At 50.9% G+C, this 978,334-nt stretch overlaps 323 protein-coding genes across 323 annotated transcripts, besides 1 other annotated feature; 171 read left to right on the top strand and 152 right to left on the bottom strand.

Annotated features, from left to right (window-relative positions):
- Positions 1-1,793: 1,793 nt before the first annotated feature.
- Positions 1,794-4,079, bottom strand: CCOS01_14497 (uncharacterized protein; the record flags this gene model as incomplete). The annotated part of the gene is made up of 3 exons (XM_060462640.1): positions 1,794-3,448; positions 3,500-3,961; positions 4,037-4,079. 3 exons carry the CDS (start codon positions 4,077-4,079, stop codon positions 1,794-1,796), a joined length of 2,160 nt encoding a protein of 719 aa, XP_060307125.1.
- A 563-nt stretch (positions 4,080-4,642) lies between these two features.
- CCOS01_14496 (BTB/POZ domain-containing protein) lies at positions 4,643-6,687 on the top strand (the record flags this gene model as incomplete). Its single annotated transcript, XM_060462639.1, has 3 exons — positions 4,643-4,864; positions 4,921-4,969; positions 5,024-6,687. The coding sequence occupies 3 exons, from the start codon at positions 4,643-4,645 to the stop codon at positions 6,685-6,687; spliced, it is 1,935 nt and encodes a 644-aa protein (XP_060307124.1).
- Positions 6,688-7,082: 395 nt separating this feature from the next.
- CCOS01_14495 (uncharacterized protein) lies at positions 7,083-7,613 on the bottom strand (the record flags this gene model as incomplete). The annotated part of the gene is made up of 1 exon (XM_060462638.1): positions 7,083-7,613. One exon carries the CDS (start codon positions 7,611-7,613, stop codon positions 7,083-7,085), a length of 531 nt encoding a protein of 176 aa, XP_060307123.1.
- An 893-nt stretch (positions 7,614-8,506) lies between these two features.
- CCOS01_14494 (G-patch domain-containing protein) lies at positions 8,507-11,175 on the top strand (the record flags this gene model as incomplete). The annotated part of the gene is made up of 4 exons (XM_060462637.1): positions 8,507-9,043; positions 9,127-9,181; positions 9,236-9,511; positions 9,569-11,175. The coding sequence occupies 4 exons, from the start codon at positions 8,507-8,509 to the stop codon at positions 11,173-11,175; spliced, it is 2,475 nt and encodes an 824-aa protein (XP_060307122.1).
- Positions 11,176-11,475: 300 nt separating this feature from the next.
- CCOS01_14493 (choline/ethanolamine kinase) lies at positions 11,476-14,240 on the bottom strand (the record flags this gene model as incomplete). The annotated part of the gene is made up of 3 exons (XM_060462636.1): positions 11,476-12,288; positions 12,359-13,830; positions 14,144-14,240. The coding sequence occupies 3 exons, from the start codon at positions 14,238-14,240 to the stop codon at positions 11,476-11,478; spliced, it is 2,382 nt and encodes a 793-aa protein (XP_060307121.1).
- Positions 14,241-16,039: 1,799 nt separating this feature from the next.
- On the bottom strand, positions 16,040-17,676 carry CCOS01_14492 (HAD-superfamily subfamily IIA hydrolase; the record flags this gene model as incomplete). The annotated part of the gene is made up of 3 exons (XM_060462635.1): positions 16,040-16,835; positions 16,902-17,195; positions 17,324-17,676. Coding segments are annotated over 3 exons (1,443 nt in total), but the record flags the coding sequence as incomplete, so codon positions are not given.
- Positions 17,677-18,353: 677 nt separating this feature from the next.
- On the bottom strand, positions 18,354-19,351 carry CCOS01_14491 (SCO1/SenC; the record flags this gene model as incomplete). The annotated part of the gene is made up of 3 exons (XM_060462634.1): positions 18,354-18,788; positions 18,855-19,064; positions 19,139-19,351. 3 exons carry the CDS (start codon positions 19,349-19,351, stop codon positions 18,354-18,356), a joined length of 858 nt encoding a protein of 285 aa, XP_060307119.1.
- A 425-nt stretch (positions 19,352-19,776) lies between these two features.
- CCOS01_14490 (PHD-finger domain-containing protein) lies at positions 19,777-21,286 on the top strand (the record flags this gene model as incomplete). Its single annotated transcript, XM_060462633.1, has 2 exons — positions 19,777-20,656; positions 20,718-21,286. 2 exons carry the CDS (start codon positions 19,777-19,779, stop codon positions 21,284-21,286), a joined length of 1,449 nt encoding a protein of 482 aa, XP_060307118.1.
- Positions 21,287-22,627: 1,341 nt separating this feature from the next.
- CCOS01_14489 (eukaryotic aspartyl protease) lies at positions 22,628-24,214 on the top strand (the record flags this gene model as incomplete). The annotated part of the gene is made up of 2 exons (XM_060462632.1): positions 22,628-23,242; positions 23,303-24,214. 2 exons carry the CDS (start codon positions 22,628-22,630, stop codon positions 24,212-24,214), a joined length of 1,527 nt encoding a protein of 508 aa, XP_060307117.1.
- Positions 24,215-24,844: 630 nt separating this feature from the next.
- CCOS01_14488 (phosphoribosylaminoimidazole-succinocarboxamide synthase) lies at positions 24,845-25,994 on the top strand (the record flags this gene model as incomplete). The annotated part of the gene is made up of 3 exons (XM_060462631.1): positions 24,845-25,033; positions 25,194-25,353; positions 25,426-25,994. The coding sequence occupies 3 exons, from the start codon at positions 24,845-24,847 to the stop codon at positions 25,992-25,994; spliced, it is 918 nt and encodes a 305-aa protein (XP_060307116.1).
- Positions 25,995-26,249: 255 nt separating this feature from the next.
- CCOS01_14487 (ankyrin repeat domain-containing protein) lies at positions 26,250-28,884 on the bottom strand (the record flags this gene model as incomplete). The annotated part of the gene is made up of 5 exons (XM_060462630.1): positions 26,250-27,417; positions 27,482-27,552; positions 28,019-28,145; positions 28,237-28,392; positions 28,457-28,884. The coding sequence occupies 5 exons, from the start codon at positions 28,882-28,884 to the stop codon at positions 26,250-26,252; spliced, it is 1,950 nt and encodes a 649-aa protein (XP_060307115.1).
- Positions 28,885-29,227: 343 nt separating this feature from the next.
- CCOS01_14486 (uncharacterized protein) lies at positions 29,228-30,588 on the top strand (the record flags this gene model as incomplete). The annotated part of the gene is made up of 2 exons (XM_060462629.1): positions 29,228-29,931; positions 29,988-30,588. The coding sequence occupies 2 exons, from the start codon at positions 29,228-29,230 to the stop codon at positions 30,586-30,588; spliced, it is 1,305 nt and encodes a 434-aa protein (XP_060307114.1).
- Positions 30,589-30,871: 283 nt separating this feature from the next.
- On the bottom strand, positions 30,872-37,881 carry CCOS01_14485 (uncharacterized protein; the record flags this gene model as incomplete). The annotated part of the gene is made up of 2 exons (XM_060462628.1): positions 30,872-31,745; positions 31,847-37,881. 2 exons carry the CDS (start codon positions 37,879-37,881, stop codon positions 30,872-30,874), a joined length of 6,909 nt encoding a protein of 2,302 aa, XP_060307113.1.
- Positions 37,882-38,462: 581 nt separating this feature from the next.
- On the top strand, positions 38,463-39,952 carry CCOS01_14484 (uncharacterized protein; the record flags this gene model as incomplete). The annotated part of the gene is made up of 2 exons (XM_060462627.1): positions 38,463-38,820; positions 38,895-39,952. The coding sequence occupies 2 exons, from the start codon at positions 38,463-38,465 to the stop codon at positions 39,950-39,952; spliced, it is 1,416 nt and encodes a 471-aa protein (XP_060307112.1).
- A 1,845-nt stretch (positions 39,953-41,797) lies between these two features.
- Positions 41,798-46,044, top strand: CCOS01_14483 (uncharacterized protein; the record flags this gene model as incomplete). Its single annotated transcript, XM_060462626.1, has 3 exons — positions 41,798-42,064; positions 42,122-42,353; positions 42,485-46,044. The coding sequence occupies 3 exons, from the start codon at positions 41,798-41,800 to the stop codon at positions 46,042-46,044; spliced, it is 4,059 nt and encodes a 1,352-aa protein (XP_060307111.1).
- Positions 46,045-47,469: 1,425 nt separating this feature from the next.
- On the bottom strand, positions 47,470-49,727 carry CCOS01_14482 (uncharacterized protein; the record flags this gene model as incomplete). Its single annotated transcript, XM_060462625.1, has 3 exons — positions 47,470-48,230; positions 48,298-48,602; positions 48,766-49,727. 3 exons carry the CDS (start codon positions 49,725-49,727, stop codon positions 47,470-47,472), a joined length of 2,028 nt encoding a protein of 675 aa, XP_060307110.1.
- Positions 49,728-50,229: 502 nt separating this feature from the next.
- CCOS01_14481 (uncharacterized protein) lies at positions 50,230-52,221 on the bottom strand (the record flags this gene model as incomplete). The annotated part of the gene is made up of 3 exons (XM_060462624.1): positions 50,230-50,972; positions 51,042-51,310; positions 51,377-52,221. The coding sequence occupies 3 exons, from the start codon at positions 52,219-52,221 to the stop codon at positions 50,230-50,232; spliced, it is 1,857 nt and encodes a 618-aa protein (XP_060307109.1).
- Positions 52,222-54,958: 2,737 nt separating this feature from the next.
- Positions 54,959-59,694, bottom strand: CCOS01_14480 (uncharacterized protein; the record flags this gene model as incomplete). Its single annotated transcript, XM_060462623.1, has 6 exons — positions 54,959-57,346; positions 57,482-57,546; positions 57,880-57,920; positions 58,353-58,729; positions 58,855-58,982; positions 59,526-59,694. 6 exons carry the CDS (start codon positions 59,692-59,694, stop codon positions 54,959-54,961), a joined length of 3,168 nt encoding a protein of 1,055 aa, XP_060307108.1.
- Positions 59,695-64,136: 4,442 nt separating this feature from the next.
- CCOS01_14479 (uncharacterized protein) lies at positions 64,137-64,514 on the top strand (the record flags this gene model as incomplete). The annotated part of the gene is made up of 1 exon (XM_060462622.1): positions 64,137-64,514. The coding sequence occupies one exon, from the start codon at positions 64,137-64,139 to the stop codon at positions 64,512-64,514; it is 378 nt and encodes a 125-aa protein (XP_060307107.1).
- A 232-nt stretch (positions 64,515-64,746) lies between these two features.
- CCOS01_14478 (uncharacterized protein) lies at positions 64,747-66,159 on the top strand (the record flags this gene model as incomplete). Its single annotated transcript, XM_060462621.1, has 1 exon — positions 64,747-66,159. The coding sequence occupies one exon, from the start codon at positions 64,747-64,749 to the stop codon at positions 66,157-66,159; it is 1,413 nt and encodes a 470-aa protein (XP_060307106.1).
- A 1,976-nt stretch (positions 66,160-68,135) lies between these two features.
- On the bottom strand, positions 68,136-71,164 carry CCOS01_14477 (phosphoribosylaminoimidazole-succinocarboxamide synthase; the record flags this gene model as incomplete). Its single annotated transcript, XM_060462620.1, has 2 exons — positions 68,136-70,897; positions 71,116-71,164. The coding sequence occupies 2 exons, from the start codon at positions 71,162-71,164 to the stop codon at positions 68,136-68,138; spliced, it is 2,811 nt and encodes a 936-aa protein (XP_060307105.1).
- A 2,355-nt stretch (positions 71,165-73,519) lies between these two features.
- Positions 73,520-73,994, bottom strand: CCOS01_14476 (uncharacterized protein; the record flags this gene model as incomplete). Its single annotated transcript, XM_060462619.1, has 3 exons — positions 73,520-73,633; positions 73,725-73,875; positions 73,951-73,994. 3 exons carry the CDS (start codon positions 73,992-73,994, stop codon positions 73,520-73,522), a joined length of 309 nt encoding a protein of 102 aa, XP_060307104.1.
- A 1,787-nt stretch (positions 73,995-75,781) lies between these two features.
- CCOS01_14475 (uncharacterized protein) lies at positions 75,782-76,104 on the bottom strand (the record flags this gene model as incomplete). Its single annotated transcript, XM_060462618.1, has 3 exons — positions 75,782-75,832; positions 75,888-75,903; positions 75,977-76,104. 3 exons carry the CDS (start codon positions 76,102-76,104, stop codon positions 75,782-75,784), a joined length of 195 nt encoding a protein of 64 aa, XP_060307103.1.
- Positions 76,105-76,903: 799 nt separating this feature from the next.
- Positions 76,904-81,077, bottom strand: CCOS01_14474 (uncharacterized protein; the record flags this gene model as incomplete). The annotated part of the gene is made up of 4 exons (XM_060462617.1): positions 76,904-78,602; positions 78,820-79,051; positions 79,127-80,765; positions 80,826-81,077. 4 exons carry the CDS (start codon positions 81,075-81,077, stop codon positions 76,904-76,906), a joined length of 3,822 nt encoding a protein of 1,273 aa, XP_060307102.1.
- A 1,222-nt stretch (positions 81,078-82,299) lies between these two features.
- CCOS01_14473 (mucin-1) lies at positions 82,300-84,406 on the bottom strand (the record flags this gene model as incomplete). The annotated part of the gene is made up of 4 exons (XM_060462616.1): positions 82,300-83,126; positions 83,177-83,612; positions 83,729-83,997; positions 84,379-84,406. The coding sequence occupies 4 exons, from the start codon at positions 84,404-84,406 to the stop codon at positions 82,300-82,302; spliced, it is 1,560 nt and encodes a 519-aa protein (XP_060307101.1).
- Positions 84,407-86,781: 2,375 nt separating this feature from the next.
- CCOS01_14472 (uncharacterized protein) lies at positions 86,782-87,643 on the top strand (the record flags this gene model as incomplete). Its single annotated transcript, XM_060462615.1, has 2 exons — positions 86,782-86,954; positions 87,331-87,643. Coding segments are annotated over 2 exons (486 nt in total), but the record flags the coding sequence as incomplete, so codon positions are not given.
- A 2,031-nt stretch (positions 87,644-89,674) lies between these two features.
- On the top strand, positions 89,675-89,971 carry CCOS01_14471 (uncharacterized protein; the record flags this gene model as incomplete). Its single annotated transcript, XM_060462614.1, has 1 exon — positions 89,675-89,971. The coding sequence occupies one exon, from the start codon at positions 89,675-89,677 to the stop codon at positions 89,969-89,971; it is 297 nt and encodes a 98-aa protein (XP_060307099.1).
- Positions 89,972-91,177: 1,206 nt separating this feature from the next.
- On the bottom strand, positions 91,178-92,170 carry CCOS01_14470 (oxidoreductase; the record flags this gene model as incomplete). Its single annotated transcript, XM_060462613.1, has 4 exons — positions 91,178-91,245; positions 91,314-91,409; positions 91,486-91,870; positions 91,943-92,170. 4 exons carry the CDS (start codon positions 92,168-92,170, stop codon positions 91,178-91,180), a joined length of 777 nt encoding a protein of 258 aa, XP_060307098.1.
- A 989-nt stretch (positions 92,171-93,159) lies between these two features.
- Positions 93,160-95,093, top strand: CCOS01_14469 (RadP cytochrome P450 epoxidase; the record flags this gene model as incomplete). The annotated part of the gene is made up of 5 exons (XM_060462612.1): positions 93,160-93,216; positions 93,274-93,469; positions 93,561-94,543; positions 94,663-94,835; positions 94,931-95,093. 5 exons carry the CDS (start codon positions 93,160-93,162, stop codon positions 95,091-95,093), a joined length of 1,572 nt encoding a protein of 523 aa, XP_060307097.1.
- Positions 95,094-95,440: 347 nt separating this feature from the next.
- CCOS01_14468 (FAD/FMN-containing dehydrogenase) lies at positions 95,441-97,229 on the bottom strand (the record flags this gene model as incomplete). The annotated part of the gene is made up of 5 exons (XM_060462611.1): positions 95,441-95,530; positions 95,592-95,698; positions 95,784-96,390; positions 96,453-96,525; positions 96,580-97,229. 5 exons carry the CDS (start codon positions 97,227-97,229, stop codon positions 95,441-95,443), a joined length of 1,527 nt encoding a protein of 508 aa, XP_060307096.1.
- Positions 97,230-97,677: 448 nt separating this feature from the next.
- On the bottom strand, positions 97,678-98,436 carry CCOS01_14467 (uncharacterized protein; the record flags this gene model as incomplete). Its single annotated transcript, XM_060462610.1, has 1 exon — positions 97,678-98,436. One exon carries the CDS (start codon positions 98,434-98,436, stop codon positions 97,678-97,680), a length of 759 nt encoding a protein of 252 aa, XP_060307095.1.
- Positions 98,437-100,570: 2,134 nt separating this feature from the next.
- Positions 100,571-104,684, bottom strand: CCOS01_14465 (uncharacterized protein; the record flags this gene model as incomplete). The annotated part of the gene is made up of 2 exons (XM_060462608.1): positions 100,571-101,634; positions 101,687-104,684. 2 exons carry the CDS (start codon positions 104,682-104,684, stop codon positions 100,571-100,573), a joined length of 4,062 nt encoding a protein of 1,353 aa, XP_060307093.1.
- Positions 102,400-104,496, top strand: CCOS01_14466 (uncharacterized protein; the record flags this gene model as incomplete). Its single annotated transcript, XM_060462609.1, has 3 exons — positions 102,400-102,584; positions 102,659-102,851; positions 103,828-104,496. 3 exons carry the CDS (start codon positions 102,400-102,402, stop codon positions 104,494-104,496), a joined length of 1,047 nt encoding a protein of 348 aa, XP_060307094.1.
- Positions 104,685-107,564: 2,880 nt separating the features above from the next.
- Positions 107,565-111,019, bottom strand: CCOS01_14464 (TBC domain-containing protein; the record flags this gene model as incomplete). The annotated part of the gene is made up of 2 exons (XM_060462607.1): positions 107,565-110,501; positions 110,597-111,019. 2 exons carry the CDS (start codon positions 111,017-111,019, stop codon positions 107,565-107,567), a joined length of 3,360 nt encoding a protein of 1,119 aa, XP_060307092.1.
- A 1,937-nt stretch (positions 111,020-112,956) lies between these two features.
- On the bottom strand, positions 112,957-114,323 carry CCOS01_14463 (uncharacterized protein; the record flags this gene model as incomplete). Its single annotated transcript, XM_060462606.1, has 3 exons — positions 112,957-113,284; positions 113,354-113,987; positions 114,074-114,323. The coding sequence occupies 3 exons, from the start codon at positions 114,321-114,323 to the stop codon at positions 112,957-112,959; spliced, it is 1,212 nt and encodes a 403-aa protein (XP_060307091.1).
- Positions 114,324-114,730: 407 nt separating this feature from the next.
- On the bottom strand, positions 114,731-114,976 carry CCOS01_14462 (uncharacterized protein; the record flags this gene model as incomplete). The annotated part of the gene is made up of 1 exon (XM_060462605.1): positions 114,731-114,976. One exon carries the CDS (start codon positions 114,974-114,976, stop codon positions 114,731-114,733), a length of 246 nt encoding a protein of 81 aa, XP_060307090.1.
- A 319-nt stretch (positions 114,977-115,295) lies between these two features.
- CCOS01_14461 (uncharacterized protein) lies at positions 115,296-115,608 on the top strand (the record flags this gene model as incomplete). Its single annotated transcript, XM_060462604.1, has 3 exons — positions 115,296-115,364; positions 115,447-115,525; positions 115,583-115,608. 3 exons carry the CDS (start codon positions 115,296-115,298, stop codon positions 115,606-115,608), a joined length of 174 nt encoding a protein of 57 aa, XP_060307089.1.
- Positions 115,609-115,751: 143 nt separating this feature from the next.
- Positions 115,752-115,832: a sequence feature (Short protein (CCOS01_14460, KAK1513518.1) was converted to a misc_feature.).
- A 3,288-nt stretch (positions 115,833-119,120) lies between these two features.
- Positions 119,121-120,707, bottom strand: CCOS01_14459 (endonuclease/Exonuclease/phosphatase; the record flags this gene model as incomplete). The annotated part of the gene is made up of 2 exons (XM_060462603.1): positions 119,121-120,462; positions 120,526-120,707. 2 exons carry the CDS (start codon positions 120,705-120,707, stop codon positions 119,121-119,123), a joined length of 1,524 nt encoding a protein of 507 aa, XP_060307088.1.
- Positions 120,708-122,864: 2,157 nt separating this feature from the next.
- Positions 122,865-124,402, bottom strand: CCOS01_14458 (casein kinase I hhp1; the record flags this gene model as incomplete). Its single annotated transcript, XM_060462602.1, has 4 exons — positions 122,865-122,978; positions 123,088-123,617; positions 123,683-124,244; positions 124,391-124,402. 4 exons carry the CDS (start codon positions 124,400-124,402, stop codon positions 122,865-122,867), a joined length of 1,218 nt encoding a protein of 405 aa, XP_060307087.1.
- Positions 124,403-125,472: 1,070 nt separating this feature from the next.
- CCOS01_14457 (uncharacterized protein) lies at positions 125,473-126,116 on the top strand (the record flags this gene model as incomplete). Its single annotated transcript, XM_060462601.1, has 2 exons — positions 125,473-125,577; positions 125,703-126,116. The coding sequence occupies 2 exons, from the start codon at positions 125,473-125,475 to the stop codon at positions 126,114-126,116; spliced, it is 519 nt and encodes a 172-aa protein (XP_060307086.1).
- Positions 126,117-126,229: 113 nt separating this feature from the next.
- CCOS01_14456 (uncharacterized protein) lies at positions 126,230-126,541 on the top strand (the record flags this gene model as incomplete). The annotated part of the gene is made up of 1 exon (XM_060462600.1): positions 126,230-126,541. The coding sequence occupies one exon, from the start codon at positions 126,230-126,232 to the stop codon at positions 126,539-126,541; it is 312 nt and encodes a 103-aa protein (XP_060307085.1).
- A 378-nt stretch (positions 126,542-126,919) lies between these two features.
- On the top strand, positions 126,920-127,420 carry CCOS01_14455 (uncharacterized protein; the record flags this gene model as incomplete). Its single annotated transcript, XM_060462599.1, has 2 exons — positions 126,920-127,083; positions 127,216-127,420. 2 exons carry the CDS (start codon positions 126,920-126,922, stop codon positions 127,418-127,420), a joined length of 369 nt encoding a protein of 122 aa, XP_060307084.1.
- Positions 127,421-129,701: 2,281 nt separating this feature from the next.
- On the bottom strand, positions 129,702-130,426 carry CCOS01_14454 (uncharacterized protein; the record flags this gene model as incomplete). Its single annotated transcript, XM_060462598.1, has 3 exons — positions 129,702-129,920; positions 130,036-130,101; positions 130,367-130,426. Coding segments are annotated over 3 exons (345 nt in total), but the record flags the coding sequence as incomplete, so codon positions are not given.
- A 1,401-nt stretch (positions 130,427-131,827) lies between these two features.
- CCOS01_14453 (uncharacterized protein) lies at positions 131,828-134,062 on the bottom strand (the record flags this gene model as incomplete). The annotated part of the gene is made up of 1 exon (XM_060462597.1): positions 131,828-134,062. The coding sequence occupies one exon, from the start codon at positions 134,060-134,062 to the stop codon at positions 131,828-131,830; it is 2,235 nt and encodes a 744-aa protein (XP_060307082.1).
- A 2,857-nt stretch (positions 134,063-136,919) lies between these two features.
- On the bottom strand, positions 136,920-138,847 carry CCOS01_14452 (uncharacterized protein; the record flags this gene model as incomplete). The annotated part of the gene is made up of 3 exons (XM_060462596.1): positions 136,920-138,034; positions 138,116-138,235; positions 138,331-138,847. 3 exons carry the CDS (start codon positions 138,845-138,847, stop codon positions 136,920-136,922), a joined length of 1,752 nt encoding a protein of 583 aa, XP_060307081.1.
- A 1,750-nt stretch (positions 138,848-140,597) lies between these two features.
- On the bottom strand, positions 140,598-145,772 carry CCOS01_14451 (CNH domain-containing protein; the record flags this gene model as incomplete). The annotated part of the gene is made up of 3 exons (XM_060462595.1): positions 140,598-141,572; positions 141,624-142,289; positions 142,341-145,772. The coding sequence occupies 3 exons, from the start codon at positions 145,770-145,772 to the stop codon at positions 140,598-140,600; spliced, it is 5,073 nt and encodes a 1,690-aa protein (XP_060307080.1).
- Positions 145,773-150,693: 4,921 nt separating this feature from the next.
- CCOS01_14450 (superoxide dismutase) lies at positions 150,694-151,705 on the top strand (the record flags this gene model as incomplete). The annotated part of the gene is made up of 4 exons (XM_060462594.1): positions 150,694-150,706; positions 151,112-151,291; positions 151,379-151,627; positions 151,683-151,705. The coding sequence occupies 4 exons, from the start codon at positions 150,694-150,696 to the stop codon at positions 151,703-151,705; spliced, it is 465 nt and encodes a 154-aa protein (XP_060307079.1).
- A 1,300-nt stretch (positions 151,706-153,005) lies between these two features.
- CCOS01_14449 (tudor domain-containing protein) lies at positions 153,006-155,666 on the top strand (the record flags this gene model as incomplete). The annotated part of the gene is made up of 1 exon (XM_060462593.1): positions 153,006-155,666. One exon carries the CDS (start codon positions 153,006-153,008, stop codon positions 155,664-155,666), a length of 2,661 nt encoding a protein of 886 aa, XP_060307078.1.
- Positions 155,667-158,702: 3,036 nt separating this feature from the next.
- CCOS01_14448 (transaldolase) lies at positions 158,703-159,972 on the top strand (the record flags this gene model as incomplete). Its single annotated transcript, XM_060462592.1, has 4 exons — positions 158,703-158,772; positions 158,942-159,225; positions 159,285-159,668; positions 159,736-159,972. 4 exons carry the CDS (start codon positions 158,703-158,705, stop codon positions 159,970-159,972), a joined length of 975 nt encoding a protein of 324 aa, XP_060307077.1.
- Positions 159,973-160,674: 702 nt separating this feature from the next.
- On the bottom strand, positions 160,675-162,120 carry CCOS01_14447 (calcineurin-like phosphoesterase; the record flags this gene model as incomplete). The annotated part of the gene is made up of 1 exon (XM_060462591.1): positions 160,675-162,120. The coding sequence occupies one exon, from the start codon at positions 162,118-162,120 to the stop codon at positions 160,675-160,677; it is 1,446 nt and encodes a 481-aa protein (XP_060307076.1).
- Positions 162,121-165,286: 3,166 nt separating this feature from the next.
- On the top strand, positions 165,287-166,108 carry CCOS01_14446 (uncharacterized protein; the record flags this gene model as incomplete). Its single annotated transcript, XM_060462590.1, has 1 exon — positions 165,287-166,108. One exon carries the CDS (start codon positions 165,287-165,289, stop codon positions 166,106-166,108), a length of 822 nt encoding a protein of 273 aa, XP_060307075.1.
- A 1,434-nt stretch (positions 166,109-167,542) lies between these two features.
- On the top strand, positions 167,543-169,557 carry CCOS01_14445 (FAD binding domain-containing protein; the record flags this gene model as incomplete). The annotated part of the gene is made up of 5 exons (XM_060462589.1): positions 167,543-167,969; positions 168,042-168,466; positions 168,517-169,150; positions 169,209-169,330; positions 169,390-169,557. 5 exons carry the CDS (start codon positions 167,543-167,545, stop codon positions 169,555-169,557), a joined length of 1,776 nt encoding a protein of 591 aa, XP_060307074.1.
- A 165-nt stretch (positions 169,558-169,722) lies between these two features.
- CCOS01_14444 (beta-1,6-galactanase) lies at positions 169,723-171,263 on the bottom strand (the record flags this gene model as incomplete). Its single annotated transcript, XM_060462588.1, has 3 exons — positions 169,723-170,812; positions 170,888-170,978; positions 171,035-171,263. 3 exons carry the CDS (start codon positions 171,261-171,263, stop codon positions 169,723-169,725), a joined length of 1,410 nt encoding a protein of 469 aa, XP_060307073.1.
- A 282-nt stretch (positions 171,264-171,545) lies between these two features.
- CCOS01_14443 (uncharacterized protein) lies at positions 171,546-171,680 on the bottom strand (the record flags this gene model as incomplete). Its single annotated transcript, XM_060462587.1, has 1 exon — positions 171,546-171,680. One exon carries the CDS (start codon positions 171,678-171,680, stop codon positions 171,546-171,548), a length of 135 nt encoding a protein of 44 aa, XP_060307072.1.
- An 861-nt stretch (positions 171,681-172,541) lies between these two features.
- Positions 172,542-174,830, top strand: CCOS01_14442 (uncharacterized protein; the record flags this gene model as incomplete). Its single annotated transcript, XM_060462586.1, has 3 exons — positions 172,542-173,152; positions 173,204-174,582; positions 174,634-174,830. The coding sequence occupies 3 exons, from the start codon at positions 172,542-172,544 to the stop codon at positions 174,828-174,830; spliced, it is 2,187 nt and encodes a 728-aa protein (XP_060307071.1).
- A 232-nt stretch (positions 174,831-175,062) lies between these two features.
- CCOS01_14441 (uncharacterized protein) lies at positions 175,063-177,701 on the bottom strand (the record flags this gene model as incomplete). The annotated part of the gene is made up of 3 exons (XM_060462585.1): positions 175,063-175,249; positions 175,312-175,564; positions 175,625-177,701. The coding sequence occupies 3 exons, from the start codon at positions 177,699-177,701 to the stop codon at positions 175,063-175,065; spliced, it is 2,517 nt and encodes an 838-aa protein (XP_060307070.1).
- Positions 177,702-180,725: 3,024 nt separating this feature from the next.
- CCOS01_14440 (fasciclin domain-containing protein) lies at positions 180,726-184,191 on the top strand (the record flags this gene model as incomplete). Its single annotated transcript, XM_060462584.1, has 5 exons — positions 180,726-180,834; positions 180,901-181,675; positions 181,736-181,942; positions 182,287-182,297; positions 182,390-184,191. The coding sequence occupies 5 exons, from the start codon at positions 180,726-180,728 to the stop codon at positions 184,189-184,191; spliced, it is 2,904 nt and encodes a 967-aa protein (XP_060307069.1).
- A 1,076-nt stretch (positions 184,192-185,267) lies between these two features.
- On the top strand, positions 185,268-185,713 carry CCOS01_14439 (uncharacterized protein; the record flags this gene model as incomplete). Its single annotated transcript, XM_060462583.1, has 2 exons — positions 185,268-185,361; positions 185,526-185,713. The coding sequence occupies 2 exons, from the start codon at positions 185,268-185,270 to the stop codon at positions 185,711-185,713; spliced, it is 282 nt and encodes a 93-aa protein (XP_060307068.1).
- Positions 185,714-186,279: 566 nt separating this feature from the next.
- CCOS01_14438 (N-acetyl-gamma-glutamyl-phosphate reductase) lies at positions 186,280-189,032 on the bottom strand (the record flags this gene model as incomplete). The annotated part of the gene is made up of 2 exons (XM_060462582.1): positions 186,280-186,335; positions 186,401-189,032. 2 exons carry the CDS (start codon positions 189,030-189,032, stop codon positions 186,280-186,282), a joined length of 2,688 nt encoding a protein of 895 aa, XP_060307067.1.
- Positions 189,033-191,761: 2,729 nt separating this feature from the next.
- On the bottom strand, positions 191,762-192,769 carry CCOS01_14437 (synaptobrevin; the record flags this gene model as incomplete). The annotated part of the gene is made up of 3 exons (XM_060462581.1): positions 191,762-191,781; positions 191,901-192,132; positions 192,653-192,769. The coding sequence occupies 3 exons, from the start codon at positions 192,767-192,769 to the stop codon at positions 191,762-191,764; spliced, it is 369 nt and encodes a 122-aa protein (XP_060307066.1).
- Positions 192,770-194,691: 1,922 nt separating this feature from the next.
- Positions 194,692-195,057, top strand: CCOS01_14436 (uncharacterized protein; the record flags this gene model as incomplete). Its single annotated transcript, XM_060462580.1, has 1 exon — positions 194,692-195,057. One exon carries the CDS (start codon positions 194,692-194,694, stop codon positions 195,055-195,057), a length of 366 nt encoding a protein of 121 aa, XP_060307065.1.
- Positions 195,058-195,414: 357 nt separating this feature from the next.
- CCOS01_14435 (uncharacterized protein) lies at positions 195,415-195,771 on the top strand (the record flags this gene model as incomplete). The annotated part of the gene is made up of 1 exon (XM_060462579.1): positions 195,415-195,771. The coding sequence occupies one exon, from the start codon at positions 195,415-195,417 to the stop codon at positions 195,769-195,771; it is 357 nt and encodes a 118-aa protein (XP_060307064.1).
- A 1,853-nt stretch (positions 195,772-197,624) lies between these two features.
- On the top strand, positions 197,625-199,513 carry CCOS01_14434 (glycosyl hydrolase family 76; the record flags this gene model as incomplete). Its single annotated transcript, XM_060462578.1, has 2 exons — positions 197,625-197,898; positions 197,949-199,513. 2 exons carry the CDS (start codon positions 197,625-197,627, stop codon positions 199,511-199,513), a joined length of 1,839 nt encoding a protein of 612 aa, XP_060307063.1.
- A 1,925-nt stretch (positions 199,514-201,438) lies between these two features.
- On the top strand, positions 201,439-203,282 carry CCOS01_14433 (cytochrome P450; the record flags this gene model as incomplete). The annotated part of the gene is made up of 4 exons (XM_060462577.1): positions 201,439-202,130; positions 202,196-202,683; positions 202,761-202,977; positions 203,081-203,282. 4 exons carry the CDS (start codon positions 201,439-201,441, stop codon positions 203,280-203,282), a joined length of 1,599 nt encoding a protein of 532 aa, XP_060307062.1.
- A 2,704-nt stretch (positions 203,283-205,986) lies between these two features.
- CCOS01_14432 (uncharacterized protein) lies at positions 205,987-206,441 on the top strand (the record flags this gene model as incomplete). Its single annotated transcript, XM_060462576.1, has 2 exons — positions 205,987-206,332; positions 206,389-206,441. 2 exons carry the CDS (start codon positions 205,987-205,989, stop codon positions 206,439-206,441), a joined length of 399 nt encoding a protein of 132 aa, XP_060307061.1.
- Positions 206,442-206,939: 498 nt separating this feature from the next.
- Positions 206,940-208,363, bottom strand: CCOS01_14431 (uncharacterized protein; the record flags this gene model as incomplete). Its single annotated transcript, XM_060462575.1, has 4 exons — positions 206,940-207,070; positions 207,121-208,011; positions 208,137-208,209; positions 208,292-208,363. The coding sequence occupies 4 exons, from the start codon at positions 208,361-208,363 to the stop codon at positions 206,940-206,942; spliced, it is 1,167 nt and encodes a 388-aa protein (XP_060307060.1).
- Positions 208,364-208,379: 16 nt separating this feature from the next.
- On the bottom strand, positions 208,380-208,586 carry CCOS01_14430 (uncharacterized protein; the record flags this gene model as incomplete). The annotated part of the gene is made up of 1 exon (XM_060462574.1): positions 208,380-208,586. The coding sequence occupies one exon, from the start codon at positions 208,584-208,586 to the stop codon at positions 208,380-208,382; it is 207 nt and encodes a 68-aa protein (XP_060307059.1).
- A 666-nt stretch (positions 208,587-209,252) lies between these two features.
- Positions 209,253-211,045, top strand: CCOS01_14429 (PrBiP; the record flags this gene model as incomplete). The annotated part of the gene is made up of 4 exons (XM_060462573.1): positions 209,253-209,399; positions 209,467-209,539; positions 209,595-209,676; positions 209,731-211,045. The coding sequence occupies 4 exons, from the start codon at positions 209,253-209,255 to the stop codon at positions 211,043-211,045; spliced, it is 1,617 nt and encodes a 538-aa protein (XP_060307058.1).
- An 832-nt stretch (positions 211,046-211,877) lies between these two features.
- Positions 211,878-213,623, bottom strand: CCOS01_14428 (cytochrome P450; the record flags this gene model as incomplete). Its single annotated transcript, XM_060462572.1, has 4 exons — positions 211,878-212,197; positions 212,263-212,381; positions 212,441-213,198; positions 213,255-213,623. 4 exons carry the CDS (start codon positions 213,621-213,623, stop codon positions 211,878-211,880), a joined length of 1,566 nt encoding a protein of 521 aa, XP_060307057.1.
- Positions 213,624-214,307: 684 nt separating this feature from the next.
- CCOS01_14427 (fungal specific transcription factor domain-containing protein) lies at positions 214,308-216,954 on the bottom strand (the record flags this gene model as incomplete). The annotated part of the gene is made up of 4 exons (XM_060462571.1): positions 214,308-215,318; positions 215,393-215,551; positions 215,703-216,495; positions 216,818-216,954. 4 exons carry the CDS (start codon positions 216,952-216,954, stop codon positions 214,308-214,310), a joined length of 2,100 nt encoding a protein of 699 aa, XP_060307056.1.
- Positions 216,955-218,661: 1,707 nt separating this feature from the next.
- On the top strand, positions 218,662-218,955 carry CCOS01_14426 (polysaccharide deacetylase; the record flags this gene model as incomplete). Its single annotated transcript, XM_060462570.1, has 1 exon — positions 218,662-218,955. The coding sequence occupies one exon, from the start codon at positions 218,662-218,664 to the stop codon at positions 218,953-218,955; it is 294 nt and encodes a 97-aa protein (XP_060307055.1).
- A 262-nt stretch (positions 218,956-219,217) lies between these two features.
- On the top strand, positions 219,218-220,069 carry CCOS01_14425 (esterase/lipase; the record flags this gene model as incomplete). The annotated part of the gene is made up of 1 exon (XM_060462569.1): positions 219,218-220,069. The coding sequence occupies one exon, from the start codon at positions 219,218-219,220 to the stop codon at positions 220,067-220,069; it is 852 nt and encodes a 283-aa protein (XP_060307054.1).
- Positions 220,070-220,724: 655 nt separating this feature from the next.
- Positions 220,725-224,483, top strand: CCOS01_14424 (uncharacterized protein; the record flags this gene model as incomplete). The annotated part of the gene is made up of 2 exons (XM_060462568.1): positions 220,725-221,097; positions 221,155-224,483. The coding sequence occupies 2 exons, from the start codon at positions 220,725-220,727 to the stop codon at positions 224,481-224,483; spliced, it is 3,702 nt and encodes a 1,233-aa protein (XP_060307053.1).
- Positions 224,484-225,530: 1,047 nt separating this feature from the next.
- On the top strand, positions 225,531-226,611 carry CCOS01_14423 (uncharacterized protein; the record flags this gene model as incomplete). Its single annotated transcript, XM_060462567.1, has 4 exons — positions 225,531-225,680; positions 225,737-226,233; positions 226,285-226,352; positions 226,403-226,611. The coding sequence occupies 4 exons, from the start codon at positions 225,531-225,533 to the stop codon at positions 226,609-226,611; spliced, it is 924 nt and encodes a 307-aa protein (XP_060307052.1).
- An 814-nt stretch (positions 226,612-227,425) lies between these two features.
- CCOS01_14422 (uncharacterized protein) lies at positions 227,426-229,374 on the top strand (the record flags this gene model as incomplete). Its single annotated transcript, XM_060462566.1, has 3 exons — positions 227,426-227,446; positions 227,661-227,975; positions 228,052-229,374. 3 exons carry the CDS (start codon positions 227,426-227,428, stop codon positions 229,372-229,374), a joined length of 1,659 nt encoding a protein of 552 aa, XP_060307051.1.
- A 2,374-nt stretch (positions 229,375-231,748) lies between these two features.
- CCOS01_14421 (uncharacterized protein) lies at positions 231,749-232,270 on the top strand (the record flags this gene model as incomplete). The annotated part of the gene is made up of 3 exons (XM_060462565.1): positions 231,749-232,034; positions 232,085-232,152; positions 232,214-232,270. 3 exons carry the CDS (start codon positions 231,749-231,751, stop codon positions 232,268-232,270), a joined length of 411 nt encoding a protein of 136 aa, XP_060307050.1.
- A 1,015-nt stretch (positions 232,271-233,285) lies between these two features.
- CCOS01_14420 (uncharacterized protein) lies at positions 233,286-234,278 on the top strand (the record flags this gene model as incomplete). Its single annotated transcript, XM_060462564.1, has 1 exon — positions 233,286-234,278. The coding sequence occupies one exon, from the start codon at positions 233,286-233,288 to the stop codon at positions 234,276-234,278; it is 993 nt and encodes a 330-aa protein (XP_060307049.1).
- A 111-nt stretch (positions 234,279-234,389) lies between these two features.
- Positions 234,390-235,772, bottom strand: CCOS01_14419 (phosphotransferase; the record flags this gene model as incomplete). Its single annotated transcript, XM_060462563.1, has 1 exon — positions 234,390-235,772. One exon carries the CDS (start codon positions 235,770-235,772, stop codon positions 234,390-234,392), a length of 1,383 nt encoding a protein of 460 aa, XP_060307048.1.
- A 588-nt stretch (positions 235,773-236,360) lies between these two features.
- Positions 236,361-237,566, top strand: CCOS01_14418 (uncharacterized protein; the record flags this gene model as incomplete). The annotated part of the gene is made up of 1 exon (XM_060462562.1): positions 236,361-237,566. One exon carries the CDS (start codon positions 236,361-236,363, stop codon positions 237,564-237,566), a length of 1,206 nt encoding a protein of 401 aa, XP_060307047.1.
- Positions 237,567-238,292: 726 nt separating this feature from the next.
- Positions 238,293-240,204, bottom strand: CCOS01_14417 (uncharacterized protein; the record flags this gene model as incomplete). Its single annotated transcript, XM_060462561.1, has 7 exons — positions 238,293-238,419; positions 238,470-238,869; positions 238,929-239,376; positions 239,428-239,554; positions 239,612-239,734; positions 239,789-240,129; positions 240,181-240,204. The coding sequence occupies 7 exons, from the start codon at positions 240,202-240,204 to the stop codon at positions 238,293-238,295; spliced, it is 1,590 nt and encodes a 529-aa protein (XP_060307046.1).
- A 3,997-nt stretch (positions 240,205-244,201) lies between these two features.
- On the top strand, positions 244,202-245,077 carry CCOS01_14416 (uncharacterized protein; the record flags this gene model as incomplete). The annotated part of the gene is made up of 3 exons (XM_060462560.1): positions 244,202-244,460; positions 244,522-244,611; positions 244,686-245,077. The coding sequence occupies 3 exons, from the start codon at positions 244,202-244,204 to the stop codon at positions 245,075-245,077; spliced, it is 741 nt and encodes a 246-aa protein (XP_060307045.1).
- Positions 245,078-246,598: 1,521 nt separating this feature from the next.
- Positions 246,599-248,672, top strand: CCOS01_14415 (uncharacterized protein; the record flags this gene model as incomplete). Its single annotated transcript, XM_060462559.1, has 3 exons — positions 246,599-246,800; positions 246,860-247,301; positions 247,370-248,672. 3 exons carry the CDS (start codon positions 246,599-246,601, stop codon positions 248,670-248,672), a joined length of 1,947 nt encoding a protein of 648 aa, XP_060307044.1.
- Positions 248,673-251,827: 3,155 nt separating this feature from the next.
- Positions 251,828-252,798, top strand: CCOS01_14414 (uncharacterized protein; the record flags this gene model as incomplete). Its single annotated transcript, XM_060462558.1, has 2 exons — positions 251,828-252,558; positions 252,609-252,798. The coding sequence occupies 2 exons, from the start codon at positions 251,828-251,830 to the stop codon at positions 252,796-252,798; spliced, it is 921 nt and encodes a 306-aa protein (XP_060307043.1).
- A 2,500-nt stretch (positions 252,799-255,298) lies between these two features.
- On the top strand, positions 255,299-256,106 carry CCOS01_14413 (uncharacterized protein; the record flags this gene model as incomplete). Its single annotated transcript, XM_060462557.1, has 2 exons — positions 255,299-255,310; positions 255,615-256,106. 2 exons carry the CDS (start codon positions 255,299-255,301, stop codon positions 256,104-256,106), a joined length of 504 nt encoding a protein of 167 aa, XP_060307042.1.
- A 1,617-nt stretch (positions 256,107-257,723) lies between these two features.
- Positions 257,724-258,172, top strand: CCOS01_14412 (uncharacterized protein; the record flags this gene model as incomplete). The annotated part of the gene is made up of 2 exons (XM_060462556.1): positions 257,724-257,812; positions 257,866-258,172. The coding sequence occupies 2 exons, from the start codon at positions 257,724-257,726 to the stop codon at positions 258,170-258,172; spliced, it is 396 nt and encodes a 131-aa protein (XP_060307041.1).
- A 938-nt stretch (positions 258,173-259,110) lies between these two features.
- On the top strand, positions 259,111-259,897 carry CCOS01_14411 (uncharacterized protein; the record flags this gene model as incomplete). Its single annotated transcript, XM_060462555.1, has 2 exons — positions 259,111-259,229; positions 259,468-259,897. The coding sequence occupies 2 exons, from the start codon at positions 259,111-259,113 to the stop codon at positions 259,895-259,897; spliced, it is 549 nt and encodes a 182-aa protein (XP_060307040.1).
- A 976-nt stretch (positions 259,898-260,873) lies between these two features.
- Positions 260,874-261,339, top strand: CCOS01_14410 (uncharacterized protein; the record flags this gene model as incomplete). The annotated part of the gene is made up of 2 exons (XM_060462554.1): positions 260,874-261,067; positions 261,123-261,339. The coding sequence occupies 2 exons, from the start codon at positions 260,874-260,876 to the stop codon at positions 261,337-261,339; spliced, it is 411 nt and encodes a 136-aa protein (XP_060307039.1).
- Positions 261,340-261,886: 547 nt separating this feature from the next.
- CCOS01_14409 (AhpC/TSA family protein) lies at positions 261,887-262,633 on the bottom strand (the record flags this gene model as incomplete). The annotated part of the gene is made up of 2 exons (XM_060462553.1): positions 261,887-262,436; positions 262,524-262,633. The coding sequence occupies 2 exons, from the start codon at positions 262,631-262,633 to the stop codon at positions 261,887-261,889; spliced, it is 660 nt and encodes a 219-aa protein (XP_060307038.1).
- Positions 262,634-264,963: 2,330 nt separating this feature from the next.
- CCOS01_14408 (uncharacterized protein) lies at positions 264,964-266,153 on the bottom strand (the record flags this gene model as incomplete). The annotated part of the gene is made up of 4 exons (XM_060462552.1): positions 264,964-265,247; positions 265,353-265,432; positions 265,549-265,627; positions 266,063-266,153. The coding sequence occupies 4 exons, from the start codon at positions 266,151-266,153 to the stop codon at positions 264,964-264,966; spliced, it is 534 nt and encodes a 177-aa protein (XP_060307037.1).
- Positions 265,564-266,203, top strand: CCOS01_14407 (uncharacterized protein; the record flags this gene model as incomplete). The annotated part of the gene is made up of 2 exons (XM_060462551.1): positions 265,564-265,802; positions 265,858-266,203. 2 exons carry the CDS (start codon positions 265,564-265,566, stop codon positions 266,201-266,203), a joined length of 585 nt encoding a protein of 194 aa, XP_060307036.1.
- An 889-nt stretch (positions 266,204-267,092) lies between these two features.
- Positions 267,093-267,296, top strand: CCOS01_14406 (uncharacterized protein; the record flags this gene model as incomplete). The annotated part of the gene is made up of 1 exon (XM_060462550.1): positions 267,093-267,296. One exon carries the CDS (start codon positions 267,093-267,095, stop codon positions 267,294-267,296), a length of 204 nt encoding a protein of 67 aa, XP_060307035.1.
- Positions 267,297-268,217: 921 nt separating this feature from the next.
- CCOS01_14405 (RNA 3'-terminal phosphate cyclase) lies at positions 268,218-269,624 on the top strand (the record flags this gene model as incomplete). The annotated part of the gene is made up of 2 exons (XM_060462549.1): positions 268,218-268,413; positions 268,486-269,624. The coding sequence occupies 2 exons, from the start codon at positions 268,218-268,220 to the stop codon at positions 269,622-269,624; spliced, it is 1,335 nt and encodes a 444-aa protein (XP_060307034.1).
- A 143-nt stretch (positions 269,625-269,767) lies between these two features.
- Positions 269,768-271,411, bottom strand: CCOS01_14404 (leucine Rich Repeat family protein; the record flags this gene model as incomplete). Its single annotated transcript, XM_060462548.1, has 2 exons — positions 269,768-270,839; positions 270,891-271,411. 2 exons carry the CDS (start codon positions 271,409-271,411, stop codon positions 269,768-269,770), a joined length of 1,593 nt encoding a protein of 530 aa, XP_060307033.1.
- A 947-nt stretch (positions 271,412-272,358) lies between these two features.
- Positions 272,359-273,191, bottom strand: CCOS01_14403 (phosducin family protein; the record flags this gene model as incomplete). The annotated part of the gene is made up of 2 exons (XM_060462547.1): positions 272,359-273,076; positions 273,127-273,191. 2 exons carry the CDS (start codon positions 273,189-273,191, stop codon positions 272,359-272,361), a joined length of 783 nt encoding a protein of 260 aa, XP_060307032.1.
- A 717-nt stretch (positions 273,192-273,908) lies between these two features.
- On the top strand, positions 273,909-274,377 carry CCOS01_14402 (40S ribosomal protein S27; the record flags this gene model as incomplete). Its single annotated transcript, XM_060462546.1, has 3 exons — positions 273,909-273,944; positions 274,019-274,081; positions 274,195-274,377. The coding sequence occupies 3 exons, from the start codon at positions 273,909-273,911 to the stop codon at positions 274,375-274,377; spliced, it is 282 nt and encodes a 93-aa protein (XP_060307031.1).
- A 400-nt stretch (positions 274,378-274,777) lies between these two features.
- Positions 274,778-275,071, top strand: CCOS01_14401 (uncharacterized protein; the record flags this gene model as incomplete). The annotated part of the gene is made up of 1 exon (XM_060462545.1): positions 274,778-275,071. One exon carries the CDS (start codon positions 274,778-274,780, stop codon positions 275,069-275,071), a length of 294 nt encoding a protein of 97 aa, XP_060307030.1.
- A 1,528-nt stretch (positions 275,072-276,599) lies between these two features.
- Positions 276,600-277,376, top strand: CCOS01_14400 (ribonucleotide reductase inhibitor; the record flags this gene model as incomplete). Its single annotated transcript, XM_060462544.1, has 1 exon — positions 276,600-277,376. One exon carries the CDS (start codon positions 276,600-276,602, stop codon positions 277,374-277,376), a length of 777 nt encoding a protein of 258 aa, XP_060307029.1.
- A 449-nt stretch (positions 277,377-277,825) lies between these two features.
- CCOS01_14399 (V-SNARE) lies at positions 277,826-279,526 on the bottom strand (the record flags this gene model as incomplete). Its single annotated transcript, XM_060462543.1, has 2 exons — positions 277,826-279,194; positions 279,294-279,526. 2 exons carry the CDS (start codon positions 279,524-279,526, stop codon positions 277,826-277,828), a joined length of 1,602 nt encoding a protein of 533 aa, XP_060307028.1.
- A 2,825-nt stretch (positions 279,527-282,351) lies between these two features.
- On the top strand, positions 282,352-282,820 carry CCOS01_14398 (RNA polymerase II transcription subunit 31 mediator; the record flags this gene model as incomplete). Its single annotated transcript, XM_060462542.1, has 2 exons — positions 282,352-282,441; positions 282,545-282,820. 2 exons carry the CDS (start codon positions 282,352-282,354, stop codon positions 282,818-282,820), a joined length of 366 nt encoding a protein of 121 aa, XP_060307027.1.
- A 502-nt stretch (positions 282,821-283,322) lies between these two features.
- On the bottom strand, positions 283,323-283,798 carry CCOS01_14397 (transcription factor S-II; the record flags this gene model as incomplete). The annotated part of the gene is made up of 3 exons (XM_060462541.1): positions 283,323-283,358; positions 283,419-283,705; positions 283,789-283,798. The coding sequence occupies 3 exons, from the start codon at positions 283,796-283,798 to the stop codon at positions 283,323-283,325; spliced, it is 333 nt and encodes a 110-aa protein (XP_060307026.1).
- A 1,206-nt stretch (positions 283,799-285,004) lies between these two features.
- On the top strand, positions 285,005-285,948 carry CCOS01_14396 (ankyrin repeat protein; the record flags this gene model as incomplete). The annotated part of the gene is made up of 3 exons (XM_060462540.1): positions 285,005-285,031; positions 285,114-285,285; positions 285,419-285,948. The coding sequence occupies 3 exons, from the start codon at positions 285,005-285,007 to the stop codon at positions 285,946-285,948; spliced, it is 729 nt and encodes a 242-aa protein (XP_060307025.1).
- A 1,138-nt stretch (positions 285,949-287,086) lies between these two features.
- CCOS01_14395 (thaumatin family protein) lies at positions 287,087-288,382 on the bottom strand (the record flags this gene model as incomplete). Its single annotated transcript, XM_060462539.1, has 2 exons — positions 287,087-287,884; positions 287,933-288,382. The coding sequence occupies 2 exons, from the start codon at positions 288,380-288,382 to the stop codon at positions 287,087-287,089; spliced, it is 1,248 nt and encodes a 415-aa protein (XP_060307024.1).
- A 1,945-nt stretch (positions 288,383-290,327) lies between these two features.
- Positions 290,328-292,801, bottom strand: CCOS01_14394 (uncharacterized protein; the record flags this gene model as incomplete). Its single annotated transcript, XM_060462538.1, has 4 exons — positions 290,328-290,527; positions 290,580-291,951; positions 292,039-292,143; positions 292,208-292,801. The coding sequence occupies 4 exons, from the start codon at positions 292,799-292,801 to the stop codon at positions 290,328-290,330; spliced, it is 2,271 nt and encodes a 756-aa protein (XP_060307023.1).
- A 2,162-nt stretch (positions 292,802-294,963) lies between these two features.
- CCOS01_14393 (uncharacterized protein) lies at positions 294,964-295,869 on the top strand (the record flags this gene model as incomplete). The annotated part of the gene is made up of 2 exons (XM_060462537.1): positions 294,964-294,981; positions 295,528-295,869. The coding sequence occupies 2 exons, from the start codon at positions 294,964-294,966 to the stop codon at positions 295,867-295,869; spliced, it is 360 nt and encodes a 119-aa protein (XP_060307022.1).
- A 4,037-nt stretch (positions 295,870-299,906) lies between these two features.
- Positions 299,907-301,411, top strand: CCOS01_14392 (major facilitator superfamily transporter; the record flags this gene model as incomplete). The annotated part of the gene is made up of 3 exons (XM_060462536.1): positions 299,907-300,167; positions 300,222-301,266; positions 301,320-301,411. 3 exons carry the CDS (start codon positions 299,907-299,909, stop codon positions 301,409-301,411), a joined length of 1,398 nt encoding a protein of 465 aa, XP_060307021.1.
- Positions 301,412-306,603: 5,192 nt separating this feature from the next.
- CCOS01_14391 (hexokinase) lies at positions 306,604-308,603 on the top strand (the record flags this gene model as incomplete). Its single annotated transcript, XM_060462535.1, has 4 exons — positions 306,604-306,700; positions 306,854-306,933; positions 307,009-308,386; positions 308,503-308,603. 4 exons carry the CDS (start codon positions 306,604-306,606, stop codon positions 308,601-308,603), a joined length of 1,656 nt encoding a protein of 551 aa, XP_060307020.1.
- A 614-nt stretch (positions 308,604-309,217) lies between these two features.
- Positions 309,218-310,405, bottom strand: CCOS01_14390 (acetyltransferase; the record flags this gene model as incomplete). Its single annotated transcript, XM_060462534.1, has 1 exon — positions 309,218-310,405. The coding sequence occupies one exon, from the start codon at positions 310,403-310,405 to the stop codon at positions 309,218-309,220; it is 1,188 nt and encodes a 395-aa protein (XP_060307019.1).
- A 1,891-nt stretch (positions 310,406-312,296) lies between these two features.
- On the top strand, positions 312,297-314,380 carry CCOS01_14389 (transcriptional activator; the record flags this gene model as incomplete). Its single annotated transcript, XM_060462533.1, has 3 exons — positions 312,297-312,317; positions 312,975-313,124; positions 313,286-314,380. 3 exons carry the CDS (start codon positions 312,297-312,299, stop codon positions 314,378-314,380), a joined length of 1,266 nt encoding a protein of 421 aa, XP_060307018.1.
- Positions 314,381-314,398: 18 nt separating this feature from the next.
- On the top strand, positions 314,399-314,866 carry CCOS01_14388 (uncharacterized protein; the record flags this gene model as incomplete). Its single annotated transcript, XM_060462532.1, has 1 exon — positions 314,399-314,866. A coding segment is annotated over one exon (468 nt), but the record flags the coding sequence as incomplete, so codon positions are not given.
- A 585-nt stretch (positions 314,867-315,451) lies between these two features.
- Positions 315,452-316,034, bottom strand: CCOS01_14387 (cyclophilin type peptidyl-prolyl cis-trans isomerase/CLD; the record flags this gene model as incomplete). The annotated part of the gene is made up of 2 exons (XM_060462531.1): positions 315,452-315,907; positions 316,002-316,034. 2 exons carry the CDS (start codon positions 316,032-316,034, stop codon positions 315,452-315,454), a joined length of 489 nt encoding a protein of 162 aa, XP_060307016.1.
- Positions 316,035-317,321: 1,287 nt separating this feature from the next.
- CCOS01_14386 (signal peptide peptidase) lies at positions 317,322-319,129 on the top strand (the record flags this gene model as incomplete). Its single annotated transcript, XM_060462530.1, has 2 exons — positions 317,322-318,274; positions 318,340-319,129. 2 exons carry the CDS (start codon positions 317,322-317,324, stop codon positions 319,127-319,129), a joined length of 1,743 nt encoding a protein of 580 aa, XP_060307015.1.
- Positions 319,130-321,338: 2,209 nt separating this feature from the next.
- On the top strand, positions 321,339-322,841 carry CCOS01_14385 (O-methyltransferase; the record flags this gene model as incomplete). Its single annotated transcript, XM_060462529.1, has 4 exons — positions 321,339-321,521; positions 321,584-321,894; positions 321,971-322,428; positions 322,507-322,841. The coding sequence occupies 4 exons, from the start codon at positions 321,339-321,341 to the stop codon at positions 322,839-322,841; spliced, it is 1,287 nt and encodes a 428-aa protein (XP_060307014.1).
- A 1,368-nt stretch (positions 322,842-324,209) lies between these two features.
- Positions 324,210-326,158, bottom strand: CCOS01_14384 (amino acid permease; the record flags this gene model as incomplete). Its single annotated transcript, XM_060462528.1, has 4 exons — positions 324,210-325,020; positions 325,074-325,528; positions 325,585-325,880; positions 326,002-326,158. The coding sequence occupies 4 exons, from the start codon at positions 326,156-326,158 to the stop codon at positions 324,210-324,212; spliced, it is 1,719 nt and encodes a 572-aa protein (XP_060307013.1).
- A 971-nt stretch (positions 326,159-327,129) lies between these two features.
- CCOS01_14383 (uncharacterized protein) lies at positions 327,130-327,929 on the top strand (the record flags this gene model as incomplete). The annotated part of the gene is made up of 2 exons (XM_060462527.1): positions 327,130-327,168; positions 327,543-327,929. The coding sequence occupies 2 exons, from the start codon at positions 327,130-327,132 to the stop codon at positions 327,927-327,929; spliced, it is 426 nt and encodes a 141-aa protein (XP_060307012.1).
- A 2,356-nt stretch (positions 327,930-330,285) lies between these two features.
- Positions 330,286-330,624, bottom strand: CCOS01_14382 (uncharacterized protein; the record flags this gene model as incomplete). The annotated part of the gene is made up of 1 exon (XM_060462526.1): positions 330,286-330,624. One exon carries the CDS (start codon positions 330,622-330,624, stop codon positions 330,286-330,288), a length of 339 nt encoding a protein of 112 aa, XP_060307011.1.
- A 3,649-nt stretch (positions 330,625-334,273) lies between these two features.
- On the bottom strand, positions 334,274-334,933 carry CCOS01_14381 (uncharacterized protein; the record flags this gene model as incomplete). Its single annotated transcript, XM_060462525.1, has 1 exon — positions 334,274-334,933. The coding sequence occupies one exon, from the start codon at positions 334,931-334,933 to the stop codon at positions 334,274-334,276; it is 660 nt and encodes a 219-aa protein (XP_060307010.1).
- Positions 334,934-336,236: 1,303 nt separating this feature from the next.
- Positions 336,237-336,744, bottom strand: CCOS01_14380 (RbsD/FucU transporter; the record flags this gene model as incomplete). The annotated part of the gene is made up of 2 exons (XM_060462524.1): positions 336,237-336,523; positions 336,594-336,744. The coding sequence occupies 2 exons, from the start codon at positions 336,742-336,744 to the stop codon at positions 336,237-336,239; spliced, it is 438 nt and encodes a 145-aa protein (XP_060307009.1).
- Positions 336,745-337,416: 672 nt separating this feature from the next.
- Positions 337,417-341,830, bottom strand: CCOS01_14379 (ABC-2 type transporter; the record flags this gene model as incomplete). The annotated part of the gene is made up of 4 exons (XM_060462523.1): positions 337,417-339,945; positions 340,003-340,900; positions 340,991-341,096; positions 341,152-341,830. The coding sequence occupies 4 exons, from the start codon at positions 341,828-341,830 to the stop codon at positions 337,417-337,419; spliced, it is 4,212 nt and encodes a 1,403-aa protein (XP_060307008.1).
- Positions 341,831-343,121: 1,291 nt separating this feature from the next.
- Positions 343,122-345,483, top strand: CCOS01_14378 (fungal specific transcription factor; the record flags this gene model as incomplete). Its single annotated transcript, XM_060462522.1, has 5 exons — positions 343,122-343,160; positions 343,261-343,367; positions 343,519-344,302; positions 344,363-345,147; positions 345,228-345,483. 5 exons carry the CDS (start codon positions 343,122-343,124, stop codon positions 345,481-345,483), a joined length of 1,971 nt encoding a protein of 656 aa, XP_060307007.1.
- A 2,166-nt stretch (positions 345,484-347,649) lies between these two features.
- CCOS01_14377 (uncharacterized protein) lies at positions 347,650-348,483 on the top strand (the record flags this gene model as incomplete). The annotated part of the gene is made up of 1 exon (XM_060462521.1): positions 347,650-348,483. One exon carries the CDS (start codon positions 347,650-347,652, stop codon positions 348,481-348,483), a length of 834 nt encoding a protein of 277 aa, XP_060307006.1.
- A 147-nt stretch (positions 348,484-348,630) lies between these two features.
- CCOS01_14376 (uncharacterized protein) lies at positions 348,631-348,947 on the top strand (the record flags this gene model as incomplete). Its single annotated transcript, XM_060462520.1, has 2 exons — positions 348,631-348,657; positions 348,753-348,947. 2 exons carry the CDS (start codon positions 348,631-348,633, stop codon positions 348,945-348,947), a joined length of 222 nt encoding a protein of 73 aa, XP_060307005.1.
- Positions 348,948-350,804: 1,857 nt separating this feature from the next.
- On the bottom strand, positions 350,805-352,599 carry CCOS01_14375 (uncharacterized protein; the record flags this gene model as incomplete). Its single annotated transcript, XM_060462519.1, has 3 exons — positions 350,805-351,614; positions 351,670-351,780; positions 351,838-352,599. The coding sequence occupies 3 exons, from the start codon at positions 352,597-352,599 to the stop codon at positions 350,805-350,807; spliced, it is 1,683 nt and encodes a 560-aa protein (XP_060307004.1).
- A 3,228-nt stretch (positions 352,600-355,827) lies between these two features.
- Positions 355,828-357,942, bottom strand: CCOS01_14374 (major facilitator superfamily transporter; the record flags this gene model as incomplete). Its single annotated transcript, XM_060462518.1, has 5 exons — positions 355,828-356,343; positions 356,402-356,611; positions 356,669-356,767; positions 356,854-357,554; positions 357,756-357,942. 5 exons carry the CDS (start codon positions 357,940-357,942, stop codon positions 355,828-355,830), a joined length of 1,713 nt encoding a protein of 570 aa, XP_060307003.1.
- A 1,185-nt stretch (positions 357,943-359,127) lies between these two features.
- On the bottom strand, positions 359,128-360,980 carry CCOS01_14373 (uncharacterized protein; the record flags this gene model as incomplete). The annotated part of the gene is made up of 4 exons (XM_060462517.1): positions 359,128-359,212; positions 359,565-360,411; positions 360,472-360,720; positions 360,797-360,980. 4 exons carry the CDS (start codon positions 360,978-360,980, stop codon positions 359,128-359,130), a joined length of 1,365 nt encoding a protein of 454 aa, XP_060307002.1.
- Positions 360,981-366,623: 5,643 nt separating this feature from the next.
- On the top strand, positions 366,624-368,102 carry CCOS01_14372 (uncharacterized protein; the record flags this gene model as incomplete). Its single annotated transcript, XM_060462516.1, has 2 exons — positions 366,624-366,850; positions 366,938-368,102. The coding sequence occupies 2 exons, from the start codon at positions 366,624-366,626 to the stop codon at positions 368,100-368,102; spliced, it is 1,392 nt and encodes a 463-aa protein (XP_060307001.1).
- Positions 368,103-368,191: 89 nt separating this feature from the next.
- On the bottom strand, positions 368,192-370,207 carry CCOS01_14371 (GMC oxidoreductase; the record flags this gene model as incomplete). Its single annotated transcript, XM_060462515.1, has 4 exons — positions 368,192-369,011; positions 369,075-369,817; positions 369,880-370,066; positions 370,125-370,207. The coding sequence occupies 4 exons, from the start codon at positions 370,205-370,207 to the stop codon at positions 368,192-368,194; spliced, it is 1,833 nt and encodes a 610-aa protein (XP_060307000.1).
- Positions 370,208-371,128: 921 nt separating this feature from the next.
- On the bottom strand, positions 371,129-371,689 carry CCOS01_14370 (uncharacterized protein; the record flags this gene model as incomplete). Its single annotated transcript, XM_060462514.1, has 5 exons — positions 371,129-371,261; positions 371,315-371,405; positions 371,467-371,496; positions 371,552-371,578; positions 371,632-371,689. The coding sequence occupies 5 exons, from the start codon at positions 371,687-371,689 to the stop codon at positions 371,129-371,131; spliced, it is 339 nt and encodes a 112-aa protein (XP_060306999.1).
- A 1,635-nt stretch (positions 371,690-373,324) lies between these two features.
- Positions 373,325-375,621, top strand: CCOS01_14369 (FHA domain-containing protein; the record flags this gene model as incomplete). The annotated part of the gene is made up of 2 exons (XM_060462513.1): positions 373,325-374,431; positions 374,482-375,621. The coding sequence occupies 2 exons, from the start codon at positions 373,325-373,327 to the stop codon at positions 375,619-375,621; spliced, it is 2,247 nt and encodes a 748-aa protein (XP_060306998.1).
- Positions 375,622-376,948: 1,327 nt separating this feature from the next.
- Positions 376,949-377,539, top strand: CCOS01_14368 (uncharacterized protein; the record flags this gene model as incomplete). Its single annotated transcript, XM_060462512.1, has 2 exons — positions 376,949-376,970; positions 377,034-377,539. The coding sequence occupies 2 exons, from the start codon at positions 376,949-376,951 to the stop codon at positions 377,537-377,539; spliced, it is 528 nt and encodes a 175-aa protein (XP_060306997.1).
- Positions 377,540-378,688: 1,149 nt separating this feature from the next.
- CCOS01_14367 (ABC-2 type transporter) lies at positions 378,689-383,643 on the top strand (the record flags this gene model as incomplete). The annotated part of the gene is made up of 10 exons (XM_060462511.1): positions 378,689-379,265; positions 379,321-379,772; positions 379,841-379,937; positions 379,998-380,485; positions 380,572-381,167; positions 381,221-381,590; positions 381,642-382,212; positions 382,278-382,642; positions 382,712-382,898; positions 382,952-383,643. The coding sequence occupies 10 exons, from the start codon at positions 378,689-378,691 to the stop codon at positions 383,641-383,643; spliced, it is 4,395 nt and encodes a 1,464-aa protein (XP_060306996.1).
- Positions 383,644-384,446: 803 nt separating this feature from the next.
- Positions 384,447-387,034, top strand: CCOS01_14366 (uncharacterized protein; the record flags this gene model as incomplete). The annotated part of the gene is made up of 2 exons (XM_060462510.1): positions 384,447-386,750; positions 386,810-387,034. The coding sequence occupies 2 exons, from the start codon at positions 384,447-384,449 to the stop codon at positions 387,032-387,034; spliced, it is 2,529 nt and encodes an 842-aa protein (XP_060306995.1).
- Positions 387,035-387,504: 470 nt separating this feature from the next.
- Positions 387,505-388,407, top strand: CCOS01_14365 (shikimate-5-dehydrogenase; the record flags this gene model as incomplete). The annotated part of the gene is made up of 1 exon (XM_060462509.1): positions 387,505-388,407. One exon carries the CDS (start codon positions 387,505-387,507, stop codon positions 388,405-388,407), a length of 903 nt encoding a protein of 300 aa, XP_060306994.1.
- A 281-nt stretch (positions 388,408-388,688) lies between these two features.
- CCOS01_14364 (catabolic 3-dehydroquinase) lies at positions 388,689-389,464 on the bottom strand (the record flags this gene model as incomplete). Its single annotated transcript, XM_060462508.1, has 2 exons — positions 388,689-389,262; positions 389,337-389,464. The coding sequence occupies 2 exons, from the start codon at positions 389,462-389,464 to the stop codon at positions 388,689-388,691; spliced, it is 702 nt and encodes a 233-aa protein (XP_060306993.1).
- A 543-nt stretch (positions 389,465-390,007) lies between these two features.
- Positions 390,008-390,454, top strand: CCOS01_14363 (dehydroquinase class II; the record flags this gene model as incomplete). Its single annotated transcript, XM_060462507.1, has 1 exon — positions 390,008-390,454. One exon carries the CDS (start codon positions 390,008-390,010, stop codon positions 390,452-390,454), a length of 447 nt encoding a protein of 148 aa, XP_060306992.1.
- Positions 390,455-390,525: 71 nt separating this feature from the next.
- CCOS01_14362 (uncharacterized protein) lies at positions 390,526-391,725 on the bottom strand (the record flags this gene model as incomplete). The annotated part of the gene is made up of 3 exons (XM_060462506.1): positions 390,526-391,139; positions 391,203-391,441; positions 391,478-391,725. The coding sequence occupies 3 exons, from the start codon at positions 391,723-391,725 to the stop codon at positions 390,526-390,528; spliced, it is 1,101 nt and encodes a 366-aa protein (XP_060306991.1).
- A 2,110-nt stretch (positions 391,726-393,835) lies between these two features.
- CCOS01_14361 (uncharacterized protein) lies at positions 393,836-396,395 on the top strand (the record flags this gene model as incomplete). Its single annotated transcript, XM_060462505.1, has 6 exons — positions 393,836-394,945; positions 394,994-395,243; positions 395,300-395,476; positions 395,541-395,573; positions 395,624-395,827; positions 395,893-396,395. The coding sequence occupies 6 exons, from the start codon at positions 393,836-393,838 to the stop codon at positions 396,393-396,395; spliced, it is 2,277 nt and encodes a 758-aa protein (XP_060306990.1).
- Positions 396,396-397,207: 812 nt separating this feature from the next.
- On the top strand, positions 397,208-399,513 carry CCOS01_14360 (uncharacterized protein; the record flags this gene model as incomplete). Its single annotated transcript, XM_060462504.1, has 2 exons — positions 397,208-399,360; positions 399,420-399,513. The coding sequence occupies 2 exons, from the start codon at positions 397,208-397,210 to the stop codon at positions 399,511-399,513; spliced, it is 2,247 nt and encodes a 748-aa protein (XP_060306989.1).
- A 304-nt stretch (positions 399,514-399,817) lies between these two features.
- On the top strand, positions 399,818-400,840 carry CCOS01_14359 (uncharacterized protein; the record flags this gene model as incomplete). Its single annotated transcript, XM_060462503.1, has 1 exon — positions 399,818-400,840. One exon carries the CDS (start codon positions 399,818-399,820, stop codon positions 400,838-400,840), a length of 1,023 nt encoding a protein of 340 aa, XP_060306988.1.
- A 103-nt stretch (positions 400,841-400,943) lies between these two features.
- Positions 400,944-401,852, bottom strand: CCOS01_14358 (shikimate dehydrogenase; the record flags this gene model as incomplete). Its single annotated transcript, XM_060462502.1, has 1 exon — positions 400,944-401,852. One exon carries the CDS (start codon positions 401,850-401,852, stop codon positions 400,944-400,946), a length of 909 nt encoding a protein of 302 aa, XP_060306987.1.
- Positions 401,853-402,797: 945 nt separating this feature from the next.
- Positions 402,798-403,637, top strand: CCOS01_14357 (uncharacterized protein; the record flags this gene model as incomplete). The annotated part of the gene is made up of 2 exons (XM_060462501.1): positions 402,798-403,176; positions 403,237-403,637. The coding sequence occupies 2 exons, from the start codon at positions 402,798-402,800 to the stop codon at positions 403,635-403,637; spliced, it is 780 nt and encodes a 259-aa protein (XP_060306986.1).
- A 588-nt stretch (positions 403,638-404,225) lies between these two features.
- On the top strand, positions 404,226-405,472 carry CCOS01_14356 (uncharacterized protein; the record flags this gene model as incomplete). The annotated part of the gene is made up of 4 exons (XM_060462500.1): positions 404,226-404,283; positions 404,401-404,532; positions 404,574-404,697; positions 404,743-405,472. The coding sequence occupies 4 exons, from the start codon at positions 404,226-404,228 to the stop codon at positions 405,470-405,472; spliced, it is 1,044 nt and encodes a 347-aa protein (XP_060306985.1).
- Positions 405,473-405,713: 241 nt separating this feature from the next.
- Positions 405,714-407,884, bottom strand: CCOS01_14355 (multicopper oxidase; the record flags this gene model as incomplete). Its single annotated transcript, XM_060462499.1, has 4 exons — positions 405,714-406,062; positions 406,117-406,915; positions 407,168-407,724; positions 407,802-407,884. The coding sequence occupies 4 exons, from the start codon at positions 407,882-407,884 to the stop codon at positions 405,714-405,716; spliced, it is 1,788 nt and encodes a 595-aa protein (XP_060306984.1).
- A 2,642-nt stretch (positions 407,885-410,526) lies between these two features.
- Positions 410,527-411,956, bottom strand: CCOS01_14354 (uncharacterized protein; the record flags this gene model as incomplete). Its single annotated transcript, XM_060462498.1, has 4 exons — positions 410,527-410,575; positions 410,627-410,651; positions 410,804-411,471; positions 411,550-411,956. 4 exons carry the CDS (start codon positions 411,954-411,956, stop codon positions 410,527-410,529), a joined length of 1,149 nt encoding a protein of 382 aa, XP_060306983.1.
- Positions 411,957-413,343: 1,387 nt separating this feature from the next.
- CCOS01_14353 (uncharacterized protein) lies at positions 413,344-413,592 on the top strand (the record flags this gene model as incomplete). The annotated part of the gene is made up of 1 exon (XM_060462497.1): positions 413,344-413,592. One exon carries the CDS (start codon positions 413,344-413,346, stop codon positions 413,590-413,592), a length of 249 nt encoding a protein of 82 aa, XP_060306982.1.
- A 233-nt stretch (positions 413,593-413,825) lies between these two features.
- On the top strand, positions 413,826-414,478 carry CCOS01_14352 (uncharacterized protein; the record flags this gene model as incomplete). Its single annotated transcript, XM_060462496.1, has 2 exons — positions 413,826-414,148; positions 414,205-414,478. 2 exons carry the CDS (start codon positions 413,826-413,828, stop codon positions 414,476-414,478), a joined length of 597 nt encoding a protein of 198 aa, XP_060306981.1.
- Positions 414,479-415,138: 660 nt separating this feature from the next.
- CCOS01_14351 (uncharacterized protein) lies at positions 415,139-416,392 on the bottom strand (the record flags this gene model as incomplete). The annotated part of the gene is made up of 1 exon (XM_060462495.1): positions 415,139-416,392. One exon carries the CDS (start codon positions 416,390-416,392, stop codon positions 415,139-415,141), a length of 1,254 nt encoding a protein of 417 aa, XP_060306980.1.
- A 2,178-nt stretch (positions 416,393-418,570) lies between these two features.
- Positions 418,571-420,520, top strand: CCOS01_14350 (uncharacterized protein; the record flags this gene model as incomplete). The annotated part of the gene is made up of 3 exons (XM_060462494.1): positions 418,571-418,690; positions 418,745-418,823; positions 418,881-420,520. 3 exons carry the CDS (start codon positions 418,571-418,573, stop codon positions 420,518-420,520), a joined length of 1,839 nt encoding a protein of 612 aa, XP_060306979.1.
- Positions 420,521-422,167: 1,647 nt separating this feature from the next.
- CCOS01_14349 (uncharacterized protein) lies at positions 422,168-422,621 on the bottom strand (the record flags this gene model as incomplete). Its single annotated transcript, XM_060462493.1, has 2 exons — positions 422,168-422,269; positions 422,454-422,621. The coding sequence occupies 2 exons, from the start codon at positions 422,619-422,621 to the stop codon at positions 422,168-422,170; spliced, it is 270 nt and encodes an 89-aa protein (XP_060306978.1).
- A 1,109-nt stretch (positions 422,622-423,730) lies between these two features.
- Positions 423,731-425,342, bottom strand: CCOS01_14348 (uncharacterized protein; the record flags this gene model as incomplete). Its single annotated transcript, XM_060462492.1, has 4 exons — positions 423,731-424,191; positions 424,252-424,651; positions 424,710-425,144; positions 425,202-425,342. 4 exons carry the CDS (start codon positions 425,340-425,342, stop codon positions 423,731-423,733), a joined length of 1,437 nt encoding a protein of 478 aa, XP_060306977.1.
- A 2,058-nt stretch (positions 425,343-427,400) lies between these two features.
- On the bottom strand, positions 427,401-429,048 carry CCOS01_14347 (uncharacterized protein; the record flags this gene model as incomplete). Its single annotated transcript, XM_060462491.1, has 5 exons — positions 427,401-428,013; positions 428,070-428,545; positions 428,611-428,715; positions 428,766-428,785; positions 428,853-429,048. The coding sequence occupies 5 exons, from the start codon at positions 429,046-429,048 to the stop codon at positions 427,401-427,403; spliced, it is 1,410 nt and encodes a 469-aa protein (XP_060306976.1).
- Positions 429,049-431,865: 2,817 nt separating this feature from the next.
- On the bottom strand, positions 431,866-436,521 carry CCOS01_14346 (multidrug resistance protein CDR1; the record flags this gene model as incomplete). Its single annotated transcript, XM_060462490.1, has 10 exons — positions 431,866-431,958; positions 432,024-432,463; positions 432,524-433,498; positions 433,576-434,469; positions 434,524-435,029; positions 435,083-435,639; positions 435,696-435,943; positions 436,001-436,163; positions 436,216-436,260; positions 436,315-436,521. 10 exons carry the CDS (start codon positions 436,519-436,521, stop codon positions 431,866-431,868), a joined length of 4,128 nt encoding a protein of 1,375 aa, XP_060306975.1.
- Positions 436,522-437,019: 498 nt separating this feature from the next.
- CCOS01_14345 (C6 zinc finger domain-containing protein) lies at positions 437,020-439,239 on the top strand (the record flags this gene model as incomplete). The annotated part of the gene is made up of 4 exons (XM_060462489.1): positions 437,020-438,041; positions 438,111-438,409; positions 438,471-438,658; positions 438,715-439,239. The coding sequence occupies 4 exons, from the start codon at positions 437,020-437,022 to the stop codon at positions 439,237-439,239; spliced, it is 2,034 nt and encodes a 677-aa protein (XP_060306974.1).
- An 823-nt stretch (positions 439,240-440,062) lies between these two features.
- On the top strand, positions 440,063-442,967 carry CCOS01_14344 (uncharacterized protein; the record flags this gene model as incomplete). Its single annotated transcript, XM_060462488.1, has 5 exons — positions 440,063-440,961; positions 441,019-441,258; positions 441,324-441,925; positions 441,986-442,086; positions 442,521-442,967. 5 exons carry the CDS (start codon positions 440,063-440,065, stop codon positions 442,965-442,967), a joined length of 2,289 nt encoding a protein of 762 aa, XP_060306973.1.
- Positions 442,968-443,532: 565 nt separating this feature from the next.
- Positions 443,533-446,817, top strand: CCOS01_14343 (nicotinate-nucleotide diphosphorylase; the record flags this gene model as incomplete). Its single annotated transcript, XM_060462487.1, has 6 exons — positions 443,533-443,773; positions 444,045-444,504; positions 444,557-444,816; positions 444,879-445,348; positions 445,613-446,681; positions 446,741-446,817. The coding sequence occupies 6 exons, from the start codon at positions 443,533-443,535 to the stop codon at positions 446,815-446,817; spliced, it is 2,577 nt and encodes an 858-aa protein (XP_060306972.1).
- Positions 446,818-446,922: 105 nt separating this feature from the next.
- CCOS01_14342 (AMP-binding enzyme) lies at positions 446,923-449,129 on the bottom strand (the record flags this gene model as incomplete). Its single annotated transcript, XM_060462486.1, has 2 exons — positions 446,923-448,710; positions 448,956-449,129. 2 exons carry the CDS (start codon positions 449,127-449,129, stop codon positions 446,923-446,925), a joined length of 1,962 nt encoding a protein of 653 aa, XP_060306971.1.
- A 1,169-nt stretch (positions 449,130-450,298) lies between these two features.
- On the bottom strand, positions 450,299-451,486 carry CCOS01_14341 (glycosyltransferase sugar-binding region containing DXD domain-containing protein; the record flags this gene model as incomplete). Its single annotated transcript, XM_060462485.1, has 2 exons — positions 450,299-450,369; positions 450,424-451,486. The coding sequence occupies 2 exons, from the start codon at positions 451,484-451,486 to the stop codon at positions 450,299-450,301; spliced, it is 1,134 nt and encodes a 377-aa protein (XP_060306970.1).
- Positions 451,487-459,264: 7,778 nt separating this feature from the next.
- Positions 459,265-461,648, top strand: CCOS01_14340 (copper amine oxidase; the record flags this gene model as incomplete). Its single annotated transcript, XM_060462484.1, has 3 exons — positions 459,265-459,599; positions 459,662-461,281; positions 461,393-461,648. 3 exons carry the CDS (start codon positions 459,265-459,267, stop codon positions 461,646-461,648), a joined length of 2,211 nt encoding a protein of 736 aa, XP_060306969.1.
- Positions 461,649-463,454: 1,806 nt separating this feature from the next.
- Positions 463,455-463,917, top strand: CCOS01_14339 (uncharacterized protein; the record flags this gene model as incomplete). Its single annotated transcript, XM_060462483.1, has 3 exons — positions 463,455-463,486; positions 463,553-463,710; positions 463,811-463,917. The coding sequence occupies 3 exons, from the start codon at positions 463,455-463,457 to the stop codon at positions 463,915-463,917; spliced, it is 297 nt and encodes a 98-aa protein (XP_060306968.1).
- A 756-nt stretch (positions 463,918-464,673) lies between these two features.
- CCOS01_14338 (dynein light intermediate chain) lies at positions 464,674-466,613 on the bottom strand (the record flags this gene model as incomplete). The annotated part of the gene is made up of 5 exons (XM_060462482.1): positions 464,674-464,835; positions 464,892-465,568; positions 465,622-465,715; positions 465,772-466,154; positions 466,208-466,613. Coding segments are annotated over 5 exons (1,722 nt in total), but the record flags the coding sequence as incomplete, so codon positions are not given.
- Positions 466,614-467,208: 595 nt separating this feature from the next.
- On the top strand, positions 467,209-468,287 carry CCOS01_14337 (RNA recognition domain-containing protein; the record flags this gene model as incomplete). Its single annotated transcript, XM_060462481.1, has 2 exons — positions 467,209-467,264; positions 467,324-468,287. 2 exons carry the CDS (start codon positions 467,209-467,211, stop codon positions 468,285-468,287), a joined length of 1,020 nt encoding a protein of 339 aa, XP_060306966.1.
- Positions 468,288-468,447: 160 nt separating this feature from the next.
- On the bottom strand, positions 468,448-469,800 carry CCOS01_14336 (WD repeat domain-containing phosphoinositide-interacting protein 4; the record flags this gene model as incomplete). The annotated part of the gene is made up of 4 exons (XM_060462480.1): positions 468,448-469,374; positions 469,430-469,527; positions 469,585-469,623; positions 469,692-469,800. 4 exons carry the CDS (start codon positions 469,798-469,800, stop codon positions 468,448-468,450), a joined length of 1,173 nt encoding a protein of 390 aa, XP_060306965.1.
- A 1,732-nt stretch (positions 469,801-471,532) lies between these two features.
- On the top strand, positions 471,533-472,969 carry CCOS01_14335 (septin; the record flags this gene model as incomplete). The annotated part of the gene is made up of 6 exons (XM_060462479.1): positions 471,533-471,605; positions 471,686-471,802; positions 471,862-471,949; positions 472,008-472,145; positions 472,198-472,665; positions 472,723-472,969. 6 exons carry the CDS (start codon positions 471,533-471,535, stop codon positions 472,967-472,969), a joined length of 1,131 nt encoding a protein of 376 aa, XP_060306964.1.
- Positions 472,970-473,750: 781 nt separating this feature from the next.
- Positions 473,751-474,768, bottom strand: CCOS01_14334 (uncharacterized protein; the record flags this gene model as incomplete). Its single annotated transcript, XM_060462478.1, has 3 exons — positions 473,751-474,242; positions 474,302-474,475; positions 474,589-474,768. The coding sequence occupies 3 exons, from the start codon at positions 474,766-474,768 to the stop codon at positions 473,751-473,753; spliced, it is 846 nt and encodes a 281-aa protein (XP_060306963.1).
- A 4,176-nt stretch (positions 474,769-478,944) lies between these two features.
- On the top strand, positions 478,945-480,669 carry CCOS01_14333 (TLC domain-containing protein; the record flags this gene model as incomplete). The annotated part of the gene is made up of 4 exons (XM_060462477.1): positions 478,945-479,185; positions 479,354-479,667; positions 479,725-480,012; positions 480,064-480,669. The coding sequence occupies 4 exons, from the start codon at positions 478,945-478,947 to the stop codon at positions 480,667-480,669; spliced, it is 1,449 nt and encodes a 482-aa protein (XP_060306962.1).
- Positions 480,670-481,450: 781 nt separating this feature from the next.
- Positions 481,451-484,007, bottom strand: CCOS01_14332 (uncharacterized protein; the record flags this gene model as incomplete). Its single annotated transcript, XM_060462476.1, has 3 exons — positions 481,451-482,010; positions 482,071-483,681; positions 483,746-484,007. 3 exons carry the CDS (start codon positions 484,005-484,007, stop codon positions 481,451-481,453), a joined length of 2,433 nt encoding a protein of 810 aa, XP_060306961.1.
- Positions 484,008-485,541: 1,534 nt separating this feature from the next.
- On the bottom strand, positions 485,542-487,833 carry CCOS01_14331 (sodium symporter family protein; the record flags this gene model as incomplete). The annotated part of the gene is made up of 5 exons (XM_060462475.1): positions 485,542-485,854; positions 485,921-486,872; positions 486,929-487,221; positions 487,285-487,694; positions 487,756-487,833. 5 exons carry the CDS (start codon positions 487,831-487,833, stop codon positions 485,542-485,544), a joined length of 2,046 nt encoding a protein of 681 aa, XP_060306960.1.
- Positions 487,834-490,637: 2,804 nt separating this feature from the next.
- On the bottom strand, positions 490,638-490,823 carry CCOS01_14330 (uncharacterized protein; the record flags this gene model as incomplete). Its single annotated transcript, XM_060462474.1, has 1 exon — positions 490,638-490,823. One exon carries the CDS (start codon positions 490,821-490,823, stop codon positions 490,638-490,640), a length of 186 nt encoding a protein of 61 aa, XP_060306959.1.
- A 2,694-nt stretch (positions 490,824-493,517) lies between these two features.
- CCOS01_14329 (putative effector 14) lies at positions 493,518-494,558 on the bottom strand (the record flags this gene model as incomplete). The annotated part of the gene is made up of 3 exons (XM_060462473.1): positions 493,518-493,588; positions 493,643-493,947; positions 493,999-494,558. 3 exons carry the CDS (start codon positions 494,556-494,558, stop codon positions 493,518-493,520), a joined length of 936 nt encoding a protein of 311 aa, XP_060306958.1.
- Positions 494,559-497,022: 2,464 nt separating this feature from the next.
- CCOS01_14328 (uncharacterized protein) lies at positions 497,023-497,461 on the top strand (the record flags this gene model as incomplete). The annotated part of the gene is made up of 2 exons (XM_060462472.1): positions 497,023-497,250; positions 497,297-497,461. Coding segments are annotated over 2 exons (393 nt in total), but the record flags the coding sequence as incomplete, so codon positions are not given.
- Positions 497,462-504,311: 6,850 nt separating this feature from the next.
- Positions 504,312-505,225, bottom strand: CCOS01_14327 (CHCH domain-containing protein; the record flags this gene model as incomplete). Its single annotated transcript, XM_060462471.1, has 4 exons — positions 504,312-504,452; positions 504,565-504,697; positions 504,854-505,081; positions 505,206-505,225. The coding sequence occupies 4 exons, from the start codon at positions 505,223-505,225 to the stop codon at positions 504,312-504,314; spliced, it is 522 nt and encodes a 173-aa protein (XP_060306956.1).
- A 189-nt stretch (positions 505,226-505,414) lies between these two features.
- Positions 505,415-507,019, top strand: CCOS01_14326 (nucleoporin nup44; the record flags this gene model as incomplete). Its single annotated transcript, XM_060462470.1, has 4 exons — positions 505,415-505,533; positions 505,840-506,150; positions 506,215-506,861; positions 506,918-507,019. 4 exons carry the CDS (start codon positions 505,415-505,417, stop codon positions 507,017-507,019), a joined length of 1,179 nt encoding a protein of 392 aa, XP_060306955.1.
- Positions 507,020-507,478: 459 nt separating this feature from the next.
- Positions 507,479-507,776, bottom strand: CCOS01_14325 (uncharacterized protein; the record flags this gene model as incomplete). The annotated part of the gene is made up of 3 exons (XM_060462469.1): positions 507,479-507,516; positions 507,593-507,694; positions 507,764-507,776. 3 exons carry the CDS (start codon positions 507,774-507,776, stop codon positions 507,479-507,481), a joined length of 153 nt encoding a protein of 50 aa, XP_060306954.1.
- Positions 507,777-509,317: 1,541 nt separating this feature from the next.
- On the top strand, positions 509,318-512,554 carry CCOS01_14324 (glycine dehydrogenase; the record flags this gene model as incomplete). Its single annotated transcript, XM_060462468.1, has 2 exons — positions 509,318-512,438; positions 512,493-512,554. 2 exons carry the CDS (start codon positions 509,318-509,320, stop codon positions 512,552-512,554), a joined length of 3,183 nt encoding a protein of 1,060 aa, XP_060306953.1.
- Positions 512,555-513,566: 1,012 nt separating this feature from the next.
- On the top strand, positions 513,567-515,173 carry CCOS01_14323 (serine carboxypeptidase; the record flags this gene model as incomplete). The annotated part of the gene is made up of 2 exons (XM_060462467.1): positions 513,567-513,795; positions 513,855-515,173. 2 exons carry the CDS (start codon positions 513,567-513,569, stop codon positions 515,171-515,173), a joined length of 1,548 nt encoding a protein of 515 aa, XP_060306952.1.
- Positions 515,174-515,423: 250 nt separating this feature from the next.
- CCOS01_14322 (uncharacterized protein) lies at positions 515,424-521,464 on the top strand (the record flags this gene model as incomplete). Its single annotated transcript, XM_060462466.1, has 4 exons — positions 515,424-515,567; positions 515,630-515,760; positions 517,719-518,342; positions 518,395-521,464. 4 exons carry the CDS (start codon positions 515,424-515,426, stop codon positions 521,462-521,464), a joined length of 3,969 nt encoding a protein of 1,322 aa, XP_060306951.1.
- A 1,661-nt stretch (positions 521,465-523,125) lies between these two features.
- CCOS01_14321 (uncharacterized protein) lies at positions 523,126-524,232 on the top strand (the record flags this gene model as incomplete). Its single annotated transcript, XM_060462465.1, has 1 exon — positions 523,126-524,232. One exon carries the CDS (start codon positions 523,126-523,128, stop codon positions 524,230-524,232), a length of 1,107 nt encoding a protein of 368 aa, XP_060306950.1.
- A 984-nt stretch (positions 524,233-525,216) lies between these two features.
- CCOS01_14320 (ribosome biogenesis protein Sqt1) lies at positions 525,217-526,704 on the top strand (the record flags this gene model as incomplete). The annotated part of the gene is made up of 1 exon (XM_060462464.1): positions 525,217-526,704. The coding sequence occupies one exon, from the start codon at positions 525,217-525,219 to the stop codon at positions 526,702-526,704; it is 1,488 nt and encodes a 495-aa protein (XP_060306949.1).
- Positions 526,705-527,821: 1,117 nt separating this feature from the next.
- CCOS01_14319 (uncharacterized protein) lies at positions 527,822-528,110 on the bottom strand (the record flags this gene model as incomplete). The annotated part of the gene is made up of 2 exons (XM_060462463.1): positions 527,822-527,959; positions 528,030-528,110. 2 exons carry the CDS (start codon positions 528,108-528,110, stop codon positions 527,822-527,824), a joined length of 219 nt encoding a protein of 72 aa, XP_060306948.1.
- A 1,500-nt stretch (positions 528,111-529,610) lies between these two features.
- CCOS01_14318 (uncharacterized protein) lies at positions 529,611-530,375 on the bottom strand (the record flags this gene model as incomplete). The annotated part of the gene is made up of 1 exon (XM_060462462.1): positions 529,611-530,375. One exon carries the CDS (start codon positions 530,373-530,375, stop codon positions 529,611-529,613), a length of 765 nt encoding a protein of 254 aa, XP_060306947.1.
- A 1,179-nt stretch (positions 530,376-531,554) lies between these two features.
- CCOS01_14317 (uncharacterized protein) lies at positions 531,555-532,674 on the bottom strand (the record flags this gene model as incomplete). The annotated part of the gene is made up of 3 exons (XM_060462461.1): positions 531,555-532,124; positions 532,218-532,596; positions 532,652-532,674. The coding sequence occupies 3 exons, from the start codon at positions 532,672-532,674 to the stop codon at positions 531,555-531,557; spliced, it is 972 nt and encodes a 323-aa protein (XP_060306946.1).
- Positions 532,675-534,645: 1,971 nt separating this feature from the next.
- CCOS01_14316 (uncharacterized protein) lies at positions 534,646-537,010 on the top strand (the record flags this gene model as incomplete). Its single annotated transcript, XM_060462460.1, has 5 exons — positions 534,646-534,868; positions 534,930-535,037; positions 535,090-535,518; positions 535,590-535,801; positions 535,862-537,010. 5 exons carry the CDS (start codon positions 534,646-534,648, stop codon positions 537,008-537,010), a joined length of 2,121 nt encoding a protein of 706 aa, XP_060306945.1.
- Positions 537,011-537,466: 456 nt separating this feature from the next.
- On the bottom strand, positions 537,467-537,874 carry CCOS01_14315 (uncharacterized protein; the record flags this gene model as incomplete). The annotated part of the gene is made up of 1 exon (XM_060462459.1): positions 537,467-537,874. The coding sequence occupies one exon, from the start codon at positions 537,872-537,874 to the stop codon at positions 537,467-537,469; it is 408 nt and encodes a 135-aa protein (XP_060306944.1).
- A 1,852-nt stretch (positions 537,875-539,726) lies between these two features.
- On the top strand, positions 539,727-540,624 carry CCOS01_14314 (uncharacterized protein; the record flags this gene model as incomplete). Its single annotated transcript, XM_060462458.1, has 3 exons — positions 539,727-540,101; positions 540,164-540,308; positions 540,389-540,624. 3 exons carry the CDS (start codon positions 539,727-539,729, stop codon positions 540,622-540,624), a joined length of 756 nt encoding a protein of 251 aa, XP_060306943.1.
- Positions 540,625-541,789: 1,165 nt separating this feature from the next.
- On the top strand, positions 541,790-542,074 carry CCOS01_14313 (uncharacterized protein; the record flags this gene model as incomplete). Its single annotated transcript, XM_060462457.1, has 1 exon — positions 541,790-542,074. One exon carries the CDS (start codon positions 541,790-541,792, stop codon positions 542,072-542,074), a length of 285 nt encoding a protein of 94 aa, XP_060306942.1.
- Positions 542,075-543,791: 1,717 nt separating this feature from the next.
- On the top strand, positions 543,792-545,666 carry CCOS01_14312 (uncharacterized protein; the record flags this gene model as incomplete). The annotated part of the gene is made up of 1 exon (XM_060462456.1): positions 543,792-545,666. One exon carries the CDS (start codon positions 543,792-543,794, stop codon positions 545,664-545,666), a length of 1,875 nt encoding a protein of 624 aa, XP_060306941.1.
- Positions 545,667-546,214: 548 nt separating this feature from the next.
- On the bottom strand, positions 546,215-547,807 carry CCOS01_14311 (dipeptidase domain-containing protein; the record flags this gene model as incomplete). The annotated part of the gene is made up of 1 exon (XM_060462455.1): positions 546,215-547,807. One exon carries the CDS (start codon positions 547,805-547,807, stop codon positions 546,215-546,217), a length of 1,593 nt encoding a protein of 530 aa, XP_060306940.1.
- A 1,008-nt stretch (positions 547,808-548,815) lies between these two features.
- On the bottom strand, positions 548,816-550,476 carry CCOS01_14310 (uncharacterized protein; the record flags this gene model as incomplete). The annotated part of the gene is made up of 4 exons (XM_060462454.1): positions 548,816-549,439; positions 549,515-549,620; positions 549,675-550,020; positions 550,260-550,476. 4 exons carry the CDS (start codon positions 550,474-550,476, stop codon positions 548,816-548,818), a joined length of 1,293 nt encoding a protein of 430 aa, XP_060306939.1.
- Positions 550,477-552,576: 2,100 nt separating this feature from the next.
- CCOS01_14309 (uncharacterized protein) lies at positions 552,577-553,359 on the bottom strand (the record flags this gene model as incomplete). The annotated part of the gene is made up of 3 exons (XM_060462453.1): positions 552,577-552,690; positions 552,766-553,190; positions 553,254-553,359. 3 exons carry the CDS (start codon positions 553,357-553,359, stop codon positions 552,577-552,579), a joined length of 645 nt encoding a protein of 214 aa, XP_060306938.1.
- A 502-nt stretch (positions 553,360-553,861) lies between these two features.
- Positions 553,862-555,018, top strand: CCOS01_14308 (uncharacterized protein; the record flags this gene model as incomplete). Its single annotated transcript, XM_060462452.1, has 3 exons — positions 553,862-553,927; positions 554,031-554,216; positions 554,284-555,018. The coding sequence occupies 3 exons, from the start codon at positions 553,862-553,864 to the stop codon at positions 555,016-555,018; spliced, it is 987 nt and encodes a 328-aa protein (XP_060306937.1).
- Positions 555,019-555,421: 403 nt separating this feature from the next.
- On the bottom strand, positions 555,422-556,556 carry CCOS01_14307 (uncharacterized protein; the record flags this gene model as incomplete). The annotated part of the gene is made up of 2 exons (XM_060462451.1): positions 555,422-555,906; positions 555,980-556,556. 2 exons carry the CDS (start codon positions 556,554-556,556, stop codon positions 555,422-555,424), a joined length of 1,062 nt encoding a protein of 353 aa, XP_060306936.1.
- A 700-nt stretch (positions 556,557-557,256) lies between these two features.
- Positions 557,257-557,741, top strand: CCOS01_14306 (uncharacterized protein; the record flags this gene model as incomplete). The annotated part of the gene is made up of 2 exons (XM_060462450.1): positions 557,257-557,393; positions 557,558-557,741. 2 exons carry the CDS (start codon positions 557,257-557,259, stop codon positions 557,739-557,741), a joined length of 321 nt encoding a protein of 106 aa, XP_060306935.1.
- Positions 557,742-557,785: 44 nt separating this feature from the next.
- CCOS01_14305 (ATP synthase subunit J) lies at positions 557,786-558,200 on the top strand (the record flags this gene model as incomplete). The annotated part of the gene is made up of 4 exons (XM_060462449.1): positions 557,786-557,834; positions 557,897-557,926; positions 558,045-558,095; positions 558,151-558,200. 4 exons carry the CDS (start codon positions 557,786-557,788, stop codon positions 558,198-558,200), a joined length of 180 nt encoding a protein of 59 aa, XP_060306934.1.
- A 682-nt stretch (positions 558,201-558,882) lies between these two features.
- On the top strand, positions 558,883-559,939 carry CCOS01_14304 (serine hydrolase; the record flags this gene model as incomplete). The annotated part of the gene is made up of 2 exons (XM_060462448.1): positions 558,883-559,090; positions 559,221-559,939. 2 exons carry the CDS (start codon positions 558,883-558,885, stop codon positions 559,937-559,939), a joined length of 927 nt encoding a protein of 308 aa, XP_060306933.1.
- Positions 559,940-560,131: 192 nt separating this feature from the next.
- Positions 560,132-561,776, bottom strand: CCOS01_14303 (PCI domain-containing protein; the record flags this gene model as incomplete). Its single annotated transcript, XM_060462447.1, has 4 exons — positions 560,132-560,749; positions 560,805-561,524; positions 561,578-561,634; positions 561,693-561,776. 4 exons carry the CDS (start codon positions 561,774-561,776, stop codon positions 560,132-560,134), a joined length of 1,479 nt encoding a protein of 492 aa, XP_060306932.1.
- A 1,017-nt stretch (positions 561,777-562,793) lies between these two features.
- Positions 562,794-563,301, bottom strand: CCOS01_14302 (uncharacterized protein; the record flags this gene model as incomplete). Its single annotated transcript, XM_060462446.1, has 2 exons — positions 562,794-562,923; positions 562,982-563,301. 2 exons carry the CDS (start codon positions 563,299-563,301, stop codon positions 562,794-562,796), a joined length of 450 nt encoding a protein of 149 aa, XP_060306931.1.
- A 1,914-nt stretch (positions 563,302-565,215) lies between these two features.
- CCOS01_14301 (cellulosome enzyme) lies at positions 565,216-566,688 on the bottom strand (the record flags this gene model as incomplete). Its single annotated transcript, XM_060462445.1, has 5 exons — positions 565,216-566,005; positions 566,064-566,088; positions 566,136-566,210; positions 566,271-566,553; positions 566,629-566,688. The coding sequence occupies 5 exons, from the start codon at positions 566,686-566,688 to the stop codon at positions 565,216-565,218; spliced, it is 1,233 nt and encodes a 410-aa protein (XP_060306930.1).
- A 937-nt stretch (positions 566,689-567,625) lies between these two features.
- Positions 567,626-568,643, top strand: CCOS01_14300 (fungal cellulose binding domain-containing protein; the record flags this gene model as incomplete). The annotated part of the gene is made up of 3 exons (XM_060462444.1): positions 567,626-567,944; positions 568,019-568,234; positions 568,306-568,643. 3 exons carry the CDS (start codon positions 567,626-567,628, stop codon positions 568,641-568,643), a joined length of 873 nt encoding a protein of 290 aa, XP_060306929.1.
- A 1,308-nt stretch (positions 568,644-569,951) lies between these two features.
- On the top strand, positions 569,952-571,808 carry CCOS01_14299 (TNA1 is necessary for nicotinic acid import into the cell; the record flags this gene model as incomplete). Its single annotated transcript, XM_060462443.1, has 6 exons — positions 569,952-570,150; positions 570,220-570,336; positions 570,408-570,615; positions 570,675-570,807; positions 570,869-571,105; positions 571,215-571,808. The coding sequence occupies 6 exons, from the start codon at positions 569,952-569,954 to the stop codon at positions 571,806-571,808; spliced, it is 1,488 nt and encodes a 495-aa protein (XP_060306928.1).
- Positions 571,809-572,219: 411 nt separating this feature from the next.
- On the bottom strand, positions 572,220-573,679 carry CCOS01_14298 (glycolate oxidase; the record flags this gene model as incomplete). Its single annotated transcript, XM_060462442.1, has 2 exons — positions 572,220-573,538; positions 573,592-573,679. The coding sequence occupies 2 exons, from the start codon at positions 573,677-573,679 to the stop codon at positions 572,220-572,222; spliced, it is 1,407 nt and encodes a 468-aa protein (XP_060306927.1).
- Positions 573,680-574,813: 1,134 nt separating this feature from the next.
- CCOS01_14297 (ATP-dependent DNA helicase PIF1) lies at positions 574,814-577,608 on the top strand (the record flags this gene model as incomplete). The annotated part of the gene is made up of 8 exons (XM_060462441.1): positions 574,814-574,835; positions 574,899-575,258; positions 575,320-575,348; positions 575,406-575,716; positions 575,801-576,728; positions 576,790-576,909; positions 576,988-577,180; positions 577,253-577,608. The coding sequence occupies 8 exons, from the start codon at positions 574,814-574,816 to the stop codon at positions 577,606-577,608; spliced, it is 2,319 nt and encodes a 772-aa protein (XP_060306926.1).
- Positions 577,609-578,019: 411 nt separating this feature from the next.
- CCOS01_14296 (uncharacterized protein) lies at positions 578,020-579,094 on the bottom strand (the record flags this gene model as incomplete). The annotated part of the gene is made up of 3 exons (XM_060462440.1): positions 578,020-578,334; positions 578,400-578,989; positions 579,040-579,094. 3 exons carry the CDS (start codon positions 579,092-579,094, stop codon positions 578,020-578,022), a joined length of 960 nt encoding a protein of 319 aa, XP_060306925.1.
- A 630-nt stretch (positions 579,095-579,724) lies between these two features.
- Positions 579,725-580,654, bottom strand: CCOS01_14295 (uncharacterized protein; the record flags this gene model as incomplete). Its single annotated transcript, XM_060462439.1, has 1 exon — positions 579,725-580,654. The coding sequence occupies one exon, from the start codon at positions 580,652-580,654 to the stop codon at positions 579,725-579,727; it is 930 nt and encodes a 309-aa protein (XP_060306924.1).
- A 601-nt stretch (positions 580,655-581,255) lies between these two features.
- Positions 581,256-581,932, top strand: CCOS01_14294 (uncharacterized protein; the record flags this gene model as incomplete). Its single annotated transcript, XM_060462438.1, has 3 exons — positions 581,256-581,305; positions 581,370-581,781; positions 581,870-581,932. 3 exons carry the CDS (start codon positions 581,256-581,258, stop codon positions 581,930-581,932), a joined length of 525 nt encoding a protein of 174 aa, XP_060306923.1.
- A 395-nt stretch (positions 581,933-582,327) lies between these two features.
- On the top strand, positions 582,328-582,624 carry CCOS01_14293 (uncharacterized protein; the record flags this gene model as incomplete). The annotated part of the gene is made up of 1 exon (XM_060462437.1): positions 582,328-582,624. One exon carries the CDS (start codon positions 582,328-582,330, stop codon positions 582,622-582,624), a length of 297 nt encoding a protein of 98 aa, XP_060306922.1.
- Positions 582,625-582,752: 128 nt separating this feature from the next.
- On the bottom strand, positions 582,753-582,899 carry CCOS01_14292 (uncharacterized protein; the record flags this gene model as incomplete). The annotated part of the gene is made up of 1 exon (XM_060462436.1): positions 582,753-582,899. One exon carries the CDS (start codon positions 582,897-582,899, stop codon positions 582,753-582,755), a length of 147 nt encoding a protein of 48 aa, XP_060306921.1.
- A 2,077-nt stretch (positions 582,900-584,976) lies between these two features.
- On the top strand, positions 584,977-585,670 carry CCOS01_14291 (uncharacterized protein; the record flags this gene model as incomplete). Its single annotated transcript, XM_060462435.1, has 3 exons — positions 584,977-585,067; positions 585,240-585,314; positions 585,363-585,670. 3 exons carry the CDS (start codon positions 584,977-584,979, stop codon positions 585,668-585,670), a joined length of 474 nt encoding a protein of 157 aa, XP_060306920.1.
- Positions 585,671-586,322: 652 nt separating this feature from the next.
- On the top strand, positions 586,323-587,774 carry CCOS01_14290 (F-box domain-containing protein; the record flags this gene model as incomplete). The annotated part of the gene is made up of 1 exon (XM_060462434.1): positions 586,323-587,774. The coding sequence occupies one exon, from the start codon at positions 586,323-586,325 to the stop codon at positions 587,772-587,774; it is 1,452 nt and encodes a 483-aa protein (XP_060306919.1).
- A 1,009-nt stretch (positions 587,775-588,783) lies between these two features.
- On the top strand, positions 588,784-588,969 carry CCOS01_14289 (uncharacterized protein; the record flags this gene model as incomplete). Its single annotated transcript, XM_060462433.1, has 1 exon — positions 588,784-588,969. The coding sequence occupies one exon, from the start codon at positions 588,784-588,786 to the stop codon at positions 588,967-588,969; it is 186 nt and encodes a 61-aa protein (XP_060306918.1).
- Positions 588,970-590,314: 1,345 nt separating this feature from the next.
- Positions 590,315-592,188, bottom strand: CCOS01_14288 (uncharacterized protein; the record flags this gene model as incomplete). Its single annotated transcript, XM_060462432.1, has 5 exons — positions 590,315-590,485; positions 590,614-590,787; positions 590,867-590,926; positions 591,505-591,599; positions 592,128-592,188. 5 exons carry the CDS (start codon positions 592,186-592,188, stop codon positions 590,315-590,317), a joined length of 561 nt encoding a protein of 186 aa, XP_060306917.1.
- Positions 592,189-595,207: 3,019 nt separating this feature from the next.
- CCOS01_14287 (uncharacterized protein) lies at positions 595,208-595,525 on the top strand (the record flags this gene model as incomplete). The annotated part of the gene is made up of 1 exon (XM_060462431.1): positions 595,208-595,525. One exon carries the CDS (start codon positions 595,208-595,210, stop codon positions 595,523-595,525), a length of 318 nt encoding a protein of 105 aa, XP_060306916.1.
- A 755-nt stretch (positions 595,526-596,280) lies between these two features.
- On the bottom strand, positions 596,281-596,622 carry CCOS01_14286 (uncharacterized protein; the record flags this gene model as incomplete). Its single annotated transcript, XM_060462430.1, has 1 exon — positions 596,281-596,622. One exon carries the CDS (start codon positions 596,620-596,622, stop codon positions 596,281-596,283), a length of 342 nt encoding a protein of 113 aa, XP_060306915.1.
- A 540-nt stretch (positions 596,623-597,162) lies between these two features.
- CCOS01_14285 (lipoyl synthase) lies at positions 597,163-598,518 on the top strand (the record flags this gene model as incomplete). The annotated part of the gene is made up of 2 exons (XM_060462429.1): positions 597,163-598,123; positions 598,220-598,518. 2 exons carry the CDS (start codon positions 597,163-597,165, stop codon positions 598,516-598,518), a joined length of 1,260 nt encoding a protein of 419 aa, XP_060306914.1.
- A 2,895-nt stretch (positions 598,519-601,413) lies between these two features.
- CCOS01_14284 (glucan 1,3-beta-glucosidase) lies at positions 601,414-604,160 on the top strand (the record flags this gene model as incomplete). Its single annotated transcript, XM_060462428.1, has 6 exons — positions 601,414-601,685; positions 601,763-601,898; positions 602,021-602,314; positions 602,382-603,403; positions 603,464-603,689; positions 603,747-604,160. The coding sequence occupies 6 exons, from the start codon at positions 601,414-601,416 to the stop codon at positions 604,158-604,160; spliced, it is 2,364 nt and encodes a 787-aa protein (XP_060306913.1).
- Positions 604,161-604,969: 809 nt separating this feature from the next.
- CCOS01_14283 (uncharacterized protein) lies at positions 604,970-606,061 on the bottom strand (the record flags this gene model as incomplete). The annotated part of the gene is made up of 3 exons (XM_060462427.1): positions 604,970-605,831; positions 605,887-605,987; positions 606,038-606,061. 3 exons carry the CDS (start codon positions 606,059-606,061, stop codon positions 604,970-604,972), a joined length of 987 nt encoding a protein of 328 aa, XP_060306912.1.
- Positions 606,062-606,396: 335 nt separating this feature from the next.
- CCOS01_14282 (thioredoxin) lies at positions 606,397-607,173 on the top strand (the record flags this gene model as incomplete). The annotated part of the gene is made up of 3 exons (XM_060462426.1): positions 606,397-606,472; positions 606,536-606,954; positions 607,018-607,173. 3 exons carry the CDS (start codon positions 606,397-606,399, stop codon positions 607,171-607,173), a joined length of 651 nt encoding a protein of 216 aa, XP_060306911.1.
- Positions 607,174-607,830: 657 nt separating this feature from the next.
- On the top strand, positions 607,831-611,313 carry CCOS01_14281 (uncharacterized protein; the record flags this gene model as incomplete). Its single annotated transcript, XM_060462425.1, has 1 exon — positions 607,831-611,313. The coding sequence occupies one exon, from the start codon at positions 607,831-607,833 to the stop codon at positions 611,311-611,313; it is 3,483 nt and encodes a 1,160-aa protein (XP_060306910.1).
- Positions 611,314-612,030: 717 nt separating this feature from the next.
- Positions 612,031-614,526, top strand: CCOS01_14280 (uncharacterized protein; the record flags this gene model as incomplete). The annotated part of the gene is made up of 1 exon (XM_060462424.1): positions 612,031-614,526. One exon carries the CDS (start codon positions 612,031-612,033, stop codon positions 614,524-614,526), a length of 2,496 nt encoding a protein of 831 aa, XP_060306909.1.
- Positions 614,527-615,425: 899 nt separating this feature from the next.
- On the top strand, positions 615,426-617,099 carry CCOS01_14279 (uroporphyrin-III; the record flags this gene model as incomplete). The annotated part of the gene is made up of 1 exon (XM_060462423.1): positions 615,426-617,099. The coding sequence occupies one exon, from the start codon at positions 615,426-615,428 to the stop codon at positions 617,097-617,099; it is 1,674 nt and encodes a 557-aa protein (XP_060306908.1).
- A 351-nt stretch (positions 617,100-617,450) lies between these two features.
- On the bottom strand, positions 617,451-619,598 carry CCOS01_14278 (uncharacterized protein; the record flags this gene model as incomplete). The annotated part of the gene is made up of 3 exons (XM_060462422.1): positions 617,451-617,503; positions 617,570-617,752; positions 619,349-619,598. The coding sequence occupies 3 exons, from the start codon at positions 619,596-619,598 to the stop codon at positions 617,451-617,453; spliced, it is 486 nt and encodes a 161-aa protein (XP_060306907.1).
- Positions 619,599-620,851: 1,253 nt separating this feature from the next.
- On the top strand, positions 620,852-623,068 carry CCOS01_14277 (uncharacterized protein; the record flags this gene model as incomplete). Its single annotated transcript, XM_060462421.1, has 5 exons — positions 620,852-620,985; positions 621,105-621,605; positions 621,659-621,853; positions 621,926-622,194; positions 622,251-623,068. The coding sequence occupies 5 exons, from the start codon at positions 620,852-620,854 to the stop codon at positions 623,066-623,068; spliced, it is 1,917 nt and encodes a 638-aa protein (XP_060306906.1).
- Positions 623,069-623,660: 592 nt separating this feature from the next.
- Positions 623,661-625,299, top strand: CCOS01_14276 (uncharacterized protein; the record flags this gene model as incomplete). The annotated part of the gene is made up of 3 exons (XM_060462420.1): positions 623,661-624,102; positions 624,161-624,461; positions 624,522-625,299. 3 exons carry the CDS (start codon positions 623,661-623,663, stop codon positions 625,297-625,299), a joined length of 1,521 nt encoding a protein of 506 aa, XP_060306905.1.
- Positions 625,300-625,995: 696 nt separating this feature from the next.
- On the top strand, positions 625,996-626,230 carry CCOS01_14275 (uncharacterized protein; the record flags this gene model as incomplete). The annotated part of the gene is made up of 2 exons (XM_060462419.1): positions 625,996-626,027; positions 626,092-626,230. The coding sequence occupies 2 exons, from the start codon at positions 625,996-625,998 to the stop codon at positions 626,228-626,230; spliced, it is 171 nt and encodes a 56-aa protein (XP_060306904.1).
- Positions 626,231-626,471: 241 nt separating this feature from the next.
- CCOS01_14274 (uncharacterized protein) lies at positions 626,472-627,408 on the bottom strand (the record flags this gene model as incomplete). The annotated part of the gene is made up of 3 exons (XM_060462418.1): positions 626,472-626,583; positions 626,646-626,971; positions 627,049-627,408. 3 exons carry the CDS (start codon positions 627,406-627,408, stop codon positions 626,472-626,474), a joined length of 798 nt encoding a protein of 265 aa, XP_060306903.1.
- A 981-nt stretch (positions 627,409-628,389) lies between these two features.
- CCOS01_14273 (uncharacterized protein) lies at positions 628,390-629,852 on the bottom strand (the record flags this gene model as incomplete). The annotated part of the gene is made up of 3 exons (XM_060462417.1): positions 628,390-628,536; positions 628,627-628,794; positions 628,860-629,852. The coding sequence occupies 3 exons, from the start codon at positions 629,850-629,852 to the stop codon at positions 628,390-628,392; spliced, it is 1,308 nt and encodes a 435-aa protein (XP_060306902.1).
- Positions 629,853-631,100: 1,248 nt separating this feature from the next.
- CCOS01_14272 (aldehyde dehydrogenase 3H1) lies at positions 631,101-632,768 on the bottom strand (the record flags this gene model as incomplete). Its single annotated transcript, XM_060462416.1, has 2 exons — positions 631,101-631,510; positions 631,574-632,768. 2 exons carry the CDS (start codon positions 632,766-632,768, stop codon positions 631,101-631,103), a joined length of 1,605 nt encoding a protein of 534 aa, XP_060306901.1.
- An 893-nt stretch (positions 632,769-633,661) lies between these two features.
- CCOS01_14271 (major facilitator superfamily transporter) lies at positions 633,662-635,286 on the top strand (the record flags this gene model as incomplete). Its single annotated transcript, XM_060462415.1, has 4 exons — positions 633,662-633,819; positions 633,887-634,270; positions 634,328-635,079; positions 635,147-635,286. The coding sequence occupies 4 exons, from the start codon at positions 633,662-633,664 to the stop codon at positions 635,284-635,286; spliced, it is 1,434 nt and encodes a 477-aa protein (XP_060306900.1).
- Positions 635,287-635,495: 209 nt separating this feature from the next.
- On the bottom strand, positions 635,496-636,407 carry CCOS01_14270 (uncharacterized protein; the record flags this gene model as incomplete). Its single annotated transcript, XM_060462414.1, has 1 exon — positions 635,496-636,407. The coding sequence occupies one exon, from the start codon at positions 636,405-636,407 to the stop codon at positions 635,496-635,498; it is 912 nt and encodes a 303-aa protein (XP_060306899.1).
- Positions 636,408-638,703: 2,296 nt separating this feature from the next.
- Positions 638,704-639,438, top strand: CCOS01_14269 (glycosyl hydrolase family 11; the record flags this gene model as incomplete). Its single annotated transcript, XM_060462413.1, has 1 exon — positions 638,704-639,438. The coding sequence occupies one exon, from the start codon at positions 638,704-638,706 to the stop codon at positions 639,436-639,438; it is 735 nt and encodes a 244-aa protein (XP_060306898.1).
- Positions 639,439-639,779: 341 nt separating this feature from the next.
- On the bottom strand, positions 639,780-643,364 carry CCOS01_14268 (uncharacterized protein; the record flags this gene model as incomplete). The annotated part of the gene is made up of 7 exons (XM_060462412.1): positions 639,780-640,013; positions 640,072-640,401; positions 640,491-640,775; positions 640,845-640,982; positions 641,825-642,730; positions 642,763-643,178; positions 643,238-643,364. The coding sequence occupies 7 exons, from the start codon at positions 643,362-643,364 to the stop codon at positions 639,780-639,782; spliced, it is 2,436 nt and encodes an 811-aa protein (XP_060306897.1).
- Positions 643,365-645,400: 2,036 nt separating this feature from the next.
- Positions 645,401-648,011, top strand: CCOS01_14267 (uncharacterized protein; the record flags this gene model as incomplete). Its single annotated transcript, XM_060462411.1, has 5 exons — positions 645,401-645,644; positions 645,701-646,830; positions 646,911-646,995; positions 647,050-647,733; positions 647,803-648,011. The coding sequence occupies 5 exons, from the start codon at positions 645,401-645,403 to the stop codon at positions 648,009-648,011; spliced, it is 2,352 nt and encodes a 783-aa protein (XP_060306896.1).
- Positions 648,012-649,148: 1,137 nt separating this feature from the next.
- CCOS01_14266 (uncharacterized protein) lies at positions 649,149-649,364 on the top strand (the record flags this gene model as incomplete). The annotated part of the gene is made up of 1 exon (XM_060462410.1): positions 649,149-649,364. The coding sequence occupies one exon, from the start codon at positions 649,149-649,151 to the stop codon at positions 649,362-649,364; it is 216 nt and encodes a 71-aa protein (XP_060306895.1).
- Positions 649,365-649,608: 244 nt separating this feature from the next.
- CCOS01_14265 (developmentally Regulated MAPK Interacting protein) lies at positions 649,609-650,385 on the bottom strand (the record flags this gene model as incomplete). Its single annotated transcript, XM_060462409.1, has 2 exons — positions 649,609-649,964; positions 650,034-650,385. The coding sequence occupies 2 exons, from the start codon at positions 650,383-650,385 to the stop codon at positions 649,609-649,611; spliced, it is 708 nt and encodes a 235-aa protein (XP_060306894.1).
- Positions 650,386-654,285: 3,900 nt separating this feature from the next.
- CCOS01_14264 (methyltransferase domain-containing protein) lies at positions 654,286-655,446 on the bottom strand (the record flags this gene model as incomplete). Its single annotated transcript, XM_060462408.1, has 1 exon — positions 654,286-655,446. One exon carries the CDS (start codon positions 655,444-655,446, stop codon positions 654,286-654,288), a length of 1,161 nt encoding a protein of 386 aa, XP_060306893.1.
- A 552-nt stretch (positions 655,447-655,998) lies between these two features.
- On the top strand, positions 655,999-656,584 carry CCOS01_14263 (ribosomal protein S16; the record flags this gene model as incomplete). The annotated part of the gene is made up of 2 exons (XM_060462407.1): positions 655,999-656,075; positions 656,284-656,584. 2 exons carry the CDS (start codon positions 655,999-656,001, stop codon positions 656,582-656,584), a joined length of 378 nt encoding a protein of 125 aa, XP_060306892.1.
- Positions 656,585-657,338: 754 nt separating this feature from the next.
- On the bottom strand, positions 657,339-659,125 carry CCOS01_14262 (transmembrane amino acid transporter; the record flags this gene model as incomplete). The annotated part of the gene is made up of 5 exons (XM_060462406.1): positions 657,339-658,012; positions 658,065-658,224; positions 658,276-658,859; positions 658,938-659,014; positions 659,118-659,125. The coding sequence occupies 5 exons, from the start codon at positions 659,123-659,125 to the stop codon at positions 657,339-657,341; spliced, it is 1,503 nt and encodes a 500-aa protein (XP_060306891.1).
- Positions 659,126-661,694: 2,569 nt separating this feature from the next.
- CCOS01_14261 (nuclear distribution protein) lies at positions 661,695-662,391 on the top strand (the record flags this gene model as incomplete). Its single annotated transcript, XM_060462405.1, has 2 exons — positions 661,695-661,908; positions 661,988-662,391. The coding sequence occupies 2 exons, from the start codon at positions 661,695-661,697 to the stop codon at positions 662,389-662,391; spliced, it is 618 nt and encodes a 205-aa protein (XP_060306890.1).
- Positions 662,392-670,212: 7,821 nt separating this feature from the next.
- CCOS01_14260 (SH3 domain-containing protein) lies at positions 670,213-671,237 on the top strand (the record flags this gene model as incomplete). Its single annotated transcript, XM_060462404.1, has 3 exons — positions 670,213-670,308; positions 670,400-670,693; positions 670,746-671,237. The coding sequence occupies 3 exons, from the start codon at positions 670,213-670,215 to the stop codon at positions 671,235-671,237; spliced, it is 882 nt and encodes a 293-aa protein (XP_060306889.1).
- An 823-nt stretch (positions 671,238-672,060) lies between these two features.
- CCOS01_14259 (uncharacterized protein) lies at positions 672,061-672,600 on the bottom strand (the record flags this gene model as incomplete). Its single annotated transcript, XM_060462403.1, has 1 exon — positions 672,061-672,600. The coding sequence occupies one exon, from the start codon at positions 672,598-672,600 to the stop codon at positions 672,061-672,063; it is 540 nt and encodes a 179-aa protein (XP_060306888.1).
- A 2,711-nt stretch (positions 672,601-675,311) lies between these two features.
- Positions 675,312-675,719, top strand: CCOS01_14258 (uncharacterized protein; the record flags this gene model as incomplete). The annotated part of the gene is made up of 1 exon (XM_060462402.1): positions 675,312-675,719. One exon carries the CDS (start codon positions 675,312-675,314, stop codon positions 675,717-675,719), a length of 408 nt encoding a protein of 135 aa, XP_060306887.1.
- A 400-nt stretch (positions 675,720-676,119) lies between these two features.
- On the top strand, positions 676,120-677,123 carry CCOS01_14257 (uncharacterized protein; the record flags this gene model as incomplete). The annotated part of the gene is made up of 3 exons (XM_060462401.1): positions 676,120-676,355; positions 676,416-676,596; positions 676,662-677,123. The coding sequence occupies 3 exons, from the start codon at positions 676,120-676,122 to the stop codon at positions 677,121-677,123; spliced, it is 879 nt and encodes a 292-aa protein (XP_060306886.1).
- A 498-nt stretch (positions 677,124-677,621) lies between these two features.
- Positions 677,622-678,963, top strand: CCOS01_14256 (YjeF; the record flags this gene model as incomplete). Its single annotated transcript, XM_060462400.1, has 7 exons — positions 677,622-677,633; positions 677,690-677,798; positions 677,856-677,921; positions 677,987-678,081; positions 678,411-678,507; positions 678,570-678,798; positions 678,861-678,963. 7 exons carry the CDS (start codon positions 677,622-677,624, stop codon positions 678,961-678,963), a joined length of 711 nt encoding a protein of 236 aa, XP_060306885.1.
- A 294-nt stretch (positions 678,964-679,257) lies between these two features.
- Positions 679,258-680,031, bottom strand: CCOS01_14255 (uncharacterized protein; the record flags this gene model as incomplete). The annotated part of the gene is made up of 1 exon (XM_060462399.1): positions 679,258-680,031. A coding segment is annotated over one exon (774 nt), but the record flags the coding sequence as incomplete, so codon positions are not given.
- Positions 680,032-684,527: 4,496 nt separating this feature from the next.
- Positions 684,528-684,977, bottom strand: CCOS01_14254 (uncharacterized protein; the record flags this gene model as incomplete). The annotated part of the gene is made up of 1 exon (XM_060462398.1): positions 684,528-684,977. The coding sequence occupies one exon, from the start codon at positions 684,975-684,977 to the stop codon at positions 684,528-684,530; it is 450 nt and encodes a 149-aa protein (XP_060306883.1).
- Positions 684,978-687,929: 2,952 nt separating this feature from the next.
- Positions 687,930-688,332, bottom strand: CCOS01_14253 (uncharacterized protein; the record flags this gene model as incomplete). Its single annotated transcript, XM_060462397.1, has 3 exons — positions 687,930-688,052; positions 688,106-688,241; positions 688,298-688,332. 3 exons carry the CDS (start codon positions 688,330-688,332, stop codon positions 687,930-687,932), a joined length of 294 nt encoding a protein of 97 aa, XP_060306882.1.
- A 1,699-nt stretch (positions 688,333-690,031) lies between these two features.
- CCOS01_14252 (uncharacterized protein) lies at positions 690,032-690,765 on the top strand (the record flags this gene model as incomplete). The annotated part of the gene is made up of 5 exons (XM_060462396.1): positions 690,032-690,131; positions 690,182-690,247; positions 690,298-690,348; positions 690,402-690,563; positions 690,614-690,765. The coding sequence occupies 5 exons, from the start codon at positions 690,032-690,034 to the stop codon at positions 690,763-690,765; spliced, it is 531 nt and encodes a 176-aa protein (XP_060306881.1).
- A 947-nt stretch (positions 690,766-691,712) lies between these two features.
- Positions 691,713-692,525, top strand: CCOS01_14251 (uncharacterized protein; the record flags this gene model as incomplete). The annotated part of the gene is made up of 1 exon (XM_060462395.1): positions 691,713-692,525. One exon carries the CDS (start codon positions 691,713-691,715, stop codon positions 692,523-692,525), a length of 813 nt encoding a protein of 270 aa, XP_060306880.1.
- Positions 692,526-692,653: 128 nt separating this feature from the next.
- On the bottom strand, positions 692,654-698,750 carry CCOS01_14250 (ABC transporter; the record flags this gene model as incomplete). Its single annotated transcript, XM_060462394.1, has 13 exons — positions 692,654-693,454; positions 693,923-693,986; positions 694,041-695,121; positions 695,183-695,247; positions 695,315-695,365; positions 695,419-695,490; positions 695,549-695,672; positions 695,728-696,066; positions 696,129-696,291; positions 696,355-697,094; positions 697,148-697,381; positions 697,437-698,472; positions 698,532-698,750. 13 exons carry the CDS (start codon positions 698,748-698,750, stop codon positions 692,654-692,656), a joined length of 4,989 nt encoding a protein of 1,662 aa, XP_060306879.1.
- A 393-nt stretch (positions 698,751-699,143) lies between these two features.
- Positions 699,144-701,843, top strand: CCOS01_14249 (uncharacterized protein; the record flags this gene model as incomplete). Its single annotated transcript, XM_060462393.1, has 4 exons — positions 699,144-700,289; positions 700,346-700,743; positions 700,807-701,154; positions 701,336-701,843. The coding sequence occupies 4 exons, from the start codon at positions 699,144-699,146 to the stop codon at positions 701,841-701,843; spliced, it is 2,400 nt and encodes a 799-aa protein (XP_060306878.1).
- A 1,557-nt stretch (positions 701,844-703,400) lies between these two features.
- On the bottom strand, positions 703,401-705,143 carry CCOS01_14248 (uncharacterized protein; the record flags this gene model as incomplete). The annotated part of the gene is made up of 2 exons (XM_060462392.1): positions 703,401-704,594; positions 704,658-705,143. 2 exons carry the CDS (start codon positions 705,141-705,143, stop codon positions 703,401-703,403), a joined length of 1,680 nt encoding a protein of 559 aa, XP_060306877.1.
- A 5,139-nt stretch (positions 705,144-710,282) lies between these two features.
- Positions 710,283-710,663, bottom strand: CCOS01_14247 (uncharacterized protein; the record flags this gene model as incomplete). The annotated part of the gene is made up of 2 exons (XM_060462391.1): positions 710,283-710,401; positions 710,612-710,663. 2 exons carry the CDS (start codon positions 710,661-710,663, stop codon positions 710,283-710,285), a joined length of 171 nt encoding a protein of 56 aa, XP_060306876.1.
- A 3,398-nt stretch (positions 710,664-714,061) lies between these two features.
- Positions 714,062-715,272, top strand: CCOS01_14246 (uncharacterized protein; the record flags this gene model as incomplete). The annotated part of the gene is made up of 2 exons (XM_060462390.1): positions 714,062-714,288; positions 715,215-715,272. 2 exons carry the CDS (start codon positions 714,062-714,064, stop codon positions 715,270-715,272), a joined length of 285 nt encoding a protein of 94 aa, XP_060306875.1.
- Positions 715,273-715,730: 458 nt separating this feature from the next.
- On the top strand, positions 715,731-717,032 carry CCOS01_14245 (uncharacterized protein; the record flags this gene model as incomplete). The annotated part of the gene is made up of 5 exons (XM_060462389.1): positions 715,731-716,022; positions 716,078-716,349; positions 716,402-716,572; positions 716,627-716,782; positions 716,865-717,032. 5 exons carry the CDS (start codon positions 715,731-715,733, stop codon positions 717,030-717,032), a joined length of 1,059 nt encoding a protein of 352 aa, XP_060306874.1.
- Positions 717,033-719,113: 2,081 nt separating this feature from the next.
- On the top strand, positions 719,114-719,851 carry CCOS01_14244 (uncharacterized protein; the record flags this gene model as incomplete). The annotated part of the gene is made up of 1 exon (XM_060462388.1): positions 719,114-719,851. The coding sequence occupies one exon, from the start codon at positions 719,114-719,116 to the stop codon at positions 719,849-719,851; it is 738 nt and encodes a 245-aa protein (XP_060306873.1).
- Positions 719,852-729,198: 9,347 nt separating this feature from the next.
- On the bottom strand, positions 729,199-730,275 carry CCOS01_14243 (aldo-keto reductase; the record flags this gene model as incomplete). The annotated part of the gene is made up of 1 exon (XM_060462387.1): positions 729,199-730,275. The coding sequence occupies one exon, from the start codon at positions 730,273-730,275 to the stop codon at positions 729,199-729,201; it is 1,077 nt and encodes a 358-aa protein (XP_060306872.1).
- Positions 730,276-732,158: 1,883 nt separating this feature from the next.
- Positions 732,159-733,136, top strand: CCOS01_14242 (short-chain dehydrogenase; the record flags this gene model as incomplete). The annotated part of the gene is made up of 1 exon (XM_060462386.1): positions 732,159-733,136. The coding sequence occupies one exon, from the start codon at positions 732,159-732,161 to the stop codon at positions 733,134-733,136; it is 978 nt and encodes a 325-aa protein (XP_060306871.1).
- A 1,001-nt stretch (positions 733,137-734,137) lies between these two features.
- On the top strand, positions 734,138-735,085 carry CCOS01_14241 (alcohol dehydrogenase; the record flags this gene model as incomplete). Its single annotated transcript, XM_060462385.1, has 1 exon — positions 734,138-735,085. The coding sequence occupies one exon, from the start codon at positions 734,138-734,140 to the stop codon at positions 735,083-735,085; it is 948 nt and encodes a 315-aa protein (XP_060306870.1).
- Positions 735,086-735,832: 747 nt separating this feature from the next.
- CCOS01_14240 (major facilitator superfamily transporter) lies at positions 735,833-737,475 on the bottom strand (the record flags this gene model as incomplete). The annotated part of the gene is made up of 2 exons (XM_060462384.1): positions 735,833-736,286; positions 736,346-737,475. The coding sequence occupies 2 exons, from the start codon at positions 737,473-737,475 to the stop codon at positions 735,833-735,835; spliced, it is 1,584 nt and encodes a 527-aa protein (XP_060306869.1).
- Positions 737,476-741,174: 3,699 nt separating this feature from the next.
- CCOS01_14239 (glycosyl hydrolase family 88) lies at positions 741,175-742,302 on the top strand (the record flags this gene model as incomplete). The annotated part of the gene is made up of 1 exon (XM_060462383.1): positions 741,175-742,302. The coding sequence occupies one exon, from the start codon at positions 741,175-741,177 to the stop codon at positions 742,300-742,302; it is 1,128 nt and encodes a 375-aa protein (XP_060306868.1).
- A 2,721-nt stretch (positions 742,303-745,023) lies between these two features.
- On the top strand, positions 745,024-746,901 carry CCOS01_14238 (major facilitator superfamily transporter; the record flags this gene model as incomplete). The annotated part of the gene is made up of 2 exons (XM_060462382.1): positions 745,024-746,568; positions 746,623-746,901. 2 exons carry the CDS (start codon positions 745,024-745,026, stop codon positions 746,899-746,901), a joined length of 1,824 nt encoding a protein of 607 aa, XP_060306867.1.
- A 1,300-nt stretch (positions 746,902-748,201) lies between these two features.
- Positions 748,202-749,239, bottom strand: CCOS01_14237 (uncharacterized protein; the record flags this gene model as incomplete). The annotated part of the gene is made up of 3 exons (XM_060462381.1): positions 748,202-748,373; positions 748,450-748,763; positions 748,925-749,239. The coding sequence occupies 3 exons, from the start codon at positions 749,237-749,239 to the stop codon at positions 748,202-748,204; spliced, it is 801 nt and encodes a 266-aa protein (XP_060306866.1).
- Positions 749,240-753,662: 4,423 nt separating this feature from the next.
- On the bottom strand, positions 753,663-756,533 carry CCOS01_14236 (glycosyl hydrolase family 3 N terminal domain-containing protein; the record flags this gene model as incomplete). Its single annotated transcript, XM_060462380.1, has 1 exon — positions 753,663-756,533. One exon carries the CDS (start codon positions 756,531-756,533, stop codon positions 753,663-753,665), a length of 2,871 nt encoding a protein of 956 aa, XP_060306865.1.
- Positions 756,534-759,604: 3,071 nt separating this feature from the next.
- CCOS01_14235 (ABC transporter) lies at positions 759,605-762,966 on the top strand (the record flags this gene model as incomplete). The annotated part of the gene is made up of 2 exons (XM_060462379.1): positions 759,605-762,180; positions 762,234-762,966. The coding sequence occupies 2 exons, from the start codon at positions 759,605-759,607 to the stop codon at positions 762,964-762,966; spliced, it is 3,309 nt and encodes a 1,102-aa protein (XP_060306864.1).
- Positions 762,967-764,068: 1,102 nt separating this feature from the next.
- On the bottom strand, positions 764,069-766,858 carry CCOS01_14234 (uncharacterized protein; the record flags this gene model as incomplete). Its single annotated transcript, XM_060462378.1, has 2 exons — positions 764,069-764,257; positions 764,396-766,858. 2 exons carry the CDS (start codon positions 766,856-766,858, stop codon positions 764,069-764,071), a joined length of 2,652 nt encoding a protein of 883 aa, XP_060306863.1.
- Positions 766,859-777,604: 10,746 nt separating this feature from the next.
- On the bottom strand, positions 777,605-777,817 carry CCOS01_14233 (uncharacterized protein; the record flags this gene model as incomplete). The annotated part of the gene is made up of 1 exon (XM_060462377.1): positions 777,605-777,817. The coding sequence occupies one exon, from the start codon at positions 777,815-777,817 to the stop codon at positions 777,605-777,607; it is 213 nt and encodes a 70-aa protein (XP_060306862.1).
- Positions 777,818-778,296: 479 nt separating this feature from the next.
- Positions 778,297-779,833, bottom strand: CCOS01_14232 (beta-1,3-glucan-binding protein; the record flags this gene model as incomplete). Its single annotated transcript, XM_060462376.1, has 2 exons — positions 778,297-779,233; positions 779,289-779,833. The coding sequence occupies 2 exons, from the start codon at positions 779,831-779,833 to the stop codon at positions 778,297-778,299; spliced, it is 1,482 nt and encodes a 493-aa protein (XP_060306861.1).
- A 1,239-nt stretch (positions 779,834-781,072) lies between these two features.
- CCOS01_14231 (uncharacterized protein) lies at positions 781,073-781,993 on the top strand (the record flags this gene model as incomplete). Its single annotated transcript, XM_060462375.1, has 2 exons — positions 781,073-781,323; positions 781,777-781,993. The coding sequence occupies 2 exons, from the start codon at positions 781,073-781,075 to the stop codon at positions 781,991-781,993; spliced, it is 468 nt and encodes a 155-aa protein (XP_060306860.1).
- Positions 781,994-784,850: 2,857 nt separating this feature from the next.
- CCOS01_14230 (uncharacterized protein) lies at positions 784,851-785,333 on the bottom strand (the record flags this gene model as incomplete). Its single annotated transcript, XM_060462374.1, has 1 exon — positions 784,851-785,333. The coding sequence occupies one exon, from the start codon at positions 785,331-785,333 to the stop codon at positions 784,851-784,853; it is 483 nt and encodes a 160-aa protein (XP_060306859.1).
- Positions 785,334-786,266: 933 nt separating this feature from the next.
- Positions 786,267-787,638, bottom strand: CCOS01_14229 (fasciclin domain-containing protein; the record flags this gene model as incomplete). The annotated part of the gene is made up of 3 exons (XM_060462373.1): positions 786,267-787,265; positions 787,357-787,428; positions 787,498-787,638. 3 exons carry the CDS (start codon positions 787,636-787,638, stop codon positions 786,267-786,269), a joined length of 1,212 nt encoding a protein of 403 aa, XP_060306858.1.
- A 4,126-nt stretch (positions 787,639-791,764) lies between these two features.
- Positions 791,765-792,286, bottom strand: CCOS01_14228 (uncharacterized protein; the record flags this gene model as incomplete). Its single annotated transcript, XM_060462372.1, has 2 exons — positions 791,765-791,998; positions 792,092-792,286. The coding sequence occupies 2 exons, from the start codon at positions 792,284-792,286 to the stop codon at positions 791,765-791,767; spliced, it is 429 nt and encodes a 142-aa protein (XP_060306857.1).
- A 468-nt stretch (positions 792,287-792,754) lies between these two features.
- CCOS01_14227 (uncharacterized protein) lies at positions 792,755-792,952 on the top strand (the record flags this gene model as incomplete). The annotated part of the gene is made up of 1 exon (XM_060462371.1): positions 792,755-792,952. One exon carries the CDS (start codon positions 792,755-792,757, stop codon positions 792,950-792,952), a length of 198 nt encoding a protein of 65 aa, XP_060306856.1.
- A 2,860-nt stretch (positions 792,953-795,812) lies between these two features.
- CCOS01_14226 (RNA recognition domain-containing protein) lies at positions 795,813-797,103 on the bottom strand (the record flags this gene model as incomplete). Its single annotated transcript, XM_060462370.1, has 2 exons — positions 795,813-796,613; positions 796,687-797,103. 2 exons carry the CDS (start codon positions 797,101-797,103, stop codon positions 795,813-795,815), a joined length of 1,218 nt encoding a protein of 405 aa, XP_060306855.1.
- Positions 797,104-797,760: 657 nt separating this feature from the next.
- On the bottom strand, positions 797,761-799,588 carry CCOS01_14225 (membrane transporter; the record flags this gene model as incomplete). The annotated part of the gene is made up of 3 exons (XM_060462369.1): positions 797,761-797,824; positions 797,882-799,253; positions 799,321-799,588. The coding sequence occupies 3 exons, from the start codon at positions 799,586-799,588 to the stop codon at positions 797,761-797,763; spliced, it is 1,704 nt and encodes a 567-aa protein (XP_060306854.1).
- A 3,437-nt stretch (positions 799,589-803,025) lies between these two features.
- On the top strand, positions 803,026-803,571 carry CCOS01_14224 (uncharacterized protein; the record flags this gene model as incomplete). The annotated part of the gene is made up of 1 exon (XM_060462368.1): positions 803,026-803,571. The coding sequence occupies one exon, from the start codon at positions 803,026-803,028 to the stop codon at positions 803,569-803,571; it is 546 nt and encodes a 181-aa protein (XP_060306853.1).
- A 3,685-nt stretch (positions 803,572-807,256) lies between these two features.
- On the bottom strand, positions 807,257-807,520 carry CCOS01_14223 (uncharacterized protein; the record flags this gene model as incomplete). Its single annotated transcript, XM_060462367.1, has 2 exons — positions 807,257-807,383; positions 807,453-807,520. 2 exons carry the CDS (start codon positions 807,518-807,520, stop codon positions 807,257-807,259), a joined length of 195 nt encoding a protein of 64 aa, XP_060306852.1.
- Positions 807,521-809,587: 2,067 nt separating this feature from the next.
- CCOS01_14222 (uncharacterized protein) lies at positions 809,588-809,968 on the top strand (the record flags this gene model as incomplete). Its single annotated transcript, XM_060462366.1, has 1 exon — positions 809,588-809,968. One exon carries the CDS (start codon positions 809,588-809,590, stop codon positions 809,966-809,968), a length of 381 nt encoding a protein of 126 aa, XP_060306851.1.
- Positions 809,969-810,431: 463 nt separating this feature from the next.
- On the top strand, positions 810,432-812,462 carry CCOS01_14221 (uncharacterized protein; the record flags this gene model as incomplete). Its single annotated transcript, XM_060462365.1, has 2 exons — positions 810,432-812,018; positions 812,067-812,462. 2 exons carry the CDS (start codon positions 810,432-810,434, stop codon positions 812,460-812,462), a joined length of 1,983 nt encoding a protein of 660 aa, XP_060306850.1.
- Positions 812,463-813,797: 1,335 nt separating this feature from the next.
- CCOS01_14220 (SUR7 protein) lies at positions 813,798-814,689 on the bottom strand (the record flags this gene model as incomplete). The annotated part of the gene is made up of 3 exons (XM_060462364.1): positions 813,798-814,047; positions 814,108-814,594; positions 814,680-814,689. The coding sequence occupies 3 exons, from the start codon at positions 814,687-814,689 to the stop codon at positions 813,798-813,800; spliced, it is 747 nt and encodes a 248-aa protein (XP_060306849.1).
- Positions 814,690-820,753: 6,064 nt separating this feature from the next.
- On the bottom strand, positions 820,754-830,265 carry CCOS01_14219 (uncharacterized protein; the record flags this gene model as incomplete). Its single annotated transcript, XM_060462363.1, has 2 exons — positions 820,754-820,807; positions 830,098-830,265. 2 exons carry the CDS (start codon positions 830,263-830,265, stop codon positions 820,754-820,756), a joined length of 222 nt encoding a protein of 73 aa, XP_060306848.1.
- Positions 830,266-832,492: 2,227 nt separating this feature from the next.
- Positions 832,493-833,527, top strand: CCOS01_14218 (uncharacterized protein; the record flags this gene model as incomplete). The annotated part of the gene is made up of 1 exon (XM_060462362.1): positions 832,493-833,527. The coding sequence occupies one exon, from the start codon at positions 832,493-832,495 to the stop codon at positions 833,525-833,527; it is 1,035 nt and encodes a 344-aa protein (XP_060306847.1).
- Positions 833,528-835,447: 1,920 nt separating this feature from the next.
- CCOS01_14217 (peptidase C65 Otubain) lies at positions 835,448-839,280 on the bottom strand (the record flags this gene model as incomplete). Its single annotated transcript, XM_060462361.1, has 5 exons — positions 835,448-836,676; positions 836,906-836,969; positions 837,069-837,155; positions 837,433-837,877; positions 838,532-839,280. The coding sequence occupies 5 exons, from the start codon at positions 839,278-839,280 to the stop codon at positions 835,448-835,450; spliced, it is 2,574 nt and encodes an 857-aa protein (XP_060306846.1).
- Positions 839,281-844,101: 4,821 nt separating this feature from the next.
- On the top strand, positions 844,102-846,026 carry CCOS01_14216 (uncharacterized protein; the record flags this gene model as incomplete). The annotated part of the gene is made up of 2 exons (XM_060462360.1): positions 844,102-844,197; positions 845,925-846,026. The coding sequence occupies 2 exons, from the start codon at positions 844,102-844,104 to the stop codon at positions 846,024-846,026; spliced, it is 198 nt and encodes a 65-aa protein (XP_060306845.1).
- Positions 846,027-849,847: 3,821 nt separating this feature from the next.
- CCOS01_14215 (uncharacterized protein) lies at positions 849,848-850,326 on the bottom strand (the record flags this gene model as incomplete). Its single annotated transcript, XM_060462359.1, has 2 exons — positions 849,848-850,088; positions 850,253-850,326. The coding sequence occupies 2 exons, from the start codon at positions 850,324-850,326 to the stop codon at positions 849,848-849,850; spliced, it is 315 nt and encodes a 104-aa protein (XP_060306844.1).
- A 1,031-nt stretch (positions 850,327-851,357) lies between these two features.
- Positions 851,358-852,982, bottom strand: CCOS01_14214 (COP9 signalosome complex subunit 2; the record flags this gene model as incomplete). Its single annotated transcript, XM_060462358.1, has 3 exons — positions 851,358-852,575; positions 852,647-852,866; positions 852,939-852,982. The coding sequence occupies 3 exons, from the start codon at positions 852,980-852,982 to the stop codon at positions 851,358-851,360; spliced, it is 1,482 nt and encodes a 493-aa protein (XP_060306843.1).
- Positions 852,983-853,469: 487 nt separating this feature from the next.
- CCOS01_14213 (uncharacterized protein) lies at positions 853,470-854,762 on the top strand (the record flags this gene model as incomplete). Its single annotated transcript, XM_060462357.1, has 1 exon — positions 853,470-854,762. One exon carries the CDS (start codon positions 853,470-853,472, stop codon positions 854,760-854,762), a length of 1,293 nt encoding a protein of 430 aa, XP_060306842.1.
- A 58-nt stretch (positions 854,763-854,820) lies between these two features.
- Positions 854,821-855,516, bottom strand: CCOS01_14212 (uncharacterized protein; the record flags this gene model as incomplete). The annotated part of the gene is made up of 2 exons (XM_060462356.1): positions 854,821-855,019; positions 855,257-855,516. 2 exons carry the CDS (start codon positions 855,514-855,516, stop codon positions 854,821-854,823), a joined length of 459 nt encoding a protein of 152 aa, XP_060306841.1.
- Positions 855,517-855,981: 465 nt separating this feature from the next.
- On the bottom strand, positions 855,982-856,151 carry CCOS01_14211 (uncharacterized protein; the record flags this gene model as incomplete). Its single annotated transcript, XM_060462355.1, has 2 exons — positions 855,982-856,097; positions 856,139-856,151. The coding sequence occupies 2 exons, from the start codon at positions 856,149-856,151 to the stop codon at positions 855,982-855,984; spliced, it is 129 nt and encodes a 42-aa protein (XP_060306840.1).
- A 2,176-nt stretch (positions 856,152-858,327) lies between these two features.
- On the top strand, positions 858,328-859,267 carry CCOS01_14210 (GTP-binding protein RHO3; the record flags this gene model as incomplete). The annotated part of the gene is made up of 5 exons (XM_060462354.1): positions 858,328-858,377; positions 858,463-858,513; positions 858,606-858,655; positions 858,753-858,842; positions 858,897-859,267. 5 exons carry the CDS (start codon positions 858,328-858,330, stop codon positions 859,265-859,267), a joined length of 612 nt encoding a protein of 203 aa, XP_060306839.1.
- Positions 859,268-860,644: 1,377 nt separating this feature from the next.
- CCOS01_14209 (uncharacterized protein) lies at positions 860,645-861,262 on the bottom strand (the record flags this gene model as incomplete). The annotated part of the gene is made up of 1 exon (XM_060462353.1): positions 860,645-861,262. One exon carries the CDS (start codon positions 861,260-861,262, stop codon positions 860,645-860,647), a length of 618 nt encoding a protein of 205 aa, XP_060306838.1.
- A 2,169-nt stretch (positions 861,263-863,431) lies between these two features.
- CCOS01_14208 (uncharacterized protein) lies at positions 863,432-864,366 on the bottom strand (the record flags this gene model as incomplete). Its single annotated transcript, XM_060462352.1, has 2 exons — positions 863,432-864,087; positions 864,144-864,366. 2 exons carry the CDS (start codon positions 864,364-864,366, stop codon positions 863,432-863,434), a joined length of 879 nt encoding a protein of 292 aa, XP_060306837.1.
- Positions 864,367-866,110: 1,744 nt separating this feature from the next.
- Positions 866,111-866,449, bottom strand: CCOS01_14207 (uncharacterized protein; the record flags this gene model as incomplete). Its single annotated transcript, XM_060462351.1, has 1 exon — positions 866,111-866,449. The coding sequence occupies one exon, from the start codon at positions 866,447-866,449 to the stop codon at positions 866,111-866,113; it is 339 nt and encodes a 112-aa protein (XP_060306836.1).
- Positions 866,450-867,013: 564 nt separating this feature from the next.
- Positions 867,014-868,610, top strand: CCOS01_14206 (glycosyl hydrolase family 16; the record flags this gene model as incomplete). Its single annotated transcript, XM_060462350.1, has 2 exons — positions 867,014-867,819; positions 867,881-868,610. The coding sequence occupies 2 exons, from the start codon at positions 867,014-867,016 to the stop codon at positions 868,608-868,610; spliced, it is 1,536 nt and encodes a 511-aa protein (XP_060306835.1).
- Positions 868,611-871,358: 2,748 nt separating this feature from the next.
- On the top strand, positions 871,359-872,158 carry CCOS01_14205 (uncharacterized protein; the record flags this gene model as incomplete). The annotated part of the gene is made up of 3 exons (XM_060462349.1): positions 871,359-871,533; positions 871,595-871,975; positions 872,034-872,158. The coding sequence occupies 3 exons, from the start codon at positions 871,359-871,361 to the stop codon at positions 872,156-872,158; spliced, it is 681 nt and encodes a 226-aa protein (XP_060306834.1).
- Positions 872,159-873,103: 945 nt separating this feature from the next.
- Positions 873,104-874,738, top strand: CCOS01_14204 (uncharacterized protein; the record flags this gene model as incomplete). Its single annotated transcript, XM_060462348.1, has 3 exons — positions 873,104-873,772; positions 873,836-874,261; positions 874,298-874,738. The coding sequence occupies 3 exons, from the start codon at positions 873,104-873,106 to the stop codon at positions 874,736-874,738; spliced, it is 1,536 nt and encodes a 511-aa protein (XP_060306833.1).
- Positions 874,739-875,009: 271 nt separating this feature from the next.
- On the bottom strand, positions 875,010-876,179 carry CCOS01_14203 (L-arabinitol 4-dehydrogenase; the record flags this gene model as incomplete). Its single annotated transcript, XM_060462347.1, has 2 exons — positions 875,010-875,285; positions 875,352-876,179. The coding sequence occupies 2 exons, from the start codon at positions 876,177-876,179 to the stop codon at positions 875,010-875,012; spliced, it is 1,104 nt and encodes a 367-aa protein (XP_060306832.1).
- Positions 876,180-877,119: 940 nt separating this feature from the next.
- On the top strand, positions 877,120-877,692 carry CCOS01_14202 (uncharacterized protein; the record flags this gene model as incomplete). Its single annotated transcript, XM_060462346.1, has 1 exon — positions 877,120-877,692. One exon carries the CDS (start codon positions 877,120-877,122, stop codon positions 877,690-877,692), a length of 573 nt encoding a protein of 190 aa, XP_060306831.1.
- A 369-nt stretch (positions 877,693-878,061) lies between these two features.
- CCOS01_14201 (uncharacterized protein) lies at positions 878,062-880,334 on the bottom strand (the record flags this gene model as incomplete). Its single annotated transcript, XM_060462345.1, has 3 exons — positions 878,062-879,675; positions 879,727-879,843; positions 880,071-880,334. 3 exons carry the CDS (start codon positions 880,332-880,334, stop codon positions 878,062-878,064), a joined length of 1,995 nt encoding a protein of 664 aa, XP_060306830.1.
- An 814-nt stretch (positions 880,335-881,148) lies between these two features.
- On the bottom strand, positions 881,149-883,277 carry CCOS01_14200 (uncharacterized protein; the record flags this gene model as incomplete). Its single annotated transcript, XM_060462344.1, has 5 exons — positions 881,149-881,852; positions 881,905-882,551; positions 882,611-883,036; positions 883,100-883,189; positions 883,243-883,277. The coding sequence occupies 5 exons, from the start codon at positions 883,275-883,277 to the stop codon at positions 881,149-881,151; spliced, it is 1,902 nt and encodes a 633-aa protein (XP_060306829.1).
- A 1,584-nt stretch (positions 883,278-884,861) lies between these two features.
- CCOS01_14199 (aspartate aminotransferase) lies at positions 884,862-886,112 on the top strand (the record flags this gene model as incomplete). Its single annotated transcript, XM_060462343.1, has 2 exons — positions 884,862-885,347; positions 885,402-886,112. 2 exons carry the CDS (start codon positions 884,862-884,864, stop codon positions 886,110-886,112), a joined length of 1,197 nt encoding a protein of 398 aa, XP_060306828.1.
- A 163-nt stretch (positions 886,113-886,275) lies between these two features.
- Positions 886,276-888,563, bottom strand: CCOS01_14198 (carbamoyl-phosphate synthase subunit L; the record flags this gene model as incomplete). The annotated part of the gene is made up of 3 exons (XM_060462342.1): positions 886,276-886,338; positions 886,392-886,470; positions 886,537-888,563. 3 exons carry the CDS (start codon positions 888,561-888,563, stop codon positions 886,276-886,278), a joined length of 2,169 nt encoding a protein of 722 aa, XP_060306827.1.
- Positions 888,564-889,077: 514 nt separating this feature from the next.
- CCOS01_14197 (pyridoxamine 5'-phosphate oxidase) lies at positions 889,078-889,931 on the top strand (the record flags this gene model as incomplete). Its single annotated transcript, XM_060462341.1, has 3 exons — positions 889,078-889,188; positions 889,291-889,465; positions 889,525-889,931. 3 exons carry the CDS (start codon positions 889,078-889,080, stop codon positions 889,929-889,931), a joined length of 693 nt encoding a protein of 230 aa, XP_060306826.1.
- Positions 889,932-891,242: 1,311 nt separating this feature from the next.
- On the bottom strand, positions 891,243-892,489 carry CCOS01_14196 (methyltransferase; the record flags this gene model as incomplete). Its single annotated transcript, XM_060462340.1, has 3 exons — positions 891,243-891,273; positions 891,338-891,461; positions 891,526-892,489. 3 exons carry the CDS (start codon positions 892,487-892,489, stop codon positions 891,243-891,245), a joined length of 1,119 nt encoding a protein of 372 aa, XP_060306825.1.
- A 2,080-nt stretch (positions 892,490-894,569) lies between these two features.
- CCOS01_14195 (uncharacterized protein) lies at positions 894,570-894,794 on the top strand (the record flags this gene model as incomplete). The annotated part of the gene is made up of 1 exon (XM_060462339.1): positions 894,570-894,794. The coding sequence occupies one exon, from the start codon at positions 894,570-894,572 to the stop codon at positions 894,792-894,794; it is 225 nt and encodes a 74-aa protein (XP_060306824.1).
- A 1,336-nt stretch (positions 894,795-896,130) lies between these two features.
- Positions 896,131-897,780, bottom strand: CCOS01_14194 (glutamine synthetase; the record flags this gene model as incomplete). The annotated part of the gene is made up of 4 exons (XM_060462338.1): positions 896,131-896,161; positions 896,233-896,922; positions 896,976-897,276; positions 897,351-897,780. 4 exons carry the CDS (start codon positions 897,778-897,780, stop codon positions 896,131-896,133), a joined length of 1,452 nt encoding a protein of 483 aa, XP_060306823.1.
- Positions 897,781-899,883: 2,103 nt separating this feature from the next.
- Positions 899,884-900,021, top strand: CCOS01_14193 (uncharacterized protein; the record flags this gene model as incomplete). The annotated part of the gene is made up of 1 exon (XM_060462337.1): positions 899,884-900,021. The coding sequence occupies one exon, from the start codon at positions 899,884-899,886 to the stop codon at positions 900,019-900,021; it is 138 nt and encodes a 45-aa protein (XP_060306822.1).
- Positions 900,022-901,697: 1,676 nt separating this feature from the next.
- CCOS01_14192 (short-chain dehydrogenase) lies at positions 901,698-902,998 on the top strand (the record flags this gene model as incomplete). The annotated part of the gene is made up of 3 exons (XM_060462336.1): positions 901,698-901,768; positions 901,925-902,063; positions 902,345-902,998. 3 exons carry the CDS (start codon positions 901,698-901,700, stop codon positions 902,996-902,998), a joined length of 864 nt encoding a protein of 287 aa, XP_060306821.1.
- A 344-nt stretch (positions 902,999-903,342) lies between these two features.
- Positions 903,343-905,212, bottom strand: CCOS01_14191 (isocitrate lyase; the record flags this gene model as incomplete). The annotated part of the gene is made up of 2 exons (XM_060462335.1): positions 903,343-904,736; positions 904,801-905,212. The coding sequence occupies 2 exons, from the start codon at positions 905,210-905,212 to the stop codon at positions 903,343-903,345; spliced, it is 1,806 nt and encodes a 601-aa protein (XP_060306820.1).
- Positions 905,213-906,478: 1,266 nt separating this feature from the next.
- CCOS01_14190 (2-methylcitrate synthase) lies at positions 906,479-908,015 on the top strand (the record flags this gene model as incomplete). Its single annotated transcript, XM_060462334.1, has 3 exons — positions 906,479-906,526; positions 906,587-907,461; positions 907,520-908,015. The coding sequence occupies 3 exons, from the start codon at positions 906,479-906,481 to the stop codon at positions 908,013-908,015; spliced, it is 1,419 nt and encodes a 472-aa protein (XP_060306819.1).
- Positions 908,016-909,698: 1,683 nt separating this feature from the next.
- Positions 909,699-910,343, top strand: CCOS01_14189 (uncharacterized protein; the record flags this gene model as incomplete). Its single annotated transcript, XM_060462333.1, has 1 exon — positions 909,699-910,343. The coding sequence occupies one exon, from the start codon at positions 909,699-909,701 to the stop codon at positions 910,341-910,343; it is 645 nt and encodes a 214-aa protein (XP_060306818.1).
- A 3,347-nt stretch (positions 910,344-913,690) lies between these two features.
- CCOS01_14188 (sulfate permease) lies at positions 913,691-915,851 on the top strand (the record flags this gene model as incomplete). The annotated part of the gene is made up of 2 exons (XM_060462332.1): positions 913,691-914,956; positions 915,015-915,851. 2 exons carry the CDS (start codon positions 913,691-913,693, stop codon positions 915,849-915,851), a joined length of 2,103 nt encoding a protein of 700 aa, XP_060306817.1.
- A 402-nt stretch (positions 915,852-916,253) lies between these two features.
- Positions 916,254-918,475, bottom strand: CCOS01_14187 (uncharacterized protein; the record flags this gene model as incomplete). The annotated part of the gene is made up of 3 exons (XM_060462331.1): positions 916,254-917,505; positions 917,560-917,835; positions 917,889-918,475. Coding segments are annotated over 3 exons (2,115 nt in total), but the record flags the coding sequence as incomplete, so codon positions are not given.
- Positions 918,476-919,766: 1,291 nt separating this feature from the next.
- On the bottom strand, positions 919,767-920,884 carry CCOS01_14186 (metallo-beta-lactamase superfamily protein; the record flags this gene model as incomplete). Its single annotated transcript, XM_060462330.1, has 3 exons — positions 919,767-919,903; positions 919,957-920,241; positions 920,299-920,884. The coding sequence occupies 3 exons, from the start codon at positions 920,882-920,884 to the stop codon at positions 919,767-919,769; spliced, it is 1,008 nt and encodes a 335-aa protein (XP_060306815.1).
- Positions 920,885-921,709: 825 nt separating this feature from the next.
- CCOS01_14185 (Sulfide:quinone oxidoreductase/flavo-binding protein) lies at positions 921,710-923,068 on the top strand (the record flags this gene model as incomplete). Its single annotated transcript, XM_060462329.1, has 1 exon — positions 921,710-923,068. One exon carries the CDS (start codon positions 921,710-921,712, stop codon positions 923,066-923,068), a length of 1,359 nt encoding a protein of 452 aa, XP_060306814.1.
- Positions 923,069-924,008: 940 nt separating this feature from the next.
- On the top strand, positions 924,009-925,388 carry CCOS01_14184 (beta-xylosidase; the record flags this gene model as incomplete). The annotated part of the gene is made up of 1 exon (XM_060462328.1): positions 924,009-925,388. The coding sequence occupies one exon, from the start codon at positions 924,009-924,011 to the stop codon at positions 925,386-925,388; it is 1,380 nt and encodes a 459-aa protein (XP_060306813.1).
- A 617-nt stretch (positions 925,389-926,005) lies between these two features.
- CCOS01_14183 (uncharacterized protein) lies at positions 926,006-927,318 on the top strand (the record flags this gene model as incomplete). Its single annotated transcript, XM_060462327.1, has 7 exons — positions 926,006-926,056; positions 926,115-926,144; positions 926,201-926,291; positions 926,343-926,384; positions 926,439-926,631; positions 926,688-926,825; positions 926,895-927,318. The coding sequence occupies 7 exons, from the start codon at positions 926,006-926,008 to the stop codon at positions 927,316-927,318; spliced, it is 969 nt and encodes a 322-aa protein (XP_060306812.1).
- Positions 927,319-931,492: 4,174 nt separating this feature from the next.
- CCOS01_14182 (uncharacterized protein) lies at positions 931,493-932,731 on the bottom strand (the record flags this gene model as incomplete). The annotated part of the gene is made up of 4 exons (XM_060462326.1): positions 931,493-931,929; positions 931,988-932,362; positions 932,461-932,556; positions 932,704-932,731. The coding sequence occupies 4 exons, from the start codon at positions 932,729-932,731 to the stop codon at positions 931,493-931,495; spliced, it is 936 nt and encodes a 311-aa protein (XP_060306811.1).
- Positions 932,732-934,208: 1,477 nt separating this feature from the next.
- On the top strand, positions 934,209-935,716 carry CCOS01_14181 (uncharacterized protein; the record flags this gene model as incomplete). Its single annotated transcript, XM_060462325.1, has 4 exons — positions 934,209-934,731; positions 934,791-935,032; positions 935,155-935,173; positions 935,343-935,716. The coding sequence occupies 4 exons, from the start codon at positions 934,209-934,211 to the stop codon at positions 935,714-935,716; spliced, it is 1,158 nt and encodes a 385-aa protein (XP_060306810.1).
- A 308-nt stretch (positions 935,717-936,024) lies between these two features.
- CCOS01_14180 (oxidoreductase) lies at positions 936,025-938,090 on the bottom strand (the record flags this gene model as incomplete). Its single annotated transcript, XM_060462324.1, has 6 exons — positions 936,025-936,260; positions 936,326-936,858; positions 936,914-937,005; positions 937,082-937,283; positions 937,476-937,556; positions 938,002-938,090. 6 exons carry the CDS (start codon positions 938,088-938,090, stop codon positions 936,025-936,027), a joined length of 1,233 nt encoding a protein of 410 aa, XP_060306809.1.
- A 729-nt stretch (positions 938,091-938,819) lies between these two features.
- On the top strand, positions 938,820-939,746 carry CCOS01_14179 (NCS1 nucleoside transporter; the record flags this gene model as incomplete). Its single annotated transcript, XM_060462323.1, has 2 exons — positions 938,820-938,863; positions 938,933-939,746. 2 exons carry the CDS (start codon positions 938,820-938,822, stop codon positions 939,744-939,746), a joined length of 858 nt encoding a protein of 285 aa, XP_060306808.1.
- Positions 939,747-942,684: 2,938 nt separating this feature from the next.
- Positions 942,685-943,458, top strand: CCOS01_14178 (phosphoglycerate mutase family protein; the record flags this gene model as incomplete). Its single annotated transcript, XM_060462322.1, has 1 exon — positions 942,685-943,458. One exon carries the CDS (start codon positions 942,685-942,687, stop codon positions 943,456-943,458), a length of 774 nt encoding a protein of 257 aa, XP_060306807.1.
- Positions 943,459-944,344: 886 nt separating this feature from the next.
- On the top strand, positions 944,345-945,165 carry CCOS01_14177 (uncharacterized protein; the record flags this gene model as incomplete). The annotated part of the gene is made up of 2 exons (XM_060462321.1): positions 944,345-944,583; positions 944,658-945,165. The coding sequence occupies 2 exons, from the start codon at positions 944,345-944,347 to the stop codon at positions 945,163-945,165; spliced, it is 747 nt and encodes a 248-aa protein (XP_060306806.1).
- A 1,042-nt stretch (positions 945,166-946,207) lies between these two features.
- Positions 946,208-947,035, bottom strand: CCOS01_14176 (uncharacterized protein; the record flags this gene model as incomplete). The annotated part of the gene is made up of 1 exon (XM_060462320.1): positions 946,208-947,035. The coding sequence occupies one exon, from the start codon at positions 947,033-947,035 to the stop codon at positions 946,208-946,210; it is 828 nt and encodes a 275-aa protein (XP_060306805.1).
- Positions 947,036-947,739: 704 nt separating this feature from the next.
- Positions 947,740-948,235, bottom strand: CCOS01_14175 (uncharacterized protein; the record flags this gene model as incomplete). The annotated part of the gene is made up of 3 exons (XM_060462319.1): positions 947,740-947,942; positions 948,002-948,048; positions 948,111-948,235. 3 exons carry the CDS (start codon positions 948,233-948,235, stop codon positions 947,740-947,742), a joined length of 375 nt encoding a protein of 124 aa, XP_060306804.1.
- Positions 948,236-949,659: 1,424 nt separating this feature from the next.
- On the bottom strand, positions 949,660-950,830 carry CCOS01_14174 (uncharacterized protein; the record flags this gene model as incomplete). The annotated part of the gene is made up of 5 exons (XM_060462318.1): positions 949,660-949,844; positions 949,919-949,959; positions 950,204-950,252; positions 950,330-950,442; positions 950,544-950,830. The coding sequence occupies 5 exons, from the start codon at positions 950,828-950,830 to the stop codon at positions 949,660-949,662; spliced, it is 675 nt and encodes a 224-aa protein (XP_060306803.1).
- Between the last annotated feature and the right edge of the window lie 27,504 nt (positions 950,831-978,334).

Here is a 978,334-nt window from a genome sequence, read left to right as displayed (position 1 = left end):
CACTGGCCCCAACATCATGAGCTGATGAACGAACCATACACGGGTAGAATCCGGGTTCGGCTTGTGTCCCGATACCATGTTACCGTGAACAACCCCCCCCCCCCCGGAGCGCGTGGGCAAGTGGAGAGCACAAAGACACCGAGGGCAGAGGAGAGAGAGAGAGGGCATTCGGAAAAGCAAAAGCTCATATCTAGATCCAGAATACTCCCCTAAACCACCCGCAGAAGCAGCACTCAGAGCGATGACGGCGATGATATCGGCCATCAACAGCAGGGAGTACTCCCCTCCATATCCGTCCCGCCTGTCGTTGGAAAGAATGAGTCGGTGAAGCTAATGCAGCAAATGCCCGCAATCACGTACGTCGTCCATCATGTCTGTCTCAGCGCCATGATGACCGCGCATCGATGATCAGCAAACGTACTCAAGCGCGGCCCCCTCTGCCTCCTGTGCTCCTCTTAGGCTCCTCCCCCGTTTCCCTCCGTGCCTCCTCCCACACCCCGTCCCCCGTGGCCGCCGTGCCGCTCCCCTTCCCCCTCACATATCACATAACCCCTACTGATCCTCCTCACAGCGCATCGCCTAGCGTGGGATAGACACTCTGGCCAGCAAGAAGAACGCACGCTTATGCGGATGCGGACCGGTGTCCTCTGAGACATGCAGGCCGGTAAAGACCCGGCACTCGGGCAACACCCCCTTCAATCCCTCCCTCTATCGCATCACGGACGTCTCATTGAAACATCACAAAACTTCCTCTGTCATCGAAAGTGATGAGATCATCATAACGGCCGGTTTGGTAGGGCGGGTTCTTCGTTATCAAGTGAGTTGCAATAAACTCTGCGCTATTATCCAGGGGAGGGGGGAGGGGAGGTCTCAGGCTCTCAGAGACGGCATGCTTACCAAAGGCTTACAACGAACGTCGAAAAGCAAACATTGTTCAATATTTCTTGCTATTCCGCCGTTTGTTGTCTCGGGCTCTCGGTCTCGCTTAGAGAATCTACGGGGCGGCATATTATCGGCATATCATCGATTACGAGTCAAAGGAGACAACATGGCGTAAAGGTAGAATCTCGAAGCGATCTGGAATGTGAATTGTCTTGCGCGAAATATGACACGGCTGGCCGTTCTGGCCACGCCGCTCTGGTCAACCCCAGATGTCTTGAACTTCTTCCTGTGTGAAACGAGACTAAACCAGAACAGCATGCTTGAATGCCACGGGGACCATATACGGTTATAGTAAGTTATTCGTCAACGTGCCATTCATGTTGGCAACTATTGACACGCGGGTAACATCATATGCATGCGGTATCCAATACAACGAGATCAGTCATTCTATAGTTCACAACGTCATTGTACGAGAAGATCAAAACATAGTATGTGAAAAGATGAATATTTGTCTCGTCCGTGATAAAACTACACCTGCAAAGCCCTTATGCAACATGTACAGGTAACCAATAAAGCAATCTACCAAACGCCGTGGCAACGTCTGCATCGAAAATGAAACCCCAGCCGAGTCCGGCAACACCGTACCGTTCCAATCCAACACCTCCAAAATCCATCTTCATAAGTGTGAAAGTCAAGAGTCCCGTCTGATCATCACCGGGACTCAGGATTGCTGTGTATAGACACCCACAATTACCTCCATCGGAAGATATCCTTCAACTTTTTTCGGTGCCGCCAGAACAAAAGAGAGTGATAAATGAGCAACGACAATAACAACCAATGAATGACCCGTGTGCATGCTATGGTATCTTCGCCACCCAACGCTCTTGTATGCCAATTGAAAAGAAATGATCTTAGACTCTGGCCATGGGCTTACGTCTGATCAGGAACGGACTGGGCATCTCGTCCCGCTCGGGATCCCATACCGCGGCAGGCTCGCCGCCACTAGCCCGGCGGTCCGCGATACGATCCTTGAATGCCCTCTTAGGGCTCATGTTCTCGCCACCAGACATCACAGCGGAAAGAGGACGACCTCCTGCTCTGGCCTGCTGGAGTTCGACCAGCGTTCTGCCCTTGATGTTGTTCTTAGCCGCAACCTTACCGAGGGGCTCCTGATCCTTCTTGGTAGAGTTCTTGCGGGAAAGACCGCCGGGAGATTCGCTGCCGTTTGCAGCCGACAGGTTCGCTGCCGAAGGAATCTTACTCAATCGGCGGTTAGGCGACTGACAGCGCTCGCGGAGACCGCGGCTGAGGTCAGGGTTCGAGGCCATGTTGGGCAGCGAGGGCAGCGTCTTGTTCTGGTTCAAACCAGTTGCCGATCCTTGAGGCTTGACTCGAGTAATGGGAGCAGTCTTTTGAGACATCAAGACCGGACGGTTCTTGGACGTGAAAGGGTTGTGTTTCGACTTGATGTTGCGTGTTGGGGAGGGAACAATGTCCTCGTCGTCGGAGTCGATGCTGATGGTGTCACGAGGGACGTCCCACATGGGGTCGCCAGAAGAAGCGGCGTTGCCCGAGAATAGGTTTCCGCTGTTAAGCTTGGGCACCTGAGTTCCAGCATGTCGTCTAGGTGATAATGAAAGTGAAGCAATAGCGATAGGTGAGGGGGATGCCATCTCGATATCCATAGGGGTGCCTTGGCCGCCGACGAACATGGTTTGGGCTCTGCTGTAGGGGGTGCGAGTAGCCTTCTTGCTCGTGAAAGGACTGTCTGAAGAGATATCGGTGAGATCGGTACACGATGAGAGCTCGTCGTCTCCGCTACCGTTACCAACGGAAGATCTCGGGTAGTCTGACTTTGTTTGCGACGTTGCGAGGTCCAACGCGTGCATGGGCTCGGCAGCCAAGCTAATCGTCTTCTTCTGCAATTCGGCTTCGACACGAGACTGAACCTCGCTCTCGAATCGCTTTCGGAGGGCCTCAATTTCTGAGTTGATTTGCCGATCGATCTCGAGACGCGCCTTAACCTCCCACTCTCTTCGCAGCGAGCTGTCGACCTCTTGTCTGACGGAGGCCTTGTCAGCCTCAAAGGCGGCTGTTCTCTCTTTCAATTCCTTCTCGCGGCGAGCCAATGAATCCTCCTTCTTCTGAACGACCTTGTTGAGCTCAACAACTTCTCTCTCCTTTCTCATCAATCGCACAACAGGGAGATTGAGTAGTTGCGCAGTGTCCGGGCGGTGGTCGGGGTTGACTCTCAAGCAGTCCTTGATAGTGCCCATAAGCTCGCTGGAATAGCAGCTGGGAAGAGGCGAGACTTTGCCCTCCTTAATCTTCTGAACAAGCTGGAAATGCGATTTGGCGTTGAATGGGGGCTCGCGCGTGCAGAGCTCGTAGATGATGCAACCCAAAGACCAGATGTCCGACTTGAGTGTGTACTTCTCAGCGGCGCAGATTTCGGGCGACATGTAAAATGGTGTGCCGACATAGGTGGAGGCGAAGTCATGGGACTGAATCATCTTGGACAGGCCAAAGTCACCAAGCTTGACGGAGTTGTCCTCTCCAAGGAATACTGTTCTCAATTAGCACATGTCACATCGATTGATAGGGCGTTGAAACATACCATTCTCCGGCTTGAGATCGCGATGCAGAATGGTCATGGTTCCCGGGGGCGTCTTAGGCTTGGAAGCTGTGCTGAAGAGGCCCAGCACATTGCTGCCAACCTCGGGAGGGTCGATGCCATAATGGCATCTGTAGAGCGCAGTAACCAGCTGCGAGAAAATGCTCCACACGAATGACTCCTGTGCGCGCTGACCCTTGACAGCCAAATCTCTGATAACGCGACCGAGATCGCCATTACCACAGTACTCCATGTAGAGGTGAAGGTCTTGGGTTGATTTGAGGTGTTCGCGATGGTAGTAGCCGACGATATTTTGATGGCGGAGGGTTGAGAGGATGTGGAATTCGGCGTGGAGCTGCTCTCGCTCCTTTTGCGACATCTTGAGGTAGCTGATTTCCTTCCGACACATGACGAGGTTATCGGCCTTTCTTCGAACCTTTCGGATGATTCCAAAGGAACCATGGCCTGTTGGATTGTTTGATTAGTGAAGAGCCCTTTGGTCGGTTGCAACGTGAAAAGCTCGTGAATGGTAGTGCCTACCGATTTTCTCCAGCACCTCATACTTATCCGCCTCCAAAGACATCTTGGATGCAACACGCAATGAATTTGATTAAAGTGAATCTTTGTATGTATCCATAGAAGTTGAGAGGCAAAGAAAAGCGACGGTCGCGAACCTGCTATGTTAGTATCCGAGCTGTTGGTGGTGGTTGACCGGGAAAGGTGCACTGCAAGTCAAAGCTGTGAACTTGGTTGCATGGGACTAACAAGATCGAGCTCGGGTAAACAACTGGGGGCCGATGCCATGGCAACGACGCTAGTAACGGAGCTGAGATAATCCAGCTCCATGTCTCGAAGTGGGTCAATTTCGCGTATCTCTTATCGATAAGTTAGAACTTTAGCTCTGGAGGGGTTCAATGGTGGGGCACTGATGATGTACTGGAAGCCATCACGTAAGGAAGGTCCAAAGTGGCCCGTGCAGAGGCGACCTCATGGAGTTATCGGACTTCATTCTCACTGAGATCTTCAATGTCCCAGATGTGGAGGCGAACTTGAACTTGTCTCTTATTTGATGCATTTCTTTCATATAACCATTTGCTTAGACTTTTCAGGCTATAGAGATCCGTCCTGTTCGTTGAGTTCGTCATCATGGTTCTCCGAAAAGATGAATTAGAAGTACAGCTTAAAGAAGAGCATGAGTTGATCGCAAATGGCGTACTTAGAGAGGACAACCCCTTGGATCAGACGGCCGAGTTCGAGGCTTTCCTGCTGGCTTGCAGAAGAGGCGACCTGAAGACGTGTCAGGAGCTGATCTCGGCTGGCGTGAATATCAATGGCAAAGATCGTTTTGATTACACACCCTTGATTGTTGTGAGTAGGCAGTCCCCGTACCTTTGGCTGAGGTCTCACTGACAATAAGCATCAAGGCCAGTTTATGTGGGCATCTAGAACTCGTACAACTACTTCTTGAGTCCGGTGGGTTATACATATTGACGTACAGTGAGACGTATTAACTGATCAACTTAAAAGGTGCACTGGCCGAAAGGAACACGTTTCAGGGCGAACGATGCATTTACAACGCCCTCAATGATAGGATACGAAATCTCCTGCTAGAGTATGATTATTCCAAGTCTACAGACCCGCTCCAACCTTGGGCCGGACACATTACCAGCCTACTTTCCAAGAACGTTCCAAGGACAACCGACATCAGCCTCATTGCAGCAGCGCAGTCCTTCAACATGCACAAGTTCCTCCTAGCAGCACGGACTCCGTACTTCAGGAAGAAGCTCGATGGCGCACCCGATACCGCAACATGGAAGCTCCCGACCACCTACCCGCTCGAGTCTTTCCAAGTCGCCCTACGCTATCTGTACCTAGGAGAAGTACCCAAGGATGTGGTCAATGCTCGCAGTACCGTGACGGAAGAAGAGGTTCTCACTGGTGTTGATAAGCTCAGCAAACAGCTCGAGATCGAGCAACTATGGGAGGCAATCCTGGCGGGCAACGACCGGCGACTGTCGCGCCAGAGGTACGAGGACGAGGTGAAGCGCGCGCAGGCCCAGATTGATCGTTTCTACCGGGAGAAGGTCCTGGGCCACAAAATGATCGTGGAGACGAAGAGGGTCGGCGAAGTGAAATGGCGTCACGACAACTCCATCTTTGCCGATTGCCTCCTTTGCGCACACGAGCCGGAAAGCGACGAGATCGAGAATGATGCGGAGGATCCTGACAATGTTGTCCATGCTGTCGGCATTCCGCTCGGCCTTGCATCCAACGGCGATAAACCCAGGAAACGGCCTCGAAAGTCGGTGGTCTACCCCGTTCATAAGGCGATGCTCATCCGCAGCCCGTACTTCGAGACCATGTTCTCCAGCGAGTTCAGAGAGGCACAGGACTCGGAGAACCTACACGTCGTCACAGTGGACTGTATGCCCGAGGTCCTCGAAATTGTGCTTACGTTCTTGTACACTGAGAAGGTGGACTGCCCTCTGGATTTCGCGTTGGATTTGCTCTACACGGCCGACATTCTCTTCCTCGACAAGCTCAAGACGAAAGCAGCGCAAGCCATTAGTACCCTCGGAAGCGGCAGTAGCAACATCTGGGCTGATCGCACCCACAGACCCGATGGAGAGGATCACCGGGAAGAGGATATGGAGCCTATTAACATCTACGACGTCATCCACGCGGCGTGGGACCTGCGTGTCCAGCGCCTGGAAGAGTTTGCTGCTCGGTACCTGGCCAACCGCTTAGAGGACTACATTGATGAGGCCGAGTTTGCGGACCTGATCAAGGAAAGTGCAGAGAGACTCAAGAACCGTGAAGAGACAGACACCATTGAGTTGTTGGATGATATCCGATATTATCTGGGCGAGCGCTTCCGTTTGCGTTTTGAGGACGCTAATCTTGAGGAGATGATGGATGAAGAGGGAGAGATCAACCCCGAATTGGCAGAGGCCATCGCTGCACAGAGCGAACAGTTGAATGAGGAGATCTGTGAAAATGGTGCTACCCCACAGGAAACCGCCCCTGTTACTTCCGCTATTGAGCCTGTTGAGAATGGCGAAGATGGAGAGGGAGTCAAGACTCTTGGTGGAGAGGTGGCCGAAGACGAGTTCGCTTCAGATGCGATCAATTACCAGATCTTACTTGGAAAGATCGATACAATGCTGGATCATCTGAAGCTAGATGCATAGATGACTTGGCGCGCTTGGATACCGAGATACAGGCAAATTAAATGCCCATATTCTGTCACAAATATTAAAAGTGCTGATATGTCCAAAATGTTGAATCTATACTGTGAGACTTCAATGAGGGCGCCGTAAATGTCTTTCCCTGCTCATGACCCATGACCTAGGTGAGCCCCTTGAACGCCCAAGACGTGATAGTCTCCAATCGGCACGCGTCATGCTTGATCAAGTGACACAGCTTATTAGTTAACTTACCTACTGGCGAAAAGGATATCACGTCTGGATTTGCGAGCAGCTCATTCCGTGTGATGGTAAACTCCCTGGCACGGATGGAAGCAGCCTGCATCTTTCACAAATGTGATGCGCATTCTTACGAAAATGGTCATCAAATGTTTAAAAATTCATGTTTGAGTTGGACTAGAGCTTTCTAGATGGCTTCGATCCCCAACAGTCTCTTTCTGCCCAGCAATACCATCTCGATTCGCCCTCCACACGCCCTCTTCGCCATGGAACTCCTCCCGCTTCCATACCTCGACCTTGGCCTTGCACTCCTCCAACGCCTCCTCACCAGCCCTCCACGCAGCCTGTCTATGCGGTGACGACACCGCAATCAAGATGCTCTCCTCGCCGATGGGGACTGTTCCCAAACGGTGAATCATGGCGAAGCCTTTCAAGCTGTGCTTCTCGACGATGGCCTTGGCGATGGACATCATGGTGCGGAGGGCAAGCGGCGTGTAGGCGCTGTACTGCAGCTCTTTGACGGGTTTGTCGCCGAATGTGTCGCGTGTTGTGCCAGAGAAGAGGACGATGGCGCCGGCTTGTGGTGAGCGGACTCGGTTCATGATGGCTGAAGCGTCGAGGAGATGGTAGGTAAGGGCAACGTAGCAGGAGTCCTCGGAGACCTCCCACGGTCCTTGATCTTGGTTCTCCATGCCTATGGGATTTGCGAACAATAGAGGTGGAAAGATGTGTCTGCTCCTTCGAGTCGTGGTTGATGGCAGAAAGAAATGGTGGGGTTGAGGCCGTGTAAGTATCCAAGATGACGATGGGCTTTTTGAAGTTGAAGGATTTAGTTGAAGGATTTTGGTCAACGCCGCTCAACTCTCTGTTGGAGATCTAATGCAACAAACTTGAAATGATCAATAATTCTCTCTCAGTTGCCAACGATATGCTGATTACTTAAGAACCTTGGGTTGAAATTACCTCAAAAGATGACAATGATGAACGTGGGGAGGACGAAGTTGATGAGTACCCAGGTACAAGGTACAAGGATGGAGGAACGCGGACCAGGTCCATACCAACCTTATCGACGACCCCGCTTGACTAAGCAAGAGATAAGGTGCAATCCCATGAAACCTACCTAGGCAGCCGCAAGTCGACTTCGAATGGAAGTTGCCAGGGGGGTGAGCTTCTGCCGGCCCGAGCTTTGTTTGAACCATCCCTTCTTCATTCCCGACTTCGCCCAAGCCCATTACTGAGGCCCGTCGCCCTCTGTGTTCCACCAATACCTGGTTGAAGCATAAAGGCACGGTCTTGTCGTACGCCTCACGAGGGGACAGCACCGCGCCTTACTCCTTCCTTCCCTCCTCTTCTTCTTTCCGGACCAAGCAAAACTCGACCCAAATCACGCCCGAAGCAGCGCGCATAAAGATCGGACACACCCCTTCCTGCGATCCGCGATCATGTACGAGGACAACCATCGCGCGCGCGAGAGGGGACCGTACGAGCGACGAAGATCCCCTCTACGAGATCAACAACAGTATTCAGACAACGACGGCTTTCGAACGCGGCAGGGTAAAGAGACTAAGCTGAGCCTGCGGAGGACATGACCATCTGCAGTACATCTGGCTGGTTTGAGCTTCTGCTAACTTGCCCACGGGACGACGAGACTCTTCTAGGTCTCCCCCCAGGAATAACCTCGAGCTGTCCTACGACGACGACAGCTACGCCCCGGAGGATACCCGCCGTCGCGAGCGCGACTGGGATCGGGACCGGAATTGGGATCGTGAGACTGCAGAATACCGCGCAAGAGACCACGACCGTTACTACCATGGACCGCCGCGTGAGGCCCACGAGCCACGTCCTCGATCGGGAGATCAAGGCGGTGGTCGGGATGACTATATGGATCGCCGTGATGAAGACGCTGCGCTACTTCACCCACATGACGGCGACGACCGCGGATCACGTCGTTACGATCGAGATGGCCGGGGCTACTCTCGCCCTCACTACGACGATAGCACTCGCCGCGATGATGCCCGACGTGGTACTGACGAGGATCTTCGTCATTTTTCCGCCTCTCCAGGTGGCAGCCCAGATCGCCATCCTCGTCGCGATCGTTCTACATCGCCTCTTCGACAAGCTGGTACTCCGAGTGATACTGTAATCCTGGAAGGTTTACCATCCGATGTATCTCTCGAGACGGTGCGGGATTGTCTCTTTAAACAGTCCGATCTATCACAATATCCATCTGTCGATCTTCGCATCCCCTCAACTGGGCGAGGTAAGCCACCTATCCCCCAACCCTCTCACCTGCACTTGCTTACATCTTCGCCAGGCAAGCGTCGCGCTTTCGCGCAGTTCGAGAATGTCGAGCAGGCGGTCGAGTTTGTTAAAGCAAACTACCCTAAGCTTGTTATCAATTTCTTTAGCGGGGAGGTTGATGATAGCACGGATGGCATGACCCTGATTTACATCCATTACGCAAGGAACCGCGATGACGCTGAGCGGGAAAGTCGCGCTGGAACTGCCGCTAATTGGAGCTGTCCGACCTGTGACTTTTCAAACTATGCGACCAGAAGCCGTTGCAAGAACTGCGGCGGTCCGCCCACAGGTATGCACATTCAACGATCCTTCTTACGGAAGTGCGAGACCGTACTGACTCGGCCAGATCCGTCCCAATACCGATTTCTATTGACTGGCGAGAGCGATGCATCCGATACACCTTCTCAGATCTTGGTTTTCTTCCCTTTGGCGCCATCCGTCAACGAGGATGTGTTCTCGGCGGGAGCTGGAAAACTAGAGCTGGTGCAAAAGCAAGCAGCAGCAAGGAATTCCGGCGACGGGCCAAAGCTCAAGTCCACTGCCCCGACAGGCGATGCATCTGGCTACGGCGCAAGGCCGGGCTCTCTCCACCGCACATTCTTGATGCGTGATCAAGAGACGAACGAGTCATTCAACTTTGGATTCGCCGAGTTCTGGACAGTGGAAGATGCGATGGCGGCCATGAAGAAGTTTCAGATGATGCGCGAATTCACGATTGCCACGAAGCCTGTGACAGTTTCGACCATCCATCTGGGCGTCTTCGTGCCAGAACTCAGGGAAGTGACGCGATTTAACGAGCGTGTCTCGTTCAACCCGCTCTTCAACCCGGCTATTCGGGTCAAGTACTGGGAGCCCCACGTCTATCCCAGCCAGAGAGTGATCACCGAGGTTCCCCCTGGCGGCACCTCTGGAGACGGAGGCAAAGGGGATGCTGCCGACGAGGCGAAGAAGGGCAAGAAACGCAAGGCGGACGGGAATCTGCCCGCCTCTTCCACCAAAAAGTCGGTACCGATGGCTGGACAAATGGCGTTTTGGCAGAAACGGCATGTCGAAATACACGAGGGCAAGCGAGCCGCCGATGCAGTTGGTGAAAATGGTCAATCGGAAGAGCGCGCCCCTGTGAAGATCTCTCTATCTGGCGCGAACGCAATTTCTACCGGCCCTATCAAGATTTCTTTGACTGGGGCAAGCCTTCCGAAAGCCCCTGCTCCGACAGCATCGCCGAATGGGGCCCCTACTATTGAGCACTCTCAGACACCCGCGCCTCAGACGGGAACTGCGGCTCCAGACAAGACATCTACGCCGGAAGCATCAGTATCATACGTGGACCGCGAAAAGATCTGCTGTTTGATCTGCATGATGAAGTATAAATCTCTGGATGATCTAAGTACGCATGAAAAGTCAAGAAATCACAAGAACGCTACTGCAGATGAGGAGAAGGTCAAGGCAGCTAAGCCGCGACTAGCTGCCCGCGACAAGAGGATGGCAAAGCAAGCAGAAGAGCAGCCGGCGGCACCAGCGGCGGACGAGGAATCAGCACCGCAGTACCGCGACCGCGCCAAGGAGCGAAGAGAGGTGTTTAACCAACCCGCAAAACCAAAGGTACCCGTCCAAGGCGGTAATAAACCAGCGCGCAAAGACGATAAGACCGCCAATCCCCCGGCGGCGGCATCTAAGGAGAAGACACCTCCGCCGGCGCCTCCGAAATCCAAGGGCGCGGGGATGCTGGCCAAGATGGGCTGGAGCACGGGGCAGGGCTTGGGCGCCAACGGCGACGGCCGCACCGAGGTGATTGCTACGCACGCGTACCAGGAGGGTGTCGGCCTCGGCGCCGAGGGCGGGAACCTGGGCGACGCGGCGGAGCTCGCGCAGCGCAAGACGACGAACAGTTATGCCGAGTATGTGAATACGGTGCAGGATCGGGCTAGGGAGCGGTATAACAAGATGGGTTGAGGTGCTTTTTGGGTGATAACGGACAATGGAGATACTGCTTGTGGTGTTTACTACCGCGAGGAAGTAGAGATGGGAGGAGCAAGGCTGTCATAGAGTAGCTACTAGCACAACACGTGCAGCGCAAGAAACTTCTAGATGGCACACAAGAATACAACAATGCTCCACTACAACTAAACATTTCACATCACTAGACTTTTTTTGAGCTTTGAAATCTGGTACATTGTAAACGGTGTATGTGCAAAAGAAAGGCACCCAAAAAAAAAAAGTAGCCAGTCTCCGTCAAATGCTAGGTTACTACTTTCAGTAATCCACAATCTTGAGCCGGGACTGCACGTCCTCGGGCAACTCCTCCTTCTTCACGATCCCCATGAGCACACAATCGCCCAGGAAGAAGAACGCTCGCTCCTGCGCGTAGCCCAGGTAATCGTACTCGTCGCCCTCGTCCTCGGCCTCCGCGGCAGCCTGCACCTCAGCCTTGGCGTCCGCGTCGCCCGCGGCCGCGGCGGCCTCGTTCTGCGCCTGCTTCTCCTGCTGCTCGATTTCCTCCTGGGACTCGAACCCGGGGACTTTAGCCTGGATGACGCCCCACGCTACCCACTGCGCGCTGTTGATGCCGCGCCAGAGGCGGGTTTCCTCGTAGAGTTCCTTGATCTCGGCCTCGACGGCCTCCTCTGCGCGGCGCTCTTCTTCTTTCCAGTGGTTGGGCGGGACGCGGGCGTCGAGCATGAACTCGACGATGGAGGATGAGGAGCTGGTGGGGAGGAGGGCGGGCGTGCCGACGGCGCTGCTGCCGTCTGCGGCGCCGGCGGGGGTGAGGCGGGGGGTGGAGGCGCCGCCGTGGGTGTATTGGGGGCGGTGCTCGACGTAGGCTTTGAGGAAGCGGCGCTGTTCCTGGATGGTTGGGTAGACTGCCGTGTTGCAGAGGAAGGGGAGGGATTCGTGGTGGTAGTTGTAGGACCATTCTGTGAAGTGGTTTGCGAACTCGAGGCCTGGGACGTTGGCGGCGGCGTACTCGAAGTCGATTACGACGAGCTGCTTGTGCTCGTTTGCTGGCTTCAGGAGGGGGGACTTTTCGTCGTCGGGGCGCATGCGGAGGATGTTGCCGTATTGGGTCTGGAAGAGCGTGTTAGCTGGTGACTGACTTTGACATTTGGGGGTAAAAGATAGGGGCAAGTGCACTCACGTCGTTGTGGGCAAAAACGAGACGCTCGCGGATGGCGTGGCCCTTGTAGGCGCTGAGAGCCAACTCGCGATACTTGTCGTAAAGCTCCTTAAACTGCTTCCACTCCACACCACACACGTACCCGCGGTCGCGGAAGACGCAGTTGCCATTGCGTACGCCTTCGTCGAGGGCGCAAATCTTCTTCTCGACGTTGCCGAGCCAGGCATCCCAATTCTTGAGCACGGCAGGTCCCTCATCCTTTTCTCTGTCCAAGACGTCGATGCCAAAGTGGAGCTCCCGCATGCGCTTAGCAATCTGCTTGGAGGTATCGGGATCGCGCAGGTCGTTGGGGGTGAGGGTGATGGAGTTGAAGTACTCCTCGAAGCGGCCGTTGGTGAAGCACCCGAGGAGTCTCGGGCCAATCTTCTTTCGCGCCAGTCGCCGGAGCACGCTAAGTTCGTTCTCGCGGTCGATGAGGGCTTCGAGTCCGTAGATGCGCAAGAGGAGCTTTGGTGGGGGCTTCTTGCCGGGTACTTCCCCGAGGTCTTCGGGAGGAGAGACGACGTAGACGGCGTTGGTCAAGGCTCCGCTGAGACGTTGCACGATGACGCTGTTGCCACTGTCCAGAGGAACTCTTCTCCAACCCTTGATTCTCAGAGTATGGGCTAGACGCACAATCTCATTCTTGAACGTTTCCCAGGCCTTCTCCTTCTCGTCCGCCTGGCCACCAAGGGTCAGGTCGTCGGTACTCTTGCCACCACCACTGTAGCTGAGGGTCTTTGAGTTGTCGAGAATTGCGTCGCAGGTTGGTACTATGACATCCTCGCCGATGTAATCGGTGTCGGAGCTTGCCGTCCTGTGGAGCATGCTACGCGACAAGGACTTCTTGTGACGGAGGGAGGGGCGCCTGCCGACCTTGGGGCTCATTTGAGGCACCGAGCTGATTCCCATAGAAGCCATGCTGTCCTCTATGATCTTCTGCAGCCTATCGAAGGAAACGTCGCTGGAATCGGAGTCGATGGAGTCCGAGCGTGAGCGAGGAGCAGCGGGCTGGGCTGTCGGGTCTGCCGTCTCTGCCGCAGGAGATTGTTCCTTCTTGGTCTTTGACTGCGGTGAGCGGCGTCGGGGCGATGTCTTGCTCTTCCGGGCAGCCTTCTTCTTCTTCTCATGCTCTAACCAGTCGTTGAGCTGGGCAAGCAGCTTCTGACTCTCGTAGTGGGCCTTGTGGCCGTGGCGATGGTGGTGATGAGAGGCTTGAGCTGCGGCTGCGGCAGCAGCAGCAGCAGCAGCAGCGGTAGCATCGTCGGAAGACGGGCCAGGCGACGGCTCCATGACAGGGGAAGAGCGAGACGATGAGGAGCTGGTGAGGCCCATGCGACCTGTCAACCTCTTGGCCATGTTGGCGGCGTACTGTCTCTTGTGGTGATGATCGGAAGGCGGGGCAGGTGGAGGCGGGGCGACAGCGTCAGCCTCTGGCTCAGCGATTTGAACGACTGTGAGAAGGTTAGTACATCATGTGTCTTTTCTTACACGTCATAAGCCCAGCAACGATACCGGTCCATCAAGCCGTGTCTGCGATGAGCAGTAAAGTGTTCCTGGGTGACGCGGGGCAGGCACGCAGACATGGGCACAAGCATGAGCATTGAAACGAGTTACTATCGCGGCTCGACTGCCAGCCACATGTGTGCGACCCCTTATCCCCCCATCACTGTCGAGATGACACGATACCACTTGATGGGAGTGCCGAGCCTGCAGACCGTGGGTATGTTTAAAATGAGACGAAGCCAGACGTTTTTTTGAACTGACCTTTGGCGGTGTTGGACGCGCACTCTTCATCCGTCTTCATGGCTGATCGCAGGGGCTGCTGCTGTCCAGTGATCTGGGGCGACGAAGAGGATGACATCTTGGCAGGCAAGACAGAGGAAGAAGAGGCGGGCGCAACAGAGTTTATGAGAGAAGGGAGTCTCGCGCGCGCGCACAAAGTCGGGTAATGGTGCTAGGTTCGCGGCTATACGGATAGAGGAAATTTTGCTCGCGTGAGATGACAGGGGATTTGCAATGTGCGTCGGTGAAGAAAATCGAGGTTATCCTCCTTTGGGGAGGTGAGAGGTGACAGTTTGCGATTGCAGCTTAGGTTGGGTATGGGGGAGCCTGGAGGGGAGGGGCTCAGAGAATGGGAATCCCACGATAAGTACGGAGTCGGGTGCTAGAGGTTTCTTATCGGGCCCGGCGCAAAAAGACACGGAGCGGTTTATCGTGGGGCACGCAGGCGACACGGGTCACCTTCAGACCAGGTAGGTAAGGTACCTGGTAGTGTAAGATGGACCCCAACTGTGAGGGGTGACGGGGGGGCTGGCTGCAGGCTGGGTTAGGTTGGGTTCTCGAAGTGGTTCTGGAAGAGGAAGATTTACGAGAGGATGAGACGAGAATGGCAAGAGTTTGTGCGGGGAAACGATGCAAAGAAGAAGGGTGTTCAGATGAAGGGCCAAAGAATAGAAAAGAAAGACACAACAAAACACGTTGAGCGGTTGTTAGGCGAATTACAGCCACAGCAAAAGGGCAACTAGTCGTGTGGTGCGAGGTTCTGAGGAGGTTGCAGTTATGGGCCGTTGGTCGCTTTGGTTGACCGAGCCGTGGGGACGGGGACCACTGGGGAGAGCTCCAGGCAGTGGACCTCCAGCTGGAAGTGGTCAGGTGCACCCCTCGCCGTCATCCCTGCCCGCTTTACAAAAGTAAGTAGTGCGTATATACTGCGTAAAGGTAGGTACCTTATCATTGGTCCCAGGTTCCTTATAGCGCGCTTTAGACCGTACATTGTCCCGCAGTGCCGCAAATGCACCCGACGACAACCGCACAAATTTGGTATTCCGCCGACTTCCGCCCACCTCACATGTCAAGGTACCTTGTCTTGTCTTCAGGTAACTGCACAATTCCAGAGCAAGGGTTCTTCTTATCGTCGCACTAACACCAATTCGCTCCTCCATCACTTCACCACCAGCTAAAAAAAACTCGGGAAGGATTCTGTCACCGACATGACATCTCACGAGGCCACAGAAACATACTTTAGAGTACCTTAACCAACGTCAAGTTTGGCACCTTTAAGTCTCTGTCAGCCCGGTTCCATGGCAATGCCACGCAACCACGCAACCATCCCGAAAAGACAAGACTAAATGTGACGTCAGGGGGACCCTACTGTACCAGTCGGGAGCTCCCGACCCTTGCTTTCCATGGCATGGCGCGCGCGTCTTGCATGTGACGTACATGGCGACACACCAACAGTTCGCCCCCAAAATTGACAGCAGTTGACATCAATTGACAGCTTTGGGCGAAAATGGTATTTGGGTTCTTCTCCAATTACCATGCCGGTAATTGCCATGTGCCTCAATTGACCGTCCAATCTCCTTCTTTAAATGTACACGACGCTATATCGCTGGGACAGACCGTGTAGACGTCTAAATTGCAAAATCCTGCTTCAATACATGTACAGACCTTGGTACACGTACTTTTAGCACACACTGCACACACACACACTCTCTCTCTCTTTCTCTCTCTCTCGATTGAGCTCTGCCACACCTTGTATTACACGGTCCAGCTGGCTTTGTAGTTACACGCTCTGCCATTCACCGGTGGGCTACGACTATATTGCCTAAATACAACACACTACTTGAGAAGCTTCTAGTACCAACATGCTCCAACGCATGGCTAGATCTTGGCCGACCTTCCCTCCCTCTGCAACGCCCACTCAACCGCCGCCTTGACATCATCCACAATCATCTTGGGCTCATGCGTAGGCGCGCCCCTCTCCTGGCTCCAAACACCCGTCTTCACCAGCACAGAAGCCCACTCCGTCTCCTCGTTACTGTAATCATTCGCGCCCCGGATGTCGCTCTCCGGGTTATCCCCCACCATGTACACCGTCTTCAACGGCGCGGCATCTCCACCACCACCACTCTTACTCTTACCAAGCAGCGCCTTTCGATGGGCATCAAGAACCCGCTCTGCATACTGATACGTAGTCGCAAACGGCTTCCCAAACACAGTCCTCTTCAACTCCGCCTGCCCCGCCGTGACCTCCTTCCACACGCCCGCCACAGCCGCCTGGAATGCCCCCTGTCCGAACCGCGGCTGGTGGTACGTCGTCGACCAGAACAGGTCCGCATTCGAAAAGATGAGCGGGGGCTGCCCGTCTTGCTGCCACCCGCCGTTCGGCAGCGACGCGTCGCCGTTCTTGGGCGAGTACGTTCCCAGCAGACCGTTGCGCGACAAGAGCAGGTCGGTGATGATTTGGATGTCGAGAGCCCAGTCCCGCGGGTCGTTGAAGACGAACATTGCGTCGATTTTGAGCGCGTCCGCGTCTGCTACGGTGCCGTCGTGGATCGGTTTCGGTAGGGTCTCGTGGGAGTCTGCGTAGACCGACTTTTTGAGGAGTTCAAAGGGGAATACTTCGGGGTGGGCGTGGATGATGTCTGCAGGCGTCACCACGTTCTTGAAGCCGTACCTTGTTGGATTGTCAGTTGGTGTGAAGCTTAGAGAGCATGCGAACTCTCAAAGGTGATTGACTTACAGCTTGGCAATCTCTCTGCACTTCCTCGCATCGGCACCCGTCAGGAAGATGGTCTTGTCTCCCAGTCCCTCCGGCCCCTGCACCAGCTCTTGAAAGGGAGTGTGCGACTGGACAAAGTTGTCCACCGAGAGCTTGACCCCGAGCTTGTCGCTCAGGTCCTTCACCCGGACGGCCTCGGGCTTGCCTCCGCCGTTGGTCAGGAGGATGAACGGGATGTTGTTGTCGTTGAGATACTGCAGCGACTCGGCGGCCCCGGGAATGGGCTTGGCCACGTGCAACAGAACGCCATCGATGCTGCCCTCTCTCGTTAGTCACGTCTCTTACACAGTTCCTGGTGGAACATGGGTGATGGTTATGGCTTCCAGGACCTCATCGGGCCCCCCAATGAGCTACGCCTTCTCGCGCTGTTGGGTTTGACTCACTCAAAAGCAAATGCAAACGACGGGGCTTCGCCCGCCTCGAAAACCGGCTTCTTGCTACTGAACCACCGTTCCGAACCAAAAGTCTTGGTGGCGCCCGGTAATCTCGTCAAAGGCAGCGTAACCCTCCTCAGCCCGGAAAGTTCTCTCTCGTGACGCCCGATACCGGCAGCCGCGCACCTGAAAGGTGTCGGTGAAGTGGTGAGTGGCCTCGAGACGAGCCGACCGAGGCCCGTTGTCCTGACTGCCTGTCTCATGATGTGTAAAATGCAAGTCCCTTCAAAATCAATCTGGAATTCAAATATGCTGCATGACAGAACGTGAAAGGAAAAATGGGTGCTGTTTGAGTGTAAGAGTGATGATGAGTCGAGGTTGCCCGTGTGGTCGAGGTTGAGCCCGTGGGCACGGATAACGGATAACGGTCAACACTGACTGAGCTCTCCCCTGCAGGGGACCTACCCCTGCCATCCGTCCAATGCTCTCCGCTCGCTCGCTAATTTTAGCGGCTGAGTCGACCTCAGGTCTGCGGGGTGCGTCTTGAGCCCATCATTCAATGCAACGCCTTGAAACCGGCCGCCTCATTATTAGGTGAGGAAGCTACATTCTGATACCAAAGACCTATAATTCAGATAGATGCGTTCCTTCTCATAGTTCATGATTCATGTGTGTTAGTCGCCAAAGACAACAGTCTGGATTTCTGTAGATAGCATCAAAGCTACGAAGGCTCAGGAGGGAGTTTGATGATTCCGTACTAGGTACAAGAAATGTTTCCTTAAAATGCAATTACGGTGCACTCACTGCCATAACTACAGTCTCAAAGATACATCGACCTCCATTCGTTGAGAATCAAGGCTAAATTGAGGAAGGCTGCAATAATGTTCCATCGATTGCAAACATTCCAAGGCATTGCAGTGTGATTGAGTGGTCTTGGAGCAAAGATGGCTCAAAGGTCTATCCATATAACAGTTGATAGTACATATTACACAAGTTGGTACACCACGCACTTTCATCAATCTTCTCGCTTTCTCTCAACCTACTCCTCCTTCTTCCACCCTCCCTGCCAATCATTCATATGGTCCAGAATAATCTTGGCCGCCTGCGACGGCGAGTGCTGCCGCCCCAGCGCCTCAACAAAGTCGCCCTCGGGGTCCATCAGGTAAAAGTATATGCTGTGGTCCACCAAGTAGTCCTGGCCCGGCTTGACGTGCTGCGGCGTGCTGAAATAGACGCGGTACAGCTTGCACATGGCCTTGATCTCGTCGTAGGTGCCCGTCAGGCCGATGAATTTCGGGTGGAACTCGGACAGGTACTCCTTGACCACCTTGGGAGTGTCGCGCTCCGGGTCGCAGGTGATGAAGAGGGGCAGGACGGAGCCGGGGCGCTGCTTCTCGACGAGGTCGTACATCTGGGCCATCTTGTCGAGTTCGTCGGGGCAGATGTCGGGGCAGTGCGTGAAGCCGAAGTAGACCTGTGGCAGACATTGTCAGCTTTTTCTTGTTCTTCTTCCCTTGCGATATTGTACGGCTCCACGAACCAGTGCGTAGCGACCCTTCATATCCTCGCTGGTGAACTTGTTGCCGTTCTGGTCGGTCAACTCGAACTGTCCTCCCACCTTGGGCCGTCCCATGCCCTTAGTCGCCTCCGCAATGCGCTTGCGCTCCATGCGCTGCTTCTCGGCCTCAAAGTACCATGTCAGACCAACACCGGTTCCGACGAACAGCAGGCCTGCCTTCCACGAAAAGGGCTGGTTCAGACATCCAGTCAGCATGACCACTCTCAATGACAACGGCACCCAAGTACTCTAGATAGAGACCATACCCCTGCTCTGTATCTGCTCTTTGCCTCCTCTACGGTCTTGAACGTCTTCGTCCTCCTTTGCGCCGGGGAAGGTCTCGTCTGAAGCATGTTCGGCGCAGCGGTAGTCGGCCGGGTCTGCTTAGGAGACGTCGATTGGGAGATGCATCGTCGGCATTGTGTCGAAATTGTGGAGGAAAGAGACTTCCACAGAAGCCTCGTAGTGGCTTGCGACATGGTTGAGGTAATTGAAGATTTAATCAACGAGATGATGCAGGCCGACCGGGAAATCTGGGAGCCTTCGTCATTCGAAAATCGTAAGACTCCAAAAAAGCTCTCGGTGAGCTTGGGCCACCTGCCAAAATATTGTGGGTCGGAAGAACCATTGATGCGGTATTCCTTCCCTATCGTTCTGTTCACCGAAACAGACCGAGAGCTAGCCGATCTCACCGAGATAGCCGTGGGTCTTTTCTTAACGCTGGACCTTCCACTCTCACTCACTCTCATTCTGTAACTTCAATCTAGTGAACCTCAGCGCCGTGCATCACGTAACAAACGAAATTGTTTTTCCTTTTTCTTTTCACTAAAACTCACTCTTTGTTCTCACCCTGCGCTCTCAATATCTGTGTTCCACTTTCAGGTCGTCACTGCTGTAAAGATATATGCTGGAAGCCATGGATTCAGACATGGAGCCAAAGATCAAAGGCGGCGAGGATGGGGATCTCGAGATGGAAGACGCGCCCGGCCAAGTTTCCACCACATCTCAAACGGCACTTCAGAATACAGAAGAGGAGCAAACGGATTTCATTACGGCGCCGTCATCACAACCCAATTCTTCTCTCCCCCCTCCAACTAGAGAGGCTTTCTCTCCTTCCACCATTCTAGAAAGCACCGAGAAGCCATCAGAATCTCAAAAGATGGGACCGAAGAAGAAGGGAACCGCTGCAGTCAAGAAGGTGCCGAAAAGACCCAAGGGTGGTCCATCGAAATCAAGCAAGCCCAAGAAGCAGACTGACGCAACGTCCACGACATCATCCGCTAATCTACAAGATGACTTGGCAGGAGGTTCCGATGAAGAATCAGACAACGGACCGTATTGCATCTGCCGCGGTCCAGACGATCACCGGTTCATGATCTCTTGCGACATGTGCGACGACTGGTTCCACGGCGAGTGCATTGGCATGAGCAAGGAGGTTGGCGAGAACCTCATTGAGCGTTTCGTCTGCCCTAACTGCGCAGACGGCGACCAGAACGTCAGCCTCTTCAAGAAGACGTGCTCGTACAGGAACTGCATAAAGGCCGCGCGTCTCTATGATGGGCCGGAGAACAGCAGCGTCTTCTGCAGCGATGAGCATGCGCACATGTTTTGGGAGAAGAGCATCGCGGCCCTGCCGAAGAAGCACTCATCCAAGAACGGTACGCAGGACGGACTTACTCAGGAGGAGGTCATGGGTCTGTTGGCTAGCACGCTTGCCGGTGTCGACTCGGATGATGGCAGATGGAAGGTCCGAACCAAGCCGTTTGCTCCAAAGCATAACGGAGGTACGCAAATCAGTTCAACGGCTCAACTGGATTGCGCAATTAGACTAACTACTTCATGCAGCTGAAAGCCCTGAATCTAAGACTAAGAATCTTATACCAGCGTATCTCACCGAGGAGGAGAAGGAGATTCTTACAGTGTCAGCCGCGGAGCGAAAGAAGCTGGGCGAAGAGGTCCTCCTCTGCCAAAAGATGCTCCAGATCCTCGAGTGGTCCAACGACCGGCGAAAGGCCCTCATCGCCTCCAAGCAATTCGAAGACGCGGCATGCGGCTACGACTACCGCCTCGACCAGGTGGGCGTCGTGGGCCCCTTTGCCAACTGGCTCAAGTCGGATGAGGCCAAGGAGATCTACAAGGCGGGCAACCTCGACGTCGGCAGCCGGCTGAGCGGCGAGGACAAGAATCTTTGCGACAAGAAGCGTTGCAAGCCTCATCAGGGATGGTACTCAATCCACACTAGAGATGTGAAGTACCAGATGAAGCTCCTGGCTGTGGATGCGAACACGAGGCTGGATGCGGAGCGCCGCATCAAGGAGGCGGCGGCGGAACGGAAGCTGAGGAAGGAGGCGGAGCACAATACCGTGCAGCGTGTTTTGCCGGATGGGACTCTGGGCCCGCCCATAGCCACTTGAGATGGCTTTGGCTTCGATTCAAGATTTGAGATTTGTAATAAGGCGATGGCGAGGACAAGGCGTTTCCGGGGTCAAAAAGGCTTGAGATATTGCGATGCCCAGCCAGAATACCTAGGCTGTGTCTCGACACTGCGACAGGGAGGCAATGTAGTCCAGTCACTTTGGAGTGCTTTGGAGAGATGGCCGAAAGCCGTCTAAAATCACAATCACGACTTGGTACGATTCCCGGCATGGCGGTGATGAAGAATGGTATTAATCTGGGCCTTTACCCATCGGCATCAATATCATTCAACTTCCCACCTCTTTGCCGGTTACCATTTCCCCTTCAGTTGACAGGTTTATTCACCATGCAAAGCCAACGCAGCAAAGACATAATACCAAGAAATGAAGCATTCTGTGGAACCATAATGCTAGAAGCAAGGGATCAAACATCCTTCAAAGGATGTTCACCTCGTACAAATCGCCAGTGACTAAGCACCCCGGATACGCCAAGACGTCAATTCGGCCCGCGACTTGTCTCTGCTTGTCTTTGATCCTTCAACTTTCCCACACCAAATAATTTCTCACCCATTTTCCCATCTTCTCATTTGCCATACACACTCATTTTGGCATGCTCCCCGCGTCATACACTAAGCAAAGCAACCCACACCAAGAATGCGTCAAGAAATAACAAAGCCCCTGAATGTACGGATAGGGCATTCCACCAAGTGTCCATCATGATATTCCGCACCCAATGGCCCTCCATGGCCCCGTTTCCCTTGCCGCCAAGCACAGAGCCGAGGAACCCGTTCTGCCCGTCTGGGGTGTTCTGCTGTGCCTCTCTAACCATCTCGGGGCTGGCGTGACCAGACTATCAAACCCCAAATCTCCAAATCTCGTAAAAACAACGAGCTCTCAAGGTGGCGCGAGGTCTGCCTACCGGTATTATGCAGTCAGGCTAGCTCCAACGGCCCCAGATAGGTAGCCCTGCTGGGCGTGGCTCCAAAGAGTCTTGCCTTTCTTCCCCATTTTTGCGGCTGTACTAGAGGAGAGCTCCCGCTGTTGTCCCATTGACAGAAAAGGACGTGCGATCCCGTCGCCGTTTGGCATCTGACAGCTCCGGCCAGCGATACTCTGCTTTCTTCTTTTTCCTGTAGTCTCAACAGCCTTGTGTTGCTTACCGGCTCATGTCCCCGGTTTCTCGAATACCCGTCCAGACGTCTGCTAGGATAAGCTTCTCCGCATAAGAAGCAGTCTGCGGGGGTGGAGCAGACGTAAACAACAGGGACTCGATCTCCAACCACGGGCGTCCGTTTCTCGAGGGAGTCGATGCTTTGGGCCCCCCCTCCCCAGTCCACAGGGATGAAGCTATCCACGACGACCTTGGCCCTCGCGGCCCTGGCGTCGGAAGCCGTCTCGCAAAAGGTCATCTCAGCCAACTTCCACAAGATCCAGCTCCCCGTAGACCTGGTTCAAATCACCCGCCGCGACACCCTCACCCTCGCGGCGCTCAACAACATCACGGGCGGCGGGTACTACTCAGAAGTCGAGATCGGCACCCCGGGACAGAAGGCGCTGCTGCACGTCGACACGGGCAGCAGCGACACGTGGATCGTCGACAAGCAGGCCGACCTCTGCACGAGCACGAAGCTGCAGCGCCAGTACGAGACGGGGTGTACCGAGACATACAACTCGACGGCGAGCTCGACGTACAAGGTCGTCGGTCAGAACGGGTTTGATATCACGTACCTTGACGGCAAGAACATCAAGGGAGACTACATCTCGGATGTCGTCAGCATCAATGGGAAGACGGTCAAGGACCAGCAGCTTGGTCTGGCGATTCAGACGGTCAAGGGCACGGGGTTGATTGGTCTGGGGTTCTCACAGACTGTGGCGACGAAGCGCAAGTATCCTACCATTCTCGACAACATGGTTACGCAAGGTGTCATAGGCAGAAAAGCCTTCAGTATATGGCTGGTAAGGGAGGCGCTCTACAACTTTCAATCCTCCAGCATGTCCACTGACAGTGACGGGTAGAATGATCTTTCGTCGTCTGAGGGAACATTACTGTTCGGCGGCATTGACACGGAGAAATACATCGGCTCGCTCACCACGCTCCCGCTCGTCAACGACCACCACTCGGGTAACATGACAAGCTACAGCATATCCATGACCGGCGTCGAAATCGAAACACCAGACGGCAAGACGGTCAACATGGCCGGGGACAACTTCAACGCAGCAACCGTCCTCGACTCCGGGTCAACGGTATGCCTCCTCCCTGAGCAAATGGCAAAGTCTATCTGGGTTAAATACGACGTCGTCGATGCGGGTTACGGCTTCATCGACTGCAAGTGGCGAGGTCCCCAGGGCGAGGGGATCTTTTTCGACTTTGCTTTCGCCGGCGTCAAGATCCGCGTCCCGATGGAGGAGATGGTCCTGGATAACCTTGACCCGATCATGGACCAGCTCAAGGGCCTCACCCCGTTCGACAAGCCCTGCATGTTTGGTATCCAGAATAGCGCCACGTTCGACGTCAACAGCACAGAGTTTGCGCTGCTGGGCGACACGTTCCTGCGCAGTGCATACGTCGTCTACGACGAGGCGAACCACCAGGTCGGCATCGCACAGTCGAATCTCAACGCGACCCGGACCAATGTGATTGAGCTCCGGGCGGGCGAGACTGCCTTGCCGACGGCCACGGGTGTGGCGAGCCAAGCTAGTACGCCGGCGCCGACGTCGACGAGGGCGGGGACGGGGACGATGACGAGGACGGCGGCTGCTGGAATGGATACGTCGGTAGCGTCGGCAGGCGCTTCGACGCCGTCGTCGAGCGAGTCACCGAATGCCGCGTCACATCCTGGGCTGGTGGCCTCGGAAACGGACGGCTTTTTGGTAATGGTGCTCATGTCTGTCTTTGCTGTCGTTGGCGCGGCGCTGATGGCGGGTTAATTCTCATATGCATATACTTACTCATACTTTCTAAATGATAATGTAATTTGACGTCAAGGTACAGACGCTCTTCCTCGCGTCTGGCATGCCTCCAAAGCGTGGCCTATATTGCATTCACTGCATCTTCATTCGGTCTGTAGATTGTTTGAGAGAGAGAAGTATCTCAATTGAATCAATAATTGACCTGATGTATTCAGTCAATCGCAATTCAGACTGTCGTCTCAAACTGCGGAATGTCACTGCTTAAAGTTCGAACCCATCAATGGAGGGGGGGAACCGGTGGAGCGGCTGCACCCGAAGGGGAAATTTTTTTCACGCCGGTTTTTCGTCACCCGTGCCGAGCGGACGGTGCGCCGCGACCTTTTCAACCTTTTGAACGTCTCCCAACCTCATCCCGAACTCGGCTTCGAAAACCTGACTCATCCTCCGTCTTCTATTCACCAAGGTGCGCCAGATTACTGTTTACAAGGCTCTAACTCACGTTGCTCACATCTCCCGACTTTGGTTGACCTCTCCGTCCCTTGTCGCGCTATAACAACTCGACTGCCCCTCCATTGAACCCCTCCAAAGCCGACAATTTCAACCCCTCCACCCCACATTCACTCACCTCATTCACACGGCTCTCACACAATGGCGACTGCTAGCGTCACATCCGTCGACCTCACCGGCCTTAAGAAAATCGGCCAGGGCAAGGTTCGCGATGTCTTCGAGGTCGACGACAAGACGCTCCTCTTCGTCGCCTCCGACCGCGTCTCGGCTTTTGATGTCGTCATGAAGAACGGCATCCCTGACAAGGGCGCCATCCTCACCCACGCCTCTGTAAGGCTCATTCTCTCATTCCGCACCACTCACTCACTCACTCACCCACTCACTCACTCAAATCCTCTCACTCTTCACAACCCCTTCTCATTCTATATCCTCGAATATTAGATCATGTGAGAAGTCATCTTTACTAATGCGACTGCTCAACGGCACATAGGCCCACTGGTTCAAGGTTCTCACCGACCGAGTCCCGGGCCTCAAGACCCACTTCATCACCCTCGACCCCCCGGCCGGCCTGCCCGCCGCCGACGCCGCTCTCATCAAGAACCGCGCCATGCAGGTCCGCCGCCTCAAGGTCATTCCCCTCGAGGCCATCGGTATGTCTCAACCCCATGCTTCTCATACTAAACCTTCTCGTGATTGTAAATACTGACCGTAACCCCAACAAGTCCGCGGCTACCTCACCGGCTCCGCCTGGAATGAATACAAGTCAAAGGGCACCGTCCACGGCATCCCCGTCCCCGCCGGCATGCAACAATCCCAAGCCTTCGCCACGCCCCTCTACACCCCCTCCACAAAGGCAGAACAGGGCGAGCACGACGAGAACATCCACCCGGACGAGGCCGTCAAGCTCGTCGGAGCCAAGTACGCCAACCGCGTCGAGGAGCTCGCCCTCCAGCTCTACGCCGCGGCGCGCAACTACGCCGCCGAGCGCGGCATCATCCTCGCCGACACCAAGTTCGAGTTCGGCGTCGACCCGGACACGGACGAGGTCGTGCTCGTGGACGAGGTGCTCACGCCCGACAGCAGTCGGTACTGGCCTGCTGCTGGTTACGCTGTCGGCCGCGACCAGGAGAGCTTCGATAAGCAGTTTATTCGCAACTGGTTGATTGAGCAGGGGCTCAAGGGGAAGGAGGGTGTCGCGCTGCCGGAGGATGTGTGCAAGGCTACGGCGGAGAAGTATAAGGATGTGTTTGTCAAGTTGGTGGGGAAGAGCTTTGATGAGGTTGTTGCGTGAGGGGAGTGCTGAGGGGATGGACAGTCGTGTTTACTATCAGTCTTTTGCTATATTACAGTCTCTGGAATTGCTACCTAGAGTCAAAAAGAACTGGGAATGGCATAAGAATAGAAAAGAAGTTCTTTTGATGTGTGTGATCGTGAGGTAGTAACGCTCGCTCGATTGTCGGAAAAGCGTATAGTACAGAATGAACATCCCGAATGAGCTATAATACAACGTAATTGCAACCTTAAAGCGGCCGCCAGTAGTGAGAAATCACCAATTCCCTCCCGTCTTTTCTTCCAAACTTTTCTCAAGATCGTGCGCCGGGCATGAAGTGCGAATGGGGCTCGACGAGTTGCTCGAAATGTCCAACATCTCTTTGGCATCCTCAAAAACCAGAAGATCTGATGAGCTGTCCTCTTCAGACTCGATTCCATAATCCAAAGGAATCAGCAGGCCCGACTCCATGAGCTCATCAATGCTTCCATGGGCTTTGGCTTCCATCTTCAGCACCGATAGCAACTCATCAAAGGCTACGCTCAGCTCATCTGACGAGTCATTACGCCCATCAATGACTTCCTTATAGTGATCCAGAATATACGTTTTGTCAGGATAGCTTCGAAGATGCTCGGCTGCCGTTAAGAGAAGTATTGTTTCGACGTCGGCATATCTAGCGACTGTCTCCAAGAGGTTGGGTCCCTTCAGTCTTGGGCACTCGTTGTAGTCGAACCATCTCTCGAGAAGGAGTTTCAGAACGCTATGGTTGTTGTATTGAATTGCTGCAGTTAGGGGTGTTTGGCCAGCTTTCGAAGTCGCGTTGATGTCGGCTCCGTATTCCAGGAGAAGCATTGCATGAGCGGCGCTGTTTCCCCTCGCAACATGCAGGAGTGGTGTGACGCCATCCACACCGCTCGCTTCAATTTTTGCGTTAAAATCCAGTAAAGTCTTCATTAGGACCGGGTCAGGCGCGTTACGTGCGGCGCAATTGAGCGGTGTGCCGAATTTGACCGACGGTGGCAGTTCGGGATCCGGTAGTGCTCCGGCCTCCAGAAGAAGTCGAACACACACTGACTGGTTCTGATTAGCAGCGAGAGTGAGTGGCGTATTGAGTTTCTTGTCCATGTTATTGGGATCAGCACCCCAGCTGAGGAGTGTCACCACGGCTCGCTCGTCGCCTCTCGCTGCTGCCCACTGCAGTGCTGTCCGTCCTGTGCCGTCTGGAAAGTCTAATGACTTTGGGTCCTGCCGTATTTCCTCTTCTAAATCACCAATACAAAGGCCTAGGACAATCTTATGAATACGAGCAAAGTTTTGGCGTTCATTGAAATCACTACCCTCCGCAATGAGCCGAAGAATCTCAATGACTTCCTGTGAGATGTTGGCCCGGAGTATTATGTCTCCTGCCTTGTCGCTTGGGCAATCATCACTTGGTGCAATCGGCCTGTAAGTCAACATGTTTAGTACATCACAAGGTATTGCGAGAAATCGTCGAGTTGTTGGCATACTTATAGGTTGGATCTGCCCCTGCAGACATCAGAAACTTGCATGTCTCATACTGTTGCCCATACAGCGCCCACTAAATACTGTTAGCAACATGCCCTGAATTGACAAAGAGCCTGCTTCACTTACTCGGAGAAGAGAGTATCCTCGCGTTGAGCTAACATCACGAGGCGATGCTAGTCCCTGACCAAACAAACTCTTCAAGCCTTGTATATTTCCATCAAGCGCATAGCTCACACATTGCGATGAATCCGGTACGCGTCGCAAGGTGCTCAGTTGAAGGGAAGGGCCAACATTCGCTTCGTACGATAGATGTAGACGAATGATTTGAGACCAGCACACCCCCAATGGAAACCAATATTCAACATTGACCGCCGGTGTCTGCCCCTTAATACACGCTGCTGAGTCGCATTTGGTGCTCAGCAAAGGCAGCCCGCTGTAACCTAGCATCAGCTGGCCAACCATACGGTCCATGAATGACGGGGACTTTCTGAGCTTTGAGGAGTGGCAAGAGCAAAGACAGGTCGACTGACACGTTGTACGATTCTGGCGTAGACGAACTCCGACAGACGCAGACTTTTCTTGGATTCGCGCAGCCGAAGCTGGGCTGACGGCTCGGACGACACGTCTCCTCGCAGGCGGCGTCGATGCATTGTAAAGTCGGCCGACCTGAGTGACTTGTGAGGTATGTATGTCTGTTGCCTGGGCTTGAAGAAGTGCCTCAAGCTTGTTTAAATGCTCATCGACTTGGGAGTATGACCTGTTTAACGACTCCTTCATTGTGCCGTGATGTTCATTAAGCAGAGCTTGTATGAAATCGTCTTGCGCTTCCTTCTCGGGGTAAACTGAGTCCTTCGAGTGCGATATTTTCAAGCTGAGCTCTTCTAAACAGAGACGGACGTGCATCATATCTTGTCTGGTGAAAGTCAGCCACATGATCCCTTAGATATGGGTTCGATACGTTTCAAGAGCCGACTCACGAATTTGACGCGCCCAGGAGGACATTCAGACTTGATTTTACTTGCTTGATCTGCTCCTGAAGCGAGGACACGGTGCCTTGCTCTCTCCTCCACATTAGTACACGAGAAATAGCCTCTTTCTTCTTCGTTCCGGTTGCTAGAAGACGCTCGAGGATTGCTTTCAGGTCTACTAAGACATTATTCCCCCTAACCAAGAGGGGCAGCAGCGTCGATTCACCGTAGGCATCCTGCCCGGAGACCCTTCTCTCCTTGACAGCGATGGCAACTTGCTGTAACACAACATTGAAGTCTTGGATTTCGTTGCTCAGCGCATGCATGCGGCCGGGTAAAGAATCCCAGTCTTCCCGAATCCCAGCGAGGAGGTTGGCAACTTGCGCCGCTACGGTCGTTATCGCAATGATGCCTGCTGAAATCGACAAAGGATCCATTATGAAAGACTGGTGTTGCGTGGACCCTGTCGCACAGAAGCGGGGAAGTTTGGCAAGGTGAGGAATGACTTGTTTGCTTGAGGTGGCAAGACGACACCGAGCCGCGAGGCTGCAGGCTGGATGTGAACCAACAGAGGATAGCCATTGAGTGCTATCAGCTACAATGTGCAGATGAACACGTGATGCCTGCAAGGGTCTTTTAACGAGACATACCTTTACCCCGCGCTTAGCCATGTTCATCTCTCACCCAACGCGAACGAGGACGTGGTGTTTTTACCGTCCCAATTGAATAGAGTCAGCACAAGCGACCAGAGCAGCCATTCTAGTTTGGCCGGTTGCCAATATGGTGTCTCTTGATGGCCAACCGTCGCCAGGACTAACGAATACCTTTGGAACTCAAATGCGAGAGGAGTGCTTCACTTTCTCTGAGGGTTATCGACCACTTAATCATGGTTCATTTGGGACTTTCCCAAAAGAGGTTCGGGATTACCAAAGGCAATTGCAGGACGAGAGCGAAGCGCGGCCAGACACATTTATACGTTATACCTACCTCAAGCTTCTCAAAGAGAGCAAGATAGCTGTTGCATCGCTCCTAGGAGCGGATCCCGGCGAAGTTGTGCTTGTTCAGAACGCAACCACTGGAGTCAATACTGTGCTTCGCAACGTGGATTTTCAACCCAGCGATACAATCCTTCACTTCGGAACCATCTATGGTGCTTGCTCTAAGACGATTCAATCACTGTCAGAAGACCGTCCGCTCTCATCATACGCAATTGACATAACGTATCCAATCGACGATGATGAGATTCTGTGGCGGTTCCGAAGTGCAATTGACGAGGTCAAGAGTCAGGGAAAGACGCCGAGACTCGCTATGTTCGACACAGTTCTCACATTCCCCGGAGCCCGATTTCCTTTCGAAAGGCTAGTGGCGACCTGCAAAGAGCTTGGGATTTTGAGTTTCATCGATGGAGCTCATGGTGTCGGTCACATCGATCTGACTCACCTCGGTGATGTTAGTCCGGACTTCTTTATCAGCAACTGCTACAAGTAAGCCAAACTGCAACACCGCTTCGAAGAATATTGTAACGCTAACTTCGAGTTAGGTGGTTGATGGTCCCGAGGGGATGTGCCGTCCTATATGTCCCGTTCCGGAACCAACACATGATCTCCTCGACAGTGCCCACATCATGGGGCTACGAGATCAAAGAGGAGAGAGACAAGATGGATCATCGAGCCTATTTCTCCAGACTGTTTGACAAGATATCCACCACAGACAACACGCCTTACTGCTGTATACCCAAAGCACTCGACTTTCGGAATCGAGTCTGTGGTGGCGAAGCAAAGCTTCGCGAGTACTGCGAGGACCTTGCGCTTCGAGGCGGTGACAGAATGGCAAAGATTCTCGGCACAGAAGTCCTAGGCGCTTCTTCAGCATCATTTCGGCGGTGCTGCTTCGTCAATGTTCAGCTTCCTCTATCTCTAAAGGAACTCGACGTCGACGCATCATCAGGACTAGGCATCGCGAAATGGATGCAAGAACTAACGCCAGCTGAGTATGAGACTTACATCCCCATTAAGTTCTACGCAGGCGGCTTTTGGTGTAGGATCAGTGGTCAGGTGTACTTGACGGTGGAAGATTTCGAGTGGGCGGCAGAGACTTTGCTCCTAATCTGCAAGCGGGCAAAGGCCGGGGAGTGGAAATGAAGAATGAATGCAATTTTTTCACCATGGATGACTTGTGGCAGGATTACTGGGATTCGAGGAGATCCCGTGAGATTTTTCTGTCTCAGTAAATCATGACACTATGCTTCACAGATCTATGAATCCAGCCTAGTACTTATTCAGCTTTCGATAGAATATGATGATGTATGTCCAATGCTAGTGGAAGCGCATGGTTGAAACCAATAGTTGGTCATTCACCTCACTTATTGTACGTATAAACATGAACAATGAAAGATTTCTTACTACTTTAATAAGAAGCAACTATCTAGTCATGAAATATAAACTGGTCAACAAGCTGTGCTATGCCACCAACAGTCGCCAAAATGCTAACCCCCGCGGCGCCTAGGCCCGCCCGCCCAAGCGTGCCGAAACCTTTCGCCCAGGTTCCGACGGCGGCCGTAACCCCCCTGAACACCTGCGTGTTCTGAGCGACTGGCAAACCAGCCGAGAGGGCGCCGGTGAAAATGTCCATCACAAGGTCCAGCGAGGTCACCTCGTTGTGAGTGCCATATGCCCAATTATCAGCGGCGTTAGTAGCAAAGTTCTGACCGACGTTGGCGCTTGGGTTCAAGGTTAGACGGAGTGCGAATTGCTTCATGGCCAGAACGCTCGGGCTGGGACGTGCCGCGCCGCCGGTAGCCTCAGCCAGCGCCGACGTCTTCGCTCCCTGCGCTCCGTCTGATGCTGCCGTCGTCCCATAGTTGGTGTTGGTATTGGACCGCGCAACACGCGATGTTGATATCAACGGCTCGTCCGGGTCGACGAGATTTTCAGATCTACTCGTGAGACCGGCGGCTTCCTGCTCCTGTTCCACGATCATGTTGGCACTGGCGTTGGTGTCCTCGGCGACCTCGGGGCCTACGACGTCGCCAATGTCGGATACAGCGCTCCCAGCCGTCGGCCCCGCATCTGCCGCCGCCGTCTCGAGGGAACCCGCGGCCGCCTTGGTCATGAAGCCTGCGCCACTCCAATACGCGCCCAGTCCGCCCGTGATGGCGCCCGTTACGGCTCCCACGGCGCCTCCGATGGCTACCTCGACCGCCCAGCCCTTGAAGAAGGTCCCCGCGTCCGTGACGTTGCGGTGTTTCCACGCGTACGTGACCGACGCCATGCCGGCGCCCAACAGGAAGCCTGACGCACTAGAGGGTAAAGATTGATAAGTCAACGTTGTTCGGGGAAACGGCATAAGTCGTCAAGATCCAAATAAGTAAGAGAACAGAAAGGAAACGATGTTACTTACGCGCCTAACCCGATCGCAGCAAGGATTGGAAGATCCGCGCCCAACGTCACAACAGTAAGGACGATAAACGCCGCGATCAAGAGCACCCCGACCACGATCGCGACCCAGAACATCCACGAAAAATGCCCGGTTGGGTCCGTATGGTTGACTGGATCATTATTCTCGAAAGCCATACGGTTCATGCCGTCCGGGTACAGCGTCTGCCGCAGGGTGAGGATGGAATCCGGGGTGGTGAAGCGGCCTGTAACCGGGTCGTACATGCGCGCGCCAAAGTCCAGCAGCTCGCTCAAGTCGTCCATGACGGCTCCCTCAAACTCACGAGAGCTGCGCGAAGTCTTGCTCCCGGTTGACTTGATCACCTGCCCGTAGTCGTCGTAAGTGATTTGCCTGATCAGACGCCTGTCGAAGCCGTCAAAGACGTGCGTTATGCTCCCTTTGTGGTTCGTCATAGGCACTCGGAATTTTCGTGATTTTTGGTCCTCTATCGGAGGGGACCCAGACACGGATGGCATAATTTTGGTCCAGACTGTGACTGCTGTTTGATCGGGAAATTTGAAGTCCTTTTTGACGGTCTTCGAGCCGTCCTTGCTGAGAATCTCCTGGTACTCTGGGCCCGCATTGATCTCGATGGACCCGTCGGGGGCTTGTCGGACGACGGTGAATAGGCCGTGATCCGAGAACATGATTGATGAGCCCTCTGAGCTTGTCGCAGAGCTCATCTTGCCATTCTCGTCGTAGGTGTAGCTCATCTCGGGGCCGTCACCATTCTTGCGCGTCGTCAGACGACCGGCAGCGTCCGAAGTGGACCAGAAGACCGTTTTGCCATCCCGGGAGCCTTCGATTCGGGTGGAATCCTCGTCCGATGAGTAGCTCAGCAACATACCGTCCTTTTCTATCAAATCTCCCGACGAGCTGTACGAATATTTGCGGTTGACACCTTCGGCGCTGTGTGACGCGACCAGCCGCCGATCGATATAGTCGTACGCGATGGATGAGCCGCTGACACTCTCGTTAAGGCTGTTTACCTGGTCGAGCGCGTTATATACCAGGTTATGGTCGACCAGCCTCTTATCTTGACCCTGCTCCTGTCCTTCCAGTAAAGTCATTCTGGTTGGCAGGCCCAGCTTGTCAAACGCAACCTCATGGTGCCACCCGCCCTGAGCCAACTCGGAACCACGGATCGTCCAAGCTGTAGGTGTGCCCGACTCGCTGAATGCAATTGTAGATGCAGATATGTCCCAGCCGCTCTGCCCGCCGCCAACAGGAGGGGCCTGCATCTTCTTCTGGGCCAGCCTAAGTCCAGAGTAGGTTGAGTTCACCGTCGTTGAATCGGGCAGCGTCTGGGTCAGGATGCGGCCCAGACTGTCGTACGTCCACGCCGATTTGAGCACAACAGATTTGGAACCATCCCAAAAGGGCACATCACCCGTCAACTTGAGGGATTGGCCCGTTTTACGCGCCGCTTCGTCGTAGGTGTATTCGTACTCGAGCTTCCGCACCGCCCGCGACTTCCCGGCCGCGTCGACTGTGTCTGGACTGCACTCGATCGTAACGCCGGCGAGCAAGCCCTTCCCGGTGCCCGGCACATCGAAACGGAATCTCGTGGTCCGCATGACACCGCCCTTAAGGTCTTTGCCGACGATTTGGACCGTTCTTCCCATCGCGTCGTACGTTCGCTCCAGGGCCTCTCCAAGCACGTTGACCTCCCTAACGAGACGGCCGCTCCCGTCGTAGGAGCGTGTCAGACCCCTTGTTCTCTTAAGCGGGTTCTGATATGGGTCGTTGATCTCGACGACGCAGCCTAGAGAGTTATACTTGCGCTGTTCGACACGGCCGCCCGCATCGGTGAGCTCGACGAGCCGGCCCCGTCCATCATACTTCCATGTCTTGACCTGGCCGCTGCCGTTCCGTGACAGAACGATCTTGTCCTTGCCATCCACGCTGGCAAACTCCTGATAATCCGTCTCAATGATGGACCTGGTACTCACCGGCGAGGAAAACTCCCCGATCAGCGCGGCGGTGCTGAAGTGGGTCGTGCGAGTAGACCCGCCCCGGCCATAGACGGCGTCTATAGCCGTGAACCCGTCGCTGGGGTTACTTGCCGGCCGTACGAGCAGCACCGCTCTGCCTAGGGCATCGAACACGGAGAGTGTCGAGCGGGAGTTGTCGGGCGCGGTACTCCAGCCTGAGGGATCGGGCGCGTATAAGGTGCTCCTCACGACGGGATTGTTTCCCGTGTCGTACTCGAAGAACGCCCACGACCTGCTGGAGGCTACGCCGCCGCCGCCACTGCTTTCCGCGTCCAATTGCTCCGCGCTGCGGCGGTTGCGGCCCTTGCAGTCCACAAAGTGGGTGGCAGGTAACACCGGCATAGAAGACGGACCGGCGAACTTGGCCACGGACTTTGTGGGTGCCGGCTTCGAGGTCACCGGGTCAATATCGGTCGTGGCGTATGAAGTCTCTTGATTGCGACAGAGTCTTGAAGTCTCCAGTATCTTGCCGAAGTCTTGGCTCTTGACGCTCGTCCCGGCCGGTCCTCCGTCCCACTTGAAGTCGTCCGTGTCGGACTTGGTAGCGGTAATCGCCTTGGTCCGCTCCCGGCCCCACTCGTCCACGGTGGTGGTCTGGATGACGCCCTTCTCCGACATGTGAGCCGTCGCCACGCCGTACCTTGCGTCCCACGCATAAGCCGTCTTGAGGTCGACGCCTGTCCCCTTGAGCATGGTTCCGACGACGTACTGGGGGTAGAGGCCATCATATGTCATTATCGTCGACAGACCGGTAGTGCTGGTCTCGGCCAGCAAATTGCCAAAAGCATCATATCCGAGGGTGGACTCGACGAACTGCTGAGAGTCCGAGGACCACAATCGCTGTGTCGTGATGAATCCTTGGTCATTGTACACGAACTGAGTCAGGCTGAGATCTGAGGAGGAAGAGTACGTGCTGAAGTTATTGCTTCCCGCATTGGAGGTAACCTTGCTGGCAGCGGTAAGGCCTTGAACGCCCAACCGAGTGGTGGGAGCGTACTGGCTAAACTTCCACTGCTCTCCAAGCCGCGTCTTATTCTTGGTGGGCTCGCTGGTCTCATACGAGTACTCTACCGTCCTATCCCTCGACTCACCGTCATACCCAAACTCCGTCATCAAGAGGCGCTCCGCCACTTTGCCCAAATCATCAAAGTAAGTCCTTGCTCTCAATGTCTGTCTGACGACGTAGCAGGCGGGTCTGCCACTACGCTTAACCGCCTCGAAGTCGTTGGAGACGGACTTGAGCAGGATCAGTTCGTCCCCGGCCCACGTTGACTGGTGACTCTTTTCCAGCCCCTTGATACGTCGTTGGAGCGCTATTGGAGAGCTGCCGTACGTGTCGCGGGTCTTGACAAGCCCGCAGAGAGGCCACTCCTGGAAGTAAGTCGTGAGAGCACGCACGCCAGACACGGTCTCGGTGCGCGAGACTTTCTCAAAGCTGGACCAGCTTCTTCTCTTGACGTCAAAAGCACCGTTATGGTACTTGTACTCGTAGTTGGCAGAGTAAGGAAGCGGATTGACCCTGGCATCGTTGTCCTCGCGGACGCGTGTCACGAGGTAGGCCGGGATGGCGATACAGCGTACATTCTCATCGTCGTCTGCAGGACGGTACGTCTTGTAATCGACACCAGACTCGTATACCTCGGCCCGCGTGGCGGAGCCATATTCGATTGTGGACCGTAAACCGATCGGACTGGTCACGGTTTGGAGGTGGTCAGAGAGCTGGACGTTATTGTAGATGGGGCGGACGGCGGCGTGATTGTCGTATAGAGAGTACGCGAGCCATCCACAGCGCGACACCCCGTTCAGGTCGGTAGGCGTCAGGTGTAGTTGGTCTGCGGGATCGCCCAGCGAGGCGCCGCCGGTCTGGACGAGAGGCTGTGAGAGGGCTTGAAATGAGCCCAGCTGGCCGTTACTGTTACCGACGGCCAAGATACAATTCCAGGTCTTATTGTCGGCGTTCGGGTATGCGTACGCAATGCCACCAAAACGGGCACTGGAGGGGTTCACGGCAAAGACGCGGCCCAGGCCCATCGGCTTCGCCGAAGTAACGACAGAGGTCTGCTCGGCCTGCCGCGCAAAATTGCCGTTGGAGTCGTGGAGAAAAGTCGTTGTGGTCATGGTGAAGGTTGCAGTATCTCCGCCGCCACAGCTGGCAACGCGTGCGGTGCAGACAACGATATCCAGGCAGCCGTCGCCGTTGACGTCGCAGACGGCCGTCGAGCGCCGGACCTTGTCCTCGGGCACGTAAGTCAGGATGGGCTGGGAGCCCAGGAGACTGAAGGCTTGCCCTTCCGAATCGTGCTGCATAGAGCCCATGCTGATGACGTCTACCCATAAACATCGAGACCCAACACCGGCGGAACCTTCCATTACGTGGACGAGAGCTGGCGCGCAGGTCGTGTCGTTATGAAAGACAAAATGTTCGATAGTAAGCCCTCGCACCGGCCACGCAGGCGACTGGCGTGACGGGGGTATGGCGTTAGGCCGCGTTATCATGGCGGCCACATCATAAAAGGTGCGAAGGGAGTAGGTGCGAGCACCATGATCAGTTATCATTTGCAAGATATCTATCTGACCGTCACCAGTGGTATCGGCGAGCAAGAAGCGACTGCCGTGTTGCCAGGCAAAACCGGACGTGATGATGATGGGCTTGTCGAACCCTTGGCCGTTGGCGCGCAGGACGGCAAAGGATAGGGAATTCCTTTGGGGGTTCCTGTACGGGATGACGAGGTCCGAACGGCCGTCGTGGTTGAGATCGGCCACCAGGATATCGGGAATATTGTTAACGTCTGTCCAGGGCAACTGAACTGGAGCATGCCCAACGTCCATGCCGAGGTTCTTGTCGTGAGGCCACTGCAGTTTTGGGGGTGTATACGTCTGAGAGGACTGCTCTTGATGTGAAGGCATCGCGGCCAAGGTGCGCACTTGGAAGAGGCCGCTGGGACTAGGCAGCTCTAGACAGACGAGATCACTGTAGCCGCGACCTGTGGTATCAAGGGGCAGGATAGCGGCAGGGGCGGCGCCAGTACGCAGGGTGAAGGCGCCGGCCGGGTCCTGGGCGAAAGGCGATGTTCCGGCGGCCGAGTCATCGGCCGCGGTATATGTGAAGGTTGTCGGTGTGAGCGCATTGTTATTTGAGCCACGCTCCGTGATGGAGGCGAGAAGGGACTCGCCGCTGGCAGGAGACGACGTGTAGGTGAGATCAAAAGCCCTGGCCAGATCTGACTGTTGGGCGCTGTCAGGACTGCCAACACGAGCCTCGATGCGTTCGAGCCTGTAGCCAATGTTGCGCAGCTGACCATGGCGGACAACAACGGCACGATCTGGGCGGGTGTTGTAGAGGAAAGTCAACCAACAACGGCCCTTGTAGCCGTTGCGGGAGTTGCTGGTGTACTGGATGGTGTCGATATACGACACTTGTGTAGACGACGTCGACGACGATCCTTTCTCTGACGGCGGACGAGAGCCTCCAGCAGCCAGACCAGGAGACTGGGAATAGTGGTAGGTGACGGTGTTCCCATGGACGTCTGTAGTACTGCTGAGACGCCACTGACCGGGCAGCAGCCGACTGTCTGGCGTGGTGCCGTACTCTTTCGTGCGGCCATCAGTATCTAGGAGTTGGAAACCTCCAGATGCCAGAGATTTGATGACCTGGCCCGCGTCGACCTGGGTACAATAGCGCGCGTCTCCCGTGCCATAGGAGCCCTGGAAGCAGATGAGCTCTGCACCATCGACGGCTAGACGCCAGGGAACGGGCACCTCCTTGCTGGCAAGAAAGTCTGGGTGCTGACGGATCGCGCGAGATGGCGCAACTCTCTCGATGGAAGACAAGCCCGCAACCGCCCAGCGGAGGCCACAAGTGCCGGCAGCATCGCGGGTTTGCGAGTACTGCAGACTGAGCTTGGGAGTATTTCCCTGCCCGATACCAGAGGGGACGGTGATGGGGAAAGAATAGCTGGCGTGGCCATTGGCGTCAACGGCGAGAGCGCCTGAGGGTCTATCCATGAGTTTCCTGTAGAATTTACGAAAGAGTACCGTAATTCAGTCCGACGATGTGCGACTGCTAGCTTCGTCTCTTCGATTCTGCAATTCTGTAACAAAAGTAAGTGGTGTGTAGTAAGTGTTTGACAGAGAGATTTCCGACTTAGATACTTACATGACGGTTGGATGAATGAGTTAGTTGACAAACACACACAAAAGACGAATAAGAAACAATTAGTCTACCCCTTTGGACGTGAAGCTTTTCAGCTAAGCAGTGATGCGCCACAACTCCATCCCTGTCTTCAGCCGTCGGAGCTAGGTTTTCAGCTCACTCGTGACGTCTTCTAACTTTTGACAAAAACACTCCGTGAAATTCCAGCTGCCTTTCGTAGTGAAAAGCGCAGTATTGGTGAGAGGACACCTTTCTTTACCCCGTCAGCTCAGAGGCGAAGCCACTCTGCGATGCTCATAAAACTCCGTCTTAACCCGTTCAATATTGATTGCCAACCAGTGAGGTAGTCGTCAAAATAGTAGCACATGCCAAACCACACTCACCTACACACGCGCACACACAAGACTCTGATCTTAGTCCGCAACAATTCACCATGTCTAGCGACGAGGCCACGGAAGCGTTGCTGCTCTGCTACTTGGACGGGAACAGACTCATCTTTAGATATCTCCGTCGCAACGCAGGAGCGGAGAACAGCTCTAACTTCGCGACCATCAGCAAGCCGTACCCGCTCAACTTGAGCAATTCGCTATACAGCTTGATCCCGGGCTACCGGCCTTCGTGGCCCATGCCGGTCAACTACAATGACAATATAGAGATCAAGTCTACCGGCGCTCTGACCTGGCAGGACGGCCTCGCCCAGCTGCAAATGGTTGTCGTTGTCAGCCACGGCCAGCAGAGCAGCGATGCCTCGAACCCGCGATACAAGGCCTTTGTGCTGGAGCTCGCCCCGAGTCTGGACATCTGCTCCGCTGCGTGCCTGCCCGCGGGGACTGAGACGGGACCAGCTACTGACTGGGCCAACCAGCCCTGGTCCGCCGGCGTCAAGCAGGACGACTTCTCACACATGTCTGCAAGCATCCTGACGTCAACGGCCGGCTGTTCGCCACGGTCTCGCCCTTCTTCCAGCCCATCGAGCATAATCTGCTGGTTCCTGACGCCAACGACTCGTATCGCGAACTCGCTTATGACGAACGCAAATGGCCCAGGGCCGACGACCGCTTTGCCGCACTCTGCTGCCGCAAAGACTCCGGTGACCGTGACTTCTCCGTGCCTGCGCGGGGCGGGACCGCGTACTTGACCGGTTACCGCCCGTCCGCCGACTGGTTCGCCTCGCCGGTGTTGATTCCAAACGGACCACGAATAGACAACAGGGGCACAGGAAACGTCGGACCGCAGCAGCTCATCTACCTCGACAACTCGACTACCGTCTTTGCGCTATATACCCCGTTCCCAGATGACAATAGCGGCCAGAGCTCATCGAGAGTCATCACGCTCGGCTTCACCAGCGCCACCGCTATGGGCAGGCTCACCTCCACCTCGACGGACACGCGGTGGTCCCTCCTCAACATCACCTCGGGCAGCCACGGCTTCCGGGCGGCTTGTGCCGTCGCCGTCCAGCCACCCGACCCGTCCGCTCCGCCGCTCCTTTACATCTTCGCCGTCGATTCCAACGACAACAATCAGGGCCGGCTCTGGTACATGACGCTGCCCCTGTGCGGGTACGACTCCATGTACGGCCACCCGAAGCTAGAGCCGGGAACTACCACCATCGAGGTGGGCGATCAGGCCGCCAGCAACAGCCTGGAATGGGTAGACGACTTTTCTCGGCAGCCCATAAACGCCGAACCGACGAGGCCGCTCAAGGTCGTCCGCTACGGCAACTCTCTTGGTGTTTTCCACCAAGTCGGTGGTGAGATTCGATTGCTCAGACTCGACCTGCAAAAGGATGGCTCCCTCATCGATCCTGCCTTTCCCCAATTTAAACACATGTATCGTCAGTATACCAAAGTCACGTCTGAGAATTCGGCTATGCTGGTATCTGCTTGCGCCATGCCCCTAAAGTTTTGCAACCGCTTTGTTTAAGACCCCTGAATTCGCTCGGGTACGGGATATGTGAGGTGGAGAATTGCAGATAAGCAGTCGTTGATATCGTAAACATCATTGACTTCATGCCAAGGCAAGGTAGGCACCGTAAATCTAGACGATCATACGCAAGTGGATGGTCTGAGAAGAGAGAGCAGAGGATGAGAGTGAACAAAGAAACTGCAGTTCACTAGACCATTTGATTCGTCAATACTGTTATCTAGTTCCGGTTGAGAATGAAACAGGATTTTCTCTGCTGGAATTTACGCAGCTGGTCCCGTGACATTGCCCATACTTCCGCCGACCAAACCCCGCCTACCGTCGCTCTTACATCTCTTATGCTTCCAGAGTGTTTATTTTTGAAGCAATTGTGACGGTCCTGGCGGTCTCCTTGCTCTGATGATCTGTCTGTTCCACTTCTACTGAAGCCTTCTCTGTGAGATGAGGGCATGTAGCAGCGGAGGCCTGACAGGCTGTGCTACAGCGCGTCAGGAGGTGGTAAATCCATGCTGCGTGATCAGGCGTAGAGCTGTGAATTGCACTTCTGCCTGATCCTGGCATAGCTACTGATAGAGGCGGCTGAAGTTGAGTACCTAGGAGAAAACCAATCAATCATTCACGTATCATTCGAGGCTAGCGCTTACTCTTGCATGTCCATCTTGGAGATATCGGCGAATGATCCTAGAAGCTGCGGTCCGACCGCTCAGTCAGGTCTCATCAGTCGCTGGTAGGTATTCAGCAGGTCTAGGTAAATCAGCGCGGGGGATTGGTTGTCGCGGCGGCATGCAGTGGTTGTTGGTTTGTGGTTTGAGGCATCCAAACACGCCTTGATAGGTCCGAAGCTGAGCTGGAGTGCGAACCCTTGTCAAAACCGAAGCACCAATGTCTCCCAGCCACGGACGCCACCTAACAGGAGGTGTTACCCTCGAGAACAGTGCCAACGGAGGGGGAGAAATCTTTTCTTTTTTTTTCGCCCGCTTCCGCTCTTTCACCGGCTTCGTTTTCTGGTGCGAGGCCAGCAGCACCATGCCGACCGATCACAACCAGAACTTCAGGATACGAGGACTGCCCCGCGAATACGAGACCAGGGCTGACGTTCGTGTATTGGTCAAGGAAGTTCTTTCTCTCAAATCCAACGCAAGCGTCATTGTTCATTCACTTGCGATTTGTCCTGTCAAACGAGACAGTCGAGTCGCAACTCTCCGCTTCAATCCCCTCCCAGATTACTTCTCAGATCGCTCTAGGAATGAATGGGTAGTCAGCCTAACGAACGAGGATGACTCCGATTTCAAGGCACCACTCATTTTCGATACTCACTTCTCGGGCTTCACGCCTCTTCAACGTACCGTTGACGAGAGTTGTAATGTAGAGTGAGTTGACGACAATCTCACGGCGACTTACGCGACATTAACCCTTGATCCAGTGTGATTGCTATGTCTGGCCTCGGAGGGCACGCATTTGGTTCGTTTAAGGAGAGAGGAGGGCCTTTCATGTGGCTCCGAGATGCGCTTCCATTAGATGTTCCAAATGCAAGAATCTTAATATATGGGTACGACACTCGACTTGTACGGAGCAGCTCCTTCCAAAACTTGTCAGACCTGGGCAGAGCTCTCCAGATTGATTTGAGAAGTATTCAGGTTGTATATTGCGCCCGTAATCCGAGTTGCTTTATGAAGCTAATCTAGCACACAGGACCCAGGGCATTCTCATCCCATAGTGTTTATCGGGCACAGCCTGGGAGGTCTTGTTATCAAAGAGGTCAGCTCGATCCAAATGAACACCGAAGAAGGAATTCATCAGCTACTGACATCCTTGCTTTATCCATTGGTGCAGACTATAGTCAGGATGAAAGAAGAGATACACGAAGCGCATGCATCGATCCTAGATTCTATCTCTGGATTCATATTCTTTGGCGTTCCTCATCAAGGCTTGGCCATCGAGTCACTCGTTCTCTTGGTCAAGAATCAGCCGACCCGGAGTCTACTTGAGTCGCTCAACAGGAACTCAGCACTCCTCCAACGCCTGGACAAAGAATTCAACAACGTGATTAGTGCAAGGAGACCGTCAATTGTGTCCTTCTACGAAACGGAGAAGTCTCCCACGGCTGTAGAAGTAGGTTCATCTAGATTGGTTGGCCTCTAACAAAGTGCCTGCTTACGCTTAATTTAGGTAAATGGCAAGTGGGAGTTGTCTGGACCTAGCGAAGTCTTAGTTGATGTCTCTTCAGCGACATGCTACAGTAATCAACGCCATCCGATTGACCGCAACCACTCTGAGATGGTGAAATACAGCCACGGACACGACGTATTCTACAGGCGTGTCATCACCGTTACACGAGAAATAATGAGCACCAATACGCAGAGCAGAACCGATGCCAGAAGTCCCGAAACTGAAGTTGATGGTGGGTAATTAGATCCCAATATCTATCTAGACAATAAAATGACAGCTCTTGCAGCATCTATATTGCTTTCGGATGACAATAAGGGTATGGACCCCAAGGACAAACTGTAGCAAACAACTGACACAACTCAGAGTGTCTCAGGTCACTTTCCTTTCGAGAACAAGAGTACAGGTACAGCGATGTTTATTCCACAAAGAACACCTGTGGTTGGCTTCTCGAGGATCCGCAATACCAAGCTTGGTCGGATAGTGCGCGGGGCCTTTTCTGGATCAAAGGAAACCCTGGAACCGGCAAGTCAGTTCTCATGAAATTTGCAGTCACAAAGATGGATCGCAGAAGGTCCGGGGAACTCGTTGTGTCCTTCTTCATCCACGGCCGGGGAAACCCTTTGCAGAAGACTCCACTGGGTGTATTCCGGGCATTGCTTAACTCCATGCTCAAGTCCTTTCCACAATACCTCTCTCAACTCACCGAACGATTCAAAGATCGGCAGGCACGATTTGGGGCTTATGAAGAGAATCGATGGAATTGGACCGAAAGAGAACTTCAAGATTTCATGTCCGAGATTTTGACCAAGGGAACAAAAAAGCAACCTGTGGTAATCTTTGTCGATGCCCTTGATGAGTCTGGGGAAGATGATGCCACGAGCTTACTGAAGTATTTCAAAGCCCTCATGGACGATATTGAACGCGAAAAGGCACTGGTCAAAATATGCTTCTCTTCGAGACATTATCCTATCCTTGGATGCGAAACGATGTCAACAATCCATGTGGAGGAGAAAAATGACGAAGACATCAGGCTAGTCGTTCGAGAACGACTCAAAGAAATTCAACCGGTAGCAAAGCGGCAACAACTCGAGAATGAAATCTTGATGAAGGCTCACGGAGGGTTCCAATGGACAATATTGGTTGTTGCCGCGATACTGCATGGAAGTGCTATTGGAACTAGCGTCGAGAGTCTGCACAAAAGACTCACAACGATCCCGGAAGCTCTTGATGGGTTGTACGCTGGTATCTTGAGCGGCGTCGACCCTATCGAGCAGTACCAAATGACAAAACTGTTCCAATGGATTTTATTTGCTGCACGACCATTGTCTTCACACGAGCTCCGAGAAGCGTTTGCCGTCGATTATAAGGACAAGAATTGCACAACTATTTCGCAACTCAGACGCCACGACAACTGGACAGATACTGCGACTCAATTCGAGAGAATTGTCACACACATCTCCAAAGGCCTCGTAGAATTCCGAACTCGCGAGGTTTGGGAGCAACACGATCCTGATGGGGAGGACTGGGACCGGGAAGCTCAGTTCGTTCACCAGTCAGTTGCGGATTACGTGCTTGGAAAGTTTATCAAAACCACGCGCCACGATTGTTCTTTTCAATCTCCCATTGGGGTTGGTCACTTTGAGATATCGCGGTCTTGTCTCAGTTACTTGACTTTGAGAGAAGTCTTAGAAGGCGCTCAGCTACCTCGGCCTAAACTCTTCGCGAGATTCCCGCTGATACCATATACAGCACAGTTCTTGTTCCACCATATTCGGGAAGTTGAACGTGCAGGAATCCCTCAGGAAGATCTTCTTGCGCGTATTCACTGGGGTCGGCAATCTGAAATCTTGAATAATATCGCGAGCCTATGGAGAGTGATGGATCCTGACAACATTCACGCACCTAAGGGATGGCCCTTTGTTGGGGCACCATCCCTTCACGTTTTGGTGGGGTTCGGCTCAGAGAGCTGTTTGGACGCATTTCTTGTCAAAAATGATGCAGAGCTAGAAGTTAGGGATGCGGATGGGAACACACCACTACTACTGGCTCTCAGAGAGTGTCGCGAAGACATGGCCTTACTACTGCTGGATCGGTCCATCGAATGGCAGCTCCAAGAAGAGGCATCCAACATCAAGGTCGCTCAAGACAACGGCCGAGGGCACCCAAGGAATTATCTTTCCCACCTAGATTTGAAAAATCGTGATGGGGAAACGCCCTTAACTGTTGCCGCGACGATGAAGGCCGGTGAGGTAATCTTCAAGTTAATCGAAGCGGGCGCTGTTCTGGAACTCTTCGGGCATCCGTTCGAGCTCGTATCATATGCCATCCGCCACGGGGACAGAAAGCTTCTTTCAATACTATTGAAAAAGGGTGTTAAGCACGACGGAGCTATCTTTTCTGCGGTGAAGGACCTGCCTGAGAACGTCGATCTCGATGTTCTAGAAGTTTTGTCGGAACTCCTCAAGGCTGGTGGCAACACACGCAAATCTACGAACTTTGTTTGGACATCTGAGGATGAAGATGAATATGGATACGAGGATGAAGCGATGATTGTGGCGTCGCGAAGAGGTCAGACGGCAATCGTCAGCCTACTCTTGTCACATGGCGCTTCCGCGGAGGTACTGGACGATTCCGGGAATTTTCCATTGTTGGTCGCTGCACGTAATGGCCATAAGGAAACAGTGGAGGTTCTTCTTCACCACGCACCGCAAATGGTTGAAGTCTCGGACTCTAACGAGCAGACAGCCTTTGACGCAGCCGTTGTAGAGAGCCATTTTGAATGGGCATTGATGCTTCTGCCTCAAGAGAACAAAGCTGTCGCATCAGTCGAGGCATATAAGATGGCTGTCGAGGCGGGCGAAGTAGAATTAGTGGTAGCAATTCTACGCGCGGAAATAAAGCACGCAGACCCAGGCGATAAAGGCGATCGAAAGCATGAAACACCATTCTTTTGGGCTGCCCTGAAGGGGTATGAAACGGCAGTCGAACTACTTCTCCAGAATGGTGAGGTCAACGTCGATAGAAGAGACGGATATGGTCAATCGCCATTGTCATGGGCTGCACGGCAGGGGCATGAAGCCGTAGTCGCACTACTTCTGAGTACGAATCGGGTCGACGCCGATGGAAGAGACTATTACGGTCAATCGCCATTGTCATGGGCTGCCCGGCAAGGGCATGGAGCGGTAGTCTACCAACTTCTCCGTAGAGGTGGGGTCCGCGTCAATATGAGAGACGATGACGGTCAATCGCCATTGTCATGGGCTGCTCAAATGGGGCATGTAGCGGTAATGAAATTGCTTCTCGATGTGTTGGGGGTCAACGTCAATTTGATAGACTACTATGGCTATACACCACTCTTACTGGCTATTCGGCAGGGGCATGAGGCGGCGGTTAACTTACTCGTTGGTAGGGGTAGTGCCAACGTCACCTTAGAAGATGAACAAGGCCGAACGCCGCTCTTGTGGGCTACTCAGCATGGTAAAAAGGAGGTGGTCGAGTTGCTTCTCGACACGGGTAGGGTTGACGTCGATAAAAAAGATCGTTATGGCCAAACACCACTTTTCTGGGCTTCTCAGCATGGGCTTGAGGCGGTGGTCAAGCTCCTTGTGGACAAGGGTAAGGCCAGCGTTGATAGAAAAGATCAATGTGGTCGAACACCGCTCTTATTGGCCGCTCAGCATGGGCACGAGGCGGTGGTCAAGCTTCTTCTTGATACAGGTAAGGTCGATGTCGATGGGAGAGATCAACACGATCGGACACCACTCTCATGGGCTGCTGAGGAGGGGTACGATAGAGTAGTGAAGCTACTCATGGACACAGGCAAGGTTGACATCGATAGAAAATATCAATATGGTCGAACGCCACTCTCATGGGCTGCGCAGCGAGGGCAAGAGGCGGTTGTCTGGCGGCTCATGCACTCATAGAAACTTGCACACTTTGAATGATGTAGTTTCTTGGTTACATTTCCTCCTCCACGTCTTTGCTGAAAGATGAGATAGTCAACGTTGCTATGGCGACTAATTTCAATGCGGCACCTTGCCATTTCCCTAAACCAGCAGAAACCTCCTTTGGGAGGCTGCATCTCAGCATCCTTTCCGTAGCTTGAACTAGCTGTCGCTGACTACTTCTCGTGCGGCGGCCTAAGTGTGATGAACAGAGATGCACATTCCACTTTATCTGTCGAAAGGAAAGAAATGAAAGGTGCTTCAGAAGTTAGAGGATGATCCGCATCGAAGGTCGTACGTGTCCAGCAGCATCTGACAGGCGCGCATATCTGGAAAGATGGATTTTGAAGGTCTCTCTATACATACCCTCTGTCTCATCCCTTTTCGACGCCTTTTGCTTCAAGAAGCTTAGCAACCTACCCTCCCCGAAGACATGATGTTGGGCTCCTTATTACCAAAGTCAACGCGAAACCGGAGTAAACAGTCAATAATACCTGAGGATGAATGCACCTACATAAACTTCCATGACCAAGCTTGCAACATCGTGGAAAGGCATATGTGGGGAGTCGGCGCTGACTCACTCACCAAGCTCTTCAAGGCCGAATCTCATACTCAGTCGAAAATCATGACAATAGTATTTCCCGAAGTCCAGGTTCGTCCACAAGCATTGACTTCAAAGTACTGCATTTGTTTAAAGTTTCTTGACTCAAGATACACAGTACTTGCCTACTTTTTGGAGGGTTGCTCTAGGGGAAAGGCTGATGTGTACTAGACAGCGCCACCTTCAGTATCTTTGCCATTGGAAGCAGGGAAACAGCTTCAAAGGCGGACGTAAAAGCAACACTATCAAGAAAGTTTCAATGAATTGATGATGAGCAATCTTATTCCTTGGGCTTTTTCTCTAGTTTACTTCACCGAGGCCCAGTGGTAGCGTTCCCCACCACGATCGTGCCAAAGTGGACCACGATAGCTTCACCAAAAGATCAAAAACATACAACACCAGGTATTCGCTGGTCGTCACCGACCCAACTACTAATCCGGCCCTCATTGGCTTGTCTATGGGAGAGCGGACGGGATCCCGAATTTTCCAATGGGTATGGTCGTATGTGAAGGCATTGCGGGATCCTAGGGGCTGTGAAGGGCGAGAGATCACACTGCAAGGCTTAGGAGCTATCTCAACGTGTACTTTTCTCCAATTTCTTTCGTTTATAGTGTGTCATATAAAAGTTTATTTGAATCACTTCAACTAAGCACAGAAATCATCTACCAAGCACCGTCGTGAGGGAGGCTGGCCCAGGCGTGATGATGACTTGTCGAGGTCCTTGCCCTGACTTGTCTCGAAGTGCTGTCGTAGCCCAACTTCCCTTCGATTTTGCTGATGTTCAGGGCTTAGATCCTTGCCCATTACTCTCTAGCATTGATCATCCTGTTAGTGTCAGCCTCTGTATCCTTGTTGCTGATGTTGACGGCCTCTTCGCCCTTCTCATCTGCCACGGCCGCTTCTACTGACGCTAGTGTCAGAGAGTTCGATGCCGTGTGCTTTCTGACACCATTATAGACGCTGCTTCCTTCATTTAAGATATTGTCTGGGCATATAACGGCCATGTCCAGATATTCGTTGAATGAATAGCTGCATAATTGGTTGAGGCCTCCCTCGATACAGTTCGAATCAGCCTCTTGCCAAGGTGTCGACGAAGGAATCTGATCATCCAATAACGCCTGAGTGAAGTCGTATTCATCAAATGAGCCGAAAGTAGCGAAACATGAAGAAACGCCCGCGGTGTCATTGATTCCGTCTGTACCGGTCTCTAGTACCAGTGACGCGACAAGTGGGTCCTGGGGAATCGACGAAGTGAGGTCCTCAACGCACCTCGCGTCAGACGGGTTTTCCATAGTCGATGAGGATGTGGCTTTTTGAGATGCAGTACATGCGCCTCCTGGATGCTGCGGGCCGTGGCTTTCGTTCGTCCTGGCGATCTTCTTTTGAGCAAATGCCTTGAAGAGCCCTAGCACTGCACGCCTTTTGGCGCTGTCGAGGGAGACTTCAGCGATTTCCTCTAGTTTTGAGAAGAACTGCTCGCCCATGCCAGAGTCATTGTCTTGAGTGAAAAGCTCCTGAAGATCACTGTATCCTACAATGGTGTCATCGTACTGTATTCTGTAGACTATAGTAAGGGTCAGTAACTCTGATCAACCCTGGAAATGTCGGCAAGTGAACATGGACCGACGTACAAGGGTCTGGAATGACAGTGCAATCCGGAAACAGTATACGGTAGATATTCCTCCAATTCTCTTCCTCTGATCTATCGCCTCGTGCCCGCTTCCGACTTTTCAATTTCTTCAACTGGTCTTTGTTGAAACCTTCGATAGAGACATTCTTGACGAGTTTGCAGGGTTCCTCTAGCTGAGCATGCTCTGCCGAGTCAGCTTGATTCTCAAAGACTCTGCCGCAACGTAAGCAGTTGGGCTTTTGTTCATGGAGTCTGTATAGATGCTCTCTAAAGCCAGGACCACCGATCATTAGTCTCGGAGAGCTTCTAATTGCAGACTGAAACTTACTTCAGTCTGTGAGTGGAGGGGAAGTAGCGAGTGCACGACAGAGTTTCTCCGTAAACCGCCGGATTGAACTTGAGGTATGGACAAGCTAACTTAATTCCCTTGGAATGCGATGCTGTTGGTGTTCTGGTCGGGTCAGGATACGACAGCCCAGAGAAGCGAGTATCTCTGGATGCCCTCGGCGTCTGGTAAAGATCATCCCTCGTTCGTATGTGTTCCTTGCCAATCTCATCGAGTGATTCACGTGGCTTGATGTTGGCGTTGCTATCTCTTGAAAGCCCGGGCGATTTTGTGAGCTGACTCGACTCGTCCTGTGTAGAGCCCGTATTTCTCTCGGGCCCTCGGGGTTTGATTTGCGTTTCTTCTGCGCCTCGTTCGCGGCTGAGCATACCAATGATTCGATCCGGAATGGCAGAACTCTTGTCACGGCGAGACGTAGCCGTATTTTTGGGCCTGCCGTAAGGAACAGGCACGAACTTGGTTCCATCGTTGTTCGGAGAGAAGCCAGATCTCTCTCTGCTCAATGCATAATTCCTAGGCTGTTCCGGAATCACCGCGAATGTCTTGGACCTTTTCGATTCGCCGAGTGTCATTTGTTCAAGCTGTTCTGAAAGCGTGGCTGCGTTGTAGACTCCGAGATCATGTTGCTGATGGCTGTGCTTATTCGTTATAGAGACGGAAGCTTCCGTTTCAAGTTTGACTGAAGCATCGCATTCTCCTCTTGTTCCTCCTGATTCCCCACCTCCTCTCCATCCCTCATTCTCGTCATTTTCATCATCTTCATCATCTTCATCATCTTCATCATCTTCATCATCTTCATCATCTTCATCATCTTCATCATCTTCATCATCTTCATCATCTTCATCTTCTTCATCATCTTCATCTTCTTCATCATCTTCATCATCTCCAAGAATACACAAGACCCAACCCGTGCCGCTTGTCCAAATCAGGTCGTCGATAGACGGGATCAAGAGACCGAAATCGTAGCCCTCCTCAGCACCTGGCTCGACCGTCGGGCGGGATCTGACCCATGCCGATTCTTCCTCATCAACTGTGCAATGGTCGTCGGGGACGCATTCAGCAAGACTCTGAGTTGGAGTAGACATGTTGCCTGAACTGTATTCACGGGTTGATCAGGCTCGATAGCCCCTATAAAGATGACAAAGTTTGACACAACAACTAGATTGTATTCATAATAGATAGAATTGGTTTCGGGGCGTACAGGCTCTTATCCGGGACGCAGAATGCCAAAACGTTGTTTTGCGAAATTTCGCAAATCTCTTTCGCTGCACAAGGCATGCTCGATCATTGCTGCCCAATAGTTGGCTATCGCGGTGTCGAAGGCCGGGGAATGCTGTCCGCTAGTTGGACGAGATGCAGCAAGCAACGTCAGTTATGCATGTGCTTGATATGTACGTCTACGTCATGCCAATGCTGCCGGTCCATAGTAGTCACATACCTGTAATCTTTGCAATTCTCAAGAGACATGAATGCTTTGGGGGAATTGAGTCAGCTTTCTATCAAGAATTCTCACATATAGTTAGAAATCAAGTTTCAGGGGCAGCATGGACTCCTTGCCATCGATTGTTTGATGATTATTTAGCCTTCCTAAGATGTGTAGTCCTGGCCTACAACGTGTTGAACCCGCGCCGGAATAGTATCAACTCCATCACGAGCTTTCATAGGCTCGACCCCAAATGTCTTGTCTTGAGCTTGGGCGAGGCCTCCTGCGAAAGTAATGCTAGTACCCAGTAAGTCGTCCAACCACGAGTCTCCATTGTCATCGACAAATGCCGCATCCCAGACCGGCCAGCAAGCAACATCCGATTCCATGTCGACACGAACGGCTTGAGAATACAACGGCATGCTGCGGGGCTCAGTTGCTTCAGCCGACGGCAAGGAACTCAAAGCCATCACCGGATCGATCGGCGGAACTAGGGTTTGCGCTTCATGAGAAGCATACACCTCGTGTTGCTTCACTTCCAACTTCTCGTCCAGTTTGTCATCAGCATTCGTATGCTGTAGCCTCTCACTCGGAGGTCCAGCGGACCGCGCATTTCCGTAGGACTTTGAAGTCTGACTAGACTTTGAGGTGAGTGTAAATTCCTTGTCCTTGACGTCTCCCTCCTTGGACTGGCGGAGCATCTTGACGGCGAATCCCCTGAACACGTTCAAAAGCTTCCCCCGCTCCTGCTTAGTCAAATGCCCACCAACAGCTTCCTCCATCTTCAAGGACATCTCCTCTTCCACCAGTGATGGAAGATCCTTGGTGAAAATGCTTTCGGCATCGTCTTGCTCCTTTTCTTGGGCCTGGTCTACGGCGGTTTGATCGTTGACGGGCATCTTGTAGACTATAGCCAGTGTCAGCCACTTATTATACCACAACCACGAGCATTTCAGGGGGGTCTCGAAGGACTTACAAGGACCCGGTACATCTTTTTGATCAGGGAAGAGGATCTTGAAAATCTCCTCCCACTTATCCTCTTCCGTATCAACTCCCTTTCTACGCTTTTTACTTCTGAGAAGTTTCTCCTGAGCGGCATCAAATCCCTCAACATCGCCTTCGTCTTGAACAACTTTGCACAGAGACTGAGCTTGCAGGTGGTCTATGACTTCGAGTTCCGTTTTGAAGATACCACGGCAGCGTGGACAATTAGGTTTCTGCCTATGGGTCCTATGTAGGTGCTCCCTAACAACAAGCATGCTTCAGCCAGATCATCCTATAGCCAACATGTAGGGGATGAGGATCACTTACTTTAAACGGCTCGTGTTAGGAAACGCCGCCCCACGGCAGCCCCTTCTTTGGCTATACCTCAATGGATCGTGCTTGATATACGGGCAAGCCAGCAATGCGCGTTTAGCAGATTGTGTCAAAGAGCTGGCCTCATTCGTCGTTCCGATGGCCTCTCGATCTATCCAACTCTCTTGCGGTTTCCAGGTATCCGGAATCGAGGCCGCGAGTGACGTAGACTGTACGTCGGCCTCGGGGTAGGGGCGTACGTCGATGCTTTCGACTTTGGATTTTGTCGTTCCCGGCTCCGCTATGACGGCCTCATCCGGGGAGCTACTCGTCACCTTGGTATTAGATCCCGGATCTTCATGTGAAGTGCCAGGTACTGGAACAGAACTGTCTTGAAGGCCATTGCCTTGGCTGTCTTGAGAAGGACCCGAAGTTGAGGCCTGCTGTATGGGCTGTTGAGACAAGTTCGCTGCAGGCGTTGGAGGAGCCCCTCCGCCGCTACTACCACCAAATTCCCCCGAAACATGGCTTGAACCCCCGCGACGTACTGCTGAACTTTTATGGTGCGAATAGTGGTCATATCCCAACACTATGGAGTGGCTACGTCGAGGTACGCTATAACTGACATTCCGCAAAGTCGCGGCCAAAGTCGCGGCATACCGCTTCCGGTCCTCATAGGAATCAAACTCCTCAGTCACATCGGTGTAGGAACGGCTCGACTGGTGATGTAAGTCTTGGGGCAAATTATAAGTCGCGGTTGACTCGGACTGCTCGTCAATGCCTAGGTTCGAGAACTGTCGTGTCAAGGCCGCCGTAGGATTGAAGTCCAGCCCGCTGGCATTTATCTTGCGTCCCAACATGGGGAATTTTCGATAATGGTGCTGTGAATATTGTAGCTTCAACCAAAAGCAGATCCCAAAGCTTCTCGAGTCGAGTCCAAAGGCAGGGTGGCTTTGCTTAAATGGCACCAGCAGAATATCGCAACTTCGCAATTCCTACTCTACGCATTAGCCATACCAAGACAGTATCTCTGCTCACTGGGTACGTCATTGGTAGATGGAGACATGGTTGGGCGGTTACCTCATGTGACGTAGTTTCCGCACACTTGCTTGAGGCCAATCATAAAGCAACCTGGCTGGCTGGCTCAGCTCAACCCAGTCCCGGTCAGTAGTGGCCATTGAAAAAAGCAAACATACAATATCGGTAATGCCTGTAAAGTTGAGCGCGAACCTGGGATGTTGGACCTGACAACGGACCCAGAAGACTCTAGTCTAGACATTTGATGTTCTAATCTCAGTCCAATCCCGAAGGCAGAGCGATCCGACGACAGCGAACCAACAAACTCTATCTGTCTGAGCTCGGTCATGGCATGGACACAGATCTAAGGTGATTTGGTATTTTATAGATCTTATGACGAGAAAAGCGTAACCGATTAGATTGTCGCTCTCGCTGGGCACTCACACATAGCAGCGCGCCCTCCTTCGTCAAATGGAGACGAATGCGCCTGCACGTGCGGGTCAGGGCAAAAAGCCCATGGGTTACATCTCGAATGCAGCTCTGAGGAAATGAGGCGAGGGCCAGCCTGCCGCAGCCAGCAAAACATGGGAACTCACCAATCTCGCTCTCGAGAATGGAACAGTGTCTGACCCCGCAAAGAGCCTCAAACTCGTCCCTCCAGTTGTTTAATAGATGATGCACACGACAACGGCATTACATACCGGACAATGGGAGACATGGATCCAGGGCTCTGAGATTCATTGCTTACCCTCATTAAATGGAGCCGGAGTTGCTATAGTAAACCCACGGCGTGAGCCGGTCTGCAATGTCAACAGTCAGCTCGTTGGCTACCCAGCATTCGGAAATTTCTCATCCCCGTTCAGCATTAGTACTATATTCCATCCACAATACACCTCAAGAAGTACAACTAAGCAGTATTCATGCTGTAGTGACGACACGGGTGAAATAAAGCCCAAGACCCTGCAACTCGTCTACGTGCTCTGTATCCCACGTTCCGAATACAGAAAATTCCTCGGCCAGATGGGAGTTGGACAACTCTACAATCGAAACACTTAGATTGCTTAGTCTTTGCCATCAGTTTCGTGGTTTAAATACCTAGATATGAGCTACGAAGGTCTACGAATAATGGCGAAGATCTGCTCCAGCGCTCCAGCGAGGCGTAGGAACAAGCATGAACCGAGCTTCCGCATTCTATCCCTGACAATCTTTGCTGAGATTTGACTTATCAGACAGTTCACCAAGACGCAAAAGTATCGATATCTACCTGAAGAGTAAAAGCTCCAAAAAGAAGCATAATTGAACTTGGGCATGGGAGACTCGACACTTGGAACATCCAACTTTTCCCAACGTCAAGAAGGGCTCTGCCATCACAACCGAACACACTCCCAATCAAGGGATACCAGAGTTCGAGCGCGTAAATGTGCGTCTCGCCCGGTCATGAGCATGTGAGCTAACCCACAGCCTGATCTCAGGAATGCACATCATTCAAAAGCAGGCAAGGCGAGGCCTGAGTTTTCGCCCGGCATGCCCCGCCATCACCCCGCCACCGACCTTCACGCACCCAAAATTACATCTCATCCAGCGGTAGCCGGTCACGCAGCATCCAGCCAACTACCGGCACGTCACGATACTTTCGCATTACAGAACAAGTATCCTAGCTAAGTACGCGCATAGTACGTGGCCGCACGTACTCGATGCAAATGAATTATCTCCTACAAAAGTCTTTTCTACAAATACAGGGCTCCTCCTCCCCCGTTCCCTTGCCCCCAACGCCATGAGAGCTCTGCACCACACTTTGCTCATGCCTCCGTGTCGAATTCCACTTCTTCTTTCCTCTCAAGTCTGGAGCCTTTCGTGTGGAATCTTTGCCGCTGAGCGTGGCTGGGTGCGACTTCTGGTCTGACTGAGGACGAAACGGTTTATTCACTCGAAGAAGTCTTTGGGCGGAGAGTCGGGGAGAAAAAAAAATCATGATTGATTGCCGCCAAAACGGAGAAAAAAGAAGTATGCCATGCCATGCCATGCTGACCCTTTCATGCCCGACCGTCCGTCGCCGTGTCAAACCTCTCAAAATTGTTTCTTTTTTTTTGTCGCAAAGGTCTCCGAAAAAAGGTGTGATGCCAAACAGAAAAATTAGTCGTCAAGTCGCGCTTGAGAAACTCCAACAATGTCTAGACGGACAGTCCGTATCTGCCACAGGTGCGTTCTTCTAGTTCTGTGCCAACGATGAGGGACGAATCAGGCCATATTGCGAAACGCCCGTGAAGTCTGCCTGGCCGATAGGCTCCTATGACGCGTGAATCGTCAAAGTCGCCTCGAGGTCGTATGTTCGTGCAGAAGAATTATGTATGCTTGTTCAGTGCCACCATTGGCAAGGATGTAATGTGTGCTCGCAAGAGGCGATAGTCTTGCAAGAGTGAATTTAGTGCGAGAGAACGGGATGATACCGTGCCATTGAGTAGAGCGCAAGTGGTAAAACGGGCTCTGGCGCCCTTATTTTCTTCAGGGACGATGTGAGTCGCGTAAGCACTTCGAGGATCGAGGCTTTTTGAGAGCTTAGTGCTTTCGAGCCGGAGAATACTAGTGTCGGCCCACTTGACTGTTGCTGGCGCGGCTGCGCTCATCCTCTTCCATGACATCGCTCAGGCGGGTCGGATGATGATGCCTTGGGACAGTCTCCCAACCTGGAGCAGCATAGCCCGAGCCGGAATAGTCTTGGGCTGTTCCCTGCTGCTGTTCTCCAGCAGACGTGGTGGGGGTCTGCAGGTAACCGGCACTGGGAGGGTTCGTCGCTGGGGTTTCATACTCTTCTATACCTTCGTCAGAAACTGGGGAAGGTGGAGCAATGAAGGGAACCTTATTTCCCTGGGAATCGCGAACGAAGTGGCCTTGCGCATCGATAGTGTACTCACCTTCAGAGTATCCACCCTCGGAACCAGCACCCGTGTAGGTAACGCCTTCCTGACCTGGATCGCCGGATGGATAGAGGTTGCTGGACGTGGCGGGAATGGATTGACCACCAGGGGCTTGAGAATAATCGCCAGCGTAGCCGGCCTGCTGGCCGCCGTATTGCTCACGGGAGCTGCCATGGCGACTGGGAACACCCTGCGTCATCGGGACGACCTGGACGCCGCCGAGGATGGTAGGCTGACCGCTCTGCAGAGACTGGGTCCTTTCGCGTTCTTCATGTTCGCGGCGACCAAGCTCCTCCCAAGCGCGGCGGGCCTCTTCTTTGGAGATCTGGAGCTCCTTCTTCATCTCCCTGACGCGTTCATCGTTGGCGGAGTGCTGACGCTCCTTCTGGATAGCTGCCTGAACAGCATTCTCTCTAGCACGTCTCTCCTCGTCAAGGGCCGACTCTAACATGGCGTTGACCTCCTGAGCACGCTCCAGCTCAGCCCGGGTCTCGAAGAACCATCGCTGGAACTTGCGTTCAGAACTAGCGCGGAGGCGCTGCAACTCGACGACGGCGTGGAAAAGGTTGGCACCGGCCGCAGTAAGATCGGTGACCTGGCGAGAGAGCGCTTGGTTGACAGGATCACGCTCAATGTCCTGGTTGTTCTGTTCAAGTCGTCGAATCCAGAAGCTGGTGAGACCCTCCCAATGAGCCGATAAGGTTTCCCAACGCTCAAACGCGTGGGGAAATGAGTTTCTGGGTCTCGATCCCGTAGCGCCAGACTCCTGGGCTCCTTGAACAGAGGTGTTAGCAGGCTGTTGAGTGGTGCTGGCCTGAGGGGCTGTGCTGTAGGGTTGCTGGCCGGGCTGAGACGTCGACGCCGTTCGACCGTGTCGAGTCTGCGGCTGAGTCGTTGTGGGCTGGCGTGAACTTCCTCCCGGGTTGGTTCGGGTTTGTGGGGTATCGGTAGCTACGGGTCGCCGGTGAGAGGTGGGGTCCTGCTGGGGCACGTTGGCGGCGCCACCAGCTGTTCCTCCTCCGGCAGCGCCAGTAGCGGCGGTGGCAGCTCGGCGCTCCGCATTCCGTCTCTGCGTCTCCTCCAATAGGCGAGCTTCCTGCTCGGCTCGCTGTCTCTCCAACTGCATCTGTTCCTGTTCGGCTCTCTGACGGGCTGCCTCTCTAGCAGCGCGCTCCTGCATGATCATTCTAGGACCACGAATTCCAGAAGGCGAGCTGGTAGGGTTAGGGGCGCCAGTGGTGCGCTGGCGAGTGGAAGCCGAGGCATTACCGTTGGAAGCGGCAGTGCCGCCTCCGATCAGGTCAGCCATTGATGCGCCTTCTTCTATCTCGTCGGGCGTGAACAGGTTAGGTTGCCGAAGCGCCTCCTCAAGAGCGAAGAGGATGGCACTGCGAGTGTTTCTGGAAACGCGATGAGGTCGGTGAGACTCGCGTCGGGTATGAGAAGACGATGATGTTGGGTCTCGGAATAACAGAGCTTCGTCGGAGGACTCTTCGTCAAAGTCCTCGCTCAGATCCTGTGAGAGAACTCTTCGCGCACGTGAATTTCGTCGATCGAGGGGAGCGACGGTTCGAGGGTAATCGTAATTAAAAGTCGGGGCAGGCGCAAGTGCTGGCGTGGGCGCAGGCGCAGGCGCGGTCGCAACCTGTGGTTTGGGACTGAAACCTACTGATGCGGCCTCAATGTGGACCTGGCGGGCAGACTGCGGTGTAGGACTTGGGGTCGCAACGGATCGCGAAGTACGTCGAAGGGTGCGGTGGGAGAGTTGGGACGAAGCTGGAGTGGTTGGTCTCTCAGCGACTGGATCTGGGGTAATGTTTCGCGCTTGCCTCCGCTGCTGCTGGCGCTGCGCAGAAGGGGTCGTGATTTCGTGAATTTCGTGACGGTCGTTAGAAGGCGTGGGGGGAGTTTGGTCTGTCAACTTGACAATGTTGCCCAGGTCACTGCTCTGACCTGTTGGGGTAGACAAGTCGGAATTATCACCACCTTGGTGGTGATTCGGAACTGAGAAATGAGGTAGTGTGGGTGGTGTTGAGGAGGATCTGGGGGAACGCTGATCCAGCAAGAGTCAGCAAGTACCGAAAGGTAAGAACACGGAGGTGGTGTGGATTGTGCGAAAGTCGAGTTACATGGAAAACCGGGCAGGGAAAAAAATGGGTGAGGTTGGAGGGAACAGGGTACAACTTACTCGGTAGGGTGGTATCTTGATGATGGGGTCCTGATACCACACCCAAAAATATTGTCGAAGGCGGTCTGTATGAGCAAGTTGCTACTGCTCAGCAGAGACGAATTGAAGGCGGAGAAGTGAGGGTCCAGAGAAATGGAGTCCAAGAAAGAAGAGAAAGGTGCTAAGCCGGAGGTCTGAGGTGAAGAAATTCGAGAGGCTGGAGGTTGGAGCTTGGGTTGAGAAAAAGAGGGTGGCTAGGCGACAATGCGCTTTGGCAGCGTGGGCGGAATTGGACGGATAGATTGGAAGAAGCGTAATTCGAACGGATAAGAGTGAGACTGGAGCCACCTCACTGCTGCCAGTGGTCGAATTGAGCTGAGCGACCTCTTTGAAATGAATTTGTCGGGACTGCTACTGACTGCGTGCAGTGAAGATGTTGAAAATGGCGAAGATGGCGATGCTGAAGATGTGAGATTTTTGGTGGTCGAAGTGAGAGGAAGAAAGGCCGCAGTAGTTTGGAGTAAGGATAAGAGTGAGGTGTGAGGTGAGAGGTGAGAGAGAGAGTGTGTGTGAGAGAAGAGGTTGCGCCAGTTGGGAGGCCTGCTGATTGTGCGTGGGGGGGAAAAAGAAAGATGGCAAGAAAAAAAATCTTGTGAAATTGGCTTCTCTTTTTTCCCGTCGTGCAGAATGTTTGTTTTGTCGATGAGAAGGTGGATGAGGCGTGAGAAAAGCCAATCTCATGTGAAGGAAGGAGCGGCCAATTGGGCAGTGAGCGGTGGTGGTTGTGCCTTTCTTGCCCAGTTGCGCCTTCCTTTGATTTTCAGTGTCAACTCCAAGGCGAAGTGAGTGTGGAGAGCATCACGTAGGACACTCCAAAGGAAGGTACAAGAACCTGGGAGTGAGAAGGTGCAGCACCTTGGGCTGGAAGGGGGGACCAGGAGCTGAAGTTGAGGTACCTTGAACCTCAGGTTCTCCCACTTTCAGGTTGCTGCTCTTCGGCTTCCTCCTCTCTGCGAGGCGGTCCTTCTCCTCGATGCACTTGGATCCAATTGGATGCGACCTGCTTGCTGGAGGCTGGAAGTTGGTCGCGCCAGTTGGGTTGGGTTGCGACGACCAGGCCAGGTACACGACACGTCCACCAGCCAAACAAGCTCTTTTCTCAGTCTCAGTCTCGGACCGTTCAGACTTTCTGATTGATAGCAACACGAATTGTCTCGGGTTGCCCTGGTAGTAGTGCTCGTCCAATTCCATCCAATTCACCACATCCAGCTTCAGCTCAGTCAATGTTAGTGCTGCTGCGCGTACGTGACTGGGCTGATGGGAGTGAGAATTGTTTGGTGGCCGCTGTTGCTCCTGCTGCTACCTTGGGCCAACACGGACCTATGGCAGCTCACCAAGCAACACCTCCTCCATGCGACCTCTGTCAGGATGTGGGTGTCGAGGTCATTGACGGCTTGAGTGGGTGGGTGGTCGGTCCAAAGTCGAATGCGCACGATCAAGTTCGAGTTCGAGGTCAGGATGACTGATGATGCAAGTCGCGCAAGAGCAGGGCAGAAGGCAGGACGGAGACGGGGACGTGGGACACAAAACGGGATGGGACAGGTGACGGGTTTTAATTGTTTCGGCAGGGCACCGGCATCGTACCCAACACCCAACCCATCATCGCGTCAAATTACGAACCACGGCGGAGCTTCGCTTCTCACCCGGCGGACAAGGCAGGGTTCGAACCATCTCGACATGGAGCTGGGGGCACACTGGAGTCTGGACTCTGGACTCTGCACTGGACAGACAGCATCCGTACGTACAAACCTGAGCCCTGAGGTATTACATTACCTGACATTAAAAGGTAGTCCTGGTGTACGGATACGGATGCAGAGTGCCAACAACATCTCCCGCAGGTGGACAACATGGGCCAATTTCCTCTACTGGCGCGCCCCCAGCCAAGGTACAGCATCCGCCAATTCACGGCGTGCAGCCATATGCAGGCTTTTGCAGCTCTTTGCAGGTTGTTCCCCGTCGCGAGGTAACTGGTCTGACGCCTTGGCTCTGCCATCCAACGAGGTACATTGAGATGCGCGCGCCGTGTGGAGCGTTGAGCTGTCGTCTATTGCAGCGCCGGCGTGGAAGATGGCTGCAGCTTTCAGGATTGGGCCCTCGGGATGCCTTAACGGCGCCTTCCTAAGTCTGACCGGTGCATGGCACTCCCCGCTGAACATCATTGCCATTACGCGCATGGGATCGCGGGATGTGCAGCCTAGGCCGCCTGGTTATCGACGACCATGCGCGACCTGGTCCAGGGATATCCCGACTGCTCATTGAGATTATGGGAGACTTGGCCTACCCAAGGCCCCAAGGAGACTCTGCCGGCCACGAGCTGACATATCGGGCATTGGGTGCCAATTGGGACGGAGGGACGGGAGGATGGGCTAGAAGTGACAGTGTGCGACCAGGCGAAGGCGGCGCCGGCTGCGGCCACGACGGGAGATGAGAGACAAGAGATTGGAACTGCTCGCCTCACCCGTGTGGGATTGACCAGTGACCGATCAGCCGTGGCAGGGAAGCTCGGAGAGGCAGGGAAACTGCCTGCGGTGGCCGCGGTGCCGACGATTGAGATTGAGCCAGTGGGAGAAAATCAGGGGGCTGGGGACGTGTGGTGGGAGCGCACTGGGGATAAGCTGTGAGCTGTGAGCATGGGCAAGGAAGTGGGCGTAGGTTCGGCCGGAGAGGAGAGGAAACACCAATCAGCCCTAGTGTCAACCAATCTTGCGCATTCTGACCTCGGCCTGGACCTTGGTAGTGGCCATAAGACCGGCTTCGATGAGTGACGAGGAGATCCATGACATGTTCATGATCCAAGGGCACCTGTGCGCCGGCGGTGAGAATGAGCTACTTTCGAGAATGAGCGAGTGAGTGCGCTGTATGGTATGAGAGACGAAGAGTGAGCGTGAGCTTTAGGACTGAGAGTGAAAATGAGGTGTGGGTGAGTGTGTGTTGTCACTGCGCAGTGACGAAACCCACCCAGATTGCCAGTCGCCTGCCCTTTGGCCTCTCTCTCCTTCTTCAGCAGTCCCAACGGGATGGTATCTGCCCGGAGGTTCCCCGTCTAGGCCTCGGGGATCATCTGTATCCGTAAGGATCGTCTGCCTTTCGTAAGGTGATGTGGGACAGATTGTATAGCGAACGTCTGAGTAGGATATTGGATTCGAAACAATGTCTCTGGAAATTAGTGAGGGAAGCAAGCTATTGCAGGTACACAATTGCAAACGATCTAAAAGATCTTTGCTTTGCATATGTGCCTGGTCTGGAGAAACCAGCGGCCCTCTCCGTCGATGAATTGTCTAGACGATCGGGAACGCGGTAAGACCTGCATTGGCGCGAGGTTCGTTCATCCTTCTCTCGATGTTCTGTCGCCCAGCATCTGACACACGCAGTGCATTGGACAATGCGTTGAGATGGAATCAAGGAGGAAGGAGATGGTCTTGGACGAGCGTTGACACCCACCGAGCGTTGGAACTTTTCTTAAGCTTTGATAGCCAAGGCATCCCAGGAGAGTATTCGGATACCGCAGTAGGTACGGAGTATGTCAGTAGAAGTTCAACGTCCAAACTCCATGGAAGCTTGCTGCTTGAGTGCGGGATGTGCCTGCTCTTAACCCAAATCTTGGCATGATTAGGTAAGGTGCAGTCATCCAGGTCAACTTCAACCTGGAAGGGAAAGGCCTGGGCCCATGTGCCAGCGAAGAGGGAAAGAACAAGGGTGGCCCGTGCTAGAAAGGGAGCTCGGGGATCAAACTGGGAAACAACGGGTCGCTCCCGACGACTTCCCCCTGTTCCCTGATCTTGCAGGAGTGGCAGGACCCAATCAAACTACTCATTGGACCTTCCCCATGATTAAGCTCGCAATTGCCTCGTGGACCTGGAACCGAACGCTCCAAGCAGGTGCGGTGCAGCGGTACTTCCTTCCATTCATCGACGGTTGCAACTTCCTAGACCTGGGGGCCATTTTTCAATTCTTCTTTGACTCTTCATACCCGTCTGTCTGCAACGGTTTCTACGCCTTTGGGAATCAATATTCGCGCCCCCGAAACTTCAAGTCATTAACTGCTCAAATCCAACGTCGCCCATCTGATTTCTGCCCGTTGCTATCCATTCAATCCAAACCATTTCATCCGTACCTACGAATACCTTATCGACGACCAAGGGCCATCCTTTCTCGGCGTCTCTTTTCCAATCTGCCGGGCCCCTCAAGCAGCCTCCCTACTTCACTTACACTCTTGAAATCTCTAAAGCCAAGGATGCCTGCCTGATAGTATCTATCCGAACCCTCGACTCGTTCAAACGTAAAAATCAGCACCCGAGGAAAAAAAAAAAAAACTTGCGTCGATTTATTCCGTTGACATCCTTGCCCGGAGACAGCCGCCAATCAATCGTAACAAACCCAAGGGCAAGGGGACGCGCAACAGTCCGCCCCAGGGATGGCTCAAAGTCTGCACAAGCCACTGCGTTGGAACCTCACGATACCGGTAATCAACAGCCCTGAGAGCTGCTACCAGCATGTCTCGCGAGTCTGCAACCCAACATGATCGAGATCGAGATCTGACCCTTCTCCTTCCCCTGATTCACATCCCTTCTCAAGTATCCGCGAACAGGTTTGTCGACTCAGCCAGCGACCCTGTAAACTCGTGCGAGACAATGGACCCTTCAGGTACCATTACGAGATATCGCAGGGAGAAATTTTGAGCTTCAAAGTCGAGAGAACTTTTCGGACGATGCCCCGATGCGAGAAAGCACCACGCTATATCGAAGCGAACTCGAAAATTTGCACTTTGATCCGGCGTTGGTGGTTCGCAATTCGAAGCCATCAAGGAAAGCGGAAAAGTCGCTCACTCCTCTTCGGCCTCCCTTGCAGCATGTCTCTAACCATATCCTCATATCTCCGACCCGCACACAATCCTTCGGAACCACGGAGCATAGCAACATCCCTGGCCTGTGATGTTAGCTGACAGAATGAGATCGGTATGCTAGGGGCGATCGTCCCCTGTCGATCGTCCAGCTGCTCAGGCCCCTATCGGATTGCCAGGTCGAGAAAATCAAGAAGTCCCCATCTTGCATGGGAAACCTCTTTTCCAGGGTCACCACTTGTTCGCTGCCCTGAATCACTTGTCGCCCTTGGCTGCGGACGATCTCCCGCATCCTAACTTTCGGGGACCAAGACCACGCAAAAGACATGCTGCCTTCGTTGACGCTTGATTTTGCCCGTCCGTTTGCTTCCCGACCAGACCATTTATCGTCTTCAGGTGAACGTCGTTTGGAAGTCTGATATCAATTATTTTCTCAGGCCAACGCTGAAATGCGCCTTTGACGGCATGAGGCGTATGGCAGGCGGCATGACGTCTTCAATACAAATCGCTGAAACTCCCGCTGCGGTCAAGGCTTTCTTTCCCGTCTGCCACCATTCTGATCATTTGGACGACAGGAATCTCAGCTCGAATTGTCGTTAGACCGCAGGCCCGCCATCCGATCGATCGAGCCATACATCAGCCGGTTTGTCACACTGTGGCTGTTGTTGCTCTGGAACGCCGCATGCCTACTGCCCGTCGCAAACGGCAGTACCAAAACAAATGGCCCGCATACTAAGATTGTCACCAAACAAATAGAATCAGGGGAACGCGGTTTCCGTCATCCACGGCTGTGGCTATCAACGTCTTGTAAGCCCCCCCGCAGCTGAGTCGCTCCACGAAAGAGATGGCTGAAAAATGGGCTGCGCTGTCGTAGCAAAAGCTATCTCCACCAAGAGGCAGATCGAGATCGCATATGAGGCTGAGGATGAGCAACATCGAGATTCACCTGTTGCTCTGGTTGTCTGATTCTCCCCGGACGAAGACTACCAAGCTCACCAGCTTGTCAGCCAACAGAAGGAACCATTATAGCAAATTGTGTTCTGTGTCTCGTTTCTCGTCGGAAAATCTTCCCTGCGAGACCATACTACGAGACCTAGGCCCTCAAGCCTGGATTACATCAAGTTCTCGTGAGATCTTTTAGCTGGATTGCTTGCCCTTTTCTGGCGGTGTCTGTTGAATCGAAACAGAAGGTGGGTATTCTAGGCCGGCCCTCACAAGTTTGCTGCAGCAAACGCAGGCCGAGAAGGACCTCTAGGCTCATTGTGGCGCCATCGGTTCAGAGAGAAGTTGGTTGTCACCGTGGAAGCGAGACAACGAGGAGGTCGACACGTTCCAGAGGTCTGGTTCCCACACCAAATCTTTTCCCGCCTTGCTTTTTCACTAGGACCCTCTCGGCTACTAAGGTAGTCAAGCGATTGCCAGCTGCAGAAGTGCAGGACTAAGGTAGTCTTCCCCGTCGACCCTGTTTTCTAGCCAGAAGACGGACGCTGAGGAAGAAGCCTGTGGATGCAGGGACGTTGTTGAGGCTCTTCCGGTCGGCTTCCCCGCATGACGGTGCCCTTTTCCTTGCTTCTTCGTCCCCTGCGCAGATTTATTGACGCTGCAGAAAATCTTGTTTTCCCTTTCGGTATACTCGAGCAGGTGGCCGGAAAGAGTAATTTTGAAGATCTCTCGATCCAAGGAGGCCAAGCCGGCAGACTCCTCGCTTGTTGTAAACGACACACCAACGCGATGTTCCCAGAGCGCGTTCGCTGCTTTCCTGAGCAAAACCGAGTAATGCAGAGACCCAAAGTCAAACCCTTTCTGTCCATTATGCATTCCTTTCGAGACGGAAGTCGCCAGCAGGCAATCTACCATTCCTGCGAGAGCCGTCGAGGCCATGCAGCATCCGATACCCACCGACCCGTCCACAACACACCGGGCCACATTCGGTGTCTTGCCGGGACTCTGATTGGCCCCGGGCGCAACTGTCACCAAGTATGCATATCACACGAGGGAGGGCCCCTAGGCGAGGAATGTCTGAGAATTGCAGGGGATGGTCTGGTTGTCATAATCAGCCACCCGGGTGGACCAGAACTCAAGACGAGACCTCGAGTATGGAGAGACCAAGACAAGGTGCTGCATATTTGTGCTCCTGTTGTTGTCCGCCGTTGAGTGGAAGGCATATGATTCGTGCCGCCGGGCCAGCCGTGACAGAGGAGGCATTCATACAACTTGTCTGGGGCAGGGAGACAGGCTCCGCTTGGCTCCAGACGGCCCATGCATATATCGTTGCCTCGCCCTCATCCATGAGCCCTTCGGCCAGTATACCCATCGTGGCGTTATTATCCCCAGAGTTTCACGTCCAGCATAGATCAAGCCGGTGTTGCAGACGCTGACCGCAGCGATGTCTGGCGCTCATGAGGACATGATCGGTTACGCACAGGAGCTCGACATCACGGTAGCTTCTCGACCATCGTCTCGGCCGTCAAGCATGGAGCGGCAAACAAAACTTGCTCATCTTAAGCTCGTTTCCAAGTATTACGGATACGCCAACTTCTCATACCCTCGACCCGACGGCACTCCGACTCGCAATCCGTATAGAAGAGCCGGTCAAACGTATTCATCCGAAGACCTCACTCAAGATTACCACCATCACAGCCTTGCTTGCCCGGAAACACCAACCAAACGAGATCGTACTTCTATGGGCTCGCAAGGCTCCAACAGTTCAGCACCAAGTCTCATTGATGATCGGACCGATTCCGAAGTATCGCTCGACGACGACTACCAGTACCACGCTTCCGCATCTCAGCTTTGGGACACCTTCTGGCCGATTGATGAGGGAAAGACCCAGCAGACTCCAGAAAAGGCCAAGACCCAGTATCCTGCCTTGATCCCGTCACCACATATCCGCAGGGCGAAGAAGACGGGTTGCATCAACTACGACGCTTACCCCCTACCACCCCGACCTGTCGAGTATAACATCCAGGTTCAGCACTCACCATCTCCAACCCCTTCCACCACCGAGGACCCTGTGACCCAGCCCCAACCACCCGCGAGTATGCCAGCGTCACCGGTCCCCCATTCTGTTCAGGGCCCCGAGGACCCTGGGCCTCGGAGCCCTCCAGAACTTCGCCGGACCATTCGTGCCGTCCGGTCCTCTTACAGCCTCTTCCCTCGTACTCAGCCTCAAGCCCCGAGCTACCCTCCACCACCCCCACCTCACTTCTCTGCCCTCTCAACTCGACCGAGTATGGGCAATCTTCGCAAAGGACATCGTCCACCACCCATCCATCTTCATTCTATGCCCATGTCTACGGCTACGGCTACCGCCGCTCCACTGTATTCTCCCGCCACGGCGTCTCTGTTTTCTCCTCTCTCATCGCCTCTCTACTCTCCCCTACCTTCTGATTACACGAGACCTCATACCTCGCATGGAAATTATTACCCATGTACTGCCGACCTTACACATCCCCGTTCTGCCCCCTTGCCACCGCAGACGCCGACGATAGGAACATCGTCGGGTCTGGACACGCCCAAGTCTTTCTTCGACTTTGACTCGGACTCAGACTCTGATGAAGAAGAGCCCGAGCACACCATCTCTCGCTTCGTCAAGACGCTGCACAAGCGAACCGCCAGTGAGACTCGCAGGAGCGCCAAAGGGGCAGCCTACGCGGATGCACAGCTCCGCAAGATCCGCGCCGAGACTGAGGCCGAGAGGATTCGCGAGAACCAGATGATCTTTGAACGAAACAAGAGATCCGGTGCCGTCTTTGGACGCATGTTTGGACGCACGCATGCAAGGTCTCCAAACGCATAAAGACCATGTTGGTCATTTGCGCATCACGAGCATATGGCCTATTTACGACGAGGGGCGTCGGAACCAGCCGGCGCATTTGCATTTCAGCGCAGCGTTTGCATTTTACTCGCTCATCTTTCTTTTGTTTCGTTGTTTTACTTTGTTTCATGTTCGTTATGTTTGCTCCACGTTAACGCCTGAATGTGCTCATTATACTGCTATGTTTATCACTATCTCATGAAGAAGAATACGGTCTTGGAACACATGGAGTAAGAGGAGGATCTAGTCGGCAAGAGGAGGACAAACACAAGGTTGCGCAGACCACCTGGAAGTGGTTCGCGCGGGGATTTCCTGACAAGGGATGAGAATTCGTGTGGACCCCGGGGAAAAGAAGGTTTCCAAAGGGATGGGTTAGGTGAAGGGAGGAATCTGGATCAACGAGTCAGACGGATCAACGACGAACGACAAAATTATGGTGAGAGCGGGGTAGACTAGTTCTCGCAAGGGAACGCAATCTGATGTAACGGCCTTTGAGCTCGGAGATGACTCCGTCCCTCCTCTGGGGGGAGTATGAGCGTCGTCTGTCCACAGGTCTTGTCTGGCGACTTGACCAACCTAAGAAGAGTAAAACATCAACAATAACAACAAGATAGGATAATTGCCACAAGGTAGACTAACTATGAACGGGAAAGCTGAATGCTTCCTCAAAGTTCGAATTGTCTGTTCAAACAAAAACCAAAAATTCTTGAGTCTTTTCGCCGAGGAAACCTCACTCGCCACACTACAAACATTCGATGACGTAATATGACGATGGGAGCTACTCACTTGCCTTGCCTCTTCTGCGTCCCCTCCCTCTGGTCTTGCGCGAAAACCTGCGTAGGGATGGATATGGTTTCTGGAGTAGGAACTTTCTAGGTAGGCTACTGGGGTAACACACGACCGGAGGAGTTCCAGTCCATTCCCATCGCGAGAGTACTTGATCCTTTTTTTGCTGCGGCTTTTCGCTGCGAGCAGCCCACGTGAAAGGATCTAGACTTTTGAGTTGCTGGAGCAATGCGCGACGTTGATATGTAGAGGGAGGAGGTGGACGAAAAGCTTACGGGCGTTTGAGGTAGTTGGGTGGTTCACCAGTGGTTCGTGTAAGCCGGAGAGAGCCGAGAGGGTGGGGCGGAGGTAAGAAGGGGACGACGGGGAGAGCTCGCTTCGGGTTGGCGGGTGTTGGATCCGCAGGCGAGGAGGGCGAGAGATGCAACGAGGTATGGGGAACCCGCGAGGAGGTTAGACGAGGGAAGATGTCTTGGGGGAAAGGTTTGCTAGGCGAGTGTAGTTGGAAAAGGTTTGTTCCAGTCTCGGTAGAAGTCCAGAATCTTGAGGACTTTTAGGGTTTTTCCAGACCTGGATACGCGGTGCACGTCTGGAATTCGCGAGATTCGCAGGGACGCTTCCCACTGCTATACCTTGTTCTTCATGATTGCCATATTCTAACGCGATTGCTGGAAATTTCTAATACCAAACGGATCGAAAGACACGAACCCATATCGTTGGGCAAGATCATGGATGTTGGAGGTGATGATGATGATGGATAAGGTGAATTGGCATTAATGCATTTGATGCGTAAAAAGACATTCTATCGTGGATACCATGTAAATCGTTCCCGTACACTCATATCGTAAGACCCCTTCCCTTCTTTGCTCCATCGCTCTCTCTCTGACTGTCTGTCTCATTCGTCTTCATCTTGGAAACTTCGTGGATATGCCCAACCTGTAAAACGCCATGCCAATGCAATGAGAAGCCCCAGAAAATGTGACCCGTGAAAATGCCAGTAAACGCCGATACATGAGTGGAAAGAAATAGCAAACATTAGAAACCGAGGTATGAAATCAAGAGAACCAGACTTTTTTCACCCCCGATGGCTCGAAAGGAAGACAAGGTGCCCGAAAAAGACAAAATAATCGTCGGACCTGAGGTGGTCTGAGGGGTCCAAGAGGTTTCGGTCATCAAACCATCCCCATCATAGACCTCCTAGAAGAAGGCCTCACAAAAGGCCCCTTCTCCCCGGCGCCATCCCCCGTAAACCTCTTCAGCCGCCTCACCCCGAGCCTCCTCACATCGCGCCCGGCCTCCACGTACCCCAACACCCAAACGCTCTGACTCATCCCCGCCGCCGCAGCAGACGCGCCCCTCGCCGAGCTACCCGGTCCGGCACCGAGGTACACGCGCAGCTTCTCCGCCGAGCGGGGCGCGGCCTGGAACGCCGGGTCCGCGGCGCAGTCCTCGTTGGCGAGGAAGGAGAAGATTTCTGCGGGGCAGGTGACGGCGTGCGGGAGGCGGTAGCTGTTGCGGCCGAAGAGGAGGGAGACGAGGGCGGCGAGGTAGAGGACTAGCAGGGCGAGGATGACGGCGAAGACGGGGATGTTGGGGAACATGCGGACGCCGCCGCCGCCTCCGGCTTCCGAGGGGGATCGGGTGGCGGTGAGGGCCATGAAGAGGCCTCCTGCGAGGGCGGGGAGGAAGGCGAGGAGGAGGGAGAGGGCGGAGAGGGCTGCGACGCGGTAGTGTCCGTTGCGGAGGGCGTGGAGGGTGGATTGCAAGGGCAGACAAGCGGCGTAATCCGCGAGCACGGAGCGGGAGGCCGGCGCGCCGTCCGTGGCGGTGCTGAGGTCGGCCCAGGGCTGGAGGATACGGAATTGCTGCTCGAGGGTCTGGAAGGCGAGGAGGAGGACGAGGCCGAGGAAGCTGGGGACGAAGCTATACAAGAAGTTGGCGGCGGAGAAGGAGGAGGGCGCGGAGAGGGGCGCGGCGGGGACGCCTGGGCGGAAGCCGGCGACGAGAGACGTGCGATGGAGGAAGGAGACGACGAAGAGGGCCGTGAGGAGGATCGTGGAGGCGACGACGTAGAATAGGACTTGTGGGGTGCGGAGGCACCAGGGGAGTTTGTAGGTTTCTACGAGGCCGGAGCGGTGGGCTGAGCGGCCTGCTAGGAGGGTGGACGTGACGGAGCGGCGGTCGTGGTGGTCGTCGGCGGCGATGGCGGAGGAGGAGGAGGAGGATTCGTTCTTGACATCGTAGTGGAGGTCGGACGGGGTGTGGCCCTGGGAGTGTTCCGTCCCGAGGCCGTACCAGGGGGTCTCCTGGTGGTCGTCCGTCATCCAGTAGCCCAGGCGGTCGACGATGCGGTTGCGGAGCATGGAGCGGAGCTTCTTGCTCGTCGGGGCGACCTCTGCGCCGCGGTAGGCGTCGCGGGTGTTGCTTCGGGCGATCATGACGGAGAGGTCTGCGATGGAGCGCGGGTCCCACATGAGACCCGTCACGCGGTTGTGCCAGAAGAGGAGGATGATGACGACGGCGGCGAGGACGAGGATGTAGAGGGCCACGAGGGTCCAGACGACGCCCTGGACGGCGGTCCAGTACCAGACGTCGACGAGTATGACGGTGAAGGAGGCGCTGGCGAGGGGGATGGCAAAGGCGGAGAGCCAGAGGATGGCGAGGGCGATTTTGACGTGGGCGGGGCCGGCGAGCTGGGGGAAGAGGAAAGTTTTGGCGTAGAGGTTTTGGAAGAGGGCGTTGCGGCGGCGGATGGGCTCGTCGTCGGAGAGGGCGGCGAAGGGGAGGATGCGGAGGGTCGCTGCTGCGACGCACTGGGCGTAGATGAAGATGAGGGAGGCGAAGAGCTGGGGCAGGATGCGGAAGAGGAAGTATTTGCCGCTGTAGATTGTTTCGCCGTAGGTTAGGAGACCGGGTTGGATTGGTGAGTAGATGGCGGCGACCATGAGGCAGGCGATCATGGCGAGGCAGAGCGTCATGAGGGCGATGAGGGAGGGGAGACGCAGGATCGCGGGGACGAAGTTGAGGCGCGGATATATCGCGCGGTCCTCGTCAATGGTGTCGATCTTTGTCATGCCCGGGAAGACGGTCTCCCTCTCACTGATAGGGAGCCATTTTGGCGTGGTCTCGGTGGGGTTCATGCCGGCCGGGGTTTGGGCTTGGTTGTGCTGATATCTCGAGTCTGCCGAGTGTGGCGGCGACATGGAGATGATGCGAGTGCCGAGGGACATGGAAGGCCTCTCGGCGCCGGCGTTGGAATGCGGCCGGGACTGGCGGCGGACCGAGTCCCGGGTGTGGGTAGGGACGGGGACCATGGGGGAGAAGCCGGAGTCCGGGTCGCCGCTGATGAGGGGGCTCTGGAGGTCGTCCGGGAGGTATCCGGCAGCGCGGTAGTAGCCGGTGTTCTCGTTCGGAGAGGGAACGCTGGAAGGGGGGGAGAAGCCGCCGCTATGGCCGTGTTCCCTCGTCAGAGCCTCCAAGGCATAGCGGAGGTAAGGGGTGTCGTCGACGCCCGGGGTGACGGAGCCGTTGGCAGCGATGGTGAGCTCGTCGCGGAAGCCCTTGGCGCGGGCGCGGTTGGTGACCTCGTCGACGGCGAGCTGGGCCTCGTTGAAGTGAACGGCCGGCTGGGAGGTGTAAGGGTCCTGGCTCTGGGAGGAGAACATGCTGCCGATGACGACGGGGGCAGGGAAGTTGTTCTGCTCCGGGTGGTAAGGGTTTGAGTGAATTTGCTGCTGAGAGGGTGGTGAGGGAGCGTGGGGCACGAAAGACGGCGGCGGAGAAAGGGCTTCCTGGGGGCTGGAGTCTTCTTCTTCTCGTCCTATGCCGTGTGCATGATGGTGTCTCCTTGCGTGGTGAGGGCGAAGGGTGTTTGGTGTGGATGAGTGTTGTGATGGTGTCTCGGCAGACCAATATTGAGGAGGATATTGGCCGCCTACGATGAGGTTGTTAGTATGAATATGAAGTAAAAGAGGCGGGTGGGCAGGGTTGTCGTGAGTTGGAGGGGGTGGGAAGGATGAGGGCGTGAAAGAGTTGTAGATGAAGCTGACGATGATGAAGAAGAGGAAGAGGAAAGAAGGTGTGTGTGTGTGTGGATGGGTGGGTGAAGGAGTGGTAAAGGAGGTCAAGTTGCGATATAGGGTGTAGACATACGTTGATGTTGCACATAGGCGTCGTCGGGGTGAGCGTTATCAGGATACATGGCGGCTATGCCTTTGATCCTATTTCAAGGGTCGTCGTTGTTGTCGTGAGAACCTCTCTGCAGCTGATGCGGCGTGATGAAGCCTCCACTTGTTACCAGGCCAATTATCAGCAAGAGTGAAGGCGGAGATGTCTTCAATAGTCTGGCTGCATACGCATATCCGAACTGCAATAATGGTCAGGGAGGGGGGGGGGGATACACAAGAGAAGGAGAGAAGAGAGAGGGAAGGCTGAGCATCGTGGTTGGGAGTGTGTGTGGTGCGTGGTGTGGGTGGTGGTGAGGTTTTTGCTGTTTGTTGAAATCGCGTGGTTGGGAAAGCAAGAAAATCATGCATCATGGAGAGTTGTGACTGGTGGTTGCAGCTCGTCGTTGGTTGCGATGGTGTTGCAGGTCGGAGGTTGGGAGGGAACGGCGTTGCCCTCCCAGCCACCGAGAACCCCACCGAAAATCCCTGAAGCCCCGGGGGTCCCTGACGGGCGCTAGGCCCCGTAGCGCCCCGGATGCAGGAACCAGTGCCAGAATAGGAACAGGAGACACTTTTTGAACAAGGAAGACTGACCTTTTTGACGTTTGTCAGGAACAAGAAACAATGTCACTGTTTTACATAGAGAGAGAAGAGGAGGAGAAAGAAGAAAGAGAGAGAGAGAGAGAGAGAGAGAGAGAGAGAGAGAGCATATTACGAAGTAGGGGAAAACACGAAAAGTCTATCGCGTGGTTGCAGTTCGTCCCATGTTGCTTTTGTACACCTCACCTACTACGTAAGGTACCTACCAGCAGCACCTTAGGTACGGCACCTCAGGCGGTTTTCAGATGACAGGAGAGTACGTATCCTGCAGTACAGCTGTCCTGCATAAGGTACATCTCCCAACTTCCAGGTTGCATACCTCACGGATACTTAACAATTAGAATGTGCCCAACACACAACACCACCCATTCAAGAACCAGATCTTCTCTGGCTTGGGTTCGCACCTGTGCCTTGACAATGAGAGAGTGACACTTGTGACTTGGGGATACTGCGCAAGAACACCACAGACAGGGGACTCCACCCCGGCGGCAGCACGTCTCCGCATCCGCTGTCACCTATCCCGCCGACGAGGCAACGCCACCTCATGACAGGGGCTCATTTTGTGAGTGGCTGGGCTGCAGGGGAGCCCGGCCATTTGCTTACCTAACATCTCTCGACCGAGAGGTCTTCTCTTGGGTCTTGAGTCTTGAGTCCTTGAGGCTGCGGTTCTCACCGAATCATGAAACATGCTTCACGTCTCGAGCCAGAAATCAAGCATCTTCAAAGAATCTTCAAGTCCATGAGTGATCGTAGTAATCTTAGCATGCCATATCCCCAGACTCGGTGAGAGACAATGAGGCGGGTGTCCCAAGTGTTAGCTGCAGGAGGCGCCCGAGACTCAATCTTCACCGCCGGACGAGCTGTCAAACTCGAGGCGGCAGGTCTAGCGGTCTACTAGCAAACCGTCTTACGTCTTTGGTCTTCACTTTCACACGCAGCCACACTATCATCTTCTCCACTTGAACCACTTGTTGGTTCAAGATTCTTCGGGACTCGTATGCGAGCACTCGAAAGATCCAATCCCCCTGCCTTGCCTGCATCCCCCCCCCCCCCCCCAACGCTTCCCAGACGCCCGGTAACAAAGACAGTGGACGGCAAAAGGTCAACACAACACGAATACCTCGTCACAAACTCCAAAAATGAAAGGGACGAGACTCGAACTCGCGCGGGTTGCCCCACCAGGAAACAGATGTTAAGCTGACCTTAACCTGGCGCCATAACCAACTCGGCCACCCTTCCGTGTGGACCTGTTTGGTGAACAGGGGTGTTGTGACGAACCTCGCGCCAGAGCAGACCAAGATCGCCGCGCCATGTCCGTCGTCGTCCATCGAGCCCGTTTAGACTATCGCAAACCACATGGATAAGCATCACGATAGCATGCGGGACTCGCTGTGGCTGCAAAGCGTGGTGAATAGTGCGACAGTATCATATCAGCTTTTCGTTGTTCTCTTTCTTCCTTTTTGCTTTCTTCTTCCGAAAACGTTGCGGCCCTGGGCCTATCAATTGTACTGTAAAACACGACTCATCATCGTTCTCGTTTTCGTAATTAAGTTTTATTCTTAATATCTGCATCGTCATTTTAACTTCCCATCTCAGCCCGTGCCATCCACCTCAACCTTTAGCAAGGTAAGTAAGCTTAAAGACATGAAACCTTACATCTACAATATCATCAAAATTTCGCAGGAATAAAAAGATAATCGTTTATAAAATCATCACTTTGGTATATAAGCTGCTACAACAAATTCAACGCGAAAGGAAGCGGATCGCAAATCTTTCTATCCGGCCTTGACTCAGCAGGTAGAGCCACCCTTGCAGTGCTCCTCGCACTTGGCCCTCCACTCCTTGCCGCCGAGTCCCTCAAACGTCAGGAACTCGTTGCCGTTGTTGTACACGGCGTAGCATTTCTGCATGTCCACGCGGGTTAGTCACCGATAATTAACGATTGCAAAATGTGCAAGATGCCTGTGTATGAGAGGCAAAGGGGGATTAACGTACGCCGTCCTTGACTTGCGAAAAGACGGTATCCTCGTGGCCCTTGGGCTTGTTGAAGAAGACGCCGGCGCCGGAGTATCCGTTGCAGGCGGCCTGGAGGCAGGTGTCGTCGCCCGTGTTGCACTTACAGCCGACGTGGGTGTTGGCGGCGGCCCTGTTGTTTGCGTTGTGGTCAGTAAGATGCTCAGGACGCTCATAGGCCGGGGGAGGTGGAGGCGGTGGTGCTTACATGTAGGGCAGGACAACTGCCAGAACAAACTTGGTGAAGTGCATCTTGAAAGAGAGTGGATGGTTATGCTGTGAGAAACGAATGTAGAGGCTGTGGAGTGAGAGACAAAGGCGATGACGATTTCGAGCTCTATTCAACTGTCCAGACGAGAGACTTGAAAGCCCTTTATACAGAACACATTCCTTCTTCAACTTCACAGGTGGAACGACAACATGCCTGTGTTTCTCGAGTACGGATACACTAGTTCACCTACAATGATCTACTTAGATTACCTCAGTTTGAAGTCAAACTCTATGTCTAATTTCATACTCTGATCAAGCTCACGGACTCGCACAAATCGCCTCATTCATCAGTCGCAGTTCCACAATGTCACCCAGCGGTCGCGGTCTGGCTCTAGCCCTACCAATCTCAGAGGCTTAGACCATTCAAGCGTGGAGACAACTGACGGAAAATAATCCAAGGAGTCGTTTGATCTTGCGGTAGTTCATCCAGTGGAGCGACCTCTACGGCGTATCCGACGATCCGCAACCAAGTGCCTGAGTCGAGACGAGATTAGAATACATGTGGATGGAATCCGAGAAAAGTAGAGATTCTAATCTCTATCCGGTGCGGGAGGTTAGTAGAGTAAGGCAGAGCGACGAGATACGCACGACTCAGTGTCCCAGAAATCTCGAGCCCGTGAAGCGGACTACTCCGTATTGCTGGGAGCACCAAAGTCATCAACCCAGTATTCTCACCTCCTGTCCCGTCCGTGCCCGTTATCCGAACCCGACCGTACCCCGTGTTGGTAACGGAAAATCTCTCGGAGCCGGATGACTCCGTAGCGGCGATGCTCTTAGGACGTTTTACGGCCAACGCGCGGCGCCAACCGGTGATCCGATCGTTCACGTTATGCTTCAGCTGCCCAGCGATACCGGATGCGCAACCAAGTCTAGCATGCAAAAGAACAATCCGGTAGCGTATGTAACGACACAAGCTAAGGCGTATCCGTAGGGCGCAGCGAATTTCGCCAAGACCACGCTCAATCTATCTTACGTGAAACTTGGAGCCCGTTCTGGTCCTCAAACTTGGGGGGGGGCCACAACTTACACTCCCAAGCTGAAATCTCGAGTCTGTGAGCAGCGTGGTGCTCCGCGTCGCTGTCCTTTGAAGAAACCGAGGTGACATATCTTTGGGGGGGCATATATAAGGCGTTTCTCGCATCGTTGATTGATCGGACGTCCCCAACGAGACCGACTCATTGGAGGGTGGAGGCATTACCGTTGCAATTGCATCGACGGGCTCGACAGCCGGTACACTAAAGTACCTAGGTACCTGCCTTACATCACGTTGTTGCAACTGCACGGCAGCAGCGAACGGCTGGAATCCTCAGCGAACGGAGCGGCGAAGGGCTCCAAGCCGCACTAGCTACCTAGCCGATGTGCCGGAGGCGGCGGAAGCTGAAGGACAATGGGGGTGAGACGGGTGCGAGGTGGGGACTTTTTCGGAAAGCATTTTGCCGGGTGGCCATTCCGCTGTGGGGCCGTGCGGCCGGGGCTCGGGAGTGGCTAGGGATTTCCCCCGTGCTATTAGCCAGGGAGGCAAGCCACATCTAGGTCATTCCATCAAGAGAGCAAACAAACGTAGCCTTCTCGAGAGACTAACGTCACGCATTCATCGCTCCGAGACCGCCTTGGCAGACTTGCGTCTCAGCAGACAGCTTATGGATGGAGTTGGAAAGAATGTTCAAGGGTATGTTGCGATCACAAATCTATTCCACTTCATACTGCATTTCTATCTTGATACTCGGCGCCATCGCCACCATCCACCACCCGCCTATCCTGGATATCTTCTATGCTGGAATCGTCATGTATTGAGTGCCTGTATACCGACCAACGAGGCCCTATCACCGAGTCAGTCGTGATCAAACACCTCGGCCCTTTAGCCCCCCTACTCACAGCTTCTCCCACCCATCTGTGTCCGGGTTTCAATCTCCTCAGTCTAAGGGCGGCAGTACGAGCAACGAGCATGTGTGCACGCCACAAACGCATCGTTGGGCTTGTTGTTGAAGTCGCAGTACTCGTAGCACTCCATCAGGTTCTTGTCGGGGCAAACCTGTGCGCTGGCGAACGAGAGGCCGGCCACGAGGATGGATAGAACGGGTGCGAGCTTCATGTTGGGCGAGTACGGAGTATTCGTATACCGGGTCTTGAAAATAATAGAAGGGAGGGTTCACCTAGGAGAATGGAGTTGCCAAGAGTGTTTATGAAGGACTTTCTCCCCCCCCCCCCCTTCTTATAAGCGCAACTGTGCCTACAAGGTGTTGCGCTCCAACAGAAAAAAAAAAGTGATTGGGCTATGTAGGGTGTAGCAGCGGCAGTGCCGGTGTTGATGATTTCCCCGAGTCGGGGATGATGATGCTCGCAAGCCGACTCGGGAAATAACTACGCGTGGAGCAGAAACGATATTGATAACCTGAATTATGACACATGGACACACTATCAAACGTTATGATTGGGGAACAATCGCCAGTAGAACCTATGGTGGGCTGTCTAGCAAGAGACACGACTCAAGGCCCTAGTCTCTGGCACGGCTGTACGGATACGGCGTATACGGGTCACGGATAGCATGGAAATGAGCTTTCGTAGTACAAAGTCACAGACTACGAAGTAGTAGCGAAAGTGAAAGACCGTGCTTAGTCGCGAGAGTTCATTTCGTTCCTCTCAAGGTTCATGACTATAGTCTAGACTAAGGCGTCACCCCATCGTCCCAACTCCCACGTGCCCGCTGTCTTGTTTCTTTAAGATTGCCAAGACGACTTTTCTTTCGGAAATAACCCTCCTGAGGATGCTTGATTCGACGGTGGAGGAAACACACAAGAGTCCATGTCTCAACTCATCTGGGTACGGAGTGCAAGACAATAATTCATACGTTCCACTCTTAAATCTACGGACACGATACTACCAAGGATATCCTATAACTCTTCGCTCCAATCGCCCTCCTCTCCTAATTCAACAAACCGGGCCAGCCGCCTCTTGAGTTCCTCCACACCAATCCTCCTCGAAGACGAAGTCGACGACAATAACGGCGGCGCTGGCGGTGGCAAGAGCACCTCATCCACGATATGCACAACGCCATCCCTGACCGGCACATCTCTCGCTGATACCGCCGCCCCATTCACACCAACACCCCCCTTCACCACGCCCACCGGCCGTCCAGCGTCACCCGTGCGTCCCGCGCTGCGAGAAACCACCGCCTCGATCGTGACCCTCGCCCCGTCAAGCAGAGTCTGAACATCCCGTCGCACCCGCCCCGCCCCGTCGGCGTCCTCCCCGAGGCCCCTCCCCCCGTCGGTCTTCTTCTCCATCTCCTCCTCATCCATCTCCACGCCTTTGAAAAAGTCCGTATAAATCACCTCCGCAACAAAATGATACCTCACCAAAGCCTCGAGAAACTTGGCCCCCTCCCGCGAAGAAAAGAGGAAACCCATCGCTTCCTCGCCCAACGTGTCCCACGCCTCATTCGACGGCGCAAACACCGTGATCCCAGAGCCACCACGCAGGCGCCGCAAGACTTCCTCGCTCGCTCCGCTCCGCTTCATCGCCTTCGCAAAAACCCCCAGCGTATCCTCCGGTACCGCAGCACCGACGAGTATATCCCACCGCGGCGGCGGAATCAGAACCTCGTCTATAAAGTGGACGACAACAGCACCATCCCCGCTCTCCCTCGATTCGGAAGCGAGAACCCGGGCGTAAAAATTGATCTCAACACCCGATGGCCCCTCCGTGGTCCTCAGTCTCTGCCGTCGAAGCTCCCCGCCCCCACCTTTTTCGAGAACCGTTTCCGCCGTCCGCAGACCGCGAAGGTCTTGGTAAGTATACCGCCCCGGAAGAACGTGGTACTCGAGGATCTCGCCGAGTAGCTCCGCTCGGCTGAGTTCGAAAACGCCCTCGAGCTTCCGAAAGGCCGAGTCCGTGGGGACGAAGATCGTGAACTGCTCTTGTTCCAGCGTTTGCTCGTCGTTGTTGCTGAGAAGCATGTCGTGGACCTTGTCGTATGAGGTGAGGAGCGTCGTGAAGTACTCCGTTTGCATGCCGCTCTCTTTGATCAACGTCAAGAGATTCTCCCCTTTGTCTGCTTCTTCTTGACGCGATCTCGGATCTTCACTTGTTATTTGCTGTAGTACGACCGGCGCTGCGTGGCCGGTTTCGATGTCGTGGGCGTCGGTTGGATGTCCCATCACGCGTCTACCGGCCTGGGCCACGGCTCCAGCAGCTTGGTAGAACATGCCGCCAATGGCATTGACCACATCGCCGAGTGACGATGACTTGTCATAACTCCGTGCCCGCGTTGTCTCCCAACTCGACTCCCTCGAGCTCCCATCCTGGATTCTTACTATTGACGGCTCGGGCCTAGTCTCGGGTAAAGCAAAAGCCGAGACAGAAGCAGCCACAGCCGCGTATGGCAAGACACAACTCGCCTTCATATCCTCAATATCTTGGGTATCCGATATCAAAGCAGCCGCAGACGGCGACGACGGCGAAGAATCCACTGACGATGAGCGAACGTGACGTGTCAGCTTTTCAGAGAGATTTCGACGGAGAGAAGTAGAAGGGTTGAAACGGATTTGTATTCGACGCCCCATGGAGAAGTACTCGCTCCCGATCATAGCCCTATATAGGTAAAAGGTAATTATTGTGTAATTCTCCAACACAAAGAATGGGTCTGAGACATTCACGAACCGGACGGAGTGGGCGCTCCGCTGATGTAGGTTTCCTGTCATCGGATGGAGACATAGAGGTTCCCGTCCCCCCCTCCCCCTCCCCCGGTCCCGGGCGGGCAGCAGCATCGAGGCGGACCATCAGGGTCCGCATTTGCAGTTTGACTTACACCGCACCGTCGCGGCTCTGCATGCTGTTCCACTTCTTCCCGGTACATGTGATATTCAGATCCATTGTTGGCTTTGACTGGTTGAGAATGTAGACAAGTCGTGTCTTGGCGGTTGTGTAGGACAACAAGGTGTCGTCGCCCGAGTCCGAGAATACCGGGTCCAAGGGCATGATGTACCGTCCGCCGCGATGCATCCAGGAAGTGTGTCCCACGGCCATTTTGTTACCTCGTCCTTTTTTGACTCATCTCAGAGTATTGACATGGTGATGCCGTAAAAAGTTGTACAAAGGCAGGCGAGCTCACACACGCGGGCCCCCGAACCCGCCAACAACCCGAATCTCCCCAGCCTTCTTCCGTTCCACCGCCTCAAAGGCATCGACAACCCGCCCGCTCTTGACATCAACAACACCCCATCGCTGCTCTCTGCTCTTTCTCGAGGCCCTTCTTCTTCCTCCCACTTCCGCTTCCGTCCCGTGCTCCCAAACACCAATCTCGTCAAGAAGGACCTCCAAAGCCCACACAAATCTCACACCCCCTGTGCCATCATCTTCCCCTCCACCGCCACCCCCAGGCGCAGCAGTATACAACCTCTCAGCATCTTCCTTATCCCTAGGTATTTTCGTACACAGCAGGTGCAAATCGAGAAGCTGCGAAAACACAAGCCCAAAGGTGGGTTTATTCCGCCTCGACGCCGCCTGGTTCCCGCCGTAGCCGTAACCCGTGATATTCAGCGCAGGTGGGTTAAAGATGGATCGGAGCGTCGGGTCGACCGCCTTACCACCACTGCCAGTGCCATGTTCTCCTCCATTCGGTGGTGGCGGCGGCTGACCTCCCTGGGCATTCACGGGCTTGGACATCGTCGACTCTTTTGAAGAGCTCGTGCTGTTGAGGAGCATGATCAAGGGGCTAGTCTCCAGGTTTCTGGATAGATACCGCAGGTGGGAGGAGAGGCGTTGGAGCGAGTCATGCGCGGACTGACGGTCGCGGCGGGTGAAGAGGGCCGTCATGAGGCTGTGGAAGTGGGTGATGAGGATGATATCCGGCAAGGTTGGACCTTTCGAAACGTCGTCTTCTGGGGATCTGCTCTCGGGTGCTGCTACGGCTGGGGTGGCCTCGGGAATCTCCTTCTCTGGCGGCGGTGGTCTACTCTCAGTCTCCTCCTCGTGAAGCTCTTCTGTGACTTGTTCTGGCGTTCCTTCAACATTATCATTCAGGTCGTCCCCCTCTGCGCCTTCAGTAACTTCCTCTTCATCCGCTCCTCTCTTGGGAGAATCTGCAGCCATAAACGGCGTCGGGGACCGAATTGTTGAAGGCGGCGGTGACAGCGAAGAAGACGACGAAGATGGCAGCGAGATAGCGTCCTCATCGTCATCCTCGTCACTATCCGCGATCTCTGTTCTCGTAGATTTAATCGGCTGAGGCCGTGGCTTGAGTTCCGGCAACACAATCCTCTCGGGCTGTTGAGATACTTCTGGCTCAGGCGCAGCATGCTCTTGTCCCCTCGACGAATTCGCCGCATCCTCAGCAGGCGCTTCCGCACCGGCCGAGCCTTCCGCAACCCCTTCATTCCTCTTATCGTCTCCCGTATCATGCTTATCATCATCCTTCGACCGCTCCCTAGATGGTGCGCGAACCCCCGGGGAGGAGACCACGCGTGGCTCAGGACTCTCAGGCAGAATGTCTAAGTCGCCAAGAGCCTCCCACAAGCCCTCGAAATCAAACACCCTCGAGACAGAGACCCTCCCCAAACACCGCCTCAACCTCGTCGCCACATCCGCCTCAGCGGCGCCGCGGACCACGAGCTCCGTTCGAATGGCGTCCCTCAGCGGCGGGAGGATGGCCGCAGGAGGCTGCGTCGTGACAACCATCACCCTCGCCTCCTTGCCCCTCTCATCATTCTCGAGCTCCTTTCCGCAGAGTGTCTTGGCCAGGGCCTGCATCGAAATCTAATCATACAAAGTCAGTTCATTTCCCCTTTGACTCCCTCAATGCAGGATAAGACTCACCAAGATCCCCATCTGCTCACTCTCAGAACTAAGCCCAACAACACTCCCCCTCTCGAACCCGCCACAGAGGACCTCCTCATCGACCTCCTGGCTCCCGACCTGCACTCGACCCCTCGCCACCGCTGCATCTCTGCGCTTCGTCTCCCGACTGCAGAGGACGGCTGCGGAGACTGGCTCAAGGGGGAAATGCGAGCTCGCCTGCGAAGCGGGGAATATCATTTCATCGCCGCCGTCGTCATTGGCGCCTGCCATATTTGTATGCCTTCTTCTTCTTCCGGGGCTCACCGTGGCCCTAGCCGTTCTGGAACAAGACAAGTAACAAAATAAAAGGGTATCATTTCCGTGCCATTTCGACTTATTCTTTCGTCGACTCTGCTGCGTCTCTACTCTGAGATGGAATGATGGAAGCCGGCAAGAAGGTATCGTCAAGTCACATGATGGCAGCTGCCAACAGTTGCGCGGATTAAATTCCGACGAGAGTTCCAGGGGAAGGGAGGAGCTGTTGTAAATTCTCCGCTGGAAATCTCGATTCAAGTCTCGGCGCTTTCCAGGGCCAGCCAGACTGGCACTTTGGGTTGGGACAGGGCCTTATCAGCCACCTCAAGGCTCAATGACATCACCCCTGTGTCTTGCATGATTGTCACTTATGCAGCCCTTTCTCACTCCTTGCCTTCCACCTTACTCAACGCATCTCATCCGGACTTCGCCATACTAAAACCCTTGCTAGGGGGACACGGCAGCCTAGGTATTCATGCATTTTGTGCTTTTCTTGTCAATAAGCCGATCCCTTGTTCCAAAAATACCTTGCACATGTTGAGTATCCCATCATTGTCGCTACCTTATCACTGTTGAATGCACTGCAAATTAGCGCTGAGAAACGTCATGTGAGGCTCAATGTTCTCTATTTTCAATAAAGCTAATTCATAACAATCTGCCGACGGACTGTTGGATTGCCTGCTCTATGCCTTCCCTTTGTGTAAAGTGCCTCTGCCGGCCCTGGAATATTTGTAGCAAAAGAGGCAGAAAAGGAGGCTCGTTTCCTCCCAAAGAAATATGATTATTCACGAGAAAGGTATCACTTGTCGGGTGGTGTGAAAATCCAGACGCATATGCGCGACCGCTCCGCCCTGACAATCGTAGTTCTCGTCCTGATGGCTTCTCCAAGAGCCACCCAACCCAATTCGAGATCCCAACCGTATTGACTCCCTCCACAAATGATCCAGAATTCGATATTATCGGATCCGTAGCCCAATGTGTTTGCATTGTAACCAGATTGGTTCAAACAACTTCACGTCGTTCGTTCTTGGGGTGCATCGACTGCACCCTTTCTCTTTCTTGAAACTAATCGCCTCATAGTGAGGCGATTGATGAATGGCAAGGACTTTCTTTGCCGTATGCCTTCGCATTCGTCTTGTTGTGCCCTTTGTGTTGGCTCGGTGCTCTCGTATCCTGCTTCCTAAGTTCTGCGAAACCACTAGGCGGCAGTGCCAGGTGCAGGAGGCGGTGCCATGGCATCGGAAGCCTGGCGTCTGCGTCCACCCTTCAGACTCTTGACTCTGGCCATGAAGCCTCCAGAAGGCTTGCTGGGTCCGTCCTCGGTCGGTGACATCATGTCAGCTGTGGCACGACGCTCGAGGCCATTAGCAGAGCCTCGACGGGGCACTGGGGGAGGTACACCAGGCGAACGGGTACCGTTGTCGGCTCGCTTGACCGAGATTGTCTCGGGCTCCTTTCCATACTCAGAAAAGAAGGGGTTACGCTCGCCAGTGTACGAAATGCTGCTGGCGGGTCCATTGGTATCGGGCGATCGGCGGGAGGTGTATGCCCCCTCAGGATTAGTGATTCGACCAGAAGGACCATATTCGCGGGGCTCCCTCTTCATTCCACGAATGCGCTGGGCGATGGACTTGCTGCGGCCAAGGCCCTCGGAGGTTGACTGCTGGGCTTGCTCAGCCTGAGTCTTCTGGATGGCAGCTCGGGCAGCAGGAGTACCCTCCAGGAAGGTCGAGGCACCGAGTCCCATGGATTCCTCTCCGTAAACGATCGAACCGCGAGCTCGGGGGTCAAAGACAGCGGGATCATCCTTGCGCTCAAGTCTGGCAGCAGTTGCAAAGTCTGCCGATGCCTCGCCGTCGTTGTGGCCCATGAACACAGCATGATCCGGACGCTTGTTGAGGGGACCGGAGCCGCCAAGGGACATGTTGAGGGAGTCCTTGGCAAAGGCTTGCATCGGTGCACGTCGGCTGCCCTTGCGGTTACGGTGGGGGTTGGCTGCATCGAAAGGACCGTCGTGATGGAACACTACATGCCATTAGCCTGGAAATTTCCACTGAAAAAAATGCTTTACTCACATCCGGTGCCATAGATGCTGGTGGCATCCAATTGGTCGATGATATCGATTCTGCGACTGGGCTTCTTGGGGTCCTTATCCTTTCCTTCCCGGGCGCGGCGTTCTCTTTCCCGACGTCTGGCTTCCTTCGCCTTTCTCTCTTCGTCGGTCGGGGACTTCTCGATATCAATCAGTACGGACGACTCAGAGTTCCTGCGCGGTCGGCGTTCCTGAGGTCGGCGTTGGGGCGATCCAGGAGCTCCACCAGGTCGGGGAGGACCACCACTGCCCTGAAGGCGTCGCTGTCTCATCGCCTCCTCCTGAGATCTCGATGGACGGTGGCCGGGTGGCGGAGGACCGCGACGGGCTCCAGGCGGCACATTCTCGCGTCCTGGCACTCCAGGAGGGCGATTCGTCGGGGGTCGAGGTTGCTTCTGATCGTTAATGGTGAGACCATCCTGTCGGGCGGAAAGTCAGTAACCTGCGAACTCTCAATGGACGCGCGGCAAGAATTCAATTGGCGACCGAGGGATCGGTCCGGGTTCCATCAATTGATTCATCGGGGGCAACGTACAAACAGCTCCTCAGCGGTAGGCGATGCCTTGTTGTCCAGTGATGTCGACATGGTGCCTGCTCCGATCAAGTTCGGTTGACTACTCGAGTATGATGGATCGAGGAATGGGTTGCGCGAGACAGGTCGGGGAGGGTCGTCAAAAGGCGAAGCGGGAGAGGTGGTATTCGTAGTGCCGGAGAGTAGTGGGGAGGCAGCGCGGTTGCGAAAGGGGTTGTTGGATGAGAGATTAAGCGTCAAGCCAGCGCCAGCAGATTTGCTAGGTTGATGGCCTATTCCAAGGAAGTAAAGTTAGCACTCGATAAGAGGAAGGAGAGAGACAGAGAAAGACAGCGACGGCTCCGTGCATGCGAGTGACGGCGAGGGGGGGAGGGATATGAAACATGAGGGCGGTATACATGACACAGCAGGTTCAACAACTGGGTGGAGCGGGCGCGGTGCTTGCGTTTGCTTGGGCGGCAGTGCAATCCGTGAGAAAGGGCGGCTCTCTTCCCGTTGGACAGGGCAAAAGTCAAAGGGGGAGAAATCTGGGAAGATGGTGGCAGGCATTGAAAGGGGTGGGTGGGAAGAGGGATGAAGGTTGGGCAGGATAGGACATGCCGGCGCATATCCATCCCCTACATCCATATCAGAGTGTTTGATTCTTGGCTTACCTGGCTGTGCTGATTGTGCCTTTGACATTTTGGCTGTAATTTGTGAGGTATACCGTGTGGGATGGTGTGGTACCCGCGACGGGAGGGATGACCAGATGGGAGTATGGATAATGATGATGGACGGGCGCGTCGTATTGAAAGTCAAGGGATCGGCCTTTTCTTCCGCCAGAAAAAGGGGAGCTGTCCGACCGATTGAGGAGAGCAGCGAGCGTTGCTAGCAAGCTTGATTTTCGTTGGCTGTCAAATGGCCGTTCCTAGCGTCATGCCTCTCTGCAGGGACAAACAATAACGGGGGGAACGGGTTTTTGGAGGAGCCACCCGACAGTTCCTCGGCAGGTCACTGTGCGGTGCGGTGCGCGCGGTGTGTGTGGCAGCGTGCGGGCAAGCAATCTGCAGTACGTCCGAAGGCAGATGGGTGGTCGGGATCCGGAGTCGTAGGCGGGTGGGTGCGTGGGTTCAAAAGAAGAAAATAGGGGTGAGTTGTAATATCAAAGATCCTCGATTATAGTCGGCAATGCGCGTCTGGTTTGGCTTGTAGTGCAGCGCGGTGTCCTTTTCTCCTGCTTTGATCCGACGTCAGCTCGAAAAAAGCATCCCTTGGGCTTTGAGGGGATGAATTGGTTTGGGGGGGACGAATTGATTATCGGATAATGGATTGGGTCCAAATCATCCAATTCAGGGGGAGATTGCTGGTCTGCCGGGAAGCGAGTAGTTTGGCTAGGTGGCTAGGAATTTTTGGGTGGTAGAGTGGTGGATCTGGGGTCCACGCACCATCCACGACTTGCGAGGATGAAGGGGTTTGGCTGCTTGGGTTTGGAGACTTTGGACAGGATTGGGCGGGCACTCGACCAAAAGGCTGGATGATGCCGACGACTGGACGAACGCGCGACAACCGAGCCAAGTAGCTGTCTGAAGAGTGGGCCAGAAAAGGAAATGCAAGCTCACCTTCTCTCTTGGCCTGGGTCTGGCCTTTTTTGTTTCCTTTTCTTGCTCAGTCCACGTCCGTGTCAGAGGTACGGAACAACGTCGTCTCTCTCACAAGAGAGCGGTTTGACGAGTTAATAAGTCGATGCTCGGTATTTCAATCCGTGCGATCGCGATAACCCAAAAACGATCCGGGGACAGTGTCTAGATCAGTGATGATGTTTGACAGCTCGTACAGTCGCTAGCTGGTATTGCCGTGTGACACGGGCTCGGTGTGCCTGCAACACGGACCCGGGTTGACCCAACTTCTGGGTCGCTTTGATGCCTTGATAAGGATGCCCGTGTCTCTGCGAAGCGAGAGATGACGACAGAAAACAGAAGGTAGTGTAGTTTTGGCTGAATAGGGAGGTGATGGTGACACTGTTCCTAGTCGTGTTCGGATGCTTAGAGAATGCGGGTGATCTCTGAATATGAGATGCGAAGTCGGATGAGATGGTGAGTCGAGATGAAGGCAGATGGATGCGAGAACGGACGAGAAGTTGGAGCGAGAGACGAGAGATGCTGCTTGAGAGTTCGTTCAGCTCGAGAGTGTGTTGGCGAAAGAGAAAGAAAAACGAGGGACGGGTGCGAGGCAGTGGAAAGTCCCGTGAGGCAAGTAAGGCCAATGGTCCACTCGTCGAAGAGGGGGAGGAGCTGTGAGGCGGAAGAGGAAGGAGGTCCCGTTGAAGGAAAGAACAAAGGAAGGAAGGCGCAAGGCTTAAGTTCTGAGGCTTGGTGTGAAAGAGCAGGAGGCAGGAGGCACTCCACGAGTCGTTGAGCAGGGCAGGTGCACCTCAGGCAAAATATTTGTGTATCCGTCCGTAGCTTTTGAACGGGAAGGAAGGGAATAATCGAGTAGGAGGAAAGAAGGAAGCCACGGCCAAGGTAGGTAGGTACCTTTTAGCTAAGGAAGGTGAGGTGGGTGAGCTGAGGAGGGGCAGGCAAGAGCGATAGTTTATTAGTATTAGTCGACTCTGATACCTCTTTCCTTTTCGTCGTTTGGGGAAAGAGGGCACAAACAATGAGAATGGGAAAGAGTCAACTGGAGTAGAAACGAGAAAAAGTGAGAAAGAGAAGAAGAGGAGAACCAAGAGCAATTAGGAAACGGAAAGAAACAGAACGTGGACAATGCAGCAAGAAACATCCCAACGACCTAACGACGCCCTCCCGATCCCCGCGCATTCCACCCGTTCCGATCGCCTCCTCCTCTCTGTCTCTCTCTCTCTCTCTCCATTTCGACATCCATGGATGTCATCCCCATCACCCATCACCCTCATCTGCCAGCGGCACCTGAACTCGACCAGGTCCTGGTCCTGGTCTGGCACAGGCACATGAGCCACTCCATCTCAATCTAAGCCGCCCACACCACACCATCCGAACCTATCCGTATGAATAGCTTATTATCTTGTAAGCTTACCTTTTTTTTCTCTTTCTCTCAGGGACACCATACAAAGACGAGGGAACGCTGACGACGGCAGATACGGTTGGCTGGGAAGACGCCTCCTCCGACTTGGGGCCCTTCAGCCCGGGTCTGTGGCTGCATCGTGGGCGGTGAGCATCTTCATGCCTCTACCATTATGTCACCACTGTGTCCACTGGACTTTCATTACCAGGTGGATAAACACTTCCTGTTTCCTGATCCGTACTTCAGCCACTTCTATTACTACCTGTACCTTCATCACAACTTCTACTTCCAGCACCGGTCCTTCCAGTTGGCTCTTCGAGTACATCGCGTAGAGAATACGGATATACTCAAAGCATTATAGTGAGACTGTGACAAAGACAGCTGTGTCAAGCGAGGAGAGCAGTGGCAACATGAGAAAGGGGCTGACTATCTGTTGACTGGCGGATTATTTCTAACCCTCACTGAGAGCAACGCGCTTGTTCAAACAGAATACCTTACCTCGACCTCATGACCTTCACGGCCCTTCCTTGCCCTGTCGTGGCCTACAAGTATGAACGCTAACTATCTTCCATCATCTCCCGTAGGACACACGGCTCCCCAGCTGAACCGGGCTGCAACGGCGGGATTTTGTTTCTTCTCATTTCCATCTCGCCATTCCGACCCAGATGTAATAGATCCATCACCAAGCTTCCGACCAAATCATGGTGCAAATGGCCACCGCTGCTCTGCAAATCTGCCGCTCTACGCTCGAACAAGTATCGCGGCATGGGGTCTTTGGAAACACTAGCCATGACCAACGCGGGAGTGATGTTCCTCGGCCGACCGGGGTGCAGACGAGACGTGCCGACGACACACCCCAGGACCCCTAATAATCCTAATTATTTTAAACTAAGGTAATTCAACAAATTGCTCTACAGTTGAATGACAGGGTGCAATGCGCCTAGACTCGCCTCCGATGGAGTTCCGCAGAACATGCCGGCCACGAATAACTGAGAGATGAGCATCATCTGCATCTGCGACATGCACTCGTCCTCCAACAAACGATGAAGTGCGCGTGGGAACAAAACGGACGAGCCGGAACAGACAACAAGCCAAATTGTGTGGGTGCTGGAGCCATCTGGCCGACAATGCTTCGGTCGTTTCCCTCTCCACCGGGTTCACAGCCATCCAACTCATACCTTATGCACACATACCGGCTACTACCGACGGGCCTTCTTGGAGCTACGGACACCTTGACTTGGCCCTGTGTCTGTCAGGTACTTGTGGCATGTACCTGACATCAGCCAGGGTCAGACTTGTCTGTCCATCCTCCCGTGCGTGCTCCTCCACTCGGACTGTCGGCTTCTTGTTACGTGGTTCCTATCTCTTTTTCCTTTGACCAGAGAGCTCATAGATGCAATAAACAGAACCACCTTCTTCCCGACAAAGCCGTACGTCTGCCTGCGAACGTATGTCCTTGACGACAAAGTCCACAACCCGGCTATGACACCACCACTGAAATCTTCACCTGGGATCAAGATGAGGGATGGAGCTGTTCGTCCGCCCTGGCCCTGGTCTCTCTAGCAGCTGGACAAGACGGAATCACAAGGGTAGCACAGGGGCCTATTTTGTTGCAACCTGCCGCCCTTCCAAATTCGCTGGATTGCAACCTCGTGTTAGGGGCCCCTGGTCGTCTCAACCATGCCAAGGGAACATGGGGTACATCTGAGTACTTTGTTATCGAAGAAAGTTAATTCTTTCTAAGTTATAAGTATAAGAATATAATTTTAATAAAATAGTATAGTACTTACTTAGTACTTAAATTAAGATACTTTTTTAAACTTATTATAAAAAAAAATAACTATATTACTAACTACTTACTATCGAGGTTTATAAATAGTATTATAGTTTTAACTATAATAGCTTTACTTATAATAAATAAAAAATCTAATTATAAGTTCTTTAAAAGCCTTTAATTAAGAGCTATAAAAGCCTTTAAATTAAGTTAAAATACTTATTAAAATACTAATAACTAAACTAACTTTATAATAACGACTTTAATAAAAAACTTAGTAAATAATATTAGAATCTTTATTAATATTAAGTACGATTTACGAAGTATAGTAACGTAGCCATAAAGTATTATTAATATATTTTATATTAAAAAAGGTATTATTAATATTAATAAAATAGATAGGGCCGTATTAATATAGTACCTTAGCTTCTTTTTATAACTCGAGGATAATTATTTTAAATAAAATTAGAAATTTATTAAAAAGCTTTTTTAAATATTTTAATATATTTATTACTATTTTTATAATAATAAAACTCCTAGTATTTATATATAAGAATAAGTTATTTATTTTTAAATAGTAATATTAGTTTATTAATAAGCTATCGAAACTACGATTCTAGCGATCTTTTAATAAGGGAGAGGGTAGAATAGAGAAAAAAATAGGTAACTTATGAAAAAGGTTAAGGTTAAATAGTGTAGAATTTAAGGGTAGGGTAGTATCTATATATACTGTAGCAATCCTCTAGTAATGCCAAACGATGGAGTTAAACAGTGGCATGGGGTGCATCAATTTAAACGTCAGGGCAGCAGCCAGACTTCAGACTCCAGGAGTCCAGAGTGTCCGAATCTCGAAAGCTCTCTGCCACCAGCCTCGGCGCCGCGCCATTGACGCTGCTGACAGTGCCAGCCAGCCCAATTCTAAGTCTATTGCCGTTGCACACACTCGAGCCCGTCTCCCGCCTGACGCGTGACACTTCCAGCCCGTTGTTGGCTGGTCTCCCCGCAGGGCCCGGCCATCGAGGTGGCGCCCAATAGTCACTCGCCATCGGACAATTCACTTTGTCTTTCGATCTCAGCTGTCATCCGAGCGCCATAACCTCCCACTGCTCCAATGTATCGAGGGAAGCCTGGAGACTAAATGGTTACCCTCACGCATGGAGGCCGAACGGCGAAAACAGATCCGCATTGTTCAGATTGTGATAAGAGCACCGTCGTGTATCCGTACGGGGTACAGTGTGGTGTTTGCGAAAGTCGAGATCGACACGATCACTCACTCAGCAACCAGCGTACGGAGTAGAGGTGCTTGCCGTATTGCCTTGCCAAGCCTCGGGCTGGATAACCAAACGGGCAGATGGCGCTGCCCGAAGAGGGAGACGAAACGCCCTCCAATCTCAGCCTCGGACGATCTGATTCGATCAGCCCCCAAATCTGACTCTCCTGGCAAACCGTAACGAGTTCTACGCTTCTTCTAGCCACCTGGAAGCAGAAATATGGCAGACTGAAAACATCGACCGTATTCGCCCATGATGTTATCGCAAATATCCAGCAATACCGTTCTTCACTTGGAGTGAGCTTGAAACCTCGTTTGACGTTGACGTTTGCAGCCTGCGGCCTCCTTTTTCCCTTCTTGGTTTTTTGTTTTGCTTTTCTTCATCTCACCCACATTGCGTCTTGATCGGATCGGGGAGCCGCCTTCCACCGTCACGGTCCTCCTAACAAGACTCAAGTCTCAGGGAAAGCGTGACAGCATCATCCTGGATTCTCATCGCCAATCTGAAACGTAAGCGAGCCTTCCATAGGCGAGAGCATTGGAGCAAAATCTTTTTGATGGGGCTTGTTCATATGAGCAGACGATCATGGGGAATTTGATTAATATCTGCAAAGTACGGATACAACAGCACTACGGATATAGCTGCACCAGCCGCACCTGGGATAGTGACCCCACAAGAGAATGGGTGAGGTACGCATGGGTCCGGTCTGCGTAGTGCAAAAGCTCGATCTTCCAGAGATTGCTCTAGGCCCAGCGGGGGCCAGCGCGATTCTTACTTCTTCTTTCCGTCTGTCTCCATCACGGATGGGCTGTCAGCCTGCCACGAAAGGATGGCGATAGGCGACTCTCATTGGGTCTCCTATTCTTAATTTCTTAGAAGTCACAGACTCATCCTCAGAGTCACAACTGCGATCCCGGGCCAGGAGGCAGACTCGCTGGGTAAACCTCTTCCGCCACATTGACCTTCGGGAATTGCGGGGATACAATCAGGGCATTCGTTCGTCTCAACTGCGGCTTTCTTCACGGTGACCGCCTTCCGGTCTTAGCCCTTCAGCCCACTAATGCCCGCAGAGCCTGAGTCTGAGCCCAACTTTGCCAGAAAGCACTGGACGACACTGGAACAGACCTGCTCCCTGTACGGACATACACTATGTACATAGTAGACGGATATGCACGTCACGGTCCCTCGCAAAACCCGGATCCTCTTGCGCTCACTCAACCCGACTCAGCATCCATGAAGCCTGTTCAAATCCTACAGGAATCACCTTGTCTGCACGAGTAGGGACGAAGTCTGGACAACGGGTGTTCCGTGTCCAACGTCTCTTGCGCATTGGCGGACCACCGATGTGATCTCTCGCTTTGGTGAAAGAAGATACATTCCAAGCTATCACCAAGGGAGATGGAGCGGTGTTGAGAGCTCTTTGCCAAGAACCGGTTCAGCCGTACCGATGTCACCTATGAAGGCGTATGTCAGTTAAGAGGGTCCTGTCCACCAGCAGGTGTCACCGCTCATCGGTACTTACGCGGACCTCTCGGCGCCCAGTACTCGCCCGTCTTGGAAATATCGAGCTTTGTTGTCCATTTGATGAGACTCTCGGCGGCTTCGTCGGGGGTGACGGCTGCGACACTCAGACGTTAATGATCCTTATGAAACTCACCGGGCCGCCTACGCCCTCAATGATATGAAGTACTTACCACCGCCCTCGTCCCAGTACTTGTCGAATCCCACGCCTTTGGTCATCTCAGTACGCATGAAACCCGGGTGCACGATACTGATGATGACGCCCTTGTCCTTCAAATCGAGACTCAACAGCTTGCCCACCATGTTCACTGCGGCCTTGGATGCGTGGTGGGCATAGTTGCCGCCGCCCTCCTTCTCGTGTCGGAGGGTGATGCTCCCGGACTCGGACGAGACGAGCACAACCTTGGAGTCCTTCTGGAGAAGACCGGCGTGCGTGAGCGCGTGGACGATGAAGACCGGGGCGATGGAGCTCGTTGTGTACATGCGCTGCTCCTCGGCCCAGTTCGGACCCTTTTCGGTGCTGAAGTCCTCCGTCGCGAAGTAGCCTGCCGTGATGATCTACCTCCCCGCCAGCTATTCAACACACTCTCCGGCAGCAGCAGGACGGGTGCATAAGAGGGAGCCACTTACCACCGTCGAGAGCGGCTTCGAACCACCGAGCACACTGACTAGGGTCTTGCCGACATTCTCGTCCATCAAGTCGATACCTGGGAGCCACTTTACGGCATCGGGGAAGCCTTCGGGTCCTTCTTCGGAACGCGTGGTGCCGTAGACGGTGTTGCCCGCGTCAGCGGCATACTGTTTGACGAGGGACGCCCCGAGGCCTCGCGTGCCGCCAACGACTAACACAGGAGACATGATGGTCTGGCACTTGTAACCTGTTTATCTTTGGAACTCGTATCTGCTGGTATTTGTGTTCTATTTTCGTTTTATTCCGGGCTCACTCTCAAACACTGCTGGAATGCGGCACCCGTTGGGGGAACTAAATTGGAGGAGCTTCGAGGGAGTCGGTTGAGGAATGTAAAGGGAACGGTTGAAGTGGTGAGTAACCTAAGCTACTAGAGCTAACTTATCGTGACGTAGGTGTCGCAGCGTGATGGCGGCTGGCCCAATGAAGCATGGCGAGTCGCATCACTGTGAATGGCGGGGGAGGGGCCTGAAATCACGTCTTATCGATAAAGTTGGTGTGACCATCGTATTGCTGACTGATCCGTTGTCTCGACTCGACCATCGAACCTCTCTTTCGTGAGTTATTCACAGGTATCTTGGCAATTAGAAAGCCTCTACTGCTCAAATACACTCGAGACGAGAGTCAATTCTGTACATAAATTTGGGCCATTTGAAGTTCTGCTTCTGATGGCGGCAAAGCTGCGGCTTTGATAAATATATCATGACCAACCGTTGGCAACGCACGTGGAGAGCATTAGATCTATCAAAACAGATGTGAAAAGAATTGCCTGCGCCCGCTTCAATGTATAAACTTCCTCTGATCACGATTCAATCGGGCGAGGACAAGCGATTGAATGGATGGCAAGCTGTCAAAAAAAAAAAAAAAAAAAAAAAGTGCCGACAAACGTGTTCATGAAACCAATAACGCGGTTTAAGTTTCGAGTGAGATGCTACTACATACAACGTAGCTGTTTGTAGCATCCTGGCGCAGTGACGTTTGAGTTCACCTAATGAGGCAAACGGGTGGTGTTTGCCCCTTCAACCATCCCATCGAATTCGTATTCGTTTCAATGGGTTCTTAGATAATGACAGCTGTGAAGGTGCTCCAATGCTCGATAGCCTCATGGACTCCATTTCAGTAGCTGCAAGTCAACTGAGCCAAATCATATCTAGCAAACATGGCCCTCAATTACGGATCTATTGTGTTGTACATTGTTGAGATCACGATTACATATGTTTGCCTTTTGAACGCCCACGTTTAAGGAAGCTCTCACACTGACCAGGTGTTATAGTACTTTTTACTCGGCATCTACAATGTCTACTTCCACCCGCTTCGACACTACCCAGGACCATTCCTGTGGCGCTTCAGTCCGGTGCCGAAGAACATCTACCTCCTGACAGGCAGATACGCCGTCAAAGCTCGCGAAATCCACGAGACCTACTCTGGCGCCGTTCGCGTAGCTCCCAACGAGTTATCCTACATTCAACGTACAGTCACCGCACCTCACCTCATCTTTTCCTCCCCCTCCCGATGATTCACTCCGGATCAACAGTTCACAATACTAACACGCATAAACAGCACAAGCATGGAAAGACATCCTAGGCCGCCCGCTCAAATCCGAAATGGCAAAAGACATACGCTTCTTCGGCGGCGAGAATTTCGGCCGCGACAGCCTCGTTACGACGAGACCGCAAGACCACACCCGCCAGCGCCGCATCTTCACGCACGCCTTTTCCAACACGGCGCTCAAGGCGCAGGAGTCCTTGCTGGTGGACTACGCCGACCAGATGGTCGAGGCGATGGGCTCGCTCGCCCAGCGTGAGCGTCAGCGCCGGCGAGCGCACGACGGCGAGGGTGAGGATGAAGCATTCGGATCCGTCAACATTGTAGATTTGTACAACTTTGCCACATTCGATATCATGGCGGACCTGACCCTTGGCGAACCGCTTCTGCTTCTCAAGAGGGGCGATTACACGCCCTGGGTGCGCAACGTCTTTGCGGGTCTCAAGTTTGTCATCTACGGGCTCGTCTTCCTTGAGATTCCGGTCCTGGGACCGCTTGTTCAGGCGGTTACGTCTGCGCCGCTGAAGAAGAAGGCGCAGGAGCATACCGACTTTGCGGGCCAGCTCGTCGATCGGCGGTTGGGGGAGAGACAAGCGCATCCGAAGCCTGATATTTGGAGTTTTGTACTCAAGCACAACGACGGCGACAGCAGCGGCAATGATAGAACAAAGGGTATGGAGAAAGGTCTATCGAATAAGGAAATGCACGCCAACGCGGCCATGTTCATGGTCGCCGGGACGGAGACGTCGGGGACGGTGTTGTCCGGCACGACGTACTACCTGCTGCGGAACCCGCGGGTATACGATATTTTGACGAGGGAGATCCGGGCCGCGTTTGCGAGGACGGAGGATATTTGCGTCGACGGGCTTGTGCGGTTAGAGTATTTGACCGCGGTGCTGATGGAGGGGTTGAGGTTGTATAACCCCGGCGGGGCGGGGATGCCGAGGATCGTGCCGCGGGGAGGGGCGGAGGTTTGTGGGGAGTATATTCCGGAGGGCGTACGTTCTGGACCCTTGTTTCTTCCTTTATATCTTCCCCCGTTGCATAGTTACGTGATGAAGATAATGCTGCTTGGTGAGCTGGAAAGTTTAAGTGGAAGCTTACAGTGAGATGGCAGACTCTAGTATCCGTCAACCCCTACTCGGCCTTCACGAACCCGGAGAACTGGGCCCGGCCGAACGCGTTCGTCCCGGAGCGGTGGATCCATATGGATGCGCCGGAGTGGAAGGGTGACAAGAGGGACGTACACGAGCCGTTTTCGTATGGGCCGAGGAACTGTCTGGGCAAAAAGTGAGTTACCACCGACTACTAGCACCCTACTTTTGCCACTTGTGTATCTTGTCCTTCCGTTTGCTGACGAAGAACCTTTTTGTGCTTTGGTCTAGTCTTGCGTGGCTGGAGTTGCGTCTGCTGCTGGCTAAGACGCTGTGGCACTATGATCTGGCGCTCTGCCCCGGTATGGAGTCGTGGGTTGTGCAGAGGAATTATATCACGTGGGAGAAGGGGCCGCTGGTGGTGAAGCTGAAGCCTGTTCAGAGGGATGGATGAGAGATGTGCTGTTCTCATCGTGTAGGAGGTGACGGTAGAACACGGTATGGATTATCTTGTTTTATTTATCAAGGGTATACATTTACCAAAGCCTGAGTTGAAATATGAAAGATGCTTTCGAAAACCGATACATCATATGGCGATACACCAAGCGCCTAACGTCAAAAGTAAAAACTGTGACCAAAAAAGCACAGAGTCTGCTAGCGATGGAAACTCGTTATTTACATCATATATTTCGGTGAGATTCTGAGTCACAGATTCCCCCAATAATGTGTTATATTGCCTAATGAGAAAGTATGTACAATGAATGGAAAACTACCCCATCATGGTTCTGTAATTCTGTCGATTCAGTAAACTCCAATGGCTTCACCGACAACGCTCTTGAACATTCCGTTCGGGTCAAACTTCTCTCTGACGGCCTTGAAACGGGCAATGTGCTACAATCCCTTGTCAGCAAACCATCACTTCTACATCGAACGGCGTGGCACCAGAACTTACATCGGGGTCGATGTTCTTCGCGGCCTGGGCAAAGACCTCGCGGGTATTCTTGGTCCAGTGAGGGCGGCAGGGGAACTCGTCAATGAGGACCTTGGCCAAGTTGTGATCTAGCAACAAAGACAAGTCAGTTTATATCCCACCTTCATCGAGAAGCGGTGGTGCATTGAGCACCTCGCCGGGAAATTCACTCACAGAAAGGCTCGTTGAACCTGCTGTGGTCGCCAACAGTCGGTCTGAACGTCGGGAAATCAAGCATAATCACCCCCTTACTCCAATCCGCCCCGTCAGCAGTCCCATACGTAACCTGCCCCAGCAGATCAAAGTACGGCCTGCCAAACTTGATGTTAATCCCGCTCCGGTACGTCGACGTCATGACGATCAACTTCTTCGCCTCATCATCGAACAACGCCCTCACGCGCTTCAACATGGCATTCGCCTGCGTGATCGGGAACGCCAGCTCGAGCGTGTACCCCTGGACCCCGACCTCCCACAGCGGCCTCTGGTCCGGGTACAGCCCGCCGATGAGCACGTCGTAGTTCCAGCCGTAGACGGGCCACTCCTCGATGGGTTGGTTCGTCGTCTTTTCGCGGAAATTGGGCTTCGACCAGAGGCCGAAGAAGATTTCTTCGGCGAGCATGTTGGAGGTCGGGAGGTAGCGGCCGCTGTCGAGGAGGGTGCGGGCCGTAGTGCCCTCGAGGTCGGTGACGGAGAAGGTGTTTTGGAAGCCTTGCTGGTCCGAGGTGTTTGTGGGGACGACGTCGTAGTAGCGGTGGTGGAATTTGCGCTTGTAGGGCCACCACTGCGTGGGGTTATTAGTCCATGGGGGATTCCTTAGGGGAAGGGAGTGTGAAGTAAACGTACCCAGAAGTTTGCTGTTGCGTAAGGCGCAATCATGCCGTAGATGTCGCCGTCTAGAACCTCGCTTTCTTCGAGCCTTTTCTCTCATCGTTAGCTTAGTCAAGCTACACCAGCTTCATGACGAACTCACGTCTTCTGCTGAGCATAAACCTTGAAGTCGGGGTAGATCTTAAACTTCATCCGCACAATGACACCCAACAACCCAAGAGAAGTCGACGCAGCCAGCCACGTATCGTCATTATTGTCTCTCACAAGGTGCCTCAACTCCCCATTCCCATCAATAATATCCAACTCCAGCACGCCCGCCGCAACCATGGAATCCTCACGAATCGAGGACCGATGCGCTCCCATAGCAACACAACCCGCCAGCGTGATGTTCCAATTCACAAGCGTGTATCCCGCCGATGCGCCACGGGCATGGAGGTACTCGGCAAGCTGCAAGAACGTCACGCCGGCCTCGATGACTACGCTTCCGCCCTCGAGATCAAACTCGGAGATGCCGTTGACGTCCTCGGTGCGGATGATGACCGTGTTGGCGTCGTCGGAGCACATTGTGTCGTACCACATATGGCCCTTACCCGAGGCGCGGACCTTCTGGCCCGAGGCGATGGCGTCCTTGACGAGGGATTGGATGTCGGATACGCTGGTTGCGTTGTGGACTGCGGCAACGTCGTTGCAGGCGGGGAAGCCTGGGCCGTCAAAGGTGTTGTAGGGGGCTGCGGTGACGGCGGTCGATACGAGCAGCATCGCCAGGAGGGGGAGGGGGCGTAGAGACGGCATCGTCGTCAGGGGACCTTGATCGGCCCGTGTTGGAGGCAAGGAATAAGAGAGCACAAGCTTCTGGTACTTGGCAAGGGGTACGAGAGACTATGAACTTGCTCGTGAGATGGGATGAACCTGTCGTTTACTTATAACAACAACCTCTTCATCACTCTCTACACTGTTACATCTACATATGGAATGATAGACTGCACACCCAAACTCTCCATCAGAACAAATGCCGCGGACCTCGAACAAGCTTTCATGTGATGCCGGGAAAGAGTCACTTCTCTCAATGAAAAACCTGGTTCAACGGCAGGTCCAACGTCACCTAGGACACCCAGATCACCAGGCCAGGAACATAGAGTTGTATCGCAGTTACACCACATCGATGGGGAAGCTTCTCGCGTACCATATCAGGAAGTAGGAACATCAAAAGAAGGGAAGCCAAGACGGTGACAGATCCCGATCAGAGACATGGCCCGATATGTAATGTAACCCAATGGGCCCGTTGGGGTACCGGGAGGTAACAGCAGAGAACGCGGGGAAGGCTCGGAATAGCGACGGTAGAGACGGAGATCTTCATTTCTCCTCGTCTGCGCATGTCCGTGTGATGCGCAGGGAAGAGAGTGTGCGGGGTGACAGCGGCACAGCGGATGCGACGCCGCGAAGGGAGGGGACCTGCCAAGGGGAAGTTGAAGAGGAGGTGCTGGCCTTGGGCAAGGCCAGCGATCAAGTATTCTGTCATCATCGTCTGATAGACTAGTAGATCTGGAGTCAGCTTTGGCTTTTTATGCATATAGTCTGGCATCTGACGGCTAGTACAGTTGAGTAGTGATGTGCAAGGGGCAGGATGGAGGGTGTGGTTGGTGATTGGTGGGCTGACCGTCTCGTCCGGACGGACTGACCTGCTCGGAGCGGGGAAGTCGGATCGGAGAAGCGGGGCAGTCACCGGCCGAATCACTACCCGTGAGGCAAAACAAACTGGGCACCAAATGTACCACAGAGGCAATTCCCATTCTAGTACTGTATCTCGATACCAACTGGAAGGCTTGATTCCAGCATTCGAAGCCAACCTGGTAGCTATTTCGAGATTGGGGCAAGGAATAAGGCTGGCCCTCCCACTGATGTAGCTCTTACATGCAATTAAAAGCTTCATGAAGCGCAAAGGAATATAAATGACGCAGTAGAAACCCAAGAACAGCCAAGCAATAGATGAACCTAGCATGACGGTTCATTTATGGTCAGGTATACCCCAAGCCGCCTTAATGACATCTCTTCCCTCCTGCTTAAGGTCGCCATGGAGATATGAATGTTTACCTAAATCCATTCTATTGGGCCATTCCAAGACGAAATTGGTCGTCCTTTGACAGGCTAGGTGGACCATTTCTGCTGATGCATTCTTGTACAGAGCAAGGACACCAAACCTGGTGAAATAGTCAACGTTCACCGACATATAGTTAGATTCCACATCATAGACTTCACCATCTTTCTATACTCCTTTGTATCCTCAAAGTATAGTCAATAGAATACCCTGGCGCTAGCAAAGAACACAATATGCTTATAACCTTAACCTGTGAGCGAGTTCAAGCACCATCAATCCAGAAATCAAGGAGCATAACTTGAACGCCAGTGCGTGCTTCTCAGATTTCGCAAAGAAAGCCAATGTTGGTAAAGATTGTTCACATTTCGTCTCTAGCCTCGGCTTATATAGTAGGCATACTAAGTTCCGCCGCCGAAATTTACATTACAAAGAGGTACACTGACACACACTCCCACCTGCCCGAGGACGTCATCCTAGTAGACAACTTCGTCCTCACTATCTTGATATGTATATAAAGCCAGCAACTCCATTATTCCAGGATCAAGACCTAGGTAAACGCGTATCGATAATGTGACCGACGACGTGCACTACGCCTCGCCAGATTATCCCTTTGCCGTACTATTCGTCAAGGCCGCGTGGTTCCAGATTTGTCCTTTACTTACTTGCCCACATCGCAATACGATGTCAAGTACAACTATACGAATATCTTCTATCACCGGAATCTCCCAAAAGCAACCGCTTCGCAAAGACTAAAGTTCATAGAGGAGGCGGGAACACCCCACAACCAAATGAACAAACCCGCCACAGAAAGATCACAAATCCATTCGTCAGTGAGGGCGGTATGAGGGAGGAGCAAACAAACACCACCTTCTTTTACAAGAGAGAGCCTCTTCAAGACGGCAGGCAATGAAGCAACTTTTGAACTCAAATACTTTCTTCGCTTTGTATTGGAGTCCCGCGGTACGATGTGTTCCTACGTAAAGACTCACGACACTTGAACTTTACAAAATCGGCCACCTATTCATCCTTCTGCACTCCATTCTAGTTTCGGCGTAGGGATTTTGAATAGAATACTCCAAAACTAGCAATGAGCACTTCAATACAGAGAACAGAACGACCAGATTCTCTCTCCCAAAAGCCCTTATCTGACATATTCTGTGAGTGACCTTTCGCCCCCTCTATGACCAAGAACAAAGACACATTCAGTCCAAGAGGACATCAGATGAGATATGGCTGTTTTGCCAAACCAAAACTTCGCAGTTCAGATATGTTTATATACCTTCTTGTTCCAGCTGTGAGAAAAACGCTACCTACTTTCCCCAACAGGACATCAAGTCCTGCATGCTCGACCATGTACAGTTCTCAACAGAGTGGCATCTTCAGAAACATTGATACCTAAGAATCCAAACCACGCGCAGTGAACCACGCAACATCACATGCCGCACCCCTCTGATAATTGACGTACACCAGAACAACAACTGACGCGGCATTCCCTAAACTTTTACGACCGAACCATGGACCTCGGCAACCCAGAGGAAAATGGTTGATTTGGAGTACCTTCGTCGAGACATTTTCATGCCCCGTGGATTCGGATGGTGTCAATACGTTCCCGAGATGCAACACTGGCGGGGAACTCATCACCGTGGTGACAACATCTCAAAAACAAGATAATAGAACAAGGTATGACGCAGAGAACAGCCTTGTAGGAAATGAATACTAGAATGTACTCATTGGCTTATACGTGGCAGTTACACAAAGATTGGAAGTGGACAGCGGCATGATCAAATATTTGGGTCCTAAATCATCTATTCTCCTAAACCAAGTCCGACAAAAGAAGACAAAATAAACTACAAAACATCTCCTACATTACCCAGTGATACAGTTCGTACAAGTCGTAACTGTTCTCTTTCCCCCATGCTAGTTAGAAACAAATTTCACACAAATCCCATAAGCTGCGGGAGAACTCCCTAGTCTATATGTGAACCGTACATGTATCTTATGCCAATGACTTCGTGATTTGATGCTGGAAAAGTCACGCTCAGACGGTAGCCGTGGGCAAGGCAGGGAGCAGCGACGTCTGTCCGATGAACCAAGATCGGGTGACGACGTAGCAAACCTCGCCACCAGGCAGAGGAGCGCCAGCCGTGTACAGACCGGGGGGCAGAGTGAGGGTTCCTGCAATGTTGGGGCCAGTGCTGGTGGGAACCGGCGCACCAGTGATGGTGGTACCAGGCTCGGTGATGGTGTTGACGACGGTGACGGACGCGGTGGTACCGGCGCCGGTGCTGACGCTGATGCTGGTGACGGTGGAGACAACCGGTGGGGAGACGTCAAGACGGACGTAGACGGTAAGACGGACATCAGTCGGGATCTGGCGACGGGCCAGACGGACGGAAGAGGCGCGACCACCGCAGCGTTGGAGAGGGTTACCGGGGCAGATAGTGTTGCACTGGGCCTCGGGAACGAGGATGGTGAGAGTGTTGTCGATGATGTCACCACAATAGCAGTCGGTACCAAACAAACCAGCAAGTCTGGAGCTGGCGGGGCAGGCAGCGGTACACTTCTCGAGGGTCAACAACGGGTCAGACAATGCCAGAACAAAGGAGGGGAAGTTGCTGGACGAGGCGAAGCATCCCAAGAGAGAGAAGCCATCAACAGCGACAGGGTTGGGAGCAATGCTGGAGGTGGCTGCGGCAGCGGTGCTGTCGGTCGTCGCGCCGCCGGCAGGACCAGTGGTAGGGCTGACGATGGTAGATCCACCAGTGACAACGGTAGAACCTCCGGTAACGAAGGTAGAGCCGCCGGAAACGAACGTGGAGCTGCCCGAGACGATGGTAGAGCCACCAGAGACAACAGTTGAACCGCCAGTGACGAAGGTCGAGCCACCGCTGACAAAGGTAGAGCCACCGGCAGGAGCGGTAGTGGAACCAGCGGGCGTAGTCGTGCCGCTTCCAGAGCGGGTGGTGGTAAGGCTGGAGGAAGCGGTCGATCCAGGGTTGGCGGTAGTGGTAGAAGCACCGGCGGGAGTGGTTGTGGCAGAGTTGGTAGCGGCGGTGGAGGCGGGGAGGCTGGTAGTGCTACCGCTGGCCGTGCAGGAAGAACCTAGTAGAGAGTGTTAAAAGCAAGATCGTCAGGCGTGTGCGACTTGACTTACGAGGAGTAGCGCTCAGGGTGACCGGAGTACAGTTGGGCGGGACGGTGGTTCCGAAGGTAGCGTAAACTTGACCGCTGTTGTCCTGGCAGAAGCCGGCCTGTCCCCCAGAGAAGGCTGAGTTGGACCATACGAAGACGCCGTTGTTAAGGGTGAAAGTCGCGGTGATCGATCCGGTGCTGCCGGAGCGCAGAGCAATGAAAGGCGTGTTGGGGTTGACACTGAGGGCGACGCCATCAACAGTAAGGGTGCCAGAAGCGCCGATTCTGAATACAGCAGCCTGGTTGCAGTTGGTAGGGTTGGTCTGACCAGTGGTACCGACGTAGGTGGTTCCGCCGCTCTGGCGGTTCATGAGGTGCGCCATGATAGGGCCACGCTTCTTCATGGTAAGGGCAGTGGTGGAGTTCGAGAACGGTGCGCTAGTAGAGCTGCTGGTGGAAGCAGAGCTGGTAATGGACAAGCTGGTAGAAGTATCCGTAGTGCTAGCAGAGGTGGTTGATCCAGAGGAGCTGGAGCTGGACCCAGTAGAGGTAGATCCAGAAGAGGTGCTGCCCGAGGAGGAGCTGCCAGAAGAGCTGCTGCTAGAAGTACCAGAGGAGCTTGAGCCGGTGGAGCTGCTGCTGCCGCTGCTGCTACTGCTGCGAGTAGAAGAGCTTGAGGACGATGTGGCAGTGCTGGAAGAGCTTGAGGAGCTGGTAGGTGCTCTTCCGCCGACAATGGCGAGGATGAAGTCGGTCGCAGAAGCCGCGGCGGCGCTGGTGACAGAGCTGGAAGCAGAGTTGGACGCGGAGTTGGAGGCAGAGTTGGAGGCAGAGACCGTTCCAGAGGTCGTGCCGGAGACCGTACCAGTGGAAGTTCCGGAAGAGGCGGTGGAGCTGGCGCTGGCGACGGACGTTCCAGTGTTGGTAGGGACGAACTGGATGTTCGTGTCAGTGTTGACCACGGCAGAGGGAACGCTGGATGAGCTCAAAGTAGTCGAGGCAGCAGCAAGGGCAACCTGGCTGGCAGGTGTCACACTGAGGATCGTGGCGGGATCAACAGTACCAGCCTGGCGTCTGAGGGCGCTGCGACGACGGCTGCTCGCAGCGGCAGCGCATTGATCAGCAGGAATGAGAGGCAAAGTTCTGAGAACAGAACCGCAGAAGCATTGGCCTCTAATGACAGTAGTGTAGGGCAGGGACTGGGAAGCGCAAGCAACCGCGCAGGCAGGGGCGGTAGAAGCATCGGGAGGGTTGACAGTGTTCTCGAAGGGCGACTCTCCAGCGGGAACACCTCTGCATCCCTGTGACTGGACAACAAACCTCTCCGCGTTACCGCTCGTGTTGGGAATGTCAACGACAACAGCTTCGCCGGGCTGGATCTCGAGAGCCTTCGAGAAAGGCACCGGATCAGGGCTGAGGACAGCGATGGAAGACTGGCCAGGCTCAGCCGCAGATGTGGTTGGGGCAGCTGATGAAGCAGGGGCATCCGACGAGGAAGGAGCAGCAGTCGAGGACTGAGCAGGTGCCGAAGAACTGGCAGGCGCAGCGGAAGAGCTAGCAGCGGCAGCAGAGGACGAGCTGGCGGCGGCAGCAGATGAAGAGCTGGCGGCGGCAGCAGACGAAGAGCTAGCAGGGGCCGACGAAGAGCTAGCGGCAGCGGCAGAAGAGGAGCTGGCAGCAGCAACGGAGGACGAAGAGCTAGCGGCAGCGGCAGAAGAGGAGCTGGCAGCAGCAACGGAGGACGAAGAGCTGGCGGCAGCAACGGAGGAGGACGAGCTGGCGGCGGCAACGGAGGAGGACGAGCTGGCGGCGGCAACGGAGGAGGACGAGCTGGCGGCGGCAACGGATGAAGATGAGCTGGCGGCAGCCACGGAAGACGAAGAGCTGGCGACAGAGGCAACCGAGGAGGATGAGCTGGCAGCAGCAACGGAAGATGACGAGCTTGAAGCAGCAACGGAAGACGAAGAGCTGGCGGCAGCAGTGGTCGACGTGCTAGAACCAGCAGCAGTGGTAGAAGCGGAGCTCGAGGTGCCGGCAGCAGAGGTCGACAAAGACGACGACAAGCTGCTGGAAGAGCCGCTGGTGCTCAGCGTACCAGAGGCGGAGCTCGTTCCAGTCGAGGAAGAAGTTGCGGCAGTGGTGCTTGTCGAGGAGTGACTGGAGGTATCGCTCTGGGAGCTGCTCGAGCTGGAAGAAGCAGATGAGCCAGTGGAGGTGGTGCTTCCGCTGCTAGTAGGCGAGGTAGTCGTAGTCGACAAACTGCTGGAGCCGCTGGAGCTGCTGGAGCTGCTGGATGAGGATGTAGTAGTTGAGTTGGACGAGGCGCTAGCAGTGGAAGTGATGCTCGTGGTGGTCGAGTGGCTCGAGGTGCCAGTGCTGGAGCTGCTAGAGGACGAAGAGGTTGTCGACGTCGGGCTAGTAGTGGTTCCAGTGCTGCTGGAGCTGCTTGACGACGTTGTCGTGGTCGTGCCACTGCTAGTAGAAGACGTCGAAGTCGTAGAGGTCGACGTGGGGCTAGTAGTAGTGGTAGTCGTCGTCGAGGACGAAGACGAGGAGGAGGATGAAGACGACGAAGAGGAGGAAGTGGTAGTGGTAGTGGTAGTGGTGGTCAGGCTGGTAGAGGAGGAAGAGCTGGAAGAGGTAGATGTGGTTGAGGTGGTGGTGGTGGTGCTGGCGACTACGTTGAAGTGGATTTCACCATTCGTACCACCGCAGTTCTCAGTTGAAGTGCTATCACCAGGGCAGAGCGTGTTACAGTTGCTATCCGAGGTAGTTGCGACCGAAGGGGTGCCACCACAGCCACAGGTGAACACGTTGGCGGCCGACTCGTAGATACCGAACACGGTGTAACCCTGGCAGAAGGTGTTACACTTTTCCTGTGTCATCTGCGAGATGACCGAGGTCGTGGCGGTTTGCGTTCCTGGAGGGAAACAATTGCCGTTGGCGGGGGTGATCGCGGCGTGACCGACACCGGCCAGGGACAGCGCGGCCAAAACGGCCGCCTGCTTCATCCAACCCATCTTGTCCGGAGTCTTTGAAGGACGACTGAAAAACTATAGCGAGCCACAAAAGGCAAAAGTTGAGACTGGAGGTGGAGAGGGGGAGTATTAAGACGAAAGGGATGTCAGCCCCTCTAGAGAGTGACAGGCGCAAGCAAGAACCAAGCAACAAGAACGAATGACTGCCCAACTTGCCCCCGGAAGAAGAACCAGGTTGAGACGGACGAAAAGGAGAAGCGAGTGTGAGTCGAAGCGCGGTGGAGAGAAGGAGGAAAACCGATAATCTGGGAGGAGAATCTTGGCTGTATTTGAAAGCTTCTCGTCGTGAGGACCAAGAATGCTGTTCCTGTCGCCTCTTGCCCACTTCCATCGATATGAGCGGCATTGGATGTCCCACCTCCCTTCCCACCTTAGGGCTGCCGGGTGAGAGAGAGAGTGAGAGAGTGAGAGCATGGGCTCGTTCCCAGGAACCTGGAATGTTTGAAATGACGATTCTCAGGTCCAGCCGTATGCGATGCTTTTCCCCTGAACGCCAGTCATTCCTCTCATGCAATACGGGTCGACGTATGTGGGTGTCTGGCCTGGCTTGCCTCTTGGACGGCCGCCCCTCACACTCCTGAGTCGAAATGGAAGAGAGAGGCGAAAGGGCGAAGAGGCGTTGGCGAGCAATGGGACTCTGGAGCCAGGAAACCGGATGGTCTGGCGATGTCTCGCAAGAGCCGTGGCCACTTTTCACATTTCCATTCATCATTCTTCCCTCATGGCCGTAGCGGGGACTATCTCCTGCGGCTGAATTCGGACAATTTAACGGGGGCCGCTTGTTGCAATGCTGCGAAGCACGTTTTCGAGAACGGCGATGACCTCTCTTGGTGTAGTCTATTGCCCCCGCCCTGTTAGCAGAAATTGTCGTTGGTGTGGAAGCTAGGATGTGTGGGAGGACTAAGGGAATGCCGGCCGACCGCCATACTTTCCTCTACGTTCTTGTGCAACGGCGACAAGAAACACTGGAGCGCGAGACGAGAAGCTTGGCTGTGTAACGCGCGGAATGTAGAGGGGGAAACAAGCCGTCGTTGATCGAGGGACGGAGGAGGCATAGCGGTCTTTACGGTGGATGCGTTACGTGCCCACACAGTTTGCCGTGGGCCAACGGAGCAGATAACCCGTCGGTGAATGTATGTACGTATTTGTATGCCTATGTATAGTGTGAGCATAGCTATGCTTGCCTCGAGAAAAGAGAAACCAATGTCTCGTGAGAATATTGAGCAGAGAAGTCTTGCGAGGACAAGACCCTTCAGCACGGCATCCATATTCGACGATAGTGGTTGTCCCTGTGCAACCAACGGCTCCCAAGTCCCCGGGTCAAAAACACTTGTACGACAGGGCGTCAAGACAAGGGTTGTGACCGAAGATGGGGGGATATCCGTGGTCACACAAACATGTGGCCATGTCGTGCAGACTCAGAGCGGGTGAAGTGGAGGCCGGGACACGTGAAAAGAAACCTGCAAGACGCAAGCAGAGACGGCAGAAAAGAAGAGAACGGAACGGACGGGATACTCCGCCGGCATACCATGAGTCGAGGAATTCCAGACTCCTGGAAACTGGTTGTCCAAGGAAATGCAAGGCGTCGTGATATTGGAATGTGGAGTGACGGTGTTGGGTGGCGACGAGTTGAGGGATATGCGAGAGGCGCCGACAACTGGTGGCTCTTGGTGGGAGTTGAGAACTTGGAGCATTTTAGCCTCTTCCCGTTTAAGGCCAAGAGGGAAAGAAAGGGTCCAATGGCACCTTTTCGCCTTTGCAAGGAGCGGAAGGAATACATGCCTCGTCTTCTCCCTGCATAAGCCACGTTGCTTCGGCGTTGCTTCTTCCTCCTTGGTTGGAAACACCTTCTCCCTCGCCTTATCACTCTACCTACCTGAGATATTCAGACTAAGGTATCGTTAGCCTCTACACGCAAATGTCACCGCCAAGACATGATAACACTGACTTGACTGACCATCTTTCCCTTTCCCTCCTCTCCCCTCCTCTCCCCTCCATCCTGTGCCATCCAAGTTCCTAGGCTGAAAGTCAACTGCCGTCCATGCATGCTGTTCTTCCACGGGCTCGTTCACTCACATCGATGATGCATAAGAGCTCCATGTTGCCCACGCCCCTCAATGCCAAAGTTTGATTGCAAACGATCACAGACTTCAAGAGGAACTTGATACCGGGTATCCTAGTGCCTCTCCAGCCATGCAGATGGCGTTGCGGATCGTCGACTCTCATCTGCCGTTCTGGGAAACCTTTGTGCCACCCTCAATTCCGTGCCAGACCCTGTTGATGACCGCCAATTTCGAAACCGAGCAAGGGAGAAGGCGCCCGTTATTGTACTACGTATGCTACGACATCCAGACGTTTCAACTGATTCTGTCAGTATCAGTCAGCAACGGCTCACGGCGATAATCTCAGTCAATATGATGCTTTGCCAGGTCTGAAATGGGCGCCTGGCACAGGACGGATGCACTGGTACACCCAGGCCTCAATGGACAACATCCTGCTTGTCTTGAGTAACCATTTCTTCTAGCCCCAGAGGCAATACAATCCCAAACGTGAATCCCGTGATAAGACGTCGACAGGTATAGTCCTAATTCCCACAAATACCTTCTCCCACGAACTAGAGGGAAAGCATCGCCTATCCTTCCTCCTCGCTACAGAGCGATTTCGTGCCGCATCCGTCCTCCCCAATTTCGCAGCATTCCTCCCAAAGCTTCCTGATAACTGCCGCTCCTTGCGTGCCTCAAACCCGCCATGTGGGCTGTGGCCGTACCCACCTGCTTGCCGGGCGGAGCGAACCCTCAACGGATCACGCAAGCCGTGGTTCTTGCGTGCTTGCATGCTTGCGTACATGCGTAGAGACGTCGATCAGCCCTCAAATTCAACGACACCCTTGGCATTCGTCTCGCTCCGGTTTGTAGGCTCAATGTCCACGAGCTGTCCTTCCTTGCCGCTACCGTTGGCCCCAGCCTCGGCGTCTGCCCCGTCGAGAAGGTCACGGTCTTCGCTCCGTACACTCCGTCTCTCAATGTCCGCGCTTCCGCTGGCCGTGCCTTTCCTGATGCCGATTTCGACTCCAATGTCCGCATCGTCCTCTTCGTCTTCGACATCTCTTTGTTGCCCAGGCACGGCGTTCTTCTCCAGCTCCTTCTGAGCCTCCTCCATCCTCCGACGAACTTCTGCAGCCACACGCATTCCGTCCGTGACGATGTTGTCTAGTACACCGCGTAGACCACGGGTGGCCCCTTGAGCCGCAGGATTGAGAGCTGCGACGGGTGCACGTCCAAAGTTGAGACTGGAAAAGGTAGTAAGGGTTGATGTGGGTGTTGACACTGTTGGTAGACCCTCGATAAGGTGGAAAGAGGTCGGGAAAGATGACTCAAAGAATTGCTCAAGAAGTTCATCGGCGAGAACGACCATGCGGAACGTTGGCAGCGTCATGTGCAACGGGTTCGCAGGGTCCAAAGCAGCATTTGCCGCTTCTGACTGCGCCTTTGAGACACGTCGTTGTGACTGCCCTGCGGCAGGAGGCTTCTCTCCAGGAGGCGAGGATAGTGAGTCCGAGGACGACTTCTTTGCTTTGCTTGGGCTACCAGGAGGCGAATCCATGGCAAGTAGATCTTCTTCATCATCGTCGTCGCCGATGGCGAATGCCCCACTGTTCTCCGTAGATTTGGGCTCTTCCATTTCTTCTTCGTGGATTTTGTTGTTGGGGTGGTCGGGATCGGCATATTCGAAGCATCTTCTAATGAATGCGCTGACGCTGCCCAAGAACCTTTCGTTGGTTGAGATACCAGGCAGGCTTGGCTCACTGCCTTGGCCAGTCGGCGTGCTGAGCGTGAGCGTAGAGGCACTCGGGCTCAGTGTGCCCTCGAGTCCTCTTCTTGAGAGGAAGAGGAGCGCTTCGGAAATACGTAAGATGCCCTCACGGTCAACTTTACCATCGCCATCATCGTCGTAAAGCTCAAAGAAATACGTAATCGTTCCCATAATGTCCTTCTTGCCCTTGATCCTGGCGAAGCCCGACACTACATCAGCTAGTGTCAACACGCCGGCTCCGCTAACATCCCATTTTTTGAACAATTGCTGCATGAACTCGTGATCGGCAGGTTCTGGGCCCGACCCCCATGGGGAAAGGAGGCCGTTATTTTGACGACGGCTTGTGTAGGCATTTCTGTCCTTATCGGCGAATGTATCGCGGCGCGGCGTAGTGGGTGAGTCGGACATCGCCCACTTTGCCATGTTGGCGAGGAATTCTCTAAATGCATCGTAATCCATCAGACTGGTGCTAGCACCAAGGGCCACTCGCCCCTTTTCAACGTGTTCATCGCTGGGTTCAAACACATCTCGCGCTCTAGGCCGTGCGTTCTTTGCACGACGTTGTTTTTCCTGCTGAATAATGCTCTCTCGCTGTTGTCTCTCGTACAAGATTGTATAGAAGCGATCGTACAAGGCGCCCAGCTCCTCCGTGGCAAGGAGTTTGCTGTCGGGGCCCAAATTTCGGAGGGCTGTTCTCTTTGCGAAACTCTCAATGTTGCTCAGTACGGCATCCTTGTTCTTCAACCGCAGATCCGTAATACTGCTGTGGGTGATACCCGAGAATTCCTTGAATGCCACCACCATTAACTCTTGGAACTTGGTCACGGCGCGCAGCTTCGGGTTCTCCGACTTGGGGTGTGCCGACTCGTCGAGACGAGCAAAGTAACCCTTGAGGATGGAGATGAAGGCGCCGTCATCTGTGGCATCCAAAAGCTCCTCGCCGTTGATTCTCAAAATGGCGAGTCCTATTTGGAACAGAACTTTCGGTCCCTCGACGAAGAAGACGTCCAGAACTCGGAAGGCGAAAACCAAGGGCATCGAGTTGATGTATAGTGACAAGAACCAAGGCAGTGAAACGACTGAAAGTTGTACGTCGCTCTTTACCAGATGTTCCCACAAGATAGGCATGGTCTTCTCGACTAGTGACTCAAACACCTTTTGGTCCAACAAAGTTCCGTACATTGTCGTAGAGTAGTATCCTGGTACCAGCCTGTCGCACATGGACGACAGTAGGAAGAAGGCCTGCGTCTCCGACATGTAGATGAGCAATGCCGCTACTACAATGTTCATGGCCTGGCAGTATCCGACATCCGGGTTCACCCAGCTGTAAGCCGTAAGCACACGGCGGAGACGGCCGATGCCCTCTTCGCTCTGGAATCCAGGATACTCTGGCAAGCTTCGATTCAGATCCTTTTCGATCTCGTCAATAGCGAGGGACTCTTGGCCTTCGTACTTGGCTAGTGTTTCGGCGTACAGTGTCGGGTGCTCGAGTCGGAGGTAGATTGATCCAGACGTCAACTCCCAAGTCTCACCTCTCAATCGATTAGGCAAACCAACACGGATGAGCTTGTGGAAGGTCGGCTGACGGATGAGCGTCATGTTTCGCCCGTTGTCGCGCAAGTATTCGGCCCAGAGACGCATCTTGGCCCTGTCGCGGAGCTTCTTTGGGTCTCCAGGATAGCGGAAGAGCATGCCTAGGCCGGCGTCGGGCGGGCTCGCATTCTTTTTGTCGTCGGATCGGAGGAGGTACTCGGAGTAACACTCGCTGGTGACCTTTTTGTATTTGCCAACATTCCCAACGCCGGCCCTCAGTCCTTTTTTCAGGCCGTCGCAGAAGCGCTCGCAGCCCTGGCGGGTACCGGCAAGGTGTATCGTGATCCTTTGTTCCCTAACATCCTTCTTATCCTTGTCGGGGACGGCTTCCTTGTCCTTGTCCTTCTTCTCTTGCTGATTGATGCCATTCCATGTGGTAATCGCCAAGGCAAACTACGTGGTAGAGCAGCATGTCAGTTCATGGCCTTGCGGGGGATGGAGCACGGACTGTTGTCAATGTCACAACCCGGAGTTTGGAGCAACCTTACCTGGAATGTCTGGCTGTTCAACCTCTCCACCCTTCTGATGGCGCAGAGGGGAAAGGTGAAGCCATTTCCACTGGGGCCTCCGCCATGTGTTTGGCCGGTGAAGGCAGAGCTTGTTGAGGTGCTGGCGCCCTGGACGAAACTGGATGGGGTAGTGGAGAAGCACATGTAGCCTTCAGACAGGTGTAGCTTGCCAGCGTAGTGGTAGCCTCGATCGTGGTCCTTGCCTCCATAGGTGGCATTGGCGGGCGGGATGGTCAACTCGGCATTGATCTCGTACAGCGGCGTCTGGGTACTGGGTAGGCGGAACTGGTTCTGGAACAGCGATGACTTGGATGGGTTCTTGTCCGAGTTGGTCAGGTTCAGCCCTTGGGTCGGGTCGACCAACTGCTGTGCCTTCTGCACGAGACTGGATAGAGTGAACATCCTGATGCTGTTGCACTCAGCTGGTCATGTCGGGGAGTGGTATCGTAAGGGGAGCGCGAATCGAAGGGCTCGGCTTGGGCCGGATGGATACAGATTCGCGGGATGCGTAAGGCAAGGTCGGCTCTTGGTCGACGGCTTGCAGACTTGGAAGGGTGAGGGTGGTTCGAGCCTAAAACGAGGTGCTGGCTGCCGAAGGAGTGAAAGGAGCTTTGGCGTCACAGCAAATGAATGGATGGTTCTTGAAGCATCAGTACGCCTCGAGACTGAAATGCAGTTGTTCGATTCGGTGTTCGGAGAGAGAGTATGTGTGTGGGATTTCGTTGGATGATTTGATGGGGAGAGAAGCAGTAAGCAGCTGCGGGCCAAAGGTCGGGACTGGAGCTGAATGCAATACAGTGGATAGTTGGAGAGGTTTCCCGCCAAGGATTCCGTCTATGCCCAGAGGGTCACGGTACGTACCCACCCTACCTTTTCTGAGCCCGTCTGCCCTATCTGAACTGCTAGTGACCTGCAGCTGTGGCAGCCCACCTGCACCACTCACACCTTACCTCCCACCTCCCTAACGCTTCCCACCTGGGCGACTTTAGGTGCTCGTGAACGGCAGTCAGGCACCTTAGCAACCTACCTCACCTGGCAAGGTGAGAGGCTTGCTACCCCTAATCGGACTGCACGGGAGGCACCTCATAGTGGGCGGCGTGGGCGGTTCGCAGCCCGGCAGTCCCCTGCAGAGGGGTAACCCCTCTGCACCTTATTTGCAACCCGCCTGCGCCGACCATTCTTAGGTCATGGCACTCCACCTCTTCCGTCAGTCTCATTCTCATCTCACCCATTAAACTCACCCGGCTACTCCCTCTTTTCCCCCTTTACTCAGCGAGAGGTCACACACACCTATACACACTTTTGGTTTGCAACCCCTTGATCTGCCTTGCCTTTTCCGCCGTACGGATATGATGGCATTTATCCCACCTTGGACATTCCAGTCTGGTTGACCCTTCAGATCAAGTTGAGATGATGTCACTTCCTTCCCTATGGCCCTCACCAAGGCCTTCACTACAACAAAGAGCCTCATCAAACTGTCCGACACAAAACCCGATTGCTGGGCTATAACCAAAATGAGATACAGGTGAGATGAGTCTGGGAAAGGGAACGCATCGTCTGGCTCAGGTGACGTGAGATTGGCCCATCACCAGAGTGACAATCCACGAGCATGTGTCATGCCCAACTCGGCTAGCTCCCCAAGGAGCTGAGACACTCACCCATGCTGTCATTGGCCTTGCCAGGACTTTTGGTCGGTGCTCACGGGGGCGCTCTGACAACCTGGTCAGCCATCTCAGGTCGGGCAGCACGTTGCGATTTGCTCGTGTCTTTTGACTTGCTTCTTTCTGTGATGGCACGGCATCTCACTTGCATATGGGCACTGGGGCAACAGGAAGAGACAACAACCGCCGGTCATGACTGCGATGCCTCATATGGACACGAAAATCCTCTTCTATTCCTTGATCGGAGTATCTCCTACCTCCGAAAGACAAGGTTCCAGAGTTCCTGAATTGCCCCCGGTACAGGCTGGCTAATTCTCCAATCGTAATCTAACGCCTTCAAATACCCGAGTGAAATGGGGTGGGAAAAAAAAAATCAATACCCAGCGATGCCTACCTTATCCAGGGTTTGACCAGCAGAATTTCCCTCACACACATATTCCAGACCGAAGCCTAGCAGCTTCTTCCCCCCATGCCCAAGCTCTGCCTCTCTCGAGCGACACTGAATGGGCCGCTCATTCTCTTGATCCTCGCTACCAAGTCTCATGCAGTACAGTTACAGGTTGGAGTATCATAACAAAAAACATGAAAGAATTACGGAGACCAACTCCTCCGAGTAAAGAACAACTCCGAACGCATGATTCATACAATGATGGGTAGAAAAGATTGACAAAGCTTGCGTCAAAAGTCCTTAAAGTACTGGTCGTACTTCTGGACCATGTCCTCTGTGTATGGCTCCCTCTTGCCGTCGTCCTCGGGGTAAATGTCGAAGCATTGCGCATCGCCGGGGTATCGAATCGGTGGGATGATGGGGCCTCGCACTCGTCGGTGGTACATGTCGTCCCAGTTGACCCCTCGGAAGAAGGGGTGTTCTTTGACCTTGGCTGCTCCCCCGCTAACGTTGCCTAGTCGTCGGGATCGGTCTACTGTGCAGAAGGATCTGATCAGATCTTGAGCTTCGGCTGATACTGGCGGGTCATGAGGGAACATGACGGGCTTCTCGACAATCCTGCCAAGTTTGTTAGTGGCTACTGCAATGAGAAAGAGGGAGCCTGCCGACCGCTGCGGTGTAACTCACTGCTTGTAGATCTCGATTGGGTTCTGGTGCCAGAATGGCGGGTATCCGGTCAAGAACTCGTATATCAGAATGCCCAGCGCCCACCAGTCCACCGCCGTCGTGTGACCTTTGTTATGGATCACTTCCGGGGCGAGGTATTCGGGGGTGCCGCAGAGTGTGTAAGTCTCAATGGGCTGCCCTGAGCTATTGCTCAGCCTCTTTGCGAAGCCAAAGTCGACCAACTTGATATGGCCGTCGCCATCCAGGAGAAGGTTTTCGGGCTTGAGGTCACGATACGCGACACGGCCTTGTTGCTCGTGAAGGTACTCCAGTACTAGAACAATCTCTGCAGCGTAGAAGCGCGCCGTCTCCTCCTCGAAGCGCCGGAACTTGCGCAAGTAGCTGAAAAGCTCGCCGCCGGGGACGTAGTCTAGCAGCATGTACAAGTGATCGCGGTCGGCGAAGGAGGAAATAAGATTTGTGATGAAGGGGTGGCCGGCAACATCGCCGAGAATTAGACGTTCGTGACGGACGTGGTCGATCTGCTTCAGCTTGATGACCTCTGTTTTCCGCAATATCTTCAGCGCGAAAACGGTATCGCGCTCCTCTTCAGTCGCATTTGCCGGGCGCACAAGACACACCCGAGCAAACGTTCCTGCACGGTTAAGGTCCATGGTTAGCAAACGGTATTCCGAGACAAGGCAGGTGCAGCGAGACATGGGGGAAGGGGCGCAAACGAACCAGTTCCAAGCGTTCTTACAACGCGAAAGTCCTGAGGAGTCAACTTCCGGCTCGCAATAGGTCCGGCTCCAGCATCGGAATGTTGTTGCGCCTGAGCCTGAGCCTGAACCTGAGTGTGGCCATTACTGCTACTGCCTCCGCCCATCATCTTGGACAAGCCTCCGCCGACCTGGTTCGACAGGGGGTTCGCATGCGCAACGGTAGCCGCCATATTATGTATTTTTTTGTTGATGGCTGCTATTCCCGTCATATAGAGTAGGGGGTATTCGGTTCGGATCTGAAAAATTGTTTGGTATGGTTATTCGTTCAGCTTGACAGCACGTCGATCGTCACCATCACGGCCCGAAAAGGTGGTCGGGTCGAATAAGGCAGGTCAAGGTCGACCAGTCGTCGTGAGGTTGTTAGATGGGTGAAGAAGGAAGGAAATAGGTTGTATTTCGTTGCGCCCCGTGAGGTGAGTGGTCAATGGGAAGGAGTTGTGGTGGTGGAAAGGGGTTCGATTCGGATCGAGGCCTCGTCTGGTGCTGGGTCTAGGCCCAGGACTGGGGATGGATATGTGTGGTTCGGAGCTGTCGAACTGGAGCTGGCGGGAAGACACGCCGTACCGTTTCTTCCCCTGGGGCGACTGACCACTGCTGCTAGAAATGGATATCGAGGTCAAGTACCCGCGAGTGGTTCGTTCGCGACGTTTGATATGGGCGAGGGTAGGATATCGTTCCTCTCCCGGTCGTGCTCTGTGTCTGTATTGGGATCGGTAAGGTAAGGTATGTGGTGGGAGGAGAGCACGTCTTCCACTCTTTCTCGTTGGTGGTAACCTTTCAGGAAGAGGAAAACCTTCAGATGAAAGGGCCGTGGCAATGACGAAAGGCAGGCAGAATAGACAGCTACATACGGTAGGAGCATTTATGGGGCGGACCAGGAAGGAGGGAGGAGGGAGGGGCAGAGCGCGACTACTCCGTACTTGCTGCTTCAGAGCCCTCTGGCTATTTGCTGCTTCAAATGGCAGGGACCGCTAGGTTGTGATTGCCGGGATGGGACGTGGAACACCACGTTATGGGCAGGCAAGAGGCGTGGGTTCTTGGCTTCTTTGCTACCCGACAACACGGGGGTACCCTCCCACGCCGCCCACTTTCGCTCCTTCCCACTTTGCGACCGCGATACCTCGTGATACCTTGACCGCCCTCTACCATGCCTTGCACACCACAGCCCAATGTGAGGCAAGATGTATCCCGAGTACCTCCTTTTCTCACTCACCGCGTGGACAAGTACAGCGTACTTACTGAGGTGCGCAGTAAGGTGGAAGGCCGTGTGGATGTGGACTTGCATTGTGTGGATGGGTCGGTCGCTCCTTCAACCTGCACTTGTAACCTCACCAACAGCAGCACTTTGACATGTTTGCCGCCTTTCTCAATTTCTTACAGCCTGTCCAATCCCAATCCACGACTGTCATTCGTAAGTACACTCACTACCTACCTTGGGCACGTTCGCAACGCTTAGCCACCCGGCCAGATACTGCAGCAGAACGCAGTAGGTAGAGTCGATGGAGAAACAAGTCTCGACTATGCAGCTTTGCAGCGGGTGCGGCGTGTAATCCAGCGGAACCACCGACATGGTCTTGCCTCTTTGGGAGTAGCCTCCTGTCCACCCGGTGGAAATCCGGGGACTCACTCTTCTGCCCATGTCTCGACTCGGCCCGCCTCGGCCACACTCGCACTCCTCTTCTTCTTCGTCTTCTTCTTCCAGTCTTTCTCGACGCTGACAGTCGATTCCTCGCGTGGCCCCCCTACCAACACCTCGCTACGACCATTCCATTCCGTCTGGAACATCCGCCTGGGACCGTCAGCTACGGAGGCTGTCCGTCATCCCCACATGGCACCGCTTCAGCTCTGGGCTCTGGCACTCAGCTCGCATCACAGCAGTATTACGGGTTAATAATACTCGACCCCTTTCTTCATGACCCATTCGCCTCTTTCTGCAACATTCGTCAACAGCACCGACCAGCTATTTCGCTTTGTTCATCACACTGAAATCTGTCCCGCCAGTCTCACCCACCTACGGAAGTACTCTTCTGCCGTCTCCCTCCCATCCCCAGACGAAGAAAGCTCCGCCGCCCCCTGTTGACTGACCACCTGTACTTGGATTTGCTGATATCAGCCCAGATATCGCTTACACTCCTAAGCAGATGCTGATACGCTCTCAATCCGATGTCGTCCACGATCAGGCACCCTGACTCCCACATCCGAATAAATCTCCGAAGCCCTGGGACGCCCTGGGACTGTGGGTTTTTTCATCCTCTATTTTTCCAGGGGCCTTTCGAGACTTCGTACTTGTTAGATATAGAGCTTTCCGAGGCAACAAAAAAACGTCCATGTCCACCGCTCTAATCCAGAGCCCGAACCACAGCGGACAGTCTCCTAGATTCGTATTGGCCTGCCTCACCTTTGCCATATACCCTTCCGTCATTGATCGGTCTCCATTCTCCTGGTTCTTCCGTAGCGCCCACCTACGGCGTTCCGTCGGCCAAAAAACAAGCGGCGGCGATATCAAGCTCTGTCTCCCTCACCATACCACCGTGGCGTAGCAGATGTGGCTGCCACAGCCAAAGAAAGGTGGCTCTGACGCGGCCTCCGGACGTTTAAGAGCCGATGAAAAGACGGTAAAGGCAAAAAAAGGAGACATAACACTAACTGACAGAGACAGTCTTAGGCTACGGCTGATGGAGGCGTCGCTATTGAATAAACAACCGTTGGCGTTGCTGCTCCCCCGAGGCTTTCATCGCATCCAAGACATCCAGTTTCGCACAGGGCCGCCTCATGGTCAGTCAGATCTCGCCCAGGCCATGCGGAATCCGGTCCCGCGGGGAGGGAAAGGGCCTGATCAGTGATACACCTTGCATGCAAGCGACTCTTATCGGCGGCTATGACGCAACGTCTCGATCTCATCCCACCTCTCGCCCACACCTCAGCTCGCTCATTGACACTGACTTTTCCGAGCCAACAACCGTTACGATATGCTTTTCGGCTTCGCAATCCGAGCCGTTTCTACCACGGCCTGGCAAGTCGACCACGTGTTATCCGCGGTACGGGGAAGCATAGCCGCTCTGCCATACTCAGCACCACAATAACCTCTACTGGATCTTGATATCTCGTCATAGCCGAGCTTAAGAATTACACCATAAAATCAATCTCAGGAGAGTTTGTCCGACAACATGTCAAAATTGGCAATTCGACGGGCCACGAAACCTTGGTATGCCGGCAACCAGTCAATCAGAAACACATCACTGAGATCCTCACCGGCCTTTCGTCAGCGCCATGCGGCTTGGCCTGGGTCTTGCTTCCTTTACGTCCTTGACATGAGTCGCGCCCATGCCTGAGTGCGGCGAGGGCCCGACGGTTATGTCACTTCAGCCCCCAACAAACCGCTCTCTGCTCCTCTCAGTGAAAATTTCTCCCTGTTTTCCAGGTCGTCCGGCCGGCAGTGTCTGAAATAAGCACCAATTTCCAGCCCCGAGTACAGAGATGAAGATGTTCATTGTTGAGGTGGCTCGCGCCCCGTTCGCTTCCGAGGATCGCGGCGTTCGTCGCACGCCAGATCTCGATTGTCTACAGCAGTCTAGTGCGTTTCGAAAAGTCCTTTGACGTTCGGCGTAGGCGTAAGGCTGAAATGAGCTTCCCATCACGCTCGATTGGGGCCTTCGGTCTCAGAGTCCTGATCCGGCGATTTATCGGATCAACTAGCGCTTTACATGTCGCCCAGACGAACCTCATGTCTGCTGAGAAGCCTCGCCTGTTTTGGACTCTGCTCCGTGCGTAATACTCCCGGCTTTCAAGGTCTTTCTTCGGAGCCCAAGTGGATATTAAGCACAACTCTGAAAGCTCTTTGTGAGTTCAGGTGCACTCTGCCACGCCGTGGTTGTCTTGGCAGAGTTCCGGCCGGGCCGCCGAATGCGAGTGCAACGCCATACTGAATTACCGATTCACCAGACAGATATGCATCGTCAAAAACGTGTCACGAGTTACGAGATGCCAAGCCAAACCCCAAGTCTTGCCCGAGCCTCACAAGTAGGAATTCGACTCCAAGTAGTCTTGAACATAAGTCATTGTCACCCAGTCGATGTTATTTCTCCAACAGATACAGTTCTCAAATTCTTGATGGAGGGCTTCCGCGGAGACGCGCGGCTAAGAAAAGGTATCCGATCTAGCAAAACTCGAGAGCAACATTCATGCCTCCGGAGCTGTCCCTTTACATCTTCTACCACCGGGAAGTGACCATGAAATGAACAACCCGAGCCGGAACCCGGGACCCCTCTTCATTCCTTTTTGTCCTATTCCTGTCTCTCCTGTCCCTTCTCTGAAATCTAGACAAAAGAAACCCTCGTCTCGAGCTGCCTTTCAAACTAGTCTCGGGATAACCCTTGCAAGCCCCATCTCAAGTCCCGGTCTTCGACCCGCGTCCCGGTGGTCTGGGAAACACATACCCCATCTCCAACGCCACGACGCCGCTGACGAAAACGAGCACCTTTCCATTTTGTCGGAAACACTTTGACTCGCGCCCCGTGTCAGCCGGATATGCCATGGCATGGCCCGCTTACCTCCCTTGCTCCCCCTCGAGATCTGAAGGATGGTGTCGATAGATGGTTCATGCTTGGCTAAAGAAGCTGACTGTTCGTCGTGGTCTGATTGGCTTATGGTCTTGTTGACATGAGATATTGGACCAAGTCAATTGTGGCTGAGCCACCAAGATCGGATAGCAGACAAACATCGTTCAAGGATACTCATATACGAGAACCGAAAAATCTTGATCGGATCTATAGTTCAGTTCGAGTTCATGATGCGTTGTAACTAATGCTCCGCTCTAAAAACCAAAAACCCGCTCGCGGTTCCTTCAACCCCGCCCATCGCTGGGAGCCATCCCCGAATCCTTCGCGTTGAACGTGTACGTACATGAAGGTCCAAACGACAAACAAGGCCAGGGTATATCTTCAAGTCCCACTACGTCGCCTCCCTCTATGCTGCATTGCTGGCTCAAGCCTTCGGCTCAGCTCAGCTCAGCTCAGCCACCAGATACCTGCGCCCACAGCCAACAGTGTGGCTAGTATCATCGCCCCCTGCTTAGTAGACCACAGGAACATGCTCCAGCCAACAAGGACTTCCTTCCGTCTTGCTGCCGCACGTCGCTCCCAGGCCTCCGGGTCGATGGCTACCGGGAGAACGAGGCGGGGATCCACGGCATTGGACGTGGGGGCTTCCGTCGATGAGCGGACCAGCTCCTTCTCGGTGAGGAGGGGAACGGCAGCTCTCAGAAAAACGGCCCTGTGATCTGAGCTGCGGACTACGGGCATGGCGTCGTAGATCTTAACGTCGACCTTTTGAGGCTTGGTCTTGACCCACGAAGGGACGTCCAGGTACAAGATGCGATCCGTCCAACCAGGGTATCGGTGAGGTGCAAACACCCAAGGCACGTCCTCCACACCATCGACCTTCAGGCGGGTGTCATCTTGGGGCAGGACGTTGTATTTGTAGGTCGGAGGGAACTTGACTTCTGCCTCGCTCATGCCGTGCAACGTGCGCCCTGCCTGTCGTTCTCTCGTGAGCTGGTCCAAGGCGAAGAAGCGGGAGTAATGATGTTCGCTGTCGGGGTCGAGGCTGGGAAATGTCGCCATTGGCGGCGGGCTCGTTGTTGAGATGCGATAGTTGAGGTCGCCACCGACAAAAAGATGGGAGCTTGGCTTGAAGACGGATATCTCCTGTAGCCGTTCCTGAAGTGCGAGCGTTTGTGCTTGATGCTCGTCGTGCAACAAGTGCACTGCTTCATCTCTGGCACCCTCAGCCTGGCCCTCTCCATGTGTAGGAGTGGTTGGCTTATTCTTCTTCGGGTGCAGAATATCTTCCGGGTTCTCGAATGTCAGGCCACGCATGATGGTCGCCCAGTTGGCATTTCGCCTCGGCAGATTCCACTCCATTGCCGCAAGGTGCGTAGCTACGAAGGTGAGCTCCGTCTCCTTTTTCCCACCTTCGGTCGTCGTGCCCTCATACAAGACTCTGAGCGCCACAGCGCCCTTGTTGCCCATTTCTGCAGCGCCAAAGCCCACCTCCGCCTCTTGCACACGCAGGATCGACTCGGGGTTCCGCGCAAAGAGCATAATGGCCGTCATACCGATATTACGAGTCCGGATCAGGGTGTAAGGTCGCACAGGTGTAGGAGCGGTGGGCTTGACCAGTATCGTCTCATCGTCGGCTCCATCATGACTGTCGGCGTCCGAGGTGGGACTTTCGTTGGTGTATCTGGTCGCAGCGAGGTTCAGGGCTTCCTCGAAGCGCGTGAGGTACGGGCTGAGAAAGTAGCCGCCGATGAAAGAGTACGATAACGGCGCGAATTCTTGTAAGGAGCTGGTAGGAGGTAATCTGGTCAGCTTTGTTACACCCAAGGGGGCGGCAAAACGCTGCACTCACAAGACAACAACCTCTGGGAGGGGAGTCGCGCTCTGCTTGAAAGCTGTGTGGAGGTTTGACGCAAAGACGTGAGTGTCGATAAAGTTCTTGGCGCAATTGAACGTTAACATGAACAGGTCGAGCGTCGAGGGAGCCATCTTGTCGGCGGGTGCGGTGGAGTTGACGTCGACAAGGGTCGCCATCGAAGCTCTGTCGGAGGTAATAGCCGCCGATGACGATTATCGAGTTGGTGTGCTGGGATTACTCGGCTAGAGGTGGCCTACCTTGTTAGTCAGCTCTCTACCCCTCCTCTTTCCAAGAGCACAATAGGTATGACGAGCTGGGAAGTTCACGAGACAAAGTGATAAAACTGAGTGAATGTTGAGAGAGTATGAAGAAGAAGTCGAGTAGTAGATATAGGAGGAGACCATAGAGTTGGCAAGAGCGCACACGACTTCAGACCACTTGACATTGTCCCTTGTCCGTCCTCACCAAGATGGTTTGGCAGGATCGCCTGAGAAGTGTTGATTAGGTGGGTTGCAAGTGCGGTCAACACTCACTCAGCCACGCGCTAGCTGCCCGGTAGGCTGTAGCTGCCCAGTAGCTTTCAAATGGCATTGATCAGAACGAGACAAGCTCACGCCAACTGCCCCGCTCCCAAGCTTGATTCTTGCCAGAAACTCACAGAGAGAGAGAGTGACTGCCAAATGCCAAAGCCGACTTCATGTGCAAGCTACAAGATGATGATTATGAAGTTAAGGGGAGGGAATGAGGGATCCTTCAGGTTGGGGAACATCCCTGACACCCCTCGACGTCCCAACACTCGTCATGTACTCACCTAAGAGAGTCAGTCCAGTTCAGCTTTGCAGATGGCAAATGTTGGTGTAGGATGGGAAACTTTCATCGTGATGCACGACATTACTGAGTACGATAAGAATATGCCGCGATGATTCGAACATACCTATATATATGCGGATATACTTTGCACCTGACGACATCCATTTGGTACTGCTTCTCTCGTTTCATGCAGTCAGCTGGTCGACGTGCCCTGCGAAATGGAACCAAGCGAAGCCGCACCTGACCCGTTGAGCCAACCAGTCTCATGACTTGATATCTTTCTCACATCCAAGTCTACAAGTTTTCCGCAGTCACATCATGCAGATGAGTATGCCTCTTTACGCATCACAGTCAAGATCGTATCCCGAGAGAATACTAGTGCTGTGGCTGTTGTAGTGGACCTGCAGCATTTACACCGCCATATTCACAAATTGCAAGAGAAGAAAAGTCGCGCGACAATGTTAAATTGAGAAACTACCATGCGTATGTTGGTTGGTTCCGCTGCCCTTCGACATGCCTACAACTACCCGTGCTCTGCCTCCACCATATGCAAACTTGCCAGGCCGGTGAAAGCCCGCGGATGATGGAGGCGCAGTGTTGATAGTCCAAGCACCAGCGTTCTGAGGTCGACAATCCGCGTTGACTGCCAACGCAGACAAGTAGACGTTGTCAACATCCCAGAACTTTGCTAGACCGTCTCCTAGAGCCCATAATAGTTGCCAGAGACCAGGTTTGGCGACTAGTCACCTAGTTCCTAGTTTCCCCCACGTGCAATGTCGGAGCAACGAATTCCCAACCAACCGAACCGAACCAAAAGCCAAAGAAAAGATGCCGCACTCTTCCTCATTAATTTTGCAACCGTCATTCCCTTGCCGTTCCTTGTCTTTGCCGACTTAATGATCGTAGTCCTTGTCAGACAGTGTCGGCAGGCCTGATACTTCGCAAAAGTTTCTCTCTCGTGATCGACCCCTCACCTAACGACCTCCCCAGAAGCGGGCCTCGACGCGTGATTGACCAAGTGCGAAGCCTCGAATGAAAATCAACTCGTAATGCGCATAATCGGAAGGAAAAGTAAGAGGAAAAGAACAGAAGGAAAAAAGGAAAAGTCCGTCGGTGAACGCAGCTCCAACGCATCGACCAGGTGCAAGGTGCTAAACCGAGGCACTCAAGTTGGGGGTGGGGGAATGTCTCGCGGGGCGGCCCGACGACGGTGCCTCGCAAAGTTGAGGTACCGGAAGTGCCGTTCGAGTTCTTCCTACCATGGATATCGAACCATAGAGCTTCGGCAGCAAGGTCTACCGGGGCGTCTGTGAAATCGAGAGTCCTGTTATGAAGAATCGAGTCATTCGTGAAATCAACCCAAATATGTCGAAGAACGAAGTTGAGAATGCGTAAGGAGAATGCGACCAGTTCGCGTGGCAAGGCGTATCATCAAAGAGACCCTGCTGGTGAGCAGAACCCGTACCAATCGTGATGTCTGAGAGCCATGCCACGGAAGGGATGAAGCCAGTAAGCCGGTCTGGTCATACTCCAACGTGTTGGACAGAAAGCATGTGGTTACCGCCGTCGAGGATCACTTCGGCAGAAAGGAACTTGAACCATATGCTGGACTTGCGCCCTTCGTAGACGAGCGCAAACTAGATCATCGTCCACTAGGTCAGCATGCGTTTGTCAGCAACGGGTTCAACAGCCAGTGGTCGATGAGCTGCTTGGGCGATCAACTTACATCCTGTCACTTCCACCGACGGCACGGTTGGTATCTGGGGTGTTTACACCAGCACCAGATCCTCGTTCAATCACTTTGCGGCGCGAGCTGGGAAGGGCGTTAGGCTTATTAGCGCCAGGCTGAGGGGTCGGCTGACCAGCAGTAGCGGCGTTCGTGCGAGATGCCCGCGCCTTTTCATCCTCCTCCTGAGTGGCTCCTGCAGCCTGAGCAATTGCCTGAGCATTCTTCTGGTACTTGTAGACAGTCCAGTCGAAGACGTAGTCGTACTGGAAGCCCTCGCGGACGAAGAGATCACGGAAGATCTTGCGGAGGTAGCTGTAATCGGGCTTGTCGTCGAATCGGAGGGATCGGGTGTAGTTGAGGTAGATGGCGAATTCGTTGGGGAAGCCGCGGCAAAGGACCTCGGTCGGGGTGGTCATCTTCTTCTCCATGATGCGGTCGTATTTCTGCTTCTTGGTAGCGGCCTTAAGTCCCTGCCAGGGAAGGGATCCACGGCAGAAGTAGAGCATGACGTAGCCCAGGGACTCCATGTCGTCACGGCGAGATTGCTCTGCGAAGCTGTCAGTGGCCAGGAGGAAACGGAAAGGGGTTTGGGTGCGTGGAAAGATAACATACCGACACCCAAGTGGGTGTTGATGGAAGCATAACGGGCGGTTCCGGTAAGGTTCTTGTTCTCTCTGTAAGGGATGTGGAAGTGCGTCTTGGGGTCACGGTACTTCTTGGCCAAACCAAAGTCGATAACGTTGACCTGGTTGCCACGCTTACCAATACCCATGAGGAAGTTGTCGGGCTTGATATCACGGTGAATGAAAGACTTGGCGTGGATGTACTCGATGCGAGAAATCAGCTGATCAGCGAGAAGCAGCACGGTCTTGAGGGAAAATTTGCGGTTGCAGAAGTTGAAGAGATCCTCCAAACTGGGTCCGAGGAGGTCAAGGACCATGGCGTTGTAGTCGCACTCGGTACCGAACCAACGGACAAAGGGAATACCGACACCGCCGGCCAGGGACTTGTAGACTCTGGCCTCATACTCAAGCTGGGGGTGCTTGGCCTTGACGCTCTCGAGCTTGATGGCAATCTCCTCGCCGGAGATGATGTTGGTGCCGAGGTAAATATCACCGAAAGAACCAGAACCGATCTTGCGACCGATGCGGTACTTGTTACCGACACGAAGATCCTGCCAATTGTCGTTAGCCATGTGCAATGACAGTTGGAAGCAAGCGGCTCCATCGACAGATTGGGCCCTTTCAACAAGAGCATATATAGCTCCTGGCAAGACTGTGCCCAATGTCGAATAGAACCGACCGTCGACTATCCACTTACCATTGTGGTCATCTTGACTGATGTGCTGACTCTGCACCTTTCGGATGCAGATTTTGGTTGGTAGGTCGGGTGTCGATCGACGGGTCAGAGTTTTAATCGACAACGAAGCGATGGGCTGGGTAGAATCGAAGAATTAGTATTGATGCATGAGACAATAGAAGGCTTCGAACTGTGCCGTTGGAGCGATGGAGGTATGTGAGGACGTTGTGAGAACAGGAATAAGTGGGAAAGTTGAAGAGTGGATAGAGTTGGTCGAGGCCTTGGAAGAGAGGATTGAATGAGGCAAAGCTCGGATCCACCGCCAAAACCCACGGTCAGCCCGAGGCTAGGCTGGGCAAAACAGAGGAAGAGTGAACCCCAGACAGAGGGAGAGGGAGAGGGGTGAAGTCCGACAAGGCAACGATTGTCGACGGATTGAGGATCAAGGTAGTCGAAAATTGAGGGAATATAGCGAAAGAGGAAGAATAGGCTCACCTGTAGAGGGTTTGTACGTATGTGTTGTCGGGAGAGGTGGAAGGAGTCGTGTGTGTGTGAGATGGTTTGATGGTACCTATGTGACGAAAGAGGTGAACGGGGTCAGTATGGGCTCTTGAAAGTCAAGATGAGTAGAGGGGGGGGCGGATGGATTGATGGGGGCCGGGAGGGGGTAATTTGTAATTGATGCTGATGCTGATGGGAATGGAAAATGGATGCGTACCTTATCCTCAAATGCCAACGAAGCCGTGTCCAAAGTGAAGGGGACAGAGACGATGTGCTGTTCGGGCAAGAAGCCTTTGGCAATCAAGGGCTCGTGAAAGAGATCGTGGGGTGAAGAAAGGAAGAGTAAGGCAGGAAGGAGGAGGGTGAGAGAGGATGGGAAGAGGGTACCTTAATGGGATGGGAGCCCAAAAGTGGAGGCGACAAGGCAAAATGGAGAAAAGCACCACCTTCCTTCCCTCAGGCGCTCTTACCTATCTTACGGAGTACTTTAGGTACTTCTCATCTTCTCAAGGACTGGGCGACACGCGAAGGGCGAAGGAGGGCTGGCGGCGGGCAGCGGGCGGCGGACCACCTCACTGGGGCGGACAGGCGCTGGGTGCTAAATGGGACACGGAGACTGGACGGGGGAAATAGAACCAAGGAAGAAGGCACGAAGGAGACGAGGTATCCGTGGTACCTACCTTACTCTGTGGGCCGCAGTTGCGCAGGTAGGTGCCTTCCAAAGGTACCTTACCTACCTACCTTACTTACGGTAGGTACCTATGTTGGGTACCTTAGATGCTGAGCCTGAGAATCTAGGTAAGTACCCCCATTGTCGAAAATCCGGTGGCAGGTACATACCCTTGCACGCCAATTCTGCCGAGAGCCGCACGTACCCTCTCCGTGCTCGTTCCCTCCAGCCCAAGGTCCGAATACCTGCCTTCTACCTGCGTTCGGGTGGCCTTCCATCCCCTCTCCCACACGGCATTACATAAGGCATCTTCCATTAATTATGCTGGACGATACGGGCAGCAACCCGACACAGCAAGCCTTCTTTTTCGGTGCCAACTTGCTGGTTCGTAGTTACCCGTCCGGCCGTCCACCCGTCCTCAACCTGGCAAGTCTCTACCGGTATTCTGACCATACTACGGAGTACCCTGTCATCATCAAGAACGTCAGCTCCAACTTGGACTATCCGTGTTGTCTATTCAACCATTCATCAAATTCAACAATCGAGCTGTCCACCTGGCTTGACACCGCCTCATGAAGCATCTCTTTGCCTCAAGATTCGTATGCCGGCTCCAGTAACCAAACTGGTCTGTGGCCTCAGCCCGCCAGCGGCCAGCATCCTGAGCTCCCGTACTTCCGCGCTTGTCGCAGATGCCATGCCCTGGTCGCTTCAGCTCACATCACCTCACCTCTCACGTCACCCCAGATAAAGAAATACCGGCACAGAAAGCGAGCCAAGTACGACATCACAAAGGCACAGCTTTACCCAAATCCTCTTTACCAAGGCATACCGGCATACCGACACCAAGCTACATAGACCAAACACAGCCGCCGCGGCTCAACCACTACAATTGCGACACTCGTCACATCCTAACCGGTCAACCGAGCCCCGAGTACCGTACGCATAGGCTGATCTGTGGTCTGGCCAAGCACCAGCTCATCCTCATCTTGAGCCCATCTTGAAATTGGAACACCGCATTGGCCATGCAATTCAATGCAATGAACCTCTCTCCGCCGGGGTCACTGGACAACGACGGGGAAATACCTGGTCGAGACATGTAGGCCCCTCGCCAGCCCGACATGGAGTCCCACGGTCCACCCGCCCAACGTTCCACCGCTCCAAAGGGGGAAATTTCGAAGCCTGAAAACCGCTACCGCCGCCCCCAACCCTTCTCTCCAACACCCAAGAACCCTGTCTAGAATCACTACTTTCGGAAGACGAGCTTGCAGGCTTGCAGCAGTCTGGGTACTGACCCTACTCTGTACTTCCGAACTTCGTACGGAACGAACGCGAATTGAACACGCCCAAATTCTCAATGGGGGCCCTCTCAATGACACGGAATGATGCGAGAGGGGCGACACCATGACGGCGGCAAGGACCCTGAACCGACCACTCAACCCACCGTACAGATACTCTGTGAATTTTTCTTGAAAGGAAACCTGCCGATCTCCGACCTCAACGCTCTTTGCTATGGAGAGTCTGCCGCGGAACAGCTTTCAGAGCTGTAGGACATGTCTGGCACCGGTTCTTCTTCAGCATTCCCAAGTTAGGCAGGGCTATCGTCATCGCAATAATCCCCAGATGCACCATGTAACCAGGCGGCTTCCTTTGAGATAACATACCAAACTGCAATCAGCACCGACGCAAAGTATCACCTGCAGCCAACCAAGACCCATCTGTCGCCGGGCTACGGCTACGGATACACGCAGGGCGCGAACCACCACATCTTCAGGATCCTTGCCGGAACATCCCCCCTGAAGCGATGCTTTCAGCTTCCCACGACGGACCGCAACGAGCTAAGGTACGGAGTAGAGACATCGGGCGTGCGCCCTTACAAGTGAACCTTGTCAGATTTCTCCTCGATTGAGTCGACTCGTCTTGCCATTTGCGTGTCAGCATCAATCTGGATTTCACCAATCTGCAACTCAAAGGCCTTTGTCATGCCAATTTCAACGGTAGCCGGCATATAAGTCCTGGACCAATATCACAACCTCCTAATTCTACATTGCCGCATTTACCAGTAACCGCTACTAATCCCTCAGGTGACACTGCTCCCGCCAGAGTAGGATGCGCTAATCACCAACCGGCGAGAGCCTCACCGCTCTTAGTCCTCTCCCCCGCAACGAGACCACGACGCTCGAGCCCACCAGGAAAAATAACTCCAGACTGTCGGTCAGGAGACCAGTCATAAATCGGACGGTCGAGGGCACCAATGCTGCAAGATCGAGATGCCTATTTTCAGTATCCTACAGGGGCTAACCCCTCCAGCCTCAATTCGATATCATAATGCATAGGTGAAAATGGCCATACCTCAGAAGCAAGCAAGCACCTTTGGATGGCAAAATCATCGGGCTCGGAGGCATAGGTACGAGAGTCAGCACAGTACCACCTCCTTCGTCATGCAACAACAGCCTCTCGGGTGTCGCTGCTGACATCCGAGATATCAAGTTCCGATACCGAAAGGCCCCCTTGGCCATCTCCCCTTAAAACAGCAAAGGATCTCCCGCAAGAGGCAGTTACAAGGGAAGCTCTCCTCGGTCCCTCCACCCCTCGCCTACGATGCACAAAAGAGAATGAATGACCTGCAATGCAACCGCCCATCGTATCGTGAGCAGCATCTCATCTCTGGCGGTGCCGCCTTTCAGATGCGCCGTGCGCTAGAGGAGCGCTCTGTGGCGTTAGATGGGGCCAAACGCCATGGAAGCTATTCGACGTCGCCCACGTCACTCTTGTTCCAGGTCTTTCGGTCTGCCCCGAATAAGGAGCAAGTCAGACTTGAAAAATCTTGATTGCAGAGCAAATTGAGCAAACAAAATAGCATTTCAGGGCCTGATCAAGATTTTTTTGAGGGCCCAGTGTGGCAGCCAAAACCTGGATTTTACCCTCAGCGTGGCCGAAGCTCGCGACTCAGACGTCCGAACCGTCCGCTATTCAGCCAACTGTGTCCGAGTTGGGCACCAACCTTTGGACAGCGATCCCCAGTTCTAGTTGGCTCTCTCTCCGAGCAATTGGGCTGTATCCCCGACCCTACACTCCCTGCCTCCCGACGGTACTGCCCCGCGAGTGCTTGCCAATTGTCGGAAACTACGCATGGAGTGCACAGTTCAGGATGACTTATCCCATGATGGATGCTCACAGAGATGCCATGGCCATTCGGCAACGTTTAGAGCCGCCCTCTGCCAGCATGATTCTTTGATGGCCACTTGTCATTCACCACCACTTGTAACTGAGTCACGGTCTTGGGGTCGTAACAACACCAGCGCTTTGTTGGTCTTGAATGGGTGCAATGCTGCAATCGGCATTAACAAAATTGGGAGGCCGCGGAAAGGCATTTAAATGCCTCTTCCGAGTCTCCATATCTTATCGGCTGTCAGTTGTGAGTAAGCGTGCCTCAAACCCCGGAAGGCAGCTCCAGTGACTTGCATATCGACGTCCTAAATTAGAGACGTTCGAGAAGCGGCAAATGGTGGATAGAATTCTGGAAGCTCACCGCCGTTAGCGGCGCTATGGTGCGCCCTGGCTACATTTCGATACATTGGGCCGCACGTACGTCTCGAAACAGGAGACGGTCCATCACGCCGTCTCCGTAGTGTCAGCTCAGGAATGTCACTCGTTCCTCCACAAGCCAACGGGCGTTCCCTTCGCTTTGTCCTTTGGCTAGTTGGGACGACGGAGATGCCCAGGCTTACGAAATCTAGACTGGTCCCGGCCGAAAGACCAATGTTTTACGTCTTCAGAGAAGCTGTCATTCGGATTCCAACGTCAGCAGAGCTTCTAATTCCGGGGTTCGACGCCAGCCAAACGACAAAACAACTGGATTCTGCAAGAACAGAGCCCCCTAGTGTTTGGCATGTCAGTTCCATTGTTCAGCATGGGTTTGAGGCATGGATCGGCACCCGTTACCAGTCAACCGCCATTCAGAATCATAAAGGTCTGATCAAAACGGTTTGAATATGAGTTGTCGAGGCTAAGAGGCTGTTGCGTATTTGCATATTACTTGACCAACCATGAGCATACTGTTGCCGGTGCTTCCAAGACCCCCGCAGAGCCAAGCAATCGAGAGCTTACTGTGGAAGAACGCCCTTCAAGAATGAAGGCCGATGAGCTTCTGGCCAGTGCCGATCACTTTCGGGTTTCCCGCATCGGCCAATCCACCTGCAGCTTGGACGGCATCAATGGGCCCTCCGTCACATCACCGCCATTCGATCGTCTGGTCTGCCCGCCCCTTGGTTCGAATGGCTTTGAGAGGCGCTTGGCGCTGTCCTCACCGAGCATCTGCGAGTTGCCTGATCTTGCCTGCTTCCACCCATTCGACTTGAACCCTATGGTCACAAGATCTGTCTAACATGGTAAGGCAGGCTAAGTCGGAAGATTGATTCGCGAAAATGGAGTAAAGGAATACAAGCCATCACCGAAACGCATGGGTACTGAGGCGGTTGACGCGCGAACCACTCACGGCGGCACTCTGAACAAAGACAAGCGCTGAAGCGGCCTCCTGAAGCTGCCTTTGGAATTCCGGTGTCTACCACAGTGTGGTCCAGCCACATCCCATGTCCGATGAATGGGCCTCGAAACGCCGTCAGACCATTTCCCCCCAAGCTCCGGGCCGCAACATAAAGCCATGAACGCCTCTGCACACACTTCCGGATCACCGGGAAGATGGGGACAGCGTGAGCACGGCCGGGGGTCCTGGCCCGGTTTGGGCCGGCCAAGTGTGCCTTTTCAACGCCGAGGTTGCCTTTTGCTATCGCCGGCACCCTGGCTTTGCTCAACAGCCGGATACTTACTGTCGGCTCAGCGATAACCTCGGGACGCTTGTTTCGTTCCTTGACGCAGACATTATCTCCATCTCCGCACAGGTGACATTTGTCAGATGACTTTCTGGGCGTAGGGAAGGGGAAAAAATGAAGTTATTCATTTGCCAGATCATCTGCCGGAGACTCCTAAGATACTGACTCGGGTTGAGCCCACCTTACACGGATCATATCCGCACCCTCGGAACTTGAGATGAACTTTGCGGCATGCGGTGCACAGGAAGGAAAAGAGAGTTTTCATTTTGCCCTCATTTCCGTCGGGCAACGACTTGATGAGGGATTATGGCCTTGGCATAAGGTGCTCGGCGTTCACCTTATAGAGAGAGAACCATGCCCACCCCGAGTCCAACGTCGAACTTGAGTCTTTTTTTTTTCTGAGGCCGCTTCCTTGACTTCCGTAGGACCTCGGCCTCTGCCTGGGATGGCCCTACCTTCCCCATGGACCCTGCGTCTTGGGTACCGCGTGAACTCGGCGCGACTTACAAGCAAGGCACGAAAGTTTAAGATGCTATCGCTGATAAGAAGGGGTTATGTCATTCCGCAATGATCTTGGGTTTGTTGTCGATGACATCATGTCAGGGTCTTGAGCATCAATCCTCCTGATGGGCCTCCCGATTCCTGTTCGTCTGCGCTGGTCTATTACATGATTGTATCACCAAAGATGGTATTCTGATGGTTATAGATATTATAGTTTATATATCCAGTTCGGTTTCCCCCGAGGCAAATGGGGATAGCCATCGTCTATGTCGCACTGAATGGATCCCAGCAGATGCAAAGGGTTGGTTCAGTGATACATCAGATTTGCATTTCCTCGGCCGCCCACCGCCAGGCCAAAACCCAAAACGATATTCGCTTTGGACGCAACCTGTCGCGTCAGATCCTGAGTCGCGTGCGTGGCTTCCACTGAGCATCCCATCCTGGTGAGTTCGACGTCACTTCACGCAAGCGCGCGTCTCGCTCGGTCCAACGGCCCCGCGCCACCGGGGTAGAGTTTGTGTGTCTTAACACCAAGAAGCACCCAGCGGCTACAACTTCATCGTCGCCTCATGTCTATGAACAACTTGTCTTCAGCGAAGCGTCGCTCGTTCTCCCGTCGAATTAACAGAAATGTCTACGAGATGTGTTGCATCATGGACACATTTTGTTGATTGTGTTGTTTTCCATCATGGTGGTTCGGGGTGAAAATGGTTGTTCTAGCAGCTTGGTGGCAGTGAATGTCGCATATCCCATGTTCGCATGTGTTCACATATGTTCACACGGAGTCGGCACGTTGGGCAGCTCATCGCCCTACCCAGCTATATTCTTCTCGCAAGACCCCTCAGAACTTTCAAGATGGACGAGTGACCCCTTGGCTCTGTTGCGATGATTGAGAATGCGCGTATGTTGCTACACACTTGTTAGTCTCGTGGCCAACAAAGAAACACCCCAGGCAGGTTACACACGCTGAGAGGGAGCATAGCTCTGCTGCTGTGTGTAGTACTGCTGCTGCTGCTGCTGCGCCGGGTATCCCGTTGCTGTCTGCGGTCGGTTCGGATACTGATTATTCTGGTTTTGGTTCTGGTAGTTCTGGTTCTGATTGTGAAGGTTCTGATTTTGATTCTGAGGGTTCTGGTTCTGATACCAGTTGTAGGGCGGCCGGTAGTATTTATTGTCCTGAAGGTAGGGCGTGATGGTCTGGTCTACGAGCTCGGTCGTCTTGGTGAGAAGCTTCCGTGCCGTGGCACTGCTGAAGAGGCGCGATTCGGATTTCGGCGGCGGGGCCTGGTAGTTTGGCCGGGTCGGGGGAGGAGGTCCAGCATAGGGCGTGAGGGCGCCAAAGCCCGACTGCGGTGTACCCGGCATGGGCGGGGAGTTGCGAGGCGGGAGTGGCGGCGGTGTCTGCGTCGGCTGCGGTTGGAACTGTTGGCTACCGTTGACGTAGGTCGGCTGGGGGATAGGGGGCGGCATGTTGTAGCCCGTGAACTGCTGTTGGAGGGGAGCAGATTGGGGGCCAACACTGTTTGGAGACCAAGGATACTGCGTCGGCGGTGGGCTCAGGGGTAGTGGTACACCGGTTGGGTTCGGTGATAGGCCTTGGGGAGGTGGCGGTGGAGGGAGCCATTGTGACTGTGTGGGCGATGGTGAAGTGTTCGACAGGTTCATTTGAGACATTGCCTGGGTATATGAAGGTGGAGGAGAGGCGTAGGGTTGGGCCGGTGAGTGCTGAGAAGCCTGGGGGATTCCCTGTGATGTTGATGGTCTCGGTGCCGAGGCTACTGGGCTATGGACCGAAAGATTGGGCGAGGTGGCTTCTTGCTTGGCGTATGAGGGCTGCTGAGGGAAGTAGGAGCTCACGGGGAGAGTTGGCGGTAGAGCAGCCTGAACGAAGACGGGAGACACGGGGGCGGCTTGAGTGTGAGTTGGTTGAGGATGGGGTTGAGACTGCTGCAGCTGTTGCGGCTGTTGCGGTAGTACTGAGGCGCCCGTTGGGGCTGGTGAGAGTCGCGAGGGCGCGAAGGAAGGGGATACCGGTGGCGGGGAGCCAGCGGGACGAATGCCAAAGGGAAGCGTCGGCGGGGCCCCGGTTTGTGTTCCTGGCTGGTGCTGAGGGTGCGAGTCCGGCGTGGGAATAGACGGACCTTCGGCGGGGTACGGAAGCTGCGGTACACTGGCGGCCGGAGCGGCGGGGTTGGCCGGGCTTGGGGTCCGGGAGGGACGATGTTCTGCAGCCGGGGGCGGCGGCCGCGCGAGCTTGAGTGGTGCCGGTTTGAGCTGGGCCGTATCAGGGCTATCCTGCCTTGCCGGCACTGCTGCTGCAAGCTGTAAGGGCTTGGGCGTCACATCATCTACGGTACTATTCGAGGGTCGGCTCCCTTGACCACTAGACTCCTCGGTAGAACCGCTCTTGACGATGCGTAACGGCTTCACCGATAGCTTCTGTTCCTCCGGTGGGACCGATGAGACGTCATCTTTGCTCGGTGAGGGGGAGTCACTGTTGCGAGAGGGGAGATCATCCTCAAGAAAGAACCCCCATGGGTTTGCCTGGATGAGAGGTGGCTGTGGCGGCGGCGGCTGGGCCTTCTCTTCGTCCTTTGGTTGATCCGGGTCGTCTTGTTGAAGTACAGCTGTGGCCGTGGTAGGGGATGCTGGAGGCGGCGATGTTGATGGTGATGGTGCGGTAACGGAGGAGGCAGAGGCTATCCTGTGAGGTTTCCTATGGATCTGGTTTGTAGGCTTGACCGTGACTAAGTCGTCGGCGGGCATCTCGTAGGCAACGGGGCCATGTTGAGCTGTTCCGGCACTCGGCACCGGTGCGGATGTGGTAGCGTTGGGCGATGACGTCGATGGTGATGTCGGTCTCGGGACAGAGGCTGGGACTTCTAGCTCGGCGAGGAATTGCTGCTGGGCGGGGTACCGCTGCTGGTGTTGCTGCTGAGGGGTCTGCTTGCGCTGAGGCGGGTTTGGGGAAGTTGGCCTGGAGGCGTACTGAGGCTGTCGGGGAGGGTTGTAGTATTGCTGTTGCTGCGGTGGTTGGTATGGTTGGAATTGTTGTTGATATTGAGGTTGTGGTTGCGGTTGTGGTTGTTGGGCGTAGTATCGCTGCTGCGGCGGGTAAGGTGAGTGCGCACGCTGTTGCTCTTGCTGTTGTTGCTGATTCGGGGGAGGTCGTTTCCCTTGGCCGGTGCCCATTGTCGCGTCTGGACTTGGCCGGCGCTGCTGCTTCTGCAATCTCATCAAGACAAAGATTTCGATGATGCTGTTGCTGCCCCCTCCTGAGTTTCCCTCCTGCCACTGGTTCTCCTTTTCCCTTGCTTTCTTTCCCGGAGATGCTCGAGTGCTGGATTTGAAGGATCGAGTAAGTAAGTGGAAGAAAGTGAGAAAAGGAAGAACGAAGGATGGTTGGGAAGAAAGAGCCAAGGTTTATTTTTTAGCCTTACAGATTCACCTTGGACACACACTCACACAGCCGCAGCGCCCTCTACTCTTCTCGGCTTAGCTTCTGATGATGCTGGTGCTTGGGTGCTTGGGGTTTAAGCTGTGCAGCTGCGCTGTCATCGCTCGTGTGTGTGTGTGTGTGCAGCCTGGAGATCCTTCTTTGCGCCCCTCCAACCCCTTGGACCACTTCCCAAAACCCCGGTTCAATCGTACCCGTCACGAGCAATGTTAATTTATTGCTGCATCTTTTTCGGGTTCGGACATCAGCCACGGCCGGCCCACCGTTAACTATCCGGTGGGGGAGGAAACTTCGCTATCGCTTAGCTTACTCAAGGGTTTTCGTTCGTCTAGGTACATTACGCAGTATGGAAGATGGAGTATGTCAATTTCAACGGGTTCCCGATGGGCCGATGGAGTTTCAACAAAGAGACGTCAGGGATTTTACACGTAAATGGCAAATGAATATCAGAAAGAAAAAGTCCCCTAGCGCTGCCGTGTGAACCTAGAGCTGGAGCCTAGAACCAACACAGCATCCCCCGGTTGATCCTACTCTGGAGTCTTGGTCCTCTTGGACTCTCCGCCCCTGGTCTCATTCTTATTACCGTTGGAGCATGCATCTCTTATTCTGCTGCCTGTCCGACTGTCACTGTTCTGTACTCCGTAATGAACCCTTGCCCAGCCGCCAAGCTGATAATTGCAAAGAAGGATACGAATGCAGAAAGGGAATATTGAACAATAAAACCCCCAGCTGAACAGTGATCTCAGCATGGAGTGGTAGCCTGGGGGTGATGGGGCACAGAAAGCAAGGCAGGGCTTCTGACCTGCAGGGACGATCTTTCGTATCCAGGTTGTGATTGGTGATTTGTTTTCGCGGCTGTCGTCAAGGGGGGCTGAGCTGAATATCATATATTGATGGTTATGTTTTGCTGTGCAATTGATGATGACTGATGGTGGATGATCGAGGGGGGCTTATGACGGCTTAAGCTTTTACTAAGGCTGTGCTGGACCCTTGGGTTTTGCCTGCGGGTTGAGCCGCGTTTCCGTTCACATATGTCAATGCATGTCACCATCCACGCTTGGATAATGGCGGTTGGCAAAGTCGTCGTCTGCTCGTGTTCATGTGCTGGCGCTCTATAACACAAAGTAACCCATCTAATTAGCAGACATCCCAAGTGGATCCATACATGCCAGAGAAGAGGGCGAGGCATGCAAAATAGAGTACCGAGTATAAAAATATTCAATCCTCCCAACTCAGTTCTACGTTGACAGCAATGTAACTGTTGGTTGCCAACGGTGAGCTAACGGGTGGGGAGCTGCTTGTATTCAATCCGGTTGCGCCGAATCTCTGAGGGAACGGTAAGGATCCGAACAGTGAGGATCTGATGGTTGTCACTAGACGCGAGCTCGGAAGCTACACTCTGCGTCTAGGAACACTATCATCTGTTATTGTAGGGGGAAGACGGGGGGAATGAGCAGGCTCCGTGTTCTTAGTCGTCTCTGGATTGATCGGCGATGACGAACTGAATAGCGATGTAGTTTGGGCTGATTTGTATGCGTTGAACGGCGATGAGGTCTTGTCGAGAAAGACACGAAGCCCATGATTGACCATGTCCCCAATCTCTCTTCATCATCACCAGTGTATTCAGAACCTCTTGATAGGAATAAGTAAGAAGTGCTGGCGGGAGGGCAGCGCTAATTACTACGTAGGCAGGCTACTTTGACCAATCTTCTCAGAACAGCACATTCCTATAGTCCGTTGCACACAACGAAGATACGATTTGTCTTTGTCCCTGAATCCTGAGCAAGTCCAGCGGGGCTATTTTGTCCCGAATCCTGTGAGGAAGTATCACAAACCGCCAGCGCACACAAGACCGCTCAGAAGCCGGTGACCACCGATCGGGTTGCAAGATCGATGAAACTGCTCCACATCAACTGATCTCAAAATTAGTTGACCGGGGTGAGGCCTCGAAGCAGACCCATCGCAGAGCAGCCTTTTCAGAGGCTTTAGCGCGTAAAGTCGTAACTCAAATGCCTACGGCGTAAGAAGGTTACCTAGCCATCGAGGCAGCTACAAAGTCTTGTAGCTGTCAGATTCAGAGTAGCCATGTGCAAAGCGTGGGCTTCATGCCTTTTATCGCCACCGTTCCTTAACGCTTATAGTGCTAGGATTCTAAAAGTCTATGACAAGTTCGTCTTACCACGAGGTTGAGCATGAACCATAGACTTTCTCAAGGGAGGTAGGAATTGGGTACTCAATCTATCATTCTACACTTTAAAATAGAAGCAACATGCGGAAAACAGGTACTGGGATGCTATCGAGCCCTTACTAGTCCATACAAAGCTCGACTCTATTGGAAATCACCTCTTGACCGTGTGGCAAGTTGACCGGCCAGCCCCCAAAAACACTACATCAAAGATAACTTGTGATACTCAAATCACGAGAGGCTTGAGCTGTGTATACCATTTCAAACATTTACCTTGATATCCCGGGAGGTATTCTGCTGTGATATGCGGCTATGCCCACCAAAAATGCTTAGAAAACATATGTACAAAGGAATAACACAACCATAATATGCGTATCAATAACTCTTCCCAACTCCTCCAAACACTGCTAGTCAACCCTCTTCAAGCTCAACTTAAACGGCTTCGGCAACACACTCCCAACCCTCCCATCATCCCCATACGTAAACTCGAAATGATCAAGCCCCTTATAGTTATACGTCGTCCGATCCATCGACAACCACGACACGCACGACGCATTAGGGAAGAAGAACATGTCATCAATCGCATCCCGCTGCTCCGCCGTAAACGTATCAAACAACGCCCTCCACGCCGTGACATTCCCCTCCTCCAACCCCGTGGGATACAACCTCGCCGTCCGCGTCGTGACGGGCGGCAGATCTGTCAGGTTGACTCCCAGGAACACGTACCGGCTCAGATTCGGCACGACGTCGAACCCCTTCATGTACCAGTCCTCCAACAACAGCCCCCATCCGTCGTCCAACGAGATCGTCAGGCTGGAATTGCTCGCCTCGTCCGCATACGTCCCCGCGATCCGCGCCTTGGCCTCGTCCCGCGCCGCCTCGTCGAGGGCGCGGATCAGGGGGGGCAAAAACTCGTTCATCTTGAGCGTGTAGTACGAAAACGCGGCCGCGCTGACTTCCGGCCCGGCAACGAGGATCGACATGGTGATGCCGTGCTCCGGGGCCAGCGCCAGACCGGCGTGGTAGAGCATCAAGTCGCCGCCCTTGGTATACATCTCTACGAGCCTACCGTCCGCCGTGACGTTATCCGACAGAATCCCCTCCCACGGCGCGCCGACGAATTGGCCCGGTGCCGAGGTGAAGACGGACGGCTTGAGCCACCTCCGCGTCTTGGCCGGGCTGAGGAGGCGGTTCTGGAGGACGGCGTCGCCGAAGCGGAGCATGTCGGCCGTGGTGGAGAAGAGGCCGCCGGCCGGGTCCAGGGCGCCGAGGGTGAAGTTGAACCACTCGGTATCGTTGGCCGGGATGAACATTGTCTCGAGGTTCGTAGGGAGTTTACCGTAGGTAGTGTTTCCCATGCCCGCCGGTTCCAGGATAGACTTCAAGAGAACTTCCTCGAAGGGCTTGCCCGTGGCGCCTTCGACTGCCATGCCTACAAGAGTCGTGCCCAGGTTCGAGTAGACGGGTGTTTGGAAGGCTGGGTAGACGGGCGGTCGGCGGTTCTTCATGGCGTCTAGGAATTCTAACGCGTTGTGTTAGGCTCTTGAGGGGACCTCGTGTCCAGAAACTTGGGAACATCGTCGGGTATGGGATAGCCACTTACCCTCTCTGGTGCAACCCTGGCCGCCCAGGAACCCTCCGCACTTGGGCTTCTCCTCCTCAGACACGGGAGGCAAGCCGAGAGACTCCCAATCACCGGGATACGCCGCGCCATCCGTCTGCACTACACTCAAAGTTAGCCAACATGACCCTTCCCAAGGCCGGCAGAGAGGACAGAGAGAGAGAACAGCTCTCTCCCCTTCTCTCGAGTAGACCCACTATCAGCTCCAACACCAGCATAATGCACAGCAGCAGCCTCAACACTAACATCCCGCCAATCCACATACTCAACCTTACTCCTCCCCTCCGTCCCCTCCGCCAACTCGGGAATATACGTCGCCACACTCTCATCCCACCTCACCACATCATCCCTCTGCAGCGCCGCCAGCACGGGAAACACCTTACTCACGCTCGCGAGTCGGTACACCGTATCCCGATCCACCACCTGCGCGCCCTGCGCATCGCGGTCCCGCGGCGTGAAGTGAAAGTCCACCAAGGGCTCCGCGCCCGGCGCCTCAAAGGCCGAGCTGACGCCGATGGAGACGGCCGAGGCGTTGTAGGCCGCCGTCTCGGCTTCCAGGGCCGCGATGAAGGCTGCGACGGCGGCGCGGACGGACGGGTGTGTGCTTGGTGATTTTGCGGCGGGGAGGACGGCGCCGAAGGGGGGGCATTGGTATGGTGTTGCGGTTGCGAGGCCCGCTAGGGTTGTTGCGGCTAAGGGGAGTGAGGGGCGCATTGTAGAATGAGTGTTGGGTTGGTATGTATGCTTGGGATGGTAGGGCTGGTCTTCAAGTCGTGTTAGTTCAGTAGATACATCTCCGGTGTTACACCCAAGTCTTGTGTTCCTAGATAGATACTCACCACTCGTAAGAGATGAAGAATGGGAGTGATGCTTCACTCACTCACTTCGTTCCTACTTCGCGCTCACGGCTCAGGCTCTCCCTCTTCAATCGCGAATTCCAAGAGCATCCATCTTTATATACATACTTCCTAGAAACACGACTTCCCACCCTCCTCTGCGCCGCAGGGCAGCATAGAAAACCCAACACACGCGTTCTAGAAGTTCGCCTGCGTGTGTGTTCCCGACCTTCCGCACCGAGCATGGCGGGCACGGCCAACATAATCCTCCTCGTTTACCATGCACGTCGCCAACGGTTCGCACATAGCACTGCAGCAGGATCTGAACCCTTGGCCGCCGAACCCGGGCTTACCAGCCTTACTTCGACAAAATGGCCCCAAAACCCTACGGAACCCGGGCGTGGGAATGGAACGTCACTTGAACGCCAAGGCTGCTGCTCAGTGTCTCTCCTGACTCTTTGAGGATCTGTTTGCCCCCTCGGGTTCATTTTGACTGAAAAGTCCGTGGTGTCGTAGTGCACAAATGACACAGTATCTTGAAACGTATAAAGTCATAATATTAAAGAGACCTATTGTCTTCTCCAATTCAATGTCATCTTTCCCTCTAGCGGCAGATGTGCCGACTTTGTATGTAAACCTTCATGACCTGGATGAACCAGCCCAAGAACAACACCAAACAATTCATTCTCCATCCCTAACAGACAGACTTGTAGAAACAAGCACCAAGTCCAGCCTCCGAGCAAAGACAAAACCCAGCCGAGCTTCCCACGCACCAGGTTGACAGGTTCACCTTCCCGATAATCTCCCCCCTAACCTGCCCGCGACGCCCGATACTTATGCTGACGACTGACGTACTTATATGCCGCCAAGAAGTCATCCCCCGGCGGCTGCGCAGCCATGTACTTGCACCTACCCGTCTGGGTAAGTACCTAAGCCAAGGTAAGTGACAGGGCAGGTGATTGAAAATAAAAGCAAAAAAAGCGCGTACTTAGTTACTTGTCTCTCAAAGCCAAGTCTCAAAGGTTCTTTTGCTTGTTTATTCAAATGCTTCTGAGCATCTGTAGGTAGATCAATTGTGGTGGCGGGTAATTCCACGTTCGTGTTCACCAACTTGCGTTATCAAGCTTAGCATCCGGGGCAATTTGAGCTGCAAGGTCGAGTCAAGACATCATCACATCGACAAGTGACAGACAGACCACCGTGGAAATCGTCGAATTCCTCCTCTATGGGCATTACACACCCCGAGGCTATATCAGTTGGAAAAAAGGTTTCCCTACTTGAACATCAAACGAGAAAAGAGGAAGAGAGAAAAAAACACCCCGGCCGTGGCCTGGGAAGCAACATGATCCGCCTTGTCCACCGCCGCCATCCCTTTCCAATGCACGCAAAAACCCTCTCATGATTCTTGTTGACCCAAAACGCCTTGCGGTCCGCGCACAACATCATTTCCATATTCGTCCTTGCCAGTCAGGAATCAAATGGCTCTCTGAGCTACTTTTTCCATCCAAAGGTGTGAAATCTGCCAGAAGACATAGACCGCCAGCCCAATCATGGGACGTGTGAAGTATTCCTCTCATCAAATCATGGCATCCCGATGCAGCTCGTCTGATGTGAACCGGTCTATCGCTCTACTTCTCCATATGTCCGTTGTTGAGAAGCATCTCGAGAACGACCTGTACACCGTGTTGTTCTGGGTGACTCATTGAGATCTTGACCGTTCCCTTGGAGTCCTCTCCTGCTGGTGTCTGTCCGCCGAGCCAACTGTTCTGTGATGCAGAGGCATTGCCACCAGTCGGGCCTCTAACGCCAAAGTCGAGGCACCTAACGTCGCGACCGGCGATGATTTGTCTTAGGCGGCCGTTCTCGGCGTTACGCACCTCGACATAGTCTCCATTGAAGAGAAGAAGGTATTGGCCATACATTGTCGCGCTCGTAGCCTTCTTCTGCTTGCCCGAGTACTCCATAATCAAAGTGCGACTCACGTCGCCGTGCTTGTCTACGTAGACAGCACAGTCCTCGTACGCCAGCAAGAACTCTTGATCGTTCAACCTAAACATGCCTAGTGGTCTTTGATCCCGTATCCTGCTTGCAATATTCGCAATGGCGGGCTGCTTCAGGTCCGGGATAGACATTGTCTGCTTCTTGTCGAGGGTGAGCAACTCAAAACCCTTTGCCGTTGATACGGCAATGTAACTCTGGAAGAGATTAAGAGAGTAACATTCCGTCGGGAGATAGAATTCGTCGTAATCGCGGAAGGAGTCGGTGCTGCCTCCCAAGCCCTTGCGGCCACCAAAGATGCGAGGTCTCTTTTCTGATGCTTTTTGGAAAACGGGTTCGAGTACCTTGAAGGTGTTGTGCATGCCTTCCTTCCGCTTGAAGAAAACCAACATGCGCTCCTTCATGCGCGCTGTGGCAAAGAAAGCGACATCCTTTGCTAACCTTTGTGGCGCGCGGCGCGGGTTGTCGTGAGCAGGGGCAGGGAAGTTCGATACTGGGGCGATAACATCGAGGGGGTAAGCGATGAGAGAGCGATCCGCAATAACGAGACAGACGGAAAACTCCTCGAGGACAGCTATTTGTGTCACCCTATTTGTTTGCACACTCTGCAGGCTTATTAGCGATCAGCGATGCCAATTTTGGACTTTTCAACTTACCCTCATCCAGCCGCGGGGATTTGTGGCATCGGAGATGTACACGCCATAGTCTGTTCCGATGGCAACGATCGACTTGCCAAATGCGTTGAAGCCGCAAGCGCAGTTGACCTGGGCTCTGCACACGGGGGCCGGCCCTCTGCCTGGTCCATAGACTTCCTCAATTTCCCGAACAGCGCGGTCGAGAGGGGTGCCGCGGATGGGAACGCCTGGTTGCCTGCCGACAGCTGAAGCCGCATCATAAACGAACGCGCTGTCTGCCAGTACGCGAAGGCGGAATGGTTCGGCATTTTGAGAGAAGAGAGCTTTGGCGTGCCGTGTCTTGGCCTCGATGATCTTCTCGACCCATTCAGCGCGGCTCTGAGCTGATGTAGCATATAGTGTGTATGTCTCGTGGCCCAAGTGCTTGATCTTGAAAGGATAGAGGATCTTGCCCTCAGGATCATTGGACATTGTCGGTGTAAGTCTGGCTGCTGAAGTCGATCCAACCGAGGAGCTTGTTGCGACATGTTCCAGTCCCGGACGCTCAGTGCCGTTGGTAGCAATCCTATTCAACCTTGGGTCTGAACCTGCGCCGCCAGCGCGGGCCAGAGGAGCAGTGATGCCCTTTTGCTTCGAAATGGGGTCATCATTCATGCTGTCGAGGAATAGTAGAGGCATAGGAATGGGCTACAACTGTCAGCATCAATGTTTCCTTAATAATACAATAAAAAAACTCACCTCCTTTGACACGTCATATTTCTTCTCGCCTCTGACGTCTTTTGGACTCACAACCTTTGCTAGGATGAAGTAGTGATCAAATAGCAAGGCATGTGTGTCAACCCATCTGACGCCCTTGGAGCCCATTCTTTGCAGATCGCCCTGCTTGATAAGCTCCCTACCAAGATGGTCGAGGTTGAGGACGGAGTGGAATCCAGGCCTGAGGACGAGCATGGAGTTGAGCTCCATCATTTCGACCTTCTTTTGCATCTCGGCAACCTTCGTGTCACATTCCATCGTGACATTGCGGATTTCGGCGATCGCCCTGGCCAAGTTGGCCTTTTCCTCATCGTCCCGAAGTGTCTTCTTCTCAACCGTTTCTAGCAGCAAAGAGTATCTTTGCAAACGTGTAATGGGGGTCTTGAGGAAATGTTGCCATCCCAAACGTTCGGAGCGCTTGTGTCGCATGACCTGCTCGAGGAAATTGCGGAACAACAGATTTCGGTCAGACTCTTTCCGCACCATGTACTCTGCATACGGGAATTGTGACGCATAGTCGATGTAGATGTCCTTGGCCTTCCGGATCCATTCACGGAAGAGATCGGAGAATCCTGATACCCAGGGACCTTGCTCTTGTTGCCGGTATTTGAGCTGTGCCAGAAGATTGTCCTTGTTGACGAGCTGGACAGCGTCTGCCTTCCCAAAAACGACTTGAAGGAACTTATCGATCTTGTTGGGTGGGATAATGGGAGGCTGGGAGTTCCGTAGGTGGTCTCGGTATAGTACGCGCAGAACCTCGAGCTGGTTGACAAAGTACTCTTCACTGTTGACGATCTCGTGAAGGACGTGCTGACGCTCAATCTCCTTCTTCGGCTTTTCGGCGAGTTCGGCGTCTTGAATCTTATAGTGAACATTCCAATCTGCCGGCTTGACCTCGTCGAGGAGCATATCATCCAAGTTTGCCTTTCTGAGCGTCCTCATGCAATGATGCGAGTAGCAACGTCCAGGCTGGGAGTCGTCGTCGTGCAACTTGGGAGCATAGCAGCCATAGCCCGTCAATTGAGGAAGGACTCCGGATATTGTACCGCTTCCAAACTTGACCCACTCCTCCTCTGGGACAAGAACTCCAGCGTCCAGCATCAGCTGCGAGACGAGAGTACTGAGAAGCTCGGCATCGGCAACATTGATGGTTGGAACCTTTTCGGTGAACAGCTTGAGCAATGCCTCTTCGACAGTTTTCTGCTTCAAATCAGGTTCGCCATCGGCCATTTCGCGAATCCACGCAGCGATTCCACTGAGAGCCCAGGGTTCAGAGCACCTCCTGATATCGCCAGAAGTAAGCTTGGATGGCACAAACTTTCTCTTACGGCCGCTAGGTAGCGTAATCATGTCATATGTCATTGATGACGGAGTATTCGACTCGTAGCCATCATATGGTAGGCCTTGTTGTGCCGCAAGTTGTTGTTGCTGAGTCTGGTAGCGGGCCATCTTCCTCCTCTCCTCTGCAGCATCTGTTCGTGATCGAACAGGGGCTTGTACTTGAGGCGTGTGGCTGTGGCTCGATAGGGAAATAGATCGCTCTGGGAATGGAGAATTGAGTCCGGTAGAGCCTCCTCCATAGTAGTCTGAACCGCCATCGTGCAGTGTCCGCGAGTCGGTGCTGAGCGAGTGGGAGTGGTAGCTGCGAGTTGTCGGGTGAACTGAGAGTAAAGAGCTTGTATCGCTACCCGGACCTGGGGGAAGTGCCGGAAGCGGTCTGTTGGAAAGTCCTGGGTGGTAGTAGAGATCGGGATAGTCCTCCTTGTACGGCGACTCGCTGCCGCTCTGCTTCGAGTGCAGAGATACGTGTTCATCGCCATCATCGAAGCTTAGCCGGTGAGCGGATGGTGCCTGTAGACCGCCAGTGCCGCCGTAGTCGACTTCGGCATCTCGGAAAGCAGGAGCCCTTTCGTAGGCCTCGTGAGAAACATCGTAGTCGTTAGGGTTGGGCAGTGGCCTTGATCCGTCCTGACCTGGTGTTGGGACAACTTCGCTGCCGTACGCCAGATTGCCAGCATATCCACCAGCGAGCGCACCCAAGTCCATCCCGCCATAGTCGGTATCATCGCTCTGTTCTTCGGGTGGTGGTGGAAGAGGGTTCATGTTGACTGGCTCAGGGAAAGCAAATGGCACACTGCTGAATCTCTTGTCGTCCAGCTCCGCCTGCTGCATCGCCAACACCCCGGCAGTTCCCTCAGGGTCGTCATCATCGTCATCATAATCGAAAGTGGGAATTGGAGCCCTGTTGGCCGTCGGCGCGCTCGAGGTTGGTGCCATGCCGGCGGCAGCCAGATCCGAGTTATACCGCCGTAGTCCTTGAAGCTCGTCGTCAGAAAACTGTCCGTTGATGGGCATGGGGCGGTGCCGGCCGCCTAGCTCAGCCTCGATGTCTTGAAGTAGAGAGTCCTGTAGTTGAGCTTGGTCCTCGTCTGTGGGAGTGATGGCGCTCGGGTCCCAGGTGGGCTCTTCCATCGGCCGGCTGGGTAGAGGGGCATTGGTAGGGTGTCTTTGCAAGCCGGGGGAGTGCTGCTGTTGAATCTGCGGAGAAGGAATCGGGGATGCTGCCGAGTCAGACCTGCTGTAAAAGGAAGAGGGATCGGCGTAGTTTGGCCCGACGGGCATCGACGACTGGATCGGGTAGGGTGTCTGCGAGTTGTCCGAAGCGTAAGAAGCTGCCGAGCTGTGACCGTTTATCGGATAGGAGTTGTAGTTGTTGCCGTAGGACTGCGAAAAAGTCGAGTCGTAGGTTGGTGCGGGCGAAGTCGCGGATGGCGCGGAGGGGAAAGTGCCCTGGTATGAGGAGGTAGGCGAGTGGCCGAACCCCTGGGAGGACTGAGGAGCCGTCGGGGAACCGTAGCTTTGGCTGTAGTTGTTGTAGCCTGAGTATGTCGGTTGACGCTGGGGAGCTGTTGTGCTCGCATAGGCAGCCGGGTTATAGGCCGCCGGCTGGTAGCTAGGTTGTGTTGGAGATGTGTATGATGTCGGCGAAGCGGCGGATCCATATCGGCTCGGGGGACCGGGGTGATATGGGAGAGATGTCGATGCCGTCGATGGCGTCCGCGCAAAGGCCTGAGGATTGTAGCTGGAGTGCGAAGAGGTTGGAGGCGAGGAAGCTTGGTACTGGTGTTGGTAACCGGAAAGCGCATTGTTTGTCGAGCCGTAGCTGTGGCGGCCTCCAGAATGGCTTGACGTTGTCGGGCTTGTCAAAAAGAGTTCGTCTTCACCTCTCGAGGCGGACTGCTGATGGCCACGAGCTTGCGCCCGGCTCTGATCGAACATTGCGGCATCATCACCATTGTTGAAACTCGGCCGCCGCCCGAGGTAAGCCGACTGATCTTGCGACTGGTCGGGTGTGGGGTATTGTACTGGGGGGATATGGCCATAACGGCGCTGACCGTCGCCGCGGAAAGACATATCGATCGCGCAGAACGAGGACAACGTCGGCGTGACTAGGTGTGAAAATCTGTCCCTGGGGCAAGCTGCTGCGTCGTCGACCTAAGCAGAATGCCGGGTTGTGCTTGATTGCATCTGTCTGTAGCGAGCTCGATGGGACAGTTGGTCGCTATACGGTGCGGGTTCGTTGTTCGCGGGTTCGTCTATACATGCGCCAGAGAGAGTGTTGTTGTATGTTGAGCGATGCTGTCGGATGATGGTAAGTTGTACAGTTGTTTGTCCGGATGGTCGCGGGGTGAGCCTCGCGGGTGGTGCTGTTGTGCGGCGCAGGCGGGCCTGGTAGTAGGACTGACGTCTTTCGGGCTACCCTCTGGGCAGTGATGTGCGGCGACGTTAAGTTGGAGAAGGTCGTCGGGCTGATGTAGCCTAGGACTGACAGGCACAAGGCGACCGTCGCGCGGCAAACGGGGGCGTTGAACAGTCGAAAGGGCGTCAGGTTGTGAAAAGAGCGGTGCGACCTTGAAGACAAATACAAATGCCCAGCGAAAATAAGGGTCGGTTGCTGTCAGAAGGGCTCTCGGCCAGTTCACTGGGTTGGATGGCGAGGAAGAGGTGAAGCAGTGAAGCAACAAATAACACGGTGCGACACGGTGCGTCTGCCTGGCGGCGAGAGCGAAAACCAAGCCACAAGAACGGGGCTGGAGAGTCGTCACAGGAGTCCAGTCGCAAGGTCAGAATCGTCGGGGTTGGCCTGCGGCTGGCGGTGGTGCAGTGCAGGCAGGGCAGCGTAATCTTGCGAATCCTGAAGTGAATGTCCGAGGCTCTCTCCCAGGATAGTGCTGGTCCTTCTGAGGTCTTTGCTTCCTTTCTTTCCGTCTCTCGTAACCCCTCTCGCTGTGTCTGTCTTCGTAGACCAGGAAGTCGAGTCGCACGTAGTTCCGCGTTCGTCGTGTGTGCGCTTTTGCCGTCTCCCTCGATGTCTGACCCCGTGGGAGTATGCGGGGTGGGCGACCGTGTGGGAAATTTCCGTTGACGACCGGCCGACTGTACTCTTTTCCCAAGTCAGACGACGAGGAGCGATGATTTCGTGTCGGTCGCTTTCAAGTGTGAGGTATGCAGAAGAAGAGAGACAACATACATCACTCTCTGTGTTCGCTAATAATGAATTGAGGCCCAGGATCGGTAAAGGTCAGGTTAAAAGGGTAATAAGGTTCCTGGTGAGGAGTTATGGGTGCAGGTATGGGCGCGGCGCTGGGACCAAAATATGAGGCACCAACAGGAACAAACTGCCCAGAAAAGGAATTAAGCCAGGTACCTAGCAATCCGTCCGTCATGTGTTGCGAAAAGGGCCCAGGTGAAGAAGAAATTGAAGCTGGGCCGAGAGAGTCTTGGCTTGGCCGCACCACAATGAACTGGGACGGACAGGATGGGGAAGATGAGCGAGGACGTTGGACTGGATCAATTGGGTGGGAGAGGTACCTCCACTGCTAATCAGTGGTGGAAAGGTACTTTGTCCACGAGTAGCTTCCCACGAGCATCGAGGTGTGGGCTGGGCTGGGCTGCCGCTGACTTGGCTGATACGTCCAATTAAGGTACGAGTACGAATACCTTACTGTACGTACCGTACTTCTTTCCAGGGCTTCTTCTACCTACCTACCTATGCATCGCTCTTTCCCAAATATCTTGGAATGCACTGCACAGTGAGATACCTCTCTCTCAAACAGAGACGAAGGAAGGGACACTGGAGAAGGCGGCAGGACCGGGGATGAGAATTAAAGGTGAGGGCGACTCTCAGACACTGAGGACCGTGTGTTTAGTCGCCGTCTGATGTTCTCAGTCTAACTTCCCATCAGCTTTACTTTCGATCCGGTCCCAGATGAACACAATGGCCCAGTCTCAAAGTCAATGCTGAATTGGCTCAAGTACGTGTGATTTTCGACTGACCAAATATTACTCCGTATCCCGTACAGAGTACCAACAGGATGGACAAGCTGGAACAGCACTCGGGGGCTGCGAGCCAATGGCCGACGCTGATCTGTTTCGTTTCCTACCTTGCGACATTCACCCCTTCTTCACCACCGAATACCACCTTACCACCTCACCACCACTTTCTCGCCAGTTCAGGCTCGTTTCGCATTCTTTTGGCGTTTGCTATTGTTTTCACTGCTGACAACCTGCCTGACAGACGATGAGCACGGAGTACGGGGTGTTGGAGACACAAGGCTTCAGTAACTGATCACTCAGGTCTCTTATAGGTCCTCATATGATCCCAGTAGCGGCCCATCATGTCGGCTCCCCTACATTAACCACCTCCTTCTTTCAGTCTCGTATTTCGACTAACCGCACACTTGGGCTGCAGGACGGTTGGATGGCCCTGTCCAAAACCTGGCCGCACGGAAAATTCCTACAATTCGGGGTCCCTGCCGGGTGGATATTAATCTGCTAGCGAACCCCATTCTCGTATATTCTCCCACAACGTCCGACAGGGGGAAATGTGTTGCGCGGCCCGCGGGAGATCCAGCTTCATCAGTCGTCGTTTTGGAAACGAAAAAAAAAAAAGCAAATGCTGGTTATGCCCGACCTACCCGCAATGCTTTTTTATGTCTCCTCTCTCGATACACTTTTCTGTTCCCCATCACACAGAGATGCACTCGAACACATTTGGGGAGGGATATGCTATTTGGAAATCCGAAATTCGATCTGCTGAAACCCCCCTCGCCGACCCCAGACTGAGGTTTTGCTGGAGTTCCCTTGTGCCCAATACCATACTTCCGCAAGCATGGCAAGGTGAATGTCAACTATTACACACCACGTGTCCCACCGGGATCGCTGCCGTTGCTGCTAACCCGCGCGTCGCGTATCCTTGGCCTGCCTATCTCCTGGATGTCTCACTCAGTTGGCAGCCCCATCATAGTCGGAAACGAGATGCCACTTGGAGCAGTGTCTCTCTCAACAACTTTGCGTGCTCGTATCGTACGCCAGCCAGCCGTTCTGTAGTACAGCATGGCGAAGGAACCCCCATACAGCTGGGTTACTCGACTCATTACTACCAAGTACAAAAAGCGACCGTACTGTGTAAGCTCTGATCCGTAGGGCTGACTGCATCTGGAGAGCGCGGCGCCATGGGATTGGTCTCCGCAGCCGTCAGCATTCCCTAGCCGTCGAATTGCCTATCTTGACTGGTCGAATGGTTCAGACTTATGCAGGAGGCATGGCGGGCACCCCTTGTGCTTCAAGTTTGTTCCAGCTGGTCACTTTCGCCCGTCTTTGGGACTCTGGCTTCATTGCTCGACATATACGACTGCAGCTGGTTCCGAACCAGCCGGCACTGGCTGTTAGGCGGACGTCGCTTTGGGTAATAATACCTGATAGTAGAGCTCCAGCCATGTGCCGAGGTTGACCACAGGTTCCAGGGATGATGACAGTTGACATACCTATACGGACTCACTCGACGATGTTACAGACGTTCATAATCGCCTGCAACACCGGCGGAGCATCGTAGAGCAGATTGTGATTGATGATCATTCAGGTCTGTCAGATTTGAATGTTTCGTATTCGACAATTTTATGATCATCGCGGTGCAGTCATGATGTCAAAGAAGTTGTCCGCAAGAGATGCCTCGAAACGGACCCGCCAGCTATATGGCCAGAGCTCCATGCTAGCGTTGATGATAACATATAGCGCATGATGGATAATGGCTGAAGCTCTCGACGGCACCTAAACTCTATCGACCAAATCTGACTATAAGGTAGTGGCACGGTACCGAGTCGGCCATCAACAAAGACCAGTTTCTGGATACTCTCGGCTGCCTCCCGTATCATGACCAAGATGCCGTACTGTGGCTGATTACTTGCGAGTTACAGGCCGGGACCGAATGATGAAGAGGCTCCGATATCTACGGTATACCAAAGCCACTCCCGGCACTTTCGGACAATGAGGTGCGCTGTGTTGCTGACGGCGCCGCTGACTCTGCAGCAGCCATTCGCCGAGTTCCCCGCTGTTCAAGCCACGGTTGAAAGGGCTTTCTTGTGACATGTCAATCGTGGCGCTGGCGCGCGCTACCTATATCCAAGAGACGGCAGGCCGAGCATCGGCCTTCTTCCACCTCATTCTCGACGGCGTGTCCCAAGACGAAACTGGCAGGATCAAGAATACGGCAACAACTTCCATTGTTGATTGCCCGCAATCGCAGTACCTTTTCCTTCACCATTGCATTGCACCATTCGTTTATTTGTAAGCATCCCGGGGGACTGCGAGACAAGCAGCCAACCAGAAGCTCAACCCGAATCCACCTGGACCAAGATGACGGCGATGAGATAATGCTGGAGCGGGGCAGCAGCTTCCCCCACCATCCAAGCGCAAGCTGGGCGTGACAGCGTGTGTGGTGTTGGCCATTCACCGGGATTTGGACCACGGCATAATACCTGCTAGAATCGGAGAGGAGGGGTAAGGTAGATGCCGGACTTTAGGGGAAATTCCAGCGGGCGAGAAGACGAACAACCCTGCCGTGTTTGCTGCTTTCCAGCGGTTCTCTGACGGAAGACAGGGCGAGGCGAGGCGAGCTGCTGTACCTCGGAATTCCGAATTGTGCCTTTTCCTGCTACCTTAAGGTACCTTACGGAAATATCACGTCTCGTTCCTCATTGGGCGTCCGCAGAGTTCGTGCAAGCCGGCCGTCGGTGCCCGCCCCTTTCCATTCGCAGTGAGGGATCCATCTTGAGTGAGGTGTTGAGTCTGCGTGTGTGTCTCTTCTCTTCCCCAGTGTTCCCCCGTCTGAGCTGGCCCGTCTCAGAGACTCCATAAGGTACTTTCCCCTTCTTCCCCTCTTTGCACCTTGAACCTTCATCATTTCCCTTCTCCTCAACATCTGCTACGTGAACAACCACACCCGCAAAACAACAAAACCAATTCCAACCCAAAGTACCACAAAAAATCATTCAAAATGGTCAAGGCTGGTAAGTGTCACTCTTTATATACACGGGAACCAACCTTCCTCGTCGGCCTAGTGCAGAGCCGCAGAGCCGGGGATGGAGGGGTAACGCAGGCCGACCATCCAATTTTGCGCTGGATTGAGCGGGTTTTGGAACGACGTGGGAGAGAGCAAACACCCTGATGGCTCAGCGACGTGCCTACGACTGGGAACCAGCTTGTCGTTGGCCAATCTTCAAGCTCGATCGACTCCATCCTCGTGTTCCTTGCGCCGTCTGCTGTCGATCCGTTTGGTTCGAATTCAGATGGTTCCCGTCGTTCCCGTCGTGGAGAAAGCCAAGGGTAGAAAAGGCTGTCCTCGAAGGGGGGTAGGAAAGGGGGGGCGCTTTATCAAGATGAGGATGAAGCAGTTCGCTAACCTTGGTTCCCAGTCGCTGTCGTCCGTGGTGACTCCAAGGTCACCGGCTCCGTTGTCTTCGAGCAGGAGTCCGAGTCCGCTCCCACCACCATTACCTGGGACATCACCGGTAACGACGCCAACGCCAAGCGTGGCATGCACATCCACACCTTTGGTGACAACACCAACGGCTGCACCTCCGCCGGCCCTCACTGTAAGTATCCTTAGGAGACGAGTCTGAAGGAACGCCATCAGTTGGTGGGAAGCAAGGTAAACAAGAGCTGACCACGGAACGCTGCAGTCAACCCTCACAACAAGACTCACGGCGCCCCCGAGGACGCGAACCGCCACGTCGGTGACCTTGGCAACATCGAGACCGATGGCCAGGGTAACTCCAAGGGCACCGTCACCGACAAGCACGTCAAGCTGATCGGCCCCGAGAGCGTCATCGGCCGCACGGTCGTTGTCCACGGCGGCACCGACGACCTCGGCAAGGGTGACAACGAGGAGTCCCTCAAGACTGGCAACGCCGGCCCCCGTCCCGCCTGCGGTATGTAAAACTATCGCCTCCTAACGAAGAGGAAGAAACTAATGATCAATTGCAGGTGTCATTGGTATCTCCAACTAAGCTCTGTGCCCGGATAGCTACTGTCTTGGGACGGATTGCCATCTAAGGTGGGGGTTGTCAAGCTCTTGATATGCTTCATTTCACAATGCTCGCTGGCTGTATTGAAGGCAGCTGAAAATTGATAGTAGAAGCCTTCAACCGTAGTATGGCATCTACAAAAAGTAATACAAAAAAATCACCGTAAATTGCATCTCTGAATTGGCATGGTGAATAGCATCAAAACTGAAGCTAAATGCTGAATGTCCAGCGGGAGTTGCGGGGCTGGTCCTTGCACTGTGAGGGGTAGGATATGACGTGAACGCTGCCAATACTGGCATGATGGTGTCTTTTCCTTAGTAACAGTTGCAACAAGACATCACTCGGACACTTTGAATATCTCAGAGACCAGAAATTCTAAGCAACAATTCGAAGTAGTATAGAGACACTGAGAGTCATAGATACTCAGCAATTTGATTCTCATGAATCAATCGTTCAATGCTTGCTTATACAGGACTGAAAGTCAAGTGACGCATTGTTGTTGTCCAAGGGGGAAGCTGTCCTTAGCAACCAAAACCGCAAGTGCAGCACCTTACATAAGGTAGCTGTAACCCCGCTCTCGCTTAAGGGCTCCCGCCACTGCTACTGGCCACCGGCGAGCTGCTACCCCTGCCTCCGTGTGGACTGTGGTCCCTGAACTCCTTTCCCCACACTTGCTTGCTCGAGACCGGGCGAAATTGAGGCAAGCTGTCAAAAAGGCGGTACGACTGTCGAACGTTTGAATCGAACAATCGCCTTTCGCTACTACTCCTTTCCAACACAACTCTCCCCCTCCCTCTCTCCCCCGATAACCATCTCTACATCCTCTCTCTCCGTTTTCCTTACCAAACCCCTTCTCATTGACCGGTACGTTTTGCTGTTTTTCCCTTCTTCAAAATGGCCCCTGGTTATTTGGACATTGAGCTTTCCTCTGCAGGGAGGGCGGCAAGCTGATGCTTCTACCCGGGGGGAACTGCACCTATCCATGCGCTTCTCAGACAGCCTCACCTGAACACAATGGCTTTGTCTTTGATGTAATTGTGCACTGGCAGTCACAGTCATCTTGGAAAGCTTTATTGTGACTTCAATCGGAGCTGTCAATTGCAGTTCATGGTTCCTTTCCAATGCTTGGAGCTCATTGCTTCAGAATGTCTGAGACGCCATGCCGGCACGAGACACACAACGGTCACCGCAAATAGCTTGGGATGGGCAGCATGCTAACTATCCATGGATCTCTATAGTATATCTTCTCAATAGCATCCGGTCACTCCTTGATTCACCCATCATGTCGAAGCCCTTTTTCGCCAAGGTCAAGAGCGTGCTTAGCGGCGATACCCTCGTCTTGACCGCTCCCAACAACCCCAGAGCCGAAAAGACCTTTTCCCTCGCATACGTCACGGCTCCTCGCCTGAACAAGGAAGGCGATGAACCATTCGCTTTCCAGTCAAGAGAATACCTCAGAGAACTTGTCGTTGGTAAGCAGATCCAATGCACAGTAGCTTACACTGTACCTTCCGGTCGCGAGTTCGGCACTGCTCTGCTCTCCAAGGATGGCCCTTCTCTCCCCGATGAAGCTATCAAGGCCGGATGGCTCAAGGTCAGAGAAGAGGCTGGCCGCAAGGATGATGATGAGGCTACTACTCAGCGTCTCGACAACTTGCGCCAACTCGAGACCGAAGCCAAGAATGCCGGCAAGGGTCTCTGGTCTGGCACTGGCGGCAACATTCAAGTCCAGAATGACCTTGGCGGCCCTCAATTCATGAACGAATGGAAGGGAAAGACTGTCGACGGCATTGTCGAGCGTGTTCTGAGCGGTGACCGTCTTCTTGTGCGACTGCTCCTTTCGGATAAGAAGCACGTGCAGGTCATGACACTCCTTGCTGGAGTCCGTACGCCTACCACCGAGCGAACGATACAGTCTACCGGCCAGACTCAGGCTGCTGAAGAGTTTGGAAACGAGGCCAAGGCTTTTGTTGAGGAGAGACTGCTCCAGCGCCGCGTAAAGGTTGATATCGTTGGCGCCAGCGCTCAAGGACAGCTGGTGGCAGCCATCATCCACCCCAACGGCAACAAGAACATTGCCGAGTTCCTCCTTACCGAGGGTCTCGCCAGATGCAACGACTTCCACTCCACCATGCTCGGCGAGAAGATGGCCAGCCTCCGTGGTGCTGAGAAGACGGCCCAGGGCAAGAAGCTGCGCATCCACCAGCACCACGTTGCCAAGGCTGACGGCGCCTCCTCCGACATGATTGTCGCAAAGATTATCGGCGCAGACACCATCATTGTTCGCAACAAGGCTGGTGACAAGGAGCAGAGAGTCAACTTCAGCAGTATCCGCGGCCCTCGCACCAATGAGGCGTCAGAAGCCCCCTACAAGGAAGAGGCCAAGGAATTCCTGCGCAAGAAGATTATCGGCAAGCATGTCAAGATTAGCATCGACGGCTCCAAGCCTGCTACCGACGGCTACGAGGCTCGCGAGGTTGCCACAGTCACGGAGAAGGGCAAGAACGTTGGTCTCGAGCTGGTTGAGGCTGGTTACGCGACTGTCATCCGTCACCGCAAGGATGATACTGACCGCTCTCCAAACTACGACGAGCTCCTCGCTGCCCAGGAGAAGGCCAAGGAAGAGAAGAAGGGTATCTGGTCTGGCAAGGCTCCCAAGATTAAGCAATATGCCGATGCTTCCGAGTCTCTGCAAAAGGCCAAGATCCAGCTCGGCACTCTGTCGAGGCAAAAGAAGGTGCCCGCTATTGTTGATTTCGTCAAGTCTGGCTCTCGCTTCACCATCCTGATTCCCCGTGAGGGTGTCAAGCTGACGTTGGTATTGGGTGGCATCCGTGCTCCTCGTGCCCCCGGCCGTGGAGGCGACAACGGTGAGGAGTTTGGCCAGGAGGCTATTGACCTTGCCAGCCGCCGCTGCAACCAGCGTGACGTTGAGGTCGACATTTACGACATTGACAAGGTTGGAGGTTTCATCGGTGACTTGTACATCAACCGTGAGAACGTCGCCAAGTTGCTCGTCGAGGAGGGTCTGGCATCTGTGCACCGCTATTCTGCCGAGAAGTCTGGCAACGCCACCGAGCTGCTTGCGGCTGAGAAGAAGGCCAAGGAGGGCCGCAAGGGACTGTGGCACAGCTGGGACCCGTCTCAGGAGGAGGAAGAGGAGGCTGAGGCCGTCGAGACGACCAATGATACCCCCGAGGCGTACGAGAACAAGCCCAAGGATTACCGCGATGTTGTTATTACCAACATTGACGGCAACGGAAAGATCAAGATCCAGGAAATTGGCAAGGGCACTGCTGCTTTGACGACCCTCATGAACGACTTCAAGAAGTTCCACCTCAACTCGGCAAACAGCAAGCCTATCGGCGATGCGCCCAAAGCCGGTGACTTTGTCGCCGCCAAGTTCTCTGCCGACGGAGAGTGGTACAGAGGCCGCATTCGCTCCAACGATCGCGCAGCCAAGGTTGCTGAGGTTGTCTACATCGACTACGGTAACACGGAGAAGCAGCCCTGGTCCAAGCTGAGACCTTTGGATCAGCCTCAATTCACCACACAGAAGCTCAAGGCTCAGGCAATTGACGCCTCGCTTTCATTCCTTCAACTGCCCACTGCGCCCGAGTACTTCTCGGAATCCATCGGCTTCATTGCTGAGTTGACCGAGGGTAAGGAGTTGGTTGCCAGCTTCGACTTTGTCGACACCAAGGAGGGCGTTAGCTACATCACCCTCTTTGACTACAACGCGAGCGACAAGAAGCCGGGCCCGAACGACTCGATCAACAAGGAGATCGTCGCCAACGGTCAGGCCATGGTGCCCAAGAAGCTCAAGGCGTGGGAGCGCAGCGGCCAACACGCCGCTTACCTGAAGCACCTGAAGGAGGTTGAGGCCAAGGCTAAGGAGGAGCGCCTCGGCATGTGGGAGTACGGCGATATCACTGAGGACTAAATGCATTGGATGGGGCATTGGGAGGAACAGTTCTTGGGAGGGTGGCGGCGGTTTTAGGAAAACACAAAAGTCACTACATAATTCACAGTAGCCTTGCATGAATCAATAGACCATTTGAGGTCTTGCCGAATTGTACTTTTCTTGTCTCTCGCAAAGCGTAAGAATAAGGGAGGATGTCTCGTGATGCTGTTCAAAAAAGCGTGGAGTTGATATGTCGCGATGTTGGCAACAGCTTCCTCGGAATTACGTAATGGAGGGGTTCCAACTTCCCGGTGCCGTGGTGGGTTTTGGTCGGGATCGTCGGCCGGTCGGCTCAAAGAGTTCCAGGCCTTGTCTTTTGAGATTCTCCCAGGCGAGGAGAGGAGAGAGCACTGGGCGAGTCCCGAGTCCCGAGCGGGAAGAGGCACCCCAAGAAGGGCTCCGTTTTCTTTGAGGACGCTATGCCCGCCAATAGTGCGCTTAGAATGGAACCTCACGGGAAACTGGATGCGCTGGCTTGGCCGCTCTCCGCGAGATGGCGAGGGCGAGCCTAGCCGGTCGTCTGGCGAGGGATGGTGGGATGTGAAAGTAGGCGGTGGAAGGTCAGAGAATACCGGGGACCGGAGTTTCCTGATTCGAAGTGGGGGTCATCCTATGGGTTCAAGAGGGCGACTTCGGGGGAGAGTCCGGGCTGGCCGCTGGTTCATTGGTGGCTGGCGGCTTCGAGCTCGTCGGACATTGGCGCGGAAGTGAGGGAACTGGACGGCGGTAAAATACGATGCCTGGATCCCACGATAACGAGCTTTTGCCCATTGAAGTTTCCATTTCTCTCTAATGTACCCGTGGTCTCTCTCGCGACCGGGACTATTGACGAATTGAGAAGTCCTTGCTGGCATGGGGGTGCGCGGGAAGGGTCTGCACCACTGTCTGAGTATTGCGAGATAAAGCGGCCATGACAACCGAGGGGCAATTGAGGCGGCGGGCGGATCTGACGGATAAAGTCCAAGGGTGGTAAAAGTCTTGGAGGGACCAATGAAGAGCGATGGCGAGCACGTGGTGGAAGGCGAGAAGCACGATGGACTCTCGCAGAGTCGTAGACGGGAGGATGGGCTGAGTCACAATGCCAAGTGGCCTTTGGTTCTGCGCAATCTTGGGGGGTCAATTCTTTGGTTGAGACGAGGCCCAGGCCCAAGTCGTGTAGAAGAGCCTTCAAAACGATTACGGGCGGTATGCCTCTTTCATTGACGGTCCAAGAAAGGTACGGATAACTAGGTTGCGGCGATGGGTTATTTGGGCCGAAGGAGATGGCTCATATTTCCGACATGAAGACACGACGGCAATGGACGTCTCAGGCGGGCTAGCCAAGCGCCTGTAATTAGGTCGCATTCTTACTTACTAAAGTCCAGTGTTGATCAGAAGGTGCCGGAACGGACGGGGGGCCACCTACGGCGACGGCGGGATGGGAACGGCGATGGCGAACGGCGGCGTGTGACCCAGCAACTTTTGACATCGCCTAACACCGAAGAGATGATACATCCAATCCCGCCCATACGGTACTTTGAAGGCTCTGGATCTCGAGTCGGGCCTACAAAGACGATATCTCTACTCTTCCGGGTTCCTTCTGTTCGCCCCATATTGCAAGAACCCAGGCAAGCTACTTTATTCGCTTTTTTGACGCCTCAGCCGATGTCTTCCTTGGTTTTCGTCTATCAGGAACGACGGATTACTCTGGTAAATGGGGTTGGTTGTCCTGAGCGACTCGAAAATCCCATCCACGGATCGCGATTCGCGATTTTTCTCCGTTTTCTATGGGTACCATTACGTCGGATTCCCTCTTCTTAGGGCCTGTGCACGTACGAAGAAGCAGCAGCCTCGCAGTAAGCGGGTAAAACCAGAGTTCAAAAAGCGTGAGAGCGATTTTTTAGAAACCAGCCTTGGCTAGCATTGAGGATATCCGACAGGGACTTGCGACAGCCAAAAAGCGGAACCGCCGATGTGAAATGTCTTTGGGATCCAGCGAAAAGTGACATTCAACAATAGATAAAAAGGACAGCAAGCAGCATTATTCAAAACTGGCATCGAGTTCCACGGAAAACACTGGGGGTATGACGATGGTTCTGGGTCATGGAGGGGCGGACGGTGATGGGGGCTCCTTACCTGACGGATACCTCTATCGCTGGGTCGTGCCTGGTGGCTGCAAGCTGAAGCAGCAACTGCACCACCAGCACAGAGCACAGCACACCTCTGCACTCTGCAGCAGCCTTACTCACGGCCGTCTGCGAGGTGTGGGTCACCACGACGTAATAATACCCCGCCAAACGGTGGGCGGGGAGGGATAAAAAAAAAAAAAAAAGGACAGGCCGTGACGGTCACGGTGACGGTCAACTGCTGATGTAAGTAAGTCTAAGCACTCGAAGCAGAGGGCATCCAAAACGGTACAGAGTACAGAGTAGGGGCCGAGAGACGAACCAACAACCTGCCTCCTTAAGCAGTCTTAAAGAAGTCAAAAAATAATTTGATCGACGCTTTCAGAAGAAACTACATTGAATAGCCTTGGTAGTCAGTTGAAATGGCACAAGAAACATTGGGTCCATGTTCCGGAACGGCCAGGGCCCTTGATCATGGATACGGACGGGATTCTACAGCATCACAGCCATTCAATGTACCTGAGATACCTACCGTCAGCTTCTCCCATCTTCGGGGAAGGCGCGGCGGTTTTTGCTCATGTCATGTACCAAGGTCCAAAGGTACGAAGTACTCTCAGATACGTGACACTTTTAGACCCACACTACCTAGGGGGGGCGGCCACCGTCTGTCGTCCGGGCGTCTGAGGTGTGAGGTGTGAGAGGTGCGAGGATGAGGGACAAATTACCCCTCGCCCCGTCCCCCGGGGGAGGTACGGTACGGTACGGTACGCTTGTTCCTCAACAAAGATCTACTACTTCAACGACCTTGCATCCTCTCTTCTTCTTTTTCCCTCCTCTCCTTCTCTCCTCTCTTCCTCCTCAAGTCAATCTCCCACCAACAACCGCCACAATTCCTTCATCAAACATCACCATGTCTTCTTCTCTCGACCAGCTCAAGGCCACCGGCACCGTTGTCGTCAGCGACTCTGGTGACTTTGCCTGTCAGTCCACCCCGCCTTCTTCCTCCCCGCCATTCCCCCAAAATCTCTCAAAAACTTCCTGATCACCACTTTGCCACCACAACCTCGATCCATCACAGCCAACATGGTCAATGGATTGAGGCATGATACCAATATACAGAGGACGTTTGCTGACTCTACGACTATACAGCCATTGCCAAGTACAAGCCCCAGGATGCCACCACCAACCCTTCCCTCATCCTCGCTGCCTCCAAGAAGGCTGAGTACGCCAAGCTGATTGACGAGGCCGTTGCCTCCGCCAAGAAGCAGGGCGGCTCCGTCGACGAGCAGGTTGACAACGCCCTCGATGCCCTTCTCGTCGAGTTCGGCAAGGAGATTCTCAAGGTCGTTCCCGGCAAGGTCTCCACCGAGGTTGACGCCAGCCTCTCCTTCGACACCAAGGCCTCCGTCGACAAGGCCCTTCACATCATTGACGTACGTCTTGTATCCCGACGTTGGATAGTTTTGAGCAACTTTGCTAACATCCACCCCAGCTGTACAAGGCCCAGGGCATCTCCAAGGACCGCGTCCTGATCAAGATCGCCTCCACCTGGGAGGGTATCAAGGCCGCCGAGATCCTTCAGCGCGACCACGGCATCAACACCAACCTGACCCTGATGTTCTCCATCACCCAGGCCATCGCCGCCGCTGAGGCCGGTGCCTACCTCATCTCCCCCTTCGTCGGCCGTATCCTCGACTGGTACAAGGCCGCCCACAAGAAGGAGTACACCAAGGAGGAGGACCCCGGTGTCAAGTCCGTCGGCACCATCTTCAACTACTACAAGAAGTTCGGCTACAAGACCATTGTCATGGGTGCCTCCTTCCGCAACACTGGCGAGATCACCGAGCTTGCCGGCTGCGACTACCTCACCATCTCTGTACGTTTGCCTCCTCTTATTGTAACCTTGAATGGTCCAGAGAACCACTAACTAACACATTCACCAGCCCAACCTGCTCGAGGAGCTCCTTAACTCCGACGCCCCCGTCCCCAAGAAGCTTGACGCCGCCGCCGCCTCCAGCCTCAACCTTGAGAAGAAGTCCTACATCAGCAACGAGCCTCTCTTCCGCTTCGACTTCAACGAGGAGCAGATGGCCGTCGAGAAGCTCCGCGAGGGTATCTCCAAGTTCGCCGCTGATGCCGTTACTCTCAAGGACATCATCAAGCAGAAGGTCCAGGCATAAATTGCCTGTCCTGATGCGGAAGCGATGTAACAAAAAAAAAACAAAAAGCCACGTCCGCGGGCGAGACAACTTTCCCGTCGGGAGGAGGATATATCATGATGTGAGAATGACTTAATGAGAAGGAAAACAAACAATTCCACCCCATCACACACATAACACACACCCCAACAAACGGCGCGTCAAGTGATGGAAGAGGCGCTGAGTTGTGTGGAAGTCAACTTATTTTTTTTTTTCAGAGGGAGGCATAAAATCACAAAGATAGACTGCTTGGTAGCAAAAATCCGAGAAATTGGTCTCCCAATGTCCTGAGTTCAGAATGTGAATTTGTATTGCTCTAATGACTAAAACGCCTAGTGGGATGATGATGATGATGATGCTGTCCTTCATTACGGTAGTTGCTGCTGATCATGTCCCTATGCCTTGTGGGTGCAACTTATTTTGTACAATGAAACGTCTCTTGGTGGTGTGTCAGAGACGTTGGCGATGACTTCTAGGTATATCCATTTCCGTCGTTCCCCTCTCTTGAGATGGGGAAGTGTTGGGCAGCCAGCCCATACGCATGCAGATGCAATTGTTTCTCCTCACCTTCGTTTCTGGGTTGTCCGTCTTGGACATGCAGTTTGCTTGATGCACTTCTTTTTTCCCCTTTTCCTCTTCTTGTTGAGAGACGATACGTCTTCCTTGTTGAGGGGAAACGCGTCTCTATGACTCGGCCTCGTCCACCTCCTCGCTGCTCTTCTTGCCCTTCTTGCTCTTCTTGTGCTTCTTGTTCCTCTTCTTGTCCTTTCTCCCTTCGTCCTTGTTGCACTTTGTGCTCTTGACGGCATGCGTGACGCCGCCGTCGGCAGAAGCCTCGATGACGAGAGCGGTCAGCTCCCCGCCGTTGACGCAGCCCGAGTCGAGACCGAACGTAAACTTGTCAATCTGCAGACCGCGCTTCGAGTCGTGGCCGTAGGCGACGGCGGTGCGGGGTTCCTTCTCAGGCAGCGCCTTTTGGTGCGCGTTCCACGCTTTCGGCCAGCTGCTGGAGCCGTCGCGGCGGTCGGTGGGGATGGCGATCTTGCGGTCGTGGGGCTTGCGGCGGCGCTCGTGCTCGCGCTGGATCATGGTCTCGGTGACGCCGGGGGCGGCGGTGTGGGTCCTGCGGTAGTCTTCGAGGGCGCGGTGGGCTTCTTGCCGGCGGAGCTCCTCGCGCGGGTAGACGAGGCCGCGCATGTTCATGAGGGCCCAGGGGTCTTGGTGTTTGAGGGAGAGGCCTGGGACGAGGCCTGCGTGGACGACGACGAGGTTGCCGCCGATGGATTCCACGGCGCCGACGTCGAGGATTACGGGGAGGGTGGAGAGCCACTTCAGTTGCTTGCGGGTGAGGGAGCGGGCGGTGGCGCGTTCTTTGGAGTCGCCGTGGGGGAAGATTGAGGGTTCGAGGTCGTCTTGTTCGGTCTCTTCTAGGGAGGCTTCGTCTTCGTCTTCGTCCTCGCCGTCTTCTCCTTGGCCTTCGGCCTCGGGTGAGACGTTGTCGGTGGGAGGTTCTTCAGGCTTCTTGTCCTCCTCCTTGTTCTCCTCGGCCTTGGCTTGTCCTGCCTCCTCCTCTCGCTTGTTGACGGGATTACCGTGAGCGTCCGATTCGGTAACATAGGTCGTCTTCATGTTCTGATGCGCCAACAGCACGCGGTCCTCGTGGTTTCCGCGTACGGCGGAGGCGCCGAGGCGCATGGCCAGATCGAGAACACCGCGGGAGTCGGGGCCCTTGTTGATCATGTCGCCAGCAAAGACGAGGTGGTCGCCGCGGGACTTGTCAAAGCGCAGCTCCTCAAGCAGTCTGTCGAGTGAGACGCGCATGCCGTGGACATCGCCGACGACGATGAGCCTGCGGCTCGGGTTCTCGCGGGAGGGAAGATGACGCTCCGGGAGTGTGGCGATGTGGACGGAGAGGTCGGTGAAGCCTGGGCGAGCGGTCTCGCCGTAGGACATGGGCGCATCGGCTGGTGAGGGCTCGGATGCTGTCTTCGCGGCGGGCCGGCGACGGATGGCTGATGTGAGGTCTAGGGAGGCGAGGCGGGCTGCCGCGAGGAAGATTGTGGTGAGGATGAAGAAGGCGGCGACGCAGACCACACCACGCCGCGGGCGGGTTGGGGCTGGGAACGACATGGTGGTGACCTTCTTTCTCTGCGGATTCTGGTGTGTGCGTAGGTCTTGTTCCCTTTTTTGCCGTCAAGGTTTCCCGCTGCGCAATGTGTTGAGACGAGACGAACCAGCCTGCGTTTGATTTGCTGAACCCACGATGAGGTCTGAACCACCACTTATATGGGATTCTTGTCGTCTTTCGGAAATAGGGCGTCGAAGCGGGTTACCCTGGACCTTTGAAGATGAAGACCTCGTGGGTTTTGTATCCGTAATGGTGGCGGTTGGCGCCTTTCTGTACCCGTGCCGCGGTTATCGACCCAAGCTTAAACCGCCGCAAGCTTTCGTTTCGAGATTGGGTTTACGCGTGCGGGATGTGGCGCCGCTGGAATGGACGAATTGGAGACGGGACGAGACGGAATCGTTATTTTTGACGTATGCGGATGGTTTGACAGCGTCGAAGGTTTTTCCCAAGGTCGAAAAGTATGGGATTCTGGGGGGTAAGGGAGGCCGCGTGTACGGAAATAGGTTGTCGCTCTCTCTTTTTTTTCGAGTCGTTCTTATCGCATTGATGGAAAGGGGCCCGGCGCAGTCGTCGTCGTCGTCGTCGTCCGACAGGGGTGGCTGCGCATGCGTGGATCTTCAAGGAGAATTAGGGTCGTCGGAGATGTATTGCCTCCAAAGTCTTGTATCCTGGGTATCCGTAAGGGAAAAGATAGGAAAAAAGAGAATAGGAAGAAACAAACAATGAAGAAACCCCAACCAAAAGGAACAGGGTGACAAGGACACGAGGGAAAGAAAATACCAAGACGTCTGGGCGGAAACGAGGGGAGGAGGGTGGAAGGATGAATGGAGGATGCCGTGCAGATTTCGCCAAGAGAATATGGAAGAGAAATCCGAACACTGGTGACTGACCAGGCTTGCTAGGACCGGAGTTAGGCAGGCAGACTCACCTCAGGTCCTTGGGTCCTTCAAGGCTTAGGGGCCAAGATGGGCTGTTTGCGTCGCCAAGTCGAGTATTTTGGGTGCAGATTCGGTGTAATCCGCTGCCAATTTGGTGCAATTTGCCTGTCGACTTCTGGGAAAGTCGGCACGCGACGTGGCATGCGACCCCTGCAACCCCTGCAAGTTCCCGCTGGGCGCTTTCCCCGTCCCGTCAGCAGCGTCAGCACCCTGCACCTTGCTGATCTACACCCAAATTAACCCAACTCTCTCTTAAAACTGCGTATCCGTACTTACCTACATAGTATATACTGCCTGCACAACTGCACAGAAGCCATCACTGCTGCAGTCAGTCAGTCAGTCTGCAGTTGCCCAGTCCGTGGGCGAAGGATCAAAGTGGGCGGACTCGCTCCCGCTGTAATTGGCTCGGATTCGTAGGAAAAGACGACGGCGGGGCGGGGATGGGGCAGGTGGGCGGAAGCTCAGAATACTTCGTACATTGTACTTCAAGTTCCACGTTGCTCAAGGTCAATTCCTACCCTGGTGCCAACACTCTTCTCAACCTGGAGTTGCTTCTTCTCTACGGATAGACTCGAGGCTACTGTTTGGGAGGAATCCCCAGCTGATCTACAATCGCTACTGCTGACGATCGGCAGGGCTGAGTCTCCAGCCTTGAGTAACCTATTATCATCTACTGAGACACAGACCCTTCGCGCAACATTCTTCTCATTCTGCGCCCGAGTCCCACTCGACGGGACTGCCCGTATCACACATACAGCCATCCCCCACGGAACACCTACTTATTGCTCCAGGCACTGCCATTCTGTATCTTTTCTCAAGGCTCCCGGCGGCGCTCTAACACCAAGGCGCCAAGGTAGTACGTCACTGCGGCACAGCATCCCATCTCATAAGCTCCTCAACCAAACCGAATAACCAACCTCTCCACCCCTTGTCTGGTGCGATAGTTGCGGCCTCGGCGTACACCCTCTTTGGAAGGTCGACTTGCCGACTTATCCAGAAGACTTGGAGCTAGCTTGGTTGGCCTCCAATATGTCTTAGAAGAACGTTAAGAAAGAAGAAAGTTCGAACTGGGGGCGGCTTGATAGAGTTGAGCCCAGTTTAGCAGAAAGTCTGCCGTGCAGGGCTAGCAACGGCAGCTAAACTCCCTACGTTTAAGCTCATCCGGCAAATAATGTAGTTGCCAAACTTTCCACATCTTTGGAAAGCAACCGGTGATGCGCCGGCTTACTCTTTAGTTTAGAGAACTTGGAGAGCACTTGCCAACTCACTCTAGCCTTTGTTGGCTGCATCTGATGCGTAGGGGAGGCGTTCAAAAGTCTAGAACAAGTTTCTTCCGCGGCCGCAACGACTATACGACGCCATTGTCAGAGTTTAGTGGTGCTGAGTTGTCGGCCACAAAGCGCCACTTTCGTCACAGTCACAGGGTCAACATTAGCCAGGCCTGTCCACAAATGAGTGCGATTGGAGAAAAGAAACCCCCAGAGCGATTCCCCGTTGAGAGAAGACGTCAAAAATATGCTATTGCTCTAATTGGCAAAAGAATTTGACCAGCATGGGGGTCGAACCCACAATCTCCTGATTCCACGGTCTGTCGTAGTCAGACGCCTTGCCATTGGGCCAACCGGCCAGACAATTGAAAACATCTCAGATGTCCGTCTCGGAATCGGGAGCCGGAATGCGGCATAACTAGTCCGCGGGCCCTCCCGCCGCGTGAAGTTGTCGGCTTTGTGAGTCTCCTCCGGTCGAGTGCAAATCGACCTCGAAGTTAAGGTCAGGTTTTTCGGTTCCTGAACCTAAGCTTGTAGATGCGAAAGAGGTTGGTCGCTTCCTTTGACCAAACAAAACGGAAGATTGTGAACTTCGAAGGCGGCATAAACAATGCTTCTGGATATACAGCTATGTCTTCGAGAGGAGCTGTTTCAACAACGCAGTTAGTCTTTGACAACCCTTTATTGTTCCTTGTTAGCTAGCAAAGTCTTGGAATACGGTAATCTACAACACACTCTGTCTTGAGTCCAAGAGAATCTTATGGCTTCCTCAGGTCTACCTAGAGCTACCTGCCTGGGACCTCCTACTCATTGCCAATACCTTAAAAGAACCCGGTCTGGTCTAGAGGTCGTTCACCACGCAGACCTCTTGTGAGGAAAATAACACGGAACTTCGAACTTGGTTCAATTGATTTCTGACAGATGAGATATAGCCACAAATGCTTCATCGTTTTATAATCACCATGAAGCCGCTTCTGGCAACCCTCCGACAATCGCTCTCAGTAGGCACTTATATACAGAAGTCTGACACAAACACAAGGATGAAGACACTCACAATAGCAGTAATCGGCCCCAGAGGCTGTGGTAAGACAACATTTATCCGATCCCTATTCGAAAACGCGGGCGACTACGTAGCCGCCCAAGATGACGACATCAGCATACACACAGCCAACCTCGATGATCAGGACCTTCAAATGCATCTCATTGACACACCCTACCTCTCTCCCGAAAAGCGGCGTCTCCCAGACATGGAGACACTCAACTACATCAAGACCCGGCTCAAGTCCATGGACACACAGATAGACGGCGTCATCTACCTCCAGCGCATCATGGATCTGAGCAACGCTAACTACGCAGTTCGTAACCTGGACGCTTTTTTAAACGCCTTCAAGTCCCGTGGATTCCGGCACGTCGTCGTCGCTGCCACAAACTGGGATCGTGTTACGAGTGAGGCTGACAGCTCGGCGCTGGAGGGGTACTTCCACGATCATCTGGACCGCGAATCTTTGGTCACTTCACTGGGAGTACGGATCCAGCGAGCTAGGTTGAGCGACTCGTCGGACGCGAGTTGGGATCTTTTGGAAAGTATGAGGTATGTCGAGACGCCGGAGCCGTCTCCGCCGCCTTCACCACCGCCACCTACCCCGGCTTCACCATTACCTTCGTCTCCCGCCCCCGACGCCTCTTGGGTTCCTGGTGGTCACGATTGCGAAGGGCCGTCGTCTGCTACAACTAAAGACATCCGTAAGGATATGAAGTCGAGAAAGGGGTTGTTTTTGTACTGAAGGGAGATCCAGCAGCAGAACACCTCCAGCAAATCCTGACCGAGCTCGTGTCGGATGGCGAGGAAATTGGCGTAGGTCACCGAGTTGAAGGCGAGTTGCCTTGTGGTGACGAGCAGGTGGCGACAAAATCTGACTAGGTTGCACCGAGGCTCCGTTCGAGAGGTCTGTTGTTCAGGCGTCCCAAGATGCATCGTAATGTAAGTTACTCAAGTGGTCGTTAGTCAATGCTGCGGGACAGTATCATGCAAGATGAATTGTAAGCTTTGTGGTAGCTATAGGTGATACCTTGAGGCGTAAAAGATGTATCTCTCAAAGGTAGGTAGTCGCAGAAAAGCGACCATCGTGTAGCACTTTTGCACACGTTTTCTTACGATTATAGTCGTAAAAGGCGGCACTGGTATTATCATGTACTAGGCATCTAGTGGTACGCGGTCGATGAAGAGTCTTTAGACGAGCTTTGGGTGTGCGAAATTCGAGTTGCACAATATTCATAATGTCCTAACGCACCTTAACCATTGTACCAAAGAGGCGGCTGAGATCCTGGAGAGTTCCAACTGCCGACATTACTCAAGTCGCCCATAGTGTGTTTGTATGCAGTTTGTCGATGTTGGAACAACGATAGGCCCAATCAAGCTTGCCAAGGGCGTTTATCCTCCCAGAGTCTCTTATCCTTTAAGTACGTCACATAGTCCTTCATGTAACAAGACAAGATCCAGTCCTGGTTGTGTATTGCGGTGTGTGGCATAGTCCACCAAACAGTACCTACTCTTCGGTCGCTGACGTGATGTAGTATCTCTATTATATAGATTGTGAGACAAGATAGGCTGATGACTGATGAGGATACCTTGTGAGGCTCTTGTCTAGAATGAAACATGACTACAGAACACACGATGATGGCTCACCGCTCGCATATTTCGGATTGGCCAACGCCCGGCCAAGCCACAGCCGAGTCTGACATGCAACACACGGTAAACCGTTGACGAGATGCAGCGGCTAGATGAATCTCACCCTTCATCACGGTCTCACTAGCGCCCCGATACAACGTGGTTAGGATTTTGCTTGCCGTTCTGCAGGAGCTGAAAGATAACCGAGATGCAGTGGGATGCTTGATCCTCGCGAAAAGGATTTCTCGATTGGCAACATCATTGTCTGACATCTCGCAACCAACGAGAGTTCATCTCGGGCAACTGCCCTTTAGAGACGACGCCTCACGACGCCCCGTTGCAACCTCGTTGTCTCAACCCCTGTCAATTCCGTGCCGCTTCGGCAGACTTGTTTGCTGCACAAACATCGTCCACTCCAGGCTTCCTTCGACGATCGCGACACTTTATAAACTCACGATGCCTCGGCCTCCAAATCATGATTCTGTTCAGGTAAGACCGTAGCCCCGGAGCTTCAAATCCTAAGAGTCTCAGTCTCGTCACTTGAAAAACTATGTTGCCGCACATCGCAAGATATCTCTTCTTTGGGATCGCGTCCCACGAATCCCTCATCCCAGCCCGCGACTCCTCCTACACACCAACGTGCAAATCCTACCCGGGCACCGCTGACTGGCCTTCCACAGCAGAATGGGCCCGGCTCGGCGAGTCCCTCGGAGGCGGGCGACTTCTCCGCCCGTCTCCTCCGGGAGCTGTCTGCCATCCCGGACAGGACGCCTACAACGAGACCGCCTGCGCCGACGTCGAGGCCCGGTGGAATTCGTACGAGCTCCACGTTGGCGACCCCGTCTCCGTCGTCTGGAGCAACTTCGCTAATGACTCCTGCCTTCCTGACCCGGCTTATCTGTGCAGCGGTGACGGATACCCTGCGTACGTCGTGAATGCTACCACGCCGGAGCATGTCAAGATTGGTATCGATTTTGGTATGTTGCGTTTTGACATCTACTTCCGTCCCGTGTGTGCGCTTGGTCTGTGATTGTTGACTGGGGTCATAGCGAGGAAGAACAATGTGAGGCTCATTGTGAAAAGCACTGGGCATGATTACCTAGGTAGATCGATTGCCCCTGGCTCGCTCTCTATCTGGGTGCACCAATTGACGGGCATCGAGTATCATGCGGATGAGTTCAAGCTCGCAGGGAGCGATATCACTATACCAGGAAGTGCAGTAACTGCCGGAGGCGGCACCGAGATGTATGACCTCTACAAAGCCACTGCCGAACACGGTCAAGCCATTGTCGGCGGTACCGCTAAGACGGTGAGCGTCGGGGGGTATGCTACCGGAGGCGGCCACTCGCTGCTCGCGCCGCGTTTCGGTCTGGCGGCGGATAATGTCTTGCAGATGGAAGTCGTCACGCCCCTCGGCGAGATCTTGACTCTCAACGAGGCTCAGAACGCTGACCTGTTTTGGGCTATGCGCGGTGTAAATATCCCTCATTTTTGAGACCTTACCTTGAGTACTGACTTACATAGGGAGGAGGATCAACGTTTGGGGTTCTCACCTCAATCACCTTCGCAACACACCCGTCCCCCCCGATCACCCACACGGCATGGGCGATGCTCACCAAGCTCAGGTCACCCATCATTCCAGACCTGGCCGCCTACTTCCTCTCAAACGTCCCTTCCCTCGAGAAGGCGGGCCTCGCAGGCTACGCCCTGATCAATTCGCACATGCCGAACCCTGTCAGCTCCCCGGGCCTCCCGCCGAACGCGGCGGGCGTCATTGGCATATCCCTGATGCAGGATGACACGGACCGGGAAGAAGTTGACAGGATCTGGACGTCAATCAACCAGACCATCATGGAGCGCTGGCCCAATGTCACCTTTGCCAAGATTACCACCGAGTATCCGTCCTGGCTTGACTTTTATGATAAGAATTATGACATGAACAAGGGCGGTATCAACAAACTACTGGCTTCCCGTTTGCTGGATGAGGAGGCTTTGACGGAGGATTTGGAGGTTTTGGCTGGTGCAGTGAAGACGGCGACTGATAATGTGGGCGGCATGTATGCGTTTTTGGTATCCGGGAAGGGTGTGCACAACGCGAAGCCTAGGGGCGGAGGTGATGCGGTTCACCCGGCATGGAGGACTGCCTACATCCACGCGAGTAAGTCATATTCATTCGTCTAAGAGTAGTTCCTTGAGCTGACTCCTATTTCTCACAGTCACTGCCGTTGGATGGACTTCGTTCAATGAGACGTCCAAGAGTGAAGCCGAGAAGAGCATTTACGATTCGGTTGAAGGCTTCCGACAGTTAACGCCTGGTGGAGGATCCTACTTGAATGAGGTAAGCCAAGCATAACGTTCGAAACGAGTACGTTTGGGATTCTCATTAATGTGTCACAGGGTCTGTCATATGAGGAAGACTGGCAACATACGTTTTGGGGCACCAACTATGAGCGCCTTCTCAAGATCAAGAAGACCGTCGATCCAGACGACGTTTTCTGGTGCCAGCCCTGTGTCGGGAACGAGGGATGGAAGCAGAGGAGTGACGGGCAGCTTTGCAGAGTCTAGGCTGGTACACTGAGAGGCTGTGTTTGTCGAAACATTGTGGCTTCTGGGCTAGAAGTGAGACTGGATTATGTCACTCAAAGTAAACCATTCAATGGGTGTTGTGGAATGGCAATGAGATCACATTATAATTCAGATTAAAGTCTACTTGGACTCTAAAGTCGTGCCTCACGACTTTCTAGTCGGGTTCATAGCCTTCACCCAAGGCTTCCAGATATCCTCAATGGTCTCGGGAGAGTTCCAACCGTTCCACTCATAGTTGGTCAAACCCCAAGTATCGGGCACACCTTGCGCGCCGGAGCGCACACGGTAGCTACCGGCAAGACCCCAGACCATCCAGCTGACGTTGTGCTTGACGGTGTACTCCCTCAGACACACCTGAAGGGTATCGTTGCGAAGCGTATCGTCCTGGCCGTTGCCAAATTCCGAGAAGATGACAGGCGTCAACCGGCTCGCCTTGGGGCAGTCGTTCGTAACGTTGCAAGCCGCAGGCTTGTCAATACCCAACGCGTTGAAGCCGTTGCGGTAGAGACCCGCCTCGATGATGGGGCACGATCCCGTGTCGACATCCTCGCTCATCTTGTACAGGTGCAGCTCCCAGACGAGCTTGTCCGCCCAGGCGTGGCTGTCGAGATCAAACACCTTTGGCTCGCGGCGGGCGGCGTCGCGGATGGCGGTGCACTTGTAGCACGGCGCCGTGAGGTAGTTCTTGCCCGAGGTGAGGGCAGACAGGTCCTGGCCGTACTGCATGCCGCCCCAGAGGATGAGGACGTCCGGGTTGGCCTCGTGGATGGCGTCGGCGCCGGCGGAGAAGTTGCCGACGAGGGTGTCCCAGTTGTAGTACAGGTTCGTCACGTTCCACGACTCGCGGACCTCGTTGCGGAGGGAGAGGGAGACGATGTTGGGGTGGGACTTTGCCCAGTTGGCGACGTAGGAGAGGCCGCGGCGCCAGTGGGTGGTGTTGAAGTTGACGTCGTCGAACCAGGCGTTGCCGTCCGTATGGGAGCAGCACCACTGGGCCTTGCCGACGTGCACGTCGGGGGAGATGAAGATGCCGCGCTCGTAGGCGGCCTCGACGATGGCGGACCAGATTTCGAAGCGGGTCGTCTCGCGGGTCCAGGTCGGGTTGTTGCGGATGATTTCGTTGGTGACCTTTGTGCCGTTGACGAAGCCGAGGGCCGTGATCATGGCAACTTCGAGGGGGACGTCCTCGCCGGCGCGGTCGTAGATTTGGTCGACCATCTCGATGGCGTAGCCCCTAAGAAGAGTGTAAGCTGGTGTGTGTCCAAGGTTTGCGATGCATTACACGCGTGCAAAAATTAAGTGCACTTACATGCGGATGTAGTTGAATCCGACACTCTCGACATCGTCGAGAATTTGGTCAACCGAGGCCCATTCCAGACCCTCAGGAACCATGGTCTCTCCTTCATTGTTTGTTAGTCAGGTGCTCTTGTATGCCTGCCCTAGATGTTGGACGTACCACTCATCGGCCAGTTGACACCAGCCCAAGTCACAACCTCACCGCGGGCATTGACGATATCACGTCCGCGAGTGCTGAAGGGAGCGTAGGGCCATGAGTTGCTAGTCTGGTTGCCGGCCTGTCTCGGGACGGCCTTGTGAGAGCCATAACGAGTCGAGGCGGGAGTCTTCATGTACTGCGCGCATGTCGACGACACAAGCGCCGCAAAGGCGATGGCAAGACCCTTCATTGCGGAAATAGAGACTCGCGTAAAGACCTACGTGAGAGACAAAGCTGCAATGAGGAAGAAGAAGGTCACACTGGCGAAGAAGAGGAGGACGGCCTCTCTCTTAAAAGGACGTAACATCCATCGGAGATGCTGGCTGGGGCCATCTATGGATGGCCCGGAAGTTGGAACCATTGGGCAATGGCTTTGTTCGGCTCCGCATCCCCCGCACCGTTATTTTCCTCGTGTTTAATGAGCATCGTCATTCGACCCCGATTCGATCGTGGACCAACATCGGCTTCCACGCTACGTTTGGGTTGGTGCTGGGCGAAGGGGCGGTGGGCTTTTTACCGAAGCTATTTCAACCAAGGTTTGGGGCCGGTCAAGGCCAGGATTCCCCCCATGGAAATATCTTCCCCGAGGTGCTCCAGGTGACGGCATTGGGCCGCTTGAACTGGTGGAGTCTTGGAGAAAGCTCTAGGCATGGGTTTACCCCGCATTCAATCATGGGGGATGGTGGAGATGGGGAAGAAGCAAACAACTTAGATTCTTAGAAAACCTTGAGAAGAGACTTTATTTTGTTTTTGCCGGCAAACGGTAGCCCGGGGGCGGGGGATGCTGTTCGGAGCCGGGCCGAAAATGGTGGTCTGCCGAGACTAGATGATGTCGTCTGATCTCACAATTTCTGGGATACTAACTCACGTCGTTTTGGTATTAACCGCACATTAATATACTCAAAGACTCAATGACTGGCAACTAACCTTGTCCACTGCATCACTCCGTCCTGAAGATTGATAACTCGAAGCCCAAGAACAGCTACAAGAAGCACGCTCCTTCTTTGGTTTCACTTAAAAGCAGGCTGGCGCAGGACCTTCATTCGAGGTGATAGTCAAGCCGGAAAAGACCATCTGCGTGATGTTGCACAGCATGAACACGCGACACTAAACCGCAAAGGGAAACCGAGTGTTATCAGTGTCGACGAGGCAGCCATACAAAGCTGTTCTTGGGCTCAAGGTGACCATCCAAGTATGTTTTCCAGCTAACGCAGTCAGATGCTGGTAGTATTAATAGACGAAATGTGCGGCGAGGTACAGGTGAAGTCCATGGCCTCAAAAAGGTGCAGAGATCAGGCTGAGAGTTAGTCAGCGTGCTGTACGACCTCACTTGGGTAGTGACTTGGAAAAGATGGATATAAGGCTGGCTACCATCCCAAGACGTACGGCTGCCATGCCATACGGCCTGCCACGCTCTCTCATAGCTGCGAAACCTGCGTCACGTCACGGACTGGCTTAGAGAGGAACCATGCCATCGAGTCGCAGCTCGTCTCGGAACGACGCGATCGGCAGTCTTGACGTACCGCAACTACCCCCCATTGATCTTTCGCCCAACTCCTTCTACCTGCTCTCTTCTCCTTCGCAAGAAACAATCGCGCCACCCAGCCGTGCACCCACTCCCGAGCCAGAGCATGAACCAAGCGACCCGGCGCCTCGTTATAGTCTGATAGCAAACACAGAGTCTACCGGAGACGCCGAGCAATCTTTGCGGGATGCGAAACCAAGACTTAGTGCCGGGCGAGCTCGCCTGCTTCCATCTGGAGAGTACCACTGGGCTCTTGAACTTTCAGCAATCATTCTGAGTATAACATCGTTTGCCGCCATCCTTATTCTTCTTCCCCTCTATCAGAATAAGCCGTTATCATCTTGGAAGTTCTCCATATCGTTCAACACCGTCATTTCCACTCTCGGAGCAACTTCTCGTGCATCACTGGCATTTGCTATCAGCGCTTGTATCAGTCAGGGAAAATGGAACTGGTTCCGAAGACGAGATGAGAATGTCATGGTGTTTGACCGTTTCGAAGAAGCAAGTCGGGGTCCTTGGGGAAGCGTTCGCCTGCTATGGTGGACCAAGTTAACGTATGAAAGCCCTAGTGCTTAATCTCACAGCGTATAAGCTAATCCACTCAGGCATTGGATCGCTCTCGGAGCCCTCTCCGCTGTCTTACTGGTTGGCTTTGAACCGTTCCTACAAGCCGTCATCACCTTTTCGGGAGAAAATGTCAACTACGCAGATTCAAAAATGGCAAACGGCATCGGAAAGACCGATAGACTCGACGCAGGAGGATTCAGAGTCTTTTCGTGGGGCAATTGGGAATACAAAATGCCCGCGCCTTGGGGGTCCTTTCGGCAAACAGCCATGAAATCTGAGTGTGACTTTGGCGCAATGGCTGCAGTATGGGAAGGCCTCTCCAACCTAAGTTCGACCGAAAGTACAAAGGCGACTTTTGAGTGTCCTACTGGTAATTGCACCTGGAGTCCTTTTGGATCAGTAGCTGTCTGCAGCGCCTGCAACGACATATCACCTGCAATCGAAAAGTCTCGAGGACGAGCATGGTGGAAGGACGACATCGTCACCCTGCCGGACCGATTATTCTATCCTGAAATGGAGGATAAACATAACTACACCAGATTCGAAATACCATATCTAAACCTGAGTATATCGACCTTCGATGGGAACAAGTCAAAGGGAGAGCGCATTGATGAGGCAAGAGCAAGTGCCGAACTGACCGCACAATCAACTTACAACCCGGGACAAACGTTGACTTTTAGTCATCTTCAATCCCTGATATATTCCTTTTCTATAATGTCAGCCAGCGAGGAATTCCGCCTACGGAAGCAAAAATGGGAAAACAGTGCCGTAACTGCAACAGAATGCGCTCTCTACTTCTGTACCAAGATTTATCGGACAACAGTCGAGCAAAATGTGCTACAGGAAAGAGTACTCGGCTCTCAAGCCAATCGAAATTTGGACTCTTTTTTGTCAGATGGATCGATACGTAACGATATGAACTTGACGAAGGCTTTCAACACTTATATGAACCATTCACTGTTTGTTGGATACTTCGATGCGCCCCGCACAGACCTACAGCTTACCATTCCCCGTGCTGAATACCTCGCCGCTACAGGCCTCATCTTGGACGACGAATTGAGGTTCAATATCTCACACAACACTATTGGGAGCCTCATCGAATGGTTAGCAGTAAGAATAACAGGCCGCAACATGTCTGCAACGAGAACAATGACGCTCGACGAGGCAAAATTGCTTGTGTACCCCCGACCATTAGTTGACCGGGCGGCCAGTTCACCAACGGAAATAATTAGTAGTCTCGCAGCTTCGCAGGACATACCTAGGACGTTTGAGATGGTCGCCGCCAGCCTAACAAAATGGATACGAAACCGTTCGTTTCAAACCAACTCACATCGCGGAGTAACGAAGGAATGGGTAATCAAGATTAGAGTGAATTGGGCATTCTTGTCACTCCCCATGGGCGCGCTGATAGGCGGGTGTATGTTCTGCTTATTGTCGATGTGGGAAACGAAAAGGCTAAGCCTACCAGCATGGAGGGGAAGCTCGCTGGCGACGCTAGCCCACGGCCTCGATGTGGAGTCTAGGTCGTTCTTGAGAGAAGCGAGTGATGGTACTCGTATCGCTTCCCAGGCGCGAACTTTGGAGGTCAAGTTTGTCGATTCTGACGGCGGACCGGAGCTGGTTCGCGGGACCAAGACTGGCAGGCCTGTCCGTGATGCTACTTGATACGCCTAGGTAGAGGCACTGTCAATGGCGTGAGGGCTCAAATTCCGCCGGTAGAAATTGTCAGGACAAACGGCGCTTTCCTTCCATCTCTTCTAACACATCTAAGTAACACAAGTTGCACAGGTCTAGACAGTTTACTTATGCATACAGTCGATGCTACACTTTCATTCAAAAAAGATACATTGTGTATTCGCTCCAAATCATGCGTCGCTTCTAAATCAAAAGCTTGCTCTCACTTAGTCAAGCTCTTCTCCGGGTTCTTCTCATACCGGTTACACCACTTCCGCCACTCCTTCGCGGCCTTGTGCATCACAACCCTCAGATCCTCCTTGACATCATTAATCTCCCACGCCTCATCTTCCCAGTTCTTCTGGCCGCGGGTCATGGCGGGGGACCAGCCAATCGCCTCTAGGCATTCCCTGATTTTAAGTGTCAGCTTCATGAAGGTCCTCAGACAGGTGAGTCGGGGACAAGAACTTACACTTCAGTGGGCGAAGAGGTGTATCTGGGAAACAGTCTCGAGTCGACACGGTGACACTCGGCTTCCAGATATCGCGTCAACACGTCAATGCGGTTCGCCGGCTTGAAGCTCAGCTGGAGCTTGTCCTCCTTGGCCAGCTCGGCCTCTGACTTTTCCGGGTCGATGGACTCGGGCTTCTTGGACGTGGAGGCGATGCGCTTGGTGACGGAGCGCGCCGTCTTGGAGCCCTTGATGGTGAAGTAAGCCCACACAGCTGTGATGAGTCAGTAAGTAAGCCGCAATAGGCATGGATGTTTAAGTGAACAAGACTTACCGTTGACTTCAAAAAGCCCAGAAACGGCAATCATCACCAAGTCAATGGCCAGCGAAACAGGAAGCAGCCCAGTCGCGATGATGGCGTCGCGCTGCGCCTTGGACTTTGTCCGCAGCATGGAGTTGACGAATTCCTCCCTCATCGCCTCGGGCGTCATGTTCATCGACGGCGAGTAGACAAAGACAATCTCCTCGACGCCAACCGTCTTTTTCGTCTCGTGAGACGTATGGGCTGGGTCGTCTTCCATGAGCTCGTCTTGCTCGTCCTTGTCGGGCTGCTGCTGCTGCGACTTGAAGTAATCCTCTTCTTCCCTATCGCCTTTCTCCTCGGCCAACTTCTCGTTCCTCGTCCTCTCATCGAGATCCTTGTCCTCGGAGGACTTCTTCTCCTCATCGTGAAGGAGATTCTCCGCGTCGTCGTCCTTGACATCGGTGCTCTCACGCTTCTTCTCGTCAAGGCTCTTCTTTGTCTCTTTCTCATCCCCCGAAGCGCCCTTGTCCTTCTTGTCCTTCTTCATCCTCCCCTTCAACGAAAGCTTGCGCGATATCGCCGACGGCGGCCTCGCCGGAGGCGTAACGCGCGCCAGGTAATCCAAATTACTCGTGGTGGTGTACTGCATAGCCTTATCCACCCCGCGCGTACACTTTGCCTTGAATCCCGCCCAGCTGGTCGTCTTTGCGTCGCTCATCTTGGCCTGCCGCACCTCCGTCTGCCACTTGCGCTGCACCTTGTGAGCTACGCCCTCCTTCACGCCCTCAGGCGGCGCCTGAAGAGGCGGAGGTGGGGGCGTGTAGATGAGAAAGCGGGTAGGGATGGCATCAGAGGGCGCTTTGGAGCCCAGCCAGGGCTTGGGGAAGGGTACAAGGTAGGTGATGAGCTTGTGGGGGTCTCGGCTGTAGTGGATTGGGTTTGAAGGGTCGTCGTTGCCAAAGTCGGAGCCTTGGCGCTTTGGGGGCGGCATGATGCCTTCTATGGAGGGTGTTCTTGAGAACGGCGGCGGTTCCTGGCTCTGGGAGAGCAGTTCTGCCACGGCTTTGGGGTGAGGGCGAGCTGGTAAGGGGGGCGGGGGTCCGTTTTCTTCTTCTTCCTGGAGGCGCTCTGCGAGAGCGCGGTCCTGGTCTTCGGGCGATGAGAAGGGGTTGGAGGAGAGCGGCCCGTTGGTGCTCCAAGCCGGCTGGGTGTGTCGTTGTGGAAGGGGTGGTGACTGGCCTTCTTCCTCTTCCTGAAGTGCCAGGGCCATTGCGTAGTCACGATCTTCTTGCTCTTGGGCTGCCGGATCTCTACCGTAACCGCCGTGCTCTTGAGCATAAAAGTCGGGGACTTCTGACACTGGTCTTGGATTCGGGACCGGCGGCCGGTCTTCAAAATCCGGGAGCGCTTCTGCGACTTTGCCCTTGTCGATCGATGAACGGCGCTCGTTGGCGTTTGAGTGATCGGTGTTGTGATACAGTACCGCAGGCTCCGGATGCGTCTCAACGGCTTTGCCCTTGTCGAATGAAGAAGGGTACTCAGTTTGAGGGGAGTATGTTGCATCGTAATACCGTTCGGCCTCCGCAGTATCAACTGAGTCTGCATGAGAGAATCCCGTGTCGTGGTGTAATACAGCGGGCTCGGTCATGGGCGACACATGATAATCCTCGTCCACCTTGGTTTGAGTCGGCGAATCAAAAGTAGACGCCGTGTGGTGAGTCGAGACCTTGGACTCGTGAGGCGGTGTTGCTGGTCTATGAGTGCTTGGCGGATCGTAAATATTGTCTTCCTCCTCAACCTCCGGAAGCGCCCCGGCCGCTGCCGCCTGCCTCTCGGCATCCCTATCCCGCCAAGACAGATTCGAGCGCACGCTGTTTGAACGAAGGGTAGAGGGCGTGGCAGGAATGATGTTCACAGCCGGAACCCCGCTCCTCGGTTCGACGGGTGAGTCGTCTTGGGCGTTATCATACCATCGATGCTGAGGTTGCTGCTGTTGCTGCCGCCCAGACTGAGGCTGGCCTTGGCCCGATGGCGATGAGGAAAAGAAGAGCTCTTGCTCCGCAATGGAGCTCGTCGTGTGACGTTCCCTTTCCTGTGTGGTGTCCATCTTTGGTGAGAAGACGATGTTCTCTTTCTTGGCGATGCAGATGCAACGTGTTTCAGAGAAGATCTTTTCCAAGTTTTCGAGAATTCTTAGAGGTTCACACAAGCATGAAGAGAGAAGGAAGAGAGTTCTTTGGGTTCACTTAACAAAATAGGCGCGCATCACTGATCTGTCTCTGAACCTTAATATTGCGCCTCCCCATGAAGAAGGCGAACACACTTTCCAGTCTTTCAACGGCCGGGAAGGGAACGCGCAACACGAGCTGCGGCGTGGGCGAGGAAGGGGGCGGATGACGTGTTTTCAGATATTGAGGGTGTGGCGCAGTGCCATGGATTGTGGCACCGGCCCAGCAATTGGACTTTTGTTCCTAGGCATTCACGCATTCAAGGCGATGGATCATGGCTGATTAAACGAGCTTACCTTGAACGAACAAGGATCCAAGCAGCGGATAGTGTGGCTAGAGAGAAGGCGTTTCATAGCAGAGAGGGGGCGATGCGTTGTTCATTGTTTGTTGGGTAAGGCATAGTGATGTGATCCTGGCCTCACTTGGATCTCGGGGCGGCCTATTCTCAAAAGTTGAGAAACCGTCACGTGATGGTTTATCGGAATGAGCGACAGGCATTCCGTTTGAAGCTCATGTCGTTCGTGAAAACTCTCGAGAGATCTTGCCAGTCCAACCTTGGTGATGTCGTTCCCCGATAACCCGGAACTCCAAGTCCCGATGCTGCGTCTCTGTCGAGAATGAGTATATATAGCGACTTTGCTCACCAGAGAGCAGCCAAGGTCTTGGTGGGTTTCGAGTGGGTTGCGATACGACGGCTGGGCTAGGTGGAAACGCCGGCGAAGCCAGAAACTCCGTGGGGATGCGACGTGTATAAGCAAATAGTCCAATCGCTCAAGACATTGAAAGTTGCGATTGACCATGGTGAGGCCTCATCATGAAGGTTGAGAAGAATTGTTGTAAGAGAGACGTTGGGAATGGCCGGCGTCTACCGCAACACCACCTTTGCCTCCCGGGGGTGGGTTTTCAAGGTCTGTAAATAGACCGCTAGACCAAGACAATATGTTTGAATAGCCAAGGAAACCCGTAATTTCCCTCCGATATTCTCCGTGCCTATCATCGAATAGGTTTCGCAACTCTGGATGTCGTTCGGAGTCAACGACGCTGGCGGCCCTTAATGCTAGGCCCCGTCCCGTTGTCCGCCTTCCGCGTATAGTAAACACCAAATATAGCAGTTCATTTCATCAAGGCGAGAACTCGCCGTGTCAGCTAGTGCCTTATTACCTTCCGTACGAACACGCCATTCATCAAGCGACTGATTAACGGTGGCGGTCATGGTTTCGACATCGGCCGTGGCTGAAGACCGACGTTCAGCGCAGGAAACGGCCCAAACCAAAGAAAAGCCTCCAACTCAAGGCGACATCCAGCGTCTTGCGTGCGAAGGGACGATCCTTGCTGAGGCCCACGGAACGTGTTTAAGCTTTCTCGAAAGAGTTACCGACGCTGCCGTGATAGCCGTGCGCTCGGTCACCCGAAGTCCAGCATACCTCTTCTACGACGGGCAATAGATGGGATCGCTGCGGTGCATTGTGCTACAGCACGACGGGCAGGGAGCCTGTTCGGCCGCGGCAGTGTGGAATCTAAGACAAAAGAGTTGCAGGCGGTGCGGCGCGGTGCGATGCATGTCTGTCAGGGGAATTTCTGGGAATTGCACCAAGGAGATAGCTGAGTCATCCACGCTTTAGGTAAGCAAAAGGGCAGCACGGTGTTTTTGCACCAGGGAGCGCCCGACCGGGCCCACTCCGGCCATCTCCACCCGGGGCTTCGATCCGCGAATAACTTCAACCCCCAGCATCGTTTTCCATTTTGGAAACCTGTCAGTGCTTGTCTCAAGCACCTCAAGCTCCTCGACTCGCTCCGGTCTCTCCCGCTACGTTCCATCACAAGTGGCTCTCTTCTTACAGATTTAGATCATGAAGTTGCTGTTCTCCAAGTTCAGATAAACAGAACCTGTGGTCTTTGCCAACGCCGTCGGTCTGACTTGGCACTACCTTTATGAGGATCTCTAATAAGTCAGTGCTGCTCAACCTAATCTTTCTGCAACTGTCTCTGGACGGTAGCCTTCTCGAAGATGCGGCTCTATCGATAGCACGCCTCGCCCTTCCTGAAAATAACTTTCCCTCCGTCTGAGAAAAGGGCCCCCACTGCGCATGGATGCGTTTCCGCCTGTTGCTCTGAGGCATGTTTCACCGTCATCCCGCCGCTTCTACTCGTCGATCTCCCGCACAGCACCTTTCCCTTACCGCCGCACCGCTGTCCCAGAACCAATGAGAAGAAGAGAATCCACCACCACTTCCCGTCAACCTTTACGCAGCAGGCACCATAGAAGGGGGAAAAATGGATGGTCAGGATGTATTCAGACGTCTTTTGATTCGCCCACTACGTTTTGGCCCCTCTCTTCTCTCACGGCGCAAGAGCCTCTCTGTGTATCTCCTCTCCCATGTTTCCCTGGTATCGTGAAAGGTATGTAGTAAGGCTGATGGGTCCACCATGCTTCGGGACGGCCGCGCGCCGGGACATAAGTGTCAAGCTTGCTTCCCGCGGGTCCTCCCACGTCGAAAAGGCTCCACGCGTCCTTCACAGATAACGGGTCGTTACGAGGGCCTGGAAAGAAAGATGAAGTTGCATCAGGAGACAAAACACAACCGGGCCCAGAAGAGACCCACCTCCGGTGCTTATTTTGGTCGTCGTATTGCAATGCTCCATCCGTTGATGGCAGGCCGAAGGTTCTATCCTATGTGGTGGTAAACCGTCTGACCTTGGCAAAAAAGTGTCAAGACATGCCTCCCCCGCCTCTCGGACCCGGAAGGTTGGGTTGAGACTTGTCAGTATAAGTATTACTAGTCGGCTCGTTCCCGTAGATCGTCGTCCTGGCTTGAACCTAAAATTCCAAGTCTTCACTTTTCCTTTCTTTTCTTTAACATCACCGGGCTGGCTTCCCGTTTCGCTTCGCCCGCTCCCGCACAATGCAGCCGACGAGCTTCTTCACGCTCGCCTTTGCTGCACTGGCGGCAGCGGCTCCACCTCTTATGGATGTACTCAAGAGCAATAATGATACCTTGAGTACTCTGACCTGTATGTTCTTCCATAGGATAGGCCGTGTATGGGCAGAAGAGCGTGACTACTAACACCACCAAATAGCACTTCTGGCGATGGTTCCAGCACTGAACCAGACCCTCGTTAAAGCCAAGGACGTCACCATCCTCGCTCCCTCCAACGATGCCTTCGTCAAGATGATGCAGATGGACCCTACGTTTGCCCAGAAGGCGACCAACGCAACTTTCCTCGCCGATCTCCTAAGCTACCACGTCGTCAGCGGCAAGACCACGGCCACCATGTTTTTCGAACAGCCCAAGTTCGCCCAGACCCTCCTCGAGATGCCCACCGCCAACGTCACGGGTAATCAAAAGGTCGAGCTTGTCAGGAAGGGTGACCAGGGCAGGGTATTCAGCGGCTACAAGCAGATGAGCGTCATCACAAAAGCCGACGTCGCCTTCCAGAACGGCGTACTTCACATCATCGATACCGTCTTGACGTTCCCCGGATCCCCCGCCGACACGGCTATGAACACGGGCCTCACGAGCATGGCGGGCGCGTTGATAAAAGCTGGGTTGGTCGATGGTGTCAACTCTTTGCAGGCCGCGACTGTCTTTGCACCGACGAATGCTGCGTTCCAGGCTATTGGGGCTACGGTTGCGTCGATGGAACCTGCGGATCTTGCTAGGATCCTACAGTATCACGTTCTCATGAACCAGGTCCGGTTCACCACAGGAGTGGCAACCAAGATGGGATATAAGAGTCTGATGGGCGAGAAGGTTTCGCTGCGGAAGGAGGATACTACCGTCTTTGCCAACTCTGCCAAGGTTACTATCAAGGATATCATTACCAGCGACGGTGTTATGCACGTCATTGATAGGTAAGCATGTCTTGTTCCATTCCCAGCTCATAGCTTTCCAGGTTACTTACATACGAACAGTGTCCTCAACCCAGCATCACCCAAGTTGAGCCCAGGAACCTCAACGGCTGCCTTCCCCGGAGCAGTTCAAGCTGCCAATGCCCCCTTCACTGACGGTGTCAAGCCGACTGCGAATTTCACTCCGGCTGGGGCGAGTTCGAGAAGTTTTGATGCCTCGCTCAAGTTTGCTATGATGGGGTTCATGGGCTCTGTGGCTGTTGCGTACCTGTAAGTAGAGGCGACGTAGTGTCTCACAACAACTCTCATTCTTTGAAGCTCTGGTGAGCAGACATTATACTTGAGAAGAAGTGCCATCTTGTTTCTCACATAATTACATTTAATTGGAGTGGTATACTGCTATGGTTGATACTTTAACCGTCCGCGATGTTTCAGTCGACTTTGATGAGCATCCAGTGGCTTTGAGTGAGATGTCATGCATGAAAGAGGGTCGAATCTTGGTAGCGCTTTCCTGCTCCCCTGCATTGGATATGACTGCCCAATTGCAATGGTGAGCGTGAGATGGAAGGCACATTTGGTAGTGAGGTACTTTACGTCACCTCCACTTATGCCAGATTGATGCCCCGTAATGTGATTACAACTTCACCACATCTTCCGACTGCATATAAGCAGGAGATTTCTTTATTGGCACAACCTCGTCCCATGCTGAACCAGAAGAACCGCTCAATCATCCCATCGTTCTCATTTGCCCTCACGCACGCCTCCAAATGTGGCTCATCAACACGTCATCCCACAACCTTGAAGAGTTCATCGGCAGAGACATACCACCCTACGCAATCCTTTCGCACACATGGGGAAAGGATGAAGTGACATTCCAGGATATGAAGGATCCAAGGTTCTTAGTTCGGGAACAGACTATCAGGAAGGCCGGCTTCGTCAAGATCGCAAAAGCCTGCGGGCTAGCTCAACAACAAGAGCTGCAGTACGCGTGGGTCGACACGTGTTGTATCGACAAGTCAAGCAGTGCTGAGCTGACGGAGGCCATCAACTCAATGTTCAAGTGGTATCAGCGAGCAGCCATCTGTTATGCCTGGTTATCTGACCTGGACCCCTCCGCCGACATTGACAGCGACTTCGACGGTAGTGGAGACTTGGGTCAATGTCGCTGGTTCACGCGGGGCTGGACCCTCCAAGAACTCATCGCGCCCAAGGAAGTCGAATTCTACGACCGAGACTGGAACCTCGTCGGCTGCAAAAGTGGTCTTGTCGACCAGCTCCACGCTATAACAGCCATCGCCAAAGATGTCCTCGGCAACCGCCATCGCTCTTTGTTGCACACCTGCGTCGCCGAGAAGATGTCCTGGGCCGCAGGGCGGGAGACAACACGTGTCGAGGACGCCGCCTACTGTCTTATGGGCATATTCGGTATCAATATGCCTCTCTTTTACGGTGAAGAAGAGAAGGCATTTCAAAGACTCCAGAATGAGATTCTGCGCGAGAGCGACGATGTGACGATCTTTGCATGGGAGAGAGCCCGACATAGACCGCCGCCAGATCAGTGCTTCTTTGACAACGGCCGGAATTTCGGCGGCGTGCTCGCCGAATCCGCAGACGACTTTGCCGTTCACCGCCATCAAAGAAAGATCTATCCGCCGCCTATCAGGCGACCGACGCTTGAGTTGACGAAGAATTGCATCAAAATTTACACCGAGCTCGTCTGGGAAGAAGCGCCCGAAGTCAGCGGACGCCGTTATTACATACACTGTGGCTCTCGTGGCGAGAAACACGTTGCTATCCGCCTCGTTAAAGTTGTAGGCGGCTCCTTCATACGAGAGGCTCTGGATCAATGCGCCTCAACTTGCATTTTCCACATAGACGCCCAGCGCCGACGAGAGTTCAGCCTGCTCGTCAATACCTCGAGTTATCCAATTCGCCTACTCAGCCACGGCGGATGGGACCTGGTGAAAATGAAATTCCGTTGCCCCAAAAATATGAAGGTCGCAGAGGCCTGGCCATGGTCGAAGTGGCACGATGAGGAACTGGAATTCGTGGCGTACCCGACGCGTCTTTGCGGGTCTATCCTCTTTCACGTTTACCACGCAGTCCCCTCTACAAACCACGAGGCGATCCCCCGCGAAGACTACAGGACAGATATTGTCTTCATTTTCAACCCGCACGAGATTCACAGTGACATCCAGGAAGTGAAGGGAACCCTCCTTGAGAGATACGGTGAATTTCAGGCAAAAGTGGACCATATTCACTCTTTTCTGAATTCCGAGGAGCCTGATAATTTGGGCTTTAATGACCTTCTCACGCAAATTGGCTTACCCACGTCCAATAAGGTTGCATTCGACTTGGGAACGTCGAAGCGGTCTGCTGTACTGTCATTCACCTCGAAGAAGCTTACAGTTCCCGTGATAGGCTCGACCTCCCCAGCCTGGGAAATCACGTTCGAGATGAACGAGACTAAAAGATTCAGTGGATCAGTAAAGCACAAGAAGTGGCAAGCCGATTATTGATGTCTAATGGGAGGCTGAAAATTCGAGCTCAATAATACTGATAGATACTCAAGACATAGAAGACGTCTGGTATAGTATCGGCGTTGCATAACCATGCTCATCAGGATATACCTGAACAGATGCTTAAATCTCTGCATGGTACCGCGTTATCCATTACCATCTTCATTTCCCGCTATCCAAGGAGGTTCCTGAAGGGAGATATAATGGGTTTCGATTTCCGTAGGCAGTTGATCAAATTGGAAATCCAATCCTCCGAACGATACTGTGGGGCACCTTAGGACTCCACGGCTCTTATGGCGAGTTTCGATATTGAAATCAACTTCCTGGGGTGCCATGTAACACAATACGGGAGGGACTCAAGCATCACGGGAGGAGACGGGAAATTCTCTGAGGTCAAGGGATGTCTGCCTATGGACAGGTCTATTCTAGGTAGAGAGGCCAAGTTAAGTGCACTGAATAGTACTACTACGAGCTTCTAGCCCCTACCTTCATGGTGAAAATTTATATGTCACGGGCTCAGATAATAACGGCGCCCGAGCTACGAGTATTTAAATAGTGACATGGACCCCGAATGTGTACCCTTCTGGTGTTCTACAAGATGCAATGTGGTTTTGTGTTCTATCAGGTACATTGTTCTTGGCGATCTTGTTTGAGGAGAAGAAGAAGGCTGTTCTGTTGCCGGTTTTGTCTTTGGCCGTTGCGGTATCACCAGTTGGCAGTTATCTCACCAATACCTACCCCTCGCCATCCTCTTCCGAAGCGGATTGGGTGCTCATGAGTTCCCACTGGTTAACATGCGCAGAGAGCACGCGATCTATACTTTCGTCCCCCTCGGTAGGTCCGTCTGAAAGACTCAAGAAATTCTTGGCCTCGTCTTCAGAGAGTCCGCCAGTCTGCCGGCAAAGCCGGTACAAAACGGATGTTGATAAGTATTTGCCGGGGGTGGCCCAGAGAGTTACGCCTTTTCATCTTCTTCTGGTAATAGAGCCCAAATATTCATAACTGAATACACCAGGGATGAGTAGAGAACACCTATAGAACAGCGATGATATGCCATACCTCGTAAATTACCACCAATGTTGGATAAAATCGTCTTCGACATGGACGCAAAGCAGCAGCGGCACCTCAACTCGCTCGGAGCAGAGGTCCCTTGCACACCAGAAACGCACTGTACAAGGGCAGGCTGTGCGTTGCCTCATAGATCCTACCAACCTCACAAAAGGCAGGCTGTGCGTTGCCTCATAGATCCTACCAACCTCACAAAAGGCAGGCTTTACATCAAGATACCACCCCCCCCCCCCCTTCGCCCCTCGCCCTAGGTATACTCCATTCAGCCCCCTCCATCGTCATCTTCAAAGACGAGACGAGCGCGACGGAGACTTCATCGATACTCACTCTGGCGCCCGAGTACCTCGATGAGAGGGAGCGCGAAGGAAAACCTCTGGCGTGGGAGCCCGAGGCGCCACTTATGCACCCCATCGACATCTACGAGGTACGGCGGCTGTTATTGCTACAAGCCTGACGGGAAGCACGTTCGATCTTCTCTTCATAGCCAATCTTGTTTCTACATCACAAGATTGCGGCTCAAAGGGCTCCTTTTGTGTATACAATGAGTTAAATTGTAGTTCAACTTGAATCGTGACAAGAATAGCTAAGCTTGCCTGGCAAGCCTTGACAAACCTCAGCTCATCGACGTCACGATAATATTCAAGCAATGCTTTAAATCTGTATAATTACCTCTTTCTTAACTCGTAACCCGGTATATACATGCATACAACAACTCACGTCATGAAAGACGGTCCCCAACGGAACGATTGCCCCGCACCCCAGAGTCCCCTGAAGCAGGATGATAAAAAAGAAAAGAGTCAGAGTGCCCCTGATTGTGAGGTATCCAAAAAGGGGCTTGTAGGTAGAGAGGGAAAAGCAGACCACGCAGTTGAAAAACCAGAGGGAAACAGGATTTGAAAAAGAGAAGAAAAAAATTGGAAGATGCTTTTTGAACCGGTTATGACTCCAGATAAGTTTGAGTGTCCGCGCCGAGCCTTTGTGAATCTAATCCGCTCCTTGATCATTGGACGCCTGAGCCCCTTACATGGTGGGAATACCCTCGTACTCGGCGTAGCCGAGGGCGAGGTTCATGTTCTCTGTGGCAGAGTGTTAATATACTTGCTTCTTCCGAGGGGCCTAGATAGAGGTGGGGTTGACTTACGAAGACATTGAGTTGCCGCGCCCTTGAGCAGGTTGTCAATGGTAGCGCAAACGACGACGCGCTTGCCGCTGCTGTGGACAGCGAAACCACCAATCTCAACACCGTGCTTGTTCATAATGTTCTTGACCTGCGGTGAGTCGCCAATGACCTTGACGAGCTTCTCGCCGGCGTAGCGGTCCTGGTAGATCTGGCGGATGTCACGCGAGGTGATGGTCTTGTTGAGGGGGATGTGGATGGTGGCCTGGATACCACGGAACCAGGAGGCGACGTGCGGGGAGAAGGCGACGTCGGTGCCGAGCTTGGCGCTGATCTCGCGCTCGTGGATGTGGTCAGTCAAGCTGTAGGGCATGAGGTTGTCCTTGAGCAGGTTGACGTCGTTCTTGGGGGAGGGCTTGGTGCCGGCGCCTGAGTAGCCAGAAATGCCGAAGACGGAGGGGGAGCCGCCGAGGTGCTCGACGAGGGGCGCAATACCAAGCTGCGCAGCGGTGGCATAGCAACCGGGGTTGGAGATCTTGTCAGCCTTGTAGATCTCGGAGCGGCCGGTCAACTCGGGCAGACCGTAGGTCCAGGTGTTGTCGAAGCGGTAGTCGGCAGATAGGTCGACAATGACACTGCGGTGGTCGGCACCGCTCTTGCGGGCATCAGCGATGGCCTCAATGTAAGGCTTGCAGACACCGTTGGGGAGAGCCATGACCCAGCAGTCGATGGCGCCCTTCTTCTCGAGCTCGGTGACCTGGTCGGGGCTCAGGTTCTCGTAGGTGATCTCGCGCTTGGTGTAGCCCTCGAGCTTCTGGCCGGCGAGCTCACGGGACGAGACGTGTCTGAGGTCCATGTTGGGGTGCGCGTTGAGCATCTCAATAAGAGCCTGGCCGGTGTAACCACGGGCACCGATGAGAGCGACGCGGGAGGGGACGTCGTTGGAGGCGTTCTTCTTGCCCAGAGGGGGGTTGGGGTTGGTGGTGGTGTAGGTGGCGAAGGTGCGCTTGCCCGAGAGAGCAGCGGCAGCCGGAGCCCATGTCGGGCGGCGAGCCATCGTTGAGAAGCCACGGGCCTGGGCGGGGGTGGAAGACTGGTTGAGGTTGCGGCTCGAAGTCTGGGCGGCGCGACGGAGGCGGGCCTCAAGGTTGGAGTCGCCCAGCATGGCTCTACCATGGGCGTTGAACTCGTCGGTCAAGACGCCGAGCTCCTGGAGGTTGTCGATGCCGTACCAGAAGAGCTGGTTGCCCTTGCTGGAGAAGCTTCCGTCGGCCTTGTCGAAGAACCAGGTGAGGTTCTCGTCCTCCTCGCTGACGGTCCAGACGAGCTTGGGGTGGTCTTTCTTGATGGCGTGGAACACGTTCTCAGTGACGTTGCTCAACCATCCCTCCTTGGTGACGGTGAGGGTGGCCAGGGTCGGGTGGGATCGGTTCTCGTTGGGGGGCAGGACGATGGCGAGGCAGTTCAAGGGCTCGTCGTAGTAGGCCTTGAAGGGGGTGCCCTTGAGGAAGTCGATGTAACGGTCGACGGTGGCCTCGGCGTCCATGCCCTCGCGGTCGCGAATGAGGGTCTGCTTCAGCTTGGCGAGATCGGGGAACGATTCGATGCTGTCGGAAAAGGCGATCTTGTCGCCGCGGCGAATCAGGGTACCGGCGCCGGAGTCGGTGAACAACTCCTTCTGCAGGTCGCTGGGGTGGATGATGGCGACGCTGGAGCTGCGGGGCAGGGTCTCGAGAAGCTCCTTGATCTCCTTGATCTTGAGGCGAGTGCCGTAGCGGCACCAGGATTGAGACATGAGGTGGTCGTACTCCTCGTCGAGGTTGATGTGGGAGATCTTGTCGCCAGTCTCGCCGTTGAATAGACCGCCCTTCTCGGAGAGGTAGACAATCTTCAAGGGCTCCAGTGCGCGGGCCAGCTCAGCCGCAGCGACATCGGCGTTGACGTTGAGGATCTGACCCTCGGTGGTCTCGGCCATGGAGGTGAGGATAGGGACGTAGCCCTGGGAGATGGCGAGCTCAACGGGGGCCTTGTCGACGCTGCTGATCTTGCCGACGAGGTTCCACTTCTCCTTGTCGAGGTAGTCGGCGGTGAGGACGGTGGTCAGAGGGCGGGTGCGGACGCCGAGGCTCTCGAGCTTCTCGACGAGCTTCATGTTCTCCTGGAGGAAGAGCTTGCGGGCAACGGTCAAGGTCTTGCCGTCGGTGACGCGGATACCCTCCTCGAACTGGGGCTCAACACCAGCCTCCTCGAGGAGACGGTTCAGCTGGGGGCCCGCGCCATGGACAATGACGGGGTACAGGCCGACCTCGTAGAGGAAGGCAATGTTCTCGCAGAGGTCATCAATGTAGTCGGTGAGAATGGCACCGCCGACCTTGATCACGGCAAACTTCTGGGACGAGACGGAAGTGAAGTATGAGAGGTATTGCTGGCCCTCGCGGCGGCTGCCGATCTGACTCAGTGTGCGGATAATGATGGCGCGAGTACGGTCGCGGTTGGCCTGCTCGGACTGGGAGCTGGTGGAGGAGAGGGCGCGGATGGCATTGAGGCGCTGGAAGGGGTTGTTGACTCGGGTGGCGGCGATGTTCTGGCGACGAGCGACACGAGGCACGGCGCGGCGGGCGCCGGCCCGAAAAACGGCAGAGGTTGCGGAGAGCATCGCGACTATTTGGACTTTTGGTGGGAAAACAGGTCAGCCAGGTTGCGACGTCAACGAAGAAAGCAATTGAGAAGCAGAGATGTGTGTTGCGTGGTCTTCGCCCTCGTCATCTGCTCTTTCTGCCCGTGCTCTCTACTATCGGTATCGTATTCCCTCGTCCTCGGGGTCGTTGCGGTCGGCTTCCCGAGGAACGGCGGTCGAGCAATGTGGAGGCGGATGGACTCGACGAGAGGTATAGAAGGGGGAAGGAAGACGTTTGGGTACAATTCAAGGTGCGTGAGCTCCTTCACGGAGCATTGGAGGTCTGGGAAGGATAGAGAAGACTCACACACACACAAACACCTCACACAACAGACCCAGGCAGATTAGCTTCGAACTCGGTCTGACTGACTGACTCTCTCTCTGACTCTTCTAGCTGCCAGGAAGAGTGTCCAATTCCAGTTCAATTGAACAGCCCGGGAGGGTATAAGGGGTGATTGACGGGGGAACGGAAGAAAGTAGGAGAGAGCAAGAGAGTAAAGGAAGAAAGAGGGAGAGAAGGAAGAGCGTAGGTGTTGGGGAATCGGAGAGACGAGGCTTTTTACTTTTTGAGGCCTGCGAGACTGTGACTGGACGTTTTTGGTGGTGTGGTGGGCGGTGGTGCGGTGCGTGGGCAACAGAGCCGGTATGATGCAGTGGAGGTGTGGAGGAGGGGCAGGGGCACCGAGCACCCAGCAACTGTGCAGGGCCGCAGGCAGGAACCTGAGCGGGAAGCAATTGGCGGGTATTACCTTCCACCAGCCAAGGGAAAAAATCGACCGGTACCGCTCTCCGCTGCCATTGGCAGTCTGCATTGGCTCGCCGCCGGCCGCCCACACTTCGCATCCGCATCTGGGGCGCCATTTGACAGCTGGCAGCTCATCGGTGACATGCGATCGCGGCGATTTGGGAAGAGCTAGGTACCTTAGGTATGTGCCGTTCAAACAATTCTCTCTTCTTTCTCGATGCTACACTCTTCTCTTTCGTGCTTCCGCCTTTCCAAATACCATTCTACTAGAATGTCTCCTTCTTCCCAGTGTCGCGAAAACCTCGAGCAAGTCAAATCCCAACCAAGAACCACTCCCGCTGCACCACCCGTCACCACCACCCTCATCCACCCGTCGAACCTCAAAACGGGAAAAAGCGCCCCATCACGAGTGGACACCCCGGTTATTGGTCGGATCTGATAAGGAATCACCCCGGTACGTACAGATCACCAAATGCGTGTGCTGGGCCACCGGGATCTGCAGCAGCCATGCACTTTTTTCTTCTCTTCGCTGCACTGCACTGCACAACAAGCTAAAAGAGGCATTTCCGTAACCTAGAAAATGTTACTTGAAAATTTCAATTCTTCTTCTCGGCTAGGTGGAGTAATGGGGGAAGAGCGAGAGCGCCTGACACGAGCCGAGGCAGGCCAGACATCCCATCTCAATCGTTGAAGATGTTCCGGACGTTGCTTCCTGACTGACTGCTGTTTTTTTAACATCGTGACCGTGCATATGTAGCCCGGCAAATGTCTAGACCACACATGAAGAAAAGAACAAACTGGCAACCAACCAACACGCATCTAAAGTAAACCGTCCATCCTCCCAACAAGAATCCCAAAATGCAATGGCCAGCTTCGTCTCTCTCCGTACCCTCCCTCCCTCTATACTCTAGTCGTCCCTGAACCATGTGGAAACGACAGAAAAAAAGAGTGGACATCGAATGTCAACTCTAAACGCCTTCTCGGATCCGTACCACCGCTGGCCCAAATTCCGACGCAATCCCGGGGACCGGCGCAGAGATCGCCGAGCTTGAGATGAACCATTCAGGACCTGGACCTGCCATGCTGCCTTACCTTACCTTGGCTAATAATACGGATACCAACCGTGGGCTACTGCTACTTTATTTAGGATGGCCCACGGCAGTATGCAAGACTGACTGCCTGGCTGGTCCTCGTTTACCTGCTCTCATTCATCCACACACACACTTGTACGCACACCGCTTGAGATCGTGGCTCCGATAGTATACGTGGTAGACTCTTCTAGAGGGGGCTCGTCTACCGAGACTGGCAGTTTCAGAATCCCTCATGGTTCCATTCACTGGGCCCTGGAAGCTTGATTCCGATAACATCGTCACATTGAGCAAGTTTTGATCGGCATGGTTCGATATCTCGATTTCCTTCGATCAGCACGTAATGAGATGCAGGAAAACGGATCATCCAGCAGGCACCAATAATGAACCAGAACATTGTATTCACAGTCAAAATGTTCACGGAAAGTTCGGACACCGTTATGAAAGAGATCTCGCAGAGTTGCTGTGGAAAAAAAGACTCGTCACTTCATTCATATACAACAAGCGACCAGACTGGATATCAAAACCAGGGCCAGTGAGAATTCAAATTACGCAAACGCCTGCCATCCCTCATACATACATGCGGTTGATCCGCAGCCGGGCCGTTGCGACTGGCTAGCTTCCTCGGAGCGAATCCCGGAGCCGGCCAGAGCAGGCCTTTGCATGCAGACCGTTGAAGTAGATCGGAGTCCGTTTCGAACAACCTCCGCGCTTCCCAAGTCATTAACCCATAGAGGTTGGCTCTGTGTGCCGCCTCATCCCCTCGTCTCCCACGGTTGCTCGAAGCCTGCGAGATATCTGACAATTCATTTCCATATCATGAGGGCGAACCATGAGCCCAAGGGGCTAGTATAATGCAAAAAGTGTGGTATCTGTTACTTGCGAGTAGCAACAACTGAGGGGGTTACGTTAGCGCGTTGCGACGACTACAACATTGACAATGATTAGAGCCACAGAACAGAGACAGACGCCGCGATCCAAAGGAAAAGCGCTCGAGAAAAATGGGAGACATACCGGCTGGAATGACAATGATGAGAATGAGGATGATGATGCCGGCAATCAAGCACATGCGCATCTTGACGTCCTTCCACCACATCTGCTTGCGGACGCGGTTGGCGCCCCGACGGAAGCCCTGAGCTGACACAGCCAGGTTGTCGGTCTTATCTTGCAGAGCATCCAAACGCTCGCCTCTTTGGGAGACCTTGTTGATGTTCTCGCGCATCACGCCGACGGTGTCGTCGATTTGCTATAAATAGATCATTAGCACATGACTCTGATGATACGATTCCGAGTACGCAATAAGCGAAACAAATTTGCCCCTGATTGCAACGCCAGCGACGAACAATGAAAAATCGGAAAGCGATTGTGGTTCCTAGTGTTCAGATACTGTGCGGTCGCAGAGGCTCGTCAAGTTGCATCGTGGTCAATTCGCTGGGGATTTCCAGATTACTGTTATCGATTGCGTTGGCTAGGGGACACGGTGGGCATTCTGACAACCATCACCGACGCGATCGACGTTGTCAGGTATGACGACTGTTTATCTCCCGCTCAACGGCGTACGATATCGCTTGTCGTCGATATGCGGCCGACGAGCTGAAGAATTGATGCGATGCCCCAATCAGGCGTAGTTGGCGACAGCTTAGGTCGGGCGGGTAGCTCGGTCGGTCGTCGTCATCTGGCGTCGGGTAATCCGGGGCAAAAGGTCGAACCAACGAAAAAGAACCACCTCGCGATGAAAACATCAAGTAAAAAGCAGCGCAACTTACAGCTTGCAAGGCCTGGGTTCTCGCGTTGCCGCCAGCTCCTCCTTGCTGTTGCGTGCCGGCCGTGTTGGCAGCCTGGCCGCTGGGGATGTACGGGTCGTAGGGGGCGTCTTCGGGCATTGTCGCTGTGGTGACGGAGATGTGAGGAGGGTGAAGTTGGGGTTTGCCGGCGGAGCTCGAAGCTGCAGCTGATGGATAAAAGTCTTGCTTCGGGAAAGCGAGATTGAGGATTGAGTTGAACGAGGTTCCGGGTTTGTTGGAGGATGCAAATGGCAATCGGTCGCGGTTTGTTGATTGATGGTTGTAGAGTGTGTGAAGTGTGGTTGGGAAAGAGGAGAAAAGGTGGTTGGAGACTTGGAGGGTGTAGGCGGGCTGATGAGGTGGTTAAGTTCAGGTTCAGGTGATGAGACGCCTCCCGCTTGGAAAAAGAGGCGAGAGCCCAGCCGAAACAAGGTCCCCGTCTGAGGATTTGGGGGGGGATGCGCTGCTGTTTCTTGCCGGGGGGTGGCACGGGGGCACGGGGGGTTTCCAGGTTGGGGTGGTGAGGAAGACTCAAGACGGTCGGAAGGGGACGACGACGGCCACCTTGGGGGATGCTGGACCACTAATTTTAGTCGAGCTGGGAACGACCCAGCCACTGGAACAAACTAGCAGCAGGACCTCCCAAGGGTTGGAAGGGGCGCAAGAGGCGCGCGACAAGGCAATGAATCCGACCGATAGCAACAATAACCAGTTGATTCCAATGGTCCCTGGGTGAGATGGTGAGTTGCACGGCCGTCAGGACGGAGACGGGGCACCGGGGGGGTCAAGAAGAGGGATGGTGGAACGGTGGACGAGGGCCAATCAAAACGACCGTTTCGAGCAGGTCGGAGACGGACTGAGCGGTACGTATCCTTCGTCCGGTGCCTGGGGAACCTGGCGAAAAGTGGAAATGCGCAGTCAGTCACGAACGCAGTGCCAAGTGGCCCTCTCTTCTCTCTGTCTTTTTCCAACTCAAAAGTCTGCTGTTCTTTTTGGCTCTCTCCCTGCCTGCGGGTGCTCATAGACATGACAAAGGCCCAACAAAGGTTGTTCCCTGAATACGAGAGCAACTGGAAGCGTCTCCGGGCCAGCACTGCCATTCCCTCGTCAGCTCTTCCTTGAGAGGGGAGAGGACCACTAAGGAATCGCAGTCACGCAGACTCGTTCCAGGGACTATTCCCATGGAGACCTTTGCTCCGACCTTCCCAACTTGCTTTGCTACACTGCTGCTGAGAAGGCTGGGCATTAGATTGGCGTCAGCTTTCTGCGCAGCAAGGTGTTTTCTGGCGCCTCCCAAGTAGTCGGAGCCAGTGCCACGGACTCGCGGCTTCTGATGTAATCATCGGGGCGGTGCTGCAGGGTCGTCACGACTCACAGCCTGGACCCCGACGGAACTGAATTGCCCCGGAGCCATGACTTGCACCATGCCACCATCTCATCCGATCCCATCCTCAACCTCTAAATTTCCAGGTTGTCTCCTTGGCGGCACGTGAAAACCTGCCACGTGATACGCGTACTATCCCCGAATACGATGACAAACCCGCGTCCGAATATTACCCGTGTCATGTGGCTTGACCTTCGGCCAAGACCTTACGTAAGGCGAAATTGGTCTGTCTTGTGGCGCAGCATAGTGGCGTTGCATCACCCAGACCAGACCAGAATTTCTCCAATACCATCTTCTGCCTGCCCACAGCAGTAACCCAGAAACCGTAAACTCCAGCCGTTCGTCGACCATGGTAGATGATGGTTTCAATCTATCCAGGCCTAGCACCGCCAAGGTTGAAGAAAATGACAGTATAAAGACACATCGAACTGCCAAGCCAGCAGCACCCAAAGCAGAGATGCCTATATTGGCAATCGAATCCGTTCTTGTACACTGAGAGAAACGGGAATTTAACTCTAGGGAGGAACTTCACCGGCTGGACGTTGAGAACACCTGCCGCTACTCCAACATTCATCACGAGGACCAGAGACCCAGATGAAGCCGGAGACACCAACGCTGTAGCACCCGGTACATCGCCATGAGCGCAAAGAAGGCGACGATATACCCACATGTTGACTTGAGCCCGTACCGCTTCCGCACGTCCTGTGTCGCTATTGCAGGACCATCCCCCATAAAGCACGCTGCAAAGCTGATCTTACCGCTTGCGATATCTCGACGAACCCTGGACGGTCGCAACTTCGTTTCATCGGCCTACCGGTCGGGCTGGCACGTTACCATGAGCGTTCAACGAGACAACTGGCAAGTGTCTACGAGACCAGATGCGGTTGAACACATCATAATTTCAGGCTTGCTGCCGAGGAATGGACTTTGTAAGGGCAAATTGCGCTCTTCGCACTCAGCAATGCGGAATGATGAGACTCAATGCCAGCGAACCAGCCGGTGACAAAGCGGTCCACGTACCACGATGCTCCGCTGGCATGCTACTTTGCTGTTGCCTAGGCCAAATGGAAACGCATTCTTCAGTCTCGACGGCAATGTTTGGAGAGGGCTCAGAGTGCGAGCCTGGCTGCATTTACCATGCGATGGCTTACTCACGGCCAGGCCTACGAATGGATATTTGCATAAGATCGGCTCCGAGTTTGTGCCCCTACTAAGCGCGCCGGCGGCTGACCCGATGCACTGATGGAATGGAGCGACCAAGTGCTGAAGCTAAATCGTTCGCGGAAATGGGTTCATTCGCTCGAGCAGCCGCCAAGCTTCAGGTTTATCAATTTTAAAACGGCCTACAACGGCTGAGAACATGAGGACAAGGTCATCTAATAACGCGACGGCAAACGGTCGTCTGATGTCCTTCGATTGTCTGTCTGCCCTGAAAGCATCACATCGCTCCAAGCATACAACATCCGAACCTGGAGGAATCAAGACCCTATTCTCGGCAGTCAACCTGGAGGATTCTTGGCGTCGGCCTACGGCGATTCCCCCGCTCGCTACCAATTCTTACTTTGTAGCCCACCAGCAGGGAGGCGGCGGCCCGGACAGCTTTGGGCACTGTTTGGTACTGATTGGACCAAGTCTAAAGTCCGGGACCAGCGGCATATTGGCCCTGTCGCTTCCTAGCCACCCCCCAGAAGCTCTGCTGATCAACGACGTCAGCTAGCCCCGTTTTATTCATGTTATTCATCCAAGTTATTCAAGCGGAACTCCAACAAGTGGCATCATGCGGCATACCGTCGCCCAAAAGCAGAAGCAGATGGCTGCTTGCACCGCGCCGTCTTGCTGGGCAAGGTCGCAGCGCAAAACCAAGACACCAGAATAGGATACCATACACAGTACCGCGAAGACACTATGGTGTTCACAAAGTCAATTCGCTCAAGTGTCGTCCGACTTTGACCAGATGCAAAAGCTAATCCGATTATTAACAGCCACAATGTCTGATCAAAAGACGAACCAGTGGGTCGTTCGGCACTGAAAGCAGGCTTTAGGCCAGAGAGGAGACACAGAGACAAGAAACGCAGGCTGGGAAACATTGATGATTTAGTGATTCTCGCAACAAACCTTGGGTCGACAGCGGCACAGGGGGGGGGGGATCCAGAACCTACACTATGTAGGTAGCCCCAACAGTTCCCACCTGGGTTCCGGAAACGTCACTAAGTTACCTCACGCAGTGCGAGCTGGGGGATGCCAGCGACGGGTCAGCGATGTGCAGCACCAAGCTCATGGGATGGCAGGGGTTCGGACCACAGCCAGACGCGCTGTGGATGGGACGGTTGCACAAGCATCACAAGCATGTTGAACAAGCTTAGCTGCCAATGCTAACGCTAGAAACAGAAGCAAGGAGGATGGCCAAAGACCAAGGGCAAACTGGCAAATTGACTCTGGCACCAGGAAAGAAACAAAATACCTACCGGCAGGCTACCCAATGGCTGGGAGTCGCTGGACGGCATCAAACACACGAAACCACAACAAGCACACACGGCGGTGAGACATTGTTAGTTGTAAGACTGGGTCTCGTTCAGCTGGTTTCGCGATTGCTTGATTATCCAGTCTTACCAGTCCCGAAATGCACTCGGCTCTCATACCTCGGTGCCTGTCCTATTTGTTGTTCCCCAGTCCAACTTTAGCCAGAAACGAAGGCAAATCTCGCCTTTGCGGGATCCTCTTTGCAAAGTTCGTATTGCTTTTTGGGAGCTATTAGTGGACCTCCGCCGCTCCTTTACTTCCCTCGGTCTCTCGACTCGAACGGTTCCGTCTTTGCTGGTGTCTTCGACTGCTCCTGACCAAACTCGTATTTACTTGGGGCTAGAAGCTGCTTCTCCCCTCCCACCTTCGTTTTTCGGTTTGTCTCTCACGGACGACTAAGGCAGATGCAGACTTAAGAGACAGAAGAAGCAGCAGCAGTCAACCAGTAGTGGCAGCAGCAAGCGTGCGCACCTCCACCGTCATCGCTCCTACTCGATCCTCCCCGGTTACTTCGGTCTGGACGACGAGAGCCTGGATCCTGAACCTGGCAGACTGGGCTTGCCTGACCACCTCGGAAACTGACAAGGTGCTACTGCTTCTTTGAGGGGTGTAGTGTGTTCAACCTGCATGCACGTACATGCCAACACCAACATACAAGAACACGCACTTTCCCAGGCTTAAAGCAGTGTTGGTGCGCAAGTGTGTGTGGTGTGGACAGACCAGCCGCCATACGAATTCACCTTTCGTTTGTTGAAGAGGGGAAAAAACGCCAACCAACCTTGCCAGTTCTTAGCTCGCATCATCGGAGCTACTCCATTACCTCACGAACGTGGCCCGACTCCCATGCGCACCGTCTGCCCGGTTTATGCCAGCAAGTCTTGACATTGTGCAAGTTTTTGGCCGCTTTCTTATTCCGACCTTGCGGCATCCACTCGATCTCTATCTTGACACTTAATCGACGCTTCCCCCAGATTCCCAATCTTCAGTCCAACCTTTCATGCGGTCCGTTCATCGAAGCCAAGGATCCCTCCCACTGCAACCTACCGCATCATGATCGCAATGCGGGGCCGGCCATCATGGGCTTCTGTAAGCCGGCTTTTGCCGGCATTTTTACTGGCAACCGTCCAGTTCACCACGGCATACAATTTGGACACAAGTGATCAAGGTGAGCGCAAATGGCAATCTGATGACGATCTCGACTCACAAGTGGTATTCATAGCCGGTATTAAAACCATTGCGAGGTCAATGACCGAAGATCTCATGTCGTTCTACGACGGAGACAAACCTGGCAAGACCCCAGGTCTTCTCCCCGATCCATACTACTGTAAGTACACACCCGAATCCCTGCTCTGCTCTCGACTAACATCATGCCAGGGTGGGAGGCCGGCGCGATGATGGGCACCATGATCGATTACTGGTACTACACAGGTGACAGCACTTGGAACGACGTTGTCACTCAGGGTCTCCTCCACCAAGTTGGCAAATTCAACGATTACATGCCAGAGAATCAGACACGAACCGAAGGAAACGACGATCAAGGATTTTGGGGGCTCGCAGTCATGTCTGCCGCCGAGTATGGGTTCCCCAACCCCCCGGACGACAAGCCACAATGGCTTGCACTGGCACAGGCCGTATTTAACACCCAGGCCGCGCGGTGGGATCCTGACCATTGTGCAGGAGGTCTTCGATGGCAGATCTTTCAGTGGAATAACGGCTACGACTACAAGAACACCATTTCCCAAGCTTGCTTCTTCGCCCTTGCCGGACGCCTGGCTGTGTACACCGGCAACTCGTCGTACTCCGACTGGGCAGAGAAGACCTGGGATTGGATGGTTAACGTCAAGTTCATTTCCGACGACTACTATGTCTTCGACGGCGGTCACATTCAGTACAACTGCACCAACATCGTACCATATCAATGGACCTACAATGCTGGCGGCATGATCCTCGGCGCTGCTGCCATGTACAATCACACTGGCAGCGAGGTGTGGAAGAACCGACTCGACGGGCTGGTCAAGGGCGCAGATGTTTTCTTTGTTGGCGAGGAGAAGAACATCATGCAAGAGGTAGCATGCGAGACGGTTGAACTCTGCAACCTCGACCAGCAGTCCTTCAAGGCATACCTCAGCCGCTGGCTGGCGGCCATCACTAAATGGGCCCCGCACTTGACTGATGGCATCATGTCCAAGATCCGCGCTTCATCTATCGCGGCTGCATCGCAGTGCAAAGGCGGTACGAACGGACGCATGTGTGGGTTGAAGTGGACCGAAAACGGGACTTGGGACGGAATGCAGGGTGTCGGACAACAGATGGCCGCGCTTGAAATCACGCTTGGCAACCTCATCGAAACTTCTCATGCACCTCATACTGCAGACGTTGGCGGCACCTCTCAGGGCGATCCTGGAGCCGGAGGTAATGACATCGGTCGGACGATCCCCGCGGTCTCGACCTTGCCACCATTAGGCGGCGGCGATACGGCAGGTGCAGCAATCCTGACGATGGTTGTGCTTGGTCTTCTGATTGTGGGTGTCATTTTCATGATGCTGGATGAGACGTCCAAAAAGCCCATGAAGGAGCGGTTCTTCGATTTCCGTTCCGCGCTTCTTGGTGGCGGTGGCCTCGCTGCACTAAGCACCAGGCGAAAGAATGAAGAGATGAATGAGAAGGGCAAGGGAATCGATAATGATGCATCGAGCGACGGTGACAGTTCGCGTGAAAACGGAATACTGTCTCCCTTACCAACGAAAGGATACACAATGAGCAGCCACCAAGGCCTGCCACAACGAGGAAGTGTGCTCTCTCATATGAGCGGGACAACGGCAGTCACGGATCCGCCTCCAGGAATTCCCATGGTCCGAGAGAAGAGGCTGAGCAGGAAGAGCCGGAACCCAGCACTGCGCAACAGCATTGCGTCACAACGATCGGCTCGAATTGAGTAGACCCCGTCTCGTTTCACGGTCTGGGATCGGAGCAAATTGCATTCAACATCAAAGGCGTTAAATGGCGGGGAGAAACGGACTTCTGGAACATACTTGGATTTTACATATGCATTGGGTTGGCATCATCTGGCATTCATTGGAGAATAAAACCGAATAGTCATGGCCAGCTATTACGACACAGCAAGCTCTAGAAAATTGAGAGCTGGGAAACAGCCACGACGTTATGACGACCTGTACATAGATAGATGATGCCGATTGTAATTGAAGCCGCTATTGGCTACTCTCTCAACGAGAAACTCGAGTGAATAAATCTGTTAATCGGTGGCATAGCACGACGGACTGGAATCAAATGCATTCATTATTTCCCGGCTGACGGGGCCGGTACGGCGCCGCATCCAGCTCCGTCCGCCGAGTTGACGGGCGATTCTCGCGGCGAATCCTGTGGCGGAGCTCTCCACATAAGCTTGGCATCAAGGCGACATGCGCAGAGCTCCAGATGAGAATGAGTGAGGACAGAAGATAGAGTTTCCAAGCCTTCCGGCAGTTAATTTAAACCAAGGAAACGCCAGAACTTAGAAAAGGGGAATGCTTTTTGAACGAGGAAGTAAGATTTGAAGATACTACGCAGTCGGATGTGTTTCCTTGCGATCCTCGCATTTGACCTTCCGGCGAGCTTGTCACTTTGATGTCTGACAGCTCAACTTTGAACTCGCTTATTGGTAAGACTTACCCCCTTGTCAATGGTGAAACTTGCCATGGATGTGCAACTATTAAATATCCGTCCATACACTCGCACGCGGTTTTATATCTCCCCCGCTCCTAGAACATGGGAGCTCAGCCAATGGAGGGCTGGGTGTTTCCTGTTCACATGCCCGAACACGAGGGGGGGTAATGGGGCAAGGAAGGAGGGATGTGGGGTGGTGGTGGTGTTGTGTGTCTCGAGGACGTGGTTGTGTAACCATGCCAGATGACGATGGCGGCACAATTACGGTCTCTTTTTTGAGAGGTAATAGGCTATACTGAGGCATTTCTCATCCTTTAGAGGTGGTCTCTAAAGTCTTTCTCAGCGCTACTGAAGAGGAAGGAGCGAATTGGTGATCAGCCCTGTGCGGCCATTTTGTTTCGTCAGAAGTCACCAGAAGGTGAAGTTCGTCGCTCTCTCCGATGCTGTTTTTGCGGGGGGATTAACATGATTGTTACTTCAGTAGGCTATCTGTAATGGGCTTCAGAGGCGGTGGGATTGGAGGGGTCAAGAGCTAGCTCGGTGGCCGTAGCGTAGCGCTCCCGTGTTAAAGGTTCCTAGTGGTGCTAGTTGAGCCAAACTGCCGCTCTTGGAAGGAGGTGGCACCGGGGGGCACTAAGATATTATGTCGAGAGCTAGTTTAGGTCCAATTCCTAAAGATGGGTGATGAGGGGAAACCACCGGGGATATCCATACGTTACCTTCTACGAGATGGCGATGTTACATCATTCTGCGGACTTGCGTCTCCTCTCTGGACGCACGCACATGGGATGGGGCATGTCTCTGATGGAGACTTTGGTGTATAAGATATGCGACTCTGGCCAGCCTACGTGTGCCTAGGTAAGATTCTAAGGTTTGGTCATTTTAGGATTACTGATTACTTTATCTAGTGGACTACTCCGTACCGAAACCGAAATCCAAACAAACTGGGTCCGTTCTTTCATTTGGAAGAGGGAAACCCTGGGCGACATAGTAGTCGGAGACCTTTTCCGTCTGATGTTGTACCGGCTTTCTATCGGGCAAACCGGCACGGACTTTGGAAACGTGCGTGAGCTTTAACTGCGATTCAGTCCTACGCCAAAGGGTTGAGGGGTACCAGAGCTATAGATACAAGACCAGGACCTTCACCTCACCTCGCCATCTTGGAGTCGATTGAACGTTCTCACACCACATATCGAACACCATGGCGCGAGAATACCTATACGCAGCTTCATCAGCCGCCCTCGGGTCCTACATCCTCTGGACGCTGGCCGAGAAATACTTCACCTGGTCACACAGCTCTCACCTCACAGCAAACCACGCCCTCGCCAGCCCGCTCCTCGCAACGCTCTTCGCCCTCCCAGCCCTCATCTTATACAAGAAAGCATGGTACCTCTTCAGAATGAAGGCCCTCCGCTGCGCTCCCGCGCCCACGTACCCGCACAAGGACCCGATCCTCGGCACCGACTGGATCCGCGCCTCGCTCGCCCGGCAAAAGGAGCACAAGCTCCTTGAGTGGTGGCAGGACCTCTTTGGCGCGCTGGGGAATACGTGGTGGGTCAAGACGCCCGGCGGGTGGGTGCTCATGACGAGCGAGCCGGAGAATCTAAAGGCGATTCTGGCGACGTCGTTTGAGGCGTTTCCTATCATTGGGCCGAGAAGGGAGGCGGTGCTGCCGATTTTGGGGGAGGATGCGATTTTCTCGGCTAATGGGGAGGTGTGGCATGGTGCTAGGGCGATGATGAGGCCTAGTTTTGTGAGGAATCAGATTGCGGACTTGAACTGTTTTGAGAGGCATGTTGAGGATCTTATGGGGAATATTCCAAAGGATGGGGGTACGGTGGATTTGCAGGCGTTGTTGTACATGATGACGATGGACTCGGCAACTGATTTTATGTGAGTGCTCAGAAGAGAGTTACTTGGCGAGTGAAAAACAGAACATACTGACGATAGTTCTCCAGGTTCGGGCATTCCACCAACATGCTCACGACGCCGTCGCCAGAAGCCCGCGACTTCACCTCGACATTCGAATACATCACCACCCGCTCTGCCATCCGCTCCCGCCTCGGCCTGCTCACCTTCCTCGACAACGACAAGAAGTGGGATGAAGGCCTGAAGAAGATCCACGGCTTTTGCGACAACTACATTCGCAACATCAGGGAGGCCGACCCGGAAAAGAAGCAGGACCCCGAAAGGGGCTACGTGTTCCTCAACGAGATGATTGGGAAGCCCGGCATGACACCCGACTACATCCGCGCGCAGCTGCTCTCCATGATCCTCGCGGGGCGGGATACCACGGCGTCGACGCTGTCTGCGCTGTTCTGGATCCTGGCGAGGAGGGGGGATGTTGTGAGGAGGTTGAGGGGCGAGGTGGAGGCGTTGGAGGGGAGGAGGCCCACGTGGGAGGAGATGAAGGATATGAAGTACCTGAACAACGTGCTCAAGGAAAGTAAGTTATTCGCTGACTGTTTGAGAGGAGGGGACTTTTGGGAATAGAGTGCTGACGGTGCGATGCGTCTTGATCAGTCTTGAGATTGTACCCGACTGTTGCGAGCATGTCGCGCGGCACAGGACGGGATACGACGCTACCTGTAGGCGGAGGACCCGATGGGAAGTCGCCAATCTTCATTCCGAAAGGCACGGCTGTGCGGTGGTCTCTGTTCTGTCTTCACCGGAGGAAGGATCTGTACGGCGAGGACGCTGATGAATTCCGACCCGAGCGCTGGGAGGAGATGCGGCCGTCGTAAGTTTATGCCCCCTTCCGTTCCCTTTTGATCATATTCCTACCCTGGAACTCTGTCTTTTGATGAGAAGCCTTTGCTGACTGAATGAATTCAAACTCACAGGTGGGATTATCTCCCTTTCTCTGGCGGCCCGCGTATTTGCATTGGGCAGCAGTTCGCGCTGACGCAGATGAGTTATTTTGTGGTGAGGATCTTGCAGACTTTCAAAGACATTCAACCGAGGGATGAGAGGCCCATGTTGCAGACTGTGGGTATCACAACGAAGCTGCCCAACGACGTCTTGTTGAGCTTCACGCCGGCTTAGAATCCGCTGAAGATACGGAAGGTTGGTGTAGCTGGGAGGGCTGGACGTCATTGTAGAGGATGCTGCAGAGAAAGCTCTCTTCAATGAAGAAACTTGACGCGCCGATGGATTCATTTCTCAAAGTATCACGTCTGTATATGTTGCCCCGTTGCTGTGAGAGCTGTAACCAAACCGAGCCATTGTCGGAAATTGTTTCCTTGCACTTCCCTCTCAAGTATACTCGAAATTCTACTCACCTGTTCTTCAGATCCGACCCAACGTCTATCACCAAATCCCATTCTTATTGATTTCATTTTAATCATTTTGCTGTTTGAAAGTTGGTAGGTTTCGATTCGATTCTGAGTCGCTAAAAGGAAGAACACCACATTTACATCGACCATTGTGCGACTCCTCAACGTATCACCTTGAGCAACCACCCAAACGACTGCCAAGCGTGTCAACGCAGCCAGGCGGATTCCATCCACTCTGTTCAAGACGCCCACCTAGCCTGTCAAAGATCTTGCAGCACCAAAAGCTCCCGAAGAGCGACAGCGCGGCATGCAGGTATCCCGCCTGCATCCCACAACCCCGGCAATGCAGCCAAAGACTGGAAATGATGCGTCGCGCACTGCTTCGACCCCAGATACCACGAATACCACCAACCTGCACGATACACCCGCAGATTGGACGCACCGGTGACATGCTGGATCTCTCACGCACCATCTGCTTTCTCTCTTTTCTCCCTCATTCATCTCATGAGGAGCGATGAGCGGTGATCAGAGTTGCGTCGCATGGTGCAGATGAGGGAGGGGGGGGGGGATTTCGGTGGCACCATTGTGCATATTACATGTCTTCTGGAAGCGAGAAATTAATAAAAAAGAGTCTCACTTCGTCGTCTATCACCAGCACAATCGGTCTTAGGGAAAGGGAAAAAGTTCCATGCTAATGTTGGTCACGCCTTGGCGGGATGCGCGGTCGGCGAGTTTGCGGATGCAAGGGCTTGCGGCAACCGAAGCCATGTCTCAAGCCCACCGCCTTGGCCCCTGGTCCAGGAATAAGAAAACGTCGATGGCCAATCTCAATCTCATTGTCTGAACCGGTATTTCTCCCTCGAACCTTTTATTCTGGAGTCCATGAGGATTGAACCAAAGCTCCAGTTTCGTTCAACGAGTCATTAAAAAGGGCGACTTTTTGGTTCGCGTTAGACATTCACGGGAACCGACCGTGCCGACGTATTTGTGCAAGGGCTAAGTAGACCCGATTGTGTCTCGTTGCGTGACGGGCTAGAGGGAGATGACAAGCGGGAGTCAGCTTTCAAATTTGGGCTGTGACGGGGCCCCCGTTCTGGGAGAGGAGGATGAGAGGCCGGATTCTTGAGGTTCAACCCGTCTCGTGGCACCGGGAACGTCGATGCGTGTAGCCCACTCGACAGCTCTCACCCAGATCTCTTGCTCCAAGTTGGGGGATCACAGGATACAGAAAAGCTGATTCGATATTGCGCGTCCTGGTACCAAGGGTGAGCTACGTGTGTCTTCCGTCTGATGCTCACTGTTTCCTTTGGAAAGAGGTCTGTCTCGATTGGATTTGTGTCCAAGACTTTCAGAGCCATCGGTCAAAGTCGGTCGAAACTCGAAGACCTTTTGCTAGGTGCGTGGAGGAGCCCCTCATCCAAGACCGCCAGTTTCATCGTCCCGTTGGAGCAAGACAAGAGAAGTCAAGGCATTAGCATCTTCACTAGCAAACAAAAACAGACCGGGGGTCTACGGATATATGATGGAGAAGGAAAGGTGGAAAAGGCGCAACGGATGAGATCTAAGGTTAGTGTTGGATTGCGGGAAGGGAGGCGGACACCCATGCTCCAACATCTCTTACATGCCCCTTTGGGAAGCAAGCAAACCAACATATTTCTTCTTCCAACACGATCTGCATTTCTGTTTGTCACGTTTTCTCTACCAATGCTCTAGAGGGGAGAGGGAGTCGAGGAATAGACTAGAGCAATAGAGCCACAGCCAAGCACAGAAAGGGTACTTTCACTTGGTTAGCAGACAAACACCGCAATCTAGAGCCGCGCAAACGACTGACCGCCAAACCGGAGTGCCGTTTCGGCTAGCCGCAGAAGGATAGGTCCTCCATTCGGTGAGGTTTCCCCAAGCCGGTCCGTCGTTGGCGACAGAAGCAAAGATGAAGGGGTGAACCGCAGATGGATGAGACCAGACTCCCTCACCCCCCCTCCTACCGAGAAAGAGGGCGAGAATCTACGTGCGAGTTCCCGCGTAGGTAGAGCAAGAAAGCCGGGGTAGATGAGAGACATGGACGGACGGTCCAACTTAACAGGATCGTCCTCCACAAGGGATTGTAGTCTGCTACTTCTCTCTTGATTCTGCAATTCTCCTACTGTGGGACGAGGAAGAAGAGACGCTTTGTTTCCTCCCGGGACGATCTTTCATTCCTACAAGATTCCCGGATTCCTGGTCCTGCTTCACCAAACTCACGGATTACCCGTGTACGCAAAGAGCTCCAGGACGCCCGCCCGCCCTTGACATAGCTCCCATCTCGATCCATGATTACCTGTTCTCCCCCCCCCTTTCATCCCCCGGACCGCCATCGAACGCCTCTCCCGCAGCCAACGCTTCCTAGACTGGCCATCTGAGCGTCTCTGCCGTTCAAACGGGCAAAACACAAAACACCACACACACCTCCCTCCCTCGCCCTCTAGTCGCAAGCCATGTCTTTCTACGAAGGGGACAGCCGCACCGGTCCTCAACCAGCGCCGCCGCCCCGAGCCCTCACGGCCGGCGAGATCGGAGCCATCATCGGCACCGTCATAGTCTTCATTGGCGTCGTGGGCGCGCTGTTCTTCTACCGCACACACAAGGCCAAGAGGCGTCGTGCGGAGCACGGCGAGAGGGTTGACGACGATGACGACGACGAACACCGGCTGCACGACACGAGGCATCATAAAGGCGAAGACGGGATATTCCAAGGAGGAGGGAAAGTGGTGACGAAACCGCTCCCGGCGAGGAAAAAGACGTGGGACCCGTATGAAGGGGCGAAGACGGATGAGTCGGATGGTAAGTTGTTTCTCTTCCCGGCGGCTCAGGGTGTTTGTAGACTGACAGTTGTGAAGCCGAGAGAGGCGAGAGCCATGAAATGCGTACCCAGGAAAGGGTGCGATCATGAACTCTAGGAGGAGACACTCGTTGGACAACGCGCCGCTGTTTGGTGGTTTGGCTTTGAGTCTCGATTGAATTATTCCCTGGTCGACCGCAATATTCAGATCAAGGTGGGATGCCATCATTAATGGCTTTAGAGGCGACTGTAAGATGGATTAGAATCAGCATATCCTTGAAGCACATAGCGCCTATTTTGTTTTTAACGCGGACGAGGAAAGATGAGCGTGCTTCCCGACCTCTTCTCAACCCTGAAGTGGTGTGCTGGGTTTGCTGGATAGACATGTCAGTCTTTGGAGTTATCCAGGAGGAAGAGACTCAAAACATCAAACGGAACACGTCCATAAACTGAATTGAATTAAACGCCAAGTCCTATCCCAACAACCATAATTGACTGAGCAAAATTGGGCATTCTGACCCGCTTCGTGATCTTACCTAAACGCCAGAGATGCTTCTCGACCCAACCGATTCATATTCTACCGTAAACCAAAATCTGATGCATACGCTGCTACTGTTGACCAGGTTTGGGCATATAGCGGCTTCTAAACGCTTGGCTGATGCTAAATCTGCTCCCGATGCCGCCGTCTTGCATCTTACTCGCGAGGGCCTCCTCGAGAGCAGATTGTGTCACAGATGCGTCTAATGTCAATCAGCACTGCAAATCAACGATGAGTGATTCTATAGCTTACCATCCAAGTCACTGAAGCTGCTACCCATGCTTGGTGTACCGTCGCTTCCGTCTCGCGAGTACCCCTTTCTACTTGGACTCTTGCCAGACAGTTCAGCCGGACGCCGCGGTGAGAGTGGGCCAGCTGGTCGTCTTTCCCCTGTTGAAGGACCCTTGGATACCATGGCGGGCGAACTGGTCGACGAATCTGACGTCTCGGAGTGGTGAATCTTCTCCTTGCCTTTCGGGGTCCGTCGGGCATGTCGAGGGTCGCCCCGCAAAGTCGAACCCATATCTTGCGCTGATGTGTTGGACGATTGCGGCTTGTATTGGAGAAAAGCAGGCTCGGTGTCTTCGTCTTCGTCTTCGAGATCAGTCGGTCCGTCACGCTGCTGGAAGCGGGGTGGGCGACGGATGATGCGCGATTGCGCTGGACTGGACTCATCGTCCGAGGATGTGGGCGAGCTCAGCTCATCGGCCTCAGGCGAAGTCGGTTCGGGGCTCCTGGGAGTACTCTGAATAGGGAGCGATGACAGGCGACGTCGCTGATTGTCGTTGGATGGCCGCGAAGTGGCAGGCTTGCTCTGGCGGGTCGTAGAGCCGCCGCCCAGGTTGCGTGTTATCGTACCTGAAGAGGCATTTCGTGTGATGTTCGGCCGGAGAGAGCTCGTTATTGGCGTCGCTGGCGTACTCGTATCGGTCCGGGGGAGCGGCGAATCGCGTCGGATGGATAGCGCGGAGACAGTTCGTTGGTGAGTATATGGCTCGGCGCCAGGAACGGGGGATGGGGCAGAGGAGCCTTTGGCGGCAGCTGTGGCTTTTCGGACCTGGGCTCGAAGCTGCGCGGTATGCCGCTCGGTCAAGTAGGCTACTTGCTGAAGAAGGAAGTCGACGGTGACATCGAAATGTAAGGCTCTAGGGAACGAGTGAGCTCGATGGTGTGAATCCGGTTCCTTGGCAGGACTTACAGTTCATTCCCTACACACAAATCAGCGATGCTCAAAAGCTCAGAAGTTCAAAATGCTAGCCATAACTTACAGTCAATCTCCTGCTTAGTTGCGCCGGAGATGATATTCCATAGCACATCGTCCTTGGCGGAATCCCAGTTGACCTGCATCGTGGAGTCGCATTAGTGTCGGTCCCGCGGCTACAGGCACCCGGACGGCTATGGGCGGATGGACTCATGGACTCACCGGAGGGGGATCCGCGAAATCGCCCCGCAGAATGGGCAGTCTGACGAAGACCGTGTACGTGGGATCAGTCATTCCGATCGTGCGTTCGTCATGCTTGCTGGCTCAGCTCTGGGAATGGTGACAGCCTCGGGGGATAGCTTGGGAAGAGTGCGACTTGAAGGAGTGAAGATGACGGAAGAGGGCTGGCTCCCGTTGTCGTTGGGAGCCTTATCGGAGCTGCGGGAGCGATAAGAAGCCCGTAGTGGGGCGACTGATGACGGCTGGAGCCGGGTGGGCCAGGTGTGGCTTGGTACATGTGCTCTGCAAGCGTTTCGGGGAACGAGCAGGACGACTTTCGTCTCAGGTTCTCAGCATCGTCCCTTGTCTAACCACATGCACTCACACCAATCGCGACGAACCACGATCTTTGTAGCAAGGTGCTCCTTGCCAGGTAGAAAGAATACAATCCGTCGCATCGATACCTTCAAGAGAGCATCATCAAGAATTCTTTGCTGATAGCGCGGCATCTTGAACTTCAGGAGTAGTACTTCTTCGTCAGGAATTCAGGCCGCTCAAATCCTCAAGGAGAAGATGCCATCTCAAAATCTTTAGCCACAACCAGCAGGCGTCTCCCTAGAATGTGAGGTCAGGTCAAACTGGGATGCGACCTCGACTCCTAGCTTGAGCACCAAGAGACGTAGCCTACCGAAGTGAGCAATATGAGCTAGCGTGGGATCAATATTCTGGTCAGCTCACTAAGCACCCAGCTGCTGTCGCCAACAACAGGCCACGACAGCCGTACTTCCTGTACAAAAAGAACAGGTTTTCCGCCGCATGCTCAGTAAAAGCTGAGCTGGCCTCATGATCCTCCGAAAAGAAGGGCCAGGTCACCATCGCCTCCATTGCCGAAGGCGTTCGCGATACTTGAAAACTATGCATTCACGACACCCCGACACATGGCCGAAAATTGAAGCTGACCGAGATGCCGCCTTCCTCAGAAAGACACAGAGCCATAGGCTTTGGTCTACTCGGTGTTTTGATCTTGTCATTATCGCTAGCATGCTCTGGTGCATCTGCATTCGAGGTCAATGACTGGGAGGATGCGTGTAAGCCTGGCTTCATGTCTATCGTGAGTGTCTCCTCGGAACTCCAAAGCACTCATGAATGTTGTGATTGATACAAGTTTTGTTGTAAAGAGCCTCGGACCTTCGTATGCGAGCGTGGGCAAGATACAACGCGGTGCTAGGAGGATACCGCTTGATGGCCAGAGTAAGCTTATTATTGAATTTAGAAAGTTTAAGACTGATAGCAGACCGTATTTCAGGTTTCACGATCATGGGGTCGGATGAATTGGCACATCATGCACAAAGTGATCCAAGTCTTTCAAGTGCTCTATTCGATTCCAGGTTGGACCATGGTCTGCAGCACACTCTTCAATAGTGAGTGCTGACTTCTATCAGTGTTGTGGTTTGCGATGCCGCCGAACCCGAGTACTTCTTACATCAGATCATCAAGCACCCGATCCCTCACGTAAATTCAAGCAATCCTCACGAAGTTCACATTTTCAAAGACTCGGTAATCGAAGCCCTCTCGGAACTCAAAAAGGTGGCCGAAGCCTGGACACTTGGACCCATTGAACAGGCAGTTGTGACTGTACCGCAATATTTCACCAGGGAAGAACGCGATGCCATCACGGAGGCTGGGGATTCCATTGGAATAGAAGTCCTTCGCATCATGAACGCGCCTACCGCCGCTGCTATTGGACTCGGCATAGACAAGCTCGACGACGAATTCCACTTCATTGTGTATGACCTAGGAAGAGAAGCCTTCGAGGTATCTTTGTTCGAGGTTGATGCAGGTGTGTTTGAAGGTCTGGCCAGTGTCAGTGATCACCAGATTGGCAAAGAGGTGGGCGGATTGATGTATCAAAAGCAGCTGAGAGGGAGCTCGGTATTCGACGCAACTGAGATGGAGACACTCGAGAAGACACTACCCCTTCTGGGTCGGGTTATCGAAAGCGCGAATCTTTCTAACAACGACATTTCAAAAGTCCTTATCGTGGGAGGCTACACCGAACCGGCACAGTTGAGATCCATGGTAAAGGCCTTCTTCGGTACCGGAGCCTCTGCGATCTTCGATTACCCAGGAAGTCTCCGTTTGATACCAGACATGTGGGACTACGACGAAGTTGTCACGTTTGGCGCGGCTGTCTTTGCCGAGAATGTCTGTGGACACGGAAGATACGATGAACTAGTCGGTACGTTTGAGGTGAATCCACGATCTGTCCTTCTCGAGATCATCGGAGGCGAGGCGCATCGGGTGTTTCAACGGTACACAATACTCCCGAGTACTCGGGCCATGACCTTCACCACGACAGTGGACGGACAGACGAGGATCGTCATACCAGTCTTCCAGGGCGAGCTGCCAGATGCGAGTAAAAACGACGAAGTACTTGTTCTCAGGTTGGACTGCATCCCGCCAGCGCCTCGCGGAACTCAGACTATCCAAGTGGTTTTAGAGGCAGACGTTGACGTGGCGGACGATGCGTACAGGATCTTGCTCAAAGCGTCAGCGCATCTCGTAGGTGGAAGAGAGCAGTGTTCGTACAGCGCTTTCGGGGTTCTTCATGACTTTGGTGCAGTTGATGCACTCACTGGCGAAGAAATTGAGCTTGAAGCAGCGTATGTCTATGGAGGAGTCGAGCCCGGGCGGCCTGGTATCTGCATCAATCCTCAAAGCGGTATTGGCCATCACTACGTGGCGGCAGCTGAATAAATCTCAATAAGAGACAATTAAAAGTAGCTGGTTGACTGATTCCAGAATCTTTGAATCCTTTCCCGCTGATTTGACCTTCGAAGCCTATTGACAAGGTGCCTTGTTAAACCCCTGAGGGAACTTCATCACTAACACCAGCAAGTCAATTCGCTAGCATGATGAACTGCGGTGCGATTTCTTGGAGGAACTCGTAAGACAAGACATTGAGCAGCTCAATTCGGCCTCCAAACTCGATAAATATTTGACGACCATCGCTAACATTTCCATCGACCTCGAATACCAGACCTTTTCTGCTTTTAGACTATCCGCACCTCAAGTTCTCCACCATATCTCAGAGACAGGTCTTGCCCTGTAACGACTTCATGTAGGTGACCCACCGTCCCACAAGCCAAAGAGACAAATTTTCATCTTTTCATGCGAACCCCATCACGCTCACACACAACTCCGCTTCCTAGCCCGCGAGGTAAGGATCCAATTTTGAACATCTTCAGCATCAAACAATCCGATATGGTGTAGTGGCCAACATGATGCCCTCTCATGAGCTCCCGTGAGTGAGAGGTTAGGCATAGCCCCGAGTTCGATTCTCGGTTTCGGAAATTCAAAATATTTCTTTTACTTTTTGACTTATTGGTACATAAATGGGATGCTAGACTTTGGCCCAGCTTTCTTCCATCCTGTCAATCAATGCATGGCGCCGTCCCGAATCGTTATGCTGCAGTATTCATTCCATGGTGGACCGGTATTCCATTCTTGTCATTCATCCATCCTATACTCCCTCCGGCAGACTTGATCTCCCCCACATCTCAGATAGCGAATGCCAAATAACTCGAAATCAGTGCTCGACCTCAGTCTCCAGGGCGGCTCTCAGGGCTGACTCGTTGCGGGGGGTGAAGGTGACCTTGTAGGAGCCTGGGGTGATGATCAGGTTGGTCAAATCAGCAGCGCCGGTGATGGGATCGGTGTCGATCTTGTCCGTTGACGACAGCTCAAAGCTGGCCAGCATGCGGAGGAAGGTGATGTACAGTTCGCGATTAGCCAGCATGGTTCCGGCACACATGCGGTAGCCCATGCCGTAGGTGAACATGGGTGCTTCGGGGTTCTCCAGCCAGCGCTCGGGGCGGAAGACTTCGGGATCGTGCCAGAGATCGCCATCTGAGGAAGAGTTAGTTTGCTATTTTAGGAATTGTTTGTTTTCCTAAAAGGGAGTAGCGACTGACCCATGTTGCAAGCCCAAGAGTTCAAGAAGACTACGGTGCCCTTGGGAACCAGCTTGCCCTCGTACATGAACTCCTTGTTCGTGGCACGAGGCAGTGAGAGGCGAAGGACAGTGAAGAATCTGAGTAAGAGAGTTAGTCGACGTCACAGGTTGTCAAGAATGCCACATCTGAATCATACCTCAAGCATTCGCGAACCAAAGCGCGGAGGTAGGGAATAGTCTGGTCATCATGCGCATCACACAACGGGTTTCCATCATCATACGTCTTTCTGATCGCCTCAAAAGCCTTTTGCTGAATCTCGGGGTGCGTCGCCAAGAACCCAATACCCCAGGTCGATACTGCAGTAAACGTCTCGAAGCCGGCAGAAAGCATAGTGAGACTGATCGATGTCAACTCGACGTTGTTAAGCTTAGCCTCCTCATCGAGCATAACGTTGGCCTGGATGCACGGCTCATGCGTTCCGTTGCGAATCTTCTCCTCCAGGTCGCCGTTGAGCTTAGACAGGTACTTGTCGCGGCGGATTCTCATCTCCACGGCGTGGCGCTTCCCGGCCGAGAAGGGGTTGTATCGGAGGAGGGGGATGTAGTCCTGCATGTTGTCCGTGACGCTCCTCGTGCGGCTGATCTCGCCCTCGACCGTCGTGATTTCCTTGAACAGTCCGTCGTCGTGGCTAGGGAATCGCATGCCCCAGTTCAGCGTGACTGCCAGTGACAAGCTGAGTCTCTGGACGAGGGGAAGCGGGTCGACGGTGACTTTGCCTGCCTTGCCGTAGTTCAGAGCGTCCTTGAGGAAGTCTCTTGTCTCAAGGTCCAGGTGGGGGATGTAAGTCTCAATGGATGGGCGGTTGAGAGCGGATGCTGCACCCTTTCTCCTCCTCTTGAGAGACTCATTGTAGGGAGATGTGCCGATTGTGGTGCCAGCAGTGTTGGCAACGATCTAGAGCGCAAATGTTAGGGATCTCAGTTTCGATCTGATTAGACAATGGAACATACCTTGTGGAAAGTGTAGAGCTCCGGTCGTGAGGCAGTTGCTTGCGAGTTGTTTCCAAACATAACCTTGGCCGCAGCAGCAGTGTTCACAACTAAAACAGGGAGGTTGCCCAGCTGGACCTGATAAACGGCACCAAACTCCTTTGCCCAGTCCTTGTACACCTGCGAGGCATTACCGCCAAGCTGGTGCAGATTCCCTATAACGGGGAGTCCCTTTGGGCCATGCCAAGCGGGTAGACGAGCTTTCGATCTGACGACTTCGTTTGCGATGAAGTAAACCAATACCGCGACCCCCAGAAATTTAGCGAGGAACTCGGTCGGTCGGTGGGTTGCCTCGTGGACGAGGCCTTGTACGAGTTCTGCGACGAGCATGATGGGCAGGATGTACAGGGCGCAGACTGCAATTGCTGATTGAGGTCGTTGACTTTGTTGGTTCTGATGACAACGACAGACTAGACGAGCAAAATCATTTATAATGTAAGATAACTCATTGGGCGGAAATCTCACATCAGAATTCACAGTTCCCCGCGATTCGTCCTCTCCTTGGCCTGAGCCAAATCGCGGGGTCCCGAGACGATGGTTTGGTGTCGGAATAGCAGTTCCAAATTCCGCCCCCGCGTCCCGGTGTCGCGCGGAGGCCGCACAGGTCACACTATGACGTGGGGTTTGACGGAGTAGTTGGAGGTGGAGAGATGCGGGCATTGATCGGAATCATTGTCTGTAGTAAATATGGTGTTATGCCTTCCGCATAATTGGGGAAGGTTGTGAGTTGAGGGGCTTGAAGAGAGATGGTCGTGAATTAGCCTAGATCCTGAGCAGTCATCGCCAGCTTGAGGCTCTCGAGCTGATTCTCATGTCCTCCAGGCTCCTCAACAACAGAAAGACATGAAGCTTGCTCATTGGCCGCAGCGATCCCTCTGTTGGTTAACTCTTGCCAAGATCATGCATCGTAAAGAGGCCGAAATGTAGAAGAGTCGACAAATGCAGCAGCTTTCACGTAATCATGGTTCAAGAGGATGGCTAAGTATTGAACGATTCATGATACATCATGTCATTTCATAGCATATCTACAAATAAGTGTGACACATCCATGGAGGCGTTCATATCGTCCACAAGGAACGCATCTTCGGGACCTCTCTCTGGGTCGAGGCCGTCTCCGTCGGTACCCAAAACGGGTAAAGGAATCCCAAAGTCTCCCCCGCCATCTATCGAGTTGAAAAAGTCATTCAGCTCCTGCGCCATCTGAGCCTCGGTGAAAGGCTCACCCGAACCCGCTGGCCATGCATCAAGCTCTGGGCCGCGCAACCCATCATCGACACCTGTCGGCACGCTTCCAGGTGGAATGTCCATCCCTCCAGATGAGGTGGGTGGCGTGACCAGCGCGTTGCCCTGTTGCGTACTAGGCTCTCTAGCTTCCCTAGACTGAGGAGCATTCAATCCCAGCTTTCGCCACGCGAGCCGCAGGTCGCTTATTCTCCTCCAGAGTCGGCTTGAGACGTAGGATCTGGCGCTGAGACCCCTGATCAAGTCCAGTGCGGTGTGGAACTCATCGCGGACCGAAGCGCCATGTTCCGTTGGCGACAGCGCCACGACTAGGAAGATGACTCCGAGAGCGGAGACGAGGAAATGGTTGAAGCACATTTGTTGGTTCTGGTAGATGTCTGTTGATTTATTAAGAGAGTCGAGCATCTGTATGGTGTCCTTGGCTAGGTTGACGAGTGACTGGACCTTGGATTTGTTTGACTTGAGACTGGATGTTGAGTGGAGAAAAGGTTGAAGAAGAAGGATCTTCATCTGGTTGGCTCGCAGATGAAGCAAGACTTGTAGCCGTTGAAGACCTCTAGATGTCGTAGAATTCGTATTGGGACTGGCCGTCTGCTCATTCGAGGATAGCCTCAAGTCTTCTGGAAGGTCTTCATACCATTGGTCTATGCGGTACAACAGGTAGGAAATTTCGTCATCTCTGATGGCACCAGTTGCTCTTGCTGAGTTGTACGATGTCGCCCAAACCTTGTCGCCAATTCGGCTGTACTCTACCATGGCTCTGAGATACGGAACATCTTGGTCCTGTAGTTAAGAAGGTCAATAAATATCTCCCTCACAACTGTAGCAGCGTCGTGGCTGAGTGTTGTGCAACTCACAGGTTCTGGTAATTGCTGGTCAACATCGAAGTTATGCATCACGAAGGGCAGCCCTGCGCCAAAGCCCCAACGCCGGTCCAGTGTATAGACACACCAGAATAGCCGCATGGCCATCTTACGTTTCCCGGCATCCTTGAAGGTTTTGCTGATGGTTGCTGACTGATGAAGGCCCATTTCCAAACACCATCGGGCAACAATGCCGACAAGTCTCCAAGCTTGCAAATCATCACCAGTCATAAAGCTATAAACAGCCTGGAGGTCTATTATTAGTACTCTTGTACACTTCAACCCAATAAAAGGCGACACCTACGAGTAAGATGTAGAGCATAGTCGACTTGATGCTCGCCGATTCCCAGAGCTTATCGTGTGATGATTTCCTCACATCGAGGAATAGGGACCTGCCAAGTTGACTTGAGCCTCCAGCTTCTACAGTCAAGGCTGTAGATAGCACCATCTTAACCAAGCTTAGATCTTGAGGGTCGATAATTGTCGGCCCTGGGATTGCGGCAAAGGCAAACCCAAGGCGAGAACCGCTGTTCATGGCATGGTAAAGGCTTCGAACTCGTTCGATAAGCCACCCAATGTCGAGGAAGGGGTACTGAATGCCAATCTCTTCTTCATACACATTGCATAACCTTACAGCTTCCTCTTCGTTGATTAGCCACAAAGGATCTATTGACCCGACGTCTAACCCAAAGGCTGTTTGGATGGATGGTGAAGGTGGACGAGTTGGATTAACAGATCCGGGCATCCCGCCGGTCTCGTGATCGGCGGTGCCGATGCCCCGTGCCCGCAGATGTGTTCTTGCAAGACTGATGTTGAAGGTGTAACTGGCGGATGGTTGAGGCTCGTCTTGGCTAGTGGAGGATTCAACATCTACGACAATGGGGTCCGGTTGAAGTGCTGGGTCTACTACTTGATCATCCGGATTGCCCAATGGGACCGGGAGATCTTGGAGCACTGTTGGTGCAACCTCACAATGGAGAGGGCTTGACTGGGTTTCCGACGGCTGCTGGGACTGGTGCCGTCGTAACTGATCCAGGCCTCCTTGCAGAGAAGCCACTTGATCCCTTAGAGACTGGATAGCTTGTGCATCGGTATCACTAGGTACTAGGTTAGTCAACAAAATACCGTGTCCATCTCAAGCTGTATACTTACGCGCTATTCCCTCTATCTTTGCGTGGTTTCTTCGAGGCCGGGTATGCGCCTAAGGCTATTAGTCTTCCTCGCTCTACATCGGCAATGGGAGGAATAGATCAACCTACAGGTCAATGCCTGACGAGCGCAACGGAAACAAGGGCTCTTGCCATTGCACTTGCTCTTTCTTTTCCGGCACTCAAAGCTGCAAGGTTTTCGAAACGTAATCAGTATAGGCCAACTACAAACGTCTGCTTACGTCGGAATCCCGAAGATGGGTCTTCTTACCAGGCCTTGGAAATGTATTTCCCTCGAGTGGTCCGGGTCTTTGGGGCACTCGGAATTCCGCTCTTCTGAGAACCGGGGGATCCGGCTTGCGGGCCGTCGCCGCCGCCGACCGAGCTGGGAGATTCTGGAGAATCCATGTTCCAATTGAAAAGTAAAGAGTGATAGCACGTGATCTCCTTCCACTCTCTTCTCTTCTTCGTTCTTTTTTCTGGGACCTGCTTCTTTGAGCGAAGCAGTCGAATGATAATCGAACGATAAAAGAGGTCGAGAGAAAAAGGGCGGAATTTGAGAGGTAGGGTTTCCGGGGGGTTTTGAAGGATCTTGGCTGGACATTAACCCCCGCCACCCCGCAAACTTAAGCCGCTAGATCTCTGGGGTAGGTTGGCATTCAGTGGGGGTTGATCACTATCCGTCAAAGCCGGCGTCACACCCGAAATCCTTCCCGGGATGCGTTCGATATTTGACTAATTGGGAGTCTTTGATTGATCACTCGTTCTCCAACACTCCCTTCCCCAGGAATACAAGATGAAGTACTGAATCAGAAATTGTAGTCACTTCACTGGACGGCCGTATGGGGATGGAGATAAGAGCAGGAACCTACCTGACTCGGTTGCTAGCCGGACTAAGCTTGGAGGGGATAGATGGTCTTGAACTAAATATTTGCGGAATGGCGGCGTCCGCAGGGTTTCACATCACCACAACTCTTGCAACTTGAAAGTCGAAATAGAGCTCTCATCATAGGTCGATGTTCCTCGAGATACAATCTCACTGCGAATAACAGTTATAGATGATGTTTATCACTGGGAACATTACACATCCGATTAGAGGCATGTTTCGTGGGTAGATCGATCATGTAGCAACTGCCCGTTCCAACAAAGAGGGGAAGAGCTTGCAAGGATGTGCGCATGCAACTTTCTGTACCATATGTGACTGTTAGGATCTTTCCAAAATACTTGACCCCCTTCAAAACCATCGAGATCTGGAATTCTTCATAGGCGCGGATCGGAGGTTCTACTAATGATCGAATGCTATCGGCGTCCAAAATGCTTCTGTTTGAGGTGGGATGGCGGGGCTAGCGGCGGAATTTCCGGCGGTTCCTCACGCGCAGATCGGGGGCGGAACTCGGAAAGAGTTCCGCTATGACACTGATCGGCGTGTTTCACTTTTGATTTGTCTAGGAGAGATATCTCTCGTGGAGAACATAGGCGACACCATTCTCCAGTCTCATGCAACAAGGTATGGATGGAAAAATTGATATTTGAATGTGTGTAAATCTCAGCTGGTTTGCGCCCACGATTATATCGTACAAAGGGCGTAGAGAACATCGGTGCTGGCCATATCAAAGGTTCCGTTTCAAACTCCGAATGCCACCAACCGCAAATCCAAGTTGGCCCAGGCGTCTTGATCTTCTTTCTATAATATCTTCCTGATTGTAGCGATATCATATAATCGAGTTCTCCCTGGATCAAAATATTTTTCGTCAATATGCGTTCAATCGATGAGATTACATGCGTTGTCTGGGATCTTTCCCGGTTTGGCCCGGTTCTTCAGTAATTCGGTAGAACACCAGTAGTTGCACGGCGGGGGGAGGGGATGTTGAAACGGCTTTTCGGAGTACACGACACACTTATGCGAAGAATAAAGAATTCCTCAATATGATAAGCATGCTAACCGCAAATAAGCAAGTCAATACTGTGACGGCTTACCGACAAGCATTTATGGAAGACCAATACGGAGGGTACCCAGATTCTTATTGATTGGCTCATCATGACTGTGAGGCTTACTTCCCGGACACAGGTAAATCCTGGGCTAAGATCGATTACTCCTGGAACGCCACGACCTGGATGAACCCCCTCGGGGCGAGAACACTGAGTCCAGTCGAAACGCCATCCGACGGATATATTGACGACCTGCCCCCGACGATGTTCGCCAAGTTAGCACCTAGAAGCAACGGTCTTGTCAATGCGCGTGATGTCGAAGATATATGGCGGAATAATTTCATCGTGCTCATGATGAATTTGTCTTCCCATCTCATCTTACCCGGGTGTCTCTGGCGACCTTATGCTATTTTGTTGCACAGATATTGTTCAGCCCCGATCGATGCTTTGGCGGCTCCTCATTACTCACGACTTCTATAGACTGATTTGCTAGTAACACTTGGCATGGCGATGCTGCGTTCTCTGATGGTTCAGACTTGCGTTAAACTCGGTTGATCGGGGCAAAGCAAACCGAGCGCTTGTTCAAATACACGAGGATCCAATTCTCATTACAACTCGTGGACACATCACTCCATCTGTCAGACCAACTCTCCAGTCTCAAAACGCGGGGTCGACATTTTCACGTTAGTTTCTTTCATTCTGTCACGAGCTACATCGATTCGAAGTCGGATATTCTCACGAAATGAGTCTTTTGTCATCGTTTGCGGCGGACTCCGCATGGCCGCTGTGGGATAGCGAACCCATCGATGGGGCATTCGAACTCGACCTTTCACAAGGAACTATCGATCAAGGAGTTGTCAAAGCAGTTTCAAGACCATGGTTATTTGGATACAAACCAACAGCGAAGTCAAACGGACGCGCGGTGCTCATTCTGGGTGGTGGCGGCTACATCGAGCTCATGGTGGGCCGTGAAGGTGTCGCTGTCGCACGCTGGCTCGCTTCTCTCGGTTTCGAGGCCTTTGTACTTGTGCACCGATTCCCGACAGCAGAAACAGGACCCCAGGCCCCCGTCGACGATGCCAGACAGGCGTTGCGTCTGATCGAAGAGAAGGCGGCGCCAGCGAGGTTAGCATTGTGCGGTCTGTCCTCCGGCGGCCACCTTGCGTCCGCGCTGCTGGCCGAGTACCCGGCTTCATGGGCGTCTTCTTCCGGGGCACCGGTGCCGAAGCCGGAGTTCGCCATCATTGGATACGGACCTATCTCTACCAATGCCAAGGGGCACACCATTATTCCCAATAAGGCACCCCTCGAGCCGCCGGCGAAGCAGGAGCTTTACGATGTTGTCATCCCCGATCAGCAGATTTCGCGCCCGGCACCGCCAACCTTTATTGTGTATTCTGCCAGCGATCCCGTGGTGCCTGTGGTGAACGCATACCGGCTTGCGCAGGGGTTGCAAGCAGCGGAGGGGTCTGTCGAGCTCCACGTTTTTGCTGACGCGCCCCACGGCTTCGCTTTGGACACTGAAGGGTTGCCGGTCTCGAAATGGCCCTCAATGGCCGAGGAGTGGTTACGGCAGAGAGGATATCTGGCATAAATATTTGAGAAGTAGTAAATGTCAAATTCTACACTACATTTAGACTATTTACCTACTTGTTCTACATGAAGCTTGCAGAGGATCAAACCGCCTGATGAGACGAACATACGACAAACTCAATGGGCTCCTGCTGTAAATGAAGACCCCGGCCGCTATATCAAGTTGCATCAGGCACCCAATTAGCCCCCAACCGCCACATCAGCCATCGAAGGATCATGCAGTCATCTTTAAGCGCCCGTTTCGCGCCAAATATTTCGGACTGCCACCACAGAAACCAGGAGCTGAAGTCGAAATGTCGGAAACTAATGCAAGGCTCCCGGGGGTTGCCCCTACATTGACACACATAACACAAGGGTCTCTCAGTATTGAGGCGCTCATAGGCCCATCATCATATGGAGAAAGTAGCCCGCCCTGATAATTTTTGCCTGGAGGCTAAAGAAGCTTGGATAAAATATAGACACTTCGGTCACCCGACTGTAACAGGCGATTACCGAAAATCTGATCTTGCTTGCCTCAATCAGGCTCCGCCGCTCTTGACAGTATAATGTCACACCTTGAGCTTCGTTCAACTTGAGAAATAGAGAAACTTCTTGGAGAAGAACGCTTTCGCACCCGTTTATTTCATGGCAGCACCTTAAGCCCCACTACTCCCAACATGGCGCCTAGGTCGGAGTATTCGCGGTCTTCGACAAATACCCGTAGTCTGTTCGATGATGATTTTACGGAGAACAACAAGAACGCTTTCATCGTTGGAACGCATCCACTTCTTCAACGGGATGTAGAGCTTGATAGCTTCCTAGCGAAAAAATCCGTTAGCGGCGAGGACAGAAGCGCAGACGACACTACCAATCACACAGCAGCATGGTGTCCAACATGGCTTCGGTCAGGGACATTGTTGGCGTTCGCCGCTTTGTTCCTCCTCTTCGGCGTCTCTCTCATTGTCATGTTTCAATTCTCCCAGCAGAATAGTGGTCTGGTCACCACACGGCAGAGCCTCGTTTACCTCTGGCGATTTGGCCCAACAGCAAGTAAGCGAAAACTGTGAAGACTTTGTGTCAAGATAGGCTGACATTCAATAAACCAAGTCCTCACTCTGTTGTCTATTTTCTGGTCAAGAGTCGAGTTACAAGCCATTCGCTATATGCCTTGGATCGCTTACCGCGACAACCCATCGATGGGCAGAGACGGGTACTCTCTCGACTACACAGCAATGCTGTCGCCTTCGATTCTTTATCAATCCTTGCGGAGAAGACACTTCCTTGTCTTCATCATCGCTGTTGTGTCTCTTTTCATCAAGATCCAGATTATTCTTGCCCCTAGTTTGTACAGCCTGGTCAGCTTTCAGGCTAAACAACCCGTCGATGTTCGTGTGCTCGACTCGTTCAATATCAGTACTCCAGCGATGTCCAACAGAGAGACTAGTGCATACTACATTGCAAAGGCCCTGCAGAATCTCGAGATGAAGCTACCATTTGGGGTCACAAAGGAAGGGGCCTACCAGACGTTCTCGTTTCGTCAGGGCTCCGGGCGGGGAACAGAAACGGAACCGATTACAGTTACTGTCGATGGGTACTTTGCAGAGATGAAATGTCTGAAACTTAGTAAGTACTCGCATACGGACCTCAAGGAAACAGGCCCCGCCAGGAGCTATTACGCCTTCAACGCCAGTCTTTTGTTCGAGGGCTGTGATCAGTCTGTCCCAGTCACCACCGATCGAATGATGTGGATCAATTCCAGCCCGAACGAGACGACATTACAGAGCAGTTGGAATGTCAACAACCTCCTTAATGAGCCAAAGCCGTGCTCAAACCTTCCACAACAACACAACCAGTCTTTGTACTACGCAACTCGCATTGGACCGTCAGCAAAGAATACATCTCACCCTAATGTTCTTAATTTTGCGGCGATCTTGTGCTCCTCGACGGCCTGGACAACCCCAGTGGAGGTAGTTGACGATGGTGTGAGCCCGAATATGACGGTCATACCGGGCGGGTCCAGAAGAACAGTCAACGCGGACCTCTGGTCATTGTTGGGGAGCTCCATCCCTGAAACAGTTGGTCTATGGGCTGGCTCAGGGACCGGTACGATCTTTGGGCCGATCATTACAGGTTTCCAGTTCAACGGAAAGGGAACGAACAATGACACTGATCCATCACTATTCACTAATGATGTTCTGTACGACGCGGTCATGAACACGAGCAGTATCTTGGGCCCTTTGATCGGCCACTATCGTCTGCGAGAAGAAAGCGATTCCCAAACAACTGGAACAACAATCGCCACCATCGAAAGGCTGACAGTCAACCAGTGGGTCTCGCTGTCGATGACAGCGCTATTCTTCCTGCTTGCTGTTTTGACCGTAATCGCCCTGCTTCGCTACCGAAAGAGGATGTCAGTATGGCACAGAGACCCTGCTACAATTCTCGGAAGCATGCTTTTCTTCCGCGACAACATGGATCTGTCAAACAACATCATGGCTTCTCAGTCGCGTAGTCTCGACAATGAGTGGAGCTCTTGTGAATTCACTCCCTTGGTACTGAGGACATGGACACGTGTGCCGATCTCTGTCCTGGTTCTTGCTATCATCGGTGGGCTGTACTACACTTTAAGTGTATCGAAAACACAAGAAGGGCTTGCCTCTATAAATGCCGATGGTTACTTACATCTGCTGTGGACATCTGTTCCAGCACTGGTAATGCTTTGTGTTACTCTGTATGTCGGCTGCTGCGACTTCGCATATCGAGGTTTGGCAACACTTTCAAGCCTTTCTCTGCGACCGTGTAGCGCACGATTTCTCGATATGTCATACCTCGACATGATGGGTCTAAGGGCATTATACTGGTCGGTCCGAAAGTGTGTTTGGGCTGTCACCCTGTCACAGTTGCTTACCTTCCTCTGCGCATTTCTGACAACTCTTGCTTCGGTTATGTTCACCGTAGACCCAGTGCCTAGCTCTACGAACGTCCAGCTGCGGCAGACAACATGGTTTGGATCACGTCAGATGACGTTGAACAATGCCGGGTCCTTCGCAGCAACGCGAGACTCATTGAGCAGCCTTGTCCTGCGTAAGGGTGATGGAGCCTTGACATACCCACGGAACACCTACGATGATCTCGTTTTCCCGGTTCTTGACGGACTGCAAGGAACAGAGGTTTCTCCGAATGTTTCTATCCAGCTCAGCGTCCCGGCTGCCAAATTGGCCCCTACCTGCGTCCAGTTGCCCGCCAGCACCTACAACATCACATTCAGGAACTACACCGAGGAGGACAAGTTCTTCGAGGTCCTTATGGTCGAGTCGTTTGATTGTCCTAATGGAAATCGAGCGAAGCTTCTGGGAATCATCTCTATGAGCAGCGCTACGAACAGACTAGGCCGCTCATACTTTTCGGACATCCTTGAATCACCAGGAAACACGTATTCCATCAACGGCCTTTGTAAACTTGGCTTGAATATGAGCGCTCCTGATTACATATACTCCCCATTTCGATTTCAAACTTACGTTTGGGGAGAGTTCAACAAAGAAAGAAACGACCTTGACCATCTCTCCATCTGGAGATGTAACTACACGTGGGTCGAGACGAGTACCAAGGTCTCATTATCCATGGAGTCGGACGGCATATACATTCTCGACCCCGAAAAGCCGCCGGAACCCGATCTATCAACTACGAAATTCTGGGACCCTCCATTTGACGTTCCTCACTTCGATTATCAGTTCATCAACTTCCAAGCGGGTGACGCATTCCCCACTGTTAGCCTCAACGACCCGCTCGCTGGTTCAATGGAAAGGCAATTCACAGTCTTGATAGAGCCATACGGCCAACTACCACTGAGCGCATTGGGAGATGCTAGCCAGGAATCCAACGCTCTCGATGGCCTGAAACACAACTTGGGGTTCATTGGTGCCCAACTCGCCAACTTAGAGAATCGCTTTGGCGTCACTGAAAATTCCAGAAATCGCCCTCCACCTGCTAATGGTCTCCCATTGCTTGAAGCAATCATTGTAGACAGAAGCAGACGACGTTTAGTCCAGAACCCCACTATCACATATATCTTGATGGCGGTACTGGGCTTAGTGGCTCTTTGTAACATAATGGCAGTACTCTCCGCCGCTACGAGGCATCTTAGTGGAATCCCGCGGTTGTTCGATATGGAAGTGAAAGGGCTGGCGCCAGATGGTTTCCATAGCATGGCGTCCATGGTCAACCTGCTTCAGGGCTCAAATGCACCAAGTCACCTACCACAGAGTGTTCATTTACTGTCCAAGGGCGACCTCTACAGTCGTGTGGATGATTTGAGCTTCAGAATGGGCTGGTTTCAAAGAACCCAAGGTCAAACTAGGCATTTCACTGTTGGAGTACTGGGTGATGAAGAGTTCGTGTATTTGCACGAGGGTAAGGGCATCAGAGACACAATATGAAGGCTTTAGTTGGTTAAATGAAAACGGGCCAGAATTCTGAAAAGATCTTCGTCTGTCAGTAGCCAGTTTGCAGGCATGTAGGGAACTTCATCTTAGTACCTTGGAGGTTGACAAATCGTCATATTCAGCACCGTAATCCAGGGTATGTCGGTATCGCATTCTTCAAAGGCGCGGAAGGCTTACAAAAGAAAAGAGTGAAGACTTATTCGAGCTTTTAAGTATTCAGAATTTCAGACGGCCCCTGAAGAAAATATCATGGCATTATAAGAGCACGTCTCAGCAGTCCAGTCCTCCAGTCAACAGTGACTCGTGATATGATATGTTTTGAATTCTCCAAGGTCCTTAAGCAGATTGGGCCAATGTTTCTTGTGGTTGATTGTCGTCGCCTCCCATCACCGTGCCGTGCCTGTCACCGGCGATCAATGCGAACGGATCAACCCCTTCGGCAGCACGGCACCGGGTCACACATACTGCTGCTGTCTTCGGTATCGGGTTTTCGTATCTCAGCACTTTTTTCATCCCATCTTTACCCTGACTGCGGATGGATTACTCAGTTTGATCAGTTTCTAGTAGGGAACTGCTGCTGTCGGCCTCCCATCTAGCTTGTGTCAGCCTCGGTCGGACGTCAATTGAAAGCTTACTGGTTTCCCATTTCTACAGGTTTTGAAACACCACACGAAACCATGCGAGCCCCGACACTCTAATACGAATACTATTCAGCCCCAATTACATCCTCAAGTAGGGGACCTTCTGTGTGCCAGATCCTTGATCTGTGCTGCAGCGGTGATTTGTATTTGTCGGCGTGTCTTCATGTCAGAAACTGCAATCCCAAAGTATCCCGGTTGGATATTTGTCCCTTTACATCGTCGCGAATGCACCGACTTTACGATTACTTCTACAACTTTTACCCTTCACATCGGTAATATTACATCGGGAGTAATCCGGTCAGTTCTGGAAGCCAGATATTTCTGCGTGCTGGCCACAACACCGAACTCGTCAAGTCACTCGCGCCACTTATCACCGGAGCGTCTACTCACTACCGTCAAGATGGCGATCGCTGAACAGGGCATGGTCATGATCGTGGTGGGGGCGATATTGATGTTTCTTAACACCTTCTTCGTCGGTCTACGTCTGTATACTCGGATCTTCATCACGAAGCATGTCCGACCCAACGACTACCTACTACTTACAGCTCTGGTTCGTACCCCAATTCGCGGTGTATGCATTCGCTTTATCTAATTCTATGCTTGCAGGCCGCCTTTGCGGCTCTTTACGCTCTCTTGGTCCTAGGTGTTCAAGGTGGAATTGGCGGCAGCATTCTCCAGGCGACGCTCCCCGGAATCGCCAGTTCTCTCAAAGTACTCTTTTTCCTGGAAATCATTTACGTAGTACTCACCTCCGCGATGAAAGGAAGCATTGCTTTGACCTTCATTCGACTATCGCGCTCGAGGATCCTGACTTCTCTGTTTTGGGTATCGATTGGCCTGGACGTGGCCATCAGCCTTGCTTTCATCATCTACTTGTTGGTCCAGTGCCAGCCGATTGATTTCGCATGGAGATTACTGGATGCGAACGCAAAGGGGCACTGCCTGCCTCTCACGGGTCAGCTCTACATGGGATATGCGCTGTCTATCGTGACGGCGACCCTGGATGGTCTTTTGATGGTTTCGCCATGGATCATGATGAGAGGTCGCAGCCTGAACTCAAGACTGAAAATGTACATTTACGGCATCTTCGGCTTGGGAATCCTGTAAGTTCTATTTCAAGGTGATTGGAGGGCCTTTACTAATAGGAATACTAGCGCGACAATCGCAAACATCATCCGCCTCGTGGCACTGGTCAAACTCAAGGGGTCAAGCGACCAGCTCCGTATGTGTTGATAACTCCACTCTGGGTTCCGAATGCTAACAACAGTACAGTCGATGCTGCACCCGTATTCAACTGGTCCGCCATCGAGGTCAGCATTGGTATCATCATTGCCGGATTGATCGAACTCGGCCCGCTTGCCGCCAAGTATAATATCAAGGGTTTTGAATCCTACGCTGGCGACGACACTGTCATGCTCACAAAGCCAATTACTCACGAGTCGAGGGTAGACGACTACGAGATGGAAACAAGGAAAATGTAAATCGAAGCAACGCACATAGGATGTCGAAGGTCAAGAAAAGGGCTGGCAACCGAAAGTCATTGGGCCGTGTTCTCTGGCAGAATGCTCTTTGACTACCACGCCTAGAAACAGGATGCAGACCCAAACAAGACGGTCATTAGCTTCTCGATAATGATGAATGTTATCATGGTCTTAATAATGCAATAGTTCATAACCTTCCCGTCTCAAAGCGTGTGAGAGAGACATGCACTCTAGTCTGGTTGGACTTTTCCCCTCCCCAATAGCATTGCATTGGTCTAGAGAAATGAGACAGGGAACTCCGGTGTGGCCTGCTCTTGCAAGGCTCTCATTCAAGAATCTGTCTTGATACAATTACTTGGTCGATTCCTGTCTGGAGCTAGTAAAGCCGGAAAAGGTCGCCAACACACAAAAAATTAGAGTGCACAGTAATTCGTCACACGGTATGAAGACTATTAGGCATGCCATCACCCTTCTCAAATCCAGCTAAGACCGGAGGTTCCAGGCAGTCACTCTCAATTCTGTGAGACTATTGGCGAGACCAATGAGCGACGGATGCGGCGCGGAACAAGGCTGTGTCGTCTTACGATTGGGGGGCGGGGCGACTTGACAAGACTCACACCGGACACATTCCCAAAGTGGAATCCCTTCTCTTTTGGATGCATCGAGCCGGTAACTTCGTTCGTAGGAACACCAATAAGGAGTCTCTCCGCCACACCCAAATGTTCCTTCTCGTCACTTTTGTATCTCGTTGGTTTGGAGGTTTCTCAAAAGTTGACATGTATCAGCCCTACTGGGCTGGCTGACATTGCCCAAAATGGCGTCAAGATACATGGCTGTGAAATGGCCGTATGACCTTGAAAAGAGGCAACATCAAGACAGAAGGATTGGCCCCCAGAGCCAGCCCGCGCCGAGGATGGAAGATGGCGGACATTAATCTGCTCGATGGAAAACATATAAATTGAAGAGCATTCTCGCCTGGTAGTCAACTTACAGAGACACCGGGCATCGCAAATCAACCTATTCCTTCACTAAAACTTGTCTTTACCTAGACTGGCTATCAAACTCCTTGTCTCTTTGAAAAGATTGTGTTCAAAAGCCTTCAGGGGTTTCTCTTTGAAATGCGCAACTACGAAAAGTTCACGACAGAGAGTGATCTCGAATCGGCAAAAGACGAATGTCTTCTATACGAAGATGAAGTTCTGCCCATTCACTTCATAGATCAGGCGGCTATTATTCGTAAAATCGTTTTCAACTATACCTTTCGCTATGACAGCGTCCTCGACGCTAGAAAGCTTCACGAAAGTCTACTCCAACTTGTGTATACGCCTGGATGGCGTAAAATTGGCGGCCGTCTGCGAGCCAATGTAAGTCATGATGTTCATTCTGATATCAAGAACCCGTTTACTTGCCGGTACTGACTGCCATCGTGAAATCGTGCAGAGTGAAGAAAAACTCGAGATCCATGTACCACGCGTTTTCACCGAGACACGCCCTGCCGTGAGATTTTCCCACGTCGACCACCTCAACACCAACATCGACTCCCATCCCCTTGCTTCGAGGCTGCCCAAAGCAACAGGAAGTACACCATCTTTACAAGAAGGCAGTCCAGCCTTCAAGTCTTTCGCTGCGCCTGTTGATCTGCGAAAGAACACCAACCATTACTTGAGGAGTGATGAGCCCTTGCTATGTCTTCATGTCACATCTTTCGCAGACGCTACACTAGTAGGACTCACCTATCCACATTCGCTCGCCGATGCCATGGGTATATCAGAGCTGCTCAAAGCATGGTCCAATATCATAATGGGCAAAAGCTATCTGGTCAAGCCTCTTCAGGGCACTTATCGAGATGTGCTTGACAGCGCAGGAACAGACCACGATAAGGAAGTCTCGCAAAGAGAGTTCGCTTTAGAAAGTAAGCAAACTCGTGGCGTTGCTTTGGTGTCCTTCATTGCCAGATATGTATGGGATATCGCGACTCGCCGAACCGTGCAGGCTCGACACATCTATCTGCCCGCCAACTATCTGAGGCATCTGCGCCAAGGAGTCGAGCAAGAGTTGAAGGAAACACATGGTGGAGTGGTTCCCTTCGTCAGCGACGGGGATCTCATCACAGCTTGGGGTTCTCGCCTTGTCATGTCGTCACGACCATGGAAGAGGTGCAGTGCAGTGATATGCAACGTATTCGATATCCGCCGGCGTTTGGAGAATACGTTTGCGCCCGAGGGCCCGTACCTGCAAAACCTAATCCTTCCAGCAACGACTGTTCTATCCAGACAGGAGGCTGCCAACGCCACGACGGCACAGATTGCTCAACATCTGCGCCAAGCCATCGCAGAGCAGACCAGCGACATGCAGACCCGAAGTCTCCTGCGTCTCGCACGTAACTGGTTTGCAGCTCTAGGTACAATGCCCCTGTTTGCGCGGTGGGATTCCCGAGTGATTGCCTGCTCCAACTGGACCAAGGCAAAATTCTTGGATGCCGCCGATATCAGCTCTGCTGCCTCGGGCGACGTTGGCGAACACAAGCCCTGCACTGGGGTGGTGGGGAACTCTGCGGCGGATGCGGCGCAAGATCATGTCAGACCAGTCATGTTCTGGGGCACCACCATGAACACGGATGACAAAACTCGTGACGCTTTTATGATATATGGCAAGGACGAATCTGGAAATTACTGGGTTCAGGGGTTTTTGAGAAAGGAAAGCTGGGCCCTGATTGAGGAGGAATTTCGACGCTTCGGAAAGGATTCGAAGGAATCTATCTGACTTGGGGTACATCTTATCGGCGTCAGACTGAGCCACTGTAAGATACGAGCTGGCAAGGAAGTGTACTAATTAATCCCATGTTCCCACCCCTGCTCAAGTTTTGTTCCTCAAGTTTTGTTTCCAGCGGTTCCTAGGGCTGCATATGCAGGATGTGACTGACAGTTGGAAGAAACACCAACGACATGCTACTTCATCAAATTCAACCCGGGAAGAGGAAACTATGCGACGGAGTAGCATCGCAATTGGCCTGGCTGAAGATAAGAGGCGCCGCCAACAGTTGCATAACTGCACATGAGCGGCATAGCTACGGACGTAAACACGGCCGTAAGGCGGCGTCGACCTTCTAGGCTCCTATGAGCTCCTAGCCCCCACGCGCTGTTCCCATGACCGGGGAAGCAAGAAAAAAATTGAAATGCTCACGTTTCGGGAGGCAATTCGCCCACCGGAATTGGCATTTCCAAACTATCAGCAGGCCACCAGACGCCTCCGAAGTCCAAGGGGGCCACATGCAATCACCTTTGCCTGGCACTCTGGCAGCCTGTCTTTAGTAGGTCTGGTGTCCTGTATTAAACTCTGGCGGGTGGCTGAACTACCTCTTTCTCTAAGCGAATGACCTCCAATGAAACTCAGGAATTCGAGCCTCGCAAATACTTCGGTTCCCGTACTGTATACATCAAGAGCTCATGGCCCAACCGTTTCCACAAGTAGAGTCCCTCCGTGCTATCGATTGGAATAAGTATGACTCTTTCGTTGCTTCCGTTTACGGTTTTTGGCAGCGACTGGGGCAACTCCCTAATACGGCCTGGACACTCGACCTAGCCTATTGAGATGTAGAAAACTACGTCGTCAGAGTGACTTTTTCACTTCAACGACAAGTGAGGTAGACGATGATACCCGGCCAGACTTCAATTGGGTTATGGTAGAGTCAGATCAGTGGTCTCCCTACGATGTTCCAAGGGGCATGGCGCAGATCTTTGCCTTGTCCTGGTAAACGGTACTTGGATCATGCAGAATTCTGACTCTGCGCCGGCGAGGACTGGATCCGATACGCCGGTACTCAATAACACATTTTCCAAGATGCCCTGCGGTAACTGGGCATCCGTGCACATCCATTCCGACCAGACGTTGAAGAGTTGAGACAGTGAGATCGACAACTCTGGGAATGGGTGTCTCAACGCATTCGGCAGAGCTAATCCCCAGATCGCCAAGATCTGCCAAATCTTCAGGGATTCTGTGAACCCCAGCCTACTGTAAAAAGAAAGCTGCAGGCCGAATGCGTTATTCTTGAGTCTTAGTGCCGACAACTTTGACAACTATGGAAGTAATACCAAAAGTAGAATCTAACGACTAATACCGCATGGGGCACTCATAGCTCTCTAAACATCTATCACTTCTCATCGAACTCTAGATATGTCTCAATTGGTTTATACCCTCAGCTGAAAAAGAACGCTAGGACGTATTGCCGACATCATTTTTCGATTGAGATTCGGGTTATACAGTTGTAAGGATACACTACTTCGCTAAATGATGAGCAAGATGGCGGGTTGCAATAGACGAGATCCTCCCGACTGCCCGCCCCTTGCTGTTCGATATAGAGGTGCACTCAAAACGGAGCCTTCGCGGCTGCATGTAGATCTTTTTCTGAAGTCGTGCAAGGATGGAATCATGGATACACCTGCTTGGAATGAGAAGGAGAAGTTAACTCTTCCTTCAATCCCTGCGCTCTGACGCGCTTCTCAGAGCCGCAATAGATGGAGATCCAATTTGTATGGCTACCAAGGCGTGAATGTGGGATTAGTCGAATGGAAAACTGGTATACTCTGGTTATTATCCCTTGCCGTCTTCGATATGATGGTGGCATTGGGGAGTAAACGCCAGCACGTGGAATGAAGGCAAGGGACGTAAGATTGTTGTTGTGTGGAGTGCGCTTCAACGCACGGAATGATGCTGGGATTGAATAATCAGAATGAATAGAGCGACTGCTATGGATCAATGTAGATCATAGACAACTCCGTCTTTGAGATATTTCTGAGATGGCGAGGAATACTGTCTATGCAGGGGATGGCCTGGATGCCCTCATTCCTTGGGGTCTGAGGAAGACTAGTGAAGCGATTACTGACGATCTCAGAGTCTTCCGACTGGTCATGTGTGGAGATAGCATCTGTTGAACAAGTCTTCTCAAGACAGGATGAAATGTATAAAGAGCGTTGCTTGTCCGTCCTGACAAGACTTCTTTTCCCTTCATCATCACACTCAGCAAGCACATCCCATCTGATCATCTTCTCTTCACTCTTCAGCAATCCTCATCCATCTTAATCAGCATCATCTGCCACTTCCAAACTTCGACCTTCAAGTCTACCTCAATCTTTTCAAAATGCAGTTCTCCACCGCCGTCATCACCGCCATTGCCATGGCCCTCACCGTCACCGCCGCTCCTGGCACCGCTGCTCCGGTCAAGAGAACCCTCGACACGCTCACCTACGCTGATGCACAGAACGTCTGCGGCCAGAACCTCAGCGTCAGCTGCTGCAACCAGGTCAGCGCCGACACCAATGTCAACGACAACTCGGGATCCGGAATCCTCTCCGGCATTCTGGGTGGCGTCCTCGGCAACGGCGGCTTGAAGCTTCTTGATGGATGCTCCTCCCTTGGAGCTGGAAGTGAGATTCTCCGATACCAAGTGTCTCTCTCTAATGCTAACACTCAGTAGTCGCCAACGACCTCTTGAACAGCAAGTGCAAGCAGAGTGTTGCCTGCTGCAAGTCCGACGGCAACACCGTGAGTCCTCACCGAACTAATATGACGAATTGCAGACTTCAGCTGACTTTGATTTCTTCAGGCTTCCGGTCTCGTTGCTGTCCAGCTTCCTTGCATCCCCATCTCTGGCCTTTTGTAAGGAAATCCAGAGGTCTCCCTCTTCATATCAATGGTTGTTCAACTATTTGGAACTACGGGACTACTCGGCTGAAGGGCACGATGGAGGATTTGGGGTGGTGTATGAGTTCGAGGCAACAAGATGGATTCGATTCGCGATTAGGGTTCTACTCTGATAGATAGCTTTCAAAGGCTTTCAAATATACTTATTTGCTTTCAAACTTTTGCCCTAAGAACATTCAAGAAGAGTAGAATGAATTCTCGAGCAATAGTCCTAGATTCATGCCGGATGGATTATGGATCATGGATGTCAAGATGACGAGTTACAATTTTCATGGTCAATATGCCTACCCATATCTCAAGCAAACACGAGCGGATTTTTCTTTTCGGAAAGCAAAAGCATTACTGTGACGTACCAGGCTGATGTACCCACAGCCTAAATGTCCTATCTCGAGCTAAGATATCACTACCTCTGGGAGAAATGCTTACAGGGTATGTCGGAAATCACGGACATTTTGTCAAGCCGGATACCATGGCTCTAGACTACGCATCTATTCACTTGAGACAGGGCTGATATTAAACGGAAAATAAGAGAAGAACTAAGAGGTACGTCGGAGATTCATCGGAACGCTTCATTCCCTAGGTGGTGGTTGCCTGACTAATCGGGTTCGTCGGAATTCCGAAGAGTCCCGTACTTAAGCGACGAATGAATACAACCATATCCCTAACTCAAGCGACTTTTGAATTGTATCCGAAGCCCTATGTAGGCATTGCCACGAGGAAGCTCCCGCGAATATTGCGGGGTGCAGCGCGTGCGGAGGTCGGGACGAGCAAAAATCCCGTCGTTAAGGATAGTCGAGTCGATCTCTCAGGAGAGGAGCACGCCTATCTCCTAAGTCCCCGAAAGCGATCATCGTTGCTCTGTCTCGTGTTATAAGATGGACAGAGGACCACTTCTGATACTAATGGCAGAAGAGACAGTAAATGCTTCTGCGATACACCCGATATTCAAATCTTTTAACTACAACATTTACATCATGAACCCCTTGAACTCTCAAATCTCCCAAGACAGTTACCATTGGATCTCGAAAGCAATCGATAGTTTGGATCCCGAGACAGACTATGAGACCATATGGCGTCTGACATCAAGCTACCAGCTTTCTGACTTCGCCAACAACTTGATCTACACCCTTACCTTCCCCAACTTTGTCATTCCCCTACATGGAGCAGAAGTAGTGTGGCGCTCTGATGGCGGCAAAGTCGTCCATAAAGCCGTCGACAGAGTCGAGAAGACGGAGCACTACAATATGGCGTGGTGGTACTACGGTCCCAGTGATCAACGTTGCCGAGATGCCGTTGAGAGAATCAATCAGCTACACGCTGGGCTCGCGCGACAGTATCCTGGAAGATTTTCCCACAACGAGGACTACGTCTACACCCTGACCTTCAGCGCCGTCTTGATGCATCGCCTGAGGATACGGCTCGGTCTGTCAGGTTTCACGGAAAAGCAGCAGATTGCTGCTCACCACTTCTGGCGGGACATGGCTCCTCTCTTCAAAGTCGAAGGCAAAGGAACTGTGAAGGACTATCCAGGAGATTTTGATGGATGTATAGCTTTCTGCGAGGCGTATGAGAATACACCTCGAGAGCACAACGAGAAAGCTCGATACATCGGTTTATCCATCTTCAATCTCTTTGCTTACCGCTATTTCCCACCGGGCCTGCGATGGTTCGGCATGGCGTTCCCCCGAGCGCTTTCTCTGCCAACGACGCTGAGCGCTTTTCGCATCGAGCCGGCCAACCCCTTACTGGCAGCCATAATCATCTTCATCGTGAGAACAGTGTTCCTCGTCACGGAGATCTTGCTGCCCGATCCCAAAATCCCATTCTTCGAAAGATTGGAGACACTGCCAGAGATAGAGGCACAAAAGCGGAAAGAGGAGGTAAGGGCCTTGGACAAGTCCTATGAGCAATTCATCATGTCTCAGTTGAGCGGTCCAGGCTGTCCGTTTAGCGCAAAGATGAAATAGGTATCACAAGCTGGAAACTTGCTACCGAGTATCGGCCAGACAGAAACAATGTCTTGGGCATAATTCCTCAATGATCTATCATCTATCGAAATAATGAACATCTAAGTCGCTCTAAGTCCTAATTGTCTCCTTCTTGAGCCAATCTCGCCAACTCTGGTCGGCAAGAATATGTCTGACTCTAGCCTCGAGCCATTCTGTATTTCCCCAGAAGCCCCAAGATGCCTGGAAGCGGCACCAATCCACCAAGGCAGTCTCCCAGTGTCGCACGAACGTCTCCCAATCATAATTCTCGGGCCCCTTCCCTGTCGGCTTTTGGCTCAGGAGAGTACTTCGATACTGCTCCAGAATAGTCTTCTCACCCTTATCCATGGCTAGCTGATCCGGTATGTCTTCGTGCTGAGTGAGCATCTCAACGGGGACCGAACAGGTGAAAAGCTTAGCGAGATCGCAGCTGCCAATTCCGAGTCCCGCGTACTGGAAGTCGAAGAAAGCCACCTTGTCGCCAGATTGAGTCGTGAAGAGGTTTTCGGACTTGACGTCGCCGTGGATGTATGTCTCAAACGGCCTGCCAGATGGTGTGAGGAAGTCGGCAACTAGCTCGGCAATCGAAGAGGATGAACCCTCGACGGGGTCGCAGAATGCCGAAGACCATTCGGAATAGTCGTCTCTGCAAAGCGATCCGTATTCTTTCCATCTGGTAGCAAGGTATGTGTACCCTCCGTTCAGCCACATCTTGGGCTCCGTAACGCCATTACCAGCCTCCCTTCGTTTCGCCTCTTCAAGCGGGGGCAGCACAAATTGCCCAAGGTCATCCGGCAGCGACGCCCAAGAGCTGCTATGATACTTTGCCAGCCAGTCCAGCGCAGCATTCACCTGCTTGCGATTGAGGACCAATCTCTTTTCACCAGCCACGGGAAACTCTGGCCGCAGGTCCGTGATGATGGTGGCGGTGAGACCCTCAAGCTCTTCCTTGCGGGGCTTGCCCTCCATATCTAGAGTGGAAGCGAGGCACTTTGCGACAGCGACATCATCTGATAATCGCGGTGCAATCTCTTGGTAGAAGTATTGCTCCACCTCGTAGCTTAACATCTTGCGCAGGTGGCCCTCATCTGTTCCCTTGGCGCGTGGCGGTGAGATGAGTTTGATGATGAGGCGATATGTCCCATCTTCTTCTGAATGGACAGCTAGCGGCTTTTGATTCGAGTTGGCGACACCATTGGTGTTAGCAAGCTTTACAGTGAGGGCACAGATGTGGCCGTAGCCCGCCCAGAGAGTTTGAAGCTCAGTGAGGGAGACGAGCTCAAGGCCTAGCCATGAGAGCATGATTTCGGCGACATGACGAGGCTGCTTGAGAGAAGCCATGGCGATGGAGAATGTGGCTGCCGCGAATACCAATTGAGTGCTGCCAATGCTGATTCCCGTGAATGGCGCCTGAGCGATGAGATGAGTGAAGTTGGATGAGAGTTGATGAGGTTCAGTGAGCGCCACATCCATTTCGAGAACGTTTCTCAGGTGGGTCCCGATAACTTCGTCCAGTCTCAAGCTGCCATGGACTCAATAAGGAGTAAGAAAATTCGCAATAGCTGCGCGAGTTTGTGAATTCCGAAACTTGAAAAGCCGATTGGAAAACAGAACTTGAAAAGCAAAATTCAGAACTTGTCAGCGCAGCTGAAAGTAAGTTGTCAATCACCTAACATCTCATGCAAGTCCTGGCTCGGCGTTTATCAGCCCTACAAACTATGCTTGCGCAGCTGGCGCCACCTGGGGAGAGCAAGTGGGAGAAAATCCGAGCACAAACATGTCACTCATCGTCATTGTAAACTTGCTCACTCTCACGACCTCACCATTAGACTCCTACCGTTCACCGGCCAAGGTATCGGGGTAGAATAAAGCCAACAACACGTGGTTGGGGAGTTTGGGATAATCTCAGCGATCTGCCCTCAGGCCATCAAGGTGCCTTTTAGCCCCGCCGCAAGATAACCCTACTAAAGGCGGACTTCAAGACGCCGTCGTCAGCTCCCATATCAAGAGCATAAAGTTCTGTCTTCACGAATTCATTTCGCCTCTCATACTAAAAGAAACATGGGCCGAACGCAACCGTCCGTTGGGCAGCCACCGGCGGCCTTTCGGAAAGCCGCCCGAGCCAAGAAGGCCAAGGTCACCCTCAATCAGCTGATTCCATCACTCCTCCCTACGCACCCACGAGCCCGGCGCGGAATCGACTCAGCCGAGCTGATCATCGAGCCTAAGTCAGCGATTAAGGAGAATAGAACCCCCAAGGCAGAAGGCGCTGATGTTTCGGAAACCAACGGGCCATTTCACATCAGACTCCAAGTTGCCGACACTCTTACAGCCGCTCACGCCTTGGTGACTGAGAAGGCGGAATCGAATCGCCCGGTAGATCTAAGTAATAAAGAGACGCGGGTTGCAGTTCTCAACATGGCCTCACCTCTTACGCCGGGTGGTGGCTTCGTCAATGGTGCCGGTAGTCAGGAGGAGTCATTATGTATGCGGACTACGCTGCTGCCATCTCTCAAAGACGAGTACTACCGTCTGCCAGAGCTCGGTGCTATTTACACACCAGATGTACTGGTTTTCCGAGATGAAGATGCGGACGACGTGTTGGAGAAAAGAGACCGATGGTTCGTGGACTGCATCAGCGCCGCCATGTTGCGGAATCCAGAAATTGAGCGAGACGAGTACACTGGTTTCAGCCACTACGTTCAAGAAAAAGACAGACAGCTCATCCTGGAAAAGATGAAGATTGTGCTGCGGATATGCCAGCTCAAGGGCATCAAGAAGATTGTGCTCGGTGCTTGGGGATGTGGTGCCTACGGGAATCCAGTCGCCGAAGTGGCCAAGGCGTGGAAGAAAGCGCTACTACCGAGGAACGACGGAAAAGGGAAAAAGAAAGGGAACAAAGAGACATGGAGCGGGATCGAAGAAGTCGTCTTCGCGATCAAAGATACCGGCATGGCCGACGCCTTTCAAGAGGCTTTCGGGAAGGGCATTGAGAGAGACGTAGAAGCCGAGGCGGATGAATCCGATGAGGAGATTGATATCGCTCAAAAGAACAAGGAGGAGCTTCAAGCAAGGATTGCCGAGTTACAGCAGCGCATCGATGCCACACCAAACCCGCAAGTCAAGACGGGCCTCAACTCAATTCTTGCTGGGTTGATAAGCCAACTACCCGCTGATTCGGGAAAAGAAACTGACGAAGAAGAGGATGAAAGAGAGGGAACAGCGGACGACAGCGGCGATAGTGACCCAGGTTCAGACGAGGCATGAGTCTAGCCATGAATTATGATCTATTGATAACACTATTGGCCCCTGAAGATGTGCCCCAGCTCACCGTCGGATTGTGTTCCTCCAATTCAGAATCAAAACTGGCTACAAGAACGGTTAGAAAATGCCCCCATGTCAACGTCGGACAAAATAAGCCGAGGTGTTACTTGCCATAGCTTCGTAATACATGCGCGACTAGCTGTGATTCGTACAGCCTCGGTCAATAACTCCCCTGCTGGATGTTTTTGCCGGTATAGCCGATGAACCGATGAACTAATCCCGGCCGAGGCTATCATCATCAAGTGCAGGGCACATCGCCATCTGATGGTTGATGCAGTCATCTGTTATGGCCAGTGCGGTACTTTCGAACATTCCTCTCAGCTCTCGCCAGCTCTGTTATCATTAGCAGGACAGTTCAGCAAACCACGTAGTCTTTCTCAATACTGTCGGTGATAGGCAAAACGGGAACATCCAATACTACCCATTCTCCAGCGCATGGGGTTGTTCAAGGTTCCTAAGACTGAACCTGCACGACTTCTATAGCTCTTCCTTGAGTTGAATTAGGCGTCAACGTAATTACTTCGTGTTGGCGAGTGATTTCGAAGACACAACGTAACTAGAATCATGAAACTCTGCAATCGTCTCATTGCAACATGTCATTGAGTATGAACTACCTGAGCTTCTAGAGCCTAACTTAGGTCGTTGTCTATAACATAGATCCTTCATCTTCTACAAGTTGTGGACGGTGCTGTTCCTAGTCCACCTACGGAATGTCTTGCCATAGAAGTAAAATATCGTCCCGCAAGCACAGAAAAAGACGGTCAGCGCCATGTTAGTCATGAAAGCCGGTATGAACCTATTTGTGTCAGCATATGGCATCGGCCAAAAGAGAGAAGCTTAACTGACCCTGCCTGTATTGTCCAAGGGGTAATGAATTTACCCATGCCGTATCCCCACACGTTCTTGTTCACCGTGATAGCAACCATGAGAGGACCAGTCACTGGCTTGTAGCAGTCGATGGCGTAGGTGCTGGCGATACTGGGTAAAGCAGCAACCTGGATGCCTGCGCTGGCGTAACCGAGGACTACGATGATAGGCCAGGACCAGTGGTTCTGATATCCAATAGCGGTGATAATATTACCAAATATCATGATGATCACGAATGGAATCATAGCAGGGAGACGCATCTCAGGCTCGCGGATGCCGTTGTTTCGAGCAGTCGCGCGGGCGGATACCCAATCGCTGAAGGGGCCAGCGGTGACGAGTCCAATCAGCGCACCAACAAGAACTGCCAGATTGGTAAAGCCTACAAGAGTTAGTCTCATACAACAATTGTGGATGCGATTTCAGGTTTACGAGGCTTACCGATAGACTGCGAGCTCATATTGTAAGGGGGTGCTGCGAAGACTTGAGACTGCGTGAGGTTTAGAATGAGGAAGTTGCTACAACTCCAGCTCACAACAAACGACGCAAATACCACAATGGGGAATCCAAAAAGCTTCCAGGGAGTCCAGAGGTCGAACCAGATGGTCTTAAGGGGCGAAGAGTTGCGTTGGAACAGGTACCACTGCTGCTTAGAGGGGGTTCCCTTGCCAAGGTACGGGTCCATGTCCGCAGTCCGAGTGGGGTTCAATGTCTCGTCGGCAACTTCGATTGTGACAGCGTCTTGAGTTGGCTGAGAACGAATCCATCTTGTCTCTGGGAAGCCAAAGAAGGCGTAGACAATGGAGGCACCTGTCAGCGCAACGTTGAGCCACCAAAAGTTCTGCCATCCAACATGATCCGCCATCGGGCCCGCAATAACCGGCGCAATCTGAAAGGGTTAGCCAAGACTACCTCCCACAGCCGTTAAAGCTGGACCCACCATCAAAGATCCCATATAAACGACCCAGTATAGTGTATTCCAGCGGCCACGGTCGTGTAGGAAGTAAATATCGGCGATGACTTGCGGTTGCAGAGTCTCTGAGGGACCGGCGCCGATACCGTTGAGTCTAAAATGCAGTCAGCTTGCATTTCAATACTGGAGAATATGAAGAATCAAAACTTACACGCAAGCACCCATGAAAGAGCCGTATGTTGTGGCTTTCGCTCGAAGAACATGAGACGCAAGACAGACTAATTGAGAAACAATAAAGACTGGGCGTCGACCAAATGAGGACGAAATCGGAGCCCTTGCAAGGGTTAGCCATGGCTTTGAAAAGCTAAATATCCTTTTGTGGCCTTACCATATAAAATTGCTGAATCCAAGCAGCAGAATGGTCACTCCCGTAAACTGAATGACGTCTTCTAGGTTGCTGTTGTAGTCTCGAATAAGGTATGGAAACATGGACGCAAGAGACAATGGAGCAAAGCCTTGCGAGAAGGTCATTAGAGAGACCGCGCCCAATGTAGACCACTTCCATGATGCTTTCCAATTCAAAGGGTCGTGCGGGTCCTGGGATGGTTGAGGGACAAGAACCACCGTCGAGTGTTCGCTCTTGATGAGATGATGCTTCAACACATCGGCCATGACCTCAGTGCCAGGCACGACCTCGATGTGAAGCTCATGTTCAATCTCCTCGCGGGTCTCAAGGAACATGTTAGTGGAAATTCGTACATGAGACAATGCTGGACTTACTGTTTTTTCCGGATCTTTTGACATGGTTGCGATTTTTTTGGCTTGCGATTCTACGTCTCGGACAGTGATGCGATGAAAAACCACGGTGATGGATTGGAACAAACGTCGTAACATCGGGGCGCGGACGTGGGCAATAAATGTAGATACAGGCCTAGCCACATCGACCGATACAGTCGAATTACCGACGCGATCTGCGACATCAACCTGTCGACGGCACAACTACGCGTCTAGTGTTACCATGATCCTGGGTCGACCAACCTCAAACATTCGGCATGTCGTCGCGGCAGCTGCCTACGCTCAGATATCAAAAGCCGAACCACTAGGTTGAACTCTATGAGCTCTCCCCACGCGACGGCAGGGGGAAGAATGCGGGGAAATCTGGAGAGAGGCCTAGATGGGGCAAGGTGAACTTCAGCTCATCTGACAGGCTCTCATGAAATCTATCACCGGAGCTAAGGTCAAGCAGCCATCCCAGCATTACATGGGGTTGACCAATCACCCCGTCGCCGTTTTTGAGGAGGGTGTGCCGACAGCTTAGCATCAGTCCTATACATCCAAATCGGCACCATGTTGCCGGCATCAAGACAGGGGATGTCACCCCCAATCCTCCGACATTTTTTTGGAAGGAGCTTTATCATTCCGTGGGAAATACTTGCGCGCGGCTTGGCGATTCTTGCGGTATTGGTCCATACGCCTACCAACGCAGCAAGTCTGCGGGTTATGATCAAGCTTTGATAAGACCGCGGCCCCTCTCAACCTCACGAGGAAAAGTTGCCAATCACTGTTTCAATCCGAACCTACGTTGCACGGGAGTAAGCGCGTGGGGAAGAGCCCTTGCAAAACGGCTTGAACTTTGCCGAGAAATCTCCTCTTGACGATTCCAGGGTGAAGACCGTTCTCATTTGGTCTAGTCACTCCACGTGCCCAGACAAACATGGCCAAGCGAAGAATTCTAGTCCGTCGTCTCTGGGTGCCGACGCTAAGGTGCCGACAGAAATCGATGCACTGACACCATGGTCTTTTGGGAAGCCATTTACCTCCCCCAAGGGCAATTTAAGAGATATTTTGAAGTGCCGAAAGGAGTGCGTTGACTATTAGGCACGACAGAGAGCCTAGACCAGCGACGTGTTGCCCATTTTCTCTATTGGTTCAGGTGATCCGAAGGTGAAAGAAAGGCATGCTCAGACTGGGAAGAAAACGAGGGAGAATAATGACTCAGTATCTACCATTAGCCCGATTCATAACCCAGCGCTTTGTGGTCATGGAATCGTGCGAAAGCTTGTACTCAGAGAGCTTCGGAGCATTAAAGCTCGCTTCATTGAATGACTCACTCCATCTGCGTAAATCTCTCGGAAGACTCTCGGAAGTCTCAGTACATAGCTCAATGTCCCGGATACTCCTCACTCTACGGAATGCAAGTCGGTATGGAGGCCAAGTTCTAGCAACTAGGAGTACAAACGAAATCGCACCTTGTATCCTCGAATCTGATCGAGAATACCACCCCCTCACAGACGCCAGTCCATGGCCACAGTAGATCCCTCTATCCAATCGGAATTTAGAAACATCACGAAGTTCCATATGCAGGCGACGACGCTTCATTTAGCAGACATGTTGACGGGCCTAACCCGAGGAAGCGTCTTAGCCATGGGTGGCCACCCGTCTGCTTGGGATGCACTAGCCATCCCTCAGGGTTACTCGGCAGTCTTCTGGGAAGTATAACATGACCAGTCTGTCTCGTCCTACGTACTTCCACGCACCCTAATTATGAATGATGCCCCTGGATCCGTGCCCCTTGCCATCGACACCATTTAAGTGTCAATGGTCAGCTGACACTTTAGCACCCCCTAGCCGAGTCTTTTCCAGATTGACCATCGCGAAGACCATTTCGAAGGTTCATTTGTTCTCGCGTATTTGGTGGAGCAAGACTATTTCGGTGAATGATGGGGTCTTGAGTCGTCGCCGGCACTTGTATGTCGGACAGAGGGTTCCTCACTTGCTACAAGCAGATGGTCTGCAACAATGCCCATGAAGTACGGGTCAGCGCCATGGATTCTATAGTAGTATTTAACCTGTGAAGTTTTATATTTACTGCGGGATACTCGCATAACAGTTCTCAATAAACAAGATTTGCTCAAGCGTGGAGGTGGGTGGGCTGCGGCTGCCGTAAACACACCTCCTGTTCAGACCATGATGTTCGACCTCTGCTTTCCACACAATGCACGCACTTGAAGATTGGACATGTTCATTCTTCTTGCAGCCTATTCGGTGGTCATGTTCTTCTCAGGGGGTTAAGAAACCGACCATGAAATTCGATGAACCTAGAAGCTTGTCGCTAGCTGCGTACGTGGTCTGCGTGATGCAGGAATTCCAGATCAGTCAAATCCCCATTGGACAGGGCAGTTAAAGTGCCCTATCCTACTATGATCCATGTGGACCGCTTGAAAGAGGGACTTACATAATGAGAGCCAACTAGATTTACACGTTGATCGCTATAACTGTCCCTTAAACAAGCAACAACAACATGCATACTCTTTCATAAGTGATAAACAATTCCTGATCTATGTTGTAGGAGGGCCGAAGGAAGAGATTCTCCAGGGGTCCACGAATCAGATCCTTGATTCATCGTTATTTCACAGTTCTCATCTACGTTCGTGAGACTTGAGTTGCCTACAGCTTTCAACCAAGCTGGCCCGAGAAACATAAGTAGCCATCTTTTGCCCTTGTTATATGTTTGTAGATGGTTCTGTCCCGTCATCTTCGCAGACAACCGTGCAGTTTGAGTCGTAGATTACCTCTCCTTCTTACCTTGAGATGACGAAGAGAAATTTTCGCAATGACTTACTCCGGCCGCTCCAACAAAGCCTCTGTTCGAGACTGTCTCCAATCGAACTACTCTCAAATTTCAGTTGGAACACTCGTCGAAAATTAACCTCAAAATATCGAAGCAATGATTGAGACCAGATGTATTACTAATTTCTGCCAGCCGGCGTAACCCGAAACGCAGTGAAGAGAAGGTGGGAAGTTCGGAGGTACTTGGTGGCGAAGATGGCAATCGAAAGTCGCAACTGGCCTGATAAGATTGTCACATAGTTTTACCTTAGTTGCCGACAATGTCAATGTAGCTAGGTGCTGTCTGACAATCCCATTTGTAATATGAGCGGGCCTGCTTGATAGGTCCAACAAGCACATTGCACCTCAAGCTCGTACTGAGCATGGTTTCAATGGAAGCTTTCAGCTCACAAAAATTCCTTTGCTGCTGCAAATTCTGATCAACAGCGAAGCAGCTGCAGTCTCAGAATCCACGGACTAACACGATAATTCAGAACCAATATTGTGCCGCCTTTACTCAGCACGAGCCGCCCCCGGGCTCCGGGGTCCGAGCACGGAGAGTGGGACGGACAGTTAGCGGGTATTGGCCCAACTGGAAGCCCGATTATGGTGACTAAAGCGCCTTGAACCCCCAATTAAATCGGCAAAAGACGTCAAGACCGAGAACGAACTTTTAGGCCTCGCAGAATGACGCAGCTGCATGCAATTAGTAATGTAGAACCTATACTGAATCCTGTAGGGAAGTAGAACGGCAAACTGAACCCGCTTACATGACGAGGTTCTGTTACAAGAGTGACTAGGCAGTATGTGCACGTCGACTATCCAATGGTCAAGCATGCTAGTCAGCAAAGTGACTTCAACGGCCTGATACCACGTTTTAATTCCGGTACAGCTCCGACTTCAATTATCATGGCATTTCTAATTGCAGGAGAGTCGAAAATAGCTGTGCCCTTCTCCGCTCGGTGATGCTCGGGCTCAAGAATATCCGAGGGATCAAGCAATTCGCAGCCTGCAGCAAATCAGTTTTGTCAACAGGATTTATATATATATATACATCGCCAAAGGCTTACTTCACCTCTCAGAATACACTTCTCACAACACTATAACCATCAAGCAGCATTCACCAGCGACTCTCTGGGTCAATTTGTGCCGATCAAACAGAATCAAGCTCCTCTAAAGCTCAAACTTCACCATGACCGAAACAGTTCTTGTCTTCGGTGCGACGGGTAACATTGGCGTAGCAGTCATTATCGGCGCTCTGCGCGCCAAGCGCCATGTCATCGCTGTTGTGCGCAGTCAAGCTAGTGCCGAGAAGATGTTTAAGTACGTCGGCAGTCGCGACAACATCACCGTGGTTGAGGCCGATCTTACTTCTGAGGACTCTCTCCGAGGAGTCGTCGACCAAGTTAGGGCTGGCAAACTCCCTGCCTTCCAGCATGTTTGGGCCTCGCGTACGTTCTACAAAACTTCACAAGATTCATTCCACGTAGGCTAAAATGACGTTCATGACAGCTGGTGGACTCTACTGGGAGACCCCAATTTTGGAGATTGACCCAGCGGCTCTCCGCGAGGTTCTCAATGTCAACTTCGAGTCGTACTTCTGTGAGAAAACTCCAAAAACCATTTACAAGATCCGAAGTTTGACTGAAGACTCCGATTGCTAATCATTCACCTAGATGCCTATCGCGTGACAGTCCCATACTTGCTTGAGCAAGGGTTTGCTGGCAGCACTTGGACCTTATGTACGGGTGCTCAGGGCGACTATAGTTTCCGCGCTGCTCCCGCAGTGACGCAGGGTGCACTGTTTAGCTTCGCCATCGCTGCGTCTCGGGAGAATGAGAAGACGAACATCCGCTTTAACGAGGTTTACCTCGCCTACCGAGTTCAATTTGAAGTTGATGAGGAAACCAGAAAGGCTTGGGCTGGAGCTCACTTGACCACCTGTGACGAGTTTGCTCCGTTGTACCAGCAGCTTCTGGATAGAGAGGATATCAGGGGCAGCAGAGTCAAGGCCATTACTCCGAAGGATGTCCTGCAACTCTCCGTCGACAAAAGATACAAGGCCTGACCATGTAAGACAAAGGCTACAACTAGATTACAATGATGATAGGTTACGTGAGATATGCCTGAGAATCTCGATTTTCACATTCAGGGAAACCGAAGACTGAACTTTGCAGATTATGCATGACAGATAGAGCTCGATGATGGATTGAAACACTGACTGAATTGTGATGTATGCGAAGCATTTCTCGAGGCTTTCGTGTGAAACGTGAAGGATAAAATGCTCCAGATAAAATGATTGGCAAATTTGTGACTATTGCTGTGACTTCATATAGCTTAGCTGTAGCTGTATGCTCGTGAGTGCTTCCATAATTGATGGCCAAGGTAGGTGGCCGAGCGAATGACGCTTACTTGAGTACGACCTAACCGTGGGCCTAGTCCGAGCCCGGGCCGGACCCGACATTTCGGTTTCATAACTGGCACACAAGCCAACAATAACCGGAGTCTCAAAGAGATCACAAGACTTTAGTTATCAGTGCCCCACTATGTGATAGGTTCATCATCAAATCATACGCAGGCTGTTGAAGAGGTTCACTCTCCGCAAAACTGCCTTGACTAGATGGCCAATTGATGACATAACCGATGTGATCGAGTCTGACTCCAGCCGCAGAGCGAAACCCTCTAGCCCCTCGTCTTTTCGAAACACGGACGAAAGCGGCTGAGTGTGGCTTGGCTTCTCACACTCTCCATAACACTGCGATGTTGAGTCAGTCACGATAGCCGACGTACACATCGTCTGATCTTGGGATGGCAGTAAAGGCCAAGACAACGTTACTCAAAGTCTAATTTGCACGTCAAATGAACAAAAGAAGAATTCTGGGAGAGAAATACAAAAGATCCACAGGTTCGACCAGGCCTGCCTTGCGAAGGAGTGGTGACGGGTAAAGAAGCCAAGGCAATGTCCGTAGATGCAACGAAGAAGTTCAGACGAATCACGCTCTACATGGCACAATCCCAGACAAATTGGAAAGAACTTGCGGCTACTCAGCTGGCCGTGAGAGCCGTTCCGCCGTTCGCCACTGCGGTCTTGGGACGGGATGGCAAGGGAACCCGCGCATGAATCCCCATATTTAGCAGCAACCCACACCTCATGACACGCGCGCTCCTCGATTAAGTTGGTTAAACTTTTCGACAAAGCAGGTACTCCTTGTTCTAACAAAACTGGTTCTAACAATGACTGTAAAATAATGTTGATCTTCAATTTCCATTCATTTACTAGAAGCTGAAGCGCCTGAATAGATTGAGCAGATCCAGTCTAGCTTTGCGGCTCCTCCGGGCCATCTGACGAACGATAGTGACTATGAATCGGAAAGACCAGATACAAATACCAACGGGCGAATAACCGTAAGTTGGGAAGTTTTACTAGTTCTTTTTGAAGGCAACAATCGTTCGAAACCCACATTCGTTTAACACTATGTTACAGTCACTCACTCCTTTAACTCTACTGAGTTCACTGCTCTTGGCCTCTGGCCAGGGCGCTTTGGGTCATGGCCTTTCCGACCATGCCAGGCGATCAATCGAGCAAACAATGCACATTTCCAGTAAGAGGGCTTTGGATGGTTTCTATGTCATCGATCAGCAGGCTGGAAGTGAATGGGGCTGCACCGAGGAAAAGATCGCCGCGTTGGAGGGTGCCGTCAGAGATACGCAAGCATTGGCCTTCATGGCTTCAACTGTACTTGCCGAAAAGGACTCCGAGTTTTCTGATGCTTACATATTTTGGTTTGGTGGTAAGTTTCGACTTCTACATCTAACAGTGCCTAGAGGATGGTCTGACAGTCGAATACAGAGGACAACACCAAGGCCGCTACAAAGAATTCCATCAAGACTCTCAACTACGATCCTGTTCAAGATTTCCTCAAAGCCCCTGGTACACGCAACCGCGTCGATGATATGAGAATAGACAACCTCAGCCCTACCGGGCTTACGTACATGTGTGCTGCCGCAGATGATAGCATGTGCGCCGGTGGAATGGCTGCAGCAGCCCACCAGCACGGAGCCGGAGGGTTATCAGGCCACTCCATTGTGTTATGTGACCGGTTCTTCGGGGCTAACTCGCAACAAGATATGTTGCGGACTTGGAAAGATACGCGGAGACTTAGCGCATCTTCCGGCTTTTGGTTGTTGCACGAAGTCCAGCACTTAGGAGCTATCGTTAGTGATGGTCGACGATGCGTCGATGTCCCTGATCCTAATGAAACTGATGGCAGCGGCTGCTACGACGCCAACTGGTAAGTATCGATTATTATACGATATCTGGATATTCTTGCTGTCAAGAGCTTTGCTGATAAACCCAAAGCTGTTCGAGACTCAAAGGCGCCGATAAGATTAGAAACGCCCAAAATATGGCCTTCTTTGCATTGGAGGTCATGGCAGATCCCCAGAGCGGTGCAGCACCCGGGCAGTCATGTACCATTATGAAAAGAGATACGGGTAGCGTCTTGCTCGGAGGACCCGAAGATCTTATGGCGAGAGCAGACTACAGTCTAGATGCCAAGTATGAGGCGATGCTTCGTAGACAGGCTAAGGCATCGTCGACCTGGATCACGACACACCGAAACGGCACAAGCTCTCGAGTCCCGACGTCTCATTCGAGCAAAGTACCGGTGTTATCTTCAGAACGACCTACTAGATCGGCGTCGGCCTCACGCTCAAAGCCACCGGTGCCTCCTGCATCTTCGGGACCCCGATCCAGCAATCCAGCGCGGCCATCGTCGTCAGGACCTCGAGCCAGCAACCCGGTGCGGCCATCATCTTCGGCACCTCAGCCCAGCGAACCAGCACCACCGCCGTCCTCAGGGCCTCGATCTGGCTTCCAGGGACCTATCTTCACCACCAGGCCACCTATCCCAGCGAGCTCCTTTTCGGGTGCTTCATTCTCATACTCCTACTCCACAGCCCCGCCAACCACTGAGGAAGGTGGAGTTCCCATTATTCCCATTGTTCCAATTCCCATTCCCATCGCACCTGTTGCGCCAGTTCCTCCGATTGTGCCTCCGGTTGGTGGCGGTGGTGGCGGAAATGGCGGTGATAATGGTAACAACGGCGAAAACTCTAAGCCTGCAGAGTCAAATCCTCCAAAGACCTCAGAGCCTTCATCCCCGCCTACCTCTTTGCCACCTACGTCTTCATCAAAACCCTCGCCTACCTCGTCAACACCAGTCACCCGGTGTTCTTCTAGACCGCCGCTGTCAGTACCCACAGGAGGTGATGCATCACCAGACAGAGACGGGTTCCCTCAGGCAGTCTACGACGGTCTTGCCGCGGAAGCTCGTAGCACGAGCAGAGCGAGCAGTTCTAGCTCTACCTCCTCGCCACTCATGGTCATCACTGACGTGCCCGAGCCTGAGTCGACAGTTGAGGTAGTGCCGACTGCTACCCCTACTGTTGCTCCTGTCAACCCAGTTGCTTGCTATAACTTTGACATTAATGCCTATGGATACTGTTGTCCGGGCCCGGGTAACCCATGTGAGAAGGATATTGGAAAGTGCTACTTCAACGGAGAGGGCGTCTCTGGGGGTGCAAGTGGGATTGTACCAGACGGAGCCCGGTGCCCACCACCTCCTGGTGCTGAATATTGCAGAGGTCCCTGCGAAGAGTAGTTTCTCCAAGACAAGCGCCAGTAGCCATAGACTGTTGGGCGCGGTCTATGTGGAAGTCTCCCTCAGTCCACCTCTGACGTCGAACTGAACCCTAATTTTGCGCACCAATCGTTCTTTCAATTGTTTTGTTTTTATGTCGGTCATGCCCGAATATTCAGTCTTGACTTTCAGGTCTCCGTTGATCTAATATAACTAGTCCGTTGAATACCCCGCTATATAAAGGAGAGACTTGGTTCCAGGTACAAATGTGTGGCGTACGTCTTGGGAGTTACACATCGACTCGCTATCTTCCTTCCCGCATCTAGTTTTTAGTCTGTAGGTAGTGATCAATTGATGAAGTAGCTGTTGTGTTCTCGATGTTAACGATCAAGGATAATCTCAATAGGCACACGATCCTAAAGTCAATGTGATACAATGTCGGATCGAGAGGCTTCCTGCTTCCACAATAAAAACCACAGTGTCTTTATTATGTCAACTCGACTATCATCATCATTTAAGTCTCTTGGTAAATACATCAATCAAAGAGGCCAGTTCTCAGTGGGCCACATTATGCGTATCTCTTACGGAGGCGGCGTTAGCCTCTCTTCCATTCTGTTATTCGTCCTACTTCTTGTGGAATGGACCTAACAGGCTTCCCATGAGTGCTTTCTTGCTTTCAGAATTGATAGTATCATGGGAAAGCATCCGCTAATCCTTGAGCTAGAGGCATTATGCAAACAGTCATGTGGAAGTATAGAAGGCTTGAGTTGAAGTACGATAATCGGCTTGGGTAGTTAGAATGGAACGGGCCGTTGAGTGCGCCACATGAGTTGAGCAAGACTTAGACCGTGAGCCGCGTGTTAAGTGACAGATGTAGCAAAAGGTATGTTCTAGGAGTGCGTACTTGGCTTACTAAATAGGAGCCATGTCCTGCTAAGAAAAGAGGGGTTTACAAGTTAGCCTTAACACCAACACAGGTAATCTAGGTAGTTGTGTAAAAAGCTCCTACACGTATCTGGTATTCTTGTGTGGTCCAACCGTGCCTCTTCGCCTGGGTGCTTGCGCTAAGGTTTGAGACAGAGCATGCAAGGGCAGATGTATACGGTACGCTCCTAAGTCTCAACCGGGATTGAAAGATGGTCCCTTAGCATTTCATGCCGTCATAGTGACCTCTCGCAGTAAGACTACTGTGAGGGTGGCTTCCGTATCGTGGCTTTGCTTGAAAGCATGACCACTGTTGAGGTGCCACGTCAGCCATTTCTGTCCTGATATCTCATTTCTGTTGCCGTGCAGCTGGGTTTACCACGACGCTGTTCCAGCTGTTTTAAGTAGAGCACCTTTCAGTGCAATCTGGTGCTATATGTCTGGGTGATAACACTCAAACTACACGCTGTGCCGCCCTCCCGCCTTGGGCAACATCAGCCAGTACATTCTCTTCAAGACTTTCTCGGGGACGCCGGCTTGGCATTCCACCGACAGATTCGTTTCTATCGATTTTGGGATGAAATTCATCTCTTTTTCTGCGTCAGATCGACGATGATGCATCAGAGAAACGTGAGAAGGCATCGCTCGGTAAGCATTTTTCATCCCTCAGCCTAGCTGCATTGCAGATCACCACTGCCAGCGGCTGTTGAAGCGGCACAAAAGCAAAGTCCCGTACATGTATGTAACGTTATTCATTACCTTTCGACAGGATGTCCTTCTGACTATAATTAGTCCAAATGAAGTGATCGCGACAAGCGCTCATACCGCCGCCAGAAGAAATCGAGATTGACGATGTACTCAAGGCGGTGAAGTTTGCGATTTTGCTACTTATGCTTGGCCAGGCTACGATCCCACTTGTGAACACGAAGGCTCCGGCTTAAGAGCCTCGTGGGGGCTCTTGGGGGCTCGTGGGAGCTAGGCAAAAAGCCTCCCCCGGAAATCGTTTCCTCTACAAGCTGGGGTGGCTTGCCGAGGTGCACCACGGTCTTCGACCCTGGATATCGAGGCCTATTACCATCTGTCCACACTTCTGACTGATAACTAGGCAACACATGCTGTCTAAATCGGCTAGCTTGTTGTACTTTTCTCTACTCCAAGTTGATGGATAGGTTGTTTATGCGATATGTCGTCGATCTAGGTTGTTAGTCAGCCTTTGTTATGTTCTCATCAATTTCAGCAGCCAACATATTACCTGAGGATAATGAGCAGTAGTCGGATACCTACCTATATCCTGACGCCACGCTATGAGACCTGCTTTCAACTACGCAGTGACTGTTCCGTCATTCATTGGGCTGGGCCCCTTTTGGCACAGAATTGTTCTCTGTTTCTGTGCAGTGCGTAAGCGGTTAGGTGCAGCAAGTGACAAGTTCTCCAACTCAGGAGTGCCAATCTCGACGCGATAGAGGGGTTCGAAGTGCGGTTTGTTGAGGCATTTACCCCAATTTCTAGCCCAGTCGAGAATATCAAATGAAGGTCGGCACTTTCGCATTTTCGCCTTGAAGAAGTTTAGTCTTTTCATCAAAGTTGTGACAACGAATCGATAGAAGAACAGCCTTCCATGGCAAGGGACCTAGAGCGAGAGATGTTACTGATGCCTCTCCCATGATCAAGCCGCCCCTGACCTGGCCCTCTGCAAGTGCTCCAAGCAAGGGGTTTAGGCATGTTCTCACCCGCATGCTGTCCAAAACTGTGTCCGAGTTGAAATACTAGCGCCATAAGCCGCCATGGGTCGCCATGGTTCTGGGACGTCCTCATGATAAACCTGATCCGTCGAAATAAAGCGGCTTGGTCCTCGCCCGGTCTCGTACAGGCAACAAACTAAACTAAGTCTTCGATTACGCATCCTGCAGGCTGACATAGGTTTGTGCCAAAGTTGACTGGGTGCCGATTAGTGAATGATAGGTGGAGGAAGCTTGAAGAACTCACGACATTCGAGCCCGATGAGGCGGCTTGACTATGGAATGAGGCCCAACGGATCCAGTCTATGTATCGACCCTGTTATCGCTAAGGCAGTAGTATGCGACAGCCATCAAAGCGAGTCTAGGCTCATTCACAAGCCTGACATCTTATTTTAAGATGACCACAAACGCCCTACCATCAGTTCATGATGCTTCTTGGTTTCTCTCTGAGATACTCTCCAGTCATCCTCATCTCTTACCCCTCTTCCCGTTGTGTTTCATATAACCAATATCATGGACTTCCAACCCAAGAAACAATCTTCCAGGCGAGGTTCCGAGACCACCATTCCATCGCGGCACCGATCAAGTGTGCCCTCCCCTTACACCCAACCCCCACCACAGACGGCCTTCCCACAGACACATGCCGGATTTCCAATCAACGACTCATATCCATTGGCTCTGCCGCTCAATCAAGGAAATTCTGGGGAAGGCTTCCCGGCCTTTGTCACACCAAGCGCTGTCGAATACTCGGACTCTAATAGCTATCGCCATAATCATAACACAGTCACAACGGGGTACCCATACTCCAGCAGTGCCCCGGCAAACAGCATGATGTCCTACCCGCCCGTACTGTCGCAGGCAAATTCCGCCTATGCTGATCGCTCGTCATATGAGGTTCAGGCAACCTCGACACACCAGTCATTTTTGCCGCACCGCAGTCACCCGAATAGCCCTTTAACGTCTTATTCGGGGTTGACAGGTCATTCGTCCGCCGCGAGTTCTTACGGCTATCCCTATGCCGCCAGTTCTGCGACAACAACCCCTAGCGCAGCGAACACGCCTGTACAGCCCTTGTCGCCCACACTTATGGGAGTAGGGAGCTGGGATAATACCAGACAGCCCAGAGAAACCTATCAGCAACCAACTGTGGACCGAAGCAATCGGGAAGGACGTAGGGTTCACGTCACAGATTTCCCACCCAACCCCTCGCGATCTGAATCGATAGAGGTCCATCGATCCAGCAGGTAAGGGTCTCTTTCAGTGTCTGTCATTACGTGTCCTGATTGATTCCTAGTCCTCCGAGAGAGAGAGACATCCACATAAAGAGGCGCAGCGTTCGACCTTTGGCGTCGTGTAAAGATGACCAAAAGAGCACCAGCTCTCGGCCACGCAAAGACGACGACAAGGACGACAGAAGGAAACGGACACGGAACGAACAGAGACGAGAAGGTGGTTCGGACAGACGTGAGACGAAAACGTACTAGTTTGGCATGCAATTTCCAGAATTCTCTCTTCCTTGCTGGGTTTGCAGTCACTCTCAAGGGTTTCCTTTGCGCCCCTAGAGATTTCTTTGTATTCGTTGTGGTAAAAGTGGTGTTGAGATCCAATCAACTTCTGGTTAGGATAAAATTGTTTTCCCTTGCTGTGACTAGCACATGTATCAGGGGGTCCCAAAATGCAATTCTTCCAAGTTCTTTCTCGAAATCGTGGGAAGTTTGGAAATCTTTTTCCACTTCAATCCCTAGATGATATGACGCATCAACATTCGGCTCTAATCATGATTCCTGGCGCTTGGAGGCGAAAAGAAATGAAGCTGTCAGATATTAAGCGACTCCCGGCTAAGCACATGTGTGTCCAATAGGGCATCCTTTCCCAGTGAGGCTTCAAGGGCCCATGAGGCCGAAAGTGCTTGATTGGACTGAGGCTTGTGAAAAAGTGAGGCGGAGCAGCAAGATACGTCTTCTCCGCCGGGGTAGTTCGAATCGTCCCAACCAAAGATTCTTGCTTTTCTCTGCATAGCACTTCTTGTGTCATTGGCTCGGAACCTTGCCTTCTTACGATGAAGCTTTTTCATACCAGGACACGGAGGTGGGAGCCCAATCAGCGACCCGAACTTGGACTTCGTCTGCATCGCCACCCTTGCTCTTTACACCAAGCTAGTGGGCCTTTCTTCCAAAAGAGACCCTTGCTGCCGAGGCTTTCACCTTTCCACACAAATATGAACGAACTTGCTCCACCGTACAGCATTTGGCAGGTTTAAATCATGGAAAGCCAACTGGGATGAGTGGCGCGGACCGCCCGATGAAGCCACGTCCGGCCCAGTGGGAGCAAGGACACCGGGGTCCAGAGCTTTCCATACCTGACCCCTGGAGAGCATGTTAATAGAGTTTCTGGGGTCCTCTGTCTTTCGCTGGACTCGTCAATCATGTGATCAATAGAACTTGAGCAAAGCACTGCCAATCACTCCAACGTCGCCACAGGTGCGAGGCTGCAGACAGAACATGTCCAATAGTTCCCAGCCCATGCGCAACTTGAGAAGATGAAACCTAATTCAAAGACACTTTTACGGAATTTGCGACTTCTGCCTTTGGAAGAGATGAGATTGAGCCTGGTAATCTGTATCAACAAGCATTCGGGGGGCGAGCGGACGGAGCACGAGCCCCTATGAGCGTCGTTCATAGGAACCCTTGATCGTCAAAGCAGTAATCTGTACGGAGTACTTCGTAGCAGGACTTACCCGTGCCGTGAACACATGTCCTTCTTTGCTAAGGTTTTGCAGGGGAATTAGCCTCTGCGAAGTTTGCCAAACTCGGTCGAATTATCCGTACTTGCCCTTCACTGATTAGTCGTCCTGTCTTTACAAACATGATATCGACGATTGAAGCTTCCCTGTACCGATAAGTGGGGCACACCCATTTGGAAACCAGTCCACCTTCCTTGTCCTGGCACGGCCCTGGACGATGACCCAGATAATCAGTTGCTTACTTAGGTTTACGACTAGTAAAACTGTCGAGTTACGCCTAGTATAATAATACCTTGACCCCGGCGATAGATTTATTCAGTACTGGGTGGATTGGTTGTGGGATACATTAGGCTAAATAGGGAGCTACGAGCCAGGGGTTGTCCAGAGGCCGAAAGACCAGATGAACTACTATGTGCGAATGCCTCCATAGGATTTCAAATCAAGCTTTCTTTCCAGATTTCTCTACCTGTAATCGGATATTAAGCCAAGTCAAAAACCCCCGACGGCCGAATTGGCGGTGACACTCTCCGCGCCACTATGTACGGTCTTGCCGACGACTGTGGGTTACGGAAGTCGGCCTGTGCACGCATTATGATCATGAATCGTGAGTTTACTGCCTTGACTTCCGAATTAGGCATCAAGGCGCAGAGTCTCGAGCATGAGCCTTTCCTGTTAAGAATTAGTGGGTTGTCATCATGGCTAAGTACAGAGTTTTGGAAGTACTCGTCTCATATCTATCATCTGCTTGATCACCGCGGGCAGTTGGAGTTAATGTTATGACCGCCAGTTGGCAGCATGAGAGCACACATCAGGTGTGTTGCATGGGCTATCGAGCACCAGCTACGTCAACAGCTACGGAGGTGGCCTTTGCACGGTAGTCAGAGTCTCGAGCAGGCAGATTCTACCTAGCTCAATAGCTCTGCCCTACTACACTGGCTGGCGACGGGCTTTGCCAATGAATTCTGTCCCCTGTACTAGGTGCCAGTCGGCATGTTCACCTCGAAGACTAAGAGACAATAGCTTTAGTCTAGTTTCCAATAAGAATTTGGGAAAGTCGCCGGTGTATGTAAGAGTTGTATATCTTAGTTCAGAATTTAGGCTTAGCGCGTTCTCACAACATTCATCCTGAGTTCTAGAGCGCCGTCTAGGTAATCATTGAATAGGCCCCGCTGCACTGGGAATTGGCGGATCTAGTTTAGCCTCAGCTGGATTCGAACCAAGGTCGCGTGATCTTTGACTTCATGTACCATGTTGTAAGTCATGGAATTTGACCCATGGTTGTCAGGGGCTTGCACGGTGATTTCTATGTGTCCTATGACACGATTATGATATTTAAGACGTCTTTCTTCCAGGCCAATATTGATTTTTCCATTTTACATCAGGCACTTACAACTCATCAGTCTTTCTTTGACCATTACTTATTCAGTCACTCTCTACTCGTCCGTCATTTCATCACCGTTCAGAACCGCTCAACACAGCTTGAAGGGTAGATTGCCCCCTTAAATTCCTTGCCCTCAAGTTCTATTGCTCAAGGTAGCTAGACTAACGTTTGTATAGCAACCCTCACGTCAGACATTCAAGATGCGTTACACCACTGCTCTCATTGCTGCTCTGCAGGTCGCTAGCTTCGTCCAGGCCAGCCCTATTCTCTCTGACAGAGACGTCGCTGCGCCTGTCGATAGCCAGGCTCTCGACGTTCGCAATTCTGGAGACATCGCCAACCTCGACGCCGACAAGATCGTCGACCTCGAGGTCCGTGGCATCGAGAAGCGTGCCACCGATATCACTCTCTCTGCGGACACCGGCTACTATAAGCGTGTTGCCTACAAGGGCGCCGTCATCTTGCTTCACCTCTTCTACGACCTGGCTGTCAACCACGTCGTCTTCTACTGGACCATTGACGGCACGACCCCGGCTCCCGGCAGCATCCCTCTCGCCTTTGACGACCCTATCGGCGGTGGTTTCCCTCTGAGACAGTACACCCACGACACTCGCTACAACCTTGGAAGTGCTATGCGCCCTGGCGATGTAATCAAGGTCACCCCTTAGATGCCAGTGAAGTCAAAACATTAAGGTCACTTGAATATGACCATGCTCAAGCTCCTTCATCAAGGTCTCGATGGATGGATCAAATTTGGTAAAGCCTTGGGAAATTTTGATCAATTCAGTCACGTATTCTGAACAAGTCGGTTATCATTTAGACAGAGAAAGAGAGTAGCTTTCTATATATGGTCCATCATATATCACCAGCAATTTAACCTGAAATTGAAACACTATTACGTTGTATGTGCGAACGATGTGAATATTGGCGGCAACTAAGACATATCAGACAGCTTCCTTGAGAATACTGGAAGCATTGTTCTTCTTATTTCGCAAAATATCGGGGGCACATGTCCCTTATATCTTTCTATCGAGTGCTGTAACTGATTTTCTTACACCACGAGAGCTGAGTGTTTGTATTATCGGTCATTTTGGTTCGCAAAGTGACATCATTCTTCAATCTCTCGTGACTTTGTATCCTGGTCAGACTAGCGCATGGAGGTTTCGTTGAAAGTAGGTACTTAGTGACCGGAGGGTGTAGCCAACCTTTATGAGTATCTCAAGTTAGCGGCACCCCTCCTGGAGAGTCTTTCCTCACCGGTGCCCCAAAGTTCAATGCTCGCTGCTCTATCCAGGCATACCAGGGCGTAGGAGTTCGCCTCGTTTTTACCACACACAATGCCAATCCAAATGCCCAACAGATGTCTCCAGGCGGCCAGGCAGCCTTGCTTGATGCTGTGAGAAGCATGGTAGCGCCAGCCCAGGGAGGTGTTCGGATAGTAAAAGAAACTCGGTGAAGATTGTCAGACAGGTTGGCTGGAGGGACCGCCATGATGTGCTGGCAATGTGTAGGGCGCACAAATTCCTTCAGAAGCCTTAAAGGGGCTTAGGAGGAGGCAGGAGAATGGGGGCTTCCTATCTTGTGGACGACTCAGAGTCATGGCCGCACCTCCGAGTGACCTTGGTGTCTTACTATTTACAGCTCAGAGGGTAAGATTATAGGATTCCAGCACCCCGGGGGCGGTGAGTGCTTCCGTTGTATGTCTGTATCATCAGGAGTCATGAGAGAAGGGGTGTACTTCCACTTCATTCTCGTCCAATACAAGCCCCCCTATTCCAGGTTACCAAAACAAGGCAACTTTCGTATTCCTCAACATTGCCTCGTCCTTCTTACTTCCAGTCGGCATTAGCTCGATCACGTCTGCCTCATAGTGGTAGGTGAGCAGTCCTGTATTGGGGTGGCCGATGTGAACTTCCCATTTGAAGGCTTTTAACGTACTCAGTCGGGTCCCGCCCTGCCCTTCATGACTTCTTCCTTGGGGTCGAGAGACTTCCTGAGTAACATCCGAGCAGAAAGCGCAGAGTAACCGCACCATGCCTCTGAGCACTTGCACCACAAGCAGGGCCAATGAGGGCGGGAGCTCCACCCCTCAAGCATCAGGAGGACATGTGAGCCTTTCGGTCGGTGGGAGCAAGCTTGATTTCTTGAGAGTGAGAGGCCGCGTACATGATACAGTGGACTCTACAAAACCCTCTTCACACCCATTCATTTGAAGGTGGCTTTCTTCCTTGGACCCCAAGTCTCGCTCACCCACCATCAGGAAGCTTCGAAATCTAGCGGTGAAGATGGTGAGCCCTCATCATTCCACTCCAGCCTTGCAAGGCCATCCACTCAGCGCTGGTAGCTGTACCGGAGCCCAAGATGGATCGACAGCGTGGGTGTTGCCTACTTCTTTGTTTTGAATGTGCTTGTCTAAAACACTTCCAGATCATCTACGAATAACCTTGTGGATGGCCATTCAAGCCATGACAAGCATGGGTCTGCAGAAATGTGGCATCCTACGCCTTCACTCACTGACTTTGTGGATGCCGTGCAGAGTGCGCATAAGAGGCTTGCAGATCGAAGCACCTCTGGCAAGCAGGCCAGGATGGAAGGGAAAAGTGCGGCTGCAAGCGCGCTGAGCGCCATCCCGGGGTTGAATTCGCTTTTGCAACCTCTCAAGCCATCTGAGGGCACCAAATCTCATCAGTTCACTGGAGGACACAAGGGAGACTTCGCGAAAGGGGGTCGCTGATGCAGCACATCAAATCAGGCTGAGACCACCTAGGCAGGTAATTATTCCACCGGGCCCCAGCAAGCAGAGACATAACGCAAGCGAGCTCACATGGTTTGGCCTACGAACACATACTGACTTACAGCCACAGAGCATAGATAGTTTTGTGAAGATTCTGTTCAAGGTGCAAGCCGCAGTTCTATTGTTCATGGTCTTTGATGCCATCTACCTGTCTAAGTACTGAGTAGATGGAGCGGAGGCATCGGTTTTCAAGTGGGGGATACGTGGTTGCTGGAATGCAACGTGACTATGGATTCTTGGGGAGGCTCATAATGATGGATTGGTGTGGTGAGGACACCTTCTGTGGAAAGGCGAGACTCTGCGGCTGTAGACTCCTCTTCTGATAGATGCACCAGGCTCTGACTTGATAGTGTAACGATCAAAATCATTGAGATGCGATTTTCACTACCTGCCTAATTCGCTTCTCCATCGAAGAAACTCGCGCTGTACATCTTGGGTTGCCGCCACTTGACGAGCGGACTGACACGTCGCGGCATACTTTCAAGCTGTGGGCTGGATAATGAAGCCAGAATGAAGCTTGCATGCAGTGGTTTCTCGCTTGTTGGAAGCTCGGCAACACCACCACCGCACATAATGAGGGTTGCATCGACCGAGACAGGCCCCAATTTTCCCTGCCTCTGCAGTTCAGCTATGTACAAAAGGATATCGATAAATGTGATTGATCTGCTTTGCCTGCGTCTTGTCCACAATTCATTTCGGCACGCGAGAATTAGCAGCGGTCGGCCCGCTGCTCCCTTGATACACTGCGGCCCGTTTTCCATAGAAACAACATGGGATTCATACATCGCCGCCGAAGAGGAAAGTCGTAAAAGAACTTGCGACCCACGGACAAGAGCCACCCTCGTTTATCTTGTAACATCCTAGAGAAAAGAAATCCGATGGCATGGCACTGGGGCTTTCCGGGATCAATGATCAACTCTAAGGGCTGTCTTGACTTCAATCTCTTTGGCCATGTCACATCGTTCTACCGATCGAGAACGCCAGCCTGCCGACAGAGGTAAGGATCTCCGAAATCTTGCAGAGAGCTGAAGCACCTGTGGCGCTGGAACGCTGGGGTGAGCTAGATCGACAGCTCCCACACGAGCGGCTGTCGTTGAGAAACATGTCTCTACAATGCGGGGAATAACAACTTTCGCGAGAGCTGGATTATCGTTGCTCTGGCCCGAGGCTTGAGGAGAAGGTGAAGACGAACTTGACGAAGATTTGTCTTCCCTCCAAATGCACCGACATGTCAGGCGATTTGAGGTAATTGTCGGTCAGGCAAGACGGCTTAACTGTGCCGTCTGCTTGTCTGCTGTGCCTCCATCATCCACGGCCAAGTCTGATCCTTCTCCTGGTCATCTTGCCGATAACAGCACCGACCACTATTCTCACTTGATTATTCCCGGCGCAAAGAATGGTAGCCATATATGCCAACTTCGTTCCAAGACTTCTCAATCACAACTTTCTTGTTCGGAAGACTACCCAAAGGCGGGTTTACTAGCCGCCCGTTACAACATCAACAGGGAGTACACCTTCCGTAGGATGGGCGCCAACCCAGATCCCTCCACAGCCTGCCGCAAGATCATCTGTTTTGTATCCCAAAATCCAGGTTGTCGGCTGCAGAGCTTACTGAATCCTTGCTATCCTGAGATATTAGACCCCAACGGCCCCAGCTTGTCCTAGGTTATCTTTTCAGGTTCACCTTCGGCCTTCCCGACTCTCCATCCTCCCCAACGGCTCGGCATCGAGGGTATCACGACCTCAAGGGACTCGGTGGTTCTTTTGCAGTGAACCACCCCAGCAGTGGCCGTTATTCTTCTCCGAATCTGCTATACCCTCGAAAGCTCTAGCACCAACAACGAACACAGCTCTTCCATCTGCGGCACAGAACTCCGTTGAAGTTTTGGCTGTGGCTGTGGTCCTGCCTCCAGCGTCATAGCAGCGCAGGCAACCCGGCGGTCCACAAATGTCAGCGTACCGGTGAACACTCGTCTATCCTGGTGCAACAGAAAGACAGTCTCTCATCCAGCCGAGTGATTTGGTCAGGGGCTATGGTTTTCTTTGCAAGCGATACCATGTCGAAGAGTCGCAGCAGTCTGCCTCGGCAGTGCTGCGAGTGCACCTGAAAACGAAGCTGTTGATCGGCCCCTTGTTCCGGTATGCCCCCCGTCCCATGATTCTATGGTGCTCTTTTCTCTGCATTTTGGGCGAAGCTGACCTATCACCTAGTCTGTGATAGCCGCTCCTTATGACACATTCGATTCGAGAAAGCTTGACGACATTCTTCACCGACAGTGGGCCAGGGTTATCCCTAACTTCAAACGACACTATCCTCCATCCATGGCAACGGCCTTTGGCCTTGCTTTATCGATTCGATGTCAAAGCTCAGTACGAAGACCCACGTTCGTGAGGGCTTGAGATATTCTGGTCATGGATAGAGCAGGACGCCCAAGGTTGTCACGGTCCCACGAATTCAAATCGTGCTTGTTGTCACTGGCCGAACTATAAATATGACGAGGACGTATTGTCCGGCGACAAACGAATCGAGACTTCTCTCATCGTCACTTCAACGCAAAGATCTACGGCACTTATCACCAAGCTCCCGTCTTCAATACCTACACTTGTTGCTCTCTTTTGCTTCTTTATCTAGGAACCAACCATGTCAAACTTTATCCAACACGGCAAAGACGGCCGACTATATTACAGATCAAGCGATGGGAAATGGTATCCCTACACCAAATCATCCTACTCGGATACAACCCCGGCCTCAACCCAGCAATATCATCAAGGCCAATATGCCGAGCGACGCCCCAGCTATCATCAGTATGCGGACAACACGGCGGAAGCTGGAAGGTATGCAACATCGTCACCCTTCTTACATACGAGACTTACTCACGACTAATCGTAGCTTCTACGGAGAGTATGACGAAGACGACGTCCCTGCGGCCTCCTCGTCTACACAAGGTGGATCAACGGAAACTGCCAAATATGTCAAGAAGCAAGAGAAAGAACGAAGACACCGGGAGAAACTACGGGAAGGCGGTCGATCCGGTCGGAGTAAGCATAAGAGCAATACCAAGAAAAAGATCGACGAGACTCTCAAGCCATTCTACAATAGCAAGTAAGCGATGGACGTCAACATAGCAACGCGTTGCTAAAGCGTACAAGTGGATACGGCAATTTCTTCGCGTAATTCCGGTGGCTTTCTACTCTTTGGTATTCTCTTGTTCCTGTATAGTACCTTAAATGGGATCTCCTCATGTCTGTACAACTCTTTCATTCACACTAGTGCGTTTCACATACGCAGCATAGCATTGCTACCTTCTTTCTTTGTAACTCTAGTCAATCCAGTGTAAACCTTTGCACAGAGCACTGTTCTTGATTGAGACATATGTTCGTGGGATGTCACTGGTGGGTCCAGACCGACACACGGCCTCTTTTGACCCTGACCTGGAAGCACCTTAGCTCACATTAAATCTCCGACATGACATCACGTTAAACGGCAAATGTCGATCAGGAAACTTGGGATTGACACGCTGTAGGTTGATTGAACCCGCGTCATACTTTTTACATCTGGCTTAGCAGTTCTAGTGTTCTACAAGTCTAGTTCTACATCTATAGTCTATACACTCGTGCCCTTTTTCGTCACCCTTCCTCGACTTAGAAAGACACTTATTCGACTCTCGCTCTCTTCTGGCCATTGCCGTTGGTGTGGCCATTGGTGCCGTTGGTCTCGCCCTGAGCAGCGAAGTACTCCAGGCTGCCCTTAGGGTCGGCCTTCATGCCCTTGCTGCCGTTCATCCATCCGGCGGGGCAGACCTCACCGTGCTCGTCGGTGAATTGGAAAGCCTCAACAAGGCGGATAGTCTCCTCGACGTTGCGGCCGACGGGCAGGTCGTTGACAGTGATCTGGCGGAGGATACCCTTGGGGTCGATGATGAAGAGACCGCGAAGGGCGACGCCCTCCTCCTCGATCAGGACGCCGTAGTCGCGCGAGATCTTGTGAGACTTGTCGGCGACGAGGGGGAGCTGGAGGTCGGAGCCGAGGCCGCCCTGCTTGCGGGGCTTCTCGGTCCAGGCCAGGTGGGAGAAGTGGGAGTCGGTCGAGACGCCGAGGACGGTGGTGTTGATGGCGCTGAAACGGGGCAGCGCGTCGTTGTACTGGATGATCTCGGTCGGGCAGACGAAGGTGAAGTCAAGGGGGTAGAAGAGGAGGACGACCCTGGAGAAGATTAATGAGTTTAGCTCTAGGTTGTCTCATTTTCGGCGCGCCGTTTCGCTATGGCTAGTTCGGCAAGAATCCACATACCATTGCCCCAAGTAGTCAGACAGCTGGATGTCCTTGAACTCGCCGCCGGGGAAGACGGTGGTCGCCTTGAAGGCGGGAGCAGGGCGCTGAACGAAGGCAGTCGAAGACATCGTGACGGCAATAACGTGTATCTTTGCGTGATCGGAGGTGGAACGGAGAGGAAGAGAGCTAGCTATTGTGGATGAGATGATAACAGTGTCGGTAGCTTTGCGCCAGGAGGCGGAAATTTTCCTTATCTATGTTTCACTGATTTCAAGCTCCCGACTCAGATCCTGGACGCTGTGGATACCTTCTTTTGCCATTAGGTCCACAGATTGCTCCATGGTCTCATTTCGGCAATCTTCCATTTAACTGGTCATGGCGTGATGCGTTAAAGTGTGCTCACGCGTCGCGTTCTGGTTTTTAAACTTTCGCGCGATAAGGTAAGATAAGTGGGATCAAAGATAAGATCCTCCGATCACCGAGATCATGATCGTGATGGTTTTGAGCTTGTGTAACATTGACAGCTAATGGGCCTTTGGTTGCGTTATTGAAAACTATACCGCGTAGAGCCAACGAAACTTGAGTGGAACAGCACTCCAACAATAGAGATGGAGAAACCGCTTCCGTTGCGATTGACTGTCAATCTCATTTCCTCCCTAGCCAACGATGGCTTCGAATCAGAAGCTCAAGCAACTTCAGCGTCGACTTCGAACCCGAGTTGACAGTGCCTGCCTTCATTGACGCTGGTTTTTGTGAGGTTACTGCATGGCAATTCTGGCTGAGTCAGGTAGTAGGCTCATTTTTGTCGAGGTGAACCCAGACCTACAGGTCGGGAGCGCGTTACCCCAAATCTTGGAACCGAAAATGGAGCGTATCTCCAGAGGCCGAATTGAGCATATGGGCGCGCTCAGTCAGTACTTACCAAAGCTCAATGATTTCGTGTAGGCTCTATCATCCTGATTGCTTGAGACTGGAAAAGAATTGATGCCATAGCCTGTTGCTGATGTTTGCTGCTGCTGCTGCTGCTGCTGCTGCTGCTACTGATGATGAAGCATCATGGGCGCTTGCCCGACCAATGAGATTGCTCGGATCTTCTACCGCACAGTATGGCCATACCCAGCTCAAGGGCTGTGATCGCCTTGTCGAGTCTCTGCAAGAAATTCGGCAGCTGAACGCATTGATCTACGGTTACTCATCTGCGAACCCGTTCGCGCGGTGTGGGTTGACGAAATGTCGGTTCCCGTGGGCTGTGATACCAGTGGCTGTCTGGCTGTCTGCAAGGCAGTCTGGTTAGCTGCAGAAAAGCAATGTGTGTCGAGCCGGGGCAGCAACGGAGCATTCCTCACAAGAATGCCCACTTTCTGCCAGCGAACACCCAAGGCCGAATCACCCTTGACCGAATCTCACTGAAAAGCCTTGTAGAGATACGGAAGGTGATGTCTGCCGCGGGTTGACAGCATGGCCAAAGGTCCACCCCCTCATACCCATTGTGTCCATACCAGTCTTTCTCAGTATGACAACGCAGAATCTCGTATTCTGCTGCGGTGTGGCAGCGTGGCTGATGCTACGCCAGTGTGCAAGACTGACTGACTTAGAATGCAGGTGTCCCAAAAGGAGGGGGGCTTGCATCCCCATCCCATGCCGTAAGCATATGCAACGAAGTGTGGAGGGGGTCACTGGGCTCTCGCTAGGCGGTTATCCCATTCTCGGATTACCAGGCCTTGATGGGTCCAGGAGGAAATGCCCGTGTCGTCATCATCCAGCCTTGTGTTCCAAACCTCCATGCTTGAACTTCCACATGTTCTCATTAATTGTTGTTGAAGGTTGTCTTTTTCGGTTTTTTGGGACCCGTTGGTCGTAAACAATGGTCGAAGTCGACTGTCGAGGGATATTTCTGCAGGCTGGCGAGCTGCGGGCTTGCGGGCGTTTCGCGTAGGTATGTTCCAGTTTCGGTCAGCTGCCAACCTCATGAATTCCGACCCCGCCTTCTGTAAGATATACCTAGGTCATCCGAGCATGTTTGAGCATAAAGGAACACTATTTCCTTGCTCCATTGCGCAAACTATTCATCGTAATTTTGCCACCCCATTTTGTCGTTTGCGATTTGACTTTGTCGACTTCTTACGCTGCCGCATGCTCGCTCGACGGGGCTGTTCATCCCAGGCTGATTCTCAGGCTGACAATGGCCTAACCCCCAATGTTCCTCTCGCTCACTCTCGGGGAAGCCTTCCCAGTACGTGGGTTGGGGCTGTGTACGGCGTAGAATGTGCTATGATGCTGTCATCAGCATCTAGTTCTGAGGTGTCTTGGTGAAAGCAGCAAGCTTCACTGCAGTATCTCTGGGCGTACTCAGCCATGCCACAGCTCAGCCCCTTCTCAAAGGCACGGCCCTTTTCTTCCTCTCTTCTGTTTCTCTATCAAGAGCTTCGGGTGCTCTTTGATGGCAAGCTTTCGGTGCCTAAGGACTGACACCTCTCAACAGCGGCGGCGGTAAGGTGACAGCGTTGCCCCAAGCAAAGCTAGGCGTCTCCATTGGCCTCTGCGAACCAAGTGCGAACCATTCCTCCGTCTCCACTCCCAAGCCGCCGTTCCTCCTTTCCTCCATGGTAGCCACCGACGGCTTCTTGTTCATCATCGAAACTTTGAACGAGTCAGCTGAGCTTCCGGCGAGCCGATGTCCATTGGTGAAACGGCACCGCTGCTCAGGGGCCTCAGAGTCACTGCCCGGATTCTCAAAAACACCTGACAAGGGCCGCACGGATTCAGCGTAACGAAGAGTCCTAGCCCGGGTTGACGTCCAAAGAAGTGGATAATCAACCAGGGCTTAGCCAGTGGCTAGTGCGATACCTTTGACGATGTCACTGGGTGCGCCGCCGCCGCTGTTGCCTGGGGTCCTCAGTGGCTCTCTCTCCCAGACCAAGTCTTTACTGTATAAAGTAAGACGCCCTCTCTGTCAGAGTAACCTTCGACTGAGTCTCGAAGGACGATAACTCAACAACTTTATCAACACTTTCCCCAAGCAACCAGGCGCATCCAAACGCACCCAACCATCTTCAACATGAGCAGCCATAGATCTTCAGACTCCGGTCGGAAGTCATCGAGGAAGACCACGACGGCCCCGGCTTCATCGTCGTATGGTCAAGGCCAAGGATACGGAAGCACGCAGTACAACGACGGGCCGGCAACCACATCGCAACAATACAGCCATCGTCCCTCGTCGTCAACGTCGACACCGCAACCATACTACACCGACAGCTTGAGTCAGCCTTCATGGAACAGTTCGACAGGAAGTCAAGGGTATGTTGGTCCCAGCATTGACTTATCTCGGTGATTTGTCCTAACAAAAGAATAGTGGTATGTCCTACAATGATCCCAGGTCCACAGAGGTGGCTTCCAGTCGTCGCCAGGTCGCAAAATACGCTCAAGATCATCCGGGCACCACGCAGCTCCCTTCAGCGTATCGCACCGACTACCAAGCGGAGCTCGCCAACTTTGACCAGAGATACCAAGGCCAATCATCGACAGGGACACAGCCGTATTGTTCTACGTCCACATACGCTCCCACCCTTGATCTCGACTTCCCTCCAAGCCAAAGTCAAAGCCAAAGCCAAAGCCAAAGTAGAAGAGACGACAGACGCGGGAGTTCATCGGCCTCTGGAAGCAAGCATCATTCCTCTTCGTCTCGTCGTCATAAATAGAGCCAGCTCTGTGCCACAGTTGCCTAGGTACGCATCATCGTTTGACACATGTCCACATTTCTTCTGACTTCTCGTGCATCAGTAGTGCTTGTTACCAGCTACACTTGTAGCGGCTCACACAGACTCGTCTCAGTTGAACATGCCGATGGCCTTCTCTTGTGGACAATAGAGCGTTCCCTTTGTCATAGACTTTCCACCCTTCCGAGAACAGATATGGTCTGCGAGGGCCGCTGAGAAGCAAAACTAAAAAGAACACAAAGAGAAAAGAAAGAAGAAAGAATAGTTCGGCGCAGACTGTATTGGTTTTTGAGTGGCATCATAGATGCGAGGCCAAAGAGTAAGAGAGAGGAGTAATGGAAGGAAATGCCTCGATAGGTTTGACTTACGTTGATATTCGGGTTGTCAGGTCGTACCCTTGCTCTGCTATTCATCGACATCGTTTGCTTTGACTTGTGGTTTATAATGCAATAGAACTTGTATAACATACCCAACTTTACATTCCTGCAAAGCGTCTTGGACATAGTCCATATGTGAGGCGGGTCGGATCTTTATACTCTCATGACTCCATGGCATGTGGTCGAAAGAATGACTCAAACAAGCGGCGCTTTCTGCGGCTACATGCCACGTTAAAGTTTAAGACGTGTCGTTCCTGTTGTGCCGTGCTACTTCGAACATCACTGGTTGGTTGTAAGTGGGCTTGTCCTGAAGTATTGTTTCGCTGGACGGCTTCTCTGATCGAATCACAATGTGACTGAGCCTAGGCAGACAGCAAGGAGTTCATAACTTATAAACATGGCGGTCCGCCCTCTTCCAAATCATTCGTGTTTTTCGCCTCTGTCTCTTCAAGAATTTTCGCCTTCGCTCTTCGTTCTTCGGCTCGACGACTCGAATGGTCGACGTCGTCCTCGGCATGACTCGGAGGCGGCGGCATTGGGATGCGAGTGCCACAGCTGGTCTGAGGCTGCGCCCCGTGGCGGCGAACGGCTCCGAGGTCTCGGCCCTCACAGCGTCTCAGCTGCGCCCTATGACCGGCGCTGTCGGATGTTGGGTGACCCCTGAATGCAGTGCATTTTCTTCATCATCGCGGCGGTGATTGGTCCCTGTGTTCTGGAAGGACCCCTGTCTCTGCAGCAAAGATCTCCGTTGGGCGCAGCAATGCTGTGCTGAAAAGTCGCCTCATTGAGAGAGTATCGCGCGGTATATCTCCGGCATTCGTAGTCGAACATGGAAACATCAACAAGCCTCTTTCTGGAGGCCTCGAAGTGCAAGGGAAGAGGTGAGGTTGAATTGGTCTCCGGTAAGGTCAAAGCGGCGCCGGTTCTGGCGGGTCGCCGAAACTTAAACTTCCGGGTCTCCTGTTTGCGGCAGGTGCCAAATGCATCACACCACTAAGAAGGAGCAAACGGTAGGAAGGGGGAACAATGCACCAAACGGGCGGTTGGATAATGGAAGATGGCGAAAGAATAAATGTTAGATTGCATGGCACTGTGACAGAGAACAAGGAATTTGATCTGTTTTTGTACCTGGCCATGAACACGCAAGTGTTAGCTCACTTTTACGATGCCTTCGAGGCGCAGTTTGCAGACGAATGCAAAGTGATTCCTTTTCCAGCACACGAAGGATTTGGGTAACTGAGGATCAATTGACTGATGCCTAGTCACTTATCTGCAACGGATCTTTTGGTTGTAGTTAGCCGCTCGAGTAATACGAGGGACCTAACCATCGTTCGGCGTATGAGTCAAAATGGCATCCAAACTCAAAGCTGAATATGCCTTATTTACCCGGGTACTTCAACATTCCTTCCTAAAAGCTCATCGAAAACATCCCTTTTCAGCACGTAAAGCAGCCAATTCTTACCTGCGCCAGCGACTTGACTCTAAGTAAGACGGACGTTCCGCTAGGTCTCGGACTTGCACCCAATCATTAAGTACCTAGCACCGCTTACCCCCGTGAACCAAAGTTTCAAGTATCGCCGTTATACGACATACACAATCAATCCGAATCAGGAGAAACCATGTCCCGCAAGCCCATCGAAATCGACGGGCGGACCGGTGAAGGAGGTGGGCAATTGGTTCGCGTCGCCATAGCCCTCGCAGCAGTCACCACTCAGCCAGTACGCATCACGAACGTAAGAGGGAATCGTCCTTCCCGTGGCGGAGGTGGTAGTGGGAGGAGTAAGAAAGGCGACAACAGTAGCAGCAAAGGAGGCGGTGAGCACCCACGCGTTCACTTATACACAGCCCATCTCAACCAACACTGTAAACTAACAACAACGAACACAGGTCTCAAAGCCCAACACGTCACCGCAATCCGGTGGCTAGCAGAAGCAACAGACGCAGAGGTAGAAGGCCTCTCCGTAGGCAGCAGCACCCTAACCTTCATCCCCCGCCTCTCCCCCTCTGCTGCTCTCGTCAACAAGTCCCGCAAGATCAAGATCGTGGCGGATACGAGCGCGGCGAGCACGCTCCTGATTCTCCAGGCCATCCTCCCATTCCTTCTCTTCGCAGGCGGAGACGACGCTAAGCCCATCGAGCTCGAGATCCAGGGCGGGACGAATGTAGACTTCTCGCTTTCGTACGAGTACCTAGACCAAGTTCTCCTCCCACGCCTAGAATCTTCATTCGTAGGCGTACTCGTCGAGCGGAAACTCGTTACGCGCGGATGGAGCAAGGGACCGCAGAGCAGGGGCTCCATCGTGCTCACGATTCACCCTCTTAAGCCAGGCCAGCCGCTGCGTCAGCTATCTCCCATAACGAACCCATACGACGGTACCCCCTCCGAACGTCGCAAGGTAGTACACTCCATAGACGTCACAATGATCGTCCCTTCCTACCAGCAGGCCATTCTCCAAGAAACACTAGCAACGGAAATCGCCGGAGCTTTTCCCCACGCAGAGCTGGTGTACAAGCACGCTGAGGACTCGGGCAGCGACAAGCGGACGTATACCCTCCTGGTAGCCAAGGACGCCTCTGGGATGTTACGTTGGGGCTGCGACGAGTCCGCGTCTCCGAAGCAGAGCCGGCGTAGACAACTTGGGCATGAGCACGACGATTTCGCGTGGGCCATCAGCCGCACGGTCGTTTGCCGTCTACTTGGTGAACTATCGATACCGGGCTCGACGGTGGACAAGTTCTTACAGGATCAGCTTATCATCTTCCAGGCTTTGGCGGAAGGGACAACGTCGTTCCCACGTGCTGCTGCGCCGAGCAGCGGCAGTGATGACGACGTGGAGGTTGCGAGTCAAGACATGGCGCAGTTGGATCTAGGGGAGAGGATGAAGAAGGATAGGACAGATAAGCCATTCGGATATGGCAGCTTGCATGCTCAGACGGCGAGATGGGTGGCGTCAGAGATCTTGCCTTCGGTGGAATGGTATAACAAAGGGACGATATGCAAAGGGGTTGGAACGAGCTTCAGCTAAGAAAACTGGATATATCGAACAACGCAACCTGGAACCTGAACAGAAAGCTTCAAACACACACAAAATCAGTCTGCCTCCAACTCCGTGCCAATAACAAGCGCCATGTGAAAGATGATCCAAAACAATTTTTCATGTCCCAGCCCTCACTCTGCCTTGCTAGCAGGAGCGATCGTCCACTGTCCCTCCCTCAAACTAGCAGGGCCACATTTCCACGAGCATCCTCTCCTCAAGAACGGAACAGCCCCCTCGTTCTCCTCATCCAAATCCGTCCAGGGGCGAGCCTTGACGACGTGACCTTCTTGGGTTTGCCTGCTCTCGACAAGGCAAACCTGCCACCACTCCAGCCACTGCGTTGTGGGTGCCACAAAGGGCTTCTTACACGCGGAACAAGTAAGTCCGCCAACTTCACGCTGGTCGGCAGCACGCTCGAGTAGGGCTTGCAAGTGAGGCAGCGAATCAGGGATGTAGTCGGGCAGGTCGCCGAGGTCGGAGCTCTTGTAAGCACTTCGTAGTGCCAACTCCATCAGACTAGGAACGCGACTTCCCTTTGCACCCGGAACGCTTCTCCCAGCGGACTTTGAGTGGTAGGGTGCCGATGACGGTGGGGAGATGAGGGATGTGCTGTCTCCAGTGTCGTCCATCCGCTCCGTCTGCACGATCACTCCCTCCGGGTCAAGGCGGAACTCAGAGTGCGAGAAGCCCGAGCTATCGAGATAGTGGACTGGTGATCGCACGATAAACCTGCCCGCAACACCGTCAAAGCCGGGTCTCCATGCCTCGGTCAGTTCCGACCCCCCAGAAGCGTTGCTCTCAAGACTTTCCAAGTCAGCCAGCGCAGGCCGCTCAGCCGCCTGGAAGAAGTGGTTGCCCTGTAGAAGCAACTCTTCCAAGGCGGAGGGAGCTGCCATGAGATCCAGAAGCTCGGCCGGGAGGTATCTAAGCAAATTCTGGGCGAGGTTCAGGGTGCGAAGACTTCGCATCTTGCCAATCGCAGGGGGCAGCTCCCGTAGTCGGCATCCACGAAGCGAAAGCACTGTCAGGTGCTCCAGGTCGAATATGGCCCCCGGAAGCCGCTGCAGAGGGTTGCGGTACAGATACAGCTGCAAAGCGGGATCCTTCTGCTCAAACGGTACTCCTTCGGCAACAATGGGAATGCAGGAGAATTCGGACAGAGGGCGAATGGTAGCATCGGTAAGAGTCTTGAGTCCCATCATGCTGTTTACAGTCAGATCTACTGGGGTGCCTGCAGTTGGGTCGCACACTCACGATAGATCAATGTACTCGGTGCCAGAGTCCAAACATTGCTGTACCCTTTCCCGCGCTTCCAGTTCCTCGGCCGAGATGACGTTGCGCCGCCGAGCCATTACCCGGTCGAGCTGAGGTAGCTTCGACTGCGTCGGCAGATCGGGCATCATCACGCTCTCGTCGCCATCTGTGCTGTCGCTGCCCATCCAGACACCACTGTCCAGGTCGCGCTTCAAGGTTCGCTTGCCCCTCAGCGCTGGCCGCGGCTCCCCGGTTGCAGAATCGGAAGAGGCAGGCTGCTGGTGGAACCAAGAGCCTACATACTTCTTCTTCTTTCGCCGTCCCTCGACATAGTTGTCCAGACCTGGGTCGTCATCGCTGGAAAATACGGCAGGATCACTAGAGTTGGACCATGATGGCGGCGCGACAGAGTGGCTTTTAAAGTTGTACCTCCGCTTTCTCGGATTATTGCTAAAACTTTGGGTCTGGGCGTTCCATGAGATGGACGGCAACAAGCTGGGAAGACTGGGTTCGTCGGCCATGGCGAAGATTGAAAAGAAGATGTAAGAGAAACGAGTCTGAAATGTGTGCGAGGTCCAGCCGGCACCAAGAGATTGGGAAGCTCCCGTCCGAGGCCCGCCACCACGACCCTCGCCCGCGGGTGGGACAGCGCGTGTCGTGACGCAGGTGGGGGTTCGAACGCGTTCGGCCAGGGTCAAGTCCCACAGGGGTATTCCGCTCACACGATCTCCGAAGATAGCTCCGAACACCCTTGCACTGAGTTCCAGGAGCTGTCAAAGTGCAAGCTGGAAAGACCTCGGAGTTATCAACTTATTCAGTCTCTCGAAAAGCCATGAAAAAAGGTCATTGTTTACGTCTTGACGCGACCAACAGTTGCCTACTGGCCCTCCCGAAACTTAGAAGCCCTTGCCCAAAAGCGGCCTAGCCTTCTTTCCTTCCCCGGGAGTCGTGACACCCTGAACCCCACCCATGCACAGGCCAATCGATAGCCGTTATCTTCAGCCTTCAGGGTCTCCGCAGCGGTAACACGCGGGGCATCAGATGCACGAAATCCAGGAACCAAGATTAGCCCCTCGTCATACGATGACACTTTAGCACCAGCTGCACATGACACTCTCCCCCGTTGCGCATAGCTTTTCACTTTGGTCCGAAGGCTTCCTAGGTCGCATGGTGATCAAGTTTTATTCCTTGGTAACCGTCAGATTCCCCATTGACGTATGACCTGGTATCTCTATTGGACGAGTCCTCGTTCCGAAGAGCATAATATCTCATTGCGGGAGAAAGGTACAGAAGAGGCCTGCAAGTAACATGACTTCGTGAATGTGGAGGCACAGAACTCCGTGTTGAGTCAAGCTGCGCATGATGTAGGATCTGCGGATGAGAAAGGTGTCAATCCCGGTCCATCCATCTCAACCGGGGTATTGCCGCACATCATGACGCATTCACACTGACAACCCGAGGACATCTCTCAGTCCCAGTCGTCATCGTCGCTGTCGTGTCCTTTGGACTTTGACACATTTCCTTGTCGGATACCTTTGCCCATTGCCCTCTCCTCCTCTTCGTCTTCTGCTTGCCTCCGGCGCTTGGCCACGCGCATATCCGTCTCTGGTACAGCGCCAACCTCGACCAACAGGTTATCCAGCTGAAGCATGTTGATCTTGACGCCTCCCATCTGCACAAGTGTCACGACCTGCTTAGCAATGTCGCCATTCTTGTAGACCAAGATCGTCGGGCAGTTTCGTTCGGGGTAGTTCTCGATGGCCTTGTCCGCGCGCATTTCACAGAATTTGATCTCTCCGTATTCCTGCGCTGCCTGCTTCCAAAGCTCTGATAGCACTCGCGACTCGACGTTTGTGCCCAGTGATGACGTCAAATTGACAAAGACCGGGCCGTTGTTGGATGCTTCTGTGACCTCGCGCGAGTATTCGGGTTTTGAAATCGGGTAGACGGTGCCATGGAGGGCCTTCTTGGTAAGCTCGTTGAGCTCTTGCATTCTGCGCTGACGGTATTGTTCCAGGAATGCCTCATCTTCGTCATCCTCCAGCTCATCAAGCTCGTCGAGATCCTTGCCCTCAAGTCGATTCTCATGCGCTAACCTGCGACCTTCCGCGATGGCCTCTTCGATCATGGGAGTCGGGCTGGGAGGCTTCTCTGGGATGACGCCATGTTTCCGGAGAATGTCGTTCCTGGCAGCACGTGTCAGGAGTCGCCGAGTAGCTGTCGCGAGATAACATACCACTCGGTATCTGCATTGGGATCATCGATTGGGACTTGTATCCTCTGGTCCATCGGCGCTGCCATTGTGACGGTATTTTGTATGCGAGCAAGCGTAAGTGCAGTAAGGTACGTAGGTGAGAGTGTTTATGTGTCCAAGGCCAGAGGCTAAATGTTGGTGGATGCTACTGACACCTTAATGATATGGGCAGTGACTTCAGGCTGCAGGTTAATATCGCAGATGCCTAAGTACCCGACTGCCTGGAAAGAATGACATGGAACATGGAAGCGGCTCAAGGTGACCAGCGGCCAGGCCAGCGGTGACACCCCGCCCTCACCAAGCTGTTTGCGGGTGCACTTGCCTTAGGTAAGATGGCCGGGGCAGCAGGTTCGCAGCCAATCACAGGCGATAGTGAGGTGTAGGCGTCAAGTCCCGTGATCCAGCCCTCCTCGGCACACTGTCCTCCCCTAAAATTTTAATGTGGGTCCTCGGAGAGAGGATTTTTGGCGGACGGGTCCCCTCTCTGGCTCACAATTCCACCACCCCATCATCACCGTTCTTTTGCGAGTGCTACAATCTGCTCTCTCAACACCACCAGATTCCCGTCAAGCCCGACAGCACTCGCATCCGATAACCGATCAATCAATCCTCGATCAGATCAGTCAAGATGGTAAGGTCCTCCTGCTGCCATGGCATTTTATGCCTGGCATCACCCGTGTGATGTTGTCTTCTTCCACGACGAAACGAAACCCGAATAAACCGACCGCATTGGGAACACGCGAGTGGCGAAAAAAAAAAATATCATGGCAAGAGGAGGAAAAGATGGTTACGGCTGGGCTGTGGAGGAAGGACACGACGATTGCGCATGCGACATTTGATGAAGGAACCATCATGCTGATGGCTTCTCCCCCAGGTTCTCGCCGTTGATCTCCTCAACCCCTCCCCGGCCGCCGAGGCCCGCAAGCACAAGCTCAAGGTACGATACACCCACGATACCCTCACAACATCTTCACCTTACCTTACCTTACCCTACCCCTCCACACCACGAACATATGGTGACAGACATGATGATACTCACACATTGGACAGACCCTTGTGCCCGCGCCCCGCTCCTTCTTCATGGACGTCAAGTGCCCCGGTTGCTTCACCATCACCACCGTCTTCTCCCACGCCCAGACCGTCGTCATCTGCCAGGGATGCACCACCGTCCTCTGCCAGCCTACCGGTGGTAAGGCGAGACTCACTGAGGGCTGCTCTTTCCGCAGAAAGTAAACTGTTCGCCTCGACGGTTTTCTTTTAGCCCTTGGGTATTAACGACTTGGACGGTTCATCACTGGTGGGACATCTCGGATCTGCAAAAGCAAGCGACCTGGGCATGGGCGTATAGACAACCCTGGCACGGGCTCTTAGAGTCTGCTGTCTTCGAACAGAACATAATCAGACACCTTTGCGGATAGAAGATGGAGCTTCCAAAAAAATCTCTTGACCAAAAAACACAGGGGCGTTTGGGGTCTCCGGATATCCTTTGCATCACCAATCGACGCATCTTTTCCTCAGTTTTCTTCTCTTTCCTCGCGCGGCCGACAAAACAAGCAAACAAAAAGGCAACCAATCACTCACCACGCACACACTCCCTCATTCTCTGTCTCGTTCCGACGCCCGTCTCTTTTTGATGCGTTGCGTTTCTTCAGTCAGTACACGACAATGGGAGTTTTATGTCATCTCTCTGCATGGGGGGTGGACAGCTGGAAATGGCTTTCCGCATGAGCGTTTGGGTGGTCCACGGGATGACCTGGACGTGAGGACGTGGAACCGCTGGTTGATGATCGCTTCATACCCGGAGTGCAGTGAGTTGCGGAGGAATCAGCACTGCTTGCGAAATTCAATGGTTTCCACAAACGCCCCGGCCGGCCTCTTGATAATGTGTTTTTCTCGTGATCTTGTGGCGTGTCTTTGGATGTGGTGAAGTGACGTGCTCGCGTGTACCTTGACGGATCTGTGACGACCCCCACTGGCTGTCCACTTATTTTGAATGTTGAAGTTGCTAGTGAAGATGCATGGCCGTGTGAGGGCTGGCTCGTGTGTCTCGACCTTAAGATTTGTTTCACCTCACACCGGCCTCTCCGTGGCTCCCCAAATGGCTGGATCACCGAGTATATCTCAACTTTGCCTAAAACTGCTCTCCGCAGCCTAGTGCCAGTATCAGTGGCACACCACTAATTTTGAGAGCCTGATGCTGGGACTGATAAAGCCCAGGGATGCCTTGGCAGCTATCTCTCCATGGAACAGAACATCTGCCAAAGAAAACGTTGAAACTGTAAGGCCTCAAGAGGGTAGGTAAGGTTTGAGCCATGCTCTGAACAACGCTTTCGCTGTTGCACCGCTAGAGCTTCTCCTCACGGCCTGCATAGTGCCCTGTTTGTGTATTCAGTTGCCTCAATTAGACAATGGAGGCGCACATCAAGGCCGTTTCTAAGGATGATCGCCTATCAAATGCGTCACCTTGCTGCGATGGCATGCTAGATGACACGACCTTCATTACCACCGACGCTTGACCCACAAGGGCAAGAGAAAGTGAGAATAGAAGGATGCAACAATCGTAATGGGAAGCATTGTTCAAAATCTCATCATAATACAAAACATGGATGAGATAAAACTCCGCCTCCTTTGCCCTCTCGGCCGATTCTGAAGAGGCCGTGTCGCCCGTTGTCAAACGGACTCCCGTTCCTTGAGGCAAGAGGCGGCCCGTGGAGCAGCAGCAAACTTGAATAAGAGAAACCCGCCCCGACCAAGGAAGGGGGCAACGGGAATAATGGGAATGGAACGCAGGGGCGCCAATCATCCGCCGGTCAATGTCAGTTTCAGGGCACATGGTCCCCCACCAGCACAGCTAAAGTGTTTTTTAGTGATTTTAGTGGGCTCTGGCCGCGCGAGTCTCGCGAAAAAACACGCCCAGACGCGCTTTCTCTCGCCTAATCGCCCAGCTGCCGCGGATCGTCGGATGTCCCATGCGTTGTCCCTCCGTTTCTCTGCCACTCTGGGCTGCCCGTTTCTCGCAACCTTGGAAAACCGCCCGACCCAGCGGCCCAGGTCCTTCAGTATCCCCCACCACCACCCCTTCCTTCCCCCTTCTTCTCGTATCAACTTAATCTCCCATCATCTTCCCAACCACTTCTTTCTCCCCTCCTCCCCGCCCATCTCTCTTCTACGACATATCCTCTCTCGCTTCTGTACGTCATTTCTCGCTTGCGATCGTTTCTACGGTTACCACCTCCTACGCTTTTTCGGTCGACGAATTGAAACTCTCCACTCTACACCACCGAACTGCATCTCACGATACTTTTTTCTACGACGACCGGGAAGAAGTCAACGCTTGGACCACAGCCTCCACGACGGGCCACGCTTCTTCCTCAACGTCAATTTCGACCAGTCTTCTAAAGGCCGACTGTGTCAAATTCAGCTAGTTTCTCGACTTCCTCAATCTCATCACAACCATGTCGGCCCCGAGAACGAAACGTCTCTTCGCCGGCGCATCAAGCGACCCCTCCCAGCGCCAAATCACCTCCTTCTTCAGCGCCCGATCTGGCCCAGCTCCTCCCCCGGCCGGTCCTTCGCCCAACGTCCAAGAAACCATACCCTCGGACGTACAATCCAACCTCCTCTCCGTCGGCATGCGCGTCCGCAAGTCCGTGCCCGAGGGCTACAAGACGGGATCCTACAGCAGCTTCAAGCTGTGGACCGACGCCACGGACCGCCATACCCCCGTCGTCCGGTCAACCACCGCCACTTCTACCAACCGCCACCGCAGCGCCGCCTCTCAGCGTGAACTCCTGCCCTTCTGCGGCATCAACAAGGTCGGAGGCCTCTCCAGCCAGCCGGTCCACCACTCCAGCGACGAGGACGACTACGAACTTGACGACAGCAGCGTGCCTGGGCTGGACGATATGCCGGGCCTGTGCAGCTCCCAAGAGAGTGTGGAAAGCGTCGAGAGCACGGCCAGCGACGGACGGAGCAAGAAGCGCTTCTTCGCTCACGACGAGGAGAGCGACGAGCCGGTGCAGATGTGGGCGGATCGCGCGGCGTGGTTGGAGGGCGAGGTGAGCCCGCGGAGCCTGGCCCCGTCTGGGTGGGCCAACGCTCGTCCGCTGGCTGTCCCGAGGAAGAGCCGTCGTAGTTTGAAGACCAGGCTGGGGCAGGAGAACGTTGTCGTGGATGATTTCGAGGAAGCGGATTTCCTCGTTACGCCTGACACTGATATGAGCGATGCGTAAAGGAGGCTTCCTCCTTCTACGCGGATGTTCTGATGGAGATGGAGTTGTTTGTGCTATGATATTGTTTGAGTACCGAGATGGTACGGAGGCGGGCGCCTGGAGTTTTCTTTTAGGTCGCAGAGAATCACGGAGTGTGTTTCTGTTTCACTTGTACTCGGCAAGAGCTGCTTTGAGGACATTTGTTCAGTAGGGCGCGTGGAGGAACCGTGAGCAAGAGACGACAAATCTTGTTCGCGAGCGGTATGAATAGTCGAATTTGTATTACGCCTCTTCAGAGGCTAATGGTCTGCGCCATTGTGTTTTTATTGTATTGGTATCATAGGCTAGCACGTTACCCCTGAGCCCTCGCGAGCCAGCAAATTTGAGTCACCTTTTGATAGAAGTTCCCTCTAGAGCCCTTCTCTATCCGTTGTCCTCCTATCTTGCTCAAAGTTGATGTTTGAGTTTGCTTACATACCTGTAAAAGGATCTCTGAACTCAAGCAAATCGCGCTGCCCATAAAACTCACCGGCAACAGTCAGAATCATGTTAAGCGTAGCCCGCATGTTCATCCGCGCCCGCAGCTGGTCCGAAGCCTCACTATCGCCCTCACCGTCGTGGGCAGCCTCCTCCACGATGGGTTCTTCTGATGGTGCCTCGGATGGCGCATCCTCGACGGCCGCCGCAGTGTCTATCTGGGCGAGGAGTCGAGCGCGTGCTTCCTCGAGCGTTTCGGCCGGCGGCTGCTCGTCTTCCACAACCTCGCCTTCGTCTATCTCGCCGTCTTCGGAGACGTCCATTGGCTCCGACTTTTGGTCTTCGTCGATTTCTCCGTCCTCGACTTCGCCGTCGCCAACAGGGTCTTTGGGTATCGCAACATTCTCTTGATGCTTCAACCCTTCGGCCAGGACGCCGAACTTTCCATCCGACGTCTCCGACCCAGACGTCTCCCCGCTCCCCTCCCCATCCCTCTCATCAACCTCCATCTCCCCCAACGCCTCCTCATCATCAGAACTCTCATCAACAGCATCATTCACCCCCAAATCCATCCCCTCCCCCTCCAAAGCATCCCTCAACGCAGCCATATCCGCCAAGCTCTGCATCATCAGCACCGCCCGCCTCCCAAGATCCCTCACCCACCCGACCTCGACGTGGTTCATCTCCCCGCGCTCCGGTAACCGCGCAAGCAGAGCCCACAGCCACCGGCTCGTGCGCTCCCTCATCTCGCTCCCGCGCCGGAGGAACGCGCCGCCGCCCAGCAGCACGCGGAGGACGCGCAGCACGCCTTCTTTGTCCATGGAGGCGAGTTGTGCCGGGAGAGGGTCCGCGTCGCGGAGGCGGTTGGACCAGGTTTTGTAGGTTGCCGATTTGGGCGCGAAGGCGCCGACGCGGAAGTCGTGGGGGGAGCCTGGGTGCAGGGCGGCGACGGCGGAGGCGGGTGGCGTGGCGTGGAGGAGTCTGCGGAGGCGTTTGAAGCGGGTGAGGATGGCGGCGAAGTAGGCTTCGCGGACGGCGGACTCGGAGTCAGCGCCGGCGTCTGAGTATTGGTCTTCGGCGTCGTCGATACCTTCGTTGCCGGGCCACTCGCCTTCCTCTGCTTCGTCGTCGTCGTGGGTCGCGTGAGGTTTGCCCCAGTTGTCGGGTCGTGCTGTGTATGCGCCGTCGGCGTAGTATCCCCTAAAGTCGCCCTCGCCTGTGGTGTAGATGTCGCGATCACCTTCCTCCGCCTCGTAGGCATCGTCCACGTCGCCGTCATCGTACTGGAGCTCTTTCGGTAGTTGCGGGCCGATCGGGACCTTTGGTGCCACAAGGAGGTGCGGTATACCGTTTGCTTGTGTCCTAAAATACTCACCATATCAGCATCAACCCGCGCTACTTCAAAGACCAGTTCAGCACATGGGAAAGAAGATAGCCTAGTGAAAAGGGGGCATTTCTTACCTCACTGACTTGAGATACGCCATGGCATCTCCATCATCCTCAAAATCCAGCTCCGGATCCACCGGTACCGTCGTCGAGCCCGTGGCAGATGAGAAGACGTATTTCTGTCCCCACGTCGGATCGATGTGAGCATTTTGGTGGTCGCGCGCCTTGTTGTTCTTGTTGCGTTTGGACGCGGGCTGCTGCGCGCCTTCGTTGCCCTCGGAGGCTTCGTAGCTGCGTTTCGAGGCCATGCTTGTGGGTATCTTGGAGTTTTCTGCCGCTGGGCCCAGGAGGTGGTCTGGGAAGGGCAAAGAAAAAGTTGGCGATTCTTGTGCAGTGCTGGCGTTTGCAAGAGGTTGACGGTCCCGGTCGCGAAATTTCCCCCTGGTTGGAGCTTCTGCCTCCCGGCGCTGATCCCCAACTTTTCAGTGGAGAAATGTCTTTATTTTGTGGGGCTTCGTCGCCGGGCTAAAGCCGCCCGACTAGCTTCGGGACAATGAAGCTTTTTGGTATGTCTTGAGAGCAACAATCACTATTGTATGCCATGTGTTGACAAGCACCAGATTCCAGGACATAGTATGCTAGCTCCGCTTATGCATTGACGGTAGACTAGATCTGAGCATCAATAAGAAATGGATTCTGAGGTCTGAAGAGCAATTATTCCTACTTGAATACATATTTTTAATTTCACGTCATTAAGTGACACACTCGAAAAACAATAACAAGTTGGACACCTGCTTGCGAGGGTGAAGTCAATTAAGATAGTCCGCTCATTACCGTGCCAATAGCTATCATGTTCTTGTAGTTTTGATTTCGAAAAGGCAAGAGAAACAAAAATAGAAGGGTTCAACAAAAGGGCGTATATCTAGAATTAAAGCGAACAACCGCTCCTTTCAAGACCACCGTTGTCTGGGTCTATGGCATGCGACTCCCACCATATGTTATCCAAGCAGGTGTCATAACACACGTAAATTATCAGAGTTGAGGTAGTCAGTCTTGATTTCTCATGAGGTAGCCTGAATAATACCACACGCATATGAAATCGACGCTCAGCTTTAGGTTTCCCATTCAACCACACGGGTATCAACTGCCTCGCTCCTTCCCATCGCAACAGCTCTCCTTCCCTGGCCTGAAGTATCTACCTAACGTACTTAAGGGGTCTCCTCACCATTTCTGTCACCAGCACAGCAGCACCCGTCTAGGTCGGCGAGGTCAGGCCAAGCTGTGTGCGAGGTGGTCGAGTGGGTAAATAAAGGAATACTCCAATGAAGCTAGAGTCTGGGTTTACTGAGGGGCGCGCTGTTCGATTCCGGGCAGGGGAGCGAGTTATAACGTCAGTATTGCCTTTCCCTTTCTATCATTTTTGCAGAGTTTAAGCTTCTGTTCGTGAACTATTCCGTGTACTTAGGCACTGAGAGTGAGAGCAGTGGTGAGCCAGAGGAGGCTTCTTTTACTCACTTATTCGTCTATCCTCTCTGGAGGATCTAAGGCGGTCTTTCATGGTATAAGGTACAGTATGGTCTCAGCTTAGTTATCAAAGTGTCTTCATTCATCATAGAATTATTAGAACATCAGTAGCCTTGATCTCGCACAGTGGCATGCAGGTAACGCAACCCGTTATAGCTAGGCAGTCCGCGAACATGATAAGCTATGTAGGAAGACATACTTTGTGATTTGAGGGAGAGGGGTTCGCCTTTATTGGCTAGAGCGGTCTGGTCTAGCGAAATATCGGCGATGGGTATAGGCATAGACACTACCGAAGGTGCACGTCTCGTGGGATCTGATCGTATGAACTATGACTAGTTTTTCTTGAGAAAGGTGTTGCAGTCTCTACCTTCTAGAAGCCAGTCAAGTCCATACGGCTAGTTTGGATGTTTGATGCGTATCAGTGCTACTTTACTGACTGCATCAGTCAAAAGTGAGGACGCAAAGAAGTTGAACCGCCAAAGGGGCTATTCGGAGCATCCACCCGGAGATGTATTGATTCACAATATCTATTGCAATAAGGTAGCGGTCGTCAGGTTGACAGACCCGTGCATCGCTGATACAATCCTCTCATGAGCCTTGAATGTGAGCCAATGATACTCTAGCAATTCCGTTGCGTCGGTTCCCATGAGTTAAGCAAGCCGTAGGCTTATTGAATCCATGTTCAGGACGAGCTTTTGATATCCCTGTATGTTCACACTTGCTTTGCGTTTTTTCAAGTAAATTCATCATATAATATACTCCCGAAGCTTACGAGGAAGATTTTGAAGTCGAAAACCTTCCGTTCTCGCATTCTCGCTGGCCGAGTCCCCCTCTCGGCACCTCAACAACCATTGAGTTCCAATGGAACCCCGACACAAAGGTTCTCGATTGGTTCGATTTGACCATAGAGAAGACAGTGCAGATCTCCTTCGAGCTGCAGCAACGAGCTCGGATCCACGCTGATTATCTATCGGTGTGGATTCGTGTGACCATATGCCATAGCTTGGCTTCATGGACAGCCTATGTGATTCTCGGTGTTGCGAGGTATCTCAGGCCGCTCAGTGTTCAAGCAGCCCTCAAAGGTGAGGTTCCGCGAGAGAGGCCGGATAGGTCCAGGTCAACAGGACGGGTCACCACTGCGGACGTTTTCTCCCAGCCAGCGACGAATTCATTGTGTTCTTCGTAATAAGCTTCTTGTAAGTCAGCAGTGAGATGATCTACAGACTGCCAGGCCCCTTTCTTATTACCGCGACCCTCACCAAGAAATCTCCTTAGGGGCAGCATACCTTGGTGACCTGGAGAAACTATCAAGTAGCCTTACTTCTATTCCTACATTTGTAAATAAGCATGACTATCTTGCTCTGGAAAGTTTGGTCCAAGTCCTTTCTAAGCTTCGCTGCTAAAGGTTTGAGTTGACTTGAATGTATGTAAATCAAACCGGCAGCCCGCTCTGTCACTCCCAACCAGTCGTTGGAGGAGCTAGTGGACCCCTGTCCAAGCTCCAGATTCAGTCTCCACTTCAGTCCATGGACTCCAATCTACCTTGCATTAGATCCCCCGAACTTCACAATCGCATCCCTCCCAGGCACACACACCACCAGTTGCGACAATGGCGACAACAGTACCAGATCAACCGCCCCCTCCGCCCGACAATGAACCAGTCTACGGCGGCTATACGCGATTCGAAATCGAGCTCGAGGTATGCATTTACACGCTTCCTTCATCTCATCCCCCGTCGCAGGAATAGAAAGAGAATCGCACGACGATGAGCAAGTCTTACTAACCTCCTCGCGCGCGCGCAGTTCGTCCAATCACTCGCGAATCCCCTCTACCTAAACCACCTCGCGACCCAGAAACTCCTCACCCGCCCCGACTTCGTCGCCTACCTCGCCTACCTGCAGTACTGGACCCGCCCGCCGTACCTAAAGTACCTCATGTACCCCGGCCCGACGCTCAAGCACCTCGAGCTCCTGCAGCAGGAGCAGTTCCGGCAGGACGTCATCAGTCCCGATCTCGTGCAGAGGCTGATGGACGACGGGATGCGGGCTGCGGTCGACTGGCACCGGAGCGATGCGTGAGGCTTTGGACGAAATGCGCCTTCAGAGTTTGGGAGTGTCACATGGGCACGCCATTGGTAATCACGCGATTGGTTCCTGTTCTTTTCATGGATTGGGACGACAAGCCTTGGGTGTCTGCGAGATTTGCCGCGAGCATACGGCTAGCATCAGAGACCATGGGATCGAGGAGCCAAGGACCGTTCGCGATATGAGGCGAGCTGAGGCGGGGAGACGCGCGCGGGCCTGAAGCAGCATGACAGCAGACATATCACGAATTTAATGACCAAGATAGGGCAGGGTCATAGGGAAGCGTTAGTCATATGATCAAGCAAGTCGTAGACAAAGACTCGCTTTGCGGAAGCGATCCACTAGGGAAAGCAGCCTCTGAACAAGTTTCCAAAACATAGAAACGCAGCTGCAGCGCGTTGCGTATAGCAGGACCAAACAAGAACAAATCCACACATCGTCCCCAACGCCTCGCAATGCCCAGTGAAAAATCCCAAAGCCTCCCTCTCGTCCAGCATCAGTTTTCTCTCCATCTGTTTCCGCACGACATGCACTGCAAACACACACAGTCAGCAGTCCGCCCTATCACTAAGGGCCATCGACAACAGCATACCTTGTAGAACGTAGTCATAGGCTCATCAGCACTGCGAATCTGGACCTGGAAGAAGGCGGCCTCCTCGCCGTTGCAGCCGTCCTTGGGGCACTGTGCGCGCGCCTTGTCGGCATTGTCCCACTCGCCCGGCCCGCCAAAGACGTCCTCGCGCTCCTTGCGCTCAAAGTCGCGGCGGGAGTAGATCGGTTCGGTGATGGCGTGCTCAAAGGGGCAGGTTCGGCACTCGAGGCGGTTGCGCACGCCGGCGTAGGCGGAGACGGTGAGGATGTTGGCGCAGTTGGGGCAGACTGGGTTTTTGTTGTCTTGTTAGCGAAAAGCGCTTGATAGAAAGAGGAGGAGGGGTGGGGGCATGGGAGCTTTGGAGTCTTACAGAGCAACATCTTGGCGGTATGTGTGGTTTGCGATTAGGCAGCGGTCGTTTGTGCGAGCGATTGAATGGTCACGGAGGTTTGGTTTGCTGCTTGGTGATGTGCTCAGCTCACCGCGAAATCGCTGCTCGGTGTGATTGTCCTGGAAAATTCAGCGGGCCTCGAATGTGACGGTGGGGGACGAAGCCGCCATTCACCAGCCGGGGAACAGTCACCAGCGACCAGCGTCATGTAGGGGGGTTGAAAAACGGTACAGGAGTCCATCCCGCCGGAACCCGGCCGCAATAATGTTCCGTGCCCCTCCAAGAGGCACCCGTTCTCACCCCGCCTTACCCGTCCCGTCCGTCCACCTGAAGTGCAAATAGCGGGGTTGGCGGACTGTTTCCAGGATTGATGGCCCTTTGTTCGTTGTAAGCGCTGCAACAAGCTGCTGCTGAGGTTTACCTACCTTACTGGGCTACCTAGCAAGTAACTGGACGTATTCGGAGGGACAAGAAGTGACTTAGGCGCCTCTCACGGTACCCAAGGTGCTAAATTAGGCCCTCCTCTTCTGGATCAGGGGTTTGGCGATCACTGCCACCTCCTTGACACCACAAACCTGGAAACTGCCGCGTAGCCTCTCAGCCCCACGAGCCTTTACATAGGTACTGTGTAGAAAGGAAGTTTGGGTACCTACGTAGCTGCATCTCACCTCATCTGAAAGCCAAACGGAGCCCAAAGTTCAAGTGACGACTCGCAACATCTCCCTGAACCCAGATCTACCTCACAGCGCGATCGGACGTTGCGCGACTCACCTTCTTCCTCTTTCATCTACTGTGCAGTATTCTTCTCCCGCAACCTCATACATTCACCGCCCTGGACGAGCCCTTCGTACCTGGCCTATCGCCCCTCACCTTTCCCCCCCACGATAACGCACCTGGAGAAAAGAACGACCACCAGGGCACCACTACATACTTTTTACCCCTCACCGTCCTTTCTACCTCAACTCCTTCCCGCCGTGACCTCCGATCCACGAACCCCACCAAAAGCGACGTCTCCCCGACCCAGCACGGAAGGCCAATTCGAAACACCACCTTCCTTACCCAGCACAGCACAGCACGGCAACAGCAAACCCTCGTCATTTCCCCTTCGTCCCCGAGAACGCCTCCATCCCCACGATAGCCTCGTCGTGAACAAAACCGCACACCCACACCCACACACATACACAACTCCACAACCATGGCAGGGGATCACGAGGAGCACGAGGTTCGTTCGCCCACTTCTCCGCCACACCGAAGCATTTCCCTCGTAAGAAATGTAAAGTAAAGAGCTGACACGATACCTGCAGGGCGCCTCCGTCAAGGAACTCCTCATCGAGGCCGCGCGGCGCGACAACACTGAACTCTTCAACGACGTCATCGCCGGCATCAAAGACGAGAATGAGCTCTCCCGCATCCTGAACGAGACCACCACCGTCATGGGAAACCACCTCTACCACGAAGCTGCCTCCCGAGGGAACTGTATGTCTTGCCATCACGCACTTCATCTCGACACTCGAAACTTCCCTCAACACCGCCGACTTTCTTCCTCTCTCACACCATCCCCCTCATAACTAGTTAAAGGCAGAATGCTAATTCTAATACCCTCCCACAGACGACATAATCGACCTCCTCCTCGACCAACCAAACTTTGAATGCGACCCCATCAACCGCCAAGAAGGCGACACACCCCTCCACAGCGCCATCCGCTGGATCAACAACGAATCCCAAGCCAACCGCGAATTCGGCAATGCCCTCGTCGACATGATGCTCGAAGCCGGCTCCAGCCCACGCATCAAGAACAAGGGCGGCCTCACCCCCCTCCAGCTCGTCGACCCCCGCAACCCGGCCCTCCGCGAACTCATCCAGAAGCACGAGTACGCCTCGCTCAACGCGGGCGACTTCATCAACGTGGACTCTTCGTCCGCGGGCAAGAAGAGCAAGGGCGGTGCGAGTGGTGCGCCGCCGGCGTCGGCGCCCCCTGGTGCGCCTCCTGCGATTCCTAATTCTGCTGCGCCTCCTGTGCCTGCGGGGTACGCCCACGACGAGGAGAGTGACGATGATGCCGAGTTTAGTGGTAGTGATGACGAGGAGAGGGCCGAGTGGGATCGGAGACGGAGGGAGCGTGCCGCGCGCAAGGGCTGAAGTCTTATGGTTGTAAGGGCGTTTTGATGACCTCACGGTGAAAGGCAGAGAAGAGGGAGGACTTTGCAGATTTCGAGCACAAGTTGGTTGTCCTTTTTTTCGCCGGTACATCTGTTCCATGTCAACCCCTCGCCTCTTCCCAACAACCCCTTCGCATTAGATGGCGGGGGGTAAGAAGAGGCGAGGGTCAAGACACGTACAAAAACAATACGGCAGTACGGAGTATGGAGAGAGAGACGAGAAGGAAAGAGGCGATGTAGGAAGGAAAGAGAAAGAAAAGAATTTCACAACTGTTAGACTTTTTTTCCAGTGTCACGATTCATGGGTCAAGGTGTTTTTTTTTGGGGGGGGCTTTCATCTCACGAGAAAGACAGAAAACAGAAAACACGTCACAAGTACCATGGGGTGGAGAGGTGGAACGAGATGGGGATAGACAAACAGAGTCAAGAACATTAAGCCGAGTTTTTTTCGAGGTACATTATTGCAATCCAAATTTCCCAGTAGTTGTCAAGTCAAGGTGTTCCCGTTCAGGCGTAGAGCATGATGGATTTATGCCTACTTTTGATCTATCTAAGCAAAAAGTCCTTCTGAGCTGAGAGCATACCTGATAACGATATATGCACAAACTACCCCGACTCCGAGGCGGCGCATCTCGTCTCCGTCGGTTCCCTTCCGAAAGGTTAAAACTCTCCGCTTGTCGCACACAACTACCGGTGACTGAGCTTGTAAGTAAGCTTCGGTAAACGTTTGTTTCCTCAATGATTAGAAACCTGGTTACGATCTTGTAGTCCTCATTCGGAATGCATAGGTTGACGGCTGCTCCTCATGGTCACCCAATTCATGAAAAGCACAGTCTCTAAAGAGGATGAAGTGTGTTGTAATTATCATGGGTATAAGTCTTCTAGGTACTCGAAAGGAAGGTTGTGGTTGTAGTGTCTTCTGGCTCACACTGTTGAAGCCTCTGTATCATCGTCTTGCGCCATGCGTCTATCGTCCATGCCTCGTACAATCATTCCAGGGTATCCCAATGCCAAAAAAGCCCCAAGCTTGCAAAGAAGCACGGCAGATTGCGTGGGTCCAGCCCCGTCGTGCTTATTCCAGAGAAAGCAAAAAAACAAAGCAAACAACCCCAAGGCATCTACCAACCCAATAGCATGGCAGCGGTTGTAGCCGCCGCACAGATGGCCCACAGAGACGACGAAGCCAGGCCTGGAGCAGCGTTCTTTTCGCTCTCAGACTCTATGTAGGATTGATTCTTAACCAGGTCCAGGTTCTTCTGGCTCAGGAACCCGGCGCTCGCGAGCTCGAACAGCTGCGGCCCCATGGTCCGGAGAATGTTAGTGCTCCTTCCAGCGGGGCAGAAGACAACCTCCCAGCCGCCGCCTGATGGGATGATGAAGGTCGATGTTTGGTCGTCAAAGGCGAAGCTGTATGCGTCGGGGCACAGGGCCTTGGCGTGTCTGGAGTACAAACCTGGCTTGCACTTATTGGGGTCATGCCATTTGCCTATACAGCAGTCGTGATCCGAGTTCGTGGCCGCGCATTGGCTCTTGCACGGGCTGAAGGTCGGACGCTGAATATTGTCATCGGGATAGGGATAGACACCGTCGCCGGGCTTGTCTGGCGGGTTGGAAAGCAGTGGCCATGGGCACCAGTCCTTGGAACTCTCGTTGGACTCAGTCGGTTCCCAAGGAACAGGGTATGTGCTGTTGGTGTAGACGGTGCCGCTTGCCGCGCGTTGTGACAGGAAGCCTGTCGTTGCGATGCAGGCACAGTTGGTCAGATTTGGCGGGATATAAGTGGTGTTCTCGGCGGGGATGTAGTTGATGCCCACAGGGATGTTGTAGCCATCGACCAGGGAGATATCGTAAAACGTTTGGCGTCCAGAGACACCGCCGGCCAAGTTGAACTCGGCGAGAGTTGCGGGAACAGCACCCTAGGTTGATTAGCCATCGTCTGTCGCGTTCGAGAGGGCGAGACTTACGCTGAATTCACAGTCAAGCTTTCCAAAGCAATCACCCGTCTCGCAGCCTGCCGACTCTCCATTGACGGTACAATTGGTTCTCCCCCAAGCGCGGCCTTGCCAAGTTGGCCCAACCCACATGTCTCGACTGTCACCCGAGGTAAGCTCGAAACCACCGATTCCAGGACCGACGCCATGCTGCGTTGTGATGCCGGGCCAGATCGTGTCAGGACATGAGTTGGTGACCTTCAAGGGGATTCTCCCATTCCAGTCCTCGGGTGGGCCTCGTCTGGCGGGGTTGTACCGCTTGTTCAGTTGAAGGTAGTCGGTCTTGTAGTTGGGGTGATAGCTTGGGAACACGATTGCGTTGGCTGCTGGTAGCTGCGAGGATATGGCCAGCGCGAAGAAGAGGCTCTGGCTTGTCCTCGAAGGTCGCTTGTCGCCTCTTCTCGAAGACGACGAAGGTCTCATGGTTTCGTAGGCCGGCCTTCTCTGACAAGTCTTTGGTATAGCCCAAGAGAAATAGCAAAACCGAGAGTGATGACAAGTCGTGTAATTCGTCGACTTAAAAGGGTCCAATGTAATTTTACGCTGGGATGCTGTGACAATTCATGATTCAGAAGGATCCAAGCTTCCGCGGTACTCGAACGACGATCTGGAGGTAGATATAATGACCGCCAGCACCCAACGATGTTGAGCAATCAGACGCCCACCAATAGACTGCGACGGACCTGCGCCGAGTGACGTACGGGAGCGTCGACGTGAGAGCGAATGAGCAAAAGCAAGGGGCGGCGGGATATGCCCAGAGGTGAGATCGGCCTGGCTGATCCAGGGGCCAATTCCTGATTATCCCTGCACGCGCGATGTAGCGTCAGAGTTCGACCAGGTGGGAGACGCAGGTTGGTTGGACGGGCACGGAAGGGTGGAACAGGAACTGGGTTCGTAGGGCAGGGAAAGGAAAAGTAGGTTATTTTCTTTCGCGCTTAATAGACAAGCGTTATCTGGCACTAATGATGCAGAAAGGGACCGTCGTCAAGTTTTGTAGGAGGGTACGACGTAGAGGTTTTCGTGGCATACGATAGCCTCGAGTGACCCGAGGTTGATGAGATGTCAAAGTTCAAGAAGAGAGAAGAACACACCATCGCATAATGACATTACCTCCTGAACTACAGTACTTTACTTGCTGTAATCACCGCATACTTACCTTACCAACTGAGGGGGCATTGGCCCGTCCCATTTACCTGCTGCCACTGTCGGTTGTCGAAAGGTGCAAGATGCAGGGCCCGACCTTGGGTCGAACTTCCCAGCGGTTCATGTTCAGACGATGACGCAGGAGCAACTGGCTGCCCGGTTTCCCGCTGGCACTGACCAGGGTTGATCTGGTCTACTTCGGCTCGGTAATGACCAGGGCCTTCCTTGCTTGGCTCTTGCTCCCCCGCGCCGTTGACCAACTGGGCCAGTGGACGGAGCCTTCTCCAGTCTCCACACATTGAAGTTGCTGTGGCTGAGTCAGAGCATGTTATGACCGGTCAGCCTCTCAAGTAGTCTCTCGCTGTTCTCCCCTCAAAAATACATCAGGTCAGTCGCTGTCTTATCTTTCGGCATAGCCCCCACAACGTTGCTCTTAGCCATCATGAACTTGGTCATGAACCTTCGTCAAAATAGAGGACTTGGTCCCTCACAAGTAAGGATACAGGATTGGGGTGTGTTTTGATCCCGGAAACCGCTAGCCGGCATCCATGATCCTCCACTCCACGTGGCGCTCCCAGCTCGCAAAACACAATTCTTGGCAAGTCTTGTTCTGGTCGGCCAAACACAATTTGCTTAAGAGCTGGTTAGATATATACCTACCTATAGCAAGTTCCCATGTATTCCGCAATTACAGCCAAAAAAATGCAGAAGCTCAGATCCCTTCCCCCTTACGGAAGACCTTCAAAATCCAATAACTAAACCGGCTCAGGTCCAACGGTGTGTGAGTGTGAACCTTAGGGTCTGGGCAGTTGGAATGAAGGGTGATGGCTTCATCAGGCTTGGATACGACCTTTCCCCGGACTTGGGTGGATCTCCCTACAACCCCGTCAGGAAACTGTAGTCTTTTGAAAAAAATCTTGATTTCTCCCAAGCGGGGAGTGTCGTGCGTCTACAACACTTGACAATAGGCCATAATCCTTCCGCGTCATAAAAACCTCCAAAATCCAATCCTCGTCTTCCAGTCATCTGTTCTGGGAGGTCTCTTCGTGATATGTACTCTCGGCCATTATCAGCCTCGGGGCTGTCCTTCTGGGCCCCATCACCTTTTCGAGGTATCATCCGAGTGTATGGAAACGAAATGCCCAATGCAAGCAAGCAAACATTATCAGTCTCTCGCTCTCCCCCCTCTCCCCCTCTCTCTCCCCTCTTTCTTCCGACACCGTCTTTACCTGAAGCGCGCTCTGCAGCGGCCCATGACCTCGCCTTGGCACACCAGCTCTGCGCTGAATTCGGATCCGTCGAGCGTCAGGTAAATGTCAAAGTAGACACGGTAAAATGTGCCCTGTGGTGTGTCCATTCTCTCAAAGTCCTTCTCTAGGTTCTTCCGCGACAGGTCCGAAGTCAGGGTGACAACTTCCTTGATGCCTGTGTCCGAGATTAGCAATGGTCAATTGTGAAAATCCATTATTGAACTTACGAGGATCCTTAGTATACTCAGGGCAAACATCATCATCGCAGGCGTACAGAATGTCCTCGTACATGAGCGTCGCACCTGGTGCAACTTGACGGAAGAACGAGACCTTGACAGGCTCGCCAATCTTGACCTTTTGACCCTTTTGCACAAAGATTTGACGGGTGAACTTGCAGCGGTCCTTGCCATCGAGGGATGGCACACGGTAGGCCTCGGGATGGTATCCTTCCTTAAAGGGCTGCAAGGTGGCCATGAGGTAGTGACGACGGGCAACACGGTGTGTGACGACGCGCTCGGTGATGCCGGCAGTAACAGCACCCTTGACGATAGCGGCCACGGAGTCCATGGGACGGACGACCTTGGACTGGAACTGGGGAGGAACGTGGAGCTTGATCTGCTGGAAGAGGTACTCGGAGGCACCGAATCCACCAACAACGAGAATGTTTTGCAACGTCCGGTTCTGGGCCTGGATGGCAATGATCTGGTTTCTGACGAGTTCGAGAATGCGGTTAACAACGGGCTCGAAGCACTGCAGAATCTCCTCGTTGGTGAACGTCATGTAGCCCTCCTCGATGCCGGCCTCGGGGAACTCGGCCTCGATACCAACGTCGACAGCCCACTTCTGGCCGTTGTTGCGGAAATCGGCCTTGATACGGTTCTCAAAGTCCATGATGCACTTGGCGTACACGCGGCCGGCCGTCTTGGATCCGTCGGGCAGCTTCATCTTGCGAATCTTGGTGCGGAGGATGTTGCTGAAGTTGCGATTCAGCGCTGTTGAACCGCAAGAATCACCAGATCCTGCCGTGCACTCGGCAACGGTGAAGGGGTTCTCCTCCTCGACTTCGTACGCGATCAAATCGACAGTACCACCGCCACAATCGACAATCAGCACGGCGTCGTGGACCTTGAGGTTCAAGAGTCCCGTCTTGGAACAGAAAATAGCAGCAGCTTCGGGCTCGGAAACTAGCGTCAGCCGGTTGTCGTTTTCGTCTCTCAGGAAACCGGCCTGGATAGCAGCAGCTCTGGTGGCGGCCTTTCCTGCATCGTTCCAAATGGCAGGGACGGTGAGATAGTAACGAATGTTCCGCTCCTCACGGTTGAATACTTCACCGAGAGTCTTTTGCAGAGCCGAGCGCATAGCCTGGCGGAGCTTGAAAAGATAGTCGGCCGCAACATCGATTTCGGACTTTCCAGGAGGCAGAGGAGGCAAGTTGATGGGGTCGATATATGTGTTGCCGGACAGCATGAGCTGCAGCTTGAACCACTCGACCTTTTGCACGCCGGGCTTTGGGTATCCAGTAGGGGCGAGGGCGTCGGCGATGTCGGGACCCCAGCCAACAACCTTCTGGTACTGATCGTAGTAGAGAACCGTGGGGATCTAGAGAGACAAAAGAGCGTCAGCAAAGTACAAGAGCAAAACGCATCACGCTTTGTCTATGTCTGGGGACCCCTAAGTTCTTCCTACCTTTTGCTTCGTGTATGAACCAGCGCCAGGCCATTCTGTTATAATGTCTTCCTTGGCTTCGTTGTTTGTCGCAAAAGCAAACGCCACACCGGAGAAAGTCGTACCCTGTGGGTCATGTCAGCAACGCGGCATATGACAAACATTGTCTTGATCCCAAGAGTCCACGTACGAAATCGATACCGACAATCAGCTGAGCCTTACTCCTGCTGTTGCCTTCCACCTCGGCCGCGCTGCCGCCTCGCTGGTACTGTGCCATGGGCCCACCTTGAGGAGGACCCGGGGGAGGATAGCCACCGCCGCCGCCGCCGCCGCCGTACTGAGGAGGACCGCCCATGGGGTGTCCCTGACCGCCGATGGGAGGAAGCTGAGGGGGGTAACCGGCGACGGGAGCACCAGTGTTGATGGGAGGAGGACCGCCAACCATCTGCGAAGGCGGGGTGCGAGCCGGACCTTGACCCGTCATGGGGCTGGTGCGACCCATGGGAGGAGGACCGCCTTGAGGAAAGTTGGCCGAGTAGCTCGGAGGCCGGTTACCGGCGCCTGGGTGTTGATTCATGGGAGCGATTGAAGCGGAAGAGGTCGAGGCAATGGAGCCTGGGCGGACGGGAATCTGTTGCGGTATTTGAGGGGCACCGGAGGGGTGACCACCCTGAGGAGGAGGGGTCGGGCTTGGGGTTTGGTTCGGATCGGGTGTCTGGATACTAGCAGTTGACTTGCGTTTGCCGAAACCAAAGCCTTTCAGGCGGGAGTTGGAAAAGCTCATATGGGATTACTGAGTCGGGGAGGAGAAGAGGGAGAAAAGCGAGGGCCCAAGGTGGGCAGGACCAGCAGAGGGTATATCGATTTGGGTTGCAGGGCGTCGGCAGCCGTGCGGGTGCGGGTGCGTGGTGCGGTGCAGCAGAGCAGAGCAGAGCAGAGCAGCAGAGAGGAGCGGTGGTGGTGGTGGTAGTGGTGGTGGTGGTGGTGGTGCTCTTGGTCGTACTCGAGTAATAATCGGCGGGATGATGGATTGGATGGCCTGGGCTTAGACTTTTAGGACTTGTTGCTGCGGCTGCTGGGCTTGGGCTTGGACTTTTGGGCTGGGGTGTCGGGGTTGGGGGGAGTGAAGAGGAGGAGGGGGAGGGGGTGGGTGGTGATTTTTTGGTAGTAGGCAGTGGTGGTCCGTCCCGGTCAACTTTCAAGTCAGACGCAGGTCAAGTCACGGTTCTTAGGTCAGCAGAGAAAAAGTCAAGAACCCTTTTTAGGACTTGGCTAAGAACCTTTTTCTGCAGGTCTGGGAAAGGGACCAGAAATCCTAGGACTCTTTCTCTCTCACACACACACAGCTGCTGGGCCTGCTGGGTCTGCTGCTGCTGCTGCTTGCTGCAACGGGGCTCAGAGCTTGACAGGACGAGAACGAAGACGAAAGACGGGAAGGCGAAGGGGGAGAAAAAAAAAGAAGTGGGAAGGAGTGAGAAAATAGAATGCGGTGCTTGCTGGGAATGGGGGGGTGGAGGGGGTGGAGCGTGCAGCGTGGGCCGTCCTTCGTGGACCGTGGACCACCGTGGGCGCTTGAATGAATCCGCCGTTTCTGGGATGATGCGGGTTGAGGTGTGCCGTACCTACTCCGTACAGAGCGGTGCAACGGAAGGAGCAGCAGCAACAGTAAGGTAGGTATTCGTAATGTAGTATAGCAGAGGGCACACGGCAATGGGCAGAGAGAAAGAAAGCGAAGGGGATTGATTGTGAGAGAGCGTGTGGGAGAGTGCGGGACCAGGTGAAGAGAGACTGCGTATGAGTGAATGCGAGCAGATGTGAGAGGATTCAACAAGGTAAGGTAAGGTAAGTTCTGATGGACGACGGGGATGGTGAATTGGGTTGGTGGATTAAGATGGGAGCTCTTCTGTCTCTTTCTTTTGGCCAAGACGACGACAAGCAACAGGAGCAGGAGGACTTGCAATTGTGAGGCACCCGGGAAAGCAACAAAATGTACGGATACAGGTGAATGGATACTTACGGATAGGTACCTTTTCAGCCCTTCGCTCGCTTACTCTGCCTTGGTGAGAAAGGAAAGCTGTCTGGCGTAGATGAGACCTTGATGTAGCTCAGGTGCGGGACGGTAAGCATGCGTTGCTTGCTGACGGTGTATTGAGGAAGACGAAAACAAGGGTGCAAAGTGCTGCAGTGAAAGACGATGAGTTGAAAATGTCGAAGAAGGTGAGATTCGGAAGTCGGAAACGGTGACGATGAGCTGTGGATGAAGCAAGCAGGCAGGAAGGCGGGCTAGGCATGCAGAGGAGGGCGACGAGGGAAAGCGACCATGGGCGGTACGAGACGCTTCCTTCCTTCGTCGCTAGGTACCTAGGTAGAGACAACCTGGAGGAGAAAGAGGCTCACGCAAAGGTGGGCTGGGCGGCTGGACGCGGGGTCGGGTGTCCAGGTATGGAATCCGTAAGAGCAACACGAGCAGAAGGTAGCACACACTGGTGCACTAAGGTAAGGTAAGGTAAGGTAAACAAGATGAAGCCACCATGAGAGGGAGAGAAGCCATAGCCTGCTGCTGTTCGTTGTGCTAGGTATTCAGCTTCTCTCTGGTCAAGGAATCAAGACTGATAGGCCAACCTGTTGAGGAGTACATTGTTTTGGTCTTATTCAAGGGTACTCGAGTATGGTCTTGGATATCCTGCCTGCCCATCTATCCGTACGGATACAAAAAGCTAGCTGTTTCTTAGTCCTTCTGCTGGCCAAATTGAATTGTCTCGTCTCGTTTCGTTCTGTTTTACGGTCTCGCTTTGCTTCAAAGGACCACCCCGTTTGCCCTCGCCCTCGCCCTCGCCCTCACACTTTCCTTGGTCCCAGCCCATGTTCCAACGAGTGCTTGCTTGCTTGCTTGCTTGCTTGCTTGCTTGCTTGCTGCCCTGTGCCCCCCGTTTTGGCGCATCCAACATGGAAGGAAACCTTGAGGTGAGGTGCGAAAGGAAGTCCTGTGCGATGACTGTCAACTGTGTACCTGGAGTGGGGAACCCTTCCGACCACACATGTCACTCTCTGCTGCCATCAACTGCGAAAGTGACATCGACCGGGATCCTCAGCCAGACGGTGGTCCGGCGATGCTATTGCTAAGGTACCCACGAATACTCCCGCCAGCCAGCTGATGGCACTAAAACGAGCTGCGGGTGCGCTAGGTGGAGGAACCCCCCCTCGGGTCGCTTTCTGGGCAGTGTAAGGCTGAGAGGGCGCCCAATGGCCCCAAATGCTGCCTCTGGATTGGACTGCGCCGGTTCAGACTGGCTGCAGAGCACTGGAGCCCCATGTGTACTTCCTAAGAGCTCACCTCGCAAGTGTGCAAGGAACACACAAAGTACCGAGTTGGGCTCTGTGTGTACCTCCAACGTATCCATCCATGTACGACGAACATGTATTGCAGGACTTTCCCACCTCCAAGTGGTACAGAACACACACTACTTGCATCTCAGCACACAAAGCATCGTGCGATACCTGGCTGAATAGGATACCTTCCTTGGAGTGCTTGACTGGCCCAGCTTTCGTCTCGTCTGCGGCCAGATCAGATCACCGACGGGTTTCGTCCCGTCTTCCGTCGCCGTTGTCAACGTCTGGGACCCGGGCGGAGGAGGGGGCCGTAGCCATCTACACGAGGCCTCTCGAGACTGGTTTCTCGCTGGTGTCCGTGTCAGAGACTCAAAGAACCCCAAAACATTGGACGACGTCTGTCGGGGTTTTTTGTCTGCCCATCCCCACCCCCGTAGAATGACAAGACATGACAAGGTTGACGGCGAAGCTCCAGCTGGATATCAATGTCTCAACCCCGGGCGGATACTTGCTGTACCTTGATGATGAAGGACGCAAGCGATCACACTGAAACGGCCCGTGGGAAGACCTGGCATCAAGGACAGTCAGTCGACCGCAATCTTGGTGCCTGCAAAGGAATAAACAATGAATTACCTTAGCCCTGCTGTTCCCGTTAGAGGTGTCTGACAGCTGACACGCTCTGACGAGCCAGCGCCAGCTGTTAGGGCAGGGAACATGCTGATGTGACTTTCGTGGAGAAAACTGGGGACGGGATTCCCGATGCGTGGTTGCGAATCTGCTAGGCGTTGGGAAATGGGACAACTAAGACAGGGTATGGACTTAATCGTCGGTCTGCGACGATACCTCGCTGCGGGGAGTTGGGACCCAGAAATCCGGCAACATCTATTCATGTTTGGCTGAGTCCTTTTGCAGGAACTCCAGGGCTTCAGGTGTCAACCATCGGATGTCTGTGGCCAAAGTCAGTCAAGGACTTTATGGAAGCGTCATGGGGCACAGCTCGCCTTATCTGTATCTGTATAGGAACACGAGCACTATCAACGCCCAATGATCATAGTGCCATGGAACCTATGACGAGCAATGAGGGATTGTGTCTCTGGATACTGGCTCTTCGAACCCTGAGAATTATTGAGGGGCCTAGTAGAAACTAGAGAAGCAGACGAGCAAGGCGTCTCAGGGCCAGGATTCAATGGAAGGGATGAGTCTGACTGGACCTACATACCTACCTAGTGGTAGGACTTTTGACGTAGGACTTTGGGAATTGAGTGTACTCCGTACGGGTACTCCATACGCAGCACCAAGTACCTCGAGGTACATGATGTACCCTTGACGCCGGGGAGGCATCCGCACCTGCAGCTCGCCGTCTGTAAGACCTTGTCTGGCCGGTAGCTTTTCCTTCGGGCTGGGTCATGACAACTCGGGAATCGGAGGCATCAGTTAAGAGATCGAAAAGTGCTGCCATTTTCTTTGCCAGTCTACTTCCCTTTCCTTGGTGAATCTGGCCCAGAAGCGCTCGAAGGTAAGGTACGTCGGATCAATCGCGAACCCACGGCTCTTTCCTTTGTCCTGGTAATCGTATCTGGGGAGGAACGTGGGGGTGGGTGGTGGAACTGTAACTAGGGGAAGCCTTAAGGTAGCCTACGGAAACCTACCTCGTAGATAGGCAAGCATCTCGCGTTTCCCCTCTCTTTCCTGGTCCTTCTTTCTCTTGTGGCTAAGGTACCCCGCCAGGTCAAGGAAGCAAGAAGTAAGGTAGGTAGGCACGTACGGTAAGGTAAGAAGGGACCTTGGGTTCGTCAGCACTTGAGAAGCTTGGGTTCCTGCCAATTTCCCTCCCGCCTTGCCAAATGGCAGGAAGTAAGAACATCGAAAGGCACCTTCCGTTACTAAGATAAGATAGATAGTCATTGCCATCCAAAGTCTTCCCTTGCCCTCGCCCTCCTTGTCCCTTTACACAGTATGTTCCTCACGGAAGCGCTCAAGATGTATGGCTGCACAGTGAACTGGGCTTTCAGTTTCCAACGAGACATTCGTGTTCGAATTCTCTAGATACGTCAGCATTCCGCTTAGCGCTCGACCTTACAGAATATTGATGCAGATGCAAGAGGCCTCACCCCTTCTTCGCTCTCGCTGCCAAAGAAGCAAAAAGCCTTGCTCACGTCAATCTTTTCCCGTCTCGAGAGCACCAGCTGGGAGACCGACCGATGCCACAGCTGTACCTGCAATCCCATCCTCGTACGACTACCTGCGAGATACATCAAGACTTGAACCCGAGGACGCCATCTGCAGACAGTTGGGTGAGGGAGACCTCTCGTTCCGAGCCATGCCTCGTACCCTACTAACCCTACGCGAGATAATCTTGTTCCCACAATATCTCACTGAATGGAAACCAGCCGTCGCGAGGCGTAGCACAGCAGCCATGCTAAGCCCCGTGGTCGTGCAATAGGCCAGACAGGGAGCACCCCTACTTGCCGCCGTCCTCTGATCCAACTCAGCAAGCTCAGCCGCACAGCTATTCAGGTTTAGCAGCTTTTCCCAAGCCGGCGCCGAAGCTTCCCTTCTATCCAGTGCGCCAGTCTTACTTTTGCCAGTCTTCAAGCCCCCATCACTTGGTGCGTGAACTCTCAAGAGCACCCTCAAAGTTTGATGCCGTTGGAGCATACAATCCTTGGGTACCTACTCGGGGCCAGGGGATGGCGCCCATGGCCCTAGGCCCCCAGCCTCCCACTGATCTGATGGTTGGAAGGACTTTGCCAGGTTTGCTATTACGGCACACCGATACCCATCCCGGCACGCCGTCGCTCCGGTCGGGCTGTCAATGTCCCGGATCCTAGTCGCTGGCACCCTTCCGTTGCGTCGTGTTTGTTCGTGCTGTGGACAAATGTTACGAGGGTCCCACGCGTCCTGGACACCGCCAAACTCACCTCCGCCTTGCCCACTGCGACCTAAGCTTCTCGAATCCGCGTAATTCCAATGGAAGCACTGCCCCCCAGCCCCGTCCGTTCGGTGGGCCTACGTTCCTCGGAGCAGCTTGGAGGCTCCGGACTGGCTACGGCCAGGTCCGAGTAACTTCTACCAGGAACATGGAAGAATGTGGACTGCATCTGCCGCGTGGACAGTCCCCAGTATCGCTGTCGCCGTGACGCCGTGGGCCGGGATATGTCCACGTGTCCGGAAGGGCGCCGTAGGGGTCCTTCGGGGCTCCGGCCGTTGCCCCCGAACGCATTGGGCCCGCGTCCAATCGCTCCCTACCCGCTTCTGGTAATCTGGAGACCTGTCGATTGAAACCGAGCCGTTATGGCCGGCAGCATCCTGACATACCGGCGGCCGGGTATCGGTGCGACGAGACATACCTTACATCAGACATGGTTTGGTGAAATACGCACTTAACTTCGACGCCGATTCACGGCGATTTGCGTGCATCCCTTGAGGATCTTTCTTTCTTTCATTTCATCCAATGCAATGTGCGGTCTCCCATACTTGCCATTGAGCTGAGGGGTGGTGAAATTGCCCTACATGCTTTCAACCAGCTCTATGTAAGTGCGGGGGGCATTCGAGGGAGGCTTTGCTCGCAAGTCTGCGTGCCGCTTCTCTCCCTTCCTGTCCCTTTTCTAGGCTTTGATACGCGAGACAACACGCCGTCTTCTTACGTGCCAATCGAAAGGAATGTGCAGGTACGATCCAAGTACATAGTACAATAGTCAAGTATCCTTCGATCAGTTCATGGTGAACAGCTGAGTGTGGCTAGTGTCCGCCACCAACACTTCCTTTCTCATTTCAAGCTTGGGCCGAGAGCTGGGTGCCAAGCTGGAAGCTACGGACGACGTCTCATTGGTCACAACTTTCTCCCTCCCGTCCGTACGCAGTACACGCTGGATCTGTCTCCGCTGGTTTGGAACAGCCGCGGTGGCAGCAACATTTGGGTTAAACTCAGGATACCAAGCCAGCCAAACTCTATCAGGAAGGGGAATTAGGGGACCGGCAGATTGCACGCAGAAAATGGCAGTCGCGGCCGGTACAACTGTAGGGGCCGCGTTACAGATTCAATAGCGCAGCCAAGCCACTGAATCAGCATGGCGTCCCATGTTGACGAACCTGTCCTCTTTTTCATCCGTTTCCAGACAGGGAAGCCTACCTAAGGTAAGCCGTCGCAGCTGCTTGCCGATTGATGTTTGGCAAGTGCAATTGGCATAACGCAGGTCCGCAGGTACCGTGCCGATGGGAGAGAAGGAACCAAAGAAAGAAGCGACTGCCCCTTGCCATTCTTGTTACAATGTGATAGTCTTCCCTCGACATCGATTCTGGGCCTCTGTCTCTTCCATCATTTCAGTACGCTCCAGCTTCCTCCAATAAATGCCAAGCTGAGGCGCCACCGACCAAAGGGCAGCTGAGACACCACGAATGTCAGGATATCCCAAGATACGCGACGCCTACTGATACTTGGCTCGTGGAATGCTGGTCTGCCGCGTCGACAGCCTTATTATACCGATCCAACGTCCCACAAGCTCTACAAACAAGACTTTACCTTTCTACACAACTTGGAAAGTCACACTTGCGGCAAAATGGCTTTCTACCAGATAAATCTGGCCGTTTTTGCGGCGGGAAACGGGTATCTGCTCTATCAGCAGTACAAGCGCCAGGAACAAGAAGTCATCGAGGAGCTGAAGCAGGAGGCTGCCGACTCGGAGGAGGGTTCCGACGGAGGAGATGTCGAGCATCAGCAACTGCTCTCTTCGCCCGTCGAATCTCAAAATGCAGTCCGCCAATTCCAGCTGGACTTCTTCCCGGTCTACGCCCTGGCAATGGCAGCGGATTGGCTCCAGGTAATGCGCCGTGCGACTACTATCATGGAATCAATCAGACTAACATAGGGACAGGGCCCCCATATCTATGCCATCTACAGATACGAGAAGAACATCCCCGAGAGGGTCGTGGCTGCTCTTTACGCTGCAGGCTTCGTGTCTGGCGCCATTTCCGCGTCCTTTGCCGGCGAGCTGGCAGATCGATACGGCCGCCGCCTTGCCTGCCTTACGTACTGCGCTACCTACATCCTCACCTGCCTGACGATGCTTACCGACAACCTCTTCATCCTATTTCTCGGCCGATTCGCCGGCGGTGTTTCGACGACACTTCTGTACAGTGTGTTCGAGGCCTGGCTGATTACGGAATACAACCAGCGTGGTCTTTCGCGGACGAACCTCAAACTAGGCTCCATCTTTGGCAACATGACCACCATCAGCTCCATCGTTGCAATCCTGTCTGGCGTCGTTGGTGACATCTTGGTCAACTCGCTGGGTGGCCGCGTCTGGCCTTTCATGGCAAGTGTGGTCTGCTCCGGGGCGGCCATGTGGTTGATCTTGAAGGGGTGGAGCGAGAACTACGGAACAAAGCAGCATGGCCCGGCAACAACATCACTCGCCGAGGTCAAGAGCGGCATCCAGATGATTCTGGCCGATATGCGAATCCTGTCATTAGGCCTGACGTCGACCTTCTTCGAGGGAGCCATGTACCTCTTTGTGTTCTTCTGGTCTGCTGCGCTGAAGAGCGCGCGAACCAAGGCTGGCTCAGACGAGGAACTGCCTTTCGGGCTCATCTTCTCCAGCTTCATGTGCGCTATGATGGCTGGATCTTCCTTCTTCTCGCTCTACACAAAAACACACTCCAAGGAGACGACATCGCTTATCCTTATGCTGGTCGTGCTTGTGGTGAGCTGCTGTCTGTCCGGAGCAGTCGTGCTGGACAATGAGAAACTGTTGTTTTGGGCGCTGTGCATGGTTGAGGCCAGCATTGGAGCCTACTTCCCAAGCATGTCCTTCCTGAAGAGTCAGGTTGTCGAGGACGGGGTGCGTGGTCGCGTGTACAGTCTACTGAGGCTACCTCTCAACGTGTTTGTTGTCGTGGCGCATAGCTTGGATGAAGAGGGTAAGTTCCTAGGAGAAGTCCAAGTATTGGAATCGTTGCTAACGAAGAAACAGGAGATGGACATCGAAACGCCGTCTTTATGACTTGCGCTGCTCTTCTTATGATGTCCTTCTTCATTGTCAAGAGAAACTTTGCCCAGGCCTAATTATAGATGGACGAGGATCAGTGGCACAGTGTCTATCTCCGAACGAAGTGAGGTTGAGTGAAAGGAATGGAGTGGGGAGTTTGGCAAGCAAAGAAGCATTACGATATCAATGGTATCGATGGTCCAGTGGGTAGAGAGCACCATTGAGGAAAGTTGATGATACGTGGATGGGATTACTGCTACATACAGCATGACACATACCTAGTGGAATGGAAATTTCTGGAAGTTAACAAAAGAAAAAGACCAAGTGTCCTATCATGTCGCTCAAGTACGAGGCTCCCCCAGCTGGAGATGATATTGAGTGCCGGGTATTTTGTGGCAGCCGCCAACCAAATGCTGGGGAGCGACGTCGTGGGGGAGATACCTTCCGTGCTCCCATCGTTGTTGCCAGTTGGAGGCAGGGGCCTGGTGGTCACGCTGGGGGTTCCGTTTCATCAGCTCCCCAACTTCCTTCCTTTTTTGGGAGAGCCGTTCCTGCCATACTCCCAAATACTCAAGTGTATGGAAGGTTCGTAACTTCGCCCACGGTCCATGGCACATCGTGTGCTTTGTTTCTGGCCTTCCGTGTTTCCCAGCCTTTTCCCTCTTTTCAACCTCCTGTTGTCCAAGAAGTCAGGTTGTCGGCACTGGCCAATCTCAAGGCGGCCAAGCGCCATCTATCTTCCCCTTCCGTAACCGGCTCTCATTCGCAGCAAGGCCACTGAAAGATCCTCTCCTCTCCAACGATCCAGAGTCTACTTTAGACAAGCACCCTGGCCCTGCAGCTCACACCGCACAGTTGGGCGGGACCCTGCAACGGTTCGATAGCGATCTGAGTGGTCAACCCAAATCTCAAATCCGGCGCACCCCCTCCTCCAATCCAATCCCAGGAGTGTTTCTTATGCGACAGAAGCGCTCGAGAAGGAGAACCCGCCTCGGCTGACGAGAAAGAGAGACGAGGGAAGAGAGACAGAAACAGAGAGGAGGGGACCAAGGGAAGACGGATCGACTTGCGCGCCAACCTCCTCTTTGCTCTTTGCCTTCTCGTCTCGTCTTGCCTTGACCTGAACTTGACCTGTCGCCTCTTCGCTCGACTGTTTTGTTTCCTCCTGAAACCACCAATTTCTGAAGAAGCGGCCGTCCTATCTCGCCTTCAGTTTGTTCCACGTCAACCATAAGTAGTCCGATGGCGACCGCCCATTGTGCGACAGTCTACGCTAGCAAATCAGAGTAGCGCTCGATCTTCACACTCTGATCAGAATTACACACTGTCCGCACCACCACCACGGCGGACAGCTGCTGCCAATCATCATTGCCAAGACGAAAACCGGGAAGCTCTGGCCATAACTGTAGGAAGCATCTTTGGACGCCTCGTTATCAAGATCGGTTCTGCACTTTGACGTGCCCCCCGATCTGTAAGAGGGCTAGACCACTGCATCTGGAGCAACTGCGTCACCTCACGCTACGGCGTCTCTGCCGACTTCCTTCGAACAGGACCAGCCAGGAAAGCCAATTCGTTGCAGTCGCATGACATACGACTGCAGGCACTAGCTGGGGAAGCAACAGCAGAAAAAGAAGACAGAGACCGAGCGACATTCGTTTTGGCACACGGAGTGCTAAAGAAGAGGCAGCCGCAAGCCGAGGAGCCCAGTTTATTAATACCAAGTCAAGCCACCAACGCTCTGAATCGAACACCACCAAGACGCACCAGGGAATCTCCCGACCGACTCAGATTTGAGACCCCCAAAGATCCGGGAACCCAGACCCAGCATCCAGGACCCAGCAGCCTAGAACCGAGGGACCCTGATCATCGGTCTGACGTGACGAGCGCACGACTATCACGAGCAATTGAACGAGACAAAGCGTTTACGATTTACTTTCGAGGCCAGAAAGGACTCTAGATTCTTGCCCTCTCCGCCTTTTTCCTTTTCTCCAGTACGGAGTACTCTTCTTCACCTCATAATTCCACAATTATCATCTTTTGATTTTATTCCCCGCTAGCCCCCCCGCCGCCTGGCGCAACCCACGAATCCACGACAAAACGATACACGAGGACATCAGAATTTGGCGCAAACCCTGCAGAGGTCTTCCCACCTTTTGCGAGAGTCCAGTCCAGGTACACCCGGGATCCCCATATATGACCTCATTGGGGCGCAAGGCCTGGGTCTCCTTCGTCTATCCGCAGCGTCACACCCGGGAAACTAATTACAGACGGGCCGTTTAAACGTGTTCTGTCTCCTCCAAAGGGCCGAGAGGGAGAAATTCGGCGCCAAAGGTCACCACTGGCACCACCTCTCGCGGCTCGCCGCTGTTATTCCGTAACCCAAACGCCGCGCGCCATTACTGCGCTGCGTTTCGCAGGTTGCACTTGCACGCACCAAGGTCAATCCGGTCACTTCATCGGAGCTAGATCCCGTCCCGGGCTACCTCACTTTAGTCTGGGACTCCCGTATAGGAGCGCTCAAATCGGTACTTTATCTCAGCAAGACGCTGGTGTTTTCGCAGTGAGGTGCAGCAACGCGCCCACAGCGAGAATCCGAGCGTTTTCAAGTCAATCACCGGCACACTGTCGGCCTACGTCCGGGGTGGAGGCGCCGATTGGCGCGCGGGTGCTCTTGGTATCGATTATCAAGACCTCCAAGACCAGCAACAGCAGTCAAGGTCAACGACTGGGGGAGGTGATATTACCAACCAGAAAGTCTTATCGAATATAGCTGCATCAGACGAGGCATTTGACGACGACACGCAGAGTATGAGCCAGTACGGGGTGGCGTTGAGGCAAGCTGGCAGTATCAATGGCGGCAACGTCGAAACTATCGACAACGAGACAAACAAAAGCGACGGTCACGTCAAGGGCCACGGACCAAGACACCGGAGAAGGAGGAGCAGCTTCCTGGTCTCCCATGGGGTCTCCTCATTTTGGTACGGCCTTTGCTCGGTGGTGTTTTTAGCACTCGTCCTAGTAAGTACCTCTGCAGCAGTGCAGATTCTCCTTCGTTGTATCCGTCGTTTCCCATCAGACAAACCTATCACACACTTCACACTACCTGACCCTGGATCCCCATATCCCAAACCACTGCCCTGAACTCACACATATTCTCTCAAAAGACTCAACGTCCCTGCCCCCTTGTTTTCTGCCGGGCGACGGCGTGGTGTAGTTGCATGCGCTCATTTTCCATGGGTTCAATTTTTCGTCTTGTGTTTGATCAAAGTCTCTCCATTTCCGGCATGTTCGGTGGCCCGCCCGGGTGTGGACAATTGTGGATGGAAACGGGAGCTTCTTCGGCGTAGAAGTGGGCCACCATGGGACGGGGGGTGATAGTGTCGCCTGTCAGAGTCCTGCGAGTGCAGTGGGTGGTGAGCCGCCGCCAGCGTCAGTCTCGCGCGTGGTGGCCTGGCCGCCTGGGTGCCTTGGGTATGGATATGGTTGTTGTCCGAATACCTTATCCCATGTCCCAAACTTGGGGGAAAATTTCCCCTGGGGCATATGCGGACTTCCACGGGGGCCCAGGTTTTGGGGAATCTGCTTGATGGGGAGCAGGAGACATGGGGTGGCAGCATGCAGACGACTTGAGCCGGGAGAAGCGCCGGAGACTCTCCTTGAGTGAATCTTCACCATGGATGGTCAAGCGGTTGGCTACCTTACCTGCCTTGATGTTTCGCACAGCTGCAGCAGACCAGGCCAGAACGAATAGCAGTGGGCAGGGAACTCGGTGAGGGAGAAACGGGCGAGAAAATCGAGCGAGCGACATGAGAGATGAGAGGCAATCGATGATCGGGACCTCGCCGGAACCCAATTGGGGCCAACGGCGGGGCCGAAGTTGAAGCCACGATCCAATGGCAAGCGGCCAGAGCTGCTTTCGGCTCCCGAGCTTTTGCCAGCAGGGCCATGGGCCAAGGCCAAGGAACGGAACACTTGACCGGACTCTGCCGCCGCCTTCGTACCTCGTCGTCATGCCAAACTATAGGCAGTCTGGGTGGTCTCTCTCGCTGAATTACGCTACTGGACCTACTTTGTACGGATACACACGGGCGCACGATTCCCCGCAGTACCTAGTCGACGCCCCCCCAGGGCAGAGCTGGTTCCAAGGATCAGGTTCCAGTTCCAGTTCCAGCTTTCCGCGGCGACGCATCTCGCCTCACATCACGCAGCTGTAGCCGTCCATTCACCATGCTGGGTCGTGCTGCAGAAGACCCTATTCTCGTCGCGCAGCTTGGTCCTCCGTCCGGCCCAACATCTGGAAAGGGAGAACAAAAAAGGTCTCGAGACTTGCAGAACTTGAAGGCCTGGATGTGACCCAATGGCATTTGCATCCCACATGCAGACCTGGGGCATCATCAACTGAGAGTTAGTCAACGACGACTCCAGTGGCAGGGTCTTGGTCATCGTCCCTGTTCCGTATCCTTGGCCTCGGCTTCGCTATTCTGGGCGACCTCTGTCATGATGGCCAATTGCCAAAATGTCGTGGACTTGTGTTACCCAAGGTGGAAGACAAGAGTCTTGGAGGCTTGGAGCTGGAGGAAAATCGTGTCTACGGATTGTAGCACGAGACGGACCACCTCGGTCACCCCACCACGACATTACCTCACTGCTTTCTGGTGGTGTTGAGTGCTGGCAAGGTACCTTGGCGAGTACCTACCTTACGGTCCTTACTTTGCATGCCTGTCGCCCTGCTCCATGGGACCAGCAACCATCAGCTCCACACCTGCTCCCCATGCTCCATGTTCGCTCCCATGCCAATTGAACCCCATCCCCCGTCCATTCCACTGCGATTTCGTCACATACATCATCCTCAGAGCTCCCCCAAAAACTTCCTCACCTTCGCTCTGTCTGACCTTCTTCTCCCATTGTCACACACCTTCCTCACCCTCCTACCTTACCTGGCTTTGCCTTGTTCGAATTCTCAAGTTCAAACTCTTTCTCCTCATATCTTTTCCCTCTCTTAACTGGAGAATCACTTCATCTTCCTCTTACAACGAAGATTGCCTTGGACTAATTTGTACCAAAACAGCTCACGCAGCTCTTCCTCCGAGACACCAAGCTCCTTCCGCCGCACCTCCAACTGCAGCTTCGCTCCTACTCATTCCCCTCTCACAACTTCTTCTACCCGCCTCCTCCCTTCTATTCTCCTTCGGCACAAATCTTCCAGGAGCCCGTCTGCGAAAATCCAGCGCCTTTTCCAACCACGCCGCCAATCTCCATACCTCTCACAATGGCGCTCGAAGCAGAGACAAAACGCGTCGTCGACCAGTTCGAGCTGTCCGATGCATACCTCAACCGTGCCGTCAGCGAATTCCTTGGCCAAATGCGTAAGTTTGCCCATTCTCCCTTCGCTCTCTGCAGGTATTCACCTGCGGGAACTGTCGTTGTCACGGCCAAGTATTTGCGCCGGAAAAAAAAACAGTCTTGCACGGCAATACTCAACAGTCGAGAAAAGTGAGCTGATTTTTGGCAATTCACAGAAACTGGCCTGGAAAAGGATGGATCTAGCATGAGCCAGATCCCGACCTACGTCACTGGCGTGCCCAATGGTACTGAAAAGGTAAATTGTGCAGCAACGAAGCTTTGCATTCGCAAACCCACTTTGCGGGAGTGCACTCACTGACACTTGTTACAGGGCCTGTACCTCGCTGTCGACCTCGGCGGCACCAACTTCCGCGTGTGCTCCGTCCAGCTCAACGGTGACACTACCTTCAATCTCACATACAGCAAGGTCGCGATCCCCAAGGAGCTCATGGTCGCCAAGACCGCCGAGGAACTCTTCTCCTTCCTCGCCAAGCAGATTGAGCTCTTCCTTCGCGAACACCACGCCGAGCACTTTGAGCAGCACATTCGCCGCCGTCAAACCTACAGCGCCCCCGAGGGCTACCGCGACGAGCACGTCTTCCGCCTGGGCTTCACCTTCAGCTTCCCCGTTCAGCAGCTTGGCATTAACAAGGGCAACCTGATCCGGTGGACCAAGGGCTTCGATATTCCCGATGCCGTCGGCAAGGATGTCTGTGCTCTGCTGCAGGTCGAGATCGACAAGCTGCACCTCCCCGTCCGCGTTGCTGCTCTCGTCAACGACACCGTCGGAACCCTGATGGCGAGATCCTACACCTCTACCGGCAAGTCCGGCTCCATCTTGGGTGCCATTTTCGGCACTGGCACCAACGGCGCCTACCTCGAGAAGCTGTCCAACATCAAGAAGCCCATTGTCGGCGAGTTCGAGGCTGCTACCGGCGAGATGGTTGTGAACACTGAGTGGGGTTCCTTCGACAACCAGCTCAACGTATTGCCCAACACCCCTTGGGATGATGCTCTGGACAAGGCCAGTGTCAACCCCGGCATCCAGATGTTTGAGAAGCGTGTCTCTGGCATGTTCTTGGGCGAGATTGTCCGTCTGACCATCCTTGACATGCTCAAGGACGAGAAGCTTTCCCTGTTTAAGGACCAGAACTCTAGCTTCAACGACTGGAAGTCAACAACAAGCATCGGTGCTCAGTCCGGCATGTTCAAGCAGTGGGGCCTGGACAGCTCCATCATGTCCGTTGCCGCTGCCGACAACACCCCCGAGCTGTCAACCCTGAGACAGCAGCTGGAGTCCGAGATGCTGGTGTACAGCCCTTCGCTCGAGGACGCCCAGGCCTTCAAGGCCGTCGCCGGCTCCGTCGGCCGTCGCGCAGCTCGCCTGTCAGCTGTCGCCATTGGCGCCATTGTTCTCCAGTCCGGCAAGCTTGACGACGAGACGGAGGAGGTCATTGATGTTGGTGTCGACGGCAGCTTGGTTGAGCACTACCCCTTCTTCAGGGACATGATCTACGAGGCCCTGCGCTCCATTGAGAGCATCGGCCCCAAGGGTGCTGACAAGATCCGCATTGGCATCGCTAAGGACGGAAGTGGAGTTGGCGCCGCCCTCATTGCCCTTGTGGCAGCTGGCATGGAGAAGGAGGGCGACGTCTTGACCGAGTTCAGACAGAATGTCAAGAGGGAACTTGACTCTATCCCTGAACAACGTAAGTTGCTAGTCACTGGAGTCGCCGAGACAAAGGGCGATCTCGACCGTGATGAACTTCCCGCTGCGATGCATTGCGAGACTGTCGGCTAATCACATTTTGTGCGTGCGTTATAGGCGAAGAGGTGTCAACAACCAACACGGCATTGATCATCGGAGGCATCGTTGGTGTTGCAGCCATTGCGGCCGTCTGGTGGTCCCGGTATAACCGTCAATGATGAATGAAGTATAAGAAAGATGAATGAATGGGCGACATTGAGGAATGGGAAAGGGTGGAAGGAAGGGTGGGTAAATCAAACCCCACCAGTCATTTGGGACAACAGACGAGAAGAGAAGGAGATGTAATTCTCACTCTTTCATTGTCTGTGTTCCCATCCGTGTGAGCATCTTTTCTTTTCAGCATTGGGGATTTGATCATTTTCTTCATGATTCCACACACACAAAGGGGGGAAATACCGGAGTTGGGCCTGAGCAAAACAGGAAAACCTTGCTTGCGTTGGGAAAGGTTTTTGTTCAAAACGCATTACCTGTTTAAATATTTGTCTTGTTTTTAATTTTTCTCTAAAAACGAAAGTTCAAAACGTCTATAGCAGGCTAGCCTCTAAATTTTGGGGGCGAATCTTTTCTAGTATTTTGTGTCTTTCCCCTTTCGCATCTTGTGATTTAGATGGTGAATGCCATGGAGTCGACCAGTGCTCGGGACAGTTCGGGGTTTAGGATGAAGCCGATCCTGCTTGTCCTGAGTACTCCCATTTGTACGTGACTGTCATTCTTCATCCTGCCGCCATCTGATTGTCTTGGCAAGATTCAATTCCACACGCCCCTCTTGCGCCTAGCCCTGAAAAGCGGCAGCCGGGTAGGATCTATCCTTCTTCTTCCTCACTGTCGAGCTGCTGCGGGAACTCGCGCCCGAGCCGCCGCTGCTCTTGGGAGGCGCGAGCTTGGCCGATGCCATTTCGTCGGGAAGATCGTTCCACTCTGTCGCCGCGCGACGGTTCTGGAAGGATGTGCCCGAGATTGTCCTCGACAACGGTGGAGGAGGGGGCCCGCCGGCACCATTGCTTCCATTCATGGGTGGCAGGTTCGCGACGACGGCGGTGGGACCTGGGATCGGCGGTGGTGCCGTGGCTCTGTCAGAGGATAAGGACTGTTGCTGCCCGCCGATGGAAAGAGGACCGACGGCGCGGCGGACGATCCAGGCTGAGTCCGGTCGGAGCTTGATATAGTACCCCTGCAGTGGCTCACCGTATCGCTCGAAGCCGCGGGCGGCGTACCAGCGCATGCCCTCCTCGTTGTCGGTCCAGACGTGGGCGTAGATGTGGCGGAGGTTGACGTCGGGGGAAGAGTTTGCGGCCGCGGCGACGAGATGGTCTACCACGGCGGTGGCCAGGCCATGGGAGCGGTATGGGGAGAGGAGGGCGAGAGACTGGATGTAGAGGGCGTGTTCGAGGCGGGTCGGGGTCGGGGTCGCGGACGGAAAGGGGGAGGGCTCGATGCGGGCTACGACGCCGCCGACGACGATTTCCTGAGAGAAGTTTGTGGTGGGTTGGTCGCGCCAGGTGACGACGCGGGAGAAGGGGCCCGTAAGGGCTGCGGCGTAAAAGGTTTCTGGATACGCTACTGGAAGGAGGAGGGAGTTTATGCGGCGGAGAGGTTGGAGGTCTTGGTCTGAGACGGGGCGGATCGAGGCGCTTGGGTGGAGCGGTGTCGAGGCCGGAGGTTGTGATGTTTGCGGTGTCGTTGCTGGAGGTGAAGTTGTCGATGGTGTTGTCGTTGTTGTCACCGTCGTCACTGAGGATTTGGGAGGAGGAGGTGGTGGTGCTGCTGTTGTTGTTGACGATGGTGGGGGTTTGGTCGTGGGAGGAGGGGCAGCTGCTGTTCCATTCGATGACGGCGCGGGGGCGTACTTTGACGCTGGGGGAGGCGGAGCGTAGGTGGGTTGCTGGCGGGGTTGGAAGAAGGATTTGATGGAGGACTGGGTCGGTGGTTGCTTCATTGTCGTGGTCTGGGGGAGAGACATGCTGTGTGTTGGGCGGAAGATCGTTCGTTTGCTTAACTTGTGAAGGAGGGAAATGTATTCATAGGTGAGTTGTCGAGACTGGAGGGAGGATTGCGCGAAAGAAAATGTGGAGCAGCAGGGTAGCAAGGTAGATTGAGCACTCGAGCTGGAGGGATGATACTCTGTCAAATAATTCCCGAGTAGACAGAACTCCAGTTGCGCGTGCGCTTAGGCGTGGGCATTTACACGCGTGCGGTACTTGAAGAGTCTGGTTTGGGATCTGGTGATGTCTCGTTTCTAATAATCCGGTGACGATGAATGCAGGGAAAGGGGGAAAGGGGAGTTAGGCGAGAGGTCTAGGAAGTCACTGTCTCTGAATGGTTGCGACTTTTTTTTTCGGCTTGCAGGGCAGGTAGACGGTTCCTTGCAGCGAGACGGAAGGTGGTGCAAGTCGTGACTCGGTTTAGGTTTGGTGGCTCCTTCTCCCTGGGCTGTCTCTGGAAGGAGACAGGTACTCCGTACTTCGCACACCCTCAGAGGCTCAAACGGACAGATGTGTTCGGTCAGCCCCGATGTCAACTACTGTGTAAGAGTCTAAGAGATGCGGTCAGACGCGGCTCTGGAGGCTCCGGCGGGAGAGCGACGGCTCCACCGGCTCGTCCCTTGAGTAATTGCAGGGAGATGAATATCAGAGATGGTGTTGTGCTAAAGATATCCTGTATTACATGCACCCCGTATTCCGTACTTGTATAAAGAGACCACGAGACCAATTGGAGGAGCACCGGAGATTGGTAGTGCCAAAAACTACTGCATGAACTTCAGAGACTGATGGATGGTTAGACTCTCTGAACGAATCATGGAACAATAGCGAACCCCTAGCAAACCGTTGTCTTGACTCGACAGTGACGATGTCTGCAGCGTACTTACCAGGGTGTTCTCTTGGATGGAGAGAGTGTGTCGGCGAGGGTAGAAAAAAAAAGAGCACGGATACAAGACAGTAGAGAGCTCGGGGGGAAAGAAAAACGTCTGATCAACTATGAACACAATACCTAGTAGGCGAATCGATCTCTTCTACAGGAACTAGGTAGTGGTTGCTCGCGAGTTAACCTATCTTGAGAGTACGAGGTGGCTGGCATAACCATAGCCGCTCACCATATGCGCAGTTTGTCTTGTTACCGCTATCAATGGCTCTGTCGTTGCCTCCCTTACTGCTTTTTTGCAAGTCGCCTGAGATTGTCCTCGGAGTATTACAATCAAGGTATCCCGGAGAGAAGTTCATAATGATAGTAGTAGTTGACCGGTATTTAGCCCCTTGGACCCCTGTGCACCTTGGCTATGGTACCTAGGCGAAAAGGGGACTAAAGTCAGGCACATGCATGCGCCGATGGGGACACTGTATCCGCTCCGTAGTTTCCATGACGGGATCCTTGGATGGGATGGGATGACAACAAAGCCAGTCTCCCTGTTCTGCGAGTGTGTTTGGCAGCGTGGATGTAACTGAAAGTGCATTGGTGCATAGGGTTATCATTTCGTTGCTATCTGCAAAGAATCCGGGTGCCGTGTTGGATCGGGGGGTGGAAGAGTCTGGGGAAAGTTGTCACCGCTCGATGATTTCTCTTTGGATTTTTGTCTTGATTCAAGAAGGATGCTTACATCATGCTACAACGGAAGCCATCCAATTGAAGATATGACACCTTGGACTTTATTATCTGTTGCATTTACTATACCTTATTTAAGGTAATCATTGTGAGGAAGGTGCTGGGTTGTAGGTTGCCCGATGGGTTCCTGCTTCATTTGCAAATGGTTGTGAACTTGTGAGTGAGGCGGCCCGCAGATCGACATTGACACTTTTGGGAAGTTGCTTCCGGGCTTCCTACCAAAGTCGCTCTTTCCCGCAATTCCCTTGACAAAGATGCCTGAGCAATCTGCTAAGGTAATCCGGAAAAACCACCCAATTCGCATTCTCTCCTTCTCCAATCCCCCATCAACCACCTTACCTCATCTTACACCGGGCTTCGAGAGGATCTTACCTTGCTCACCTAACCCCGAGCAATTTTCTCCCTACCTATCATCTCACCCGGTAAACCAATTACCTTACTTGCTCCGCCAGTCAACCAACACCGACGTTGGCCGCGACCATCGGATTCTCTCGCCTCGCACCTTCAAACCCCCCCCGTCCTATCCAGATTCGGCATAGGGCCTCTCGCGTGGTACGACAAAGGGAAAGTCGACCCCCTAGCTCATCGGAGACAACCTACCTACACTTTGACCGCAAATCCTTGTGTCCGTTGCTTGTTCGCCATCGCTGTTGCACCCTTACCTATTACTTCAGCAAAGCAAGGTTCCGAAACTTTTTTTCCTCTAACCCTTCCCTGGTGGCGGCGTCGGTCGGTCGTCCCTTTGCATTTGCTCAGCTTGACCTCATCCCCCCCTGCACTGCACCTGCTGCTACTACAACTTGCTCAGTGCTCACTGCTGCGGCTGCTGAACCACCCGCTCCTCGACCGGCCGTGTGGCACCTTATTTTAGTTACCCGTCAACCCGATTCAGATTCCACAAACCACATTTCTTCCTGCACACGACCACAAAGCTATCCGCCCTCCGAGGCTGCGATCACGACGGCATCTTACTCCCTTCAGCCTCTGTGCGCCGTTCCGTCGGCCTCGCCGAGATGGCTTCCAATACAGGAAAGGCTGGAGTGATTGTCGCTCCCGACGACGCTGGCAATATGGACAAGCTTGTAAGTCTTCTTCCATCCCCTGCCCTCCCCTTCCTTCCCCGGTCTCACTCAAATCATCGCGGCCATTTGATTCTACGAATCGCTGCGGCTGGGCTGGGCGACTGTTCGCCATGGCTGATGACTTGAAATGATGCTGACCATGGTCTGTTATTGGGCAACAGGCACACGCTGTCCTCGACGATCTCATGTACAACATTGTACATGACCTGCTACTCAAAGTCCACCGCGACGAGAAAATGGCGAGAGCGTCTACCGCTGCCATTCGTGTCGAGAAGCTGGCTTCCGATGCATCAGAGAGCTCTACCCCCGACTCGAAGCCAGACGTGCGAATAGAGACCGACGCTGCGATATACGAAGACGGCAAGGTTCTGCTCAAGGGCAACCCCCTCAAGACCACATCCGAGATCCTGTGCCCCAGATGCCACCTGCCTCGCCTGCTCTATCCGACCGATGGCAAAGGCGCGCGAAAGCCCGATCCAAGCGTCATCTACTGCAAGAAGCACCCCTACATTGACAAGCCCGGCTACGACATTTACGGGCAGACCTGGGTTCAGCCTGGTCCCGGCCGTGGTAAGAAGAAGAAGGATATGAAGCCCGATCCGAATATCGAGTCAGCCGGTCCCGGAGAAGCGCGACCAGCCAACGTGCTTTCATTTCCCTCCGCCACCTGCAGCAAGTGCAAACGATGCATTCTTGTCACCCGTCTCAACAACCACATGGGCTCTTGCATTGGAAATAGCGGACGCAATGCCAGTCGCGCTGCGGCGGCAAAGATCTCAAATGGCAGCAATGGCGCTAGCCAGCACGACGGAACACCCCCATCAAGCCAAAAGGCAACACCGGCGCCTGCATCGCGGGCCTCGAGCCCTAAGAAGCGCGACAGCGAGGAGGTGGCGGCACCTGAAGACGAGGACGAATCGGGAGACAGCCATAAGAAGAAGAAGTTGAAGTCAACACCCTTGATGACAAAAAAGGTCATCCTCAAAACAAAAGGTCCCAAGAAGGAAAAGGTGAAGACGAACTCACTTTTGAGTCGTGAGGCAAAGGCAGACGACGGCGACAACTCTACCGTTGAAGTTGCGCCAAAGAAGGAAAAGAAGGAGGCCAAGGGCATTAGTCCGGCCAAGAAACTGAAGCTCGGTGCCGCCAAGCCGCCCTTGTCCTCGCCGTTATCCAAGAATGGCCGGAACGGAAAAGAGAAGGACGAAGACGCAGAATCAGAATCGTCTGGCACATTGTCGTCGCCGCCACACTAGAAGCCTGGCAGCACGACGAGCGGCACAACGGGCGGCAAAACGACCAGCGCAACGAGCAGCACAAAGACCAGCTCAAAAACCAGCGTCAAAAGGACGGCCGGCTGTGGTCTTAGGAGACCAAGCGAGTTGTTGGCTATGAAGCGCACATCGGCGCCTTCGTCAGTCAAACGCTCACCTCCACAGTCGAAGCCGCAGCCGCAGCCAACTCGACAGCGACTGGCGTCTGTCTCTAGCACACCTTCCGCTCAAAGCAACTCTTCCGGTCGTTCTGCCGCAAAACCGAACTCGCCAGGATCTTCTCAAGACACGGTTCGATCCACGGGACGGCTTTCGCAGTCCAAGACCACTGGAAGTCGAACGCCTCCAACTGAAGGCAAAAAGCCCGCCAAAAGTCATTCTACCGTTCAGGCCCAGCCGCCAGCCCGAGGTAAAAAGAGAGCCTCGGATGAGCATGAGAAACAGGCCAACAAACGGCGTCGCTCTTAATATCGCTCCTTTGTATCCATTACCACATTTTTTCTCCTTCAGTGTCCCGGCCGGCGTCAAATATCAGCCGGGATGGGGCATACGTTAGTTCTTTGGCCCGCATTCTACAACAAAAGAATAGGGTCGTGGGACTGGCCGCAGAGCCAGGTTCCTGGCCGTTTTCTTGTTTTCTTTCTGTACTCATCAAAAAATCTGAAGCCCTGGTCGACGAGAAGATCGACATTCGATACACGATACTCAACAATGCATGGTCAGGGAGTCAGTCGGGGAAGGTCTTCTAGGGATGAGGAGGTTTCCTCCCTCCATACTCGTGTGCATCGCCTGGCGAGGCGGATGGCGGCGTTTAGATATTGCGGCTACATTTTATAGGCATTGTGACAAATGATATTGATTCCCCCCATTGAGTGTGAAGTTTGTGATTTATCATACTCCGTTTGATTTATGACCACGTGAAAGATGTAGACGACATGGATTGGATATAACTTTTTCCCAAGGTACGGTCTGCTCGACCAAACGCCAAACTCCGTGTAGATGCTGACAATACGGCCCCTCTAGGCAGGCAGACCTTTACCACCACCTCGTTGACTATTCGTCGCCGCCCTCTTCAACGACAGAAGCCTTGATAATCTTGACCTCCTCAAGCGGCCGATCCTCGGGCCCCGTCTTGACGAGCCCCATCCTCTTGACGACGCTCAACCCGCTCTTGACCCGTCCAAAGATCGTATGTTTCCCATCGAGCCAAGGGGTCGGGGCAAGGGTGATGAAGAACTGGGAGCCGTTCGTGTCGGGCCCCGCGTTTGCCATGGAGAGGACCCCCGCGCCGGTGTGTTTTAAGCCTGCGTGGATCTCGTCTGCGAACTTTTCGCCGTAGATTGAGGTGCCGCCGCGGCCTGTGCCCGTCGGGTCGCCGGCTTGGATCATGAAGTTTGGGATGATGCGATGGATTACGGTGCTGTTGTAGTAGCCTCTCTTTGCGAGGGTTGCGAAGTTTGTGCAGGTTTTGGGGGCGTGGGCGGTGTAGAGTTCTAGGATTATTGTGCCCTGTTGGAGGAGAAGTGGTTAGCTTGGGGGTTTGGGAGGTTGTCGCATTGGATTGATGTCTACATCATGGGGTGTAGAGGATGTTTGGACGTACCATTGAGGTCTCGAGGGAGACGTTGGTAGTCATTTTGAGGGATTGGCAGCTGTGCTTGCTGCGCGAATTGTCGTGGCCTGTGGTGCTGCTGGCGGTGGTGGAGGGGGTTCACGGATAATTATTTTGGGCGAGGCTGGCGATGCGATGCGATTGAGGTTTTGCGGTCGCACGTCAGTCAGGTCCAGTCGCGGATCGCGCCCGATTGCGGATTGCGCTTTTCCATGGCGGCTGGCCAGGGGGGAGCTTCAGCCACTTCTGGGGTGAAGGTGCGCCACTGGAAGCTGGAGGTCTCTAAGGCAGTTCGAGGGAGGTAGGTACTCAAGCCGAAAAAAAATGAGCAGTCTGTGGCATTATGTAGGACCACCAAATCCGAACTCGCAACCTTTGCAGGCCCCAAATACGCGTTATTACTTTCTCCACTAGGTCATGTACACTTCAGACGCTGCTGATGTCTGTAATTCAATGATATTTGCCTTATAGATCTAAGGGGTTGAGTGTTTGTGGTGTATTCGTAGATGTTTATTCAATGTTGCACATTCGTGCAGGTACTTTAAGGTGCCAATGGTTTACAGCGCTGAGGTGGGGGGGTCATGGCAGCTGAAGCCTCTCTTCCCCGCATGCCTTGCCTGGAGCTGAGCATAGCTTAGGTACCTACCTCACTTCTCACTTGTCAAACCACCTACCGTACCAATCTGGACCAGCGCAGGGCGAACCTCCTGCAGCAACGCTCGCGCCGCACGGATATCGATACCGCCTTTCAAGAGTTTGGACACGGGCAAGGTGCGACTTGTCTCTCGAAGAAGATAAACCAAACGGCGAATCTATTTTTTCTTAGGACGTCCGGAGTCTCTTTCCGTCTCAACCAAGGACACTTCCCACTTGCCTGCCTATCCCGTCACTCGAAGCAAAATCTGGCCAGGGCGGAGACCGATTTACAGAATTGACTTCTTACTTTTTTCTTATTAGGCAGGGCAGGAAACACCGTGTCGTCTTTCATCCGACCCATCTCCAAAAACAGGTGGCTTCAACTTCTGCATTCGCTAATTGGTAAGAATCAGAATACTCTTGGCGAGGTTAGTATTTCTTCTAACGTTTATCCAGAATTTAAACGCCAGTGGTCCTTTCCGAGGGCATAAATCAATTACGGGCATCTGGCTTTTCTGTTTGCCACTCTCAACGACCATCGTCTCATTCATTCACATTCTGCTTCCGCCTCTTTCATCCTGACAACTATCACGAGCTTCACTTGCCTTGGACGATTGTTTTATCCTAGCACCCGGGAACGACAGCGAGCCTGACACCAACAGCGACAGCGACGACATGGCTTCACCGGTCCCCAGCCCCATCAACCCGCCGCTTGATGAGCTTGCCCAGAACCTCACCGGCAACCTCACTGGCAACTCGACAGCTGGAAACGCCACCGCTGCCGCTGTGGAATGGGGGTTCACCCAGTATGCTAGCTTCTTGACGATGGAGGCCAAGCTCATCTTCAGCGCCCTAGCCATCATTTACATTGGCGCCCACGGCTCACTCCGCCGCCCACCTTCTGCCGCTCCTCAGAAGCGCAATGATGGAAAAGAACGCAAGGAGGACGAGCCTATAACGGAGGGTCTCATGCCTACCGACGCCATTCTCTTCCCGATCCTGGCCGGCACCATGCTCATCGGCCTCTACTACCTCATCCAATGGCTCCAGGACCCCGCCATCCTCAACAAGATTCTCCGAGTTTACATGTCCGTCATGGGTGTCGCCAGTTTGACGACTCTGATCGCACACTCACTGCGGGTTACCACCGGATTCGTCTTCCCCAACTACTTCCGCCATGATGGCTCACTCTACAACGTCAACGACGACGATGAGGCTTTCATCAAGGTCACAGGCGACGGGGTTGACCAAAACAACGCACAGGTTCTCCAGAAGAGCAACCCGCTGCCTTTTGGTTTGCGCAGCATTGTGCACCTCAACAGCATCAAGACCAACAGGGTTCTATGGGACTTGCGCCACGTCTTGACGGATGAGTGGACGGTGAAGGCGAAGTTGCACGGCCTCCTTCGCGAGAAGTTCCATATGACTATCCTCCACGTCGTTGGTCTTAACTTGGCTATCGCCACCGTCGTGGCCTACTTCATGTCTGGCTCGCCATTGCTGTCCAACTTCATGGGCTACGGATTCTGCTACGGCTCATTCCTCATGATGTCCCCGACGACGTTTGCAACGGGAAGTTTGGTGCTGATCGGACTCTTCTTCTACGACATAATCATGGTCTTCTACACGTAAGTTGCATCTCAGTCACAGTTGCCAGTGATATTTGAGCCCACATCATCTAACAATCCACCAGCCCCTACATGATCACCGTCGCCACCAAGCTCGATGTGCCCATCAAGCTCCAGTTTCAGTCCGCCGCTAGGTCCAGCATTCTCGGACTCGGAGACATTGTCGTCCCGGGCATTGTCATGTGTCTCGCCCTCCGCTTCGACATGTGGCTTCACTACCAGCGCCAGATCAAGTATTTCCCGACCGATCTCAAGTCCGACCAGCACGACGCGACCTCCGGCGACGTGGTCACCGTGAGCCAAACCCAGCACGTTGCGCAAAAGGCCCCGTACCTCGACATCACCAACTGTTGGGGCGACTGGTTCTGGTCCGCCCCTTCGTGGCTGGGTCTCTTCAAGGCTGCAACGCAGACAGCGCCGCCGACCGTGCGCGGATCGACTTTCAGCAAGACTTACTTTTACGCCTCCCTGGTCGGCTACGCTATCGGCATGGTGACTACACTAGTCATGTTGGTCGTCTTCAAGCACGGCCAACCTGCGCTGCTGTACCTCGTCCCTGGCGTTCTCAGCTCCCTCTGGTTGACTGGTCTCGTCCGTGGCGAGCTCAAGGAGATGTGGATGTACACCGAGGACGGGAGCCTCGACACCCGCGACGTTGTCGTCGAGCTTGATGGTGACGGCAATGTCGTGAAGGAGCTGAAGAACGACGAGGACGAGAAGAAAAAGAAGAAGGACGAGGAAGACAAGACTGCGGAGGAGAAGAAGGCTATTGAGAAGCGGGATGCCGAGAAGACTGAGTATAGCATAGTCTCCTTCTCCGTCACTGCTCCGCTTAGAAAGCCGAAGACGCAGTGATCTGAGACGGGGGTGGCAGGATACGGCGCTTGACGAAGGGAAGGAAAGATGGGTGCATCTAGCTTGTGCATTAGGCGGCGTTGAGGTATAGATTCCATCATCCCCATCCAGATAGCGGACATTGATAGCTTAATACATCAACACTGCCTGAGCAAAATGGAATGTTTGTCTCCCACGGAGTACCCACAATGAAATATGTCTGCCTCCTTCCACAGAATCTGTCGTGAATGTCAGGAAGTGACACAATGACATCCATGTGACTGTAAGGCAGGTGCTGGCTAGGCCGTTTCTTCACATACCTTCCCATACCTTCCGCGAGAACCCTTTATACCCCCCCTCAAGTCCATTCCCGTCACCAGCCAGCGGGCGCCCCCTCGGGGGTCAGGTCAAAACTGGCTGAGTGGTGGAGTGGTTGAAGTCCACGAACAGCCTAATCGGTGAAGGCTTAGAGGTCCCGTGTTCGAGTCGACGAAAAATTCCCAGCATGTGCGCCAGAGATGTAGCCCCCGCCACCGGGGGGGTGAACTCTTTTGTCTTTTGAGTCTCTGTTTATCATGGATATACCAACGCTCAATCTTCTCGGAATGGCCGTTGCTCATATCTTTTCCAGAATTACGGTTGTTCTCGATAAAGGACACGGTTGCCTTCTGCCGCTTCCCTGGGCAATGACGACCGATTTTATGCAGGCTCATATCTCCTCCCAGAACGGTGGCAGCGAACTTCCAGACAGATAGAAAAGCAGCACCACCCGTGATGAGGAAGATTGTCCTGAACGATCCCCATGAACTATTCACGGGACGTAGGCGATGATGAGATGAATGAGATGACGGCATGTCTAGACTACCAAACGAAGTTCAAAGAAAGAACGTTTTGCGTAGTCTGGGTGATATATTTCTCGGCTTCGATCGGGGCCCGCAAGGAGTCCCACAGCGGCTTCTGATATACACCATTCCTATGCGGTTAGTAACCGTCACTTTATCACTCGGGAACTTAGACCCGTTAGCTACGCATATCTTTATTCATTCTAGAGTTCAACTTGCGGAGCGGACGACGTAAGACTCAGCTAGATGAACTCCAGACGCGTTCGCTATCGGCGCGGGGAACCATACCCCCAGCCTATAAGTCCGTCGAAGGCAGGAGACTCCCAGCTAACCATTGAACTGAATAACTTGTAGAAGTAAAAAGAAGAAAAGGAGATGTTTTCATATTGATTGCAGGCTCTCGGCTTATGGGAAGGGATCACTGTACATGTCAATTAATCTCAAACCACACTACTATCTTGCGCATAAAACAGGAAGATCCATAGGACTGAAGTCATCATCATATTGTTCCTCAAACAGGAAAGAAGTCTTGTTGCATATCAGGAGTATATGTGGCGATCTGATGTTGTGTGTAACCTAAAACGGCCATGCAACATCTCGTCTCTTTCTACACATCCTACCATGAGGGTACGAATCCACGCAGAGTGGGAACGAAGCTCAAGGTATTTCATATAGGGCCGCTCTTCTGCCTATGTTAGTTGCGTCACCCGGCAGCTTCAATGGTCACAACTTGCTTCCAAATTTGTTGATATGTTTGCCCGAGTCTCCGCCTCTCTCTCGTCCCATATATCGGGCCTTGTCAATGTCATATGCTACTAGTCGGAGACCCCGAGCGCTGGCGTCAATCACAGTAGCTTATGTACGAAGACCACACCACCTTTTTCTTCTCCAGATCCAATCCAGAGTCTGTCACCATTCAATTTAACATTCCAGCGAATCAAATACGACTAAATAACGTCTCCTCATACGTTGAGTTTGAAACAAGCTCAAGCTCCGGGGATGTTTGACTTTCTTGAGCAATGTTGGTGTTAAACTCCGATCCCGCTCCAATTACCCCCGCTCGTCATTCAGGCTTACGAGGAGTATATGGATATTGGTGATACCATCGCAGATCATGGCACATGATTCTTACAAATCATGTCTCTGTGTTCGGCGGGGACTTAGGATCGGTGCAACGTCTTTACTTCTTCTTCTAATAAAGAGCTTGCTGCCCTTAGCAGTTTCATTCTCTTCTTTGGAGCATTAAATCCATGATTGGAGCTTCACCAGAAGTCTCTAAGCTTTATACTTCCTGCTTCAAGTCGACGTCTTAGCTATCTCGAGGAAAAGGCCAAAGCGACCAATTTGAAAATTGACGCGAAAACAGGGTAGTTTAACAGACAGTCAGCATGTCATCGACAATGAACGAGAATGATGCTGTCGGAGACTTCATACGCTCAGCGGAAGCCCTTTCTACATCGGTCGAAGACCTCAGCGAGGGCGACAGATCGCGAGTTCTTCTAAAGCTTTATGAGCTCACGATGAATGTCGAATCTCCTTGGGAGACGCTTGTGAGACTCTTCTTGAGCGAAGTAAGTGTCACTGATTTCACGGAGACGGCTCAGAATAGCTTGTTAACTTAACTATATACCAGCCGGCTGTCCTAGCATCAGTCAAGATACTGCAGGATCTCAACATCTTTAAGAAATGGAAGGTTGATGGAAGCAGAGCCATGACTTGCACTCAGCTAACGGGCCTCGCGGAGGGGTCCTGCGATGCCGCTTTACTTTGTGACTTATCCCGTCTCGGGTATCTTGTAGCAGTATCTCATATTCTCCCAGATCGACTCCTCCGCCTACTGGTCTCGAATAACATCGTAGAGATGACTTCAGACAAGACCTACAAGCCCACGAGATTCTGTGACCAGCTTGCGGACTCGAACTTTAGCACCACCGCTAAATTCTAGTAAGACAAACATCCTCATCCCCTCCTGTCCCTCCAGCAGCTCTCTCCGTCACAAGCAGTTCTAACTTCCAGCAAGCTACGACCACACAGTCCCAATGTTCACCCACATGCCCATCTTCTTCCGCGAAACATCCTACAGAAGCCCCCGCAGCGCCCGCAAAACAGTCTTTGACTCAGCCCACGGCTGGCAAGGCGGCCTCTTCGCCTATCTCGAAGCCCACCCCGAACAAAGCGAGGCCTTCAATACACTCCAGCGGACGACGACGCTCAACAGGGCCAGGTGGACGTCCATCTTCCCCAGTCACACCCTCTTGGACAGCGGCTCCGGCGACGACGACCCGGGCTCGCCGCTGCTGGTGGATATCGGTGGCAGCGTGGGACAGGATCTGCAGGCCTTTTATGAACTGCATCCGGAGACGGCGTCGAGGTTGTATTTGGAAGATTTGCCATCTGTTCTGGCGGATGAGAAGACGAATGGATTGAAGGGGATCAATAAGGTGGCGTATGATTTCTACACGCCGCAGCCGATCAAGCGTACGTTGATCTCTGATGTCCATCTCCTTGCCCGAGTAGGCTACACTTTAAGAACTAAAAGCTCACGTGAAACAATAGACGCCCGCGCATACTACATGCACCACATCCTCCACGACTGGCCCGACAAACAAGCCTGCAGAATCCTCGAGATGCAAAAAACCGCCCTGAAGCCCGGTTACAGCAGGATCCTGATCCACGACCAAATCATGGACGACGACGTGCGGGCCGTCCACCCGCACGCCGCCGTCTTCGACATCAGCATGATGGCGTTTGGCGCCGCCGGGGAGCGCACGGAGAAGGAGTGGAGGGCGCTGATCGAGTCGGTTGGGCTGAGGTTTGTTAAGATTTGGAGGGTGCCGGGTGCGGTGCAGGGGGTTATTGAGGTTGGGTTGCGGGAGGGATCGAGGCTTTGAGGGTGACCTGTGTGTTGCAATTTAGTTATTTTGCGAGGTGATTGGCTACGTTGGATTACAAGGTGTCTTTGAAGACCGCTGTGATCAGGATGGATAGCATGACTGACATTGCAAAGTGCAATTTCTTGAAGCTGCCCCGGGTTAAGCATTGAGGAGGGTAAGTAGGCGATTCGGGGGAATTGATGATTAACCTCCAACAACTCTACCGCCCAGCCAGTTTGACCTGGCCGGCCGAGTTGATGCCTCTAAACGATGAAGAATGCCTACGCCAGCCTTAAAAGCAGACCGTTGAGCCCAGCCTTGACGTCTAGCTCGGCACCGGAGATCCAACAGGTTACGGCCCCACTACCGGTGCGGAAAAGGTATCCACTCCCCGACCGATCGGAATACGGGAGACCCGTAAAAACAAACCGTTGAGAAAAGCATGTAATGGATCGAAAAGAATTCATGTGAATTCCAATAGTCTCATAACTCAAGCAATAGGGGAATGATGAAGCATGTTTTCAGGCATTATGAAAGATTCATACTCCATTGGACAAGAGGTCAGGCATGCCTGTCTGTTGTCGCCTGTAGAGAGCATCCTCGTCCTCACATCTTCTACCCGCATCTGTCTACTACCAAATTCTACACAGAATCCATAACTGAAGAATATCACACCAGAGATGGGAATGATGCGTCTACAGAACAGAGTCAGTTTTCATCCCCTCACGCCCGCAATCAACCACTCAACCTCCCTGTATCGAACCTTATCCGGAACTTCGGCACGCGACAAATCCAAGCCACCCGTCGATAGCGTCGTCTACCTCGGGCCGTTGTGGAGCCCCCATGCTCCGGGGGGTTGAGGCCGGCATCAGCCAGCCCACGCTAAACCACTTCCACAAACCTTTTTGCAACGACCGATCGAGTGATGATAATCTGATCCTGTTTCCGTGCAATGAACGGAATGCAGATCATATTATTTGGTGACCGGAGCCTCCACCTCTGGGTGTTTTGGTCTGGATGTAGTAAACGCGGGGTAAAATGGCACCATCGCTGATTTCATGACGAGGACCTAACCCAGAATCTAGGTCCTCCCGCCAGGAGCGCATGAGTACACTCACACATGATGCTTAACGCTACACTCTCAATCATGATAGGCGCGCACATGACACTAGAATAGATGCGGTTCAATAAACCCCTGTATTGAAGCCCATGATAGGGACATCATTGCTGATTACAAGTTCAGAAAATAGATAGGTATCATGATAGTGAGACATGCCTAGAGCCAAAGCTGCTCTTCGGCCAACATCTCCTATTTACATCCTCCCCAGATGCTTCCTCCCCTTTAGTGCTAGACAATCTAGCAAGTATAAAAGACAGCGAAGTCTTTTAGAAGATAGTGCTTGCCCACCGTCTCCACGTGGGCCAGGCGGCAACCTTCGCGCGGTAGGCGTTGACTTCATCCCAGTCAACCTCACGGCGACCAGTGTCGAGGTCGATTTCGGAAAGCTTCAAGAAGCCCTTGCGCTTCCACAAGTAACCGCAAGCCCAGAAGAAGAGAACGACGGGCAGGGCAAGGTAAGCCTTGAAGAAGTCCTCAGCGGTGGCGAAGCCGCCACTAGGGGGGCAGATAGCGACGAAAAGCTGGGCGATCAGAGAGATAGCAATCAGGAACAGGCCGAGCCAAGAGCCAGCAACACCACCGATGGCCTGGAAGGGAAGCTCGTCGAGGGTGTGGCCCTGGGCCTTCCATGCAGAGCGGAAACGAATGTGGGCAGCGCAGATGGATCCCCAGGTGAAAAGGGCGGCAAGACCAGAAAGCGACAAGAGCCAGTCGAAAACAACACCTCCGGAAGACGCCATGCGGACGTAAGCCAGGCCACCAAAAGCGAGGTTGAGGGCGACGGAAGGCAGGGGACGGCCTGATCGGTCAATGTAGGTGAAGATCTTGGGGGCGTATCCCTGCTGGGCAAGGGCGGTCAAGGTACGGGAACCACCGTAGACGCAAGAAACACCAATAGAGACGACGGAGACGAGAATGACAACGTTCATGAAGCTGTCGTATCCGTAGAGGTGGGCATCAAGAGGGGCCAGGACGAAAGGGGAGACACCATCGGCGTAGGGGTTGGCGGAGTTCAGGAGACGCTCATCGGTAGAGCTGACGAGAAGGCCGACAAAGGTAAGACCCAAGACGTAGAAACTTGAGAGTATGATTAGCCAGAGCTCTAGACGTTTGACTTGAGAAGGACTTACAGGGTAATACGCCAGAACACCTGCTTGATGGCACCAGGAAGGGACTTGGCGGGGTTGGCGGACTCAGCAGCAGCGAGGCCGACAAGCTCGGTACCGGAGAAGGCAAAAGCGGCGGTAACGAAGACAGAGCAGAAGCCACGGAAGCCGTTCTGGAACGCACCGGGGTCGCTCCAGAGACGGTCTCCCCAGTATTCATCGTACTTTCCACCCTCGGGGCCACCGCCGCAGATGAGAACAAGGGCGACGACCATGAAGATGACGGTGGCAAAGAGCTTGAAGGCAGAGGAGACGAACTCTTCCTCGGCGAAGCCCAAGGTTCCGAAAACGTTGACGAAGATGATAAAGAGCCAGAAGACGGTGATCCATACTGCGACACTTATATCTTTGTTCCAATATTGTATCGTAAACGAGCAGACTGTCAGTTCGAGTGGTAGAACGATAACCCATTGGAAGACCTGCCACATGTTAGAGCCTCGCGATGCGATGCGCGGTATGATGAAAAATGACTTACATAATTCCAGCCCATAGCGAAACCCCAGGAAGGATCAAGGAAGCGGATAGAGTAGGTGTAGAAACCACCAGAGACAGGGTACAGTACAGCGAGTTCACCGAGAGCGTAGACGACGTTGAAGATCATGACACCAGCGATCAAGAAGCAGATGAGGACAGAGCCCGGGCCACCCTTGGTGAGGGCGCTACCGGAACCGACGAAGAAACCAGCACCGATGGAGCCACCGATGGCAATCATTTGCAAGTGACGAGGCTTCATGGAGCGGTCGAGCTCAGTGTCGCCAGTTCCCCAGTCACCTAAGAATGCTTTGTTAGAAATCGATTTCTGAAGAGATATACAGACGAGGCGAGGCGATGCTGGGCCGCTGGAGACAGGCAGCAAAATTGTCCAAGCGAAGTTGGAGGGGGATGCACTCACGGCGCTGGAAACTCTTGAGGTTCAAGCCATTGCGGGTCATGAAGTCATCCTCGCGAAAGTTCTCGGGAACATGGCCATCACCGGCGGTGTGGCGAGCGCCCTTTTCGGAGTCGTACGTGGGGGGGACCACGCCGACTTGGGCATCCTCCTTGGACATGATGAAGAGTAAGCTCGATAGCTCTGGACAGAAGCTAGAGGCCGGTTGTTGAAGAAGAAGTGATGCGCGCTGGCGCTTGTCGTGACCTTTGCCCTTGTCGACGACGGAAGAGGAACAAAGCTGGTGTTACTCTGTAAAGAACTACAAGAGTATGAGGGGTGGAAGGGACAACAAAAAGGGACGAGATAGAGAGGGAGGCGGCGCGGGATACCGTTTAATAAAGGTTCGAGACAGCACCCGGGATGAGAGACGGGGACGGGGACGGGGGAGCTAAGGCAGAGGAGGAGGAACAAGCCAGGCGCGACGACGACGGGAGCGACGACATGTGCAGGTGCATTGCCCCATGTAAAAGTACCATGTAGGGTATCTGTAAAGGTACCGGGAAAGGTCGTTGGATGTGTAGAAACGGACCAGACCAAAGACAGGAAGGTGTGTGGGATGGGTAGGACTTCCTGGCGAGATGGGTAGGGGTACGGCAGGAAGGCAGATGGTAGGATGGAGAGGGTCACTTTACGGATACACAGAAAGGAAACGTGAGGGAACGCCCCTCGAGACCTCCGTCGAGAGACATCGAGGCAGACACAGAGGGAGGTGTGCAGCATACCGCTCGGGCGAGAAGCTGGAGCTGGAGCTGGACGAGAAGGGGACCAACCAACTTGGACGCGCTCACCTCACCGGCGCAAATCCAACGGATGGGAAGCTGCAACATGGACTAGAGAGACCAGGGAGACCCCGGCATGAGGGAACGACCCAATACCCCCTCCTCTTCTTCCTTCCGTGACCCTACCTTGCCAACATTGTAATTACATGGTTTCCCGATGAAGGGAGCACATTGTCTCTAGCATCTACAGAAGTACAAAAGTTGCCAAGAGCACCTTGCCTGTCTTACGTTAGTCCCTTGTTATTTTTCTTCTCCATCTTCTTCGTCTGCTTCTTCGTTTCCGGGATACCTTCTCCCCGGGAAATCACCCATGATAGCTGCGCCGCTAGCTTGCAGGAAATGCCAGGAGGTAGGAGGAAGGTGACCTAGATTATGAGAGGTCTAGACGGATAGGTAGACGAGTCTCTCCGGTACAGCCTTGGCAGGTAGTTGGACCGGTCGGTCAGCCGTGAGACGGGAGGGAAGGAAGGGTAGGTCAAGGGGAGTGAAGGGGACGGCCGGCATCTAGCAGTAGTGTACGTAGTGTAGCACAGATAGGAAGAGCCCACGGCAGAGGTTCACACTACGCACACTTCCATCGTACATGAGAATGCGGATGCGGATGGCGGATGTGAGGTATCATGTGGGTGTTCGGAAGCAATGGAAGCTGCGTGGAAGACGAAGATGGCAAGGCCTCGGAGATGGTGGGATGGACGAGATCATTGAAGCATCTCACAAATCCAGCCCAGCGCGACGTCGTCAACTCGCCTCACGTCCAAGGGCTGCATCGGTGTCACTCTACGTGGCAGATTCGGTAGACAGGCAAACACCGCTTCTGTCGCTTCAGCCTTGAGCCTTGCCCTTCAGACTGTGGGACGCGGCATTTCAGGTGGTCCCATCAAGCAGGCCAGTGGTCTGCGACAAAAAGATCTGATTCGGAGGTTCGCATGCTGTTTACTGGCCGCTGGGAGGGATGCGATGTGTTCGGTCAACGGTGCGGTGCGTGGCTCGATGCTTCTGAGGGTTACGAAGCGTGCAGGCGTCTCTCTCGGGTCTCTTGGTCTAGAGACGTCGACGACCGGCGGATATGTCCCATCAGAGGCAACACAGCGGCTTGGCAGAAACCAGTAAGCTTTCTGAGAGCAGAAGGTGGGCTCGGTGGGGAGCGTAGATGCCAGACGGTGCAAATGGGGGGGTTTTTGCCAAGTGATTAGAAGAACCGGTCATGGTTTATGGTGAGTCTTGGCAGAAGGGTTATTGGCTGGTGGACGGTGCCGGCTGGAGATGGGTTGCGATATCTGTATGTTCAGGTTGGAAAATGTACGGATGGATCCATGTGATGGAAGTTGATTTGGCAGAAGTGGAAGACAGTGATTTGGTAGCGGCGCGCGGGGGTGGGACGGTGCTGGGCCTTTGCCCTGGACTTGACTGGCCCGGACTCTCAGTCTCACTGCTCCTCTCATACTCTCACGCACTCATTCTCACTTGCTCGGGACGTTTCACTGAGCAGGGGACGCAGTGCGCACGCCGCACACTCATAATTATTACGGGCGCCCATCTCACTCCACCGACACGCTATCAGTGGAGATCCGTCCCAAGCGGGGGAGTGAGCGACCCATGAGACCAGGAGTGAGAAGGGGCACGGCCGCGCGATGAGAAGTTGGATGGGGCGAGGAATGGTCCATGCGATATCCGTATGATAGATATAGGTTGTTTGTCTGTGAGCCAGCAAGATCCATCGAGGTGGAGTGATAGATACAAACACTGTTATGAGACTTTTGAGAGTTCAGAGTGAGGAGTAAGGATTTGAGATGAGCTAACCTGGTGTACAGTACTTCGTACCACCGTTTCGACGACGAGTCCTGGACACAAGTGGTGACAGAAGGGATGAACGGTGCTCCACCACACCTTCCTTCCCCAAGAATGGAATGCGCGACCTGCCGCCTGCATGCTGCATGCCTTCCTCACCTTAAACAAGTGCCCGCCTACCTTCCTGCAGACCTCGATAGGTACCTACTGTGTGCCTAGGTCGAGGTATACATGTATCCGTACCTGGACGTATCTTTGTACCTGCCTCCGAGTATCAGACTTACAGAGGATCGAACCCTGCTGCTTCTCTTCTCTTCCTTTTCCCTACCCGATTTACTTCCAATTCGGCTTCAGAGAATCGCAGTCTCTGACACGCAGGACTTTTCAACTTTACGCGAGCTTGTCTACTCGAGCCAAGGCCGTGGCTCCCTCCTGGAGCTACCGACCTGCAGCCAAGGTCTTCTGGAACAGGGCTGTGCGGCTTGGTGTCTCTTGGCCGTACCTCACGATCCAAGCCCATCCTGACGAGCTTCCTGTTTGGGAAGGACCAAGAACTGGGGCGTTATTGCTTGATTGATGGATCTCGCAGTCCGACCGTCACCATTCACTGCTATTCTCTGCATACCTACCTAGTACGCTTCCATTCCCTGAGTCTCCGACTTCTAACAGCTCGTGACAGGCAAGGTATCAAAGGCAAAATCTCATCCAATCCTATTGGAACCAATCTCGACAGGAATCCTCAGATGTAACGGCTTGGCTGCCAGCCCGATGGTAGCTGCTAGGCTTCCTCGGTTCCCGGCCGCCGGTCTCCAGCTTCTCTCCTGCCTCTTTGCGCTTCTTGGCCCAGCGCCTCGTGACCAGGGCTGCCCAGCACAGCATTTGCTGCCATCTACCATGCCAGCGCGTCTCTACAAAGTGCGATCCCCTTGCGGTGTACGAAGAAGGATCTAAATCAGTATCAGACCCTCGATCATCTGCTGTGAGCTGACGGGAGTCGTCACACCTCATCGCTGATTGACTTTCGGCGCGTCCATTGGCCTCGCAGGGGCGGGCGCCGCGGGACAGGGAGGCCGCCGCTAACTAGGCGAAGGAATCCTTCTAGAATGCCGCCAGGCCGCCCAACCACACCATCGAACCTTTGCGTCCTCGAGTTCCGTCTTGTGATGCGATACGCCTATTCGAAAAGCGAGGGATCCGTACAGCCAACCGTAATATTGTGAGGGGGAGCCACTCAGGAAACGAAGCGGACCACCCATCTCCCATCGCGTCACACACAAGACGCCCAATCTCCGGCCGCTGCCCCGTCACCCTGCTCCAACTGCCACTTGGGGGCGCTTTTGACACCCTTCAAAGTTTGGATTGATTGCGCAAAACTCTGGCGATTCGACCCCTGGCCTACCAGTCTGGGGCGACCGACACGACTCGATTGTGCCGCGTTGTTTACCCCTAACCCACCGCCAGACTGGTCGAGCTACGCTATTTGGTGCTTGCCATTTGAAGGAAGGGCCTACAATTCTACGAATACCCACGCAATGCTTCCTCCTCATCCGTCCACATCCCTGGGGGTCGCATCACCATGTGCTGCAATTGGTCTACGACACACATAACATTCCCCCCCTCTGGCGGGAAATATGGGGAATAAAGTCTCGGCAAAGATAACAGTCTTTCATGGGCGATCCTACATGGTACATGATGTGCGTGTGTCATACGCATCTGCTAACAAAACAGAGACAGTGACAGCACCGCTGGCGAACCTGGCGCTCCCCGCCCACCACCACCATCCCTTGTCACGATATCTACCATCGATACCAGAGTCGGCTCTGCCGTCATTCGCTCTGTCACTCGGGTTTTGTCTTGATAGCCTCGTTGGTCGAAGGTTCGCAATGCGCCCACTTCGTTGCCACGATTCAGGACATCTGAACTTGACATGTCTCGATTCGGTCGAAACGGCCCATCTTTTCTCTCCCGTCGTGTCATCCGAGCACGCCAACCCACCCGCGACTGCACCTAATGTCATTGGCGTTCCGTGGCTTCGGATATCTGCCTCAATATGTCACTAAAGGTTGACCCAAACGACAATTGTCTTGGCTGGCACTTGCGCCCTCTTGAGGCCTTATCTGGCATACGTTACTCATGAGGCGCCCGGGGCGCATCCGGGGAGGGTGGCAAAGCTTATCAGCACCATTCCTCCCCCGTGGCGACGACACTGCGGCGGTTTATTTGGACAATCAATGGCAATCACGGTTAGGAACGGGCTATCTGTCGGCCATATTCTTTGAATGAGGCGTTTTCGATTGACGCGAGCCAAGACCTACTAATATGCGCCAGATGCCAGATACCTGAGCTGGCTGAAGTCTCGTCTGTTGCGCACACGAACTTTTGAGTTCTCTCTGACCATCACGACCGCTGACGCCAAGAGTCTCAATCTACCCGGGCTAGCGACGCTTCGGGAAGGCACATTCTCTTGTCGCCCAACTTAAAATCACACAGCCATCACCCAACAACAATTATGGTTCGCCAAAAGTTCTGAAAAATCTGCAAAAGTGTGGTTTTTCGAGGCGTATCTACGATGAACACTCTGAGATGCTGCGAATCCTGCCCGATACCGCAGACTTCCAAGACATGTCGTTGGAGACCCCCTAAAATCCAAGAGTTTGGCATCTCATGGCATTTCATGGCATCTCAGGGCCCAAAGCTTGACCCAGAGCAAAGGCTTTCGCTCGTCTTGGTGTGCAGCCTCGATTGGATGCGCCGAGCAAAGCCATGGAATCACGGTACCTTGGCCATACCATATTGACGGGTACTTTGCCCAGTCGCCCAGTCAGCTTGCGATTGGCGATCCAAGCGAGCTTTCAACAGCGACCATCTTCTTGGCTCACAACTAATTACCCAAGTTGGTGGCAGAGGACTTTCTGTAGCCTGTCACTGCTTTTCGAATTCGAGTTTGCTCAGAGACTGAGATGCGGGGGAGTTGTTGTGACTAATAGCGTGTCCAGGAACACACCACCGCGCAAGGACAGAAAAAGCACGCCACGATTGTCAAACGTCCTTTTGGCTCCGGGGAAGTGGAATCGCACACGAGATGGAAACTGAATCGCCGGTCCGCATACCAGTTAACCTCAGTTTCTTTTACGTACTTGACACTTACTCCCCAGATTTTCCCCTCGCCATCCACAAAACATAACTCTCTTCAGACGGCAGCGGGTCGCTGGTTGGCCTGCGCAGTAAAAACGTGTTCCAGTGTCCACTGTGGCAAGGAAGCAGCTTGGCAATGGATCGCTGGAGCTCTGCGACTGCGCCTGTTCGGTGGAACCTCTCGAGCTTACTGCGACGTTGTCTCACGGAGCTTACGGGATGAATAGGTACTAGACCTTTGGCTTTACGCCTCATCCTGCAGTTTCGTGAAAGGCATCTCTGCGAGCAAACATTTCCTCGAGTCCCGTCTTGATCCAACCAACATGCTTCGGTCGACCTTTAGACCAGGCTACCTATAAATACGGCATGAGTCGAGTGTCGCCGAACCCGTGTCTTATGCTTGATCCACTTCCTCCGAGGGCCAAGCACGCCACATGCGTCTGTGTCTCTCATTTGATCCCATCTACGAACAAACCTGAGGACCCTAGATTTGGGGCTTATTTGAATCAGTTGTTATTGGGCAGACTGCACCACAATCGTGCATTGAACCGAGGGCAGCCATTTGAACCATTGAGGCGCCAGCCGTTGGACCTTCCGCTTGTGTGACTTGGCGGCAATGGCTGGCCACCCCTGGAGCTTAATTGGGGTATTGAACGGGTAGCTCGGCTGCGGCCTGAATCTGGTTTGCGGCTCCTTCGATGGATACGAATGTACCAACGAAGAAGTTCCTGGAGATGAGGCTGTATCGAGAAGGCGAGCTGGATATCCGTATGAAGGTATTTTGATCATGGCGCAGGTGCCAAAGAACGAATGGTGATATTCAGTACTACCTAAACGCCAAGAACAATGTTCACAGCGTTCTTGCTATTAAGTAACAATCCTAAGATGAGCGGATGTTTGAACGCGTAAGTTTTTTCTGAAATGTGATCAGGTGTGGGAGAAACAGTCTTTCAGCATTCCCAAACTGTTTCTGCTCTATATACCTTGAACCGAACGCTCCTCCGAAGACCGTGTTATCAAGCAAAAATTCAACGCGGAATAAGAACGTCCTGAACAGGACACGAGGAAGCCTGACGGCTGGACTGGGTTCATCATGGACCAAGACCCTGATCGGACTGTCTGTCACTACGTAGTGCCGTTAACAGATATGGACCTTTAGGATGCTGTGTCGAGCTGTAGCGCAGCCGGGATTGATGAGACTCCCGTAGCTCTGAACGCGAGCAAGATGTATCTGTGCTGCGTTTACATATCCAGGGTACACACTGAATTTTCTATCATTTGCGGCTTTATCAAGGTGGAGATTGAATGCAATGATCCACGAGGAATAGGCGATGAGGTCCATGTCGTGCTGGATAATCAACCATCGTCACTTGATTCTCACGTTGCTGGACTTCCATGTCCGGGGAGTGTTCGCAGATCGGGCTCCTACCTAAGTTTCCCAATGTCCCTGATGCGGAATCCTGAGGGCTCGTCACTTTGGCATTGGGAAGGTGTGTTGAGAAGGGAGGATTGCCACGAAACAATGGGACAATCAACCGCATGGCAGGAGTGCGCGTTGGTGTAGGTCGGGAAATTGCAGTTCATCCATGCTCCTGCTCCGGTCTTGACGGAACCTACTATCAAAGCGGGCCGGTGCTTGCCCGGTACGACTTTGATGGCCGGAGTTAGGTGCTTGAGGCACTTTTCTTGGGAAAGAGGTAGGATATGGGGACGTGGCACGGAAGGAAAGACCGGCACATAGAAGCCGATGAGGATATGGGACCTTTTGGATGGGAAAGCGTCTCATTCGAATGCTACGGATTATTCAATTTCAATATATAGTAGTGTCTCATGCACAATTCGGGTGAGTGTTGATCCTATGCCTTCAGCCTGAGGAAGGAAGCATCCTGAGAACACTACCAGACCGCCTGCGAGGCTCCATAGCCGATGAATCATCACCAGATCGTAACAACAAGTATCTGGGCCATATGGTCGAGGGGTTAATCGGGCTGCAGAGGCCCCGGTTAGGCAGTGAAGACTCCTGTCTATTTCGGGATCCAAGTTCGATTCCTCGATCGGTCGGCTCATTGTTGTTTTTGCAATTTTGCTTTTTTGGCCGTTTTGTCTCTCCCACCCCTACACGCGATCTCCCTGATGGGCATTGCAATATCAAATGCAGCCTCAACGCCAAACGAACGTCGGAATCCCCTTTCCTGCCACCAATATACCAACAGAATTCGAGGCAACCTTTACCCCTCCTACTGCGCGCCTACTGGTATCCAAGGGATGCAACACATCCATTGTGGCCCAAAGGGCCATGCCCTTCTCCTGTGATACGGGCATTGACAACGAACCCAGTGGCGCTGGTGCCCAGCAGCTGTGACGGCCGCGCTCTCCTTGGCGAAGCATGATTCGTGTATGGGCTAGCCTGTCCGGTGTGGTGGATATCCCAACACTACGAGTCTTCGTTGACTCCTGTTCATTCTTGGTGCGCATCATGTCCTCGTGTCAGTGTAGAGGGAGGACGTTCTAATATCACGCCTAGTCCCTTCCTATGAGCTCTTTGTATCCGCTTCGGGCTTGTCGTCAACGCCGGGTTGTCTCTTCGGCCACGGCCACCATCCTTCCAGCGGCATGTCGTCGTAAATCGCATTGAAATTCCTACAGGGAGCTAGACGTTCAAAGTTGTAGATGTGCTGGCCTTGCTGGACGTTGGTCCACGCGAGGGCGGTGTAAGCTTGCTCAGGCCGAAGTTTGGCCATGTCAAACCGCGCAAGAGTCTGCAGGTCCCGAGCGCAAACCGTCATCTTGGCGGTCCAGTTTTGGTCGGGACCTAGATCGGAGAGGTAGTAATTGCGTGTGCAGGTCCAGCCAGCTTCTTTCATGACGGGCTCCTTGGCTTCATATTCAAAGTAACCGGCCTCTCGATGGACGTTGGCGACTGTCCAGTGGAAGCCCTCTCTCATGAGGCGGGGGAGATCTTTGGCTCTTACTCGAAATCTGGCTTCCCAGCTGATTCCTCTCCTGCTAACATTGGCACCTGCTCCGATTGGGACAGGGGAGTAGATGATGCTGAGGTTCTTGGGCACGCATTCCCACTCTTTCGAGTCGAAGTTTTGGAACTGTCGGTCTTGCTGCTGCTGAACCGCATCGTAGGAAGGTGGCCGGTCAGCGGCGTGAGTGGCGTCTGCTGAAGTGCAGGGACGAGACATGTTGACAAAGTCTTTCCTCTAATCTTGGCCTCTAGGTCGTACTCTCAGATTATGCTTTGAGGTCGGGGTCGATGCAGGGACAGGCTGGGTTACTTCTGCAACTATGATGCAGTGCTGGGTGGTATATTGGCAAGAGTGAAGAATGAGATGGGTGTAAAAAACAATGTCTAAAGGGTCCGGTCGCTTCCATTTTATATGTTACCTGAGGGACAGAGCAGGACCAACGGAGAAAGGATGCACGCTGTGAGGTCTCATACCTTGATGGAACGGAAGGTGTAGATGCAGACGGTCCTGTACCTTTGCGGCTCTGAAATGCCATCAGGGAGGTGTGGACTGAAGGTGCTGAAGAGACGAATGCTCAGGCCAGAAATGGGTTATATAGACACCATCCCCCGTTCTCCCAATCCTCTTCTTCTTCTTCTTCTCTTCTTCAAGCATTCACATCACACACTCGCTGCTTTTTTGGTTATTCCAATCGTTACCATCAATAACCAACAACACTCGCTACCAACATTCATTCCACAAACATTCATTATCGCCATCTCCGCCATCTACGCCATCTCCGACATCTCCGACATCTCTTACCATCCCCCATCATTTACCATGGAGTAGGTTCTCATCTCTTCCCCCGTTGCCTTTCTCCCTTGTCTTTTGAGTATTCCATCTGGTACTGACACTGATTCCTAGACAAATTTTGGAGATTATTCGCCTCAATATAAACATAGCGAGGAGCCCTTCCCGGGCCGAAGCCGAGGCAGTCCGAGCGGTCGTCCGGGCCGAAGAAGGAGGGAACCCGGCCTCTATCCAACCGGGCCAGTCCCCCTCGCCGGCCCAACAGTAAGTATCGCCTAGTGCCCTGCACACCTTCGGCTCCAAACTGACAATTGCAACTTAGGCACGGATCGAGTGCAGTGGGCGGGGCGGCGGCGGGGGGGAGCCAAACTGGCTCGGGGGGGCTGGGGGAACTTCTGGCCTGGGCGGCTCGCAAGGTCTAGGAGGGCCTCGAGCTGAGGGCCTCGGTCCCGGTGGGGGGCTTCAATATAAATATCCGTCTTGGAACCAGCGTTTTGGGGGCCTTTATCATTATTTACCTTCTTCTCACGGCCCGAGCATACTTACTTAGCATGCCTAGAGCGTAAGTATACTTAGCACAATTGGACGCTCGTTTTTTGGCATTCGCGGGTTTCTCTGACTACCCTGTTTCCAGCTCCTGGCTTGGAGTCAATGCAATTGTGGTGATGGGTATCATTTGAACTGCCAAGTGTATCTGCTTCATTGATCGAGTCATTCCTTATTCACAAGTCTATTCAGTGATGGGAGTGACGCCCTTCTTGAGGATAATGTTGCCGTACTTTCTGGTCTCCCCTGTCGCCACAATGGCAAACGCCTTCTTGGACCGCTCGTAAAACGCAAACCTCTCCAGCTTCTCAATCTCACCGTCGTACTTGAGCGAAGACCTAAAGTCGGACTCAACGCTCGCGTCAAAGGTGTCGCCCTTGACGACCTCCATCATGATGACGGGCACGACGCCGTAGTTGTCCAGCTCAAGGAGTGGGGAGATGCCGGCCAGCAGGCGTGAGACGGTGATGCCTTGACTGGTCGTTAGAATCCTTAAATTGACGTAGGTTTGAAATGATTCAAACGGATCATGAAGTCTTACCGTCGGCCCTGAGGACGGGGATGTGAGGCGGGCAGATCGAGTGGGAGGGGAAGTGGGCGTCGGCGAGGACGATTTCGTCGCCGTGGCCCATCTCGGCTAGGACCTTGAGGAGGTCGGGGGAGATGACGGGAGATATTCCTTTAAGAGGCATTTTTGCTGATTCGGAGGATTTTGGGAGAGTGATGAAAATATGAGGCAAGGTTTGAGAGCTGTCAAGAGTTTTGGTCTTGACGTCCGTGTGTGAGTGAGGTGTCTTGATGTCGTTGGCGGTGTGGTGAAGGTCCCCACGCCAGTTTCGGAAAGGTGGGGCCGGCGAAGCCCCCTACGTGTACTGAAATTCAATGAAGCAAATTTGATGAGTTGACCCTAAACGGCCTGTGAAGTAATCACTTTCATTTAGTAGTCTCTGAACGATGGGTCACTGCATGATGACATGGGAACTTTTTGAGGCTCGGATGATTTAGACAATAATTTGACATGATTGACAATGATTTGTCCCATTCTATTTGACCGTGATGTCTATTAAATTTACCCAATAATGAACCATCCCATTGATGAGATCTACTCCGGCCCTAGATGAGAGAGAAGAAAGTTGATGCATTGGCTGAGATGCATACGATTGACAATACACAGGGGGACCACCTATTGCTAAATCCCGAAATCTATCCGCGAGAGTGGTGCAATCTAAGATGCTGCAGCTGCGTACGAGGTATCTAGTGTAACGTGATATAAGAGAGAGAGAGAGAGAGAGATATGCGTGAGATAGTGAGATATTGTGAGAGAGAGATGAAGGTTCGAGAGCCAAAGAGGAGGCGGAGTGGGTTTACTCGGCCTTCTTGGAGGTCTTGGTTCGGAGCTTCATGAGGAGGTACACCAGGGCATACGAGCTGATGGCGAAGATGACAACAATAGCTGCATCGCGCCAGCCGTAGTAGTACTCCATCAGGTTGATCGTCCTCAAGTAATCGCTGCCGTCGCGGTACTGGCACACTCTGCAGCCGGACGTGGCTTCCGGGTTGATGAGGTTGCTGCTGGAGCCCATGCCCTGCATGTAGTCTGCCAGGTACTCGGCGCACGTCGTGCCGTTGACCGGGTCAAAGAGGGCAAACTCCTTGCTCTTGCATTCGACCTTTGTGCCCCAAATGTCGAAGACGAGCATGCTGCCCATGAGGTAGTTGAACGGGTTGAGCCAGTACATCCAGTACTTCCAGAAGGTCTGGAGCTGGGAGTAGGGCACGAGGACACCGCAGAAGGAGACGAGGATACCGATGATGAGCGGGTTGACGAGGGAGGCGAAGACGGCGTTGGGGGCGTAGGCGGCGATGAACTGGCCGATACCCGTGTAGACGAACTCGTACATGAGCATGACGAAGAAGGTGGAGCCGGCGCGGGAGGAGTCGCCGGGGAAGCCGACGGTGTAGTACCAGCAGACGAAATAGAGGACTGCGCAGATGATGAGGTAGGGGACCTCGGAGACGATGGAGCCGGTGACGAAGGCGATCCAGGAGTACATCTTGGACTTCTTCTCGCGGGTCTCGAAAATGTCGCGGCGGTCGATGAAGAGGGGCTGGACCTGGGCGAGCACACCGGGGGCGACGAAGATGAAGTTGAAGATTGTGAAGAGACGCATCTGGATGTCGCCAACCGAGTCGCCGATCATCCAGAAGGAGAAGCCGTTGAAGAGGGCGGAGAAGATGTGCAGCGCGAACTTGTTGTTGATGTAGTCGACGTTGCGGTACAGGGAGACGTTCATGCGGTGGGTGACGATCTTGATCTGGTCCCAGATGGCGAGCGCGAACTCGTGGCCGTCGTCGACGGTGCCAGGGGGTTTGGAAGCGGCGTCCTGGATCATGTGGTCAAGTTCCTTTGTGACATTCTCGTGCTCGGGCGAGGCGAGCCAGACTTCATTCCAGTCCTTGCCCTTGGAGAGGTGGCCCGAGACGACGTCAATCATGTGCTCGGCTGGGTTGGCTTCCTCCGGGCAGGGGGCACCATAGCGGCCAAAGTAGTCGCGGATGGTCTTTGCGTTGTCGCCAATGTCGCCAAAGTAGACAGTCTTGCCGCCCTTTGCGAGCAGAAGAAGGGTGTCGAACTGGGAGAAGAGCTGGGCGGATGGCTGGTGGATGGTGACCAGAACAGCTTGGCCTACATCGGCGAGCTTGCGGAGGAAGCGGACGGTGTTGAAGGCGGACTGGCCGTCCAATCCGGAAGTGGGCTCGTCGAGGAAGATGAGAATGCTGGGCTTCGAGACGAGTTCGACGCCAATAGTGACGCGCTTTCGCTGTTCGACGGACAGGCCGTTTCCAGTGGTTCCGATGAGGGTGTCTGCGAGGTCGTGAAGTTCCAAGAGGTTGATGATGGTGTCGACGTAGGCGAGCTTCTCGGCGCGCGGCGTGTCGCGGCTTTGTCTGAGCAGGGCAGAGAACTCCAAGGCCTCACGGACAGTGGCGTAAGCCTCGTGGACGTCGAGCTGCTCGCAGTATCCAGCAGAGCGCTGGAAGGACATGGGAAGTTCGCGACCATCGACCATGATGGATCCGTGGATGGTACCGTCAGTCTTGCGCTGGGCCAGGACATCGAGAAGCGTCGTCTTTCCGGCACCGGAGGAGCCCATCAAAGCGCCGAGCATACCGGGCTTGACCCATCCCTGGACATTGTCCAAAAGAACGCGGTCTCCAGAGGGGGTCTTGACGGTGTAGGTAAGGTTCTTCCAGGTGAAGATGGAGGTGTTACGGACGAGGTTGTCGTCATTGCTGCTGCTGTCCTGCTTCTCGTTGTCGCTCTTGCCGTTCTCAGCGGCAGTCTCCTCGGATGACTGGGCTTCCTCGTCGTCGCGGATGGCCTTGGTGATGTGGGCGTTCTCTCGGGGGATTAGCAGAGATGCTCCGCCCTCGGCGGAAGAGCGCCATCTCGAGGTGGAGACGATGGTGAGGACGACGAAGAGAACCCACCAGGCCCAGACGATGCCGAAGTTTCTCCAGACGTGGCTGTGGCTGTAGGACAGGGCAGAAAGGTACTGGTCGCCGGTGAGGGTGGTTGAACCCTGAATGGCGCCGGCGACACCGGCACACGACTGATGAGCAGAGTCGGTATATCCTGGGCCGTTCGGAACCAGGTTGGGTCCGACACAGGGAATCAATTGTCCGTAGAACTCGGTCGACATGAGGGAATCGAAGGCATATGCCAGAGGGTTGATCCAGAAGATCCAGACGAACCACGGATGCATCTGGGACTTCTGAATCATGTAACCACAGTACATGATCAACGCAGTGACCATGAAACCTGAGGCCTTTGACGCGCCATCGAAGGTCGTGAAGCCGGCACCGATGGAGCGAAACATGGCAGTCATACACTAAGTTGAGTCAGTGAGAAGTTTAAGAGAAAAAAGGAAGAACGGGGCGCTTCATACCATGGTGGTTGCCACAACGACAACCCAGAAGGTGAAGAACGCCGCCGCCGACGTCTTCAGTCCGACCATGAAATAGAGCACAATGGAGAAGACCGAAATTTGGAACAGGATAACCGGGATATCAGCGGCAATCTGCGCAATACAGAAAGCGGCAGGGTGGTAGTATGCGAAGGACTTATGCTTGATCAAGACAGGACGGCCGGTGAAGGAGTTGGTGACTTCGGACATGGACAGCAGACTGTTGAAGAGGAGAGCGAAGAAGAGGGCACCGCCCTTGAGGAAGAGACCGCCAGATGTGTTGGGAGCCTGGTAGAAGAGGGAACCGGCGATGAGAGCTTGAGCCAAGGTGGACACCTGCGTGATGATGAAAGTCGCTTTGTCACCCCAGAGGATTTGGTATTGTCTGGTGATGCAGGCCCTGACCTGGGTATAGAAACTTGTCGTGAGAGCGCTGTTGGCCGGAAGCTGCTTGTGCTTCTCGCCTGCGACGCCTTGTTGGAATAGTCTCGTCTTCTCCTTGGTCTCCTCCAGGGTTGGGAAGTCGTATTCAGCAATCATCCGGGGATAGATGTCTGACTTTTCGTACGCGGTTCTCAAAGCTTCAGCTGTGCGAGGGAAGGTCTTTTCCTTTCCTGGTTGGATTGCTCTTTCCGTAGGAACGGTGACACCGGTGAGGAAATCAGCGACGTTGGCGCCGTCGGAGCAGATGAAACCAAGCTGCTCCATGAAGGGTCTGGCCTCCTTCATGGGCCCGTAGTACATCTCCTTGCCGTTGTCGAGGACGAGAACCTTGTCGAAGAGGTTGTAGATGCCGTTGCCTGCTTGGTAAAGGGTGACGATGGATGCGAGACCGAGGACGTCGGTCATGGCACGGACCGCCTTGGTATATTCGAGGGCCCTAGGAAGATGGTCAGCGTACATGATCGTTGCTCTCTCGAAGCCTACCTCTGAAGAATCTTGGATACGAGAGAGTTTGGTAGAGACTTACGTGCTGGCGTCCAAGCCACGGGTACTGTTATCCCAGCAGAAGACTGATCCTCTCGTCGCCATACACTCAATGATGGACACACGCTTCCGCTCTCCTCCGGACACACCTGTGAAGAGTCAGTCGAGGTGACCTCAAAGGTGTCAATAGTTTGAGCTACTCACCTCGCACGAATTCGTTTCCGACCTTGGTGTCGAATGTGTGCTGGATTCCCATAGACTCCAGCAGGAAATCTCGGTTCTCCTGACGCAGCTCCTCGTTGGAGGCAACCCCTTCGGGAAGGTTGAAAGGGATCTTGAGGCGAGTTGCAAAGTCCATGGTCTGGCCCACGGTCAGGGTTGGGAAGAAGAGTTCCTCCTCAGTGTTCATGACGATTTGTCCCCTATATTGCTGTGCTTCCTCTGCGGGCATGGAGCCGTAGTGGACATCGCCAGTGACTGAAGTGTATCCTCGGCGGTGGTTCGCCAACATGTTGAGCAACGTCGTGCATCCTGATCCTGGGCGGCCGAGGACCAGGAGCATCTCGCCGGGCTTGACACAGCCGTGTGTGTTATCCAAAATGGTCTTCAGAGGAGGCTTGTGGCGAGACTCCTTGACGAGTTTGGGAATGTTGAACTGGGAAATGACGTTCTCGTGAAGCGACGCATCGGCGCTGACGGCCTGGACCGTGAGGTTCTTCCATGTCACGCCCAGCTCGCGGGCGGGGAATCCAGAGCGTTCATCTCTTTGTCGAACTGCTTCGACCTTGTGTTTGAGGGCCCAGGTGGTATCGTCGGGGATGTTGCTAAGTTCGAGAGACTGCTCGTAGTTTGAGCCGCCTCCCAGCGTGCCATCGGACTCCATGATGCCTGCCACGTGTTGACGAAGAGCTTTGATGGTATCTCTTTTTGGTGTCAGGTGTGAAAGGTCACCATTAAGGAGAGAAGATAGTGACAAGAAGAAGAAGGTTGTGACAGAAGCTTATAGTGAGTATGTATATCCAGGGTGCCGGGCCACTTATTTGTTGTCGACTTGCTTTTGTTATCCCCATTTGCCCTTTAGCTCCGGCCGGACTTGAAAGTCAAGTCGGTTTCGGCTTCAAGGGGACTGACGGGATGCCGATTCATTACGACCTGAGATCTCTGTGCAACCCCCTTGATCGTATAATACGGACCCGCCATCGGGCCCTGCGGAGAGATGGTGGTAGACAGACAGGTCATAGTGGCCATTGGTCATTGGCAACAAGGCGTCTTAGGCGTCCCAGGTATCCCATCATCCCGTCCATGATGACGAGATGTGCGGATGAAAAAGCTTCTGGAACCCCATGCTATAGTCCGAAAGTGCGCGCAGTCTGCGTGGTAACACGGTCTCTGGGTGCTTGGCCCGCTGAATAATGTGGTTTCCGTCCCACCTGTGACTTGATAAGAGGATGAAAAAACAAAATTGTTTGTTGGACGAACCCTGCAATTCACGTCAACTAACGTCGTGGCATGTGGCTCCTTCGGCGTTGGACCCTGTCCGAGGTGTGCGGGATGCCATGGGCCAGAGCTGGGCCCAGAGCCGGCAGACTGGGTCCATCCCTAGAATAGTCTCCGAGAGCCTCATAATCTGGTGTCTAAGATCGGACCAAACGTGTCATTGATTAGATCTTGACCGCTGACTCAGCGGCGAGTTCGTCAAAAGCGAAATGTCCTTGGAGACAATGGGGGTGCCACGGTGCAAGCTTGGACCGGTGTGGATGGTGTCAAATCCCCGACGTGGTCGGCGCGGCGTGTGTCGAAGCGCCGGGCACGGGCGTTAGCGTTGGAGATGACGGTGGAGTCGCCTGAAGTTTTGGGTCAAGGTTTGATGTTCAGAACCAATCAAACACGGAGAAACATTTAAGGTTTATCCGCTTTTTATCTTCGCCGCTTAGTCATAAAGGGCAAGATGCCGCTGAGTCAGCGGGGATTCCGATACATCAACCAAAGGCGGGAACGACAGCCCAGTGTCAGCCAATTCCTCCATCATTTTGGCGTGAGAGACGCATACGCTGCCAAATCGGCTATCTTCCCGACGCGGCTGATTCTGTTTTTCTTTCAATTGTTCTATTCCCTCCTTGGAAAGAGCTGCGTGCCGCGTTGAGCGGCGGCCTCTCGTCGAATCAGAGGCCAACATGAGGAAGAGAGCGTGTGATTCCTGTCACAGGCGAAAGGTATGATTTCCGGCCCGTCTTCAGGTTGAGTTGGAGAAGAGTTGTTGTCTTACAACGCATACATAATGCTGATCTTTTGTGTTTTCTCCAACTTTGATAGATTCAGTGTGATGGAGCAGTCCCACAATGCAACTGGTGTAAGCACCATGGAATGGCTTGCACGTTCAACCGGGCCACCAAGGTGAAGAAGCGTGTGGCTACAGCGAGGTGAGAGAAAGAGAGAGTCTCCGCCCCTCCGATCCCCCGTCTCCGTTCCCGTGGATCACCCCTGAAAGGTACCCACCCGTTCGGGAAAGTTGAGTAATGTGTGCGATGGGAAAGCAGCCAAGACTGACAAAAAGATTTACGACCTGTGCAGGGCGGGATCAGAAAAAGACCTAGTTGAACGCCTCAACCGTATTGAGAAGGCCTTGGAGGCGGCTCGGCGGAACCAAGATGCAGGGGTGGAGGGGGGAGGGCCGCGGGACGAATCCACTGCCTCCCCATCGTCATCCTCGGCGCCCATGTCAACTGTTGGCCCGGATCCGCCGGCCGCCGACGGTAATCCGGACACAACCCAAGGCCGATCTTATGACTCATCAGCCCGGGCTGCTTCCGGTGCAACCGTGGGGAAGCTGCACTTTGCCGGTTACTATCTGGGCGATGTCAGCTCCTACAATGGCATCCCTTTCTTTTCTGCCGACGGCCAAGAGTGGATTCGCTCTCGGGCTGGAGAGGATGCCTCGTTCCAAACCCTATTTGGAATGGGTCCTCTATGGCAGACACAACACCCAGTCCCAATCTTCATAGACTTCCCAGAAGGGAACGCTAGTGGAGAGCTGCCCGATAGGACAGTTGTTGAAGAGTATCTCGCTCTCTTCCGAGCATCCCAGTTCGGCTTATCGTTTCCAGTAATCGACTTCGTCCTCTTCCAAGAGACAATCGAGCTGGCCTATGAGCAAGCTGACGGTAGCCCATCTCTCGAGTCCGTGACGGCAAAAGCATGTGTCTTTGCCTTCTTCGCCGTAGTTTCCCTCTTTCAGGGAGAATGGAACTCCACACCCGAGATTGATGGTGAGGCATGTGCCGGCGCCGCCCAGAGACTGGTAGCAGTCATTCTGCAGGGTACCAACATCACTGCTCTCGAGACAGTCTTCATGCTGGTCAGCACTATGTTTCGTCGCAACTGCAACTCAGAACCTTGCTGACATTTCTTATCATAGGGCATGTACCACCTCTTCTGCGGCCATCTGCAACAAGGTGCCATGTTCCAGTCCGCCACATGTCGAGTGTTATTCATGCTTGGCGGACACCTCGAGCCCGGATCAAGCCGTCCAACTCCATGCCAGACGCCCCAAGCCGAGGACGACCACACCTCACGAGTGAGGAATCAATTACGCAGACTTTTCTGGTTGTCCTACAAGCTCGATAAGGATATATCCCTCCGAACAGGGCAACCTCCCAGCATCCATGATGAACATTGCGACCTGACTTTGCCAAAGATGGATTGGTGGATCCGGAGTATAGATGACCTCACGGGCGGCTCACCGTCCTTTCTCGACGAGGCAACAATCACGTCGGCTCTCGCACCCGACTCCCTGCAGTTGACGATTATCAAATCTCAGATCTCAACGAGATTGTACTCGCAGTCGGCCCTAAAGAAGGGCGATGCAGAACTGCTTAGGGATATCCGCGAACTCGATGATGAGCTGGAACGATGGCGGACGTCGGTTCCACTGTCCTACAGGCCGACGTTGACCTTCCCTCGGGGCACGGCGGTCGTGAGGAAGGGACGGCTAGGTATGGAGGAGATAATTCTGCACTTCGAGTATCATTACTTGATGGCAATGATACACCGAGCAAGTGGGAGATGTCGCTGTTGGGCAAGCGGCGAAGGCAGTGGGTTGGAGGGCGTCAGTTCGAGTCAGGCCCTCTCCGTACAGGCCAGCCGATCTACTCTCTACTTCCTCAAAGCAGCCATCCATGGCGTGGAACAAGTGGCATTCTGGTGAGTTGTCTACCCTGGACTGAAGCCTGAAGGCTCCCGTGGAAAGTCCAACCTTGCTTGCTAACGCCGGACGCGCCCAGGATGGTGGTATTCTACCCCATGTCGGCAATCCTCACAATATTTTGCAATCTCCTCCTGCAACCCCTGAATCCCCAATCCGAAGAAGACATCGAGCTCCTCAACTCGGTTCCGAAACTCGTCGAGAGCATGCGGAATCGCCACCTGACGCCGAACGAGGTCGCCCACGTCAAGATCGTGGACGATTTCGTCGCGGAGCTCACGCGGCTGGGGAAGCGCGCGATTGCTAAAGCGCGGAGGGAACAAGAATTGGCTTGAATGAGAGAAAGGGAAAGAAAACAGACACGAATTGTATGCGATTGGAACTTGGGATTCTATAGCGGGCGCTTCGGTGTTGGGAGTAATATCGAGCTGCCGAGGCTTCTACAGCTACTGGCTTCTGGGATCGGGCCGGTCGGCCATAGATGGGGAGACCATAGATTTACGTGTACGAACATTGAAATGTATTATCAAAGTCATGTACCACTATCAAACCATGCGAATGAATAATGCTCGATCTCTGTTAGTAGATGATACCCTTGTCCTGCGGCTGTACCACGTGCTCGCACATTCAACTCTACAAGCAAGGTATTCTTAGCAAGTTAAGGTAATCAACATATCTAAATCGAAGACATAGCCCAGGCTCGAGGTTTCCTGCACCTAGAACTTTGCAAGTTTGCCTGTGCGGAAGACTTCAATTATAGCAGGATTTCTTGAGCCATGGATGTTTGATCACTGCGATGTCTATGAAGCTGGAGCACGCTCGCTTCCGGAATTCATACTCCTCTGATGATAGGACTTTGTAATTATAGACATCATCAGGGCAACCTTTCGATCTGTACGAAACTCAGTAACCTTTTCATTGGTAATGCGTCGGCTTTTGGAAGGAACGAGAAATGGGTGGAGCCCATCGATTCCTTCCTAGTGAAAAATAGGTGCAGTGGGTGGAAGTGATGCTCATACCAACTTCCAAGTCCACCTTTACTACCGTCAACACATTTATCACATCGAACCCCCCCCCCCCCCCACCCTTTCTAGACTGTAGAGGTGTGAGTCTTAAACCTATTACTGGATGATGATTCAAAAGCGGCAAATTTGACTTAGACGCTCATACTGCTTGTCTTCATCAGTTCAGAATTTCAGTCAAGTACTAAACCACCAAACGACAACTAAACGAGATGTTGAAATAAGAATGAAGAGTTGTTGTACATCAAATGAATTAGTGTCAAAAGTTTATCAACACTCTCAATGAAGAGAAACCATGAGACTTATAATCTTATTCGGCTCGGAATCAAGGACCTGAGCTGAGAGAGGCGAGTGCTAACTATATGTCAGCCATTGCCAGTGATCCGACCTCGAAAATTCCTTTCTGTCCGCATTTCTAATTTGGCGGTGTTACTGACAGCATACGACCAGTGCTTTATATACTGTCCGTTGAGAGCACGACTCGTGTCTCCGGGCGGCACGGGGCAAATACGTGTATTTGAAGTTTAAACCCCCGCGGGATGGCGTGGCCTACCGGCCGCCCGCCGCAATGGCCATGCTCGAAATGAATGCATAGAGAAACTCAATCAATTCCGTCCCGGTATGTGGGAGAATAATTGAACGGAAAGGGGCGCTATACCGGCTTCTCAGGTCTTGGCGGCCGGGCTTTTGATGACTAGAGTACTTGATATGCTGGGATGAACTGGCTGCTGACCTTTCAATCGCTATTCATAAGTTGACGGAGTTTTGAGTGTTTTCGATCCCAAATGCAGCCTTCATAGTTGTGAGTTATTCGTTGAGAACGTCTTTGGAATGCATTTGCCGATATATCAATGAAAATCGTCAGCTTCGGGCTCCTTCGATACTATCGCTTGCTACTAGCTTCTGAATAAGTATCAATTGAAACTACTTCAGAGTGATTCGGGGGATTGTGATATGAAGTTAAGTTGTGGTGACGTTACCGAACCTTTCGAACCCGATAATGAAGCATTCAAAACTAACATGTACCAATCGGTGTGCACCACTTACTGCGTAATTATGGCATGTCCGAGAAGACACGATCTTTGGTAGATTAAGGAGGTTTTCGTTTTTTCAGGAGCTACGCATTCAAGATGCCGACGTCGCACAGATCGGTAGTACCGCCACCATGTTTAAATGCCAAGAAGTCTGCAAACTCTAATCTGTGGGATTTGCGGTGCAGAACGGATAATAGTCGTAAGAAAGCTCAGGGGTCCCGACTGAAGCTTTTCAACTCCCGGTGAAGTGGGAGGCAGCACTACGGATTCTGTTTCTGTATATATCATGCCTCTGATCGTCCGCTGCAGAACCTCCTGCACCACATCATTCATCAGTCACTCAACATTCTCTTGACTATAGCTGTACATTCGGCAAAGATTCTGTCATTCGTTCAAAAGTCGAATCTTATAAGCTTGTCTGAAAGAAAAAGGAGGCTGTATCACGATGTACATCAATACTCTTCTTGCCTCCTCCGCTCTGCTGGGCCTGGCATCCGCCGGATACACCACAAAATACCTCACTGGATCATCAAACAACACCATCCAGGTCCTCGTCGAGGGAGATGGCCCGTCACTGCTTGTCTGGCCTTCTTATGCCCGGGACAGCATCGACGATTTCCACGAGTTTTCGACCGCCCTCGCTGACGCGGGCTACCGCGTCTTGCGTCCTCAACCCCGAGGCATGGGCGAATCTACCGGCCCCATCGTTACCACTTGGGCCGAGGTAGGCGCTGACCTCGTCTCGGTCATTGATACCTTTGGCAACGGAAAGGCTGTGGTACTCGGCCATGCCGCCGGACAACGTATGGCGAAGAACATGGCCGCCGCCTACCCGGAAAAGGTGCCTTCGATCGTCTTGGCGTGCATCAACACCGGCATCAACACCAATGCCACCATCGCAGCTACGGCCAACATTGCGAGCAACTATACTTACTCCGTAGAGGAACGTCTCGCTGCTTTGGAGCTGGGTTACTTTGCTCCCGGACACAATGCCTCCCTATGGTTGACGGGGTGGTTCCCTGAGGCTATGGGCTCCGTGACTGGCGCTCCTACGAGCACCACAATCGGCAGCAACACTACTCAGATCTTGGACGTCATCGCAACATTGGACCCGTGGAGGAGGGAGGACCAGTGGAACTACACGACTGGGCTGGTGGGCAACCGGTCCACTGTTGTCTTTGTTGAAGATGCTTCTCACGCGCTGTTCCCTGAGAACTTGCAGGGCGTCGTGGATGTTATGGTGCCTTGGTTGGACACCCAGACTTCATCTTGGAAATAAGTCCTTACATGTTCAGAGCCATTTTGATCAATGAAATGAAGCAGGAAATACTACTTTGAGTCCAGCCACAAAATACCACAATTATTGCTTCCCAAGAAACTTGTTGGCCTGAGTTCCACCTAGAGGTTCAAACTTCCCAGTCGAACGATGAAGTCTCAAGACATTGAACAGAGAGTACTGGGGAACAAACGAATGTGAAGATCATGTTCATGAAACTGCCATTCGACTCCAGTGAAATCCCCAAGCTGCCCTTCAATATCCAACTATAGCGGGAAGCTGCCCATTCTAGTTTCCGGCCCGGCCCCGGCCCCGGCCCCACCGGCCCTGGCAAACTATCCGGCACTTCCTCCGACATGTGGCTGATGGAAGCAAGAGGACATTGGAGCCGAGCCAACCACGGAGCAGCCCACACAGTCCCAGAGTTCATCGAATCATCGTCCTGCAAACCCGCTCGCTGGAAGTAGGCCACGCAACTGAGAGAAGCGCCACACAATTCCTGCCCTTCTTCTCTCTTCAACCACGAGCAAATCTTCTGCCCAGTAGACATCCGGAGAGATCGTGCTTCTCCTTAGACATGCAGGACCCCCATACTCCCAGTCTTTCCGACTTCCAAGTTGCGCCACGTGCTATGGCGCAGGGAGGAGTGCAATACTAACCCTCTATCCTGGATCGAACACCCCTCACTCGTTAGGAGAACAGGACATCCAGTTTCCCCGCCCGCTGGTCTCGCACAGTTGGAGAAATAACACCAACGGCCGGGATCCGGCAGCCATGTGGGGTGGTGCAGAAGCAAACGCACGTCTAGGCCGCCCGTCTACCAGGCATTCACACAACATGAAGTCCACATAGTCAGCACAAGTCAGTAGGCCAGAGCCCTCCCACCTGCTCGCAAATCGAGCCCGAGTTTGCATCCATCACATGACGCCCCAAATGCGTGTCCAGCCTCAGGTCAAGCTCTGGGAGGTTAGACCGGCGCGGCTGGTTGGCTTGGGTACTTCTGTTCGCATGCACTGGTGTCACCGACTGTTGTGCCGTCTAATGCTGAGCTGAGATATGACAAAAACGGACGGCCGGTGTGCGCGGCGTGCGACGACTTCCCGAGGATCATTTGCTCTTCATAGGACGCGGAGCAAACGAACCCATCAGGTCGGATTGACAGTTGATCCTCGATCCCAAAAGCATCTCTGCGACCCATGACACTGTCCGCACATCTGGGCGATAATTCAATCTTAGACACCGCGTAAGCGCTCAGCCCTACCCAGAGAGTCTGCATCGATTGCAATTTAAACCCAAGAAGCGAGGAAGGGTGAGCGAGAGATGTGACTTGACCGTCTTCCCTCATCTCTCTTCCCCTCACCCTTTACTCCAAAAGGGTAGAACCCTCACAGTCACGCTACTCGGTTTCGAAAACGAAAACTCGCAGGCTAAATACCGCTTCCGGTATTTGCACCGCGTTCTGGGGTTGCAGCGCGTGGCCGGCACGCATGGCTTCATGTGATGGAGGGCGCGCCAAAATCAGACGAAAGGACGTCTGCGCCTCTGCGCCTCTAAAGGGCTTGCAGGCCCAGATCGGTAACCACTCGCAGATGCAGATATCTCGCCCCAGTCTGCCGCAACGTCTCGGCGTTGGAAGCAAACAGCAGCTGGCTACCTAAGGTGACACCATACCTACCTTTACAATTTTTAGGCTCAGGCGCCTGCGTTGTTACTGTAGCTGTTAAGTAGCTTCGCTCGCCTCTGTGCCGCCCCCGGTCCCCTGGATCTGCGGAGGGGCAATCAGGCTGAAAAGAACCCTGTACCAAGGTCGAAATGTACCCTGCGGCTCCCTGTTCTCCAACGTTGGTTGGCGGACAATCATGAAAGTGGTGTTTGGCATTGGTCGAGCCACGTCGACTCACCTGAAGGAGTTGCTGGTCCTGTGGACGAGCGGATGCAATCATGAGCTGCATTAGCTTGCTCGACGATGTGGATGTTGGGCTCCGCCAGAAACGCTAGTGCAGAGCGCTGATGAACAGTCCATGATGCGAAATTTACTCGTTTTTGTTCTGCGGGTGCAACCGAGTCTAAGTCAGAAGAAACGATCGTGGTATGTTCAACTGCTAATGTGACTCCTTTTGTTGGCTGGTCGTATTCCTTTGGACCGGTGCTCAACCCCATTTATCAAAACATATGTTGCCTTCTTGAACGACCGTCTTGCCGCGAAGCTATCAAAACAAGGGTCCCGGAAAAGGTCATGAACTGGGGTCTCCCCAGACTTGTCCGTCTCCGTCTCCGTCCCCAAATCACCGGGCCGACTCTCGTACGAATGAAGTCACTCCCATTCAGCCAAACACAAGGCCAAACTTCATGCTTGCCGCAACTTGCCTCCACAAGTCTGGACAGGCCTCAGAACCCACTTGCTCCTTGCCGTATGCTCGCATGTCTATCCTTCTCCACACGTCCATGACAACAGCCCACGGCTTTTCCGTGTCGACCACACCTTTCTTGCTGCCAAAGGCAGTGAACGCCTGACGCACCAAGCCTCGGTCCCTGCTGCATATGGCATGACGAGCAGAGAAGAAGAGCGGCCACAGCATGGAAAGTCCTGCTCCGCCATGAGACACTGACGCCGCACAGTGCCACAAAGCGGCCTGACTGTGTTTCTGTACGAGGCGATGTGATGAAGGGTATTCCGAAACGTTGCTGTAAAGAAAGGCCAGGGCGCTCTGTCTGTATGCGAGTGCCGTGCTTGTGATCCACCGGATGTTGGCAAGCTCGACTTCTGATGCGGTTTCGGGGCCGTCGACGATACGGTTAACCAGGGAAAAGCCTGGTGGCAGTGTCGGACCCCACGACTCCAGGGCCTTCTCTATTGCCTTGTATGCCGTTTGGTATTCGGTACGCAGGACGGCGAACTTAGATGTTTGTCCCATCGCTGTGGCGGCTTGAAGCTCGCGTTTCATCGCCATGAGCTCTGCGAGACGGTGCAGAGTGGGCCAAAGATCATCGGCCATTCCCAACACTGGATCGATTCCACTAGGGATGATGAATTGTGGCGGTGTACTTGGCGAGTAGGCTCGACTTGAGGGAGCTGCGAAGACAGGAGACGTGCCGTTCGTCAAGGCATTGAGTACATCAAAGTAGCGAAACACCTGTCCCATGTCAAAGATCCCTTCAATCAGACTTCCGCAACGCTAGGTAGCTTACCTGGTCGAAGAACAACACACTCGCAGGCTTGGGGGATGGCATGGCACAAATGATGTGGCGGGCGCCTTGAAGATGATTATACACCACTTTGTCCGAGCTCCGCTGTAGAACCTACCCCACCAGTCAGTCGATGCGTCAAGTTCAATCCGCTGTCATGACTTCTCTTACCAGATCGTACTGAATGAGTAAGATGATCGTCGCCAGAGCTTCTTCGAACCCATCTCCATCCTCGATAATCGCAGACAGACCAGCCACGGCTCTTTCATGAAAACATGCAGATCCCTCCGTCGTCTCAAGACCGCTATATTCACGATGTGCGCTGGCCAACGCGTAGATCGCACTTCGAACGGCGGAACTCCTATGCGAAAGGGGAAGTATATGTTGCCTAAAAGGGTTTGCGACACCATCTACAAACCCCATTGTCGGGAGCATGACCTTGGAGTAGTGGTCTAACAAGCCGGTATTCTCTGGTAAATCGAAGATGTTACGACCGGTCGGCGGGAGCAGGTCCAGCAAGGGCGGGGATGCAGTTGACCATGATTGCTCATTCCAAGATACGTCGAAACTGGCGCTGAAAAAGGAATCATCTGTTGGCTGCTGATAACTCTGGTCTAAAGTCGCAAGAGAAAGCGGGAGGTGGGCTTCAGCTGCTTTCTGACAACCCAGATCCCCCATCAACTCGAACCCGTCCTCAAAATGTTGTGAGTCATCATAGCCGAAATCATAGCTGCCTGTGTCGTCGAGGTCATCGGATAATGCAAATGCCGAATTTATCGAAGTAGAATAACTGCTTTCTACGGCCGAAGTTGGGGACAAAGTTTCTTCTACACCTAGTTGTAAGACATCGGGTGGAGTGACAATATTCGTATCTGGGCTTGTCTGGAAGTCCGTGTTGCCGCCCATCGGGCTACTTGAGTCGTCTGACGCCATAGAGTCTTGAGTGTCAACTGGCCGGGTCGAAGTTCTTCTCTTCCTCTTCTTTATAGGCTCGTAGACACAGACTATACCGGCCTGCACACAACGAAGACATTGTGGACGTTCTTCTGAGCACTTTTTTCTCTAGAGAGGTATTGGTCAAAAATTCAGATCCAAGATGGGTCAAGATGACTAACCTTGTCACGGCTAGAAAGCGTGGTTAGCACCTTGATTACTCTTCACGATCACAACATTAGATGAAAGTGAAGCTCGGACATGAACTCACCAGTATTTGCACCCTGTCATAACAACGATGTCCATGTCAGAAATTCTGGATCCGAGGCTGTCGTGATAGAAGCATCGTACGAACCTGCTCTCGACCGAGTCTTGATCGGCCGTGGACGAATGGGTTGAGTGACGAGCATGATGCTAGTAGAGCGAAAGCTCTGCGGAAGGATTCAAGGGACAATCTTGAATACAGCAAGACGGAGGCTAAATAACCTTCCCGTCACACTGAAGTTGTATCGAATGCCGATAATAGGTCGCAGCAGAAACTTGCAGCTTGAAAAGCAAGCGATAACAGACCATGATAACAGAGCAGCAGAGGCGATGGTATTTCAGCGAGCCACACCATGGGCAGACATGGTTCCCCAATTTACCCCAGCTCCATGAGGGGAAAAGATGCGAGGAGCCACCAGGAGACTCTCGACAGATTTGGAGACGTGCCGCACGCCCATGTCCAACGGCAAAATGCCGAATAATACCGGGTTCACGCACCCACCACCAGCGCTACGACCGGGACCCTGGAGTGACCCCAGAAAAGTTGCGACCTAGAGGACTAGACTGTGCAGCCAGCAAATTAACCGGCCATTCTTCCAACATCCTGGTGATCGGTCCAATTTGAACGAGTGAATTTTATGGAGTTCGATGAGCGTTTGTGGGGGAAGGTGGGAGCGGTTGGTTGTGAGGAGCCCCAGCGCACTTCGCGACATCTGACATGCAAGGGTCGAAAACACACCATCCCGGGCCCCCTTCGCCAGTCACGATGCGGCAGGTGGCTTCTTCGTCACTCCCATCATCCGATCGACCGTTGATTTTCATATGTACCTTGAGATATTTTGATGATCTTGACTTTGCCACCGGACCCAAGCGCGTCGAGGTTGGGTGGAGTACCAATGGGGTAACGGGGCGAGCCTTCAGAATGCAGCATCGATGGCCGATAGATAATAGGAGTCTGGTATGCGTTCTCACACAGCTTCGAAGCGAGACATCCAACAAATTGCTAACAACTGGACAAAGGGGTAACCCGATAGTATTGAACTCGTCATATTCAAGAATTGGAGACTCCGGACAGTGTTGCCCCTACCGTGGACTGATGTGATTCTTTTTTGTCATCTCGGCGTGGCTGATGAGTTGGCGATGACGGCGGAGAATGGCTTGACACAGTGCTCAGGAGCGGCATATCACGTTCTTGATTGGCTCCCGGATTTAGCATGGGATAGATGGATCTCAACCAACCTAAGCCAAGTCTCGGCTAAACCTACTACCAAATATGCTGAGCCACAGAGGCTCACGCATCGAGTTCAAAAGCCGTCTGGGATATTCACTTGCTTACTAACTTAGGCAACAATCTAACTTGAAGTATAAGTGAATGACAAACGTTGAGTACAAAAAGCAATAGAACCCTGAATTGGCACCGTAGGTTTGTGCAAAGAGAAGGTGAGCTACGAAACAGGTTTGTCGGGACTTGTCTCGCGAATGATTAAAGCCTTAAACAAATTTGATGAGGTGGCGTTCACAAGAAAAACAAACTAAACTTTCCGAAAGGAAACCTAGTTTCATTTGCCAGCCTTCCCTAGCTTTGACTCAAAGGCGGCTTAATTGCCATCCAGGAGATTGAGGCCTATCAAGGGACAGTCAATGCTACACGTGAAGAAGATTACATCACAAAGTTAACTAATTCGAAGGCAGTCGGTACCTCCCAACTAAGGTAGTCATCTCTGTTCAATAGCAAGTTGAGTGAGATGACAAGCCCCTTGAATGTCGAGTCTCATATATAAGATGGTGACATCATGATAAGAGACAAACGAGCGGACTCATGCAAGACAATGATATCCCGAGTGTTCCCAACTGGGTCTAGATTGAACACAGAGTCTCGAGAATTCAAAGTGTTCTACTTCTATATGACTTTTGCCTAGCCCTATGATAGACATCGCAATCATTCTGTCCCGTATCCTATGCACTGTTTGCGAGGCATGTCTGGGAAGCTCTTGCAGAGGCTGTAACCCTCCTCAGGTGAAAGGCGTAGCCACTCAAGCCCTGGAATTCGTGAGTCTTGGAGAATTTATTGCAAAATCATTGCACTATTCAATAGAGCATTGTGGTATGTGCAAAAAGGTTCAATCTGGACGTTGAAGTCATGAGAAAGGTGTGATACTGATGAAACAAGGTGATTGTCAATTGCAGCCGCGTTTGAATGAATCACATCAGGTACCTACGCTATGAATTGCTTTCGTTTCACCTGAACCTTTGATATGAGAACCCAGCAGATAGTTCAGGGGGTAGAAAACATGTGCTACAGACGCAAGCTGCAGTACACGGAACCCGGGGTGTAAATTTTGGCTGCAAACTCTGCCGTTACTGTTGCGAGTATATAAAGAGATAAGTATAAGAGAAGCAGATCAAGACGGCAAGCTTTGTTCATCAGTGAAACATTGCGCCGGGCATGATTCTCTTCAGATGAAGAGGCAATACCAAACCTCTTAATTTCAACGCATGTTCATTATGAAGTGTTGATATGTATCGTGCATGTATGACCCGAGAGCACCTCAGGAAACATGGTGATACGCACTTTCGACTAAAACTACTTTGACTTGGGAGTTAAATTTCGTCACAATATGGTATGAGAATGTCCGATGATCCAATCTAAAAGTCCTTGGCCCGTCACACCAATTATTTCTAGCAAGAATCTGGGTGCTCAGAATGGGCTTTTGAGAAGACTTGAAGTGTCTAAGATATTCTATTAAGACGCCTTAGTAAGTTAGATGCCGATGAAAACGCTCAAACTCAAATGTCTAAAGATGCTTGCTAAGTGCATGTGATATAAGAAATGTCGGTACTGGTGAGCCAAGTACCTTTATCTCAATGAGACTAGAAGAGACCAATGTCCATCGGAACAAAGATTAAGCTGAAGGTGCAGGTGGTATGCTTCCAATCTATTATCGGCCCATAGAGATCAAAAGTCTATTCGGCGTTAGGAACTGAGGCCGGCGCCGTGACACCTTCTTCGTCTCTCTTGGTGATTCCCTCCTTCTTCTTGTCTCGCTTGTACAAGAAGGCCACCGTAGCGGTGATCAGTGCTTGGGCACCGAAAGCAATAGTCGAGAAAATGAAGCCCTTCTTGAATTTGGGCGAATCAACTTGAGGGTACGTCAGGATCGGAACCCAGGCATTAAAGGCATAGCCCAGCGAGTTCATGATTCCTATGACAATTGCACGCTCCTCGGCATCGGCGCCGCAAATCTCGTTCGTCCAGCTCATGCTGAGTGGTCCGTACGGTACGGAAGCGCGCTGGAGAAGGAACGCAAACCACTTCAACCCGTCTGGTACATTCCAGATGGCGAGGATCAAGGCAGCGAAACCACCGAGGAAGGTGGATATCGACATGACGCTGGCACGATGGCGGATCGCGTCGGAGAGGATGGCGAATGACACCGTAAGGACCAGTTGAATAGCTGAAGCCGCCGTTGGAATGATATTCTGATACCTATGTTAGCTACGTGATACCATAGACCAACCATGAGCAAAGTCAACTTACAATCTTCTCCACAGACTCGCCCTTGGATTTGAGCCAGAGAGAGAAGGGATTCACACTGCTGGAAGGCCCAATATTGATGAAGATGATGTACAGAATGGTCAGAAAGTAGACGTGCCAGCGACCAAAGATTCGCTTGAACGCAGAACGGCCCAATTTGGTTCGCGGAGCACGTCCGACACTCTCCATCCGCCTGCGGGCAAGTTCACGGTCCTAGGTGATTGTTAATAACTGCGGTCCCTCAAAATTAGTGAAGTTGGTTTCACTCACATTCTCAGTCAAGTAGAATGCTCGTGTATTCTCCGGGAGATCGGGCAGGAAAAAGTATCCAGCAATGCAAATTGGCAGACTGATGATTCCATCCATGATCTGTAAGTCGGAGGCCGAGTCAGGACGCGGTTTCGCAGGAGTCGTCTCCACCAAAGCACGCCATATGGGATCGAGGGGGTGCTTACAAATAGCCACTTCCAACCTGCTAAGCCATGGACGCCGTTGAGTCCCTTATAGACGCCAGCTTGCAAATAGCCCGAGAACATGCTCGCCGCAGCCGAAGAGGCGTGGAAGATGCAGGCTCGCTTGCCGAGCTCGGAGGGCTTATACCAGGAGCCCAGGATCGTGTGAGCGGCCGGATAAAAGATTGACTCTGCCAAACCTACGAAGAAGCGGATTGCAATGACGTGGTTTGAGGTCTTTGCTGCAGCCAGACAGAACGTCAGAACTGTCCAGAGAAGCTCACAGGAAGGCACCCAGATGGACGGGCGGACTTTTGTGAGAACGATCTGCGAGGGGATCTGGCCCACGACGTAGCCGACGGTCCACGCTGTGTCGATGAGATTGATCTCGTTTCCGTTCATTGCGAGATCTTCCTTCATGCCGCTGACGAAAGCATTGCTGATGTTCGTTTGGTCGAGGTTTTTGATAAAGTAGCCGAAGCTCAGCATCGTTATCAAGAAGACGTCGAGCTTCTGGATGAATACGCGCTCCTCCTGCGACCGGCCCGGTTCGTAGTCCCAGATATAAGACCACCATGGCGCTTTCTTCTTCTCGAGTACTGCAGAGCTTTGTCCGTCTGAAGAGAACTCGTCCACCGTTACTCCCTTGGGAGACGCGGACGCGTATTCCTGCTCTGACCCCATGCCGAGCAGAGGTGAGAGCTCTAGTGAATCCGTAGGGTTAGTCACTTACAACGGAAAGACAGAGAGCAGCTCAACAGATGGTGCATTGAACAGCCGCAACTTTCAAAACCACAACGTTTTCTGATTTTGGGGGATCCCGTACCTGATTTATGTATCTCGCTTCCTGATAAACTGGCCATCGCGCTACGCTAAGGGAGGTTTCAAGTTGGCCGCAATCTCACGGATACTGGAGAACTGCCCAGATAACACTCTGGGAGTCGTGTGGGTTACAACGGGGTCCGATGCTTGATGATGTGCTGCGAAGCGCTGATGATTCGCTACCCCTTGGCGTGGGGTGTGTCGCCATCGCGGGGTCCAGTGTCGTGATTCGGCCGTCGCTGCCTCAAAAGCGCCCTCAACGCCGTCCATCTTCTCTGTGCAAGGTGTCTTAGCATCGGAGTCTTGCCGACTAGACTCTTCTTATTGCCAGGGAGACAATGTAGGTGTCAATCTCATTACTTACTTTATTCGATCTCGCGGAGCACTGCCGATACGGAACATTATTCCCGGCAGTTAGCTACTAGTGACGGATGGCTCCGTTGGACATTGTCGCATTGCAATTTCGTTACAAAGAAGAGCGAAATGAATCGGAATAGTATACTGAAGCCTAGCTCTCGCACTTATGGCACATCCTTTCGGAAGACCGATCGGCACCGGTGGACGTTTGACGGGCCGGACGCCGGCCCTCTCCCACAAGGGCCGGGCCTCCGGATTTTGTGTGCCCCATAATTAACTCCCGGTTTTGGGGACGATGGCACGATGCATGCGCCATGCCCTCAGTGCCCCTCCCGGATACGGTACCGGCCCGTCGGGTCGTTACGTAGTCGAGGAGTTCCGAGCCCGCTCGTCGGGATTAGCACTCCAGAAGGCTTGAAAAGTGATTCTACTGGGTTGACACCTACACGTTGGTGCTTTGGGTTAGTCGCCTTGGCTGCAGATTTGCACGATATCTCGACATGGCCAGCAAAATACCTGTAAGCCAGCCGACAAGTGGGCGGACGGCATGCTTTTCAACTTTCTGTGACTGCCGCCCATACTTTTTAGCATCTGTGGTTGCTCAAGGCTTCATTCATGTGTTGCTTCAAAGATCTTGCTCCTTTGCTGTGATGCTCCGCTCTGATGCTCTTCGTCAACAGGGTCAACAGGCACTGTACTGAGTTAGAAAGATGACATGCCACGAAACTGGTGCTGGAAACCCGAAATTAGAGGGCTATTGTTCGGCGAGATCGTGCCCGCAGGAATGTGTGAGGATGATTATGAGCTGGATTTCGTGAATCATGTCCTACTAGAATATCACTTGCTTGTAATTCTAGTAGCGTCGACGTAGGTGAATTCTTTAGGCCGTTGGATCATTCCAGCCATAATTGCGTATATCTGGTGTAAATACGGTTGAGTGGGAAGTATATAACAGATGTGTGAGCTGTTCGAGATGTTCTTGATAATGCGTTGATGACCGTGTCGTATGGGAAGGAATGGAAGACGGAGATGCGTATATCCGAAGTGCATTATTAGACTTGATATTGGTAAGTGTACAGTTGGTGATAGACTCGCGCTCTAGCCTATGCACGACCTACTTCGAGAGTTCAAGTCGGCCAAATCGCGCTGTATATCTACGGTTTCGGGATCATGTATAGACCGGCTGAAGTAAAGTAAAATATGTAACTATCAGATCTATGCGTGTTCAATTGAACAACAAGAAGAAAAGGCCAAAAGGGGAAAAAGAAGAAAAAAGACACAAAAAGGCATTGTTCCAACATTGACGATAAGTGACGTCCTCAGAGAAATGTGTGAATGATAAAATCAATGTGGATTAGAGGGGAACAAGAAGGGCATTATATATTCGACTGGGTATGGACGAAGGATAGACCAAGGCTTCATGGGGAGCCGTAATGTAGCTACTTTGCCACTTAGATGCAAAGGAAGGCTATGAATATGCAAGCCAACCATGCCAAGCATTTCTCATTCGTTCTGCTCTCGATACTGATATGTACGCAGTATTAGCGAGTCTGTCCTGCAATTCTTTGAACTTGGCCGTAGGAGCCCCTTTGTCAAAAAGTAAGTCTAGCTCAAGATACGACAGCTTCTTTGTCTCAGGTAGTCGAAAATAGCACCAAATAAGACACAAGAGAGCCGTGATCGCGTAAACCAGACAAGATTTACCAGCCAGGTTCCAAGCAGTTGGGTTGAGAAGCTGTGGCGCAATAACGTTATTGATGATGGTGAAGACATTGTAGACTACCCTCGCCAGGGCAACGGTCTTGACTCTTAGACGTGTTGATGGAATTTCTGCCACGATAACATAACAAGCTGGACCGATGGTCATGTTGTAAGTAAAGGTCATCAAAATGATAAGAGAGCCGAGGGCCCAATTCATTGAAGGATGGCCGTCCAGAACAATCGATAGGATACCACCAATGGTAAGGATGACGACTGCCGCTAACAATCCAGCAAGGTAAAGCCTACGCCGGCCAATCAGTGATAGCAACATCCAGGATATCATACCGCCAATGATGCCGAGACCATACATTCCTGTGGCGAGACTGAATGATTTGGAGGATTCGAAGCCAGCTTGTTCCAGAAAATAAGGAGCATATCCAGTCAGGGTGGCGCCGCACAAGGCTTGACAGGACCACGTCATGCAGCAAACTTCAGTCCTGCGTCTGTTCGAACCTTTGAACAAATCAAAGAAGCTCGCGCCACCATAGCCCAATTTTTTCTCTGTCGCGTTAACATGCTGCATAACAGCGAGCGTATCGTCGATATTGAGGTTCTTGCCGCTTGTGAGTCTTTGTAGCGACTGTCGTGCTTCTGAGAGTCTTTCGTGTCGGACTAGCCACCCTGGTCACAAGTAGTCAATAAATAGCCAAACTTGTTTAAACCTGTTTGGATGTCTCTTACAAGGACTTTCCGGGGCAAAGTAAACGACAAAGAGCAATGGAAGCGCCCAAGCCCATTGTAGCGCAAATGGTAACCGGTATGACCATTGGGACGTGTTGTCGATGAGTGATCTCAGAATGCCAGTGCCCAGTAGCTGGCCAATGAGCCAACACATATTCACATTGCTGAGAACGACGGCTCGTATAGCTGAAGGCACAATCTCAGCAGCGTAAGTCGCCCCCAAGGTCTGGATGACTCCCCATGATAGGCCTGATGTTGGAGTTGTAAGCTGAAAGACCAAAGCATGTCTGAGTAACCAAGAAATACACCCAAGACGCTTACTCACCACAAAGGGCTTGGGAAGAAAGTAGTACAGCGATGTTCTGAGCAAAGAAAGCTGGGGAAATGGCTAGACACAACCATCCAAGAGCAATCATCATCATTTTGCGATACCCGATAGCATAAGTGATGTACCCATGGGCAAGGAGCCCAATGATCTCGCAAGTTACTGCAGCATTCTGAATTCCCATCTGCCACAATGGCGAGATCTCATAGTCTTTGTCCTGTATGGAGTTGGCGCCCGGCAGTCTTGGTTCGCCATATTTGCGTCTAAACGAAGGAAACGCAATGAATCCGGAAATAAGCGACTTATCGTAGGCCTCCATCACGACTGTCAGAAAAAGGAGCAGTGACCAGATGATGGCTTTGGGAAAGTGACGGAAACTTCCGAATAGACTTATGTCCTTCTCGGCGGCGAGACCACGATGGATGCGCGCACCCGTGCCGTCCGAACTTGTTGAAGCACGAGGAAGCCATAGCACACTATTAATTGTGTTATTGTGAACATTTGATCTTTGACGTTCGAGTTCCTCTCCATCCAAGGGGTTCGTGTCTGCGATAGATGGTTCTTGGCGCGAGGCAGTTGCCTTGGGGGTTATGGATATCAGAACGACCTCATCTTTGCTGGTATTGTCAACTGAACCAAACATGTTGACAAAGTTCCAAAGCGCCTGAGATAATAAAACAAAGTTGGTTGGAAAGTGAGCATTGTATGTTGCATCTTCGATCGTGCTGTCGGTCAGATAAGATTTTGTATGAAACCACAGCTCGTGTTCATGGCTCCACTTCAAGCTGGTGAAAGTTGGGTTTCGGGCTTCATCCTAGGCTATCCGACCATTTCCCCAGACTATCCCCTGATCTTCCCCAGGGGCAAGTCTCTTTGGTTGATTCCTAGCCTCTGTCGTGGTAAGTTTGCGCTAACTTAGTACAAGCTAACCCACCGACACGGCTCAGCACATACCGCGCCGTGTACGCCAAGTTTCCTTCGCGATTTTCAGCAGAACTTGGCAAAAACAGTAATTGGTTAAATGGATTCTACAGCCACTCCGTAGAACAATCATTGCTTAGGATCCCCTGTCAGGCTATGCAGACGGTCGAATCAGAAGGCCGTACCTTGCTCTCCTGCCTTGGATACATGTATCTTCACCGGTACCCTAACGAGGGCGACTTGAACTTTAGTTCTGTAGCGCTGACAGGATTTGGAGGATGGTCTTGAAAGCAGATTTTTGATACAGGGATCTTGTACTAGCCAAAGGCCATCAATATCGGTAAGAAACAACCTGGATCGATGCCAAAGAAATCGTAGGAATGGACCTCCCTGATACTTGCAGTTGGGATATTCGGCGCCACCTGTTTGAGAATCTTAGCTCGAGTCGATAGCCATGCTTCCCTTCAGCCTTTTTCTCGTATAAGCGATTTCACTAGTCACATTTGGAGCTTGTCACGCCTGGGGTAATGGACCTTATAGGGTCAAGGCCTGCAGCCACGCTGAGCTATCGATGCATCCCCCTTTCCGTGGAAACCATCCTGAGCTGAATCTATGTGTTCCGTTCAGCCAAATCCCAGCAACGCCACAAACGCCCATACCTCGTGTCAAGAAGAACAAGCATTCAATGTCTGCTACCATATCAAAATGTAAGTCTGAAAGGGGCCGCTAATTTCTTATGCCCTTCAACTTTTTAATGATAGTAGCGATTATGATAAGCCCTTCTGCTTATCTTTGGTTTGCTCTTAGTCAACGGCAATACCTACAACGCAGAGAGTTTCATAAAGAATAACAAGCATCCGCAAATGATATTTCACGGTCTCCTCACGTAACTCGACGCATGGCACTGCCATAACTTTCCCTTTTATGACCTCTCTTTTGGTGGGAAACCTAGCGTCGACACTCGACCAATGATGTCGAGTTCTCGACTTGTCCCTGGTCCCTTGTCATTGAAAACATGACAGGATGTCAAGCGCTCGAATGCAAAGGCCGGAGTCTACGCCTGTTACTTGAGCTAGTGCGTGGTCTTACCACATCCCGTTTAGTCAACTACTGCGTGCTCTCTTAGCTCAAATTTCAACTCGGTGGCAACGAATCGTTCTGGAACAGAAATGTCACGTCCAATTAGGTACCTGGGCTAGCTTTGGCTCTCTGAGGATGGTGTAGAGAGATGGAACCACTTTGACGTATTGCTTGAGTCAGCCCCACCTACTTCCGCGAACTTGGTTTTCGGGAGAGATAGGCGGAAAGCCCTATGGGAACTAGGGATCCGGCTTTGCTTCAAGCAACTGTGTTTCTAACGGCTGGCGCAAATTTCAACATCCTTTGAGTGTGGTGGCCTGTACACAGTGAAGTCCAATCTTAATCATCCTGTGTGGGTAATGTCAAAAGGCTCGAAGTGTGCTGCGAATTAGTCCGTTTTTGTCAGTGTACTACATACATCCAATGGGAGCTTGAATGTTCAGGGTCGAAGCTGAAGACTACCACCGTGACACAGCGCCGATTTTTCCAGCTACCCCGGCCATACAGCGTATGCCTCAAGGACGAAATTTCCATTGTGCGGTCCTTCGCCGGTCTTTGCCACACAGTAGGCGTCTGAACCCAGGCCTGGCGAGCCGCGCTCACAATTATCGCTCAGCAAAACGCTATATAGAAAGCCGACGGCGTCGTGGTGGGCCTCCTCGGTAGAACGCATAGTGTCACGAGTTATGGCACACAGCAATGGGCATACGGAGTGTGGTAAAGTAGCTTAAGCCATCGAAGTGGAAATAGACAAAAGAGAAAAGTCCATATACAGGGTGTAAGTGATATATACGTGATACAGCACCTGACGGGCACTTTGTGAATTGCGATTCATATCCCTTTTACGTGACACATACATAGCCTTAGCCAATCAGTCAACCTTAGCCTGCCTTACATTGGCTTCGGCTTGCTTTGCGCGTCGCTTTGCTTCTAAACTGTCCTATGCTTCCTAGGAGAGCAACCGCTAGTCGAAACCCCTTAAAACCTTCTCCTATATCTCTGACAATAGAGCCTCGAATTACTTAGAATCGGTAAATGGAATAAGCTCAATTACTTTATACCGCGTCTCGTATCATAAATCCTTAGATAACATACGGCCAGTCTACTACTTATATTAGCAATACAAACAAAAGAAGGGGCAATGCTTACCCCAGGATAGCTCGAGCTAGATAATGGAGTTAAGTAGGATGCTACTGCGGACCCACTCCACTAGAGAAAGAAAGGCACTCATGTTCAGCCCGGCCAGGCGTTGGGCGTTGCCATGAGGGGTAATGGTAGATAGAGAATGTTGCCTCTTGTGCTTTTCCTATGGTTTGCTTCCGAAATCATGTTGGGGAGATTGCTGGGCTTTTTTCATTTTTGCTGTCGCTTGATGCGCTCGAAAGCTGCGAACGACTACCCCTTGAGGAGAGTCGGTGTGTTGCTTGTTAGTCCGCCAACGTTCGTTACCGTCAACGTTCGATATATTGCAGTTGTGTTATATTGCAGTTGTGTTTTGCTGCTGCAAGTGTGTTCTGTTGCAGTTATGTTATGTCTCAGTCAAGGCTTGTCCCCACCCGTCACAACACGCATACCTAACAGGAACCTAAGACATGTAACACACTATGCTAAATGCACGAGGGAAACCGATGGCCGACGCGGATCTGTGCCTGACTTTCTGCAACCAGGCCTGCATTGGGACCCTCGAAACGCAGTACGACAAGCGCCTGAGCTAACAAGCGGGGCGATCCCAGGGTTCTTTCCAAGTATCAGCTTCTTCGCCTTCCGGAACACAAGCATTCTGCAGTAAATCAAAGGCCTGGTTTCCAGACACGTAGCGGTGCTGCTTCCTATATAGCGTCCTCTACTTCGCTTTCCGATACTGGTGGCAGGCCGATCTAGTTATTATACAATACGTTATCAATATCTTCGATATTCACCTCTAGCAGCGGGGGGGAGAAATCTCCTTAAAGAGTACTACTTTCTTTTCGAAAGTTGTGGTAATAATTATAGGACGTGTTAGGTCTTCCGAAATCAGGCGTAATAGTCGGGGCTAATACTATCTATTCTAGGCCCATTTTGCAATCTTCTAAAGTAACTAAAGGCACTCCGCCGCTGCTTCCACTACTCTGCGATATGCTTGTTAAAGCGCTTTCTTTAGAATACGCCCTTTTCTATTACATGCCTCTTTATATACTACCCAGCTCTTCTCTGCCTGTTGTTCGCTGTAGTCCCGGCGGAGTCGTATCGTCTCAATCAGGATGTCTGCGCACTACTCGTTCCAGCGGTTGTGAGGGCCCCAGCAGTTGCCCCTACGTAACGGTCAATCGCTACCTTCGTTCTTGGCCTTCACAGTTGCGGCAGGCATTCTCGGATCGTCTAAGTAAACTTTTCCTCATCTATAGCTTTCTACTTCCGTTTCTCCTCTCTCTACCGCTCGGCTACGACGAGGTACAAAGATGTCGCATATATAGATAGTTGGAGTTATGGTCGATATTATTCTCTACTTCGCAGCTAATTGTCTAGTGATCTCCTTCCTTGTTTGTGACGGTTCCCGGCTGTAGTCGACTCAAAAGGTTCATAACACTGAAAAAGCTAAGTTCCGAGGAAAATGCGACCCTCTATCAAAAAGCTAGTCGCGCAATCATTCTAGGGCAAAACTGCAAACGACACATAATGGCAAAGTCTTATGGCAACAGTCTAAGCCGAAATTTATGTTGATCTTATGATTCATCGGCGAGAAGAACTACTGCTAACGGGGTCATCCTCTTGATCTACGCCTGCCACCACGCTATGTTCAACTACACGAAACGTGCATATTGACTGGGCCAAACACCATCCTCAATTTGTCACGATGTCAGCTTACCATCGTCGCAAAGTCATTTGAGAGTCCAGACTATCGGATATCAAGGCACAAGAACACTCGTGCCGCAATACCGCATGGTGCTAAGACCAGCCGCCGCCAAAATCAAACGGTACCATGTAGCCTTCCCGTGCTGTGAGATCCTAGCCTCCCAAAGTTCTTCGAAATAGAGGGCACCGACCCACCTCATTTCCAACATCTTACCTCTTCTTCATCTTCCCGAATAGCAGGTCATTGGTTCAGAGAGCTCAATGCGAGGAGTCCGAAGCTCGTAGGGATCTAACCGCTTTGGTAGGTCCCTACTCAGATCCCTGCCGGCATGGGCTCAGCCCTGTCCCATATGCAGGCTACAGCCATCTCACCTAAAAAGAGCGTCGTCTTTCCTCCACAGCCCAGCTCCGCCATTTTCAGGGCACCGCGCTACTGAAAAAAAAAACCTGTGATTGCGACCTTGAACGTGGACCAGAAGCTCAGGCGTAAGCGGCATGTGGGTATGGGTCGGCCGCCTCTGCTGTGGGAACGGGACTTTGGTATACTCTAACCAACAGCTTTAGAGTCAGGACCAGGGTCATTGATGAGGGCTGCATTAGCTATTCTGCTTTCTCGCTAGTGAGATGACGAGGTCCTGGGGCTAATTGTCTTTCGACGACCAAAGTCCCAAAAACATCGACATGGTTGAGATTTTCTTAGAGGTTGTTTCGGGATGCCCTCACGCTCTGTAGCATCCGCGTTCCCGTGGCCCTTGCAAGAAAGTTGCCTGGAGGATCAGCATACACAAACGATGTAAGCTGCGTTTGACGCTTCCGGCGCGTGCCTGGTCAACTTCACCCGACGTATGATATATAAGTCGAGAATGTCGGGCTCTTGCCGAGACAAAAGATCACCACTCCAGTTCCTTCATCATCACGTCTCTCTCATCCTCTCTTTCCATCTTTCTAATAGTAATTATACCATTCATTGAGCTCGTTACCCCAAAGCACCATCATGAGATTCGAGACAGTCTCCGGGGCCCTGGCCCTTCTCGCCCTGAGTCACTCCGCGGCCGCCGACCCGGTGAACATCAAGCTCCAGAGTCGCCGTACAAACCTCTCAAAGGCGAAGGCTCTCAGCAAGCGCGCGGCCACCGGCTCAGTCTCCTTGACCAACTGGTTCGAGAACTTTGACCTCCAATGGATTGGTGAAGTCGACGTCGGCACCCCGCCCCAGAAGCAGTAAGTCTTGTAACCCACGCGTTGCCGTCTTTCTCAGTCTCCCGGGACATTAGGCGGAGCAGGTAGACTAACACGCTCAACTCTCAGTATCGTCACCTTCGACACTGGCTCAACGGACTTGATCCTTCCCTCAACAGCCTGCACGAACTGCCTTGTCGCCAAAGAATTCAACGCCTCCTCCTCCACAACCTTCTCTCCCCAGCCCGGCTACAACGTCACAACCGCCTTCGGCACAGGCGGCAAGTCCGTCCCCTACGCCGTCCCGCAAGCCGCGTCCGGCACCGTCGTAACCGACGCCGTGACCGTCGGCAATCTCACCGTCGCGAACCAGACCTGGCTCCTCTGCGACACCTACGCCGAGGCCTTCAACGAAATGCCCAACATTGACGGCATCTTCGGCCTCGGACCCCCCGGCTTCTCCCACTTCTCCGCCGAGACAAACGCCTCCTTCTCCACCTGGTTCTGGACCCTCGCGCAGAACGGCGGCGTCCCGGAGCCCCTCTTCTCCTTCTTCCTCAACTCTGGGGAGGGCAGCGCCCCGGGCGAGCTCACGCTCGGCGGCGTGAACAAGGACTACTACGAGGGCGAGATCGCCAATGTCGACTTCAACATGACGGTGTCCTACCTCGGCGGAAGCTGGTTCATCGACCAGCCCGCCTTCTACGTCAACGGCAAGACCGTGTCCAACTCCAACGCCTCGGGCGAAGCGTTCCCCGTTGGCGTCTCCAACGTCGACACCGGCACCGCGTTCCTCCAGACGCCGGACTACCAGACCGCCAAGGATATCTACGCCGCTATCAGCTCCGACATCACCCAGATCGACGAGCTCGGTGTCTGGGGCGCCCCCTGCGACGTGGTCGAGAAGCTCGACCCGGAGCTGACTTTCACCCTCGGCGTCGGCGACAACCTAGTCAACATGACGGTCCCCAAGGGCGCGTTCAACTTGGGCGAGTATCCCGGCCACAGCGGCATCTGCCAGACCATCTTCCTGAACCCCGTGCAGCCTATTAGCGAACTGGCGTCTATCTGGGTTCTGGGTAGCCCGTTGTTGAAGGGGTACTACACCGTGTGGAACGGTACGAACCCGGAGCAGCTTACCTTTGGCGTCGCGAGTCTGAAGGCGAATGCCACTTCCACGAACGGTACTTCGAGCCCAACGGCTACGCCGACTGCCGTCAGCGGTGGGGGCATCACCCGCCCGGCTGGCGTCTTTGCCGCGGTTGCTTTGGCGATGCTTGCTTTGACTTTTTAGATCGAAATGCGTGTTTAGATGGAATGTAATTGATTGATGTGATGTGTATATACGATGGTAGTGAAATAGAATACTTTAGATAATACACCTCAGAGGGCATCCTCTTTGATGAAGTCAGCTGCCCGCTCCGCCACCGCATAAACCAGAGACTGGATGTTGGCCCTCGGAATCAAGGGGAAGATACTGGCGTCAACCACCCGCAGCCCCTTGACCCCGTATACCCTGAACCTCTCGTCGACCACACCACCTTTTGACCTAGGCAGCATGGCGCAGGTACCGCAGGGGTGGTATTCACTCTGCATACTGCTCCTAATCCATTCCTCTACGTTATCTATTGTTAGTTCATGGTACCCAGGCTGAAAAACTGTCCCATCACCCTGAAGCAGGTCGCTCAGCGGCTGTGTACGTGCGATAGTCTGTAGATGAAGTGCAATGGATTTCAAGAGCTGTGTATCGAGCGGATGAGAGAGGTAGCGTGGATCGATGATGGGGTGAACGACTGGGTCGGCGGACTGAATGTGGATCGAGCCTCTAGAAAAGGGGTGCTCCAGGACGCCAAGGATGGAGAGGAAGTTGCCTGGTGACCCCGCCGAGAAGAGCTTGGTCGTATCAGCGGAGTACTGGGGCGAAATGCCGCCTTCAATTGTGAGCTCCTGGGCGATTGCTTCAGATTTGAGGTCTCGGAAGGTGATGGCGTATTGTTCGGCCAGGCCGAGGAGGTTGGTCTTCGGCGAGGGTAGAGACAAGTCCAGGGTAGAGGCGATCTGCTTCAAGGTTAAGAGTGCAGAGCTAGCACCGGCAGAGGACAGACGCCCGGTTTTGTTTTGAAGGTACAGGTCGAGCTGTTCTTGGAAGTAGGTTGCGTTGGCGTAGTCTTCGTTTGTAGGTAGGTCGGGCTTCACCGCAAATCTGGAGCGACGATTAGTCATTATATTGGCCATAATTCCGAAAACTTGAGATTTGAAAACTTACCCAAGAGGAACATAGACGTGATCCTGTAGATTCTCGCCGATGTTAGGGTTGTCAACGAATACCTCTATCCCGTGGCTTCCCAGGAGTTTCTTGTCTCCCACACCAGAGACCTCGAGAAGCTGGGGGGAGGCAATTGAACCAGCGGCGAGGACCACCTCATTCTTCACGGTCGCTTCTTTCTCCAATCCATTCTGTGACCACTTGACCCCTTTGACCAAGGATCCATCACGAGTCTTATCCAGTACAATCTTGGTCACCAAAGCACCCGTAACCACCTTCAAATTGGCCCGTTGACGTGCCGGACCAAGATAAGCATTCGCAGCGTAGCTTCTCGTGCCCTTGTCGATGTTGAGCAGGTTGACGTAGCCTCCCAAAGCCGCACCATTACGAGGATCGCCGTCGACACCGAGCCCAAGCTTCTCAAGAGTTCGCGGCCAGGCTTTGAGAAAGGGGCTGTAGAGTTGAGGGAACTCATTGGCTATGGGTCCAGTGGTGCCATGAACGCTAGGGTAAACGTAGTCAAGCAAGAGATCGCTCGCCTGCTGGCTCGATGGTGCAACAAACGATTCTGACTTTTCAAAGTAAGGGGCCAATGCCTTCCATGACCAACCGTCATTTCCCAGAGCGCCCCAGTTGTCTATATCTCGCTGGGAAGGGTGCGTCCAGAACATGAAGTTCATGGCGCTGGAGCCGCCCAGTTGCTTTCCGCGGATATGGGCGACGACTTTGTCATTGGCCGATGTCTGGACATGTCAGCTTGCTACGTTCATTCAGGGTGAGGACCAAACTTAAGGTAGATGGATACCTGGGGCACTGTTTTGTAGTCCCAGTCGTAGTCGGTATTGCCGTACATGGCGGGAAATAGCCCGGGAGCCAAGACGTTGAGGTCGGTAGAGCGATCCGCACCAGCTTCCAAGACGAGGACCGTCACTTGAGGGTTCTCGCTGAGACGAGCTGCGACCGTCAGTCCAGCGGTGCCTCCGCCAACGATGCTAACACCACGTTAGAATCATACATTTGAGCTTGTTAGACCTCACAACTGCCGCTCACATGTAATCATAAGTATCCGCCATGGTAGTCACAGCAAGGCTCATCCAAATGCTTGCCCAGTGAGGACAAAGTTTCGCGCGCATGGTCGGGCTAGAGATGGAGTGGACGGGGCAATGTCTTTGGACGAGAAGACATCAGTGAGTTGGGGGTGTGAATTTATATGCATCCGTTAAACTGCGCCTTGGGAACTACGAACGATTACCCAGCAGAGCTTGCATTTATTGGATAGCTAATTGTGATCAATAATCAACAGCCTTCCATAGCCTCTTTGCCCGCAGATCCATTAGATCCCGAAATCAGCGCCACTTTGCACGAACGCTAGACCAAGACATAGCTGATTCAATGCGTATTACTGCGTCGAATAGCCTAGGTCATGCAATGAAGCTAGGACGATGCAACGCTGGTCATCAAATCTGTATGCACGATGAGTAAGCAAATGTCTTGCGGAACTCCGTAGGCATGGCGAGTTAAAGTGACACCGGTCGGAATTCGAGTATCGGTCCGTCTGTAGGGCGACGGTTGTGTACATATGCACACATGTTGGAAGCCTGCATACTGTCAAGTCCAATTAAGTCGGCTAGGCCAGCTGCATCGAAAGAGGTAGGAGTCGGAAGAACGAAGCCAGACCACCGCAATGTGGCCCCATGGCACCGGCCGGTCCCGCTTGATGGCAAGACACCGTTGTGACCTGTGTCAATGACTTTAAGCATCCGAACACCGCTGTGCTTGAGTTCCCTCCCTCCCATAACCTGATTGATGCGGGCTAATATCGTCAACAGGTAAGAGAAGCGGCAGCAGCACTGAGACTTGGCTTCGGCGAATGCAAAGACTCGCCTGTCAGATGCAATAACTTTTATCATGCAGTCGTGATATGCCCAACACCTAAGTATTATACAGATATCCATTTGATGCCGGTGTTGTGGCATCGTGCCGTCCTTTTGCAACAGCCTACTAGTCTCCTACATGATGATGTACAGGGTATTTCGAATTGTGTCTCCTTCAGCTTATTGCTGGCGCTTCGCGTAATCGGAGCCGGGGCCGTACATGATGATGGGTCTTCGGTTGGCCCTTCGGAAAGCCTCCTCGGCAATGGGAGAAGCATCGGAACGGATGACACTACCGATGGACATGAAGAAGCTGCGAGGCTGTTAGTCTTCATATGTATAAAGGCCAGACCTGACTTTGCCTACCCGAAAGTTGCTCCTGAACCGAGCATGTATTGTCCCAGGGTTCTCATGATGCCGTTGGGGCCGGCACCGTAGCGCATGATGTTAACGGAGCCTGCGGGGGTAGCTAATTAGTCGATGCGATGCGAGAGAAGGAGGGAGAATTTGTCACACACCGAAAACGAAGCCCATGACGGATCCAACAGCTATATAATGATCAGCGGCAAGGCAAAAGGGGCTGGTAGGCCAGTCTAGACGTACTTCCACCCATGAGGGCACCCATCTTCACTGCGGAGAGTTAGCTAGAAGCTCTTGTCAAGGTTGTAAGAGAAGGATCATACTCTTGTCGGCGATCCCAGGGCCCATGGCACCGCCATGTTGCGCAGGAACGGGAGGCATTGTGAGAAGAGAATCTGTACAACAGATAAGACTGTGTGTTGGGTATCGGATGGTGAATCGAGCTCCTGGTGGTGCTCAATACCTATTGTATAGTCAGTCGTGCGATGGGAATCGGTGATGTTTGCGACTCTGGGCTGGGAGGAGCTCTTCCAATTTGCTACACCCAATACAAGTGGCCGAAGGTCAGCCTTTCCGAGCCGGGTGCCACTGGAGCTTTGGACGAATCGAATCTGGGGAACGGCAGTTATTCGGCAAAAAGACTGAAGCGGCTAGCCCCACCTTTCGAGGTTCGAGCCAGCGCGGAGGTTCGAGGGAAAGGAAAGAGCAGCGATGTCACGGTCACCTGGAGCACAGGCCATCTCACCTTGAACGCCTTACTACGTAGACCCGTTTCTGTCAGCCTGGTCTTTTGATTGGCTGTATGCCCTTTCTTTGTGAGGCACCCACACATCTGGCTTTGGAGCATGTCACGTGCCTTGCAGCGAGTCTTTGAACAGCGCAGGCGACCACCGCAAATGGAATGTGACGGTGGGCAGGTGAGGGTGGATCCCTACGGCTAAGGCAAGAACAGTAGCCAGCTGGACTGGAGGCGATGACAGCACAGTGACCAGACCAGACCGCCTTCACCCGGATGAGCACCAGTTCTTTTTTTTCTTGCTTTCTTTCTCTCCTCTTTTTTCTTGTCACTACCACACCTCTTCCCTCTTTCTTTGCTACCTTATGATCTTGTTCATATGAAGATCACATCCTAGCTGGCCCATGGTGGAAAAATCCAGTCAAACACCCAAGCTTCTGGGGGCCTGTGCTCAGCTGAAGTGAACTGAACACTCGCACTGAACAGTAACCGAACCAACTGTGGTGGACTGAGAATTTTCCGGTCCCTCGGTCTCCCACCCGCTGACGCTGAACCTTTGAGGCCCTGCTGTTTCCGACCGCCCATGTCCCAGACTCCCAAGTCGGCTCCGGCGCGTGTTTCCGAACGCTGTTTGGCCCGCCCACCACAGGCTCTCCCCCAGCGCCAGCGGCCCAGCGCTCACCTCACGCACTTACGCTAAGCGCTTAGCGAGACGGGGCGACACGTTCTGTTCTCTTTGCCCAAATCCTAGATTCAACCTCACCTACCTACCCACGGAGACCACCCGATCCGCCGACGACGCTTCCGCCTGAGCCCATCGTCGACCGTGGTGCTCAAAGAAAACCGTCTCTTTGCCCACGTCCTCGACATTGCTGGTATGTCTCTCCTGCCTGTCTGATCCTTTTTGGCCCGGTTTTCTGCGACCCCCCGTCCCGTCGCAGGCCGTTTCTGGGCCGCGCCAATTGGCTGCCCACCCCTATCCTTGCCGCGACATCATCGCTGACTTATTTTTTTAACCTGCCAGCTCAGCCTCATTGCTTTCTACCCTCCTCAGCGAACTCCCATCGATTCTATCTGACATATCTGCGTTATCTTTCGGCGGCTGATCTTTACGATACCCTCCGGGCTGCAGTGCGAATGGTCAAAGAAGGAGCCCCCGACGTCACCTAGACCAGACCATCCATCAATATCGATACTCTACGAGCTGTCATCACCTGCCCCTTCTTGCCACGACTTGCACTGTCCTACGATCCTTACCTGAATCGAACGACGACTTCCCCATGACTGCCGTCGCGAGCCCGCCCAGCTTCCAGCAACTCAATCGACCGGGATGGAATGTTAATGGCGGCCAAAGTCTGAATTCGATGAACCCAGAAGACGTCAGAGGCATGTTCGCCGCACCTCGGAAGACGCTGCAGCGGAGCAACTCTTCCTCCTCGGTCTCATCTACCTCCTCCAACTCGTCTACTACCACTGTTGCCACCAATGGCTCGCAATCAAATGGCACCCCGGCGTCCACAAACTCTGACATGAGCTGGTCCAGCACCGCCTCGAGAAAGCGACCACAACCCAAAGGACCATGGCCGCCAGGCAAGCCAGAAGGTCAAGCCGAGTTCGGCAGACCTATTATGCGAAACGCCATCAACGGCATCAATGGCGGTTCGTCGCTGCAGACGGCTCCAGGCCAACCGCAAATGATGTCGCAGCAGGGACTCGGGGCAAGGCCGATGGGCGACCCGATGCCTAGCGGGCAGCCTGTGCTCTATCTCTTGTCGCTCAATGGTACCTTTGAACGCAAAACCATCTCGGTACCATTCTACCCAGAAAGCCTCCGTATCGGTCGCCAGACCAATCAGAAGACGATCCCGACTGCCACCAACGGCTACTTTGATAGTAAAGTGCTATCAAGGCAGCATGCTGAGATATGGGCAGATCGGACCGGCAAGATATACATCCGCGACGTCAAATCGTCCAACGGAACCTTTGTCAACGGCACGCGTCTCTCCCAGGAGAATCGCGAATCCGAACCGCACGAGCTACAGACGGGAGATCATTTAGAGTTGGGAATCGACATTGTGAGCGAGGATCAGAAGACCGTCGTCCACCACAAGGTTGCCGCCAAGGTTGAACACGCCGGCTTCATGAGCCCCTCAAGTAACGTTATGGACATGAATTTTGGCGATTTGGACCCCGCAAATGGTGGCATGATGATGCCAGCGCCGAGCCCAATGCCCTACCGTGGCAGGACTGGTAGTAATGCATCGATGGCCAGCAATGGCCGCATGATGGCACCCCAGAATATGGCCGGCATGGCCCCTAATGGTGGAGCAGCCCGTGGATTCTTGTTAACGCCCATTACCACGGAGCATATCGTCAAGAGACTTCACGTGAGTGTCCAAACCCCTAGACCTATTGATTGGAGCTAACTAGGTTGTAGAACGAGATGCGCAATGCTCGATTGCAGTCTCAAGACCTCTCCCGGACGGGCCAATTCGTTCACGCTCTCTTGAGCAAAGACGATGTAAAGGATCTCGAGAAGCCGGAAGCCCCCGAACCTCCGAAGCAGCTTCCCAATGGCAACGCTCTACCCTTCCGTACCGATGCGAAGACCAGATTTTCCGATCCTCCTGCCCCGCCTCCGCAGCAGCCGCTGCCTGAGAAGCCCGATGTGCCTTCACTGAAACGAGGCACCACTGAGCGACCAAAGACTAATAGCACCACCTCGCCCGTTGGACGGGACAACTTGCATCAGATCATTCAGTTGACCGAAGCTTTGAATAACGCAAAGAAGGAGATGGATACCCAAACGGCCCGTATTAAGGATTTGGAAGACATGCTCCGAAAAGAACGGGAGGCACGCGAGCTTGCCGAGGATATGGCAAAGATCCTTGAGGACAGTGCCTTGAAGGAAACCAATGGCGCGCCCAAGGAACACGATACCGAGATTCTCGAGGAGGCTTTTGAGCCGCCCCGCGATACCGTCGACACCCAGGATATCGAGATGACAGATGCCGAACCGCTCTCCGAGGAGCCTGCTCCAGAGAGCGCTGAGGATATTGCTGCACGTTTCCAGGTCAAGCTTGACACAATGATGTCAGAAGTGACGGACCTGAAGCAACAGATGGAGGCATGGAAGAGCAGATGCGAGAAGGCTGAGACGGAGCGCGACGCCGATCGTCAAACTTTGGCCGAGATGGTTGCCCAGATTCGCAGAGACGAGGAGGCTAGGCAAAACGCCGCTGCTGCGGAGAAGAATCGTTCTCTTTCCCCAGGACGACGCGGCCGGAGCGAAGGACCTGCCGACAAGACAACTTCAGTTGTTCAGGCCAATGGATCCGGTGACTCGACGTCAGCTTCTACCCAGGCAGAGTCACCCGTGGACGACTTTGGTGACAAGCCCACGTTGTCACGAGCCAACACCATTACGCCACTTTCCATACCTCCAGGCAAGCTGGCAAAGGACCAAGCCATGATGGCCGGGGTTCCCTATGCTTCCATGCTTGGCGTGGTAATCCTTGGCATGGGTCTCATGGCTTACATTAACGGCTGGCAACCCGAGCCGACTCCCCGTCATTGACCGCGTCGTTTTCAGCTGGGCACATCTTGGCTCTATTCACTAGACAAGCACTTCAACGTTGGCGTTGCACATACTTATGGCGTTTCTTGCATTGAAAGCGGTCATTCGTTTTCCACCGACCTCTACCAAGTCGCTTTTTCTTTCCCTATGTACCTACTACCTTTTCCTTTTACTGTATGAACTGCGAAGACGACGACGTTTTCTTTCCCTTTGTCTCTATTCTCACGGGCAATAGGGACGGCTGGGAGGGAAACAAATGGTTGGAGATGGCGTTAAAGATTTTCTTCCTTTGTGTGGGCTGGGGTCCTCAATCGAGGACGTTTCGATCGCGCTGCAAGCACGGTGTTCTTTTTGTGACTTGGGCAAACCAGGAATGGGAAATGGGATGATGGACGACGACGAACTTCTTTTTTTCACTACACTGGGCACAAAAGAATAACTCAAATTCGAGATGACACCTTTTTTGCTGCAGAAAGACAAATGTGTCCCGCTGCAACATCCCTGATGGGAATACTTGTAGTGTCACCCTTCGGTATGCGGGCGCATTTGCCGCGTGCCTTGCATGAACCCGTCATGCGGCTTCTAGGCCTCTTGACTCGGGACGCAGTCTACATGAACATGAGGGGAAGGGCTGTAGATTACCGGCAGTATGGCAGGGGTGGATTGACGAGATTAATGTTTGCATACAGTACTCAAGGCCGGATGGGAATACAAGGACCTTTTAATCGCTTACGCTCGTTTCCGATGCCAGGAGTCTTGAGGATTTGATCCTAGTCCTAATCTTGGCGAACAATGATCTCAGAGCTGTTGCATCGAATGTCAGACGGCTATTGATGACTGCCGTCCTCCCTTCAGCAACGATGTGCTTAGTCTACCCCCCATAATGATGCTGCTTTGCATCGTAACAAAACGGGAAGAAGGGTGAACACTTTCAAAATACGTGAGACGCAATTATGCTGAAGGCCTACCTGCCTTACCACAGACAGATTCCAGATAAGAGGTGCTACGGAATGGAGCCCCAACCGAGGCCCGGCAACATTTGTGAAATGAAGCATTCCAGTGCCCATCACCACTTAAGTGTTGACTCCATTCTCCCCGACAACGCACATGTCAAACAAACAGTCAATAACCTTTTCAACTAGTTCGATGTCTACGACTTCGTCCAGGAGCCGTTCTTGACGATAATAACGACTTTTTCCTTCCCAGTGTAATCCACTTACCATCGAAAGACGAAAGCTCAATTGCCCCTCATTTTGGTACTACGGCTTCAAGATATCATTCCCACTAGGTCAGAAACAATCAGCGCGCCTACGCTTCTCTAAACGCCATGAATTGGGCAGATCATTTTGGTAAGCTAAACAGCTCCTTCCCGAAGTCACCTTTAGGTTCAAGACTTGCTCACTGAATAACAGATGGACATGGCCGCTCCTTCATCTACGAAGAAGACGTCCAGCCCATGAACCAACCCACACGACCCGCTAAGCCGAAATCCAACCCCCAACCTCGTCGTCCACCTCCACCCCCGCCAAAAAGATCAACAGACCCTCATGAAAACATCCACGCCTGGCTCTCGGGCGTCACGATCGACGAGGAACATGTACCCCTCGCATCAGACATCTTTCATGCTCTAGGCCAGATCCAAGGTCAGACGAAGGTGAGCCACCAAGCACCACCGGTGGACAAGCAGCAGAAGCAGGCAGAGACACAGACACAGACACAGGCCGCCGGTCCGACGGTGACTGTCCACACCATGGGCCCGGGGTTTATCGGCCGCGCTCCGGCGTTTGGGACATCTGAGTTCTTTGCGAATATGGTTGTTGTGGGGATTCTGTTGCTCTTCGCGCCGGGGTTCACGATTCTTGCGGCGGGGGTGTTTTTCACGTCGAGGGTTGCGGAGAGGTGGGCTGGGCAGGAGTGAGGGTTGGTTGTACGTGATGCTTGAAACGATTATTGATGGTTCATGAATGTGAAAGAAGACTATTATGATTTGGAGACATTTTATGCTACAATGTTGTGTTAGGAATTGCCGGATTCAGTGTAGTTGAAGGATGGAAAGGGGAGTTGGGTTTGCGGTGGAGGATGCTTTCTATAGGTCCTTAGTTGTTAGATAGATGAAAAGGACGAATATTAAGATGCTTGGAAGTATGGGAATCTGCATCACGTCGTCCTCCAGGATGAGTGAGTTAGGTGGCCGAACGTGGCTTTCCATGACGAGATCCGGGGCTGAGTGGCATCAACGCCGGAAATATGGGGCACATCGGTCTCTACACCGGGCGATCGGCATGAATCTCGTCCAGTCGGTTTAGTCGTGGCTCAGCATACTTTCTTGTATTCCATGAATCCGTAAGGAATGATAAACGTAGGCCCTCGAGGCGGCCTAGCTCAAGGTCTATCATACCGACTGATGGCTGCGAGGAACACCTTCGCTTTGGCAGTTCGCACTACCCCAGAGTCGGACGTCTACAGGTCCGAGCAGTCGAGCCCCGAGATCCGAAAGTTATCCATAATTCCAGACATGCTTAAGCAGCTACCCTGCTGGACAGAAGGGAAACTTCCCGTCGGGGATGCGAGATTAGACAACCGCATGGTGATCCTCTTTCGCGTCGGGTTCGATGCCCCGTTTTAAATTGTGCCGCGTCCTTTCGGCCTCCCGCGGCAGCCCGAGCGGCATGGGTTCGACATCACAATCACACTTCTATAGCGATCCGTAATGACTTGACCCAGAGAAATACGGCTTGGCGAATATTCGTATGGAGAGTGGGCAATACGAACATTACGAAGCGGCCGGCCGCCCGTACTGGCAGTCCCAGACTACTTCCCCACATGAGGCGCAATGCGGATGACCGCGGGCGTCCGCACTTACATAGGCTGCGATCCGAGTTGTCGGTATGATGCCTTTCATGTATTGGAAATTTGCTCAAAAGATAGATAGAAGAAGATATGTAACTGTAAGTCAATGGTTCGTCTGATATCCGTTCACTGCAACCTCATCATCTCATACCACTTGACACCAAACTTTACTGCAGACTCTATCCCACAACAGAGCCTGTCGACAGCTGCTAAGACCATGACAACAGGTGATGAGGCCGGCATCGAGATGGCGTCGACCAATCGAGTCTCGGGATCTTCATCATTGACAGCAGCCGACGACACGATAAGAGAAATCGAACAACTAGCACGCCAAGTCACAAACGCATCACACATCCACGATGCCAACACGCACTACGATGTCTTGAACCCACCCAAGAACAGCTACCTCGACCCGAATTCCTCAAACTTTGACAGCGTAGCATGGACGCAGGCGTTTATCCACCTCTTCGAATCAGATCCCAACTCAGCACCCAACAGGAGCGCGGGCGTCGCATTTCGCGACCTTAATGTCTTTGGGTATAGCTCTGGGACGCGGTACCAGAAGAGCACGGGCAATATTGCGTTGAGTATGGTATCTGATCTTGTTGGTCTTGCCACGGGGAGGTCGAGGAGACGGATCGATATTCTGCGGGACTTTGAAGGCCTTGTGGAGCCTGGGGAGATGCTGCTCGTGCTTGGTCCGCCTGGATCGGGGTGTTCTACTCTTCTCAAGACGTTAGCTGGTCAGACTGAAGGTTTGAACGTCGCCCAAGACTCGTACATGAACTTCCGGGGTAAGCCAGATTCTTCGTTCAGATTTCAGCAATATCATGTCTAAACAAGCAATAGGAATCGAACCAAAGCGCATGCACGACTGGTTCCGCGGCGACGTCCTCTACAACGCCGAGGTAGACGTCCACCTCGCGCCCCTATCCGTAGGCGACACCCTCGAATTCGCCGCCCGCGCGCGAGTACCCTCCCGCGTACCCGGAAATCTCACGGGCCAACAGTTCGCGCGCATCATGCGCGACGTGATGATGGCGGCCTTTGGCATCACGCACACTGTCAACACCAAAGTGGGCGACGATTACGTGCGCGGGGTCTCGGGCGGCGAGCGCAAGCGTGTGAGCATCGTCGAGGCGGCGCTGACCGGTGCCAAGTTCCAGTGCTGGGATAATAGCACGCGCGGACTGGATAGCGGGAACGCGATTGCGTTTTGTCGGAATTTGAGGACGCAGAGTGATTTGTTAGGGGTTGCGTCTGTTGTGGCGATTTATCAAGCGCCGCAGTCTGCGTATGATGTAAGTGTGATTCTTGGATGGCTATGAGAGAGGCATTGATGGGACCATGTTGTTGACGTTCTCGGTAGCTGTTTGATAAGGTGACGGTGGTGTATGAGGGGAGGCAGATCTTCTTCGGCAAGATTGGTGAAGCGAGGCGGTACTTTGAGAAGCTTGGCTTTCAGTGTAAGTGTCTACTCAATGCTCTTTGCATCTGATCTTCGTTCTGATGTGGAAATCATACAGGCCCCGAACGGCAAACCGTCCCAGACTTCCTCACGTCGATGACGTCTCCGAACGAAAGAAAGACCCGACCAGGCCACGAACACCGCGCCCCTCGAACTTCTGAAGAGTTCGCCGCGAGATGGAAAGCATCCAACCAGCACGCAGGCCTCATGGCAGACATCGCAGCTTACGATAGCAATCACTCTTCAAAGGACCGCCTCGAAGCGTTCCAGGACAGCATCAAAGCTGAGAGAAGTTCATGGCAACGAATCAAGTCGCCTTACATGATCACATATCTGAGTCAAGTCAAGCTATGTCTTTGGCGCGGGTGGAAGCGTCTGGTTGCCGATCCCGAGTTCACGCTGTCTTCTCTAGTGTTTAACATCATTGTTGGCTTTGTGCTCGGAAGCATGTTCTTCAACTTGAGGCATGATTCGGGGACGTTTTACTATCGTGGTGGGCTCATCTTCTTTGCTCTGTTGTTCAATGCTTTTGCTAGTGAAATGGAGGTTAGTACACATCATCCAGTGGTGATAGGAGATTTTTGTCTGGAAATCCGTGACTCGCTCCGATCTTGAAACTCACAATGACCTAGGTCCTCACATTATACACTCAAAGACCCGTCATCGAGAAGCACAATCGATACGCCCTCTACCACCAGTCCGCGGAAGCTATCTCAAGCTACATCACTGAGTTACCATACAAGATCACCAACGTTTTCACGTTCAACTCGATTCTCTACTTCATGGCAAACTTGAACCGCGAGCCCGGGCCCTTCTTTTTCTTCTGCCTCGTCTCCTTTCTGGTGCTCCTCGCCATGTCGGGCATCTATCGCACCATGGCATCCCTCGCACGCACTTCACATCAAGCCATGGTCCCCGTCACTCTCGTTACTATCGGCGTAATGATGTATGCCGGCTTCACAGTACCAACAACGTACATGCAGGGGTGGTCGCGCTGGATGGGCTATGTCAACCCGCTCTCTTATGCGTTCGAGGCGCTCATGGCTAATGAGTTCCATGGTCGCCAGTTCCTATGCGCTGGGCTCGTGCCGTCTGGCCCGGGCTATGATGATCTCTCTATATCTGGTCGCACCTGCGCTGTTGTGGGCGCCGTACCGGGCTCAGATATGATAAATGGCGATAGGTATATCGAGCAATCTTTTGGGTACTTCAACGATAATAAGTGGAGGTGAGTTTGTGGCGATAACCGAGTGTTTTGGGATTTCATCTGACCTATTCAAGGAACGTCGGCATTCTGTGTGCATACGTAGTGGTATTCTTCATCACGTACATCATCACTGCCGAGTACGCCAAGCCACCCAAGAGCGAAGGCGAAGTTCTTGTCTTTCGACGTGGCAAAGTACCTCCCGCGATGGACCAGAAAGCCCTAGCAGACGAAGAAAGTCAATCCCGCAATGTGACTCTGACCGAGAAAGTTCATGCCATGCCGACAGATGAGATGTTGGAGAAAAGACCAAGACCGAGTGAGTGCGGTAAGCCAATCTTCCACTGGGAAGATATCTGCTACGACGTCAAGATCAAAGACCAGAACCGGCGCATCTTGAATTTCGTGGACGGCTGGGTGCAGCCAGGTGTTATCACAGCTCTCATGGTATGTGTTCTTGCTTACAAACCCCCTTGTTCATCTCTCACTTTCAAACAGGGCGCCTCTGGTGCTGGTAAAACAACACTACTCGACGCTCTCGCGGCTCGAATCACCATGGGCGTGATATCCGGCGACACCATGGTCAACGGCCAAACAACAGACAGATCATTCCCAAACCGCGTTGGGTACGTCCAGCAGCAAGACGTCCACTTGGACACCATGACCGTTCGAGAGGCCCTCGAGTTCAGTGCATTGCTGCGTCAAAATGCCGAAACCCCTCGCGAGGCAAAGTTGGCGTACATTGACGAGGTAATTGAGCTGCTCGACATGCGCGACTTTATAGATGCAGTGATCGGAGTCCCTGGGCAGGGGCTCAACGTTGAACAGCGCAAACGTTTGACGATCGGAGTCGAGCTCGCTGCTAGGCCGCAGTTGTTAGTCTTTCTGGATGAACCTACTTCGGGGCTTGATTCTCAGACGTCTTGGGCGATCTGCGACCTGATCGAAAAACTTGCAAAGAGCGGCCAGGCGATTCTATGTACTATCCACCAGCCGTCTGCCATGCTTTTTGCCCGTTTCGATAGGTTGCTTTTGCTACAACGCGGGGGAAAGACTGTCTATTTTGGAGGTAAGTTGCTGTTGTCGTTGTTTTTGCTCCCTTCCCCAACAAGCTTTTCGCTTACATGTGCGTAGATATTGGCAAGAAAGCCAAGACGATGATTGATTACCTCGAACGCAACGGCGCATCGCCATGCCCTCCTGATGCCAACCCCGCAGAGTGGATGCTGAAGGTTACCACGCTTTCCGAGGACGGACCGAATTGGTATGAGATTTGGCGCTCATCTCCAGAATACCGCGAGGTGAAAAATGAGCTTGGTATTCTGCGTCAGCAGGGCCAAGACAAGCCCATAGAACGAATCGGAGATGATGATGTCGCCGACCAGGAGTTTGCCTCGTCGTTCTGGACTCAGTTCAAACATGTCTTTCTCCGTACAGCAAGGCACTTTTGGAGGTCTCCTGTGTACATCTGGTCAAAGCTTACTTTAACTATTCTTCTGGTAAGATGCTCCTCTTGGTGATTCCTCATGCCGCCTACCTCACCTTCCGTACTAACTCAAATTACCTAGGCGCTCTACATTGGATTCACGTTCAAGTCGGACAATAGCTTGCAAGGCCTGCAGAACCAACTTTACGCCTTCTTCATGTGCCTCACGACTGTCAACGAGTTCAGCAAGCAGATCATGCCCATGTTCATTCCACAGAGAGCTCTTTACGAAGTACGAGAGAGGCCGTCTCGCGTCTACCGATGGACCAGTAGGCATCCTCATCGTGGGCATTCTGCATTAACGAAGCTAACCAATCTGCAGCATACTTCCTCTCTAACATCGCAATCGAGATGATCTGGAACACCATCGCCGCAGTCATATTCTTCTTCTGCTGGTACTATCCAGCCAAATTCTACCGCAACACCACCCCCGAAGACGTCACGATCCGCGGCTTCACCGTCTTCCTCTTCATCTGGATGTTCTTCCTCTGGGTCAGCACATTCTCCCAGCTCGCCATCGCTGCAATCGAGACAGCAGACCTAGCCAGCATCCCAGCCAGCTTGTTTGCCATCCTCTGCATGTCTTTTTGCGGCGTGGGCGTCATTCGCGCCGACCTACCCGCCATATGGAGCGACTTCATGTACTGGGTCAGTCCCATGACGTATCTCGTAAGTGGTGCGCTGTCGACTTGTCTGCATGGATCCAAGGTCGTTTGCACGGCAAAGGAGATCGTGTCTGTTCCGACTCCGATGAACATGACCTGCGGCGAATTTCTGGGCCCCTTTGTTCAGCGCGCTGGTGGATATTTGGTGGATGCTGCGGCGACGCAGACGTGTGGGTACTGTCGTTTGAATACCACGGATGATTATCTTGCGACTTTCGAGATAAATTACGACGATAGATGGAGGAACTTTGGGCTTTTGTGGGTGTATGTTGTGTTCAATATTGTTGCAGCGTGTGGTCTCTACTGGCTCGTTAGGGTGCCCAAGGGGCAAGGGGTTGAACGGAAGTGAACTAAGAGGTTGCGCTGAGATCAAGGCGGTGTTCACTTAATGTGTAAAACAAGCATGGAATGGCGTCATTCTCATCTAAGGTACGAAAGATAATTGTGTAATATCTAGACATGGGAGTTGTTGGAGTTGAGAAATTTCAGGTACTCATTTCGACATGAACAAGAGAAAAGCTGGATGAGCCTGCAAGCTCCCTCTAATTACCGATCCACGCCTTTCACGACAAGGCCCTCCAGTCACCTGGAGAACAAGCCTCTGAGAATGAATATCCTAGTGACTTTCCATCGAGCATATTCACATCTGTGGGAGAAATATGGGACTGATTGCCACAGCTGCAGACGTGGGACTTGTGAGAGTTGAGGGTACAGCACACAAGAAGTAGTAAGCGGCGTGCTCATAGTGTTGACGCGCATGGACCCGTGACGACCGGGTAAGCCCTTTCCCGGCCGCCACGTTGTGGACCCCCGCCTCGTGAAGAAATCTCCGGGGCCCCGACTCCGGGGTAAACCACTCCTTCGGTCCCCTTCAATTCTGGTCGCATTCTATGTCGGAATTGCGAGTAGCTAAGAGATCAGCTATTGCCCCACACATCTTTACTTGGTGAATGTCTATTCGAGCTGTTGGAATAAGTAGGCGAAGCCAGAGGGATGTGGATACATCCAGAATCCCATCCCAACCGTGGTCCATGCCAGCGCCGTCTTCCCCAGGATCTCCAAATTTGAGGTGCTATCAACCTCATCTGAGTTGAGGACCACACTCAACAGCCAAGAAGCTTGGTTTCCAAAGAGAAGCTGGCTTCTAATACGATGCCGACTCTACCGCTGGTCGGCCCAGCCGTCAACTCAACTAAGCCCTTTGGCCAACAGTCACCGCCACACGCATCATGGCACGGCTTCATTCCCGGCCGACGTAGCTACGCCCCCGACGCCTCCATCGTGCTCGTCGGAATCCGAGGCACAGGCCGCTCAACTCTCGCCGTGATCGCGGCCAGCGCTTTAGGGTTCCGCTTACTCGACGCGGACCAGCAATTCTTCCAGATGACGGGCCTCTCACGAGCCAGTTACAAGACACAGCACGGTACTGCTGAATATCGAAGGGAAGAGCTGAAGCTTCTGCATGCCATGCTATTCGAGAATCCGACAAAGTCTATTATTGCGTGTGGGCCAGGAGCTGTGGAAGAGACGGGGCAGGCGTGGCTTGCGGAATATGGACAGACGCATCCTATCATCTATGTCCTGAGAGATGCGGAAGACGTGAAGGAGCATCTCAAGGTATGGGATACTGAGGCTATCACACGACTCTTTCAACTTAGTGGTCCAACGCATCGATCGATATCCAACTTTGAATTTTACAACATTTCAGATACCCTAGGGAAGGCCTCGGGCGAGCTCGCCACTATCCCCGGCCACCAGTCACCGAGGTCTCTTGCGTTAAAGCGGGTGGAGTACGACTTTCTCGGACTCATTGACAGCATCATGGAAAGCGACAGGCAGGGCTCGGAACGGTACCGTGCCACCGAGGGCTCTGCTTCATTACCACTGGAGCGCCGGCCATACACATATTCTCTCAACTTGCCAATGTCATTGGTAGAGACCGCCGGGGCGGAACTTCGAAATATCACGACAACAGCCGACGTTGCGGAACTAGTCATCCCTGTGAGGGAACTACAGGCAACGTCGGCCGATTTCGACGATGCAACTGCGAATCGCGTCTGTCGCTTGCTCTATGCCGTCAGGAGATTCACTCGTCTCCCTATCATCCTCAATCTCGAACTCGAATCCTCATCTACTGGCATAATGAGCGGCTTCTCGCAAGAACACGCCTCCGCATACTACCTTAGCGTCCTAAACCACGGCCTCCGTCTCGCTCCAGAGTACCTCTGCGTAGATCTCCGCTGCGACGAGAACATCATCCGAGATCTAGTCGCAAGTAAAGGAACAACAAAGATCATCGCCCACTACACCTGCAACTCCCTCTCTCCAAGCGGCTGGCGGAACCCAGGCCTGGAGGACAAGATGAGGTTGGCCGAGGACCTGGGCTGCGACGTCGTCCGAATATGTCGCGAGGCAAAGTCAACCAAGGACAATTTCGAGATTCAGCACTTCAAGCATGGCGCCGGCAAGCCCAGAGATGTGACGATCCCGCTTATTGCGTACAACACAGGCCGCCTCGGCCGCATGTCCTGCTTCATGAACCCGACCTTCACGCCGGTCACCATGAACTTGCTTCGGAGACTGGCACCAGGCGGCTCGCCTCATTGCCTCTTGACGATCCACGAGGCGCAAAAGGCACTCTACTCTTCCTTTCTCCTAGACCCGATGTACTTTGGCATCTACGGCACCAACGCATCCACAAGTTTGTCGCCAAGCATGCATAACCCCGCCTTCAAATTCTGCGGTATGCCGCACGAGTACAAGATCTTCCACCAGCCTACCCTAAATCACCTACGTAAGCTCATCTCCGACGAGAACTTTGGAGGCGCGAGTATCACAGCCCCCTTCAAGAAGGAGGTCTTTGCCATTGTCGACTTCACGAGCCCAGAAGCCAGGGCCATTGGCGCCGTCAACACGCTGGTGCCTCTGCGGTCGCGGAACATTGAGTCTTTGCTTGATCGCAACAGAGCTGGCCCAGTCGTTGCTCTGTATGGCGATAACACGGACTGGATCGGGATACACACCCGCATTCGGCACAACCTGTCTCCCATCAACGGCGTCAAGAGGAGGACAACGGCGCTAGTTGTGGGTGCGGGAGGTATGGCTCGTGCAGCCATATACGGGCTTCTGAGGCTCGGTGTCCGCACCGTGCTTATACACAATCGAACGACGAGGACGGCCGAAGAGGTTGTAAGGCACTTCAACGGGTACCGATTCACGAGCGACGGGGCATCGACGCCGACGGAGGTCAACGCCTCGCCGAAAGTTGACGCTCCTCCAAACAGTCCCACGATCCGTGTTATAGAATCCAAAGATGATAAGTGGCCAGACGACGCTGACTTTCCAACCATTGTGGTATCGTGTATCTCCACGCGTGAGATCGACGGGGAGTCGTCGGCTGATACGAGTCTGCCTCCGGGATGGCTGGCTAGTCCTACAGGCGGAGTAGCCATTGAGGTAAGTTCGATATCCGCAAACGGATCAAATGAGGTGAAACTGCTAACATACATTCGCAGCTATCGTATACGCCTCTGGAAACACCTCTCCTGAAGCAGATCCGTGGCATGAGCGACCAAGGGTGGATCGCCGTCGACGGCCTAAGTGTTTTGCCGGAACAGGGTAAGAGACAATTTGAGCTCTTTACAGCACGCAAACCTCCGATCGAGATGATGCGTGAGTTGATTTCGCGAGCGTATAAGGAAAGGCTTGCAGACGGGGGCAAGATGCCAACAAGAGGGTAGCAATCTTGGCAAGGTTAGCATTCATGTGAGCGTAGCGTTTCAATGATGATATTTTCTTCACCACACTTGATTATGAGCAGTCGATGGAATTATTCACTGGTAGAATGGTATGTGCAGTCAATGAGTGTGTGGGAAATATCCTTCATGAGGAAACGTTGCCCACAAAAAGCGCATGTGGTGGCTAGCCTGATGGTAGCGGGAAAGACCTTTACCGTCCTGACAAGACACACGCCAAGCTTCTGACCGATGATGCCGATGAACGATCAATATCACGGCGCCATAATCGCAGTGTCATTTTAACATCGCAGTGTAGGTTTACTGAGTATAGCATGGATATTTCTGTGCCAGCTGCAGGCATATCGAACCTAAACCGCCCACAAAGCCTTTCGCACTCAAACCTTTCCACACCCCTAGCTCAGATCACGAGCTAGCAAAGCCAAGCTGTCAAAGACGCCAAAGCCTGAGAGATAATGGGGTCCATGGAAGCAAACCCCTCTATCCTGAAGAGGAACTTCTTCATCTTCGGTCATAACATCTCCCACACCCTCTCTCCAACCCTTCATAACACAGGATTCCGAGAACTTGCCCTCCCACATCATTACGGTATCCACCAGACAGAGAGCGTCGACGCCTCGGTAGAATCCATCATCAACGCCAATGACTTCGGGGGCGCATCAGTCACCTTTCCGCACAAACTACAGATTGGCAAGCTCTTGGATGCAGTCACTCCCTGCGCCCAGAAGATTGGGGCCGTGAATACCGTCATTGTCGAGGAGGACCCGGAGAAGCGGTATAGGCGACTTGTGGGCGATAATACGGACTGGCATGGGATAAGGAGATGCATCGAGCGCAGCGGAATATCGGATCTTCGTTCCTCGACTGCGTTGGTTCTGGGTGCTGGTGGGGCGGCTCGCGCGGCTTGCTATGCGATCCAGGAGTTGGGGATTACGCAGCTTCTCGTTGTGAACAGGACGATATCGAAGGCGGCCGAGATGATGGAACAGTTCCCAGACCTTGATTGCCAGGTCTTTGAGACCTTGGAAGATGCCGTATCTACCGAAAGGGAGCGAGATGGCTTGGATAGACTTCCTTTGAGAGTCATTGTCGCCTGCGTTCCTGCGGATGACTTTGGCGAGGACAAGATACCTGCAGGGCTGTTTGGCGCTGAGAAGGGAGTTTTGGTTGAGATGGCGTATAGACCGCAGGTTACTGGTATGATGAAGACGGCATCACGGCATCCGGGCTGGACGATGTTTAAGGGTGTTGATGTACTGGAGGAACAGGCTTATGCCCAATTCGAGTTGTGGACTGGGAAAGAAGCACCAGTCGAGGCGATGAAGGCTGCCATGCAGGCTAAGATCAATGAGAGATGATAGAATGTTATGCCGTAGACAGAGCTTAAGACTTAAGTAAACTCGGGTGGAAATTCGGATATTCTACCCTCAATTCAGCCTCTACTTTATTGTTGAGGTGGAAGGAGATCAAGTTCCATGAAGGTGCAGACAACCATCCGACAGCAGCGTGTGTGTAGCACTATGTTTTGCGCAGAATACCTCACCACCTACCTTAGTCTGCGACATAGAATCTGAAGATCATGAAAAGGATTTTGGGAAGGCATTTCTTTGATCACCATTATATCATATTTGCCAGTCCTCTACACGTCTATGGTATTTCCTTCAAGCCACTCCTTGGCCTGCCAGTAAAGTAAGTCGTGCTTGTCCAGGTTCACCGTCCCAACATGACGCCGATGCCCAGGCATATTCAAAAGAACTTTGACTCCCATCGTGAGCTCCTGGAAATACGCGAGATACTTGTACCCAGGAGGAAACGCAGCCAACTTTCCCTCATCAATCTCGGGGAACTTGGCCGGGTTGCAGGGAATCACCTTATCCTTCTCATACCAATGCCGTACCAGACGCGCGCCCCATCGATCTCCCACTTTTTCAAAGTAGAAACAGAAGCGGCAGTCAGCTTCTACGTCAAACTCGACGCTGTCAATCTCGAAGCGCTGTGTAATCGTCGCCTTGAGCTTGGTCACGGCCCTGGTGCCCTCGGCGTTGATATCTGTGCTGCAGCCGTGGCAGCGGTGCATGATAAAGGCGCCTTTGTCCATCCCTGCTTTGGAAGCCGCGATGAAGTCTGTGAAAGGGACGCGGCCTGACCAGGTTGTGTAGACGTAGGCCCCTGGGTGGAAGATGGACTCGAAGTTTTCCCATTCGCAGGCGTCCCTGGAGATCAATGCTGGTCAGTTACAACCTGCCAAAGTGATGCTCATTTGACCACAAATTGGGCGATGTTTTACCTGTAAGACGGCCATCCTTCTGCCAATTCTCTCAACTTCAATCTTTCTAGAACCAAGTGATCTGGCCCATTGTTGCGGATGGCGTTGATGGGACGGGACCCTGCAGGAAGACTGTGTAAATCAGGCATGTTTTCAAGGAGTGATTTGCCTAGTGATCACCGTTTCCTTGCAAACCTGGAGTTCAATAATGAGCATCTACCGCGATGCAGACCTCATATGCCGGAAAAGACATCATGTAAGTGACTAAGCCAATCACGAGGCCATCCTATTAGGGAGCACTTCGCTATTCGGCACATCATCCGGCTCTTCCATCTCGGTGCGTTGGTGAGAGGCCGAACGGATGAAAACTTTGCCGCGTTGGGATCGCGGGGGCGCGGGGGTCCCGCATCTTGTTTCCCCGCACCGATTCACGGAGCGATTTGGGCTTGACTCGGTCCACGCGGAGATGATTTGAGGGGAACCTGGGGAAAGTGTTTAACCAGTTTTTATTTCCAGCTCCCTACTTGAAATCTTTGGATCCTGCATCTAATTCCCTTTGCAAGTTCGATATCTCACCTGTACATCATCAATTATCCTCGCGATTCGTCCTACGAAGCTAATTCCACCTATACAGCAATTCAAACAAACACCCGCGCTTGAGTCACTACGAATAGTACGGAATAGCAACCACAATGGCGAAGTCAATCCTCCTCATCAACGGCCCCAACTTGAACCTCCTCGGTACCCGGGAACCGCACATCTACGGCTCCACCACACTCTCTCAGCTCGAGACGCAATCAAAAGAGCACGCCAAGTCTCTCGGCGCAGACCTGCAATCCTTCCAATCCAACACTGAGGGCGCCATCGTCGAGCGCATACACGCGGCGCGGGGCAACGTCGACGTCATCATCATCAACCCTGCCGCCTACACACACACGAGCGTCGCCATCCGCGACGCGCTGCTGGGCGTCGATATCCCCTTCATCGAGCTGCACATTAGCAACACGCACGCGCGAGAGAGCTTCAGACATCACAGCTATTTGAGCGACAAGGCGGTTGCGGTTATTATGGGGTTGGGAATTCATGGATATGGGTACGCCATTGATCATGCCGTTAAGAATATCAAGCCCAAGGCATAAATAAATTCGATCAAATAAATTTGTTAAACCACTTCCCAAATATTGGACATTTACTTGGCCAGAATGAAAGGTTACCCCTCTGTCAGTGGCGACATCTCTCTACCACGAAGAGCCATTGACTCAAATTCTTCATCGTCCTCGTATCCCAAATGTGCCAGAGCTCGGCTCTTTCTAGCTTGCTGTAAGTCCCTGCAGGGCCCATCCGTGGTCCAAAGCGATTTGAAAATCGACGGCTGATCTGTGAGCTGGCGCGTTGCTGCCTCGCAGATACAAGCGACGAACTGCTTGGTGGCTGCTTTCATCTCCGGAGAGTTCGACTTTCTCACGAGAAGCTGAAACCCGTCTACTACACAGAACAACAGCGGGGGAAGATATTCCAACAAGGACTCAAGTAGGTTGATCGCTGGAGCTAAGCTGCGGGTCACCTCGGAACGGGTCTGCGGGATCGGAGGAATCGATTTGACTTTTTCGACAACACCTGACTCGAAATGCGCATGCTCAGGAAGAGCCCGGGATATCTGGTAGACCAGGGAGTACACCATCTCTAAGAGCGCCCGTTCGCGGTCCAAAGATGCGCTTTTAGGTCGATGGATGAAGTGACAGAGGCTGGGAATATTCAGCTGACTGAGATCGTGAACCATTTGGGCTGCTAGCAAAGTCGCGTGCGAAGGCGGTTCGTCGTCGTCTCAACATTAATGAGAATTAGCCAGATGATCTTTTTAGGCTGTAAGAAAGGGAGATTCCTCACCCGGCACTTCAATCCAGAGAGCTACCGATCGCCTCGAAGAGACTAGCTTCACGAGATAAGCCCGCTTCTCTGCACTCACGAACACTTGCTTCAATGGGGACGTCAGAGATGCAATATGAGCAACCTGATGGAATGTCTCCAAGTGCTTCAGGGAATCCTGGATTTTTTCCAATGTCCAGAGATCCCTCTCGTCGCTGAGTTCATCTTCAAGCATCTCCGGCTCAACTATTTCCTTACCACTACTGGAATGACATCGCTTGTTAGAACCTTCAGACGTGCTATCTTCTTTCCTCCCGGATTTTGCGGTAGTATCCTGACTATGTGGTAAAGTCTTGAATGACGCCACTTCAGTTAGCGAAGAAACCCTCGGAGCGTCGCACAGTCTGGATCGATCGACAGCGGCGCCAACCAAACTGGCCTGGACAAGACTTCCGAGTCGGTCAAGCTTTGCATTCATGTCATCAATAGTACTCTGCTGAATGAGAATAATGCTGTGCATGATATCGTCTTTGCAGGCGGTCATCTTCCTGACTGCTGTATCGCAGTGGCTTAAAATACCGTCTCCAAAACTGTTAAAGAAGCGTTTTGAGGAGGATGAAAGCCACTCGGTCAAGATAAATACGAGAAATTGGAACAAGTGGCAATAGAACTTGCTGACTTGCCACCTGATATACTGGCGACGGGGATTCGCCCCGAGGGCGTTCCTGAGAAGCGACACTTGGCTTGAAAGGCGTTCTAGGCAGTCGGATACGTTTTCTGCAGTGTCACTGTACGTCACCGCAACCTATGGTTCGTTAGCAATCTTCGATTGCTCCAACGTGGACAAATACGGGTAAGTGGGTGCTTGAAAGAGACAATCATACCTGGATCAGCAGTGTGAAAGAGCCAACCAAGACTGAGGTGTATTTGTCTCCTTCAGGTAGAAGTTTGAGCAAGTATTTGTGGCTATTGATAGTTTCCGCCACTCCGACAAACCAAGACTTGATCTTGCCAGATCTTGTGCTCGATTTGGCATTGAGCTTGTCTCGTGCTTGATTGAAAAGTCTGCCAAACGTTCGAATATCGGGTTTAGAGGGAATGCTATCCCTCTCGCCTTTCGGTAAAGATTTAACGACCTTGGGCCACTGTGTCTCTAGATCCCGGGATATGCCTGCTAAGAGAACGGTGTCATGTAGCTCGACGTCTCTGTCCGTGGAATTATCAGCACAAAGTAAATGCAAGTAGCAAGGAGCTCTTGGTGAACCTTACCCTAAGCTCGTACCTTGGTAAATTTCTAACGATTCTAGGGCCGAAACCTCAGAAATGGTTCTACCAATGGCTTCATCTCGTCTCTCTAAGTCTACTTTCGTAGCTAGAGCTTGTCTAGAATGTCAAAATTGATATGTCAGGAATGAGGGCACTGGATGTTTTGATTGCATGTACTTGCGGTAAGTTGCCACCAGTGCTCTCTCGCTGCATCTGGTCAGTGTAACGACGCACCATTCGCAAAGCCGGCTCAGCTGCTTTGGCGCTCTGAGATATCATGGCAGCGGGATTTACTTCCGCTCGAGATCCAAGTGAATCAATTGAGCCTGCGGCATTCTTAGAAATGTTGGAGGGTCATAAAGAAGAAGGAGTGTGTGCTACCTACCAACAAAGAAGGAAAGGTCAGCCATGGATTCGTGCAAGCAAATTATCTAGGCAGCTGCTGCTGGTGTTTGCCATCGAATTGCTAAAAATACGTCAGGCTGAGGCCTCACTCACTTCAATGCCAGCGAGTAAGATGCTCTCAGAATGTTCTGGCGGATGGCTTCTAAAATCGGGGTGGTAGCCCGAAATGTCGCAGAGTACCATGTAAGCGTGGCTCGTAAAGATTGATGAGCATCAGCGTAAAACCCCACTAATGGTTTCTATGTCAACGGTAGCTGAGACAGAAGGACCCATAGGCCTCGAAGCCGGACGTTCGTTTTGAAGGTATCAATCTGTACCAAGCGTGCAAGGAAAAGACCAGCCTCGACTCCCTCGACGGCGTCATACAACCCCTCTGCTATATCAAAACTGGCAAGGGTCAGGCGCCTGTTATTCGCAGAGATGGAGAACCCCGTCTCACCGTGCCAATACTCGCTCTGCAGTAAGCCTACCTAGCGTAGCGAGCCTGCTTGATATTTGCCGCTCATACCGATGTATTGGCAACCATGAGTGATATGAGCCAATAAGCAACAGAGATTGTCGGCTTCATCGAGGCAGGCTGGCACTTGGGTCTTTTGGCAGTATCCTAAAAGAGTATATCTGCTGTTACCCCCGCGCCTGACAGTGTGGAAGTCCTGGACTAAGCCAATGAGATTATCTGCCACATTCTGTCAAATCTCATCTGCGTCTACAATTGTTTTCGCTTTGGGTTAGTGGGCTGCTGGCAGGGCAAGGAGGTGCGCTCGGCGTCTCGAAACCCATCCTCCGTGGGTATGAATTAGGGACGGAGACAGGCGATGTCGCAGGGGCACAGCATGCATCCGTTCCGGGGATCATAAGGTTATAAAGCACGTTGTCTGAGTGAAGTAACTGGTTCGGCGCTCGATTTCTTTGAAGAGTAGCAGCTAATCAGGCGTACGCACCTCTGAGGGCGTCATCCCCTACAAGATCCTGAACTTGCAATAATGTCGGCAATAGCGACTATCACAGACATCGACACAGCCATGCCTGCTCACGAACTTCCAGTGAATGGCTCAGCGTCAGAAAAGCCAAATATCTCTGAGACTGAGGCGACAGGCATCAATGACATCTCTCCCCAAGACACGATTAAGGAGACCGAGCCTCCTCGGAAGCCATCGAAAATACGTTACACGGCGTCCTGTTACAATCACAACGGTCAGAACTTTGACTACTCCCAGGATGAGCCATTTCCATCCCAAGTTCCTCCACACGATGAGAAAGCTAAGCCTGTAATTGAGGTCGTCACCAACATGAATGTTGGGCTCAAGGGTGACATAAAGCAACCCATCGAAAGGAATCACGAAAACGGTATAAACAAGAAAGAAACAATGAGCGACAAGGCCATAAGAGGGATTGGAAGTTCACGCATCATAGTTCATTCCCCGTACTTGTCCGAGCTGATCCGCGACGCCGTCGACTATTATCCTGGGCAAAATCTGACTGGAGAGACCATCACAATCCACGAACCTTACGGAGTTCTGCTGCATAACTGGGAGAAATTGGGCCAGATCTATGCTTCTCGGGAGGATTCCCCGGAGTTGGTCACGGATGGTCAACAGACTAAACTTGAACACTTGGGCGTGTTGCTTGAATATTTGAATCCAATCGTCAAGAGCAAGCTCGAACCCATGCAGAGACGGCTGGGACAGGACTCGCCCACAACTACTTGGGATGACCTCTGGTATCTACTACGACCCGGTACGCAAAGTTATTGCAAGTGGGACCACCAGTGGATAGGTTGCATCGTCGAAGACGCCAAAAAATGCGCCCCGGACGCAGAAGACAATCTCCCAGAACGATGGAAGGTGAAGATATGGTTCCTCGCGATGCATTGGTCTTACGGAACACTGGTCACTGTGACCAATACTATCGACATTTCTAAGTTTGAAGGCGAGAAAAAGGTCGAACATCTGGATGTTTTTCCAGAGAAGTACTCCAAGGGCGAGCGGAAGAAGGAATTCGAGAGTCGTGGTGATCAGATCTGTGACATGCTCTGGAGGGGGTATGAATATGCCCATTACGATGGCGAGTTGATGAGCAAGAAGAGGAAAAAGGTATGCAAATACTCATTCTAAACGAACTAAAGTTTAACACCAAATCAGTACAAGGGGAAGATCATTCTCAATGCCTATGGTGATCAAAATTACCCAACTTTTGATGAAGACGAGTGGAGTTTCGATTTGGTCTCGGAACCTGCACCTGACCAGGCAAGGCCAACTAACGGTCCTTCGGGTGTACTGCAGCCCCTATGGCTTGATCCCACGAAAGACTCGAGAGGTCCAGTGACAGCAGCTCACAAATTTATCACTTGCCCAGTTGTACCTGGCTTCACTCTTCCAGCGAAGACCTGGGGTACTGAACACTGCCTCGCTCAAGTCGCCTGGAACCAGTTTGCTAACAGTGAATAGTCTCGGCACATGTGGGAAGCATCCAAGACCTGGTACAGGAGGAAGTACCTGAAGCGATCGTCAGTGGAGAGAAGCTGAAAATTATCAAGGCTCTAGCCGAACGCCAATTGACTGCGAAGCCCTGGTCAGCAGACTACATCAAGAACAAGGGTGAAGGAGTCGTCATCCTTCTTCACGGTAAGTACATGTACACTCACTACTCATAGTATGAGCTCAGTATCAATGCTAATAGCCTTTACAGGGCCTCCTGGCGTGGGAAAAACTTACACAGTCGGTATGTGTGAGTCCTCGTAGATGGCGATGTTGCACTTCTGACAAGATTAGAATCGATTGCTATGCGGAAGAGGCAGCCATTGATCAGCCTCACGATATCTGATTTACGCACCCAAGATGCGTCCGTAGAAGAGGAATTGACTAGGTGGTTCAAGATGGCCGACAAATGGCGCGCCATTCTTCTCATAGACGAGTGTGACGTCTTCCTCGAGCGGCGCGAGAAGAAGGACATTGAGCGCAACGCAATCGTATCGGGTACGTTTATGTATCGTCGACGCAATGCGTGTATGAGACTTCTACTGACTGCCCTCATACAATAGCCTTCTTACGAAAGATAGAGTACTTTGGAGGTCTTCTGTTTCTCACAACCAACAGAGTCGGCCACATTGATGACGCCTTCATGTCTCGTGTCCACGCTGTTATTGGTTTCGATCCGCTGGATGGTGCACGTCGTGAAAAGATTTGGGATAGTCTTCTTGCGAAGCTCAACCGCGAGCGAAAGGGGGCAATTCGCATCAGCAATGGTGCTAAGAAATTTTTGAAGACACCGGAGGTGCTTGAGTACACGGATTGGAACGGTCGTGAGATTCGCAACGCCTTTCAAACAGCCATCGCGCTTGCCGAGTATGAGGCTAAAGATGCCTCGGACTACGACCAGACGCAGGAAATCATTGTGGAGGCCGAACACTTCAAAGACGTGATGGCAATGAATAAATCCTTCCGGTCCTATCTGGACAGCATCAAGGACTCCACTGAGGGGGAACGGGCGCATTCAGCTGCGTGGAGGAACGACTCCTGGAACGCCGAAAGCAAAGGAAATTAGACCAAACTTGCGATCCGCGATCACAATAGGTTCAAATACTTTCATTGGTTATATTTCATTACAGCTCGAATAACTTTGGACTCGCCGTAATTACAAATTCTGGCTTTCTCTGCAATTTTACAGGTTCCAATTGCGGCCTGTGGCATATGGAAGCGCTGTCTGTCACTGCTCTTCCCGGATTGGCAGGCATGTAATTAGATCTTTTGTTCTATCCTTATGCTCATGTCCTTAGTTCGAACCCCGCGACCACTCAGAATTATGAAAATTGCAGCGACCAGTGACATCAATTTGGTTGCTGAAGTGGGCAATCTAGGCGGCAAAGATCTTAGCCGCCCGAGATCGGACACTCACGTATGCTGCATTTTAGCATATTGCCTATAGTGGTCGAGAGAAACATTGTAGAACACTTCAAACATGGCCGAGTACCTCGCTGCCCAAGTCACTGCAATGAGACTCGTATCATTATAACTCATTTTTAAGTGTATTCATGAGCAGATTATAAGAAGAACATCAGTCGTTTCGCATTTGTCCTAAGCACGCAATTAGAGAAGTTTGGTTGCAAGGCAGCATGGCAGCTATTGCTGTATTACATACCTCCATTGACGCATTTCTCTAGTAAGTACATGCAGCTAGTGGGGCTTTGACCACGCATTCTGTCCATGTGCCTCTAGTTACTCTGTATTTTGAATACTGTGAAACGCTGCGAGGAATCTACCTGATTGATCAAAGTGGTTTCTATGACTGTCTCCATCGAATCTACGATTCAATGTTCCTGCGGGCCTGCTTCCAGTCACACCGAGTAGGCTGGCAAGATGGCTTCCTTTCCACCCAAGCGACAATCTAGGGGCAAAGACGATGATGGGCTATCACCAACGACCTCGCGACGAACGAAAAGGAACAAGACCGACGCTACAGAAGAATCCGACGAAGGGAAAACAGCACGAGGAAAAGTCAGATTACGCGTTACCCGAGCCTGCAACGAATGCCGTAGGCGTAAAGACCGATGCGATGGGATCCGCCCCTCATGCAATTCCTGCCTGAGCATCGGACGTAGCTGTAGCTACGGGCCTGCGAAGAAACGTGGGCTGCGCACTGGATACGTAAGAGCTCTTGAGCTACTTCTTGGCATGATAGTCAACACTATCGACGACGCTGATGACTGGCTGGCTGCGATACTCGACGGCGAAGAACGACGACCGAGGTTCGGGTTACAAGATTTGAGTCTGCTGATATCCTCCAAAACGGATGTCACTGATTCACTGGCGGAGTCTTGGAGGACAAGCACCACTTCAAAGACGGTAGAGAGACTTCTCTCTGTCGATGAATTTGCAGAAAGCCTCGAAGATGGCGAAGCCTTCAAGAAGTTCGAGTCAGGCATTAGGGAGGCCACCAAACTCGCAGCCAAGTTCTCGGCAGACCAGATCCCTAACGTTGACAACGGACCAGACATGATAACTCCCGCATATACCAACGCCAGCCAACCCGACTACTCACCGACTGGAACAGTCACTCTCTCAAAACAGGATATCGATTCGACTCTCTCACTCTATTCGCTTCAGCCGACTTTCCCACAAAATGCCTTGGTTATGCCACAGGTCCCAACACCACAACGCCATACCTCCCCGCCGCAGATCCCTCCAAATTGGGCACAGCTACTGGACGTGTACTTCGCCAACACACATTCATGGCTACCCGTGGTGCAGAAGCATGATCTTATGCGATTGGTCTACCTCAAAGCCAATAACGATAAGGATGCCAACACATCAAATGCTATACATAGCGGAGATCCCTGCTTTCTCTGGACAGTCATGGCCTATTCCCTGCGCCAGTCGGGATCTTTGGAGCTTTCAAAGGCCTTCCTCGAGTCAGCGACAGGTATTCTAGCCAAAGACAATGGAAAGTATGAGATCGGTCACATACGAGCCATACTCATTGTGGCACTTATTAGACTGGAAGAGCAAGACATTGGAGCCGCGTGGCTCGCAATCGGCCAAGCCACATACTCAGCTGCCATGTCGTTTCTTACTGTCATTGGCGATGGGCCCTTGCAGAAAGACGAGGGCACACGGCGAACACTTATGTGCGTCTTTGTCCTTGACACGCTCATCGCAAGCTTGGCAAAGTCACGGCCATATCTCGACTCCACGGACGCACAGCGCTTTGGCTTGCTTGTCACAGAGTCCATGGAAGAATGGGAGCCGTGGCATTCAAAAGATTTGGATGACCAGGCGCAGCCGCCGAGCCACACTCCAGGACTGACATTGAGCACGTTCAATTCTTTCTTCCTTCTTGTTTCCATTCTAAATGATATCGTGAGACTTGAGATGGGAAGCGACAATGTTGGCCGTTATTATCATATCATCAGGGACTTTGAAGAATGGAGGAAGCGTCGTCTGCCGGACCATGGAAATCAGCATGATGTTGCAAATACGCCGCAGGATACGAATCTCCGTCTCGCTTGCGCCAGTATTTCCGAGACTCTTACGACACAAGGGCAACGCCTTAAGGGTACACCATATAGAGTGCCCAGCAAGGGATCCCCGGAACTGCTTGTTCAAGAGCAATCTCTTCTTAAACTTCTCGACGCCACCAAGACATTTCGCATGCCTCCGACATCGATAGCCTTTCTCAATAGCCTCGAAGCCGCTTACGAAAACCGAATGAATAGCACACAGGGACTCGGAGGATCTCTTGGGGATTTGCAATCCTTAAAGACGGCCCTTGCTGATGCCCAAAAGAGAATTTCCCGGAGACACAGCCCTCCTACAACTTCTCGCAGTGAAATCGCCGAAAGCGAGCCAGCGGTAATGGAAGCCATAACAGAATCCACATCTGCTCATCAATCGGACCTGCGGCAGTTTCAGCCAGAAGCGCAGGTGAGCTTCAGTGAACTTATGGACACTGCGACGGAGAACATTGGCGGTGAACTCTTCATGAGCCTCGCTGATCTCGACTCAGCTGATTGGTAAATACGCGAACATTTTGCATATCGTATTGGACTCGGTATCTAACAAATGGAAATAGGTCGGCAAACCCACCAGAGTTCATGCGGCATCTCGGAGTTGTAGGCGACATGGCGACGGATATCCAGTCATTCTTTGACCAAGAGCCCGGGTGAAGTTGGGTCTTCACCAAACTGATCAAATTCTTCGGACTTGCGGAATATGCAGTAGACGCCAGTGGCATAGACCGGAACTACGCTTAGCCGCCTTCTTGAACTGCCATTTTTGACATCACCCGGGTCTTGCACAGCTTACTAACTTTGGGTGAAGTGCGGGGTCAATGGCATTGACGGATGATGGATCATTTAGCATCGAACCAACAGTCTCGAACACATATGACCTTGCTACGGGGCTTGTTCGCCACGACGACACCCAATCTCTCGTCTCAAAGCATAGCCGTCACCGTCGCCACGTCCAACCATGACTGTTTTCCGACCCGCCATACTCTCTGCGTCTCTCGGCCGCGCCTGGGTCCACGATTTTGACAAGAAGGTCACTGAGGCAGCAAAGTATGGTTTCGAAGGCATCGAGATATTCTACGAGGACCTCGAATACGTTGCCAAAAAGCTCCATGACATCGATCAGCCTGCCCCGGAGCACCTCCTTTCCGCCGCAGAGCATATCCGTAAGGCACTCGAAGAGCTGAAGATCACAATCATCGGTCTACAGCCGTTCCTTTTCTACGAAGGTCTTTTGGATAGAGATCAACATGCCCGACTCATCGAGAAGATTAAGCTTTGGTTCAAGTTGGCCAAGACCCTGGGGACCAACACGATCCAGATACCCGCCAACTTCCTCCCCGCCGACCAGCTAACTGGTGACATGGATGTCATCGTTGCCGATTTAGTCGAACTCGCAGATCTGGGTCTCAAGGAAGACCCGCCCATCCGGTTTGCGTACGAGAGTTTATGCTGGAGTACGCATGTCGACACATGGGAGAAGTCCTGGGAGGTTGTCACGCGTGTCGACCGCCCAAACTTCGGCCTCTGCCTCGACACCTTCAACATCGCCGGCCGCGTCTGGGGTGATCCGGCATCTCCGTCCGGGAAGACCCCAAATGCAGATACAGACTTGAAGGCATCGATGGAGAGGTTGGTGCAGAGCGTCGATTTGGAAAAGGTGTTTTACATCCAGGTTGTTGACGCCGAGCGGATGGAACAACCTCTCGTAAAAGGCCATCCTTTCCACGTGGACGGCAATCCGTCGCGGATGATGTGGTCGAGAAATGCGAGAACGTACATGTATGAGACGGATCGCGGGGCTTACTTGCCGGTTGAGGAGGTTGCTCGGACACTCATTGAGGAACTCGGGTATAAGGGGTGGGTGTCGATGGAACTATTCTCACGAACAATGGCGGAAGAGCATAAGGAGGTGCCTGAGGAGCATGCGCGAAGAGGTATTGAAGCCTGGAAGAAGCTTGTCAAGCGATTCAACTTGGATTGAAGCTACGTTTGATTAGCAGTATATTCCACAAGCGTGTCACTATTGACTGGTATTCATATTTCAGCCAGAATCTCAGTTGTTCAAGACATAAACGTCAACTTGCTTAGAAGTTGATCCCCGGACTATTGTCAGCCGCCTCCAATAGAACCTTCCACGCTGCGTCCTTGTCAAGTTTTTTCACTCTCTCCTCTCCGGCCCAAAGCTTCCACTGCTCCTCGATCTGGTACCCAATAACATGCGTCCCCTCTACCGAGGGCCACCCAAGGCTCTCCGCTAGTTTGATCATCCTCGTCCGCCGCGGCTTGAAGCACATATCCAACAAGACCCCCTTCTCTGGCCGTGAAAGGAAGTCCTCTAGAGATGCTCTTACCGCCAACTCAGACGCCGATGTAGGTTCAAAATCGGGGACCGTTCCGACCACGTAGTACGGTGTCTCCAGCGTCTTCGACTCCCCTTCTTTGACATGAACAATCTTGGGAGCGGGAGACAGACGTTGAGCATCGCGCTGAAGATCGGACACTTCTCCATCATCTCTGTTCAGAACATAGATCACAGAGGCCTTGAAGTATGTATGCAGAGCATACACCGCAGCACGACTCGCGCCGCCAGCGCCCACAATCAACGCAGGCTTTCCCTCTACCGGACCCCGCCCTTCGCCCTTTTCTAGAAGACACCCCTTTACACCCAGCCAATCCGTGTTCGTCCCCCTCAGCCTCGCCGGGTTCGACGGGTCGCGGTAGACGTTGTTGCAGGCGCCAATGGTGGTGGCGAGGGGGTCTAGGGCATCGAGCCGGGGCATGACTGTATTTTTATAGGGCATCGTGACGACGAGGCCTGCCGTTGAGTCTTTGCGTGCCAGGAGGACGAGGTCTTCGATCGTGTTGCATTCGGTGGCGTGGAAGGTCCAGGGGAGAGAGAGGGATTTCGCGATGGCGTTGTGCATTGGGGGCGCGATTGAGTGGCCGACGCCGATGCCTACTAGGTGGATGGTTTTGTCGTCTGTCGATGCCATTTCGACTGACTGAAGGAATTGAAGTGTGATTTGCTTATAATGAGATGTGATGCTCTGTGAAAAGGCCGAGAAGACGATGAATACAATTTACTTATAGAAACAAGGTGTCTACAATCGCTGCTAATTTTGTAGACGTCACACAAGGTAAGTCCTGTTCAAACATGAGCCCCGCGCTGAGAAGCTTCAACAGTGTCCATGTGTAAGCTGCCGCGGGCGGGTGAGACCTTAGCCGCTAAGTTGACAGCTAAGGTCCCAGCTGGAACTGCCCCAAAATCCCCCGTGTTGGGCAATGCGGAGTAAGAAAGAGTGGCTGGAGGTATTTCATTCATTTCAGAAGGTCTACCGGTGCCGGGCCATTGAAACAGGCAAATGAAGTTTTACATCTCATTCACGTTCGCCTAAAGTGTGATGCTACGTCGGTTCCCATTAGACAATGAAAAGCATGGCAGTCTCGGTCTCGAGAGTCCATGCTGATCACCAGTCTGTATTGTGGTTTCCGTCTTCAGCGCGGAACTGGATGGGGGGAAGCACTAACATCAACTCAATCTTGGCCCTACAAGACAATCCCGAGACCAGAAAGGCTGCATGAGACAAGTTGAATCATCTTATTGATGAATGCCAACACATGTGACCATTTTTAAACGAGATGGTCTGTTCATATTCATACTTAAGGGTCAAAAAATTCGGACCTTTGCTCGCCAAAAAGAGCAGTTAAGCTGGATGGCGTTAGTAGCAAGGGCTGAGAACTGAGCGCGGGTAAAGCCGGCGGGAATCGATCGCGGGCTGTTTTCGTCTGACATGTCAGCTTCTGAATATCTGCCATACTTAATTGCATGTCCAGACTCGAGGCAATATCAATATTGTATACCCAAGATTTCGCCAGAAACAGCTGTTCAACTCTGACATTTTACATCATCATTATAACGTCGCCTTCGAGTGCCTCAGATGGCCCTTGGTCTGCGACACATCGGCGGGCGTCACGCCCTCGCCCTAGCAGCAGCGATCCCATGCGCCTTAGTCGTAAAACACGGTTGGGAGGTCTACACAAGTATTCGAGCGGTTTACACGCGACGGGTAGTCTCTAGTAGTGGCCTTTCAGAAAACTTCAAACAATCGCATACTCTCAAGACTCTAGTAAATCCCAGAGGACATGCCTCATCAGCAGACAGGCTAGCTCTAGATTTAGACCTACCCAAGAACGCAAGAGACTTGAGCGACGAAGTATTATTGGCGACTTTCATCCATGGGTTTTTTGCGGGCAAGGTTTTGGCAATTGAGAGGCTTCTGCTGCAGACGGCACGGCCGACTTTGGTGTCCTACGCTGGTGAGTCACCAATCTCGTAACCACTCGTTAGGAGTGACCAGGTTCCTGACAGGATTATAGGACTCAATCCGATTTCGGCGTCAAACCAGATATGGAAAACTGAAGAATTTTCATGCGAGACACTCCCACCAGTGCATTCCGTAGTCTTTGGCACGTTTCAAGTCAGCCACGTCAAGTTCATCGATTCCAAAGAGTCACAAGCGGAGCCGGAAACAGAAAGTAGCGTTGACTTTGTATTCGGGAAAGACATCAGTCAATTTGCAGGTGCTCATCGGTTCAGCATTGTCAGAAGTTCTGAAAATCCAGCAAGAGTCAAAGTCGTCTATGAATCAACGGCTTGCAACCCGACTCGAAATCACCACCTGTCCGGCATCCTATTGCAGTTCCACAGCTTTTACGCAATGCTGCTGTTCCGTGAGGGGGTATCGGAAATCTTGCGAATGCCTGAGCTGAGTGCGTAATCACTGCCAGGGGGTGAATTGGAGGATGGCATTCTGGATTCTAAGTACCTAAGTCTGGGAATTGAGTAGCAGGCTGGAATGATTTGTAACAACATGGCTTCTTCATGTAAGAGCCGGGCGGACTGTAAAAGATACCGATAACCATCTCACCGCTGCAATTGATCATTAGAATGAACCTGCAAAGTTAGCGTAACTTCATGTATGAAAACACATCATCTTATTGCTCGAAAAGGGCCCATGAATAGGGCAATACGTTGGAGTTTGTCAAGTTAAATACACAATGCTATTTACACCCGGCTTGCCCGATGATCTATGATCGTCCTTGGGCCCGGATGCTACTTCGGGAGCGGGGAACGCGACGCCCTCCGTGGAGGTGGATCGATCGGATATTATGAGCCAATCATTGTGGACTAAAGTCTCCGATAGCACAGATTACTCGGAAACCCTCCGTGGCGTTGTTTAATCTGTTGACTTCCTGTTCCTTTCATATCAGTCGTCATTGCTCAACTTTCCTCAGCTCATTCTCCGTATTTCTCTTGACCGGAAACATACCTATCCGAGTTTATAGCGCATCTTTATTGGTGAACAATGACTCCAAATTTGCCCGTTGGAGGATCGAGTCTTCGAGCATCATGCGAGGCTTGCCGTGCGTAGTGGATCTTTGTCCTTGGGAAATGGCATTGAATGTACTAACGTCAGGTGTATCCCCAGGAGTTAAAAAGATCAAATGCACAGGAGAACGTCCGATCTGCTCCAAATGCAGGACCTCCGACCGGGAATGCTATTACTCTCCCCACAAACCCATGGGTAGGCCGACATCACGTCGTGTCCGTCCTCAATCGTCCCAACCAGTCCGTCGGGAACGGATACTTCCTCGGCGGAATGCTTCGACCAGGTTGCTCTCTCCCGTTCATACAGATGCTGCATCGGACTCTGGGAGTAGCAATACACGAGAAATTGACGCTCTTCTCGGGCCAACAAGCCCGCGAATCAGCTCCCCTCTCAACCCGGAGACTTTTGTAATCCACCCAGATGTCATTGACTTGGAAAATGATCAAGGGTATGATTTTAGCATCGTATCAACCACAACTTACTACAACTACACGTTCGCTGACGATTTGTTTGATGAGTCCAGGCCCAGTCAAGATCTCGTATCTGAAGGTCTTGCAGCTTTCCCTCCCCTTGCCTCAGACAATCAGCAAACGACGGATAATTGCGCCTGTCTTTCAGTACTGTACCTGTTGCTGGAGCACCTTCGGGTAAAAGAACATCTTGTCGCACCAGAGGACTTCGCCCTACTCCGAAATACCTTCGAGCCGGCTTTACAAGTTCTAAATTGTCAAAGATGCCCGCGCCGGTACTTCTCCATCATCCAGAACGCCGCCCTACTTGGCGTTCTATGTCTTTGTCTTACAGAGTCGTACAAGAGAATGCTTGCATCGATCTCGACAGAAGAGACTAGAGCGACGGAGGCCGGAGAGAAGAAGCGCCTTGGAATCCACGGCGCATTGCCGGGCTCATCGGCCTATGGAGAATCGTCGTCTACAAGTGCGCCAAGCCTGTTCTCGGTAGAGATATCACCATCAGAATGGGGCAAAATAATGCGAAACATCGTGAGGTCAGAAATCTTTGGAGCCGAGGGGCAGAAAGATAATAAGTATCTTACGGGGTTCTTTGACCTTATGGAGCAGCGTCAACGGCGATGGCATCACACGCCGCCTGCACCTGACTGCCCACCTTGCTATCAGTCGTTCTGTGGATCAGATGATCGACAGCCTAGCTGTCTCGCTCTTTTGAACAACGCTAGACGATTGATAGAACATTTGGAGTTATAGACACTTCGGCATCTGGAGCAATGTCGGCTTCGGCGCACGCTAATGGGAATCACACACATCGATGCGATCCGCATATGTTGTAGGTTTCATTTGAATCCTTCTAGCCGGGTAATGTACAGACAAAGTTCCTGGATGTGAAATCTATAAACCTCCCAATAACCGAATAATACACAACCAAGAAAAGTAAATGCTACCAGTGCACCGTGGATACTATAGACAAAGAAATAAAATAGACTCAGATCTACTGACCGCTGTCAATGACCTCAGGGATGTTCCTCTGGGTCCAGGCAGACCAATCCTTGCAGACATCAGCGACGGCGGAAGGAATGCGGAGCTGCTTGACCTTCTCGGGCTGAACCAGCAACTGAGAGAAGAGACCGGCGGATGCGTGCCAGGCAATGTGGCAGTGGAAGGGCCAGACACCAGGGTTCTCGTTGGAGTCGAATTGCATGACCATGTGGCCGCCGGCACGAACCTGCTGAACGTCACGACGCTGAGGGTTTTCGGGGTTGGTGATAGTTCCGTCCCAGGTCAGGCCATCGCCCTCGTGGAGGATGTACATGTTGAAACCGTGGAGATGCATGGGATGACTGCGCAAGTTAGTCGGTTGTACAAAAAAGAAGAAGTGAGAGGTGTGGTCTTACGCTGCAGGGCTGTTGTTGCTGACGACAATGCGAACGCTGCCGTTATTGGCAAAGTTCTGGACGTTCCAGTCATTTTCAAAGGTCAAATCACCTTTGTTGACCTGAAGAAGCGTGGGGTCGTTGAAGTTGCCGCGGAAGTCAACGCCGCCAAGCGACCATTGAACAATACCAGAGTCATTGCGAAAGACCTTGATTTCCATGGTCCTGGTGACGGGGACGTTGGCCGGCTTGAGCTTCATGACGGGCTTGGTGAGAGCGAGGTCATCGTTGACGCAGGTGCCGGGGTCAGGAACGTTCCAGGCACTGCTGGTGGGCGCCTTGGACTGGTCGGCCAGATCGTAGTAGACGGCAGCAAGGGCGAGGGGCTGGGTGCTAAGACTGCAGCTGGTGATGTTGCTACGCATCCAGTAGGCACCCCTGGGGTTGCTGTTGTCGGCGTTGGCCTTGACGAGGACGTCGGTTCTCTGGCCAATACCGAGGGTGACAACCTTTGTGTCATAGGGCTCGACCTCAACAAAGTCGTTGGCGATGACGGTGAGGGTGTGTCCGTCGATGGAGAAGCGCTGGGTTCCCTCGGCACCGGAGTTGATGAGACGGAGGCGGTGGGTCTTGCCGGTCTGGAACTTGAACTTGGAGATACCGGCATTGTTGGTGCACTTGGTGTTATCTCCAGTCGCAACGGTGGAGCAGTTGAAGTTACCCTTGCCGTTGATCAGGTTGTTGTCCGAGAAGACCAAGCCACTGCCATTAACCTGCAAGATTTCCTCAATGAGATCGAAGTATTGCTTGTGGTACCAATCTGGGAGACGTTAGCGCCTTGATTCTCCTGAAGTGGTGATCATTGCAGGCGTTGCTTTCGGCTGTCCGGATAGCTCCACCTCGAAACCGGGGTTGAGATTGGACTCAGGAACCAGCCCCGGGTACCCACACCTCCGTCACCGGCCCCGGTTAAAGAGCGCATGGCTGGCCGACTCCGGAATAGCCATGAGCAGCCATCCATCGCAGAAGATACTGTAGCTATTGCAAGAAGGATTGCACAATATCAACTTACCAGAGAGCATAATAGGGCCAAGATCAATCTCAGGCTGAGATTTAGCAGGGCCATAGATGACCATGGGTCCGAACAAGCCACCAGCGTATTGAGAGGAGTAGTGAGAGTGATACCAAGTAGTTCCGTACAGAGTCGCCTGGAACCTGTAAGTGTAGGTCTTGGCGGGAGCAATCGGGCACTGGGAGATAGCCGGGACACCATCTTCCCACTGGGTGTTCTGCTGTCTGAATCCGTGCCAGTGGAGCGCGGTTCCCTCAGGGCCATCGGTGATGTTGTTCGTGACCGTCACCTCGATCCAGTCACCCCAGTTGGCCTCAATAGTAGGGCCGGGAAAGGCACCGTTTACGAGCAGGACCTTGCGCTCGTAGCCATCAGGGGCGATCACACCGCGGCTGACGGTGAAGTCGTACTTGCGGGTGACGCCGGTATTGGGCCACTCCTTGTAGTAGTTGGTGCCATCGGCGGAAAGCTTGCCCCAGGGAAAGCCGTTGGGGAGCGGGTTGTTTCTCATAAAGAGTGGCAGCTTGGCAGCATTCAAAGTGCCAAGAGGGGATTTTCTGCACAAGGGTTCATGTTAGTTGAGTTGATGTCCCGTGGTGAATGCAGCCAAGCTGTGCTAGGAGAGTTGTCTTACCCGTTGGTCTTGTCTTGGCTCAGAGACGCTTGGATTGAGAACAACCAGCCAAGGACGCCTCCCATGCCTTTGATGGCGACCATCTTGGCAGCTAACCTTTTCGGTAAAGTAAGAAACGAATGTGTGTGAAAAGACTGTTGTCAGATGTCTAAGTGAGTGACTGCTGATGATTCCCAAAGCCAAGAAAGAGGGTGAGCATGTTTGAGCTATATACTCCTTGAAGGAGGCTCGAGTCTAGTTAGCCAACATCTAAAAACGAGACGGACTTTCTTCAACGGCTGGGGTACCGCATCCCAGTACCGTACAACACCCCAGTTAATCGTCGTTGATCTCGCCCGTAGGGAGAGTCGGACTCGGGAAGCCTATCCGCGTTGCTATGCTGAGGCTGATGGGCTTAACCCGATCTGCATCAGCACTGGTGCTCCTTGACGGCACATGTCCGCGCTAGCATCTCACCCATGGTCTAAGAATGGATGCAAGGTACTAGCTAGGTCCCTGTTGTTCTAGTGTCAACGTGTGACCCAGTGCCGGCAAAGTTGAGGCCGAGACTCTGGTAACTTCTGCGATGCCGATGAGCTTAATTGATACGAACTTTTGACCTCGTTTCCAATTATGGGTTGCAGTTTCTGAAGGTTCCGGCAACTTGTTCGTCGGATGATCCTATGGGCGTCATGCCCATCAACTATGTTGAGAGGGACTCTAAGTCCAGCTTTCGCCTCTCTCGTGACTCGAGGGTTTGGGTCAGGCAGCAGCATCATCGGACCATATTCGCTGACCTGACAAGAGTCAGATACTATCAGAAGTCCCGCTCGACAGCTTCAGGTGAGCCACCATTTGGTCGTAGAGCGGGTGTGGCGTGAGCGTTGTTGTGCGGCTGGCTTGGATAGAGTTTGTGTGGTCAGCTACGTACTCGCGAGTACCGCACGTATGTTGTTTGCACACGAGCCATTCACATTCATACGGCAACAGATCCTTCGTCTGACTCAAAGCAAAGGCAAACTCGAGGCTCTCGGTCTGCAGCTCAAAAACCTCGGTGCGAGGTGCGGTATGCTCCCGGGCTGCACAATCACCACTCGTTGCACATGCGGCTATCAATGGTGCAGCAGATTGAGTTTCTCGTACAAACGAAACGCTGGCTGTCGTTCAAGCCGAGGACGGGAACGACGAACAACACCCTGAAACTTCTAAACGGAGATCCGGAGGGTCGAGCTAAATCAGAGTGGATATGAAAAGATAGTCCATCTCAAAACATCAGAAAACTGTCATTGACTGGTGGGGAACGCTAAGAGCAAAATCGTGTTTTCTTTCGTGCCGGCCGGGCTTCTTCCTCTTCTGGCGTCGAAGCTCAGGGGCAGCTTTGAAAAGGCAGCGGCTCAAGTGTCTTTGCGTCCGAGTTTTGACCTCGAGCTAATCCAATACGGTGGGGGAAACGCGTTCAACATCGGATTGCGTAATTGTAATCTTTGGAAACAAACTACCGAAAGCCTTCACATTAAAAACTTCCCTTCGACTCCATTCTTTATTGCCCATAAGAGATTCGTTCAGCTGCTGACACGTCAGATCACCACGAATAGTAAAGAGCATATTCAGAGGTCAACGTGATTCATGAAGATGACCCAAGACATGCGTTATTGGCCATCCACATCCCGTCTTTTAGGTCGCGGGGTCTCTGCGCTAGCCAAGCTAACGAGGATAATCCCCCCTGCGCTAAGCTGCACCGCCTCGGGAATCCTGTCATCGAAGCGTATCGCTCACGCACCTTTCAGGATCCCTTAGGTGCCGGCAACCCGGTACTGCATCGAATGATCTCAAATAAGAATTGCGATGCGGCTAGGTGGTTGTCACAGGGACGATGCGGAAATGCAGTTGTGCGTCGAAGCATCTGCAAGCCTATGCGACAGTCCGTTCCAGAGGCTCGGATGACGCCGAGTCGTGGTATGGATACGTGCGAGAGGAAGAACGGATGGCAAGCATCGCTGAGTTTGGCTGTAGCCCTTTGTGGCGTGCACGCCCGGGAGGGACTCGATGCCGGCGCCCTGAAGATGATGACGACGACTTGAACTTCTGCAAAGGCTAATGGTCGTCGAACCTATCTCTCCATTGGCGATAGTTGATCTTGATTAGCGCCAGGCACAAACGCCGAAGCTACTTTGGTCAAGCACTAGCATCGCCGACTTCTGATTGAGGTATAGTCAAATGCGAATAATGTGTGGTTTGCGACTGACACCAGCGGTCTACGACTCAAGCAATATCTGACCATGAGTCTGTCATGGATTTCCAAGAGGCTGGGCAGCTAAAAATTCACGGACTCGTTGACGTTGACTCGCGAACAAAGTTTGGAAATGCAAAAGGTTATGGTTCATATTAGGAAACCCTCTCGCTGCTGAAAGAAAAAGAAACCGTCTTCACAATCCCGATGTCCAATTTCCACCTCCAGTACATAGACGTAAACAAAGCCTCGTCAGACAATGGAACTTTTGTCAGACAACGGGAATGATAAAGCCTGGGATAACAGCAAAATGCCTGGAACCAAACTCCAGCAAGTACAAAAACCATCACAAACAACCAAACGAAACTTCCTACTAAAGCATAACCATAACCCATCACTGATCTGTGACCTCGGTCTTTGGTCGACTTCGCGTAATCACTGACGGGCCACATAATAAACTTGCATCGATATGTGAACTCTGCGCACAAAACCACAGCTGCAAATAGTGTTCCCAACTTACAGAAACATCAAGGATGGAGGAAGACGGTTGTAATCATCTAGAAACCTTGTTATCATCAGCATATTGGCACAGTCTAGGTTTCTGAGGCTCTCTTACCTTTGCTCCCGTAATCGCAATGCATCTTGTGTTGATGTAAGATGCAAGCGTGATGCGTCTCCATCGTATAAAGTACTTCAGATAATCCAAGAGGATGGCAGAAACCAAGTCGCGGTTCAGCGGCAAGGGACAGGGCAGGCTGGGCAACTTTCGGAAAGAAGAGACTGACGGCCTTACGAAGGAGACCAGCAACCCACTTGCCCGGCTTCTTTTGCGGCTTCGACACGCCATCATCCTGCTCCGACCTGATCTTCACATACTTGCCGGTGGTGTAGTTGCCAAATCGCAAGTTGCGAGCCGACTTTGTGGCAGTCTTGAAATCGGCATTCTCGGCCTCGGGAAGATCTTCATAGATCTGTTGAATCACACTGTCGTCGATGTAATTCTCGTAGTTGACGATGTTGGGGTGTCTCTTCGACGAGACCGCAGCTTCGTCGATGCCACCGCACTGGATGCCCCACTCATTGCAATCGTCATCCTCTTCATGGTACTTAGCAAAGCGGCTTTCGTGCTCGAGGAGTTCGCCGAGCTGCTTCACCCCAGCCTGCTCAAAAGACGGGAATCTGACAAAAACGTTTTCGTCTAGATCACATTGTTTACTAAGGGAGCTTGAGCTGATTGTCGATACATGAGAGACTGAGACTTGTCGGATTCGTTGCCTCTCTGGCTTGGTAAGAAGATGCTCGATAGGAGGGAACGCCTGACCCTGGTACAGATCGGAAAGGCCAGAAACCTTCTGCTTACTCTTGACTGTGCGACGGGAACCTGCATTAAGCAGCGGGAAAGGCTCCAAGCCAGAGATGCTTGGATAAGCGGGAAATCTTTCTTTGTTCGAGCTCTTGACGCTGGAGGGTGAGGTCGTGATTGTGTTTGACCCCAATGATGAAGAACATAGACCCTCCTGGCTCTCGAAGCGCGTCCACTAGACAGCCTCGTGAACCTTGACAGGGCTGATGGACTCAATGGAGGAGCGAGGGCTCATTGTGGATGGGACTCTGCATCTCAGAATACGAATAGCGAGCTGCTTCTCGGGCTCAAAGTCGATCGCATCGTTCAGGACGCAAAGCTGGCTTTCGTCTTGGGCTGTGGCAGTCGCAGAGTGATTCGAGATGGATTCGGAGCTGCCTTCGCAAGTGGCAGCGTGGCATCGAGTAGTCGTGAGGCTGTTGGAAGCCACATTTTCTCCTCGGAAGCTATTGGAAGATGGCCTACGACCCATCTTGTTGAGGGCGACAGCGGCGCTCATAAGACTTCGGCTTGGCTTGCCCTTGGACAAGGCATGGTGTGAACCTTCTTCCAAGAAGGCAAACATGCGGCGGAAGAAGCCCATACTGGATTCTGCGGTCATCAGCTCTTGTTCAGGTCCAGCGAATTGCAGTGAGCAGCGAATCAAATTACTTGGGATAGGTAGATAGCTCTACGTCACGCAACGGATTTCGGCGTGCTTTCACGACGACGCAATCTACGGCAGACGATGCTCGCAGACTTGAGAGTTGGAGTAAAGATCGATGGACCGGATTCACAGAAGACTCTATCGGAGTTCTTTCAGTGTTGAGAGTTGAGGAAAGACCGCGCCAATAGGCTACGGTTAGCTTTTGAGGAATGAAGTACCTTAGGTTTGTACTGATCACCACGGTATCTGGAGAAAAGTTGCGAGAAAAGTCGCGGTGACACAGTGGGTGGCGAGAAGGAAGATCTCTGCAGGATTGCGGAATGTCAGAGCCTGTCTATCAGGATGAGATAAGGCGCCGCGTGAAGCAATAACTTTTAGGCCGTTGTTGTGTGAGCACGACTCTCGAGGTGGCCACCGGACCAGAGGATATCAACGTGAAGTGTAGAGATGCCAACGCGCCAGGTTCTGAAGCAGTAATTGGTGCCTAGTGGATCCTTCAGTTGTATAACGGGAGACCCACAATTGTTTACGTTGTTCGAGGTGAAGTTGAAATGGCCAGCCGCTTTTTCCTAATGAGGAAAATCACGAGAACGCTCGAGGTGCGTTTCGGGCAACTTCTTCGCCCAGATAGCCCTGACAACTCCACTTTTTACTTGCCAACTCCGTCTTAGGGTTGGGTTAGCAGTCTGATAGACTTCACCTTTCACCGTTTCGATTGACTGCAGCTTCGCCGCCATTGTACGTTGGCCATTGTACATTGGCCATTGCACGTGATAACAGAGACAGTTTGGCTGGTACGGTTGTTGCCATAGCATCTGGACGTGTTAACGCGCCCTCTATCAGCGTGATTTTCGAGCCCTTCTTTATCCACATCGCTATTGGCAGAAGTGAGGTCTCGCATCGATTGAGACTCTAGCTTCGCGTGATTTCTACTTTTATTCTCATCCTAATCTCAGTTCCCGCAGCGAGGTGTCCTTACTTGATATCAACGAGCGGTATTGTGCCGATTCAGGATTATCAATCAAACTTTCTCCTCTCTTTTTTATCGTATTAGCAAATCGAAGTTACCAGGCTGCCACATCTTCAGAATCATCAAGCGACGAGGTCCATCCTCTGCAAGCCTTCGTCTTGTGCAGCCAAAAGCTTACATGGATGCGGAATTTCTCCCAAGACACGTCAACTAATACCATGATGGACAAAGCCGGTAAGACATGCTCGATTATCTCAAAGAAGACACTCCGTCACAAGTATGATAAAAGAACTGGCAGACTCTTTCACATAGACTCCACGAACAAAGGCTCCATTGTCTCAGCTCTGGCTGAACATGGTCATTGGCCGTTTGCGAATAGGGTTGCACCAGCTCGTCCAACTTGTAGTACATGATCACTTCCGCACAGTAGTATCATCCATAAAGCCACATCAATCCGAACCACTACAGGCCAACTTGGACTCAGCTTTGCCCGAACAAGCGCCTTCGCAGCTTATCTCGATCATAAGACCCCCTTCTGTGGATTCGGCAGAAAGATCTTTCAAGCTTATCAAGTCTCACCTGGCCAAGGCACACGTTCTCTAGGGGGTGAATACGTCCAGGAAGCCAGTCCCCCCAAGAGTACGGTCGGTGCCTACTCCTTGATCGTCTCCCATCGAAGGATGATTTCTGGGTGTACAAACACTGAAAGAACCGACTCAGAATACGCCGGGAGTGACCGAGACTGGTTCAGTGACGATGATTCTGTGATTTCTTCCACGGAGAGTGGAGAAGGACAAGAGATTGACTAGGTTTCATACTTCGACTTCTTTCCGATCATGTGCGAAGAGATCTTGTTTGGTCACCTGGTAGCTGAAGACAATTCCGGCTGCACTTTGGTCAATGTCACTCCACACTACCCTGAGTCGCTGTCAATGAGGTATTTCCTTGACAAATTCGTGGAGGCATCAGATGAATTCTTCGAAGTGGATTTCAGCCTCTCCACCTCTGGTGTGCAAACAGCCTTTATAGACTCATGGCCAGTAGATATCTCTGATGAGAATGGAGCCGGAGAAGCGACCTTGTGCACCTTGGGTGCCTCGAGTAGGCTCGAAGAACGTCGCAACATGATGAACAAATATCAAGAGTCAGATATTGTCGAGTATGAGGACGGTCTTGACTGCGAGGCTTTCGATAATACCGACTTTCTGTGGGAAGAGACAGCCCGTATTGGTCCCATATTGGTGTCAAGGGTCTTTTGGAGTACTTGGAGGAGGATATTATCCAGCAAATGCACTACGACATGCAGAACCAAGACGACTTTATCGCTTCTCAGCCGATACTACTTGAAGGCAATTCGGAACATCATACAACAACGAAGCTGAACATCCAGGCATGCAATGGTGAAGTTATTGGCGATCGACATGGAGATAACAACAAGGATGACCACCAAGCCCCCCACGAATTCAATCACAAGGCAAAATCTTCTTGATTGATGCAACCTACCTTATATGAAAAGAGCCTCAAGGTCATGTTACATCATGTGTACTGCAGTGGACTAGGGTCATTACGCCTTATGTTCCCTTGTCAAAGCCGTCGAGTAAGTTACCAGCTTACAGGTCTCTCACAAGAGGGTTCAAATACTGACTAGGTTACTCAGTTGTGACTTTTTCTTCATCTCTTAGTGAGGTCCATATCACATCGAACTTTGATGTGGGATTCAGGCCTCGCAACTGCATGTGTTGTGTGACAATACGACAGCCAAGACAGTCCTAAGGCTCTCAGTCATCACCTGTAACCCAGCGATAGTGTGGCGGCTGCGAGTCGGAATCTTGCGGCGCATTTTCATTCGTCCTTGAGATCGACCATTTTCATTGTTTCGTTGATGTTTGTGGACTTTTGCCTCAGAATGCGAGCCTTGGTGCAGTTTAGATATTGCAAGAGTAATTTTGTGCATTTAATAAATCACGGCTTTGTACACAGCTGAAAAAGTCCCTTTCTTTGATCGCCCCTTTGCTAGCTCTAAGCCCTGCACTCTGAGAAGCCACATTCGCATTTCACGGTTGAGAGGAAGCGAGTCTGCAAAACAACTTCTAGCAAGAGAAAATATTAACGAACATTGTGAAACATTGCAAATCATTCCTTCCTTCCTTCATTTCCGAATCTTGCTCTTCAAAACTTTCTTTCCGTCTGCATAGCTATCCGCCACTGTCAATGATAAACTGGCTTTTACAACAGCAGGTCCGTTTCTCCTCTGCCCAAACAGGATATAGCTTGCGAAAACTCTGTCAGAGTCACCAGTTTGGAAACTCTTGAATAACTTCGCTGCGATAGCGGCATCTGTAGTCGTGCGGCTGGTCCCTCTTTGGGTATATCGATCGAAATGCATGACCAAGACTTGCCAGACTTGCCAAACTGTCCAGATGTACTGTACAAAAACGGGCATCCAGGTGACTTGACAAAGGAGCCCCACTGGGAAATAAGTCCCAAAGGCAATGACGACAGCTAGCTGGATAACCTCGCGGAATCGATTTCTCACAGGATGTCCGTAATGGCGAAAGAATTGGTTGACGATAGAGGGCGGGCCGGTGATTAACATGAATTTTCCTTCGATTGCCGGGCAATTGATCTCCCAGTCCCGTGTCTGTTCATCGTCGATTGCGTCCGGGAAGGGCGTTAGACCCTCACGTTCAAGAGCGAATAAGGTGCCGATAATTCGAAGGATGAGCGGCATAATGAAGATGATGCTCCACAGCGAGCGAGTGATTGTGGCTACGCAAATCATGATGCCGATGCCAACACACTCGGTTAGAATAATCTCCACCAAGCAGAGCAAGTCAACACGCTTGATCTCTTCCGAAATGAAAGGGACCTTGGAGTTACCAAGGTCTTCATCTGTAGCTTTTGAGAGCACTAAGTGGCTAACGGCAACTCTTGCGCGCACTGGTTTCGCTTTTTCTTCAGTGACGTTGCCGCTCTCGGTGTCATTTGGTTGTCGGATTGAGGGCTCTTTGATGGTTGGGAGAGGCATGTTGAGTAGGGCCTGGACCCAAAGGCAGTTTCGGATTTGCGATTCCCTCTCAGATTCTCCTCCGCGGGCGTGCAAAATATAGGTCCATTCAAGGTCGCGGTAAAAGTGTGTTCCAAGCATATGACCCTGTACAGCACCGCTAAAGAGTCCATTCTTATATGCAGTGTCGATAACCTCGAGAGCAATTGACCCAATAGGGCCTGCCATAGAGTACAAACATGCCAGTCGCGGCATGTCGTAGATGGAAAACGATGAGAAATTCCGCTGAGGCCAAAGAAACCTCTCGAAGATCGCGCTGGTGGCAGCTTGTCCCCCAACGTAACCTAGCAGTGAACTGAAAGCGCCAAAGACCGGAGCATCGGCTTGGTCCGACATCGTCAACGAGTTTGTTGGTGTGGCAGCAAGTGCGTAAGAGCTGATGCCAGGATGAAAGAGCCGCTCAATTAATTATTACTTCAAATGTGTGGGTGATTGACAATCAGTTATATTGTAGGGAGGCCCACATCTAACGAACTCTTGACCGTTGCTCCCACATGAATGCTGACTGCAGATGAGAAGGATTTTCTTCCCTGGATCGTGAAAACAGCAGGCAGCAACTTAAGGCTACATGGGTTCTTCATGCCAGGGCATGCTGGTACCCTACCAGAAACCTGCATGAATGCATTGAGGGCCGGTTGTACGCTCTGGGAGGCTCGGCAGCTGATGGGCTCACACTGCATTACCAGGAGGAGGCGCTCTTATTCGGGACCAACGAGCAGCGAGGAAAGGTTCAGCTTGCCCTGGGTCCCTTCCACGCTATCGACGCATACCAAGTTGCTGCGTGGGCCCGATAACTGGGCGTAAGCTCACAGTTTGACCCCGGATGCGACAAATTTGTACTAGCGAGATGGCACGAAAGACAGGGGTGGGAACAAGAAAGATCCAACAGTCCGAGGCGAACTCAACAATGCATGAGATGAACATGCCTCGAGTCTATTTCTTAAATCCTCCCAGACTGAACTTTGTAGATTTGAGAATCGATATTCTGGCGTTTGGGAATATACATACGACTTTGTACCTAGATCTATTTGGCGTAGGTATCCAATAACAAGGTAATTAGCTCCACTTCCTCAATATCCAGCCCGACTATCACTGACTGTGAGCCTGCGGACATGATCCAGTAATAGTCAGATACTTTCTAGCCTGAGAAGAGACGATGAAAGTATGAAGATTTGTCTGGAACGAATCTATCTTAGGACTTTACGGCTTGAACCAAGATTCTATGCCTGCTCAGGGTGTTGAAGCATAAAGAAATGGACCATGGGCAAGGGAGCAACCGCCAAAGCCGAGTTGTCATACAAGCCGCTGCCTTCAGGTCGTGTGGTTCGCAAGGTCGCCGAAAAGGGAATTCATTAATAGTATTGTCAACATCGGTCTGTGTGCTTCCCATCTTAAAGTACAACGAGCAATACCATCTCTCCAAAACCCCAAAGTAATGTCAAACCAGTGTCCTTGACCTTGCGGTCCTTGTCAGAGGATACCTGGGCCCTTTCAACAATCTGACGTAGATACCGGGCTTTGTGGTTGAAACTTCCGTCTGTGAAGCTGACAGTAGGTGTAAGCTCCAGGTGTTACCGAGTGCTGAATTCACAACGGGAGAGATCCACCAAAATCCTGGGGCCAAACGAAAGGTCCGTCGAGTGACGATTTCCCCTTTCGGAAAGGTGAAGTCTAAGATGAGTCCTCTTTGGGTAATTTAGATGGCCAGGTGAAGCTTCGTAGTGGGTCCTCGGGACTGGTCCAGTGACTGATGCTTCGAGATACCTCGCCGCATCAACATGGGACGACCTACCGCCCTTCGGACGGCCCTTCGACTACCTAAACTTCCTTTCACTCCTCGCCGTATTGACCTCCCTTTTTCTTCCTCATCACCGCAAGACTTTCCGCGAATTTCTGCGACTTTGCGCAACATTCCGCAGATCCTTTGCCCTTCGCACACTTTTCCCGCCGTGGCAAGGAAATCAACCTAGCTTGACCACATTTGTGATTAAACAACTCTTCTTCCATTCTGGATTGATGGCTCTTGCATGCACCTGGCTACTTACTTGCCGCATCCCATTCTAGTGCGCCGGTCCCTTTTCTCTCCAGAGCCGAGCGGGAAGATATCATCAACTCACCAATGATCGTGAAGCCCATACTCGTCAGATATAGTCAGGTAAGCATCTTCTCGCAACTTGGCATCTTCCACCAGCTTTATTGGCTGCGTTTCGTCAGATCCCAAGCAAATGAGGATCACTACTTCTTCTCCTGACTGACCTTGATGGCTTTCAGTGATACAAGTCATTGAAGATGCCATTTAGTTGTGTTGTTCAGCAAGTCCTTGCGTTGTTGTTCAGGAACCCTCACCCAACGCCAAAAATGTGCGAAGACTCAAGCTCCTATCAGTGGGACTGCGGCCAGCTTTTGGTCGATAGCAGTCATCTCTTGTCCAACGCGTCTCGATCCATTACTTCTACGCGTCAAGTAATTACAATAGGGCCTTTGCGTCGACCTTCGATCTATGCCAGCTTCACGATGGCAAATTTCTCGCAAATGGCCAAGGCAATTGATGTCAACAGCGACGTAGACACTCGCTCTATTGCAGAGTGCAACGGAAACGTGCCCAGAACTTGGCATCTCGCGAACGCTAGCAATGTGTTCCCGGAATACACCTCTTTCAATCAGTTCCTAGACGCTGAAGGCAATTAGAGATTGTCTGAGCTCTCTGAGACTGGTCTCTCGGATACCTCAAGCGTTGAGGAATCGCGACGGAGATCCCCAAGCCCAGGTTTGCTTTCCTTTTCTTCTACTGCGACAAGGATTGATACTTATGGAATTCAAGCAGAATGGGCCTCTAAAAGTCTCTTGAGTCCTCTTGAAAAACTTCCCTCTCGACCCTCTCGTCCCCTTTTCGGCCATAGAAGTCGCAACAGGACCGCAGATGGCTTGCTCAAGCCTACAAGACTCTTCCAGCTTTCTATTGGTTCTCAATCAGAATACGAGCTTGACTTCCCACAGCAGACCTCGGAAACTTCCTACGGAGATTACGACAACATCTCGGTCATCACACTTGTCAGGGATGTCGATAACATCCACCACCCCATTCCATCTCATGTTCCCAGAGAGCTTTATTGCAGCCATTCCGGGTCCTTCAGTGTCTCATCGGTCTGTGCTGAAGCGCAGGAAGAGCATCAGAGGCCTGAGCTCATCACAGAGGTGATTGGAGATATTGACGAGTTTCTGTCTAGCCTCAAACTTGGACACAGTCGGGAGGGACTTGCTTGGGACTACCGTGAAAGGGACTTTTTCATTGCATCTCAAGAGCCTCTGCCACTGCAAATCCCGGCGAAGAGCAAGCCAATCATTCACGGAAGCCAACCTATACACCCCAACGTTGAGGCAAAGCCATTGTTCACCATAAATGAGGAAGTCAACAACCGCGGAAATGGACCTTCCAATCAACCGACTTTGCCTATGGCCCTTCCCTTAACAAAGCACAACGGCTTTGTTGACCCATCTATGGTCCCCGCGCCTCTGAGCATCATCAAGCGATCCAAGGCTGATGCTAGCCGCAAATTCAAGCGTCCATCTCCACTGCGTGCTCGAGGTAACAAAAAGCCGACTGAGCCCAGAGACATCGAGTATACCAGAAGACAACAAACCAGATTGCGACCGGACTCGCCTCCATCTCTCGGTCCTCTCTTCGACGAGAGCGCATTTGGCACTCCTGTGGTTCCCTTCCTACCCATTGTCGAGCCTCGTCAGCTCTTCTTTCCTTCGCCGAATTCGATCGCTTACCTCGAGCACGAGCTTTCTGACGTGATCGATCTCGACACTGATGATGTCCCTACGGTCATTGAGAATCCCACTAGCGCTGCTGGCGTTTCTCAGTGGGACGAAGAAGATTCCATTGACTTCTTGCTCGGCCCCATCGCAAATGCGCCGCCTCCCGTACCACCACACAGGGTGCTTGTCCAGCCACAAGACCCCTTGTTAAACCGAGGCGTTGTGCTTGGCTGGCTGGAAGATTCGGAGACTGTCAGCGGTGGCCAGGATGCTACCAGCCATAACGAGTTTGGTGCTCCTCGTCCCTGTCGTGTTCGAGACGTTAATGCCAGTAGCAATGACGAAGCCGATACCCCTTGTCCGCTTCGTGCTCAAGACGTCAACGCTCGCGTCAATGCCGGCATCGATGCTCTGATCTACCCGATTGTGCAGGCCGAGAACGACTTCGCGTATTATGAGGATGACTTCCTTCACGAAGTCATGACTGCTGTGAGTGAGACCCAAGCAACTGACCTAGATGAGCAGCTTCGGCTCCTAGGTCCAGTCTATCCAAGCAGAATCCTCCTGTGGCCTTTGCACCATCCCGCCACGGACACTGAACCCGAGAATGCCTCTCAAGAGGGCGTCGAGCGTAGTCAATCAACTCCCGTATCGACCGTCACTGAAGAGCTTCCCGAGAGCCCCAAGTGTTTTTTGTGAAATTCAGCTGGCTACCCATAGCTGTCCGAGCTTGCGAATGCGGTATCGAGAGGCTGACCAAGATGAGGAAGAGCATTATAAAGTGAACAACAACCATGTCAGTATTGTAAGATTCGAGTCTCTGAATTTCCGGATGCTTTCTTGACGTTACGAGACCTGAGAATGACTGAAAGCCAAGTATACTGGCCAGACTGACTGAGTAAATGTCCCGAGAAAAGCGATGATGAATATTGTGGACGGCCCGGAGAATCGATAATGGAGCTTAGACAGGGAGACAGAGAGTAAGATGTTTGCTGCAGTAAATGGGCAAGTGAGACTCGGATGGACTTGAGTAATTGGCTGGTCGGATTCCCTGACCGCATTCTGCAAAATTGCTGTGAGCTGGTGCTAGGTTGAGGGCCTGGAGTTTGGTTTTGCAAGGCGGCGTTTCGGCTTACTGTTCTCCTTTCTGACTTTGTTGAGCTCTGGTGGATTTGGCATGACCCCGAATGACCTTAGTTACACAAGTGTAAGCCACCAACTCTATTGTGCTACTACACCGCTGGGTATTCTTTTAAGACTTGCTTTTCATTAACACCAAATAAATCCTGAATGTGCTGCTTTCCTCTTCAAGTGTTCGTCTTGAGTCGAAGCCGATGTGTTCGTGTAAACTCAATCATCTCTCGCTGTCTCGTCGTCCGGCGGGGATATGGGAACTCCGGCTCTCATTATCCTCACCCTTGTCAAGAGGCTCCAACTCCTGTTCACTGGACGCATCCCCTAATTCCACGTCCCTCGCGTTCCCATGATCTCGAGTCCCTCCCACAATGGTTCCTATTCTTGAAGTAGTAGAATTCACCCACCCAAGAAGTGAGTCTTCTTTAATGACTCTCCGTCTGTGGCCGCCAACTGTTGTTCGGCTCCTTCTTGCACTTTCCATAGGATTTGACGGGCGAGCCGGCGGTCGGTAATGCCACTGCCAAAACCTCCGGGAGAATAAAGGACGTAGAATGGGTGCGTTGACAGCAATCAGACCAACTTCGCATTCTCGGACTCCCCATCGGTTTACCGTAATTGTTGAAGGTTCTGATCCCAAAGTTACCGCAACTCGCATGATCGCGGCCGCGATGACGAATAAACCGGAGCATATTAGTACTGCTATGAATATCTTCTTGTAGAAAGGTACCCTGATTTCCTTCAGAACCGGCAGCGGCAGACAAAGAATGGCTGCATCGGTCACAACATCTTGTCTCTGGTCAGCTTGGAACACTGAGTTATTCAACTAGACTCTCTATTAGACTTACTGAGAAATGTCGAGACCAGTAGATTTTGGGCTTTGAAAACACACTTCTCACTAGGTAGGGGCCTCACTCCCCAATTATCTGAAAACCTGTACGATGCCATTAGCCCAAATTTCCAGTGGAACTTGAGAGTCCATCACTCACGGCATGCAGCTAAAGCTTATCGTTCCAACCACAACCAGGTATGATAAAATCGTAAACCAGGCCAGGTGTTTCAGAACTCTCGCACTCTGCCACAAATCAAACGTCATTCGCTTACTTCAGAACTGTCAGTCTCTGTCTTTCGGAAGGACCAGGAGTGCGAAATACTAGAAGAATAACAGGGTCGCTTTCATAGACCACAAGTATGCGGTGTATGAATACCAAGCTACTTGTTGGAACTTGGAACCTTGAACAAGTCGTGCCACTTCTTGGTCGGAAAGAGTGCTGATTTGGGCAGCGGTGAGATCCACGTTCGTGCCATATCGGTCTAGGTTTACACATATCAGTACCGCCAAATCCTCTTCATCTCTTGAATGCTCATTATCAGAAGTGATACTCACACACTAAGTCGACCATCACAAAACAGACCGTGTATAAGAACAAAGTCTATCCAGATGAAATATTAGCGCAACGTCACGTCATTGACTAATGCATGCTCATTTCCGGCTTACAACAAGCATTGTGTAGTCGTCTCCCTTGAGACCTCTGGGGCCAACCATGCGAATTCTCACGAAAAACCGCAACAATATGACGAGAGCTCCAACACCGAACCAAGTCCACATCTCCTTCAGGAATTTGTCATCGCGTCTCAGGATACTGTCCAGTTGACCGATCGCCATGCTTAAGGGCGCGCGTCCGTCCGCCGACGCATACGTCGAACAGTGATCATCTATCGAGGCGAGGCTTTTGTTGGGCGGTCGCCCATGGGAGATGTGTCAATGTCGTCGGCAGGCTTTGGGTACATGAAGTTGGCGGGTTTTTCAAGCTGTCGTCTCATTTAGCCACATGCAGGCGCGTTTTCCTACAGTAGGTTTGGGGGAGACATGAAGTTTAGGATTCTTAGATGAGACTTCGAAATGCCGAAATTGAAGTGTCGAGCGCGTCGGGGTCGAGAAAACGCTTGTCCGTAATGTCAACTAGACCCAAAGAGGTGCTGTTGGGGAACGCTCTGGTCGCGCAGACGTTGATCTGGCGCTGACTGATGACTCGTGGCGTTTCGTAGTCGCAACTCTAAAAGGCAGTGTTGCTACGGTCACATCAGACTAAGACAGAATAGCGGCTCTCGGACCTTTTGGCCGGCCGAAGAGAGACTGAAGTTAGTGATTCCCAATTATGAGCCCCTCTTGACAATAATCCATTTCGTATGGTAGTGGATTGAGTATACCGGTGTGGGCAATAGAGTCATAATAAGAATGAGAGTGTCCTTTTTCTTGAGACCTTCAAGCATCACAAGGTCAGGTGACCTTGATTAAAAACAAGGTTTCGGGGAGAATATAGGCGTTATTGCGCCAAATGCTTAATGATACAACATGTTCTATAATGTAGATCTTATTTCAAAACATGGCTTCATGGACAATTCATGAATATAGAATATGGTTTCAAACGCGCAGGTATCGGTTGTGGTGAAGAACAAAATTTCTTTACTTCAAAGTGCAATGTCTCCAGTTCAGGTCCCTTAGCGAGGTAATGTTGCTCAGTGTCCACAATTAGTGACTGGATACTTCACTGTAATAACTCGGCTATGATTTAAGAACCTGAGAGACGCTGGTATTGTAGTTTTACTTGCTCGAATTCAGAGATGTATGTCATTGCCTCGAGGTGATTCCATCATTATCATTAAAGCTGAGTTGTCCTACTCAGATATCTTCAATCAGCGGACTGCTATAGAGATGACCTTCTGACAACCATCGAAACACGCAGGTATATTCCAACCTCAGACTTGAATCCTTCAAGCAGAGCGCTTCACAACGAAAGCGCCACGCTCGATCGTGTTGATCAGAATGTGGCCACTCTTGAAGTAAGGGTAGTGAGACCAGGTGCCGACGAAGTCAATGGATCCGCCAAGGGGTTCGTTGTCGTTCTCGGGGTAGATGTCGAAGAATCCAACCTCGGAAACGCCGCCTCCGGTGGGGTCATCAGGGAGAGAGGAGACGTCGAGAATGCGGAGACCGGCACCGTAGTGGCTCTGGAAGGCAAGGCCGTCGATGACGAACTGGTTGTGGTCAATGCCGTAAGCCTCGCTGCGGTAGTAGCCAGTCTGCTTAGGAGCCTCAAGAGATCTAATATCCCAGAAGTAGGTGATGGGGTAACCGCTAGCAGCAGGACCGGTAGCATCAACCTCATCGTACTCGTCGTCGAGGACGAGGTACTCCTGCCACTCGGTGTTGGTGACCCAACCCTGGTGGGTGTCTATATGTACAATCAGTCTTGGTTCATGATTTCAATGAGGGACAAAGCAAGTCGACGTACAGCTGGCACCCTCGTAAGAGGTGCGAGAAATGATGTTGGTCTCATTCTTGTTGGTGACATCGTAGATGGTCAAAGTGTCCTCGTTGTAACCATAGCAGATATCACGGCCAAAGTACTTCTCGTCAGGGCCACGGTAGACGAGGCACTGAGCATCGTGGACGTAACCGTCACCAGCGGCACAACCCGGGGAGGTAGGATTGGCGGGGTCGCTGAGGTCAATGAAGATCAGACCGGAGCGGCAGGCGCTGGAACGAGGCTGGGCGCCGACAGCAACGGCGTACTGCTTCTCCTCGTTGATGACGATGTTGTGGGTGGAACCGGCGGGAAGGCCGTTCCAGTAACCGGTAAGGTCACGGGAGTTGCTGAAGGTGACCGGGCTGGCGGGGTCAATGTCCAACAGCTATCCCCAACGGTTAGTATTTTAGAGACTTGAGGCACGATGATGTTGATGAGCTTACCTTGGTCAGATCGAAGATCTGGACACCATGGCGGGAGGCCTCACTGCCGATGACGACGTAGTTCTTGTATCCGCGGAGCTCACGCCAGATAGACTGGGTAGAGTACTGCGGGAGGCGACCGAGGTAAACGAGCTTGCCCGCAGATGTGATCTCAGCAAAGGCGGCACCATCAGCCTGAGCAATAATGGCAAACTCGCGACCGTCGGGGCTGGTCCAACCCCAAGAAGAGGATCCCTCGCCGGCGGTAGAGCCAAGGTCGGAGTGGCTCTTGAAGTCGTAGAAGTCGACCTTGTTGCACTTGAAAGTGTTGTTGGCATCGCCAGGGATGACCTCGGCAACACCATTTACGCAAGAAACGGGGCCCTCCTCCGCGAGGCGGCTCGTGTACTTGGTCGACTCCATCTCTCCGGCCTCTCTTTGGCGATCCCATGACGCCTATGAGTTGCGAAGGTTAGATCAAGTGCTGTAAGCAAAGCCACCGGTGTCAAATACCTTCTTACGGGCCATGAGGTCCTTGTGAATGACACCGCTGTCGTAAATCTCAGAGACGAGTTCACTGGGTGCGATCTCCTTGGCCGAAGCTCCAGAGAGGAGCGCCGACACGGCCAAGGTTGCCAAGGTAATTGCCTTCATCTTGAGTGGTTCAGGAGGGGTCCTGGGAGTTGTCTTAGGCAGGGGTGATTGACGGTTGAACCACGATGATCACTTCACAACCTAAAGAGCGGAGAGGTGCAGAGCAAGATCTTCTGCTGATCGAACGGGCGACGACGCGATTCTTTTATCTTCCTCCCATCACAACTTGGCGTTCTCCTTCCCCTCAATTCTTTTGTCGGGCTTCGCGGTATCTCTCCACCGCTTTACGAGTCAAAAACATGATTATTGTTCTTTGTCCTGCTAGAAACAGAAGGTCAAGAAACAGCGGTTGGAAGGTGGGAGCAACGAGCTTCAATGTCGCGATGCGGAGCACTACTGCCCAAAGAAGCAGGTGTCTACCGGACCAGGCCCGCACGGTACTTGGACGCACGAATCAGCGGCTCCGAGGCCCCGGCCCGGCAGTCCACCATCCTTCGCCGCAAATTTACTTACATACCCGCCCGGACTTGGCAACAGGCACTGCCATACGGGCAAACACCCTTAAAGGAGGCGTTGTAAGCTTCTTGGCGCATCGTATCTGGCGCCTTCCGCAGTCTTGCCAAGCGCACCGTTGTAACACTCCCGCAGATTGTACCGGCATCACCACCATGCAGCGCCAAGTCACGGCGTCATTCTGGTCTTTTTGTGTCTCTTCACCTTCTCGAAAAGATAGATTATGTACCATTTGATAGATGGCGTCAAGAGATTACGTTTGTGCGAGATATCGACCGTTGTCGAATCGTCTATCTAGCTCCCGCAAACGTCCCCAGATCAGCAAGCTCTTTACTGTATCTGTTGATGGATCGTTTAATTCCGCACCAATCGCTTTCTAAATGATTCTACCTTGATGGCCCAAGTGTTTGTCGCCGGCTCTTTCCGAATTCAAGCGCAGTGGCAGCTGCCCACGTGCAGTCAGTGCATGTAATAACCTGGCTATGTACGGATACATCTCAACTTTCAATACTCAATTCGGAAACGTGAAGGAGCCTCGGTTATCATCATTTGCCCCTATGGGGAGTTTCGACCAATATTCTATCTGACATGAACTCATATCATTACCTCACTGGTAATTTTGCTCATCAGAACATGTCTTCACTTGAAAATTTCTAACTTGCGCTGAACATCTGTGAAAGGAATCAGATGGCTTCCAAATGGCTAGAAGTCTTTCATTCATCGGGGATTGAGTATTAGAATTGCAATCATTAGATTTCTTAGGCCGACTCCTTTTCTTTCCTATTCGAGCACTTGGTAATACGATCTGAGTCTTTACTCTCATAGCAACTCACTTGGCTTAGGTATTATACCATCGGCCCAAGGATTAGCCCCACTTCAGTAAAGTCCCCGCTAGATAAGGTGCAGCCATCCGGAGCTTATAGGGATGATCGAGTTCCAAAACAGAAAACTTGCTCAACTTTAAGACGACTTCAAATTGAATTTGCAACGACACATAGAAGCCAGGTCTTTATCGATTTCTGGGAGAGGAATGTTTTTTTTTTTTTTTCATGAAAGTCGATGCTTGTTCGCATTGAAAGCAAGTGTTCCCAGGGCTCTCCCTCTTCAGAAGTCAGAACATGAAGCTGCATCAGCGTTTGGGAAAGTTTACATTGCCTCATCAACTCAACTATGTCTACAACAGATAACAAGACTTGTATTTTTGATCGGAAAGTTTCATCAAGCTTGGATTTCTGGCGTTTGTTGCAGTGTCATGGACTCAGGAATAGTATTTTTTTTTGCCGCGTCGCAAACATAGAGTAGTCGGTCGAGACCGTCCCTCACGAGCTTCATCTGAATGTCCCTGCATATTTTTCTCTCGACTCGTTGCTTGTCTGCATCATGTGTGTAGTAATTATTCTCTCTTCAGTATTCATCGTGTGAAATGGCCACTGCCTCTAGGCTTTATACACTCTATTCATTACACAACCGCCCTCCGGAGTCCGAATTTCGTTACACACCTGTGGCTTTCCTATGCACCTCATCAAGTCGACAATGATGCGCTATGTCCTTCCTTGTTAAGGATGGGTATCTTTCGCAGTAATCCATGGAATCCCTTCTGCGCGTCTACTTTGTTAGGTGCTCCCAGTCTGGTGGTGGATGTTTTGCTAGCTGCAATCGGGGAGGACCGTCATCTTCAGGTATCGAGGATAGCCCCTCCGGAGGTATGGCCTTTTCCCACACAGCCTCCCAAGACTTTCTGGCCTCCATATCGTGATTTTTCCAGTTGGGTACCCTGTCCCCTGAACACCCTGGTGCTGAGCTCTCGCCACCCTGCGCCAGCCATCCTTCTCTCCTTCCGTCCATTGAATTTGCTCTTGGGTTGTAGGTCCAGTCTTCGGCAGTCTGCTCCGACTTCCTGGCTGTCTCTTCCGTCAATGGCCTCATTCCCATCGGCTGACCAGTGAGGACCGCGAGTTCGGTATCGAAGTTGGCGGGGCCCGTTTGACTTATTGCAGTACGTTCTCCTACGGTAACGGCTGTGCGCGTAGTCCTCAGTTGCTTATTCGGCAATATACTGCGCCAGTAAGATGAGCTTGAACTGCTCCCTTTCTTGAGATCACCCACAGTCCGTGGCAGGTGACCCATCGGCTTTCCTTCTCCCTTTCGTACCCGTTCGTAGAGGAGGTTGGTGGAGGGTAAACAAGCACAAACGACGCCGATGACAAGTTCCAGTGCCCTGGTACACACTGTTGAGCTCTCAAGCGGGTAACGGGGAAAAGGGATATATCTTACGTGATAAGGTCCAAAACAACAAAGTCCTCAGTGACATCTGTTGAAGTGAGGAATTGAACGACGAGATACATGCGATAGACAGTCACAGCTGTCGCAATACCTCCAGCTCCAAGTAGCGCGGCAACTTTCAGCTTCTTCCGCAAAGGCATGCGCAACCCCCATAACAACGGTACCGGGAGCACGAGGATGAAGAAGTCTGTGATGATCGCCAGGCTCAGATCCGCAATGAAAATTTTGCGTTGATTCAAGCATCTCGGATTTGGTGTCTTGGGGTTCCAGAAGGCTGACACCGGCAAGCAGATGACAGTCTTGAGTATCTGAATTGGGATATAGCAGATAAGTAGGGTGACGATGAAGACCTTGATCCCGCGTGAAACTCGCTCGTGCACGGCAAAGACTCGTGCTTCGAGTAAGAGTAAAGTAACCTTCGTAAAGTATGCTGCCGGGCAGTAGACAATGGAGCTGGCGTACAGCCACTGAAGATCCTTGCATTAGTTTATGTCCATGTCGCTTGAAGATGTAATAGGCTTATCAAACTTACTCTCATCACTTCTTGATACGATTCTTTCGTGAGCTCCCATGCATGATAGCCCTCACCATAGTGCGCCATCACGAACACGGTGGAGACGTATATCATTATCAAAGCCTGAGGGTGTTAGTATAGCCAATTCGCAGTCCTGTACCATTGAGTCTCACATATGATATAGCGCAAGTCCCTGGGTTGGCAGTCAGTTAAGCGTTTATTTTCCCACCTCGTCCGAGCAAGATTGAAGTACAACATACAATCATCTGGGAGAAACGGTCTCGCCATGGTGAAGTTCAGATATGTCCTAATTCCAAAGAACACCGTCGCAATCGCTGCCAGGACACTCATTCCCACGACATTCCACATCCATCCGGCGTCCCTTGGGTTCTCGAAATTCGGTGTGACGCCAGGCGGGGGCGGAAACGCCCCTGTCAGAACCGTTGCGTTACTCATCGTATCTTCAATTGCTCGACGTGAGCTGTGAACCACATGGCGAGGCTCATCGCTTCACGAATGTAAACGCAAGCTTTCCGTGGCCGATCGTATGTTCGCAGCTGCAGAAATCTTTCCTCTTTGCCGCCCGCTTGAAGGTGAAAGGGCTCTAAGCTGCTGATAAACGACATCAACGACAATTGGTGACCTGCGACAAGGGGCGTCCCGCACCGGCCCTGACTCGCCCGGCCGCTCTAGTTCCGTTTAGAGTTCGTTGAGTGGTCGGACGTTGCCAGGGTCGGGGCGCAACACCATTGTTAGCGCCATGGAGTGATCAACAGAAGGCGAAACTTTAACAAACATCATGCTGCACGGTGTCCCCTGTGGCCGGTTATGAGACGTCGAAAGGGACCAGATTTAAGGGACCTGTGGAGGACGTTCGCTACCTCGCTCTCCCCGGAAAACGAGAAAGGATCATTTAGTTCCATGTTTTGGGAGCTATGGGCACAGCGCGATATGAAGAGGGTCTGCTGCCTTTTCCCGAATCCGAACGGAGTCTCTCATGTCTGAGCGCTCTACATCGTCCAAGGTTTGCTGCTAAATCGCGACGAACCTCTTCTAAAACCTGAATTCAGGGAACAGACGGGCTCGGGTGTGCAAATCAAAATCTGGCCTTTGTTATGTACAGGCCAAGCTTATTAGACACCGCCACGACGCAAGAGGCTGCGATGAGAGCGCCCGTTAATCGCACAAAGCTTTCTTAGGTCAGATCCGAAAGCGTTCTAGAAGGCTTTCGGATCGTCTGCTCCGGCGCTTCTCGGAAACGACTCCGCGGGTTCTAAACAATGCAAATATGAGGGGTCATTCCAGAAAATAGATAGATTCTTCGGATACTGAGTGTCGATGATGTAGGTCTTTTGAGACACTCCACTCCTTCAACCCCGCGTACTTCGAATCTCTAACGCCGAGCGATGCTGGAGCTGTTTCTGACTTATCACTGACTTGGTACTCTGAAAATCAGGAAAAATATCTTTCCATGGCAGCTTTTTCTCTGCATCAAGATGGCGAACCATTTCAGAATTCCCCGGCATAATACCGAAGCAGCCCATAATATCTCGCCCCACTACGTAACGATCACAAAAGCGAAGCGACAACATGACTTTGTCATTACATGTGCGACGAATTCAGGGTTCGACTTCTTCAGAGAAGGAGAGATTGTCTCCGGATGAATGGAATGGTACTCTCTCGGTTTAAGGTAATCTTGTCAGTTCTAAGTAGGGCTTTCCGGAGCAACCGAATCATACGCTGGCGTTGCGATTCAGTCCATCAAATACCTAGAAGCGATGGCCCGTCACAATTAGCTAAACCTGAGCCTGGATGGCGAGCAGCTTTCCTACCTGATTTCTATAGTCATATCATGAGGTTGGCGTGGTAGCAGAGTAGTCATCGCATAATTTTGACAGGGTCGATTGGGCCAAGCCGAGTTGCTTAATTGTCAGCATTCCACCACAAGTTTGTTGCTGGGGAACTGCCTTCAAGATCGATTAATAATAGCATATGCCACTGCAGTCGCCTGCCACTTCTAAGTCTCTTTCTAATCGACCGAAACTTTGGTTGGCAAACTATCGTGGCCATGAACTGAAAGCGATGTAACTTCTGTAAACGATATCACTAGTCATTATTGTGGCCGAAGCACCCTATCGAGGGTCTTGGCGGTCGTGGCCAAACTTGAAGCCATGGCCATCCCGGCAGCTACCGGACGTTTCGACCGGCTCAACCCCGCGTGGTGCTTCCGGTCTAGGGTCATCCCACGCTTCACATGCAAGTCATGAGTATCGCAATGGCCAATCTCGCTTTCGAAAAGCTCACACGTGAGGGATGAACGGTATACGGATGCCCGCGGGCTTCCGGTAGTTATTTCCTCTTATAATGAGTGAACAATTGATTTCCAGCGATACTTGAGACAACGATTAAGGTCCAGGTATGAGTTAGTAACCCACGTCGGAAAAAGTGACGTGAAAAGGGTAGCTTGTATCATCGAGCTAAGACAGAAAATCGATATCTTCTAATTATTTTGGTCCACAGGAGTCCTTGCAGGTGGAGAGAAAACATTTAGATGAACGAAGCCTGCTAAACAACCGGTGTATCACTGATCGACATTGTTGCTAAAGAAATGGGACTCATCGTAAGACGCGTATTTCTGGTGCACTGACACTGACCGCTGCATGTGATTCTCAAAGCAGAGTCGTCGTAAAATCTCGGTTTCAGCTGTCAACTATGCTCAGCAACCATTCGGCTCAATGGTGAAAAACATGGTTATGTAGGAAAAGGTATAACCCTGTTTGCAGATCCAGCCACGCTGAAGTACTCCCAGTCATCACCGCCTCTTTGGACAATTCAAGGTAATTTACAATTAGTTGAACTTGCTGAAGAACGTTTCAACGTAATCTTACCAATCTGGGCTTGAGCCTGGTGGTCAAGGTGATCATTACCAAGAAGATGCAAGTTTAGAATAGCCGGTGTATCCGGTGAGATCGACTCCGGCACCTAAGCCTATTCCATGAAGTACTGACCATGGAATTGGCAATCACGTAGCAACTAAATAGATCGATGGTCAGGAGTGTGGAGTTTGCAAAAGACAGCATAATATAAAATGCTATGACGCTAGTATTCCCATTATCTCAGCTTTCATTGTATCTCGATTCGTTCAAGACGTGGCTTCTATCTGGGTTGCAAGGCGGCTGGGAGAAGCCGGAAGCGAAAATGGGTCTGATCATGGCTGTTGCCTCTCCTTAGTATGTCTAGCTTCCAACTTGCAGTGTGTTGAACAGTTCCCCCTCAGCTCGCGGTTTTCGTGGTCTTGGTCCGCAATTTCATCATCAGAAAGACGAGGGCGTACGACGAAACGCAAAAGAGCGCTGTGATACCGACCTATAGCAATCAACAGTCAGAATTCGGGAGTCCCTTGGTATGTCTAGATGCAATAGTTTACTTACTCCTCTCCACCCGTAGCTGGAATCATTGATGTTCATGGTTCTCATGTAGTCCGCTCCAGTGCTGTAGGGACAGTACGCACACATGGTGCTATTTCCCGGATCGGCAACGTAGCCCGGCTCAGAAGAGAGAAAATCGGCGAGGTACTCCCCACAGGTGCTATTACCTGGAAGTGGAATATGCGTCAACTCGTTTGGCTTGCAGTGAACCTTGACATCCCAGACCACAGGCTCCAGCATTCCTTGGATGAGGTAGGTGAATGGATCGAGCCAGTAGAGCCAGTATCTCCAAAAAGCCGTGATCTGCGAGTACGGAACAACCACACCACAGAAGTTGATGAGACCCGCGCCGATGATGATGGGGTTGGCCAGCGCGGCGAAGTAGGCGTTGGGGCTGTAAGCGGCAATGGCTTGTCCCAGTGAAGTGTACAAGAACTCATAGACTGGATGAGCACAGGTTAGCACGATATTTTCGCACACGATTGAGATTTAGTAAGACTTACGGATCATTTGGAGGTAGACCTGTCCGGAAATCCTTGCTTCTGTGGGGAAGCCAACCGTGAAATACCAGGTGACAAACGCCAGTGTTCCGCAAACAATCAGCACAGGTGTCTCTGACAGCAATTGAGCCGCCACAAAGGCAAACCAATGGTAAGTCTTAGACTTTTTCTCGCGAGTCTCGAAGACGTCGCGGTTCCGAATGAAGAGCGGCTGCAGCTGGTTGATGCATCCAGGGGCAACAAATACGAAGTTGAAGACAGCCATGAGCCTAAGTTGAAGGTCAAAGGTACCGTCACCCAGCATCCAATAAGTGAAACCTCCGAAGAGTCCGTTGGTGATGTGCAGTCCAATCTTGTTCCAGACGTAATCAGGGTTGCGCCACAGCGCGACCAGTTGTCGGCTTGTGACGAGATAGACCTGGTACGCGACTGGGGTAGCGAATCCAGCAAGCTGATCCTCATCGACGGCCTCGGCCGTTGTTGATGGCTCAGGGTCCTTCTTCTCCTCAACATTGAAGTTGAGAGCATCAAGTTCCGTGATAGCCGCTTGTCTCTCTGGAGAATCAAGCCATGTCTGCGGCCAATCGATCTCAGTACCAAAACGGCCTTGCACCACATCGACTATGTGCTCAGCGGGATTCGCATGCGGTGGGCAAGCGGCACCATTGCGTGCGAAGTAATCGATCACTGTAGCTGACTTTCTGCCGGTGGGTCCGAAGTAAGTCGTACGTCCTCCGCGGGCCAAGAGGAGAAGCACATCAAATGCATCGAAGAGAGTTGCAGATGGCTGGTGAATGGTGCAAATAATGGTCTGTCCAGATGCTGCGAGCCTGCGCATGAAGCGACAGATCTCGTAAGCAGACTGGCCATCCAAGCCGGAAGTCGGTTCGTCGAGGAAAAGGAGAGAAGGCTTGGCCACGAGTTCCGTTGCGAGTGTGAGACGCTTCCGCTGCTCGATAGAGAGGCCCCCGCCAGGCGCTGTGCAAAAAATGATTGATTAGCGCGTGGTTTCAAAAGAGGTGCCAGGGACTCAAGTTCAATGGTGTAAAACTCACTTCCAACAATGGCGTGCTGAAGAGGTGTCAGCTCGAGTAACTCCATGATGCCTCGAACATAGTCCTGTTTCTCTTCATCTGGAATCTTGTGGCTCTGTCGCAGCCGTGCCGAGAACAAAAGACTCTCCCAGACTGTAGCAGTGGGCTCGTGAACGTCATTCTGCTCGCAGTAGCCCGTTGTCCGCTGGAAGCTGATACCTTGCGGCTTGCCATTGACCATGATGCTGCCTTCGATCGTGCCGCTGTCTTTCCTCTGTGCCAAAACGTCCATCAAAGTCGTCTTGCCAGCACCGGAGCTACCCATTAGCGCGACCAGCTGACCGGGCTTGACGTAGCCCGAGACTCCGCGAAGGAGCTGAAGGTCTTTCCCTTCGTGTCGAACAAAGTAGCTGATGTCCTTGAAAGTGAATACCGTCTTGCTAAGAGACATGTAAGACACATCATGGGAAGTAGCCGATCCATCTGCTTTTTCTGTGTCTACCTTTGTGGCTGCCTCCTTCTTTTTGCTTCGTCGGTCGAACAACACTTTCGAGCCAGAATCGGAATGCAGATTGATCTCGAAGCCGACTGCGGTCATCAGCGCCAGGAAAATCCAGAATCCGATGAGAATCCCTGCGTTACGCCAGATGTGTGCCTTATAGACTGAATATTGAGCATTCATATAGGTTTCGCCGTTGATAATTGTCGATCCCGATGTAGATCCCCTGACTGTGCAACTGCGATACTGGCTATTATCATAGGCAGATCCGAAGGGGATAAGCTGAGGTTGAATGCAATCCAGAGTGAGATCCCCCATCTCCTTAGCCATGATTGCTTCGAAGGTATATGTTGCGGGGTTCAGCCATGAAATCCAACGGAACCAGACAGGCATACTCGGTACGGGAATGAGATATCCTGTGAGTGCTTAGAAGTCTTCTATCAGCCGTGATTGGATCATTGCGAACTTACCTGCATAGACCATGAAAACCATTGTCATCCACCCAGTGATTTGTGAAGCCAGCCCAAAATGCCTGCACCAAGCTCCAATCATGCGAAACAGGGAAGCGAAGCATAGTGTGCATAGAATGAGCATGAACCAGTTGGCGAAGAAGTGGCCCGCCTCACGTTGGAAACCCACGATGAAGTAGTAGATCAACTGAAACAAGGAGTATGCCAAAATGACAAGCGGGACATCGGTTGCCGCATTAGCTAGGGCGTACGCCGCGGGCCGATGGAAAGCAAGTCGCTTATGCCTCGAGATGATTCGACGTCCCATGAAGGAGGCTGTGGTCTCGGACATCTTGTTCATGGCGAAGAGTTGAATTGGGAAGAACAGAGCGCCTGGTCGGGTGAAGATGGAGGTGCTGTCAGATGGGAGGTTGTAAAAAAGACTCCCTGTGACCAGCGCCATGATGAGGGCAGAAGCAATCTGCAATGCGTTCGACCAACGGTCTCCCCAGATGATTTGAAACTGTCTTCAATTTCAGTTAGACCTTGCGATCGAAGTGTGGAGAGAGACTGACGATACCTTCTAATGCAGTTTGCAATCTGGCTCGCGAATGACACCTGATAGGGGCTACCTTGACGAGATAGAGACGGCAATGAGCGGTTCTTTTCTGCATCTCGAAGTCTCAGGATACTCTCCACTTCATCCGACAGAGACTTTTCTGACGCCACGTTCATCTGCTGTATCATCCTGTCGAAAAGAGGGCTCGTCTTATACGCATCTTCAAAATCTGCCGGACTTGTCGGGATCTTATCTTCGTATCCAGGGCGTATTTGTCGCTCCGTAGGAACCGAAATTGACGTAAGGAAATCAGAGATATTTGCTCCCGGCGTGCACTCAAAGCCCATGTCCTCGAAGTATTGCTTAGCCTCGGTTGTGGGGCCGTAGTAGATCTCTCTTCCTTCAGCAAGCACAATTACTTTGTCGAAGAGATCGTAGATGCCGTTTCCAGCTTGATAGAGAGTTGCAACAATGGATTTGTGCTCCTCGTCGGCCATCGTGCGTAAGACACGTGTAAAGTCCAACGCATTGCTGGCGTCTAGGCCTCGAGTTGAGTTGTCCCAGCATTGAACAGGAGCCTGTGTATGGGGTCAACGAGCGTACATCGGGGATACCCATGTTCATACGTTCATACCTGAGTAGCCATGACCTCAGCGATTGACACTCGCTTTCTTTCTCCGCCGGACACCCCACGAATGACTTCATCCCCGACCATTGTGCTCTTCGTATGACTGATTGACAAGGATTCCAGAATGGCGTCGGTCTTCTGTGACAGATAATCCTTGGAACTAGTGGATGACTCTGGCAATGAGCCAGGTATCTTGTTTGACGTCGCAAAGTCGATGGTCTTTTTCACCTCCAAGGTCGGGAAGTGTAAGTCATCTGGCGGATTTCCAAGTTAGACTTTGACAACTCAGCCCGCGGATACAATTTCCATACCTTCGGTATTCATTACCACATGGTTGCGAAACTGCTGTGCTCCTCTATGGCCGAGATTGCCGTATCTTATGTCACCGCTGACATGATGGAACTCGTTTCGTTGATTAGATATTACTTTGAGTAGAGAAGTGCAGCCTGATCCCGGTCGCCCGAGAACTAATAGCTGAGTGAGGTGTTAGAGGAAAGCAGCATTGCAGTTGCACTCGTTTACTTACCAGTTCCCCCGGCTGTACCTGACCCGTCACATTGTGAAGTATATGCTGCGTATGTTAGCATAAAATCCCCAACGGAGGTCAACAGCCGAGCTCTCTTACCCTTCGAGATGTTTGACTTTTGGCGAATGGAAATAAGTCGGCCAGAACGGACAAACACGTTGAACCATAGTCTTCTCCAAGTCCATGGACCTCGACGCTCAAATCCTTGAAAGTGACAGTCAACGCTTTTTGAGGCCGATCAAAGTCTTGAAGACTGTCGTCGGCCTGGACAGTCCGATCACTGTCGTAGATTGTTGTAGAAGTCATCGCTGGTAGAACAAAGTTCGGGTTGTAACTCGAATCGCAATACGAACCAAACAGTCAAACGGTTGAACAAGGTTGCAAACCACATCTTGAATTGAATTATAGTCTGATCTGATTTTTTAAATCTCCCAGTTTGAATATCAATTCCTAATCAGCCTCCACACTTACTTAGGAAACATCAGTATATTGGTTCCGGATGTTGTAGTCACTGAATCTCATTCTGTCAAGATCAGTGGACCCCTTTTTAGCGTTGTCGGTGGCGGGTTTACGGTGTTTCGGATTTACGGAATTACGTCAGGACATCATCTCATCCGCTTTTACCAAACTCATCCTCTCTGACCCATTCAACTTCCGCTAAACGGCAACATAGATAATTATTCGAGGCTTTTCGGACTTGAGGAATTAAGACCACTTCCGTGTCTGACTCTTCATATCTTTCTGTTTCATTGAGCTTGTTATTCCGATTGGGGGCCAAGGGTCGCGTATCTCGGAGTTAGCGAGATGCAGTCTAACAGCAAATTCGGAGGGAAGATTCCCAAGGCGTGCGAACCATGCCGCAGGCGCAAGATCAAGTGTTCCGGTCACAAACCCTGTCGGCAATGTGAGAACAAGCCATCCGATTGCGTGTATCGTCTCAAACCGCGCGTGAGATTGTCATCGAAGCGGGCCGCGGTGACGGTAGCGAATGCCGAGACTGGCCACGGCGTATCCACCCCGGGCTCTGACCGGGTTCGCCGGGACGAAGCTGCTTCTCAACGTTCAGCAGAAGAACTCCAGCAACATGTAGCACAAACTGAAGTCTATCACAGCGTTGCCGCAGCTCACCATGCACCAAAGTCTACCGACAGTTCGCAACTCTTCTACGGACCTTCTTCGAATTCTGCTTTCCTGCAACAGATTCATCGAGGTCTGCTTTCTGGTCAGTATGGCCAGAGCCATGCCAGAGATGTCCAAGAGGGAGGACCGGGGCTGGACATGTTCATGCAGAGAAACATCTTCTTTGGCATGCCACTGAAGATCAACGTCGAGCCTGCTCAACCTGCGAGCTGCCCGGTGTCCCTGTTACAGGCAGAAGAGTTCGTTTTGCACTTCAAGACAACTCACTTGTCATCTTTACCTTTCTTCACCCCGTCCGAGCTTGACGATATGGTTCCGACTTTATTCAACTATACCCCAGAAACAACTTTTCAGCCACAAAGAAAGACGGTGTTTCTTGCAGCTCTGGCGTTAGGGGCATTGGGCACTTCACAGACCGACGCTGCAGAATCATTGTTTATCCACGCCAAAAAGGAAGCAGCGATTTACGAGGACTCTGTCACATTACCAATGATACAGTTTTCTATTCTTATGGCTCATTATCAGCTGAACATGGGTCGTCCCAATTCCGCTTACTTACATAGCGGCATCGCAACGCGAAAAGCCCTGTCCATGGGTCTGCACGCAGGGACCACAAGTGCAATTTCGAGAAAGGAAGAAGTTCAGGGGAGACTGGTGACGCTATGGTCTCTTTACTTCTTGGAAATGTGAGTAGTTTCCTGATTGGCTGTAGACCGACTTCTTGATGCACATCATTCTGATATCGTTACCTACAGTTGGCTCAGCTTGGTGGTCGGACGGCGCAGTTCGATGCAGAAGTCCGACTTCGAATCTTGCCCCTACCCGGACGGACAACCAACGTTGATGGCACTCTGCCAATTCGCCAACATTCTTGAAGAAGCGATTGAGTCGATATACAACAAACGCACCGACTCCCTGCGTCAATTGTACGGAAAAGCCGAGAAGCTGTATGGTCACGTCAGGCAATACGGTGAGAAGTGGGGTTTGGGTACAGCAGCTTCCGTACAACGGGTAGACGCATGGAATCCTGAAACTAGTCTTCTTCTTCACAACGGTGCGAATAACCTTTGGCCCAAAGTCTTTTCCAATTCGCTTGCTAACTTCTAGTGACTTAGTGTACTTCCATGTTGTTCTTCTCATCTTCCGCCCTTTTCTTATTGCCGAAGCTGCCCTGCAATCTGGAGAAGGATCCGGCGGGATAGGCGATATCTGGCTTCGGCAAGCTTGCCGACACGCCACAGATGCTGCACAGGATGCACTCGCTTTCACCTGGAACATGCTTCGGGGCCCCGAGGAATGCAACGTAAGTCGCCGACGGGTAATTGCCGCCGGAAACCGAGCTAACCTGTCCCTTCTCAGACACGGCGATATCATGCATTCTTCATCGAGTCCTCCTGCGCTGTTCTGTTATACGACAGCTTACGCCATCCGGCAAAGCACCCTCACAACTTGGAGTTCATTCAGATGGCAATATCTTGTTTGCGCTCATTAGTGGGAGACGATCCAGTGACGAACGCCATACATTCCATCAAGCGCATCGTGTGGGCTGTGGAACAATCCATCAACGCGGCCAAGTCCACAGGCGCGTTCTTGGACGTCGCTTCTGCCGACTCGTCACCCTCATGGACCGATGATCGCCTACCGACCAACATACAGTTTCCATCCTTAGAGGAGAATAGGGCTACAACGTCGGATGATTTGATCTTCTTCAGCAACAGAGCTTACCGGCCACAACCTGAACCCATCACAGAGTACAGCATGCCGATGTCAGGCTCGGTGGGGAACCCATTCCCTGACTTGAACTTTGATGTGCTCACGACAGATCTGTTTAACTTCTTCCCAGTCGAGATGAATTCGGGGCCTACTGGACACGGAGGAGCATAGCTAGATTTAATCAAATACAAGATTGGATAAGTCACAGGCAGTTGTTTCTAAAGCAGAGAGTGCTTTGTTGACTCAACAATTCTTTACTTCGCTTATACTCGTATGTCTGTTGGCTACGTCTCATGCATCTTACTTGCAGTTCTAGCCTCAATGTCACTTGGCATCGTGATTCATGGAATCTTCTGAACACACACACGACAGGGTCTATACTGACGCACAATGGCGTTTCTCTACTCATAGAGGCCAATCAGATCTTATCTGTCGTAAAGCTGCCTCCGAGACATATCTTGAGGCTTCTGCAGCTGGACTCAGCCGCACCCAATGAGGCTAAGAATGACTGTGATTGTGGCTAGCTGGTTTCACGTTAGCAACCTCTTCCAGTGTGCGAGATGGCCGCTTTGAATATTACATTTGTCAATGGTCTTGCGAGCTCAACTAATCGTATGCTAGTGCCACTCAGCTTTTACACTTTGAATGATTCACAGGTCAGACTGGTATGCTAAGCTGAACTCGAAGGATCGTATTGTTTGAGAAGGATGCGCATCTTGCCTTGCCAAGGCGGACTTTCTCCAAGATGGAAGACCATGATGCTCAAGGATATGTGCTAATAGTCGATAACTCTGCGGTGATCTTCTGCCATTGGGTTACCTCCCTTGATTTCCCCCTGAAGGTAAGCTAGTAGAATTGTGGTTGAGAGTGTATCTATAAAGTGGCCAATCTTACCTCTCTCTCGGCGTAATTGTCACTATTTTAGGAGCCATTCTTCTCTCGAGATAGGTTCTAACTGAGTTTAACATTGATCATACGACTGATTTCCGATAAAATGGCATCTTCTTCTAAACTAGAACAGCTCCGACACTATCTGTCGAGCCTGGACCCGAAGAACTTATTAGAAGGAGTTTCATTCCACTATGACACAGCCAACGAACTCGGCTTCAAACCTGGCGACCCATTTGACTTCTTCGTCGCCACTCCATTTGGCAAGTGGTCTGATACATCACCTCCAATTCCCAACGTCGTTGCCGCTGCTGTGTCCGAGGCTTTGGTGAATGGCATGGCCTCAAAGAACATATCGATCGGTCAAAATGGATCCAAGTACATGTTCATCGACTTACTCACCCTCGCACCATTCAACTCCACTTTCTTCACCAAGGGCATCAGTCCAACTCTGAACAAGCTCGTCAATGGTCTTCAAAGTGATGTCACGCCAGTCATCCGTCTACTATGCGGCGACAACGGCATCACCGCAGCTCAGTTCAAGGACGCTAGTAACGGATCCGGGTGGAACGACTACAAGCAGATTTTCTGGTCTAACAATCAGCCATCCATCACGCACCCCAAGGCAGAGCTTTACATTGGCTTCTACAACCCCGACTTCAAGTTTCAGCCCGGAGGTAGTGAGGCGTGGGTGAAGAAGCTTCAAGCCGAGCTCAAGAACTACTTGAACAACTCAGCTTTGTCCGGCCATCCCTGGGTAATCGATCTGGCCACCATTCTCGTCAGCGATGGCCTCTTACCTCTCGCCAAAGTCGCCGAGAGTAAAGGGCTTCCAGCTCTCAGCTGGAACCACGCAAAGGTCACGGCGGTCAATGGTACCACGATGACCACGGGAGGTGCGAACCTGTGGGACAGCTATGGCGATACCCAGGTTGGAACCTTCGACTCTATGGTCAAGATCAGAGGCGATGCAGCTATTGAAGCCCACAAATATGCTGATGCTTTGTGGAGGCAAGTCGGATCTAAGCTAGACACGATGAGCGAACACTAACATGAGAGTAGCTACCTCAACGATATTCCTTCCGACGACAATGCTTCATTCCGACATTCCATCAAGCTCTCAGGGCCGACCCCAACAGGGGCAGACAGCTTTCAGGCAGACACAGTTCCACTTTTTAGTGACACCAAGCAGTCTGTGAAGAACTCTGGGTCGCAAGCAGTTTTGACAACTAGTAACGTGGGCGATCGTCTTCCCGGATCTGGTAAACACCGGTACCCTATCCTGGTCTTGAATGTCGTGAAGTAAGTACTCTTTCATCTAATTCAAGAACACAAATAGATCAGCGCTGACCAGAACCATTGTGCAGAGACATTTTGATGCAATTGGTGTACATGCAGACCACGAAAGGCATCAATCCCTCGAGTGGCGCAACCCCTGACTTGAAGGTCATGAACACCGTTATCGATGTGCTGAGCGATCAATCCATCCTCCCCGCCATGCAGCGGTTTGGCCTCAGCCCCGCCGTATGGGCAAGCAAAGCCGCGCGATTCCACGCTATCGAGAATGCGACGAGCAACATTACACTCGCTCAGGAGATCTTTGTAGAACCATTCTTGCGAGGCAATCCAGGCGCCAATGCCATCAAGGGGTGGCTCAACACCAAACTTGGTCTCGACTGGGATGAGTACGTGGTCCCGTACGACGTTATGCAGGCCATGTGCAAGGGTCTGCTTAATATTGTCAAGACTCATCCTCAGGATAAGAGCTTCGGGATGTACATCTTGCTCACCACTAAAGATGCCGGAGGAGGCTATGGAGATCCGTACTCGTGGAAAACCTTCCGGGAAATCCTGACTGGCCTTCTCGGCGCACAAGAACTGCCGTCAGGTACCACTGCTGCGGAGATTATCCAAGACCGGCTCCATTGCAAGAGAATAATGCAGAACGATAATCGGTATGGCCAACACAGTAAGATCGTGTGTGTTGATAGGCAGCTTCTGTATGTGGGAAGCGACAATATTTATCCAGAGTATAATGAGCAGCATGGTGTCTGGATTGACGATACGAAGAACATTGAGGCATGGTACAGCCAGTACTTTGATACTGCATGGGAAAAGGGAGCCGACATTGTCGATTAGGTAGAAGACGACAGAAGTTGGTTCTTCTATCAAGCTCCCGTATTTAGGAAAACAACGATTCTGAGCCATAAATTAAGTTTCGCCAGAGGATCAGACGTACCGAGATAATTCAGAAAGTAGACTAAGCATCGTGGCCCCATAAGAGTCGCACATGGCAGTCCCAAAGTTCAACGTCGTTCTGGACAGCCGAAGAGCCTCTGAATCTAAAATTTCGCCGAGCCTACCAAGGTTCTCCCGAGGCAGTTCTTCTTACCCTGCCTATTTTACGAATAGATTTCTATCAAATGAGAATCTTCCCCCTTTACCAACCGCACCACACTTTTCTAAGAGATCAAGACACTCAAGCACAATGGCATGTTACAAATCTTTCGTCTTTTCGAAGATCAGTCTATGAGTTATGATACTAATCTACTACCCACTTCTAGAAACTATCAACTATCATCGTAGCCGTCGTCGGCTTCGCTGCCACCAGCGTCAACGCCCAATGGTACCCAGCCCGCAACTGGACAAACTGCATCGCCGCCACCGGCGGAAACGGCACCAAAGGCATCAGAGAAGCCCACGCCTTCTTCAACGAGGCCTGGGGCCGACCACGCCTCCGTATCCAGCAACAGTCGTCCTATGCCGTCATCTGCTACGGCCTCATTTTCGGCATCGTCAATGACGACAAGATGGGCTGGTTCGAGGCGGCCAACGATCGCGACATAGTAGCTCTCGAAGACCCTGGTACGGCGAGTGAGTGCAAGTGGTACCCGAGGGCGCACGAATTCACGCGTTATTACTTCTTTGGGAGGGAGAGGGAGTGGATTATGGATAATCGAGCCTACATTCGTCGATGCAACGAGGTTGAAAGGCCTATGGAGGGTACTTAAGTCAATCAACCTTGAGACTGCCGTGGTCTGTGGACTAGAATTCAATAATGCCAGCAATCAGTCTAATTATCTGGGGAATGCAGTGTCCCATAAAATGTATAGTCGACTGCCTACATTCTATCAGTTAGTCAACAACAATCAACTACTTCTTTATCGTACACCTATATTGAATCTGCATTGAATTGTTTGAGGCAGAGATTGAACAAGTCACTAAATGACGACATCACACTCACTTACCTTTGTCTTCAACCGTCTATTTACCCTTTTCTGTCAATCTAGAGGTAGCCATTTGATCTCCAATCTTGCCGAGCGCAACCTTCGAGATGAGTGGCTTGGCGTTTAGTCGTACGGATGATCGCCGGCCTAACCCAATCCGCATCATCGGGAATCAACGTTCAAGACACCTGCAAACGGCGTCGAGATCTGAGACCTTTACTTCTGCGCACAAAGCGTTGGAAGACGCTTATTTCATACTTGAGCTTTACATGCCCACTGCACATGATACTCCGAGTGTACAGTTTCTCTCATCCCTGAATCCGCTCTACCTTGAGCCACCGATGATAATATGTCCACGTCTTGGAAACCTCAGTACCGCCATACCCCTCCTTGCCAACAGCAGCGCAAAGATGAGTATCTCGGCATGTCCCCCGACATCTTTGGCCTCGTGGCTGGTATATCTGTTGCGTTACTCCTAGCAGCTATGTTCCTTTTTCCAATGTACTACATGGAGAAGCACGAGCAGCGCGGCGATAAGAAAAAGAGCCAAAGGACACTGCTGCGTTCTAAAGGAAATGGCAGTTACGGAGGTACGGGCAACACTTGGAGCACAGCGTACTTACTAACCTCGTGACTTCAAAGAGACATGCCAATGTTGCTCGCAACCCCATGGAGTGATCGATCATGCGTGCTTAGCAGAATCACCTCGACCATGCCAAACACAGCCGATGAATTTCTGTCGAGGTGGGCGAGGAATACGGAGTGGATGCAACCTACCGAGAAATTATCCTGGACTACAAGGCACCGAACGCTCTCTTCATCTGGAAGAACCAGGCGGATATGGAGCCTATTGCTGTTCAGATGCCATGTCCTTTGACATCACAATTGGTGCCACGAGAATCACCCACTCTCAAGGTTACCCAAGCACCAAATCAGAATTGAAGGCAGCCGAAACCCTAATCAACGGGCTCGCCACCTTGCTGAACCAGAGTCTCAAATCTGGTACACCTGGAATGGACGACCCGTCTCCACCTACGACTTCCTGTCCATCTCTGCCGCGGGAGCAGGGACGTTCGACGCCTCTCTCACCACCTTGTGTGTGCAGCTCTTCGAGATCCCCCAAGGGTGAGGAATCGGCATCCGAACCCTCCAAGGTTGGTCAAGACGTAGATGAGCCGTCTCGGAAGCCAGACTCTGATGGCGGTCTCTCAAATGTGCTGGCCAAGAAGCTTGCTTGCCCGTTCTATCAACACGATCCCGACGGACAATTCCGAAAGACCTACTGTACAGGGCCTGGATTTTCCAGCGTGGATGAAGTCAGGTCAGTATGGTCCGTTCCCAGGCGATACACAGGCTTATGTTATAGGCAATAGACAACACATTTACGACCACCACATAATACCCTTCTACTGCCCCCGATGCGCCGCAGTATTCTTTTCCGAGAACAGCCTTCATAATCACTTGCTGGAACCGATAAAATGTGAGCTGGTCTCAACCGTGTTGCCTCTGGGATGCACCAGACAGCAGAGAAAATTTCTGCGAAGACGAATCCATGGAACCCAAGAACAGCAGTGGCGTGCCATCTACGGTATCCTATTCCCTGTTGAGCCGAGCGAAGACATGCCGTCTCCGTGTAGGTGCTCCTCTATACTGAACACCTTACCTGACCATGTCAAAGACTCATCACTTTTTAAGACTTTGAAGACGCCCCATTGAATACCGATATCAGTGACAAGAAAGAAGAGAGTGTCAACAATGCGCAGCAACAGCAGCACTTCCGCCTCCAGCTTCCACACGTCCTGGACCGACGCTTGGTCGAGAACCCAACCAATTCGGAATCGGAAACTCCGACAGCGGATTCGACGACACGGAAACGACGCGGGGAGAACGGGGACGGGGCCACCGTCGACGTGGTACGGGGCGCCCAGAAGGAACTGTACCGGAACTTCCGTCCCATCCGACAACTAACCATTGAGGACTTCTACGACTCTGCGCCGCTGTCACCTGGTGCCCCGGCCGACGAGACTGCAAACCCGGCCCAGCCAGACGAGTCGAGAGAGCGGCATCATTCGCATGATAGTTCTGACTTTGGGGTGCTGACCGAGTCTTCTAGGTCTGGGTCTATTCAGTCAAGCGGGTTTGTGTACGCGTCTGACGAGTTTTCTGTCAGTGAGGCAGAGGATAGGGGGACGTTTTTTCAGAGATCCGGAGCGGACCGTTGTTGATTTTAATGGATTTTGAGAAACGCGTACCGGGAATATCAGTTTGTACTCAATTAACTAGAAATAATGCAACTCCTATTTACCATTTATCTTGAGTTCACTGCTTCGGAATCTCGTGTAAGTCGAAGGAGAGACCTGTGACCGCCAGTCGCCGCCAGCTGTTTCACTACCCCGCCCAGCTGCCGACGCTAACCCCACCATCGGCAGAAGACGGCACCGACAGAAGCCGGCAACGGCAACAACGTCAACGAATCCGAACCGTGGCGATTAACCTTTGAGTCTGCTAGTCTTACAAATTCTCTCCTTTCTCTCAATCGCCGAACCGTCTTCCTCCCGGACCCCAAACCGACTCCATATCTTCGCCTTGCCGCCTACTACACGACATCACCGTCTAAGCGATCGAGCCGAACGAACCCCTCCACACCTCCGCACCTCACAATGGAAGACGTCCCCCTCGAGCACGGCTCCCCAGAGCACCTCCTCCCGCCCAGCTGGAAGACAATGGTAACAGCCTGGCTCGCCGAAGACACCCCCTCCTTCGACTACGGCGGCTTCGTCGTCGGCGCCGCCCCGCGCACCGCAACCCTCTGGGGCAAATCAGGCGGCATCGTCGCCGGCCGGCCCTTTGTCGACGAGGTCTTTGCGCAGTGCGGCTGCACCGTCGAGTGGCACGTCAAGGAGGGCTCCCACGTCGAGCTCCGCGGCCACGGAGACCATAACACAAAGGGCAAGATGCGCGTCGCGACCGTCTCGGGGCCCACACGCGGGATCCTGTTGGGGGAGCGGGTGGCGCTGAACACGCTTGCGCGGTGCTCTGGCGTGGCGAGCATGACGAGGGGTATGTTGGTGAATTTGAGGGCGGCCGGGTATGCTGGTGTGCTGGCGGGTACGCGCAAGACGACGCCTGGGTTCCGGTTGGTGGAGAAGTACGGTATGCTTGTGGGCGGTGCGGACGCGCATAGGCATGATTTGAGTTCGATGATTATGTTGAAGGATAATCACGTCTGGAGCAAGGGGAGCATCACGAATGCGGTCAAGGCGGCCAAGAGCGTGGGCGGGTTCAGTTTGAAGGTCGAGGTTGAGGTGCAGAGCGAGGAGGAGGCGGACGAGGCGATTGCGGCCGGGGCGGATGTTATCATGCTGGATAACTTTACGGGCGAGGGGGTCAAGATTGCGGCCAAGAGCTTGAAGGAGAAGTGGGCGGGGAAGAAGTACTTCTTGGTCGAGGTCTCTGGCGGGTTGACGTTGGAAAACGTTGAGAACTATGTGTGTAATGGTGAGTTATGCCGGGTGACTTGTTGTTCTTCATTTGGCGATATACTGATTCATTCACAGACGTTGATATTGTTTCGACGAGTGCCATTCACCAGGGCGTACCACACGTGGATTTCTCACTCAAGGTTGAGCACTAGCTTTGATCAGTTTGTTGGTCGATTAAATCAAAAATACCGTGATACCTCAACTATGTGATGCCGTATCTACTGTAGATCCATACCTTGTGATCCGTTCAGAATCTCCTACTTCTTCCCTTCGAGCAGATCCTTTGCCATATCCCGCAGCTTGAACTTTTGAATCTTTCCACTCGGCGTCTTGGGATAATCGTCCACCCAGAAGACATGCTTGGGCACAAGATGACTCGACAGGTGCTCCCTAACCCAAGTCCTCGCCTCGTCCCTCGTAATCACATTCACCCCTTCCGCAGCACCATCACCACCCTCCCCTTTCCAGCCCTTATTCAAAACTACAAACGCAGCAACGCTTTCCCCCAACTTCTCATCCGGCACGCCCACCACAGAAACCTCCTTAACCCCTTCCATCTGGAACAAACAATTCTCAACCTCTAGGGGGTGAATATTCTCCCCACCCCTAATAATCAGATCCTTGATCCGCCCCGTAATCTCGACATACCCATCCTCGTCCATCCGCGCCTCGTCCCCGCTGTACATCCACACCCGCCCGTCCTCTTCCTCCCTCCTCACCTCCGCCGTCCGCTCCTCGTCCCCCCAATACCCCTTCATAACAAGGTACCCCGCCGCCGCGAGCTCCCCCCTCTCCCCGCGCTTCACAACCCGCCCCCGGTCTGCGGGATCAACAATCTTCACCGCCGTATGCGGCATCGCCCTCCCCACGCTCCCCGTCCTCTTATCGAACCCGTCGTCGGGGGCCGTCATACAGCTCACGGGACTCGTCTCCGTCATCCCGTAGCAAATCACCAGGTCCCGTAGCCCGAGAACCTCGTACAATCTTCTCATCAAACTCTCCGGCACCGAACTCCCCGCCGCGATGCCCTTTCTCAGACCCGTTGGCATATCCTCCTTCTTCACCACCCCGCCGCCCGCCAACGCCTCCAGCACGGCGACAAACATGGTCGAGACACCGTATAGTCCCGTCGCGTCGTAGTCAGCCACCATCTTCAGCGTGGCAGACGGGTCAAAGGCCGGGCTGGGGAACAGGATCCCCGCCCCCGTCGTCGCGGTCGCCATGTATCCCAACACGCACCCGAAACAGTGGAACAGCGGCGGCGGCACTACGATCCTGTCACCTGGCACCAGACCCATCCTCTGCGCGATGAGGTGTCCGTTATTAAGGATCGAAGTGTGCGTCAGCATCGCCGCTTTCGGTTGAGATGTCGTCCCCGACGTGAACTGGATATTGATCGTGTCGTCCGGCTTCAGCGGCGCATCGGGCACAACCGCCCTCGTCGCACCCCCAGACTCGAGTAGAACCTCATACGGCGTCAGCGCCTTGAAACCACCAGCAAATTCCACCTCGGGATGAAACCCAGCATTATCCAACACCACGACCCTTCGCAAACTCGGAACAACCTCGCTCTCCGCCACTCCTCCGCCCTTATCCAAATCCGGCACCAGCGTCCTCAGTAGCTCGAGGTTGCTCCGTCCCCGACACGGCTTATACGGCAGATCCGTAACCTTGCCAATGACGAGCACTTCGACGCCCAGATGTCGCAGCGCGGCGCCAACCTGCTTCGCATTGAAACCCGGGTTCAATGGCACGAGCACGGCGCCGAGCTTGAAGGCCGCGTAGGTGAGCGCGGCGAACTCGGCGCCGTTGCCGAGGGAGACGGCGAGGCGGTCGCCTTTGCGGACGCCGAGGGAGCGGAGGCCGTGGGCTAGTGTGTTTGAGAGGGTGTCGAGGGCGGCGTAGGTTAGGGTTATTGTCGTTGCGGCCGGGGAGGCGGATGATGAGTTTGGGGTTGGGCTGCGGGCTGTGACGGCGGGGAGGTCGCCGTGTTGAGAGACGATTTGGGAAAAGTGCTGGGGGATTGTTTGGGTTAGGAGGGTTAGCTGCCGGTTGTGTTAGCCTTACATTCTCTTTACTGTCGTCTTGCAGGTGAGCGAGTGAGGTCGCGAGTTTGTGAATTCCAGGAAATCATCATCTCTCGTGATGGGTTTTGGTGCTTCACATCAACAATTGGCCTCCCTCTATACCTGGTCACACACTCACTTACTCGAGCTGAGATGAGATGAGCTAGAGCGAGCAGAACTCCACCCTCAACAGTTGCCTAACAGCAAAGAGAAAAGCAACTCACATCCTCAGGACCCAGACTGAAACTCAACCCTTCATACCCCGAAGACAGCCTCCTCCGCTGCCCAACTTCGGCAACGACGGCACCGGGCCTCAAACCGGCACACCTTCGCCGCGCCGTAGTCCGCGCCACGGCACCCGTCGCTAGACGAACGTATCCAGCCGTCGAGAGCATCATCTTCCGTAGATGTCGTCGTTGTCGTTGTTGAAGCTTACCCGCGCTCAACCTCGGCTCTATAACCCAGAGGTTTAAATCAAAAAGGTGCTTGACTAAATCCAAAAATCCAAAAAGGTATTTCTCAAAAGATGTCTCGTTGTGACGTTATCATGGCTCTTCTTCTCTCCAACAATTCGTCGAGATATTCGAGTGCGTCTGGGTAAAGTACAATGTATCCTTCAAAGCAAGGCGGGGAGAAGAGGTTGGAACTCTCGGCCCTCGTCTTCGTCCGGTCCGTCCAGCCTCCCTCCTCTCCCGCGTCTGGCCGCTGTTCCCCCCCGTCACACCGAGCCGAAAGTTGGGGGTACACGCCTTGGCAGAGGAAGCTCCCCCGCCCTTACCTCACAGCTAATGCGGAGAACCCGTGCGGGGTTGTACCCGCTGCGAACAGGGAACACCTCCTTAAAAAAGAGCAGAAAAGGAGCCGCGGGTGCACGCGATGTGGGATTGGCCGGGTGTCAGGCGCAGAATGACGCGCCGTGACAGCCTCGACGGGTTTCGAGGCCACGCCTACGCAGTTCTTTAGAACTCTAATTCAAGAATCGGGACTGTCGGCAGGTTGATACCTAGATGGTTGTGAATCCATTGTTTGTTCACCAGTGGAGAAAGAGGGTACCCCGATGCAATTGGTGTAGCACTTCATCCTCATCGCGAGTTTGACATTTCAAATTTGTTCCAATTGCTCGCAGACTGCTTAGGGTATATGTACCACGACGCTAACGAGGATTACAGCTGTTCCCAAACATTTTGCGGCCTTTCGCCTCGCCGGACGTTCGCCTCTGGAGGCCATTTTCTGCCCATCTCCCAATTCACCCCGTGAGGTCCCTTCTCTGCTTCTCCTCCACCGGTATGCCAGATCGAGGTATGATGTAACTAGACTCTATGCCAAAAACAAAGCTCTACGCTTTCCCCCCTTTCCCTGGGTTATGCAGTTCGTTTGTAGTTCCTCTTGCCGATGCCACGAAAAAAAGGAAAGAAAGAAAAAAGTCAATAAAAAAACGAAACGCGACTTCTGAAACATGCCCAACCCGTGACCGAGGGTGAGGACGCCGCTGGAGATGCAAATATTACAAGAGACATGTACCAGAAGAAAAGGTGTGTCGTCACATTCGTACGGCTCGATGGCTGTCTTATTTCGATTTCGACGAACCATCCTCGTTTTGCTCGCCAATGTGGCGAAGCTCTTCGGGTTTCCAAGTACCTGCGGTCACATATTAGTTTTACATCTTTGGAAACAACATGTGTCCTGACTCACCCTCAAAGTCGTGCTTCACAAAGGCCATAGGATCGTCGTAATCCTTGGCACCCATCTGTTGCACGCCAGGGCTGAAACTCGTGATGGGGAGAACCACCACATCGCCCACCTTCTTGGACGTCTCCATACCCGTGAAGTTCTGCCAGTCAATAGCTCCCTTGGAGTTCTTCATGTTAAAGTATCGGGGGTCGTTGAAGTAGTCGAAGATGGCGTCGGTCCAAATCGCAGGTCCAGTGAACTCGACAACGTTCTTGTCGGCAATGTTGTCCAGCTCGCCTGCCTTCTTGCGCTTCAAAGCTTCCTGAGTGATGCGAACAACAATCTCGCGCAGGACAGGGTGCCCGGGCTTGGATTGAATGGTCCATTGGCAGAACTGAATACGACGACTGTACCAGTCCTTCCAATCAGGGCGGTCAGGATCAGCCTCAATGCCAATAACGAGACCGACGCTCTCCCGGGGAATGCGTTCGGGAATCCACTCAAGGGCAGATTTGATAGCGTAGGTATCAATGTCGGAGTAGATACCGCCGCGCGCAAGCAGGATCAGGTATCGGAAGAAGTCGGCCTTCAGGACGGGCAGAGGAAGAGCGTCGTACGCCTTGAGAACCTCGGGGACGGACGCGTATAGGAGGCGCAGCAGGTTGACTGCGACCTTGTCGGTAATGACCTCGTGCACGAAGCCAGGGTGCTGTTCTGACCAACTGGCTTCCTGCTCGCGGAAGTTGAATTGTTGCTCAGCAGGTGTCCACTTCCATGTCTGCCAAATGTAGGCCGGGAAACGCGTTTCGGGGTCATAGGGGTATTGGTATGCCAGCTTGTCGTACAAGGACATCTTGGACATGTCCATCATGGGCTTTTGCGTCGCAACCTTGGGAGCAGAGGGCTTAATCTCGCCGTCGGCGGAGGCAGGGGTGTATGAGGACGTTTTCGAGTCGGTCGTATCATGGTTCGAGGCAGCGACTGGTGCCTTGACAGCAGGTGTTGTGTCGTGGGAGGAGGAAATTAGGTAGAAAACGATTAAGAGGAACGCGGCGACCGCGACGGCTCTTCGAGGTGTGAGCATTGCGGATTTATGTGTAAAGAGTGACGGCTTGTTATGATTTCAATTGGTAGACTATGAAGTCATCGGAAGGCAAAGTTTCGCTTTGCCAAAGACTCGTACAATCGGATTGTAGGATTGGAAAAGAGTGGCTGTCGTAGATAGAGTCGGATGCGACGTGGTTCCTGAAAAAGTTGGAGGCACCGGATTAGGGGTTTAAGGAGGATGAGAGTCGTAGGAAGCTTTCAGGTTCGGACTATGGCGGAGTGATTCCTGCGAAACCAAGAAAGATTATGTCAGTTTGGGACTGATTAGGTGAATGGAGCAAGAGGCAGCAGGTTGAGGCGCAATGCTGAGGATAAGTGACAGCAAGCGGGTAGGGCTGGCAGGTAAATGAAGTCTGGAAAGTCTGGGCTGGATGGAAAAGGAGGAGGAAGCCTGTCAAGGTTTTGGTGGTGAAGGGATGAGCTGGGTAGCGAATAGAGAGGCGTGGGTCCCGGGGACGTAATGGCAGACGAGGAACATACCTCGAAGATGGGGCCGTCGATAGTCGGGGAGTAGCTGGATAGAGTTCCAGCGATCGATCTGAGAGGTGCCAAGGAATTGCGAAAACGAACGTACGGATACGTCAACGTTGAAGCTCTACTATCCCAGGTAAATAGTAGATAGGCGTTGGTTGTTGTGGTTGGCTTGTCTGTTCAAGACTCGAAAGGACAAGAATTGGAAATAATTGGGTGCGGAAGAGCAAAGAGACCTTTCCCTTTTTTGTTCTGAAGTTTCCCTCTCTCCTTTCCAGGGGTCTCGATTGGGCGAATGCACCTTTTTCTGTCCCTGGCCCTGGCAATATAGAGGTACCGTGGTCCCGTAGTCCGTATCCAGAGTCTAGGGGGGGCGATGGCGGCGAGGGCGAGGGTGAGAGGGCGGGTGAGATGGAGAAAAAAGATGCGAATGCGGCTGTGGCTGCGGCGGTATCCGTAGGCCACGACTTGGATGACGCCGGGATGCTGACTTGCGTGTCCTGGTCCGATAGACGGGACTCGGGAAGGCGGCAGGCTGTGCAGAACGGGTACGGTGCCGTGCTGAAAACGCCTCAATCAATCCAAGGCTCGTGTGTCCTCGAAGTTAATCAGGTAACAGGTAGGAAGCCAAGGCTTCCCAAAGATGCAGTTGGTCTGAAAGAATGGACCGGCAGATCCCAAGCTTGTGATTGTGTTTGTATGCAGCAAAAAAAAGGCAGCAAACCTCGAGAAATATTCTGCGACTGGGTGGAAGGAATGCAGACTTGGCATGAGTTGGTTGCCGTGGGTTTTAATACATGCCGCAAGGGGGAACGACCAAGATAACCTGGCGAACCTTGGAAGCTAGGGAACGGAAGGGCTGTACCTAGGATAGATACAGGTAAGGAACCAGAGAATGAAATACCTTGGAGAAAATACCTACGAAGGCGTGGATAGGGAGCTTTGGGGACGATTCGCAATCCGAAGAAAAGTCGATGTGGCATTCTGGGTGTGGTTACCTAAAGTACCTAAGGTACGTAGTATGTGTGAAAAGTCCCCCCTTCCCCTTCCCCCTGCCTTCCCTGTGTGATTTTTCAAGTTTTTGCCCTGCGCGGCCAGGTCTCTCGCCCCTTCACCACCACCTTTCTTCTTCCTTTCAAGTCTGAACAGTGAGATGGTGATTGCGGTGTTACACATACGTACTGCACCCTGTACGAATTATTCAAGGGGTGTTGCGTGGATCGCGCATACGATGCAGCGCTACTGCGCAATGTGCTTCCGGCCGGCGACACCACCGCCTTGGTGCGGATGCTACCCAGTAGCGAGGCGACGGAACACCACCAAGCACATTCTGCCACTGGGGATGTAACTTGGCAGATAGGTGAGGTACGGATACGCAAGTCTCCAAGTCGATGATTTGGCCATGACACTTGGCGCTGACTGGGACGCTTCTGTTGTTATCGGATCGAATGCACCTTGCAGGAGACATGCCACTGGATCAGCCAAGAGGCTTGACAGTCAGACAGATCAGAGCAAAACGATTGGCATAGACGAACACCAAGCATTCAGGAAAACCCAGCGAGGGTCTTCTGTAAGCATGTGCACGTTTTCGAGACTCGACTGTATCAAGACAATGCGACAGAGGGACACGCACACCTCACACTATTAGAGGCAGAAATCCGAACAAAATGTTTGCGAGACGGCGTCATGGGATGGCGAATGAGCAGAGTGGGATCTGTGCCCGGCAAGAGCTGCCGGGTGGAACCACGGAAGGACGGAAGAGTGAGACTCGACGTTGAGTCGAGTCCAACTAGCCGCACGTACGGAGGTGCGTCTTAATAGTCCTTGTAGTGGCTGCTAAGCCCTCGACCTACAATTATTACTAATTTCGACTAACTAGAGGCCACGGATTATTCCTACCTACTTTACTTACTTTCTACCCCTACTACTACTTATAATAACTACTTTAACCTATATACTACTATTATAATTATTACGAAGTTTATAAAAATATTAAAACTATTAAAACTACTAAATCGCTACTTTTAGAGCCCTTTTTTTCTTCTTAATATAGATCCTAAAATACTAATAAAAAAAAGCTAGATCTATGTATTAGGGTAGTTATTTTAGTTTTATAAAGTTATATAGTTAAGTAGATTACTAAATAGATATTTTAGGTTTTAAAAATTTTAATCCGTACTATTTTTAACGTTCTTATTTATATAAAAAAAAAAACGGATTTAACTTAGCTACTCTTACTTTTTTAATTTAACCTATTTATTATAAAAATACCTCCCGAAGTAACTATTTAACTAAGTAAACTAAAAAGGTTAACGACGTTATTATTTATAAAGTTTACTATAACTAGTATAACTATAAAAAGAACTATATTAATATTATTAAAGACTTTTTAAAAAACGATAGTATTAATATATTAATAATAACTATTTAATAAATCCTTTATTATTACGGTTTTTATAAAACTAAGCTAACTTATAAACTAGGCTTAATAAAAGAAATATAATAAGAGTAACTTAAGTAATACCTCGATTATTAATACTAAACCTTTAATAATTAGAAGTAGGTTATATAGTTAAATAAGATTATAATTACCCTTAACTACTACTATAATAGCTATAAGCTCTAATACTACTTAAATAAGGCTTATACTAAATAATATATATAAAAAAAGTAAAAAAGTTATTTTAAATTTATATTTTAAAGCTCTTTTATATATATAAAAAAAAGGGCCGTATTATTATTAAATTCCTAAAACTATTATTAAAAAGAAAGTTATTAAAATAGAGATTACTTAGCTTAATACTAAGCTTAAGCCCGTTTAATATTAATAATAAAAGCTTAAGAGTAATATAAAGTAAATAGGCTTATAAAACTTACTAAATTATAAACCTTAATTTAATTAAAATACGAAATTAAATAAGTTAATACGGAACGGTAAGGGTAGAATTAATTAATATAAATATTATAAAAAGATCTTATTACTTAAATTATTCTTTTAAATTAAAAGATTACTTAGTAATCTAATTATATAAAAAAATAAGGCGCTAGCTTATAACTATTATTTTACTTATTATATTTATAGCTTATTTAAAATATAGAAGCTTCTTTAGCTAAGTAATTTACCTAACTTTAATCTTATTAAGCCTTATTAATTATAAATAAAAAAATAAATTATTAAAAAAAGGGTACCTAAGTCCTAAGTAAAAGTAATACGTCGCTAATAAGAGTATTAATATATATTATTACTAAAAAAAAATCTAAAAATAAATAAAAAAGATACTTTATTATATTAAGTAAATAATTACGTTAGAGGGTAGTAATAAATATAAAGAAGGTCGATAGGTTAGATTATATTATTAAATAGTTATTAATTAACCTTAATTAACGTTTTTTTATTATAAAATTAACGATAATTAACGATAATTATAATAGCCGAATTCTGCCGCTTATATATACCCTAGCTAGCCCCTTGTTAACTCCCCTATCTGTGGCAGGGGTTAGGCTTAGTAGCTACTACAAGGACTATTGAGACGTACCTCCGTATAGAGTACGAATACTTCGCAATGTGTGTCGTGACTGTCATCTCGTTGGGGTCTCGTATCGTGTCAAACGCATGTCTAGACTCTAGTGTAGCCCGGGCTGGTGCTTGTCAGCCTGGGTCTTACTCAGATAAGCCACAGCGTCTTCTGAGAGGTCTTCCGTATTGGGCCTCGTTAAGCTTGCCTTGACTCCATCGTCAATGATGTGAGGGCGATGTAGCATTGCGCGTCTTTACTAAAATCCGAGGTGGCTTCCGAGTTAATTGCTCTGTAAACAGCGAAAGATCGGACAATCTTTGGACCCCAAATGAGCCCCCAAAGTCTATCTCTCTGCCCCTCAAAGACGACGCGCGGAATCCGTTGGCCTCTGCGGTGTTCATCTTCTCTCTTCCACCGCCCGCTTGCCCACGCAATGCGGACGCCAGCTTGCCAAGTTTGGAAAAAGGGAGAGTGTCTGCATGACTAGGTACATAGAAAGGTGCGCCTGAGGAATGCATCCCAGGTACGGAGCACCACTGGCATCCTCCACGTGTTGTCACTGTCAGTCAAGAAGTACGTACCTCGCCGGGACATGCATGTAGCTCGATTTCGCTTCGAGATAAAGACCAGGGACGCAGCAAGCTTTTGGTAATTGACCTGGTGGATTCCTGTCCATCTTCATCGGCGCATCCATATTAACAGCATCCACCAACATGGAGAAGAAGCGGGCACAGATCATAGAGAGAAATTTTAAGAATGTCCATCAACGGTCTAGAAGATGAAAATCAGAAAAGTTGGTACGGAAGAGCGAGCATCATGGAGATCCCCGGCCCATCACGACATCAGATAAATTGGCGCGTTTCAGAAGGGAGCAACCTGGATGGGTCCACTCCCAAAATAGGAATACTTCTGCAGGTCAGTCGCGGTCTCTGATAGGACGACGGGAAGACAGGAACGCCGGGGAGCGTCTCCTTCCCAACCCAACACTCGGAACCTCAGGAACCTCGACTTTGTACATTCTGCCTTACCTTAAGTATGGATAAAAATTTTAGGAAGGCGTATAATCGGATGTTGTCGGATTATAACCATCAATGGAAGTCTCGCTATTGTCGGTCACCGCATCGTACCTTCTCTAACCAAAGTTGGCGGAGAAAGTACGGAGTACCTGGAAACATCCTACAAAAGCAGGGACCAATAACCAGTGACATGGGATGTTGGTTCTTCCTCGCCCAAGGCCCTGTACAGGTTGCTGCCATTGCTCTCAACTGCCGCCCACGCCCATCTCACAGAGCCGCATGAATGATATCCGTACACTTTTTTGGTCACATGTGAACCAATCTGAGCTACCATTGGCCTCCATCGACGAACATTGACTGGAATTTGTCTTCTATCCTATCAAGATGCGGCCACATCACATCAGACTCCATGTACTGCGTTGACGTTGCAACCAACGTCCCCCGTCACAAACGTACCAGGAAACAAGCACAAGCGTCCACATCAACCTCTGTCCGAACCTCCGTCTCCGTTTCGCCAAGTCTGCAAACATGAGACGCTCCCTTACAGAACGCCGCACAAGAACAGGAATGCTCCCACAGAAAGAAGAAGCAGAGCGGCAAGTCAAGCAGTCCGGTAAAAGCCAACTGCTGGCCTCTATGGCAGCATCAGCCCTGCTCGTCCACGTTTGGGGCTGAGCTTCCCTGCACCTCGTCTGATGACCCAAAGTCGAGAGTTCCAGACAACCTTCAGGGCCCCTTCAAGAAATCCCATGGCGTCCAAGAGTCTCGACAGCTTGGTGTCATGCTGGCCACGCAAGACTCCTCATGGCGCGTCTCCGGAATTCCAACGGACGGTGCATCATTCGGCCTCGGCTTCCTGCGGATAGCCATGACCCGATTTCCATGGCTTCTCCAGAACACGCACGACTTGGTCTCGGCTGCTTCCCCGTCGTCGCCTTCAACTTCTGGAGTTCTCCACCACAACAGGCAAATCACCAATCCGAGTCTTTCCAAGCGAGCAAAACCTGCTGTACCGTCACATCCCGCTCAGCCATCAAACTGTTTGGTTCCTTATTCTTTGACCAGGACTCCAAACCCCCCACTACCTTACTCCTCATAACCTCAGCATTTGCAAAAACCCCCCAGTTTTCCCGGCCGTGCGGTTTCCTTTGTGGATCAAGTCATACCGAGGCGGACGACGGTTGATCAGAATCAGAGCTCATCCAGGGGGGGAGGGGGCTGCCTAGTGCCTATGATGACCTGCCGCGATCCCAAGTTTGTTTGCCGCACTCCGGACGATGATGCACGGTTCCGTCGTTGATTATCATTTCGCCAATGGTCAGCAGCCCGCCAATGCCTCGGCCGCCTCTATTGAGGCGGTATAGCCATTCACAGAGCTACACCGAATTACATGATATTTCCCCTCAAACAAATATACTAAAGACGAAACTCGTGAGAGGGCAAACTATTGTCATACATATTGTCTTTATCCGTCTACCCGGCCTTGTCACTCCAGAGATCCCAGCCGACCCAGCCTCTAGGTTGTCTGGAGTATGCGGGCCTCCATCCTTGCTCGGCTAATGACTTCCGTTTGTCTACTTATACTCTACAGGGCCATGGACCTGTCTCTGGTCATCATATCGCCGTAAGCCCTTGTGCGATTTTCGTGGGTCTCGAGTACCGCGGTGGCACTAAAACGAGTCTTCTCACTTGATCAAACGGCCATGTTCAAGGTGTTGCAAAGTCACCGATACCCGTATTTCTTCGTGCTAGCCTCCATAAAAAGACAGTAGTCTGTGATACTAGACCGACAACAACTACCTCCCGCAGGCCCGACTGCACCATGCCTGCTTTTTGTAGCTTCCTAGCAGTCCGTGTGTATTATCTATTGCTTGTTGAGCGTCCGAGGTCAGATATATCGGACGCTGCAGGAAGTAGTTTAATCTCAACCTTACACGACACAAACCTGGGGAATACCCTATATGAGGTCTTTATGCACGGCTCAGCTTACCAAAGTGTCTCAGCCTAGCACAGTAAGCCTAGCACAGTAATTCTGACCTCCGGGCCTGGGTTCCGTGGCCCAGGACGACATATCCGTAAGCATCATTTGGTAAAGCAACGTGCTGCGCAGCAATAATGAGCTCGGTTCAAGCTTCCATCCAGTAAGTACCTATAGGTTGTCAAGCCAACCAGCTCATCTTCCCGCTTCAGAGGTGAAGGTCAGGACTTTGATAATGGTCACGACCAATGGAGGGTCAGCACCGCATGGACTTGCCGCATGTGGCATTGGACCACCCGAAGAGAAGACGAGATCTCCAAATCGTTGGAGAAAACAACGGGTGATGAGCCGTCCATTGGATAGTCTGATGCTTCGTACCCCGCCATCCCACCACCCAGCCAGGCCAACAAGACGGCCTCTACCCCGCCATCGCAACGTTGAGTCTGTCACTGGATCAATGGCTGACCACGTCAAGTAGAAGGTCATTGGGATACCTGCACTCGTTCCCGAGTTTGTGACCAAGCGACCATGCTGTGCGCCCATGGTCATCTGTCGAGCTATTAGTCAATCGTCTGTCTGCGCTGTTGGATGAATGGTTCCTATCATCAGACTACTGCAAGATCCCCGCACTGCGTCTTAGCCGCCCGTTGGAAGTCTAGATAAGCCCGACCTCAGCCACTGATATCCAGAAAGTGCAGTCTTCCCAAGGTTCCCATCTCACTATAGCTGTCATTCTTGATACCTCGAGTAGACAAATTAGATCTCACTCACCATGGCTCCTCACCCCTTGACGGCGTTATCTGGAGACGAGTTCAGAGCGGCAAGAGACATCATTTCCAAGCTCTTTGACCAAGACGTCTCGCTCTTCTTCAGATGTATCTTCCTGCAAGAGCCAAAGAAGGAGGAGCTCGTGCCGTATCTTCAGGCAGAGCATGCGAGAAAGCTCACAGATGAGACACCTCGCCCACCGCGCCGAGCAAGGGTTCAATACGATGTTATTAGGAGCGGCAAGAGGCCAGAATATACCCAATCTGTGGTAGACCTCAAGACCGGCCGTGAGCTTGACAGAACTGTGGCTGCACCGCACTTCCAAACCAGCTATACCCCGTAAGTTACGCCTACTATCATGCCTGTCTGAGTGAGAATCACCCGCTCAACACATCTCATAGCGATGAATTTGGAATCTTCCAAGACGCCTGTGTGGCATCTCAAATATTCAAAGACGCCATGGCCGAGTTCTCTCTCCCGGAGAACTTTACCGTCACAATCGACCCCTGGCCCTATGGTGGTCCGGACGAGGACGAAGGGGACATTGCCCGCCTGATGCAGGGCCTCGTCTTCGCGCGCGACGCCTCCAAGAACAACGTCGACTCGAACCATTACGCCTACCCGATCCCGATCATCCCCGTCATGGATATAGCCACCCGCAAGATCCTCCGCGTCGACCGCCTCGCCACCGGCGCTGCAGGCGACGGCCTCGCCCCCCAACCGCGTGCTGCGGAACCAAAGTCCCTCTTCGCCAACAACATTTCCTCCGAGTACATCCCAGAGCTCCTCGAGATCCCGCAGCGCGAGGACCTAAAGCCCATCAACATCACCCAGCCCGAGGGCGCCTCCTTTGCCATCCAGCCGGACAACCTCGTCGAGTGGCAAAAGTGGCGGTTCCGCCTCGGCTTCACCCCCCGCGAGGGCGCGGTACTACACGATCTCTGCTACGATAACCGCCCCGTATTGTATCGTCTAAGCTACAGCGAGCTGACAGTGCCCTACGGCGACCCTCGTCCGCCCTATCAGCGCAAGCAGGCCTTTGACCTCGGCGACGGAGGCTTCGGCCGCGTGGCCAATAACCTCGAGCTCGGCTGCGACTGCCTCGGCGCGATCCACTACTTTGACGCCCTGATGGCCGACACGGAGGGGAACCCGACGGTGGCGAAGGCCGTGGTCTGTCTCCACGAGCAGGACAACGGGATCGGGTGGAAGCACACCAACTTCCGCACGAACCGGGCCGTGGTCACGAGGCTGCGGGAGCTCGTTGTGCAGTGCGTCGTCACGCTGGCCAACTACGAGTACGTGTTTGCGTACAAGCTCGACACGGCGGGCGGGATCACGCTCGAGACGCGGGCAACGGGGATCATGTCTGTCGTGGCGGTGGACGAGGGCAAGAAAGAGTCTGCATACGGCGCCGTCGTTGCGCCGGGCGTGCTGGCGCAGAATCATCAGCACATCTTTGCTGTGAGGATTGATCCTGCGGTGGACTCGTACGCCGAGGGGGATACGCGCGTCGTTGTGGAGGAGAGCGTACCTGTGCCTTTAAATAAGGAGACGAACCCGTATGGCAACTACTACGAGATTCGGAAGCAGGTTGTCGAGAAGGCAAGTTGGATCGATGCGGAGCCAAAACTGAACAGGGTGATCAAATTTGAGAACCGGACGAAGAAGAATGCCATGTCGGGTAGGAACGTGGGGTTCAAGCTTACGCCGTCTGCGTCGCAGCTGTTACTGGCGGACGAGACGAGCCAGGTGTCGAAGCGGGCCAAGTATGCGAGGCATCATGTCTGGGTTACGGGACACCGCGATGACGAGCTGTGGGCGGCTGGGGAGTATACGAACCAGAGTCGGGAGGAGGTTGGTGGGGTGTGGGATATGGTTCAGAGGGGGGACTGGTTTGAGGACGAGCGTGAGGCGAATGGGGATGGCAATGGTGGTGGTGAGGGCAGGAAGAGTAGTCCTGTCGTCTGGAGTGTGTTTGGGTTGACGCACAACCCTCGGGTGGAGGATTGGCCTGTGATGTAAGTTGTTTGCTGTTTTGGTTCCATCCTTTTCCCTTTTGTTTGACTTTCATCACTCTCTTTACCCAGGATCTTATATAAGACCATCAACTGACTGGCGTTCACCAACAGGCCCGTCGAGATACACCATCTCACCATCCGACCAGCAGACTTCTTCACCTCGAATCCGGCGCTCGATATGCCCACCAACAAGAACAAGACGAGTGTAATTGTTCCGTGTTGCGGGGGACAGGAGACCAACGGGGCGAATGGAGATAGCAAGGAAGGCGAGCAGGCAGTACAGGAGGCTGCCCTGACGCATCTTCAGGGGCCTGGACCGGATGTTCCTGCTGCGGAGGCTGGAGCGCATGTTGAGAGGCGAGACTAAGTGATAGCCTGCTTAGCGAAACGGCATTCGGTGACTGGCTTTGACGCGCAAGCCCCATTTCCGTTTACTTACTTTTGAGATCACATGATTCGCTTTCCCCTGATTCAAGATGTAAAAGAATTGTCGAAAATATGCTTCACCACTTGTACAATCTATCGCTTTGTGAAACATCCTCCGACTGAAATGCAAGTTGACAGTATAATTAAGCTCGGCGATTATATAACGAGACGTTAAGATGGAGTATACGATGGGCCAAGCCGGTGGGATATCTCAACGACACTTGCTCAAGTGACTTACCGACTACACACAATAGTCGAGAGGCTTCACAATAACAAATATGATATCCTGAAGCATCATGGTTTTCTTAATATGGTTGGGTGTTGTATATTAATAACCTTGTTACTTCATAAGAGCCATGCTGACTGGCTCGAAGTCTGCCCAACCTAAGTCGTAGTTTGGCCACAAACTACCAAGTCCGAATTATGTCATCGTTTATCGACAGCGACTTCGAATTAGTTCTGGTTGCTCTCAAGATTTTGGAATTCTGCTGCAGGAGTTTCGGATGAAGGCAATCTTTCGCGTGGTGTTTGCGAAATAGTACTCAATCCGACCCGGATGCTCTCGGTCCACACTTGAGTATCAGAACCTCGGGCTAATTCAATGATCAATCTGTTTAACTGTAGAGGAAGTCATTGAGCAGGAAATCCCGTTGCTTTTGAACATTACCGCAGCTCTTCCGTGGGACGCACTCGGTGAAGCCTTTTACATCAGTTGCTGTCGAATTGTGACCTTCTTGACGACATTGAGAACACCCTTGTATTTTACATCCCCAGTGCGAAAAGTCTCTGGCTATTATATTTCGATGATTTTGAAACCTTGCCGTTAGATTTCTCGGCGTTCCTAGAGTTCGGGTCGTTCCTTTCGCCGCTCAAACATCCATTGTTTACTCGTTCAAGACGGAAAGTTGTCAGATGTCAACCGAAGATCAGGTTAAGCTTCGATTCACGTTGAGTGTACGGGCCATATATTCTAAACCCAAAGTGACGCTCGGTTCTGCCAGTACACAGACAGCGGGTATACCGCAAAAGCAAATGTTGATCGCACAATATGCAAGCTATAGGCTTCCCAATCTGCAACATTCTAAGTAGCTCTGAACAAGCAGATATCGACATAGAGCTTGAAGTTCTCTTTTGTGAATCACCCATCGAGGCTGCTATGATGTTACGCTTGCAAACTATACCTGATCGGATCGAGCCGACTCGGCTTGGCTAACATGACTCTTTCCCACTCCCCAACTTTGTGGATCATCCTTGTGACATGTCAAAAAGCGAGCCGTAGGATGATAGGATCGACAATTTTTCATTTGATCAAAGTTCAGGAGATTCAATGGAAGCGGAGCCGGGCCATGGTGTGCGGGAACTCCCTTGGTTGGAATTTTCGTGATCGTGACTCGCGACAGTGAGCGTATACCGCATAGCAATACAGCGATGGCATGTATTCTCAACCGAGATGCATCTCTAATATACGCATCGGGCAAGCCGATGATGGACGTCATGGGCGCCCGTTTGGATTGGAAGCAATATGGCTATGAGAAATAGGAACTAGGGCATTGCTATGGGGTTTGATATCGGTTATTGAAGAAGATGTTCTGTAGACTGTCAACAGATGGGGAAGATCACCTCTTGATCCTCAATACTGCAGTATAAAGACATCTGTAGTCCCTATGAAACTTCGAAAGCTATTCTTCCAGTCACAAGAAACCCCAACAACACCTCAAGTTCCTCTACGCAAACCATCCTACTCAAAATGTTCTCCTTCAACGCCATCGTCGCCCTCATGTTCGTCCTCCCACCACCAAACTTCCCTCATCATCGTAGACAAATCACTAACAGGACCTAACATAGGGGCCTCGCCGCAATCGTCAACGGCGCACCCACCGACAACACCGTCACCAAGCGCCTCGACAACATCAAGAACTGCTACTGCGGCAGAGACACCGGCTCCGCGCTCGTTAGCGACCCGACCTCCACCAAGAACGCCTGCCCCGATTACGGCACCGTTGGTACGTACATACAAGATACCATCCCTCAATTTCTCAGTTCGCTCGGGAATCATACATGGATCAAAGTTGAAGATACTAATCGTGGCCTGTTTGCGTGTAGGCGGCCCGTACCCCACCAAGTGCCAGATCATGATTGACATCAACGAGCCCTTGTTCGTTGCCAAGTGCAAGGCTCTTGGTCAGCCTACCGGATGGTGCGAGAAATAGGTGGGAGAAGATAGAAAGGAGAGACAGCGGTGGTTTGGAATTTGTTGATGTTGCTAGCTCATCGGCAAATAAACATGCCGTTCTACATCTAGAAGGTGTACGTGTATTATATTCAGTCAACTTGCGTTTATTCGTATCGAGTTCAGCATGATTTAACCAAACATCCCTAAACCCCTGTCTGATTTGATAGCGTGGTCAGGAAATATTTAAGTTGACTTGAAAACCTTCTCCTGACAAGCCAGATTATAGCGCCCCTACTCCTGTAGGTAGCTTACCCGAAGAACTTACACAAACGAGCGTTTCTTGTGTGCTAATGGAATCCATTGGATACTCCTAGCCACTGAGTATCAGGGTAGCTTTAGAGGCAATCGGCTCCGCTGCCACGATAGTCGTCGACCTGTACTCCTTGAAACTAACACCAAACGCATAGCATTGTCATAATCGGGGTATCTATTCTACAGCGACTGACTGACTGATTGCTGACCTGACTGAATCTCGCCCAACCGCCGCCACTGTCTCGCCTTGTCCGCACAACCTCGCCCCACCCCACAACATACATCTACTGAGGCCAGGAGCACACTCTCTTTCGTCGCTTTCTTTCGTGACCAATGTCCATGAGATACGATCAACTCCCTCTTTCAAATTTAACATTTGTCCCCCGAAAAGAAGACCGATTGGGTATAAGTCAACCGCTTGGCCATGTTTAAAATCGACTTCGGCCCCGTAACGAAAATAGGGACCCAAACATCAACTCACTCACGAGCCGCCACGGGGGCTGCCATTGGCAGGTTGTTTACGGTTCATCAAGCCGCTGAAGAAAGCCTGGAGCTTGTCGTTGTCCATCTCATCAGGATTCTCCTCGGCGGTATCAGCCGGTGGCGTGGTGGGATCCTGTGTAGCACTGTTTGCCTGACGGTCCTGCGATCCGTGTTAGTCAAGGCCGCTCCCTTATTGAGATCGACTTGGCGACATACCTTAAGCCGCTGCACCATGTCGTCGGCATCCACCTGGATGCCTCCCATGTTAAACTGCACAGGCCCAATGTGCTGGCTGACCTTGCCGTCGTCGGCTCCCTGCCGCAACGCACTGGAATCCGACTCATCGGTCCGCTGTCCTGTTCTCGACTTAGAGGCGTCTGCCTTCTTGTCGTCGTTACTTCGGCTGCGGTGCGTTTCCAGAGTCTGTAGACTGGAACCGAGGAACTCTTGCGTATCGGTCGATGACATCTCCAGCTGCGACGGGTCGCCGTCCCGACCTGCGAATGAGATCGCGCTGCCGGCTTGGCTTAGATCACGGATCCAGTCTTCGAACGGCGCCACTGCTGAGGACGAAACTTCGCCATTGTAGTCCCCGTCTGCCTTCGCCTTGGCCAAAATAGTCAGGCCGTCCGTCGTCATCGCAGGTGAAGGGAAAGTGGACTGCAGGTCATGCGACCAGCCTTGGCTGGTCGCCTCAACATCGAATCCATCCCTCAGCACGCGGATCTTGCCCCAAGAGTCCCAGTTTGGCGGCACCAGGATTTTGTCTCTGTCAATCGTGTTGTGCTTCAGCGGTTGTCGTTTTAGTAAGGAGGTGATGCCCAGACTCGAGTGCACCAGACTCGGTAATGACGAAGGGACGTTTGGTGTGGTGTAAATGAGCGAGGCGCCGTCTGGGACAACACTGTTAGCATGGCCCTCGGCCTCGGAGAGGGCGCCAACTCACGCCTCAGCAGCACTGTCCTGAGATACTGTAGAACCTGGTCGAAGTCACCTTCCTTCCACCCTTGCGTCTTCTCCAGACCCTCCATCTTCTCCGCCTGCAAGTTCGTTAGCATGCATACGATCAACCTTTCGGCATGGCACTTGATCTCACGTTCTGGCAGACCACGCAGAGCGGCAGACCTATGCCTTCTTCCCATTCACCAGGCCCAAGAGGCAGTGCCATATCGCCTTCGCTAGTGGTCGCTCCCGTGCCGTCAAGGTTCGTCGAGCCGCCTCCCCTGCCCCTATCTCGCCATGCGACCATCACCTCCTCCATCGTCGCTTGACACTCGTGGCTCGAGCTCTCGAGGATGCTGCGCATGAACAAAATCCATTCTCTCAGTTGGCGCATCCACAAGTGTGGTGTAGACCAGTCAAGGAGCACCACCATTAGGGTATTTGGTATCGTCTCGGGTGTAATTAGGGGCTGAATAAGTTTCGGGAACGATTCTGAGGGGTTCGAAAGCATGTAGAGAGAAATCCGCGCAAGTATGTCTAGAGACTGAGTCAGCATCAGCAGCAGAAGCCGAGTCGAGCTGACAACGAACCTTCTTGGTCGGCATCCAGGACGTCGTAGTAGGTATACCCAAGAGCGAAGCTGTTTGCAATGGGAGGCGTCTTTGAACTGTTGCGATCCAGACTTCGCTTCTCGCTGCTGTGTGACAGGGACTCGACAAATTCCTTTTGCGACTCTGGTGAGCCTCCCAGCACGATCATGTTCTTCTCCGGTAGCCGTTTGCTGCTGGCTACGTTGTCGAGCATGGAGCTCCAGAGGTCCTTCTTCTCTCCATTGCGGCCGTCTGACCCTGCGGAAGCCGAGGTGTACGTCGACACCCGATTTGCGCTTGCCGTCATGATTGTGTTGGTCGCTGAGGAGGACGCATGAGAGGGGTTTGGGTGGAAATCGTGGGTCTGTGGACGTGGTGTCTCGGTCCAGGAACTTGAGTCGGTGGGTTGACAGTGGACAGCTTTATGCGTATGCAAATAGACGCGTTCGAGTCGCGGTGTAGGTAGGCCGACAAGTATGCTAAACTATGCGGGTTCGTACCGACGGTCGATCTAGAATATACAGGATATCAGATTCCTCCGACCGAAGCAATGATGGCATTCCCAGAAACTGGGGTTCTCAACTTGAACGGACGGCCGTGTCTTCCACAATTCTATTGGCACCTCGCCAGCGCTTTCTCATGCCCCTTCCTCAAAGTGTCGGGGGATTTGAGCTCCGGACCGGCTGTTTTCCCGACGGGAGCTAAAGTGCAGGCAGTGACATTGCAGCACGCGGGCAGCTAGCGAAGTGTCATTTTAGGGGTTGTCTTGGGGGCTGGAGCGCATATTGGGGGAGATGACGCACTGACAGTGCTACGCGACCACCTAAGAAAAGTCTAGGCATCGGTGTTTTTTTCTTTTGGGGCCGAGAAGCTCTAAGAAAGCTTGGGACGACGCTTCTTGCAGCCTTGAAGAATCGAAGCTTTACTACACTCCCAGACGTCTGCCACGAAATTGACGATTGCAAAAAGCTTCAGGGAACCTTGAGTTCCCCGTCGCCACCATGAACAAAATTCGCGCCATTCAGGAGCTCAACAAAAAGGAGATTGAACATGGAATGTAAGTCATACCAGGCATCTCGCATGCAGATCAAGAACCATGCGCTGACACACCAACAGCTCCCCCGAAGGCTCCTGGCACGTCGACTACCGCGACACGGCGTACATCTACTTTGGCGGGCTCCCCTACGAAATGTCCGAAGGCGATGTGATCACAATTTTCTCCCAATTCGGCGAGCCCGTCTGGCTCAAGCTCGCCCGCGACAAAGAGACGGGCAAATCGAAAGGCTTCGGCTGGCTCAAGTACGAGGACCAGCGTAGTACCGACCTGGCGGTCGACAACCTCGGCGGCGCGACGATCGGCGGCAGCCGCATGATCAGCGTAGACCACGCACGCTACAAGTTCCGCGACGACGAGGACCCGGACGAGGGCAAGGTGGACTGGGCGACGGTCGTGAAGCAGGAAGGGGGCGACAAGACGGACGAGGGGTCAGACGAGGACGAAGAGGAGGAGCAACGGCCGATGTTGCCTGAGGAGAGGGAACTTGCGCTACTGATTCGGGACCATGACGAGGACGACCCCATGAAGGCTTTCTTGATCGAGGAGAAGAAGGAAGAGATCAAGGAAGCGCTGCGGCGGCGAGATGACAAGTCTGAGAGGAGGAAGAAGCACAAGCATCATCATCGTTCACACAGGTCGCGCAGGCACGACAGCGATGAGGAGATGAGGGATGCGGATCGTGAAGAGGATAGGCATCGCAGCCGGAGGTCTCGTCGTGATGATACTCCAGACGACAGAGACCGCAGAGATGGCGAGAGGAGTTCGCGACGCCACGGGCATCGTGGCGAAGATCGGGATAGGGGATCGAAAAGGGATGATGGGAGTCGGAGAGAGAGGGACCGGTCGAGAGATAGACGTGATCGAGATCGGGACCGTGATCGAGGCGAGGACGGCGAGAGGAGGAGAGAGCGCAGGCATCGTGACCGCGATGGCTCGGACGAACGCCAGCCCAAAAGACATAGAGACCGTGATGATGAGCGGCGGCATACAGGGCGAAGTAGAACTAGGAGCAAGTCACCTTAGTCTCGAAGATGCCATAAACACTTAATAACAAACTAAGCGATGCTATCGCTGATACCCTTGAATGCCTTGTTTGTCCGATGCCAACGCCGTATGTAATGTACACTGTACCATAAACCAAATAGCAACATGACCCCTACGAGCCAGCTTGAGAAACATCTCGTCATGAAGCGCTACCCAAGTATCGCTTCCAACCCTCTCGAACGACGTATCGGCGTCCGTCCTCTCCTTTGGATATCACAAACTTCTCCCATCTGGCATCATGTCCGGCGCCAATCACCACCAGACTGTCCTCGGTGATCCATCCGATCACGCCTTTCTGCGGCCTTGTCGTTCCCAGTGTCGTCTGTTCTGACATGGGCAGGCCGCCGATTAGGGGATCGTCGCCTGCTTCGAATGGCGCGGATGCGAAAGAGTATACGTCCGAGAACATCCGCGGCATCAAGGGGATCTTGCCTAGGAAGCCCCAGCGGCCCTTGCCATCGTCGGCTGGTCTACCCGCGAGAATGCCGGACCCCGCCATCTGTGACGCTGAAGGGCTGGTCGGTGCTGTCATGGGCTTTTTCGGGTGCGGGACGTCGAACACGTGCAGTGTCGACTTATCTGATGTGCAGGCTAGCTTCGTACCCTCGGGGCTGAAGCCGAGAGAGAAGATGGTGGCAGGATCAACGCCCCGTCTCAACTCGGCGAGCCGGGCACAATTACTTGTGGCGAAGACTCTGATCAGAGTGCCCATCTCGCTCGCTGTGGCCAGAAGCTCGCCGTCTGAGCTTACCTGAATGGCACGGAGGGCAGATGAGTGAGCGGGGATGATGCTGACGTTGCCGGTCCCGATGTCGACGAGCTGTATCTGCCCGACAGTTCTACCCGGGAATGCAATAGTCTTGTCTGACATGGCAACGAGTCCGAGAGGGTTGTTGGTGGTTTCGTACACTGACAGCAGGTCGGGAGGCTTCGCAAACGAGTAAACGCGTACACTGTTCTGGAGCGCTACGACGATACGGTTTCGACCGATCCGGACGCCCCGCACTGGTGTAAGAGAGGCGATCTCTATGGCGACTCTACCCTTCATGTCGTCCCAGATAATGGTCTGCGCGGTAGATGAGTTTGCGATTCCACAGAGGACTGAATGATTCAACACATACCTTGGTGCTACTGAACTTGGGTTGTCTACCGCCGCCGACGAGCGCCAGGTAATTTGTGGTCCCCATCATCTCGACCAGACCGATACCGGCATTGAAGTCTATAATGCGGTTAGCCGCTTTTCTTTATGTAAGGTTACAAGGGAGAAAGCGCAAACCTCTAGATGCCTTGAGAAGGCAAGACTTGGTGTGGAAGACTAGGTACCGGATGTCAGGGATCATGAATAGCTTAAGTGTTCACATCTCGACTCCCACAACAACTTACTGCATATTCCTGAGTTCAGACCAACCGAGAAGCAGCTGGCATCACTGTTGAAGGAAACAGAAAGCACGACTGTCGAGGGCGCCGTCTCTATAGGTGGACGAGTATTCATTGTGGAAGAGGGTGCCTATAAGTCGCAGTATGTGACGGTTTGGCCTGGACGACGGTGAGGGGCTCGGTAATAAGGGATGAGCGCTGCGGATGCAAGGCTGGCAAGCCAGGCCAATATTCTGTTGTTATTGAAGTTCTTCGTTACGATATCATCCTTGACAAGTGCATCTCTCGAATAGAGAGGTGCTCTGCTGACGATATTGACGATGATGTTGACAGACGGCAACGGGTTGAAGGGCCTAGTAACAGCGGCAGTGAGTTGAGCGGGTCGAAGTCAGCTGGATTGCCGAGTCAGGAAGCTGGGGCAAGGTAAGTAAGTTGGCAGGGGAGATTGGCAAGTGTATGCAGTCGACAAACAGCCCCCAGCGATTATACAGAGCGAACGGCGACCGAATCGCGGAATTCAAAAGGAAAGATGCTCATAAAGAGGACCTCGTGGACAGTGTCTCAGCAGACAGTAACCCAGGTGAAATCAGCCTGGGGACGTTGGAACTGAGAAAAGGTACGTATCGTATCGTCCCGTCTCAAGCGGCGCATCAACCAACCCGACTACCTATCCACTGGCGAGGTGCCCAGGAAGTCACCTACCTAGGTATTATTGGGGTACCAAGGTGCCTCTAGGAATATTAGGTAAGCATCATAACTCAGTGAGAGACGGGAACTTGGGATGAAATGAGCGACAGAATAGTTTGCCGCTCAACACTTGGTTAATCTCTGCTTCTATCACTATCACAACCTTCACCTTTACCTCTTCTTCTTCTCCTTCTTCTTCTACCACCATCCCTCGTGTTGCAAGTCTTTCTAGCACCTTCTTTGGATATTTTCTCTAGGGAAAGAAAGACTCAAAGTACCTTATTTCACCAACATACTTAGTTCTCAGGATAGCAGTTATGATTGTAAGGGGAGTGTGATCGAGGCACCTGCCACGTCTGTCCAGCTGGGTGCCACCTGGCCTTAGGTAATGCACCACAGGTAGGTACTCCGTACAGGAACGCGAAACATGTTTGGTCCCTTGGACACACGGTGCAAACGCGCCAACATCCAACGTGCGTGCCGCAATTGCTGCAGGCGGGAAAGCTTCAGCACTGACCATGTGCCAGTCTCGTGACCTGTCATCCTGATTCCTCTCTCTCTCTTCCAAAATTGCCCGAGGATACCCCGCTATTGGTGCCTTTCCTCTACAGGCTTAGCGTTAATTTTGGCGGAAAGGAGCGTGGGCCGGGGACTTGCTCCCCCCCTGAATTGGGCGCGCAGGAGGAAGCAATCAATTGGCTGGGGGGCCTCTTGGGGTCGTCCTGCCGCAACATTTTGTGTGAAATTGCATTTTCCAACACCCGTCGGTCAAGACCCTCCCGTCCCCTTTAGCACCTGCACCTCCCGTCCGACCCCCAGGTCCCAATCCAGAACAACGACATTTGGGATCCAGCAGTCCTTTTGCTCCGTTCATCTACGACACGACACGACGCTCGCTGTCCCTTGAAACGATATCGTCGCCATTCTTTTCTCGTCAAGTCGTTGATTCCCTCAACGACTCCCTTACCGACCCTCTTCTAGACTAAGCCTTACTTTCAACAACCGTCGTATGTTTGCCCGCTTCTCTCAGTCTCCCCCTACTACACCAATCCGGCCCCCATTCAACAATTCCTCTCCCGACTCCACGAAGCCATCATGGCCCCAATGCATCTGCATCCCTCAAGATTCCACCTTACTGACCACACTCTACACTACAGAAGATGATGCGCAGAAAGAAGAACGTGAAGAAGGGAATCCAGTTCTGTTTGATGGTCTGCGGAGCATCAGGCACTGGTACGTCTTCCCCCTACATAGCCAACCTCGTGTTCGCCCAAACACCACCGAGTCCCGTCGACTGACTTTCGACCTTACAGGAAGAACCACCTTCGTCAACACCCTCTGCGGAAAGAGCGTGCTCGGCCACAAGGAGTCGGACGACCCCAACGGCGCCTCTGTCGAGGACGGTGTCAAGATTAAGCCCATCACTGTCGGTGCGTGACTACTATGTAGAGCCCTTGATCATCGCATCAGCAAACTGACAGCTATATAGAACTTGAGTTGGACGAGGAGGGTACCCGTATCTCTTTGACCATTGTCGACACTCCCGGCTTCGGTGACCAGATTGACAACGAGGCCAGGTATGGCACCACATGCCAACCAATAGTGATGGTATCGCAATCGCTAACATGGTCGCAGCTTCTCCGAGATTGTCGGCTACCTCGAGAGACAATACGATGACATTCTTGCCGAGGAGTCTCGTATCAAGCGTAACCCTCGTTTCAGAGACAACCGTGTGCACGCCATGCTTTACTTCATCACACCCACCGGACACGGGTAAGCCCACTGTTTCATAGCCTTGGTTGACCGCCACTAACTCAGTCAACAGTCTTCGCGAGTTGGATATCGAGCTCATGAAGCGCCTCGCTCCCCGTGTCAACGTCATTCCCGTTATTGGCCGTGCCGACTCCTTGACCCCTGCTGAGCTCGCCGAGTCGAAGAAGCTTGTGATGGAAGACATTGAGCACTACCGCATCCCCGTCTACAACTTCCCTTACGACATCGAGGAAGATGACGAGGATACTGTTGAGGAGAACGCCGAGTTGAGAGGTTTGATGCCGTTCGCGATCGTCGGTTCTGAGGAGATTGTCGAGATTGGCGGTCGTACCGTCCGCGCTCGCCAGTACCCTTGGGGTGTTGTCGAGGTTGACAACCCGCGCCACTCCGACTTCCTCGCTATTCGATCTGCACTTCTTCACAGCCACTTGGCTGACCTGAAGGAGATCACCCACGACTTCCTGTACGAGAACTACCGTACTGAGAAGCTCAGCAAGTCCGTTGAGGGTGGTGCTGGAGTGTACGTTCTACAACCCCCTGTTTTACCCATGATGATACCTTGCTGACCATATTACAGCGACTCGTCCATGAACCCCGAGGATCTCGCCTCGCAATCTGTGCGCCTCAAGGAGGAACAGCTGCGGAGAGAGGAGGAGAAGCTCCGCGAGATCGAGATCAAGGTCCAGCGCGAGATCAACGAGAAGCGACAAGAGCTCTTGGCCCGCGAGTCCCAACTCCGCGAGATCGAGGCCCGTATGCAGAGGGAACAGTCTGCAGCAGCCGGCGGCCCCGCCGAGGCCAACGGCGACCACGAAGCCAACTAATTCAACAATTCTGGCCCCTGCTTATGGTTACCCCAAACTGCGACGTTGGTCTTTTTCTATACTGGCGTTGGTTTCCGTGCTGTGTTGAAAGAGAAAGAACAATATTCCCCTATGCGAGTTCGTTTCTCTTGACACGAAGATAAAAACCCCAAAAAGGTCTACTACGAATGCGACGACTGGGAAGAGGCTACCGGCTCGGTAGATGTGTGGGAAGAAGCGGTGTACGTTCTCGGGGCGGAGGTTCAAAGGCTTCTGGGTCGAGGTCGAGGGGATCATGGAGGACACGGCGGACGTGTGGGCCACGAGCTACTCGTCAATCTGTTTCCATCATTCCTATCACGCCGCCAGCCCGCATCTTTCCGGCTGTGCCTTTGTAGCCCTTTTTACTAACGCCCTCATTTTCCTTTTCTATTAGTCGACTTCTAATGCAGATATCACATTACTTTACCGCTTCACCAAATTCAAGTCTTGTTCCCCGCGTGATTGTTCCCCGCGTGATATCTGATTGATGCACTGTTTATTTTGTGATCCATTTGTATCATATCAATTTTACTATGAAGGAGGCATGTGAACGACAAGCACGCAAACGGCACTCTTACTCAAGCATCCGACAGTGTGATAAGCACTTACGGCATCCCTGCTTCCTTACGAAAGAACTAACAAAACAGCCTCTTTTCTACTCGAAGCAACCTGTCTGAAGCCGAGACCGCCTGACTACGAAATCCAAATTACGCTACTACTAGAACATAGGGGGTATTGTGTGTGTGTGCTGCGACCAGCTTTAGTTGTTCTGCTGGCTGTTCAAGATGCGCAGAATCGCCAAGAACAGGTTGATAATGTCGAGATACAGGCTGATGGCGGCCGCGATCTCCTCCTCGACGTGGTGGTGGCGCATGATGAGCTGGGTATCGACGAGGATGTAGGCGCTGAAGATGAGGGCGGCGATGCCACCGTAGACGAGCTCGCCGGTGGAGCTGTAGGGGAAGAACATGTACATAAAGCCGAAGAGGACGAGGCCCCAGAGGGCGCCGCCGAGGTAGGGGATCCAGGAGGTGAAGTCGTACTTTGTCTGGCAGGCGAAGGCGGTGAGGAAAATGAAGATGCCCGCGGTAAGGAAGACTGCGTTGAGGACGATGCCGGCCTTGTAGAAGGAGACGATGACGGAGATTGTGTAGGCTTCCATGAGGGTGAAGCCCGAGAGGAAGAGGAGGTTTGTCGGGTAGGATTTACGTTTCCAGAAGGTGAGGAGCATCATGATGATGGAGCCGAAGAGCTGTGTTTCTCTGTTAGTATTGTCACGATACGGCGCGTGAAGGGGGGAGGGAAGCGTACGGATGCGAAGACGAGGCCTGGGTGGGCCTGAATCCAGGTCTTGTAGCCATTACTGAAGAAGCTGAGGGCGGAGACGGCACCGGTGGCGATGAGTTGGACGGTAAGGATGGCGTAGACCTTGCGGATGAACTGATTTCTGATGTCGGTCGTGGCCTCTGCTACTGAGCCGCCGAACTGTTGGTTTGACGTGTTAGTCGAGAGCTGGTTCACGAAGGGTAGGTACCGAGAGCCACGGGATAGCCGGGAGCTGATGACCGGTGCCTGGAGAAAGCTGTGCTCGTGCTTACCTTGAAGTCATCGGGGAGATCGTCGTCCTGGCTGCTGCGAGGCGCGCCGCCGCCGAAGAGGCGATCGGTGTCGGAGGCGGCCGTGGGTTCGGCCTGGTAGGCGGGGGGCGCCTGGGCGTAGCTTGATGCTTCGTCGGGGTCCTGGGTCGGCGCCGGGGCGTACTTTGTCTTGGAGGCCATTGTTTACGCTTGATTTGACTGGTTTGTTGACGGAGGCGTTTGAATTTGTCGTCGAGAGGGTTCTTGCGAGGAAAATGTCGCGTAGGTGTATGACGAGCACTTATGAACCTTTTTTTTTGGGTGTTGGTTGCCTGCGGAAAGGTTGAAGGAAGGGCCGGGCGGAGGGTCGTTGTCGTCAGGAAGGGATCATGTGGGGAGGGCGTGATGCGAACGGTCACTGCTTACACAGCTATGTGTGGCTGATGAGTCTGGGGTAGAAGGTGGCGTGCAGAGGGTCATGTGATGGGAAAGAGGCGTCGCAGAAACGTCGGGCGAGATCTTCAAGATTCTTTCCTTTTAAATACATAGAGCCCTCTACTGGCACAAGATTATATTATACTGAAGCCTATGCATGTAAAAGGTCGCGCCTTGCAACTCCTGTCTCGCTCGGCATATTCCCTGCACTCCATAATGTGCCTGAAGACACGGCAGCAAGCGCGAACGCTAAACCGTGCAGACAGCAGGGTAATTTCAATATTCCTGATTTGATGGATCTATCATCTGGCATCTTGGACCTTGGTTGGGCCTTGAATGGCGGAGTGACTAGAGCGACTTCTTGGCAACCGCGTGGTCTGATGTTCGCGGCTCTCTGTAAGCTGCTGCTAAGGCAAGAAAGGTTCAAACCTCTATAGGTTTGTGGAAAGGCAAATTGGAATACTTGGACACCGTATAAACGACTCAGTATCCACACATCACATCACGATCGCATCTCAAAGTGGCGGTCTCGAAAAGGATTCGGCCAGCCGATACTCGTCGAAAAAGACGGGATGAAACGCGGAGGCCGAGAGATAGGTACGGACAGAGAGGGATGAGAGATCTTGACAAGACCTTCTGGATATATGCACGGAACAAGTAGAGGACAGAGCTGTGAGGACGGGAAGGCGGGTAAAGACGAGGACGAGGCGGAACTTTGGGGCACCTGGCCTGAGCTGGTTTCGTCTGTGATGCGAGGTCCGACCGTATTCGTCTGTTGTTTTCTTTTGCGCCGTGGTGGTGTCGCATTCAAGTGCGGACACGTACGGGGCGAGGATGAAATAGGTAAATTTGCGTTTGTGATACGGGGTTGTTCGGTTCTGCTATCCGTTCCTCACTTCTGTAGGTACCGTTTTGATCAGGACTATCAATCAAATACGGCGCTCCATCGAGATTTTGGAGGTGGAGGCGTCACGGCCACGCGCGGAGTGCGATTTGGGGTTTGCGGCTCTCACAAAGGGTCATTGAAGTTGAGGATCACTAGCGTTCTGACGGCAGCGACGCAAAATAGAAAAGCGACGGTCTCGTTCTGAATGCGAGGTGACGGAGCTGGCAATTGGCTGATGCATGTCGCCATCGCACGGGGAGGGGTGGAAAGCGGACGGGAGGATGGGGAGCCAAGGTCTTGTCGAGCTTCCGCGAGGTATTCGTACCTCATGGCGAGGCACAGTACAGAGTACCTACCGTACGTCGTACCTTGTACAGACAGCATTTGCTCTGAAGTTTGAACAGTACCTTTGCTTTCCAAAGGGGTCCAGTGACAGCCATGCGTATTGAGTAGTCAAGGCTGCGCGAGAGTTTAGGCGGTGTCAAGGACTGTGGACAGACATTGTTTGTGATCAAATGCATGGCGCAAAGTCCAGAAAAAGTCATTTGTTGTTGTTGGACGTTGCACAGATGAAAATAGGGGTATCTCACAGAAATATCTGTGAGACCTGGTTGGGCGAGGTAATAGTACATAGGTACAGCACCTCATTATAAGGTACGACGTGACAGAGCCTGGAGCCTTAAAGACCTATCAGAAACCTGGCAAAAGCAAGAACTAGAGCGTAAAGAAAGGATGAGAGAATAGCAAATGTCAACATGATTGACAGGGGCATGTATAGTACACATCGATAAGCGTCTAGGGGCGAAAATCACTTCATTTTAAACGCTGTGCATATCTGCGAGATGAAGATTGTCAATGCCCGTGCAATTGTTCCAACGTGCCCTCTGCTAAGATGACGAGATCAGCAGTAAACACAATGGCCAGGGAAACGAGGAGAGAAGCAAAGAAACCAAAGCAATTTAATTGGATCAATGGACAAGTGTTGAAACTTGTTGAGGACGAGGAGACCCGCCCGTCCTTTCTCTCTCTCTCCATCTCCAACTCCCGTCTCCACGTCTGCGTTCGCGTTGCGGCGTTGGTTTCCCCTCCCTCCACTCTGTTCCTGACAGCTCTGCCTTGGAATTGATTCGAGCTGTCCAGCATCTGTGGCCTGTACGGGTACGGATACTCGAGTCCAATTATTCGTTTAAATAGACTTGATCCATTGGTGCCATGTTGGTCTTGGTGGAAGGTAGAGAGAGTGGGCAAAGGGGACGGGGGGACGGGTCGATTGTCTCCCGACGGCGGGCCACGGGCGACAACAATCAAGCTTCCAATCATTTTGACAATTTAAATAGAAGGCACCACCACCACTGTCCACCGCACCGTCCAATTCCACGTCCCACGTCCCACGTCCCAGCGGTCCAGCGCAGCATCAATCAGTGATGGAGCTGCAGCCAGACTCAAATGGGATAAGGGGTCCCCCACCCCTTGGGCCCTTCCTTCCCCCCAATCCCCCCCCGAAAGATGCGCCAGGTACGTACCGTGTGCCGCACTCATTCTGGGAAAGAGGGAACCAGGGACCAAGAGAACCCTGGTGCTTTTATTGGCCGACGCCAACTGCCCACATCCCTTTCCCATGTCGCGCCTACCACCGTCAACTCTCTCACAGAGTATCTCTTTCTCCCTTCAGGTTCTGTTCCATTTTCCAATGGCAAGCCGTCTTCACCGCCTTTGATGAACCTGTTCGGCTCACTAAGAGTTGGCCGGCGATCTGTACATGACGGTTACATGTGTTCGGTAGACGAATTGGGAGAGACTGAGAGCGTCAAGCTTCAACAAGGCTTTGACTCTTGCAGCATCTGGTTCCTGCACCTCTCAGCTACTCTTGTCAAAGTGAACTGGGCCTAGCTACCGGTTGACTTGACCCTTCCCTCCCCGGGGCTACCTATGAGCCTATGAGCAAGGGCAAGATAACTAGAGGCTAGAAGGCAAGAGCAGGTTAGCAACGTGTAGGTACAAGAGTACCTCTGTGGAGCCTCCTTTTTCTCGAGGCGAAGCTGGGCTTTTGAGTGGAACGACGCGAGCCACCGGTACCCAGTACCTTAATCCACGTTTCCCTCTGCCGCTGCTTTTTCAGCCTTTGGCTAGGTTTTCCGTCTCCTGAAAGGTAGGCAGGACTAGACAGAAAATTATCAGAAGAAAAGTATTCGTGACTTGAAGAAACTCTGTCCCAGCCACGGCTGCTACCTTGTATTCTTCTAGACTCTGTCAAGTTTCTTCCAGTGTCAGTCTCTTTCCCGCCCTGCATCTGTCCAGGAACTTTTCTCATCCTGCTTCTCCCCTCTTAACCAAACGTACGGGCAGACAGCTTCACCAAGCACCCATCTCTGGTCACTGAAGTAGCAGCGAGAAAGAAAGAAAGACCGCCGCAGCCCGCATCCTCGCACCACACCCACCACTTCACACACCAAAACGGGGGGCACCATCTTGCTGCACACCTGATCCCAGCAACTTTCTGGAGCAACCGAGCAGATCCTGACCTAGGCCTTGGCGTCGTGTACCTCCATATTCGTACCGTCCAGCCTGTCCTGCTACAATCCTCTACCTGAACCTGACCGCCGTCCAGTCCACCGTCCCGTCTTCGGTACCCATTGTGTGCGACGTTGCCCTTCCGCTCACTTTCCCATCCTCTTGATCTTCAACCTCCCTAAAACCAACCAAGGACGTTCGTTTTCCCCCCTCCCCTCCCTTTTTCCGACCACGACACTACCAGAAGCGCCCGTGACGACCTCGTCGCGCTCTGCGGTAACAAGAATCCCGACAAGTGCTCCTTTGCGCACCGAACCCGCTCCAACCGCGTGTCGATAACGAATCTCTCTTCGTTATCGCGGCTCAGCACCAACCACAACCACCACAAAGGATCACTAGGCTCGACGGCTATCCGAGAAAACACCAACGCCAAACCACGACGCAGCCGTCGCTGAGCATTATAGCCTCTCTCACGACTCCAAATTCGGGTCGCCGCTCTCTTCGATACTTCAATTGAGTTCCAATTGGAGCTCCAGTCGCGCATCATGAGCGACACCACCAGCAATAACGAGGCCTCGTCGCCAACTTTTGAGAAGCCTGTCAGGACCAGCTCCGCCGGGCCCCAGATCCAGCGGAATGCTAGCACCAAGCAGCTTAAGCTTATGAATGGCCCCCTTTACCAGCAAGGACACAACAATGTCAACGTCGTGCTCATTCGACGGGTCAGGAGGACAGACGACAGCGCCTGGAAGATGTTGAGCCGGTGGATGGTTGAGAACCAAGTCGGTACGTCGTCTTTCTTGTGCTCTCTCCTTGCCCTTTTTATTACCCCACATCCACCTCTAACAAGCCACAACTGGATATGCTTAATGTTACACGGCCTACATCACCGCGAGACTATGCCTCCTATTTGCGAAGCATGGCTTGGACATAGCTAACATGTGCCGAATTTAGGTCTCTCCTTCAACCTCTTGGCCCTCCTTTTCCTCGCCCATTTCTTCATCCCGAAGGCGCAACCTCACACGATCAAGTTCTTCACCCTCTCGTACTACAACCAGGAAACTGGCCAGTATGGCGCTGGTCTCGGTGACTCTTGCCTTCTCGCCTTCTGCATCATCCTCTTCACCGGCCTGCGCGCCGCGACCATGGAATACGTTCTGGCACCTTTGGCCAAGGGATGGGGTATTAAGAAGCGCAAGGATCTCACACGCTTCAGCGAGCAGGCCTGGCTGTTGGTTTACTACATGGTCTTCTGGCCCTTGGGCATGGTAAGTTAACTAGTCATTCCGGCTTCTTTCGCTGGGCAGCCTCTAACAATGGTACAGTACATCTACAAGACTTCGCCCTACTGGCTGAACCTCAGAGAGCTCTGGACGAACTGGCCGCAGCGTGAGCTCTCCGGCCTCAACAAGTTTTACATTCTGGCACAGTGGGCTTTCTGGCTCCAGCAGATCCTTGTCATCAACATCGAAGACCGCCGCAAGGACCACTGGCAGATGTTCACTCACCACATCATCACCTGCACTCTGATTTCCGCCTGCTACAGCTACCACCAGACTCGTGTCGGAAACCTGATCCTCGTCCTCATGGATGTTGTCGACCTCTTCTTCCCTGTACGTCAAAGCCCCCCGTCCCTTTGTCCTGCATAAGCTAATCAGTTGCAGCTCGCCAAGTGCCTCAAGTACGTTGGACTGAACACCCTCTGCGACTTCATGTTCGGTGCCTTCGTTCTGTCTTGGCTTATTGCCCGCCATGTCTTCTACCTGATGGTCTGCTGGTCTATCCACACCCACATTCCCGAGGAAATTCCCGACTCGTGCTATACCGGCCAGGCGCCTAACCTGGTGGGCCCGCTACCTATCCCTGAGGGTAAGAGCTGGATGTTGGAGCCCTTCTACAAGTCGGATGGCATTGTCTGCTGGGATTCTACCATTCGCTGGGCGTTCCTCATTCCCCTCCTCGCTCTGCAACTCATTACCATCGGATGGTTTTTTATGATTCTTCGCGTTGTCAACAAGGTTCTTCGCGGCGGCAACGCTGAGGATGTCCGCAGCGATGACGAACTCGAAGGCGAGGAGGAGGGCGACTATGTCTATGAAGAGGAGGTTGCTCTCGAGGAGGAGGTTGGCGTCGAAGATATTGACCTCAAGAGCTGGGAGCGGAGAACGGGAATCAAGAGACAAGCAAGTTCTTCAGGCGTGAGCCTGCCCGGCCACAGCGACCGCAAGGAGCTGCTTGGTAGAATCGGCTGCGAAAAGCAGGTCGACTAAATCTGACGACTGGGTGTCGCCTACGAAGCCATGTAAAGGACCTCGGCGGCGCTAAGTCCGGTGTACACAAATGAGTTGGTGGTACAGGAAGCGCTAAAGGGGAGAGGAGTTTTTTTCCAGAAATGGTTGGCACAGTCAGGGAAGACATACTGCCGACCTATACTAACGTACTACTTTGCTAGAGCATAGTGCAACGCCTGGATGGCGGGCACACACAGGCATAGATGACATTTGGCTTTGCTTTTCCGCGACGTAAAGAAAGAAAAAAAGGGGGAAGCGAAAGAGGGTGAGAAGGGTTTTGTACCTCGCCTCTCTGGGATCTTCACCGAGTTGGACTTATTCAAGAAATGAATCAAAAAGTATTTTGAGTTGATGAATATAATGTCTGCCCTATGCATATTACTTGCCTGCTCCTGTAATTTCTATGGTCTACTTATTCAAGATCATTCGTGTGGAATGGATGAGAGGAAGGTAGTTTCGTGACTACCAGATTCACATCTTATTCCGTACTTCACATATCCCAAATTGCGGTCCATCTCGAAGTTAGAGAAGTTTCGGATAAACATCATCTCGTGATTGAGCATATCTAAAAGATTGGGGTACTGACGCCAACCAAAAGAAAAGAAGAAAACTCCCCTCAACCGTTATCCGACCATCGTCATCCAACAGAATGTCACGTCACACTAAAACCCCCCAAAACCACCAAAGCGGCATACAAATCTCCTTTTCCTTTTTTCCTATTCCAGTTATTTCCAGCTGGCAACAACACATTCCCAGTGCCTCATGCTACGTCCGCCGGCGTGATGGGGCGGAAAACGCCATTCTCCAGCAAATACGACCCGGGCCGCTGCGTCTGCACCGAAGCCTTCAGCGCAGGATTCCTCTGCGCCAACACGTCCTCCTCGCTCTTGAGCAGCACCACGTTTCTGAGCCCACCGCTCGCCTCGACGCTCAGCTTCCTCAGCAGCTTCGTCGTCAACTCGTCCTGCGCGCCGTCGGGACCGCGGACGACGACCCACGTCACGCCGCCGAGACGGGCCGTGACGACGCCCGAGAGCAGACCGGGGAAGAGCCAGGGGTACTGCAGGATCTCGGCCTCGAAGGCGTTGATGGACTCGCGGGCGGTGGCGGCGTAGGAGTCGTTGTTGAGCATAGTGCCGAGGCGGAAGAGGTTGGAGACGGAGACGGCGTTTGTGGAGGGGAGGGCGGTGTCCATGCCGTCCTTGAGGCGGAGGATCGTGTGGGGCGCGTTCTCGGGTGTGGTGTAGAAGGCGCCACATGAGGAGCGGGATGTTGTGGATTCCGGAGTCGGGCTGTCGTAAAAGATGTGGATTTGGGCCTCTGTGGTGGTGTGTTAGTTTGTTTCTAGAGTTCAGGAGGAGAATGGGGAAGGATCCTTACGCTGAAGCTCGTCGGCGAACTCAATCCACTTCTCGTCTGCAGTCACCTCGTAAAGTCCAATGAGACCTTCAATGAGATAGGCATAATCCTCTGCCAGAGCCTTTGTCTCACCCACACCCTCGTGGTATATCCTGTAAAGAGTTTTGTTGCTCTGATCCCAAAGGTTGGATCGGATAAAAGCCGCGGCCTTGCTGGCAGCCTCTATCGCAGCTTGGCTCTTTGACGCATCAACGGTCGACAAAGCCAGTGCAGCCCTTGTCAAGGAGGAAATCACCAGGCCGTTGCGTCCCACAACAATCTTGGTATCGGCCTCGGGTCTTGGGCGCTCTTTTTCTCTGTGTGCCTTGAGCTTTTGTTTCGCTGAAGTGACCACTCTCTTCACTTCATCAGTAGTAATACCAGCCTGGCGTCCAATCTCTGAAATATCCTTGACAACACGCAGAATGTTCTCATTCATGAACTCATCGTTGGGATCCTGGTCCGGTTCGACATTGCCATGCTCAAGCACATTCCAGTAGGACGCAGCCAGCGCTGCCTCGTGGTCATCTCCAATGACTGTGTCAAACTCCCTTCGTGTCCAGAGGTTGTAAGCTCCCTCTCGCATATGTCTGTCTCCACGTCGGTAGTACGAGTCTGCGGCTTCGCTAGAAACGAAACCACCTTCAGCCAAGTTGATGGGGGGGCTGGTGAGGTAATCGACCAACTCCACCACGACATCGTAGAACTCCTCATCCTTCTCGCCGCTACCTGCAATCAACCATGCATCCAGGTACAGCCCAAGAAGCAGAGCATTTTGGGCAACGAGCTTCTCGAAGCGCGGAACACTCCAGTCTGCAGTGACAGAGTATCGCGCAAAGCCGGAGCCTCCTACATGATCGCGCAGACTGCTGTCTCGCATCTTGCGCAGTGTGAAGAGGGCCATCTCCGTAGCGTGCGCGCACTCCGTCTCGCCCACAACATCCTGAGCAGGGGAAAGATACCGGGGCAAGCGCAGCAGGAATGACAGCTTCGGTGGGGTCGGGAACTTGGGGGCCAAGCCGAAACCGCCGTAGACGGGGTCAAACGTGCCGGCGATGTGCGTGTAAGCCTCTTCCAGCTGGTCCAGGTCGAGCTCACTTGACACGGCGGCAGCCGCTCTGCCGGATTCCGGAAGCTCCAGCCCCGTCTCTGATCTTCCAATGGCAGCGGTCTGCGAGCCCGCAACACCCGGCTGGACCGTGGCGGTTCCTAGAGTACCCTCCGCCGCGAAGTCGTGTAGCTTCACCACGACCTCCTTTGCCTCCTGTCTGCATCGCGGCTCCTGCTCTTTCCACACCTTCTGCAGCTTGCGCAAGATGGCTAGGAAGTCCAGACGCTCCTCATCATCGGAACCTCCATTGTTCGAGCCGGGAGCTGGGTAGTAGGTGCCACCAAAGACGGGCTCGAGATCAGGGGTCAGAAAGAGGTTCAAGGGCCAGCCGCCTGATCCGCTCACAGCCTGCACGTAGTTCATATATATCGTGTCCAGCTCTGGGCGCTCCTCGCGGTCGATGATGACGGGGATGAAGGACTCGTTCAGGATCGAGGCACATTCGCGGTGGGTGAAGGACTCGGTGGATGTAAGTCGCGAATCTGCAAAAGAAAGGTCAGCGCACATGATCGGGCATCCGCGGGGTTCTGTCTTGCGACGACTTACAGTGGCAGGCCTTGAAGCCAATGTGCAGAAAGATCAACTTGTTCTCCTTCCTGGCTCTCTCGATCGACTCGTCGTTAAGCAGTTGCCAGGCGACGCGGCCGTCCGCATGGCTTCGCACGTACGGGCTCTTGCTCTGCCCAACCCTGTTCACCAATGGCGGGGCTGGTTCATGGCCGTCATTTATCTGTTGAGCTGCAAGCTGCAGCGGCTGAGGATCAGCCTTCTCAGCCCGTGCCGCTTGTGACAATTCGGAAGCGACCATGGCGGAATGCTGCGGCGAGTAATGCTCAGGGTTGTGGGATGTTTGTTGAAGCCAGTAACGCTGTTGACCGTGGCTTTAGATATGTGTACGGACGGCGTCGAGCGTTGGCAACACCAAAGGCTGCGAATGCTTTTCGCGGAACGAGTGCTTACGATCTTGTATTGAAAGATCACGAGATATTTCCGCAAGTGGTAGCGGCGGGGACGTCGAAGGTGGTCGTCAGTCGGCCCGAGGCGAGGGGATCTGGGGCAAGAAAGTGCGGTAAGGGTAGTCTTTCGAGCCTGTTCGTTGTACAGATCGGGATAGAGAGTCAAAGAAGGCGAGTCATGTAGAGCAATGCGAGGTTTTCCAGAAAAAAAAAAGACCTGCTACCTTTGATCCTGCGGTGTGGAAATAAGCGACCCGTTGTTTATGTCTTTGAGCGGCAAGTCGAAAATGTTCGAGAGGATCCTCAGGGTCGGTGTCTTTCGAGGACCAGACGTCACTGCGGGCTGTCGCTGCTGCTGCTGCTGCGCAGCGACCAAACGGTCATTCGACACATAAAATGCGCTGCCCCACCATTCGTTTCTCCCCGAATGAGGGGTATTTCTATTATGTAAGCAATTCCCTCCCGCTGTACCTGAATTCACGCCTATCTATACATACTTAATTCATCTTGACCTCAGAAGCATATAGATCTGAACTTTCTTTACCTTGCGTAATATAGTACACTAACTAAATGCCTCACTGAATAGATTGCGGAAGTTCACATTAGCGAAATCCCAAACACTTGAGGGAAAATACCCTCGCCCAGCTCAACGCTAAATGTCGCAATAACTGCTCAAGCTTTGGCTTCAAACTCTCCTCCGATTCATGCCTGTCGCTACCTTCTACTGGAAAGATCCGGCCTAGTCCGCGTCCAGCTGGCCGTGACTCGCGGCTAGAGCATATGAACAGGCCCAAGGTCTTGATCTGTAACTTGAGAGCTACGTATAGAACGGTGAAAATTAGGATGGATCTGTCATACGAAATCAAGGGTTCAGAGCCTCAGGGTCGAAGTATTGGAGTGAGCGGAACGGTAATTAATGCTTAATTCGCATCCCTGTCCCCAACCCAGCCGCAGGACCATTCTCCAACGGAAGAAATCTGCTTACTCAGTCTTTCGGCCGGGTTTCTTGAAGTCCATGTTTATGAGTGAGAGGAAATTCGGTGATCGTGTCGTGGCCATGATCCCATAGACTCAAGAGGCCGAGTCAGATACCAAGGTTCGTTCTCTTCGAGCGATTTCATAGTCATTTGCCCATGATTTATCCTCTGATGAATTTGGAAGGATCCAGGCTAAACGAGCTTGGGAATGTGGCATAGATCTAAGCATGGATTTTCTACATTCAGTCCTTCATCAGACGTTGTTTCATTTCTCGGCCTTTCAACCCTGGCTATCACTTCCCGAAAGACACATAATAAACGAGGGTATAACGCAAACCACAACTCCAACCAGCTTCACCCCTTTTTGCAACACATCTGTTTCCCTTCCATTCTCATCAATATCACAAAATCAGGAAGAGATCGCCTCCTTCGTCTCGCCAGTCTTCTCCGGCGTAGCGGCGCCAGGACTAGTCTTCTCGTTGCTGTCATCCTCACCCTCGGTGACGATGGGCAGACGCGTCGGCTTCTTGCCCGTAAGCATAGACCTGAAGGTATGGACGAGGGTGCCGCGGCCCTCAAAGATGGGGAACAGGCCGACGGCGAAGAAGGAACAGAAGATCCAGAGGATGCCGACGACGACCCAGCCGGTGAAGAAGGGCTTGCTGAAGATGTAGCCGGAGCCGTACATGGGCATCGGCCAGAGGATGAGCATAGCGATGGTCCTAATCTTCTTGTCAGTTTTTGACTTCGATGGTAAGAAGCAGAAATGCACCAAGAGTGATACTCACATGAAGGCCGTCATGGAGACGGAAATCTTAAAGGCACGCGAGAGCATGGCCTGCTCCTTTTCAAACTCAGCCTGCGACTCCGTGTTGCCGGGCACGTCCTCAAGATCAAGGCCAGCGGCGTTAGCCAGCTCGTGGTCGTCGCCTCTGCGGATCGCCATCATCGACTTCCAGTCGTAGCTGTCCAGGCCAAAGGCCAACGTAAAGACGGGGATCAAAACGATGGGCGAAAGCAGGGCGATGACGTTGCCCGCCAACATGGGGCTGTTGGAACCCGTGCAAGTGACGTCCAGAACACCGCAAGTCTTCTTGGCCGTGACGAGCCAGCCGATAATGGCGAAGGCGGTGCCAACGATGGGGGTCAGCGTCGCAGCCCACTTGTTCTGGCCCTTCCAGACCAGAGTCAAGGTTGCCGGAATCACAGCCGCGGAAATGAGGACGCCCATCAGCACGTAGAGGTAGCCCATGGAGATACCGTTGTAGAAGAGGCCGACGGAGATGGAGCTGATGATGACGGCGTATACGACGACGCACACGTGGGACATGTAGATGAGCCTCTTGCCGCTGGCATCGGGCTTGAAGTACGTTCGGTAAATATCGTACGTGAAGATGGAAGAGACGGCGATGAGCTCGGCCGAGGAGGCGGAGGTGACGGCCATGAAGATCATGAGAAGGGTCGCGACAGCGCCACCCTTGCCGAGGAGGGCAACGGCGGCGTAGGGGAGGGCCAGGCCGGCGGACACCTCTGCCTCGGTCATGCGGTCGGGGAAGGTGGGAAATCGGGGGTTCGACTCGAGGGCGAGGGCGGAGAGGCCCATGGTGGTTGCGGTCAGCCACGGGATGGCGAACCAGGAGAGACCACCGAGGATGTAGCCCGGAAGAGCGTGAACTGGTGACGCGGCGATGGCCTTGTTGTAGTAGCCGTTATCCAAAAAGACGGTTCCAAAGTTGCCGACTATATCGAGTTTCGTTAAAAGGTGAAGTCTTTGGGAGATGGGAAACGTCACTTACCAATGTTGATAACAAAGAATTCGACACCGCCCTGTGATCTCATCGTCAGGTAGGAGCCTTCGGCGTTACCAGAGACGGGATGTCTTGTAGCGGCCTCAACGAGAAGATCGTAGACCTTGGAAGGGCTGCCGAGGACATCGGAGTTGGCGTAGGTCGTCAGCGAGAAGAGGATAATGATGATGAGCAGGATGAATGTGTGAACCCAATCGGTGAGGAAGGTGGCTTTGAGACCTCCGACAAGGGTGTAAGCAACAACTCCTACGGGGAGCAGGTAAATAGCAGCCACAGTGTTCCTACGATTTCCGTGTCAATTTCTCCTCATACTCAACCAGAGCTGCCAGGGACTTGTGACTTACATGCCAGTCAAGGCATTGACGGTCGCCGCACCACCGACAATCAGCATCAATGTAACCAAGATGTTCGTCATGAGACCAAAGACAATGAATACAATGTGCGTAGCCGTTCCATATCTAGCCTTGATGACTTCGAGGAACGTGTGGGCGTTGGGTGCTCTGCGCTTGAGCTCAATGGCGAGGGTCGCAAAGAGCAGGATCTGGACAGTCGCGCCCGAGGCGTACCAGAACGGTCCTGAGACACCGTATCGGTAGCACACGCCAGAAGACTGAAGCAGCGTGGCGGCCCAAGTCCATGAAGAAACGACTGCGGAACCGACGAGGCCTGATTTGACTGTTCTACCGGCGGTTGTGAACATCTCGGAAGTCTGCAGCTCCCGGTTGTAGCGCTTGAGCACATAGGTGGTGGCAATCTGCATCATCACAGTCAATCACTCGTGAACACCCTTGGATAACACGCAAGGGTCAACGTACCATGCCAATGGCGAAGAGAAAGCCCACGCCGAGGACGATGCCGTAGCCGACGCCCTGGTTGAGAGCTGCTGTCACCATCTTGGGCCAATTCGTCTGAGGACTCGACTATGTATTGGTGTGAAGCTCAGAGAGAAGCTGCTGTACCCTTGAGACAGACACTACTTTCATCCCGACAACTTGGGACCGGTCCTCCTGTATATATGTATCTGCACCGGGGCAGACTTCTCTTACAAGCGAGCACAGTTTGGCCGGCGGCAGCATCAATCCCGAACGTTGTCCTACGGCTATCGGAGCTTAAACTACCGGACCTACCCTTGTCCCATGTGCCAGTCGAGACAACGGTTCGACATTTGCCCCCACTCAGACATGAACAGATACAACTGCCAGGCTAGTTGAGATCGCATCATGGCGTAAAGCTGGCTGGGGATGGAGGGGGGAGTAGCAGCCGGGGGGGGGGGGGGCAGAAGAAGAACAGCAAAGGCCAGGGTCAGCCAAATCCTTCAAGATTGTACCTCAACTTTGAGACTTGAGACGAAGTTTGAGTGTAAGAAAGAAAGATAGCGCGGGTAGTACATAAGGCACGTCGCTAAGAGGGCGCCCACCACACATGCACAGAAGCGTACTGGCCATGCAGAGCAGAGAGATAAGGCCAAAATTCAATCAGTCATAGAAATGGTGTTGCCGTCTTGCTGCCGTATGCATGTCCCGGACCAATGGCATGTCTTCATAATCTGACAGACGTTAGCCTCTGGTTAGATCTGCGGCCAGTCGGGTGCTAGGGCGTTGCTTGTTTGGGGTAGCATCTGCGTTGGATGGGGCCGTGATACGGCAGGGCGATATCTTTCGGCGGGGAGTTCATGGGTGGCTTCACACTTCATGGAGTAAAAAGCGCGTGAATAGCTGCAGGCTTCTGCCGAGACCCCATGTGTCTGACTTTATCAAGACCCAACGGCCGAAGATCGCTTGAGGACTTGGTAATCTTTCGATTTTAGATTGGGGTTGCATAGAGAGATGACAAAGGGGAAAGGACTGTAACAAGTTTTCAACGTTGCGAGAAGAAAATGATTTCCATAAGCCGTCGAGTCAATCTCTAAAGGAAATCCGGTAGCCATTGGGCTCATCTTGCTGACTTCAGCTGGAGTGAGAAAGACCTCGTCAATTGGGCTGCTCGGTTTCGCGATGGGTGGTCTGAAAGCCTTTCGCTGACGGCTCAAGGCACATAGGAACGACAGGGTGCCAAGCTCGATCTCAGACACAATGATCTGCTAGGTGGCCCGTACGAGGTTTTCCCAGAAACCATTTCCTCTTTGTCTTGAAGCAGCTGTGTGAGGGACAGTCTCGTCTGGTGGAGAGTGGCCGGCGGCCAAGAAACGATAAGAAGCCACGCTACGGCTCCCGCACCGTTCTTCATATCCCGGGGCGCTAGCTCGAGGGCAGAAAGGCAGAACGGATAAGTAATAGGCGTCGCCGGGTGGTTGACATCAGAGTTCGCATCGAGGTTGCAAATCGTGCGCCGGTATCAGTGAGAGGTTGACAGGGAGAGAGATAAGAAAACGCGATGCGTGTGGATGGCGTGGAGAGCCACGGACTTATTACACCCCGGTCCATGCACGGGCCACTCACAAAAGAGATCTCCGCAGCTCTCACTCTCACTCTCACTCTCTAGACATGTGGGAGGGACGGTATATCTCTGTACATCACGATTGATAATACCATCGTACTATTCGATATCTTGTTTGAAACAGTATCAGTCGCTATGATATATACTATATTACCAAATATTCATCCTTGGTATTGTTGTGGTGGTTTTTGACTTAAGTCCGAGTTCCTGGCTTACACCTGAATTCCATAGCCAAGAGCAGTACTCAACGATAGTCAGGTCAAGCTTTTGGCAAGGCATTTTCCCAAGAGGAACCAAGAAAAATGTGGCTCCGCTGTGGATAACTTACACCTTGGCTTTTGGTCGCGCCCCGTCCTATCAGCCTGCGATGACTTGACATCTCAGCTCCTAAGACATATGCAACCCATTACCAGTGGTATAAGTCAAAATTATCATGAGGGGTTTATTCACAGGTTGGAAGTTGACTTACAGCTTGTATCATGTCACCAACATATCCAAACTGCGTGGCCATCCCGCGCATGTCTCAGAGGCCCTGTATGCCAAGAACCAGGACGTCTGCGCAGGTGATATCATGCAAGCCACCGACTTCGCAGCTTCGAATACCTGGCCAGGGGTCAGAACAATGAATAAACATCCCAAGACGACATCGCAAGACGAATACTAGCCAAGTACTCTTACATTGTCTCCAAGTAATGGGGTCCGAAAAGCCTGAGCCTTGAAGCAAAATCCCCCGTGCCCCCCGCCCCCGGAAGACCGGGTGAGAGGCTACTCCTGCCGCCCTGAGACAGCGACTTCACCACGACTATAGACTAGCAGTGATCAAGCCGCCGGCCTGGGTCAGGGTGCATGAGCTTACATGGGAGTATGTGCCCGCGGCCAGGCCTCCGGGCCCAGATTCTGCGCGACAGTTTCCCCAGATCTGCCAACATATGCCTTATCCCGATTCGGTGGACATAGGTAGTAGTAACGGCGAGTAATGGCAGCTGAGTTGCGTCTGACATCCTCCGTCTTCGGCCATCATCATCTTTGGTATTCACTCCTGGTGTGAAGACTGATGAACGAGAACATGAGCTCGACGACCATGTGGCCGACGGCAGCAAAGATTTGAGATGTACCATGAGTACCGGGTATCTGCTTCTGTCTCTTCCTATTCGTGAAAGTCATAGTTATCCAGTTCGATAGGTACTATTGGCACGTCAGCAACATCACCAACATCAGCTCCGTGAAGGACTCTTGGCTCAACAACAAGCTTGTCCCGATCCTACATCCCATTGCTACTCCTTAGCACACTCCTAACCTTCTCGGCAGACCGCTTGCCCGTCTTACTGAAGTGGACAGCCATGAGGTGAGTATATCTCCTCAAATCATTCATCACCTCTTCTTCTGGCAGATGGGTACCTTCGTCGAGGATCTCGACTGGTCCTGACAGGGATCTTTTCGTTGCCATCTCTAGGCTGTATTACCGCGCCACAAGAAGTCAGTCTCTGGACAAGTCTTTCACGCAATGATGATCGAACGATACATGGAGTTGTCTGCTGAAGCAAAGAGTTCTCCCCTTACACGGCTGTCTCTCGATCGCTAGTCCATAAATTCTGACGCCGTGATGATTTGAGGTAGGCTATCGTGCCAGCTTCGTCATATCTAGGCCACATTTGCCTGTCTTGACAGTCGACTTCATTATTAATCAAATCCTAGATAGAGGGCGTGTATTAACAGCAGAGAAATAATAGAAGCACGCGATGGCGACTCTTGAGGGAAAGTGAATAAGAGGAGCCGCTACACTAGTCTCGATGCCAGGAATTGATCTAGAGCAATGGAGCGAAAAGGGTTCGAAAATCCCGCGAGTCTGATCCGGAAACGAGAAGATTTACCACCCACGGGATGAGAAATAAAGAGACAGGCTTCTTCGGCGCTTCATATATGCCAGGCCATATCGAATTTGAAGTCTTCTCTTCGTCGTCCGCAAATTAGCCGATGTCATTCCCGATCCTTGGCGATGTCTCGCTAGATTCCGCGCAGGAGTCCTTTGCTTGCACGGAGAAGCACTCGGCTCGCTGAACCATGTTGTATCTGACTTCAGCGATGGGAGTCCGGCGCAGGCCATCCTCCAGAAGCCAGAGGCGTGTGTCTTCAACGTTTTTGCACTGTTGCTCATGGGAGGAGAGTCGCCGGCTTCATCTTTGGTGAGTAGAATCCCAATTTCCTGTTCGCTTTTCTAAGCCTCGAGTCAGTATGATACGAAACTCTGAGCTCTGTTGAGTGGATGACGTTTGTAGCAATCGGACCTGGTGTGTCGGGCTGGTTTCGAGTTCGATTAATGGACGGGAGGTACGGATATCGACGGCGGGGTGCTGGGTAGGGCACCTATGTACCTAGATACGTGCCATATCCAAATGGCTATCAACCATTATCATGCCTAAGACGATGCGTGAAACGAAGTATTAGAGAGCCGTCAGCAGAGGCATTCATATGCCCGAGGCTTACATCTAAACGAAACAACGGTCAGCAACATATAAAACCTGTAACAAAATACCCTTCTCACGCACAAGAGCTTATTAGCATCAATCAACTCCTCGATATGCCGATCCAAAAAAGACACCACGAAATGAGAAATCTTGATCAAAAATCATGGAAAAAACATGCACATACCCACAGCGCTCGAGGTAAATGAATTAGTCCTCATCGCCGCGCAACCCTCTCATCGTCTCCCTTTCTCCCAAACATCCAAAACCCTAGAAAAACCAAACTATCCTCCCACATACCCGTCAACCCCCTCCCCTATCTTCAAAGCTTCCCATCTACTCGAACAAGGCCATGTCAGCCATCTACACGCGGATAGTACAAAGTCGCAGATTGAAAGAAACGACGTTAAACCACCACCTAACACCCCCACATCCAACCATCCCATCCACTGGCACCGTCCGAACCCACATCGTTCTTCACAGCCATCAGCCGCAGCAGCACGTTTCACAATGCCGTTGGAGACTTGGGCTCAGGGGCGGACCACACTGCCACACGGCGGGAACACACGCGCCATCAGGTGGCGGTGCGTTCTCAGGAGTATATGCTGTCGACGAGTTGAAAAGAAGAATGCATCCCCTCTTGCGAGCCTGGCTGTCAGTGGTGTTCGCCTTCCAAGCCCGCATTCACTTGAAGATCCAGTATCAGAATGTTTGGGACACAATAGCCGACCTACTACAATCACTTTGTGCGGCACTCTCGACCATAACCACGCACTTCGAGTCCTTAGTCCTTGCACACCGGAGCAGCCGATATGTGCACCAACGAAACGTCACTTCACAACGGCGCACGCAACCACGACACAAGACACAGTCGAATTGACGAGCCAGCGAGACCTGGCAGTATGACGCAGTAATCCTATTCAGTACCGAGGATACATGTGTATCAAGAGGAAGAGACACCAGACACAAACAGCGAACATCACTCAAGTCTTCACTTCACGACCGATTTGTCCTCGAGAACATATCTTGCCAAACCATAAAAATCATGGATTCCATTGCCTAGCCTCCCTAAACCCGAAATTCAAGTCGAAGAAGAACCATAGGTACAGAGAACCAAAAGAGTCATAAACAGGGTGCCGGGATTTCACCCAGGCAGATTCATAACCCAGACGCCTGTCAAGTGACAGACCGGGTAAATGACTGCAAGGGACAAAACAACCAGGCCAAGAATCGAAAAAGAAGAGCAAAATGCAATGTTCCATGGTGGGTTGGTTCCCTTTCCCCAAAATGATTTTCTTTGTTCCACGCCAGATCCGTAAATGCATCATCATCAATGTCCAGTTGTCCTTGAATCATGGTCTCGGCCGGCGCAAAAAAGACGTTTGTTTTTCCCATCACGCGAGTGCCTTGAGGAAGTTTTCGTATGAAGAGAATAGTTGCCCATGCCATTCGTGGGCGACCAAAGCGCATGATTCAAAGGGTCCCAGGAGAGGGACAAGGAGATCGAAAAAAGGTCAAGCGATCTCCTGTTAAAGTACAGCGGTAGAAGAGAAGAAATGCCTCGCTAATGCGACGGAGCTCATCCGCACTCGTACCCGGTGGCCGTGTCGCAAACAAAACCCAGTTATGCTTCAAGCGGGCAACACGAAGGGTGCAAATGCAGTTGCGTGTCACGACACTCAGGCAACGTTGACGGTGGCGGCGTTGCCGGGAGGCAGGACGTTCTTGTCGAAGCTGCCGATAACGTTGCCTGTACCATCGTTAATATTGTACAAGTGGAAGATATGGGAAAAGATCAACTTACCCTGGGACTTGTAGTTGCAGACGGTGTACCAGCTGCCAATGGAGCTGAGGGTACCGGCAGCGCAGTAGTAGACACCGCAGCCAACCTTGGTGGTGTCAACCCAGACCAACTGGGAGAAGTGACCCCACTGAAGGAAGTTGGTCATGTCAGGGCTGGCCTGGCCGTAGCCGGTGTAGAGGTTGAGCTCGCCGTTGTACCACTGCTCGGTGATGGCACGCTGAGCAGCCTTGGCCTCACCCAAGTTCTCGGAGCCAGTGGCACCCCACATGGCGAGGTTCTGGCCGTAACCGCCACCACCAGTAGTCCTAGATGAAGGTTAGAGACGGAATGGATCCATGGTTCTCATCGGTACTTACATGTCGTGCTCGAAGACGCAGGTCTTGGCAGTGATGAGAGCGTAGCTGGCAAGGTCGGCATCCCAGGTCAGAGCGGGAGCGGAGTGGTTGGTGCGGTGGATGTTGTGAGCATCAATGGCGGCAGTCTGAAGGTCGCTGACGGTGGCAGCGGTGCTGGGGGTAGACTGGGTAGTCTCGACGACGGAAGCGACGGGAGCAGCAGAAGAGGAGGCAGCGGGCTCCGAAGCGACGGGCTGCTCGACAACCGGCTCAGGGGTGGGAGTGGGAGTAGGAGTGGGAGTCGGGGTCGGGGTGGGAGTCGGGGTGGTGGAAGCCTTGGGAGTGCGAGAGCGGCGCTTGGTGGTGATGGTAGAGAAGACAGGCGCGGGCGCAGGGGTCTCCTCAACCTTGGGGGGGAGGCTGCTGGAAGGAGTGGCAGCGGGAGTCTCGATAGGGACGCCCTCGGTGACGGTGACGGTCACGTAGGTGATGTCCAAGACGGTCTCCATGGCACGAGGGTCGATGGCGGCACCCATGGCCAGGACGGCGCCAGTGGCGGCAAGAACGATGGAAGACTTCATTTTGAAGGTTGAATTGTGAAATCAACGAGAATAAGTCTGAACGATGGTTAGCTTCGCCCGGCGAAGTGGTGTTATCTGAGTGAATGAAGATGAAGCGAAGGGAAGTGAGTGAAGTGAAATAAATGAAGGAAAGTGCGAATAAGCGCTGGCTTGCTGAGGAAAAAAGAGTGTGATGAATAAGGGTAAGACAAGCATCTCGAGCAACATCAGGAAACACCAGCCTGATATATGTCCTTCACGAGGTGACGAGAGACTCAGCCTTAGTCGCACGCTGGCACGCCAGCTGACACGACTCGATGCCATCGACCCGGGCCCAGGCGAACTCGTTGTTCAACCAAACGTGAGTCAAGTGGACACACGTGTCGGACGAGACAATGAACAAAGAGAGGTCTTTGTCCATTGTCGGCAGCAGCGGGCTGAATCGCGATGGCATTTGACTGTCTTGAAAACGGCGTTCCAAACAATGCCATTGACGCGATAGGAATGAAGATATGGTGGGGAATGTGGGGAGGAAGGAAGTCTGGATCAGTGCCACTTACCTTTTTTGAGTTTTTGATGTCTTGAAGAGATTCGCGGAATCTGGCTACCGGGGATCTAGTCCGAAGGTGGTAGTTGTGTTGGGAAGAATTTGTGAGTTGGGTTGTCGGAGGCAAATAAATTCCCGTGAGGTAATTCTCAGAGCCAGCTGTGTGGTGATCGAGCACTGCTGATACGGTTCCGTCAAGGACCTGGTGGTGTTGTAGAAAGAGTGTGGTTGAACAACGGTTGTGTTGTTGAAGTTGGGAAGGAGTGACCGGTCGGGAGTCGTAAAATCTCTTTTTTGGGTGGTGAGCCGGAAAAAAAGAATTCTCGTGAGAAAAGTTGCGAAGGAGTGACAAGAAGCCTGATGCTTGTGGTTTTTGGGTAGAGAACGTGAAGAGGTATCGGGATCCGTAAGGAATGTCGAGAGCCTATCCTTCTATCCTGGAAGGTTGAGGGTGCAGGAAAAGAGGGGATTCGAGGTCGGGACCCGGGGGCGATGTGATTGGTTTTAAAAGGAATGGACGGTGTCGAACAGACACGATGGCGACCGAGGCCTGGGCGGGAGAAGAGAAGGGGGGTGAAGGGGGTCGAACGAAGTGGTCTCCTGGGAGTGGTGAAGCAAGAAGGAGAGACAAGATGTTCTGGATGGCGACGTCTGGCTACTAAAAGGGAGCGGACAGGACGACGGAAATCCGCGCGACTGGGATCGAGGGACTGGGCGGAGAGGGACTAGAGTCTGAGCGTTGGGTCCAGTGCAAGTCTAGTCCAGACAAGGGTAGAATCCAGGGCAGCCGGGGGGGAGGCGATATGCAGTGTTGGCGAGGATGTTGGTGTGCGTGGGTTGTACCACGGACCGTGGATAGCGCCTGGGCTAGGTTGCTGAATGGTGATATTGCTGGTGGACTGTGGTGGTTGAGTTGACGGGGTCGAAATGACTACCGCTGCGTGAGTGTGGATATGAAGGCGACAGTTGGGGTGTGTGAGAAAGTGAGCGTGTGAGGAGTGAGTGAATCAGTGAGTGAGTGTGGAGGTTGAGATGAGTGGTGGTGTGAGGTCTAGGTTGGCGCTGGATGCTGCTCTGGCGCGTGGAGAGGTGTGAGATTTGCGAGTTACATTACTCCGTAGAACACTGGCGTAGAAAATGAGCGACCTGACGAACGCAGGACGGGACGACGGGAGTGCAAAGTGAACCCTGCAGGAAGGAACGAACAAACACTGTTGCTGCGTGGCAGGCTACAGGCTACGGCGCAGATTCAAGAGCCAAGAAGCGTGACGAGGGTCAAGTGTTCGTGGTCCGTGGGAGCGGGATCCGGCCAGAAAAGGTGGAGGCAACGGTGATGAAGGGCGATGACCTGGAGGCGAGACAAGCAAAGCAAGAGCTGCGCAGGCCCAAAAAGAAATTGGTCTTGTTTGGTTTGTCCGGGGTCACGATGAACTGTGGAAGGGAAGGGACGAACTGTGTTGCTCCTGCACTCTGCAGCGTGTGCCCGGTGTAAGTGGGAGGGGTGTATTGGAGATTGTATCAAGGTTCTGCGGGGGTGGACGTATCATTCCCCTCCCCCTCCTCCACCACCATTCAAGGGAAGGAAGGAACGGATTTTGGTGAATGTAGAGGCAATAGAAGGAAGGAAGGGACGGAAGAGAGGGAAGGACCAACAATGGCTTTTCGAACGGTCCCTTCTCACTTCCACCCTCGGGAATATACGTCAATGCCTTAGCTAATATTAGTTAGGTAAGTAGCTACATGACCTATGTGCAGTCCCCCGAAAAGATGCACATGTCGATTGATCTTCATGGGAGAAGGCATCAAGGCGGGTAGGAACAAAGTCAAAATACTTTATTTCATCCTGGCGACTGGGGGAACAGACCTCGACAGCAGCACAGGCTGCACGGCAACAGTAGGAACAGCAGTACGCAGTAGAAATAGCAGCACAATGCTAAAATACGCCTCACCGATGGTCAGCTTGCCAGCCCAGCATGCACTGTAGCACCTCAGCTTACCTTATCCAGGGTTCTGCCTCCCATCTCGCACCATGCAACGAGCAGATCCTCGCATCTTGGCTCCTCCCATCGCGGCACCGCAATGCACCTTGGTCTAGATGATGTCTATCACTGGGTCAGCTTCCCGATCGAGAGAGGCCGATTTTTCCGGTCCAGATTACTGCATGCGGTGAGTCTGCACGCCTAGATGAGGGCAATTATACAACATGATCTAGACATCGATCCCTTGTTGTTCTCTTGATTTCACCACGCCCTCTGATACGGGTATGCGTAAACGTGGACAGCAAAGGTCAACCCCTCACCATGACAACGGGTCTCTACCACAAATGTCAAGCCAAGGTGTATCAAGGAGCGGATTCAAGCGTCAAGCTGAAGCCTGAGAGTCAGCTACCCTGCTGAGTCCTGGATCCCGATGCCCTTTCGTCGTCAGTGCCGGCGACAGCGCGCTCCCGTCCCTGTGCCCTCAGCTTGTTCAAAAATCACCGCAACGGCCTTGGCTGACTAGTACCATGATACCAGCACAGATGACACTATCAACTTGTCTGCAATTGTAAGTGGAATCACGATAGGGAGGGGGTCGAATGGAGGGGGAAAAGGGGCTTGCAGATTCCCCAGCGCCTGTTTCTTTGGTTTAGTTGTTGCCAATACCAGCTAGCGCACCTTCGCTCCGCCCCTCGTCCCGGCGCCTCGTTCCTGCCACGCACACCCCTTCCATTCACCCCCTCCCTTGCTCTTTCCTCCCATGGGACGATGAGATGGATGTTGCCCTCCCACCCACGTCCCGACTCCTGGTCTCCCGGCATCTCTGGCCAATCCCCAAGCAGCAGCATGCAGTAGCCTCGTCCCATTGGTTCAACACCAACGGCTGACCGAGCCGGTGCCTTGCAGATGCAGTCGTTCTTGCCCTGATTGCTGCAAGGGTCTGCTGGGCGTCTCCATCAAACAGCCACTTGGCCCGGGGAGATCCACCAGTCTGAAACGGCCTTAATTTCGGTGGGGACCCGTTCATCCAGTCTTTCCGCGAATTGCTCAAAGCGTTGCGTGGACTGTGAACTGTGCACCTTTCTATGGATTCGTTCTATTCTGCCAGACTCACCAAAGTGCCACAGAAGTGTTTCTCTGTTTCTACGATTTCTCTCGTTGCCGCCCATTTCACACTGTTTCCTCTCTGTCTCTCGTAGTCTGTCTCCCGAGCAATGGCCTAAGCCATGGCGCTTTCACCGGGTCGATCGCTGCAACGCTGAGGACTACGTATACGCACGCTCACACGCTGTACTCCTGTCAACCATCCCCGGTCGGCAGTCTGCGTTAAACTTTACTGCCGCATCACCTTGGCCGTCTCTTCCGCTGTCTCGCCAAATGACCTCATTATACTTCGTGGAGACTTTTGTTGGCCCCCTCTCCACATCACCATCTGTGCCGCTTCTGTCATCCTGTCAGCGTCTCATCGCACACGACGCATCTCTTGACGTCTGATTACCGATGACGACCAACCAGGAACAAAACCTGGCATCCTGGTACAGCACTCATGATGAGCGAGATGAAGTTGCAAAATCTTCCGGCCGCCCACTACAGCAACATCATGCTGCCTTTCCGGGGTAGAGGAGCAGAAGCAGGAACCGATACGGATCCCTCTCTCATTATCAGCTATGGGCAGTGGGCACGGTTCATGGACGCCGAAGCGGATCCTCACTTGCACCGATAACTTCCATTCTCGATTGCTCCCAAGGAGCCTTGATGACGGAGAAGGGGGCAAGAAGCTTTCCATGCCATGCTTCCCTAGGGTGCAAGCCGCGTGGTGTTGCTCGCCGAACTACAGGATACGCAATGATTGCCATGCACCCAAGGACGCCTCTTCAGCTAGAGAGTCCGCGTGTCCATATCGAAGGCGTTCTTCTGGTGCGGCGACCGCCGAAGAGGAAACTGTTCATTCGCCCGAGCGCTGCATGACTTCCGACGGCAGCGGGACACTAATGCCATCACTTGCACCACGCACGGCCGACCACAAGAAATGTGTCGTGGTTTAGGATGACTCGGGCTCCGGAGTTTGGCACCTGACCACTCGGAGAGATGCAAAAGACGCAATGGATCACGGCAGAAACGATGGCATAAGTCAACGGTCGCTTCAGAATCGTCTCCCGCTGCACTTGACGTTAGTCCCCGCGTGGGCAGCATCTTCCAACGACCAAAGTTTGAGACGGTCTTCTCCCGAAAGCCAATCTGCCCCCCCTCTTCGCCAGACTGGAGCCGTGATCAGCAGTATTGATCGAGATGGCGTATGTGACAGACAGCCAGCACAGCTGATTTATTCTCCATCGAACAGTCCCGCCTTCTTGGCGACCAGTCCCTAACAAACTCGGGTGGCCAATGCCGTAAGAAAAACCACAGACACCAGGCCTTTTCATGATTCAACCATTGTCACCTAGTAGCCTGTTAGGGACGACACTCCCATCATCCGCGTGACTTTAGTACCTCATACTATCTGACGTGGTAGCCTCGAGCTGAAAGGGTCTGGAAACTGAGCTGTACTAAACTATCCGTACAAACATACAACGCAACATAGCGACGAGACGTTGGGCTAGTCCGCCGATGATAGCTCGGAAGTTCCCTCCCCTGCACATGGGAGGTGCACAGATGCATTCCCCGACATTAGTTGAATGCAACCTTGCCAATCGCCAATGACACTTAGATCCTGAAGCATAGAGCTTCATCTCTTGTTCTCCAACTTCTCTCAGATGGAAATGTAATCCCATCTCCAAGGATTCGTACGCGGGATGGTATACTACAGCTTAGATATTGGTTTTCATTCTGCAGGCTTCCAGCGGCTTAACCTACAACCCATGTGGTGAAACTAATTGCGGAGACGAGGGGACCTCTCCGACATCGCTATCCTAGACCGCCAGAGCCTGACCGCCAGGGAACCCCCTCTGTCTTTGTCGGTTCATCTCATTTCTCTATGCAAATGAACGCAAAGCTATCAGATAATCAGACGTTTCTCTCCCCTGCTGTTCGCGGTCCAACCACACTCAGTCATGGGGCGGGCACGACCATCGAGATAGCGGGACAGGGTTCAGAGAGGACCACCTTGAGGTTGCGCACCCACCAGGAAATGAGGTGTCGTTTACTTCCAGGGCACCAAACATCCTTAATTTTGGCCCAGGAGATTTTGGTGAGAGTTTTTTTCTTCTCTGCCCCGCGGCCCTCTTTTTACCACTGCCGGCGAACCGCGGGCCTTGCGGCACATCATGTCAGCGTTCAGACCGTCCGTCTCCGGGGAAGACGGCATCTCCATTATGGATCCCAAGATCTGAAAACCCGGCCGCTGCTAGAGCTCAAGGCTATCACCAGATTGCGGATACCAACATCGGCTCATCTCCATCCCATCCCGGGCAAGCTAATGCCGCACAAGACATTTAGTGACTAGCGCCGCTTGCTTGCTTGTTGGGCTGCGAATCCTTCAGAGCAAATCTGGGAGAAGAGCGCCAGCTCTGTCTTGAACCGCCAGCCGTAAACAAAGCCGGTTGACGGCCTCGTTTGCCAGAACGAGAGAAGCAGAACATCTAGCCTTCTGTCTGGATTTTACCGTCCAAAGTGCATCCGGTTGACTGAGAGCCACTTGGATCGCCCAAACACTTCGAGACAAGCCGAAACATGTTGTTTGACGATGGGCTGCGGCCAATTTTTGCGACCTGGTCGTTCAGCGCCCGGGAGTTAAGGTTGCGCTACCCTAATACCGCTTTAAGCGCCTGGCATGATAGAGCCCCTCCATCTCCCCTCTGCTCACATCGTCGGCAGCAGAACCCTGACGTCAAGCCAACGGCGGTTTCACGACAGCGTCAAACACGATGGGATTGCTTCCTTTGATGCATCATGGTGGCGGGAATATCACTAATGACTGTTTCTTTTGAGATGCTGACGAAGTCTCAATGAAGGAGTCAGGTCCAAGGGGTCGAATGCCGCAGGATCTGAACACGGGGTTCACAATCTAGTCCACTGTCTTAGACAAGAAGGCAACACCCAGGTTGAGGATGCCGAACGCTTTAACGATGGAGGACCATCCAGCAAGTGCAGTTTTAGCAATGGTTCCTCGATGTGGCAAATACATAACACTCAGTCATGCTTAGACACTGTACGACAACATTGCCGCGGTTCTTGGATCAGATGGCCTCGCACTCTGAGTCTCAGATCGGACAACTCTGGGGGAGAACACATGGCCGGCTGCTACTATGATTTGTACGACTCTCCCCGGACGAGAGCATGAGTCTCTGTTGGTCTCTGCCGGTAAGTGGCATCAAGGCTCTAGACTGAGTAGAGATGTTGGATTCGCCTGCATGGCTTCTCGTGGTGGCATCGGACTCATCATCCCCGGCCCAATGTCTCAGATAGAGACATTCAAGAATCATGGGACACACATCCTACCCAGCTGGTCCTCTTCATTGTCCCTCCACCGGGCAATTGTACCCGAACGGCCTTTCTAGAACCTGTAACACCTTTCGCGTGCTCTCCTTGAATAACCAAATAAGCCGCTACGGTTGTTTGATTTCTTTCCACGGCATCTTTAGGTCGGGCCATCTTCGTCGGTGTGATGCCTGGGCCGCCGTCGCGCAGGAAAAGAATAGCCCGTCAGCTTTCTATACGTCCATCTCCATCGTTTCTTACTACATCTGTTCGCCTACATCGTTTGGCACACGACACAACGTCCTACCCGCCTAGAAGCGCCTTTATGCTTCTTTTGTGGCTTTTGTGGATTTTGCCTCTCTGGAGAGGTAGTCTGCGTGAAGCAGAAGGTCTTTTTAGGAAGTTGGGCTAGGGTTCGATCCCCGTTGGTGTCACCATCTCTCGACTGGTGTTTTGCCGGACAAAATTTGCTTTCTTTTTAATTCTTATGAATGGACAACACGATTCCATACGTCTTCAATAATGTAGAGAAGATATGTCGAAAAAAGAAAATGTCAAAAATAGAGGTTCGAACCGGCATAAATAATGCTACAGCGAGACGCCAGGCATCTGTAGACTTTAAATGGCAGGTTCGCGTCAGTGAAGGAGAAGCCGCACTCGTAACCTTTCGGCCAAAGTGTACTTTCTCGCCCACCCCGACAGTACGCTCCAACTTGGCGGGCTATAGAGGACTGCGCGGAATACGTGGACTGCGTGTGGCCACCTTGGGTTGAGGACAACAAGGTTACGAAGGTTTGGGGGACCACAAAGGTGTCCTATGTCTCGTCAAAGGTGGTGAATCAGAGGTGGTGGCGTTCTTGTCCTGTGTGAAGCCTTGCGTCGGAGGCAGATTGTGCTCTCTGAGATACACCGGCTTGTCTTGCCTAAAGGAGTGATTTCTTGCCTGACTGCAGCGCAGGTTACGAGCATTATCAAGTCGTAGCCAGCTTCGCTGGGAACTTCGACATCAACATGCTCTCTGCCCAACTAATCTCACATCGCATCCGTAACGAAGCTGGAGTGGCTGCTCACATCTCAATTAGTAGAAGATCACACTCACCCCCAGAAGTATTATCAAAATGTGACTGAAGTGAATACTAGATGCCATCTCTAGAGAATATGTCATGATCTTTCTCACCTTGTCACTCCTGCAGAAGGCGTAACCGAACTGGCCCCCGCCCCATCTCACGCTGACCCTTTATGTCTCGGCTACCCGCTGACAGCTGGATACTGCAGGGTCTGACAGCTCAGACAAGAGCTTACGCTTACCTTGTTTTACTTTATGATCCTAGTGCTTGTGGAAGCAACCTGGGCATCAATTGTAACGTCACATGTCTTTACGAGATATGGGCAGGGCAGAGAGAATCAATTTGAAGAGGCTCTTGTGAGTCTAGATTGTTGAAAGTCTCCTTGTCAAGTACACGTGGGCTAAAGTATGGTGGTAGTCGAGCTAGATGAAGGTGCCCAGTTTCTATAGGTGTACTGGAATCAGCCTCGGCTTCCCTCTTTCCTGTGAGAGACATCTCAGATTAGCGGGGTTTATGTAGATTGTTTTGTTTTACGAATAGTAAGATGGGACACAGAGACTGCGGATAGTAGTGACGGGGCGAGAGGCGCGAGACTGTCTTGGGGTGGCGATCTGTGCTACGATTAGTAGTGATGGGACGGCGAGAGGTAGCGAATATGAGAGAGTGGGAGGTTGTAAGAAGGTTCGCAAGGTTTCGGATGCTGGCGGCTTACTACTTCCTTTGCTGTGACATCTCGGGCAAATGCCTCTACTCGTTGTGGACAGGGGAGAATCGTATTTCTAATAGGGGACGGAGTGTTATTGACGATGCTGTGCCTTCCTGTCAGTGGTATTGCTTGTCGATTATCTGCTACAGCATATCGTGATCACTCGAGATTGAACATGATTGCTTCAATCGAGAGATTGGCGACAAAAGCCAAAATGGTCTTGCCAAAGATACCTTTCTAGCGAGACGGGCTCGTAGTTAAGTTATGCATCACCTAGGATACCCGAAAGCCATCAGCAACCCAGAGAGCTGAGCAAGGTAGAATTACGTGAACGCACTGTATATTCATCCGGTCTACACCCAATACACCCACGAGAGTGAAGCCAAAGCTATATACCCCCCCTCAACTCCGTTCTCGTTACCAGCCAGCAGGCGCCCGTCTAGGTCGACGGGTCAGGTCAAACTGGCTGGGTGGTGGAGTGGTTCAAGGTCGACAATCAAATTACGCCCACAGCCTACTCGACGACAGGCTTCGAGTTCGAGTTCGATTCCCAGCAAGTGCGCCAGAGATGTAGCCCCCAGTTCAGCACCGGGGGGGTGAACTCTTTTGCTGCTTTGATTGATTGGCTTTTACTATAAGAGGTGCTGAGGGTAACCTGGAGAAGTGAAGACCTCTGTGACAATATGAGGTTAACCGCTTCCATCTAGTAAAAGATCGTCCATATGCCTGCCAGAGCCCTATGGCGAATTTAAAACAGTCGTGATGGTCTATACGTCTCAGCACTCTCTCCATCAATAACCAACAGGCGCACCCGACTGAAGCGGCATCAGACATTAGAACAAGTAAAGCAGATCTGCATTGGGTCGAAAGATGTTAAGAAAAAAAAAAGTGAAGCCATTGGTTTGATCCCAACTCTGATTGATGACATATGTACACAGCGTTTTCTATCGCCTAGTTCCAAGTCCTACATCTTCAACACAAAGCCCTCAATTCCCCTCCGCGCGCTCACGCGGAAGAAGTCGCTAAAACCCCATATCGCCGTCTGCTTTTGCTACACCTCTACGATGCTTGTTGCTTTGACGGGGGGATGAAGGGCTTGCCCTCGAGGGTGTTGATGGCTTGGTCGGCGTAGATCATGTGGTGGCGGAGCTCGACGGGGGTGACGCCGGGGCGCTGGTCGGGGATATTCTTCTCGAGTTTCTAGTGACATAGTGTGTTAGCTGCGAGTCTGTTGTTTCCATCTGAGGCAGTAGGGAGTGTTCAGATCGTTCCCTTCGTCGTGCTGGAACGGATGCGCGGGATGGTGACGTACCAGGTTCTCGTAGACACACTTGTTGAGCTTCCACTCGGCTGGTCGGCACTGGTAGAGCTGGTGGTTACGGTTCTCGATGCAGGTCCAGTGGGCCTTGAACTGCTCGAGGCAGTGGGTGTTGATATCCTTCAGCCTATGTAGTGTCGTTCCCATGTTAGCAATTCGATATCCCTATCAAATAACACCTGCTCTCGGGACCCATGGTCTGCGACATTTGGGCACAATTGAGCGGCAGCCCGTCGGCAACATGACAATGAGGCTCGCTGCAACAGCAATGGATTCAACATACACGCTGGAGGCGCATCTGGTGACCCGACGACCCTCCTTCAAACAATCAAATTCGCCGCGGCCCGCGTTGTCCGTCTTGCACTGCATGAAGTCGTCATTGTATTCGCGGCAACGGGCGCCGATGAAGTAGGACGCCGACAGAAGAGGCGCGGAGCTGGCACCAATCTCCTTGACCTTGGGGATATCGTCGGGCAGAGGGGTCGTGTCGACCTGGAACTGCTGGTTGAACCTGGCGCTGGGTGTTAGCCTCTCTCTAAAGCTCTCTGTATCGCGATCGGCCCGGGGTCTTCTTCGGCGGTGGTTTCGCTCAATTGGCCTGCCTATTCGGCCTGGAAGGGGGACGGATAACGTACTGAGGCCGTCGGTTAGCCATGGCTGCAATTGTTGTGATGGGACCTAGGAGGAGGGCGGAAGGGAGTGGTCGAATTGGCGGTTCGGATGGTCTCCAGAGCAAGCTTTCCGGGCAATAGACGCTACCACGAATTCATGTGAGGTCGATTTAGGAGGCGCCTGATTGGATCGGTTGGGGGCGAGGCTGAAGTGGAACTAGTGTGGCTGGGGTATGGCCCATTTGCAAGGTGGCTCGGTCTGCGAAAGTGTGGCGCCCGGTGAAGACTACAGCAGCAGCAAGCTCCGATTTATTATTTTCGCGTTGCTGGGTCCGGTCCTCGTCTCCCAAGGGTAGCTCTGAACAGCCTTGCGACTGATACCCAGCGAGCCATTTCCGCCAACGCCTGAGAGAGAAAAAAGCGGTCGACCGCCTTCTTCGCGCCCTGGCTGCTCCTGGAAGTTTCTCTTTGTTTTGATACCCGCCAGTCCCTCACCTCAATTCCTTCATCGATTTTACGCTGAGCTTCTTGGCTTACTGCTTGCATTTCGCTGCAACTTCGCGCACCAATCGCCGTTATCCGACGACACACGCGACGGGCCTACGCTTTGCTTCGAACCCCATCGAAAAAATCCTTAACGCTCATTCCACACCATGAGTTTGTTCGGCGCACCAAAGCCCGCTGGGCAGACTGGAGGTCTCTTTGGAGGAGGTAGTTTCGGCGGCAGCACATTAGGACAGTCAACACAGCAGCAGCCACAACAGCAACAACAGCAGCAGCAATCCGGCATGAGCTTGTTCGGAGGACAGAACCAGACCCAGGGAGGCGCATTCGGCAACTCCATGGCTCAGTCTCAGCAGCCGCAGCAACAACAGCAGCAACAGCAGCAGCAACAACAAATGCCCAGCCTGTCGCAATCGCAAGCACAGCTCTCGAACTCACTCTGGCAACCCGGAAGGGATACGCCTCGTACGTTCCTGTGTTCGTCCGGTAGCTTATTACGTTTGGATCAATGCTAACTTGTATACTGCAGAGAACCAAAAGCCCATTCCCGAACAAATGTCCCTCATCTTCGAGAAGTGGAACCCCACGAACCCCAACTGCGCGTTCAAGCACTACTTCTACAACAAAGTCGACGAAGCCTCCGTCCCCTTCTACAAGCCTGGCCCACACGAAGACCCGAGAGACTGGGAGGAGGCGCTGCAGAAGAAACCCGCGCCGGGCTACATCCCGGTTCTCTGCACAGGCTTCTCTGGCGTCGCGGCCCGCCTCCAGACGCAGAAAAAGGTAGTGGGGGAACTCAACGTGCGCCTGCACCAGATCAACGCCAGCCTTGACGCCATCCTCTCGCGGCACGACCTCGAGACCAGTGTGCGTGCCCTTGCGGCCCGTCGCCGTCACGTCGTCCTTCGCGAGCGGTGTCTCGCGCTGGCTGCCCGCGTGCAAGTGCTGCGCAACCGCGGATACGCTCTGAGTGGTGACGAGGATGATTTGCGACTCAAGCTGGCGGAGCTGGAGCGCAACGTGCAGGATCCTGCTCTGGCGGCGAGAGAGGAGGAGCTCTGGAGCCGGTTGATCGTGCTCAGAGACTACGCGGATCAGCTGATGAAGGAGACGAATAAGCCTGCTTTTGCGAGCGGCGAGGGTTTGAGCGAGGAGACTGAGCACAAGACGAAGAAGGTATGGTTTTGTAGTCCGGCAGATCATTTGATTCTGGTCGCTAACAGTGATTATAGGTCTTGGAAGATTATGAGAAACAAATCCAGCATCTCAAGAAGGAAGTCGAGTCCATTACAAAAGACTTTGCGGACTGGGAGAAAGAGCGGAACCCGAGCTAGAGTATCTAGGTCGTTTGGGATGAAGGCTATTACCAGGTGTGTCATAATAGAGGACGGCGCGAGCGGACGCTTTTATGTACGGGATGAACGCAAAAGGGAGATGGCCTACTAGCCGCATCAAGAAAAAGGACTGAGAGAGGGTATTCCCTCCAACAACGCAAGAAGCGAAGGAAAGCTTTAAACAAAAGTCGTGATTTCTTTTAACCCTGATTCCGATGTGATCTATACCCATAGTCCATCCAACCAGTCGTCGTCTACACTGTACAGATGATATTTATTTTACAACAGGGGTAATTATTCCCATTACACATCCCTGAGGCGGGTTGGTGGCTAGCAGCGCTTCATTAGTGCCGCAGCCAGATTGCTCGTAGAGAGCACCCCCTCGCGGTTCTTGTTTTATTGTCGTGATCCTGAACTATGGCAAGCTCATCGATTTGTCGTTGGTGAAAGGCAAGTCCTTTACAGGACCTTGGAGGCGGCATCAATGACAAAAGGGGCTGGACAAGGAGTCTCTCGTTAGCATATACTCTTAGATCTATTTGCATGTACAGGAAGAGAAAGGTTTGCGCTTACAGAGGTACAGAAGAACGGCAGAGACGACGACCTGCTGGATGGAGAAGTTGGCCTCGGCCTCCATCTGCTTGATCTCCTCCTCGGAAAGCTGGGGGGGCGCGACTGCAGGGAAAGATGGTCAGCGTTGCTTTCGGTGCAATTCGGCTCGCATAAGGTAGATACGGAACGTACATCCTCCGAACATCTTGTTGGCAGCTTAGTAGTATTGACTTGAAGGAAGTGGATAGGCGTGGGCGAGGGTGCAAGATGGACGGTTCGTTCGTGATCGGGATTTCGCGTCGGTGCCAGGTACAGCGATGATGTCGTCGCAAAAATTTAGAGAAGCTCCATCGTTCGAGCTCCGTCCCGGCCGGTACGTACTTAGAGCCTCAAAGTTGAGGTCTCCACAGGCGCATGCTTAGATACTCACTCTCCTTACCTAATCGGATTTGCACATGCACAAAAGCAAGGTCGCTTAGGTAAGGCGGTTGGTGAGCATAAGTTTATGAAAAGAGACAGGACCGGAAAACGTTTCTTGGTGGCAGGTCTGTGGTGGTGGTATACTCGGCTCTCTGACCGAGCACTCGGTTTCTCATCCGCGCACCTCCAACCCTTCAAACCAAACGACCGCTTGGGAATACACTGCGCGAACGAGAGCCCCAGAACCTAGTCTCCCGCCCGCCACCCTTCACGACCTGTCATTGGCCTTCACATCCGTTTCTGGACGTAATGGCGGCGGCTCATGGATGGCTCGCCGAGCAGTTTGCCCAACGCGCCGGGGCCCCAAAGTCAGGGAATGGCTGGGGAACTGGAGCCCACCTACAGGCTACGGATCATAATCCAACTGGCACTCATCATCAAGCTTCCCTATCGTTTTGACCGCGCTTATCAGCGAGCGCCGCTGCGCGCCCGATAAGGCCAAGTCTCACCTTCCACCCTCACCTCTCAGGGTGTTGGTGCGCGGTTCCCAGGGATCCCGTAACCAACCGAAAGAGTTGGTGTTTGGCGTCGGGTGTTTAGGGTGTCCGTTGCGGCGGCGAACGAGCGGGCGGTCCAGCATGCAGACACAGTAATCTGTATCTCACTCTGTAATTCGTAGGGAGATCTACTTGTGCATACCTAACCTTACTATGCTACTATGAAGGTAGGTAGGTATACGACTCAGGAACGGCATCCCTGGCCACGTCTGGTGGCCTGGTATCCGTACCTTTGGTGTTTTGACTATGTAGTACGTACCGCTGTCTCGATAAGTAGCCGTTGCCGCAAAAAGAAAGAAACGAAAGGGCGGATGGCTGCCGGTCCTCGAGCTCGCCCTCACCGACTCCTTCATATTTGAAGAGCATTCCGGAAGCTGTTCTGTTGTATACGTTTACTTTGGCTTCTATTTATTCTTCCCTAACAATCATCCCATCTGCTCAACAGAAACCTCTTTCGCGTCAAGACCTGGATTCAGGTGTTTTGAAACGGTTTTTGGGCTGCGTGCGAGAGCTTGGTCGCTTTTATCCCGAGTCGCATCTCGGATCGCAAGTTGGTGGCGACAAGGGTGTTACTTCTTGAGCTACAACGATATCGGCCCCAGATCCGAGCAATACTTCTATTCGCACGACTCTCTCAACCACAACACCTGCCCTTCTTCTCTTTCTCTCTTCTTTTCTATTCTTCTTCAAGACACACCTCCGACATTGTAGAGTCTCACTGGCATCTTCATCTTCTTTGTGTGAATTGCCACTCTACTCACTTCACACAATGGCATCACTGAGATTGCCCCTCCCCCGCCAGCTTCGGCTGGCTGCCCCGAGGTCAAGAATCGCCGCCCGCCAGACACCTGCTTCCTCGTGGGTTTGCAACTCATGTGTGTCAAGCTCGGCATCGTCCTCGCGGATTCCCCGTGTGAGGACATTCAGCGCCTTTGCAGCTCTTCAGAATGCCACCAGTGCAAAGATTGGCTCAGTCGATCCCTCCCTTGAGCCGCTGCAGAGGCCCGAGTCCTTTATTCCCCGACACATCGGACCTGATGTTACCGATGCTGAGGCCATGCTGAAGGCGCTCGACCCTCCGGCAAAGTCAATTGACGAGTTTATTGCCCAGGTTGTCCCTCCGGATGTCATCTCCGAGAGGAAGACATTTGGTGCTTGGGACAATGAGGGCCCCCTTGATGAGAGCAAAGTTCTTGCGAGAGCCACTGCTTGGGCCAAGGCCAACGAGGCGGCTCCGAAGCCTCTTATCGGTGCTGGATACAACCCCAGCGTCACGCCCCGTGTAATTCAGACCAACGTCCTCGAGAGCCCTGCTTGGTACACCAGTTACACCCCCTACCAACCCGAAATCAGCCAGGGCCGCCTTGAGTCGCTTCTTAACTACCAGACCATGGTGTCCGATTTGACCGGGCTCCCCATTGCCAACGCCAGTCTGTTGGATGAGGGTACGGCCGCCGCTGAGGCCATGACTCTCTCCATGAACGCTCTTTCATCATCCCGGGCCAAGAGACCCGGCAAGACCTTTGTTGTCTCACACCTCGTTCACCCTCAGTCTATTTCAGTCATCCAGAGCAGAGCTCAGGGATTTGGCATCAAGGTCGAGGTTATCGACGTCAACGCAGCGGATTCTGCAGAGAAGATCAAGGCACTGGGGCAGGACTTGGTTGGTGTCATGGTCCAGTACCCTGACACCCAGGGCAAGGTTGAGGACTTCAAGGGACTCTCCGAGCTTGTTCATGAGCAGGGTGCCCTCCTCAGTGCCGCCACCGACCTGCTTGCCCTGACGGTTCTCACGCCACCCGGCGAGTGGGGTGCTGACATTGCCTTTGGCAGTGCCCAGCGCTTCGGTGTTCCTCTCGGCTTCGGTGGACCCCACGCCGCCTTCTTTGCCGTAAAGGAGGCCCACAAGCGCCGCATGCCCGGTCGCTTGGTCGGTGTCTCCAAGGACCGAAACGGCAACCGTGCCTTGAGACTGGCTCTGCAGACCCGTGAGCAGCACATTCGTCGTGAGAAGGCAACCAGCAACGTCTGCACTGCTCAGGCTCTTTTGGCCAACATGGCTGCCCTGTTTGCCGTTTACCACGGACCCGAGGGCCTGAAGGAGATTGCCTCGAGATTGGTTCGTCTTGCCCGTGGAGTCCAGGCCGTTGCCGAGGCCTCGGGTCTGGAGACCGAGCAGAGCGGCGCCAGCCCTGATGGCAAGGTTCTGTTCGACACCGTCGTCATCAAGGCCAGTGACCGTTCTCAGAAGATCCTGGCCGAGGCCAAGAAGGCTGGTCTGGGCTTCCGCGATTTTGGAAACGGTGATATTGGCATCAGCGTCAACGAGCACGTCACCGAGGAGGTGTTCAAGTCCATTGCCGCCGTCCTCGGCAGCGCTACCGGTACCCAGACCGCAGAGGTTGCGAACAAGGCCTACGGTGCTCTCACCCAGGACATCACCGAGCTCCTTCCCGCTACTCTTCGCCGCCAATCCGCGTACCTCACTCACCCCGTCTTCAACACTCACCGCAGTGAGACCGAGATCCTCCGTTACATTCACTACCTCCAGTCCAAGGATCTGTCTCTTGTTCACTCCATGATCCCTCTCGGATCCTGCACCATGAAGTTGAACGGCGCGACGGAGATGGCTCTGATCACCCTCCCCGGATTCTCCACCATCCACCCTCACACGCCCGCAAGCGAGCTCCCGGGCTACACCGCCTTGATTGAGAGTCTCTCTGACCAGCTGAAGGGTATCACATCCATGGATGCTGTCTCTCTGCAGCCCAACTCTGGCGCTCAGGGTGAGTTTGCCGGTCTCCAGGCCATCCGCAAGCATCTCCTCTCCCAGCCCGGAGGTCAGAAGCGTGACATTTGCTTGATTCCCGTTTCCGCCCACGGCACCAACCCTGCATCCGCTGCCATGGCCGGCATGCGTGTCGTTCCCATCAAGTGCGACCAGAAGACCGGTAACCTTGACATCGAGGACTTGGAGGCTAAGTGCAAGAAGCACGCCGAGGAGCTGGGTGCCTTCATGGTCACCTACCCTAGCACCTACGGTGTCTACGAGCCCGCTGTGAAGAAGGCTTGTGAGCTCGTCCACAAGTACGGCGGTCAGGTCTACATGGACGGTGCCAACATGAACGCCCAGATCGGTATCGCCTCGCCCGGCGAGATCGGCGCCGACGTCTGCCATCTCAACCTCCACAAGACCTTCTGCATTCCCCACGGCGGTGGTGGCCCCGGTGTCGGACCCATTTGCGTCAAGGAGCACCTCGCTCCCTTCCTGCCCGGTCTCGCCCACGACGCCGACCAGGCCATGGTTTCCAGCGCCCCCTTTGGCAGCGCCGGTATCCTCCCCATCAGCTGGGCTTACAACGCACTGATGGGCAACGACGGTCTCCGTCTCGCCACCAAGACCGCCATCCTCAACGCCAACTACATCCTCGCCCGCCTCAAGCCTCATTACAAGATCCTCTACACCAACGAGAACGGCCGCTGCGCGCACGAGTTCATCCTCGATGCCCGTCCCTTCATCGCCACCGCCGGCGTCGAGGCCATTGACATTGCCAAGCGTCTCCAGGACTACGGCTTCCACGCCCCGACCATGAGCTTCCCCGTTGCCAACACACTCATGATTGAGCCTACGGAGAGTGAGAGCAAGGAGGAGCTCGACCGCTTCGTCGACGCCCTCATCAGCATTCGCGAGGAGATTCGCGAGGTCGAGGAGGGCAAGCAGCCTCGTGAGGGTAACGTTCTCCGCATGGCGCCTCACTCCCAGATGGACGTCATCTTGGGTGACGGCGAGGGCAAGTGGGACCGTCCTTACTCCCGCGAGAAGGCTGCGTACCCCCTGCCTCACCTCAAGGAGAAGAAGTTCTGGCCTAGCGTGGCTCGTGTTGACGACAGTAAGCTTTGTCCCTTTCCAGATTGATATTGGAATCTTTACTAACAGAGTATAGCATACGGTGACACTCACCTGTTCTGCACGTGCCCTCCTGTCGAGGATACCACAGCAGAGTAAATCGATGATTTTGCATCCGATAGACATGATACCAGCAGACCATAGATTTGTGCCTGCATGACAGCTTTTATGTCTTCAACACGGGAACGGCTAGGCGATCTCAGACAGGGCATCTAACCTGCTGACATTCCTCTTGTTCCTTGACATCCTTCAACATTTTTCCAATCATCTCTTAGCAAGCGGGGATTTGAGTTCCTACGATTTCAACAGGGAATACACATACACCTTCATGTTTACTATATATGAATGTGCGGGCGGGTTTATGGGGCCGGAGACATGGGCCACCGGGGAGTTTTAACAACAAAACAACGAAAATGGTTGTTTTGTTGGGGCTATTGCATTATCGGGCGTGCGAATTTGGTTTTGGTTATCTAGGTACCTAGGCTGGCATTTCTAGCCGGGAAAAATATTGATATTGATAAGTTCAACTTGAAGTGTTTGGTGATGTTTGGAAAGATGTGTGCCATTATGATCGCCTTTCCACCCTCTTCATCTTTTGATAGAATCAAACCCAGAAGAAGCTTTCCAACGGCTTACGTTCATTCTCTTCGGCTCTACTGCGGAGTTTTTAGACAGTGTCCCGCCTTAGGCAAAATCAATTCTTCGTGAATTGAGCAAGTAGCCTGAAGGTGTTTCGTCATCAAGAGTGCATTCTTGCTCCGATTGAACAAACCGCGGGGAACATTTTCATCGGTGTCTGATCTGACTGATAACTTTCCGTCGTAGCCATGAGCTTCTTGGCGGTCGGCTTACATGCAGTGGTGACCCGAAGATTCAAAAGACTTTGTGTTCCCCGGTACACCGAGCCGACCCCACTCGGCGGTCCGGCCTTCCTGATCAGGACGCCGTAACCTTCCAGGTTCCCACCTCAAAACTCCCCCAGAACTACGGCTCATCACCTGTGAGCTCACCTTACTCACCCTCATCTCATATCTCACTCCATCGTCTCTCGTCAGTTGATTGTCGCGGACTTTCATCAATTGAGCGTGTCCTGGCTCACAAGTAAGCCAAGATGGTCCGGATTACGACTTTAGCAGTCTCCGGACTCGCGCTCCTCACTCGTTTCGCCTCCGCGGTCGCGACGCAGGCAGACATCGAGTCGCCCGACTTCACCACCCTTTCGGTGCCGGAGCACCCGCACCACGCCATTCGTATCAAGGAGCAGAGCGATGAGATTTGTAACGCGGGATCGAGGCAGTGGACTGGGTGGCTAGACACCGGTGGAAAGCACCTCTTCTTTTGTGAGTGAAATGCGCCCAATACATTGGAAGTGAACGCGCGACTAAAGCGACACTGATAGGGTATTTCGAGAGTCTCAACGATCCCGAGAATGACCCCCTCAGTCTCTGGATGACTGGCGGGCCAGGCGGCAGCGGTCTCGTAGGCCTCATGCTGGAACTCGGCCCCTGCCTCATCAACGACAACGGCACAGGCACAGTACACAACCCCTACGCCTGGAACGCAAACACCTCCATGATCTTCGTCGACCAGCCCGCCGGTACGGGGCTCTCCTACTTCGACGAGGACGTCACCCCGCCCGCGACGTCCTACACCGCCGCTGAGGACATGAACATCTTCCTCCGCATCTTCTACCAAGCCTTCCCCGGTCTCGCCACTGCGCCCTTCCACATCGTAGGCGAGAGCTACGGCGGGCACTACATCCCGGCCCTCGCGGCCGAGATCGTCTCCTACAACACGGGATCCCCGCCTCCGGACTTCAAAGTCCCGCTGGCGTCGGTGCTCATCGGGAACGGCTACGTCTCGCCTGCCGACACGACGTGGGGCTTCTACGATACCCTCTGCACCACCAAGCCCGGCGTCCCGGAGCCCGTGTTCAATGAGAGCATGTGTGGGTTGATTGCGGATGCGCTGCCGCGGTGCATGTACCTCCAGCAGGCATGCTACGCCTTCCCGGACCCCATCGTCTGCGGCGCCGCGACGGACTTCTGCTTCGGGCACGTGGATCTGCTGTATTACCAGGATGTCAAGGCCGGCGGACGGAATCCGTTTGATATCACGCGGCCGTGCGAGACGGAGAACATCTGCTACGGCGCCGGGGATGGGATTGAGAAGTACATCAAGACGGAGCGGGTGCTTGCCGCGCTCGAGGTTCCGGAGGCGGTGGGTAAGAACTTTAGTCTCATTTCCATGGACGTCAACGAGCGGTTCGAGCTTGCGGGTGATGTGTTTTTGAGCACCGAGAAGGATGTCAAGTACATCCTCGAGAATGGGGTCGACGTGCTGGTGTACAACGGCGACTTGGACCTCGCGTGCAACACGGCTGGTAACGTGCGGTGGACCAACAAGCTGTCGTGGGCTGGGCAGGTTGAGTTTGTTGCTAAGGAGCTCGAGCCGTGGTTTGCGGTGAAGAAGGGAGGGCAGACGGTCAAGGCGGGTATGTGGAAGCAGGTTTCTAAGAAGATGAGGGGGGGCAAGGAGACGAGGCTTGCGTTTGTGACTGTTGCGGGGTCGGGGCATATGGTGCCGTTGGATCAGCCTGAAATTGGGTTGCAGATGGTGAGGAACTGGTTGTCTGGGGATTTTGGGAAGGCTGTGAAGGGTGGTGTGGAGGTGATGGTTCAGGGCCAAGAGGAGGAGTTTGTGTCTTTGGAGTTGTAGCTTGACACGTTTGATGACAGGGAAGACTTTGATTCGTTTATTTTGGTAGCTTCCGCTAGATGTGTGACTTCGTGAGGGTTGATGGATACCATTGCCACGAATTTGCCAAGAGAAAGACACAAATGTAATCATTTGAACGACAGCGATGACGTCAAGAGCACGACTATTCGCCCTCACAACTGAACCAGTGCAACAGGCCCATAGACCACCAAGCTGAAGACATTCTGGCGAGAAGGCCGGTGTGCGCGTCATGGACCACACTCAGGGCGAGTTGGTCGATCTCCTCCAGCAAGATGGTGCCATGTTCGATCTTACCGTTGATAATGTCGGCAACGACCATAGGCTGTTCGAATCTGCTCATCTGTATGCTACAACAGGGGCCAAGTTCATTCAAGTTGGAAGTGAGTTCAGTACCTTCTCCATTGTCAAACTTGCACAGAGACCGTCACTTCCTAGGGTCTTGAGCGGAAGCAAGCGAAATTCCAAATATCGGCTGCTGGATCAAGCGTCGGTTACCTGACCATATTGGAGAATCTGGTCGTCGAGAAAGAGGTCGAGATTGTTACTGACGAGGAGTCAAAGTTTGGGTAAGTAATCGATGGCTTGAGAAACTTTGAACTGAACGTACAAGGGACAAAATCAGGATAGCATCCAGTATGTGTTGGTTTTTTTGGTCAGTGCTATTCAATAGAGACCTTACTCGACCGCCGCTTTTTTGTTGATGTATCTCTAAACGACGTGTGTTCATTACATGTCGTCTGCTCAATTGGAGGCACTTGCCTAGCGCCTGAGATGCAACGCGAGCTAGTTTGATGAAGCTGAGAATCATGAGTTGCACCGTTTCAAGGCGGCAGGTGATCTAGCGTACCTGAACGACATTATCGCAATAAGTGAACAGCAAAATGGGGGACAATGGAAGGAACCAGGATTAGACCATTGAACATCGAGGCAGCTAATCACCTAGAAGATCCTCAGCTAGCCGCGGATATGACCGGAGTTACCGGGCACTTATTGGTTTTCTTTTCTTCTTCTATCCTTTCACACGCACAAAGGTGGAGACTGATTGGGCGATCGCGGATCACATTTTCAGCCTCACTAATAGCTATCGCATACAATACGCATGCTCATGCGGGTAGGTCTCAAAGGGGAAATCAACCCGAACAGAGCGAGGCAAAACGAACTGGAAGAGTGAAGTGCGGGTTGGAGCATGATATCACAGTATTTTCTATACGGTCCGTCCACATAGTCATGTGGAACCTGGACCTTTTGATAATGAAATGGGATTTATGAGAAAGCAGTCATTCATTGGCTTCACCATTCAGCACTTCACCATCAAACATTCCGCAGAACAGATCGACCTGAGCGATTCCTGGAGAAATTTTGAACCCCTTGACGTACCTCCTGTACCACGACATGCCTAATCCACCTCCGGTAGCATATAATGGAGGTGACCGGTGATACATAGTGATAGTAGAAGCATAACTTGTCACCACTGCCTGAACTATTTGATGTTACTTGGGAGTGCAAGTGGCTAGAAGGCCTAGGGTTCTGTGATATGTTCATCATCGTAAGTTTATGGAACACAGGGAAATAGTCACTCGCTGAATCGGTCGTTCACGTATTGGTATCAAAAGCTAGAATACTTCTCAACTTTGAGGCTTGAAGTGTCCCTATTTTCATGCACAAGTCATCAAACTTCGTGCTTTCTCTGAGCGATTTCTCAACCCGAGACATATCATACATCATATATCCCTTTAGATGCGCATGGAACTATCCGACAAAATGTTTCATTCTTCTGGTGAATCCTGGCTCCATATATGCAGGCGCGATGCAGCGTAGCTTGGCGAGCTGAAGCAATATTTCGGAACCCACATCTACCTAGTCTTGAATGGGATATGAGAGCGAACAGAGGCAGTTTATACTGAAGAAAAGGGCCTTTCAAACTCGTCGAAGGGGCCTATTCTGCTCAGCTTGCTACCCATGAATTGCACATGCAGATTGTTCCTCTTCTCATTGTCGCAACTTCCTCCTAATCAAATTTCACTCGGTATCTTGTCCCCATTACTTCATTATGCTTGCTTGAAGGTGTATCAACAATGGCATTCAGACAGTTGAATGAGCTACCTGGTCGAATCACAGAAGCTGCTGAGAAGGGTATGGCGCGTGACAGCTTCTTCTCTTTTGGAGACGAAGGTCTCACAGCGAGTGTGGGTGCAACTGGGCAATTGCTCCGGATCACTCAACATTTCCCCGGACAGAAGACAGGAGTCTGTGTAGACGATAATGGTATGGATGAGCCATATTACGTTTCTTGGCGTCTGAAACAGTTTCTCGAAAGGTCTCTCAACGAAAATCCCGGAGGAATCGGTCCCCGGTTCGACCTCTTGTGCTCAGAAAGAAAGTCTAAGCGCGACATTATCAATGATCGATGGCCTACCTTTACCAGAACGATGACATGCGATACTTCAAACAAGCTGCATGTTTCGTATGTAGCATTCAAAGGTACAATCTACCAAAAATTCGAGATCATTGACAAACGGGAAAGCCTGTCGGAATTCAGAGCCGCCAAAGACGACGAGTGGGATGCTCTGACGCTGGACCCATCAGTACTCCTCATCCGGGATCTCGACTTCGTCAACGAGGATAATTCCTTCAACAAGGGTCCATCGGGATTTCTTTATGGCCGGGTTGTGAGCGTTTACAAGACTGGAGGGGCTGACGCGGGGAGGCATATTCTGCGCGAGCACATAAGTCACAACAAGCATTTCGTCCTCCACTTGCAAGTCTTGGATGAACACGGCGAGGTTGAGTTCTTCAAGAAAGATCAGAGCACTTGCTACGGCATTCGGAAAAATGGCAAGGGCTCCGGAAAACCAGTCTTGAAGATTGTTCTGGCATACACTCTCAGACAAGGCCCCGAAGCTTCGGAGCCTAAATCTCGTTTGCCGGATTGGGAGATGTTTGGCAAAGCTGACGGGCTTCTTCGGCGTTGCGAAACGGTGTCATTGACTGCCAATCCCACTCTCGACCTTTTTCTCAAAAGGCAGCTGGAGTACATTCTATCTGTCTGTAGTATTCCTGTGTCTGAAGCAGATCCAGATGGAATACCGGCTTATGCTCTCACGTGCGGTGATGTTGATGGTCATCGAGTAGCAACTGCAGCGAGCTTGTAAGTTCTGTGGGGTCCTCGTAGTGTCTCACGTACTGACTCTTTGACCAAGCTATGCTTTCCAATTCCTACTCCTTGGTTTTGATCACTTCAAAACCTTGCATTCAGGATCTGAAAAACCGCCTGCCTGCACCTGTAATAATGATCAGAGGCCTCTACTGCCTTATGTCTGCATGATGAAGAGGCGGATCGAGGACATATGCAAAGGCCATATGAAATGGGTCTTTCAGAGAGCAGCCAAGCCCAAGGGCCTATTCTGCCCTAATTATTGGACCAATGGTGACGAAATCGAGGGCTGGGAAACCAATGAATGGCTTCCGGGAAAGTCCCTCATTGACACCCCTTTCCAATTTATCAAAGCGGCGGACTTTTACAAGCGTTTCAAAGGGGGCATGCCAGAAAACCTGCTGAACAAGGCGAGGACTGTGTACAAGAAATGGATCAGTCACCTGGGGGAGATCGAGAAGTCTGGAAAATACGCGTTCCCCTCCTACAAGGACAGCGACGATGGGAAACCAACCAAGACATTCTATCTCACAGACCATGCTCTCATTTGGCAAGCAGCAAGAGCCGCAGAATCAATGAGCCTTCACCTTGTGCGTGAGGGTGATCCTCAGAATCAATTTGCAGGAAGATATTCGGCAGATAGGTTGCGGGAAAACATTGTCAAGAGATTCACGACTGAGAATTCTCTTTTGAAACAGAGAATGATCGCCGTGAAGCGGAGTCCTACTCAAACCCGATTTATGTTCCGCTCAAAAGACGTTGCTCTTTTCCGCGCGATGGAAGAAGGCTTGTTTGTGCAGGCTGATATTCAGTGGACGAATACCCTTGACAGCCAAAAACATCATGAAGGAAATGACGACACTGACTGGAGTGATCCGCGAAGATTCGCTCTAGCTATTACCATGGCCCGGCATGGAACACTCATCAACTTTCGTACCAGAATGGAGTTGACCGAGAAAGCGTTATCAATTCTACTCAGTACCTCCTCTTCCAACGGACTTTTCACAGGGGAACTCGATGAACGACAAAGTCCAGTCATGTACGAGGACGAGAGAGACAGAGACAACTATTGGACAGTGGTCTTCGAAGTTCCGTACATTTTGTGGAAAGACTACTGCCCCCTGCCTGGTGGGGATCTCGACGATGACAGGAAACGGATGTCGAAGTCCACAGACAGCTGCCTCAAGCATATATGCTCGTCTATCGAAAGGATCTCGAAACATTTGGGAGATGTAACAGTTCATCCGACAGAGACAACGGGGCCAAGATATCGTTACGGCTACTGGATGAAACACAACCTCCCCTTCAACAACGTAATAGACGACAACAATGTCGTGGAGTTGCAGGACGAGTGGTTGTACAACGAACCTGATTTCTTCGTCAACACAAAGGCCATGGCCAATGTCGACATGGAAAACGGATCAGTTGCCGATATCAATACAGAGACTTCGAAATCGGCAAAGGTCATCCTCGCGTACGTTCAACTCAAGATTGACATCCAGGAGCGTAGGCCACTCAAGGAGACGCGGCCGTCGTCGTCTTTCAGAGTTGATTACTACCCGCAGGGCGAGGAGGACTTGTTTGAGGTAGCTGTCAAGTCCCAAAGGAAAGCCCAAGATGCCAAAAAGAGGCTGTGGGCTTTCATTTCGACAAATGCGGAGGAAAATTCGAGCTGCACCAAGACGTTGTCTCCAAACGAAGAACGTGAACAAAGAGAGATGGAACAGTTCTTTGACAGACACAAGAGCAGCAGCAACTTTTTCAACGAGGAAACGATAGCATCGCTGAACATTTGGACAACTGAGTTCCAAATGGCCTTTTACTCTGGTGTTGAGGAAGAAAGTTTTTGGCGTGGAAATAAACTTGAAAAGATAGGAATGGGATTCCGGTTCGAGGGCGACTTTTTCGACAAATATTGGACCTGCCGGTTTGTGGTGGCAAATCCTCATTTGCCAGCTAGCAAGTACGAAGTCAAAAGTGACTTGATCAAGTTGCTGGAGCAAGACCACGACGGAGATACTCACTACACTTTGGAAATCAGGACCGGTCCTTGGGAACAACGGAGAGTACTCGAATTGATATTGTTCGGACACATCATCAGCGAAATGGCTACGAGCGCGGGCCATATCTTGGAATTGGCTGAAAGCACTGTGCTGGAACAGAAAGCCAAGTTGGAACAAAGGCTTCAAAGGCTCCAAGGGTCTCAAATGTTCAAGCACGAACAAGGCGGTCCGACCCCAGATGACGGTGGTCGTATCGACTACAATAGCTTCGTCATCACCAGCAATGAGTTTCGCAAGTTCCAGGAACGTTTGCAGATGATACACGGAGATTTCGCAAAAGCCAGACCCATCAGCCACCATTGGCTTAATCGAGAGAAGGATCGTCAAGCCGAACAGCCCCGGTGGACGTTCAGCGACGAGAGTCGCTACAGGTCGACCCTGAACAAGTTGCTTGTCGTAAACCAGCGGGCTATCCAAGATCTGGATCGCAACCTCAAGGGAATTTCTATCCTTGCAGAGTCAATTACGAAAGAGCTCGAGTACGTTAGCAGCGGTCTCGAGAGTATCTCGAATGAAGAAAGCCGACAGAACAATAAGGATGTCAAGATTTTCACATACACAACTGCCATATTCTTGCCTCTGGGGTTTGCGACAGGCATGTTCAGCATGAGCGGGACGCCTGATGCACAAACTGTCGGTGGAATGTTTGGACTATTTATTGGAGTATTCATCCTGGGTCTATTGATAATTCTTTCTGTCGCAAAGGTTAATGCCAAGTATGGAAACAGCCGGCAAATTCGGGAGAAGCTGATGAGGTGGGGGCGGCAGAAGATCGATAGGCCGTCCCTTTTGGGTACATTGATAATTCTCATTCTCATTGTCGGAAAGGTCAACGCCAAAGAGCTGACCAGGCGGGGGCGGCAAAAGATCAACGGGGCGTCTCTTGGGCGTGGACGTGAAGCAAGTGCGGAAGGAAAATCAACCGAAGAAACGAACGCTGAACGCAAGGAAGATGTTACGGATAAAGGACCGCGGCGAAGGTTTTGCGGCTTGAAATTATACAGGAAGGAAAAGGACGATGCTTTGGCAAAACACAGAGAAGGGCAAGTGTAAGAAGGGAGGGGGGACTCAGCTTCCCCAGGGTGGACGAGACGGCAACCTCAGGGAGCGCGTAAAGCTTCAAGGGTTGAGGGCCAATTCAGGTTTCGAGGTCATGAGGCAACATGACGAAGAGTTCAGAATAGTTTGCAACTACAGGATCGCTTTCAATACGCGCGGCTTGATGTTCTACAATTGTTGCATCGCAGCCCTTGCCAGTTGTTGGAGTCAAACTATGGTTCTAGTAAGGCTCACGATGCGGAGTAGGGCTCCAAGATTTAGAACGTTGCGGCCCGGGGCGCCGTCGTGGGGGTTTGGAACAAGTACCTGCCATTTCCAACGGCACCATCCTGTCGGGTTTATTCACCAAAATCTACAATGCACAGATACATCGGGAAGAACACATGGGGAAAGCATCCGATCATTTGCGCGGCATCACCATATTCGAAGGATGATTGAGGACAAGGTAAGGAGAAGCCGGGGCGCGTCTCGTTCATTCGATATTCTGCCACGGAAACCGGATGACTGGGAAAGAAACCCACCACTGGATCCCTTCCAAGGTTCATTTCATTTTCCGTGCTCACGCACTAGAGCCAATGAGCCAAAATCTGACGGATGAGCTAACAGCTTCAATTTCTGTGGGTATTTACAAGGGGACGGGAAGCAGTTGCCATCTCATCTTTCTGTCCCCCTACAAACAAATCTGCTTCACCTTCTCCTCTACAAGACACCACCGAAGCATCTTATCAGCCTCAGCACATCTATCAGAACGTTTGTCATCGACAACAGCAGGTCTAGATCGAGAGATTCGAGACACTGAACATGGCACAGATCACGGATGCAGACACGCCCGCTGGCTCAGCCCCCGGCCATCAGATCCCTGCCGAAGGATTCGCGAAGGCACCTCACAGACTCCCCCCAGCGCCTGCCTGCGCGACGATGGAGATTTCGCTTGGCTCCAGTTCAGCGCCATTTTAAACTATTCCCCCTTCTTCCTAGCGTCACATCCAAATTTATGAACTTTTTTTTCTTCTTACCTCCCAAGCGGTGGTGTGCTAGACTGCTGGTACCTGTTATTTGGCTGCCTGCAGTACCTGAGATGCTTGGCCCCTCCCCCCCCTGCTTGTACCGCCCCAGCCCGTCTGAATCCTTACGGATGCTGCCCTTCTCTTTCCACCCACCACCGTCTCGTGCGATGGGACTTCAGGGACTCCAAGGTTCCAGACATGGGGTTCATCGGTTGCGGTGTCGGATTGGCGCCGTCTGACTGGTTGACGCGGACTGGACGGGATGACCCAGAAGGGGGCGTGTGAGTGCGAGAGTGTGAGCTGAGAAATGGATGAGCACGAAGGATTCTGTGAAAAGCGAGTGCTTCCCTGGCTCCCTGCTGATCGTGTCCCGTTTTCCCTCTGTTCTATCTTTTTGCCTGCCATTCACTGCAATTACTTACCAAGTGCGACCCCTTCCGTCGTTTGCGAATCGCTTCATCTCAGGTTCCTTGATCTCGCAGTGTAGTAGTACCCACACGCGGTCATCCTTGTCTTGTCTTACACGAGTAGGCAAAGACAGGCTCGAAGTCGAAGTCGAACTCGACCTCTCAGAGCTCATTCATCTGTCGACAGAAAGCATCTAGACACCAGTTCTCACGACCGTTCACCACATATACTCATTTCGAAATGGCGCTCTCAACAAAAACGACGTTCATCGCGTCAACCTTTCCCGAAAACCCGCTCAAAACGGCCGACTTCTCGCCACCAGCGTCCTCCTGCTCGGGCATCTACCTCACCAACAACGTCTACGCCATCGACAATGACTCGAAATGCCTACCCAACAAGTTCAACGGCGCCAGCACGGCCTTCTATTCCCCCGGAACCGTCTGCCCGACGGGCTACACCGCGCAACCTCAGTGCTCGCGCAACGGCGGTGTGCGCTCTATCACGACCGTTACATGCTGTCCATACCGCGGAGATATGACGCTATCGTGTGTCGAGGACGACATGACGCTTGCCAACGTGTGGGAGACACAATTCTGCACGTGGATGGCGGGCCCCGCGACGGTCGTTGATATTACACGGACGGACAATGGTGTGGTGGCTACGCAGGCTGTTACAATGTCGGACCGTGATGGCGTGAACGCGTGGGGTATCAGGATGGTGTATCAGGCAAGCGATCTCGTGCCCAAGACGACCTCGGGAGCATCAATCGCGTCGGCAACGGCAACGGGGACTGCGGCGGCAGGGAGCGGTGCGACATCGGGTGCAAGTGCGACTGGAACGGCGGCCGGAGCGGACAACACCAGCGGCAGCGCGACCGGCGCCGCCACATCGGGAGCGAGTTCAGGTGGTCTGTCAACGGGCGGCATCGTCGCTGTCGCAGTCGTCGTCCCCGTCGTCGCGATAGCAGCGCTCGTGGGCCTGTTCTTGTGGTGGAGGCGGCGGAAGCACCGGTACGCGGGCGTGAAGCCCGCTGAGACGCCCACAGCACCTGAGATGGATGGGTCGTCGGCCATGGGGTCTCAGAGCGCGTACGCGTACCAGAATCAGCAGTACGCGCAGCAACAGCATAATGGGCAATATCCCCAGGCATCGCCACCTGCGTCAGAAATGGTTGGGACAGATATGGCTGGGTATTACAACAACGACAAGGTCCTCATGAACCCCGGTGGCCAGCATCAAGGCGCAGGGCACACGCAATACAAAGGGTATACGCACCCCCAGCCGCCTGCAGAGTTGGCTAGCGGGGAGGGACCGACGGAGTTGCCTGCTGATAATGATCGGAGGTGACGGTAGTCATGGGCGCGATCAAGATCTCTGCGGCGATGAGATGCTGAGAATTGTATATAGAGGAGAGTGTAAGTCGTAATGGAGGGAGTTGATTTGAGATGGATATATCATTGTAGTAGGGCTTCATTTTCATTCCAGCGTGCAGGGCGTTTAGATGGCCGATTTTCATGAAGGGACGTCTCCTTGAGGCATGGCAACGTCCAGTTGTGATGCTATGGTTGAGTAAGGTTGATAGAAGATATCCTGAAGTAGAGAAGCATGAGTTGAAGTCTTCATAATGAGGCGTTGCGCTTAGTACCTATAGGTGAGAGGAAGGAAGGCAGTGAGAGAAAGATGAGTGAGTTGAAGCAACTTATGTACCTCGATGTGTAAACTGTGCAGTCAGTTTACACGACGATCGGATAAAAGGTTATGATAGACGATTTTGGGGCATATTTGAGAGGTCAGCAATCCAACCACATGAGGCAGCTATTATGTATTCGCTTTACCTCCGTGACGGACATTGAATCCATCCGGGCCAAGCGCCGTGCCGCCGATGGCCAGTGAAGAGTCACACCGACCGCCATGATCCCGGGGGCTACAGCAACCGGTGGCCCCGGCTTCCCACCTTAGGTGAGCTCACCGCCTGCAGTTTTCAGTGGAGGCCGTCAACCTGCGAATGAATTACCCCGCCACCCCGCCATCCAAGAAAGCTGCAAAAAAATTCGACCCGCGCAGCGCAATTCCTGCTTATCAAGCACCCGGAACCCTCGATTGACGATTAATAAAGCAACGTCGTCTTCCTGCTTCTGCGCCCTTGTTGTCTCTGCAATAAATAAGGGATCGATACCCAGCGTTCCTTTCTACGTCATACCCTTTTATCTTTCTTCTCGAAAGAAGAATCAAGAGGATTCGGCGCATTACGTCCCAGAGTGCGAAAACCTCAACTCGAAAGATACACGAAAAAGACCCAATTCCCAAACACAAGCGAAACAAACAAACAAGATGTCGGCCCCTCACGGAAAGACACCCCAAGACGACGGCCACGAGTCGGAGCCTGAGATGCTCGAGGCCGACGAGGTCGGCGAGGAAGTCAACGTCGACGACGAGGACATGCCCATGGACTCTGACGACGAAAACGAAGAAATCAACCTCCAAAACGACTCGGTCGCCTACTTCGACGCCCACAAGGACTCCGTCTTCGCCATCGCCCAGCACCCCGTCCACCCGACCCTCATCGCCACCGGCGGCTCCGAAGGCGACGCAGACGACGCCCCCGGAAAGGGCTACCTCCTCTCCACCGCCGCCGCCGCCTCCCGCCCCGTCCTGCCCGCCTCCTTCTCCGGCGACGCCGCCCAACCCCAGTCCACCGAGCTCCAGTTCATCTACCCGATCGACGGCCACACGGACAGCATCAACGCCCTGGCCTTCACCCTTCCCAAGGGCGACTTCCTCGTCAGCGGCGGCATGGATGGCAAGCTCCGCGTCCACGCCCTGCGCGTAAACTCCCCCACCGCCGAGGCCGCGAGCGTCCAGATCAAGTTCATCGCCGAGGCGCAGGAGGTCCCCGAGGTCAACTGGATCGCCGCCTGCCCGAGCCCCAAATACCCCAACACCATCGCCATCGGCGCCAGCGACAACTCCGTGTGGGTGTACACCATCGATATCGCGGCGGGAGGCGGTAACCCCGCGAACTGCCTGCAGCTCGTGCAGACGTACTGGCTTCACCAGGCCCCCGTCACCGCGGGCGCCTGGACGCCCGACGGAAACTTCCTGTGCACCGTCTCCGAGGACGCGAGCTTGTATGTGTGGGACGTCTGGGGAGAGGCGGCGGCCGCGGGACTGGTGGAGAGCAACGGCCAGACGACGGTGAGCTTGACGGCCGAGGACCAGCGCTTCGTGGTCGAGGGCGGGTTGTACAGCGTCGCGGTGGATCCCAAGGGCACGTTGGTCGCTGTTGGTGGTGCCGGTGGCGCGATCCGCATCGTGAGTTTGCCTAGGCTGGCGAGTTCTGCACAGGCCGGCAAGGGCGGGAAGAGCAAGAGCGCGTCGGACGTTGTAGGCGGAGGACAGATTCTGGCGGCGCTGCAGACGGCGTCGGATTCGATTGAGGCGCTGAGCTTTACGACGGCGGCGGGCGGGCCGGGACAGATTTCTACGTTGCTTGCTGCTGGGTCCGTCGATGGCAGTGTTACCGTGTTTGACGCTGGCAGGAGGTTTGCCGTCAGGAGGAGTCTTGTCGGTGCGCACGAAGAGTTCAGTGTGGTCAAGGTGGAGTTTGTGAAGAACAGCTGGCTGCTGACGACGTGTGGTATGGATGGTGTTGTGAGGCGGTGGGATCTGAGGGCACAGGATGGCGGTCTTGTCAAGGAGTGGAAGGGACACCGGGGCGATGGAGAGGGTGGTGGTGTGCTTGGCTTCGTGCAGGGTGAGACTGGAGAGAGGGTTGTCACTGCTGGTGATGATGGTGTCGTTCTGGTATTTGAGGCTTGAGGACTTGAACACATCTCTGAGACTTTGAGAGCCGAGGGAGGATTCGCGTTTGCTTTTTACCATGTTGGAATTTGGGAATGACGATGAGCTTGGGAGGAGGGGCATAGATAAAATAGGGACATCATGCGCCATTTGCGCTGGTATGATATGGACTCGTGGACTATTTCACGTCCCCCTCATGAATTGGAGTTTCGCATTACTGATACATTGATGTGGCTGTCTTGATGCAATCCTTTGATGTCTGTTACGTGACTACCTATCTCTGTTTTCTAATGTGTTGTCTGCGATTGACATGTGGTAATTGACAGGGTGAGACATGAAAGCTTCGTTCGTCTCAAATTTTGTCAAGCTTAATCAAGCTGCCCATTTCCATCGCTAGTTGTTTATTGTCGTCTCCAACACTCGCTCCAACCTAATCTACGAAGGCACCACTCTCATCTACAAATTTGCACTTGCCGATCACGGAACGGACGGACGACGCTGCCCGTCAGAGTTTATGGCCGACAGAACAGCCACCAGTATGATGATCTCACTGAGAAGCGATCAGCTACTCGTCCTCATTCTGATGGTGTTCGGTATCCGGGAATTTCCGCGGATTTGCCTTGTGCTAGCAGGATCGTGGTTATCGTGGGATACGATCATTTCTTGTGAGTAACTAGTTACCGGCACCGCTTTTCAATGCAAGACGGCGATGTTTGATCGATTGGATGATCCTGATAGTCTTTGTTTAGTGTACGCGATACTTGGTATCTTCCCTTTTCTCAATGAGATCGCAGCACCTCTTCTCAGAAACCTAGTACCGGAATTGAGAACGCTATAATAGATGGTAATATTTGGCCTTCACGTAGGTATATACCTGAAGAGATGAACGGCAGCATATTTACTGATATTCATCTTGGTGTTCAATCATTACATACAGATGAACAGAGTACAATGCGGACCAAATGCATAGTAGACGCAAGCAGGAAACCCTTTGAAAGAATTCATTCTCATTAAGACTACCTCGTCGTAGTCGTCACCAAATGACATCATCTATATGCAGTATGATCATATTTCGGTGACTAATTATCATCCCCTCTCTTCATCTCCATCCTTTAACTTATTCATTCCGCAAAGTTTAGTTGGATCGTCCGCCCTGTCCAGCACCCTCTCCCTTAGGAAGTGAGCCACCGCTGGCGGCAAGACCATCAATGGCGAGACCCTTTTCAGGCTCAGGGAGAGGTGCAGTCTTGTCGGCGCGGTCGACGTGAGGGTCCTGATGGATAAATTGGTCAGTCATGGGTTACTTTTGGAGGGGGTTGATAATTAGGATTGTCTCATCTCACCTTGATGGCGCCGGCACCGTGGATAACGTCGTGGGTCTCCTCGACCTTGTTGTCGGAGGCTCCAGATCCGTCGCGAGGCATGGTGATTATTGGTGGTTGTTGAGGAATTGACTGAAATGAAAATGGTTTGATCTTGGGACAAAACTTGTTGCAGTATGGTTGATAGTAAGTGATATCAGTGCAGATTTTGATGAGGTGCAAGAACAGTTTGCCAACCATGAAAGGGGGTTGGAAGATCTTATATACAGATGCATGAGGTCTGAACTCGAGTTGACGTCATGTGAGTTCGCACCTTGGCTTCTGCCTCAAACCTCCCCAAAGAGGGGTGAAGCTCCAGGTCCTCGAGCTCTTTGAGGCTTTGAAGCTTGAGGATTTGAGGCGTAAAACGTCATGATGTGGGGGAATGATGGTACTCCCGGACGGCGCTAAGGTCCCCAAGGTACTAGATCGCAGATCTCCGTCCGATTTGCTTCCCGCTCCCTGCCTGCCTCCAACGTCGGAGTAAAATCTCCGTGTATAGGCCATGTGCAGTGGAGAGGTAGACCTTGCCAACTATAGCACAACTATGTCTATTTATTCAATGGAATGGAGATATTGTGAGCTTGTGCCGGCGAATGGTCAAAAAAATGATTTGGGGTTGTTCTTCAACTGGGCGCCGTTTGCCAGCTACCGACGGTACCCAAGTGTCTTAGGTTAGCAAAGCACGATTAGGTATTAGTACATAAGGCACCGAGGGATCGGCGGTGCATCCCGCTCCCTTTTCGTAATAGCGGCTTTCCCCCAATGTCATCAACTACGACTTCACCTCTCGTCCTCGCCATTTCCTCCGTCGGCCGTGTTCCTCTAGGGCATCAACTCCACGTTCCGAAACTTGATCCAGGCACAGCGAAGGAAGTGTTCAGTTGGAACAAGCTTACTCCTCTCCCTTTTTTGTTCGCTTCTTCGAGCAAATGTTCAGGCGTCCCATACATCGTTGCGCCTAGCAAACAACGATCACCAAGATGGCACGTCTTCGGTCAACATGAATGACATTTCGTCATGATAGACTCTCGATTCTTCTTCTGCAAAGGTGCTCAATCCCCACGAGGCTTGAGAAGGACTGTATATAAAGACTTCCATAGCACAGAGGTATGCCACACCAATATCAGTCTAGAGCGACCGACTATCGACCGTGCATAACTGCCCATAGTGCCGGCCTGGGATGGAGTCTCTCATGCGGTGCAACGTTTGTTCCGATTGCCCCTGTGCGGGCCGAAAAGTTTGAGCGAAAACGAAGGCACGGATGCAACGCCGAGACCCCCTTTTTCTTTTCATTCAACATGGCTCCATCCCCAGTCCACGAGTCACGACACTCGAGGAGACCCTCCACCGTGGGCAGATGCCGAGGAACTTGAGGACTGCCGTCCACCAAACGCATTCATCTCATGGACTCGTTCGACAATATCGTGGAGCTCTCCACAAGTACAATTGAGTCTTCACGACGGCGCCGGCGATATCGCTACTTTGGGACATTGACTTGAAATCGTTAAACATGACGCATTTTATTTCTATCCTAAACCCAATCACCATACGAGCTCAAGCTTAGCTGCTGCTAGTAGCAATGAGTTGCGACAGACCCAGGACCTGGGCAGTGGTAATCACATCGGCAGAGGTGTTCCACCCCTCGTTGAACGGAAGACGCTCCTCCTCAAAGACGACCTTCAACCACTCGACCGGCGCAGCAGGCGCGGTGTAGCTCTGTCCAATGGTGCCGAGGATAACGGCCGACTCGCCCAGAGAGACGGTGACCTGGCTGGTCGTCAAGTTGAAGGACGGGTTCGTCGCCTTTGCGGTGGCGATGCGCTTGCTGCGCGCGGAAGCCATGGTCGCGACGCCGACCTTGTTGTCGGAGGCGGCGGCACCGGACTCGAGGTAGCCCTTGGTCTCGGCCCAGACCGTCGTGTTGAAGGTCTTCGCGTCGCCCGTCACAGCGAAGTCGGCGCGGGAGAGACTGCCGTCGTGCTCGATGACGTTGTGCTTGGCGATGTCGTCCAGGTTGAAGGTGCTCGCGTTGCCGGTGGTGGAGGTGGCAAAGGCGGGCGTGCCGAGGGTGCGGACGAGAGACTCGTTGAAGTGCAGGGCGGAGCCGAGGCCGGCGATGAGGTCCTGCATGGAGATGGACTTGCCGTCGCGGGCGAGGTAGCCGTGGTTGGCGAGGGAGTTGAGCATCGGGCAGGGACCGCGGACGGCGCCGCCGGCAACGTCGGGGGCGAGCCAGGGGTGGGCTGCGGGAGCGGCGTCGCGGGGGACGGCGGCACCGGTGACGGACATGGCGCAGGTTGCGGCGAGGACTGCTGAGGCGCGCATCTTGTATGAGTCTTTTGAGAGGGTATGGGGTTCTTGAGAAACAAAGAGCGTTGGGAAGTTTTGGGATTTCTCGAGCTTCTGGAAAGACAGTGACGGCCCTTACAAGTGTGCCTTTGGTGTTGTGTAAAACGAAGGTGGTCCGGTGAGAGGATGAGCGAGGATACTGCAGGAAGGAGACAAGATCACGAGGAGAGACCGTCGACGAAAGCTGCTTTATACAGTTGTTCAAAACCTGGGGGGCTACGATTAAGGAGGGGCCTATAAACAGATACACGACGCATAGGGCTGGGCCATCCGAGTTAAGACTCGGGGATTCTCCTTTAAGTTGTCAACCCCGGGCGGCGGCGCCGTCGACGCGGCGAATCCGATAAAGTCCACGCCTTCCACGGTACTCAACGAATTGTGCCCAGGCACCTTTCTTGCTTTCCTTCTCTTCTAGAAGCAGCGGAATGATAGCCGTGCCTCGGCAGTAAGGTCAAACCCTGACCAGTAGCCGCCGCAGTGACGGAGCAACTATGATCTATCATTATAAAATGGGCTGCTTATACGTTCATCCCTTGTTCGGTGAGCCCACTGGGGAGTCTTATTGGAAGTTATACTCCGTTATACCGCGCTTTGCTTACCTTTTCATGACGTGTTATTGGACGGGGAGTTGAGTGAGCCGAGGTGAGCCCCTTTTAAACATTCTAATTGAGTTTGAAAAAGAATGGAAACCCGGGTGAAAAATACGACTTTGACGTGCTTGGCGGGGACGTTTGTGGGCGGCCTTGGGTGGCCGTGTCGGGATGGCCCATGAGATGTAATATGGAGAGCTCCGAGAAAGCAGCAACTTTCAATGCGGGACGAAACTTGGTGCAAGGGGGCGGGAGATGTACGGCTGGGGTTAGGGGCCGCTCCACGTAGCTTTATATTTGGTCTTGGCCGCGAGAATCTCAACAACCAATAAACAGTCGCCTTGTTGGCTAAGTGGTATAGCGTCTCACTAGTATTAGTGACATGAGAAGATCGGCGGTTCGATTCCGCCACGAGGCAATCACAGCTCGCGAAGCTTCGCTTTTGAACTTTTTGGCTCTTAAAGATGATTGTTATGTAGGTATTCAGCCCGAGATGCAAACTCCATATACAATGCCGTTGTCTACATGCGCTCCGTCCCTCCGTCAGCGTAACGAACCTCCATGCTCATTTCATGGCACCACAGCTCCCGCATCCACCCTCCCCTCCACATCCACCACCACAACCGCCTCCACACCCAGCATCCTCCTGGCAAGCAGCAGGGAGATACTCCTCGTCAAACGCCTCCCTCCAAAGCGCCCTCATATCCGTCGACAGCACCGCCAGACTCTCGTCGGGGATCTCGTCATCGTGGTCCACCAGCTTCCCCGTCATCCGCTTCGAGTAGGCCATGTACCGCGCCGGCGCGAGCTGGTGCGTGTGCCAGACGAGGTCAATGTCGAGCGTCGGCACCATGACGGTGCCCAGGTGCGCGGCGATGAGGTGGAAGAATTGCGCGTAGCGGGTTTGCGCCGCGGCCAGTAGGTCTGCGGGGCTTGAGCTGTGGAGCCAGGCGTGGGAGGACATTTTGAGGGAGAAGGAGAATTGGCGGTTGATTGCTGCAGTGAGAGGGTATGTGAAGAGGATTGTTCCTGTTTGAGAGGTGTGGGCGAAGGTGCCGGTCTGGGAGGCTGGTGGTGAGAGGAGGGAAGGGAGGTCGATTGAGGCGATGAGAGATTCGAGGTTTGACGATCTCGACTGTGAACGGTTAGCATACTTTGCCGATATAGTTGCACCTTTCTCTTCTACTAGGGGCATAAGAGTCCAGTGCGAGTATACAGTGGAACTTACAACTTCGGACCAGTTAATCCCATCCAGACCCAGACGGCCACCGAGGTCGATGAAGCGTGCGTAGGCCTTCGGGTGCAGCATCAGCGCGTGCCACGCCATGAGCACGTCAACAGGCGGCATCTGCTCCGCCGGCCTCTCGGCGCTAGTAGTCCATTGCTCGAAACGGGCGACGGCGCGGTCGCAGTACAGGTCCCATACGCGCTCGGGTACTTGGCCCGCGTCGGCAGCGAGCAGGTGGACTGCGTCGCGGAGTGTGACGAATGTCTCGAGGAGTTCGAGATGGGTGGCACAGTCTGCGGTTGAGGGGACGGAGTTGGATGTGGCGGTAAGCTGTGTTGTTGCGAGCTTTGATTGTTGCTGGTGCTCGACTGACGGGGCTCTAGAGTCATTGTAAGCATAGGTTATCCCTTCAATTCTACTGAGGGCGAACCAACAGGTTAGAGAGAATGGCCGGCATTTTGGCGATGATTTACAGGATCCGGTCCTTTATTGGTTTGGTGTTATTGAATATGAGGGTATCTTGAGTTCTGGGCGCTTTCTCAACTGACTCGGCAGCTCAACTTTGATAGAATGGACGCAAGAGACAAGTAGGATGAATACGAAGCTACAAGTCGACCTTCTTCAGCTCTTCAATCCAAAGGGGATTGTCACGCCTCTTATCAGGACAGCAGAAGCCCATTCGAATAAGCAGGGGTGAGCTTTATCTCGCTGCACCGTCGCACATGACAAGCAACAGCCCTGTGACCGCTGCCACCGAGTCCCAAAACGGCATGGAGGTGAGCAGGTTTCAGGACGCCAGCGCAAGACGGATCGCTGTGCCATCTTGTGCCATCTGACAACGGTAAGATGTGATTGGTGAAGAGGCCATAGGGTCCACGGATATGCGTAACGGGCGACTCAGGCGGCTGGGCCGGGAACGCGGGGTGGTCCACGGTTGGCGGTGGGGGGAAGCATTGAGAAGATGGGAAACTTGCGCATGTCCACCAGCGAGACGGGGTTGTTTCTCGTCTGTTGCGGTAAAGTCGGTGACCCGGCCCCGCTAACAGAATCCCACCGGAATACGGCGCTGGATGCGTTCCGACCTGTTGGAGCCTTGGAAAGAGACTGGACGAAGAGAAGAGACGCAGATACTTGGAGACTGTGGGATTCTTAGGCTCGGTCTGGGTTCTGTTAGCGGCGGTTTTAATCCAGGCGGGTGTGGGAGGCTGAGATTTCATTCTGGGAGTTGGGGAAGTGGCTGGATTTCACTTGTGATTCTTCAGCTTCACTCAACATACACGTACACTCACTCTCACTCATCTTACCTCCCGTCATGAGTGAGAGGCTGATGCAACCAAGTCATCTCAAGAGACTATCGAACACTACCATCACGCCTGCCTATTCCTTTCTCATAGCTCTTACACGAAACCAGTTTTATCCACGAGCCGCCCAGATCCCAATCAGGACAGGCACGACGCGTTGGTTTCACAAGCAAACACTCATCTTCAGCCTCCACTGACAAACTCACCCATGAGAGAGGAGGCCACAGCCTGGCTCGTACACACTCTCATTCAAACTCACGGAATACCCTCCTCCATCAATCACCTTCACTTGTCTCCATTGAAGTAGCTGTAGAAATCATCGCTGATAAGCTTCTCTAGCGTCGGTTTCTCCCAAATGAGCTAACTTACCTGCCGTGTGGAGGCCGTCAGCTCAAAACTATGTGCCTATAAGCAAGTAGGCTCTGGCTCCCTGCACCTTTTGTGCATATCTCACGGTCCAGAATCTCATTGGGGGCCAAGCTCACTCGTCCTACGCCGTAGGCAAATGAGGGCCGCGATCGCATCACCACCTTGATCCAACGACCAACGCCAGCCCAATGGTACAGAGCCCACGTTGCTGACAACAGTCTGATTCGATCGCCGGTCAGGCCGGCCGAGACTGGCATATTGAGGCTTGGAAACCATCGACTTTGTGCTGTTACCTCTGCCTCCGAGGGACCGTGTCTGTGTCCCCCTTCCCAACCCGTCCTGTTTGCTGTTTGTCCGACGAGGGTTCTAGATCTTATGGTTTGGGCCATGCTGTGTCTCTGTCAATCGTCTCTTTACGGGTCCCCAGTCCGAGGTGAACCCAACCCAATTCCTGCATGTCTTCACGTAGATCCAATCAATCTTCCCCGGTGGAGGATGAACGCCTCCTGCTTTCCCAATTCAGCATTTCATCTCGAAACCTGTTGGTACTAACAGGACATGGGGTGTGGTCTGCAATACTTCTCTTTGATTGCTGCTGTGCGGCGTAGAATGAAGCGAAGCCCAACACCCCCAGTTCCCCCGTTCTCTTTCTTCGCCGTGTTCCTGCAAATACCCGTCCATACCCCGTCGACCGGCTGGCCGCATTTCTGGCCTTCTTCGTCATATCGTTCTTCGCGTGCCTTTGAGACACTATCATTATGAAAGTCCCGTGGCTTGCGTTGCTTTTCGTAGCTGCTCTGGGGCCTGTCCTCGGTCAGCTGAATGTTAGACAGGTCGCGAGCAGCGCCAGCTCTTCCGAAAGTCTCCTTTCCTCTACTACATCATCCGTGTTCTCCGCTCCGACGTCCGTTCCGGCGCCGACTATCAACAGTAGCGTGTATGACCTTTCGCAGCATTTTTGCCGCATCTGGAGACATGCAAGTGAGTCTAGCCCCCTCTTACTCTACTATCTTATGGTCAAGTCTAACCTGACCGGCTGTAGGTGTCTTAGCCGATGGAAAAGTTTACGTCGATGGCGGCAACACGTACGTGCCGAAGAACAATAACACATTCTATAACACAGAAGCCGGCCAATATGACGCGGGAATGCGTGAGCATACTACCATCAGAGCCCTATGCCTTGCCGTCCTAACACACCCCAGATACTCAACTCCTCGTCCTAGACCTCTCACAAAACTTCACAAACCAGGAAACCAGCCCGTACTCATCCATATTCAAGAGCCCCGATGTCCCCAACGGCCTCATCGAACACGCGCTATGGTACTCCCAAACCACCCGCAAGATCTATCAGCTCGGAGGGTGGTTCTCCTTCAACAGCCCCAACAACCCATCCTTCATTGCCGACCCGAATATACCCGAGCCGGCCATCTGGGAATTTGACGTCGACGGCGGGCGATGGTCCAAGTCGATCAACTTTGATGTGGCAAATAATGGCGAGATTGTTGACAGGCCTGGCGCTGCTGCCTTTTGCGACGCGCCGACGTTGAATAGGAGTTACATCTTTGAGGGATACGTGCAGAGGAGATCTAGTCCTGCGAACGCTGCGTATACGGCTTCAGCTGACTTTCGGTGTAAGTTTTTTTTGATGTCCTACTTCCTCTATCTAAGCAGCGAGAAAGAATCGAGGCCTGACATCTTGCAGTCCTCGAAGGCATGCTCGAGCTTGATACCGCAGAGCGCTCTCAGCCGAAGCTCACCAACATTTCTGTCCCGACATACGTCGGCCCGCGCATGAACGGCGCAATGGTTCACGTGCCCGTTGGCGAAAAGGGGATCATTGTCAATATTGGCGGCCAGACCACGCGAGACCCAACGCCTTTCGGTATTCGCATCGAGGGTGCCAACGCAGGAAACGTCAATGCAAGTTCCCTTCAACCCCTAGGCAGCTCCCCTTAATTAACACGCCCCCAAAAGACAAACCTCTCCTTCGTAGACATCTATGACATCGAAACAGGCTTCTGGTTCCGCCAAGAAACCTTTGGCCTCCCCGACATACCAACAGGCCGCTCCGACATCTGCACCGTCCTCGTCCCCGCCGCCGACAAATCCTCCTGGAACATCTACATGATCGCCGGCGTCGAGAACTACGCGACCTACATCACCTCGGAAGAGATCTGGGTCCTCACCCTCCCAACTTTCACCTGGATCCTCGTCCACACCCGCGCCGACGGCATGTACGGCCACACCTGCCACGCCGTCGGCGAGAACCTGCTCATCGTGGGCGGCATGCAGACCAAGAACGACGGGGGGATGCAGAATGTGAATACCTGCGCCGAACACATGCCCGTTGAGATCTTTTCGCTCGCGAGCCAGAATTATACGGGCCGATATGATACCGAAGCTGCGAAGCGTCTTGCGCCCGTGCCGTCGCAGGTTGTCGCTGCCGTGGGTGGAACGTCGTCGGGTGGTGCGAGTCAGAAGGCACCGAGAGCGTGGAGTGATGTCTATTTGCAGTACATCTTTGATCCGTCACTGAGGAGACCGGCGTATACGCCAGAGTACACTCTCGTTGTAGAGCCCAGCAGCACGGTATCGCCGTCTTCATCTGCTTCATCGACTACCCAGCCGGATCCTGGTGGTCCATCAAAGGGTGCTATCGCAGGCGGCGTTGTAGGCGGTGTTGCTGCCATTGCGCTGGTGGGGCTCGGTGCGTTCCTGTTTCTCCGGCGGAAGAAAAAAAGGAGGGCGCATGAGGCGGCTGGCACAGAGGTGTCGCGACAGAGTGCCATGTCGGAGCTGCCTGGCTATACCCCCTACTCTTCTCCCGAACCGAAGCCTGGCTTCCTCGACTCGCCGACGTCGCCTGGTCACCAACGCGACGTACATGCCCATGCTGCGGAGCTCGAGGTTCCAGCTAGTGCGAGCGAGATGCCGAGTAGTCCGCGGTATGGCGGCTCGTCGGTCGAGATGGGAAGCGATGCCACGGCTAGCCCAAGAGTTGGCGATATTAGCCCGCGGGTTGGTGAAGTGAGCCCGAGGGTCGGCGATGTCAGCCCGAGGGTTCCTGGTGATGTTAGCCCCACGCTTGGGGATGAGGGATTAGGGTATCATGCTGGGCGGTAGGCGGGACATCACCCTGGAAGGTAATGTTTGCTTCGGTAGTGGTCTAGTACTTGGTGCATGATGAAAGTTCGTAGGTTATGGTGGATCTTCTCAAAATGGAGGGCTTCGAAAGTCAGGTTGCCATTCAGGAACTAATCAATTCTTCTAAGAAAAGACGTAAATGATATTCCACTAAGCACAGCGATGTCTGTCACTCCTGAAAACCATTTGCAATTCCAAGCTTTAGAAAGAAACTTTGTTCGACCACTCGAAATTGCGAGTTCTTATTAAACTCTCGAAGTATACTTGAGCGGCAAATCCTCTTACTTTTCCTCGCTAAGATTCTATCTACCACTAAGGCGTTCATACTCATTCCCGTTCACCGACTATTCCCGATGATGTCCCGAAGAAACTTGACTTGATTGCCCAAACTAGATTACTACTTCGCTTCTAAGCTACTACTTTTGATAGAGAACTTCAAATAGAATCGGAACCGGTCTCAGAACTAACATCTTCGAATCCGCTGTCAGAGACAGAGAGGTAGCCGTCCTTAACGGCGTCATCCATATTCAAGTCTTCCAGATCGACAGCGACATCCTCGGGCTCCTGAACCGGCTGGCAGGGCTCTTGGGTACTGCCGAGAATGCCCTGGTTCTGCTCCTTGAGACAACTGTTCTCCTCTCGTAAGGCCTCGATCGTCTCCCCCAGCTCGTCGATATGGACCTGTAGCTGGATTATCTGCGTCTGGTCGACATCTTTCAGCTCCTCAAGGCGGTTGATAATAATTTCAGCTCGGTCCAGAGCGTCCTTGAGCTGGCAGATCTCAGTTTGGTCAAGGTCCGCCATAGCGTGATCGACTTCCAGAATGGTCAGGGAAGCAGCCATGGTGTGTGTTGGAAGGGTTTTGGGGTAGTGTGGTATATAGATGGTAGCTTGGAATGGTTGATTTGTGGTATTTGTAGGCTTTTGAGGGTGTGTGATGCTCCTTTGTGTTTTGGTAATGCCGAGAAAGGGGCTCAAGTTGGTGTCTGCTTTTTGTCAGCCAAGGTGTAATCTAGGATTCTGTGATGAAATATAGAAGTCTGAGGAAGAGAGTTGAAGAAAGAAGCTGTCTCCTTTTATAAGATTCCAACAGAAGGACCGGGTAGACGGGCATGTGCCGGCAGGGAAACATGAAGCAGGCTATTCACATCACTACTTGTCGATTTTGTAAGTGAATACGAGCTGAAGCTCAGCATTTCCGAAGATGTCGTTGAGATCGAAGGTCGTAAAATTGAGTGACACTCATTTATGCACTCATAAACAGGCACAAAGGGACTAGAGAGTGCAAAATACTTGCACAAATATGAGTGAAGCACTCATAAACAACCAGAAAAGGGTTTGAGGATGCAAGATAGAGGACTAAGCAAGTGATGAAGAGCTTATGGATCTGACCATACGGGCATGGCTTTGAGGTCGCACAACTCATGACTAATTGTGTGTGACGCGCTCACAACAACCAGAATGAGACCGGAGGTCGCAACATGAGCGTCAGGGTGTGGATGATTGAGTTCGGAGGGCATCGACACGCGCATTCACTTGCAGGTGATAGGGGCAATAGGTCGCTGCCGTGAACTTAGAGTTGAAGATCCAAGGGGGAGTCATGGGAAGTAAGTATATACATGGGCAGTGATGGAGTGCATGGAGTTGGGGAAGAGGTGTAAGTAAGGGGAAATGGGAGCTGACTAACCTACAACTCCAACAGTGTCGTATTGTCCACTGGCTTAGTGACGTTCGGCCGATAGGAACTGGAGGACTTAGACAAAGGTCGTATAGCGTATAGCGGGGGGGAAGCGAATGTTATTGGTAGTGGTAGATGTGTAGCTAGCTTCGAGCCGTTAACAAAATGGAGCCTCCCACAGATCTTGTGTGTGGATGATGGAGGGGCGGGTCTTAAATCCGACACGGGGGAAAGGGGGGATGCTTTCACGGGGTGATGTTGTGATCTTGAGATAACTAGTGATATTGATGGGTCAAAGAATGATTGCAATAATCTCCTTTTTTTTTTGGAGGGAAAAGGCCACTAATCGACAAACAGGAGAGAAAAGGTCAAATACAAAGGGTGTTATTTGTGGTTGTATTGGCTGACTGGGCTTCCGTTGGAAGATCTTGCACTGCATTTGTTCTGGGTGAAGTTCGATTAAGAAGTTGGAGCAAACGCGGATTATTTATATTCAAGACGCGTGGTGCCTACTCCAACACTTTAGAAATGAAGCCGGAATTCTGTGTCTCGTCCACGGTACTGTCAACAGTCTTCGGTGTTGATGGCTTCAAATCAGTTTCCGAGAATTTGGATCCTGCTTTCGTGCCACACCTCAATCGTAAGTGGGTGTCCTCGAAGGACATGGGTTCGGCGCTTATGGTCTTGCTAAGCGCCTTGGGGGTCCGACAAACCAATGGCATTCAAATTGGCCAAGACATTGTGAGCGGGAGGGCACTAGACACTCCAAAGAAGACTCTCGCTCCCTCCGCGTGCAGAGGCTTGAAGAGTTTAACAGACTCCTTTGTAGGCACTGAGATAGATGCATAAATCATTCAACTCGGTGTACTCGAGAGGCTCATCAAAACTTCTCGATGATGGAGAGAGTTGAACATCAAGGATAGGCAACCAAATCTCACTTTTGAGAAGGCTCAGATTTGGGAGTGCAGAATGGGATGCTAAAATTACACACCAATCAAGTCTTCAACCCCTCAAACGATGGTTGGCCTCCGACATGACCGATCACCCTCACGTGTTTTTGCGTTGGGAGCATGTTTGGGGATTGAGGCTATTCCTTCCAGGCACCAATTTTACAAAGAAACTAAGACCCTCGGTCGCAATATCTGTTTACTGGAGATCTTGTCCTTGAATCACCACTGCCAACAACCGAAAGACATCAAGAGCGCGATGCAGGCCCCCAGAAACGGAAAGGCTTATGCTGAGGTGGCAGCTGTTGGCCTGCTGAGGTCGAAAATGCTTCCGCCCGGTGTCAGCAACCAACAGCTACTTCGCGGGGTCGGCGGAGAAGACACAGAGCCACCACCACCGGAAAACAGCGAAGATGAGTCCGACGAGCCATCAAGACTGAGAAAGGTGCGTTGAAGCATGCATCTAAGTAGGGTATACATGCCGCTGACATATCTGGAACCTTCGAGGCCGCCGACTGGGTTCGTGAAAACCCCGGGACGACTGTATGTTATGGCGTGAGTGCAGGCAGTCTCGTCGTTTTGGCCGCACCAGCTCTAGTCGCTGCACCAGCCCTGGGACTTGCGGGTTTTGGCTCGCAGGGAATAGTCGCCGGTAAGTGAAATCCTCAAACTCGAGGCATAGTCAATCTTTGCAGTTGAAAGTTTTGATTACTGACTCTTTCGGGTCGACAGGCTCTACGGCAGCGGGCATCCAAGCCGGAATCGGGAACGTGGTGGCGCCGAGCCTCTTTGCTACCCTCCAAAGCGCCGGTGCGGCTGGCTACGGTGCCGCGGTCGTCAACGGAGCTATACAGGCGGGCGCCGGGGTTTCTGCTACTGCGTTTGCGTGGTGGGGGGCAAAGAAGAAAGATTGTGGAGAGAATGGCAAGGAGGAAGAGGTAGGCGGGGATAAGAAGCCAAGTGCCTAGCAGGACTAGAAGCAGGCAGCGAGTAAGACTTCTATCTAGGCTTAGATTGATGGACGAATGAATCGATGCCACTCTCATGATGAACAGAATGCCACATACTGCTGGGAATCAATCATCGCGAACCTTTGATGTTGTACACGCAGAGGCTCCATCAGGAAAACTGATCTGCGTGATGCCATGACTTTCCACAGTCTTCTCGTGCATCTCAAAGGCAGACGCGATCATCATGTTGATTGTAAGTGGAGAGTTTTGTCAAGACAAAAGCTGATCTGAAGACTGTACCATTTTTGTTTCTAACCAATCTGGACATACTGGACCTTGGGGTTGAGATCGGCCATTCCCTGACAGTCCGACACAGGTGATTTTTGGATTGATTGGAACCGGCCGTAGACTAATTCTCCTTTGCACAGCACTGACAATCCACAGTTACGGTATCACAAGTGTCAAGCTCCGCAATGAGGCCTGCTAAGCTTTCAGAGCCGCCCGCCAAAACCTGGAGAACGCGTCGTCTATGGGCCTCAAGCGGTGTCACATAGGGTTTCCTCTGCCCAAAAAACAGAGTCAAAAAGCACCCAGGGCTCTTTTAGTACGAGCGGGCAATTGTTTTTGCGTTGGCGTCTCGAATCCTTTGGTTCGTCCGATGCGTCGCAGATCTACAGGCTGTCTGCATCTGCTGTAGTGAGCGTGACTGGCCTTGAGACGAAGCTTGACTCAATTCATAGCCTTTGTGCTCCCCTTCTGTTGTCCCTCGAGTTCTCGAAGGGCCGGTTGGAGAACAACCAGGAACCCTCGAATCGGAGACTCCGTCTAGGTCTGCAATTCGGGTCAAAGGGTCTCATTCTCGTCATTGCGAAATCTCCAGAGGCAGACAGTAGATGACTGAGTGCGAAAAGGTCGTTTCTGGGAGGCAGTCATCCAGGTACGACTGCGTAGGCAAACTTCGTGCGATGAACTTGACCCTCAAGCTCCCAGCCATGTCACCAAGGTTCGCGAAATTGCCACAAGGCAAATAATAAAAAGCTGCTCAGATCAAGGGCTCTCTCAATATACTCCTCCCAGAACTTTGAAAGCGCGCCCGAAGCACTCGATCGCGAAAAACCACTTCAGCTTCACAGCCTCAGCCAACACCTAAAATCAGATTCTCATCCTCCTCTTCCAAGGAATCATGCGTCTCTTCAAGACTGGCCTATCCGTCCTGACCGTGTGTTCAGTCATCCAGGCCATCCCTGTCAATACTGGCGAAAGAGGCGATACGGCCTTACACCGCCACGATGGTCTCAAAACTTCAGACACACGACAGGAAAACAGAAGTAAGGGCGGTTTCGTGCCTCCTCATGTTCTCAGGAATATCACCCGTAGTCCTTTCGCCACAGACGAAGAGCGACGCACTGCAAATCGGACCTTAGTGATTGATGGAGAGCGGTATGGACCGCAACAGCCGACGGATTAATTGTTAGCTTTTGGGACTCAACTAGAGGGGCGAAAGGACAGTCACAGACTTGTAGCGTGTTCTTACTTGGCGAACTTCGGTAAAGAGCTTTATCAGTCCGCGGTCTTGCTGCCCAGGTTGCTGACAACATGACAAAAAGAAAGGGTCGCGTTTCAAGTATTCAGCTCGGACGCAGGGACGGCAGACTGCCATCCGGAGACTCAGCCAACTCGGCCTTTGCGAGCCCCGCAAGCCCGGCGGAATACGGCCGAGTGTGGAACTGGTGATGGTCTTGGTGAAACATCTTGTCCTATGCGCCGTCTGTGGAGGAAGATAGCAGGCAATCCATCGAACCAAAGGCCCACGATCCCGAGGCCAGCTTCTCGCCCAGTCGCCCTGCGTTTGGCGGCCTTTCTTTTCTTCGCAACCACGAGACAGACGTGGCTCGGAACAACCGGCAGTCTTCGCTGCATATCGACACCTTACTTCAGTGGATGGTTTATGGCACCTTATCATTGATTGTCTCAACGCATGTCATCTAATCGCTGGGCGGAAAGGAAATATGGCTAGATCTTCAATACCTCGGGCGGGAAATAGCTCAGGAAACCTTACTCAAGACTGGATTTCTCGCTACTTTATCGAAATGAAGCTATTCCCATCGATTCCCTCGCATTGGCCACTGACAGGCCACGTGTTGTAGATCAGCAAACCTTCGAGGTATCCGAACTTTGGAAAGTTTGCAGGCCCTGCTGGACCGTGCTTCACGACTATTTGACATGCTGACTCACCATCCGAGCACAAAAGAGGGACGGCCTCGGTAGCTTCGGGGGAACCAAGGGAATTCCTTCGGGATCACCTCCGGCAACGGGAGTCTTCCGGGTCCGGATGGCCGCGACGCCAACTGCCGACGATGTACTGGTTTTCCTTGGTTTTGCTCGGGCCCAGAGGGATAATGCGGGCCCGCTTCTGGGGTTCTTCCAAGGAAATGTTACGGATCCGGAGCGTAGCATCACCTGTCGGATCCTAGACGAGACGGGGGCGGATGCTCGAAAAGACCACTCCGACTGACTCCCTGAGGTCACACTGTTCGGATGCGAAGGGAAAGCTTGCGCATCCATATACAGCAAACGGAACGGAGTACAATACACTTCGAGAGGAAGAGAGTTTGTGTGGTATTCGTTGACAGCGGCTATGCAAAGACACGCGTTGTATGACGTCCAGCCAGGCCCAGGCAAACGAGTTTCTCCATGAAAATAGCCCACGGGGACTTGGGGACAGTTTGATGTCGATGGGCAACGGTGGCTGGACAATCCGATGTGCAACGCTCATTGCACAGCACCAGCACACTTTAATTGGGGCTCTTTTTTCAGGTAAAGTTGAGGGTTGATCCAACATGGGGCGACAACTCAGGGGCTCGCAAAGGTTGTCTTGGGTAGATGACATAACCGCGCAGGGATATCCCAGCATCACCGCCCACGTCCAGCAAAGTCGTATTTAGGAACTCCCAGAGGGCGCTTCGCCCTTTTCGTACACGTTGCTCAACGCCCATTTACTACTATCTTATCTTTGGTCGGTCGGTCGTTCTCACCTACGTGTGTTCACGGTTGTATTTCTCTCTTCTCCTGTCCGCTGAGCCTCACTTTTCAGATGCCGGCCGTCGCAGCTCCAACAGCGCCTTTCATTTCATTCCCTCGTTCATTTTGAAAGAAACGATACACATTTCCAGTAGACCACACGCATGTTTGCTCGCAACACCCGAGCGAGAGGAAAAGGCACCATGTGGGAAGAATCCACGCGGGGCCGGGAGGGGCAGCAGTTTAAAGAGCAGAGCCCATACAGCGACCACGACGCTGTAGGTGAAAAGGCATCGGCCACCGCAGCATCAGCGACAAGAAACAGCGCAGACAAGATCAGATGCCTCGATGGGCTCCGCGGAATCGCCTGTTTACTCGTCTTCAACTACCACTTCCTATGGCCCTGGACGCCGGCCATCATGCTGGGCTATGGAGCCATGCCCCCCGGATCGCCCGAGCCGTACTTTGAACGGTCATCCCTGCCCATCCTGTGCCTCTTACAACGAGGACGACCTATGGTGGCCATCTTCTTCGCCATCTCGGGATACGTCCTCTGCAGGCATATTCTGAGAGCGATTCACGAGCGGCGCTTCGAGGCCGCTTACCAGAGCCTCGCGTCGTCCGTCTTTAGGCGCGTATTCCGCCTCTACATTCCCCCAACCATTAGCATGTTCCTCGTTGCGCTACTTGCTCAGATGGGCGCCTTCAAGTCCGAGTTTGAGATTTACAAAGGGCCCGACTCGAGGTACATCAACGGTACTGTGACTGTCGCCACATTGAACAACACTTGTGTGAATAGCACGTACTCTGTCGAAGGAGCCGCGGGGATCGCCAAGTTTCTCGGCTTACGAACCCCGGCTTTCCTGGGAAATGTCACGACTAACGACACAAACACGCTGTGCCTGAATGCTACGTCCCAACTCTTCATGCCTCCAATGCTGTATGCATTGGCAGATGACATTGAGGCCGCTTCCAGGGTGGTGAATGAGACGAGCAGCCTGAACGGCACTGCAATCCACATCACGATGCAGGACGTTGGGGACAAGGAGACACCTGAGAAACACAGGTCCTACCACGACCTTCTCCACCTGCACTCCAGACCAGCACTTCTCGATGACGAGAAAGACTCGGCCAACGTCACCAACCCGGTAAACTTCACTTGGGTCCAGCTAGGTGGCTCATGGGAGGAGCATCCCTTCATCCACGACAATATCACCTATGCTCTGAAGAACTTCACGAGAGCCTACGTCGAGTGGGCCAACCCTTTCAACTTTGGCCACTACCACACGCGCTACGACCCGCACACCTTTACCATCCCGATGGAGCTCCGCGGCTCAATGTTCATCTACCTCTTCCTACTCGGCACGGCAGCTATCCAAGCAAAATGGCGCCTTCGAATCGGTGCCCTCCTCTCCGCCTACAGCCTAATCCTAGGCCGATGGGATATGGCCACCTTCATGGGCGGCGTCCTCCTCTCAGAAGCGGACATCAGACGGGCTGACCGCGGACTGATCCCCCCGGCGACGAACGGCAGGAAAGGCCAGCAGGCAACTATCGGACAAAAGTTCCTTGGATCAAGAACAGCTCGATGGGGGGCGCTTTTCGTGGCACTCTACCTGCTCTCGTACCCCGACGCCGGAGCCGAATGGACGCCCGGGTTCACTCTCCTCTCCTCGCTCGTACCGCGGTACTACATTCCCCTCTCCGGCTGGATGTTCTACCAGGCCATGGGTGCTATGCTCCTCCTGCCCTGCGTCCTTCATAGCCCCTTCCTCCGCGGCGCGCTCGAGGGACGGGTGGCGCAGTACCTGGGCAAGATCAGCTTCTCGTTCTATCTCGTCCATGGGCCGGTGCTGCATAGTCTAGGATTCTGGATCATGCCTAGGCTCTTTGAGCGTTTCGGCCGCAACCTAGGTTTTGTTGTCGGCTGGGTTATTTTGCTGAGCGTGTCGCTGTATTTGTCAGACTGGTGGTGCAAGAAGATCGATACTTGGAGTGCGAGTGTTGGACGCCGGGTAGAGAAGGCATTGAAAGACTGAGCTGGAGCTCCGGATTTTTGTAAAAATTGCTTTCGTAGTTATTCCCTATGGAGTAATCAAAAGGTCATGATACCCTCATCTTGATTATTCCTGGTTACGCACCTTGATGGCCCTCATCCGATCCCTTTTAGGCACCAAAGAGTGACCACTTTCCAATAAGCATCGTCCGTCGTAGTCGATGACCGAGCGGTACGATTCGTATGTTGGCTCACGGTCCTACATAATGCCATGGATAGCTTGTTTTTTGCCAAGGTCGCGGGTCGAGTCGTCTTTAGTCGTCTTCTTTTTCCTCACCTTCTACGCGTGCATGCAGTAGTGAGAGGACGGCTCATGAGGCCTCCGCGCAAATCTTCATGCCTCACCGATGAACACTCTTCCTGTACGTGGTATGTCACATGAACAGATGGCAGGATGTCATTCATGATCCATTATGATTGTCTAGCTGTATGATATAGGCTTATTGCTACTAAATATCTGTAAGGCGACGAAGCCTTATAGTAGGGCAATACAGCTGATAGGCTTCCCATAATATGACCGGGTATCGATAATCAGTGATGACGCTGAACAATCATCTTGTTCCTCATGCTTCTCCTGCGTCGAGTAGGATGCGCAGGCTGCTTCCAGATAGGTTGATCAGGATCATAACCAACAAGGCAGTTGACCGTCTCCGCGCCCTCGCCAGCATCGTTAATCTCGCTGCCGACAGGATTCTTCCATTGCCCAGTGAGCTTGATATATCCATCAAGAGCATCAGTCATTGTCTTGCCCAGCTCGAGCGCCTTGGCAGCTCTGCTGTGCGAGTAGTACGTGAGCAGCGAATGCGCCGCCTCACGCTCGTTGTTCTCGATGAGAACTCTAGCGCTTGTCTCGACCCAGTCCACGTCGCTGCGGCTCTGGTTCTCGAAGCCCGTGAGCATCTGTGTGACGATGGGCAGATAGATGTCTGGGGATGAGCACATGTAATACAGCACGCGCTTGAAGATGCGACCGGCAAAGACGCTCGCCTCCTGCAGCTGGAAATCCGGGTTCAGGAAGCTGCCCGAGGCGCCGGTGGTGAGATAGCGGTGCTCACCGAATTCGGGGGGCACGCTGTTGACACCGAGCCACCACGGCACGAATGGCGATGAGACGGAGGTCGCAGGAGCATTCCAAATGCGCAGCAGGTCCGCATCGATACCAGCTTTCAAGCTGACGATTTGCCCGTAGCCTGCCTCGTCATCGGCGATGCGCTTGTCGCGGACGCGCTCCATCAGCTTCTCCTCGGTGAGAGGAACCATCTCAAGAGTGGCGTTCTCGAGCGCGGCTTGGGACATGAACTTGAAGCCGCCGTCACGGGCAGTCATATTCTCGCCCTTTTCGCCGTACGCGTTGAAGATGTTGAAAGGCACGCCCCCGTTGGGATCCCACCAACCTTGCTCAACGGCAAAGGAGACAATGTTCTCGGAGCCCATATAATCGGAGCTGTTGGCAAAGTCGGTGGGAAAGTCCTCAATGTAGCCAGGGTATAGAACGCGGACCTCGTCGGTCTTGAGACGCTCTGCCGCCCATAGCTTCTTGCCGCCGGCCATCTCCCAGACAACCCAGCCCTCGTCCTTGTCGGCGACCAAGTGAGTGTTTCCGCCGTAAGTTGCCTCGCCGTACTGGTTCATCAAGTCGCCAATGATTTCCACGCCCTCTCGAGCAGTCCTAGCTCGTTCCATGACGATGCGCGCAAGGTCGCTGTACTGGATTCCGTGCTGCGGGGTCGGGGTCATGTTGACTAGCTCATCGCGATTCTGCGCCCATACGTCACGGACGGTGACGCCGTTCTCGTTAAGGCCGCCGTTGGTGAGCGGCGCTGGGAAGCCCTCGAAGTCCGAGTACTCCATCGACATGTACCGGTAGGTGTGGCTGACCTGCGCAATCGTAAAGAGCTCGCCGGGAATGCTGGCCTTGTCCGTCACACCGACGGTGATCGTTGCGTTAGCCGCGTGGTCGGCGGCGGGAAACAGCTGGAGCCAGTGGGAGGAGACCTCTTCGCCGGTGCCGCCGACCATGACGCTCCCATCGGCGGTGAGGTCCTTGCCGACGTAGAAGGCGTAGCTAGCGGAGGCCGGCCCGGCGAGGGCCGCTAGGACAACGGCAGAGCTTTGGAGCATCATCTTTGCCTGTGATTAGCGAAGATGGCTCTGAGCGAGTTGGTTGAGGTGGACAAGAAAGAGGAACTGTCAAAGAAGAGGAACACAGCCCCTCATCAAGAGGGACTCTTCTCCTCACCCCTCGCTAGAGTCATTTTTCGGCAATGATGTCAAATGGAAGCCTCCGATGTTGACTTCGGAGTCGTGTTACCCCACACCGAAATTTCCGGTATCGCTAGCGGTGAAGATAACGGGTGCGCCAAGAATCGTCATTCTGCGCGGTAAACACACTTAAATGACAATGATAAGTGAACGACTGACAAGGATCATCTTGTCTCCCTGGAAATGACCCCATGGGTTTGCAGACGCGGTCCCTTGTTCCTGGGGAAATAATGGTTAGAATTACCGCAATTCGACTCAATCGCTGATTGACTCGGGTAAATAAGCGACTAAAGTTGCCCCATTGGAGAACATTCCTGCAAGTCATGCTCCAATAGACTCGGACTATGATTCCGCATGCACACTCTCCATCCACATGTTGTGGAAGTTGTCTCTCAGTATGTCTTCGGACCTGATTGGCTATGAGTTGGACGTTACCCAGCTGATTTCTATTTTTTCACAAACTTCTCAATACGTTTACAACCTAGGGCCCCCCCCCCCCATATTTCTAGTCAATATCTAGCAACGATCCAGCAAAGGATGACAACGGCGGCGAAGTTATCAAGATCCTGTCACCGCGGCCTTTCCAACTGGAGTTTCGACCTATGGAGCGAGAAAAGACTTCGATGTTCAAGTTGCGAATTCAAAGTCATTGATACACCCATCTTCGATTAGCCCTGTAGTCACCTGTGGGGACTGCCGGACTACTCGCGTATTTTCCAATTTCCAGGTTCCAATGCCCTTCCCACGGGAGTTGTATATCCTCTCGAAGGGATCTAGGTATACTATTCGCGATAGGAAGCATCTCACCTCGCGCTGATAGTCTATAAACTCTAGTGTCATCTTCTAAAGGAGCCCGAACAGGTTGCTTTCCTACTCCCTTAATATCGTTTCTCTGCTCTCGCTCCAATCCATCGTCCTTTTTGGGACCGCCTCGGAGCCGTTCCTAGTCGAGCTAAAATCTTGTAGTGACTGATAAGCACCAATTCTAGCCTGGCAGCCCTGACAATACATAGCCTCCGTATTTCCTCTCGATACCATCCCATCAGCAATCCACGTCAGTATTTTCCAAGCTGCTTGGAGAAAAAGGAGGTCCGCAAGCAGGATTGAAAACAACATGGCACCACCGTTCTTCTGTTGAGGAACAGAGCAAAGGTATTGGCTGACAATGGTAGCGTTGCTGCAACCCAGGGGCCCCATCATAGGCTGGAACTTATCGTAGCTATCCCGAAGCGTCACAAGGCCGCTATTCGTGTCATTCGATCTGGGAGCAGGAATTTGGTTGTATCGGTCTGACCCGTATAGTTGTGACCTGGAGCCGTTCAAAATCCGTCCGGGATCCCGATTGTGATCGTCCGGTGCCAGGATTGCATATCGGAGCCCACGATCGTCCAGAAGGAGGTTCGGTGCCTGGCAGTTGCCTAAGTCCAGGGAAAGTAGAGAGAAGAGAATCTTTGAGGAGTGGAGCCCTTCTGTCAATGCTGGAGATCCGTACCACTGCTAATATTAGCTAAAATGTCTTCTCTCGATGGAAATTGTCTCCAAGTCCTAAAAAGAAAAGAATCGACATACATCAGAATTGTAATCTTTGAGGCTTTTATCCATGTTCTTGTTGAGAATCGAGGAGTCCGTGTTTGCTAACCACCAGTAGAGGTCAAAAAACTGATCGGTGTAGATGCTAAATCAAGAAGTGAGCAAACGTGAGTTAAACAGATGAGCCATAGTGACCTACTCTTCTCCTGGCTTGGGAGTGTAAGTAAATCCACTACGGACGACATAGTTGTCGGAGCCGTATATGTTCGTCATGTTTGCTGCAACTGTCATGACACCGCTCCAATATGCATTGAGCAGTCTGGTCCCCCACCACACGCTTGCGTGCGTTCCAGGATCATCTTCGATCACGTAGCTATAGGTATGATCCCCTCCACTATTTTCCTCAGTAACGAGCGTTATTATCACGGGACCGTCATCTGTCACAACAGTGCAGTCGACAGTTGCCTCCATTGTAGACTCCCCGTATGATAGCCACCATGAAGGAGCAGGCGGCACCGCCGTATCACTCTTCTTCATCTTCAGAACTATGCTTTTAGGTGAGCAGCTTTCAAGAGTATTGTTTTTATAATTCAAGCTCGACAATGAGTTCGTTCTTGAGTCCGAAATGGCCTTGATAATGTACCTAAAGCCCAGGTTTGAGGTGAAAAAGGAGTCGCCGATTGTAAACAGACGCGGTTGGCACTCTGCTTTTACGTCGCTCCTCCAATTGAACGGAATCTTTCTGAACCATCTGGAATCATAATCTTAGCGCGATAATAATTACTGGCTACTGTTGCATCGCCGACGTACTGTGCGTTTGAAAGGGCTTCGGTGCCATTGGGATCAGATGTATATAGAGGCTTCAAGTAGTATCCGTTTGCGCTCAAGTTGATTAACGAGAGCAAGACGGCGAGAATGACACCGCCAACTAGAACGACAGGCGTGAACCAGCGAAAAGGATACGGCTTGGAGATCGAGTACGAGAACCACGACCGATGCATCTTATCATTCGGACGCCGATAGCATTGCTGATCCCTTAGCAAGTGATGGCTGTTGGCTTCAAAGCAGGCGATGATGTGTTTGGTCTGAACGGTGTTCGACAATTAGATGACCTCGATGTCTAGCAGTCGATCATCTACGTACTGCCATGCAGCCTCAGGTAAGCCGGGGGCGCTTGATCTTATACTCTGCTGCTTACTATGATGTCACGAATCCTGAAGGATAGCGGGACTCTCTGATTGGCGATGTAGACCAAGACGAGACATTGAATTTAGGTATCAGCGGTTTCGCAACAGTGAACGAACCACGCCTTTCGCTGTAATCGCCACTAATCTTTACCAATCGGAAGAGTCAGTCGTAGGATTCAGGATCGGTACTTTCGCTTGATAGTGTCCTAAATTTGGCTCTATTTGCAGACCCCTGGAATCCTACGTGCCTGCCTAGACAGTAGCGTCTTACTTGCGTCTTAGGTGCACACAGTGTCCATGTATCGCATAGGTCTAATTGCGCTTGCTCAAATCCAACCCAGCTGCGTATCAATAGCCTGCATTCGTGTACCTTCAGCGACGAGAAGCTTTACCGGTGGTCTATGGCCTAACTAGAATTTTAGGCTTGCCAGGTGCCACCGTTTCATACAGGCTGCCAGCATCGAGCAATGTAAGCACAGCCTGCCTGGGGTCGGCACATTGATCCAGGTATACTCCGCGTGAGGTGCTGGCGTGCAAGACGATGTGCTTGGGAGGTCACAGTTGCATAGATCACGTGTGATTGTCATAGCTTAGGTAGGCGATTCCGATCATGGTGTTCATAAGGTACTGCGACTTCCCAGTAAGAACGAGTGGCAGTGAAAGGGGTATATGAATATTCACACGACTTCGCTAGCAAAATCTATCAGGGGGTGCATTGGCAGTTGCTTCACGTCATTATCAGCAAGCCGAAATCATACGTGGAAGAGCAAGACTTTGACTTACCAGACAGTTGCGGTCAGCTTAGTACACTGCTTGTATTGAAGCTCAGGGTTGTTACACTGCAAAAGCAACAGTCAGCTCGTCTGAATCTATTGACCTGAGCACCTTTTTGGGAAGTGGTACTCACGACTAGTTTGTCGCGGACGCTGGGGCAGGGGTCAACAGGCGCAGGAGGCGGCCTGGCCAACGCAGCACCGAAAACTGCAAAGAAAACGAAGGCGGAGAGCTGCATTTTGACAAAGCAATTGATGACAGTCGAGACTTGGAACTGAGTTGTTCTGCCTATAGCAAGTTGTGGAATCTCGACGCGCTTTATATGGAGGAGTTGGGTTGCTATGAGCAAGTCTATCAAGCATGCTGAAGGACTTGGTGCAACTTCGGGAAGCAATCCCGGGTCGGACTTCCTTACAGCTCCGATGCAATATAGCAAACTTCGCTTCCTTCTAGTCTAAACTCTGTTTTGGTATAATTGTTGGAGAGGCGCTTCGATACGGCAAACTTTTGCCGACTTTAGCTAGGTGAATGACTCAAGAGTTCGTGATGGATCATGCCGAATCGCAACAAGTTGACAACCAGCCCACACTGCTCGCCAGTCAGCGACGCGATTTCGAGTACTTTCAGTCTAAGGAACTCCCCAGATCCAAGATCTTTGCGGTTTTGTGTCCCAAACCCGTAAGTGATAAGCTTTGCCGCTGATCCGACCGGGAGAATACCTAGAACCTCCTGCCGCCTTGGATCATAGGGGAATCCGGAATATAGGGGTGGAATGCATCTTAGACCTTGCAAGAGGTCAACATAGTTTAGGCATTTCCTGGAGCTGTTTTCACAGGTCAGCGGTCTTCTAAAGCTAAATATGGCAATATAGTTGGTGCTGGTCAGCGGAACGTGGAACTCTCACTGAGCATTAGCCAGCGTAGCGGGTACTGTGTTTGAATTGCGGCGAGTTGATGACATGATTACTCCGATTAAGTCCGTCAAATGAGCGGCCATGATCATCCCACTGGAACGCACTTAATTTGGGTTTGGTCAAAAGATTTATTAAGGCCCAGTGGCCGGGTATCATAACATCCCACCGGATCCTGCTACTTAAGGACTCGAGAAATCACTCGAGAGGGCCAGCCGGTAATTGATAGCTCAGAAATGTCCGATGACAGGAGAAATCTGGTTATCGGGTCGCAGGCCATGGTGCTTGACCTCTGAGCCAGGCCGGTCCGGCTCTTCATAACGCTTTCGAAGGCCCAGAGCCGACTTGAACTTCATCAGTTTTCGCAAGGGCAGCAAAACGCATCTCCAAGGACTTTCAGAGTATCACCGAAGCCTCACAGTAACTTCGAGGCAGCTGATCTTCCTTACACGACTCTCCTCCCCGAATCCCTCATCCTCTTCTTCGAGCACCACATCATCGACCGTACCCACGGTCTTGGTCCTCACCTCGACCTCGCAGTCGCTCTGCTCTGTAAACCATGCTGCGATGCTGAGGACCTTCTCAATTGCTCTGCCTGTGCCGAGCACGATAGCCTCTCCATTCCCTCCTTTGGTGCCGTTGTCGCGATGGAGCAGGTCGATGCGCTGGTTGAGGTTCATGCCCCTCGTCGACGGCGCGTTGCCTTTGAGAGACTTGTCCAGTTGCTTGCGGACACGTGAGACTGCTGACATGAATGGTGTTGACGCTGACACGTAGATGAGTTGTGATTTTGATGAGTTGGGTTGTTGACGGCGAGGCAAGGCACGCTTTTGAATTTTGGAGCCTGATATTGGGTTAGGCGAAGACTCATCCGACGGGGAAACTAAGTTTGGAGTGGCTGGCTTACCTTCAGGCAGCCGAGGCAACTTGTTCATAGTGGAAGACGACTGTCTTGTAGAGGGTGATTTATCTCTGCCAGCCTGGCCTTGTGTTGTTGACCGAGTCGGCGCCATGCTAGGCCAGGCAGCTGCGTGGGTGTGAGTGAGTCTGAGACTTGAAATCCTTTCTGCCTTGACGGTTTTGCGGATCTCGATGGCGTGTATGAGGTTCAAAAGGGTCTCGTCAGATCAGAGTTAATAGGAGTTCTCTGAGTTTACCTAGCTGTGTGGCTCTAAGATACGCCGGCCTGGAATGTTTAACATCGAAAAAGATGCTGAACCGTCCCCCGGATAAGAAAAGTGCATGGAGTGGGCCCAGACCCCGTCTGCAGCGGCGGGGCAGGCGCACCTTCCTCCGCTAAATCGGTTCGGCCCCCACTTAAGAAGGCACCGCGCACCGACCACTCTGGTCCAAAGCCTCCCGCGATGACGAGATGCCCTTCTGGAGCTTCAAACTATCCACCATGAGCTAATCGAATAACACCATTCGCCCTGTTGCGGCTGCCTACGAACTGTTTTTACCACACAAGACTAGTCTCACGAGCTGTCGAAGCGGAAGCGAACCTGAGTTGACAGCATGTCAATAGCAATCTGGCCTCCGGTGTCCCCAGAGGAGCTGATAAAAGGGAAACAGGAATGCCTCGTACGTACCCTCGCCGTCTCTGCTTGCCCCGCGTCGAACCCCTAATCATTGGATCCCAATCTCGGAAGACACAATGCTAATCAGACTCGACAAACTCTCACAGGCCCGAGAGCTAGAATGGATCGTCGTAGAAACACACGCGATCCTTAAGGACATCCGCCACGGCCTGCAGGACTGCTACGCTCTTCTGGCGCCCATCGACCCGGGAAGCACTCTCGTCATGAGCACGCAGCGTAACGAGCGCGTAAAGGGGACAGTGACCCGGGTCGGCACGCGGATAATCAAAGGGGTAAGTCTGTTCTCTGCCGACTACCTCTCCCTTTCGCGACTACGTACACGTAGCTAACACCTTCAAGACAATTCACCTCCAGCTCAAAACCCTCCCAACACAGACTTTGAACCTCGACGCCTCGCACCCAGTCCACATCGCTGCCCTTGAAACAATCCACACCCACCTAACAGAATGTCTCGACCTTCTCTCCCTCACAGACACACCGAGCCCTTCCAATAACCCTTCTCAGCTCGCCGCCCAGCTGCGCATCATCGCCGCCTCCCTCAACGAGTCCTCCTCTCTCCTCAAGGGCCCGGCCCTGAACGAAGTCGATCACAGCTGGCAGACCGACTCCTGTCCGCCCGTCCACTTTAGCCCAACCCTCGGGCCAAATATCAGCGTTCACCTAGGCCTCCAAGAATCGAGTCTGGTCCTCTGGTTGCGCGCTCTCGAACCCGTTGATTCGCCGGTACACTTCGGCACCAAGCTCGGTCTAGCCTTGGGAACGGTCCGAAGACTGGAACACGACGAGATGGACCGCCCTTTTCGGTTCACGTATAGCACCGTTACGGATGGCGGGCTGAAGCACAGGCATGGCACGGCGCATCCAAGGAGCAGCGGAAGCAGCCCCAGCGGGCTGGGTACACCCTCCAGTAATGGAGAAGCTACGGAGGTCTTTGTGAGGGAGAAGGTGCGGGTTGAGAGTCTGCCAGATCCCAATCTCATGTCTCTGTCTGCAAAGTTGGTTGCCTTGGGTCACACGCTGGCCAGTGCTAGGAGAAATCTAGCAGCTGTCATGGGTGAGGAGTTCGACGAGTGAAGCAATCTGTAAATGTAGTTATATACCCAGGAGTTCGGCAGGCTAAGCTGGCATGTCTTTGGCAAGGTTACTGTCTTCAAATTCCTATGTGCTGGTCTTGTTTACCAGGATTCTGTACACATACAAGTCGCCAAATGGAAGCCTTTTTCCATGATCAAACCAAGCCATCTGTCTTCCTAAAGCTGGAAAACGTAATCCCTAAAGCAGTTCATCCCTAGTTGCCTTCGCTGGCCTCACACACGCTGGACCAGGATGATTCCTCACATCGGTCAGCGTACCCAGTGTGTTGGCCTCGTTGGCATCGACAAATGAAAGCTGATATGGGCGATATGTAGAAGCATGCGATGCCACGCATAGCAGAAACGCGGCCGAGCTGAGTAAGAGTCCAAAAAACCCCCCACGATTACGCCACAGGAGACCAGGGCATCGGGATCAAGATTCTCGACTTCATGCTCTGAATAAGAGGCACAGTCTTGTGGACAGTCTCGCTCCAGCCCTCGACGCTCCAGCTCTTCTCGCGGCGGATCTTTCGCTCCTCGAGGTTGGCGAACTGCCACAAGTGGTGAACGGTGTTCAGGTCTCCTATCTGCACAAACCAAGCGCCGACACCCTCCATGACTTCGCGTCTCGCCTTGAGGCCGCGTCTCCAGTGGGTCTCCCACTCGAGGAGGTTGCCGGGGTGGAGAGTGTATGATCGCAGCTCGAAGATGCCGCCAAGCTGGCGGGGAGGCGTAGTGGGCCAGAAGGAGAACTCCTGCATGAGGGATGTCTTCTTCGAGGTGATGAGGCTCTTAAGCTTCTTATCGAACTCGGCGAATTCGGGGTGCGAGCCAATGTTGTGGATTGACTCGTGGTAACCCTGGTAGCGCTGGTACTCCCAAATATGGACTGTGACCCTAATATTAGCATCATGTGGTTTCGCTTCAGCATGGGTTGTTTTTTTCTCGGCAAGGTAACATACCAAACGTATCACAGTCTCCAACTTCGGTTCTCCAGCTTCCAACTAGATGGACCTTATTCTCGGGCATGGAAGCCATGCGCGGGTACCAGCTGCCGACAAGCTTGGTGTACTCCTCCACCTTGTCGGGCTTGACCTCGTGCTGGACGATCGAGTGGACGTACTTGCCTCGGGCAAGGACCTGACTGAAGCTCGCCTCGAGCTGAGCATCGAGTTCGCGACCTTCCTTTGTGCCGTAGATGAGGTTGGTCAAGGGGCCAGCCTTGCGCGAAGGCTCCTGGGTGGCCTCGGCCTTCTGTCCTGAAGTAGCACTCACGGATGAGTCCTGGGCGGGCTCAGAGGAAGAGGCAGGGGAGGAGGAGGATTGAGTATACGCACTTGCTTCCCGCTGTTTCTGCTGCTCGACCAACTGCTCTCGGAACTGCTTCGATTTGTCGTTGAAGGAGGCGACGCTCTTGGGCGCGGCGCTGACGTCGGCCATGGAGGGCACCTTGAGCTGCTGGCTCGTGGAGCTGAAAGCTCGCAGCGCGGAACGCGGGGTCGCCGCGCCGGCTGCTCGCACCAATCGCTGGCTCAGCATCTTTGCCTTTGGTGGTTTGGGGAGGGGATTGGGCAAAGAAAGGATGTTTCTGGAGAAGGTAGGTGAGATGAGGAGGTGTATGGTGACCAAGAGGTGTCGTTTCTTCTTCTGCTTGAGCCAAGGGACGTTTTGTCTACTCAAACAAAGGTGACAAAACGTGCTCTTTGTTCAGCAAGAACAAGCCTCTGGTACGTGATGTGAAGGAGGAAGGAGAGCGAATTCGATACGTCTCGATCGGCAAGAAGCAGGAAGCACCCGAGAGCAGGGATTTATCACAGGACGGGAAGCAAGTCGGCGTGCAGAAAGGGCGTTTGGAGGCGGCGGCGGCGGACGGACGATTAGGTTGGTACGCTGGCTTGTGGTGGTAGTAGCAACCTATGCAAAGGTAGCGGTTAGGTGTCAAGGTGGTGGTGGTGGTCTCGCCCGTGCTTGAAATGGCAGTCTAGGCAAATGGGATGGATATAATTGGATGAGTTGAGGAGGAGGTCGGGCTACAACCGTGCAACAGTGGTGTGTGTCTCTCGTTCTCTGCAGATTCCCCCGCACTTTCTGGTAAAATGAAGGCGGTAGTAGTAGAGGAGTGAAAGGAGAGAGCTTCAGGAGGAGGAGGTGTGTGTGTGGCAGGGACAAGATGAATGTGACACAAGGGAGGAGATGTTTGGCTTGCTACACTACGGGTTCGGGGTCTGGCACCACCACCATGCCAATCCCTAGGTCCCAAGTCCAACTCAGCCCCCAGAACCTGGGGAAAGCTCTCGCCGCGGCCTGCCACGGCACGGGGGAACGGGTTGCGGGTGAGCGAACCTGGAAGCTGAAGCTTGCTAAGGTCACGGGTGGGTACGTATCACCTCCAAATGCGCCCAGATGCGGAGAAGCGTCGAATGATGTCACATGAGAACCGGGGTAGAAGGGGGTGGATCCGACCTTGAGGAGACAAACGGAAGATCATTGCTGCGGTAATCCGATTATGCTCTTTTCCCGTGACTACCTGAAAGTAACAGGCCCGTGCCCGGAAAAGACCAGAAACGGACGATACTCCACTATTTCGCACCTGTCGCGGCTGTGGCCTCAGGCCACACTTTGCTCGGCTACGGGTCCAGCCGCCGAAACCGAAAGCTCAATCGGAGGAAAAAGGCTCGTTTTGATAGCTTCACATCGAACCTCCGAATACCGCCCGCCATCTAGACCCCTTCAATTTCTCCCCTGCAACCCACATCACAACCGTCAAGATGACCTGGCTCGGAGCTCGCGCACTCAAGAAGTACCCCACGCCCGTCCGTACGTATTCCTCGAAGACCGTCCCTGCGAGCCCGTCGCGCAATCGCTGACCTCCCTTACAGTTAAGCCGATGGCGCCTTTCTTCGCTGCCGGTATGTCCGAGTCCTCCGATGAACTCTGAATCCCGAGCGAACCAACTTGCAAAGAACACGAGAAAGAGAGCGAGAAGACTAGCGACGTGAAGCGCAGCGTGTGCTGATAATCCTGCAGGTCTGGTCATTGCCTACGGCATCAACTCCGCTCAGAACGCCATGATGAAGTGTACGTCGCGCAAACGAGGAACTCCCGAAAGAACGCATACTAATGTTATATACAGCCGACGAGTGGAAGAACGATGCCCGCAACCCTCTCGCCAAGAAGCATTAAGTTCGCAATGGAGTAGCCTAGGCTATACGGGGAGAAGGCCGAGCAACGGGAAACGTGTCGAGGATATAGACCCGCCAACGCGTTTTCTTCATGGACGCTGTATCATAGACGCACGGCTCGCATGCAATTGAGCTGTTGTACTAAAGTACCGATGCCACACGTGCCATAACAATCGAGAACTGCGGGCGCTCTGTGCCTATTCGGTGCGTGAAAGCGTCAGCAATCCGACATGACTGCGCCATTTGCTGTGTAATGACTCTGTACGCGGCATCTGCCGGACATCATTGCGTGAGAGAGAGGAGGTTTCAAAGTCGACAACCAAGAGGGGCGGTCGTCAATTCTGGAGTTGAGTCGCAGTATCACAAAGCGAGGCTCGGACGGACGGCATGTGTATCACGTGACAATGAACAGTCGATAACTCTACCATTGGTTATGATAGAACAAATTAACAGATGACGTACTGTACTAGAATGATATAAAACCAGAATTGACCATATGAGACTTCATCGGACTTCGAGGAGTGATGCAATCGGTTATCGTGGCTCTAGTCCTTATCGCCGTCTCAATTCCTCTTCTTTTCGGCGAAGAGTCAACTGTGGATTTGTCAGTATCCACTTTACACTGTCACTGAATACTTCGACTTCTCAACACGCCCTTTGAACTACATCGTAGATACACACACATGATAACTTCACTTCACTTACGTCTTAGAGCTGTTGCTTCTGTCTCTAGAGTTTCTCAGTTTTCTGCCAAGACCGTCAATAATACCCACTCATACTTCAGCCACATCTTCACCTGCAAAATGTCGACGGTAGCAGGCGCAACCCCGAACGGCTCAGCAGCAAAGAAGCCCAACGGAAAGAAAGAGATTAAAATTCTCATGCTTCACGGTAAGATATGTGCCCTGTTCTCGTACTTTTTATAGAACGCCAAATTAGTCGTCCAGACCCAGCCCATAATCAACATTTCTTCTCCATGACCCCTCTCCAAATCTCATCAAAACCTCACTAACACTCCAAGGCTACACCCAATCCGGGCCCCTCTTCCGCTCAAAAACCCGCGCCCTAGAGAAACTCATCGCAAAGTCCTTGGGCCCCTTCAACCTCGCCCCAACACTCTTCTACCCAACTGGACCCTCACAGCTCTCCCCGCGCGACATCCCAGGCTTCGTCCCGGACGAATCCGCCAACGGCGAGGACCAGGAAATCGACGCCTGGGCCTGGTGGCGCAAGGACGAGTCCTCGGGCTCTTACCGCTTCCTGGACCAGGGCATCTCCACCGTCGCCGAAGCGGTCCGCGAGGCCGGCGGCGTCGACGGTGTAGTGGGTTTCAGCCAGGGCGGTGCCTTTGCTGCGCTCCTGGCGGCCATCTTGGAGGGTCCGCATCGCGATGAGAAGATGCCGGAGGACCTGAAGGCTTCGGCGCAGGCGTTGCGGGAAGCTAACGGTGGGAAGCCGTTCAAGTTTGCAGGCATTTACTCTGGTTTCTTTGCGCCGCCTGAGGAGTTGCAGTGGGCTTACGAACCCAAGATCAAGACGCCTACACTGCATTTCCTTGGTAGCTTGGACACTGTCGTTGAGGAATCAAGAAGTCAGGGGCTTGTGGACCGTTGTGAGGAGCCGATGGTCGTTGTCCATCCCGGGGGCCATTACGTGCCTATTACCAAGGAGTGGGCCATGCCGCTGATCGGCTTCCTCAAGAAGATTGCCGATGAAGAGACAGCGAAGAGCAACATTTAGATGTCAGTCACACATTACGAACGAATGAATTGGGTAGGAGTATAGATAGGTACATCAAGGACATTGGTTCATCATAGAATAGACCGAAGCATGTTTTACACATCCCAGCCTGGTTCATTGCCTTCGTCTAAGATAGTGTTCTACAATTACACGCCGTAACCCATGCCGAAACCCCGGCACCCATCCAGACGTCTAATGCGCCTTAGTAGACTTTCCCTTGCCCGACTTGGACGCGCCAGGCTGAATGTTGGCCATCATCTCCTCCTTGGTAATGAGATGATCAATACGCTCGAGGTGACCCAACAAGCTCTTCATGTTGGAGCTCCACTCATTCAAGATGTCATCTGCATCTCTGGGCTTCGCGAAGCTCACAATGCGCGCAGGGCGATCGATCTTGGCGTAGATAGTCTTGGAGGTAACCAGCTCGCTAATGTACTTCTCCGTCTCGTCCTCAGTGAGATCCAGCAGCTGGGTAAGGCGCTGAGTCTGGATGCGGGTGTAGTACTTGGCGACCACACGCACATTGTGCTCGATGACTCTCTTGCGGAGATCCAACCAGCGCTGGTGCGCCTTCTCGTCGTCCGACTGACCGGCCTGGGCGTCGAAGACATCGGTTTCGCACAGGTGAGGGCCGAAAGTCTTTGCAACCTCTGGCCAGCGCATGAGCTCGTGGACTGTGAAAAGCTTAAGAAGCTCGGCCTCCTGGGTGACTTGGCCGATTCTAGAGTCCTTCTGGATTCTGTGCAGCAGATCGTGCTGCTCGTTGTCGTGAGGGGCAAGAATGACGAAATAGATGATGCGTTGGAGGACCTAGAGATTGTTTGTAAGCAGTTGTGCTTGTCATAGCCGAGAGTATTGATCTTACAGGGTGGAGCTTCTTGGGGTCTTCCTCAACGGCCTCAGTGTCCAGAACCTGGCGGTAGTGCTTGCAGACATCAAGGTACTTGTCATCATGCTTCGCAAGGATGATCTGTTGCTCGTAGTACCGCAGCTTCAGGTCTGTTGTGTCATCCTCCTTCTCTTCGGGGACTTCCTCGCCTCTCGCCTTCTTCTTCTCGCGCTCCTTCTTCTCCTTCTCCAGCTGCTCGGGCGTCTTCTTCGGCTTTCGCGACAGGTATCGGGTGCTGATCTTCCTGCTTAGAATCTGTGCTTGAGTCCAGTCGCCAACCTCAATGCAGAGAGCGACTTGTGCGAGGATGAATTCGGTCTTCTCTCTTCGGTCCATAGATCCGAACGTCTCAACCTGGAGCTCGCAGAGGATATCTGTCGCCGCCTTAAGGTCGCCCTGCTCCTTCTTGATATCGGACAGAGTCTTGGTCACACGCGCACGCTCGACTTCGACAAAGATCTTTCCCTCGGTGACCGTCCGCAGTGTCTCGATGACGGTAAGCTTGGTTTCGAGATTCGGGGTAGAGTCGAGGAAGCCCATGACCGCCTGGACCATCTTGGTGATAGCTTGCTTGAGCTGCCCATGCTTCTTCGAGAGAATCAGAACCTGCTCATTCATCAAGCTCCAGTCCCCGGCATTCTTGGTGATGTTGACAATGGCGATGAGTATACGCGATGTCGATGCGAGATCTGAGGACTGCGCTCCGTTAGCACGTCAGCATCTGGGGAAGGGAGGGGTAGCTTGCTCACCTGACGGGTCTGCTTCTCCAAGACGCTCAGCTTCTCGATGGCAGCTGAGATATCGCTCTGTACAAATATCAGTATTCATTGCATAGCCACGTCAATTCCGGGCTGCAATCCGCACCTTTGCGAGCTTCTCTGCCTCCGGGATCTGCTTGTCCGTCTCCTTCGAGAAGTCCTTCTCGGGCTTCAAGGCTGCCTCCGACATGCTGGGCGATAGTTCGGGGGTTCTGTTTGTGTTGAAGGTAGCGACGCGAGTTCAGATCGGAATCGTGGCTGCGGTGGATTGGCAGTTGAAAAGGCTGTCGGTTGGGAAGGTGAGGCTGATTTGGTTGTTTGTTAGAATCGAAGGCTCCCGCAGCTACGCAACATGCTCGTGCCTACCTGACCTCACCCTGGCCGCAGTGCTCAGGAACCCGGATTAGGTAAGGCGGGGCAGAGCTGGCACGGAGGGACGTACCTTTTCCCGGCCCTGCCTTCCCGCTTCCATCGATGGTCTGTGCATGGTAGCTTCCAGTTACTGTCGGTCCAGTTGCTATCGGTATTCTTTCCTCTAACCAATTTGGCTCTTGTTGATGGATGGCAGACGGATCATATTCTTGCCGGCGAGTACGCGACGTTCCAGAATCAACATCAAATATCGAAAGAATCAATGAGTCTCCTCTCCATAGACTTCATAGGATATGAGGAGGAATCGTATGTTCAGATTACCTCACTGGGAAGCTGAACTGAAGTTACTGCTTGATTACCAATTGACGCAACCTTGTTTTGCTTGTGTCTACCGTTAAGCATATTCCATCAACGTATTTCGTATGCCCTTAGAATTTTACACAGCTTGTCATTTCGACCTGCTACATTTTTTCAACAAAAATAATCCTATTAGCGTCAACCGCCCATTCTCGAATGCTTGAATGGATTCGACCTGCGATTTCTTCAATAAAGCCCTCGCAGCCTGGCATCGCGATTATGATGACATGGTCACTCCCATGACCCCGAAGCCTCTTCTATTTGTGTCTGTACGGGACAGTTGCAGCGTAGGCGCACGCCTGGCTCGGAGTACTTCGGGTAGGTAAAGAAGCAGATGCGCGGGATCCGCGGGATAAGCTCTTGCTCGCAGCTCAACAGTTTATGTGGCCTAGTTTCCATGGTCGAGAATAGATTATGTAGTATTTGAAAAACATTATATACTAAGAAGAGCTTATGCTATCGGCGGACAAAGCAATATTTAGGGGTTGACAGGTGGGGGAGTGCTATCAATGACAATCGTCGTAGGGTTGACCTGGTTGCAGAGCAAGTCTCCAAGGCCACCGGCATGGCAGTATGTGAAAACATCGCCCTCGCCCCAGTAGCCGAAACTATTTGCCCTCGTCAGTTCGTCATCGTTCTCAGGTTTCATGATTAAAAGTAACTTACGCAAGGCCAAGCTCGTGGTAGATGCGCAGGGCAAACTCAGTCTCCTTGCCCGGACGGATTGTGAAGCGGTACTTGGACTCGCCGCAGGTAATCACATCGGAAGGAACACCGGTCGCACCCTGGCATGCCAGATCCGTGGCGTTGTTGCCAGAGAGAAGGAAGCTGACGTTGGTGACTGTTCCATTTTGCTGCTTACGGACAGAGAGGTCGGCGATGTCAATGTTCTCGTACGGGCGAGGCTCTTCCGTCTCTTGGGGTGCTGGGGCAGCGAGGGCAGCAACGCTGAAGAGGCCAGTGACGGTAGCGAGAGTGAACTTCATTTTTGCAATTCAAGGTCGGTCTTTGATCGTTTCTGGTGATGTTGGCAATAGTCGAGATTCTGTTGCACAACTAGTAAGGGTGGTTATGAAAGTAAAAAGTCCAGCTTGGGAAGAGGCTGCGCTGTGGTCGGTTATATACTTGCGATGGGCTCCAGATACCGGTCCATAAGATCATCATCGCCAAGTCGGTTTGGTCGGGCAAGCGAGGTTGGTGATTTCGACGTCACCGTCGCTTGGGAGGTAACCATTGTGTGGGGAATGCCTGTCCGGCAAATCCCAAAATGGCTGTGTTCTCGTAAACGAAACTATGACAGTGTTGGAAGCGGGTAAACACAAATGACTAGCAATTCTGTCTCACTCTCAACTGCTCCCCTCTTGAAAGGTTCTGTCTCATGGGTAATGCCAGAAATAGCACATGAGATGAACTGTTCAATTCTCCACATCGATCACGAACTCTAATTTGACCGGGGCACTAAGACCACAACTTCTGTAAAGCTTTTATCTAGTGAAGGCTGGGATCCTGGGATTTGGCTGGCACGGCTGGTAATACCTACAGGGCAGGTTTTTCTTTCCACTGGAAATAGTGACGCTTACAGGGAGGCAATAAGTCCAGGGGAGTAAGAAAGCGCTGGAAATGAGAGCCCGGAATGCACAAAAGCTAAACCCCAGCAGAGACAGCAACGTTGTTTTGCTGCGTTGGTAGTCACATCGGGCAGTAAAAATGTGGACAAAATGACCGCCGATCTTCTCGTATTACCGCCAAGATCAATGTGGTTTCTTTGATGCGGTCACGGCCGCAACAGCCGACTCCCCATTACAAATTACCCGAAAGTTCCAGCTCTGGTGCTTGGTTCTCTTATACCAGCTGCAAAATCCATAAGTCCGGCTGATGTATCCTCTCAGATCGAATAGTAACTGTTGAGCTCTGAGAAAATATGATGTTCTCAACCTGTGCTTTGCAATGGTATCTGGTACACAAGACTATCGTTGCAAGATCTTGCACAACGCTAGTGTCACCGGGGCTTGCATCTGGGCTTCCTCTTGCCGCCAAATATGGGCCGATACTCAAACAACTACCGTCTGCATAAATACACGCTCAACTCCACCAAGATGAATTTGCATGAAGTCCTATTTTATTTTTCATGTTTACATATCTGGAGTTTCTCTTCTTCCGATTCAGCGAGTCAACTCAATGGGAGGGTTCAATATTTCCCACGCTGCATTGTCCGAACTTCGGTAAGCGTCCGAAATCCTTGGGATCTATGGAAGTGTCAGACCTCGAGCTTCTTCGCCACTTCTGTGATTTCACTATATCCGAATTGTCGAATGACCTGTACTACTTCAACGGGACTTCTGTCGTATGAATGTCGTAAAGTAGGACTTAACCACGAGTGTTGATGCTAAGCGTCTTAGACTTGTTAGCTTCACATTTTGCGAGTCTTTGCCCGCAAAGGAAAAGGCCACATGTTGCAACCTTCGGCTGAGTGATGGAATCTAATGAAGAAAAAGAATAATTTAGGCCACTAGATCTGCTCAAACACTCAACCTTGGCAACTTACACCGGTCCTAGCCCATAAGTTTTCAGAATTACACTGGCTAGATGATTAGATGAAGCGTCGGCTATAGGAGAAGATTTCAACTTCCACCAAATATCACTACACTTTAACTACGTGTAACAAGCGCCGAGGTCGTTCACGAATCTACGACATGATGATACGGAAACCAGCACACATTAGGCGTTGATAGACGAGAACCTGGAAAATGGAGATCTATTCTTATGGAATCAACGATAGCTTCATAGAATTCTTGTCATTACAGTTTTACCTGAGATGATAAACTGTGCATATGTAGTGGCCGGAGATCTGGCATGTTGCTGGATTATCACGTCCTTATGGTAACATCTCCATGACTCCATCAAGTTAACTTAACAGTGACGACGCCCTTAGAAGGAACAGCGACGGATACCCCTGAGCCCGAGATGCTGGCCGTCGTGGAAGCGGGCTTGTGGCTGTTGTCAGTGACCCATGCGCTTGCAGCCTTGGGAGTGAACCCCTTGAGTGAGACGTTGGCAGCCTTAGCAGCGCTGCCATTGTTTGTGGAGATGATCACAATAGACCCATCTTTGTTTTTGACTGCTGTGGTCAAGACGTCGGATGCCACCATGCCCGACGTTTGTAATATCTGCGCGCCGGGTCGGATGTACCGCGACCACATGGCGAATGCCCAGAAGTTAGCCGACGGCGTCGCGGTCTTACCATCCTGCGTATCGACGAGGTGGGAATTGTACTGCAGCTGCTTGAGTTCAAAGCCCTCCCAGGCAAGATAGGCAGAGAGATTGGCATTTATGATGCCAACGGCAATCTTGTTGGCCCAGGTCATGCCCTCTGTGGCGCCTCTATTCTTGAACCAGGTCAGGTCAAAGACTGTCGTGATGCTAGATTCGGTGACCCAAGAAGACAACTCAGTGTTGAGAGCGGTGTTGGCGTCGCCTGAGTAGGTGTGCGAGGTGATTAGACCCAAGTAGGATTCCATACCAGCGGCAACGAGAGCGTTGGTGTATTTGACGGTTGAAGCCCAGCCAACAGCATCACAGCAGGTGACTGCGGTCTTGAGACCGGCAGATTGAACGGCTTTGGACAGAGTGGGGATGAAAAAGATGGCCTCCTGGGCATTGAAGCTTATTTGCATCTGAGAGTATTCAGGGCTGGGTAGTGTGGTAGTAAGTCCATGTCCCTAGCTTTAACGGGGGTTCTGATGCTCACGAGAAGTCGGGCTCGTTAAGGAAGCCTAGGTGGGTAATGTTGAGCCCGGCTTGCTGGTAGTACTTGACATACTGCACGAGGAAGTCGGCATAGGCTTATCGCCAATCGCCAGAGGAGCAGGCATGGCCGGTTGTGCCGCATAAGTGTCTAGAGCGTGTTAGAGAGTAGCCACTCAAGCGACTACTTGTGTTCTCGTCGCTTCATTACCACTCGTCTTCATGAATCCAGGAGCACTCCAAGCGTCAGTGTAGATTTTATTCACCCCATAGCTGACGGCCTGCTTTGTGAACCATACCTGACCGCTATCGTCGTTGCCCCAGGTATAAGTCGGCTTACCTGCAGGCGATCCAGGGCTCGTGGGAAGAATGCTGTCTCCTTTGCCGCCGGAACCAAGGCGATTGCGGATGATGCTGAACCCGGCACCTTTGATAGGGCTGAAAAGTAGATCGAGAGCCCCCTTCTGAAGGGCCGTGGGTGCGTTCTGGAACTCCTTGGCATGCCCAAAAGCTTAAGATAAGCCAAATCCGTCGATCTTTAGCAACTTGGAGGTGGTGTCGACGGTAACCTGCCAAAGTGCCAAAGCGCCTAGACCGACAACACCAAGCAAAGTTGTGAAAGGTGACATCTAATCAGCAAATCATGAACAAAGAAAGAATGTGATGTTCGATATCGAAAGGAATGTGGGAGTGGGCCGAATCCGCGTGCCAAGAAAAACGACAACCCCGGGAGTTTTGCGGATCTCATATAGGTACATGGGGCATTCAAGAAACTACCGAACAACGCGGGAATCTCGCATCCCCTTTGGCAAGATAGTATACAGTCCGAAAGCCATTCTGATTGCTCGTTTCTGGGACTTACGGATTTTGGTACATGCTAGCCCTCCGGACCCAGAATTGAGGAGTCTTGACAATATACCTTTCGAAATGATGCTGTGCTCATGTCATTGTTACCAAGCTACAGTGGCGCTCATTGGAGCAGGGAGAGAAAACAAATCGCTCCAATAGAAACATTGGTGATCTAGTCTCGGGAACGTCCGAACTGCTCGCATAGCAGCGAAGCTGGGGCTTCCTAGTCCTTCTTCGGCTAGTGACATAGAGTGAACATGAAACCCAGGGGCCAGGCGAATATGTGTTATTCAACTACAAATTACGGCAGGGGCTTTTTTGGCCGTGATTGCGCCTTAAATCTTGTTTGAAAATTTGGGCCAGTCGTTATGAGGAAGTATAGAGGTCTAAGCTCGTAGCGACTGTACTGCAGTAGATACAGCATCGTTGTCTGGAGATGGCCATAGCTCTGATTGAAGGACTCCGCGGCATCACCAAATACCCAATTTGTTTGAAACATCGGGTCTCAAGACTGCGATGTTGTAGTGCGAAGTGTCCCTTAGTAGTTCGCAAGTCAGTGGATCTAGATACGACAATTCCTGATATAAAATACAAAAAAGGATGGTTCTTCCGTCATTATTCGTTCCGTTCAACCCATATGCCTCATTCGTTCTTGTTTCTACTTCTTTTCACTCTTTTGGTCTATCCATTCCATACAACGCAACATCTTTTGTCACAATGAAGTTCACTCCTGTTGTCTTGGCCGTTGCCCAGGTGGCATCCGCTCATTACTTCTTCGACACCGTGGTTCAAGACGGTACCGCCGGAAAGTCTTTCCAGTACATCCGAGACTTCACCCGTGCCACCAAGTATAACCCGATCAAGTTCTCGAACAACCCCGCCGCCGATATTCGCGATGGTTCCTACATCGACGGCCCGGACAGCAGATGCAACCAGGGAGCTTACACCAACGCCGCCAAGACGGAGGTCCTCGACGTCACTGCGGGAAGCGACGTTACGGTTAAGCTTGGCGTAGGCGCCACCATGCAGCACCCTGGTTAGAAGACTCTGTCGCTGCGCGATTCTCCTCGATGTTGTACGTTGACTAACATCTAGACCCAATTACTATAGGACCTGCTCTGTACTACATGTCGAAAGCCCCCGATGGCAGCGTCAAGGACTACGACGGCTCGGGTGACTGGTTCAAGATTGGCGAGACTGGCGTTTGCACCCAGAGTGGTGACTTCACCAAAGACGCTTGGTGTACTTGGGACAAGAACACTCTTACCGCCACCATTCCCAAGGATACGCCTTCAGGGGAGTACCTCCTGCGCTTTGAGCACATCGGTAAGAATTTGATATTGGCTTCAAATTCGCGTACGTCATTTGTATCATGATAATCTAACAAACTCTGCCAGGCGTCCACAAGTCGTTTGACCACGAGCCTGAGCACTTCGTGTCTTGCGTCCAGGTCAAGGTCACAAGAGGCGGCAACGGCACCCCTGGCCCTCTGGTCAAATTCCCTGGCGCGTACAAGTACACCGACCCTTACGTGAGCTTCAGTCTCTACAACGGATACAAGGCTTTCCCGATGCCTGGTCCTGCTGTGTGGTCCGGCGGATCGAGCGACGTCAACAACACCCCGGCAGCTGAGGCAGTCCCAAGCAGTCTGCCTTCGACGACCCTGGTCACTGCTACTCGTTCTGCTACTCCCAGTGCAAAGGCTGCTGCTGGATGCGCCAAGCTCCGTCGCTGATGAGCCTGTATACCGAGCATGTATACCGAGCATGTATACCGGTAATGTGCGACATAGGCTCTGCCTCTGGTATTACTTCCGCCAGACGGTTGGCGAAGTATGTCGGGATAGAGGCTTCTGCTCTTTGTTGAGATGCTACTTTAGGCGTTGCCTAAGTGTTGCTTTAATTCTATTGTACAATTTTGAAGACAAAACTTTACTTGCCATAGCCAAAGAACTATATATTATCACAATCCTGCTCAAGCTGCCCAGAGCTGAGAATCAGGTGAGCTAACCCCAGGTTTGATATGTGGGCAAGATTCGTGTTAGGTGAGAAGTCAAGATGTAAGCAATGGGCGGCCTACGCCGTACAAGTACTTTTCAGTCCTGGACTCAGATTGCCTCGATGGTGCTTGTGGTTTTGTGGGAGTGAGATCCCTGTCCAAGCCACGGATGGTTGACCAGGCGGTCAAAGATTCGTGTATGTTGGGAAAGGGATGCCGAGGTGGGGGTCACAGACGAGAACGGATAGAATAATGGTGACTACTGTGGAGGTGGGGAAGGCACCTCTAAGGTCTACCGCCAACCTAGGTCTTGGTCATCCTTCATCCTCCTTGAGATCTCATAGTGCAGTTCCATTCTATAGAAAGAAGTATTACCAAGGCACGGTATAGGTGAGTAGTGCGAGAGCCGAGCACATCCAATCATGGCTATGGCTCTTAAGCTAACTGTACTGATCCTTGAAAGCTCGAGGGAAATGGAGAGCTCACCGTCCCCAGACGGTAAAAGAGAGTTACCCCATGATCCCCAACGTATGACCCCCACATAGTCCCGCAAACATCCCTGGCCCCAGGTGTCCAAGAAATCCCATATTCCTTCTGTCCTAACGCCGGATCTGATGCCGGGGAGCTGCAAGGTGGGGGCGGTCCGACGAGAAAGTCGGCTGATATTTGGGGGGTTCGGGGATGACCAAGCAGCAAGGAACAAAGGCATCGTTTGAATGCTGCCATGCTAGGCCCTACCCCATGGGGTCGTTTCCCCGCGTTTGGATTGTTCTCCACGTTTGCCTGGGGATAGGGGGAAAATGAAGGGAAGAAGATGATTGTGGGACGAGGAGAAGGAATGGGAGGTTGTTCAAAGGCTGACGGGTCCGGAGAAAAGGAGGTTAAGTTCAGGGCCTTCCCACGTCTTTTGGCCGCCGCATTTTTGGCTTCTTATAGGCAGGTCTCCTTGTCTGTCACCTCGCCAACTTCCTCAATCCCAGTTGCTTTCCGATACCTGAGCCACGAGAGGAGTAAGCTATACTCAGTCTTGGACCAATAAGCAACCATGGATATGGACAAGACAGAGAGGTCTTCGGACCAGGTCGAGGACGTCAACGCCGATAAGCTAAGCCAGCATGGCGGCAACCTCATCATGCCAGCCAGCTTGGCGGCCTTGAGTCAGGAGGAGTATGAGAGAATTGGCAAGAAGGCGACGTTGAAAATGGACTTGGTGATCATGCCCATCATGGTCATCATGTACATCCGTGAGTGCAACCCGCGTACTCCAACCATCTACTCCCAGAGGACACGACTAACATATCTGATAATTAAAGTTAACTACCTCGACCGCCAGAACATTGCCAGCGCAAAGCTCGCCGACATCACCACAGACCTGAACCTGAGCCAAGTCGAGTACCAGACAACCGTCAGCATTCTGTTTGTTGGCTATAGTGAGAACTTCCAATCCGTTCAGTCGCAGAAACACTTTTCTCAAACCCTGGCTAACACGGAAGCTCTGCAGTCCTCATGCAAGTTCCCTCGAACATGATTGTCGGCAAGATCAAGTGGCCCGGGGCGTACATCTGCTGTGGCATGGCCGCATGGGGTGTTATTTCTTCCCTCATGGCCGTGGTGCACAACTACGAAGGCCTACTGATGGCGCGCTTCTTCCTTGGCTTCGTTGAGGCCATCTTCTTTCCTGGCGCACTGTACTTCCTCTCCCTGTTCTAGTAAGCGATCCCAATCATGTGCTCTTGGTCCCGAGCGATATTGATGTGTGTCTCTCTAGTAACCGAAAGCAATTTGCCTTGCGGACTGCCATCCTCTATTCTGGTTCCCAGCTGGGCAATGCGTTCGGCGGTCTCTTCGCCATCGCCATCCTGAACCTAGATGGTGCACACGGACTTGCAGGTTGGCGTTGGGTATGTGCCTGCTCTCTCTTCTTTATCTGAAGCCTTCTCGGTCTAATCATGTAAACCATAGCTCTTCCTCGTAGAGGGCGTCATCACCGTCGGCTTGGCCATTCCGTTCGCATGCATCCTGCCCAATTCCAACAAGAAGATTCCCACTCTGACCCAACTGGAGTGCGAATGGGTGCAGTACAACTTCGCTGCAGATCAGGGCCAGGAAGATAATTCCAGCGAAGTCACCGCTATGAAGGGTTTCATGATGGCCGTCACGGATCCAAAGACCTGGATGCTCATGGGAGTCCTTTACTCTGTAAGTCGCACACCTCACCTATCTGCCCCCTTCCATGCACCTTTCCGAAGAGGTTAGAGAAGTTTTTGGCACACCAGGAACAACCTTGCTAAGTCACCCGGACCATCAGACCTACATCGTCGGCGCCGTCGCAAACTTCTTCCCCTCTGTCGTCGGCGGCCTCGGCTTCTCCCGCACAATGACCTACGCCCTCACCGCGCCCCCATTCCTCCTCTGCGTCATCACCATGCTCCTAAACGGCTTCCACTCAGACCGCAAACAAGAACGTTTCCTTCATATCGTCATCCCCCTATGCGTCACCCTCGTCGCCAACATCATCGCCGTCTCAACAACCAACACGGCAGCACGCTACGTTGCCATGATGCTTCTCCCCGGTTCTTTCTACGCTGCCGCGGTGGTCGTGCTCTCTTGGATCACTGGTAGTCTAGCTCAACCTTCGGTCAAGCGTGCGAGTGCCATTGCCCTTATCAACGCCATGTGTAACACGCCGAATATCTGGGGTAGTTATCTGTATTATGGTGCGCCGAGATACGTTACGGCGTTTATTGTGAATATTGCGGCGACAGGTTTGGCGATTGGATTCGCTACGGTGACGAGGATTTGGTTGAGAAGGTTGAATGCCAAGTTGGACCGGGGCGAAGACACGGGGAAGCATGGGCCGACGCAGGCGCAGGTCGCTGGAGGGTTCAGATATCTCATTTGAAGCTTCTACTGGCAAATGCTTTTTGTTCAGCTAGTAGTCTTGAGGAAGGATTTATTCGCTATGTTTAACGATGTTGATACTGCCTTAAGCTTCTACAGGCTTTTGAAATGAAATTAAGTCTAAGACAATTGGCCATGAACTTCGTGCTCGTGCACTTATCCCCTCCACCAGCGACTCAGTTACCTGTTCTATCGCGCCTCAGTATGGAGAATGATTGCCTAGCAAGCTGAGAGGTCACTTCCTATCTTTGACGTAGCAGGATTTCCCGCGATGCGCTTTTCTTCCACGAACACAAGCAATGAGATCATTATCAAAGTGACTTAGACAGACTCTATGGTGAGAAGGCTCCTTGTTACGGAGAAACATGGTACTTGTCGGTGATCTCAGTTGATACATAGCCCTTGAAATAGTCTATAACTTCACCCTCCCTGTAACTTCCTTCTCAGCACGTTCGCTATTAACCATCTCAGGAACAATTTCTTCCACACTCGTGGCACCCGCGAGCGCCATATTAGTCTGTAGCTCATGTCTTAGGATCTGCACCAACCGCCTGACACCAGCCTCGCCATAGCCAGCCGTCATCGAGTACAAGAACGGCCGACCAATGCCAACAGCTGTGGCACCAAGAGCAATAGCCTTTAGGACATCCGTACCGCGTCTGATGCCACCGTCGACAAATACCTGGAATTTGGCTCTTGTCTCAGGAAAGAGGAGGTGCGGCGCGTATCTACGAATCTCAAGCAGCGTCAGCATGGGAGCCTGCGCCGTATCCTGCGACCTTCCTCCGTGGTTCGATAGCACGATGCCATCCACGCCGTGCTCGTGAGCGATGACGGCGTCTTCAACAGACTGAATCCCCTTGATGACAATCGGCAACGAGGTCGTCTGCCTTATCCATGTCAAATCGGCCCACGTCAACCCCGCATTCAGTAACCCAGAAGCCGTTGTCTTCGCCAGGCCGCTGGGTTCTGAAAGGGGTTCATCGCCAACAGTCAGCCTTTCATCGCGCTCACGTTTGCCGATGACTGGCGAATCGACCGTCACAAAGATCGCTTTGGCACCCAACCTCTCTGCCTTCCGAATTGTAGCTTGTGCCTTATCCCGGTTCCGATCAACGTACAGCTGAAAAAACAGTGACTGTGCTTCGTTTACCCTGGCGCCGAAGATGGACTCGACCGACGCGCTCGGCTTGGTGGGCATACAGTACATGATCCCTTCCTTGCCCGCAGCCCTCGAGAGAATCGTCTCGGCTTCGGAGTGGGCGTACTTGGCCTGTCCAGTAGGCGAAATGTAGAAAGGTAGTGAAGTATGGAGGCTGAGGATATTGGTGGACGTGGAGATGGAGTCGACGTTTCGGAGAATGCGCGGGCGGAGGGCGAGCTTGCGGAATATGCGGCGCGAGTCGTCAAGGCTCTGTTCGTCTTCTGCGCCTGAGTAGTAGTACGCCCAGCCCATGGGCGAGAGGTACTTCTCCGCGACCTTTTCAAAATCGTCGGCGTTGATGATGGCTCCTAAATGTGGGAAAGCAGGCTTTTGCTTTTCGGGAGCGTTCGACGAGGCATCTTGCGGCTCTGGTAGTGTTGCTGGGTCTACGGGACCCAGGCAGCGATCTGGTGATAGGGTCTCTGTGATGAGGTCTGGGTTGTGGATGGAGTCGTAGTCTTCTGTCGCGTCTCGGCCAGCGCATTTGATGATGAGTTTTGCGCCGCCTGGGTGCTCATCAAGGAAGTCTAGTCTAGTGTGAGCGGGCAATGTGAAGCTGGGTACCGGAGCATGTGCGTACCTGTGACGTCCCATACTTGGCCATGCACAACGACCCAGCACGAGTCTTTGGTGTTGTTCTTCGCAACCTCCGTACCGCTAACAACCATGGTGATGATGACTGATGATTATCAGTGATTTTGAGCGAGAATAAGGGAGCAAGATGCACGAGAGATTGGCATTGATAGCTTGGGCAGATCCAACGTTTTCCCCATCCCCAGAGGCACCTTGGAAAGTTGAGATAGACCCATCGTACAGACCAAGCTTGGTCCTTTCACCCCGCGAAAGGCTCACGATGTCAAACATCTCCACTGACGGCACATTGACCCCACGAATCTACGCCAACCAGACCTAAGGTGGGGGTCATGTTGGCGTTGGTCCACGACCCCATGACGCCGCTTCTGGACCGATTCGAGACAAAGCTGCTCCCCCACTCAAGCCATAGCTTGCTTTTCGCAGTGGAATCCCCGCGAAAAAGTGGTGCGGCTCCGCCATGTTACGAAATCCAATTCGCTAGAAGGTGACGATGTTTGCGGCGTCGAGGATGTTAGTCGTCGGCTGTTACCAGGTTTGGGCGGAGAAGTGTCCGGCGACGACGTTGGAGCTGGGGGTGAGGCTCGGGAGTTGTCCGGGGCCCCGGAATGAGGTCCCTGCTAGTAGCTGACTCGCTTCGTGCGGGGGACCAGCAGTGCATGGCGGGAATGATGATCGGAAATACGCGTTGGATTCAATGTTGGTTGTACGGATAGTTGTACGGAATGAGGGTGCAGTGTTAGCAGCAAGCTGGTACAGACTCCATGGGTGTGTGCGCCGCGCAGTGCATGTTGGTTCCTCAACTCCCTAGCCGTTCTGGGGCTAGTTCTTCTAATCCCTTAGCACCAAGTGCCGTGGACCATAGACGTCATAAACTTCCCGTTCCAATGGCGTTGGATTGCGCGTTGATGTGTGACATTGTTGGTCAACAAAGAATAATTCTACCGTAACTAATCCTCTCCTTTCTCTAGGGTCAACAGTTTCTAGTGTGCCTTACTTTGCGAACACGGAGCATTTGCTCTGGTTCAGCCGAGCCCCATACTACCTTATGAACGGGTGGCCCGAGCCTTTGGGAGCTTGATACCGCCCAATCTAATCAGTCCTCGACGCGTCTGTCTCATTTAATATGAAATTTACGCGATCACGCCAGAGCCTCCCCGCCTCATGACGCGGGATCTTTCTGACCGTCGCGCAAAAAAGGGCTAACTGAAATGGCCTTCAAACAAACCACACGTTCGTAAAACTCGACTACAAGTCCCATCATACAAAAAACATGGCTAAGATTCCAATGACTAGTCCATTTCGGGCCCAAACGCGCGCCGGGCGGTTCCCTCTCCCCACCATCACCCAAAAGACAGCGATTCCAACCCGAACCCGACCACAATGATTTGACGAGACACGGCGACACTGACGATGACCGTCAAGAAGCTAGCTCCGGCTCTCAAGCAGAGAAAGATGCTGAGCCTTCCAATAGCCCCCCACAAACGTCAGTAGCAGACAAAGTGAACGACATGATGAGAAAGTACACGTCGGGCATACCAACGGAACTTTCCGGCGCCAAAAAGTACTACGTGGTATGGAATGGAACGGAAACCGGTATATTCGAAAGTTGGGGCAAATGTCAGCCGTTGGTTGAAAGATATCCAGGGGCAGGGCGTAAGTTGCACCTCGAAAATTGCAAAAAAACCAGTTCCCCGGGCTGACTGCTTGAACGCAGACAAGAAAACAACAACGTACAAAGACGCTGTGAGACACCATTCTGCTTCGCGATACAAAGAGTATGTCTGATGGGTTTTGTCATAGGTGGATCTCCTGCGTAACAAGTTGACAGAAAAGCTCGAGGCAGAAGAGCCAAGGTCTGTACCTCAACCGCAACCTTGTACTGCATCGCCAAACACATATGAGAGCACACCTCGGTATACTCCTCCCACGCCTAACAGCCGTATACCTGGCAGTGCTGCGCCTAGCGATGTTGCAGCCATAGCTGCTGATGCGGGCGAGCCCCAAGCCCAGAGCTTCGACCCAGCACCAGACCCTTGCGAGCCTCCTCTTTGCCAGGAACAACAAGCCGCCATGGATCTTGCCATGGCTGGACATAACCTTTTCATCACTGGGTGCGTAAGCAAGGTGGCCTCATGATGGTCCAACGCGTTGCGTCAATAACTCAATAATCATCTACTAACTTCATACGCACGTAGATCGGGCGGATGCGGCAAGTCTGTCCTCGTAAAGGCCTTGCACAAGATGTTCAAAGCGAAGGAACGAAAAGTCCACCTAATCGCACCTACCGGCATCGCTTCTGTCAACATCGGTGGTAGAACGATGTGGAATTACGCGGGCTGGACACCGGGTGATTTCTCAGAGCCATTCGGTATACTAGTGGGAAAGTCGCGACACAAGAAAAACAAGAATCGAATAGTTGGTACCCATGTTCTTATCATCGACGAAATCAGCATGGTCGAGAATCAGTTCTTTCAACGACTTGGTCAGGTCATGGGACGAATTCGACGCAAAGCAGCCCCGAATAACCCCCAGAGTCAGATGGAGGTTCGGGGCGCTTTTGGCGGCGTCCAGGTCATCGCTGTTGGGGATTTCTGTCAGCTGCCTCCGGTAGAGCCATTCCAGCATTGTCTTGAATGTGGCTCGGAAATGCAACAGGAAAAGGTCGGGAACTCAGTCCGTTCATATTTCTGCCCTCAAGGAGTCAGCGATGAAGGGCCGCAGCAGAATACTCATGGGTATTTCATGGAGCACGACAAATGGGCCTTCAAGTCTTCTGAGTGGGTGAGGTGCAACTTCAAGTACGTCCACCTGAAGAAGGTTCATCGACAAACAGACGAGGACTTTGTCAGGATTCTTCAGACATGCCGGTTAGGCGAAGTTCTCAGCCAGAGAGATATCGACCTACTGCTAAATCATCCTGCCCAGGTTGAGAACGCAACTCGTTTGTTCAGTCATAGACTGCAAGCTCAAGAGCATAACGAATCTCAGCTCAAACAGCTCCATAGCCCGTCCCGAAAATATTGGTGTCTCGATTATGCCAATACAAATAATAGCACAGATGAAGAACTTGATCTTCTCATAAAAAACTACACGGCAAGTACTGGCTACCTCATCTATCGAGCTGTAACTAGGCGCGATTCTAAAATTTTCAAAGTAAGGGTTATTAACAAAGTACATTATCCAGATGCGAGATTCGGACCCTGAAGCACCGCCTTCGCGGCAACCGTTGTCCCGCTTGGGCGACCATCGCTATGCCCAATTTCTAGAGTTGAAGCTCAATATGCCCGTCATATTGCTTGCAAACGTAAGATCCTCCGCAAGCAATTGTTGCATATAAACGTTTGTCGCTAGATTCACTAACCTCGTAACTTGTATGCACCAGATTGATCTAGACAGCGGCCTGTGTAACGGCAGTCAGGGCAAAATCTGCGGCTTTGTCTCACGCTCCAAGTTTGAACGTCCCACAGAACCTAAGCGAAAAAACTACAAGAAGGATTTGTCAGCTTTCGATGCTGCTATGGAACGTTTTCGTCTGACGGAAATGTTCTTCACGGACAAAGGTGCGCCTGAATTATGTGAGTAGAAATCCCGCTCAGCTGCTGGGCCAACCTCTTCATTTTTTCCTCATATCGGCTGACTCAATGAAGATCCCGAGGTCGAATTCAACAACGGCCAACGCCGCGTCATTGGCCCGGATTGCGCAGTAAACGAACTCGGCACAAAACACCCGCACATGCTCGTATCTCGGACACAGCTACCTCTCGCTCCAGGCTGGGCCATGACCATCCATAAGAGCCAGAGTCTGTCTCTTGACCGCTTAATCGTTGACCTGGGCTCTGTCTTTGAAAAGGGCCAAGCATACGTAGCGCTCAGCCGTGCCCGATCTCTCCAAGGTCTGCAAATAGAAGGCACCGATGAATACATGCTTCAGTCGGGCTTGGAACTGGATTCCGAAGTGAGGAGGTTTCTGGAAGAGCTTGAGAGGAGCGCTGAGGGAAATTGAGCTCAGGTCAGGGATCCAAGCCAAGACTCTACACAGAATTGATAGATCTTGGGCTTGTGCTTGAAGTGCGGCTGGAAGAAGGGGAAAGGGCATTTATGGCATTGGTTGGAGTTGGCTCAACTGCTAGCTAAAGTAGTAGGCAGCCCCTGATGGTATTCTATACTGTAGGGAAAGTCGCAGGATACGGAACCGCGCCCGAAGTACTGCATTATGGTCACATTTTCATTCCCACTGAAACGCTATGGAATAGCCCGCAAAGTCGTTCAACCTTGGCCTAGGAGATTAAGAGGAGTATCATCCTGGTGTCACTGCCCTGCCTGCCTTGACATTCAAAATTCGATAAACGGTACCTACGGCAGTGAATTGTTCCTATGCAGACTGATGTTCTATCTGTCCAACCCGTGTCCGCTCCTAGATCTTTGCAGAAAATTCCAGGCCTCCCGTCTTCAACTTCTGTTCGAATTCGTCCTGCTTGTCAAGCATGTGCGTTCCAGCTGCCAGGCCCTTCATACCTTGAACGTCGTACAAGTTTTCCAAGGGCACATCCCGAACACACACCTTATGGTCCTCCTTCGTTCCTCCGCAGAACACCTCTACAACGTTCCCGTCGCCGTATTTCGAGTCACAGATAGCTGATATGGCAACGTTGACCACTTCGTCAACGCTTAGCATCAAGTCGTCGGCATGTACACGCTCTCGGCTGTAGGAGGCGTGGAAGATTGGGGTCTGCAGCCGGCTATCAGCACTCATTGTATGTGAACATTACGGATTTGAGGCAGGTTGAAACTTACATCGACTACTCCCGGGCAGATTGCGGCGTTTCTAATGCCGGCAATCTTGTTCAAAGAGCCAAGAGACTTGCACATGCTAACAACGGCAGCCTTGCTCGAGTAGTAGAACGGTGTAAGGAGACCATGGACGTAGCCCGCCATACTGGCGACCCAGAGGATGTTGCCTGCAAGATGTCGATTTTCGGGACGGAGCCAGTATTCGACGGCGATCTGGGCAAGTCTGACAGGGGCAATGGTATTGATGGCGTAAGCCTGATACATGCCGACTTTAGCATCGGCTTGGTCTCGGGACAGAGGCGAGATCCCAGGCGGGTTCCAAAAGTCGCTGGATGGGGGATCATAGATTCCGGCTCCGTTGATGAGCAAATTGACTCGCGTATATGTCTCGAGTGCGGCGTCCCACAGTTTGTTGATCTGAGACCAGTCGGTGAGGTCTGTCTGATGGAAGATAGCCGACGCAGTGCCAGGCTTGATTGGGGGATGGGGGTATTTCTTGAGTGTGTATTCGGCCTCGGGACGTAGTCTCAAATCCGCCATGACGACTGAACAACCCAACTCGAGAAGGGCTCTGGTTAGCGCATGGTTGATACCTGAACTCTGTTAGTATTGGTAACTTCGAAAAAGGGGTAAGGATACCAACCTGATCCAGCACCGGTCACGAGCGCGACTTTGCCATTCACTTCCCACGCGGTCATTTTTGGTATATTCTACTGCTGTAAGTCAAGGTGCTTTTCGAGAAGCGATGCTCAAATCGTCGGAAAGCAAGGAGAGAGGAGAAAGATGAGATGGAAACCATCCTTCTGGATTTGTGCACTCGTGATCTGATTTAAACGTCACATCACTCTGTTTCACCCGGACTGCGACCCGTCCGTTTACCGAGTTGATGCCGATGCATGTCTATCCCATTCAGTCGACCGCTCTGAGATGCGTTCACTTCGCGGGGTTAGCCCGAAAAGTTGGTCCGGCATTGGTCCGGTGTGCGCCAAGTGAGAGGCACAGCGGTTGGAGTCGGCTTCTTGAGCACATCAACAGTCGAAAGGGGCAACATCAGCGTATCATCACCATCTATGATCAGTTGGTGTCTTTTTATGCATTATCTACGCTCAGTGAGTCGTCTTCGATTACTTATGAGAAGTACCTTACATTCAGTGTGACCTGTTGTGGTGGCCAAGAGTCCATGCTTGATGTAGGCACAAGGATATCTATATCCGAAGGACAGTCATGGTGCAAGTGCTGACTTCTACAGGTTTCAGAGAGAATGCGAGACATGCTTGTTCTGAAGGACAAAGATTATTTCTGGTTCTCTCCAAGCGCATGACAGCACTCTAGGGCGACAGAATTCGCTGAACTACACCCTTCGTGACGACATGGAAGTCCTCCTTGCTCAGATCAAAACGGCCGAGATCCTCAGTCTTGCTGTTGAAATCACCCCCCTCGCCCTCTTTGTAATGTAGCGGGAAGAACTTCGCAAGCACCACAGCATGTGCGTCATCCCCACTCATCGCATTGGCTCTCTCAAGAACATCATCCACGGCCTCCTCGCGAATGTCCCAATCGGTCTCAGATGTTCCAGTCGCCAGCATAATGCTGCTCAGTACCTCTCTTTGAGTGACGTGGAAGGAAGTAGTGTAGAAGCATTTGTTGCGATAGCGTGCAAGTTCCACATCTGGCATAGCCACAACCTCGGCAGTAACCGCTCCAGCTCGGGCCAGCGTAGTGTAATTCATCTTTGTACGCCCCCCGTTCCAAAGCGTAACCTTGAGTGTTTTGGCGTCGATACCAAAGACATCGCCCATAGGCAGGCAGAAATCGTACCAAGGGTTGGTAATGACACCGATCCAAGAACCAACTCCTAGCTTTTCGATGAGTTCTCGATATTTGCGTTTATCAGCGATTTCAGGCAGCTCTTCAATGAGCTTTCCTTCTGGGTCACTACCAAACTCAGTCGGAAGGATATACGGGACGTTGGCCTTTGCGGCAGCGCGGATGAAGACGTCGCTGAGGCCCACAGCTGGGATGCCAAGTTGCAAGACCAAGACCTCTTGACCATCCAAGACAGACGTGAGAGCAGCTTCATCATCGAAGGCAACTCTTTTGACGGTGACGCTGTCAGGGAATTCAGAGGTGGATTCGTTCCGGACAATGACGGTGATGTCGTGGATACCATGAGAGAGCAGTGCCGTCAGGGTGTGTTGCCCAAGGTTACCACTGGCGCCAACTAAGGCAATCTTACGATCTTGTCGCACAGGTGACATGGCTGTGAATGGAATATAGATTGAGTAGAATAAAGTTAGTCTAAATATTGACCAAGGGCTGATGATGGTTCAGTTTCAGTGTGTTGAGCTATTAGCATGCATGTGCTGAGCGGAGGACCACTCACTTAAATACTTGTTCGACGTACTTAATTGACAAACCAAAGGAAGCGGAACATCGCGTTATCACCTTTGCAACACTGTAAGCTAAGCACCGCTCACAAATGATTTCCTAAGACGACTACGGAATTACACGTATTCAGTGCCATTAGACTCAACTCTAGGATTTTCAAAACCGAATGAACCAATCAGAGGGTTCATGAGATAGCTAGTGTAGTGACGACGATGATTAGAAATCGTAAGGTACTTAGTGCAAAGCTTGATTGGCTCGTTCGGCTTTTGTTCAAATCTTACATGACTTACCGCACCAGGACCCATAGCAAACAAAGGGGCGTTCCGAACTTCCAGTTACATCATCACGTCAGGTGGAATAGACTAGAGCGCAAGTCATCGCACCTGTGTCAACAGAACCAGAGCTCTCATGCCTTAATATTGCCGGAATTGATGAGAAAACCTGTCTTTGGTCGCCTGATGTGATCATCCCATGGCACGAAAAGGTTCCAAGAAGACCAAGACCGGGTGCTTGACTTGCAAGTATGCATAGATCGAAATGCCTCGCAGAGGCCTCAGGCGAATCCTTTTGTACTAATTTTCGTAGGATTCGCAAGATCAAGTGCGACGAAACCAAGCCTTCTTGCCGACGCTGCAATGACACAGGCCGAAAGTGCGACGGCTACTTGGCACAGGCATCGGTCGAGTTCAAGATTCATGCAGCCCTGCGACATCATGGATCAGACTCCGCAAGTGAGCGAAGGTCACTACAATATTTCTATGAATACGCTGCGCCTCGTCTATCTGGCCCTAGGAAGCCTGCTTTTTGGACTTGCTTTGTCATGCAGCTCAGCCAATCTGAGCCAATAGTGAAATATTCGCTCTTGGCAATCAGTCACCTATACGAGGCTCGCGAGATGCGGGCAATCCCATCCACTAAACCTTTGCTTGCATTACAGTACTATAATGCGGCAATCAAAGGTGTGAAGGCTGTGCAAGATCAGTCTTTAGTCCTGATTGTATGCGTCTTGTTTACATGTATCGAGCTGCTGCAGTCAAATAACGAGACCGCGATTCGGCATTGCAAACACGGCAACCAAATCTTAGAGATTTATGGCAGCGACAAACCCTGGATACGAGATCACATCGTACCAGTCTTTCGGCGATTGAGCGTCCTTCCGCTGCTCCTTGGAAGGCCTCCTGCGGACTCAGCACTCACACATGTCCTAAGATATGCGGTACCAACGAGATTTGATAACGTGGAGGATGCACACTCGATGATCGACGAAATTTGCCGACGATTAATGATTTTACAACATTGGAAACGGAAAGGAGCTGATTTCGATCAGGTGAAGGAGCGGAACTGCATCGGTTCTCTGTTGCAGAAATGCAGAGAATTGATGGATGGCCTCGACATTGACTCAACATCTCAGCCAAATTGTGCTAGCGAAGGTCCGCAAGCACTGATGCGTATGCGCTTCCACACATGTCAAGTTTGCTTCGATATGCTGTTCCCAGTAGATCATGGGGGCAACGATGAAAGACACATACACGGCTTCCGCGAGATGATTGCGTTGGCTTCTGAATTTAGTAATATGCGGACCATACGGCTACCACGATTTGTTTTCGAACTTGCATTCTCACCTGTGCTGTTCTTCGTTGTCACAGAGCGCAAGTGCTTAGAAGTGCGGCTTTCAGCTCTCCGTCTGATAAAGGTACTAGGAGCAGAAAGAGAGGGCCTCTTCGAAAGCCAAAACTTGTACGCTCTGGGGCGCCGGAAAGTCCAAGCAGAACATGGTGTGATTTTGGATGACTTCGACTACCCTCAAGATTTGGTTTTGAATTCGGATATAGAGTTTTGAGCCGTCAAATAGTAATAAAATGACCATGAAGAACCCTCATCATGATGAGCTTGAATGATTAACCATCTACACCTTTCCCCTACAGCTTGAGTCCTTTCCAGTGGCTCCAGCTTTGATACAACGTTCTCTCATCCCGCAATTGCTCTGTCCAATGTTTTTGAACAGTGTCTCGCTATAGTAGTAGCACTCGTAGTGACCAAGGTCCGAGTTGTATTTCGTTTGATACCCAGCCTTGGTGCAGACTGTCGAGGTGGCACTGTCATTTGGCGTACCATCTGAGTCGTAACAGTGGCAGTACTTATAGCCAGAGCAAGCTTGAGCGGTAATCGAAATCGAAAGAACGGTCACCAGAGTTGTGAGTCTCATATTCTGGAGATGTTGTCAGCACAGCTAAGGCTTGTTACAGTCATCCAACGTACGGATGGCTTGTCTATGATCGAGTTAGAGGAAGGTGGGTGGGAAATTTCTACCAGCAAGATTGTAGAACATAGCAGGCGAATTGTCGAAACCCGTGGGTCGTCTCTCTTTTAAGTGAGCTAGGTACTGTGAGGATTTGCTATTCGAAACGATTGGTTCATCGGAATTGCCGGCAACTATCAATTTCTCTGGATTGATTTGAGAAACTCCGACCTTGGAGCTAGCGAGACTGCAGGAACAAGCAACTCAGAAACCGCAAGTTAATTTACACAGATTTGCGTCGTAGCCTATCTGAGTAGGTTATTCTGGCTCATCCGCGACATGGAAATTTACTGTATCAACTTGATAAGCTACAGGCTGAACTCGTGTGTAATCAGATATTCTGATGAGATTCCATGACTCTCGCGAATTTACTAGCGGGAGCAGTGAGCTCAGGCTGTATTTGTATCCAACGCATGATGACAGGCATGTCAGCGTGATCTTGTGTGAGTCTATATAATTTCAATTGTGAAAGCTATCTTTGGTCAATTGCCCAGAAATACCACGGCATGTCCTAATCTAGGCTGGATTCTCGATTTTTGCCAGAAAGTACTATCGAGACAGGAAAGATTTCATAGCGCCGGAAGTCATGAATACTGCTAGGCTAGAAGAAGGGCAATGTTCGAGACTGGTTTTGGCTTCACTGATGGACTGATTTCTCATCACCTGATTTTCAAAGTTTATTTAGAGGACGGAGCGGCGAAACTTAGCCCACCGGTGAGGATTGCTGGTACAGGATGATTACTGATACGAATATGCGTAATCCGTCGCTTTGGGGCTGAGTTGTCGACTATATGAGCATGAACTCATCCAGCTTTCGTTTCCTGTGGAATATCACCAAGGGTTTACAATGCTCCTAGTCGGTAAGAGAAGCATCCATTACCAGCGTCAATACACAGGGAGTGAGCCCTGGTCAACTCTCCTATAATATATATGCATGATTCTTTTACCCTTTTAGGTCGTACAAGCCTTTTGTTATAATCTGTCATGATGGCTATGACGGCAACACGTTTGATGCATTTGCGCGTTCATTCATTCGACTTGATCGTGTCCTGTTTCTCATCTTAAGCTGCATACTGCCAGGACGAGCGCGTAATGACGCATTGCTCAGGGCCGTCACACGTACTTTGAACGTTGTGCATATGACTACATAAATCAACAGTTAGGGGCTTAGGTTGCCAAATCTGGGAAACTTCGACATATTTTGTTCCCAAAATCGGTCACTTTAGTGTCTTCACGTGTCTTTTATACCGTTCTCGACAATTGCACTTGCCTTTTGGATCTTGCTTCAAGGGCATTCCTTCTTCAAATGGCTCATCTCCACGATGCTTCCCTTTTGCGATGAGAATGGTCGCAAAATAGTCTATCTCTCCTGACCAAAGTTCTCTAAGGTAGGTGACCTAGCTGATGCCTCTATGCTCGTCTGTTGATTCCCCCTCGCCTTCGTCACTGCGCCTTGACCTTGTAACTACGAGATGAGAGGATGTATTTAATTAATTTGGAATAGCATAGGTAAGCCTCAATGATATAAATCAATCCAAGTTGTGAATAAAACTTCCCAAAATCTATCGTTCTTTCCTATGTTTATTGGGCATTCGAAGTGGAAGAATGATCACAGGCTAGCAGCATTTCGATTGATTTGTTAATCAAGCGACAAAAGCAACCCGTTTAGCACTTAAATTCAATTACTTATTCCATATAATGGTAAATGGGGATCAAGGATTATAGTGCAAGGAGCTGGTCAAAGCTAAGGTACCCAGTTCTCTTCTAACTCGTCGTCACTCTTCCCCGCTCGCATATTTCCGAGTCAGACCGCATCGCAACCAATGCTGCCAGTCTTGATACGAGCACATAGAGTTTGAATGTTGAGAGAAATCAATTGAAAGTTCTTTTATGATGCACTTTAATATCCACTCGTATCAAACCTGCCAGCTAGCTACCTTAGGCTTCTACGGCGATCCCATTGTTATCTCATGGCCTGGAGCACGTAAGTTCCACATGCCCAGTTTAACGTTTTTTCGAACGAGATTAAACACCGACGGACTTTGCATTAACGATACGACTACATGAACCCGAGAGCGACGATTTCGGGGTTATATCAAGCCACGTTGCGCCGTGTGGTAGCTGATTTCTAGACATATCCTGAAATTCCTCCATAGAAATAAGCCGCATCACCAGTCCTACCTCACTTTGCCTTCAAGATCTAAGTCTTCACAGAATCACCACCAGCATCAGTAAGTAGTCAATCTCACGTCAATTCCTATCCCATCTAACACACTCAGTGCATCTCGCAGCCGTAGCCACTCTTTTTGCGCTCGCCAGTGTGGCGATGGCTGGCAACCCTCGATACAAAGTCAGTTGTGATCCAGCCGTACCAGCTGCCTACCAGGCTAGCATGAAGGCATTTGAGAAGAAAAACTGTGGAGAGTCCGAGTATTTTGGGCGTCCAGGCACTTGGCATGAAGAGACACAGTCGTGCGAAGCCCCCGGCCCCGGGGGCACGAATACCCAAAGATACTACCATCCGCTCTTTGCTAGCTCTTCAGGTGGTCCCAACATCAGCCCGCGTTGCCACTGGGTTCCAGCTTAGGTTTCTTGGGGGAATACCAGTACCACGTACGCCTGATTATTAGCCTCACTTATTCCTAGCACGGTCGATGACTGGCACAGCTTCAAGCTCAGCTTGTCAACACTCAGTCAAGTAGGATAATTAAGCCGCAGCCCGAGAGAAAGCACTGGGATCAGATCAAACATTGATCTGCCGGAGATGCGGCGTGGTTGAAGAACAACCCTAGGCTAGAAACCAATCTAAATCACCTCATATGTGAATCTTTCTCTGTGTATAACTTGCCTGCGAGATCAAAGAGATCTTGGCCGCCTCCTGGATAGCTTGACAATTCTGTGCCCACTAAAATCTGTCTTGACTGGCTTAGAAAAATGCGGAACGCCTGATGGCGAAGCGCTGGATTTATTTCCAATAACCTCTTTGAGATAATATAGTCGTCCTCGAAAAGTAGAAATGATGCAAAGCGAACGGTTGATCTCCCCGAGGGCCAATGACAATCGAGCGCCAAACCTCTCAACAGGAACCGAGCGGGAAGGTCTATTCTGGTTGGTGCCTGCCACAGTATTAGCTCCTCCAGCCACAACTCAATCTGGCGCACGCAACATCATCAGAACAACCACCGGCAATCCGAGGTTTACTCATTTGATGGCGGGAAGAAACCCATAAATAAAGAATCATGCCTGGCACAAACTCGTCGACGCCCTCCCTTGGGTTCGTCGATTTACCGGTGGAAATTCAAACCCACATCCTCGAGGCTCTCGCCTCCTCACACCCCGCATCGATCTACGCAGTGCTTCCAACATGCAAACATCTCTACAAAATCGCTCTACCTCTCTCAGTCCGAACCTATCAGAGCGCCGCCGGCCCAAAGAACACAAGCCAATACGCGCAGAAGCGCAGCCGCAACCTCGACTTCCTGCGTTACATCACCATCACCAAGCCTGAGCTTGCACAACATGTCCGCCGCATTACCATCAAACATGTCTCCACCAGCCTCATCTACCGCACTGCCCCATCGAGCAAGAAACCCTTGGGGCCTGAAAGCGATGAGATTGGCGTGTACACCAACATGATTGATGCATCGGGTCTCTCCGATCACGTTGAAGACTGGGAGGCTGTGCGACACGAGTGGCTTCGAGGCCTCGCCGACGGCTTAGTCGAGCAGCAGATTGGCCTCATGTTTCTCGCATGCCCGAAGATCCAGGTCCTCGAATTGGGAACGCCTCTCGCGCCTCGTCTGCTTCCTCGCTTGATCAAGGCTGCGGCATTGCACGGGGGGAGCATGAAGGCCCCGTTACTCCATCACTTGCGAGAGTACTGCGGCGAGCCAGAGATGCCCAAGAGTCTTTTCCACTTCTTCAATATTGGGAAGGAATTCCTGCAACTACCTCAGTTACGGACATTCATGTGCGCGAGTTTATCGAGCAGTGGCCCAAACGGGCACCTCTTCGACGAGAACGCCAATCCGCCCAGGTCTTCAAACGTTCAAAATCTTACTCTGCTAGATGCAAACATTACCCAGGAGGGCCTAAGCACAGTCATCCGTGCTTGTAGAGAGTTGAAGTCGTTTCGCTGGACCCCAGGTGACAGCAGTTTCCTAGATATGCAGATCAAGCCGCAAGATCTAGCCCAGGCTCTGTCACCGCATCGAGATACTCTCGAATGTTTGCATATCGACTACCAAGGCCAGTGGCGCAATCAAGAATGGTACGTCGAACTAGAGGGCTTCTTTATCGGTACGTTCCTGCGGGAGATGGTCTCGTTGAAGACATTGCACATCGGCATGGAGGCTTTTACTGGTTTCACCGATCTTTGGACAATCCCAAGCCTTTACAACAACTTCAATCAAGAGGAGAAGGTGTCGGAATTGAAGAGAGTTCCGCGACTCGTCAATCATATACCTCCTAATCTGGAGAGCCTCGAGCTGTACGGGTGCACCATGGAGATACTGACTCATATCCGTGAACTTATGGACCTGCATCAGACTGGAGAAGGATGTGCGAGCTTGCGGAAAATTCAGCTACGCTTCAACGCAGACTTGGTTGATCCAAGTAAAGTCAGCATGATTTGCGATGCCAATTCGAGCGTTTTAGACTTGGAATTCATATATGATCAGGCGCCCATTTGAGGAGCGCTGAAGACTTAAGTCATAAGTGCATACGTAGAAATCACTTATTGAATCAAGCGACAACGATTGATCGACTCATGTTGAAAGGCGCTTGTGAATTTGAGCCGTCTGAGATGATTATCAGGCATGCTTTGATCCGATCGTCGAGCCCCTTGCCGTGCAATGAAGTTGTTTACAGGTGCCAAATATAGAATCCAATGGATCTGAGCTTCTCTACTATCACATTATCATGGTTATGAAAGTTGTTGTCGCCAAAGAAACCTAAGCAACATTCTTTTGAGGGGATTCCAAGTCTTGCAGCTTGCCATATGCAAGGTCTTTTTGTCAGCAGGGGTTCTCCCACACCCCTCTTCTTCAACGCTCCATCATGTCTGCATGGGGATCACGAGACACACCCTATCAACACAATTCGTCAGCAGCTTATCTGAGAATACTGAAAGGTGGGATCTGATCCCAGCCTACTTCCCGATCGATCCGTTTTTGGCAGCTTCCCGTGCGTAGATCCCGCTCTCCTACTGCCCTCGAGGGCCACGACGACAAGGGTATAGCTATTGGTGGGTATGAAAGTCAGGCTGTGATATTGGACGTATTAACTCGATGCAGCCATCTTCCGGATAAAGCCGGTCAGGTGGCAGATAGATGCTCGTCAATGTTGCAACTTCCCTATCGAGGCATCATCGGCAAATGCGGCTAGCACAAACATATGAGATAGTAGATATAAGTCTGGCATATTCCCTCGGGCCTTCGCTTTGTCTGGAATTAGAAACCTACTCTCATCTCACGCTCCCTCCATTCTGTTGATCAACTTTGACATCATTGTCATTGATGATCAATCTCTACCTCATGATAATTACAAAGCTATAATCAATCCACGACGCTACTATCAAGCACACTCATAAATCAAGGGTTAGCGAGACTGTATCTAGTACCTTCTGTTCTTCAATGACTCAAGCTAACACGGCTCATAGGTCTACAAATATAGCGCGCTACACACGAATTAAAGACCATCATGTCCGCCTGTCTACGATGCAATATCGCGCCTGCCTTACCCGGCCATCGCTTCTGCAGCCCTTGCGGCAGGATAATACACGCCGGCAGCCTGCAGCGTTCGGGGCTTTGTATGCGCGGCTGTGGCCGGACCGCGAAGCAAGGTCACCGATTCTGTGTTCCTTGCGGTAGGTCGTACTACCGTTAGTCGATATTGAAAGGCTCATGTGTATTGCTGCCTCTGCTATGAATGAAAGCTGCTGTGGAGCATGCCATGGCTTGACCATATGTTATCACAATCAGAAAGCGTGCATCGGTTTAGAGTGCTTCAAGATCAAGACCCAAATGTTCTCAACCTTAAGCTTGCTGAGGAGAACCTTCGTCGCTTGTAGTCTCCATGGTAAGTCACTGGCGCTAGTATCTAAGGCAGTAATTCTTTCCAAAGGCTTTGTTCAAAGAATTCGACCGGATTCAATCCGGTGCCAAGTTGGCGGCCTTCTGGCTGACAAGCGGACCTGGACTTGGCCCTGATATCAGTGAGTTACGGGACACCGTGACCAACCACCATCTATCCAGGGTCGATTCGGGGTTTGTAGGACAAAAGCTAACATCGTAACTTCAAGAGCAATGCCCCACCCTCAACCTCAACTCTGAACCAAAAGAAAGACGATTTAATGTCATCTTTGCGTGATTTGCAAAAGAAGAGAGGTCCATCCAGGATTCGAACCTGGGCCTACGGAAATTCCGATAATCAGAATCCGACGTCCTAACCAACTAGACTAATAGACCGGTGATAACCGGCGCTAATATCTTGCGCTGATCGATCGAGGTCGAAGCAAACTTGAGAATCTTGCAGGTGGACGAAGTCATCAAAGGCGTAGTGTTTGCTGGGCTGCTACAGACTACCTTTGGCATCGTCAGTTGAGTTTGGGCATTGCCCTGCTCAGTGCGCTTCACTGAATGTGCCCAGAACTTTATTGTTGGGGCAGATGAGGAGAATTTGGAGAGTCGCGCATTGATGGGGCAGAGCGGCTGTCAGAGAGACAGCGATACTGTCGGAGTCTGTCGCGTGTTAGCATCCTCAGCTCAGGGCTTAGCACAACAATAGGCGGGGCTCCTGGTCGCAACTTACAACGTGCAACACTCGGCGATGTCGAGATTGTTTCGGCCCCGAAGTTCTCATAAATTCAAACGCATCGTCTGAGCTTGGTATGCACAGATGCACACATTTGTTTGCCAATCCGTAGATGCAGGGACTGGTGCCAGCCCATGTTCGTCACTGACCCCAAGGGTTTGGAAATAAGTGCACGCTCAGACGAGCCATGTGCTCCGTTTCAAAACGCAGCTGATAGATGAACGGCCTTTGTTTCATCGGATGTCAAGATCGGACGCCGCCAGGGTGCTTAACAGCAACAACGACTCATTGACTTCTGGTCGTCTGTGACCCAAGTACTTGCTGATACCTATTCTTCTGGAGATCCATGATTATCGATGTTCCTGTATCCGGTCACTTGGATGACGTTCTTGAGGCAGCTGCATGAAAGCTGTCTTCCTCAGCCGAATCCTACTTTGGAGCCATCCTCGTAGCACGGCCCATAGGTTGTCCAGTGACTGTAATCTGTTATGCCGACGACGGCGATGACGACGCTGACGAGGTAATCTGCTGCTGGAAGCTGGATAATCGGCTTAAGGATCGGGAGACGGGGGCGGGGCTCCGGACATCGCTTCGCATCAAGTTAATGGGAGGAGGAATCGCCGTCCAGGTTCCTCAGGAGAAGGTCCCCTATTTCGTACCCATGGAACCCATGAATTTGTCGTCTCTTGACCGTAGCCCACATGGCTGCGTTCCCACTCGAACAGCAACGTCATGTTGTGCCGGTGTGGAGAGCCACGAGTCGAGGTTGCCGTTGACTCTTGGGGCAAAGGAAATCTGAGGGAGAGCAATCTCTTGTGAATCGGCCAGTGTTGGAGGATGCTCTAACGGCTCCAGGGCGACTGTAACCTGGCTCAGGGTATGTTTGCTGTGCTGCAGGTCATTGTTCGTGCAGCGCAATTGGGGTTCAAATGCCGAGGACGCAGCGGCAGCCTGCGTTGCGCATACGAACTGCAGGCTGCTGCATGTGGCCGTTGAGACGAGGAGTCCGAGACATGTTACGAGGTGTAGACTACACAGAAGCAAAGATAGGATGGTCTTGAGTTTGGCCAGTGTCTCTGCATGATATTCCAACTTCGCGTACCACAGCCGACGCTGCAACTAGCGAGCGCGCAGCTTACCGCAGTAGAGGACGGGACAGTAGGTTAGAGGGAGACTGATGGCCCAAGACCAACAAAGGAACGTGTGGTGTCCGCAAAGCGCCGGCGCTGCGACGCGATCCTCGACCCACCGAAAAAAACGTTGGAAGCCGTTGTCTAAGTATATCGCAACGTCTCATTCTTGTGCTTGGTGGCGTGCAACAACAGCTGTGAATTTTCTTCTTTTCGCCCCCCCTTTCGGTCCGTTGAAGGACAAGACCAACCGGTAAAAAGCTGCCAAGAGGCGTTTGCTAAGTTGAAGAGGTCGAGATCGGGCCAGGCTGCCACGGAGAAGGGGGAATGAATGGGCAACCGTTTACGGTTTGGGGCGTTTAGAGAAGAAATCACTCCCAAGTGACCGGGCTCGCTTGAGTGTCCCTAGCTTGGCTTAGACCACCAGCAGAGGCGGCGCGGTTACCGCGAGTTTCCAGCTGCAATGCGTAGGACTCACAGCAGACTCCAGAGCGTTTTCTGTATCCATGAACCTCGCCTTCTCACCAGTAGCTGCGGTGGCAGCCGTGGGTCTCGACAGGCCTTGTGAGCGGCCTAGACGGTTCAATCCAGCAGGACTTTGATCAAATGGTTTGCTCGCAGGTCCCTAACGAGTAGTGTATGTAAGCGCCCGGAACCTCCTCTCAAGGACCGCACAAAGTTGAGTTTCACATTGTGGCAGCGAAGCACCGGGAAGCAACTTGTACGGGGTAGTGGCCGGTCGTTGTGCGTCTGAATGAGCAGTTTCCGCAGACACTGGTGACGGGTTGGTGGCACGAAAGAGGAGTCACGATGGCCCTGTTGCGACGAGGGCCTGTTGAAGGGCCTTGCAGTTTGTGCCCAAGTCGCGACGGATAGGGGCAACGAGGAGAGGGGCATGCGACGACTTGCGAGGTGACGAGGTTCTAATTAGTGCGACCGATGCGCGAAGTGGGCAAGCTCGGGCCGTCCAGAGTCAAGACTCCCATGTCAAGCAACGTGAGGACCTAGGCGATGCTCATGATCCATTATTCATGGCCGGCCGCTGGTCCCTGGCGAGAAGGGAGTCTCCCTCTTGAGAAGTTCACAGCAATGTTGGCCCACCAAAATCATTGATCTCCGGCGTGATCTCCAGAAGTTCAGGTTGGTCCATGTTGGTGGACATGACCCTGGGGAGGATTTCGGGTTTCATCCGAGGACTTGCGGTTGCAGCTGCAGCCCCCAAGTTTGATTATCGTTGAAGTGCGAGTTTGGACGGAGAGACAAAGATGGGACTGAGACACATGAGACGATTTTGTCCGGGTTGTGTTGCTGCTGGTCACCGTCGACGGCCGGCCCCGTTCAAACTTGACGATGGATGGGCTGCGAGCTGCGAATTGGCATCCGAATTGATCATGCTGCCCGGACGAAGAATATCCGTACGGAGAGGCTACAGCGGCGTAGGTCAGTAAAATTAAGAATGAGGAAATCGACACTAGAAGAGGCTTCTCCGCAAGTGATCTGAACGGGGAATAGGGATGAAGGATGATGACATTTCCCGGGCGATGAGCAACCGCGACTTGCACTTCCATGTTGCGACTGCACAGACCGTCAGACGAACGTTCTGGGAAGGAAGGAGAGAATCCTAAGATTTGACACTCGTTTTTTGGGAAGGAACGGGGGGAGGCAACAGGGTGAGTCCTTGCTGGCTGCCCCTACTGGAAGCGACTTTCTCAGTGACTTCCCTCCGTCTTTCCCAATCGCTCAGTTCCTTCCAAATTCCAAAATACCGCACTGACGGCAAACTCTTCTTTCTTTCCCGTCCCTCTCTAACGCTCCACCCCACTCATGAGCCAACCAACCAACTGGCTGCAGGCACTCAGGCACCCCCGGCCAGTCAGAGCGCACGAGACACTCTGAGCTAATCATCCAAGGCTTAGCGTCAGGAACCATTTTCTCAGTGAAATGCAGGAACGAGTTGGCCAGCCGCGAAACGGAAGGACAAGAAGCCTTGGGTCTCACCAGCTGGGTCCCGCTTCCACCGCACCTTAAACCAATCACCAGGTGCTGGTGGCTCTGGGAAATTGTGCAATTCAATCTTTTATGAAAAGCCCACTCACATCGTCGCTGTATCGGGAATGGACGATTCGCGCTCTTCTTTCCTCGTGTGCCACCCATTTCGTCCATTTCGCGGCAATTTGTGTCGCATTGGCGAGGGGATCCAAATGACGAGGTGCAAATTATGCCATTTAGCTCTTCAATAATGCTGCCGCTATTCGCCCTGTTAGAGAGCATTGTACGAACAATCACCGCCTACTAAGCCCGTTTGCGGCTGGTAACAATGCCTTTCTCTCCTTCCTTCTGTCAACCCCGGCCTGACTTTGTCTTGGACATCAAGAATAAGCAAGCCGAGTGATGGACCGTTGGGCTTGTCTCGCCCGGCACAAGGTGTTGTTTCCGTCTTAGCTCGGCCGAGCGACTTCTCAGGAGTCGGACTACCCGCCTGGAATCAACCGGAAGAATAAGAAGTAAAAAAGAATGGCACTATTCATGGCGCCGCTAGCCACTGCCCGCAACGGATGTTGCTTATTCTGGGTTCTTGCTTCTATTGCTGGCTCTTGAGACTTGCGGATTGCGCTCAGCCCGCGTCAGGATCACACAAGGCTTCTAAGAAAAGCGCTGTCACTGCGTCAGGGCAAACAACGAACAGCTTCCAATCGACACTCTGCCGATCCGTCGTTGCTGGCGTGATGAATAGCTGGCGGTTGGTTGTTTGCACAATTATCCATTCACAAAGCGCACCAAGGCAAGGCGCAAGGTAACGTGGTCGACTGCCAGCGAACGCAATGCTGTGCTTTTGCGCCTTAATTTCCCGCGAAGATCCAGACCCCTGCCTGCATATTGAGCCTGCATACGAATGGTCGTGTGTACAAGCTACCACCGCTGAACCTTGGCGGGTAAAAATGTTCATTGTACTTAGTGCCTCTAGGAGGATGGTGGGTTTGCAGCATGGCCAGCAGGGTTAAACAGAGCAGCCTTGGACACGGGTACCTTGCAGCTACCTCTGTGATACCTCACCGGCCGAGTGACGATGGCCTCCGTTGCGACAATTCGGTTGGCTTTTACAGACTCTCAGTAGCAGACCAGGCCCGACTTGCGACTCGCACCGCAGCAAGTATCTCATCTCCTTTTTCCCTCCTGTGTCACTGTCCCGTCCCAGCCGTACCTGCCGTCTCTTCTTACTTGTACATACTCCTTCCCCGGGATACATCTGGAAAGAACTGGCAGATAAGGACAGGGAAGGTAGGGCCGAGCACCTCCACCTCTTGCCCTCTCACAGGCTCACGGACCACAGCTAACGTCCTTTCCTTCCTCCATCTCTTTCGTGGGCCGGGCTTGGCTTTCATTTTGGGTGTGAGCGCCTTCCCTGTCGGCGCCTGCATCGTCGTCGCCCTCGTCGCCCCTGCCAGTCACCTCACAGGCTCACGGTCCACGGGGATGAGGCCCTGCCGCCTGGGAGGATCCTGGACCTCCAGACGTCTCCCAGACTCCCAGGTTGCCAGGCCCCCGGGTAAAGGTGCGGAGTACTTCGTTGTTGCTGCTCATTTTGACCCGACGCTTGCATCCGTAACCCTCGCCTGATCCGCCTGCCCCCGTCGCTTGCCTCCCCACATCCAAAACCCACGTCTTTTCCCACTTCTCGCGAGTCTGGGTCCTCTCTCCAGCATCCTCTTATTCAAACCACTCCCCCCCGATCCATAACCCACAGACTTCGTTGGCAAAGTCTCCTACTGCTTCACCCTTCTTTCGCTTCACGCACAGTCGTTGAAACAAACATCACCAAACCTGAATTACTCGAAGTATTCGGACTAACACTCATTCCTATTTACATCCGCGGACAGACGCCCTCTCGTCGCAAACCAACAACAAGCGCTCCCCGCCAAAAAACCACTCACTACCTTGGCTTAGACACAACAGTCAACACGCCAACACATATATACATCTGGCTGTCCCATCTCACGCTTAGCAACAAGGCAAGCAGTACGACTTACATCACGATCTTTGAAAGACCCAACACCAAGCATACGCATCATAGTGTGGAACGGATTACTTCCGACGCACATACATATTCGATTCGGTCTATACTTCGTCAGGCTTCGACAGTTGACCAGTACAATCACCAAAAACACCCACTTACAGACACAATGAAGGTCACCACGATTCTTGCTGCTTTCTTGCCCGTCTTGGCGCTCGCCCAGACCTCAAGCGGTGATACGACGACGGTTACTTCCACGGCTACCCAGACCAAGACCATTACTCTCGAGCGCGCGCACACCACCACCATGACCTACGGCACCGGCAACAGCACCGCAACGTTCAAGCCCACCGGCTCCGTTGTTGCCTCTGCAACTGCCGCGGCTACCGCTGCAACTACCTCGAAATCCAGTGCGGGCGCCGCTCTCAACGCCGGTAACCTGGCTTTCGCTGGTGTTGCTGGTATGGTCGCTGCTATCATGTTGTAAAGCGGCATCACTGGATGCGCAAGACGAAGTGTGAGGAAATGGACGACGGGTTAAAAGTTGCGATGTGGTTGGAGGAATGTTGCCAACTGCATCTGAATGCGATACCGAACTCTTCGATGCGACATCTTTTCAGCCTTCTCTTTTGTCATCGCCTCCAACCCTGGTTCGGCGCAACATCGCTACCGATGTGAGTGCGGCCTATTCTTACGAACTTCACGACCTTGAGATTGGGAAACCACTTGAGTTGACGGCACACACTATACCCTATTCCTCTTCGACACCAACCATGTGCGACGCTTGCATCGCCATCCTGCAGGAAAGGAACCGACACGCTAGTCAACTGGGACTTCTTGACAGCGATCAACCTTTTTTCACTCTGACTTCAAACGACACTGACTGTCCGCCGCCTTTCTTTATGGGTGGCGGACGGCTTGCCACATGTTTTAATGTTTCGATTCTTCCCCAGCAGCACAAGGGTCGCATGGAATGCGTAGTCGATCTGCCCTTCATGCACGTCGTTGGCCATGATCACCCAGGGCGTTCTTCAACACATTCAACTGTCTGGTTCTCTAGACTGGCGAGTCGTGTTGGGGATGGCATCGAGTCAATCCACGCCTGATGGTTTTCAGGCTGTCGTTGGCTCGAGTTCCTGGCCAGGCACTGATGTTGCTGCAGGTGTGCTTGCTGGCTGGAAATGATATTTACGAGATCTTTCGCAACGTCTTTTCTCAAGGGAGGATTTAAGACGGAAATGATCAGGATGGATGATTTAGGGATTTACCGGAGTTCTCGTGATGGAACAAAAGTTTCACTCTTCTTCGAGTTGTTGATACCCCTATTGCTGTATGTTGCCGGCCGGGGTTGGACAGATCAAGCTGCACTTCCGAGGTTGCTCTTTTCGAAGGTTTAACCTTGGCTTTCGCTTGCTTGGGTTGTCTGACATTGCCCAGTCGGTAGGAGGACGCGATGGATTTGCTTTGATATTTTCGGATTGACGACCGTTTTGATTGAATGATGGCATGGTCTGAGACGACTTTGCCTTGCGAGGGGGGCTTGGAGGCCATTGAAAGGAGTTTTAAGGACTTGAGAAGAAGCATTTACTGGTAGCATAGTTGAACGAATTCACTGACATGAGCTTATGGCTCTGTTCCATCAAACCCTTGCATGCTCCTACCACGACAAGTGACAGGGACATGAGGCCTTGGCTCATGATTCCACGCAGCATTGGCAATCCTGACCTCTTGATTGGAAAGATCCGGGAAGCGAGTAAGACAACGACCCCTCGGCCCTTGAAAAACGAAACCGTTGGGACGGAAAGCCCCGGTACGCCGACATTTCGATAAGCCTTCTTAATAAGCATTGCCGCTGTCAGACAGCCGGCCAGTTTTGATTGGTCGAGGTGCAATCACCGCCCCCCGATATGCCGATTCAATCCGGGCACCGGGGGGTGTAGCCAGCTGCAGGGCCTAATTTCTAGTGGTCATTTTTTCTTGGGACCTGTTTTTTTGCCCCATCACAGCTGTTGTCTGCATCAACCTCTCAACCAAGCTCTCTCGCCCGCAACATCGTCGGCTGTTGCAATCACACGGGCAACTTCGAGTGGGAACCAAACGAAACACAAACGACAGTTAATTGCAATGCCATCGCCCATAGCACCTCTTGCCCGCGTGCAGGCTCCTCTGCGGCGGGCTCTCGCCTCGTCGGCTCGCTCCCGAGCCTTCGCCACCGTTCCTCCCACCTTCGGCACAACATCCGAAGCAGCATCGCAACCCCCGAAAGCCCGCAGACCGACCTACTTCAAGGACAAGAGCCTCGCGTCGCTGGACGACTTCATCGCGAGCAAGGGCGACCCCGCGGCCCTCTCCGAGGCCGAGGCCTACGAGATTCGCACCGTCGAGGTTACGGGCCCGACGGGCAAGAAGAAGACCATCACCCGCCTCCCGGAGTGGCTCAAGACCCCCATCCCCGCCGGCAACGAGAACTACAAGTCCATCAAGAAGGATCTGCGCGGTCTGGGGTTGCACACGGTATGCGAGGAGGCCAAGTGCCCCAACATCTCCGAGTGCTGGGGCGGCTCCTCCAAGAGCGCAGCGACGGCGACCATCATGCTCATGGGCGACACGTGTACGCGCGGATGCCGTTTCTGTAGTGTAAAGACCAACCGCGCGCCGGCGCCGTTGGACCCCCATGAGCCGGAGCACACGGCCGAGGCGCTGGCTAGGTGGGGTTTGGGATACGTTGTTCTGACGTCTGTTGACCGCGATGACCTGGCGGACGGCGGAGCGCGGCATTTTGCTGAGACGATCAGCAAAATCAAGGCCAAGAAGCCGAGTCTGCTGGTCGAGGCGCTGACCGGCGACTTTATGGGCGACTTGGACATGGTGAAGATTGTGGCGGAGAGCGGTTTGGATGTATATGCGCACAATGTTGAGACGGTGGAGGCGCTGACGCCGTATGTGCGTGATCGGAGGGCCACGTTTGCGCAGAGTATCAAGGTGCTTGCGCGGGTCAAGGAGGTGAAGCCGGAGATGATTACCAAGACGAGTCTGATGCTTGGCTTGGGAGAGCAGGAGGAGGAGATTATGGATGCTTTGAGGCGTACGTTTGTCCCCATCATTCTCTGGCTTACAGTCAGGAAACCGCGTGAATTGAAGTCAAGGCCGGAAAGAAATGCTAACATTTGGGGAAACATAGAACTTCGCAAAGCCAACGTCGACGTCGTCACCTTCGGCCAGTACATGCGCCCGACGAAGCGCCACCTCAAGGTCGAGAAATACGTCACCCCCGACGAGTTCGAGATGTGGAAGCAGCGCGCGCTGGATATGGGATTCCTGTACTGTGCCAGTGGTCCCCTGGTGCGGAGCAGTTACAAGGCCGGCGAGGCGTTTATCGAGAACGTGCTGCGCAAGAGGGCGGGCGAGAAGGCTGGCATGGCCGCGAGCGGTAGGCTGGGCCAGACTGTTGCTCTGGAGGAGGGGTTCAAGACGCTTTAGACCGGATTGTTGCTGTACTTTTACAGCGAGAATTGAGGATGTACGATCTGTGAGGATGGTGATGAAATAGACTAGGGGATGAGATGGATAATTGTAAAAGGGGGGTTAGATGGCATGGCTGGCGTTAATATTTTTGGGCTGGACGACGGGAACTTCCATTCATGGGCATCGCCATCTTCTACACCCGGGTGGCACACTTTTCGACATACAACCTAGGTGCATAGTAGACCTAGAAGAATATACGGATGCCGGGTGGTCTTCAACAATGGCCACTAAGAGCTATGAATTTACATCCGGGTCTCATGTTACTCCGTGCGTGCCATTTTCAAAGGGGTATGATGACCCAACTCGGGTACGGTGGATCTGGAGCTATCTACTCGTATGAATTCAACCTTACTTCCTCCTTCTTTCACCTCTCTACCACTTCGAATGGGTGGTCTCCGGCGTTTTTGTACCACGATCATAACTCGGCCGATTGATGAATCGTCGGAATCCTCAGGGGTAAGACCTCGAACCACCTAGTCGCCTCGTTGTGCCTGGTCCTGGCAATCGCATACCAATCTACGGACCCTCTGTCTGAGCCAAGATCGGATTCAGGAGGCAGGAATCGAAAAAGTTCAGAGACGTCGGATTTCCGCATCTTCAGCTCGAAGAAGGGAGAAGATGGCGTGGTCTTGAGAGGAGGCCCTAATTTCCCGGCGTTCCTGATGCGTGTTCCGCGTTCAAAAACTCACCGGATAGGGCTGTTATCGATTTCTTGAATCGGGTTTTAGTGCGTGTGAATGGAGAGACACCTTAACGGTCGAGTCTTCAAGAAAGGAGTCCTTTACTTATCAGTCTCTTGGCCTGCACCTCTGATCCCGCGGGATCCCTTCAAATAACACGGGATCTACTGAGGTATGGGCGCCTGAGAATGAGGGCATACGCGGCTCATGTCTGCTTTGATCTTGGCTTTTTCAGCTGAGCATTTTTTTACAGGGGAGCTGTTGGCTTTGGGGATAAGCGATGCTACTCTCATGCATCAATGGACGAGCGATAGATGTACCAACCCAATGGCCAAGGGGACGGCCGAGAATCTGGTAGCCGCAATGCGAGAGAAAAGCTGGCCTTGACCACCCCGGCCAACACCAATGCACCGTCCCATCACTTTTCATTCCAGGCCGGGGGAAAGCTTGGTCCTGTTCCTGTCATCTTTCCCGAGAAGTTTCTTCTCCATTCATCCCCGGCGACATCTAGCAAAAGCGATTATCGAAAGTTGAAACAAACGAGACCATAAGTGTCCTTGGTCAAGAATTAGCATCGCCGAACATCGCGTTAGAGCATAGGCTCCCGTTGGGAGTAAACGCCAACGGCCAACGTTCTGTCTCCCCTCGTTCCATGCGATGAGTGGAACTCCACTTCATCCACTGGCTCCCTTCAGACCAAGACACCCTGGACATCCCTTCTAGTTCTAGGTTGGTTTCTCACCGCGAAATGCCTCTCTCTCCTTAGGCCAGGCTCTCATGCATGCCCTCCCACCTCTCTTCGCTCACTCACCCACACGACATCATCCATAGATCACCAGCACCAAAGCAGATCAGCAGCTGCATATGCATCCTGCAATAATGATGCGCGTTCACGGTCCCGGAGGCGTCCCTCATTTCCCCCTCATTCATCATTTCCCGCCCCGACCTATCCCACACAGGCCTAGCACACCCTCTAAAGGCTCCAATGCACTCCACCTCCCCCCTCGTGGGTTGCCCGTGAAGTATCCGTAGGCTGGAATCACACTAAAACAACTGAGTAAGAAGCTTGCTTTCTTTGTCAAAGCCTGGTGTACCTGAACGGCGTGGACAGCCAGCCACAAGACGCCTTTCGAACGCCTAACGGATGACTGCCTCGTCAGCGCGTTGGGTCGCGAAGTAAATATTGGAAGCTTTGCGTCTTTTAGATTGAATCTTGTCGAAGGTGAGATGTGCAGCAGTTCACCCGGTCATTGTAGAGGCAAACAATGCTTTCCGGGCCGGCATGAATACGTCTACGCATCTGGTGGTCATTTCTTTCCTGCATGACATAGCATCTACAGTCATCCTGTCCGTCTGTCCCATGTTGGGAAGCGAATGGAGTAAGACGCGCGCGGGGAATGAGTGAGGGAGTAAAGCAGGACTAAAAGCTACGGGAAGCTAAGTAAATGAGACACACTGCTTTTGATTTTCTGCCCACGTTCATCCCCCCAGTCTATCCCTTTTTAGAACCTTTTATATGATAATTTCTTGGTCTATCAAGAAACGAACGGCAAAACGTCCCGCAAAAGCGCGGTTCTTGGTTCCTGAGAGGCTGAGTAGCGTTGAACCCGTCGTTCCACGGCTCCCACAGCTCTCTCGACCTCGTCTCCTCCACTTCAGCCCAACTCTAATAAAGTATCCCAGGCTTGTCGCCCTTCACCCCTTGTCGCTCCGTCAACTTTGTTTCTTTTTTCCCTACGCCTATTTGTACTCATCTTCCACTTACTCGGGACGTCCGGGCCTGAGAGTGTGAGTAGTAATCTACCCGATCTCAAGGTTCGTCCCACTGCTGGGGGTCCCTGAATGTCTATAGCTTTCTGATCCGTTGCCCTTATTGCTGATTCTGCTGAGAATCGCGCCACTCCTTTTTCTATTACTTGATTGACTTTCCTGCTCACGCCTCTCTTTTTCCTATCTCTTTTGATCTTCACCTTGCTGGCTTATTGATCAGGAGGGGAAGTGACCACGTTCATTACACAAATCTCTCCATCGAGTTCCGAACTCATTCACTCATTGAAATCCCACCAGCGCAGTCTATCTCGCTCTCACTTCCACCACACTCATTCGAATTCCTCGTAATCATAGTATCTTCACCTTACTCGAAAAGCAAATCAACAAGCAACCCGTCAAAATGCGCGTCACAGCCGCCTTCTGGCTCGCGGCCGCGACCCTCGCTAAAGCGGCCTACTGGATGGAAGACATTGCCCACCAGGGCATCTCCCCCTACCACCCGGACCCGAACTACAAGGTCTTCCGTAACGTAAAGGACTTTGGCGCAAAGGGCGATGGCGTGACGGACGATACTGCGGCGATCAATCTCGCCATCAGCTCCGGTGAGCGGTGCGCGCCGGGCAAGTGCAAGGGCGAGACGACGTCGCCTGCTACCGTCTACTTCCCTCCCGGGTGAGTCTTTGGGAATTGCAATTCAATTGAATGAGAGAAGAATGAAGAAGGATGAACTAGCTGACGATTTGCTGTAGAACTTATCTCATTTCGGGTTCTATCATCGACTACTTTTACACGCAAATCATTGGTGATCCGACCGATCGCCCAGTGATCAAGGCCGTGGCCGACTTCCCCACCAACACCACCCTCGGCCTCCTCGATGGCAACCCGGTATGTAATTAACTTTTCGAAATTCTATGGCTTTTAGTCATGGAAAAGATGCATTTTGTCAATTATGTCAATTGCATTAGTTGTATTGTGCGTGGAGTAATTGACTAACACACCCACTACAGTATGGCGCGAATGGCCTCAGCTGGGGCGCGACCAACGTCTTCTTCAGACAAGTGCGCAACCTCGTTTTCGACACCACGTCCATTCCTGCCTCTGCTGCTGCTTTTGGAATTCATTGGCCTTCGTCGCAAGCTACTGCTATCACGAATTGCGAGTTCCGCCTTGCTGAGGGCGCGGCGAGCAAGCATGTCGGCATCTTCATCGAGGAGGGTTCCGGCGGCCTTCTCAACGATCTTGACTTCTACGGAGGTCAATACGGCGTCAATTTTGGCAACCAGCAATATACTGCTCGTAATGTATAAACGGCCCTTTGATAGCTGTGGGAAAGTGAAGATTGGTTGCTGACTCGTTGTGTGTGAATAGCTTCGTTTCTGGAACGCTCAGGTCGCCATCAACCAACTTTGGGACTGGGGCTGGACGTACAAGAACATCTACGTTGAGAACTGCGGCATCGGCATCCGTATGCAGGACAACAGCACTTCTTCAATCACTCTTTTGGACTCTGAGTTCGTCAACACCCAAACAGCGATTCGCACTAGCCGTGAGCCCGGCGTTACGGTACCGGTCACGGCCGGCACTCTCGTAATGGAGAATGTCGCCTTCTCCAAGGTCCAGACTATCCTTCTCGGACCCAAAAACAACACCATCATCGCCGGAACCTCGAGCGCCACCGTCTCCCAGGGCTTCGCCATGGGTCACATCTACACACCTACCGGCCCAACCGACTACACCGGCTCTGATGCGGGCTACTTCCCCGTCTACCCAGCCCTTCTCGGAACCTCCGCCAACGGCACGACAAAGTACTACGAGCGCTCCAAGCCGCACTACGAAGATGTCCCCTCAAGCCTCGTTATCTCGGCCCGCTCCTTCGGTGCTCGCGGTGACGGTGTGACGGACGACACGGTGGCCCTCAACAACCTCTTCAACTACGTCGCCTCGAACCCTGCCGCTGGCCTCCTCGCCTTCGTCGACGCGGGAACTTACTACGTCTCTGACACCGTCTTCATCCCTCCCGGAGCTCGCATCGTGGGCGAGGCCCTAGCCTCCATCATCATGGGCGGCGGTGAGAAGTTCCAGGATATTGAGAAGCCTCACCCCGTTGTGAAGGTCGCTATCCCGGGCCAGTGCGGAACGATCGAGTGGTCTGATATGATTGTGTCGACTCGCGGATCTGCCCCGGGTGCCAAGGTCATTGAGTACAACCTCAACACCGTTGGTGAGCCCTCTGGTATGTGGGATGTGCATATTCGTGTCGGAGGTTTCGCTGGTACGCAGCAACAGCTGAAGGAGTGTCCTACCACTCCTAACGCTACTGTCACCGCGGATACTATTGACAAGAACTGCATTGCGGCATGGATGAGTATGCACATCACCAAGCCTGCTTCGTGAGTTGCCCCTGATTATGGATCTTCTTCTGTGAACAATGCGGGCTGACAATCTTCAAGTGGACTTCTTCAAGAGAACTGCTGGATCTGGACTGCCGATCACGACCTCGAGGACCCCGACTACAAGCAGGTTACCATCTACAACGGTCGTGGTTTGCTTATCGAGTCGACCGCCGGCAAGATCTGGCTGTCCGCCTCTGGAGTTGAGCACCATACCCTCTACCAATACATGCTCTTCAAGACCAGAGATGTGTACATGGGCCAGATTCAGTCCGAGACCCCTTACGTACGTATTCCCTCATGAAAACCAACTCTTTTACATGAAGCTGACCTTGACGATTAGTACCAACCCAACCCGCCAGCCACGATCCCCTTCCCTCGCGTCAAGGGCTACCACGACCCAGACTTCGAGACGGAATGCAAGGACGCCGACCCCAACGGCCCGCCCTGCAAGATGGCCTGGGGTCTCCGCGTCATCGGCAGCCAGAACGTCGTCGCGTTCGGCGCGGGACACTACTCCTTCTTCAACAACTACAGCACGGCGTGCTGCCAGATTGGCGCCGGAGCCAGGTGCCAGCAGCGCATCGTCGATGTGCGCGATGCGCCGGGTAACTGCACCGCGACTGATAACTTTGACATCTACAATCTGCAGATTGTGGGCACAACGGCTATGGTTACGCGGTACGGAAAGGATGTTGCATTTTACAAGGATAATATTGCTGGGTTCACGGCTGGTATTGCCTTGTATCAGCACTGAGATGTTTACTTCTTGGCTGTATAAGTAATGATATTCCTAATTCTTTTTTGTCATCGCCATATCGAGACCAATCTTTCGTTGGCGTGAGTGATTCCGCTCAGAGACTGTCTGTCGGAGAGTAATGAGGCTGGACTGATGATATCAGACGTCAGCATGGGTTTCGTTCACTTCTTGAATAGATTCGCCATCCCCTCGTGATGCTAGCCAATCCCGAGATGCTACATGCGCGATCCCTGTCACTTTCATTCCACATGCGAAACACCTTTCCGCACTGCATTTTTAACCACCCTAGGGGCCGCAAGAGAGTGCGAGTTTTGCCATTATCTCTAGTAGGATCGACTGGGGGATACGCACTGGGCGAATTACTTGTCCCCTCTGCAGGCGTTAAAAACGCAGTGAAGATTGGGAAACTGTATAAGTAGTGACGACCGCCGCTACTTTTTCTTGCGATAGTAGTAGGAGATGCCATGGAAGAGACTCTTTCAGTGAATAGCACTGACAATTGCTTTGGTCAATTTACAATATCATTGGTATACTTATGTCGCATCGAAACAAGCAATGAATCAATTTCCTACAAACTTGAATGTCATCCAACTTGCTGGATCCTCCTTCATGTATTTGGCATATCGAATGATGGCGCATAACGGGTCTCTCTGATATGGACAGTATTCTCACAATATTGCAACAGCCTGCACGATGAGATTTCATCAACGAAAGAGTCAGTTCATGGAATCAAACTTTTATTATGGGTATCATGTCTCCGTCAAGATGCCGGTCCAACACAGCGCCCCTGAACATCACAGAGCGTATCAGACCTCATACCACAACCTTCTCATGCTCGTCAACGCAACCCACAGAGCCTCGTCTGTCCTGATGTTGCGGCTGCCCTGGCCAGGCAGGATGTTGACCCAGTGGTCAAACAGCTCCTTGGCCTTTGAAGGACCCATATCCATACCTTCGAGCTCCTTGTCGTTCAACGCCGCATACTCGATACCTCTGGGTCCACCAAACGCAATGAGAAGATGCTTGAATTCTAAGGGCTCGGCGCTGGGGAAGGCCTCTGAGAGTGTGCGTCCGCGCTCCGATGTACCAACACTGACGTCGTAGCCACCCTCGAACTTGCACTCTGTGAACACCGCCGTCAGCGAGTTGGCGCGACGGACTTGATATCCCCAGTAGAAGCCGCCCTCCTCCCTCGGAGCCGACGGGTCGCACGCCTCGGCCTTTTGCGATCTCTGGTCCGGGTGGTACAGCGTCACGCGGGTATTGGGGGGGACCTCATCCTCGATCAGGACCTGGTCCTTAAGACCGACATCAATCATGGTGCCCCGGGGCGTTCCCTTGCCGGCGACGCCCTCGCGGTAGGGAAGCCATTCGGCCGGGTTCGGGTGGTGCGGCATCTCGAGCGAGGGCAGCTGGCTGGCGAGGCGCAGGTTCGGGTGGAGGGGGAAGAGCATCTTGCGCATGAAGGGTGGGACTTCGAGGTAGCCGAGGAGGTGCTCGAGGAAGTGGCAGGGGTCGATGTCGCCGGTGTAGGCTTTTGTGTCGACGCTCTTGGGGCGGGATTCAGTCGGGCTGTCGTCGAAGATTACGATCTCATCGACGGAGAAGACGGCGAGAGCGCGGGCGATGAGACCGGCTACGGAATTGCGGCGCTCAGCTGTAAGAGCACTGGAGAAGAGTTAGTATCTATACCAAAGACATTGGGCATGATTTGCGGTCGTACTCTGAGAGAATACTGCTGGGAATTGCAACTGAGACTGTCCACTTGCGGCCGCTACCGCTTTCTGAAGGGTCGACATAGCTGCCCTCGTCAGTCTTTCTCCTCTGCAGCAAATTAGCAAATGTCTGGGAAATTTTTCCGAATATGGGATTACCTTTGATCCTTGATCGTAGGCCATTTTGAAGGGGATTGGAGCGCAGGTAATTCTGGTAGCTCTGGAAATGTCGTCTTGAAGAAGAATTCGGGACAATGTTCGCAGCGTCCCAAAAAAGTTTCTGGGTGATGGTCCCGCTATCGATAATCCTGGGGTAAATCCGGCAGAACTGCGGAGTCAAGTCTGGCCGCCTTCCTATTCAGGTACCCGCCACCTTTCCGCTGGGACCAGGCCGCGAGCTATCCGTCAGCTACGCCGCGGACGACTCCCAAGGGTTCAGTTCTGTCCCCTTTCAACTTCGTGACACTTGCGCCAACGTATGAATCGCCCTCGTTACTTTGTGCCAAGTCATTGAAGCCATGAGTCTCATCAACATCCAGTCCGCCGGTCAATGGCAAGGCATTCTAAGCGGTAACAATATCGTTATCGCAGACTGTAAGTGGCCTCAGCAGCCGTCCCCCCGCGCATCCGAGAGATCGCTGACAAACACCATGACAGTCTACGCCGACTGGTGCGGCCCTTGCAAGCAGATCGCACCCCATGTCGAACGTCTCGCGAAAGAACACTCCAAGCCGAACAAGGTCGCCTTCTGCAAGATCAATGTCGACAGCCAGTCCACCATCGCCCGCACTCACGGCGTCAGCGCCATGCCCACCTTCATCATCTTCCACGGCGGCCAGGCGATCGAGACCATCAAGGGCGCGAACCCGCCCGCCCTCACACAGGCCATTCAAAACGCGCTGAAGCTCCCTGACAAGGGCGGCCGCTCCGCAGCCTCGTTCAAGACCCCCGGCCGGACGCTCGGCGGGGATAAGCCCGCGCGGGCTAGTCTCCAGCGGCCGTTTGCTTGGCACTACCGCGATATTCTGAGCAACATCATTACGTTTATTGGATTGTATCTGGTGTCTCTGTTTGCGGTACGTTGGTTCACGGTCGATCCGAAGGGGAGCAAGAAGAACCGCCTGCTGACGGACTGGTAGATTGATCCCCACAAGGCGGCCGAGATGTCGCAATTTAACCGCGTGAACCCGCCCCCACCGACGGTCAAATCCACAAAGAGCGCTGGCCCCGGCACGAGACAGCCGCCGAGGGGACCAGCTTTCAAGACCCTGGCTGATTTGGGCGGCGATGAATGATATGATCGATTACAGGCGAAAGGCGTTTGGGGCTATTTATCTGAGAGTACATAGAAGCCCCACTGGGCTCCAAGAGCATCCTTCCATTGATTATTATACACGACAAGTTCCATGATCCGTCGCAAGCGATTAGTAGCCTGCTAACTTGCCTCTACCAAGCTATCGCGGGCTAGCATCGATAGAGTACATACCTCGTTTTCAGCCAATTCGCATCGTTAGATTGGAGGAACCCTTCGTGACTGTTCATGCTCCGGATAAAATGGCAATCGGGGCGCAAGCCAGACAGTATGGGGCTGAGTATCCATATTGAACATGCTGCATTCTGCAGGCGCTTGCTTGGGGCCGCAGCTGCCTTCGGTCAACGTGAGGCTGGCGAATAGAATCTCTGTTGACGGGGTTTGTCCTGCTTATCCGCCCCTCTTCCACTGACTGCCTGGTCTAGCGGCTTACTACTTCTCTAAGCCTGGTTTCCATATCATTTCTACTTCACCGTTTCTGCCCTTGTTTTCTTCCCATGCACTTATTGTTACGTTCTCTCATTTTTTGAATCAGATTTCCTCTGTCTCGGCTCTTGCTCTTGCTGAGAGCCCCGAGAGCATCCTCCTGAACTTAGGATAGTAGACTTCAAAGCTATTCCAACCGGCTCCCTCGCCTCACATGCATCTCATCAACGTTCATACCCGGTTACTGGAGGAATTCCATGCCGACAAACCGAAGTATGCCATCTTATCACATACTTGGGGGCCAGACAAAGAGGAGATATCTTTCCGCGAAATCAAGCAAGGCGACACAGACAAGCCAGGAATCGGAACGATCAAGCTTGAAGGTTGCCTGCGACAAGCCAAAACCGATGGACTCGACTATGTCTGGATTGATACTTGCTGTATCGACAAGACCAATGCCAACGAGTTGGGCGAGGCGATCAATTCCATGTTCCGCTGGTACCAGGAAGCAAAGACATGTTATACGTTCCTCCAAGATGTACCCTCGAAGGACAATCCCAAGTGGAAATCCAAGTTTCGAAAAAGTCGTTGGTTCACGAGAGGATGGACCTTACAAGAGCTCCTAGCCCCGAGCGAGCTCATGTTTTACAGTAGCGACTGGCGAGCTTTGGGTACAAAGCTGCAACTGTCCGAAGTCGTAGGAGACATAACAGGTATCCCGGCACGGTTTTTACTGGGTGCTTCCAACCTACGCGAAGCAAGTGTGGCACAACGCATGTCTTGGGCTTCGAATCGAGAGACCAAGAGGGTAGAAGACATTGCGTATTCGCTTCTGGGTATCTTCAACGTTGTCATGTCACTGATATATGGAGAAGGCGATGGTGCTTTCATCCGGCTTCAAGATACGATAATCAATGCCACCACAGACGACTCAATCTTGGCATGGGGCTTGCGGCCACAAATCACTGTGGCAAATTCTAGAAATCGCCCAAGGGATTTTGTTGGGGGCATTCTAGCCTCTTCTCCTGCAGCATTTGCAGGCTGTGGGAAGGTTGCATCCAGGGAAAACCGCACTCCGACGATAGAGGGTAATATTTTACGCGGCTACCTGAAACTGCGAATACCACTTCACTCTGATCGCTCCGGGGTCACATATGGCCTTCTCAGCTGTCGATACGACAACGATGGCAGGGAAAGAGTAGTAGGGATTCCTCTTTCCCGCATTGCGCCGGGAGAGTCAGGTGGCGAGTACGTCAGACCAAAGAACAGCAAGACAACAATGTTGCCAGACGTGGCGTGTGATACACCAGCATCATCCATACATGCTTTGGCGTCGATTAGTCCCGAAGAAACTCGTGTGAAGGACTGTCGCTATGGATTCTCAGTCGAAAACATATTCACCGAAGGCCTCGAGTTGATCGATGTCTGGCCGACTGAATGTTGGGACAAGGATAATGCTTTCCTCTATACCGGCATGGACTTCCACAACGAATCGACTCAGCGAACATGGGCCAGACTTCGACCTGCTCATTCTGAAAATGATTCAAACGACTTTGTACTTGCGCTAGAGCTCACATCGACGAAGACTCATTCAGCTGCAAAGTGTCACGCCATGATCGCATCAAGAAGGACGACCCTGAAAAAGATTGCATATGCTCCGCTCGTGGAAGAATACACCTTTGGGAACGGAAGCGCCTACAACGGGATCATGAGTGTTCAAGCTAAAGTCTCTAGACAGCGACATGGGGCAGGCGTACATCCGGTTTATGCCGTGACTGTGGTTCCACAGAGCAGCCAGCCCAAGTCCACTGTTAATTTGACGTTTGAGATTGAGCTTCTCGATCATAGCGTAAACGTGCAGAGCATCTTCCGGGAAAGTCAAGATATAACGCCAAAGCTTAACAAGTCGATTAGCTCTGTAGAGACCGAGGCAACAGCTCTTGACTCCGCAAAAGCACGACTCAGGGATGTACAGCGGCAGCTCGAGCAGCTAGAGGCAGAGAAGAGAGATCTCGTGCAAAAAAAGGAAAAATCCGAAAAAAGGCTAGAGTCGTCCTCCCGAGACAAGGAAAAGTACGCCTCAATGGAGAAGAAACTTCTTCAGACGCTTTCCACGGCGCAAAGAATGCACTCGGCCAGCGGAGAAAAGAGGGCGTCGCAATGGAAAGACTCTGTTGTGACCTATCTGTCCGAAGATCTTTTCAAAGCCAAGAAAAAGCAAAACGAAGCAATCCAGTCCACGGAGGACGTACTGCAGAGGACGTTTCTACAAGCAGTCGTCAAAGGAAACATAGCCGCGATGCAGTTTCTGAAAGATTCTCTTCCAAGCCTCGACTTCAATGATTCTAAAGGACGCGGTGCTCTAGCGTGGGCGATTATCAAAAAGAACCTGTCGGTTGTGACTTGGCTGATAGAAAATGGCGCCAGCGTCAACGCAAAGGATGGCTATAAGAGGACACCTTTAAGTCGGGCTTGTTCAGAGAACTTCTTACCAGCTGTCCGGCTGTTACTTCACCGGGGTGCGCATACCGAAGACAAGGACCAGGATGGTCGGAGGCCTTTACATGTTGCCATTCGCAAAGACAATATTTTGCTCACGCAGTGGCTGTTGGATCGAGGAGCAGATATCGAAGCCAAGACGGAAAATGACGAAACGCCACTGGAGCTTGCGGTCTCGGCAAAGTCCATTGCATCAATAAACCTGCTCCTCGATCGAGGCGCAGATCTCGAAGCACCGGGTTCGTATGGGGCGACTGCTCTGTGCAAAGCTGCCAAGTACGACGATAGCCATGACAGTGCTGTCCTGCGTGTCTTGATTGATCGTGGAGCCAATATCAAAGCACGCAGCAAAGATAAGAAATGGACACCCTTGCATTATGCAGCAGCATATGGGTGTACTGAGGCTGTGGAGTTGCTCCTCAGAGAAGGAGCAGACGTCACGGCCAAGAGCTCGTCAAGTGTTACTCCGTTGATGAGTGCAGCCGAAAACAGAAGGAACTCTGGGCCTCTCCGCTCGTTGATAGATCACGGCTCGAGTAACGAAGTGATTGAGAGCATAGGGGAAGAATTGCTAGCCTCAGCGGCACGGTATGGATGTGCCGAGTCTGTCAAGTTGCTGCTTAATCGGGGGGTTTTTATCGACTGTAAAGACGAAGATGGATGCACACCTCTAGCAAACGCGGCTGAGGAGGGCAACAAGAAGACAGCCGAAGCACTGATTAAACAAAAAGCCAAAGTAGACAGCAAGGATGCGAACGGACTGGCTGCCCTCTCTTTAGCGGCGCAGGCTGGGAACGTAAGCCTGGTCAAGTTGCTTGTAGAGGGTGGTGCTAGGATTGATCGGAAAGACGAGACGGATGGCCGCACTGCACTACATTGGGCCGTTCTAAAAGACCGAAAGGCTGTCATTGAGGAGCTCCTGGAGAGAGGGGCCAACATCGAGGCGAGTTCAAAGACTGGACACACTGCAATTTACTACGCCATCCGCAACGGCTTCGAGGCGTCTTTCAAGCTTCTCCTTGAGAAAGGCGCAAGTCTCACCGTGGAAGGCCCCCATGGGAAGACCCCCCTGGCGTATGCCCGGGATGTGGCTCAGAAGCATAAGAAGATTGGGAGTTCACCGGCAATGAAGGAAATCATCAAGTGTCTAGAGAAGCAAACCTCGGAAAAGGACAAAGCCAGAATTGTAGAGGCATGATTTGATATTAGTGAGAATAGATGATACAAATGAAAGATAGGCTCTTTCGAATTACTTGAATCTCGTTCACAACCACATGTCCATACAGCATCGAAGGTGGCCAGTGAACAATCGCCCTAGTGAGCTCTATTGACCTCGACCTAGACACGCTGTAAATATGTTAACTATTTCTACGGAAATTAAAGAACATCTAATTTCAATAGCTTTCGGCGAATAATGTAGGCTTATTCGTTAGGTCATTTTAGAGTGAGCTTTTGTAGCAAGATGCTACCAAAACCCCACAGCTTAGTGCTTTGTAAAAGAAGTTGGGAACTTGAAGGCAGTCCATTCAGAATGATGCGTGGAAATACCCAAAGTACCTGATAGATGGAGACGGAACTTATAAGTAAAGCGCAATTGCATAAACTTGAATACGGAGTAAAAGATGGGTCCTTAAGCTCTTCAGCTAATACATGTTACTCGTCATGCGTCTGTCACTTTGTTTCTGGATTTGTTGTAGCTTGAGATCTCGAATATCTGAAGTTGAATCCATGTCATGCTTGGTAGAACAGCATTGTTGTCGAAGCCAATCGGGAGCGTCTCATTTCCAACAAGTGGGGCGCCGATCTTTGAGCTACCCAAATTTCAATGCTCCATGCGACAGCTCCTAAAAGTTCACGGGCGACTTTTCTCCTTGACAACTTTGCGTTGCCACCAATCCACACCCAAAAGGCAATCATGTTGACAGCAGGTGGTCTCCGAAATGCCTGTCCCAGCTGTCGAGCTCGATTATTGAGCTTGGCCGGAAATACACTAGCTGGTTCATCCCCCGCAGGCCGACAGCTTCGATCAAGCTTCCCACGACAGAGCAGCTTAGCTGCGACACGATCATTAGACCAACACGCAAACACCCGCAGGACGTTTTCAACAACATCACGAAGCTTCCAAGACCCCGAGTCCAATCGCAACGATGCCGAACTACTCGCGCGCACCGCCGAAATTGAGAAGACGGTTCGAGAGGCGAGGCAGCGATTCCGAGATACACTGCCCAAGGGGTACCTCAGCGAGGAGGAATACACATTATATGAGCGGTGGTATGGGCCGCCTCTGCGGGAGACGTCCCCAGAGGATGTAGGAATACAATACTTGAACGATGAGCATTCTGCAGGCGTTCGACGAGGCAGGTCCGGTAGCCCAACTCTGCTGCGCCAGGTCCAGGGTGACACACTGCAAGAAGTGCAGTACGCCCGCAAGAAGGCGGAAAAAGCGGCGGAAAACAACGACGAGCAGGTATCCGAGACGAGTGATGAGCTTGCTGCTGCTGCTGCCGAGGTCATAGAGCCTGAGCCGACCGAGCAGGCAGCGCCAGAAGGCAGCGACAAATACATCAACATGGTGGCGAGAAACAAGAGGGAGTATGACGCGCTCATGATGCTGCAAAAGGATTTCGAGGCCAACGCCCGCGCCGTGGAGGAAGAAAATAGGGAGATGTTGGAGGAGGACGAAATGCGGGACGAGGAACGGGAGTTCGAAGAGGATGAGGAAGAAGAAGAGGAATTCGACGAGAGCCAGGATGGCATCCAGGATCAAGGGACTTCGAAGCGGGCAGGACGTCTGCACCCATTCTCGAGGGAGGGCCACTTCTCGACAAACCCGAGCACAGTCAGTCTGCCGTATGGCGGATACATTGCACCGGTCACATCAATGCTCGACAGAACAGACATCAAGCACGTCAAGGAGGCTGCTGAGAAGGCATTCGGAGGCCCTGGCCTGCCCCACTCCCCCGCTACCCCGGCGTCTAAGATGGGCATGGAACAACAGGCCATCGGCATGGCTGTCTGGCAGAACAAAATGTCTGACATTGAGGCGGACGCCTTCGTATCTGCCTTCCTACCCCCCGCCTACGCCTCGGCCATGGGGAGCTTGGTCGAGGTTCGCAAACGCCTGGGCACGGAATGGCTGCGCAATCTTTTCAAGAACGGGAGTGGGCCTCGCGTTCTCGACGTTGGCGCTGGTGGTGCTGGTCTTTTGGCCTGGCAGGATGTGTCGCGCGCCGAGTGGGACGCCATGAAGTCTCGCGGAGAGGTCACTGAGAAGAACCCTCCCGGAAAGCAGAGCGTGGTGGTGGGATCGGAAAAGCTGCGGACTCGCGTCACTAAGTTTTTGCAGAACACGACTTTCCTCCCCCGTCTTCCCGACTACCACCACTCAGTCGAGAACGCACACCTTCACCTGGATGCCAATGAAAACCCCCAGCCGAGGAAGATGTTCGATATCATCATCGCATCTCACCTGATGCTTCCCGTCAAGGAAGGCCACAGACGGAAGGCTATTCTCAACAACATCTGGTCACTTCTGAATCCCAACGGCGGTGTCTTGATCTTGCTGGAAAAGGGCCAGCCGCGCGGTTTTGAAGCCGTGGCTGATGTTCGAGAGCGTCTGCTCACTGAGTTCCTCATCCCTCCTGGAGGTGAAAATCTTACCATGAGCGAAGAAAAGAACCCGGCGTTCGAGAGAGAAAAGGTGCCTGGCATGATTATTGCGCCCTGCACAAACCACCGCGGGTGCCCGATGTACCAGGTTCCTGGAAAGAGTACTGGACGTAAGGACTTCTGTCACTTCAACCAGCGCTTCGTGCGTCCGCCGTTCTTGCAAAGAATCATGGGCGCAACACACCGCAACCACGACGATGTGCAATTCAGCTACATCGCTATTCAGCGCGGCGTCGCAGCAAAGGACGGACCGCTCGCCGGCGCAGAAGCCGCCGACCGGGCCTTTGAGGGCTTCGAGACGTCCGAGACGGCACCCGACATGCTCTCTCTGCCCCGCCAGATTCTCCCGCCCATCAAGCGTCGCGGCCACGTCACGCTCGATGTGTGTACGCCCAACGCGCAGATTGAGCGCTGGACGGTGCCGAAGAGCTTTAGCAAGCAGGCATATCACGACGCCCGCAAGGCCAAGTGGGGCGACCTCTGGGCGCTGGGCGCGAAGACGCGCAACCGTCGCAACGTACGTCTGGGCAGGCCTGAGGTGCTCGATGACGGCGGTCTTAGAGCCCAGCGTCAAAAGGCGGCTGCTAGCAAGAAGAAGAAGGTGATTGGTGTCGATATCAACGAGACGGGTGTTATTGGCTCGGATGAGGCCAGAACAACAACTGGGCCGCAGCGCAAGACGAGCAGGAAGGCGGCTCGCCAGCAGCTGTTGAAGAGTCTGGCCAAGGCGGACGAGGAATAATTGTAAGCTTGAGGTGTAATATTAGGTTTGTGTACAAAAAAACGGGCGGGAGAAGTATTGTATCAACACCACGAAAACCGAATAGATCTTGGATGGGCGGGAATGGAGGCATATCACGGTCTGCCTTGCTTTGAGGTACTAAGGCACATAACTCAGAGGATGAGCCAACCACATCATGTTACAATACCACAACTCAATGATTTGACAGCTCTTTTGTAAGGCCAAGCATGCAAAGCGCAATGGTTATCTGATGTCTAAACCAAAAGTGGCGGACATGGTGTTTGACACCGGAGATGCATCGGCGAGCACAGGTCGAAGGAGGGACGGTAAGTTAAGGATCTCCGGCGACGGCTCCGCGGGAGTCGGTCACTAATGCCGCTGATTGGTCACGCCATCGCCCTGGCCCTTCAGCGCGTTTGCGGTGGTCACGGTGCGGGTGGTGCGCCGATAAGGGGATCAGGGCCACTGGGGCGGACGGCTATCGGGATGGTGTCATCGCCAGCGAATGAAAATTTGGCCAACCAACGTTTTTTGCCCGCCGCATGATTGGGTCCCACGGGCCCCCGGCCGTCTTCGGGCTTTGGCAGATTACCTTATTAGTTAGCTTCACTCAAATCTTGGGGGAGGACAATGAGTGAGTAATTCATATCAATGCTTTATTTCTCTATTTGACTTCAGAGTTATGAGAGTTTGTTGATTCTACTACTCGTTCTCGATTCATTTCCCATCCATCTGGTCTCACTTGGACTATTGGTTCTTCGACTACGACCTCTGTCGCATACTCCACTTAGACGACCCTCACTCGACCATCTGGAGAGACGGGGATCGTGTACTTGAACTCGAGAGAAAAAGAACAGTAAGGAGAAGAAGACTCATCGTCTTCACTCGCACAGCCCAAGATGGCGACAACGACATCTCTCCTCACATCACTTAACTGCAAGGGCAACACACATCTCATTATCGGCACAAACCCCCTCGCCGCAGCCCGCTGCACACAAACCATCAACGCTGGCGCAACCCCGATCCTCATCGCCCCAGACACACAAGACCTCCACTACGGCCTCCAGAAGCGCATCGACGCCGGTGAGGTGACATGGCACAGGAAAGCCTTTGCCGACACAGACCTCTTCACTCTAGGTCGCGACGAGGTTGATAATGTCGTTGATGCCGTCTTCGTCACATCTTCTTCCTCCCCGCAAGCAGCTCAGATCTCAGCGCTGTGTAGACGGCATCGTATTCCCATTAACGTAGTCGACGCGCCGCACCTCTGCTCATTCTCACTTCTATCGACACATACCGATGGGCCTCTACAAATCGGTGTCACGACAAACGGGCGCGGCTGCAAGCTCGCCTCCCGCATCCGGCGCGAAGTCGCCGCTGCGCTTCCCCGGGATCTAGGTGCCGCCTGCGCGAGGCTAGGCGATGTACGCCGGCGAATCCAGACTGAAGACCGTCTCGCGGCAGACGAAGTCGACGATTCGTTCGACCAGACCGCATCATTCAACAAGCTCGTCACTGCGGCCGATCTCGATGCGGCGAAGAACCGGCGCATGAGGTGGCTGAGTCAGGTATGCGAGTACTGGCCCCTGAAGCGTCTTGCCGCCATCAACGATGAGGACGTTGAGTCTGTACTGAAGTCGTATTCTGGCTTCGGCAACCCATCAGAGGAGGCGAGACCACCACCGGTCATCGCAGCAGGTGGCGCAGCACGCCCGCAGCAACAAGGGAGAATCATCCTCGCAGGCAGTGGCCCAGGACACCCAGACCTCCTGACCCGTGCAACCCACAAGGCGATCCAGACAGCAGACCTCATCCTCGCAGACAAACTCGTCCCCGCGGGCGTGCTAGATCTCATTCCGCGCCGTACTCCCGTCAAGATTGCGCGCAAGTTCCCAGGCAACGCAGACCAAGCCCAAGAAGAACTCCACGAGCTCGCGCTGGCGGGCGCAAAGGAGGGCAAGACGGTGTTGAGGCTAAAGCAAGGCGATCCCTTCATCTACGGCCGCGGAGGAGAGGAGGTGGCGTATTTCAGAGAGCACGGGTTCGGGGAGCGGGTGACGGTGCTGCCGGGCATCACATCGTCGTTGAGCGCGCCTTTGTTTGCGGGAATTCCGCCTACGCAGAGAGATGTCGCGGATCAGGTCCTTGTGTGTACCGGCACAGGGAAGAAGGGCAAGGCGCCGACGCCGCCAGAGTATATCCCCAGTCGTACGGTTGTGTTTTTGATGGCTTTGCATCGGATTACGGGATTGGTTGGGGAGTTGACGACTCACCTCGACTCGGAAGTTGCTGCGCGCGAAGGGGAGGAGAAGAGCACACCGAAGAGGGCGCTGTGGCCGAGGGATACGCCGTGTGCTGTTATTGAGCGGGCGAGTTGCCCTGATCAGAGGGTGATTCGGACGACGTTGGGGTATGTTGCTGAAGCCATTGAGGCTGAGGGGAGCAGGCCGCCTGGGCTTCTTGTTGTGGGTAGAGCATGTGAGGCGTTGTATGAGCGAGAGAAGGGAAGGGCGTGGGCTGTTGAGGATGGATTCAAGGGATTTGATTTTGAGGAGCTTTCTGGCTTGTCATGATATTTCCCTTTCCGTTTGAAGGTATTTGGAAGGTTCCCAGTTTGCTCCTGAGCCATGACTTCTGCGTCGGTAGTTTCTTGATATCATGGGTTCGTGCGAGTACGGTTAGACAAATACCTTCCGGGAACGAGGCATTGCAAGGCGCACATAAATTTCACAAACGGATTCAATTCAAACTACACCCTTCTAACATTCAAGATTCAACGCAAACAAGACGCGGCTCCCAACTCTTCTCTGTGAAGAAGACCCTGAGAGCTGGTCCTGACGATGTCAATTAATACTGGACTTCGTGAGAACCTCTTGCAAATACAAACCTATCGCCAAACTCCAAACTCTCTGCAAAGTTCCGCCTCAAGCATGAATCTGTCTCAAAGCGAGTTCAAAGAGCTGGCTCAGAAGCCATACTGCAGTGTTGTTAGCAACACTCTGGCGAAGGGACTACCGCGAGACTCGAGGAGTCAAGTAATTACCTGAGACCAGCGTGGCAGCGAAACGAACGATGAAAACATGCGCGAATAGTTTCGGCAGGATGGCTCGCTTTCCCAGATGCTCAAGTGCCACACCGATTCCGTCGTTGACCGCTTCATGCCCAGTATTCCGGTTCTCGCCTAAGGGTAGGGACCGAGGCTCATCTTCCTTGATTCCCTCTTCTACTATTTGAAGATTAGCTTCTGGCTTGCCATTTATCTCATCGAGTAGGTGAAGAAGCCGGGCTTTGTTCTCGAAAGACGACAGCTCAATGGTCTGTCGTGGGCGTACCTTAGGCTAGAACAACAATCTTTCAATGCGGGTACGTCACTGAAATATGTGCTGGATCCATTTCCTAGGCTTTGTTTGTTATCATCGAACTTACAAAGCATCGATTCCATGCGATTTATCTTAATCGTAACTTGTAAGTCGAGATGTAAGGGAAGACCAGCGGTAGATCATCTCAGTCAGATCAGAATACGAGCATTCTGTCGTTTCGTGAAGCTCGCCTAGGCCGTCGATGAAAAGGCAAAAGCGGTAGTTCTGACTTATGTCGCTCCCTCGAAAGAGTCGGTCAAGACCTTGTAAGGCTTGGGATGGCGAAATGTGCATTCGTTCACCAGCCGGCCAAGAGGATGTGTACACCGTCTCCCAGAACGAGGGAAGGTCATGGGGTGTGAGATCAGGATGAGCTGAGAGAACTTCATGGAGCAGCCCGAGATATAAGCCGGAAATAGACCTTTGCCGCTCGCTCCCAGAGTTCCAGAAGAAGAACTTGGCACAAACCAGAGTCTTATCGCCTGCAGATATCCTTGTCAGATTGCTATTCCGTTCAAGCCTTTGAGAAAGGACAACTCACCTGCCCAAGTATCAAGCCCCTTTTGGCTCTCACCATGGTTGATTATCATCTTCATCACAGTCGACTTTCCTGCTCCGAGCTTAGCCGAGAAGTGAAACACCCCGCTGACTGAAGATAGCCACCGCGTAAGCTTCTGTCGGATGTGTCGGCGTTCTTCGCAAGTGGCAAGGCATTTTTATGACGGAATCTGATATGGGCCATGTGAGGTTTCTCTGGCAAGCAGTGGGAAGTCATCCCCGTCAACTCCTGTACAGATCACAAGCGCGTTGTCTTCCGCCAGAGCGGAAGTAGCGTCGACCTTGAGGTTCGTTTCCTTCATCATTTCAGTCCCGCTGTCGGATAAAGCTCATTTGGGCGACCATTCGGGCAGTCGACGTTACACCTTTCCTCAAAATCATCGGCCAATATCCACCGAAACGTCTTTTCATGCGCGTCGCAAATCGTGTCATAGCAGTAGTACATGGTGTCGAATTCAAGTGCTCTGAGAATAGACCTCTGAGCAAGGTGTTTAAGCGAACGTTGGGGTATGAGTAAAAGCTTCTGAATATCGCCTTTGATAGAGTTTCGCAGGCTGCAGACGTCGCTAATAGTTTGTAGACTCTCGATAGAGCCTTTGATCTCTTGCAGCGGAGAAAAGTTGTCTTTTTCGTTTCCTACCAAGATGTTGAGTCTTGAGACGATTCTTTCACTATTCATAAAATTTATCAGAGGTGAATTGTCTATGTGTACATGCAGAAGGAATGACAAACCTTGTGATATACGTGAGTTGAGGACCGGTTTGGCTCTGGCAGGAGTGCAGACTGAATTGTAATCATCTCAAATCACTTTATTATTTCACGCCTTTCAAACGACTTGATTGCATGTATTCCGGAAAACGGCCTTTTGGATCGTATGCCATCAATGAGCGTAAGAATATCCTCACAAACTTTGCAGCAGTCTTTTGCTAATGCGCAGAGGACCTTCTCGCCGTAATTGAGTTCCATGGGATCCGGGGTCTGGAGATTGTTCGCGAAACGACGCATTTGCTCACCAAATCTCTGCAGGTTGGCAGCTTCTACAGTGAAACCTGATGAGGATTTGTAGACTATTCTGGCTTCGTTAAGTGCTTTAAGGCCAAAATCGCCAAAGGCCAAAATGTTTGCCATCAGCCCGATGGCTGTCAGTGGACCCATCCTGTGTCGCGGGTAGCAACTTAAGACACTGCTGTGGTACGATGCAAAGTGAGGATCTTATCCTTGGCGTAACCGTTTTTTGGGAATGACTTCGCAGAAAGGACACTTGTCTGGGCTTATATCTATTAATTGGGCTACGTGTTGATGCCGTCGGATCGAAGCAATGCTTGAATCAACATTGACCAGCAATAATTAATGGCCTGGGCCGGGTTTTCTGGCGTAACCGTAAGCAAGCCAGTACAATGATACATGAAACAGCATCGTCTTTTTCGATGGTGTAATAATTAGACAAAAGAGCCTACGATGTTCAATCGTGTGCCACTTTGTTCGAAAAACAAAAAGAGAAAAAGAAAGAAAGAAAAGTTCCGAGCTCTGGAACGTGCTGCGGATTCCACTCAGAGGTCTTCTCAAACACGGCAGCTGACAATTTACGTCATTTCGGATGTACGACTGGCTTTCTAGCACGATCGAATATCAAGTATCGCATCTCATTTGCGACGTGCACGAACATCCTTTTTATCCACTTCCGCCCAATTCCTGGGCAAGCTTGATGATCTGAGAAATAGTTCACATTATGAGATGCTTCTGATCCTACCTCGTAAGGTACCTTACGGTGTGTTGACTGGCGGTGACCCAGAGCTTAGACAATTCCATCAAGCCTTTCAAGAGCTTCGGGGTTGGCTGGCAGGGCTGGCAATAAGACTTCCCTGCTACTGCATCCTTCCGCTTATTCAATGCGACGTTGCGATTGCGCTGGTGATGTGAGCTGCTCTCTGACTGGCCCAGCAATCATTGAATCGACAAGAAGGCGACCTGCTAGCCTCATCACACCGCGGTAAAAAGGCTTCCGTGCAGTTGATCAGCCTTGATTTAGTGGATCGCGTTCCTCTCAGAGTTTAGTGATGGAGCGTTAGTCTGGCCTAGCTCGAGAATCTAAGCCACCGCAGACCCCTGCACCGTTGGATCGGACATTAAACACTCGGCTGTGTCGGCGGCGTCGACCCCGTCCGCAATCTCGCTGGGAACAGATTAATGTCTCTCTGGCCCCCCCGACTCATCGACCCCGTGTCCGTACGCCAAATCAATTCTTTTCACCCCGTGTCCGTAGCGATGCTGCTTCTTCCATGACCGTTTGGCTAACCACACCGAGGACTCCGAACCGCCTAGCCCCCTTCCCTTCCCTTTCCCCTCCTCCGTGTTGCGCCGCCGCCGCCGCCCCTCCGTCAGCACGTATCCCGTTGTGCGTCTGCGTCATGGAGTCTCGCCAACGCAGTCCAACCCCGCTTTTGAAGACGTGTCGTACATGCGCCCACGCCAAAATCAAGTGCGATCGTTCCCAGGACTCCAACGTCTGCGATAGATGCCTCCGGCTGGGCAAAGATTGCACGTATGCTGTGGCCCGCGGGAGGAAGCCGCCCGGGCCGCGTTCCAGGTAGTTCTCACAAGTTTCCTTGTCCAACGTCGGGTGGGTGCCGCCGAAAACTGACGCGAGAGACGGCGGAAAAGGTCCAACAAGTTGCAGGTTCCGGAGAGGCCGGCCCAACCCGCCCAACCTGTGACCGAAAGTCCTTCCGCCTCTGAAAGCCTTACGCCCGATCAAACCCGGACTCCTCCGCAGCTTGCTGCCTCGTCTGGCAGTTCATCCACTCAACATCCCCGAGCCGGTGATGCCGGTCCAGCCGGTCGTAGCCTTGGCACCGGCGTTCATGACCCATTCGAGGCCGGCCAGCTTTCTATCGACAAAGGCCAGGAGCTCCTTGAGAGGTTTCGTACCAAGTTGACACCTCATTTTCCATTCATCATCATCCCAGCATCAGAAAATGTGAGCTCTTTGAGACAGTCAAGGCCAGCCTTGCTGCTCGGCCTTCTCGCTGTTTCGTCATACGATGATGTCCGCCTGCAGCGAGCACTGGGTCAGATGTTTAACGACCTCATCGCGGTCCGCTTGGTGAAGGGTGATTTTGCCTGCCTTGACGTACTCCAGGGCCTCCTCGTCCATCTCGCCTGGTAATGCGAAACCACACTAACCCTCCATGTCCCTGGCACTAACCTCGTCACAGGGCCCACTTCCAACCAAGGCCGAAGAGATACTCACAGCATCTTCATCTAGCTACGAGCATAGTGTCTGATCTGCGTTTCGATAGGCCAAAGAACCCGAAACGTTGGAACGTTGAGGGCATGAGCACTTCACAAGACTATGTCGACTCTTTAGATGAACGTAGGACCTTTCTTGGGACGTATTATCTCTCATCTTGGTATGTCTGTCAAGTCGACGGTTCCTGCAGGCTGTGATGCTGGGCCCCCAGCTAATCTTCAAACCCTCGTAGCACGAGTATCGTGCTTCAGAAGCTTCGCATAGTTACTCTTTCGAGTTACATCACCGAAACTGCTGAGAAGCTAGCGGAGATCTCTGAGTACCCCACTGATCAGTACCTTCCGTACATCATCAGCCTACAGCGGTTAGCCGAAGACATTGATGACATTGTGAAGAACGAGTCGACATTAGATCCTATGCAGATTCAAGCTGCGGTATCAGAAGCTAAGGAAAGGGTCGACTTGTTCAAGAGCGGGCTGACTTTCGCTCTCGGCGATTGTCGTAAGTTGAATGCCCGTGTTTACAAGCCTGAGTAGACTCCTAACCATTCATCGTAGCAATCTTGGTGCCCCAATTACACACAATCCAGCTCTGCCTGAACCAGCTGTCTCTACCAGAGACACCGTTTGGTCTCAACAACCCGCAAAACGCCCCAATGCAGCGGTTCATCGCAGGTTTATCCGAGAGCATAGTATCGGCCAAATCGCTCGTTAGCGTCCTCCTCCATACACCTCATGGACAAGAGGTCTACTTCCCAAACATAGTCTGGGTAATGCTGCATTGTGGCTTCACTCTAGCCGCACGGCTGGATCTGCTAGCTGCGGATCCCCGGGTAGGGTTCATGGCGGAGCACTTGAGGCAGTTTGCAGACATTGCACACACCATTCGCCAGGTCGTGCTCAGGCTCGACGCTGCAAGCTCACCAGACCTTGATGACAGAGGCGACCGCGACAGTTTCTACCACTTTGCGATTCGTGCAAAACGGGTCGAGAAGTTTTACCTCCATGCTCAGAGTCAGGCTGCTGCTCAGCAACAAGCACAAGCCCAGCAGCAAGAAATTTCGCCCCATAGTATCCATGCCAGCCTACCAACGTCTACTGCAGGGTTTACGGCCATGGGAACACCAAGCTCGGATTTTTCGAATCAAAACGCAAGCCTAGATTACACAGTCGCGTCTTCCATATTCTCGCAGAACATGGTGCCGTCGGCGGGAAATGTCGCGTACCCGGACTTTTCTATGGCCAACACCGCCACACTGGTCTCGAACCCCGATTTCGTCATGGATACCCTCTCTTTCTTACCAGATTCTTTCATTCCTTTCAGAGGCTGGGGCAATGGTATGGGCAACGAACACAGTGGCGGAGCGCAGTTTTAGCGCGATCCTATTGAAAATGCGAGGAAGCGGCAGCAATTTAATGGCTTTGAGTCCACGGTTGTGGCGGGGTCGGACACGGACTCGGAGTCGGATTTTGGACATCCTACCCCTTTTGGCTGTCGGAATTAATGACTGTCGGAGCGAGCAGCATTCTTGCAGGCGGAAGAAAACTAGTGTCAGTCAGTCCACGTGATCTTGAATAGAGGATCGGTGTATCTTCAGTCGTTGCTTCAACAATACTGCCTGAAATCGGTAGGCTAGAGACGTGCTGCGTGCGCGGCCTCCGTGTCCGTAGTCGAGTTGGTAATAGTCTACCTGCTGCAACAAGGACAGCGGACGAGAGGCATTGAAGAATGGTATATAACAAATCTGAAGTCCGCTGTGTAGATGGGGTCGAAATCCATCATCGCCATCTCATACCGAAACAGCTTCGTGCCTCATATAATACGTGCATCATCTACATCATTCCCTCATCATGCGTCAAAACATATTGTCTGTTGCTTCGGCAGTGGCTTCATTGTCTTTTCTTCCGATAACTCTTGCAGGAAACCCAGTTTATCAGCCATGCCCTCTCTTGAAAGCTTACTATCATATGCCGACCATCGACAAGAACGCTGAAGCTGTCAAATCCTTCACCAAAAGCTTTACGGGGTTGTTCGACCAGCTTGTGAAAGCGGGCGGCTCCGAAGACTTTGGTGAGATCGCACCCAACACCACTTCTTTTTCAGTGGTCTTGTTCTCGGGCTCAGATGGGGCAGAAGAGGATCCCGTGTTTTTTGAGTATCATCACGCAGCCCCCGAAGCCCCGCAGAACTCGACACTGGATTCCAACACGGTGTTTCCTCTGGGTACTCTAACCCAACTATTCACCGTCTACGCATGGCTTGTCGAGGTTGGAGACGAGCAATGGGGAAAGCCCATCACAGAGTTTCTGCCAGAGCTCAAGCATGTTTTTACAGGGGAGATGAAAGTTCAGTGGGATAATATCACTGTCGGGTCACTGGCAGGTCAGATGTCTGGGCTGGCGAGAGAATGTGAGTATGCTAAGAATGTCTCAAAGCATACACGTAGACACTAATCGCTTCTTCTTAGCTTACACTTGTGTCTTGAGCAAGTATTGCGGTCACGATGAGTTCATCGACAATTTCGGTAGTCGACCGCCACTTTTCCTACCTGACACTACGCCCATTATCTCAAACGCTGCTTTCCAGCTCCTCGCCCTGGCATTGGAGGCAAACAAAGTTGAAGGTAGTGAAAACACGACATTCGACAGCATTCTCGCGGCTGGTGTTTTTGAACCTCTCAACATGACGAACAGCGGCCTTCTATCATCACTACAGGATGCTAAGGTGTTTGCTCGAGATCTGAACGTTTCAGCTACCGGCGAACCAGCGTATGTATTCCACACTACATCTTTTCTACATCTTAGTCGCTCAAGACTAACTCCTGGCAGCGCACTCTCAATGATTTCCTCCTCCTCGGATCTTGCGCGTGCAGGCCACGCCATGCTAAGCTCTCGTCTCATACCACCAGCCACCACTCGCCGCTGGCTGCAGCCCGTTGCCGACACATCAAACCTTCGCAACGGCGTCGGTAGGCCTTGGGAGATTTATCACGCTGGTCAATATGCGAACAGCTCCGTTCTCGATGTCTTCACCAAGACTGGTCTGATTGGACACTACGCAAGCTACTTTGGCCTAGCCCCTGACTTCAACGCTGGGTTCGCGATCCTCGCGCACGATACTGAAGCAACTCGCGGCCCGGATCTAAATGTTTACGCCGACATCGTCTCTCTGGCGGTTGTAAAGCTCCAAGAGCTCGCCGCTACTGAGGCGACGGCGCGATATGTTGGCACCTTTGAAGGACCTGGGGGCGTTGCCGCTTTCAACACCTCGCGCGACGGGCCTGGGCTGCTTGTCTCGACCTTAACAGCTGGAGAGAATGACCTTCGTGCCCAGATTGCGAATGCTGCAGGCATCAAGTTGGAGGACCTGGACTTCCGTTTGTATCCAAGCAACGTTGGTTCGAATACTCAACACCAGTTTGTGGCGGTTTTCCAGGACAAGAGCGCTCCAGTCGACATGGGCACGCCGACCTGTATTACTTGGCAGGACGTTGACTCTCTGGGGTCAAGTGTGGACGTTCGAGTGGTTTTCACCATTGATGCATCTGGTAAGGCTACCAATGTTACTCTGAACGGTGGTTTCCTGTCATTAGGTAGATCAGCTTGAGACATGTGATGACTTTGTGGATCCTTCCCGTGGCGATTTGTTACTCTTTCGTCTACGCACCAGTCTCCTTCGAATAGTTACATGCTCATTCAGTCCAATCGTATCCATGTCACTGAAATTTGAATTGGCAGCACTTAAAGGAGCAAGGCTGTATGAGTATTGTGATGGCTTCGTACCTACTTGGGTATACCATGGGTATTTACTTAGCTCAATGAACAAAGCATAGGGGCAGGGAGGAATGCTGCGTCTGTGCGGAATTGGGAACCCTCAACTCTTATCGATCCACGTTGTTTCTTGACCTGTCAACTCAGGGGCAGATTTTTGAGTGCTTATCTGTGGTTTTATAGTCTTTGGTGATCGGATCACTGTTCATTCCTGCCAGACTCGGAGGCGACGTAGCGATCATGGCTCTTTGTGTGGCATGCTCCGGTCCGGGGTGGGTCCCGTCAATCTATTCTACCGGCGGACGCTTCCCGAAGTGGAAGGACAGCGCCTTGTTATGCCCCGCATGTGTTTAGCCATAACCTTAACTCCTGGAATGGAAACTGCTTGCTCTGGGGAAGCTGGTCCTGTCATGTGAGGGAAGCCGGGAGCCGACTCATTCACTCATATAAGTACGACGATCGTTTCCTCCTTGGCCAAAGTCATTCTTGACCTATTCACGTTCAAGCTATCTCTACAGTCCTCGGGATCAAGATGCAGTTCACTCAACTCCTCCTCGCTATCGTGTAAGTGTTGCGTCCGTGTGTGTACCTTCCATGTGAGCTCTTCTAACCTCAAACTCAACAACAGCCCGTTCATCGGTGTGTCGCAAGCCATTCTTTGCTCGTGCGATCGCAGTACGACTGCATCAATTACTTGCTGTCCGGATATTCAGAAGTGGAGTACGCTGCGCCTGTTCCAAAACCTTATACATTCAATTAACAGGTGATAGATGGCTATGAATGCGAGCCAGCTGATCGTCAAGCCTACACCGATTGCTGTGCGGACCAATTTTCGACTACGACCTTCTGCAGAGACGGGAGTGTTTAAGCTAGTTGAAGATACAGCCTTTGTCTTATTGATGAATTAATCCACATCAGAAGAATTGACTACTTGAGCGAATCAATTGATATGCCGGTCTTGTCATGAGTGATACTTGCTCTCCAAAGCTTTGTTCCACTATAGATTCCTCACGCATCTTCTTCCCACAAAGCGTAGTCCTCGAAGTAAACGTAATGGATTCGCTCCGCATAATCGACCAAGACAGGGTAACTCTTTATGATCCCTTTGCTATCTGGTGCCCTGTCACCAAGATTATTAGCTTCTTCTCCGGGTATGCAACCGCACTAGATAAGGTGACCTACGCTGCACATCCCAAACCTGATGCAATGAAGCCGAAGACGGTTGCATCCGCCTCAGAAGGACTTTTGCCGCCCAACACCCAGAAAGGTGTCTGAAGATCAGGAGCTGTGAGCCGAGTCTCACTCAAGAGCGCATTAACATGTCCCCAAACATCCCGCCGGAATTCTGCAAGCTCTTCACTAGAGAAACGGCCAGTGCCTTGGCCGTAGAGGGTCCGAGTGACACCACGGTAGGCAAGGAGACCAATGAGATTCTGTATTGGCCACGGGATCGCATTCATTACACCTGATCGCATGGTTTCGTAGTTGTCTTGCCATCTCTCTGCGCTCTGTTATACAAGTGAGTAAGTATTTGTGAGTATTTGTGAGTATATTGGGAATAGCTCAGACAGTCATCTGTACTTACCTGGTAGAAGGCTAGCTTGTCCTCGAGAAGGGCGCGGATGGCAGCGTCTTGGGCTCTGGCGATTGGTGAAAGTGGCTCGTTGAGGTCTGGACAAACATCTTCATCGATGAGTCGTTGGATGATGAGACTGGTGTCACTCAAAGTGATCGGCTGATCTTGATTGGGTTGGGCGATCTCAATGTATGGTATTTTACCACGGGGTGACTTGCTCATTGAACCTTGGTCGATGCGAAACCGAAGCTTAGCGAATCGAAGGCGCGCTTCAAGCTTCGTGACGAAAGGTGACCAGACATAGGAATTGGAAATTGGGAATCCTCGGTACAGCACGAGATGAAGCTGACTTTTGACTGGCGTAGACATGGTGAAAGTGGTGTGATAAGGTAGCTGACAATGTGTTCTGTGAGTCATAGAGAAGTGATGGAATGAGATGTGAGATGAGAATGATCAATCTGGGTGAAAAGAAACACGAGAACATCGCATAGATATACGTATTCTTTCTTTCGACTTTTTTCGATCCTTTATTGCTTGCCCTCCAGAATGAGGCCCAGCTGCCTAATCGGACCCGATTGAGTCGCCGCTGAAGTGCGGCACAGCGGCCGGCCGGACTACGGGGCGGGCCTGCGCCGTTGAGCCGTACTGCGTGCGTGATCATTACCCGCGCGGGTCGGGCACGCTTACGATAGCAAACTATGCCTAGAATGAACTTACGAGTAAAAAAATGACAACTGTCTGACTCTTGGCCGGAATGCCACTAAATTTGATATTTAGATTGCTTGGGAAAAGATCACGCATTTGTCAAGACTACAGGCCGGATGTTCGATCTATCCGCTCAGGGGCGCGCCCGGATGGCGACGAACCTCACACCCCATTCATGCCCGAAGTTCAAAGATCCAAGTGCAAAGCCACGCACACCAAGTGGTAGCAAGACTCGCTCCATGCCCCCGTGCGATTGGGTAATTTGGATGATACATCGTCGAATTGTTGGTCCTCAACAGCCATTTCGCCAGACCGTCTTAAAACAGCTCCTTCAAGATCAATCGTTCACTCATCAAGGATTAGCACTCCAAGATAAGTGTCAGGAGTACATGATTCCAGCCAAATTCGAAACTTCTCTTCCTTCCTAAGATGATGCAATAGGTCCGACTATCACAGATGGCATTCCACAAGTAGATCTGGAGCAATTTCAGTACAATATGCAGCATACACACGTGCTGCTGGATGTTGCAATTTCGCGTGATTGTGGCTTACTGCGATGCGATGCACGATAAACCAGGATACAGACTGAGTGCAAGAAGAATGGCTTGAGTCGCAACGGCCGACAACTAAGCAGCTTGAGACCTATCAGACTGCTTTGGCCATCTCTCTTATTCTTGTCGGCCAGAAATTTTCCATCATGTCAACCCATCGTGCAAATGATGGGCTTGAAGTATCACTCAAACAGCGGAAGAACCAATCATCTTGCTCGCCTGCCTGAATTCTTAGCTTGCTCTGTTCATGGGACTTGTCAGCACCTCTTTCTTCTTTTGACTCTGAGGGGAATGTGAATTATGAATAATGCTGCCAATGCAGAGATCTTACCCAGGAAGATACAGGATCAATGAAGAATTGGAAGACTTGACGTCGCTCATCCGAGTACATAGTCAGTACCGGGTCGACAGGTTTCCCCTCCTTGAGGATCAAGATAAGGGCGTCGCTGAGAGCAACGGATTCCATTAGACAGTTGCTCAGACCCAATCCACCAATAACCTATATCATCAAAATTAGCTCTACTAGACCTGCTCGAATGTTTGTCATGCCTCATCATCTCCTACATTGTTCACGTGTGCGGCGTCGCCAGCTAAGAGACACCTCCCTCGCCTCAGGTTAGAGGCCAGGCGTTGATGAATGGTGTACGTCGCTGCTCTATCGATCTTGTATGTCAAGGGTCGTGGTCCGGCCCAAGCGCGCTCGTAATGGCGTGAAATGTATTCTTCTGAGAGAAGGTCTTTCTCGGTCTTGGTCTTGAGCTCTTCGGGATCAACCGCGAAAGTGAGTCTCCACTTCGTCACCTCGCCTTTCACGGGAGGTGTAAGAGGGGTGATGATGGTGTAATGCACCGGCTCCATCAAAAGGGTTGTCGTGACGGGGCTATCTGCAGTGTTTTTCAACCAGACATCTGTCGCAATGAGCTTCTCAGGCCAAGTGTGTCCAGGAAAGGAGATGCCAAGTAGGGACCTAGTTTTGGATCTGCCTCCATCTGAACCCACAAGAAATGAAGCAAAATGCTCCTCGATTTGCCCGGTATTGAGATCTTTGACTGCTATCGTAACGGTTTCGGATCCGTTGGAGCCGTCGTTGAGGATCGAAACCAGCTCTTTATTGAAGAGGACTTGGACACGTCCTGTCTCAGTCGCCTTTTCCATCAAGACTTTGGTGAGCTCAGGTTGCGCCATGTTAAGCATGCTGATTGCTGGGGGTCTGACTGGCGGGCCACTTGGGTCATGCTTCGGGTCTTTCGGGAATGATCCAACAACCTTTCCAGGTTTCTTTCCGCCTTCTTCATTAGAAGTGGGAGGCAGACAGATGTCAAGGCCAGTACTTCGAAACCCGCCGCCCTTGATGATGGCATCCCAAATGCCGGCTTCTGCCAAAGCGAACTGAGGTTGAGGGTAAAACATACAAGCCCGAGGAAGCTGGGAGAGACCGCTGTCTTTCTCGAGTATGGTAACGCTAACACCTGCTTTGGCCAGACGTAAGGCAGCAAAAAGCCCCACAGGACCTGCGCCGACGACGAGGACATCAGGGTTAAGTGGTAAAGATCCCATAGTGTCGTAGATAGGAGAGGAGGACCAGTATGTGTCGATATAGGTAAATTGATGTAAGATACTAAGAAAGACTCGACTTAAAGGACTAAGGTCATGCACGCACATATTTGGTGTTAGAGGCTTCAACAGTTCTTATAGCCCCGAGTCCAATATAGACGGTCTTCAAGCCCGTATCTTTTTACACTCGTTTAAGATACATGGCCGTGCGATGATGTGAGGGCCAAGGCTGGGTTACGGCTGTTGCGAAATGAGTAATTGCTGAATCCCTCCCTTTAGCAGTGCGATTGTCATGTTCCAGGTTTAGCTAATGGAAAGGGATGCCGACTTACGCAACGAGGGTGCAGCTCTTGCCCAGGCCTCACCGTCATCGCCGAAGTTGCATGTATTCGTCAGCGGACGGCGTGAAGGCCGCTCGGTATCGAAATAAGCCCCGAACTTCTGAAAGAAGAAGTTAGAGGGAGGTCACCCCGGGACGCCGTAGTCTCGGCTGCAGATGGCCGGGGGGTTGAAGCGCCCCGGCCCGCTAGCCCAGCCGTTTAATGATGCAGTCTAAGCAAACTTTATCTGGCCTCACTCGCTTGCTTATCTTGTACACATCCAGTTATCAGCGGTGTCGCCATCCTTGTGTCGCCAGGTAGGTAGGCAGCCAACCTTATTCCAGACCGCCCACATCCCGTAGGCGCATGGGAGTCCTTGGAGTCCTTAGAGTCCAGACTATTTCCCAAGTACCTCTGTGTGTTTACAACAGCCAATGCTGAAGAGGTTTGTTGGATTTATAAGCTGTCTTCGGCAATGCCACGCGGCAGATATATTTCGGTACGATACCAACGCTGCAACTGAGCTGGTGTGACCGGCCAAAAGTTACACGTATGGATGAGTACACCTCATTTCCTATGACGCCGTCCCAAGTCATACGTTTGTTTGACCATATGCCCAATTCAAGGAATAATCAGGTCTCAACATGAGTTAGAATTACAACCTATATATGGTAAAAGACCGAGCGATTTTTCTAGGAATCACGCAAAGAAATTTCGGCCTGCGCAATAGTAAACCTGAATGTAGTGAGCCTGCGATTTGGTGTAAGGTATCACAAGACAAATAGATGTCCTGTCGTAACGGAGGCCTTCAGAACATACTAGGACGAAGTTGGCACAAAGCGAATGCGAAAGGTTAATGTCTCTCAAGTACAACTTCTACTAGCCGGCCAAGAGCCAAGGGACTCAATGATCCATTCCCAAATTAGGTACCTCAAACCCATGAACGGCCGTACAGCAACCAACTACCAACCCCAATGATAGTCCAGCGGAAGAGCGCACCGGTTCCCGAGTCACTGCCGACCCGAAGAACAGACTCCACCAAAGACTTGAGCCCAAAGATTTGCCTTCCATCGCGGTCGAAATCAGGGTTCACGTCGCCCAGCCATTGGGACATTCTCAGCTCTGACTCCAGGTATGGCATGTAGCGAACGCGGAAAATCTTGTCAGCCCAACCAGGGGTCTCGGCGACAGTGCGACGATGCGTGAAGCAGTCAAAGGAAGCTTTGCCGCGGTAAGATCCGTGACCAGAGTATCCCACGCCCCCAAAGGGGAAAGTGTGAACTGCGGCATGCATGAAGGCGTCGTTGAGAGTTGCGCCGCCAGATGTAACACCAGAAAGAACTTTGTTGTAACTCAAGTATTAGCATCAATCACGAGGGGTGTCTATACTATCGGTTCTCATACCTTTCTCGTTTTCAGCCTGGCTACCAAAAGCCATGAGGGCAAGGGGAGTAGAATCGGTCGCATTCGCCACCGCAATCGCATCGTCGATGTTGTCATAGGGTAAAATGGCCCAAATGGGCCCGAATGATTCCTCCTGAACCATAACATCATCCCCGCTCTCCACGAGAACTGCTGTCGGAGCAATGTAAAGATCATCACGGTCTGTTTCTCCACCTAAGACAACTTGACCACGCGAGCTGTCTAGCATCCTCTTCATGCGATCGAAGTGTTGAGTATTGATAATGCGGCAGAAATCGGGGCTTTCTCTCGCGCCTTTCGGGAAGAAGTCGATATAGGATTCTTGGAGAAACTTGATGAAAGGTTTGACCAGGGCTCTCTCAATTAGGACGTAGTTGTGCGAGACACACACTTGCCCGGCATTGAGCGTCTTCCCCCACAGAAGCCTCCTTGCAGCAAGACGGAGATCTGCGTGACTCGTCACGAATGCCGGATTCTTGCCACCGAGCTCCAGACAAACCGGAGTAAGTGTTTCTGCAGCTTTCTTAGAGATGATCTTGGCCACGTTGACTCCACCTGTGTAGAGAATCTTGTTCCACTTCTCATTGAGCAGAGCAGTCGTCTCTGGAATAGCGCCATTGACGATCCTGTACGAGTCAGGATCCAGATAGCCCTCGATGATACGAGTGAGGACCATGGCAGTCGCTGGAGCATTTTCGGAGGGCTTTACAACTGCGGTACAACCTGCAGCTATTGCGCCAATGAGGGGGCAGATATTGAGCTGCACGGGAAAGTTGTAAGTGCCGATGATGAGAACCGTGCCAAGGGGCTCCTTTCTGATCCTTGGTCTAAGAAGAGAGAACGGCAAAGCGACGTCAATATTTTTGTCGTCCTTGACCCATGTCTTCAGGTTTTTAATCGCAAACATGCAGTCGGAGATGCTCCAATCGATATCTGAAACGTGTGCATCATGAACTGGTCGGTTCAAGTCGCACTTCAAAGAATCTCGAAGTAGATCGATGTTGTCCTTCAAGCCCCAGTATAGCTTTCGGAGCTGGGTCAGACGAAACTCGACATCTTTAGTTTTCTTAGATTTGAAAGTGGCTTGAACCACCTTCACGGCGGCTGAGATATTTTCAAGCGTGGTTGATTCAAACAAAGGGATGCCTGAAGATGCACGTGGTTGCTTGTGCGCCATGACGCCGATATTCGGAAGATGTTGGAGATTGAAGTAACAATGTATCAAAAGAAGTAAAATTTACAAGACGACTTAGATATCTAATGATTAAAATGTCTACTTTTGTGAGGTTTTGGGATTTCATTAGGACAAACTTGAGCGCTGATATTCAAAATCATTCGACATCGACAATAGCCGTTAGTCTATCCGCGTCCTTCAGCTGACAAATGCAACAGTCAAACGAGTAGCATAGTAAAGATCTCATGTTTTAAGCGAACTATCTGATTACAAACCATATCTCTGGTTTAATCTGGGAATATGAGAGGATGACATAGCTTCCACTAGGATTCAACTTCGACTCGTTGATACCGTAGTATGTGCCAAGTACTAGGTAAGTTCATGTCTTTTATCTGGCGTGACTATCTTCCTAAGATCCACTCACTCCCAAGTAAGAAGGTCAATTACTGTACCGATAGGCCTCGGAGTCGACAGATGCTGGTGAGCCGGCACTCTGCCGACACAGGAGCGCCAAGCTTTCGTAGGGGACAGCTCAGCTACAGGCATTAGACGCCATGGGTTAGACGCCTCTCAGGCGATACTTACATCGGATCCCTGAATGTTGTGGACGGCCGCATAAACCTTATTTCATTTGCACTACTCGGTTCTTGCTCACGGCAAAATACAACTGGGGCTTATTTTACTTAGCGACAGATATTATCGATCCAAGTAAGTAGATAGTAACGAAGCTATGGAACTGGTATTCTTTACGAACTTGAAATGATGATACCCTCAATTGACAATTCACCAACGGAAACGGCCAGCGTAGTTATACCTAGTTTCAAAGAGGCTCTCTGTATCAATTTGTCTCCGAGTCAAAGATGCAAGTTGACGATGGATCCCAGAGCACGACAACGATGAACATCGTCCAGTCTTCTGGCGAAGCAAAACCTCCAGAAAGTGGGCAAGAAGCCAGTGAATGGAAGTGGGAAGATGACTCGTCTAACCCCTACAATTGGCCAAAATGGAAGAAGAATTTACAGTTGGCGATGATATCTATCGTTGGATTTTCCTGGTAAGCCGGTTTTTCTTTCTCGAACTGGCGTCTCTCCCACAACCCGGGTCGCTAATTCTTTTGATAGCTCAATAGGAACCTCGATCGTCAGTCCAGCTCGATCAAAATTTGTAGAAGAATTTGGTGTGTCGAGTACGGCTACATTCCTGCCGCTATCTCTATACGTTCTGGCCCTCGGCTTGGGTCCTGTACTCGGCGGACCGTTGTCGGAAACAGCTGGCAGACAAGCTGTTCACATCATTGCCGTAGTCTTTGGAGGGCTGTTTGCATTAGGATCTGGCCTAACCAATAGTTTTTCTGGACTATGTGTGATGAGATTTCTGTCAGGGTTCTTCTATGGGCCCGTCTTGGCTATTGGTTCGGGCGTTCTGAATGAGACCTATCTGCCTGTTGAGCGTGGCTTGCCGTCAACGATCTTCATTTTATCTCCATTTCTTGGACCAGGCCTTGGGTAAGAGAAAATGAACAGGTGTGAGCCTTGATTAAATATCGCTGATGATTTATCTAGTCCAGTCTTGGGGTCATTCCTTGTTGACAGAAAAGGCTGGCGATGGACGCAGTACACTCTAGTGTTCTTCTCAGTCTTCTCTTTGATCTGGCTGTTTCTATCTGGAGAGTCCTATCACCCTGTTCTATTGCGTCGTCGCCGAAAGCAACTTGGTCTCGTCGAACAAAGGTCGACTGCGAACTTACAGAAACTGCGACAATTTCTCACCGTTGGGCTGCTTCGACCACTGCATATGCTCTTCACCGAACCGATCGTGGCCATTCTCTCCTTGTATGTCGCATGCATGTTTGGAACACTGTTCATGTTCTTCGGTGCTTTCTTCTATGTCTTTGACAAAACCCATGGCTATACTCTCACTCAGACGGGTCTTGTGTTCTTAGCGATCGCTTTCGGATGCGTGCTTGGATGTATCACCATGGTTCTCTGCGACCATCATATCTATCAGCCCAAGGCAAGACAATTTTCCCCAAGCGAAATCCCCCCTGAGCTGCGGCTCTACCCAGCCATGTTGGGAAGCTTGGGTCTTCCCATTAGTCTTTTCTGGTTCGGCTGGACAGCTAGGCCAGACGTCAATGCTGCGGTCCCAATCATCGCAATTGTCATCTTTGGCTGGGGCAATATCACATTGACCATTAGCTCAATCCAATACCTCGGGGACACATATCATCGCTCTAATGTAGCAAGTGCGGCCAGCGCGAACAGCTTAGCAAGGTATACCTTTGCTGCTGCGTTCCCATTCTTCTCATTACAAAGTGAGTTTCTTGTTCAAACTATTCCCTTGATGGAAAAGACCATAGTGCTGAATTTGAGACCTCGTAGTGTACCAAAAACTCGGTATTGGCTGGGCAACAAGCCTTCTAGGATTCGTTTCACTGGCACTACTTCCAGGCCCTTGGATATTCTTCAAATTTGGCAAACGAATCCGCCAGCGAAGCCAGTATGAGACTGCGAGCTACTAGTTGTAATATTTTACGTTCTTTGGAAAATCATGCTGCTGACTCTGGTTCGTTTTACTACATTTTGGCCTCCTATTTAGGTAGAGAAAGAAGGCTACAGCGGACAAGGGAACTAGGAGTATTGATTGTAATTCTATTGAACACTCTACTTGGTCGGCGAAAATACATCTCAATCCCCCCGCAACATTGTTGGAACCAAGTTAGATGTGAGCTTACTGATACTCAGTGACTAAATTTTCGATTGCGTTTTGGATGTCATCACGGCGGTATCCTCCCAATAATGCCAGTTCCGCAGGGTCAGGTTGATACTCGACCACCTTGTCACCTGCAAATAGGGTGGCTCGAGGTAGCAGCGGGTGATCCTGACCCAGTGACTCCAACCGTTGACCATTGCCGACCGCTTGGAAGAACATCTGGAAGTACTCCGCATAGGTCATGTTCTGGTCGCCAACCAAGATGGCCTTCCCTGATATAGCTTGGCTGTTCTCCAAAGCCCCCGCGATGGCTTCGGACAGCGATTGCGTGGAAATGAAGTTCAGCCCTCCATGCGGAGCGAAAGGAGGAATGGGCAAATTCTCTCTGGCGTAGTCGATGTAAGCCCGAAACATGGGTACGATCATGCCCGGAACATTCCCAACGATGAAGGGCGCATCTAAACTACAAACGTGGAACTCAGGCCCAGCTAGCGACGTAAGTCCATCCGCAGCAAGCTTCCTGGATCGGACGTATGGGCTAAATGAGATTGCCTCCGGTATGATATGCGGATAGGCGCTGCCGATATGAATAAACTTCTTGACTCCAGCTTGTTTGGCGAGGTTTCCGAACTCTGGTATGGCCTGGCCGTTGGCATAAAGATAGTGCTCATCCGCATGTTGTCCAACAGGCACATGCCGAACGTCGCTGCCGGCCGCAAAGACAACTGCTTCAAATTTCGAGAGGATCTCTTTACCGAAATCCCCGTTCAAATAGTTGCCTTGAATGAATGGAAGCTCGGACAATACGGGAACATCGCTGGGCCTTTTTCGTCCGGCAATAGTAACATCGCTTCCTTTGGATCGAAGATACAAAGCAGCATGGCCTCCAACCAAACCGGTACCGCCGATGACGAGCGTTTTTGTTACCATATTCTAGCGGGTGAGATATGATCGTAATTCGTGTGGCTGTTGATGTTTCCATATCGTGTGTCCTGACTAGAGAGGAGAATGTTCATCATTTTATAGTTCTCTCTAGGTACGAGAAGAATGTTCTCCGTGTTTACTAGAATGATTTGTGCTTCATCACATCATTACCCACATCTGATAGATCTCCTTCCAGCTCGATTCATAAGCCAAGAGAGAATTTCAAAGCTTCGATCGTGTGAATACTAGGGTGAATGCTATAAGGTGCCACGGAAAGCGCGGAAGCCGCGCACCGGGATTAGGATCCCGCAATTACTTAGTTGAGATGAAGTGCCAAATTTGATCATTGCAGCGACGAATTCCAGAAGTAGGATCTTGGCATTTTCAGTCTTTCAATATGACAGCTCTCCTAAAGTTTCCGCCTATTCCTATTTGTCATTGATCGATCCATTGGAGAGACGCATTGGCCGGCAATCCTCCGAGGAAACCAATGACCCTGACACTGGTAGCTTTAGGATACTATGTCAAAATTCCCCTTGACCCTGGCAAATGTGTCACAGGCAACACAAGGCTTTAGTGACCTTCCATTCCGCATAGCAGCACATCTCATCACGATATATTAGACCCTCGCATCACTGCAGATAGTAAGCGTATTCGCAATTGAGCACGAAGATGCCGAGAAGGGCAAGTAAAGGGAAGAGTCTCAAGAGGATATGCGTTGATTTGCCTTGTTCTACGAGTTAGTTCCATATGTTGTCGCGGCATGGATAGCTAGCTGGAAAAGGCTCAGCTAAAAGGCAGGCAATTTCTTACGGAACAAGTAGTTCTGAATTTTCGCAAAGCCGCTTGCTAAAGGACTCACAGGATGTTAGTCTGCAGGCGATTGCTAGGATGCCGGCGAAGTTAGGGGATTTATAGGAAGACACGAGTGACTACCAACTGGGGCATTTGGGATAACAAAGATCAAAAAAGCTCTTTTCGGATAAAACATTTAGCTAGGGTCTTAAATTTGTGCAACCAGATGCCCCATAGAGACTAAAGAGGTACCAGCTGGGAGGGGACGAAGCTTCATTTACATTCAGCAATATGGTATCACTCCATTGGCAACCGTTCATGCCCCCCTAAATAATAGCTGAAAGTTCCTCTCTGCCGTCCCCTTCATTGATACAACAGACATTCGAACACGGCCCGACTTCGGATCGTCGTTGATCAGTTCCAGCTTAATTGCAGTGAACCAGAATCATGTAGGAGCTTTGGCCATCGAGCCCGAACGACTCGCACATCACCCGAGCCGCTGCCGTCTTTGCCGATCGAGGGGAGAAGAGTACCAGGCGGACTCCTTTATCCGTTAATGCCTTGCCGAATCGCGTTTGGGCTGATCAGTCCTCCTACCATACGAAAAGATTGGATCTAGATTAAGAGGAGTCCTGCTGGTTCACAACTCATAGCTCTACCTCACTGTTGGCGTATCTTGAACGTCGTTTCCCAAGTTTGGTTTTGTTAATCAGGGAAAGTTTCATGAGGTTTGACAATTGCCGTGCGCACCTTTCGCGGAACTAGGAGCCGTCATTTCCAAACATAGTAAGGATAGTATAATTCGGGGCAATTCAAGTACGGCGTGCATGCCGGTAAAGACTCAAGAATACGACGCAGATCGGGTACGATGCCGAGCAGCATGTAGGTGTACCGAAGGCACAATACAAGGTGAGCACTGCGATCCAGCTGCATATACTTGATCAACTCAATGCCGAGCCGCCTGTCCCAAATTAGCCGGTCACCTTCGGTACCGCAGATATACACTGTGCGGTTTAGTCTGGGGGCTTCCCCACACTCTCTGTAATACATGCCGCCAGAATGCAACAGTCTCAGGGAGCATCAGGGGGTTGCAGGTTGAAAGCTTGCGGGGGAACCCCTGCACCATTACCGTTCTAAAGAGCCATCGCCTGCTGTAGCATGAGTCTACGTAGTAACGTCCTGCTTCGTCAAAATGATCCGGCCGAAGGGTTCGAACCACCTCTGCGTTTATCCATCTCCTCATTCAAACGAAGTGTCCGCTCATCTAGTTTTGCCTAAATTCCCCCGCCTCGGAAGATGGTATGTTTCGTCCAAATGAGAATATGGACATCAAGAATCTAGCTCACAGGAGAATTGGGCACGCTATGCCTCGATGGTTGATTTAATTACGTCTCGAGATGCCAAGAGAATTGTATAAGATCAATGTCACCTGCGTCGATTGCCGAACTCTTGGCAGCCTTGAACCAACTGATTTTCGCCTCGCTCACTTCAACCGTTGACTTTCAAGATGGTTTCCATTCGCTCCCTGATCTTGAGCCTCTCGACTATTTCTACTTGCCTCGCTGCCCCGGCAATCGGGCCAGCTGAGTTGCTGCCTCCTCATGTTGAGCGACGGGGCCCTTCCGACTTCTTCCTGGGACCCAATCACCCTCTCATGCTCGCACGCCGCAATGAGTCCCTCGAAAGACGAGGCATGACTCTTGAGGAGCGCACCAACTACGTCCAAAACTACCAGACTGGCGGCACTGTCAACTTCACGCCCTCGGGCAACAGCTTCAGTCTCAACTTCGATACCACAGACGACTTCGTTGTCGGCGTCGGTTGGAACCCAGGTTCTACCGCCCCCATCACTCATTCCGGTTCATTCGCAGTTACCAAGGGTCTTGCGACCCTTTCAGTCTATGGCTGGACCACCAATCCGCTTGTGGAGTACTACGTCATTGAGGACTCTGCCGGATTTACACAGACCGGGACGAAGAAGGGCACCGTGACCAGTGATGGTGGCTCTTATACCATCTGGGAGAATGTGCGCACCAACGCCCCATCAATTCAGGGCACCCAGACCTTCAACCAATACATCTCGGTTCGCAACAGCGGTCTTACAAGCGGTACGGTGTCTATTTCCAATCATTTCAATGCTTGGAAGAGCTACGGTATGAACTTGGGTACGCTTAACTTCCAGGTCATTGCTGTCGAGACCTGGAATGGCGCTGGCTCGGCAAAACAAACTGTCACCAACTAGTTACTTCATGACTACTTGTTTCGCCCTTATCTTGAGATCAACTTATCTGCATTTCATTCAACATCGGAAGGCACTTAAGAGATCTGCCAGCCGCAGAACACGGGTTATTACCTTCTATTGTACCTATTCTATTTGGGTCAAAGTATGACCAAGTATCAAATACATTCTGCCACATATATATTCGCAATGAAATATCAATCTCAAGTTTTTACGCAGTCTATTTTCTTAACTAGAGCCGATGTGTCGTAGAAAGTCTAAATTCGACAGTTCGCCCCAGACTGGAAGCTCTCGTTTCAGAGCCACACGCCCAGTCGCCGTTGGCTTAGAAATTTTCCAGGCTTTCAAACTGTTTGCAAGATACCTCTGACATAGTTTTCAAAGCTTGTGAACTTCACATCTGGATATAATTCCCTCGCATCAAGATATCCAAGATAGCGTGCATACTCAGGAGTATTCTCGCCTCGAATACCAAGCAGATTCCGATACTCTCCCATACCAATCTCGGGGTTGATTGTCATAATGTCCTGACCTGTGCGACCCTGGGAGATAATGCCTTCCAGCTCTTCCTTAGTCATCTAAGCCATCTGTCAGTGCCTTATTTTCCAGAAAATGACGAGGGTTCAGTGAGCGTACGAATTCTCGTGTCACAGTTTCTCCCGACACCTTCTCAAGAATGTCGAAGGCTTCATTCTGTGTCTTGACCTCTCCATATGCAAAAACCATCTTGTTCAAGGTCCTCGGATCGGCGATGATTCGGCTGACAAAATTTCCAATGTCACGATTGTTGGTAAGTGCCCAAGGGGTATTGCCGTCCCCGATCACACGCGTGGTGCAGTATTCTTCTACCATTGGGCGAAATCTGCCTGAAGGTAGGGCAGGCAATGTCAGCTGATACCACCATCCAACGTCGATGATGGTATAAGGCAGATGGAGGTCCCAGATACGGTCAACGAACTCCTGTTTCTGCCATGCCGATGCTCGAATTAGCAATAGTCTCAACATCGATTGTGAAAACACTTCACATGAGGCACGCCATTTCATTGGAGTCTCACCTTATCCCTGAGCATCATCACGCCTCGGGGTGCGCAGATCGGGCCCCAAAAGCTTGGAATGTATCGACCAACGTTAACCTTGCTCGATGCTTCGATAAGATTCATCTCCTCCTGAAATGTGAACAAGGTCAAGCACGAGATGACGACGTCCATGTTAGTGAGAACTCCGGAAATTGCCTCTGTTGGCCCATCTAGTTCAATCGCCTTAACGTGGACGCCTTGCTTTGCAAACTCAACGAGCTCGGGCTTCTTTATCGAGGAGGGTCTCGCTAGAGCTGTAACTTCCTGTCGCCAAGTGAGTTAGATGCGCCCAAATCCAAGTGCAGAGATCCGATCCGACAAAATCCAACTTACGAAGAGTTCGGGACTCTTCAGCAGCGCATTCACAATGGAAGAGCCTGTGTTCCCGGTAGCGCCGGCTATGGCGACTTTGATTTTGTTCGCCATCATATCTTCCGAATTTTCTCCTTCGCTCAGGTACGTGGCAAAGATCTTGAATGTTACTGGTTTAGGTAGACGGTTACGCCGATGGATATGCGGCAGGTATGGTTAAATAAACACCATGTGAGTCTACCGAGACTGTACTACTCGGAGACATAATGGGCTTGATAGACCCCATCCAGGCGTAATTATAGACCGAAATATTGAAATGGTAGCTCGTCTCAAGTTTTGGAATCGTGGGATTCGGCCGAAAATCGGTCGAACGCTTATCGGGGGCCGCGTCGGGTAGCGACTAACAACCCGAACGGAATACAGATTCCCAGTCATCCAATTAGCACCAAGGGTAGTGGAGTAAGAATAAAGGTTTCCGGCTATGGAGCCCATGTTTCGATGTCTCGTGTCATCTGCGAAAGTCGTGGAGGTCTTTCACAATTCAATCTCACTTCTATTCAATGATCCGATCAGCACTCCTCGCCGTAGCCTTCCCCACGCCGACGTGTCGAAGTGCCTATCGTATGATCTTTGCATTGCATTAATAGATGTCTTCCCACTTTGAAACACAAGATGCGGATATCCCGCCGTTCGTGAACTTTAGTCACATCCGTCATTAATTGAATAAGGTCTCCTTCTCGTACCCATCCTACTTGTCTCGAGTGAAAGATCGAGTGAAAGAAGAGTAGGATATTTTACTTCCTTGAAGGTCATGGTATAGATGGTCTCGCCTTCTCATCAATACGATGGCGCCAACTTCTACCCCAGAGTGCGACAGCCCAAACACTGAGAGCTCCGACCACCAAGAAGCCGGCAGAAATGGTGCTGAACCATCCAACTCCAATTACCTTGATTGCTGGAAGTACAACAGCCGAGCCAGCGGCACCAAAGAGGTATCTTACCATAAAGTTGCCCGCAATCACCTCCGCGCTGCGTCCCTGTATCACATCCAAGCAGTATGTGTTCAGACTGGGGAAACAGAACAGCTGTGATACACCTCCGAGGAACATGAAAACGACAGGTACAGCAATGCCACCAACGCGCTGCTGGACTGTCCATCCGTAAATGAGCATACATCCCGGCAGAACGGCCCCCAAGAAGGGAAGACAAGAGCGCAGCCGGTCTTCGGAAATGCGTCGTCCGTGTCGCTCGGCTATCCAGCGCCGAACTGTATAATCGGCATAGCGGCCACCTACGAGGGTACCGGCAAGATAGCCGCAGCCCGGAGCCAAGTAGAATAGGCCCGATTGTGCCGGCGACGTCAAAGAGAAACGAGGGTTGAGAACGTATCGGATCGGGGTCAGCATGCCGTACATGTTCCATACGAGCGAGCCACTGGCGATTGCCACCAGGATGAGGTTCGGAAACTTGAATAGTCGAACAACTCTGACCGGGTTCGTCATGCCCCATAACACCCTGACCTTTTTACTGAATGCAAGCCCTTCGAGGCCTGCCTTTTTCAGTTCTTGCAGCGTCTCTGGCATGAACAATATGGCACCTCCAACGCCGACACCTGCGAGCGCGGTTTGAAGCCAGAAGATGGCGCGCCAAGATGTGTAGGTCACAATAATACCTCCGAGGACTGGGCCAATCGTCGGTCCAATGAGTGTGCCGGATAAGAACCAACCCATCGCAGTCGCGCGTTCTGTAGGATGATACAAATCGCCAATCACTGCAGGACCGGTGACGAGGAACGATGTTCCGGCAAAAGCGGTCAGGATGCGAAACACGAAGAAAGCCGGGACGTTGGGGCTGAGTGCTGTGCCGATCGAGCACCCCAAAAACAATGAAGCTGTCACCATACACGTCTAGATCAATTTGTCAGCCATACATCCTCTACCTTGATGAACAGGCGACGGCTAGTTGACAATGAACTCGTCGCGGAATGAGAAGTGGTGTCTGTAGAGAAACTACTTGCCCATTTTCGGCCGTACACTTGGCTCAATGGCCCCCAAAAGCAGGGGCTAATGGCCATAAAGACAAGATACAACGCATTGCTAAGACTGATGATATCTCCGCTAGTCTTGTACTCGGCTGCAACTTCAGGGAGTGCTGACAGAACCGCCGTACTAGAGATTGGTGACAACAAACCACACCAGGAAATGACGGCAACAGTGATGTGCTTGCGGTGCTTTGAAAACCGGTTGTATATCTCGTAGGGCACTTCCACATTAGATTGATTACGAGCCACTGGATCGTCTTGGTAATTGAGGACTCCTGATGGAAGCTTTGCCAAGCTTGGTTGCGATGAATCATCTACGACAATAGGGTGAGTTACTAGAGTTGATAGCTCCACTGGCTGGGCCAAGACGAACCTCCTTTGGCAGTTTTGGACCTCGCAGGGATGATGTCGGCATACTCCTCAATGTCGTCATCGCGCCTATCTGAGGAGGTTCTCTGGGAAGAGTCTCCTTGTTCGCGAATGCTGTTGTCGATTGCCATTGTGGGCCATTTGTTTCCAGAGGCAAATTACTATCCAGAGTTCGTCTAATTGAATGGTACAGGAAATTTTGACAAAGACAAGGAACAAAACTTGTTTCCGCGGCGTACGGAAATGGGCCACTGATATGGCGGCCGATATCCGTGACTAACCCTCCACTAGATGGGGCCGACTCGGCAACACCCGAAGCCTGGCTCCGGACATCGGGACTATTGCACCTCTCGGATGGGCGATGCTGGTATTTGAGAGCACTTCTAAGGCGTCTAGGATCCTCCGTATCCGCAGGTGTTGAGTCAGGTATACCGGCATGACGGTAAGTGTCCGAAAACCACAGTACTCGCAGTTAAACATACGATTCACCTTCTAAGGCAGTAATGTTTCCAGTTTTCTTTGATGAATTGACTGTTCCGCCATGATACCATCGAAATCAGCCTGGTTACTTTGAATTGAGAATTTTGGATTTACAGGTGAACCAGGCTCACGCACATTTCAATCAACTTGTCGGATGGCCGACCTGGACGAGTGCTCCGACGCCGGACCCGTACTGTAACCGAACTGGAACCTGCTCCACCGCATTGGTTGACGCTGCAAACAATGCGTCAGGTTGCGGCGCCTCGGCACGGAATTCGTATCGTCGGCTATCCGAAAGCGTGATGGAAAGAAGACTGTTGCAATGTCAACCAATAGGTAGCCGGTTTAAGTGGGCTGTCCCGTATTGCCATGGTAAGTCCGGAGAATCCCCCGAGCAAGCCTCTTGACACTTGTTGGTACTTGGCTGGACTCTGGAGTCTGGAGAGGGAACGATGGCACAGCGTCTGCATCATCGTCTCAGTACGCTTCCATTCAAGACACAGGGATACGGTGCATCTCGGAAGCACTGAGCGATGGAATTGACGTAGTGAGCTCGGTGGTAGAGTTTCTGTCCCTGAAAGAGCTTTGAGTGGTCTACCGCATGACAGTCCAATAGACAGTACGCTTTGTTGGATTTGTTAGTCCTCGGGGTAATTGTGACGCTGTTCTCTTTTACAGAGATTGAATAGAGTTGCCAAGATTCTCTGGCGGGGCCGAGTCTTGAACTTGCCGGCATAGCTGAGCTTTACCGGCTCCCGGGGATAGCCGAAACTGGCAATTACCTGAGTCTCGCAACAGCACCTCCGAAAAGAAGAGACCGACCCCGCTCCGTGGCCGCCCGGCATCGGTTCGACCCCGGAGTCGGGCGGTGGTCGTTGATATTGGCAAGGAAAAGCCCCTCCCAAAGGCCGAACGGCACGGGATGGCGTGCTCTCGAAGCGGGTATGGGGTCCAGCTGTGAATGGCCAATGCTATTTAACCTTCTTGAGCACATTGCCAGATGGGGTAATGAGGAGTACCAAGCAGAAGAGGTTTGCTGTGTCAGGCAAAGCAGGGAGATGAACGTGGAGAAAAGTTTTGTGTCACTTAAGCTTCGAGGGCGAACATTTGGAATATCGAATACACCTTAGGCTAAGATACGCGATACGAGTATTGCTCCTCGACGTACTCACCAATTCTTCCTAGCGTAGACAGCTCCAACATCAAAAATTCACATGCACACAAGCTCAATCTGCCAACTTGAAAATGTAATCAAGCCTTGCCAGGTGCCTTTCTCGGTGTAGTGCCCGGCGATTCGGCAAGATGCACTTCTTTAGGCGACCGAACCAATAGCGCCGTACTGGTGTCCAGGTGTGCATGAAGAATCCTGTCTTCAGCCCCTTAGCGAGCTCCCCACGTGCTCCATCGAGTGGCTGAGGACAGTCCTCGAATTGCACCCTCTCTCCAACACGCCGCCGCCTTCTCAGGCTGCAGGCAGTAATCTCCCGCGCAATGGGTGTCTCGCAGTGTACTCAGTGTACCAGCTATGTGGTAACGGGCCCGTTTGGAAAGACCCTTTAATTCGAACCCCATCGCCACGTTGTGTCATGGGCGATCCGAACCTTGCCGAACTCACGGACGTGGAGCGGCTCTTGGGCATCTTACTTCCCTACATTGTCTCAACTCATACAACAGTCATTTCCGAGTCATGGCTGTCGACGTTGAGGAGCTCATTCTTGCTCCTTTCCGCGAAGTAGTAGAAAGGGGGGAGGAATCTGCAAAGAATGCACACGATGCACAGGATGAGGATCCGGAAACATCCCGGGAGATGGCCAAGTCAGCCAGCACCATCGCAAAAGAAGGCCAACGGGCATTGAAGAGATTACGACCTTTGTGGAATAGCCAATTCGAAAAGCATGGAGATGTCTTCAAAGAGACCATCGCCGAAAATGGTATGTTGAGCCGTGGCATGCCTGGATGGTGGTCGATTGACTGATCTTCGAGAAAGATGATCTGGCGGAGAAACGAAGGACACTTGAAGAACTGCTTTACGACTTTGAGGATTACATAGAGTTGGACACTTTCGACTCGACCAAGTTTATCGATATTCAGACGGCGACACGAAGCTTTGCTCTAGTAGTACTGGACGCTATTCAGAGGGTGAAAATCGACGTCAAAACTCCGACCACGCCGGTGCACAAGTTTCCGCCATTGCCGCCTCTACCACCATTACCACCCCAGCTGGCTCAGTCACTCAGCGCCAGCCCGCAAATTCGGCCGGGACCGCCTTTGCGAGGTGGAAGCCACGGAACCGCCAATATCCCTTCATTTCCTGCCGTACCGCGGCAACCCAAACTGCCAGTGAGCCGTAGTCGCACGAGAGACTCACATGGCTCGTCTGATAGTGCGACGGTGAGGCGGACTCACTCCATAGCCGAGTCAACAGATTCAGATCCTCCATCATCTCGTGGATTTTCGGGAACTAATTCCTCCAGTAAACGGGAAAGACGACCGTTGCCCCCAGGTGTTCTCAGCGATGGGATGGGCCAGCTGAGGATTGTCACTTCACCGGAACCCTTACAACCACGGACATCAGATTGGGTTGAAGAGCAGACCTCTGTTCCAAAAGCCAGGCGACCTTTCCGTGGAAGCATCCCCGAGAATTCTGCCGTGAATGATGATGCATTTAGCGATGGTACATTCGTATCCCGGATCCATCGAAGAGGCTTCGACACCGTGACGCCGCAAAGCTCGGTATTTGATCCAACAAGTCCTTCAACTACAAACAGAACGTCGATATACTCCGATGTCCCAACTTACTCTTCCAACGTAACTTCACCTGAGCTTCCAATCATCGATGTGAGGATGTCACCTAGCGCAGGAACAAAATCTGATCCAGCCCTTTCCGTCGATTTCCCATCTTCCGGACTCTTTACAGATGGACTGATGCTGGCTGATGAGCAAGCAGCCTCAGAGACTAGTACGCAACACTTGAGATCCATCTCAACAATGGAAAAGGAAGAAGGATGTTTGATAGGGCCAAAGAGCTCTTTTCATCAACTCAAGGGATTCTGTGACGGCGCACAAACATTTCGCCGTGGAGGATATTGGCACGGCATCAAGCAGACCATGACGTGGGTAAGTCAACCCTCAAACCCCCAAAACATTTTCGACGCACGGAATCCAGGTTGGGAACACTACGACTAAAACAAAAGCAGGGCGAACCACTTCCAATCGGCCGGTGCATGGATTGCGAGTATCATCATTTGAACAGATCATTAACTCTAGATAAAGAGGGTGACTGTAAGCCAACCCGAGTTTCCATTGATTTGCTTTGATGTTTCTGACAACCCCAAGCCCGAGCAAACTTTCTGAAGTATGGTATACTCTACCGTGTGCGCTTGCTGGTCAAATCTCACATCGCGGTGAAAACAACAGCGGAAATCCGATACGCGTGTCTGTTCTGCACCCACATCGGACGCACTGTTCACGAGGGGGATGCAACCGTCTTCCAGAGCGCAGATCAGCTCCTCCAACACCTCTCTCGCCATCCACAGCCTCTCCCTGAAGTTCCTGGCGTTACTGTCTTGTATGGTCAAGTCGGCAAGGCCCATCATCAAATCGAGGATTATGATGTCCATTTCCCATCGCCTCCAGCTCCAAGTTCATTCCCCGATAATGATATCCTCACCCAGTTTCCCGTCGCCACAGCTTTGAAGAGCCACGTTCAGCGGAGAGGCGAGAACCTCCTGGGCCCTGACGGTAGCTCAAATGTGCTCACATTCTTCGTTGGCGCAAAGATTGTCGGTGTTGAGTTTCCGGAGCAATGGGGCGGCAAGTGGTGCACCGGATGGCACGACGGCATTCAAGGACCCTTTCCAGCCAAATGCGTTGAGATAGAGCGTCCAAAACAGAATGAGATTTCGTTCCAAGCTACCAGCGCAGTATCGATCACCACGAGATGGAGATGGGACCCTTCCGATAACTCGAGAGCAGGCTGGCTGACGTTTGGGAAGGGAGAGGTGATCAGAAACGTTGGGTGTAAGTGTTTTCCCCCTGCCCTGAGTGACTGGTCAGGCTCGGTGCTAGTGCTAACCTAAGCATCTTCAGGGCTTTACCAGGATCATTGGTGCTGGTCTGGAACGAACAGCAAAGGGAAGTTTGGCATCTTCCCTCAGTCACACATCAGCCCTCAGTCTCTAAAAGAGGGCTACTTACCGCCAACCTTGAAGCGAACACAACCCAGCGGACCCATGAGGTTGTTCAGTCGAAGAAGAAAAAGTACTAGTACAGCCTCCTCTATGAGTGGAGATGCTTAGTGTAGAATGGTTTGTGCATCCCACCATCTGGAATGGCGTTGATCTTCCCCAGAATGCTTTAGGGTGTCTGTTACCTCAATAGCCAGTCTAAATCAGCACATCTGAACTTGCTGCAAAATCTTCAGGAACTACCAAGAAGACTTTTAAACCGCAGTAGGAACCCGATGTCGTGTTCGAACCCCAAGAGCAGTCTCCTCGCTATGCAATGTGAAGATTGTGGTACGAGAAGCCCTCCTGAGCAGTGGGCCCCACTGATCATTCTCCGCCAATAGCTTTCAATCAGCAACTTGAGTTTCGAGGTGTGAGATTAGGAGACTCAGCGTCTCATCAAGTATTGGAGCGCTGAATTAGACGCGATTGAGCGAGGGAATAATTATAATCGTATTCACTCATCCATCGCAAGCTAGAGATATGATCATAAGGGGAAGAAAGATCATCGCGGTTGAACTTCACGGAAGAGCAGGGTAGACAAAGCCCATTGTTGGGTGTGCCTTAGCACTCGATGATGATAGGTAAAATAAGGACAGCGAGATAGATCCCTTACTCGCGTCACAATTCAACGGGCAACATTCCTAATAAGCGGCATCATCTAAGACCAGCCAGACCGCTATTCTTATTGGTGAGCGCCTTCTTAGGCTGAAGCAGACTGTCTCACAGTTTCAAGATAGTGGAGGAACGAACAAAGCTACTTCAGCACGTGGAAAGTGTGGAAGGTTAAATTGTCGCGAAATTTCAGGATCCACGATAAAAAGGAACTCGCGGGTAATGCCCGCAAAGTGACCGTCTTGGGGTTCATCGACAGGTTTGCCGGTGTGCGGTCTTCGTTTCGAAATGATGAGAGTCAGCAACCCGTATTCTTTCCTCGTGATATCGTGATCTACAATCATGTTTTCCATAGGTGATCTGACGCGATTTGAACTAGTCGTTGGTTAGCTACTCCAGTGCTCGCGATAACGGAGCAGCGAAGGAAGACCGCCCCATCCTAGCATGATCCCAGCCGTCAATCCCAATTGGGTTAACCCACAGACGCCAACCTGCACGTTAAGGCGGCCGATCAGGGGAACGGCAGGGTTATGCCGCATAACGGTCTCGAATTAGGTGCGCCCATTCTGTATCCATAATTACGAGCCCAATTCAATGGTGGAGATTATTTCATTGACTTTTTGGGCACTCGGGATGAACGGCATGGGTCTGCTCATCTCCGCGCTCAGGTCGCGTCCGGAACAGCGCGAAAACTTGGGGTTAAATCCCAGGAAGGCCATCCCATCATGCATACAGATACCAGGTTCTCCATCGTCAGGGGATACTTACGGACACTCACACATGCAGGTTGCGTATTCGAGCCGCTTGTAAATGGAGGGAGTCCAGTAGCAAGGCTTCAAGATTACTCTATAAAAACGTAATTCAAACTTGTGCGAAGGCAACGCCAGACATAACCCATCCGATTTTTGCGTGATATAATCCTCAATTTCCAGCCCATCCAAATGCACTTCGCTGGTTTGTCGCTACTCCCTTATTCGTAGCCGGTTGGTATCATTCGGGTTTCTCAAAACAGCTCTAAGGAAAAACAAGATTCGTGCTTGTATCTAAATCTTGCTTAGAAGAGCATGTAGGCGGCGACGGCAACGGAGCCGAAGATGGCAAAGGTGGACTTGATGGCAGAGGCGCTGCTGGGAGCAGAGGTGGAAGTACCAGAGGCAGCGGAGCCAGTGGCGGTGCCGGAAGCGGTACCTGAGCCGGAGGCGTTAGAGGCAGCGGTTCCGGAGGCCGAGGCAGTGGCAGAGCCGGTGGTCACTGTGGTCACGGTGGTCAGGCCGGAGGTCTGGGTGACGGTGGCAGTGGCCGCGGAGCCGGAGGCCGAGGAAGACGAACCGGTGGCAGAGGCAGTGGCAGCAGAGCCGGAGGCGCTGGCCGATGCAGTAGCGGAGCCAGAAGCAGAGGCGGAAGAGGAGTCTAAATCATGGAAAGTCAGCGCGATTGCTTATAACCATCATAGTGAAGAAATGAGTGGTCTTCACGTACCGTCAGAGCCAGTGAAGCTGAACTCGTTGGACTGAGCCAGGATACCAGAGTTCTGGGGGTCGACGGAGACGAGGTTGATGCGATAGGCATCGCCGGCGGCAACCTTAGCGCCCTTCAGCTCGTACTTGCCATCGGCGGCCTGGACGGTGGCGATGGTCTCAGAGACCTCGGGGTAGCCGGACTGGTTGACGATGACGATCTCGAAGCTCTTGGGGTCGCTGGAGACGGTCTCCCAGGTGATCTCGTTGGTCTTGGAGAGGTCCCAGTCATCGCCCTTGGCGGGCTTGGTGACCTTGACGGCCTCGGCAATGGCCAAGAAAGAAGTGATAGCGACGGCGGTCTTGGAGAACATGTTGTCGTTTCTAAGTGAGAAATTAGATATAGTTTGTTTTTGGTGTTTTGTTGAAGTTTTCCGGTATTAGAATAAGTAGTGTGTCTGAGCGAGTGACAAGAACGAACGTCCAAAATTGATGAATCTGAGAAGTTGACCGAACAACATAAGAGAAATTGAGCTTCCCCCCTCAAGCTTTATAAACAACCCATTTGTAGACGATCCCTGTCGATAGTCCGGACGAGTCAGGCTTGGTGCTCCCACCCCTCCTCCTCCACTCATTAGTGCCACCCCACCGCCCCATCTCGTATGCAAAACCGACTTTCAGAGAATTTTAGATTGCTGTTAAAACCATCAATTCATGGTGGGTTGGTTTCTTTTCTGCCAGCCGTGACGTAGGCGACTCCCTGCTTCGGGCGCACGCGAAGGAAGCAAATGGCATCCACTGCAACTCGCAAAAAGCAAAGGCCGTCGGCCGTCGGCCGTCGGCCGGCATTGCCGAGACTATGGCCCATTACCGCCAATAGAGTTCCGGGTTTTTGTTGTGATAGCCAGAGACAGATTGTTTATGAAACTTTCAGCTCTTCAAAAAAAAAAAAAAAAAAAAAAAAAAAAAAAAAAAAAAAAAAAAAAAAGAAAGAAAAAAAAAAAAAAGGAGAAGAGAAAAAAAAAAAAAAAAAAAAAAAATTTTTAAAAAAAAAAAAAAAATAAAAAAAAAAAAAAAAAAAAAAAAAAAAAAAAAAAAAAAAAAAAAACAAGAGAAAGACTCACCAGGAACGGTCAATGGCTTCAGGCTTTCAGCACGAATGCTTTCTTGTCCCCAGGTCCAATCAGGAAACCTCCATTTGTGTCCATCCCCATCACACAAACCCAGGCGAGATGAGGCACACCCATGGTCAACACTGTTGGGGTTGTGGCTGGCAGACTAAATTCAGTAAACCCCCTTTTAGCTCGGTTTCGCGGTACCTTGCATGGAAGAGCCGCCCCCGTGCAGCACTGATTTCCACCCTAAGGAATCTAGTATAGTAAACAAAACGGGCTGTTCTCTTCGAACTCTCCTCCTTCTGTGCCTCTTTTTCTCGTCTAGGTTACCAGATACGCACGCACGCAGCAGGCCGGGTTGGGCGTGGTTGTTAGATTTGTTGGCATCGGGCAGCCAAAAGTCATCGTTTTCCTCGTGTATGTACTTTTCCGAGGCGACGATCGGTGGCAACGGGCCCTGTCATCTCGGTGGGCAGACCTCGAGCCTGTCTGTCACTTGTCAATCCAAATTTGACACAACCCGACCACTTGGAGGCTCGTCCAGTCGTCTTTTCGGTGGGCACCGCCAAGCTGGTTCAAAAGTTCCGACGGCGGAGTTCCTGACAGCTGCAGCCTGCAGCGGGATCAGTAAGTGTGACTAGTAGCAAGGACTTGGCGTCATACCAGCCCACCTGCACTTGGGGCAGAACTATTGATAGAAGACTCTACCTTAGCCGCAAACGAGCCACAGTAGCTCTTCGCGGGAATTTCGGGCCATTGTCTCGTACTTGGAAACAACTCTTCGTATCTATCGTGTTGTCTTCGCAAAGTAGCTGCCATCTTCGCCATCGCACTTTCCAGGGTGCCAGAGAACAACCAAACACACTGCCGCCGCTACAGCCGCTGGTGGAGTGAATTGTCATGGTCAAGGCGTCCCCAGCGCGCACCGAATTCCCGGCACGGTGGTCTTCGGAAGTAGCCGAATGGGGCCTTGATGGAAGCACAATCTTAGCCGCGGCGCGAAATTGAGACTTGACAACCGCATGCTGCCCATGCAGAGTGCTCATTGAGATGACTCTTTTGATAGTTACCTGATGCTGCCTCGAAGTCTGTCACTTTGTTGTACTACGTAATAGCCAGCCTGGAAAGAGACTCAAGTGAATGATGTGCTCTCATTCCCGCTATCCGTTCTCAGGCAAGGGGATTACTTGAGAACAACAGAAAACATAGCGTACTTCTTGCAATTGTTAACCAGCGCTTAATTGGGGTTTGTTGGCACTCCCAATGGTAGTTGGCCGGCAGCGTTGAGACATGAACACAGCAAAATAGCCTTTTCTTCAAGGTCTACCAAATTGCCTCCCATGCTGTCTTTCAAAGAGAGAAATCAAGTGGCGCGGAAAGTCCTTACACCTTGCAGGACGGCTTGATCCCTTTGATGCAGGCTATGACTGGCGTCATGCTGCCAAGAACAAATACTTTCTCAAGAAATAAGAGTTACGGATATCTCAACTGAATCAACGAAACTTTTGATCATTCATCTATTTGACCCAAATTCAGCTGGGTTTTACAAACAACTCGATGATTGATTGAGGCTCGGGCTGGCAAAGGAAAGCCATCAGTTGACCTATATAGAACAGGTAGATGACGGAAGGTCTCACTATGTTAAGGTATAGCTCAAACTCGTGGGAAAAGAGGCATCGCAGCCTTCCTAAAAAGAGCTCTAGGAATATTCAATCCTGAGCCCCCATCAGCTTTTAGCTAGAAATGAATCACGATGTCGATTGGCGGTATCATGCACGTAAGACTTGCAATTTCGCTAGCATCTAGTCAATAGTTTCAACACCGATGTAAGCCTAGGCATCAGTTCTTTAACACAGACACACAAGGAGCCTACCTCACATGCACGATAAAAAACTTTGACCTATGAATTTTCGAACTCCTGTGAAGCAGATGTCTCACATTCTCAACATTGGTTTTATGCTCGCGTGTATGATGATGCTCACTTTTCCAAGTACAGTGTGATTCGGTGGCTCCTGACTTGCGAATCTTTTCAGGCATCCATTGAGAGATTCGATTCAGTATGTGTTCACGATACCATAGGGTTTTATGATCCATAGCGTCCGTAACTTGCTCTTAAAGCCATGATGACTGGACCTGTTTGCGCATTCGAGAGGGGTCCGAAGTTTTGGACCGCGCAAATTTGGTGAGTTCTACAGCACCCATCCGCCTCTTCAGATCGTACTCCAAGCTATTTGACAACGTTTCGACCAAAATTGAAGCTTCAATGTCAGACATCTGTGGAAAAGTCTTCAGCATCTCATCACTATCGTCCCCGTAAGCCACAAAATAACTTCCGTTCATATACAGGGCTGTAAGTTTTAAAGCCTTGCCGAAAATGCTTCTTGATAAGGTATTCCTGGAAGCCTGTCACTTTCAAACTGCGACAGCATGGTGTCAACCTTGGCAGGGTATAGTGGTGCTCTGTTTAAATCTATGAACCAGCTCAGGGGCTCCTGAAGGATCTTGTCAAAACGTAGTTCTTTCTGCTTCTCGAGCAGATCGCCGATCGTCTGGGCGATCTGCCTGAGAACGTCTTGGGGGAGCGATTTGCGTCACAGCTAAAGAAGAGATCGTCTTCAGATCTAACACGAGAGATCGCGCAGGTAAAAGCTCACACGCTCATGAATCGACAGCTACTCCAACCAGCCTGGCTTTAACTTCCTTGAAGCTTGTCTTAGCTTGTCCGTCAATGTCTCTAGTTATCACTAGGTTCACAATTCATACAGTCACGCGTTTCTTCAGCTGATTGAATCAATCTCACGTGTATCGGCGTCCACTAGATGAGCGCGGATCGTGGGGACTAAACTGACCTGCACACACTTCATGTAACAGAGGCCACAGGCAAAAGACAAAGCGTAATCTAGTAATAGGCAATTACTGTTGAGAAGACCAGGACTCAATCATGCAGGTTGGTTTCAAGAAACATGATGACATTCATGAAACGCACTGTAGCAAAGCCAAAGACGAGAACACAAGATAGCCGCCAGAACGATAGAATATGATCGATACTTTAAATATAATGTAGCCCGAGAAACGCACGCTCATAATTACCAGGCAGTCACTGTCTGGACTTGCCTTTCTAACAGGAGACTGCAGACCTCCAAAATAGACTCTCCAATCTCAGTTCTGCGTAGCCTCTTCTTCCCCTCCCTTGGGGAACGGCTTTCGTCCGTAGATGGAGTATCCGTACCAGTACGCATGGATGCCCAAGTTCTTAGCATCATTTCTGACGCTTGTACAAAATGCAAGGACCTCGTTAGGTTCCCAGTCCAGCACGCGGGTAAAGAGGGCGAGGCACAGGCCCTCAATGCCGGGGAGGAGCGAAGCCGACGTCCACACACCCAGCGCTTTCAACTTTTCGTCCTTGGCCCAAGGCGACGCCGGCATGACCTGCTTCGTGACTACCACGTCCACGAAGCCGGCCTCCTCGAGCATCTTGTCAAGCTTGGAGGCAATGGTAATGGGACGGCCAATCTTGTCCGTGGCCTCGACAAGGTACTTTGACCACTGGAACAGCGCCGAATCCTCCTTGAGGGTGCCGTCATCGCACTCGAGGGGGTACAGGTTATCGTTGACCTCAAAGTAGCCGCCGGGTTCGAGGTTTTCAAACGCCTGTTTAATGACCTTTGCCCAATCCTGGAAGCTGCCAGCCATATTACGCGCAAAGATAAAGTCGAACGGGGTCGTCCACGTCCACTCTTTCTCGAGATCATCAACCTCAAAGTAGCAGTTCGGAGGCACGAACTCGGGTTGAATTGGACTCAGGTCTACGCCTAGAACTTCTGCACCTTGGAAGGCGTCGGCGTATAGGATGGACCACACGCCCGTGCCCGTGCCGAGGTCGAGAACCCTCTTAGCGCCCTGGTTCTTGGGGCACAGGCAAAACTTACCGTCCCAGGCGATGAGCCAGAGATGGTTCGCAATGTCGAGACGCTCTTGTTCAGTCTCATCGTTGGGAACGAGGTAGCTGCCATCGCTGAGGCGGTGGTAACTGCGGCCGTTTTCGAGCCGATAGTCAAAGATGCTTGGGGTCACAGACGCCTGGGACTCGTTTGTTATGGCAGTAAGTCCGCTCTGCAATGAGGATGCGTCAGTCTCTTTCTCAGCATCGTCGCTTGCGACAGTCACTTGTGCAAGAGGATCTGTGCTTCCCCCCTCGACCTCGGGAGGGGCGGCTGCCGGGCTCGCCGGTTGAGCTGCCGGTTGATACACCCTTTCGGCAGCCGGCCCTGTAACGGGCCCCGATGATGGGTGCGGGGGAGGTGCCGGTGTGTCGGCCATTGCAAATGGGTTTCCTGCCGTGAGGTAGCTCGAGTGGTGGAAAGTTTATTTAGTCCTTGCGCTAGAAAGAGCCGTGACTCGTGGGAACAGAGTGGGAAGTTGATGTGGCCAGGCAAATTCCCCCAAGTATCCCCTCTCTTTCTCTAACAAGACCGCCCCCGCTTTCCTCTCTTCCAATGGTTAGTTGGTTCTGTTTGTTGGTTTCTGCTCATATCACTAAGAACCCACATACGAAAATCGGTAGGGGCCCGGGTCCCCGGTCCCCGTTCCAGTCATCTCCTCCGTTACCTTACCGTTCTCGTACTAGTGCCTAGCTTGCTTCGGAAGCGGAACAACATCACCACCGACCAAAAATTGCCCCGGACACGACCAAGGCCACCGAACGGCTCACATCATCTCACCTTGCTGTACATCGTTGAAGCTGTGTAGCTCCGCGATCACGACGCCCCGAACGCCCGACACCTCAATCGATTCCCACCCGAGCCTCCCGACGGAACCGTTCATTCCTCCCAACACCAGCACGAGCCTCAACCCTCCACACAACCTCCAACCATGGTCGTCCGCATACGCCTTGCCCGCTTCGGGCGCGTCAACCAGCCCTTCTACAACATCGTCGTCACGCAAGCAAGGTACGCCTTCGACCACAAGTCACCATCCCCAGAAGATCACATCATCGCCGCCATGGGATGAGCACCATAAACCCCCCTCCCCCCATTGCCAAGAGGCAAAGCTCTCCGCATCGCAAGCTTCAACAGAGCACAAACCCAAACGAACCTCGAACACAAAAAGAGAAACCTTCCCCAAAGCTAACCCTTGACTCTTCTTCATCAACAACAGAACAGCCCGTAACAGCAAACCAATCGAGGTAATCGGCACCTACGACCCCGTCCCCCGCCAAGACCCCTACGACGCGACCACCAAACCGCACAAGGACATCCGCCTCGACTCCCTCCGCGCCCGCTACTGGGTCGGCGTCGGCGCCCAGCCCACCGAGACCGTCTGGCGCTTACTCTCCATGGTCGGCATCCTCCAGCCCAAATTCAGACCAAACGGCACCGCCAACACGGCGACGGCGGCAAAGTCGCTGAGGACACCTACCTCTCCGGCCAAGGCGGCGGCACCGGCGGAATCATCATAGGCACCGGCAGCGACGATTTGTAGGAAAGTTTTGCTCAGATGGATGAGACGAGGATGGGGTAGCTAGCCCATATCGGCTGGGAATGTGTCGTGTATTCAAAGCATCAAAAAGCGTCGCGCGGATCCCAGGGGTCGCACTTGGCTCTTTCACGCATGGGATTCGTGATGGCGCAGAGCGGAAGAGGCAGATGGCGGGATTGTACTATTAAGGCGAAAAGAGACGGCAACGGGCAGGCCAGAAACGTGTCCAGGGTGCGGCTCGGCTCGCCCACGGGCATTGACGAGGGACCGTGAGGTGATGACGCCAGAGGCATCCGGCACCACGTCACATCACAAGAGTTGTACAATAAAACGACTGTAAAAAGACCAAAAATGTCACTCCCGATTGAAGCTAAGTTTGAAGGTTATCAAAAGGCCGCTGTGACTATGAGCCGATGGGCCAAGTCTGTCCTAGAAACTGTTTCTAGACTAAACAATGAGAAAGAAGACCAATGCTGGACGTAATCAACGCCCTTGACATGCAGCCACCACGCTGGTAAGGGGTACACGAAGAAAACAAAAGAAGCCCCTTAAGAATCAGAAGAGAAGCAGACCATCCAACTCCAAAAAATGCGCGACGCTGCCCGTGGGACTTTTTATGACGTCGCCGTATGTCTATCCTGAGCGGCCGTATAGTGAATATATCTGCATCGTCGTCTCAATGGAACAATTCTTCCTCTAAGCCGCATCTTCATCAAAGATGAAGGTAGCCGCAATTAGTGAGATGCGTGGAACACAATGTTCATAAAGAGGCAGACCACCATGACACATACGCCATAGATGGCGAGGGCGAGGGCCATCTTGCGGAGGGCGTCTTGCTCAATGTGCTCGAGGTCCCAACGCCACTTGCGCTTCCACTGGCGAGGATCCGTCACATGGCTGGCAATGCTCCCAAGACTGGCGATACTAGTTGTCATAGGATCGGCATCCTCTTCGTCATTGGGAGCATCGGCGTCATCGTCCTCCTTGTGAAGGCGTTGCTGATGGATGCTGTCGGGGTCGCTAATCTTGTAGTAAAACAGGCCTGGAAGGATGAAGCTGATGCTGGTTGAGCCGGTGCTTCCAACATAGGCCAAAACTCTCTCGAGACTGTGTACTGAGAGAGCGGTGACATAGGAAAGAATGAGAATGACTGAGGTCAAGATCGCAAATCGAGTCTCGCCCATGGATGAGCTGGATCCGTGGTCGGAGCGCACAGAAGCCGACGAGGGCAGCAGCGGGCGTCCGCCCGGAGAGGTAGACCGGCCGTTTGCGTTCGAAGCACGGTTAGGCCGCCACTTGAGGATAGCATCGACGGAGGCGCGGCAAGGGTGGACCTGAAGAGGAACCGAGAAGGTGACGAGCACTACTATGGCAAGCTGTCCGATATAGGAAGCGGCAGTTGCAGAATCTGAAAAAAAGTCAGCAGGGTCTGAGGGTACCATCCTCCCAGGGTCACTTACACATCATGACAATATTGCCCTTGACAGCGTTGCCAAACGTGAGGTAGCCAGTGATAGCTACGACAGTGTAAATCGAGGCGGCCGTGCCGATGCTAGTGCCAACAACCCCTATGACGCTGCCAGGAGAATTGTCCTTTATCTCATTCAAGATGGCAAACATCTGTCCACGGAATCAGCATAAAGCCCCGACGACCAACCAAGGTCAACTTACGTTCTGATGGCATGTGTAGGCAAAGACAACAACCGGCAATGTGCTGAGGAATGCGACAGCGCTTTCGGGCTCAACAACTCGAATTTCGCTCATGTCCTTGAGCCGGTCCGTTGAGAAGTGATAGATGACCAAAATGACGAGGTAGCCGATGGAGACCAGAGCAACAATACTGGTATACTTGAGCGAGTCGAGCTTCTTGAGGAAGCTGAGAGGAATAATGACCAGCATGAAAGCCGTAATCCAAAAGTTCCTCTCGCCGAGGTAAGGGTTCTCCGCCACGGCACTCGCGAACAAGCCGATGAAGACCTTTGGCATCAAGTCGCCAATGATGATCATGTAGGAGACACCCACCCCAAAGCATTTTATCGCAATGGCAGTGTCAAAGATGATGGCGGCGTTTGGGTACGTAATCTTGGAAATGGCGAAGAAGGACGATGTCCCTCGATCAAGGTAGCGGGCGCAACGAGACTGAAGATACAGGCCAAAGGCGGCCGTGAGTCCAGACCATACAATCATCAACACACCGAGCATACAGCCCATATGCGACACCACTGATGGCATTGCCAACGTTCCCGCGCCAACGACTGTAGTCACGATTCGTCAGCTCTTTTTCTTGCCCCGCACTCGTGTGCCATCTCGTGGGAATCCGCGACAGGACGTACTAGTATTGAGCAGATTGATCACACTGCTCAGCATCGAGGCCTGGCCTCCCCCCTCCTTAGTATTTCTTCGGCGTTGTCTGCAGATTTGTATCCCATGCGTCAGCAAAGCTCTCTTCCATCTGGGTGATCTGCCTGTATGCGCCTTGTGCTTTTGCGGGGAGGATCGGGAATTCGGCATACCGTGACATTTCGCCGGAGCTTCCAGACGCAATTGAATTTGCGTTTCCATCAGTAATGCTAGAGTAATTCGTCATAGTATTGCTCGCCCGTTTCGTGATTATCGATCACCGTCGGTGTCGTCGTCTTGATCAGTCGGTCGTCGGTCGTTGTTCGTTGTTCGCTGTCGTCGCCAGATTACGTCGCAAAGCTCTCTCTCTCTCGTTCGAGTGGTTGGTAATAGTAGTCGCAAGCGCAATCGAAAAAGCGGAGGTCAGATAAGAATAACCAAAAAATAAAAATAAAAAGAGTCCGTAAGAAGTTGCCGGATTGGGGAAGTAGAACGAAGTGTCCACAACTGTGACCCAAAGTCACAGAACACAGTCACAAGTTGTGAGTTATGATAGATATGGAGCTGTTTTGTGGATGGTATATCGAACAAAAGCTGAAAGCGTACGAGTAACAAGAGAGGTCGAAAGAAAGCAGTTGCTCGTCGTTTATCGGAAGAGGAGAGAAGAAAAGAAAAGCAAGGCGGCGTTTCTCGGCTTCGCGGCGTTTGGAATGCGACTGCGGCTTGCGGTTACGGCTTTGCGGCTTGCAGCTGCAGGAGGTAGGTGGTCGGTCGTCACTCGTCAGTGGTGTTCGAGTCGTCGCACCCACCCACACACTCTCTCAGTCAGTCAAGGCGGAGAAGGCGTAGAGAAGGCGTGACGTTGCGACGAATGGCCGGCGGAGAGTTTGCGCAGGGCAGCTGTGACGTGCTTTTGGAGGAATCTCTCGAAATCAATGGAGAAAAAGGTGGTTGCCCCTGCTGGGACAAACCTCGCAGGCTTCGGTTCGGGGTGTAGCGACCGAGTAATTCAAGGTTTCTGGTTCTGCGGCGGGCTGACGCTGGCTGAATGGGGCCGCCGGGCTGAGAAGGCAGCACTGGGACGGCCAGCAAGCACTTTTCGTCTGCCTGTCGATCTCTGGATGCCCTTCTTGGGGGGCGGCGACAAAACGAGTCACGACGGCACGTCCAAGGTGTCGAAGGTCGTCTCGGTCGCAAAGTCGCAGGACGGACGGATAGATCACACGACAATGTGCGATGCGATGCGATGGTCTTTTTGCTTCCCCCGGGACGTGGGTAAGGTGTATACGTGTACAAATGGGAAAAAGGACGTATGTATCCGTAGAACACTTCAGCCCCCCGCAGGTACAAAGTACACGCTGAACGGGAGAAAGACAGAAGGAGCAAGAGGAGGGACGAGGGTTCCCGCTCAATAACCGAGAAGTTTAAAGGTATTAATTATGGACAGGCGGCGGGCAGCTCCCAGAGTAAGGTGGTATTAGGATGACAGGACCTGGTCGGGGGACTCGGGGCGGGTAAAATGAGCAGGCACAGGGTGTCGTGAGGGTGGTGGTACCTTGCGTCTTGCGTGGTGGTGGATTGCCAGTGTTGGTGGTGGTAGTGGTGGGTATTGGAGCAAGTGGAAGTTGGTCAGGGAAGTAAATGATGAACTGACGAGAGCGTTTGTTACCGCCGAGCAGAAGCTGTCCAATGCCATTGATTCTTGTTACACAGCATTACCTCCGGGGAGCTCTTAGGCAAGAAAACCGGAGACCCGCGACTGGAACTTGACGGGGAAAGCATTTGGCAGTTTAGCAATTCTTACGTATTGCCCAGACCACAATGGACCTTCGGTATCCGTTCCGACCTATGTACGTGCCTCATACCTGCGGAGACTTCCATGACCACAGCCACGAGGCATTGGTACGTTCCCAAATGTCCGTCAGCGGCCAACACCGGCCCGCGCAGGACAAGGCAAGACAGCATGGCACCAAGCAACAGAATGCCAGCAGGTCCTTACCTTAGCGTTCACCCAGCCCGCTCATCCGCTCCATGACACTTGCCTCACCCTGTGCTTGGCGCAGGGGCCGGCATGGAGTTGCACTGGAGAGTTTGAGGGGGAGCACGAGACTCAGACGACCCTCACATGCCGTTTGATGTCGTTGGTTTTGATGTGCCTCAACTTACCTAATGCCTGCTAGAAAAGTTGCTTTTACTTCTCCCTTTCATCGTCTTCCCCGGAACCGCCCCGAATAGAGTTGGTTAGGATACCGAAGATATGTGAAGAATAATGACTTTATAATTAGAGAGACATTGTGGGAAATGAGTCTCAATGCGCCCGAGACCAATTCATTCCATTGGCTGGTTCAGCCAGAGAGCCTCTTATCTAATCGTATGTCTTGGATCGGGTGGTCCGGTGGGTCAGTCACAAGCCACACTTTCCTGGGGCAGCTGGCCACACGGATTCTCAACTTCGAGATCCCAAGAGGAGAGCTTCAGCCACTCAACACCTTCCCTTGCTTCCTCACCTCCCAGCCTTACCACGCTAAATCGCAACCCGCGACGATCAGCTCTCGGGGAATTGCTTGCTTGTTTCGACTTACCTCCCAACTACGACATTTTCCTCACCGGCATTCACCAGCAACGTCTTACGCTAGACACATCAAGCCTGAACCACGCGCGACGGCACACTAGCTGCGTAGTGGAATCAATCTCCTTGCTCCAAACGACACATACTCAAACACGCGACGACACAAGGCGCGATATCCCCCATGATCATGGACACTTCCCTCGACAAGACGACGCTCTCAACAATATCCCTCCTCGAATCGCGTCTCCTACGCATCGAGCACCTCCTATACGGCCCAACGGCACCCTCACACTCCTCCCAGACAGAATCAGCAGTCGATACCCTAGAAGATCTCGAGCGCCGCTTCAACCACCTCCTCTCCCGCATACGCGTATACGGTGAATTGATGAAGATCTGTACGTTCCTCCGCCAACTCTTATGCTCTGCCAAATCCCAAGCCTCATGAGCACAACTGACCCCAAAACCCCTTGCCAGACAACTCCCAACCAACCCTCTTCCAACCCCCGCCGCCCTCCGAGCCGCCAATCCACCTCGCCCCAGAAGCAATCCAAGCCACCGTCCTCGCCTCCGCTGCCGCCTTCCCGGCAACAGCCTCGTCCCTGACCTCCGTCAACGACTGCCCCATCCCCGAATCATCCCAGAGCGCGGCCCTCGCCTCCCTCATGCCCAGACTGCGCGGTATCGAAGCGACGCAGATTGCCCAGGAGGCCGAGATGGCCGAGCTGCGCGCCCGGAGTGAGGACGTCCTCCAGGCATGGTACCAGCAGGGCGTCTTGGGCGTCTCCGACTTCGTCGCCGATGTCGAAGGCCGGGTGGAGATGATTGAGCGCCGGGTGCGGAGAGCCGAACGAGAGAAGGAGGCCGCGACAGCCCTTTGATATCTTCCGTCCGGGGATGTCACATCATGTTAACCTTTAACAATGGCTTAAAGACTACCAGCATACTGTGGTACACAGACGATTGCCGGTGGGCTTGCACCACAGGGCCCTGCATATACTTAGAACGCTGGTTATACCCCCAGGGCCGCTCAGTACGAACAGTCTACCTAGCCAGATCCGAGATCACGCCATCTGCCGGTACGCATGAAACGGAATAGTCACCTCAGGTGGGAGCTTTCCCGACGGCCATGACAGCAGCCCCAGCCGGGTTAGCAATGGTTCAAAGCTTCCCAGCAACCACCACCAATATCATCACATGAGAATCCGATAAGTCGGTTACAGCACTCTCTCGGATAATAGATTTTCTTCATCCCAAAAATTCCGGGTCAAAGAGAGGAAGCTTTGTCCACAAAGGAGTTTCGCAACGGGATGCTCCTGGCCCGACCTGCAGAAGACGTCGCCTCAAGCCATGTGCTCGGATGACCCCGAAAAGCTTGGTCTCGGCCGCCCGAACCGCAACGGAGACACAGAAAGCTGCTCTCAAGAATGCAACATGATTGGGCCAAAGCCCCGATTGCATGGGTTCAATGGATGGGTCGGGTCAGGGGAGAGCAGTGTGCAGAATCACACACAAAGTGCTGGCCTTGCAGTGGCGGGATCTCCCTTCTCCGCGTTTCAGAAACAGGTTTATCGGACTTTGTCCCATGACTGATCAGTTGTGGCAAGACACACTGAACTCTGGCGAGTTGCTGGGAGGCTGAAAGAAACTCGGGAGTAACTTTAGCAAACGCTCGGGCGATGACTTGTGGGTTTGCTGGACCTACTCTCTCCAGAGTCGTGTAGATATGACCAGTGGCAAATGGGCGATAATACAAGAAGACTGAATGTAAAGTTTCCATAACCATGTCACGACATTGCTCTGCCCATACCGGTATCCAACTGACCTAAGCATATCGGTGGAGGGGCCGCTCGAGCGCTGAGGTGACACTGGATGCTAGAATCGGGAGAAGCCTGATCTACCAGACCAGAAAAGCTTGGCTTTTCGGGTGCTGTCCAATGCAGCTCTCAGGGGGCCTCGTCCGTGAACACTGGGCACGGATGGCGAACTACAGGTGATGGCACCAAGCGGCTGACAACCCCTCACGATAGTGCCCAAGTAGCCAGCGTGTCAGCACAGCTTCTAGTCCGTCCGAGGTGGATCAGTGGCCATTTGAACTCGAAACCTTCTTCATGAGGACTCCTGGCTGATAGCAGGTCAAAAATCAGGACTCAGTAGATCGGGTTCCCTTGAAAATGTCGGCAGTCTATCGTTGAGAATTGACCAATAATGGAAATGGCAAGACTCGATACCCCGCGTCAGCCAAACTACCGGGTCACCAGATGCTCATTTCCCTGTTTTGCGACTGCTCAAGCTGACGTGTCAAGCCACACGCGGGAGGACGAAAGCCACTGAGGCGTCGACATTTTCAAGGGAACACCCTTGGAACCAGTCTGGTTGAAAGCGAAGTAGCTCAATCGTGCCGCTGGCCGTATTGGCTGAATACTCGGACGTGGTTGTTCAAACTTCACCAGATACGCAGGGGTTGTTCTCAGGGATGCTGGCTGGAGGAGGGGGCTGTGGTAGAAATTGTTAAGATGCACAGTGTGTGACAGGTGGTTTGGGAACCGGTGGGATTGCAATAGATGATTTGCTGCCGCAAGCTCTGTCAATGATTAAAACGTTGCAAAGTTCGAAACCGTCGATCCCGTCTTTGGCACTCTATCAAGCAGAGGAGAGAATCATGCGTATCGTCTTAGTCTTTGATCGAACACTCTTCACGCCGCCCGCTCGCATGGTTGACGTCGAGATATTATTTCGTTCCAGACTTGGCGTAGTGCCAACACGGAAATGGGGGAAATGGCGAATCCCAGTTTGGAAATAGGGCGGATCCTAGGTGATTTGAATCAAGAACAGTCTCGGGATCTTCGGGTGCATGAACACCAGCAAAGCTCGAACGGTGCCCACCATGGGCCCGCGTCAATGAACGACTGGTGATCAGAGATGGAGGAAACGAGATTTTCTGCACGTACCACATCTTGCCGGTTCAACAAGAGGTCCGCCGACTCATCTAAAGTCTCTCCGGCCTTGAGAGCAAGCCCGTCCGTTTCCCTCCGCGTCTGATATTTCGCATATTGGACAGACGCAGAAGGCTAGGCCTCTCGCAGACGATGGCATGTACAGATCTTGTATGAACCGTTTCGTGACACGAACGAAGCATCGAATGCGCCTATGGCAGAAGATGGGTTGCGATGGGAACCAAGATAGTTGCTGTGCCTGAGTGAATAGTCACAAAAGGACCTGTCGACCACCCCAACGGTATGTGAATCGTTGGTAGGCGGTATTCCAAATTCGCAATCGTGAGCAATATCTACTCGACTCAAGGCCGATGCTAGGTCTCGTTATTTCTAGTTGGACGGGTTCTAAAGGTCAGGTGAAAGGTTGGATGTACATGAGCTCTGTTCGACAGGCTACTGTTGCTCAGCCAAAAATCGTTCCGGCCGTTTGAACGGTAGTTGATCATCAGGATCTTCGGAGTTCCCCCAGAAACGCAAACGCATTATGATAAAAGAGGGATGTTGGGACGAAAGGAGAGAGCGCGAGTCAAGAAGATGCCAGTGACGTGCGACAGGCTGAGCGATTTGCGTAGCAGCAACGGCTATCCTAGACCGAAAGCTTGCGCCTTTTCTCCATAGTGCCACAAGCCTGTGACCAGAAAGCAGATGGTGAGACTATCTCGAAAATTCTAATGCGTCTTCCGGGAGAGATCTGTCATAGTAGAGTCGGAGTGGAGAAGGCGTGCTCACGAGGCGACGAAGAAGACTGTTGTCACTAGACGAAGCCGCGTTCCGAGATCTAGACATATCGAGGTTCGGTCGCGATGCTAGGCGTTTGTGAGACAGCTTTGTGGCGGTAGCTTCTGTTTGGTTTCTGTGGTTTCAGAAACTTGAAAGACGCCAACGGATGTCTTTCGTACGAATGGTTCGCTGTCGAATAAGATTTGGACGACAGCTTAATTGGATAGGCGCCTTCCAGCGCTCCACAAACTCCATACAGAGATGCAGATGTTTGGCAGCTGTCGGGTTCAGAAATTCGAAAGTCAAGCGCGGGCGAGTACGAGGTGACAGGCACCCGTGTTCCTGCATGTCAAACGGGTCAAAGGCATACAGTCTAGTCTGACCCAGTCGATCACGGCGGCTCTGACCGCGGCACGGTATCATCAGGTTCCATCCGGACAGCTGTCAGGAGCCGTGCTGTGAAGTTTGTTGCCGTAGCGCGCTGCTGTGCGTGTGCCTCGGAGGAGAGCCGGACCATCGGTCGGTGGCATGATAGCATCTATCCCGGAGAAGACAAGCGAAAGACATGTGAGGGTCCAAGAGCTGGGTATCGAAGTGTCTGAGATCGGGAGACTCGGCTCTCTAGTATTGGCCATCGGTGGCATTACTCCGTACTCAAGTAACTCATCCTACCTACCATATCGAGTGAGCGCATGCTGATCTCTGTCCGCGCTTGCGATATGGATACACCACCACACTGGGTCAGTGGTCGTAATGAAACGGCGAAAAACTGGCGGGTAGTGATGCCCTGGTGCGGTGCCCCTGCGTCAGAGACGACAGACGATTGACACCGTCGTGACGATGGAAGATGTCGAGGCAACAGTGGCATTATCCACGATCGATAGGCATTACCAAAAGTGATTTTTTGGTTGATATATCCGGAGCAAGTGCGCAAGACTTGGCGAGATCTTCACTCCTCTTGTCTGCGAATAGATAGGCTCAGGTAAGGCAAGCGGTGTCAGGGCTGAGCTGGACCAAATTGAAGGGAACCGCGGAGTTGAGGTACGTAACTCGCACCCGGATAGAATGGGGCATGCGTCAGGGGTAAGCAGTGTTCATGGCCAATGCTGTTCCGTAATCCATTAGCTCGTCCAATGCTGTTGGTGGGATGGCTTGCAGGAACCCCGAAAGGCCACTTGGAAAGTCAAAAAAATCTCAAACCCGCTAGCCACGACTTTCAGACAAGGGGGGGCGAGGCAGAGACAGACACGGACGACAGACAGCAGAGCAGACCTAACGATGGACAAGCAGGGACCAACGGTTTCTGGGGATTTGATAGAGGAAACCGGGGAGTTGGCGGGAGATCCCCCCAAGATGAGCACGGTGGGCAGGTACCAGTCTATCAGACGGCTCTTTTGGGATATGTACTCTCCACGATGATCGAATGGGCCAGGCCGTCAAGAAGGGCTAGACTCTGAGTACCTTATTATCAAAGAAAGTTAATTCTTTCTAAGTTATAAATACAAAAATATAGTTTTAATAAAACAGTATAGTACTTACTTAGTACTTAAATTAAAATACTTTTTTAAACTTATTATAAAAAAAATAACTATATTACTAACTACTTATTATTAAAATCTATAAGTAGGGCTATAGCTTTAACTATAATAATTTTATTTATAATAAGTAAAAAGTTTAATTATAAGTCTTTTAAAAGCCTTTAATTAAGAGCTATAAGAGCTTCTAAATATACTAAATTAAAATACTTATTAAAATACTAATAACTAAACTAATTTTACGATAATAACTTTAATAAAAAACTTAATAAATAACGTTAAAATCCTCGTTAATATTAAATATAATTTATAAAACGTAATAATATAATTATAAAATATTATTAATATATCCTATACTAAAAAAAGTATTATTAATATTAATAAATAAATAGGGCCGTATTAATATAATACCTCGGCTTCTTTTTATAACTTAAGAATAATTATTTTAAATAATATTAAAAATTTATTAAAAAACTCTTTTAAATACTTTAGTATATTTATTATTATTTCTATAATAATAAAACTCCTAGTACTTATATATAAAAATAAGTTATTTATTTTTAAATAATAATATTAGCTTATTAATAAGCTATTAAAACTACGATTTTAATAATTTTTTAATAAAAAAGAGGGTAAAATAAAGAAAAGGATAGGTAATTTATAAAAAGGGTTAAGGTTAAATAGTACGGAATTCGAGGGTAGGGTAGCGTCTATATATACTATAGCAATCCTTTAGTAATATAAAACGATAGAGTTAAACAGTGGAAGGGCTGGACTCGTTCCTTCTGTTGAACCTGGGAAAGCACAGGTAATGGACCTAGGTAAGGTAGATAGGTGCGCGACTACGTACCTGCGGTATCTTACCTCGCCCCGTACCGAATGGAAGGGACGCGTCCAGTCGTACGCACAGTTTCAATACAGAGCCTCGACACAGTGCGGTGCAACAGACAGCGGGAAGCAGTCATCCAGGACTGCCTTCCTTCCCGCCAGGTCTTCTCTTAGGATTAACATACGAATACTCCGCAGTACCATTTGTTCAGTTCGGTTGGCGCAGATTCCCCTTCCAGGATGTACCTAACACCTGACTTTTGTGTGCGAATCTGTCTGCGCCTACATCATGTCGCCTGCAATACAGCGCTGCCTGGTTGATTTCATTGGCAACGGGCAGTTCTCGAGCAGGTGCATATTGGCTGCACTGGCCATCAATTACTTGATGAGGGCCTATAATCTACTTCCATTGCCCCCCGCATGCCCCCTTTGCATTGGATCTCAGCAGTGCAGCGACGAATCGCTTAGTAGTAGACCTGCATGCCGTGACTTCCTGTTCTCGACTCCTTCCACGTCTCCTCGCTCCTTCCCTCTCGCAGCAAGAAGTATCCGGAGGTACATGGGTACGTCCCCCTCGTCTCGCTTACTGTCCACCCTCACCTACCGCCTGCCCGCGCAGTGTGCCTAAGTTCCGGGTCTGGGTCCTCCTCCTTCCTCTCCACCTGCCACTGGGTCCTTGAGGCTGGTCCACGACCACGTTTTGCGTATCATTGACTCTACCACGTAGGCCCACCGTCCAGTACCCTCCCTCCTCCCTCGTCGAGTCCTCCTGCCTGTTGCCCTCTTTGCGGATACGGATACTTCCACTCAAAGGTGGTAGACCAGGAAGTCGCAGGCACAGCCAGCACAGCCTGAGAACCTGCAGCTACAACCCTTGCATCTTATCTGCGCTTGCTTCAGTCAGGTTCCTGGTTGTCTGTCAGAGTGCCCAGTCTTCCACTCTTACGCCGCAGCCTGCCCTGTGTGCCTGTGTCCTCTTTTATTTCCATTCTTCCCACCCCACCGTCCATTCCTCTCATCCCTTTCAACCCTTTTCTGCGACAAGAAAAAAACGGTTCCCCCCGTTGCTGCCCGCTGTCGACCACCTGAGTGAGCCAGAGAGTCAAGGAACCGGGAATTGGCCATTCGCCCAGTCAAAGGAATTGGACAGCCATCAGCAGTGTGAAAGAGGGTCGGCCGAAGAGTAAACAACAAATACCATCGCCGCCGCCGCCGTAGTAGCAGAAGCGCACACGACACGAGCCGCAGCGCCAAACCAAACGAGTACCTAACGAGCCCACATCTTACGCCGGGGCGCAACGGCACCCGACAGGCACCGCAGAAGAAAATAGGGGCGCGGATTTGCACATCAACACGCGATCCGGGGGTGCCACGAGCAAGTCAGCTCAGTCTAGCCCTTCTCTCTCAACTCAAGCCTTTACAAGCCTGAGAAACACAGAGAGAGAGGTGTACAGATTCTCTCTGTATCCGTACCAACAACAGGCACACCACCACCTTCACCCGTTGCGACCGAGAACCCAGTGCTAAGGAAAGACGCCAAACAAGCACCGAAATCGACGCCACAAGACTCGCGCCTCCTTCTCCTCTCACGGCACCACTGTGAGTTGGGTCTGGCTGGTCTTGGTCTGCTTGGTCCGGCGGCATTTTTCTGCCTCGCTATCCACGCCGCCTACTTCCTCTTTCGGGATCTTGCTAGTCGTTGCCCTTCATTTCACGCGGTCAACCGCCAACAACGCCTACCCCTTCTCTCCTCTACCGCCAGCCTTGGCTCAAGCCTGCTGTTCCTACAACTGCTGTCCGTCTCCCGACGCAGCCCACCTCCAGTCTCTCCTTCGACTTTCGACTCGACATCGATTTCGTCTTCCACTCTTGTATTCTCTAATCCTATACATCCTTTTCTTCCGATTCCTCCTCGCTCCTTCGACTCTGGACTTCCGGTTCTCCCTTTCTTCCCCCAATCGACAGCAATTCATCTCCGTCTTCGATTCGCTTCATCGCTTCATCGCTCCCATCTTGCATCTCACGGATCCCGACTACCATTCTCTTTTTCTTCTCTAGAAAAGAGGCGGCCTTGCTGGACAACCCTCTGAAACGATCGACTCGCTTTCGCCATCTCAATTATCGACCGCCGCGTCGTTCATTCGAGCCTTCATTCGAGCCTTCGTTCGCTGCCTACCTGAAGCCACGTCGAATAACGCTCAGCTCATCCCAGCTCAGTACAGCGCACACGCTACGTCGCGCACTGAACAGCACGCAGCGCACCCGTCACAACAATCTCTCCCAGCGCCCTTTTTCTATTTTGGCCGACAGCCCAACCACCAGTCACTCCTTTCCACCCTAGTCTTCCGAGATCTTGCATTCCAGCCACGACAACCCCCTCGCGGCATTCGAATTACGTATCCACCGTTGGATTGGCACCGCTTCGCCCATATTGCCGAACACTTCGCTTCGATTACCCGCTTGTCGACGTCTTCAAGTCGCTCGACTCACATTCGCAACCGTGACATTTTTCGAGGCTTTCTCTCGAAATTTGCTCCGAGGCAATTGACTCTTCGTCCATCGAACTCGCACATCATTCTCTATGCCATCCTACGGCTCTCTTCATTCACCATCATTGCGCAAAATGGAACAATCGAGGGTTCAGTACGGGAGGAAGGGCATTAATTTGGGGAACATCATTGGTGATCCCTTCGCCCTGGCTACAGTCTCCATTTCCATGGTACGTCGATATCCAAAAAACGCCTCGAGAATACCTGGCTCTTCTCGATAGATCGGCCTTCTGTTTATGTCTGTACTAACAGTCTTCTTAGCTAGCATGGATAATTGCTTTTATTAGCTCCATCATCGCGACAACACAAGTCACAAATAACTCCGGCTCATTCCCACCCTTCGCATGGTGGACCGTCGTCTACATGTTCTTCCTTATCGCAGGAGTCTTCGTCGTTGTGGCTTCAGACACTGCGCAAACTTATCATGTCGCCCTCACGGGATACCTGGGTGCCGCTCTGTCCCTGAACTCACTGACTATCCACTCCCTCATCTACTCCTCCAACGGTGCTCGCCAGGCTGCTGGCGCTGGCTTCATTCTCATGGCCATGGTTACCGTAAGTTCTCCGCTACGGAGGTGAGGATCGAATGCTGACCTTGTCCCTGTAGATTGTCTGGATTTTCTACTTCGGCTCCGCCCCGTCAGCGAAGCCGCGCGCTTACCTCGATTCCTTCGCGCTCCAGAAGGAGTCTGGAAACCGACAGATGATGTACGGCGGTGGTCGGCCCGAAACCTCAACGTCGGTCCAGCCTCCCCAGATGTACACTTCGGCGCAGCTCAATGGCTTCGAGAACCCATCCCCCGTTCAGGGCATCCCCACTACACAAACCCGCAACTCCGGAGTGGCCCCGACATTCAACGCGGCGCCACCTGCAGCGAAGCCTCCTGGTCTTGACCAAGAGGTGGTGCCCCCCACCGAATACCCCTACCGCGCGAAGGCCATCTATAGTTACGAGGCCAACCCCGACGACGCGAACGAGATCTCCTTCTCAAAGCACGAGATTCTGGAGGTCAGTGACGTGAGTGGAAGGTGGTGGCAGGCACGCAAGGAGACGGGCGAGACGGGTATTGCGCCGAGCAACTACCTGATCCTGTTATAATGAGCTCATGATTTTCATTTCGCCGTTGGAGATGGGAGCAAAAAATGACCATATGGGACATGGAACGGTTTCGCGCTCAAATGCTTGTTGGAGTACATTAAGGTCTCTTGTCCGGGATAAAACCATTGCCGCCTCTTTTGAGCCACAGGCGGCACACGTATATCCGCCTAAACGGCTTCGCTTTTTTTCTTCTTCGACCTGTTGTTTCTACTTCTATCCGCCCACCACTGCGTGCAGGCTTTCTCCCTATTACTGCTAGTGTATGTTGCCATTGTCGCTCGAGTAGAGGGATTGTGTGTTTTCTTTTTGTGTCTTCTGGGGCGGGTTTCACGAGCAACGGGTCGGTCATTCGGATAGCTATGGTAGCTCGCAGGTGGGATACCCATGCATGTTGGGGTTCCCTTGCTGCTTTACAAATGGCATTTGCATATATTCATATACCGTCTTCATATTCTCGACAGTGACAATGTGTCATCTTTGCGTGGGATTTATGAGCCCAACAAGTGAACAGCTTATCCAAGCTGGTCATGAGACGGAGGTAGCGGAGACGTGGGCTTTTCTAAGTCATTGGTGTGAATTCGCTTCGTAAGTCATAATTGACAATCTGGAGATTGTGCATCAATTAAAAGACTTCTTCGTTATCTGTCGTAGGGTATCATAGCACTCTCCTTCCGCCCTTCCCTCAGCCACTTTAGCTGGCAAACGATGGAGACACTCGCAGCGAAGTGACATGTCTTGGCCACCAGTCCAGGGCGTCATCTTGCAGCCTCAACACTCAAAATGCGCCTCCCTCCCTCTCTCTCTCTCTCTCTCTCTCCTTCTCTCAAGCCTTATCCAACCTCTTCCTCAACTCCCTTTCCTTCGTCAAGACCTCCAGCTCAAGCCTCTCAACACTATACTCCAACCCTTCCCTCCTCTGCCTCACAGCCCTCGCCCGCAAAGCACTCTCCCCATTCAATCCCTTCTTCCCACCACTTCCGCTAGCACCAAACCCCCCTCCTCGTCCCTTTGTTTTCTTGCCCCCATACCCATCCTCCTCAGACGGCGCAGCCAACCGGCCCTGCAAGAGCTCGCACCTAGCCTGCAGAGTCTCGATGCGCCGTTCGCGGCGCGCGATTTGCGCGTCGGCGCGATCGAGGAGTTTCGCGATTTGCGGGCCGATTTCGTCGCGCAGCGAGGCCTCGGCGGCGGCGAGGGTGGGTTGGGGGATGAGTTCGAAGTGCCGCGTGGGACGGAGGACGGAGGCGAGGCGGGGAAGGTCAGAAACGCCTGTGTCGAGGGTGGATACGGAGTTTTGGAGGAAGGTTAGGGAGGTGCGGAGGGAGGCTACGCAGTCTGCGTATGTTGCTGCGTTTTGGGACATCGTGTTGTGGTTGCGGTTGTGGATTTCTCGGTGGGGTGTGGCTTTGTTTACCCCCCGTTTTCGTCGGTAGGTTTGATTGCGGTGCGCTGCACTTTTCTGGTGATGGGGGTGTTTTGAGGTAGTGTCAAGGGTGTTTGGCTTCCTCGCTTCGACAAATGCGAGGGTTGGGAGAGAGAGATCGTGTGGCGACGGGGTGTTGTTGGTTGTGGTGTCGATGGTCGAATTGGGCTTGTTTTTGGAGGTTTAGCTTGGAAGGAATGGTTGAAAGCAAAGACGGACATCGATTGTTTACAGCCCCGCTAACTCAGGAACAGACGGGTACGTACCGACTAGGGAATGATGCACGGCCCATATATACCTGGCTCGGTGAGGTTCGGTGTGAAGGCACTATCTACAACTCTTGGCACTTAGATGTAGCCGAAGAGTGGTGATTAAACCACTTTGAGTCCTGATAACAAGATGCTAAGGCTTTGAGGTATATTCAATAGCCTGTAGTATGGCTATTAATTGAAAACCCATGCCACATCGATGGGCCATCATATTCAAGGTAAAGCACGATTTCTCTACGGGTAGGTGGCCATGGAAGGAGCATAAAATGTCACCCGCATATAGCTATTTCTGAACTTTTTACTACCAGATATATACATACTTCACTATCTATTTTTGCTAGTAGAGCCTTCTAATGTCAGCCACGACCTACATCGGCAGTCATTAAAAGGATCCAAAAATTGAAGGTAGACACTATCAAAAGAGTTCACCCCCCCGTTGCTGAACTGGGGGCTACATCTCTGGTGCACATGCCGAGACTCGAACCTGAAATCCTGGCTTAGGCTAAGCTAGTTGAACAGGCTCGCCCGTAACCATCCCGCCAAACGGCAGTTTGACCTGACCTCACAGGCCTGTGAGGCGCCTGCTGCCGTTGGTGACAGGAACAGAATTGAGGGGGGGTATAAGGGAAGGCTCGCATGAGTGCGCACTGGTGTATTCCACTCATTGCGCCGCGTGGTACATATACCTTGAGGGCTAAGGCGTCTGTGGACAACGACCTGAAGCCACTGGAAAAATCATTTACTAGGCGTATGGTAAGACGATGTTCATCGCAACGACAGCAAGGCCTATTCTTCACTTCTACCGTATTGGTACATCTTCTGTTCAATCTTTTACAATCTCAAATATTAGGTAGAGAGTAACTCCCAGCCCCTGATATCTTGCAAAACATCTTCAACGTGACTAATAATGAACACATCGAGGATCACTGAATATACCTTGAGGCTCATCTTCTGGGACAATGTGCTGAAGTATTGAGCAGCACCTAGTTAGTTGAAAGGATCAAGAAGACGACATGAGCCTTACAAACGTCGCTTTTACCTACCTTAAATAAACCCATCGGAGGAATCGTGGGCCTCGCCCACTTTCTCATCTTTCAATACACACATACGCTGTCTGATATCAGACATCTCTTTTAGCCTCGTAGCAGGTCTTTCCCATGGCTTTCAGAAACATTACAGGGTCTGATGGCCTCTATGGATTGGTTTGGGAGAGCGAAGTCGGATGTGTAGCTGAAAGGCCGCCATGCTTGTGCGTGCCCTACCACCATGAGTGTGCAGTTTATGAGCTCATTTTGCGGTAACCTACACCACCAATATAGTCTATTACTCGTCTGTCTTCCAAATGCTTTTTGAGCATCTTCGGAATCGCTCTTTAGCCCCTGATAGGATGGGGCTACCAAACACCAGTGACTTCATGTATAAATCTTTTCTGATGGCTGTGAGTTCTTCAAAGAGAGAGGCCCTTGGTAAAACTTGTGTGATGTTGAACGAAGGTGACCTTGACTGCCGCCAAACGTGAATAGGCGAGCACGGCCTTGCAATGGCATGTATGACTAGGTAGCCTCAACCGCGAGTATCATATGAGGTGCCCGGTTTGGAAGGTCAGCCAACTTCTTCGGCGAGCCCAAATCCGGCTCATTCCGAGAGGCGTGCACCAAGTAGGTATGCGGTCAACTAACATGATGTAAGCAGCCTCCCTTCAGCGATAATCCACGAGTGGCCATAAATTTTGAGGGAAAGAAATGGTTCGCCTATTTATTGACGCGAGCATGCAGTCAGTGCCAGCTGGTCTCACTCTCATTAGCCCAGCAAGATGATTCACAGGTTTTCTCACAGCAGTGGCGTTGTCTTCTGACTACGTGCCAAGCTGAAGGGCCCAAAGTGTCAACTGACACGAGCCATGAAGTGAAGTGGGCGGCTTGGAACTCCCATGTGGCGCTTGCAAGCGAATTCGATTCGATGGATGCGGTGACTTGACGCCCATGAGAGCGCACTCTTCGACCGTGGCGGCGATGACTATGGTGCTTTGAGCCTCTCACCTCAAGCATTTAAGATGGATGACTGCAAGCACAACTCTTGCGGCGTTCGACGAGTTTATGGCTTGGTTTGCCACGTGAAATGGCTGACAGAGCCGTACGAAGAGGTATCAAATGGCGATGGGATTTCTCTTAAATACCATTAGCCGAAGCCACACATTCTAGCATCCGGAGACGTTACCTCATCGCTTATTTCTGAAGACATCATACCCTGAAGATCCCATTGTCACACTCATTGCCACAGAACTCCTTGAATCTCACAAACACAGGCATTCGGAAGGGTCATCATATCAGTCGTGCACGAAAGTCCGTCTTCATACGGCACTCTGCCAGCTCATCCTTTGTCATGTCCCGAGACCACAACCACCCCTCCGTGCACCCTACAGCAACTTCAAATGTGAGGATTGCCCTCAATTTCAAGCCAATGTGGCATCCATTCGAGACTAACCGTTCCCAGTCACCTACATCAGCCACAAATGGCATCAAGCCAGCGAGCTCAGGTTCATCAGCTAACAGCACCGGCACTGTAACTGTCGCCGTCGTCGTGGGTCTTCTCCTATTGACGATCATCGTTTACATCACTATTACGGAATACCGCAAGATGAATACAACAGAAGGCTTGAGGGTTAGGACGAAGGAAGGCAAAGAGCGGGCATTGGTAGCAAACGGTTCGAGGGAGTCATTTGAGAGTTTTGAATCAGAGTTGAAAGAAACTGCACCTGCGGTAATAGTTTTCTCCCGCATAGCTTCCTAGAGAACAACATACATATAGTTATCAACTCAAGCAAATGAAGATCGATTTCATTTCTCCCACGTATCAATAACGGTCCCGTTGAACTGCTAACCCATGTGCACCATCTGCGATACATTGACGTCTCCGTCGCTCAGAGTCCAATTCCGCCCCGGGAGGAATTGATTGTTTCCAATTTCCCCGGTAACTCATGGCTTTAATCCTTTGAGGGTTCGGAAATTACGCAGCCCGAATCTCCAGCCAGCCATCTCCATGCAATGTTAAGCCAAGGTTGGTCCGTGTTTCTTGACTGAGTTCGGTCGTAAGTCGACCTAAGTTCCGGACCCACTCGGATCTAACAGCCGTGCAACTACTCCGGTACGGGCCGGCCGCACGGACGCATTGAGCCCTTCGGTCTTGCGCTATGGCATCTTCTGTCCGTGTAAGTGGTTATAAGAATTCTACTTCACGCCACTCCAATGGCCTAACCATTCGAAGAGACCACAAGCATTTAGGTCACTATCACTTACACTCACACATACTCAACTTTGAGAAATCGCCATTCTTCCCGCTCTACGCTACTTTCCAGCTCACAACCATGGAGTTCAATCTCAGCAAGCCCAACCGCAAGATTCATGCCGGTGTCATATTGACCAAAGGGTAATTACCAAATCATAATTCCTCGGATTCCCTGCCACAAGTAAGCTGAGACATTTACAGCGTCACCGAAATGCTCGACGTTGCACCTTTTGAATTCTTTGCCTGGACCGATAAGACTTCCCGTCAAATGCTGAACCTACCGCAGGAGATGTGGGAGGACGATATCGAGTTTGACCTACATTGGATCACCGAGGACGGCAAACCGGCCCAGATGAAGAGCAGAGCTCAGATTCAGCCAACCGTAAGCAGCACATGGCACCACCGTCCCAGTAGAGAGATTCTCTAACACTGACACCCACCACCCAGGACTCCTTTGAGTCTTGTCCACCCTTGGATATCGCACTCATGGGAGCTCATGACCTAAAGTACAAGACCAGCGAAGCCGAGCTCGCCTTCATCCGCAAGGTTTACGAGCAGTGCAGCGCCTTCTTGACCATCTGTGGTGGTATGTTCCCGCTTCTCGAGGCTGGCCTTCTGGCTGGTAAGACGGCGACTTGCCCCCGCATGATTGTCTCTGCCATGAAGAAGAGTATTCCGGTCGTCGATTGGGTTGAGACTCGTTGGGCACATGACGGGAAGCTGTGGACTTCGAGCTCGCTGCTGAATGGCACCGATATGATGCGGGCTTTTACTGAGGCTACGTGGGGAGGGAAGACCAACAACGGGTGGGTCGAGGCGGCTCTCGATATTGGGGGGTATCCTGTGAGAGACGTCGGCTTTAAGGACTTCAAGGGACACCATTACGCTGTCGAACAGCTTCCCTTCTAGGCTTCTAGGCAATTGGGGGAGGATTCTGATCGAATGATGGGCCTTGTGAAGGGTATGCTAGGGTATCAAGTCCGGTGGCATTTGACTATTGTACAAATCAGTGAAGCACGAAAATTTACACAGATCTGATTTCCATGCCTATTCTCGGTGGCAAACTTGAACCCGATGCACAGCGTGACAGCGTGTGGGAGATTCGATTCGTACTGCAAGGGCACTGTGTGAACTGTGTGGGTCTGTCGGTGACTGCCGAACCGGCGTTGGTTCCTGCGGTCCGGTTGTGTGGTTCGTTACTGACCGGTGTGCTAAACTCCGATGCGGAGTGATGTCAGCCCGTCGCACGTCCCTTCCATCTTCATCTACCTTCCTACTTCCCCAGAACATCTCGAACCGTCACCCCAACCTCACGTCAACTCTCTGAAGTCGTCAGAAACTATCCTGAAGCCTCACACGTCAACGTCACAAAGTTTCAAGCAGAAGTATCTTGGAAACGCCGACAACATGTCCCTCAGAGTTAGTGGTTAGAAGTAGCATCAGAGAGGGCTTCGCTGACAGCAACACACCAATAGACTATCGGCGCAAAGGCGGCCGCGGCCTTGGACAAGGACCTCATGAGCACCGGTGCCTTCTCAATCGACCAGCTTATGGAGCTTGCCGGACTATCCGTGTCACAAGCGAGTGGGTTCCTGCAACGGCCAATGCTTGCTCAAGCTTTCGATTGACACCTTGGTGCAGTCTATCGCGTTCACCCTCCTAGTCGAGGTCTGAACATTCTTGTTGCATGCGGCCCCGGTAACAACGGTGAGCACCCTTCCAAAGATTCCCCCGTCTCAATCACCAAGCATCTGACCAGGACCCCTGTACAGGTGGCGATGGCCTAGTGGCTGCCCGACACCTTTGTCACTATGGCTACAAGCCCACTATCTACTATCCCAAGCGGAGCAAGAATGATTTGTATCAGGTGAGTGAAGATGCCATTCGCTTTTGTCTATCTCGATTGGTTCGTTCGGCTCATAGTACATGGGAATGTTCTGGCAATTACATACCATCTATCGGCGACACCTCTTGAGCTCTTGGCCATCCGAGCTCAGAATGCTTTTGTTCTCCTTCCACGCCACGCTATGCAATTGCACAACTCTATGATTCTTCTCTCGAGAGAAGGAGTAAAGAAACTGGCAGCATCTTTGCGTGTATACGGTGCTGCCATAAAAAATTGACCCCTCCCGACCTTCGTTCTCCATTGGGCTTGCCGTTGACCGGTCGTAGCTTTGCTGACTGAAAATTCCTTAGCGGTTGGCGCAGCAGTTGGTGGACTTGGACGTTGCGTTCGTCGAAGATTTCCTCACGGCGGCGAAAACTACTGATCATATCGTTGACGCTATCTTCGGTTCGTTCTTTTCCCCCTGTCTAGACCATAGTCCGTTCACGCGCCTGATATTTTGAGGCAAGGGTTCAGCTTTTCTGGAGAGGTCCGGGAGCCTTTCCCCGCGGTGATCAAGGCGCTCGAGGAAACAAAGCTGCCGGTCACTTCGGTTGACGCCCCATCATCGTGGGATATCGAAAATGGCCCGCCCGAGTCCGGCCCCGGGAGTTCGTTCCAACCTGAGGTCCTTGTCAGCCTGACAGCACCAAAGCCACTGGTGAAGCATTTCAAAGGACGGCACTTCATCGGCGGAAGGTATGCCCAATATCCACCATAGCACCAGGCTTGAGAAATTTGTTGGCTGACCTTGGGAGCAGATTCGTATCGCCGGGCATTGCTGAAAAATACAATTTGGAAATTCCGCAGTACGAAGGCATCGACCAGGTGGTGGAAGTTGATAATAACGGCCAGAAGCTGTAAAATCCGTTAGTCAATTGAATTTACCAAAATTTACTGTGTATTAGCCAAGGGCACTTACAGTCGGCTCTTGCTTTCTCTTTGTTCTTTTCCCTTTCCTAAGTTTCTTCCTAAATGACCAAACAGCCCCCCACGCGGCTATTTGGACAAACAGGACTCGGACATCGCCCGTCAAGCATCTGCATTGGGTGTACTACAACACCCAATGGACACTCCAACAAAGGAGGATGGTATGCTTGACAAAAGGCGACATAGACTAAGAAGAGTCTCCGACAGACTGGGCAAACAGATTTGTGCTCAACACACATGAAAGCCGAGTGAAACGGACGTGGAGCCTCTCGGACAGCGTGTGACGAGTGATTCGGAGGGCGTGTTTTTGAAAAAGGGCAACATGAGAGTATTGTCCCGGATTGAAATGACTGACAGAGAGAATAATAGGCGAGGTGACCACGAAGGCAGTTGGAGAGCGTGCCAAACCGGTGGCCTTGGTGTGGCTGATATAAACAACAGCTGTGGCTGCCCCGCGACCTTGGTTCGGGTCATCCAATGGAGAGCAAAGTTTTGAAGGAATTGCCACACGATGGGTTCCACCAGGACCCCTTGCTGGGCCGGAGCGTTTTCGACGACGACGGACGTCGCGGACGGAGGATATCGAAGGCTTCTCTTCTGGTTGGTCAGTGCGGACAGGGTCTTTGAACCGGGGCGGGAGAGGCGAGCCAGTACGGATAGTGTACGCGACGGACTCAACGGGGAGAAGAGTTTAGGTGGTGTAGGATGTATGTTGTACCTGGGGGTGGAAGGGCGGGAAGAAAGCAACGGGCGAGGGGCGAGTGAACTTGTGAAGGGAAAAGTGGAAGGGGAAGAAAGGTTGAGATGAGAAGGGCAGGGCAATGTTGGCGGCGGCGGAATGGAGCGGATAAGGCGATGACAGTGAAGCACAGTTCTAGTCATACTGGACAAAATTGATTTGTCTGGTTGGGCATATATTTTGGTGCGTTTCCATATCCCGTTCTTTTTTCCACGGTATTCCCCCCCTCTTGATACAGGTACTCTGTACTCCGTACTCTGTACACATTGCCTGCCATAGGTAAACCTTTTTTTTTCCTTCCTTCTCACAGCTGCATCCCCAGGTCAGGCCCATGTCCGGGTCAGGTAAGGTACATTGGAGGGTGCAAAGCCACAACTCTGGGGCCCAAGGCCCCTTCAATGGGGGAACGGGTGGGAATACTCCAAGGAAGGGGAGGTCGCGCGCGGGCAAAAAGTCGAATGGGGGCATCTCCAACTCACGGCATAGAACGAGCTGGGCTTTGCCGGAGCAAAAGCTCCGTCTACCCCTGTGATAGGCCCGAGCGGCAAGGCAGCGCTTACGGGGCCGCATGGAGCACTGCGTGGTACTACCGAACGGGACCCGCTCGTCCTCTTTTTTTCTAGAACGGAGGCTGGGAGACTGGAGTGCAGTGTGCACTTACCTTTACACTTTAGTGGTCTTGTGCCAGTTGTGGGAGGAGCCAGATGGAGTTCCACCTTGAGGGACAGTGAGAGAGAAAGTGGAAGCCACGATTGGTGGCCCTCCACTCACTCTTTCCATTCTCACTTGACTGCGGGAAGTGAGCGGTAGGTACCTTCCATTGCTGACGAATACCTGGACGGGTGTAAGGTACACAGCAAGGTACAAGATGAAAGTGCCTGGGTTCTAGGCCGTTCCTGTTGACCTTGGAACCCCGTCAATTGGCAGAATTGTTGTGTTCATCCAGGGAAGGTCTCACGGTCTAAAGTGAAAAGGGGAAAAAGAAGAGACGAAGAAAAGGGTCTAGCACTCTTGTTGGTGATGTGGGATGTAGCAGGTACAATTGCCCGGCTCAGTTGCTCCTGCTCTCGTTCTTCCCTTCATCCCACCTCATGGACCCAAAGTATTTCTGTACCTGGCCCTTCCTTGCCTCGCTTTCCCTCTATCCTCTTCTCTCTTTTTCACTCACATACTTCCGTCATCTTCCTGCATGCCAGCCTTGCGCTTCCTTTGCTTCATCCATCCAACATTGCCCCCCTCAGCTGCCGGGAGTTTTCTCCATCGACCAACACCAACTAGGCGGGCCGGTTCGTCTGCGCTAAACCGTTCACCTCTCGGTGTTTTCTCTTCGCTCCTCGGATGTCAACAACTGCCATTGTTTGGCCTCGGCTTCCGAGTGCCGGTCGTCCCAACGTCCAGTATCTGCATCGAGGTCTGGACTATTCGCTCCGGTCGCAATACGGCAGCTCATGGTGCCAATGCTGAGGTGTCGATCTGAGGAGGACGTGGTGGTTCACTGCCCAGACACTTCACGTCAGCAAGGGTAGGACAGCCAGGCGTGGCCGGGCCGCCCGCGTGGCTCTCCGGTTATCTGTCCAGCCAAGGCCCCTGCCGCTCTCAAGCCGAACAACGGTTCGCAAGACGTCATCGACACTACTAGGAATGGGGGTATCCAAAAATGCACCATGGCCCCGTGGATTCTCTCGACCACGAGGGCAGAAAAAAAAAACCCCCTTCTACTTCAGTCGCGGGACGACGGATCTTTGGCTTCCTCGAAGCTTCGGAGCATCATGGTCTAGTTCGCCTCTATCTCACGACAACATACGATCGGTTATGTCGGACAACGCAAAAGAGTCAATCCCTACCCTTGTCAGGTTCACATGATGAGGTCTGTGTCAATTAGGCACGACACCGTCCTCCACATCCTGAGAACAGTCAAGTCCACGGAATTTGGCGGCGTATTAGCGAACTAGCGACCACAGACCTCAGGGTGCCTGCTGTGTAAAGTTTCTGGTGCCTTCGAGCAACATGGCCGCGTCCCGCCCTAAGATGAGACCCTGGACGGGAATGCCCTCTGGGCCTCCCGTCAGGATCAAGCTAAAAGCTACCGGACACAGCGATTAACCTTGACTCGGGTCCCCGCCAAATTGAGGCTGATGCTTTTTCTACTGCAGATGTGGTAGCTTGGAGCACAGCAGTCACGCAGCCACGCAGCCACGCAGACGCGATGGTTGGACCAAAGATGGCCCGTTAGCCTGGCGATCCCTTCGAAAAGACGGATTCTCAGGGATCGCGCCGCCCTCAAAAGCAGAAGTCCTGCACAGGCCATGCAGTCTGTCACGCGGATTCGCATAACCCGAGAAAAAAAAACATTGTCTGATTGCGCAATTGACTTCGCGGGAATGAAGAGAATGATCAACTTTTGAGCCCACGAGACCTACGGCTGGCTAGCTATCCTACCGCCTAGGTATGCTAGACGGAAGAGCTTGCTTCATCAACTCGACAAAGTCGTATTCGCAAAGGTTTACCCCGCCGTCTAGAGCTGTGGCCCCTGGTCGTTGAGCGGGGACTGGGGCGATGCCCGACAGCGTGGCGGATGACGGACACTTCCGACCAGATTGGCAGATTCGACTGTCCGACTTGGGCCTTTTCATGCAGGGATCCGGCAAGGGCAACATCATCATGTTGAATGGTTTGGGTTGTCCTGAAACGGACAACGAATCATCAAATCCTTCCGGCAATGGGGGCTCTCCGTTGGTCCCAGAAGAGCGGATTCATACAGACACATGCTGGACAGCTTTGGAGACAACACCGTGGCACGCCTTGAGCGGAACGATCGCAGAGGTTCGCGGCAGGCAAATAGGCAGGGACCTGCATGTCATGTCGTTGCAATGCCTTTTCCGTGCTGTTTTCCATGGATTATCTAAACCAGCCCACGCCAATTCAACCGTCGGACTTGGTTCATCATCCTCCTGGAAGAGTTCCTCCGCATTATCGAGTTCTTCACGCTAGTCGTCTTGATATTTGGTACACTAAAGTCCTCCTACTACCCTGACTTCTGGTCCTGTGGGAATGCGGATATTCGTTGCGGCAATGATTCGGCGACTGTTGGCGCCCAACGAGATTGAGTCTTCTTATCATTCCAGCCCTCCCTCTGTTCCTGACTCTGCTGCACCCTTAGCATGGCCGTCAGTGGAGACGCTTCTTGAGTCGTGCAAAAGCTTTAAAACCTAACGATCCCTTGCCCATTGCTTTTAAGGGTCTATGAGACCATGACAGGCAATGGGGTGGCTGACGTCGGCGACTAGGGACGTCTCCCGCATCGCTCTACGCCGCTATTTTGATATTGCTCATTCGGATAAATGCGACACTGTGTTGCATCTACATAATCTTCTGGAATCTAGCGCTGTGAGGCACCGATTCTTGGCATGAGCTCGTCCACCAATTGATACCAGACAGATAGTTACCAAATCCTTCATGGCAAGGCTTGCGCACGACGTGAATTGTGTCCTGATGACTTGGAGCCCAATATTCGAGTCCCCGTGACATCTGAGTCGGAGCTGGCTCCGGTTCGACAACTTTTTGCGCCAGCGCAGATCACAGACTAAGGCCGCGCAAGTTGGACATGTGGGATAATTAGTGGCCGCATCATTTTGGCCACAAAATGCATGGGTAATTTACGCAAGCCCGCGTGCCCGCGTTAAGGATCGACATGTCTACCCACGGAGTAGTGTGTAATTGGCAGTCAGCGGTGATCATTCCCTGCCTTGGTCGAAAGCCAATCGTCAGCCCGTGACAGCTCAATTCGGCTCTCTGTTCAATTCGTTTACCAGTATCAGCTTTCATGGTACAAATACCCAACTTCCCAATGCAGGTGGATTTTGAGGGTTTTCCCACCCTTGCCTGGGGATGCATTATTTCTCTAAGTTTGTCTTTTCTTGCTTTTCTCAATATCGTAGTGGGACCGCATCCTGCGTGTTGCGTTGTACGAAGAATCCGAGCGTTGCTTTCAGACTTCTCGACGAGATTCGCGAAGATTCGAGCTCGTTGGAGATTCGGGTGGGGTACGGAGTTTCCCACATCTTACAGTGCGGGCGGGGCCGGTGATACCTTCCAAATGGCACGACATACCGGTTCACATGCATGTACGAAGCCATCTTTGACTCCGTGGACAGAATTTGTGCGTAATCTTCAATTTGACTTGGTATGTGATATCAACTAATGCCTGTCGTAACAGAGGGGAAAGAGGGGTCTACAAAGGGGGGCACCGAGTTTGTTTCAACGTCAACCAACGATGTTAGGTGGCGCGGCGACACGGAAGACTTTGCCTGTCTTCGTCTGATGTTGTTCAAACCTTGGACACCTAGTTCCAGTGGAAGCTAGAACTCTCACGTACGCAGTAATTATATCCAGAAAAGTTTGGAATTTCTGCAGAACCGTTGTCAAATGACTTGCCACCCCTCAAATTTGAGGGCTGAGTTATCCATGGCGGAGTTTACAGGGAGTCCTTGACGGAACCAGACGTGAGAAATCTTGGAATTCTGGAGCATCAACAAGAACCCGGGTGCAAGTCGCATCTACATCCTTTGTATATTATACATCTTTTGTATCATCTACATTCCCTTGCAACATGACGTCGAGTGGTTATACTCAACCCATCGTGTCGGAAACGATGGCCAGGGACGAAATGTAACGATTTTACCAACATCATAGAACCGCATTGCATGAATCCCAAGGCCACGTCAGAAACCTGAGTGGCGGCGGAGTACAGAGTGTAGAATCATAAGCCACGTGTTCGATTTTGCGAGATAAGCTCTAGATCTCCGCTCATCCTCTGCTTCACGCCCTGCCATCGAGTCTTGGCCCTGCTCGAAAGACCGTGTTCTAGACTTGAGTAGAATCTTCTGGCCTTAGATGCCATCCGTTTCAATCCCATGCTAAGTCTGGTGACCAACCCTGTGTCGCGAGGAATATCTAAACCTCCGGACCTACTCTTCTGATTCATGATTTCGTGTGTCATTGTTGACGTGGTCTCGACGGAGGCGAGTGTACCATACGTCCCCGTCTTCGTCAGACAGAGGTCACAGTGGCCTCGGAGGAGGTACGTGGTGATAAGACTTGTTTGCCCCCGTTGACAGAGGCGGTTCGGTGGGGTGGAGGGGCAGTATTGACGCCACGTCGATTCGATTACGTCGCAATCGCGGCATTTGATGATGTGGATTGTGCACATCTTGGAAGTGACGTTGCGGTGAACCGTGAGGGCATAGCTGTGAGTCAGTGTTGACTTGATTCTGACGAGTCTTGCAGGGTTTGCAAAGACTTCCTTCAGTTGCTATTCGAGATGTGTGGTCCGGAGATTCGATTTTGGGAGCGATTTTGTTAAAGAAGGTGTTGTGGCGATGGTGGCGTGACGGTGAATCGCAGCTGGGGATTTAGTAGGGGAATATCGTCTGATCACTTCATCAAGGTAAGTACGATAAGTGAATGAGTCATGGTTTCACGACAGAATCAATATCGGGACAGATGAAGAATGGCTTAATGCCTTCCTCTCTGAAACTCCAGCCCGTCTCTCCGAAATTCAAGAGTCTTGAGTTCATGTTTCGATATATACTTTAGCTGAGGGCAGTTGAAGAAGAGTCGCAAAACCTGCTCATTTGTCACAGTGACACGTTCATGTAATATGTGGTATTATTAAAAAGTAGATGATATCATATCCCCAACACTGCCCAAGTAGCTAGCAGAACTAGGCCACATGAAGCCAGTCTGGATTTGGCAACAGGTCAGTGGCTGCTCCTAGGTTATACAAGAGTCAGCGGTCCGATATATGTGTTGATTTCTCTTGAATCATCATACAGGATCATGTGGCTAAGTAATGTCTTGAAACACGCCTCTCTTTGAGGCTGCAATCGACTAGACTCAGCGAAATAGCTTTGCAAACTTGGTATATGCATCGACTCCACGATGTGTCCGCGATAGGCACGAGGGAAAAGTTACTTGAAAACTTTGTACTGAGATTGGTAGACTGATAGTAGAATATGTGAATGTCGATCCCACCTGACCTTCCTTCGATTGTTGAATCCTTGTCGATGGACTGAATTTGACAGGCTACAGCTACTTTCAGACCGAGAAGCATCCGTCGTGGTTTATGCTCATTGTGCAGATGCCTTCCTGCTAAGGCATCATAACCTCTGGCTACCGGAGTAAAGAAGTACGGAAATCTCTTCGTTTCTCAGCCTCATTGCAAGGATCTCAAGGGCCGGTGCATTCAGCCATGCACGCCGCGTAATCCGTGAAAAGTCGTCTGAGGCATGGGACCAAGCATCCAGACTAAGCGTTTTGTCAGTCAGTCGGCGGCTTATTCGTTAGCAAATTTAGGAAAGTTTTCTTACGTCCTAGAGAGCATAACAAATTAGTCGTTTGTCATTGAGACTCTGTGGGTTTGGCAAGGGTGTTGTCTACTTACGTTGATTCCACCTCTCCATGGGCGGCGCTCCTCCTCGGGCACTGGGGAAGCGCTGATGGTGGCGAAAAGTAAAGCGATGGTCGCCAGGCAAGTCATTGAGACGCGCATCTTGATAATTTCTAGGAAATCTTTTTGTGGATCGAGGCCAGTGGGGTGTGGTGTGGTTGTGAATGTGGATGCGACAGATGCGGAAGCCTTGTGTGGTGGAATGTGATATTTCCCGTCGTTGTGTGGTGGAGGGAGATCTCCGAAAGAATTGAATCTGGGGAAAAGGCCATTTATATGGGACGTCTTGAGGGTATTTTATTACCTTGATAGGTATGCTCAACAAAGTTCCCCGGAGTTTTGGGTCCAGGTCTTGGGACCTAAGGGTGGCCGACGCCGCAATTTTGTAGGACTCTCTGGTTTGAGATAACCACCAAGCAGGTAGCATCTTCTTTAGATACGAACCTAGAGTGACTGATACCAAAACAGGCGGGGTTCCGCGGAATCATGATAGACGAAAGAAAGCGTCCTCGTGACCCTATCGCAGGCCTGGCTTCAACCCGATAGTATCGTTAGGGACCACAGCGTCCCATTTACCTTGTGTGGTTTGCGATGACCCTACACCGAGCAGTGGTAGGTGTTTTAAGTTTCATGAGAATAAGTCACCACATCGAGCCGTAAATTCTTCATCGTTCAGGAGCAAAACTTCCGGCACAAGAATAAAGAATGCCCCTTTAGGAGTTCACCTTGAAAGCGAATATACGATCATGTCTAATAGCTAGGACACGGCGACCTCTTCGTTTTGAAGTATTTGCTTAAAGACCACGCCATTTCCGTATGCCTGGAACTTTGACGAGGAAGAGGGCACTTGCATCTTTTCGTAGGTAGAGTACCTTACCTTGAGCCCCTTACCGTCGAACCATAAGAGAGGTCTGGTGTTGCCGATTATCTTCACTTCTTGAGTGAACGAGGGATCCTGAATTTCATCGTCCTTTTAACCACTGAGTAGATCGTCCTTTGACCCAAGCATTCATGTTGCAAGGACAGCCAAATTTGATGTAAGTGCCGCACCAAACGCTCCGAAGCACCTCGCCGGCGACATCCCTGGTCAGACCAAACATGTTGTGAGCCGTTGAATCTTTGCCATACGTTCAACTGTTCTTCCTTACCAAGGAGGTCTCAGAAGAAAGCCTTTGTCCTACGTTTCTTGGACGCGTGGATTGCTCCAATGTGTCTTTGTCCTGGAGAAGACGCTCCGAAGACTGGGTCTTGCAATCGAAAGGGAAGACAGTGCTAGAGAGCTTTAAAGAAAACTTCTAGCTGTATTTTCCCGGTCATTTTCAACCCTTCGAGAGGCCCCTTCAAGGCGTAAGTTCCTAATGTAGCACGCCCAATATGCAACCCCGCAAATCTTTCGTCGCTGACTCTTGATGGATTTCCTAGTCTGCACACAGTAAAACACCAGTTGAAGATGCCCTTTAATGCGTATCCTTGTCCATCTATTAAGACTACTAGAGAGGTCATACAGGGTAATTCAAGATTCTCACCGAGGTCAACATAGGCAACAGCTACGTCCACTAGCTGTGAGAAACATTGGACTTTTTACTCTACAAAGATCAAAGGGCATTTAGACCATTAAGAAAATCCAGTTTGTGTATTGAAGTTCAAGTTCTACCAGTCATGAAGTGAATTTGATGCTGCTCTGAAACATGTATTTGATGCAGTGAAGAGGAATCACTGCTGGGTCATGCCGGGAGGGCAGGGACCAGTGTAGTGCTCACATTCAGCGACCCATTCGCCCTTGCCGCCGTACTTTGCGTCACAATCTGCTTGGGTGATGGGGTTGTTCAGGATACACTATGACTACGTCAGTACCTGCGCGAAGCTTGCATCATGTTGAGATATCTCACCGCTTGGACGTTGGTCTTCGAGTTCCAGCAGCGGGTGTGACCCAAGCCAGGTCCGCAGAACTTGAGGGCAACCTTGATGTTGGGTTGCTCTCTGTTGCGGCAGTTGCACATCCAAGCCGAAACAGCATTGGGGGCACTAAAGATGTTGTCAGTCAATGAGTTGTAATAGGTGAAGGGCGAGTGCGGTCTTACAGGAAAACGAAGGCGAGAACAGCAGCAACCTTCATTTTGAACTAAGGCCTGAGATCGAGATGATGCGAAAGTGGTATACAGACACTTGGGTATTGATTTGAATGATGAGACGAATGGAAGTGGTGAGAATGCTCGGCGGTCTTTTACTCTTATTATACTCAAGTACGCACCATCTTGATGTCTGCATTTCTTTCTTCTCTTTGATCGTGTGTACTTCGCATTCGCATCACGGCTATTGAATAGCCGGGGTTGAGATCAAATTTCCTTTTCATGGATCGCAATTTCTGGCAGCAGGAAAATCAAACTACAGGAGCATGATGGACAGAACTTCTGTGTATACGAGAACTTTTGTCGCCGTGTGCGCCTGGATTAATCTGTTTGATTTCCAACTAGAATGGGTTTGTTGGCAAGCACAGCTCAGGCCATGGTGTCAGCACGTTTTGATAGAGTTCATATTTGGCAAGTGACTAAACCAAAGTGCAGACTGCGAAAAGCATAAAGTGTGTGGACACTGTCTCTCACCAACTGTCTAGTCGGTACTGACCGGATAAGATGATTGATTGCTTGAGATAGCTTAGTAGCACAGATGCTATGAAAAGACCGAAATCATCGCGATTGAAGGCTGATGAATGACATGGCCAAGTATTCCTAGCTTGAAGTTTGATAAAGGGGTGGGTAAAGCTAGATCTTAGATACGCAAGGGATCTTGACCTGACTAGACGCGGCAAAGACCTTGGTGGTAAATTGCTAGACATGCCGACTGCCGCCATATTGATCGATATAGAGAACCCGGCCTCAAGACAACAGTAGAAGACAATCGCATCTGTCATTGACTACTGTAGCTTTTGAGTGCTGCAGTTGCATGGTGTCGTAAAGGTGCTAGCGTAATGTACGATCTAGCCAAAAGGGCTTCGTATCCACACGAACTCTGAATCTCCGAGAAGTGAGGCGAGCGTCATGGGCACTTTTGTCTTCGCAAACTTCAATTCTGGGTGCCTCGTACAGGATCATATCAAGCAATAGAAAGGAAGTAATGGCAGCGATGACTTAGAGAAATTCAGCCGGGAGACCCGAGATTATCTTTGGCATTGTTAGGTGAGATCACTGAACCGGACACTTAATTCCAGTACCTAGTTAGCAAAGAACTTTCGTGGCCGACTTAAGGCATGGATTCGCACAATTGAGTGCCCTGTCTAGGAAACTTAAACATTGCGTGACGTTCAACTAGTGCGGACCTTGCAGTCAGCAAACAACCGCGTTTATCGGTAAGTCCACTCCCCAAAAGCTAGAAATCATGGAGCAAATCTTGGAGCACAAATACAACATTGAACTCATACTTTGCTGACTCGCGCAACTTCAACTATTGCATAGCCAATACCCACCAGGTCTCAAACATGATGCTTGCAACTTTTGATTGTGCCCGGACCGACCAAAAGCTTAGCAACTTTTACACTTTCTTAGGAAAGCTTGTGAAAGTTATTGGCTCAATGGTGAGTCGAAAGGCAATACACGAATTCAGTAATCGTCAGCTCTAGACGGAGCATTTGCAAAGATGCAGCTATTTTCAAGCACAGTGACTGCCATAACACTCTTCCATTGCAATTTTTTATAAAAGGTAGGCTTCAGCTCGCCACGAAACAGCTATGCATTCAAAAGCACATCATTACATTCACTTTCAAACATTATCTCATCAACTTCCACTCGCTTCATCTAGCTTAGATCTACAAGCTCACCATGCGTTTCGCCGCTGCTACCATCGCTCTCCTGCTGGCTGTTGCCTCAGCCACTCCTGTTCCTGACGTGAACGAGGCAAACCTCGACAGGGAGCCTGAAAGTGAGCTTTACCTGCAAAATTCGATAATCGAGATCTAATGAATGATGTAGGCAGGACCATCGTTGACCTCGGCTTCCTCCAGGCTCACGAGACTCGCGATGTCAACATCGCTGACGGTAAAAGAGCCTTGAGATTCCAGCGCTTATACAAAGCTGACATCGAAAAGCTGTCGTAGCCAGAGCTTCTGATGATGTTGAAAACTCGCTCGAGCGTCGTGGTATGTCAGCCCGCTCGTTTTCAGCCAAGAAAAGGGCCGTTAACACATCATAGTCTGGCCTCACGACCACCAGAGTGGCATCTTCAAGGCTGGTAACGGCTACTACAAGAGAATCGTCACCGGCCTCGTCATTAATGGAGTCAACGTCGCTGTGACCGCTTGGTTCAACGACATCCATACACTGTTCTTGCAGTTCGATGCCGCCTTCCCCAACGGTTAGTGCTCAGTTACCAAAATGGATCCACAGTCAGCTGATACTACCAAGCCCCTAACTTCATCTTCGCCGGATTTGAGGATGTCTCTACCGGGGTGGAGCGCTCCCCCTGGAGGATTAGCTGGGATGAGATCTACAGCCTGGCCATCAAGCCCGGTGAAAGATTCCAGTTTGACAACTCCTTCGTCATGTGGTGGAAATAAATGACGACCCAGCTCTGATGAACCTCAAACATTGTGTCGGCGACTTCACTCACATTGGGGTTCATAGAAAAGCTCTACAGCAGCCCGGTGTCTCGACAATTGCTACCTCTGTGTCTGTTCAGCTGGAAAGTTATTCGGGTTCGAACCCGATGCTGGTCGCCAGTTGGCGAAGGGGGTTTGTAGCCGGGGGTGGAAAAGAGCGCTTTGCCTGTCATTCATTATGTTTCAATCATTACATCCGGCAATAAAATCTTTTTCGCTAGGAGGATTAGAACCTGAAGTCGTCATGAGGATTGCACATGATCTTGATCAAATTACCAGACACCTTTCCAAAGCCAAGAGGTATCGAAGGTTAGAGCGTCCAACTCTCGGCGCCTACATAAAGGGTGGGCCCTACAATGGGTCGATGATGGGATGGACCTTAGGGAGCATCGGACGGAGATGACCCCTGGTTCAGGGATCGAACCTTGTTCCAACCACCTCACACTGAATAATGACAACAGATCATCAGGGGAAATCAGTTCGCCAACAATGCGCAGATCGAAGACTTCTGGAAAACTGATTGAGCCATGTTTTCTGATGCAAGGCCACGATAAATTGGAAAAGTCATGGTCTGATGTTTCGCTGATCCGAATCATCAGGGAGAATCTCAAACGCGTTCAGTCACAAACATCGTAAGGTCTCGACCCATCCATAAGGAAACGCAAGTTCTCGCCAGCCCCATAAGACATCATGAAACGCATAAATCTTGAGTCGGAGGATTATGGCGCCACTGTCAACCAGATCATTGCCTGGGCGTGGCTTTGCATAGAGCTGCAAAAGATATAACATACCGTAGTCTAAGTTGATAAATTCCGATTGCAAAGTCCAAAGTCTACAGGATAGATAATACTCTTGCTTGCAATCAATAGAGTCGACAGCTGATTATCCTTGTAAAACAAAAGAAAATGAGCAACAAAACAGGCTCCAATGGGAGTATGGGCAACTCCAGTAATCCTCGCCCCGGACAATCTCCATTCCCGCCTTCCACTGCCCTGGTCCGCCAAACGCCACCAGGTTCGCAGCAGAGCCAACCATATACGAGCTCATACAGCAACAACTTTGATCGGAGCAGCGCCAGATATAGTACGGGCAGAACTGATGAGAGCTCGCGCTACAGTCAGGAGACCACAGAACCTCCGAAGCTTTCTCGGTCACCCCCGTCACGCCGGGAACAAAAGAAGCCCGAACCAAATAAGAACTGGGAGGACAGCATCTACGGAATGTACGGTGATATAAAAACACCCAGAGAGCCGCCACTTCCTCCACCGCCGAGGCAACAGCAGCAGCAGCAACGCCGCCGATATGAGCAGCCAGAAGATGATGAAGAAAATAATTCCTTTGATGAAGAGGTACCACGGCGACCTGAGCCGAGGCCAGAGCCTCAAAGAACACGCAATAGCCGGCAGCGACAGAATTCCAGACCAGAGCAGAGGCGCCAAAATTCACGACAAGATCAGCAAAGAAACGAGCAAGATGATGACAGAAATGAAGACGGATCGCGAAGAAGAGTGCACGTCAACATCGATATTGGTGGCGACGGAAGTCGCTCCTGGTCATGGACATCCCACTCACGTGGGCCAAACACGGTCAACTTCGACAATACTCCCTTTGTCGGCGGAGGCTTCCCCTTTGGTGGCCGAAATAACAACGGCGGTAGACTTCCCGTCAATATTCCCTTTGGCGGAGGACTTCCGATCAATCTTCCATTCGGACTATGATGACACGACTGGATGTCAAACGAAGCGTGTGTTGTGCCGCGAAGGCCAGGTCTTTACACAGCTCCTTAGAAATATTTCTCAACCCTATGTAAATTATACCTGCATGTACCAACAGTCACTGGTCTTTACTACTTTGAGAACAATTTTCCCCAATCACCCAAGGGTTTCATGTCAACCTTGGATTCTTGCAACATATCCCAAATGACTGTGATAACGGTATCAAGTATGAGGATGTCATGCCTATCCTCCCAAAAAGCCACCCTCTGAGCTGCTCTCAGATTTGTGCAGAATATTGCCATTGCTTCTGGTCTTTGAGCCGCCACAGCGCTCACGAGACCGTCTAACGTAGTTTCGTCGACGCGACCAAAAGACGAGTTCATCGTAAGGTCTAGATGTCGTTCTTTCTGGCAACTCACTCCGACACGTGAATAGTTCCGAATGATGGCTTCCTGGACATCATCTGTGTAAGGAGTGACCAAGCCAAGATCTTTGACGTCAAACTTTTGCAAGGCCTTGTTCAGCGCGAGAACAGAAGTCGTCGCGGGAATTCCTGTTGCCGCAGTGATATCTGCACACAAATTTTTATCGGCTTCAAACCCCAGCCAACCCGACGAAGTACCACTCCAACCGATCATGTCAACCTCAGCATCGGCCAAAAGCTGCGCGGCTGAGATCAAGTTGTCGGTCTGAAACTGGTCAAGCCCATCGTCATCTAGGCTGATCTTCAGGACTCGAAAACGAGAAAAGTGAACTGTGACATCCGGAAGCCCGGAGATGATGGCTTGTGTGAGAGGTTCAAGGCTAGTAGTAGAAGAAGGTGTGATAATTCCTAATCGAATCTTCCGTGCCATGTCCAGGGGGGTTTCTATGAAGACTTGGATTTGCTCACGAGTAGATTGGATTTCGTTGCTTGATAGTAATTGAGAGTTCTAAGTGTCTTTCGCCATGTATGATTTGTCCCTGAACATTCAACTTTCCGTCGCTGGTCCTAAGCACCGTCATCAACCACCGACGTACCCCGCACCATGTTGACCCGCAACTTATCCGACCATTACGGGACGGAGCATGGATCAGCCGGCTGTTGCCTTCCTGCCGCTCGTCTTGGTAGTACCTCAGATTGTACCGCTAAGTCAAGGTTAACATAGGTGGAATTTCAAGTCCACTGCAGATTGCCCCCCTGAACCAACTTCTGAAATTGCCTAGTATCTCTACGATGCCCCTATTCTATTACTTGTTTCTCAATGCAGAGTTTGCGTAGCTGTTAATAGCTTCTTGAACTCGGAATCAGTCGCGAGCAAGGTATCGGGGGAATCCCACTCCACGACCTCTCCCTGTTTCAAGAGGAGTACCCGGTCATACTTTTCGATGAATCTCAGACGGTGTATGACAGAGATTACAGTCTGCTCTAAGAACTCTTCCTCGATAATTCGCTGCATCTTGTCTTCCGTGTCTTGGTCGACGCTGAACCAATGTTAGTTGATGGATGGTATGCGAGTGTTGGGGGAAAATCTATACCTGCTTGTAGCTTCATCCAAGATCAAAATTTGGCTCCTTTCAACGAGGGCGCGCGTCAAAGCTAGAAGTTGTTTTTCCCCTACAGAGAACCCATCGGCATCTAGTTCGCTGTCCAGACCACCTGCCATAGCGATCTTGCCCAGGAGGCCAACTTTATCGAGCGCTGTTTTGATCGTCTCACTACTTTCGCGGGAGTGTGGATCTAAGTTGAACCGGACGCTGCCCGGGATGAAGAATGGCTCCTGAGGTATGACGTTGATTCGTGAACGTACTCCCGCTCTCTCCAGACCTTCGAGATCAATGCCGTCGATAGAAATCTTTCCTTCGGTAACTTCAATCATCTGAAGAAGTGAGAGAACAAAGGAGGTCTTGCCGCTGCCTGATGGTCCGCAGACTGCAATCTTCTGGCCGGATGATATTGAAAGTGACAAGTTCTTCAGAGTTGCATCTCCGTCTTTTGTGTATCTCGCAGTGACGCTCTCAAAGGCGATGCGACCTTGCATTGGCCACCTTTCAGGAGGGACACCGGAGCTTCCCAGCTCACGCTCCTCGGAAGGCGTTGTCTGTGCAAACTCTCTTATTCTGGCCACAGCACCGATTGAAGTTTCCAGAGCAGTCCAGTTCTTGATTGTTGTCGCAAGAGAATTGTTGAACCCCAGGACCAAGACCATGGAAACACCAATTGCTCCAGGAGAAAACTTATCGGTAATGGAAGTTGCCATGCTGACTATGATGAGAGCCAGAGCCCCGACAATGAGATCCAAAACGAGCGCGAGCCATTGTTGTATACAGGCTAGCATGTAGTGGGGTTTCTGTGACGTATTCAGGAGTTTTGTCGCCTGCTCCTCAAAGTTCTCTTCCCATTGATAGGCACGAATAGTGGCAACACCCTTGAGTGTTTCAAGAAAGTGGGTGTAGATTGGAGCCTTGGCTTCGATGTCGAGGAGACGGACCTGGCGAGAGGTGCGGAGATAGTATCGTTGAACGAAGAAGAGCACACCTACTAGAAGAGGCACGGATGTCGCCAAGTACTTGCCCATGACACATAGTATTATGAGCTTCACGATGCAAGCGCAAGCATCTTTGAAAGAGTTAGCTCAGCAAAAGAGTAGCTAGAAAGGTGTTGAAGAGAGGAAACTTACTCGAGGCAAAGTTAATGGCATTGGATGGAAGAGTCACATCAACCAGATTAAGATCCTGGCTGAATCTAGATTATGAAGAGGTCAAACTCACGCTTAGCTACAAAGTAAAACGTCGCTATAAGGCACACATACCTGTTGGTGATTGAACCTGTATCATTGGACTGAAAAAAGCTAAGAGGTGCTCTTAGATAGTGTTAGCACATGCGATAGCAAATTGGGGTCGGTTCTCGCGTTACCTTAAGCTTGTGTGCAGTAAATCACCATGTAGGCTCATGGCTGTCGCGCTGATGATCCGTATGAAGAGGAGCCTGCCAGCAATGGTCAGCGGCACTGAGCCTTAGAAATCAAGGTCTCTCAAGGTCTTACCAGCATTCCACGGAAAGTCCAATGCATGCCATCGCGAATAGAAGGGCATAAACCCCAAGATACATGCCGAGGTTGTCATTTGGCCGTTTTTCGTTGGCTTCTACCCACCATTGAAACCAGATATCTAAGACGCATGTCAGAGCGATAGGAGCAATTAGTATGATTCCCTGAGGACTTACTTGTAAACCCGCTGCAAAATGCCTCGGTGAAAGTGGCGAAGACGAACGAGCCAACTACTACCCAACCAGCTCGCTCGAAGTAGTATTTGTAAACTGACCAAGAACCGTTTTGGCGCAGTCTGTCTTCCTCGGCATCCAGGGTCCTCTGGATTTGTGTGGGTTTCACAGCCTCCTCAGCTTGCTCTGACTCTTCACCCCTCTGAAGATTATTGTCATCTTCTAATCTCGATTTTGTGATTAATTCAGGTGAGCTAGCAACAACCTGTTCATATGGGCCCTGACTAAGGACTTCACCATCGGCGAGAACGATTAATTCATCTGCATGTCGAATGAGCGCACCTGTGTGCCGTTAGCTGAAAACTTCCGAGTTGCTGTCAACTTCTCCCCGTGGGCAGTCTTACTGGTGTGAGTCGCAAGAATGATGGAGATCTCGTTCCGGCGGAAGTGACCATCCTTGCTGAAGAGACGGCTTGAAATCTGGCTGACACTTTTGGAATCAAGGCCGCTGAAGACGTCATCGAGGACTACAACTCGGTGTCTGGAGTAGACCGCGCGAGCGAGTGCCTTGCGAGAACGTCAGACATAGCCATACTTTTGCCTTTCGAAAGGAAGGGGTTTCCAACTCACCACACGCTGTCGTTGCCCTCCGCTCAAGCCGACACCGTTGCTGCCAATGTTGTACAACTCTCCTCCAGGCATATTCTTGACATCGTCAGTCAAGGAGCAAAGCCACAAAACTTGGTCGAACCATTTCGGATCATGATGGAGGCCACCAGTGATGTTCCTTCTCACGGTGTCGTTCATCATCCACGGAGTCTGCGCGCAGTAGGCGATACCGTGAGCCATGCGCTCTCTGGTCCCGGCACTATGTGATGTCTCTCCGAGGATACTCTCCATAAGGCAAGACTTTCCGCATCCAACAGGGCCTACGACCATGGTGATGCCTCTCTTTATCGTCAAGGATAGGTCTTTAAAGACTATGTCTGAATCAGGCGACCACGAGATCTTTGCGTTACAGAACGAGGCTATTATTCCTTCCGACGACTTTTGCGTCAAATGGTCCGCGAGCTCGATGCTTGTCCTGTTCAAAGTGGTGACTGAAGAGCGCGCTGGGAGTGTGAGGTGTTCCCCCAGTGATCCTTCGTGTGCTTTGAGGCAAAATATCTCGATGCGCTTGAAGCAAGCCACCCCCTGTACAATATTAGGCACGAATTGGCAAAATAGCAAAAGTGGTTCTGTTAAGAGGCCGATTAAAGACAGAGCGGTGAAGGCATTCGTTGTCGTCAATGTTTGATCTTTGGTGATGACTGCGATTATACTGTAGATGACAAATGTTGCGAAAGGCGCAAATTCGACAGGAAGATTTGCTGCGAAAAGGTTAGCTTTGAAATAAGAGATCAATTAACACTGATGAACTTACAAACAAGGATCTGAGAGAGTACTAATTTGCGAAATTTCTCAGACGTCCTTAACTCAACACGTCGCAGCTCTGTGATAGTGGTTGACAACACGCCTGAGAGACCCAGCATTTTGATCGACTTCATATCTCCCAGCATTGAGGCTGTGACTGCCACTCTCTTCTGCAAACGTTCAATCCAGGCCGTTTGTGCCCTTCCAATGGTCTTAGAGACCGGGATGACGCCAAAAGCGCAGACTTGTGACATCTCCATTAGCATAGCGGAGCAGAGTGCAGTTCGTGGACAACCTACCGATAGAAATGACGACTGGTACTACAGATGCAGACGCTATTTGACGTTGCAGGAGAAATATTGCGATGCCAACTTCCAGAACGGCAGCCCAAATCTGATGAAAGTTGTTGAACGTGAGTACGATGCGTTCGATATCTGTGCCCATCAAAGTAACCGCAGCACTATCTTTCAAGTCATCTGCTTTAAGAGAGACAGTCTGTCTGAATATCATGGACATCAGCCCTGCTCGAAGCATTGTCGTAAAGCGGAACTGGTGGCGGGAAAATGCAGCTCGGGAGACCGCTAGACCGAGATACGTGAGAACATATGCCCCGACAAGTGCTTGCCCATATCTCTCGGACTGTGGCGTCTTGGGCGTCTGCATGAATTTCACTGTCGCCGTGATGAGGAATGGCTGGCAAAACGTGAACGCGGTGAGAAAGAGACGCGTTATGACGCCGGCGAAGAGAGTCCCGCGATATGCGTAAAAGCCAGAGCGGATCAAAGGGTGGTATTTCTGCCCTTTGCGCTTCGACCACGCGGCCTCGAGGCTTGCCCCTGCTCTATCTCCAGCTAGGTCTTTGTCGACTTCCGGCATATCCCGGATGTGAATGACCCGCGAGTAGCCGAGACGGAAGAAAGGCATAAGCCAGGTGAAGAAGCTGCGGCCCCAGAAGCCAGTTTCTTCCTCTTTCGTAAGAGCTCGGTACTCTGTTCGCAAGAATCGCTTCTTGCCGATGGACTCCAAGGGAACGACTAGGATCGTGAGAATGATAATGGCAGTCCAGAGACCTCTGGACGCTCCGGCAATGGAGATGAGCCATAGAGTTCTGAGGCGCGGTAGTGAGAGTATGGCAGAGGCTGAGAAGTAGAGTATGAGCAAGTCGGATGGGCGAGTGGAGCGTTGGTCTTCGAGGAACGAGTGAAAGGTAGCTGCGAAAACGGCTATGAAGTTGAGAATTCCCGCTGCCAGTGAAGCTGTCGCGCGGGGGGCTAATGACCTGATGTTGATTATGACGAAATTGAGATGAAGCACAGTTAAGATGCTCAAGAGAGCCTATATCAGTGTTAGTATCTTTGAAATGGATGAAGGGAGTTCTTCAAGTCGAGGCCCACCAATTTGCACAAGGCAAGTCTGTAAGTGGCTACTTTCACCGGTGTCCGTGCAATGGAAAATATTCGAAATGGAATGAGCAGGAGAAACACTGCCGAAGGGAGAATGTGAAAGATGGCATCTTCAAAAAGGAGAGTGAAGTCAAAGTGGCGGCAGTTGTAGTCAATGCGAGGGCCGAATTGATCATCGCTGCCCAAAGGACAACTGGTGTTAGTCGCCATACAGTCGGGTTTTGGGGATATATTGCGGTCGACTCAGTCCAACTTCCAGGACATTCACAGAGAATGCGAATCAGCCCAGTATTTCAAGCCTCGCAGCTGTGTAAGGGACTTTCGTCTTGTGACACCATGTACGCCATGGTGAGCAAACGTCTTACATCAGACCCTTCACTTTACAAATGATAGCTGTGCTATGCTCAGTGAGGCAGGTCAATCCGGTTCACATAACCGCTGATTGGACACCATCGAATCGGTATTGGCCCGAATATGCATTGCTTATGTCGTCGCGTCCCGGACCCGGGAAGCGGGTCCCACCGTATCGAGTGCAAAAAATCGCCATCTTAGGAATGGACAAAATGGCCGCGGAAATAAGAGTTAAGAAATTGGGGCCGAACAATGGGGACGCGAATTGAGGAGGGGACTTGGGGTGCCGATGTCGTGATTGATGGGCCCCTCTTTCCTCCGTCCCTCGGTTCTCCACTCGGAGGACCAGAATCCGGAACGTCCACCACGCCCTCAGGCAAGCACCCGTACCCGAAGGTACTTTCCCCGGACCATCCGCCACTGACCCGGATCCCTACCGGCCTGAAACTGACGCACACAATCATGCGCGTTCCTGATCTTATTAGCAACGACAACGCAATCTCGCAGCGCACACGCCAACGTCGCACGTCGTCCACAGCGATAGCTGCATCTGCAGCTTCTTCATCACAATCAGCATCACCAGAAGTGGAAAGTCTACCTCCACCGATCTCAACCGGAGCCGGTCCACCAAGCAAGAAACGACGTGTAACGCAAACAGCAACCCATCTCACGCGAAGAAAACGCGCAGCAACAGCGTGCCAGTTCTGCCGTCTTCGCAAGACGAAATGCGACAACGTCCATCCCGTGTGCGGGTTCTGTCGACATCACCATGCGACCTGCGTGTACGGCGACGAAGGGGAAGATGAAGAAGGAAGAGAGATGGCAGCCAGTGCTGCCCAGGCTCAAGATGAAGGCATCGCTAGTTCAGTCATCTTGGAAAGACTAGATGAGATTAAACACTTGCTACAGAGAACAAGAAGCCTCTCGAAAGACCAGCCGGCGTTGGTGGAAGCTGAGGTACCTCAGGCGGAAACCCATCAAATAGGTGGGACCCAGGTTCATCAGCTTGGGGAAAACAGTGAACCTCATGGTTACTTCATGGAAGATCATGACCAGCACCGCGAAGAAGCTACCCGCACGCTGTACTCGGCCCTCCGCTGCGAGTCTATGCTCCGGTGGCCTATCTTCGAAGGCATCGTACCAGAGGACGACGCACGAATAGAATCCTTCGTCCTGGAATTCGGCACCGACATGGCCGATAATGGTCTAAATCAGCCCAGCAGTTCCTCAACGGTCAACGGATCAGGTATCCAAGAAGATGCTTTCGTCCCCCTTTGCCGGAAGTTTCTCACACATGTTCACCCCCGTAACCCGATCCTCGAGAGCAACGAACTAATAGCCTACGCCAAACAAGCAACTGAGTACGGCATCAAGTGGGATGCTCCATCCTGTCTTGTAGTAAGAGCCCTCAATTCACCCCTTCAACGCCCCTAGCAACTGATCACAACCAACAGCTCCTCGCCTGCGCCTTGGCAAGTCTAACAACTCCCTGGATCCCACCGCAAGAAACCGCATCCATGACCCAAATCGACGTATCAGAGACTCCTCTCCCGCCAATACTTGAACCACAGGACTGCGGCATCGCGGAGGCGTACTACCTCGCAGCATCCAAACGCATCGGCCTTCTAGGTCCCTCCATCATTGACATACAATGTCTGTTCCTGGCCTCCATGTACGAAAAGTGCCGCCTTCGGCCACTACGAGCCTGCTTCTACATCCAGCAAGCCTCGACACGACTGCAAGCTCACTTGCTCCGGCGAGGACGACGGCCATGGAGGGGGCCCAGTGGACGGGAAGAGCCGACACAGCCCCTGGAGCAACGACTGTTTTGGTCTTGCTTCAAGGCTGAGAAGTGAGTAACCTTCACCTTTTCTCTGTCACCGTATAGTGGGCGTCTTTCCACTGACGAAAGTAGTGAGATCCTCCCGACTTTGGGTCTCCGACCAAGCGGCCTAGAGGACTTCACCTACCCAGACTCCTTCCCTGCGCCTCCTTCAACACTCTCCACGGCAACGGTGTGCACCATCAGCGTCAACGAGACACCCACGAATCCCTCAGACTACGCCTGGTCCCCATTCTCAGACTCTCAACAACGCCTGGAAGAAGAACGCAGTTGGCTTTACTACCTCGCCGAGATCTCCCTCCGGCGGACGATCAAAAACACCATGTCCGTGTTATACCGAAAAGGCGAGGCCTACTGGCTGAGGAACGAGGATTTATTAGTCCGACAATACGATGAGTTTGAAAAGGAAATTTCGCAATTGTCAGTTACTTCTGCCCCGGCTTCCCATGTTATCCATGCGGACTACTTTCTTGTGCCTCCAAACCGAGTCCTCCACTTGATTTCCCCAGTCTTGGCGGACCTCAAAGCAGCGCGAATAAATTTCCGAGGAATTCAGCACAGCAACCACGCCAGCCGAATGCCCAACTTACACGTCTCCCAGACACTCTCATCTTCCACCCCTGATCCAATTTACCGAACACGACTACCCAGAAAACGAACTCGCATTCTATCTCCAAGGTCGCTTCCAAGGATGGCGCGAATCAACCCTCCGCCCGCTCCTCTACTGCGCCCTCCACGGAACCCAGGGCCGTGGCCAACACGACCAGAGCCAGCAGCACCTGACGAACCCGCGCGTGATCCACCTCGCTCAAAAAGCCGTCGACACCTGCGCCGCCATGATCGTCAAAACGGCGCACCACCACCGCCACGGCGGAAGCTGGTTCGTCGCCCGCCGCGCATTCTCCTGCGCCGTCATGGTCCTCGCGGTCGTCGCGGCAGGGAACCATCCTGTAGAGCCGCCATCGAACTGGAAGTCTCTCGTGCGGCTTGCGCTGAGGGTTCTGAGGCGATGGGGTAGAGAGGCGCGTGATCTCGAGCGCATGCGGGAGACGCTCCAGCGGCTCTTTCACAGGGTGCAGCACAAGGCGGGCTACGGGGTGGCGGTATGAGGGACCTTGGGCGCCGCATGGCGCTCGAGTTTAACCCACATGTAGGTACGTAGAAGGCTTCTCCTTCTGCATGAAGGGTACTGGGCGTTCGAATCACACGTCTATCCGTTACGTCCTTCGAGGAATGATGACGATGTTGTGTAGTGCCGTGCCCAGAAGATGAGTGGTCAGCACACTTCCGGTCCTAATAGAAAGTTATAGGAGATTGATTCGAGCAATACAATGCCGCACAATAGCCGAGGCTGGCAAAAATGTGTCGAAGAAGTAACTCCGGGCTGGCCAACCCACTCTCTACTGCGTTAACTACTGTATGATACGCATCCCTCGGGGTAGACCTTGAGGTAGCACGCACGCAGAACGCATGACAGGCACGCTCATTGACAGCCAATTGAGAATCATCCATCTCCCAATTACTAGACATACGTCCTAAGGAGAAGCTCCCTCCTTCCGCCTTGGAGAAGAAATCAAGTACGAATATTCGCCGAGACCTGAAAGGTACTCACCACTACCACTGCAAGCTTACTTAGACGTTGTGGCGTGATTACTAGTTAGGTATACCAGTGACAGGTATCCATTGATACTGTGTATTAATACTGTGTAAACGACATCGAGAATCGCCCGAGCAGCCAGCAAAGGCAGAATAAAAAAAAAAACAAATACCAGTGACAGACCTGAACTCGCCTGTGGGGAGGCGGAGAAGGGCAGCCGAACCCAACAAAAACCAGTGGACCTGGTTGGTCAATATCCAGAGCAATCGAAATCTAAGTATTTATGGAAACCAGAGCCAGCCATTCCACCTTCTCATGTAACAGCCATATGAAGCGTTCCCACGCGAAAGGTTCGTGACCAACTTGGAGGTTTACCTTTCAGCAACCCACATGAAGCACGCATGTAGCTGCACCCAAAGATACTTTCCAATCCACTTCAATTATAAACGTCCAAGGAGTCATGACATCACCCGCACAATCTCTTCATGGTGTTCGCGAACCTCGAAAAGTGTCCTAGTACCCCTAAGTGTTACACAGTAGCTTGCAGTTCGGGAGCCCCGTTCCTGTAGAATGCAGCCAAGAGATCCGAGACCCGCTCAACTTGCCCCAGTTCAGGCAAGACCACGATTTGCCGAAGCCTCAACCCGACGTAGTGCCACAGATGGTGCCGGAAAAATTACCCAGCAGGGTGCATGAACAATGAATGCACTTGTCATCTTATTCCAATGTTTTGTTGTTTCCATTACTCTCCAAGGGTACTCCGCTGGAAAGAACTCAGACTGCCAAGCATAATCACTTGAATAACAAATGCGGCGAGTATCGTATTCAACTTTTTTAGTTGTATTAACAGTTATCTTTGAGCGGTAGTGTAAACTAGTCACAATCGTGACGACTATGTTATCCCCCACGCGCCATGCATTCCACATCAACATTTCGCATTACAAGTTGTTAAGATGTGTCCAAATTGGACCCAACTTCAGAGATGCCTCCCAGGTTATTCACCCGGTAAGACGGGTAATATACTAGGGGTATAGATAAAAGTGAAAATGGACATTAGATAGACGCGCACTTAGACGTTGGAAGTGCGACGCTCAATGTTGTCGACGTGGACCTTGTCAAGGACGCCGTTGCGGGCGACCTGGGAGGCGAAGGTCTCATGGGGCTTCCACTTGGCGGAAGTGCGGGGAGTGGTCTCCTCCATCATCTTGTCAACCTGCTCCAGGGACAAACCCTTGGTCTCGGGAACCAGGAAGTAGGTGTAGACCAGGGCGCAGGTGCAGAGACCACCCCAGACGAAGAAGACAGAGGACTTGAGGTTGCCACGCTTCTCACCGACCATGTAGGGGGTGATGACGGCAATGATGGTGTTCCAGAGCCAGTTGGAGGCAGTGGACAGAGCAACACCGCGGGAGCGGATGGGCAGAGGGAAGACCTCACCAATGAGAATCCAGGCACCGGGTCCCCACGTAGAGGCAAACCAGAAGATGAAGATGGCGATGAAGGCGATCTGGGCGTTGACAGCGGGAATGTTGTTGGCGATGCTCTTGGTGGCATCGCTGGGGTCCGGGTGGGTGTGGTTGAAACCGACCGTAACACCAATGATGGCAACGAGGAACTGGCAGATGGTCATACCAGCGGCACCCCAGAGAAGAATGGTGCGGCGACCGAAACGCTCAACAGTCCAGAAGGACAAGGGAGTGGAGCAGACGTTGACGAGGGTGAAGACCAGGGAGATCAAGAAGGTGTTGCTAATGGCACCGGTGGACTGGAGGAAAGGAGTCGAGTAGTAGAAGATAAAGTTGACACCGGTCCACTGCTGCATCATCTGGAGGGAAGTACCGAGAATGGTCTTGCGCAGGTTGGAGTTGGCCTTGAAGACGGAACCGCTGAAGCAGTTGGCCCATGAGCCGAACCAAGTGGCAGAAGGGATGAGCTGGCGCTCGTACTCCTCGTTGGCGACGATCTCAGCAAGCTCGACCTGGATGTACTCAGAGTTCTCGGGCTGGCCGCGAAGCTTGGAAAGGGAGGCGGCGGCATCGGCGAGTCTGCCCTTCTTGACGAAGTATCTGGGAGAGTCAGGGAAGAGCATGAGACCACCACCAAGGATCAGAGCCCAAGGGAACTGAATGGCGATGGGGATGCGGTAGGCGCCAGTGTCGGTGCGGTCCTTGGTGCCGTAGACGACGCAAGCAGCCAGGAGAAGACCGATGGTGATGCAGAATTGGTATCCGGCGACGAGAGCGCCACGAACCTTCTTGGGAGACTATGGAACTGTGTTAGTGGAATACTCTGGGGATTCGTGAGGGCGCCAATGTGAAAAGCTTACAATCTCAGACATGTACAGAATGACAACGGCGGACTCGAAACCCACACCGATACCAGCAATGAGACGACCGGTAACGATGGGAGCGAGAGGGGAGGAACCGACACCAGTGATCATCTGAATGACGACACCGATCATGTAGATAAAGCAACCGAGAATGACAGTCCACTTGCGTCCCATCCAGTCGGCAACGTCACCAGCAATGAGAGCACCGAAGAAAGTACCGCAGGAAAGAATAGAGACGATGAGGGAGGTGTCAGATTCGCCAATGGCGGTGGCACCCTTGCCCTCGACGGCCTCGATGAAGTTGATGGAACCCAGGACACCGTTGATGTAACCGGAGTCGTATCCGAAGAAGATACCTCCAAAGGAGGCAAAGGCGCAGATCAGGTAGGCCTTCCATGTGACGGGAGCCTCGATCTGGTCGACATTGTCGGTGACGGCGAGGCCCTGGACGGGCTCGCGCGTAACGCCGGTTTCTTTCTCCATTGTGGAGGTTGTTGCTGTTGTTGTTCGCCTCGGGAGCTTGGCGATGATCCGAGCTGATTGTATGGGAAAGGGGAGGACGAGAGGAAGCTTGTCGGGAGAGTTGTTGGCGAGGAAGCTCGTGAGGAACGGAGGGGAACAAGTGAGAAAGTGAGGGCGAGACGAGGACCTTTTATCAGTCTTGGTGTCACGTCCAAGAAGGTGCAAAGGGAAAGGTAATGCTACGCAGCTGCGTCCGTGTCAGTCCGCCTGTCTGGCATGGGGGTGTGTGTGGTAGTACCGACTGATGGACTGGGGACTGAGAACTGGGGGGGAATTGGAGATACCTTACTAGGGGAGGGGGGTGTGACACCAAGACTTGGGTCTGGAATGGGGAATGAGAATGAGACGACAGGCCAGGCCGATGCGTATGGGTCAGTCAGACTCAAACAGAGCAGAGCAGGCTGCCGTGTTGTCGATGAAGACCTTACTACGCTTAGGTATGCCTATGCCTATGTCGTATGGACGTGGTGAAGAGGAGTGTTGTGTATGTGTGAGTGTGTGTGGTGCTTCATCTCCCCATTCCGAGGGTCTGCAGGTCACAGTTCATCGAGAACGAGTTTCCATTGGGTTAGCCCCGTTGGTTAGCCGTCCCCATATTGAAGCTCCTGCTAGCTCATGCTTAATAGGGCCGATAACTTTTGGGCAGGCGTGGAGGCCGAGGGGGAAGGGGAGGGGTGGAAGACTAAGAAGAAGGTACGGCGTACGAGGGGGGGTGGGAAGGGGACTCCCGACGAGTTGGGAAGGGGCCGCGGGGCGGGCAGGCCACGGGGAAGGAGGGAAGGACGACGGGGGTGGCAGCCAAACAGTCATGAGAAAGAGAGAGAGACAGACAGATGGGAGACCAGGAGAGGTACAAGGCACCAAGGGTACATGGAAGGAACTGCTCCCCGTCCAGGTTAGCGCGCGATGTGGGAGGTACCTCCCGTCTCACACAATGGTCCTTGGGCTGGAAGGTACTTTTATTCCTTCTTTCCATTCCATTTCTTGGTTAGGTAGGTTCTTCACTCGCCTGACGATAGCTACCTCAAGGTGCCATTCAGCATTGCGGTCGTACTTGCTCTTCAGGTACGAGGATGAGGATGCAGAGCTCGAGGTGCATGTCACCTTAATTTGTGGTCTGTTTGTTTGGGCATTCAATTTCTTGCCAATGTGGGAGCGAACATTTGGGGAAACAAGGACGCCGTGGTTGAAAAGGCCCTTCCCCAATTGCCATTGACTTTTAGGACTTCCGTCGGCTAGAGGGGAGCACCTGCCACGGCAGTCGACGAGTGACAATGAGATATGCTAGACGGGCGGGAAGGAACGAGCGACTCCCTAGCAAAAAGAATGCAAATGTAAGGTACTCAATGCTCCTGTAGCACGTAGAAAAGGTACATGAACCGAAAAGAATTGGAACCCGAGCAGAAGCATGATCATCCACTTGGTAAGAATTCAATGACTCCAGGTGGACCAAAACCATCAGATCATCAGTTCCAGGCGGATCTGGACTGAACACGGCCTCACTAGCCAGGTTCGCAGCAGGAGAGGAAAGAGTAGTTTAGCGGCCGATGCCCACTACCTTGGTGGACAGATTGACTCGTCAGTGGCGCGCGATGACCGGCAGTCCACTACAAGCACTAAAACATTTGGAAAACTGAGAGCCAGAGGGGATGACAAGTCAAAGGGGCAAGACATTTCCCTTCCCCCAGGTAGGCTATTAGCACACACGATTATTGGAATTGGACGTGAAAATTAGCCACTGGGGAACAATAACTGGGGGAGACCACACTGGCCCGGGGACTCCAGTCTTCAGCTGTCTGGCCCCCTGGGGACCCCCTTTCGTGCCCAACATGGAGAGCGCAGCCACCGGGTCACGGGGGTTCTTTCCCAAGCACCGAGGCCCCCCCCCCCAAAATGCCCCAAGCAGAAAAGAGACCAAGAGGGAAAAAAAAAAAGCTGGGGAAATGGATTTCGCCGTTGTCTCGCCGTCGCGTGGCGTTTTGCGGGGCGGGGCCCTGGAGACTTGGTCATCCTTTTTTTACTGATGAATCGACGCTAGGCTCGATCCAGACCCTTGACCGCTCCCGGCTCTGCTGTTTGTTCTGGCAGTTCAGGTCTTTTGCGCTGCGCCGGAGAAGAGCGTGGGCACGGGACACGACACGATTTTTCTCTGTTCGTGTTCCATCCGTTTACTGCTATTTTCACCCGGTGTTCGGCTCGTGTTGGAACAGGTCGATGAAAATTCGAAGAAAAAAGCACTGGGGCTCTGCTGATCTGGGTCCGGTCTCGACCCTTCGGCTCGGGCTCTCGGGTCTGACAAAGAATCTGTCAACTGGAGATCAAGCAAACGGACCAGACGAACGGGTGGTCTCTGCCGCTGTGTGTTGGTGGATGGTTCTGAACTTCTGGTAGGCTGCAGCAAGAGATTCCAAGTCGCGACTCGGCGCGTCTGTCTTTGGTTGCAATCTCACGAGGGTGCAAGATGTCTAATTGAAGACCTACCTACCTACCTGACACCCTGCACACCGAAAACGATGCGCTGGAATCCCCAAAGTCTAAACGAGGAAAGTGTCACGTAGTCGGACCGGTCGTTTCGAGGTCATTTGACGATCCTGACAAGAGTAGTTCGATATGCTTTCATCGCTTGCATCGCAACAAGCGCCGAATAGACGAACCGCCCGCACGCAACCCCGTCTTGGAGAGGTCTTGGAATCTAGAAATGCGTGACACTTTGCCTTTGCCTCCCCCATGGGTGGGCCATGGCCGGCGCAGGACTACGGCGGGGGAGGGGGCCAGCTGTGCGCCAAGTCAGAACGTGCCGAGCTTGGCCCCGAGCTCATGCAGCGATAATCTGCATACCAAGGCGCGTCTCTCTCTGCAGACTCCAGAGTTTCCAGAGTTGAGGACGCCCAAGAATGTCATCGACACGGCACTACTCATCCACGCCGCAGGGAGGGGAACGCGGAAGGGAAGGAAAGCGGCGACGACGAACATGGGCCAGGCATGCAGTACGTATTAGTCCTAGACTCCTACCTAGGTAGACAACGGCAGACTTGATGAAATGCGCCCGTTTCTGGCCAAGCGCCCGGTGGCCGTGGTCCAGTGATGACATGCCTTCTCCTTTTCTTGCCTAGTGGTCCTGGCCAAGTCATCGTCGCCGTTTGACATGATTTTGGTATGAGTGTTTGACTGTATGTGGACTAATTTGGAGATGCAGTTACCTGCTTACGTTTGATGACCTCCTGAATCTCACGATCGCTTCATGCAATTTCAGAATTTTCACCAACAAATGGCCTACAGAACAAGAGTGTCAGAGTTTTCTCCCCCTAAAACTCCCGATTATCTTCATTCGGGTTACTCTCACCCGCGTTTGGTGGGGTCCCCGAGGGGTATTCTTTATCCGACATGAACCTGTCCCGTGGGAATAAGACGCAGTGGGCCTGTCACAGCCATGGCCCAACGATTAAAAGTAAGGAATTCCCATAATTCCATAATTCCATTGAAAAAAGGTGCCCCCGTGGAGAAGTAGACTGGAGACTTTTGGCATAGGGACTTGGGGAAAGCGCCATAGAAGCGCCGAAGAGGCAGGCAACAAGCGTTCAGCGCCGTCCTGAGGGCAGGTCCAATCCTTAGTTCTTGCCAGTTGGTGCCAGATTGTCGCTCCACAGTAATCTCCAGAGTACGTACCGGAAAAGTACCGAAGTATCTTCCCCGGCCACTTTTTTGTGGCGTTCATTGGCTCCGCCGCCTCCCTTCCTTCCCACATCTTCCCCCAGGTGTCAAGACTCAGGCCCTTCCTTTTAAGTCTTGGTCTGGTGAGCCACCGGTTCCTCCCTCCGATTCGCCCAGATGTCAATCCCAAAACATGACACGCCCAGAACCCCCCGGTCCCTGTTGCCCCGTCATCCTTCCGAGAAGGAAGAAAGTCTTCGTAAGGAATTGCCAATGTCTTGCCTTGACTTGCTCGCAGCCTTCCACGTCGGCGCGTCTTTCAGTCAGGCAATTGGATGATGCATCACTAATTCGTTCACGCAGGCGGCCTGCGTCCGACTCTGGCGCGCCCTTCTCTACTACCTACCTTAGGTAACTGTGCCTCTGCGACAGGCCCCCCCCCCCGTGACTGGCGATGCTTTGCGACACGATGCGATGCGCTGAGATTGGGTGGTGAATCTGCGGCTGGACTCAGACATCACGGCAGCATTGCGGTCTCTAACTGTCAGCAATCGAGACACGAGGCGCCCGTGTGGCTTTTCTTCCCTTGCCGCTCCCTGGCCAAACATCTCCACTGTCGTCGTTCGACGGATCATCTGGCTCAGCGCCATGTCTCTTCAGCCGCCGACATCCGCCAGGTCATTCGTTCGTGATGGGATGGGCACATGTCGGCCGGTACGCTCGCTGTACGAACAAGTAGGTATGGATTCCGATCCTAAGGGCGACCCTAGTTCAAGCCGCAACGTTGGAGCCCCAAGGGCTCTCCCGCATGCTCTCCTGCAGCCCTCCAACACGTCTCTCCCTATCCGTGGATACCACAAGCTACAACGCCTTACGATAGAGCTCTCGACGCTTTTGTGTGAAGCTCGCTTGACTGTTCTCGGTTCAACTAAGCCATCTTCAGGCTTCAACACCTACAATCGAACTGGCTTAGACGGTTATTTGAAGCTATTCGGGCCATTCAACCTCGCCAAAACCTACAACTACAGTAGCTTTGCTAGCTGCTGCATCTCGCTATCCGGACTGCATGAGATGGATGCAACCCCATTCAATCCATCCCATCTTCATCCCGCACTTTCACGCCCTCCCCCAACTTCTCCCCATTCCCATCCAACTTATTTTTTTCCTTCCCCCAAGTTTCCCCATCATCTCTCCTCCAATCCCCCGGCCCCGGCCCCAAATGGGACAATGCTCGGTGGTACTCGATGCGCTAACTACCTATAGATCTCCCTATTCGGAGTCTACTATGGCAGACACTTCGTCTTGGTGTCCAGTTTGGCCGAGTTCCTGTCCGTTGTGGATCGCCTCACATGCACTTTCAGACGCCGTCTGTCTCTCTTTCTCTCCGCCTGGAGATATCGGGGTCTCCAAGCAACCCCATATCTCCAGCTTCACGAAGCCGGTACCCAATCACGACGTTGCTTCCGCCAGATCGCGCGCTTGCTCGTCTGATTCCGCGGGTGCTTTCGGGGCTTCGCGCTCCTCGTTCAATGAGCCGTACACAACAGCCGTCCTTACGAAGTCACCGCCTATAATCGAAAGAGTCACGTCGTACCACCACCCCACCCGAGTCAGCGCGCGTTGCTGTTAAGAGGGCCCAAAGTCCGAATGACCAACAAGTTTTCCATCCCCGGCGCTCCAGACTTGGGCTCCCCCCCCCCCCCCCCGGCGCCTGTTCGCCAGTGGGTGCCTTCCGAGCCATCCCTGGTCGGCCTCCGTACCCAGGTGCTTACTTTTACCTGTCACGGCCGTGATATCGGCCCGTCTTTGATGACGGCCCCATTCAACCATGCCCGAAATCACGACAGCGGCCTGTCAACACTGGCGCGTCGCCTTGCCCTGCCTGCTTCAGTGCTTCATCGCCTCGGCTTCCGGCCGAGTTTGGGCTTGGTCTCGATTCTTTTCCCCAGCCCACCGCCCTCGTGCTTCTTCTCCAGGGCTCCTCTTTGTTCTTCCCCGTGGGAAACTGGTAAAACGACCGCGTTTTCGCCGGCCGCCTGATCTCTGACGCACCGTTCGTCTCGAACTTGAACTACAGATACGAAGAAGCGTACAAACCGCCAGACCGGTACCAATAGACCGACTGATTGTCACCGCACCGCAAACTCTGTCACTCCACGGGGTCTCCGGACGCGGGCACGGTGTCGGTCTCCGCTCGGAAGGATTTTTCTCTCCAGCAAAACCACGAAGGTCCAGATTCTCTCTCCACTGCGGAGAACCTATCATTAAACACCCCTGCTACCCCTGGTGGGCACTTCCAAGGAAAAATTACCCCCAAGATCTCTGCTGAAGACTTGCCAACACAGCCCGAACCGTGAACCGTGAACCGTGAACCTCACACGATGTTCGTCACGTGGTGTCTCGATCCAGGCCTGAGGTTCATCCGCTGTTTTGCTCGCACGGGGCCGTCATGAACACAAGAAAAGCACAGGCTGCGGTACGCTGCACGTCCATCCCAGCAACCAGGCCATTCCCAGCCCATCCCGAGTTCTCGGGACACGTGAGTCGCAGGGCCCTTGAGTGGCAACGCCGACCCGCGTCTTTGGTGTTGACTGATGATGCTGGCGCCGTGCACGCACGATCGTTGCCTCTTCCCCCATTCCAAATGCCCGTCCTCTTGGTTGCCAAAGCTAACGACCGATAGGCAGTGTAAATGGATCCAAACCACCGGATTCTAGCGTGGTAGTCAGGTGCAGCTGTGCCCAGGTCCGAGCTCGACCCCTGTCCGGCACCACCGCCATCGAACCTCGGAACTTGTCGTCGTCGTCACTGACCTGTCACCAACCTGCCGACTAATGGGAGCTTTTGACTAACACCTTTGGTATGGACTGATCTCGACCGGCGGCCGGCTCCGTTGGCCTTCCGCAGTGCCGCACCGCTACGTAGCCCTCCATCCAAGTGCCGCTATGGTATCTAACCTTTGCCTCCCGCCAATCCCACCCATCCTCCAACTTCACCGTCTCTCTACTCGCGGGGTTGAGGTTCTCTTTGTCGTGATGACTGGTTCGATCATTGAGACAATGCAGATCTGGGGTAGCCGCCATGAAAGCGCCGCAGCGCGCCAAGTTGAGGTGCTCAATTGCAGAAGAACTGAGCTATTAAGCATCAAGCCAATCGAATTCCCTCGTGGCTTGTCACCTGCCAGCTAGAAGCGCACAGGTCGAAGGATCAGCCACCCGATTCTTTTGCTACCATTCAATGGCCGTGCTTTCGCCTCAGAGCCGCAGAAAGCTTTTGGGCACTCGATGGCTGCAAAGTTCCCCGTTAAGGATTTCTCAGGTTCCACAATCGACATGCGGGCAAGTGGGCAAACCGAGTGGTTGGACCGGTGTTGTGCGGTGCTTCTCTCCTTTTTACACAGCCTCGCCAGCACGAGCATTATCTACAAAGAATCAGGTCACGCGCGAGTATGCACCGACTTCCAAGTCCCAGGCGAGGGTTTGACACTACAGAAGCTCCCTTTGTGTGGCCGTCGGGCTAGCAACACGCTTCTGTCATGGTCGATTCTCGATTGCGGGGTTGGTGTTTGTTAGTGTCCGGTGCAGATTCTTTCCCGCCACTCTCAGGAGCTAGAATAACCAATTTTCTGTAAATCAGTTCCCAATCAATACTTAGAGTAGTCCGGTCTTACTCAATCTACTTGTCGCAGAAATGTGAAGATCAGAGGAGTTGCCAATTGAACTAACCGATCTGCGTGCATCCTCTGCGATCCCGTGACACCTTCCAAGAGGCCCTGCCGTAAGTGCTCTCAGTGACACTGCAGCTCAATGACGATGCCAACAGCGAGCTTGACTTTCCTGAATCGGCTCACCTGCAGCTTTTATTTGTCGGGTGGCGCTTTTTGGTCTAACTGCTTTACCTTGCCGTGTTTACCCAACACTTCTGGTTCGGGTCCGTTCCCCGGCTCCCGTTTTACTGCCGGTAGTCGTCGGTTAAAAGTGGCGAAAGATGCAAGGGCTTGGAGGGATCTTGGCATCTTCCTTTTTGAGCCTGATGGTGATGACAATGGGGATGCGGTGATGTGTTTATGGCGATTTAGCTAGCGATGTTGATTTTTCAAGGGCTGGTTTGGTTGAATGGAGATGGAACGGATGAATGGGTTTGGATGAGGTTACATGGCGTGTGAGTGTACAGCTAATACTTGAAGCATCACTTCTCGCTCGGCACACCGTTGTTGGGTACAGTCTCGAAGTAAGTTGGTATTCATGGCTTGAGTATTCCCATATTTCCCCCCAGCTGATATTATACGTTGTCACTGTAACCCTGCTTGAGGATTACTTTCTAGTCTGAAGTCACTTGCAACAGAGATCTTGCTGGCAGGAACTTATTCCCGAGACGCAGCTTGGTGCTCTTGAATACTTGAAAAAGATGTAGCGACCAAGTCGGCATTCTTATAGAATACCAGTAGTACGTCATCATCAAAAGTTGCTCTTCGCCGCACTCATCTTCATCTGGTTTATGCTGAAACTTTCTCAACGTCTATGCGAGAAAGTTATGCCGATTGCCGTGCGGTGATGTTAAATATCCCATTGGCTTTGGTATTTCAAAAATCTTTTCTTATTGTGTAGATATCGAAAGATGTCTGTCCTTGTATTTGAATTGATATGTCTCTCAGTATTTGCAGTGCGGAATCTGAAGACAGACTTCGTATCAGCAACCGAAGTTCACTATTTTCAAGTTTCTGCACAAGCGTTCAATGAGACACAGGAACGTTGAAATGATTTAACTACCTTACTGAGCGGCAATGAGCCAACTCATATATCCATCTTTCGATAATCCACTAGTGCACATGCTTTTCTTGATGACGGTGAAGACGAGCAAGGCAGAATTGTGTTGAGCGGACCAGAGCGAGCTGGGTAGTTACCACTTTGATTCAGCTTAATGCTTGGTCCCTAATGTGTCTTAGGCATTAGGCAACCCGCGAGGGATCCCATTCATTCATAATTCGCTACCTCATATCTGGTTGTCACCAATCTGGTGGCTTGTACCACCGAGTGCGGCTGTTTCATGCAGGCTACACAAAAGGGCAGCATCTACCCCTCCGCTTAGTTGTGATGACAGACTTTCTGCCTCGTCTCCTTTATCTCTCTCTTCGCCGTCCTGACAACGTCATCTGACTATCCCAAAGCTCAGTCAGACGCACAGATCGCCTAGTCTGGCCCGAGGAATTCCGCTAGATCACCGCCAACATGTCAGGTCTTGAAGCCCTCGGCGTGGCAGGCAACATTTTCCAAGTCATCAGCCTCGGTCGAGACACAGCCAGCCTAATTAAACAAGTCTACCGAGATGCTACCGTCGACGATGCCCTCGAGGTGAACGCAAAGGAACTCGCTCAACTTGCAGCGCATATTCAGGCTCTGGAAGTTCCACAGCTCCCGACCAAGCAAGAAGACCAATTGCTGGAAATCGCGAAAAAGTGCTAAGCCGTTGCGAGAGATTTGGCAGAGGAGAATGCTTTCATTCTCGGCCACAAAAAGAAGGGGAATCTTGCTGCCACAATCAAAGTGGCCCCCAAGGCAAACTGGCGAAAGAGACGACTCAATAACTTGGAGAGGAAGCTCAATGACGCCTAGAGATTAATGCAGAGCGGCCTTCTTGCGCGAATTTGGTAAGACCGTGGAGCCTGAAATCCCCGTCGGCCACGTAGTCAGCTAACTTGAACAGCCAAAAGACCGACGCCATGCACCTTGATCTGATGTTGCTGCGACAGCAATCTACGAGACTTGATCAAACATCCGGGACTCGGACCAGAAACACTCTGCTGATATCGCAGCGTTGATTCTAAATAGAGATCGAGATGAAAAACGTCGACGTTTCCTTGGGAGATTCAAATTCCCGGACATGAACAAACGCCAGAGCCACGTGGTCGAACCATGTGGAGGTACCTACCAATGGATATTTGCAGACGGCATGGGATCTCTCGAAGATTCGAGTAGCGTACCAGGAAATAAAGACACAGGGGCCAAACGCTCCAAGAGAATTGAAGATTCTCAAGATGATGCCCCTGACGGGACCGCTGATGAGGCCACGAAGCGCACTTCCGTGGCCCAGGATTCGAGTAATCACCGGATCTCTTCCATCAACTGGCTCAAATCTGTTAGCCCAATCTTTTTGTCCAGTGGAAAACCCGGCTTGGGGAAATCTACGCTGATGAGATATATCATAACCGACTTGCGGACTAGAAGCGCTCTCGAAGTGTGGTGCCTTGGCGTGTCTATAGTGTCACACCTTTTTCTGGCGACCTGGAAACCTCATGCATCAGAGCATCAGGGGAACGTTCTGCTCGCTGCTGCATCAACTTCTTACAGATGACTTGACGGCTCTGGACTGATCTATGAGCAGTATTTCAGCATCTGGACGGAAGGACTCTGGGACAGATTGGACTGCCAAGGAACTCTAAACGCTCTTCTTCAACACCATTCAGCACTACAATCGTCCCATATGTTTCAATTTAGATGGTATGGATGAAGTGAGCCCCGAAGACGGCGTATTGAGACTCCTAGGGATCATACACAACCTGTGTACCGTTCAAAATGTCGAAATTTGCGCATCTCGATAATCAGGCTATGATAAGTTTGTCAAAGTTTCAGCTAAGTTCGAGAACCTGGAGAAGTTGCGCACCTTCCTGGTGAGAGAACCTCGAGAAGTTGCGCACCTTCCTGGTGAGAGAACCTCGAGAAGTTGCGCACCTTCCTGGTGAGAGAACCTCGAAAAGTTGCGCACCTTGCTGGTTCTGCACCCATGAGAGGTACGTAACTATGTGCCGACGTCATCAGTCGACGTAGCCTCCTGAAATTCTTTTCAACGACAGACACATTTGGAACCATCCAGTCTAAGGGAAAGCAGTCGTCATTCACGATGTCAGTCTCAGAACATCCCGAGCTTGATGGAGCCCTGATAGAGGAAAGGCTTTCAACTCTCGGAGACGACTCGGTGGCTCGACTAGGAGTAACAGTAGCGCTTGACACTTGCGATGCATACGTCCCAAGCGATCCGTCCGACGATACCAGCCACGTGTTGAAGATTTTCTTACGTCGGCTCGAGGGAAACGGCCTCACCACTCTTGCGGCGGAGGTTTGTTTATACCAAAATGAGCCAGACAACCTCCGTGCTCTCAGAAACCATTTAATCGACGCGCTGCTTAAGCCTAGTGAGTAACAAATCATCTACATGATACGTGTTCAAATTAATAACTGACCTAACAGTGCTCGCTCGTGGAAGAGCAAAGGGACTCATCTCCCAACCGGTGGATGAAGACACCCAGACTGAGATACAAAGCATTCTGCACGAAGTTGAAACAGTACCGAGAGATGCGACACTGAGAAACGAGTGTCTAAAGAGGGACGGCGGGAAGTGCATGGTCAGCCAATACTGGTCTGATACATGGGAGGAGCCTTCTCAGGGAAAGATATGCAGCACTAATTGTGCACATTGCATTCCTTACTCTCTCTCCACTACCAACGGTAGTTATATCCAAGTAAGTATCCCTGTACAAATGGGGTGACCAGAATGCTTACACTATGCTGTAGACGGTGAATATTGCCACAATTTGGCTCGCGTATCATCGATATTTCACCGACCTTCAAGGAGCAATTGCTTCTGAAAGCATAAACCAGCTTCCAAATGTTATGACGTTGATGGACACGCTGCATAAACAATTTAGAAAGCTGAAGGTGGCTTTCAAGTCCACAGGCGTCCAAGTAAGTTCCTTAATGAGCTGCAATTCGAAACATCTATGTGTCTAACTGACTTAGAATCAATATGCCATCCAATGGTTTGGTTCCGCCGAACGGTTCTATCTCAGAAGAATCCTGCCTCCCACAGTTCAGTTTAGTGCGCACAATGGTGACGAGAACCTGCCCGACCCAGCATTTCTTCGCTGTCACTACATCTTGGCTGAGGTTTATAACGTAAGCCCTACAATCTATATCCGTGAAAAGTCTATTCCAAAGAATAGTACTTCAGATATCACAGGGTCTCACTACTCTATAGGACATGAACTTGCAAAACCTTTCCCTAAAGGTACTTCCCACGCTCCCACCTGACGAAAAGATGACGCAGAATGATGAATTATCATTTATTAGTGGTGCGGGTGACGAATCGGTAGAAGACACAGCTCAGGACATGAAGCTAGAATTGCGAACATCGTTTAAGGGCTAGGCATGAAATACTTGAAATTAATGTAGACGACAACAAGGGAGTGAAAAGCATTATGTCAATAGGTGTATGACACAGGGAAGAAGCTCACAGAGGCCAACTGCTGTTAGGGTCTAGAAGATGAATTACTGAAATCTGCCCTTCCCTCGAGGTGTACTCTCAGCGCTCTATATATGTCTGAGCTGCTCCTTTGTTGCTTGGTCCTCCTCCTCCTAATGCCCCTTAAGCTATCCCTTAACCGGCGAGGCCTGACACATCACTACTCGTGCAGAAAGGCGTTTCGGCCTGAGAGGTTCATCGCTGTCTTAAAGAAATACCCCGTTCATGAGTAGCCCATTGATTTCTAAGCTTCTCGAGCATGGGGCTGATCCAGATCGAAAACATGTGGGAGCAACGTTCTCAAATATGTTTAAGACGCCGTTTTCAAACATTACAAAATGTAAATCGCGTCGAGAATCGAAAGTTGCGAAACGCGGCGCTCTTTTTACACGCTTTGGAATGCTTCGCACACCACAATGCAAACTTCCAACAAAGGATTTTGATCACACTTTCTTTCGACCCTGGATATGGGTAGTTGTTTTACATCGATCGCCTCCCGGTTCCTCTGTCTCAGTCTCGGTGGACTATCTACGTTGTTCTATCGGCGTCTGACTTGGTTGCTTCAATAGCTGCTAGGTATCGCACTTTGAGATTCAGCTCAGCAAAAGAGTCCGAGAATCTTATGAGGCTTTTGGATACTAGTCGTAGAATCCACGACGAGCCCAAGGCTTGCATTGTTGGATTAACGAGCTACTTCTACGACCCGTCTAAACCTTTTATGGAGGTCACCCCTGAAGATTCGGTTCACTTATGTAAGCCACTTCTCAGAAGTTTGCTTCTGGGTTCCCACCATTCAAAGACGATGAGATTGAACGCGGGTATCAGGTGAAAGAGTTCGGAAAGAGATTTGAGGCTGTTGTCGCGAGGAGCGAGATGACGAAGAAGGACGTCCAAGAAGGACGTCCAAGATCATCTCACAGACCTCGGTCTCAGAGAAGCAACGGTGTACGTTGACGATGATGGAGTGCAGTGTTCTCGTGATATTGCAAAGAAGATGACACCCGAATGGATGGTCGAGTAGCTCTACGGGGAATCGCCCGAAACTTAAGGCTTCATTCTATTTGACTATATTTGTCACCCATAAGCTATTGCACTCAGATGTGGAATAATACATTATAGAGAAACCCTATAGTATGTTTTCCGGGTAATGGTAGTGGCTGGTCTCCGAGCGAACACTGCAGACAGTCTTCCGATTCCCTTCTGCCGAGCTGTCCAGATCTCATAGAATTCTCTTGGATAGGCGACATCACATGATTAAAAAACCACGCGAATCGCTGATTCTAGATTGACGGCTTTTACCGTCTTTTCTTTCAGGCCTCAGGAAACTAGGAGAATTGTGATACACACCCCGAGGAATATGTGAAGCCGTTCGTTCGTCATACGAACTATAGCCAGGTTTCGTTGGATATAGAGTGACTTACCGGTTTACGAATTGTTTGGCGATGATGTGACAAAATATTTCACGGCTACATTCGAGCACTTGGGGTGTCAAGAAGGATCTTATAGTGATGTAGAAAGATAGCGGTGAGAATGCGGCCCGGCTGTGGGACCCGGGATGTCGAAAGCCGCATTGCAGGGTCACCGAAACTCAATTATAGGACCGTGGTATGCCGGAGCCGCCGAGCACCAGGAATACTCACCCGAGATTAAATCGAAACTCTATTGAGCCTTCAAGAAATCATTCGGCCAATGCCGCTTCCCGTATTTCTCATTACGGACGCCGGCTAGCTGGCTTGGAGACCCCATTTGCAAGGTTTCTCAGTAGTGTTGAAGAATTATGCCTCACCGTTCATGACAAAGGAAGAATATAAGTACAGGAGGCAGAAGGTAACTCAGTCTTCCAATGGAGCTCTGAAGCTTTGACTATCGAGAGCATCAATTGAATTATCTGCTGCGTGAAATCATTGATTTTTTTCTCCCGGCCTTCTCCTTCACATCTGTTCTTTGTTATCTGCTGCTCTCAACAGCAAATAATACAAGCCATCATGCGTCATCAGACCTTTTCATATGTGGCTCTAGCCTTATTAGCCGCCATTGCAAACGCGCAGTTCGAGCACGCAGAGCACCCATACATAGCCCCAGCCTCAACCGACCGCCGCTCACCATGCCCAGCCCTTAATATCCTCGCCAATCACGGCTACATCAACCGCGACGGCGCCTTCATCTCAAGTGAAAGTGCCACGGTAGCTCAGATGCAAGCCTTCAACTTCTCCCGCGCTGTGTCTGCAGGCCCCGTCCCTGCGGCGCTGAAATACTCCGCCACGGGTGTGAACGGGACTTTCCACCTCGACGACCTGGCGCAAAAGCCACTGGATCACGACGGAAGCTTGAGTCGCGGAGACCTAGCGCTGGGTGATAACCTGCGATTCAATAGGACGATTTGGGATTCTTTCGTGGCTAGACTACCTGACGAGTTCGTTACTTGGAAGCAAGCTGCTGAGGCTGGTGCTGCGAGACTCGAGGATGCGAGGAAGGAGAATCCCGAGTTTGTGCTTGATGCCGCTGGTGTCGCGGCTACAGTTGAGCAGATGAGTGGTCTTCTTGCCGCGCTTGGAGGAAGTGTCGAGGATGGAAAGGCGAGAAGGGATTGGATCAATGCTAGTTTCGTGGAGGAAAGGCTGCCGTGGTCGCTTGGCTGGAGGACGAGTGAGACGGTGCTTGAGGGGGCGGCCTTTGGCCCGATGGCGAAGGCCTTAAGGGAGTATGCGCCAGGTGGGGTTTGACCGCAGACACCTGAGCAGGAAGAAACTAGACATACATGTCAGTGAATTGTAGCACATACTTCTCAGAGGGTAGTTTTCCAGGGTCGATGAATCTCAGTAGCACCAACTTCCACAACGTGGGTATGTGGCATAACTTCAACCCAGATTTATCTAGCACCTTTAATTGAGCGCCCGTCTTACCTTACCGGGAGGAGGGGGCAGGTTACTTCCCCCATAATACTCGAATTACTCTCAACGGTAGTAGCTACATATACAACAGTTACTACCCAGGTTACCGTCGCTACACAGTTATCAGGAGTTTTAGGAGTTATAAATAGGTTATATTCCTCCTATATAAATCTAAGTAAAGGTAATATTAAGCAAAAACGTATAATTAATAATAGGTATTATATTAATTCGAATACTATAAACGCTTTCCTTATATTATTATAACCTATAGTATTTTTCTCAAAATTATTATAATACTAGTATTATCGATAAGTAGCTATTATAATATTACTATTACCCTTTAGGGCCTTTAGTAATCTCCTCTTGCTATTAATACTACTATTATTACTACTTAGGGAACTCTTTACGCTATTAGTACTATTATTAATACTACTATTATTACTCTAGTTATATACTTACTAAGTCGATATACTCCTCGTTACCGGGCTCGGGCTAAAAAAAAACAGATTTTTAATTAATTATTTACTATTAATAAAAAAGAACTAAAAAAAACGTATATTTACTATTACCGCAATAATAATATTATCCTTTTTAAACTCCGCCTAACTAATAAGCTATAATAGCTCCGGGCTCGGACTAAACTCTAGCATAAGGCCTCGGCTAGCTTATTTAGTCTCTAACTATTATATAATAATTATTCAAACCCTATTAACCTATAAGCCAGATCCTCTAACTTTAATACCCTAAAAAGCGTAGCGCTTAACTATAATATCAATAATAATAATAAATAAGGGGCTCGGGTTATCGCTACTATCAAAAGCTATAATAAGCAAATAAGTAGTCTAAATAAAAAAGATTAGTATAACTAATATACTATAATTTAGTTTAATAAAAAGGTATTATACTTAATAAGAAAAAAAATAATATCCTATTTAATATAATATATATTTTTAACATAATATATAATATATAATATATATATACTTATAAATATCGCAAGATTAATAAGATAGATATAGCAGAGAGACTTATTATAAAACCTAATACCTACCCGCCCGTTTAGAGTACTAAAACTAGAAAACTACAAGTAAAAGGGCTAGCAGAGTATAACATACTATATAAAGTATTATATAAAGCTTATTTACGGCCATATAAGTTACGAAAAAAAAATAAATAGCGAGGATTATTAAGAAGCTAGATAAAAAGAGCTATTATATAGTTAGTATATTAATAAATTTATACGTTACTAAAATAAATATCGTATAGTTAGTTTTTATAATTAATATATATATATATATATAATTAAAGTTAAATCGGTTACCTATACTTAATATATCTCTAAGAAACGGGCTATAAATAGCGCCGACCCGCCTCTAAATAAAGGACTATATACTATTTAAATAGTATATTACTTATTTTCCTTTATAATAGCCTACTTCGTAACCCTTAAACCTAAGTTTATATACTAATATATTATCCCTCTCTTCCTCCCTCTTATAACCTCTATATTTTCTTATTATATATCCGTTATACTAATAATAAGCCGTACTAGTCTTTTTATACCGAAACGAGAGGGTCGAACTTATATAATATTATTAATACCGTATCAATATTAAAAAAAATAGAAATAGCTAAGTATTTAAATAAATATATATATAGCGGATTAACTATAGCGAGCGCTATATTACGTAAAAAGAGAGCTAAGTAAAGTACTAATTATAGTAATAATATTAAACTTATCGGCCGACTCGTAAGTATTATAAATATTATCTATTTTAAAGTTATAACTAAAGCTACTAATAGTATTAATAAAAAGATTATATAGCTCGGTCTACGTAATATTACTAATAAAGTTAAATATAAAAAAACGACTACTTTTAATACTAATATTTAAAATAAAAGAACTAAGAGTAAGCCTAGGCAAATAAAAACTAAAAATAGGAGCTTAAGTAATATAATTAATAAGGGGCAGCGGGGGAGCTTTATTATCCTATATATAGCGGTAAGCATAACGCTTAATACCCAAAGTACGACCACTTATAATAAAGTCTCTTTTTTTCTAAATAAAAAGCTCCTTATTAATATTCATAAAGTACTTTATAATAACAAGGCCTTTATAAATATTACAGATCTTAGTACAGAAGTTCTTATCTATAATACGCTTTTTACTTTTAAAAAGATCCTTATTAAGCTCCTTTTTATAATTAATATATTTAAATATTATAAGAGCTAAGGTAATAAAAATAATACAAATAAAATAATAAAATAAGGATTACTAATTAAAAAAAATAACTTCGTAATTAACAAAGGACTTAATAAAACGCTAAATAGTAATAAAAATAATCTTACTTAGCTAGCTAAGTAATAAGTTATATATAATTTAATAAGCGCTAGTATTATTATTCGGATTATTAAGCTTAGGGTATAGCTCAAAGACCTTAGTATAATTATTAAAAAAGCGATTATATTAATTAAAAAAGTAAATAAAAAGGAACTTATACTAAAAATTACAGTACTAAGTAGCATATAGTTTACAGAGCTCAATAACCTCCTTAAATAATAAAGTATAGTTTTTAAATACTTTATAAATAGCGTTTATAATAAACTTATTATTATAAAAAAAGAGCTAGTTTTAGCAATACTCTAGATCTAACTTATTATATAATATAGTACGAGTTTCCTTAAGAATATTAATAAGAGCGTATACTATACTAATAATAACTATAGGGTTATTAACTTTCTTAACAATAGCCTTTTTATTACCCTTTTTAATCTTTTTAAAAAAAGTATTATTATTAAAAAGGGTAAGGGTACTATTATTATTAATAATAAAGCACTAATCCGGAGTATTCTCAAGAGCAATATTATTAACGTAATAAGCCTTAAAAAAAAAGCCAGGGTTATTAATAACCAAGGTAATAATATACTAATTATAATTAATAACCTTAATAATTAGAGTATTCTAATATAATAAGTTAATTAGATAATATTAAAATAAATAAGAAGAGTAATTATAATATTTACCTAACGAGTAAAAGGGGTCTCTAGGGGAGGTAATAGCGCAAGGTTAATTTATATAGCCTCTAACTTAAGCTCCGGCTCCTTATACTTAGGCTCCTTATACTTAAGCTCCTTATTATATAGCTATTACTACTACTACTTAATAAAGAGGGACTCGTTATACTTAGCCTAAAACTAAGCTCTAGTAAAGTAACGCGTATACTTTTTACGCTTACTACTTTTACTACCTCTTCTAAGTTAACTACGGGGAGGTATAGTAATTAATAAGGATATAATAAGTAATATATCGTAAGTAAATAAGAATACGTAAAGCGTAATAAGCAAGTTAAGTAATAAAAAAATAAGCTATTTATATTAATTTAATAAACTAACTTATAGTAGTAAGTATAAAAAAAGGAAAAAAAAGAAGGTTTAAAAGCGCGGGTAAAAGGCTAAATAAATTAATTTTTTTTTTCTTTTCTTACTTAATAAGTACGTATAAACACAAGAATTAGGTAGTTAAAAAAATAAAATTAATAAACGGCCTAAATAGTAATAAGTAAGTAAATTAATAATAGAGATATAAATATACGCCTATAAATAATAGTAATAGAAGTATACTAGCTTAGTAAGGGCCCGGTTAGCTCGGTAAGAGTTATATAACCCCACTTTTATAACCTTTTTCCGCTAATTAACTACCTAACCTCTTAACTTCTACTTTTCTAATACTTATTATAAGTATCTCGCTAACCTAACGTATCAAATCTATTATTAAAAAAATAATATAAATATATAAAATACCTTAACTTACCGCAACGATAAGTAAATATAAAAAGCTTCTTACTAATATACTTACGGATAATATTACCCTAAGTTACTATTAAAAAGCCCCTTAGCTTAGCGCCGGCGAGGTATCTTAATTAAACATTAACTAACCAGTTTCTTAATTACAAAACGACGATAATAATATTAATATAAAAACAGAAGCTAACATTAGCTATTAAATAGATACTAAAATAAATAATAATAATATAATAAATAATATAGAGGATAAGGGTAACGTATCTAATACTAATTCTATATATACTATAAATAAGCTCGTATTTTAATAAGGATAATTAAGATATAACTAACTATAATCTAAGTAGCGCGATTAATCTTAATAATATTAACCCTAATAAAGTCAATAAAGCTAGGGCTAATAGTAATTTACTAGCTAAATTCGATAAAAAAAAAGCTAACGCTACTAAGGTATATAATAATCGCATTTTTAAAAACGATATTAATAGCTTAAAAACCCGGCCCTTTAATAAGACTAACAATAAGGACAATACTTTCCCTCTTATAGAGGACTATATTACTATCTATACTAGCCCGCTTCTAAAAAAGCGTATAATATAAAGGTTTTAAAAACCTAACGACGATATTTTAAAATTAATTTCTTATTACTAAAATAAATTTATCTAGCTATCGGACTTCGAGCTCGGGCTTAGCCTTTTCTTTTATACCTTTAGTAATAATTATATAAAATATACTACCCTCCGCTAACTTCTTTTTATTCTTCTTAATATTAAAAGAGCTACTAAATAAGCTATTAAAAAGCTCCCTATATAACTAATATTTTTAAAAAACCGTATTTCTTAAAAATTCCCCTTAATCTTTATATAAAAAGCAAAGGTACTACTAATACTTAAAAAGCTCTTTACAATACGAATATCCTATAAATTAAATAAATAAGAGATTATAAAAAAAAGTATTATATCGGACTTATTTATTATTAACCCTTAAGTAATATTTACTAACTTCCTATTATCTAACGTAGCTAATAATATATATTAAAGATTAGTATATTTTATTAATATACTTATTAAGCTTTTCGAATTATATAGCTAAGTATCGTTAGCGCGTACTACGTTTAGTAAATTCGCACATATTATTAATAACGAAAATAAAGAAATTAATATAGTCTTACCGTTAGACTTTATTATATACTAATACCTCGACCCCTTTTATATTTACTAAAAAGCCGACCGACTAAATAAAGAGAAGCTATATTACGGTTACGTCTATATTATTAGCTATAATTATTAAAAGGACTTTTATATTACTAAGAAGGGTAATATTATAATTTAGATCTAAAAGATCTTTTCTTATATCGATAATCGATACCTAAAGATAATCCTAAAGTATCCCTTTTATAATAATAAAAGTTATACCTAAAACGATAATAAGATAATTATTACGGACGAGGTTATTTTTATCCCCGAGGAGAGCATAGTTAATATAATTAATAATAATATAGTATACGACTATTTCTTTAATAAGACTATAACCGATTTAAGCCTCGATACTAAATAAAAATAGAAATTTAAAAAGTTTATTAAGTACCCAGTACTAAACAACTATAAACTTATTATTTAACAAGTATAGCACTATATATCTAAAGATCTAATTCTTTTAATATATACGTACCCTATTTATACAAAGTTAGAGCTTAAAACGTATAGTTAAGAAATATTCGAGGATTAGGATAAGTTTAATATAAAGGTCTATAACTATCCAATTATATACTTTATTAATAGTTTTAGTATATATCGTAACTTATATTATACCCTTATAAGTATATATATAATAATTACTAAGCTCTAAATAAAAAATCGACTCTATTAAGCTAATATCTTCTTTCTTATACTTAGTCTATACAGTTCGAACTTTAATAATATTATTAAAGTATTCTAGTCCCTAGCCGAGCTTAACCGCGGTATTAAGTTATATATTAATAATAAGTACTATATTATAATCGTACTAATTCTTTATTATATCGGGGATATACTATAATAAAATAAAAATAATAAATTCTAAAGTACTCGAGCGAATAAGTTTTATTACTTCTATTTTATTAGCGATTTATAAAAGAATAATAATAACCTAGAGTTAGTACTAAATTTCGATATAGTTACTTACGGGTATTATTATTATTAATATATAATTATATACGAGGATATAAATAATTTTATAATAGCGGCCTCTTATAAGTAATATAAAAAAGTATAGGGTATTATAAAAAAGACGCCTACGCTAGCGTTTATTACTCCTATATTAAACTTAATCCTTTTATACCCTTTAAATCCTACTTACTCTAAATATTAAAGCCTTACTAAGCTAATATATAATATACTACTCAATAATATTCTTATTGCATAGGGGTATAAGGAGTATACTTATATACTACGTATCTAGCCCTTTTTATTAAGTTAGGAGTACTTATAATTACTATTTTATTATTTTTATAGTTACTCTTTAGTAATAAATACTCGTTAGTTAGTTATTACTCCGGGCTTATTTCGTAGCTTTTTAATCCTATATTATATTTATCCTAAATTTATAAATACTATATAAAGCTAGCTTAGTAATATTATTAATAACGATATTATCGACTTTATTATAACGGCTTATACAAAATTAGCTAAGTCGAATAGTATCCTAGTTAGTACTAATATTAATAAAGCTAATTACGAGAATATAATAAGTATTATTATCGAGGCTCATAAGATATATTAATAGCTCTACTAGATTACTAACTAAGCTATTATTAATAACCCCCGAGCGTAGAGTACTACTAATAATAGTTACTAAGGCTCGATAATATTATTATAATAGCCCTTTTATTAACTATAAGTCGGGTTAGGATCGGAATATATATAGCTATTTACTAAGCCCGTTTTACGTAATATTTTTTAGTACGTAAGATAATAGTCGACCTAGCTATTACTTATCCCTACGATAAAAAATAAGCTTAAGCCTAAGCCTAAGCGAGGACCTATATTACTTAATAAGAGAGCTAAAGGGTATATATTAAATATAGTACGGCCGAATATTTATATAAGTATTTATTATAAGGCTATTACTAAGGAGTTTAGAATGCTTATAAATATAAATATATTATTAAGTAAGAATAAGTATAAGTAAGTAAGGGGTATAGTAATATCCCTTAACGTCTATTACTTTATAATATATCTATTATTAATAATTGTATAGATAGTTTAAGATAATAATAACTTAAACGAACTATATTAATATCAAGAAGATCTTATTATTAAAAGTTAATATATAAATAACGTAGCGCTTCCTTTTTTATAATACTTTTTATTACGATAATAATAAGCTTATTCGCTAAATATACTAGTTTTATAATAAGGCTCCGATATTATTTAATAAGGTACTACTTCGTATTAATAAGAAGGATATAATATACTTATAAGAGGATCTTATTAAAAAAGAAGAGCTAGCGGGTATTATTAAAAGAGATAGGGAGTACCGTAATCTTACTATTATTAATTAAGTTAATAAAATATAATACCTAATTAACAAAAGCAAGCTTTTACTTACTAAAGATATAAATATATTATAAACCTTTAAATAAGCCCTATACTCGGCCTATATATACTATTATAGATATAATAAGATCTAGAATTTTAGATATAAAGCTATTTAATAATCGAACCGCTTCGGTTTTATAAATAAGTAAGTACTAGCTAGTATTTATTTATTTATTTATTTATTTATTTACTTAATTAAGTTTTATACCTAGCGATTCGAGGTATTTTAAGGGCCCCGGCGAGGCCCGCGAGATAAGGCTAATAATATTTAGGGCCTAGAGAGGGGTTATTAATATCTATTAAGGGGCCCGAAATGACCTTTCTATCTCTTAATCGATAGATTTAAGTAATTTTATTAATTAAATATCGGATATTATTTCGTAATATTACCCTTAATTAAAGGAAAAAACTTTAAGTACTGCGCATTTACGCGCTATTAAAATATACGAGGTATAAAATCCGGGAAAATTATTATTATAATATAGGCCCTAATTTTAAATTACTTTTGTTATAGTATTAAGGTTTTTAAAAGGTTTTTAAAGTATTCTTAATATACCCCCGGGTTTTTTATAAATTCGCGGGATATCTACTATTACCGTAGTATTACTACCCTATCCCTCGTTAACTATATAAGTAGTATTCGCAATAGCTTTATATTACTTACTTATAATAAAAAGAATTACTAATATTCTTTTATTTTAGTAATTTCCGTTAGTATATCTTTGCTCATAGTAATTACGTTAAGTATATAAATAGCGGCTAGTTTATAATAGGCCGTATTAATTATATCTTCGTTTATAAGATATATAATTTGCGCCGTATCTTTATTATTATTACGCTAATAGAGATTTTAAATAAAAAGGACTATATACTCGATTTATATAAAGTGCGCTACTTTAAGAATTAACTTACTATTATTAGTATTAATATTATATAGCCTAAGAAGCTATACTTTATTAAAATCCGTAACTATAGTATCTGGGTTAAGTAGTAGGTTAAGTAGCTATGATATGCTTAATACTATATAAGTACATCCCTACTACTATTAGCCCGACTATATACTAATATATTTATATCATAAGTATCGGTACTATACCTTTACCTACCTTACCTTATACGTCTAAGTATTAGGTAAGTAAGACTATTTATTTCTAAGCTTATAATTACGAGAGGTAAATAGCTTACTCGCTTAATACTAAAGAACTTTACTAGTAATAGTAGCTCTTTAATACTACGATTTTTAAGTAATAAGATAAGTTAATTATTATAACCAGCTTTATTTTTTTTAATAAATCTATATACAGACTATATATTTATATTATCTTACCCACTAGACTATTTTTCTAAATTCAATAGGGATAGTAGTAGTAATAGTAATAATAATAGCATCTAATAGACTTAGGGATTTTACTTAGAGATATAAGTAGCCGCAACATCCGCATATCTATAGTAATATTATAATATACGTAGGTAGTAGTATATTAATATATTTATTTAAATATATTAATATCTATATACCCCGAGCCCCGGGATTACCCCCCGGCACAGTCCCCGATACCCTACTTATAACTCCTAAAACTCTTAGCTACTCTCTAGTAACTATTACCGCATACGTAACTATCGTAAATATTATTACTACTATAAAATAAGTAATAGTATCTTATTTAGCAGTAGTAGTATAGGGTTACGCAACTGTGTTAAAGTTTATAATTAATATATTCCCTTATACGCCCCCGGTAAGGTATATAAAGAAGCAAATAAATGGAATTGAGTGCTACTAATGAGGTGCTACGTGAACATCTAGTTGTGACCAATGACGTTCTTAGGAACATAAGGCTCCTCCAGGTATTTGGCCTCCTCATCAGTCAGAGTCTTGCCCCGTAGCTCGCATGCCTCATCGATTCTCTTGACAGAGTTGAAGCCGGTGATGGGAACTCCGCCCTTGTAACGGATCCAAGCGAGCGCGACATGGCTCATGCTCCACCCCTTCTTCTCCGCGATCTCCTCAACCCGGCGAATGATGTTCTCATCAGCTTCGCTGAGATCGGGGTTCATCGGACCCTTGCCTTGGGATCGGATGCTGGTGTTTTCGGCCTTGACAGACCGCGCCAGCTTTCCGCCGTAGAGCGGCGACCAGGGAAGAAGACCCACGCCTGTCTCCTTGCAGAACCGGTTCATTTCGCGCTCTTCCTCGCGGTAGACGAGGTTGTAGAAGTTCTGCATGCTGACGAACTTGGTCCAGCCGTTCTTCTCGGCGACAAACTGCATGCGCGCGAACTGGGTGGCCCACATGGAGCTGGCGCCGATGTAGTGGATCTTGCCGGCTTGAACGAGGTCGTGGAGAGCCTTCATGGTCTCCTCGATGGGCGTGGTCGGGTCGAAGCGGTGGATCTGGAACAGATCAATGTACGTCGTTCCCAGACGAGAGAGGGCATCGTCGACAGCCTTGAAGATGGCCTTGCGGGAGAGACCGCCTTGGTTGACGTAGTCCTTGCTCTTGGGAACTTCTTGAGGAAACATGGTAGTGTGGAGGTTCGTCTCCTCGCCGACATAGATGAAGCACTTAGTCATGAGAACGATCTTCTCGCGGGGGATGCTGAACTTCTTGATGGCCTTGCCGATAACTTCCTCGCTGATGCCATTGGAGTACATGTTCGCGGTGTCCCAGGTGTTGATGCCGCGGTCGTAGGCGGCCTTGAGGATCTCAAGCGATGCTTCCTCGTCCAGCACCCACGGCGCCCATTCGCTAGACCCGAGGGACATGCCGCCCAGCACTGGAACGGACACCCGAAGACCGGAAGTTCCCAGGTTTACATATTCAACCTTGGTGGTGTCAAGGCTCTTCTGAAGAGAGGCGGGAATGGGAAGTGCAAACATTGTGAATGGTGATTGCTTTGAAGGAAGTTGAGGATTATGGTGCTTTTGATTCTGGTGTTGATGTCAAGATTGGAGATGTTGCGGTGAGCGTGAATTGATGAGATACTTATTCACGACGTTCGGCTGAAAATGCATGGTTATATAGCAAACATCCTGAATCCTCCATGACATTGAATGACCATCTTACCTTGACCGTCGGCGTGGATTCATCAGCACTGGCCTAGGGTACTGAGGAGATAGTTGTAAAATCCGCATCATGAAGCCTTACACCTTGAGTATCACCAGGCTTCAGTTGATTATCGTGGCTTCGAGGTGGTAAAACACTGTTAAGACCGTCTATGTCCATTGCTCATGGCCAGATGTAGAGTGTATGTTTGTCAGACGATGGTGGCTAGTTGGCTTCGTAGCCGGTGTATCAACGGAAAATCTGCCACATTTCCACCGTAAAGTTGCCAAACAGTGCAACGGGCAATTGACGGACTCTTTTCTTGTCCGTTCCTTGTGCAGTGTCGCAGCATTTGGGACTTTGGTTCTGAAGACGCAGCGGACCTTGGCGTCTTTAGGGCCCAGGTCCGCAAAATCCGGGGTTTAGTGCTTAAACCCGGGGCAAATTGGCCGAGCCGGCAACGAACAAAGCTTGCTTGCACAGCGGCCGACAGGCGGTTGTTTGGGGGTGCGGGCACTACCTCTGGCGCTCTGGTAACAGGAACCTTTTGCGACAAAACACCATTCGGGAGCCTTTACACGCGATTACGTTCAGTCATGATGGCTTCAAGCGCTCGTGTACCGGACAGTTCTATTAGCTCAACTTAATGGCATACATGCGCCGGTGAAGCTGGGTTAGAAAGGCTTCACGTTTCTATTCTAGATCTCAGGGATCCAGCTAGCGCCGCTCATCTTCACACATACGTTGTCAACTTCCATCATCGTGAAGTTGTAGTTGTGTGAATGTTCGAGCTCTTCTACCACATACAATTCAGCAGGTGGCATGAGTATGATCATTGAAAATGAAGATTTCTGCAGGTCCATCCCTTTGGTCATGAGATTACACGAGTGGCCTGGGGGCGGCCAGATTGCCAAAGTCGCTTACGGCATTCCCAGGACTTGGTTGTCGTTGGTTTTGAGTGAGAAATTGAGTCAGCCACTTGGATGTGGTCCAGCCAAGTTACGATGCATGCGACTTGCAACAAGGTTCCCTGACTATAATGATCGTTCGCACGAAATCCGCCCAGTTTTGTGGCACACAAATCAGTAACTATTCCCAATCCCATTGAGGTCTCTACGTAGGTATAAATGTGGGTAGTTCTGAAGGCCCTCGCTGGCAATTCGCCTGATCAAGTAGCGCTTTAACTCCGCCAACGATACCTATGCCCAGTGCCTCTCGACCACCCAAAATGCACATGAGCTCACCAATAGACAAATTCGTCAACATACGGAGCTTGAAACTCTTCCAATGTGTGACAAGTCCGACCAGTAGGATGGGCGTCTACCTACCTAGCTCAACATCACTGCAGAAGGCAGCCAACGAAATGAATTGACAGATACGCCTCTTTGCGCTATTCTGAGACACGGCATGGAGTTAAGGTTGCTCGCGCCCGGCCAGCGGACCCCATCTACGTCCCGACTTGCACTTTGAAAGTTTAGTCCCCTCCCGACCATCTGGAACTGGTCCGCGCGGTCTCCGCTCCGCTCCCCCTTGCTAACTCCGTCATAGACTTGGGATGAAGTCGCAAGCGGCCATAGGTAGTATATAATGGTCTCGTCCAAACGCGATTTTCAACGTCATGTCATTGAGAAACCTCTCTCATCATCAGAGCTGAATTCATTAGCTTCACTATCATCTACGTATCAATCACTACTATACCCTACACTTACAGCACACAATGGGCTTCATCTATAGCCAGCTCTTCAAGTCCCTGCCGTATCCCACCGGCTCATATGCGGGCAAGACCATCATCATCACCGGCAGCAATGTGGGTCTCGGCAAGGAAGCCGCCCGGCACTACGTCCGTCTCGGCGCCAGCAAGTTGATCATCGCCGTCCGAAGTCTCGACAAGGGCCGGGCCGCCAAGCAGGATATCGAGTCCACCACCGGCTGCGGCAAGGACGTCATTGACGTCTGGCAGCTAGACATGTCCAGCTACGCCAACGTCCAAAAGTTTGCTGAGCGTGTCAAGTCTGAGCTGGAGCGCGTTGACATCTTCATCGCCAACGCCGGTGTGGTACACAACAAGTTCAAGGACATGGAAGGGGAGGAGGGCACCATCACCGTCAACGTCGTGTCCACCTTCTTGCTCACTGCCCTCGTCTTGCCCAAGCTCAAGGAGACTGCTTCCAGATTCAACACGAGACCTACCTTCACAATTACCGCCTCCGAGGTGCACGCCTGGACAAACTTTGAGGAACGCACCGCCCCCGATGGCGAGATTTACAACACCATCAAGGAAAGGGCAAAGGCCTCAGACGATGCCGTAGGCAAGCTCTACCCTCTCTCAAAGCTGCTCGAAGTCCTCGGCGTCAGGACAATCGCAGAAATGCACCCGGCTTCCGAGTATCCCGTCACCGTCAACTGCGTCAACCCGGGTCTCTGCCACTCGGAGCTGGGACGCGAGGCCGGTGGCTGGACCCTGTGGATCATGAAGCTTCTCCTGGCTCGCACGACCGAGTACGGCAGCAGGACGCTAGTTCATGCCGGGGCCTCAGGTGCCGATACTCACGGCAAGTACATGTCTGACTGCGGTATCGAGGAGCCGTCGCCGTTTGTGAGGAGTAAGGAGGGAAAGGAGGCGCAAGATCGTGCCTGGAATGAGTTGGTGCAGAAGCTGGAGGCCATTAAGCCTGGTGTGACGAGCAAGATCTGATTTTCGATGACAGTGTCCGGTTTCAATGAGCTCATGTTTTCTTGGTAGTCTGTCTGTCTAGTCTCCGTAGGATTCCCCAATTTCATAATACTTCGTACCGTTTATCACTTCGTCTTCACGGTGAAACACTAGCACTCATCATCAGCATGCTGTGCCTCGTGTATCTGGCAAAGAACACGTGGAGGCTGTGAGTCCATTACGAACTACCTCAATTTCGTGATAGATTTAATTCTCCTTGGAAATCATCTCTCCTAGTATTCACTTGACAAATGAGAAGTTCTCAATCGTTCTTTGAATCGCATTCAACCTCACGCTCATGAAGCTTCATCTCATCAATCATGGGCGCAGTAACACAGACTGACTCAATTTGGAAGGTTGATTTCGTTAAAAGAGGCATTGTTTAGGAAACTCAAAAGTGAGGCATGATTCCAAAGTCTTCTGATGCCCATCTTCAATTCGTGTTATGAGAAGGGGTTAAGTCATACTTAAACCCGACCGGCCAAGCAAGTCACTAACTGATTTGACGACATCGTTGGCAGCACGACTCAGCTGAGCATCGGGTCAATAGCGGACAAGTCGAAACTTCCGAAGCTTCGAACTCGGCAAGAGTCCTCTCTTAATGCGCTTTTCTAGTCTTACCACCGTTATATCAGCAATCGGTTATGCAGTCGAACTAGGATGTCACATTGAAGGATCGACTGTTTACTGGATTAGGCAACCAATCGAGGGTATATGGAGATTGTGGTTGGTTGTTCTTAATTCCGCGTCTTGCTTACTCAACCACGGCGTGCAAGGAAACAACCCCGAACAGAGACTACGAATTGAGGCAATCCAGGACGTTGGGTAGGTTGGTTGTAGCTTCAACCTAGAGGCCTTTGAATACTTACTTATAAGACAGTCCGTAAGCTCATCCAACACAATGAAGTGAAAACTCGGTCCACAACAACATTCATTTCCGTCACATAGGTACTTAACTCACCTCATAACCTGTCAAGCCATCAATGACTTCTCAAATCGCCCAAAAGCGCATCTTCTTAACCGGAGCCAGTGGCTACGTGGGCTCCGTCATAACAGAACTCGCAATCAAAGATGGCTACCAAATCCACGGTCTCTCCCGCCACGAAGAAAGCGACTCGAAACTCCGCAACCTCGGCGCTGTACCCGTACGAGGTGACCTGACCTCTCTAGAGGTCCTCCGCCAGGAAAGCAAAGCAGCAGACATCGTGATACACCTAGCCACGGCTTATGTATTCGGTGGCGAGCCCTACGAGACCTTCAGGCCCATAGACACCGCAGCCGTCGACGCCATCGCCGATGCTCTGGCAGGCACCGACAAGCCCCTCGTCGTCACGTCCGGTACTCTCTGCGTCGCGGCAGACCCTACCGGAGCAGAGACTACCGAGGCATCGCCGGCGGACCCGGCACCCATTAACACCCGTATCTTGACCGAACTGCACTCGCTGGACCTCGAAAAGAGAGGGGTTCGCGTCATGTCGGTCCGGCTGGCGCCCTATGTCTACGGCCGGGGCGGCAGCGGTGTAGCGCAGTTCATGGGTATCGCAGCGCAGACTGGCGGGGTGACGATTGTCGACGGTGGGAAGAACCGGACTACAAATGTGCACGTTGACGATGCGGCGAGACTCTTTCTCCTAGCCGCTGAGAAGGGACCAGCAGGGGAGATTTATAACGCGAGTTCGGCGACAGATGTGACCTCCTTCCAGATCTCTGAGGCTATTGCTGCCGCTGTTCATGTTTCACTGAGGAATATCAGCCTAGAGGTTGCACAGGCGCAGCTGGGGCAAACTATCTCCTTCTTCCTGTCTACAGAGAATAGGGCGTCTGGTGCAAAGGCCAGAAAAGAGCTGGGCTGGGATCCCCGAGGTCTGGGCATCTTGGAGGACATCAGCAAGGGTTCGTACGTGGAAGTTGCCAAGGCCTTCGAGAAGTAGCTTGGCGATGAGGAGAGAGGACGAAGATGGAGGGAAAGCTATCTTGTACCTCGTGAGGGGGATGCTGGAGTGAGAGTCAAGGGAGGGGTGTGTGAAGAGCGGCACCGGTGAGGGGAACCATACCCAACTCCAAATGCCAAGCAAAGATGCAAGCCACTCAAGACATTTTGATTGCCAGAGATTTCTTGGTGAATCTCTTGGACCTGACTAGCGACTTACTTGGCGTTTGTACAGGCTAAAAGAGCTTAAATCGACGTTATACCTGGCATTGGGCCTCATCACCATGTTCTCTCTTATCCCTCATCCTTGAAGGTAACATGAAGTCGCCCTCAGATATCCATGTTCCTGTTACATTACCATGTCTGAATTACATGTTGAAGTACTTGAATTTTCTCATGAATGAGATGTAGATCATTGAGATCAGTTGTCCTTAAGACAGTTTCAAAATCGCATGCACAGGTGATTGGGAACTGCGATGAGTGAAAACGCAGCGAGTTTGTCCTCGCTTGCAATCGCATAAACACTTATAAAACCAGGATGAACGTGAGCGCATCGGATTGTCGAAAGTTAATCACTGGAGTTGAATCATCTCACTCCTCATCAGGAAGATAGTGTTGCACGAAATCTTATCACGGCGAGAGAAAGCAGATCAGAAGATAATGCATTACATATTGGGTATATTGACGAAGCCAAACTTCATTATTGGCTATTACATAAACAGATTACACAACCACTTGCACCTAATATTTAGAAGACATAGCGGAAAGACAGGTTCTCCTTGTCAGTCTTGTCCTCAAAGGCGTGGGCAGTATAGTCGGGAGAGGCCTCGGGGATACCAGCAGCAACCATCTCATCCCTCTTCCTGTTCTCGCGGGAGAGGTAGATGCGGAGACAGATGATTACGATGATGAGAAGCGCGTAGCAGCCCAAGTGGGTGGCGAAGGCAATGAAGTAGCGGGGACCGTCCCACTTGAGGAAGACCTGGGGGCCGATGGCGTTACCGGCGGCCCAGACGATGAAGTTGATGGCGACGGCGAACTGCTTCTTTGTCTGGCCGGCGACGTTTCGGGAGATGAGGGAGAGGGCGAGGGTCTGGGCTGACCAGAAGGAGAGGGTGATGTAGTAGCAGATGAGGAGGCCGACGCGCTGGGAGAAGGTGTTGTTGGGGACGGTCATGAGGAGGACAGTGCCGATGACGGAACTAGCGAGGTCTGTTAGTGACTAGTTGACGGTGATACCCTGAGAAGGGTTTTGACTTACGGGACACAGAAGCCAAGCATGACGTAGAGGTTCTGGTTAAACTTCTTGACGAGCCAGACGGAGCCGAGAAGGACAAAGATGATGTAGAAACCAAGAACCATGGCCAAGAGCTGGACCTCGAGCGTGTTGAAGCCGAAGCTCTTGATGATGATGTTGGCAAAGGCACCGAGACCGGAAGTGGGCAGGGTGGTGCACAGGGCGATAAGAGAGTAACCCCAAACCTGGGGATCCTTGAGGGCCTCGATGGCCTGCTCGCGCTTGAAGGTCTTGTTCTGGATACCAGTCTGGTTGTCGCGGACACGCTCGACCATCTCCCGTTTGACTTCCTCGGAGTAGCACTTGGCGCGCATGGGCGAGTCAGGCATCCAAAGGAAGACGAAGACACCAAAGATGACGGACACAACACCGTAGGCCAGGAACAGCCATTGCCAGGACTTGAGAGGACCGGTCTTGATGTGGGTGAAGCAGTAGGCAAGGAGACCGCCGACAACCTGCTGGGCACCGTTCATCATGTACCAGTACGTAACACGAGACGCCTGCTCCTCGCGGCGGTACCACATGGAGGAGAGGATGACAAAGGCGGGCTGGCAGGCGGACTCAAAGATACCGAGGAGGGTGCGGACGATGACGAGGCCCTTGAAGTCAGTACAGGCGGCGTGGCAGGCGAGGACGGCGCCCCAGGCGATGATGGAGAAGCTGAGGTACTTTGCGATGGGGACGCGGGCGATGATGTAGTTCTGGGGGTACTCGACGAAGAGGATGGCAATGTAGATACAGGTGGTGAGCCAGGAGAACTCTTGGCCCTTGAGGTGGGTGTCCTCCTGGAGGCCCATGATGGAGGCGAAGGACATTGTGCCCTTGTCGATGGCCTGGAGGAAGTAGGTGCCGATCATGATGACCAGGACGCGCTTATCAATCATCTTGCGCAGCTGATCGCTGCGTTCCCTGGAGACGGTGATGGAGCCGTCGCCGACGTACTTTGACAGCTCATTGTCGACGTTCTCGAGGCGCTGGTGGTCGGCCTTCTCGTTGGAGATTGTGCGCTCGACTTCGTGGAAGGACTTCTTGCCCGGGCCGCCTCCACTCATGGGGCGGACGAGCTCCGGGTCGGCGACTTCGGTAGAGGCCATCTTGTCCAGATTAGACTGAGCGAGAGAAGGTTCCTGATGGTGTGGTGGTGAGGGCCCGAGGTGAGTGAGACGCAGCAAAGGTCTCAGATATTGACTTGATGGGGGCTTTGGGGTCCGGAGTCTTGTCTAACCTCTGCAAAGGAAGGGAAGAAGCTGAGCAACCTACAGGAGGAGAAGAGCAAGAGATGGGAGAAAGAGGATGCTACCTCGTTCTATATAAGAGCAGATCTCAGGTGGAGTACCCCGAAGGGATGGTAATGGGTGGGTGGTAAGGTGTTAGGGAAAAGCGAGCCGTGTACCGTAGGCAATGCTTCAGATTCCTTCCTTTTCCCCTTCCGGACGTGGTATCAATCTGGGCTGCCAAACCCCGGAATCTCACCCTCATTCTCTCCTCACTTTTACCCCAAGATTTCTTGTTGGGAAGCAGGCAGGACTTCTCCATTTCCCCGGTCCACATCTCGGTTCCCCGCGAAAAGAGACGACGAGACCAAAGCCAGAACCAAACCCCCACGGGCCCTGGGCTCCAGGTACCCTGGGGTGGGTATGGAGACGGCTTGCCGGGTCCTGTGTGGTTCGGCGAGCCGGATCACAGCTCGGACCAGACGATTGACAGGCGAGGAATGGCCAGGAGTCCAGGAGGAGTGGGTGCAATTTGGGACATCATTCGACCGAAGTGGCGGGAAGGGCAAGGTGCGATGTTGACAAGGCCTGGTTTACCACACCTCCCCCATACGCTCGCTCTCTTCCCCCCTTCTGAACTCCGCGTTCCTGCGGTGTATGCCCCGATATCTGGGGAGAAGATGGAGTATGAGACCGTAATTTGGGTAACAAAGATTGGATAAGAAGGATAAGAAAGTGGGCAGGTTCATGGCTAGAGCAGCACGAGTCAGGATTAGGGATTGGGGGACAACGTTGCGTCGACTGGGGGATCCATGGGGGCAACAACATGAACATGTGCGTGCTGGTTCTCATGGATGGTCAACCGGAAGGAAACCGACAGCAAGATAGGTGGGAATAAGGGTGTGGATGCATAGTTCCAACGGGGAAGTTATCTGGCTGAACTATCATGGTTGGCACGGCTGACGAGGTCGACCCGGCGCGATGGCGTGCGCCTATACTGTGGTTCTCTGAACTGAGTGAAGTGATTGGTGGTTTTCTGCAACGGGGTTTAAGGCGCGAGACTAGTTCTAGTCAGTAGTATCTTGTTGGAATGTCTCACACGAGTCTGTAGTTTCTCGAGGCGGCGAAAGGTCAGCTAATCGGTGTTGGTAATCAAGCGTTTAAGCGGTTGAGAAAACACGATCCCATGAGCGAGATGAGGCTCTATAATTGTGGTTTTGGAGGAGAGGTTATCAATGGGTAAGAATGGATGGCGGCTGCGACGGCAGTGAGCGACTTGGCATGGCACTTGGGCGCTCTCCCGGCCGCCTCATTTCTTGGATTCTTGGGCTTTTGTCGCCGCATTTCTGGGCAGACGAAATGGTTCAGCAGCGACTGGCGAAGAACAAGAGGCTCAGACCACGAGGTCCGTCGGCTGAAGGGGTGTATGGTGTGTGAGCCAGCGTGGTGGTGGGCGGAAATGTTCACGACACGAAAACTGCTTCGGGCTGGCGGCGGGCATGCAGGGATGGGATTGGTTGATGTGAGGAAAACGGCCGTCTTGCCTCGAAGCAGCCATATCGTCGGCGCGAACCCTACCGACTCGACCGGACCGGGCTTGGCTCACCACCAAAGGAAAAGCTTGACGGAGTCTTTGGTCTCGACGCTCGGGCTCAACTAGTCTTTTCCGTCTCTTGAATGACTTTGCAAATTGTTGTTCCGTCAATTTTACGCTGTAGGCTTTGGCTAAGCTCGTGTGAAGACGTGGTAAACAATGGTATCGCGGTGAATTGGGCAAAGCGTAACGCAACAGTATGGAGACTTGGACATGGGGGCAAGTTCAGCAGGAGGCTGGGAATATGTGTGGAAGTGTGTGCGGGCACATACGCAGTATGTCGTGTTGCAGCGGTTGCATTGCGTCTAATGTCCTGCGGTGAGAATGCTTGCATGCATAGGGACTACGAAAGGAAATTGAGTTCCGCAATCAGAATGTCATAGTAATCAGGAATCAGAGCAGCCGTCCCGTAGAATCCGTTCCTATATGAGTAGACGTTTCCGTTCCTTCAATTCCTCAAGATGACTCCAGAAAATCTCGCCCATCTCTGTAATCTCGTTCATCTCGCTCAATCTCACTCCGTATTGTACTGTCACTACGGTGCCTGGGGGAGGGCATGGGATAACCTTATTCTACCGTCCAGGGTTCCGCAAAATGAGGTTTAAGCCTGGTTGCCTAGGGCAGAAAAGGCCCCTCAAATCTCCTCTCCTACTCCGTACCGTAACTTAGGCTCTGGACAGTTCCCGGTTCCCCGTCGCCCGCCCTCTCCAGCTTTTGCTCGCCCAGAATTTCCCCTAAAGATCCAGTGTGGAAGGGATTGCGGAGAGTGTGCGGAGATGACTTCCCCAAAACACAGACCCCGGACGGCTAAACACAAAAAAGCCGGGGGGCGCCAGCGGCGGGTTCGGCGTTCAAGGCTCGAAACCTCGTAAGAGGCGCAGGAATTTGGGGACAGGAACAGGGATAATCCAGATAGCAGCCTTGGAAAACACCAATGGCTGTTTATTCAAGTAATTACAGACCAGTCAGAGGCCAAGCAGAGAAGAACTGTTAAGAAAAGGAGGCCCACGGGACCACGGGGGAGCCAGGAAAAAGAACGGGAATGAACAGAAAAATCGGGGAAAGCTTTCTCCACTGGCGCGGGGTAAGAATCCCGGGGCGCGGGGGAGGAGGGCCCGAGCAGCGAGCGGAGCACCCCGGTGGCGTGCCATCTGAAGCGGGTCAACGTCGGGCCCTTCCGACCAACCATCGACGTCGTTTCCGCACTCGTCGTCCAGGCCCAGGAGCGTACCTGAGAGAAACGGTCTTTCCTCACTTATTCACACCTTGCATTACCTAATTCTGCCTTAGCAGACTCAAGTATGTAACCATTTCCTTCTGCGATTTCGCAGTCGCAAACGCACAACCCCAGCCAAAACACCTTTGGCCATCCATCCAGAGTGTGGGGATCCCCAGCTCTCCTCCCATGATCCATCGTTCTTGAACTAAACCGCCTACTGGAAAGCGCGTCTTGGAAGGACATCTTGGGGCCTTGGTCCTCGGCTACCATCACTCCGAGCATACGTTCCCCTCCATCCTCCCGCCCACGACCCCTCGTTTTTCCCACCAAGCATATTTCGCCGGAGCCCTCCCCTTCATAAAGGATTCCGCACCCAAACTTCGTGCCTCTGAGCGTACCCTTTTCCCCCGAGGATCTGACATATTGTCGATAAACTTCTGTCTCACGTGTCTTCGCGTCTTTTGGTGCCGTGCCGTGCTTGTACATACCTAGATACCCCCCCCCCCCCTAATCATACCGTCGCAAAGTCACATGTTATCTGTGCGCACGACGTTTGAACAAGAAGGTTAGTCTCATTTCACACCACCTGTAGAGTAGTCATTTTGCGTCACCAATCGACACGAATTCGATATCATGGGGAGCGAGATGGCCGTGACCTCACATTGCCAGCCAAAGCTTGACCTCTCAAGGCTAATTACGGACACAGACACCTAAAGGGTCTAACAACCAATCCTCACAAAAAAAACACAGAAAGAATACCGCCAAAATGCCTGCGGGAATCACAGAGCTCCATGGCGTCAAGCGGGCCGACATCCACAAGCAGGTCAAGCAGCTGATCCACGACATGGTCAACATCAAGGACACCACGGGCGAGTTCCTCATGACGCTCGAGAACGGCCGCGTCATCGACACAAAGGGCTGGGGCGACTGGGAATGGACCCACGGCATCGGCCTGTACGGCATCTGGAAGTACTACGAGCTCAACGGCGACCCGGCCGACCTCAAAATCATCGAGGACTGGTTCCGCGACCGCTTCGAGGAAGGCCACAAGGGCAAAAACATCAACACCATGGCCGTCTTCCTCACCCTCGCCTACGTTTACGAAAAGACCGGAAACGAGACCTACCTCCCCTGGCTCGACAGCTGGGCCGAGTGGGCTTATCATGACCTCCCTCGCACAAAGTACGGCGGCATGCAGCACATCACCTACCTTGAGGTAAACGACCAGCAGCTCTGGGATGACACCCTCATGATGACCGTCCTGCCCCTCGCAAAGATCGGTCTCGTCCTTAACCGCCCCCACTACGTCGAGGAGGCCAAGCGCCAGTTCCTCCTCCACCTGCAGTACCTCTTTGACGCGCCTACCGGCCTCTTCTTCCACGGCTGGACCTTCCACGAGGGCGGCCACAACTTTGCCCGCGCCCGCTGGGCCCGCGGCAACAGCTGGCTCACCATCGTCATCCCCGAGTTCATCGAGCTGCTCAACCTCACGGGTGATGACGCCCTCCGCTCCCACCTCATCAACACCCTCGAAGCTCAATGTGCCGCCCTCGTGCCGCTGCAGGTCGAAAACGGCCTGTGGAGGACGCTGCTCGACGTGCCCGAGTCCGAGGGCTCCTACGTCGAGGCGAGCGCCACGGCCGGTTTCGCCTACGGCATCCTCAAGGCGCAGCGGAAAAAGTACATTGGAAAGGAGTACGAGGCCGTCGCCGTCAAGGCGATTAATGCCATTCTGGAAAATATTAGCCCGGAGGGCGAGCTGCTCAACACGTCGTTTGGCACGGGTATGGGTCACGATTTGCAGCATTACAAGGATATTCCGCGGACGAGCATGCCCTACGGCCAGGCTATGGCTATGATGGCACTGGTCGAGTTCTTGCGCGTCTTCGTATGAAGCTCATGATATAATGCTATATGAAAAAAATATGAAACTGAATGAACAAACAAACTATGGTCTCACGGTGCTACTTTCCTATGAAGTACAATGGCGTGTGACCCAAGCTTTCGAGAATCGAGGATTCGGTTTTACACGCTGGCCGATGTCGCAATGAGTTCAGGCACCTGACTGAAACTCCCCTGTAAGCTTCGTCTTTAGGACGCGTGCGGATCTCTCAGGGGATGGAGGATTCGGTTCAGTTTTGACCGAGACATCAAGATATCTTTTATCGCGAGCCTTGGCGTTGGGGTTGACTCCCCATGCACTCGGGGGTGCCTTGTCAGTACCTTGCGGAAGACGGATACGGGATACAGGGACATGAGCAGAAGCGAAGACAGCTTGATCATCGCTTAAAAGCTAAAGAAGGTCTCTTGATGTATCCCTCGGCGCTCTCTACTGCATTACGGACATAAGAACTTGACTGGACACATAATGGTCACCTTGACTCAGCTGGAAGAGCATCGCTTGGTGACCGATATTGCTTTGAGTTCCGGGCAGAAAATGCTCAGGATTCTGTACCACAATACTAACTCCAAAGGCACTGTGTGTCGCAGGCTTGAATCTGCTCGGCAGGTCGGTGGAAATCGACTTCAAGCTGTTTCCAGTCGTGATAATGATGTGCGATCCGTGGGGGCCGAGGGTATACCGCGCTCCTGGGAATTTTGTATACATGCCACACCCCCGAGGCCCGGTTCAATGCGGCCCGAGACATGTACGCCTTTGGTTGCAGCCGGACGTGCGGTTTTCATAGTACCCGAATCCGGGGCTGCGGGGCACTCCGGGTGTCAATCTGCCACGTAACTCTCCACAATGTGTCTGAACGAAGAATCTTCCAATGACATGAGAGAAAAGGCAAGACAGACAAGGATCAAGACGAAGGTTTCGCACGAGCTCGGTATTGGGAGCTGTTTGTCGGTGAATGTTACCGAGATATTGAGTCGCGTCTGTCTAAATATATCATGGCATGGACATCCGTGATCCGTTTACGCTAGCGATCATAAAAGGGTTGACATCTTGTCGACTCACAGGGTCGCCCTATTTGCAGTCGCCTCTCTCTCTGTGTTGTTGAGCATTCATAAGACGTTCAAAGAGACATCTTGCAAGACTTGGTCTCAGTCTTAACCATAGTTTCGACACGAGATCAATGAAAGATTCGCTAGCATCGCCCACCAGCTACCAGCATCCGCACATGATTCGAAGCCCTTGACGTAGTTCTTCTTCTTTTGGGATGTCTAGCACAGAATCGTGGACCATCTCTTTGCCAGTTTAGAGAAGCACACGACAGGACCCTGCGTGAGGCTAGCTTCGGAGGATTTCTGATCCAGTGTCAGATGTCTCGCTGCCACGTTAGATGCGGTCTCGGAGAGATTTAGTCTGGTGCCAACATGTGTTGATCACAAGGCAGTCTCTCGTAAACACTGCCGCTACTTTGAAAAGCTGAGTACTATGTTGGTGCGGATTCCCGACGGTGTGTTGAGTCAAATGATTGGATGCAGTCGAAGAGACGAACGGTTGGAGATGCCGAGGAATACACGTGTGGTGGTGTAGACTGTGATAGCAAATGGTAGAAGAGCAGAGGTCAAACGTTAGGGTTCCAGTGGCCGTTTACATTTTGTCTACTGGGTGGGAGGGAAGATCTGGGACGATCAAGGCCAGATGAGAGATCCGAGATCAGATGGCATCAGCCAATGACAAAGTGGTGATTTGGAGGGTGGGCGTCATCTCCTGCGCGTGATGCGAGAAGCAAGTGCAGTGCGAGCCTCGTGCCTGCCCCGATCTCCTGGTGCGTTGATTGGCTGTTAGTGAGATTGGTGTCTGTCAGTGCGGAAAGCTTAACTTCCCGCCTGCCACCTTCATTTTGTCTTGAGCACGAGCCACAGGCAGCCGCGAGCACTGAGCACGGATCACCCCAGGCCCCCAAGCGAAGAGACTACGTACCCAGGAAAATCAGAGGGAAGGATCGAAGGGAGGGAAGGAAAGGGAAAGAAGGGAAAAAAAAAACGAAAAGAAAAGTACTGAAAAATGAGGTCACCCATGTCCGTGCTTCTTTCCAATTGGACCTTCACCCGTCACCTCTCCCCGTCTTCGCTTGCTCTTCTGGGCAGCTCTTACGTCGCATCAGGCCCAGGCCGAGAGCTACCCGCCGATATCCTTCCGCCGACCTGCAGCACCTTCCATGTTCTTCAACCACCCGCTTAATTAATTGCCTTACTTCATTGCGTCGCAACATTATCCGCGCCTCTCTTCCCCTCGCCCATCTTGCGACCTTCGAACTCCTCCTCCGTCTTCTCACCTCCCAGCTCAGGACACTGAGAGACGCACATCTCCACCCTCCCCAGTGTGCCCGAGTCGTCAATTGTCCTGTTGTCCTCCCAAACCACGTCGCCGCTTCGCATTTATAGGCAACTCGAGACCATGCGCTGGAGGTTGCGATTCTGCATTCCATCTCCGTGAGACCCTGGCAGCGGGGTAGCCTCGTCCCAGCAGCTACACCCGAACAAGCAGCTCACCACCGAACCCATCTCCGACCATCATAAACCGATAACCCCCGTAAACCGTGACCGATCTCGACGACCATCTCGACGACGTCACCGCTTGTGCTGCAAGAACCTGTGTAGCTGCATCTGTTCGCCCTCTGGCATCAGGCCCTGCGCCGCCTCGATTGCCCCAGCTGCCAACATGCCTCGCACCACCAACAGCAATAACATTGCTCGCGCAGCTGCTGTGTCCCGGACAGCCTCGTCCGGTTCATTCCACGCAGGCGCTCCCATACCGACTCTTGGAAACATCGAGTCCAGCCGGAGGACCACGATGCGACGCCAGTCTACTCATAGATATCACACCTTTCCGACACCACCTCCCAAGACCCCCCGCGAGCAATCCTCGGCAGAGCTTTTCCCACATTCCGATGAAGATTCCGATGCCTCAGACGACGATCACCAGCAGACTCCTCTGCCTGTCAAACAGCTTGCTTTGCTTGCCTTCCTCTCCTTGAGCGAGCAGACTGCATTAAACTCCATCGGCCCTTACCTGCCTCAGATGGTCGAGTCCTTCGCCGATATCCCCGACTCTCAGACAGGTCTGTATGTCGGTATCCTTGCCTCAGCATTCGCCCTCGCTCAATTATCAACGAACCTACTATGGGGCTACCTATCAGACGTCGTGGGTAGAAAACCGACCATGGTTCTTGGCACCTTCATGTTGGCATGCTGTTTTGTGGGTTTCGGTTTCTGCAGGACCTACTGGCAGATCGTAGTCGTTCATGTGGCCATGGGTATGCTCAATGGTAACGCTGCCGTGGTTCCCACCGTCCTAGGCGAAGTGACGGACCGCTCTAATCAAAGCCGGGCCTTTACATGGCTTCCCGTCATCTACTCCCTAGGCGGCATTACGGGTCCAGCCCTGGGCGGGTTGCTGGTTGGTACCATGGGAAAACGATACCCATATTTGGCGCCCAACTTGCTGAGCGCAGGGTTACTGTTCATCAGCGTGATTGTCGTCGCAATCTGGTTCGAGGAGACACTGGAAACCTTGGAGCCAGACCACGCAGCATGGATTCCTGCCTGGGCGCGCAAAGCTTGGTCCTGGATTTCGCGAGAAGCGCAACCGCGCAGAGGCTCATGGGCCACCCGCTGGCCTCGCCGCGGATCACAAGCCGTGGTCAGCACTGACGACGACGAAGAAGAAGAAGAAGATGATGACGAGGATGAGGCGGGAGAGGATCAAGGGTTGCTGCACCATGCATCTGAGAACGATGCCCAGGCCGACGATGACGCGAAACTCCCGGGCGATCTGGCGACATGGCGTCAACTTTTGAACCGCAATACGGTGCTTGTGCTATTGACGTACCTAGTATTCCAGCTATCCAACATCTCCTACAACAGCTTGTACCCGATTTTCGCCGATGCCAATCCTCCAACTGGGCGCGGTCTTCCGCCAAGCAAGATCGGTATCAGTCTCAGTCTGGCTGGCGTGGCTACTATAGCGTTTCAAGCTTTCCTCTTCCAGCACTTGAAGACGCGGCTGGGAAACCTGGGAACCTATCGCATTGCCTTGCTGGGACTGGCCGTTAGCATGGCCCTGATGCCCTGGATTCCGTACTTGGACGACGAGCCGCTGTTCGGTATCGGCAGCGGTTCTGCCTGGCTGTACGCGGAACTCGGCGTTATCTTAATCATCAAGAATATCTGCGCCGTGGGCGGCCTGTCTAGCGTCATGCTCTTGGTAAGCCATCTTTGGATGACTGAAATCATGAATTTTTGCTAATGCTGGCTGTAGATCACAAACTGTGCACCGAATCATGCTACTTTGGGAACCTTGAACGGCATCGCCCAGACGCTGTCCGCCGCGGGCCGCAGCTTTGGGCCATTCGTCTCCGGCTCCCTTTTCACGCTCTCCACGCGTGTCCATCCCAAGGGTGAGGCCCTAGTCTGGGGCGTATTCGGCGGTATTGCCCTCTTGGGATGGATTGGCTCCCTCGCCATCCGCAACCGCGGCCTCGAGAGTGACGATTGGGTTGGCGAGGAAGATGGCACTGACGGTGAAACTGAGCCATGAGCCATACCACCGAGGTCTTGCGCCAAGAGCAATCAACACATGTTGAACCGCCGGATTTTGTGTTTTTAATACGGTCGGAAAATGTTTCGGATAATCATAGCATTGGGAAAAGGTCGGAAATGCCTGGTCAAAGCGGATATATTTGCATCAATAGAGAGGGGTGAACCAGCTCACCCTCTGAAAGAAGACGAAGAGGCAGACAGCTACACGGTATAGATTCAAGAGGCCAGTGCCGGGCCTAGACTCGTTAATCTCAAGATTTGATTTGGTCTTTGAATACCTCATTCAGCATTGGATTTGAGAATATGGATCATGTGCAGTGATGTGCGATGTAAACAGGCTGTACGAGCATCGCCGTGTTCGCAAGGCGCTGCATGTTCACCTCCGCATCGTGGCGATTGCTGCTTGTGATAGGTCGATTGCAGTGGGTATCTTCATCAGCTCTTAAGCGTCGTGAAAAGAAGGCCATGGACATTGGGAATAGCTTAACTACACCCGAAAAACATGGATGATACTCCGTCGGCGGACCGGCGTAATTTGTGAACCACCCAAAGTTCTCACCACCGCATTCGGCGTATTCTGTTCCACTCCGCTCCGCATGCCCCCGATTCGGGCGCCATGCACGCCGTTGCGCCCTGGATACTTGGACGGCGGTTCCCGATTCTTGCTTGCTAAGCGATTCGATGATTCTAGAATAGTCTACGTCTTGGGCCTGTAGTGATCTAGGCATAATCTTGCGTCGTCAAATAGTTAATGCCCGTTGCGCTTAGCTGGTACCCACGCGTTCATGATGCTTCGTTTTGTGGGAGAGTTTGACGCGTCTTGTAGCGTGCAGTGCTCTGAGCATAGTTGTGAGATTTCATACTCATTCAACCGAGAGCAAAGTTGTGCAGGAATAAATGCTTCTCCTCTCTTGATGCTTCTATATATGGGTAGATGAGATTTATCCGTAGGGCTTGCCAGAAGCCCTCTATGAATGCAACCTGGTGACTTGGACACCTCTTCTAGAAGGAACAAGTACAACAAAAATGCCCAAAAATTGCTACAATATCCGACCATTGTCGTGAGACTGAGTGGTGTATGGCGATGCTTCTTCCCAATGCCCAAAATCCCCATGCCAATGCTATGCCCTGAGAGAGAAGTTTCTCTCCCTCGCTCGCTCATGCTCTAATACCAAGCAACACAAATGGACCCCGTTAGATGCGTGTCGTAAATCTTTCTCCATCCGTCTACTGAATTGTCGCGCTCATGTAGGCCGGCTCATCATGATCGTGAGTCCCCCCCCCCCCCCACTGCCAGACTAAAACCACGTCGGGGGAACGGACCAGTGCCGCAACATCGTGTCGACGGCCTTGTTCCATTCATATTCGAAGCAGGCGCCGAGCTGGGCCGCCTCATCGGTAGAGGGCTCGCGACCTCCCCACATCTCGGGCTTGGTGGCCTCCAGAGCCGCGTATCCGGACACGAGATCACTGCAATCGCAAAGGGAACAAATGTCAGCCCTCATCTCTCATGGTATGGTTCGATCACGGTGATGGTAGTACTCACTCTTCCTGAATCTTGACAAGACACAACCAGGCCAGGTTCCAGCTCTTGTTCGAATTGGGATCGTTGCGCACGCGGACGTGAGCGTCGTAGAGGAGGTCGCTGCAGAGGGGGTAGCTCCGTGTCAGGCCGCGGAGTTCCGTGAGAAACTGATTGCTGTTCACATAGTAGTCCCAGGCGGCGGTCATGGGTCCTTGGAAGGCTAGAGCGTCTTCCTCGTTCTCGCAGGTAGCCGCCACGCGCTCGATACGGCAGAGCTCTGTGAGGGTGTTGACTCTGTGCGTCTCTAGGGACTCGATGAGTTGTTGGATTGAGCGCTATGAATAATTAAAGGTCAGTACGGTGCCCGATGAAGAAGGAGGATCGGGTAAAGCAGTCTCATCTTGGACTTGAGAATTAAGATGGATGAGAAAGCTAGATGTAGTGATGCATGCTTGTTGAACAGGGGGGGTAGTACAAAGAGGAGACCGTGACTAACTTGAACCGCCCTTGGTTTCTTGCTACTCTTGGAGCTACGGTGGTGGCTTGATGACCCTCCCGAACGGCCGGAACGCGACGATGACATGGTTGATGACGGTCTGCGGGAAGGATGAGACTCCTGACTAACTGATGGCGGCGCAAAGGCGACAAGGATATCCTCGACTGTGTACTGCGTATCCGAGTCTATTTGATCTTCAAGCTGGATGATGTTCGTGTGGCTATGGTCAAAAGAAAGTGGCAGGTTCAGATCGGGGGAAGCTAGTGATATATCCTGTTCCTCGACTTCGAGCTTGATGCTCATCACGACAGACATCCACTTCGGGGTAGAATCTGCGAACCGAGTAGATGGGTCGATCGAAGTAATCAGACACCTTCCGACTGGATGTGCCTCGCTGTTGGTAATGACGTCGGCGGAGCTCAGTGACCCAAGATAGCTGTTGAATACTCGAAAGAGATCCGCAGTAGTCGAACCGGAGACGGCGTATCACGAGATGAGTGATGATGTGAGTTTGCGGTGCCTCAAACAGTCGGCAAAGGCCGTCAGAAAAGCTTGGTATGGAGTAACACCGAAGAAAAGTCGCTTCTGTGTCGGGTATCTGAAACGACAGAATGTGTTTGTATGGTCAAGATTCGTTCTTCCAGAGCCAGAAGAAGAAGATTGCAGCCAAATGTGGCAGCATACGATAGTGCATCATATTGATATGGGCTGACCCAGCCACAACATATGTCAGTGCCGGACAACGCACCGGCAATGGTAGTCAATCGTTTGAACTCTAAACGGTGAGGAAGCATCCACCCGGAGGTAGACGTAGTCCGGAGCTGAGGCTGAGGCTGATGAAGGCATCGGAAAGGACGTCAGGGGTTACGGCAACCATATCAAAGGGGCGTCCACCAAGTCGACAGACCGAAGAATGGGTGTGCCATGACCAGGGACAGCGAAACGGGGGATCACTGGGCTCCTGACCAGAATCCTCAACCATTCCCAGAAGACCGGCTATGCTGCAGGTCTGGTTGAAGAACATGCTCGCGACTTCGATCACTCTTTCTCCCAAGACTTGGATGCTTGTGAGGGGACGACATGCAGTGTGATGGGCGAGAGAACGAGGTTGAGGTCAGTGATTGGCCACATCGCATACAGGTGCCGATGAGTAAAACTGCTGACAGAGCAGACGTATTTTTGTCTCGAGCTCCAGAAGAGCTCCCCACCTTAGCGGATGACGATGGGAATCGCGATAGACCGACCCCAGAAGCCGGGACAGCCTAAACATGCATGCTTCCGGGGTGGTTCTGGCTGCGCGAATGTCGTAGCTGCAGCCCTACCAGGCATAGTGTCAATGATCAGAGCCATCTCATAGGGTGTTTGGGCAGCCGGTCAACGGGAACAGAGGGTGGCAGGGTCCCCAGAAGACAACGTCAGATTTTAGTGGAGGACAGATCGTATGGCAGGGACTAATGGTTGCCCACCCCACGCCAGTCCCGGCCCGTGATTGTTCGGGCGTCCCCGGTCTATCGTCAGGTGAAGATTGCATATAGCGGACGTTTCGACTGTGGCGGAGGATGGCGAAACCCAGTACAAGGCATTACTGCTGACCAAGATGGGAGGCTCTGTCTGGCAATCCGACGGAGGTCTGTTAGCTTCTTCGGTGGAGGCTTGATGATTGTCGCCAATGGGCCAATAAGTCTCAGAGGGGTGGTTTGCAGTAGACGTGCAGATACGACTATGAATTGTAAAGCGACAAACGGGCCTGGTGTTCTGCCGCGGTGCCAACGGAATACAGATTGAGGGGGCCGGAATAGCATTGAGGCCGGGCACGGAGAGGACGTATGCAAGGATTTTAGCGGCACGTAGGCGCGAGTCTGCAGAAGTAACCTACAAGAGTGTCAAAAAGGGTCGAGGTAGATATCCGCAAGCGCGAACCAAGCTCTGTCTCAACCTTGCATAGCTCGCGTGATGTTTGAGCATCCCAGACACCAACCACGTTGTAGTAGGTAAGTCGTACTCCGTAGATGCGGGGATGCTTCCATAGGGCTGAGTGTCAACCAGGTAGCTTTACCCACGGGTTGGTTGGTCTGCATTTCAGCTGCCCCGCCGCTCGAACTCTTTTATTCATGTGTCGGAGGGGACTCTGAGCTCCGATCTGGACCCATTGTGAGGAATCTTGAATCCCTGTTGTGAAGGATTCGATCATTAGGATAGAGGTTGTCGTCTGCTTCAGGTTGGGCATCCTGCACGCTTGTTTGGCGTTCCTAGAGGCTGGGAACAGTACTAGGGTGATTCTGGTTCTAGACTTTGAGGCATGGCTAAGCCGGTGCCTCGGCTCCCAAACTTCCCGCTTGCTAGGGTCTTGGGCCAATGATTATGGGCCGAGGGGTTTCTTCTGGAAGTCGACGACGGGCTGCTGAAGTTGAGGCTGGGAGTAGCTGTAAGATCCGGCCCTACCTGAGCAGATCGATCGACATACTGTAGCCGTAAGGAGATCTGTCTGGTCGATCCTGTATCAACAGGATGCTCCAAAGGAAGCAATTTGCCCCATCCGACACAGGATTCCAAGAGCCGAGCGAAAAGCATACAAAGATGTCAGAATAGCCTTGAAAACCCCGTGTTGGGTATTTGGCGAGGCAGACTCGAGGATTCTGTATGCCCCGGAGGAGCACTTGACGATGAGCCAAGCGCCAGAAGAGCGGAGATACCGGAAGCGCCGTCTATGGCCCAGGAAGAAAGGATTATAAGCGCGATGCGAAGCATTTGGTTTGCTGTGTTACGGCTCGAAAGGTCGGACAGGGCCGGGAGACTCGCGGTAGACTGGAAGCAAGCGCGGCGACTAACACAAGTTGGGATGAGAGGACGGGATGAAGCATGGATGGAAGCTGGGAAGAAGAGAACAAGCAGATGGCAGACAGAGAAACGTCACACGCGCACACAGCGATCTGACAGCACAATGCTCTCGACTGCGCCACAGCCTAATGCGAGTGGCCCAGTTTATAAGCTCAAGTGGATACTATCGGCCAATGGAAATCCGAAGAAAGAGGGAAGCAAGGGCCGTGATTCGCTGCGGATGTGGCTTGCCCCGTCGCTCCTCCCTAAGCCATCCGGCTCCTGATAATCCGACGAGACGGCAGAAGGAGACAAGGAGGAAGCTCCGTAGCTCTCATTCTTTCTTTCCCAATGGGGAATCATTTCTCATGGAGGGAGCCGACCTACCTAAAGTTACCTTTCAGGCATGTGCCTCGAGTTATGGCTCCTTCTTGAGCAGCTTCCACAGCTTCCAGGGTGTCTTGAATGCAAGATTGGAAGCAGTGCCTTGCATCCGCTCTTACATCCCTCCACTTGACAAGCACTTGCCATCGTGAACTCCGCCGGAGCCGGGGCGGAGGCGAAAGTCCTGTCGCCTGGTGCGCTCAAGTGCCTTGTATGGCATTCCAAATCTCCCCTCCGGTCTCCATCTCCATCTCCACCTTCACATCATCTCAACTTCAACACCCCCACGCCGGACGTAACCGGACCTCAGATTCTGTTGTGTCGGTAGTGGATTCTACCATGAATTAGACTCGCTGCCATGGCGAAATGGTCTCTGTTCGGGGCGCTTCGTCATAGCCAGTGATTCACGTCGGGACGTCACATTCTCACGACAACCGATGATATGTCAGCCGTCAACATACTGCACTCTGCTCTGTAAGCCAGAAAGAAATTATAGAATCGTTCAAGTTGACCACACGTGACGTAGGTAAGTTAGAAAATACTTGACGGCGTTTGGAACAAGCCTGCAACCCCCACTCCTCGCGCAGACAGCTCGTTGGGTTGGTGAGATTTATGAGGTTGGGCTTACCCATCGCAGAGCCGATCACGTGTTTCTCACTACCTACTTCCAATTGTTTCTCTGCTGCTGACTGCATCGGGTAACAGCAATCCACTGTGTCGCACACCTTTGATCAAAAAGAGAATGATCGAGGTCCCCGAGCCCAGCGGCCTCCGCTTATCTCACGGAGTGGAGCTCTTTCCCACGGCCACATTGCCAGTAAACCTGCTGACCACACTCCGTGAACTCCGCGAAGTTTCAATATGCCTTCAATGACTTCATAGCAAGCCGACAACATCTAGTACGTTCATTACTGCGTCGTATTGGCAGACATCTGCCTGGAACAAGTCTATCCAAACACACGTCGCTGTTGCCTGGATGACGAGACCTAAATGATCATCAGGTCAAACGTCATGCGGCATTCGGCACATGGTTGCTTGGAAGCCTGGTACCTCAAGAAACTTCTTCTTCCAGTACCTAGTCAAACACCTCTACCTTGGAATACAGTCTCAAGACCGGTCCGATTCCAGCTTGAATGCCTACATCAACTCGCCACCATGCAACTCCATCACTATCTCCGGATGTGCCGTGCTTTGCGCCTTCCTCGCCTTGCAACTTGAGTCGTGGATCAGTGTGAATGATTCTGGCCATGATTCCTCTCAGATAGACTGACGCTCCCAGCACTTTCGCCACACCCGAGTACGAGTAAAACATATTCAAGTCAACCAGGGCTTGAATTAAACGTCACAGTATTCAAGTAGCTCTATTCACATTCTACAGACGTAGATCAGCCACCTTCACGAGACCCTATGTAGTCTCATCATGTACAACAATACTGAATCAGAAACGAAACTCCCATATGTGTTTTCCCACAATCTTCAATTCATAAACATACATGGCTTCAAAACAGTGGAAACCAAAGAAATATTCAACAACTGTTTACCAACTGCCCATTTGCGTCAGATGCCTCGAGCTCTCGCCAACAAGGAACGAATACTCTCCAAACGTAATCATCGCCCAGTTCTGTTGCCGTACGTCCCAGTAACTGAGGTCGCGGCGTGTCACATTGAACGTGACGGTCTTCTTCTCGCCCTTCTCCAAGTTGAACTTGTCAAATCCGCGAAGGACCTTGACGGGGAAGTCCACGCCGTGCACATTCTTCGGGTACGACATGTACAACTGGGGGACGACCTTGCCTGCTACAGCGCCGGTGTTGGTGACGTCCGCCTGGATGGTGACATATGTCTCCCACAGATCGGGGTTACCGCCCTCTTCACCGCCGGCTTGGGATGGAGGTTGCTTCACCTCGTATCCGTCTGGATAAGGGTACGGTTCTGAAGAAATATCGTCAACTGTGTCCAAGTATGGGTACACATATTTCTCGAGCTTGCGGAACCCCTCCGGAAACAAAGCCACCTTCTTGTCAGGGATCTTGTCGCTGAATTTTGGTGGCTCCGCCCCGGGCGCTGGACGAGGTGGAGGAAGTGCGCTCTTTTCCTTGACGCCCTTGACGGTGACATTGGAAAACTCGAAGCTTGTGTATGAAAGGCCGAATCCAAATTCAAAACGAGGTTCAATGTTGTTCTTGTCAAAGTGTCGGTAGTCGATGTAGAGTCCTTCAGAGAAGTCTTGCTGGGGCACCACGCCGTTGGGTAGGTACAAGATCTGTCCGCCAGGTCCAAAGTCCTTCAGAGACTTGGGGATCGTGTACGGCAGCTTGCCACTGGGGTTGACATCGCCAAAGATCACGCCCGCTAGCGCGTTTCCACTCTCCTCTCCTGGAAGGTTGGCGTAGAGGACGGCCTTGACACCGGGATGGTCGATCCAGCGTTCCATTTCGACGGGTCCTACCGAATGAATGACAACGATGGTATCACCACCTGCTGAATTACCTTCACCCTTGCCGCAATTGTCGGCAACCAGGAGGATCAGATCGTCTCCTCCTTTTTGCAACTTGAGATCGTTTCGATCACCGCCAATGCCTCCCCATGCCAGGAAGCCTTCTCCCGAGTCCGCGTTCGCAAATACGATGCAGACATCCTGGTTGTGCAGGACAGAGGGGTCCTTTTGGAATGGGGGCGAGTTTGTGAGATACTCGGACAGCTCAACTTTCTCAGACTTGAAACCCTTCTTCAAGGCTTCGACAGGAGTAACGAGGTACGGGAATTCCACAGCACCACTGCCCCAGCCCGAGCCCAGCGTCCCTTGGTTGCAGCCGCGATCAGCGCAGTAATTCGGGCCGTTGCCTGGACCAGCGTCCTCGCCATAGATGCCAATCTTCAATTTGCCCTCGTGGCGCTTGCGCTTCGCGTCGATGAAGCCGTCTCTGCTGATTGGCAAGACGTCCTTATTCTTTAGCAGCACTGTGCCCTCGGCAGCAACGCGGCGGGCAATGTCAGAATGGTTGCCTTGCACATGAACATACTTGTTGACCTCGACCTCAGGTTGGGGTGTCTTGCTACCGGGAGCGAGGGTACCCATCTTGTCGTTGGTCCACGAGGAGAAATTGGGGAGCTCATCTGGGTAAAGCTTCTTATCGTCCTGACCCAGCTTATACCAGGAAGCAACGATACGAACGGCCATATCATCCAATCGTTCGACGGGAACGGATCCGTTGAGGACGGCTCGAGTAAGTTCGGGGCCCCAGAGAGATTTTCCATTCTGCCAAAATAGACCATCGCCAGGCATTGTCATATCCAAGCCTGCGAGAGCGCTGCCGACACCTGAACGTTGTGCAAGCCAGTCGCTCATTACGAAGCCTTGGAAGCCCATCTCGTCCTTTAGAATACCGTTGAGAAGCTTGGAGTTGTCGCAAGCGTACGAGTTGTTGACCTGGTTGTAAGAGCACATGACACTGGCAACACCAGCCTTGACGGCATCGAGGAATGGCCACGCGTACAGCTCGTGCATGGCCCGGTCGTCGATGTTGCTAGAGATGGCGTTGGGCAATCCCCACTCCCAACTTTGTCGGAAATGTTCCTGCTCGTTGGCAACAAAATGCTTGATGGTAGCCATGACGCCCTCCTCCTGAATGCCCTTGATCGTCTCAGCGGCAGCGATACCCGACAGGTAGGGGTCGGCGCCAAAGCCCTCCCAGTTGCGGCCGCCGGCAGGCAGTCGACCGAGGGGTCCAACGCAGGGTCCGAGGAGCACGTTGATTCCCTTGCCTCGGGCTTCTTGACCATGGGCCTTGCCTCGCTGGTACATCAATTCTTTGTTCCAAGTAGCGCCAACAGTGACGCCGGCAGGGAATGCTGTCGCATTGTCGGCAAACCGGATACCAAGGGGACCATCTTGTAGTTGGAGCTGCGGGAAGCCAACGTGGACGGCAGGGCCAGTCGTGCCAACCGCGAGACCCATCATCCAGCCAGTTCCTGTTGTAATGTTGACCTTTTCAGGCAACGTCATCTTGGCGACCATCTCTCCGGCTTTCTGATAGCTCTCTGCCCAATTCTTGGATATGCCACCCTTTGGAGTCGGGTACCATGGTGGCGATAGACCGGTGGGGGGCGCGCCCTTGAACTTCTTGTACATGACGGCTCCTCCGGCGCTGATGAATACCCACATGATGAAGACGACAGCGGTGATGAGCAGGCATAGCTTCGAGCGACCCTGAAATAGTCTTCTGAAAGCTGCAATGCAGCCCCGCGGCCTGGCGGAAAGGAAGGCGGGCTTGGGGAATCTTGACTCCTGCTTCTGTTCATTTCGCTCGAGGTAATCCGTGGCGTCGATGTCGGAGCCGTCGTCGGATTCTCCATCGTAGGAGCGGCGGGACTTGTCGCCCAAGAGTCCCTCTTTGCTTGGGTCCATAGCGGACAGATTGAATATATGTTGTACTATCCGTGGCCGTGACTCTAGATCCGCTTAGGGGAAGTCGAATGCTTCTGGTTTTTGTTCAATGATGTACAATTTAGGCTGGATCTGCGTCTGACGAGCGCACCAGTCCTGTTCAGAGACGAATTGTGGTAGCACGGTTCGACTGGCGTACCATTGCTCGACACGCCCTCGGGGATGGTATTGTAACGAAGCAGTTTCGGTACGTGTCGGAGACGATTGGTGGTATCTGCGAGACGGTGCTAGCAACTCGAATTCGGTCAATCGAGATGGAGTCTGGGAGTATGTGAAGAGCGTAGGCGACCTCGGAAGTTGACGTGATGTCAGTGTCGGGTCAGGACAATCAGACAAATACTTGCGAAGACGAGAAGAGAAGGGTTGGAACTTGGAAAGAGTGACAAAACAATTGAAGGGACCGGGACGAGGGACGGGGTATCAGGTCTGTTCCCCTAGGTTTCGACTCGCAGCAGTGCGGCTTTGTTCTTTTGGCGTGCTGGCGGCGTGTTGGCGTGCTTAACCTTTCGTAAACCACGCTGCTGAGTGCAGAGGGATCAGGCCGTGCCCGCCTGGATTTGGGAGCTTCCGGTTGAAACAGTGGGGGAATCTGGGTCTAGGTACGTACTGGATACCCCACGCTTGGACCGCTGCCCCTGTCTTAGTGACGTCCCTTGGGCCTTCCAGTCCTCGATTGCAGCGCCATTAGGCCAGTGGAACCGTGTTCTTCTTGGGCTGCCCCGCTGATTGGCGCGGGGCCTCGGCAGCACGGGCCTACGATACCTTGCCCCTGGAAGAGCCAGAACCCGGCAGAAGCATGCCAAATTCCCTCCAAATTCCCATCTATTTCCAGGAGTGTTAGGCACTCCGTACTCCGTACTTTTAGGTTGTTTGTAACTTTGCTGAGGTTCTTGGACAATGTGCCTCATCTTAGGTAAGCATACCCGAATCTAAGGAAAGGTAAGCACCGGAGATCTCCCGCTTGGATGCGATGGATTCCATCCCGTCTCGCACCTCATCTCAGTCTCAAGATGCGATACCGAATGACCCACCGACGAAGGTAAGGACACTGACGAAAGCTGGCAGACCATATCAGGTGCTCGAGGCCACATTTCGTCTTCTGTTCAACCCGACGTCACATTTTACTCTTAATATGAAGCAGGGAGCCATCTGCCGCCAGCCTTTTCTCCAGCATCAATAACGTCCGTCCATGAGCTGAGACTGTGAAAAAAGCAAGCTTCCTTATCCCCAATTTCGCACAAACTTGCCTGCCTCCTCGACCTCGATCCATCCAGCTTCGGGAAAGAGAAACACGATGTCTCAGCTAGATTTTGACGACGCTCAGAAGCATTCAAAGGCCAGCAGCTGGGATGTGCGGGGCCGATGTGAGAAGCAAAACTAAACTACAGCGGGGAGGCAGTTTAGTGATCCAAACGTCACGGGTGGAAATGTTCCAGGCCCTCGAGAATTTGACTACTACGTAAGGTGCTGCTCACTTCGTCTGATGAGTGTTCTGGTACACTTATGCTTCTATGCTGATGCTACACATCAGACTGGCCGGGTTGCTGATCATCGCAGGATATGTCCTTAGGAAAACACCGCCAGGCCGTAATTCTCCAAGGTTGTGAAGAAGACGAAATGCCGATGTTGAAGCCCTCTGGATGCATCGTTGGACCAATTTTTCCACAAAATCAGTTCAGCATTTAGACACGGCTCACATCGGAAGAGGAAGCCAATCTGCAAGTCGGCCGATGGGCCAAGATCAGCCTGACGACCTCGAGGGTCTCTCATGATTTGGTCGACCCATGTGTGACGTCGAACTCGCCTTGGCCAGTTCTTACGATACGGATGGGAATAGTTCTGAGAGCGATGAGACTAGACCAAGGCCAAAAACAGCCGACAGTGCAGCCTCAGCTCGCAAACGGCTGTAGCCGAGACTCTGCTGGTCATGGCTGCCACATGTGAAGAGGTTTCTTGGGTCGCCATGTACGCCATGTACGCCACACATTATTCTCCACATAGCTTGTCGTCAGGAAGGCATCAGTCTCTGCATGGAGTATCTACAAGGCAGAGCATAACGGTGTTGCGGACTAGAAGAGCCCTTTCAAGATAAGACAAAGCGGGCTAGACGCCTGCATCAGTGGGAGAATGAGAAGCAACGCTGCCTTCGGTCCTCCTTGAACCCACGCTGACCAGAGGCTCTTGCGCACGAAACAGGGTCGCACTCGCAAGACGAAATTTGTTGATATCTTGAAACGAGATGGAAGGACAGTGACCACTTAGCCGAATCTTTGGCCGACGCTGAGGCGGGACGCAACCGCGGGGTGGGCCGCGCTTCTTCAACGGGATTTCGACGCCGGCACCGGAGCAACCGCAGCGGAGGGATCCAACATGTTGAGAGAATTCTTCAAAAACTTGAAGGCGAAGAGATAAACGATTTTCCGCTGGACCCTTGGTTCCCATTTTCCGTGCTGAGCAACGAGAGTTGCGTAGTTGGATTGGTAATTCGGGCATCAAGAGCCTTTCGCAGCGGAGCGAAAAAGATGAGGTACGGAGCCCCGCGGTACGTACTCGTTTATCGCTACGGAGATTGGGGGCGAGGGTGGAGATGAGTAAGCGGGTGCAACCAATAAGATATCTCCGATAGGGGGCGAGATACAAAGTTGAATTTTTTTTTTTTCACATGGGCCAAGGATGCGATTCTGCTGGTGGATTATGAGAAACAAAGAGGGAAAAATCGCGCCCGGACTTGCAGTGCCCAATCTAAAAAAAAATCTGTGTTGCGACGGAGGGACACTTGTTGCTGACGACCTACACCACACAAACTCGCCGTCCCACGAGAGAGAGGACAGACGAGAGCATCCTTTTTCTTTCCCGCGAAACTCTTTTCCGGTTTTTCCTCCTTCAGAATTGCAGAAGCGAGGTCCCTTTGTTCGCGCGCGCTCTCTCTCCCTCTCTCGCCCTCCGACCCCTCTCTCCGAGTGCTGGTTGTCGCTTCCATGCCTCACCCTGTAACCCCGCCCTTATCGCAGCAGGAACAACACCAAGCGAACATGACCGTCGTGGCCAAGGGCGATGCCCCTCCCCCGCCATCCCAAGAGGAGGTTTCCGCCTTCTTGAACTCCATCTTCACCGCGACCACTTCCGCCGCCTCAGTCGATGCCGCCTACGGTCTTTGCGAAGTCCTCAACAACACGGTCGGATACCAAGGTCTCACCCATTATGGCATTCTTGCCGAGATCAAGAAGGCTGTTGCCAACAAGAAGTCTCCTCAGCTTCGCGAGTGCGCCCAGAACCTGCTGGGTGCCCTCTTTGAGCGCATGCCCCCCAAGTCACCCTTGAGCGAGGTTGTCTTCCTTGTTCAGGATGCCACCCTCGTTCCTGCAGCCCTCGACGCCCTGGCCGACAAGGGCTCCGTCGTCCGCGAGTCTGCTCAATATGCGCTGGACGCTCTCTTCAACAACTTGAGCGCCGAGGCTCTCGTTGTCGGTCTGCTGCCCGTTCTTCACACCTACCTGTCCAAGAGGACCGGAAAGTGGCAGGGAACTGCTGCTGCCCTCCTCTTGCTCCAGAAGATCGCCGAGAAGGCCAAGCAGACTGTCGGCTCCACCCAGGAGCAGGCTGAAGAGCAGGATGTCCTCCGTGAGGCCATCGGAACAAAGCTGGCTGGCCTCATCCCCATCGTCGAGGGCGGCATGCACGACCTCAAGGCCGAGGTCGAGAAGCAGTCTGTCCAGACTATGACCGCCCTTACCGCCCTCCTTTCCAACGACGACGTCGCCCCTCGCGTGCCTCTTCTCATCGATACCATGCACCACCCCTCCACCGAGACTCTTCGCAAGGCCATCCACGCCCTGTCCATGACGACCTTCGTCGCCATCGTCACCTCTCCCGTCCTTGCTCTCTTGACGCCCCTGCTGGAGCGTTCCCTCAACACCCCCTCTACCGCTCAAGAGGTTCTCCGCCAGACCGTCGTTGTCGTCGAGAACCTGACAAAGCTGGTTCACGACCCGATCGAGGCCAGAACCTTCTTGCCCAAGTTGCAGCCAGGTGTGAAGGGTGTCTACGACCGCGCTTCCCTCCCCGAGGTCCGAGAGCTGGCTAAGAGAGCATTGGATGTCATTGAGAAGGCCATGGGTGACGACAAGGATGTCATCGAGCGTGTCTCGAGCGAGGACGTCGGCAAGATCCTTGATGCCGAGATCAAGAAGAGCGGCGGCCTTGCCGTCACCGACATCTACAAGGTGGCTCGCCCATACATCTGCGAGCAGGTTGCCGAGGACGTCAACCACCGTTTTGTTCAGCGCATCTCTGCACGCATCGCTCCCTACCTGCAGGCCTTGGCCCCGAGCTCTAATATTGCCATCGCCGACAGCGTTCAGAAGTACTACGTCGAGGAGGACGAGCGCAAGTACGGTGTTCCCGAGAAGGAGGACGACGGCGAGACGGAGATTGTCAATGCCCACTTCTCCCTGGCATACGGTGGCATGCTGCTGCTTTCCCACACCAACCTGAGACTGCTCAAGGGTCACCGCTACGGTCTTTGCGGTCGCAACGGTGCTGGCAAGTCCACGCTGATGCGCAGTATCGCCAACGGCAAGCTCGAGGGTTTCCCTCCCCAGGATGTTCTTCGTACCATTTACGTCGAGCACAACCAGGGTGAGGATGCTGATATCAGCATTTTAGACTTCGTCCTCAAGGACGAGGAGATCGCGGCTCGCGGTCGTGCCAAGGTCGTCGAGGTTCTTGATGAGTTCGGCTTCGGCAGTGGCCCTGACGAGCGCCAGTCCCACAAGGTCGGCTCCCTGTCTGGAGGATGGAAGATGAAGTTGGCTTTGGCTCGTGCTATGCTGAAGGGCGCCGACGTCCTGTTGTTGGACGAACCTACTAACCACTTGGATGTTGCCAACATCGCCTGGCTCGAGAACTACCTCAAGACCCACCCCGACATCACCAGTTTGATCGTTTCTCACGACTCCGGTTTCCTCGACAACGTCACCACGGATATTTACCACTACGAGCCCAACAAGAAGCTTGCCTGCTACAAGGGCAACCTCGCTGCCTTTGTCAAGGTTCGCCCCGAGGCAAAGAGCTACTACACGCTCTCCGCTTCCCAGGTTCAGTTCAAGTTCCCGCCCCCGGGTATCCTGACTGGTGTCAAGTCCTTGACCCGTGCCATTATCCGCATGACCAACGTCTCATACCAATACCCCAAGGCCCCCAAGCCCTCTCTCGCCGAGGTTACTTGCCAGCTTACTCTGTCGTCCAGAGTGGCCATTATCGGCCCCAACGGTGCCGGCAAGTCCACGCTCATCAAGATTCTTACTGGTGAGGTCATTCCCAGCACCGGAAAGGTCGAGAAGCACCCCAACTTGCGTATCGGTTACATCAAGCAGCACGCTCTTGAGCACGTCGAGATGCATCTTGAGAAGACCCCCAACCAGTACCTGCAGTGGCGTTACGCCAACGGTGACGATCGCGAGGTCCATATGAAGCAGACCCGTATGCTCTCCGACAAGGATCGCGAGCAGATGGATAAGCTCATCGATCTCAAGGACGGCAAGTCTGCTCGTCAGCTCGAGACTATCGTTGGTCGTCAAAAGTACAAGAAGACCTTCCAATACGAGATGTAAGCACAATCTAATTCCCGAGCCACATGGCAAATGTCCTAACAAAACGTAGTAAATGGCGTGGATACCTTCCGAAGTACAACACTCAGGTGTCTCGCGAGACCATGATCGAGTGGGGCTTCGACAAGCTCATCCAAGAGTTCGACGACCACGAAGCATCTCGCGAGGGTCTCGGTTACCGTGAGCTCCAGCCCACCGTTATCTCCAAGCACTTTGAGGACCTCGGTCTGGATCCTGAGATTGCCAACCACAACGAGATCGGCTCCCTGTCCGGTGGCCAGAAGGTCAAGGTTGTTATCGCTGGTGCAATGTGGAACAACCCTCACTTGTTGGTACTCGACGAGCCGACTAACTTCTTGGACCGTGACTCCCTCGGCGGTCTCGCCGTTGCCATTCGTGAGTTCAAGGGCGGTGTCATACTCATTTCCCATAACGAGGAGTTCGTCGGCGCCCTGTGCTCCGAGCAGTGGCACGTCAACGACGGCCGTGTCGCCCTCCGCGGCAACGCCGCTATCAACCTCGGCTCCTTCGAGGACAACAGCAGCGTACCCGGAAGCGCCATCGCCTCCACCGCCGTCTCCTCCGTCGCCAACAGTGCCGTCAACAGCGCGGTCAACTCTGGCGCCGAGGATAATTCTGAAATGAAGTTCCGTGCCAGAAAGAAGAAGAAGAAGACCAAGAAGGAGCTCAAGGAGCAGGAGGTCCGTCGTCGTCTGAGACACATTGAGTGGCTCAACAGCCCCAAGGGAACACCCCACCCTCCCGACACGGATGACGAGGAATAAGTTGGACTTTACGACGACTCACGAAAAGACGGTTAATACTGAGCGATACCTTGTTCTTCTTCTGTGGTGCTGGGTTTAAGAATGAGAGAGAAAAGAGCATGACCAGAACATACACAGACGAGGTCGACCTCTTTTCCTAAGAAAGAAAAAGTTGGGATTTTTTGCTGCTTTCAGAGATATCTTGGGAATAGAAGGGATTGGAGGGGAACAAAATAAAGGGAAAGATCACGTAGAGACGTCGTTCTTCTCCCCTACCCCCATCCGTGTCCAGACGGGATTAGAAGGCGTTCTGCATATAGACGGGATCCAGGATGGGCTCTTTTTTTTGTCGTGCTTTTTCTTATGTTTTCGTATGGTGGATATTGTCTCTGCCCCCTTCAGAGATTGTCGCGTTTAGTTAGACATTGACAAAGACAATAGCCCACTCTAGACAGCCTTGCTTGGAATGATGGAACGAAAACTCGATTCGAATAAAAATTGCACCCTTCAATCCCTTCTGTTTCGCATGTGAATGTCAAGGGTCCATAGTCACAGCTGAGGAGGACGAACTCTCAGACCCATCGTTATCATCAACCGCTCAGGACTAAATGCCAGTGATCTATACGGAATTCGTGTTTTCGAGGCCAAAAGGCATTCTCACAATAAATACATCGCACGAGTAAGGTAAAATGAACGAGGAATGTGGCTCAATTTTCTCTAAATTTGTGCTAGTGGAATCAAATGCCAACACTTGGGCGTATGTGTGCGTGTCTGGTGACCATCATCTACTTCATGCCCTATCCTAAGTTCCAACCTGTCCCCCCTGTCCTTTGGTTTCGCGATGAGCCACCTCATACTTGATCATAATAATTAAGCTTTATATGTAAGTGTTAAAGATATTTTGCATGGCATCTTTTGTAAAATGGTAGAAAAGAAATGAAAACAAACAAGAGCGCCACTGATCATGTCGTGGTCTGCTCAAGCTGGGATCTAGGTATCAAAGCCCCTCGCAACTCCGTCCCATGTCTATATCGTTGCGGGAAAACGCCCACTGTACAATGTGTGTCGCCTCGTACGGCTCATGAAAATAGTAAATAGCATCAGATCCAACATGGTAATTCTTTTACCACGAGAAGGTCATGAGCGCGGGGTTGAGGGCAATGGGTAGGAGCAAGTGACTGGCTGAAACGGTGGCCATAGGAAGGATGGCGACGAAGTCGGTGATGCGCCAGTCATGGGGAACAAAGTCGGCGACGGCAAGAATGATCATGCCGGCGATGAAGATGCAGGAGAAGAGCATGGAGAATTTGAACTAGTCACAAAACGTTAGCGTCGGCTCGAATGGAATACGAAGTGGTTGAGATTGGAATGCATGGCCATGCGTAAGCACCACTGGAATGTGGAGCAAACACCTAGCATGAGCAAGGGAGGGTGGTATATAATGACTTACCTTCTTCAAAACCTTGGGCACCTCAATGAAGAAGTTGGAGAACTCGGCTTCCTTGGACGTCGAACCCCACGTCATGTCGATCTCGAACATGTGAGCCAAAAGGGCTTGGCTGACGTGAAGACTGAGGCCACCGAGGAAGATGGCGAGTAGGAATGTCCACTTGAGGTTCTCGAAGAAGGCCATCAACAAGCTCTTCTCACCAAGACGGTAACGCATGATGGCGAGGGCGACGTTTCCAAGACCGTTGAAGACAATGATGATGGAGAACCAAACCTGCCACGAGTCGACATAGTACTTGTCAAGGTATCCGTTGTACCAGCCCATGAGGAAGTAGTTGACCGAGGTCATGATCCACGCAGCACCGATAGCGTAGTAAGTACCAATGTATGAGACGACGGTGATCTTGGAGGTGAAACGAATGTTGCTGAACAAGAAGGTGCGGAACAGCGGGGTGAAAGGACCTCTCCAGAGCCAAGTGCGGATGGGGTGGAAGAGAAGCTCGTTGCAGCCGTAGGCGTACTTCTCCCAACGGGCAAGCTCATCGTACACAGTAAGCGATACACCCTCCTTGAAACCTTCACCAGCCCAAGCAGCTAAGCGAATAATGTAGCCCTTGCACTGGAGACGAAGCGACATGTCAAAGTCCTCGGACACGTGTGACTCGGACCAGAACTTTTCGTATCCATCCTCATCGTAGTAGCCGACCTGCTGAATAGCGCTCCAGCGAAGAATAGCGTTGTGACCGACGAAAGGAGCAACATCACCGTTGGACACAGTGTACCGAATGGCGCTGTAGATGAGGTTGGTGAAGAAAGTGATACCGTTCTCGAAGTAGGTGTGGACGACCTGCATGACACCAGACGAGAATTGCATGATACCGACATCGGGAGACTGCTCCATCTCGGAAACGGCGTCGAGGAAGCAATCAGCGGGAACTTGGGTATCAGAGTCGATGATGAGAATGTAGTCGCCAACACGAATGTTACCGTCAGCCCATGCACGGCCATCGTCCTCGAGAACCTCCTTGAGAGCCTGTTCGTAAGCCTGAGCCTCGTCGTGCTGAGTCCATTCGTTGGGGCGGTTGATGGCCTGGAGCTTTTCTTCGACCTTGAGGGAGATCATCAAACCAAAGTTCATGTTGGAAGCCTTTTTGAACTTGCCCTTGCGGGTAAAGCCGTTCTCGCCGTGCTTGGGGCGGGCAACCCATCCAATGCTGTTGTCGGCGTAGAACTCGATACGAGCGCGGCGCTCCTCCTCAGAAATCAACTGGAGACCATCGTCGTTCATGAACATGTTGGCAGAGCCACCCTGAAGTTCATAGGTGGACATGGCCTGCTTGATGGATTTGACAGTAGGGACAATGACACCACCGAGACCCTCCTTGTAGACAGGGCACTGAACGGTAACGTGGGGCAGGAAAGAGCTTTGCAGCCTCGGAGGGGGGCGAGCTGAGTAGAACTTGGAGTTGATGGTCAACTGGCGAATAGGTCCGAAGATCTGAGCCAAGCAACCGACAATGACCTGGGCGAAGAACAAGGTGAAGAAGATCTGGAGGGGAAAGAGGGCGACGAGAGCCAGACGAAGGTAGTCTCCATCGACAGAGACTTCGATAGCCAGCTGTCTCCAGGCAGCACCGAGGGAAACGACGACGAGAACCAGAGTGACGGACACCAGGTAGGTGTTGAGGAGGTGGACGGGGCGCTTCTCGGGCTTGATCTGTCCGCTTTCCTCATCAATCTCGTACTCGCCAACGTTGGGACCCTTCTTCTCGTCACCCTCCTCGTCTTCAGCACCGGCTTTCCAGACAAGCTCCATGAGCTCGGACTCGATAGCCTTGGCTCTCTGTACAAGATGGAGCGCATCGTCATCCCAGACAATGAGGAGGCCCTCGGCAGCGATGAAGGCGGCGAATTGGTGCTTTCTCGCTCTAGGAAGGTCCTCAATAGTGGGCAGGATCTGGACTCGGAGACCGTTCATCAGAGGAACATCGACGGCGTCAGGCGACCACTGAAGAAAGGTCTTGATGACACGCGAGTTCACCGTCATGGCGCACTGAACGTTGAGGGCTGCGCAAGCCTGGGCAAAGGGGGAGGTGCCCAATTGGGGAGGGCAAGCCATGTACTGACCCCTGGACTTGCGCAGAAGAACACCCTCGACCTCACCAGATCCGTCACTGACCCAGAGGTGGGAGCACTGCTGCTGGTAGAGGTAGTTGACCATGACTTCATGCTTAATGTCGTCGAGGAACATGGAGCTGCCATTGGAGTGCGTCGATCGGCCAGAAATGGACTGCGGACGAGAGTTGTAGCGAGGAGTCGGTGGCTGGAGTTCCATATCGTTCGTGCTCGTTCTGTTCGAGTCTTTCTCCATGACTGGAGCCTGGTTGCCGCGAGCGGGCTGCGGTGGGCTGCCACGGCCGGAAGCTTCAGGCTTCTCAGCCTTGAAGTAGCCACCGAGACCCATCGTGTTGATGACAGGCGAGGTAGCTTCTGAAAGTTTTCAGAGAGTTGTCGACCAAGTTTGGTACGATTCGAGCTACTTGAATATTGTTAGTACCTCTCGCAGTCACAAGCTTATTCCGAGTGGAACGAGCACAGCATGAAGGTCGCGCACCTCTGGATGTTACACAAAGACAATGCAGTGGGTGTTGCCGTGTTCGAACTCGGATCGAACAAAGTAAGCTTGAAAAGACGATGAAGCCCAAGCTGAGGCAAGTGACCAGGCTGAGGGGGAGGTCAGGTGGGCAGTGATAGCGAGTGTGTAGGCTTCCGAGTGGAACCAAAGGCTGATGGTAGCGAATGTATGGAAACGTTCAAGCAAGCATGAACAAAGGCGCCGAGTTGTCGGATCGAGTCGAATTAAAGTCGAGTCGAGGAATGTGGACCGGAGGGCGAGAGTCAAGCCTAAGAGGAGGCACGAGACAGCGCAAACAACCTCGAGGTCTCTGATGGGCGCCTTGAGGGTTAGTCTTGTAGACGATCTCGAGGGATGAGAGAAGGGAAGGCAAGCCAAATAGTGGTCGAAGACGAGGGAGGGTTCAAGAGGTTATTGAGGAGGGTAGAGACACAGCAACAGGAGGAGGATGAGGAGCGGCAAGAAACAAGGCCAGTCCAATCGGGGAAAGCGTCGATGAGCCTCGCCAACACGACCAAGGGGTGGGTGTGCAGACGGATAGCGCAACAGGCCAGTCTTGGAGGCGAGGAACCGGCGGACAGAGCGAGCGCAGGTTGGTGGGCAGCGGAGGGGGAGAGTGAGTGGGTAATAGTTGGTAGGATGGTTGAGTAAGAGAGGAGAAGTCTTGCCTACTAGCCAGACCCAAAAGCTTTGGCTAGAGCATAGACTAGAGGCAGAAGACAGAGCAAGGGGGGGTGGGATGATGAGAAGGGAATCGGGAAATGCCCTACGGCGAGCGGTACGGACGGATACACCGTTCCTTGCCCGCCTTAGACGAGCTGCTGGCCTGCCACTGTTGCCGAGGGGAGCGAACGGGTTGGGACGTGAGAGGGGAACGTGGTGATGGGATTTGCAAGAACCGCCCGGTATACCGTATAAGCGAGTGGACGGACTGGATGGGTACAGTACCTAAGGTATGGTATTCTTCTCTGTTTACGAGGTACTGCGTACAGTTGCGCGGATGAGGCACGGCGAGCCAAGGTTCCGGGAATTGGGTGCTGAGAGAGCGGGCAAAGAGGGCAAAGACAACAATCGGACGCTGGGGCGCTGCCCTGGTCTGCACGGGTTATCTTGGAAGGCGTCTACTTTCGTGGGAGGGCGTGTCTAGGTTCCCGTCGATTGGGATATGATGCGATGTGCTAGCGACCCTACTACGCAGTACGTATGGCAGCAGCCGTGTTCTGGTTGTTGGAGATATTCGCGGTGCTCGCCACGCTGAAGCCGGGATCACTAGTTTGAAGTGTGGACGAAGCGAGGGATCGGAGGGGGATTAGAGCGTCTCCGTAGAGGAGGGGGGATGCAAAAGAAAGGCGCGCTTGGAAAAGCAGCAATGACTGGGAATCCCACGTTCTCTTCTCGGGGTGGAAATGAAAAATAAGGGCGACGATGCAGTGGTTTAATGGGACAAGGTGCAGACGAGACTGGGTATAGAAGCCTGCAGTGGAAATTGGCAGCTTGGCTTGAAGGGGTTTAGTCCACGCGGAAGAATAACGTGAATATCGAGAGGCTAGAGGGGAAGAAAGAGAAGTGAGAAGTAAAAAAACTATTACGGAGTAGTTTCTACCTTGGAAACCACAACGTACTTTTCAGCGCCGAAAGCCATGATGCCCGGATACGGCAAGAGCAACAATGAGAACAAGGGGGCGTGGCTCTGGGAGTTTGGGGTTGGGGGGAACCTGAGGAAAGGACGACCGAGGAGTGAGGACATCGTGGCTACCCGTACCAACGTGCCAAGGACAAGGGACAACTCTGTGTGCTGAATGGGAAGGTGCAAGTAAGAATTATTGCGGGTTACGAGAGACATTGGGCCAATGGAAGTCGTTCCAGGCAGAAAAGCAAGGAACAAGGGAAAGAAGGAGGGGTGTGGGAGGTTGCCCTGCTGCTCCTGCCTCTGCACACTCTACTTCATAAGGTACCAGGGGGTGAGGTCCGGGATCAGGGGTGAGGATGGGGCCAGCCGGCCGAAGATTGACAAGGATGGAAAGAGACGGGCCACCGGGCTCCGCTTACTTTACTTTAGCGCCGCGCCTGTGCCTGAGCCGAAGCCTTGTCTTGGTCCGTGCTTTCCCTTGTCTGATGGAGAGCTCGTGCCAATTGTGGGGCCCTCGGACACACCAAGTAAACACGCTAGGTGCTGCCGGGACCAAGTGGAAGGCACCGCTTCTTCGGCGACCCAATGTTAGGTTCTTTCCTTGACCTGAGATGGTAGTCTCTTGGCTCGTCATCTTGACCTTTTGGGTCCTTGGGCTCGGACTTGCTTCCTCACATCATTCTCCTCTTCTATCACCAGAGAACACGCAAGCTCACCAATCCAGACTTCATATTTGGGACTTTGGGGCTTTGATATTCAACAGACACGGGTAGCCATGGCGGCCGATAGCTGGTGAGCGGTTACCGGGGTGGCGCTCTGTCATTTTCACTCGTGGCCCATTCTAACCTGCTTCCGTCTACTCTCCCGCTTGCTTTCCTTTCAGCCTTTAGAAACTTCGTCGCCAAACGGAACACACTTCTTTTCTTAGACCTCACGCACACACCGACATCTTGGGAGCCGCATCTGCGGATACGCTTTGCCGACCACTCAGGGATCGACATCACCGACCTGTCAAACTCGCAATCCCACCCGTGCTACTTCCTACTACCCGGTCCGTATCCCGACTTGATGCCGGCACCGTTGCTGCTTGGCATCTATCCGTCTCTTTGTTTCTCCCTCACCGTCCTCTCCGTGCACCACTACACCTGAGAAAATCGTCCGAGACCGAGAGCCTTCATCATGACCCCATCGCCTCCGGCCCCGTACACTGCACAAAGCGCCGAAGATATCAACGTTCTATGAACACAATGATGACAGTATTTGCCCGAGACAGCGAGACCCACGAGGCCGCACACCACATACGTCTCCTATCTGCCAGAGTACGGATTTGGATACACCAAACCATGCTTGTCTGCATCAATCATAGCACTAGAGCCGAATAACGGCAGACCGCCACGACTGACATGTGGCCGCTGCCTGAGAATTTGCTGCTAGCTCGCATTGTCCTCGCGGCAAATGTACACCTCTTGTCTCGAGTCAGAGATGTGATATCAACGGGACATGCATTATCTTATTAGGCCACTGCTGCATTGCTCTACGGCGTATGCCTCCGCTGCTGACAGTATCAACGGGTCCAGGTGGCTGACAAACGTCGCATTCCGTATTATCAAGTCACACATCTATTAACGCTTTTTTTGAACGTCTTTCGCCAACGTGCGAGAATCCGAAGAAGTCAGCTAGAATAGAAGCTGTCGCCACGATTGAAAAATTCAGCCGCACTTGTCGGAGCTGTTATTCGGCATAACGATGTTGTTCCTATCACGTGGAATTCGGGGTCCAGCGAACGCCTGGTCATTGTTACCTACCAGCATCCCCTTGTTAGCCATCGACAACTGCGACAAATGTCGCTAATCTCAGCAGCCAGACGATCAAGTATCCAAGTTGTCTTGAGGCGATAGGCTGGAGGGCGGTTTCCAGCGATGTGGATGAAGCCGCCCGCCCTCATCTCCTTGCGCCACTAGCCTGTCACTCTATCGGTTCACAGGACAGGACCAGATATCCTTAGATATGTTGCACGATGCCTTATCCAGCCATGCCGAGACCACATTTTAACACTTCAGGCTGGCTGAGAAGTGTCCCCACCAGCGGAGGTGCTAATATTCAATAGCCACAACTTGAAGCTGGACCCTTGGCCGTCGCTGCGTGGCTGCGTTATGCATCAGGATGCCCACAGGGAACCAGACTCTTGGTGGGAGGGGCACAGCCATTGCGTACGAAACTGCTGCCACGCTTCATGTTGGCAACTCTATGACTGTTTGACAACGCTGCGGCTGTAAAGACAAAGACACAAAATTGCCGAATCCGGACCATTTTCGATGCCTTGGGGCGAACAACAAAGAAGCTGAGTGGCATTTACCAGAAGTTGAGGATGACGTGCCGAATGGAATCTCGCGGGGGTGGCAGAGACCCAGATAAGGTCATATCGAAAAGCGAAAAACCGATCAACAGGAACGTACCCGTTCGTCTCACGCCTTACGAAAGCGATATACTCCGTACCCAGCTTGTCGCAGGGCTTCCCACAATGAGAAAGAGTGTCCGTAGGTACCTCAGCGTCCTTTTCACTGCTCTGTTCAGCATTAAAGCAGCGACAATAGCATGGGTCCGTTGTGCGAAACAGGGGTTCGTCCATGCTTGGTTGCATGCCACGCTAAGCAAACGAACAACGGGTGCCCGGCTCATTAGCCACAGGAGAGAGTCTTTTCTTGGACAGCAGAGAAAAGAAAAGAAAATATTCAAAAATATTATGGGGCGCTAACAGAAAACAGATGGAGCTTCTGGAACGCCCAAAGCTAGGTACCGTGTACCGGCAAGCTAACTGAGAGCGGCGCTCAAAGCCATGATGACACCGCTAAGAAAAGATGAGACGGCGGCGCGATACCTGACTCTGGCCGACCAGGACGGTGGTTTTTCTCATGAGCTGATCGGGTCTTTGTCCATTGTTGCCCTTTGAGAAGGGGCTGCGAGGCACTGCAACGCCCATCAATCTCGTATTTTCTCCAGCATGTTGCGAGATGCAATCCTCGAGGACAACGTTCACGTCATCCATTCTCAATCTCTGGAAACACCGCCTTGGGCCATTAGATGTGGCCAATCACTATGTGTTTGTGAGAGATCTGGCGGTGCCCAGATTGACCCTCTCACTATCCAGCACGCCATCTCAAGTCTGATATCAACAGTTCCAGGGGGATGGACTCGCACAAGAAAAACAGCCATGGATTTGAGAGAAGCACTTCTGCCGGTCGCGCAAGGGGGCGGGCGACTCGGCCGAAGTTGCTCAGCATTGGGTTGCTTCACCGACGGTCGTTTCACTCTGAGCCATGGCTGACGTAACAAATCATTTATTCTACTAGCATCTTGAGAGCCCACCAGACCCGCTGGAAGCTGAACACTCGGTGCACGGCAAGATCAATTCCAGACCCGATATCCGTTTCTTGTTCGTGATCTCCAAATTTTCCGACATGTTTTTGCGGGTACGAGCACACCACCACCATGAGCTACCTGTACATTGGGGAGGGTCAGTTGCATGTACCGATCCGAAAGCAAAACACAGTGAGTTGATCCTCGAAAAAAAAAAAAAACGAAAAAAAGAATAAACACGACTGATAATCAATGGCTCCTCAAGGCGGTCTATCCTTGAGTGTGCCCAACCCGCCAATTCTTCGTATTCGGCAGGGAACTTGCATCAAGCAGCAGCAGAGAAGGATGCTGGCCGGGTATATTCCAGCCAATCCAAGCCACTACAAGCCACACACACTCATTCGCACCATACACACTCGCTCACACACACTCATGCACATTCTCACCCAACTTTGGCGTGCTCAACCAGTCAGCTCGTTGACCGTTTGAATCCTCTACAGGAGCAGCATAGAAATCGAGATGATGGCTTGTGGCGACTGACGCCAGGAGTGAGATATGACGCGCTGCGAACATGAACCCAACGGCTCCGAGGCTTACCCTTGGAAAAGCCCGTTCGTTGGATGAGAGGGCACCAAGATTCGGTCCTGTTCATCAACCCACCTTCTCACCTTTGAATGCCTCAACCGCCGCCTTTCACGATGCAGACTGGATTGCCACAGCACCTGTCAGCAAAAGTGACAGCACTTGGAGTATAGGCAGGGGTACGCCGAAGCGAGCATGTCAAGGCCCAATATCAACCTGGGCCCCCTGTCATCTCATGCAATTAAGCTTATCAAGGACCACACTGCCTGGACTCGCCGCTCAACTATCGATATCGCAACTGCACTTTCTATCAGAATCTCACCATATTGGCGTCGCGCCAAATCAAGGCCTCATTCCCCGTCGATAGCATGCTTACGCCCGTCTTATTCTCACCAATGAGGCCAAACCTGGCACGCTGTCGAGTCAAGCCTACCATCTGTCGACGGTGCAGCACATATAAGCTTTTTGACTGAATTCTACCTAGGCTTCGGCAGCAGCCACACTGGGCCACAGCCCACACCTCATTTTCCTCCCCTTCTCCCCCACAAGCCCAGCTCTTTACGTCCAATCAGCGACGGGCGATGTTGAGATGGCAGATATCGTGGCTCAAGTAACAATTTCCACCCAAGTGAGGATAGGGGGTAACGCAACTTTGGCGCGCTCTTATTTCCAGGAGAACACTACGCGGCCTTTCTACTCGCTTCCCCTCTAGCTACGACCATTTTCCGCGCACGCACTCTCCGATCCGTGAAAACAGAGAGGTAGGCTATAATAGGTGGAGAGGGGTGAATGAGAGCGAGGTGGGCTCTCTAGACTTGTCGTTGTCAAAGTCCAATATCGTCCAGGGTCTTCAGCCGCAGCCGCGACAACTACCTAACTTACAACGTGGGATGTCCCTAGGCGACTCGCCGGTGGCGTTCTGTATCGCAATTTCACCTCAATCCGCCATCCTGGGTCCTCGCAAAATGTCCGCGTCGACCAACTCTGGACTATCGTCGACTGACGCGTGCGACTTTGTCCGTGGACCGTTGTCACTTTGTGTCTCGCACTCTTCTCTGTTCCCGGAATAGCAGTGTCATCCATGCTGTCGGGTGCGAGCTTTTCCCGGTCGTCACCCATAGTCTTTTCCACTATCAAGTTCCAGGCTTCAGGTCCTCAATCACACCTTTCGCACCCCTTGTCGAGATAAGACTCGACTGTGATAGCACAGCAGGATTTCGCAATCCTCCATGCGGCGGAAGCATGTTGCCGGCAGCCGACTCTCTCACCTTAACCGTTAACGTCCTGCTGTAGCCTTGTCGCATGCTGTAGGGACGTACTCGACTCATCTGCCGAGCATTCAAGCGAGCAACTCTGGTGTCGCGACTTCAACACGCACGCACGCACCGCCCGCCCACTTACACGGCCAGGGTCACGACGGGCCTGCCGTCCGGTGTGACTGACAGCTCACCCTTGACGGCAGTATGCCGGCGACAGGCGGCACGCCTCAGCTCCTATCTCTTGTCCCCGCTCAGTTTGTTAGGAAAAAATACTATCCGTAGCTTGATCTAGCTTGTCGGCGAAATTCCTCGGGTCCCGGTGATCTTCCGACCCACCGGCATGGGTGGATGGATTGTACACTATGTACTCCGTAGGCAGTCAAAAATTGCGGGCGGATCCTCCGGAGAGAAAAAGCGTGAACGACCCCTTGTCGGGCTGTGACCTTGTGTACGGAGAGTATCCAGGCCAGGCCGGGCCAGACCCATACGAATTGGATACCTCGAAAGAGGCCGCACAACGAGACGTGTTTGCAATCCACTTCTGGCAAGAGGAAACAAACCATCGAAAAAGCTCCATCAGCCCATTTTTCAAGCTGAGGTCAAGGCGGCGTTTCTCCATCGCGAACCCCAGGACAAACGAATTTACACGTGTACGAAGACCCTGGGATGCGGGACATTCCCTGCTTATAGCACTCGCTCCGATATCTTGCCCCCGCCAGATTTGCCTACCGGTGTAAGAGGTGTATCTTGTGGCGACCTGAAGGATCAAAGACGGACAAGATCTCATACCAAGAAAAGGGTCCGTGGCATAGTAGGCGACGTCAGCTTGTGTCTGTGACAAAACCAAAACCAACAGTCGGGAACTCGTGTAAATCGGCAACGACGGCTGGACCCAGCATCGCTAATCGTGGGCCGCGCGCGCACAAAGACTGTGCTGTGCTGCCCAGCCTTGCCGCGATTCCGGGCGTGGGACCGCCCGATTTTCTTTCACTTCACGGCTCGCACCGAAAGGTTCTGTGACAAAGGATGTCGCCGGGGCAGCTCGTATCTGCGCTTGCGTCGCTTGTGTAACGCGACACATGGCCATATCGGACGCCATGCGCGAAATATCGCAAGTGGTAAACGTGCATTCAGCAGTGAGCAAGATACACGTTCGCATCAAAAAATTCCGTCCGTAAACTGCAGCACAGCCTCACGACTGAGAGCCCTGGAAAGTCTGCTCTTCGGTCGGCAACCCTCGACAGGGAGACTAGCAATCCCTGCCGGGGCTTCCTGATTCCCAAGCAGCCGGGCACTCGGCAACTGGCCAAGTTCCCATTGTGCAGTGTTGGTGGGGGATTCTGTACGAATGCTCCATCGGTGGATGGGCAGGAAGAGAACAAACAGCCCCTCTCATCCACAATGCCACCCTGATTCATCAACACACTCATCATGCGAATCCTCGCAAAAGTCCCAATTTCCCATCTTCGCACTCTTGTCCATTATTCCCGCGTTGACCGAGTCCCACCGAATGAAATCGCGTCACTTATCCGTTCCCTTTGAAGTAACAGCGAGTCTTCAATCACTGGTGAGAGCCTGAGGCGTGTGTGGGTGCGATCGCCCGCTACCACATGCCCTATCTAATGGATCTTTCTTCTCCCACTGATGAGTGGAAATGCTGTGGATCTGAGTGGTATGTTCACTACTTTTCCCCCATACGCTTGCTCATAACCTTGAATTTCATTGTTGTCCTTGGACTTTGAGTGATTGAATCCTTCTCGTTCCCACTTTGTGTGATGAGGATCGAGATTGGCGGCCGCTTCACCTTGGGCTCTCCATGGTGAACCGAGAGGTATCCACTGCGGTGACCCCAAGGTGTCATTGACCTGAAGCTCACCTTGAACCTGAACTCGTGGGTTCTGCCAACACCTCCCGATACTACTGCTTTGATACACGGACGGCTCTCACCACTACTTGTCCGCGCATGGCGACGTCGTAGAAACAGAGACAGCCAAGGGCTCACGGACAGATTCTGAGCCCAGTTTCTCCCGGTCAATCGGGGCTGCCATCTGGCATTCGCCCTTACTGCGTAGAGGTTCCTCTTCCCAGCTCTCGCTCCTCATCGCACATGGATACTACTTGTGTTTGATCACACTGATGACGCAGAAGGGATGACATGTTCGACTCACGGCAGATCTGGTATGAGACACGAAATGACATCGCCACAATCAATAAACCAGTACCCCCAAAAGCATAACTTTTCTATAAATAAGACAGAACTCCCCCACTGTTTAACTCTATCGTTTTATATTACTAAAGGATTACCATAGTATATATAAACGCTACCTTACCCTCAAATTCTATACTATTTAACTTTAACCCTTTTTATAAATTACTTATCCTTTTTTTTATTTTACCCTCTCTCTTATTAAAAAATCGTTAAAATTATAGTTTTAATAACTTATTAATAAGTTAATATTACTATTTAAAAATAAGTAATTTATTTTTATATATAAATATTAAAAATCTTATTATTATAAAAATAATAATAAATATATTAAAGTATTTAAAAAAGCTTTTTAATAAACTTTTAATACTATTTAAAATAATTATTTTTAAATTATAAAAAAAAACTAAAATATTATATTAATATAGCCTTATTTATTTTATTAATATTAATAATACTTTTTTTAATATAAAATATATTAATAATATTTTATAACTATATTATTATATTTCGTAAATTATATTTAATATTAGCGAGGATTTTAATATTATTTACTAAGTTTTTTATTAAAGTTATTATTATAAAATTAGTTTAATTATTAATATCTTAATAAGTATTTTAACTTAATTTAAAAGCTCTTATAACTCTTAATTAGAGGTTTTTAAAAAACTTATAATTAGGCTTTTTATTTATTATAAATAAAGCTATTATAGTTAAAACTATAATACTATTTATAAACCTTAATAATAAGTAGTTAATAATATAATTATCTTTTTTTATAATAAATTTAAAAAAGTATTTTAATTTAAATATTAAATAAGTATTATACTATTTTATTAAAACTATATTCTTATATTTATAACTTAGAAAGAATTAACTTTCTTTGATAATAAGGTACTTAGAGACAGAACTCCCCCATGCTCTCTCTCCCTCGCCCCACGAGGTCTTTCTTCAACTCTATATTTGATGCGGGACAGTCTCACACGCACCCGGTTCGGAGGGAAGGGGGGCGAATTGGTCTCATTCGTGACTTACCCCAGCTTGTGCAGCCCGAGACCTATCTTTGAGAAGGAGAAGGAGAAAAAAAAAAAGAAGCAACATGCACGACAGAGTCGCAAGGCCTAGTCATCTTGTGTATCTGTAACACTGAGATCTCCGCCGCCCTAATGAAGGCTGATGTTTTTAATGAAGTTCTCAATCTTATTATACCCATTACAGTGCACCTTGCCGAAATCAAAGGAGGATGCAAATAAGTACAGATACAGGAGGGCAAATGGTTTCCTGACGGGAACGAAGGTACCTAAGCAAAGCAAGAAATGCCGGATACTAGCAGGTGTCCAGAGGTGCCGGTGGCAAGGCCCTACGCCCGAGCAATCACCAGAAAGTAGCATTGCATCCAGTGTCATCAGGAAAACCTGACAAAGGTCAACAAAACGTAAAAAAAGGCTTCGCGACGATCCATCCAGGATGGTGATTCGATGAGCTACGGCCGGCTCCCAAGGCCCCCAGTCTCCCGACCCTTGATTCTTGGCTTCAGGCTGTCACAGCTGGGTTTTGCCGCCACCCGACGCTGTGATAGTACACCAGTCGCCTGCCGCAAGGTTGTCTTTTCTGGGTTCATCGATTCCAGGCCCTTGTTGTACAGGTGTCGGCCGGGCGCTGTGATAAGTCAGCCAACTAAAGGCAGAACTTGGAAGTGTAGCATCTGCAGACTGTGGGAGCCACGGCCCACGAACAATCAAGGCGAGTAGCATGCGCCGTCTGACAGCAGCTGGCTGGTGTCGGTTACTGTGGTGGTGATGACTGCATCGGCCATATACCTGCCTTGAGTCTTTAAATGCAGGGATCTCAAGCCGCTGGCAGTGCCAAGGCTCTGATGTTAGCTGCCTCTTGGAAGTGTTGAAGCTTGGAAGTCATCAGTCAAGCTGCAGATAACCTGATTGTGGGCAACGATTGTTCGAATCATACGAAATTGATTATGCAAGTTTTCAAATTCATTAGATGGTACTAAGTTTGCATCTCCCAATATCCTAATCATAACCCAAGATATTGTCATCAAATATATGTGCTCAAAGCACCTGGGTAAGTAATTCCAGGTTGGTATTCCAGAGTAATCGCCTTCCGTTGTAAAATCCGCACCGCGCGCCCGTCATCTATCCCAATTGTGCATGTAGCCGTCTATATGTAAATGTGCGAAATATCCAAAAAGAGAAATGGCCGTTCGAGTGGACTTTTACAGCTCCTCGTTGCCGTCGCACTGCTGCCACATGGAAACCTTCTGGACAGTGAGCTCGGGCTGGGTCCACGTGGGGTACCACTGGTCCCGGGCATTCCAGAAGTCCTTCTTGGCGTTGGGGCTGCTTCCGACCCACGGCTTGCCAGACTGGCCATCTTCGAACCAGCCGTTGGTACCACCGACGGCCACGTTGATGATGAGGTAGAACTTCTGGTCAAAGGGAGTGTTGGAACGGCCAGTTTGACTCCAGACGTCCTCCAGGCGGGAACCGTTAGAGTTAGTCTGGGGGAAGTCACCACGCTTCCACATGGGTTCGTCAAAGTTGGTGTAGAGGACCTGGAGCAGGCGACTGTTGACGTAGGTGAAGAGGTACTTCTGGGACCATTCCAGACCGAAGGTGTTGAATTCATCACCATAGGTCGTGTGCAGGGCCTGACGCTTGTTGTTGGTTCTCCACCAGGCATCGTTGGCCTGGTCGGGGCCCCAGTGCAGCGCAGAGGAGACGATGTTGTTACCGCCCTGGGCATAGGTCCAGTTGTTACCGCGAGACTCCATGATATCAATCTCACCCGAAAGGGGCCAAGCACCATAGGTATCCTCGACGGGCATCATCCAGATAGCGGGCCAGAGCCAATCACCCTTGGGCAGCTTGGCGACAACTTCGACGCGGCCATACTTGAGAGTGGCACCCTTCTTGGTGTTGATGCGACCAGACTTAGTAGGGGGAACAATGGAAGAGTTGCCAGAAGTAGTGTTGGTGGCAGTTACACAGGCGGAGAACTCGGTGGAAGTGCAAGTTCCGTCCTTGAGCAAGTCAATCTCGGTGTCCTTTTCAATAAGAGCGGAGTCTTGAAGAGTGGGACGGATGACCAAGTTGCCGTCTTTGAGGAAGACGTTCTCGTTGTCGGCAGTGGTCATCTGGAATTCGCCATTACTGGAATTTGATTAGCGTGATGCGGGGTGAGAAGAATGTAATCAAGGAAACGTACCCAAAGCCGCCGACTTGCACCTCCTGGGTCCAAATGTTTGTATCCAGGCTGCTGCCGGAGAAATCCTCAATGAGCACAGGGCAGTACTTGTGTTTGACGACACTTCTGATACCGTCCCAGACGAGGAAGCCAGAGACAGCGAGACCAATAAAGATACCGACAATAGGAATGATGGTGACCCATTTCTCCTTGGGGTCAGCCTTGTCCAACCAAGGCTTCTCGATATCCTCCTTACGGATACGTCTGGAGTGGAAGTACCGCTGGGATCGCTCATCGAAGCGTGCGCCGATGGCACTGGACGAGCCGAAGCTCGAGGCAGGTCGGGAAACGGCAGGCGTGCCGAATGGGTTCGTGCCCATTGGTGTACCGGCCATGGGCCCTCTCTGAGAAGCTTGGGACTCGACACCATCGCCAAAAGGATTTCTGCTGTTTTCAGTGTTGGGCGTGCCGGGGCGAAGAGGGGTTCCGGTAGCAGTGGTGGCCTGTGAAGGCATTCCAGCTGCTGGGCGGGAGTAGTAGCCCTGATTGTACTGGTCCTGATCCATGATGGGTTATAGACGAAGGTTGAGGTTGACGAGACAAGTGAATGGCCTTGCGGCTTGACGCGGAGGAATAGTACTTGTTCCTCGAGGTAGTCGACGGTAAGCAAGCGTGGGTATAACGAATGTGAAGCCGCGAATCGTCTATAAATTTGCCGGGTTGTCGCAACGCCAGTGCAGATGAGTAAATGCTCGAGATGGCAGCGAGAAAGAGCGGCAAGGGAAAGATTTGTAGTGTTCCCAACGACGGACAAGGCGAAGGAGAGAAGAAAGAAATCCCAGCTGGGCTTGAAGGAAAAAGGCGAGACCGGGGAGGTAAATGGCAAGGTCAGGGACTCAGGTCGCCGCCAACAGGAGAAGACGCAGGCAGATCAAAGGCGCTCTTGCTCCTCCTGGGCGAGCTAAGATGAGGAAGGCCAAGTGCGATTCGGGTACCTCTGCCAATGTACTTTTTTGCCCATTCTGCTCCTTTTGCTCATTTTGGGAGGTATGACCTTTGACAGTGCTTATCTCACCCCTTTTGGCTTACTTCATACAGTACGAAGGATTGCTCACATCGGCGCTTGACCCGTTGCCTTACAGTGGAGGTTCAGTCGTCGAGACCCCTAATTCAGCAACGGTGGAAATCATCAACCGGGTCTGCGCACTGTACGTACCGAAGTCCTTTTCCTTCTCCCACGTTTGCACGCACACCCCTCAGCAGTCTTTTTTCGTCGCGTCTTCTTGCTCCTCTCTTCCTCCCATCTTCTTCTTCTTCTGCCTCTCCACGTACCACCCCCGGCACCCCTCCTCGATCGCCTTTCAGCTTGTCCACCTCCTGTCGTTAACTTTGGATCCGGTCTTTTGCTAGTTCGGACGGGGCCGCATTTGTTTCTTTCACAAACGCCTCGACGACGACAATCCTCGTTTGTTTCTTCGGCCTCCCCATCGCCCTCACCTCGATCAATCCAGACCTGAAGCACTCCACTCCCGCTTCGTCTGGTCTGGCCTCGCCGTTTGTCCAATATTACCACCCAAGATAGTCCTGACACGCACCAAGGGCTCCATCACCCACCAAACCTAAGTATGCATCTCGGCGCTTCTAATTCAGCTCTCGCCATGTACGCCGCCTTGTACGGAGCAGACCTCGCAAGAATAGTCAAGGATCACTATCTCATCATGCCCTCCGGCACAGCAACTACGGCCACCACGAAACCTCACTAGTGAAACACTGCAGAACGCTTCACCTTCAGCCCTGAGCATATAATGGCAACATCGCAAGTACCGACTGCTCTCGGTCTCCCTCAGTCTCCGCCTGCCAGCAGCACCCCTTGGCCCTTGCCTGGCCCGCTTCCCGTCTTGCCGTCGTTACCTTGCTTCCTCGGGCGGGTTGGTTCCAGCTCCCTATGCTTCTCGGGGCACTGCCCACCAAAGAGCAGCAACTGTATCCGCTGTGTACGCATGTGGCCAGGAAAAGCAGCAAGAGATTTGCCCATGCGGCTTGTTCTGGTGCGCTCGTTAGCTCGGTGGCGTGCATGCATCGGCCAGTTCACTCAACGATGCCCTTGTACCTGCATTAAAGCCCCTGTCTGCTCTTCTGCTAGTACCCTGGTCCTTGATGTGGTCGCTGGTCGGACGAAAAAGACACGATAAGGGATGCTGCCTATTCGGTACTAGTTCCAATAGCGCGCGACAGTATCGAGCCGGTCTGTCATGGCCCGTCTTGGCCCCCTCCTGGCCTCCCTACCGCAATTTCCACCGTCACGTCAAGACCGTCGCCGTCGTGTCGCGATGGCGTCAAAGCTCAACTCGAACCATCTCCTATCCAGGTGCCAGACACAGACTCGGTCAGCGTCCAAAGGCCCACCGCGCGCCTGTTGTCTTGGCTTACGGCATCTCATCAACAGCCATTGTCCTGGCCCCAATACGAGACTGAGGAAACAACCTTCAGCTGAAGTAAGGTAGTGTAGGCCTCCCGGGGCCAAAGCCAAAGCACACAGCAGCTCAGTGTCAAAGAGCTGCAGAATATCGGACGATGATTTCCTTGCATTGCTTACACCATTTGGTGGCAGTGGGTTGACTAACCAGGTGAATCATACATTCAACTCACTCAAAACATCTTCGAGATTTGACAACATCAACACTGGCCCAGAGGCCTTCTACAATGAGATCAAGGATACAACATAAACGATACCCTTGCCCTTTCCCATGGAGCAGTTTAGTCTGAGTACCTTGTTATCAAAGAAAGTTAATTCTTTCTAAGTCACAAGTATAAAAATACAGTTTTAATAAAATAATATAGTACCTACTTAGTATTTAAATTAAAATATTTTTTAAGCTTATTATAAAAAAAAGATAATTATATTACTAACTACTTATTATTAAAGTTTATAAGTAGTATTATAGTTTTAATTATTATAATTTTAATTATAATAGCTTTGTTTATAATAAGTAAAAAGTCTAATTATAAGTCCTTTAAAAACCTTTTATTAAGAGCTATAAGAGCTTCTAAGTTAAGTTAAAATACTTACTAAGATATTAATAACTAAACTAACCCTACGATAATAACTTTAATAAAAAACTTAAAAAAAAATATTAAAGTCCTTATTATTATTAAGTATAATTTATAAAGTATAATAACGTAGTTATAAAATATTATTAATATATTTTATATTAAAAAGGGTATTATTAATATTAATAAAATAAATAAGGCTATATTAATATAGTACCTTAGCTTTTTTTTATAGCTTAAGAATAATTACTTTAAATAATATTAAAAATTTATTAAAAAGCTCTCTTAAGTATTTTAATATATTTATTACTATTTTTATAATAATAAAACTCTTAGTATTTATATATAAAAATAAATTACTTATTTTTAAATAATAATATTAGCTTATTAATAAGCTATTAAAACTACGATTTTAATAATTTTTTAATAAAAAAGAGGGTAAAATAAAAAAAAGGATAGGTAATTTATAAAAAGGGTTAAGGTTAAATAGTATAAAATTCGAGGGTAGGGTAGCGTTTATATATATTATAGTAATCCTTTAGTAATATAAAACAATAGAGTTAAATAGTAGGAGCAGTTTAGTCGTGCTCTGTTCTAGCAGCTCGGACGATCCGCCTTAGAACTGAGTTCGACAATCGGCAAGGAGTGTGCTTCTAGCTCCCCGATGCTTCCCAAGGGTGGCGAGTAGCAACTGAGGTCAACATGTTGATCGCGGCTTCGAGAGTTCTTGTCCCGGCCCCGCCGTCGGATGCTTCATGACACTTCCAACTCTGAGCTCCAGTATCCTTGGTTCTATCCCTACGCTAGAGAATTCCATTGGGCCCATCCTCGGAAGATCGACGCCTCCGGGACGGACCCCCGCGAAGCGGCGGGTGTCTTTGTTTGTCTCGTTAATACAACCTTGCCTTTTATGGTGACCCGATAAACCCAACTCGGGAGCGCTGCCTTTGTCGGTGTCAAGATATGGCAAGCCATCTCCAAACCGATACAATGACAGCTGTTCAGCCTCAGTTTCTATAACGCACATTTATCACGTTCAGGGCTCTTGCCGGTTATCTTGCAGGGAGACACCTGCAATGCAAGTGTAGTCGGCGCGTTGGCAGGCCTCAGACAAGCAAGAGGGCCGATTACACTGCATTCAGCATGCGTTAGCGTCTCAATATCGGCCAGCCGAGCTGATGTTGCTCTTCTGTCACAGTACGGCAATCCTTCAGGAGACCATGGACAGAATTTTATGGCCCCCTCATTCGTCGAATTAGATCATGGCCATCACCTTAGGCTTCGTCCATCGAAATTCAACGGGCGTATGTTCCGTCGGGCTTTTCCTTTTCGTAGGGACTTATCTCGTGCGGCAGCACTCCCCAACTGAACCCGTTCCGCGGAGTCGGGATGTCTTAATGCTTTGGTTACAGTACATGAGTTGAGCTATCGTCACGTGGCTTGTAAGTGGCACGCTGTGGAACTACCACTGCCGAATCAGCACGTCAAGCCATACTATGCTGTGCGATAACCTATTGCTTGCCTGTCGATAGGATGTTGCGCGGGCTTCAGCACGTCCATCACAGGACTACTCGAACTGACATACTGCCATTCATTCTGAACATGTTTGTGTTTTGCCACACACCTCAAGAAGCTTTGTCGACGTTGCATCGGAGTCTGACGCTTGAAGGTCTCGCAGCGCAATGAGCCCATGAGCATGTCGTTCAAGCCGTTGGTGTGGTGGCTGGACGAGCCAGTCAGTCGCCGTACAAGCTCATCAACCCCGCCTTTTGCAGGCCGAAATGGCTGCCCCTCCTTCTCGTGTTCTACGTTGGCTTCGATTCCACCCGGCCAGTCAGACTTGCAGCTCGCCTAACCGGTTATTTTAGGAAGAAAAAGGCGCCTGCATCGAGAAGGGAAAGGAACCCCTACCCTCCCGACGCCTCCCCCTCTGCCCACCACGTCAATCTGCGCAAGTCTCGCATTGGGGTTGGCTTAGAGCTGGTGACCTGTGGTCCAATCGAGCTGACTTCGCAGCTCGTAAGTCTGGCCGTTGTGCCGTTATCTTGGGGGGGGGGGGGCAGAATGCCAGCCAGAACGTATGTTTCAGTTGAGGCAACGGCCGGAGGAGCAACGTGCCATCGTCCCCATCCAACCTTTGTGTTTGTAAGATTGTCTGCTTGTATTCAATTGTCGATGATAGCCGGTTTTGTGCGGCTGATGCGTTGTTATCGAGAGGCATACGATTTGTTGGGTGGTTGACCCAGGCTAAGTCATCTGCAGCTGTGCCAAGGCAGAAATTGTCCTTTTGGTCGACAGCAACCCTACATAGATGAGTAGCTTTTGGTTACTGCAGGCAGAACAGGGGACTCTGCATGCAATGCATTGACTCTCTACAGGAGGGCTAGAGCGACGAAAGGCCCAGATCCTGGGCGAGCTGGACAGTTGGGCGTGCATTCTTGTGGCTTTGCCACGCCCGAAGCAGGGTCTCTCGCAGTTCCCGGTGATCTGACAGATGCTGGCGTTCCGGGTATGTGCTGGCCGGTTGACAATCTAGTGTGGTGAGATGTAGGCATGTGGCGGTGGCCTTGAGTTGCTGCGATGAGGTTGTGCCAGTGTCAGTTGTCTTATGGGGAGTACCGCTCGATAAGTATTTGCCCTCAAAGATGCAGTTGGCAAGGTGCACAATGAATCGAGACGAGCTTGGCGTACATTGAACGCTTGGATTGCCGCCAATGGAGTTATGGCTTCGGTTTTGAGCCTCATAGCCCGTAAGGCTGACTGTCGCAAGGTCTCATCTGCCTCGCTGTAGCCCGAATAATTCGAAAGACGGTATATCGAAATCAGCAGTCTTGGACTGCTGATGATGCAGGGCTGATATATTACATGCAAAAGCTTATTGCTAGATACGGTACAGATGAAGCTGTGAAGTACCGTCATACAATGTACACACAGTGTTGTTATCCTCCGGTTTCTTCGGGATACAACATCTCGTCGTGTGTCACATAAGTTCGTGCGTGTTCTGGAGTCATTCATTCTGTCAAGACCGTCTCGTAAGTCAGAGACTAGCCATGGAACATAGATGAACGTCGGATATTGCAATGAATGATATCATCAAGACTAAGTAAAGCGTGCCTGTCTATTGCACAGAGCTAGTTCCGGGTATGTGTAATATTCTTCGCTGTCCAAAGAGTCCATCTTGTAGTCCTATCCAGTACGTGAGAGTTCGGAGACGAGATGATTGAGGCGATCCGGGAGTTTGTACTCGAGTTAGTAAGTAGTCGTATCAGCAATACATAGATGGCAAGGCAGTCACTGTCCATTCATAAAGGAAACGTATTGAAAGTAAGCCTACTGTACGATAAGTCTGGGTTGGATTGAAGGGCTATAAGCCAGAAGTCAAGTTTAGCGAAGCCTTTTTTTCCCACCTTCTGATACATGTAGACTAGTCCGGTCTTGAAGTTCGAAAGCGTCTAGAGACTAGCAGACAGTGGTTATCAATATTGGAAATGGAACTTTACCTGGACAACAAACTTCATCTAGTTGAGTTACCAGCAACTTGGCGTGCCGGAAAACGCCGTGAATATCGTGGGCCAAGTACTCCGGATCAAAGATGCAATCAACCCAGATTTGGCTCTGGGGTATCAAGGTAACTTGACAATACAGCAGACAGACATTGATAGAATGTGGAAGAAGCGATCAGTTCTACTGGAAGTGAAATCTAAAACTTCTCGCTGTCACTATCAATATATCGCACCTTACAATGTCTTCACTTTTTGATTATCAAAAGAGGTCGTAACCACAATTACCTTGTCACTCACTGCAGAACACATTGGCTAAATGATCAAACATGAAATCAGGCCCATGAAGCTGTTATTCAGTACTAAATATTAAGGTATTTTATCTAATACGGCGGTATAGTCGTCTCACGCTCCCTTGTCCAACCAGCCGGGTCCAACAAACCAAAGTCTAGGCCAACGCGGCAAGTCCCGCAAGCAGAGCCGCACCAGCAGCCACACCGGTTCGCACCGCCGCACCGGGGCTAGTCGTAGTCCTAACCCCCATCGTAGAAGACCGCGTTGAAGCCACCGTAGGACTGGCAGTCGTTGTCACAGGACAGCTGACGGTACAGGGAATCGCCGTCGTGAACGGCAGCCCGGACGCCGAGCTCTCGGGGTAAGCCGGCGCCTGGGTGGCAGCGCTGGGGTTCGGCGTCATGGACGGGGCGTCTGGGTTCAGCACATTGTCGATGATGTGCATGATGCCGTTAGCGACGAGGATGTCCGGCTGGATGATCTGCGCCGAGTTGAGGAAGAGGTTGTTGCCGGACCGGATGACGCTTATGTCCTCTGTTGCGAGGGTGGTGAGGTTGGTGCCGTTTTTCAGGTCCGAGGAGGCTAGGACTCGACCGGGGACGACGTGGTAGTTTAGGAACTTCTTCAAAGCGGTTTCGTCTAGGCTATTCAGGGAGCCAGCGACGCGTTGGAAGGCCTCGTTCCGGGGCGCGAAGATTGTGACGTTCTTCTCTTCTGACATCGATGGGATGAGATTGGCGGCGTAGAGTGCGCCGAGAAAGGCCGGGAGTTTGAACGAATCCGTCGTGTTCTCTAGCCTGGCAGGCGGGATCATGAGGTTGTCAACGACTTGGATGAGTCCGCCGGCGAACTTGATGTCCCCCTCGACCTGAGTGGTGCGGATGCCCTCGGACGAGGTGAAGACGATGACGTCGCCCGGCTGCTTGTTGACGAGAACATTTTGTCCGGCGGTTACGTTGGTCCAGGCTTTGTTCAGGAGGAGCGAGGATCGGAGGACTGACGGCCCCGATTCAAGGGCGCCGGTTGAAACTGTGCCTTGAAGGATGTGGTATTCTAGGATGGGGACGGCGATGGAGGCGTCTGATTCATTCCAAATGCCGTTTAGTTGGGTGCCCGGGATGTTATCAAAGGCTGAATTTGACGGCGCAACAATCTGCGAGTTCAATCAGTATTGGTCAGGGAAGTTGAGTGCTGTTTGGGTATGGACCAAGACATGGCAGATGATGAGGTTCATGATAACTTACAGTGACGCCATCATAATTTGGCAGTTTGAGGATAACCTCGGGGTATTTCTGCTGGAAGTTAGACTTGATGGCCTGGCACATGCAGAATTTGCTCGGAAGTGAGAAAAGCTAGGGTGAGTCACTTTGGTGCTCGAGGCTTACCTTGATTAAGTTGTAATATGTAGACAAGTTTGACTGTGACTGAAGAACACTCCCAAGGTCGTCTCCTTGAGCAGCGACAGTCTCAATCAGAAATGAGAGAGCGAACAACCCAGTCTGAACGAGCGCCGATAACATGTTCATAGTCGGCAACAGGGGCAGAGAATACGATGAGGAGTGATGGAAACGACTGAGCTGCTCAAATGAGAGCGGATAGCCTCACTTGATGTCGAGACTTCGCGGCGATGTTCCTCTCACGAAAATACGCACGACGGCAACGCGGCACGGGTCGGAGATCCAAAACCCGATCAGAACGACCGCAGCAATAATGAGAGCATCGAATGAGTCTTTCGGGACGGCCATCGGCCCATAGGAGAAGGGTGAGCCGCTTAAAGAGGCTGTGAGAGGCCTGCTGCTCGACCAACGGCGGTTACCCTAAACCCTGGGCTGCGGGTAATATCGACGAGCCCCTGGGAAGGATCGTCTCTTCTGCATTGAACTGGGGGCTTAGGGCGGTGCCGCGACACCGGGAGAAGCTTCTTGGCAGAAAGCCACCGGGAGAAACAGAGAGAAAGATGTTTACTACTGTTACAATGTAATTGATCCCAGGGCGTGGTTGAGATTTGTGTCTTGCTAGCTGGATCAGCTCACAGAAACATGTACTATACAGTGCGTCAGTTGCAGACTGCTTGACGCAGAAGTTGGGAGGAAGTTTGGATTGATTTGTGTCGACACTCGATTTGGGCATGTCAATGTCAGCACCGTTCAACATAAGACGAATTTTGCTGGGATATTCGGAAATAGGCATGCCAGAGATGGCTATGTTGTCCGAGAAAGAGGCCAAACAAGATTTGCTTACTTACTTACCAGTGACCGTTACACGTTCGCAATTGATCTGCCGACAGTCCTCTACAGACTCCTAGTCGACAAGGCCCCCGGCAAATAACAACATCGCGCTTGAGGCTCGAGAGATAGCGAGCGGAAACCGGCAACATGGAGCATAGGAGGCCCAGCAGTGCTAGATTGCCAGCCAACCAACCGCCCAAGGGCGAGGGAGAAACCCCATGTTACACGTCCACACGTCTCCCATGCAGGGCTGCATGTGAAAGTGACACGGCCAAGAGGAAATAAGAAAGGATTGGCAGACAGAGAGGGTGGCATTTGCCCACGTTCCCGGTCCAGCTCACCAGCCACCCCAATGCGCCCTCTTGATAAGGTAAAACAGCGGTTGCTTCTTGCGGTGACATTGTCATTCGAGGACGCTTTTTGGGGGGCTGAAGCTGTCGCGTGGTGGACTGGACAACGCTGTGCTTTGAGTCCGGCTCGCAAGCTGTGCAGTTTACTGAGAAACACATCACTTTGCGGGTCTCACCATGTGTCTCAGCTGGATCAGCTTTTGAAATACAAGGTTAAGTTGAATAGAGTCTGACTTGGGATGTGGTCTTCGCTCGCCTGTAGCACCGCCTGCCCTTCTCAACGAAATGCGGACGTGCAGCAACTCGCGAGCGCTCCATAGAATCTGGGAGTGATTCCCGCTGATCTGCCATTTTGACCAAGAAATCTCTAGCGCCTTATCAAAAACTGTGATACGAGCTTCCTCACCTTCCTGGCCAAATTCGAGACACTGCGCGTACGACAAGGTAGCGCATCCGGTAATGGGATCAGAAAGCCAGTTTGCCTTGGCCAAGGTTGCACCTTTTGCGTCCTCTTTCCCCCCTCCCCCTCCTCAACACGAGCTGCAGTGCAGGATAGCGTGGATCGCGACGACCACTGAAATTGGAGGTTCGGCAACAGGCGGCCGCTGCAGAAGCACCTCGCGAATCCCAGTCGGGAGCATCGCATCTGCGGTCTGCCACGGGAACACGAGATGCAAGTTGAATGCCAGGCCCCCTCCCCCCCTTGCCCTGTTGCGCCCTGCCCAGCATTTCTTTACAGGGGTCATTGATGGCGTGTTCCCGCGGCGCCCGTGCTCTCGAGTCTCTGTCTTGATCAGCACTCTCCCTGCCGGAAGCGATGAGTTGCCTGAGACTGCGATAGTTTTCACGTGGTCGGACATTCATGTGGTGATTGCTTGCTTTGCAATGGGGATTCCATGAGTCGGCGACAACAGACGATGATCAAGGGCAGGGTGGAGCAACATCAATCAAGTAACAAGCACTATCAATTTGAGGCAGCTGGACCAATAGTGGTTCAATGAGAGGTTGGCCTCCACCATTAGCTTTAAATGGGACTTCGTTCCTCAATGATATGTGACTTCTTTGATAGGTTGAGGAAAGGATTCAGTGATCCCAACGTTGACCGATCTCTATGGTGCTTCGGGGACGGCGAGCAGCCATCCTCCGCCGGTTCTGCTTCCGGGCCCGACCCACATTTGCCGGCTCTCCGGCCTCGTCGCCTCCGAGTTGCCTCGTTGATCAATGTGAAAATGGGCAGGTTAAACATTTGATATATAGATCCCATCTTGGGTGGCATGACACAACTCTCTAGGCTTCATATGTCTGCTCTCGAGAAGTTTCAGTTCAACGTACTTGGAGCTACTCGCATCACCAGCATACACCAAGAACCATGGGATATGAAGAATCTATTAGATTCACATATGCTACGACTCTACGTGATCACTCTATAAAAGCTCTGCAGCAATGAAGAGTTCGCCAGATCTGCTTCCTTCTCCCTTGAGATCCCATTTAACAACCTATTTGTGAGAGAAGTGTGCTCTATAGTCACTGATATAATGTGAAGAAAAGTGAACGACAATGGGGCTCCATCATCACCGCGTCACGGGAGCCTTGTCAAACTTGATCATGAAGTGAAATGTAGCGATGAATCTCGAGCGGTGTTCCTCATATCCATAGAACGCCATAGGCCTTTCGCCTTAGGCAATGGTCTTGGAATGTTCAGGTTCATTGACTTGTTGAATAAGAGTATTAAGTAGGAGGACTGTGGAACGAGCCCCAGCGTACCTGTTAAGCATTCAAGCAAAACTTTGAAGACGAATGCAACATAATCAGTGTTAGATTGACCTTGTTGAACATTGTAGATTAGACTTGAGGAAGATTAGCTATGCAAGTATGTTCAGCGCGGTGCCGTGTTGTAACCTGATCGATATTCAGCCTTCGATGACTTGTGAGCGGCAAAAAGCAGAACAGCAGCACGAGGATATTGAAATATCATTCTCCTCGTCTAGAACGATATCTCAGCAGAAGTATCGCGGATGTCATGGAGATCTCCCAACCATCATAATGACCATGATGCTGTTTTCCTGGGGCCTGCGAGATGAAAATGGGATAAGTCATGTTGACCTGCTACCGGATAATTACCGAGAAACCAGAATGTGTATTAGAGAAGCGCGTTGTATTTGACTTTTGACCGAATCATATTGAGAATGAAAGAAAATGATGTGAATTCTCCCGAGTCTTGACAGCCGTACGGAGTCGATTTACCTGCCCTCGAGACCCGCGAAAGCGAAACAATATATTGAAACTCACAGGGCCTACCCAGTGCTTAAATGTTACTCAGGCCTGGACTGCAATACATCTCACCTCAATTGCTTTCTGAATCCTGATACAACATCAAAGCCACGAAGCCAGTGGTCCCAATCAGCACTCCTTGATATTGCAGATGGTATTCAATCATTGAGTTGTAAGGTCATGTCTCTTTAGCCCTCAAATATGGCTTAGGCTGAATACTGATTGTCTAGTAGTGACAAGGCCTCCCCTATAAACTCACTGTAGTTGTTCACCATAGCCATGCCGACTCTCTCTCTATCCACGTACCTTAGGTCAATTTGAGCAACCAGTGAGCAAATCTCAAGAGACACAGCCCAAGAGAGGGCTAACGGCACCCAGATTCCCATAGGATAAGGACATCCTTCACCTCGGATCACTTAGAACATATCACAAAGCAGGATGGAGAGATTGTTTGAGCTCCATGTTGATAAGTGTATTGACTACATGGACGTCCGTTTCTCTATTACTTAAAAAGCGAATGCTACCCAATACCGTAGATGCCTGCTACCGAATAGAGAAAAAAGAGACCGTTGAACGACTGCTTAATGATATGCGGATGATGCGTTTTCTCTTCGCAGAGAATGCAAGTCTAGTGTATGCTTTGCGAGTGTACTGGCCCCCGTGTTGATGTTTTCATGCCGGGGGCGTGAAACGGGGACAAAAGAAAGGGAACAAAGGACATGATGAGAATTGTAGAAACTAGGAATGAAGATCCGAGTTGAGCCGAAGAAAGAGTCGCCAAGATACAGAGGTATAAGCAGCCATCAAGACGACGGCTTAGCAGGATCCTGAGACCCCGGCGGCTGCAGTGCTGAAGACCCGCATTTGGTAGCCGGATCCTGAACGGAGCACCCAGGCAGTTCAAAGGGTCCCGCGGTAGTCTTCGAGTCTCCATTGACAGCCGAGGAGAATTCGCCGCCCTTCTTCTGACCGGAAGTAGCCGTCGCCGTCTTCTTTCCGCTCTTCTCCTCCCCAACGGGTGCTTTCACGAACAACATCTTGCACGTATCGGTGTAGACCAGAGAGTCTTAAGCTAATTGTCGTGGCCGTACTAGTCTCCCAGTTTAGGGACTGTTTGGGGGCGTAGGCACGTTTGGCCAAGGGGTAGGTCCACGGGGACCGCCGCCGGGTGGTGTAGGAGGAGGATCGGGAAAGGTAATTGGGTAGATGCCCAAGCCCTCGTATGGAATGTTTGTTGGTACGTGGATCTCTTCAAAGTCTTCGTCAGAAATGTGTGTTGGTACGTTGATCTTGTCAAAGATGTTTGAGTATATCGGGGACAACATTGTTGCGATGTGTGCCTCTCTAGACGAGTAGTTTTATAGTGTGGCCTTGTTGGAGTTGTTCAGGATTTGGGGTCCAATTATGATCAAGTTGGTGAATAAGAGGTATCAAAGACGGTGTGTTCAGTGAATGATGAAGTGACTGATCAGTGTTTTCTGGGAGTCTTGCTAGGAGTGGTTGAGGGTTGTGGTGATAGAGTTCTGCCATCTGAGACATCCAGACCAGATGCCAGCCGCCTCCTATATACGTCTTCATGAACCCTCCATGAGGCTCTGCCTGTACACCAAGACATATGGACCCTCCACAACGTTGAACATTGCCCAGCTAGTCCATTGAACATGTCTATACCTCCGACACCATGTCCCCAAAGACATCCAAACGGCAACTGACCTGGCGCTTAGCGCGAAGATTACTGCCTTGTGTGACACGACAACCAGAGCTCATCTGCTAAATATCGCGTGTGACAAGGGATGGAAGGGGGTATTGCGAAAGGATACATCAACTTTGTACTCCCTTCCCGTAAGGATCTCAAGCCGCTTCTGGCAAGGCAAGTCGAAGCACATACAGCCTACCGGTCAGGCTCCCAGAAACCGGGAACGACCAACCAGATTCGGCATAAGGCTCCCAAGAGAGTGGGTAGGAAGGGCGCCCCCGCGGGCAAGGAATAGGCAAACATGGCTGTGAAGGGGTGGATGGACATCCTACTCCAAGATGAGTGCGGCAGGGGTCGGGTAAAGTGTGTGACAGTCAACAGCGTGAGATGCCAACGGCGAACGTGGGATTATGCCTCGTTGGAAGCAGCTGTGTAATCAGTCGAGCCAGGCAACAAATCGTCAAACGGCCGGCCGATGGCATGAATGCGTCGGAGACCTGTTGTTCAACGAACTGTCAGTCGCCCGGTACAATGCCCAGCAGTACCGAAGAGTATTTCTGGACTTGCTGCCTGGTCGTCACTCGCCGACTGAGGGGGGGGTGGTAAGAGTCCCGCCGAGGTGGTCCGTCATGTGAGCAACGACGACGTCCTCCGGTTCTTGGTTCCGGACTGCAGGTATGTCGGGGCCGGCCGAGCGAACAAGTCAGAACACGTAAGTTGAGCAGAACAAAAGGCCTTGGGCCACACTGAGAGGCTAAGAAACAGCCCCCATCTGGGAGGCTTGGGGATAGAAAGACGATGAACGCGGGGCCACTTAGCCGGGTGTGGTGTGGCTCGCGCGGATTTTGTCCAATCTACATCCAAAGAATTTGATATTCCAAGATAGGGTGTGGAGGGTAGGCGAAATGAGACATGGCCACGCTGATACTGGGACAAAATGAGCACCCGGGGGGTAGACGAGAGGCCCAAGATGTACAGGACGTAAGCAAGCAGTTGACGCGAAGGACGCAGTGCGTACGTTTTTCCGGTCTAGCGCAGAGCCGACGGGGCGGATTTGGCCACACCCACATCCCACGTTGTTCCATGCTTTGCACCCAGCAGGCTGGAGCAGGGCGAGGGTGTAAGTCCATAGGGCTGAAGGATGCTGAGGCTTTGTCAACCGTTGAACGACGACGTTGTACAAACTCTATGAAGTGCTGGATCGTGGCCGAGAACGATCTCTTGCATTTACGGCGTTTCAGTCTCGATCAGCCTGGTGGATCATGAGACCCAGTGTTATAAGGCAGTCGACTAGGTCAAGACGCGTTCGTTTGACCTCTTTGGTCTGTTTAGCTCAGCTTAGCTTTCTCCTAAGTGAGCGATGTGGGGGATTTGACTGGGGTAAGGGACAGTCGCCAAACTCACAACGAGGGAACTCCCCTCTGCGCCGCTTCCAATGCTTGGCTTGCTGCCACGCAAGTGTGGACTGCGGCATATTGAACATGCCGTAAGACGACTGAAAGCAAGTTTCTTGAGTCAGAAAGAGACTTCACTTGTCGAAATCGCGGGTGAGCCATGGCGAGTAGGGTGTTACTGTCGGCCGCCCCGGCCTTAAACCCCCTGCTGCAGAATTGTTGCAGCCCTTTGATGTGGTGATAGAGCAACAGTAGGTAATAGAGCAGGGCTACCCTAGAGCCGAGACATAATCACCTTGTACCTGGCTGCCGGTTCTGATGTTGCTGCCGCCGCCGCCGGTGTTTCGTTTGGGTGAACCGGCCAGGTGGTTGTGAAGCATCAGGCTGGCGGGGGGTGCGGAGTTATTGGTGTGATGCCTGCGTGAACGACGAGTTCTCAGGGGCCACTGCCCCTCATCCCAGTATCGGGGTCAGCTTGAACAGCCTACGATTGGCTCTGACAGCTACCATGACGACTTGCATGTTGCGTGGGTCTCTTCAGTGCCAAATGAGGGTGCGTGTTCAGATATGTTGTCAGCGTGCCCGAAACCAAGCACATGGAGTTTGTGTAACCCGAAAGATGAAGAATCTCTGTCAACCGTCGTACACTTGTGGTGGCCCCAAGGTACTGTGCATATTCTTTCCAGATAGTCCACAAGGTGATATCCGAAATAATAGCATTCGGTGTCGTGCCGTCAGTTCCTCCACTTCGGCGTAAGCAACCGCACGGCTTGGTCAGAAAGAGTCGAAGTGGCCAAACGCTGCCTATTGCCCCGATGTCGATTCGCTCTGTGGGAGTCAAAAATAAACATGGAAGCTGACTCAACATCGAATCGCTGTGAAAGGCGTCATGGACGTAGGCAACATCTGTTGATCTGCATCTCATGAAATGTCAGTCGGGCGGAGACCAAGATAGGCGTGTTCTGTGAGGTTGTGTAAGCTCACATGATACCAAATCGAGCCCGAACCGCATCCACCTTCTCCGCCCGAGAGTACACTCAGTCGCGACCGCCGAAGCAGAACTCGGACAGGTTTCGCCCTTGCTTAGACTTGGTGACTCTTTGAGATGACCGGGAACTTCGTCGAAAGCGCAGGAACCTTTGAGAACCGTGATGTATCGCGGGAACGGCCGGCAAGACTCCACAGCATTGCACTCATCGGGTTGGCTCTATCGGCTGAAGGATTGCGGCAAAGGCAAAAAGCACCGAAATAGGACTGACCGATCTTCGAACTACGCCCTCCTATTCGCCATAATACCATCCAATCAGCCTGCTCAGACCAACCGAAATAAATAAATCATGTTGCCAGTTTGCAATATACGAAGCTCCGGCGTAAGCCCACACGCAACGCTTAATCCACGCGCGAGGTTGTCACTTGACAATCGCAGGCTTTTTTGATTAGTGATCAGGTGTGGTTTAGCTCTGCGAGCCGAGAATGTCAAAATACACAGTGGATTCCGCGTGCAAGGCAGATTCGTGGCATCGAGTCACCAGTCGAGGTAGGGCGTGAAACATGTGTGAAGATCCAGCAATCTAAGCATTTGTCTACGCATTATTAGCTGAGAATACGTGCAGGCATAATCAGGTCTTACGGGTTGACTGAAATGCCCACGCCCGCCGCCCGCCTTAGGGTATCCCAGCCGACTTTTCCTCGTTCCTCATAACGCCTGAAAGAGAAATCACAAACCAAACCCATTTCGCCCAGTGGCGCTCCAAATTTGACTCATCTGTACCCACGGCCACCGCCGCCGCCGCCGCCGCGACCGCCACGATCACGACTACGGCTCGGGGACCGGGATCGACGGCTATCGTAGCTATCGTAGCTGTCTCGACTCGGGCTCCTTCTTCGGCGGTTGCGGTCGTTACCGCGTGCACCTCCTCCACGTCTCGGGGGTGGTGATGGAGACCGAGAGTATGATCTTGAACGGCTTCGGTATCTACTTCCACCACCGCCTCTGGACGGAGGAGCAGCGACGGGAGACCGGCTTGGGGAACGCGAAAGCGATCGAGGCCGGTAGGTGTCTGATCTGGGGCCAAAGCGACCCTGAGGTGGTGATGCACCCCGTCGGGGACCGTTCTGGCCGAAAGGGCCGGGTCCGCCTCCTCCACCACCGTGGAATCCGCCCTGAGCTCTTCCCCCTCGGCCGCCTCTAGCATCGGAGCCTCCGCCACGTCGAGCAGCTGGAGGTGCTGGGGACATCTTGCGCCGGGGAAGGACGATTGAAACGTTGATTACCGCGCCATCAAGCTGTGCCTCATGCATGTGGGCAATAGCATCCTCGGCATCGGCCTCGGTATCGTATAGGATGTAAGCAGTGCCGCGGTTAGTGCCGTCTGGAGGAGAAGGAATGTCAGCCTCATGTAGCAGGGATCCATTTGGAGGCCGTTCAAGTCGACCCTGTGAGGACAGATACTGACGAGTTCTATTAATGGGCAGGTCAAGATCCTTGATGTGCCCAAATTGGCCAAAGATCTCCTCCAAATGGGCTTCATTGATATTCTTGGTCAATCGCTCGACAACAATCTAATTCAATGCAGAGTCAGCAGCTTGAAAAATGACAGCGCGAGTGATTCATAGAGCGAGAAGATCAATTTACCTTGGTGCTTCTGATAGCAGGACTAGCGCTTCTTCCACGGCTCCGGCTGCGGCTTCCGCTTCTCTGCCTGCCATTTCGTCGCGGCGTGGGAGATCGGGAACGCGACGGAGATCGCGAATCGTACGTATGACGACGGACTGGGGAGCGAGACCGGTCTGACAGCGGTGTCAATGACCGAGAATGGTCGCGGTAGCGGTCGCGAGAGAGCGATCTTGTTCGGGACGCCATGGTTGCTTGTTTTGGGACAAAAGCTTGGTTGACAGGTTGGCGAAATTGACCAAGGCGTCGCAAACCGCGACCCTCTTTCCTGTCGTGCCAGGACTGACGTGTGATCACGTGATATATGTGGATCCATACCAAGGTGGCAGGCACGCGCCTCGGTGGGGTTCGGTCAACGGGCAACTGCGGTTCAGTCATTTTACTTATAAAGGCATCTAGATGCGGAAGATGAAGGTAGACAACATCGGTTCAACATACCTTACTCTATTTGAGATTGTGGTGCCGGCGTGGCTCTAGATCGGCCGAACCGCAATATGCCTTCGCCTTGCCTTATTCTTTAACATTTAAGTCATATTCTCTGATTTGGCTCTTTTTAAGGCCTCCTCGAGGTATTAATCTGTGTCTGCCGCTATAATTCTTACGCGGTATTGAGTGTCCGAAACGAGGATGAGACTTATGAAAGCGAGTGATTTGTATTGAAATCAATCCGTATCGAACATCATGTCCAGGTCATAGTGTGGAGGCAGATAATCAGGAGGAAGTTCCATGATAATGTACAGATTCCTATTATTACTATGTACACTCGCTGTAACATTGCTAAGCGTCGATGACGCAAACAAGTCCCCTCAAGGACCTGATATCTCAGACTCAGAGTGTACAGCAGTCCACTGCCTCCCAATCCGCTTGTGTCGTGATAATACATGGCAAAGGGCCAATTCATGTTTTGCTTTTGCCCCGAGCCACGTCGTGTCTTGAGGATACCTGAACGCCTCAACCATTTCTGTTGAAATCAACGGCACCATTATATTGCCTATTACCTTGTGCCCTCCAGAACAAAAGAAATCACCAGGGAGCCTATGCAGCCCACTCCACGACCTCCAAAGCGCACATGACGAGCACCAAGGTTGATGGAAGAATCCTACGACACTTGTTAGTATATGCAGAGGAAGAAATCCAGACACATTTGGCTACATACCAGATAACATAGCTCTGGAAGAGGATTCTCGACATGACACTTTCGTAAACCTCGTTGATTTGGCAAATCTGAGCCAGTTGGAGAGCACTCGGGGCGCCGGTCAACAAGAAGCAGACGATGACAAAGATGGGGTCATCCAGAATGCTGACTGGCACGTACTTGGCGAAGACGGCCAGAATAGGGGTCATGATCAAAGTCGGCAGGAGCATGCGGCACACCAAGGATGCGACAAGGAGCTTGGTTCCGATCTGGTCCTCCTCAGGATCCCGCATCTTCTCGCTCTTTTGCGTGTTGCGAGCTAGGTTGGCACCAAGAACAACCAGGATCAAGGGCACAGCGACGCCACCACTGGACTGAACAGCATCCGTGAAACTGTTCTTGATGAAGGATCCCTCTTCGAAAAAGATCTTCTGCAGAGCCGGGACTGAGGCAACAACGACGGCGCTAAGCATGGCCCACAGAGGCGGGTTCATGAACTCCCACAAGAAGTTGTAAAACTTGCCGGCGAAGCGGCTCAGGGCCGAGAGAATCGTCTTGAAGGGGGTCGGCAAACTGTTGTAGACTCTCGCAAAGAAGTTTGATGTCGATTCCTTGGCAGAGGTGACGGCGTTGTTGAAGGCGTTCTTAACGCGGCTAGGGTAGCCTTTAACTCCCTCGGGGATTTCGGGTTCATCCGTGTTACGAATGCGGGGAAAGGACGATATCTCATCGCCACTTCCGTCGAAAACGGGATGGTTACCATTGAGGGGTGCGAGACCGTTGGTCTTCATCGGCTTCTTGGGAAGGTAGTCGTCGTCCTCGTCTTCGGTATCGGCGGGGGAGGCTCTGGATCTGCTAGCAACAGGGGTGCGACCGGCCGGCTCATAGTTGGATAGGTCATCACTCGAGTGACTACGGGAAGTAGCGGTGCCGTCATCGTACTCGGTCAATAGGGGAGCGGTCTCGCGATCTCCCGGGTATTGTCCCTCCTCGACGCGCTCGTCCTGGTACTCGGGGTACTTGTCCTTGGGAGCAAGCAGCACGTGGTAGCCCCAGCTCCAGCGCACCAACTGACCGAGCTGCTGGAAGATCAAGAGGTATAGAATACCACGGGCACCAACCTCGTCATCGTTGTCCCCGGGGATCTTGTCCCAGTGTAGCCCCTTGATAGTTTGCGACAGGGACAAGATCATAGAGATGGGCAGGGAGTTTGAGTTTCCAAAGACTCCCATGGCCGTGACAAAGTTAGTAGCGCGGCGGTTGAAGCCAAAGCCGCGGGCGACGCCGGTAGCGACGAGCCAGGAGACAAGAGTCTGAATGATGAAGATGATGGGGATTACGGCGAGATCGAGGAGCTTGTCGGCATTGAGTTGCGAAGCCAACTTGGTAAAGACTTGTGAACACTGTTAGGAAGGCTACTTGGACACTATCGTGCAGGCGAGGTGGAATTGTAGACATACTAAGGCAAGGCGTGAATAGCATGACATTGAGATTGGCCAAGAACTTTTGCTTTTCAGCATCAAAGTGGCCAAGACGGGCAATGATGTAGCCCGGCAAGCTCACGCACACAACCTCGAGGACAGCCTCGAAGACGAGAAGAACCAAGTTACCCATGGAGGGGTGTGAATCGTGAGGCTTCTTCATGGCCATGAGGGGCATTTCGTATACGTTTTGAGCCATGTCTGCCAGTCGAAACGACGTCGGCGACGTCAAGTATTGTTGGTCCATTCTGGGACGTGGATATTAAAAGAGAGCGCAGAGACGGAGACTGCGGATGTCGAGGTTGAAGGAAGGTTACGGCGGAGATAGAAAGGGCTTCAGGACGGAGGTCCTGAGCGGCCAAAGCTGATGGAAGGTTCTCAAGAGGCTTGGCGCGGCGCGTTGACCTTGTAATCGGGCCCAAGCAGCGCGATGTGAATGTTTCGGATAGCCGGCGATGGGACGGATCGCAACTGAAAGAGTAAGGTACGGTGTTGAAGTCGGTGATCGGGTTTTTCGTTGGATGTCGGGATTATCGGTGGTATGTGTCGGGCCTCCACAGTAGAGTTCGGCCTTTTCCAGAAGTTTGCGACCAAGCTCTCATCCTCTGGCGACAAGAGACATGAGGAAAGTGCGAAAGTAGGTAGTATTAGTGTATTGGTGTCGCTGCTCGTCGTTTGGTAGAGAATCGTTGAGGAAAGGAAGCACGTGCAGGTATCAAGTTGATGGACAAGGTGTGGGAGGGGGAAAAGATGGAAGAAGGGAAAGGCAGAATACAGGTAAAGGTGATGGGTAGAAGGACCGAGAGTTCTCAGCCACAGAAGGGAAGGCACGATGATATGAGGTTGGTCCGAGTGGGTAGATTGATAAAGGAAAGAAAAATACGTAGTCGAGGCGAGCTAATCACGGCGCAAAAAAATGGCGATGGCGGCGTACCAACTGGGCTGGGCTGGGCTGCCCAGGCTGAGGTCGCCAGGGATGAGGGCGGCTCGCAGTGTGCCACTTCAGCGCGACAGCTCACTGTTTGGGAACAGCCCCAGATTCCGTCACCTCTGTTTTTGCCGTTTCTGCCTGCTACGGATACTTTTACTGCCTGTTCTTGTCCAGCTTTACGCAGTAAGGTAAGGTCCAGACTCCCAGGCCACCTCAGACTGGACCGTATCAGTTACGCAGATGGTGCAGCGACGCAACCTTGACACCTTCCCCCCAGTGGGGATGTGCAACACACTCAGCGACAAGCCGCAACCTGGCACACTGGCAGCCACCCACCCACTGCGTAGTGGAAGGCACTAAGGTGACGGACACCTCCCGCTAAGAAACACTTGGCGCCCAATCAGGAGCGCGAATGAGCCCACGATGACGCCGGGCTCCCAGCTTCAGCAGCAACAGCAGCAGGAGCAAGTCTCCATTCTGTGCCTCTGAGCAACTCATGCCGAAACTGAGCTGCCACCACCCTGTTGCTTCCTGCTGGGTCTTGCAACCCGCAAAACTCTGCATGCAAGGCACCCCGGCTATTCTTGCTCCGTTTTAGCAGTACGCTTAATGTGGTAGGCTCCCATCTCCCTCCCTTCCATCTGTGCACTGCCATCTTCTACATACTTGTAGGTATGTATCAAGTTGTTCATCAACTTAACTTCTTCCATTTCTTACAGACCATGCGAGCCCACAAGAGATATTCGAGGGAGGCAGCCGCTGCGTTGTATGTCCTGGTGGCAAAAAGAACACCAAACAGGTCCAACAGGAAGCACATCATCAATATGCACCCAGAAGCAAGCGCCTCACAGAACAACCAACTGACCGACTGGCTCTTGGCACAACAGGCGCAGTGTATTACACGGCGCCTTGGCAATGGCGTCGAATCGAAATCGAAATTGCCCTGACGTCGCCAGCTCCCGTTGACATGACGGACCCGACGTGGCCCCTCGCCTTTGGCCTTCTTCCTTACCGATAGCTGCTGCGACACCTCCGACTGCGACGCAAGCCGACATTCAATCCATCCATTCACCACCGTTTCTCTCGCCCGTCCCTTGCTTAGCTCCAGGAGTCTATCCCCTGCCGTTGGCCGTTTCCGGTTTTCCGCCCCCCATCTTTCTTGATTCATCCGTTGTCTGACAATGTTGCACATCGGCACACGACCTTGCATCGCCAGACATTCACGACATCTACGGCAGTACACCCACCGAGCACGGATACCTACCAACAAGTTGTTTGAATGGTCCTCTATGAGTCTATACCTACTCCATACAGAGTATCCGTACACGGAGTACACCAGAGAGTATCCATTCGGCATGGGATGCCACACCTGACGATCTTCCTCCGAGAGACACCCGCACCCGCACCCACAGAAACATAAGATCGCCTCCCGCGTTCCGCAGGTACGCATGCTGTACGTCAGGTTGCAGCGATTGAGAAGCACACGTTCGTTTCGGGAACTTCACCTCTGTTAGCCTCCCATTCAGCACACGGCGGAACCCAGTTTTTCCCAACACACAAATATCTTGCCTATTTCTTTCCCAGATATGGGATGTAAGAGAATACCTCCTCAGCCACACTGTTGCCGAGACACCATCAACGAACGCTTGCTTCGCCATCTCATCTTTGCGCTGATAGTTCCCGCACCCCGGGCTGTGCGGTCAAGATTTAGCCCCGATACCGCCGCCAAGCTGCCTCGGAGCCCAACTATTCAAGGGTCTTGCCAGCAACTTAAGCTTCGTGGCCGCGGTCCGCAGCGACTTCAGGGAGGGAACTTTCGGCTGCGTTTGCCCTCCTACTTCGCCCTTTTGCATGCACATCCGAAGTGAGGCTGTTGCATTCCCCATCACCCCGCCGTTTCTCCTCAACTTTGCCCATGATGGAAACGGTAGCTTTGAGCTTTACTAAACGTACGCACAGATGCTCCATCAAGGTAGATGCCTTCTACTTCTCGACCACAGCTACCATATTCAGGCTACTACTCTCAGTCCATTGTGCGGTCGTGTCAAATGTATGACGAGAAAAGATATCTCGAGCCGGGAGATCAGACTTCCACCGCGCCAAGTTGGGTTCAATACAAACACAGAACATGAGGCTATGCAGAAACGACTTGGCTGCTACACTTTGGATGACTTTGTTATCAGATCGCCAAGACATGTTCCACATTGCCCGTTGCGTCCAACCATGCGCGGTATCTCGTCGGTATTTCGGCCAGCTTAAACGTTTGATGCTACCTACAGTCTTCTCGATTCTTCTATGATGGTCCTTTGAGTATCGAACATGCCTCTTGGCAGGTTCTGCGATCTCCCGTCATCAAAGCCCTGCACTTGCAGGTACTTAGGAAGGCGATCACCTGGTAGATAGATGTGCTGATGCCCTCACGTAGTTCCTTTCTCCTTTTTCCAGCTGTTGAGCTCAGGGCCCGTCTCAGCATCCTTTGAAGCAGGCAGATGAGTGTTTTGCAGCAATGAACTAGCTATTTCTCGGGCTTTCACTCATAACTTTCGTTCCTCATGAGCGAGACCAGCAGCTTCAGGTTGACTGGTGACGTTCAAAGTCATTGTCCAAAATCATTGAGTACATCACGGATAACACCTAGACATATTGCCCTGGGACTCGCTCTTCCGAACGATGAAGAGAGCACTGGCAGCAGGCCGGTTGCTTTTGTTCTCCCGATCCAGTATGTCTCTATTTGCGCCGAGGGTTCACTAAAGATGTCGCATTTCACACAAAACCCTTATAACGGGCCCAAAAGACGTCCTGAGGCCTACGATAATGCGGTTGACCGGGCAGCCTTGAGAGTCCTCACCTTCTCGTCTCGTCGAGGACCATCGAAGAAACAAAACCTCTTCTCAAAATCCTTCACCTTGCTATACAAAATCAATCAAGACACCTACTATACACCACACCACAACAGAACTAACAGCAAGCCCAATATGAAGAGCAACCAGACCTCCGATCAGAAGAAGAAGCAGAAAGAGGAGAAGACTCTACAGATGGCCGATCCCAAGAACGAGGACAGCAAGTCTGCTGGCCCTGCGGGCAAAGTTGCCCTCTCTTCCACCGCACAGCAGCAGCAGCACGAGAAGCCTCGTCGCGTCATCAAGCCTCGCCCTCAGCACGCGAGCTCCCTCGAGACCGCGGACGATGATGAGTATGACGACTGCTGGGACCCCTATTACGAGGACTCGCCGGCCAAGGACGACAAAGTTGTCGAGGAGGACTTTGTCCTCATGAAGAAGCCTAACCCGTCTCGTTAAGAATCCCATTCTGGACGGAAGGAAGGAAGGAAACGAAGATCGGGCACGAGCCAGATTGAGCTGCGGCAAGAGCTTCACCATTCCCATAAGGAGGTCAGTACTGCCCACTTGGCATCGTCGCGGCCTCGATATACTAACTTGAATATCTAGGTGATGAAAACCCTTGTGAGATTACGATGACTTCCTTCCTTTACATACATCTTCATGAAAACGATGGCTAGTGGCCAATTTCCATCAACCAGCGTCTCTTTCTTCTGTGTGATTTCTTCCCGTTCCTGAAGGCCAGCTCTAGATCTCCTGCTCTAGATCCCTGCCTTATATCCCCGCCTTGGGCACCTGCTTTGCATCGCTTGCCCCTTTACGCAGGTAAACGTAAAGAATATTGACATGAAATAGGCAGTATGAGGCAGCCTTTCCAACAATCTCTGGATGCGGGCAAGTCTACGGACATTCCTCTTAATTATCATGACCACGCGATATCACTTCTCCAGTCTGGTGGCAGCGGTCCGGCCAGTCATCTAGGATTCGATGCCGGCGGTTGAGAAGGTAGGTGGGGAAGCTTCTCGTGATCAATATCGTAGACTGTATTTGGCTGGTATGCTGGAATCAGAGACAACGCGGTAGATGGTCAACACCAATCTCCGAATGAATTAATGAGGACATCCATCTAATTTTACTCCTCTCAGCCCGAGATCGTAATCGATTGCTCCTCGTAAGGTAGCCTTTGGATCTCTTCTTCAGGGCTTTTAGACGTACATCGATATGGCCAGAGGCCGAAATATATCGAGACCCGTAGAGCGCGAGAAATATGACGGGTGTGCGAATAGACCAGTGATGGGAATCTTCAATGTCGAGTGCGATGACTATTTCAGGTATTCAGCACCTCAATGAATAGCTCATCTACGCAGAAGGTAATTATTATCACCCAGTTATTCCCACATCACGAAAGATGGCTCATAGATTACAAGTGTACTCAGTCCGGGGATTTGTGCACTGGGCTATTCGACATGAGGGAAACAACATCGGTTGCCGTAGTTGGTCCGGTTTGTTGTGAACACCATCTGCAATCCTCAAAATTATATCACTTAATTCACGATGTTTCAATACTCCCGGTTAATGATCTACAGACGGCATGACTAACCCATCGTCCAGGCTTCAATGCCGTCAGCACTGAAAGTTCCCTCTCAATCCAAAAAAAAAAAAACCAAAGTAATACCATGCTTGTGGTTGATGTTTCGATGTCTCATCTTGTGCTAGCTTGCGACCTTGACGTAATAGACATGCTATTCGGAGGATGAACAAGAAATACGTCTACAACTTGCATCACATCAATCGCCAGACTTTCGGCTACGTACCTCGAAAGATTTGATGAACAAGTGATATGCACAAAAATTAGATGCATGATATCAATCAGCATCACATCATGCGCCCGAGATGCGCAACATTACGGTCTTGTTCGACATCGAGATTATCGGAAGCTGTCAGCAGAGCCCAGGAGCTTACACACACTTGCACCAAAGGAGGTGATCGACAAGCGGCGTGGGGGAAAGAAGAGTCACACTGGACAAGACTGGACAAGACATCAAAGTGAAACAGATGACAGATGTGGAGAATCGAGGATAATCTCTACGGTGCTTGTGGTTGCTTTGTGGCACGACGGATGAGCAGAGTGCAGGTGGCGAAACCATGTGGCTGATGACGACAGAGGGTTCATCCTCTTCGCTCTGCTTCTCCCCGGGCCAGATATCGACAAAGTCAACAACCTCAACAAGACGATTACAAATGTTCGTAGACTGAATCGAAAGACGCGGAAATTGATAGGAGATACGGTCGGCAATTGCAACATCTCGGAGGCCGCTTGCCATTGAATTTACGCTTCTCCTTGACTCTGCAGGGCCTTCCCTGGCGAGCTGAACTACAGTTTACCATGGGATACTCTGTTTTGACAGCATTTGCCACTTTCGACGACCATCGGCGAGAGCTCCGGTCGACTGCGCGACAGGATTGGCCCGGTTTGCGCGGCATCCAGCGTTGGCTCTTCTGGGTGTGTCCTCTCACGAAGCAGATCTTTTTGGAGGGTAACATTTTCTCTTGGGCATCAGGGCATCAAAACACTAAAAAATTAGAGGACCCTTGAATTACTTTCGACTGCGTGGACCGTTAGACTTTGAAACTGCATATTTTCCCCGGGGGGCTGTGAGGCGATGATCGCGGGTAGGCCGTAGCGAGTGGCGGCTGTGGATGAGATTAGGAAACGTGCCCATAGTCTGGATTCTGTTTTCGTTCACCGTATTCTAGATTCCGTATTCCAGATCTCGCAGATCAGGTCATGGGATTTTGCTCGCTGGCATCTTGTGTTTCCGCGATCACGCCCGCCCTAGCCGTGGTGGTTTCGAGATGCTCAGACGCTCCGACCGACGACGTCTTACCTAACAATCAAGGTACTTAGGCACCTTGGCTGTTGGACTGCAGCACGAAGACATCAGCGAATCGCATAGACGCGGGCGAGGTTCCGGTCGAACTACGATTGGACGGAACGCAGAGAAGAATTTCGTACCTCGATGATGTCAGGCGGAGGTAATTGTCCGCTGTTATTGATAAGATAAGGCATCGAAGTACCTAGGCCTACCCAAAAAGCTGCCCTGTTCAATTCTTTGGGGAAAGCAAATGTACATAGTACGTATCGTACGCATATTCTGGACGACGGGAGAAAACGTCATCAGTCGATGGGAAATCGTCCTAGTGGCATGCCGTTTCTTCCATGAATTCCTAATACCCAGTGCATAGCGATGATGCAAAACCCATTTCGACCTTCTCTTGATTTAGGAAAATCATCGGATGGCATTGTGTACAACCCTATACTTTTTCAGGTCAGCAGCCTGCCCATCCCCGATCCGCGACGGGCAGACGTGCTTCAACGACGAAGAGTTGCGGTGGGGGTTGAACCTCACCAGGAGACGCTGTACGGGCTAAGTAGCCAGTAGCGCGAGTGTAGTGAGCCTCCCACGGGAAATTACGCTCATCCGTTCAAAACTTCAAGCCACAAGTTTTTCTCAGTCTGTCGTTGGCGTTGCTCTTTGCAACTCGTGGAACTCCCTCTTACTCCATCAACGTCATCACTCCTCAGTGACGACCCCATAGCAAATTGACGAATTGCGGGACGCCGGAAGAGGGGGCTAGGATCAGTGACCGGGGTATGGATGACACTGGCGTTGAGGGGCCCTTACTATCAAACTTGTCAAAGGCAAGCATTCTCCAATCTCCATTCTCCAACAGAGACCTACCAAGCAGAGAACAGAGCCTACCTTAGTCCTGCCCTTTCGAAGGGCTTCTATCAAGACGGCTCGATCATTGGTCGACGAGGTCGAGGATGCCATGCGCAAATTCAGATGGCCGCTGCTTCGGCACGGTACTTTGCGGTCTAAGAGACTAGCGTCAACGGGGGAATATGCAGCTTTCATCTTAGACTGCCCGTCGTCGTCCTTCCTGGTGGGTGCTTCGACCGCATGACGGTGCCGCCTTCGCCAATCGTTTGCTTTGCCTTCAACAGGCAAGCCCTCCGCCGGGCGCCAGAAGTCATGGCCGATGCGTCCTTATGTAATGTGCTGTGTTTGTGGGGGCCGGATCGTGAAAGGTGTCGAGAAAGAAAAATGCAGCTGTTGTTGCGGTGTAAGACAGAAACGGTCTAGTCGTCCGTTGCTTGTATCTGGGTTTCGTCTGCTTGGTGGCTACTATCGCTTTGGTTGAGGTAGGGGTCTGTAGACCAGCTCGGTTCCGAGCTGCGAGTTACATCACTCTGGCCGTTGCATGTGCTATTTTCAGAAACATCGCGACGAAGTTAGCAGGTTTCCGCAAGATGAGATTAGCGCTGTGATTCTCACTCTTGATGTACAGAAGCTAGCTCAGTCATTCCCGTCACTGGAGCGAGTATCCTTAGCAGATGGAGCATAATGCATGGAGCACATATGCAGGCGCGTCCACCGTCGAGAGGTGATGTGCGGAAAAACCTTGCTGATGGTCCCCTGCAATGCTCACTAAAGAGCCACAGAGCCTGCTTAGGGGGGGGGGGGGTTCGAATGACTCCATGGGCCTGGTCCCCTTGCGACAGCCGAGCCACACAAGTATCTCTGGGTGGCTGCTGGTTGTCGTTGTAGACGCAGGGCATCTCATTGTTTGGTGCAGTGTGAGATAGGTAGTCGAACTGTCGCAATGGTGAGATCTGACTGACGATGCGTGGGTAGCTCTTGGAAAACGATTGGAGTAGACCGCTGTCACCGGATGCACGATGTCCTGGAAGAAGCCGAGAGGAAGTTGGATAGACTGGGCGGTGATGCAGGTGGCGGTGCTCTCCAAGGGACAGTCGCTGCATATGCGGATGTGCATATCGTTCAGGGCTCAGGGAGTCAGGGCAGGGCGGATGGATGGATGGATGTTTTCCCTTCATGCTTGGGACGCGGGAGAGTGCTGCGAGGCCTAGGTTGAGAGAGAACTTGTTGCTGCGCTGCTGTTCCATTGCGCTGCTATTGCACACCGGGAAGGCTTGATATGTGGTTTTTGTTTCTTTTTGCGGCGCATCTGCCCAAGCTGCCTTCCCTGACCTTGCCTGATGTCTGTAGTTGTGAAGCCAAGGCAGGGATCTCCTCCCTTTAGACCCTCAGATTATTGAGTGCTATTGACTGACCAACATTGAAGTCTGGACTGCCGGGCAGCCGTCAGGTCCCACCGAAGAAGAACAGCACGGAACCGGAATGGTGCTACCTGACCTGATTGTGGATGACACGACGAGCCTCTTCTGCCTCTTTCTAGGTGAGTTTCGATTTTCGTACCGATGTACCTTGTTGAGTGGGCAATTGGAAGGTAAAGGCAGGAAGAAGACGTTCCGGCACATAGGGGTGTACCTACCTACCTGCCCGCTTTGCTATCATTAACTGGATGCGGCTGAGATACCTACCAAAAGTACGGGAATTGAGTGTCTCTGGGCATACGTACCGTCAATAATGCCCGGTGTGAGATTGCTATTGATGTAAGGTATCTTTACGGAGTAAGGTACGGAGTATGGACCGCGTTTTACGGAGACTGCATCCTGGATCTTCCATCTAGGTACCGTAATTAACAGAATAGAAGTCAACGTCAAGGTCAATCTCAACAGCCACAACCTGGACGTTGGCGCCCAAAGTGCCCTTTTTGCCTTTTTTTGTCCCGTTCATCTTGACACATCCCACATATCTTTCGACTATTTCTGCCCTGCTGCAGCGTGCAACTCTATCTATCAACGACTAATAGATTTGTAGATTCTATATATGCTGTACTAGTTCGCCCCCCTCTTCCCATCTGAACTCGTCCATCACTTGGCCTCTTTCCGTGCACGCAGACGGATGCCCTAAACACAAACACGCGCAGAGCAACAAGGCATTGACCTTTGGCATCCAACACCCACTACGGTTCGGTCTTCAGATTTTCACCAGAGATTGGTTGATTGGTGAGCCTCAAGTTTCCTCAATTTCCCGACCCCGTCCAATTCCAGTTCACTCTCTCCCATCAAGCGGTGCATTTATGCCCTTTGGGTTCTCTTCTCCTCCTTCCGCAATTCTGCTCGATGCTGCTCAGAAGCAGGCACCGGGGCAGAAGCAGAGGCAGACGTCGACCTTGCTGGATGGGTACAAGCGTATGGTGCATCCACAGTGGACGGAAGGTACAGGTACAAGAAAGATGGAGCAGATACCTTGCTGTCTGCTCCATCGTCTGCCCAGTTCTTGAGTCCTAGCAGGCACGTCCATGTACCTTACCTCAAGTCCGTAATCCCCCGCCTGGAATTTCTCACGAGTCACCCACCTCACTCACTGCTGAAGTGCTCTCTTCAGCCCGTGGAGGAGTGACTAAGGTTACTGCGTCGCGGATGGTCCCATGTACCCCTACTCGACGACAGATAGCCAAGGTACTCTGGGCTGCGCTGCATTTGTGACGTTTGCACCAAAATTGCGTTGCGACTTCGAACCCATTTTCCCTCGTCTAATTCATGCCCCGCCGCCAACCTCTTTTTGGGTCCTTGAATAGAGCAAAAGCGACAGAGAAGGTCCAACGAGGACATCATATGTGTCGGTCTCTCTATCCGTACCTCGCTTTGCCTACCTTGCCTTTCTTCTCGATACCTATCCATCCTCCTCTCTTTATCATACCTCAGCCTCCCTCATCTATCTCCCTCCCCTTAAACGTCGCATCCACCCTCGCATATTCTCTTCTTTCCTCTCTCATCGCTCTCACTCACTCACTCACTCTCTTCTCGCCCCACCACTCTCCGTACCCTCCTCTCTCTATCTCACTCTCTCTATTTCACCATCCGTCTCTCCTCTCCCTGCTCCTCTGCTCAGCATTGGACATTGGACTCACAAGCCAGTAAGCCATCAGACGACCGCTACAGCTCAACAAAATCGGACTGGCCGGCCTAGCCCGCTCGCGCATTCTCTGCCATTTTCCGACTTAGAGTTTGCCCTTGCCACCGCCCCGGTCGCAACCCCGACCCCGACTGCGCAGCAGGCCACACTACCAAAACCGCCGCGTCTAGACCCCGCGGCAGCATTTCGCTACAACCCTCGAGTTTTCGATCCTCTGCCATCGCTTACCTCTGAGCGATCGACCCTCCTGTCTCCCTAGCACCCCGCGTGCGACCCGACTTGACGATATTTCGATATCTATCGCGTGCCCGACTTTTGTCCTCCCGCACCTTACCGTCCCGGTCCATCACCTGCCGCACATGCTATAGAGTCATCCGAGACACTGCCTGCAGTCGACTCACTCGCCCACCCTCTCCCATCGACCATCGATAGCATCAGGTCACCGCCAAGGTCAATTCACATCTCGCAATGACGGACCTAAATACTACAGACTCCATGCCTGCCACCCCCGATGGCTACGTTGGCGATAGAGACGGACTCGGCAGCCCTACGTCGCCCGGTTCCGCCGACTCTTCCGAGGCCAGCACCCCACTCGAAGGCCCCTCGGAATCCCCTTCAGAAGTGCCCAAACGTCTCCCGTCGCTTCGCACCGTCTCCGATCCCCAAAATATGACTCCGTCTTCGACACCGTTGGGCATGCTGAGCAACGCACGCCGTCCGCCTCCTACCGCTTCCATGATGAGCATGGGTGGTGGTGCCATGAACGAAGTCATGGCAAGGGCAAGGGCGCTTCACGCTCAGCGCATGGGCAAGCCTGCTGGCTCACAACCCCCTCCTAATAATATGGCAAGCTCGCCGCAATCTCCAGTCCCACGACAAGGCTCTCCCGGAGGGTTACCTGGCGGAATACCTGGAGGGCTGAAGCTGCCTGCTGGTATGGTTCGCCCATCGCCTGGTGGTATGCCACGCTCTGCCCCGGTCATCCCAACGAAACCATCTCTTGCTGCCAGGCGTGGACCCATGATGAAACTTTCCGACATGGGCGGTGGTCCTTCGCCTGCCTCTCCGACCGCGCCGAAGTTGTCTGATATCCACGGTCCTTCCAATAATGGGAGCGGTGCACCTAACGGAACGACTGGATCTAAGATGGACGAGTTCAAGAAATACATTGATTCGGAGAAGGGGTGGATTACGTTCGACGGTGCTGCAACTATCACCAAGAACGGTGTTAACTTTGCCAATGGCACAGCTTTCACCATTTCGCTAGACGAAGTGGAGGTCTTGGACGAGCTTGGCAAGGGTAACTACGGTACCGTCTACAAAGTGAGGCATACAAAGCCTAGAGTACCGAGGTTTGGATCTGGACTGGGCGGTTTCAAGAACCCGAACTTGAACTCGTCACAGTCGGACCCATCACCCCTCCGCCATGCCGACACATCGATCGAGTCATCACCAGTCTCAGCATCCACTGAAGGTACCGGCAGGGTGATGGCGATGAAGGAGATTCGGTTGGAACTGGAAGAGGCCAAGTTCACGACCATTCTCAAGGAGCTCGTTATCCTACACGAGTGTATATCGCCCTACATCATTGACTTTTATGGAGCCTTCTTCCAAGAAGGTGCCGTCTATATGTGCATTGAGCACATGGACGGTGGATCGATCGACAAGCTGTACGACGGTGGTATTCCCGAAGGCGTGCTACAAAAGATTACATACTCCACGGTGATGGGCCTCAAGTCTTTGAAGGACGAGCATAACATCATTCACCGTGATGTCAAACCTACCAACATCCTGGCCAATACTAGAGGCCAAGTCAAAATTTGCGATTTTGGTGTCAGTGGAAACCTTGTCGCGAGTATCGCCAAAACCAACATTGGTTGCCAGAGTTACATGGCACCGGAACGTATCTCAGGAGGAGGTATGACAGCTGGCGCCGATGGCACATACAGCGTGCAGAGCGATATTTGGAGTCTCGGTTTGACAGTCATCGAGTGCGCCTTGGGACGGTACCCCTACCCGCCAGAGGTATCGTCGACGATTTTCAGCCAGCTGAGTGTAAGTATACTGAAGATTGCTGGGAGACGCGAGCTAATTTGGTGACAGGCTATTGTTGAGGGAGAGCCCCCAGGCCTGCCAGAGGAAGGTTACTCCAGCACCGCACACGACTTTGTCCGCAAGTGCCTCAACAAGATTCCGAAGGATCGTCCAACCTATGCGGCGCTGCTCCAACACCCTTGGATGGCACCTTTTTCCAAGATTGAGACGATTACCGAGGAGGCAGAAGAGGGAGAGGAGGCTGAGGCCGTAGCAGATGCCGTCGGCAAGCTCTCCCTCTCGTCTGGCACCGAGGATGAAGAAGTCGCAGACTGGGTCAAGTCTGTGTTGGAGCGGAAGCGCGCAGGTCTCATCGCTCCGGCCGCCAAACCGGCACTACACGCTGCTCCATTACAGTCCCCGGCCGCGAGCCCTGTAGTCGGAGCTGGTGGTATGCTGGAATAGGCGTTGTTGAGAGAGAAAATAAAAAAGTTGGCCGAAGCCACGTTGTCGGCGGGGGAGGTTTATGACATTCACAAATTCCCATGCTGACCGAGCTGGCCTTCGTTAGTCTTCTTATTCGGCCCCTTGCACTTCTCATCTTTTTTTTTTTCTTTGCTTTGTCTCATACCCTCAATCCAAGTATTTCTACATTGCATCATCAGCATATACTACTGGTTGGCAAGGAGTGTTTGTTTTCGACAATTGGGGTGGTTTCTTCTGCGTTGCTTGCGTTGAGTGATAGGCTCCACGGCCTTTTGGAAACGTCCAGTATACGACACGGATGGCGTTTCCCTTTCTTGATTGGCAATTTTGTCACTCCCCCTTTTCCTTGAATCACGGATTGATGGTCATGATGGGTTACTGGGTGTGGGAGTATTTACAACGAAAGGAGCATATACGACGGAGGGGCTGGGTGGCATGACAACGAGACAGACAGAAAGAAGAGCTTCAAGATGACAAAAAGGCAACTGAGGTGTTGAGAGATCCCGAGATGCAATCGACGAAAACTTCTGTGTCGTAGGTGTGTGTGTGTACACGTGTGGTCCGACTTAGGAGCAGCGAGAACAAGACCTGATGCATGTGAGCAGAGTTGGTGGGAGGCAATGGGCCCTTCTGAGTGATAATTTCTAAAATAAAGGAGCGACCCAGTCAATAAAGAAGTACCTTTGCCTAGAGAGACCTGTCCTACGCCGTAATCCAATCGAAAAGGGGTTCTGAAAGCATACAAACCTCTTCGGTCCTACGCATGATACGTAGCGAGGTCAGGATAGGACAAGGTAAGTGGATCGATACTCATGGGTGAGAAAGTTGCGACACAAATAGGAGCATGACAGTCATTCAGTTTTCATACAGCGTACGAGGGCTCGCTGTCGAGAATTTCGTAACTCTTAAATTTATACTTTGCAAATTCTCATCGTTGGAGGAAACATCGCCAAACATAAGGCACACGCTTCAAGTGGTCTGGAGTGACAAAGTTTACGGCATTAGTCTATTAGTTTGGAGTAGACCTAAAGAGCGGTACATGTCGGAGCCGGGTACTAATGACGCATAACTCCAAGGCCATGAACAAGAGGTTGACCATCGATCCATCTCGGGAAGACCTCATGGGTGTATGTGGCTCTTCCAAAACGCCAGCGAAATGCAGAAACAAGATAACATTATTGCGTAAGTACAACATACACACGATGGACATATCATTAATACAACATCCTTGAGATTTTGGAATGGTGCCCACGATGAGGAATTGTTGTGGAAAAATTCGTGGTGCTCCTTTGCTGTGAAAGGCCAGCAGCTGCCTTATGCATAGTCTTCCTTGACACGGCGGCTGCTGTTGACGTCGAACGACTGGCGGCTGCGAGTGCTGCGCTTGCGGCTGAAGCGGCTGCCTCCAGAGTAGCCTTTGTCGCCACGGATGCCGATGCAGAACAGTAGGGTCGCAATGAGAAGAGCGGCCCAGGCTCCCCAGGTGAAGCCAAAGGCGTAGGTGCCAATGTGGGCCTCACGACCTTCGGCCTGGAAAGCGTTGCGTGCCTTGACGAATGTTGCGCTATAGAGAAATGTCAGTCACTGCGAACAAAATGAGGCGATGGATAACTGGGGGACGTACGTCATCAAAGAGGCGGCAACGGTCAAGAAGAAGAGAGCCGAGGCGGAGACCAGGCCGGCGACAGCGGCGCCGAGACGACCGCAGCATGCGAGGAAGCTGGCGAACCAGGCAAGAGCCATGAAGAAGAGGGCGATCAGGTACATGACCCAGCCGAAGCGCCACATGTAGAAATACTCGGTGCTGGTGGTGCCGCCTCCGTGGCTACCTGAAAGGCCGGTGGGAACGTTGGCCGCATCACGGCCCCAGGCCCAGCCAAAGGCCGGGGCAGGCCAGGCACCCCAGCACTCTGCGTTCTGGTCGTTGCAGTAGTAAAAGTAGTTCCACCGCGTCAGTCCGTTGCGTGCGCCGGTGATACCAGTAGTGTCAGCCTCGAGGAAATAGGTGTTGTTGAGGGGCGCGGCGTCGCGGACAGCAGAGAGGATGACGAAGAGCAGCAGGACGATGGAGCCCGAGAGGAAAACGATGGCAGCAGTGCCGAGCGGGGCGTCTGGAATGATGCTGTGTCAGTCTGCAGCTGGGACTTTGGAGTATGTTTCGCGGCGCAAGGGCGGGAACAAGGAAAGAGGACTCACGTTTAACCATTGCTGCGATTCGGTTTGGCTGTTGGTTGGATTGCCTTTTTTGTTCTCCGAAGGGTGGTGTTTGCGATTCTTTGCGATGGCTGGGAGGAGAGGGTCGGCGGAGACCTGTAGGGATTTGTACTCAGCGATTGTGTCTTTTCTGGGTGGCCGGGGTTGTGCAGGAATGCAAGGTAATGGAGAAGTAGTAGATTTGGCCTGGGAAGGACAAAGTAGATGGCGTACGGGTGTGTACGGATACACAATCGCAATTCTACACTCGTCACTTGGGGAAAGGTAGGCTATGGCGTCGATGATAAGCAATGGGAAAACTCACCGGATTCGCAAAAAGTGTTTCAGAGGGACGAGGGAGCTATGACAGGCTGAGGCGGGTTGTCTCTGGTTTATGTTTCTGGGGTTGTTTTCCGTTTGCTTCTAACCCTTGTTCAAAACCCGGCAGTGATAGCTTGGAGGGAACTATAGGAAGGGTAGAGGTAGGGATGCCGGGGTTATTGATGTCTCTCGCTGTCTGGATGATTCGTTTGACCGACTTGTTGGTTCTGTAAGGCAGCTTAAGCGGCTCACAGGCGAACCGAGATTGTAACAAGGCTGGTGGGAGTGCAGAATTAGTGTTCCTAAAGACTGAGCTGGTAGAGGAGACGAGAGTATCCGTAGATCGGGGGTCTGGGAGGGAAAAGTGAGGGATAAAGAATTGGACGACGGGCGAGTAATCAGATGATACAAACTAAATTCAGAATTTCAGATAGCCGACGCCAAACCAAACTCGGGACTGCGTGTACGGAGTACGAAGTACCTACCTACTTAAGGTACCTATGCGGGAGGGGGGGTGCGCACGGCAGAGGTCGTTCACTATACTAGCTTAATATTACCCTCCGATATTTATAATACCTAGTTATAGTATAAGTTATATATTATCTTAATTTAATATTTACGTATTACCCTATTAAACTTCGTTTATTTAGTTTTACGTACTAAAGTAGTATACGGTTAAGTATAGAGGCTTATATAATATAACGTAAATACTTTTATTAAATACGTATTATATATATATATATATTAATTATAATATAGCTAATATATTAAGATTTTAACCGCAGTCGTTAAGCTAAAATACTATTTTAATAAAATAAATAATTAATATAAGTCGGCCTAGTCCGATAATTATAAAGGCGGCGTGCGTAATATTAGTAAGACGAATATTATAACTAAAGTAAACTATATAAATTAATAAAATAAGTAATATATTTTAATTAAGCAATATATATAATACTCTAATACTTTATTAATAAAGGATATAACTAATTAAGCATCCGGTATAATACTCTAATAATACTATAATAAATAAAATTTTCTAATTAAGTACGTAGCGTTAATAAAGGTTTTTTATTAATAGAGGTTCTTATTTAGTAAAAGCTCTACTCTGTTACTTTATAGATCTAATTAAAATATATTCTATAACTAAAGAAGGCATAGTACATATCATTAGTATTTATTTAAACTATATCAGAAATATAAATCTAAATTAATTTTTACTTATTTAATAGCTTTATAAATTATATTACTATATAGCTACTACTACTTACCCTTACTATATTATTTTTATTAAGTAAATATTTCGAGCTTAATATACGCTAACTAAAGCTATAGTACGCCCTAAATTTTAAAATATTAAACGCAATATAAACGCAATACGGATATAATAAAAAAGGGCGTAATAAGAGAGGGCATAATATACTTATAATAAGAAATATAAAAAGAATTAATAAAATATAATAAATAAGAGAATCTATAAAAAAATAAAATAAATAAATAAAATATTAAACTTAGTCTAAAAAAATAAACATACTTTATAAATACTAATTAAGAACGCCCTAAAGTACTTAAAAAAAATTAGTACTATATCGGGGTAAATAAAAACTAAGAAACGAACCTTTAATACAATATAAAAATATAAGATTTTAAATAATATACCTAAAATAAAAATTAGCTTAGTTCTAAAGCATAAAATAAAAAAAATAAACAAACTTTAATTAAGTAATTAACTTACCTAATTAAGTACAGTTATCCCTCTTACAACTAGAAGTTAAAACTATTAAAAAAAAGATTAATAAAATACGAATTATAATAATATACATAATATAACTTACCTCTAAAAAATATAATAATTAAGCAATAATAAAAAAGTATCTATATAAAATTAGTTATATTAAAATAACAACTAGGGATATAAGCAGATACTTACTAAATATACGTTTAGTAAATATCTTATTAAATACTATATATTAATAAAAAAGAACTTAAGTATAGCTAAAATAGAGGGGTAATAATAAAATAAAGCCTAGTAATAAGCTTAATAAATAATAAAAGGGGAGTAACTAACTTATACACTAGCACTATAATATTACTAATACACCTAGCTAAATAAAGCATTTAAGCTTAAAAAGCGTAAAAATATAATATTAAAAAAATATAATAGCATTACTCCGTAAACGTCTATATTAATAGATCCCTAAGTACTTTACTAATTAAAAAATAACTAACTAAAAGATATTATAAATATATTATTTAAGTCACTAAGGTCTATAAACCGAGCGGGCGCCTATTTTATAAATTAATATATTATAATATCGAACCGGGTATAATTATTAAATCCTACTAAATTAATATAACAAAAAAAAACTAATTAACTACTAAAATAAAATAAAAATAATTTTAAGAAAAATAAAAAAAATAGCTTATATATATTAAGTATACTTAAAAATATCCTAACTAATCGCAATTAACATAACAGACTTTAACATACCTTTACTACTAATATAAGCAAAAATAATAGTACTCCTCAGGAATTAAAATACTCTCATAAATAAAAGCGTTAATAATCTATAATAAATAAAAAATATAATAAAAGAGTCGTACTTATATATAAAGTATATAGAGCAATTACCTACGATTATACGGGTAGGTCAATACGTTTAGCGAGTAAATTAAATAAATAAATAAAAAAGTTTATTAAAGCGGGGAGGGGAAAAGTAATAAAATAAAAAAGTATAAATAAAAAGCTCTTATACGTACGGGGCTCGGCTCATAAGTTTACTAAGCTAATTAAATATAAAAATTATTACCCTCCCTAGCTATACCAAATACTTTATTATTAGCCTATCTCTTATAAAATCCGCTTATATAAGATTCTAATTTATAAATAAAAAGCCTAATATATATTAAATCTAAACTACTCTAAAAATTCTAAATTAATTTCTAATAATAATTATTAAGTTAAGTAAAATCCTTAATTATATACCTAAGCTTTTATAGCTTATATTTATAATTTAGACTATTTAATAAAATATACCTTAATATTTTTATTATATCTTACGAGATTAAGAGGCTATATTTTATACTACCTAAACTTATAAAATAACTAGTAATAAACTTAGCTAATCTAGTTAAAGTATCTTACGGGGTATACCTTATAAAAAAAGCTTCTATTTCTTTAACTTCTTACTATTTATATAAAAAATTCCTTCTTAATTTTTAATTTAAATTAAAAAGATATTAAGAAATATCTTACTTATTATACTATATTTTCTCTAAGGATCCTACTAATTACTTAAGGTATTTTATAAAATTCGTAACGAGCTATATAGGCTAATAACTTTATTAAAAATATATCTAAAGTACGGGAGTATTTAGTAAATCTCGTTAAGAGACCGTATATATATTTTACTTATTAAACTAGTTAGTTATTTAATAAAAATAGCTAGTAAAATTTAATAAATAGCCAACTCTTTTAAATTAAGAATATATTATAAAAAGGGTATATTAACAAGCTATCTCCTCTCTAAACGACCTATTCTCTATCTAGTTTAATCATTAATAAGCTAATAATATATTAATTTTTTATAAGTAAATAAACGGGGTAGCTAAGAAATTTATTTTTATATTCAATACTAAAGAGTTTATTTATAGAGGTAATAATAAAAAAAATTTAAAAAGTATAATTAACTTAATAAGCAAATATACTATCTAAACATATAAAATAATTACGTACCTAAATAAAATAGCTAACTAAAAAAGAAATATTACGAAATTTATTAAAAAAAAGAAGGTATTAATAAGATAATAAATAGTATTTTAAAAATAAGAACTAACATAATAATAAAAAATACTTTATTAACCTATCTAAGTAGTATAAGTTTTTACGTAATAATATTATAATACTTATAATTAAGCTCGTATATTATATAAAAATTATAATTAAAAATATTATCGCGCTCTAAATAATAAAAGAAATTAATATTTATAAAAAGGCCGGATTATTTAGTAATATAAGCTCATTTAAAAATACCCCGGAAGCGCGGGTTAGAATAGGTACTATTATTTATAAAATTAAATTATATAAGTATTTCCTCTATCTCTTCCTCTCTAAATATACCGATTTATAATTTATTTTTAATTCGCCTTATAAAAATTAAGTAGTCGCTTCAAAAACTTATAAAATAATTATAAACTTATAAATAGCTATACTTATATAAGCCTATAAAACTAAAAAAGTTTACTTTTCGTACTTACTCTTTATAAACGAGAGTAATAGCAGTATTATAATAATTCGTTTTCGTAATATTAACCTTATACTTACTAAGTATTCTACTATTAATATATATACCGGATCCTTCTTTTTAATTAACTAATTCTTACTAATACTTATTTTTACTTAATAAAATAAAAATATTATAATAAGAACTATATATCCAGAAGACTTCTTATAAATATTTCCTAATATAAATATTAAATAATATTCTTAACCTTACTTAGTTTTTAGCATCCTTTTTTTATAAATAAGTATTAAGATTCCGTTCTCTATCCTCTATAACTAAAGTAATATTAATAAAATTAATATACATAGTAGCGTTACTAATCTAACTTATATTATTAAAGATATTACTAAACTCGCTCATAGCTTAATCTTTATTTATTAACTAAAAGCAACTTTATAATAATACCTTTCTCACTCTTTTTTTATTAAACTTAGATTCGTTATTAATTAAACACAACGTTACTTAAAAAAGAAGTTATAAAGACTTATAACTAATAATAAGTATATTTTTAAATTTATCCTTACTAAAGTAAAGAGCATATTTCCTATATATTTATATATTAGACTTAGTAATATTCTAAAATACTATAATAAAGATATTAATAGCGTTATTTTCTATAGTATTAAGCTTTATTAATAAAAAGTTAGGAGCCTCTAAAATAATAATAATAATAAAAGATAATATAATATATTCAATTTAAAACTAATAATATAAAAGAACTAGTATTATAATTAATACTATCCTAGCTTCTATAATCTACTACGAATCTAAATAAATAACTAATAACTATATTTTTTTAAAACCTAAGAGAATTAAAAATAATTAAAAAATATTAATATACCCTAAGAATAACGACTTTTTTAAGGCATATTTAACTAATACTCACTATATATATTTTACTAATAACGTTAATTTAAAATATACTATATTAACGGGCCTTATATAATAAGGGTTTAGAACTAAAATAAATATTTATATAACTTTAAGCACTATTAATTAGTTAATAATACCGAACTTAGTATATACTACCTTTTACTTCGCTATAAACCCTACCCTATTAACTTTTTTATAAATACCCTATATAAAATAATAAAAGTAGCTATTTTAAATAATATTAAAAACTAGGTTACTATAGAGCGTTTTTAATATAAAATAGCTATAATAAGGTTTATTCGCTTAGTAACTAAAATAGTTTATAAGCTCTTATTACTATACTATATTACTAACAAAGTAAAATAAGAATACGTAAATAAATATTTCTTAACCTTAAACTAATATTATGTAGTGGTTTTTTTTCCGGCTTTATAAGTATAAAAGATCGACCTTAACGGGATTACGCTTTTAAAGGAAATTATACGATATAGTATACTTTTTAATTATATAATACGCGTAATATATCCTAAGTACGCGCTTAACGTAATATAGTAATTTTAATATAAAAACCGCTATTTAATTTAGGATAAGTAAGCTGCCCTACGGCAGCGCCGGCCGGAAAGGTCGACGGTAGAGGTCGGCCGTAATGGTTGGCTATAATAGTTAGCCGTAATAGTCGGCCGTAATAGTCGGCCGTAATAGTCAGAGGCGGCCTTCCTTAACCGCAGAGGTTCTGAACTTTAATAGCGACGTAGAAGTTTCTAAAGAAAGGGCTAAATAGGCTAATATCTACTGCTCTTCTTCCTCTTATATCAGTCGTTGTTTAGTACATTACGAAACTTACATCGTACTTGCCGTACCAGAGCTCGCAAAGATTCTTTCTATCCTCATCGCTTCTAACATTGCCTAAAGCTACTCTCTATTTAAACCAAACAAATCCACTAAACAAATCCACTAAATAAACCCATTAATACATAAACCACTACTCCAAAGATGCCCGTTAATAAGTCTGCCCCTCTCAGGCTAGGCGCCCTCGGCTAGCTCGACGCTATAACTATCGTAACTAACGTAAGTATGCCTAAGAAGTAGTAAAGTACTTTCTGGTAGTACGGAATTTAGCTAGGTAATATTATAAGTACCGTAGATAACCGGGCCGGTACGGATACTAAGATCCGGTATATCGATACCGGCCTAGTTATAATAGCTACGATAGACGGGCCGGAGGTATATAGGGTTAAGGTAATAAGCCGGCGCCTTAAATAGCTCCTACGGGACCCCCTAGGTAACGATAATACTTATATAAAAAAATAAATTATACTAAACCTAGCTACCTACGCGGGCTAGTACTAAGAGGTCTTATATACGTTAGAGTAAGTAAAGCTCGCTTTATAAGCGGGCGGTAGAAAGTTAGGAGCTATTTTAATTAGTAGTTAGGTATAGAGCGTAATATACCTAGTTTTCTCTAATACGTAATATACGGTACGGCCCCGGCAGATTGCTCTATTAGGGGGAAACTAATATTATATAACCTTAGTTAAGTACTACGAATTAAGCTAGATTTTATAATACTTTTATATTATCTAAGCTAAAAGGAGCTAGTATAACTAAGAGTATATTTAATTTCCTTATATTAATATAATTAAGAAAAAAGGCTAGTAATATATAAAGTCCTAGAATCGACCGGTATATATTATAATATACTCTAAAAGCGTTATAAAAAAACTTAAAAAAAAGGGAGATTACGTTCTCCTTATTAAAATAGATCGTAAACTAGTTTTTAATATATTTTTAAAGTTTAAGCTTATTATAATAGGGGTTTAAAATTATTAGGGGCTAAAAACTATTTGCTTTACTATTTAGAATATAATAAATAATAAAAGCCTATAACTCGGGGGGCAACTATATACTAAGCTCTTAAAGAACGTATATATAAAAAAGATATATATTAAATCTATTAACTATATAATTTATTAATAATATAATCTCGAGATTCTTAATAAGGATAAGTTCTTATTATATTAGTTAACTAAGGTTAAATTTAAAAAGCGTATTAAAAATATTATAACTTTATTAAATAAGGAGCGTATTTAATATAAATATTAATACGATATAAACTATATTAAGTTTATTATTATACCTAAGCTTAGCGTTAAATAAATAATTAATATTATACTAAGTTACTTAGCTAAAGTATCGCTATAATAATTTAATATAATAGTCTTTTTAATATATATAGAATACGAAGTTAAAAAGGAAAATAGGCTTCTTATCTAAGTAATAATAGAACTTACTTAATATCGTCCTTAAAAACTCTTTCTAAACTCTTACTTACTATAGCTCGTAGTTACTAAGCTTATATTATATTATACTATAATATATTAGTTTAGATAGTAATACTAAATCTAAAAACGCTTATAATATAGTTTATAAATTAAAAAATAATATATTTTTAATATACGACGCCCTAAATAGTAACTTAGCGGGGTTAAGCTTTATTATAAGCTTTTAAAATTAGCTAAGAGGGAGCTATAATTTAAACTTTATAAAAAAGTAATCTTTTTTTTTTAGTAATACTTATAGCTCGTATTCTAATAAAATCTTAAGGATTTTAACTAAAGAAGCCTATATAAACCGTAATATATTTACTTTTTATAAAAATAATACGAACTTAAACTTTATAAGCGTTATAATAAGGTTTTTTACGTTATATTTAATAATAATAGTCGGGTTATATAAAAGGGTTCGAGAGCTTAGGCTAGCGGGAGTATTAACTATATTACTTTTTAATTCTAGTAAGTTAATTAATAAATACAGTTTATTTTTATTATTTCTTATAGAATCTTTTTTAAAGTCTTTAGTTTCGAAACTCGGATAGATAATATTAACTCGAAGTAGTATATTAGGAATAGCTTTAAGAAGTAGTTCTTATTTATTATTTTCCAGTTTATTACTTATATTATCTAAGATACTACTCTAAATTATTTATATAGTATTAAGTATATTAGTACTAACTTTACTATTTTTATCCTCTTATAATTATAACTAATTTAGTTCCTCTAGGCTTACTAAGTCGAAGTTAAAAAATATACCCCTAATTTTATTAGTATTTTTATTATAATTTAACTAATTAGTAATATTACGCTAAATATCTATTTTTTATAGCTCCTTTTATAATTTAAAGCTTTTTAACTTCGGAATTTCGATTTTACTAATAAAGCCTCGTTTCTTCCCTTTTATAGTTTTTATATAAAGAAATAATAATCTCGATATTATATATTAGCTCTAAAAAATATAAGTTAACTTAAAAAAAACTTAAGTAAGCTAAATAGAGAGAAAATCTTAATAAAACCGTTTCTTACTTTATAATCTATATAAAAGAGCTTATATAAACTTATAATAAATCCATAGGCCTTAAGCACCTTCCTTTTCTTAAATTTTTACTTTTTTTTTCTCTTATTACTAACTTTTATTATATTAAGTACGTTAATTTATTTTTATATTCGGATTTATTAAAGCTCTAATTATTATAAATTTATTTTCTTTTTTTATTTTAATAAATTATAACTTATTAAAATACTATATATAAAGCCTTACGCTTATTAAATACTAAATATTAAAATAATATATCGAACCTAAGTAACTTTACTAGGGGCCTAGGCTTAGACTTTAATAAGAGTACTATACCACTACCCCTATTTTAAAATAAGTTAAAAAAAAAGCTTTTTAAATACTTTAATCGCTCTAAAAATAAACTAAAAAAATTAAATAAAAATCGGCCTATTATATTATTAAACTATAAAAATAAGAATAAAAATAAAAATTCTTATATTAAGGATTCCTAGCGCAATCCTAAAATAAATAAATCTATAACTAAGAAGTTTTTTTTTAAAAAGAAACGACTTATTAAAAATAAGGGTAATAATAATAAAAAGGATAATAAAAATAAGAATAAAATATCTAGCCTAAGTAATAAAAAGATTAAGAAGTTCTTAACTCGAGAAATTATATATTATTTATTTTAACCTTTTTTATATCTAAAGTTTTTTAATACTAACTTTATTATAAAAAGCGACTACTATTACTAAAGTAGTTAATAAGAATAAGAGGGAGTATATTATAAAAATTAATAAAAAGTAAACTATAAAACTCTAATTACTTTTTAAAGAATTCGAGAAGTAATAGCGTCGCGCTATTCTTACTATTTTAAATAAATATTTTATTAATAATATCGTTAATATCTTTTTTAAATAGTTCGAGGGCCCCGAATTTATATAAATTTACTAACTTATAAAGCTCCGAGGTTAGGATAATATAAACTTATAAAAAAATAGAACTATAGCTCGCTTATTAATATATTTACTATATACTTTAATTAATAAACTCTAATATTAATTTTTCTAAAACTATATTCTTATTTTAAAAGAATAGGAATAGCTCCGCTTTATTCCTACGTACTCCGTTAAAAGTACTTAAATATTCTTTATAAAAAACTTTAAAACTAACGAGTTCGAGGTTCTCTTTTATTTTTATAATAGCTAGATTAATATTACTAACTTTATATTATTAGTAAAAACTTAGTATTTAAATAAGCTATCTATACTTATTTATTATATTATCGCTCTTTAATAATATCTTAGTAATCTATATCGAGCTTTATATATTAATTAAATACTATTTATAATAAGAACGTTTAGTAGCGTTATAAAGACTTATTAATAAATATTAACTTACGTAATAATAGGTCCTAAACTGCTAGGATATAATTTATAACTATAAAATATATAAAAGTTACTAAATTAAGAACTTTAATAAAATTAAAGAGCGCCCTCGTAGCAGGGCCCTAAATAAAAAAAAAAAAATTATATTCTTTAACGTTAATAATAATATTACAGCTTTTAAGCCTATAGCGAGTACTTTTTTTATTATTAATATTAACTTACTAATGCCTCTAAATAGAACTAAAAGTAGAGATAGAATAGAGTATAAATATATAAGCGCTTAATTTTATAATTTATAAAGTATACGGGAGGTAATTACTAGTTTATATTAGCATTTAAGTTTATATTATAAAATAATATACCGTCCTATAATAATCCTTTTTAAAAGATTACTAAGTTAACTATTTATTTTAAAAGGATTTTATAATAACGTTACAAAAAAATATTTTATTTTAAAAGTTCGGAAAAACTTATATAAAACTACGGGGTATCTTAGCTTAAATAATTACTTATAATATAATATCTCTTAATATTTACTTCGTTATATACTCTCTCCGGCTAGTTAGTAAAATATATTATTTTATATAACCTATTCTACCGCTTATAATAATAATCTTTTAAAATATACGCGCCTTAAATAATTAAGCATTCCCTCTATATCTATTTTATAAATAAATATTAAGCTTTTTATACTTTCAAAGCTCTATATTAAAATAATAAAAATCTTACTATATCTAATATATACCTCGTAATATCGCTTACTACTTTACTACTTTCCATAACTACTCTAAGACTATAAAACTTAGTATAATAGCTCGTATAAGTTAATATTTTCTAATATACCTAGCAGGGACAACTCCTATAGCTTATAAGTTTTTACTAATTAGTAATAGGGGCGTATTAGTATATCCTAAAACGTAAAATATAAGTCCTTACTTAATTAATATTTTATTAGCAAGAGTAAGCTAATATAAATTATACGTTTATTATATAATATAGTCATAGGCCTTGCCATAATTCACTAGCTACTTAATACCCCCCCTCTCTTAATCTAAAGAGGTATTTAATAAATAGTAAAAAAAATAATACTTAGCTCTAAAATCGTCGTTAAATACGAAGAAAAAAATAATAAATAAATAAATTAAATAAAAATAATAAAATTTAAATTAAAAAACCTCAATAATATTAAATAGTATTTATAATATAATTTTTAAAAAAAATAATATTTAAATTCTTAATTAAAAATGAGGTTATAAATAAAAATAATCCCGCTATAAAAATAAATAGTAATATATCTAAATACAAGTCGCTCTTATTAAACTTTAAAAATAATTAAATTTAAAAAAAGGAGTAATTAAAATAGTCGCTAGGTATTAATTATAGAGGTAATTATCTTAGATTTTACTATATAAAACTTAAAACTATTTCTAACTCTTACTTTTTTACTTAGGTAAGTTTTCTCCTCAATAAATCATTATACTTCTTTTATAACCAGAAGTAGTTAAAATATAAAAATTATCTCTTAATTTTATACTCTATAGCTATTACGCCTCTTCTTAATCTCAGTTCTTTACTCAGAAATAACCTTAACTTTATATTAATATTAACATTTATAAAATACTTCGTCCTTTAATTCTACTTTTTCCTTACAAAACTCTACACAATTCCAGCCTTAAATAATTTTTTATATATTATAAAATATTAAGCTTTTATTTAAATAAGGTTTTTATTCCTTAATATTACTCCGAAGTTTCTAATCTTTAGAATAATTTAAAATAGGCTAATAATCTAATAAGAACATCCCTAAGTACTCTTATTATACTAAGCTTATTACGAAATAAGTACCTAAGTAAGTTCTCTTATCCTTATTAATAACTACTATTTTACTAAAGCATTTATTAATTTACTAGCTTTATATAGTACCTATCTCTTTTAATATAATATATTAATTAAATAGCTTAATATACTAATATTACTAAGAGGCCTTATATATTACTAGCTAAAAAGAGCTCGAGGGCTACCTATTTCTCTTAGTAATCGTCTTATATAATAAAAAAAATAACCTTTTTATTAAATATTATAAGTCCTTAGAGAACTAAATTAAAATAGCTTTAGATAGTAACTTAGAAAAAGAAAAGGTAATATATTTATAAGTCCGTACTACCCTTATTAAAAATTAATATAATATAACTAAAGTATTTAGTTATAATATAATTAAAACGGTTAATAATAAAATTATAAATATTTATAAAAGCGACCTAGTTAAGAAGCGGCTAATAAAAATAAGGATTACTAATTAGAACAACGATAACTTATAAAATAAAAATAAAAGTAAGGGCCTAACTAAAGTTTTAAATAACTCTAAGCTTATTAAGAAGTATAAAATAAGGTCTAATAATAAAAAATAGCTTACGTTAAAGAAATAAGTAACTATAAAGAAAATAAAAGTTACTAAGATTATTAAAAAAAATAAGACTTTTATAATAAGTATAATTAAAATACTATTTATTACTTTAATAAATCCTTAAATATTAGGGCTAACGGCTAGAGTGTATATAGCTTTTAATATAGAGTAGTAGCTTAAAGAGTTAAAAGCGCTAACTAACTACGCTATATTAATATATTTAAAAGCCCCCGAGAGTAGTGCCTAGAGCGAACCTAATAACTAACTAAATAGTAAAATTAGTCTAACTACCTAAATAGTAGCACTTATACTTAATAAAAAGCTAGAGAAGCTTCTTAGTATTATTATAAATATATATTATAATAGCGTAAAGGTAGTTTAATATAATATAATAAAAAATAAAATTAACTTAGAAAATAATAGTAAAATTCGGGCGGACTTAGATCTTTAATTTAGTATATTTTCTTTTTCTTAGTACTCCTTTTTTTTATTTAAGCTCTTTTTATTTTAAAATTTAGACGTAGCGTCTAGTATAAAAATAAAGCATATATTAATTACGTACTTTACTTAGGTAGTTTTTATAATTTTATAGCACTACTTTTTTTATTATATTAAGAAGCTTATATATAGTACGTATATTAATTATTTTAATAAGTATATAAGGTCTAATTATTTAGCGGGTAGGCTAGTTAGTAATAAGGGTATATTTTATAGTTATAGCTTAGTATGTTCTTTAACTTAAGCTCTCGAATATAAAATAATTAATCTTTTTATATTAAGTTATAGTAGGCTTATTTTACTTTATATTTTTATTAAATTATAATATATATAAAGGCCCTCTTATCTATATAATAAAGAAATTCGCTAGGCATATAGTATGTATATAGATAAGCCTAGTAGTATATATATTAGGTAAGATAAAGTGCTCTTAATATTTACTATCTTTCTATTCTATCTAAGGGCTTAAAGAGAGGTAGGAAAATAGAGATTACTTTAAACCCCTACTTAATATCTAGTTACCTTACTACCTATTTATTTAATATTATATAAGTAAAGTAAAGTAAGTAAGCTTATAAAAATAAAAATATAAGTTAATTATAATATAAAATATATACTGGGTTAATAAAGTAGTTAATAATACGTTATTATATAAGAGCGCACTATTACTAATTAACGTAATAATAAAAACTTAAAGTACGCGTTTATAATAATAAAAATTAAAAACGTCCGCAGTAATAAGATATAATATATAAAGGGTTATTAAAGTAAGTTAATTAGTAAAATAGTCTTTACGTTAATATAGCCTATCTATATATATTAATACTAAAGTTACTTTTTTCTAACGCAATATTAAACTCTATTTATTACTAATATAATAAATAATAAAGATAAGACGACCTAGCTTCTATCTAAATAAGTCTACTATTTTTTAAACTCCGTTTTTTATTTTAACTAAAGTATAAAAATAAATATAAATATTATAATTACACTACCCTCCTCGCTTACTAATAACAAGATTTTATTATAAAAAATAGCGCTATAAGGAATTAATATTAAAAACGTCAGTCCCCGTATTAAAACTACTTATTAGCTTACTATTGCGCAATCTATATTTATAAATAAAGTTATTAAAATTACGTATAATAACTAACAAAACTATACTAGCATATTAAGCTAAGGTAATAATTCTAAATATTCTAAATATTCTAAATACGAGATAAATATCTCTAAGATCGATCTTATAAGCGTAGTTCTTAAAAAGAAATAGTATTAATTAAAAGAGGTAGAAGTAAAAGTAGAGGTAAAGGTTATATTCTAAAAAGAATATAAAGCGTAACTTACTAAAACTAAAAATATTTACTACGTATAGTTACTAATTACTATTAAGTATAAAGGGTATAACTAAGTAAATAAAAAGTAGCTTTCTCATAATATTAAAAAAATATTTATATATAATCTAACGTATACCGAGGTTAATAAAAAATATATATTAAGAAGATAATTATAATAAGATTTCTAACTAATATTATAATATATACTATAAACGGTAGTAATTTTAATAATCTATAAAACCTTATAAATCCTAAAATAATAGGCCCCACGACTTTATATTAAGTATTAATAACATAACTATAAAGCTATTATTTTAATTAAATATACGCCGTAATAAAGCTTTTAATATAATAAAAGCGTACTAAAAAAATAACTTTAAGACAATATATAATTAGGATATATATATAAACTAGTATATCTTAGTAAAATAAGTATTACTACTTATAAAATAATATAAGATTAAAAAATAGTTATTATAGCATAATAAAGCCTTTAATTACTAAGTATATATATAAATTTCACTAATATAAGATCGGTAATAAAAAATTTTTAATATAAAATTTTAGTTATATAATTTACGAATAGTTTTAAATTCTATAAGTAACAACGAGGTTCTAATATACTTAATAACTTATTAACTAATAATATTAATTAACTATACTACTATTTATAGTTAATAAAAAGAGTTTAGCTAATATAAAAATACGCTAAGTCACCCTATTATAGAGTTCATTTTAACTTTATAACATTAGTACGTATACTATATTAAAATAATATATATAATTAAATATTTCTACTTAATCAACTATATATTTAACATAACTAGGGCATACTACTAACATTCGAGTAGCGAGGTACACTATACCCAGGCGACACATAATCTTCCACCTCTGCTATACACCCCCCCCCTCCCGGGTAGGTAGGTACCAGGGTACGAAGCCAAACTAGCGGGGAGAGAAGGAGACCCCCGGTTTGCAGTAACTACCTACTCTGTGTACTGTGTAAAGTGAGGCCCTGACTGAGCGTAGCTCCTGCGACTTTTGGCTGCTTGGAGCCTTGGATGGAAGGAAGCAGCAGCTGAGCTTGCTGCTCGTGGAGTTGGGTCCGGTGTTGGTCGCTGCCCACCTGCTGAACAGCGCATGCGTCGGGTGGGCCATGACGACACCACCGAGCCACTGCCGGGATCCACATGACGGTGCAGAATATCAGACGGACTGTAGATACGTACGTGATTCTGCACGTTAAGCATACAGTTGATAGTCCGTCGCACACGGTGAACCCGTAGTCAACCGAGATCTTGCTGGGCAACAGCGCTGGACCGTCCCCCCTAGCGCCTGGTTCTCCTGAGCCACTGTGATTCGTCGCGCACGCCAGTCACCGACTGCCAGCGCAGGGACCTTCCTCGGCCCAGCCCCCACCCTGCCACGACGTCATCCAACATCCTTTTCCAGCTCTTCTCCCCCCTGGCTTTTCTCTTTTCGCACCGGGCCAACCACATCCTTCGTCACGATTCAGTTCCTCGCACTCTGACCCCTCGCTGGCTGCTTGCATCTCCAAGGCTCCAAGGCTCCATCGTCTCCTTCGGTCGTGATCGTCAACACGCTAATCTTCTTCAGGCTCCGAACAAGGCTGCCAATCTTCCGCTCGGATGCTTCATCGAAATAAGGCCTGGGACTGTCAACTTGCATCTCAGTATTCTGTGCTCCGTACGGATATCCTTACAGGATCCTCCTAGGTTCTGTTTCGGTTCGGATGAAAAGCACATGGCTGCGGCTTCTTCGTCTGGTGCTTCGGCCAAGCGTTTGCTGAACTCCCACCCATCCGATGAAAACCTCACATGCGGCATGCCAAAGCGGATGGCTGGACCCGAACAATTGCTCACCCTTTTACTGAAAACACTAATACCTATTCTGTCGTCAACACCATGGGACGAGATGCCGGACGTTGTTTCTCGAGTTGAGTGGCTCGTCTTCTCCGACTGCTAGATGCAGGGTCTTTGTGCGTCCAGTAGCACTCTGCATGCCAAGGCAGACCGAACACCTTGCTTCCGCCATCCTCGACCAACTTTCCGAGAATTGCGCGTCTGGCGCAGCCCACAGAGTGTCCAACGTGTGAGAGGTGGTCTGCATCTTGACATTTGAACTACTACCAACCCACCTGTCTTCGCGGGAATCGATGGCATCATATCGGGATTGCTCTGTTGTCTTTGATATCTTGCGCGGCCTGGACCAAGGCGATGTGTCCTACTGTGGCTCAGATGCCGTGCTGCAAATATTCCACCCTCCAGCTTGCATACAGAGAGGCTTAGCTTGGGTGCTCTCGCGTCACCCGCCGGATGGGACGGGAACTCTGACTTCTCCTTCGCAGCTTGACAGACGCACTGCTTACTTCGACTTCGGTTTCGATTCTCCTCGCTATTGGGCCCCAACTTAGAAGACCTCTCGTTTCGAAGTCCCTTCGTAACTGACAAATAAGAAACACCTGGCTTGTCCGCCATGCTCTCGAGACCATCGGCGCCAGATCGACTCGGTGCATCCGGTAACCCCACTTGGTCGTACGCCGGCGTCGGCTCAGCACACTACCAGACTTCGAGCTCCATACGAAACATCTTGTCAGCTTGACAAGGCATCTCAATGTCATCATCATGAAGTGCTGGGTGACGGTATCATAGCTGGAAGAAAGCGAACCTGGCCCAGCTGGGTTTTAATGTGTGGGCTAGAGCTCGATGGACAAAAGACATCATGCTTCCCAAGGAAAGGGCAAGCCGTCATTAGGAGGGCATTGAGTTATGGAAAAGCGCACAAGTGTCTCACCATCTCAAGGAAGTTACGGCATCGTGTCTTGGATGTCCAATGGCACGCACATGCAGCGCGGACACGAGCTGACAAGAGCTACCTGTCTTATACAGATGACACAATGACGAGTCGTAACCGACTCGCAATGAAGCCACAACATACCGAGGGACCTTGAGGCAATCGTGAAAGCACTCCCGTTCTAGCACGACAAAGAGCCGCAGGAGCGTACCGATGAGCTGAATGAATTTGACGACGTGACAGTTGGTGTGAGGCGACCCGCGCAGACAGAGGCCACACCTTATCGATAACGATTGCTCAGAAAACGACTTGTATGCCGTGACAGACCGGGGATTCTGAAGGATCATGAACCCTACGCCCATCTCACGGTGCCTATGACGGAAGGTGGCTCGTGCGTTTGCCGATAACCTAACTCTATCGATAAGATACGTACCGATGACAGTTCCAGCCGGCTCGTTCCGCTAAACTTTGTTCAAGCTCCGGGCAGCTTGCGTATGACTTCACCTCAGCCACAATCTTCGTCGACAAACTCCGTTCAAGTCCACAGCAACCTCCGACAACACGCGAGCCGATGGGGACCCTTCGAACCGCATACCGGATTTCTACATTTTCAACTCCAACCCTGACACGCTCAGCGAATCAGATACCTGGTATCATCTTGCGACAGGCAAGATGGAGCTCCTCAACGCCAATCTCGAAGTTGGTCTTCCCTGAGGACGACGGCGCCGAACCGAGCGAATTGCGACACCTTCACCTCGACGGTTCTGATTCGAAACATTATCCATCGTACGATTCGGCTTCAAATTTTCAAACTGCCTTACGTCAGGTCTTCCTCGACTGGAAGTCGGCGCCGAACTCCCGCGCTCCGTCGCCGCTCGTCCTATCTTTCACTCCGGCACCAACGTATACGCTTGGCCGCCGCCAAAAGACCTTACTACCCGAGCAGCTGGAACGACTTCAACAGCCTTTGACTGTCATCGAAGAGATGAAGGTCGCGGCAGAGAAGCAAAATGGCGGAACAAGTTCAGGAGAGCAGCAATTCACGCCCGAAGTCATTGAGACAGATCGCGGCGGATTGACAACATATCATGGACCTGGGCAGGTCGTCCTGTGGCCGATACTGGATCTGCACAGCAAATACTATCCCCGCCTGACCGTCCGATCCTACGCGCGACTTCTAGAGGAGACCACACAAGCGATCCTCGCCGATGGACCTGGGGTCCAGACGTACCTCTCCGAGGACGATCCGGGAGTTTGGGCCGAGGCCGCAAGGCAGCGAACAGGAGGGCAGGAGCGCAAGATTGCCGCCATGGGTGTTCACCTTCGCCGTCATATCTCTGGGCTCGGCACGGCGCTTAACGTGGACGTTGCCGTCGACGGCGACGAGGCATTCAATCCTTGGGCGAGGTTCGTGCCGTGCGGACTCGAAGGTAAAACCGCCACCAGTGTCAGAGCCGAACTCGGCGAGGATTCCTGGAGGCAGTTGAGTCTTGCTGGCGATGGCAAGACGAAGAGAGAATGGTATGCTCGCCGGTGGGCCGAGGAGCTTGCAAAGCGCCTCGGAGTCGGCATTGCGCCGACGACAGTGCATCAACGACTTGGATGACCGTATCCTCAATACTTGCCTCAATTGGCCAACTTGCCATCTGTTTATGAGTGGCGCCCCGGTACTGGCCCATGTAAAGACGACGGTCAGAAGCAAGAATGCTGGTGACCGGAGTGCATCACGGGTTACACAACGTGTGGCTTGCCCGCCTCTTTTCCTCTGCTCGTCAGCCATCAAATTCTGAGCCCCTCTTTTGGATGTCGGGGCAGCCAGCATTTGACCGGACCGTTCGCTATGAACGGTACCTGTTGAAGAGAGACGCGCATTCCGTGGTCGGTCCGGGTCAGCATATCCTTTCGCACTCTCTTCTTATTCCCGGAAGAGCCAGAACGTAGGGTATCAAATTCCGGCTCGCTGGGAGCCTGATTATTTCCGGTGCGGCGGGGGCGAGGATACCTCACCGGACATTGTCGATTATGATACCCCCATCTGCATCAGCAAACACCTTTTTTTTTTTATATCTTGGCATATCAGATCCCAGCCTGCCAAGCCAGGACGACCTCTTGGTCTTGCGTGGCGAAGCATCTTCATCACCTCTGCAGACCGGAGGGGCAAAGCAAGGTAGGTATGTCGGCATTACATATCACGAATACGATATCTCACTGCCATTGAGTCTCTGCAACCAGCTACTGGTTGTAGATTACCATGTCGATATCACGCTTATCGAGAGCCTTGGCAGCTCGCACTTTGTCAAGCTGCCACGCATATCTTCCCGTAACGTTTGCTCCGGAGCATACCGGGGACGGACGGGGGCGTGGTGGCATGGCTGAACCCCATAGGATGATGTTTTTTCTTCCACAAGAGCGCCATCCAAGCGGGACCCCCCCCAGCCGTCAAAGGTTTGCAGGTAGTTGGGCGTAGATAGACATGGATGGAGAGCGAGAGCCAGTACAGATACTCATTTCTAACCAGGTAGATGACATCCAACTCCGATTTTCACTCTTTGCGGGATTTCTACCGCCGCATTCTCTCTCTCTCCAATCTGTTTCTCTCTTAGCAATCGAATAATGCAATGCAATGCCCACCCGTCCCCATGCTCCGGGCAAAGTCCATGATATGCCGCGCCAAGCCCCACCACCCGTGGGACCTCAAGCTCACACCTCACATCTCACCCCGTTGACGCCTTCACGCCATCCATGTCAGAAAAAAAAAAGAGGTCAAGAGTTTGAACGGGGCGTTCGTCGCATGCTTGATGTCAGGGGTGCCAGGTGGCAACCTTTCTTTAGCCGCAGACGCAGACGCAGACGCCGACGTGTGTGAGATCCTGGATAGCCCACATGTGCAGTACATACATAGTTCTTGTACACACCCACAACAATTAATCATCTTGGAACGACGTTGCAGATGTATCCCCATAGACGGGGCAAGGGGAAGGGGGGGGGGGGCGGCGGCAAAAGATCGACCATCACGTTTCCATGTCAAGCCCGTTTTCGCGGCAGGCAAAGATTCTACTTTCTTTGTAAGCTCGCCGCACCAACGATACAGGAGTCCAATATCTACTCAAAACGACCATAAGGGGCAGAGGACTTTTGCGCACTAGAGAGTACTATTAATTATCAACGCCGATGCTATGATGAGTATCAACCCGAGGAGCGAACCCTCCCGCCAAACAAAGCCGTGAAGAAGATGAAGCCCTCCATCATAAAATCATGATGCCTTTCCCATCTGCGTAGAGCAAAACACTAAAATCACAATGAGCCAAATCAAGGCATATTTTAATTCTCCCACAATGCGGGCCCCCAGAGACCGCCAAAAGAAAGAAGTAACACCGCCTTGTTCCCCCGCCCCCCTCCATTACACTCCTGGAAATCGCAGTGGCGGTCTGCCCCCTGATGCTCATGGACCATGGCGAAAGTCCAACTTATCACTGGCGAAATGGCTGATGGTACAGTGGTCCCATCGTTTGTGTGATTGCCTTGCCTAGTGATCCGACCTGACCCTTCCCTTCTTCTTGGGCGCCGGCAGCCGCTCGTGGTGGCCATCATCGTCCGGAGTCCACTCCTCGGGATGAAAGTGAGGATTATTATAGTGTGCCTTGTTGAAATGGCTGTTCTTGAACATTGCGGTAGTAAAGCTGGGTTCATGGAAGCCGGCTTGGCCGGGTATCACTGACGGTTGCGCCGAGCTGGTGTTGTTGAGATGCCAGCACTGGTGACTAAATCTGAGCTGGTAGTCAACCGGTTGCGACGGCTTCGTAGGGGCAGGCGTCGATTGTTGTGGTCGAGCTGGCGTTTGAGGCTGCGGTCGAGGGGCTGGTGCCGTCTGCTGCTGCTGCTGCTGCTGCTGAATGTGATGATCAGAGTACGGCGTCGCGAGCCAAGGAGATTGAGGTGAAGGGTCATAGGCGTCTGGAAGCGGAGATGTGGATGTGGGCGAGCCGAGCGAAGACAGAGCGGAAGACAAGCCCGAGGGCGGGCCCCCGAATCCGGGCAGCATGGCCAGGGGGCCGTAGTCGAGAGAATAGCTGTGCAAAGGAGGACCCACGCTCGCAATCTCTTGAGAATGAGAAAAGGAACCAACGCGGTGAACCTGAAGATTCAAGGGTGGCGGATTCGGAGGCGACTTGTATAGAATGTCGTAGTGATCGGGCCGGTAGAGCAAGTAGATGATGGGGCCCAGAGTGGCAGGGTCTTGACCATTGGCCTCGTCCGGAAAGCGGTAAATGTTGACTTGGTTTCCTGGGCTACGATCCAGATACGCAATCTCCAGCACGAAGTTGATGGGTTTTAGCAGCACCTGAACGAGCAGAATGATGCCGAGATGGTCAATCTCTCTGTTTGGGCGTTCGATTTCGGCGCAATAGCCGATGATACCCGTCTCGGCGGGAATGAAGGGTTCGTAGAGCTCAACATTTCCCTTGAGCCATGAGAGCGCCAACAAGCGAAGGTGGTAGATGATGGCGTTGGAGGAGCCCTGGTCGTTGAAGCGCTGGACCATGATGTCCATGGCTAGCTGTGGGTTGGCAATATTCTGGGCGACATCTTTTAACAAGCCAATCGTCTCTTCCACCATGTCCTCAAACAACATCCGATCGTAGCCGCCAACGTTGAGGAGATACTGATTTAAGCTCGTGATGCGCGCGGCCTCGCCGAGGATCTGATGCTGGTCGCCATTGTTGATGAGATGCTCAAAGTAGGAGAAGCCGATTGCTAGAGAGAGATGGTGTTAGTTACAACATGCTTTGAGTGCTGAAGTGAAGCAGTGTTCCCCCTTCCAAGCAACGGACATGTGCGCCGACATGAGTCGAGGTGAAGAGTGGCGTGCTTGAAAAGAAGTGATTTCCCAGGAACCTTCCACCCTGTCGAGGGGCGGGGATGCGGGGTAGAAGGAAATATTGGTGGTGGTGATGGTGGTCAGGATCGTGAAAGGTAAACTCACCTCGCCAGCCGCAATTTCCGTCACCTTGAACAGGGCGATAGTGAGAATATGTCTGGGGAAGGTTCTGAAGTGGGTAAAACGAGCAGAATCACTACGTTAGCCAGTGCAATATACTGCGCGGAGTATGCATCCCCTGGGCAAGGAATGCTGGAATGGGACTCACGATGGTCTTTGCGATATAGATTTCGTCAGCCTTGGCGTACTCGTCGGTTATGGCGTCGCTGGTAATCTTGTCGCCCACCAATAAACCCTAGAAAAGGGCGTAAGCCGTGTTAGCGTTGCACGTGGCAGGGTGTGTATGACGAGTAAGGATTCGGGTTCGATGGGAGCTTTGGACGTGGAGGAAACATGGAATTCAATGGTATTGGATTCAATAGCATTGGATTCAAAGAGGATTGTGAGATTCTTGTGGGTTGAGGGCGAGAAAAGAGAGAGGACGAGCACGAGCACGAGCAGTCGAAGCTTGGGGGTTCGGCGACGGGAGCTAGGCGTGCGTCTCCCGGAGTCGGGGTGGCGAGCCAACTCACCTCGAGCTGTGGCTGATAATCCCGAGCGGCGGCTTCTTGGGCGGCAACGTCGGAGGGGTCGCCGGGTTCCATGGCGCAAGGACGACGAGTGCTGCTCACGGCGTGGGCTGGAGCGTGGGCGTGATCAGGAGCGAGGGCGGCGGCGGTGCTTGTGAAGCCTGGGTTGGCGTTGGAGTTGGTGGTGTAAAAGGTAGAAGAAGAGGATGTTGTCGAAGAAGAGGCGCCGGGGTGAGGATGAGGAGGAGGAGGGTGTTGTTGCTTCTGGAGGTGTCCGTGGAGGAGGTTGTGGTTGGAGTAAAGGTTGGCGTGGGAGTATCCGTAGGACGAATGGGAGTGGGAGTGGGAATGGGGGTGGGAGGAGCGGGAGAGGGAGCGGGAGGAGGAGGAGGAGCAGGAGGAAGAAGACGCGGAGGAGGATGAGGCAGGAGCAGAAGCAGCGCCGGGGCTGTTATGGTGGTTGTTAAGGTGCAAGTGGGCAGCAGAAGTAGCAGCCGAAGCCACGGCGGAAACGCCAGAGACAACGTTGGCGTTGGTGGTGGTGGTTGAAGTGGTGGTTGGAGGAAGTAGTAGTGAAGGAGGAGGAGTGGAGGCAGATGAAGGAGACTGAGACTGAGACTGTTGCTGCCGTTGCTGCTGTTGCTGTTGCTGTTGCTGCTGCTGCTGATGATGATGTGCAAGTGCAGCAACCTGACTCTGAACAGGAACAGGAACCTGAACCTGAACTGCGCGCGATGCGGGAGTGGTGCCGGTGCTGGTGCTGGTGCTGGTGCTGGTGACAGCTGGAGCCCGGCCGGCGACCGGGCCGGGGCCAACCATAGGCGCTGTAGCCGCTAGTAGTGTTGTCGCCAACGGCCCTCCAACTGCTCCTGCTGTTGCTGCTGATGAGACTAGCTGTCTTTGCTGCTGCTGTTGCCGCCCAGGATACTGTTGTTGTTGGCGCTGTTGGTATTGATGCTGCTGCTGCTGCTGTTGTGCTGCTCCTGTCATTAGCGAGGTTCCAGGTCCGGCCGGCGACGACGCAGCATTCAGGCTGTGTGTGCCTGCAGCTTCCCCGCCCATCCCCATAACACCAGATAGCGACTGTGACAGTGATTGCGACCGCGGCTGCGACTGCGCCGACAGGGACAGCCCACTGTGGCCCAGGCCCATACCCATGCCGTTCAAGTTGCCCATGCCCATGCCCATCTGTCCCATGCCCATCCCCATCCCCAGCCCTAGCCTGCCGCCGCCGCCACCATCACCACCATCACCACCACCACCGCCGCCCATCACCAGGGGGTTACCCATGCTGTCCAGTCCCACCGACGATGCACCCGACGATGAACCCACTCCAGCTCCAGCTCCAGCTCCCATGCCAGCTCCAACAGCTCCAGCTTGGCCATGACCTCGACCTAGACCATGTCCATGGCCTCGACCACCAGAACGAGAAATAGCATCAGAATCAGAGCCAGAGCCAGAAATAGGGCCGCTTCCTGATCCCCTCTCTTCTCTCGCTGACGACAAGTAGCCGTAATGTGAGCCCGCCATTCCTGTATCAATGCCGGCGTCGTGAGATGCACCTCCTCCGACACCATCGCCCGCCATACCCATCCTCATCCTCATCTCCACTCTTCCTACCCCTCTTCCTCTTGCTCCTCCTCCGCCTTCTTCGTTCCTCATCATCATTTCTCCTAACCCTGCTGCCCCTGTGCTGATGCTATAGCCTCCGCTGTTCTGAGGCCGGTGATCCTGCGGCGAGCCGCTCTGGCTTTGCATGTACGTTTGACCATGACCGTGGGGATGAGGGTGAGAGTATGGGTTGTGTGCCGAGGCGTGAAACGCAAAAGGCGTTGGTTGAGGCTGGAACATGGCCTCGCTTGCGCTCTCGCTCCTTATGCCCTGCACTTTGGCGTCTGATTTTGCCGACTCGAGGGTCTCAACAAGGCTGATTTTTTTTTTGTTTGTCTTGTGTCTCTCTTGACTGTCGTTCCAAGACCCAGCCAAGATACCTGATGTGATGCGCTGCGCGCTGCGGTGCGGTTCGGTGCGATGCAGCAGCTGTGGGCGCTGTGGGCGCTACCGGCTATATTGCTGCTATTGATGCCGCTATTGCTGACGACTCATGCAGTAAGTCTTATGCCGCGTCTCCGGTCCTGAGTCGGTCTGAGGTGATTGGCACAAGGGGACGACGGCCAGAGACTGTGGAAGCAAAGGAAAAAGAAAGGAAAACGGGATGATCGCTGAAACGACGAGAGAAAAGGGAGGGAAGGGGATGACTGAAAAACGGGCGAGGCGAGTGTGAGTTGAGTCGCGTCCAGTCGAGTCTGAGTCGGGGGAGTCGGACGATGTGACGGGTGCGATCCAACGAGCCAGACAGCAATCAGTCCAATCTGCTCTCCAGAAGGAACTCTTACAAGATTCCAACGACGGGGTAAGGAAAGCTCACGGCAATTAACAAGTAGAAGGACGGGCCGCCCCTCTAATTTACCGTACCACGCAGAGATACAGTCGAAACAATTCCCAGGCCGAGCCAGACAGGTTCGTAGGTAGGTATTCGGCTTCTCTGTTTCTTCCTTGCTCTGTCTCTGAAAGTGTGTGTGTGTGTGTGTGTCTCCTCCTCTAGATCGGGTCGGGGATCAGGTCAGGTCAGCTCAAAAGCAACCCGACTAGTACATTCCCTCCCCCCCAATAGTGAGCCGCTTGTATGCAGCTTGGCTTGAGATGACGAATAGAAAGGCCCGCAACAGGGGTGATAGTAGTGCAGAAATTCGATGGCCGTCCGAGGGGCTAAAAAGGAACAATAATGTGACCTATGGTTTTCCGGGGTGCGTCTGGCTGGCCTTGTGCTTTCCGTCTGCGCGGCCTTGGACGTTGACGTTCCTTTGGTGTGAATCCTCGTTGCGACAGTCGCGAGAGCAAGCCAGCTTGTGCGATCGACTCTGGGGTCCGGGCTTCGCTTGTGGAGGTGGTCCGATGCTAACACTCTCACTGCCTTAGACTAATAGGAAGTACTCCGTATGTGCCTGTCACTGCCTGCGGCAAAGACTGTTATTGCCAAAATGTCTTGGTGGTTTGTAGCCTAGTCTGACCTCCTGTCTGGATTTGGCAATTGGCGTATGTGGTGGTGCTCATTGCCGTGCTGAATACAGCTCGAATGGGTGTCCTGGACCGACTGGATCTGGGTTTTGGTTCTTGATTCCGGCCTCTCGGCGAGCCGAGCTGAGGTGCCTCCGACGAATGGCGGATGACAGAGGATGTGGAGGAATTCGATGTGATGTGATGTGAGTGTGCAGTGCCGTGCCGCAGCTGGAGATCGGAGAGTAAGGTAGGTACAGGTAGGTACAGGTAGGGTAGGGCAGTCGAGCCCGGTATCGCGGTTGTACTGCCTGCTTGCTGACGATGGCTTGGTGGCTGGGTAGGTGAGGGTCTACCTACCTGGCTGCGGTCAAGTTGACACGATGGGTGATAGATGGCTAGCAGCTGGTTAGGGGACAGAGTAGGTATGCTGGTCTGTCAACCTTCTCCAATGGCAATTCGCAGAAAAAGGGAGAGCAAGGTGAAAGGCGAGAGGCGAGTTTCCCAGGAAGAGAAAAAAAAAGATGGAAGATGAAAGAAGAAGGGAGGAGAGCAGGTGTAAGTACTAGGAGAATGGACGGGAGAAAACATAGGGGCGAATGATGATAATCAGAGTTCCGAGCCTGTCAACTTGTGTTGCGTCCACACGCGTCGGCAAGGTGGATGAGGCCCGGCAGACAAAAAGACAGGCAGCGTATCCGTATCGTATCTTGCTCTGGGATCAAAGTAGGTAGGTAACCATGGTTGCACCAAGAACAGGCGATGGGAGCTAGCATGACACAAGACTGGAGTAACGGCACAAGCAGCCGCATGTGCAGGTGCAACAACGTCGGCAACGGCATTGAGACAGGGATGTTCAAGGGAAACAACAATATCAGGACCGCGACAAGACGAAGAGGAACTGGACGGCATCATCCGGCGCTGGAGTTGGAGCAAGGCGAAAGTACCTTGCCGTCCATGACTGAGTACTCATCCGTGGAGGTAAGGTAGGTACTTGGGCCGAGAGAGTTGCAAACTCCATGTAAGAAACATCAGGTATCCGTACAGATACATGCATCCCATGTAAGGCAAGGGAAGCCAGGGGATAGAAATGGGCCATGGCAGAGCATTTGGAGATGGACGGATAGAGAAAGAAAGAAGAAAGAAGGGGCAAAGTACCCGTAGCCGTACGGTACTGTACGTAGTACATACCGTAGCCTTCAAACTCAACGAGGCTTCATTGTGTGATGCAGTGGGCAAGTACTGAATATGGGGTGCCGTGCCTCACAATGGTTGGCTGGTGTTCTGATACAAGTCTGCATAGTCCGGTAAGTACTCGTACTATGTATGACATGACATGACATGGTATCCGTAGCGTGCTGTGTGGGTGGTTGTGAACTTGTGATCCCGATGGTGGGATATCCAGAGACCAAGCAGAGCATCGCGCTCAGCAAACCGCCCGTGATGGCAGTGACGAGATATGAGACTGGGCAAGGGGGGGGGGGGGCATAGGCATCCAGGAATACATACGGATAGACATGGGATGGGAACGTTGTCAACGGGGATGACGGGGAAAACGGGGACGGGAATGGATACGGACGTCCAGTGTACATAATTGCTAATTGAGGTCCAGCCTGTGGATGGTGAGTTGTGAGGGCGCATTGCGAGCGACGACAATTGAGAGGGGGAAAACGCACCCCCTGGCCCATGTCTTTTTCCTTCTACTGCGGTATATCGCAATGTCAGGTACCTCTTTTTGGTACCCACAGATGAATCGTCGGCCCCGAACAGCCAAGAGTGTGCGGATTTCGCCAAAATGGCACAGCAAGAGAAGACTGAGAAGACGAGGGTTGCGGATAGGTCGAGAAGTTGTGTGCATCGTCGGATAGGTACCGTTTCGAACAGATGACAAGGCTCGAGGGTCGTCGGGTCAAGGATAGGCCGCAGAACAAGAGAGAGGGAAGAGACAAAGGAAAAGTCGGACGAGATACAGAGACAAGAGCGCGAGCCCAACGATCCTGGTCTGCAGTCGGCCCTAGGCGTGCTTCCTAGAGTCCTGGATTCCTGGTCGTCAAAGGCAGACTGCGGCGGTCTGGCCAGGTCGGCGCCAGGTTTCCCCTAAATCGTGGACGTCGATTGGCCATCTCAATCTGTTGGACTGGTCGACAATCCCTCAGTTGACGGTCGGTGGGTTCTCCGTCTGCTATGGATTGGTCGCGGGCAGAGGTACAACATGGGAAGTCGATAGGTAATGGATAGGGTGCCGCGGGTGTGCCGTCGTAAAGTAGGTCAACGATGCCATGGCAATATTGCGTACCCGCACGAGGGGCCACGGGAGCGGCATGTCTTTCAAAACCTGGGAAATTTAGTTTGGGAATGTCCTGGATGAGGTGATACGTACCTTGCTCTTTGTGCAGATTCGAACACACACGGGATGCCTAGTGTCCGATGTAAGATATGAAGCAGCATCTTTCTGATACCTTGAGGCAAGGAATCTTGGAAAGCAGCACAGACTGAACGTCAATCGAAGGACCTGGAGATGCGTAATTGAGATGGAGATGAAGGTTCTCTGAAGTTCTCTGGGAAAACCTGCCCCCAAGAGCAGAGCCAAGGTGCTGCTTACCTCTTCTTGAGGTTCCTTGAGGTACCTAGATTGGGGAGGAACCTGGGACCAGGATCGGATGTTCTTTCCTCTTTACTTTGCGGTTTCTCAGCACGCGGCAGGTCCGCCCCGTGACGTTACTGAAGATGATATCAAAGAAGCAAGAACAACCTCAGCCTCAAGCTGCCGTGGTGACGAACCTGCCTCACTTTACCTAAAGGTATGGAAGGCACTTTGGGTACCTTGGAGACAGGAGGAAGATACGGATAACCCGAGGTACCTACCTCTATTTGCCTTAAGGTAAGGTAGATAGGCTTGTCGCTTTGAGACTCCTCATCTTTTCTCTTTCTCTTTCTCTCTTCCTTCGTCTCCGTCTTCGACGTCGTCTCTGTGTCTCCTTTGGGTATCTGCACCTCGCGTTCCTCTGAATATTGCGCGCGAACACTATTTGAGTTCCACCTTATCTTCCATGTGGATGACTCGTTTCTTATTTCCACCAAGTACAAACAGTCGTGCCTGGTCGCCATTTGCACACACGCACATACAATCAATGCCTCTGCAAAGCCAAGGTAATTACCATGTGCTTCCTTACATACAAAGTAGTCTGCTCACGAGGTGCCCACGACCTATACAGCCTGAGCAACATCAACACGAATCCTTCCCAGCGCCCGACCTCTATGTCTTGCGCAGGAGACATATTGACCTTTAACGAGCGAACACACACCTGCCTCATGGACATTGCGAGCCTGCGAATCTGCGAGCCCGTTGGAGAAGCAAGAAGATCAAAAAGACGCCGACATACAAACAAGGGTGGCATTCTAGGGGAAGAGGGTACCGGGGATAGGCCCTGTCCTTCACCGTTCCCACTAGCAAGGGACAAGGTTGACTGGGGTTTCCACTGCGAGCCCGCCCATCCTCCCCTCATCGTGCCCATCCCACAGACATTCAACAGGGACTGGACCAAGCCTCGACGTTGATGGGCTGCGGGCATTCTAGGACAGGGTTCCAGGTTGGCACAAGCATTTCCCATCAGCATGCCGCACTGCATCACCAGCATCCAGCGGGCCAGACGAGACCACTCAAAGGGCCGTGGCACCCCTCGATGGCTCCTTAGCGCCATCATATGGGAGGTAAGACTAAGATGCGATGGCCTCCACAAGCCCCCGAACGAGGTGACAAGCTATCCATACCAGGTACGTCCAAACACAACCATCGTGAACAGAAGCTCATGTACCTCGTAGTATGTATGTAATATGGTCCAGACACATGCCTGTGGTGCGATCCGACCTGATCCATCGTGCCTCCGCCCAACAAGTATCGTGGCTTCCGTTCACAAAGGTACAGCGTCTCTCACGATAGCCACACGCGCCGAACATGCCATCGCCTTCGACCATGACATGGATGTCAATCAACTGTATGGGCGACTATGTGGATCATTGGCAGCCAAAGGTCCAAGAAGCGCGACTCCTGGGGAAGATGGTGACTGAACAAGAGCGTATCCCAATGCTGCCACGATGAAAACAGCATGTCCCACCGCCTCGCTTCTTCTCTCGCTGGCCCTTTTGTTCGGTTACCTCCAGCATGAGATCCTTAGCATAGGCACACACGCACATCACAGGCTGGAAGGAGAACTGGGCTCACGGCCAACGAGCCGCAAGGGAAAGCGGGACGACCACCACAAGGAGCGTCAGCATTGTGGGCTAACGACATTCCAACACATGCCTCGTGGCGTCAGAGACAAATCGCCGTGCTGGGTCTTTCCTTTTTCTGCTGTTGTTTCCGAGGGCCGCCGCTGTCCGTCGATTGGCCATCACCTCAGCATCTTGACCGCTCAGAGTCTAAAAGTAATATCCCCAACAACTCAAAGTCCTACCAATGGTGTCGTTTTGAAGCTTACGTGCTATCTTAACAGCACTGAAGTTCCCACGAGACTGGCTTACACTATCCGTAAAGTAAGCTACAAATCTAGCCCGCCACACCCCACCACACTTTGCCTTGCAGGGACTAAGCCAGTCACTGGCTGACGGCCGATGGCGGCCGCTGCCGAGCACACTTTAGCTGCGACGGTGTGCTCGGCTGCTGCACTACGGACAAACGTTTTCCACGGGCAACTTTGACATCATGTTGAGCTAGCCCTCTCCGCGGACGGATCATCACCTAAGGCTGGTGGACATTCAATGACACGTTCCGTGAGCACCACGCTGGATCATGCTTCGGGTGTAGTCTTGCATCGCATTGACCATAGGTTGAAAACGCCTCGCAATATTACACACACCATTGTGAGATCTACATCTAAGGTAGTGCCTGACCTGCAGCTCAGCTTTTGCGAGGATCTTACGAAGTAGAATGACTCGACCGCCGTCTTGTAGCGATGGTCGGGACGCCCAAATCCAAACTCTTCAACTTAAAGCAAGAGACACGAATCATTCTGACAACAAAATGGAGTGTAGACCTTGAGTCGAGTTCACTGGCAGTTGATGAAACCCCTGGCTACCAGGACCGAGAGATCCGTCTGGGCACTGTGTATCTGCCCGGTTTCCAAGACTCCCGTGTCAGAAATGGATGCCGTGATATCGAATTTTTCCTGTTCCATGGCAAATCATCTCCACCGACTCCATGGTGGTGCAGGGAGACGACATCTCACGCTGTCGATCACTTACCTCACCACATCGGCCGACCACACATGCCGCCCATGGCCCGCTTGTCAGAACGGCCGAAATAAGAGACTATTAAGTAGCTCCGACTGCGTACTTTGGCCCCAACCAACTGCAAATGTCTTACACTTCCCCTTGCGGGAGACGCTGCCGTGAATATCCCGCCTTTCGCCAACCTGTCGAAAACTAAGACAATGTCGTAGATATGGGATTTCGTCGCACCTGCGTTGCGCACCGTCTTCCACCCTGAGACTCTGGGGGTGATTGATTTCCAAAGCAGCCTCGCGACCAATTTGACCTTGTGAGCAACGCCTAGTGTCTGGCGCCAGGGGCCAATGTTCTTGCCGAAACCGACTCAACAATAATCGTAATGTGGTGATGGAAGGTACTTTGTTGCGCAAATTTGAGCTTGGGACAAGGCGAACGAGCGGCGCAGCCGACGCCAAGGGTCACCGAATAGTTGGGATCCGTGACACATCGGGATGAATGGCTTTCGATTCGACAAATCAATCGCCAAACACGCTTACTCGTTTCGCAGGCATCTGTCAAGAAGTATGTTGGTCACTGATCATGATCCAACAAAGCCAGACGACCACGATATGTCCATTCACCTTCCATGCAGCTAAGATTGGTTGGTGGAGCTTCTGGACGGCCTGTTCCGCACGCGACCTGGACTTGGAGAATGCGGTTTGTCTAGGGGAAAGCAAACTCGACAATGTCAACTTTGCAAATTCGGTCTTGTGGCAACATGGAGCGTGGGGACACCTAGGGATCTACATACCCCGTTTCCCGGTGGGCGCAATCTTGAATCAGTGGCTCACGTCGAGGATCATTTCTCATTCACCCAAACGAGTTCAATATCCTCTGCTTCCGAAAAACATTGATATTGGAACAGATCGCAACATATTCCGATATGGGACAGACTAGACTTGAAATGCACGTCCCGAGTAAAGCAAGAAACTCTCTGAGCCTCCTGAGATTTATTCTGTCAAGACGAGTCGGTTCTGAGAAGCCAAAAAATCGCAAGGAATTGGCACGCGACAAAGGACCCTTACCGACCTTTGCAGATTGCTTGAACCAGTCTCTTCTTTTTCTCTTGCTCCATTAAGCTCATTGTACCAAATGGGCCAGGCACACCAGTCTCGTACCAGGCAGAGCAAGGCAGAGGCGGCCATGGAGATCCGATACATCTTCTCATATGTCTTGCGTTTGGAAACAGAGTAAGAATCTCGTTCGCTCTGCACGGCTTTCTGCAGGGTTCTCCACATAACATAGGGAAGAGGTAAAGAAAGAATGGGCGATAAACAGCGTCGGCAGGCAAGACAACAGATGAGAGCCTCCCAGATGGGAGGAAACAATTTGATCCCGGCTTTTGGAGTACCAACAAAAGAGCCGGTTCCAGCACCTTCTCGGCAGGAGGAGGAGGAGCATGGGTGAATAACTGGCAGCGCTCCTTACGGACTTTTCAAGAGAGACTGGTTGCACTCTGGCACTCTGCAGACTAGACCAAGATAACAACGTTGCTGCCCCAAGCCCTATGCCCCTAGTATTCCTCTGACGCTATCGCAGATTCGTCTTAGTCTGTATGGTTGAGGAAATAGGAGACTACGAATAGCACAGCATCTTGACCGGGCCTCGTCCACTGCTCGATCATCGGCAGAAAGTCAAGGGCATGTGAAGAAGATGTGGATCGATTGCAAGATGAAGGGGAATCGTCTAGGCCGGGCACTGCGGTATCCGATGCCACCAACAACACTCCGTGAAAGACGATGTTTGGGATGTCTCCTTTTCCAAAGGAGGCCCATTCGGAGCTCTGAGTCTGGAGACATTAGCTGGGCCGCCGAGCATATCGTGAGCGAGCTATGCCAACAACGTTCAATCGCCAGCAACGTCGCATCGGCTACGTTTCCGCCCACTTAGACCCCGTCCCGTCCCACGTTCGCTCCGTCCCGTCTCCACAGGCGCGAAGAATGACAGATGCATTACAAGTCTTCTACGGAGTCCTTCGGACCTGATCCTGAGCAGTGGGAGATACAAATGAATGGTTGATGGCGTCAGCACTGAGGCAGTATGGCTACTCCGTATATCCGCTATCTCTGCGGTCTTCCTCTTGGTCACCTTGAATACTCCCAGTCTCGGGAGCTTGCCATGCAGATACGCAGCTGGGACTGCACGAAATACTCCTCTGCCCTTTCCCGACAAAGGGCCTCCAAAATAACCACCGGCCTTGGCGATATGACAGCTCATCCTTCAGAAAATTCTGACCCCTGCGTGCGCATGTAGAGGATGATCGCTTGTTCAATGGTAGACGGAGCCCGCTATTATCGCCTCATCCTTTGATCAAGGTCCACGACCGAGCCAACGTCAAAATTGACATCTCATCGATGTGGACATATGCCTTTGACCATGTCGCTCATTCGTACTTTACTGGCCGGCTCCGTCTTCGATGAGCCATGCCTGCGTTGATCAACCTGTCTAGTCTACCCCAGAGCGGCGGGAAGGCAAACAAGCACGACAGGGAGTGAGATGTTCGGCGCATACGGGATACGGATAGCCACAAATCGACATGGTTTACGGCGTAATCTCCAACAATCAGCTGCAATCGTTCTTTATAACTGCAGTTGTGCCTGACAAAATCGCCATCGTCATTGTACAACACGCTTCCTGCTCTCAACCGCCAATGAGGGCCAGTGAGTGTTGCGGCAAGCTGCAGAAACATGCTCGTGGCGCATCTCTCCAGCCAAGCTCGGCTCAAACATCCCCGCGAATTCAAATTCTGTCAGATCTTCCATGGCACCATGCGAGAGAGACACGTTTGCCATGAGCAGAATATTTTACAACACCTCAACCCCCGTGCCCCCAAGTCTTGATCATCGCGGACGTGTAGTCATCCGCTTGGGTCATCGACTGTACTAGTACGCGGTACCGATATCCGTCATGTATTGAGGCGAAGTCTGAGGCACAAAGCAAATTTAATTACACTCTCGGCATGCAAGCATCCATAATGCAGACAAACACACACTTGCTAAACATGTCACATCAGCTTCCCTCCGCTTGAGTCTTGACTGCTCTGGCCGTGAATCTGCTCAGTACCTACCACGGATTCCTCTATCTGCTCACTCCATGGCCTTCTCGTCTCTTGTATTCGCTGAATGGAACATCCAATCATCGAAAGTAGGCTTTGGTTCGTTAACACGTAGGCTTCTCCGATGTTTGAGCCAGATTTGCCCGCCAACTCCATCACGGATTCCACTCTGCATTCGCCCAGTAATCGGCCGAGAGAAAGAGGAGAAAGAGGATCAGGAGGAGAGACAGAGGCGGAGAACAAAAGCAGACCACTCGCTCGTTCGCTTCTCTGCAGCCCACCTGCCGCCTGCGTGGCGCACCACAGATTCGCCCTTGTCGCGGCTTATGCAGGTGTCGTTTGAGCATTTGAGTGGATGAACCGGCTCGTCAATCGCCCTGCTACGCCTGGGCTTTTTTCCCCCCATTACTCGCGAGCCCGCGAAGGTGTGATGTACTTACAGTACGCAGGATGGTGGTGGCCACGGAAGGACGCATAATGAAGGTCATTTAATTGGCTTCCCCTTAGGCCAGGTCTCCATTCGCAGGGAGGCGATGGCGATCTGCCATGATGGCGGATCACGATCATTGGACTGGCCTCACAGAAACGAAGCAGAAGGAAGAAGGTTGAAAAAGCGTCTTCATGCTGTGTAGTGTGAAAGATCTAGATTCCGGAGCAGAAGCTACGCCTGGTCAATCACCACCACTGAATCTACGGGTAGTGGTCAACGTCCGAACTAGACGCAAGGCAACGCAACCTGAACAGTGGTATTTTGGAGACGATATGAACCACCATCTATGCATCTAGCAGACGGGCCGGGGATGAAACTCGACTGCATAATACCAGCCCAAGTGTGATCTGCAAGTGGGATGGTTATTGATGGTTCGATGTTGTTGGAGATGTTACTCCAAAGGCTAAGGCAAATACTCCGTGCCGCGATAAAATAAAGCACATCACGGGAAGCGAAGTCTGTGGGCAAAATGTTCATCAGACTTGCAGTTGAGGTTACCTTGACGAACCAGGGTAAAGGCGACTAAAACTTTCCGGGTCCACTGTCTCTCTCTACCTTATGCGACGCTGCCAGGAACAATCGGGACAATCCCGCGCCAGCATCGTGTCGTATCGTTTGACGGCTACGGACACGACGCCGAAGAGTACGGGGTGAGCGATGGAGACTTGTGGGTGATGGTGGTGCAGAATTTTTTTCTTTTCTTCCATTTGCTTCGCGTTCTGGCTCGGCTCACTGCCTTCAGTCTCCGCGGTGTCCCTCCCCCCCCCATCTTGCTGCTGCGCCCATGTCTGGCTGGGTAAATTGCAAACTGTCAGTTAAACTACGTCGAGACCAACGACGCGGGCCATGCAAATCAAGCAAGCGAGCTGAGCTGAGCACCAACACATCGTTGCTGCAAGGTGAAGGTCTGAAGACGGGAAAATCGATAAAGGTTGGTGGTGGTTACCACACAAGACAGGGCCAGATTCATCTCGTCTGCGTCTCGTTTGGGGGACTGCGCCGCGGCCAACAAGACAAACTGCCGCTGCATCGATCGGTCAGGCGCCTTTTCGGCCTATTGATTTGCGAATTGGGATGGTGATGGCGGTGTCGAGTGAGAGCCAAATAAGTTGATCACCAGTCTATCGTCTGCGTGTCCAAACTCTTTTTTCCCCTGCTGTTTGGTCAGCTCGATGCCCCTCCATTGTGTCGCGGGGGAGATTGATGGTCGTATTCCGGTTCCTATGGACAAATGAGATTTCCGGAACTCAGATTCCGGAACGAAGCCCAAAGGCTGGATGATAGATCCGAGGTCTGGATTGGATCGTCGCAAAAACACCATGGCGAAAAACACCATCGCGTAGCCTACTAGCGTTGAGGGACATCGAATTGGGAGATTCCTTAGGCGTGTCCGGCTCTTCGTATTTTCGGTTTCTTCGGTTGCCTCCACGGGATCTACGAGTCCGAAGAGGTGATGAATCAACATACGTATCTAGTGTGCTAGTGTTGTCCTCTATTGAGATGCACGAGAGGACCTATACCTCTCCTAGCCAAGGAGTCAATTCCTCTTGATCCCTCGCGTCGTCGTGGTGCGACGTGATAACTTATCCCACGCTTAGCCTCCTTCATCGCCTCCTGCTCCCTCGGCCTCGTATCCCGTCACCAGCGTTCCACGAGATCTTGGAAGCTCTTTGAATTGAGCCACCCGCAGCGGGAAGCTGCCTTTGAACCGTATTTGTCCACGGGTTTGCCTACATCCATACTTTGCGTCGGTTGTTCGATGTGCTACTTGAGGTGTTTGATGAAGCATATATCCTTCCTTTCTGACTAATAATGTTGATTGCATGGTTTTTGGTATCTTGTCATGGCCTGATGAGCTACTTTGACAACGCCTCTACTCCTTTCCTATGCTTGTTGAGGCCGCCATGGCATCGTCTTCCTTCTTCGTCTGAGCACTTCCGTCCCCGTCCCTGCTGTGACGTAGCTGACCGAGCAGCTATGGTGCAATGGCCAGTCGTAAGCTTTACCTGCTATGCTCATCTCCCGCTGTAATCAAGCGGCATGCGCGTATACTCATGCTTCTCATGTCCACATTGACGGCACCACGCCCTTACCCTTCCGTCCGACGCCCCGCGGCTGTCCACGACCGCCGCCTCTTGGGGTCATACCGCCGCCCATCATCTCCATGGTCTGCTCATCGGTAGGGAACTCGGTAGATCGGAAGCCTTCGCCCTCCTTGAACATGGTAGTGTACAAATTCGAGACAGATTGCGTCAGTTCGTACAAAGCCTTGGTACGATCGCTGTCCGCGTCCGATTGAATCTCGAGAGTGCCGGCTTGCTGGTCAATCTTGCCCTGGATCTTGCCGTCAACGATGAGGAAACCGAGGATGTCTTGAACTTCGGGCTCTGAGATCTTTAGTTGCTTCGCGATCCATGACAGCTTCATTCGTGTGTACGGTGCAATCAGCTTCAGGACGCCCTTCGTCCTCATGTTGCGCGTGACTTCGTCAATGTTCTCAGCGATGAATGGGTCGGCGAGAATGTCTTGGTTCTTCTGCAGGACATTTTCGTAGGCGTGGACGTCGTCACGCTGGTACGCGTCCACCAAGTCGGTCATGGCAGTGATTCGGGGATCCTGCTTGTACGGCTTGGTCTCCTGCGAGTCGAACGGGTTGATGGTAGACTTGACAAGCATAGTCGTAAGAAGTAGGTACTTGAGCACCTGAATTCGCTGGAGCGAGCCGGCCTCATCGTAGTTGCGGAAGGATTCGAAGAAGTCCGTCTGGGCTTCGGCCCAGTTCTCCTCGCTCATGTGCATCTTGCCACCGCATTCGCGAATGATGCCCATGATTTTGGGGTGAGGTACAGCGGACCGGACCTTGAGGGCGCGCTGGTAGAGTCTCTTCAGCTGCTTGTTGTTCTTGGTCTCGGCGTGCATCTGGATCTCGAGGGCGTATATCTCCATAGAATATGTGCCCTTGCTGGGATCGTCACTGCCGTCTTCCTTCTGACAAGCCTTATGGAGGTCCCTCAGCTTCTTGGTGACCGTGTTGTAGTCCTTGCGGTCGAGGAGGAGTTTGGCCAGCTTGATGTTCGTCTTCAGCCATAGCCTCTCGTTGTTTGTGCTCTGGAAGCTCTCGAGTGTGAGCGAGTAGAACTTCTCGACGCACGCCACGGCCTTGGGGCTGTCTGATCCCTTCTCAATGTAGTCCAGCATGTTATTGATCGACTTCTCGGAGTAATTTCTTGTCACGGCCGACTTGACGTAGGTCAACAACTCGGCATAATGTTCCGTCGCCTGGTTCCGAAATCAGTATTTCCCTTCTATTGGTAGCAGGACTTTCTTCAGGAAGTCTAGATTGGTTGTACCTTCTCATACTGTCCCAGCTTGAACTCGAGTTTGATGGCTTGTTTCAAGCCTTTGAAGCCCCATTCGCCCTTTTCCTCCTCTAACGGTGGTATGCCCAAGAATTCGGCAATAGCATCCTCGGGATCGGTAAGCTTAAGTTGCTTCGCATTGTAGTATTTGTTCTCGATGCCGACATCTCCGGAGTCCTCATCGTCGTCTTCCTCGTACTCAAAGTCGTACCTGCGCCTAGTCAGTCTCGGCGGTTCCTGCTACAAAACCCATAGCTGACAGGCCCATCTGGGGGAAGCTCACTGCTCCTCATCAGACTCCTGCATGAAGTCCTCGTCGTCAGACATCTTGACTGCGTGAGGGGATTGTGGAGTATTCACGAAAAGGCGATCGCAAGGAGTGCGCTTTGGTGACTGGACTGGAGAATAGCTATAGGAAAAGGTGTGGTGGAAGAATTTGTAGGTTTGTTCGTCGTTGGAAATTGAACGTGAAGGTAGTAAGGCTGATTGACAATGAGCAGGGCAGTTCCAGGCAGGTGCAGCTGTGGTGGACAATGAATGGAAGGCGGGGGGAGCTTATCGATTGGCAGACCCACCAACGGCCTCTGATTGCGCACTGGCCACATGAACGGAGGCGACTTTTGGCTTCCATGGCTTTTTTGACTCGAACCCAGCCGTGCCAGCCTTTTGACTTTCATCTGCCTAGTTTCAACCTCCATCTCTCCCAACAACCTACATCTCCAACAGATTTCCACACGACTCACTTTCCGGCTTTGCCCATTCTCTAACAATTGTCGACGAATACTCCAGTATACTCGACTAAGCAGTCGGCAAGATGGGTGGCGATCTCAACTTGAAGAAGAGTTTCCACCCTTCTCTCATCAAGAACCAGGCCAAGGTCTGGGAAGAGGAACGCAAAGCCCTCGATGAGCGCAAGAAGACACAGCAGCGCATCAACGAGCTCAAGGAAGAGCGCGAGCGCGAAGAACTCCAGAAGAAGCTCGAGGCTGCAGGGCACACCAAACGAGTCGACCGCGTCGAGTTTCTTTACAGCGGACCTACCGATGGACAGACCGGCACGACCGAGGAGCGCGAGAGCTACCTCTTAGGCAAGCGCCGCATCGACAACTTGCTCAAGGGAACGGAACACAAGAACTTGGAGAAGCAAGCCGGGCAGGAGAGTTTCATGGCCCTACAGACGGCCAACACCGCACGCGACACAGCAGCCAAAGTTCGAGAAGACCCCCTGCTTGCCATCAAGCGACAGGAGCAGGCCGCCTACGAAGCCATGATGAATGATCCCATCAAGCGTCGGCAGTTACTTGCATCCATGGGTATGGCAGACGATAAATCAAAGTCGAAAGGAAAGGAGGAGCGGCACAAGAGAAGGCACCACAGGCATCGGAATGACGACGACGATCGGGAAAGACACCGCAAAAGGCGGCGATCTTATTCAAGGTCACGAAGCCCGCGCCGTCGGAGAGACGACCATGACGAGGCAGAGCGCTCTGAAAGGCGGCGTCGACGCAGCGATTCAGAAGACAGGCACCACCAGCGCAGACGCACTTCTAGATCCCGATCTCCTCGAAGACGCGACTCTGGCGAGAAGGACGATTACGACAGACGCGATCGACGCGACAGGCGTGACGACCGCGAACGGCGGCGCCGAGACTCAGTGTCCGAGGACGAACGACCCGTCAGGCCACGGGAGAGATCGCCACGAAGTCACGACAGGCGTGGCGACCGGGATGGAGAGGCTTCAGTTTCCCGGGGTCGCCGAAACAACGATAATCATCGGCAAGGGCCTGACAGACGACCTGCTGCCCGTACCAATGGATCCAGTAGCGGCAAAGAGGTCGATGACAAGGGCGCTGAGGAGGCAAGGGCTCGCAAGTTGGCGGCGATGCAGGCAGCCGCTTCAGATCTCGACACAGATCGGGAGCGCCGACTGGCTGCGCTTGAAGAACGGGAGAACGCCGCGCGACAAGCCGATGATCAGGCGAGAGAACGATCATCCAAGTTTGGAGACAGGCAATTTGTGAACGGTCTGCATCGGAAGGCCGGCAACATGAGCCTCGGGGAGAGGATGGGCCGTAGTAGGCAGGGTCTGCAGAGAGACGATGACTGAGGGGTGGATGCGATAGAACCGGCGAGACCTGGCCGAATCAAATTGAATACCACACAAACTACCAGCTTGCGGGGCAAACCTGAAGCGGAGGTTGAGGATTCGCGGGGCAAAGGTCGAGCGCCAAAGAGCGGGCGCCGTGCGAGCCGACAGAACGGAGCTGGGTCGCAGTAGCCATCGATCGCCTATGCATGGTCGGGCCCGGCGGGAGCGAAGTCGGGATGGGACGCTGCCGGAAGACGGAAGGGAGGGAGGACGTGCTTAAGCGTGTCCATGGATTCGGCGCAAGAAAGGGTTGAAAGCTTTAGTGCCGCCGACTGCACGTCATGGATGGATTCTAGAATGCGAGGCATGTTGCAGGCTGCACACACGGTGATGGAACGCTGTAATGGATACCCAAGACACGGCGACGAACGTTGCCGTGTAACGAACAAGTAGAAAAATTCAACAATAATCGAATACTTGACGATACGGTGGCACGCAATCTTACATAAGACCTTGTGAGAAACAGCGAGTGAGCACTGACAATGGGGTATCCGGGGGAACGGCACTCGGACTGGGTGCGGGAGGCGTCGTCGGGCGCAACAAGGGGGGTTGAGGATCCGAAGCACAATGGAGCGGCGAACGGGTGCTTGGCGAAGGGGTGATGATGCGTCACGATTCTTGGCTGTGCCTCAATGTTCCGTTGCGCAAGGGTTGCGTTGTCAGTGAGGCTGACGATGCCAGCTGCCTTTGCCTCACTGATGGGGAAGGTCATGGAGTGATGAGGGGTAATGAGGGGTGTTGATGAGCTGCAAAGAGGGGCAGAATATGATCCCGGAATGCCTTCAGACACTGCGGTCAACTGAGAGTTCTCGCTGCGCTGCTGAATAAGGTATCTTAAGGGAATAACGAGAACAATCGAACCGAATACCTAGGACCAAAAGACCTTCACTTCGCACGGAATAAACACGGGCCCGGGCCTTTTGCCTTTAGGGTGAATGGTGTGGTGGATTCGCCCATGTCTCTCGATCCGAAAAACAGGCGCCGCTCTCGGGGCTTCCAGCGAGTCGAGCTCCGGCGCTTTGCGGCGGGAGTGTCGCTGGGATGAGTCTGCCACAAGGCGCGGTGCTTCCTTGGCTAGCGATGGAGTTTTTTTTTTTTTTTTTTTTGAGTAGTGGAGAGCGTTTGTTTTGACAGAGGTGGATATCGGATTTCCTTCCTTGGTTCGTTGCAGTGTGGACTATCGAATGACGATGGGTGGGATGAGTGAGCGGCGCAGCGAGTCGTACAGCCCACGACAAGTAGAGGTTGAGCGGCGGGATTTATGAGGTGAAACCAGAGGATTGCGTATTCTCGCTTCAAATTTTGGCCAGTATATCGTGATGGCTTCAGCATACATTGGAGCTGCATATTCGTCTGTGAGTGAGACGGAGGTACAAGGTTTGTGTGGATAGAGGTCGGGGGATTTGACGATGAATCGTGTATGACTGGCGTTCTCGAAAGGTGCCGCAGCCGGGCGAAAGAGCGGAAGATAAGGTGGACTCGGCTTACAGCGCAACCGAGTTCTGGCGGAGGTTTCTGGCGTCCAGTACCGAATACTCTCTTGTACCAGATAGCCCTCGATGCCTTCCTATACGTGAGTATCTGGTGCCCCTCGTTGACCTTGTCTGCCCCATTCCGCTCAGCTGTCTTACCAAGAACGGCCTTGACGGGACTCGAGTTGAGGGGTTCCGGGGGCCCTCAAGCGCCACTCGGCCATGTTGTGGCAGGGGGGGGGGGGAGAGAGAAAAGCCAAAAGGCTAAGCTGGAAAAGCATTGGATCAATGATGCCGTTTTGGCGAGACCTCATAGTCGGCCTCAGCTCAGCTCACATTGGACGCGCACTGGCCCATGCCCCGAGCCTCTTCATCTTCATGGCGTCCATCCTGGTGATTTGTGAGAGGGATATTTCATGACTTTGTTGGAGGTTGCGGGTACGTTCGGGACGAAGGGCAACTAATGGCTTATTGGGAGGGATTCTCTTTTCTTTTCTCGCGCAGTTCAATCTGATTTCCCTGTCGTGACATGTCTGCAGCTCGATAGTGGGTGCAGATGCGCGCAATTGTGTGGCGGGGAAGTCTCCACTCGTTCAAGTTGTTTCTTCCCAGTTCGCATCTACGGATATTTTAGCGTCTTCGTACACTTTCGGAGGCAGAAGTAGATATCCGTACGCTGCAAACTGGAGTCGCAGCCCAAGTGATTGGTCTCCTGGTCGATAACGGAGCAAGCGTGTCAAGTTGGACAGGTAGGTATCCGTAGAGTGTCCGTATGTGTGCTCAGGGCATTCTTTGGTAGAGGGGCCTCCGTAGCTCGGTGGAGGCGCTCAGTCAGTGACATTCATGAGGTTCCCCATTCCGGTCCTTGTGGATTCGTCCAAGTGTACTGAGTGACGACGAGTGACGGAGTACGCAATCACGCAGCCTCCCTGCGCTGGTCCCCTTTTCTGCTCTGGTCTGGCTGGTGCTGAAGTGTATCACCATGGAAGAAGAAGAAGAAGATGATGATGATGATGATGATGATGATGATAGTATATCAATGTTTTTCCCACACAGAACAAAAGGTTTCTTAGGTAACAGCTTGGGAAGGTGCCCATTTTCAAAGTCCCAGTGGCTCCTGCCTGTCCCTACCTTATCCAGCTGGGTGGCTTCCTTCCTCAGGTCCCCAAAAGTCCATTTCCAGCCCAGCGCCAAAAAGGCAATGAGTGTTGTGTTCCTCCGTCTCCTTTCCTCCTAGGCTCACCCCGGCAAGAGGTGCCTGACCCTGTCCGCTATTGCTCTTTTCTGCTCCATTGAGTGGCCCTCTGACACGATCTCAGCCAATTGAGCAGCGCACCTTCTTCCAACCCAATTTCAATTTCCCGCTCCTGCATCTTTTGCTCACCCCAAATTCACACTTGCACCTTTTACCTCATTTTGGTCTCCAGTGCCTGCCTCTTTCTCCCATCTGTTTCTTCTCATCTGCCTGCTCTGCGCCTGCCTTTCCTCTGCCTCACATCACAGTCACAGCCATCCCCCAAGCCACTCCGCTTTGCCTGGCACTTTCCTCTCCAGCGAAAAGAGGCACTGTTGCACTGCATCTACGGAAAGAGCACTGGGCCTTGGACCTTCCTTGCTCTTTTTGTTCCCCACCGTTCCCTTCCATTATTCCTGCACCTGCACCTGGACCGCACCGTACCGTGCCTTCCTTCCTGCGTTACCATCAATTTACCTCCCTTCCACTTCCAGTGGCATTTACCCCAAAGTCCATCGGCCTTTCTTTGTCCATTTCCTTTCACCACCACCTCGCGCACCAACCAGCCGTGCCAACCCACCTCCAAACAACAACCCAGAACCATCTCTGGTACCTTCCCCTTGCTGATCGACCGACGAACCACGAACTCTCCCCCCCAGATTCCTCCTACTGGCCGACTGCATCCTTTTCTGCTTTCCACAAACAACCAAGCAAACCGATCTCGTACAGCACCGCACCGACTCGCCTCACCTCGATCAACCCTCCCTAACCGACTTCCTACAACCCGACCGAATCCACCTCCTTCAGATCACCCAGTATGCCTTTGTGCGGTGGTAACAAGACCGTCCAGCGCAAGCTGGTCCTCCTGTGAGACCTCCTCGACCTTCTCTTTGTGTTACCTCCTTGGTGGCTGCGATTGGGAGTGTTTGGCTAATTGACTTGCGACCTGCAGTGGCGATGGCGCGTGCGGCAAGACATCGTTGTTGAACGTCTTTACCAGAGGGTAATTCCAATACTATCTCCTTCAACCCTTAAGCCTTAGGGCCCGGCCTTTTCCGGGTTTCCAATTGCGCATCTCTTGCTGACTTGACCCAGCTACTTCCCGACCGTCTACGAGCCCACTGTATTCGAGAACTACGTCCATGGTACGATACCTCGATTCCCAGCGAAAGGCGCCAAGTCGCAAGATGCCTCCGTCGCGATCCTCCCTCTGCGATTTGAAAACTGACCTGAGATTGCTAGACATCTTCGTCGACAGTGTCCACATCGAGCTTTCCCTCTGGGATACCGCTGGCCAGGAAGAGTTCGACCGCCTCCGCAGCTTGTCTTACGGTACGGGATTCTAATATTGGGTGAATTAAGAAGTCGCTTGCTGATTAGGCGTAGACGATACCGACCTCATCATGCTCTGCTATAGCGTCGACAGCAAGGACTCCCTCGAGAACGTCGAGAGCAAGTGGGTTGGAGAGATCGCCGACAACTGTCCCGGCGTGAAGTTGGTTCTGGTCGCCCTCAAGTGCGATCTCCGCGAGGCCGATAATGAGGAGGAGGAGGCCGCCGAGGGCCAGCAGCGAGAGAAGCGTCCCATGATCTCTTACGAGCAGGGCTTGGAGGTCGCTCGCCGCATCAATGCCCTCCGCTACCTCGAGTGCTCTGCCATGCGCAACCGCGGTGTCAACGAGGCCTTCACCGAGGCCGCTCGCGTCGCCCTAAGTGTCAAGAAGGATCGTGAAGAGTCTCAGTGCGTCATTATGTGAGAAACATCACGGTGGTGCATCCATTTCTTGCCATGATCGTTCTTCATCTTCTTACGACCACGATCAAACGAGCGGCCCTTGTTTCGGACGGATTCGAATTCCATTTTTTCAGTGTTTGGCACTTGGAAGGCGTCGGCGTTCCTACGGATTGGACCTTCCAACCTCGACTTGCATCTCGGCCTTTAACCTATGTCTTTTATTACAGCCCGCCCAGCTCCTTGGGCAGACGCGACCTTTTTCCCTTTCACTTCGGCGGCTATCTACGGATTGTGTCGCCGACATGAGTTCTTGATACCTTTGGGCACTGACCACTTTTGAGCCAAAAATGTAAATACCCGTTTCACTTCACAATGCACATACAGGGTTGGAGGATCAGGTTTCATTCCCTTTGTCGCTTTCGGTCTTCAGCGCATCCGCAGAAGGACAGCACGGCCGGAGGAACGGCGTGCTCAGCAGGTGGCAGGTGGATGGCATGAGGTATTGGATCAGGGTACTAGAAATCTCGGATGAAAGCTCAACAGCAGCAGTCAATTGGGTTCTGGTCTTTTTTTCCATTAGCCTATTCTCAAGCAAGCGAGAAAAGTTGTCACTAGATAGATGACCCCTAATGAACTCTGTCACTATGCTCAAAGTCTTTGAAATCAGTAAACCCCTCAACCACCACCGCCACCATCTTGCTTGCAATGAACCGGACTCGGAGCTGCGGTCAATCTATTAGAAAGCGTCGCGTCACGGATCGTCGCCTTGAGTAAGAAACTTCCGAGAACCTAATCGCTAGGGCCAAGGAATCTGACGCTGCAGATTCTCGTGTCCGCTCCGGTTAGAGCCAGAGGATGAGGGGAGGAATGAGTGGTGTCGACCGGGTGTCAAAGCTGAGAATTTGCGAGGGGGTGTTCCGGGAACACCCCCGATCCGTGCTGACTCATTCGGAGCTGAGTAGATTCTCCGGTTACAGTCGGACTGGAGAACTGGAGAACGGCGGGCAGATCATGGAGGGGTCTTGTCAGCTTGTCAGCACTGTCAGACATGCCTCAGACCTTTTCCTGTCGGCAAAGTTTTGTCTTTCTAATTTGACGAAGCTCTCTGTAGGACCTCAAGAACGCTTTCATGAAAATTGCGGCATCAATATCCTTGCGTCACAAGCATTGATCTTGTGTTCGTCAAATAGTTCATTTCTCGACTTGTTATATAGGTAATGTTTGCGTTTCCGAACCGTCGCTCATGCGTGTTATAGTAGTAATACATCGTGTGAAATCTTTTGTGCCGCTCTTCCAACTCCGTGTTGTTCGACGTTCGCCATGATACAGATCATGAACTCATAAATACAAAAGAAATACTGCTGGATTTCTCTCAACCGCACCACTCACGTTCGTGACTTTAATCTCCGTGACGTCCCAAAGCCTTGCCACGCTTGGAAACCTCGCGGGCATGGTACTGCTTGATCTTGGCCCGTCTGGCCTCCTCCTTGGCCTCCTCCTCAAGCCTTCGCACATCAGCCCTCGCAGCAGCAACGCTCTCCCGCGCAGCCATGAGCGCGCGGTCGGCCTCCTTCTCAGCCGCCTCGGCGCCCATGACGCGCTCACGAGCCTGCACGATGCTGGGGTCCATTTCTACGCCTCCGCCGCCAAACTTGTGCAGGAGACCGCCCCGGCGACCGGATGACGCATCGGTGGAGCGGCGGAAGAGGCCGCCTCCGCCGGTGTGGTGGCCATCAGGGGAGGTGTGGTAGGTAGTTGACGACAAAGAGGAATGGGAGGTCGCGGAGGTGCGGGATGTGCGAGCAGTCGGCGTGGGGGAAGGGTCACGGCGAGAGGAGCCGAAGAGGCCGTGCTTGCGGGGCGCGGGCTCGGCGACGGGTTGGTGGTGGACTGGCTCCGGGGAAGGGTCCCGGCGAGAGCCAAAGAAGCCGGTGCGGCGGGGTTCTGAGGGTGGTGGGGTCAGCTCCCGAACTGGTTCGGGAGAGGGTTCGCGACGGCCGCCTCCGAAGAATGGCATTTTGAGAATATAGAGGTTTTGTGATGGAAGGAATATAATTTGCTAGGATGATTTGGCGAAAGGCTTGTTTTCGCCTATAAGGTTGTAGAGTGTGGATGGTGGTGTGGGTGCTTCTGTTTATGAAGGCTTAGGATGCTGGATAAGACGGAACACAAGACTCTGGGCGGGAGGAGCATGGAGGTTATATCTATCTCTCCTCCTTTCTCATAACCTTTCCCCTGATCCTCCCTCTTCCTCATCCTCATCCATGACATTATGGCTCTCCTACTGCTGTTACAGCTCACCGCAAGGTACGTCGTTTGGGCGGACGCCCGTGCCGAGACCCTGGCTGCAGACATTGTTGGCAGGCTGGCATGATTGATGCTGCACAATGATGCCAAGATGGTCATTTGGATGCCCTCCGTCCGTCACTCATTCCTGTTCCTCGAAGGACAACTAGCTGTTAGATCCGATTGAGACGCCATTTGGCGGGTTTGGTGGTTGGGTGCCGTGCGACTCCAAACCTGTTTGTCGGTGATCTGCGCTCCAAGATCACCGTCCTCGGTGACGTCAAAAGCTGGCAAGGGAAGGCTGCAGTGCAGGGGTCGAGGTATGGCCAATCAACCAATGAGAGGCTAATGATGACGACGGGCTAGCCTCTTGTGGAAGGACCCCTAGATTCTTTCGTTCAGGTCACGCAGGGTCTTGTTCAGAAATGTCTTGCCCTTCCGTTCCCCCAGGCCCTGATCTGTTTGGTAATGAATAGAGTGATGCAAAGTCGACAGGGGAGGACAATCTCGATTATGACATCTCATATCTTCAGTAGGACGGCGCGTTTAATCTAGCCTCTAGACGCCAAGGAGGCTGTGCTGCGATGCAAGGGGTCATTCTTGGTGACGAGATGGCGGAAGCACCAGAATTCGGCTAACGGCGTGTGTGACGGTCGTGTGCCCATTAGTTTGATGAGCTGGCGCTCGTTCACAGACCGAGACTCGGTTGCGGTCCCAACGGTGCAAGACACTATGGATGGTTGCTACGGATGACCGTGACGTTGTGGCTTGCCCTACAGCGCTATGATTTACCAATGGCTGTTATCGCGAATCTTCACTCTGAAACCGAGAAACACAACGGTTTAGCAATAAATAGTAGGTAGGGACCCTGCGCTGGCATCCAAGCGATCCTGAAAGATGGTCAAAAGACTTGATCGTGGTTCTCGCGAATCTTGAATCCGGGCATGTGGGTTACGTCTGGGGTGGGCCTTTCTTGGTTGGACCCAGGCGCAGAGCGGACGATGCAGCATGTCAGCCATGGAAGCTATCCTATGAGGCTTGATTAGGGATGGTTTGTGGGGAAGTCTTCGTTTAAACAAGGACAAGTCGAAAGTTCCTTGCTGTCTGATTGACTGTTCATGCACTAGAGTATCATTGAAGACCCCGTGTTTGGCGCACCGGAGTGCGCCGAAATGTCACAGAAGACAACGGTCGAGAGCCCGTAGCGGGTGGCTTGGTCTACCTTACATATCGAAGATTTGGTATCGGCAGATTTGAAGCGATATTAATGGATCACATCGTCTCAGCGGAGTACGACATACGCTGAGACGACTTACATAGCCAGCCGTCCCACACAACAGTTTGACGAGATGCTGCTACTGTCTGTGGCAAAGGTTTACCCATCAGTAGACAGCAACCTTATCAAGTTTTGTCTCTGCCTCTGGTAATGTTAGATGGTGACCTCAAGCCTATCAATCTTGCCAAGTTGGATGAAAAGACCCTACAACCTGACATGGCGCGTAACAGCTCGTTCGCTAACGCGAAGTCCCAATTTGACTAGGAGAAAGCTGTTATGTGGTACTTCGGTCAAGGTTCACAGCTGTCACGTATTGTATGCAGATATCAAATAGGAGCGGCACTAGAACAACCGTAACCTTTAGTAGTGCACATGTGTACGTAAATCAGTCTTGGAGTGGCAGTCAGTGAGCCCTGAGAGGTTCCCTGGAGACGGATGTGTACGAGCCAACAACTACACTGACTACTCTCAGTTGAATGGTCGGGCTAGCCCTTGAGGGACACGCAAAAACACGAGACTTACCATCATATATCCTACCAGAAACGCTCGCATTCTACAATGAGACTTTCCCACGAGGGAGGGATCTATTCTGCTAACAGTCTATGGCTTAGAAGGGTATCTAAATTATGACTTAACGCCCTTCTCCAGCTTGCTCTCAGCCGGCTCATTGCTGGCCCAGCCCATCCAGGCGACGGCAATGATGAACTTGACTCCTCCAGAGATCCAAAGAGCTCCAGGCATGCCAGCCCGACTTCTCTGCAGCCAGCCACCAATAATACCTCCAAGAACAAGCAAAACGACGGCCAAGAACCTCCTGTTCCTCTTGGGGTTCTCCTTTAGGGGTGCAAAGAGCTTGGGGTCGGAGAGGAGATCGCAGTAGACGCTGGTCAGGACGTTGGTAGGAACTTCGTTGTATCCTAAAATCCTGCTCGTCACAATCTGTCCGCCAAACTGGAAGGCCAGAAGCGCAAGGGGGACCATCACAAGAGGGTTTTCAGAGGTCTTGAATTCGTGATTCGAGTCGGAGCCTTGCACCGAGGCTTTTCCAAAGTCGGCGATGAGACGTGTCTGAGCAAAGGCAGCGGCAAGGAAGACGAGAGCCGACTGAAGAAGGAACGACAGGGCGAGAGTGCTTCTGCGCTTGGGGTGGATGTGTCTCGACTTGGAGAAGAAGAAGCACCCAAGCCAGAACGCGGCGATGGAGCTGAGGGACTTGAGCCAGAGGAGTGGCTCGCCAGCCGGAAGCTTCGAGGCGCCAAGAGCCATGAAGATGGTGTTTCCTTTAAACAGGTCAGTATCACATGTTGCTTCCCCTGCCTGATAGCTAGGCTCTTACCTGTTTGCATACTGACGAAGACACCAGCTGCGTTCACTGCTACACTGTCGCACAAGCCGGACACCAGACAGCAAGCGAGGACTGGGATATCGGTGTAGCGGATGTTGACATCATCACGGAGCCAGTCACCGAAGCTGCGCCGCTGAGCTTCGTTCCTTGGTTGTTCATTTCCGGCATCGGTGTCGGACGAGTCTGCGACTCGCAGATCACTTTGCGCGCTCATGTCGGCTGCTTTGATGGCTTTGCGAACGTTGAGTGAAGGGTGAATTCGAGGTTAGACAGGGAGATGACTCAGTCAGAAGCCTGGAGTCGGCCCAGTATTTGAACAAACAACAGCTGAAATTTTCATGGGCTCATCCCGCAGACCTTGTCTGGGGTTGGGATTGCGTTATCGCATCTTAGCATGTCGTTGCAGGGCGGTTTGCACCACTATTACGTCTCGGGTAAGCGTCCATTCTTGAGGGAATCCACCGCCGCGTAATCGGGAACGGACTGGGCCGCCGAAAGTCACGTTTGTTTGGTGAAGTTCGGGGACGATGTGGGTTTTTGCACGGATAGATTGCCGAAATTGGTGTTGGCATTGTGCATACTAAGAAAGAGCATGTCTTTAAGTCAACATCCAGAGTCTTGGATCATTGATGAGCTAGAGTCTCGTTACTGCAGCTTCTTGACGCGAGTGAGGACATCGAGTGATAGTGTGATTCAGAAAATGTCTCGTTGTGGCTTGACATAGGTTGACGAGCGATATCGGTCTAGCCAAGCCGTACATATATCACTGTATCACGCGGTAACCGAACAAGGCGGAAAATCTTGTGTTTTAGCGGTTGCTTTGTCATTTAAGGATGTGGGTCTCTCGACCGGCCCTGACCCGGACGCTTGGGCCCGCCATGCGCCGAATACCCGACGAATTGCCTTTGCCTTAGCAGCCACGCAGCCTTACTCATCTCACTTTGTTCACCTTATTTCCCACCTTACTCACTCACCTTACTTTGTCCTCATGCTCCTTGTCTCACTCATTTTCCGCAAACCTTCGACGCTTCCATGATTGAAGTTTCGCAAACAACTCAGCACATCGACGAACGCTATTACAGTGTTTCCCACCAAACGGGTCGCAGCAACAACAAGACACTACGATTGCTCATTTGCGGATGAAAATCTTCACCATCAGTGACCCACAGCGACCGAGTCGCTCAGGCCAGATCTCAAGCCTGAAGATCCAAATCGCCGACACCACAGCTCACGACGCCAATCCCGCCTCGATTACTCCTTAACCGCGCTTCTCTCGCTCATCTTGAGTCGTCACTAGACGCCTGGCTATGCTCCTCATGAGAGTTCCATCGCTCTACAACCATCATCACTTCGGATCACAGCTGCAGCAGATCTGGCCAGGCGTCTCTCTTGAAATTAAGCATTAGTAACCCGCCGTTGCAGTCTCGAGACTGGCCCGCAAGCTGGCTTGTGTAGGGCGACAATTCTTGTCATTGATCAACAGGCAAGATGCTAGCAACAACGAAACTCGGTCGTATTTTGGGAGAACGATGCTCGAAAGCTGGGGAAGTCCTATCACTCACCGCGCGGATACCGAATTGACGACAAAGTCGTGGGTATCGGGAACCTAACGCCTTTCCAACGCGCATTTGCCAGTTGCAGTCGCAACTGTCTTTTCAGATGCGGCTTGAAATCACACAACACCACTGCAAGCCGTACCCGGCTGCTTGGCAGATGTTGTTTCATGCTTCCAGCTTGGGCAGGTGCCTTAAGATTTACGTGACGGCGGTGTGATCGCCGACTCCTAAAGCGGGCCCTCTTTGGTATCACCTAAGATGGGTATTCACATGGCCATCCATATAATGACGTTTGAACTACCAACAGGCCTTCGATGCGCGCAACCGCTTGCTTCAGGATCACGACTCAAGAGAGTGCCCGGAAGCGCACGCAAACGCGGACCGCAGTTTCTTCGCGATGCCTCATACTTGATCGCTTTTCCAACCGCCCATGACGCTGTTCACCAGATCTCCACAGCCGTTTCCCCCGGCCCAAGGTGCCATTTCTCCTCCGGCAGGCCCACCAACAATCTCGGGATAATCTTGAGAGTTTCCCAGTCGGTCGCTTGACCGTTTGGCGAATGTCGAACAATTTCCTTTCTGATAACCTTGCACTGCCGGTGCCACAACGAACCGGGCCCTAGAATGCTGCTCGCCTCTGGTTCGACCGATAGTTGTAACGCTAATCCTGGTTGGCGCTGGTGCGGAAACGCTGCCCGTTGCAGATGCGACTCCAAGAACCCAAAGAGGAGAAAGAGACATTGGCACCCCCTTTAATCAACATGCTGCTTGCCACGCGCCCGGCATGCCCTGGCTTGTCTTGCATCTGTCTCTCCGCTTTGCCCACGTTGAGATGAGGTTGCCTCCTATCATTGCTCTCCGTTTGATTGCGTCTCTAACTCAATTCCCGAGTCTGTGCTTTCGGCTTCTTCCAATGCGTGCCATTTGCCCCCATCTGAATAGCGAACACCAACACCCATATCCACACTCATTCCCAGCTTTTGAATTCTTGGATTTTGAACCCCACCATCGCCATTCCTTTCGACATTCCAGCAGAGGTGAACTTTCTCTCCCTCTGTTCCAACAGCCCGGTCTGTGTCTGCGACGTTGAGCCTGGTGAATCCATCCGTCTCAGATAACACATACTCCTTGTCTCTCACTATTGTCACTCTCTTGTTATAAAGAAGACCTCACCGCTGGCGCGCCGTGTTCTGCAGACTTCTGACGTTACTGAACGTGTCGCAAACGTCACGAAACGCTCATTTCGACAACCGTTCGTCCTTGCGGAAGTCGAATTGGATCATTTTCCATCCACACTCCCTTACAATGCTGTCTCAATACACTCTTTCGGCACTGGCGGTGCTGGCATCGCTTGCCCAGCCTGCGGTCGCTCAAGTTTCGACGAAATGTAATCCGATGAACACGACCTGTCCTGCCGACCCGGCTTTTGGCATGGACTACAACTTCAACTTCAACTCTACTCCCTCGACTGATGCCTGGGAAACCACTGTTGGCCCCGTTACGTACACCTCGGATAATGGCGCCGAATTCACGATTAGCAAGCAAGGCGACTCTCCGACAATTCGATCCAAGTTTTACTTCTTCTGGGGCCGTACTGAGATCCACATGAGGGCCGCCAAGGGAAAGGGTATTGTGAGCTCTATGATGTGGCTCAGCGACACCTTGGACGAGGTTGATTGGGAATTCCTTGGAATAAAGAACGACGCCTTGAGCAACTTTTTCGGCAAAGGTGTTCAGGACTGGCACAACGGTGCCGAGCACCCTGTGACGGGTAGCATCCAGGACGACTTTCACAACTATACCTGCGTGTGGACCAAGGAGAAGCTCGAGTGGTGGGTCGACGGCAACAACGTTCGCACTCTTCTCCCCAAGGACGCCAACAACTCCCTGGCCTATCCCCAGACTCCCATGCGCCTCAGTCTCGGTATCTGGGCTGGTGGAGATCCCCGCATGGCTGCGGGTACTAGAGAATGGGCTGGAGGTGACACCGATTACGCCGCCGGTCCGTACACCATGTATGTCAAGTCTGCGCAGGTGACGGACTACAGCTCCGGAAAGGAGTACTCTTTTGGAGACAAGACGGGCTCCTGGGAGAGCATCAAAATTGCTGCGTAAGTCGCGCTCGTTGGACTGTTGCACGACAACCGAGCCCATGCTAACCTCAAATCTCAGCGGCAACTCAACTGTCAAGGAAGCTCTTCTGGAGGAACCTAGCAAGTCTGTGAGCGAAAAGTTCAACGAGCTCAGCCCAACCGCCAAAACGGCTGTATATGCTGGAGGTGTCGGCGTAGGCTGTGCTCTGATTGCCTTTGGTCTCTGGTACTTCATCCGCCAGCGTAGACGTGGTGCCAACGAGGCAAGCCTTGCCGCCAAGAGAGCCGAAGAAGAGCGTCTCGAACTTGAGGGCTTCCACAAGCGCGGCGTCGACCCTGACTCATTTGCTGGCGCGACAGGCACCGAGTACAATGCTGGCGCATTCAGCAAGAACGGCATGGTCCAGGAGAACACATACAGCATCCCGGCATCTCAGGAAAAGGGCGCGTGGGGTGCCGCGCCCATGGCCGCGGGCGCCGCTGGGGTTGGTGCTGCAGCTGGCATGCGATCATATAGCGACAACCCGAATGGCCACGGCCAGCTCATGTCTCCCTTGCGTACCCAAAGCCCTGGAATGCCGCCTTCGGGTCCCCTGCCCATGGCCCCGAGCCGTAGCGCATCGCAAGGAGGTTACTCTCGCCTCGGCTCACCTGACGGCCAACAAAGCCCTCCCCCGCCGATGAGCCCGCCTTCGCATGGATACAGCGACCATGGATTCGGCGCGCAGCAAGGCTACAACAATGGCGGTTATGGAGGCGCGAATCAGGGATACTTCAACAACGGTGGCGCCCAGGGAGGTTTCCGGTAGCGCCGATACCCACTCATTTTTATTTTTCAACGTCTTATCATTCTTTCCGCCAACGCACTTGCGGCCTTCTTGTGTTTCTTTTGAGCTATCCTGCATGAATATCCGAGCGATTTCCTTTTTTATTTTCTCATCTCGAGCGGACGATACGATAGGGAGGTAAAGAAAGAAAGTCCTTGATGGGCGTTTGATATGTACATCACTGGTGCCAAGATATCCTCTAGGTGTCTCGCTCCTTGTGGGGGCTAACGAGTTTCAATAAACGATATACCCGACTATCAATTCCCTCAAAATCCGTCTCCGTTGCTTCTGGTCTAGTGAAACTTCCCCGGATTGCGATGGCGTGTGAACAGCCTCGCTGGGGACTACGAGGTAGATCGCTTCAGTGTTCTGTTCGTGAACCGGTTTGCATGAAGTTTGCTCACGTCGATGACCAGGAACGGCAGTTCTTGCCTCACAGCAGGGTGTTGGTGGAAACGTTCATGCAAGCCTCATGGAAGCGTTCAATGCCATGAGTTCTTGGCGAGGCCTGCTTGTTCATTCATTGGTCAACCTTGATTTCACTTCACAATCTTATAGGACAGATCGACTGTTCGCGGTTCAAAAGCTGCCCAAGTCATTCTTCGCGCCGATGAGAAGTTCAGGCGATCCACGTTGGAGAAGCTTAATACGCAGCAAAGTTATCGACAGGAATGTGGGGAGATTAACAACCTCTGTCTCCCAAACAAACAGTGGTTCATGCCAGAAGCACAACATCAGCGCGAGTCGCAACAGTTTGCTCAAGGTCTAGACCAATGCTAGAAGCCGAAACATTTCTGCGGGGGTGCAAAGTGTTTGGTTTGTAACTCTCAGCGCATACCAGACGAACTGAACTTTGACCAATCTTGAATCAATCGAACAGCTGTGCTGTGCTCTCCAAACTGTGAGTGTGGTTCGTGCTGACGTTTGTGCAGTCACAGTGTAGCGCATGGCTCGCGTGGAGGCTTTGGATTGACTGTGCGCCGCAGATGCAGGATATCATTCCAAACCCCAACCTTATTCCCATAAGGTTAAAGATCTCACAATGAAAACGATTCCGAACACCTCCTTTACCGAATAGTCGTACATTGAGATTACGATTTGGCATGCTGGGAAGTTTGCATGCGGAGCTCTCGGGAGTCGCAACAGATCGGGGACTATCCCGTGACGCTGATTAGAAAGACAAGTCGGGTCAACAGCTGAATAGATGCGTGTCAGACGAGGTTTACCCGTCAGGCAATTTCATACACCTTTCATTTACAGGGTTTGAACTCGATCTCACACGATGATCTGCCATTGAAGCCCTGATCAAAGACAGCCTCGAGGGTACTTGGACAGCATAAACAAAGTCGAGCTCGCCTTTTGGGGTTAGCGGGAGATGAGCAGAGTCTATCTGCCATGAACCTTCCGCCCAGGAAACACAATGGCTTAATGGGCAAGGTTTGCGGTTTCTGAGGCGTGGAATGTTTGCCGTCGCCTTTGACGAAGTCCAATCAGAGGGACGGAGCGGCACGTATCGGTTCTCCCCGGACGCCGACTATGATAGATGAAATGTTTCTTCACATTAGTTTGCACAGCAGTTGAGTCGAAAATTGGCATGGTGCAGGAAAGCTCGGGTATAGCAAGGGCCATCTCGCGGATACGGTCCAGTTGCTAATGGGATGTGTGCAAGAAGTCCCTAATGCAAGATGGTTTATCCACCTGGAGGGTGAAATAGATCTTGTGACCTCTCCATTTTGAAGACTGAACAGTCAGTGAAGCAACAACGCTAACTGATGACTGAACTATACTTGAGTATCGCTCACAGAAATGACCTGGTAGTCGGGTATGGCAGTGAGATGATCCTACCTTAATACGTGGAATAGGTCCCAGAAACTTACACCTTTGTTGCTTGAGGGCGCATTATCACCCATCCTTATTCGGAAGACCTACCGGACTGCCAAGGGTCAATCCCAAGTTGAGGATTTCCGAACTGGAATCAAGCTGCCTTGCTCAGCTTAGCTAGAAAGTTTCGACTCTTCCTAACTGTAGAGGTTGCAACCATCTTATGCTTGCACCATGCGACCACTTCCCCCCTTTACAGCTTGAATAGAGTTAGATGGCACACCATCAAGCGTAGCAAGCCAAACGTGGAGGCATGAACTTCTGGTCCATTTGCCAGGAATCCTGGACAACTTTCATGAACATGATGGTACAATCGGCATGCTGCCGTTAGACCTTTGTCTAACACATGTCATCTCTGTAGGACGCCTCTGCTCTTGATACTCCGCCAGTTCGTGAGTGACAGTCACCAAACCCACGGCGCATACTGGTTGCAGCTCATCCGATCTGTGGGAGACAACTCAGGATGCCTCGGAGCAAAGCCGATCGAGGTAGCTTGCTGAAAGCTGCACATCTTAGGTAGCTCTTTACGGATGCGTCGGAGAAATGGACATCCTTGGATGCCAGAGGGATAAACAACGTTTGAGTATGTCGACGAACTAGACCCGGTGCAATGCGAGCGTCAACAGTCCATTGATTGCTCGGCAGGCGACAATTCACGGGAAAGATGAACTACGACTGAAGTGATCCCAGACTATAAAGAACGGCACCACCCCCGTGAGATATTGCTTTCTTTTTTTTCTCTTCACCAGACAGACAAGACAACAATCAGTTCAAGCTCACGATACCCTTCCAATTATACCCACCTTTGGCTTTTGATACCAGCACTTGCGGTTCGCTTAGATCGTCAGCATGCTCTACTCAAAGCTCTTCGTTGCCGCCCTCACCGGCATCAGCTGCGTCGCGGCTATGCCCGCTGAGCAGCCTGCCGAGCTGGCCAAAGCAGAGGCGTTTCCCCGTGGAGAATGCCGCGATGAACGCGACGAACTTTACTGCGGCCGCAGTGTCAAGGAGTTTACTCGCTACGGTAAATTATTTCAACGCATCATGAGCCAGGCCTCAGTCAGCTTTGCTAATGGAGCTTGTAGATGCGAAGAACAGGCTCTGTTTCGCCAACGATGGAGGCAACAGGCTCTTCTGCGCAATTCGTGAGCAGCAGGAGCTGGCTATCGAGCTGGCTCGCGAATTTGACAGAATTACACGATGCGAGATCGATCAGTACTACGGCTACAGAGAGCGCCGCTGCGAATGCTACCGCCGACGCGATGGAGACCGTGGCGGCAGAGGCCGCGAGTGCCGTGATGGCGATCGTGATGGCGACAGACGCGGCGGCCGTGATGGTGACCGCGATGGTGACCGAGGCCGTGGTGGTCGTGATGGTGACCGTGGCCGCGATGACCACGACCCCAATTGCAAGGGCGATGACCTTGCTTTCTGCGCGGCTAGTGAGGACTTGATCATCACCTATGGTAAGTCAGACATAATTCAATGCTGGTTCAATCAGGCAAAATGATAACACTCGCACAGAGCGTGGCGCCGAGATTTGCGACAGAAACCGTGGCAACTACGTCTTCTGCGCCAACCGGGAGCGCGGTGCTGCCCGCGACAAGGCCAGAGATCACTTCCGCGACCGCAACAAGAAGCAGGCCTAGGTCTTCCTTTTATTATTGTGCCTCTCATCTAGAGCATACAGCTGGTACCAACTGAACCAACTTGGGTGTGCAGGTTGAGGAGGGTTTGCTGAGCCAAGTCGAGTCTAATGGAATGTTTAGTCTGTAATCTGTATTTCGTATAGTGGATTAATCAGTGTGGAAACGACAGAGAATGGAAAGGAATTGTTAACCCTTTAATATGGAACCGTGATGTATTTGTCTGCGCTAAGCCCGCCAATATTCGCTTTGGGAGATCTTATCAATTTCTTCAGCTTTCACATCTAAAGGCATGTCTTGCGCCGCTTGCATAAATCTTGCATCCTCATCTTAACGTGATACTGACCTTTGAAAACGGAGGATACTTGTCTACGATGAATGGACCACAAACGTTTATGAATGCCTAGGCAGGCATGGTCAATCGCTGTCTTCTGGTGGTCGACATACGCTTGCAGACGATCTACTCATTTGATTTTCTTCTTAGAGAAAGTAAATAGAAAAAATATGTTTCAGAGTCGCAGAAATGTGAGATAATTGAAGGATCAATATTTGAGCTGTAAGAAAGCACACTTCTAGTCAGTTCTTAGCCTGCTTTGTTAATTAAGTATCTTTAAGAAACAAGAGCGTTGTTGACTGCGGACCAATTGCAGTCCTTTCGTCTCGACTTTCCTTCCTAAAGTACGGCTCGACATTCCTTCCCGAGTTACAAGAGCGCGAATTATGGAGACAGTCTCGGTTGCAGGGCTACCAATGCGGGGGGTTGGGAAAGATTAACCGACGCAAATGAAGACGTTGACGAACGTCGACAAAACAGCCCGAGCAAATTTGTCCCGCTGACGGGCCAATACGACTTGTTTGGAGTCTGGCTAATAGTATTTTTCTTAGGAAATTTTCGATGAATCTGGTAAACCGAAATCCCGAGATTAGTCCAGAGACACCCCCGCAACAATGTCCAAACCCCTGGGCCGTAGCAGCGGTGGTTGTTGGACATGTCGTATTCGCCATAGGAAATGCGACGAAGCAACTCCGACTTGTAAAGAATGCACAGATCGGCACATAGTATGCCATGGCTATGGAACGGAGCCTGATTGGGTCAAGGACCCTGTCAAGCTACAGGCGGAACTTCAACGCATCAAGCATGCTGTGAAACAGAACTTCCGCCGGACTCGAAAACTGCAGGCTTCTTCCACACGTTCATCCACCAGAGCCGTAACGGAGCCTTCTGGGGAAAATCTCGAAGAGTCAGCAATATTTTCGCCAGGCGGGTCTGAGTATCGTGAAGCTGAGCTCCTGACATATTATCTGGACTACATATTTCCCCTCCAATACGCCTATTACGTGGATAAGCCAGCACTCGGTGGCCGAGGATGGCTTTTCTGGCTTCTATCCAAGCAAGGGCCGCTTCGTCAAGCCGCCTTTACGCTATCCGCTCTACACCAACACGCTATGTCGCAAAGTAAGACAGAGGAAATGGAGTCAGAGCTTATCCGGTATCACACCAATGCGATGCAAGAACTCCGTCAAGTTCTCATTCGCTGCGAGACAGATGGTTTCGCCAGCCATCCCGAACATCGCGTCGAGTTTCTTACTTGTGGCACTTTCCTCATCAGCTTCGAGGTATCCACTCTTCCAACCTTTGTTGAACCCATGGTTGCACGCTGCTAATGCTAAACTGGCTAGGTCTTCCAAGGAGGAACCACTAATTGGCAGTCACATCTGAACGCTCTTGTATTGGTCGCAGGTCAAATTGACTTGGAGAGCGTGGGAGGAAGGTCCGAATCTTCTACAAGAATTGAGACTGGATTCCAGAGGATTATGAGTGCGGCCATCAGATTCCATGTGTCACAGCTACTTTGGTTCGAGCTTCTGTCATGTGTTTCTACAGGTGAACCACCTAGGCTACCTTATCAAAGGTGGCTCAGCCACGAAGAAATCGATGTGTCCTGTGTCATGGGTTGCCAGAACTGGGCTATGCTAGCTCTCGGAGATGTAGCCTCGCTAGAGGCACAAGTTGCAGAGATGAATCCGAGAGCTTTGAGCCGCAAAATTGCAGACATCACTAAACGTCTCGAAGATGGTGTTGGATACTTGGGGGTAGAACAAAAGGTACCTAGTATACCTTCTCAATATTATGGGGTATGGAACGATACTAATTCGTCCGGTCAGCCCGATTCAGCCTTAATCTCGCAGTCGATTACCCGCATTTATGCAACGGCAGTCCTTGTGCAACTGCACACAATTTCAGCCAACATAGAAGACGCACCAGAAAACGCGCTTGAAACAATTCATAACGCAGTATCTGGCGTTATGGATGCTCTTCAAAGTGTGCCGGACGGCCTGTCTCTGAAACCTGTAACATGGGCTATGTGCGTCGCTGGAGCAATGGCAGCCCCAGATCAACAACCATTCTTCGAGAATCTGATTGAAGGAATCCTTGAAAGCTCGGGTTCCGGTTTTACAAACGTTGATACGGTGCTAAGAGTTCTGAAGGAATGCTGGAGGGAAAGAGACTACCATGGTACCGACAACAGTGTTCCTAGAAATGCAATGTCACGGCTAGGGATATGTGCCCTTTTGATTTGAGCCGTGGCCAACCTAGATTCCTGCTCCTTGCATGACTTATCGCCGTGCAGGGCTATATTTGGGCATATGAGAACACTGTAGTACGGGGGAATGAGAGTTCAACGTTTCGAATCAATTGTGAGAGATATAGAAAGACACTAGGACGTCGCCGCTGCACCCTGCACATTTTCGCGACCGAACCTGCAGCCCCTATTCACGTCCAGGCGGAACCTCTTCCTTGAACGAAGATACAATTCAGAAAGCTTGAGCTTGAGTACTACCGCCCTGGGTTCTAATCGTCAAGTACTTGAACTTTCAATGCTAGAGCACTAGGGTCTGAAGCTGTTTTGAAGGCCTTCTCACCATCTTCAAGAGCAAACCGATGGGTGACTAATGGTTTGAGATCAATGACTCCCTCAGCAACAAGGCCAATGGCCCGAGGATAGATATCTCGGTAGCGAAATTGGAACCGTAATTCAATTTCCTTGCCAGCCATGTACATGATGGGAATTGTGGCAAAATCTCTACCGCAACCGATAACGAAGACCATGCCGCCGAATCGGCAAGACTTCAGAGTTTAATCAGCACAAGTATCCCCGTCCAACGTACAATTCGTGTAAGTTAGATTACTTACGTATATACCGGTGACCACACTTGACTCAACGCCAGTACATTCTAGCACTATCTTGGCTTCTTGACCAAGAGCTCCCTTGATATCCTCGGCAGTTGCCTGCGGCTCCTTTCCAGCAGTGATAAGCACAGTTCGTACTCTAGGAACTGCCTTTTTCGCCATGTCCAGCCTGGTCTGATTGATGTCCGTAATGACGATTGGGTTTGCACCTGCTGCGCTAGCAGCCAGCAAAGTGGCAATGCCGATGGGACCGGAACCGCAGATAACCACGGGATCACCCAAGCGAACGCCGGATCGCTCGAGCCCTGTCAGAGCCACTGAGAGTGGCTCGAGAAGAGATCCCTCTTCATATGACATTCCATCAGGAATCTTGTGAAGCCAGTCTTCTGGGTGCACGTGGTAGCGGGTAAGGGTTCCGTGATACGGGGGCGTCGAGTAGAAGACCACCTCTGGACAGGCGTTGTATCGGCCTGTGCGACAGAAGAAGCACGATGCCTTCATACAAGGGATGCCGCACTCGATGGCTACCCTATCCCCAATCTTGAACTTCGTCACTTTGGGTCCTACGCCAACAACTACGCCTGCACTCTCATGGCCTAGCCCGTTTTCGCCCGTCACAACCATCTCGCCAATGTGACCTGCTTTCCAAAAGTGAACATCGGAGCCGCAGATGCCAGTTGCTCGCACGTGGATGAGGCACTCCCCTTCGCTTGGGGTCGGAACATCGAGCTTCTTGAGATACAGCTCATGTTCAGGGTTAGTATAAATTGCAAGGTTTCCGGGTTTTCGGCGAAGGATATCGACTGCATTTGATGTATCCATGGCAGGCATAAGTGGTTGATGAGTATGATTCTGATTTTGATGGCCAATACAGGCCAGGGACTCGAGATTCCGTGGGTGTCAATGAGGAAGTGAGGTGGGAACATCAACTCAGTGCGGCCAGCTTGTTATATACCGAGTACATCTGATCTCAAAAAGGTGGGCAGCTTGATTAGATGTCTATCGTTTCTGGCTGCATCACCTTCGGAATTCTTTACCCCTCCCTTACCCCCTCCGAGCTCGCTGGCCCTGTCGTTCACGTTAGATCGTCTCGTGCAGCCTCAACAAATTGCCCCAAACACATCGTCTCCTCACAAGACACCATACACGGCGCCGTCTCAAGTCACCACTACCCCACGTTCGGCGCACTGTCACCCGGTTGGGTTTCCGCCACATTGTTGATTTGGACGGAAACCCCCGCCCACTGCGACTCCCCGCACGCAGCCTATGCAAGCCTGGGGTTTTTATCTTCTCTATACTCTCTATACACATACCTCGCCCTTGATCGTAATCGACAAGCCCTCAAGAGAACTTGAGAGTAAGGATCAAGACCATCTCTCAGTCTCCCCTTCAGCTAAAAGGGTGATACGAGATATACGACCACTGGACTTCAAGTCATCGTCATGTCTCTCAATGGAAAGATCGCAATAGTGACGGGAGGGGCTCGAGGAATCGGTGCTGGCATAGTTCGAGCTCTTTCTAAACAAGGCGCAAGTGTAAGTCCTGATCTTATTGCCCGAAACAGATTACCAGGTCGATCAATCAGAGCTTCCTTACTTGGTATATCCACAACGGCCTCATCTTAACCGAGTCGACCTGTGATGAGAATATTGATGTTAACATAGTGCAGGTTGCATTCAATTATGTCTCTCCTTCATCCGAAGCTGCTGCTCTAAAGTTGGTTGAGGAAGTAAAGGGGTTCGGGGTTCGAGTGACGTGCATTCGTGCCGATATGGCGTCTCCTGAGGCTCCCTCTCTTATTTTGAAAGCGGCTCTTCGAGAATTTCAAACCGACAAGGTCGATATTCTGGTGAACAACGCGGGCGTCGGAGGAAACGCACCACTCGAAGAAGTCACAATTGAAGACTATGATCGTCTGATGGCAGTCAATGTCAGAGCAGTCATCTTTATGACTCAAAGCGTCTTACCTCACATCAACCGCGGCGGTCGTATTGTCAACTTGTCTTCGATATCTGCCCGCGGTGGCTACCCGACTCAATCCGTTTATGCCGCATCCAAAGCTGCTGTCGAAGGTCTGACACGGGTCTGGGCCACAGAGCTGGGCCACAAATACGGGGTAACTGTGAATTCAGTCAACCCTGGCCCTGTCGATACTGATATGTACCGTGCTGCCGGACCTGTGCATCTTGCGAGGATGGAAGAACAGAATAAGAAGGTTCCTGCCGAGCCCAGATGTGGAACGGAGGAGGATGTGGCAGATATCATTGTGTTCTTGTGCGAAGAAAGATCGCGCTGGGTGACCGGGGACACGATCTGTGCGAATGGAGGTATGGTATACACATAGAGAAGGATAGTCTTGAACTGTTTAGCCTTCGCGGCATTGGCGGGTCTCCCATATTGACATTGATAAGGCACATAACAATACGAAACTTCAGAAATAGAGATCTCGAGCGGGTTACCGCCTTTGGTGTCCCTTTGTGTTTCCGATTTCACTACAGAGATCCACCGGCCGACACCCCGAAATGGGCCAAAATGGACAAGTATTCGCCACGAGTGGCTAATGTAGAGATATTGCAGGAGTCGTCGCGTGGTGTTGAGGGAGCTAGGCCAAATAAAACGCAAGCCAATCGGAACTTCATCGCGAATTAAGCGTAGCAAGTATGTCTAGACCATGGTATACTTGAGTCTCTTCTTAAAAATCAAGAACTTAAAGCTAGTGTTCACAGAAGTTCCATTCGGTCTTGAGCCAATCAGCCTCCTTCTCTTTCATCCACGTTCTTTCAGCCATCAGCTCCTTCCTCAGCTCCTTGGCCTGTTCCATTCCAATGGGCCACTTATCTCTGCTAAGGCTCTGTTCCCAACTCTCTCGAGCCTTCAACCAAGCGTCTTCGGAGTCAACCCACTCTTCCTGAGCCGTTTCCCACTGAATCAATCCCTGGTCATCTGATGCTGGGGCGGGCAATGGACCAGTCTTAGGCTCAGCAGGCCACCAGTGTTTCTGCTGAGGCGGCACGTTCGACGTGCTGATGATAGGAATGGCTGGGTCGACGAGGAAAAGAGCTACAATCTTCCTATGGCCAGGCTTTGAGGGATCTGCCAGCTTGAAGGGAGAGACTTGATGTTGGAGGAGGTTAGGGAAGAACAATGCCCGGCCGCCTTTGGTCTGTACTGATCCCACATTCTGAAATGTGTGGCCACGAGGTTCGATTGCGAATGCCTGCTTGATACTCCACCAGTCGTACTGCTCATAGTCGAGCGAGGTTCGTGAGCCAGAATCGTCAAGGTCTTCTCTGTTGGCACATGTCCGGAAGTTGAGAGTGCAGTCCGTGATGTTCTCACAATCGTAGTAGTACAGTGCTGTGCTGACAATATGTTCGTTCAGAAGACCTTCAGTATGCCAAGAGCCACCTTTGTATTCAGGGTTCTCTGGCGTGAGATGGATATTGGCCAACTTGACAATGACTTGACAGCGGTCTTTGCATCCAAAGAAGCCACTGCTTCTGATGTCGGAGGCGGCGAATTTGACGTAATCTTTGGCCTCGGGGTCAGCGTCAGGAAGCGCAGGGCCATGAGTCTCTCTGAACCAGGCTTTGTCACGAGCGTTGCGTCCCAGATCCTTTCGGTTTCGTGGGACTTCTCCCTCGGCGAGAGGACGTGCCTGGGGCCTGCATGCACGGCGTCGACCGCAGATTTCCGGACAAGGGCACACTGGCTTCTGAACATTGGATGTTACGAGACGCTGAATCGCAAACTTATCCTCCCAGTTGTAGATAAGATCCCAAGCTGGCAAAGACTTCTCAATGAGCTTCTCGATGATTGGATAGAGGTGAGCCTGCTCTACAGGATGAAGGTTGTTGATGTAGCTTGCAATTTTGGCTTTTCCTGTGATTCGATCGAGGTCCACATCACATGGTAGCCATTGAAACTCCCTGCTCAACACCTTGTTTCTCGAAGTACTCCTCCAAGAAGTGGCAGGAGATAGTGTAGCCTCCGCCTTTGTCGGCTGGCGTATTGTAGTACCCATGTCGCAGTATTCAAGAGCGTCATCAACGCCGATTGTGCGATCATGAAGCACCTTAGAGCTACCGTATACCAAAGGCCAGAGGGAGGGATGGACCAAATCTAAGACTTGATCATTGCTGTTAGGGTGCCAGTCTTTGCAGTCTGAGGGGACATCCTCAAGTGGCTTGACAGCATCTTGGATACACTTGGCGAACTCGGGGGTTAGGATGCTGTCAGACTTGATGACGGCAGTGCAGTAATCGTAGACCGGCATAAGCCCTGTCTGTTCATACACTTCCGCTTTCTTCCGTAGTTCACTGATGCACTGGAGGTCGTTAGCGCTGATATACTATAATGAAGACACAAGTCACCTTACCGCATCAGCCATAGAAGGAGTGAAGTGAGCATTCTCGATATACGATGCCCAGTCGATTGTCAAAGCCTCTGATTTCCACTTTGTAGCAATACTGTCGTCTTTGACCTTGAGCCACCACTGAGGTTTATCAGACAATTCGTTAACAACCCTCATCATGCAACATTCGCGGACCAGAAGCGTGACGGCTTCCCATTCGCCCAGGAACAAAACAGGAAATCTCTCTTTCAGACTGGGCATATGTCCAAGATTAAGACCTGCCCCGGGACGTTCGACAACCAGTTGTTCCAGAGTCAATTGAAACGCATCAGTGATCGTGACTGGACTTCAGGCCTATAGAGGCTCACCTTGAATGAGCAATGGTGGTATCTCCATACCGCCTGCTTAATGAGGAGGTTGAGACACTTGAACGAGAAGGCATTGAAATCGAGCTCGGTGTTTTTTTCAATCCAATACTTCGCATCAGACACGTCGGGGTCTTTCGGGCCAGCCCAAATGTCGAAGGCTTTTTGTTGACTGTCAGTCAACTTGACACGCTCGTGCTCGTGCTTCATGAATTCCTCCTCGTCGGACGTGAGAGGCACGGGACTGCTAAAGGCTTGAGTGGCCATAGCGCAGACGGGTATGTGGAAGAATGGATCGTGTTGTAATGAAGAGGCTTGGTGAGATGTTGTTGCTGCACAGTCTATAGGTAAGGTAAAATACTTTATATATGCTTATTTCTAGGTGTTGACTACCTGTGAAGTAATAGGAACCCCTGAAATTCTGTGTGTATATCGTGAAAGACTTAGGCAGAAGTGTGGGTTCACTTCGTTAAAAAGTTTAATCCGGCAGGCAGCATGAACAGAACCCCTTGTACAAGACTTAACATCCCGAAACCCCACCGGCCATTCCAAAAATGATTGCGGCGATCAAACTAGCGATAGGCTGTTGCTGAGCATTGACTCACATGCTCCAGGTTGACAAGGATAACGTGCCGGCCACTGGATCGATAACTATACGAATAGGCAGGTCGACGTTAGCTTCCTTGGCTAAGACTAATAAAGTGAAATGTTCTCCTTTCAACGTCCCCCAGTGAAATGGATAAGGTACGTAGCATCTGTTATAACCATCACAAATGGCTCACAAAATCTATCATCATGGGGTTTCAAAGGTGTGTAAGGTGGTTTACGCTTCAAATACCGATGCCCCAACTAGCGTAAAGACGAATTACTCTGTAAATCCGAAAAATTCGGCCAGATATTGTAATTCTAAAATCTCACTATTGTCCTTCAAGCCGTCTCCGTAAGAAGATGAAAGATGTGAGTGAAAACCAAAAGAATTATTGCTCTTGGCCCTCAGCAAGAAAGTCTGCAAGCCTTTCGCTCCTGTTATCTCCGCAAAGCTTCATATCTATGTGTTATTCCGCCTTCATTCAGCATGTGTCTAGGACTTTGGTCCCGACTCAATGTTTTCCTCCACTTCGAAAAGATATAACGTAGGTTCAGGCTCGTTTCTCTTGCGCATGATATAGCGCTTAAACCACCATGGCAAGGCCTCCAATAGTTGATAAGACGCATGCCGCCTGGTAGAAACCGAGAAGACGTCATCAAGTTCTTCAAGAGAGCGTTGCTTCGTCTCTGGAAGGAACAGAAAGATGAGAATCAAGCATATAACGCCAAAGACAGAATAAAGTGTGAAGACTCCCTGGGGCTTGATGGCCTGGAGAAGTGGCGGGGATGTTTGTGCCACGACGATGGCCCAGAAGTTGTTCGTTGCGACGGCCCAAGCCATGCCAACCTCACGATGTGATAGAGGGAAAACCTCGGCCGAGTAGACAAACGCCACTGGCCCCTCTCCCGGACCATAGAATGCGGCGAAGATATAAATGAACAAGCAAATAACGCCGAGGTGTGAGGGACTACTCTGCGGAATGTAGAAGGCCATGCCTGCTGCTAGCATAGCCCAGCACATGTTCGGAAAGGTGACCAACAGCAGCGCTCTGCGGCCCCAGCGATCAATGGTCCACAAAGCCGGGATCGCGAAAAGGAACATTGCCATACCATATCCCCATGATGCCAGAAGAGCAATGGTGTTACTTGCCCCTGCTTCCACAAAGAGCGTCGAGGAGTAAAATGACATGAGATTGACTGCGGTTGTTAGTCAAGCGTTCTTGAACATTTCGGGAGTACGTTGTCCTACCTCCACAAAACTGCTGAGCAGCCATGATAATACCTGATGCTTGTGTCGCCCGACGGACCCTGGGGATGGTAAATAACTCCACGCATCTGGTGAGAAAGTTGCTGTCACCAAGCCCGTCAGCCTCCACTAATTCTTGCTCCCTTTCAAGCTGAGCGTTGACGAAGTAAAGATCCCTAGCGGCGAGTAAATTGTTGCCACGTAGTCTCAGGAGTGACTCGTAGGCTTGGATAAACCTGCGCTTCTTCAATAGCCAGCGGGGTGATTCAGGTGTAAAGTAGATTCCCAGGAGCAAAGGTACTGCGGGGATCATGGCGGAACCAAGTTGAAGTCTCCAGGCGATGTCCCCAAACCCAACCAGAGCGAGATTTGCAAGGAATCCAAGCATGATCCCAAAAGCGCTGAAAAGTTGCCACGACATGACAAGAGCTCCACGTATGTTAGGTGGTGAGTTCTCAGCCGAAAATACGGGCACAGTAACTTCTTTCAGTCCCATTCCCATGCCGAGAAGAATTCTGCAGATCAAGATCTGTGGCCAAGTCTGGCAAAGGGCTTGGCCTACGGGGCCGAGGATGCTGAAGATGGCGCCCAGGAAGATCGCACCGCGTCTTCCGAACCAGTTATTGACGGGATCAGACAGCCAACAAGCGCTATTAGTACGCACAGGGAGTCAGTGATATGTTCATTATGGAATTGGCGAAGGACTCACATGACGCAAATAGCCATATACGGCGCGCTGTTGATGGCACCAATGATCCAGGAGTTTCTTGCACATGTTCCGGCTATTATGCAGGCCTCGCCTTTGTCCGCAATCCCAAATGCTTGTGGGAAAGATAAATTTGCTCCATTTGACCCTGTTTGGTCCCAGCCCTGTATTGCTGCGCTCACCGAGTTCATAAGAATGGTGAAGTAGAGAGCTTTGGGATGCTTCCAGCGATGCTCGATTTCGTTTCTCAGAATGACTCGATCCTCTTCATTTAGCTCCGGTATGTCTTCGTAGGCTTCCGGAGTCTGTGCAGCCAACGCCCCCTTTTCGAAGTAGGTGATCTCGTTTTGAAGGCCTAGGCCGATAGCGAAAAGTCTTGCATCGATCTTGAGCTGTTCTCGGGGAATACCTTCAAGAGGGTTGCTCGGCCTGTGGGTCCGTAGTTTTAGTAAGAAGCATAAGATTAGACCAGGCTTCTTGGTGGTAGCCTACTCTCCAGTGGCCATCTGGCTTTCACTGCGGCGAGGATTGTCATGGCGACTGATTTCGACAGCATTGCCCACTTCAAAGCCGCTCTTGAAACTTAGACGGTCAGTTGATTGTTTGACCAAGTATGGAGGTATGTTGAGACTTACATGGTATCACATTTCTCTAGAGGTGAACTTGACATCTTGGCGGCTGATGGTTTGATACAGGAATAGGAGAGGTGGGAGGATTGAAATCTGGCAACAGAGCACCTTCTTGTCTCAGGAAGACTGGTGGAACGACGGGAGAACGGCGGAAGAACCCCCAAGTAGTGTTACCTTTGGCTTATGAACCTTGAAAGACAGGCGCTGGAGTGACTATTGACGTGTGTGGATCTCACAAGGTACCAAGTCTTCAAATCCGGCTGTCGGCAGTCCAAAAGGTTGTTGGAATGGGGTTTCAAGTTTTGTCAACGATGTAGCATATTATCGACGTAATGGATATTCAGTTGGGTCAAGTCACGCCCATTTTGACGGGTCTCAGGGCTCGAAGGGTACATAAATCAGGATGACCCTATGCCGGATGGCCGCCTTGGAGTCCGCGAAGACCACATACTAACTCCAATTTCCAACGTGGATGGTATTCGCAAAATAATTTGGCTAGGCTTTGGGAGAAGGGCCCTCTGAAGTCCATGTACCTGTCACATGTGTCCTCCGAACATGAAAGAATCGCCTCAATGTCTTACCTACTTTAGGTAGGCGGCATGAATTTCTGTGGAGCTCGGGAGAACCTTAGAACCATCACAAATGTAGCCTCTGTGGTCCTTAACGCTTCTTCAATTATGTTCTACTTTTCTGGCAGATCGATTTGTCGTTAAAACACCGTTCATTTGATGCTATTTCCGAATGCGTACCTCTTTAACACTATGTAGTGGAAGACGCTTCAACATCCTGCGAACTTTGATATTCGTGTAGCTCTCAATGATGGTTCTCAAGATCTTGATTCAGCACAAGAAAACTGCGCGATAACCAGCGCGCTGCGCAAGCCATGGCGCCGGCTTGAGTACCACGCAAAATGTGAAAGTCTGATTAAAGTGACATATAAACTTGTTTCTGATGCCAGAAATTCCCCGCTGAAGAAAGGAAAGACCATGCGGTTCTCCAACTGCTGCTCCAGGCTTGCTTCATCAAGTTTGAGACGACGAAAAGTAATAGTTGGGGACTTGATAAGCTATTCAAAGGTTCTCGTCAGAGTCCAACACCGCAGTGGCTTGATGGGGCCGAGCTTTCGACTCTACCTTCCTTCTAATCCTGGCCGCGGTGTCGGTGCAACCCTAGACCCATTGAAGTAGGCCATTGGCCGCTGATTTGTCGAATGAGTTGTATGTATCTTGAACTTGTCTTATACGTGGCAGTGGACAGTTTAGTTGCTTAGTAGTGCTAATCAAGTGAGAGCGAATGAGTTTTGAGAAGTTTGAACCGGGGCTGTTACAATGTTCGCTCTCGTCTCGACTTTCCTTCCCAGTCGGTGACGAGAGGTGGAGACACTTCGCCCCGGTCCATCGTCTCGCCCCGTCTTAAGGGCGCACGATATGTCAAGACATGCTTGACGCTGGACGTAGAACATAAGTTGGGCAAAGCGCCGCAGTTGTGAAATGAGGAGAAGAAGAGCGAAAGACACGCGTCTTGGGCCATTTCAACCAACACATCATCTCCAATCGGTGAATTAGAGCACCGGTACAAGCTGCAACATCAAATCTGAGGCCCAGTTCACAACATCAACCAACGTCATGGTCCAGATCAAAGCTTTCGAGGTGGAAGAATGGATGGATCGTCTCGAGACAACGCCTGGTGCTCTCAACATCGCCGAAACATGCTGCGAGTCTGTGTCGATCAAGGAGTTGACAGAGCTGTCGAGCGACAAGTCGGCTGCGGGCCCCCTTGACATTGCAACCCGACGAATGACTTACGGCGCCATTTACGGATCAGAGAAGACGCGCCAGCAGATCGCCAACATGTACGCAAACGATGTTTCGGGCTCTCTCCCCAGCGATCAAGTCGTCATTACGCAGGGAGCCATCGTTGCCAACTTCCTCACTCTCTACACCCTCGTCGGCAAGAATGATCATGTAATCTGTGTATACCCGACCTATCAACAGCTGTACGAAGTTCCCAAAAGCTTGGGCGCTGATGTGAGCCTCTGGAAATTGAAGGCTGAGAATGGATACATCCCGGACATCCGAGAACTTCAAGACCTGGTGCGAGAGAATACCAAGGTAATACAACCATACTTCAGACGAGTAGTACCCACGGCTAACTCGTAGGACTAGATGATCATTATCAACAATCCCAACAATCCCACTGGTGTCACTACGCCCAAGCATGTTCTAGAAGATCTCATCGCGTTTGCCAAGTCGAGAAACATCATTGTCATGGCTGACGAGGTATATCGACCCCTCTTCCACAGCCTTCCTGTAGGAGAAAGCATGCCCCCATCGATCCTGTCTTTGGGCTATGACCGAACCATTTCTACCTCGAGTATGTCGAAAGCTTTCTCTCTTGCCGGCATCCGCGTGGGATGGATCGCATCGAGAGATCCTGGAATCATTGAGGCCGTCAAGAGTGCGCGGAACTACACGACCATCAGCGTCTCGCAGCTAGACGATCAAGTGGCCGGCTATGCTCTCTCGGATGCGGTCAGACCAAACCTCATCAATAGAAACATCGAGCTTGCAAGGACAAACCTTGAGATCCTCGAGACCTTTATCAAGAAGCACCAGTCTGTTTGCTCCTGGGTAAGGCCCACAGCCGGTACAACGGCAATGATTGGCTTTCGAAGAGGCGACGAACCAGTTCGAGATGACGAGTTCTGTCTTGAAATCCTTAAAGAGACTGGGGTTTTGATAATGCCTGGGTCTACCTGTTTTGGTGAGGGCGTTGACTTCAAGGGCCAAATGCGCTTTGGTTACGTATGTCGGACAGAAGTGCTGAAAGAAGGCCTGGAGAAACTGAGTGTTTATCTAGAGCAGAGCTTCCACTAATTGTGTTCAAAAGGGGACACTCTAAGTAGGCACATTTGGGTCGACAAAGGACTTGGCACAAGTACCTATCCTCTGCAATAGAAACGAATCGTTAATCTTAGCCTATTCGCTGTATGAACTTCAAACCAGTATCCTTTTCTCTTGTAAATCAATCACCGCCCGCTCATGATTCTTTTGTAGCTTCTTCCTCAAATTGTACCAAGACCGTTCCGGCTTTGCAGATATCCTAAGACAGTGTCAGTGAGGGGCGTGCAACTTTGGAAAAATAGGACTACTCACGCCTTCCTTATGCGCCAGCTTCTTGACCACGCCGTTTTGGGGTGACCGAATAACAGTCTCCATCTTCATAGACTCGATACTGTGTGTCAAAATTAGCCACTGGAAGTCATCTTGTGACAGCGGTCTTGGGTCGGGTGGTACTGACACAACCAACGGAGCTCCCTTTGCTACGGCTTGCCCTTCTTCCACTTCGTTCTTCAGAATCTTACAAGGCATTGGTGCAACGACAGACGCGGTAACCTCCTTCAAACCGAGGGCCTTCTCGAACCAGCTTGGTGGCAGAAGAGAAAGCTCGGTCTTGATGCCATGTTGGAACACAGCAATCTTGGTATCCTGCTCATGCTGTAAACTCTGCACAACCGTCGACTCCAATCTCTCGTTGGGAAAGAAAGTTGTCAACGCATTCGTTGACGACGACTTTGGTTGGAATTTGCTGATGAGGTTCTCGAAAACCTTGGGCGGCTCCTCTCCCTTCCTTGTTACACGCGCCTCAAAGAGTTGATGGGACTTTTGTGTGATGCTGACTTCAACAACTTCTCCCTCTTGCTCACTGTATGAATCGAGCACCTTGAAGGCAAACTTGCGCTCGCTGAGGGTGCTGGCCTCGCCAAAGCCTAAGCTACCTCCATGGGGAGCAGCATGTGATAGTTGTGGGGATAACGAGCTGAGGGCAGCCTGGACAAAGACTTCGTCATGGATTGGCCGCGGCTTGAAAAGCTCATCTCTCCACTTGTCGATGAACCCTGTCTCGACGTTGCCTTCTATGAAAGCTGTGGACCGGCAAAGACGTTTAAGGAACTCGATATTGGTGCTGAGACCGACGACTTCATACTCACGGAGAGCCAGTTCTAGCCTGCGAATAGCTGTTTCTCTGTCCTTGCCGCGAACAATCAACTTGGCAATCATGCCATCGTAGGCTTCCGAGACAGTATCACCCTCGATAAAGCCGGCGTCGATGCGAATGTCCTCGTTCGTCTTCGGCGTGGTGAGGTGAATCAACTTGCCTGAATCAGGCATGAAGCCCTTCTCCGGATTTTCGGCATAGATACGAGCCTCAATAGCTGCACCGTGCTGCTTGATGTTCTCCACAATCTCCTCCTGTGTCATAGGTAGCTTCTCGCCAGCAGCGACGCGGAATTGCCATTCGACGAGATCGGTGCCGGTGACCATTTCACTAACGGGATGCTCGACTTGCAATCGGGTGTTCATCTCCATGAAGTAAAAGTCGCCAGTGTCCTTGTCAAGAATGAACTCAACAGTGCCAGCGCCAACGTAGTTGACGGCCAAAGCAGCTTTCCTAGCCTTCTCCCAAAGATCGAGACGAGTTTCTTCGTCCAAATCCGGCGCTGGAGACTCCTCAAGAATCTTCTGGTGTCGTCTTTGTACACTGCAGTCACGCTCCCCTAGAGCAACACAATTGCCCAGCTTATCCGCAAACACCTGCACCTCAACATGGCGAGGGCGCACAATGTACTTCTCCACCAACATGACCTCGCCACCCTCGCCAAAGGATGCGCGGGCTTCGGCGCGAGCACTACCAAGCTGGGCGGCAAACTCGTCCTCGGTCATGACGATGCGCATACCCTTTCCACCACCGCCCTTGACACTCTTGAGCAACACTGGGAACTTGATATTCTTTGCGTGTTCCAATAGTTGTGCCTCCCCCTGATCGGAACCATGGTACCCTGGAACACAGGGGACGCCGGCGTCGGTCATAATGATCTTGCTTCGTGCCTTGTCGCCCATATCGGTCATTGCCTGCGCCGGAGGTCCAACGAAGACGATGCCCTCCTTTTCGCATCTCTCGGCAAATCGAGAGTTCTCAGACAGGAAGCCATAGCCGGGATGAAGGGCTTGTATGCCGTGCTTCTTGGCTAGGGAGATGATGCGTTCGCCGTCTAGGTACGCTCTTGCGTCGCCCAGGTTCAAGGAATGCGGGGAGCACGCGGCATGCTGGCTGTTGCTGTCGGGGTCTGTATAGATAGTCGTCGTCTTGATTCCTAGCCTGTCCGCAGTCTTGTGGATTCGCAGAGCAATCTCGCCACGGTTTGCGATAAGGAGAGAGGTAATGGGTGTAATTTGGCTCGAAGCCGGCACCGTCTGGCCAGCGGCAGTGGAGAGGAGCCGAGGGAGGGGTCGGACGAGCCGGTGCTTCGCTTTCATGGAACGCATGATGGATGACTGAAGCTTTGTGACGTGGATTTCAAGCTTGGGGTATCAATTGAATGTTCATGGAAAGGAGGAGAAGAACGCGAAGTTGATGGCAGAGGAGGGAAGCGCAGAGCTCATTGCGAGTGCCCCAGGTAACCCGAGGTCTCAAAGCAGCTTCGGCTTGTTGCGCTCGATCATCTTGGAACAAGTGGTGCCGACAATAGCCGTGGGTGCTGAAAGCCGCTGAAAGGCGACCCCGGATTTTAGGCGGGACGTGCTCAGGTCCGGTAAGCTGCCCCCAAGCTGCCTTACCTTGGGTAAGGCGACTGCTGATAAGATTAGCATGCAAGTTCCTCGACGTCATTCCGCGATAGCATGGAAGGTCCGATAACTCTGCCCCGCATTAGTCAGCGTGGGCTGGGACCTTGCGCCCATCTTTCCTCTCCAGCCCGGTCGATCCAGACAGGGCTCCTTCGAAGGAAGCTCACGATACGTTACCCAACCTACACACACTGTCAAGAACAGCTTCATCAATATGGATCAACAAGTCCCTCTCAACTACGAAGCTTCGGCTGGCGAAACCAATAAGCAAGTCACGGCAACTCTTCCTCAAGAAGTCGTACAATGCTTGGAGAATGCTCGATTCGTAAGCTCTTAGTTCTTCTGCCCACCTCATTCAAGCCTTGCGATGACTCTTCACCACAACACCAATGTAGAAATGTAGCTGACGAGACTGCCGCATCGATAGCTTCACCTAGCAACATGTACCGAAAACACGCCGAACGTCTCTCTCATGAACTACACCTATCTGCCATCCTCGAACCACTCGGCCGGTCCCGTTATTGTCATGACCACGAACCCCGCCTCGAGAAAAACACAGAACCTTCTTTCGAACCCCAACGTTTCTCTATTGGTACATGACTGTATGTTGTAGCTCTATTGTGGTAGCGTGTTCGTCAAGATTGCTGACGGCTTCGTTCAGGGTCTTCCCATCGGCCGCCGACGTCTGGCCGACGGCCTTCAGGCGGCAGCCCCGGCCCAGAGCACCGCTCCAGCCTTGCATCCCTCCTATTGAATCTCAACACCGCGGCGGTCTCTAGTATTAGTGCTACAATCAATGGCACTGCCAGACTGGTTGATAATGGTTCGGAAGAGGAGAAGTTCTACCGCGAGGCGCACCTGGAAAACAACACATTTGACGAAGGCCAGAGCTTCAACCCAAGTGTTCAGGCTGAGGATGGTGGCAGGGGATGCTTTGTAGCCGGTGAGGAAGTACGAGTCATCGTGGTCAAGATCAAGGACGTGAGAATCAGTGATTGGAAGGGTGCAGTGAGGGATTACGTGCTGACAGAGGAGACCGCTGCTCCCCAGCTCAATGGTGTACGGTAGGATAATCTGGAATTCAAGTAACAATACCATTGATATCTAGGCCACTTATCAAAGACTTGACGACCTCATGTGAGACAATGCTGGCGGGCGAATCTGGGATGAAGCCTTCAAGAGGCCTCCATTATCAAAATCTTGACGCTCATGTGCTTGCTTCAAGACTTTTACGCGGTTATTGCTATGCCTCGTAAACCCACATGCTATGTGACTGGCTGCGAAGGAGACAAGGATCCCAAAAGAAGCATCCATGATGATGCCCAATGGACGGGCAGTGATCACCATTTAGACTCGAGTTAGACTCATGGATTGACATGAGGCTTACACAGCACACTGGGTAGAAGTGGGCTGGGCACGATTCGACGCCCCAACCGGTAAGTTGTATTCCTGGCCATTAAGCATCTTTTAGTGTAGGATTCTAGTATTTGGAGTCCTTCTGAGAGGCCGGCATGGGGCATCTCAAGGCTACTCGTCAGTTCATAGCAGCGATGAGAGTTTGCGCAGTGTGTTGCATGATCGTCGAAATACTACATTTACGTTAGTATTAGTAGTGTGGCAGCTGGTTGACGCATCATTTGATGATACCACAACAGCAAGTACTCTACTGGATAACGCAAAGCATTTCCTCAGGCGTCTGGGCAGAAAAGACAAGGTTGCAATAGAGAAAAAAATAGGCAGCGTTGGGCATCGGGTGAACTGAGGGGGTCTAGGCATGTTGAACCACCAACCTTGCAGCGCGTAGGCTAGCTGCAGCGGCAGGCAGAGTGAAACATTCAGGGATCATGGCCTCTCGGGAGTTTCTGTAGCGGGTTTGAAAGCTCGGCACATTTTGTTTTGAGCCAAGTGGGATCTCTTTAAGCATAGCGTGCGCCGGTGTGCCAGTCAGGACCAGGTTTAGGGGCGACACGGATAAAGGGCGAAATGGAGGCTGATCGGAAGTTTTGGGAGGGTTGCAGAGGTTTAGAGTGCATATTTAGACTCGACCAGAGCCACCGCCGGTTGGCACCGAGGAAAGCCCGAGGGTTTTTGACTCGGGTCCGCAGAGTCCGATTAAGGGATCACATCGGCAGATAACCGACCGACCGACCGCGGGGTTAGTCAAATCCCGCGGGGTGTGGTAGTTCATGCCAGCATCGAAGTGTGTGAATGGAAGAGTGCTAGAGGACTAAGAGTGGGATGCTTCAAACATTTTGCGGTAAGTTAATGCATATAAATCCAAGTGACGTGAGTTCATTACAGTAGGTAAGTATTCTCTATGGGTATAATCCAGCCCATTCTTCTATACAGAGTAGATAGAATCGATTAGGTCAAGCCCGATCACAAAGGCTTCCTCGCCGTGACAAATGATCTGTATAGTAAGAGTCAGTCAGCTGTTTCCCAGTGAAATCACATTCGTATCCCGAGAAACCTACACTTTGCCATACGCCTCGTTTGCGGTATCGCGCGACTCCTTGTGGACTCTCTTCAGGAGACTCCGGGTATCGTTCTCATCCCAACCACCCCTGCCAAAGACTGCCAACGAGTAATTCTCCAAGCCTGATGTGGTGGCAAGTTAGTTGAGGAAACTTGAACTTGTTAAGAGTACGGACTCTGAACATACCATATTCCAGCATCTGAGCAAATTGTGCTCCTTTTCTGACCATCTTTTCATCATGTCCCACAGCCTGTATGGGAACCAGATCCGACCAACGCGCCACCTTCTCAAAACCAACTTCAGAAAACATGGCGGGAATCTTTGGCGTCGGGTCAAAGTCCACGCCTGCAATCTTGGCCATTTCCGAGAACCGCACCTCGAACTCGCGGCATGCCGTCATCCCGCCGTGATTCTCCTCTTCAGCCGTGGACGCAATGGGCTCGTCTCCGCTGCTGTCAATGAGGTCGAAGTACCTCGTCCTCACTTCGGCGAACTCAATCTGTCCACCGGGCTTGAGATGTTCGTACGCTTGCCGGAAAAGCGCCTTCCAGTCCGAGACGCCCCCGCCGACGAGGTTCCTCATGTGCACAAAGTCCAAGCTGTCCTTCTCACGAGCCCAGTCATGGTTTGCATCTTCTACTTCAAAGGCGACGTTGGCCGGTACAGTCGTGGGTAAGAGCGCGGCGGAGATGTCGATTCCCATGATCTTGGCCAGAGGGTACTGCTCGCCCATCTCAACGGCCCAATTGCCGGTCCCAGAACCAATGTCAAGAATGTTGAGAGGTCTGTCCTTGGGGAGCTTCGCCGCCGTCAGACCACCTTCTAGACATAGCTTGAATAGTTGATGCTGAATTTCTAGACGGGCTCGCTCGGATTCGTCATTCGGCATTAGTAATACACCGGAACCGTGGTATGTGTGACCATAAGCCCGGATGGGCGGGAGCTCGTCAACAGAGACGGAGCTGAAATCAGACCCGGCATCTGAGTCGTCTTCGTCGCTGTCGTGGGCATCTTGGGTATTATCTGTTCGAGATGGCCTCCTCCGTTCTTTGTGGTCCGTCCGGTTTCTTGTGGCACCGGCACCTTCGCCCCTGCGTCGATGGCCATCGCCGATGCCGGGGTCGCCAACAGCGTCGACGTCCTCACCCATTTCGCCGAGCTTTAGAAAAGACTCCGCCAAAAAGCCGTCACCAGGATTTTCTTTCAATTCTAGCTGGCGCCAATGTCGTATCTTTATCGCGTCTCTACGTTTGCAAAGAAACTTTAGTGTTCCGTCACTCTCTTAGAGCGACTCACTCCACGGATGTTGTCTTCGCTCGCCAGATTTCCCAAATGGGGACTCAATCGTGGGCCCGGCCGGCTCGGGTGTAATATAGCCACACGTGGGATGGCTAATGAAATTTCCCCAAAGGAGAATAGGAGGGAACGCAAGAGATGATAGATGAAATACCCAGGCCAATATCAGCGCGGGGAAGGTGGGTTACGCACAGAGTATCAATATGGATACATGAAGTGGTTTTTCCTGTCGAGGGTTGGCGGATGTCTTTGTATTCACCCTCTTGACAACCGGTGAGGTAGTCGATGAAGGATACTAGGAAGCGAAAGACAAGGGGAGCCCGTTGGCTTCTTGAATGTTGACAAAGGATGATGGCAGAACAAAGGGGACGAGGACTACGCAATGCACAAGGCCAGACGGGAAAGGCTAATTTGAAAGGGGGGAGGGAGGACCTCATGAGGGAAATGGTCATCTACCGCGGGATACTTCAGAGCTTGACTTGGACGGGATTCGATGGATGGAACCTCCACCTGTAGTGCATCATTTTTCTCTTTCTCACTCTCTGTCCTCCCCTTGCTCCTCTGCCAGGACCTAACGCCATCGAATCACACTTGGCTTCTGATCGGAGCACTTGTCCGCAAGGAGCCACTGGCTAGAGAGGAGACAGCATGGGAAGTGCGGGAGGCGGTCGACGGCGGGCCATGGAGCATGGGATAGCATGTGCCGCCCAGGAATTGGTGAAATCCATGGAGAATTTGAAAACGTGAGAGAGGAAAAAAACATAAAAAAATTCAAGCCGTTGAAAAATCCCCTCCCTCTCCCCCCGACAAAAGATGTGCATGCAGGCATGCATGCATGCAGAGAGGGACCAAGAAAACAACGGGGCGGCTGGGCTGTGGCTGGCAAGTTGCATTTACTCTTTGCGGCAAGCCATCTCAACTTCTCAAATCGTAACCTGCCCTACCCTGTGCTTGTCCACACGGGCAGGGCCTGAGCTTGCCTGCAGTTGTACGGATAGTAGTGCTAGGATCAGAGAATGAGACAGGGTACTCATGGCACTCGAGCTTGAAGCACGGGTATGATTTTCAGGGCAACACTTGTGAAAAACACTTGCCAAAGAGAAACGCAAATCGGGTCAAATCCCGGTACACTCTCCCTACATTACAAACTGGGCTTACGCCAGCAATGTCTCTTTAGGGTATCTAAAACTTCATCTTCTCTCGAGCTCCCGTATCATACGCGCAAGGGCGTCAGTTTGGCGACTCAGTATCCTTATCCGCGCAAGGGATCCTGAGTCGGATACTCACCTTGTGCGTGAGGTAATTCCCACCTCACCTGTCTTTCTTGTTCTTTTATTCTGCAGAAGGAATTCTAAAAGCCTCTCTGCCATTTCACGCCGTCCGGTATACCAGGATGCGGCACGCCTCCGAACTACCTTGTTCGCATGTCCCAGGGTCAACCGGAGCCAAGCTCAACCCGGCATTCTCTTCACGACCTCGGTCACTGATGTCTTACCTTGGGAGTACCTTAAGCACTGCACAGTACACTATCGGTACTCTGAAATAACTGCCCAGTCAAAGCACGTCTCAACGCGTTCTCCCAAGGATCGGGATGCCACCCCAAATGTGAAGGTCTAGAATGGCCCTGGCGGGATACAACGCTGGCCGGTAGGATGCTTCATAAGGGCGCTTGCTCGCTCCTTTCCACAAAGACTCGTTTGCCAACGCGGTAGACTTTGTGGGCGATAGGACTCGAGAGCGGTGAACGGTGAACGGTCCTGGGACTGATTCCTCGCCTGCCCTCGAGTTCCACCGAAGAGATCGTGGGTTCCCTGGGCTGTCTTAGGTTCTGCAGGAAGCCCGGTCCGAGCCGGCAGACCAACCGCGAAACGAGAGACCATTGTGATGACCGTTGCTTTGTAACTTGTCAACTATCCTCCAGCGGAAGTCTCCCGATGGCAAGAGGTCCTGACGACCCGTATCCGTATGAACTGCTCGCATCTTCACGCTGCCCACCAAAGCCACGAGGGAGAACAAGGCAGGGGGGCATGGGGCCGTGGTCGACTTGCCTTCCTTGGGAGCTCCAACCGCCCAGGGTGCCACGCTGTGTTTGCCTGTCAAATGGAGCTAACGGCGTGGCAATCATGTACGCTAGCCTCTGCGGATACAGCAGAAGCTAGCCCGCTGCTCCATTGTCTGTGGTGGTTTAGCTGAAGTGACGCTGTTCTTCCCTTCCCTTCCTTCCAGAAGCCCAGCCCAGCTCGGCACATGGATAATGGAATGTGGCAGTTGGCGAAATGAAAAATGGGTTCATCAATGCGGTGAGGCAACGCAAACCAATAGCTCGACGACTATCAAGCATCATGATCCGGATTCTCTCTGGTAATCAATTTATCAGCTCCTACTGACGTACTTGACGTCAACGGCAATGTTTTGATGAGATGGTCCTCTTAGAAGAACCCCGTCACTTGGAATATGTCGTAGTTAATGGTTTTTAGAAATTTAATTCCCTCAAAATGAAATACCTACAGAACTTGGCATTTGGTGTTTGGTAAATGTTCTGTCGATTCTTTTATTGGGCCACCATCAACGCTGCCCACAAAGACAATGTTTCCCACCCCACCGGTCGTTGGCTTTTCATTTATACAGGTTAAGAGGACCTTGCAGAGTGCAGCTTGGGAACGAACGGACACCGGGCTTTAACCGGCATCGGAGATGCCGGTTGCTGCTGCAGCGTCCCCTGTGTTGTGTTGCCTCTGAGAGAGGAGAGGAGAGGAGAGGGGTAGCGCCGCAGCGGCGCGACCAACAAACTTGAGCCTCTCTCTTGACTCACGTCTCCAACTTGTCACGGGCGGCGAACTTGACCGACATAAGGCCTCAACTCAGCTATCGCGAGCCAATGAAAGGGATATGACCGCTCGCAGCAGCCAACAATTCGTCCGCCAGCTCCATCACATCATTTGCATGTACGGCCTAGTTGAAAGGTACCTCGACGCGCCGCTTAGAGGCAATGGGTCTCAACGTAAGCTTCGAGCGCTCCCCTTCCGGGATTGGATCAGTGGTTCGCTCGCTCGTAACCGTTATGCACCAGCGCACCAAGTTGTCACAAAAGGCGCATCCCATACCACCAATCAACCTCGCCTCCCTGCTATCCTTCGCCCTGCACAGCGAAAGCCTTTCTCGAACATGATTTCACCAGCCAATATCAGATGGCTAAATAGCCGCGGCTGGCGCTGCTCCATACGTATATCAATATGTCGGCATTTGAAGAGGGTATCTAGATAGGGTCCCTTTGAACAACGCCGGGCAAGGTAGGTGAGGATGCGCAGCCAAGGCAAGGGAAGTGGAGATGTGACGGCAACCCCAGTCCATCTCGTGAGACGGCAAGGGCTTCGACGAGCTCCATAGTCGCGTGGCTTGACGTCTTTCCCAGGCTGATCTGATATGGGATGAAATATCTTAAAAAGTCCAAACAAGTAGGTAGTAGAAAAACGCGCTCCGCCAAACTCCCGACCACTAGACCGTTTCGATGTACCGTTTAACTTCCCTGTGTAGATACTTCGTTAGCCATGTTCATCTTCATCGCCATCAGATGTTACTCCGAGGGTTGTCACATACCAGTCTGTCACGGCCTCGTCCCAGACCCGAATTTCGTGATCTCTGGTTCCGCCAAAGTGATCGACAAAGTCATCACCGAACACTTCTCTTGCAATGCTCTCCTTTCGCATGAATCGATCATTTGCTTCACGCAGACTCTTTGCAAGCCGCACGCCCTTGTCAGCTTTACCGCCAACATCCTCGCCCTTGCCCAAAGGCGGGACGGGGATCTCCAGCTTCTTCTCCACGCCTCGCCATCCGAGGGCGAGAATTGCTGCCAGAACGAAGAAAGGGTTGGTGTCTGCGCCCGGAACACGAACTTCGAATCGCGTTGCGCCAGGCTTCGATGTTGGTGGGGCGATGAGGCGAATTGATGCTGCTCTGTGCTCCAAGCCCCATGATACTGTCACTGGCGCCCAAAAGTTCTCGACAAGGCGTTTGTAGGAGTTGACTGTGGGTGCCAGCATGGTCATGACATCTGGAAGACCCTCTAGCAAGCCGGCCAGGAAATGCCGGCCCAGATCGGAGAGATTAGCGACGTCGGGGTATGGCGCATTCTCATCCTTCGTCTCCCGAGCGAAAAGGTTCTTGCCATCCTTATCGACAATGGAAACGTGCATGTGTCCGCTGTTTCCAGGCAAGCCCTGCTTTGGCTTCGCCATGAAGCACGGCGTAATGCCGTATTTTGTTGCGACCGACTTGACAACGTACCTGTGAGAACCACGGTCAGTGAGATGCAAGCCTAAACGAACCGGCCAACTCACTTGAACAAGCTGGCTCTGTCAGCCATCTGTGCGATTTCTCCAAACTCAAGCGCGGCCTCAAAGACACCAGGGCCACTCTCCGTATGCCAACCCTCGATATCACATTTGAACTGAGAACAAGTCTCGAAAATGTCATAGAAGTAGTCCTTGTTGTGCACCGTCCGGGTCAAACTGTAGCCAAACATGCCCTCTGTTAAGGACGGCAAAGCTTGCGGGGGGTTCTCTTGCAAGTATCCGGCCGTTGAGCTCGAGGTTTCGGCGGTGCGCGTAGGCGCCTTGAATTGGTAGAACTCGTATTCGGCTGAGTGGGATCACGCGATTAGCTTGCCTTTTCTCCAAAAGGAGAGCAACGCCGGAGCGTGTTTGCAGACTGACCTCCAGCCATGGCACCGTAGCCCTTGGCTTGCAACTTGGCCAGAGCATTCTTTAGCAGACCACGAGGGCACGCGCAAATGGGCTCTTGCGTATCCGGATCGAAGAAGCTGACGAGGAAGAAGGGCACATTATCCTCCCAGGGGATGCGGCGGAAGCTAGAGAGATCAGGGATGGCAATCAGATCGTGGTAGCCGTTCTCGGCGTTGCTGATCTTGAGCTCCTTGATGTATGTCATATCGTGCATATCCCAACCAAAGATGACAGAACAGAAGCCAAAGCCTGATTTGGCGACGGACAGGAACTTGTTCTTGGACACCAACTTTCCTCGGAGCATGCCGTCGACATCGATACCGGCAAGCTTGACCTTGTTGTCATTCTTGAGAAGCTCGGGTAGCGACTCGATGGTCACGGCTTCGTTGGACGACGCCATTGTGGATTAAGATAAGATGGTAAGAATGCGCGAATGCAATGAAGCTACTAATTGACTTTGGATGGCGATGGATGGGACGAAAGCTCGCGGCTTGGAGTTGGGGTTGGAGTTGGAGGTGTGGTAGCAGCAAAGTCTGTCGTGGCAGAAGGACGAGAGGAAAGAAGTGTTTGCTGCTTTCTACGTGCGTGCGAACTGATAAATGAGGATGTCTAGAAGTAGGCCGTGGCAGAGGACGGGAGAGAGGAAAAGAAAATGTTCAGCAGAGCGCGCAAGAGACGCGAGGAACAGACCGAGGCGGAACAAAGTCGTGGGTCCTGAGCAAGCCGAGAGACTGGAGACGGATGGACTTGAGGGACTTGAGGTCGGGATCTTGAGGGAACGCGGAAAGAGACGTGTAGGGCCAGCGGTACGGAGCAATTATCGTATCTTTGGAGAGGTATGTTATCCGTAGGTCGGAACGTAAGGTAGGTAGGGACTTGCGGAGTGAGCGAGCATTGAGCAGCAGCAAGAGTCGCAAGAGCAAGGAAGAGAGCGCCGCTGCATACTGCCCGCGCACCCCCAGATGTTTGCTCCAAAGTATCTTTCCATAGAACTGTAGGCGAGCATATACATGGGCTAGCTCCAAGGTTCCCTCGTCTGCGGCAACTGGTGTGGATTGTCCCGCCGATAAGGGAGCGCGCGGCCAATGGAATGATGCGATTTGGGGATTTGGGTGAGCTGGGGAAGCCGAGTGACGACTGACAACCTGGAAATAACCTTGCCCTCCATTGCCTTGCGCTTGCCCTTGATTGCGGTTTACGGTTTACCTAACGCTTCCGACTGAGCAATGACATAGGCCCGGAGCGCCAATCTGTTTACAACCTACCTTAAGCACGTTGAGATTTGAGTGTGGAAGGTATCGAGCCGCGTGAGCTGCTTCCCATCCTGTTCCATGTATCATGTTCCTTGGCAATCGACGTCTGCTTCCCGGGCACTTACCTCTCGGTTCGACGCGGGGATACCATTAGCAGGTGAGCGGCACCCAGCGGCACAGAGCGAGGAAGGAGGGGGAGGGACGCTGACTTTCTCGGTGCGTCATTGCGGCAGTCACGCAGGCAACCTGGAAGACCAGGCTGAGGTGGCTAGACCGCGGTACGTTCCCAAGGGACGCACTGTCCGGGCCACGACTCCTCCCCACCTCAGCTCAGTAATGAGTCTTCTCGTTCAGTCTCCTCAACCTCAGGCACAGGCACTTCTTCCCGTGCCTCCCTCGGCCAGAATGCGCAGGATCCCATGGGCGCCTTCCATCTGGTAGATGCGTGTCTTAGGTAAGTCAAAGCCTGGATGGGCAGGACACAGGAAGGAGCCCAGGTGGTCTGGGATGCTATTGCTGGATTGTGACAAAAATAATGGAATTGTCTCAACCGCCATTGGGGCCACTTGCTGTTGCAGCTGGCGACAACTTGGTAGTCATCACTGTGTGAGTATGAGAGATTTTTTGTGAAGACCAATATCTTCTCCATGCTTCCTCGCACGCTGTCTCCATCTCTGTCCACCTGTCTTCCTCCCTTACAACTTGCAAACTGCTCTCAGTCCCTCTCCAGTCAACAACATCACCACCATCGCTACTTCATCGTGAGCTTCTTCACTGTCGCCAACCCATCAACGCCAATTTTACCCCACGCCAACCGTTGCCCATCCCGCATGCTACCGCGCTGTGTTGCTTGATTGACCTGAGACCGCGGCACCCGGCTGCTCGATGCCAAAAGGAACATCCCCGAACCCAGATAGATCTCTTGGCCCCATGACGGCCAGATCCTCCGCGCTTGACTTGCCGACAGCGGGGAGTTCTGAATTGGAGGGGTTCACGATGGGGATTCAACTTCATCGGTCAATGACCCCTCTGCCGCCTCCACAGCCCACTACTTTCGCTTCTACCCACCCTTGTCATGTTCTATTGTCCGCTGATACCGCACACAGCTTTCTTTGCGCAACTTTCTTTGTCGCCAGCGCGGCAAATATCCTCTTTGATCCTGTGCAATTGTCAACAATGACATTACTCGAGTACCTGCGCATCCTCGTCTCCATCTCTCGTACTGCCGCCTGCTCGCTCAACTGAAATCAATGTTCTACCGCCGCCCTCACACGGTTCACCCCCCGGACGCCAGGCGTCTATCGGCACCGCCGCCCCTCGACTTGGGGAACCCCTCAGCGCGGTCCCGAGCCGCGATCTGCCACGATCCACGAATGATGAATTTGTGAATGGTAATGGTTTCTCCGATGCGTCCGGACTCAAACACCACATGGACGTTTCTCATTCACCGTCAAGGCCCCCGGCTGCCCACATGACGATGTGAGCCTGAGAGGTGTGGAGGGGCTCGAACTGACCGCTTCCATTACCGCTTCGCTTGCCTGGCGCCTCTCTCCGCCCTTGAATTCCCCAAGTCACCAAGTGTTTCCGGATGGTACGGTTACAGGCACACACCGTATTCACTCTACCACCTGCATTCTGCCGCCATGCCGCCCAATCTCACACCGTCCGGAGTACGAACACATACACACCTTGACACCTGACGAGACGCTCAGTGGCGACTTGTCTGATCAACTTTCAATCCAGCAGATCCCGAGTCTGTGCCTTTCTTGGTCTGTACTCCTAGTCCGATAATTCTGAGCTTTTAACTCTCGCAATTCGATGCTATTGGCCTGGATTCGCCTTAGCTCACCAATCCAGCTGCACTCTCGGAACCATGCACATAGGGTCTCGTTCCTTTGTTCCACAACTGGCTCTACTACATACTCCTATCCAACGTCTACCGATGATGGGTTTTTCTTATATCTCCAAGATAGAGAGATAACGCATCCTGCGAAAGATGCAGCCAGCCTCGGGAGGTAGCGCTCGCTCGACTCACCCTCTCGCCGCCGGACACCTCACCCAACCTTACCAGCGTACGGAGTACCACAGTGTCTCCCTCTCATAATCCCCCTCCATCAGACACGGAGGGGTTGGTTCCTGACTTGGACGTCCGTCATGCAACGCCGCGGTCTGACCCACTGATAAGAGATAACGCGATATCGGAACTTGCGCCCGTCGACACGTTTTATGCTCCGTATTTGGAAATCCACCAACGCATGCGATGCCGCCTATCGTTGACCGACAAGCTCCGTTCTGATCAGTGGTAAACGGACGGTTTATCGATCACGATCTAAGCCGTTTCTTTTACATCCCTAGAGCTGTACAGCTTGACAGGCACGGCATGGAGTAGGGACACCATGGCCCTGGCAACGATGCGCAGCTTGCCTGCCCAACCTGCCAACCTAGGACGGTCCTGGCTGCACCCCGTCACCCCGTGTCACATATGGGAGCCGAGATGGTGTTCCCGATGCGCCGTTGTCGGATCAATTTCGCCAGAGGAAGGCTCGAGCAGCTAATCGTGAGCAAGGAAGGGGGTGGGCGTCGATGTCTGGCGTATCTCGATATGTATCCGTACCGCGCTTGCGCGCTTTGTATCCAGTGCCTACTCCGTGTTTGCGACTATCTTAGCAGTCCCGTCCATCATTCTGTCTTAGTCGATGGAAATTGGCCAGGGCGGCAACAAGTGGCCTGGACCCCGGATTTCCTTGACTCATTTTCTGCCAGACGACGGCCTTCTATCCTTCTTCGGCTCCATTCTACTAGACCAGCCCCGTCTTGCTGATTTCTTTAAACACATCGTGCCCATCGCATCGTGGTGACCGTCCTGCTCTTCTCTCTTCTCATCAACACACTTTGTTTTCAACTAAGAGCTCCAAGCTATCAACGGGACTTTGACTACCACACCAAAACCTTCGAACCCCAACTCGTTCCTCCGCCACTTCGCGATTCACCAACTGTGACTTGCGACTCAACATCACAGCAACAGCAAAAAGACACACTCCGAAAGACATCAACACCTTTGAAAATGGGTTCCGTTCCTGCTGAGATTGGAGGTCGCCTGGCTGGCAAGAACGCCGTCGTCACTGGCGCTGCTGGGTAAGGTCACCCAATGCAATGTTGCAACCCCCCTCATGGTCTCACAGGCGCCTTATCAGCACGGCGCATCGGGATGAGTCCCCAGTGGCTGGGCGTTCACCGCATCATACACACATGGCATACAGGATCCGATAAGCTGACAAGCAATTGTGACAGTGGCATTGGCTTGGAGACGACCATTCTCTTTGCGAAGGAGGGTGCCAGCGTTGCTATGGCCGATATCTCTGCCCCGGCACTCGAAAAGGCGAAGGCCAAGGTTCTGTCGCTGCTCCCGTCGGCCAGAATTGAGACCAAGGTACGTTGAGTCAGGCTGCGAATGAAAAGTGTTGGAAGATCCCATTCCCGCCGCTCCGGCGTGCATCAAATCAAACGCCGACAGCAATGCACTGCACAACGCTGGACGCAGCGACAACAGCAGCACACCTGCACATTGCACAACGCGAAAGGAAAAATTACCCCGCCATGCCCCGCCATTTATCTTGTCTCGTTTCTTGCCTCGTCACACGACACAACGCGAAACCCAACGACTGGGAGTGTTCCATTCAATTTGCTAACGATTTCTCTTCGCCATGATAGGTCACCGATGTTTCCAAGGAAGACCAGGTCAAGGCCCTCATTGATTCCGTTGATGCCTGGGGTGGACTCGACATTATTTTCAACAATGCCGGAATTATGCACGCCAAGGACGACGATGCCGTGAACACCCCCGAGGAGATCTGGGATCTGACCCAGAACATCAACGTCAAGGGAGTTTGGTTCGGCAGCAAGCACGCCGTTCTCGCCCTCCGCCGCAACAAGAAGACAAAGGGCTCCATCATCAACACCGCCTCAGTTGTCGCTCTTGTCGGCGCTGCTACTCCCCAGCTTGCCTACACCGCTTCCAAGGGTGCCGTCCTTGCCCTTACCCGTGAGCTCGCCATGGTCCACGCCCGCGAGGGTTACCGCTTCAACTCCCTCTGCCCGGCGCCTCTCAACACTCCTCTGTTGCAGGACTGGCTCGGCGACGACGTGCCCAAGCGCATGCGCCGCGAGATTCACTTCCCTACCGGCCGCTTCGGCGAGGCCATTGAGCAGGCCCAGGCTGTTCTCTTCCTCGCCAGCGACGAGTCCAGCTTCGTGAACGGCCACGATATGGTTGTCGACGGCGGCATGACCAAGGCCTACGTTACCCCCGAGGGCCCCGCGGCGCCTGCCCCCATCAACAACGCCAGCCGCACCAGCCTCGAGTAATGGTTGCGTTGCGCTGCTTGTTTGAATCCGATTTTCGCGATATGATACCGTATTGGGTTGGAGTTTAGGGCGCTGGGCAAGAGACTGGGGCGTACACGGCCGAAAGGCCATGATGATGAAACTGTGCATAGACAAATTGAAGCATTTATTCTTGAAGCTCACAAAACCAGTGATTATATTGTTCCGTCTGCGAGACCTCGTGTTTTGGCCCAACCTCCCATCTACAGGCAGGCAACCACGGAATATGCAGGCGAGAGGTGTACATCAAGAAACGACAAATTGATATCCTGAAAACGCTAGAAGATTTCCGCAACGCCGCCCACATGCATTTTATAGATGGCTCTCTAGTGGAACTGGCTCTCAGTGTTGCCCTCGCCCATGCTCTTACTGCTCGAGCTGCCACTCTGGATAGCCCCGAGGATTCCGTCAATATAGCTAGCGCCACTCCACTTCTGATGCGTCAAAACGTCACAGCCACCCTCCTTCTCACGCCTCTGCACAATGTTCACATACGCCAGCATGCCATCCTTTTTGAAATCCCTCGCAAGCTCGTTCGTGATGGTGGCGTTGGAGTGCAGGCCAGCAAGCGATATAAGCTGCAGCACAAATCCTTCCTTGGCAATATCCCAAATAAAGCTCTTGAGCGTCTCGTCTGTGAATCCGTGTGCCATCCAGTTGAAAGAAGGGCTGAGGTTGTAGACGAGCCCCTTGCCCGGATAGACGGCGCGGACGGCCCTGGCGAGAGTTGTGGCGACCTTGACGTTGGGATCACCCGTCTCGACCCACAGGAGGTCAGCGTAGGGGCCAAAGGCAATGGCGCGCTTCGTGGCGGCGTCCATGCCGGCGCGGTAGTGGTAGAAGCCTTCGCGCGTGCGGGGCACGTCCCAGGAGAAGTAGACAGGTGTCGAGGTGTGCTCGTTGGCGAGCTTGCGGCGCTGGGAGATTCCCATATCGCGGTTGGAGCGTGTCGCTTTGAGATACGCGTCAATCTTGTCCTGGGAGACACCCTCCTTTTTCATATGCGCCACGGCGGCCTCGTCAAAGGTCACCAGCTTGGTGCTCTTGACCCAGTTGGCCTCGAAAGCGTCGATCTCGGCCCCGACCGCGCCCTTGGCCTCCATGGCCTGGATAGTCTCGGCGAGGGGCTCGAAGCTTGGGTCCGCCACGCCCAGGATGAACTCGTGATCGCGGACGTCAATGGCACTGCTGATGAGTTTTCCGCTCTCCGAATCGGTGCGGGCGATGACGAGGTTCTCGCAGCCCATGACGTCCCATTGGAAACGAGCGGCGTTGAGGCGGTTGATGTGCTCGCCAATGGGGACGAGGACCTTGCCAGCCAAGTGGCCGCACTTCTTGCCGCCGTGGAGCTGATCCTCAAAGTGCACCGCAGCGGCACCGTTCTCTGCGAAGAGTTTGGCGAGCTTGAGAACGGCGGAGAGACCACCGTGTCCGGTGTCGCCATCGGCAATGATGGGTCGTAGATAGTCAATATACGGGGTCTTTGCGCGTTCTTCGGCCTGGAGCTTCCGCCGAGAATCCCATTGTTTCCGATCATGCATCGACTGCGCCTTGGCGAGACGTTGGACTTGGTTCGGAACGGTGTTGTAAGGGTAGTCGCCAAAGTCGGGGGAAACCTCGTTGGTAGAGGTCAGAAGGGAGGAGCAGGCCCAGCCTGAGATATACAGGACTTCTTGGTGAGGGGCCTGCTGGGTCATTTGGACAGGATCAATGGCGCCCACTACAAGACATAGGTGGTTAGCATGCGCCCATCTATAGAGAGGTGGGGAGAGGAGCGTCCGTACTCGTATGGATAGGCTTGCCCTCAGCTTCCCGCTCCTTGACGAGGTTGAAAAGCTTTCTAGCCATGACGGAGCTCGGGTATGACTGATGCTGCGAACCGCGCTTGGAAACCACATCGGCTGAGCTGTATGGCCGCTTGATGCCTTCATATCTCGGTGACTGCCACCATGCCTCAACCTCTTTGATCTGTGCTTCGTAGAGTTCATCCTCGGCAGTACCGGCCTTCTTAGACTCGGCCAGAAGTTGGAAGTTATCGCTGGGAGGGGCGGAGGCAGAGAAGAGGTTCTTGGGTGTTTGTGCCATTCTCCTTGTTATTGAGAAATAGCGCACAGCAGCAGCAGCAGCAGGTGTTGAAGACGGGCTGATGAGAGGAACCCTCCGGGTGACTGCTCGCGCAGCAGCTCGTCGCATCATTGTCGTGTTTCTTTCTTCTGGAGGTAGGAGTACCGAGATGCTGCAAAGTGTGACGGAGAAGCACAAGATAGAATCTGCAAGACTTGCCCCGGTCGTGGTACTGTCTACAGAGCGATGATGCCCGCCTATTACGAGGAGTTTAGCGTCGTATCGCCGGCGAGGCAGGTTTCTACAAAAGCAAATCCGAGAGGCAACGACTCGGTACTCGGGACAAAGGATGTTACATAAGAGTAGCTGAATGGGAATAACGTGGGAAATGGACAGGCGCAATTGGGAGCGCTCAACTTCGGCGAGTGTTAGCCGGGCAAAAGCGAATCAACAGCCTTGGTAAGCAGCGGCAAGACGAATGTCACCACGTGCAAGGCCAATGTGAAGTGCTCTCATTGGTCAATTGACAAGACCAAAGGTCCGCAGTTGCGTCGGCTTGCCTCGGCCCATTCTTTTCCCCTCATCGGCCACAGACTCACAGTGCCAGCGACGTGGGGAAGGACTGATGTTAAAGCAGCTAGGTACTACGTATGGTGAAGCAAATATGGGTCTGTGAACTTCCCCGGCCACTCACGGCGCACGGGATATGGGCAATGACGCTCCGGCCGCTGGAACCCGTACTGCCCGTGCCAAACGTGGAGGAGGAGGACAAAAAGCTGGGGTCCCGTCCCCTGTCGTTCCAGTGCACTCCCCCACCGGCCTTGAAGACCACCCCGCCAGCGTCTTACTAGCCACAATATCTACCTACCTAGGTAGGTACCGGGCACACAACCCAAGGTAGCCCGCTTAACATGAGATTGGTAGTTTCCCTACGGTTCAATGTTAAGGCACCGGACCGGCATACCTACTACCTTGCCCGTACATGGCTGGCGGCGGTCTGAGGAGTGCAGCAGCACGCTGGCTTACACATCCCCTCTCCCGCGGGGGTAGGTCAGTGCCGCTCACCCAGGCTTCCCCAACCTCGGGTCAAGCTGTTTGTCTCGGCCTGCTGCGGTACCTGCTTATCTAGTAGGTCGGCACAATGTGAAGTTTCCTCGCCCGTCTGCTCGTGACTCTTCTTCCTCAAGTTTCTCCTCCTACAGTAATTTCATCACCAGCTGCTTGTCTCTACTTACCTACCTCCAGTACTCCTCAAATCATTTTGGCCCGATCCAGCCGATTGATTCAGTAGCCATTCAACTACTGTTGCCTCTCCCGGTCACCTTGTTTCGTCCTCTACCCCTCCCCATCACTTCTCCGTCGCTGATCCTCCCTTTGAATTTCTCTCGGTCGGCAGCCATGGCTATGAACATCACAAAGGGTACCAGAGCTCTTGGAGCTCTGAGGGTAAGTCGAAGCTACAGCAATCAACATACCGCTGGACGATTATGGTCTGACAACCCGTAGCCTCTGGCAGCTCGTTCTGCCCTCAATGCGCGCCAGTATTCAACTTCCGAACCGGACCTCAAGACCACACTAAAGAGCGTCATTCCCGCCAAGCGGGAACTTCTGAAGAAGGTCAAGGCACACTCGTCCAAGGTCATTGGGGAGGTCAAGGTCGAGAATACTCTTGGTGGCATGCGAGGCCTCAAGGCCATGGTTTGGGAGGGATCTGTCTTGGATGCGAATGAGGGCATTCGGTTTCACGGCAGAACCATCAAGGATTGTCAAAAAGAGCTCCCCAAGGGAAAGACTGGAACAGAAATGTTGCCCGAGGCCATGTTCTGGCTTCTTCTTACAGGCCAGGTCCCGTCCACAAGCCAGGTTCGCCAATTCTCCCGCGAATTGGCTGAGCAAGCTCAGTTGCCCGCCTTTGTCAACAAGCTTCTCGACGATTTCCCCACAGACCTGCATCCAATGACCCAATTTGCCATTGCCGTCTCTGCTCTCAACTACACCTCCAAGTTTGCAAAGGCCTACGAGCAGGGTATCAACAAGGCTGACTACTGGGAGCCTACTTTCGACGACTCCATCTCGCTGCTGGCCAAGCTGCCCACGATCGCTGCCAAGATCTACCAGAACTCCTACCGTGGCGGCGGCGCTCTGCCCGCAGAAGTAGACCTGGAGCAGGATTGGTCTTACAACTTTGCTGCCATGCTTGGGAAGGGTGGCAAGGCGAATGAGAACTTCCAAGATCTCCTCAGACTGTATCTCGCGCTCCACGGGGACCATGAGGGCGGTAACGTTTCCGCCCACGCCACTCACCTAGTTGGCAGCGCCCTTAGCGATCCTTTCCTAAGCTACAGCGCTGGTCTTCAAGGTCTCGCGGGTCCCCTTCATGGGTATGTTGTCACCGCCGATTGCTGCTGTTTTGACAAACCAATGCTGACCTCCGCATAGACTTGCCGCGCAAGAGGTTCTTCGGTGGATTCTACAGATGAAGGACAACATTCCCTCGTCTTACTCTGACAAAGACGTCACAGATTACCTGTGGTCCACCCTCAACTCCGGCAGAGTTGTCCCTGGCTACGGCCACGCTGTCCTGCGGAAACCCGACCCTCGGTTCGAGGCTCTGATGGATTATGCCGCCGCTCGACCTGAGATCGCACAAGACCCCGTCTTCCAACTGGTGGAAAAGAACAGTCGAATTGCCCCCGAAGTGCTCAAGAAGCACGGCAAGACCAAGAACCCTTACCCCAACGTCGACTCAAGCTCTGGAGTCCTCTTCCATCACTATGGCTTCCACGAGACTCTGTACTACACCGCCACCTTTGGTGTCTCCCGTGGCTTGGGACCCCTTGCTCAATTGATCTGGGACCGAGCATTGGGACTGCCCATTGAGCGGCCCAAGAGCATTAACCTGGAAGGTCTTCTTAAGCAAGCTGAGAGCTCGTGAGGCAAGGTATCTTGAGCAATGTAATGAGGAATTAGATGAATTTGACTAAAATAGCTTTGCTGGTATTAGATATAGCCGGAGTTCATCCAGGAATCTTATGACACATCATCACAGGATACATCTTCCGAAGCTCTTGACATTTTTGACTGATATCGCAAGCCGAGCAACATTCCGTAGCCGAAAACAAAATGCAGTCCAAGACTGACGCATGGCCTCTGGCTGCCATTCTCTGGATGATACATTTAGGCTAGGGAACTTTGATGCCAGGCGTGAGCTTTTGAGTTTTATCTGAGTTTTATTGAGCGGTACCATTATGCCACGATCCAACACGAATTACACTGTCTTAAATAGAGGCCATGAGCACTTTCCTTATCTCGGACTGCGGTAGTCCCAGAAGCAAAGTTTGGTCAAGACAATGGCTGCCGGGATCCCAAGTTCACAATACGAGCGGCTTCTTGTGCAGAGTCCCCCTCCTAGAGTGCCTGATGCCTAGCAAAGTTAATCCAAGAGATTAACATTTCGCTACTGGATGAATGACAAAAGCCGCTTTCTGCAAGTTAGTGCATCCTGGCCAATTACATTAGATAACGACGAGCACACAATGAGGCAAAACTTGGATGACTCTAGGCTAAATTCGCCTTCAACGAGTACCTAGAGACCTTTTTGTCGCCAAAACATGATGCAGTGACACTAAGACTTATATGCTCGCCACATTGAGCGATGTCACCTCGGTTGGCCAAAGCAATATGTAGGTCTAACAATGCGTAGCACTGGCGCCTCCGCTACTGTTCTCAGAACATGGTCTGGCTTTGCGCGTAGTAAAGCAACTTCCCCTTTTGAAGAAGGCTCGCATTAGACTCAGCTCAGCTTTTCAAGGCCAAGAACTCGGGCATCAGCTGGAATCATTAATGCGTAAGCGTGGTCAGCTAAGAGGTTTCTTCGCTCCCAAGTTCTGACAGCTGGCCATCGTTGCGCCGAGACATCAAGAGAAGCCTTTGTAACATTGTTGGAAGCGGCTGGTATCGTCTGTAGTTTCTCATGTGGTAAAAAGTCTTTCTCGAAGTGGTGGATATTGCATTCATCAAGTTTACTTCTCAAAAGAACTCTGGCTGCATCCCTAGCCGTATCTTACCTTAGTTTGTCTAGACCGAATATGACCTGCTCCGATATCATTGGTACGACTGGTCCAGAGAATCAAATCCCAATTTGTGGCGTTCTAGTATAGCTGTCAGCTGATGAATCATTCTGTGAGCAATTTAATTCAATTTGGTCTTCGCTTAAGGCTCGCCCGCCCGATGTGATTGCGGTTTGAACCAAACCTCTTTGATGTATAGTGTAGTCAACTTCTGGTATTTGAGTAACTTCAGGAACAGCTCTACTACTAAGCGAACTTGGCACTGTGAGAAGGTCACTTGTGAGGTTTTGTCTCGTATTCGGCAGGCTCAGTTGACCTCGGGCTCGAGGAGGACCAACTGAAGAGGGTCAACACCATTTGATAACTCTAGCCCACAAGCTATCATGTGTGCCTCGTCGATATGGGTATAAATACACCAGATCAACACCAATCTGAGAGCTGTGTTTTTCATCACTGCTCTATCGAAACTACTTAGACACAAGTGTTGATATCACCAGAGACACTGCATCATCCATTCATACCCTTCACAACCTTACACAGACTTCAACATGAAGGGCCTTTTTGCTTTCTTCCTGGCGGTGCAGGCGGTAGCCAACCCCCTGGGGCCGACTGGAGCCTCTGATGCACCTGATCCCAAGGAGATCCAGATCGTCAGCGCAAGCTTCTCGGGAAGTGGTTGCCCCCAAGGCTCCGTCTCAACCACGATCTCTCCAGACCGTACGGTCATCACCTTTGGCTTCGACAAGTTTCAAACCTACATCGGGCCGGGACTCTCGGTAGCCGAACGCTCCAAGAACTGTGCTCTTCACCTTAGCCTCAAGTATCCGGGTGGTTTTCAGTTCGCTCTTGTGGACAGCACCTACCATGGATATGCTCAGCTTGAAGAAGGGGTGACTGGAACATTCTACTCGACGTACTTCTTCTCCCAAGATGCTGCAGCCACTACTACAACGCAGACTTCCATTACCGGAGGTGGCATCTGGCTTAACGGCCAGGTCTACACCAAGCAGGACACCATCCCTACTGCGGCTCTCATTTATTCGCCTTGCGGCGCGACAGGCATCCTTAACGTCAACAATCGTATTGCTCTTACGTCCAAGAACACCCAAGCTTACGGTTCTATCACCGACGATGATGCAACGGTAGCGTTTACTCAACAGATCAATATCAAGTGGCTACCTTGCAAGAAGTAGATTGAACCGTGGTCTCCCAAAGTCACTGTTCAGAAGCGCTACGAGTATGTTTCACCTAACAGGAGGGTACAAGAATAATACCGGTGCTAGTTTCTATATGGAGCTCTACAATGGTAGGAGAAGTTTGAGAGCGCAGTAGTCCAGTACATGAGGTTACGGCATCAACGAGGGGGGGCATTGTATATTGGCTCAGCACAGAAACAGACATTGATAACCCATTTTCACCCAATATCCGTCAATCCGGTTTTATCCACGTTTTCTTTCGATCTTCCTCCACCTTTTACAATTATAGATCAAACAACAAATATGAGCTAGCCCCTTACCATGCCTCATTATCTTACATACACAGCCCATATCTATGACATCAAATCGTTCGATCAAAAGATGGGAGCATACCGGGTTAGATTGTGAGTAGAAGCTATTGATGGTGACTTCTATTTACGTAGTTACAGCCCATGTGCCATAATCTCTAAGGCCCAGGAACTGGTCAAACATCAAGAGGTTTCGAAGGCACGAGAAGAACTCAAGGGGGTATCCACCAGACAGATATTATAGAGAAGCTCAGATCAGTAAAACAAAGCCAGCGTGAGCCTTTCAATGAACTGCGTGTTGTCGCCGTTTATGATAACTACGTAGCTGGAGAAGTGAGAGTCGACGCTGAGCACCGCCTCACATTCGGCCAGACTATACGGGCGTACCAAATCATTGAAATGACAAAACAACATGTACCCTCAGCTATTTCTATGTCTACGTTGACTCCAAAATAAACCTACGTCTGTACGCAATCGAAAATCTACAAGAGAGTTGCTTTTCGACGTCTGGAGATCTCCCCGACTTCCTCCACTCAGTGTGAGTAGTCACTGGCCGGGTCTGTTACAGGAACCCCCGCAGAAGCTAAGCTTTTGTCCCGCTGCTCCATACTCCATGATTTGCGACGCTAAGTACCTAAGCCCACCGGTTAGTGGAGTAATAAAAGCCCATCATATCAGCTGAAGCCCCTGAGGCGCATCAATGCAGCCTTCTGTCGGTGCCACCCTTCCATACTGGCCGGATCCGACCCCCCACACGGAGAAGCAACCTATTCTGTGAATCAAGGATAATCTCAGTTCTACCAACCACGGGGCCGCCAGGTTAACCACGCTCCAACCTATCATTGACGTAGCAAGTGCACTAGCGGCTTCAAGGACGTGTGCATGTTTCAAGGAAAGCACCATAACAGCCACTGATCTTGACAAAGTAGAAGGATTGCCATGTGCCTTATAAGCAAAGACAACGATTCGTTGAGGGCGAATACCATATCAATCAAACGATGGCTGAAGATCCACCCCCGCAGCCGAGTAGGACTGCCCGGTCAAAACGGTATAGACACGAAAATAACCTTGATTATGCCATCTTAATGTTCAACTTGCCTTGGAGGGCCTTGCATCGTGCCGGAGGAAAGAGACTGCCGGCGCGCCCACCGCTGCGCTCGGATCCCGAGCTGCTGTACTCCCCTTTTCGTCGCAACAGGCGGTGCTGTCTGTCTCCTGTCTACCTTCAATGTGACCTACCTGGAACTTCTCCTTGAGTAGTTGGCTGCAAGACGCAAAAGCATACGACTCTAACCCTGGCGCAATATAACATGCTATGCTCGCTTTTCGAAAGATATAATACCACTTGGTGCTGTAACTGCTAAATACCTGTAATCGGCATCAGGGTTTTGGAACCATCTGTTGAGATCCCAGCGACTTATCCTCATTCGCTCATCTAATCATATCTCTGGAACGATAAACTCAGCCAACCGGCCGTTCTCGGCATCCTTGGAATTGACTCGGGGTCTGTCCCTGGCTCATGTCAGCCAACCGTAAGGTTATACGTACTCACGTCAGTTCAATTGTCCGCCAGACCTTCTTCCTTCAGCAGAGTTCAGGATGTTTGGACGTATGAAGTGACTAAGTAGTCAAAAAGTGTGATCAAAATTCGTAGTCTGCATATGCTTGGTATCATTAGCTTCAACGAGACCCAAGTTTGAGGTAGCTAGGCGCAGACAGCGGGTTCTATCTGCGCCAACTTGGCGATGGAAAAGATACACGTAATTACAACGAAGGAGACCTCTCCAAGCGAAGAGTACCAGCTGAGGCTAGATGAGCAATACTGCTATCCCCTATTCACCACCAATCCAACCGATTTTTAGCTCAAATGCCAATCAGACACAGAGCATACCCCTACTACCAGACTGGCTGGATCGGTTGATTAGATTCAGGCTTGAGCATGGGAGTTCGGCCCTATTCAAAGGAACCCTGAAAAGCGTTCTTCTAAAATAAATTGCAGATCATGATCTGTCTCAAGTTGTGAAGCAACCTGGCGTCGGGTGTTGGAATGTCCATTCCCAGTGCGCCCTGGAGAGGCGGCAAGTGATCACGACTGACATCATCAGACGGCGAATCAGTAAGAAAGTGACCCAGTCCAGTCATCCCACGAAGATCTCGAATTCTGGGAACCGCCAAACACGTCCATGTTTCCTCAGCGGGGCTCATAGCCATATAACTGACTTGCGTTTGTACCGCATCGAGGCGGGGACTCCCTGTTTCATCTGAAGCTTGAACCAGTCAAGCTCTTTGATCCAAGTCCAAGCCACCTCTGATAGCACCGCTGCATATACCCGTCGGCTACCCCCGTCCCGGGGTACCCAAACCCACTCTGCGTTTTATCCTTGGCGCATATGATGGAGATCTCAAGTGCCGATGTGGAGCAGTTGTCTTTACGTGAACAATATTCAAATCGCAAGAGCCATCTCAAGCATACTATCCAGCACCATACTAAATGCCGAACGACATGTTACTTGACAGGGAGACTACTGAACACTCAAATGGTTCAGGATCATATCTGCTATCCGCTGACTGTCAAGCTTTCGCCGTGGCTAAATAAAGAGACAAACAGACCAAGGCCAATCATCGAATGGGAGCACACATCAGAAAGACGCACAGTTCTTAATTTGGCATCGGAATACTTTGGAACATCAAGACGAGAAAGGGTTGTCCCGGCAGCTCGCTCGCCGCAGCTGGCATCGGAATGCCACTCAAAGTTTAATGCATGAAATCAGTCATCCCAATACTTCGCCCCTTCTAGGTAGTAGATTGCCGCAGTCTACCATTAGAAAGTATGAAGTCTGACCGCACGGCAAGAAAGCCGTTCACGCAGACACATCCGATAAAAGGTATTGCTCTTACCGTCGAAGATCATGGTTCGTTTGATGAGGTGTGCTGTCTCGACCTTGACGATTACAAAACAGACACATTCTCTCTCTTTGCTTTGATCACTTGCCAGAATTCGTTTTTGTAGGGGGACACCCTTTGACGGCAATAATCATGAAGTTCTTCGAGGAAGCCAAGTCTGATTTCCAGACAGACAGCACTATCAATACAGTTCGGAGAAAGGTGGCCTCGGGAATCCCAAGATTGCCCCAAGCAACCGGACAGTATCTCATCGAGAAAGTTCCGATTGTTCAGTGGCTTCCGCAGTATCACCCGAAATGGCTCCTATCCGACTTTATTGCAGGAATGACGATTGGTGTCATGATGATTCCCCAAGCATTGGCTTATGCGAAGATAGCAACAATCCCCGGGGAGTTTGGTCTCTATTCTAGCTGGCTACCAGCTGCTGTATACGTCTTCATGGGAACTTCGAAAGGTGCGTACGGCCAATATGCTCAGGTGTACTCATTTTCTAACATTGACTCAGACCTCTCCACCGGGCCAACTTCCATCATGGGCCTCCTTACCGCCGAGATTATAACGGATCTCAAGACAGAGGGGTTTGCTGCTCAGGACATCTCATCAGCCGTCGCGTTGATGGTCGGCATATACTCGCTCATTGTTGGACTGCTCAAACTCGGCTTTATCTTGGAATACATTTCAGTCCCTGTTCTTTCTGGATTCCTGTCTGCAGCTGCTATTACGATTCTTTTGGGCCAGGTTGGCTCGCTTGTTGGCCTTAGCGATGTTCCCTCCGGCACCTCGGCTATCATCAGTAACGTTCTGTCACGTATCCCGGAGATGGAGCCTCTTACTATCGCTATTGGATTCAGTGGCATTTTGATGCTGTACATTCTCGAATTCATTGGAAAGAAGTGGGGAAAGAAGAGCGCAATAATCAAATTCGCCTGCAGTAGCCGAGCGGTCATCCTATTGCTCATCTACACGACAATCAGTTTCCTAGTCAACAAAGATAGAGCAGACCCCTTGTGGGCTATCAGCAAGGTTAAGGCCAACGGTCTTCAAGCGCCAAAGATTCCTGCCGGAGACCTTGTGTCCAAGGTTACCACCAGAGCAATCGCCCCTCTCGTAGCTTCAGCCCTCGAGCATCTGGCCATCGGAAAGGCTTTTGGCCGAAAGAACAACTACGCAATCGACGAAAGCCAAGAGCTCTGTTATCTCGGTATCACAAACACAATCAACAGCCTTTTTGGAGCAATGAGCGTGGGCGGTGCCATGTCAAGAACAGCTGTGAACTCAGAGTGTGGTGTCAAGAGTCCGCTCAGCGGCGCCTTTACCGCTGGGTTTATTCTGCTTACCTTGTACAAGCTTTCAGGAGCTCTGTTTTGGATCCCTAAAGCTACTCTTTCTGCAATTATCGTACGTTCGAAATGCCCCTCCTTTCTTATATCGGCGCAAGCTAACAGAATTTCACCAGATCATGGCCGTTATACACATCATTGGCCCTGTTTCCGTGTTTTACCGTTACTGGCGAATTTCGTTCATGGACTTTGTAGCTTCGATGCTCTCTTTCTGGGTCACACTTTTTGTGTCTACAGAGATGGGCATTGCTTTTGCGGTGTTGTTCAGCATAGGATACACCTTGGTTCGATCCGCATTCCCGAAGGTCAAGACGTTCTCAGCTACAAGTGGCCAGAATCGCACGATTCAGCGAGAGCAGGCGGCTGTGTCTTCTGCTGCAGAAGATACATTCGTTCCCGAAGACGCCATGCTGGTCAGTTTCACCGACTCGATCTTCTTCCCAAACGCCGGCCGCATCAAGAAGTCAGTGCTTGAGTCCGTTAAAGTACAGTTTGAACGACAAGAGGTTGGGGATCAGTCACAGAGCAAATCAGTCGATAGGTCTTGGAGTGTGGCATCGTCTAAACGCATCGAAATGTTGCGGAAGCGAGACAACGTCATGCCCTCGAGCAAGCAGATGGCTGTCATGGTCTGGGACCTGACACATGTCCCCTTTATCGACGTAACCGGAGTACAGACACTTTCCGAGTTGAAGGAGGAAGCGAAACAGCATGTAGGAAAACAGATGTCACTTAGGCTGGTAGGCATGAACAACAAAGCCCGCCGCAGATTCTCTCGCGCAGGCTGGAAGATTGTTCAAGACCGCGAGGTTGACGACTCAACTCCAGAGCACGTCGATGTTGCGTATGAGACCATAGAGGCGGCTTTATGGGATAGAGACTTTGCAGTCAGGGACGAAAAGTCAGGACTCCAGGGAAGAGCATACTACAGCCCCCGAGAAGGGTCTCCATAGCGATGAGCTGGGTGCGTAGTCAGGTGTGCAGGTTGATGCTGGGGCTCTAGAGGAGAGGCGAGCATTGTAAAAGTGCTCCTCTTTAGTGGCTGTGTCTTATCGTTCTGATTATTTCATTCTCGTTGACGAGACTTTGGGTTGCTTGCTTGGGAACTTTGGCCTTGGAAGAAACAATAAGGAGCCCTGGTGGCCCCTTGAATGAGTACAACAGAAAGCATGGCAAAAACATGATTATTGGATTCCTTCTAATTTTGTTCAATACAATCTCAAGAGATTCTAAGTCTCCAAGAAGTAATTGATCTAGTTACTAATTACTTTGCGCCCACTCATATACTTCTAACGTCACCTTGCATTACGTTTATTTCGACAAAACCCAGGTGCTTGCCGAGAACGACTAAACTACTATACTGCTTGGGCAAGTTCTTCTCCATTTCGCCGCATCATTCGCTTTCCCAGCCGCTCTTGTAGATTTTTGACCGCCGTGGCTCTGGCTGTTCGTGGTGTCTCCGGAGTTGCGGGGCGGGGGCTTTCCTCCGCTTGCTTCTTGAGATTCCTCTTACCGAGCCTGTCTTGAAGAGTTCTCACCGCTGCGGCTCGGACTGTTCTTGGTGTGGCAGGAGAAATCGGAGAGCTGGGAGACGCCGGGAGAGGTCCCTCCACCTGGGACCGCCTGGCATTTTCGGTCTCCTGCTGCTTGAGTGCACGGAGACGCCTAGCAACTTTTGACTGCATTCTAGCAGCTGCCGAGGTTCGAGGCCTGGAAAAGTTGTGCACATCGGATCTCATGGACCGGACCGTCGATGTCGGGCTTGCAGGTCGTGTAGCTAGTGCTGCTATAGACGGATGTTGGCTCGGCGGACGTGTGCTTGGCCGTGAGCTTTGCTCAGATATGACTCGACTCTCTGTCCTGTACGTAAGACGTCGCCCCTCAAGAGAACTGACACTTGATATCCTACGCCTCCGTCGTCCCTCGTTTGGCAATACATTGCTGTCAGGTCGAATGCTATTGGTAATGCCATCCGCTCTGGTTACGAGGGTTGCAATGTGTGGGAGTGAAGGAGGATGGTCAGGAGTAGCCTCAAGACCATAACGAGACGATCTAAATGTCGTCGTGGTGCGTGAACTTGCCGGCTGGCTCGCTTGCCTCATCTGTAAATGATAGTTTGCCTCCCAATCCCCATCCCGGGTCGAAGGTCTGCGCCCTACGAGTCTGTTTTCTTCTTCCATGGTCATCAATGGAGTCAGCGGCCTTCTAAATGGAATATCCAGAAATCGACCGTTGATGGGAGGTGATTGCATGCCGATAGCAGTCCATCTTCTTGAATCATACCTCCCCTGTTCTTCAAGTAGAGCCTGACTACGCGGAGAGTACTCAGCTTGCCGAGGCATGGATGGCAAAATCACTTCGCCAGGCCGTGCCGAGGCATTGGTGGATATGTCGGAATCCCCTTGTCGCATACTGGCATGTTCACGCCATGTAACCCAATCATCGAGTGCCACTCTCCCGGCTGCTTTTGGTGTCGCGCCATCCCTCGTCGGTGGCTTCCATGCAAATGCACTGGAGGACACCGGAGAGTCGGGCATCACGGCACCAGGGCGGTCCCCGAAGACAGCATTCAAGGGAGTTGGCATGGATATGCTTCTGGCATGGCGTCTAGCAATTTCGTTAGTCTTGAGTCATATTATGAACAGAAGTAAAGTTACTTACAAAGCTCTTCGCTGAGGCTCGTGAGGATTCCTTTTCGTCAGAGTCTTGCGCTTTCGCTTCTGGGGTTTGCTTGGCACACGGGGCTTTTCGGCGTGCTTCTCTATATTCTCCTGGAGGCTCGGCGTCATATAGACAACTCCCGGCTCAAGGTCGTCGTCATCATCAGGACATGCTAGTGGATCCTCGCCTCGAATGAACCAAGCTTGAGAAATGCCTAGAGTCGCGAATGGACGATCTGCCATCTCAATAACTGCAAGTACTGCTGCGAGAGAAAACCTTGTGAAGGTATTAGCTCTGACCATCTAGTCCCTTTGGATTCAATCACTCACAAGGAAGATATGCTGATTATGACATTAAGCCATGGGAGATTTTCTTGAACCCCCTTGGAAAGATCCAGTCCAATGTTTACAGCCACAAATATCGACAAAGTGATGGCTGCCACCCAAACGGGAAGACCTAGCCTAGCCAGCAAAAAGGCAAAGCCGGCAACATATTTGCCGTATTTAGTTGGAGATCCATAGTTCTTGATGTACGCTGTTCGTCCAGCGACTAAATGCGTGAAGACGTAGACGAGACTCATGCAGGAAGCAACGAAGAAAACAGCTCGGCTAAGAGGATCGAGGACCTCTGTTGACTCGAGATCCTGGAACAAGACCACAGCTGATAAAGCTATACCAGCCCCGGCCGAAATGAATAATAGTATTACCGAGAGAAGAGACAGTACGGGATACAATCGATTGGCTTTCTGAGGGGCTGTTTTTGGTGGCAATGCGAGCGGCGGCACTGAAGTCGTCGCGTCCTCATAGTGCTGACTCATTAGTACTCGATTCCATCCACACGACGCAATAGTGTTGTCCGGTGTCGCCCCGTGTTTGTAGTGAGAAGACTCGGATTGATCGGGTGCCACTGACGATCGACTTTGACTCAGCAGCGTCGGAGAGCGCGATCACACAAGGCAGTGTTGCCTGAACCCCAACGATGACATTGAAACCTTGCAAAAAACGTGATAATTCTCCGTGAGTGTGGCTTGATTTGCAGCTGGACAGCGGACGAGAGGGGTTTTGTTTGCACATGCCACATAAATTAGCTATGATTCATCTGAGTTTCTGGAGTGAGCATGACGTGTCGCCTCGTTCAGACTCGAGATCAATAGCACAATCCGAAGTTGCTGAGGTTCCATCCCCCGGCAATCTAGCCGACGCATGGATGCCGACTGAGTCTCTTTGTGTGTGATCGGTTCTCATCTGATGTTCGCACCCGCATGTGAAACAATGCGATGGCCGAAATGGCCCAAACTCACGTACAGCAAATGGGCTGCGCATAGACTTCAGAACGTTTCGGGTAGCCGGATCGAACGCTGCAACGAATGATTTCATTAATTCTTTTCGTCTCCTCCCATTTTTTCATTCAAGTCGGTCGCCTCGGTAGGGCCGTTGGTGAGACGAACCTGAAGTACCCAACACTGGGCGTCTTTTGCCCTTACTCAATTTCAATGGTTTCGAGGTTGTCTTTGATTCTGTTGACAGGGGTCACCTCGACGGGGTTCAAAACACTGCTAGACATGATTTTCCTTGCGCTAGGCTTCCTTGTAGTATAGCCCAGAGCGTCTGTTTGCCCATGGGAAAAGGCAACTCCTCCACAAGGGCATTTAATTGCAAAGGCCAAGCGTGAACCGGCTCGGCCAAGAATTGCTTCCACCGGAATGGTCTCATCACTTTTAAGCTCAGTGAGTTTAGCTACTGTGCCTCCCCGCTTGTAGGCCTGTGTTGTGTTGTTACATTGACAGTGGCCCACGTGCCTTATACAATAGGTGTATCAAGCGCGTGTCAAACCCTACCCCTAAGCTTCGACCATTGTTGTGGCATTTGGCCTTACTCTCTGCGTTGCCTTTGTGAGAACAACACGAATACCAAAAGAATTGAATTTATCTGCTTGTATTACATTGACGACGGAATAAGAAGTTGGGCCAGTGCGATCAAAGAACCACTCCCCTCCCTTGACAATCGGGTTTCCTTACAAGCCCACTCATTACGTTCTCAGCGCCCCGGGCGCGTCCTTTCCCTCTAGGTACGATAGTTTTCAAGGCAATGCCACAATGGTACATCAACAACCCAATCACCATTACATGTAGCCGGGAATGAGGCTCTCGATGATCGCCACCAACTTTCGTATCCCCATCACACTCAAAACCGCCCATTCTGGCGGCGCTAGCCTCCGTAGATAACTGACACAGTGTTCACGCTCCCGACCGCGGCCAGCGGTATCTTGTTGATCACCATTGCAGGTCTCCAAGTTTCATAGGTACACGAAGCATACGATGCCCAGAAGCCGTTGGTTGTGGCAGCTTGCCAGCTCGGATGTTAGTCTGCAGAGACTGGTGAAGTAGCTTTGGCTCACCGAGCTTAGCATCGCGCTCTTTGCGTTGCGCAACGAATTCCTCCTCGGTGATACCGTCCCGTAAGTGTTTGTTTAGCTTTCTGTGATCGCTGACTGTCATCCATGGCACTGGGCCTTCTCGATCGTCCGGGGGATAGTCATGGCCTGTCCAAACTTTGACGTGGTCTGGAAGACTAAGAAGCCTGCGGCCCGAGTGATAAAGGTTGTTGGCACTTCCCCCAGGAAAGTCACATCGAGCAGTCCCAATGTCCACGTGGAAAAGGGAGTCACCGCAGAACACATTGTCTTGTCAAGAACATCAGCAAAAGTAAATATGATACCGTGGCGTCCCAGGGGCCCTACCTCCGATCTTATAGCCCAGATGGTCAGGCGTGTGCCCGGGGAGATGAATGGCAGTCGCGCTCAGGTTACCGATGCTAAAACTCTCATCGTCTTCAAAGAGTTTGTCAAAAGCACCATGACGCTCTTGGCTGGGCACGTCATATCGTTGGCCGAATAAGTCCTGTACCTGTCCGATGCGCCGTCCGATGCCAATCTGTGGCCTGTTACCATGCTCCTCTGCGATGCGCTTCTGTAGGTACGAAGCTGCAGTGAGGTGATCTGCATGTGCATGAGTTTCTAGGATCCGCAAGACTCGGTAGCCCTTTTCTTTGACCAATCGAAGCAACTCGTCAGCTGAAGAAGTGGTGATAATTTGAGTTGTGCGGTCATAATCCAGGACTGGGTCAATGATGACCGCCGCTTTCGTCGCTGGGTCTGCAACGACGTATTGCCAGGTTCCTGTCCTTGACTCAAAGACATCGTGAATGACAGGCTGTGTGGTATCGACAGGGGCTGTGCTGTATGAGTATCTTCCGGACTGACTTATCGCATTTGAGATATTCCGCCGTTTAGAGAGGGGCGTTGCAAAGCCGCCACTTGGTAACATGGCAGGCCGACGCGCAGGGAAGGCATCTGGATGGACGGCCCTGGTTGCCCTGGTGTCATGCACAGCACGCACCTGAGTGCTGCAAGTTATTCGGATGAGTGGTGATTTTGCAATCCCTGGTGACGATAGACAGCACGACTGGACTTGTTTATTCACACACGCGCGCATGGGTGTCATTTCGAAGGTGAGTCGCGACAGTGAATATAGGAGAGAGCGAGTGGGGTTTGGCGATGCAAGCTGCTGGAGGCAATGATGCAACTAGAAGTTGGAGGATGCACAATGTAAATGGACCGAGTGGTGGGGGGTCAATCAGCCGAAACCTTTAATACTGGGAGCAACCGAAAGAAAGTTTAAACATCGAACGAGATCCCCACTGCAACCCGGCGGCTGCCCGTGCCGGTCGGGGAGTTGTAAATGAAATCGGCGACCATTCTCGCCGACTAGTCTCACCGACAAGCCGGCCGGCCGGTGCGGCTCTTTCACTGAAGGAAGCCCAACTGGATGTCAAGCCCGGGAACGAGCAAGTTTTCTTTAGCGGACGCTTACGGCTGTCGGGGGATGCTCGGCGCGGCTTGCAATCCTGACAATTTAACTCGTCTGTTGGGTCCGACAGTGGAGTGGGCCCCGCACCTCTTTTTAAGCTTCGGCGTTTTCATTTTCCAGTCGGCGCACCCCGTTTCTTTCCAGGCGCCATACTTACTTGAGTTGGCTCATCTCTGTGCTTTATCATCACGACATCTCGTGGTCCAACCCTCCCCTAAAAAGATTACCGCCATCACCTGTTCTGCAAACTTTTCACAGCACTCCTTCTTCATTTACTTCGAAATGCTTGCTAGTCGCGCGACTTTGGCATCGCGCCATGCCTGCCGCGCCCGGATTGTTGCAAAGGCTTCTGAGATTCGGAATTTCGCGACAGTAGCCCCCGTGAGCTCCGCTGCTCGGAACCACAAAGTTGTTGTCGTCGGAGGAGGCAGCGCAGGTCTGACCATTAGCCACCAGTTGTTGCGGTCCGGCCGGTTTTCTCAGGATGACATTGCTGTTGTTGATCCGGCCGAATGGCACCACTATCAGCCAGGCTGGACGCTGGTCGGCGGTGGCCTCAAGTCAAAACAAGAATTGCGGAGGCCCCTCGAGAGCCTGGTCGACCCCAAACTCAAGTTTTACCAGCAGGGAGTAAGCTCCTTCAACCCCGAGGAAAACAACATCAAGCTTGGGAATGGCGATAAACTTGGCTACGAGCAGCTCGTTGTCGCTCCTGGTATCAACATCGATTACGGCAGCGTCAAGGGCTTGCCCGAGGCTCTTGCCGACCCCGGTTCCCTTGTGTCTTCTATTTACGGCTATGACACTTGTGACAAGGTATTCGGCACTTTCGGAAGACTTCAGAAGGGAAACGCAATCTTTACCCAACCCGCCGGTGTGATCAAGTGTGCTGGCGCTCCCCAGAAGATCATGTGGCTTGCCCTCGACCACTGGAAGCGTGCCGGCCTGTATAACCCCAACGACCCTGCAAGCTCGTCCATTAAGATCAGCTTTGCCACTGGCCTTCCCACCATGTTTGGTGTCCCCAAATACAGCGCAAAGCTTGAAGAATTGCGCAAGGAAAGGGGCGTCGAGGGACTCTTTCAGCACGATCTCCTCTCCGTGGATGGTAACACAGCCACCTTCGGCCGTCCTGACGGGAAGGAAAAGGTCACAAAGCAGTTTGACCTCATGCATGTCGTCCCGAAGATGGGCCCCCATGCTTTTGTCAAGAGCAGCCCTCTCGCCGATGCTGCCGGCTATGTCAGTGTTGATCAAGCAACAACCCGACACACTAAATTCCCCAATGTCTGGTCGGCAGGTGATGCATCTAGTCTACCCACCTCTAAGACTGCTGCAGCAATCACATCTCAGGCTCCGATTCTTGTCAGCAACCTGCTGCGGTCATTGGACGGCGCCGAGCCTCAACCCTTGTACGATGGCTACACCTCTTGCCCAATTCCTACCGAGTATGGTAAACTATTGCTTGCCGAGTTCAAGTATGGTGGAGTTCCCAAGGAGACTTTTGGCGACCTTATTGGATTTGACCAAGCAGTTCCTAGACGTGCGTTTTACCACTTGAAAAAGGACTTCTTCCCGTGGGTCTACTACACCTCCATGGTCAAAGGAACTTGGGGTGGCCCCAACGGCTGGAGAAACTGATCTTCTCATTTGAGTATGTGCATTCTGTACTAGCTATGTATTCCTAGAAGTAGAGTGGCGGTAAAAGTTTGAATCCGCGCGGGTTTCTGGTCGACCTCAGACCTCTGCTGGTTGTGTGATTCGAATGCGAAATCTAATTCACTGGCTTACGTCCCCCAAAGACATGCACTATTCCATCGAGTACAAGAGGCTGTCAATATAGCGTGGTAGCTACAGTAGCACGCGGTTAGTTGGAGATGCAGAGAAGGGTAAATTGATATAGCATTCAAGGATGCGCGTAGCGGAGGTTCCTCAGAATCCGGGTCGATCTTACTCTCTGTGCCGAGTTCCATTTCATGCGCTAGCCTCGCCTTATAGTTCCCATCTCGGCAGCTGTGAAGGAATATCGATTCAACAAACCCCGCGTACTACTAGTGTGGTGCCCCGCGCTGATGTTACACTCGTATTTTCATTCGTACTCAATTTTCGTATCCATCCATTTTCGTATTACCTTATACAGCCTTCCAGAGCTCAGCAAATATAAATTCGCGTGCAAAACCACTGGTTTCGGAAATCGCTCTGACGGAGAGCCGAGCATGGCCTTATCAAGATGAAAATAATAGCTCTGGTTTATCTCCTGGTTGCGGTAGTTGAAGCCAGTTATTTCAACCCCGTACTTTCTGGCTTCCACCCCGATCCAAGCTGTGTTCATGTCGATGAGACATTCTTTTGCGTGACATCAACCTTTACATGGTTTCCTGGTGTCCCAGTCTATTCAAGCACAGATTTGCGCCACTGGACGCTTGCTAGTCATGTCCTCAATCGACGCGAGCAGCTTCCACAGCTGGAAAACGCGCCAACTGGACAAGATGGCTTGTTTGCGTCAACAATTCGCCATCACAACAAAACCTTCTATGTAACGACTACCTTCGTGTCTATCACTTCATATAAGGAATTCGCCATGCGAAACCTCATATTCTCGACAAATAATCCTTTCAACGCATCATCATGGAGCATTCCTACTGAATTCAATTTCACCGGCTACGACCCTTCTCTCTTCTTCGACGATGACAATGACACCGTCTATTTCACTGGGGCTGCTGTTTCATCTACGGGCACCGCGATTGCGCTGGCTACCATTGACATCGAAACAGGGGTTCTTGGGGATCTCTCGTACCCATGGAATGGCACCGGCCTGGGAACCGCCGAAGGTCCACACCTTTACAAGAAAGACGACTGGTACTATATCCTTGTTGCTGAAGGAGGTACTAAAGAATCTCATCGCGGCTCTGTCTCCCGTTCCCGCGCTATCTATGGTCCCTACGAGGGCAACCCAGCAAATCCAATTGTTGCCGCCGAGCACTTGAACTCATCATACATACAAACAGTTGGCCATGCTGATATCTTCCAAGATAAAGCAACCGGCCACTGGTGGGGTGTCGCATTAGCGGTGCGTTCAGGAGCCAAGTTCGAGACGTACCCCATGGGCCGAGAGACGTTCTTATTCCCGGTTTCCTGGCCAGCTGGTGATGGGCTGTGGCCTCGTCTGCTCGAACCCGTTAGAGGACAGATGATGGCATCACTTCCTGGCACATATATCAACTCCAGTGGTATACCTAGGATTGACCATGGCGTTGATGTGGTCGACTTTGCGCCTGGATCGGTCCTGCCCTCACATTGGGTGCATATCCGACACCCAAGGGAGTCAGCGTACTCGATTTCTCCCCAGGGACATGCAAATACATTACAACTTGAGCTATCATCAAGAAACTTATCGTCGGTGATTATGCCGAATAGCACTTTGACAAAGGACATCACATTTGTCGGTCGCAGGCAGACAGAAACACTCTTCTCATTCAGCGTCGATCTAGACTTTAAGCCTCAATTGCCTGGAGAAGAGGCTGGGATTTCTGTGTACCTGGACGAGAAAAGACACATTGACTTTGGTGTGACGTACAACAACGAGACAAACGGCAGCAAACTACTTCAAATTCAATCATACAGTAGCAACGAGAATGTCACCGTGCCGCAACCGGTTACTTCAGCCCTGCCACCAGAATACCAAGACCGCACGCCAATCCGCTTGGAGATTGTGGCATCGGACACGACGCATTACACATTCATGGCTGGGTTTCCGACTCTATGCAACCAGAAAGCTGTTGACATGACAATAATTGGGCATGCCGGGACAATTTTAGTGAGCGGTGGATACACGGGAGTTGTCATTGGAGTATATGGAACTACAAATGGTCAAGCTATTGAACGAAAACCAGCAGCATACGTCAGTAGATGGAGATACTCTGGTAGTGGGCAGTACATAGACTATGATCTCGTGGTATAGGATGTTCGTGTTTGTTTCTGCCAACGAATAGAGGATTACTTTTTCTTCTTTTTTGGAAGGTTAGGTAGCCTCATTACTGGGCCCATTAAACTCGGGGGGAGAGCCAATCCTGGGAATGTCATATTGTCGGACAATGCTGGACTTGGCTCTAACACCGGGCAGTAGTATCTATTATATCCTGCTTTGTTTTGCCTATCGACGCGGGTCTTCTTAACATGGCAGCACTATGTACGACAACAATGCCGCATTAAGAAGACACAAACTCCACACCAACCTGCGTACGACTTATAACCCCGGCCAAGCTGTGACCAATAACAAAAAATAGCCCCGCCAATATCGAATGTGACAAACATGCGAACTTCGGTGGTGCATCAGGCGGCTAAACTTCTATTCGCGCGGGGAAACATCCGTGCCCACTCAGCAGCCTATGGACATGGGGTTTTTTGAGTGTTTGGTGCAGAAAGGCGGCGCTGCATGCGCCAAAAAGAGGTCCAACATTGACCCTATATTAGTCCACCCGCCATGACGAATCTGTCATATTCCTCTGTCATTTCTCTTTCCCTTTTTCCAAACTCGGAGCTTTTTGTCTGAACTGAGATTCAGCACCGTAACCTATCATGGCTAATCCACCTCAGGATTTTGAGGTTCAGATCGCTGCTGACGAGGAGGTTCGTTAACACACCGCACCATGAGTGGCATACCTTGTATCTGATGAAATTCCTATAGCAAGATGATTCTCGTTCAGAGATGGGGACTGTGAGTATGGCCATTTCTGCAAATTATTGATGCTGCAGACACTGAACTTGTAACAGAGCATTGCGTCCTCTAGTACTAGTCTGCGCAGCTCACTCCTAGACTATCGCCGTGAGAATGGTCGTACTTATCATCGATACAAGGATGGAAGTGGGTTTTGAGATTGACTCAATTAGTTTGGTTGCTGAAGTTGTTCTTTAGAATATCAGTTCCCGAACGATGAACGCGAGCTTGATAGACTTGGTATTGATTTCCAACCATGATCGTGGGTCAGCATTCCGCTAATTAGTGCCATAGATTTGGTTAACCACCTATGTCTTCTCACGATGGATGGCGAGCTTGGCATCGCTCCACTCTGTCGAGAAGACGCCAAAGTTGGCCGCGTTCTTGATGTCGGTACAGGCACGGGTATCTGGGCGGTTCAGTTTGGCGATGACCACCCGGAGGCCGATATCTTGGGTATCGACCTTTCTCCCACTCAGCCTAGCAGGTATGTTTCAATCAAAGTCGGTATCTCCGTAGCGAGCATCAATGCCAATATCTCAGTGTGCCTCCTAATGTGAGGTTCGAGGTCGATGATATCGAAGACGAGTGGACATTTTCACAACCCTTTCAATACATCCACAGCCGGTTCATGACGTCTAGCATCAGAGACTGGAGAATTTTCTTACAAAGATGCTACGAGTAAGTCTGATCACTTTGTAGATCACAAGACGAAACGACGAAGCTTGGAGCTGACCAGTGCGAACATAGTAATCTGGAGCCTGGTGGTTATGTTGAGCTTCAGGAAACCGCTATTTTTGCTCAATCTGATGATGGAACCTTGAAGCCCGAACATGCTTTATCCGATTGGTCCAAGTATCTCATGGAAGCGTCGATCAAGCTTGGAGCAGCATGGGTTGATACGCCCGAGCTGAGGGGACTTATGGTTGAGGTCGGTTTTGAAGATGTGGCGCTAAGTACTTTCAAGTGGCCGACGAACCCTTGGCCGAAAGAAAAACACTTCAAAGAGCTGGGAGCATGGAACAACGAAAATTTCATGACGGGGATGGAGGCAATCACGATGGCACCCCTCACACGTGCCTTGAACTGGAGCCCCGAAGAGGTCAGAGTCTTTCTCATGGAAGTCCGCAAGAACGGAAACGACCGAAATATCCACGCTTATTGGCCCCAGTAAGTTCTCCCGCTATAAGATCGTCTGGCTTATTCTTACTTGCATAGGCATGTTCTCGTTGGGCGAAAACCGGTCAAAGAAAAGCAAGAGTCAGCACCAGCTCTAGGTCCGGCTTCGGGTGCATCACCGGCTAAGTCAAAGCACCCACTTTTGGGCACCCCCCCCTTTTGGGCACCCTAACAAAACATAGCATCTAAATATTAATACTAACTATAATTAATTAATTAACTACTTTCTACTACTATAATAATATAATTAAAATTCTTATTAAGTAATTCGACCTTTATAAGTTAATTAAAATTAATTAAACGGTTATTAAAGTCTTCTTAAGCTCTTTATATATTCTAAATATTTATAAACTTAGTATTTAAATTTATTAATATATTTTTCTTTTTTTTTGGCCTTATATACTTAATCTTAGCTTTAAAAACTCGAACTTAGTACTAAAATATAGCTAATTAATAAGCTTATTTTTTAAAGGCCTTTTTTATTTTTTTAAATAATAGTTATTAAGTATTATTATTTAGACTAAGCTCTATAAATAACTTTAAATAATTATAAAACTCGCTAGCTTTTTTAAGAATTTACTAATTAATAATAGAGGTTATTAATATTTAGTTAAATAGTTTATTAATATTATTAGTCGTTTACTTAGCTTTTATACCCTTTTTAAATAGTATAATTTATATAAATAGGATTATTAAGTTAAAAAATAGCTTAGTTATATTAAGTAGCTATAGTTTAGTTATTTTTTACTTACTTTGTATATTTAATAACGTTAAACTAACTAAATAAGTAAATTAATAATAGCTTAAAAAGTACTACTTTTTAATAATAATAAATTTATTTATTATATCCTCTTTACTAAACTCCTTTTTATAATAGGACTTAATAAGCCTAAAAATAGCTATATTTAATAACTAAAAAATATAAGAAGTATATAGTAATAAAAATAATAAATAAGCGTTATTTTTATAATACTCTTATATAAATTCTATTATTATATAACTCTTATATTTATTTAGTATTAATAATTAAAGCTAGTTTAGCTTATTAAGCCCCTTAATAAGGGGGGTCTTAGTTTATAATAAGAATTTTTTTTAGCTAATAAAGAGTAGTCTCGTTAGTTATTTAGTTATTATTTATTATTATAAACTTCTAATTATTATAAATAATAAGTTAAAGGGGGAACTATTATTATTAAACTAACTTTTTTTTATAAATAATTAGTAGTTTAATAACTTTACTATTAATAAAAATATATTTAATAATTATTACTTAGGTACGTAAACTAAGCTCTTTTTTTTATATTACTATAGCCTCTATTATACCTAAAACTAGCTTATTAGCTCCCTTATCCTCTATTATACTAATCTTATTTATATTATAATATATATAATAAGTGAGTAGGCTAGATAAGCGAGTAGGCTACCTAACCGCGACTATATTATATTCGTAATTAAAAAGTAGTACTAAGAAAAGTAATTTAATTAAAACTATTTAGTATCCTCTTTTTTAAATATTTTTTTAGTAATTTATTATATTTACGTATTATAATTAGTACTCTTATAGACGCTATATCGTTATTAACCCGTCTTAGTTTTTGATAATAATTACTATTCTAACGTATTTCTTTCTTAATTTAAGTTATTACTTTTTTTTATAACTAAAAGTCTTCTTTATTAATTATTATAAGACTTCCTCCTTATTTAAAATATATTTTTTTAGCCCTTTTATATTAGCTAAGTAAGTTATTTTTTTTTAAAAGATCTAGTTCTCTAATTTTAATAAAATAATTTAATATATAAATCCTCACGCTCTTTTTAATAAATACTTTATAACTTCGATAATTAAAGTTAAGGAGCTATTTTAATAATAAGTAATTCGATTTTTAATAAGTTATAATTATAATAATATTTTTATTAAGTTATTTAGTATTTAAAAAGTCTAGGTTAGTAGTATTATTAAGACGGATCTTAGAAGTATTAGAGTATATAATTTTATATTAAGCTTAGATAGTATATTCTTTATATTTAAAAATATAAACTTAGCTTTTCTAAATCTTCTTTAAATATTTTTTTTTATAATTACTTATATAAATACTTTATAAAACGTAAAAAAGAAGTCCTTTTTTATAATATAAGTATTACTTTATTATATTTTTTCTTTAATTTCTTAGCTATATACCGTTTTTAAAAGTTTAAAATATTTAATATTTAAGGGCTATAATAAATAAAATAAATAAGCTAGTATATAAAGGGTAATAATATTATTCTTTTTATAATATAATTTAAAATCTATAGAGTAGTAACTTTTATATTTATTAATAACGAGGAGGTAATATTAACTTTTTATATATAGTTTTATTTATTATTTAAAATATTTTACCTAATCTAAGCCTTTTTTATTTATTATTTATCCGTTTTTAAATATTATAATAACTTAATTACGTAGTAAACCGGATTTTATATACTAAGTAGAGAGGTAATATTTACTTATAATAATAATATATAGCGGGACGCTATAACCTAACGAACTAATAGCTTAGATAATTATAACTTATTTATAATTACTAAGTTATATTATTTTTATATTTAAATATTTTTTTATATTTATAATAACTATTCTAGATATAATCTAGCCTATTATAAAGCTAGTCTTATTAAAATTATAAATATCGGACTTTACGATACCGTATTTCGTAATTATATTTATTATAAAATAAAATTACGCGTTTATTACGTTTAGATCTTCGTATTAAGCCCTTTTATAGTTATACTTATAAAAAAAGCGTATTTAAAATTATAATTAGTGCTTAACAAAGTTAAAAACTTAGTACTTCTTAACGGGGAGCGTATTATAGTTAATAAGTAGTTAATTAGTTATATTTTCTATATTATTAAAGCGGGGAGGAAACGATTAAGAATTTAAATTAAGAATATACTTAATTAGTTTCTTTTTTTTAAACGTAGTTAATTTTTATAAATTAAGCATAGTATTATATTATAATAATATTCTATCTAATTTACAACTTAAAGTAACGTAATTAATATTATAGATCCTTATTATAGCCCGAATAATAAGATTTCGGTCTTTATAAATAGCCTAAATAGCTAGGTTTAATTAAGTATTTTTAGTTAGCGCTATTATTCTTCTTAGTTAAGGAATGCGTATTATAGTAATATAAGTAGCTTAATAGTAGTTAGGTAGCCTACTCGCTTATTTAGCCCACTCGCTTATTATATACGTTAACCTATTTAATATTATTAATCTCTAATATATTAAATAATCTAAACTATAATTTAATTATATTAGTAATAGCTCTATTAATATAGTACGAATTTATTAAATAACTTCTCTAAACCCTTATTAATAAATTCTTCTTAATAAAAATATTAATTTTTTTTTTTAAGTAGTTTAGTATCCCCTTAAGATCTTAGAACTTATTTAGTAAATTCCTTAATTTATTTATAAATTAGTATAATACTTAGGTAATACTAAATTCGAATTTACTAAGCTATTTAATCTTCTTATTATAAAAAAAGCTTTTAAAGCTCTATAAATACTTTTACCCTCGTTAAGTAACCTTTTTTTTAACTCTAGGGTATTATCTTAAGAACCCCGAACTCGATTAAGGCCCTTTTAATAAAAAGATAGTTTTTAATAATATTAAGTACTTATTAAAGCTTATTTTTAATATATAATATTATTACTTATTAATTAGTATATATATTAAAAAGGAATATATTTAAACGATTTTTATAATTATTATATTAAATTAAAATAATAAGTAGGGTTTTAATGTGGTAGCTAGGAGGGATTTTTTGGGGTGCCCAAAAGGGGGGGGTGCCTAAAAGTGGGTGCTTTGACTTATAGTATAGCGTTGACTTATAAGAGCTCAGCCAGGGTGCAAATACTTTACTTAGAATTACGTTAATAACCGACTAGTCGACCCTTTCTACATTATAAAAAAATCAAATGTGTAGACTATTGTGTAGCTGACGTTGAGATTATGGTCAAGGCAATCAACTGTGACACAAAGCAAAAGCCTCGATCATGATGACCCTGCTAATCATTGTTCCTTCAACTATATGTCTGTCTATATACACATACATATAGCCATGCCATGACAGGACCAACTGTGTAGGAAGCAAGCACTCTTTACTTTCTCTAGACGTTATTCCTTCGGCTTGTACGCTGATGCTGCACTCGCATCGATAGACGACAGTTCTGTGAAGGCGTTGTCTTTTGAGGTACCGTACGTGTCAGCGTATCTACCTGATATCCACTCTCCAACCGTCACCGGGGGATATTTAGGGCCTGCGTCGCCTCTGCATTTCGAAAAGCATTCAACCACAAAATCAGGATTCCCCGAAAAAAAGAATGGAATGCTATATCTTTCCCTCCCCGACTTGTTGATGACGCGGTGCAGGTTCGATAAATACCTATCGTTTGTCCAGCGCATCATTAGGTTCCCAAGGTTCACGACGAGAGCACCCTCTGTGGGTTTGACGTCGATCCATTCCGAGGAGGCGCGATCCCACACCTGCAGGCCACCGACCATATCCTGCAGTAGAATAGTTATGGCCCCAAAGTCGGTATGAGCGCCGATACCTGTCAAGGAACAACGGAGTCAGACAGAGAGACTCCGTAAGAAGAGAACAAAACGTACCTCGCTCCGTTGCGGAGGCATTTGGGGCCTGAGGCGGGTAATGCAACAGACGCAGAACAGCGATGGGTGTGTCAATAAAGTCTGAAACCCAGTCATCATCATTTCCGATGGTGGCGCAAAGTGTACGGATGATGATCTCGGCGAGAACGCACATGGCGGCGTGGTAGTCGTCAATCACCTTTCGAAATTGGACGGGGTCCGTGACGTCTTTCGGGTATTTGTTTGGGCCTAGGTTGAATTTGCGCTCGAGTACTTTAGGGTTGTCGATACGTAGGTCCTTGCCAAAGTAGTACCCTTCCTTCAGATCTCCTTGTGCTAACGCCTCGAAGTTTTGAGATCGCAAGCGTTCGTATCCCCGATTGAAGCCGCCTAGATCTAGAAGCGAGAGGGACATGGCCCCGTTAGCGCCCCATCCTCGGATTCCGTTTTGTTGACTGCAAGAAAGCAACGAATTAAAAAAACGCTAGACTCACTCTTATCATACTTTTCTTTCACCTCGAGCGGTAGCGAGAATAGCTCTTTGCTCTGGTCCAAAGCCGCATCTAGAAGAGATTGGGGAATGCCGTGCCCTGTGAGTTGAAAGAAGCCATGACTCCTGCATGCGGCCTCGAGTTGTTCCACAAGAATCTTCTTAGCGCCAGCATCTGATGCGAATACAGCTACAAAGTAATATTAACTAAGTGAGCGAACGCTGTGTAGAGCATGCGGAAACGTACCGGAGAAGTCGATACTGGGAATAGGCATCTTGGACAATATACGAAGAGTAAGGGTGTAAACTACACTTTGATAAATAACCTCGAAAAAAAGCTGTACGACCGGTCTAGTCTATCCGTTCAGCATCATGTATATATAACTGTGCAGAATCGAGAGGCGGTTTAGGCAAGCATCGGTGGGCGAGGGGTCAACCCAATCTCGGCCGCGGGCCAGATCTGGTCCGCGGCCGAAAGTCGGCATCACCCCACTCCCGAGCGCAATACCCGGATTTAAAGCAAGTCAAGAAAAGTGTACGATCAAGGACCAAAGCCTCCGCTAAAACTGGGCATTTACTAGAATATTTCTTTCGCATCGTTATCATTGCAGTTCCGACTTCTGGACCTCAAACAGCAAAGCATTTAGGCGAACGGCTGGGGTTTCGGATGATACCTTGAGGTACCTAAGCTGGGATTTAGTCAATTAGTCAAAGATAAGATAAGAGATATGGTCCCTCCCGACCTCTAACACGTAATTACCTCCAACCACCTCACAGCAACCCAGGCGTGCAATCGCTCCCACCTTCCAACTTTTTGCGAGTATCAAAGCCAAGTGTGGATAGAAGCATTCTTTGTGGTGATGCCTCGTATCATGTCCGCCCGTAGAAGTCAGCGCCAGGCGTTATCCTGCACTGAGTGTGCGCGTCGCAAAACTCGCTGCTCCAAGACCATACCCTGTTCTTCTTGCATCGATCGAAGGATTGCGACCAAATGCCATCGCGAAACCGTGATCGTTGCCAGCAAAGACAACAGTTTGGATTGTTCAGACCCTTTGCCCATGGAACCCTCAACTTCGGCGGAAAACACCCCCGCTGGTAGTCATCAGACTCGCCAGACTCGCCTGTCAAACCCGAACGGGTCGGACCATCGTCTCATGGGCAGCCAGATTTCTCTCGAACCGTCACATAGCCCTCAGAGGGTTACACCCGCTTTCAGTATTCAAGAGTCCACTCTGAACGTTCCTAGTACAGAAGCAACAGCGACTCTCGAGTTCCTTACCCATGGTCGTCGGAGCCTTCTTAAGTTGGCAGAAGCCCCACCAAGGCCATCAACAACTCGTGTATCAACTTCGCCAGGAAGCTTGTCGTGTACCACCACTGCCACTGGAATTGAGTTTGGCACCTCGGATGTTTCCTGGGATACCATATTGTCGCCCGACGAAGCCCGCCGCTTACTCGTCTACCACGAAGTGAGGCTTGCATGGATGCATAATGTAGTTCATATGCCAACCTTTTTGAATGAGTTCGAAGATAGCTTGAAAGAGGAGCCTCGAGACCGCACCTGGGTGGCCCTGTATCACGCATTGTTATGCGTAAGTCCTTCAACTCGGTAGCGGCAAAGGGGTCTTCTTGTTCGTTAACGTTTAAACTAGACGACATTCTTTCACATGGAAGAAGCAGAGATGGCTAGCTTGGGGATCAACGCCGCAGGTTCGATATGCTCTTGGATGCCCATACATCCGTCCGGGACCAATGTTCGAGTTTCTGACCTTTTCTGCAGCTAGATGGGACTCTGCTCGTGCCCAGTATGATATCAGTCTACGAAGCCTTTACGATGCCAATTTCATGGCCATCCACACTGTGTATTCCGTCCAGACAATCTGCATATTGATGCAAGTGGCCCACAACCTAGACCAATCTGATTTCATCAGTGTCATGATTGCCAGCGGCATCCGAATCTCCCAATGTCTCAACATGCATCGTCTCGGGCCAGATCGACTAGACCACGATCCAGCAGCAGAGATCACTCAAGAGACTTCCAAGAAAAGCCTGATAAATAGGGAGATCAAGAAGAGAGTTTGGTGGTTTCTTGTTCGCCAGGACTGGCTTCAAATCCCATACCAAAACACATACCTCCTCCATCCATCTCAATTCAATACACCACAAGCTCTCAACTGTCATGACCGAATGGAGTTTCCTGCGGGCGACGGGACGATAGTCGCCCAGCCAGGAAATGTTTACACCCAGAGCACCTACACGAATGCATTGTCCCAGAGTATGTGAAACACTTGGAGCACACACGGGCAAAAGCTGATAGAAACCACTCAACGCTAGTTGCTGTCATCATTTGGAAACAACAAGATCGAATGTGCCGAACCGGAAGCCCTGAAGAAAGCTCTGACGGACTGGAGAAGCTCTATGACCAGGTTCTTTGGGCCGATAGAGAGCTGAAGCAGCTCTACGTCAGCTTTCCTTCTTTCATTCGAGACCCTTCTCGACCCAACCTGTCGACACATGAACTACCATCGTATATCAGACAAGTCGCGTCAACGAAGTTGCTCTCTATAGCGCACAAGGTACGTGGCCAATATCCTGAAGACATTGAGAGCAATCCGCCCGGGAGCATAAAAGATCACAGCTAATTTTCTTAGGTGTTTTCTATTCATCGTCATTTCTTACTACGAAGCTTTACTGATAGACGCTTCTCGTATACTCAGGTATGTTTTTACTTCCTACTAAGACTGACACAGATGTGAACTGACTGTTCGATGACTCAGCTCTCGTGTTTAGCGATAGCTGAACGATGCATTCTTGACCAAGAGAACTGGCAGAATGAGCCATCGACCGTACCCATGAGACACATGTGGACCTTCTCAACTCATCTAGTATCGTGCTGCATTATTCTTGCACTTGCATCCATCTTCCGCCGCGAGAACGAACTATCTTACGATGGGTCAAAGGTCCATGGCTTGGCGAAGATTGGAAGAGATATGCTACAGAACCTGGAGTTCTCTAGCTCCATCGCGCGCCGCGGCGTCATTCTAATTGATTCACTCCTCAAGTTCGATGACACAAATCGTGATCTTGCCGGGGAAGCGCATTTAGACCTCAAGACTATTGTCCGAAAACTGCTGTCCATGGAAGTTTCGGAAGGTCAAGAGTTTGTCGAAGAACTGGGCGTTGAAGGAGTTCTGTTTCCATGGGACGCATATGACTTTGATATGGCAGAGCTCGATATTTTGGATGCAATGGTCGGCTAATTTCAGTGTCGAAACTTAGGGTCAGCATCTTCAACTAAGTCCGGAACAATCCGATGTTATTAGAGAGGTCAAATACTCATGCTAGGAGTTCAAGCTATCGAGCATGTATGTGCATGAGTCTTGAGTAATTCTTGGAAGGATATGGTATATAGATTCTGTTCATTTACTATCCTATATAAAATCTTTTATCTAATGACCGGATCCCTTGGTCGGGATTCACACAAACCCCTGTTGGTTGCAGGAGACTGTAGGGTCTCGTACTACAAACGATTCCCCGTTCTCACAACAGACTGGAACTCAGCTCAATCCTACGCCGCCTTGTTCCTAGCGTGGGACTCTAAGATGCCAGAGTTGGCAACACAAAGGCCCCTCACCTGCTCGAGGGCCCTCGGATCAATATCCTCAAATGGAACCCCACCATCTTTCAGCTCTCTGAGTGAACCGTAAGTTAACACCGATCGGATCTTGAGGTACTTCTCGTACGTCAGCGGGAGGGCCTCGGCGTCAGGCTTTTCGCTCTCGGTCAATGAGCTAAGAATTGCGTCTACCGGGCCATGGATTGTTTAGTAGGAACACCCCAAATAATGTAGAGAAGTCTCAGAGGCTCACCGTTGTTCGGATGGGTGAAGTAAACAATACTAAGCCGATCTTCCGCAATATCCAGATTTTTCCAACTGATCCTATGCATTGTTGACTTGAGAGCCCCATTGGACCAGAGCGACAACGCATCACCAATATTGACAACAACACCGCCAGGTATGACGGGGATGTGGAACCAGTTGTTCGATGGATCACGGATCTCGAGGCCTGACTTCTCGGTGAAAACAAAAGTGATGCTGCCCCAGTCGGTGTGCTCCGACAAGCGGGGGATTGCATCAGGTTTCTCGTCGAAGTGGGGGTACTTGATGAACTTCAACACGTTTCCTGGTGCGCTTTGCTTGTGGAACTTCGTGAGACTAGTTTTCTCGATGCCCAGTTGAGAGGCAAATGTGGAGATGATGGCCAGGCTGAGGCCGTAGCAGCTACTCTTGAAACTCTCGATATCACGGCGCTTGGACGCAGTCCACCAGTTGGGCAGGTTTGTGTGAGTAAGAACCGAGCCGGCTGGCATGCCAAAGCTTATGCCTTCAGATGCAGCAAATCTATAGGCTCAGTCCGATTAGATATTAGAGCTAATTATCAAGGGGTCAACCTCACGTGGTGAGCTTTTTGCCATCGTAGCCTGTTAGTGTGCCGTCAATAATGTGCGTTGCTTTTTGTTCCATGGGGAGGTCGAAGAACTCTTTAGACTATTTACGGGGAGTTGGTCAGACTTTTGATGCCAAAAAGAACCACAGGTTTCATGTTCTCGATTCGCCTACATACCATGTCAAACATATCGTCCACTTGGGGGATCCCGTGGTCGGTCAGGATGAAGAAACCCCAATTCTGGCTGGCCGAGAAGACTTCCCTAGCAAAAGCATCGAATTCATTATGATAGGAGGAGAAGCTTATGACGGGAAAGCTATTATCCGTGGCCATGATGAAAGAATCGTGATCAAAGGTGAAAAGACTGAAGGGTGATGTACTTGAGCGCGGTGCCCGTCAGCAAACATTACGAGTCTTGCGTTTTAACATATACTCATTTCATGCCCAATTTGGAACACCGAGATAAGACTTCGTATCAATGCTATCTGAAGATACGGGAATTTTAGTCGTTGGCCGCGGGTCACCACGGCCGAGTTTTGGGTCCAAAATATCTCGGCCGCGGGTCAGATACGATGCCCGGGCCAAAATGACCTCAGAGCAGACAATCAACATGGTGACTATCCAGCAACGTTCTCGGACGCAAACAGCAAATCTTGATACGAGGTTCAATCAGTTAGCGTAAAGTGTTCTCCGATCATATTCCCCCCTTGAGTTTCAACGGCTGGATTGACAACTATTATTTAAATGATGCGATAACAGACTCCGGCGTAGGTGTTGTCCTGACGTCGTGCTTGAAATTGTCGGCATTTCGTTTGAATAATTGACATTTTCATTGAAGATGGCAAACTTCTATGCATCCGGCAAAGAGCACTATCGTTTTATCAAGAGTCGGGTCTCCCAGATCCAGTGGAAACTGCCTGTTGAGGAGTCTTCACTTGCGCCCCCAGGCGTTGCATCGAACAAAGGTAAAAAAAAAAACAGCATCACTTGTATGCTACTAGATTTCTTTTTGAGCCATGTCGAGCTAATTATTTCTAGACCAAGAACCTATACCCCCCGAGCTCCGCACATGGACCAGTTGGGACTTTGCCACTTACTGGATGTCGGATCTGATTAACATCACGACCTGGCAGATCGCAGCCTCAGCCATGATTGTGGGACTAAGCACCTCTGATGCCGTGATCATAACCTTGCTTTCTGGTGTGTTGAATAGTATCCCGACCGGTGAGTGGATGCCACGCTCCTTTGAATCACCAACTCTTAGGTGCTGACACGGACCCGAAGTGATGAGCGGCGCGCCGGGAACGGACTACCACATCCCATTCCCCATCGCTGTCAGGTCGAGCTACGGATACTATCTCGGTTACTTTGTAGTCTTCACCCGTGGCGCTTTGGGCATTATATGGTTTTCTGTGAATTGCTGGATCGGTTCGTTCGCAGTGACTGAGGTAAGCATCCATGTTGCATCAGTCAAGAATGATGGAAGTAATCGACATCTTGACACGAACCAGACTGTAGCCGCTCTATGGCCAGAATACCGGCTGATTGAGAATCATCTTCCTACATTCGCCGGTATTACCAGCTTGCAGATGATGTCTTATCTCTTGTTCTTCCTCATTCAAGTACCATTCTTTTGCATTCCACTGCATAAACTCAAGTAAGACCTTTTCTAGGAATTTGTCACTAGATCCTCCAGCGCCTTGGCTCTACGCGTGTAATTGACATGTTGCACAGAACGCTATTCTTCTGGAAAGCAGTGTTGCTCGTTCCTACTTCCGTGGGCACCGTCATCTGGATATGCGCCCGGGCTGGTAATGTGAAAGATATCTTTTCGCAGGAGGCTACCATTCACGGGTCTGCACGAACGTGGATTTGGCTGTCGACTTTGTGTGCCAATACCAACTCTTGGCTCACGATGACCATCAATATGTCGGACTACTCTAGGCTGAGTAAAACCAGGTCAGTGGCTATGCAACCTAATCAAATCAAGGTTACAAGATTCCTAACACTCATGATACCACCCCGCAGATATGCGCCGTTTTCGCAGATCCTTACGATCCCTATCGTCAAAACTATCTATGCAATCCTCGGCATAGCTACGGTCGGCGCCGGCCGCGCCCTCTATGCGCGCGATATCTGGAGCCCGGTCGAATTGCTGTCTCTCTGGACCGGGTCTGGCGGCCGCTTCCTCGCCTTCTTGTGTGGCTGCCTCTGGATCCTGTCGCAGGTCTCCTGTAATATATCCGCCAACGCGATACCCTTCGGTCACGATGCCATGAATATTCTCCCGTCCTACATCAACGTGCGGCGAGGTTCTTTCATATGCTTAATCATCGGAACGTGGTGTCTGGCGCCGTGGAAGCTAGTTAGCACCGCAGCGCAGTTCCTCCAGTTTATGAACGGGTATGGCAGCGTTATCTGCTGCATAGTCAGCATCATGATCACGGACTACTGGTTCATCAAACGGCGCAAGTTGGACGTTCCGGGCCTGTACGACCCCCACGGACGGTACCGCTACTCTGCGGGGTTCAACTGGCGTGCGGTCGTTGTCCAGATTCTGTTCATGGGAATCACGCTTCCAGGAGTGATCGGTCAGGTCTACACTTCAATCTCACTACCAGAGGTCCTTCGTCGCATTTATGATGTGAATTGGTTTGTGTGCACATTTCTGCCGGCCCTCTCATACTGGGTCCTGTGCATCGTATGCCCGGCACCCGAGAACGTCAATTACCAAGGGGAACTACAAGTCATTGAGGCAGAATCTCAGGAGATAAACTTTGTAAACACCGGCATATTTACAAGCTTAGGTCTTATCGAGGGGCAAGAGACAAAACTGAGATAATCTATTTGTAAATATCTCATGTTGGAGTCGAAGCAGGGAGCTCCAATGCCTCTTTCCTACCGTTACTGCATTGGCAGACCGCGGGGACGCAGTATCGAGGGTCGGAACTGAGCGTCATTCGTTAGCTATGTATAAAAGCAAGATTTACCTTACGTGGCGCGGCGCATTCAGAACTACTGAAGCATGTGGGTCGGAAAAGGTGCAGAAAGGGTTTTATTACCGATCTAATGGAGGCCCGGTGAATTCAAAGGCGTCGTCGGATCTAACACCTGAGGGGAAGAGTAGAGTACAATTACTTACTGCGTACGTTTGGCTCCGAGAACTCCTTCAAACTGCATGCCAATCTCCAATAAAGAATCAACCTCGACCTCAATGGCCACGTCACTGGTTCAAGGCGCCTCAATATTGCGTAAATGATGCAGCCAAGGGTTATTATGCACAGTGAAATCAATAGTATGCAGTTTGGCCGTGGGGATAAGGCCTACTAGTTCCAAGATCAAAAATAGGGAGACCATATCTAGAAATAATTTGCACTTTGCAGTGTTTTTGTTGGCACGGGCTGTTTTCAATTGGTTATTCCCGTTGTATTTAGTACTGTGCTTCTATTCGCTTGTAAACGACTCGGGCATAAGGCAGCCTCGATTTATATAGGGTCCTCGGCGTACTCTGTTGACGTAGCTCTCATTGCTGGTGGTGTCACCACATCAAGATTGTCTACAGATCAATTCCCACGGTGCTCAAGATGACTGCAGGAAAGACCCATGCCTAGTAGCTTCCTCTAGGCGGGATTAGGGCTATGAGAAACTGCGAACCTATAGCACCCAGACCGGATATGACCAATAGCACGTACACTGGAAGTAGGTGTAAGATGAAACCTTCGACAATGCTAAGTGTGAGACCAGAAACGCCGAGGGGCGTATACCACGTTACCACGTGTCATGGACTTGCAGTCATGATGTCTTGACAGTAACGTGTGCTAAATATAGAAAAGATCCCCCAAGTGTCGTATAGCAGAAAGAGGGTCTCAAGAAGAGGGCTCATCCCAGGTGTTGTGAGGACCGAAGCCGGTAAGAGAGGTTGAGAAGAGAGGCGCGTTTCGATATAGGTGGATTAGCCTGCAGCAAGGAGGGACAAGACACCAAGTAAAAGACGAATTGAAAGATATGGTGTTCGCCATCCCGCAGGGGCGTTTGCTGATTGTAAGATAAAGAATATGACAAGGATAAGGCCGCACGAAATGGTTATGGCACCAGGGTAGTCAAATTTGGCTTCGATTGGGGGTTTGGTCTGTTGAATACAGACGCGGAACGAACAAGACTGAAGTTAACAATGCCACTGCTCTAAGATTGGCGCCAATCCAGAAGTAAAACCCCTATAGCTTGGACTGACCCACGATCCCTGCCACAAGAATGCCGACAAAAAAACCAAGTATTGCTGAAGTGCCGTTCACTATGTGCGGAGACGAGCTTCTTGCGGGGCTCAGAATGATGTAACGACCCCATGAGCATGGCTCCGGTAGGCAAAGATGCCGCAACGCCTAGTCCTTGTAGAGCACCACAGAAATTTAGCATCAGCGGATTGATGCTGAATCCGCTTATTACACTCCAGGCAAGAAGCTAGGGAAGACAGCATATGACGACGTGATATCCCCCTAACCCCTCAACATATCCCTAAGACTGCCGAAGATGCGTAATTTGCTGGCGATGACGAGGGAATGACGATCGCTGGCCACACACTGGATCCTTGTGGAATATCAAGCTCCCTAATCAGCTCTGGGAGGATGACGGTCAAGCCCGAGATGAAGTATTGCATCAAGAATTGGGACATGGGTACGCTGGAGATGGAGAGTATTCTATCGCAGCGCCACACGTGGTGCTGCCCACTTGCTGCCGGACAATACTGCTTACCGCGAGACGGCAGCCCGCTTCGTACGGTGTTGAGATACGACCCCTTAAGGGTCCATCACTAAGAAGAATCAAGCCGTTTTCAACTGTACATGTATATGTCTTCCAATTAAATCCTCTCTTCGTGGTATATTCCGCTACAGCACTTTGTCAAGATCGGGGGAAGCTCACGGCCGAGGCGCTCAACGCTTGCTTGAAAGACTCATCAACTGCAGATACATGTTCGGCAGCGTCATGCAGCTGCGGACGCGGGCGGCCATTTGGTAAGGGACAAACGATTTTCGCCAGAGTTCTAGAGCTACGACCGCTCGACGATAAAGCCAGTGTTGTTGGCATCTCGCTGAGGGCGCATTGAGACGAATGTCGAGGTAGGCATGAGCGAGCCATACTTTTTGGGATATTGGCCACTGGATGTCTCTAATGAAAAGCAATCGCTAAAGAAGAGCAGAACAAGAAACCTCACATGATACTAGATAAAAGAGACTACACGTTGTAAATCTTCACAAAGTAAAGTGGTAACCATGCTTATTTGTAATCAGGACATTTGACGAGGTGGAACTCCAGGATTTGAGGCTGATTGATAGCCATCATCAGAAGTTGGCCAGGCCAATACCTGTGGCAGTCTAGCTAACCTCTCAGAGAGACGTCGGGGAAAAAAAAACGCTAATGCATGACTTGTGTCTTGGCTGCCTATGTTGTACTAGCTCAACTAATCTGCCTGCCTTCCAATTGGCCCAAGATTTATCGCGCTTTCGTGTTAGATCAAGATCCCCATATCAAAAACGGCGTCCTTGAGCCAAGTCATCGGATCGGAAATCACCGTTGTTGCCCTTGTGATATCAGAGCGTGTTGTTATCATTCACTCAGATCCCGATGTATCAGCGGAGATTAAGATTATTCAGCAGTTTAGACTTGTATATATTTATCGGACTGGCGTTGATGAAGAGGAGTGCGCCTCATCATGACATTTATCTAATCCTTACATTTCTTTTTGATTTTCCACCACAAAGATCTTGACTGTTCAATCCTTCCAGATGCCACCAATTGTCCACTGTGTCCGTCACGGACAGGGATTTCACAATGTTGGCGGTGGATGCTACACTCTTCTTGACCCTTACCTGACCACCTTGGGCGAAGAGCAATGCATGACCTTGCGACAGACGACCTTTTCAGACCAGTCGAAGATATCTCTCATCCTTGCTTCTCCGCTGCGCCGAACACTTCAGTCCGCCTATCTAATGTTTCAGCCAGCACTGAAGACCAACCGGAAGTGTCACCCCGAAATCATTGCCATTCCTGATGCCCAAGAAACCTCGGACGACCCGTGCGACACTGGAAGTGATACAACAATCCTCTACAATGTAGTAACGGAAACCAAGTGGCCTGTCAACCTTGATCTGGTTGAGGACAACTGGAACTTGAAGGATTTGGGGACTCGCTATAGCCCAGAAAGCAACGCAATAGCAGACCGAGCTCGCGAAGTCCGTATCTTCATTCGGCAGAAGATTCGCCAACTGGCAGAGCGAGGCAATGCGGATCCTCAAGTTGTGCTCGTCAGCCACGGGAGCTTTCTACACTACTTCACCAATGATTGGGAGGATGCTTGGCTCAATCCTGGAACGGGATGGCGGAACTGCGAGACCCGGTCCTACATCTTCAAGCAAGACGTGATGAAAGATATCGATGAGGAGGCGATGATCACGGAGACGATGGACAGTCGACTGAAGAGGGGAAAGTGCAACCCTATGCCGGGCTGGGATGAGCAAGCGGTTTTATTTGAGCAGGCCATGGAGAACTGGGAGAAATAGGGTCTGTAACCCTAACCCTAAATTAGTCCGGATTCAGAAACGAGTGTCACTGCATAATTAAGACAAAAAGCGAGACCATACAGGCGCAAATGGCTAGCTCTTTCGGGTTGAATGATTTCACAGCTCGGCTTCAGCAGCGCACATACGTGATGTCCACTGAAAAATTGGAATTTTACCACCCCCCTTGACGCTCATTGTGCCTTTGCTGAAGACTCCAATGGTTTGATTGCAGGTAGAGGTAGACGTGTCTCGTCCTTTCAAGACAAAAGAGCGGGTTGCAGACTATATAGAATCGTGATAGACTGCCCACGTACTATGTATCATTTCCGTAATACGCAGTAGGATCTTCTATCAGCCCTTCCTCTGAGGCACTGGCCTTCATGAACACCCAGATTGGATGGTTCTGAAAGCGCCTCTTATGGCTAGTGGGTGGCTGGCACTGCGTGGAAGTGAGCGTTGCCGGTAGCCTCCGTAACACTAGACGACGAGAGGGACTGATAGGAAGAAGCGATGAGGCCCCAAAATCAGTGCCCCACACTGCGGGCGGCACGAGTGACGCACGAGTGAGAGTTTAGCTGTTTACTCAAACTCGGCAAGATAAGAGTACCCCGCACAGCAAAGGAAAACCCCCTAAATCTCGAACCTGTATTCACGCTCAGCACGACATCTTCTTCTTCTTCTTCTGCAAATACGAATGGCCATTCCACTCTTTCAATCTGGAAACCTATCTCTTCTCCCTTTAAGATTGAAGTCAAGCGATGAATTCAAGATCGGGAGCATGCCATAACTGTAGGCGTAGCCGCTTGAAATGTGACCGATCCGTTCCGCACTGCCTGAAGTGCACAAGTAGAGATCAAAAGTGTCTTGGATATGGCGTCTTATTACGATGGGGAAACGGAGTGGCGAGTCGTGGCAAATTGGCGACCGATGCATCCGACAAAACCAGGCAGATCTCCGAAAGAGATACCATCTCAACTCTACAGGCATCGTGGGGTTCTATCGAGTCTACACGCCAGCTACCATCCGCCAGTTCGGAGCCGAAATCTTCTCATTCACTACCTCGTTCGTTGATAGACCCGCTTGCGGAAGGTCTGGACTATCGATCGAGGAGATATATGGCCTATTGTACGTCGCATTCGCCTTTCCAGCTGCTCATCGTACTGATACTGTTTGTTGAAAGTCGCAAGTAATGTTTGCAGGGACCTCGTTCTCTATGACATCCCGAACCGAAACCCGTTCCGCCAGCTGATTGCGATTGCGTATAAGCAGCCAATCTTAATGGAGACCATCGTCGCTAATTCAGCTTTGCACATGTCAAACACTTATCAACGGCTGCCACAATCTTCAGTTATGTCAGCCATGATAGTCTCGACTCAGAGGAGCACAAGCTTACGGAGATCTCTATTAACGGAGCGATGCGGGCCGGACCTGCCGGAGATTATCCACGACGCACTTATGGCTAAGCAGCAGGCACTCGGTATGCTTCAGTCTGCTCTGGAAGATATGGCCACAGTAAACGTTGATTTGATCCTCGCGGTGGTGCTCCTCCTCATTTCGTGCGAGCTTATAGACTCTGGGCAAGGCAACTGGATGTTTCACATCAGTGGTGCCAGAGTGATCATTGAGAAGCTCATTGCAACTGCAATGGCAACGGAGACTGCATGGAGTCCACTTTGCAGCAGTTTGATATCAAACTGCTTAGTGTAAGTCGCCATGTCTCCTGATCGATGGCTGCTGACTTGATGTACACTAGATACGATCTCTTTGGGTCATCATTCGCAAATTCTTACTCACCACGAAGTTGGCTATCAATGACTACCTTATCACTGCTACAAGATGCAGAAGGCAATCACTGCTCCTCGTTTCCAGCTGCTCTGCTTCCTTTGATACAAGCAGGTTCTCAACTCTTAAGGACTGATGACACTATCACGTCTTCAGATGATTTTATCAAATCAAAACGGCACAACGCGCTTGGTCTCTTGCAAGCTGCAAGGTCGTTCAGGCCAACTGCCTGGGCAATTGACTTACAGTCACGCTCACCAGCCGCAGACATGTTTCAGCGAATTGAAATTGCCTCGGCACACAGGGCAGCTGTCTGTATCTATCTGTCCCGCGTTGTTCTTGCTTTATGGCCTAACGCAGTACTTCCGGACAATCTGGAAATTCTAGCAGAGGAAGTGATCACCCACCTTTTGAGAATTCCTCCGGGAGATGCTCTATTCACAGCGACCGCGTGGCCAGCTTTCGTTACTGGTCTGGAAACGTTTGATTGTATAAAGCGTGCCTGGGTTGTGAGAAGATTCCATGATCTCTGGGAAGCTGAGCCTTGGGGGCTTACGAGAGACGCACTTAAAACCTTAGAAATGATTTGGGATAAGAGGCATAGTGAAGATACCAGAGAGAGTAGGAACTGGATCGAGGACCTTAAAGAAATAGGGGTAGACTGGCTAATTGTATTATGAAAGGCCTCAGGTCAAGATTTTTGATTTTTACTCACGGACACCTGTTTAGTAGTCAGCCATAGACATTCAGCGTCTACGATAGAGTTAGTTATAGTGTCTTAGGTCAAATCAGTGCATTAGAGCCGCTAGTTGGTCATTTCCCAATGGATGGTCCGATAGCCCTGCAGTCTACAAATTCAGGAGGATACTAAGAGTACAAGTCGCCCATGTCGGATGCCGCCGGATTTGTATTATCCTACTGTCGGAAAAACATGGCAATATTAAATAATACAAGTCATCAAATTCTCTCAATAGTCACCTGAAATGACACGTCCGTCAAGAAACTGCGTCCACCTTCTAATATACGGAAGCTGGTCTGGCGTAACATGATGTCCATCAATATCGTAGCGGTTGTCAACCAGCTCTTCCATCCTCGCCATCCTACTCTCGGTCGCTCTCTTATTGCCCAGGGTGAGACGCTCCAGCATCAGCCACAGCCACTGCGCGACGTCATGATGGCCAGCCGCAGCGGCTTCGTCGGCAGCGGTGTGGCCGTTGCCGTTCTTCCTGGCCAAGAGGACAATGGCCACCATGTACTCGGGGACGGATATTTGTTCGGGATCGTGTTCGAACTCCCCTAAATCTTCGCAAACAGGCGCGTAGGCATCGGACCCAGACTCGTAGGAGGGTTGATTCCATCCTGGATGCAGCCAGAAAACGCGCCAAACTCCGTTCACGACGTCTAAACGGCCAGTGCGAGCCGCAACGTGAAAGACAGTATCCCCAGCCTTGTTTCGGAGGAAAAAAGGGGCTCTGAAGCACGTCAAGAGCCAGGGATTGGCGCTCCAGTCTCTGCCAAAGCTCTCGATGTGGCTGCCGAGGGCACTAATGTTTCGAGCAGAAGCAGCGACGTGGACGGCAGTGTCACCGGTAGTGGGGTCGGTCACCCAGCGTAGCAGCTGGTCGAACTCGGCGTTATGAGGTAGGATCGCGTCGTATTGAAAAAGAATTTCCCGGGCGTCTTCCTTGCGAAAGAGGTCGAGAAATCTCCGTACGGCCTCCGGACTGAATCCCTCGGGAGGAGGTGAGGTGAGGATCTTCTCATCGTCGGAGTCGTGTTCGGCCGGCTCAGCCATGTTGCCGGTACTCTAAACTGTGTGGACCGCAGAGATGAGGTAAGGGATAGCGAGGGAGTAACGTGAGCCCGAAATATAGCAAATGAGTGATTCGGCTCTCATTGAGGGCTGAATTTGGGAACATTGGCTGCCTGACCGTGCCGCAATGCGCCTCTTTAAGTAGAAGTAAGTGACGGAGGCCGCGGTGTTTTATTGGTCACAGAGTGTATGCAAGGACGGTCACGTTGGGGCACCAACGTTCCCGAGGAAGATGGACCCGACGTGCCAGGATGGTCTGCCAAGTATACCTTGTCTTAGGGGTTCAACTTTAAGGTAAGAGACTTGGCTTTTTCTCCACTCGTGGGCCCAGGGGTCGCTCCGTACCCCCCCTGTTGGGTGACATTCACATAATCAAGGAATTTCTCCAAGTCATGTCCAACAGATCCAGAGTTCAGCTGTCCATAAATGCGCGATATTATGGCACGGGCCCGGGGAACGTAGATACCTTCAATTTGCGGCTTTACAGATCGTGCACGCTAAGCCAAGCTGGACCAGACTTGCAATAAGGAACAAATGAAGAATAAAGACAAGGCGATTCAAAAAGCGATTCAAGTTTTCGTGTGTTCAATCAATTACTACGTATATTTGCCAGCGAGCAGTCTTCACATCCAACAACAGTGAACAGCTGCTTCCAAGTAACAACTTCCCCTCGCCCCTTAACTGATTTACTGTTCGCCCAAATCAAAGCGTTTGTCACTGAGGTACTGAAGAGCCTCCTCTCCAGTGATGCCCTCCGGTAGCTGTCCCTCAGCAAGCCGGCAGCAGTAGCCAGGGAATTGGGTGTTGCCTGCGGAAATGTATCCCCATGGCGGATCGCAACCGTGGCGGCCATTGTTGAGGTTGTCTTGGTTGATCTGGTAGATGGCACCTACAGGTTCTGTCAGCATGACCTTTGTCGTCAAAGGTACGTAAGTGCCTCTTTCTTACCGTTGCTGCATTGGCAGACCGCGGGAACGCAGCAGCGAGGAGCGGAGCTGAGAGTCATCCGTCAGCCATGGGCAATAGCAGGAGTTAGTTCGACCCGTAGAATGCATACAAGTAGTAGCAGCCACTAGCCGTCTGTCGCCGTTCAAGCCCTACATTGACAGTGTGAGCCACTGGAGTCGCGTTGACCTGTGTAACCACAAGGGCGAAAAGAGAAAGGGCGGACGTGAACTGCATTTTGATGTTGCAGGCTTTGGGGCTTATGAATGAGGATGCTTGGAAGTTGGATTTATTTCGCACTTCTTATAGACTATTGCTCTTATATAGAGACTGTTGATTCAGTTTGTGTACATGTGTTCCTTTATTTCAATTCTCCTTCCTTTTCCGCAACCAAAGTTCTTTCTCCTTGTTAGTGGAAGTTCAAAATGTCACCCGGGCTGAGCAGAATGTATGGACAGGCCATATTACCAGCATATATCCTTGACCGACTGAAAGTGGGCTCATCACTGTCTGTTCCAGAACATTTTCAAGATGCAGTTTGATGACCAAACACCCCTCCCCTGTACTCTTATCTTTTAGGCCGGATATGGCATTCCCACACCCAATGCGGATGAGCAATAGCCAGGGAAGTCGGAAGTCAAGACAGCCACACCTTGGGGAGCGAGCCGAGATGCATCTTGGCTTGACACGCCCTGTGGCATGATTTGAAGAAAGCCGTCATAACTTTTGATATGCAATGCGGCCACCTCGCTGATTGAATAATTCTTACGAACCAGTGGCTGGGGTTATTCTCAACCCATCCCAGCTCTAACCGCATATTCGCATCGCAACCTACCGCAGGACCCCGGTTCCAACAGCATATCTGCGTCGAGACCTGCCAGCCACACCTCCCCTGCACCAACAGTTCCAAGGGCTTGTTGGTACAGAAACTTTCGGTGCAGAAACGAAAAGATGTTGCCAAGCAGAATCCAGCCGACTTTGGGAGATGCGTCTCTCTTGATGCACCGGCGCAGGTGCAGAAAGGGAAGGTGGGTTGGTCTAAAATGTTACTGCGCGCAGCAGACTTGAAATGATTGCGCCCTCCAACACATCGCGATCTTCTACAATGTCAACAGATTATCAACGTATCACCACTCTGAACCCATGAGAGCTGCCCCACAGGCTTGCCCAGGCGAAGAAATAATAGGATTCTGTTCATCCGGCCCCGGCTATGATACGTTCCCGCGAGCTCCAAGGGGCCCTGGATCAACATCCCGATCTAGCCCTGCGGCACGAAATAGTGCCAGTGGATGAACCTTGTGCAAAAGGAAAGTTCACAGGCCCTGCAAGCCAAAAGGCTTTTGAGCTCCCCCTGCTCGTTGACCAGGCTGTGGCTCGCGGCGCCTCCCGAAGCGATCCGGATGAGCCTATATCGACTTTGGGCCTAAGCGGGGTAAAACCAAAGACACCGTCCTAGAACAAAATCCACTTTCATATACCAACGCAGTTCACAATAGCCTGCCCTCCTCTCGCCCAGTCCGCGTGAGCCTATTCAACCCCTGCAGACCGTTTCTGTGCCGCATGCACTGCTCGAAATGACGGCGCTGATCACTAAAACGCAAGGAAAGGCGACCTCATCGTAGCAAACCAGGATAGCAACGAGTTCGACAAGACGAAGCTAGTCACCTCCTGCCGCAACCGTGGACCACTTCGCTCGACGATATCATGTTCAATAGACATTCAGATCCTTCCGATGTCTTGTATAGTGCCATAGCCATGCCGTCCTGCATGTGCCACCTTAGTACGTAATGGCCCGAGTCGAAAACCACCCGCGCTCCAACCTCCTGGCCAGCGGGCGTGAATGAGCCTAAAAGATCGCTTATGACCGTAATCGGCAAGTTCGCCCGGGCGATTGGATCATCCTTGTTGGAAGGCTCTCACCGATGTCTTTGTATCTGAACGTAAGCAAGGGACTTATGATGCTGTACAATATGGGCATGTTGTTTAGTTAGGCCACGTCAACAGATAGATCACGCCAAATCGTTATCAACTCGTATCGTTATCGTTCTCGGAATCACATTACACGTTTAAGTCTTACTTCCAACAGGATAGAGGGATATATATGTAAATATACCAAAATCGAATAATTCAACCTCAGAGCGAAAGACTATCATAGAGATGGGCACATCCACTCGCCCACCTTCTCCTTAACTCTAGCCCACATACTTGAGTCCGTGGCAGATCAGCTCACCATTGTCATTGCCAACAATATCGTCTGTATCAGAGTCAACAAGGGAACCGATGCCACCAGAGCCCAGAAGCGTAGGTAATCAGGAGCAAAAAAGCACTTACTCAGCTCGATGATGGAGAAGACGTCGTTGTTACTGCAGCCCCGGCAGGTGCACTGATACCTCGTGCCTATCAGCTGGCAATACCTCGCGGAACACGAGTTGCTGTAGGATCCCCTAAGAGAGATTAGACTCTTTAGCACATGATGCCAGAAACGACCGCGGTGATGTGAGCCGAGGAGAAGCAGAGGGGTAATCCAGTTTGAGGGGGAGCTCACCTTGACGCGCTCACCAGACGGCCGCAAGAGTTGGCTAGGCACAGGTCCAGGGAAACATAGCTAGTCTTCCACGAGCCGTCGATAGCTCTGCAATTAGCGTACAGGAACGTCGGGTAGACGTTGCTCATGCTAAAGGAGTTGCAAGTCGCGGCCATCCCCCCCATCAGAGTCATCGTCTGCCGGGCGGAAATGTTGGCCGAGGTTTCCTCGGGCAAGACAGCAGCAGTGGCATAGAGAGGCGCCAATAAGGCCGCAGCAAAAGCGCTAAGAAGACCATTGGTTCTCATGATGAAATGTTGGTGGTGGGAGGAGAAACGAGAAAGGTTGGGCTACTGCAGTCTTGGTGTGAATGTTGAAAGACAAAGCGGCGGATAATGGCTTAATGTAACTTGCACTTAGTACATAGCTCAATAAATGAGAGTGGAAAAATCTAGGCTAGAGCCCAGCTGCCTAATGTGGCTCTTCATCCGCCCGGATAGTTTGTAAGAGCGAGGCGCGGTTGCGAGCCAACGGCGCATTTATCACACATATTAAGTAACTAACTATCCCGAGGCCCCTAGCATATCTTAGCGCGACTTGAACTCTCCCGGATGAAGGTGTGCTCTTCTAATGTCATGCTTCACCCCCTCCCCTGGCGAGTATAGGTACATGTAGGCTTTATTAGGAAACGAACATGATCACCTGAGTTCCCAGACCGCTTCTCTAAGCCCCCGGAAGTTTGTCGAAATAAAAGTTCCTATCTCTAAAAAGGAGTCATTACCTTACAACAGCCCTCATTTTTCTCAAAGCGTTCGCTACGGCAGGATAGAGTTAGAATGATTGGCTATTATCTACTTATTAGCAAATCTAGTTCTAAGCCCGGCTAAAAAAAGTGAATGCTCCGTGGTCGGAGTTATGGGTTATGGCCCTGGCCGTTATCCCCCGGCGATTAGGCCCTAATTAGTAGCGGGCCCGGCGGGGGGCGCTCGGGCTAGGGGTCGATTTTTTAAAATAGAATCGTCTAGGATAGGGCCCGGGCAATAATTAGTTAGAAACAAAACCCTAACTAACCTAACCCGAGCTAAAAAAAAAACCCCTAGGGTTAAGATAGATATATAATAATACGTAACGATATTATTAATATATTAACCCGTAATAGTACTTAGTTAACTAGTTAAATAAGTTAAGTAATTAAAAAATAGAATAAAAAAAGCTAATATAAAAATAAAAGAAAATAAAAATAACGTACTAAGTTATTAATAAAATATAATTATAGGGTAGAGGAGCTAATAAATAAATACTAGAGCTTTAAGTAGCCCCGCTTTGATTTAATAGGACCGAACGACCTAGCTAGCTAGCTAACTAATTAGCTAATTAAATAAGATTTATTAAAGGGGGGACCCGCTAACAGATTAGTTAAAAAGATTAAAGGGGTAGTATAAGCTAATATTATATAGCGTAACTAAGTAAGATTATAGTTTTACCTATTTTTATATATATCGTTTTTAAATTATATTACTTATATTATTATAAAGTAAATACTTTATATAAATATACTCTTATTACGATAATATTTATAACCCGTCCCGTATTATATTATATTAATAAGGATACTAGCGCGGGCTATTCCCTTCTTTTTTTTTTTATTTTTTTTTTTTTTTTTTTTAAGGGTTAGGGATAGTAGTGGGTATTAATATAGCTTATAATAACGGGTAGTACGTAAAGTTTCGTATTATCTCTATCCTTATTTTATATAAGTACGGCTAGATAATTAGCTAAGAAATAATATAGGAATAAAAATAAGTTCTATAACTAGTTCTCCGTAGCTTTTTTATAAATATATAAATTAGTAAAAGGCCCCTATATATACTACGCCTTATTATTAAAAAAAAGGAAGAAAAATAAAATAAGAAAAAGGGAGAGTAAATAGGATAAATAGCGCAATTTTAATATAAAAAGGATATAAAGTAAGTAGCCTAGTACCTATTTACTTATATTACTTTTTTTAAAAAAACTTAAGCCTCCTTATTTACTTACCCACCCTTTTAACTAGTACTATAAAATAAGATACTATCTTTTTTAACTAGCTAATAAGCTTATTTTATATTAGTTTATTATTTAACCCTACCTATTCTTAGGGTTAGGGTAGTTTAGTAATACGAAAGTAGTAGTATATTTTAGCTACCCCCCTCTCCTCTTAATTATATTAATAAGTATACCCCGGGGTTAGGTAGCCCGAAGAGGGAGGGGTAGGGAGGATATATTATATTTAATAAGTAAAATAGAGGATATTAACGTAAATAAGTATATTCTTATAAAAAAATATTATTATATATTCTTATACCGCTTTTACTATTTTATTATCTGGCCCGGTTTTAGTATTAAAAATTATTTTTAGTATACGTACTAAGTAAAAGGGTAAGAGTTATAGGAGATTAAGTATTACGTAGCTAATATAAACCTATTAGACCCCTTTTACGTTACCCTATTTAGAGATAGATCGGTCCTAATAGGTAGGTTAAATAGTATTTAAAGTTATAGGTATAAGTAATACTATCAAGTAGGCTAAATGGGCTTAGGTTTAGGAAATTTTAAGAATTTCGCATACTTTTTAGTTAAAAATAAGGCATATTTTAAAAAAGTAAGAAATTTATAAGAGTATTATTATATTATAACTACCTAGTTATTACTTTTTATTAAATTTAAATAAGTTAATTTTTTTAATTATAAAATATAATATTACTTTACTACCGTAATTATTAAATATTACTTTATTACCATAGCTACTTGATAATACTTTACTACCGTAGCTACTAAATATTACTTTACCACCGTAGCCACTTAATATTACTTTACTACTATAGCTACTTAATATTACTTTACCACTATGGCCGCCTAATATTACGAAATAAAAGTTCTTTTAATAATTTAATATAAATAAAAATAAGTAAATAAGTTTACGGAATTTTTTTAGCTATTAAGTAATTACTAAAAGAATTAAATAAAACTTAAGAAATTCTTTTATTTAATAAGTAATAACTAAAAAATCTTTTGTTTAATAAGTAATAACTAAAAGAATTAACTAAATTCTTAGTAATTCTTTTAGTTACTATATAATAAATAAAAGAATTAACTAAAATCTTAATTATTCTTTCGTTCGCTAGGTCATAAATAAAAGAATCGAGTATTTATAAATTCTTTCGTACGCAAAGTCGTAAATAAAAAAATCGAATACCTACAAATTCTTTCGTTCGCTATATAATAAACAAAAAAATCTAATATTTATAAATTCTTTCGTTCGCTAGGTTATAAATAAAAGAATCTAATACTTATAAATTCTTTCGTACGCGAGGTCGCTAATAAAAGAATCTAATACTTACAAATTCTTTTATTTACTATATAATAAATAAAAGAATTAACTAAAATCTTAAATTAACTAAAATCTTAAAATTCTTTTATTCGCTATATTATAAACAAAAAAATTAACTAAAATCTTAAATTAACCAAAATTTTGAAATTCTTTCGTTTACTAAGTCGCGAACAAAAAAATTAAGTATTTATAAATTCTTTTATACGCTATATAATAAACAAAAGAATCTAGTACCTATAAATTCTTTTATTCACTATATAATAAATAAAAAAATCTAGTACTTACAAATTCTTTTATTTGCTATATAATAAACAAAAGAATCTAATACCCATAAATTCTTTCGTTCGCTAAGTCATAAATAAAAAAATCGAGTACCTATAAATTCTTTTATTCGCTAGGTCATAAATAAAAAAATTTAGTACCTATAAATTCTTTTATACACTAGGTCATAAATAAAAAAATTTAGTATTTACAAATTCTTTCGTACGCTATATAATAAATAAAAGAATTAACTAAAATCTTAATAATTCTTTCGATTACTATATAATAAATAAAAAAATTAATTAAAATTTTAAAATTCTTTTGTCCATTACGTAGTAACTAAAAGTATTAAGTAAACTTATAATATTCTTCTATCCGTTGCGTAATAACTAAAAAAATTATATAAACTTACTATATTCTTTTATCTATCACGTAGTAACTAATAGAATTAAGTTAACTTATAAAAATAATAGCCTAACGTAACGTAACGTAATTCTAATTAATTAAATTTAAAAGCGATTAAACTTAAAATAAAGCTAAGATAAATAGAATATAGGTTATAAAAAGCACCTACTATTAAGAAAACTTTAAAAATTAATAAAAAGTGTTTTATTAAAACATAACGACGTATATTTTATTTACGTTATTATGGGCGTTATAATACGTAAAAAGTAGTTATTATTTTTTAAAAGTTAAAAATAAGAGCGAGGTATGCGTTATAATAAAAAACGCTTATGAGTATAAATCTTAGTAATTATATTATTAGTATTACGTAAGATATAGTCGGGCTACGGGAGGCTAAGTAGCTATAACTACGTTTTATTAAATTAGAAGTCCCCTTTAACCGCAATATTATATTTCCCTTAAGAAGACTTATTGTCTAAGGTAACCCCCCCCCCTTCTTAACGTAAATAAGAATATATATAAGGCTAAATAGTCTTATAACCCTAACACCCTTCCTAGCTATTATATATAAATAAAATAAAATATAATAAAGTTAATTAATATAGTTATAATAACAATAAGCTTACAAACATAGGATTAGATATTTTAAAACAAAACCTCACAAATATCTCATTTACTAAATACTAATTATAAGAATTAGCTAAAATCTCAGAAAATTAAGGTTATTAAGTAGTAACCGAAAGAATTGGGCAAAATCTCGAAGTTCTTTTAATCGTTAAATAGTAACTAAAGGGTTTGAGCAAATTTATAATATTCTTTCGTCCGTTAAATAAGTAAATTCTAAAAAACGTTTCGGCCGTTAAATAATAACTAAAAGAATTAACTAAAATCTCAGTAATTCTTTTAGTCGCCATATATTAAATAAAAGAATTAACTAAAATCCTAGAATTCTTTTATTCGCTACGTAATAAACAAAAGAATTAAGCAAAATCCTAAAATTCTTTTAGTCGCTATATATTAAACAAAAGAATTAACCGAAATCTTAAAATTCTTTTATTCGCTATATAGTATACAAAAGAATTAAGCAAAATCTTAAAATTCTTTTGGTTACTATATATTAAATAAAAGAATTAACTAAAATCTTAGTAATTCTTTCGTTCGCTATATAATAAACGAAAGAATTAACTAAAATCTTAAATTAACCAAACTCTTAAATTAACTAAAATCTTAAATTAACTAAACTCTTAAATTAACCAAACTCTTAAATTAACTAAAATCTTAAATTAACTAAAATTTTAAAATTTTTTAGTTCGCTATATTATAAATAAAAAAATCTAGTACTTATAAATTCTTTCGTGCGCCAGGTCGTAAATAAAAGAATTAACTAAAATCTTAAATTAACTAAACTCTTAAATTAACTAAAATCTTAAAATTCTTTCGTTCGCCATATCGTACATAAAAGAATTAACTAAAATCTTAAGTTAACTAAAATCTTAAATTAACTAAAATCTTAAAATTCTTTAGTTCGCTATATCGTAAACGAAAGAATTAAGTACCTACAAATTCTTTTGTACGCAAGGTCGTAAATAAAAGAATCTAGTATTTATAAATTCTTTCGTTCGTTAGGTCGTAAATAAAAAAATTAATTAAAATCTTAAATTAACTAAAATCTTAAAATTCTTTTGTTTACTAGGTTGTAAATAAAAGAATCGAGTACTTACAAATTCTTTTGTATACTATATTGTAAATAAAAAATAAAATAGCCTATCCTATCGACTATTATAAAGTAATAATATAATAGTCTCTAGCTTTTTTCCAAATTCTCTAAAATATAAATTTTTTAATTTACGGATATAGTTAAAATAAATTAGAATAATACCTAGTTAATTCTTACTCCGCACTCGTATATACTATCGCTTTATAGTAGTTGATAGGATATACCCCCTTTATTATTACTATACTACCGTAGCTACTTAATATTATCTTATAATAAAAAAGTCCTTCTTTCCTCTAATAACAGAACTTTAATTACTTTATAATAAATAACTAAAACAAAAAAGGATCTTACAAACTCTATAAGAATCTTTGTATAATAGAGGTTAGCCCTAATAGTATTTATATAATAGCTAATATATCTTACCTAAACTATTTATTATATTGTTTAGGACCTCTAAATACGTAAATAGATTTACTACCGTAGTTTTATAGTTTATTTATTAATTACGCTCTTACTTAAGCTAAATAAAAAAAGGGTAAATTAAGTTTTTAAAGAGTCTAGCTACGTTATTAAATCTCCTAATATACGTCTTAATAATAGTAGCAATTCTATAATAACGTACTTCTTTATACTATCTCTATATTATTCTAACATTTAATAATCTCTTAATATTAAAAAATATTAGGTATCTAGGGTTCCTTTTATTTAAGCTAGTATTTATAACGCTCTTTTATAAAAAGTATAAAATCTAGCTTTAGTAGTTCTTAATAAACTTACCACTCTAAATAAAACTTCGTAAATTAGAAATATAAAATAAAAGTTTGTCTAAGTTTTATAACGTCTAATCTGTTAAAACTATTATGCAAATATAGTTATAATAATTCCTATATATATTATAGTTAATATTAAAACTTATAATAAAGTTAATTAAAGTTTTTGTAAATCTCTATTTTATAAATATAAACTAATCTCGAGCTCGCTTATATAAATGGCTAACGGATATATATACGAGTAAATATAACTTTCTCTTATTATCTAAGTCTCTTATTACTAATTTTAAAAATATAGAAGCAAAAATAATCGTATTTGTTATAATTTAAACCTTATTATAAATAAAACGCGCTACTAAATAGCTAGCTATAGTACTATTAAAGTTATTTATAATACTTATAATCCTAAGGGTATATAGCTTAGTTAATAGGTTATATATACTAATATTACTAATTGCGTACTTAAGTTATTAAGCTTAAACTTTTATTAACTATTTGATATTAACTATAGTAAAGTCGTTATTTATTTTAAAATTAGAAATAGGGCTATTTTTTTTGATTAGCGCGTTTAATATTTTTTATAAAATAAATTACTCTTAACCTACTTACTTATTTATTATACCTCTTTAATAATAGCTTACGAAGTATACTAAATATAAATTATATACTTAGTAAGAGCGTTAAAAAATCGACGATAAGTAGTACTATTTAACTATATAAAACGTATAAAATACGACTTATAATCTTAGTAAAGGTCTTATAAAATATTTAGCGTTGGTTAAGTTTAATAATTAGTAAAATTAGTACGATTGGGACGAGTAAATAAGGACGTTTTAGCTACGTTATTATATTAATAATAAATTAACTACGTTCTTATTAACGGTCTATTCTTATCTAAATCCTTATAACGGTTTAGCTTTTATAAAAAATAACTATTATAAATACTCTATAAATAATTATATAGTTTATATATTTCTTTTTACCCGAGTAGTATTATAAATACTAATACTTTATCTTAACGTTATTATCCTTATATATCGCATCCTATTTTCCTAACAAAAATAATATTAATATACTATTATAAAGGTATTAGTATATAGTATAACTCGTTCTCTTTTTAAAAAAATAACGGCATTACTAAGACGTAAAGATATTAATTTTTTAAATACTAAATAGACTTTATAATTATATTATCTTACCTAGCTAAACCTTCTTATAAAAAAGCCTATATCTCCCGTTTATATCTCCTATTTATTAATATTTATACCCATATCGTTACTACTATTATTATACTCTAACCTTCTTATATATTTAGCTCTTCTATGCATAGTTTTCTATAATACTAAATAAACGTCCCTATAAATAACCTAAAAAAATCTTAGTTAAATAATAAGGGCCTAAACTTAAAATCTACTAATAGTATAAATATTGTACCGGTATATATAAGGCCGTATTATTAAAAAATAACTTAAAAGGCTTAGTAATTATTATAAACTAAGAGTATAATAGACGGCTTTGTCTCCGCGTCCTTAAAAAAAACTAATACGAAGAGGTAATAAACTAACTATAAATACGTTTAAAATAGGGTCTAATAACTATTAACTACCCTTATATTATTTAGAGCTTAACGTTTTATTATAATAGCTACGTAAGCTCGAAATAAAAGAGGGTAATTACTATATCCTCTGAGGACCGGTACTTAATAATTATAAAATATTTAAACCCCGTAATGTTAAATAAAAAGCTAATATATAACTATATATTTTAGGGGTTTAATATTATTAACGACGTATAGGGCTTTTAAGAGAGTAAAACGAGTCTCGTTATAATTACTACCTTATTCCTATTAGTCTTCTCTAAATTAGTAATTATTTTAAAAAAATATCTTTATTTACCCCGAGTTTTATAAGTTACTTAAAATATATACTAGGCTATTTAGTTAGTTATAGTTTCGTTTTAGCTTCGTACTTAGATATAATTAAAAATATAGTATATTATTTACTAGGCATTCTTTTTAAACTTCGGGCTTAGATTTTATTTAAAAAAAATTACGATTTTTAAATATAAACTTATACGAGGGGAGCAGTCCCTTATATTAATAAAATTTTAGCTACTTAGTTTAAAAATAACTCGTATTTTAATATAACTATATATATCCTTCTTTTAATAAACGTATTTATATATAAACCTTACTACCCCCTTATTAATCCTAAATTACCCTATACTTACTCGTATTACCTTAGTAATTTAGCCCTTTAAATAGAATATTTTAAAAAACGTATTATTATTAAGGGGATATAGTTTTATAAGTTAGCGTTAATAATAATAAGAGCTCGAGCTCGAGCTCCGCTCTTAATATAAAAAGATATTATAAAAAAACGCAAAAGTCTATATTAGGGGTTATAATACCTTAGTAAACGAAGTAAATAGTAAATAATCCTTTATTTCGACTTTTAAAACCGGGGTTAGTAAAATATATATAATTAGTCCTAGTTTATTAATATTCCTATCCTAGAGCTAATTCGATTTAATAAGTAAAAATAACGTATTTATAAAAATATAAGCCCGTTTCGGTATCCTTATTATAGGGACTACTAAGTTAAAAAATAAGCCGCCCTTAGCTTACCTACCTACCCCAAAACTATACCTCGTAACCTTAACATCCATAAATACGGGCTCTAAAATACCGTTTACAAAAAATAAAAAATACTATTATATACTATAAATAATAATAAAAATTAAATATAAAAACGCACATACGCTTATACTTTATTATAAATTAAAATTAAAGCAATAATACTACCGTTACGGGATTACTTAATACTATCAGTCTTAACCCCAAAAAAAATTAATAAATAACTAACTATAAACGTTCTTACTCATACCTCTTATCTTATATAATAAACATCTACTCTTAAATACTCTACCTCTTTTATATTACTCTATATCGCACTTTTTAATATTATTATAGCTTTATTATTATCTAATGCCTAAAATACTTAATAGCGCCTACTATTTAACCTTTAAAATACCCTCGATCTTAATATTAAAAATCCTAATATAATTATAACCCCGGAGTTTAAAAAAATAGTTAAAATAACTTACCGCTATATTATAATTTACTACTATACTAATATAATACGATCTAGTATTAAATTCTTATTAACTAAATAAATTACTCTCGTACGTAACTTTCTCTTAACTAATAGTAATATATAGTAGTTATATAATAAAAAATATACTAAACGGACGTACCCGTTTTACCCTAACCTAAATATTAATAACCCTAACGTTTTTAACTTAAACGTCTATCCGAACGTTAATAAGCCTAGGACGTAAAGCTATATTCCTACCCCTATTTACCTAGTACTTAATTCCGAGCTTAACTTAGTAGCCTAGTACCTCTCTAAAAGTAGCTAACAGAACCTTATTAATACTAACGTACCCGGCCCCTCTTCGGGCCTAGCCCCGAGCCCCTAAATTAGACTAACTAATAAATAAGTACACTAACTATATAAAGCCCTAAAAACGAATATAAACCTATATAGTATTAAAAACAATATACTTCTAGCCTAAAAACCTCGTCTAATAAGCCCAGGACATACTAATAACTTAATCAAAATTAATAATAACGATATCCTTAATAACCCCAAGATTATTATTAAAATAAATAAGCCTAAACGTTATTAATTAAGTACTAAAGGGTTAGGCTTAAAAGGAAATTTTAGAATTTATAAATCTTAAATACCTACTACCTTAGCCAGCTTTTTACTTACTATTAGCGAGTTAAAGAATAATTTGAGATTTATAAACCCTAAATAACTACTACTTTTACTAACCTTTTACTTACTAATAGTAAGTGAAAGAATTTAAGTGTTAAATGCTCGAGCTAACCTTTTACTTACCAATGGTAAGTAAAAGAATTTAAGTATTAAATACTCGAGCTAACCTTTTACTTGCTAATAGTGAGTAAAAGAATTTAAGTATTAAATGCTTAAGCTAACCTTTTACTCGCTAATAGTAAGTAAAAGAATTTAAGTATTAAATACTCGAGCTAACTTTTTACTTACTAATAGCGAGTAAAAAAATTTAAGTATTAAATACTCGAGCTAATCTTTTACTTACTAATAGCAAGTAAAAGAATTTAAGTACTAAATGCTCAAGCTAACCTTTCACTCGCTAATAGTAAGTAAAAGAATTTAAGTATTAAATACTCGAGCTAACCTTTTACTTACTAATAGCGAGTAAAAAAATTTAAGTATTAAATACTCAAGCTAACCTTTTACTTACTAATAGTAAGTAAAAGAATTTAAGTATTAAATACTTAAGCTAACTTTTTACTCGCTAATAGCAAGTAAAAGAATTTAAGTATTAAATACTCGAGCTAACCTTTTACTTACTAATAGCGAGTAAAAGAATTTAAGTATTAAATACTCGAGCTAACTTTTTACTCGCTAATAATAAGTAAAAGAATTTAAGTATTAAATACTCGAGCTAACCTTTTACTTGCCATTAGCAAGTAAAAGAATTTAAGTATCAAATACTTAGTTAACTTTAATTATATTTCCTATTTTAATCCCCTCAATAAATAAAAGTAATAGTAAATCCATTACTTTCCGTTTTAACTTTCCTTTTTAAATCCACTATAGAGCCTTCGTTAGCTTAGGATTTTTTTCTATTAAAATCCTATTTATTATACTCGCTTTCGCTATATTATATAGGTCCTATATAAATAGTACTCTCTTTACTAATAAACTATAAATTAACTCTATCTTCTTCCTCTTTAGTAAACTAAGACTTCCCCGTTCTTTCCTAGCCTTTAGCTACTTATACTACGAGTCAATATTCTTTAATAAAAATATTAAAATGCCTAATCCTAATATATTAACTAAAATCCTTAGTATAATAAACTAATAAATCGTATTTAAAAATCCTCGCTCCTTTTCTAAGCCTAGCTCTTTTATAAAATAGCTCGCTAAGTAGTTATTAATACCCTTCCCCTAGCTAGTTATAAAACTATTCTTTTATAAGAAGCTTTATAACCGTAGTACCTCGGGCCCGCCCTATAAATAAAGATCTTTTAAGTCAACTTATAATTTCTAAAGCTTATATTATTATATATATATCCGGATCTATATAGAAGCTATCTTTACCCTAGTAAATATATTTATAATACTCCCCTACTACTTAACTAAAAAAGCTAATTTCGAGTATTCTAATTTAATAAGCATATCTATAAGTCCTTTAACTTTTAAAACTACGTTACTTATTAAAAAAGAGACTACTTTATACTCGGCTAATAAGTAATATAAACGATCTTTAAAAGCTTTTCTAAATATTTAATAAAAAAAAAGTTTATTAATATAATAATAATTATCTTCTTATAGTTTAAAGTTCCCCTCTCTTAGCTCCCTCTTTATATTTTAAAACGCTATCTAGGACTCTAACGTTCTTTTTAATATATCCTTTTTTTCAATCTTTTTTTTTAATACTTTAAGCGTCCTAAGTACTCGTATAATTATCCTAGCTATATCGGGTATATTAAGTAATATAGCCACCTATTTATAAATATCTCTTCTCTTCTTTTTTTATAAAATAGTTATAAATATTTTTTATACCTCCTTTCTAATCTCGTTACTCTTAGTTACTTTACTAATAAATATATCTTCTCTTTTTTATCTTACGGTAACTACGAGTTTAAGAAATTTCGTACTTTTACTATTATTAGGGCTATTATTTAGCTACGCCTTCGAGGTCTTTTCTTTATACCGTTTAATTATTTTTCTAACTTAGTCTTCTATTCCTAAGTATTAAGCTCGCTCTTATATTAAAAGTTAGAAATACTTACGGACGACACCCTAATTATAGCCCAAATCGTCTAAAACTACCGCTAGCTTCGTAATATAAACTACGTACTTATTTATCTTATTATATCAGTCTAAATCCTCTCTAAACTTAGAAATTAGTTTCTAAAACCGGTCGCTATTTTATAATAGCCTTAAAAATATCGACTTTAATAGTAAACGTACTAATAGGCTAGACAATACTACGCTTAAGTCTTTATTATCTTATAGTATTAAATATCTCTATTCTATAGAGTTATTCAGTAGTTTCCTAAAAACAATTTTATTAAAATATACTATTTTTCGCTTTAAAAGCCTTATTATAAAACTAAGAGTATATAAGAACGTAAGTAAAAAAGTAAAAAAAGAGAGAGTAAAGTAGAGGGTAAAAGAGGGGAGGGGGAGTACTAAACTCCCCATCTACTATTAACTTATTCATAATATTTCTATCTTATTACCTATATTCCTTATTAATCTCAATATTACTATAATACTAACCCTTATAAAAATATTATTAAGCTTACTTTTTATATTATTCTAAAATAAGAACCGCTACATAGCCTATTTAAGATTTATAAAGATCTAATTATAATAATATTCGCTTTTATAAATCTTAAACGGGCACCTCTCCCTTACTTAAGTACACTTTCCCTATACTTACTTTTCTTAATAATAATAAAATAATATAAGCTTATAAAGGGGTCCTAGGTAATTTTAAATATATATACGCACTTAGCTTAGATATTTAGGGATACGGGTCTATAATTAGGTATAAATAGAAAATATCTAGCCTAAAATAGTTAAGATATACCGAGGACAGCCCCTATATTTTAAATAATAATATATTAATTTCTTATATAACTAGTTTTAATAGGCAAAGTAATACGTCGTTATTAATAGCTAAGGTATTTAATAAAGTAGCCGTTAACTAGCTTAGAGGTAATAACCTATACCCATACGATCCTAGCTACTTATAGAGGCTAGATTATCTATTCTAAGTCTTAGGGTTAGCTTTAAAGCTTAGAACGAGATCATAAGGGAGGTAGGTGCGCTAGTATACTATAACCTAACAATTTTAATAGGCCCTATTAAAGATATTTTAAAAAAAAAGAGCTTATATTATAAAGAATCGGAGAGTTATAAAAGCCCGATAATATTTTAATTAAAATAAGTAAATCTGGGCTATAAGTAGTCTTTTATCTTTTATTCCTTACGTCTTTATTAATCCCTAGTTAATAATTACTTTAATCCCGTTACTAAAATTACCTAGCCTCTTTCTTAATTAGGCCGTATATATAACGCATAGCGCACCCTTATTATATTCGGCCCCGTAAACGATATAAGCTAGGGCTTAGCTTAAGGCCGGGCTATTACCCCGTAAAAGAGCCTCCCCCCGGGCTCTACTATAGCTAACGTTATCCTTATATCCCTTTATAACCTCTAGGACGCTAACTCCGCCCTTAATAATAATAAGACCTATAATAACGACTTTTATAAGAGCCTCTATAAGGAAGTCGACCCCTAGGACCTTTATAAAGAGGAGGTCGACCCCCGGGACTAAGAACCGGTCTCCCTAACGCGTCTTATATAACTAGAGATTATAAATAGTAATACTAATAGCGACGACGCACTCTCTATTATTATACTTTTAACTATCTATACTCCTAACTTATAAAACCTACCTAGTTATATTAATAGGGATCTAATTACTAGCTAGGTAAAAAATAAAAGCCTTACTCCGCAATTTAGACTTATCTAAAGGATCGTTACTATTACCTACCTCGGCCTCGTTTTATACTACGCTTACTATATATTATAAAATAGGCCACGACCTCGTTACCAAACGTTATCCCCGGATGCCCCGAGTAATACTAGCCCTTACAGCCTTATAGAGCTTACGAGGTATATAATAAAGAACGCTTTTTAAAAAAAAGAGGTTAAGAGTATTAGACTAGATTACTAAAAACTATTATTTTATTTTTAATAACGGTTCTTTAGCTAGAATATACTCTTTAATAAAAATATACTTAAAGCTATTACCTATAAGATACCTTACGAAAGCTTATTTTTAGAACTTAATATATTTCTAAACGTTAACTATAACGCCGATACCTAGATCTATCGTACTAAGTTTAACGTTAATAGCTTCCTAAATATTATCTAAAATATTTAAATATTTAAAGATTTTATTAAATATACGCTAATCCGCTAGCCCGTAAGGAAGCTCTATAAAAGCGTATATATTACGTATCTCGTTAATAACCTAACTATGAATAAGCTCGAAAATATATAGCTCTATTAGATCCTATATACTTATTTTAGGTCTATTTAAAAATAGATAATATATATCTTCTTCCCTAATATCTATTACTATACGAAGTTACGACTTAATAACTAGAATAGCATAACGTAGCTTATAAAGGACGAATATCGTATATTTTATAATAAAATTATAATACTAAGTATAATAGCAATATTCCCTAAATTAATAATAAGCTATATTGCGCTATTTTATTAAGATATCTATAATAAAGCTAGTTTCTCTTAGAATATATTAACGCGTAGCGGTCTCCCTTTTTATAGCTTCCCTCTCTTATTTTCCCTCTTTTTTTAACTAAGTATAAGCCTTTAGTCTACTCTAGCTAATTTAATACCTAACCCCGATAGTAATAATCCTAAGGCCGATACGGTTTCGGTACCTATACTTAAGGACTTTTTTTTCTTACTTAATACTAAAAATACTAAAATCCGGTACGGCAGTATACGTAATTTAAAATATTATATTATAAACTTCTAAATAAAATAACGCTAGGTTATTAAACCGTCCGTTATTTATAATACTAAGTAACTATAGTTCTTTAATATCGCTATTAAATAGTCGCCCAGTATATATAAACAGGCTACTATCCTCTTTACCCAAAAGTACTATTAAGTTAATACCCTTAAGTTCTTTTATAACTAAGTAAACGAAGCCCTTAGGTCTATCTTTCTACCTATAAAGTCAACCCCGCTAGGGTTATATAAAATCTGCGGGGGCTAGTACTATTATTATAATATTAATCTCTTCTAAAACTTTATAAGCCTAACTATAAAGCCCGCTAGCGAGCTTTAAAAATATAGGCTTAACTATTTTTAAAACTATATTATTACTAAAGAGGTATTAGACGCGGCTAAGAAAAAGTTATATAGTAGCGAGGTCCTCTTTTATAGCGGGTACTCTAATAGCGTTATAATCTAAATAATTTTTAAATTATTAAAGGCCGTTTTATTATGGAAGTAATTTAACAAGCTCTTATTTAAGTCCTATAGGTTTTTTTAAGAGTCCGTAAAATTTAATAATAGGTACTATTTTTTATAAAGAGCGGAGTAGTAGTATATAAACTCTTTAGCAAGACTAGTTATTATTAAGAACGAGACCTAGCTCGCCCGTAACGAGTTTATATTTTTAACTAAACCTCTAAATCCCCTACTTAGCAACCCCGTAGCCTAAGGCCCCTTTACTACCTAGGGCCCCTTTACTACCCAGAGGCCTAGGCTAGTTAGTAACGCTACGTTTTATTATATTCCCTCCCCTAAGTACTAGTAGTTCGTTTATTATATTATTAGTTTCTATACTTATATAATAAACCTCGTCTCTATTTATTACTATAATAAGACCGTACCCCTAACTGCGTTATTTTTCTATATAACTTTAGTAATGCTTATATGGTCTTTTATTAACCTTATTAACCCGCGTTTTTATTATATTATAATAAATCCTTATAACCTAAACCCTATTTCCGGGCCGCTACTATATATATTTAGAGCTAAGAAGAAGAGGGGCCTTAGTTTCTTAGTTACTATTAAATAATAAGGCTTCGGCTTTATCCCTAAGAGGATTATTAATTAGGAAAACCTCTAGCTATATTTTATAATAAAGTCCGATTTTAATATCCCGGGACTAAGGACGAGCGTTAGTAAGACTAAGTATTTCGTAATTAAAGACTTATTAAAGAGCCTATTCTCCCTCTTACTCTATTTCTTAGCTACGAATAAGAAAAGCGCTAAGGTTAAGGTTATTCTTATACTTATTTTATACCTTATCCTCCACCGCTATTACAAAACTACGCTCAAAAATATAATATTTAAAAATAAGCTAAAAAAATAGTAATAAAAAATCGATAGAAATACTATCTCTTTTATATTCCCTATACTTTAATACTATATTACTAAATACGGCTAATTAATTATTAAATCTAAGTCTAATCGCACGGTAAAATAGAGGACGCTTAATTAGTTCTAAGAATTTATATAAAAAGACTTTCCTTACGACCCCTCTATTAGCACTATAAAACTTTAGCTATAAACTACTTTTAAAAATAATAACTAATAACGTTTTTAATAAAGCGCGCGAGATATTATCGTTTTTAAAGTTAAAAACGTATTTAAAGGGAGCGCTAACTAGGTCGCTACGTTCGAAAAGAAGTATAAAGAGCTCTTTTTTATATATTATATTACGTTCCCCTACTTAGCTAAGAATAGCGGACTATCTAAATAAAAAAACGTACCGTCTTCTAGGGCCTTCTTCTATATAGTTATTAATCCTAGGGGAGGGCTTAAAATAAATATAAACCTAAAAAAAGAGCTTAGAACGGATGCTATACCTATCCCTACTTACTATAATAAGGTATAAATAGCGAACGATATTAAGAAGCTAATAAACGCCGCTTAGTAATAATTAAAACTAATAAAACTACTTAACTATAAAGGCCCGCTAAGAGTCCGGGAGTATATTAAATAAGGGAGTAAGTAAGAGAGTAAGTAAAGAATAGGTACTAACGCGTCGCGTCCTTACTATAGCGCGACTTATATCTTATATACTAGCTTAAGTACTATATACTAATTAAAAATAAACCGCTACGAGTTTAGTATAGTAATACGGCACTAAGGACCTAATTCTTATAAATACTTAAATAAATATAAATATATTTACTTAAACTAACTTATACTAAACCTTACTTTAAAGCTACTTAATACTAAGAATACGAATTTCTTAGTATTATTAAAGTATAACTTATAACCTATTCGAGATTTATATATATTTTAACTTATATAAATCTTAAATAGACCCTTAGCTAACTTAACATAAGAATTAGGTAACGGAGAGTAACTAATAGCCTAATTAAAATTTATAAAGAGCAAAAGTTTAGATATACGAATCTTAAATAGAACGCGTTACGAATTAGAGCGCATAATAATAAGTATAAAGTATAATAAAGTAGCTTAACTTATTTAAATAAAAATATATAAAAATATCCCTCTTATATATTATTACTTAGAGTTAATAATAGTAAGGACGCGAGCGATCTATTTATAGATATTATAATTATAGAGCGGAACTTTTTATTAATTAACTCTTTTAGTCTTCTTTTTTAATTAATAATTCTTCTAATTAACTCGAGATTAAAAAACTTAAACTAAGAGCATATTTTATTTAGCTTATTATTAAAAAAGGCGATTTTTTAAATACGGAGCTAACTGAGCTCGGTCTTAAGCTCGCTAAGTTACTTAGTTAAATTATCCTTATTCTTATTTTAAAAAGCGATAGTTTTAACCTTTTTAAATAACTAAAATATAATAAATTCTCGTTAGTAAAGTAGGTTTTCGTTTTTTCTACGTAACTCTTTCTAAGCAGATCCTGCTACTTCTAATATTTACTTTTCGTTAAGTAGAGGATACTTTAAGCATAGGGAATTAAGGATTTAGTAAAAAACTCATATCGGTTTTTTTAATAACGCCCAAGGGCCTATTTAAAATTTATAAAATATAAAAATCTAGACTTTTATAAATCTTAAACGGTACCCGGCCTATAGAGGGCGCCCGAGGGCCTATTTAAGATTTATAAAATATAAAAATCTAGACTTTTATAAATCTCAAATAGTACCCAGCTTATAAAGGGCGCCCGAGGGCCTATTTAAGATTTATAAAGCGCAAGGGCCTAGAATTTATAAATCTCGAATAGGCCTCTAGGCCAAAGGCTTCTTACTAAATCATAGTAAAACTATAACTATAGCATAATATATAGTACTTAGTATTAATATATATAACGGGCTCTAGCTAATAATCTACTCGTATAGTCAATCTAAGTCCTTATAATAGCAATTACAAAATAGAATATCTTAGCAAATAAAGAGCTAATAATTACGGGGCCCCTCGCAAATTTAATAATAACAGCAATTATCCCGAGACTACTATATAGCTAGTATTAACCTAAAACGTCTAATATTCTAATATATAACTTTAAATAAATAGAGATAGTAAGTATATATCGTAATAACACGCATTCATAACGTGCGCTACTTTACAATATTATTCTATTTAATCATAATATTATTTATTATTAACTTCTATATAATAATTAATATAATTAGTTTATAACTTCTATAATCCATAATAAGTAGCTAATTCCGTAAGAAAATAAATAAAAGTTCTTTTAAACTATATAATAATTCGATTTAGACAATTTAAAAAACTTATTAATCTTTCTAACTCTAGCTCTCCTTAAAATACTATATTTATATATAAAGCTCATATCCCAAATAGACCTTTAGCCTTACCCCTCCCCTACCTTTTTAGAGCCGTATATACTTCTTATTTTATAAGTCTATCCCGCGCGAGCGCCCTACAGTTCGTCGCCCTACTCATATCTACGCCCCGAGGCCTATTTAAAATTAATAAAAGCTACTTAGCCAGTATACGGGCTACCTAGCCTAATATATCTCTTTTATATAACCTCAATCTATTCCTCTTCTAACTATTTTTTCTATATCTCCCCTAAATCAATCATAAGCTTTTATAAAAGCTTATATTAATAATCCTCCCTCCCCTAGCTTTTATAAAAGCCAAACCCTATACTTATAAATCTACCCCTTTATAAATCTTAATTAGGCTCTCCTAACTAGGCTTTTATTAATCTCAATTAGGCTCTCTTAGCTAGGCTTTTATTAATCTCAATTAGGCTCTCCTAACTAAGCTTTTATTAATCTTAATTAAGCTCTTAGCTAGGCTTTTATTAATCTTAATTAGTATTACCTATAAGCCTATTTTATTAATAACTAGTTATATAAAATACTAACTACGTAAATAATCCTCCTCCTAATAATCCTCTTCTTAATAATCCTCTTCTTAATAATCCTTACTCTAATAATCCTCCCTTAACTAGTTACGTACTCTAGAGCTAAATACCCTAAACTATATAAATATAGGTAAAGTAGTAGTTTATAAAAAGCGTAATTATAGCGCTAAAGCTAATACTCCGTAAAAGAGCGCTAGGCTTTTAAACTAGTTAAGTATAAATTTAGCTATAACTAAAAAAAACGTACTTAGTAATAATAAGAGCGATTCCTATAGTAAGAGCGAATTAGGTCCTAAACTTAATAAGGACAACGATTAAGCTACTAATAGGGTAGATATTATTAATACGAACTACCTAGATATTATTATAGGCTATATCCCTACTTAGTCTTGCTTATTAAAGCCCTAAAAGTTCGTACTTATTATTACTAAGACTAAGTTCTTTAAAAAGGAGAAAGAGGAGCTAAATAAGTATAATATAAATACGGATACTTAGTTTTTTAAGCTCCTTCTTTTTTAAAAGCTCTATTATAAAGACTTTGTTACGTAAAGTAAATTTAAGTTCTAAACTTACCCTCTTTTAAGTACGTTAAAAAAAGCGTGCCCTAGCTTAATAACTAAGTTCCGTAACGCTAAGAGGGATATTAATAAATAACTATATAAAACGGGTCTTATTAAGGTATAGGCCTTATTTATAGTAAATAGCTATAACTCTTTTAGGGGCTATTTTGTATTACCTTATTTCGGATTAATATAAATATACGAGTTAAATAAATTCCTCGACCTCTATAATAAGTTTACCTTATCGTAGCGGCGCTATTTAAGATTTATAAAATTCTAAGCTAGGGTTTTATTAATCTTAAATAGCGCCCCCGCCTCTTTATTACTAAGTACTAATATAATAAAATTACCTAAATCCTCTAATACTTTTTAAAGCCTTATTTTAAAACCTACTCAGCCCAGGCTAATATAAATAAGCCAGCGCAGCCTAATAAGAATAATAAAAAAGCAAAGAGGCCTACTCCTATAGTTCTTAATAAGAACCGAGTCCTAGACTACGTCCATAAGTTAATATACTACCCCCATCTTAAGCTTAAAACCTAGTATAAAAAAAAGTACCCTTCTCTCCTCGTTATTAAAAACCCGGAGTTTAACATCCTCCCTATAAACGAATACGAGAACGTAATATATAATAAAATAACTTAAAAAGCTAGCGTTACTATATATATATAAGCTCTCTTAATCTACTTCCCTAACGTATTTAGAAAATAAAAAAGAAATATAAAAGCAAAACGCTTACTAAAGGACCCTAAACACTTTATCTAGGGCCATTCCTATAAGGACTAAATACGTACGTATTTTACATTTATACTCTTTTTATATCAGCACTATAATACCAATCCCGTTACCTAGACCCGCAAAGCTACCTAAACCGTAACAATAATATAGGCCAGGTTTTATAATATAAAAAAAGCCGCAAAAAGAGGTAACTAAGAATTAACCAATACATAAATTACCTCTAAAGCCTCTATCAAAATAAAATAAGTACTAACAGCTACTAAAAACGATAATAATAACAGCTCCGAATTAGAAACCGAAAATAATAAGCATCGCTATTTTAAAAAAAACCTCGAGCAAATAAGAATATAAAAATAACTAAAATAATACGAAGTAACCTACTCCTTTAACTTAAAAAAGTATTAAAAAAATACTTTAAAATAAGCAATTACCGCAAATTAGTAATATAAAGTCTTTAGCCTCTTCTAGCCTAGTTAGAAAATTAAGTATACTATCAAAAAAGCTAGTACTAAGCCGGCCGTAACTAAGCTTAGTAAGGCCTAGATTAACTACTTTATTAACGCCGCTAATACTTTTATTAATATTTAAAAATACGAGCGAGTTAGTAACGATCTCTTTATAATAAGAAGCGGCAATACTTAGTTACTAGCCGTTTTTACGGGCAAAAATAAAAAGGCTATTAAATACTAGTTAATAAAGGACCAGAACGAGTTACGCAAAAAAGCCCCCAATATATATAACGCTAGCGCACTAAAAAGAAACGAGGATATAACCCGGTTATAAAAATCTCGCTAGCTAATAAGCGGTAATATTCTAAAACTAAAAAACTTAGCTAGTATTATAACTAGCTTCTAAATCGCCCCCAAGGGTACTACCTAAAATAAGTACCCGATTAATAAGGACCTTCTAAACTTCGTCCTTAAGCCGCACCAGATTAGAAATAAGTTAATATATCTAATCCTTATTTAAAATTTATATATCTAATACACTTTTATAAATCTTAAATAAGCCCTCTCTCAGCTCTTAGCCTACTATTATTAAAACCGTAACTAACTATTAATAAATATTAACTAGCTCCTAAAGTAGCTTAAGTATCCGATCTACGGCACTATCTTTATTAACGAGTATAGTATTAAAAAAATAATAACGGCGCTATATATACTTATAAAGGCCATTCGCCGCTACGTTATAGAGTACGAGAGCGACCCCGAGTAGAGGTATTACCCGTTAGCTATTATAATACTAGCCTCCGTCCTTAACTAGACCTTTAAAGTTATTAAAAAGAACTTTTACTACTTCTTTAAAGTATACGTATTTTACTAAACGCCAAAGACTATACCTAAGTATAGGGTAAAAGAGACCTTAAATAAGACAAAGGGCCTAGTTAAGCTCTTTAACCACTTAAAGGCTAAGCGTAATAAGCCCGAAACTACGTTAAATATTATTTTAATATTATATATAACTAATAACCGCCGACTCTTAAAAAACGACCGTTAAGAGTACGTTAAGGCCGAGACTAATACGCGCTTTATAAAAGGTATAGCCGACCCTAAAAACTTTAAAGAGGAAGAGGATATCCTAAGCAAAAACGACGCGCAGAACCTAAAAATAAATAATAACAGTAATATCGAAATAGAGGGTACGACTCGCCCTAAGGGTTCCGTAATAATAAAAAAGATAAACTTTAACCTTTTATATAAAATCCGCTTTTTTAGCTTTATTAAAGACGAGGGCTATGCGCTAAAAGACCTAGGTTCCCTAATATATATTATATACGAGAAGTTTACGAAGCACTTTACTTAGATCGTTATAGTAACCCCTACGGTCTTAAGTATTAGGGACCTATATAAATACTTATTAGCGCTATAAAATAGCGCCTTTAGTTATTAAGTAGCGGGCGCTATTAAGTACAATTACCTCAAAGTAATTTATAATAATAAGTACGTCAATACGTTTAAGCGCCGCAATACTTAGGCAATAATTAAACTAAATATACTTATTAACTCGCTCTTAAAAATAACTAAGGGCGCCGAGGTATAAGAAGAGGCCTCGGGAGCGTAACTAAAGTTACTAACTTAGTAATAAATTACTAAGTACAAAGGCTTTTAAATAGTAATAAAAGGCAGCCTACTAATATACTTCCTAAACCCACACAACTTTATAAAGTACAGTAAAATACTTAGTTTTAATATAGAGTTTACGTTTATTATTATAAAGTACGCCCTAGCCTAGTATTAAATTTGCTAGGGGATATTAATACTAATAATACTTCTTAACGAGCGCACTACGTACTTAAGCAAGGATATACCAGCTTACAATATCGAGATAATTAAAGTTATACCCCTCTATAAAAAGGACGTAAAGAAGCTAGATAGGCTAATCTCAATATATAATAATAACTTAATCTCCCCGCTACTTAGCAATATCTTTTTAATTATTAATAGTAAAAGGATTATAAAAAAGTACGATAAGCCTCGGATTAACCTAGTTATAATACATAACGCGTTACTAATTAGTACCGACTTTTAATTTACTATACTAACTAACCCCTTAAAGTATATAGCGCGGGCGATAATAGATATTATAAGAGCCCGTAAGCTTTAGTTATTAAGAAGTACGAGCCTAAGTACGTACGTAAAGTACTAAAAAGTAGTTAATAACGCTAAAGAGAGATCGTAATAAAAAAAAAAAAACGATAATAGAATAGTTAAGGGTACTAATAATAACAGCCCTAAGCCCGAAGTAGAAGTAGCTCGCTTTTAGCATACTAAAACTAAGTATAGACCCGTACTTACGGCTAGCGTTAAAGAGGTTAATAATATTATTTTTAAAAATATTACCTACGGTCTCTAATACTATTACTTTACTACCTAAATCGATCTTAACATAGGGTGCCTAGTAAATATCGTTTTACTAGCCCGTTAGGTTATTACTAAGTTTCCTAAAGTAGCATAGTGCCTCTCGTATACCTTAAAATTAAGTAAAAAAGGTAAGCGTTATCTATTTTATATAGTTAACCCCCTTATTTCTATATAAGTTTTGCTCTCTACTTAGTACTCTATTTAAGATTTATATATCCGAGGTAAGTAGGATTTATAAATCTTAAATAGGCCCCCTATCCCTATATACGCTATTATTAAATATATAGACTTATACTAATATATAGAACGTAGGATATTAGTAGCTCTATTCCGGATTTATAACCTCGAGACCCTTACTATTCGCTCTAATAATAACTAATCTAAATAAGACTACATAATTACCAACTTTAACAACCCGAACACGAAAATAAACGTAATAGTTACGTCGTCCTTATTAGCTATATTCGGAGTAAACTACTACAATACGTACTACTACGGCGTAATTATAAAGAACTATCCTAATTTTAGCCTATAGTACTAAGTAATTAGTCATCTTTAGTATTTAGATTAAAAAGAAAAGGTATTTTAAAAAATCCTCTAGACCTAATCTATTTTTAACCCTTAGTTAAAGATAAAGAATATATAAGCCTATATAAGTACGGTTAAAATAGAGGCTACTATCGACGCCCGTATTATTAAAAGCCTACGTACTATTTGCGCGTTCGAAGTACTAAGAATTTACGTAAGCGCCCCCTTTAACTATTATCCTAGAACGTACCGCCCCTAAAAGCACTTAAATAAGCTAGAAATATACTAAGAGGGCTACCTATTCTTAGCAGTTACCCAATAACTTATTACGCACCCTAAAAATTTCGAAAATATTAATACGATAAGTTCTATTACTAAGCGTTAAAATCCTACTATAAAAATAACGAGGGATATCCTCGTTAGTAAGGCCCCTAAGCTCGACCCCGAGGACGTAACTAAGTTCGATTATTTTACTACTATCGACCCTCGCCTTATTAATAATAAAAAAAGAACAGAACTCTTTAAAACACTAAGTATTAATAAGACGACTACGCCCGTTAAAAATAAAAAAGGTAAAAATAAAAACGCCTTTAACCCGTTCGAGTCAACTACTATATTAACGAAAAAGGGTAAGAACGAGCTTTAGCTACGCAACCGCACTTAGTAAAATAAATCTAAATAAAATAGTCTATTTAGTTTAGTTCTTTTTAATTTTAAGCTTAAATTTAGTTAACAAAGAACCGCAATTTCTTAAACTTAGACTCCTACTAAGGGAGCAGTCCCTCTTATAAGATATAATTTTAGCCATTAGGTTTAAAAAAAATAATTTACTATCTTAATATTTAGTAACGGGTCCCTTTTCGTAATATACTTATTTAAAATTTATAAAAAGCTAGCTCGACTTTATAAATCTTAAATAGCATAGCTATCGCATACTTCTATTCGTTAAGTATAAAAATAAATACGTTAAAAAATACATAAAAAGAGGGAGTCGAGGATACGTTAATAAATATTAAAAAATACGTTACGTAAGAAGAGGGAGTTAAGGACACGTTAGTAAATATTAAAAAATACGTTACGTAAGAGGAGGAAGTCGAGGATACGTTAATAAATATTAAAAAATGCGTTACGTAAGAAAAAAGAGTCGAGGATACGTTAGCCTAGGATAACTAAGTATGCGGGTAATACCTATAAACTAATAGCTACTCGACCTATCTAAATTCTAAAAGAACGACTATAATATCTATATTAGGGAGAGATATTCTTAGAACGGAATATTTAATCTAGAGCCCTTTATTATTATTAATATTATTTAACGTTTATATACCTTCCTAAGGACCGGGCTTAAATACGAAGATAAGTAGAGGCGACGACTAACTACGCTTATATTACATACTAATATAATTATCTTAAAACGTATTAAAATATATCGTACGATCTACTTTACGGATTATTATGATTAGTAAAAAAAAGCGATACTAATAGTCTATATATAAGAGCTAAGGAGAGATATTCTTAAAACGGAGCATTTAATCTAGAGCCCTTTATCATTATTTATATTATCTAATATATATATACCTTCTTAAGGACCGGGCTTAGATACGAATACGACTAAAAACGACGCCTAGCCGCGCTCTTCTATTAAATACTATTATCTATAAATAAGGGCATACGAAAGTCGTTTAAAAAAAGAGCAATAGTAAAATATCAAAATATAAATAAATATACTAATAGTTAAGTCCGTTAGGCCGTACAAAAACTTAACTTTCGTAAACTTACTTAAAATCTAATCTACCTTTATAATAAAAGAAATATAATAAATAGATAGGCATAGACGCTCTAAAGTACGATATAATTATATTTAATAAAACCCGTCTTTTATTTTTTAAATACTATAAATCTTAACTCTTAAATTTCTATTTCTTAAATACTATATAACCTATTTCTTAATATAACTATAGCTTTATCTTCGTTTACTCCCTAAGGAGTCCTAGACTTTAACCCGTTTAATACCCTTAATATCTACGTTAACGACCCTAATAAGATTAGAAACGAGGAATAAAAAAAGTTATTCTTATAAAAATATCGCTATATTTAGATTTATTACTACCCCGATAAGCGGGCTATTATTACGGCCTATGCGTTCCTAAACTAGCTATAAGCCTAGGAGGTATACGATTTCTTTTTAAATACGAATAAAGCTAAGTAGGTATATAAGAATTATTATATTAAACGAATATATCCGTTCTTTCCCTTACTCCTATACGGTAATAGCGGCGTCTTTTGCCTAAACGTTTTCCTAAATATTAATAAGCTAAAAAAGCGAGGCTACTAGCCTATTCTTATATACTTAGTACTTAATTCTAAGCTTAACCTAAATACTAAATACTTCTTAGAGGGTAATCGACTTAATCCTATTTAAATAGACGCGGAGCTAGGCCCGAGCTTATATAATCTCCTAATCCTTAACTAGGAGCGCTAACCTTACGGCCCGGGCCTAGCTCTAAGCCTATATATTACCTCTTTTACTAAGTATAAAAGCTAGCCCCGCGTTCTATTTAGTAGCTTTAATAACCTATTTATAATTAGAGACTTGCCTAAGGCTACAAAGCGTTAAGAAGTAACCCTAGGTCGCTTTAATAACCCCATACCCCTTAATAGCAACCACGAGGATACTATCCTTAACGACCCCGAGGCCGTTATTATTGTTAATAAGCCCTAACATAGCGGTATTTAAGTACCTAGTATTAATTCCGTAATTAATATCTTCGTTAAATAGCTAACTAAAAAGATATACATACCTATTAACTTATACCCTATCGTATTCTATAAATTTACTACTACTAAGAGCTTTTTTAAAAAGGTTAAGAGCCGCACTTAAAAAAATAATCTAGTTAAAAGGAAATACTTAAACCGCGACACTCATATCCGGGCTAATATAATTAAATTTAATAATACTTTTAGTAACTATATATCTAAATTAACTATAATAAATAAAAATAAAAAGCTCTATATAATAGTTCTAGAACTTATTACTAACCTAAGAAGCTACTAAGATAATATATTTTAGGATTACTAAACCCTAGGCCTAGATAATAGTATATCTTTCGTAATATCGTCTCTTACCTCACTCTATTTTTAAATATATACCCTTTATATTCTTTTTTTTATTTACTTATTTCTTTTTTTATTTACTTATTTCTTTTTTTATTTACTCGTTTTTATCTTTATTTACTCCTTTCTCTTTACTATTTACTCTCTACTATTTACACTTTTCTTTTTTATTTACTCCTTTCCCTTCTATTTACGCTCTCTTAACGACGTTAGTTACTACCTTAATTAAGATTTATAAATTAGTATATATTAATAGCTATATATATATTAAAATATATCCTAGCTCTACTAAGCAATTCAAACTCGCCCTCGTTATATAATTTCTATTATTTAATTAGTAATATCTTACGCTTTTATAAAAGCCTACTTAATTATTAGTAAGTACAAGCTTTTATATTTCTTAAACTAGCTCTTATTATAAGTATTACGGGTTACTTAGGGTTAGGGTTAGGGTTAGGGTTAGGGTTAGGGTTAGGGTTAGGGTTAGGGTTAGGGTTAGGGTTAGGGTTAGGGTTAGGGTTAGGGTTAGGG

The sequence above is a fragment of the Colletotrichum costaricense genome, assembly GCF_030867565.1.
Source record: "Colletotrichum costaricense strain IMI 309622 chromosome Unknown Scaffold_20.1, whole genome shotgun sequence".
NCBI classification, from domain to species: Eukaryota; Fungi; Ascomycota; class Sordariomycetes; order Glomerellales; family Glomerellaceae; genus Colletotrichum; species Colletotrichum costaricense.
Note: the sequence above shows the minus strand (reverse complement) of the source record. Positions and strands in the feature narration are given on the sequence as shown.